This window comes from Bombus pascuorum, chromosome 10, assembly GCF_905332965.1.
Source record: "Bombus pascuorum chromosome 10, iyBomPasc1.1, whole genome shotgun sequence".
Lineage (NCBI taxonomy): Eukaryota > Metazoa > Arthropoda > Insecta > Hymenoptera > Apidae > Bombus > Bombus pascuorum.
In genome coordinates this window covers 12,963,013-14,056,824 of record NC_083497.1, presented here as the reverse complement: position 1 = coordinate 14,056,824, position 1,093,812 = coordinate 12,963,013, and the positions used below count along the sequence as shown (strand labels likewise).

At 40.9% G+C, this 1,093,812-nt stretch overlaps 35 protein-coding genes, 2 long non-coding RNA genes and 1 pseudogene across 67 annotated transcripts; 14 read left to right on the top strand and 24 right to left on the bottom strand.

Annotated features, from left to right (window-relative positions):
• Positions 1-17,131: 17,131 nt before the first annotated feature.
• LOC132911094 (paired mesoderm homeobox protein 2B-like) lies at positions 17,132-55,165 on the bottom strand. Its single transcript, XM_060967493.1, has 6 exons — positions 53,811-55,165; positions 33,348-33,615; positions 27,932-28,137; positions 22,925-23,090; positions 22,420-22,633; positions 17,132-18,665 (listed from the first exon to the last, which is right to left on the bottom strand). The coding sequence occupies exons 2-6, from the start codon at positions 33,430-33,432 to the stop codon at positions 18,176-18,178; spliced, it is 1,161 nt and encodes a 386-aa protein (XP_060823476.1). The 5' UTR covers positions 33,433-33,615; positions 53,811-55,165; the 3' UTR covers positions 17,132-18,175.
• A 9,419-nt stretch (positions 55,166-64,584) lies between these two features.
• Positions 64,585-122,594, top strand: LOC132911070 (cGMP-dependent protein kinase, isozyme 2 forms cD4/T1/T3A/T3B). Of its 3 annotated transcripts, none has more exons than XM_060967450.1 (10): positions 64,585-65,687; positions 94,859-95,025; positions 118,789-119,008; positions 119,084-119,147; positions 119,231-119,403; positions 119,665-119,811; positions 120,438-120,884; positions 121,003-121,302; positions 121,411-121,473; positions 121,578-122,594. In XM_060967450.1, the coding sequence occupies exons 1-10, from the start codon at positions 65,215-65,217 to the stop codon at positions 121,741-121,743; spliced, it is 2,220 nt and encodes a 739-aa protein (XP_060823433.1). In that variant the 5' UTR covers positions 64,585-65,214; the 3' UTR covers positions 121,744-122,594. The 3 variants fall into 3 exon arrangements, with proteins under 3 accessions (XP_060823433.1, XP_060823434.1, XP_060823435.1); XM_060967451.1 differs by lacking the exon at positions 64,585-65,687 and adding an exon at positions 93,212-93,543; XM_060967452.1 differs by lacking the exons at positions 64,585-65,687; positions 94,859-95,025 and adding an exon at positions 101,690-102,174.
• A 3,269-nt stretch (positions 122,595-125,863) lies between these two features.
• Positions 125,864-132,429, top strand: LOC132911068 (piwi-like protein Ago3). The gene is made up of 12 exons (XM_060967445.1): positions 125,864-126,550; positions 127,347-127,656; positions 128,469-128,624; positions 128,940-129,138; positions 129,201-129,514; positions 129,599-129,860; positions 129,944-130,297; positions 130,367-130,617; positions 130,681-130,831; positions 130,909-131,106; positions 131,234-131,425; positions 131,529-132,429. The coding sequence occupies exons 2-12, from the start codon at positions 127,361-127,363 to the stop codon at positions 131,856-131,858; spliced, it is 2,703 nt and encodes a 900-aa protein (XP_060823428.1). The 5' UTR covers positions 125,864-126,550; positions 127,347-127,360; the 3' UTR covers positions 131,859-132,429.
• A 999-nt stretch (positions 132,430-133,428) lies between these two features.
• LOC132911059 (insulin receptor substrate 1) lies at positions 133,429-145,571 on the top strand. Of its 4 annotated transcripts, none has more exons than XM_060967405.1 (10): positions 133,429-133,718; positions 136,186-136,331; positions 136,417-136,699; positions 137,074-137,169; positions 137,885-138,184; positions 138,908-139,299; positions 139,901-140,316; positions 140,444-140,858; positions 141,034-141,274; positions 141,484-145,571. In XM_060967405.1, exons 2-10 carry the CDS (start codon positions 136,206-136,208, stop codon positions 142,419-142,421), a joined length of 3,207 nt encoding a protein of 1,068 aa, XP_060823388.1. In that variant the 5' UTR covers positions 133,429-133,718; positions 136,186-136,205; the 3' UTR covers positions 142,422-145,571. The 4 variants fall into 4 exon arrangements, with proteins under 4 accessions (XP_060823388.1, XP_060823385.1, XP_060823386.1 ...); XM_060967402.1 differs by having other exon boundaries at positions 133,429-135,664; XM_060967403.1 differs by lacking the exon at positions 137,885-138,184 and having other exon boundaries at positions 133,432-135,664.
• A 17,785-nt stretch (positions 145,572-163,356) lies between these two features.
• LOC132911547 (protein odd-skipped) lies at positions 163,357-167,210 on the top strand. Its single transcript, XM_060968255.1, has 2 exons — positions 163,357-164,333; positions 165,108-167,210. The coding sequence occupies exons 1-2, from the start codon at positions 163,810-163,812 to the stop codon at positions 165,460-165,462; spliced, it is 879 nt and encodes a 292-aa protein (XP_060824238.1). The 5' UTR covers positions 163,357-163,809; the 3' UTR covers positions 165,463-167,210.
• A 42,874-nt stretch (positions 167,211-210,084) lies between these two features.
• On the top strand, positions 210,085-214,169 carry LOC132911545 (protein sister of odd and bowel-like). The gene is made up of 2 exons (XM_060968254.1): positions 210,085-211,454; positions 213,022-214,169. The coding sequence occupies exons 1-2, from the start codon at positions 210,466-210,468 to the stop codon at positions 213,365-213,367; spliced, it is 1,335 nt and encodes a 444-aa protein (XP_060824237.1). The 5' UTR covers positions 210,085-210,465; the 3' UTR covers positions 213,368-214,169.
• Positions 214,170-241,156: 26,987 nt separating this feature from the next.
• LOC132911091 (optineurin-like) lies at positions 241,157-669,557 on the top strand. Of its 3 annotated transcripts, XM_060967486.1 has the most exons (7): positions 241,157-241,161; positions 667,261-667,292; positions 667,595-667,926; positions 668,007-668,300; positions 668,355-668,906; positions 668,993-669,178; positions 669,269-669,557. In XM_060967486.1, the coding sequence occupies exons 3-7, from the start codon at positions 667,609-667,611 to the stop codon at positions 669,386-669,388; spliced, it is 1,470 nt and encodes a 489-aa protein (XP_060823469.1). In that variant the 5' UTR covers positions 241,157-241,161; positions 667,261-667,292; positions 667,595-667,608; the 3' UTR covers positions 669,389-669,557. The 3 variants fall into 3 exon arrangements, with proteins under 3 accessions (XP_060823469.1, XP_060823470.1, XP_060823471.1); XM_060967487.1 differs by lacking the exons at positions 241,157-241,161; positions 667,261-667,292 and adding an exon at positions 664,147-664,475; XM_060967488.1 differs by lacking the exon at positions 241,157-241,161 and having other exon boundaries at positions 667,063-667,292; positions 669,290-669,557.
• Positions 269,113-291,449, bottom strand: LOC132911548 (protein drumstick). 3 transcript variants are annotated; one of them, XM_060968256.1, is made up of 4 exons: positions 291,235-291,449; positions 283,145-283,708; positions 277,287-277,889; positions 269,113-273,031 (listed from the first exon to the last, which is right to left on the bottom strand). In XM_060968256.1, exons 3-4 carry the CDS (start codon positions 277,514-277,516, stop codon positions 272,956-272,958), a joined length of 306 nt encoding a protein of 101 aa, XP_060824239.1. In that variant the 5' UTR covers positions 277,517-277,889; positions 283,145-283,708; positions 291,235-291,449; the 3' UTR covers positions 269,113-272,955. The 3 variants fall into 3 exon arrangements, with proteins under 3 accessions (XP_060824239.1, XP_060824240.1, XP_060824242.1); XM_060968257.1 differs by lacking the exon at positions 283,145-283,708; XM_060968259.1 differs by lacking the exons at positions 269,113-273,031; positions 291,235-291,449 and adding an exon at positions 273,297-273,678 and having other exon boundaries at positions 283,145-283,660.
• LOC132911437 (protein bowel) lies at positions 293,862-303,342 on the bottom strand. Its single transcript, XM_060968046.1, has 4 exons — positions 303,186-303,342; positions 300,464-301,333; positions 297,935-298,727; positions 293,862-297,767 (listed from the first exon to the last, which is right to left on the bottom strand). The coding sequence occupies exons 3-4, from the start codon at positions 298,714-298,716 to the stop codon at positions 296,915-296,917; spliced, it is 1,635 nt and encodes a 544-aa protein (XP_060824029.1). The 5' UTR covers positions 298,717-298,727; positions 300,464-301,333; positions 303,186-303,342; the 3' UTR covers positions 293,862-296,914.
• Positions 314,450-370,778, bottom strand: LOC132911052 (uncharacterized). 2 transcript variants are annotated; one of them, XM_060967384.1, is made up of 18 exons: positions 370,256-370,778; positions 357,185-357,627; positions 354,146-354,438; positions 349,594-349,976; positions 344,525-344,866; positions 342,247-342,391; positions 341,039-341,432; positions 340,409-340,793; positions 339,766-339,981; positions 338,272-338,793; positions 337,911-337,922; positions 337,123-337,416; positions 336,171-336,474; positions 333,946-334,218; positions 319,222-319,646; positions 318,428-318,613; positions 317,271-317,617; positions 314,450-316,773 (listed from the first exon to the last, which is right to left on the bottom strand). In XM_060967384.1, exons 1-18 carry the CDS (start codon positions 370,421-370,423, stop codon positions 316,722-316,724), a joined length of 5,184 nt encoding a protein of 1,727 aa, XP_060823367.1. In that variant the 5' UTR covers positions 370,424-370,778; the 3' UTR covers positions 314,450-316,721. The 2 variants fall into 2 exon arrangements, with proteins under 2 accessions (XP_060823367.1, XP_060823368.1); XM_060967385.1 differs by lacking the exon at positions 337,911-337,922.
• On the top strand, positions 324,540-387,758 carry LOC132911077 (potassium voltage-gated channel protein Shaw-like). Of its 2 annotated transcripts, none has more exons than XM_060967467.1 (7): positions 324,540-324,762; positions 379,871-380,265; positions 381,256-381,708; positions 383,848-384,135; positions 384,757-384,966; positions 386,760-386,942; positions 387,517-387,758. In XM_060967467.1, exons 1-7 carry the CDS (start codon positions 324,750-324,752, stop codon positions 387,754-387,756), a joined length of 1,782 nt encoding a protein of 593 aa, XP_060823450.1. In that variant the 5' UTR covers positions 324,540-324,749; the 3' UTR covers positions 387,757-387,758. The 2 variants fall into 2 exon arrangements, with proteins under 2 accessions (XP_060823450.1, XP_060823451.1); XM_060967468.1 differs by lacking the exon at positions 324,540-324,762 and adding an exon at positions 378,080-378,307.
• On the bottom strand, positions 374,750-377,325 carry LOC132911117 (uncharacterized). Its single transcript, XR_009658908.1, has 4 exons — positions 377,176-377,325; positions 376,861-376,987; positions 375,988-376,508; positions 374,750-375,595 (listed from the first exon to the last, which is right to left on the bottom strand). It is a non-coding gene; the product is annotated as an uncharacterized LOC132911117 (long non-coding RNA).
• Positions 399,384-442,637, top strand: LOC132911079 (potassium voltage-gated channel protein Shaw). The gene is made up of 5 exons (XM_060967470.1): positions 399,384-399,866; positions 417,726-418,104; positions 426,081-426,275; positions 429,079-430,120; positions 431,237-442,637. The coding sequence occupies exons 2-5, from the start codon at positions 417,778-417,780 to the stop codon at positions 431,299-431,301; spliced, it is 1,629 nt and encodes a 542-aa protein (XP_060823453.1). The 5' UTR covers positions 399,384-399,866; positions 417,726-417,777; the 3' UTR covers positions 431,302-442,637.
• LOC132911411 (uncharacterized) lies at positions 447,427-462,801 on the bottom strand. Its single transcript, XM_060968028.1, has 6 exons — positions 462,564-462,801; positions 460,281-460,430; positions 453,236-453,396; positions 451,570-451,672; positions 450,255-450,826; positions 447,427-448,788 (listed from the first exon to the last, which is right to left on the bottom strand). The coding sequence occupies exons 1-6, from the start codon at positions 462,799-462,801 to the stop codon at positions 448,570-448,572; spliced, it is 1,443 nt and encodes a 480-aa protein (XP_060824011.1). The 3' UTR covers positions 447,427-448,569.
• Positions 465,499-479,429, top strand: LOC132911057 (PAT complex subunit CCDC47-like). Of its 3 annotated transcripts, XM_060967399.1 has the most exons (5): positions 465,499-466,027; positions 466,273-466,994; positions 467,174-467,277; positions 467,361-467,469; positions 467,706-470,934. In XM_060967399.1, exons 1-5 carry the CDS (start codon positions 465,956-465,958, stop codon positions 470,440-470,442), a joined length of 3,744 nt encoding a protein of 1,247 aa, XP_060823382.1. In that variant the 5' UTR covers positions 465,499-465,955; the 3' UTR covers positions 470,443-470,934. The 3 variants fall into 3 exon arrangements, with proteins under 3 accessions (XP_060823382.1, XP_060823384.1, XP_060823383.1); XM_060967401.1 differs by lacking the exons at positions 465,499-466,027; positions 467,174-467,277; positions 467,361-467,469; positions 467,706-470,934 and adding exons at positions 476,033-477,029; positions 477,113-477,284; positions 477,384-479,429 and having other exon boundaries at positions 466,972-466,994; XM_060967400.1 differs by lacking the exons at positions 465,499-466,027; positions 466,273-466,994; positions 467,174-467,277; positions 467,361-467,469; positions 467,706-470,934 and adding exons at positions 475,578-475,776; positions 476,033-477,029; positions 477,113-477,284; positions 477,384-479,429.
• On the bottom strand, positions 471,483-475,191 carry LOC132911072 (kinesin-like protein KIF3B). The gene is made up of 2 exons (XM_060967456.1): positions 474,820-475,191; positions 471,483-474,087 (listed from the first exon to the last, which is right to left on the bottom strand). Exon 2 carries the CDS (start codon positions 474,062-474,064, stop codon positions 471,887-471,889), a length of 2,178 nt encoding a protein of 725 aa, XP_060823439.1. The 5' UTR covers positions 474,065-474,087; positions 474,820-475,191; the 3' UTR covers positions 471,483-471,886.
• Positions 478,698-480,570, bottom strand: LOC132911097 (PI-PLC X domain-containing protein 3). The gene is made up of 2 exons (XM_060967498.1): positions 480,042-480,570; positions 478,698-479,744 (listed from the first exon to the last, which is right to left on the bottom strand). Exons 1-2 carry the CDS (start codon positions 480,181-480,183, stop codon positions 478,879-478,881), a joined length of 1,008 nt encoding a protein of 335 aa, XP_060823481.1. The 5' UTR covers positions 480,184-480,570; the 3' UTR covers positions 478,698-478,878.
• Positions 481,920-485,487, bottom strand: LOC132911084 (cytochrome P450 6a2-like). Its single transcript, XM_060967475.1, has 6 exons — positions 485,157-485,487; positions 484,006-484,363; positions 483,347-483,872; positions 483,025-483,246; positions 482,678-482,929; positions 481,920-482,564 (listed from the first exon to the last, which is right to left on the bottom strand). The coding sequence occupies exons 2-6, from the start codon at positions 484,339-484,341 to the stop codon at positions 482,395-482,397; spliced, it is 1,506 nt and encodes a 501-aa protein (XP_060823458.1). The 5' UTR covers positions 484,342-484,363; positions 485,157-485,487; the 3' UTR covers positions 481,920-482,394.
• On the bottom strand, positions 486,162-489,447 carry LOC132911410 (cytochrome P450 6a2-like). The gene is made up of 5 exons (XM_060968027.1): positions 489,313-489,447; positions 487,418-487,931; positions 486,968-487,189; positions 486,543-486,794; positions 486,162-486,460 (listed from the first exon to the last, which is right to left on the bottom strand). The coding sequence occupies exons 1-5, from the start codon at positions 489,445-489,447 to the stop codon at positions 486,291-486,293; spliced, it is 1,293 nt and encodes a 430-aa protein (XP_060824010.1). The 3' UTR covers positions 486,162-486,290.
• LOC132911083 (cytochrome P450 6a2-like) lies at positions 490,275-493,918 on the bottom strand. The gene is made up of 5 exons (XM_060967474.1): positions 493,088-493,918; positions 492,438-492,963; positions 492,101-492,322; positions 491,158-491,409; positions 490,275-490,957 (listed from the first exon to the last, which is right to left on the bottom strand). Exons 1-5 carry the CDS (start codon positions 493,421-493,423, stop codon positions 490,782-490,784), a joined length of 1,512 nt encoding a protein of 503 aa, XP_060823457.1. The 5' UTR covers positions 493,424-493,918; the 3' UTR covers positions 490,275-490,781.
• On the bottom strand, positions 495,677-499,198 carry LOC132911087 (probable cytochrome P450 6a14). The gene is made up of 6 exons (XM_060967480.1): positions 499,061-499,198; positions 498,422-498,796; positions 496,771-497,293; positions 496,446-496,667; positions 496,116-496,367; positions 495,677-496,028 (listed from the first exon to the last, which is right to left on the bottom strand). Exons 2-6 carry the CDS (start codon positions 498,749-498,751, stop codon positions 495,865-495,867), a joined length of 1,491 nt encoding a protein of 496 aa, XP_060823463.1. The 5' UTR covers positions 498,752-498,796; positions 499,061-499,198; the 3' UTR covers positions 495,677-495,864.
• Positions 501,444-510,542, bottom strand: LOC132911409 (uncharacterized). Its single transcript, XM_060968026.1, has 12 exons — positions 510,403-510,542; positions 508,439-508,788; positions 507,837-508,362; positions 507,500-507,721; positions 507,152-507,403; positions 506,605-506,762; positions 504,203-504,204; positions 503,400-503,742; positions 502,582-503,107; positions 502,215-502,436; positions 501,875-502,126; positions 501,444-501,785 (listed from the first exon to the last, which is right to left on the bottom strand). The coding sequence occupies exons 2-12, from the start codon at positions 508,772-508,774 to the stop codon at positions 501,616-501,618; spliced, it is 3,009 nt and encodes a 1,002-aa protein (XP_060824009.1). The 5' UTR covers positions 508,775-508,788; positions 510,403-510,542; the 3' UTR covers positions 501,444-501,615.
• Positions 510,539-511,509, bottom strand: LOC132911408 (probable cytochrome P450 6a23). Its single transcript, XM_060968025.1, has 4 exons — positions 511,488-511,509; positions 511,229-511,450; positions 510,779-511,030; positions 510,539-510,633 (listed from the first exon to the last, which is right to left on the bottom strand). Exons 1-4 carry the CDS (start codon positions 511,507-511,509, stop codon positions 510,539-510,541), a joined length of 591 nt encoding a protein of 196 aa, XP_060824008.1.
• On the bottom strand, positions 511,541-513,446 carry LOC132911407 (probable cytochrome P450 6a14; annotated as a pseudogene).
• On the bottom strand, positions 514,386-519,224 carry LOC132911085 (probable cytochrome P450 6a14). Of its 2 annotated transcripts, none has more exons than XM_060967478.1 (6): positions 519,206-519,224; positions 516,315-516,662; positions 515,614-516,139; positions 515,149-515,370; positions 514,786-515,037; positions 514,386-514,668 (listed from the first exon to the last, which is right to left on the bottom strand). In XM_060967478.1, the coding sequence occupies exons 2-6, from the start codon at positions 516,645-516,647 to the stop codon at positions 514,499-514,501; spliced, it is 1,503 nt and encodes a 500-aa protein (XP_060823461.1). In that variant the 5' UTR covers positions 516,648-516,662; positions 519,206-519,224; the 3' UTR covers positions 514,386-514,498. The 2 variants fall into 2 exon arrangements, with proteins under 2 accessions (XP_060823461.1, XP_060823459.1); XM_060967476.1 differs by lacking the exon at positions 519,206-519,224 and adding an exon at positions 516,950-517,125.
• On the bottom strand, positions 520,168-525,122 carry LOC132911086 (probable cytochrome P450 6a14). Its single transcript, XM_060967479.1, has 6 exons — positions 524,646-525,122; positions 522,834-523,215; positions 522,005-522,530; positions 521,037-521,258; positions 520,582-520,833; positions 520,168-520,488 (listed from the first exon to the last, which is right to left on the bottom strand). Exons 2-6 carry the CDS (start codon positions 523,161-523,163, stop codon positions 520,319-520,321), a joined length of 1,500 nt encoding a protein of 499 aa, XP_060823462.1. The 5' UTR covers positions 523,164-523,215; positions 524,646-525,122; the 3' UTR covers positions 520,168-520,318.
• Positions 526,153-533,735, bottom strand: LOC132911405 (probable cytochrome P450 6a14). The gene is made up of 11 exons (XM_060968024.1): positions 533,576-533,735; positions 532,757-533,143; positions 531,837-532,359; positions 531,386-531,607; positions 530,999-531,250; positions 530,682-530,848; positions 528,479-528,820; positions 527,798-528,323; positions 527,441-527,662; positions 527,003-527,254; positions 526,153-526,372 (listed from the first exon to the last, which is right to left on the bottom strand). Exons 2-11 carry the CDS (start codon positions 533,087-533,089, stop codon positions 526,203-526,205), a joined length of 3,009 nt encoding a protein of 1,002 aa, XP_060824007.1. The 5' UTR covers positions 533,090-533,143; positions 533,576-533,735; the 3' UTR covers positions 526,153-526,202.
• LOC132911096 (ATP-dependent (S)-NAD(P)H-hydrate dehydratase) lies at positions 536,395-538,417 on the top strand. Of its 3 annotated transcripts, none has more exons than XM_060967496.1 (2): positions 536,395-536,551; positions 537,022-538,417. In XM_060967496.1, exon 2 carries the CDS (start codon positions 537,064-537,066, stop codon positions 538,006-538,008), a length of 945 nt encoding a protein of 314 aa, XP_060823479.1. In that variant the 5' UTR covers positions 536,395-536,551; positions 537,022-537,063; the 3' UTR covers positions 538,009-538,417. The 3 variants fall into 3 exon arrangements, with proteins under 3 accessions (XP_060823479.1, XP_060823480.1, XP_060823478.1); XM_060967497.1 differs by lacking the exon at positions 536,395-536,551 and adding an exon at positions 536,574-536,758; XM_060967495.1 differs by lacking the exon at positions 536,395-536,551 and adding an exon at positions 536,776-536,921.
• On the bottom strand, positions 538,326-559,940 carry LOC132911063 (bumetanide-sensitive sodium-(potassium)-chloride cotransporter). 3 transcript variants are annotated; one of them, XM_060967419.1, is made up of 19 exons: positions 559,125-559,940; positions 548,606-548,744; positions 547,235-547,295; positions 545,039-545,294; positions 544,243-544,496; positions 544,039-544,153; positions 543,619-543,950; positions 543,103-543,334; positions 542,895-543,016; positions 542,597-542,796; positions 542,249-542,396; positions 541,764-542,005; positions 541,485-541,693; positions 541,206-541,317; positions 540,976-541,079; positions 540,447-540,561; positions 540,109-540,254; positions 539,852-539,963; positions 538,326-539,764 (listed from the first exon to the last, which is right to left on the bottom strand). In XM_060967419.1, the coding sequence occupies exons 2-19, from the start codon at positions 548,707-548,709 to the stop codon at positions 539,629-539,631; spliced, it is 3,000 nt and encodes a 999-aa protein (XP_060823402.1). In that variant the 5' UTR covers positions 548,710-548,744; positions 559,125-559,940; the 3' UTR covers positions 538,326-539,628. The 3 variants fall into 3 exon arrangements, with proteins under 3 accessions (XP_060823402.1, XP_060823406.1, XP_060823403.1); XM_060967423.1 differs by having other exon boundaries at positions 559,376-559,940; XM_060967420.1 differs by lacking the exon at positions 559,125-559,940 and adding an exon at positions 554,360-554,548.
• Positions 571,767-623,087, bottom strand: LOC132911217 (mucin-4-like). Of its 2 annotated transcripts, none has more exons than XM_060967668.1 (11): positions 622,837-623,087; positions 620,636-620,998; positions 587,460-587,536; positions 580,896-583,983; positions 580,274-580,481; positions 579,841-579,930; positions 576,551-576,718; positions 575,243-575,485; positions 573,600-573,866; positions 573,016-573,330; positions 571,767-572,795 (listed from the first exon to the last, which is right to left on the bottom strand). In XM_060967668.1, the coding sequence occupies exons 3-11, from the start codon at positions 587,503-587,505 to the stop codon at positions 572,742-572,744; spliced, it is 4,479 nt and encodes a 1,492-aa protein (XP_060823651.1). In that variant the 5' UTR covers positions 587,506-587,536; positions 620,636-620,998; positions 622,837-623,087; the 3' UTR covers positions 571,767-572,741. The 2 variants fall into 2 exon arrangements, with proteins under 2 accessions (XP_060823651.1, XP_060823650.1); XM_060967667.1 differs by having other exon boundaries at positions 579,841-579,954; positions 622,837-623,086.
• On the top strand, positions 613,835-616,476 carry LOC132911132 (uncharacterized). Its single transcript, XR_009658915.1, has 2 exons — positions 613,835-614,825; positions 614,943-616,476. It is a non-coding gene; the product is annotated as an uncharacterized LOC132911132 (long non-coding RNA).
• On the bottom strand, positions 637,139-704,957 carry LOC132911060 (pyruvate carboxylase, mitochondrial). 3 transcript variants are annotated; one of them, XM_060967408.1, is made up of 14 exons: positions 704,945-704,957; positions 651,687-651,899; positions 649,559-649,878; positions 648,603-648,753; positions 647,182-647,393; positions 646,133-646,335; positions 645,658-645,919; positions 645,205-645,523; positions 643,626-643,676; positions 641,535-642,002; positions 640,645-641,034; positions 640,123-640,558; positions 639,552-639,948; positions 637,139-639,411 (listed from the first exon to the last, which is right to left on the bottom strand). In XM_060967408.1, the coding sequence occupies exons 2-14, from the start codon at positions 651,817-651,819 to the stop codon at positions 639,163-639,165; spliced, it is 3,591 nt and encodes a 1,196-aa protein (XP_060823391.1). In that variant the 5' UTR covers positions 651,820-651,899; positions 704,945-704,957; the 3' UTR covers positions 637,139-639,162. The 3 variants fall into 3 exon arrangements, with proteins under 3 accessions (XP_060823391.1, XP_060823390.1, XP_060823392.1); XM_060967407.1 differs by lacking the exon at positions 704,945-704,957 and adding an exon at positions 662,700-662,856 and having other exon boundaries at positions 651,687-652,206; XM_060967409.1 differs by lacking the exons at positions 643,626-643,676; positions 704,945-704,957 and adding an exon at positions 662,700-662,856 and having other exon boundaries at positions 651,687-652,206.
• LOC132911116 (disks large-associated protein 5-like) lies at positions 670,313-673,843 on the top strand. Its single transcript, XM_060967521.1, has 4 exons — positions 670,313-670,687; positions 670,767-673,127; positions 673,206-673,328; positions 673,428-673,843. Exons 1-4 carry the CDS (start codon positions 670,531-670,533, stop codon positions 673,469-673,471), a joined length of 2,685 nt encoding a protein of 894 aa, XP_060823504.1. The 5' UTR covers positions 670,313-670,530; the 3' UTR covers positions 673,472-673,843.
• LOC132911053 (integrin alpha-PS2) lies at positions 676,484-755,085 on the top strand. 4 transcript variants are annotated; one of them, XM_060967386.1, is made up of 13 exons: positions 676,484-677,099; positions 698,037-698,158; positions 703,219-703,337; positions 720,875-721,046; positions 733,171-733,232; positions 743,629-743,677; positions 744,360-744,440; positions 746,191-746,366; positions 746,658-746,896; positions 747,279-747,894; positions 748,114-749,016; positions 749,558-751,651; positions 751,959-755,085. In XM_060967386.1, the coding sequence occupies exons 1-13, from the start codon at positions 676,921-676,923 to the stop codon at positions 752,049-752,051; spliced, it is 4,905 nt and encodes a 1,634-aa protein (XP_060823369.1). In that variant the 5' UTR covers positions 676,484-676,920; the 3' UTR covers positions 752,052-755,085. The 4 variants fall into 4 exon arrangements, with proteins under 4 accessions (XP_060823369.1, XP_060823370.1, XP_060823372.1 ...); XM_060967387.1 differs by lacking the exon at positions 744,360-744,440 and having other exon boundaries at positions 676,485-677,099; XM_060967389.1 differs by lacking the exons at positions 676,484-677,099; positions 698,037-698,158; positions 703,219-703,337; positions 720,875-721,046 and adding an exon at positions 732,742-732,825.
• Positions 754,062-764,849, bottom strand: LOC132911055 (PAN2-PAN3 deadenylation complex catalytic subunit PAN2). 4 transcript variants are annotated; one of them, XR_009658900.1, is made up of 22 exons: positions 764,392-764,849; positions 763,620-763,807; positions 763,289-763,458; positions 763,093-763,213; positions 762,826-763,022; positions 762,524-762,737; positions 762,315-762,448; positions 762,080-762,226; positions 761,898-761,994; positions 760,005-760,238; positions 759,662-759,907; positions 759,343-759,589; positions 758,459-758,638; positions 758,207-758,373; positions 757,711-757,879; positions 757,103-757,616; positions 756,684-756,901; positions 756,476-756,605; positions 756,151-756,372; positions 755,427-755,688; positions 755,123-755,326; positions 754,062-755,091 (listed from the first exon to the last, which is right to left on the bottom strand). XR_009658900.1 is itself a non-coding variant. In XM_060967390.1 (21 exons), exons 1-21 carry the CDS (start codon positions 764,468-764,470, stop codon positions 755,312-755,314), a joined length of 3,951 nt encoding a protein of 1,316 aa, XP_060823373.1. In that variant the 5' UTR covers positions 764,471-764,849; the 3' UTR covers positions 754,062-755,311. The 4 variants fall into 4 exon arrangements, 3 of the variants coding, with proteins under 3 accessions (XP_060823373.1, XP_060823374.1, XP_060823376.1); XM_060967390.1 differs by having other exon boundaries at positions 754,062-755,326; XM_060967391.1 differs by having other exon boundaries at positions 754,062-755,326; positions 759,370-759,589.
• An 832-nt stretch (positions 764,850-765,681) lies between these two features.
• On the bottom strand, positions 765,682-768,876 carry LOC132911099 (uncharacterized). The gene is made up of 5 exons (XM_060967499.1): positions 767,998-768,876; positions 767,136-767,274; positions 766,867-767,056; positions 766,611-766,684; positions 765,682-766,534 (listed from the first exon to the last, which is right to left on the bottom strand). Exons 1-3 carry the CDS (start codon positions 768,631-768,633, stop codon positions 766,869-766,871), a joined length of 963 nt encoding a protein of 320 aa, XP_060823482.1. The 5' UTR covers positions 768,634-768,876; the 3' UTR covers positions 765,682-766,534; positions 766,611-766,684; positions 766,867-766,868.
• Positions 768,877-896,188: 127,312 nt separating this feature from the next.
• On the top strand, positions 896,189-1,085,669 carry LOC132911088 (uncharacterized). 4 transcript variants are annotated; one of them, XM_060967481.1, is made up of 9 exons: positions 896,189-897,500; positions 903,857-904,125; positions 906,443-906,496; positions 998,908-999,143; positions 1,003,359-1,003,585; positions 1,006,346-1,006,647; positions 1,007,850-1,008,127; positions 1,051,653-1,051,700; positions 1,081,321-1,085,669. In XM_060967481.1, the coding sequence occupies exons 2-9, from the start codon at positions 904,077-904,079 to the stop codon at positions 1,081,606-1,081,608; spliced, it is 1,482 nt and encodes a 493-aa protein (XP_060823464.1). In that variant the 5' UTR covers positions 896,189-897,500; positions 903,857-904,076; the 3' UTR covers positions 1,081,609-1,085,669. The 4 variants fall into 4 exon arrangements, with proteins under 4 accessions (XP_060823464.1, XP_060823465.1, XP_060823466.1 ...); XM_060967482.1 differs by lacking the exon at positions 1,051,653-1,051,700 and having other exon boundaries at positions 896,192-897,500; XM_060967483.1 differs by lacking the exons at positions 896,189-897,500; positions 903,857-904,125; positions 906,443-906,496 and adding an exon at positions 930,242-931,913.
• A 1,185-nt stretch (positions 1,085,670-1,086,854) lies between these two features.
• Positions 1,086,855-1,090,177, bottom strand: LOC132911089 (alpha-amylase-like). Its single transcript, XM_060967485.1, has 5 exons — positions 1,089,949-1,090,177; positions 1,088,933-1,089,363; positions 1,088,175-1,088,541; positions 1,087,143-1,087,631; positions 1,086,855-1,087,053 (listed from the first exon to the last, which is right to left on the bottom strand). The coding sequence occupies exons 1-5, from the start codon at positions 1,090,126-1,090,128 to the stop codon at positions 1,087,042-1,087,044; spliced, it is 1,479 nt and encodes a 492-aa protein (XP_060823468.1). The 5' UTR covers positions 1,090,129-1,090,177; the 3' UTR covers positions 1,086,855-1,087,041.
• Positions 1,090,178-1,093,812: the final 3,635 nt, after the last annotated feature.

Genomic DNA, 1,093,812 nt, shown 5'->3' with positions numbered 1-1,093,812 from the left:
TTGGCGGTGGGGGTGGGTGCGCGAAAGGCGGACGGGCCGCTACATCCGCAAAGCTATTATAACCGCTCGAGCGAATCTCTATTAAAACGTGTTTACACTGGCTTAGGGGTTGACTCAGGCCGCCCCTCCTGGTCCTTGGTTTCAACCAACTCCGCTTCTTCGTGCCACCCCTGCCGAGACTCGCCTATGTACGCGCGTTCCTAACGCGAGCGTCGATGTGTGCGTGGCCAGGCCACGCGCCTATACCACAGCACGGTAATGCCTATCTAATTGTCGCGTGTATGAATAGTGAATCCCGGAGCACTCGAGGCTATGAGCTGGATCCAAGCTAACATAAGGGGAGAGCCATATGAGCTAATCTATATTATGATAGCCCGAGCCGCGGGCATCTCTGCTCCCAACCCCACCTCTGTCCTCCCCCTAAGGGCCTGGTCGTCGTGTGCTCCTTCAAGAGTCTGTCCATGACGGCGCGGCTGCTTTTCCACCCTAACGGTGGCTTTATTATTACCTAACCGCAGTGCCGCGCTCTCTGACGAGGTTACTTCGCCGCGCGCGCGCCAGCAGTCTTTCTTCAAATATGTATGCCTGGCCGTTCGAATTGGCTCTACTTCGTTCGATAAGTAATCGTTTTCGAACGGGTTGATGGTGGATACGCTGAAGGTTGTTCACCAGGGATCGGTTTTTAAGTTGGGTCGATTCTTTGCGCCGGATAACGAAATCGCGGCTTCGACGCGTTTGAACTACATAGTATGCGAAGCCGTGTGGTTTCAGGTTCGTGAGCGAAGCGAGTTACTCTAAAAAGGAGAGTTGCCGAGCTTTTAGTCGCGGGATGATTTTTTCAACGGTCCTTTCCCATCGTTTACTCGCGTCGTTTTTTCTCAAATACGTAAGAAACCCGGCCGAAGGGGAACGGATGATCGTTTGCTGACAGAGCTGGTGGATAGTCTTTAATATTTCATTCTTTGGATATTACGGATGCCCCGAGTGCGACTTACCGATCTGATTTGAAATTTGCTTCGTAATTTACTTGGTGTTCTAAGCTTGGTGTCTGACTACTTCTACGAGCGTATCTAAAAGATCTTGCAAAGACATACATTTACTTCTATTTACTATGAAACGGAGGAACGAAAGCCTTTTATCGATCGGAGCATATCATTCCATCGAATATTATAAAGAATCTATTACAAAGGTTACGATTTCCGGAACATCGTATCGTTATATTCACGCGAAGACACCAATCCGTTGAAACCAGTGCAACGTCATTAAAAATGATGTCATTGCCAGTTAAGCATCCCCTTAACGTTGTTCCTCTTGTCTTTACATTCGACAAAGGGCCTCGAAGTGTCGTAAGCTTCTGTTAATTTATCACGACGGAAGTGGAGGGTTGGAGTTACTCGTAGTAATATCACCCCGCCCATCCATTTCTTACCACCGGAGTATCGTCTTCCCTCTTCCTTCCTTCGCGCTTCCGGTCGATGCGAGCATTCTATTTTATATACAAAAGACCTAATAGTGGTAAACGTTTAGAGGGTGATCGCTAATGTTCCGACTGCTATTAAGGCGTGCAGACGCGTGACACGTGACCACCAGCAGCGAAAGAACGAAAGAATAGGATGTAAAGATAAAATCTTACCGATACGCTAAAGGGATGAAATGTCGCGTTCAAGTAAGAGCGTTTTATGCGTCTGACAGCGAAATAAGATGAAATAGAAAAGTAAAGGATCAAATGTAATGGCATCGAGAATATGATATTTTATCTGTGGAAGGAATTTTTGCAACTTCGTCTTTCGCAAATGATTTGGTATCGTGAGCCATCCATCTACAGAACTCGGATAGCAATTTAAGTTTCCGCGATATCACGCTCTTCAATTTGGAAATAAAAACATGATAACTTTCTAACCCAATTCCTAGCGTTGACATACTTCTGAAATCGACGATGCGCAATATACAGATGTCCTATATGTGGTGAATTATTCCACGAAAGAATTGATTCGCCAGCCAAAATTCAAATACCATCGAAATTTTTGTTATAATTTATCAACCAGTTTATCAAAGATCTTGTGGCTAGCCGTTGAATTTCTCGACGAATTACCTTCTTGAACCAGCACAAATTCGGAACAAATGGCACGTGACCGTGGAAAGTTTGTTCTGCCAGTGGATACGGTTAAGTCCAACATATCCAGGGGCGCGTAATCGGGTGGGCGTCGCGCAACGAAGGGGAAGTGTATGGCGGCATTTGGGAGCGTCGGGACGCCGCGCCGGACATCGCAATCTCAACGTCCCGCCCAGCCCTCTTCTTCTCGTACCACTCGACGTCTACCATTGTGATGGTAATATCCCCGGGTACAGCAGACGGGCTTCAGATTTATCGCATAGTCATTCCGGAATTAGCTTTTCTCTACTCGATGATCTTCATTGAAAGCCATTGTCTCTGTTCTTTGCTACGTCGTAACGCGACCAACCTTCATTTATTATTCTTACGAATCCCTCCGGTTTATTTACGCTAATAAACGCGTGATATCGTGTCACGTGAATTCGTTCCAGGATATTTCGATCCCTCGTTTACATGGTCCACCGGCAATCGATTTCTGGCGTTATGTCAGGATTTCATAACGTCATCGACGCCAGATTTATTTTAATCGCGCGATTAATGTGGTATAATGAGATTTGTTTGAAAATGTAATCGGAATGATCAAGTGTCAATGAATGTAACGCGATGCTATATTAAACTGTTAAATTATTGCTTCGTTGCTTCAAGGTGTAAATGGAGTTTAAAATTGATCAAGTTATCATTGAGTTTTAGAATAACTAACGACAACATAAATAGAGATTTGTTTCATCCCTTGGTTATTGAAATTAGTAGGTAGCTTATTTTTTACATTTTCCCTACTTGTTAAATACGTGTTTCTCATAAACGAATAAAAGCATTCGTGGTCTACTGACGATTACGATCTTACAAATTATTCTATTCGTTTCACTCGTTTGAAAATATTCATCTTCCAGCAATCGCTACGACTACCTTCCACGTCTCTCTACCGTAACAATCGTTCCAACAACGTACCAATGCACTGTAGGATAAAGGGGGCAAGTAGCAGTAGAGGGAAGGATGAAGAGGCACGATAGACACGCTACAGATACCGGAAGGTAGGAGCCGAGGTTAGGTTGAGGGCGCCATTACGTCCGGCCACCCTTCGGTCCTCCACTTACCCCTAACGACGTTCCGGGCAAATAAAAGTTGATTTCTCTTCCCTCTCGCTTCTCTCGCTACAGCTCGCCGGCCCTCTTACCGTCCCACACCAACATCCAGTTGGCTGCCTAGGCATCTCTCTGTGTGTCTCGTCCCTCCATTTCGCCGCTTTATCTCTTTAGGTGCCTTCCGCCTCATCAACCGGCACAGGCCGTTCCTTCAGAGATGCCTCTCTGCCCACCGTGTTACGCTCGACTCGTGCCATTCGATACAAAAATCTTCCTTTTCTACCAAACCAATCCTTCTGCCGTTAATTGGTTGGATGCTAGAAATCGCTTCCTCAGAAATCCGAATATTCTTCATTTTGCTATCTTTTTCCTCTTCTCGTCTCGATGAAATATATACTTAACGACAGAAGCAATGTTCCGATCTTGAATGGCGATAATTTCCCCTGTAAACGTGCACGTTTCCTTGATTTTGCTCCAAGATCGTGTCTTAATAACGACGCGGCACGTGTCAGTGAGCATTCGATGAGTGCGACGAAGCAGTAGGGGTTGTTAGGGTGGCATCGATACTCGAGAGTGTTCTGTAGACACTTTCTGTGACGTAATATTTTGCCGTCTACTTTATTATGTAATACCTTTGACTTTTAATAGCACAATTTCACTTAAAAGCTTCTGCGTGAGCAACAGTATCTGTATTACCGAATCAATAGTAATTAAACGTTAAACATTTATAAACAGTAATAAATATGGATGGATAATATAATGGAAAATTGAAAATGATGGCAATTTATTTTATGAACTAATTTATGGAATCATGGAGAAAAATCAAACTTATTTGTTAAACGGTATACAAATATATAGAGAGAAAATATGGGGAAAAATATAATGGAGATTCAATGGTTGATACGATTTTAATGTAAACCGGAAGAATGCTGGTAGAATTAAATTGTGCGGATTCGATAGAAGTAGGGGAGCTCGGTTTACGAGTCAGTGAAGTTCGATAGCAAGAATCATGCCTCGGTTGAATACACTGTTCAATGACGCAAACCAAATCCACCGACCAGGCTCATTGATTTTATTGACGCGTAAAGGTTTATTTCCAACGAAAAGCTGTGACGCATCGATGCATATGGTCATGTACGAAAGAAATATTGGGAAATCGTCGTTACCAAGACTCACATTTTAACTATATGATTATACATGGCATCTATAATATACAATCTCGTCATACACCATGTAAATTGTTTCACATAATTGATAAAATTATTATGTTATGCAAATTATAGAACTTTTGTCTAATTCTACCTACTCAAGAAAGTTTCAAAGTTTAGAACGTGCCATACTATAGCGAGCAATTCATCTTTAACACTTTGGTTGAAAATATGAAAGTAGAGTATTAAACATTCGAGATGTAAAATTATTTACATGCTTGCTTCTCTAGTTAATGTCATTACCGACAAAACTTCGATCATTCGTAATCAAACAGTCTGCCCTCACTCCCTATCCGTATCGTATCAATTTCAATATGAAAATTCAATGGACCATCAGGGTACGGTATAGAACCACCTTCGATCGAGTTAATTCAATAAAGACGGCCGCGGCATGCCGCTTTCGATCTAACGAAAAACGTTCTCCAGCGTTTTATCCAGCGCGATTGGAATTGAGGGGGCGGTGGCGGCACGTGACGCGTTGCGGAGGGTGTCTAACAGAATTATAAATTCAGCAGCGGCCAGTGAGCGCACCTGAGTCTATTTCGTGGCGTTCGGCTAGATTTCCCACTTCTATCGCGGCACCATTGTGTTTCGTGCGAGTTCGGACCACTAATTGCCATCCTAATAATTGTCACGGGCCGCATGCGGCGTCCGGCGTCCAGCAGCGTTCACAGCTCTTGCATCACTGTTTCCGCTTGTAAATGATGACCACCGAGCCGCTATCCAATCTACGCTTATCGCGCGAAACCACATGATATCCGAAGATTTCTCGCGCGCCCGGGATCTGCCTTTGTGCAAGTACAAATCATTCCTGACGGTACATTGCGCGCAGACTGGTTTACTACTGCGGCAGTTTTGCAACTACGAATCCAGGAAAGAGTATTGATTTGTATTTTCAGTAGCTCATGCATTGTTTCAGGATTGATGCTTCCGATTTTTAATTGTTTCATAGTAGAGAATTCGGTATTGAAAATGAAACGAAATGATTATCGATGTATCGTTTGTAGTCATATTAGTTATTACATCCTTTGATTCAGTTGATACATGTTAATGGCAAAGTAAAGTATTGATAGCATAGTAAAGTAATAAATTGAATTCAAAAATTCCAGTGTATGAAGGGTTCGTATTGCAAGAAAATAAAATAATTAAATGCAATGCTGAAACTTATTTCGCATGAATTGTATTTTTTGAGATGAAAGATCACTGTACGATTGTACGTTACGTTCAAAAAATTAATATTTTATATTTGTCGTTTGATTTCTTTTTAACTTTATAATAACACTTAACTAACGCAAGGAATGCTGAAAGTTTAAAGAGCGATAGTATTAATAGTAAAAACATAATAATCTTTTATATATATATAATGATGATAATGATCAAGTAATAAAAAATTTATTTAACGAATATTTCTATCTTAAATATTACTTAATTATTACCTAGTTGTCTTCCATACGTAACTACATCATTTATATACTTTTATTACATGGTATATAGATTCAGCAATCGTCCCTTCCAATTAAATACTGAATAATTAATAGTATTTGATAAATTGTCAATACTTTTAAATTTTCATTATTTCGAATTATTAAACATTATTGATCTACTTGACTGTGGCTAATATAAATCAAATGAAAACATGTTTCGCGCGCTTATCGCGATTGACTTTTGTTTGAATCGATTCAACCAGTTTAATGGCGTTCTAACGCGTGATTGTTACCGGTATATATTTTTCCGAAATCGTTGCATATTTAAAAGTAAGTGTTATAAAAATGTTAGCATAATATTCCTAATACGTAATGATATGAAGTGTTTTGCGTGTGTTATCTAATCTACATAATTATAACGCAGAATAAAGGACCGATCGGTGCATGGATATATTGCGCAAGAACAGGTTATCTTTTATTTTCCATCGAGTTTCGGGTAAGTGAATACTTTTAACGTTCAGTGCATTTTAAATCGTTTGTTATTATAATTCGTTCGACTGTTAGTATTTGCGAATATATATATTTATGAATGCGACTGGTTATATTGTAAATTACATAACCTCCAAATCATTATTGACACATATATTGAATTTGCGCTATGAATCTTCGATGAAAGCATGCACGTTATGTATATACGTGTTAACATTTTATATAACACAAATTTAATTATATTATTCATGTCACGATTATGCATCTATACTACATGTAGTAATTTACATAATTTAGTCGCGATAAAGTGATAAGACAAGTAGCGATAATCGCTAAATCTGTTATTGATAATATTTTATTTGAGATACTATGTCAATTTTGTCAATTTCATTTGTTATATTTACATCAATTATTGATTTCTTTACAAATGTCGAATTTAATAGCGGTCACCTTGCCACAAAGGTTACATAGGCTTATTCATAATTAATTGAAACTTCCTCCAGAGTGCGTGCTAGCATTAAAAGGTACAGGCTTCGCGACCCTGGGGTCCCCGGTCAAAAGAAGTTAATATTTTAAAAAATTGCGAAAATTCCGAAGTGGTGTAATTTACGATCAACGCTCCAATATACAATCAGCCATGTTAATCTCTTGCTCGACGTTTAATCTAACCGGTATCCCAAGGAAACAGCCTAATTACACACCTGTATCGGCGTCTACTCCCTCTATCGTATTTTCGGTGTAGTTATCAGCTTACCGTCGACACGTATGAAAATTCTCGGTCATCGGAAATTGAGATTGAACCGTGGCAATCCGGCATGGAATACCCCGGTGGTGTTTAGGTACATGCTATCCTCGAGTATCTCGCACGCGTCAGGTCATATCCTTCGCTACGCTCGTATTATCGAGATTGGCCTCGCCTCCTTCCCTACTCTCCTCTCGCTCCCTCGAACGTCCCAGCCGTTTCGTTCCCGTCTCGGCGTTTCTCTCCGCGGCTCTCGAGCCCCAATCACACCGGCAGCCGCTAAGTGCGATCCATTACGCGTAATGGAATGTGCCAATTATAACATTTGCTGAATAATTGGCGGACGCTTGGCTGCGCCTGCCGATGCCTACAGTCCGCTGCGTCGTACAGGATATAATACATATGTATGTGCACGTGTTTATACAGGATGCTTCCGGTTTTAAGTTGCAAATTGTTTGTAGTATGGTTCTGCAAAAAGTTGGAAGGAGAAGGGTGGGTCGGTACTTTAGAAATTTTAAGTTAGAACTCAGCGATGAATTGGAAGGTTGATAGAGGTGGATTACGATGGATAAAAGAGACAATGAAAAGTGGGGGTGGCGAACTGTAAACTAGATCACATCGTAAAGTGTGGTGTTCGATGACGTTCGTGAAAAAAAGTAATTAGTTACCGAACATACTTGTTTCTGTTAACCTTCGTTTTTAGGAACATTTTCAGGAGCATTTCATTATTTTATTTAATGAATTTTTCGTTCCTACATGAAAGTAGGATTACTGTTACATATAACGTCCAATATCGAGCTTTATACGAGCCATTCGTTCGATGCAGCCAAATTACGAATTGGCCGGCTATATTTGTCGAAAAAATTTGGCGAATTTTTTTTCCTCGGGTTATTAATTTTTTAACTCATTCCATTTGAAATAGGTAAATAGAGCGTTAGCATTTTGCTATAGAACTTGGTGTAACATTTAATACACGCTATGCATAGGGTGTTTTGTAACAAACGGTACAATTGTTGGGTGTATTATTTTACAGAATTTATTTTACAGAATAGAAATTTTTCTACCTTTACACGTTATAAAAATGAACTTTGTCGAAAAAAATAAATATACATGTGCATGTAATGTGGCACGAGTATCAAGAAATGTAAATTTTCACAAAATGTATCTATATTAATATTTATTTCATACGATAATCGGATTTTTGAAATCTATATAGAATTGGTTTCGTGGGAAACAGGTTCGTAGACCAAAATTTCATCTCATATTCTTGATCTATCCATATGAAGATATCTATTCGATTCTATATGAATATTTCCGTGCTGGATACTCTTTTATTCGTTGTAGTAAACCACCCATTATGGGACACCCTGTATACCGATTCGAGACAGGGGGATGCGTAAAAACGTTTGCTGACGTGTACGCAAACTATAACCGAGTTATGCAGCCTGCATTTTTCCATCAGCTATCCGGCGCTGATCAAAGTGCTCCGCGCACCCGTATAAAACGGTAGTAATACGTCAAGTATAAAATGTTGTTTACGGAATGAGTTATCCATGAGAGTTTAAATCAAAACTTATGAAAGGTTTTACTTCGATTTTGTTACGCACCAGCGCTTTTTATACCGGCCAGCCATTTTTGTTGCGTTACAACGCGATACGTTGTATCGGTATCGATAAAATAATAACGCTCGAGAAATTATGAATAACACGTAGAATTTACGTACCTACAGGGATAATTTTTCTATCGCTTCTTATTTTATCTTTTTGCTACTTGAATTCAATTTGAATGGACTTTAATTTTGCTTTTCAACAACGCAAGCTACCTAACGAAAATTGCGCGTTTACGTTTTTACTGATTTTTTATCGTTGCACCGATCTTACGGTAATTTAATCTCGATACCGCGTCCTAGAGGCTGAATAGTTGACAGCAATTGTTCCATTAACAACAAACGTACACGCGTGAAATATACAATTACAGTAGAAACAATCTAAAAAGATTCTCTGCTGTGTACGATAAAAGCATCTTCACTGTTTTATCCAAAACACGGCGATTCCAGTGCAATTGCCAAGCAGAATAAACGTTAGGCGAATTCCTCGTCGTCGCATTAAGCGAGACGCTAAAACGGATCCTGCGAGACTCGATTAACGAGCGAACCGCACGCTGAAAGCTTAACCGCGGCGAATCCTTTTTCGTCCTCGCGAACCGGCGGGGTGGGCTGCGATCAAAGTGTAACGAGCTTCAGCATCGAATATATCGAGGGCAGGTTTCGCGAGCGAGCGAGCTTCCAGAGTTCCTGCGTATCCTGCATTAAAGAAGAGAAGGAGGGATGTAGAAAAAAAATTGGAAAAAAGAAAGGAAAAAAGAGGAGAGAAAAAAAGTAGGGAAAAAAGGGGGGAAAATATTCGGTGGAGTCGACTGCGGTAATCGCGTTACGGAAGCAGCATTTTAGCATCGAAGCATCATTGGCGATTCACGATGATCAAAGTGCAGAATGTCGGTGACACCGGTGGATGGTTCGGCCGAGGGACGAGGACAGATAGAAAGGGGCGAGGGGGCTCGTTGGAAACCACGTTAGTGCGCGTGTTTTCGCGCGATCCAATCCGCGGCAAATTTACCAACCGAGGAAAACCTCGTTAACTTCGAGCCGGCGGTACTGGCTTCATCCAGTTCCGTTTCCGCTTTCTCGGGGTAAAGAGTATGTCGGTGGTATTGCAACCACGTGCCTATGAAAAAAAAAAAAAAAAAAGGGAAAAATCAAACCGTGCAATCCAATTTTACGGACGACCATTTCGCTTTTTTTTCTTTCCCTTTGGCTTGATGACGCTTTAGGATTCATTCCCAGCGCGACGATGCGGACGAAACAAGTCTCTTGGAAACACGTTGCCACATACGCGTTATCTGCAAATAATTAAAACGAATATTCAGGATATTTTGTAATCGTAGGTTTATTTTGAAATCTTTAAGAAATGATTTTCAATCAAGGAAAGGAAAAATGAAAATTACCGTTTTCTTCTTGTGCATGTAAATGTTTATTTAGGTATACATATTCGTACACGAAAGCGAGCACAAACGTAGTTGAAATAGATTCAAAGTGCAACGTGTATCCGCCCGTGTCTTGTACGTCTTCGCGAAAACTTAGGAACCGTCTGTATACGAAATACGCCGATTCGATATCCCGATAGGAAGAAGAACGAAGGAGAACAGACGGGAAGTGGATTTGAAAATTGAAAATCATTGCGGCCGCTGATCCCCTTAGCTCCGCCAGACAACCACGATAAATTCTCCTCCCGCCCTCGTGCCGTGGCCTTACTCTTTATAAGGCGTTACACCGGAGATCCAGGCGGTCGTTTCTTCGTTCGCCTTCTACGCCCTCGCCCTTTGTCCGGCGCAACTTTCACCCTTCGCTTCGCTAAAATATATACGATACCCTGTCCCGAAATTATACGCGCACAGCTCTTTTATTCTCGATACACTTTGCGGCGCTTGAATTTTAAAGAATTTTCATCTACGTTAGCGATACGCCATCGTATATCAACGAAAACGAAGAAATATCGTGTGCATGTAGATATTATATAATAGATTGTTATCGGTAATGTACGTAATAGTTGCTTTTTTCTACGCAAGTGTAGAAAAATTGTGTTAAAAAATTGTTACACGCTGGGTAATACGCGTGTATATGAAACATTAGAAATCCTCGAAACATTAAGCCTCGGTAATTGTATATTGATTCTATTTGAAGAGGCCAAGAAATTGCAACGGGGATAGTAATCGTCAGCTGGCGTAAAACTCAGCCTCTAAAACGAAGGTTGCATTTTCTTGGGGCACAGAAGCGATTGTTTTATTTTGACGAGCGCGAACCCCCCGTAAAGTATCCTCATTTCCCTGTATAAAGTGATTCGATTACAACGCCCTCCTCTCTACCGTTGTAATGCCGCTTTTATACAAAATCGCAATTCATAATTCAGCAAGAAATTGCCGTTCGATTTTCCGGAAAAACGATTTTCTCGTCGAAAATGGAAACACGGTAAATACGAGAGAGAATAATGCTTGCAAGCAATTTTTTATTTAAATTAACGAAGCGGCATAAAGCGCTACCTATTCGTTCTTCTTTCTTTTTTTAACGCGAAATTTCTCTAACGATCGTTTATTTTTCGTTGCTCTTGTCTAGGCATAAAATTTATCCTTTTAATATGTATTACGCAATATCTAATAGTACGAAATATACAAAATTCCATCGTTCTCAAGCGAGAGAGAGAGAGAGAGAGAGAGAGAGAGAGAGAGAGAGAGAGAGAGAGAAGTGCCGCCAAGAACTTAATCGGGTTTCTAGTTCAAAATTCAATTGTCTTCTTTTTTGGATGTTATTAAATTACCACTAATTGAAATGCTCTAACGAACGTTCTTTTAGAATTTCCAAGTGTCATCGTACGTTCGCGATCAAGAGGTACTTGGTTTCGTCCAACGCAAACTGAACATAGCATCCCATCAAGCTCGATTAACCGCTCGAAACGCGAGCATCGTGGAGCATTCCTTTCAAGCCTCGACGATAATCCCCTCGATAAACAATCGCGTAGGTTGGATCGGTGCGTTGGCCACAAAGTGGCCTCATTTTTTCGTAATTCCATGATCTGTAGGCCATAGAGGGTCGGTTAGCCGACGTGGTGCAGCAAGGAGGAGCAGAGACAGACGCTTCTCCCCCGCCGGCTGGTAGGTCGTAGAGCGTGCTCTCGAACGGCTTTGACATGCAAATTGTCTGACAATGAATTTCGTAAAACCTTTTACCACGGAGTACGCTCTCGAGAGCACCGGCAGCTCGGCTGAAAACGTTGTTTCGCGAGCACATCCCCTTCCTACGCAGACGAGCCTAGCTCCTCTTCCAGTTAGGGAAGAAGATACCAGACGACGTTGACCGTATTAATCACTGTCTACCGACATCAGGCCACCGCGCCAGTTCGACCTCCGCGATTCTGCCAGGATCCTTCCGATGCTCTATAAAATCAGTTACCACGTCCTGATTCGCAAGTTGATCGTGTAACGCCCCTCTCTGGATCGTGATTAATATAAACGTCGTGGCTGGAATAATTGCCGTCGAAACGTCGAACTCAGACGTGACAAGATTGTGAGGGATAAAGACTGGAACGGGAAGAAATTGAGTACCGCGAAACGCTTCCGCAGGAACTCGTTATCGCGATTGGCAGATTCCCTCGTACGGGATTTTACGGGACGCAAGTTGTATTAGAAGACACGCTATTTTAATCCGATTTCCATGTCGAGGATGGAGGATGCGTTGTTTCGTTGTGAATCAGCGTAGATTCATACAGCGTAGATATGCGTTTGGATCACGGTGGTTGGGTTTTCAAAATTTTTACAAGATATACATTTTGAATCGTAATTTTATACAGGAGGAAGAAACGAATTCGCAGAGCTATCGAAAGCAGACACCGAAGTAATTTCGTACAGAAATGACTCGTGTACTTAGCGTGTGTTTTTTTCTCTCATATAAAAATCCAACAATCGAGTAAGCGTCTCTCTTCTGTTCATTGTAATTTTTTCATATTCAAATTCTCGGAAGTTCTCCATTCCCGAAGCTCTCAGCGTAAAATCATATTTGATTTTAAACAAATACGGAGGATTCCAGGAAAATTGTAAAACATAACTGGTTGAAGATCTGGTTGAGATCGTCCAACAAGCTCAACGTAGACGATAATATCGATTTGTCGTATATAGTATTATCGTTCGATCCGAAATAAGAGAAACAGAAGAATTATGTACTTAGAAAATTGATTGTGTGAGTCGCGTTTAAAGTTACGATAGAAGGGGCTAGAGGTAGAGGATCAATCGGATCTTCCTTCTACTATATACGCTGATAGGGGTGGTAGTAGTGGCTCGTTGAATCCCAGCTAGCCACGTAATGGGTATCGAGAGACATTGTTAAGCGTCGATCTCTTCCCCCAAAGTGACCTGGCGCCTCGCTTCTGCTCTCTTTTTCCATCTCTTTCTTCCTGCAATTCACGCGAAAACTATCTCTTCCTCTTTTTCTCCGATTCTCTTATTTTCGATACTTTGCTTTTTGTTGCCATACTTATTTTACGTTCGTCAACTTTCGTCCTTGCTATCCCATTTATTTTTCGCCACCCTTCCATTCTCCGTATCAAAATACATATGTATCTTCTATACACCGAGTACATTGAGAAACATTTTCGAAACCCTTGATTTTTCTTTCCTATATTATATAGTATTCGTAAATCGTGTAAAATCAAACTCTTTCTATGGTGACAACCTTCGTCTTCGTCACTCACTTTTTACGTAATTTCAGAAATTCATCGTCGAACGTATTCGTTAGCCCCGTTAAACTTTTTAAACTTTCCCTGCATCCACGTTTTCCGTTAAAGCTTGTTTCAAGCTCGTTCCACCGTATCGTTTCCCGTTTTCTCGTGCCTCTATTCATTCCCCTCCTTTTTCACCCCCGAGCGCGCCCCGTTCCTTACAATCAATTCACTCTTTTTCCCCGTGCAGCCTCTTTTCCTTCGCTTTTCTTAGCCGCTCGTTCGGTATTTCCCTCGCATACGCGTCTTTACGCCTGTTCCCTGGCTCGGTCCGCTATCAGTCTTCCAGCTCCGCGCCCTCCAGTCACCCACCCCGTTCATCCACCGCATCCGTATCCGGCGGAGCGGGTGCTGGAGTAAGGCAACGTCGGTGCACACGTTTTCCTACATAGATCGCGATGGAGCCCGCGGAGCCGGAGGATAGAGTAGCTTGAGGTAGATGGATGCCAAAGAGTAGGGAGGAATGGGGGATAAACCATGATGTCGTTGATTAATACGGTTTACCAGTAAGTGTAACGGAGTGTGCAGAATACGTCTGTACTCCCACCATCGGCAACGACCTCTTCTCCACCTCCACTTTCTTGCGAGTCGCTGCCACCACCACGCCACGGTTACGAGCAGAAGCAGAAGTTACTATCCTCCACCCTGCCGGAATCCGTTGAACCAACCCCCGAGCCACGTGCCGATCAATGGCGTCTTGTCTCTGGTTGGTCGAGCCAGGAACAACCCCCTCGTATCGTTTTATCCCTCTCCCTCTGGCTATCCTCTCTGTCCTCGTCCCGCGAACAGTAACCATCTTCGTTCCTCTCGCGGCAATTCCTCTTCGCGTGTCTCTTTCCGTTCTGGACAGACCTTCCCCTCTTTCGCCTTGTTCCTTCGTTTCTTCTCTCTGTCCGGCTGTCTGTCTCTTTTCTCTCCCTCCCTCTATCGCATTAGTTTCTCTCGTTTTACCTGAAATAGATTCCGTTCGGTTCCTCTTTTTCCATGCCACGTAGGAGGTCTCCGTCCTCGTTTTCCGCCCCTCTTCTCCTTTCTTTCGGTGCGGACCTCGCTAGGGGAGGGTTGATCCCATAAGAGAGGGTGAGCTTTTCTTATGAGGAGCATTGATTGCCAACAACCCCTTCCTCATCCTCTCCGGCGGTATTTCTCTCGAACCGGTCCTCCTCTTTTATCCTTCCACCACCCCCTCCCTACTGTGTCTCGCGTCATGGCACTTCGTCTCGGTTTTTAGAGGCGTGCTTTGTTTAAAAAACTCCCGTTCAGAGAATCGGCGGTACAACGTGGTTTCGAGCTGGCAAATTGTTCGATCCAAGACCCGATATAACGCATCGGAATGCCGTTGTTTGCGCTAGGGCTCCTCTTCCAGGGATCAGTTTACCCCGTTAATGGAATTATTCGTGTTGCCTTCATTTTTCTACGGTTTCGGTGTTTAGCGGTTCTCGAGTGAATCGATTAATTCGATCACGATCGATCATCGGTACGTTTATTTCGTTATCTCGTTGCCTACGGAGAGGAGAATTTTTATCGAGGACGAGAATGCATATTTTCTAAATAGGACGTATCCAAATTTTTTTTACGCCGCCACTCTAATCAAATACGTAACCGTGAAATCTTCAATTTTATTCGATTTCTTTTCGAAATACTCGAAACATCGTCTCTCTGTAATATATTTCATTGTCGAGAGCGAAAGTCCATATCGTAGGTAATTTTATTGGAGTAAGAAACTCGTCTGTATGTTGAGGATCAAGTCGAACGTCTAACTTACCCTGTTTCAAACTGATTACGAATACATCGGCAGATGCATGTTGTCGATCAATCCCTTCCTTTGTACACCGCGTGTAATTCAACGCTCAATTGCTATTAGATGTTAGTACTCCAGTAAATCTCTCTGATAGGTTCACTATAGCCTTTGATCACTCAGTACCGAGTTGATTCTGGGATCCCTTAAGTGAACACCTGATCCTTGGCAGCGTACCACGTCGACTAGATCGTGAAAATTTTAGTTCGTTCGATCGAACGGATTATAAAGCTTCTAAGAATCTTCATTGATCGTCATTTATAAATGGAATTTTCCATCGAAACGCAATAACCGTTTCTTTCGAAGACTAATATCGATAAATTTTCATATTTTTCTTATTCTTAATATAGCGAATTTTGGTATGTTCTTATGGGAAACAAAATAAAAGGAAATAGGAACGGCAAAAGGTATAAGTAGTACGAACAGAATAATCTCTGTTAAAGTAAAGTTGGGAGAAATTTAGAAGATTCTGGAAAACAGATTGCCACGGGACAGGACAATTTATTTATTCGTTTATTTTGTCTTTATTAAACACACGTTTTATCACGAGAGAACATGTTTATTCGAATAATTCACTATAATTCAGTTCAAGCTACATGATAGTTGCTAGTTTGTAACATATTGTTTATTAGATTATCCTTGATTAGCACTGACAATTCACCGGGATTTAATATACAGGTCTCTACTAGTAGTATCTACGTGTCTTTCGTCGTTATGTCATTATACCACGCCTTCGTAATTCAAAAGAACGAACGTTGATCGTACTGTAACGCAATCGAAACGATTCTTAACTAATCACGAGCACGAATCGTAGAGACGATTAAAATGAACATAGCACGTGACTGTTTAGGGGACTGTCGTCTCTTATATCGTTATTTCCCGTGCATATATACACACCATTGGCTCGTATCTCTACGATGGATAACGCTCGTACAGCGATTTCACTCCCTTGACTTTCCCAAAATTATATCGTTACGTCGATGGAAATTATTTTAAGGCATGTACGAATAGCCGTCGACTCGTGGTTAACGTGTCCATCTTTTAAAATCATTACGTGATTTTAGAGGATGCTCGTCACCCTCAATTTCATCAGGAATAACCGGAGATTTTCGACTATCCTTTTAACACTCGAATTACCAAAGTGACGAAAACGTATCAACTTATCATTTTTATCCATTTTATTTTATTAAAAAACAAAAACAGATTGAAATTGTTTTTCACTTTTAAAATACTTCGTTATTCAATCTATTACTTGATCCAATATCGTTATCCCTTTTTATAATGCAAAGAATTCCGTAATTAGAGCAAAGATTAAAGATTTCATCTTTCTTCTTGGATAATAAAAGGATTGGGAAAACGGCTGAAACTTTCACAGTTTGCTTTACCTGAAAAATTAATTCTCTCCAACGAACAGATTCAAAGTGTTCCGGACACTTTGTTATTTAAGGTGACGGACATCCTCGTATCTGTGCATTCGATTATCTTCGAATATATCGAGGAACGAGGCGGAGCTAGTTTCTTCTCGGCTTTCTTTTTTTCTCTTTTCGTTTCTTGTTAAGTGATAGAAACATTATCCGAGGCGCGTGCTTGTGTCGCGCGAGTAAAGCGGATATCCGTGTTACTCGGATAATACGGATATCCGTATTATTTGAATAATGCGATAGAGTAATCATATAATTCAAGAAAATTGTCATAGATTCGATTTAAGGGTGATAATAGAAATTATCCTATCACGGAATACAAATTAATTCGTGTTTCCTCCTCTTACAGTCGAGAGAAGCACACTTTTTAAAATATATATTAGGAACGGAAAAGATGGTAGAAAAATATTATACGTAAAATAAAATCGTCAGGTTGACCGATAATTAACTTCTCAATTGAGTTTTATAAGCAATGATATCTCGTTTCATGAAATCGTGAATTCTAATTCGTCGATTTCAAATTCCACCGAAATGTTACTTCTACAACGACATTAAATATCTATGTTTTCTACTTACTTTGCAACTACAGAATTTCTTTGTCATCACAGTAATACGGATATCCATTTCGTTTACAAATGAAATTAATTCAAAAATGCTCGATAACGGATATTCGAACGTTCCTGCGCAGATCGAAACATTTGATTTCGTCAATTAAGTATAGAGCGCATCAGGCACGTGTTGGTCGTTGCGATCGACGATCCGTTCTCGTATTTGAACCAGAAGAACGAGTACTTAGTCGTACAGCGTTGGTGATCAGTTTATCGTTCATAGTCTGTTTATTGGCGACAGTCCACTGTAATTTGTAAATTATCTACAGATGGCCGTAAAAGTTCTCAGGAGTGTTTTTCGATTTCGATAAAAGTAAAATTTGTCACGCGATCTTAGACTTTCGTTAATCATGCTTCTTTCGTTAAGGCAAAACTGCGTTCACGCTAGACAAGAGAAATTATGTTTGAAAGAATATATAAATCGTCTAATGATTGTGTCATCTAACCGCGTGTATCCTACTTTGATTTTTCGTTATCGTGGACGTAAATTTTAATTAGTTACATTACAATTATATCTTTTAATCTTTTCTATAACTAAACGAGAAACGAGGTAAAAGAAGTTTCGAAAGCTTCGGCTTTCATTGTACTTTCGTTTAATATAGTTTCGGCAAATTTCGCTTCAAACGGATCATTCAGTTCCTTAAAGTCGTTTGATTATCAGCCTGTTTTCATCTTTTGATCGAACACCAAGTAACTTTCTAAAGGAACGACGTTTAGATCGAAACGAATAAATTTCCCATTAAACAAATAGATCTGCAGTCCCGCGCAAGAAATCATCAGTTTTCAAACCTCGAGGCCTTTTCTTGAGAAATTCGCCAACCGTTCCCCTAATATCGTCATTCTTAAACGAAACCGAAGCGAAACCGTAAGAGAATAGGAGAAACATGAACCAACGTCTTGAAACAAATACATGCCATGCCCAGTGTCAAGGGGCGACGAGCCCGTCAGGCGAGCGCTGCACGCGATCCTAGGGATCCTCTTTTGTGGTCGGCTGTATCTGGTGCACCATGCTCGGTAGATGATGATGATGGTGTTCAGGCCTCCTGGACAGCCCCAACAACGGCGGCAGCAACGGCAGGGGCAACGGCAACGGTAAACCTCCAGGGAAACCGGCCAGCCCACCGAGAAGCGCGGAAGCGGTCGAGTGCTCCTGAGCTTTTCTTCTTAGCTCGGCCAGGCTGCTGTTCCTGTGAAGATCCCCGGTTCCAGGCTTGCAGCAGCCACACAGGGAACCTGGCCATCCGGCCGGAGACCAGGACAACATGTCCTGCAAGCTTCCAGGTCGATGATCGCTCGAGGTCCAGAGCGACGGAGTCGTCGAGGTTAGCGATGTTGGCGCGCTACTGACCACCTTGTTACCGAAGAGCGGCGGGGAAAATTGCGCTGCCAAGTGCGGAGAGAAGAACAGAGACGTGGGTGGTTCGACTGGCCTGAAACCCGCCGCCAATCCTGGGCCGCTAGAATTTTAATTAGAGGACAATGTTCGTTAATCGTTATCGGTCTATCAGGGGAATAAGAAAACTTTGTCGAACGAGTGTTCTTGGTATAGGTACAGCGTGTTCGTAGCGTGGAAGAGGAATTTGGAGCGAGCGATCGAGGCAAAATTTTTATCGGGAATATCGTTATCGAAAAATGGAATTTTTTCATGTATAAAATTTTGTCGAGCGAGTGGAGATTGCAACAGAGAATGATTAGAAAAACGAGATACGACTTCAAAGTTGTGGAAGTTAGTGGGAGGGGTGAGAGAAGCAAGGGTGGAAGAGGAAAGCAGAAGGGCTCACGAAAGCGCTAACCCGATTAGCACGCGCGATATTCCGCATCCTCCAACAGCCGGCGGAGGCTGCTTCGAGGCGCTGATGATTATCTCAAATATTAATCGCAAATATTGTTTAATTAATGTAACGTGCCTGAGGTGAAGCTCGAGACGGAACGCAAGAGTGACGGAAACACGGATACGACGAGTCTTGAAGGCGGAACGAGAGAGATGTTTAATTAGGCGAACGGAGACGAAGCGAAAATGGTAAACAGAGAGATACGATGATGGGTAAACGTGTACAAATAGACGGCGGAGCCTGTAGAAAAAAAGGGAAAGTTAAGGAGAGTTAAAGTCGAGGTAGAGGGTTGTGGAAGGAGGATAAATAATTTTGCGAAGATAAATAACGGAGAAAAAAGCATTTGAGGCTAATGAATAATAAATAATGGAAAATAATATAAAAATTTAGATATATGCTAAAAAGCATTAAATTACATTGAATTTAATTTGTTTCTATTACCTTTACGGGTTAAAAGATGAAATTTTATTAAAAGTTAACTAGATAAAATATAAAATAGGTAGATAAAATATCGGTATGGTCCATAGCACTCATAGCACAAATATCGAAATTTCTGCTTTTTCACAAAAATTTGAATTCCGCCCGTGAAAGCGTTAAGGTAGAATTTTCTGTAAGCGTCAGCCGTCGTACCTGTCTATTCTACTTGGAAAGTGGACAGGCAAAGGACAGAATAAAGGATGAACGATGATACGCGGATCATCGTTCAAAAATTGAAGCGAAACTGAAAGTGTGCGCGCTAGGGCTAGTAGTGGATTTTGGTTGGTGGAAGATGATAGGAGTAGGAAACCGCAACGGGGTAGCAACGGAGGGTGGCGAAGGAGGCGAAAGCGACCGTAGAGGCGCAGAGAGGAAAGCTTGAACCGCGGTAAGCGCGATAATTGGCGGCAATTAGCTGCGTAGCCTAGCGTGCACTTACGTTACTTACGCTCGCTCGCTTGCCTTCCTTGCGTACACGCACTTTGTTTCTTGGTCTCTACGCGTCTAATTGGGATATCTACATAGTCTGTGCGTACTCGCGCAGCTTCTCCGCGTGCGTATTCTAAGCGCGAGATCCTCTTACGGGAAAAAGAGACAATAACTGATCGCTGTTTGAACTCTGGCTATTAATTGATTACAAATAAAGATACTACGTCCAAGAGACGAACAATTCGAGCAGCGAATCAACTAGATCGATAGTTCGACGATCATCAAACTCGTTACAACTGTCATCTTCGACGTTAACGTTCGGAATCTTTCTTTACAATACGTTTCCACCAAATATCAAGGCGGATATGAGAATGCATCGAATAGAAGAGGATCGATACAGGTGCCGGAGTGGGAATCAATTTCACTCAAGATTTTGTTCTCAGCAAGTAATTTAAATCCCACGTTCCTAAGAGCGTTATTGTAAAACAAGAGAGACGCGGGCTAAAAGAAGATGTAGAGAGAGGGAGAGAAAGAGAGAGATAGCCTTTTTCGAACGAGTCACCCTTCCGTGCCGGATCCGCCCCTATTCCGCGAGAATCGACTGCACATGGAACAGTCTGTCGGTGTTCTTGGGCTGGTTGGTAGGTAAGGAAGAACGCAGTAAAGCGTACACCCCTGCAGTCGAGAAGCTGCCGAGCCGCTGAATAAATGATGAGGATATATTTACGGCGAGCGGTTTTAAATAAATTACAACTGCGGAGACGGCGAAGGAGTATCTTCCTACCGTTTCAACCCCTCCCCCCTCTGAATCCCCTTGCTGTTTCCATCCGCGGTCTGTTCCACCATCTTGACTCGAGTCATCCCGCTACCAGTGTATTCCGTGTGTCTACGTTTCGGGTATTGTTCTTACCATTCCCGTCGATGCGAGAGGGGAGCTTTGTCTGGGATTATAAAGAGCCACCGTCGAATACTTACCGTCGTCGGGAAGAAATCGGCGAATCGTGTTTCTTTCGCTCGAGCTTTCAGCCCTATATACACGTATATACGTGGCTGTGTGCATGCAAGATCCGCAGGAATTGGTTATGGTTCCTTGGATTTATTTTCTTGGCTTTTCCGTTTTAGAACGACCGTGTAAATGCTGATTTTTGCATATCTGTCTTGCGTAAGAAGTAGTAATTCTTTGTCGAAGAACGTGAAAATGGATTTCTCGCATTCGAAACATTATCGCTTGGATTTCTTAATGCAGTATACCATTGTATCAAAAGTATTCTTAATTCGGAAATTTTATTCCAGGAAAAGCTTCGTCGAAAATGAATGAGACGGATATATGAATATTGATATTAACGGGGAAACATTTAATATATTAGTAATATTAATCACAAACGCTATTATTGATACTGACATTAATGCCATTGCTATAATGGCTTATCCTCTGCTTTCCAATAACATGATTTTCTCGAAATAGTATCGTTGAAATATTGATTCGATCAAAGAATCATTAATTCAACGATGATAATACAAAGAAATATTTACGTTAATGCACGCTATGAAACACGCAACGTATCACGAAATGCCTATGTTTATGACATTGTTATTTTTAGAACGATGTAGAAGAATATTTTAAACCCGTGGGGTTTTTCGTTTGCTTCGTTGTTACATAATTCATAAATATAACATCTCTTTTGTCAGTAGAATGGTGGAACACAGTTGAAAATCCATTTTCATATTCCAGCTTGGTGTACGTGAATTTTTTCGTTGAATATGTGTCGAGTAAGAAGTAGGTTTAAATTTCGTTCTTCTATGGGAATTTCTTTGGAATCCCTCTATTCTCGACAGAACTACCCATTTCTCCCCATTATCTACTTTCTTAAAAATTTTCCTTATTTCCAATTGCTCTTATTTTTCTCAAACAGCGAAGCTAAAGAACGTGACGGTATTAAACCCAATTCCTTTACTGGCGCTCGTCGCTGCCGATCTTTCGTATTCTCTAAATAAATCTCAACCTAATTCGCAGTCGGCAACCCTGTGCGATCTTCGTCTACTATGTTTTAACCTCAACCAAGTCATCTACCATGCCGAAGAATCGTAAAACAGCGCTGCAGAGAACGGTCAGCTCCTAAATCGCGCGTATGCAACTCGTTCGGTTGTACGCGTTTGCGCGCTCGTCTCGGGGTCCCGTAGCGATTTAACGAGGCGACAATTATCGCGATTATACGAATGGCAGCGAGCATACTGGGACGAAAACGTGGCGCAGCACGAGGGTTGGGGGGCTGGAAGGGGGTCGGGTAGGAAGCGACGAGGAGTGGTTTAATGGCGCGTATCAAGCATCCGGTCGACGTGTTCAGCGGTGCTTGCAGCGTGGAACCACGACTCAGTTTCAGACGAGGGGAAAACGGGGCGGGGGTGTGCGGGGGCGGACGAAGAAAGAAGATATTTCCTAAAGACGTAAATACAAACGAAGCTAAAAGCTTACCTCTCGCCGGGTGGGCCGAGACCCCCCATGGTGCTAGGTGGTGGCGGCGGCGCCCTTATGGGGGTTGGCGGTGGCGTCGAGACGCCACCCAAGGACGGCTGACTCTGCTGAGGCCGCGGACTGACCGACGCGGAAGTCGTGCTGGGGCTCCTCGATCCGCCAGCTCCATCTGGGCCGGCATCCTCCGCGTCAGGGGCGCTGCTGCTTGTTGTTCCTTTTAAAGCAGAAAATACCAATTCCGAACGATGCTAGTTTCGCTTCTTAAACGCTAGAAGAAACTCGTCGAAACGACGGATCTCGAATTTTTCACTTCTGCAATTACTTCTAAAATTATCTCTCTCCGAAAGAACATCACGATTGAATTATGTAGATTCGAATAGAACAGTGGTACTAAATAGTAATAATAAATGATAGAAGGTGAATTTATTATTTCAACGTGAAATTTATTACATCGATATTAATAGTAATACGTTTGAAGTTCCCGTGGTTTTATTCGCGATCGTACCTTCAGGGTCGTGTCCTGTGGGACTTGGACCTGCCGACGAAGACGTTGGCGGTGCCAGGCCTGTCGTTTCCAATGCACCACCTCCCCCGTTACCTTCTCTTTTTCTCTGTTCCTCCTTCAAACGTTCGCTTTTCCTCCACTTTGCTCTACGATTTTGAAACCATACCTGCAATAATTTCCAATATTTCTTGATTAGACGATGACTAAACAAACGAGCGAACGTGTTTTAACGGATACTATCGCAGATTGTTCGAGAATCCAGGAACTTTTCGTAATGACTTTAACCCACGAATATCGAGATTGAACGATCGATCCAAAAAAAAAAAAAAAAAAAAAAAAAAAAAACAAGAAAAAAGGAGAGGACACTTTGGCTAATCTACTCCTCGGCAATTGATTACGACGAAGGTGTAAATAGAGTAAAAGGTGTACGATACAGCGTAAAAGAAAAATAAATAAAGAAAGATAAAAAGCAAACGAGAGTACGACGAGGAACGGCGCTGAAGGCGGCACTTAAGCTGCTTTATAGGGCTACACCTGGTGTGCGGATATGGAAGGATAATTGCATGTAGGGGGATGGCATTCGCGGCTGGACCAGAGGGGGTGTTGGGCCTCTTGCCCGCGTGCATGTTCAACGAGCCGACAGCAACCACAGCGGCCGAGTGTTTTTTAAAAAGCTCGAGTTCCGCTAACGAGCCTAACTTGACATAATACCAACTGAAATAGACTTTATTATACCCGGCGGTCCTCCGCCGCCTCGTGCTCTCGTTCATTCTGTATGTCGTTGCTTTCCGATTGCACCCTAACACCAACTTCTTCCAGAACGAGTTCCTACTTTGAACTTTCTGAAGCTCTTACGGTTGCGACAACGTGCAAGTTTAACGTACCGAGCACGCTGTTAATAGGCTTTACACATTACGAAACAGACGTTACAGTTACGATGATCGAAACGTCAGTTTTGGAAAATTTTTAGGATCGGAGAACGATCGTATTATATTGATCTATATCGTTTGATTAGTCGGTTCGCCTTCTTAGACAATTCAGGATCGATGAAATATCATCGCAAATTACTGAAAAAACCCATCCGTTATTTCGCACGAAAATCTTCCACGAGAGTTAAGCGGATCGGAGAAAGTTTCGAAGAATCACGGCGCAAAAGTAACGAGAACTCATTAACGGATTGGAATCGATAATAAAATAAAGTTGCGGGAAGTCAATTATATTGGCGCAAACGTAATTCTTTCTCCGTCTTGCTTCTAAAAGACAAAACGCGTTATTAGAGATCGGTGGAGTACCGGGGAGAATGATTATCTTTTGTCCTGGAGCGAAAGTTTCACGGCGAGAGGAAGCTTGGAAAATGGTTTAATAAAATAAATACGATGAGCCAGCTTCGCGTTGCCTTCGAATTCGTACACGGGAAACGAGGACGGTGGATACCGGCTGACGGGGAAAGATATAATAATATCCTCAGGGTTGCGGGGGCGAGTAATAGCTGGGAACAAAGCCGCGGTTCCGTCGGGACTGCCAATCTCTCCTTCTTTGTCTTTCTACCGGATCGTTCCCGTTTTCTTTCCCTCTTCTCTCGCTTCGCGCATGTCCTCTTTTTTTCAATACGGATTTAATCCGAAAGACGTCGGTAATGGCGTCGACTCGTTTCCCTCCATGAAATAAACGCATTTAATCTTTCAACGCTTCTTACAGAAAAGCGTGATAGATCGATGGATCGACGAAACGTGCTTTAACGGTGGTTGATCGTTTCCATGATATCTTACAAAGCTAAAGTAAACTGGTTACCGTTCTTTCTAATGTATATAAAAAGATTACGTTTGAATCGTCATTTAATTTGGAAAAATTGAACGAAATAATCGTCTGTTTGGCAAATCAATTACACAGGATCTTGGTGAATGTATGCGAAATTCACGTGCCAAAGCCTCTTACTTCTCTATTATGTTTTCATTAAAAAAACGAAAGGTACATTTTTGCTTGCAAATTTATAAGCGCATTAGCACGGTATGTAATCCAATGGTAAAAGGCATCGCTGTTCTTCACCCCCGTGTATTTCATACGTTCCTTCTCCCGTTATCCCTTTGTTCTTCTTTATTTTTTAATCGCACCCCCTCCCCCTTTTTTATTGCTTTTAATCCAAACACGTCAGCAGTAGCATTGTTCCGCTCTGACCAAAGTCAAATGCGCTTAATCTTTTTGCCACTTGCTTTGCAAATCTGCTTTTAATTATTCTTTACATTTGGCCTGTTCCTTTTTCTCAAACAGGATAACGGTGTTTTAAAACTGTTGAAATGCGTAATCTCGTTGCGTTATCACCTTTATCAAATAATAATGATAAATAAATTTTTCCGGATATTTTTTGACGTTCCATTGGAATTTTCTATATCTGAATTTTTCTACGGTATCGTCCCATTGTTTTCCAAGGAAGCGTTCGATTTAACCGGACGATTCGATTATCTAACTTGCATTGTATACAGATCCACTATAAGACGATCATCGTTCTTCCCATTTTCCACGAGTGTAAAATTCATCGTGGACGAGCGGCGTACACAGTCGCGCATAGTTAGGTGTGTCGGCTCGCGTCTCGTAGCGCCGTAATTCGCGTTGCACGCTTTGAAATTCAACCGGGCCAAAGAGCACGCGACTATGTAACGTTGACAGTGGTGGCCTCTCGTTCGTAGCGCATGCTCGGTTTTCTTTCCCTGGAGCGGCGGTGTGCGTGTAGCATAATTGTTGCGCACGATACACGGGGCGACGAACAAACGTCAGAGGTTGGTAACTACCTCGGACGATCCACTGACGATGGTTCAGCCACCCCCGCGCTCGTTCTACCCCGCACGGGGTTCTAATTGGAGTAGGAGAAGAGGACCGGCGTTGCATAAACGCGCCTATTTGTCCATTATTTCAGATTCCCTTTGTCTTCCCTAATGAAACAATGAGTCTGCGCCGTAATTGCGTCATAGCCGTCCTGTCCCTACCTTCCTGCCATTGTGTACACCACTGCCTACCATGGCCTTCTCGTCTTATAATCCGAACAATGCAGCGGGATAATACCGTGCCCCTCTGCTGGACACACCACGCTGAAGAATTCTTTTACTAGACTCTCTGCTCTTTCTCTCTCTCTCTCTCTCTTTTCCTAGCTTTCTTATTAATCACTTATTCTCTCTGAACGACGTAGGATCGTTGTAGATTTGCATTTGTGGTTATGGTTGATCTTTGAAGTCGGAAGTGATTCGATATATCGGGTCCAAGGGTACAATTATCGAGGAACCTTTCCATTTCAACAAATCGAAAATGTTTGTCGTTCCAGCCGTTTTTAACGTAAGCTGAAAATCTGGACCTTTCTGGTTGCATCACTTTGATATAGATTCGTTCGTAAACCTTGTTAATTACTATTCAGAGCGCAATATCGGGACGAGATATGAAAATGCGCAGTCTCTTGGCATTATTTCTTCTTCGTACGGTATCAATCCGATGAATTGCGATTCTGCTGCTCTTATTTATTAATTCTTCGCCAGATTACATTCGACGTTAAAATCCCATCATCTTTGCTTCTCGTTACATCGTTTAATCTTTATCGCTCGATGTTTTGCTCCCCCTCAAATCCTGTTTATATTAAAAACCACTATTCCAAGAGTATAATGGCATCGATTAACCATGTATCTCGTACAAAGTCTTATCGGCCTAGTAAAAATTAAATCGAATGAATTTCCGAATGCGATCGAATAGGAGATGGAAGATTTTAACATCAAATTGGATAATATATTGAACGATATTGATTGCGCGATTTGTTTTATGAATTGAAACGTCATAAACTTTTGAGTGGCTACGAAGAGAAAGATTCTTGACAGAATTACGAGGATGTTAATACGTAAAAAGGGGGGACGAATTAAAAATCTGACATCACCGATCGGATATCCTGCAGATGTTCCAACAGGATTTCAGCAGGGAATCGCTATTACTGCCGGGATTCTGTGTAGCGCGAATTACGCCGGTGCGAGTAAATATGGGCAGGAGGACGTAGCCAAGAGTACAAAGTAATCCCGGAGATTACCGGCTTACTCTGTCAGAAGATTACGTCAGGTCGAGGGTGTCAGCACCTCCCATGGGAGATGGGTGTACCCTAAAACTACCCTACATCTTGCGCCCTTTCTCTTACGCTGTGTGATCCACCGTCGCGCGTCGAAACAATCGATCACATTGTGTCTCGCTTGACCGTCTGCTTTAGAATCTCCGACAGGGAATGCGTGAAATATATCGTGGTTTACCGTGAACAGATTTGTGGTAGATTTCTGGTTTCTCGCATCGTTCTATGCTTTTGCAAGATACAATCCTTGTTCGTGATTCTAAATTTGACCAAATATTATTTGCTGGTGTTAAATTGCTTGAGTATTTACTTTATCCGATTGCGCTTTATGCACTTTCTCTTTTCTCAGAAATCGGTAAATATATTCAAAATTATTATAGGAACATTAAATTTGTCGTATGAAACGGGTGAAATTGAACGCATTTATTAAAGTGCATTCGCATTAGCATATGATTGTATATTTTGATAAAGTAAAGGTCAATCGATTACAAATCCGCTCGTCAAGCGACATTTTCGCCTTATTTTATTTCGCTCGTCGCTGTTCCATTTATCCATTTGACACCGTTTGAAATTGATTTCTTGGACTAAAAGCGAAAAAAAACGTGCCACTCAAAATCATTAGAGACTCGCGTGCCCGAAATATATACCAAATGCTTTTAACAAAACGAGATACGAACATTTCAATTTATTCGGTATACGGGGTTAGTCTCCAAAATTTTCCAATTTGAATATTAAATTTTTCAGATTCTCCTTTTCATCGTATTTCTTCTATTCTTCTAACTGAAAATTATTCGTTCGCTACACTACTTACACACCGTATCTGTTTCTTCTTTAACGCATCCACTAAACTTGTCCAAATCTGTTTGTCACAAGAGTCGCAACTTTCGCTTCGTATTCGTTCGTTTCATCGTACTAACCTGAACCCTGGCCTCGGTGAGGTTAATCTTCATCGCCAGATCCTCTCTCGTGAAGACATCCGGATAATGTGTCTGCGCAAACGCTGACTCCAGTTCCTCTAGTTGTTGAAGAGTGAACGTGGTTCTGTTCCTCCTTTGCTTTCGTCTCACGAAAGAATCCTCGCCGACTCCGTGCAAGGCTGGATGATACGCGGAGTAACTAGTGTCTGTAATATACGATCGAAATATCCCGATTAGACTCTTCTCCTTTACGTGTATTATATGTATATGTATAACGTGTGTATATATGTAGGGGAGTTCTACCAGCGTTACATAAAACAGTCGTAAAACATTTTAACAAACCCTCCATAAAAAAAGTCCTCATCCTCGATCCAACGTTCCATCCGATCTGGCGTATACCGCAGGTTTGACAAAAATTCAAAAGCACCCTATCGCCTGGTGCATGATTTAACGCGCGATGGCTCGTTCGCGGGCCAATTACGAGGAACACACAGTTCGTTCGTTGCAAATCGGAAAAACGGGGGCTGGCCAAAGCACGCGCAGACAAAAGGACGAAGGGGGATGAAGGGAAACGATGGCGTTCAACGCTGCGCGTACGACCTGACAAATGGAACAGAGAAATGGGCACAGCGAAGCTACAGGGAGAAAGAGAGATGGCCCAATGGGGGTAAACGTTACGAAAGCCAGAGAACCGCTTATCAATGATGCAGGGCAATCAGCGCAATTAATTACCGCGGCGCTAAGCCGGAGCTTAGCGAAAAACACAAATTAATTTCCTAAGCTCATAAAAATTCATGCGGCTCGCTCGGCTGCCGAACACGACCAACCTACCCTCGCGAGTATCGACTGTTGTTCGCCCTAACGATGCACGCATGTGCATCCATCTGCAAGATCGCGTTCAATTTTCGATTTTCACCGTGATTATGGTTTTGCTTTTACGCTTCGGATATGGTGGATCGTTTTATCGGGTCCATCAGAGGAAGGATCCTTTGCAATGGCTTGGGATGTTTTTGCAGGATAGCAGTACGTTGTTTTTCTTCGCTGATTTCATATCTGCTGTTTTCTTCTGTTCTTTCATCCGTTTCGAGGACACGTTAATACGTCATTTCCTACTTATCGTCGGAATCGTATCTCATGCCGAGTGATTTTTTTTTCCTCGTGCTGATACGTTCCAAATACGTACTACCAGATTACAAAGCATAGTATACCGAATAAGTAAAGAAAAAAGTAGACAGCGAGATTTATAGTAAAGTTTCCTAACAACGATCTGACATGTGCTTTCACCGCTACGACGATTCGATAATTCCACGCTTCAAGCATTTAACACATAGGTATGCGTACACTTCGTTCTAAAATTTCACATAGATTTCACGCTAATTGACGCCGAACATTCCTAATTGGATTTCCTCGAGGCGCTCGGTGACGTTCACTTCCGTGAACGTTTTTCGCATGGTTAAATTTAAAACCGGGTGCGGCTCATAGGGAACGCGAGAATTCAGGAATTCGATTGCGTCGGCACGTCTGTTCTGTTTGCAACAAGTCATCCATACCGGAAACCAACTTTCATAACTACCATGGAACAATTATACCGTTGAGCAAACTCGTACCGTGTCATTGGCAATAGTCTACCGCCCCTGCAAAATTAATGTGTTCGTTCACGAGGATTTTCGCGTGCAGTATATATGACTTTGCAATTGAATTTCCCGCGATCGATGTCCTGTCCTCGCGTTTAATAACAGCCTTCTCGTCGCGGGAAATTGTCCAACCCCCAACCCCTTCCAGCTTCCATCAAATACGTTCCCCTTAATCGTCGCGACTCGTTTATTAAACGATAGCGTCAATTTCGTCGTGTATTATTTACGCGCAAACATCTTGGTTTTAACGCGGTTAATAATCGACGATGGGACAACACTCAACGAACGATAGGGGCCAGCGTGAAATTCAAAGATCGGAGAAGAGACGAGTTGTCGAGTTGTTGAGACGATTCGAGAGGAATTGTGAATAGAATAGAGGTAAGAAAGCAAGAAGCGAAGCTCGTCGGTTGGCTAAATAAATTTATCGGTGGCCGAAACTGAAATCCACTCAAGATCTTAGATTAGACTCGTGAACGGGGACGAAGTCTGGATCCAGACAACTCGCACAACTCATCGAGACTCCTGGCTTGATCCAATTTATTAACGTACCCGACAACCGTGCGCGCAAGGAAGGTCCCGCTGACTTTTGTACACGTTTCCTTTTCCAGCGACACACGTCGCCACGAGAAGGGTCATAGTTTTGTCTGGCCGTCGAGGGAAAAACAATAGAGGGATTAATTTCTTCTTGCCAGGAAGCAGACGCGGAAAGCTCGCACGTGTCCCGCCGACACGCTACGTGCGCCTTTAAAACACTTTGTCCTCTTCACTCAGGACCGTCCTTGATTTGCTTCCGCTCGAAATGCGTGTCTAGATTAACCCTTTCAGTACCTATGGGACAGGTACCGAACTCTAAGTGTCGGGAATCGTGTTTTTGTCGTTTCGCTGGTTCTGTGTTTCTGGCGTGTGATTCGTTCCAAGAGTCCTTGTAATTAAGAGAATGGGATTAGATCGAAATTACCGTTGTATAAAGATTCGTCATATTCGATTCTAGTCGGAAAATAAAATGGAACGGAACGAAGGAAAGCGAAGAAAAATGATAAAAACGATTATCACGTTTACCTCTGTCTGAAATTCGTTGCAGAACGAGCGGAGTGGATGGGTTGGAAGGTTTGGTGGAAAAACTAGATACAGAACGAAATCTAATGACACCCCGACCGTTACTAATGACGGTAACGAGCTAGTTAGATGTTAGAGCGAATGTCGGTGGGTTCGGACCCTGCGCCGAGTGAACCCACTTACCGACTTATCACGTAGTTACCTAATCTGTTTATCCCAACGGGGGGCGATGAGGGGGGCAGCGACCAGGGGAGTTGGAAGGGTGCACGGACGTCCCTGAGGACACTCTACCCCTGCGCCCCTCCTACCATCCAGCAGGCATCGTTTAGGTTTAGACACACACGTGCTGTCGAAATTACGTGTTTTAGGTTGTACAAGATGCGCAGACGATAGTGATTTTTAGCAGCAGCGTGCTGGATTAGTGGACATTTTCAAACGAAAAAGCTGCAAGGGATGTTTGGAATGTTTTTCGATTCGATCTTTCAGCCAGCAAGCGGAGTGTGAGATGTTACGGGCCTCTAGTCCCAGATTTTGTTTTATTTCATTTTCTTTTAAATTCAATCGTAAATCGAGTCGTGTTCTTAGAGTAAAAACTGTAATTACGCGAGTAATGAATTACTTAAGTAAACGACGTAACGCAAATTTTTCAATAAGGAAATTCTAAGAAACGATTATAAGATTTCGGCTTGGATTAAATTCGTCCTACCTGGAAATAAAATTTCTACAATTTTCGCAATTATCAACAGGCAGAAGAATAAAGTTTCGGCAACGCTTTAAGAAATTCTTCGTGTTTTTCGTCGCGTTCTAATCAACGGTAAACGCGCGTACGAATTTCACTTAATTTTAAGTGGAGCTACGGGGAGCGCCTGCGATAAAGGGAATGATAAATGCGCATTAAAAACATAATTTCACTTTGCGCCAGGGAAATCAATATTTTATTTAAACTGTATTTCGGGCCTAGATGGAAGGGCACTTATACACGTCCCTGAGGATACCGTATCTCTCTCCCCTCTTCACCTACGGTCCCCATTCGATTATCTACCTACCACATGTATCTCATTGAGGTTTATAATATGCAATAAAGTGAGCATACACATCGTGGCTCGATGAACCATGTTCGGACAGATGAAAAAAAAAAAGAAAAATAGAAGAATAAAGAATCGACTTTTCTCGTTGCCCTTTTGATTGTTTAACGATTTAAATTTGTTAAATTAGGAGAAAATATCAAATAAAATGAGCATCGTAGCAATTTTATTTTCGTTCAGAGTATCGCTGAAAGCATGGAATTCATCGCGCTATGGAAGGATAATTTTCATAAATAACACGATCGAATCCGCAAAATTGTAAAAATAGGAATACAAAATTTAGCTCGCACAAAGGAAAATGCGATCAAATTTGATAGCGTGGGATTCGATTTTAAAACGTCGTATAAAATTTATCGCGTAAAATCGCGGAGAATGGCGCTTGCCGTCAAAATTCGATCGCGTTTTTCCAACGCGTGAAGAGCCAAAGAAATCCGGTGTTTCAACCCCGTGACATTCCACCAAAATGATATATATCTACAAACGGGAGTTAACGTACGCGACAGAAACGAGATTCGACTTGGAAAGCGATCGGTGAATAGGCAAACTGGCGTCGAAGTTCCGAAGAGCGACTCGGCACTGCCGTCGGGACGCGGTTTAGCCGGAAGTTGCTCCGAAGTGCAAATTAAGTTTAGCGGCCGTCCAGTTTGTAGCGTCCACTTTGCGTAACTCGGTCTAGTCGGTAATGTAACTTCATCGATGTGTTCCGCCAGAGCAAGTGCCGGTACAATCAATCTCCCTTTTCTCTCTTCCTCTCCCTTTTCCTTTCTGGCGTCCATCCACCTTGCTGCGCGATTTTCTTTAATTACATCGCGATCATCGCCTTTTCTTTAACTCTTTTAACGTCGCGCAAATATCAGGAATATTTTTATACGTTTGACAGACGCTAGATCGGTGCTCATGGAATATTTCTTGTTTCTTCGAACGAATTTTCAAAATTAGGCCCAGAACTCAAAAATGCTTAGAACAGAGTTATCAGGATTTCTTCGTTCGCATCGCGAGTAATAAATAATCATTAAGGATTTACATCAAATTTCTTACCAATGCTTAAACCTTTGATGGACGATTCCATCGTCGTTTATAATTCTTATTACGTCGAGGGTGATTTGAGAAATTGAATCGACGTTTCTCCATGACATAGCTCGCTTTAAAATCCACCCTCGTAACGGCTAGAGCGAAATCGAGGAAGAATAGCAAGGGGGAAAATAGATGAAGAAATGTAAGATTATGGGCGGAATCAAATTTTTCTTACAGGGGTAAATCGGAACAAAACAGTACTCTGGGGGATCGAGTCGCCGGAAGGCACGAGGTATATCGATAGTATTTGCCAACTTAATTATTATGTTTTGCGATATTTTAGGGAATGCAATTTATTATTTTTATATCCCGTATTGGACTATAATTCTCTTTATTTTATTATATAATATTCTCCTTCCATTGGAATCGAGCGTCCTCGCTTTTAGAAAAATGCAAAATCAAATGATATTGTAAAAAATTTTCTTTCGTTTACCGCCCTGTCAATTTTCGATGAAACGCGTAATATCGAACGTTTAAAGTCATCGAAGAAAAGGACTTCTTTAAATTTGGACTGCTGTCCGAAAATCCGTGGACAAAACGCAAGAGACAAATGAAATATCTACTTACAAGGGTGAGTGGCAGCGAATGGGTACTCGAGGGTGGGTGGTAACCGTGGCGTTGGAAGACCCGGGGGGCAGTGGTAGCAGAACATGCCGCCTGGCCTGGCCACCGTCCCACCCCCCGGCCCTCCACCTCCACCTGCCCCTGGCACCTGCGGTTGACTCGACTGCTGTTGTTGCTGCTGCTGCTGTTGTTGTTGTTGTTGCTGCTGCTGTTGCTGATGATGAGTGTGGTGGTGGTTATTGTTCGGCTGGTGAGTGTGAACTGATCCAATCTGCAATTAGAGAGAAAGAGGGGTTACTTGCGTAAGTCGCGCATCATTTTTCCAAGAAAGTGAATTAGAGGTTGTTAGACAATACAGTCACTGGTATTTCTGGAAGATTTATCGGGCTGGGAGGGGAGGAATTATGTAATTGCTGGTTGCCGGTAACAATTGTTTAGTAGGAGGCTCAGTTGGAAGACAGTTGGCTAATCGGTTTCTGTGATAGAACAGAATCAAAGTGCTGATAAACAGACGTTTAGTTCGTGTTTTGACAGAGTTTTGAGTACAACGTTAAAACGGAGTATCTTCGTTTGCAAGTTAATTACTATCTTTCAAATTTTTTGATCCTTTTTCGTACAATCGCGTAGTCGATTGTTGCTGCGGTATATCGTAAAAGCAGTTTATCCCAAAGAGAAAACAGAATTTAAACTCGGTTTTAGCAAGAAAGGAATACGCGATGCTCGTCGAGATAATTTTTCATTAATTAGTTTGAAATAATTCGCTTATAATTTATCAAAGTACGAGCTACGCTTAATTTATATAAGATATTTCTGCGCAAACAATTACAATGGCAAACTAAGTTGAGCTTGCTCGTTAAAATGTTAATACGATTGTAGATTTTAACTATTCAATTACATGTACCCTTATTATATGCTAAGATAATTACCGTTCGTAACGTTGAAGAGAAAACGTATAACCGGACTCTATCCACTTACACGCACGAAATAATTAACCATTAAATTGGATCTAATTACGTAAGTGCACATAGAATGATAATGACGATATTGGCAAAGCAGTTGTTCGGAGGTAACGAGCATATCGTCAAAGTTCTCCTTGGGTTAAGTTCGAGCAACGAAATGGCCACCAAGGCAAAAATCAATCGCATTTTCACTTTCGCAAGCGGTATCGATACCAATGAAGTACCAGCGTTAATTAATCAAGTACGATCCAAGCTTGTCTACTCATGTTTTCCTCGCGATTGGTAAATCTTTTAACCAAGCTGCGACTACGATCTTCTCGCAAGATCGTGACTACGATGTCCCTCGCGAGACCGATCGTACGTTTCAACCGGAAGCCCCTTGACGTTTGCCGCTTGGTTACATACATGCTATCACGTGCAACGTCCTCGTAACGAGCACCTCGGTAACCTGGCTACTTGCGATTTCCCCGAGCGATACTGGGATTTTCGAAAGCGGGCTGAAACGCGATTAAGAGAGAGAAGCCGACAAGGGGTTGGCGTCGGGCACGGGGGCCAAGAGGGCCATAGTGGAATCTAGAGGGGAGAAGGTTGGAGGCATATAGGCGGCCGATTACGCCGATCCCCATTAGAGGGATTGTAAACTCCCGTAAATAAATAATGCACGTATAGGCGAGGAGCGTGGAGGGCTCTTTGCCTAAGCAGCCATCGGTCGGTGGAACTTAATAAACGGCGGGGTTATCAATTTATAATGGGTCGGCGTGTCGCGCATGCGCATGCCTACAGGGCCGTAGCTCTGCTTACATAACGGCGTGCACGCGAACAGCAAGCTTTAAACTCCGTGTATTCCCTAACTCTATGCTCTTCCGCCACCTTCTCCTCTATATACACGCGATTCTACGTTGCTTGCTTCCAACCACCGGCCGCCACCAACCCACCGCCTCGCGAACCTTCCCTCTCGATCGTTCCCGCCGTTCCTCTCTCTCTCTCTTTTACTAGTTTCTCTCTACCTTTGTTGCTCCTTCGCCCTTTGCGGCTCCGCTACAAGGGACAAATTGAATTTTAGATCATGCCGTGCTCTTCTGGGGTCCAGGAGAAAACCGAGGCGGAGAGACAGAGAGAAGGAGCGAGAGAACGGCAACGAATAGCGGTGGTGGGGCAGCCGGGTGGTTGGATCTGGGAGCAGACGTCGAGATGATACTAATTGAAATTTGAAATTGATATTAGCGAATTATTACCCCTCTCTGTCGCGCGCGCTCGCTTCAGCTTGGCCCAACGCAATTACGGCCGCGTGTCGGGTATCAAAAGTAATTGCTGCCAAACTTAACGAAATTTAGCCAATTTTCGTTTCGGCTGCCCGACCTTCCACGACGACGGATTACTGGCTCGGGTTTCGCTTTACGTATGCACGCAGCCTCCTTTCCGAGGGATCGCAAATGGAATTTCGGGGGTGATTTCGATGCTACCCGTAAAACCATTTCGATGCAGCGTCTTCGCTTTTCCCGGAAGTCGTTGAAAAGTCCAAACATCGCACGGTAACGCTTAGCCTGTATCGGACCCTTGGAATTTTTATCTACGTATACCGGTCACTTTAGCGTATAATGGTCAGTTTAAGATCGTTTCTTTTTGTAATTTATTTCACCAATTCGAAGTTTCGCTTTATTTTTCAAATTTATTTCGTTAAAGAACGCAACAAGTTCCAAAGACTTTCCGGTATCCGGTGTTCGTTGTTTCGAATAAAGAACAAACTATATTCACCCCGTAAAGAACGAACGCGCTAGTCCACTTTCTTTCCATGTAACCCCAAGCAAACCAAAGATCAACCGAAACACCCTTTTTCACCCTCGTCTATCCGCGCGCTCCAACATCAAACGTCGCGAGCCAGTGACACCCTTAAATGGATCAGCCGATTAGTCGCAGGTAGAAAGAATCGAATCAACCCCTCTGAATACTCGGTAACAACCCTTGGTAGCCTAGGTTGGTCGAGTTAGACGCGTAATGACGGAACATACGCATCGACAGAAGGGACGAAATGTAGCGAGGCTAATCCGCGATGGGTGCCCCAGGGTGTCCCTCGAGCTCTGGCTGCTGCAGCAGGTCCTTAGCCCTTTCGATGTACGTACACGCCAGACTTGCTCCCTCGAAAATAAACCTGCGTGCGGTCCAGGGGTGTATTTGCGGTGTTCAACCAGCGGGGGCGAAACATTATGCCAGTGTTTTATTGTGCGATCATCCGACTGCACCCTATTCTAAGAGCATAAGGGATTGCGGCTTCGAGTGGAGTGTGTTTACACATTGGCACACGCGTCGGATTTGTTACACGCTCGTTACGTTACGAGTTTTCGTAGCCAGTTAGCGGGGTTCGATGGTACGTAGCTGGCAATTCGATTCGCGTCGACGTGGTTTCTATGATTCGCTTGTAATCGGGTTCGACGGGTGAGAAAATTTGTACAACGCGGAGGATACTTTACAGGAAATCGCGTTACACCATGGTACTTTCAAGTATTTGACCAAATTTTCTACTTTTTTCTCTCTCCTTGTTTCTCTTTTTACAAGCGCTTATATATCTTTGCGAAGAAATCGAAACGACGTTAAACCAGATACGATCCAACTTCTTCTCCCAGTGTTTTCCGAAATAATGTTGTCTTTTCACCATGCGAAATGTTCGTTCGTTTATCTCGATCTTCAAGAGAGGAGAATTATCCTAGTTATTTCTTCTGGGTGGTTGATGAGCGTATTTGTTTTTTTTTCTAAATAAACGACGAACGTATTACAACAAACTTTGTACGTATAAACATACGACTCGTCCTATTTTTCCGTGCTCAACATAGGCATGGAAATTGGTTCGTGAGAGCTTAGCAACCGATCTATCAATATCGATGCTGATGTCGACGCACCAGAGAGTGCCGGATAGTCCATTACGAAGTTTACGAAAATTACAGCGATGTTAGTCCCGTAACGGTGTGTGAGTAATGTACACATCCAATGGTTCGGTAACCCGGATTATGGACATCCAGTAATGCTGGTATTCAATTATTTGGGTACACGTAGGAATATCTTGTTACCGACAGTTCTAATTGCGCGGGGCCAGTGTTATCGAGTTACTGCAGTTTAACATCCTTGCAAGTATAGCGCATCATTTATGAGTATTGGAACACACAGCTCGTAATTCCATTTCAATACTGCAGATAATTAGATTTTTGGGCAAACAGAGAGATAGACTAGCCAGTAACGATCGCGAGTTCCTTTTTTTTCTTCCCTTTCGTATCACGAATAAGATTCTACGATTTTTGATGATTTTTTGAAAGATAGCAGATTACGAAGTTGAGAAAAAGTAAAGGCAGTTGTTGTTACTAGACGTAAATCCGCAAGTGAATAAGCGCATTTCTCGTAATGCAGAAATCGTTCGCAGCGATTCGAGTCGAAGCGAAGATTCGCGTAAAAGCGCGATACGTTGCACGGTTGTCAAATATCCCGGCTGTTTAGATTCCGCGTGTGTAACACTGCGCTCATTAGAGAGCGGCGCTAATTGCATAATTGGTGCCGGCAATTACGAGCAAAGCGGTGCCGCGTCGGCTGACGTCAACATCCAATAATTCGGCACGCGACGACAATCGCGCGCTGCACCGCCACGCCATTGCGCAAATAGCACGAATCGCAATTAAAAGCGATAATACTGTAATTAGCTTGCTGTCACGCCTCGCCCCGTCGTTACCCTGTCGCTATTCTCCCGCTATTCTCTCGCTAATTTCTCGCTTCCGCACGATAGTATCCTCCCCGAGTCGACTACGACACTAGGGGGTTGAATCCGGTAAACGTGCGACGGATTCCACGCTTTCTTGTCCCTCGCTGAGACTCGATACTGGCGTTTATTCGACAATTGGTAGATCCTCCGATTAATTCCTTTTGCTAATTCAGCGAGATGAAACGAGGTTAGGTAAGTTTGTTCGGATTGTTGATAGTAATGTAGGGGTGAGTTTGCGCGAAAAGTAAGTTTTGCGAATAAGGCGAATTAATCGACTCTTTTTTCCTAATTGTTAATTCTATAGCAAAGTTACGACTTAGATTTCCATCAGGTTTAAATCTTTGTCCCGTTTATGTATGCCAACTACGTTTCATCGTTCCAGCGAACGTTAAACACAGAAAGCCATAAATTAATATATGCCCATGACCGAGGGGACTAAAATTGTCTAATTGATATAATTGAATTTAACGGAATTGATATTAGTGCCAATGTTGATATTAACGGTAAATAATATTAATTGATATCCTCGTTAATATTTATATCGTTATTAGTATCGAAATTTACTATTCCACAATTCTCCCCAATTTCCAGGAATTTTTTCGCCATTCCTCCACGTGGAATCATCTATCTGTTCGTAGGACGTTTTCCGATATCTGCTTCGAGTATCAAACTCGACTCTGTGTCAAGCTATACACCTACCTATAAAGAGAAACTGTCACGAACGGCTAAAAATCAAGCCCGAGTCTTCCATCGAGTCTAACTGCGTAAAATTCGTGGAGCGAGCAATTGGAACGACATCGTCGTGTCGTCGTACATTGGAAAACTTGACGGAGACGCGATTAACGAAGATTTCATTAGGGACAATATTGCGCTCGCATCGGCGCTCGTTGACCGACGGGGTCCTGGTTTCTTTATTGGCCGGCTGGAATAAATTGGAGAGAATTAATTAAGCGGCACAAATTGGATGCACCGTGTTAGCCCTTATTCCTGGATGACACAATTTAATAAGCATCTACTACTATACGACGAAGGCCCTTAGGTTCTAAAGTGAGAGGAATGCGAAGGGCAAAGGAAACAAACTTTTGCGTGCTTTCGTTAATTGCGTTTGCTGCGTTGCAGAGTCACCGCTCTTTTTATTTCTTTCGACACCGCATTAATGTCTTTCTCGAGTAGGATGTCCTTTCGTCTGCGCTATTTTGTCCAAGAAATTTAATAAATTCTCCGATTTCTCTTTATCTCAGTATCAACTTTTGCTGTATAACTTTCAGAAGTTATAATTTGTTGCGAGATAATTATCATATCTGTTCCGTGACTTTTGACAGCATCGATCACGTTCAAAGTTGTTCTTTTACTCGACGGTTGAAGTAATAAGCTAATTATAAACGGCGATGGAAAATTAGCCGTATCGCGATTCGCTCTCAAAATCTGTCCAATATTGGAGCAAAGCCGGCTGGAGGATCGGACCAGAGGCATGCCGGAGAGGCAGTGTTTCGATTGGCACGGGTCAAAAGGGAAGAGCGTGCCCCAGAACGTAATATCGTGTCGCGCACAATACAATTGTAGATCGGCTTCTTCAATAATATTACGGCATAGACGGTTAACGGGTTAAGAGCGCGCATTGTCGTCTCGTTGAAAAGAAATCGAGGACGAAACGAACTGTGGGTAAATATGCGCGGCGTAAGGCCATTTTGCCCCGACGATCGCGACGGCCAATTAGACGCCACGACATATACAGGGTGTTAATAAACGTGCAGCGAGACAGCGAGACTCTTTCATACAGCGTAGAGGATTGTGCGTGCGTTTCGACGATGACAAATGCCTTGACACATCTGCGGACTAGTTTGTCTCAAATTTGATCACAGGCCACATCTGTGCTCTTATTCGTCGGGTAATTTCAACGTATCCGTGGTCGGTAGTTTTCTGGAAATTCTACTGTAGAAAGTGAAATAGAGAGAATAAAAAGGACGTAAGAATTCATTAGAAAAATCCTCTAGACGAATTCGAATGTTACGTCGTTTTCTGTACTTATCTGGGTTTTTTTCAACGTGTATCTCTATCGCTCTTTCACAGAAACCCTCGTACGTAAGTGTACTTTAGATTATAGTTCCTTTGACGCAGTCAATGAAATCAGACTTTCAGAGGACGAATAAAGATGCCTCTAAATAGGGTGTCTCTCCTCTTGATTTATTTCCATCTACGATACTCGAACTGCATCCTCCGTATTACGTGATACCATATGACTGGTAATTCGTAAAATATATCTTGAAAATTGTATTTCTTTTACCGTCAAACTTACCACCGACTGACTCGTAATGTCGAGATTCTTCAAATTTATTAACGATATTAGGTTTGTGGAGCACGAAGGCCCTTGTATCTTCGCAGAGTCAAACGATGCAATTAAACGATTAAACGCCTCTCGTCGGAGATTCACATTCGGAAACGCTTTTTCGATCGTTTTCTTCGTTAACACCCTGTAGAGAATCGCACGGCCCTGTCTATAGACCGCATCGAGTACGGTGTAATGTACTTTGGTTAAGCGCATCGGAGCATGCTCGTCGCCGAGTTAACGCATTTAATGGAGGTTAATTTTGCATATGGTATTGCTCCCCCGTGCCCTAACCTCTTTACTCGCGCACGCTCAACCATCCCCCGGATCGTAAGCTCACGACCAAACTACCCGAAATTACTGCCGGAGAACGGGCATCATTATTAAACCGGTCGCTCGATCTTTCCGGTTGATCGAATTATGCGGTTAAGTATTCAGTTACTTTAGTTCATCGCATCAGTTTTTTGCTTCGACTGTTGCCTTAACAAAAACTTCTTCTTCAGCCCCCTTTTCCTCCCTTTTTAGTGGAACAGCTTTAACAGCTTTAAATCAAGATCGTCGGTCTTTTATGGTTTTCCTCTCGATTCTACGATAGTTTCAGGTTTTCGCAATCCTGGGTAATTGGATCGAATTTAGTAATCGGATTTAACGAACGTTCGTTCGAACAACGACGCTTCTAGCGTTTGCATTTGATAATCGGCGATTCTTTCTCAAGATTTTACAGGATATTTCTAATTCCGCATAACGTTTATCGGCGCGAGTGTTGAGAACGCATCGTTGAGCGAGGATCAACGATGGAAGCATCGCTTCGCGCGACGATCGACGCGATAATCGAGGCGTCAACCCTCCCGGAGCGGTGCGCGACAGCCAGGATAAATCAAATATAAATGGATAAGCGGGAAATAAACCGAAAACCACCGGGTGGCCTGCTCGAACCGAAAGGGAAAAGCGAAACGGCCGGCTATGATCGAGCCTCGACCATTCTCACCCTTTTTCGTGCGGGGTGACTGCCACCACGGTTACGACGAAAAAAGTAAAAAGGGGCGAACGCGAAAAAATGCAGGAACGACAGGAAGTGCGAAATGGAAAAAAATAAGCAGCGGCGAAGGAGCGACAAAGAGGGATAAGTCGAGTGGAGTAAGGGCGACGAAGGGTCAGGGCGAGGGGACAAAGGGGTGAGAACGAGAACAGAGGGTACGGAGGAAGCAGTATGGATGTTCGTTGGAGTGTACACATCGGGAAGGGCGTGTGCAATGCGGTGGAATCGAGTAGAGGCAAGAGTCAAATGGAGTTGGCTGCCGGTGTGAAGAGACAAGAGGAAGATGAGCTGTGTCGAATCAAGTGTTTATTACTCTCTGGTTTGATTCTCCCTCGGATTCCAGGGCTCGATTCTCTCTCCTGCTTTTTCTTCTCTTTTTCATCTTCCACTCGATACCGCTAGAGATTTCCGTACGAAATAATAAAGTCGAAGCGTCAAACAATGTACGTAAGTGGAGAGACGTTTTTTGGTCGGAAATAAGCATCGTCGTCGTTAAAAGATCGACAGAGGCGATATCATTTTCCCGTCGTACATTGTCAAAGCAAAGGAATTTGATTCGAGAGAGCACGCGGTCCGTAATGGCGTGATTTCTGGTTCCTGAACGCTTTTTCACGATCTATTTATCATTCCGGGACCATTCATCGTTCCCCTCTCAATTAATAGCCTGTATACAGCATCTTTCCAGCAGGAAGAAACGTCCCACGCGATTTCGTTCCGGACGATGGGTCGTGGAGAGATTCCGCTTCCGGATACCGTTCCATTCGGCATGCATTTATAGCCCTTAAACGACTGCCTCCCCTTGTAACGCGTCGCTATTGTCGCGGCCAGTGATCTCGAGGGAACGAGCAAACATCTTGATTGTTTCGTAATAAATGTCCAAGCGTTGGACGATTGGCCTCTCGGTGACCAAATTCAATCGAACGTTGTCGCCTTCGTCGTGTTTCCTGCCACGCTTTCGCATTGCTCGTATTATACAAACGTAAAGTGCAGTGAGATCGATGACAAGGTAAATTAGAAAATACGACGAACGAAGAACGATATTTGACGGATATCTCGTTGGCAACTCGAGGAAAAATGTTCGTTTCGAGGGATTAAAATGTAACCGCTATCGCTTTGTTCGCTCGCTTTGTGACAGCGATTCCATCCGCAACGTAACGTTCCAACGATGACAAACACACGCGCTACGACAGCAACACGGAGAATAGAGAGGAACGGACCCAACAAGAAGCGTCCGTGATGGCTCTTCATCGATGTAGCGATATACATTAAACGGGGAACCTGAACGAGAACGAGAGGCCGGGACGAAGAAGCATTGGCCGTGATTGAATTAATCTGTCAATTTGTCAATTACACGGATGAGTTTGTTTGGTGGCTGCGGTACGCGTACGTCTCTCCGTGCGTCTCCGCCGCGTTCATCGATCGCAAGTGGATCGTCGAATGTTTCTATACGTGTGTGCCTGCGTGAAAATCCTCGTAAACGGTGTTGGTGTGCTTGCGTGTATCTCTGTGTACACCTTGTACCTATGCTCCGTTCACGCTTGCGTTTAAGCTGTGTATGTGCGTGCGCGTGTGCGTGTATGCGGTGTGCGTATGCCAGCGCACGTCTGTGCGCGGAATCGGGCATACGTAACCGCGTGGCTCGGGGCACAGATTCAACGAGCTCAATTGGCGCACCGAACGAGCAGGAGGATCGTATTGATTCTCCGGTTACATAGTCGCGGAGTAGAGACAGCTACGAGCCGGCTACTGCCTCGAGCAACCGGTCGTCTTTGTTTTAAGGCCGAGAGGAGTTACACGCTCTTGGGATCTTGAGGGACGATCGGCGAATCGCCAACGGTATAGGAGATTCGGCGATTTTGGATTTTGCTGATTCGCCTCGATAGGATTCTGGAAGATGCGTTGATCGAAAAACGTCAGAGAAAGCAGCTTGTTAGGTCCTCGTTTCGCACTTGCTGATAAATCGCGGACGATAGAAAGATTTAATTTTATTTAAATAACGTCAAAGTCTGTTCGTAACTTTCGAAAAGAAGCGACCCTCGAGCCCGCGGCGAAATTACCTCGGACCGTCTCGTCTCCTTACGTCTACGAAAAATCTTCTTCCGTGAAAGATCATTGGCGAATCGTCTGCTCGTGGAAAACGTTCTTCCAATCGACAAACAATAGTTAGCTCGGCCGCAAATCGTACGTCTCAGCCGATTACGGCAAAGAGAATACGAAATTACGCTATCGTATTTACCCAGCAGTGCTCCATTGTGCTCGTAGCTGTATCTAATTTGAACTTCGTTCCAAGACGAGAGAGAACTTGGGCTTCTCGCGTTTGCGAGTAGATAGGCTCTTCCCGGCGATATAATATCGCGGCGGGGGCGGAAAGGGCGGAAGGCAGCGGGGGAACAGAGGGGTTTGTTGGAAGTGGCAGGATGGAGTGGCGGCGGTGGTGAGGCCGGAGGGTGCGAGGGAACAGAGATAGGGGATGCGCAGTCGAGGGTTTCGCTTCCCGGTTTCGCCCCGAGGGCACCATTTCCAACGAAACCAAGCACGAGCAGGGACGGGATCTGGATCCTACTATATTCCAATTGCTTCCCTCCGTTTGATATGCGCCAATTTCGTCCAATATGTCGCGCCCCCTAGACCAACGCTTGCCAATCTTTTCGAGTAACGGTAACCAATAAGCTTGGTATCCTTATCGGTCCGGTGAAATTCTTCTACCGTAGGTTACCTAATTTTTCATTAGGTTATTGAACATCCGATTTTTGCGACCGATTTTTCAAGCGTACAAAATCGCTCGGGATCTAACGACTGAAAATCGATTTAGATGGTAGAACGTAGGAACGTTTGGAACAATTCTGCCAGCGATACGCTCGAAGGAATGAAATGTCAGAGAATCGTTTCGAATATCTCGATGAGCGAACATTTACTCTTTCGTGAATTACTTACTTTCGTTATAATTTTCGATTATAATCTAACAAGCGTGAAAACGCGTAATTGATTATTTCTCGCCGAGTTTTAACGAATTCTTATTATCCTCTTGTCGTACTTAAAATCTCATCTTTTCTCTATCGTCCCTCCGCTTCGTTGCTCGATCGAATCCGATAAATCATTTCGTCGGGAAATCCCAGCTCCAAATTCGCTGGTCACGTGCTGACGAGTGACCAGCGGTTCGCTCGGTTGTCGTGTTTTCACGTTAGAACATCATTTATATAGTTTATCGGCCTGGTATGCTTTTACACCCTGTTCGCCGGATACCTCGGTGAATAATGCATAGGAAACTTCCCCGTGATCGTGGATGACCGATACTACTTTTCCGAATCTCAACGAGGTCAATAATTTCGCAAAGAAATTTCATAAAGATATAGATGAAGATATAGAATATCTCACTTCGATTTATTATCCGAAAGGAGAAATAAATTCCTGACAATCGAATCTTTTAAGGCGTCTTGGTGTCGATCGATTCTTCCGAAGGAAAAGATGCTTCTGAATTTTCTACATTTTTTTTTCTTTCGTGTCCTCCGTCGGTCAGTGGAATCGGCAGAGATTGGCGGTGACCTATTTCGAAGAGACCGTGCAAGCTCGATGAAGCTGAGTGAACTCACTCAACGGAAGCTACGTGGTGGGGATAGCTTGTAAACGTAACATAATGAGTTACAGAGGGGAATAAGCCAAATTTCCACCACCACGTTTGCCCACCCTCGCTATACCCGTCGAACCTTGACTGGGCATGGTTCATCAGCACGACTTCTAAAAATGTTATATTCTATCCAATTTCTTTCTATGATTCCAATTTCTGTTCTTTACTTTGGTCGTTCTTACGCTCCAATTTGCAATGAAATTTTCAGACTTTCTGATTTTAGTAGATCGATAAAGCGAAAACAAAGTGCTTCCGTTATCAACGATCGATAAGGGAAAAACATTTTTCGCGAATCAAGAACCTTCGATCTTAAAACCCTCCCTCTGTTCTCGAGCCTTTGTTTATGTCTCTAACACCCGCGTTACGAAGCCTAATAGTTACGTAAGACCGACCTCATCTTGCGTTCATCGGTTGTTCGTCAACGTCGCTAACAATCGCGCAATCACCCTACTTCCGTTGCTCGTTACTACCACCTTCGCTCAGCCTTAAACGAACCCCATCTCGGACCCATTAACACGTTCTATGATTCCATAAAATCTTGAGAAACAACGATTTTCAGCGAATAGGCGCCGAAGAGAAGATATAAAGCGCGCGCAGGCTCGAAATGGCCCTGTTGGAGTTTTCTCGGTGCACGGAGGGTGAAAGGTGGAGGATAGTCGTAAAGAAAGTGCTCGAGTAAGAGGTGGAAGCAGTCAGTCAGGTAGAGAAGAAGCCGGCAAACGTGCCGGGAATGCATGTACGCTCCCTTACTGTTACTATCCTCCGCTTCCTCTCTGGCCCACCTCCGCCGGGACCCTTGCATCCCCCTTGCGCCCCGCTTGCACACTCGCTCTGCTGTATTATTGCCCGGCCGTAAATTTCGCCCGGAAAGCGATTTAGCGAGGAAGCGGCAGGGATAAATCTTGAAAAAGTCGAAAAGCGTAAAACAGCAGCCTCCAGGCGAAAAGTGGGGGCTGGAGGACGCGCGGGAGCGGAGTCCCTCCAGGGGTACCGATATAAGGAGGAACGGTCTCGATCCACCTTTTTCACTGCGCCTCTTCCCTTCGTTTCCACGGAGGATCCCCTTTTTCCCCTCGAATTCCCTACACACACCCCGGTGCACCTTTTCGAGCCAGGGGCGTGTCTGCGCCCTCCTACACACCCCCTCCGCCACGTGTGTGCATTTCACCGTGTAAACGCGACGCGCTTGCCTCCCTTAACCGACTCTCTCTTTTCCTCTCCTTCTCTCTCTCTCTCTCTCTCATCTCCTTCCGTTACGCTGTTTCGACAAGAAGAAGAAGAGCTTTCATCGTTTGGATGCGCCGATGTTAGATTCGAACGCGTTTGCGGGAGTAAGTCGAAGGACTTGGTTTTTGCATATGTTCGTGTGGCTAATAGATGGATGCTATTCTTGGTTTGCGACAAACGTGTGGAAGATTCGTCAAAGTCAAATACTAAGGCAGAGTCTTTCCTTCCATCTTCGTAAATACATAAATTCTTAGCTCTTTCCATTATGTTCTATCAAATATATATTCGGCGAGGAGAGACATAGAAGACTTATAGATATCATTTAAAATGAATGGACAAACGGTGTAACGCTTCTGTTAATAATAGACATAGCGAAAAGCGTACAATGCAATCGTTGCGTTGATCTGTGCGCTATGGAGTAACGTACTACCGCGAATTAATAGAGATCAATAATCAATACGTTGAACGATGCATATACATAAGTAAACGGGTAGATTAGAATACGATTACGCGTAGTACGATTAATCCTCTTTATCGAAGAGCGTTTATTTTTCAAAGTTGATAACAATGATTTTATGAGAAGAGCGCATAGGTATATAAAATACAGATGGGAAGCAAGTAGCCCAAAATCGAGTTAATACCGAAACTCCTGCGAATTGCGTGGATCCAACGATACGCGATAGCGATTAAAGGTTAAATCAGCGATCGTGTGGAAAAATCATGACACAGGGCCACCTTGAAAACGTGCGAACAAAAATCGCGGCGTTTTAATCCCTCTGCGACGCGGGGTCCAGAAAGGGAGTGAGTTCTTTTTTTCTCGCGCTCGCGGGTTAATACGATTTGTAAATCCACAGTTTCGGCCACCGTGTGACGGCCACGAGCTACTGAATAAGTGATACGACCCGATTCGAGGATTGCTGCATTATCCGTCCTCGAATTCGTTGCTGATGCCGGCAATTATTCATGACCGCGTGGCGCCACTGCGATTAAGAGTCAATTTCGTTCGAGACCGACGCTAGTCGAAAGTCTTCCAGCGGACGCTTCTCCTCGAACCGAACGATCCCGGGGCCACGAACTCCACGAGAATTATGCGTGATACATCGATCGATATAGCGTACATATATAAATTTTATATTCGACGACTTCCTCGTTTAACGATCGACTGTAAAGTATCGAGTCAGCGTATACGTCGTTTCTTCAGAAGTTCCGCGAACCAATACCGTCCTGTAGTTATTCAATTTTGTCCTGTCGTCGATTAATTATCAACGATACTGAAAGCGAAGAGAATGATCTGTAAGAAAAGCATCGCGAGTAATCGGATCGTATCGATTAAAAATTTTCTATTCCTCTTTGCGTGTGATACGATCTTTCGTGTCTGAGATTCGATTTTTTCGATGCTCTATATATCAACGCTATCAATTTCTTTTGAAGTCAAGAGACGCAGAGCATTGAATAAATACTTAAACGTTGCCAATAAAGTTTTCTAATCGTTGCCACTTACATCCATCAGCAATCCTCGACTGCTATATTTTTATCCAATTTTCTTTCATTCATCGAGAACATTGCGCAAGTACCCGTAATACAATGTTACGCCCGTATTGAATTAAATATCGCGAACGGAGACACCAATGAACCAATGCGAAATTAAATTAAATTTAAGTTACTTAAGCGCAATTTAGAGCGAGCTATCTGCTTTGCTTCAAGCGCATTAAACGCACCAGCCTCTCTAAGCACCGTCGTTCAATTGTCCACCATGTTGTATCGGTCTATTTCTTTTCTTTCTCCTCTTTCGCTCCTCTTTCTCTCGTGTTTCTCTTGTTTTTCCTTCCCTCCCCCCACCCCTCGTCTCTCCTGTAAAACATCCATTTTTTTCGACGAATGCTCGGGATTTTTCGAAACGACTGCGTCGGAAAGTGCTCGCACAAACAAATCGATCAATTTGTAATTAAATCAGGGAGCTCGTTGCGCTCTCCGCGAGTGCTTCTGTCAACAGCAGCGCCGTCGATTTATTTAAATTCGATTTAAATCCCGACGAGCTGTGTACTTTTCGCCCGAAAATAATTAAACATCGATTCCTCTGGCGGTTTATTTTTTTTTTTTTTTTTTTTCATCTTTTCTTTGATTTATTCCATTAAATTAAGTCATTCGCGCTGGATAAAATGGAAATCGAAATGCGATGAATGTCAGTTGGAAAAAAAGTGGCTCGTTCGATAGTTCGTGTTCGAACGTTAGGTAATACGTTACGTACATACGTGGTTGTGGATACCAGCTTATGCAAATTCCACGAATTTTGGGAAAGTAGTAGATGGCGAGACTTAAGATTAGCCAGTCGTTCTATTAAATTCGTAGCTCGTCGTTTTCATAGATTCGGTTAAACGTAAAATCGATGAAACGACCGCAAAATCGAGGTAAACGTTCTTCGAAGCGCGATAAAATCTTCTTTCGCTTTAATTTCCGATACATACGTCTTTCGACGAGTGGCAACACGACACTGCTACTCAACGCTATTAATTAACTCGAGTTCGTATTAATCGTCCGGATACGAAGTTAATCGTTCGTTGCGTTCGAATCGACTGTGATCGCGTTAGTTTCAAGCGTTGCTTACATAATTTGCCGGCAGATTGCTATTTAACCGCGTTACTTTTAATCGACGTCGCCTTCACAGAAGAGGCTTCCGCGGTGCTTTCCCATCGGTTGATCGATAATTGCAATTTGATCCATCGTGTCTTTTTTTCTTTTTCCCTTGCTCCGTCCTTTTCCATTAAACGTTTCGTTAAAATTTTAACTGCAACGTCTGATCGAATTTTACATAGATTCCTTAAGCATACAGCTCTCACGAATATCCAATTTCTGGCTAATTTGTGCTCGGTGATTTTAATCGTTCGTAAAAGATAAAGTAATCGAACTGATTTTGTTTTTATATCGTGTTAACGTCGCGTAGTGAGCATTTTCGTCGCCGACTTCGGAGCGGACATTCCGCGAATGAAAATTGATGGGAATAATTAATTTATCCGAACATCTGTCCTGCTTGATAGGTGTGAGTTAACACGAATTTAGATCTATCGTTTTGTTTGCGACTAGTCGAGTTAATGCGATCTTCGTTCGCTCGCAGATGCGAACGTATGATATCGTTGCGTTAAAAAAGAAAAGTAAAAGGCGAAATTAAAAATGAGTTACCCTGGAAACATTTTTAAATAAACGTGTGTTGAAAACGACGCCGAGAGAAGCCCACAGTTGCCAATAAAGATAGTTGAAGTATTTTATTGACATTTTATGACGCTTAGTCACCGCGGTTGATTCAACCAAGTAAATTTAAACGATTCTCGAAAACAATATGCAATGTACAATGTACAACGAGCGATACAGTGGAAGAATATATCGGTAAAACTGTCGTTCGTTGTTCGTTTGGAAGAATACGGCAACGTTCCTCTAATTAGTTTGTCATTATCGGTAGAAGCGGAAAAAAGAGGAGACGGCGTACACGTGTATGTCGAGAAAAGCAAGGTTATCAAATAGAAAGGTGAATCGCACTCGACGAGATTTCACGACCTCGCGAGTGTCCTCATCCTCCGGTTATGTAGGCATACATACGCGTCTAGAGGAAGTCACCACACCGTGCACGGCGTAGAATAAACGGTCAGTGACGCGCGGTAATGGCCGACATCCTAATCCTGGCCCCCTACAGCTTAATGCCATACACTCCGCAATGATAATGCTGCATGTGCTTTTTGTCATTACCAGTAGTCACCATTCTACCCCGTAATGAGCATCGCCGCGTCAGCTCCTTCGCTAGGATTCGCCGTTACCCGATATCTTGCGATTCTCCGCTCAATCGCGTTACGATTTTTCATCCGATTCTCCAACGAGCCGTTCTGGAATCTCCCGCTTTTGCGTTGAATCTCTTCTTTCTTTCCTATTTCCGTTACGTTGCTAACGGAGAATTGTTTAAACAGGGCAAACCGACAATTTCGTTGAACGACGAAAGAGCTTAATTCGATGATAAAAGATCGAAGGAGGTTCTATCCATCTATCAAAGCGTGTAAACTGTATCTGAACTAGACTCTAAACTACGTTTGTTTAATCTATAAAACGAATAAGAGGTAGGCATCTCGCGTTTATACGCCACGTACGAGAATCGCAGAGTTACAGAGAATACGTGTCGTAATTTATTCTTCGCTCGTTCATGACTCCGACTTTATTCGGATAATTCGATCTAACCGAGGTACGGATAATTATAATCGAGACGCTGCTGTATGTTGCATCGCTCGGAAGATGGAAAAACGTGCGGGTAGGTTGGAGCGAACACGCGTGATCGTCACAGGCAAAGACATGACGTCACAGGTCTTGACCCCCTACTTGTACGTATAGATATAGCGGCGTTCCGAGGCATCATCTGCGGGCCCAAGACGTGGAGAGACGAGGAGGAAGCGGAGCAGGAGAGGTGGCCCGCAGCTGCCGCCCTGGCTGCCAACACAATAATATCTAATTAATTTATTAATGAGGTTAAGTTGGCAGGATTGGTCGGCAGACAGCGCGAGCCGCCGGTTCGTACGGCGTTGGCCCGTTTTACTGGAACGTCTTTTCTCTCGTTTGCTCTCTTTCTCTCTGCTGACTCTCTCGTCGCGAGAATGAATTAAGCTTAATCAGAGCAAAAGTGTTGGGCGCGCGTGCGAGCAGGGCCGCAACGGCCCTTCGCACTTTCAAACGTCTTCTCGAATCTTTGCTTTTCCATCGTGTTTCATTCTCGGTTATCGCAACCGCTTGCCCTACGATCTCTTTAACACGTATCGTTTATATCGATGATATTATATTCTTTCGTTACGACGAGACGAAACTCGAACGAGTTGCTTCTCCCTGGAAATAAATCTCGGCGCTAGGATGATTTAAAACGATCGCGCGTCGTTTAACAAAATTATATTTTAATGCAACCTCCATCCGAGAATCATGCGACAATTTTCAAGATCATTATCGATCAATTCTAATTCATCAGGACGTTATGGATTTTAATCCGTTGGACAACGGTGCGATATCGTTTGATCGATTCCATCGATTCCAACGCCGTGCTTCGCTTTTTCGAATATTCTATTTAACGAATAGAACCACAATTTATATTTATACCGATTGTCAGCCTGAGCCTGCGTGTCAATTAAATCCATCAATTACATCGAATCATTTAACCCGACCTTATCGTAATGTCTTGTTGACAATAGCCTTAATACGTTATATTATAAGATTTCATAAGTTACCTTTTTGCATCGACGCTTTTACGATCCTTCGTTTTAACCGTTCGATCGAATCGAGTCGTCGAGGCATCGACGGTGCGAGTTTATTCTGTCATTAGTACTTGAGGCGTTCGAGTGCACTTCATCGTAGCTACAAGTCAAATAACACGGCGGAATGACGTTCGTTCTCGAGATCGTCGCGGTGTAAAAAATGCTCGAAGAACAGAATCATTCGGGAAAAATCATATCGCGTTAAATTCTGACTCGGCTCTCCAGCGGAAGCTTCGGCTGTAGACAGCTCGAGTCCCCGGAGGGATTCACGGTGCCGGTTGACGAGAACGAGCACGGACAGCCGCCCTTATACCCATCATCGTCAACCTCTTTCCAGCGGTTCGTTCAGCTTCTTCTCTCGCCGAAAATCCCCTCAACGGCTATCCTGTTATTACGTGGCCATAAAAAAACAGTCGCCTTCCACGGCCACCGTATGGCGTCGCGTCGCATCGCGTCGCAGATATCGACGATGCTTTCTATCCCGAAACTATTGGAATCGTACGGCGAAACGATCGAAACGGAAACTAAAGGTCGGCCAACGGATCGTCCAACGATCGTGCTGCATTAGGTATTAGATGATAAAATACGAAACGATGGAAAATCGCGAACACATATCGAAACGATAAAGAGACGATGCATCGAAGAACGTGCCAAATGAATAGTCGAATGTGCATATATTTGCGGTGGTGGTGAATTTAAATACTCTGACGCGTTCACTCGAGGACCGATACGCCTGCAAAATTGAATTGCATTTGATCCGACTGTTTGTGGAATGTTATTTCTGATGGTACCACGGCTTGGAAACAAGTGGTTTAAAATTGAAAAAAGAAGAAATAGCAATCAGGAGAAATACGTGTAATAAATTTGAAAATTTGAGAAAATAACGCGCGGAGTTCAAAATTCCTCGACCCATTAAATTTGGTCGAATAATATCGAATCGAAAAGGTACTGTATAAATAATTGTTAAACGATTTACAATTTACTATAGTTTGGTGGAAATGCGTTTAAAGCATCGAATCAATATTCAGAGATTCAAAGTACCGCTTGTGATCTTGCGTCATTTGCAAATATTCCAGGTAAATATTTTTGATGCGTTGCGTCAGTAATGTCAATGATTTGATATATGACGAACGACAAACGCTAGCAAAGTGTAAAAATTCGAAAAAATTCAAGAAATATTTTATAATGTTGAAAAAGATTCGCGAACCGAACGGTATCGTCTTCGAAACAGCGTGCACACTTCCGTCCGATATAAAATTAAACAACGATATCGATTTTTCTGCGATATATTTCGTAACACTACTAATAGCAGCTAATAGCTATAAAATATCATTTACTTTAAACGAGACCAAATTATTCGATGTCAAACTCGGTGATTCTGATCCGTCGGATGCCATGATCTGCGCTTATAGTTCGTTTACTTTCTACCGTAGTTCGTAAATAAGTAAGTACTCCTCGCGAACATCACTTGTCAAGTATTACTTGAAATATACCATTCAGATATATTTATTTTATTTACGGAAATTGTAGGAGATATCAAATGCAAAATCAGGCGAGTAACGGCAAAGAAGTTGTGGGAAATGATACTATATTTGTCTATCAGAGATTGTAATTTATAAGCACATTAAAGTGCATAGGCATTATACGATATTAACAATTCCTGCCATTACAATTGTACCGAAACGATTGAAACACTTGATTCTTTCGAATATTATCCAATTTTCTCAAGCACCCTATCAAACATAATTGAAAATATAGCCAAATGCTATTATAGCGGGTTCAAACTGGTAAATTAGCTTGGTACGAACCAGTTACACTTAAGGAAATCCCTTGCTGGATTAATTTATTCGCGAAAATTGTTGGACGGCTGTATACAACTGAAAAGTCCTCCATTAGAACTTTGTTTATAAACCTTTGAATGAATTTGTCGTCGATAAAAATGTCCTGTAGTAAAACCAGAATGGAGCGCGGTTCGAAGTGGAACTTGTAAATAAATTTTACAAATAAATTCACGAGTATATTTTAAGTTACTGTTAATGCGTGCACGTTATGTTATGATCATCGTTGTCCGACGAAGAGCTACTTTTTCTGCTGGTATTTTTTCTCAATTGTATCGAATTATATAAACAACGAGATTTTAAAAAATTTTCGTCTTACAATTCTTCGTCAAATTGCAGTAAGGAAATAAAAATTTAGATTGCTCTCGGTCGTAGAGTCTGGAATTAAGAGTCGAAAAGGAAGATGGTTGGGTACAGTTGGAATATGAATCGCTCACCTTGACCAGGGGTGGACTATGCGTAGGTGGATGATAGTGTCCCGAAGAAGGGCTCGCGGGTGGCCCCGCGCCCCCGGGTGAAATGGTACCGCCTCCGGGGGTGAGAATCCTGGACTCGTGGCTGAACAACACTTTCCCGATTACCTCCGCACCCTCGCGGATCACCGTCGACCTTCCGAACCCCTTTACCGTGCGACGCGCTCGCGAGATCCACGATCTACCCCAAACGTTCTCTTCCCGCCAACCGTTCCCCTACAGTCTTCCCGATCACTGACACAACGATGATTTACTCGTGCCCTCGTTTAACACTGACACCAGTTTCTCGTCGTATATTATTTATTACTTTCGATAATATATACTTGGACGTGCGGATAAGATTCGTCGACGACACTTTGGAAACATCAGACTGACAACGCGTCTTTCAGATTTCTGTTCTTGCTTTGGCACTTTGGTTTGCAAACACTTGTTGAATTGTATCGTTGTTCGGTTAATAAACGCACTGTTCGAGATGTACGTGGCGGAGCTTGCCTGTTTCCATCGGTATCTGTAGGTTCTCGTGAATTTTGGTGGCGAGTCGTTGAAAGTTCGGTCGACCTGTTCGATCCTTAGATTTGCCCTCGAGGCAGATGCACATGCCCGACAGTTTCCGAAGATCGCAGACGTGAATTTCCGATCAGAAAGTTCCGTCGAACCAGCTGATCGACGCGCAAGAAACAAGTATCCGTTACGCGTCACTTACTCGAACAATGTCCTCAAACTTTCTTCACGAGCCCTCCTTATTCACAGCAATTAGTCATTCTTCTACGAGAAGTCTTCCATCTTTAAACTCCTCCTTCCATCAAGCTCCAATGAAACTTGTACGGGAATTCTCGATCATCCAGCTGACGCTTGATGACATGGATCACCTAACGAATCTTGCTCGATAACTCTCGTCCTGATACAATCGCACACCAACGATCTTACAACGGTATTCACCTAGTCCTCAAACACCTCGTCCTCTCTCTCTCCTCTCTCTCTCTCTTTTCTCTCTCTCTCTCTTTCTCTCTCTCCCTCTCTCGAGTTCTAACACGGAGTCTTCGAATAAAAAGACGGTTTCCAAGAGAATCTCGTGCTCGACACTGTTAACTCGTCGAGTCCTCGGGTCCTTCTCGACAGCATCTGTGATGTTACGAGCGGAGCTTGCACCGATCCAATCGCTGCGTGACGTTTGAACGAGTATGATCCGCGGGCCGTGATCGTGTTGGCCGAAAAACCGGAGGAGTCGCGATTCGAGGCGTCGAAGAGGGTCCCAGAGCTGGATTGTGTGTCGCGATACGGTGTCGCTTCGACGGCCAGGCAGCAAAAGCGTGTTCGATAGGCGGAACCACGCAGGCGTCGAGCGACTCGCGAGGCGTGGTCTACGATTTCTCTTCTCTGTTCGACCATCCGAGTTGATCGCGTCGTTGCAACCGCTTTACGCGGGGGTGGCGGAATCACCACGTGGTTTTATTGGCCAAATAACGCGTACGACAAACATCCCTACCGTGGGCAACCCGAGTGTCTCCCCGTGTGTTGTAACTCACCCTCGCATCTACGCGTAGGCACTTTGGACGAGAGGAGAGGCAATAGTCGTCATGGTGTAAATCGTGTTTACCCCTCGTCCATAGTGATTCTCTCGTTTGTATCAGCCGCGCTCCACCTCGACCCACACCCTCTCTCTCTCTCTCTCTCTCTCCCTCTCTTTTTCTCCTGTTCGAGTCGCTCTTCGTTTATCCTTGTCTGTCGTGGCTCGCGAACAATCTCCCTCTCCGAGGAAGGACGAGCGCGTCGTGCTGTTCATCCTCCTTCAGGCCGTATCTTGGACGACGTTCCTGGCTCTTGCATGCCGGACATTTGGCCAACTCGCAACTAAGCGCAAGAACTCGTGCTTGTATATAGGTGTACGAACGTGAACGACGTTTGCCTCTTCGCGGTTCACTCTGCACCTACTTGAACGCTTCCTTGTGTTTGAGTTTCGCCGAGAGGCTCTTGAGATGCGTATTATAATTTTCGGTAACGCAGTCGAATTAATCCGTTGTACGTACGAGTTACGTCGTTCTTGTCTCTTTCTATCTTTATTTTACGTATCTCGACAGTTTAAACGCGGTCGTAAGAGTCTTTGCTGTTTTTCTTTACGAAGACATTTTTTTACCTAAAGACTTGAAAGATCGTTCAAAGTCTTATTTGGAAGGACGACGTATCGTACGAATACGATCTAATACCACGGAAAGAAACGTCGGCTCTGTTCAAATTGAAAGTAACGTTGTATCTGTTTCGATGAAGAAAAATTGAAATCAACCTTGGACCGAGTCGGGTCTCAAGGCCAATAGAAGTAAGAAAAGAGAAAGAAGAAAAAGAAATGGATAAAATCTGATACAAGGAATCCGGCGTCTCGATTTTTCCGCAATTTTCCCGAGGCTTGATCGGTTCCAATTTCATCCCCTATCGAATTGCGCTTTGCCGGGAATTCAAGATACTCGTATATTCGCCAAGCAAAAACGTAGAGCCTTCGCCGATGACGTTTTCGAATCAAATACGCACTTATCCGTGTCCATATATTCTCTTTCCATTTGATTCTTCCAACCCTTCGGGGATAGTCCTGATTTTTGATGCCCGGGGAGCGCGCGTACGTAAATCAACGCGATAGGAAAATACCGTGAGGCGATGCCGATCAGAACGTAAGACGCAGAGCGGAAGGAGAAGGGACGAGAGTTATGGAAATAAAGAAGAGCGAATCGAAGAAAGCGAGGAAGAAAATGTGAAGATAAATTGATATATAGGCAAAGATAAAGAAAGGTCGAACGGATAAAAAAGTGGATAGAATTGAAACTACGTGAATGCGTTTGCCCGCAGAAATTAAAATTCGATGAAAGTAAGACAAGAAGATACGGGCAAAATTTTAAAATATACTTAAAGAAGAGAAATAAGGTCGTACGTATGATTGTGTTATATGAAATCAGGATTGACTACCGAATAGCTACGGATAGGCAGAGAACGAAAGTAAATGATCAGGGAAGACAACAGCGAAAACGGGCGGGGAAGCAATCAGAGAACTCAGAAGTACTAAATTCGAGGAAAGGGAAACAGAGACAGGAAGAGCAAGAGACTGAGTTAGGAGAATAATCAAGTTTCCTGATGACTAGATTACACCGGTCTACGCTTGCCAACTACATACCACGTATAGAGTACCTATATCGCGTATAGCTAGTCCGCCCTCTATGATACTGACTCCATTGGAAATATCCGGTTATCTATTCCCAATTTTTCCCCACCGTTTACAGGCATGATTTTCTTTCCGCGACAGGGGACAGGGGACGGTAGATTTGCGAATCGTTTCGCTTTGCTGGCTTTTAAAACGATAGAGCGGTAAAAATTTACTCGCAAGAAAATATCGCGAAACAACGTTCTACACTCTATTTACGTTTTCATCGACTATTCTGTGTCCAGCGAAGACGAAAGCTAAGCCAATTAATGCACAGCAAGCTGAGTCCTGAAAAAAAAAAAAAAAAAAAAACACTGGAAAACGCAGGTGTAATTCGTAGCTGCGCGAGATTCAACCACCGTTTCAACCTCGACTCCGTAACTCCTCCTAAGTTCTCGTCTTTCTGTCCAGCTAGAATTCCAACAGCGTCGGCGAGCGGGTTGCGGAGCTTGTTTAATAAAATAACCTCGTTACGCCGCAGCTAGGAGCCGAGAGGGGTGTTCCGCGGGGGTGCTAGAGGATCTGTCGGAGTGTAAAAGACTGAGTCTGGAACGCGAGGCCGTCGGAGAAGGAGGTGGCGGTTGGAAGGAGGACGAGGATGGTTCGGTAGAGGGCTAATGTAGCAGCGGTGGCTGCTCGCCTTGGCTTGCCAGTAAGAGACGAGAAATGGACGGGGTTTGGGGGCCGCGGGGGTGGGCTTGGGGGTGCTGCGGATCCCACTGCGGAGGAAGCGAGACGGACGGTCACGAGGGTAAGGGAGGGGGGAGTACTAATACATAAAGTAGCTTAAAGTAGAAAATTGTGGAAGCGTCGTGATGCCTGGTGATTGCGTTACCTCCGGGGCTTTGATTTAAAATGCAACGAGGGGCCAACCAGCCGGTGGGGATGGGGGTGTCGGAGAAAACGGGCCGCGGGAGGAGCGGAGAGAGTGGAGAGGGGTAGGTTGGAAGGATGGATCGTGCCTGGGAGCCATGTTCCTCCTGCGGGAACGTCAGCCAGCCTTCGCTGCTGGATGGAACAGTGGCTGGCGAAGGGGTTGGCGGGGTGAAAGAGAGCGAAGAAGGGCAAAAGGCGGCGGTGGTGGTAGTACCGACGCTGTACCTAGTACCGATGGTGGTCGTGGCGATGGCGATGTTGGAAGCTTCTCGGTTGTTGTACGTTGAGAAAGACGCGCGAGGGGGTTGGCGTTCTTTGCCGCAACACGCCGGATCGACTCCCAGATCGGCTGCTTTGTTGCTCGGTACTTTTATTTTTCACCCGCGCTCGATAATCCCTTCTATTGGGTCAACCTTTTTACCATCCACTTCTACGCGGAATCTCTTTGTTTCGCGGTTTATTCGCCACACCGAGATCGCGACAATTTCCTCCGTTCTCCTCCTCTCTTTTTTTCTTTCTCTTGGTAAGGTGGTCGGTTTTCTTAAGTGACCCTCGTGTTTTGCCTCTTTAGCGGGACTTTGCGATAACGAAACGAATATTTGAGAGATGGATTCGAGAATAAAATGTAACGAGGATCCTTGGCGTGATCGAGCGTCCGTGTAGTTCTGAATGTAGGTGTAAGTAGCTGTTAAAAAAATCACAAGGCGGAGCATTGAAACTTATCGCGGCGTAAAGTAATTTCTCTTTCGATTAAAGAATTATTCCGGCTAGCAAAATCGCCCATACCTATCCGAGGAATTATCCTTTATCGCGAAGTAAAATCCACGACGCCCGAATGTCGCGCAGTGTCGTTTCAAACTCAACGACGAAAATTGCCATTAAAGTCAGATTGTCGACGTAGACGGTGTCTTTTTAATAAATTGCCTTGCTGAAATGCGATTAGGCGTAAACGCGATGTTTTAAGGGTGAAAAGCCACATAGGGTCGGCTCGTAACGCTCTTGAGTGACGGCGGATAGACAGGTCGAGACTTAAGGCTTCTGCCGTTGCAGGGGTAAATTCGGGGGGGCGACAGATGATTTAGCGCCGTGTTTCTCGTGTCACTGTATCAAACATCCGAGGAACTTGGCAGCTCGGAGGAGAATTCGATATTTCACACATTCCTGCGACTCCTTCTTTTTCGAACGGGGCATGAAAATATTTTCTTTCGCATTAATTTCGCCATTCGGTTGAAACTTTAAATCGATCAATTTGTTCTTTTTTCTCGTATCATTGTTTGCAAATGGATCTGCTAGATTTCGCAGTTCTTATCGTCTGTATCGAGGATATTTTATCAAATATACGAAACCTACGAGGCAACCTAATAAACATCGGTGTCAGAAAATATTGCAAAAGATTAAGAACGTAATACCACCTATCACGGTAAGGATTCGGAATTTCGAGTCTCTTTCTCTGGCCTTTCGTGGGATTGAAAGATCCGCGAAGGGAAATCAAAGGACCGCCGTGAATGGACGATCGGTGTCGAATTTGATGAATCTAGTTTGTTAGATCGCGACTCGGATGCGCGGCGGATAAGAAAAATGACCGAGCGAAGGGTGGATCCTTTACCGAAGGAATTCGAGTGTCAATCCATATCTCTTTCTCCTCTGATCCCTTCATCCTCCGGGACTTGGACACAGAGGGAACGCAAGACGGGAAGAGGATCAACGACGCCGTCCTGGCGTTCAAAGGGCACAGGAAATGATGGAAGAAGAGGGGTAGAATTAAAGAAAGAGCACGAAGAACGCTGGCATGATATTCTTGACGCAGATTGACGTCTTGAGGAACGTAGAATGTGCAGAGAAATTGTTTGTATGAGTGATACTGGAACACGTGTTCCATTTTAGTAGATTCTAACTCTCGATTGCTATCTTTGGATCGTAGATGATCGAAAAGTTTTTAGGTCGTCTTACGTATTGTAGAGTACTTCGATTGTTGTACGGTAATGCAAATCGAGAATTCAGACAGGTTAATCTATCATTCGCTGATTCTATACTTTTTTAAACTGACTTTTAATTGAAATTAATACTTTCGTTATAATAACTAGCGTTTGATTTTTTGATGTGTTAATTGCAGATAGACACGAAGGAACTCGAGCACGACACGATGTAGAAGGATCGATATCGTGAAAAGCAATAAAGAAATTAAAAAGAAAAATACTCGAAGAACGTAAACTGCCTTTCTCTGACGCGGATTAACGTCTACGAGTCGTAAAGTTAAGATAAACTTGTGACATGAGAGGGAGCATTACCTTTAAAATAAAGCTGAGAAGAGTGAAATCTTGAGAGAAATCGCGCGTGAACAAGGATGACGTATTTTCCAAAGTATACTAATATTTTTTCGTACAATTTTATCTAACATATAATTTAAATAATAAGGTAACGAGGCTAGGTGCTCTTAAATTCATCGAGAAAGAAATAGTGGAAACGATAATAAAATAATAAATATCGAGGTAATGCTAACAGAGAGAGGAAACAATTTGCGAATATCTTCGCGAAATGAATTGTCGCACAACGAGCTCGACACTAATCTTAGTTATCCTAGTTGAGCTTTCCAAGACGTTCCGGTGGTTCGCGAAGACGAGGCGAGCCAAGATTAAACATAATATGCGATAGCTTCATTCCGAAAATGAAACTGCGCCATTCTCTAACGACGATTGAATTATTTCCAGTATGACGGCGATAGGCCTTAAGAGAGGCAGAGAGCTTTTCTACTATGAAACTAAGTAATTTCGGTACACTCTGTTGTATCGTTAAAGACTGTACAATGAACACAGTGGAATCGTTGGATTAAACTCTTTACGAAAAGTTTATAGAAACAAGGAAGTTCTCTCTTTCGTCTATCGTCTATCGTCTATCTTTTTCGCCGTGAAAAATTACTAATTTTACAACTATGTATTTCGTCATATATAAAATCATCCGAACAGATACTTAACTGTACGTTCTAGTAGCACTTCCTGCAATTACAGTTTACAAGTATTTTCTATTCGATCCTCGTACGATATTTGCAAGTTAATCGTCGATTAATATTACATAAGAAGCGTTAAATTTTACATTGGATTTTGTGTTCTGTGCAAACAATACGTTTTCCAATATAATTCGTCTCCTCTACATTCATGTCATTTTAATAGGAAATGTTTTATGTTAATTTATAATATATTAGTTGTATCATGTATGATTAAGCTTGTCGCAAAACGGGGCAAACGGTGCTAATTCTTTGCAGTCACAAAAGATTTGTAAAAGTACCGATATACTTATTAACGCCTTTTTTACGTTATGCGATCGTTGATTAAACAAAATATTTAGAAAAATTTTCAATAAAAAGTAATAATTCTCTTATCGATGAAGTTCGAAAGCGAAACTTCTTTACGGGTTCTTTTTTATTTAAATTTCGAAATCCTGTATAAGTTTATTCGCTACACGTTGTAAATATAAATACACACGTAGACTTATACCATGACATTACGATCTTTGTCAGTGACCGTTGGTCAGCAACGATTTACTTGTAGAGAGTTGATATTAATAACCGATTAAATTATTAATAATTAATCGATTTACAACGATTAACTGATACGACCTATATCGCGTGGAATAGAGAGAGGAAGCTAGAAATTTCATCACACTCGCGTCGTATTTAATTCCAAAACTAGGCGAAACTTACACAAATTCACCTGGTCTGGTTCTTATCACGTGTCTCGCGTACGCGAAATATCTCATCCTCCCTCGATTTCATCTTACCATCGTGTATCCTGCTCGCGATGCGCCGGCACGCTCGCGAAATTCTTTGAAAAACTACTCTGCAAAATTGGAGCCGCGAGAGGAGCAGCGAACGAGCCGACCGAATGAATAATAAATACGGTTATCGTTTAGTTGATATTTTGAGGGGCGCGGACGGATCCAGGCAACCAGAAGAGTGTCGCGGGGGGATGAAATGCAGCAATGGAGGCAAGAGGGAGATCAAAGCGTCGTTCCTCCAAGGGGGTGGTTGGTAAAGATGTTGCTTCTGCATTTTTATACTATCTCGCCGGTATCTCGATTTCTGGGCAATCGAACGAAGCGACCGTAATCACGAAGATAACATCGCTGATTATCACAAGACGATTCTTAACGGAAATAATATTCGAGAATTTGTGGACTTCTCTAAAGCGTATTTTCAAATAAATTGAACGAAGTTAGGCTTTCGAACGAGCGCAAAATCATCGACGGAGCATATAATCGAATTGAGACTTGTCAAGACGTAAAGAAACTGGCGTTGCCATAAATACACGAGCATCCGATTACGAAAGGAATTCCTACCGCCTTGTCTAGAAAAAAAAAAAAAGAAAGAAAAGAAGAAAGGAAAAGGCAGGAAAGAAAAACAATTAACGTGAAAAGAAGAAACAGGATCGAACCGCAAGAAGTTCGTTTCCCCGTTAGTCTGCCGATGGGGCGACTAATAACGATAACGATGCCAGAAACGATAATCGAGTTAGGGGTTTCCGCGGTTTCCACGGATCTCCCAGGGCGCTGATTGCTGGAACGGCGGCGGTTTAGCCGTCGGGATGGCCGATGCGCGCGGCGAGGCGACGCCACCGTTGCTGCCGTCGTGTACAACCGAGCGCACAGCACGTAGACGCAGAACACGCGGACCAAGGCGTAACGAATACACGCAATGCGATGCAAATTGGGCCTCTCTCTACGCGAACCAGTCAATCGGCCGGTTACCTACGCCGGTGCAACGCGATGCTATTACTAACATCGCTATTCTATTATGACATTACGGTTCCCCGAGCAGCAGTCTGGCTATTACCGGGCCGGACTCTCCCTCCAGGCGTTCGATTCGGGATAACTCGGTAACTAGTCATCGAGACGCCAGAGACAATGCCCGATCGGCTGCCCGAGGCCGCTCTCTCAATTTATTTTCACGCATTTAATCGTCTCTCCCTTTCTCCCTTTTGTATGCATATGTATCATCGCTCATAAGTATCCAGACGGTTTGACGGATTTACGTATATCGTAACAATGTATGAACTTTATCAAAATGTAATAAGATTCGTGCAACGGGTTCATTGTCTGGATTCGCGTAATTAGATGCGAATAATTATTACACTCTTATACAGTCGAACAGACTGTAAATCTGATCATCCGTTAGAAGATTTGGCAATACGAAAGGGAGAATAAGCGACGTCGTTTTTCTAAGAGCTAATTTTTCAAATGGAACTTGTCGCGATAGGAATTTTGTGAGAAGCGGATAGATTAAATTTCATTGGTTGTCAATTCCATTCGACGAATGAAACAGAAACAGGAACTCTAAAGTTCGATCTATTTTACGAGCTTCTCGCGCTACTCAATAAAACAGCGCTCGCTGTACATTCGATTGATCAACTGATTTACGAAGTATACATTCTTTGCTATTTAAACATTATACTGGTGAAGCCTTAATGTAGAATCGCTGTCATTTTAATCGTTTCAATCGAAATAACTACCATAATGTAATGCAATAAGGTCAGCGGACCACGTGGCGTCATCTCTAGAAATCTGACGCACATAAACTACGGGATCAACTGCTGTGTGCTTTATGAATCTATTCTGAGTATGTGTATATCACTGCAATTACACGGCTGTTTCTCGTTTCTTCGTATTCTACTTGCAAAAGTTGCCACTGGCTGATATGTCTTTCGAACGTAACGACAAAACTTGCTTTTTGCAATAAAGTGGAACAATCGTGAAAAGCAACGCTGTCCTAAAGGATATATACTTGGTCCCCTTTGTCGTTTGTCTAATCATATTATAACATCTCCTCGATTTATCCCTATTTGTTTTACAAGGAATTATGTTCGTGATATACGATCGAAGCATAAAGTAAAATAAGAAGGAAAATAATAAAATGGAAATGTTAAGGAGCTTGATATATCGTTTAAGACTTCATTTATGTACGTATGTGCTTCGTTATCAAACTCGAAATCCGCTATTAGCCTTGACGATGGCTGCACTGAATTACCGACATAGATAAAATCACGGCTTATGAAAATTATTCCATGCAGCCACTGCGTGGCGTGATGTGCAAGAAGTGTGTCGTAAAAATGCAGTCACTCTTATCCAAAGTAAATAAAAAGGCACCATTATTTCAACGTGCAACGATACGTACAATAATGTTCAGCAAATTATGATGCGAAAGTACATTAAAATATTTTGTACCGATATCGCGAACAATTTCACCACTGGAACCTAAGGAAAGAATATTTTTGAACAATGTTATTAGAAAATGAAAGAAAAAATAAGATTAATTATACAGGTATGTATAAGTTTTACGATAGAAGCGGTAAAAACACCGTATAGATTTAAAGAAAACGCTAGCTACATAAAGAAACGAATAGAGAAAGGAATTTGATTTGCCTACAGTTTTTCTTTTTTTTCTTTCTTTTCTTTTTTAATGATCTGGTATGAGCAGCCGATAAACAAGTCGTTCGTGTCGGCGGAGCATTTTTGACGGAGAAGAGTAGTATAGATGGCGCGCCAGTCACGTGGCGCAATCCAACAGTAAATTTGAACTATCGTCAAGAATCGCGTTGAAGCGCAAGGCAGAAGTCAAGTTACACGCAATGCTATGCGAAAGAAGGATAGATGCGAACGATGGCAGTGGAGCCGACTCGGTTCTGTATCCCCCGCATCGCGCTGCATTTCAGAAGAGAATGGAATAGAATAACGCATACCGTAGAATAGAGAAACGATCATCGATACCATCCAAGCGAGAAATATCAAAGTGAAGAAACGAGAAAGTGCGAGAGGAAAGAGAAAACGTTGAAAGACTCAACGAAGATAACAAATACGAGGGATAAAGAGCAGTAACGACGTTAAGGAGAGAACGCGCGAGCAAGATAGACGCTTCGAAGAACGCGGACGATAGATCGAGAAGGAGAAATCGGCTGAGAGTGAGAAAAAGGGAAACGGTGACGAGCAACGTTAGGAAGAGACGACGTTATAGAGCGAGAGCACGATCGATAGAGTGGGATACAACGAGAAAGAGGTTATGGAGCAACGAGGAAAGCTATCGGTTGTAATAGCAGAGTGGGGATGAGTAGCGAGGGAGAGGGAAAGAACGATGCAGAAGAACAAAAGAGCGAGACAGCGGTAATCGCGGTAGTTCGCGACGGGAGACGGTGGAGAGGAGGTTGGTCCTTCGGCATTGGAGAGCGCGGAATTGTGGAGTAGAGCGAGCCGACGACGCACCGTCCGGGTCGTGCTCCTCGTCGAGACCCTGTTCTCTTCTCGCGGTAGTTTCGTTCGGGTTGAATGGACGAGGGTACCAAGTGCAGAGTGCCGATCGGCGACGCCTGCGTGTCTATGCGCGTGTGCTTCGACTCCCTGTGCTTCTCGTCGACGCAGCAGCGGCTCGCCGACGAGGAGGACGCTTCCCAGCTGCCGACGCACGGCGCCGTGGCCGTGGTCGCCGCGGCCGGCCAGAGGGCCATTTCGAACGTCACCGGAGCGACCACGATCACAGCAATGGGCACCCTTCGCGAGCTGCAGGAATTGCTGCGTGTCAAGGACGAGAAGATCACGGAGCTCGAGGCGCTTCTCTGTCGTCGTGATGCCGAGATACAGGAGTTACGGAGTCACCTCGACAAATTTCTCAGTGTGCTTCCCTTCAAGTCACCCTTGACACCGACCAAACCGAGACCTAGAAAGCAGAGGGCGCAGGGAATCTCCGCGGAACCACCGCTGCAGGAGCTCGCTACGCTGACGGTAGTCGACAAGAGCGACAGGTTGGTGTCATACGATCGTTTCTTACTCTACCGATTAAACTCGTTAACCGGCGTGATTTCTTCGATCGCCGTTACATTCCTTTTCGTCGCGACGGAAATAACCTTCGTTTCGACTACCTCTCTATAGTACACAGTGCGTTAAGTTGCAGTAGGTTAGCCACTTGATGCCGCGCATGCGTGTGTCTATGTGCGTGCGTTTTTACTCGATCACACTCGCGCTCGCGTTCGATTTGATGCTATGATTCAACCGATTTTCGATGTGGTGCGAAGAAACATGGAAATATTATTCACGCGATTGTCATTGATAGACGAGATGTTTTCAACAATATTTAACTTACTTTCTCTGACACGCGCGTTGCTATTCGAGTATATTGTTTTTGCTATTTGTTTGGGGCGACTGTAACGTGTCGGCGAATAATTTACGTTCGGATGCGTTCGGCGACAGTCGGTTGAATTTTACGTATTTTTACTAACGTCAACCAGCGCTACTGTGCTCGCAGACGTGTTTATTATGACGAGAACACGCGTACACGCGTTTTGCACTGGCTGGCCACCATGTGACTACCAACCAATGCTTTTCCATCGCTTCCTATGCAGCAGACATCGTCGTGTTTCGCGAGGTTTTACATCGATTTCAACCAAATGTTTTTTCGCGCTACGTTTTGCCACGTTTTACTTGTACGTCCCATAAAACGATATGAAGAAAACGTAGCTCGGAATATGAAAAATCGATATAGATAAACTGTTTTATTTACATTCATAGTTTTTACGTTTTGCGTACTTTCATCTTATCGGACACTGATATCATTCTTATTTTCGGATTCTCCAAACGTAGTTATCTACGAATCAATGATGTTCAATAATTGTAACAGGTTATGTTTTCTCCTCCTCTTGTCCTTCGATTTGGTTCGCGATTAGTTTCCATGTTTGCATTAACGTGCATTTGGTCGTCCGTTTCTATATGTTGGTAGCGACGTTTTTCACAGCGCTTCGTATACAGGATTTTTTTAATTCGTATTATCTTCATCGGCGGTTGCTTTCACGCGAACACGATAGAAAACAAGGTGGTAACGAATTCTTGAAATTTTTCAACGCACAATGGTGTCTTTTGGACTTCGGAGCCTTCGTAACTTACTTTTTTAGACCATTCTTTTTATTCGCATACATTTCAGTAGTTCCATGCTATATATCGTCATTTTGGAAAATTGCATGTAACGTCAAGATACGAACAAAATATATTCTAAAGTACCGATAACCAATATAAATTGAATTAGTGACTGACCTTTAACTGATAAACGTATATATGATAAGTATAACGTTTTGGATTTCACTAAACTATCGACACGGTATTAAAATAATATTGACAACATTTACAATTGACACATTTATTGTAAAACGATGAATCTGTCTTCTGATATCACCACGTTTAGAGCATTTAAAATAGAGCAGTATCTATTTAAAGCCTATTCAACGAGTTAATTGGAGTACTTACGTTGATTCCTATTACCATGGATATGATCCTTTATTAGTGCTATGAATCTTTTATTCCGGCAAAGTAAACTTCTCTTTTAACACGATTACGCCACAAAATCATAAACCGAAGCAAAATCTTTTGTAAAATTATTTGCAATATGTACGTCGATTTTTATTGTTAAATATTACTCGTATATTCGTTATTACGATTATCATTGGGAATATTTATTTTACAATTCATTAATACGCTTCTTTCCTTCGATTAAAATACTCAGGTTAATTATTATTGTCATAACTATCGATCTTCGTTATAAGAGAACAAAAGAATCCTCTAGAACTTTTATCCTCCTAAAATATATTTCTACTTAAATGTCGGTATATTCGCAAATTCTGTGACATTTTATATCGTTCTTTTAGGGTTGTCCATGCATAATCGTCGTCTTTTTATGACGATACGAAGATTACAGTATCGAAATGATAAGAAAAGTAATTTTACCTCTAAATTCGTGTTCTCGTCCATAATTATAGAGCTATTTATCACTAACCGCTATTAGTATACAATTATTTTCCATTAAACTCCACTTTTTTTTCTGTATATGTAGAATCATTTGAATAATTATGTGCCGACAAAGCAATCATTGAAAGACAGGACTTAGCGGACGACAGTATTAAGAAGTGTAGACGCAACAAGAAATGTTTTTCCGTTATTTTTCTTTTTTTTTCTTTTTTTTTTTTTTTTTTTGCTTCACTTTAATCAATAAGATCGGAAGAGCAAAGCTTTTCCTTCGTTCAATGTTAGTTCAAGGTTAAGCTTCGTCCATTTTTTACTTTGGCAAAAAAGCAAGATTCATTTGCGTATACGTAAATCAGGTTGTCTTTGCATTTTATTTACTGGATACGTTGGAAGCTTGCATTTCCGGTAATTACATGCTATTTGAAAACGATTCTTTTTAATCGTAATTCCGCGACCTTGAATCGTTCGAAGGTCACCGTTCGCGAGTTCACTGAAACTGAGTTTTTTATTTGAAACAAAAACGAAACAAAACGCGTCAGATCGGCTAACCTTTTCCTGCCGTTGCGTGATTTTATTAGATATTAAATCTTATATTCGATACAAATCGCGCGAAATATGTGTGAAAACTTTATCCGAGTAATATGAAAGTAATAACGAGAATAAGAATCCGTCCTAATATAACAGGCATCGTCGATTTGTCGGTGAATCAATTTTTTTACACAGTCGTTTAAAATTAAGCGAACATAATAAACGTGGACAGCATAACGAGCGAATAACAGACGTACGTCTATTTTCAAATCGAATTGAAGGCAGATTATTCTATGTTCGATATGCAAGTTCCTTTGATATTTAACATTCTAAACGCTGCTCAATTTGAATAATAGAGCGACGTAGTATACGTTGGGTAAGAACTCGATCGAAAAAACGTGTTCGCAAATATGTATACGACGATAAAAATAGAGGTACTTCTTTTGCAGCGTATGCCTACTGATTCGGTTTAATACTTTTCCTCTGGGTGGTTCGATCGCTGTATCGACCTTGGGATTAAAAAGAGAAATTTGGTTCGCCGATCGTTTAATTTACGAATAACGGTGCGAATGTTTTTAGAGTAAACGGGTTCCTATGACCTTTTTATGACTGTTTTATGTACTTTTGATAAAAATTCTTGTTAAACACGTGTTGGTTCGAATGGCAGAAAATTTATCATCCGTATAAAGAGTAAATTATTTCTATATGGTTAAAAATAGCATTGGAACCCGTTATCAGTGAAATTTATTTTGGCAACGGATGATATCAGATGATTCAAAAATAAATATGATAATAAAATTATAAATACATGGAAACATGTTGGAGCAAGAGAAGCAAGCTGCAAAGAATCATAAAACCGATATACTGATAATCGCATGTGTAATCTACGCTTGATTCGTCATTTTTTCAAGAAAAAATTGAACTTGCCGATAATTATTATTCCTCGGTATATCTCGCGTACGGATCAAGATCATCGATCATTAACCCCTTGGCCTATAACCACGGGCGAGAACTCGTAAGGTAAGGGATTCGTGCCATAAGCGAAGATCACGAGTCTCACTCGTGGTAATTTACAAATTGTTAACGATTCGTTATCCACTTTGAAATAATAAATTGTTTTCGTTAACTGATCGACGGATCATGATTACGCCTTAGACGTCTTAAAAACATTATTTGTCCTCAAACCTTGTTTATTACTTCACAATTCCTTTTGTAGTCCCGAAATATACATGTCGTAAGAAGTATACAATTTGTGGCAGTTCGGGCACACGGCTGAACAGATGAATGGCACGACGCGCGTTCGAACTTCTTGCTTACTATGGCTCGCGCGATCGGCAGATAGCGTATAGGCCAAGGGGTTAACCACGTCGAAACATGGTGCGAGATATTTATTTCTATCTTGAAACATTTTCTATACCCTATGGAAATAAATAAGGTACAGGGAAGAGTAGCAAAGCTTCGTTTAGTTGATCTTTAACGTTACATTTGGCTACTGTTTTGCTCTTTTCATGTATTTCACAAAACATAACGATTTATGTGTATACACGCATATAATCGAGATATGCGCAAGTATATATTAAGGGCCGCTCGTACACCTATTTTCATAAGCCCTCGTGGAAGTGACGTGTCTTCAAACACACCATTAAGGACGTTATCCTGATAGAAATAGAATACACGCTCGTTTTTCCTTTGGCGCTCGTATTTAATAAATTATTGATACGTCATCGTCTGTTTGGGATTAGTTAGAGCGGTAATTTCTTGACGATTAAATATAGAAATAAAAGTAAAACTCGTAACATGTAACAGCGAAGTAACTGCTCTAATAAAATCTCAATGTGAATATTAATTCTGAGAAACGCTCGAATATCGATAGGTTTATAATTATATGCATATTTCCATAAAATTATAGAAATCGTGCAGTTTACACAGAGTTTCGCGTATCGAATGTACCTGCTTTGGAACGTACGATGGTGTAACTCGTCGATTTTGTATAAACACAGAGTACTTACATACGTTTCGCTTATTCGCAGTTGTAATTAGATAAATTATAGGTACGAGTCTAACGAGATGATCGGATGTACTTCGAAATACTTAATATCTCTTGTTCTACGTAATTACGCCCTTAATTACAGAAAGCATAAATTCTTATGCCATCCACTGTTATGTTATTCGTATATTCGCAAGGATAACGTTCGCGTGTATATAAATTTCTAATGGTTGGACAATTTTTAATCGATAAACGATCGTTTTCATCGATAAGAGATTCCACGGGAGTACAGGTGGCCGAGTTTCTAGAAGCAAACCGCATAAAAAAAAGTGGATAGCATTGGAAGTATTCGTTGAAATATTCCACGTGAAATCGATGCGTAACAAGACAAATTTACTATGCCGGATAGCCGAGTCTCGTGGAATATTCAAAGTGCGCGTACACTGTAATCGAAGCTGCAAGTCGTCGGCAAGAAAAAGCCGGGATTTCACCATATTTCTGAAAACGCACTTTCACCGTGCTGAATTCCCATCGATTCTTATAAAACGAGGCAATCGTCCTATCGCCGCCTGTGGGCGTTTCGACATAAGCTCAAGTTTGCGTACCCGACAAGTACTTACTGCTGACATTTTATACCGTGTGTCAAGCTTCGTTGAAACTTCATTAAAATGACGAAACAAGGAGTAAAACGGGAAGACAGCGGGTAGATCTTATAGGAAAGAAAAACTTGTTTACAAAGTGCCGCGTAATATTAAATAGACATGAGCTCCTTTTCTTTTTTATCCGAACAACATTATAAAAGATATAAATTTACAAGGATCATCTTTGCCGTCGCGTATCTTACGCTTATCTGTGTATTACGTGTGTTATATTTCTAAGGTATAAAATTTCTGCGTATCCGACACATTATTTAACGCAAAGTCACGACTATCGTTGGATCGTAGCGGTCCAATAATTTCACGTATCGCGACTTCATTCTCTTGGATAATCTCCTTACAGAACCATAAACCGCACGCGAATCGAAATATTTTCGACGAAAGCGAAGCGAAATCCAGCAATAAACACGTGCACGCGTAGAATCAGAATCGTGACAAAAATAGACGTTTCCTTGATGGTTCGGTCGGTGAATGTTAATACACCGTTTTGTCCAGCAATTTTGATGGCATAAGCAGGACGTGCTGTGATTGCAGAGCCGCGTGGGCGTGCAGATATCGATGCCGCGTGTATCGAAGCCGGCGCTTAGGCGAGACCCTCGCAGGATTTACATTCCAGGTTCTAAGGCGGGCGCTTGATGGTAGGCGTTACATTAGTCTCGCTAAACACGAACGTCTTCCACTCTACCTGCATATATCCTCGTAATGTCGAATCGAGTACTATTCAAGATTTAATCGCGAATAAAAGCAACGTTAAATCAATAGGTGCTATTCGACTCGATAGCGGAGAATAAATTCAACGCAATTTGAATTTAATTCGAACCTAATCCGCTTGATTACTCCGAAACGTTGCCTAAGAATAAATAAGTCTCACTCAGATTCGAAACAAGATCGATCCAGGCTCGATCCCTACATTCTTCTAAGATGGCTTTTTCCAACACTGGTTTGCCGAAATAGAATTTTTAGGACGTTCGCGGTGTAAAATAATTAAGAAATCCGAATTCTGTATCACGCGATTTACGATCTAATCTCCATGAACCATTTAATGCGAACGGACGGCAATTTGTTTATCTCGAAGCACCGTTTTTGGAAATTGCAATGTAGGAATGGCTAACGATCAAATATAATCGCGTGGGAGTGGAGCGATCGAAGTGAAAATAACCGTTTGCTTTCGTTGGGCGTATTAGTTCGGCATATCGAAAATCTGCTTCTTCTTTGCATAAACATCGGACGGTTTTAGATTAAAGGGACACTTTAAGCGAAATAGATTCTATCCGTCGAAATAAATCGATCTTTAGATCTGTGCGACGATCGAAATAGAAGCAGCGTACAATTAAGAGGAATAATTGAAAAATTATGTACCGCGATTTAGAATTGATCAAAGACTAAAGCAAACTGTATTTCTCCGACAATTAATTAACTATTATTTCTTGATAGATAATGAATCACGTTTCACTTCGTTTACTGTAATTAATTTCATGCGCTCGCTACATCCTTCCTTTGTTGTGTATTAACATTCTTCTAATTATATATATATATATATATATATGATAAAATTCATAGACTTTCATACAGGGTGGTCCTTAAAAATGCGATACTATCGTTTAGAGGGTAATTCTACGTGAAAAAGTAAGTAGAAAACGTAAAATAAAATTGTTGCGACCGGATATTTTCGCGTTCTACGGACGAACCAGCTCGTACCGTTCTCGATTCTTCGTCAAAGAACCGAACAACACGCTCGTTGATAGCTAAAGCTGGCGTTAGACTTGCACTCTCATCAGACGCTTGCATACCACTTTCTAAGGCTGGCGCCCGTGGTAGGCGTGTAGCATTAGCTTCGCAAACGCGATACGTTTCGTTGCACCTCCGAGTTCACCGCGGTGTATCTTTCTTTTTCATTCTCACTCTCGGCCTCGTGCGTATTACCAGACGGATCGTTCCCTCTTGTATTTCTAAGCGCTATTGTGTCCAGCGATTCTTTTTTACTGAAACGCTGCAACGATAAAAGCGGCCACGTGCCGATAGAAAACGGTCGACCGATGGATCGTGGATTCGACTTTTACGAGACTTTGCGAGAAAAATAGCGGAGAAGAATACAACGATCGAAAGAAACGGACTTGTTTCCTTCTGTTGAAGTGATCGTCACTTCTGAGAAAAACCCAATAGACCTCATAAAAGATATAACTTAGAAAAAAAAAACGAAGCTGGCACCCCGCTGGGGGTAGCCGCCCACATGCTATATTATTTTTTATTTATATTTTTTTTTCTTCACCAACAAGATATAACACTTTACCAAATGTCCGCAAGGACAAATTGTAAAATAACCAAAATAAAATAAAAAAAAAAAAAAAAAAACTTCTGAGAAAACTCTACATCTGGTCTTCGGTTTCTCAAGCGCCTAAGGTCATCGATAGCGCGTAGACAAAAGAATGCGTCGAGGAAAGACGATAAGCGGTACACGTGCGACGTTGGTTTTCGGCAGTTGTCTTTTAGTCTCAGGGTAACGTTGCTAGCGAGAGGATCTGGATCGGCTTACATAGTACCACATTTTGTAATTTACTATTCACAATATATATACTTTCAATACCTTGCAGTTTGCCCACGCATTTCTTTAATTCCATCCACTGAATAACCTTAACACCTTCGTTCCGCTATTTATCGTAGTAGCCATTTAAATTTAACCCTTTGACCCGTTCACTTAATTATTTATTTATCTCCTCTATAGAATTATCATCATTTTTAGACATTTTGAAAGGTGCTCGTAAGATCGTCCATTAGAGTCCTGTCGACATGAACGATAACAACGCGTTCATGCATCAAGTATTATTATGTATCGTTAGGTATCAAGATCAACTACTCGGAAGGTAATTGAATTAAAATACAAAACCGTGCCACATCCTGCCTTTCTTTCCGGACCCATGTTTCCCACCAATTATTACATTTGTAAACGCTCAGACAATCTTGCGAAGCAGGACAATTGTGATAATTAAGGACTTTGAAAAATGTATTAATACAACTCGTTCTCTTCTGTGGAAAAAACACAAATGGTTCGATACTTGAACCGTTGCGTTCGCTCGCTATTTCTACACGATAAAGGTAAAAGTTTCAGCTTGCTCGTGTTTTTCATCGCCGAACGTCAGATCGAGAAGCGATAATTATTAATAACGAAGCTATGCCGTTGGTTTATTAAAATATTTCTTGTTGTTTGCGTGAAAGAGGAACGAAGGAGCAACGAGCGGCGGAAAGGAGGTAATCGATCGACGAAGATCACGATCTGCGTTAGGGCTCGAGGCACGACCGGTTCGTCGCGAAGAAACGCGGTCGGCCGTTAGAATGGCGCCACGGAAAGCATTCCGTAAGCACGCGTTCGAGATTTGACTCGCATTTTGACACTGTGTGAGTTATACGCGATCGAAACCCAGGTCAGGAGCAGCCGCTAATTTTAGCCTTTGACTGCTTCGTTATGCCAACTGTGTCTTTTTCTTCCTTACTCTCTCTTTCTCTCGAATTTTTGTCGTCGCGATGCCAACGTACCCGATATCACCGTTTCTCTTGCTTTAATTCGCGCGAGGCCGCGATTTTTAATGGACCAACGCGATCGTCTTAGAATGCTCTTCGCGCTCCGCCCGAAGACGGAATTAATCGCCTTCTGGTTACAAATTACCGATCGACCACCGCGCGTTCTTTCGTCGCGCGTTACTCATTGTCAGTGGAAGACGCGATACCGCGTTAATACCGATGGTAATCGATCGAATTGTATCGTCGCATTCTCTCACGAGCATTCCTAGATATTTAGTATCTTTCTCTTTTTGAAAGCAAACGTAATTAACGTTGCTGGCAAAATGTTTCACCGGCGCTATATACCATTCGACGTGCGAAATGATTGGCAAAGTTATCGATCGACGGGTATAGAAAGCAAAAATGAAATATTTCGTTTACGTATGGAAACAAGTTCTCGGAAAGGAACGATAACTAAAACGATTTCGAGGGAGCTCCGATAAAAGGATACGTATTGGATTGGAAGTTGGTTGGCGAGAACGGATCGCGGACTAGCGTGATCGTTGGTGTGGGAAGTGCCGTGAAAAATAATACGTTTCAGGTTCGTCGAGTGCAGACTGCGTTCATGTCGGACTGACGTCATGGTTACGCGCCGTTGGCGAGCTAACGACCGTTTTCATAAAATCGCGCGTGTGCCCTGCAATAGGAGCGTGTGCATGCCCGCAGGAAACCGCCTTCGAAACGTTCGCACCCGAGGCCGAATTCTCAAGGTCGTTGCACCGGCAGCACAGGCCGGGGCTGCACTTGACGCGCACGAGCGCCCTTTGAAGCTTCCACCAGGCGCTCCATTCACGCCCCTTCCTTCTCTTCTTCTTCCCCCTCTTCGTCTCTTTGTCCTCGTCTTTCCTCTTCTTTCGCTCTTTCGCACTTGCCGCTGGATCATCGTTAAAAATTCCTTCGGCAATTTATCTTCCTTAAGGATTGCGAAGGCTGAAGTAGGTGCTTTGCAGCTGATATAGGAAGTACAGATTAGTTTGCAAATGGTGCGAGTAATATATATCGAACGAAATTGCGTTTCGCGCGATGTTGAACGTTCACGTCGAAGAATCTGAATTTACTAGAGACGATAGCAGGTACTCCGCTATGATGCACGAGATAGAAATTTTGTAACGGTTAATAGGAGATAGTTTTTTCGAAGTAATCTGAGATTTGACGACGTTGCAGAGAAAGCAAAGAAAATAAGAATAAAATAATAGTTTTCGTTGCGAGAGTTATCTAATGACCGTTTGGCATCTATTTGCGTAAGCGGGGTTCATTCCGAGATCAGGTTTTCCTAAAAAGATAAGTGTCGAGTAGAAGAATTCTGTTCTACGTCTTGATCTGCTTTTAGACGGGAAATCATTCCACGTACCATCGTTACAACGTTGTTTCTACGTCGTACGATCCTAATTCGAGATTCCTCGAGTAATCTGTAATCTTTAATATTATTTATATCGAGTAATTAAACGAACGGCAGCGAAGCATTTATCGAAGAAAACAGATATTCTTTGTTGTATCGTGAGGTCTACGGAAGTTTGATAGCGCGATAAGAGATCACAAAAATAGCAGAATATACGCAGAAATAATTGTTAGATCACTCGTAGTCGACGATCTACGATAAATGACGATTAAACGACGCTCGGCTATGATATTTATCGGTTAACTATCCAACTTTTGCGCTGCTTTTCTTACAAGCAGAAACGTGACAAATCTGTGTGATTTTCAAATTTCGATTGCTCGTAAAAACGTAGAATTTTTTAACTTGAACCAACGCTTGCGCGTAAAGTTGAAAAGTTCATGACGTAAACGGTATCTCTGGGAAGAAATACTTCAACGTTTTATCAAGAACGTTTGATTCCTCGCTTATCTGTAATTAACAAAAAGCTTACAAGCTTAATAAAAAGGAGCGGGAATTTAATTAGGCGGAAGAGCGATAAAATTTCGTGATTCACAGCTATGTGCGTGTAAAGGGAAAACGCACGATAGAAAGGTGCGTGTTTACAATTGATTAACAAAGAGGAAGTAATTACGTGTTATTAGCCGTGTACCATCGTCGGTTATTATTATTCAAATACCGATACGATTACGTCCACGAGCCTTTGTTTCTCAGAAATTGTATGAACTGATTAGATAGTAAACTAGAGAGAAGAACGATACACCTTCGAATTCGTTCGACGATAAACGAAAAAGGAAATAGGTAATCGAAAGACTGGTATGTTTACAAAGTTTCTACTTCTATAGAGGAAATAACATCGACGCGAAAGAATGATCGTCGATGTATCCTTTTACGAGATGGGCGAATCTTCCTCTTTTCTCTTCACGGTGGAAATGATTATCGCGTTGCAACCGACTCTTTGAAACAATTTATTATCGATGTCCGTTTTAAAACCAAGCCTGATAGAACATCCAGAACGTACGTTCGTATAGAAAGCTGATTAACATGCACTTGAATTTTCGCTTCGAATATTCTTCGAAACGTGTTTTCTCGGTTTCATATACATGGAATCTAATTTCATCGTTACGATCAGAGCGTGATAATTTACAACACAGGATGATTTGTCAAAAGCAGGACGTCTCGTATATAAAATTTCTAGGAGAAGAGGTACGGAGAAAAGGTGATCGGGGCACCTGCTACGACGCGACGTCCCATGGCGCTCTCGAGAATCTTATAGACCGGTCACACCTAGCTGCTTCTCCATTCTCCGTGCCTTTCTTCTATTTCAGCACGTTCAAAACTCGTTCCTCTATAACACAAGCGGATCTTTAATGGCCTCATTCGGTGCGCCTCATCATCGACTGTACCTTTTACGGAGGACCGTAAACAAATACTCGTACATACTTGCGTGAAAATTCCCTAGTAACTTTGTTTCTTGGTTTTCAGCGATTAAAATACCTACCGTTCGTTTTCACTGTCCGATACATACCAGCGAACATCAGTTGTAGCTTTTAACTACAAAATATTTCGCGATTGAAAGAGACCATCGACTTGATCGAGCTAAGCTTTTCAGTTTACTTTTTTAAATATCCCAACGAATATTATGCGTTCCTTTGAGTGGGAAAGCTTAGCACATAAGTGGTTAGAGAAATACCGCAATTTTAATTTGTCTAAAAAATCGTCAAAAATCATTTTTTGAAACTTTTATTCGTATCGTATATTTTGTATTATATTTGCACGCCTGGTGTAGCTACGCCTAGCGAAGACTTATCTACAACTCACAATTCTGAAGTTTCTTTGAGTGAGAAGCTTTGCACGTAAGTGGTTAGAGAAATACCGCAATTTTAATTTATCTAAAAAATCGTCAAAAATCACTTTTTGAAACTTTTATTCGTATCGTATACTTTGTATTATATTTGCACGCCTGGTGTAGCTACGCCTAGCGAAGACTTATCTACAACTCACAATTCTGAAGTTTCTTTGAGTGAGAAGCTTTGCACGTAAGTGGTTAGAGAAATACCGCAATTTTAATTTATCTAAAAAATCGTCAAAAATCATTTTTTGAAACTTTTATTCGTATCGTATATTTTGTATTGTATTTGCACGCCTGGTGTAGCTACGCCTAGCGAAGACTTATCTACAACTCACAATTCTGAAGTTTCTTTGAGTGAGAAGCTTTGCACGTAAGTGGGTAGAGAAATACCGCAATTTTAATTTGTCTAAAAAATCGTCAAAAATCATTTTTTGAAACTTTTATTCGTATCGTATACTTTGTATTATATTTGCACGCCTGGTGTAGCTACGCCTAGCGAAGACTTATCTACAACTCACAATTCTGAAGTTTCTTTGAGTGAGAAGCTTTGCACGTAAGTGGTTAGAGAAATACCGCAATTTTAATTTATCTAAAAAATCGTCAAAAATCACTTTTTGAAACTTTTATTCGTATCGTATACTTTGTATTATATTTGCACGCCTGGTGTAGCTACGCCTAGCGAAGACTTATCTACAACTCACAATTCTGAAAATACTTTTGAACGCGTAAACGTTGTATAATAGGAATATTTTATAAATATCTCTGCATAATAATGCGACTTTCGTAACAATAAGGCAGCAAATAAGATTAGGAATAGAATTAAAAACGTGTAAAAAGACCAGGATTATCGTTGACAGTGTGGAAAGAAATATGTAGAGAAAAGATAAATTTCTGGGTGAAACCTTACAAAACATTTTTTTAAACAAACAATTCCCTCGATACCCGTGAAGTACTCTGCAGATATTTAAACGTTTCGTATTATTTTATCGTTATTACCATGCTGCTCGAGTTACAACAGCTTCGATTCATTTATTTTCCTTCGCTACCATTTGCTTTCATATCTCACCGTTTCCTCGATTCCATTAAAATCGGACAGGCTTTCGGAGAAAAACGATTATTAACTGCTCTCATTAAATCGACACAAACCTTCGTACATATTTTACGACAAACAGATCAATATCGCTCGCGAATCTTTGGATTTTTCTATCCGTCTATACCTTTGCCGTGAAAAACGATATTTTGTCGTGGAAATATCAAAATTCGATGGTTCTTATTGAAAAATTTACGACTATATCGAATGTTGCATGTTCACGTACGTATGTTGCGTGGCTTCTTTTTACTACCTTGTCGAATAGACGCTTCAGAGAAACGAAATATCTTATCCTGATATCGACACAGTTATAGTTGCATTAAACTGTAAGTTCCTTTTCAGTAACACGAAGAAAATAGTTTCCGCGGCAAGTGTTTTACGAGCACCTTTGGAACACGCACCGTCATGCTTGTTCTAATAATACAACCGAGAAAGGACCACGTACCGCTGCATATCGCGGAGTAACACTTGATATTTTCAACGCGTATGAATAAGTCTTGTACGCTACGGCAACATATCGTTCTATCGAAATAATTAATGACCGCGAAACAAATAGCGTACACACGATAAAACGCTTGCAGAGCCGATTTAACGTTCAGTTCGATGAGACAGTGTAACGTTTTTTCGAAATCTGGTCCATCTTAAACGAACTATACTCCAAAATTTTATTTCTTCGTTTCCGTAGACGTCTGTAAAGTTGGTTACAGTATCTTATTGCGATAATCATAAAATATGTTGAAATATGCAAGTGGCAGATGTAAAGTATGAAAATATAACGCAGTAACCATAGAAATATACAAAAAATATATAAGATTTGCGATGATAATAGTAAGTTTATTACAATGAAATTACAATAGAAATTACAATAAACTATAATCACTTTTTTTACATCAGCTATAGATAGCTGATAATGTTTATGGTTTCGCTGGACATGTAACTGGATACAACACGATGTAATTATTAATTACATGTCGTGGAAAAGCAATACGTTACGGTTGGCAAGCGTATGTATGGTGGTTTTAGTTCGAGCCGTTTTTAACTTAACGTTATCCTTAAACAGTTCCTTATGAGTCTTAATACCGACTGTATACAAGTCCACCTTCCCCGAAATCATCCTATACATTATTAATTACACTCCCTTGGAACTGCGTAGCTATAAATCATCGCACGATTAGCATATCAAACCGAACCTAACTAATCATCGGCGATCCGAAGTCGAAGAATATTTACGGAGGATGGAATATCGTCACGTTGCTAGTGGATGGCCATACAAGGTGCAAAAAGATTTGTATGCCGCCGTGTGGCTTCCTTCGCGTCGGTCTATTCATCCGGAACATGATTCTCGCGTTGGGACTGAACAGAATTTATATGGAAGTCGCCATCGATGCTTGCAAATAATCGGGGCCCTCTGACGCGCGAGATTAAGCCGCGATAATTGGACTATCGCGTCGTCGACGATCGTGTATGTACAGCTTGCTCGAGATTATTTATTGGAACGTGGTACCAGTTGGTATGAGTCACGTGGCTCTATTATCCTCTTCTCCCCGTCCTGTGGAGACGTCTTCTGGATATGTAAGTGGGCCTGAAAATAGCTGCGTTCGTCATGGCCAGTGACGACATCGCACTAGTGGGCCCAGTGGTCGGTTCGGTCTCGTTGGATTTTCTCAGCGATTCGCAAAATCGTTTGCGACTCTGTGCAAAAGTCTTGAATCATCTGTGACAGGCAACCCGTATGGACGACCGTGTCTAATTATATTGGCAAATGTTTCCACATTGTGTCATATCGAAACGAATCTCTATAGGTTTAAATATATACATTTTTTCTACCGTGAGCTACCAGCATTAGAGGTTAACAGGTTTTTGCTTTAGATTTTGCTGTTTAAATATTTACATAACGCTTGATCAGAAGATTAATTTCTTTTTTATAATGTAAAGTAATCTTAGATTTAGAGTCTACATTTTATCTTATAGAATACGTTCTTATATGTGGTAAATCCTCACCTTTCGTGTTAGACGTTAATTTGAACAAGAGAAAAGGATTCTTTTTATTCTTTTTATAGAACAGAATAAAATCTAGTGATAATTTATTATTATTAATCTTTTTAATTGTTAGAAGTTTGAACAAACAACACGATTAATAACGGATGCTCGTGTCTTTTCGATATTGTCCAACGGCTAAAAATAATCTAGAAAACAAGATCACTTTGAATTATCTCTTTGTATCGCATTATCGATTCGTGAGGAGCCAATAGATAAAAAAATCAAGTTCTACGCAAACGGAAACATTCGATTAAATAATGAGCACGCGATCTTAAATGATGAATTGCAAATATATTTAGTGGTAACTTTGATGTACACTGAAAATTATTTTGTCGACAGCAAATATTGTTTTATAGTTCTTCTTAACGCCAGTGGTATAATCGCGACATATTTATACTTGTATAATATCTTACTTCTATTCATCAATAATTTATTTGTAACAAATTTATGCTGCGCAACGACTAATAGATAAATAGTTCAAAGGATTTAGTGAATCACTGTTTATGTCTACGTTTAAACGTCTTTCAGAATACCCCGGGTTTCTTTAAGAAATTATCAATTTATTTTAATATGGAAATCGTGTAATTAATCAACGTTCAGGCGTGATGTAACAGTAGCGAGAAGATATTTCTTGGAAACGATACAAGAAATTTATAAATAATGCACTTTCATCAGATCGCAAACCGGTATCGTAATATTAGATTATTATATTATGAACGGATTTTTATGAATATTCATGTTTCAATAAAACTTGTACGCTAACCGTAAAAATTGATAATTTTTATCTAACGTATCATCTCTGATTGATTAATATTTCTAATAAAAAGTTGAATGACCAAAGTAGATACAGAAACATATTCCTAAATTTGGGAATTTCTCATTTCGTGTATACATTAAAAATTTTTCTTTTATCTTCTTTTTTTTTTTTTTTTTTTTCTTGAAGTCAATGAGCTCGATAAACGTGCTTTATACAGTCGAATTTTGATACCGGCGATATAAAACTCGTCGAAATATAGGAAACATAAGTAATGATTCGCGTTTCGATGTGTCGCTGTGAGAAATCCGTATTTATCTTTTAATATTCCGTAGTTGCCCGTTGGACTATTGGATTTATTAACGTCGATTCAAAGATAAGCTTTAAAAGCTATTCGATGTAATTTCAAGAATCAGAATTTATTTGTTCGGCGTATAAAAACATTTATGAATTTTCGCTCGACGAAGTGCCTCTACAATTCCTTTAATAAAGCGCTCCAAATAGAGTTCTGATTTTAAAGGCTTTGGAAATTTCCAGCCCACCGTAATTCATGCGGTCCGCAGAAGAGAATATACATTGATACCGAATCAATAAATTCGTGAAAGCCAACGTACAACAGGTTGAACCTTCGGCAAGTTTCCATTTACGGATCTTTTTTCGCCTGTCAGAATCTTGCTACGCAGACGTCCAAACTATACGTAGCAGCGTCGGCCCCTAATAAAAGTAATTTTATGGAGCAGGCGAATTAAAATCAAGTTTAATCTTCCGATGTCCTTTATTGATATATGTGCATATAATTCGAACGTTCCACGAACTGCCTCCCTTCGAGAGAAGACACGGGCATAAAGGAAATAGAAAATATAAAATGCTGGGTAAACTCGAGACTTCCTAACGTCGCGCATATCCTAATGGTTAATTAAGCTTACATTGAATTTCCTATTCGTCACCGTCGTTATATTACGGTTAATGAGTTGGTCAGTCCAGACTGTACAAGCCGAACGGGATGAACGAGACGTCGGGAATGGCAGCGGGCCTAACGTGCCAGTGATTTACCGTCCATAAAGTTTCGGAGTTCTATTTTTATCGCCTCCCACCTCGTCTGGAGCGAGAAGAAGCCTCCTTTGCGCTCTTTCTCTGCTTTTACGCAGCTTCCGCTGTGACTGCAGCTTAGAAAGAGAGAAAGAGAGAGAGAGAGAGAAACGAGTAGAGAAAACGAACAGCGAGATAAAGAGAGAAAGACAGACTTCTCTGGCCCACTTGCTGTGACTTGTCTCGTCGAGTCGACTCGTTGCACTCGACTCTGTGTTGAAACCAGTCGAGTGACGTCACGTATAATTAGTTCTTTGATTCTATCTATCTCTTTCTCTCTTTTTCCCCAACCTCTTTCACCCCCTTTCCCCACCCTCGACTCCCCCTGACTCCAGTGTCGTTTTTATCCAACCCAACGAGCCTCCGCCGTTCCTGCTCACAGTGATGTAATTGAATCACTCTAGAAGATTAGCAGTTTTAGATTTTGATAACGACAGTTGCATAATCAAAGCTGTTTTACGAGTCGATAGTTCTATACGTATATACGTTTCAGCAATTTGCGTCAAAAAGAATCAAGATTGCACGATAATCTTAACGTTTCGAGCGTTTTATCGTTTAGAGATATACGTATGTATTGTTTGGCAATCTTTCATCTAGGGACAAATTATCAGAAATTCCCTAGTGTCAACTAACAGAAGCAGAAACATTTTCTCGACACGCTGTTTAACGGGTTAACGTTTCCATATGTTACTCGCAACTATCTACGCTTTCAACACGTGTAAGAGATAAATTTGATTTGTTTTTCGAGACAGAATCGTTAAATAATACCGATTTTCCTTGAAAAGAACAGTTTGGTAAATTGACGTGGAACGACGTTGTCGCGTTGCTGAAAGAGAAACGGTAGAATGGATACGTTCATCAGTTCCGCCGATCATCGCATAGACAGAGAGTTAATTAAACAGGTGTTTTTCCAAGTGCCTACTAAAATGCCATCCGGTTACGCTACTGACTGTCCCACACTGTATGTCTCTACTTGTTTCTGTTTCACCTACAGCGTTCCCTCTTTCCGTCTCGTTCCCGGTTTCGTTCCTCGACTGTTCTCCCCGCCACGCTTATCTCGTCGTGGCTAAAAATAGACCCTGTCACGGCCATCGGCGACATTTTAAAAAGTTAAAGCCGCACAGGCGGCCGGACGACGAGCTTCGAACCAAGCCCACGAACGAACGAATTAGCGCCTCCTCGAGATATCGCCATTGACCAGTGGCGCCTTCTCGCGAGCATATTTCACTTTCTGCTCCTTCACCTGTTGCTCCCTGCAAATTGTGTTTTCGATCGCGCTCCGTCGGTACGCGCGAAATACGTCGTGAATTCTCATCGACCGATTCACTCTACTCTTTCTTTTTCTTTTTTAACTTATTTCAGATTTCCAACCATACAATATGAAAAATAAAACGTTGATATCGAAGTGACTTTTATTCGTTATCTCTTTTTTATAGGACATTTCGTTCTCATAAATATTATATTATCGTACGCAATACATTTAAAGCAAACGGAATACGAGGAGTTTGAACAGCGAAATCATTTATAAAAACCACAATTTTACAGTTTGTCAAGTTAAGTCATTAATATCTAGTTATTTTTATAGATTTCGAAAAGCAAAACAAAACAAACAAAATTTATAAACTATTAGCAGCGGATTATGATTCAGACGAATTTCTCGATGTTATTGATACTATATTTATCGCTATACTATCGATACATCAGGCGATATTTACTCGAAGATAACGTTGCACGCGATAAAAGTTTGACACATATTTATCAACTGAAATATCCGTCACAATAGCTCTGTTTCATAAAAATTTGTTGCACAAGAAAGCTTGATTTAACAACGAACGATCTAATCTGCGTTAAGATGAATGGATGTTATTAACGAAATTAATACACGTGCCTTTTCTTCTTTCCTGACTGATTCAGTTTCATCCAACAAGTAGTAAGTTCGATAAAAACGATTTTTGAAAAAGAAAAAAAAAAAAGATTCAAGTCGTTTGGTCCCATTTTAAATAAAGTTATTCTGTTTCAAGGAGTGTACGAATACTTTCTACACCCATTGTATATGTATGTATTTATGTACATCGGTCCAGTAGATCGAGGTCAAATGGACAGACCTATGAGACGAGAAATTACCTGTGTTCTTTGGCAACAGCCCGGAGACCAAAAGTTACGCAACGTTTTAGAGGTATACGTGTAGGTGGGAGAAGGGAAGTTGTTCCATTTACCCGTGTCACTTTTGCCAATATCTGAAGGGGGGTCAAACTCTGGGGAGATGCCTTGGGCCATGTATCGCCTCGATTCGGCACGCGTTACGAAATTATCCACGAATGTATCCATAAATATCGTAGCATTTCGTACAGTTACACGTGTAACGTATATTACGACATTTGTTGCAAATTGATTTTGTTACATAACTTAGCTTGCTAATATCTTTATATCTCCAAGTTTGATTTATCATTTCAATGTTAAGAACTAGCCGGATCGTCGTAGAAATTTATCAACAATCTGAAATTGTACATTCCTTTTTATTTGCTATTATTTATAGCTTTATTCAATTTTTGAACCGCGTAAGATTTGCATGTGTCATTGGTTCGTCGTCAAGGCTCTTCCCCGTCTTCCGATCACGCTTTTTCTAAGTAGTCGATCAAGGACGTATAACTTATTCGTGCATATTTTATTTCACGCGTCAGAAATATCGCTTTCGCTTTCCAACTTGCTCGACGAGGAAACGGGTTCGTACACTGTTACACTTTTCATGACACGAAAACTTCCACCGTTAATTTCACCATTTTTTTTTTTCGCTTTTCGTGCCATTAATTCCACGCAATGATTAACATTCGCCTCAATTGGCTTCTTCGTGATCTGCGACTCGAGTATAGATTTAGTATCAAATTTGTCAGTGCCAACGGAAGAAGAAGAGTTTACAACGTATTAGCGAATGTACTACTGTATTAGTAAAGCTACTTGTTGAATAAATGCAAGAGGAAAATGAGAGAATAGGGAGAAAAGGCGGAGAATAAAAATATACGAAAAGAGAAACATAAATATACTAGAAAGAAAAACTGAAAGAACTTGCTATAAAACAGGAATTCCTACGAAATACAAGAAATTCCACGATCATTCGGTGACCGAAAGAACAGCAAACGTGTTAAAAATTGTAACATCGGCTCATTAACCGTTTGATTAAACGCAAAGTTTTTAACAAAAGATGTCACTCGATTTAAAAAAACGTAACATTCCTGGAGATAGCGTGGGCTATCGAGAAGTTTGGGAAAACTTTCGCTGGGCTGGTCGTGTCGGTAACGTCCTGGTAAAAATTTAAGTTCCAGTCCGCCTGTGGTAGCGGCTGATTGGAAAATGACGTGGATTCCAAGCGCGCGCTGGAATCGCACAAAGAAGGGTTGGCAAAGTCTGGCGAACAAAGGCGAACGAAAGCTGGGAAGAAGCGCTTTTATCTGAATATCGTTTCCGAGAGCAACGAACTTGGACGCTAAGCCGATTCCAGCCGCGTTCGTTCGATATTCACACGCGTTTATCGCGTGGAATCGCTTCGCGTCGCAATAAAAATAGTCAATGTTTTCATTAAAACCGTTATCGTATATACGTATCTGTTCGTGCAATGGGCCGATGCACTGGTTAAACCGTTTGAAAACGAATCGATTTGCTAGCAGCTTTGGTGTAATACGCGTATTACGGTTTAATCGTCCGTGAAGGTGCAACACGTTTGCCGCTTCAACAACTGTGACAAGAATACGACCTGCGGTGGGTGAACTCTTCGCCGTTGATCTTATCGTAAAAAGAAACGCCCTGCTGCTCGCGATGACTCTGTATCTTCGTCGGAATCGACTGGTAACGATATCGTAGGGACGTTTATAAGGAGAAAAATAAATCTTTTTTCTTTGGTACAATTAAAATCTTATGAATTTAGTATAATTTCTACCTTTGAGCTATTCTCGCTCTTTCGATATAAAAGAGCAGCATATACGTACCTTTAAGTTTATTCAATGACCTACGATGTTAGTTACAGATTAGCATTTTCGTTTCGATCGTTGACTCGTACAATAGTTTCATTGATCGAACGTCCCTTTGCATTTGACTAGACCAAGTTGGCAGTGTATCAAGTTCTTTTATCCGATAGAATGAAACGATGAAAGCAAGCGAATCATACGACGGAATTGCATATCTAAATTTAAAACACGTTTTATGGTCGAACATCCAGTTTACAGCAGGATCCTGCGATAAATTCTTTCTTTAGCGAATTTAGCATCCAACAGTTTGATCCAACCTTGGCCGTCGATTAAGGCGGCACGAGGGCGGCTAAGTATGTTTCTAATTGGCCATTGGAAAATTTTAATACGCGTACCAATATTTTATCGCGTCGTTTCATCGACTACTCGAATCTATCTAATGTCATTACCGTGACGTTTGACGCATTAATAATTGTGATTCGATCATGGGTAATGGGAGATCTTTACTTATTTCTGCTGAAAGATCTTGTCCGTTTCTCTGTTTCGGACCTCCAATTTCGGAATTTCCATGTTTTTCAAATGAAATTCCATAGGTCTACGCCAATGTCCGATCGCAACGGATACGTCTCGCGCACGAGATTAATTTAACCGTTTTATATTAAGGACCACGCCTCCTCGTTTCAACGTTTGACGAAGTAAATCGACGAACCCCGATACTGTATCCTCGGCGATTCGACAACGAGATCCGCAGAAGAAACGATCGGTGAAATGAAATTTCCATGGCTTTCGAAAGAGAAGGAAATTGATACTTTGGTAAAATGTAAAAATATGCAAAGCCGCAAAGAAGATCACACGGAGCGAATTGCTGGCCGATCAAAGGTGCTCGCAAAGCGATGTCGGATTTCAGCTAACATCCCTCGGTGACCATTTGTGCGGCTGCGCAGCCGCGATTACGAAACGGAAATGCGAAGGTTTCGGTGGACGCCGTTTAAATAATTCAAACGGGACGTCCCGCAATGGTTGGACGGTGTATTCGCAAGATCGTGGACTACGTGCAAACAAACAAACGAAACAAACGATCGTCTCGTCGTATTGCGTGGTGGATACGGTTTCGAGAAACGAGGCAAGGTCTCGTTTCGAGACCACGTACATCCTCGTCGGAACAGTGCCAGCGTTTTTCTCCAAAGCACGGGGTTTATGAAACGCAAATTCTACTCTTTATGGACAACCGTGTCCAGCACTCGCGATTAGAAGTCGTGACTGGCAATTATGAATCATTTTTAGCTCTGTAATTTGGAACGAATGTCGTAGGATACAAATTTCTCTGTTTAATGTCTTGAATGGCATAGGTCCATGGGTCATGGGAATTTCAACGGGTATTTTATAGTCGATAGCCGTAGTCGTTAAACGATACTACGCGGCAAACACTGATATTCCACCGTAATACTTTAATTTTGCTAATAATTTAGGAGAAAGAACGTATCTGGTTCTTGATCGAGCAAACTGTTTACTTTAGCAAGATATCGAGCGTAAAAAATTGTCTGGCGACGTTAGAAAAGCAACAAAACTTTGCACCTGAATATAAAAGACAGATACATATAGATGTATATTTCTAAAAATGGTAACGAGCAATTATACTCGCCTGCCTAATCGTTCGTGTAGTATAGAACCAATAATGGCCTAGAAGCAGTAATTTCTTGTCAATGATTTTCTTCGGTGTTTCGTAAGGAAAAAAAAAAACAATGAATAATTGCTCGGTTATTATGGACTTACGAAATCGCAATATACAATTCGCTGCTATATGTTAATTGCGCATATTATATAAATTGTAAAACCAAAGAACGTTGCCCCTGTGTAAAATCTTGTCATTTATTTATAAAATATTTATATTTAACGAATTTGTAGCGAAAAATCCTTAGACGATAATTATAATCGAGTCCGTAAGATAATAATTATAATTTATATTCATAAATTAGCATAAAATGAAAATAATAATTGTAAGATATCTATCTTCGTTTCAAATTTGTCCAAACCTAAAATTAAATACCTAAACTTAGTTCTAATCTAAACTGTCGTCCATCTATAACTCAGCGACACTTGCAATTAGTCGAGAGTTAATGATAATGCTATAGATACTATTAATAATCTTTTTTATTTATCGTACACGTGATACACTATAAATAGAAATCTCGTGCTTGCGAAGCAGCGGTCGGGAAACGATGCGTTGCGATTGTGGTATTCACGCGAAAATGATAGATTGGTTAATGATTCCTTCGCTCGCTGGTATTAACGGCCTGATATCTTCTTTTTACGAAAATCATTAAAAACCCTCGTTTCCTTGCCAGCGTTGTTCTAAAAATAGAGGGATATGTTGTATCATTTGTGTCACTGCTCGTACGAGAGAGGCATTCTAATTAAGCCATCGATCTTGTCCCCTGTACTGGTTTTTGAAACAGCCTACTGTGTGATGTAACACAGTATAATAGTTTGTTCTTTCCTATTATAATACCACATGGAGTAGATACGTACCATTTCTTAAGTCGTGTATCAACTTATGTTTTTTCCCTGTTATACAACTTAAATACGTGCGTGTACGTTCGCGTTTCTTGTATCTTTTTAAAGCATGTTTTAACATGGAACTGCTATCCCTAACATCTTTATACGCGTATAATAATTAAACAATTTTTCCAATTTTTTCATAACGGTATTAATGTTTTTTTATAAGAATTGTTACGTCTTTGGTATTTTTGGAGTCGGTAACCTTTCAGTCACTCTCTCTGCTCCTGTCAGTGTAAAAATAAACGAAAGAAAATGAGGTGCGAAGAAAATCGCGCGCATAACTGAAACGTGACAGGCAACGACGTCAAATGAATTTTTTAACCGTTTGATACGTGATCATAGACATACGTGTAAGGTGTGTTCCTTCCATGTCACATGGCGCCATAGAGGGTGGACGATGTAGCGACTCGTTGCGACTGCAACGATCCCTTTGCATTCCTCGGCGTAGTTTCGGTCGCGTCGATCGAAATCGGTCGGGAAAATCGGTGAAATTGCCCGAAAGAACAGATTGGTTCGCCGTGAAGGCTGATCACGAATGCTAGACGAGCGATAGGCTAGGTGAAAGGGGACTTTTTTCGAAATACGTCGCAGCCAGGTCGACGTGCTGACTGCTAGTTTCACGTGTGTACGCTACTAGCGCGTTCTGTGTTCGAGGAAGCGCGAGTCGCGATTATATCTCAAAAATAGACCGTGCGCGAACTCGAGTTGCTCGTTAGTCTCTCGCCCTACGCGATCGTAGTCTCTTCGGCTTGGTCCTTTCCGACCAGTTTCGCGTTCAACGTCTGAGATGTAGTTTGCACCTTCTCGGTACATACGTCGCATCTGTATCTATAGTTCATACGTCGTTTTCTCAGTTAATTTAATAAACAGTGGCGATAGTGTAACGTATTTGATGTATGAAATCACAAAGTATTCGAAATCCTTGTTTCTCGTCCTTACGAGCGACGGTGGTTGGAGTAAAGTAACGCGGATTTCAAAATCATAGAAGATACGATATTTGTAGATTTTTGTCGATTAATCCAACGAATAACGTCGTTAGCGTGGACTTGTGCGGATTTAAACGATTGACCTAGTTATTCGTCGATTACCTTTAACGAACAAACTAAATCGTTCGCGTGAAACAAACGAAATAATCAACGACAAATCGCATCGTTCTACGTTGCTTAAATTAAATAAATAATCGCGTTTTATATCCAAACATTGGTCAATTTCTGCGTCAAATACGTCGTGAAATATGGTAAATGGAAAGTACCACGAATTAATATCGATTAATCTACATCAATGATCTACTAATTTGATCTTAATTCGAGTCGCGTATAAACTTATTGCATTTCATTAAAAGAAATTAAAGACAAATTTGCAACGGAACACAATGGCTACTTACGATCCAGAAATTTGATGTTAAGAGTCGAATTAGAAATTTCTCTGCCCTTGGCATTCGATCGTTAATCACGGGCACGGAATATCACGTCGATTCCCAGGCCACCATTAAATAGACATTAGCTACGTTTCATTATTAACGTATAATTAAGACAGTGCCTTTTTTACATCCGACCTCACGCTAATCGACGGTCATCGTTCACGGAGCATCGAGTTCTTTCGATCAAATCTACGGCCTTTCTTGTCATTTGGACGGAGACTCTTGCAAGTGACGGTTCTACGACCAAGCCATTATCATTCGCGATCGATCGAACAAATCGATATCTATACACATATATAATTCCGTGTATATACACAGCTATTAAATTTGATGTTAGTGATATTTATTTGTAAATTGTTCGAACGATCGAGCACTCGGTGGAAGAATGGTACGATTGCGCCATTTTATAATTTTAAGTTCTTGCGTTCGGAAGTGTTCGGTATTTTTCGAATAAAGAGGAGAAGGACAAAGTGTATCGTATGGAGAGAAAATTTGTTTAAAAGTTATGTAAATTTCGCGAACGTTGTTAATAATTTGTCACGATAGTATCAGAGAGGTGATTACCGTGACTCGTGGGGTTTTGTGCGAAAATAGTGATACTTTGTATAAAGACAAAGATAAAGATAAGGTAGCTGCCTTAAAAATAACGTTAGCGTCGTGGACATCGTCGAGAGTCATGAAATTTTCTTTGTTATAAATTTCAATCGATAAACTTATAATACAAATAATAATATTACTATGAAATGAACGTAATATAAATTTCTATAAACGATTCGTTACCATTGCAATTTTCTTTCGCTGTATATTTATCGATTGTTAGTGCCTAAAATATTTTCTATCGTTTAGCGGACACGACGTTTCGATATAATATACGAAGTGACTGGAAACGTTGCTACTTCACGGTGATAAAGATCTTTATTATTCGCGTTATTATTTTGTCCCTATCTCTATTGAAAATTATTCCCGCGATAATCTTATTCCACTTGTATCTTTTACAAGAAGAAACGATTTTAGCCGTATAGAAATATACCTACGTGTACGCTTCTACAAACTTGGACTCATCGAGTAGAGAATCCTAAAGATCGAAAACTTGGAACCAATTGCTTCGTTGGTATTGGCGATTCGTTGATGAATTAACATGGACCAGTTGGTTTTTTCTCGAATGATTTCAAAACAAACCGTTCGTTTCTAATTCTAATTGAGAAAGAATGCTTGCTAAAGACAGACAGTCGCTAATGGTGTCGATCATTGTTATTCCGTTCTTATTTTCGAAAGTGTTATGCCTACGTACCTACCTCGGTTCTATCGAGATGCTCAAGAACGCCTCGACGTTTGAAATTGCCATTATATAATCGCGATACCTAACATCGTGCTTGAACAAATTGATGCAAAAGGTAAAAAATACGCTGTCCAATAAAACAGTCAATTTTTTCGTTACACAATCTTTTTTAAAGATGATTACGTAACACGTTATTATAGTAACTTATAGTTTCTCGTTGTTTAACGTAAACCTGATTTCGTAGAAACATTTGCTTAGGTGAAAATGCTAATTGCATTTCTTTCGTCTACTTTCGATTTAAAGGACGACGAATTTTCTATCGTTCTGTTTTAATAACAATTAACTGTTCCACTGTATTTACGAAATAATCGAGAATTATTATATCTTTGATGGAATCGTTGGAAGCAACGGAGGTAGCGTAATTATTAGAACAATATCTAAAATTTACACTTATCGGTGTTCGATTTTAAGATAATATACAACACGCGTCCACACTCTCTCAGCTGTCGGAGTCAATGTCAGTTTTAAAATAGATCGTTATCTCGAACGGGGATTCTAAGTAGATCAATCGATTTCTAACACTCTACTTCTAATAATCTTGTGTAATTTGCGTTTCAGTCCAAGTATGTGTCTATCGTGTGAATCGTACGTTTCTAATTCATCTTCACCGGTAGAAATTCAATCTACTTAGCTTTCGGTTGCTTTTGATAGCAATAGCATAGATAGTAGAAACAACATTTGAAAAAGATCATGTAGTCGAAAAAGGCTACCGTCTCGTAATCAGCTGTGTAATCGTAAAAGACGGATGGAATTGTTAGGTATCGTTTTCAAAGCGTGATACGTGTTAGAAAGTAGGAGAGTATATTGCAATAAGTGCGCTTATCTTATTGTTAACAGGTATACGATTTAAATTCGCTTCGTATCGCCGTTGTTTAAACAGATAGCTATCTTCGAAGATATAATATATCGGAGTTTCGATTGTTTGACGATACTTTTGCTTTCTAAAGATCTATATTTAGATTAAAAGTACCTTTCCATACACTTGAGATGGAATAACTCTCCCAACGATCGAACACCTTTGAACGTTCGAATCTTGCCAATCCGGCAGAGCAAACGTTCGTTTCAACCCTCGGGAATCGTAAAACTCGAACATGTAAAGAACGAACGCTTGAAAAAGAAAGGAGAAGATTCGATGATGAACTGTCGTTGAACGAAACGTTGTCGGATAAAAGATATTTTAATGAAAAGGCAAGGGGAACTTTTTAAAAATTGCAACGCGTACTAAAAATGGTCCAATGAGAAACAGAAACCAGCAGTGGAAGTGGAAGTACAAGGACCGTCGAAGATAGAGCACATCGGAATCTCGGTGTATATCAACTGCGAGAGGAAAATCTCAAGAACAGACGAATCTCAATTGAAGCGAACGTCAGTCGGAAATCTTTCTGATCATGGATTCGATACGAGATCTGAAACGATTATTGTACGAGAGAACACAAGCTCTTAGACGTCGCGACGATGTAATCGAGATACTCGAGAAAGCATTGGAAGAACGGGACGCCACTATTCGTTACCTTCAAAACGAGATCGACAAGTTCCGGCAAATCGTCGATTTCAGTTTGGCCTCTGGCGCTATCGGGCCGGGCCAGAGATCCAAAAGACAGGCAATTTCAGCTGAACCACTTACCAAAGACACCCGGGTAATCGTCAAGTTTCAGAAACCGCAAAGGTACAGAATTCGTCACTTTTTGTTTCGTTGTAACGCGACTTTCAGCTACTTATTGCAGTGTATCAAGGAAAAGTTATCGTCTAAGATTTATCTGTATCGAGTGTAGAACAAACAACGACACGGTAGACTCCCTCTTGAACTGATTTTTAACTCCCTGTTTAACCATATTATCGTTGAAAGGAAAAAACGTTTCACGTTATCGCGAAGGAAACTGGCACGGTTCCTCGTGTTAAAGCGTCGATGGTTGATCCGTCTAGTGGAACGTATTCGATTCGAAATTTCATACTGATATTGCACTCGTCTATCATTGTTATTGATTCGAAGGCCATACACAGAGAGATCGATGACTCAACGATCACCGTACAACGTATCGTTAAGAGTGAAATTTGGTCGTTGCTTGTGCAATTTCGAGCCATGGTTTCACCTATACAAATCGCATTCACCGCGAAACTACGTGACAGGGTGTTACATTCGGCATACTTTTAATTCACGACACGTGGCTTCGTTAACTTTACCCGTGTTGTTTCTTAACTAGCCTCTTTCATCGACGACTCTGTTCGATCGGTCGTAGGTAACACTCGTGCAACTTTCCAAACGCTGTATTCTTGAAACTTTCCATTGTTCTATCGGAGCGCTTAAGCATTTAGAAAACCACGATTTTGTCGCAAAGTAACATTGAAAAATTATCTTGCTTCGCGATTGACACGCACTTTTACGCAAAATAACGAATAAATTCCAAACACGACTGTTTTATCAGAATTATTTATTAGACGAGTCGCACGTAGGATAATAAGCTTTGCTCTCGCAACACGATTAGTATGGAAGGAAAAAAAAGTTAGAATAAGTCAGTCAGGAAGAAGTCGTAGAAATCTTCGTAGCAATTTTCGTATTAAATGTCTACGTAAGACGTTTAACGTTAAGGATATGACGTTACGATGGTAATACTCGCGTTTATTTTGCAAGTGCAACATCAAAAGTACCGAATCGTGTTTATCACGGTGCACCTGTTACAGGCCATAAGTTGTTTACTGAACAAGTATGCAAGAAGATAGCCTGGTATACGTCAAACACTTTTTGCGTTTATTTAGAGTGGCGATAACGCTTTTTATTTTACTTTTTATTTTATCTTAATTTTCAGTTCTATTCTTATCGATTATTCGGATTTAGTACCGCGATCTAACGGATGAACATTCATCGGAATTTATAAACTTTTTCTTCTTCTTTTTTCCCAAATCAGCCTTGTTTCTAATAATCTTCTTACGATTAAAAGGGAAACCTTCGACAAAACGATGTCTGACTGTTTCTTCCTTCGTAGGTCTCGCGATCTCATCAAAGCAGCCATTTTGGATAATGACTTCATGAAGAACTTGGAGCTGACGCAAATCCGCGAGATCGTGGACTGCATGTATCCTGTTACCTTCTCGGCGGGTTCAACCATCATTCGCGAAGGAGATGTTGGGTCCATCGTGTACGTTATGGAGGGTGAGTCACACAGACCTTTCCCTTGTCCAGAATGATATTCTTTCGCGAGTATCGTAGTTGGAAAACGTAAGAAATATCGATCCGATTTATTTGGATATATATTTTAACAATCGGTCGAAATAAAATTGAAAGAACGTCGAGCCGAAAGGATTTCGTCGTACAGCTCGCGCGAGTAATTCCAGTCGAACGCAACCGACTCGTTGGAGGAAACTGTGCGCGATTACGCTTTTCCATGCGTTCCGGTTATAAATAGTTGGCCATGCTTTAACGAGTATAGGCGGAAAATCGTCGTCTCCGACGAAGGGGCTTCGCGAACGACGGAATCACGATGGCTGTTGATCTTTCTCGCGCCGTGCAATTTCAGTTTATTCGCCGAGTCAGGCAAGTCGAGGTCGATCGTTGTTCCCTGCGGCCGCATAGCGTACCGTTATGCCCTCTTGCGTCGCCGCACGAAAATTTCTTCGCCGTTTTGCCTACACACTGCCCGTCCTATTGTTTTCCACGTGGAAAATCGATAACATCTGCAACCGTTGTAATCATAAACGAGCGTTAGAGTTCCTTGCGATTTTAAGTTTGGAGGAAATTTTAATTCGACGTTCGATGAACTCTATCGTATTGCGAATATATCCAAGTACGTCGGAACAAAAATATCATCCGTTTTCTTTGTTCGATAGAGTTGCCATTTGATTGGCAAGAATCTGCGACCGTTTTAATCATAAACGAGCGTATGGAGTTCCTTGCGATTTTAAGTTTGGAGGAAATTCTAATTCGACGTTCGATGAACTCGATCGTATTGCGAATATATCCAAGTATGTCGGAACAAAAATATCATCCGCTTTCTTTGTTCGATAGAGTTGCCATTTGATTAGCGAGAATCTGCAACCGTTGTAATCATAAACGAGCGTATAGAGTTCCTTGCGATTTTAAGTTTGGAGGAAATTCTAATTCGACGTTCGATGAACTCTATCGTATTGCGAATATATCCAAGTACGTCGAAACAAAAATACTATCCGCTTTCTTTGTTCGATAGAGTTGCCATTTGATTGGCGAGAATCTGCAACCGTTGTAATCATAAACGAACGTATAGAGTTCCTTGCGATTTTAAGTTTGGAGGAAATTCTAATTCGACGTTCGATGAACTCGATCGTATTGCGAATATATCCAAGTACGTCGGAGCAAAAATATCATCCGTTTCCTTTGTTCGATAGAGTTACCATTTGATTAGCGAGAATCCGCGATCGTTGTAATCATAAACGAGCGTATAGAGTTCCTTGCGATTTTAAGTTTGGAGGAAATTCTAATTCGACGTTCGATGAACTCTATCGTATTGCGAATATATCCAAGTACGTCGGAGCAAAAATATCATCCGTTTCCTTTGTTCGATAGAGTTACCATTTGATTAGCGAGAATCCGCGATCGTTGTAATCATAAACGAGCGTATAGAGTTCCTTGCGATTTTAAGTTTGGAGGAAATTTTAATTCGACGTTCGATGAACTCTATCGTATTGTGAATATATCCAAGTATGTCGGAACAAAAATATCATCCGCTTTCTTTGTTCGATAGAGTTGCCATTTGATTGGCGAGAATCTGCAACCGTTGCAATCATAAACGAATAGAGTTCCTTGCGATTTTAAGTTTGGAGGAAATTCTAATTCGACGTTGGATGAACTCTATCGTATTGCGAATATATCCAAGTACGTCGGAGCAAAAATATCATCCGTTTTCTTTGTTCGATAAAGTTGCCATTTGATTAGCGAGAAACTTTCAATAAATTCGCTTTAATCCCGCAAACCATGCAACGCGTGATTCATCGTTCTTTACAGGAACCGAATGATTCAAGCTTCTTTGCCTTTTCTTCCGAAAAACCGGTTCCCATAGCGGTAGTTATAAATAAAATGTTACTGAAAATACTCCGCATTCTTTGCCAACGATAAGAATCAACCTCCTATTTAAGCAAATTTCGCTCTATATCCGACGAACTCGGCTTAAAATATGCTAATATTTTCGAAATTTCAAACTAGCGAATATATTTTCTGGAATTGCGATGAAAGTATAATAAAAATACGATGTATTATAAGCATTACTCTCCATCGTTAAGTAGAATAGTCTATTAATAACTTTGAACCACCTTTCTCTTCTCTTTCTGCTTTTTTCTTTCGAACAAATTTTAAAAGTTTCGAAAATTAATTCTCCAGTCGGCAAACAATACACGATTTCACTTTACATCGAAAGTAAATTACATATGTACGTAACGAGAGAAATTATCGCGATACGTACGAATATAAATATTTAAAAATAGATTTTTAACGTTCTCTAATTCGATCCAATGACTAGTAATAATTTTCTTATGAATTTCGAATATTCTATGTCGATGGCGCGCTGGTATAACGTTGTCGGTTGAAATTGCGTTGAAAATTTTCTCCTTTTCAACAAATATTTTACGTCGTAACAAAATCTGTTTCGTACCTACCACGTAAGCTAGCCTCGCAACGAGCGATCGTAGTTGACGAATTTGTATTTTTTCACATCGGGCCATTTCATACGAGTATTTTATTATAGTCGTACAAAGAAGCTTCATTCTTGGCGAAATTTCCTTTTACTTCCGGTGCTGGTTGAGCGCATTCAGACACGATTTGCGCAACCAACAACGATACTACAATTAAATTCGAATGCAATGGGTCACGTGCAACGTAATAACGCGAATTTTTACGTGTAATAGCCACGATTAAGCCAACTGTGTAAACGTGTAACGTTTAACGTCAAGTCGCGTAACGATTGCGCAAATAATTACGAACACGAGTCTCTTCAACAGGAAGAGATTCAATGATTATACAGCATAGAACGGTGTATTTATAGCGATAGTATCTCTGGTCAATTTATTAATTAAAATGAGGATTTTCTTTGGAGGAAGAGCCGACCAATTTCGGGGCAATTAATTCCTTCCTCGCTTCTCATCATTTTCTTTCGTACATTCCTTCCAATAATTATTACATTAATTAATCTGCAAAATAAATGTAATATATTAAATCGGTCTATAATAAATCGATTGTAAGACTATAAGAAGCTATTTGGTAATTTCCTCCCTATTTTGTGGCTGGTTTTTAAATTATTTAAGATGTGATGTTTCGATAGAAACGAAATAGAAAATAAATAGTTTCATCCAATGACGAAGGATGAGAACCACTGGCCTTTCTCTCGGAAGTTGGTGTACCGTGATAGCATAGTAATTAAAAAATACAACGGTTATAATGTATTTATAAAACAAAATTGTTTCGTGTCATTTTGTGACAAATCGGAAGTATCTGTGAAACGAAGCGAGCATAATCCGCCTGACGGAAACGTGTAAACCAAATCCATGTTTCACTCGCATATTATCACCAGCATAACGTCATGCGTATAATTTTACGTACCTATGTAACTATACGTAACTTCTCGGACACTGCTATGATCGTAATCGTAACAATAGTAGGATCCATTTTAATTGTGTCACAGCAAATCCGTAATTCTTTTAGATGGTTTTTAATGATCGAATTTAGATAAAAATACCTGCTAAAATAGCATGGTTGGTACTTTGAGGCTAATTTCAAATTTTCAAACGATGACCGATTTAGATTTTTTGCTCGTTGTTGCTACGTACCGGTAGATAATGGAGAGAAAACGAGACCCGTATACCTACAAATTGAAGGTAGATTTTTAAAATTTCGAATCATATAATAAGCTTATTCTATCTTCGATTGAATTTTAATCGCGATGAATTATATACGATATACTTTCTAACGTTAAACTTTCTCTTATAACACTTTTAGCGTAAGTTTAAATTTTGTTCGTGCCGTTGGCAAAGAGAACGAAATCTGTAGGTTAATCGCTTTGCAAGGATTCCTCTTGGTACAATAGTCTCGTTAAACAGCGTACATGCCGAATCGATTAAAGTTTATACGTAAAACTAGAAACTTTTGTGCGTATGAATAAAATATATGAAATTACAGCGATAGAAGTGAAATGTGGTGGTAGGAAAATCATAACGATTAGAGTAAATTGAGAGGGACGAGCAAATGAAAGTGTGAATTAACCATGTATTAGCGATAGTTTTTAGTATCTGACATGGAGGAAACTCGACCATTTCCACGATAATTTAAGTAAAATCTTAACGGTAAAATTATATTACAAGTTGTTCACTTGGTAATAATTTGCATGAAATTATTTTTTTATCCGAACCTTAGCAATCATGTGCATCGCGGGATAATAAAATCGTGAGTCATCGTTATAGCAGTAAGGAGAGTAGATTTAAATGTAATAACGGGACGTGTACTTTTAAATATATGTATAGAAAACATAGAGAACATCGAACGTAATATTAACGTCTGTCATATTTCGCAAGATACGTGTTATTTTAGAAAATTTAGTTGTCACGCGTGTTACTCTTTGCTTATGGAGAACCGTTTCGTCTTGAAGCAAATTTGCAAATTAAAAATTACGTCGACGCGAGGCGTAGAATCGAAGCAAAAAGAAAGAAAGTTAGAATTTCAAGAATTGCTTGAAAAAGAAAAGGAAGATACAAGAAGAAAAAGAATTAATTACATCGGGCTTATTAGAGAAATCTACCCGCGTTAAAAAGCAAAATGTAAAGCATTCCACAAATGGGAAATAATGACACGATGAGAAAAATGAAGGAAAGGGGAATACGAAGCCGAGGAATCGAGCGCAAAACGCGAGAAACAGTTCCAACCAAGATTGCTCCACTTTTGCTCGTAGTGTTTCCCACTTGTTCTCGCAATTAGGCTATGTTATTTCATTGCGATTTACGAAAGATAAACGAGTCGATTCAGGGGAAACGTAATTGGTGCATCGTTTCCGATCGTTCGTTCGTCGTTGAACTTGCGTGCTAACAATTACGAGACAAACGGACAAAAGGAAACCGCGAGACAGGTATTTCTCGAAGGATAATGGGAAAAGTTCCAGTCGATTCGCGTATATCTCCGTGATATATCCGTTTCTTCTCTTTTTATATAATTCGATACGAATCTGCAATGTCACACGCAATATGGTTGCCTCTTAATGGAATTAGTCGTGGAATTTCATGTCACCAAAACGAAGAATTTGAACGCGAATGCTCGGAGCGCATCGGCTGACACAACAAATATGCGATATCTAGTCTTTTACTACCTCAATTATATCGTACAAGTTGATAAGAGTATCTTGCAGTATTCTCGAGTCACCCGATATACTTGTACATACTTACGTGGGAGTGGTCGCGTCGAGGGCAATCGCATTCGCCTGAGAACCACTGTCCTTTCTCTCGCTAACAGCGAACTGGTGGGGGGATTGGCAATCGGAGGGGAAGGGAGTTTCTCGTGCACGCTCTTTGCGGGCGTACTTTTCACCAGTCGCGAACGCTGTCAGTGAGCGTCAGTCTCGAAGGAGTGGTCCTGCCTGTATCCTCGTTCGCCACAGGATCCTTCTTTGTGAAAACATCGTTCGCTCTTACTCCTCTTACATTTGCTCGCACTTTTCTCTACGAGATCCAAGTCGTTTTCGTCTCGTCGTCGAATAACCATCGAAATTTCTTTGTCGATAAAACCGATCGATCCAAGTGGAAACGCGAGTGAAGACGGAACCGTGATTTCATTGTCCATCGGATCTCTTGCGCAAGCAACCGATCTATCGATCCGGTCGTCGTGTGTCTTCTACGTGACTTGTTGAGAAAACAACGTTCTTCGATCTGAAGCACCGAGGAAACTTGGGTTTTCATCTATCAGAGTTAACGAGTTTTAGGTACAGGAACAATGAAAAGTGACAAAGCTGAGAACGATAAGATTTAAGCGGAGAAGTACGCGAGATAGATTCGAGGCGGAGAGAAAGATCGAACCGTTTACCTGTCATTGCGGAATCGAGAGATCCGATTTGTATCGGAAGGAATCGAGCCGGAACTAAGAATAGTAGCGCGTCATTGTTCTGCTTCGTGACAGACCTGGAATTAGCCGCTCGAAAATCGCGCAACTCGCAGTTTTCCATCGCTGCCGGCTGTCGTTTGCGCGTTGTCTCGAAGCATGAACCGGCGGGGAGTCGCTGGAACTTTTCGACGGATGCTGAACTCGTCGATTCGTTCCGAAAGCAATCCAGGTAGTTCTCAGAGACACGTGTTTCCTAGCGTTTTCTATACGACTCGAAAACGCTCGACCTTTTAAGAGTTCGACAGTTCTGACTCGAAGGGCTGTTGCAAAGTCAAACGGAAAGGACGAAACGATCGAGGGAAACGTTCATCGATCTTCCGACTGGATGAACGCCAGATCAACGTCGAAGTACTCGTTCCCACGGTCAAATTCACGGAGGGTTTCCAAACGAACGGCAGACACCGATTCCGATCGTAAGAGCGGCAGGAACCCTCGTGATTCTTAACAGCCCGTACGATCTACACGTTCCTAAGCGAAAAACGCGAGCTGAAGGCGTTGGAAAATGTCCAGCGCGGTGAATCATGTCCAAGGTCGCCCACTGGATCAAACTATCGTCTCGGAGCAACGCTCCGACGTGTCTCTTGCTATCTGATCTCGTTCAACGGCCAAGATCCGTCGCTCTGTCTGTAAAAGTCTCTCGTGCTTGACCAACAAACTACGAAAGAGAATACTCCGTTTCTTCGTTTTTCGTGAATTTCGAAGGAAGCTCTGAGAGAGGTGGGAATTCTGGAAATCCCGAGATTCGTCCGGCCATGAAAGTGAGAAGTTACCCTGGCAGAGCGGTGTTGGAGGACCCAGAGCTGCTGTTGGACCCTGACGCGACTCGAGGAAGGGCGATGGAGCTTCTTTACGAGGCCAGCTGGCGCGAGTGTGGCGTCAATTGGGCAAGTAACGCGAGAAGCAAACCTCCGTCGAGGGAGGACGAGTACAGACAACCTTATGCCGAGGTGATCTCTCAGCTGGAGGGTGTTCTGGATGGTAGCCGCGTTGACTCGTCGGCCAGGGAGGATCGCGAGTCGAGGAGATCGAGTAGCAGCAGCACGACTGACAGCGAATCGAGCGAATTGAATCGGACAGGGAATAGTCAAAGTGGATTTCTCATACCCAGGCCGAGGCTGATCGTACCGGTTCACACCTACGCCAGGAGGCGACGAACCGGCGCTCCTCCGCCGGCTAGGAGACGACATATACGCGAAGGTATTCCGACACCGATTTTTTGTCGCTCTTTAAGCAACTATTTTCGCTTGGTGATGTCATTCGTTTCGATCGAGCCTCCAAACCGTAGGAAAATTCCTCTTTTCCTTAATCGCTATCAAACTAGTTTCTATTATGTAAGACAAGCTATTGATATTAATATCTTCTAATCAGTGATTCGTGAAATTTCACTGGTGATATTAGTTCAGTTGTGCAAGAGTAGTAAGCACGTAGAAACATTGCCTAAAGATATTCCTAGCTGGTTGTTGTAAGACGAGTAGTGTAAATGGTTCAATCGCAAAACTTTTACACGGGACCGTATATTCTAAGCAGGATTGACTTGATATCGATGACATCGATCCATCGATCGGTATGCGTAACGCTTCTGAACACGCGGTACCGCAAGGTAAGAGCTGACACATTTCTGCGATAATAACGGGTTGTCCGGAACGTTCGTAGCGAAATTTGAGAAAAACGTGCGGACATTGTTTGCGGGTAGCAACTATGACATAGAAATTCTTTGCTGACGATTATTTTTACAAACAGCTGCATAAGAGAACGATTTATGGATCGATTTATGTTAGACTCGTTACCGTAACGGCTAAAACATCTTAAATAATTCGGCAGTACGCGACGTACATTTTGAAGTGATCCTGACTGGAATAAATCTCACGCCGAATCGATATCGATCGATTATTCACCGGTAGATACATGGTCGTCCGTTGATCGTAGTAATTGATAGAAACTTTTAAAAGGTAGCGGCCTGAATGATTAATTTCTGCATTTCTACGCTTTCGATAAAGTTCAACGATGAAATTTCCTGTCTGTGTAATTTTCTATGTAATTGTTATTAAACATACTGTATCTATCGAAAGTAAATGAAAGTCACGAAGGCTGGTACATGAAAAAAGTTTATGGAAATGTATTCGACGGTAGAAAATGTCAGCATTGCTTCAGGTGGTCGAGGAAGGTGACGATGATCTAAAGAAAATGTGAACATCGTGAACTATGCTCGAAGCGTATTTCGAAATCGATCGTCTCCTCCAAGCGAAGCTTTTTAAATCAAATTAATGCAAAATTAAAACGTGAAAATAAATCGGATTGGAATAAAATATCAGAGAGGTAGGAACTCGAACGATTACTTTGACGCTCTTTACACGATCGAGCAATTGATCGTAATAACAATAGGAATAATAAATAATAATAGGATAATAAAAGAGGAAAATCTGTACGTGTCAAGGACACGCGGTAATCGCGTAATAGGGTATCGCTCAGTCGTTGACATTACTAAAAATAAAAAGCCAGCGTGCTCGTATTGACTTAGTTGCAAAGTTTTCAGAATTTTTACGCTTTCAAAGATTCCCTATTTAATTGGATAAGTCCGAGATTCATTATTTGAATTAAACATACGATATATCGTCATAATGACTACTTTGTGATGAATAGTTTATTTGAATAATAGCCAAGCCTGATATTTGGATACAAAATGAAAAATTGATAATTTCATTGTTCAGACTGAACCACGAATTGGAAGGAAAAAGAGAGTAAAAATGTCTAGCACGACCAAATCTGACCGTGAGTCATTGCGTTTTAATGTTTGCCATGCCTGTCTTCTTGGTTTGTTTAAACATTTCTAAGAAGGATACGTCAATTTTTCCTAATTTCTCGCAAAGAGACGAGAGGAAGTTGTCTAATCATAAAATTAGATACAATACACACGTAGGCAGAGAACGTCAATTAGACGGTACATATCCGCGAAGACTGGTTTGCACTACCACTCATAGCGTCTAGATCCGGGTCGAGTCTCGACCGCTCGCGACCAGCTTTTGTAATCTTGTGAAAAATGTTTGTCCTTGATTCGATCGGGATCCAACACGAAATCTCGCGTTGGTCAACGAAAGCGAAGCGAAAATGTTTCGTTCGAGATCGATTCTTGCGTGAGACTCGACTCGACCCTTAGACGCATGATTCTTTTTAAAGATACTGAAATCTAAATATACCGAAAGATTAAAATCTCGTATTGACGTATCATAAAACCATAGTTATGGTACGGCAACACCAATAATATCGAAAAATAGGTTGACGTAATAACTTGTGCATATAAATAGGACACAAATGTCTCAACCTTCGATTGCAATATTCTTGTGAAAGCAAATAACGATACAAAAATAAAATTGAATCGAAGTTGCACAAGAAACGAACGCGAATACAACAAACGTTTCCGTATCACGCGAATATTAGCCATTTACGTATTTAATTTGACCTATCAGTCAGCTATCGTAAAAACTAGATTTAGGTCGGACGTCTCTATCGCAAGAGCAGCGTTACTCAAGCCTGTTACTGCTCCTATCTTTCAACGCGTTATTTCGAAGTTTGATTACACTGCTCCTAATCACGTTTCAGACGTTTACTTTGATTTTACTTTGTATCTTTACGAAGAACATCTTGCATAAGATAACGCGCATTGCGTTAACCGCGTTCTTTATATCGTGAAAAAGGAACGAATCGTATCTTGGAACATCAAATCGAATTTTTCTTCCTCGATCGATTATTTGTAATTATTTGTAATTTATAGACGACTCGGTTAAAAATCGAAATTGACAAAAGGAATCGGCTGAGTTTCACGATATTTGGAAAGCAAGAAGAAATTTGACTTCGATAGAGTCGAAATATCTGAAATTTTAAAAATTTCCACGTGTCTCCCTAAGACGAAAATGATTTTATTACTGTGTTTTCACTCGCTCTCGCTGACTGTAAATTTTCCATAATTTCAAGCTGTCTCAAAGATTTCGAACCGAGATACCGCACATAAGAATGTTCGTCATTATCTCGCCAAAGAAACAATTATTTCTCAAGTATCATCCCACAGGTAAGAGATAATCTTAATTGCCATTGGATTCTCACAATTTTACTCTTTATTCCATTACGCAATCATAAGTATTAAATATTATCTATGAAATATGCGATCGTTGAAATAAGTTCAGCAATCTACTACTACAACACGTAGAATTCAAGTTCAAACAATTACTATTCGGAAATATTTTGTTCTTCTCACGTTCGAACAACGTATCGCTTCGTTTTCGTCGTTCTATCAATCGGTTTTAAGTTTAATTACCATTTTGATTGATTTTATTACCGATGCTCCTTTAATTCGAATATCGTTTTACGTTATTTCGTATAACATTTTAGCAGATTAGATAGAAAACTAAACTTACGCGTTATGACGATATCTCAAGGTGATCTTGGGTGATCGAGATCATTGCTTTCTGAATGGAGCTACACATCTTGTTACACAGCGTTCGATGCGGTCTTTCATTCTCTACAGAAAGGTATCAAGGTACTCGTATCTGAAAATGCTTTGTTTAAATCCATATTTTCATATTAATTTCATCGAGTTCCATCAACTTGCGATGTATGAAATACAAGGAGAACGCGAAGGTAAAAGCGCTGCGTTCCTCGTCTTTCCTACGATAAGTTTTACAAGATTAAAGTTAAAGTATCATTTAATCTAGTCATTTGTCAACCCGAGTAGCTTAATACTTTTTCATAGAGAATTAAAAAATACACCGAATGATGTATAAAAAAATGTATAATTCCATTTTAAAAGCAAAGATCGCCTTGAAGTCTCAAAGGCACGTTCACCTACATAAGATTTATGGCCTTCGCGAGATATCCCAACCGAAACAAAGTAACTTTTATTCGAAACACTTTTCCGAATAACATTAGGTTTGGGATATATTTTCTTGGCTCGACTTCCATACGAACGCGAGTAGAGACAAAAATCACGACCAGATTTAATCCCCTAGTTTCTGGAGCACGGAACGCGGTTACTCGTTAGCACGGTTTCCTCGTTGACTGTATTTTATGGGAGAAGCCATCTTATCGTGCAGTTTAGCGCGGCTTGCTGTTTTTATTTCAATTCGAGAGAGTTTCATCTGTTATTCATAGGATGCTCATCGTGTTGCAACTTTCACGCTCCTCGGCCGCGTATCGTTTTAGAATTTGTTTTACTTTGGTAGTCTAGGTGTTAAACCGCGTCGTTCGTTAATCAGCTTAACCGATTCAACGATCGTACGCGGTAATCAACGCGAGGCATTAATTGCACGACTATTTCGTGTTTCCCACGTTCTTGCTGCAAACTGGAGTTCTAATTGCAAACATTCGATACCGCTGTCTGGATTAATCACGATGAGTGCGCTCCACGATCAACGATTCTCGTTGCGACTGCTGGTCTTAGCGTTTTTCGTCGATCGATCGATCGACAATGAAAGGGAGAAAGTCCCGTGAAACGTGGTGTCCTACGTACAGAGAAGAACTAATTAAAGGCTCAACGAAGCTTAACAGCAAGTTTTCCAACTACGAAGGTCCAAATCTGTTTCCAAAATCTCTTTCAATCTAGAAATCCGAAGAATTTTCAGCCAATTTAAATGTCTGGGGAATCTTTGATTTCAAGTTGAACAACGCGAGTGAGATTGTAAAGTGCGATGCGTTACGATACGTTAAACCGACTGTTATAAATTATTATTCGTTTTTAGATCGGTAGATGTTCGAGTTATGTAACTTGTTCATCGAGGAGTTATCGTGCCATATTTTATTCAACTAAATTAGTTAATATTTACCAGTCCATTTGCCATAGCTTATCGCTATTCGCCTTTAATTAGTCTTACGGGATTAGCGAGATTTTTCATACCGTATTTGAAAAGAAACTCAACGAGCTAGAAACTGAACGATTCGTGTTAATATATTCCGAGTTGTTACATCGTAAATGATTTTCTGTCCGAGTGATTTTCATCGAAATTAGCGGAGAAGAAAACAAGATTAATCAATTTCGCTGTATACTAATATCCCTGCGTAGATACACGTGGATAAAAAATAGCTTTCAAGAAATTTTTCAGGCATCTGAAATCGCTTCTAATTTAATCTTTGCTAGTCGAATTTTCATCGATCTTCTACCATTTTAAGACTATGGCTTTTTGGCCCGATTACGAGAGACTATCTATACCTATAGAAAAAAGATTACACAGAGGATCTTCCGACCCAGATTTTCCGGTGACCTCCATCGATAAAACTACCTGGCAAACTGGTATCTTTCACACAAGAATACTCGGTGTTATATAGCCGCCCATTTAAGGAAACGAGTATCTAACGTGTTTTATAGAGAAGAAGAGTCTGGTATTTGATATTCGAGCATAGGTTAATATACCATGTACAGGTTGTCGCAGTTTTCCCCAGCCATACATCCGTTGTTAATATTTTATAGGTCAAAATAACAACAACGATGTCGTTATTAAATAGTTATGGAAGAAAGGTGCCAAAATTCTGAACGCTTTACACGCGCGAGTTATTTTCCTGTTTATGGCAACAGTAGTGCCTAGTCATCGGACGTAAACTTCGCTACATTCTCACTCGCAATAGAACAGTAATCCGCGGTTGACGTTCGTCTGATGTAAAAGTAACGTTTTCTCTGACTTTCTGTGTCGTTTTATGAGATAACGTTATGTACTAACTCTTACACTGTTATATCGTTAAAAATGTCTGTGCTCGATCGAGACGAGAATATTTAACAGGCAAGTTCGATCGATTATTTTCTTCGTTTTCAGATTATTTTCTAATACGCTCGCTTGTAATCTCGAATCGAACGACTTAACAACTCTTGAATGGAAATATAGGAAGCTTTCTGTTATTATTGATGAGCTTATTGTATTTATGTATTTATCGAAGGCCAATGAACTTTCTATTTCTGGAATTATATTTTAAATATCTATTGTGATATTATCAGAAATGCACGCTAAAGGAAGTTATGTGGCACCTCTCGGCTATACCACAAATATCGATACGAATAAATGAATAGATAAAGTATGAATAGATCAGGAATATTTACATGTAGTAGTAGTCAAAAGGTATCGTAATATTCCTACGACTCCAATTTCAAACAATAATTCTATTCTTTGCTGTTATCAGTCTTGTATTGACAGGAATGTTAAATATTTTGAAACGAAGTCGTAGTTGAAGTCGTATAAGTACATACAGCTTCCGACTGCTACCAGATGTAAATATATTTCATCTATTCATACTTCGTTATCGTAGTAACGCACGCTTTTCTTTCCATAACTTTCCATAAAATTTATTAACAATTCTGCCAGCAACACATATGTGTGACATCTTTTTTTATCTCGACCTATAAAATATGCTTACAACATATGATCGGGAAAAAAGTCCACCGAGGTCAAAAGTGAAGGCGATTTTGAACAGAGGCAGAGTGTTTAGTTCTAACCGACGAGTGGAGAATTATTTTTGCACCCACCTATGATCTCAATTTTTGGCTTTTGCTTCCAAAATAATCATAAAACTCGTTTTAATCGTATCTCCCAACTTTTTTAAATTTCATCTAAGGACGTGTTCCGCTTATTTTCATCTCGTGATTAATCTTTCTTGGCGTCTGCCCTCTCTATATAAATCCCTTTAGAGCGTTTGTTTCTCTGTTGATATATCGAGCAAGTTGACGACAGAATTATATTTAAAAGATCAACTGGAAGATGTCGAGAAGACATAGTGGGAAAAATATAGCGTAATCACGTAAACCTAAGCGACAGAACCTTGGAGCCTACTTGCGCTGTCATCAATGCTGAATTTTCTCAAGGATTGTATTCGTAATACAGGCAGTTCAGTGTTACGCGAGTGACACCATTATTTAAAAGTACAACTTCCATGGACGGTAATTATTTATACACTCACCTAATTCTTTATGAATTTTACCTCGTTATTGATTAAAATGACTCGCAATATTCATAAGGGGAATAATTTGCATTCTTGTTCTTGCTTCTTCGGTAAAAATACCACATCGCTGAAAATGCGGGAAATGTGAGACCACCGGTCTACAGATTTGAGCAAAAATATTAAGAAATTGAACTGGCTGAAATTGAATCGAGTTAGAAGGAGAAACCGAGCGAGTTTCGAAACAGGTTGTGCACCTATTCACACGAAATCGAGCTCAATTTGCTCCCAAACTGGCTGACAACATGTGGGTACTGGATACTCTAAATTCCGAGGGATTTGGTTTCAAAGTAATCGCAGGAAATTCGTGCTGGACCGATGAACAGCTGTCGTCCGAGATTCCACTTGATTCGAGTCATTCCGCTTCGTGATCTGGTTAGAGAAGCAAGCTCTTTGTTGCGACGAATCATTAAACGTTCGTGATCTTTGAATACACCGTAAAACTCGACACTTTGAACAACTGCTTTTCTTAATTTTTTTTTTTTTTTTATTTTATTTTGGTTATTTTACAATTTGTCCTTATGGACATTTGGTAAAGTGTTATATCTTGTTGGTGAAGAAAAAAAAAAAATAAAAATAAAAAATAAATATAGCATGTGGGCGGCTACCCCCAGCGGGGTGCCAGCTTCGTTTTTTCTAAGTTATATCTTTTATGTTTTTTCTTAATCTCCGAGATATTCGCGAAGAACTGTCTGTACCACTACGGTAGATTCTATTTAGAATTGTACGTCTTGCGGCGGTTGGATAATAAAGTAACGCTTAACTCAAGTTTTTATCTTTTGATGATAGTTTAGATAGGTTTGGGTAAACTGCCAAGCAATAACAATTTATATAATAGTAATTGCGTATGTTTGCGTTTATCATAATTTTCTTTCACGCGAATGTAATACGCATTTGTTAATAAACGCGCTTTGAAAAGCGAAAGAAGGATTACTTTCGCGCTACGCGCTCTAATCTGACACTTACGCGAATGAAATAACCCGTCGAATCGGAATTTCCGAATGACTCGCGGAAATAAACGGGGCTTTTCACCGACGAATCACGTATTACGGACTTGCTTGAGGAATCTTAATAAATCCAACTATTATTAATTTGGCAATTTCCTTTTTCTTGCTCGATCTTGCTTAAGTAAAGCCATGCGAATCTTATAAGGATACAGCACGCGAGAAATAAGTTCTGGTATCTTGCAAAGTCGAAAAATACACCGATGACTCATGCTGAACAATGCAAGGGTTCCTTACACGCGCGCCTGGAGGCGGTACGGTGATAAGGACCATTTCTCCTAACAGCATTCTCTGCTCTACCAGCACTCTAATAATATATCCAGCTTGTACGGCAAATATTTTCTAAAGAAATATCCCGGTGTCTTATCAACCACACGCGAACATAAACAGTCTCGTTTCGGTTCTTCTTCTTCTTTGAAATCCCAAATTTCCTATCATTCTATCCTAAACTAATAATCCTATAACTCTCGTCTCTTCGACTAAATCTCACGTTAATCTCTCTAACTCTTTCGTCGAAACGATCTTTCTCAAACGATCGTCCCACAAACTTCTCCTCCGAAAGCAACGTACAACGAACACGTTGAGAGGCAAACCGTAAGGAATCCGCTCCAAAAAAGTCGTCTCGCGTCCTTGACGATATATCAGAGCCATCCTCGCCAGCGACGCGTTCGATGTCGCTAGAAGAACGAATCCATTGACCTAGTTCAACAAAGAGGCAGGAAAAAAGAGAAACCCATATACCGATAATGAGGAAAGAAACGTTAGAGACAGCGATCCGCTTTTGCAAACTGGCTAGTCAAGGTTCCTGGCGAGCATTGACGTAAAAGCTGGCTAGTTGACGCTCGAACCATGCATTTTCCCAACGAACCGCTTTGTCGTTATCCGCTACGGGTCGAAGAAACGAGATCGTCGGGTTGGACTGACGATAAGACACCGCTAGACCAAGTAAGCGGGAATTCAGTTACCCGGCTTTCGAATAAAACCTTTCGACGGGGATATCGTATGCGAGGCGTAAACTTTTTGTCCTGTTATATCGTCATGCTAGGTGGCCTGTCGCGGCTTTGTACACACACGGTGTACTCTTTAAAATTCTGCGCTACCCGATGTATACAGCCATACACGAAAGTATCGATACACCTTGTGGTAAGAGCATTTTTGTTTCGATAAAACGTATAACAGTCTACCAGAAACGGAACCGATCATTTCTTGCGCGATGTTCGACTTCGTCGTATCCAAGTACCCGATCGATGGTTGATTCTTAAAACAAACGACTTGCCTCCATAGGTATCTATATTTACGACGAGGAGACGACGGTGGTTTACTATGAAACGGAGTTCGTTCGTGGAATTGACTTTGGCAGAAATTGCGAGAAAGTTTCTCGGTCCAACGAAGCCATTAAGTGTTGCGATATTTCAAAGGACGAATCGGTACCACCGAGAGTCAAGTGGTAACGTTGAATTTCAAAACAGAAATCATTCGACACGGTTCGTCGTAAGTCGAAGCAGAAAGTTTAAAGAACCACTGCTGCGCAGACTATGAACGAGTCATTTTGAAACTGTGTACGTACGATGATTATCAATCTCATAAACCATCCGTCTAAGGAACGTCAAACGCTGTCCGTTGTTAATAAAATGATCTTTCTTCGAGTCAATTTTAATTATAACGATCGTATTCTCCGTGGAACATCCGGTAGAAGTCTCGCGCCTTGCGTTCATCGTACCTATATGCGAATAGAACATAAACCACGGACAGACCTCGAACAAGAATTATCTTCTTCTTTCTTCTGTTAGCTTCTCTCGTTCGAGGTCTCTGGCGGGTCAGCTATAGCGGGTGGTTTCTTCTCTCCGTCTCTCGTACCTGCGAAGCATCTGCGAATACCTGAGACGCGTTCGAACAATTCCTTCCTTCCTCGAATTTATCCAAAGCGAGAAGTATCTTTTTATTAAATTGTCCGTCGTAGAGCGGAGAATTAATTCGTATAATAGAAAGAAAGAGTTGCTAATAAATTATTCGCGATAATGTACGTGCACGTTCTATTTCCACAAGAACGATTCTACTTTGATTCTACTATAGATAGATTCTACTACAACCGAATACACGTAGTATAGTACGAACGAATACGTCTACATACCGTAGAAAGCAGCGATCTGATCAAATTTTACTACTCCGATTAACCGTACGTCGAGCTAGCGAAACAAGAGCGTAACTTTCTATTGAAATTGCGCAAGGCGCTTTATAATTATCAGTCGCGTTAAAGACTCTATTTAACCGTGTACGCGATCCAAACGGAAATACGTTGGCGATGCCGGCGTATCCGTTTAAAAAATTACGATTCCAGTCGAGTTTTTAACGTTGCGAGGCACGAGCTCGCCTCTCTCGGATCCAGAACAAAAAGCTCGATGTCTGATTCATCGCTCGTTTTGCAAACATTATGGCAAAATACACTCGCACTAGATTTCAACACTAAACTATTCAAGTTGGAAGAGAGAGTCGCGAAATCAATGACAGAACGTTGTTTCGGCTTAATTGAGAAAGGAATTTTACGATTTTAGAGACGAGAGAAGCTTCTTGTACGAAAGCAGAATTTAATTTATTCTTACTTTTCGTAGGAGAAAGGAAACGTCGTATCTGTTTGCACGGTAAGGTTTCTAATAAAACTGACACGTATTAATCACTTCCAATTATAGACTTCCTTTATTTGCCATTCATATTGGATATATAATAGGTCTATGCTCTTTATTGCTAGTATTTTGTTTTCTCGTAGTATTTCAAAACTATATAGCGAGTTGAATGGACTTGCTATGTGAATCGATAAACGTCTGTCATACGAAGCAACAGGACAATAGAAATCGTATCTGGAGAAATATATAGCAGATCAGCTGCTTAATTTGCTCGTCGATCGTTGTTGAAAGCTGTAGAGTGTAATTTCAGCAAGTTGTAGAATATTTTTCAATAACTATCGTTGATCAATGTTTTGGTTAAAAGTATCGCTGCTGAAATTACTTCCCCAACAAAAGATTTCGCTTTATACCATTATCCGCCATTCGAGGTTTACGTTCTATCATCCATCAAGATGATCTATCTACATCGAGATTGCCTCGCTATTCTAAATCAATCGCTTCTTGTTTTTCGCGATGGTCGAAGGTTATACAACGTTTCGCGGATAACGCGTGTATATAAATGTCATTACAAATGTCACGTACATGTCCCGAGAACCCGGCGGAATTTCATTCCTTTTTCCTTTCGTAATCGAGAATTCGTGACCAGGTAAAGTTATTCCGTTAGTCACGTAATTATGTTCACTTTCCAAACTTTATCCTCTTTAGCAGCGAGCGGCAAAGCATCGTCGTCCGTTTCCAAGTTCAGCGGATTTTATCAACTCGTTTGATACTCCAAAGATCTCGAATTCTATCCGGTTAACTTTTAACATTTTCCAAATAACGATTCGATAGCCCGATGTGTCGTTTCCTCCAATGGATGTTTGAAAGAGCTGTCGGAAAGGAGTAACGTGGAAGCATCGAGTTACGTGAGATCTGCGTTAATATCGGACGAGAATTCCTAGGGCGGAGGTGAAGACTCGTAAAACCGAGGCGAAAGAGCGAACCACGGGTCTTGGAGGAACGCAATCGTGTCAGAAAATTACGAAACGCGACAGCGAATGCGTGCAAACCGTGCACGCCAGCGATCCTGCTTTTAAAACTGTCACACTCGTTAAGAGTTGTCGCTCACTCGCATCTTTCAAACGTTCGACTCGTCGAGCCTAACTTTAGTTGCAAGCAACGACTTCGCGCTTATTTTCCGCTGCTTTTCCTCCTCGATAATTTACCCACGTCGCGACGTAATTCGTTCTGAAATGGCTTCGACTAATCGGGACGTAGAATCCTTTGTGTTTAATCGAATAACGAAATCGATGATCCCTGAAAACAAGACTTTTCCAACTATGAGAAACAATTTTGAAATTGCCACTTTGTATCAACGTCGCACAATTCCAGGCATCGACACCTGTCTTATTAAAAGTTGCTCGAAATTAGGGCCATTGTCGAACCTCGGACAAGAACTCGGCGATTAATCAAAGTTACCGCCGTGTTTGTCTTCTATGAGCGATATCTGGATTTAAATTTAGATGGTATTTGCGAATAGCATAACGAATTAGAGACAAGGGACAACCTCGATTACAAGATGGAGCAACCTATGTAAACGAGTAAGTTCTTATTCAGGCATTAGCGTATTGCGTTACCGTATTGCATCACGCGCAATAAGTACCAGGGGCTAACGCGTTCCTAGATTTTCAATCTGCTTCCCATTTTCGAAACTCACGTTTTTTTTTTCTTTTTTTTCTATTTTTTATTTTCTACCTTCTGTATGGTAATCCGACGCTCCGTCGCGCTGTAACGCGACTCCTATCGAACACCTGAATAAATACCTTATTTACGGTCACTTCCTACGGTAATATAACGTAATACGTTGGAAAACATATAGCGAAACGTAATACGAGGTCAGCGAAGATTTGAAAGAATTGTGGGAAAAATTAAGCTTTACGATCGTCCCTCGAGATGTTGAATATTAATGTCAAGTACGAACGTTGTGGTGAAATTCGCGTTGGCACAGCTCCGAAACCTTGTCCTTTGAAACGCTTTTCGCTATCGTTATTTATAGTTTACGAGGAAATAACTTTCTCGAGTATCCGTCACGCGAGGAATTTTTATCGGGACGCGGGCTTTCATCGTGGCTGAACGTTTAACCTTCAGGTGCACGGGGTCTCGTTTTCTCCGTTCGTTTACCGCTTCGCTATGTGAACAGACTTCGAAGCAGAAAATCCTCGTAACGACGCCACCGTGTTAATCTATTCAGAGAAAATAAGTAAATCGCGATAAGACACATTGAGAAGCGTTCTGTTCGCGCCTGTAATCATAAACGATACATATTTTTAAATCTACGCGGAAATATGAAAAAATATAAATGATTAATCCACGCTATGAGGTCATCGTCGCAAATAGCTCGATGCGTTCACTGCGACGGATTCTTTTAAGGACTTTTCTATTTCACGATACGGCACTCTACCATACCTTACTCCTTTCGGCGTACGTTTTGTATCGCACTTCCACGTTTGAAAACTTTGTCAAACATATTACAACGTGTTGCGATTATTCTAATCCGGATTCGTTTAAATCCGATTAATACATAGGATATAAAGTATCCTTAGCGACACGGGACAGACACCAACGAGTCGTTACATTTTTGCCTCTAAGGAGCAAACGAGTCCCGTAGAATTTTTCCCTATTATTACGTGTTACGTAACTTTATCTTGCAAATACTTAATTAGCGTTTATTTCGTTGAGAAATGTGGAAAGACGACGATAATATCAGTTTCGCAAATTGGCGAAAGTTCCATAAAAAAGAGGCGGCAGCCCGGAGGAAGGTTCGTCACGGGGCCTATGTGTCCCGTGCCACGGTGAACGCGTTGACACCGTCGCATAGGATCGTAGGAATACGTTTGCCGATTTGAAGGTTCAAGTTGTGTTCTCCGGTAGAGTAACCAAAGTGAAACTTTGGAGCGGCAGTCGTAATCGTTCGATGCGAACCGAGCCAAACCGATAGATTGGCAAAGTGCAAAGAAGAGTGGAAGAATGGCCGGTTATCCCGGGGAATCGCATGGGTTCGAAACCGGTTCGCAACGTAAGTCTCTTTGTACCGGCTCGTTCTTGACAGGATACGTTATATGCACGCGAGGAAGTGAAAGCAACGTTCACGGGACAATACGGCCGTGGACTCTATCCCCTTCTCTCAACCCTCTCTTTGATCAAATATCTACGTATTACCGAATTACGGTACAGTCCTAAGGAATCGTGAACGCGCCGTAGACGCGCCAGAAATAGAAAAGAGGAACACGCGTGAAACCTGCTGCGGCGAGCCGAATGCGTATCCTTTTCTCTCTCGTTTGTTCGCCGTCTTCGTCTAAAAGGCCGAACGTTGCGCCTTCGTTGCTAAAGTGAATCACCTTCGACGGTTTAAATTATGCCGGCGCAACAGTAAATCAAGCATTTCGCGAAACACGAGACAACGCGAAGAGATGCATGCACTGGGAGAAGCGGCTGTGTGGCCTCGTTTAATCGAGAAGAGCACGCCTCCGCGACAGATATACGATATACCGAGTGGCGGAACGAGTTACGCGTTAAGAAACATGCCCCAAGCTCTTGTCGAGCTTGGCAAAAACCAAGCTTTCACGTGTCTACCTGACTTTTATGCGACGGATGATCGGAGAAAACGGAGATACTAGCCAATCGCTGTGTTAAGGTATAGAAAGAAACTTTGAACTCGGTGATCTGAAAAATTCCTTCAACGTTAAGAAATCTTTCCGACTGTTCGTATAAAGGTGAATCGTCGTAACGAATCGATTCGACGATACACAGCTGCTTTTTCCTTTCTTTCTTTCCTTCTTCGCGAAGGTTTCGATAGAAGCAATATCCTTACGATACCAATTTCGCTTCTTTCGATCATCGTTTTAAATCACACGGAAATCAAAGTGATTATAAAGTTAAACGCTTGCTTATGGATTCTGCTATTAAATCGATGAAATTTTTAGAAAACGTAATCGATCGGTTTCGCTGCTGTGTAGCTCGTTTAACGAGAAAAGACGATTACTACGAATAGAAAATATAGAAAGTAATAGAGGAAACGAATTAGACGTTTCCCAGCACCTAAAGAAGGCCAAATGTCATTTATCACGGAAGAGTTCATGTTCATAGATCTCTCTCATCTTTTTCTTCGCATAGCCATCGGTAATATTTCAACTTGAAGTTTACATCGTGCCAACCGATTATTACCAACTCGTGACGAATATTTATAGCGGCAATAGTCAGCTATGATTGGCTAATCGTTTTCATTTAACAATTACTCTCCCTTCCTCGATCTATTTCTGCGCCGGCTCGCGCTTTTCCTAGAAAAGAAACGCGGATCTAACGAGTCGAGATGAAGTCGATTCGTTTACGGAGAGAGTATTGTCACGAACGAGTACGCGTTTCTCGGAATTCCGATGCAAACCACCGTAGCGTTAGTTGATCGATTTGCAGATTTTCACCGATCCGATGGAACGCCGAAACGACTCGCTTTAGGATTTTCGTTGATCGAACGTTCTTCTCTCCTCCCAGTGAATAGTACGAGTTCGCATGGTCTTAAACCGCATTTTTCGCAACGTTTGTTACCTTAGCGCGAAGAAAATAATCGCAGCTTTGTTGTACGCGATGCGATAGCGTCGCCTAAAATCACCAGTAGCGCGACGAGTATCGGTAACAAAAATTTCAAAGTCGACGGTATCTCGCTGATACGTGAAAAATGACTAAACCGCGTAAGGGAACTTCCGCCAGGTAGACAGCAGTTTCCTCCGCTTTGCGTTCTCCGAGTGGAGCAAAGAAAGAAACGACGAATTGCAGAATAGCGCTCCGAAGAATTGTTTACGGTCGGTAATAGCGGCACAAACAGTCTAATCGGAGAAGCAAGAACGTGGGCGAAATCGAGTATACAATGCACACGTTAACGGTAAGCGAACAGAAAACTGCACAGGTACCGGATGCTTTTATGAATAGACCCATTGTGCGCTAAGGGATTGGGTCTGAGATAACTGCGTACGTTCATTACATCCGGTCCACACTCGCGTCGACACGCTGAAAAATGTTGATTACTATAGCAGACAGGGCAATCTTTACACACTGCCGCGTGACGCAATTTGCTCCATTCGGACAACCGCAAAATTACCAGTTTTACAAGATGTTTCTGATTTTTCGTTCGTCTCGATTTTTGTCGTTCGTCGATTTTTTTAACGACGCACGCAGTTTAATGCCACGCAATTATCATAAAGCGTTCCCAAAGAATCTCGTTGTAACGTTATCTAAAGATTAATTATCGACGACATCGGACATTTAAAAACTTTGTTAAACAGTGTAATTTAACCCCTCGACTGTTACCCTAATTTATTGCGATATACAATAGATCGATATACAGTTAGAACCGCTTCTTCGATGATAGCAGCGCGGTTCGTGGTCGAATAAAAGTACGATCGATGAGAGGAATTTCGAAAAATCTGATTCCGTCGATATGATTATATCTTAAATGTTTCTACATATGATAGAAGAATATGATTTATATGCGTTATATAGCGTAAGCTTGACGAGTCGTCTAATGTGTTTTTGATTATCTGCTGCGAAGATTTCAACAGCAGCTTCGTCCGCTGGATTGCAGGATTTTCGAGATAGCGTAATTACATCTATCGAGTTACTTCGGATTGAAATATTAGACATCCTAAGTTATCCAGAAGCGTGAATTAAATTGTTCGCGCCTAACGCTAAATACGAAAATATGAATATGAAAAATTAAGATTTCGTAAAAAGTACATCTGCGTGATCCATGGCTTATCCTGCCAGGTTCCATCGTGCGTAACAAACGACGCAGGTGTTACTCGAATTTTGTAATAATCGATATTTGCGCCAACAACCGCGTCATCTTTGTACGTTGTATTAACCGGTGGACAAAAGTCTCCTTAACGTGCGTGATACGTTTGTAGCGTGAACCGCGACAAGTGGAAACTCCGTCGAGACGCGATCGCCAAATTTATCTTTGGGTCGCGTTAGGAAAGGCGTATCGAGAAACTTTTGTTCCTTCGACGAAGCAACGAAAAATGTTCCTTCGGTCTTTACTTTCGTTTAATTTGATAAAAAAAAAAAATTGTGTTCTCAGGAAAAATCACATCCTGCTCGATGATACTGTACGTTGTGTGGCACGAAAATGACGACCGAGGGATGTTTGACAGATTCAGCAAATACTAATTATTCGACTCTGTTTGCAGAGGGTAAAGTGGAAGTGTCTCGCGATGGCAAATACTTGAGCACTCTGGCACCGGGCAAGGTGCTCGGTGAGCTGGCAATTCTTTACAATTGTAAGAGGACAGCAACGATAACAGCGGCTACAGATTGCCAGCTATGGGCCATCGATCGACAATGCTTCCAAACGATTATGATGAGAACCGGCCTCTCGCGGCAGGCCGAATACACGGATTTCTTAAAGAGGTAAAGATCATTTCCACGCGATAATTGTGAAAGGGCGAAGACACGCTTCTTAACGAACGACGTGATTTGTTCCAGCGTTCCTATCTTCAAGAATTTGCCCGAGGAGACTTTAATCAAAATTTCAGACGTATTGGAAGAGGTAAGAGGTTTCGGGGTCATCATCTTCTCGATGATGTTTCTCTCGTTTCTCGTTTATTCCATATCGTGTACGTACTTTTGCAGACTTTTTACAACAATGGGGATTACATAATCAGACAAGGAGCAAGAGGAGACACGTTTTTCATAATAAGCAAAGGGCAAGTTCGCGTGACGATAAAGCAGCCCGATACTCCGGAAGAAAAGTACATCAGGATGTTAGGCAAAGGCGATTTCTTCGGCGAGAAAGCGCTTCAAGGGTAACTGTTTCAAATTTTATTAGATTATTATAAAATAGGGGAATTAAATCGTTGGAAGAGAACAATGTTGGATATTAAAACGGTGAACAACGACGAAAGAGAAAAATTTAACTTGTAATTTTTATTCTTTGCTTGCCAAATATAGGACGTTACCACAGTATGTACGTAGTCGATATACTATACGTCGCACTTTCGTCTCATCGTAATCCCACGGTATCGCGAAACGTTTAATGCGAATATTAATACGAAACGTTTCCACAGAGACGACCTGAGAACGGCCAACATAATCGCTGACGATCCGGAAGGAGTGAGTTGCTTGGTGATAGACCGTGAAACGTTCAATCAGCTAATCTCGTCGCTGGACGAAATTCGTACGCGGTATAAAGACGAACTCGTGGAACGTAGAAGGTGAGCCTTTATGAACTTACAGTTCGTAATCCGATCGTACACCGGCTTCATTACTAATAACCGCGTTAACTCTCATCAACGTTAATTATACACGACCATAATCATGATCGTGAATCGTCTGTTAAATCCCTGGTCTATGTGTATCTATATGTTATGTTTCACGCTTGCTACCTAGGATGGGAGAATAGAGCGTGCTATCTCGGAGTAAGTTTCGCGTTACGGTACAACCATGTGTGTGCTAATGATTCGACAATTAAGCTAACGTTTCGCTTTTTTCTTCGAGACGTGCCAGCAATTTGCATTAATGCCGCGTCGCTTAGAATGGAGGCTCGCATAACACGGAAAAAATGAAAAAGATTAGAAACTAACTAGTTGTTAATAAACCCTATTAATGCGGTATTAATGTAATTTAAGAGCATATAGCTACTCTTAAAAATACTCTGATTACGTTGGATCTCTATTAGGTAATATTTCAGGCTAGAAAGACATTTTCGCTTGTTCTTTTATTACTCGTTGGCAATTATTTCAATTTCTGACAAGAGTGTACCTGCGAAAAGTTAGTGTAATTAACGATCCTACAAATATAAAACGAACGAATCCACCATCCGAATAACGCTTTGATACAGGTTGAACGAGGAATTCAGAGATTTAAGGCTACAAGATCTTCGACCACTGGCTACTCTAGGAGTAGGCGGTTTCGGAAGAGTCGAATTGGTTCAAATAGTCGGGGACGGCAGTAGATCCTTTGCTCTAAAACAGATGAAGAAAGCCCAGATCGTTGAAACGCGACAGCAGCAACACATTATGTCGGAGAAAAGAATTATGGGTGAAGCTGATTGCGACTTTGTCGTGAAGCTGTTCAAAACGTTCAAAGACAGGAAATATCTTTATATGCTGATGGAAGCTTGCCTCGGTGGTGAACTCTGGACTGTTCTAAGGGATAAAGGTCATTTTGACGACGGTACGACGCGATTTTACACCGCTTGTGTCGTCGAAGCTTTCGATTATCTTCACTCTAGGAACATTATATACAGAGATCTCAAGCCGGAGAATCTTTTGCTTGATAGTCAAGGGTAAGATGATTTTTAACGTCCATCTAACGTACAGGACAAAGAAAATTTCCTCCGACACGTATCACTGTACGTGTGATGCGATATAGCGACGTAACATCGACACAATACATTTTTTTAGATACGTAAAACTGGTTGACTTTGGTTTTGCCAAGCGTTTGGATCACGGAAGAAAAACGTGGACTTTCTGTGGTACACCCGAGTACGTTGCACCGGAAGTTATTTTAAATAAGGGACACGATATCAGTGCCGATTACTGGTCCCTTGGTGTACTGATGTTTGAACTTCTCACGGGTACACCGCCGTTCACTGGAGGCGATCCAATGAAAACTTACAACATTATTTTAAAAGGAATCGACGCTATAGAATTTCCTAGATCGATCACACGAAATGCAACTGCATTGATTAAAAAGCTGTGCAGGTAATGATTAAACTCTAATTTATACACGAAAAATACTAATTTTATATCCTCGTTACTATCCATCGATCGATTATCAGATAGATCGTGAAATTAATTATTTATTTTAAGGGATAACCCTGCAGAGCGTCTTGGATACCAAAAAGGTGGCATTAGCGAAATACAAAAACATAAGTAGGTGTATGAAAATTTGCATTAGTTGCGTAAAAAGAAATGTAGTGCGTGTAAAAGAAAGGGGAAAAATTATTGTTTATCAACGATCCTATTTTCTTATTTAGATGGTTCGATGGGTTTAACTGGGAAGGCCTCAGATCGAGAACTCTTGAACCTCCAATCATGCCACGAGTTCAAAGTGCCACCGATACAACGAACTTTGACGAGTATCCTCCGGATTCAGATCCCCCTCCTCCTGACGACTTATCCGGCTGGGATAATGATTTTTAATCGATATTTAATTTATTTGTTCAAAGAAATCGTTATTTCTGAGAAAGAAAAATGTTGGAAATAGCTCGTATCGAAAGAATCGCAAGATAATTGGAAGATCGATGGAGAACGTGACCATCGGCATTCGCATTTATTCAACGAGCTGGTACTATGCGATGTTTAGATAATCGTTTAAAATAACATCGATCATCGAATCAAAGAAAGCGAAACTGGCCTGTGATACGATAATTAGGCTATTGAAAATTAGCTTTTCCAAACTTTTCGAGTCTATCGAATGATCCATAGATTCGAACATAGAGAAGATTATCCTTTTACCGTACTATCTAACGAGAAATATGAATTTTCAAGACGTCGGCCAAAAGATTATTGGCACGAATTAAACATGCGTCCAATTTAGGGAAATCTCTACACACACGAGCTCGCGTTCGATAAGATTAGAACTCGAACGTGGCATCGTGAGACGCGCACGAATGCGTTAAGTGCCATACCTAACAAAGGTAAGAGTCGAATACGATACGTGTGTACGAAGCGTCCACCTGAACGTGCACGATGTACAGTGAACTTAAATTGTAAGAGACATCTTGCCATCGAACTTGTAAAGTCGTGCACACAGTTTTACAGAATGAAGCATGTCGGATTCTTCTAGCGTCCGATTCATTGTTGTTTGATTTACTCTATAGTTTATTGTAATAATTCTATTTTAATTGATCATGCGAAAACGTGACTCTTGTAAATAATTGACTATAAATAAATATATATATATATATATATAATATAAAAAAAAATATATATATATACACACTTAGCAATTCAATGTATATCGATTATAAATAAAGTTTTATTAATGCTAATGGTGCGTAACTGGTTACTGTTATGGTTATCGTATGTTTGTCTTAGACTCCTTTCAAACAAATTTTGTATTTTATTCAATTATATTTTTATATTTGTAACGTTTTTGAAATTTAATTGCACAAAATTCCTTGTTTCTACTAATACTCGTATCCCATACGCCGCCTGACCATCGACGATCATCTATTATTAATTTTATACGTGTACAAAAGGGAGATGGAAACTCGAAAGTAAAATCAAGATGACGTATGTGTTACGTCTAGCGCTCCATACGAGCTGTAACGTGAAACAGGAAAAGGAATACGTCATAACTCGTGAATAGCGCGAGCCATAACTCTGGGCAAGAGGAATTAGGAATTAGGAACAGGAAGCTTAAGGGAAATAAAAAATACGACGCGTACGAATACTTTGATATCGCAATAAATCCACAAACAAATGCGCAACGATATTATTGAAGAAAATTAAAACCTGCCCTGAGGATATCGAAATCGAAACGAGGAACAACGAGACGTCCGTTGACACGCACCGCTTTGCGCGCGCTCTCTCCATCGCAATACCCATTAAGATAAACAGGCAACTGCAGCGCGCCAAAGTATCAAGTATCGGCATCAGCAAAGGTAACTACGTGTCAAAGAGAGTACGACTTATCATCGGCAGAAACTAGCACTGCGAGAGGAATGCAGCAGCAAGGGCTTCTAAAGAAGAAATCCTAATACCTTCGGAAGGACGTCAGCAGAAACGAAGACTGCAGCGTCCGCAGAAATAATTACGTGCCAAACCAACAATTTCGTTACCATGGGATAAACCGTCACGTGATAATTACACCATGATAGTTTTAGTATAAGTAAGCGTTGCCACTTAGAGCAAAGTTTAGTCGAGTGAAAAATTAGTCGAGAAGTTAATATCAAATTGAGCGAAGAGTTTAGTTTAGTTACGTTGAGATTCAGTTGAGTGGAGTCGAGTTTAAACTACTTAAGAGTGTAGTATCGTGGACGAAAGGCCTAAGAGATATCGGCTGAACCATAAACAATGTCGCGAGAAAGCCGAGGTATCGACAGGCCCATCAATGTGTCGTCGGTCCTTCGATCGAATAGTTTCGTGGAAAAGGCATACGTGATCCTGGCTACGAGCGGTTGCGTTAACACGTACGTGGTGGGGCTAAGACAAAAGACAAAGGGATGCCAAGGGAGAAAGACGAATTAACAGGCAGTGTCAGTGGAGAAGTCAGAGAGTGTGAACTGCGTTGTCGAGAGAGTGTGGTTCGCGCGAGAGAGAGCGTTGGGTCCGTGGTGACGACAGTTGCAAATTAACTATCTAGTTGTCTTAATTATCACACGTTGTTGTATTTAGTTCACGTTAAACAACCATCGTTTCCTGTTTATTCGATATCTGTACGATCCATTTATTGTAAATAAACTAATTGTAATACAAGATCCCACAAGAGTGAACATCAAGAAGTAAATCTGAACAGCCAGTCGTTCATTGTTCGTTGGTCGTTAATCAGGAGTTGAAAGCATACAGTATATCACTTAGTGCGATATTTCCAATTTCAACCAAATAAAGTGCGATCGGTAGTATATACAAGCAAGGTAAGAATTTTATACATTGTAACACTCTTCTCTAAAATTTCGGACTTGTAATGCATTGATCATTTGAATAAACTAGGCGTTGACTATTGGGATCAACAAACAAAAATTATTATCGTATATTTAATCGGGCCTTCTTTAAGAATATTAAACATTCAAAAACGACCGTTCCCTGTGCTAACTTGCGATGTCGCGACTGTACGAATCGCGCGGATTACGGTGCGATCGATAATCGAAGAAGCCTTACGGGTTTTTCGCAATTCTCCTCCCACTGTTAGCAGAAATATCCGCTCGTATTTGGGCAAAATTTGCGAAGCCACATTGGTTGCCACAGAGAGTATTATTGTTACAAACAGTCTTTGTTCATGCCAAGTGCTAAAAGCAAGAAGGAATTACAGAGACAAAGACCATGATAGTAAGGAACGTGCAAAACATTGGTTTAAACGTTTGTTAGCTGCCGAAATTAAAAGAGAAGAAGAGAGAAACCGAAAGAATTAGGATTGATCATAGAGAAAATAGAAATTAGTTTCAAACTTTTTTTTAAGTAACAGTATGATCAAAGGAAACAATTAGAAAAAATTTCTAAAATGTCTTATGGTGTATTCTAAAATAATATATTTCATGTCTCAAATTTTCGTGTAACGATATCTACTGCAACAAATAAATTACAATTTTTCCTTAAATTTTTCTTTTGAAATTTGCATTCTCTATTTGCTACTCTATTAGTGCCTGAAATTAGGCTACGTTAGATGTATTGAATAATGTTTTATCTTCATCTATTGTTGAGTATTCTCAATTTCAAATCATTTGAAATAAACGCCGCATAGTGTTAATTTTAAGAATGAATAGTCGCAACCACGATCATATAAACGATCTAGATCATGATCATATAAACAAGTCTCGACTATGATGTAAAAGACTTGGGAATTGTCATTAAATTAGCCTCTAAAATAGCTTATCAGTTCGGATATACGAATTACGCCAGCAGATAAATTTTGTCCTCAGTCCTTACTTTGAGGTCAGTAAATCTACACTGGTTAATAAAATGACCTACAAAACTTGATCTCCTATCAAATTATCGATCTCGACCTCGGCCACAGAGGTATCAAGATAGAGTATGTGAGCGAGCTAAAAAAGCGCTATAGGAATAGAAAGAGAACGCTGCATATAGACCTCTTGTGTTCTTGTTTAATAACGCATGCACATTTGTATAATAAATATAAATATGTAAGAATAACGATCGACTAAGGACAGGATAGACATGACATTAAATGGAACTTTGTGTCTCGTGTTATAAAATACCGACCTGTCAAAAAAATCAGAATATCTCTTACGCCATCTACGATATTCTGCTGCGAACATAGGAATTATTAGAAACAACTCCTTAGTGATCTTATTACCGATGGAACGTGATATTTGTAACATCAGCTTACCGATGTCTTGCTGTTTTACCGATAGAATGTTTAAGAATTTTTGCCTGTATCTCCCCTCTGCATTTCACACCCGAGGTGTCGCGAACGCGAGCTTGTCATCAACCATGATATCAACAGCCACTAAAAGGTAAGTTGCACCTCCACGTAGGTCAGACGGTTGTATAATTGATCGTCGGGGTTAGATTTTTTATTTTTCATTACGAAATTTCTCGTGCGTTACTATTTCCATTGGCATTAGGCAAGTAGAGACAAATCGAAGTTATAGATCGCAAAATTCGCACCTTTTTGCGTTAAAAAGATTGTTGTTTAAGAATTTTAGACTTTTAGTTTCTTTAATAGTTCCAAAATAAAAAATAGTTTCACTTTCTAAAATGGGTTGTTAATAATAATAAAGTTGTTTATGCAATCGGGACGTATTAAAATCGGAAAATGTTAAGAATGTAATAGTTCTGCACGAAATTACCGTTCTAATCAAATGCCGAAGCATAGGATTCTATACACTTCCTTCACAAGCTTCCATATTCTATATCATCCTCTTTGAAAATTTCCTCTCTGATCATACTTATAATTTCATAGGAAAATTCTGTTTTAATTAAACCCACTACTATGTTGAATCGATAATGCGGCATGTAACATGGAAGCGATAAGGGGAGTCAGGTGACCTCCAAAACGTGGGACACAAAAAAGTATTGAATGTCAAGTGTTTTTTCTGTACTTACTTCTGTATGTGAGTGTGAGACCTGTTTATATGAAAACAACCGTGACCGTGACCATGTGACCACATTCTAACTCCCAGAGATTTTCTCTCTGTCATTATATGTATATAAAAAGTAGCGGCAAATATTGAAAAACATGCGACAAGTACGTACTGTTTTACATTAGTTTTCAAAGCATTTTCATACGTGGATTCATGTTATATACTCATATTGTTTAGTAGAGGTAAAATTTTTATCTATCTATCTATCTATCCATTTTATATCTTGTTTTCTTTTCCTTTATCATTCTTTCATGCATCTTAATAATACGTTGGAAAAGAATAGATATATTTCAAAATTTGCCTGAAATATATTTGCCTGAAACTTTGTCTTAAACCTTAACTTTAAGTTAATATGATATGTATATAAAATATGTATGTGTACCTGTATTCTTTATAAATAATTATTTGAAATAGCTTAATGTTGTTTAATAATAAAATAAATAATAAAAAATAAAAATCGATATGGATGAAACATTTATTTTTGTTATCGATATATAAACAATATTCGGAATGTTAAATAAACTTATTTTTTAAACAATTTTTGTTCTCGCTACACGTGTCTTGCTTTCACAGTTCATTTCGTATTTATTTACGTGTAATTGTATGTGTTTATTTTTTGAGTATTTTTATATAATATATTTAAATTTCCACAAAAATTTCATACAATATACATTTCCTTTATTCATATCTTAATTAAATTATGAATCGATATACGAGAATATAAATTCAATATTTTACTGTGTCATAAAGCTTTATGCTTTAAAAAAGAATTCTCATAAGGAATTTGCGCTGAAATTTTTTTTAACATTTTCAATTTTCTCATTTTTATGTTTCATTATTGTATTATTGAACTGTTTGCTATTAAAAAACACAATAGTGAAAGTTCTCATGCAAGATTATTATATGTAGTTATCATAATTGTTTTGATGTTTTTATTTATGATACCTTCATGTAAAACAAGATTAAATTATATTACAGTATATATATGAAAAATGGAAGAAGATAAGGAAAAACAAACTGGTAGTGGAAAAGGAGCTATGCTTTTAAAGCTCGCGAAAGAAAAGAAAAAACCTGGAGGTTCACCTGCAGAATCATCATCAAGAAGTCAAAGACAAACACAACATAATGTTCCTAATCCAACTGAAATACCATCCAGTTCTAAAACAGGACATGGAAAAGGAAATTTATTAAGCACATTAAAATCAATGCAATCTGCCAGTGCATCGAGTTCTAAACAAGTAGAAGTAGCTAGTCCAGATAGAGAGTTGCCAATCGACGAAGCTGCTGGGTATGTATGCTAATTTATAGGTATATTATTTTCAGTTATATCTTTAAATGTATTTTTATCTTTCCAAAAATAGTATAATGTCATATTACCTTCCGGGTAATAATTACAAAAATGTATTTGTTACATTAAGAATCAATCATTTGATATATTATTTAATAAAATCATTTAAATTTACAAGTCTCTTTTCTCAGTTTAAGGATCATGTAAGAAAAGGATATACCTCATCAATTTTAATACTTTTCAAATATGTTGTTGAAATCAACATGCTGAATAACTTTTTCTTATACATATAACTACCACTTGTATTTAGTTTTTTGAGATATTCATAAAAATACTTTTGCTACTTTTTATCTTGGATTAGGGTTGATTTACCATTATGTATGGATATGATATGAACTTCATACGTATCACATTTTAATTTGTAAATGCAAGAAGGTAAGAAATGAACTTAACATATAATTAGTTTAGCTAATTTAGTGAGAGCCATTATCACATATATAATATCATCAAGTCTGCACATTAAGATAACCGTAAACTACCTCAGAGATGAAGAGATTAATCTAACCCAAACCAAAAATAAAAAGTATCAAAGGTGGTTTTATGAATAACTCAAATTAAAGCCAAGCGGCAATTATATGTTTAAGGAAAAGTTGCAGAGAACTGTGTTCCCAACAATGTACATATTTAAAAGTGATTGAAATCAGTGAGGTATATTCTCTTCTATATAATCACCAAAATATGCTGTAAGAAACATAAAATACATGTTACAAGTATATGTATTATTAAAACCAAATAAAAATATGTTTTTATAGCTTAGCTAAAAAACAATCAGACACTGCTGTACAATCTTTTGATGATGCAGGAGTATTAGGTAAATTATCCGATATGACAGTACAAGAAACGAAAAGTACACCTGAAACATATTCACCATTTAAACCAATATTTCGACAAGGAACAGGTGGAACTCCGTAAGTATTGATATATGTACAAGATGTCTCTGCAATTATGATATGATCAAAGGATAATTTCTCATTAAAGAATATGCTAAAAATACAGAATGAAGATTTTGCATATAAGGCCCTGTTTTCGGAACATGACTGTAAATGCCACCAAGTACATGTACATTACTTCCATTTTGAAAATGGATGTAATTACTTTATACCGTCAATTTTGATCATTTTGTATTTAATGATTGCAAGGATACCTGTAATAACCTAATAAAATACCTAATAATAACAACAAAATTAAGCGAAACAAATTAGAAAATAGGAATAAATTTTTAGAATACAGTTAAGTGGTAATTATATAAGCCTCAAATTAAGTCCTGGAAAAGGGTTGTTCAATTATGAAGTCAAGTTTAATCCTGATATTGAGTCAAGGCCACTTCGTAGAAAACTTCTTAATCAACATTTACAAGCACTTGGACGAACAAAAGTATTTGATGGAGTAACACTCTATTTACCACAGAAGTTAGAGCAGAATGTAAGCAATGACGAAACTTTAAAAGAACACATACATAGATTTATATGGTTTGCAATTTTTAGATAACTATCCTTGAATCTATACATCCTATGGATCAGTCAAAAGTGGATTTAAAAGTAATATATAAGAAACAACAAACTATGTTTGAGAACATTCCATTTTTCAATGTTTTACTTGGCCGTGTTTTACGATCGCTTAGTTTAGTTCGCATTGGCCAACATAATTTTAATCCGAATGGAATACATACTATACCGCAACATAAGTTAGAAGTGTGGCCAGGCTATGCAACAGCAATTACTGCATATGAAGGGGGTTTAAAATTATGCATAGATGCACGGCATCGTGTTATGCGTACAGAAACTATACGTGATTTAATGTAAGACTTAACTAATGTAACTAATTTCATAAAAAATGTGATATTATAGTTAATTTTATTTTATTGTAAAATACAACGATGCAGGCTCAACTTCAGAATTAAACCGAATTTCAAAGAGTCTGTTCTAAAAGAGTTAGTTGGGTTATCCGTTTTTACAAGATATAATAATAGAACTTATCGCGTTGATGACGTTGCATGGGATAAGAATCCAACATATGAATTTTTTAAAGGAAATGACAAAGTTTCTTTATTAGATTATTATAAGTTTCATTGGAATATAGAGATACAAGACGCCAGTCAACCACTTTTAGTTCATTGCAATAAACATAAATCATCTACTGGTCATGTAAGTAATGAAGTTCTTCAAGCAATGAAACGTAAATGTCATTAAGTCCATCTCAAATTCCATTGTACAACTTTTATATGTAGACACAAGAAAAAATGATATTGTTGGTTCCTGAGCTATGTTACTTAGCAAGTTTGAGCAATAGTGTTCGTTCAGATTTTAGAATTATGAAGGATCTCATGGAAGTGACTCAAATGACTCCCAATTCTCGACGTAACATAATTCAACATTTTGTGCAAGAAATACAAAATAATGATATACCACGGGGAATATTAGCTGAGTGGGGTTTATATCTGGAACCTGATGTAGTAGAATTTGGAGGCAGACTTTTTGAAACTGAGTGCATTTACTTTGGTAGAAATGTAAGGCATAGGATTCCACCTAATCGTCCTGTAGATTGGGGTTCAGCAGTGTGTAGAAATGCTCTTTTAAGAACTGTAGGTACTTTTATATATTACATATTTAATAATTTGATAGTGACATTTAGAATATAATGATATTTTTAGCCTAATCTGAATGAGTGGGTTATCTTGCATTGCCGCAAAGATACAAGATGTACACGAGAATTTATTGGTATGTTCAAAAATGTTACAAGAATTATGGGTATGAATGTTAAAGAGCCACAGATGATTTGCTTAGAAGACGATAGAATTGAAACATATGTACAAGCACTAAGAAACAATATCCAAGAAACGACTGATCTAATGATCATTGTGTTTCCTACAAACAGAACTGATAGATATTCTGCGGTAAAAAGGTAAAACACTTTATACGCATATTTTATAGTTTCCATATTAAAAATATATTCTTCAATATCTAGAGTTTGCTGTGTAGAAATGCCTATACCTTCTCAAGTAATTATGTCTAGAACTATTTCTCGTGGTGACAAATTAAAGAGCATAACAGAAAAAATTGCTTTACAAGTTAATTGTAAGCTGGGTGGAGCACTTTGGGCTTTAATTATACCTATGGTATGATGAGATGCACATACACATTTATAATTTTAATTTAAAGAAATAAACATGAATACTAAATTTTAATATGTTAGGACAATTGCATGATATGCGGTATAGACGTATATCATGCAGGTAGTGGCCAATCAAAAGGGAGTGTTGCAGGCTTTGTAGCAAGCCTAGATAAGCCATTGACAATTTGGCACAGTAAAATCTGTATACAAGGTAAACGTCAAGAGATAGTAGATATGTTGCAAATGTGTTTAGTTTCGGCTATAAAAGCCTACCATAGAGTAAGTAATTTTTAACATTCACTGTGTATATATATATATATATATATATATATACACACACATTAATATTTTGTATACTAGTTATCTGTAATACATTTGTAAATATTATTATTATTTTCTTTTGCAGTATAATAAGTGTTACCCAGATCGTATTATCATATATCGAGATGGAGTTAGCGATGGACAATTAGAGATTGTTGTCAGATATGAGATAAAACAGCTATTAGCATCATTTAAAGCTATAGAAAGAAATTACGAACCAACACTAACTGTAATAATAGTTCAAAAACGCATTAATAGCCGGATATTTGAGAAATGTGTAAGTGCCTAAGAAAGAAGGAAATTACATATTAACAACTTATAGTTCTCAATCTCACACACATATATATATATATTTCTTTATTTATTATATTTATTTATAGCGCATGGGATTGAGGAACCCTTCACCAGGAACAGTTGTGGATTGTTACATAACAAAACCAGATGTCTACGATTTCTTCTTAGTTTCTCAAAACATACGTCAAGGAACAGTATCACCAACTCGCTATATCGTTGTATATGACAATAAAAATATGAGACCTGAACATATACAACGACTAACGTATAAGCTTTGTCATTTGTATTACAATTGGCCTGGTACTATAAAAGTTCCAGCTCCTTGTCAATATGCACATAAGCTTGTTTCTCTCGTTGGTCAAAATTTACAGCTAGAACCACATAGATCACTTGCCGAAACATTATATTACTTGTAAGTTTTATATATGACTCAACATCCTAGGATGTTGTTAATCAGATCTAGATACCACATAATTCATAAGTACTTACTAGACTGATACTGATATAAAGGATTTAATATGTTCACACAAATATAGTTTCATATTTCACTGACATATAAATTTGAAAAGTATTATAGAAGAGATAAAGCTATTTTTTTGTACGGTACTACTAAGTCATTTTTTCTGTCATATATTAATATATGATAATAATATCAGTATTAAGATCACTGCTGGATAAATTGTTTTAAGCGGTAAGTTGTAATATTTCTTTACTCTATACAACTATAACCAAAACATTGTCAGGGATAAAGATAGCAATTTTGCAAACTCATAGATAAAATGTTATATTTGGATAAGTATAGTTTATATATTATATACATAAAATGTAATTTAGAAATTTTATATCATGTCCATATAAATACTTCTCAATCATTATGTATAAAATTAAACTGAAATAAAAACAAATATTTTATATTTTTGTTACAAATATAATTTGTATACTTAATTATTTAAATTTTGTTTATTAATACCCCTTTGAATACACGAATATTGTGAGTCTAATGCTTTGAATAATTATTGAATCACCATACACGCGATATGAATCACGGACAAAAAATTTCAGACTTAGGCAAGTACGAACTCTGGACCTTGTGTATAAATATCTAGTACTTCGTTTATTTCGTAAAACATGTACTTCGTTAATCTACATATTATAATAAAACCACTAAAGTACATGAATAATGTTTACCTTTTGATTTCATGCAAATTTAACCATGTTCGTGTTTACTTTTTCGAGTTGTGCAATATTATGCATTGCTTTTTATTAAGAATTATATTCTGTTCTTCATGTACACTGTATTAAAAATGATTATAATAGTCCATTAGTATAAAGGAATTTATTTATCTGCTTATGTGTGTTTACAAACGACCCTGCCGATGAGGATCCAATACCCAGAACGATGCGAGCAAAATGCGTGTATCCATAGTCGTCCACCTTGACTTGAAAGTATGCATACATGTTCATGCAAGCGCACGTCTCTATATTATGACGCGGTATATCGGTGTGGGACATTAAAGAAAGCAATGGCGTAACAAAAATGATAATATTTAAAACTTATATCATCATAATATTTTGCATATTTTCCATTACATTGATATTTGTTATAATTGTTTCTTTGTTTATCGTTCATTGTATTCAAATAGACGTAATATCACAGACAATGTATGAAATGTCTTTTTTAAAGGATAAATGTGAAACAAGCATTCAATTGACTAAAAATTCACAAGCAATCGGTATTAACGATAAAAATAGATTGTTCGATATAGCCAGAGGTTAACCCAAGTCATCGAGAACTTACATTTGTGAAAAGAATGTATCGCAATTTAAACGACCTCCGGAAGGATCCACCGCAATGCGGTGTTTAGTCGACACAATAGTTACGCCACTGCAAAAGAGACAACCGCATGTGTACGTAAATACGTACATACGTATGTGTATTTACGGTCGTGGCGTATCGCGTATCGAGTCGCCGCCGTCGCCGCCATTCGAGCGGTTAGCGCCTGCGTACATCTTGTTTACAACTGCGGAGCTTACCATACACATGACCTTTACAAGATGGACATGAGCGCCTATTTAGCTGTCTAGGCGTGCGACGGAAAAAAGTTGAAGATACGTGCGTGTCATTGAATCGTGAAGATTGACGTGTATGAGAGGAACCGCGGAATCGAGTGATGTTTAATTCGGTTATCAAAGAAAACAGTCAAAGCACGCGTTCGTGATCCCAAGTGACGCGGTATTTGTCGCTTGCACGCGGGCGGAAAGGGGAGAGAGGGATGGTGGGTACGAAAGGAGACCCGAATTTTTCACTTCAAGCAGATGTGATTGTCGTGAACGAATTTTGCGTATGCCTGATCGAGAGTTCGCATTCAGGATACGTCGTGCATGATGATACAGTGTTGTTAACCACATCGTGAATTCCATTCGTGTGTTTCCGCAAAGTGCTCGATATATGTATAAAGGGTGTGGGAAGAGGAGTGCGTTCTCTCGCATCGACCTGGAATGCTGCCGTGTTTTGATGTGCCTACTATTGCGCATGAAAAAATTCACCTGCCCTTGACAATAGCCTATTTATCCGAACCAGACCGCCTTTAAACCGCGCTTACCAGTGATAACAGGGGTTCAACCACCCACCTACGTGTGCATCGCCTGTCCCACTCTCTTTTTCTCTACCTCTCTACGTATTTCCTCTAAACGTACGAGCAAACAAGCAAGCGACCACAAGCGCGCGCGCGCGCGCTCGCTCGCTTGCTGCTGCTGCGTGTACACGTGAAACACCCGCGTGTGTCTGTCTCTCATTGTCAGTATCATCGTGTATACAACCCTTTCTTTATATGTGCCCATGCCTGTCTGTGTATACGCGCCAACCATTCTGGTCAACGCTATAAATTGTATTATTCGACGCGATAAACAGGTGTACCTGCGGTTCTATCCCGGATCAATGATACTTCCACTTTTCCGAGTAATTCCCAAATCAAAATATTTGCAAATGCGAAATATGTAAATGCTAGCGTATACAGGCCGCTTCAGATTCCATGCAATCTGTCGTCCTGGGATACCACGCGAACCGCGAACCGTGGCGGGCGAAATTAGACGAAACCGCGTGACAGGTGGAACCCAACGAGAACCGTGATCGCAGAAATCTCGTCAAGAGGTACATAGTTTCTATGTTTACCGAGAAATTCACTTTACGAGGAGTCGTTGATTTTTCGTCGTGGATTTGGACTGTTTCTTAATTCCGTGACTTTAGTAAACGTGGTTACTCGATAATAAATGTTCGCATGAATCGCATCGAAGAGGCCGACCCGTGCGACGCCCTTAGTACACATTGAGTGCACATGCACTATGGTGGCGTGTTATTGCTTATTTACCCCCGACACGTGCTTTCACCATTGGCTTGCTTCGAGTACAACGATATCGACGACAACCTCTCCACGTTAAAAGCAGAACGGCTACACATTGTTTAAGAAAAAAGAAAAAAAAAAAAAAAAAAAAAGAAAAAACAGCAAAACGAGCGTGCGATTTTACAGAAACGTTCTTTGAATTTTCTTACGCCGATAGAAGCAGCGATATATGATTGTACCGATTGGAATATCTATATGGTGTTATTTCTCCAGTGCAAAAGTTGGAAGTGTGTCTTTCGAATCGAGCTGCTGCTCTAACAACGTGGGTGGGAACACGCATTCTACCACAATGAACTATTGACATAGTATATTTGGATATAGTAAAATATGCGTAACGAATTGATCATCTATACCATTTAAATGGTACAATATTACGCGTCGATAGAAAAGACGCAAAATTTTTGGCGACAACGGGTTTTTCGATCGTCACTGCGCGATGTCTTCGAGCAGAGGTTTAGTCTCCCCTTCAGGAGGTCCCGTTGTTCTCTCCGGTCACGTGAAGAAGCTAAAGACGCAGAAGAAAAAATTCTTTGTACTGCGTGGCGAGGCACCAGGATATCCCGCGTGTCTCGAATATTACGATAGCAAAAAAAAATTTGAAAATAGGCAACCGCCAAAGCGCAGCATCTTGTTGAACAGCTGTTTCAATATTAATAGACGCATGGACACCAAACACAAACATGTTATCGCATTGTATACGAAAGACGAATGCTTTTGCTTGATTCTGGAGAGTGAAAAAGAATTGGATGAATGGCTGAAAGCGATGCTTTTACTTCAGAGCGGAGATGTAGCTGATGGAGAGCAACCTCGGCCTATATTTGGTAATGCGCTATCATGATTTGAATTAGAATTAGGCCGCATATTAAGGACGAAACGCGAGATTCACGCGTTGAAAAACAATTTCAAACAAACGTTCGCTATTTACGAGTACCAATTTCGTTGAAGTGTCATATTTTGAACTATAAGTCCAGTTGTTTACTTGTTTTTTCAAATGCGTCATTGCCTTTAATAAGTAGGAGAAGAACGTTTTTTTCAATATTTTGTTATCTCTTCCGAATATATTTTCATGATTTTCATTTTCAGATATTTTTATTAATTGCTTACGAAGTTGCCGATTATATTTTGTGAGAAATATAAAACTGTATTGTGCTGTATAAAATAAAAAGATATATGCTGTAGTAATTTATAAAAAATTTTTATAGAATATGCAAATCTTGTTATATGTTATATTATGTAGTGTCATAATGAGATTAAATACAATATCACGCATTATTGATTCTACAATGTTATATAGTATTAATTATTAATTATGACGAGGCATAAATGTAATATTTTATTTCAGAACATGTATGGCAAGTTACAATGCAGAAAAAAGGACTAGGTGAACGAAAGAATATTCATGGCCCCTATAGGCTATGTTTAACCGACCGAACATTAAGCCTAGTGAAAATCGGGGCAAAGGATAATTCAGACACTATAGAATTCCCTGTAAGCATACTACTTTAATGGATGACATGGTCTAAGACTTAGTGTATTTAAGAAGAAAGACTAACGCAAAACCTTTGCTCCACAGTTAATTTGTATCAGACGATGTGGATATATGGAACGTATCTTCTACATGGAAGTAGGTCGTTCAGCTGTTACTGGTGGCGGTGAATTATGGATGGAAGCTGAAGACAATAATATAGCAAATAATATGCATGCTGCTATTATGAATTCTATGAGCAATTCTAGTAGCAAGAAAGATGATGTGGGGCCACGTGAAAGAATTCGCAGTTCCTCTGCCACCGAAGCCAGCAAGCCAATTGGTGTGCTACAACGACATGCTGGACAAAGATTTCATAATTCGCCATTAGGTGAGTCTGAATTTTAATAAATCATATTTATACTTTAAGAGAATATCAGTTATGGTTTTTAGCACTCACCTCCAAAGTATATTTTCAATTATGTAAATACTTCAATAATATATTTATAATATTTTGATGTTTCGATTTTTTTTTTTTTTTTATAAATACTGAACATTTTACGCAGAAGCTCCTTTGCACAGAAATCATCCTACAAATTCCTGTTGCTTCTATGTGTAAATTGTCCAAGACATTGATTTTCTTTTTTGTATCAGACCATAACTATAACTGCACTACATTACATGCCTCGAAATATCGGCTGAATCACGAAATATACAATTGAAAACTCAGCTTAGAATAACACAAATGGGTTGCGGGTATTACAGAGGAACACAGGACGCACGAGGAGCAGGTGGATCAACTTCAAGAACAGGAGCAGTCTAATCAGACTCAGAGTACCTCTTCTTGCAATACGATCACGGGTCTGTTTTCTGTCATTGCAGTTGTATGCTTGTTTTTTTTATAAGATGTGGGCATCAAAGGGTGACAAACACGATTATGATTCAATATACCCAAATTTGTTGTTAAAGAATTCTTATCGTATACATACGTATAGCCTATTAAAAGGCGTCTATTTTTACACGAATGAATTTTCTGTTTAAAAAGAAGTTCATGCCAATTTAAATGAAATTCAAGAAAAACCTCTAAATTCTTTCTATGATGTTTGTTTTACTTTCTACTTTCTGGTCAAATTTTGGTCAAAGTTTTATAGGATAACCGAATAATTACACGATAATCGTGATAAATTATTAATCGAAAAATTTGTCGGCGAAACAAACAGGGTTTTATTGATTACCGTGTGCGAAAGGTAGTTTCTAGTATTGCACAATATGTTTCAATACCATACATATGACGTTGGCGAACATACATATTAACGAGGCCAAGTAGAACAAAAACAAATGTGTATTGCATTCTTTGAAGTAGAAATTTATTCAATTTCTAAAGATTGATCAACGATATTTTTGCTAGATAGGAACCTTTTTACGTTTACGATGTTCCGATACGTAGAAAATGTTATTTTCTTCAATAAAAATCATTCGATCGAATCTCAATCATTATCACGTCGATTAGATTTTGCAAAAAGTATATGGAAAAAGAAAAGTGATTGTACGACAGTGAGAGCTGTATGGTTTGCAGTCGTTGCTGGTACCGGGGCTGGGACTGCTGGGATTGCCTCGACTAATAACAACTGTGCCACTACCACTAGACGTCGTCATTCGGTAGCGAGTCATCCCCATTCCGTCAATAATTCCCAATCCGTTCATGTTACAACAAGTACAACTACAACAACCATCACCACCACTATTACCATCACTACGACCGCTACCGTGACCACCACAACCACAACCGCGACAATATCCCATCAGAGAACCTTGTCGCTGCCCTTAGCTGCCATTATCAATCAAATGCAATCATCTAAAAGATCAGTTTTACGCTGTATGTATTTTTGTTTCGTTGTACGATAAATCAGCAAGAGATGTTCTTTATTTCTTTTTCAGTGTCTCTGCCTTGCTATTTCCCGTTTTATTTTCTATTCCCGTTTCTTTCTATACTCTTTCCTTTCTATGGGAATCCAAATACGCAAGCAGATGTGTTCGAAATTGAAACTACTTCCTGTTGCGACATATATAACTTACTTCTCCATGAGACCATCGCGTTGCCGTGGAAATGCAAGCTTCTACTCGCATGCGATTAGTTGCACGATACTTCATAACGAAGTAACGCTTCCCTTTTCGTTTCTTTCAGCGTGCCAAAACAATCGATGGAATATTTCCTACAGCATTCAATTACAATGATATGTTTTCTTGGTGTTTTCATTACCGACATACCGGCCCTCCTCATATGTGAAATTATTCTCTTGTCTATTTCTTATATTTTCCATAACATCTTTCGTATTCGAAGTATACATATATTTCGTCTCGCTATCCCAATCATTTGGATAAATCTTTTTGATCACTGTTTATTGCTTGATCTAAAATATATGTTCTACTAAATAACAACCTGTATACCTGAATATGCATAAATATTATACAGATCTATGGAATCATTTGACTATGCAAATGAACTAACCGCTGCTATGCTGGGAGGATGGATGCTTTTCGAATTTTGTTACCTAAACTGAATATTTTGCAACAACATGTCTGACTAATATGTTTCTAGGTGCAAACGGGCGTGACAGGTGTGATAGTTTACCATCGAGGGCTCGTACCACCAGCGAGAGCCATCCGGCATCAATGTTAAGTCATCCTAGGAGTACTCTGAGACCGCATTCTATGTACGGAAAAGGCGCATCCTACTCACCACCGATCACTTCGATGCCTATCAGTCCTGCTTCCGGTGCATGTTCCACAGACTCCGCGGGATCGTCTCTTTCAATGGACGATGGTGGCGAAAATGTGTTGGAAGAGGGTACCGTTTCGAGATACGGCCATTCTTTAACGCCTGACGAACCTGTTATTCTGGAGGAGAATGGCGACGATTATGCTGCGTGGTCGACGTCGCATTCGCATCATAAATATTCGCCAAATTTCAAGTCGCATTCTCCTTCTCAGGTGGGTCGTTGGTAGAGTTGATAGAATAGGTAAAATACAATAGTTATATAAATTTACGAACTTTAAACATCTTATTTAAGTAAAAGCATTATGTATATTTGTTCGGATACGTTTTCTATATTTACATGTAGCTTATGCAAACCTACAAATATGAGTCACTTTTAAGCGATGATTAACTATCCTTAGCGTCTAAATTTGTTTTTGGTCATTCTTGGCACAGATTAACAAAGTTCTGTTACTTTATACGTTCTCTTGAAAATTTTTGATTATAAATAATCTTGTTTTAACAAAATCTAAACGTCCGAAATGAAACTGAAAAAAAAATAAGTTTTGTATATAACGATGAAAAGTACGATTCTCTGATCTCATCACTTATTGTTGTTGTGTTCTCTAGTTGTTTATAATATAATTTGAAATAAGGAGTTAAATAATTCATAATTTTACTCGCTTACACGAGATTCTACAATTAAGTAAACAAATGATAACGCGTCTAAGAATTGAAGTTCAAATTGCATCATTACTATGACACACATATTGCATCATCTGACGATGATAGCTAAATGACGAAATAATAACGCGCGGAATTTTACTTTGTTTACAGCAAAGTTCCTATATAGAAATGTGCAGTCCTTTCGGATCGAGTCCTGGGCGCAGCGGAGGTTACATGCCAATGAGTTCAGGAACAGGATATTCGCATTCACGAGGGTCTTCCCTTGTAGAAGAATCAAACACTCTACCAGAAGGTTACGTACCTATGGCACCTGTTGGAAACAACGGATACGTCGACATGGATCCTTCGCATAATCACAATGGCCATTTTGCCGATGATCTGTCGCATGGTGGCAGTAGTTGTTCCGTTACATCTGGTACACCCAGTACAGATTTGCGTTTCTCTGAGTATCATTTAGACAAAGTAACGAGTTTTCTTCCACCCGGAGAGGATTTGCAAGCTAGACCAGCAAGAGCCTATTCCATTGGGTCTCGGCCAGAACCTGTAAACAGGCATCGCAAAAATAGGTATGAAGCTTCGTATTTAATTCTATTAATCTTACGTAGTGTTGGATATTGGAAAGAAATTGTTCATACGAAGATAGGAAAAATGTATCGATGCAAGAGATGATTGTCTGCTTTTTGTTTTGGATAGGTTGGACATTACTCAACAAGAAGCTAGCCGAGTACGAGCGTTCTCTGTAGGCAGCAGATCTAAGAGACCTGAAATTGGCAGGTTAGCGAATGTAGTCACTGCAGCGTTACCAGTTGGTTGTGAAAGCTCGAGTTCCAATAAATCAAACTCAGCGCCATTGTTATCGAGTTCTTGGGGACACAATTCCGGTTGCTCTATAACTTCTGAACGAATGGAGGACCTAATGGAATTGGACTTCACGAAACCCAATATTTCTGCGACCTTCAATTCACCACCATCATCTTATTCGCAGTCGCAATCTCAGTCGCATTCGTATTCTACTGCCACCGACACCAGTTCCTACGTTGATATGTCTCCTGGACAACCGCCGTCGTCGACCACTGCCCCGTACGTCGATATGAGCCGCATAAATAAGGTATTCCTGGACTGAAATTAATTAATTTATATATTTTAATGTCGCATGTATTAACATGATATTTTTAAGATTGATTGTCCTGTGAAATTAATTTGTTTTTCGCTGAATATTTAACATTATCACGTTTATATTAATTCTTGTTTGTTCAATTCCCTATTTTTTCAAATTTTTTCAGATTAATCGTAATAACAATAACAATACAATCACTGCCAATCAGAATCATAGTCACATTCATGTATCGTCCTCTGCTTCCATACATAAACCTGTAATTACTACTTTGAAACCGGTGGAAGAAGCAGAAGGACCATACATGAGAATGGATGGTGTAATGGAGGATTGGTCACAATCCGATACAAGTCCTAAGCAAATTGCATCGCCTATGCAAGAAGAGTGTGTGCAATCGAACGGACCGCCAGGTAAAAGATTTAACAATCTTCAAATGTATATAGTTTATACATTTGAAATGTATATAGCTTCTTAAAAAAAATAAAATTGACTTTATCTTTTATATTTTATGATTTTCAATAACACCGTGTGTGACTTAATATTTCCTTAAAACATATGCCTTAAATAAATAAACATAATTATTTTATCGTCTAACGCGTAGATATAATTTATGTTCTAGGAGCCACGAGAACAGCACCGGTCGATCTTCCACGGCGCCCACCTGCCGACTATGTTGATATGAGTTTTAAATCAAGAACAAGTTTAGAACAAGACTATATGAATATGAATATGAGCAGTCGAAACAATCGTAAACCAATAGCGACGCGAGCCGGTAGTCGAAAGGAGAAGTCTCGTTCGCAACCAATCGCGATTCAAGCGGGAAATAAACCTATAAAAACGCCTAGTTTCTTACCTCTAAACGGAAGTCCGGAATCGGAGAGTTTAGCAAGTACACCGGCGTCGCCGCCACGGGCTACTCCAACAGGTTCCTCAGCGACTATTTTCCCTTTTTCCTTGAACAGCCCGCAATCACCCGAGAAATCGTTCACTCACCAAAAGGATACTGACAAATCTACGGAGCTGAATATAACTTCTAAACGCAGTAACGATCGTACAATGGCAGAAACTACAAATAGTAGAGTTAGCACGATCAATTCTATCTCTGTAACGGAGGCGAATAAAACCTTGGCGAAAATAATTAACGATAGACCGCCTAGTCCTACAGGGAAAGATAGTCAAGTTAGTCGCGTGATATCAAACAACTCGTTGACCTCGCAAGATAGTACGTTGAACGCTATAACAAAGAAGTTTTCCGATTTGAACGTATCAAAACCACGTTTAATCACTGCGTCTCCAAACACCAGTCCGACGTTACCCGGTTTTAAACCAACCGTTGAAAAACGGGCCTCGTCTCCCAAATTGCTAGACGAGACGCCCACGCCTACACCTACCGCCATGCCAAGCCCCTTAGAAAAGGAGAATTTCGTGCAAATTGATGCGGAAATTTTGCACTACGCTAGTCTAGATCTTCCTGAGGTTGCTAACGTGGCACCTATTTCGTCAGCATCCCAAGAAGGCTTCAATTACGCTGAAATCGATTTCGCTAAACTTAAATAAAACTAGGCTGTCATTATTTTAAATGTACGAGTGGTGGTATTGATGTAACACGCGTGTGGGTCAGGTGTTGTAAAATGCTATATCGACTTTCTTTTTTGACGAGTATAAACAGGACAATCGATCGTTCTAACATTGGTCGAGCTAAACTAATAAAAGATTAATTGGTTTAGAGTGCTGAATGTAAAGTAATATAGATAGAGAAATTTTATTATTTAGTTCCAAACTTTAAGTTGAAATCGCTTTATTTTTCGTACGCGTCTGACTTGCAAAAAAAGGCGAAAGATCACTGCTTATACTTTATTTTCTTATTTAGCATTATAATGATTATGTTATGTTAAAACATTGTTGTAAATTGATATTACCTTTCGAGTTCGATAACAGGAGGGACTAATTGTTTTATCTGTTTTTCTTTCTCTCTTTTATACTTACCATTTTTGTCGACGAAGTGCATGGATATTAAGTATGAAATTGAAACTACCTTGTTTCAGTTGCTCTGCAAGCAAACGTTGTAAGTAGTATTATCTTACGTGGTAAAAATATATAAAATATGTATAAAACAAGTAATCGATTGAGAAAAAAGAAAAGGAATACTATTTATCGGTGGTTTTAAATCTATTTCTAGATATTATGGCGACTAACTTAATGTTATTACTAATCGCGTTGATTTTTGTGAATTCGATTGGATTCTTCCAACAATGTGCAATGATACACTACCAAAAACATAATTACTACGTGCGAGCTAACAAATATGGCATTGTTTCCTCATCACGAGGGAATCACTTATCGTTCGCCAATGTTGGATCGATGCTAAATTATTGGTAACTTGTACTTCAGACAAGTGTACGTCGTTTACAATGAACATATATTATACGTATTATCACGCTTTTTCATATGAATTGTGAATTAACGAAATATTGTTTCGCACAATATTTTCACATTCTTATACATTGAAATGCGAATGTGCGGGCGCGCGTGCGCACGTATATACTACACGTTCATTCAGACATATACACATACACATACACATACACACAGGCATTTACAGAGTATTCTGTAAAGGATGATACAAGACGGTATCCAGTGGAAAGAGAGATGATTGGTTGTGTAAAAATAAATTAAAAATCAGTCTTAACGAGACGTTGTTGCTGAAAAATAGAAAAGGAAAAATGTTTCTTAATACTACCGATATTTTATGAGTTCAATTTTAATGACATATTTCTCCTCGCATACAATTTAAGGATAGTTCAGATATAAATTATATCATATCGTGTATATATGCATACATATGCATTGTCAAAATAATGTTATAAATATATACATATGTGGAAATATGTATTATATTATATATATAACATGATATACATCAATATATAGAAATATGTTCATATATATGATATACTATACATATATCAATGAATAATACGTATATTAACGATGATTAAAGCAGTGTATATTACTGTTCTTCATTACGCGATACTTATACGTGTGTATATGTATATATATATATATATATATATATATATATAAAATAATTCCTTCGAACGCTCCTCCGAAGGTTCTCGAGATAAAAGAAAATGACACGTTGATTGTATTATTGTATAATAATGTTGTTGTAACATGTACATTGTTCGATTTAAGATTATTATTTGACTGACATTAGTTGAAAAATAAGTTTTTATTTAGAATGAAAAAACGAAGCATACGCGAGATCTTTTTTTGTTGCAGATTAACACAATGTCCGTCCAAATGAAATAGATCGCGTTTTAATAGCGTTTTAGTTTCCTGGTAAAAGAAGTTTTGTTTGATTTAATAATTAACATGTAAATATAAACTCTTTTGCAAATTATAAACTTGAGAATTTTATTGTTTTATAATCATAGATTTTTCTTTTCTTTTGTTTTTCTTTACTTTTTATTTCGCTTAATCTTATCGAAATTTCTAAAATAATCGGCTACTAATTATCGAGTGTATAAAGGACAGAGAAATCAAAGTAGGAAAGTCGAATTTCTATTTATTTATAAACGTATTATTACGAGTTATATTCGAGTGAGAAATTATTATTTTTGTATTAGAAAACAGTATTTATTTTTTGTTAGAGAAAATTACGTTTCTTTTTGCTTTTTTTGTCAGGAAAATTAATTAATTTGTCAATTAATAACTTAAGTACCTAATCACTAATCACACGTATGATTTATAGTATTATATCTTAACAAGGAAACAATAATTTTAGGTGTATTATAAATAATTATCTTAATGGCTATCTCTTATAATAGATCGTTTAATATACTTATTTTATTTATTTCATTTCTTCGAAACTTTTAATAATTACCGTCAATTGGTATGCCGGGATTTATTTTAATAATCAAGTAAGTTCGCTGACAAAATATACGTCATAAACGAAGGAAACACGATCGCATCATGTAACGTGTACGTCATTAACATTTTTTAAATCTCATTTTTATTTTTAAATACTTTAATGCCGATTTAAAAATGGAGCTTGTTAACCAAAAATTACTCTATAATCCATTTGTTTTTTCAATTAAAAAGAACATTGTGTTATCTAGTGGTAAAATTTGGGGAATGTTAATTCCTTAATACATAGATGTACATTACAAAAAGATGTATAAATATGGGGAAAGTAATGTTGATTTGAATGTACATATAAAATTTAAATATAATATCTAATAATAAGTATTTTACTGATACATTAAATATTTATTTTAATATCAAATAATTTCAGATTATCCGCTTAGAGACTGTCGATTTTTTTTCTAAGAAACCTGTATTATCGTGTAGAAATTTTAAGTTTTTTACGATTATAATTTTAGAAATTATGCTAGTACAATGTCTCTCAGGTTTCAAGTACAATTTAACTATTAACGAACATTAACATTTTTATCTAAAATAAGTTATCGTTTGCTTTCAGTGATATCCAAGTTTTTATTTGTCATCGACGTACATCTTCTGTATATGAACATTTTATACTTTAACAATAACGTCTTTCATGACAGATTGTAAAAGAACATATAATAGATTTAAGTAAGTAATAATAAAGGATTCTTTATATTTACACGATGATTAAGGAAACGTTATTGTAAAAGTTAAAAAAGAAAAAGAGATAAGTAAAATGTGCCAATTATATTCAACTTACTACGATATCCCATTACTGTCACACTGCGATCGCAGTTTTATGTAATATCTACGGCCTCTAGTTTACTTAAAATTCTACTTGTTTCATATCAGCCAATTAATAAAACGAATTATTATATTATCGAGTTATTCGACAATTTTCATAATCGCTAATAATGTACAGATATGACTGTTTAGCTTTCGATCGAATTAAATTATTCGCAGTTAATTCGATCGTTAAATTAAAAGCAATGTTACAGACGACTTTATTTTCCGTTTGTTCCGTGCGACATCGCTTTAAATGTCTCTTAGTTTATCGTTAGGTATCTCGGTACGAAGCGGAAAGATCGTATAATCCCAATGTCCACAGTAAATACATACGGTATTGGAAATACGTCGGATGAGTCGAAAAGTCACGATAAACTTTCTCTATTCACGAGAAACAGAGGTTTGTCGTGAATGTAGAGCGAATTACGTGCCAACAGGGCTAAAAGGGGGATAAACGTGCGTGTTTACAGAAATTGTTAGGGTTCTGTGCGTTTAAAGTAGCTACCCTACATGGTGTTTTCCTTATTTCTACCAAATGACGGCCTGTCCTCGTCGTCACGGACACGTCAAAGTACTTAAATGCAGGTAAACATACCCTAAATCATGAGCCAGGATGAGGAAAGGAAACGAGTCGATTTTACTCCTCGTAAAATTGTACCGTATCGCGAGCATTCATTGTTGCGTCCTTGTATAGGCTATTTGCTTCTGTACAAGCACGACGTTCATTTTACCGTTTTTGTTATTACGGCGCAGGTATGCTCACCAATACGACCTAAATGCTCTAAAATTTGTCAGAAGTTCATAGAAATATTTCTTCCTGCTCCGAATTTCGCTTGATCGTTCCTTTTACTACTTTAGATAGCTTCTTCGACAGGCGAAATTATTTTAGCGCTGTTATTTCTGGTTCTCAAAATCTATGAAATCACCAAGTTACGAATACGGTTTAAAAATTCGATTACTTATTTTCGCTACAATTTCGAGAGAAAATTAATTTACGTAGAATCGAATGGAAGATATTCGCGACCTGATTACATTTCTGTTCGCCTCTTATCATTTGGGGACAGTCGGGCTAGTCGGTGCAACGACGGTGCTCGTTTATGAGAACATGTTACTGCCCCTAAATGTAGACACACTGATTGCCGTCGAGCTGATTAAGGAGCGGTACGTTTTACGAGGGTTTCGTTGACATGTCAACCGCCGAACTTTCGCTGCGCATGTACGAGATGCGTGGGTGGAGCTCGAGTAGGCGTCGCGACGCCGGTGGCCGGGCTTCCATAGGTACCTACACAAGGGGAGGAAAGATCGATTCAGATATTTTCAAGGAGAAACGCTACCATTCCTGCCAGCTTCCATCTTTCGCGCGTGATACAAGACATACGAATTTCCACGTATTCCGTGAAATCGTTATGAAGCATTTTTCAACATTATCATTTTACCGTTTCTGGTCCTGTTCTCGATTCGAACTATATCGTGGCACGTGGCAAAGGAGGTGGTAATAATATAGAATACCGAGTTTGTTTCTCGACTTAGGAAATCTCGCGATAGTTTCAAGGAAAAGACGATTAACCGTAGCCAATCTGATACGAAATAAAGTGAAATGTCTTGGACCTTGCGTAAATTACGCGTACAACTGATTCTTTTATTTTTTCCAACCAAATCGTGAGATCGAATAGCTATTACGGAACTTTACATCATTACTGTACACAGCTCAAAATTATATTTCCACGTTATATTATCACCATTTCGTTTACCGATAATTGAGAATTCATTAGAATACCTTGAATTTGAATAATAATGCCGTGCGAATCGCGAGAAACAGCTCTGACGTTAAAATACCCATACGAAACTGTAGATTATCCTGAAAAAGATCAAATCTACGTTCGTTCGAGTGCAATTACCCCGTACTCGATTTCCGAATATTCTTGTTTTCGTCGCATTCGACGAGTATCCGGAAACATTGGTGTGTTGGAGGGTAAATCAAAGGCAGGACCACCGGGATCGGAATTTTCCTACTGGCTGGAAAGGTCGAGGCTCCGCCAACAGCTTGGACGCGTAGGTATATCGACTTTGACGAGAACTGTGCGCGTGTAGGTCGCGTGTTCACCGGTAAACGAGAAGGGGTGTAAGCCTCGGGGGTTGGAGGCCAGGGGTTGAAGCCATTACCGTCACAAAGCTACCACCAGATTGCCGTCGGGGCTTACGTAGTCTCTCCTCCTCTATCCGAAACTCTCTCCTCTTCGCGTTGCTCTCCAACTCGCTCGGTTCGTTCGTATTCATGATTTAAATTCAATTGCCTTTTATCTGCCATCCTAGGCCCCGAGTCGTTGATGATGGAATCGCTGAGATCAGAGAATCCGGTATACCTCTGCCTCTCCTCTCTTTCTTTTCTCTCCCGTCTTTTCTCTTTCCTCTTCCCCTTTTCGTTCTCGTCTCCCAGCTTTGTGCTTTTTCCCTTGTGCAGCTACGCGATAGTCTTCTGGAATTTTCACGTGTATATTTCTTATTTATCACCAGCGACTAAACCGAAGCTTTAGTAATCTATATTCCGACGTTACGCTCTCGCTCGCGCCAATCAAAAATTCAATTTCTTCTTCCGATAAAGATAAGCTTTTTGATTGTCGATGACGCGTCTTTTTTCAAGTTTGATCGTTATTTTGTCTACACTTTGTACGTAGCATAAAAGATATAACTTAGAAAAAACGAAGCTGGCACCCAGCTGGGGGTAGCCACCCACATGCTATATTTATTTTTATTTTATTTTTGTTTTCACCAATAAGATATAACACTTTACCAAATGTCCATAAGGACAAATTGTAAAAAAAACAAAATAAAATAAAAAAAAAACTTTGTACTTATTTGTTGCAAACGTTCTTCTCACGACTGTAGATTCTTGAGAATAGGATGAAGTTTCGAGCCTGAACGACTTCTTGAACCTTCTTCGTTCCACGCGATCTCCTTACGTTGTCTTCATTTTCGTGCAACGACAGAATCGGTAACATTCCTAGACGGAATTCTCTCGTGCAATCGATTGGGATCGTTCGATCTCGTCGAACGAATAAAAGAAAAAATGTTCTCAGATTGCACGATAAAATATTTGCTAGATGCTTTTTGCCAAAACTGCACGGTAGTTACTCTCTGGCTTGGAGATGACCATAAGATCGAATCGGTGAATCTCTAGAAGGACACCGTTGGATAGGTATTATGAAGGCACTAAAGGAATTCGTCAACGCCACGCGACGGTGTCCCTGGACTCAGGGCCAGCGGCAACTATCTTCGAAATCTTTGGACGAACGAGTATCTCTGCTGTTCGCGTGCCGTGAATCTTCTACAGAAAACGGCAAGAGTGGCTGATATTCCCTGTACCGTGCAATATTTAACGATTCACGAATTGTCCAGATTCTATCGTAGTTAACTTTTGCCTAAGTTGTTCCTAAAAAGAAACGATTCGAATCTTTTTATTCGACAATTGCTAAAAGTTGGCGAGAGAAGTCGAGAACTATGTCGTTGATTACTACACGTACATGCGTTCTAGTAATGGCAAAATTGAAATTGCCAGCTTTGACGAGTGAAACCCACGCGCAGGAAAACGTTTTCACAACCTCCACGATTTTCTTTCCCTCGTAAAACAAAGAAATATTTGACACGTCTTTTCGAGGCTACTTAAATTTCTAGCGCAACACACGACCTCTTAGGAAGGAAAGGAGAGGAAAATAAAAGCAGGACCGTCTGCCAGCTCGTCCTTGGAGCCACGCGCCTAGGAAGGTGTTTTATGGGCCTTATAATAGGGCCGGAGATACCTATTCCCGTTTCTTTATGTTCTGGTACCCTCGTCCTTTCCTCTCTACCACTTCTCTTCTTTCTTGTCGGTCTCTTGACATCTTGCCTGGTTTCTTCTCGACTTCCTCGGCCAGGGATCGTTGAAGTAAACAGCAACGACCCAAAGAAAGAGTGGCTAATAGGATGGAAAATGGCGAAGAGTAGCACAGACCCAGAAACTTTCATATTTACGAGGTCGTTGCAGACCGTTTACGATGGTGTAATTCCTGTTTGCGAAATTACTTATATTCATTAAAACGGTTGCCAGCGGGTGGCTTCTTTGACCGACGTACTATTGCCTCAAGGTCTTGCAACCTGGCAAGGTAACAACTGCCGTTTGCGTTGTTTCTTCGTTTTAGTCGTTTCGATCGAACCGTTTTGGCCGAATTTTACTGATGTCCTTTAACGACGCGGCGTGTCGTGTTTTACAGGACGAGAGAACTTGTTGAGATTTAAAGAAGATGCAGGCAACGATCGAGTCTCGATCTCGAAACAATTTCGAACGTATCGCTGTTTAATAATTGAAAAAATACCACGATGCGGCCATCGTGCATCGACAGTCTCTTCTTCGTCGTATTTTACCGCACCGTCGAGTGACACGATCCAGATACAATGTAGCGACCACACATGTGTTTTTAACCTTTTATTTTACCGCGGTAGCTTTCGTTCTATTGTCGAATTCGAAATATGTTCCGTTAAAAAAAAAAAGGGTTTGAAATCGGCTGTATCGGTGTGTCCATTGTTCGAGCCCCGTTATTGCCGAAGGATTTAGTTAACTCTTCGTTGAAAGTCTAAGTAATCTTCTGTTGAGACACCTTTGTCATTTACATTGACTTGTTGGGATTTTCTCTATTATTATTTAATTCGTCCTTTATAATTTGTCCAGCTGTGCATTTGGTAAACTATTCTAGATTAATAACTAAATAACACGTGAATGGCTACCCTCAGTGGGATACCATCTTCGGATTTCACTATTTTTTCTTTAGTGAGATCAGTGGAGTGTTTTCTTTTCAGTCTGCTTTGTACGAGAACTGTTAGGATATGAAAATAAATTAAATACTGGAACGGTACTGCAACGTAAATATAGTATTCTGTAAAACTTTCTCATTAGTTTTAAGAACTTAGCATTATATTTATACAATGATTTCTTTTATTTCTACGTGTATAAATCTACACCGACTCGAATTCGTCGTTACGCGTACAACAGTAATATTGAAATTATCTTTCTCGTATCCACAAGCAGCGCACCATGAGATTCAACAGATTCTACCGATGAGAGCCTTGATTCAGTCATTAAATTCTCGTCGAAATCGTTGAATAACTGAACGCAGACATTATTCAGAAGCAACGTTTCAGTTAATGGCGGGCATAAAGCTTTTAACACATCCAAGCGACTGCTGGGCTACTTTTTCTGGAGAAATACTGATAAAAAAACTACTGTGTGCCGTTTCAAACGAACTCGTCCACAATACCATCGAATTATGACATTATAAATACTTCAAAATATTACTACCGGTAACGAGATTAAGCTAGTGACAAAATAAAAGTGTAAAATAAAGCTAGTAAAACGGCACAAGTTTTTTTTTATTTTTTTTATTATTTTATTTTCGTTTTTTACAATTTGTCCTTATGGACATTTGGTAAAGTGTTGTATTTTATTGGTGAAAAAAAGAAATAAAATAAAAATAAATATAGCATGTGGGTGGCTACCCCCAGCGGGGTGCCAGCTTCGTTTTTTCTAAGTTATATCTTTTATGTAACGACACAAGTAGAAATATTGGTAATCAAATACAAAATTAGAGAAATTTCTCAAAATGGTTCTTATCAAAGAAAAATATATTTCCGTACTTGGTACATCTTCGAATAGAAATCATCCTTTTCTAATCCTTTTAGTTTATATACGTTATTCGTTAGTTTTTAGTCTTCATCCAAAGATAAATACAGCGAACCTCATCGTGCGATGAAAAGATCTTCTCGGATCTCACCTCGACTAACCGGACAATTATTCTCAATAAAAAACAAAATGGTTAATTCTTTGAAATTATGTCGTATTGCCGACGGAAATGCTCGCGTGTTCCAAATCTCAGCTTTCTAAGAAGCTGGGAAATGGGAAAATGAATGGGGGTTCGTTGACAAAATTTCCTTCCAGACGGATAGACAAACAGAATAGCAAACTAAATGAAGAGAAATAGAGAATTTACGGAATTTATAAATCTTTGAGTAGCAGAGTGTAATAAATTGAACGAAAGTAACGACGACCCTTCAAAATGGCTGTACCTGGAAGAAAGCTTGGAAACGTGAAAAGAATCCTTATTTATTTTAGGAGGAACAGAAGGAAAAGGACAAGGAGTATTCTGGTGAATTTTTCAAGAAGCCGATGGGCTAAACAAGTAAACGGTATGGAGTCGAGATCGTGGACAAAACGGGAGCTATGACGTCATCGGTGTCGACAGAGCCGATTACCGGTTATCTAAGGAAATAAAGGATCGTCGGGCCTCTTTTTCGTTGAAACAGTTCCAGGAATCCGTGTTACCGCAATATCGCGGCGTGTACACCCACATCAAAGTGCCGAACGACGACTCCGCTACATCGTGGTCCTCTTCGCTTTGCACAGCGATAAGATTCCCTCGATACTCGAGGTGACCGGTTTTCTATTTGTGCAGGTCGAACGTGTGTGTGCGCGGATGAACACGTAGATATTTCTACCGAGATATAAATTTCTGCAATAAACTAATAAAAAATTAGTCATCTTAATGCGTCGTCGAACTGTCTGGAAGAAGGAGCGAGGAGGAGGCGATGATAACGACGATTGAACGAAGAAGGTGCTTCCGGTCCTTTCTCAAGGTGGATTGCCTCGTAATATTTATTTTAGTCTTGTTGTATCTTGCTGCCACGAAGAAATTCGTCTGCAGCGAAAGCATAGATCCTTGCGATTCGGCACAAATTGAACGTCAGCCGAGATCTTTGCATTTACGCGTAAAGATCCTTCTGTCTATCTCTCGTATCCGAATTTTATATACGTACGATGAAACGATCGATGAACATTGCAAATATACGATGCAGTAAACAATAACAAGTCAGTTGTATCGAAAGATAAAAAAAAATTAGGAGATCGTTAGTGGAATCGGTAACTGAACAAATTGTAGCTGCAGATGTTTAACAGTTGGTAGATCTTATCGTTTAAAAGCCTTTTGTAATGTTTCGTCAAAATGGAAATTTATTACACAAAACGTATTCGCACGACACTTCGACGGTTCAACGATATTCGCTTATCGATCCGATAGGACGATCAATAAGTTAAGTGACGATTGGTTTGCCAAAAATTCCCTTCCGCGAGAAACGATTTCTCGCCGAAGGAAAAATATTTTAATTTATATTTTCAGCCTCTGTAAATGTTGCAACAAAGATAAATCATTTTATGTTGTTTCCTTATCGCATTCTAGGCTTCTTTTATCTTTCTTTTTTGTCGAACCAACCGCGAGCTAATTCGATCGGCGAGATAGTCGATTGGTCTTCGTTGCTTTGTAACTTTGTACTACAGGAAAAACGTGCAAACAGGCACGCCTGTCGTTCTTGCTTTTATCGAACTCCTTGTATATGTCATTGCCTCGTAGTAGAACCTAGATTTATCGTCGCCATGACGGCAATATGTCCTTGGCGTTTAAAAACGGGCGAAAGATCGGTTAAGAAAATCTTATTCGTCTCGTTGCGAGAAACTTGCGATAAAATTGCCTGAATTAAGACAAATAATAATTACAAAATTAGGAAATCGTACGTCGGCTGAAAGTTAAGAAACCGACGAAGGAATATCTTCGTTAACACGATTCTTCTCCGTCATATTTTACAGGCCGTTACAGTTAACTAAAGTTTCAGGCGAATTATCAAAGAAAGCAACGATTAGACGAAATATCTGATCTTGGCATTTCGTGTGAAAACGATCTTTACACGTTTGATAACGATTGGCCGTATAATTGCTTATTTTATTGCCTTTCCGATAATAAAATAACTTTGACGCGTTTTTCGCTGTAATTTTCTTGTCGATATTTCAACACAGTCACCGCAAATAAAGAATAAAAGCGCACTTTATGAAAAATTTCATTCGAACAGCCCTGGATTTAGGCGATAACGCGTTCGGTTTTTCCAGAGATTTTCCATCATTTTCAATCGCATCGACGCCGCTCGTTGCACCCATACTTTCGATTCATCGTCTTTCGAAAGCATGTAATTTTCATCTGCTCTTACTATTTTTCATTATCTCCAGTTTTATCAACGAGACTCGTCGCTCCTTAGCAAGCGAGCGTTGTTCCCTCGAATAAACCGAGTTTCTCGTATAAAAGGATTTTACCCGATATTTCCGGATGTGTTTTCAGAATCGCGCGGTTTTCGGGCGTACTCGCTGCCACAGCACGCTATCGTATCGCTATCTCATATTTGTATTAACATGCGCGAAGAGAAACGGGGATTTCTCGAATGGAAGGAAGGGTTTGGATGTTAGGTCGCAAAGAACCGGCCCATATGCGAACGTATTGCTTGGCCTCGAACTTCTCTCTCCGGTTGCACCCCCGCTGCAAACGCGCTGGAATTTATACGATGCAATATCTGCCGGCACAATATATCACGGACAGTTCGAAGCAGAGGCGGGTCGACCGGTACGCGCGTGTATCCGTGCACGTGCGTGAGGAAGCGGTACGTATACACAGCGGTGTACACGGCGCACACATAAAGAAATGACACGCGAGCATAAAACGGCTTTGCGCCGATAGCGGCACCTTTGATGTGCCTTCGTTTCAACTACGTCCGGCATAAAATCGTGAAACACACCGACTAGGTGTCGTACGTCGTGCCACGCCGCCAATGTCTCGCTTACCTTAGACCTCGCCTTCCCCGTCGCAGCTTTCGCGACGATTCTTCCGTCTCGCGATCTTCCCGAAATCGCCCACGATGCGAACGCGTGGCAGGTCGCATAGGACGACGAATCGGAGAGGATACGCAAGAGTTTACGCGGATCGTCTTCTCGCGAAATGTTTCCAACTCCTTTTCGTAATGTAAATCGACTAAAAGCTTGTGGCAGGAACTTGAAGAGATCGTGTCACAATGTTTGACGATGATAAGCGAGGCAGCAATGTCGCGGTCGGTAGTTGGCATTTTCTAAGAAGAGAAAAATCGTTCGAGTAAAACTGATATCAACACGGTAGCACGGATGCACGATCGGCGAAAGAGCATGGACGCGATAAGCCGCGATAAAGAGAGTCACCCGATATCGATACCGATATCGAATATAATGACGAGCAGCCCGAGGAGGGCGTGGTGTCTGAATGGAATAGAGGCTGCCGTTTATAATCGTTTATCGGGAAGAGGAAGAATCGGCAGGGAGAAAAGAAAGGAAGAAGAATAAGAAAGATTGGACGACTTTGGAGATGCGCGAGGAGAAGCGTGGACGTAATTCTGTGGAAATAAACTTTCGCCTCTCGACGCGCAAACCACCCAACTCGTCCACAGTGTCGCAGGCGCGCTATTCTTCCCAAGAAAAACAAACTCCCTTAATTAACTTGGTGCGAAGCGCTCAAGGGGCCTTAATTTATTGCCCGCTCGTGAGTATACATAGACGTCTTCGTAAATGACAAGCGAAAGCTTCAGCTTCGGTTACTTTCGAAAAGGATGAGAAAGGAGGGACGATTCGTAGTGAAAATCTCGAAGAATTCCTTAATACTTTGATCCTTTTCTTTTTCTTTGCTTCGCTCTGTGACTTTTTTCACGACAGAGGAAACAAATTACTTTGGCAGCGTCATAGTTTACGTCCGCGATAACTTTGCGTAGCAATTGATCGATTACGCGGGAGAAAGTAAAATTTAGGTCATTCAGGCGTCACTTGTAGTTAGGAAGAGATTACCAGATTCGCAACAAGATACAGAGTAAGAATAGAAACACACCCGAACCAGCTGGCAGCTGAAACGTGCAACACAACAAATATCGCAAGAAGACTAAAAAGGAAACACCCAATAGACCTCATAAAAGATATAACTTAGAAAAAACGAAGCTGGCACCCCGCTGGGGGTAGCCGCCCACATGCTTTTATTTTTATTTTTTTTTTTTTTTCTTCACCAACAAGATATAACACTTTACCAAATGTCCATAAGGACAAATTATAAAATAACCAAAAAAAAAAAAAACTTGTAGTTGGCAAGGTCCTAAGCCGTATAAAGGATCGTAGTTTAGATCACATTAGGTATATCGTTCTCTTTTACGTTGGTTTATTCTCTTCTTCGTTACCTAAACAGTAGGCGATTATTACCTTAACAGTAGGATTAGGTTTGGTGGTTGATACAGTGGCGATAAGAATCGCGAGGATCGGCTTTTATCACGAAATTGCAAATCTTGATAAATAGGGAGAGAGTAGCATGACATAAGGTTTATCTGGAAATAGTAGAGGGCTTCGAAAAATAAAGTTTATATCGGCGACCGTCGTAAAAAAAGATAAATACTGCAACTCGAGAGAATCGCTTCTAGTTCAAAGGAAATAAGGACGATTTTTTATAAAAGAATAGAAATTTCCACGAAGTATATGTTGCTTTAAAGAAACGTTAGTGCTCGATAAGCAACGATTATCTTGTGAAAACACCGATTTTTACGATCTTGTAAAAATTTAGCGAAGGTTGGAAGCACTGTCTTGAACGTTCATAGATATCGCGCGATACTATTTTGATTTCAGGTGCTTCAGCCTACCATGTTACAAATATCTTCCTATAACAAGCTTTCTTTATTTATATATCTAAATATAGATTATCTATTTATTATACCGATAATCCAATTATCGCCCCAGAATTACTACCGAGCAACACGAATCGCATTGTTTGGCTATTTATTCGTTTTTTGTTCCTTTTAGTCTCTTTCTTTTTCTTTTCTTCGATGTTTTCTTTGCTTTATTCCGTGCAATTATACAGGTTGTCTCGTTACCTTATCGAAAGTGCTTCAAAAATTGTGCACACGATTTCGTTGGACATAAAAGATATAACTTAGAAAAAACGAAGCTGGCACCCCGCTGGGGGTAGCCACCCACATGATATATTTATTTTTATTTAATAAGATATAACACTTTACCAAATGTCCATAAAGACAAATTGTAAAAAAAACCAAAATAAAATAAAAAAAAAAAAAAAAACGATTTCGTTGGTATGTTACCATCGCGACCTTAAGATACCCACAGTTAAAGAAGAAATATCAAAATTCAGTGACAGATACAAGAGTTAACAACCACGAAAACCCGTTAGTTACCCAACTACTTGCAACGACGGATCAGATCCGCGGACTAAAAAGACGATACCCTTTAGATTGAAGCATCGGATTCACCTAGAATCAAACACACTATAGACTCTTATAATCCAAGTTACAGTACCACGCCAAAATAATTTACTTATAATTCTCAATGAGAATTGATTGTAAAAGGTCTACCACTTTGTATTTTCGATCGCTACAACGTCATAAAATCAACACAAGGGAGAAGGGGAAGAAGAAGAAGAAGGACGGATCGTTTCTCTGGCGAACATGGAAGTCTCGTCGGAGAAGAATCGTCGAGCACGCAGCCCCACGAAATATAAAAGCTGCCCTCCGAGTAGATACAAAATCTCTCCGGAGCGTCACTTGCACGTTGTCACGGCCGTGGCTGTTACATTCGTAACATCCAACGATGTGGCCACACAGACATTATCCGAACGAGGCATATCGATATGACACCCTGGCCGAGAGGAGCAGAAGCAGTGGGCGTCTGTTCTGCCATTGAGACTAAGCAGACGATATCGCCAGTAAACGTTTTGAGAGAGAAACGAAGGAGAGAAGAGGCTTGGCGAGAGGAGAATACACTCTGACAGCTTCTTGGGTGTCGTGTGAAATTCCGGAAAAATTATTACCCCGTGTCGCGCGTATCTGCCAACGAGTTCGACACGTAGCCTCTTTCCGTGTTTGGCATTTTTCGAGCAGCGAAGTGGTGGCTTTTGGTGAAACGATTGGCTGCTCCTCGATTTTATTTTAAAAGCAACGATTCGAACGAAGGATTTTGACGCTTTAACGATAGCCGATTAAATGGTCGTCGTCAAATATAAGTGTTCGAAATTACATTTAATTTGCACAATGTTATGCTGATAATATACGATAATAATGTTAAGCAAATAATATAGGACAATCGTAACTACAGAGAGCTAAGCCGTTCTATTCGTATCAACTTTATGAATCAGTCAAACACCTAAATCGACTAATACGTTTCCTAATCCTAAGTTGCTTTAATTTCTGCGTAAAGAAAGGACATTTATTATAAAAGAATTTGCTGTTTTTCTGCGAGGAAGATGGTTGCTTTATTCCATTCTTTATCTGCAATTTATAAAGTTAAGTAGCCAATAAGTATGTGTTAATTCAATTTTAACGGCATATAAGGTACATATACATATGTAGGTATATAGATCAGAATTACGATAATTATTTTTCTAGAAATGTAGCTACAGCAAGTTAACTTTCGATAACATCACGCGTCACAGAAGTTGTTGCACGTATTTTAAATTTTATTTCATCCGCTTATCAGCAGGACCTACTCTGCTATTGAATTTCATTCTTCGCTTACCAAAATTAAATCGACTAATTAAGGAATACCTTTCAGTTTCTCGACCCATCGATTAAGGAAAGAACTTGTTCCAACTTCGAAAACAGAATATTTCTAAAGGGAACCGTAAGCTACTAACAAACAAGGATTTGAAGGTGAAAGAAGGTCTCGTGAGATAATGTTTAGGGAAAACGGAAGTTAATCCATAATCCACAAACAATGGTATTAATGCTTATTACTTTTACAACTATCGTACAATGTAGAAACGGGAGGCTAAACATTATAATGAAATTACTGGAACAAAACGAATATAATATTAATCATTTTTACATTTCGTTACTCACGACTCTTGGTTTATTGTCCAGCATAGCATGATATCATGCCATAAATAGATATTTCTAAGTAAGTAACAATTCTCCAACGAAGATTATGCTCCCTTAATTATATTTCTCGCTAAATACGGATACCTGAACAAAGTTCTGACTGGGAAACTCAAAAGCCTCGTTTCTTTAAAAATATATAAATATAGCATGTGTGTAGCTACCCCCAGCGATGTGTCAACTTCGTGTTTTCTAAGTTATATCTTTTATGTCTTTAAAAATGTCAAAAAACAAAAAAAAAAGGATGTCTATTCTCAATTTTCCACTTCCACACCTAGCAATAAAATTATACAACGTTCGGTGTCTTGATCCCATTGGGTAGTGACGAGTTCTCGTCGATTCGTGCTGCGAATTCGGTTGCTGCCAATTACCTCGAAATCAACGGTAGAATTTAAAGTATCTAATAATCCGACGAAACGAGATAACATAAAAAAAGAAAAAGAAAAAAATGGAAGGGACAAAGGAGGCTATAAAAAGGAAGAGAAAAGAAACGAAAGAGGGCTACGAAGAGGGAAAGAGAGGAGGAAACGAAGAAAACCTAGGACCTGGAAAGAGAAGAGAGGAAAATGACTTGGAAGGATTTCCGGGGCGACCTAGACAAATTTGATTTTGCGTGTGCGAGCCACGTTGATTTTCATGGAAACTTAGCTGCTAAAACAATATCCAATATTTTACAGGCAAATATCTCTTTCGACTATACTCCTTGGCGGGAATTCCCCGTTTGTGCGAAACGGTGCCAATCTATTCACGACGTGCACTTACTAGTTCCAACAGGGATTTACCAGAGATCAAACGTAAAGTCAAAAGCTTCCTGAAGGCGACTAAAAGAGTTTAATAAGGGCTTGAGTTTTATCCTGGCGGAGATTTTCGAGCGAGTTTGAAACACAGCTGGTTCGAAGCTGGAATAATACAGAGATGGACTGGTGAGAAAGTTTTGGAATGTCAGCGAAGAAAATTCGAAAGGGATTTCGTCAAGGACTAAGGTCGCGCGAAGCTTGACAGGTCCTTGGCATCGTAAAGCACACGTGTGGTCCAAATAAATTACGAGAGAATCCTCGTTTAATTAGTAAGAGCAGAGCAAGGATCGTCGCCAGCAGAAAGAAATCTGCGGACAAGCAGGCTGCATTCAAAGAGAACGCACGAGACCCTTTTCTTCGTGTTTCACTCGTAACTTGATTCCTACGCTGGGGGACATCTGTGTTGTTGGGAATTTGAAAAATAAGGAACTCAAAAATGCTCCTTGTTCCTGTTACTCGAGACCACTCGAAACTTTCAGTAGATAAGATACTTTTAATTATTACGCAATCTTATAAATTGCTGCATGTAGTGACAGATAGTAATTGTATAAGTATTATTATATAACGTTCGAGATAATTATCAACTAAGATTGTTCGAAAGCTTTCCTACAGCTTCGAAGCTTCTTGAGAAAAATCTTTTCTTTTCCTATTGTATCGTTTCTTTTCGCGTTTTAACCGCAACACGGCATCGATCCGGAGGCATAAACGCGATAAATACATCGATATTTCGGTATGCTATAGTTTTGCGTGGAAATTACAATCGTTGGATCTTCGTTCGATATGGTGCACTTTTAAAGAATCATTGATCGCATATGAATCGATCGTCGAGTATTTTCCAAGCTTCGGTGTACATATCGACGACGATTTTCTATTAAATACGAGGAAAATTACCACGCTCTGTTCGTTGAAAAAATCGTGGCACGACAGAAGGCCATCCTGTTGCTTATACATATCGTTTCCAGATAAACTTTTTCCTCTAGTGGCTGGATGGTGATTAATTTCGAAAGTTATGTTACAAACAGTCTGTCATCCCTTGGCGTTGATATTGGAGTGGCTCGAGTGTTGTTCAGCGTCGAAAGAAGCTGCGAAGAAGAAGCAGATAAAGGAGAAGAGCCGCGTGCCTGTGGAGTCACGCAGTCTGTTCGATTCTGACGAACGTGTGGCTCGATACTCGTTACGTGGTAGGAGAATATAAGCCGACAATTAAGCGTATTTGATTTTCTTATGCATCGTACTATAAATAAAAATTTGCAACATCGCGTGTCTACCTCCGATTATACGAGCAAACATTGCGATTGCTCGGAACTGTTTATCACTATCGGAACCATTGCTTAACGTTATCTTCCTTCTGAAGAAGGCAGAGGCAGGAATAAAGACTGCGCTCGACCGGGATGGAAAACGAAACTTTCGATATAACGAAACTAACTTTTAATGTCTGAAAGCAACGACAGCGAGAGAGCGTGAATCGATTTAACGGAGATTATTTAACGATAGGGTAGATACGAATATTCGCAAGCACGTTAGAGCGAAATTTGTAACAGTATTTGAGATTATCGTACGACTACGATTTAAATTTTATCACAGCCGTAACGTAATAGCGAGCGTCTGTCGTAATTATTAAACAAACGCGAGTGAAACGTCAAATGAAGAGGTTTATATTTACATATCAGTAGACTTAACAACGAGGAACGAGAGAAGGCGCGTAGGAGAAGAGAGAAAGAGTAACGACGGCGACGTACAAAGACGTTCGGGGGATGACGAGAGGTCGGCAACGGGGATGCAGAGGCAGGGAGTGGGATGTGTCTGGCTGATGGAGCTTGAAACTGAATTAACCATCCCCGCCCGAGGCCCGTGATCTCGTCGCAACCTCATCTCGGGGACCATTATATTTGTCTTTGTATGCTAAACATTTTGCGGAATTATACGAGAGGTAAGTTTCCAAGTGTTCTTTGTCCACCTTTACCCTCCCTCTCCTCTTCACCGCTGTTCCCTTTGGGCGATGCACCGCCTAGATTCTAGATCTTGCGTCCTGCATCCGTGGAAAAACGTTTTGTACGCTAGGCTGCAGGTGGTTGCTTCGCGATACGTGCAGCCTTTTCGAGCCAAATCGACGGGTCGGAACGTTGAACGATGCATCCAAGTGACAGAGAAACAAAGAAAGATCGAAATTGCGATCTAATTAGAAAAAGAAAAAAGTAAAGACAAAGAAAAGCGAACTTGGATGTTACAGAAGTTACGTACGGATCGAAGCGCGTAAAACATTTCGTCGATAAGATCGTCAGAGTCACGATTCGTAGAACGAATGACGAGCTTTCTCCTTCGACTTAAATAAAACATTAACTTTGACCGATAAGGACAGCCGGATTACGAGAAATTCGCTAACTTTTGAGTCATATCGACGGTTCTGTCGCAAGATCGCGTCGGCAGGTACAAAGGGGATGGATCTGAAAGGATTGGTAGATGCGCGAGCACCGTGGACGAGTGTCAAGAGATTCGTTCTAACCCCGTGAATACGTCGTCAACGTATTTGTACGTCGGTGTCATGCTGTCTGTACCGTCATAAATCGATAAGCCCGATTTACCACGTATTCTTATCGATAATAACGTACCGCCTACGAGAACTTCAGGCGTTGCTGAATGTTCGCTTTCGTTTCTTCCTCGGCCAATATTATATTGGCAAATTTGCAGAGATATTTAGGATTTCGCGACGACGATCGTGCGAACACGCGGTTCGGAATAATTCGGAAAAGTAACGTATGCAAAGCGACATAATTCGGAAAGCTAATATACAGAAATATTATCGGCATTAATTATATATGTAAATTTCTCCGAGGAATTGATCGTAGATACCGATGAACGATCGAGGAAAAAAGAAAAAGAAAGGGAGAGACTGTGCGTTTGCGAAAGATGGTCCACGTTGCATATATACGCTGTAGAATTATTCTCTCGGTAAAAAAATTGCCTCTTTTAACTTTGTACGAAATATATTCCATTTTTATAAAGGTATTATCGCAGATCTGCAATCTTGTTTCGGGAATTTTAGAATAAATCAGTTAAAAAAAAATATGCAAAACTAAAGGAAGGGTGTAAACCGTAAAACAAGTAGCCGCATACGAATACGTGGAAAATTACAAATGCTTGACAATGGGATTTCGTTTTCAATCACGTGCACAGATTTTTTCGTCGCAAAGCGCTTCTCTCGTACGAGTTTTCGCAGAATTTTGACTCTGCGCGTTGTATTCCGTTCCGATGAATTGTTGTAACGAATGAACTGCGTGCGTTAGCGCTCGCAAAATATTGACCAACGCGTTTAAAAATTTTTAACGGTATTTGGACACACATTGAAACGCGATTTTCTGTAAAATAAATATCCAGTTAGGTGCTTTTGAACCATAAATATATTAGCGAATAAAACGAAATTTAAAACACGTCAGGCGTGTTCATTTTTAAGGTTGTCTATTTAAATTTTTAGCGAAATCGGTAATCACCTTCTTCTTATCTTAGCTCTTTTACGGCCGATATTATCCAGATGTCACAACTACGCGTGACACATTCCTCCGTTAATGTAACCAGAATTTGTCGAATATTCTCGAACGAGTCACAGATCCTTGTTCGTTATTGTTTACAACTCTTGAACGCGTGAGAACTCTTATTGGTTTGTCGACGGTTGACAGAAATACCTACTCTTTTCTAGTATTCGGCTAACATTGATACGCAAAATACGTAGAATCAATGACATTACCAAGAATCGGAAGAGGTCATCGAAAAATGGCACGAGTTGCGATTGAAAGGGGAATAAACGACACACGCGACGATTAACAGTTAAGATTTCGAAAGGCGGCATGCAGGTTTTCGATTATCTTATTTCGATTATCGAAAAAAGGATGGCAAGAGCGATATGAATTCTTAGGGAACCGACGACGCTACTCGAATAGCCATTTTGCTTATGTTTCGTTTAAATGAAATAACCGTCGCGATCGGCCATTCACGAGGGACAAAAGCGTAAAAAGAAGGATCTCTACGCGTATATCTGCGTTCGTTCCGTGGGTTTAACCACGTTAACGATCAATTAAAGTCGCTGTGATTATCGCGGGTGCCGCGGGTGCGCGCATCCCCCTACGGGGAGTGTAAAAGCGGCAGCGCGAACCGGACGCCCGGTGGCGGCGTGATGCCGTGTAGTTGTCTTCGGTGTGTGAGTGACGCGGGACGTTAGAAGTACGACTGGACTGGCGTCGCGACGCCCGGAGGGGTCACCCTGACCCGGAAGCTCCGCCCCTGTGGAAGTCGAGCCGCCAACCGGCGTATCCAACGTTCAGAGTACGGTAGGAGGAGCCACCGTGTCTCCTTGGCGCCAGGTAACCACCGATCCTGAACTGGAACCTCAACGACTGTCTGTTGGCATTTAGTATCGCGTCGACTCTCGAGCCAACGTCATCTTCTTTTTTTTGTAGCAAAATAATAGTACAGAACGTCGTGAAGAAACACGCACCGTAGGCAGCACGTTCGTTGGATATGTTACAGAAATTTTCGAGTATAGAAATCGACGTGAAAGGCATCGATATCGTACGGAGAATCTAACGTGATCGACGTTTAACAGACAGTTCGAGGGGAAGGATCGTTGTTTTCTGTGTATGACGGATTGTTTTTGTGATTTTCGTGAAACTATGGAGACCAAGATGGAACCGTTGACACCGCCGCATACACCACCCACGCTGGACAGATCGATTCACCAGCAGCAACATTTGCAAATCACGTCGCCCAGGTGGATCAGGTCTCAGCAACTGAGCGCACGATTCGGACAACATTCGACGGGACAGAGCTACCAGGCAGCGTTTCTCGATAATTGGCTGAGAGGTGCCGCGCTACTGGCTGTCAGGGGTTGTTGCCCGCAGACTACGTCTCCCCATTCTTATCACCAACAAGGTCATCAGGGCGTACATCCAGCACTTCCGGTACCTCCTCCCGCTTCGTTCCTTGCGAGAAGGTTGCCCGGTCAAAGACCGAAGAAGCAGTTTATCTGCAAATTCTGCAACAGACAGTTTACCAAGAGCTACAATTTACTGATTCACGAAAGAACTCACACGGACGAGAGACCCTACTCTTGTGACATCTGTGGGAAAGCCTTCCGCAGGCAAGATCATCTAAGAGATCATCGGTGAGTTCGACGCAAACGCTATTTTCCACAAGTATCAGGACTAAGTGACGTTTGTTGCGAGCGAATTTTTCGTCCCGTTCGGTTTGAAAATACGAGATAGATTTTGAGTGTACGAATTGAATATACAGTGAGACTTGTTACATAGGATTGTACGAACTATGAAATAAATGTACATTTTCAATCAAATTTAGTTGTCGCTGAGTAATCAATACTTCGTACGAATTTTTATTCCTAGTGATGAGAAACGTTTCGTTTAACGTTTACGAGCGATGCTACGTACAGTAGCGTTTCGCTACCTCGCTCCAGCAAATTCGTTTCTGGATCGATGCGTATAGCGACGTTAGCGCGGTATCCTGCAATACGGTAGAAACATATACAAATACCGATGACGGTATCGTAGAACTTTTCTAGATCACGAACAATTAGCTTCTTCCAAGCGTTCTTCGTTCCTCGTTTTTCTATGTCGATTGTCCAATCGGGATAGCCGAAACTTTAAGTATCGTTTTTCTACGGACCTTGACGTAAGAACATCTGCCAAGTATAGCTGTATCACTTATCAGTTCCCGACGAGCTTATCTCGAAGCGGAACGCTTCAAACGAACTCGATCGTAATCGATCAGCGAATCTCAATAACAATCGTAATTAGGGTTTGGTCATGGCGATGTTTGACTAAGACTCGGTTCTGTCAATAGCCGCGTCGTTTTACTGTAAGAGAGAAAGAAAATGCGACAAAGCGACAGGATAATAGAAAAACGGGTTGTTTTTCTTTTTCAGGTACATCCATAGCAAGGAAAAACCCTTCAAGTGTAGCGAGTGCGGAAAAGGATTTTGTCAGAGCAGGACTCTGGCTGTTCACAAGATTCTGCACATGGAGGAATCGCCACACAAATGTCCAGTTTGCGCGAGAAGCTTCAACCAAAGAAGCAACCTGAAAACGCATCTTCTCACGCACACGGACGTGCCGCAAGATTTGAGAGTCGAAACTCCGGTCGCATCGGAATCGAAGATCGACGCTTCCGCGAGCGTTAGGCAAATAACGGAAAGGATGACTAACCTGATCCCGATTCAAAGGACCAGCACCACCGCTCCTAAATTAGGCTTTAGTATAGAAGATATTATGAGGCGTTAAACCGTCTGCTCTTTCGATTCCTCTTACGTTCTTTTTTTTTTTTTTTTACCGCCGATATTTTTCTTTTACGGAATGTACAACGTGTTTCGTTCGAACTTGGGCATAAAATTCCCTATTATTACTGAAATATAGTTTCAATTGTCACAAGTATCGCGACATCGAAAATAATTAGTCGCAAGAAAGCTAAATTACATACTTTCGCCACGATTCCCGGTCGAAACACGTTCGTTACAAACGTACTTGTACTTCGCGTTGTAAATATAGTTTCTGCGCTTAAATTATTCGATTACGTTGCGTATGTATCACGAAGGGGAAAGAACGAGCGAAGCTTGTTCTTGTCTTTCTATCTCCAGTTACTTGTAAATAAGGGTGTATCTATATTTAACTGTAAAATAGTAGCTAATTGCTCGAAGGCATATGTGTCGCGATTAGACATAGTATCGACTATCAGTTATAGTTTATATTTCTTTTAATTATTTATTGTTTACGATGAAAAGTGTTTGAGAAATATGTAACGATTCGACTGTAACTTTTCCTTTGTAACTGTAATTGTATTGCGAATAGGTTGCATCTCTGGTAGATTCTATCTTTGTTGCTACCTTTCACGATTATACAAATGTTACACTTAACCAAAGATCCATCGAACACTCGACAAATTAAATGCACATTCCTATACGTTTACATACCGAATGTATCCGATGCTTTTTAGAAGCATCGGAACGACGAAATTATGATTAAACGGGATTGAAGAAATAAATCACACGCGATAAGCCAGCTCGGAGAAAGGGAAATTCTAACCGTTAGAACGGTCGGTGAAACGTACTTATGTTTCCAGATCGTGAATAAGGAGGCGTCGGTGGTATATCTCTGGAGGCGTCAAAGTAATTGGTCACTGCGAGGGCAGACAAGAATCTGTCCCAGGAAGCCGCAAGGTGTTCTTCCTCTATCCAGACGTAAATCGAGTTTCCTGATCCGTGTGTATACCCTCCGCCTCACCGTCCGTATTTTTCTCTCCGAAAATTAGGAATTCTCGATCAGATAAACCGAAAGGGACACATCCCGGTAGTTGCCTGCGCGCCACCTTTCTTCTCACCATTGCCCTGTAAATAGTCCCAAAGATCGTTTCCCTCCTCTTCTCCTCCGTGTCTGCTTCTTCGCCTTTCTCTCGTTTAATCTAGGAAAGAAAAAGACGTCCGTCCCGCTTCTCGCCCTCTGGACCACCCACGTCTTCTACATACACGTATAGTTTATATACCTGACACGATCGCGACACGGTTGTCGCGATACGTATTCCTTCGGGCCCCTTACCTAATGGCTGGAAAGCTCCCTCGCCGGTGATTCCAACGCGTTACCATTAATTTAAGACCGTTGTAAATAAACTCGCGCGAGGGTTGCACCAGAGATTTTTGGTTTTTCAAATCTGCCCACGAATTTATACGGTGCAAGCGAACGAGTTACACTTTGTGCAAGATATGCCGGAGATTTTCATAGGTGTTCGAGATTTTAGGGAAATTGCGAGAGTAGCGCAAGTGTTTAATGGACGTTGAAGTACTCTTTTAATTAGCGATTCGCGATAAAGTACAAGATTATATCTGTGAATGGTGGTGCTTGAAATTACTCCAACGCGAAAAAGTATAGAGAGAGAGAGACTCGATTGTTATTCTCGTTGAAAGTTCTTTCGTAGTTGTATTTTTGCCTATTTTTTTTTCTTTTTTTTTTTTTTTTTTTTTTTTTTTTTTATGTATCTTCCCTTCTCCTCATTGTATAACGATACTGTCGGTGTTCCGATTTCGGTAATCGAAACGTAGGGATATTGCGAATGGACTAGCGTGCTAGCGCGTAGTTATACCAAAAAATAAATAGAAGGATACTGTCGTCCTAGTCTATTCTAATGTATATTTAAATATTATTGTTATCGATTGAAAATAGAGATCAATTGAAACAAAATGGCAACCTGATATTTTGATTACCCGTTATACCGTTGCGTTCTGTTTTTCTCTGATATCTTTTTAAGCAGGTCTTTTGAGCGGTATATCTTACATGCTTTGTATACTACAATATATTTAACGAGTAGATATGGATTTTAATTTGTACAAGAGTCATTAATACGTTCCTTTAATCGAGCGTTATCGACACAAAACTTGAATTCACTAAAGTTGTATGTAACAGCGTATTTGTATACAAAGAAGGAATCGTATCGCTTTATCATTTTCTCAAGTACACGTTTTACAAAATACTATTTTATTCGGAACCCGTACATTATCGATACCGAGCAATTTCTGCAGAGAAATTTCGATCGTACCGCGTATACTTGAAAGATAATTGAAAGTAATAAAGTTAAGTCACTATATACCATATACTATGCTAGAATATAGATGTAGATATAGAATAGTACTCTGTCACGAAGAATAAGATAATTCGTTTATCGTCGTACAATTTACATCGAGAGATTAATGTAACAATTTTTCGAAAACGTCAACGTTTTCAAATTTTTTCCATAGTTGTAATAAAATGGCAATTGTGCGTGTGCCACCACCATACGCTTGTTCAATTTTCTTTTTTTTTTTTTTTATTTTATTTTAGTTATTTTACAATTTGTCCTTGTGGACATTTGGTAAAGTGTTATATCTTGTTGGTGAAGAAAAAAAAATATAAATAAAAAATAAATATAGCATGTGGGCGGCTACCCCCAGCGGGGTGCCAGCTTTGTTTTCTCTAAGTTATATCTTTTATGTTGTTCAATTTTCTGGCCGAGAATTTAGCAAAGGAAGGAGGAACGACACACGCCCTGTCTTTTCGCCACTCGCTGTGTACTTTGTCGACCTTCGCACATTCTCCGCTCGTCGAAATATCACGTTTTCCCGACAACTGTCGGCAGTTAACCTGCTTGCTTGGCAGTTAGCCTTGTTTAACTTTAATTAATTCTCGCACCCCTCCGGGACAGTAAAGTATACCTAATGAAAAATCGAGTAAACAGTCCCAATTGACCTACATACATGTTTCTCGATCATCGCGATAACTTTGAGTCATTGTGTGCGATCGGTCCTCTCTTTTCCGACCGGATTAATTAATATTTTCGGTATCAATTTCCTCCTTCTAGGGACACATAATAGATACAATCGGGAGGGCGCATTTACGGGTTATATAAATCGAGGGACCGCGTCGTTGGGGAATAAAGATAAAAATAGAAAGAAAATATGCTTGTGTTATAAGAAACTTAATCTCGGTTTTTTCCTTCTCAAGGTAGAGATCTTACGAAAACTGCACCGCCATCGACAAATATCGTTGTTTTTTCCCCGTAATTTCGCAATTATAACGATTTATCTGTCCACGATCATCGAGCAGAGTGTGAAGGATAATTGCAACCTTGTCGAAATCCTCGATAAGGTTCGAATGAAAGAAAGGATACAGAAGAGATACATCAGGATGCAGGTAGCCGAAGCAAAGAGAGAAGAGACTGGAAGGAAGGAGGACAGAAATACTACGTATTTGATGGAAGAGAAAGGATGCGAGATGGATGGAAGAGGTTCTTTTCGTACCCTTTACCGATCCCTTCGGGGGCGATTTAATTACAATAATCACAGCATTACGGTTCCTGGTATCGCGGCAAGTCCACCGTGACTTGTCCCACGGAGAAGACTAATCGTTTTTTCTAATCGAGGACAGTCCCCTGATTTGGAAACGCCTCCAAAACTCTCGGTTCCTGGGTATTTAGCTTTTGACGAGAGCGATAGAACGAGGCAATTTGTCCGATTGGGTCGAACGTCAGGTGAAATTTTCTAACATCGCGATACGATTTATAGAAAAGTTATAAATTCGCGGAGTTCTTATCCCCTAAATGGTAATATTTTACAAGTGACGATACGTAAATTATTCTAACAACGACGAAACTCTTTTAAACGTAGAAAATTTGGAAGATTTTTGGATCGGTTCGGAGGAGCAAATTATCAAATTTGAGAAGCGGAGTTCGAGCCTCTGTTGGTTCCAAATAATTGATAAGTACCAGCGATACGCTCTGGGCGAAGTTGTAACTTTATCATACACGTGTATCATGCGACAGATTGCGATTCAACTTGAGGAACGCCTACTGATCTGCAACGGTGTTTATCGCTTCCTGCGATCAGTCGATTTAGACACGACTTTGTATGCATAACGATATTAGCGGCAATCGCCGAGACGACCCGTCCACCGGTATCTGATAAATTCATCGTCGCTGTTATTTATCTGCGAAAAGTTTTTTGATGTCATTTTTTAACAACGCCGTGAATGTCGCGTATCTCGAACGATCTTGCGCAACTTAATTTCTACTCGACATATGTACAATGAATTACCTTTATAACTACACTGTGTACGAAATACAATATGTATGAAATATTATCAACTAACGTAAAAAGCGTTGCAAAGTTTATTGAAAAACGTGGATCCGATTTTTCTTCCGATGTTATCGAGATACGACGTACTCGTTTCTGGCGCATAAAAAGAAACCGCGGTATTAAAAGCGATTAAACCGATTTCCGAAATTGGAACAGCTTCGGTGGTTCCCACAATTGTCGAATTCCACGATAAAAACGCTGCTACTTCCAAATAGCCCGAAATTTCGATGCCAGTGTCAGTTTTTTGTCTTTCATTAACGGCAACGTTGTCTGCCCTCGTTGTCTCCACTGGGAGTTCCTTTCTTCGGAATTGCGCACGCCATGAAACAAGAGTTTCCAGCGACTTCCTAACCGCAATGCCGAAATCACCCTAAAAAGCGAAGAAACGTTTCGTTTCTTTTTAAGCGGAGAAAAGGGACCGGGAGTATTGACCTTGGTTCTTTCACGCAGTAATCTACCAACTGTGTAACAATATTGGTCTGTCAATAAGCTGTCTCCTAAGTCCTACGTTCATCTTTTACGGCTTTGCGTTAAGTAGGCAAATTAAGCGACACTTGGGATTTCGAAATTCTTAGAAAATAGAAAATAGAAGAAATGTTCTCTGCTAATCGGTGCTACCACTCGAAAGGAATATTCGATAAAACTAAGAAGATACATACGACTCGCACGAAAGTTTCGTTCCTCGTTTAACGAATAACTTATTAAACGAAATATTTTATTTTAATTATATTTTAGCGAAATTATCTACGATACGTTGTCGAGGTCGTTATACCTTCGTCCAATAGATGGACTTGCGACTCGAGGGTGAATGGTCGTTCTAGCAACGAAATGTTAGGAAAGGGGGCGGCACTGGACGACGATTTCGGGGTAGCGGTTTTATAGCGAGCTCGCAATTGTGGGAGTTAGCACGGTGGAATGTCGTGAGGGCCCCTGGGGTCCACCCTCGGTGCCTTAAAACGTTAACCACAGATCTCTCGGGTGGATTAGATCTCGCTGGGTCCGGGCGAAGCCCCGAGCTACGATTTGCGGCCAACAGGGAGACGAAGAAGAAGAGAAGCTGGCCACGGTTCCCTCACCGTTTCCTTTCGCGTACCCTCTTATTAGGGCGTGAGCCTTATCTAAGGGTCATAGGGCCCTCGCGACCTCCAAAGTCCCACAGGCGATCCCGCAGAATTCCAGGAGTCACTGGTCACCTCTACGCGTTGTCCGTAAACGCGATTTCGGTTTCGATGCTAGAGTCGATGCTTCGGCCTTTGAAGAATCACGGATCAGGGATCGATTCTGTTCGACTTTGCCGCTTCCCCGTTACCTTTCCTTTTCTATGACAAATTTCCATCGATTCTGGACGTCAAAGGAAACAGCGAAGAATTACAGATAAACGTAAACGCAATCGCTTGAGATCCCAACGGTGCCTTGAGACGATGCGTCCGTTGACGAGCACCGTGTGACTGCGCGGCCTTTATTCGCACGAACGATTAAACGCGTAATAATAAATTTCAGGAAAAGGAAGGTGGCCCCAACGTTTCGGGAAGACGGAACGCGCGCATTCAGGAAGGCGAGAGGAACTGGTGCCCGCGGGCTCATGGCCTGTGGTTAGGGCGGTGCGCAACCTCTCTTTTTTGCTGGCCGACGATTAGGTAAACTGGCTGGGTAGCGGCGTACAGTGTGCCCACGTTGTAGAAACACACTCTAGGCCTGCTATTAGTTAGTAGTATAGTTTAAACTCGAGACGCCGGCCGATGGGTTGGGGCGCGGAAGAGAATGAATACGCGAAAAAGAAAAAAACAGCAGAAGGAGGAGAAGGAAGCTTCGGGTCCTCCCTTTTAAACGCCGCTAATTCGCGACCTAGCCAGGCGCCAGCTCACCTCATTTCGTTCCTTCGCTGCTCTCTTTGTTCTTCTCTCTTTGTTAGCCACATAGGAGATCGAAATAAGACATACGATACGAAAGAGGCAAGTCTTGTATTCGTTCTTTTTGCACGTTGACATTTCTTCCAGGAAAGAAATACAATGTCGTTGTTTAGATCATTCATCTCGAATCATGTATCTTATCTCATTTTCTAAGCCTTATATCTCGCATCTTGCATCCTATATCGGGTTATTCCAGAGACAATGTCCTATTTTCCAAACGTAACGCTTCGAACGTGACATATTAGACCACGCGATGAATACTTAGTCTTATATCTCGCATCTTGCAACCTATATCGGGTTATTCCAGAGACAATGTTCTATTTTTCAAACGTAACGCTTCGAACGTGACATATTAGACCACGCGATGAATACTTATCTCACATCTCACGATAATTTCGCTCTTAAAAATCTTTCGCTAAAGAGTCGTATCAAGAGTACCCTTCGACGCAGGCATTTCGCGCGTGAAATTTCAAATTTTGAGCCTAAGGTTGCCAGACGGAAGTTGGACGCTAGTTCCCGAAAAATTCGACAGCTAAGATAATTCGAAAGGTTACGGAATTTTTCGAAGGGAATTTGTTAAATGTTTAGTTTTCCCCCCTGGGAAAGGACTAGTTTGTTTTCCTAATAAGCTACAGTCGATATCGTTGAGCTCTTGAGTTACCGACGGGGCGCACCGTAACGAGTAGTTGCTTCACGTCGCCTGTGTCACATTCGAATGCAGATTCGCTCTTCTCCGATGCATTCGTGTCCTCGAATACGGGTTCTTCGATGTTCGAGGAAGGTTTTATCCGCCTGATGCTGCCATCTGAAGGTCCGCTTACTAAGAGGAAGATTTCCTTCCAATTTGTGAACATAAATTCTATAGCGATTTTCTGAGATAAAATTGCGGCGGAATTTTAGGCTTTGCTTTCAAAGTATGCGAGTGAGGTACTTCGTAGGTATATATTTTCAAACGATCGTAAGGTTTGTCGGTTTCGTGCAAAGATTTTAATGCCTCATCGATCGTGCAGTTACTTACTGTAATTATGAGTCGTGAAATATATCGTTTATTGTTCGTCGTTATCGTTATTGTTGTTTATATGAATTGGGACCAAGTTTTATATTCTTTGATCAAGAAGTTTCAAGTTTAAAAAAATATTCGTACCATATAAATGAAATACTAATTTTATCGTCACGAATAATTATTAAAACAGTGAATAGAGAAAAAGACGTCGTTCTCGGACGCTTACTTTTCTCGTATTTAGTTTATATAAAAATAAAAATATGTATTATATATCTTCGTAACGTACTTTTGTTCGTAGAACGATTTTCACTTTTGCGACGCAGTTTTTCTCACCTGGATCGCGCGGATGCATAGGATGAAAAAACTCCGGTGTAGGATAAACGCGCGTAAATTCCGCGCGGCAACCGTGGATTATCGGCTCATAATTCACCGTGGGCTAAGACAGTGATTGTCAGTTTGCAGTTGAGCATCCGCTCGAACTCGCCTCGAATCCGCGTAATGGATCATTACAGGTCGAGCGATAATCAATTTTCAAAGTACTCTCCGGCGGCGCGAGCCAGAAAGGGACCGTTTCGAACCACTGCATCCGCCGACGCGTAATTTCAATCCTGTCGGCTCGGTACTTTTCGTTCTTGCGGCCGATATAACGCGCTGGTTTAGAATCCAACAAGACGGAAGATTTACCGGCCAAGCTTTTAATTGAAACGGACGTTGATTTACATTACTTCGCGGGACGTTACTTTTCCATTATACCTGGTATCTTTGAAATATTTTTAGTTAAGGTAGCTCTCGCAAATTCTCCACCACGAACTAGCTTTATTATCCCCCTATGAGAATTTAAGTCGGTTCTAGAATTTAAAAATTCTTGCAACTAAGCCATTACAATTTCTTTTCCCTTGATGCGTTAGAAGATTGTCTAGGCGAAACGCGAAATGTCCTTAATTTTCCTCAAGTTATTCAATTTAGCAATTTTCACGACGCTTCTCCCTCAATTGAGACTCGTAAGTGCTTTCGAGCATTATATGCATATAATTCACGTTGCTATCGGTATCATCTCGTTCAAGTTTTTGTACCGATAGAGACAGAAATTTATAAAATATTTCATACTGTATTCTAATCTGAACTATGGATATTAAAGGGTCGAACGTGGAGCCGAAGAGATAAGGGAAAGAGAAAAGATAAAATTGTAATTAAAGCGGGCGCTGTATTTACTTCTTTGTAACGTTGGGCTGTGCGAATCTTAGAATCGCGTGAATTTCGTAAACGATGGAAACGAGGCTGGTGGACTGGTTGGAAGGGGCGCGAGGTCGGACAGACGGAGAAATTCCGGTAATGAAAGGGCTGAAAACCGCGAGACCGCGATTCGGTGCCTGGAAGAAAGAAAAGGGGAAGCCGATGGAGGTGGAGGAGGCGGTGGCCGCCACGGAGAGGTGGAAGCGGTCGCTGGAGGATGGACCACGGCGTCGCTGTACACATCGGGTAGGGGAAGCAGACGAGGAAGCGGCGAGATGAGCGCGAGCGAGACAAAGCGGCAAAGACCACGTCGGGAGGTGGAGAACGGTGATGGGTGGTATTCGAAAAAGAGGAGGCAAGAAGAGTCGCGAGGAACTAACCTACAGCCGATCTAGGGAAACGGGATCGTTAATGGGTCCGAGAATCGCGAAATATCGCGACAGAGAACGCTTAGGGTTACATTGTCGAGGAATCGAGCAGTCGAAACGTGGTAAATAATGTAAACGTCAAAAGAGAGACGATTTTTTTTTTTATGGAAAAGGATACGAATCCTCTGCGGGAGGGGACGAGAAAATATGATGAGTTCCGGAATAATTTTTAATTGGAGCCACGATCGTAGCAGCGAAATACATTTTTTATCGTTAGTTTACTATTTAAATTGCGCGTTTACGAAATTTATGGGTAGCAAGGGAAGACGAAGAAGGGGCGAGAGATACTGGCGCGTACTGTGGGAGAAGAGACGGATCATGGCGATGAACTAACTGGAGCAACAAAGTAAATAGAAGAGAATAAGAATGCCGAGGATGAAATCTGGCACGAAGAAGTTTGAGAAACGAGGATTGCAAATGGACCGAAGATCACGAAATATCGTGACGGACATTATCTACCGAAGGAAATTTAGAAAGAACTTGAAAACTCGGTGAAAGTAACTGGGTAGAGAGGACGAAAGATGCAAGGAGAACAAAGTGTGTTGAGCGTAAGCGAAAAATAAAGAAGGATGTGTAATTTGTGAGGGTGGAAAGAGAATAATGTCTAAGGAGAGCGTTAACGTATTTAAGAGGGGAAAGTACAGTGATAAATTATAAGTAAAGTTAAAATAACCGAGGAATTCAGCGAGAGATCCGCGCGTGGAAGTCGGAGAAGAACGCGGACGATAGTTTAGAATGAGCATAAAACGCGTGAGGAAAGATGAAATTTTGAAAATTTGAAGAGATTTTGCAAGTTCGGGATAGAAAAGTTAAGTTCCAGATGTAACGGGCGTGCAAACGAAATTTTGGATTCTCATCGTTTGGGCGTACCACACGACCACATGGTGGTTCGTACGGATTAGACCGCGAGCCAGAAGACAAATTAAAAGCAAATTAAGTCGCACGAAACCGGCGGCAATTCGATCCAAAAGCCTAAAAATTTCTGGAATCTGGAGTGTGCTACATAGAATGGGAAGAGGACGAGGAAGATCCGATGGAAGCAGGGAAGAAAAGTGTGGAACGGAGGCGAGCGAGAGAGCGGAAAGAGGACGAGGGCAAAGTGGAAGATAAGGGAAAAAGAAGAAGGCTGGCCGCGAGTCGTGGCGCAGGCAAAGGGGGTTAGTTAGGCGCGTGGGGCCACGTGCGTTCCCACGGTTTCGAGAGGCATATCGCACCACAGCCCTCGGTTTCGCTTCTCTCATCCCCTCTACTCTGTGGACCGCGGATGGAAGGCCAGCTCTCGATGCTTATACAACATTATATACGGCTTCAAGTGTATGCATACACTTACAGAACCCGGTAGACGCGTACTTATAGGTATACCTATGTACGTATATGCATGGTATAGTATAGTGTATGTATATACGTGGCCCTCGGTAGAATGCCACGCCATCCCCTTCCCCTTAGCGGCGTGGCCAACGAGCCAGAGGTTCTCGGGCCTCCTACACCCCCTCGATCTCTCTTCTCTGCCGTTCCACACAGGTCTCTCCTTCGTCCTTCCTTCCTCCTCGCTAGCGTTGGCGGCGCGCTGACCTCTGACCTCCCATTACCGGCTCGACTGACCGACGACTCGACTCCCTCGCACATGCAGACTCGTGCACGGTTAGACACGCTGCCTCGACGCGATATAGACGTACACGTTCCTCGCGGAACGAGCCCGCGTCCCAACGGGACGAGCCCGCGGGAATTTCGGCGAATTGAATGTTCTACGTCGGAGACCGTCCTCCTCCGTATGGATCTTCAGGGACGTGGATCGAACTTTTCGTTCGATGGCGTATCGGATAGGCAGAGAATTTTATGTTGTTAGGGACGTTAACTCGCTCATTTGCCGAGCGTCGATTCGTACAAGCGATAAGAGCTCGAAGGGTATAAAGTTGCTAGTCTCGCGTTTAGATCGATCAGACTGGGATCAAGAATCGAGAACGGTTGCGAATTTTAGAAATTATTCCGGCTTCGTCGGTGAAGCTCGCGGAGATGTCAACGGAACGTGAATCGAAGGAGGTTGTCGTGCCGCGTTGCAAGCACCTTTCGTTTCGATGGAAGAAGAAGCCGTGTCGTTAACGCGAAGATACGATCCCTCGACGACGTCGCATCGTTTAACGCCCCTTTCACCTCCGAGAACTTCGCCTAATGGATTCGCCGGCCTACTTCAAATTGCCGCGGGAATTGATGCTCCGGTTGCCGCGAAAGAACTTACTTAATGACGGTGAATCGGAACAAACGAACCTGTTCGCGCAACTTTCCACGCCGACTATCCTCTGGGCGCTTCCACTTTTATCGGTTCCAAGTAACGAGCGAGACTTTAAGACTCGACGTTGAAACTATTAAAGCGATCAGAGCGATCGATTCCTAATTTCTCGTAGAAATTTTATAGATGCACCACGATCAACGTTTTGTAATTTGCGTAAGTTTTGATAATTTTAGCGAAATGAATATTCGTGTTTGATTAATTCCTCAAGATTTGGAGAACTTTGTTTAAACAGAATTTTACCTCTATTTTACGTTTTCGTTTAAGAGAATTAAGAGATGAAACGTTTTGCGAGTATTCGCTCATGTTTACAAGTAGTACGAGTCAATGGAAATAGTTAATCGCGGAAGTTTAGACCGAAAAGTAAAAAGCGAACGTTAAAATGGATTTAATCGATTATATGGCTGAGAACGAGTTAACTTTATCTTTCAAATATAACTTGACAAGTCTTCGACATAGAACGTTGCATTTAAATCTCAAGCAACGTTGTATCTATTCGATTGATAGTAAAACAGTATTGCGCGTGTAATTGAATCTTTACTAATGATAGGTTGATGGTAAAATTTACGAACTTTGCGATTAACAATGCAGAAAGTGGAGCAATTTCGTTGCGTCGAGTGGAAGCGAGCTAGGTTCAGTCGAAGAAACAACCACGTTCGTTCTACAGACGGTTAGAAAGTTTACGAGAGCAAGAATCCGTGGCATTTAGAATTTACTACTTAATAATATACTTCAGGGCGAACTAAATCGTTTCCATAATTTGTATCGCGTTCTCCACGAAACACGTGGTCATTTGAGCAAATGATCTAACTGTTCGGAGCAGCGTATAATATGCACACTACCGTATAAAAATCCCGGATTATTTATCATTAACCTACCCTATGGTGGAATGTAAAGTGGAACGTAGATCATTTAGTCAGCTTATAATTTCAATGCGTTTACCGAAACACTTTACCGTGCGAGTATCATTACCACTTCCGACAGTGGGAAATATGATAGAAACGTGTGTTTGCTCATTCTAGCGCAATGTCCATTTTAATTACACCGGCATAATTTCCAGTTTACCGCGCATCACTGCCGGCAAATTACGCGAATCCTTTCTGCCCGGTAATCGTCGCTAACTTCTATTTCTCACCCCTATCGTAAGCACTTGCATTTCATTTTCATAGTCGAACGAAGAGCGCAGAGGGAAAAAATCTGCAGCTACCGCGTATCGATTCTCGCGTAATTTATCGCATCGCAACGAATTTATCTTCCATCCATCTACGCTTTTTTGCTTCCATGCATCGTTTCGTAGGTTGCATAAAATTCGACAACGCGCAAAAGCGTGCAAAAGCAACGGTGTTATTTTCCTACGAAGCGTAAAAAGCAACGAAGCGAGCAAGGTAGAGCGAGTGGCGAGCTAAGAGGGCTGTGTGGGGGTCCTGATCGTGGCGAGCGCACCCGCGCCGCCAAAGAAGACGCTCGCAGATATTCCCAAGAGCGAAAGCCTGCAACCGAGGTCACTCCTCCTCGTGGGAGGGCCCCCAGGCGCCGCGTAGCCTCCCCCGTCGGCTCGGCCTGCCACGAAAAACAACAAGACTTTATGGTGCTGCATCGCAGAGTGTACGCGCGAGCCGCGGTTGCTTCGGCCCAGGGCCGGCCGAAGGCCAACCAAACCCGCCGCGGACCGCTCGAAAAATCCGCTTGAATAATTGTCCGGCTTACTTCTCTCTGCGAGACCAATTCCCAGCCGGGATTAATGAGGCAACACGCGCGGATCCCGCGCCGAGACCTGGCAAGGCGTCCCGCCCCTGGGAAACTTTGCGTTTTTCACTCTTTCTACGGTGAACTCTTTCTTAGTTCGAAGGTACGCTTCTTCAAACCTTTTTCCAGCTTCTCTCGTAGTTGGAAATTCAAAGATACGGCTGTCCGAACGACCATAAAATTAGGAAAAATTAGCAAAATGATTATACCGAGATAGTCGATATTAGGGTTTATCAGCGCGTCTCATCCAAGGTATGTAGACCGTTTCGTAAAGCAGTCGTTCGATGAAAATCAACGATCGATCAAACGAGAAGCGTTTCTTGTTAGCGATCTGGAAGGACGTTGTTGTAGATGTGCTCGAGCGAACCGAACGATCGTCTGTAGAACAAGCTGGTAATCGGCTTGCAGGTCGAGTTACTTGTCGATTGCTTCGCCTACTTTTTCCCTGTCTGGTATCAAACCCGTGCACGTAAATCGAGAGTTTCGCGATGCAAACTGCCGCGAGCGTCTTGTAATTGATGGCACTTCCGATAACGACACGTCGTAATACTATCGGATCAATTAAAGCGGTGAAACATCGATCGTCTTGAGTCAAGTGACTCGTGTGACGATATTTTGCTGGTTAATAGAACTGCCGTGAATATAAATTATCATTGACGAATAAGTAATTAAGATCTTTCGACTGAATATTAAGAAAAATGTCTCTGACATCTTTTAGAATAGATTGGAAGATAGTTACATTTCTTCGCCACTTGTTGCGTAAATTATTTTTAATTCTACGATTTTTTATCGTTAAACTGGAAATATGTAATTCTTGTTAAATAATTCTTCGTAAAATAAAAGCAATTCTATATGAAACGCGCGACAAATGCGAAAAGGGAGTGAAAAAGGAAACGAAAGCAAAGGAAGAAAATATGATTTATCGTCCACTTTGTCTGGTTTTACGCAACAAGACGTCACGATGATTGCTTTTCTTGGTAAATTGCTACTATACCGTGCAGCAGGCAGCTCTCACGCGTATTTTACAGATATATTTTACAATGCTGTTTGTCCTGCAGCTTTCAAGGGTGAGCCGCGATTGAGACGTAGATTGAATTATGTGCGAACTTGGGTCTCGGTTCATCGAACACGTTGATACTTGGAGGCCAGAACCGTAGACAAGGTGGAAGACGAGGATGCAGCCAACGTCTGACGATCTTCTCGCGGGATAAAGATACCAGTTCCCTGATAAAACAAAGTAACTTCGCATCGTTGAACGTCACGTATCTCTTTAAATCATTCAGAATGATCCCGATAATAAATAAAATCAAAAAGAATACCTTCGCAGGAGAACAGAAGTTTCAGAAGATTCAAAAGACTTGCGATCGAAAGCATTAGTCGACTCTATCCTATTCCTTTTCTCTAATGGACGAAACGAAACGAACGTTTTCGCGACAGAATCTTTTACGGCAGACCTGGGAAAACTGCGAAGCGTCCATCTCGAATTTATAGGACCGTAAATAATTGCGGAGAGCGGTGTTGTGCACCGTAAAACCGGATAAACGAACGATAAAAGCAATTTCGCCGGGATGAGCGCGCGTGCTGGGCACGTAGGAGGCAAGTTACAAGCGAAAGCCTCATTAACCGGACTGTACTCGCAAGAACGAGATAATTAACGCGTTAAACCGGCGCCACGTCAAGTTATCGGGCCTCTCCCCGTTTAATTACGTATACCCACGTGTTGTCGCTACTCTATTCGACCACCGGTGCTACACGCGCGAGCTATAGATCCAGCGAACGTTGAATTTTTCTAGACAGACGATCGATTAAACGTGTAATTTTCTGTGAGAAAATCGAGCAACATATACAAAACTCCTGTATATCGAGTATTAAAGCTTGACGCTAGACAGATGCAATGTGTACCGAGTGTATCGAAACGTGTCTTTTCTGTTACGAACGCTGCCATTTTATCTACGCAATAATACGGTACGAGGCAACGCTGGCAAAATCAACCCTTGTCGAGAAGCACAGGGTGCCAGAAACGTCACAAAAGGGGCAACAGGTGGTGAAAGCTACCGCCTCGAGAGTCGCTATCTGTGGTTCTTTGTCAACGAATAACGAAGAGGGCGTTACCGGGGTAGCTTGCGTCCTTTGGGGTGAAAGGGATCCGGCACAAAGAATGGCACACAGAAGGGTGCTAGAAAATACCGGATAAAAGGTAGGCGGGCATCAGCTACAGATATTTAAGGAAAACAAGTGAAAGGATGAAAAGGAGAAACGTTCTTTTCCATCTACGATCTGTGTGACGTTACGTTCTCAATTTCTTTCTCCTATTATTTGGGACTCCAAGAATTACGCGATCTAACGTCGTAGCAATTTTTCAGAACCGATCGATCTTCGAATGTTGCTTCGTAATAGCTCTCTTTCGAATCGAGATTTAATGAAGTGGAGAAGTTTCTGAAAGCAAGTCGTAGTATTCGTAGAAAATAGATTTTTCCCGAGTCGATAGAATTTACATTTAGCGATTCTTCGTCCCCAAAACCGATATTCGTCGATATCGTTGGAAAGTACCGTTGGGAATGCTTCAGCCCCGAAACCATCGAGCGTACGAATCGACTTCTGCCTTCGACACGATCGAACACGGAGGGCCCACGTGGTTCTCGATGACCACTCCGACACGTGATCCGTCATGCGAAATGAAAACTGTCCGATAGAAGGTGGATTCGAAGAAGGAGAAATCGCGAGTGGTCGAGCGAGTCCCACGCAGAGACGATGATTAAAATTGTAAATATCCACGGCCGACCCCCGGTGTTACGACCTTTGCGCGGCCCACGGCGCCCCATCGGCTCACCCCATATATCAACGGATATTAGATTATGGTAAGAGGCGAGCATTAACGAACGTTGGATTCGCGCGCGCCTCATTTGCCACCCTTAGGCTCCGTTCGCGCGCCATTTTTCACGCAACCGTCACGTCTGCGTACCAATCGGCGATTTCACCCCGGGAGCTGCAACGATCCTGACGCTTCTTCTTTCCTCCTTCCTTCCTTCCTTTTTCTTGTTTTCTTTCGGCCGGTAGTATCGAACGATTACAGTGAATAATTGATCTAATATGGGAGGGATCCACCAGAGCGATGGATACATTTGTTCTCGTTGCAAGTAGGTGAAGGTTCCGTTGAAAGCCGCCTTCGACGCGGCTAATGGCATGCAATCTTCGTGAAATCGCCTTTGTTGCGCGGCTCCTCTTGTCCGTTAATTGGTAGAGCGTGGGGTAGAAACTAGCGTGCAACAGTGAAAGCACAATTGGAGGCCGATCGATGAAACGCGTCGATGGTTTAGATTTCGAATTATCGAGTCTTCGTTTGGTACCATTGTTTGGGTAATTAGATGGCTATGTTATTATCGATTGGTTACGGCGTGCTCGTTCTTCGAGCATTCAATTTGTAACGGTAGTGACGCAATGTAACGAGGAATTGTCCAGACCTTTCAACGATCTTGTAATTTTCTACAGTCTTTTTTCAGATAAACAACTTCGTAGCATTTTTATGGATTTTAGTTGTCGCGCTATGTACAACAATGGATCCGTGCAATTTCCTTGGTTGAGTTAAGAAGGACGCGCTATCTTAACTTTCCAAACACAAATTCTGCCCCTCGCGCTCCCCTCTGTATACGAGAATAGAAGGTAGACGAGGTTGAGGTAACGAAAAACGTGAACGATTGACAGATTCGCAAAGTCCTGAAGCGAAAACTGCAAGTTTTCCCGAGTAACGTTGGAACTCTCGTTCGACCACGAGTGAAACGGCGTCGCGTTTCACAAAGTCGATTCTTGCGGAAGAAAGAGAACCTGGCGGCCGCGTCACCTCGTTGCTCGCCGGTAGAACGTGGTAAAGGGGTGCGGATACAGGTCGAGCAGGGGGCAATATTTTCACGGCGCTTAGCGGCAGGCCGACTCGGACGGCTCCCATCCGCGCAGCACGACACTATTTCCGAATGTATCGCCGGTCCCAGCACCGCGCCGCGGCGTGCACGCGCGCGTATACGCACACACACGCACGCTGGATACCGTACGCGGCGATATTTCCCTGAATATATGTAGCGCGTGTACATACATACGTCGAAGATTAATCGAGTCAAAAGGCCGCGGTCGTTACAAAGTGTGCCGCCCGCCGCGACACAAAACCCATGCATTACCGGTCGAACGTTGCCGAACGAGAGGACGTCGCGTTCGTGTTCTAACGTTCATCTTGTCTCCGTCGATACACCCACGCTGCCCTCGCGCCAACGGGCTCGGAACGGGGAAGGCCACGGCGTCGCCACGTAGACCAAAGTCGCGGTTGTATGTGTCTGCGGCTTGGTGAAATGGTCGCGACCACTGGTGCGCCTTGATTTCTTGTTGCTCCTCGAGGTGGTAGGGATCGCACTTTCAAAGTTTCGCTGTTTGCTACTTTCGTGACTTGTTTTCGCAGAGTTGCCTTTGTCATGCTATTGCATCGATGTAAAGTATCTCGAAAACTATGGGAAAATACGGGAAAATGTTTCAGACGTCGGATACCTAAACGACATCGAAGGATATTTGTTTGATCTTACTGTAACATGGGAAACCCTAGGAAGATTACGATTAAACTTTCAAAGAGAAATCTACATGTTTCATTGCGCCAAAGATCAACTAATTCACCGCAGTTGCTCAAACGCTACGATCTTTTCCCAAATGCTTATACAACGTACTAAATTTATTTGTACGAGGGAATATTATCTACGTATCTACGATTAAAAAATTATGGGCATAGCTTTGGGGAAATCGATAAAATTGCGTTTGCAATCCAACCCGAGAACTGTAAGAGATGGAAAAACAGTTTTCAGACAAAAGTTACTTTTTTAAATTAGAAGTATCATCTGGGAAGAAAGTCGTTGTTACAGTGAATTATAAAAGTTAAAACTCGAAAACTAATCCGATTTTCGGCGGTCAATTTCATCTCCTTAGAGCGAATTTAGACGGTAAAAAGAAAACCCTGCACATAGCTGAATTCTCTACGTGTTTCCAGTGTCAGGGATTTTTGGAATTTGCGGGATTTAGGGACGTTTCCTTTTTAATCATCGATACCTATTCGAGACTGCAACCGTGGTATAATCCGAGGATATTCTTCAGCCTCGTTACGTTAGAAGGCAGCAAAAGGAGTTCGAAAGAACGCGAAGAACGGTTTGGAATGGCGGCAGCGACGCGGCGGAGTGGTTGGTTCGTAAAGGTCAATCACGCGGTGCCGTCGCGTCGCGTCGCTGTAAGTTCTTCGAAATCAAGCGGAATTCCTTGGAACCACATCTCGGGAAGAGCCGTGGCTCGACCGCGTGTTGGTCGATTTCTGTTGTCATCGTGGCCCCTGGAGATGGACGTGAGAATGCGAATTCATAGGCAAGGGGGCGTACGAGGCCCGTCAGAAGGCCTTAGGCTGGCTCATTACCAGCAATTGTGGCCGAACGGCACCCTGCGGCGTGCTACACGGCTGCATCGGCCCCCGCCGACCTCGGGCACACCGGCTGAACCTTCACCGGCCGCGAGATCCTGCCCCCGCCTGCCGTACGACAACGGAATTTAATTGCTCGATCAATCATTATTTTCGTGACTCCGCGATCGCCACCGTGAACACCGTCCTCAGCGCCGCCTTCCTCGCCCGTCGCGCTTTCACGCGCTTCCCGGTCCACTTTACATTGGAAACTTTGATGCTTTTCGTTGGTTGAATCGGACTTGGAAAGTTGGCATTGACGTTTTTTCCATTAGATTCGAACGTTGAATACGCGTCTGAATACGCGTCGCGTCTCTAAATTACAGTTTGACCATTTATCCGTAAAACGTCAACTATAGCGTAACGTCTCGAATAACTCTGTAGTTGTATATTTTTCAAATAACCCCATAACTCATAGAACCTTTACAATTTCCATTCGTAGCATTATCTTTGAAACGGAGCTACGCTCCATTCACACTCGAATAACTTTTATTCCATCATTTTCCATTTATCAACCTACTATCTCACAAAGCTTCTTTTATTTCTAAACGTTCGAGCGAATCTGAAACTCGACGAGACCCACGCAGCTCGCGCCGGCATTATTCCAAGGCAAATAGACGACATTCTCTAATCAAACGCTGCTTCGTCTCGAAGCGTAAAGCGATCGCTCGACAAAGAACGTCAGCAGCCTCTCTCTCTCTCTGTCTGTCTGTCTCTCTGGTCCGACGCGGAAACCAATGCCCTCGATGTCGGCTCTCTATCAAATTAACGGAATACATTAACCACAGCTGTGTGTTATTCCCTATTCCGCTTCGTGGACACGCGCCTGGTGCGTCCATAAAATTCCAGCTAATTCCCCATCATCATGACAATGAGAGGCTAAACACACGCCGTTCAAAAGGATGGCCAGGCGATCGGAATCGTTGGTCGGCTTGGTCTCTTTGATGACTGCGAATAGATCGTCACTGGCGCAGATGGCGCGCGCGCGGGCCAACATCGATGAAAGAACGGTACATAAAACAAGAAGAGAAAGAGGAGTAGGAGAAGGAAGAGACATGTATATATATATAAAATATAAGAAGAAAAAAGAAAATAGGGGAGGAAGAGAGGCGAGGGAGAAGGGAAGGAAGGAAAAGGAGAAGGAACTGAGACAGCGTGGAGACAAAACGAACCAATTCTCGGCCTTTTACGATCATTCTCCACGCTCTCACCGCGTCATTAGCTGCTTGCTGGATAGATACAGGGCTGTGTTACGAAAGGGGAGCCCCCCGCCCCCGAGTCACCCTTTCCGAGAAACAATCTGTTATAGTGGACCACATGAATGGCGAAACGTAAAAATATCCCCTTGAGTTCCCACGTGGCCGGCTCAATGGACCGGGAAGGAGCGGCCTGGATCCTCGAGGACGGCCACAGATCGAGAGAGAAAGAGAAGAAGATGAACGAAGGCCAGGGAAGGAAGGTATAGTCTCCGTTGCTTGGTGCGCGCGTTGAACGAGGAGAAAGGATAAGAGAGACCACGTAGGAGGAGGGAGGAGGCAAAGGATTCGTCGCGGAGTGCGGTTTTCAACGAAGCCAATTATTAGATGCGTCTCGAGGCAAGGAGACCCAAGAAAGGAGCTCCGGATATCGATGTGAAATACGCGGGAATTTATATTTTTGTCGTGCACGTAATTGGGAATGGGCCGCGTGAAAGAAGAGGAGAAATTTAATTTTCGAACGACCGGCTCGTGGGTTTACAGCCCTGACAACTTGCCTGGCAGAACTGCAGTCGTTGCAAAGTAGGCTGGTTTCTTCCATTTTTTTTTTTTTTTTTTACAAACGTGCTTCCACGTCTATTTTGCAGATTTAAGACGGATTCTTCCGCGCGCTCCTTTGGAAACTCTATGAACGTTAACGTCGGGTTGGAGTTGTTACAAAGGAAAACGTTGTCAACGGGTGGTCGTTCAAGGATTCCAGAAAAATATACGTATTCGAGGTGTTACGAATGGAGTAAATTTTAGAGGAAAATCAGCGAACCTAATAACTTCTCGTACGGTTACGAGAAAATCCAAGCACGAAACGGTAACGCGTTATCCTTTGTCCGTCGTTTTCGAGTCACGACCGCGTATGACCGCTCATTTAGGGGGGCCATTCATTCTCGAGACACTTCTCTTGTCCGACGTCTCAGGGTGCACCGGACGATACCTCTCTCCCTGTCTATCATTTTCTCTTTAGGCCCGTGCAGGCATATTCGAAATGGAACGAAACGAATTACTCGCGTTGTCGAGGACACGTGCTCTCTTCTCGACTCGTCGTTGTCGTGGTCTCGTCGTCGTCGTCGTCGTCGTCGTTGTCGTCGTCGTCGTCCTCGTCCTGTCTCTCCCTCGCTTTTTCCTTTCCACTCGGCCCGTTCTTTTTCTTTCTCTGTTTAATTGTGACGGCCGCTTGGGCGGGCATCTCGTGCTGGTTGGGCGGTAGAGAGGGATCAAACATTTATTATTCCGAGGGATAAGTCCCTGTAAATATGTACAACGGAGAAAAGAAATAAAAAGGGGGGAAAGAATGGAATGTTAACCCTTTGAGTACTTTCGGTGCATTAAGCCGTGGCCGTTCTTTGTATTTATAATTGCCCCTTTCCTTCAGACGCGGATGTGCTTGCTTTCAGAATGCTCTTTTAGAGACGGCGGAACGAACGAGCTCCGCCGAAGCTGCAACGGTGTAACGATACTTGTCGATCGAGACGCGCGCGTTATTCCAGGCAAAGTTAAAACACGTACATCGGTAGAAAATTTTCGATACCTTTGGATACTGTTTCAGACGTTTTTAGCAACGATTCTTTTAAACTGACGGTCGCACGTATATCCGTGAAGTATATTGACCATAATACAGGTATTTCACCTACCTTGTATTCATCGACCTTATATAAGTCGAAGTCACTCGTCGAATGGTTTCTGGCCAATAGATACGCTGCTTGTTCCACCTTCTTGCTCGCCCTTGAATCCAAACGGAGCATCTTTGTGCACGTCGGCGAGACCGAAAAGAAAAGACGCTGCAGAGACACTCGTTGCTCGTACGGCCCTGACAATGGGCCATTCATCCGCCATTGTATCCCCGGCACATTAATTGTCTCTTTGAAGCCCGATAACCTCCGTGGATACGAAACCGCTCCTCCCTCTTCCTTTTCTTATCTCGTTCTGCCCTTTCCATTCTGGCACCCTTTTGTATACCGATTGCCTTATTGGCAGGGGTTGATAAAGGGTGAACAGGAGGATGAGTAAGGAGGAAAGAAGATGTCTGAAAGTCAAGACGAACGTACTTAGGAAAACCGTATCGTATCCGTGAAAGATGAAACATCTTGTAGGATAATACATTTTCAAGATTTTCAAATTGGCAAGATAAATCGATGTAGATCGATGAAAAATCATCGAGCAACTACGCTGGAAGATACTAAAAATCACCGCAACGAGGCGTCTAACTCCAAAGTTAGTAGCGCGATAGCAGAGCGTTATCGCGTGGGAGAGGGACAGCCGCGATTAATATGATTCGAATTACCATAAGCATCTGCCGGCGGGCTCGTTTTAAATCCACTGAATTTTGACGAAAAACGAACGAGCCGAGACAAGAAGAAGGAAGGACAGATCGGTCCAGCAGGAGATCTCCGTAAATCCCCGAACGATGTTTCGCTGAATTACGAGCGATATCGAGGAAGGGGTCCGCCGATATAATTAAGGAGGCGATCATCCTCCGCGATCCTGCTCGTGTCTCGCGTTGGAATCCAAATTTTATGTCGGTATCATAAAAGCGCGTGACGGCAGAAGAATTAGGACGGCACTCAGTCTCCCTCTCCGCTGTGGGCACCCATAAGGACCGCTACAGATATATAAAGGCTAATTCACGATGGACTTGTTTAACAAACCGATCTGCGTCGAACGCGATTTCTACTCTTCGAGGCTGCCTTCGTTTGCGATTCGTCGTGTGATCGAGCGATTATTTCACCGCGAATGATTACACGTCAATGCGAAACCTAAGCAAACCAAGAACGCGTATAACGTGTAACGTATTGTCGAAACGTTCGTTTAAAAATCCGTTGCCGCTGTATGATAGTTAGAATTGTATAATAAAAGTTATTCGAAGACAGGTCGAACCCCTATCGAATGAAAAATCGCGCGAGATGAATAATCTCGAGGAAGGAACGTCGGATGGGTTCGAAAATCGAAACGTCATCAGGATAGCCGCACAATCGGTGTCCATTGGCCTTAAACCAACGAGGCACGAATAAAGGAGGGGACATCGTGGCGGGAGGGAGAGCGAGAGCGAAATATGGATGAGTAATATGGGTTCCTCGCTACCCTCACGAGGCAGAAAGGCAGACGAGGGTGTCGCGATTCCCTGCTGTGCATTGATGGCCTCATCTAGCCTAGAAGAGCTCGGGAATTCAGCGGTAATTACCTTTTCTTCGGGCCGACGCCAGCCAGAGGTGTTTCTGGTGTACCGCTGCTTCAAAGCTCTGGACGTGGAAGTTTTCAGCTGCTTGTGAAGCTCCATCAAGGTGTCCCGTGGCCGAGTAATGGTCCTGAGTGTCCGTTGGCGATTCCTGATGGGCCTGGGAATGCATTAATTCCGGCTCGTTCGAGCTTGAAATTTAAACTGATTTGAATGTGTTGCGTTTTAGCACGTCGTTGCATCCTTTACGACGACAGTCCTGTTTGTGAGTACCGACAGGGAGAAGAGGTTCGAGATCGTTGTCTAAGAATAACGATGCTTTAAGTTTTTTATGCCAAGTGGAAAGTGGTTTTTAAAAGTAATTCTCGCTAAATTACTAAATCCTTCGGGTCTAAAATATTTCTGACTATCGAAGAACGACGAATAATTATTAAATATCAAATACTCTCTGCTTTCCGCTTGCTACGATAAAAAATGAAGCTCAAGTTATTTCACAGGCTATGTTTTACGAAGACGTAACCACTAAAAATCTTCGATTATATCGTCTAACAGTCTACCTAAGCTACGCTCACAATCTCCTTCTCTGGTTAATATTACGTAATACCCATTTCTCATCTTCCGTAAAAACCTCGTTAAAAAGAGAAAGAATAAAGGAAGGAACGACCGACAGACGTGTCCACGGTTCAACGAATCATAAACACTGCCTTGTACCATCCAGTTCGCTGCTGGAGACGCGACTAAATTCCAGGGGAATCCATAAATTTCACGAACGAATTAATTTCGACTAACAAGTAGTACCACGATCGATTCGTGGCTCGTCGTAACGCCAAAGAGGTTTCCATTTCGTTTCGTCGTGGGAATTACGCGTCGCGGCAGATTACACGTGGGAAATTCGCGGATTTCTGTATGAAACCTCACCGACATTGATACGGACGGTTTCGCCGTAAGGAGAGGCTGTCAACGCCAACGAGAGGTGTTTATGCCTGGTCGGAGGAACGGTGCGTGAAAAGTCCGGCTGAAGCTTCAACAGGCTGTCCCGATCCCTGCGAACCTCGATGAAGGTGTCTTACAAGACCGTAATGATCTTGCGAATCTGGCGTAGAACGCGCGCGATTCATTCACGATTCTGTAATTATGCCTCGACCATGGTCCCGTGGACGTACACTTTTCGCGTCCTGTAAAAATCTCGAGTTTACGACGCGCCGTCTGCGAGTCATTAACCAGTTGAGAATTAACGCGGATAACGTGCATTTTAATTCGCTTTTTCGTGCAATTTTCGTAGCAACGTTCGAGCATCTGATATTTTTATTTCGATTACATGAATTTACATTTGATATACGATGGCTACAAAAGATGTTTGCGCATCGTTGCATTTCTTACAACCACTAACACGCTACTAATTCATCAACATCCGAGTGTGTTAAATTGCGTGTCATGTTGAAACGTACTGATATAAAATCTGATAAAAAAGCGTTTTATTCGAAACTAAGGGTACGAGCAAATACTCTTCGTAGTTACCGTAAGCGTGTATGAAAAAGCGAACTTGTCAAAGCTCTCGTCTTCTTTTTTTTTTTTTTTAACGATCATAAAACGTTATGCTTTCTTTTCGCTATTCTGCTTGGCTGTACAAAGGGCAGCGATGGGAGTATTTTGGTCGCAACGCGGAGGAAACAAAAGAAGAAAATGGAGGGTGGTCGACGCGGCGTGTGAGAGTCAGGTGCTAAATAATTTCTGTCCCAAAGGAAGGAAAGAACGGCGATCCGCTATCTTCGATTTCTCCACGGCTATCTGGCTAGCCGTGTGACATGGATATAAGTTACGAGCGTTCGAATAATTACACGGTTCGGGTTCGAGGCGAGTCGCGGTCAGCGGAAGGCAAAAGACAATTTTACGCAGCGGGGCACCGTCGTCCCTGGCGACCCGGTGGCAACCTTCTTTTCTGCTAACTATTTGCCCCACGAAATCGACAGCCATCGGGCCCGTGTTCCACGGAAACCCGATGTCTGCTATCGAAACGCTTTTAATGTACCTGAAATGAAATATCGTGCCGCGTTCCCTCGCAGCAACACTGTTGCCGTTCGTTTGTTCGTTCGTTCGGTTCAGTTTTCTTTGAAAGACGCGGGGGTGGACGGGGTTAGACGGTCCATAAATCCAGAGAAATCATAGATCCGTTGAACGTTGCCGGTACTTGCATGGTAAGTGAGTAGAGTAAGCATCGTGTTGCCGTAGAATTCATTTTGAGATTTTGCAAAGACCGAGCACCGATAAATTTGATTTATATATCAGATACGTAGAATCACGGGGTTGCAAATGACACGTTGTAGACATTCGGTTTAGAGTTGAGTATTTCAGAGCGAAGTTGAATATTTTTCATAAATATGATTAGTTCTCATTTCAGATTAGTATGGTAGATGGTTTAAGATCGTTGTCTGGAAGAATATATCGAAGCCATTCGATTCGAAATCCCTAATGACCCCTAATGACCACGAGAACGTCATCGAGAGACATGAAGGAGTCTAGTACATAGGTAGGCGCGTTCCGTAAAAGCGTTGCTTCCGACAACGAGCGCAATGGCAGCGAGGAAAGTTGCCTTCATTAGTCGGTTGGCCTCTGTCGAACAAGCGATAGTCCGACGGATCTGCTTTATGTAAATGAGTCGCTGCGTAATTGGCACTGAACGAAAAAGCTAATTACCGAAATCGTGCACCCGGGACCCCTAGGACCCAGGGCTCCATCAGCGCTCAGCGGGATATCGCGACACCCTCGCCCCTCCGGCTATCCCCTTCCGCCCCTTTGGCCTCCTCTTTCTCTGTATTGCACGCGTCTTTCCACGGACACGATCAGCACGAGGGCCGCGATATTACTCATCCAGGTCCGATATACGACTACCTGCTTCTCGATTATGCTCGCTGCTACTCGGCTGCGCCGGCTCGCGTCCAAAGTGGCGAAAGAGATATATTTCGACCTGTTCTGCCCCCACCACCCTTCGTCTCCCTCGAACCTCCTCCTATTTCTTCTCCATTCTTTCTCGAAATAAGTAATGAATAATATCGTAAATCTTTGTGGCCGTTTGTGCTCGGCCAGAATGAGCGTCACCGTTTGCGTGGCTCCTTTGTGGCGAAAGTGCGCGAGAAAATTTGTTTATGGAGATTTAGAGGCTCTCGCCGTGCGATTTAGTGCCGATACGAGTTTCGAGCGTCGTCCGTAAAAGAAGGGTTGAATGGTAGTTTTCGTGGTGTTTGTTGCTTGCCGAGGTTTGCTTGTTGATGAGGTGATCGACGTCGATGGCAAGGGTATGGGGTAAATGATCAACTTGATTGATCGTGTTTGATTATGAAAATTAACTCTTTCGGTACTCGCTGAAATAACCCGAGTTAAAAAAAGTATTCGTCCCTCGCTACCCTCTGTGACTTAAATTGCTAATAATCAGAGGAGCCACGCAACTAGATAAAGCAAAAATGTTCGGTGAATTTGATTTGAGCGAAACAGTTTTTGACGATAAACGAAAACGAAATACGATAGGTAAATGGTCGCAAGGATGTTAGTAAAATCGGTAGCCATAAGTTATTCCTCCGTGGGTAACGTTTCTACCAGGACTCTTCTTTCGACTGAATTATCTCACGAGCGATATCGTATGACTTGGCAACGATATAACCTTACTAACGAGAATAGTACGCAGCAAAAGAAAAGTGGTCGGCGGGAATACATCAGCCATACGATATTTACGGGTTTCAGCTTCCTATGACGTCAGCTCGCGAAAATCCATATATCAAACGTTAGAAGGCGCATCCGAGAGACGATGAGTACCAAGTCGAGGGCTTCTTCAAAGGTAATCAGCGGGGGTCCTCGAACGGTCCTCCTCCGCCGTCGTATACGCCGCACGACACATCGAAAGAAAGAACATTCTCTCCGCCTTCGCTGGCGCGAGCGTGTGCAGTAGTGTGCAGGCACGCCTGGCCTGTAGCCCTGAAATTTGTGGTTTTCCTTAAACGGCAGCTTCCTCGTGTTTCACCCGCTGATTCGGTCGGGTTCACCCCTTTTCAGAAAGGAGAAAAGAAGACGAAGAACAAAGAGAAAAAGATAAGCAGAGGATGGAAGAAAAAGAGGAAAAAAACGTTATTAATCGTCGCAGTGGGCCGCTGAAAAGAGGCGCAGACGCAGCGCAGAAGGAGAAGAAGCGCGACAGTGTATACTCTCTATCCTTTAGCCGATGCTGCGAGCGGGTACTCAGGTAGCCGGTGGATCCTTTGACCTTTCCACCGGCTGTCCTGCGGGATACGTCTCGTTCCTGTCCACCTTCTGTCTTTTCTCACCGAAAGAATTCCGCCAGCGGCCGATTCCTCCGGGGGGCGGGGTCCTGGGCTTCAGTCAGCTCCCGCTATTCATTTTGCTGCCTCCGAGAGAATGGAAGAATTAATAAGTGACATTTCGTAGGAGAGGAAAGGGAAAAGGTTCTTACGCGCGCCGCGACGCGAGGAAAAGAGGGATCGAGAAAGGAAAAAGGCACGCAGGAGGAAAAAGCGAGAGAGGAACGAAGAGCAAGAAGATCGCCCTTTTTTCTTCTTTTCTTTTCTTCCACGATCTCGTCGTGGTCGTCGCGTTCGTTCACGCGGTCTTCCTCCTCTTCGATCAACCGCGCGCCTCTTTGTTGTACCGGTGCTGCCTTTTGTCAGCCCGGCCAGGAATGCAACATCTTGTCTTAGGTTCCGCGTAACACAATACCCCTCGCAGATAAACCGTGTCTAGGAAGTCGAAATGAGAAGACAAGGGAAAGATTGACAGTTGCGCGTAGGGTTAGTGGTTGGTTCTTTTTGGGGTGACGTTGCGTTGAGGGTTAGGGTGGCGGAGGATTTTGGTGATTACGAAGAATGATAGGGAATTAGTGTCAACGTTCGTATCGGTTAGCGGAAATCGACGTAACCGTTTGTAGTAACGCCGATCGAACATTCCATAGAAGTTTGATTTTTGTTTCCAGCTACGATCTTTGTAGGAGGACTTTAATTACATTTTTGCTCCCATCATTGGCTTTGTACAATAGCGTATGCTAATCGTCAGAAGAAAACTTTCAACGATTACGGTGTCCCTTTTATCTGATCGTGGAACGTAACGAATTTACAAAACTGTCTTCTCTTCCCGTGTAAACCATCGTGCGTAGTGTTGCGGAGAAACGGTCGCCTCGCCGAAGGAAGACACCGCGACGATCCCAGGGTGTACCGTTCGAAACAGCCAAGGTATACGACTGGAAGAAAGATGCAAAAAAGCTCGGACGATCGAGCAGCACTTCCCACGAAGTGTGCGAGCGATCAACGGGGGAAGCGAGCCGCTGCATGACGAATGGGGGCGCAGCCAATTTAGATGCATAGAGGTCGTGGCGTAGGGTCGTCCGACGACCTGTCGTGTCTCATTCCCGCGGGGACTACGTCCACGGCCTCTTTCATTCGGTGTAACGGGGACGATCGTGAAGCCACGTCTCCCGGCTTTTCTTGCATGCTCATTATCGAACTAGTGAAAGGCAGTGCTTCGTCTAGAACCGTTTCGGTGAAATCTGGTCGCTAATGAACTAACTCGAGTCGAAAACTACCGAGTTGCGTGAAGCTCGTCTACGAAGATTCGGTTGCGAGAGAAATTGCGGTGACGTTGAAGACTGATGGGTGAATGAAGAAAGGTTGATTGAAGGCTTGAGTAGGATTCGAGTAAACGAGGCGTGGGTGTGGAGGATGGCGGAAGATTAGAGCGTGGTGGAATGGTCGAGTATGGGAGTGGGAAATGGAGAATCGAATGGCTCGAAAGTGCAGGTTAGAGGAAGGAATAGGAGTGACGTTATACGTGGAATTAACGAAAGTAGAGGAGATAACGTTGAGCATCGTGAACGTAAAATATTATTCTGTAGTAAAAAGCTGATGATTCGTATACTCTGAAACTGCCGAATTATATCAGCTGAGAGCTAATCGTTAAGCGATTCCTGCATAAGAAAATAACGTCCGAAGTGGATGAAAAAAATTAATGAAAAATTATTTGCCAATTAAACGAATAACATAGAAAATTCTCTGAAATACACGACACGTGGCAAGCGCTTCGCTGTCGCTAAATGGCCAACTGTTTTTCTAAACCATCGTAATCAGCGTACAGGGAGGAGGAAGCTGGTGCAAGCGAATTCGTATCCCGCTCTCCTGCTATTCTGCTCATTATCCTCGCATTATCGACATTGTCTTCGCTAAATCTGATATCCCGCATCCTGGGTGGCGAGCCGGTGTAATTACTAACACGAAACCGGAGGTTGGCTGGCCGATTGGCCGATCCGAGCCTCGCGATGACGAGAATCTCTTCGAACCTCCCCTAACGCACGGTGGTCGAAGGGGCAGCGGGACAGGGAAGGATGGACGAGCTGTATTGCGTCTTCATTATAAATCCTGAGAATCACCCAAATTGATAACGGCATCCGAAGGCTGCCGTAAAGATCCTCGTAATACTCTAAAGAGGGTTCACCTCCACCCTCGCGCAGCGGGGTGTCCCTGGTAACGAAATAACAGGAGGCCACATTCACCTCCTCCCCCTTTCTTTGCCTCTCTTCTACTTCGACCGTTCGTGACGGTTTCGAGAGACGTAGTCTAGCGCTCTTTGCTTCTTTCGATCGAGTCTCGTCCGAATTATGCTCGTTCTGCTCGCGACGAGGCGAAACGAACCTCCGGTAGAAAACTACGCACATTTTTTCCGATTCTGCTTCTTTCTTTCTTTCGAGAAGAGACAAAGTCGAAGGGAGAGGTTCGAACGGTGTTCGATGATCTAAAATGACTATAGTCGAGCGTCCCTACGGGCATTTCTCGTAAGAGTCTGTGCTCGTTCTCTTTGTCAGACGACTGAAACGGATCGACCGAGAAAGATCGTGGACACATTTTCCTGGATTTATTCCGGACAAGAGATAAGATCGAAGCGAGCGGCTGTGAACGGCGTATTGTTCGATGTCGATGATTCGAAATAGTTTGCTATCGTGCTGAAACAGGCTTGGATGAAACGTAATTAAGTACAGCCGGATCGGCGTTTAGAGGTAAGAGAGAGAGACGCGGCTTTCACAATTCCGTCACGATCTCCACCAGAGAAGAAGGTTCTCGCAACGGGTTAAAAAGCCTGCCGTTCGTTTCAAGGAACATCAGCGACAAGGGGTGGGTGGGTGAAGTAGAGAAGAGGCGGAGGAAGATGAGAAAGAGAGACAGAGAACTCGTGATATTTCCTTGACCAAAACGTTCCCCGAACGGTTCCTCGTGGTCGTCGAGTCCCGGAGGAACGAGGGAACCGAGTCTGGAAGCAGCCACAGCCCTCGCTGGCTGACCGGTGGAAGATTCATAAATTATTTCAGGAAAAAAGGAGGAAAAGTATTTCCAATTACAGTTTTTTGTGAAGGGTTGCCGCGGGCCACGCGGCAGGGGGTCCGCTTAATGGCGACCCGCGCTCACCGCTCCTCCTCCACCTCCTCCTCCTCCGCTTCGTCGTCGTCTTCTTCTTCTTCTCCTTCGTCTACTCCTTCATCCACCTCCAGTGCCGTCTCTCTACCGATTCTTCAGGGTCCTCCGACGCCGCCAACGCGGCGTATATTCTTTTTCTTTATCCTCCCACTACGCGCAGTCCGCGTTACTCCACCTCCTTCTTCTTCGTTTTCGTTCCGCTGTCTGACGAGCACCGGTGACACGAAAGAGGATCGATCATCTGCCGGCCCTGGCGGATTCAACCTCGGGGGAGGCTGACTGCGGGGGTGGTTGGAATCGCTTGGAACGGCTTTATGTGCGAGTTTTACTGCGATCGTTCAGTCGATTCGCTATTATTCCGGTTGAGTAGATTGCTGGAATAATTCCTGCTTGTTTCGCTTTTATTACGCAGGAAGTAGGTATTTTAGATATACATCCTTTATGTTTTATTGCTTAGACTCGACGTTCATATTTTGAATTTATTTCCAATTAACGTTCCGTTGATATTTATTTATTTGTAAAAATCTCATTTTTCCGTATTATTGCTATTCCTTCTTTCCGTGCTCTGAGTTTTCCACTACAGACACAGATATCTTCGAGCTTATAGAATCTTTTACTTATTCAGACGTTGTAATTAACAATGACAATTGAAAAATTCGATTTCCTTTCTAACATAGTTCGTCATAGCGCTACCACAAGTTGAATCGAAATTCCCTTGAGGACAAATTCCGGCGTGCCGTTTACGATCTTGACGGCCGGTTAAATTACCGACTCGCTGGTACCTGTGACCCCCGAAATAGCCCTTTGCCCTGACCTCTAACCTCCTGCTACCCGTGAGTTGCTCGTCTCCACGCCCTGCCGAAATATCGATAGGTGATCGGAATTTCTTCGAATAGTACGGTAGAACCTCTATTATCCGCATTCCCATGTTCTGAATGATAGTGTTCGGCTATGTTGCAACACTCGTGCTTCTTCTTCTATCACGGTGCTGTTCATTTTCTCTCGTGTAAGTTTGATTACCGTGAGATATAGTATAATATAAATTCTTATAGTTTTACGATCCACAGCGTACGATCGTCGGATTGAAATATCGTCGTATTCTGTAGCATTCATTCGATAGTTAATATTCAGAATACCATCTCGTTCATCGTTTCATTTATAAAAATAACGATAAATTATTTTACTTTAGAAGAAGTACGATGAAGATATTGGAATAATTCCTATTCTTCTTATCAACGTTGTAATTTACGTATCTTCGTATTCCAAAATATGTAAGAACCATCGTGTGGTATAAAAAAAAAAAAAGGTCGTTGTTTAAGACTCAATAATTTACCTTTTTTCATAGCTATCATCAGCGGCCACCATTCTTTTTAGCCACACAGATCAAACTAATGCAACGTTACGCTTTAGCAACCACGAAAGCGATAAATCTAAGCACTGCGGTTGTGTTTAACAACTCGCAGGGTTGCGGTTGTCACGGTCACCACCCTTAAGGGACAGCGTTAGCTTCTCTCTTCCTCCTTTTTCGTCTAAATCTCGAATAATCGTCTGACTATCTTGCATATTCCACCGAAAGAATATTAATTTTGAATGTCACGTCATAAGAAGTGGAAATTAATCGTCGAACAACCTGTTATTAATTCTTTATTTCCTTCCGTGCACGATTATTTTTCGATAAAAGTATATCCTTTTGATAAAAACGAGTACACGTTCGATATTTTGGAACAAATGTGTTTACGTGTATGGGACAGGGATAGCATAAAGGATCCTGTCTTCATATTTCTGGCAGAACACCATGCGGTCGCCAGTCATGTAGCGCCATAGGCAATAATATTCATAATTAATAGTTCGCTGTTCTGTGGGTGACGGAGGATAAATAGAGGAAACTGAAAATTACCAAAATGGGTAGTCAATTTCGTCCACCTTTAAATATTTCTTTCGCTACAACGATTCTGCCTTTTGCTTAAAAATTACACGATGGAACAATTTACACGCGTTATCTTTTGCCAATTCCTATCACCGTCTCTACAAAAGGAGCAATCTCCATCGAGAGAATCGATGAAAGATAAAACTTCCAATTCGTTCGCTGGGTATTCCCCATTCTAAATTTTACTTCGTTCAAACTATCATTCCAAAATTACACGAAAGGAGCGTCGTCTGCTTACACCATCGACTAGCCACGATTCCATCATCTTTCGATCTCGGACGAATTCGATATTCGTTGGTCCAGCGAATCAGCGAGCAGAAACGAACGAGCCTTCTTTCGCATCCGTCTATCGGATCGCTGATGGATTCGTTGCCCTTGCTAGACGCATCCTTGGAACACGGGCTCGAGAGTTCGTCTATGGTTTACGTGACATTTCGGAATGAATATGGCCGCGTGCAAAGGGGGAAAGGACGTCCAGTATGCGAGCCTCCGTACATATTTTGGGAGAACACCACGCGGCCGAGCCGGTCATGTACCGCCGTGGGCAACAATATTCATAACTAATAGATCGCCGGCCCGTGGGTGACAGAGCAATACGTCCTGCGTTTCGATGTTCCTGGCTCAGAGAGATCGAGCGAGAGCTGGCCCTCGCGCGCGCGCGCGCGCGGGGTCGTGCCCGGATCCGTCGCTTGGTTAGGTCCGCTTTACACGGGCCGAGCATTCCGGGAAGTCCACCACGAACCATCATAAACAAGCCAATAGTCCTCTTTCCAACCTGCTCCGTTCTCTTTCCCAATTCGCGTTGCTCGCGATTTATCCTGTTTCGCTCCTTGTCTTTTCCTTGGAAGATCGCCACATTTTCCATTCCTCGAAGCTTCTTTAGTCGTTTTTCGTTGCTTCTTGACCATGACGTATCGTCGAAGGAGTTCAAATAGAAAAGTATAAGTTTGCTTCTATTTCTCGAATTTGAGTTTGAACCTGAAAGGTGCGTACAAATAAGAATTCAGCGGAATAATTTAGTACTTTGTATTTCGCGATAGTAATTGTTTGTAAGTCGAGTAGATTTGAATCGTGACATCTTTGCAAACTATTACGGTCTATGTCTTCGATAAAGGCCATTAATTAGATTTAGTCGTTGGCTATCGAGGCTGCTGCTCCCAGTCCAAGAATAATGGTCCACATTCGGCGACGCATAGACAAGTACGATTTTGGGCTGGAATGCGCGACACTCGCGGCGGGTGTTCAAGTAACACGAGCGACCTTTGACCCCGCAGGCGGTACCCGAAGCAGGGTGCGGCGCTGGAAGTCTCCGAAAGGGACCACGCTAAAGGCCCGAAAGGAAGATGGAGGAGTGGACGCAGAAATACCTCGACAATAGAGCCCAGTCATACGATAATAATGATCAATTATCGATCTGTCATTCAAAGGCTACGCCGACGGAATGCACGACGAATCGAACTCTTTTTCTTCGTCGCCCTCCGCTTCTTCTGTTGCTCTTTCTTCTTCCAGACACCGCCTTCGATCCCTTTCTTCTCTTCTCCACTCCCATTCGGCCGATTATCCTGCCATTTTAGCAGCATTTTCTGGAAAATGTTAATAGAACACGTATTGCGTTAGATCGCGTCAGACTATGCGGTCCTAGCGTTTTAAGACTGGTTTTGGCGTTTCACACGGCGAGTGACTTAAAAAGATGAAAAGTAAGCTTGGACGAGAGTCGCGTTGATACAGCACTGACCAATTTTCAGTTCACCGAGTTTTCTCACAGCAGTAAACCGAGGAGTAACTACCGGTTTGCCGCAAAAAGCCCGAAATTAATAATAATAAAGGCAGGTTACGTAGTAAAAGGCGCTGCTAACTGGATCCTCCCAGCGGTCAAATATACCACGTAAAGTGGAAGAGAAGAAAAGAGGTCTTTGTCGAGACCAGCGGTGGCTCGAGATTACAAGATCGTGCTTCTTGCACCGTTACGAGACAACGAGAAAACGCCGAGTGTCAATGGATTATTTAGACATTCGACGAGGTTTACCTACTCCATTTTATGAAGTGTCAACGTCTTCCACGGTTGAAGTGTTTCAGAGTGTTTAACAGTGTGTTTGCTTTCTCCTTTAGTAGCTTGTTACGTGTTATCTCTTGCGACGGTGCTAATTGAGATGATGATGCTGAATATTCTAGCGACTCGTTAACCCTCCGTAACGTCGTGTGATCTAGCAATCGCCTCAAATATTCTAGATATCTTCGCGTATTATGTATATTTCGAACATTTTTGTATTTTATCTTACGATCCCTTAAGCCTGATACTAGCGTTTCTAACAGTTTAATTTAAATAAAAATGATCTATCTGTTTCAATGGCATCCCTCGTTCCACGTACGAAAAATAGTCTACCTATGTCGCTATTCTCTCCATCGCGCGTTTTCCTCGCCGCAACACAGAAAGAAGAAAAAGTGTTCTCGGAATCACGAAGAAAACCGCACACGAGTCGATGGAGGCGGCGGATCGCTAACGAGCAGCGCGGGGAAATATCTAGACAGCAATCACGAGTGAAAGTGAAAGAAAAGAAAAAAGAAATAAAGAAAACGAGAGGAAACACAAAAGGGGACGAAAGAGGGAGAAGGATAGGAAGGCGACCTCCCCCGCCGCGAGTCCGTCGCCTAATCATTCTTTAAACGTGCATAAACAAGTCTCCACGGCTGACAGTCGGGGGATGTTATATGACTAATGTCATTCCAGAACCAACGAACCTTCCCTCTGTGTTCGCTGCACCATGCGCCTCACCCCCGTGCACCATCCCTTACAACGTGATCTTTGAGTGACTAGAAACGAGAAATCGAAGGCGATGGGAGTCGGACGAGGAAGGTCGAGCAAAATCGTAGATGCATGGACACGAATGGTGGTGGTGATGGTGAAACGAGCAGGAAGACGAGATGAAAGGTTAAAGAAGGAGAGGCGAAAACGAAAAGGAGGCGGCGAGGGTGAGGGAGAGCAGCAGGCGCGGCAGCCTAAATCTAAAATGCAAATACACTCAACAAATCACTATCGGTGACAGGCATCCTTACTTTTAAAAAAGAGGAAGGAGAAGCCGGTGTACGGACCCCCTGCCAGGGGTTTCGAGGGTAACTCCAGGTCCCCTGAAGGCGAGTTTACACCGCATGCGGTCAACGCCTGTTGATGCATCCTTCCACCGGTGCGGCTTCCTCGCCACGCTCTCTATGTCGCGATACACCGTTAATCCGTGTGCGCGATTCGGCTTGCCCGCTTAGAAACCAACTCTGCTACCTTTTCCCTCCTTCGTTCCCCCTTTTATCCTCCCTGTTTCAGCTTTCGCTTTTCTCGGGGAAATATTTTAGGCGATGGCTGAGCGTGTCGCCTACGTCGCGAGACAGGAGCTCGAGTGAGTTACGACTCGGCAGCATCCGGCGAAATTTTTGTGGAGATAGATACTCGTAGATAAGCTACCAAGTTTCGAATGTTTCTGTGGAGAAGTGGTTTTCATCCATGGAACTGTGGTTTTATTGGAACGACGATTAGGGCTGTTTTGCACGATCGATCACTGTCGGTAATCCTATTTCATCCGTTGGGATGTAACGTTACGATCGTGTTACTACCAAGCGATTCCGCTTATCGCGATGTTACACGGTTATGATTTCGATAGCCTCGGTCGTTCGTTCGCTATCTTCTTATTCTCGTATTCTTAAACGAAACGATTCGTTCTTCGTAATTTCGTCCCATCGTTCCAAGCTTCATCGAGACGCAGAATCCAAGGAACCTCGCGAGCGCGGTATCAATTTCAAAAGCAGAGAGCAAGAGCGAACCGCTACGGATGCAGGTAAAGTAGTCGAGGCGTGTAAACGGTGCTTTAAACCGGTGATCCTCGGTGGTGAGGTCCTGACTAATGGAATCACGCTTTGCCTCCTGGTGATACGTGGCATCCTCCAAGGATTTTTCTGCCTTCGTTTGTCCTTCCCTCGTTCTCCCGTCTCCTTCTATTTAACAAGCGGTTCCGGATAAAAACGCTTCTAGACAGCCACCTTTGGACTAGTCTTTCATCCGCAGGGGAACGCAGGCTCGGGGGTGGAGTTGTGCGTTATTTATATCCAGGGAAGCGAGACGGACTCGAAAGCAAGGCGGCAGTGCTGAAAGTATCACATTTATTTCATTGGCCCGGTTAGAAGGCAAGCACAACGCAGAGGGCTTGCGACAGGGAGCACTTTATCCAGTCGCCTAGGAAACAGTAGGGGCCGTGTTGCCCTGAAAAACATGGGTGACGCCACCTGGGATCATCGGTACCCTTTTATTATGGCTGCTGTCTTCTATCCGCCTTCCGAGTATTTGTTACAGCGTAGAACTGCGTTGCGCGTTACGTGCATGGTATCGTTTAGGTATTTTCGAACCAAGAGATTTTTATTTCGATTAGAACGAGATTAGGTGGATGTTTGTCGCGGATGATCGATTCACGAGATGACGCGTTGATCTGTTACGAGGTGTCTTCTGTTTGTACCTTTCAAGATTACTCGCTGTGTGTCTAGAGAGACAGAGAGAGATGTAAAGACGAGGGTAGATCTGTTGGCAGGCTAATTTTAGGAGGAATGGTTCTCGTATTTAGAAAACGCCTCAAACTCGAGTATGTTAAATTTCACAGCCAGACGATTAACGTCTAATGCAAACCAGGTTTCGTAAAACTGTATAGATACCATTCGTCGTACGTATCTGTCGTGGCAAATTAATAGACAGACCTAATTGTAAGTGAGAAAATCTTCTATTCGTTTTGAAATCTGCAAGTTTGTACAATGCTCGTCCTGTCAATTACAATTTCTTAATTTTGATCACTGTCAATGCCAAGAAGCGATACGTTAAACTAATTTTCTTCAACGTTCTATACAAACGAGCGAAGCTCTACGTAGTCGAGCTTCGGAATAAAAGAAAAGGAGACTAGGTAATGAGAAATAATAATGCCAGAAAATGACCGCTATTAGCGAAGCGAATAATTCGCGATGAAGAGATGATTGGTCAACCAGCTATTCTAAGCCGTTAACGTTTAAATATTCGCAGGAAGAGAAGATGAATATACAGAAGTATATGTACTTCTTAAATCATCCTCGAGACTATGTTGCGCTAATATTCTGTCTTAAATGAAAAGTAAGCGTATACTAACTCACGGGGCACGAGTTAGTTTTGCGACGGTAATAAAGTTTCGAGTTGAAGGTGATACTTGCGAGTAATTCGCGATTACAGGGACGAGATTGCCCCATAAATTATTTTAAAGACCGCAAAGACTGTGTGCGTAATTCTTTGAGGTAAAACCATAATTTTTCGTTATGGCACCCTGCGATATAGTTCGATACTTAAAACATTAACGCGTGTTTATAAACAGGTGATTTTTTAACGAAATTGATTTAAATAATAACGCCCTAAACCTTAACTATTGCCTTCGATAATGTCGCGGTAATGCGTTAGATATTTCTCAAGTAGATGGTCGAACTTTTCATGATCGCTTGGATAATCATACTTGCAACAGTACTTGACCAAAGTCTCTGCGATAAATAAACAAATACTGTGTTGGGGACACATATAGAGCTTTTAATAGAGTATTTCGAAAGCACCTTGTATAACAAGGCATCGAGGGGTTAACGAAAGGCGGTAGACATACCTGGAGTCCATAGATCCGATTACACGATCCGTATCAGCTGGATCACGCGGTATTCCCGTGGAAGCGAGGTTCGTTGATCTATCAGAGCGATTTTTTCTCTCTCTGCCGTGGTAGTGAACACCAGGGTCCAGCAGGAGGAAAGTCGGAGGAATGCCGCGTATAAATCAGCGGGCGAGCCGACGACAAGCGGGGCATTAATTTAAAAAATGGAATAACATCGGTAAGGAGCGCGGTTTAATCGGCGCGTCGGTTTTCACGTCGTCGCGGTAATAGATTTACAAAAGCTGACTCGGCGACACACGCTGGCGCGCGGAACCACGAGGATGCGCGCCGCTCGGTGACGCATTAATCTTATCAAGAGCTGCCTCCATAAAGAGGCGTGGCCAAGTCATTAATCAGACGGTTCACGACTAATGATCCAGTGTCGCGAACACGATAAATCCGTTGTCTCGTTCATCGAGTATACCGATTTCGCGACGTGGCCTGAAATTTACATTCGGTGATTACCGGAACCGTGGCTGCAGCTGAACGATCCCGCGAACCAACGCTCCCAGACCCTGGACCTGCCGATCGAATCGTCCCGAGGATTGTTTAACGTAATTGGACGAATGGATCTCTTGGTTTCAGACGGGGTACAGTTCGGTAGTTAGCCGGGGTCCAGGTTCTCTTCTGTCTTCATCGTCTTAAACGCGGCTGATGTTGCCTTTGTCGGTTGAGAGAGTTCTAGGCTTCGAGGCTGGGTAATCGATCCGGTGTGAGGAAATAGGAGAGAGGTTTTGCAGAGGCGACTGTTGTGCGAGAACGATGGATCTGTTCTCAGAGAAGAGCATAGTTACGCTTTTGTCCTTCGTATGCCAAGTTCTATAGAATAACAAGTTAATATACTTATTTCGAAGCAATCTCGCGGTAAATAGCAAAAATTAGCGACAGATCTCTGATAAAAAAAAAAGCCACCGACTTGAAGATCAGGCACGATGATCCCTTGGATCGATGGCGGCTTCGCGAGGATCTATCGACATCATGCCGCGAAGGAGCGTTCTACTCGCGGCTGGCGAGCTGACGGAAGAGAAAGAAGCCGACGGACGAGAAGGCAGAAACAAGCGGCAGTACACGAACGAACGAAAGAAGAAACGGCGAGCGGTACGCGACCGCGGAGGTGAAGATGCGTGAAAGTGGAGGTGGTGGTTGGTAGCGATCTAATTATCTACGCGGCGGGAAGTCGCGGCCTCCCTCTGCGCTTCACCACATTCAGGAAACAAGAGCAAATTGAAAGGAGCTCGAATGTGTTCTCGTGGCTGGACTCGCGCGCGGCTTCTCGTACCACACATCGAAAACATTTACCACTGGCGAGGTGGAAAGATCGTCCCGAGCGATTTTGATACACGTTGTATCTCGCGGCGTTCGACATCGTTCCAACGATTCTCACGTGCAATGGCCAGTGATCGTTTTACGAGCCTATATAGACCCCCCTTTTCTTTCGATCGTTCTAACACCGCCGAATTAGTCTCTTCCGCGGCGCGGAGCACGTGTAAACACGGTGAACGGGGATCAAGAATGATAAATGAAACCGGTCGAACGGATTAATCTGCAATCGTTCTTTTTTCATCGTAATGTGTAGACGGTCAGCGTGCGCTTTTTGTGAAATCGGAATTTCTAAGATTACATCAGACTTTTCGCCTAACGATTCGTTTCTTAGTATTTGTACGATATATAGGGCTTCTTTCGAGGGAAAACAGCTTTCCGAGTAAATCAACGATTCATTAACTCAATGAGATTTACAATGAAAGTTGGCCAATTTTCATCGTCTGCTTAATTTATTTACTCGAAGCAAACAATGTTGCAACTATAGCGTAAAACGTCACGCCTGAAACAAGCGATCGACTCGTAGCCGGCTACCCAATAAATCTTCTTTACAGCGGCTCGAATTAGCATACACCCGCTAGACTCAACCCGCGCTTGGCTGTTAAGCGTATACGGCGAAGATGAAGTAAATTGCAGCGAGAATTAAACTCGATTTTATTCGGACAGGCGACAACGAAAAATGAGTAGGGTACTCATCGCATTTCCTTCTTATTTCTTAAAAGAAATCTGACTTTCGACCGTTAGAAATTTCAGTTTGCCTCTTATCGTGCTCGCGAGAGCAGCGATCGCGTTATAATCCAACACGATATAACATAGGATTTATATGTAAAAGACCTTAAACGTTGCTGTCCTTTCCGCACGATGCGATCTGTGCAAACAAAGGAAAAAGAAAACGTCTCATTCACAGACTCTCGGACCATTTATCCATCTGGTCCGCGACGAAAAGGCGCGAGCGTCTTCTTTCGATCACGCGGACCGCGGTGGGTCGCTCGATTCCATCGTTCAGCAACTTAATTAACAGACGCTCGGCCGGATGCCCGCGAAAATATCAGAAACACGCGTGTGTACGTCAAAGAAAACGGTGTCTTGGAGAGAAAAGAGGAGAAGACGTTGGAGAGGAGGCGAATCGAGGGACAGGAAGAAGAAGCAGAAAGATGAAAGAAGGCAGAGGAACGAACGATGAGGCCCCGAGATGCGAAGGTAGGTTAAGGCGGAGGGAACGTCGGAGAGGAGAGAAGAGGAAAGGAAGAAGACGGGTGTCTCTCTCTCTTTCTTTCCTGTGAAAAGAGAAAGAAAAGCGTCCACGGTGACGGTCAGCGAGCGCGAGCTGAACTCTGACCCTTCGTCCGTTGTCGTCCATACTCGTTGCCGGTCGTTCGGCTTCTCTTTCTCCCATCCATGGGGCCCAACGACTTCGTGGGGCTGCAGCGTGGGCGAAACTCACGCGCGGGGGAGTAAGAGGTAGGGTCCGAGGTGGGCCGTGAGGAGAGGAGAATAAGAAGACGTGGAAGGGGACGGAGGGGGTGACGAGTTGGCCCGCGGGCGTCCCGGGACCGTGAGAACACCACCTATAATATTATTTAGTCTGCCTTGGTTCGCCTCACTTCCTCTCCCTTTCTCTCGAACCCGGTCTTCTCTTTCCTCGAGCTCTCTTCGTCTTTTCTACCGATCCCTTTCCCGCCACTTTCTTCCTCGTCGTCGTCTTCTGCTTCCTTCGCGCTCGTTCTGCTTTTCCTTCTCCCTCTTCATCGTCTTCTTCTTCTCGGTGTTCGTCGTTGTTGCTGTCTTCTCCGCTTCTATCGAGGTTGGCGCGCTTCTTTGGCACTCTGTTCTTCTCGCCGTGTACAGCGCGTGCAAGGAACGTGTCCGTCTTTCTTGCTCGTTTACCTGGCCGCCGCGCCACGCCGAAGAAGAGGCAGCTAACTATAGGCGCTATACACGGTTTACTCGCGCGCATTAATTGCCGTCGTAAATTGTTGCGGCTTTGCAGCCGAGTCGAAACGCGGCGGCACGCAACCCCTCCCAACGCCCGTCCACGCTTCCCTCTTTCCATCGTGGAAAATGCCTCGTTCCGTTCGAGACGCGAGATCGTAAAGGGGTAGTAGATCGTAAAGAGTCAATATCTCAAGCTGCTCGACTGGAAGGATCGATACGTATCGATAAACAGCGTTTTCGTTGAGAATCTTGTAACATCGACGTCATCGTCGATCGTCTGACGGCTTATATCGTTCTTACGTATCCTATCGAACGATATAAGTAGCAAAATTAACAGAAATTTTGTCTCTATTGGAAATCTTTGTTTCCTAATTAAACTATGCCAGTAGAATTATACGTTAGAAATTAATGCAAAAGTAACTGCCAAGTCTTTGAAAGTTTGTATTCTAGACAACTGATTATGATTGACTGACTGGTATAGCGATAGTTTGGAGGAAACCTAGCATGGTTACGAGCAACGTTCACACGACTTCATAAGTAATAAAGTCGAGGAAGATATGGTAGGCATAGATAGTTAAAATTCGCTTGTTACGTTAAGTGAAGTATTGCTATTGGTCTCATCGGTATATAAAATCATGTACAAGTTTGCAACTCATCGTATAGTGATCTATAGAACGATAAATCAAGATAACGGTAATCAAGGAACAGGTATGCCGATTCAACTTTTACGTCTTCTAGACTTTTATTTCTAACACAAATCTATGGTTTGTTTTTCGGATGCGGATTATGCGATAGGTACTTGTTCCAAGACTCTCTACCGTTAATTAACCTGTACTTTTTCAAACTACCAAAACAGTGCAAGTATTTCGTCCAAGATAATGTAAAATGCAAATTGTTCGGAGCGTATCGTCGCAGCACCAACGATACGACAACTTAAATTTTATTTAAACAAGGCTTAACAAAGAGAACGATAACGTAAGTTAGTCTTACGATCGAGGTAAGCCGAGAGAGCTGCCATGCCGAGTTGGGATCAAGCACGGGCACGTACTTGACGCAGATTGAACCGTGACGCGAGATGAAGCGCGCACGAACCGAGCGCGGAACGTCGTACGAACAGCAGCGACGAGTCGAGCGCGTCTCACGGTGCCGATTATTAAAAGCGAAATCGACAAGCGACCTGTGCGACGATACGCGCACTCGATAACTCTCCTTCTAATTTTTGCCTGCTATTCGTAACGGGCTGAGCGTGGCTCGCCGATTTGTACCTCTGCGCGTTCTTCTTTCATTTGAATTCTTCGGAACGCGCGGAGGTAAATCGTTTGAACGGCTAAGATGCAAAAAGTCAACGTTGGAGGCGGAAACGTAAACAATTGCCGCTCGCTGTTGGTCGTTGTGATAAGCCGATAGCCTGTCGAAGAACAACGGCTGTTCCGAGTTTAGCGATCTGGTCAGAGCACCGGCGCCGGTGGCGCAGCGCTGTTGAGAATTGCTGAACGAGGCCGTCGACTCTCAGGTGTTAGAAAAACAAACGATGATGGAAGAAACGAGGCATAAACCGTGTTGCGCGTTTTACTGCCGACAAATTTTTAAAAGCAGAACGAATAGAGAGATAGAATAGAGAAAAGGTTGAACGTTTCTTGAACTCGACAGAAATATTCTTGCACATCCGATCAAAAGTTCGAACGACAATTTTAAAATAATAATAAACATCGTAAGGTAATATTTAAATAATCCTACTGCTGATATTAACTATTTGTAAGATGTATGGAGATGATTAACTCTTGACACTAATGATTCTTCTATAAAATTGAATTATCTCGTATTACGTAATTTTATTTCCTAGATGCGTCAACTTTATCCACAGAGAGTATAAATTTAAAAGAATGTCCAGTCAGAGTTCTCTCAAACTTCCATCATTTTCATTCAATTATTCAAGCGTACGCATCCCATAAAAATAATTACAATAAATTTTAACTTTTCTCGTACTCGTCCAGAAATCTCATTAGCATACCTAATATTACAATATTCAAATTAACGATGTCGATTCTATGATTCGATTTAACGGTTCTAATCAAGAGAAGACGTGTTACTTCCGATCTTAATTGTGGTGGATCGTGAGAGGATCAGATTTATAAAATAGCGAGAGAGATTGCCCTGCTGCAACCCGTCAAATATATTTCGAATAAATTAAATAAATATTCACATATAAATATATAAATACCGTCGATAGACGCTCGTACAACGTATTTGCAAGAATAGAATATAAACGTTCGCATTTAAATTTGTCCTAGATCGACGGTTGTCTTTGACGGTGACATTATTTTGCCCGAGGATTATCTAACGTTATATTTTGTGCGTCATGGCGATGTCTGTGTTCCGAGGCACAACAACAACAACATGAGTCGCTCTCGCTTCGCCTCGTCCTATGACTTATGTGTCGCTACGTAATTAAGATATTGTCCAATTCGCATTTTTCAGTGGTAAACAATATATAAGCAAGACTTGAAAATTTGTGAATAGAAAATAAGCGGTATCGCTTCAAGTACTTTACGAGTAAGTAAATAATTAATTTCCCCGTGTCGTGGAGTATCGTTTAGCGTTTCATCAATTCGCCCTGCGAGCATTTCTATCAACCTGACAGTGTATCCGCGTATTCGGACTGTTGAACGTGCGAATAGCTCGCGAACGAACAAGCAACGTCGTATTTACATTGTTTATTACCAGACGTGTACATATCGTGCCTGGTGACACACGCCATGACAGAATTTGCTGTTCGTTACTTTCACGGTTTACGGTATGTTACGTAAGTACCTCGTAATTCTTAATTCGCGACGTTTTAACGATAGCCGTGGACACAGAAGCGCAGAGATTTATCGATACATTGCTAGACAGAAATTAATTTAAACATCGAACTCTAACGGTGCACAAATTGAATAAAATCTATGCTCGCGAAAATCTAAAAGAGTAGCGTGTGCGTTAGCGATCAGGTTGGCGTTGGAAAAATTCCTACGTAAAACCTGCTCTTAATAAAGAAATAATCGCGATGCACGAGCCGAAACACTCGCAAAATCATCGAATTCGTGACAAACCACGCGTACGTTACAATTCTATGAATTTATTTCGCGTTTTTACGGTTCAGATCGCTATAAAACCGCGGGGGATTTGCTAGTCGATCGCCGCACAAAAATCTTCCGTGTACGAGGGCCTGATGCGCGACTCTTAGTAGCGCATCGTCCTCGTAATTCCCATCGAGACAGAAACGATATCGTAACGACGGCGACAGCGGATAGCTGACGCGCGCGCACGCAGTCGCGCGTGCACGCGAGATTACGAACGACGCCGTTTATGCCGAAACGGCGAGCAATTGCGGGCCAGCTGTGGCTCTCTCTCCTGAATCCAGGGCCCGTTTCTCGCGGACGGTCCCAACTCGCCTCGGATACCTGCCACCAGGTGTCTCCACGAGCAGTGCCCAGCAGCGAGAGGCAGGAGCAGTCGTCGGGGCGCCTTCGCACCGCCAGCATCGCGCGCGTCTTTCCTCTTTACCGTTTCCACGTTTGTCCACCTTGTCGCGTTCCTGGACGATTACTCGCCGTCGAGCCGCGAAATTGCCGAGCATGAGGTCCGCGATTCACGCTGGGATCCGTTCGATCGGTCAGTGAACCAACGATCCAATCCGATTCATCGATCTCGTCATCAACGAAAACCGTCGGATCGATAGGTTACTCTCGCCAATGGTGCAGGCAACACGTCGGCAATCCCTCAGTCAGACCCGTGACGATTCTAGCGACGGGGGAGGATGCAACAACAACAACAACAGCAGGACCAGGAGCAGGACCGGGGAATCGTAATGGTCCCGTCGTCGTCGTCGTCCTCCTCCTCCTCCTCCTCCTCCACATCGGCGACCACGTCCACCAGCACCGAGCTTCGAGACGTCGCCAGTGTGACAGAGGCTGGATTACCGAATTTCACGTTGCAGAGCGTGGCTCTTGGACTACAAGGAGCGCTTCTCGCTGCTCTCCAGAGAGTCGCTCTGCTTCCACCTGGACATGCCGCCGCCGCGGCGCTCAATCTCCAGGCATTGGAGACCTACTTGACTCTTCATCGTCTTCACGCTAGCAGCACCGCACCGGCTGTTAGTCAGTCGTCCAGTTCGGGCCTCGCCAATCAGAGGTGTTCACCGGTCAATACCGGTCTAGATACGGCGCTGACTTCGACGATACCGTCGAAGAACGATCAGCTAGCTGCTGAGAGGCTGTTGCAATCCCCGGACGACGAGGAAGAGGCACGGTTGGATTTTATCGCAGATCCCGACGACGATTTGGCTCTGTTGGAGGAGCAGCAAGTGTTGTTGAGAGACACTTCCGTGGCGACGTCCTCCGTTAATCACGAGGCGCTGTTGCGACGGATATCGGAAGGAAATCGCGCGAGTTCGAGTTCTACGACGACGATACCGCAGTCGTCGTCTCTGTCGCAGATAGCGGCCTCTTCGTTCACGTCCCCGGCCTCGTCGTCCGCCTGTTCCTCGTCCTCTTCTTCGTCGCTGTCCTCGTCTTTGTCCTCGTCGTCGCCGCTTCAAGCCACGTCCACTTCCGCCGAGTCGAGCATACCGCGGACGTGCAGGGCGTCCAGGCCCAAGAAGCAATTCATCTGCAAGTTTTGCAGCCGACAGTTCACGAAAAGCTACAATCTGCTGATACACGAAAGAACACACACCGACGAGCGGCCGTACTCGTGCGACATTTGTGGAAAGGCTTTCCGACGGCAGGATCACCTGAGGGATCATAGGTAAGCTGGAGAATGGCACGTCGTGAATCGGCTTATGGATGCACGTTGTAGTTCCGTAGATTATTTTACACGATTGCGATACTGTGAAAGCGTTGCGAATTTACTTAGAATTTATTAAAAACGTGCATCAAGATTTCCTGGAATTTTGAACGTTTTATCGCTTGTTTTTTCAGGTTTTTCCAGTTAGTCGTTGATCGAAAGTTTAGATGTCCTGTTGGGACATCTTTCTAACAGGAATTTGATTCGTCCTATGGATTTTTCGAAGCCGAGTTTCTTTCCAATCTAAATGTTTATTAGCGATATCAAAGATCTTGAAACTTTTAGCCCTCGATCGAGATTTTATCGATCCTCTTGAAGGTTAACGTTTTATACTTTTGATTTTACCAAACTTCTCGCAAAAAAGTACGCGAATTCTTATCGATCGAAAAGCTTCGACACCAGCCGTGATAATTGCAAATCATTACGAACTGGAATTGACGATAATTGAACTCAATTTACCCGCATTCAAAGATGCCGGTTGAAGTTATTAAAAAATTAGCTTGAAGGGGGATCTCTTCGCGGAAGAGACGCGCAAGATAAAGCTACCATTATATATGCTGATGAGCCGAGGGAAGTGTGTACGGCAAAAGTAGTTATACCAATCATGGCACCTCGTGAAACGGGCTTTCTTCCCCGTGAGGTGTTTGAGCGCACGCGCGAGCGAGCACACGAGCCTGTTCAAATTGATTGCAATGTTCGTGTGCCGTCTAAATACGACGAAATGATACGGTCCAACATGTAATTATGACGGCGATCAGAATATAGCTACGGTGTATTAATTACGTTGATCAATTCGTGACAATTTATCGGGCTTTTTGTATCTTGATCATTAATCACGACGACACGATACATTCGCAATTCCCGTTAATTGGACTCGACCATTGAGCTTAAAAATAGTCGTAGTATATGTTCCTCGTGTTATCTGTTTTTTTTTAACTAACGTATATTGTACGCTGTTCCTTTTATCGCTTTATGGGAGAGACGACGAAACGCTTGGTGATTTATCGAAATGAACAATTGAAAGTATTTTGACGATTGTTCGGGCAAGACGAAATTAATTTTAATTCGCTTAGATTCGGTAGTTGGACGGCTTATTCGCATTGTTGTTTATGTAGATACTTTGCTTCAGACACGTTTAGTAATATTTAAATATCTTTATTCGTGTCACTAAATGCTTACTATATACTTAAAATCCTAGTTGACAGACAGACAGACAGACACACACACACGTTACTACCCTTTTCCATGTCTCTAACAACTCAAATATCCTCTCACCACTATATACGCACTTCCAAACTTCAGTCTAACCTAACCTAAGCCAATAATAAACCACTTTCACCCGAACACTCGTTCATCTCGGAAAGCCAAACGAAAATTTCCACGCTCGGCCGCTCCGACAATCATTAATCCCCCTAATCCCTCTAATCCCATTACTGACCATTTCAACCTCTGCATCCGAACATCTGTCATCGACATCATCGCGCGTGCATTTGAATCAAGAGAAAAATCGATCTTTTGTTCGTTCCAGGTACATCCACAGCAAGGAAAAACCGTTCAAATGCGCGGAATGCGGCAAAGGATTCTGCCAAAGCAGAACCCTCGCGGTGCACAAGATTCTACATATGGAGGAATCGCCCCATAAGTGTCCCGTATGCGCCAGGAGTTTCAACCAGAGGAGCAACCTGAAGACCCACCTCCTCACGCACACGGACATCAAACCATACCATTGTGCATCGTGCGGCAAGGTGTTCCGCAGGAACTGCGACCTCAGGAGGCACTCGTTGACTCACAATTTGGGTGTATCGACGTCACCGCCGCCGCCGGGGATACCTGTGCCTGGCACCGGGGCCGTGGTGCTACAGGAGACGTCCTAGTGTTCCGTCTACCGATCGCGGCAAGTCTGGCATTGTACTAGGAAAATTTATTCACGTACGGACTGGAGAAAAATTTTCAGGCTGGTCGTTCGGACGGTTCATACGTACAGTGGAACTCTATTTATTGGAACGAAATTTCTAGAACTAGTGCTCTAGGGGAACTAAAAGTTCTCCTGTCCATTAAATTCTTTTAGATTCGATTCGAACGAGTTTCGTCGCGCGAGCGTTCCGACAAAATATTGAATTATACAGAGAAATATACACGAGCACGTTGATTTCTATTATATAAACGAAAAATCTGATAAATAGTAGGAAGGAATGAGCAAACTCCTATTATGTGAACTACTTGGATGCCGACAGGTTCAGATAAATGGAGTTCTACCGTGAGTTGGTACATCGGTGATATTACTTTTTGATATATCGATCGTGATCTAAATATGGTTCAAGAGTGGATTGGTTAATATTGGGAGTTATTCGAGACGAGAAGATAGGTAATGGAGACTCGTGCGAGTTAAGCGGACCTTCCGTCCTTGATTTTTAGTGTGTTTTTAGCTGCGTATGTATTTCGTAGTTGTTAATACATAGGGTATAATTATAACTGCATATCAGGATGTTATTCACGGATTCATGATCGTTAGATCTGTAATTATGTTACGCACGACGTATTATATGTATGTATAGGTAGCCGGAGTAGGACATACAAAAGGATCGCCTCGTATTTCTTTCACACTGTGTACCTACGTGCCCACGTTGTGTTTCGTTTGTACGTGTAAAATAAACTTTTATTATATTATTTTTTAAACTCTCGTTGTCGTTGATGTTTTTGGCCAATTCCTTTCCTCGTGAAAATGAAAATTAATTTCCAAGATTTTTTACACTCTCGTTTATCAGTCTCGTTTATCAGAGCGATGAGAAATATCTTAAAAGATATCATCAACTGCGTACACTTCGTAATATACTGCGTTACTTCGTGCATAATACGTTTAAGTAAAAAGCAGCGTCTATCTACAGTAGAATAAGCACAAGGCAACAGCAACGAAGTAGAAGAAGTTAAAGTAGAAGTAGAAGAAGAAAAGGACGAAGAAGAAAGAACAGCAGCAGAGAGAACGACGACGAAGAAGAAGAACAAGAAGAAGAAACGCGTGTATCGTGTTACAAAGAACGAGGCCGCCAGGTGCGCGGGACATGACACCGCGATACGTCTAGGGTTACGTTTCTTTTTCGAAGGTAGGTGCTGGAAAGGCACGAGGTGGGTCCGAATACGCTATTTCGGGCCCGGGAACGGGCCGAACACGGGACAGCTCGCGTCGATAAGGAGAATCTCGTACGACCGGTCGACTTCCACTTCTTCCAACAGGCTGCTCGACTAGGAGTTCGTTCTCGAACCTGGAAACTCGAGGAATTCCGATCCGGATCAGAAATAAAAAAGAAAGAAAGGGTAGAGAAGAGGGGAAAGGAAGGGAAGAGTGAAACCTCGTGTCTCAGCCTTGTAAAGCGAATTTACATAATTTCTTGACAGCTAGTGCGGCGAAATTAATTCGCCGGGATATAATCCAGGTACCATTCGATATTCATGACACAAGTTGCATTATTTGCCGATGATTTTGATTTCGCTATTAGTTTGTCGCAGGCTTCGGATTTTAACTAACAATATTTCAGGAGGATACTATTGACATCCATCGATTAGCCAACCTTTTCACTCGTTTTAATCGCCTCGGCTTCTAGCAATTTTATTTTCTTCGAAATTTGTACACGGGTTTCGATGGTTATCGGCGTCGTTAAAAGTTATCGAACGAAAAGAAGAGACGAAATAAAACCATCGTCGAAAATGCTGATCTCTGGCACGGTGCGGAAAGCGTATCGTCAGGTAGATACGTATTAAATCGCGTATTAAGTCTGTCATTTCCTCGTTTAAAAGCGAAGAGAGGTATAAACCGGTAGGATCCAGGTATAAGGTGAAAAGGGAAAAGAGCAAGAGAGACGGCAGAAGAGACTTGAAACGGGCCGGAGAGTTCCCTCGAGCATGGTGGAAGAAACGAAGGTAAGGATGGGAGTTAAAGGGGACATAGAAGGACCACACGCACGCGCCGCCCACAGATACGCTATCACTTGGCTACAACCAACGTGATCTGCATGCGCATGTCCTCTCTTCGTCACGAACTTGGGAGAGAAGAAAAAGAAAAAAAAAAAAAAAGAAAAAAGAAAAAAGAAAGAACATCGAGGGATCAGAGAAAAGGAAAGGTGGATCTGCCCTCCGCCTCCTCTTCTTCGTCTTCTTTTTCTTCTTCCGTTTCACCCCCTTCGCTCACCTACCTTCGCTGATTTAAGGGGTTGGCAGAGCGTCGATAACACGTCTGGTCGGACCTACACTTCGTCCCTACGGAATTTCTTTTTCCTCCTCATCCTCCTTGTCTTCCACGTCGTCTTTTTCCTTCTTTACCATCGCTCGCTTCTTCCTTCGCTTTCAGCTAAGTTTCCTTCGTTCCTCGCGTATGGATACGTTTACACGCGTGCCTCGAAGAAAAGACGATTGGGTTACTCTTTCTTGGCGATACCGGTGTCACTATCGTTTTGTAACTGCTAGGCCGTTTGACCCGCAACGTGATCCTGCGACGAACCGGATGCGATTCTTCGTTACTCTTGAATTTGCTAATTTGACCGATCTTTGACTTACATTCTTTGTTACGCTATTTCAGAATTTTATGAGAAGCAGTGAACTTTTTACAATGAATTTCACAACGACTTCTCACAGAGTTGAGAAATTCGTTAGCGGACAAGTCTACAATTTATACAACGAAATCGTTAAACTTTACTCGAGACACTTATTCAACCCGATGTAATATGCAAATTTCAACGCAACCGTTAAGACTCGAACAAAATTGCACATTGTATGAAAATTTCTAGTCCGCGTTGTTGGATGGAAATCACGGCAATTAAAAAAAACGTATATCTATTAATATGTTAATCGCTTCAGCATAATTCTCCTCGATATGTACGAATCTTTCCACTTCTTGATTAAACCTTTCCATCGGATGCCTGCATGAGTAATTTCTATTGAGGCACCGATTTGAACTTTAGATATCAGATTGCGAGAAATGATAGCCGTATGTCGATGCTGTAATTATTTTCATGTTTCAATGCTTAAAATATGTGCTGCTCATCATATATCAAAGTTCACTCGAACGCTATATCCGAGCTGCTTTGTTTCATCTGGGTGCATAATATTCTTCGCTTCTTCTTGTCTTACCTCCGTCAAGACAATATCGAATTGGTCGTTGTTCAACAGATATTTGACAGATAATAATGACAAAGTGTTGTAACGTACGCGTTATTTAATTATTTCAACCGTTGCATCCTTACGATTGCTCGTTTGCAATCTGCCTGTAAACATTTTCTTTCGTAGATTGAATACTGTCTGCGAAACAATTTATTTCAACACTTTTACTTTTCACTACTGGAGTGGAAGGTGGAATTAAAAAATTAACATTCCGAAAAAAGAAAGCTGGCGAAATATTTCAACCAATAATTTAGGAGATTAAGTATAAGTGAAAAACGAACAAAGCGATTCTTTGACAAATCACAGTACGCGGTACATACGAAATGAACGCTCATAATCGAAAAGGAGAGATCAAAAAGGAGAAACCATGTGAGATATACATACGCGGTCGTCAAATAATATTTTCACGAGCGCCTTGTTCCCGGACGTCATTCGCATTATTTTCAGTTCGCTACTTCGCCGCGATCCCACGACACATTCAGCTGGGATCGGTGGCCAATTAAGCCGGTGCCGCGAAAGTCTCGTGAATTTATCTTTCCTGGATCGTTTGCGAAATTATCATCGCGCGGACAGGACGTCGGAATCGTCGTATGCGAATCGAAGGCCGTTTTGCGGATTCTGTGCGTATCCTATAGGATAAACACGATGTTAACGTATTCATAAAATAATTTATCGTATGGCTAGTTTGTACTCGATTATCGTGTTCTGAACGCTCTTAAAGCTGTGTACCGATTTGGGTAACGGCTACCTCAAATCACGCGAGATAAGTACGCGCAATTACACGTATATACAAACACCGAGACGCCTTTAATATTACGCGAACGAATTCATAAAGCCGTCGAACGATTATAACTCGTACCGTTTTCGTTTTACGCGTCATTCTGTGGATAAATAAATAAATAACAAGCCGTACATGCTCTTGCGCACGAGGTACCCGGTATAACGTCTTCATAGCCGGCTGAACGAAGTTGTACTTGCCGATATACGATCGGTGGATGCACACGCAGAAGGTGGCCACCCGCAATTTCGCAGGCGCGTATCATTTAACAGCTAAAACGTGCGAGTGGCCCCGGTCCTTCTCAGTTTCGACAGCCTTTGTTTCATTTATATTTCCATGATCAACAAACAGCACCAACTCTGGCATCGGATTGTCTGATTTAATCCTTCGCCTTGCAATTTGTTCAGTGGCTGAAAATCCGAATCTACTGGCACGGTATCGACTAACAAGTACTTTACAATAGAAATCTTGACAATAATCGAAAGAAGCAACATTTTAAGGAGATAACGACTCTTAAGGATTTTAACAATTTTGCTTAAATTATGCTTCAATTAAATATGTTTCCTTCGTCTACACTAGACGCGCCCTACGTTCTTTCAAAGTCTCAGAAATGTCGAATCTTATCGATAATCGTGAACTTGTTTCGCAACTTGGCGCGAATCTTTCGCGAGCAATTAAAAGGAGTTGGTAATGGGTCGGTGATTTAGCGACAACGAAAAGAATGAGCGAGTAAATTACAATACGCCTTTGCCCGGATGTGACACTTTGAATGGACAAAAATCGCGCGGCTCGGCTCGCGTCCACTCGTGATTGGCGGAACGGCGTGGAGCGTGTGCACCGTGCACGCGTGTGCGTACGCTCGTTCGCCAGCGTGCCAGACCACGAAATACGGACGGGCGGACAGGATGACGGACGACGGGACGCCCTGGGCAACCGAGCGGTGACTCGCGCGACACAGCCTCGCACTCGCCCACGTATTCCACGCGAATACGTACCCTCCTCCACCTTATGCCGCTTTTCCTTTTCCTTCGTTCATTCCCGCCCTCTCTTAGTCTTCCGTCGCTATTTCCCTTTGATCCTCCTGCTGCGAAGCTTCTTCGTCTCTTTTCTCTTTTTTCACGCTCGTATCCTAACTTTTTCTATTTTCTCACTCTTTTCGGTGATTTCCTAGGGGTGGATTACGAAACAACCCATCTGTCCGTAGAAAGAATCCTAATCATAAAGATAACGACTGTCAGTAAATGAATGGACGACGTCTATCGTATAATCTGCTTTTCGTGCTAAGAAAATTTGATCGCGCTTTACGTCCAGTATGCGAGAAATCATCTACAGCTCCAAAAATTAATTATTGTTTAATAGCATGGATAATTTTTCGTCCGTGTATCGAGGGAGGACTGACGTGTTTTAAAATGGTTGTCGCGAACCCATAAACGCAAGAGCCGAAGGAAACGAAATCGTGGATTTTATTTACGGCGGATGGGACACGTTCTTCGCGTGGACTTCCTCGTTCCTTTTCTTGGAGAGTCTTCTTCTTGCGGGCAGCCGCAAGTATAGCCAGGAACGCGCGACCATCATCATCATCATTGTCTAAAGGATATTCAGGAACTACGTCGAGGGGCATCATGGTCGGTCGCATAAGCGATCTCTTGCGAAACGTTACAACCTGCGGTCGCTCTCTGCTTCCCTTTGCCCTCCCTTTTCGCCGCACTCGCTGCAAGTGCGACGAATCGAAGCATAAAATTAGGCGTCGCGTTACTGCATTTGCGTATGACGTTAGTTGTCAAACCCTTCGGGCGAGAATTATTTTATTTTACCGTGTAAAAGGGTAGGTGAGAAGAGACTGCGGAAAATTGATTCCGTCCAAGGTCCAGCGTACCTTTTCAAGCATCGAAAGAGGAAATCTGTAGCGACGATGAAAAAGATGTTGATAATTCTAACGAGTAAGATAATTCTGTCCAAGAAACTGGCGTAGGTGGTGGAAGAAGATACGAAAACTAAATGTGGGAAGCTCATCGAAAGCGAAAGAATTTCGTTACTACTTTTTACAAATATAGTTCGTTCTATTTTCACGTTTCTATCGTAAGAATATTTTTGTTCTCCGTCGTATATTGACATTGAGCTACGGTCAAGGCAGCAAGGGGCACGCGGTACCATTCTTGGTTTCCGCTAGTTGTTTCAACCTCCTCTTCGTTTCTTTTTCGTCGCTGTTGCCCGTTTCACCTTTTCTTATGCGCTAAATGACCAAGTTAACAACGGGATGGGAGGTAAACGAGAAACGTACGAACTGCGAAGAACAGCGGGATAGTAACTCAAACGAAACACGCGTATTAGTTTCTGTAAGTATGTACTGTGAGGGCAATTTGAAGAGTTATGGCAGTTTGCCATTTAACCTCTCTACAGTCTCGCGGCACGATGGGACTCTGTTTGTCTTCTGCTGCGTAATTCAATGACCGAATACTACAAAGAAACACGTCTGTTCGATTTTATTCAATTTCGAATTACAAGTTTCGATTTCAACGAGATTATTTGTTCTATTCGCTAAATTTTTCAAATCTATGAGACAGAGATCTTTCGTGGCAAATCTGGCAGGTCGCAGAAAAGAAACTTTTAAGGCTAAAGGAAGGTAGAAAGCGGCGAGTAAGTGCTTGTACTTGGCGGCACTCGTTGTACTCGCTGTAGTTTCAAATTTCACGAGTAACCACGATTTCAAGTATACCGAACGTAAGAATCCTTGAAAAAGGATGTATTTAAGGAAAACATACTTGCATGTTACTACGATATTACGTCTTTAAGGTAACGAAGACTGGTGTAACATTGATACGGAATGTCCGTAGATATCCGGAGAGGCTTCTCCGACCGTTTTCTTCTTTTCTTCCATAGTTGCGCGTACACAATCCGACTACTTATTATATTACCGATGTATACCCTCGGCTAACTATGTTTCACTATTTTATTATTTCACTTATTCGCGTGTAAGCCATTCTACTTCCCTTTAAGCTCGATTCATATAGTTTATTTGTTCGTTTTAGTCATATGCTGTCGATTCTTCTACGATTTCTATATTATACCGTAATATAGGTTTATTTCATAGGAATCGACGAGTCTCAGCGAACTCTCGAAGCTATTTTTTTTATTCCAGGTAAATTCTTCTAATCTAAAAGATCGTTATTTTATCTCGTTACCGAAAGAAAAAAGTACAAGTATCGTAGGTAATCTTAACGTATAACAGTTGTAGAAATTTCATGGTAGAAGTGATTTCTTTTCATAAGGCACAAAAGCATTGAAATTGCGAGAATACCAGTCGTGTGAGGCGAGCCTTAAAGCCCGTTGCCGACGTACATACGATCCGACTACTTATTACGTTACCAATATATCCCTGCGTCTTTACTCGTTACATTACTTCATTGATTTACACCTTTTACAGTTTATTCTCTCGCTGCCCCCTCGCCAGATTGGGCTGGAACATGATATTTGCTTCGCCTCCTATTGAAATATCGTCGGACATAGTTAACCTCTTAAGTCAGTGCAGTGAATATATTCACCGTGACAAGCGGTTCGTCCTGTGCATAAACTCACTTCAAGAGGTTCGACCGGCAACGAACGATTGTCCATTCAGAAAAGTTATCAACACTATTCGAAAGGATCGTGTAAGACCTTTGGAAACTTGATACACATTGGTGAAAAGTTGGAAAAATTCGACCGATCAAAAATTTATTGCATTTTAGTAGACACAGTAGATTTTGTTGCACTTTCATTCAGCGAGATGTGTTTATCACCGAAGCGACATTAAGGATACATTAATCTTGCAATAAATTAGAGTTTCTGCGTAGTTTATTAAGCATAGAATGGGAATTTATAATTGTTAAAACTTGGTTGCTTGAAACATTGCCCGTGTTTTTGATTTATAAGAATCGAAGAAGGTTCGTAAATTTAAGGAATCACGAATCAAAAATCAATTTCTGATACAGGCAAAGTTGAAAAGAACTTGTTTCTCTCGCTTTAACTTAACGTTGCATTCGTATGACACATTGATGGAGCGATATATCACGATTTCACCATTTTTTTTTTCACGCTTCGAAATGTCGTCACTTTGATAATTTATTTCGCAATTCGTATTTTATGTATTCTATTAGATTTAGTCACGACATTTGCCTCACCTTTTAGAATATTATTAAAAATAGATAAACGAGCTAAGAGCATTCTCACGGTTAAGATGGTTTCTTCATTTCAAAGACCTCGGGGCCTCTAAATCTTCGATCTCGATCGGATATTACAGCTTGTTTGTTATCTTTAATGCAAGCAATGCAAATAACGTTAATGATAGTTCGAAGCAAACTGCGACTTATCAGATGTATACTTTTTCTCGAATAAATTATGAAGTAATAAGCAAAAATTGCGAGAAAACTCTGCCGATCTCGGTCGAGCATCTTATTTCCATTGGAAGATGTTATTTTTCTGACACTATCTTTCGTTTTCTATCGTCTACCTTTTATTTTTCCAATACTTCGTATTTCTGTAATTAATCATCTTCTATACAGCCTAACGCGATACATATAAACGAATGCTCATCGTTTTGAACAAACAGCTAATCGTAAGTCGATACTTTTCGACGTTTTAAAATCGTCTGAAAGTTTTTCCGAATGTTTGTTACCGCAACGTTGTTCCTTATCGACTATTTGACTGTCATAAATCGCGATTCAGGAAAGGTTGGGAAAGCAAACGCAGTTTCGTTTCTTCGTCGCACGCAAGCAAGAAAAGCTTGCCAACACCGAAGACTCCCGCTATCGGTTCCATCCCTCTCACCCCATTTACCTGTCAACGTTCGCGCGCCGGTATCCGCTGCCAATAAAGCAACCCCGGCCAGCCGAAGTAATTGAAATGGTATTTTCGCGATTTCATTTTCAATATCTTCTCGCCTAAAAGCCTTAGGCTCGCGGCGGCCTGACATTTAGCTCACCTTTCCAGTGAAACATTGTTCGGCATAGAACGGCGGAACCGGCGAGGCTAAGAGCGTAGCCATGGTGGTCGGCCTGGAAGATGGTTTCCTCGTCCGGGAGAGGGCCTGAGCCGCTTAAATCTCCACAGTTTATGCGATCCTGCCGGTTCTCTCGATCGTTTTACGCGCGCCTCCTCTACGTAGTCGTACGACGATCTATCTACCTGTATCCGAGTACTGCTCTCCGGGACGTATCTCTCCTCGCCTCCCATGGAAACCAGCAGATAACGTAATTTTACGTGTGAATGCTTCGGGCCAGAACAGGTACCTGAACACCCAATACCAACGTCCAAGATAACGTGCCTCGATAATTTACACTGGCTGATTCATCTCGGAGTCCTCTATCCGTCTGGTCAGGTATATACGTACGTATTCGTGGCCTTATTAATTGAAACACGCGCATCCTGCACCGAGGAGGGCCCATTCGTCGATTTCAGGACACTACTGGATCCTTTTAGACCTGTTCCTCTCGATAAGGTTATCGGTGACGCCGTATTACCGAATCTGTGAATTCGTGGAGGAATCCTGCTGGTTTCTAGTCAAATCTCCCAAGGTATTCTAGTTGGAGCGAGGTTAGTGGACGCGTGTGCTTCGTTTGGTCTGTTTCTGTTTGTTCGAGGTGTTGGAACACGTATTATAGATAGGTTATGGGAAGGCTTGTTATTTTATCAGGGTTTCGTGAATGGATATTTAAGTTCGGTTAAGATATGTGATTTGAAACGTCGGGATTCTTTGATAATTACGATAGGATCCGACGTAGGAGGCAGTTGATTTCCGTGATTCAGTTTCCATTACTACAATTTCCATTCTTATTATCGGTCTTGATTATACGCTTCGTACTTTGTATGCATCGTGCGTTTATACAGAATAATATGAATTTCTTATACAAGCTCTGTTATCAGTGGTATAACCGAGAGCAGGCGAGTTCTTGGCGAAACATTTTCGCAGTCCTACGCTTCTATCTTTCGAAATTTATCTTGTTTAATCTCCTCGTTAAATCTTCGCCTATTTATCTACATTTTACTACGGGAATAAAAAATGTCGAAAGTTTCGGGTGACACTGTAGTTCGTGCGGCGTGCAGCTGTAACAACAAATCCAACCTTCTAACCTCGAAATCTGAAATTTCTCGTAAACGCCAGAAACGTAGACTCGTCGCGTTCATTTTTCCACGTACACCGAATCAGGCTCAATAACCGTAAAACCCAGAGCATCCAAGTTCTCCTATCAACCGACGCACGAGCCATCGCGTTCGTCTTTACGAGGACATACCCCTTAATGTCCAACGTTTTCTTTCTTCTTTCTTTCACGCAGCGAGGTGTACACGAGCAGACCATGGTGCATTCTAACGAGTAAGTTCGAGGTTAGACCGACGAAGCGTCACATTGGAATTTATTCAACAGGTTTACGAAGTGACGACGCGGCGAAACATCCATAATAGCGGCTCGTGGTCTCCTCTCGAAGCTCGATTATAATATAAATAAGAATTTATCGGCGCCGCGACGGCGTTAGCTTAAAAGGTTTACGTTTATTAATTCTGCTAATCCTCCCCTGAATCGAGCTCGAGACAGAGAAAAAAGGTTTCGAGCAAATGCTTGCCGTCTTTTCTTCCTAAAGAGACAACTTCTTCTTCTTCTTCTTCTTGTTCCTCTTTTAGAGCTTCTTCCCTCGTCGTCCCTCTGCCGATACGAGTTTCTCCTCCTTCTTCGTCCACCCCCGTTTTCTGTTCGTTGATCGTTCACTTTTTATGGCACGTTAGCGCCGTTCACGAGTAGCTCGGAGAAAAATAAAATAGGGACATCCGACAGCGTTGGCCGTTTCATGCGTCCAGCATCTTCAAGACCAGAAGAAGCATGCGAATCGATGTCGGGTAAACGAAGAGGATCGATCGATCGTAGGGGAAGTTTTGCTTTTCGAAAGATCGCGCGTTGGAGGTAGTTTGCAGATCGATTATGACCACTCGAAGATCTCAACATTTTTCATCTTTTTTTTTTAGCGAACTTCACGTATGCTTCACGTGTAATGGAAAAAGGTTTAGTCACCGTTCTAAGATCGATCGCCAATGGTAGTTGCGTTAAAGAAAACTCTGACAGCCGAGTACTGCTAAAGTTGTTATCGTTATGCTTTAACCAGTGATTGTAAAACTTCGCTAATAATACTTTAACCGTAGAAGAGAGCCAGGATCGTAAATTTCCGTTCCGTTTGAAGGAAGGCTCGACGATTATGCCATAAAGCGCGACAACAGGTGTTAGTCTCACACGCGTACGAGGTAGAAAAGTCTGAAACGGTGAAGCGACTAATAATTAATAACCGAGTTGCGCCCACCGGCTGTCTCTCCATCGTGTTCACACTTTCCGCTTTTCGACGTAGGTGTCTACTTTAAAATTCCACGGCGGATTTAATCGTGATGCGTTTCGGAATCTGAAGGGAGGACAATGTCGTAGGAAAGAAATGAAGAGAGAAGAGGCATCGGGTTTCAGGAGGTTCTTAAGTCGATCCGTGAGTCGTTCTTGACACCAGTATTTTCGGGGAACGATTACAGCGAGATGTTTCTCTTCTTCTCCCACGATCTTCACACGGCTTCTCTCGGCAATATACGGTTTGACACCTTTTGCGTATCGAACCGGCGTAACAACACAATTATATTAATATTTTACCAGTTGCTTTTTTTTTTCGTACGAGTATTTATGTACCGTTGCACAGCGCTTTCGCACAGTATCGTATTCCCACTGATCGAATTGCGGATTTCGTGTTAAACAAACGCATCTCAAAAAACCGTAGAAACTTGAAAAATAAGTAGACACGGATACACGCTCGCGAGCCTTCTTACGAAGCAATTCCTCGCGTAGCATAAACGGAACAAACAATGGCCAATCATTGGCTTAAATATGCATCTGAAAACAGCGCACGGAACATTCTTGAATTAATCACGATGTTCGTCCGTGTACTCCAGAAAATATCGATCGATGTTTCACCTTTGTCCGCGGTCCGCTAGAAAATCATCGAAACACCGCACCGGGACGAAGAGAAACGACGAACCGATGGGGAACACCATGAAGAAGAGGAAGAGCAAGAAGGAGGAGGAGGAGGGACATGGTACATAGGTATATTGTACGGGCTCGAAGGCAGCTCCTTTGAAGTAACCCGTACGAGCCGGCCGGATGACAGGGAAGAAATCGAAATATGCGATGACTGCGCAGATGAAATATCCGTGTCCCTTAATGGCGAGCTCTTGGCTCGTCTCGTGGGTGTACGAGAGGAGAGAGATCTCGTCGCCTTTCTCGGGCCACCTTGATCTACTGGCTACGAGCCGAGATGTATAGGTGAAATCATGTGCGTGCCAACTGCTGTTTACTCGTTTTGCTTGCTAGAACGGCAAGGAAAAAGAAGAGTAACGCGATGGAAAAGCGGAAGAAGATAGGAGGATGAGAAGATGCTTCTTCGTCTTGGTTTCTTCTTCCGTCAAGGGTATAGTTTGCTGGCAAATCGTTCAGAGGGATAAAAAAAAAAAAAAAAAAAAAAGAAAGGAAAAGAAAAGAAAGAGAAAGTTGAAACTAATTATAAGAAAATATACTAATTATCGTGAGAGAATAAAATTATTCCGTCCCCTAGAACGATTAAGAAAACTACCAAATTCGATATGAAAAGCGAGAAGAGTTAAAAATAAACGTGGAATAGACGATTTCGAATTCCAGACGGAGAGTGTCCACGGGCGTACAAATTCCTCAGCCATAAATTCCTGCGGAACAGACCGCGAGACCGCAAGGATCTCCTATTAACAACAATACCGACAACACGATAAAGAAGCATTCATAATGAAATCAGCTCGATGGACGGTGATTTCGGTGGGCCTGGTGACCGGGACCGAGACTGCAGGAAGAAGATGGAGGAGGAGAATCGGCTCCCGCGGCAAGGTAGAAAAGGACGAGGAGTCCCGATGGAATCCCGTGGAGCGGAGTGGCGTGCATACGGGGGTGTGCCGCGTGCCAGACCCGAGGCCCTCTCCGTATAGGCTTCACAGGGGGCCCGTGGATGGGGGCCCCGTTCACCGTAAGATAAGGCCTCCTGGTGCGAGCCGACGACGCGCGACCGACAACCATGTCACATTATTACCATATAGGTACCGGTCGCGTCGTCACAACACCGCACGACCAACGTACCACCGCCGTTATGCGCCGCTAGCACGGCCGAGAAAAAAGGGAAACCAAGAAGAAATTCATCCTCTATTTTAGTTACGAACCGGTTCGATATCTTCCTTCTTCTGTTCATTCAGCCACCATCCGAACGGACCGTTTTGCGCTGCGTTGGGTGTCCTCGCGTAGAAACCGCGCTCCAGAGTGGTTACCGGTATGATGGAGATCGCTTGTTTGCTGGATTATGGGCTTGCCGGAGCGAAGTGTGTTGGTCCGTTTGGCTCGTTGTTTCTCGTGATTCGAGAGGCGAAGCGAGAGACCGTGGCGAGGGAGAAAGGTTGTTGTTTGTGAAAGGTTGGTGGCAAATATTGACCGTTCCTTTTGTGGGGCAGATCTTTGGTTTGGCTCGGCCGAAGCGTGCGAACGCGTGTGACTTGGCCAAGCACGTGCAGATCGTTATCCGTTATCGATAAAGAATTTATTCGGAGCGCTTGCTTCTGTTATCGCAAAGCTGACTTTACCGATAAGGCGTGTTTTAAGAAATGACGCGAACACGTGACTCAGAGAAGCACGCGCATGGCGTTCTCCGATTACCTTTTACAATAAATTATCCGAGAAATAAAGCTAACCCACGAACAGACCAGAGCATAAAACTGTTCTACGATTCAGCTTCAAATTCGGTTAAAAAGATCTTGCCGACCTGAAACCCATTCGGCCCACGCCGAGTCTGAAAAAACAGTGTCCCTACGTAGAACCTCCAATTCCAAGGAGATACCAATACAATCGTGTTTTGGCAAAATCATTCGGAACTCCCACACCGAGGCCAGTCGAGGCGCAAGGATCGTTACTTTAAAACGTTCGCTACGAAAAATCGCGTGGAAACCATCGGATTGTCTCGAATTTCTCGACAGGCGAACGTAACGTACCTCTCGAAGACAGCTACCGGTGCTGATCGATCGTAAAATGACACGGTTTACTAAAGCGGACGATTCGTAGACTAATACCGTTCCGTTCCTTTGAGGAAGACTGCACCAAGCCGTAGTAAAATCGGGTAAATCATTGGTCGGTTGACTCGTGTGAATCGCCCAGCGAAATCAACTGCCCGAAGGTGTGGTACCCTATCTTCGTTTCCGTCTGTCCACTCTCTATTTCTCCCAGTCTTGTTCCAACTGTCCCGGCTGTTAGGCGCGTATAAACACGGCCAGGTATGGAACCGCAGGTAAGAGCCATGGTGGTCGGTGGCGGACACTCGCGAGATAAACTTTACTGCGTACGGGTAACACGTACAGGTAGGTACGAGCAGCTCCACCGACCATTGTAACCGGCAGGACAGCCGTCTTTTATCGGGCCGATGATTCGTAACGTTCGCGCTTCCCGACGGATTTAATCGGGTTGCCGTCGATTATCCGGAAATTGAACGCGATGAGATAAAAGTTTATCGATGTCCGGCATTCGGCTGAGACACTCGAGAGATATTTCTGTTTAAACATTCGTCGTTGGTGTGTTGTTCCAGGCACTCGATCTTTTAATTGGTCTATGTAGTTCTCCGTGATATCAGGCTGAGAACGCGATAAGTTACATTTCCTGTTTTTTCACAGGAAGGTAATTGCAGCGTGTTCTTATTCCGTAATCTTCGTACGATAGTAATATGATAAAATCTGTATGGGTTTGTTAATTATCAGTAGTAATGTTTTAATAGGGAACTCAACTACATCAAAGAATTAAACGTTAAAAAAAATGTCAGCTTATCGATTATCGATGTAAGCGATACAGGCTAGTAGAAAGCGGATTATTTTTTATTTCCAAGAAGCCAACGATGTTTCGTATCATCAAGGAGCGCTGTACACTTGTACACCGAAAGTGGACATTCGAGAAAGCCACTTGTTATCGCGTCTTATCGATACGACGAGTGGAATACGTGACTTGCAGAGAGAATTATTAGTATTCCTTTTTATTACATTACGAACTTCCAAGTGCATTATTTTTCAGACCGTATTACCTGAGAATTTCGTAATCCGAAGATAAAGATTGAAAAAAGTCGTTTCTTATCGATCACTCCGATACACCGATCATAAATTCCTAATTTTAAATGAAATTTATTAATACTTTGGGTCGCCTTGTCAAATAAAACGTGGCTAAACCTGTCAGAAGAGAAAGCCTGCGATATTTTTAAATTACAATCTAGATAACGCTTTTTATTTAATTCAACTTAAGATAACGCTCAACTACCGATCAACCCCCGAAGATCGATCTAATTTAATTTTAACCATCGAATAATTTTTAGACGTTTCGAGATGAAAAATCAAAAGAAGATCAGCGAGAAAACCGAAGAAATTATCGCGCGCACACTTGCATTCCGTTAATGTCGTAAACAAGCGGTTCGCGTGGTTAATATTTCTGCCACGTGCGGATAACGAGACGAGTTTTACGCGAAATTTATCATCGTACATAAACTGCGTTCCGCGAACACTTTTCGCCGAGGTGTCGATAGTTACATGCGTGGATTATTGCGAATGGAACAGGGCTGGGTAGGCCCTTTAACGAAGTTGTAATTTGTTGCAGGTGGTAGAACGGATGGAACGAAGGGAAAATTGATTTCCGCTTATCTTTTTCTTCTAAATCTGTAACAAATTTCTGTGTACAAATCGATCGGCAGAATATCGTGCTGCTGTCACTAAATCGGCAAATCCGATCCATGGTCCGAGTATATTGACAGAGTCGAATCGATACATTTCCAAGCGAAAATCGATGCAACCGACGTAACGTGGCTGCTTTGTCAGTTGCCCCGTTCGATCTATTTGATATCCGTTAGAGAGTGAATTGAACGTACCGAGGGAACCGTGTTGAAAAGAGGAAACAATTTCTAGAGATCCGCGTGTGCGGAGCGCCAACGTCCTCGGTCGCTTGGGGAGGCTCGTAAATCGAGGGTCGGCTCGGTCGCGTTCAACGTCGGATCGGAGCGCAGAGATGGTGCAAAGGAGAAGAAGAGATCGGTAAGAAGGGAAGACATTTCCAGAGGGACATCGACGCGCGTGCAGGTGGTGGTCAATGCGTGTCTAAGGTACGTAGCATGCATCGGGGCCGGCGAAGACGAATCCATTAGCCGTGAGCGCGGATTGAGCAATAAACCAACTGGGAGGTAAGTCGACTCCAACCTCATCCCCGCGTGGCCAGATAGAGAAAGGGAGAGAGGATCGTTCCTCTTCGTTCCTCTAACGCGGGTTTCGGTTCGCCTGTTATTCCTGTTGGGCCCGCATTCCCATACAAGATGTCGCGCCGATAAAAGTCCCCGAAGACTCGTGGTAGGGCCCACCCCGAGCAATTCATTTAAACATTCCCGGAGGTGGTCGCACGACAAATTACTCTCACGAAACCTTCGCGCGACAGCCAAAAGCTCCGTCGATCCTCGTGGCTCCTATCTCCATTCAGAGATCTCCCACTTTCCGTCTCCATCGTCTGTCTTCTTCCGTCGCCCCTTTTCCACCATCTATTCGCTTCCTCGTTCGTTCTACGTGACTGTCGCGCCCTTCCCTCTTCTCCCTTTCCTTCTTTTCGCCTCTTTTTCCCACCCATTCGACGTTTTTCCTCCTCTCCGTCGCGCCGCAACCGCGACATAAAACCTGGTGACACTTCTCACCCTTCTTAAGGAGCACCTTCGAGGCACGAGCTGGCAACAACACCGCCAGGAACCAGCCTGCCTTTCCGGATCTTATCGCCTCCCGCTGAACGTTGAGTCGCGCTTGCGGAATGGAAGCTTCGATTATTGGAAGGTCTCACGATCGAGTGGCAACTTTCACTGCTTGACGGATACGTACGATGTCGTTAAAGACTGGAAATGGTAACGAAGCAAACGCGTGACAAGGGACGAACTTTCTAGCGAGAGATTTTACAAGTGCTAGAATAATTTATGTTAGCTTTTAAGGCTATTGCGAGTCCGTCGAATTTCTTTCGATCGGAACATCGTTTACGTTCGTTCGACCGTTATCGACTGAATTAACCTTAAACATCTCCAAACGGACAAGTCGCATGCTTCCTCGAAAGGATCGAACCCATCGACCGACCTCCAACAAAGCCTCGTTCGATCATTCGTCCCTCGATATATTATCCTCGAGGCTACGATCGCGTACACGACTGAAAACATTTAGTTCTCTGGGAAATTAGCTGGATGCTTGTCCAGGCAGACGTTAAACTGCAGCATGTCGCCTGGTAGATCGGTATCTGCCGACAATTGGGCACATAGTCTCGTTCTGGTACGGATCCTGTCACCTTGACTACACGGATCCTCTCTCAGGCGATTCGCAGGACCGTCCAAGGGTACGCGGTGTCCGTACCCATGGGATACGGACAGCTTCCGGAAGCGTGAAGATCCGCCAGGCGAGATTGCAGGGGTGTCGAGCGTCTTCCTCTCCGTTAGACGGAGGGCATCCCCTCGTAAATAAAGTGTCGAGATGCACGAAAGGCGAACGGGGACCGCAGGGTGGCTAATATATCTCACGACTCGGTTAATTGACCCGGCCAAGGCTCTCGCATGCTTCTACTCGTGTATCCAATTCGTCTTGACACCTCCGATTCTTTTTTGGGATTCTTTCCTATAGTCTAAGGCGGCCAGGAATGCGATCTTCCTTCGCGTTACGTGTGATTTCGAGCGGACGACTGATCGCACGGCGAGTACCGTGGGAAATTGCGCACGGAGATACGCGTAAACGAAACAGAGTGCTTTCGGCGGGTTGGAGATTCGATGCGGTTTCTCAATGAAACAAAATTACTCGATCTTTTACCGATGCGTCGATGTGGGCACAGCGAGAGTCGAGTACCGTAATATTCCATTTGGAAAAATTCGCGAGTGAAAGTACCGTGATCGAAAGGAGAAGAAGCAAAAATGTTGGGACGCGATTCGGCAGGTTTTCCACGGCGCGCTGACAATGCCGGTAATTTCAGGTGGCGATACGTATTGGCCTCGTGTAGATACCTGAAAGGATACGATTGTATGCCATGTGTTACACGGGCGAATTCACGTAGGTACGTGGGTGCGGCAAGACGTTAATTACGGGGGGACGGCGCGTCCTGTCCCACCTCGAGGAGCACGAAGACGATACCACGAAGACGCCTCCGGCGATGCGAGTTTGTCGCCGGTGTCGCCAACCAACCGGTGCTGCAACTCCTTCGAGACACCCGTTATTATCTCGCGTATATATCGCCGCGTGTGAGCCGGGAATGGGCAAAATAGTGTTTCTAGATATCAGGTTGTAACGAACCAGTCGGTTGACCCGTTTTCTTACGAATTAGAAATCGCACGCTTCGCCGGATAACGCAACACGCGGGTCGCTGATGTGCCAGAGAACGCGAGATCGAGAACATCTTTTCGAATAATCGTCAAGTGCCAATTTCCAACGGAAATTTTAGATTTTGAGGTTGTTGGTGTGTGCGACGACTCGGTGGGCATTTGTCGCTCGAGCGTTTTGACATCATGCAAAGTTCTTTTTTGCGCTGGACGATGTTCGCGAAAAAGAATTTGATGAAATTTAAACCAGCGTCGCGAATCCTGATTTTAACGCGATAAATATCATTTGCAAACGTACGTGTGCGTGGGTATGATATCATTATTTATAGTATTTTTAGCGTATAAGTAAACGAACAGTTCTAGCGTTAAAACAACGATAAAATTTCCGTGCAGCCCACACGGTATCACCCACTTACCCTCGCGTAGCCAGACAAATAAAGCAGCCAACTTAATCATTCAAATTTCCATTTCACGACGCTCGTTACCTCATCCCAAACGTCAGTCTTGCACATACCGCGAACGAGCTAGCCAACCTACATCAAGCATCCCCGTTGGAGCGATGCTGTTGCGGAACAGATTACAGCAGCGTGTTCGCGAGCCACGTATCCTGGCGCGGAACAATTCGCCATTAAGATAAAATCCCGGCAAAATGGCTGGTGGCGCGCGGTCGCTCGAAAGCCTATTCCCGCTATTCGAGCCTAGGCGCCTCGGTCGATCGGTCGGTCGGCCAAAAATCCGCGCCAACTACCGGGGGGAGGAAAGATTCACACACTCGCCCCTGCAACGTTGAAAGCGGGAGGTCGAGGGTCACAGCGTCGAACGGAGAAAAATCTGATTATGCAACGAGTGCTCGTCCGTGCACCGGAACGTTTTCAAGCGGTCAGGCACGAGGAGGATAGCGGAAAATAGAGTGCGAGACGAGGACGAGGATCGAAAGAGAGGCCTAGAAGGTAGACGAAGGGGGCAAAAGGTGATGAAGCTGGCGGGACAGGAGGGGTGGAGGTGGAAAGGGGTCGCCCACGCACGCGTAGGATAATTGCACGCGTGATTCTCCCTCGGTGCGGTGCCTGTCTTCCTCTCTTTTCCTCCTCTTATCCTTTTCTGGTTTCCTCTGTCTCGCTGGCCCGCACTGGATTCCCTGGCCGTGTGTACGCGAGTTAACATCTGCATGCGAGAGAAGCCTCGCATAGGAGAGCCCGAACCAAGCTGTAAGGAGTGGAGGTGCCCGAGCAGGAGGTCAGAGGTCAGCCGCACTCTCGACGAGGCAGACGCGACGCCCACCGAGCGACACCCACGCGAAAATCCTTCTGCTCGAACCTCTCGTCTTTTGCCTACTTCCTCTTCTTCTTCTTCTTCTTCTTCTTCTTCTTCATCGTCGTCGTCGTTGTCGTCTTTAGTGTCTTCTTCTTGCGCATCGTCTTCGTATTCTTGTTTCCAGCTGGCCCTCGTGTTCGCAGTTCTTGCGCTTTATTTCTGCCGAGGTTTTTCTCTTAATTTTCGGTTTTTTAATCTTTTTCGTACGTCGGTGCTTCGAGTCTTCAAAGTTAATTTACGCACGATGGGAATTACGAAATTATTTTTGCGTCTTTGGTTTACGCAGCAGGTATTTTCTAATATTAAACGATCCTACTTTCTGCGATTTTGATGCATTTATGAGTCGTGCGCGGAGCTTCCGCGATATTAATAAAAGTACCTTTCGAAGGACTCTCGCTTACGAAGGAATAACGGTATAATCGAGATAATGTTTCCGAAGAGGACACTGGGGGCGCGTAACCCGCGATTCAGCCAGCTAGAAACGACGACGGTAAATCAACGAACAGAAATTTATCGCTAATATTTTTCCAGCTGAGCATTTAACTGTCGCCCGGTCGTTAGCGCCGACAAAAGATTTAGAATTTATCGAGTTCCCGGCTTAACCAGCCGGGTCTCGAGCATCTTCCGCCAAACTTTCCATTTACGATCATCATTCACGGATCGTGGAGGCCATTCTTTTGTGCGTGGCGCTCGTGTACACTTCCCGAATTCGATTATCCGCTCGTTTGATCGTGTTCGGCCGCAGCGTTTACAATGCCGTAAGAAAGGCGATTATTAACGATCGAGTGCCACCAGACCGAGAATCCTGCTTTAAAAAAAAAAAAAAAAAAAAAGGAAAAGCGCCACGCGTTGTTCCGTTAAAGCTCGATAAATCCATTGATTGTCTCCTCCTCGTTCGATGACAAAGCTTTTCACTTTTCATCGGTGAATTTTCCTATCGTCGACCTTGTACTCCATCTTCGATAATGCTCGACGTGTAATTTTTTATTTCGACGTTTGGAATTGGCCGAAGAGAACCTATCGTATCGTAGAGACGAATCGTTGGTTTTAATTCCGAGAGTAGCATTACTCGTTAGTGCAAAGAACGTAGCCATTGTTCTATATAGGGAGAGAATAAAAGCCGAAATAAATAAATATTACCATTATCGTGAACTAATTTACACGGTGTACGATTAATTCCTCCACTTCGCAGAGAGGGTGTCTCGATCTAACAGCTACCTGTTCGTTGACACGATCTATCACTCGCGACTTCAACAGCCACCACCCCCAACCGCGCGCATAGAAACATTCATATCCACGGACACATAACGTCGGCCATTGGAAGGAGGGATGAGAAGAGAGGTTTCCGACGAGCATTACGACGGATTACACCGTTAAGCCTCGGCTAACTGGCAGCCTGACGTCATAATCTTAGGAAATATTCGGCCGGTCGTTCGACCGACCCCCTTTCACGCTCCTTCCGTTTAATTTTTCCTTTCATCGTCTATCATCTTCCCAATTGAATCCGTGCTATATCACCTGCTAACTTTGTTGTTGACTCGAAATCAAATCTACCGATATCAACGGCGACATTCGCTACTTCGATTCAATTTTTTACCAAAACGTGTTCCAAGACGGTAGAATTGATTTTTTTAGCAAAATTCCATGCTTCCTATGGGACGCGCAGAGATTTCAAACTGTCGTACCGCGATTTGCGAACATTTCTAAATATTCTTAGAAATATACGTGTGAAATCCAGAGAGGAAACTTTCGGATTAGCCTAATATTATACTCCTGAGAATTCGGGCGAGGGGTAAAGATCGGCGGGATGAGGATCCGGACACGATCTATGGTAAATGCTCGATCAGATCCTCCAAGTGATCACCAAGATTTTCGAATCGATCAATTAAGCGGCGTGTGGGAACCGTCCGGTCTGTTCTCGTCCATCCGTCCATCCGATCAGCACCAAAAGCTCAGATCTTGATCTCTCCGCAAACCTGTAATCCTCGTGGAAGGAGCGCACCAACGACGATCGTGGCCCTCCGTTTTTTTCCCTGTCCGCTCTTTTTTTTTTTTCCCTCTCTGCCATCGGGTGATCCCAACGCACGGGGAAAGACCGGAGACCGTGCACCGTCGAGAGAATCGAAACGAAAGAGGGCGAGAGGGATAGAACGATGAAAGAAGAGAGAAAGGTCGATACGAGACGCGTATTATGTATACTCGATCGAGCCCGATATTCTCTGGTGTCACCCTCGTCAAACGGTGCTTTTTGCAACCGGTCAAGAAGGGAACTCGCTGACGTTTTGTCAGCTCGATCGAGATAACGGTAAGCAAGTCGAGGAATGTATCCGAAGATCGAGAGTGACGCTCGAGGAAAAACTTTTGCTGTTCGACATGTCGGTGATATTCGGATTGCATGCTTTTGGATAAATGGCTGCCTTTGTGAGAGAATGTCTAGTTGGATCTGTTTGGATATTTATGAGGATTCGTCTTTTTATGCACGCTATTGAAGAGACACGATCTGAAAAGAGATTTGTTTTATCCATTAAATGAGCCGTTTAATGCAAAAGTGGTGTAAACCGTTCGTTTATTTGGTTTGACATCGTATCTCGGAAACGTAATCTTCATCCTGTTTTGTGCAAAATCGGTGTTAGTATGTATATCTTCGTTAATTTGTCGGTGGATAACAGAACACGCGAGAATCGCCCACTCGACCTCTTACGGAATTTCTAATTTATCCCTCGTTATCCTGTTAAACGATCAACTTTTTCGACTTACACCACTTTAGCATCAAACGGGTCAAATATTACGCCGATCGGTGTAAGGTTCGATCAATTAAATAAAACTAAGTATAAAAGACGAGAGAAATCGATAAAAGGAGAAACTCTTCGATAAACATACACGCCATAAGAAGCAGACGCCAAGAATCAAAAAGCAAAAAGTACATTTTGTTCAAGGAGCTTGTAATCTCGAGTAGCCGTATTAGGAAACAAATTACCATACGCGCCATGTTAATAGGCAAAGATACAAAGACAAAAAGAAGAAAAGAAGGACAACTATCGAAGAGCCTTCTCCAACACCTAATAACTTGCTTATCTGCATGGTGACTGGAAACAAGCGAACGATCGAAAGGTTGGCCAGCTTCCTCCCTGAGGATGGTGCGAAAGACGGATTCATGGGAGGCGGAGGATCCAGGCGTGGACGTCTACCATGCCGGTGGAGCGCGAGAGGACGAGATCCGAGAGCCGCTTAATCTCGCGACAACGTGGCGGAGAGGCTAAGCGCAAGAACCTGGATACGACGATCTTAAATTCTCGCGAGGGGCCTACTCGATTACCTGCCCACGCGATTTCTCGAAGCTAACCCGAGCGTCAGGACGAAACACGGGGTAGGAACATCGGAAGAATACGAGATAACACGGTCGGAACAGAGACAGCCGACGACGTACCAGGACGGTGGAACGAAGAGGAACGCGTATCCGTGACAAGAGACTAGATCTACGCCGGTGGGACCACACGTGCGACGACCGGCAGACGAGAGCGGACACGAGACTGTGCTTTCTGGATCTCGCCTGGATTTTCGGCGCTCTCGTGGATATCTCGCATCGAGCATCCTCGAGCAACGATTATACGCGGGTACTCGAGATATCAATGGTTGTTTCGGGTTTATTGAGCGCGGACAGGCTTGTTTTTATTTTTATTTTTATATCGCTTGCTTGCCTTCTTGGATGCTGTAATGGCTGGCGAGAGAAAAGAGGGAAGATAAGTTTGGTAGGTGTGTTGGAAGATCGGTTTTCGGTTCTACGCAGAAGGTTTTCGTAGCGAAACGTAGAATAACCAAATAGAATTCTGTTTCATACTACGCGGACTGTTCCTCTTAAAATCGCGAAATTTCCATCGCACGAAACGTTTCTACTTTCGCGTGTTTCTCGTTCGCAGAAAGAAATTGCGCGTGGTTGGTGAAGCGTCTGAAAAGAGAAGGCGATCCTAAGGACGAGAGGGAGAGACGAGAAGGGAGCAGCCAGAACGGTGGTCCCATGCGTCGTCTTTGACGTTTTATTGTTGTGCACCCGATCGGCACGAAAATTTGACGAACTGGTTCCTCGCTCTCTCTTTTTCTCGCTTCGCTAACGGCGAATGCATCTCGCGAGGAATAAATCCGGATAGATGGCTCGGATGTGATGCTCGTATTACGACGACGAATCGAGATCAGCCGCTTTCGAGAGAATCGTGAGAGAATTTGCCACGAGCGTGTATTTATTAATCTTTTATAATATTTATCAATTATTTATCAGTACGAACATGATAGTTTCGTCCGTCTTCGTATATTACTCCATAAATGCGCATGTAACGCAACGCAATTTCAAGTTGCGGCGATTTAAAAACATCTTTTGAAAAATTCACGCTTGGAAGAAATTCCACAGCCTACGAAATGAATTACGTGGGAAGATCCGTCGTTGCGAAATAGTCGAAGGATTAAGAAATATACGGCCACAATTAATCCATAAAAACTAATCATTAACGTAACAAGTAGAACATTGTGGTGGTAAGAATTCGTCGAACGCGTCTGGGAGGTAGTAAACTAGCTGGAACAACGCGGACGAGAAGCCATTCGAGCCCCGTAAAGCCACGCATAGTACACAATAAATTGGAAAAATGTGCGAATGCCTCTGGTACAACGATAAACGCGAAACACGTTCTCGAGCTATCTCCGACCAAAGAATTTCGCGAAAACAAGAAAGAAAGCGGAGTGTACGAAGCGAAGCGAACGAGAGGAGGATTCACATGGTGTAGTACAAGTTTACGAGTCCTCAGGCGCGGCAATTAAGCCTCGCGATAAGGAATTTAAATTGGCCACGCGAAGGGGTTGAAACCACATTTTAAAGATGCACCCCTCCCACGCGGCGTGGAAGGCTACCTCGGTGACCGGTCGCGGAGTCCACCACGGGAAACGGGATAAAAGGCCGCGGTATAAAACAGCTTTATGGCTCTTAACGGCAACTAAGATCGTAATAAAAAATTTAAACACCGAGACGATGATAAATTCTCGACTTTTATCACGATGATAAATTTCCTGCTTTACGATTCGACCAGAGATCACGCTGCCACGATCTAGTTCCCTCCACGGTGAACGTGCACGCCCATTTATACGTAACGACACCTGCTGATCTTGTGTGAAACGCGATAATCGATCTAGATCATAAGGAAGCTGATAATTATCGACGAGATCATTTTCGAATATAAATTTCACGGACTAAACGTCCAGGCGAGATAATAATTCTTGAGAGGGTTATTCATTTTCCAGTGACTATTTGTTCGACGTTGAGATTAGTAATTTGGAAAATTCTGAAATTTTTATAAAAGTACATCGCTTTCGCCTTTGAACGGTTCGTACGCGTCTATATAAAATCGATCGCTTAAATGCTGGTGGTACTGTCGCCATTGCCCGGTAGTTTTCTCGAAGGAAAACGTGGTGGAACTACCGCGAACCAGCGTGTAGGACGAGAGTAGACGCATAAAAGAGCCGTTTGCTCGGAAACGAGACCTACCGAAGACGCGAACGGACGTCGTTAAGCCGGTCGATGGTTCGGGCGCATTTCTGCTGGACAATGAGGCGCGACAGGGACGAAATCGCGAGGGCGAGGAAAGAACGAGAGGAGAAAGAAGCTTGTCGCCGTTCGAGGACCACGCAAGACTCATTCTGGCCCGGGTGGTCGCCCGTCAATCTGCTGCTCATGCCGCTTTCGGCGCAAATATCCTCCAACGATGTACTGGGTCCTCCCTTCCCGCTTCCCTTTTCTTCCTTTCTTTTTCTTTTTTGTTCCTTTTCTTACGTTTTTTTTTTCTTCCTTTTCCTTCTCTTTACTTTCTTCTGCGGAGCATCACGCACGTAACGGACGGTCTCTCTTCTGTTCGTCTCTATACACGCGGGATACCAACGCAACGGAGAGAAGAAAAGGCGATGAGCACATGGCGGTGAAGGTGAACGAGAAGAAAGGTGGACGCGTTCGACCCGACGTTTCCCAATCCTTACGCGAGGACCACCTCGAAAATTGCTGCCTTTCTTCTTCGACCGAAATAGTTGCCCCTTTCGGTTCTTGTTCCATGCCGTACCGGCGGTCGTCAGCTTCTCGTTCGCAACAAGTGACAGCGTCTCGGTGAAGCTGATTTTCGAGCTCATTTTGGTGGTTACAGGTAGCAAAGAGTTACTTAAGAAGCGACCTTCTGATTTAACTTATTTCGAACCCACGCTATTACACTCTACCTATATTTTCGTTCACGTTTAGTTTGTACCCTCGGCTATCTTTTAACGAACAAGTTGTAATTTCACTTTACCATGGATATGTACGTATTCACGTACGTTAAAACTTGTTCGTTAAAAGATAGCCGAGGGTACAAACGAAAGAATAATTCGTCGGTCGTAGAGAATGAATTATAGAGATCCGCGAGAATGATATGCAGCAACGACGGCGATAAAACGTTTCGCGCGTTCAATTAGAAATCGTAACTGGTGCAGTAACTCGTGTAACACCATCCGTCCGCTTTCATCTTCTTCTCACTTGTCCTGTTTCTAATTCGCGTAAATTATAAGACAATGGAATCGTGATCAACGACGGGGAGAACGAACAATGAACGCGTTACGAGTTACAACTGCGAAACATCCATAAATCAATTTATCTCTGGCTGTGTCAATTAATTGATACTTAACCGCGTCACTCGCATCTATCAGTGCCTCGCCTACCACCTGTCACCGACTTTAATTACACCAGAGTAGCGGCGCGACACATTGTACGCGAAACTTGTGAACAAACCTTTTCTCGTACTATCTGATCTCTCGTTTAATTTACTGTGATCTTTATTACATGAAAGTGTAATTCAAGCACAAACGCTTATGGAACTTGCCATGTATGTACCTACATTTTATTTTAATGCAAAGGAAATAAAAATTGCTCGCAACGCGTCATCGCTGCGGAATAAGGTATCTTAAGAGCGGAATGCAATTTTTTAGATATTCCAGTGAATTAAAGATGGCACTGAAATTTTAATACGCTTCTAAGATGGTCATTTTCTCTAACTGCGAAATGAATATTTCTCAGGAATAGTCGGGGAAATTAATTGCAATGTGCAAAGGTTAAACGAGGCGATAGGGGTTGTTCGCGACGAGAATGGAAAAGGAAAGCGAGAGGTTCGCGAGGGATGCATACGTAGTAAGGTCGGCAGAGCGAAGGAAGGAAGGACAAGACCCCGTAAACCAGAAGATTAGGATCTGAGGCGACGGCCACCCACTCTGAAGTTCCTCCACTTTTCTCTCCTTCCCTCGTTCACGTGCATTCTCGTGTCCGTTTGGTCGGTCAGTCACGTGAAACTGTTGGCTCTGCGTGGCGATAATTAACCGTAAAATGTCTACGAACTTATTTATTTCCCCTTTCAAGGTGTACGTGCTCTGTCTGGCCGATCGACCACACGCGGAAGTCGCTGCCGCCAGCGGACTTCCTCTTCGGAGGGTGTTATATTCACCAGTTGTTGGTCTACTCAGGTGTTGCGTTTCGATTAGAGTTATGGATAAGCCTATGTTCATATTCGAATTTCATTAAATTTACCGACACATTATACGAATGGAGATGATTACGGTTACGTGTCGTGCATATAACGAGAAATCAAGGAATAAAGAACGTCGAATAAATTAGTCGTCATCTATTATTTTTAATCGTATCGTAAAATTGTTAAACATACGTCGAATATTCTATATTTTTACCATATTTTTACAACAAAGTCGTGTTTCTTTCTGTTCATTATCAAGTAATTTATCTCGTTTTATATTCTCCCCATCTTTTGAATTCTTTTAAATTTTAACGTTATTTCAAGGTTAAAAAGTTGGGTAAAAAATACCGGTAAGCTTCTAGCCGGAAATAGACGCTGATGCGGGAAAGTATCTATATCGTTGGGCACAATACACTTTCGACACGTGGAAGTCGTGCCGGCGAGGAAGTTTAAGCTTACAGAGGAGATGTTACGAGCGTGGCTGAGTGTCGGTTTTCATGCCCGTACATTCGTTTATAAACGACAGAACCAGCGGAATTTAGTGGCTTTCCTTTTTCGATGAACTGTGCATACCAAATAGAAATACGACGAAACGCCGTAGTAACGTATCCACTTTGTGCCACGTCGCTTTCCTGTTATTTTGCCGTGAAAACAGAGATGATGACCAGGAAAAAATATTGTGAAACACGGATGAGACGTTTGCGTAATTAACGTACCCGACGATTTCACGCCGAGTTTTACCGCTCTTTAAATATCGTTTTGTATCAGGATATTTAATGTCCCGGACTTCTATATTCGTAGAAACTTAACCGTTAAAAGTCGATGCCATTGGACGCATTAATATTACAAAATAATAATACTGGTAAAATAATAAAAATAGTCGTATACCATAAGTCACCGTTAGTCTTTAACGCAATAACGAAAGTATAATATATTATCGTGTACCGTAGATCCACCAAGAGAAACATTAATGACAACGGTTTCAAATACTTTGCTAGTATATATAGTGGTAATAAAATAGTCATAGTCGAATTTAGGGAAGCAAATTACTTGGATTGATCTGGTTCAAGTAACCCTACGTATAAACCTATTTTACCCTATTTGGCGTAGCCTGTGAAAAGCAACGAAATAGTTAACAGAACGATGTCGATCCATCAACTATTTTCAATTCCAATTAGTCGACCTTTCAATTTCCATGGTTGACTCTCACCTTTCACCTAATCTATTCACCTCGAACACAAATCGGATCTGCTACGGTATCGGGAACGAAGAGTCGTTCGTTATTGGCGATACACCGACGGAAGTCCCGGCGAGTATAAACATTTTAAAAGCCTATTACCGTTATCAGCGGCGATCTACAGCCAACAGACGGCCGGTCCGCAGGTAATACAATATTTTCCAAGCTTTCTCGTGCACGCGGACTCTCTCCCTCTCTCGAAAGAGCAGAAAGGTGTCAGTGGTTGGATCGGTCGCGAGATAACATTTCCCCAAGATCGATCGATCACCGAGAGAAGCTACGTTCGTTGTCTCAATCGGCTCGAGTCCTTAACAGAAATCGTCGTGGAAGTGCACCCAGGGGAATCGACCTGGGATGCACAAGATGGCGAGGTGTACCATGGTAAATCGGGCACGTGTGCCGTGACGGGGATCGGGTTGGGGCGAAGAGATGGGAAGAGGAAAGGGCTGGATGAAAGGACAATGCCTGGCACGGGTCAACATACGTCGCTCTTAAGGAGGGATAAGGGCTTGAGAAACACGGAGAGACAAAGGGGTGCTAGGTCGTACTGTAAAGAAATATCATTGGAGAGCACGTAATGCTCGAAGATGTCTGACAGGTATAGAAACGCGCGTTTATCGTTTATGTTTGACTCAGATGCGTCTTAATTTCTTCCGAGGTCAGTGATTTTCAGAACAACGCTGATAAAGAAAAGTTAATGTCAATGCTGATAAAACGGGATAGACGAAGTGATAAAATACCAAAAAAAAAAAAAAAAAAAAAAGAAAAAAGAGAGGAATCGAGACACGGTGTGAGCCGACAGGATGATTTTCGAGCGAAGGACAGAGCGGCGATGTCGGCGGGCGAAAGGAGGAAAGCAAGAGGAATACCGAGCCCTTGTAGTTGTAAATAATGCATTATAAATATAGGCACGCAGGTCGCGCGCGCGGGCGCACGCTCACGCAACACAAGGGACGCGTGCTTGGCATAGCTGCGCGCATTGTGGGCTCAGCACGAGATCCTTGTGGGTCCCTATGCGCCCCCATCTCTGTTGGCTACACCGGTATACGGGACGACAGGGCCCCGCTTAGACAACAATCACATTCATCGAGAGACTCACAATGCTAATCGTAAAGACGCCGCCTATTATGGCGGCGTGTCCACGAGGGGGGTTCACCCGGAGTCTCCCTGGAGGCGGGCTTCCCTTTCCTTTTTCTGCCAACAGGACCGCGAGAGCTGAGTTTTTATTTCTTCGGCCGCCTTTGAAGCGCCGTCGAATCGAGACACTCCATCCACCACCGCCTCGCTCTTCTTCTCCCTCTTTCCAATCTCTTTCTCTCTCTCTCTCTTTCTCATCCTCGATTTTCTCGTCCTTTATCTCCTCGCCACTCGTCTCCTCTCTTTATTTCTTCATCCACCGTCCCTTCATTTGTTCCTTTCGACCGGCGCGATCCTTCTACCTCGTTTCCTCCCCGTCCTCCTTCAGCGGCGACTTTAGCCACGCCACCAAGAATACGAGTCGGTTTGACGGGGTGGCGACGCGACGTCGATGCCGCTTTGGAAATTCACGAGGAAGCCCCTATGTCGTCGTTCCAGCGTACGTCCGGGGATTACGTAGCTTAATTTCACATTGTGCGAGAGTAGGGTTCTTGTCACAGCTGAATTCGCGACGCCACACTATTGGTGAGACTTTTTTTCGACAGGGTAATGAGATGCTTGTTAAATAACGATTGGTGTCCAACTGGCCGTGTCTGTGCCTGATCCGGCTTGCAGATGTGCGATGTACCTACTTTAATCGTAGTTGCTTCGACGTAAGAATTCTTCGTCCTTTTGCCGACTGTAAACCGTTTCGCCTAAGATGTTAAACTTTCGCGAATAAATTGGAATTTTTATCGATGTGAAAATTCTTTGTTTCGTTTACTGTACTATCGTATGGAAATCTTTTTCCGATCTCCGATCTGCATAGTGCACTTTTACAAATCAAGATCATACCATTACTTGGCATGACAGATCTTACGACGACTTAAAGACTCTGCCGTCTTTTTTTGACACTGCCTCAAGCTTCTCGTACACAAGTCCCAGCCTGTTTCAAAATCCCAGAAACCTTAACCTACACGACCCGCGTAAACCCCGAATCGGCGGCACATTAAATTTCTATTACCATCGGCCTGTTAGAACGTCTATGGTACGCTCCTTGACCCTATTCACAGACCGAATGCGATTTTAGAAATTTGTCACGGACGTTGGTAGTCAGACACGGTGTATACCCTTCGAACGTGGTTACTACTAACGATCTTTTGTGGTCGAATTCTTCCGAAAAACTGACGATCAAAGGTGGCTACGAAACGGGAGGGCGAGACGACAGACCCCCTGTGGATAAACCGCACGGTAGCTGGCCAAAGTGTCGCCTCCTCGAAGACCACCGTTCGCGTTGTCCTTTTTACGAGATTTACCTTTGACGCGGCAAAAGCCTCCAGGCAAATAATGGCCGGAGCAAGTGGAGAAAAGAAAAATTTTGTCAATCCGAGGGTGATTCACCCCCTTAAATAAATTAGTTATTTTCAACTGCTGGACTAGTAAGAAAAAAATGGTAATACAGACAGCCACAGGTATAAGCTGAAAACTCGTACCTATCTTATCTCGTAGCAATTTTCGTGGAGAACTACAGGTCATTTTGACATCTGTCGCGCGACACTCGAGATAAGCTGTAGATCATTATTCATCTGAGAAAGTGGAAGACGAAAGGCAGGAGGTGTGATGTTTCGATGTTCTTCGGTGACAAGCAGTGTCTGACTTTTATCGATTTGTAGTAGCTTCCTGTTTTACGAGGAGCTTTTTCACGGGAAACATCAGAGTGATGTCCAAAGAAGGAGAATAAGTCGATTTTTAAACAAATAAGGGTAAATTCAAAAACAATCGTTCCTTGCTTTGGAAGCATTTCACAAATTACGAATGGATGGAAAGATTTTCGAACTACGAATATCGTAACACGTAGCGTTACGCAACAATTTCGGATGACCCAATTACTGCAAAGCCCCAGTGACGAGCTGTTAATTAACTACATTAATTCTACTCATTAAATCCAACTGACACGCATACCAAAATTTGCACAGCTTCGATCGGGAGGGCTCGGCCAACAGAACGAATCGATTGGCCGACTTACGAAGCCGCCTGACATTTCAAGCCTCTGTTAAGACAAGCGTGACAGAATTTAATTAATGAATCATGCAAATCAAGGGAATTGTGAACCAGGTACATCGAGGCGATTCTTCCCATAGCTTTCGTTAGTTCGTCGCTACGAATGATCCAATAAGTCAACACCGCGGTCAAGTATCCGTGTCCTACCTGAATTATGCTCGCCTATTTATCGCTCTCGAGTTTTCGAATCCTTGAAACGAGGACTGCAGAGATCCTCGAGAGGCTATTGTTGCACCAAGTATCAGCTACCTAGCTATCTACCTGTCTACGAGACTCTCGTGCCGATCTGCGCCTATCCAGCGTGAAAAAGAGACCCTTTTCTTGTTCTTCCCTTTGCTCTTTTTATTCACTAGCCTCTCCTCTTCCTTTCTATTTTCGGAAACGATCATCCTCGACTACCTCGCCTTTTGTCGCTATTGTGCGTTCAGAAGGCTACTAGTCACTTTGTGTCGCTGTTACGGGACAATTTGCGGCTCTCTATATCTTTTCTGTATTCTACGGTGGTCCTTTCTGTCGCGATCAAAGAGCGGAAAAACACAGGAAGCTTACCACAACTGCGAAAAACTGTCGCTCGACTGCGATTCGTTCGCGTCGTTCCAGCGTACCCTCGATGGGTGGTGTCTTTTTGCGTTGTCGTTTCCCATCGAGGGAGTCGAAAAAGAAAGAAGAACGTGTCAAACAGGGAAAGTCTAACGAAAATGATATTTTAAAGTACCGGAGACATAAAGGATTAGGGAGGAAGATTCCACGCAACGTTTATGCGAACATCTGCTAATTTTCGCATCGGTTGGATAACCGTACGAGAAAGACTCGTGATTCGAGATAGAAGCCCGGTTCGATTTCAATGAATACCGGCTGGGTCGTGTGAGTGAACTCGATTGTCGACTCGGGGTGAGTTCGAGGCGCGTAGAACTTGTGGGAGAGGTCAGAGCTGTCACTCAAACGACCCGATGTGTCTAGCTACCCTCCCATTAGCCCTCCTCCCCCTCGTTAATTGCTAAATTGAAGGCAATTTCGACGGACAGCTAATCGGAATTCGACGCAATATATCGCGCGAATCGAGGCCCTGAAATCAAGAGAGGATTACGTGGGATTTATGGAGGCATCATGCCGCTCGTTCGTTCTACTGCCTTCTTCTCGAGAAATCCTTCGCGCAGTTTTTTCCTTGAACCAATCGTACGATCAACGTATCGTGAATGATAGGCCTGTCGATCTTTCTGTTCGTTATACTTCGCCCGCTACCTCGAAAGTGTCGCGGATCCAGTTTCCTATCTAGCAATTTTTCGATTGTCGAGGGAAGATTCGCAAATCTGTTGCTTCGCTTCGGACTAACATCTTTTTTATTTTAATACTTTTCAATATTTTTGTTATTCGTTTCCTCTCGTAACGTTCTGTTACGGATCCTACGTTACAGTAAGTAGAAAATATTCGAGTAAGAACAGAAGGATAGAAAATGGAGCAGCGAAAGGGTTAGCTGTCTTCCCATCAAGAATCTTCGGACAGCTTCCGCGGAGCGAGGCGTATCGTTCTCGAAAAATGGGCCGGGGCCCGCTCGTAATCCGGCGCCCTGTGTTTACGACCCGACGGGAGCAACGTCTCTAAAAACCAGGTACTCCCAAACGATTCCACCGGTCTGCAGTAACCACATTTCCACCGTACAGAACTCTCCTCGCCTCGGGCCCTCCACCAACAAAACATTCATTCCGTCGCGTAAGTTCGCGAGGTACTTTCACACGTTCCACTGCGTTGCTTGAAACGTTGTTCTCCACCGCCGAGAGGAACAAGCTACGCATCCTTGTTCAATCAGTTTTAGATTAATACAATTCTTGATGAAACAGCTCTTCATTCATCTATTATCTCTTATCTTTTCAAGCAACTCTACAACGATAATAAAAATTCAAATCTACCACTACATCGGTACGTATGTAAGTGATGCGGTTCTAGAAAATTCACATTACTTGCAGGATAACCCAAGAATTTAAAACAATTCCCAAAATGATACTTGAACTAACGCGGATTCCTAAAAAGAATTTAGAAAAATCCAAGTCATCGTCTAACAAATCGATTCAACACGTTGCAACATGCTAACCGCCTTAATCCGTCAACGTCGAAGACAACGATCTTTTCGGAGACACGTCAATCTTCTATCCTCGTCAGCCTCCCCGAAGATACCCAACAGAAGTTGTTGGAAAAGAGAACAGGCTACGAAATAATAGAAGAAGACAAGCAAAACACAGCCTCGCGGTTTTCGGGGGTAGTCGTAACCGGTCGCAATCGTCGGGTAATTGGCCGTTTCGATTTTTAATTGGCTAGCCCGCGGTCCGAGTACGGTCGTTAGGTGTTATATTGTGTTGCGTTGTAAACTGTTCCGCTGGAATAGTTGGATCGAATATTTTTCGGGAACCACGGCAACAGAGGTCCCGAAATGGGTCTGTGCCGGTACGGTTCTCGAGCTCTCGAAAACGGAGGCTCTCGCGTTTACGACCGGGGGACTGGGCGGGACCGATCAATGGCCAATTATATACGCGTTCGCAGAGACCCGACGATAATTTCGAAAATTGATCCCTGCGTGTTCAGCCCTTCCTCTTTCTGCCCCCTTGAGTTTCCTCGATACAGCGGGTAGCCGAACGACGACAGCGACGAGATAGGTCGCGGAGGTAGCGTGGAAGGATGATGAAGGGTGACAAATGACTTCCTGATGGTTCCAAGCGTATACTTTCGAGGAATTGTCTCGATTGAATTTAAAACGGCTTTTGGATCCTGCTCTTCTGATTAGCGGTTTTGTTGCTGGAAGCATTTCTGGAGATGTGTGTAAGGGCGAGGGGGTGGGAGGGGGTGGAGAGGTTAAGAGAGAGGTGAAGATGAGAACGAGGAGTTCTGCTGGAATTTTTGTTCGATGATGGATTGATACGCTTGGTTTGGTACTTTTCGTGATTGGAGACTTGAATTGGAGAAGTCAGGGGGAATAGAAATGAGCTATTTAATGATACCCATGCGGCCAGTTACTAAATTTATCCTTCTGTGAGACGTAGACTGCATTTCGAAGATTTTACTTTAGAATAACGTGGTTAAGAACTACCAGAATGCTATGAAATTTGTCATTTTTCATGGCCAGTGGTTTACAACGATGCATTCTTCGGAAGTCTTACAAGCTTGTTTCTCCGTTGCGTTGTATAAGCACTTATTCGTACATTTTTTTATCTTGATCCCCTTGATACAAGTTTTATGCTTTAGTCATCTAAAAGGTGCGCAACAAAAAACCAACAACTTAAACGAAAACTGCTTGTCTAGAACCGTCTGAAATCGAGTAGGAATGGGTTAATCACACTTGGGAGAATCGCCGGAATCGTATAATTACATCCTTCGAAAAGACATAAAATCAAAAACGACACGAGCAGATAAAAGGCGGGAAGCCGCGTGGGACCAACTATGCACAATGTATCTCTTTGTGCTAGATGGAAGCTCGAACGGGATACTTTTTGGGAGATCCTTGGAACATCATCCTCGTTATACGCCGCCTTCTACGGCCTACGTGTTTATGGCCGGTGATCTAGGATAGAACGATCGACGAGCAATTATATACGTGTCCAAAGATTCCTAAAATTCGATCTTGCGACCCACTTTCTTCTTCTGTGTAATGGAACATTTCGTGGCAAGAAACGAGTCCGTAAATGGTTTAAAACTTCAACATACGAAGCCGACCATACGTTAAATTTGACAGGATAATGGATAAAATGTCTTTTAAACTGTACAGTTACTTTCTAAACGAATATTATAATATTCCATAAAAAAATTGATTATTGAAACAAACGTATATCAACAGTCGCTCGTTCATATGCAACTAAACACACCTCTCTAAAGCTTCGATTTTTCCTCGAACGACTGTGTAGACAGGCGAATAGGTTCGAAATAGGGACGGACGAAGAGAGGCGGAGAAGAAAGTAGAAGGGTGAAGATAGGACCGGCGAGGCCTCGACTGGGCCACGCAGTTTCGAAAGTCTAGTGCCTACCATATAATTGTTACGTTATTAAATACCGCTTAAGTTGGACTGTTTCGGAGGAAATTCCAGTATAACACGGGGTCCTCTTAATTAAGGGGCACCGGTGGCCATGCCGCCCTCGTACCATGTCCAGGAAAACGAACTTTTAATAGGCGCCAGGGCACCCGCGAGAAAGGGAATCGCCGCAGATAATTATCCACGGGGATATATAGAGACTTTTTCGGTATTTATGGCGATCAAAGTCCCTGCCTCCGTTGTGATGTAACGAGCTCGTTTCCGTTGATCGACCTTCTCACAAAATGGAGGGATCACGGATGACCGATGAAGAGGTAATCGAAGGTGCAGAATAAAATTTTGCAGAGCACACTCTTCCAGAGACATTTCGTCATACATGTAACATCTCTGCGTACAATAATTTTGCGTATAATGATACAAATAGTATTATTGGATACAATTCTACATCGAAATTCCTAAGTATTGCTATCTTAAAGCGGATAATATAGGCAAAAGTCATACATATTTTTATTATACGAAACAGTTTTTTCCAAATTACAATAGATAAAGAAGTTCAATAGAATAAAATAAATTAATGCATAACCTATAAGCTCTCGGATGTATCAAATCTACTAGCTTTCATGATAACAAAAGACAATGTAATAGCGAGGAATTCGGAGATTGTTTACGAAATAAAAGATTTGTACCGAAATTTGACGATACAATTAAAATTCTTTGACAAATTTTGGTGTGTGTGCGCGTGCTGATTTAAGGTGGAAAAATCGATGCCAGTATGTATTGCTAGCGCAATTTTATTCGATCAAAATTGCCATCAGCAAATACCGGGCGTGGACGTGTATTGTTTTGGTGTTTCGAACGATATTTGCATGCGATGTACGTCAATGGATATGCACCAGGTGTTCAAGGGACGACCGATCAGCGGTCTGCCTTGCTATGCAAATACACGTGCAATAATTTATTCAAATTCAAGGTTGCTGTAGATTTATTGATGTATGCACGTAATAGCTTTAACCTTCCATGTATTAATAATCGATGAAATATGTTTTGTAAATTATAATTGATAGGTGATTTCTTTTTCCACACGATTACAACTGATTCGCAATTTCTTTCTTTACTCTTTAAAACGAATCCGATTTCTAAGACGCTTACGCTTCAAAGTATCATAACACTGATAATTTTTCATCGAGTTAGGTAAACATAACCAAACATATTTGACATATTTGATAGGTACGTTACAAAATATCTCTCATTACAAACAATTGATTTATTATTATAAGATATATTAAGAGGTGTATATATGTAAGGTTTTTGTTATATAAAGTATATATATGTACAAAGTATCAAACTTCATAATAGTTGCCAGTGATAATCTAATTCTCTCAAAAATTAGAGCAAGTATCGAAATTATCATAAGACTCGTAACGTTTACGTCGTAAATTATACTCGAACGATAAATATTAACTCACCAAAGTCGTTTTCCAATTTCCCCAAATGTTCTCCACTTACTTCAAACGTGCCAGCTTCCACATTTTTTACTTGAGAAACATAAACTTCACTTTATAAATACGCACTAATTAACCTGATAAATTGCGGCACTGCATACGCGCGGGATTGCGCATGCGTATTGAGCGTATCTGCTCGAACAAAATGTACGTTCGACGCGTTTACGCGGATGGGAGTGTTCGCGATTGAAATAACATTGTGAGCTGTGTAAATGGCCTGGAACACGATTATCGCGTTGGAAGGGAGATGGGAGGCGAGTGGAATCCGTCGAAAATTGAATCCTTGTAGGAGCCGCGAGGGGCGCGTCTTTAAAAACACATAAATTAGAGGCAAACGACCACGCGAGAGGGCAGCATCGACGGTAAATTATGAATCGCTGACGCCGCCGTGTGTACGTTGCCTCTATGACTCGAATGTCCTCGTCTTTCAACTCAAAAACGACGATTCTCGGACCGATCGGAGAAAGTGGCTGAAGAAACCGAATAAAATATACATTTGGCTTCTCGCGATCGACAGGCGGAAGCCATAGAAAAAAATGTAAACGAAGCGTTATGTTCACGTTGAATACGATGGCGATCGATCTATCGAATGCGAGTGTGTAAATGTGTAGATGCTGCGTTCAACGGGTCTGCTTCGTTCGTTCTTTTCGATCTCTTTGACAAGAAGTGGAATCTCAAAGCGGAGAGTGCTAATGGAGGTAAATTGTATACATCTATTATATGTATGTACACTACTATTCAAATGTATCCAGACACACTGATTTACTTTTAACAAGACGTAATTTCAGTGAGAGGTTATGAATGAAAAATATTTGTGGTGAATTTGTTCTTTGTTATTATTACTCCTGTATATAGTAAAACGTACAAAAGAATTCGCCTGTGGAATCAGTTTATTGCTCTATCGTCGCGTTGTTTAATTTCCAACCTATGTAAGATTTTCTTGAATTGATTAGCGAACTTCCTTCTGATTATTTCTTATGATTAACTTGTCAATAGTTCTGGATACTGACGATAGTAGAAGATGTTGAAAAAACTTGATATATAAAGTATTTGTTGATACGCATATTTTTATTTATATTTTAGTTTAACCAAAATATGTAGATACTTATTTCATATCTTAAATATTAATATGGGCTCATACATGTTGACGATGTTTTGAATATCGAAATTAATTTTAATTCATAGTGGAATTTATTTTCATCAGTCATCAATTTCATCGTTCATTTACTCGTTACATCAATTTTTTTGACATTATTTGAATTTTATTTTAAATCAACGAGAAATTTTTAAAAAAATTTACTTAGCAATGTAACTAAAGAAGAATTATGTATTTAATGAGAATGTACATATGTAACGAGAATGACAAGAAGTCACGGCAGAATCATCGCGAAAACCAGCGGTTCTCAGTATTCAAATGTGACATCGATAAAAATTCAATAACTATTATATTTATCTTGTCAACTCTTTTCCGAAAACATAGGAGACAATAAATAAGTAAACAGCATAGGTTTACAGGGATTCACTGTGATCCATAGAAGGAGACGAGTGGCAAAAGTGGGGCCTGATTTATTCGAAATTACGTTAGCCAGCGGCCATCGCGCGTTACCTAATTGAGAAACGCGATGGTCGGTGAGTTATTATCGCGGTGTAGAGCCGCAAATAGTTTTACGACTGTGAGAGAAACCATAAAACTGGGAAACAGGTCGGCAGATTCGAGGAAAACGTGGCAGACGAAACTGTGGTAGTTAGGAAAGGGTTAAGGCCCTGTTCAATTAGCGACAGGATAGCGTCAGGAAAGTTTCGATGCGGAGGGTAATTAATAAGAAACTTGTTTCCTTGCATCTGGACAGACGAAGACAGGGTAATCAGTCGTGATTTATGAAGGTGGAGCATTCTTATGGTATGGAAGGAAGATTTAATACGACGTGAAACAGGGAGTATCATTTTGTAGAGTGATGTAAAGGAGCGAGTTCAGTGATTGAATTTTTCGAACATTATGTACATGGAATATAGAGCAAATCGTGCTTTAGGAAATAGTAAGAAATATTTAAAGAAAAGGATTAGCGTTTAACTGGTCCAGGCTCTTCCATCACGGGAACGAGGAATGACAATCTTTCGTAGAAAGTTTCATATTCCGAAAGATTGGCATCAAATATTTTCTTGGCAAATACCTAACTTACGTTGTCTACTTATGTTTACTTATGTCTATTGCACTGGATAATGGAGAACACGCAGTGAAACAGGATATTGCACGATACGATGAATTTGATTACTTTACATAGAAATTTAATACGAATGCCAGAATCGTGTATTTCACAGAGTAAGAAGCATTTTCAACAATTTTTAATGCAATAAAATATACCGTGTACGAATATCCTGTTTCATTGTTTGTTCTCTAATACGACTAGACAACTAAACTCGAAGGTGAGGAATCCATCCAATAAAGAGAAAAGGGAACAACGGAAGAACATTAGTGAACACTGGTCTCCCTCTTTTTCCTCCTTCTTTCACCGTGGCTTGAAACTTGCTTTTCTCGGTGTCTCCGCAAGTTAAGCGAAGAAAATAAGAAGGGAAGAGAAGACAGGGCTGGAAAGAAGGACGCAGAGAGAGGCGGAGGTCCGTTCTGTCTCTTTCCCTTGTCCCAGCTCTCGTTGGCTCTCCTTGTCGACCGCGACATAACGTGCCGTCGGCCACACGCGTCGACAAGTAGATAAACCGATTGATATACGACCTACATCCTACCTACCTTCTCTCTACCTTCGGCCGTGCGCTTACTCGCGCTCACGTGCACGTCGATTCGACGATCCCTCTTCATTGACCATTGCTTCTTACGATTAGAGTCGTCGTGGACATCGTGTAGAATTAACCCTATTATCGTGGTCGAATTTATACAACACGATCACGTGTCGTTAGGTTAACGTAATCGTTGAAGGAATTAGAGCTACGTTATTTATTCTATTTACTTTTATACAAATTTTACAAAGCGCGAAGATATACAATTCCTTCGCTGTGGAATTTCAGGGAAGTCTATTTTTTTATTAATCGAGTAATTTTGGCGAGGGTTTGTCTCGTAACTGAGGTGTTGAAAAAACTGCAAGACTGCTTGTTTTAATGGAAAGGGACGTAAATACGATGAGAAAAGTCACAAGTTGGCTTCTCTAATTCCTAATTCAGTCCACAAAATACACATGCTCTTCCATTCTCGTCAAAATCGCGTCTCAATCAAGCGGAGAGGAGAGGAGTTCCAAGCGAATCAACCGGTCTATTAATTTCCTTCAGCAGCGTTTATTACCGACTCACATGCTAATGAGCAGAGTGAGTCAGAAGAGACAGCCAGCCTCTAAACTCTCGAGACGAAGCCAGTAAAACCGATCGTGGTCGCTTAGAAGATCCGCGAGGAAGAATTTCCCCGGATGCGGTTGCTCGGACAGGCCAACCGGCATTTATAGTCGTTCGAAAGCGGTTTCTCGGCAAGGATCTCGCGATACGCGGCACGAAGGCGACGATTTGTCCGAGAAATGGTAATCGGAGTCCCGCTGAGCTCGGTAACGAGATTCGAGCAGGCCCGAGGCCCTCGTTTCCCAGGGGGAGGATCGATTTAAACGTTCGCCAAGAAGGTCGAGATTCCTCGGCCCTGAGGAGTCCCGTGAGCGTTCCCGAATTTAGCGAAAGATTGCGACAGCCAGTCGTATATATCCTAGCATACGCTAAAACGAACACAAGAGAATGCTTTAAGCTCGATGACAGTGCTGTCAACGCCTCTGGACGAAGTACGTGGCGACAAAAGGAGTGGTTTTGGGAGTGAGGTATTACAATGGATCGTTTCGATAATTCTTTCGTGGAAGGAATTGTTCCCCGGATAAAACTGAGAAGGCAGAATTATTGGACAAGGGAATGGAAATTAATTTCAAGAATTAGAACAATTAGAATTCCTGCTACTTAATCGTCGTGACATTTACTAAATTATCACTTTCGTAATTTCTTTCACAAGTATCTTCTTCCTCGTTCATTCACATCTCTAACGAGAAGCGCGCATATCCGAAACGAGTCGCGTTACATCATCCCCGATGAATCAACGCGGCGACCGCGGCAAGGTCCAAAGAAGCTGCGAAGCGCGTTCCTAGTGTCAATTTTACTCTGCAATTTCAGTCCATAATTCCAGACGCTTCAAGGCCGTGTGTCGGTGACAGCAGAGTTAAGAACAACGTTCGAAAAGAATACTGGAGAGGACGCGTTAAAAGACGTAGAGGCTTGCAACACGTTCGGAATCACGCGGCAAACGGACCGCGATGAAAAGAAAAAATAAAAAGAGTCAAGTGTACAGGGAGGAGAGAAAAGGAAGAAAAGGGAAAGAGAAAAAGAGAAACGTTGCGGGTCCGATGCCGGAGGTCGCGTCCATGTCGCGTTGCAAAAGTGTCGGTTCGCGTGCTACATCCGGCATGCAGTTCCATGCACGGCCCAACGCGTGGTCGTAAAGAAAAAAATATGGATGTGTCTCATCCCGGATTCAAATACACACCCTCGGCTCCCGGTGCCACATAAATTTAGTTCAAGCCGGTGTAAAGACAGCGATGCGCCGCATACCAAAACGTTCCTGTTCCGTGTTCTTCATGGTTAACAAAGTAGATCCCCGGGACGGGCTGGCGTTTCTCCATCCTTCGTAATCTAGAAGCGTGCATCAAGGATTCGCATTTGAATCTGGAGAACATTCATGACGGACGGGAATTATATTCGGGACCTATCTTTTCGAACATGTTTCTGTTCTGGTCGGTTCTCGATCGTGTCCGTGTAGTGCAGGTTATTTTTCGGCTTTTTTTCAAATCGTTTTGGATATCTTTAGCGGTGATGTCGAAATTTTTCTTCTTGAGCGAGATACAGGTATTATTTACTTTATGGTTGCTGGATTGGTTGGATTTGGATCGATTGTCAAGATACCTCTCATCACAGCCTTCATCGTACGTTTGATTTTGGTGTACACAAACTTCTAGCACTCGATCGATACGTTTTCATCATCCGCTTCAAGAATCCAATTCCAAACCACGCAGTCACCAGGTACCCACAGGTATCCAACGTTCGAAAGATTCGGAAGGTTTAATTGGTCATTTCCGTTGGTCGATTATCGCCATTCTCCTGCCAGAGATAATAGTAGCGGCGTGGCCACAGTTACCACGATTTTTCGAGTGTTTCATAAAAGCAGCAACAGCCTCTAAACGGCAATAACAGCGAATGAATACGGTTGTTCGGGGACAGAGAGCCGAAGAGAGGAGAGCGAGAATATAAGGCAGTTATTTACGAGACAGCGCCGCGGCGTAACGAGCGTCCACGAGGCCAACGAACGACTAAGCGGCGCGACACCGATCTGTTCTGGCCACATCGTGAAATTTCACGCAACAAACGCGTTTGCGCTTACCCCTTAACCGCCTTAAATCTTTGCCGGATTGCACTCGATGGTTGATCAAATTTTACGTCTATATTCCAGGCTTACTGCCGTTTTATGATCATTCTCAGCTGGCGATTTTCTAAATGACTCGAGATCACTTCGTTAACGAAACGCGTATCTTTGTATCCGATGCTCTCGTGGAGAACGTAGGTCAGTAATTGTTGCCGTTGTTAACCAAGTATAGTCGATTCTTTTGTCGATTAGCGAAATAAACCCGATACGTTTGAGTCTGGAATTCGTGCAAGTTTCCAATCACTCGTTCAACGAGTAGGGATCTAATCGAAATTGATCTGTCTTTACCAACTACTAATTCGATGATCGTAGAAGTTTCTAAAAGCCCAATAGATAAATGGACACACTCCCGAATATCTCGAAATATCATCCTTCGACCGATTTCTCCGCATAAGCCAAGGTCAGCGGAGAGGGTACCGACTAAAACCCTCGTCGAGAACTATTAACAACACCGGGAGTAAGCTCGAGGTGGGATCCAGGCCCGAAAGGACTTTCGAATGTTACACCACTCTCGCTCTCGGATATTTATTATCAGGCGTCGATCGCATGAATCGCCAATCGATATGCCATTCGTGGCCGTCCAAGGAGCGGGACACCCCGCGGACGTTCTTGCGATGCTTGACACGACCTAACAAATGGCTGTTTTACATCGGCCAGAAAATGAAGCGAGCATGACGAGTTGATTTTCGGTCTCGGCGGGAGTGTACACTCCGCGAGGATGATGCCCACGGGAGGACTCTCTCCTGGCAGAGACAGAGGAACAGGACGAGGAACGGGACGAAGACGGAACTCTGAGAGGAAGAGAGAAGGGAAGATGAGTCGTGAGACAGACGTAGAAACGAGCCGGTCGATCAGATCGGCTAGGAGAAATAGAGACGAAGGGAACGAGTTAAAAAGAGAGGATTCCAGGTGAGGACCAATGACTGGAGGGAAAAAGGTCGAGCTGGAGGGGCAAGCAAGAGAGGAGACACTCCTACGGTCGAGAGGAACACGAGCCAAGAGGTGTTACTTGTCAGTCCTCGCCTCGAGGCAATGACAGCCGTAGCCAGGGAATTAGCATGGGATAATGGGACGCGGTTGGCCCGGTACCCCCACGGGGGCCAATGAGCAGCCACAAAACCGTAGCTGGAGCCGGGACGACGCTCGAAACGAGAACGATCGCGCCGAAACACTCGACTGGAAACTCAAATACCTCTGAGTCATACCTACCAAGTGTTTTTCTTCTACTATTTCTTCCCTTTTGTTTCGTGTTCCTGTCGATGACGTTGATGCGCCACGGACTTGATCCGCTAGAACGCAGGGGACCATTTCGGGGGCGTTCGTTTCCGAATCCGAAGGGGTAGCGTCGCGGATTCTACGTTCGAGCAATGCGTCTTCTTGGTTGTTTCTGGTACCGAGAAGGTTTGGTAATAAATGGGCTTCCTCGATGAAAAAAGTTCGAAAATATAGTTTGCTAAAAAGAACGACACGAGCACCGAAGAATGAGGATTCCAAAACGAGGAAAATCGAACTTTAGAAACTCTTCGGTCCCTGTGTCACGTTTTTCCACGTCGAACAATCGTGAAAATCTTCGACTTTCAGGAACAATTTCTACAAATCAAACTATTAACGTTTCCACGAAACCTCTAAAATTCGGTCCACCGATAAATTTCACCTCTTATCGGCATCGTGTCACCAAAGTGCTCGAGAGCGACGAACGACGCGTGTCCACCTCTTTCGAGCTAATCTCTCGATATGATAATTGAATTACCTCCCGTGCAGCATCGAATAACGAGAAAAGAGGGGAAGATCGAGTGGAAGCAGAGCCAGGGATCGAGCGACAGGCAGCGTGTGACGAACCTCCACGCCCCTTCGTGACACCTCCACGTCGACCGGCTGTCACCGATCTTTTTCTCCGTTCAGAGACGCGGATGATCCCTTTGCGACACTCCCACATTCCCCGATGACGAGGCTAGATCACGTCCCTCGATAACGCTGCATCTGGGCCGCCTCGCCGCTGAATCGTTTGCGTTCTTCGAACCACAAGATGCCTCGTTGAAGACACCTCGTGCCAGGGGTGGAGATCGATTAATCCCTAGAAACTGTGACTCGTAAATCGATTTGGTATTTTTGGTTATCTTTCCTATTTTTGCACGACGTCAGCCAAAATTTTTGTCCTTTACAGGAGTAGTCTTAAAATTCCAATAGTTGCATTTTCAACTACGTTTCAAATCTCAAAAAAGTTTTATTTTATATAGTTTTAGGCTATTAGTTAGTTATTCGTTTGGGCTATTACGAAGCTTTGCGCGCGCTATTTAAAAATAAAGTCTATCAAACCAGAATTCTGAAATGTACGTAGTAAACGATTTCGCACAGACGTCTATGTGAAGGAATTTTGAAAAAATATCAATGCATGCAAAAGCTTTTAGAATGTGAATAAATTAGCCAATATCGCGGATACGTTCGCTCCGACATTCGAGAGCGCAACGATCACTCTTGAAGAGACCAGGTTCGATTCGCTTCAAACATTCCCAAGTTATCAGCGTGGGCGGGTTGACAGAGAGAAAGGACGAGAAGGTGAAAGATAGAGAATAGGCTGCGAAAGGACTCGTGTAATATGTTTACGGAGAAACGTGAGTCGAGAAATCTGCTGGCCCGGTTTGGCTCGCGTTTCCGCGGCTATAATTTGCATAAAACATCACGGTCATTCACTGCTTGGTAGCAACAACCATATCTAGACGGAGATTACAACTGCGTCCCGATTGATTTCGTAAATGTAATTAACGGCTGTAGCCGACAGGCTGAAGCTACTTTACCTTCTGGCGATTAAATTCTTAAGAAGCAGTGGATGTCGAGGCGATTGCTGGGTTTTCTAACTAATAGGTACCAGGAAAGGTTTACAAGGTACAATAAAATTGCTCTGAACGATAACGTATGAAACGTGCCATTTGAATACCTTGCATTTTTCAGCTAGATTATATCGATAAATTATTTAAATTGTCTGCAATATGGTTAATATTTTATTCTTCTTTATTTTGCATATCTCTGATTTAAAATAATATCGCGAGATCTCCGGTTATTATTTTCCACGGTGCGTGAGAGAATAAGGTGTTGTGTCTTTAAATTAATATTCCTCGAAATATTGCAATAAATATTGTTACACGCGGCACATACCTATAATTATCGAACGTTCAATGACAAGAATTAAATGATTGCCACTCCTCGATCCGCCGATATAAAAAACCTGCGATTGCGCAATCATCATATCCTCGTATATCGGTATATCGTTGCATATATTTGTAGGTAGTAATTACCAACGAAAATAAAGTTCACAAAAATCTCGTTAATAGTATAAAATCTCATACCGGTCACTGTTCACCCAGTTTGCGGTATGACATAAAAAACGATCCGCTTTAAAAGGGTTGACACTCTTGCCGAGGCGCGATAACAAAGTTCCACTCCGAACGAAATAGTCCGTAAAGCAACCACAACGTGAAACCAACGCAACAAGCTGCGTCAACGGCAAACGCGAAGCCGCCCAATCGTTCCATAATTGTAGCCGTTCAAACCGTAAGCATCGTTCGAGCATCTCGCGTGTCTCGTCACCGGATTCCGGTGCAATTTTCCGCGAGACGACGCGTAAATCACCCTCGGCCGGGCCTCGCGCATTAAATGGACGCTGCACCTCCCAGAATTTCAATTACGAGCTCGCAACTATAAAGTCATTGCTGAATTATTGCCAACGAAGCGGAGTCGTAAGAAGGTCCCGATCCAGCACGTAGAATTAATTTCTCTAAAAGCGGCAATAATTCCTCGGTGAACCGTAGGTCGTACCGATCGGACAAGCGTTGCTTTCACGGTAGGAGAGGGACGTTAAACGTCAACGTCAATGTTCCGCGGGCGTAAATAATCGTTATTGTTAAAGCTCGGACCGGCAGCCAGCGTCTTTGCTCCTCTTTCTTCCTCCCTTTCTAACCTCTTCTCCTCATTCTGCGTCTTTCAACTCTCGATGTCTCTTCCCTCTCTTCGTTCGTCCCTTCGTTCCTCGTCTCGCGTTCTCTTCGTTCGTCTTTTGGCTTTGTCTCCTTCTTTTCTTCCCTGGCCTCCGTCCGCGGACACAATGTCCGTTCCTCTTCGTAGCTCTTTCACTCTCTCGTCGTCCCGTGCGAGTTGTGACTGGTGAGTCACAACGAGGGCCCGCTCGCGTCGGCGGAGGTGGCTCTTGTCTCGTAATTTATAGATCGTGGCGAATCGTCGAAGGAAGACGGCGGAAGAGCCGCTGGACTCCTCGCGAGACAGTCTTCTCGATGCTCACCACGCATATGTGTTTCCCGTCCGCTTCGTTCCATTCCGAGGTGACGATGCTTAACGGCGGTGCGTGAGGTTTATGAATTGAGAAGTTGAAACGAGAAACGATGCGAGTGGCAGAATGCAGGCGATTAGATGTGGTTATCGACGAGCTTGTAATTTTTACGAAAGATCTCCCTTCTGGAGGAGAAAGAAGTAAGTGGAACGCAATTACGTATGCGTGCTGCAATACTATACTATGTAATTTTAACTGCATCATAGAGTAACGTTTACAACGTAGCATAGGTACGGATACAGTGATTATCGCGTGTGGTTGAAACAGTATCACGAAACGATGTACCAACAACGCGAAGGTGGAGAAAACCTGGAACGTAGAATCGTACAAATCTCAAATACTGTTCGTTCTTGGCAGCTGGATAAATTGATAGCTCACAATTATTAATTATAGTCAATTTTTTAATCCGTTTAATTCCTTTTTACTCTCTATACCGATTCGGTTTAATTTATTACCGAGTTATGCTGTTTGAATAATATAGATTTTTCACGCGTGCACTTTACTATGTAGTTAAAAGATTTTGCAAATTCTCTGTGCTGTTTGCTTCGTTCTGTTCGCCGCGTTTGATTGATAGCAGGAAATTATATATCGAGATAATAATTAAATTAACATTAGAGTGCATTCATACTTGAATTCTATCAAGATCTGTACTTTCTGTATCATTAAACGATTTTTAACTTCAACTCTTTTTCTTTGCCTCGTGATTTCATTATTTCGAAGAGAGAACGAATTTTTCATAGAAATTTTATAACACGGTTCAAACTTTTTTCATGTCGATCTCTTTGGCACAAGCTTTACGCTTTAGTCGGCGGTAAACGTTTCATCCGCTCGTTTCTATCAAGAACGCTTCTACGTATCACCGTAAGAGCCGACGAGTCTCTTTTCAGTCGGATCGCCTATCTTCCCAACAGCTCTCCCTACGCCTGTCTCCCTTAATTAGCACGATGCTCGTATCAGCCTGAAAAAAATCTTGCGATATCGCCAGTTTTCTATGATCGACCTCCGCCGTAAACCTAACCCAGGCGCCACGAGCCGGGGAATCATCTCCAGAAGTCGATGGGAACCGTGGTGGCTCGGTCTTCACATATTGTGCCAACAATTAGGTGAAAGGCGCTCCCACAGATCCTAGAAGCGGCGACTCGCGGTGCACCGAGGGAGAAAGAGAGGCCAGAGATCGAGAAAGAGACTTGCAGAAGGGGACAGGCGGGGGGGACTGGATCGTTTAATATACTTACCGAGCGACCAACCGACCTACCTACCTACCAACCTACCGGCTGGCGATGTAGTCAGTTACTACGTCGTGTACCGAGAGCAAGCCTGACAGAGACGGAGACGCGGTCGAGCAAAACATACCTCGTGTTCGCCCAAGGGGGACTAATCTAGCTGGTAGTTTGACGTGGCGATGATGCGGTAGTAACCTTTAGGTTACTTCTCCTTCTGCTACTCTTCGACCTGATATCCGCACCCACGGCTCTTCCATTCCTTCCTTTCTCATTCATCGACCTGGATCTTCTTCGTTTATGGATTTCTAGGTTTATTGGGTAGTTGGGTGGATGCGACAAGGGGAAGGATACTTGATTCGAGAGAAATTTGCCCGAGGTTGTAATAAGAAAGGAAACAATAACATTTGATTACGCTTAGGAGGATTTTTTTAATTTGATCTTGGAAAGATAACGCTGCTGGCTTATAGGACATACTGTAATAATAAATATAAAAAAGAATTTGATATTTCCATAATGCTGACGTACACGTACCTATGGTATAATTCTTGTCAGCAGCAAGATATCATAATCGTAAATTAATTAACAAGATTTAATTAAACATCGCATACTTGCCATTTTTACGCGTATGTTTATTCGTGACTTACAGGTTAATTCAACCATTAATTTCGTCTGGTAAAATAGGACTACCGTGTTTCTTCTTAATGGCCTGTTCTCACGCAGATTAGGATTATGGGTACATGCGGTGGATGCTGTTAGTAGGAGGGAATTTTTTCGCATTCTTTCAGCACAAGCCATCAAAACTTCGCTTTCACTTTCGCCCACTGGTGTTTACTTTCCAAAATAATAGTTCGTGTCGACTAGTCACATAAATCTGGATTTATTTCTATCTCTTAAATTGCTTCAAAAAGTTATCTGCGTGCAATGTACGTACACAGGATCGTTACAAACAAAATATTTTACTACAAGTCGTTTTCATTTCGAGCGAATGCCGTGCAATATAATATCGAGGGACGCGATATCTTCATTGAAAGTTCGTGACAAGGCTATTATCCGAGTGACAATTGCCATTACAACAGTCGACGAAACGTTCCCTAAATTAATTAACTATGCAACCGTAACCTTTATACGTTTCTTCCTGCATGTTGGCGTCCAAAGCGATAGCTGCAGCATCCATATCCAGCTAGTTCTGTTTTCAGTTACCTTTCGACCGTTCGGATCGTTTCTTGATTTGCGGGTTGATTTAGCTATTAACTCCACTTAACGAGGCGCAGCTACCAGACTCATTATTAATAGTACGTTCTCACGCGAATTAACTCCGTAGACTTCTAACGAGAAATACTGATATTATGGTCTTTCTAATTGACAAGGAACGCTTTCCGCGATTGCTCAACAGATGCAGAACACCTGCACGAGGAAAAAGAGATATTTTACTGTTGCGTTCACGCTGTCAGGCTCGATTTCTATTGTAATCGGTTCATGCAAATGAAGGATTTAATTAAATAACTTTCACAGCCGCAAACGGATACCGTGGTACACAGCTTGTCCGTGATAATGTTGATTGGTTCTCGGATGCAATAGGTTAAGAAATGTAATATCTAGTTAATTAAGCGTTTGCTTTTTCTGATATTATAGTCGAGGATATAAAGATTTCACTTTTATTCTAAACAGTTGGCGTAAGTAAATCCTATTATTTGGGTTATCCTGATTAATTAGATTCAATTTTCTATCGCAGTAACTAGCCATTCGTTGAGAACCAGAATCAGCGCGCAAAATACATGCGACCGGTAAATAAATAATATTTCATTAATTTCCCCTTAACTCGTTACCTTTCCCATGCTCCTTTAATCACGGATCAGTTTTTTACACTTGGTAGTTGTGGCGATTAATTTCATAGATCGAATAATTAATTCGTTCGTCAAGGTAGAGCTACCAGTTTCTGTATTTGTGTATACAATCACCTGTTTCGTTATTAATAGGTGGCTCAGGCGGGAATTAATCACAAACGCAAACGTTGCTGCAAGAGTTGCGGTCATTTTTACAATTCCACGCGGCGTGGATGGAAAATATTGCCGCTGCTTTCGCAAAAGGGGCTCTGTAATTAGTCACGAAAGCAATTTCGCGAAACGTACGTTTACTTAGATAATTAACAATTATAAATAATACCGTTCTGATGTCAGTAGCGAATTATTACACTTGTAATTTTCTTCTCGTTATTTATCGTAAGGTATTGAAGTAAAAGAAAACGTAAAAACTTGTAAAGTGTTTTACGATCGAACGGATCGAGATCTAGCTTTGAACGAGAAACGGAGAAAAGTTAAAACGTTATGTTTAAAACAATTACATCTAATATTAAAGAAAATCAGTTGATCGCTCGATATTTTAATATACAACACAACATTAATATACAATATACAACATAACGTATCGTACTTTTACCCATACGTGTATGAATCCTTCGCTAAGTGACTCTGTCATAAATGGCTTTTATTCAACAATATTAATTACCCTTCATCGTAATCGATATTATAGAAATCAACCATCGATCAAACAGCTGTATCGAGACGACAACTATTACTTTCCATAATTATATTTCATTCCATTCGTATATATACAAGCGGTCACGTTCATGTACAACGTTCCGCGATTATATTACATATCGTTTTACATATAAGGCCAATTTAATCGCGATTAATAAAATTTCAAAGGAAAGTATTCCCGTTGTTGATCACAATAAGGCAGTTTGAATCCGTATAACCATAATTGTAATTGATAATTGATCGCGTGTCATACGTTGCACTATTATCATTGCGATCATTAATAATACGGTTCACATCAATTGTGATTATTAATAACACAGCCGTGGTGTAACGGGCAATGTAACTGGCGTTCAACTATGGGGTATTAATCTCCCTGTTAGTTTGACGTGACGATGATGCGGTAGTAACCTTTAAGTACTCTGCCTTCTGGCACTATTTAAGACGGTATCCACACCCACGGTTGCCTCTCTCTTTCTTCTCCCTTTCTATAATCCTATTTGGATTTTTTTTCCTTAGCCCTCGGTTCGTTCGTTCGTTCGTTCTCCCTTGAATACCGTCACGTTTCAAAAGTTATGTCTTTCTAGAAGTTGAAAATCCGAGTTCGTTGCACCCTCCACTGTGGCATCCGAGCTATCGTTCAATTTGGTGGCACGTAAAATGTGCACCGGACGAACGATTCTACGCGGAAAACGATTGTTGGCGTTGTCATTTATTTCGATTTTCGTTGGTTAATATACGCGCTACGTGCTAGCGAGAGCTTACGCGTTGTTACAGATACTCGGAGAAAGGTTCGGTGTAGGTGTTACTGATCGCCGTTTTTAATTAGCCCATTCGATGAACGTTTAATTTCATTAAAAATATATGCCGTCCATATCGAAATATTCGTTAACGTATCCACAAGGAAACGTGTTGATTAATACATTTATAACGCGTAATACGAATCTCCGACAGAATAAGTCACGATATCCATTCTCTTACCTCTCAGTAATCTATGCAATTCCCACAATCTTGTTTTATCCGCGATAATCTATACTTCTGGCTTAATAAAGCAATTAACGAAGTACATCGCGTAATCGTTGGATACGAGGCAATTATATCGAGCGGCATTGATCGTGTCGGACGATTTTCAAATCGATAGGATCTTGGACACGTAATACGATTAGCCGCAACCCTCGCGTGCGGTCAAGACAAACAGAAACTACAGTGCTGCTTTTCTTTCCGTCCTTCTTCCCTCTCACCGTTTCTTTGACGCGACGATGGTACTGTAGTAATAACCTTTAGAGCAGTTAAGCGTTCACCTTTTGCTACTACAAAACGACGCTCGCTTTCTCACGTAACTCGTCTCTCTTTCCTTTCCTCTCTCTTTCTTTTCCTCTCTCTCTCTTTTCCTCTCTTAGCTGATTCCCTTGCAATATTGATGCCCTGCTGTCTTGACGTTTATATTTAATAACCAAGCGTTACACGGGTAGCCCCGATTGCGTGAAACTACGACCTACCGTATTCCATTAATACCTGCTGTTCCGAGTCGGCGTAGACCTGTTCGTTTTTGCTGTTAACGACCTACGATTACCGAGTAAACGCGGTGGTTATGTTCGATGAAGGGATTGACGAGCTATTTCTCGGATTACTCGGATTTCTGGCATCCCAGTCTCGTTCGGTTTAGTTGCCGATGAATCGTGATCGTGGAAGAGATCATTCAGAAACAAATGGGAGATACCGTAGTCCTCGCGTTCTCGATACCGATAACACTTTGATTATTCGAGCTGGATTCGTGACACGCGCTGTTCCAATGGTCGAATAATTTTGCTTCTCTACGAGAGAAAATCGCTCACATTCAACTATCTTACGATAGGGATAAAGACGTAATAATTTCTTTCCATTTCCCGTCAAATTTTCCATTAGAAAGTACTAATCCGTTCGTATCTCATTTACCGAAGGTATGAAATGCAAAACTCGGAATATGTTCGTGTAGATACAGGTGCATTTCAAAGAGAGTCGCGATATTTGCAACTGAAAGAAAGAAGTAACGATCATTCTCCGAAGTGGACACAGCGAGTCGATAATCAATTTACGAGGCCTGAACGACGAACCTTGCGAACTTCGAGCACGCAAGGTCGGCCGCGTCGCAGTAACGTTTCCGCGTTCGAAGAAACTGCGTCTCTGGCGGAGTGAAAGCGGCTCGTGGCATTGGTGCTATTATAGTAGCGATCGTCGAGTCGTTTTTCACCGACCTTTCCCCCCAAAACGGATCGCGGTCACGTCGGCTGCAACGCGAAGTTCACTTTCCGCCCGCGGAGGTGAGAGCTGCATGGGAAGCTTCTGCCCGCTACCTTACCACTTCGCACATGCTCATAACTTGTTCTTAAGTATGTGGAAACGCTCTCGTGCCATAGCAACGGACTTACGCGAGTCGAATTAACGCCGGCCATCGTGTGCCAATCGTTCGAGGTTAAGGGGATGCCGATAAATCTGCCTAATCCGCCGTTTCACGCGTCTAACGCGTTGTGCGCTTCATTTAGTTTTTGGAATTTGAAAATTCGTATTCCCGTTGGTTCTGGTGTTAACAATTTTTTTACGGTTCTTGTATTTTCTAACATTCGGTATCTAGATAACCAATGCCATTTAAACGTTGCTTCCTAACCGGAAACCTAAACGCCTGTAGGGAATCGTTCGACGTTTAATTCAATTTCGTTGGAAGAAACGGTTCGCGTATTTACCTCGGGCAGAGCGTGGATCACCGATCGCGAGGCAAAAGTACAAAGTGGCCGTAAAGTGGTCGTAAAACACGGACTCGGTGCCTCGAAGATGGAAGAGGAGGAGGAAGAGGATACTTAGCAGTAATGTTTCGACTGATAAATTATTCAGAGGCGCATGTTACGTGGAGGTAAAAGAGGAAACCTGGACAAAAATGGAGCTGTAGACATTGTAAAAATATTCCTAAATCCAGGTAAGACGGGAGACACGGAGATGGAGGCGGAGGTGGAGAGGCGTGTAACGCTCGTCTCGGAAAGCGCGCATCAACGGGTCGTATTCAATCACCGTGACATTCAGCTCACGACTTTTGCCCCAGGAGGTGAGAGCAGCTTCCAGCAGAAGCATAAAGCGAACAGGATGCACCGTCTGCAATCTTGTACGCCCGCGCCGTGCGCCTCTCCGATCAGGCTTAAAGCCTGTTGCACAATCGCAAAATTCTGCACGAACCACGGACGGACTATAGAAAAATCAAAGTCTCGCTGACCAAGTGAAAGCGATACGTTTTACACGTATTTCATACTTTACGACGATCTGATTCGAATTTTATCGCGCTGCCTGTTCAATGGATCTCCGATGTGTTTCGTACAAGGTCGCAGGCATTGTGAAAAAATCGAATATTAAATGGTACCTTGTACGTATCCCGTTGAATGCACCTACCTCTCCTTTTTCCTTGATTGATCGATAACTGCAAGATATACGAGTACATTGTCGTCCTTCCGATAGATCTGCCAGGTGTTGTACGTTTTAATGGGCAAAATTCCATATCGCCGGTATAAAGTATCGCATTGTTCGACGTAAATTTAGCAAACGACTATACGCGTTTAAAATGAGGTAAAAACGAGGTAAAAACGAGGTAAAAACGAAGCTGTAAAAATGTGCTTAAGAAACTCATCGTGAAACGTGTACCAGGAAGAAATACGTTTAAAAAGGCAGAAACGTATTCGAGCGGAGCATAGCTAATGTTTCAATGTTTGCCGATCCCTCCTGCCCCCTCTAACCGCCCGCTCGCCCAAGAGCCTCTTCCGGTCGCTGATACGTCTCTTTTTCGAATCCGGTAAAGCTAATTGAGTCAAGACGTACTGTTTCTCTACGGACGACGTATTGTGACAGGAATGATAATTTCGTGCAAACACTCGGCTATTTCACGCCTGCGGGAGGCCTGTCTCGATCACGAATACTCTGCTTATCCTTTTCTCCTTTTCTCGGCTCGTTCGTTTCTTCTCGCTTGTTACGATTCGCGTGACGACCATTCCGAAGCGATGCCTGGCTACGACTCATCAGAAACTCGTTTTAAATATACCACGATCTCGAGAACGGGACAATCAGAGACGACTTTAAATGACCCTGCGTTTCCATTTAAATCGCCCGTCCCGACGTGTTGATATTTCACTGTTCGAACATTATCGTCGTTGCCCCGTGATTTCGAACGGCTTCCTTGGCTAAATTGTGCGAGGTTTTGACGTTGAAAGCATCGTCCTGCCTTTCCTGCTTTTCACTTCGCTATTATGGACCTTATTTTTATCTTTTCTTCTTTTTTTTTCCTTATTATTATCGTATTTCGATTCGGTGTTTTATTAATACAGTTTTATTTATCTCAACGGCATTGAATTTCGTCGTTACTACGTCGTAGAGCTAGAACTAAACAACCAAAGCACGAAGTTGTAGTCAGCTATAATTTCTCTTCCTTGAAACAAAGAGAAGATAGTCGTAGATAGTCGAGACCTACCTACCTACGATCCGTCAGAGCGTTGTACACCTTCGCAAAATCCTTCCTATTGGACTCGTCCCAGCAAGAAAGAAACGCGACCTGGTCTGCGTAGCGATGCATAGATCACCGTCAAAACCCTCGAACAGATCGAAACGGAAGAGAGAAAGAAAGGAAGCGGAGGTGGAGGCTGCTGGGCCGAAGTCGTCCATCAAAAGACCCCGAGGGGCCCATTAAAATAATTCAATTAAACGGACAACAAATCAGCCTCGGTTCGAGCAGAGATGCGAGGCATCGGGATGAACATGGTCATCCGATAACTTTCATCGGCTGGACTCGTCGGCCATGGAAAAAACGATGGGACGGCGGATTTCGTGAAAATGTGCTCGCTCGCGCTCGCGCGGCCCGCACAGAAGAAGAAGAAGAAGAAGAAGAAGGAGAAGAAGGAAATAAAGGCAAAAAAAAAAAAGAGAGAAAAAAGAAGAAAAAAGTGCGGAACAGCGTTTTACGACTTGGCAAAATTTATTGGTAGGCCGGTAGGGTGGGACGTGCCCACAAGTACAATGCGATTCCCCGAAAGCACACGGAGAGGTGTCACGCATACTCGTGTCGTCTTATCTCTCTTCGAGAGAAAAGCAACAGAATCACCTCTCGCTCTCTCTCTAGCTCTCATACGTTTTCTCACACTCTTTCACGCACACATACGTTCTGTCTGTTTTTCACATTGTCACCGGGCTGACCGTGCGCCTCGGTTCACTTGTAAAGCTAGCGATACAGGCATATAGATATAGATACACGTTACAATATATAATTATAATAATTATAATATAATATATAATAATATATAATATAAAATATAATAATAACATTATTATCACTTCTATTAATCGGTAAAAACGTGAATACAGCTTCTACGGGGATCGAGAGGCCTATCGATTGGCTACGATGCGCATTGACTAACGACTATTCATTTTTTTCAGTTTTCTTCCATAACGTTCGTCCAATAATTAATAATTATATAATAATAATAATAATAATAATAATAATAATAATACGCACGTGATAATCGCGTTGGTCGTAATAAGATACAATATTAGAAAATATAGCGATAAATTGTCATTTTCAAGGTATATACAAAGCGCGACTTTGCTTTTCTTTCCTTTTTTTTCCAACTTCGTTCCTTTTCTTTTCCTAACTTCCGTTCCGTTCCGGAGAAACAGGTCTCCCGAGAGGATCACAGCTGAATTTAATACAATTTCAATATCTCAAGGGATCGAGTCAAGTTTTTTTATAGCTTTTTGTCGATGTGATCGCCGCAGACTTTCGATGCTGACCAACAATTGACCGATCGATCCATCTCGAGCACCCTCGAGACGTCGCAGCTTACGAAAGTCGGAGTCGTTCGAACAATTATTTCCGCTTTTCATCTACGCCGTGCGTAAGCGTTTAATTTATAACGTGGACGCGTTAAAACTAGTCCCGGAAATTTGTCGATCGCGACCGACACGCGACCGTGTCAGAACGTATCCTTAAGAAGAAAGAGAACAAAAAATGAAAGGCAGCTGTGCAGCTCGAGTCGCGTGTAATACATCATCCTTTCAGGGAAGTATGAAATTTAAATTTTGCGCAAATTATATTTTGATCGAACGTCCGGTGACGGAAAAAAGAAATAGTTGTTTCTTAGACTATGGCGATCTGGTTAAGTATATCGTAAGATCACTGGTGATTGTTCGGTTTGAAATAGTTTCTTAAGGAACTTGTGTTATTTCGAACGATCGATAATTTCATTCTTTTGATATTTCTTTTACGTCTATTCGGCAAGCACACGATCTTCATCGAAAACTAATCTTGAAATTGACACAAAAATATCCTTGAAGTAGTAGAAAGCCAAGAATAAGACCTTGAAACCAAAAATTACCAATGACATCTTCAATGGATTCGAACATGCCTGACCGGTTTCCGTTTTCTCCCAACGCTTTTCCCAATGCCGATGTTCAGCAACGAAGCCACGAGAAAGGTTACGAAGACGAGAGAACGATACGGTCGCGCCAACGGTTGTCCAGTCTAGGAAACGCTCGATAGCAATCGATCATGCCGTTGTCGATCGAACGGCCGAGGTTTCGTATCCGCGCGAAATCGAAGAGACACTTGCAGAGTCGACGGTTCATCCACTGGAAACCGATTCCAGCTGACTGCTATCTGCGTCAGCGGACTCGCCTTGTTTCACATTTCCAAGGTCGTCTGGTCGCGTCTCCGGCTAGATGTTGCTTCGCTCGCGATTTCGGTTCGCCTTGGTACGCTATGGGACCACCGAGATATCTTGATTCGATTCTTCCCGTTGAATCGCGTTGAATCACGCGGAACCAAGCCCCCGAGACGACTCGGCTGTGATCCTGATGGCCAGATGTTGATGTCGGACCGAGAACGCGTCGCTCCAGGCCTGGGCGTGGTCCCACGGTAGCATCCGGTCCTCAGCAGCATCTTTGAAGCGGGTTATTACGCGGCCTAATTTGGAACTCTAGCCCGAGGTCCTCGTGTAACACCGTTGACACGGAGCCTTCCTTTTTTCTTCGCTTGTTGCCACCTGCTCGTGAAACGAGCGGATCTTCCAATTCAAATTAGCCGCTTCCGGGCCAACGTGAATCCCAATCGGCGATTCCGAGACCCCTTTGATATTGAAATTCAAATTTCTCGATGCTTCGCTCGCCGGATTCGTCGCCCTCGACAGGCATTTCTTTCGTGAGATTAATCAGTCTGATATTTTAATTTATTTCTGACCACCTTTCCCAAGATTCTCGTGCGTGTTACAGTTCCTTTAATAGTTTCCGATCGAATGTTTCGAATTTGGTAAGGCGAGAATGGCAAACGATGAAATTTCGATCTTACGGACGAAAGCGTGCGATGATTTTCTTCGTACGACCTTGGCCTCGTTGCTCCGTTCCCATGGATGCTCGAACTGAATTACGGCGGCTTTGCTTTCCATGATTAAGATGTTACTTAGCTCGGTCGGGAGAAAGCAGGAACCACGGGCGAGTAGATTTTTCGAGATAACGAAAACTGGTTGGGCATATACTTCGTGTTCTTCGAACGTGTCGCTGATAACGAAGTTAGATTTCCCTGTCTGCCTTTCCACGATCTTATGCAACTTCTGACTATCCTTCACCGGCGGACATTCGTTAAACACGTTGAAGTAGAACGATTTCGTTTGTTATCTCGCACGTTCTTCGAATTGCCGAGAAATTTCGATCGAGGAATGCTTGAAATACTCTCGAAAGACCATAGAGATCTGTTTAACGAATGTGAAACGTGTCGTGATCAGATCTTCGGTATTCTAACTTCCAGCTCTCGTCTTGATGTGAATTCAACGATTCGATTAATTTGATTTTGCATGGAATCCTCGGGAGCCTCGTGCCGATGAAATTCTAACACGGTTGACACCATTGACGTGATTCTTCTTGTTTTGTTTCTGTCTCTCCATGTCTTTTGTCGCGATGAAAAGTCTCGATGACTTGCTGTGGCTGGCGTCTAGGTGTCTAGGCTTGGAATACAGGAAAGTGGCAGAAGCGAAAAAAAAAAAAAAATAAAAAAAAAAAAAAATAAAAAATAATCGGAGAAGCGGAATGGAGGAGCGAGAAGCGAGGTTCGTAAGACAGGCGAGGAGACGATCAGTAATTACGGAACTGTTTCCCTTGCGACTCAGTAGGCTGACGCGCTGCGTCTTTTTGAGTTGATTAATTAATCGATCGACTCGGAATACCGACAGACGGACATCGAGAAGAATGGACGCGTGATCGGGTCAAAAGATTCTCGGAATTTCGACGTGGATTTTTATTTTCATCGTTGGATCGTTGTCGAGAGCTTTTTTTCTATCGTTTTTCGTGTCACGCTCGTTCTCCTTTCGTTTCTTTCCAACGCAAGGTGTCTGAACATTTACCGAGGTCAGATCTCGTTCTTTCTATTGATTTTTCTTTCGTTTCTTAATTTTTGAATAGAACCGGAAGAAGAATAATTCAACATAATTCACGATCGACTCGATGTAAAGTAAGATTTCTAATTGAAGATGCGTTCTTGTATTCGATCGGCATTTAAAATTAACATCTAGAAACTAATTCTTTCTGATCAGAACGGCCGACACGTTATTCCGTTTCTATATTTCATTTGCGTGCTCGTATGTATAAAATACGATCGTCGTACGTTTCTGTACATACATACGTATAGGCTTCGTCGAAATTCCAAAAAATATTTGTTGAACCACGACCGCGCGGCATGAAACTAGCCTAATCAGAAACAGAGAGAAACGCGTCTCTACGGGAGAAGATTTAGGATATTAGTTGGCCGGATGGCTTCTAGTACCTAGAGTAGCCATTCGAATAGCCATTTGAGTAGCCGTTGGAGCCCTTGTAGGGAACAGAGTGTATGCTCCTGGAACAAAGATGGTCGAAATCGGAAGATGAGGAAAATTCTTTTCAAGAAGTTGTCTGCTTCCTCTCCCTCTCCCTCACTTTTTTTCTTCTCCTAATTAGCAAATCAAATTCCACCGCTTCGCGATTAGCGAGGAGGGTGTCGTGCGCGCTCGTGTTAGTATCAGTAGAAATTAGAAGGCGATAAATGCGATCGTGGATCGTCGATCGTAGCAGAAACAGCGGAAGAATATCGAAAAAGGTGATAGCGTTGATAGAAGTGTAGATCTTTTATAGCATGCTGGGTGTATTATATCCTTCCTTGTTCTTTTTTCTTTATCTCGTGGTGGCGGTAGCAATGCACGGAATCGATGTTCGTGCGTTGTTCTCGCGATTGCGACAGGGACATAACGCGGCAAATTTTGAGCGACGAGTACGATAAAAAAGAAATAAACAGATAATAGAAACAAGAGGGGAAGACTATATAAGTATATATAAATGTCAAACGATAGAGAAGAACGTGGATTGCAACTTTTTGTTGTTATAGGCTGTTGTTGAGTTGTTAGAATTTCTTTTTGTTGATCATGTTGATATTGTTGTTGTTGCGTGTACATTGTGTGTGTGTCAAGGTGCAGGAGGTTCAGAGCTCCCGCTCACCGCCACCCACATCTACAACAGAACAGAAAACAAGACCACCGCCGTTACATACAAGGTATCCATTAGTATCCACCAGTATCGAAGATTTATTTTATCGCTCGCTCGTTCGAACGTGCGTGCGCACGCTCGCTGGCTCGCACGTTCCATGCGGAGGCAGCATTATTTCAGACTGATTTATGGGTCAGACTGATCTTCAAAGTGCCAAGACGGCGTCATGGGAGGAAGGACGTGAACTTCGCGGATCTACGCGGATTCCCTCTCTACCTTCTTCGTTTTCCTACGCGAAATTACCACGGTGAAGGTGACACGTTACCACTACGCAAGGCCAATATGCCGCGAAAAGGTCACGCGTGAAAATGACCCGGTTCGCTCGATCGTCGACGAAATTCAGATCCAAACACAATTAGCTAAATTATCAAAAAAATATTCTCTACTCAATGTCTTCAAAATCAATCGAGGGATCAATGATTTCCTAATACAAACTGATTTTCTAAAAAATTGACTTCTCTGCTCTTAGTCCTTTCGCTATTTCGTACACGAATGCCAAATATCTCTTTTTAAATATTTTAGAACAATATTTTATGTATCCTTTTTTTTCATATACCTTTATATACATTGTGAATCTTCTCCAGCTATTAATTTTTAGAGCTTTGCGTTATGTTAGAGCGGAGGTTGCTACTAATTGTTAAATGATTTACGAAGTTGCGAGACCGGTACACGATACGCCAAATCATTCTCGTTCCTGATAAGTAAATTTCGTTTTTAATGAAGCGATGTCAACCGCCGGAGATATCGACGTTTTTATTAACTCCATGGTATTTCCGTAAAAGCAGTAACTTTTTCGTTTAAATTATACCTTTATATATCATGCATTTTATGCCAGCTCGAGCATTCGAATTACTACGTTTAATATCGAACAGAAAGAATAACAGAAGTTTCGTCTCTCAGAATTGCTTGAAATACTGGTAATTTCAGTCAAATTAAAGTTGTACGTAAATCATGTAATTTTGGAACTTGATTAAAAATTCCCAGAGATTTTAAATTTTAAATTCTTTTCTTCTCCGTATTAACAAAATCGTTTATTTACTTTGCAATTAGCGAAATTACAAGAAATATCATTGTTCATCGTTTATAGGATGGAATTAAAATGAAAAAAATTTAATTTACTGTATGTAACAAGACGCGAAGTATATCTTTCTTGAAATGGAAAGTGCGATTTCATAAACGAAGAAGTTTCCGCTTTTCGTATCAACGATACAAAATTTTATAAAAATTTGCATTGGCGGAAATATTTGGCTGTCAGTGTGCAAAAAATTACGATTATTAGGGGTGTATTTTATATTCGGTTGACGTTTCATAGCCAATTCATATTTGATTGCCGATTGTCGACGACCGACGGGTCGCGAAGTTACGTCCCGCTGAAGCGAGCAAACTTTCGCTTTTCAATTCTCACGTTTTATCGTAAAAAGCTAGCTATTTTCGCGAATATTTGTTAAAACAATGAAATTCGTTGTGCCAGAACACGTAAACCCAATTGACGAACAAAATTTATCTCGAAATCTCTCGTCACTCGTCGAAACACGTTGTAATACGTCTTGAAATAAAAAAGACTTCGTTATTTCACAAGATATTGCATAAAATTATCTATGTTCGATATTTTACGATACTTTTAAAAATTCGTATAGAACGGGGCTACGAAATTTCACGAAGTAAACCTTTTCGCATGGAAAGTGCGGCGAAAGTTTCAAACGTCAAATTCTTAACCATATTTCTCGTTTTATCGAATATGAAAAATGTATTTTTATTTTGAACGAACGTGTCTGTGCTTCGTTCGACGACGATTATTCTCAACCGAGTTTCTCGACGCGATTTCGCATTGAAACGACGATGGTTCCGTCATGATGGGAAAGGAAAAGGATTGACGAATCGTCGGTGGGAAATCATCCAGCAGGATGAATCACTAAATGAAGTACTGTCTTCGTTGGATTATACTTTTTCGTCTTACAAAAGGTCCTACTGGTGACCCGACCGGTTTTCGAAGTGGTCCCTATGTTCTTGCTCGCTTGGGTCAATACACAATATGCGCGGCTAGTTCGTTTTAAATCGATAGGTTTCGAACGAATGCACTTTCGTCGTATTTTACCAACTAAACGGGACTGAGAATCGAATGGAACGGAACTACCATCGAAATTTCGGGAAACGACTCGCTTCGAAACGTTTTAACGTTGAATTTATTCGTTATTTCTTTGTGGAAATGCAATTTATGTTTCGTTTCAAAAGTTGCCTCGGTAATATTGCCTTGCTTTTATTACTGAAACGTGATTTTTGTTTTACATTTTGAAACAAATGTACGAAAAGAATTTAACGACTGTATTTAAAGAAAATATTCGACGAATAACAATGTTTGACTATGCTAAGACGATTCGGCAGAAACGTCAACTTCTGTAGCTGAGTTCTTTTCGCGAGTTTTAACTTTTCTTTTAGTTCACGATTTTATTACCGAACCTACGTTTATAGTTATCGGAAACGCGAAGATTCTTCCGATAAAATTTCGAAAAACGATCATGCCTGTTAATTTTTCTTTCACATGACACTTGAATTTTGCAACGTATCAAGGTTAATAGTTTAACGTTAGAAACCATCGAAACGACGAACAGTTTAACGAAAGGAATCGGAAAAAATTTTTTTAAATCACTTCGCTTATCTCTTTGTCATATTTCCACAAAATGATTTGAACGCGAACACTGCTATACGGCTATCAACGCAAACGTCACGAAAAAGATATCGTTTTTTCGTGTTAAAACACAAATTTCAACATTTTCTGACCGGAATTTTATCAAGGTATTCGAGAACATCGATTCGAGTACGCCCGGCACGAAAGATATCGATTTATCACTGTTCGAACTTTACGTTACCGCACTTCACGTTCAAGAACATTTGCGACGGAACACGAATCGAGCACAGACACGTCTTTCAGCTACTGTCAATCTTCGAACGAGCCGTAGCGATCGATTTTTCGGGACCAGTTCCGAGAAAGTGACCGCGCGATCGACACCAGACGTCGAGAAAGACGTCAACGAAATTCGTCTTCAGACACCAGGATCACGTCGAACTTCACCACAATCTCTCCTCGAAATGGCCACGAGCTCGTCGAGTCTGTCAGTGTCACGGGCACGGTGCGCGACCTTTTCAGTTCGCACTAGTTTAGTCATAATCATCACTCGATGCAACCAACTTGCTAACGCGACACGGCAATCCACGATCAACCACATCACCACGAGACCGAACGAATAAAAAAAAAAAAAAGAAAAACATAAGAAAAAGAAGAAAAAGAGCAGAAAACAAAGTATAACAAAGACTGCTGCACTGTTAACCCGTACAGAGACGAAAAATAGCGATCCTGGGTCTGATGGACGTCTGGTCAGCGCGAAAATTAACCACGGAATTGGTCCCGTCGCCGAGCGGCGAATTAGAACAGACTCGATAAAAAAAATGTTCATATGTACGTATATACGTGTCTCTATATATGTATCTACATATACACGGATATATAATAGAGGCATATAACAGACGTATGCACGTACATAGATGTTTAAAAGAATATTCCGGGCGAAATGTACCTGTGTTGCTTGAGGTTATCCTGTCGCTTGAAGGACTTTCCGCAGACCTCACAGGTGAAGGTCACGTCGTCCTTATGGCTGCGCTCGTGGATCATGAGGTTGTAGGGCTTCGTGAAGCGCCGCTGGCAGTACTTGCAGACGAACTCTACCGTGCACTTGGCGCGCATCTTCTGCCGGCGGCCGAACTCCCTGCCGTGCCCCTCTGTCTCCATCGGCATTATCGCGAACATCCTTATAAATTCCCACCGCTCCTTCTCTTGGTCGACTCTCTGTCTCCTTTCCCTCTACCTCCTCTCTCGCGGTCCTGCTAACGCCTCGAGTCACTCCCTCCACCAGGTTACAAGCCTATAACGGCGTCTCTGTCCCTCTTGTCCCGACAAGGGGCACGTTTTCTCTCTTTCACCGAGCTTCCTCTCTCCTTTTGGTCCCTCTCTCACGATGCTCTCTCGGTGTCGCTCTTCTCCTCCTGCGCAAACCTAGTCCCGACCGGCTAACTCCTGCGAGTGAGATCACTCGGCCTGTACCTCCTCGCGGGAACACGCTCTCTCTCTCTCTCTCTTCTTTTTTTCGTTCTCCTTCTTTTTCTCTCCTAGCTCTCTCTACCTGCGGGAAATAAAGGAGCAATGATTTTCGGATCGATTCCCGGAGACGCGACCGCTCGATCCGCGCTGCATGGCAACGATTAGGCACCAGAATGGTACCTAAAATCCGGCGCGGACAAGCGACGCGACGTCGTTGCGATTTTAAAACGGTGACGCTTTGCGGCTCGGCAAGATCGTATTTTTAATAGTACAACGCAGACGAGCGTGCGATCCCACCGTTGGGAATGCGCAGACGCACGTCGTCACCGCTGCGAAATCGCAATCGCATCGCTCTTTTGTATCGAGGTTTGAGGATTTCTCATAGAAATGCGAAATAGTCGTAACGATTGCGAAGCAGATTCTTCTCTGCAACCGAAGATTCGTAACGGACGTATACTCGAACGAGAAATATTCCCAACGAAGATTTCGCATCTTTACGTGATTCCAATTTACGGAATTTTGACGTTGCCGATCGTGCAACACAATGGCAGCGAAAGATCGACGGAAATAAAAAATTCGTAAGATGGAGATTGGTCCACCGAATGCGTTGGTGGTATTGCATCATTAGATGTACGAACACACCAAATTATATCGGTGATGTGGCGATCGGCGATTCGACGAGTTTAGCTGTGATGCAAGCGATCGACGCGCCGTCGATGCGATTTCGCAGTAGTAACGCTGTATGATTCGACAGGCACGTGGGTATTTTCCACGAAGAACGTTAAGAAAAGGTTGCTCGAAGGTACTTTGGACGGGGTAAGGGCATCTTGAAAGAATCGCGCTTTACCGAGATACGTAGTTTCGCTTGGAATCGGGCTTAGAAAGTTAGCTGGAGCAAGTAGTGATAGTAAATGATTACTTGTACAGTCTTCGAGATGAGGCTCGAAGCAATCGAGAAACTTACGAGTATGGGATTAACGGAGCATACGATGCTATCTCCTTGGACAAGATTCGATCTCGTTGATCCATGAAAATCATAATTTTGCCTGTAGATTGAATACGAAGATGGTTGAAGAATTAAGCGAAGAGAAGTGAACGTAAGGATGTGTCGACTTTCGAACGAACAAGACAGGACCACCACTATCCTCGACGTGCTATCCTTAGAACGCTAACAGCTTTTTGCACGAAAGATTGACACGTAGAAACGCGAATTCTTTTGCGTGAAAACTCGAGTAAGAAGTACTATGTTTCTGAACGCTTTATCCCGCAGAAACTGGTCTTAAATCTTACCACTCGCATAATCAAATCGATCCTGTTGTAAAAACTATGGCTTCCAAATGGCTTTATCGCTAGAAACGGCGAGACTGTCAACGATGCGGGCTGTCCATCGGGTCCTTCGCTCTTCGACGTCTGCTGTCCGACTAGTTACAGAGGAGTGGAAGAAGGGGTGTACGGTCGGAAGTAACGAAGCAAGTTAAAAACGAACGCAACGCCGGAGGAAGCTTATTGCTCGGCGAGTCGACGAAAAGAGAGGTCCCGCGGAGTGGAGAGGCAGCAATAAAAAAGGCCCCCGGGGTCTGATCGCGGGGTCCGCCGCGGCCATTGTGCAGGAGCCACGTCCGGTGCTACTGGTAGCACAAGGTAAGCACACGGCGCACGCTCGAATAAAGTGGCGTGTCCGAATGAGTAATAAGCGTGGCTGGGCGTATCCCGGTTGGTTAGGCTGCCTAACGGCGGTGGGGCCTAATCGGAGCTGCGTGTTACGCACGAATCTGCTCTACCCGCTTTTTGCTTTCCGCCTCTCCGTTTCGTTTCAGGCGAACCGCCAGATCGGAGCACGCATCCGTGATTCGTCTATTCGACATTGCGCATAGACGAGGAATGCCATTTATTCTCACAAAAATGTCGCCCTTAACTCAGATATGCTTCGACGTTTCTCTCTTACGATATCTCTTAATATTTCTCTGCTATTTGCAGTTTGAATCAAACGTATTTTACGCTCAGCTTATCGCCAATTCGTAACATCGCTGATTCATGGGTATGACGTGAAATCTACGCGATTCTGAATCGAAAAGGGGAAATCTTATTCTTGGAATTTACTATTATTTACGACACCTACTTTTGGTTTAACACCGGTGTTATATGGCAAGGGGTTGATCGTCGGTTCGCTGGTGTTTCTCCAGCGTCCTCTTCTACTATCACGATGCCTTTCTATAAATGTAATTGCGTTATACTTTAGTATATTTTAAACGAGTTTCAAAGTTTGATTGAAAATAATAGAGTAGAATGGCGGTTTCGATCGAAGAGGGTCTCGTTAAGTAGAATAGTCCGATCGATAGTTCGTTCTTTTCTACCGTCACTGCTAGATTATCATTCTGAAATTCTACGGTATTAACATTAACTTTTAACATTCGGAGCAACACAAATTTTTCTTGCACTTGCAGGTTCTTTTAACGTTGATCTTCTGTATTAAAACAATTACACCGACTTTCTTTTTTTTTTACCTTCCTTCCGAATTCTTCCAATGTCTATCGGAAAACGAAGATTCTTATTTTGAAATTTCTAGAAATTTCTACGCTGGGTTAATCACGTTACTAGATATTAATTTTACCAGAAGCAATTATCCGGCACAATGTCGAAGCTCGTGTCAATAGTCAAGTTCGTCCATACGCCTGTCGTAATCAAGAGGTCAAAGCTAATGTATGATAATGTATGATAATAGGATGTATATGGAAGCCCGCAGTTATGATCGCGTAGTACGTCAGAGGTATCTGCGAATGAGCATACCCACGCAAATTACCTAGTCATATAGAGGTGAATTTTACGTTATCGACAGACGATCTTCGTTTACCTTGAGAAATACGTAAGAAAAGCGAGCAAAATGTCATTTATTCTCATTCCGTCCGATCTTGGACGTTTTTTCCACTGGCTGTTTCTCTAAATTGGAAAATATCAAGCGTGTACGCTCGAAGGTTAAGAATACCGGTATAGCTTTTATGGACGGGGTCCTTCGCGCGGTCACGACACTGTCATCGTAAAATACGATTTCGATTCATCGTAAGGAATAATGGAGTTGTTTAGGGGGCTGTGAGGAGAATAAAATCATAGCGTTAAACCGGGCAACTGAGATTTCTTAATCCTGTTAGACACGCGTGCTGCAATTCGATCAGGCTGTCGCGTTCTAAGAACACCGATGCTAACGCGTGTTTCACTCGTGAACACGGGCACGTCCCACGAAAGTTAAAGCGTACTTGTCATCCGCCGAAAGTTATCGTTTCGGATCGGTCGTGGAAACGTGGTCGTGATTCGCATGGATATGCGACTGCTTCTTTTCGGCGGGAAAATTACGCTTCTTAGGTAGCCACGAGTCTATCGCGAACATTTCAAAGTATGTAGTGTTAGGTCGTACGAAATTGCCGACTTTTCGACTAAATACCACGCTGTTTAGAAGCAATGCCACCATTTAACCGTGCTCTTTGAATTTGAGCGGTCCGATCTCTCGCCATCGTCCTACAGTCAGAGACTATTCCGAGAACTCTTTTCGAATTCCATTCGTCGTACATCTATCCGAGAAGACAGTCGTTTCAATCGACTCTGATAACCATAATCGCTACTTAACCCCTCTTAATACCGGCACAAACCTTGCATTTCCCATTGACCGTTAGAAGCACCTAATCCGCTTAAAACTCCACTTAGGTCAAGCTGCGCTAATGACGCGGAATTTTCCACGTCGCTTTCGTAACGAGTCATTGATCTTACAAGAGCAACTGGATTGTCAATCGCAGCTGGAATATTTCAGTTTCGAAGATTCATACCGATTAACCCCTCGTCCAACGGTCAACGTTAAATATTCCACCCCCAAGGAACTGGCAACGAGCCGGAGGGTTGTTCTCGACTCTGGCGATCTCATTCCTCCGACAGAAGCGTTCTTTGAGAAGGGAAAGGGATTGCCTCGCGACTGTCGACGAAGACAAGAGGTTCCCGCGTTTACGCTCGGTCCCTCGCGAGCAAAAGGACGGAGGGCACGGATGAAGAGGCAGCCAATCAAAGAGAGGACGGAGTGGAGCCAACCAAGAAGCTCGCCTCGACGTGCGTGCACCCGTTCTCGTATGTATAGAGGAATAAAGAAGGGAGCAGTAGCCTTCGTTCGTTCGTCGGTAGCCAACCAAAGAGAAGCTGCTACCGTGCACCGCCCTACCGCCGACTACCGGTTTTCGGCCAGTCGCTACCGAACCTCCAGAGAAATCCACCAAGCGGAACCACACCCTCCTCCTCTGGATCGACGTGGTACCCTGGTACTGAAAAGTAGCGCGGGCACAACGTGCAAGGGCTTGTCCGTCTTGGAAGGGCGATTCCTTATTACGATTCTTCCCTGGCATCCAATAGGAAGGGTAATGCCGAGGCGATCGATGGCGAAGCTTTTGGGACGTTGGATCGATCCAAGGGTCTAGCCTTTTGCGGTCAACCAGATCGTACTCGGCGACTCAGCTTTGAAAGCTGTTGGCTCATTATCGAGTTGGTTGGATATAGTTTGATCAAGAGGGTTGAGAATGTTTGCGAGGATGAATGATCGAACGAATACGAGACGTGGATGGTGAGATTCCCACCGTTGATAAAAATTTACGATAAAAACTACGAGAGAAAGGGTCGATTGCCAGATTTCTAACGACGAACGATCGAGAAATTAAGTATTTGAAAAATGTCAAGGGTACGTCCTGGATTAAGACTATCGTCCGGATATTATAATTCGTTCAATCAGAGTACGCGGGACAACTAATTTGAACTTAAGCCACCAGTGATTACGTTTCGAATCGATCACGTTCCCCCAAACGTAAAAATAAAGCTATTACACCAATGGCACTGGTTTGAGAGCGTTCGACGAATAAAAGATTCGGTACAGCGTAGCCTGGTAGCCAATCAAAATGAACCAGCTACCGTGTACCGCCCTGTGGCACGCTACCGGTTTTGGGCCAGTCACCACGAAGACTCGAGAGACATCAACGAATGTGGACCACACCTTTTCCCGCCCGCGCGATTCCAAGTGCAACGAAGCGCGAATCAACAGTGACGAATATTAATTCGATAATAACGAAAATAAAAACAAATTATACGAGAAAGGAAATTACAGATAGCTAGAGATATTCCAATTTTAGGGCCTGTAGGATAAAAGATATTCTGTAAAAAGACGAAACAGTATCAAACTATTACGGTAAATAATGTAAACAACGAAGATAGAAAGGTGTCATCGGTGGATTTTCGTCGTATCGCGCGAGAGCAAACTGTCACGAGCAAGAGGAGGCCGTGACAAAGAAAAAAAGTGACGAAAGACGCACTTACCGGTGGAAGTAGAAAGCACACGCTTCGTAGTTCCCTCTGAGGACGCGATGTTTGCCGGACTTCTGGTCAAATAAACGTCCCTTTGAAATTTCTTTGGAACTGGTCAGCGAATATGCGTGCGTTTGTTATCCGCGTAGGGGAACGAGGGTGTGTGAGAAAGAAAGGGAAGAGAATCCTTGAAAACTGGTTGGAGACGTTGAGATTCTCTATTGGATTCTCTATCGAACGTGTGTCGGGATGCTGTCTTCCGGGCTGACAGGTCTGGACCGTTTGGGTGCGCGGCGTCGACTGAAGCTCCGTTTGCCCGCTCGGTTCGCTGGTAGCCCGAATAGGTAGGCACACCAGAAGACGGTAGGATGCCGTGTGTAACCGCCAAAGGTCTCCTTCGTCGTCGTCGTCTCGCTTCTTCTGGTTGGAGGACCGGGAGACACCTCCCTACCGAACCAACTCACCGATGCCCACCAGTTGTGTCGTTTCGTTCGTGTGAGCCTCTCTTGATTCTACCAGAAACGCTTCAGGATCTTCCTTCCTTGAACAACGCTGCCACTACTAGTAGTAGTAGGACTATAAAAGTAGTAGTAGTAGTAGGAGTAGGAGTAGTAGTAGTAGTAGTAGTAGTAGTAGTAGTAGTAGTAATAGTAGTGGTGGTAGTGAAGAGAAACGTAGAAGAGGAGGTAAGGATCGAAGGATCGCGGAGGAGGAACGGGAGCAGAAGAAGGAAAAGGAAGAGAGGGCTAAACGAAGAGGAAGACGCGTTTCTTATCCTCGGAACTTGTCTCTCTTTCCTTCTGGTGTCCTTGTCTGACCAGTCGCCGAATAGCAGCGTGGTTATTCACAAATCCTTCGACGACGCGGCTTCCTGAGCTCCTGGGATAGTGGTCATCCGCCCTCCCCTTGCTCCAACTGTTCCTCAAGTTGCTCCCTCTCTTCCACGATCCCTTCCACCGGGGTCCGATAGGACCGCCCTCGTAACCGTTGGATCAGAGAGCATCCCTCTTCGCCCACGCGAGAGACCCTTTTCGAAACGGTCTTCCCACTCTTCGAAGAATACCGGCCAAGAGTTCTTTCGTTTTCGCCCTCTCTTTGCATGCCTGCCCCCCGCGGGGGCGGTAGCTAGGCCAGGGTACAAAGGAGGTAGCGGTGCTGGTCAAGCCACCGCGACTATTACCCATTTACCGATCTCTCTGACTTTCGTCTCCAACCGCGAAAATTTGTTTCCCGTTTCGGCAAAAAGAGTTTAGCTTCAGGGGCTAAGGAAATTCGGCTGGAACGCGGCGCGAAACGCCGAAAGGCAGTGCGCCGGTGTACGCGTCACAGCTTTGGACCTGTCGCCTTTGTCGTCGAACAGCGGCCAAAACGAGTTCGCGTCGTGTGTCAATCTGCTCGCCCACGCGAAAAAGCGGATCAGCTGGAATCGGTTCCTGGAAGAGGATCCGCGGCAGCGGTGATCTCTTTGTCTCTATCGAGGCCTCTCTCGAGGCTAGAAAGAGTGACGCTGACGAAGGTGTGGGAGGAAGCGGAGGTGGAAGGAGCGTGCAAGAACGAAGAGCGGGGGCTGACGCGATGCCGCGGGGGTTCCCAGGGCACGTGGGAAATGCACAGTAGTCGATGTCAATCCCCCCACCAGCCGGCGGCCAGCGTGGGTCCTGTCGGTCCCCGTCGGGCCCCACTACGGCCCACTGCGGACCCGGAGAGCCATCGCCAGCGTACAGGGTACCGCCCAGCGAGATCTCGCGGTATCGCTTCATTGGACGATTCAATGGGCTATCGCCTCCTTCGCGAGCCACCAGGATGATCGAGTGGTGGAAAAATTCCACGGGAAAGGCTGGCGGATCGCGTGGAAGAAGGAGCGACCGAAGAAGACCAGTGAGCGATCGGCAACAAAGAGAACGCCGACGTACCGCTTGGAATCCGATTGTAGCCACCGGGCAGCGTCTCCACGCCGGTTCGGACCGATCTAGCCGAAGATGAAGACGACAACGATGACGGGGAAAAGACGTTTCCAAGGGCTCTGTCCGACCCAACTTCTTCACCGCGTCTGATCTCTTCGATAGGAATATTTAGGGAAGCAAAATGAAAAACGGCATCCGCGAGCAAAGGATTAGGTTTCTTCGAGATTTCTCTCGCAGATACGCGTGGAAATCGATGACAGCAATTTCGATGCTGACGCAGCTAGAAATTTGTGGGAATTTGTGACAGCCACTGGGCTACAGCCTGCTTGAAAAACGGTGACGAAGGCGATCGCTTCGGCCACTGTTGTTCGCTCGATGGTCGTTAATTCCGTCGATGGACCCTTTGAGAAATTTCAGAAATTCGAATCCCATACCGAATTCCTTTCAGGACCGAGCATGGTATGTTAGAAAATAGATAAAGCGCGGGTGAATTAACTCTTGCCCGTTATCGCCTGTCATTCGGATTGCCAATCCCTTTCCATATTTCCATAAATTTGCGCGTATTAAATCGTAAATTGCATCGTACGAGTTCTAGCATCGATACGTATCGTCGATATTGTACAAAGATGCCGAAAACCACGAAATATTGAAAATGTTATCGATTGTCTAAGGGCACTCTTGGATAACAAATTCTGCAACTGTCGTAATCGTTCTCACATAGATTGCAAATTTATGTGGATCTTTGTGAAATTTGCTGTCAAGCAAAATATCCGATATTGCGAGTCAAGTTGTAGATGCATCGAAGGAATATTTCAGCAACAACATTGAAAAATTCAACTACAGATAGACGAAGAGCAGTCGCAGACAGCTTTCCCGAATAGATCCGTTTCCTTTGCAATTAATCCAATGATTAAACGAATGGTCTTCAAATCGAAAATACTATACTTACGAGGAGATGGCATTTCTTGCCGTTTCCTTGTTAATTAACGACCGTATGAGTTACAAAAAGTTAGCAGAACCGGAATAGAATCGGTCGATTAAAACTTTAACAGACCGAAGGGTGAAACGAAACTTGTTAATAAAATCCTGGTCGTAACGAAGAGAAGTAATAAATGTTTTAAATCCCATAGAACGAAAGCACGTTCAGATAAAAGAATGAAACGAGCAGAATGCGTTGGTCGACAAAATTGACAGGCGACAAGCCTGTGATAAGGATGTTTACGGAGGACGTATTACCGAAAACTATGCAAACACCGATCTCGAAGATAAGGTCTCGGGGTTTTGGTTTCCTGTACCGAGTTCCAAGAAGTATCCGGAGAAACTGAAGAATCGATCGTATATGTAAAGTAGATATATATCAAGTAACCTGATTTTTATTTCACCTTTAACCTTTTATTTAACCTGAACTTTTCTACGATTAATCGCAATCCGGTAAGGAGTTTTACAAGCTTCGTAAGTATCCGCGATCTAATCTTAATATTAGTAACAAAACTTGGCGAAGCTATAGTCTATCTCTAAAATATTACATTTTTTCGACTTAATAAGTTTCTCTCCTTTCGAATCGTGTCGTATTCTATATGCTCCTGCAACAGCCGCGAACTAACGTAAAATGGGTTTAATAATACGTTGCAATAAATTAGTGTAGAAACACAAATGTAGCTAGAGAAAGTAAAATATATATTAACAACGAGCAATTTGAAGCAACGCGTTAATGGTTTCTGCTAGAGGAAGGTAATTCGAACAACGAATAATTTCCACGATCGTCGGACGCTGTTTGCTCGAATCTTTTCGCTTGTTTGCGCAACTGTGATCCCTTGTACATTACGTAATGAGAAATTTAGAAAGACGGCCTGTGTGTCATTAGCGGCGGGATGACGCGCGTTACGTAAAGTTAAAATCAACTAGATGACTTAGGTTGGGTTATACATGAACTTTACCTGGTTTCAATGAACAGTAGAATAGGCCGCTGATCGGACCAAGCGTAAGTAGAACGAGCATTCGCGATGTACGGCGGAAAGATATAAGAGAAGACACATATTTTATCGTATCAGGACCTTCGTATTATCGCTTTCGAAGGAATATTTCTCCTGTTACTAGATTTTTGCACTTAATTTATGTACATGGTAATCCTCAGTACGATAGTCCGAGTAAATCTACTTGCTGCTGCCAAACTAAACGAATCCCGCTTAGTGGTTCGATTTGAACGTCTCTATTTGATTATTCGTGCCATGTATTAACTGTATTAAAGGCTAATACAATTGTCGAAAGAATAATAATAAATATATTTCAGAAATTATTCCAACTGGAGTTAAATAGAAAGTTCCTTTCCATTATTACTTCCATTCCACGATGGTAGACGATCGTCGTAACGACAGCATGGAGGAAAGATACCGAAGATCGACGGTATCTAAGGCGTAACGTAGTAAGAAAGTAAGACGGCACCTAATGTTACTTCTGGAAGCATAGCGTCTCGTATTCCATCGCGTTGTCGTAGCAACTGTCGACTTGGGAAAAAGAAAGGAACGGAATATCGAACTCGATGAACGTTTCGGAGTAACGCGTATTCGGTAAGCGGGGATAGATCACAGAGAGACCGCCGTGTTGGCGCAGGAAACGGAAACTGGCGGAAACAAAGGCCGGGCAAACAGACGGCATCCCATGGGGAATGTTACCAGGGCAAATAGCGCGCGTCCTCGCTATCGGCCCGGTCCGCGACAAATATTGTCACGTTCTTCTGGCACCAAGGAAAAAAGGTACTACGTGGTACATACCACGGCTCGTTTTCGACCTACGGGTCCCGTAGGCCGATAGATTAGGTCCTAGCCACACGATACCGTGAACGCCATCACCTTCGCCCGTGGGCACAGATAACGAGGAACGATCGAGACAGGTCCACGTCGAATTAGCAGGTAGGTCCCGAGCTTCAGCATCGACGAGGGTCTCGGGCTGGCTGCTACGCGCCGGAAACCTTTTTTTTTTTTTCGGCCCTCCACCGATGTAGATGTTAGTGATAATATATAATCAGAGCGTGCACTTCAGTTTAGCGTATGATTACAGACTAGGCCCAATTAATCTTCCCCGATATTACTCGCTATTGCTTAATGATATCGCTCGCGTCCAAAGTCGAATCGTTCGACAGCCACGCGTGAATTTTTATGCAAAGAGACGAGATCTCGATGGGACTTTCTCCGGGAAGAAGTTTTCGATGCTTTCGAAATCGCTTCGCTCGTGTGAATTTCTTTGAGGCTTAAATTGGACCGTATCGAGTTGATGTCCACCCGATGGAACGTCGCTTCTCTTTAGTCTCAATTTCACTGCTCGATGTCGCTCGTTAAATTTCCATCTATTCCAGAGAATCGCCCTTTCTTCGTTGGCTTCGATCCTTCTATATCCGCCTGTTCGAAGATCGAACGGTCGAAAGATAATTAAGCAAGGAATTGATATTACTTATTCCAGCGATTGCCTGGCAATGTACTAGCACTGGCCGGACGAGCAATTTTTTTAAATAAAATCCTAATAAAAAAGCATCGATCGATCGTCGTGAACGAAGAAGGGATCATCGGCCAGCGGAGGATTTTTTAGGCCACCCAGTCCGCGAAGCAGCCTGATACGTCTGAAAACGTTGTCAGACACGACGATAATAAGTGTCTCCCAGAATGGCGGCTACATCAAAGCTCCAGTCGCGTTGTTGGGTCGGCGCGAAGTCGCGAGTCGCAGATACGCAGACGCACCCAATGGCAACGCGTCTATATGCATACGTCTCTGCTTCGTCTGCCTAATGGTTCTTTCACAATTGGTCGTTTTGCAATCGCGCGAATCCTTTTTACCACCATGCGATTTCTCGCTGGAAAACTCGCGCGATCCATTTGTACGCGCCACTCTGCTCGCGATTGATAACGAACGGTGGATGGATTAGGCTCATGGTCGATGCTTTCGTATCTGTATTCGTATTGTTACTTTTTCAAACGAAACGAAAGAATTTGCGATTAATTATACGAGGCATTCAAAACTGTCCGGATGGTGGTACCGGGTTTTGGTTCGAAGCAAGCGACATTTTAGTCGTTTTCGAGTTAAAGACAGAAATTGTTGTTGTTGTTGTTAGCTGAATCGTAACGCTGAAAATTATCGCGTTCTTCGGATTTTCAACCGCTTTGTGTATCGTCTGATATCGATCTTCGTCTAAGCGATTCGCCATATTCTTCGCAACGACATATGCATATGATATAAACTTATATAAAAATATAAATTTATGCGTCAATTTTCGTTATTCGATTATTATTTTGCAATGAAATCAAATAGCAATTTACGTGAGATATAATAACATTGAGAATACGATCTTTCGCATGCCAATTTACACTTTAACTCGCTGGAAAGTATTGTGATTGTCACGGTTGCGTAAAAAACAAAGAGACGTGGTTTTGCAAAGTGCCAAAAATTGGAAATTTCGAATAGTTCAGAGTAGGAAATATAAATCGTCGAACCTCGACGAGTTCAAGCGCGCACAAAGTGGAACTTTCATCCTAAATTCGATTTATAAATAGATGGGCGAAGCAAAGAAGCTCGGTTCATAGAATTCTGTGTTTTACCAATATCGGTAACGTCGTTCTTCCACGCACACACGCGTGCGCACACACACACTCACAGATTATGTACTTTGTATTTTTACTCCACCGTCGGACGTTAACAAAGTACAATTCCATAATTGCGGCACTTTATTGTCCATCGTTATCAGTTGCACTCGTTAACAACTTAGATAAAGAGATTAGTTTCAAAATGCTCGCTGATAATCAAAATAGAACGCAACAGTTGAATCGTGTTGCGCGTTTTATCGAGACTCTATTAAAAGTTCTGGAAAGTAATTTTTACCTCTGCCGTACACACAATTTCAATTAAACTATACTACTAACGCTAGATAAACGTTAGTTTCTTTATCTCTCGGCTGTAACATCCGCGCAACTCGAACTCGTTGCTCTACTATTATAATTAATTTATATTTTTATATAAGTTTATGTTACATGCATATGTCGCTGCGAAGAATATGGCGAATCGCTTAGACGAAGATCGAAGCGGTTGAAAATCCGAAGAACGCGATAATTTTCAGTGTTACGATTCAACTAACAATAACAACAATTTCTGTCTTTAACTCGAAAACGACTAAAATGTCGCTTGCTTCGAACCAAAATCCGAATAGTTTTGAATGCGTATTTTGCGCATGATCTCTATCGATCCTTCAACCGTTATGCAGAGATCGTCGAATGAAATTATTCCTAATTAACATGGAAATATCCGTGCCAAAGCATCGTACGCCGGTATACCTCGCAAACGACAGGGAAATATTTCCGGAGCGTAAAATTTGTCGATCGGTCGCGAGGAATTCGATTTACATCGCTGTGAACGACGCTTAATCGAGAGCCTACGGAAAGGTACGACGAACAGTTGGCTCGCATAATGGGCATAGGGCGAACCCAAGAAGAATCGCGGACCAAAGCCGCACCTTGTGCCGGCCACGTAAGTATGCGACGTGCACACGTTATAATGCTACGGCCGCGAACGTACGAGGCAACTAAGGTTATTGCGACCACCGTGGCGCTCGATAGAGCACCGCTTTCACCTACGATCCTCCTCCACCCTCGTCTCGTTCACCGATTTCATTCTGGAATTCCATCGTTCCGCGAGCCGATCATCCTTCCTTCGAATTTCGATAACGATAAAGGCAACGCGATGCGACGATTATTCTCCGCGTTCCGTGCATCGTCTTTCCATCGTACGACTAATTTCACTCGAAGCTGTTCAACGTTTAATTTGTCCGTGCCAGTCGCATTGTAATACCTACGACCGTAATTGACTGTGAATTCGAACGCGTAGGAGCGTAAAGGCAAACGTGCACGTCTTGTGACTTTTCCAACGGAGATTCCACCATGCAAATTTCCCCGAAGCGCTTCGAAGGCAGCAGATAAGAAGCCCGGAAGGTGTGTCTTTCGTTTCCCGATCGAAGCAATTCTTTTGTCAGGCCGCCAAGATATCGTCGGAGTTTATAACTCGGCTACTTTAGCTGTTGCTGTCCGAAATACGATATATGTCGTACAAATTCAAATTCTTCGTATCGGAAAGTAAAATCGCTTTACCAAACGACTCGCATCGCTCCAGAGACGATGACCGTCGCGCGAGAAAAACCAAAGGTTCGACAATGCAGTTTACCTTCGGCGTCCGGCGATGTTTCCCGTTGGCGTGTCACTTTCCCGCAGACGCTAGACGCTGCGTTCGCGTTTCGATATTTGAGCGCGCATCGATCTCTCGGCAAACGCGATTTCTTCGTGACTCGCACCGCGAGGTAAATCCGCTTTCCGCGAGAACACGACCACGCGTTCGATGATTCGTCCACCAGCCACGATACGCCAGTTCTCCGTGACATAATGAAACTCGTCGCGTGAGATTCTTCCGCACGCTCTGACGGAGCGTTTATTGGATGCTGGAATGCCAGATACCGCGACTTTTACGTTCTTTACGACGCGCAGCGCGAATACCAGCGAATCGCGTGGACATTACGCGCCTGTTACGTAAAAGCAATTGTACGAGTCGTCGTATCGTCCATCAATCTGGTATTTCCAAAATTAGCTTTAACACGCGTTTCTTCGCTCCCTTCGCAGCTTCGAAAGTATCGCTCGTCGTAATATTACGCTAACGAGATCGTTAAATATCGCTCGCCGCGATCACTGCTTTTTTACCTTTCTCCATACTTGAAAAACGTCTTAGTTCTCTAAAATTTCTTTCGCGTCAACAAACATCGCTTTTGTCAAGGTTATTGGATGTACGCGAGTACAGAGGAACGCCAGGATAAATTGTAAGGTGGAAAAAATATATATTTTTTGAATATGAAAGCGTGAGTGCAAAGTTTGGAACACGATACGAGCTGGTCCAGATCCGCGTTACCCTATGATCGAAAAACCCTGAAGCCAACGGTTTATGGTTTGCCTTCGACGCGGTCTTTCGTCTATGCGCTGTCGATGGCTTCGGTGCTCGAGAAAACTAAAGAGCGGACGTAGAGTTTTCTCAGAAGTGGCGACCACTTGGACAATTTTGATTTACATCTTGCGAAGAAGCAAAAGTCGGTCTTCGATGCTAGAGTCGCGTTACGCAATGCCTAAGAACAAAGATACACATGGAGAGAGGCGATCGAGTACTTGCACCCCGTGTAATCTCCATCGCCAGGTTTCAGATGTGGGTTTACGGCGTTTCGGGAACGAGCCGTTCAATCTTCGCCGCGAACCATAAAACGCGCGGCGCGAGACGTGCGGACGGTAGTGTATATTGCCGTGCATTTAGCTCGTCGCGCGCGCCGCTGACAGAAGAGGGATTTGCCTTCGCCGCTTTACCGGATTTACCGAGACACCTCGTGAAACACGCCCATGTTTGACTTCAGCTTTTGAGCGAAGCCGAAATTTTCACAGGAACTCACCGCCATGTGTCACGGGACGAGAAAAAGAAAGCAAGAGAGAGAAAGAGGGGAATCTACAGACCCGGCCAACGATGCAAGACTTATCACGCGTCGTAGAACGACGTGCCGACGCACAGAATAGATTGTTTGTCGATTTTTAGTGACCTCGCGCGCTATAAAGCCGACCGCTCGTAAAACCGAGTTGCGTTTGCCGAGCTTCGTCTCGACGTATGCTTTTTGCTACGCGCGCACGGTCATCGTTGCCGAACGCGGTTTTAACCATTTCTTAATCGCGCTGCGTTATTTTTTCCAGCGACTGGCGCTAAAATTATCAGAGTGGTCGAGCAGTCTCGTAGAAGTTACGTAGGTTTACATCGGCGCAGGTTTCGTCGTCCAAGATGATTTCTCATAAAACGCACGGATGAAAGTTGCGAATTTTCACGGTATATTTCTGCTTGCTTCGTTCGTCGTTGATTCTTGCGTCGTCGAGCGATGCGTACAGCTGTATTTGCATCTTCGAGAGAATTTAAGTCCTTCCTTCGAAAGAGTTCAGATAGAATTTCTTAGAAGCGTGACACGTGTGCATCTTGTATCGTACTTTTGGTTAGACGCTGGGATTTTCTATCAGAGTCGCACGCTTGTGTAACAATACGGCGGAGTTTTTACGACTTACCGTATATATGTTAGACGCATGAATTTTTAGATGTAGGGTACACCGAAGGTAAGAGATACGAATGCACTACGGTCGGTAAGGCAGGCGTTGGTTAAGTAACCTACGTTCGATATAAGGAGCTATCTTTATGTTATCTACGCGCAACAAGTTAGAGATCAAAGAAGAGACGAGGAACAGGGTAGAGTTACTTATCGTCTTCTTCCTTACCGATCGGGCAAATCAAGATCAAAAAAAGATCGAAGCTTTCGATGTGCTTTCTGTAATCTTCCGAGTTGCTAAAGTACAGCAACTTGTCTGTTACATATTCTCTACGATAGACCCGTGTAGTTGATGTTTATTTTTTAATGAAAGATCGCATAAGGCGTACCAGCAGTCAGTCGCCTACCTTCGGTTGACCAGAAATTGATCGGTGGTAATAAAGTTCTTGAATCAGGTCTAGTGTGCTCTCTCTCGATGAAATTTACCAACAGTCGGTAAAATATCTTCGGCTGGTCATGACTGGATCAACGATGATATTAGTCGTCGTTATTCTGTTATTTTTAATATACGCGTTTAATCCTTACAAGCGCGCGTATAATTGACAACATGGATAAAAATCACAGTGTAGGATATTGTTTTTGTACGGAACATTTACTCGTTCACGCATCTACCGATGTTTCTAACGCCGTTCAAATTCAAAAGATTCTCAAATACCGCGAACAAGGATACGCGAGTGAGTGTTTTTAATGTCTTTTATTTCGTTTTTCTTAATATAATTTACAAACTTACTTAACTCTCGTATAAATCTAAAAATATAGATGCTCGTGCATGGCGTAAATTAATAACATAGAAAATAACAGGAGACTTAAACCATCCGCGAATTTCTAGTTCATTCGGCGGAACAGAGCTCGTTGTACATAGTACATTGTACATTTCCATATATCACTATACAGTAGGTATATTAAAAAATAGTACAAAATATTTTAATTCTTTTGTTTCGCACTTTCTCCCTCTCGCTTTCTCTCACACACTCATACGCAAACGCATTCTTTCCTTTCCCATCACTTTCGCGCTTATACACATAGACCTAGAAATTTCACTCCTATTTTAACGTGTACTTTGAAATAAAAATTACAACGTTGTATAATAGCTTTCGTTTCGTTCTCGCAAAGATATTTCGTTTCGTACGGTTTATATAATCGTCTTCCACTTCTCGACGAGCCGCTTCTCCAGATTTTCAACGATTCCTCGAGAATCGTGCGATTCTCAACGATCGTACAACGCGAAGTATCGCCAAGTACGTCGAAACATTTTCACGCTTTTCCTAGGACAAATAATCCAATAAAACGATACTCCGAATCTTTTCAAAGAAATACTTTTAACGCATATTGCTTCGATCTTCTTTCAAATTCGTCCACCTAATAATTAAAACGAACAACTTCTTCAAAAAAAAAAAAAGCTACGCCATCCGTCGCAAAGTTCGAATCAATGCCATTCCCGTTCCATCGCACAATTTTCATCGCACTGGATAAACAAGTGGCAAGTTAAAAACTGCAAAGATGGCATCGTTCTCGGTGAAATACGGTTCGACTCGAAGAGCCGAACAACGGGCAGCGTTAAACGCCGAAGGAAGAAGCGAGCTCGACGAATAAATTCCACAGACGTTTCTTCTAGAAAAGAAACGCGTTTCGACCAGTAGTAAAACCGAAGGGGAGATCATCGTTGCGGTTAGACGGTGCATCCTCGGTCACAAAAGGACCCTTAATGATGCTCTCCACCGGTAGAATAGAAGAAAAAAAGGGGGGGAAGGAGGAACGGTCTAGGGTCAGGAATATTTTTAGAAGAGAGCAGGTACCACCTAAACCAAGTAGCTTCGACACCCTATTGCACCTGTCACCTGTGGCAACGGTGGCACAGGTTCTTCCTGTGGCCGAAAAATTTGCATTATCCCCTCCTCGAGTCGTTGCAGACAACGAACGCGTTTTACAATTCTGCCGTTTCCATCTTTATTTACGGCATCTCCTTTATCGAGAATCTTTCAAGTTCTTTTTTCTTTTCTTCTTTTCTTTTCTTCACCGAGTCGGCCAGTATCGTGCAAGTCGTGAAAACGTCGCTTCTTTTTTCCAAACGAGCGTACTCGAAGGCTCGTACTATCGTCAGTTTTGAATTTTTCTTCTCTCAGAAAATTGCCGAACGTTACCGAAACATGGACAAATATGCGGATGAAACGTCGATGGAAAATGTTGTAGAGATTTTTCGGAAAACGTGCCGAGGGAGACCGAAAAAATTCTCAGCGTCCTTTGTACGATACAAAATAAGGCACATTTTTTCACGTTGAAAATTGATATCGTAGTCGTAAGAAACGTCGATATCGGTCGAATAAATTTTTCTACGACTCGGCCAATAGTTCGCAGAATATTCGTCCGATATGACCGACAGAAAAAGTACGAAATTTACATTCGCAGCGTATAAAATAAAACTTTAGCGTCGATTAGTCGTTCCAAGATTAATTAAACTTGGTAGTTGTATGTACAAACGTCCTCTCGATGCACCGATATGATAAAATTTTGTCAATGTTAACGCTTCCAACCTCTGCACGTTGTACTTTTCTTAAGGTTTCTTTGTCTCTTCCTTTTCTTCTCCCTTATCGAATATAAAAGTACAGCCATATATGTCTATAACTACAGATAAAAACATCTTTCAATTGCCAACGAGACATAAAATCGTATCGAAGAACGGTAAAAATATTGCCACGATTCGTTGCGATCGCTTTTCCATCGTGTTTCGAAAAACAGATATTGTCATTTCTCTACAGCGAGTGAAAATTCATATAGAACAATTTCTTTGCAATTTTTCTTTGTAGTTCCTTGTTGAATTAAAAATCAATCGCTCGATGAATTTCCAATCTTTTTCTAATATCTTCATATGTACAACAATTATAAATGCTCTTTTTATAAACGCTCTCTTCGTAACAATAATATATAATTAACGTTGCATCTAGTTATTATTATATTATCTACCAACTAATCTTTCTCCTAAGAGAAAGATATCGAATACTTAACGTTTAACGTTTAACAATTAAGGTAATATAATGTCGATTTAATTTTGTAATAGAAAAAGATTATACAATTTATACATTGTTTGTTTAACGAACTAAAAAAAAATACCACAGTCTGTAGCAATGGTTTCGCAATTATCGATCGAATCGAAAAAACAATACCATTCGATCGTCGTGACGATATTTCCACCGTTGTAAAACGATCTTCGTCATTTGGCATGTTTCATCCTTTTATACTACACAAAGGCTGGCGATCCAAATCGACGTAAGCTCGCTCGTAAGAAAAGTCTCGTAGCATTTTTTCAAAGACGAGCATTTTTTTGGTCCTTTTGGAAAAAACCGCCCTTTGACATCTAGTTTCTGTATCGACCAGTATCGGTGGAAATGTGTAAGGAGCGTTACGATAGTAACTGGATATCTTTCGGAACGTTCCACGGAATATTCCATCGTGATCGTGATAAAATCACCCGAAACGAAATTAAAAAATCGACGTACGAGCCTACGCCACTTGGACCACCCATGTGAAAGTCCTAACGCGTGACATCCTTTTCCGCCGTATTCTCTACCATCCAGATACAAGTATACCGCTTAGAAAATACTCGGTCGCTCGGACCATGTCCGAACGACGTCCACCATGACGATTCCATTCGTTTGCACCAATTAGTCCCCCTCTTCGAAATCCAATTTCACAGCAAACCATCATTTGGTATTCTCCGTTGCGACATTGTCCCTTCTACCGACGCATTATATCCGCTATAGTGAACCCTTGCCTGGCTGGGGCGGGTCTGGGCGGAGGTGGCGGCTGTGGGGTGGGTGCCCTAGGTGGTCGCGACACCTCTTCCTCTCGTTCTCTGTCGCGTTCTCTTTCTCTGCTCTGTTCCATCTCTCGTTCTCGTTCCCTCTCGCGTTCCTGCAGCTCCAGCAGCACCCTCGACGGTCCGGGTGATCCGATTCTTCGTCTGTACGAGGTCAGAATCAATGGCGGTGGGGGTGGGAGCGCACCAGGAGGATTCTGTGTGACAGAGTGTCCGCCAGTCGCGCTGCTGGTTACCGTGGAGGACGGCTTCACGGCCGGAAGCAGGTCTCTTCTGATCTGCAGGTGAGGTCTCTGAGGAAGAGCGGACGAGGAAGTTGGCGGCGGAGGCGGTTGCGGCGGTCCGGACGAGCCTTGAGAGGGATAGGAAGCGTTCGTCGTGGAGGCTGGCAAGGAGGAGTTGGTGGTAGACGCGGACGACGACGAGCCGGCATCCTGACAGTCCTCTTCCGGGCTGTCGTCGTCCCTGAGAGCCTCCTCCAACGCTTCGGGTGGCACGTCGCCTACCGCGTGCGTCAACGCGTGCCTCCTCAGGTCGCAGTTTCTGCGAAACACCTTACCGCACGAGGTACACTCGTAAGGCTTGTGATCCGTGTGAGTGAGGAGGTGGGTTTTCAGGTTGCTGCGTTGATTGAAGCTTCGAGCGCAGACCGGGCATTTGTGAGGAGATTCTTCCATGTGAAGGATTTTGTGCACGGCTAGGGTACGGCTTTGGCAGAAACCTTTGCCGCACTCGCCGCACTTGAACGGCTTCTCCTTGCTGTGAATATACCTGCAATGTACATAGGGCCGGGTTTAGTTTGGTCTGATAACGACGCATTCGTGCAACCGCGAGATAGCAGAGGCGTTGCAGTTTCTAGCGTAGCCTGGCTCGTGATATCGAATCGAATTCTCGCCTCTGCACGATTTCACGGATTTCATGATAAAAAACGAAATTACCTATGATCTCGAAGGTGATCCTGCCTCCTGAAGGCTTTGCCGCAGATATCGCACGAGTACGGCCGCTCGTCCGTGTGCGTCCGTTCGTGAATCAACAAATTGTACGACTTTGTAAACTGTCGATTACAGAATTTACAGATAAACTGTTTCTTAGGCCTGGACGCTCTTCCCGGCGCCCTTAAGAGCCTCCTATCCAAATGTTGATGCGCCAACGGTCCACCAGGCGGATAAAGGGCCGCCGAACCACCCGGGAAGGGACCTGCGAACACCGGGTAACCGGGTGGTGGTTCGAGAAGAGGCGGTGGAGGGAGCAGAAGAGCCCTCGCGGCTAGTTCCTTCCTCTTGTCCGCCATCATAGCCATAATTTCGTAACTGGACGAGGATTTTCTCGCGACGGACGACTCTGCGCCGACCTCGTGATCCGGATTCGACGCGTTCGACGAGGAAGGTGGTGGCCCGGTTAAGTGAGGGTGCAGGTCGGCCGGGTAGGGCGCCAAGTGCAGCCTCGAAGGCACCACGGGCACGAACGCGGACGATTCGCGGTGATGATGGTGACCCAAGCCGGCTACCAAGCCGTGTCGATGGTGATGATAGGCAGCCAGGGCGCTAGACGGGTCGAAGCCCCTCGAAGTCGACTGTGCCGCTGATCCTGAGGACGATGCGCCCGCCGAAGTCGGTGCCGTCCTTGGTGACGGCCCAAGGCCCAGGTCCCGACCTCTGCTCGTCTCCTCCGAGACCGTAGCCGAGGCCGAGGCCGACGACGCCACGATGTCCGTCGGCATACCGATGACACCTGCAATTTCAATCGACTTCGTTGCTGATCGATGCTTCGCTTCTTGTCGCTAACCGTACCAAAGATATCGTATCGTATAGGTTTTCTTGGAGGGTACGAGGGAAATTTACACGCGAATTGAGCTGAATTTCAGCTCCGCGTGAAAAAGATACCCGATGACCGGAAACGTAGGATGTGGAAGTAGTGGAAATAGAAAACGTAATTTACAAATGCGAGTTCCACCGTTCGGATAGTTCTTCGTCGCGTGGTTTTTATTACGTTAAAGTCGTTATTCGAGCTTTAGGTAAAATATCCTTTCCTATCTGCCAATGTAAATCGTTACGACGCATATATCTTTCACCGTATTGCGACGGTGTTGTTATAAATCGAGAGACCGGGTAGATGCAAACGAGAAGCGATACGTTTCTTTGGATAACTTTCGGGTAAAGGGAAGATTTAATCGACGATCGACGCGTAAACGTTGCATCGGTATTAAATTACCGGATACTTGCTCTTGAAAACGATACTTCTCATCCAGTACTTATTTTTATTCGTTGGAAAAGCTGAACCGAATTATAGTAATAAAATCGGGGAATGTACGTAACGCTACTTTTCACGACAACCGATAAAGCCATATACTTTCGTTTCCGCTCTACCTTCGTGATAAGATAAACCTTTAACTATGTATTTACCCCGAAACAAACGATTTAGGCTTCCGAGAAAAGGAAAAAATTCTACGTAAACAATATTACTACTTCGAAGCAAAAAGATCTAAAGCGACTTTCACACCGTTGCAAAATGGTAACGTATACTCCGATTACGAAATGCCATGGAAATGCGATTCAAGGACTTTAGCTACGTTCGTAACGTTTGTTTCTCCGAACTTCCTAAGATCTGTAGTTTATCGTAGGATAAAAAAGGAAGGAAGAACGGATCGACGAGAATGAATCTACGAATGCCGAATACATTAGCGACTCGTGTGAAAATCATCGTCGATGATCGATCTTTTGAAATTAAACCGAGGAATCCACGTGACAAGGTTAAGTGTAAACCACGTTAAACATATCCGCCATCTTGCCATTCGTCTGTGACTTCCATTAAACATCGATACGAATTGAATTCATAGTCCGAGAGATATCGTTTCCTCGTGATATTTTGCTTCATTATCGTAATCGATTAATTAACAAGACCCTTTACACGATACGTTCGGTACGGTGAAGAAATTCTCTTATTGTCGTCCCACGAACTAAACTCTATCAAAATATCTCTGTTCGGAAAGCATTCTTGCATCGGACCTTACTCACGATTCTACATGAATAAAACGATCGTGCGATAAGAAAAGCGGAATCCCCCGAGCAACGGGTCTCGTTCACGATAAATCCAACGAACAACGCTATTCAACGGCGTAAAACGAAGCGCGGTTTCCACCTAAAGTCATGACTAATTGCTCGTCTAACGAATCAAAAGAACACGACTTTATCGCGTATCGCGATTCCCAGACAATCGTGCGATAATGCGTGGAACCCGCTCCCGTTTAGCCAGCCGCGTGCGTTCCACGAACGTGAACTGGTTATCTCGAGCCGAGCACACCTGCCAACATGGCTTCCGCGGACCCAGCGGTCACGGCTAGTCCTAGCGGCCATGTTGGAATCGCCAATGCCCAGAAGAATGCAACGAGCTTGGACCACCTTGTTCCCTCTTTACCTCCGTATCGATCTAAATGTTCGACGCCTATACGATCCTAGAAAGGAGCTCACCAGGGAAACGTCGGCCGTCGAGAACGCTTCTCGATCTCGCGTTTACTCTCCGCCGATATCGGTCCACCGTCGCATCTCCGCCCGAGACGTGTGATCCTGTGCAGCGATCGCTGGCGGGAGCATTCGTCGCGATACCAGGATCGGCTACATCGAGTCGCTGCCACCAACGATTCTGCTGTTCGTTCCTCGGCTGCTTTATCGTGAAACCATCCGCGAGCACCCACGTAAGCACACATACACGGATCCGCACTAGCGACACACTGTGAATCGTACAATCAAGTTGGTAGGGGCACACGATTTCGGCCACGAAACTCGCACACTCGCCGCGCACCTCCTCCAACCTCCTCGATACCCACTCGATCGTGGATCGCTTCTCCTCTTCCGGAAGCCTGGATCACCGCGAAGTCGCGATCGGAGAGGGAGATAGATAGATAAAGACAGAAAGAGAGAGAGAGAGAGAGAGAGAGGAAAAAAAAGGAACGTAAGGAAAAGGAAGAAAACCGCGTAATCGTCGCGGACGTAGCACCGTACCTACGTTTCTCGATCGTAGACACGAAGGAGCGCGCGGTTTACTGCGTGTTGGACGCCGCCAGGTAGGCTACCTCGGCGCACACCCACGCAACCGAGGCACACGCATGGTCCACACGCACGCGGACACACAGGTAACAGACCACGACTTGCCTGGGAGTCTTTCCGTTCGGCTGCCGCTAGTAGCGCTGCTGCTGGATGCTGTGCTCCGACTGCCTCGCTTCTGGCCGACGACGGTGCGACAGAGTCCGATGGAACCGGCCAATGGGAGTCCAACCGAGACGCAGCAGAACCTGGAGCAGGCCCTAGCAATGGGACCGAGACCCTTCCGCGTTCAGCATCCTGCTCGAACAATTGCCCAGCTGCCGCGTGCGGAACAACCGCGCAGAACTTTGTTTATTCGAGGAAAATTTTTGTCCACCTGTACGTACACGATAATAGGCTAAACAGGTTAATCGTATCGTAGGATCGAGCGTAATTTTAATCCGACATGGAAATCCCAAAGTTTCGGCGATTGTAGCGTGTTTGTAGGGTGACGTTAACGTTCGAATTAATTCAAACGAGAAGGAAGCGCGGCAGCAGAAATACGGGAGTAATTTTACTCTAGCATGCATGGACACGCGAGAATGTATTTGCATAGTCTATGTACGGATCGAATTTAATTTGCATGAAAATTTAAATTATACATGCAAATAAGAGTCAGAGAGACGCAGAAGTTTAACAGCAGATCGAAGAAACGAGACAGTGGTCGTATTAACGCTTACGACTCGCTGCAACGAGACATCGTTAATGCGTTACGATAAAATCAGATAACCAAAAGGAACATCGAAGATAACGATTGACTAAATAGTCGAATATGTAACCGCGCGTAAGGTTTGCGCTATTTCGAAACTATAATCCGAGATAATTCTATTTGAAGCGCCATGCAAAATTCATGAAATGGCTTTAGATTAGATTGCTGGCTGTTCAAACGATAAAAGAAACATATTTAAACGTAATTTTTCACGTGAACGTTCTTCCGTGTTACTCGCTCGGTTTCTCCACAGACATTCGACGGATCGAGAAAGCACATCACCGTTTGATAAACGATTCGAGGCTTCCCTTAAACTACATTGATATATACCGTCGGTATTTCAAGATTCTCGACTAGAAGGGTCGGTATATATCGTCGATACGATATTGCGAATATTTATCGATAAGCTGCACCTCCGTCGAGACCCTTGAAACATGGACGGTGTTATTGATCGTCCGAGGACACCCTTCCAAATAATTCTTCTTGCAGCGCTGGAAATCTCACGGACGATCGTTCATACCTAGCTATACGCACCGAAACGATGTTCCAAACTGTTGAACTACTTCAAGAAAAATTCTACGACCTTATTTATGTATATCCGTGACCTGGAGGCTACCATTGCTACTACTACGCTTACTTGCTACTGCTATCTTATGTTTTGGGTTGCAAGGTCTAGGAACGAAGAAACTAGTAAACAGATTTCTATTTAGGTTCCCTGTAGCCTCCAGCCAAAGCTACGAGGTTAACTTATTTCGATAATGTCCTTTTGCTATAAACAAATGAACGTGCTTCCTATCGTTCCATCGTCTAGTAACACTAAGAGAGTAAGGATCTGCATCAGCATAAACTTATACATTATACCTTTAATTATTTCAATATACCTTTCTATTACGAATTCGTTCGCTCGTTCTTCGATCAACCTCAAACTCGACGCAAACGTTTCTCCGGTCGGTGCGAGATCAAGCCTTTCTACCCTTATTTTCTACCCCGCATGGGTACGATCAACGTTCCAGCAACGTTTGTTCCAACTTGAAAACTCCATTCCGCGTCAAACCCATCGCTAACAGAGACGCAGAGCAAAGGGGACCAGGAACGAGGGAGGGAGATCCACGGGTATCCTATCTACCAGTGCCTACGACGCGGTGCCGCGCAGGTTGAACGCAGGAGGTTTAGGTAGAAACATGGTATGAGGAACAGGTGCGTAATACCAAGGTTCGGTGCCCCCCTGATCGATAAACATATCCATCTCCTTCGATTCCTATATTCTCTATCTACAGAGCCGGTATAAACATCCATCTCTAATGCTCCTTCGAAATGCAGCGCGCAAACACGTTGCATCTTCGCCACCGGACTGTTACCAATTTGCCAAAAGAACCCGTTCGTTTACGTGCATTTACATACCTGATCGATCCTTCCGAAAGTCAATGGACCGTGCAGCAACTCGAAGACTCCTTGTTCGTCTTAGATCTCAATCACCTGTACATAAGAGGAAAGTCGAATTCCAGGAGGAGGTAACAGCCGCTCGAAGCATTATTTACTAGAAACGAAGATGAAGGTAGATCGCGTCACGTTCGAAACGCGAAGTTCGGGCGAACGGGTAACGGAAGGTAAAAAATCGTGGGGCAGGTTGTAAGTCCACCTGTAGGAAACTCGTACGGCGCCGGCACTGAAGAAGGAGATCGGTTGATGGTGGGCGGGAAGGGGAGAGACCAGCGGCCAGAGGCACTCAGAGAGATCGAGCCTCGATCTTTCTCCTTACTTCTTCTCTTCTCTTGCTTCTTCTTCCCGGGCCAGTCGACATCCAGTCCATCCCTCTCCCTCGTGGGCAGAGCACGCGGTTCTTTTTCTTTCTTTCCGTCTCTTTTCTGCTGGCAGCAGCCGCCGCCGCCGACGCCCAGCCGGTTTTACACCGGCGAACCGATCCAATCGAGTGTCTCGGAAGAACGAGGCTGGTTCTAGTTCATGGATCGTGGATTTCGCTCCACTTGCCTAGAACAACCGGCGTAATTGTTCGTCCGTGCGATCCACAGGGATTTGCTCGCGCCACGATCGCCACGCCACGCTTCCTCGCGGAGCAACATCGAACTCGCACGAATCCAGCTATTGCAATTACGAAAAACTTTGGAGATTCGCGCGTTCGTCAGACCGAGCCGAGACCCGTTTCTCCGTTTCGTTTTGGCTTACCTTCGTCTCGTCGCGGTGGCCACGAGCAACTGCTCCGGATTCCTTCCGAGTCCAGTCGCTTTGCAACCGAACGCTTCCTGACTGTGTCCTTCCGCGAGACACGATTTTTACGGCAATAGGAGGTGGAATGGTTTACGCGTTCGCTGCTACCGATGCACGTGTCGCGTCTATTCCATTGCTTATGTACGTAGCACCGCTGACGTAGCTGTTACATTTTACTTTCTGTACGTTTCGACGAAATAATCTGCAAAGAGAAACGAAGCGGTATATCCGAACGAGTATTGCTTAAAATAAGACGTTTCTAGCGAAAAAAAAAAAAAAAAAAAAAGAACAAAGGTACCGACCGATATATTCATCGAATAGCAAGGCAGCTACTGCAATCTCGCTAAATATCCGTAATGTCCAAGATTATCCGGTTGAAATATTCATTTTACTCGTTACGCAAGGAGAATTTCCAATCGGACACGGTTCCAGCGTTATTCGTGCAGCGGTCAACTCGATACGGTTCGTATTCTGGTTATTATTGGGTTTCCCTATTCACCTTGCTTTCTACTCTTTGGTAAAAATCGGTCACGAAATCGGCTAGCGAACGCGAGCATTCGCCGGTGGCTGATAGACGAGGTTGGAGCGGTCGATCGATAGATCGGCGATCGAGACGACCTCCTGGCATGAATATTAAGACAAATTTCTCGAATATCGGCCTTCTCGCCGAGCATCCATCGGCTCGCAGCGCGATCAGATCGTTTTCTCCGCAGCAACGCCGGAACAAACCTCCCATTGATGACCCATCGATGTTCATCGACTGACTATTTTAATGTCCCGTGAATTTCTGTTCCGCGTCACGAGAAAACGTACTGCTGTCCATAAAAATCGATTTCTCATCTCCACTGCTATCGTTCGATCGATATTCTTTCCAGTCGGAATAGAAGTACGACCTGTTCGAATTCGCTTTTTATTAAATGTAAAAAAATTTGCAATAATAAAAATAAATACAGAAAAAATTTGCTTATATCTCTTTGACAAAGATAAACTTCCTAAGTAACAAAAAATCGTTGATGCGGTAGTTTGGAAGAATCAAACTCGACGTTTCAGGGTTTAACCTTGCGCGTAACAAATAAGCATCGAGCGTCGGATCCAAGCTCGTTGAAAAAGACGATCGAGGCAGAAGCTATTATCGATCATCGATCGTAGCTACTTTTCACCGTAAGCGGCTATGAACTTTTCCGTTTTTCGTGCGCTATTGTGCGTAGGTCAACGTTTACCTGCAGGTGCATTTGTATTCACGAGCCGGCGACACGCTGTCGGGTGTAGCGTCGTGTAAACGCTGCAGGTACCTGCCAATGTGGACGAATCAGCTGCGGAGGAACGTTTTTATGCAGCATCTCGGAGAGATAATGTAGTCGATCTTTTTACTGGCCTTCTATATTGCTCAATGTACCGACAAAGAACCTCCATGGACGCTTTTGACAAGTTTTTTCTTCGCCTATTCCATTGCTTTTGTACTCGCGAGGTAGTCCGAGATCGAATTAAAACCTGATTAAGCGAGCATGGCAGGATATATGGTAATTAACGCCGTAAGTTGTCTCTGATTTTTTTACAGTAACCTTTAAGACCAGTTTCTTGTTAAAAGAATCATTCGAATAATTTAAGTCGATGAAATTTATTTAAAAAATGATCTATTAATTTATTCTTTCTGAAAATACCGATTCTTTTCTAAAAATATATTAGAGATCATTGTTATTATATTTATTAGAAATTTACGCAATTGACGCGAAGAGTAATGAGTAGTAAATGCAAAACGCTAGAGGGTTCGTTGTGACGAAACATTGACGAATTACTGGAGGAGGCTACGGTAACGGTATGCGGTGACGAGCCTTTTCCCTAAAAGGCCCAGATGCTAGGGAGAAGGTCAACATGGTTCCTTTACGTGAGAAAAAAAATGGGTCTCCGACGACAGGTATTTTACATTTAAATATCGGAGTGGCTCGCGGTACTCAGATGCAAAATACAACGTTGTACGTGATCTCACGTGTGAGAACGAACGAGGATGGACGCCAACGATAAAGTTACAGAACAGTTTCGTATTAGAATTTAGATTTGCATTTAAGCGTTTAACAGCTCGATGGTTTCAGTACCGATATATTCGTTCGTACTTTACACGCTAAATCCCTCGATGAGAAGAATCATCTTTCTAGATCGAAGCACGGTCTAACGGCTGGAAGAGTTTTAAACCAATAGTCCGAACTTCGATGCTCTTTTCCCGAAGAACAAAACAATGTACCATTACCGCATGCAAATAGAACGCGATGTAAAAGACAAGACGCAGTTGCACCAAATTCTCGTTAAAATCGTACGAGAAGAATCTCAAGGGAATTTTTGGCTCTGCTTCGCACATCGTAAGTCATCAGAGAGTGCGAGAAAGTCACGCACCGATTAAAACGCGAATGGTAGGTTTTGGGGGGTCAGAGGACTCGATCCGTACAAGCTTTTAGGCAAGGCGACAGCACGCGAGGCGTTGCTACAGCGTGCAACTGCCTCTCCCGTCGTTTTGTTCACTGAACTAGTTCCCTCTCCTCTTTCCGCCCCCGACCACATGCAGCCACTACCACCGACGCTATCTCACCACCACCACCACCACCACCATCACATCCACGCCGGGAAGTTATCAAGATCACCACCGTGCTGGAAGTTGGAAGAAGACTGGGCGAGCGACTCCTTGCTTCCAAGAGGAAGAGAAACGACGAGCAGTCCAACTCTGTTGGCTGACTTTCGATCAAGATTTCATCGAATTTGATCTAATTGAAGAGTTTAAGGGAAACATGGAGAGGAAATTCGCGTCGAATCGTTCCTGTCGAAGCTTTCATGGAAGTTATGGACGGATTTCCTTTGTTCACGGTTTATTAAACCGTTACCTGCTATGGATCTCCTTCAGTAACTCTAGAAAAGATTCGTTTCAATTTGGAGGTCTTATACAGTCGATAAAAGTTAGAAAGTGGTACATCTCTAAATAATTAACAGAATTGTACTCTTAAGAAACGTTGACAATCCGAAAACTAAATGTAACTTCTGTATTTCTGTTCATCGAGTGGTGTTAAAAAATACGTATACAGGGTGTTCTGTGATCTCTGGTACCCAGCGTTTTTCTCGTAAATGGCGAATACCGGAAAAAGATGCTAGAGAGGAAAGTTTTTCCATTAAAGTTTTCCAAAGATCAGCCTGGTACGCGTGTGTGACAAATTTTCAAGTTTATTTTCCTCGGAGACAAAGCGTTCTCCGAACAAGCTTTATTCCACATTTTCGACTTATTTTCGCACGTAGAACAACGTCCTGTCGATTATTTTTGCTACCGTTGAGTCCCAGAATTATACACGTTCGAGTATGCTTGAAAACAAATTTTCAAACTCGATTTTCTCAAAAATGAAACATTATACGAACGTTATTGTTCTTCTTATTTTTCCATAAAGAATCACCCTGTACCCGCTTGTTCGCGTTGTTCGGTCGCATTCTGTACAGTGCCGATATCGAAACGAATCTTAAACACTTTTGCACGGTACCGTATCTGAAGAGAGGTAACAATGTCGCGTGTGGATCTACCTTAAAACACGGAATACGATGCGTCGAATTTTGATGCATCGAACGTGAACAAAAGTTGGTGGTTACCGGCGAGGGCGTTCACATTGCACGCGGTGCGTGTGTTGCCGGCGAGCGTCTGCTTACGGTACCGCTTCATTTGCGACTAGCGCGCTCGATGTGCACGCGTCCCATGCGTAACGCGTGCTTGTTCGCAAATTTTCAGATGCGAATCGATTCTAGTTGAGTAACTGCCCCTATTTCCGCCCCAGTTGCGTAGAAATTGCATCCGCTCAACGAATAAATGGAAATGCGAGCGTGAAACGATAATCGCGAGTCATTATGTATGAAACTGCAGGTACGGTGTTATCGTTAATGTATGGGGTTTTGATGCGCGATCAGATAGAGTTATGTTACTCGTAGACAGCTTTAATTACAGTGTCTGTGATCGATGTGCCATGGTACGTGGTTGTTTTCGGAATAAAGGGCTTATTATGTTCTTGCGAATAATCGGAGAGCAGCAAGTTTAATTAAAAAAATTAGGGAAAATGGTTTTGCGTCGCTGATGCTTCTTCTCTCGTCGAGAGAATTAATATCCGATATTACAAGAAATATATTATGAACGTAGCTTTACTTGTATCGCGCAGAAATGATAGAAAAACACGACAGGCAAGAAGGAATTGCCAAGAGAAGAAGGATAGAGAAACGGAGCTGGAAGAAACTGTACAAAGAGTAAAAACGCATCCCTGCCAAATGAAGTCTCCCTAAAGTATATGCATACTTTTTGCCTTGGTATTTCCATTCGAGGAGCGTTCAAGAAGATGACGAAGATTGGGGAACAAGATGAAGATTAAAGACGCACTGTAGGGAACAAAAAGATGACGGCGACGTAATTAAGGAAGTAATATCGTAAAATTTAAGCAGTATAGTAATGATTGGTTTGCGAACGTACTTATATTTTAGTCCAAATAAACTTCAAGGGGAACGAAAAACCGTGGTGAAGTGTATACCCGGCAGAGTGGAAATTAATATTCCTTTGACGATGATTAAGGCGTGTGTTGCTGGGTGTACGTTCGCTTCGGGTTATAAAATAGGAAGAAAAATACTAAAAAGCAACGGATAAAGATAATTAAGATTCAGTGTATAAAATGGGAAGCAAACAGTGTAGTAATGATAATTATTGTTCTTCCAAAGAAAGAACCTAACGATGCAAAATCCGAAAGAACGATATAACGTAACAGCGATAATTCAGCGAACGAAAAGATTGCAAATGGCGCTATAACGTACATTAATCGAGAAAACACTGAAACGAACAAGGTGAAGGAAAGTAGGAGATATAAAACGGTGTAACTGAGAGGAAGAGGAGAATTCTGGGGCGGTCATAGAATGGTAAAATAACGCTATAAGCGTTGTGCGGATCCGCAGTTTCTCTCAATGGAACCCGAAAGAAAAGAAAAGAACGCGACACGGGAACCGAAGGAAGAAACGGATGGCCTCGCAAAACTAAAAGGAAGCGGGTAGATTAAAAAGAGGAGCGAGAGACTTCTCGCGAAACTTTAAGATAAATACGTGCCTGTTAAAGGAATCTCAAAAGGACAAACTCGACCGGGAACGAATTAAAAATAAGCCGGCAGAAATGCCAGGGTCGAGGACCTCTGTAGTCACATCTTTCCAAAAATTCGGACGTCACGGTTGCTTTTCGCTCCCGTCTTCTCTTTATCGTTCCGAAGAAGCTTCAAATGAGACGAAGAGAACCGGCGAATAACTTATGCAAAAGGAACAAACTCGTCGAGAGAAAGGGGGGGGGGCGGGAAGGGACGAACAGAAGAAAGAAATCGAATGAGATTTTCACACTGGTCGGGGACAAATGAATGTTCGAACGAATGGCAGAAAAATGGTTCCACGTGGAGCATAAGCAACTAGGAATATCTCGAGCTTCGTGAAAAACGAAAGCGTGGATCGAGGATAGGGAAAATGTAACGCAGGAAGATCGAATCTGTAGCTCGTACCCGACCAACCACGTGGTCAGTGTGAACGGAGCCTGAATCCTGATCCAAGGAGCACCGTAGAAAAGGATAAAGAGGGCAAGAAGGAGACGATGAAGAAAGACCGCGTCAGCAGAAGGAGAGGAAACGTGGTCTCGCACCGCGCACGGATCTCGAAGCATGGAGAACACGAACTGGTCGCCGCATACCTACACGACGCGTAATGAGAACATACCAGCGTCGTTCGGCCTGCTATCTGCTATCAAACGGATACCACCGGTTCAACCGCGGATAAACCGTGTACCGGGCCCTCGGCAAACTCAAATTCGTTTTACATCGAGTCATATAGCCGAGAAATTTATCGAAACAACGTCGTATCGGAAGAGTCGTTTCACCAAAGGATCTCGCATGCCACCATCTTACACGTTATATTCTCCAGATATAAATCCCTGATTTGGAACGAAAAATTGCCGCCGGTTGCTGAGAAATTCGCGCTAAAAAATTTTCGAGAATGTGTCGTAACAGGGGAACTGTTTCGCGCAAGATTTTCCCTCGCCACCTACTTACCGGTTATATCTTCCTAATCCGAAGCCTGAAATTTTGCCCGAGAACTTTATTCGTTCTTATTCAGTCGTATTATACGCGTAGCCTGGTCTTTTATAAACTTACCTTATCTACCGATCTTTGTACGACCTGTACACCGATTTGAATCACCGTGTTGCAGACATTGTGAATAATTTTTAGAAATCCTTTTATGTCTACAGGATCATACAGATACCTTTTAACCATTTTATTTCATTAATTTAGAGAGTGGGATTATTGAACTAAACGTGGATGACGGGATGTGAGACACGAAATAAAGGGTGCTGATTGCGAGGAATGGAGCAATGATTAGGGGTAGGGAATATCGGATGCGAGATACCAGTATTGAATTGTAGGTATTAGATACGAGATAGAGAACGTAAGATTTAGAAAATAAAACGTGGAATAGAAAGTGTGAGACGTGGAAATATGTGCGAATTCTTCAACGTAAAGTTCTAAAGTCAACGCAGTCTTAGCGGTCAAACGATGATTTACTAAAAAGAGCATGCGATGCAAACAGTGTACAAAATCATTGACAAACAACTCGAATACTTTGTTTTCAATTGAATATGCATCAAATTAACATTCTATTCTCTATATGGCGATGCTTTTCGTATCACTGGTCGCTTAAAAAGTTGTACAAAAATTATAGCGCGTATAGTGCTTCGGTATCCTTAGGACTTTTCCGGCGGTTACTTATCTGTGTAAAAGGCTAGCACATTGCAATTACCCTTTGATAGTCGTGGCATAGACATTATTAGGCATTTCCTCGTTCTAAAGCGATAAACGCGGCGAAAGTTTCAAATCTAAAATTAATGTAAATTATACGGCGTGAACGTCAATAATTTAACAATAATTACCATTTATAAGAATTAATAGGTAATATCATGGGTATAACGTAACGTATCGGTATAGGATTACGCGTGGAGTTCGAAAACCGACTAATAATCTTTGAAGCCTTTCGAATTCTATTGCGAAATTATACGTCTCGATATTGGGAATTAGTTTCACGAATACTTGGAAATAGTGGCTAGATAATTATTATCAATTGGAAACCATGGGAACATAGCAGCCGAAAACTACCATTGACATTACAGAATCGCGTTAAATTAGAATTTTATCCTATACCTTTAACGTTTATTTGTCAACTTACTGAGAGAGCTTTTTATTATATTTTATTGTTCCGTTTCCAATTCAAGCTATCGTTCTTTCGTTCGTACTACCGATAAAATCGATAGACGGGTAAACGATAGCGTCTTGTAGTACGTGTAGTATACGATGACACGAAGTTCATTTAGAAACGCATTTTATAGAAAATGGGACAAGTCGTTTAAATTAAAAGGAAAAATATGTAATACGTAATGGGTGAATATTCCAGCCAGACTGTGTTAATCAATTAAGATATAATCAAGGTATTTGTACAGGTGATTTATATCTACCGACAGATAGTTAGTAAGTGGACAGGAAAATAAAGTTGATACTACGCGGACTACTTTGTATTTAAAAAAATTCCACCGTCGATCATCGGTTTTTAAATATTTCAGTTTGAAAATTTTCTTTACCATTTACCGAGCACCTGTTCCATTTAAACAAAGATTAATTTTCTCTTCGTTAGTGACTTCATAAAAATTATAGAAATAGTTGTTACTTTCGTGATTATTATTTTTATATAGCACCTTTATCAAACGTAACATTGTAAAAGAAAAAGATATCGGTATAAAGCTATTTTGAAATACACGAAGACAGAACGTTAATAGATAAAACATTATTGACGAGAAGAAGCGCATGTTTTAAACATTTTGCTCAAAGGAAATCTACTTTGCGTTTTCGTAACATCAATTGACCAATCTTAGCGACCGTCCAGGTAGAAAGTTCTTACAGCTTTCGAATCTCGCCACGATATGGCGTCTGAAAGCAATTTATCAGATAATACGTGTATGATTGATTTTATTTCTAACAAGTATTTACATATTTATTTTATATTAAAACCTAATACCAAAGTATATTTGACATTTGAATGGAAACTGCTTTATTTTTATTTCAGGATAAAAATAATTTAATTTATCAAAAAAAGTATGGAAAAAAGATTTTGAAAATATTCCTTTAGATCCTGATCCTTTTCGTAATGAGAATTTTGAAAAATTTCTGATTGGAATTGTTAATAAATATAGAGATAGAAACATGGCGTTATTATTAAACGCTATTGCATTATAAATGTAATGAAGAAACGCATATATAATTTTCTCTCAACGACATTTATTACAATCTCAGTTGGTTCAATTAATTAATTTTAGTTTTGGCACTAGAAAGACGGACACGGTTACATTTGACCCTTTGTACTTTTACAATCACACTGATTCTACTTTATTACAATAATATTACGCAATCTTTTCTTTCGTCACACGCTTTATAAAAATTCTTATTCTTAACGCTTAAAAAATGTCGACAAACGAATCAGTTAACTTAGAATCAAAAATGTTGTGATTTGATTTTTATAGAAACGAAGAAATGCTATCTTTTACGCAAGATATATTATCACGTAATCGCTAATATCTTCATATTTTTCACGTATTTGCGAATTTTCTAAACCTTAACCGATATCGTATGTTTCTTTGATAAATTGACAAATTTGAATTTGTGCGCTTTTTTTTTACTTTGCAAAGGGTTCTCTAATATACAGAGTGAATCATATATTTGGATATATTCCTATTATACGGATCAAGTAACTTTGTAAAATTATTCTCTGTTTGAATATGCCAAAGTAACAAAATCCCGAAGCTTCTATCCACTAAAAAAAAAAAAAAAAAAAAAAAAAATCTATCAAGTTTAATAAATCGAAACTTTTAAGCCTTGTTTCTTCTTTTTCTTCTTTCACAACCAGTTCCAATTACATGACTCATTCTCTAATATCATTCAACATTTAATCAAATCACGTACGGAATATACTCTACAATTACTTCGTCAACGGCGAGGACATCGTAATTGTCGTCATATTTATTCATACTCCAATCAATTATAGACACATACATCTACTAACAACCCAAACGGTACGCCTCTACCGACAGAATATACCTAAAGTCAGTCATTCTTTCAGTAGACCAGAAAAAAGGTAAAAATTCTACACGAATAACTTACCAACTCACTGTCAAGTACGAACGTAATTGAAATGTAAATTCAAAAGTGAAACAACAAACGTGGTACGGTAGCAAATGTTTCTGGAAATTATTTGGTCATATACCAACGAAAGATTGTCCATTGGTCAAGCAAAGCGACCGCTGTCCGGCTTTCTCGGCGGTAAGAGGATTCTCCTACCATGAAAAAAACACTGCATCATCTAAACAGCGATAAAACCAACGTCCTTCAAACCAGCTCGAAGGGTGACAGGTAAATAATTGACGCACTTCATTCTACAATTGTATTAAACCTCCTATTTTATTATCTGTGCATTTTTTGAGCGGTCTGTCGTTCAATTTTTGCTGGCTTCTCTCGTCTTACTCTCGACGCCATATACGAATCACGACTCTTCGACTAGTCCTTCGTTCCTCCTTGTTCCTCTTCCGTTCTCCAGCCCTCGGAGCCCACTATTATCGATTTCTGTCGCGATCAACTCGATCGTTCTTCGTTTCTTCGTTCGAAATACTCTTCGCTGCTCGAAATTATTTTTTCGCTCTTCGCTGTTTCGAAAGAAATCATTCTTTGCTCCTCCGTTTGTGTTCACGATTCGCGCGGTTTCTCGATATCGATAAAAATATTAGCGGCAATAATAGCGATGCAATGGCGGCAATTCCACGTACGCACGAGGGCGTGCGATTTAGCCGTCGAATCGTTCGTATGCTCACGCAACAAGCGCGCGCAAGAAAGCATTCACTCGGTCAAGAAGTTTCCCTCGCTTATGGGAAACTTTTGCGACGGCACACTTTTGATTTTTCCTTGCCATTTTGTTTCTTTTTTGGCTTCTTGGTACGTTTGAAGATTTGAATCGGATAAGTAAGCCTTTGATATTACTATCGCAACTTTACGATTTTTATAATGCCAATAATTATTCGAGTGACCCTTTTCGATCAGTCACGCGAGCAAACGATTATCGCTCGAACAAAGGTTTTATCCATTGCGAATAAAAATTTCATTCGTTCAATCGCATCTTATTTATCCGATTGTGATCGACGAATGCTGCTAACAGTTCGCAATTCTTACGCGTTAAACGATATTTTTCGCTCGAGTCTGTAGACACAAATATGCTTACTTAAATTTATAAAACAAGTACAACTCGAACGACGGAACAAACTGATTCTGTACATATTTCCAGCTTTCTTTTGTTATCGTTCGTCGTGGTAGCGTATGTTGCGTTTAATAAACGTTACAACAACGTCCAAGTGTTTGCTGGTCAATGCTGGACATTGGGTATATTTTCTCGCGAGGATGTTTCGATTTTACGTTGTTCGAGCTTTCGTGAGCAGTTCCAAATGGAAATTCGTGTGTAACGCGGTGGACGACAGTTTAAACCCTCTTAAAAGCTAAAAATCGAATTCTAATTCTGTAAGAGAAAAATCGGTTGGAATCGTTCTAATTAATACAAGACACAATCGGTGAATAAACGATTCTTTCGTTCCTTTGCATGTCTTTTTTTTCTGCGAGTGTTCCATGCTTATCGTGTGTGATTTCAATTCCTGTGTATCGGTAAAGTATGCAACGTTTGTATATATAAAAACGGAATCCAAAAGCTGATTTTAACAATACAAAAATCTGCTAAATCACGAGCACGAGTCCTGAATCATGAAGATTACGAGTACTTACGGCAGAACTCCATTTATCGGAACACATCGATGATAGTAAATTCCGTATCACTACCATATTCCGAAATGGAAAATTAATTCTTTTAAGCGTTTTTAATAAATACGACCGACCTTTCATATTCTGTATTACAAAATTCATTGTTATACGTTGCATTCAATATTTGTTCATAGCTGTGTAACGTAGCGTTTACTCTAAATTTCATATAATATTTTTTGCTCCCTTTCATTCGTATATTATGCTTTCGCAGTTTGTCCAAATAGCAATTTCAACGAATCGACTTGAATATCCACTAGCGATTCGAATAAATGGAGTTTCACTACGTGAAAATTTGTCTGACTCGATACTGGGACTATTTACTTGAAACAGTATTTCTCAAGCCTTATTTACCATTTTTGCACGATAAAAGCTACTGTACTCTAACTTTCTTAAGATGTTTTTCAAGTCTTTGATATATTCTTAGTGAATTATTATTGAAAACGGTAAAAATTGTGCGTCGTATATCGTAGGAAAATGAAAGGGATTCCGAAACTGGTTCGTTTTGTTCGTTTCATGATCGTTCGTGATACTAATTGCAGGAACTACGCTAGATCATCTTGATTATCTTAATGACATTGAAAGTGAGTTGTTGTTTCCTTTTTTCTTTCAAATAAACATCTATCAGAAATATAATATAATTGTCTAAAGAAATGAAATCTAATTGTATCTTATAGCTTATATACGTTACTTAAAGAGAAACTTCGTGTTCATATACGTTTAACATGACTCTAGAAATATACTGTTCAACTAATTAACAATTTACGATTCTTTTTCAGGAAAGAAGAAAATCTATTCGATCGAGATTCTTTTGTTACCGAACACTTGAACAATCAATCAAACTCGTTTGTACTGACGATTCTTTCGATCACTTTAAACGGTGTACGATCGTGCAACGCAAACATCCTTTACAGCTCGAATAAAACGAATAGCGTAATATTAACTATTTTAAATGTAACACCTTGAGAAACAGTGTTTCAAGTATCGATTGCGCTATGTTAACTTTCGATAGATACACTGCCACTGACGACCAGCAATTATTACAAAATGGTGTTTATGACACTAAGAAACTGGCGAAATGAATCGAGCATCGGTATCAGTTGGAAACAACGAGATCGACGAAATTCGTGAGAATCAGAAATAGCACAAACAGCTAGAAGAGTGTGACAAAGCTCGGAGTAATATCACTGAAATTTATAAGATAACGGATAACTTACAGAACGTTTGTAGAAAATTGAAATCGTCAAGAGGCGCCTGACAATGTATTCTTGACAAAGTTTCGTGTAATCTGATATTGTTCGACAGTTAGCGATTAAACAGCAATTAGACATTGGCTTACGTTTGAACAAATTTGCAATTAGACGGTAATATCTCTAATAGCAAAAAATATGGCAGATTTCAAAGAATATTATCATTAATCCTAGTTAATTAGTCGACTGAACTAGTGAAAACAAATCGATGGATCTTCATCGATGATTTTGAAAAATTGAGCGAGCTAGAGAGAGAGAGAGAGAGAGAGAGAGATATGAAGCCTTTCGAGTGATAATAAATAACGCTAATGAAATTGTTACGATTTCTGAAGAATCGCGAATTTGAAGAGTATTTGCGACATGATCCACGCGATGAATTTGCGAACGAGAATCGAGACGATAATGGCGACGGTGATAGATGAATTTGTGATCTTCGACAATGTTCGTTAGGAACCGGAAACAGGAAGAGGCGAAGGACATCTCAGAGGATCTTCGCTGCTTCGACTTCTTTGCTTCTTTGTACGGTAGGTCGGCCTTTGTCAACCAATCTTTATCCATCGATCGATCGAATATTCGAGCGCTGCGAGCCACCTGAAAACAAACGTAGTTGCCTCTTTGACATAAAATTCGTTCTAACTCCAAATCGATTCTCATTGAAAAGTCACGAAGGAGATTAGATAATTGTTTTCAAATCTTAATAAATACGTGACCTTGACATTGTAATTCAAGACCATCGATATCGATGTGACACGTCTCCTTGTAAATAATTACCACAAACGTGCCGGTGATTATAAAAATGAAGTGGATAAAAGTGGAAAGAATTCTAATCGCCTGTTCACGTTACAATAATCTAAAACCATGTTTGCAAGTTAATAGAAATTGAACCATTGGATCGAGTCGGTTGTTGCTCCGTTAAACAGAATTCAGTTCATGCGTCAAACGCCAATGATATCTTGAAACGAAAATATATGACATAGTCCACCTTCATAATCGCCGGCACAAATTGCGTACAGCAAATTCTTCGACTCAACGAAACGAATTGTTGAAAAGAATATAATAGAATCGATAAAGGAGACTGAACAGGCTACCGTTTCTTGTCCATTTCTGATTCGGTGGCGAAGATGTAACTTCTCTGCGTGGGGTCCGGTGGTTGCAGCTCGAACGCGTGTTTCCTGCCACCGGAAGTGGGCGCGCTGCTATGCACCCTGAACCCATGCAGGCAGGCGACACCGAACGCCTTCTCCGCATTAGCGTCGTCGTAGAAATACAATGCAGCGTCCTTTAGTACGCAATATCGCCTGGACCAACCGGTTGGTGACGACGTTTTTCTGGCGTGTTCTTGCTGCTTGCTCAGGTATCCGAAGCAATCTGGTCTGTGAATGGCGCATGCTGCCATTTCACGCATTCTCAGCGACGATTCCAGCCAGGTGTCAACCTGTAAAAACGTCAGCGGGAATCTATAGGATATACAGGAAAAACGGGAGATTTCCGTCTTTAGCGATTTTCTATTTCCTTCTCAGAACTTCCATTTCTCTTTTATCGCCTCGAGTAACTTCTTACGAAAAAATTCAGTTACTTTTGTGACGCGTTTTCCAAGTTGAACTAATTACTTCGAACATTCGCGTTTCGCAATAAATCTCGTACAAATGCAAAGACTATTAAGGTAGATGCACAATAAGGCATATTAGTAGAACTGTACGATTCTCCAAAGCGCTGCCAGACACTTGCAGCGTCTAATTCAACTATTCAAGAAACTCCAGCAGGCGGATAGCCAAACTTGCAGAATTTAAAGCGAATCTCATTTTCTTAAACTTACAGGAACGCCGACTTCCATCGTTTCGCAAAGTTTTCGAAGCTTCTTTTATCTAGATAACGATGCAAGAGTATCTCCAAAGATACATACATACAGCATATGCTGTTAATTGTTCAACTTGCACCATCCATCTCTCTTTCTGTTGGACGAATGTAACGAAAATTTTCTTTTTAGCAGCGAACATTAATAATTTTTGATTTAATTTTCTTTTATTTCCGAATATAGCATCGCAAGTGAAAGACCGCGTGGAAGGAAACACATTACCTACGCGTGTCAGTTACCGCACCAATTAAAGATTAAATGGCATTCTGATCAAAAAGATCCGGATATTCGCGACCGGCATTCGTACATAATGTAAACTTCGTTTACTCTTTGAGCATGACCCGGAAATAGACGTCGAGAGTAACTTGGCAAGCGACTCGTAACATTTACCTGGTCGTTTCTCTCGATCGCTTCCTTGATGACCGTCGTCCATCGAGCGGCAGCTTCCTCGGTGTCCGCCGCGAGCCGAAGCGTCGGTGCGCCCTGTTTTTTGATCGCGAAGCTATGTAACCTCAGCTCGGGCGTTTGCTCCACGTCGTACTTTATCAGCATCATCGCCCCCACTGGCTGTGAATCCTACGGGAAACGGAATGGTCCACTGGTGAACCATTTTTCCAACAAAAAGATCCCGTGCAAACACTCGTCGCGTCGATGGCCTCGATTAATCGAAAGGAATGCCGGTTAAATAGGTTTCGAGGGGACGCCAGGCGTGGCTGGATGACATCTCTTTAAACTAACGACGAGCATGCAAAGTTCGGAACCTTTGTGCATAGTTTGGATGACTGAACTTTCTAACTTTGTTTATTTTAGAGCAGCGTTACTTGCTCTGCCAGTTTTCTCCGAATACAAAGTACCCGATCGTGTTAGATATTCTCTATATTTTGTGTAAAATTACATAAGCTGTACTAGGCGAGTAGAACTAACTACGTGCGCCAAGCGAATAGGACCGACGCTGTAAAATAAGCTTCGACAATTCAGAACGGAGAATACGCTGATGTTAATTTTATCTTTACGTATTAATCGTGTCTTATCGCGTTTCGGTATTTGAAAATACAATTTCATGTTTTTTTTTTTTTTTTCTAAACCACATCCTATAGATTTGCGCGCGCTAATCGACACAGTTTTCCATTCTACGAAGAATGGACATTGAGAAGGGACAGAGAAGAGGGGATATTCGTACTAACCGCGTCAGTCTTGTAATAATAGAGGCAGTTGTCGCGGCGCAGGGCGAACCATCTTCGCACCCACTTGTCCGTGTTGGTCGAGGTCGCGGATTTCCTCCATAGGTATCCGGTGCAGAGCGGCGCCTCGTCGCTTCCTTCCTTGGTACCGGGTCTGGCCACCCGCGGTGCCAGTACGTTGCACGTTCTCGCCACTTCGAGTTCAAGGACGTCGGTGCCAGAATGCGCGAGCCTCACGACTTCCGAATGCGTCGCGTCCATCACGTTCTTCCCGTTCACCGCCATTATAATGTCGCCAACTTCCAGACCAGAGCTCTCAGCGGGCGTGTCGGGCTCGATAGCTGAGACGACCACGGGTTTCGAGCCGTGAATACGGAAACCGAACTCACCTCCGGCTTCTCGTTTCACCACCACCCTTTTGTCGCTTTCTGTAACCATCACCACCACCTTCGTTATTTGGCGTCTCCAGCAGTGTCTTTCCTCTTATTCGAGCCTCATCGAGCGGCAAACGCGAACTCGTTCGCGCGAAATCCCACGATCCAGGATCCGAAATCCGAGATTTCAGGAGGCGCGATCAGAGCGGATTTGCCGCGTGATAATGCAGTACGAGCAGGAATTGATATGGATCCTGCGGATGATGGATAGCGAATATCGGTAGGAGCGGAATTGGGCGCATTAGGAGGATAGAATTCCGGATATTATAGTCGATTCAGATCTATTTTAGCGAACAAGGATTCGATAGAGGCGCTGGGCAGATTCGAACGTTTTTGGATAGTTTGTATCCTGTCAGGGAATGGCTGAAAGGAATGCGTGGTAGAAATCGCGAGCGGATAAATCCTATGGAGATTACGTTAATCACTGCTGCGAGGGGAAATGTGATTCGAAACTTTACAACTCTGGAAAATGAAGCTCTGCAGGAAAAAAAAATCAGTAGTCTACGTTTTCGACCTATTTTTCCGCGCAGATTCATCTCCTTTCGGCTTTTACCGTCAGTTCGACGGCAGCCGGTATAAGTCTTGCACGGCTATTAATTTAAATGATTAATGTGTTTCGGAGGCAAATATTTTTCTCATTGATCGACGTTTACGTTATTATACCGTTGAAAGGAGCTATCATCGGTTCAAATACTATCAATCTACTGCCGTTTTCCTACGTAAACAGGTTTAGCAAAGAGCAAAACTGACGAATAGTAATGATACTCGAAGTTCAGTTGCCGTTTACTCTTTTACGCTTCGAAACCGTGAACAAACAGCACGTTCGAATAGAGAGAAAGTCATAGAATTGTACACAAATTGTCGTTTCATATTCCGACTGCATAGATTACATAGTGTTTTATTTTTAGCTTAAATCGACGACACGGTTCGATGGAATGATTAGTTCCGTATTTATCACAAACTCGCACCACGCGATACACGATACGTTTCTAGCTTGGTATCATCCATCTTATTTATCAAGCATCGAAGCACGCAATATCGATTGCGCGTGATCGATTATGGGCGGAAATCCGAGAGTACAACAGACGGTTCCGAATAAATTATCCCGCAAGTTGTTACTACTGCCAAAATGACGAAGCTGCTCGTCTTTCACAATAACGGAAAATATAACGTCGTTGTTAATGATAAATCGTGCAATCTCTAGAATTTATTGCGACTCGGGTTACGAGAAGGAAATATTTAGTTGGGTAATATTAGGCTGTTTCATAGTAAATAATAGTTGTTCGAAATTTTGAGTGGCCGTCCGTTTATGGCACGGACAGGCCCATTCCCTTCTTCAGAAAATTCCCAATTACACGTTCTCCCCGAGCTGTAAACCTAATGATTCCGAGATCAGGTAAAAAACCCCTGGAAAGGACCAGCCGGAAGAGCACGATGGACGGACGAAACCCAACGGCTGGTAGGAAGAATCAGCAAGGTAGGAGGATGGTTCATCAACAGACATCGTACCGTGCGGGTGAAATATGAAATATGAACTGCCAACAAGAAGATCTTACCACCGCCGTGTTCATAATATCACACTTTACGTTTATACAAGTGCAAATTACTCTAACACTCGATCTATTAAACCTCCTCCACCTTGAGCGTTAATTCATTCGAGGTACGCGATATCGACCGATCGGTTGCTCTTTAACCGAGAATTCGCAGCAATAATAAATATCCAGGAGACGAGGAAACTCCTCTTTCTAATTCCGCCGTTTTCTCTAGTTACAGTTTCTACTAACCGGAAGATCGCCGATGATCCCAAACGCGTTACAAAGAACTACAGAATCGTTTTTGTTCCTCTTAAACATCGTCGTGAATTAGGAAGCACGTGACGAAGAAACGAGAAATCGGCCCGTAGGAAGAAAGAGCATTGTCATCGTCGATAAGCTTCTTCTTCCGACTGCCTTGTTTTCGATCCTTTCTTAGACGGATATTTTTATTTGCTATTACGCTTCGCGCGAGATAACCAACGATTTACTTCGTTCGAACTCTCAACTACAATTTCATGGATACTTTGGGAACGCGCAGTCACGCAATAAATCATCCCTCGCGGTGGAAATTTATACGAGAAGATTTCAGTGAGGATTAAGGGTTGCTCCAATTCCTCAACCTTGTTTCCATAGCTATGCGAGTATCGTTTCCTATTCCGTACTGTTACGTATTCATCAAACGGGATAGCTTTTGTACATTATCTCGAATCGTGCGATATGTATTAACCCTGGAAACCCGACAATTCTATTTTACGATACTTCTTGTATTAGGTGAATATAAAATGTGTCTACAAGTAAAATTCTAACTACACGTACATTAAGATGTAAACGTATCCGCACATTTGCTTATTTTTAGCTTAGCAAGTCTTTCTGCGGGTCCTTTAATCTTTAAATTACGAGTAAGACAGTAATTATATTCAGATGGTTGAAAAAAGAGAGAAAGAGAGAGAGAGATAATTTTAGCAAGATTCTGAATATGAATCGTGCTTTTTGAAAAAGAACTTTAATTTTCTGCTAGCACTGCAGCCTCATTAAGTGTCCAAGAATTCTCTGATAATTACACACGGCTGATTCTGATGTTGGTCGATTCTTTAAAATTTGGAATGAAAGTTACGGCGCGAGGAACAATATTAATTTTTAGTGCGGATAGCGGAAAAAATATATTTCTATTTATAGCTACTTCACCGATTGGTTATTTCACGAACTAGAGCTTTTTCGTTATAAACACGTTGATAACGCGTATATCCAAAGCTGAAATAACGTTTCTTTAATTATAAAATTGATGGAATATAAACATGGTATTTTTAAGAATTGGAAGCATCGTTGTTAATTATATATTTCATGAAAATATTCAGCGATTATATGTTATTCCTCTCTTAAAATTGAATTTATGGTTCTAACGAACAGGAGTCTCGAAATATCCGTGCTCATTTATTATTTGCATTTCGCGATTATTTATCCAAGAATATTTCAGGATCTTATATCTATTTAGGTTATCGTTTGCGTTGGATTATTCATTTATTCAATCGCTCTTCCATTTCAACCGATCCTCCGGCTCATTTCTAGGCATTTCATATAATTGAGAAATCTCATCGGTATATTTGAAATTGCTAATTAGTCGTATTAAATTAATGTCGGTCTCGCTGTCCAATTAATTGTTTCCAATTTCCTGCGAAAAAGTGAAGTGAAATTCGAATTTACACGCGTACACGATTCCATTTGTTCATGAATTTACATGTTGACGTGACTGTTCCGTGAACACGCATCAATTCATTTTCCCTATATCTGCGAGAAATTCTGATTCGCTTTCCGTACGAATGATCTTTGGGTCGTACAACGATATTTTTCGCATTAACATTAATTATAATAGTATATTTTATACGATTTGTATTCTTGCAAAGGAACGCGTGCGGCGAATATTGAAAAAATTTTCCTAACAAAAGCACGACGGATACTTTTGTGAAAAAGCAACGAATGAGCATAGAATCGGAAACGTTTCGATAGTTTTCGTTCTCATAGATAAAAAATTTCCGTAACTCGCGACGTTTATTTTGCAGATTTGAAGAGAGAGAGAGAGAGAGGGAGGAGAGTACTATGCACGTCCCAAAGCAGGCGCATAAATAGAAAGGAATACTGGGTAAAAATAAAATGAAAGCGGGACGGTCTACGTCGTCGTAGCTACATAAATAAATGCATTTTTAGTTCAGTATTTGTTTTGCACTTTTTTTCTCGGCATGAACGTTTGCAAAGTTATATCTAAAAATTGTAAAACAAGAAATGACGTAACACGAAGCGAAGTTAAAAATACGTAACCGAAACTCTTACATTATATATTATATTTCTGAAAGAAAATTCCGTTTCTTTTCCTCTCGTATGAAACGATATTCGCTTATAAATATCGGAAAACACACGCTTAATATGCCTCGTTCAAATAGTCGCATGAACGCCATAGCATCGTAAAGAGTCGTGGTAGAATTCAGTTTGCGAACCGTTCCATTCAGAGATACGAAATGGATAAATGGCAGCGAACGTAGGAGATGTCTATTTAAATCAACAGAAATTTCTTTCATTTCTACGTGAAACGATATATATTCAGTTATAAATATTGAAAGCAGCCATACGAGATATTCTGCTCGAAGGGACGAAATAAAAATTAATTCACGAGACGTAAAATGTTTAATAATATCAAATGTAGGATATAACGTTACGTTCTAAAAGCAAAGTTTCGTCTTTTTCTTCATAAGTTTACTATGGAAGAATTAAATTGTTTTCTAAAGCTTGGAATTTTGAAGAAGTAGAACGCTTGTATACACTGTACGATACTCTTTTTCGTAAAGATACAATGTCAATGTTTTCTGAAGTTTACGTCGCTCGATGTTCGTGCGACGGGGCAAGAGGGAAGTGCACGTGACTTGGTTAATACGAAAATGAAAGTTGTTAGTGATACGTAGTACGATAGAAGCTATAGTCTCTTCCAACGTTCGCCACGTCGGGGATACGATGACGCAAGCAATTATTTTTGTAGGACGTTGCACTCGTGGGCGACGCACCGATTTTGTCTTATTTTAATTTCGTCCACCGTTCGATCTCAATTCAGTTCACGATTACGCGAACGCTTAACAAGTAGTGTGCGTGTAAACAGAGACGCGTGCGACACGCTGTTGCTATATCGTTGTTTTCTTCTAACTGGGAATGCGAATCACCCGTTTTAAAAGAAGCTCGTTCGCGGAACGATTAAATCAGAGAAGATGAGACGGAGTGAGAAATAAATTCCAGACGAAATCTCTTCAGGTATAAATTTTAGAAATGTGAATTTTCGCTTAGGAATCGCTATGTTTGAACGGTCATCTTACTAAAAAGAATGTTCACAGTTCCTGATCTTTATCTTTCCGTGTTGCAACAATCGTTGTTGATATTATTTCGCAATAGTTGGATTAGATTCGCGTAGAGCGCATTCGAATTCTCCGATAATTACACTTGCCCTTAAACTGCAAGAGCTCGTCTTACGCGAAATCGATTATCGAGTACCCATCACGGCTTCGTCCGACAATATCTTCATCAAATGTTCCATGGATGTAAGTAATTGCTTACAAACACTTACAAAGAGACGCAATCAATTAAATTAGTAGAGCAAAGGGAACTCGATACGCATTCGTTTTAATTAGCACGTTGTTCATTAACATTTGCACATTTCGATTTTCGTATTACCTCTAACAACGACAGAGGCAATTTTACGAAGGAAACGATTTAATTCCACGATAATTTCTACCTATTTTTCGTCGCGGCTTAATTTTAAAATGCACAATACACGCAGACACGGATCTCCTCGTAACCAGAAATGTAATGTGGTAATTCCTGCACGCGAACGTACGCATTGTTACGTTTCATCGTGAGCTTTAGAAATTAATATTTCTTGCTCTACTTAATTCTTAAATGCAGTTACTAAATTCTCCCCTTTGTGTTGCGATGAAACAACAGCCGGCGGTGCTTCGTTGTTATTTTTACTTTGGCGCAATTAATTAACGTTGAGATTGCAGATTTAGCGCTAATTGCATATTTCAAACGACAATTCGCGTTGTTACGATATAATGCTCATAAATGAAATATGATGAGATAGAAATGGCGGAGTGGAAGTGGTATAAAAATTCGCGTTCGAAAGAGTTAGGGTACCTATGTATATGTTTAACTGTGTAAATCAAGAGAAAGCGAGAGAGAAAGATAAGGCAACAGCAGGAAAACGATGGAACCGTGTCGAAGCATGGTCGAAAATGTCGAAATCCAGGTCGAAGGAAAACAGGTCGAGACGAGATTATCAAGAAACACATCATGCCATAAAAATAATCAAGTCCTTGCGTCATCAGGCGTCGAACGTAATCGATAGTGCTCGAGCTTATAGCCTTTTTGTCTCATCATCGTTGCACCGTCGATGAGAGACGGTGAGACGGAGGGCTTCCTTTTATTTCTGCGATAAAGATGGCACACGCAACTACCGCCCAACCCCTTTCGCAGCTGGTGTGTCAGAAATAGCGAAGATCGCTTTGTCGTCTTTTTCCTGATGGCGGAAATTCTCGCACGTGCGACATGCACAAGCATTCCAAGGTTGTTGCGTCTCACAGGGGGGAGAGCCGACGTTGTTATGGATTTTAATAGGGAGCGTGAACGACACGCTCAGGGGTAGGTAAATATCTCGCTTGGCTCGCTTTCGCTCACTTCGACTAAAGTGAAAATACGAATTCGTAGCATGCCATTTACTAGGGGCGCTATTGTATTCAAGAGGTACGAATTGGAAATTGGTCGTGAGTTTGGTGGTGGATTGCCGAAGGAATTCAATGGAACCACGATGGCTTCGAGGTAGCGCGAAATTCATTTCTTTCGTGATAGGTTGTCGCCAGCAGACGCAATATTACCGTATTACAGTTACAGTCACAGACGATATTCGCCAAGTATTATATATGACTTGGCGTGAAAAGATTTACGCTTCCTTTCAAAACCTCAAATTACAGCTATTTTGATTAATTTCTTCTGTATGAATATACATCTGTATGTATAGTTGACAAATTTTTTAACTGACGCTGCTAGCGAAAACGATGTACAAACGATATTGTTTTAAGCAGAAGCGAATTTAAGTAGGCAGAACGAAGTCAAACTAATCAAAAAGTCCATCTACGTAAAAATATATCAATTTTCTTTGGAAATTTCTAGCATAGAAAATGCGTGCGTAAAGAATCCAAAAATATCGAGTTTTTTTTAAAGGCAAAGCCATTCTATAGGCACGTCTTTAGTTTCATGACCCTGATCGCGATAAAGGTACGATTGACAGTGGCACGTATTGTTCGATTAATGACAACCAAACCATGCCGTGCCATCGACTTGGCACACTTCCGATTTTATTGTCCCGACGACAATCACGTTTCTCTCTAAATTTCTGAATATCGGAATTGGCATTGTTCCGGTACCTGGTAGTTGCTACTTTGTGCAAGGGAAACAAAACCCTTTGAATAAAATTTACGGTATCTTGTTTCCTAATTATCACTGTTCACCGCATGGTGTTACTAGATTTCCATGTTTCATCAGCTCTTACGTTATACCGAATTCTTCAAAATTTTCTTCGTAGTAGCGTTTCTAATGTCATTCTGTAAAACTAAAAGACACCCATTATCGGTGTAAATCCCCTTTCAGAGTAAGAACGTGAAGATTCTGTAGAACATGTACAACCCTCGTTCAAAACACATCGTTCCGATGCACTTGAGGAAATTAGCTGCTACTATCGATAGTTAATTATGCGGGTCGTGTTCATAAGATCGTACACAGTAAACTAATTACAGGTAAGCCCTAATCATCTTTGGTGTGGAAATTTAATTTTATTGTCATTAGATTAGTACACGCCACGGACAAATTTGGACGAAACAAGCAGACTAATGGCCACCTTGTTCGATGTCGTAGCGGCTTCGATAAATCGGTTACAAGACGAAAATTGTACCTTGATTTTCAAAGTGGATATTTTCGAGCCATTGCCTCAGGGTCAGGCAGAAAATAATTATCGGTGACGACCGTGACTTCTTTTGACCAAAGATTCGAGGATCGAATTGTACGAAAACGATGGCGAAAGAAATAGAAATTTTTATTGACTGAAGAGAATATTGGTTTTCATATTTTTTTACATTCTCCTTACAAACAAATTATAATTATAAAAACAAATTATTTCGTAAGTTCGAACAAATGACTAAAGAATATTGGGGAAGAGTATAAAATGATCGCTTAAATTTTCTACAGGAGAAGTGTAGTGAAACGAGTTCTGTGGAAAAATGTTCATTCGATAATTTTAATCAGGTGGAATAATCGTATTTACGTATTAACAACTCGATAAAACAGCGATTAATGGTCGTTGCATAATCGCTGTTCACGTTTTCATTACACGTGTTATCGAAAACATCCGTGCCGCTGTGTGAGTTGCGTTAAGCTATGTTAACTAGCGCATTGAAATAACATTAAAATAAAAAGCTCTAACGAACAAAGAAGAAAATTATGTTGCAAGATCGTTGAAAAATAATCTCAGTTGGATATCAATTTCGTTCGACAGAATATTGAAAATGATTTCTATTTCTAATCTCGGATTATACGATAAAGAACGACGACACATTTAAATCCGGATACGATTAGTTTAGTTCTTTTCTTACGATAAAATAATTTATTGGAAAACTTTGGAAAACAATTTCGAGAGAAGGAAACCCGGTTTTAAAGGAAATTTATGGTTCTCCGTAAAAGTCTTTGCAAAAACAGCTTCACCAGGGAATTTCGAAGCCGAACCAGTAGCATTATACGTACAAGTTTCGAAGCCAAAGAGTAGAAAAGTGAACCGCTTTGGGATACGTTTCATAACATAAACTTTGACGCCACGGAGGATTTCCTTCTGACCTGGCAAACATTCGGGAGGGTACCAATTTAATTATTCACTTAGGAAACTTCTCCGGTTTTTTGATTCACCCTGTCTCGGTTCGTGAAAGCGAGCCGTTCGATATTTACAAGCACGTATCACGCACAATGCAGGATCGATCGCCGATAAAGAAATTAATGAAATTTCACTTTGCAAACTACGATAGCCAATTTGCCGTTCTTTCCAAAGTTAAAAGCTTTTTTGTATTTTTCTATTTGTATGAGATCGAATCTTTGTTTACAATACTTACGAGCATCGATCACGAATTTCTCTGTTGCGATGAAATAGAATGTGATTTTTGAAAAAGTGTTGCACACGAGTAAATTATTACGTGTAAAATGGAAAAATATTTACCTTCTGTAATGTCCCTTTTCCAATGTATCTTTTTCCTTTTTTTTTTTTTTTTTTTTTTTTAATAGATGGACGAAGAGGAACAAAAATTTGCACGTTATTTGGAACTTGTTAAACTGTAAATGTTTCTTCCCGTTTAATTAAAACCACTGGCAACGTTATCTGTTATTCCATTCAACCGGTTCAATTTTTCGCTGAATAAATATTAAATATTGGAAAATGTCATGTAACTGGGAATACATCGGGGAAAGGGCGAACAGAAATCGAATTCCTCTAGATACAAGCAAGTGGGACGAAACAATTCACAGAAGAATTGATAACTTTCCGTATCGCAAGAAACGTGATTTTTCTGCAAGACTTTGTCTCTTAAAAAGCGTCGAATAGAATAATTAATTTACCATGGACGTCCGCGCCGAGCCTTGTAAGGGCTTGACCCTCCGTGCACCAAACTCTGAGCATGCACTTCAGCAGCTCCTCCAAGGCCCTCTTCAAGGACGCGTCCTCTCCAAGCTCCGTGGAACATTCGGAGGCCGCGCAATCGCACACCATCTCGCGTGTTGATGCGTGTCCGGCCACGTGACGCGTTCCAAGTGCTACGCGACTTTCTCGTAGCCTACTCGAACTTTCGGCGTACTCTTCGGTGAACGACGTATCCACCGGGTTGTCCGGCGATCGAAAAATCACCACCGCGCTATCGTCTATTCGCCTCCTCGTTCCCTATCACTCTCGAATGCTTTAACGGTGCGGTTTCGATCATGGATTATGACACGACGAAGAAGCGGAGGATTTCCGGTGTACACCGTACACCGTCTTTTCCACGCGCTCGCCGTCCTTTCTTTTTCTACCGTAAAAGGCCGCGTTAAGTCCACGCCTCGATTTGTTCACGAACGAGATACGAAAGCAGGATACACACGCGTCGCGGAACGCGTCAGACGCAGAGGAAAGCTCTGTTCTTCCGAAGAGGATGCCTTCGGCCAGCTCGTGGAATGCGACTCGCCGCCCTGACCCACTGACTGCCAGCCAAAAGCTTCTTCCACGCCACCCTCCCTGCCTTCCTCTCTCTCTCTTTCTTCCTCTCTCCTTCACGCCTCACTCCACTTCGGTTTAACTTCGGCGGCAATATTCAGACGGCCGCGAATCAAGCTTCCACGTATAGAATCAACTCCTCCCTCTCCCTCTTTCTTTCTCTTCCTCTCCGCGCGCTCGAAATTGTATCTCGATGATACCCGATCGATGCTTCCGGTGTGTTCTAGCGAAACGAGGACCGGGGAAAGGGATCTCGATGCGGTTTTCGATTGTTGTCTTCAAATGGAACTATAGAAGAACGGAGGAGTGAGATCGACGAGGGGAGTCGTTGTTTCGACCGACTGGAGGAAGCGCGCAGCAACCACGCTTGGATGTTTTCAGAATATCTGGAATAACGCTATTTTACTAGGCTAAAATTATTTTTCGAGTTTGTTCGAGAACTAATTTTGCTTTCGGATATACGAGACATTCGCGTTTTTCTTCGTATCGATTTTCCTTGGATGGATACGTTTCGTAGCGATTTGTCATATTGTCTTTGATAATAACCTACTACGTAATGTGACAGAGTTTCTTCCGTGGAACTGCTTCACTGGTATTTCCTTCGCGAGAATCATCTAAGAGAATATTTAACAACGTCCTATTATGGAAGCGCAGAGTATAACGTCTGGAATATTTGCCATTACTGGCACTTGTAGTACATACCGGCGTGTATACATAATTACTTATGAAAATCGCTTACAAGAGCACTGTAAAAAGTTCAGAACGAAACAAGCCTAAGGTATGCTTAAATAACGTAATTCTGCGACCTTGTATCGTATAATCGGACAAAGAAACGAATCGGCAATTATCCGAAAGTCGTTAATTATTGCAAATATTTGCAGAGTAAACAACGATGCTGACCTACGAATAAACGTTCAGAATGCATTACTAACTTCAAACATGGATATACGTACTGTCAACAATCTGCTGTTTTCATTCATACTCTTGCCAACTAATATATCCTGTATAGTCATATTTCCACATAATTGTCTTTAGAATATTGCGACAAAGACGCAGTTTAACAGGTTCGCTCTACGCCTATACGACTTTTCTTACGAAACTACTTAACGAAGAGAAAGGAACGATGAGAAATAAAGCATCGATACTCTGTATAGTAAAATTTACAGCTTGAAATCCTAGTTAACTGGGCAATCGTAACACCGAACAATATTTATCCGTTCTCGAAATACGCGAATCCCTAAATATAGTACAGCCTGATACGATTTATCCGCAACTCTATAATCGTAAATTATCAAATGAAATTCATTTGCCATTAAGTTTAATAGAGGTCGTTATAATATTCTGACAATGGCTAGAACCAGGGAAGCTGTTGTATTCGAGGATTCGCCTATTCTAATCAAGTAACGACCTATTCGTCACATGTGCCTAGCTGACGCACAAGCATCGTGGAAGCGTCGTAGCAGCCGACGACGCTCGGCGTCCTTCTCTCAAGCTACGCCGTTTCGATTATATTTAGCCAGAGTATTACGCGGTGCTTATTTAAAGAAACGGGAAGAACGATTCCCTCTTTTTTCTCCTCTTTCTTCTCTCTCGCTCTCTCTCGGCCGTCTCTTTTCCGCCCTCCATTTTCAGCACATTTTCCACTCTTCCTACCTCCACGAAAGCCATCTGCTACCGTTCACTTTCTCTCTTCCACCCACGTCCCGGCGTTCGATATGGCAACGATTTCTTTGTCTGATCTCCTTCTGTACCAGGGCATTCTTCAGCGATGCGTTGCCTCATAGCGAAGTAAATTTTAGTTACAGTAACCTCTCCCTCTTTTGCTCGCACTCTATCTCTGTCGTCAATGGAATTTCTACATTTCGACGTATACATTTTGTACGCTTTGGATAGATCTAAGCGACGTCTACTTTGCCGTGTTAATTCAAATAGGCCTATTTGATTCTACGTCAGAAGATGTTTCCGAGAAAAATGGCTTTTAGTATTTAACATCCAGGCATCGACTTCTCGTACGTCCGAAATATACACCGTTACATCCTCCAGTCTCAATGGAAATACGGCCTTCTTATTTAATATGCGTATAGACAAATTATTTTTGTGCTAGCCGGCTGCAACGATTCGATTTTAAACGAAATTTTACGGACAAGCTCTTTCGACTTAAGAGAACTTACTAGTTTCATACGAGTTCACTGCTAATCTAATTTTTATTGTAATATCAGATCGATGGATCTAATGGGACAATTTTATTTATGAAATTTTCAGTATCGATCTTTAAAATGCTAAAATTTCAATTATTTCGATGTTACACGAAGCTTGTTTCGGTTTCCATTTTCACCATCTGTTTTCCATCAGATGTTCAATCCCATTCCCATTAACTTGCGTAAAAATTTTAATTTCAACTGCCTGCATGCTTGGTTTCTGTCAAGTGTCGAAGTTTAAATATAACGTTCGAAGATGTAATTTAAATTGCTGTCCAACGGAAGTGATACACTCGAATACAAATTTGCCGTGTTATGTCAAGAGGGTGCATCTGCAACTTTTGCTTAAACCGAGACATTGTTGCCAGGTAAGACGAAAATAGTTTATCTATAGGTATATTAAGTAAGGAGGCTGTGTCTGCATTGAAACTGAAGATTATCATTGACATCGAACGTACGTGTGTGAAATCGATGCCTGCTCGTTAAATACTAAATCCAAAGGTCATTTTTCTCAAAATCATCGTCAGTGTCGGTTACTTCCTTCGAACTAGAAAAATAGGAATACTCGAAATTTCAATTGCATTCCTTCCGATCGCAAAAATTACCCTATATCCGTACCCGACGCTTCTATATTAGTTGTACCTTCGAACATCTCACTTTACCTTCGTTTCTCTTCATATTTCGCATACTTATACATAGTTTATCGTATGAATTTCAAAAGTATGCCGCAATCGTTTTTGCCGTGCGTTACATGCTTAATTCTTTATAGGCCTGTCGCGTTGTCTAAATTCCGTGTATCGTACTGAAATAGTCGAAGGAAACTCTCCTGTACGAAAGAATGTTTCTGTACGGATAAAAGAGATAATTTACTTGTAACGCTTTAAATATATATTACATGCATTGTGTCATAGAACAATGCAAACACGAGCACAGAGTTCACCGTAAATCTACCTCCGGTATATTCGTGTACCCATGCATCGTCTCCAGTCTCCTATTACGTGAAAAATTTCGATTTATTCGTATGACGTATCGTGTATAATTTCTCTTTTCTGTCATAACTATCTCGAGGAGCGTGTCTGCACTCAGCATATAACGTATGTATAACGTGTAACATCTTTGGAGGATGGTAAATGATCCTCGGAATCTCCACGGCCGAGGGCATAAATTTAGTGACAGCGTTAAGGTGTTGTGCATTGTAAGATGAATTTAGCAAATATTTACGCAAACATAACGTCAGATCTATCATAGGTGTCGCGGGGAATTTTGAACTCACCAACAATTATTCGCTCATTTCATTAGAAACTTGGTGTCTCTTTATCGATATTCCATACAAACCATAGATTACCAGTGACGAGCGGTGGTAAATATTTTCCTATCAAAATGTAATAGCCATCGTTTTAACCGTCGTTGAGGAACAAGCACAATTCCGAGTAAAGAGCAATCAGTTTTGTGTAAACTACTCTCGAGACCAATTGCGAACGTCACCGTTAAATATAGTGCGCTAAGTGGAATTTATTTAAAACGGTGATTCTTATTTTGGAGTAATCGACATATCGCTGAACCAGCATCAGATTTATTTTAAAAACCAAGTATTTAGCACTTTCGACGCTCGTCAGGATTAAAATTCATTATGAAAAGGTTGCTCGTCGTTCGTAAGTGGCTTCGACAAGCAGTTATAAAGGGCTGTCAAGACTAGTCTCCTTATCATTATCTTTCTGATAATTTATTTCCTCTCCGTATTGTATTTCTACCGTTAAAATATTTGGATCTCTGGTAAAATAACAGAACCTAAAGTTTGATATTTACTTTTATAATCTATGTATCGTTGAAATTACACTGCAGATAAACAAGCAGCAACGAGCAAACTGCGTTATAAATCGATCGATTTTAGCCTTGATTAAAACCTTCATTTTAAATATTCCTGTATATTTAGAAGAATAACCTTTATGTTGAAATTTATCCACATAGTCCGAGGAGTCAGATTCCGTGCAAATCGAGGACATTCTATTCAGCAGATTGATTATTCGATATTAATAAATATAGGAAATTTATAGACACGAAGAACCACATGATGTAACTTAACTTCATTGTGACCGAGTAAACATTTGCCAATAATTCCCATGCATTTGCCATCGTGTGCTGCAAACTACGAAACTAGAAGCAGGGAATTTCGTCCCGACACTTAATAAAAGAAGTTTGGCTATTCCATCGAGGGCGAAATAATAAGAAAATGCAGTCCAACAACTCACCGAAACACTTGGTCTGTATCCTTTTATACATTTCCCCGCTTATCTTTCGGTGTACTATCCTCTGCGTCGTCGCCTGGTACTTTTTCCTAAAGTTTCTTTCGCTCTCCGTCGATTCCTGAGAGCCCCTTCTCTCTTTAGCCATACTTTCCGTAACTTCGTCGTCGCCGTCTCTGCTGTCTGGCCTTTTCCACACGTGACTCTCCTCGAGATCGCCGATGTAAATCCATTCGCTGCTCGTGTACGGTTCCACGTACGTGTCTTCGTCCTCCCGACCTGTTATTAGACGCAAGAACAACAACTTTTAGACAGAAAACTTCGGACACAATAAATTTCGAACGAGAATATCGTTCTTTTTTTTACCAGAGATGATACTTTCCTCGATGGATATGGAATAGAATTACTTTTTTTGGCAAGTATTCGAGGGACGAAGGGGAAAAAGTACGATAAGATTGTCGTAAAACAACTTTTCCCAGAAGATCTAACTTGAATATTTCAAGTGTAACGATAAAGAAATTATGAATTCAATTTTGTTGTTCGTAAATACGAAGGTTATACTTTTACTAAGCGTTGGAGAATCTAATTTTTCCTGTCGTTACCTTTAATATTGTATTTAGAATAGCCTGAAATTTTCTATAATCGTATGAAATTTAACAATCCCGCAGCTTCGTGCGATTATCCTTCGTAATTTTAAATTTAATTTTATTAATGTCCTGTTTTTTTAATTCTACCTTATAAAAGGTATTATATTCCATTATCACGTAATGGTAAAATTAGGCGAATGAAACAGACCTATTAAGAAAATTAACACTTTATTTCTTCGGATCTTAGTGAAATTTATTGGATCTTAACAAACACCGAAACAACTAATCACCTCCAAGGAAGATATACGGTACGAGAGAATCGGGGCGAACTTTTTTAATTAATGAGCGCTGTGTTCACTAAATTTTTGTTTTAAATCGCGTTTCATTACGTAACTTTTTACAAGCGCGTTACCTGTCTACCTTTATTATGCTCGTTTCGCAAATACTCGCTACGTCCATTTACCCGTATAACGCGTTTCCCAGTAGATGTGGAAGCAGTTAATAGAGTTCTCGCATCGGAACTTTTTCACACGCTTTTTTACGACACCGTCAAGGGAATATCTTAATAAAACATACATAAATACGTAATGATCAGAGCTAACGTCGCAGTTTTTACCGATTGTTACAATCTAAATATGGATGTTTATGTATTTATGGGAAATTTAGTTGTACGAAAATGTAAACTGCTCGTTACGACATTTGGTTTTACAATTCAAAAACCTTCTTCGTCTTATTTAAATCAAAGATATTTTTACAGATAGAAATAATCGAAATGTAAGAACCAACACGCCGTTGTTACGAGTAACGGAGGACAAGTCGTAAAATCTTCCTCGAAGGTGCTAAGTTTTGAAATCGTTGCCTCGCCTTCGACTTCTTTCCCATTACTCTCATAGTACGATGTATTGGCAAAACCCTAACCTTCATACAATCCTAGATCCGGGCTATCTTTTCTTAGAATCTACTCCTTTATCTCCTACACCACCGATACTTTACGATACTTCGAGAGTATATTCCAAAAGATAAGCCAGATACGTACAGGATGCTCTAGAAGCCACGACAAAACAAAGAAAAAGAGGATTGTTTGTGCAAGATAAATATTACGAAGTATCATTTACGAGAAAATTCATTCCTCTTCTAAATTTTAGCACATAAAGATAGGTGTTCAAGCTAGCCTTGATATCTCGCAAACGAAACACCGTGCAATTGCAATGTAAAGTATCTTTTGGTAGACCACGTGTCGGGATGAATGGAAAGTTCGTTCCATTTTTACGGCTAAACCAAAGGACGTGTTTTCTCCTTTACGTGTGTCCTTTTCTATCACAATATGATCATTCCTTTCCATGTCCTTCCGCCATCTGTATCAGGCCAACAGATATCAAGTACTTGTTATGTAAAAATGCTTGTTTTACACTATAAAGTCGATCGTTAACTAATCGATAACGGTTGATCAGTTGGAGAAGAGCTGGATCAATTTGATTGAGATTAAGAGCCATTGTTTAAACTCGGATTCATCTCGCTACGAAAAACGAAACGAACTTTCTGTTCAACCGAATAATTTAGAAGCGATTCAAGACGGACAGGTTACGTGACTCATGCTGTACGATAGACATTCTTTGCAACGTTAATTCTGTACATCGTACTAACCGGTAAGTATCTCCAAACTGACGTCGGTGCTCCTCGCGTGAAGCCTTTTTCTGCCAGAGGCTGTATCGTCGATAGATCCTCTGCTTCCTCGTCTCGAGGCCACCCTTTCCTCCGATTTCGCCCGGACGTCCGATCTACCAGCGCTGCTGCGTCGGTGCCTTCTGTCTCCTCGATCCTCCGATCGATACCTTTTGTCGAACTTCTTGTACAGCCGATGGCCGGGTACGTGCTTCGGCGTGGAGGACCTGTGTCCTTCCGGGGAGTCCGCGAAACCTGCCGGCGGTCGAACGATCTCTTCCGAGACCTCGAGGTGGAGCAACACGACGGCACGCACGATAGAGAAAAGAGGTAGATAGACCGACAGATAGAGAGACAGATCTATTCGAGATTGTTTTTTTTTTTTTTTTTGGTAGTTTGCTGGAGGTTAATTTTTAATCAAACTAAGTCGAATTTAAGTTAAAGCTGATATTTCAGCGTTTTGTGATTCTCCGACCTGTTAACTCGGAATGCGAAAATCAAAGATTCTTTGTCTTTTAACGCTAGAACCGCCAATCCAAATTCAAAGTTTGGTAATTGTAGCGTTAGTGTATCACTGTGTTTCGTAAAAAATTAAAACAGATCCGCACAGAGATAATTAATTTTCGTATATGTTTAATTACGCCTGAGAGAGCAAGTTAACAGGTTAAGGGCTTGTTCGTTAGAAACGAGTAGGAAGAAAGGAAGAAATTCAAGACTCAAGCAACGACTAAACTACGCTATACACTACAGGCTTCGTCTATTTATAGTTAAATATACTAAAAAAAAGTACCTTCAAATCCACCATCAACTAACAAAAGAAGGAAGAATATCGTTTGAAACCTCCTACAAATGTTCTATTGCCCCTATCGTATCATGCCTTCGAACTTCCTTCCTTTCATAGGAGGAACTTTAATAAACACGGTGAATAATTTACCTCTCTTCCACAATGGTGACAATGGGGAGCGTCGAGGGCGCTGGCGGTCAAGCACTGGTCCGCACCCTCGCTGTAGAAGACACTGTCGCTCCCTGGGCTCACGGATCTCAACGATTCCGCTGAAAGAGCCCTTAATCTAGCTTCTGGGCTCTGCGACTCAACGATCATCGTCCGTTGTCCGTTGTGTCCTGGACTGCGTTGATAACGACCCGGACTCAGCCTCGAACACATTATGTCGTCCGCAGCGCGCGATCTTCTTCGTGGAAGGCTGCCTGTTATGGCAGCGTTCTTGTCCTAAATGGAAACGATGGAAATGGGATAGAAAGTTGTTCCGCTATGCCAGTATTACAGGTTGGTTTCGCGGTATTTTCAGTTACGAGATTTCAGTTACGAATATTAAAATTTGCGTTTGGATCGAAGGCTTCGGTTTTGACTCTCGAACGAGTGCTGCTCGACATTATCTCAATCATAACGTTTAAGAGGCGAATTTCTGATGGGATACATCTCGTAAAACTTTACGAGATATAAGGATTAGCATTTTTTAAACGTTTCATCGTGCAACTTAGGCAGGGACGCGAAGGACGAAATTTCCAGTGTCCAATACCCGTAGAAGGGAATATTTTTTACAAGGATTACTTTACTTTTTATATGCGAGTTACATAAGATAACAAAGAACCAAAAGGTAACACTGTGCAGGAACTTGAATAACATGGAAAGTGACTATATCAAAGTTCACATATAACATTCAGGAATAATTTTTTAATACATGAAAGATTGAAATGTCTTACGCTAAAAATCCACTGGTAGATTGATAGAAAAAAGATAATTTTTAGCAGATAATTTTAACAAGAATCAAGCTAAGTTTATGTAAAATAAGTAGAAATAGAATTATGCTCTCTCGCAGGATTATATTCGTGGTAATGTCCTCGACATTTTCCACTACGCATATATGAATTTGAAAATATACATATCTGATGTAATCTAATATTTTTCACGTGCAAATTAGAATTTTCCGATAGCATATTTTTCATATTCAGTCGAGAAAAATCGGTCAACGTAACGTGTGATTGCTGCTTTAAAAATAATGGAATACGCTTCTCTCAAATTTTGTCCTTTTCATCGACTAACGTTTCTCCAACAATGGCTTACCTCGTTGCTCCTTCTCCTAACAGAAACGTAGCCAGTGGTCTTCCTCCTGGGACTCTCCCTCGTCCTCCTGTGCCTTCCATCAGCGCTCTCGCGATGCATATGATGATGATGATGATGATGCATATGATAGTGATGACTGCAGCTGGAATCGTCCGAAGTAGGAACATGGCCGCCATCCTCGGCTTGTTCCACGCGCCAATCCTCTTTCTGAGGGCTCCTGGTAATCTGTTGTTGCTGCGACTGCTGCACCTGAACCGTTTGCTGCACAGTTTCGCGCTTTCTGTTATTCTTGTGTGGGCTTCTGGCGCTCGTTGATTTTCCTCTCGGCCTATGACGATGACTCGGCGTCGGGCTAACGTCGACGTTGTCTCCGTACAATTCCGCGCTGCGTTCAATGCCCGATGAGCTTGCAAGGAAGTCGAGGGTGAAGGTCTTCCTTCGTCTGCGACGCTCTTCTTCGGTCCAGCCGCGTAAATCTGGCGGAGACTCGGCGTAGCCGCCGGAAGAGGAGCGGTGACCTTCCTGGAAGCGAGTGGTAATGAAAGGAGCGTAATCGATGTTTTAATCCTTAATTGGGTATCTTAGATAAATGGTAATTATTGATCTTACCAGCGATTTATTCGTTTAACCATCGAAGCAACCATTGACGTATGAAACGTGTAAAATGTAACGGAGAAACGTATGGATTCGATTATTTGTTGTTGAGATATGTATAATTTTCTGTGCTGAACTAGGTTAAATGCGTATTAGAGATACTTGTATATGAATATCAGTGTGTGGATGAATGTGCGTGTGAGCATCAGAGGGCATCCAGGACTTAGTTGGGACAAAAGACGATTGGTGGTAGTTTAGGAGCATCTGAGAGAGTCGGTTAACAGTCGAGTATAGAAGAAAGTGCTGAGACGCGTGCGAGTGTGTATCGATGAATATATGAGAAATCGTCCATGAAATAAATATATTATTATTTTAATATTAATCCTCAATATAAATTCAGTGTTCCTATAACATTATTTCGGCTCCAAAGACCCACAATTTTCAACATTTGTAATCAAATAGGAATAAAAAAAAAATCCAGTGCGTAAAATATGTTCAAGCGATCGATTACATTATCATCAGGCACGGAACCAAGATCGTGTAAAATCGAAATGGTACACGATACGATCCCAGCTGAGATTCGCATTTAATCTTCCAGAGATCGTACCTTAACTGGAGCGAGACTAATTCGATGCCATTAACGAAGTTCGGAATTACTAAATCCTCGACGACTTTCTAATACTCCCTTCGAAAAAAGGAAATAGCAAAAATTCTCATTACTTATATAGGATTTATAAAACGCCCCTGTATCTCGTTATTTTATGCAAGAATATCCAGGAAAACCAGGTTTTCTCTCGTAGAACTGTCACATTCTCCCGTTAGACGAGAATAAAAATTTGCGAATCGTAAAGTAAGACAAGATCGACAGATCGATTGGAATTAGCTTAATTATGTTCTTACGTCACGATCCAGTTCCGTCTCCGAGGTGTGTCCGCTCGGCGGTGCCGTCTGCTGCTCGAGTTCCTGACCCGGATCTGTCATCGCATCTTTCAGGTCGTAACTGCCCGAACTACTGCTGCTCGTGGACCTAGCTGGTGACGGGGGTACCTCCAATCCGAACGGACTTTCCGTTTCCTCCAATATCGGTGGTGGGCTGCATGGCTCTTCAACGACGGCCTGACGCGACACACCACGGAATTTCAATTTCGCATTCCGCGGTACTTAATGTCTCGTCCTACGATTTCTTCGCTAGGTACTTGCTCAACGCTCATTTCGTAGAAAAAAAAAAAAAAAGAAAATTATACGAATTTGAATTTCGCTAACAACCTTCTGACCATTGAAACGAATGTTCTATTTCCTCGTAGAAAAGCAAACAACGCGGATGAATATAAATGCAAACAAATTAATATAAAAGATGTCGAGAAGTTGTCGAAAACTGAGTGTTCTCGGTGCAATCAAATCGGACATGGAAATAACAGCAATAAGTTGTGACAGCGATTGAGAAGAAATAGGATACGAAGCCGACTTCCGGCGAGTCGTCTGTTCAACTTCTTCTGGAACTTCTCGACAAAAGATCGCCGAGAGAAAGAATGGCGAAGCTTACCTCGCTGCGGGCTAGGCTATAAATCGAGCTGGCGCTCTCGAAAGAGCTTCCTTCCGCGGCAGTGGCTGTCGCCGAGGCCGAGGCCGCGGCGCTCGATGTTTGCGGGGGCTTCGACCAGGAACTGGTCGTTGCGGAAGTGCCTGTAGTGGTCCCAGTTTCGGTGGAGGTGTTGGCAGTGACATAGTCCTCGGTGGTCGAGGTTTCGGACAGGTCTGTGTTGGTTCGACCGCCCGAGTCCGTTCTGGTGAGGCTCAGGCCGAATTCGCTCGATGATTGCGATTGTGGCTGCGACAACGGCGGACCGGGACTCGGACGACGGAATCCGCTTCTCGGTCTGCCGTTCAGCGGCAACGTCACGGATGATTCGACGCTGAGAAGTAATTGCCTTTAAAAATCGCTTCAAATTTTACACGAGGTGTCTCTAGCACGGGCCGACGTTCGATGGGTGAAGAGATCGAACGATGAGGTGCTGCGGGTGATCTCGTGCTTTTACTTGGCGCCGGGATAGAACGCTCTTTGTGGCTTGTTTCGATGTTTTGTATTATAGTTGAAACGAAAATTATGCCTTTTGATTTCTATGAAACTCAATGATTCGAAATACATTGAAAAATAAGATCTGCGATACGTTACCTTGGTGTTAAGGGTTGAATCGGTGTCGTCGGTTCCAGGCGCATCCTCGGACTCGATGGACGTGACTCCATCGTCTCTTCGATATCCAACGCTTCGGTATCCATCGAGGAACGTTGCTGGTGCTGGAGAAGCAGAAGGTGCCTTCTTCTCGAGGACGGTGTCAAAAGAGCCAACGAGTCAGCCTGCAGGACCGTCGCCTGTGACTCGTTCCAAATTCCGTCGCTGTGGTCCCTCGTGACGTCGTTCGTTAACGAATCGCTCGATGCGAACGGAGATGTGATCATGCCGCTGATACTGGTTCCAGGGCCGAAGAGTAGCGGGCAAAGTCCGCTTTGTCGTAGTGGCCGTGTCGGCGACACGTAGTCCTTGGGGCTCTGTGAAGTCCTTCGTGGCGCTACAATTTTAAGCGTAATCAAGTGTCAATCCTGAGTACAAAAAGATACGAGTTTCAACCGAAAATGTTACTCAGCCCGAGTTTATTAACCTAAAGAGCGTAATAAATTTTCAGTACTTCGATCGTTTTAAAGTTCATCGAATACGACCATTTGATAAGATTTCGAAGAAATCGGATCTGAATATTTTAAGAAGAAATAAAATCGATCAAAGGCACTGTTGCATCAGGATTTGTATCCTTTATTTGCTGCACGATTTGTTCTGCTAGCCAGCCCGCTGACCCATACTTTCATCTTAAACCCGATATTCCAACTGGCTACCTCTCACACTGCAAATTGCTTGAAAAATTTGACGGCTTTTGAACGTAGGTACGTAAAACTCATAGCTTGAAATTGGTCGAAGGTAACACAAGCGTATAGACGGAAAGAGTGACTTAATTTTAGGAAAATCTCCCCAAACAACGAACAGACGAAAGGAATAAACTACGCAGAAGTACGTACATACGCGGTTGAAGTCATCTATCCGTAAGTAGAATCTATCTGTTGAAGTGACGATATAAATGAATTAATACAGTTGACCAAAAGTTAGCATTTTCGCATTCCTGACTCTTCGTACATTTTTTAAAGCGTCGCTCTGTCTATTACGATATTGTTCTGGTACGTTCCTTTCATACAGATTTTACTTCAACAGTCATAGAATTTTTAAAATATCCTACATAATTCAAAGAATTTTCGTTTGCGAACGTCACACGGTGCAATTTCTTTGAAATTTCTCGCGAGTGCATACATAATAAAAACATGGATCACATTTCGTACCTGAAACTGCAGTTGGCGAAGTGGGAGACGTGGGAAGCGACCTCGGTAGCATAAAATCATCCGACGCCAAGCCTTGCACGCCATCCTCCAATGACACGCTTCTCTTACGGAACAGTCCTCGCCGGATAAGATTTTCGTGAAACTCCTGAAATAATATGCGTCGTACATTTGTACGCATCGAGAAAGAACATCGCGGTGACGCTACGCGAAGTGGTTTTTCGACCGAACCTCGACATTCCCATTCTTTTTTATTCTTTTCCACTTTTGCGACTCTCGCAAACAGGAGAAAAATACAAGTTCGTTCGTCGATTATTGATTTCTAGTCTCTTCGAGTTTCGAAGCTTTAAAGTCTTTGAGTAAGGTCGATGATGAGAGCCTGAGTAGCCCTCCGGCGTCCAAACTGGGAAATTTGCTAGAATTTTTGACGTCAGGATGATCGAAACTGTCGAGGACCGAGTAAATATGATATTTTTCGAGAGCTTTACATGCCGCGTTGACAGAAAGTGTTCCGTTATTTTTTGAAGGAAATTCAAGCGTTTTTGTTTTTTAATATGTAGATATTTTTGAAAAAATTAATACCGATCTTCGTTAATCGTAAGACTGTAGGTGTTAAAATCGACAAGATCGTCGAGAATTAATCGAGAACTCGCTATTATTTCTAAGGAGGCGATCAGACTTTTTATCCTCGCTTTAAAAAGTGGCTGTATATGTTCGAATAGGAAAAAAGTTAACGTTTCGTTCAATTAAAATAACTTTACTGCGGGCTTGTTGAACCGTGATCGATTAGAATCCAAGCACCTTGCACAAAGCATTCTGAATTCTTTAAGAACTTTTAATTAGTTCTACGATCTTTCAAGGGAGGAAAAAGATACATTCAGTGGAAATATTACGAAAATTTACCCTTAGAAATATAACCGAGGATTAAAGAGAGTTACGTGAAGTTGACGAGTAAAATATTCCTCGAGAAGAAGTACGTTTACCTCGATAGCAAAGAACAAAAACGAGTCTCGTTTCATAGACTGCAATTGCAGTTGGATAAATTTTAAGAGCTTCGGTTTAGTTTTAGATAATCTACAAAGTTCTCTTAATGGTTTCGAAAATTTACGCCCGACCGACATTTGTTGATAGGAGAAAGGGGAACTAATTAATTAGGATAACAAAGGAACAACGATCTCAATTTTCTAATAAAAAGCTTTTTTAATAAAGTGGATCAAGGGAGGCTAAAAAAAAAAAAAAAGAAAAAACGAGAAGTAAATGAATTATTCAAACGAAGAGGTAAAGCCGAGTAGACGATCATTATCCAGGCGAAAATTTTTTTTAAATTCTAGCAATTAAGGCGGAGAAAAGTTTCAAAAGTGCTTAAATTCGGGATGCACTGCACACGTTATTAACTTTAAACTTCGATTTAGCTCCGAGGAAAGGGATCAGAAAAATTCAAGCTTTCGGTATTGAAATTTAGTTGGACTTGGAGTTCGTTGAACTTTTCGCCTCCTCGTTGACTTCGCTAATGTCTTCCTATCGAAAATCGAATATTTGTCCTCTTGACTCGAGTTTCGGTATCCTGCTTCGAAATTAAACGTAGGTAATATAAAATTACAATTTTTACAGTTTCTCCCACTATTCGTGGAAACGTTACGGTTTCTCGTTTTCGTGGAAATTTTCCCTAATATCCTTAGAAACCACGTTATCTGTCCAATCCACGCGATTTATTAAAAATCATACCGAATAATATTTCAGCGACACGGAAAGAACATTTCAAATGATTATTCGTACGTCGTGCGACGCTTTGCAGTTTGGAGGACTAATTTTTGTTTCAAAAATAACCCGAGCAAATTGATAGTAGGATAATGGTATTACGCGTCGGTTTCAAGGAGGAGTCATGCGGAAGTTCGATAAATAGAGAGATTGGAAGATTTCGACGTAACAGGAATAGAAATTGCACTGGCTCGGAGATTTAAAATGCTTCTGTAGCAGCTATCTCAGTGTTCCATACTGCGTTGTGCTTCCGTGCAACGGTAGACGAAAGAATATTGAAAGAATTGCGTTCGATACGTGATCGTTGATAACAATTGCTTAACGTGACTCTACCCAGCTTTCTCGAACTACTATCGGAGACATTGCATTTCGATAGCAATAGTACTTCGAATACCGTGCGACGTAAATTTACCTGGATGAGAAGCAAAACCATATTTATTTCAACCGAGACCATCGAGAATTCGTGCATTACGACTTAATGTCAAGCGAATATAAGAAATAGAAAAATCGAGAGGATATTTACCTCTTCGGGATGATCCTCTTGGGGCGAAGCGACTCTGAGCAGGGACAGATCCTCGGGCGTCGAGGAGAATTGGACGGTTGCTCTGACGGTCCTGCCCCACGAGTCCTGATGATTCCTCCTGCACGTATGAGGGTAACTTGGCTCGCCGGCTTCGCCGATCAGCTCGCGTCTCTCCACGCGAATTTCACCGTCTGAAAGAGTCTTCTGCAAGGGCAGGAACCTTCGCGTCGTCTGGGACATACGGTTGAGAAGGGCGCGAGCGTCCGGCGAGACAGGCGCCGGCTTAAAGTCTATTAGGATCTCCTGGTCGTCCAAATCGACGGATCTTCGATGAATTAAGGACTGTAAAACGAAAGAGAGAACGTGACATTTTACGAAGCGAGTGAATAACGTGGAAGAAATATTCTATTCGGTCGTCCTGGAATTTTTCTTTTTTTTTTTTTTTTTTTTCAAACTCGAGCCAGAAAAATGTTTATAAACGCATTTCCAGCATTATGACGCATGACACGTCGAAAATAATTAGATCGTGTACCTTCTTCCGGCGAGTCTGTCCATGCCAGTATATTAATTAAAATTATATCGTCAAAGAGCGACGAAACACGAAATAACGAACAAACTGGAGGACGCGCACGCATTGGTGGTGAAACGTTTCGAAACGTATAATGTCATAAAACGATGAAACATCGATCAATAAGTTAATATCCGTAACGACGTTGTGTGTTCTTTAATTACACTCCACTGACAAGCTTTCGCTCTTTCACAGCATTTATTTTATTAATCAGATAGTAATTCGATCACACTACCATTATAATTCATTATTATCTACTATAAATAGCGTTAAAATTTGATCCTTGCCCGACCTTCTGATTAATAAAGCGTAAACGACTGTCCGCAGAAACTATTCGAATGATTTATGCAAATGGAAATGGCCCGAAAATAAATTAGTTAATCCCCCGCTATTTTATCGAACGCGTTAATTGCAATTTTTATTCGTTCGCATGTGTGGGCGGGATGGCTCGCTAATCTGTGATTTTTATCCGAATAGCAAATTGAAAAGAATGCAGTGGAAATTAAACGTTACACAAAATTTGGTCCCACTACGAAGGCAATGATTGCATAGACGTTAAACATTTATCTTGTATATGTTGCACGAAAATTCCATATGACAAATGGAAAATTTGTACGGAATCAAATATTACTATGATAATCGTAAAATAAGGCAAAACTCGTTTTACTGTACCACGCCGTGGGATACATAATTCCCTTGTAATTGAAGAATTCATGGTGCGCGCACGCTACAGGGTCTCGCGCATAAATTCGTCATTGATTGCAATGGATAAATCGTTGATAGTTAGATATAATTTCGTTGAATTCGCAACGAAGGATGTATAATAACGTTATTTTATTTGTTTTTATTCGCTTGCAGTTTCCATGTTATTCTCGAATATTACGATAAAATCGAACGGGTTTTTCTCTTTTTCAATCGTCACGGCTTTCGAACGGCTCAGGTAACTTTAGCGTAGCCATGCACGCGAATCCTATACGATTTACACTGTTCGAAATGTGAGCTTAAACTCGGTGAAAAAGCTGGATACACGTAAATCGGTATACTCGAGGATGGTCAGGTTACGTAGGAGACCGGCCGGAAAACCGAATCGTTGGCCGCCTAATCGATATCTAGTCTCGCTACTATGACAGCGGTGAGATTTCATACGTGAAATTGAATCGGATGGAACGTCGGCGAGAGAGACGTTTGATGCTACACAGAACCAAGCAGGATCGACGAATAATTCGGCAGATTTTCGAACCGGTTGCTTAACCACCGTTCGAAATTGGAATCTGTAATATGTTCGCTCTCTCTGAATCGAGAGTGGCGTCAAGTAGTACCCTACAGCGATTCGAGCATCACGAGCCGAAGCCGAGTCCTTTCAACCGATTCTGCTGCTCTCCAAGTAGCAGAATCAATGCGATTCGAGTCGAATAGTCCGCACAGAGTGTACCGGCAATATTCCAACGCGAATCTAGTCAACAGCTGCCTGTATGATTGCTTCGCTATCAAAGGAATTTCCTGTCGGGCACTTTGCCTGTCGAGCATCGATCAATCCACGAGGACAAGTGGCGCAACACAGGACGAAAGTCGTTGCTCGAGAAAAATTCAATTTGCCACAGAGGCGGATCGAGGATCCCGTGTCCTCTTTGTCGTGGTTATATCTGTAAAGAAAAGATCGTAGGACGCCTTGCGAGTGTACTTTTCCCGGGTTGTTGGTTTAGACGTCACGTTTAAGGGAAAGTTTTTCTTTTTTTCTATGTAACTCGAAGCGATTTTCAAGCAAACTTCCCATGTATTTTGATACGTTGAGAAAAGCGTTCGCGAGCTTTTATAAAAGACGCGCGAAGAAAATATCTAAACGAGTTATTTTTATCATCGAAGTTAGGAAATACGTACGTATTGGAAAAATAAAACGCTTCGAATGTTGCGGTGATTATCTTTCCAAGTACCATCTCTTTTTTCTTCTCCCTTTTCTCGTCTCTCCTGCTACATCAATTAACTTTTACGAGACATCGCACGAGCTTATAAAAGCTTCGTATCTCTTCCGTTAAATCGCGAGTTCTGTTTAAAAAACCGTACCGTGGCACGACCTAATATTTCGCACGTTATTCGTTTGTGAAATATTCACGAGGCAGACTGCAAAGAGCTGCGCAAAGTACCGTAACGCAGTAAGTGCAACCATAAAAAAGATCTTTGAAAGAAAATAGTTACTTGTAAAAGAACATGGAGTATAGAGCTTGTAATGCGTTTAATCTAAGAACTGTGGAGAAATATCAGATCATTATCCAAGTTTAAAACGCAACGCTATAAATCAGATTGCAAAGTTCTGCGAGCAAAGTTTCGACTAACGAACAAAGAAATAGTCAAGAGAAATTAAGTTATACAGTAGGCGGAGGAAATAATCAGGAGGATCGAGTTATACAGTACATCCTGCGTTACAAGTCCGCGCCACATCTGTTTCTCACCGAAGCTTAGGACACATTGTGCTGACGCGTTGCATTTAACTGGTTTATTGAATCATGATGACCTATCCAATCAATAGAATTCAAAGCGGAATTAACAGTGACACCGACTAATCGCCAAAATTTCACGTTACTAATTTTTGAAAATTTCCAAAGAACAATACCTCGACTAACTATTTTATCAATTTTTCATTTAAATCCCTCCAAAAAAGGAAAAATGAAATTACTCTGAAAAATATTCCAGGATTAACAAAGAACAAAAAGAATGTACAGCCGTGATGACAAACAAAGAGACAAGCGGAAATAATACAACGAATTGCATCAATAGAAAGAACAATTTGAAGAGTAATAATTATATTTTAGCCGATAGCGATATTTCGCTCAACTTTTTTTTTTCTTTTTTTTTTATAGCGATCAATGTCTGTCGTATATCGCGAACAAATTCGATGTATTTAAGGCACCCTTTAACGTTCCACCACATTTTTCCACGACCCTTTAAATCCTCTTTCTCCCTTCCGCCCCGAGAATTACCAGAATTCACGTATGACGAAATCTTCTGCGGGATTCACCGGTTTAAAAGACCAAGCAAATTCCGTGGTAACCATAGAAACTTATAACGTATCGGGTTATTACTCCATTTCTCATTTGGAAGAAGATCGATATTAGATTCACGGCTCGATACACGTACTAAATTATCAAGTTAAAACTAATAATTCATTTCGCGAATGAATAATTTCCATTTCCTGACTATAATTATACTACTACTAAATTCTGCGGTGCACTGGTTAAGCTACGTGATAAATAAATTATTTGCGCGATGAATAATACAAATAATAATGAACAGCTAAAAGCTAGGTATATCTAATATCTCCCTGGTTCTACTCGTGTTACGTAAATTATACACTTGTTCTCTGTTTAAAATTTTTAAATTCGCCTCAAAGATATCATGAAAATTATCGCAATATTTTTTTAAAGCCTGGAAGCGTATAAATATAGAAGCAATAAAAATTTATCGTCGAGCGTACATAGTAAAAATTCTCCTTAGATATCTTTGCGGCTGATGTGCAGTAATATACGCGAATGAGTTGACATGTACGTCAACGAGTGTATCGTCCGCTTTGGACATCCCCACTCTCAAAGTTTATTTATTAAAGTCAGACGCACCTTGGTTACAAATTCTAGCGAATCGTTTAAAGTCAGAACATACACGAACTGCAGTTTGCTCGCTTTTATGAAATTGTGATACAGGAGAAGAAAATTTGTAGATTCCTTTATGAGATTGGATAGAAAAGTAGTTCGTTTTCCCAGAATTAATAACATAAGTCTTAGATGTAATGTCGATCGAGCAACGAACCCTTATATTTCACAAATTCAATTGCAACGTTGTGACTACAATAGGATCTCTATTATCCCACGCCTATTATCCAAATGTGCCACTATTCGAATCTTCCATTATCCGAATGCTGCATTATTCGAACTGCATATTTCCTTCATTGCTATAATACGAAATTACTATTGCGCACTTCTCTCTAAAGAGAAACGTATCGATACAAAACGAGAGACAAAGCTAGAGTAGAGAGCGAGTTTCGGCTCTTAACTTATTTATTTGCAATTAATCGTGTCGTGAGTTATAAAAATTTAAGATCGACATTGTGCTTTCTGAAACACCATCAGGTCGTGAAGATACGGAATATGGTAAGCTACAAATGGCAAAATTCGCATTTGGCTTTACCATCGCTTGTTCTTCCGCTTACCGTTTACCAATGTTGGACAAAATTTTATTTCCCTATTAGATAATAAATTACAAATTAAAATAGTATTTCAATTGCTAATAAGAACTAAATTTCTTATTTAAATAAAACTCGTCTAAACGACGCCAAAAATATTATTTAATAATCATGGCCAAACATTGCCGCTTACCGCTCTATATAAATAAATACACTAAATATATATTTTTGTATCTTCACGGCCTTAAACCGCCTTTTTCCGTTCTCAAAGTTCAATCCGAACAATTTCTCAAACGAAACCACATCGCAACAATGTTCCCAAAGACTCACATGGCTCATGATAGGTTCGGAGATGTCCCCGTTGGTCAATGGTTCTTCGAGTCCCTGAGGGGGTGGCGTATCGACGAGGAAGGGTGACCTCGGCGGTTCCTCGCTCTGCGTTCTGTGAAGAGGCTCGTGGTGCTCCGTTTCATCCTTCCCGTTTGCACCAGCCTGACCTCCGCCCAACGGTGTACCCAGTTGACCAGCCTCCGAGTAGCTCTTTGTCAGCTTCCTACCGTTGAACAGACCGTTCGTTTGCGCCCCTTGCGAGACCATCTTCACCCGGTGTATCGTCCTGGGGCTGAGGGTAACGGGGACTCGACCCCGGAACACGGCTGGAATCTCCGTCTGGGTCGCCTGGGTTTTCATCGTACCGCGCTTCGGTGGCTTCTCTGAAGCGAAATTCAAACTTAAGGTCATTTGTATTATCCGCACAGACACGTATATAGATATACACAGTGAAAGCTCGATTATCCGACGTGATGTAGTCCGGGTCTATCTCGGATAATACGGAAATCGTGCGATCAAATCATAGAAAACATTTTCATAGTGTAATATTTTGTAATATTCTATTGTATTTAGATCGAAACTTTGATTAACTGCTTATTCAATACCTCGCTATTTACACTTTCGTAGTCTTCGTATTAAAAATTCGGAAAAGACAAAGCTATGGTACAGTTCAAAGCACGGATAATTCAGATAATACGGAACGTTGGTTGAACGAGACTCGAGGAAACGATACTGCACGGTGCTTAAATGAGAAAACATTTCCATTCGATATTACATGCTTTTACGAATCGCCTTCTGTTGACTGACTGATCGAATGCCAACGTACATGTAATATGGATACTAACGTCTGTATAATATATGTATGTCGGAATAACGCTACTGTGAACAGCGATACCGTACCGTTCCATGTCGGGTACGATGAATATAAATCAACCTTAAATCGGCGAAATCGAAGGCTAACGAGTGCTCCAGTCCACGGAAAAGACGGTTCGGTCTTGAGTCTGTGGAGGAGCGAAGGGAGAAAGAAAAGTGGAAGAGGGTGGTAGGAATAACGAGAAGCAAGGGACGTGAACGGGAGGTGGTAGACGCGACGGAAAGAAAGGTGGCGTTGCTGGAAAAGAGCTTTGGCACAGAAGGTAAATCTCTTTAGCTCCGTTCGACTTTGCTGCTACTACGTTTTTGTCAGCCCGAAGAGAGACCGCTCCGGAGATGTTGTTCGAAAGATATGGTTTGCTCGTTGTTTGAGACGTGGTTTGGGGAATTGTAAATGTTTTTGGTAGAGTTTAGTTTCAATGCAGCTTTGTTACGGAGGACGAGGAACTCGTGGTACATCCGAAATAGGTATAATAATTCATCTATTAACCGTAGAAAAGGATTACGTGCTTTCCATTATGTCTATTACTTATTTCGTTATTTTAAATTCAGGTATAAAATGCAAGAAGCGATATTATCTAATTAATTGGAATAGGAGATCGTACAGCGGTGGATATTAACGAGAAGTTGAATGGAAATTACAAAATAATTTTGCCAGTAACACGTAACGGAATTTTCATGGAATGTTTCATTTCCGATGTTCGTTAAATGTTCAAACATTATTTAATTAAACTAGTCGATTTTTTAAACGGTCGGTAGAGAATAAATAAAGATAATGGAGCAAAAATACCTTGCGTATTTTTAATATCGTCCTTTTTCCCTTCGAGAGTCAGTAAGTAAATTAACATAATATAAGGACGTCGCGTCTCGTCGTTCAGATTACAAATCAAGCAATTTCAACGTGCTTCGCGTATCTCGTTGCCAGACGTAACATATTCTTGGGAAAGTCGTCACGCGGAGACGAATAAGAAACGGATATCCTTCGTCGTGGAAATTACCCTAGTAATATAATTTACATCAACGCTGTAATTGGACGTTCATTAGGAATTAATCGAGGAAGCGAAATTAACGTTTTCACCTATCTTGGCTCCGCGAAACTCACGAATCGAATCTAATGTCAATGCGACGAGACTACTCCGAGTCGTTATCATTTCCTACGAGAGTTCAATATCGAGTCTCATTCGACCGACTATATTGGCAATTTGTTGGCTAATATTGGACTAACAGCCGGATCGAGGGCAACAAGTTAATACCTCATAAGAGTTTCAAGGTCCTCCAGTTTACCCTGTTATTCGAATATTATGATCCAGGATAAGGGATTGATTGTGAAGTAGGTTTGGCTATTATTGCAACTAAATATTTTCAAAACGATTACCTAACTTGCCCGGTTAAATGTTACATTAAAATAATTATAAACTGTTCGATTTGAATAAATAAATGATTTTTTCTTTTTTAATTATTCTACCATCAAACTATCAACTTTTACTATTTAACTATCAAATAATTTAAATCTCTATCGTTAAATAACTAAGAATTTGTTTACTTAATCTTGATCCGAATTTCGTACGATTTTTCTTATTTACATGTTCCGAAGTAGATATTTATTACGGATATCAAATCTTAGAAATTTTATCCGAACATCTTCACGGTAATATCGAATAAACCTTCCCCTTCGAAAATTCAATTCTCGATCATTAGAGTACACGATGGAAATATATAACAGTCGGCTGAGAAATAAACTCAATCTATTCCCCGTAATACAAGCTAAAATATGGATGATCGCCTATTTGTAGATACCCCGTTCACGTCGATCTTTTTTTATTCGTCGTTTTATAGAAGAAAAATTGAATTTACGGTATTCTCTCGTACCTCTCGTACTTTCGATCATGCCCTCAACATGCAGTATGTATGTAACTATATTGCATTACTGTAGGAAAGAGAGCAACACTTCCCTGTTAACTTCTTCCATCGCAGAATTTCCATATCGTTTTACGATTTTTTGTTCCGAGAGGATAAAAAACGTAGCATCGTTGTCTGTTCGTTGTTAATGGCGATGTATGCGCAATATTATTTTTCTCTCCGCGACATTATTACGTAGAGAATATAATTTTACGACACCTATTTTCCACGGCTTTCACTGCTTTATATCGCAGTTCGTGCTAGAACAATAGAACTATTTCACTTTGATAAGCTGTTTCTTAATCACGAATGATTGACGAAGTGTCATCAAGGTGTCCGACTTTTTCAAGATTTCCGTTCCCACTTCGTTCGAGAGCAAAACTTGTGCTCGCGTTATCGTACATTGGGTTTCTCATAATTAATAAACTAAAGGCAAGCTCCTCCATTCTTAAAAACCTTTACAACATTGAAGACTTAAAGTTCCACGTAGCAGTTTCATTCTGAATTATGGCGAAGCCAGAGAATAAACGAGAAGAAGAGTTTCATGCTGTTACTTGCGAAACGGAGAAGCACTATAGAATGAAATTTTATCGTTTAATTAATTTCATAATTAATTTAAATTCAAAATTAATGAATGATGGGAAAATATATATATAAAGCTTCAACACGAGTTCGTAACGTTATTCAATAACAGAAAATTAGTTTGTTAAACTATCTTTATGCGTTTATAGCACGCTACGCGATACATCGATATTTTCATAAAGTGCATTTATTAGCACTTTAATGAAATAACAGACATATATTGTCTCGTACATAGACATATTAACTAAATATTACATTTCATTGGAAATTGGACACTTTAGTTGTACTCAAATATGATATTAATATCGGTAATAATATATAAATATGCGTATGATATAATAATGCAGATGCAGAGGTGTTAATTAATAATTAAATTTCATATCAAAGAGGAGGAGGAAGAGCTTTATTAAACTCTTCTCGAAAATTTCAGCTTCGAACAACTATTATTATTAATTCTGCTTCCTTAATTATACGAGTTCTAAATTTTACGAAACTCGATGGTCTTGATACGCGTTGATTTCAGGGTAGAAAGATTTCAAACAAGCCGCATCCTATTGAAACGTTTTTTCTAAAGGGTGCTATTGTTCCAATCTACGGCCTTAGCTGTAAGTTACGTCGTAGGGCCTATTCCGTTACATGGGGTAAATGTGTATGTGCTTGCGAAGGACCATCAAGCTTGCACAGTTCGCGAGAAAAGCGAGTTGCGAGTAAGCCGTAAAAAAGTGTGAAAGCGTGAAAATTGACCTCCAAGGTGCTGCGCCGAGACTCGTGAAAAGTACGAGAAATTTCAATGAGACATTTTTATAGCACCGAATGCCGCGTATTATACGATAAATCATCCCTTATACCATCCCATGACAAGCCATCCGATTCTGGCTTTGGTTTATTTCAATCGCAATTACCCAACGGTCGAATTATTTCAATTAAAAGTTCGAAATGGAATAAACGAAAGTTTATAACGGGTGTTTGAGCATTTCACTAATCTGAAAATTTCAACTATCATCAAATTTTTCAATTTAAAAATATTCTATCTGCATAAAAAATACTGTATCCTGATCTTGTACTATTGGACAAATTATATTACTTTGATTAATTAACTTTACGTACGGTAAATACGCGCACAGCGAGTTACTTCACGCGCAATTACTGCAGGCCACAGCGTTAATTGCTGTATTTGCATGATGGAAAAGGGACTCACCAAGGACAATAACTCGGGTCTCGTTGGTGGCATACGGGTGCATCAAGGGTAAGGCCGAAGGAAGCATTGCGTTCTGTATCGTTGGCTGCGAATCTATAAGGCGTTCCTGGTTCTGCGGCCTTGGAGGGCTTCTGCTCCTTGCAGCGTCAAACGACGTAAGAGTGTGCGATCTCGCGAAACTCACGTGCTTCGTTTTTGGTACTTGCGCGGTGGGTGGCGGGGGTGCTGGGGGCAATACAGGTCGAGGACCCTCCAATTTCGTCGATTCTTCGTCCTCTGGAAGCCATGTGTACCTATAACGGAGAACAGTTTCAGAAGCTCGCTTATTATTCGCGAATTATAAATATTCCCATATTTTTGTATCGTCTCTTTTCTTCTTTTTTTTTTTATAATTCTTCCTATTCCGAATATTCAAAAGTTTCATTTTCATAAAAGCACGCGTTGTTTGTTTATTCCTTGAATCTACATAAATTCACGGGGAAATTTTATTCACGTTATTGCAAATGTATACTACGATGTATACGACTCTCGTTGGAAACGAACGGATTCATTTGAATAAAATGATAGGATACGTAAAAGGATATTGAAAATCAGAAATTTCGTAATTAAATGATAAAGGGAACAGCGAAATATATTTCATTATTCAAAATGACAGAAAAGTATATTACGTGATAGTTTGGTTAGCGTATAGAACGCTGTTGCAATGGGACACAGAAATACCATTCAAGGTTTGCATTGTAATAACGAAACCGAATTTACGTCGGGGTGTGAGCGAAGCAAAGCGCGAGTTTGCGATAAAAGGAACGAATCCATAACTAAAAGATAATCAGATTAGTTTCGTGTTATTTGTTCGCGATCTTTACAAAGAGAAACCAAGTACGAATCCACCGTGTCGTCGTCAAACACAACGCGATACTTTTTCGCAATTGTACGAATTAGAGGGATGCCTCGTCTTGTAAAAAAAAAAAAAAATGAAAAGCAGCAGCAAATGACATTACACACGCGTGTACGATGATCCAACAGGTGTCGCGGAAGAACGTTTCATAATCGCGAGACAAAGGGTGGGGCGCTAACGATCTAAAGAAAGCACGTCGCGCTTTTTCCACCGGATGACATTAGGATAAAAGCACGCCGGGCAGAACTTCCTTGCCGTGGATACAAGGCTTAATTAACCGGTTAGTCGATAGACATTTATTTCTGCCCGGGGACATCAAGCTTTTTATTTAACACGCGAGGGAGAACGCCATGCCACGGAGATATTGCCACGCACGCTGGTTACATTCTCATTTCCATTGTGTCGGCCAGAAGCCGATCCTCGCGTGTGACAGGTATTATCTTGGGGGAAAAGTGGGTGACGCCAACGTTGCCTCTGCGACACTGCAACAACGACCTAAATAAATTGCATTTAGACTTCAGCATGATGATCTCAAGGATGCGTGGCAATCTTGCTCCGTTCTTCTTCTTTACGCTCAGATTTTAATAAAATAAATCTCGTTTCCACTTATTCCCTGTTCTTTTGACAACCGTGTAATTTTATCCGACACGTTATATATCGCTTTCACGGTGTCGAGTGATATTCAAATTTACTGGCAACTTTCTTCGATACGCTGTCAGAGTATTTCAACGCTATCTATCATTTGTTGTAAGCCAAAGGCATTTGCGAGCACGCTTCGTGTATCCAAGTTGGAGGATTTTAAGTCCAGCGATCGAGTTGTCAATCAAAATGAGATGAAGCACCATCGTGCACGAGCCATACACGATCCGCGATTTCGAGTGGCACGCGTTCTAACGATAGCTCCAATTATCCAAGATAAAACAGGCGTGCACTTTCTGCGAATGCTAACTATAACACGTCGATACGTTTCCCTGCCATTAAGTTCCGTAATAATTTCTAAAATCGATCAGAGTCACGTGTCCACATTTATTTCCGCTTATCTTCGCATCGACGCGTAACCAAAGTCTAAATACGGTAGCGTGTACATCAGGGAACATAATTTTTCATCGATCGGTGACGGCCTTGAAGCAACGCCGGCGAAGGCTGCTCTCTGTACGCCGGCGAAGGCAGCAATCAGAAATAAACCAAACCCCTTGAACACGCCATCAAACCCGTAATCACTTGCCTTTCCCTTGCAACAATAACCTCGTTGGTAACGAGGTTTCGTGAAAGTGTCGCGTTAGAAGGCTTGTTACGAACTTCCAAACATCTTCTTAAGATTCTATCGGAGTCTCCGTGTATTTTATGCGCAGATTCCGAGTGGTTAATTTCTCTCGGTACCACTTCGGAATATTTACGCCGACGAATCACGCCACCGTGAACGATGAGATATTTCATCGGTGTGGTAAACCTCTTTTACGCCCTCGGAATATTATCGATGCTAAATTTCGTCGTACGACTCGATATTAACGAGTTACGACACGACGAACACGTTCTTTCTCCTCCTTTTGCTTTTGTCACAATTTATGGCAAGTATACGAGTAGACGCTCCAAAGATTTTCTACGAACAATGGTTTACGAATTGCGACGCAAGAGATATTTATCTTTTTGTGTCATATTTTTATTTATATTTTCCTGGTTTGCATTCCGAATGGCTTGTGTCGAGTTTTCGTTCTTTTTATAAAATGGCCAGCGCAAATGAAAGAAATAACGAAGGTATTTCGAGAAAGAGCGATATAGATAAACCGAAGCATGAAAGTTGCATTTAAACATCGTTTTGTTATCGAATCACAGGTGTATCAAGATCGATAGCCGCGATAATTCAAACTCTGACGCGCATAGGGCTTACGAGAATCGAAAAACATGTAAGTGACAAACTCGTTATTCTTCTAAAATACGATTACCCTAGAATCTCTGCGGATCTCATTTTCCAGCGGTTCTTCATTTTCAATTTTTCATCTGTTCTGACCATCACCATGGTCTCGTCCGTATAAAACGTAACACGAACGACATCGCACCACGATGTATCTCAGCCGTAATATCGCGCGAGCGAAATTGCATCCTGAAATATCTCGTCTGCGAATATCAAATGTTTAGAAGCTCACCTTTTCGGATCGGGGACGGTGCAGAAGGACCTGGGTCTGCGCCGGAAGTAGGAACTCTCGATCCAGTCGGCCTCGTCCTCGAAATCGTAACGAGACAAACCCCTCGAGTAGGTCGGATAAGGTTGACGGTACATAATCTGCAGGGAGCGTCGGGGGTAAGGGGCGTCGCAGAGGTTCTCATCGCTGGGCACGCTTCTCACACAGGCGGAGAGAATCGAGGTCCTCGCGGAGGCGCAAGGTGACGGGCCCCTGGTCGACAGGCATCCGAAAAACCCACCACCCGATTTCTCCACCGCGTCCAATTGCCGGCTGGTTATGCAATACTGCTCTTTAATGTCCTCGCGTGAATAAAGCGGTGTCGCCCTGCGATCCCAGTCGGTGCTGATGCTGCCAGCAGGCGCCCCGAAACCACCGTGTAGATCCACCTGGGTCGAGACGTCCACCTGTCACCCACACAACGTTCGCTCTGATTAGTGGAAAATCGATGGAGGATGCAGGCTTCGATTCAAAGTGTCGGACCACGATTCGAACAAAGGTTAATTCGATACTATAGCGCCAGTTTAACGCGTTTGATGCTGTCGACGCATATGGTGCGTCTATTCAATTACAATGGCTACAAAGAGTATTTACACGTGGCCTTATTTTTCAACGAAACGTTCCTTTATCGAGTCGTACGTTTCACGTTCGTACGATAAATACAATGTTACGTAAATATGTACTCTTTATAGTCGCTGTATTTAAATATCGATCCTTACGTACTCGTCCACGCCTTTATACTTTTTCGGTAGATAAGAAACCAGCCATCGACCAATAAAATGGCTACATCTTGTGACTGTCGTAAACGAGCGTTAAAGGATTAACGGACGTGCTGCATATCTTTACATAGGATGCCGACGCGAACGTGATATCCTTTGAATAACAAGCTTCGATAAAAGCAATTTCAAGAAGTGATCGAAAAAGAACGCAAACAAAAAAACGTTAAACGTCCCTCTTTCCATTTCATTGGGATCCGATTTCAGTCATTAAAACAGAGATCAATTAACAACTGACAATATCGATATTCAACTGACACCTCGGCAGTATTGCTCGTCCAGATTTATGAGCCTCATTTACGCCATCGCGAATTGCGAATCCTGTTAATTTGTCAAATCGATAAAACATCCCAGTTAACCACCAATTACGGTTCTTCTCTTCGTGTAAAAAGGGAGATATTTTTTTCGCAGGAGAAATTATATCTATTTCGTTTCTCATTCAGAATGCGTTCTGCCTGTTCGCGCTTCTCGTCTTTCCATGAAATTCATGATATCACGTCGAGCTTCCGAAAGTCTGCACATGCCGATATTCGATAGATCACCGATACTCGTCGATTTATAATTGGCTTCGCAAAATTCCGACTTGCAGTTGCGTTGTGATTTTATTTCAATTCGAATCGACATCGTTGCAAATAACATAGAGATTGATTTCTACATGAAAGTTCGTTTGCCACTCTATATCGTACATCGATTTCATTTTGATTTCCTTAAATCAAACTGTATGCTCTGTATGATCACTGGTACTTACATTCGTAGGTTTCAAACTCTCACGCGTTTACTGTACGCTGATATCTTTTCTGGCGTTCTAACGTCGTTATCGAATTCCAAGCTAATCACTATCATCCCACGTATTTCGAGCGAGCGCCGATACTCGTTAATTTTTAATCGTTCTCGTGGAAAAAGGAAAGGAACAAAAACGAAAAAGAAGAGGAGAACGTTCTTCTATTCCGCGTTAACGCGTCTGTCCCAATTTGTCTCATCTGAGCGTTCTATCGATTTTCCGGATAGATCGATACCATGCGTGGAACAGAAACTGTAACGTTATTAGCGTCACGCGGAATATTGATACGGAGCGTGCGACTTAAAAGGACCGAGCGCGTGTTTCAAACGACCGATGCGTCGACGTACCAGTGGCCATTCGAATAGGACATTTATATCGTTAGCGTGTCGACCCGAACGCACCGTGTAACCTCGCTCACTCTCTCTCAATCTCTCTGTATTTTCAACGGCTGATTAAATTGCGAAACGGGCACGATGCGGGTCGGTTAATAGAGTACCTACACCACTGCAAACGTTGAAGGTGGCTCGAGCGAAACTCGGTATAGAAATTGTATGGAAAAGTTTGATAAAAGAGTTATAGAGATTTTGCATAGTTCTCCTTCCTTTGTTTTATCTTATTATTGTATTATTGCTATATTATTGTACCTCAAACTTTCTATTTCACGCCAATTTCCTTTGGAATTTAAACCGATTGTACTTTGACGAACATTCTACGTACCAAAAATACCTATTCTTCGACATTTTCTTGTTTCTATGTATAATTCTATGCATAATGTATTTGCAAAGTGTTTCAAGCATAATTTTACCAAGTACGAAGATTGCAACAAATACGGTGTTGGAAACTCGTTCAGAACGTGGCCAATACCTCCGAAGCTTGCGTTTAATAATGTAAAACGCGAAGCGATCTAAACTGTGCTGAAAGAGTTGCTAGCTCCAAGCTTACCCGTAACTCAGCGAAATGACGGGAGGAAAAGTAATAACAGTTAGGAAAGTTTAAACAAGTAGACAGTTGCTACCGTTCTTTTTACGAGTTCATTATTTTAATAAAAATACGAGAAGAATTAGCCGCGACTTAAGCCAATTACAGCAGGAAATTATAAACACAAAAATTGAAGTCTCGTGTTCACCGATATTACAAACATCTAAAAACGTAGCGAGTTTAAAGTTAAATAAAACAAATTGCAGATACAATTATCCGAGTAAAATTAGTTCAACTTTTGTTTTAAAACAAACAAACACCCTGTATACCCTAAATCAGTAACACACACGAAACATTTTACCTTTAACGAACTTCACGGGAAGCCGAGCGTCGTGCAAACTTACAAACCAACCAATTCTCCGTCACTAAAGATCAATTTCCCATACCATTGGCCAGATTCCGCAAGATTAACGCAAATTGCAAACACGGAACGAGATTAACAGTAGCGTTTACCAGGGACCGATTGATCAAAGGTTAACAAGTTGATTACCACTCGAACGACGAAATTCGATGCGATGGATTCCATTTTGCTCGAACGTTACCACGCTAAACGGCCGGGACAAAATCACCAAACAGAAATAGCGAGCGTTGGCGTGCCACGAAAATGGCTACATAGGGCGATAAAATGGATTTTCTCAGCGGTTTTCCAGTATCCGCTTATGGTCGATCGAAGGAAATTCGCTTCGCCGCGAGCATCTTCAAAGTCTCTTTGTTCAAATGTCACAAAGGTCCCATTATTGCGGACCGAAAGAACGTTGCTTATCGCGTTCAATGTCGGTGCATGTACGAACACGGTTACACACAGGATACCTCAGGGCAGATGGTCATTTTATTACGTCGTTTTGTAAGTTTCGTCATCTTTGTTTCGATACTAAATTGCAAGGAAGAATTATAAGCTCGACCATCGACTTTCGCGATATTCTTTCTCGTTTTCTATCGAAACCATTCATTTAGGAAATATTTTTTATTTCTTTTTGTAACCCAACTTACGAGATCTCCGTGATTTTACTTTGATCGGATATATCTTGGACAAAACTCTTCTGAACTTCGACAATCGATCTTTGACATTTTCTTACGTCTAAACTTCGCGTATAAATTGAATTAACATTTTCCAAATTTCTTTAATTCGCAACTGAGAACGATTCGTACTTATCGAATGGCATTAGAATTGTTTGAGAGTTCGAGAGCTTGCGGGGGAATAGGGCAGTTCGGAAAACGCATTTAAGAAGCTCGGAATGAGAATGGGCGAAAAAGAAGCGAACGGGAGACGGGAGAAGTGGAAGAACCGCAAAGAACGGTGACCGATAAGAAACTTCTATATCGAATGAAGAAGTTAGAGTTGCTGAAAACAATAAAATTTTGAGCAAAGTTTATGAAAATTAAGGAATCGCAAGGGAGAAGCGACAAGTTTTACATTGTAACGTGGATACAAATTTTTATAAAGTTGAATGGTAAACGATAAGGATCCAAAAGCGCATTCGGTGCATCTCGAAATAAAACGAGTTTTCAGTTACACTGTTCTATAAGATTCAAGCGTCTAACGCGTTTCTTGCGTTGAACATTAAGTCGCCTTTCCACGAAATATCTACAACTTGTGTGTACTAAAATGATGTACAGCGTCCGTAGAACAATACTTAACCGCTGACTCAACTTTGACCAAAACGTGCTATAGATCCCTATTCTCGGTTCCCGCATTCCCGGTTCCCCAGCAAACGTAAATTTAGAACGTTTTGTTGTAAGAAACACAACATTATTCAGCGCGTATGTAGCGAACATTCCGGGCAAGAAAGGGTACAAAAGCGACGACAGTAAGGCAAGAGAAATTACGCAAGTCTAATGCCGTCTCTGTTGTCGATTTCCGATAGGGGAACTGATCATAATGAGCTAAATACGGCAGCAGACTGTTTTGCGTTTACGAACTTCACACGTATTAACTGGTCGGTACTAATAATGGCGAAGAAATTTTCGACAAAAGAAATTATCCAGGCAACAAAATGCAAAACGGCGTTTCTACTTGGGATATGTGTTACTCGAACAATTTGCGAGTAATTAATTCGGAAGAAAGAATTAAAATAAAGAGAATTCTTCTATGCTGCGAGCAGCGTGCAAAGATTATACGTAATTCGTAAAAATTGCTTTTCAATGCCTTTGAAAATGTGTAATGAAATCGCTCGGAGGGAAATAGGCGTTGAACGTCATCTCTGGCGGTAGTTTAGGTGCACGACTTTTAACAGAATCGGAACGAGAGATCTAGAAGTTCGTTTTCATTCAATGACGTTCGCCGTGTCGGGATTCAATTTTCTCGAAAATGCACAGAGAAAAGAGGCAACGAGGATGAGGACGGCGCGGCCCCTTAGCTGAAGATGTTACAAGTATACGATGCAAAATTGAAGCTTCGCGTTAATTCTTAATCCGCACTCCTTTACTATCTCGTGCGCTCTTCGGACGAAGAGAAATCAGATTGTTGGAAAGAATATGCGACGAATTAATACGCAGCTGAAGGCTGTCGAACTTTCTCATGGATTAATTCGTTCGATTTAACGAAAGATATCGAGCTGTGAAATAATCATTAGAAATAAACGATAAATATTTTTCCTTAACGAACGATATCGGCTATTTATCGTAAATTTCAGTTTTCAGATACCGTGCAGCTACTAAAACCGGAGACAACGTTATCCTCTTGCATTAACGAACATCGAGGACCGACAACTAAATGACACAGACAGCCACACCGCCAGGACACGATGCAGGAAATTAAAATCGGGATGCTGTATATATCGATGTGTATTCCACAGCTGCAATACGATGCCACTGCGTGCGCACCGACAGCCACGTTCGCAGGACATTTTCATTTCGCGCGAGACGCGTCGAAAAAACGATAATTGATCGTTAGGGACTAATTAAGAGTTTCTGCTTTGGTGGGTGGGACATACGAGTGGTCATGTTCGTTCCAATTACACCAACGCCTCGATCTTTCATTTTCCACGCCCGTGAAAACTGCGCACCGATATCGCGCGAAATAACGATCACGATATTCCGGGCAAACGACCATGCGATGATAATGGTCCCGCGTTGCAGAGACCTGGCCTGTTTTTAGGCGCGTGAAAAATTCACACCTTCCGGTGACGTACGCTGATAATGCATCCAGCTGGAGATTCCGCGCGATTAATACGCGAATTATCGAGCGATTATCGAATGAAATTAACGTTCAAAGAGAATTTGGTTTTCGAAAATAGCGGAGTATGAGGAGGGAAAAGCGATGGCGCGAAAATCGACCTACTGGTCTGCTGGTAAATACATTCGGATTTAACTCTGTTGCGGTTCTTTCAGTTATTTTCAACTTTGTAGTCCTCTTTTTATACGCAAAGGTTTGGTAAGTTTGTGGAAAATACAAAAGAATGGCACGCTATATCTTCGCTTGAAAATCGTGTTTCGATCGACTCTTTAACTAATTGCAACAATATAATTTACAATACATCTTAAGTGGCTGAAATTAATTGAGACAAGATTATGCAAGAATAAATTATTAAACTTCTATTCTCTGCATAATAATTGGCACGGTTCCAAGTAATTATCCTAAATGCTGTTGTCTTAAGTAAATGAATTGTTAATCGATTTTAGGTGCGTTTGTTACCGGCGCGTCATAATATCTCTAGTATCTCTTAAACACAATGGAACAAATTTCGTGGTGCGGGCTTAAAATGTTTTCCGGTGAAAAAGTTACTATCGTTTCGGCTGTAAAATGATGTACAGTTAATTACTTTCTGGGAAAAACCGTCCTTATTTCGCCTTGAAGGGAAGGATAGGATACTGGTTTAAGAATCGAAAATGGCAAAATCGCTTTTGTCGTTTCCATTCGTTGGAAACAGCGTACAGACTTATTATTCTCTTTAAAATCGTTCCTTTGCTTTTGTTTCACAAAGACCAGACGCCGTGCTTCTACTCCAATAATTCTCTTTGTTGTTATACCGCAAAAAGGTGAACAAAAATGTTCTCTAACGAAGATCGATAATACGATGTGAGGTTCTTACGTGCACACCAAAGAAATTCTTTATCGACAAACGTGCCGCATTTTGCGATAGATAATATATGGCACACGTGATTTAGAAATCACGGGACCCATTTTTCCGTCGAAAAGTGCAGAATGAAATAAAACAAAACCGTGCTGAAAGCTACCTTTATGTATCTCCCAGACGAATTTTTCATTCAGAATTTTTTAAATCTCTGGAAACCTTATTTTTAATACATTTCACTTGCTTATACGCTTCCATGCGGTACACAGTGTGTTAGAATTTCACAAGTTTTTAATTAAATAACGAAATATAAATAGGATTGTGCTTGAAGATTGTTCGAGGGAAACACGACAAGTTCGTTTCAATGTATTCTCCGAGTTTGATGCTCTTTTCGTAGCTGAGACGGAAAACTTCGTTAAAGAAGTATTTAAGGATTAGACTAATGCAGCCGATTACGATTTTATGCCGTGCTACGTCTGTCTATCTGTACGTACAATATCACATTTTCGCAAGACCGAAGACAGTGCGATAAAAATATCTACATTTTTCTTCGTACGTTTCCTCGATCTTTTAACTGTCCAGAAGAGAAATACACGCACGACTCTAGGATTTGCAGTTACGCGACGAAGGTTGTCAAGCGAGGAAAACTGTTTATATAAATGGACATTTTAAAAGTTACGAGTGCCCGTCGCATATGGTCCTCGAGAATACGCGACATCTTGCGAACATATACTTCCCCTCGTGACAGTAAAGCAACGTGCTGTTATGTGACGCAGTAAATCTTTGCCTTTTATAAAATATTTCACCTGTGAGAAAGGACATGACAATTTCAATCTGTATAAATATTTTCCCAGCTAGAGAAATTACGCTGCACAACGTTGTTATGCAAGATTTACGAATAAGCAGAATCGACCGCCTATGTATGCTCGGTCGTTTTAAAAGCATCGATAAATAAATCACAAAAATCTTCGACTCTTCTAATTCCAACTACACAGAACGGTGGCGGGAATCGACACAAAGTCATTGCTGATATTTCACCAGTGAATCGATGATAAATTCTGTTTCCGGATAGCGACACCGTTTTATTGAAATCCGCTGAAGATATCATCGATAAACGATGTTCTCCATAACCATACCGAGCATAATCTCGCGACGAAGAAATTTTCTAATCCGCGGAAGATGCTGAAAATTCCTCGCCGCGTAATTCCATTTATTGGAATTCGAGCGTGAAAAGATCAACAAAAAGGAACCCTCGATGAGAAAATGGAACAGACCTCTCTCTCTCTCTCTCGCACACACACACCACACACTTTATCGTACGTTCGTCTGCCGCTCGCTCTCGATAAAACTGACCCACATTCGATCGGCGGGAAACGAGTCTTCGAGTGCATCATTGAGGCGTACCGAGCACTTATTCGAAAGACGAGAGGATGACACGAGGATGAGTTGCGAGTTTCGATTTGAGGTCATGCACTTTCCTATTCGTTGGGGGGTGAGTGGGCAAAGAGAAAGGAAGGGGGAGAAAAAAGAGAAAGAAGGAAGAGAAGGAGAAAAGAGAGAGTAGGTGGGCGAAGGCAGATGGCAGGGGTGAAAAGAAGAAACGAGAACTCCTCGAGCAGTAATCACGATTAATTAAAGGCTTTAAGCTAACTCGAGTTCTTACGCTTTCTAGGCCTTTTATGACACTTTCAATGGTTGGCTCGCCTTAAGGCTGCCTTTCGAGAGATTCCTTGTGAATTACGCGGTATCATTGTTTATCGAATTTCCAGCGATAATTATCGATCGAGGTCGCACAGACCTTATTAACGAACAATCCTCTGCCGGGTTTAATTCGTCGCTACCTGCTTGCAATTAATACTTACCGAAGGTTTTTAATGTGTTTGAATCTGTTGGGAAGTCGGTCGCGGGATTCATTACGACCAGGATATATCTTAATTAAATGGTAATAGATAATTTTCGCTATTCCCCAAGTGCGATTCAAAGTGAAAAATAAATCTTTGCGAAATTTTGGATTTTATCTTTTGGTACTTTCGAATAGTTTTGGAAGCTATGTATATTTCGTTAGCTTCTTCCGAATTCGAAAAATCTCATAAAACGTTACACCAAATTTATCGTTGGTAAACACGTAGAATTGATAGTTTTATGCGTTATACATATAGAAAGAAAAAAGAATAAATTCAACTGCTGTCGAATGAAATCCGAATTCGTTTATACACACACATCGGTTTTCATTAAGCTGCTTCCACAATTTCAGCACGCTGAACGAAATTTCACATTTTTTTCACAATTGAACGTCGAAATGGTTTCGGGAAACATCCTGCGGATATCAGAAATCCAATATTATTGTATTTTCTTGGAAATAATCGAAGTAAGCTTTGTTGTTTATCGAAAATGTTAACTGCATAAAAGGATACACGTCGCTTTAAACGCGATTCGTTCGGCTATAGCAATCGGAGTAATTTAACAACGAATTGGAATTGGATGAGCATTTCGACCAGATAAATTTAACGTTTAACAAATGTAAAACGTTCTACTGATAATTATGGATAAAGAAAATTGTTCGAAAAAGAAGCAGGATAAAGTTAAGAATTATGAGAAATTAATTAGGAAAATTAATCGCACAGAGAAAAGTCGTTTACGCTCTTGATAGCTAATATCGCGTATGTAGTTACAGTAACTGAGACAAATTAATCGTTCCTCACGCTCTCCAGCCTCTGTGTATATATTGTAGAATAGCAGAACTCTGGTTATCGAGACAGCTTGCAGCTGAAAATGTCTGGACAGCGTTATGAACTTTCTGGATAAATATTTCGACTCTTGATCTTGAGAACGCACGGTTTAACGTATAGATCACTTGCAAGTGATACAGACAGAAAACAGGTCGTTCCTCGTGAACGTAAAAGCCCAGGTACATAAAGCATCTTGTTTGTGATTCATTATCTTTAATGAAATTTGTCTTTCGAGATTCCTTTACTATAAATAAGATGTACCATGACGGTCTCTATAGATGTGATTATTTATTCGTTCAAAGTCTAAATAACATTCGTCGAGAGTTTGAGGTCATTAACAATATTATCGACGAGAATCAAGAACGCGTATCGAGTACGCTATTATCATAATTTGAATTTCCAACTCTTTGTGCGCGCTTGGATAATACTTCCCCTAATTATAAGGGGCTCTCGGTATTTTTATCAAGGGGAACAATATTTTTAGTGACACGTAGCTACATCTACATGCGTAGGGTATTAGGTCGAAACATAATAGATGTTTCCAGTGATATTCATTGAACCGAATTTTAGTCAAGCACATGTATTTCACGTATTCGGAAAATCGATCTTCTCGAGAACAAAGGCTAATAAATGTACGTACGATCTTATTCTACTTTTTCTTTTTCGTGTAATTGCTACAGAAATGAGTTGATAATTGGTGTTCGACGATAAAAAGTATATTCTCGTTATTGGTAACAGTTAGTAATTAGAAATAACCGCACAATTCTGTACTAATATTTATATAACTGTTGCATAAATGCATGTACATTTATCGTAATATGATAACGATAAGCTATCGTAAGCTTGTTGTTCCGTAGTCCTCTAAATTACTTTTATCTGTGGTGTATGAAAGATTTATAAATAAAATAATAGCGTAAACGGTGTAACTTGAAAGAATAAATTACCTGATCGGTATACGTGGATGGATATTTAAATGACGCGATTAATTCGCGATTTAAAATATCCCTAAAGTTACATTGTTACACCGTACTATCTTTCGATCTTATCATGGACAAGAAAATATGTCGTACTAAAAGTTTAGTTTCTTTAAAAACTTATTCGTTTAGTTCTGAGGCCGCTTCGAAGCTATTCGATGTATCTTGCATTTTCACTAAAGATTTTATAATGAAATGCACGCGTTGAATATTTAAAGTATGATTTAATTAATTCCCTGGTATTTTATTATCTTCGAATATTCAATATTCTATTTGACAGAGAACATAATGGAATTAAATTTCCTAAAATTCTATTACGACGATAATTTAAATATCTTAAATGGCTAACCGTGTTTTATCGTAATTCTCTCGAACGTTTAATTTATTTTGCACAAATTACATTTGCGTACCGTCGATTCGATTCTTCTCGTAATAAAGATCATTGTTGCATTCTCGTTTCGTAGCAATCTAACAGAATTTTTCTCATTTTTCTCACTCATTTCGAATTCCGCTCAACGTTCGTTCGCATTTTCAACATCGATCGAAAGAAGGAAATACAAGGAATTAATCAGATTAATAGTCATCGATGAGTAAATTGCGAAGCGGAAATTGCAACATCGAGAGAAGCACAAACTGGCTCGTTTATGATCCGCTTGATGGCGATAATATTGAATTACGTCGATAAAAAGCAGAAGAAGAAGAAGAAAAAATGAAATAAGAGTATGAAACGAAAGGTCGAATAAATCAATGGATTTAAAAGATTACGAGTTTCTTAGAAAGGATCGCGGCATCCATTCATTCATGAATCCGCCCGCACGTTTTTCGAACCGCCCGCCGGTCCGACCTAATATCTCTTCGCTGAATTTAACAATAATTTATTTGCGACATCGAAAGCCTCTGGCGATCATTGAATTGCAAACGTTACGACGACAAAGGTGTGAAATGAAGAGCGACGAGGTAGGAGTTGTCGCTGTAAAGATCAAACGAGATTCTACAAGAAATAAAGGAATAGGGTCGGCGGAGGCAATGCTCCGGAGAAATTCAGATCGAGCAATTTCGAAATCGCGCTACAACGCTCGACACGGTGAGCAAGAAATTGAATGGACGTTTGAAAGATCGAGCTGGATGAAAAAATATCGAAGACGCGTTAAATAGGACTCGAAATAGCACAGAAAGTTTCAAAAATCGAATCGAACAAGAAGAAAGGAAAAAAAAAAAGAAGGGAAAAAATGGGGTTAGATCACAACGAAGAGATGAATTTTTAGCAGTTTGAATTTTTATCGGTAGCTACGTAAATTTCGGTCAAAACGCATAGAGTGACAGTTTTTCTGAAAAAGGATATTTTCCTGTAATTTTCCAAAATTCGTGGGTGTGTAATCAGAGTAATTCATTAATTGGAAAGCCATACAATTATTAGAATTAAATATTAAATTAATAGAAAAGTAATTAATTCTACTTTTATTTTTTTATGTCGACATAAATTTTATATATATATATATATATATATATATATATATATATATATATATAAAATTATTATTGTTACGCGTATAAATCAAATAAAGGAAAGTTAAATTCCTCAAATTTTGATAATTAAAAAACAGTTAAAAATGTTATCCGGAAAAGCACCAGATATATGAAAGTTGGCTCAGTTCTAGAGGGAAATTTTGAAGATTCAAACAACATCTGGCAGCTGTTACTCTGTTTGAAAGACGCTCGCTACTTAATAGGCTTCGACTGATCTAATTATCTCTGCAATAAAGCATCGTAGTTAATGACGACGTAACCAGAGTCGACACTGATTAAACACGTAAACATGAAAAATTGAGCGAAACACAGACGAAAAAAGTTCTAATATTGCCTTAATCGCAAAATTATGACAAATTTTTATCAAAAATAACTCTCCTGGTTCATTAACCGCAGTGAGAAAAAGGACAAAGCAAAAAAGAGGGTGGCAATCGATCGACTGTTAACCATCATTATGCGTGTAATTTAAATATTCATCGTTTAATAAATTGAAACTCACAATTACTCGTCGAATAATCTAAAACAGAAAAATGGAAGTACAGCTGATAATAACAAAAAAAATAAAAGATTATACAGAGAGACCGATTCTATACAGTAATAGATAAGAATAAAAGTAATAGAAATAAAAGATAAAGAAGGTACATGAATAAATAAATAGAGTGAGAGCATCGTTCTTTAAAATCTCTACTTTCGTAAACTTGGCAATCATTGAGTCGCAGAATTCACCAATCAACGATAAAAGTAAATCTACAGAAACAGATCTTAAAACCTTATATCGTACGATCTTCTGCAGATCGAAACGTGAGAGTAATTAAAAGTGAGAAAAGGGAGAGAAACGTTCGACACGATCGACTCTCCTTTGAAACTTAATTTGTTCTTAATCAACGATCACGAAAAACAGCGTTCGAGCTCAGCTGGAAACGCGATTGAAAAAAGCCGAAAAACTGAGTCGACACAAAGGGAGATTCGCACTAGACGCATTGGCGGGGATACGATTCTCAGCGCGAAGGGAAATTGCCGTCGCAATCCCGACCCGTTCACCACACTCGGTCAAATTGTCTTCCTATCGCGATACAGTAGAAAACGATCAAAACAAGCTTCGATCGAAGAACTTAACTTACATCGATATCGAAACAAGAATCAAATAAACCAAACGACGAATCGCGCAGCTCGTCGTTCGGCTCGACAGATCGCGGAACATTATCGAAAACATCCTGTCAGAGAAAAAAAAAAAAGAATCGCAAAACGTTAATATACCTGAGAATGATATATAGAGGTGGTCTTGCCATCTGTTCGGATGCTGGGAGGTGTAGTGACGTTCGCGGTCGGCAGATTCCTCGGATTCATCGCGATTTCGGGGCCAGGGTGAATCTTCCTGATCCCCTGGGTACCGGCGGAGGGACCCATGGTCGGGGCTTTCACCATCGTTGGCCGCACCCCGTGTGCTTGGTCCTCGCTGGCCCACGGGACGAAATCCACGCAAGGAAAAGGAAAGCAGGCAGGCAAGCACGCACGCACCGAGGGGTAAGCAGAGGCGAGCAAGCAAAAGCACACTGGCCGCCGCTACCGCCGGTTCTATCGATCTGTCCTTTCTCTCGTGTTGTTTTCCCCGTTTCACGGTGGCAAAACGCGTGTCAAACAGAAGGAGAACCGAGAAATTGTCCCTGGTCCTGACGGTTGGACCCGAGGAGGACCCGTAACGGTGGCACTCACCACCCAGCGTCCTCGTCGACTATCACCACGGTCCGTTCCCTCCCTCGAACGTACATCGTCTCGTTTTGCCGACCTACCCCGGCCTCCTTGCCCGACGCTAGCGCCAACATGGTACGTTCACGAAACTAGGCTAGATTCTCCGTCGACGAGAGAGGTCTCACCGCGAGCGGTGGCGAGTCCGGGGGCGGGCTGTAACGTCGGCCGGAGACAATTTCATTCCCTCGTTTAATGAATGATGCGTGAATGTTATCGTTAATTCCATGGCATGGCGAAAGATGGCCATTCCCTCCGTAGACGCGTCTAATCTTTTGTACACACTTCTACACCGCTTGTTTCGGCGTGCTGGATGTCCTGAAGATTTAACTACTTTAACGGCAGAATCTTTTAATCTCTATACGTAAACGTTTGTAATTTTTACGACCCAGCACCAAGCTTTCGTCTCTGTTGCAGATGAACTTCTTCAACTTTTTCTTTCCTAACTTCCTCTGTTCTAACTTACGTTAACTGCAAGGTAAAGACCTCAAGTCTGCCACAGCTCGTATATCTTCAAATTTCTCAAGTTTAAGAAATACAGTAGCGGACAAAAGATTAAGACGAAATGGAAAAAATAAATAATTGATTTACTTTCCATAAAAAATATAAATACAGTGTTCTACATTTGGTATTAACTAATTAGGCATTTGTTTATACACTTACAAAAAAAATTTCATTTTGATATTTTGCTCAGTAGCGAAGTTACAAAAAAAGGAACGAAATCTGTATAATATTTTGTCGGTCAAAAGTTTAAGACTACACAAAAAATATTAAGTTTTGGTAAAAAAATATGCACAATTTTTGTTTAAATTCAATATTTTGTCCAATATCCGTTATTTCTTATCACTTCGGTACATCTTCTTGGCATTGAATCTATTAATTTTTTACATTGATCTACCGTAATATTACTCCAAGCTGTTTCAATTGTAGAGTAAAGTTCATTCAAATTTTTCGGTTTATAACCTTGTACTGTCTTTTTTATGATGCTCCACAAGTTCTCGATTGGATTAATATCTGGTGATTGGGACGGCCACGGCAGCACGGTGATATTTTCTTCTTGAAAAAACTGTTTCACAACCCGAGCCGTGTGCTTCGGATCATTATCATTTTGAAAAATAAAATCATCACTCATATTGTTGCGTGCAAAAGGTAACATTGTGTTCTTGAGTATGTCCTTGTATTGAAAACGGTCCATAATTCCATTGATACGACATATCGGACCAGGGCCGCTTCGAGAAAAACACGCCCACACCATAACGTTGCCACCACCATGTTTAAGAGTTTTTAAAACGCACTGTGTTTTCAAACTTTCGCCAATTCGACGTCTAACGTACCGTACCCCGTCAGAAGAGACGCGACTGAATTTCGATTCGTCAGAAAACAATACCTTTTGCCAATCTTCACTTGTCCAATGCTTATGAGCTTTAGCAAATGCAAGTCGTCTTTTTCGATTCCTAGAACTCAGCAGTGGTTTCTTTTGGGGTTTTCGTCCTCTTAAGTTAAAGTCTTCTAATCTTCTCCTAACAGTTCTAGCACTAATTTGTGTATCGTTTTCATAGTTTATCTCCGCAGCAATATTATTTGCACTACGAAAACGATCCTTTTCGCTCAATCGATGAATCCGGCGATCCATTTTCGGTGTTGTTTTCCGTGGTCTTCCGTTTTTCGGTTGATCGCAATACATGCCTGTCTTTAAACATTTATACCAAGCTTGTTTACAAGCTGTTTCTGACCTGTTCACTATATTTGCTATTTCGGTGAAGGTTTTACTTTGCTTTCGCAGCCTTACGATTTGTTCCCTTTCGTTTTCAAGTAAATTCTTTGATTTACCCATAGTCTGTTCCTACCTAAATGAATTTTAAGCAATAAAAGGTACACTAAACAATGATTTTGACATTCCAGAATCAAAATGTTCAAAAACTGTACTCGTACTCACGTTTTACACAGATCGTCTTAAACTAATGTCCACTGTTTCCAAGTGCTAGGCGGTAACTAACTGTTGTAACTCCTACATTGTTTGTATTTAACAACTGACTGTCTGAGGTTACGAAGGTCAAACATACAGCTACGTTATTCCAAAGAGACAAACCGAATAGAAGAACAATATGCGTATAAGATGTTTGTAATCCGGTTTACAAATCATCGTCTTAAACTTTTGTCCGCTACTGTATATGAAAGAATCGCAACTAGCAGTAGTTCGTTTTCCTTATTCGCTTCTTTGTGGAGTGTACTTTTGCACTGCTCATTTTTGCAATTTGTGGAGATCGAGAGAGCGTAGGAGTTTGCTCGTTAAACGGATGTCAGAATTTATAGGTTTTCGAATATAGGTGCGAAGAATTGATTGAGAAGGAAATTGTACAATTACACGTGGCGGCATGTGCGGAGTTACGCGAGACTCGCGATCAGTTTGGAAATTGTTTGCCTTGCTTAAAATTTGATCCGCCTTCGCATCCAGCTTCAACTAAATTATTATTCCTATATCGGAATAATAATATAGATATCGAAAAAGTCGATAAAAATGTGATGAAAAATAGAACAAAAATATACGAAGCGTTGAAGTACGTATAAGAAAGAATTGATCAAGTATACATCTACCTTTGCTTCAAACAAATGAATAAAACATTAACCTATGAAGTTGCTATATTTTTATTCATCGTTCACTATCGCCCCCTTGCTATTGCCACTTTCTTTCAATATTACTTGCTTTTATATGCCTTCTCTTACATAATATACATATTAGGTTTTCAGATATTTCCTTATCTAACTTCCGCGTATCGCTTCACCTGTATCAATTTTTCCTAATCAAACTATTTTCAGAAGATTAAACCGCGTAAATGTTAAAACGAACGACATTTTATCCGTTTTATCTCTATTTCATTGTTTTACAACGTCTATCCACCGAAATATTTCCAACGACAAATTTCTAAAGTATAATAAACGCGAAGGAAATATCTAAAAATTCATTTCTAAATAACGTCACGCGGAGATATTTCCCAAAAGTATGATTGGTAATCATTGCGAAATCACTATCACGGATGCGCTACAACTTTTGCATAGCTATATGTACGGACAGGTCGATTCTCTCAAATATTCCACTGTATAACGATGAATTTCACCCCGTGGCGACTCGCCGCTTCGAGTGTTCTCGACGAAGGTCGTGGGATGAAAAGGAAACGGAAAAGACCGAGAGAGAGAGCTAGAGAGAGAGAGAAAAGCTCGAAGACTGATCGTCGCGGCGAGGGTGAACGCCACGTTCGTCCAGGGGAGAGTATCAGAATTAGGGAAGGGATGAATGGATGACGGAGATGGCAGTGGCTGCATGGAAGAAATTGAGACAGGCTATCGCGATGGCCGTTACCCGCCGGCGGATTCACAGGGGTGGAAGTCGAGCACGGGCTTCTCCGATTGCCTGTTTGCCTTTCTTTCGTGCTCACACACCCCGAATCGTGTACGCTGCTAACATTTTCGTAGTCTTTAGTTAGCGATAGAAGCTCGGGGGAAAAGTCTAAGGTTCGCAAGTTCCCAGCGTATTTAAGCCTCATCTAGCATCTTGATCTAACAGAGGGTGCAAATGGAGCGCGAACCGATATCATGCTTCGAGTACACGTTGCAATTATCGTGAACGCAAACTTTCTCGGAATAAGCATTCGCGAGATCAACTATACCGTACATAGATTCCAGCCCGATTGAAAAGTTTTAAACGCATCGCGAGCAAAAAGGATAAGGTAGAAACAATATTTTTAAGTAATTTAGGATTTAGACGAGATAGGTTCGAACGCTTTATAGATATTTTGAGACATGGAACTACAACCAAAGTGACCAGTGCAAGTGACATTTTTCTGATATCAAGGAAATCGAGTATTAAATTTCCACGTGGTTTAAAAATTTCAGATAATATTTTCATAAAAATTGAGCTACGTTCCATAGAAAATAGATTAGAGGATACAGAAAATAGAACGAAGAATTGTGTTACGAAGTAATTCTATATTTGAATTGATTTCGATTCGACAGTACAAATATTACAATTAATTCCATCCTTGTTTTCTAGTTGACTGTTTCCAATGTGTAATGGGGTAATTAGGGAACATTGGAACGGGTACTTTCTTGGGGAATGTGAAATTAACGAGAATCCGATTGGTGAAGGAATTATGCCAGATATTGATTGTTCCAACAAGTATCGCATGCCTCTTAACACGTTCGCGCTGTTTTTCATACAAGATAACACTTACACTTTGATGGTATGCATATGATATAGACTCAAATGTGCGGGACGAATTAACAACCTCAAAATTTTGAAGATGCAACGGAAGATTCATAATATCATGATTTAATTGGATATAGTATTATCACGTATAACATTCACAGTGATGATAAATGAAATCTACGGAACAAAAATTGTCTGAAAGAAAATTATAAATCTTTCGAATCGTCTAATGTCTATACTGACAAAGTGCACGTATCAAAGTAGAGAAAAAGTAGAGAAAAGATGCGCTATCGTGGACTATACGCGACAATAATATCTGATAGACCCGACAAACACGAGCCGGAAGTGCAAAAACCATTTGACTAGCGAACATCCGTCCCATAAAAACCTATACAATAATCCTCTTCTACTACAATTCTCCAAACGAAACCTTTCCAAATATCCGACGAACGACAAAGAAAGAGTAAAGGCAACTTATGTCAAAACCTACATATACCTACACAACGATCGTTCGTCGCGATTGATTCGGCTTGCATCAAAGAAAGGAAAGTTTCTCGCTAACGACAACGTATCAACGTCATCGTTTCTCCACAAAAAGTACAGTAGGTACATATCACGGGCCGCCTACGAGCTGACGGATTGCCAATCTGGAAAAAAACCGTATCAGTCGAAAGATATTGCGAGGGAAGGGGGGGAGAAAAAAAAAGGAAAAAGGGGAAAAGCGAAGAAGAAGAAAGGATCGCGTTTTACGTCATCCAGCATCCGCAGGCAACGACGCCCACGCGAAAAACGGCTACGTACTAAGCCTATCAAAAAAAAGAAACGTTTCTGTTTCAACAAAATAACTGTAATCAACGTCCTGTTAAATTAACTTCAATAAGAACTGTTAGATTAGACGATCTAAAATTTGGCACCTAATTGCTCTTGATAGCTCTTCGCTGCTCTTCGATTACTGACGGTAAAAACTCATCGCGTGTGCCTGATTTTAATTATCAAGCCTTCGTGAATTTATTAATCAAACGGAGATTTGCAAACTTACCAAAAAGATCGTGGAGCAACGGGTTAGTCATTGATATTGACATCGTCGCAAAGACCATAACTTTTAATCGTGTAATGGCTGTATTTCTTTCAACAATCCGTTTTTCCGAAGCGCGCTTTCGCTTGCGTGATACATAGCGTTCAACGAACCGACAGGCCATATTCTATCCTAGTTTTTGTGCGCCTGCGAGTAAACAACCCGGTCGCGTGTGTTCACAATTGTTCTTGACATCGGAAGATGCATCGTCTCGTTTCGTTGTTTTGGTCCAGTTGTTAGTAGCGGTCTCACGATCTCCGATAATCTTTTTGTAGTGCAGGGTCTTTTGCATAGAGGTCAGACGTTTCGTGATTTAAAACGCCGGTTGATAACAGATGTCGCTCAATGTATGTATCTCCACCGAATGTTAACGATAGAATAAACGTGACACGTTAGTGGTGACATTAAATAACGCTTTGTGTATCACGTTCTGAAATACCGACTTGGAAAAAATTCGTCGTGCTTCTTGCGCCCTCTGCGATTTACTATGGACAACATAGGAATCATATTCAACCGCAGAGGGAGTGCAGTGATTTGAAATACAGACGAGTTTGAATTAGAACCATTGCGATAAAGCATCGTTATAATACAGCATTAGTAGTAGTGAAAATTAAAACTAAATTTTCCCTTAATATATTTGTAAAGTACAAAAAAAGATACTTCAAGGTTACAAAAAAATTTAAGAATCTATTAAGAATCTGTTTCGCTGAACTACTCGATCTGTACGGCAAATTAATTATTTAAAACGAATTACTTATCTCCGTGACATATAACAATTGTACATCAAACGTTTATTACTCATGGTTCGACAAAGAAACAATATAAACGTATACATACTTCTTCTGCATTTACTACAGCGAATCGAACACCAAATCCGTTTGACAGCCAGCGAATTAACCATTAATTATCATGGCGTCCATAAATTTCTGTTCTTTCGAACTCGTTTCAGTGATCAACCAGCTATCTGTGCAAAAGAGAACCAAAGATTTAACATAAATGTAAAATTGAAACCGGTTACATTAAAATGAGACAGTAAGCGAATCGAACGGTCGATCGACAAAAAGTGTACCAACAAAAGTTCGAGAAATTAACGAGTTTCGGTACAATAATGTCTAATAAATCGTTAAACAAATGCATATTAATTAAACGAACCTAATAGTAGCGTATAATAGGAACAGGATAGCGGTGGAAATACGAAGTAGTTGACGTGACGCGGTTGTAGCGGTAAGGTACATATCGACGCCACAATTTTCAACTGTAGAATGAAGTCCCGCGACGTAGCATCGCTTAATTGATTCCCGATTGGTCGGCGCGCAACAGCGCCGCTTCCAATCAAATTTTCGCGCGAGATTCGAAATACTTATGCAGTGGTATATGGTAAAAACTGTAAAAATCAGTGATAATAACTGGAAGATAAAATCTATTATATAATATATTTACTATTACTTGTACAAATAATATATTTACTATTACTGAAACATACTCGGAATTGTTATAACCGGTTTCGTGTCTGATATATACGTATATATACGTGATATGATATTTATACAATATATGTGTTATATTAGAGTTCCGTAAATACTTAAACTCACTTACGTAAGACGTATCTCACTCACGAAAAATAAATTACGGAGACAGCACTGAAATACTAGTAGACTACTGTATACCACACAACACTTTGATCTTTCATTAGTTTATATTACACCTTTCATGGTTTCTATCTTGTTCTTTCATCTCCTTCTTGCAAAACTCTGCTTATCGTCACTCCATAAAAGCGTACACCCTTATGAATACAATTTACACATTAATCGTATAATATATCGAACTAGATCGAACACGTTTACATTCGACATACCGAAAAATTTAATGGTTATCACTTAGTTGATTTTCATACGAATGAACGACATTTTGAAAATAAATATTTTTCTGTTCGTTTCTAAAATGGAACAGTCTCGCCGGTCCACGTGTCGATGGAACTTGAAGGTTCGCGACTGGCCACGCAAATAAACAGTGTCGAATTTATAGAACGAGAAATCGCGTTTGCTTCGTGGGTTATTCTTCTCCGTGAAACTCGAGTTCTTCGATCGACTGCGGTGAAACGATCGACATTTTCTCCACCAGTGGATCGTTCTGATCCTGTGTGACTTTCGGTTGTAAAAAAAATTCAAGTGTGAATAATTTTTTGATCTCTCTTATAGACTGTAGATAGATATAGGATACAAGATTGTACGTATTATTTAAATCGTCATAAAAATATGATTAACGGATGCGTAGTGTGTAATTGGTGAGGATTATTATTTTATCTTTTATTAAAATAAATTTAGTGGGAGTATTGTATATTTGCCATGATGCTTGTGTGTTTGTACTTAATGTGTGGAAACGATAATTTTACTAGATACCTATTATCGAATGATCTGATTGAGTATAAAGTGTGGTGATCGTGTGTGTTTAAGTCCTGATATATTTTTGACACCGCATGGAAAGCTCATCGAATTTCCTAAAAGCTAACTAACGCTATACCGTAACACAGCATACTATAGACTCGTATCATTAACATACAACTATAAAATTCAGTGACAAAATACTAAAAAGAGAAGTAAAAATTAAAATTCCTTCGAGTCTACAGAAAAACCATTAAGAAGATGTAAGGATTTTACGTTTGACTGAACGTGGCTTCCTTCAAATTGCACAGTTGACGGGCGGCTCGTATTTCCCCCTGGAACGGTTCTTATTTCCAACCTATTTTCCAATCAGTTTTTCCCGACGGCCAATCCTTCCCAAGGGTGTTGTAATACTCACTTCGGTCTTCTTTCGCGTAGATTATATATAATAGAAAACTAGATGTCGAGTAATCAGTGGTCACGGCGAGCGTAATTGCGCGACGCTGCATTTGAAAACCTACCCCTTCTCAACATCGTAAATTTAATAACGCAAAGTACATATTGATTGCCTTCCCAACATCCTCGACTTCTACAGGAATATGAAAATATTGATCCAACGTCTGCTAACAAGCAATAAAATACGAGAATATGCATACGTCTATGCCATCTTCTTCGATGTACAGGTAGATGCGTACATTGCGTTTTGTATATGTGTGTTTTGTGTGTGTGTTTGCGCAGTGTGTAAAGTAAAGAATGAAGTATTTGCAAAATTTATCGATTGTTTGCAAAGTATCAGCTTCATATGGTTAATAGTATTGATAGACGAAATAACCACGTTTCTTACATCGTAATATCATGTACCATAAACTGAGGGAATATCGGCAAATTTTGTTAACATTTTAGCGAAACTTTGTAAAAGAAAGCATCTTTGAAATTTATTACGTACACTTGCGTCAAATTGAATTTTACGTTGGATCATTTTTACGGACGAACCTATTTGTGCCGATATCCCAAAAGTCATACCTTAAAAAATTGCATTGGAAGTCTATTCCATCGCTATTTCTTATCCTATATCGACTACCTTAATTTAATTTTTCCGTAAACAAGCTTCTTTCACAATTTCCTTGACAAAAGAACCACTACGTAACAGTAGTGAGACAGTATTACATTACATCACATCGAACAAGAAAGATAAAACCTTATCTTGCATCTTAGATGAAATATACATTATCAAGATTATGTAAAATTCAGTTCCTTTTAGGAAAGTATCATATTACGTAAAATTCGTTTCTATTCAATTTGTATTATATAACGTCTCTCTGCGTCCACAAATTCCATCGCAACTACATACATAGCAGTGAGAAAATAAAGAAAAAAGAAAAGGACAAAAAGATAGAAAAGAGAAAAGAAAAACGAAAATTGTTCAGCTATTTCCTTTACCAATACAATAAATTTTTATTTGATAGCTCTTACCATTTCGGCGTCTGATATCAATGCCGTCAGGAAGCCTAAGTTATCATTCGAGCTTTTCCTTCTACCATGCGAACCGTGGGAATCCAGAAGGATGAGAAAGCTAGATGACGGCAGATGGAACGACCGGGTGATCCTGAACGTCGGCGGTGTACGACACGAAACCTATAAGTCTACTCTGAAGAAAATACCAGCTACTAGGTTGTCACGTTTAACGGAAGCCTTGGTCAATTACGATCCTATTTTGAACGAATACTTTTACGATCGTCATCCGGGCGTTTTTGCCCAGGTGTTGAATTACTATCGTACCGGAAAGCTTCATTACCCGACAGACGTTTGTGGCCCGCTTTTCGAGGAGGAACTCGACTTCTGGGGACTGGACTCTAATCAGGTTTGCAATTACCTTTTATTTCAACCGCGAAACGACTTCGTTTTGTGGAAAATCCTACGTGATTACTCTGGTCACGCTGAATCAGGAAAAAAGCATCAGCAGATAACAGAAACAAGAATCGGTGACTCGCTATATTTGTTTGAACATTTACTTTAAAACTAAAATTCTAACGAGACACGAATACCACGATCAAAAGATTTGATCGTTTATTCAGTCGTTTATTCCGATTCGAAACGCAACTGCGTTATTTCATAACGTTTAACGATTTTGCATAATTAACGTTGGTCGCCTGTCCATTTTCCCGACTAGCAGCGCGGACACGAATATGCTTTGATATCGCAGGAAATGTCTCTTTCAAAACGTAGAAATCACGGGCCTGCTATCGAGTCACCGGGTTAGAAACGTTTGTCCGACGACAGTTTCTATTGCACAAACATCCAGCGTTTGATTTTGGGTTCTGATCGATTATACGCTTAAGTTGCGGTCAATTGCCAGACAAATAACAAATTTGTTTCCAAATTATCGATTATTTGTCTAACGTGGTCTAGCGAGCATTTTTATTTCTCGAAAAACGAAATACTCGTTTAAGTTTCTATACTCTTCTACGCTGTTTCAATCGTCTGATTTACCATTCGTAAAATATAATTGTGTAGCAAACGTGAAACACTGGTAACGGTAGAAACCGGGTCTTCTATTCGTTCGTTGCACTTTCTTGCTTAATTAATGACGTAATCAATATCAATTAACCTTTTCGTCTTCGTCCGATCCGTTTTTCTCCTGGAGGATCCCGCGAAAATCCGCTCACGTTAATTAAGGCAGCGTTATATTATAATTGATAATCGTTCGGCAATAAGACAAAAAACTTATCACGACCAAGAAATTATTTGATACGTAGCTCGAATACGAACTCTGTCCAGTTACGTGGTCTGCAATTAGCCAAGTTCTAATCATCGCCGGCGCGTATAATTTCCAATTATGCATACATTTCAGGTGGAACCGTGTTGTTGGAGCACCTACAGCGTGCACAGGGACACCCAAGCAACGCTGGCGATTCTCGACAAGCTGGACATAGAGGGTGAGAAATTAAGCGACGAGGAGATCGCGCGACTATTCGGTTACGAGGAGGAATACAACAGAGGGACCTTGACAAAATGGCAAAGACTACGGCCAAGGATCTGGGCTCTGTTCGACGAGCCGTACTCGTCCACCGCGGCCAAGTGCATAGCCTGTATGTCGATACTTTTCATCTGCCTCTCGGTTCTCTGCTTCTGCCTCAAGAGTCACACGATGACGAAACAATCGAGAAACAATCAACGGAGCGATGAATCGCTGCATTTCGAATCCAACGGATACATGGATCACGTCGATTCTTATCCGGTGCTCCTTTACCTTGAACATACGTGCAACGCTTGGTTTACTTTGGAGATTACTCTTCGCTGCTTGGTACGTAGAAAATTGTCCTATTGTTGTTACGATAGCTGGCTAATTATGGTATTCGACAGCTCGAAACTACGCTTCTTTTCTCGAAGGAAATATTGAAATAAAGTATTACTCTTTGAACGTTTGATATCTAAAACCCTTGGAATTTCATTTCATCGAGAATTAATAGATAGCGTTTTCACTCTTATTTTATGCAATTTTTTAATAAATATTTATCGAATGATTAAATGTGCCGCAGCAGGCGAAAAGGTAAAGATCGAGTAATCAATCATTCTATACATGATCATACACATGTATGTGTATAATGTATAACGTACAGCATTATTTCCAACTAAACTGCAACGTAATCTACAAGTGAAAAGCGAGAAAAAATGTTGCAATTATAAAGGTGTACTGTGGGCATTTTATTACATTTATCAGCAAATATCGAACGCTTTACGGAGGACCATTTGGTTAATTATATTACATATCTTGCTACGACACCATATACATTAAATGACATAAAATTATCATTAATGCAGTATTTTACACGCGATGCTCTACGTCTCATTAAAATCAATCAATTACCCTAGTTTCATACATATTTATATCATACGAGATGCAATTACACAAAATCGTACTTGAAACGAGGAAATTGGAATTAAAATATTTCCGTTTCAAATTTTGATAGACAGTTTTTAACAGTTTCGAGTTGTGTTTAAAGGATGTAGAACAGCCAAATAAAACGCGTCTGTTTAATGTAATTATCGTACAACCTTTCATTGTTATTGCATTTTATATAAGCTAAGAAGGAGTGAATAACGAAGTAACCCCGCGATGTAATTACGTCCCTTTCAAGTGCACGTGAGTGACAGGAGCAAAAGTGGTTCACCAGTGAAACACAATGGTACAACATTAGAACAAAGCACGTTTTTGCGCGTGCGACGTGCGGTAAACAAATTCAATTCGGTGCAAGCTAGTTCGGGTTAGCTTGCTAACACAGATAAATTAACGTACCAGACGCCCTCGACTATTTCTTGATAAAACGCCTTAAATGTGAATTGCCGCAAATAACGAATTAACGGCGAAACAAAAAAAAAAAAAAAACATTTACTAGAAAAGAATTATTACTAGAGATAACATAAGGCATGATATTTGAGAAGTTTTAGATCGACGTTCAATTAACTTAACGACTGTCTCGAATACGTGTTATGTTAAGCTTACAATTGTACCCTTTTTTAAAGATATATCAATGCCGGAAAGACCAGTCGGATTTTTAACTTGCTGATTTTGTTTCTCCGTGTCTTAATAGATACACGGTGTTTCAGATTTTTATGGAAGTAAATCGGCAAAAATCCCAGACTAGGAATGATTTACTGCTTCCAACTAAACAACGTAACAAATCATTCGTTAATTATCCCTTTATCCAGGACTCGTTTTTGCTGTATATAAAATGTTTTATATAAATGTGATTTATTGGATATCTGTATTTACTACTGTACTTTCCAACACGTTGAAACACGTATAAATTCAACGAAATTAAAATCTGCCCGGTTTCACCGTACGTCAAATAATATCCACTGCCACGAAATTTAAAAACCATTTATTTCTAGCAAGAACCAAAGTGAAATGTCACGTTTGCTTTTAAACTGTCACATCGTAATTTCATCTAGACCTTGATTAGTCGCAGAGTAATAGCTTCCAGTCGAGCAAGTCGTTGCTTTTAAAAATCAAAACGAATATTAGAACGAGATTTAATGACGCTGCACGCGACTCGCGAAAGATCATTCCGTGTAATTTATATTTCGCGTGATGTTTGAAAGCCGGGCTACGGATTTCGTGTATTGATTTTTTTCGGCGAGGAACGGTTGGGAACGTGCGAAAAATACCAACGATGTGGACAAAGTACCGTGGATTTTTCACTTCTACGCGAAATCCTGCATAAACCATACGCTCCGCAGTGATCAATAGCGCAATTATTGAATTCTCATTTACAATCTACAGTGAAACCCTAGGAATCTATCTGGTCGTTGGAAGAAACAAATATTTGAATAGAAGGAAACTCGTGTCTCTTTATTCCTATCGGTAGAAAGTAGCAAAATTTCCAATGTTGTAGCACGATCTGACATATGAGGTCTAATTCGTTGATCGACTTAATTACAGGTAAGCCCAAGCTTGAAGAGATTCGCCGTGTCACCAGTGAACGCGATAGACTTAACCGCTACGTTGAGCTTTTACACGGAGTTCCTTACCAAGTCCAGCTTGTATCTTGACATTCTGTCGATAGCTCGAGTCCTGCGGCTCTTCAAGCTGACGAGACACTCCCCAGGACTTAGGATTCTGATCCATACGTTCAAGGCGTCAGCCAAGGAATTGGCGTTGCTGGTTTTCTTCCTCGTTCTAGGCATCGTCGTCTTCGCTAGTCTCATCTTCTACGCAGAACGTCTTCAAGTAAGTTGATCGCACGAAAAGGAGAATCGGCACCTCGAAAATGCGCTCCTCGAAAAGTGCTTACACTTGCTTTCCGAGAGTATACCAGGTGCAAGATTTCCAGGTTGTGTAAGTTCGATGATCGGGACGTAATAATTGGAAAAGGAGTTAAAATATTAAAGTACTACGAACAAGTTTCGCTCGGGAGAAGCTTTGATCTCCGAGCACGATCGATATTGAAACTTTCACTACGTGCAAACGTTTCAGTTCGTATTCCTTGATTACTTTTTTGAACAAGTTAATTTGAGAAGAGGATTAAGACCGCGAGTAAATCTTTGTTCGTGGGATATACTTTTGTAGGAATTCGAGCGAATATAAAACAAGTTCTCGTTGGGTTCTCCATACAGACATTATTTTTCATTTATCTTTGACGGTAACAGCAACATACCGATGTATATTGTACTTGTAGCAACTCGTTACTTTACCTTCAAATGCCAAATACGATGCATTATCGTTTCACGAATATGTGGAACAATATCTTCGTGTTTAGAAGCGGTCCTTTCTTCCTTTTGAAACTTGAATGTTCCTATTCAAAACCACAAACCTTAAAACGATCGTTCATACATCTCGTTTGACCGGTAGGAAAACCCGCATAACGACTTCGACAGCATACCGCACGGTCTCTGGTGGGCCTTGGTGACCATGACGACAGTTGGTTACGGCGATATGACACCAAAAACCTTTCCCGGAATGTTCATCGGGGGATTGTGCGCTATTGCGGGCGTTCTAGCTATCGCTCTTCCAGTTCCTGTTATCGTCAGCAACTTCTCCATGTTTTATTCCCATACGCAGGTTCGTAGCACATTTTCAAAAGCTTACTTTTCTTCTTTCTCCTTCGGAATATGTTATACATATATATGCATGAATTTATACTGTGCTATTTCAGGACAGGTAGAAAAATGGAATGAGAAAATAAAATAAATATATGGAAATATATACTTACCGGTACTCACTGACACAACGCAAGACGACACTCTTCCTAAACTCTTCTTCTCTTAATATTCTCACGTTAAAGATTACTCAAATTAAGTTACTTAAAACCAGAAACTACGAATCAAATTTAATTAAATTAAAATTAATTAAATCCCTTATTTTGTACGAATTCGTGCCCCAACCATAAAATTCTTTTGCTTTAAGCCTGAGTAACTTTTGCCCAAACCATATATATTATTTAATAAACCTCTTGTCACACAGAGTTTCTTTCAACGAGACAGGAAGTTGACGCGAAGGTAACGCGCGAAGATTTTCCTTTTTTCATCGGATTAACTTGCCTTGGCTCGGGGACCAGTTCCTGTACGCTGAATAACGTGTTCACCGAGAACACGGAAGCGAGAGTCCATTCAGCCTAGCAACATGCAAACTTTTGCACTTTTCGCTAGCCAATTTGAAACTTTCTATCCGGGGAAGAAGTTTCGCCCCGGTGTCAATTTTTTATGCCGCCATTAGAGCAACGCGTACTCGATACACGCCGCATTGACGCCGCCATTCAATTAATCGACAACGGAATATTTTAAGTTCGATGTTGGCGAACTCGCGAGTCTATACATCGTATCCTTACCTGTCTAAGAAGTTCGGTATTAAACGTTTTATCTCTGTCAAGATTAGGCCAGCATTCGCTACTTGAAAACCCGCGAGTTTAAGGAAACTCGAAAGTTTCGTCCGTGAGGGCGAGCATTCGAAAAGTTCTGCTGAAAACATCGTGAAAATTAAACGTTTCGAGATTGTACGACCTTTATTTCAACCGCTTCGTAGATCTTCTCATTTTGACGAAGCATATTCGAGGATACTGGCAGCAGAGTAACGAAAACACGAAGGAGGAAGAATGTATCGACGAAACGAACACGAGTCTCGTTGAAATAATTTGGAAAGTAATTGTAACAAGAAGAGATCACGGTCGTTGGGTCGTCTATTGTGATAGAATCTCTTTCGACGAATCGAGAGCAAAAGTTGCAAAAATTAATTAAATATGTTGAAGTGATCGCCACTTCTGAGAAAACTCTACATCTGGTCTTTGGTTTTCTCAAGCTAAGGTCATCGATAGCGCATAGACAAAAGAATGCGTCGATGACAGACCATAAGCGGTACACGTGCGACGTTGGTTTCGGCAGTTCCTTTAGTCTCAGGGCAACATTGCTAGCGTGCGGATCTGGACCAGCTTACATTGTATTCCACACTTTGTACTTTAATATTCACAATATATATACTTACAATACCTTACAATTTAAGCCACGCGTTTCTTTAATTCCACGTACACCGAATAACCTTAACAAAATAAGCTTTTATCGTTGAATCGTAAATTTTATTAAATCCTCTGATTGAGACTGTGATGCAGTAGGGGATGGAATCCGTGTAGAAAGTTTTCGTTTTATAAGGTCCTTGGCACGAAGATAGAATTTATTTGATAAATCTTGATTAAAACTCCGATTAAGCTTCTGTTGAGTATACAGATGTGGCCAATTTATCGCAGAACGAATTTTGGCAATGATAAGAGAAAATATCTTGAGACTAGAAATCCATCGATCATTTTGATCTTACGTGGTATACAAAATTCACATTAATTAACACACGTGTAAAAATTGTTACAGGCTCGAAGCAAGTTACCGAAACAAAGGCGAAGAGTGCTACCAGCGGAAGTGCCAAGACGATCGAGATGTTTGAGTTACCAAAACACCAACGATATTCAATCTCCACTTATTTCCAATACCTCGTCCAGGTCACCGAGACGGAGGCCAGCAACCATAGGGTTGGAAAATGTTTTCAATCTGCAGGTAATGTGCTATACGTTGATAATTTAGGATGTGCAGTGATGTCATACTGTCAGTAACCGATAAATCGGTAAATTTTACAAGCGATAGTCCAATTAAAAGAATACTGGCTCCCTTAATTACTGTATAAAATTGAATTACATAATCCTCGATGCACCAGAGAACTGTCGTTAATGAATAACGAGACACTCTACGTTCGCGTCCATTTGATTTGCATATTGAGGAACCTGAATGCTCGTAAAGGTGCAACGAGGTAATACAAACCCCGTTCCGACACGATTCATATGCCGTGCAGTTAATAAATAAAGCTGCGACAAGATTTTAACGCATTAGACATTCCGGTGAGGGAAAAGGAGGTTTCCTTTTACAATTTATGAGAAACCAGCCAGCTGCTGAAAGCAGCCCTCGCTAAGAGCTGTCTGAGCGTGTTTCGCAAAGGAAACAAAATGCAAAATGCGATAGTACCGTGTAAATACCGCCTACATTGAACACAAATATATTAATAACAATGTGTGTACTAATTACACTTTCAAAGCAACTTGTTCATGCTTTTTTCTTGGTATTTCCTCTTACACAGCCTAATATCGTGATAAATTTGCCGCAAGAATCCACCGTCACGGGAACCATAAATTCTGACAGAGTGGATTCTCCTCACCTTGCCACCACCAATCCCGTGAAAAATGGCACAGCAGTTGATGGGGCTACGTATGATACGTATCAAAGGGAGGAGGGCAAAAAGGCAAGTTGGTTTACAGAAACCTCCAAAGATATACCTCATACTTACATCATTGTGCCAGAGACGTTGGCAACGATGTAAAAGTTAATAAAAAATAAAGAAATTCGATTTAATTACTCCCCTCTATTCATTTTCCTATTAAATACGAGTGACACGCTTTCTCATAAATTAGATTATTCGCGTAGAATCAATGATCTCGTCAGAAAACCTCGTCGGAATTAGAACCGTTTCACTAAAGCGACAGATTCACAAATCTAAAGATGGCACAGCCACATCTTCGAATAACCGACCTATTTACCGAATTGGTGATTGATCAATCGCGTTGGAATAAAAACGAAAATAGGCGAGAAAAGGCGCGTAACGAATAAGCAGTGAACGTCGGCGCGAAATCCTCGAGGTAAAATTCATTTAGTTCGACGCGACGACGCGACGCCTGGCTACGCATCGCTGTTTATGCGACAATGCTGGAAATCTTAATCCATTTCGCCTGAAATTATCTTCCCTTCGGAATAAAAGTTTCTTTCTCTTCTCCACAATGATACTCGATTCAATAGCGCGACTCGTATTTTACTCGGATTACAGCGGTGCACGTGTAAAACTTGATTCTCTGGATTCGTTTCTTTCTTACTGGAAAATCTTCTCGACAGTGTACACGCCCTTGTACGAGTGTCCATACGATCTTTAAAATTTATGGAAAATACTTCTTCTTCTCCGTCGTAGTTTTTATCGTTGAATCGTAAATTTTATTAAATCCTCTGATTGAGACTGTGATGCAGTAGGGGATGGAATCCGCGTAGAAAGTTTTCGTTTTATAAGGTCCTTGGCACGAAGATAGAATTTATTTGACGAATCTTGATTAAAACTCCGATTAAGCTTCCGTTGAGTATACAGATGTGGCCAATTTATCGCAGAACGAATTTGGGCAATGATAAGAGAAAATATCTTGAGACTAGAAATCCATCGATCATTTTGATCTTACGTGGTATACAAAATTCACATTAATTAACACACGTGTAAATCACTGTACACGGCATAACAAGTTAAATAAATGCATCTATCTATAGTGTTTCGTGCAAAACCTTAAACCTTTGTACGAAACAAATTAACGTCCGAATACGCGAGCTCCTGTGCCACTTTGTTTCTGGTTCTCTTAATTATTTGTTTGTTATATTATAATTCTAGATTAGAGTAAAAAGTCGTAAACGTTACACATTGTATCGTATATAAATTTTATAGAGATTTTAAATAAACTTCTTCGCACATTTCCTTTTAATGGTCGTAAACTCTTCGAATAAAAACAATAAATCTGGCAAATAATCGTTCCTCTTAAGTCCCCATCTTCTGGCACATTGCAATTAAACGGAATTAATTAAACCGAGTCTTTAAAATTCTACATTAAATTGTATAATTAACTCTGTGATTAAAGAAAAACTTCATGCGTATAGAAGAGAATATTTATCATTTTTCTCGTTTCGTTGGCTTAACGCGCACCACCGCGTCTGGTACAATTTTGTTGATGTGGTGAGTTAATTCTCGTTCGGTGAGCGATATGGACGTACGTAAATACGTATGTATATGCGTATATTTAGTCCGTGAGATGCTTTATTTATGCCTGGAGAGGCGCGGTTGTGAAGTTTTTGCGAACACGTCGCTGTTTCTTCCTTCTGAATATTTAAACGACGAAGTCAGTGAGTGCTGAAAGGATATGAAGACTTTAAAAAAGAGTAACTCGGTTATACTAGAAAAGGAAAGGATTAGTAGGTAGTAGGTAGAAACATCTTTTAAATATTTATGCTATCTCTTCTTTTAAAAGTTGCTTTGGAAATAAAAATACTTCTAGAAATTGCATCTCTTTTATAAATTAAATTAAACAATATGTGAAACCACTTCCTCATGAACATATCCTTTTCCAAGCTGATCTTGTGTAAATATTAATAAAGTATTCCGTTGGCCACATGCTAGAACCTGCATTGATTATAAAGCAAAAGAAATCTTCGCCGTTTGTGAGATGAATGCAAATGACGGAATAAAGGGGAAAAGGGAAGCAAAAACGTAGGGTCAAGGAATTTTTTCTATGAAGAAGTAAGAAAATGGCGAGTAACGCTAGCGATAAGCACGCGACGTAGCATGAAACAGAGAATGTTGTAAATCCTGAAAATTCTACCTGTTATAAATAAAAAGTGTTTCAACGTTCAACCAAAGACTAATTATAAATTTGTCGAAAAAGAACGATTCAAATACGTTGAAAACTAGAGATCACCGAAAATAAGAAAATGATAGGCCTGATTCGTATGGAAATGTACTCGTATGTATTCTATAACGTAATTCGTATGAAACGGAGCGAAGAAAGTACAGGAACATGCCCTGCGGCGACGTAAAAAGCAAAATTATCTCGAAACAAGGAATGTTTGAACAACGGGATGTTTACGAAATTAAAGAAGAGGCGTTGTACCTTAATTACAAACGCCGAGAGTTCTTTGTGAGAAAAGCGAACATTTGTAGCTGAAGCAAGCTCGATAGTACGAATCGAGTACGGTTCACGGTGCCCTTTCCGTCGATGAGAGGCACTTCCTGTGTGGCGGCAGAGTTTCCCTATCATCTGGCCGCAAAGGAAAACAGGGACGGCGGAAGGAACAAAAACGACGAAAGAAAGGAAAAAAAGGGCTGAAAAGAAGTACATAGAAGAAAAGAGAAAAATGAGGAAAAAGGGAAAAGGGCAGAAAACGAAGAACGGAAGCGAGGTGAAACTTTAATCACCGATTCAAACGCGGGGAGATTCACAGAGGGCGAAGGAAGGTTGACGCGAAGAGGGGGCGGCGGCGGGTATCAAGGCGCAAGCGTAAGGCATCGACCGGGTAGGGCAGTTTGCTCGGGGGTAGAGGAGGCAGAGAGAACGCCATCCCTCTCTTCGCCCTTTAGCCACCGTCATAGGCCCCCCGGGTATACCTTTGAACCTCTTCCAACGTGATGCGCGAGTAAACGTAGCTTCCTCTACCCCCGACGTGCACACGTATCGCTTCTAGCCTCGCTCCTTATGTCTCGGTTATTTTCTTCTTTTTCGCTCTCCATTCGCCGGTTTCGCGTCCCATCATGGACCCTGCGGCTGACCAGAACTTCCCCCGTAGACGTCTGGCTTTTTCTAAGACCGGCTTACCTTTTCGTCGCGTGTCTGTCACCGTGTCCAGATGAATTACGGGAACAAGGGAGCAGAGTCGAGGGCCAAAGACGGAATCGCGGTGATCTACCCTCCGTTTCGATTTTTCTTTGAGAAGCACGACGTAACCATCTGTCGTAGATCTGTCGTAACCATCCTTCTCTATTCTCCATATCCTCGTTTTGTTTTCTTGATCTTTTATCCTTCCAGATTCGTACGCTAGCCCGATACGAGCACCTGGGAAACTCGATCACTTTGTCCTTTTTTAATGTTGCTAAGAATAGTCCGGGGATAGCGGGCTTACTCGCGGTGAATCTGACAGGAGGACTGCCGCAGGTTAATTCGTAGCTGATTGTTGTGTAAAGAACGCGGACGATAATGGATTGTTGACGTTCGCTGATTTATTATACTCTATTACGATACGCCGCGCTTTCTCATAGGCTGATTAAGTTTCTTTTGAAATCAGAGGACGCAGAGTGCTTTTTATTAATTTTTAAGATGATAAGAAAGTTTATTCTCATGACATACGACGATACGATTCTTTAAGAATTCATCATTGATATTAAAAATTATTTTAAGACATTGAAATTGCAATGTATGGAAGCTATCTCGGTCTCTCGCTATTTCGAAAGCACGAAATAATGGATTCTTCCGCGATATTTTTCTCGTCTGTCAGCTTTTTCTCCCTTGTCCTGTCATCTTCCAAATTACTGAGTTAGCTTCGCAGAAAAGATTCCACCGACTTCTTTCCCCAAAATGCATTCGCTTTCTCGCGAAAGCAACGTACAGGACGTAGAATGCTTCGCATCTGTCTCTCCAAGTTCAAAAAGTATAATTTTCACTTTTGGTTTTAATTTTAACTTAGCGAGATTATAAGGGTGGGAAGATAGGTTTTGTGACGAGGATGATATACAAGGTAAGATAAAATATGGTAAATGGAGATGTAACCGGAAACTGTGCACCAAGTGCGAATAAATAGAAGTAAAAGAAGATGTAAGATCTAAAGATATGTCTAGAAATTGTATAATTTAAGGGCTATTTTCCGAACATTTACCTTGACACTTTTTCTCTGACTGTTTTTAATTAAATTTAATTTAAAATTAAATTTGATAAAATAAACTCTTGCGATTGATTAGACTTTTTAAAAATTTTCTCCCAATTTTCGTTTTCACGTCGTATCATCCTCTGTTATTTTCTTGCTGCTTAGCGTCATAATTCTCAAACTTTCGATTGTTCCTTTTGCACCGTCGTTCACAGGGAGACACTGTATGGACGCAAGGATAAGAGAAGGGTAAGGAGCTAAAAGTGCATTATTCATTGAAATTTACCTTCTTTTCTTCCTTTCTCTCCTGGCCACACAAAGGAAACGACAGCTTCACTGCTTAAGATTTTGTTTCGTGCATACCTTGAAAACTTCGTCTTCTAACAAATCGTCTTCTGTACGCGACACAATCGTGTTTTTATGAAATCGTAATTTACAAAATTATGTCAAGGCAGGATAATTTAATAATTCGGAATATGTTTTAATTTATTAGTACAGGTAAATTATTATTGCCTTGTCATTGTTATGCTATCAGAAATAACCACACGTTATTAATGTTTATCTGCAGCTAATCATTATATTCGTTGTATACTCTTTTGTATATTTTGCTTGTATTCGTTTCATGGAAATGTGTTAATCATTAAATGCTTATTAAATGTCAATTATTAAATGCTTATTAACTGTCAATTATTAAATGCTCTTCCGTCGAAAAGTTCAGATTAATGGATCTGTAAAATAACAGATAGGAACTTCATGAAATTACGTTCTACGATCATCGATAACTTATATTTTACGATGATAAAGTAACACACTAATGACCAGGAGGTTACTTGTCTCAAATGAATAACGATGCCGTCTTAAACAAGTAACGTGGCTAGAAGTCATCGTTCTATCATTTTTACGAATATTATTTGTCTCTACAGCGATTTTTCACCGCTTCAATTTGCACATGTCATCGATTGAACTTATTTATTTAACTACCAATTGAAAGCGGATGAAAAATGTACCTCTCCATACTTCTCCTTTCGCTTCAAATTTTTACTTCGCACTTCGTAGAACGGACAGTGCGTTAAACTGTTCCCTGCAGCATATATGGAGCTATAAATAATTGTACGTATATGTATTTTAATTTGAAATAAACCAGCTACCAGAAGAATTACTGTGTGTATTTTGAAGTGTAATAAAAAGAATGGCGTTAAATGCACGGTTTTCCTCACGATACTCCGAGATAGTTTCAGTTATGGATTAAGAAAGAAAATTTACTTCTTCGTCTTCTTTCACAACATTAATTAAATTCGAAGGGGAAAATGGAGGCGAAAGGTTTGAATACTTTAAGTAGACGATTCCTCGTAGCCGAGAAACATGTTCTTCCCTGAATGTCAATTATTCAACACCGAACGAGCGAGAATCCATTTTCTCGTCGCCGTGAGTGACAATTTGTATGTTTAAAAGGTTTGGAGGAAGCTCATTGTGAAACATGCGAAATGAAATATACCTGTTCGAATAAATGATGAATTTTTAATTGACTTTCCAGACAAGATATTACTTGCAGAGATAAAAATTGCATTTAGTTTTCGTTCAAGGGGTTCTCTAAGTGGGTCGGATGAAATTTTATGTGACATTCACGAGCCTGATCATCGTTCTATCACGATCGGGACGTCGCATGTGTACAGAGACGGGGGCAAACTAACTGTCGCTCGTTTCCGTCAGAAAATATCGATTTAACAAGAGCTGCAATTTCAAAGTATCCATGAACAGACAAGTGAAACGATTGTAATTACCCGTTTCCTATAAATCATCGCGCATATTTCTAGGCAATAAGTAAGACTGAATCGCGTACTACTTTAAAACGAATTGTTAAAACACAACGAGGTCGACGAATAAAAAGAGAAAGAATGTCGCAGAATCTTAAATGTAGTTTCGGAGATATTTGTTATTTTTAAAGAATGCGAGTGCATTTCTCACTTATTTTGTAGCGTTTATTTGGTATCGTCGTTCGTGAGGAAAGGTTCATAAATTGATAAATACTCGACTAAAGCAATAGACGTTTATCAAGATTATAACGTTAGCAGTTCCATTCGCTCGATTCGTCATTAGAAAATACAGGTACAATTGCGACAGAAGAGAAATTTTTCACATAGAAAGATCGATGGTCGAGTAACGTTCCGTTTCGGCTTGTAATCGATTAAACGTTGCATTCCGCGTCGTAGATTGTCGACTGGTTACTCGTAATCGTCTATAACCGCGGCACAGATCCGACGGTTGACTTATCGACGAGTTCAGACGATTTCCATACATATTCTGGCCAGCTCGCCAGAGCACACGAATCGCCGATACACCGGCCAGTTGCTATGGGTTCGGTATTGCTCGCGAGGCGGTTCGAGGGTACCAGGAATAAAGCGTAACTTTGAATTTGGGATCAAATTCTAACAATCGGACGCAATTTAGGGACAAGTTGCTTTCATCGAGATATACGTTCATATGGTGAACATTTTACGTGTATTTAAATACCATGTTCATTTAACATATACGTATTTTAATTTGTCTCGTTGGTTTGTTTTTAGCGTGACGCGATCGAGGTAAGGAAACTTCGCAAAAAATTGATTTGAAATCCGAACGTTGCTTCGACAGAATATCGATGTTCCGCTAGATTGTTACGTACAAGCCCGTATCCACGAGCTTTCGAATCGAATCATAGTAAACCAAGTAGAACGTCGACGTATTCGATCAGCCAAGTTGCGAATTTTTATGCGCTTGCTTGCTCGGTATTCAGCGACTTCGGGTTAGTTCATCGCAGTTCAGTGACTTCAATATAGCATGGTAATGTTTGTTTGGAAATACGCGACCGAACAAAAGTTCGAGACCGGTCGACTTATCGCTGTTCCTTTATGGCGTCTCACGACTAACACTATCGAACAAAATTGGTTTCTCTGGAGAACATGGAACGGTGCTGTGATACGGCTTTACCGCAACTAGAATTCGTAATGAATCAAGTGGAAGAAGATATCTTTACTAATAATAGGAAAAATGAACTCGGATATCGATATGTGCTTACGTAAAGCAAAATTCTAAAATACAAAGGTAATAATTGCCTGTATAGCAGAAATTGTCGCATAAAGAAAAATATCACAAATTTTCTGAATAAATCTTTTCTCTGAATACGTCCATTAGAGCTGATGGCTGATTCGTTAGCTTTTATATTACGAACGTAAGGCTAACGAAGTATAAAAATCGATGCAACAAAGTCTAGAAAATAATTTATGAGATTGCGTTGTGCAAACGCGTATGTCGCTCTAAATAATATAATTGTTCATTGATATCGATTCTATCTTACGATACGGTAACACCCGCGGGCAATATCCTCGCTGAAGTAGAACAGAAGCATATTGCTTGTCACGATACCCTAACGTAATCTATGTACGTATATGTATTGCTTCAGAATTGTGGCTTGGCAATTTGGCGCCATATGTGAGGCCAAAAGTGGCTTTTCTACAATAACAAGACACTCTAAATTAATTCAATATTTGTGACGTTTAATCATTGTTTTCCAATCGTAGCATTACGATTGAGTAATAATTTTATTCAATAAAATTCGATGATGGCAATAATTAACGTTCTTTCAAGTTGAATCATGTACCTTTCTCCTAAACGATGTACGCTCGTTATTTTGCACGGTCTATCAACTACTAGGAAATTTTATAAACAAAGAGAGATAATTTAATTTATAGCTCGCATGATTGTCTTTTTCTCCTTTCCATCTACTTTCGCTGAATAACACCTTTCCATTTGCCGTTGCAACATTGTACAGTTTACATAAACAAAATGAAATATCCAGGGCGATGAATGAAGTTCTGAATTTAGCACGTATCACGTAATGCTAGCATGAATCTGTCGTTACAATGCGTTAACACGCATCGAGTATGTCAATACACATGCGATGGTTAGCAACGGAATGCAAACATATTCGATTTAACCGTATGAGATACAGCTTTTAAGTATACTCATAATTTTCGTAATGCGTAATCATTTTCGAGTTTTACTATCGTCTCTTCGTCGCAATTTCCAAATTATTTGAGCCACGAATATTTATCTGTAATTTTCCTGCATATTACCCCTTTGAGGGATCCTCCCTTTTCGCCCAACAAACTTTCGATTCCCATAAGCCTGTTACAACATATTTATTCCTCTACGTAGAAACCAAATTAAATTTGAGGACATACGAAGGGACTACGGTTCGTACGCTTTCGTTTTTTTTTTTTTTTTTTTTCTGGAAGGATTTTACTTGGAAGTACCATAACAGTGCTAAAAGCACAGCTTCCAGAACTCTGGCGGTAACATCAAATTAAGGAAAGTAACTTGACGTGGGCGTAATAAGACGGTAGACTGAACCGCATTCGAACTCAACTGGAGACCGAGGAAAGGATTCGTTTGCTTTTCCTATCCTACAGCGCTTGTATGATGTAAATTGTCTAAGCTGTTTAAATATGTTTTTAAACTACTATAAGTGTACGAATAATTATTCGAATTGACGTAGCTAAATTTGCAGAATAATTAATACGAGAATCTCACGTAAAACGAGTTCGATTATATCGTCTAAACCGTTATTGTATTTGGAGTGTAAGGTAATCTCCTTTCTCAGAACATAATCGAAGCTATTTGAATACGACTCAAGTTCTCTGTACACTACCATAGAAACCGTATGAAGCGCCAAATCCTTGCAGAAGAAACTTAAAAGCTAGTTTACGGAGACCGTTCCCGTATGAAATTAACTATTGAAACTACTTTCTGTCTTATGAAACAATTAACCATATTTGTGGTTCTATCTCATGGGCTTTGGTTGAATTAAAGAAAAATCTATAGACGTTCTTTTTCGCGATTTAATAAATTCAATTCGATAATTTCATAAAGTCTCAGAGTTTGGTAAGAATTTCCTTTCCATATACGTAGGAACATCCTTAATAAAATTATACCACTTTTATCGGATTCTTACTGTCGTAAATGTATTAGCTGCAATAGGGATTCATTCCATGTCTTCCATGCCAAATCACTTTTGGGATGTCCTAAATTCAATCTGAACCTTCTTGGGTTCCGAACCCCTGCTGGCCTCAAGCCATAAGGCACAGCACGCCTATTCTATCACTGAGCAATTCGAAAAAGCGCAATAAATTTTCATGAAATCATTCAGCTTATTCTCTTAGTTCGTTTTATAGTATATAGAGACAAGTATTACGCGAATCTATGTAATCAAAACGTGTTTTGCGATTCGTTGAAAACTTTAGGTTTAAGATAAATTGCAAGGAAAATCATCGATACGCATTAAATACAAATTATCGACCAAGTTAGAAAAACGTGAATTACCAATTTCTTTTTTTAAACGCAGGCTCGAAGATTCTCTAATTAATTTCATCAGACAACGATAAAATAATCCGTTGCATCCGTAAGATGCCATTATTTCCTTTACGTTCTTAGTGGCAGAAACGTGGCTAGCAATAAGCACAGAAGCTTTATTTCGCAAGCACGTTTCCCGTCTTTCTGGACCTGATACGAAAAGAGCCTCGTGAATCGATCGTTGTCGCCCTCGTCATCGAGCAAGCGTTACTGGTAGCAGCCCCTTTAAGACGTTGACGCCTCGTTGAAAGAGAGAAGGGATGGGATGGGAAAAAGCGAGAAAAAATGAAGGAAAGGTGAGACAAGTCAGAGAGAGATGAAATAACGACCCAAATAACAGGAGAATATATGGAAACACACGTGTATCGTCGACCGATTTTAAGTTTGGAAGGGTAGACAAAAGATTGTAACAGCTTATTAGAAGGAGCATTATGGGTATAAGTGGTATAAGAAGAATACTATTAAAAACGTAACGCAAGACACAAATATCGTTAATTATGCATTAACGCATACGTTAATTATGTAATTAGCGCAGAGAAATGAATGAACGAACGAATAAAGGGAAGCAAACGAAGTACGTGTCAATTAGTTTAATTAGAATTCTTAAGAATATAATTGAATATTAAAATAGAACTGGAAAAAATAACAAGGGCAGTTATGAAAAGAATTTCAAAAATACACCTCCGCAGCGTAAAAATAATATCGGTCTTTCCATTCGTACGATCTTTCTACACATTTACTTGCTGACGTTGGCGTACCGTTGTTATGAAATTCCCATATTTCCTTACGAACCTTCGTACTCTTCGTAGAAACGATCGAAACATAGAAAAGAATCAACAACAAAACGGAGATCTCATAATAAGCATATCGTAAAGGTCAAGTTAATGAAAGATATCAATACAATAGACGTGTTTCCAACTGTTCCATCTTCTTTGGAAAATTAGACCTTTCTAGCGAAATTTAAAAAATCATAAATTAATAAAAATATGTAGAAAATCGAATACGATATATATTAACTGTAGAAACGAGTTCTTTCCATTTGCCAGAAAAATCGGAGAGAATTCATTTCTGCACCTAATAAACCACGTTCGTCATTCATATTTTACTCCTCGGTATTTTACAATTTTGAGAAAGAATGCGAGAAAAATGTTCGTAAGCATTTCTATAAAAATGTTATTGCTGAAATATAAAGTATAAAGCGTTACGAGAAGTTTCAAGCAAATAACTCGATTTGTTCTTTTGTTTTATTTTTAATTTCAGAAGGCAATACTATTATCCATTTTCTGCTGTAGGCAGATACCACGATAAAACTACAAAGGACGCAATTAAAATACTGAACTTTTTTGTTTCTTAAACGGATCAAGCAAACAGTTGTCTGTTGATCCTTAACTCATCGACGACTGCACGAATTTACGAAAAATCGATGTCTATGGACACATCGACCAACGTTGGTCTACCACTAACTACTTCGAACTGCTTTTACATTTAGACAACGATTCAAACTAAATATAAGAAAGTAAATAGTATAAAAGAAATGGTAAAAGAATAAAATCCGTAACAAAGAAGCTCGCGTTTCTCCGCGCAACAACCGCCCGGTTTCTAAAACCGAAGCATCCCTTGAAATCGTTGAAACCCTAATTCCCTCGAAACAAACGAAACATTCACACGTATACATATACGTGTATGTACATAGGTAGATACGTTGATGGAAAAGCTAGGCAGAGGAGCGAGTTGGGCAGAAGCGGGTTCGCGTAGCCACGGCTGAAAAAGATCTCACGGAACCCGGACGAATGCCCCGCAGCCTGTATCGTTCCGCGGCATCCACGGCTATAGATATACCGTATAGAGCGAGAAAGGCAGAAACAAAGAGAGATCACGAACGCAAACTCCCAAAAAATCGGTGCTCTCGCAGAACCCGAAAAATCCACGTCCCCTTTCGTGTTTAACATACATTTTTTTATCGTGGTCATGCCCATCGTCTTTAGTCGTAGTCGTGACGAGGATAGTGGCGGTTGTAGCGACTACCCCAACGCATACGCACTCGGGGCTCTGCGCGCGCCACTCGTCCCACCACTGCGCCCTATCTACACCCCCACCCCGCCCGCTTCGCAGTATCCGTTGGAAGACAGAAACGGCGGCTCGGTTCGAGGTTAGTTCTGTCCGCGCACGAGTCGAGATAACCGGAGAATTCGTCCTGATATCGTCACGGGACAAGTCGCGACACGAACGAGTAACGATGACCTTTCGCTCGTGTCGGGTGGTGGCACGGTGAGAATCAACCGGTAACCGAGTTTCCATTGGAAAGTCCAGATAAAACGAACGACGACTCGGTGGTGAAGAAGCGTATGCCGTATCTGTGAGTAGAGAAGTTAGACGAAGGAACAGAGAGAGAGAGAGAAAGAAAGCAAGAGAGAAAGCAACGGTGGACCCGGCTTCGTCGAGTGGTAGGTCGAAGCGAAAGAGCTAGTGTCCATTGTGCGAGTCAACGGTGTACTTCGACCAGCGCCATCGTTACTCGCTACCATCGACATGGAAGATACAGAAGCGGAATAGTGTGGTTGAGATGCTGTGAAGTAGTCCCGAGACATGAAGAGAGCGCGACCGTGGGTAAGTAGATTTCCCTTTACCTTTCACCCTTGGTGGCTGGATCGCTCGCGGAGTTATCCTAAGTGGATCCTCGCCTCGAGGGACCCTCTCGGCCAGCGTAACCTCAACCACCGGAGCGAACGTAGTTCGCCACAGCGACTAATTATATTGCCCGTGTTTTGTCGGCCGATTACTTTGCCAAGCAATCGCGGCCGACAGTTTCTCGAGTGCTACAGCTACACCACCCGTGATGTACGGATTTCATCCGTGTTTCGAGTATGTGCCTTGGTCGCGTTCTCGTTTTCGTTCTCCTCCGATTTCGTTCGCTATTATCTATACGAGACAGACTCTGCAAAGGAAATATAACGAGGATTTTCTCGTATCACGAGACCATTGTCCATCTCGCGTTACTCCGTACCATTGTTGCGTCTCGTTCTCGCGTGTACATATTTCCCTATTTCCTAGCGTCTACTCGGTCTACATTCCTACAATAAACGTACTGAAAAGTAGGTGGTAGGATTGTTCGATCAGGGACAGACTATTTTTAATATCACCTCTTTTCGTTGCTTTCTTTTGCTCCATCAAGCGGAAAATCCGTTGAAACGTGCCTTTAAGACTCTCCAAGAGTAGGAAGAGAGGATAGAGGGACAGAAAGGGAGCGGAATTCCGCGAGTCGATCATTCTCTCGGTCTTAATCGCTTCTACCCTTATCAATCTTCGCGCAAAGCGCTGGTTCGATGCACCCGCCTCGACTAGTGCCCCTAACTTTCCTCGCCACCGGCGTCGTCGTATCCACCTTCTTCCGGTGCTCGTGTACGAGTATTTTCGTTCATTGATTTATCGGATTCGCTAGTTTCTCGTTTTCTCGCTCGATCGCCGTCGCCTGACCCGCACCACCCTCTCCGCTCGTTGCGTTGGTTCGATTTCGTTGCAGCTTCGACAGGTTAAGCCTAGCTCGAATTAGTCGAGTTACCTGAATTCGATCGACGTGAATCGTGACAAATTCCAAGCTATGATTTACTTAGCACGTAAAAGTTCACCTGATATCTTTTTACTAGCGCGGATATGTTACTTACGCCACTTGAAATATCCTAACCCTGATCCAATTCACGCCTCTTTGCCAACGTTATTTACTCGACTTGGACTGCTCTAACTTAAATCTCGCCTAAACTTTCTCTCTAATAACAATCTGTTATTTACTTGGCACACGTTTTCATTAAGCTTCGAGTAGTTCACGTTCAAGAAATCTGAAACGCTTTACCAATGCGAATATATCCTTCTTCTTCGCTCGAGATATTCTTTCGACTTTCAAGCTAGATCGAAGTTCTTTCAACTACGTGTATTCCTTCATTCGAACGAAACAACAGATGTTAGATAAGAGGTTATTTCCACTTTCGTGCTTGTTGATATTGGTTACCTAAACCGAGCCGACTGTTTTTTTCGAACTTAGTGTTCGACCCTCCCTATACAGAAAATCTTTCTTATGTTTACAACCGATACAGGTAGAGGCGTAATATGAGACGTAAAATCTGTAAGAAAACCTCGTACGCTTACAAATAGCAAAACATAATACGTACTGAAAAAAATAAAAGCATTTGTATACATATTGAACTGGTGTCTGGTTTCTGGCAGCAATACATTTGCACCGCTTTTCAATAGCGTTCGGCAATCATAATGCAACGAACGTTCGTACAGATATAATCGCTTTCTCAGATTTTTATATATACATTTTCCTTTAAGTATCCACTTGAATCCAGCCGACTCGCATTCAGGTAAGTTGATTGATCCGAAGGAAACTTTACTCTCTGCTTGTTTTTCTTCGTCTGACCCTCTCACCGCAGGATAACCTCCTTTCTTTTTCCACCTTCGATCTTCTCCTCGGCCAAGTTCTAAGCCTTTTCCGATGCTTCAACATGGACGATCGAAAGAAGGAATCGCGATGGCAATGTCGTTGGGCGTACCGAGCGCTTATCGGCGTTTCGTGCACGCAGACTATCGATTCCACGCGACAAGAGGCCGCCCGCTACTGCCGCCGCTCAGGCTGACTTGTAAACCAGCTAGTACGAGCTCGTAGAACCGCCTCGTTCCGCTCGTGACAGCACGCGCCTTGTCTTTGCATACGCGCCTCCTCTGACTATCATGTTGCGTGGTCAATAACCTCTTCCCGAACCATGTCAAATGTATACACCCCCGCCTCTGGATCGTTGCGACGAAGAGCGGTTGATTTGCGCGCTGGTTAACGACGAAGAGTAATACGGATATAACGAGGAGTCGACGCGTCGTGATTTTGGTGATCGATGCCACGTACGTAGTTGGCAGCGTGATTTCGGCGATCGTTATGGAACGAGGAGTGGGAATTCTCGGCGGCTGCGGTCACGGATATATCGTAAGTTCCGGAATCTCGCGGTCACCTCGGCTGGATAGTTCCGCTAACCTGCAATTTCTGATTCGGGACTATTAATAACGCGGTCACCGATCATTGTTGTGTCGCTGGCTTTCCATTTTCTGAATTGATGATCGTTCCGTTGTGGCACCAGATAGGTTTTATTTTATGATTGATGTTTTATGTCGTTGATCTCGTGACTTTGTCGAGTTTGCCACGCTCGTTGTTCCGAAATTCGATATTTATAATTTATATCGCGTTCTGAATTTTTTCTTCCATCGTGTACTCTACGTACTAAGGGCTTCGTAAATCAAATTTATCAACGCTGTAACAACGTTGCAGGCATGATTTACATTAACAACAATAGTTTTCCTAATTTCCATCGGGGATCGGGTAATGGTAATTACGTGCGTTAATCAGATTTTCAATTAATCTCCATGTACGATATCGGTACGATAGATTTCCAAATATAATAACGCGTGCTATTTACTATCGCATAACCTAATTTTCCAACCGATATATCGTATACTTTGTTCTTGAAAAATTATAATTTAAACAAGCTTTTCATACAATTTTCAAATTACGGTAAGAAGAAAAAAAGGAATTCGGAAATCGTGATATTACGAATCCAATATAGCAAGGAATATTCTGCTCTGCGAAAAATGTTCTTATACCACTTATTTTTTAATTCTATGCGCTAAGTACTGGCATAATCCTACAATTTCCGTTTATCCTCTAAACGTTTATTCGCCCTATTCTAATAGCCAGCATTTTTCACTTTCTGAAGAGTCCTACGTCTTTCGTTTATATTCGCGACCTCGGAATTTTTTATCGGCTAACACGAGACAGAATTTTCAGAAAAATTAGTTTTCACGGGTCGAACGCGCGTAGGCGAAATTAACATGTAATTATTCAACGGTTCAACGCGGTCGCGTCACTCTTCCTCGGCATTAAACGTTTCCCTTTTTGTTAATTTATTCGTATGTGATGTTATTCTAGCCTTGGCCCGGCGCCATGCGAATTTCGCAGGTAATATATTATCGCTTAGAGCCATTTATTGCGCTAATTACACAGATGCGCGCGCTTTCCACCTCCGTACGATACACATTCGTCGTGGCAATATTTTTGTCAGCGACTTCTCAGGCTCAGATTTTTCATCGACCACCGACTTCGCATATGTGTCCGGCGTTTTAAAAAAAAGGACGCGATACGAGTTAAATTGCTGAAAGCAGAATGATAAAAAGTATCTCGCTCGGGCCCAAATTTTATCGTTAGTTCCCTTCGATCTAAGTTCGTCATCTTTTACTTTCGTCTCTTTTCGCTATTTTAAAAATACACAAATGCACCTGGTGAAATATACACGAGTGTACGTTGAGATTCTAATGGACACACGCGTAGTCCTTCGCCGCGTCGCTCGTCCTTTCGAGCGTTAATTCAGTCAATAGTCGTTAATAACCTTCGACGTCGATGCGATTCTAAAGCTATAAATATAAAGGAAGAAAATATCGAATGACTTTATCACAGAAATTATTCGATAGCTTTTGGTAAAAGTATCTGTACTTTGGAAGAACGCTGGATTTTTCTCTGTAGATTCGAAGATATTTCTTATTTAAGGGCAATCGGCCATTCTACGAATCAATTAAAACGTAATTGAGATTTATATCCCTTGTAAAGTAAATTTATCGAAGAAATCTGGCTTAAGAGAGGGAAATTGTTCGGAGAAATACTATAAACACGAAATTAGTAGAATAATTGACTCGTTTAGCAAATTACTATCTCGAGCTTCTTTTAAGGGTTATAAAGAGTTTACTTAATTGAGATGGCGAGATGTCTTTTAATTCGAAGCTGGTTAAAACGAAGTTTGATTTAAATGAACTTGATAAAGATTTGCTAAGTTTGTATTTGTGCCGACCATACTGAAGCACACGAAAGTGATTTTAATCCTCTCTGATTTTAAAGCTACGCAGCATTCAATACGAAATAATCGTGTTCCTTCGTCATAGGTAATTTATATAATCAGATGACAAACAAATATTTCGTTGAAACGTATAGAAAATTAAGGTAAATTGCCATAAGAAATACTATCGTGGTGAAATATTTCAATAGGTAACGACCAGTTTCAATTCAATTATTATACATAAAATTCACTGTCTTCCATTCCGTTCGAATGCCCTGCAGCAGTCGACGGAAAAATGTTTTCGCGCGAGAAGTGGAAACAACGCTCAGCGAATTAAACAAGTCGACCAAATTGAAGTGCAATGCGAAATCAACTTTAACTTATTTAGCAATTACTTTCCACTGAAAATTTCAGGTATCGAGAAACATTCGCCAATATTTTTGTTCAAATATGCAAATTTACGGTTCGTTGTTCGTTTCCACCGAGCTGCGATCAGTAAAAATCGCCATGAACCGGTCGTTATAACAGGAAACATGTTAATTCGTTAAAAAGTGCGGTACTGTACGTTGGATCGCAAGCGAGAAGCAGACTGATTACAAATCCTATGGCCATGGTCACTTCTCGTTATTTCGCGTTTACACAATAGAATCGGTTATCGTGGCTTTCTTTTATCGCAAATATACGAGATTCGTCACAATACGCTGTGACATAGGTAACTGCTATCGTCATCAATCTGTTCGTTTCTTCACAGTTTGCGGTCGCCTGTAATCCTCGTGGCGGATCGCTATTATAACTCCTTTCCTCGTCGCCATTATCGATCATCATTTTTCAAACTGCCGCGCAAACTATCGTACAGCGTGATGCAATCGAAGATTTACGTTTTCGTCCAAAAAAGCCAATCGATGCTCGTGATATCTAAGAAATATGGCTGTAGCGTGATCTCGTTTCTCATAAATATTACGATCTTTTCTCCACTCTTCCTCGAGAAATATCACTACAATAACTATGAAAGATAATTTTTATGAAAATGACTTTTTCAATTTCTTCTCTTTTTTCTCTCTAAACGAAACAGCATTTGCAGGAGAATCACTTTTTCCTAAAACATTATATTTAGACGCGGTAAAGATGAGATGAGAGGAATGTATTTGTACGAACAAAATGATTAGAAAGGATTTATCCTGCTGTTTGCGAGTATAAAAGGATCGTTACAGTTGCATTACCACAACCAATCGTGTAAACGATAATCGGCGTGTGAGCTACGTTTTGTTAGGTTTTCGACACTTGGATTTATGAGAGGATTTCGCGCGAATCGCTGTTGCGTCTCTAATCCGATGACAACGAGAAGCGACGTCTATAAACCATTCTAGCCTAAAATTTTTAACCGTTTGAAAACTCGATAATGGTTCAACTATCACGAATCCATAGAAGGCTGTGTGTCAGGTGATATACGTGTACACGTCTCTGATATAAATCCGTAAGTCAGCAAAATATGGGACGATTTTTCAAAACTGCGTATCAGAGCGTAGGAATCTTTATTTAAAAAGCAGCTTGCTAAATGAAAGAACATAAAGAATCAATTCGAGATTAGCATCGGTAGGAGATCGAGTTCTGCTCAACAGTTAGGAGATAGGATCGGTCGCTCGATTTATCACGATCAAGCGATTCGTACAAGAAATGGAGGGTCTCGGTCGATCGGCTAATAAAGATCAATTTCAGTAGTCTCGATCAGGGGACACATTAGTCAGTCTGACTCAGAACGCTCCAACAACCGATCTCATTCAGGAAACTCCCAGTCAATTAGGACCGGGTGGTCCTTCGGGTCCTAGACGGCACGTTGCCTCGCGTGCAATAGCCAAGGTCAGTAGGTAACAGGGTGGCGACCATGTCGTGTCTCCCTAGTAATAATTTTGGGAAGTCTTGTACAACTCTAGGTCACCGGTATCTCCCATTACGTTGTATCCATTTCGAGGAAATACGACCCGGTTGACAAATACTGTCCTACATAGAATCCACGCGATATGCGCAGTCGGTCGCGTGTGTGTTCGTGTACGCACACGTGAAAATCTGGCACGATGATGACACAAATAGAGAACCGACCTAGAATTCGATCGCGCCACCGTCGTCGAGCCGGCCGCGTTTTCCGGCCACCTCGTCGATCGAACCTCGGCCAAAGCGAACCAGCTTTGGCGATCGTACACGACACGTGCACGCCATCGTCTAGATTTCCCTCGTCTATCTTCTATCGAACACGCTCGATCGTCATTCGCGATAGGTTCCAGTACGTTTCAACGAGTTTCGATCTAGGAAGTTCGAGTTCTGTTTTATGAACACGATAGGATAGGAAGTTGGACATCTCGTGAACAGGAATTTTAGATTAATCGGAGATAGCCGCGTTAGTGTTTTGAGGGGCGATCGATACGAAAATTTTAACGTTAATTATCTAGTTAGTTATTCGTTGCTGTATGTTCTGTCAAATACGAAATACTAAAATACGTGATCTGCCTGGATCTATCTAAATCTCAGGTATTAAAGTTAATGTTTGTCGTGTTATTTGTGAAAGTAAACCTTCGTACGATGGTAGGATATTGTACTTTCAGTGCAGCATTTCGATTGGCATCTTTTATATGTCACATTATGAAAAGGAGAATATCGAGATGATAATCTATCGTTATAGATATCCGCTGTATATTTCCCTCGCTTGTCGAGGAGGAAGGAATTTCCCTTCACCTTTATTTTTATCGAGGAAAAGGGTCGAGGCAGCTTTCCGGGAATCCGGTATTTCACTCTAAAAGTAAAACTCGATCGTCGACTTTACGATTCTGCGGAAGGCAGGCACGAAGTCACGTTGGCAGGTGGTTCGTGGCGAACGTTGACCGGGAACAAAGTAGTCTGCAACCCTCTAGAGCACATTGGCTGAGGTTAGAACCACTTGTAGATTATTTTTTTATCCTCATTTCGACCACTGTTATATTTCTTTCGAATTTTTAGCAAATATTTTCCTGCCAGTCCTTTAAAAATTTGAATATTAATTTTTTTCTCGCAAGCACATCGAATAAATCGAATACCAAGGGTCTAGAAAGTTTACGTTTCTTTATGTTATTACTTTTATTTCGTAGAAACATTCGGCAGACTAGAATTTTAGATTTATATCGCTCTTAAATTTTCTTCGCATCTTTGTGTTTTTCGAATTGTCAGAAACCACCCTTTCCCGTTGGTTTTTCTATTTTCTTCTTTCGCGTTAATTCAAAGCGAACGCGCGATACAAATTGTTTCTCACTAACCGTGAAAGCAACATCTGCGATGCACAGACTAATTCTATCTTGTCAACGAGTTAAAAAAGGAAACAATGGAAGGATTGAGTAGAATTCAGCGAAAAGAATTATCACGCTGTATAAAACGCAGGAGACATATTTCGACGAAGAATTTAAAAACAAAAACACGACCACTCCACCACGGATGAAAAGAACTTGCGTTTGTTCTTCGGCTGTATGATATCTTCGGATCCAGCACAGTCATATTTGTATGTAATTTCGATGGAGCGAAGTTGCTTTCCATGGGAGGGAAGAATAAAAGAAGATATCGTTTGCGTAGTTTGGATAAATCCAGAGAAGACACAATAGTCCCTCCACGGGGGGACGAGGGTTTTCAAATTTACATTTAAAAAGTCAGTGTCCCAGATTCGAAGGGATAATTTAAATACCTTTAAAACTTGCGGTTAACGACCTTTCCGTTTGTCAATAGGTTCGACCATCGCGTTCCAAAGTGACGGTCGTTTTTCAAGATCATTAATATTCCGTTATCGATCCGCGTAATTGAAGGAAATTTTGTGTACAGTTTGGATTAACGCTGGGACTCTTCTTATGACAGGAAGGCGGTTTAAAGTTGTAAAGAAGGTGCGGAAATTTGATGCTCCATTTCAGGAGTTGGAAGTTTTAACGAGTACAGGAATGCGATTTCCTAGTGTCATTTTGTAGAAATTGACGAAGTTAAGAGCATTGGGTCTTTGGGATATTCTATTTATGATAATTCCACTCGTTTGATACTTCGTCAATGTGAAATTCTGATATAACTCATCTTACAGCGCGGTTGGTCAGTGTAAGTGAAACAGGTCAGTCATTAGTCGGACATCGATTTCGCTTTCTTCTACGTTTAAATTTTCCAACTCTATTCTATAAACATTAATCAAGTGTTGCGTATATATTTTGAAAATATACGGAGTTTGTTTCACGATCGATAATATAATATAATATAATATAATAATATAATATAATATGAACATACTTCCAGTTACGTGCATCATTTACTTACTTAACATTTTCTTATTCTATTTTACTCGTATACACCGACCTAACATCAACTGTCTGCCCTCGTAGCTCGGTTCTTCGAGCTTCATCGCTATACAGAGGCTCATCAAGAAGTCAGCGTTACACTTAGGGATCGCTCCTTGTTAAATCCACCCTGAAAATGCGAACCACCAGGCAGTTAATTTACAATGCGAGTTTTGCGGCAATTAACGGTATCTCAGCAGTCTGTAACCACTTCCGAGCGCTGTGACTCACGTGTTCAGATCGATGATTCTACAGGCTAGATTATAACAAGGCAATTGCTATTGAACAGGCGACGACCAAAGCCTAGTTAATTATTAGCCCTTCGCGGTCCGAGTCGCATTCGATATTTCATTTCGATTGGTTCGTATTCAGTAATTTACCCTCAATGACTATTTATAATTTGGCTGTAGTTTTATTACTTTTATAATCGATGACGTATCAACGTTTATAATATATACGGGGGAAATTGGGGCGGATTAATATTTCTCGAATTCGTATTTATATCTATATAAATAACGCGAATATTTCTTTCGTCCATTCGATATTTATTCTAGAAGCTTGCGAGAATATTACGCAACATATTTATTTCAAAAATATCGCTCGACGAACAAAGTTTTAATCGTAATTAACGACTCGACGAATACTTTCTACGATCAATTTATTTCATACGGGAATGCGAAGAAGTTAGAGTTCCTTGGTATTTACGAGATAGGAACCGAGTAGTAATTTTCACATTTTCATATTATTCTATTAATTGGACTACGCTATGTATTAGAGTTGCTCGATGATACAAACCAGAAACAGCGAAAACCTTCTACTAATATTTGCTTATCATTTGTGGGTTATCGTAATGGGCAGCACAGCCTTTGAGTCTAGTTTTCCCTTATCTGGAATTTAACGACCATCTACGGAGCAGTATTTCTCCCGTTCTCTATTTATACCTCGTTCGATCATTATCCGTCCTCTCTCTCTCTTTCTCTCTCTCTCTCACCGTATTTCGTGTACTCTTTACTTTACACGTAGGTGTACACAAACACGGAAGAAAAGCAAACAGAGAAAGAAAAGAATGTAAAAATTCTAGCGGCTTCTTTTAAAGTTGAGAGCCGCACGTTAACCTATAAATCCGTAGTTGCTTCAAAGTGGGCATTGCGCCCTGGAAAGGGGGTCGTGATTAAAGCGCGGCAAGAGCCACTGGAATCTCGAATTGTAAATCTACTAGGTAATCTGATAATTGCGGATTACGGTAATGAGATAGATAAGCGTTTAAGCAGAAAATAGGTTCAATGTACGGGTTAAACGTGTTGGAGTTCAGATCGCGTACATCGAGTTTCATGCTCGAGGAAGCGGTGAATATTTCAAGAGAGACTCGACCAGCCCACGAAAATTTCTGGATAGACTTCCGAATTGACTTTCAACCGTGTTAGCTACGGCCGCGCGGTGACATTTGAAATTGTAATATTTTAAGAATATTTGATACCCAGTACAACGCGGGGGCGCCCTACAAGTTTTCCAGGGCTGAACGAATAAAACGATCGAATAAATAACAAACCCGTTGAATGGCTTCTCGTTCACGAGGAAAGTATCAAGCGCTCCAGGTAAGCCGCTCGTTAGACGTTTATAAGCAATTTGCTCTTTTCTTTTTGTCAACGTTTACCACGATTGCGAAGAGTGGATTTCGAAAGAAGAAAACATTCAAACGTTTATTATTATATTATGGAGATTAAAAGTTCGGACTGTACCTTTGTCGATGTTTCGTTCGATAAGAAGTTCCTAATGTTTCCTGCGAGCTTTTGTTTGCGAATGAGAGCAATTTATATTATGTTATCTCGTTCGATCGGTTTCGAAGGAACGTAAGTGCGATATTTAGTATCATAGAATATTTGAAGCAAGGATTAACCTCTATCAACGATTAAGGTATTTCAATTCCAGTAATTAAATTTTAGAATTACGTGCGCCATTAGAACATTTGGATTTTACCTGTTATGCCTTATACCTGCAACGTTGCTTTTAAACTGTTAACTATTTTGCACGATACGAGCACGAAATTCCACTACAACCAGCTAATTCTGTATGCCAACGATATCTAAAGTTTCTTACGATTTAAACTACGCGCTCAACTGAGAACCGCAGAAGCTGATGGTCATATTGATTTACGGGGTCGTTTACATGTGGCAGAAAACCGCGGAAGATAATAAAAAGTATAAACGAGAGGCAGAGGTTTGGACCGGATCCAAAATAATTTTTCGACCTACCCATTTACCGTCATTTATACTGTTTACGGTGTGACGTCGATGAAAATGGCAAAGTATAGTAATCGGGCTGCTTTTGTACTAAATTCGATTTTTACGAACAAAGATTTTCAATATCGTAAAAAATTCCATGTAAATAGGATTATCGTTTGCAATGCACGAAACAGTTTGTAAAAAATTCTCGTTGTTCCGCCACTGATGGTAGCGACATAAAACGTTAGCAATAACCACGAATTCCGTATCTGACGAATCGCGGGCAGAGGTTAATTAAAAACGCACACATCGCTGTACCCCGTTCTATTGAAAGTTAAAAACGTCGGGGAATATAACATTAACGGCGTTTAAACCAAGTTTATCCGAACCGGAAGATTTTTTAACAATCTTACGGTGTAGGAGAAAAATAGCCTCAGGGTGCTTTTCTGTTGGCTACGGTGTATGTGCGACTCCTTTAAGAGGAGACACGAAAGCCCTCTCAAAGTTGCTGCCTGAAGAACACGTCGTGTCGTGAGCTGCTTTTCAGGTATTTTCCAAGCCAGTTGGAAAATACGGAAATTCCGTCTGCATTAAGGTACAAACTCGCAGTGATTACTTTCATATAGTTGAAACACGAAAGTCGACTAGATTTCAACTCGACGAGATGTTTGCTGGTAATAAAAAATATTTATCGTTACATTTATTTAATTTATTATCACTATTGTTACTAAAAGACAGTGAAAATAATATCTTTTATGCAAAAGTTGTCGATTCAACGTAAATGAAAACCGCCTCAGAATTAATTAGAATTTCACTCAAAATGCATTTTCCTTCGAACCATCCAACCTCTTATTCATCCTTCGATCGTTTTATCCCATATAATATGTTCTTGGAGACTCCAATTACGTGTAACTGTACGACACATGCTCACCGAGACGATACAAGATGCTTAATCAATTCCTAGTTAGTTGTTCAAATAAAGGATCGATTCGAGGCTCGAAAGCTCGGAACTGCGAATACCTGGTTCCGTAATTGCTTCTCTCGAGCGAGCACGACGTGGTACGAACCGCACGAATGTCGTTATTCGCGCTATTTACAAAATCAGAGGTCCTTTTACAACGAGAAGAAAGAAATACTCGTAGGAAGGAATTGATTTCGAATTAATGGAGCAACGTTTCTTAAACCTTTTCCATTGGTGACCCCAGTTATGTACGTAGATCGGTAATTAATCAAAGAAGTTTGATTTTAAACAATTCTTTGTTATATTTACGATTATTTATTTACCACTTACTGGAACAAAACATATTGACGAGATAAATATGCTTGTTTAGTTTGCAAGAGAATTAAATCTTGACTGAATATTTGATACAACACGTTTTTCAGATTGTTTCATGATTATACAATCTTTAATGATAAATGCATCGTTTTGCCATAAATATATAGTATAATACGTTACAACTGTGTCTAGGGCCATTCTAGAAATTACTGGGAATTTTCTACTAATTCAGAGTAAAAATCCATTTAACCGATCTTTCAAAAAGCTCTTATTTCACGTCTATCTCGATTGATAACTCGCTGAATTCTTCATGATCCTTTAGTAACAGATGATTGACATTTTTCATTTCGCTGGCGTAGTTCGTCGTGGCAGTTGCACAAATTTTCACGATCCGATAATTCCGTTACGCAAGCCAGAGTTTAAGAAGCTCTGTACTGGAGGATCAAAGTTGAACTTTTACCACGACCGTAGGTTGTATCGTTTGCGCTCAACAGTACTTCAATTAACTTTAATTCGATGAAACGACGGAATCGAATTGAGATAAAAATGGACGCTGACGCGACAACTTTCGATGTGAAATATTTCAAACGAATCGACGTACAGACGTCGCGTCACTTCGTTTCGCACGGAATTGGATTAAAGCGAGGCCTTTCCTTTTTCCCTAACGAAAGTTCAGAAGAGAGCGGAGAAAAAGTAAAAATCACTTAACGAATTTGAGTTACGCGATTCGCTTTTTGGCTGCTACCGGAAATTGCTTTTGATGCGACCTAGACACGGCCGAAGGATGAAAAACTGCGAACTAAAGTAACACGCGGTGCTTTTCGAATTTCTCTTTGCGAAAGAAGAAAAATGTGCAACTTGGAGAGTTAATAATTTGATGTATGTATTTATTAGAATACGTTCCAATGATATTTCATTTTCTTATCGTATCCTTTATAAAAATTCTCCTTCGGCTGTACGTATTTAAGAAATTATATATCGGATCGGTCGACAGTTAATACATTAATCACGGTTGAACGGAATTGGAATGTCACTTCAATAGCTCCTTTGATACGGTTTCATGGAAACCTCCCAGAGATCCTGTCACGTATTATCAAGCCTGTGACAGTAATTCGCTATCGGCGGAGATTCCAGCATCCTTGATACTCCCTCGGAGATCTCTTCCTACCACGAAACATTAGTAGCAATGGTATTCGCTGCATTGGAAAAAAATTGGCAGCTCTGAAGATTGGAAAATTCAATTCGTATATTAATTTAATGTAAAATATTATTTCTTGTACGGTATATATCACGTTCGACAATTTATTCGTCAACGTTCGTGTCAAACGTAAGGGCGAAAGATAAAAATTCCGGAAATCCAAAATACCGAACCAAATACAGAATTGGTTATATCGAAGCTTCATCACGTCGTTGGTAAACGTCACGAGCTCTGAAGCACATTCTCTCCTTCATCATCGATCAATCCATTTGTCATGCGTTAGAATTAACAAACCAAATAATGTCACAATAGTTCGAAGGTTTCACAGTCCGTGCGAAACATCGATACTTCGATAATTTCGGAAAGCATTTGCTTCTCCATCGTGACGCTTGTCGGTAATACGTTCGATGATCGTTTAACATCATCGAACAAAAGAACGATCGTATCGTTTTCTTTAACGAGCTTCTGATAACTTTACCTCTCGCATTAACGTTGAAAATTGTACATAAAATATTTAAATTAATTACGTAACTTAGTTTTAGCTTCTGCCCATTTATTCCCGTTGCTACTTTTCCTATGCAAGTTTCGGAGATACCTATCGAACATAGCCACTTCGCTTTTGCTATGGCTATCGGCCAAGTTGGACTCATTTTTGTGCTAAATTAGACAGCGAGGTAACATGCATTTGAAGATGAGAATTTGGACACGATGCAGGAATAAAAAGTTTGTATTTTTAGTTTGTCCCAGTTAAGTGCAATTGTTAAATATGCACACGTCAATGGCGAAGTCACGAAAGCGTATAATTAGAAAATATTCGCGAGCCGTAAAACTTCCGGGAAATTCGACGTGTCACGGAGGAATATAAGAACACGTTACACGAGTCGTAAAACTATGAAATTAAAAGATTCGAAACGACCAACTTGCAAAGGAATTTTATTGGCTTTCGTCTCTCGATAAAGTAACAACTTGGAATAAATACGATTATAAAAATACTATATTAGGTGAATTCGATTCATTTAAGAATACTTTTACGTGCAGCTGAACGCTGCATCACAGATGTTTCTCCAAGCACCAGCATATTTTATAATCCTCCTCTCCTTTTTCTTCCGAAACCAGCAACTCGACCGAGAAAGTTTAACCTTTGGATGAATTTCCCATTGAAATACGACGAAGTATACTATGTACTTTCAAATAGATACTCTTTACCGCTTCTATCTGCAGCAAACTAACAATAAGACTTAAAAAATATGTATACACCAGGTGGTTCGTAACCGATGGCATAATCGGGTACAGGTTGATTCTGTGAGAAAAGATTAGGCGAAAGTACAGAGTAAAATGCTTGAAAAGATTTCATTCCGTATTTTCGACTTAGTTTCTCTCGTAGAATCGCTCCATACTCGGTTGTACCATCAATTACGGACCACCCTGTATATCCCTTTACCTACAATCTATGGTCTATTGCAATAAAAAAAAAGAATAAAAGACATTAGACACAAATAAAATGTAGAAAATCTGAAGCATTGGTAAAGAATCGAGTATTACTAAAATGAAACTCACAGCTCGGAGAATGTCCGCAATTTTGCCATATTCCTAGCTTTTCGACGGAATCATCTATCTTCGCGACGTTCCATTCGAGGAGAAATATCGATATTCCGGTTGAAGTGTAGCCAGACAGTGAAAGAAAAAAAGGGACAGACGGAATCTTCATTTTCCGCGCATTAAACACCTTTAGAATCGACAAGGCACGGCGTAACGTCGCGAAAAATGATCACAAATTCATAGCAATCGTGTCCTACAAGACGACTATACTCCGTGTGAAAAGACTTGCCTCTCATTCACCGTGAAAGGAGGAGTACTTTCTGTCAAAGAGAAAATATCTTTGACTTTTCGCAAGTAACGAAAAATGGTGACAAATCGCGTCGCGATCGCCGATCATGACCCGTTACGATTCACCTCCTATGGAAAAAAGCTTGGTTCTCGTCGGCTCTGTGAAACAACGAAGAGTTTTTGACAAGAGGTCGATTAAATTGCGCGTAATCGATGACCGTTATCCCTATAAATCAAACCAACTGGCAAAAAGTGCTTGGCGCGCGGACTTGCCGTTGATTCTCTGCCGGTCTCGCAAAGTTTCCATTTAACGGAGAAACGCGACTGTTCGATATCGTAACGGTACGAATCGAACATGGGACAAATGCAAAGTTCCGTTTGTCGGAATACCGCGGTACTCGATAGAGAGTTTTGCTGGTTCTACCTATTCGTGCCGATCGTAGATTTTCCGAACGCGTACGATTTTCTTATTTCCTTTTTGAAGCATTTTGGCGAGAAGCGTTTCGGGAAACGTAGCTCGGGTGGGAAAATTGAAAATCAGAAGAGAAATTTGCTCGCCTTCGTTCTTTTTAAAGGGCCGTCCAAAAGGCTGAGCTTGTGTATCTTGACATAACGAAGGTGGCGTGTGTCTATAGGCAATTCTTGTAATAGCGCTTTTCATAGCAGCTTGAACTTCTCTTGAAACGCGTGAATGAAAAATGATAGTTATTTTCGTGGAAATACCGCGGCTATCTCAGGGGAAAGGTCGTATAGAAGATCGCAGCTACAAATTATTTTATCTTGTGCGTAGAGTAGATAAAATCTTGTATATTAAGTTGATGCACCTGAAGTGTCGTTCCTCCTAAATACAATTTAGAAATTAGATATTCATATTACGATGCTAATGCATCCTGCATACGTCCCAAATCACGCAACAGTTGCATTTGGAAGCTGTCTTTTGCACAGTTGTCTTTTGGAAGCTTTTGGAAGTTTATGATACGTTGTTCATTATTGACAAGTAGTAAGTAGCTGTCGAAGGAAGTAATTTTCGAAACTCTAATTAAAATACTCAATTAACAAAAAATACCAAAGTGAAAATATACATTCTTATCTTCAAAAACGTCTACGAGCTTCTAATCGAATAAAAGATACTGTTCAATCTTTTAGCCGGTTTGGGGTGACTCTGCTACGATTAGTAACTCAAATATTTTGGAAACGAATTACACGAGAACATCTACTCTACGCGCAAAAATACTTGTAGAAACGTAGAAAAAGATTTGTTCCGTTTAAGACTTCGTTTTCGAAAAAATCGAGACATAAACATGTTCCATGGGAAGAGCGTTAATTGCAGATTTTTCAAACTCGATTTTTTCGAGAACGAAGCCTGCAGGAAGAAAGATCCTTCCTCCTTTCTCGACTTATTTTTGCATATAGCGTACGCTTTTACCATGTATTTCCGACTATAAGCTTTTTCCGATAGTGAAAAATATACAGTGAAATTTAGAATTTTTGAAAACTATAGTTTACGCAATAACATCGGGAATAACGTAAAACGACAGCCTAGGACGTTTAAATTCAACAAAATTCCCTAGCTTACCAGCTTCTTGCGATAGAATCACGATTCCAATCTCTCGGATTAGGCATCGTCATCGCAAGTGGCATTCGATTGTGCCATTTCGATGACTCTTGGCAACGATTCACGCGGAAATCGGCTTACACGGAGAATGGGGACATCGAACCTTACACAAGTGCCTTCTGGATTCGTTTCCAGTGAAAATGGGGAATGTCAGCAACGTTTCTATCATTTTAGTATTTGATCGAGTGCATCGAAAACAGATAGTTCTTTCATCGAATTCCTTTCGACTCTTGTAATGAGAGTGAAACGACGTTCGCCGTTTGACAGCGGATGTCGTATCGAGTGTCGGAATAGATGGAACGAAATGCGAAGTAGAAGATCTTTTCATTTGTCTAAGAAATAATAATACTCGATCTTACGAAATATCATAGCAAACAGTACTTGAACGATTTTAGTTCTTTATTATAGTATCACGTTAAAATAAACAACGGTACACAAAATATGAAATTCCTTCTATCGTCAATATGTTAAAAATGCAAACAAAGATCCATCAAGTTGTCGGACATTGAACAGTATCAAAGATCTGAATAACTGAGTGTAAGGTAACCGATAGACGCAAGCCTATATAAACGAAAGGGGAATGGAATTGAAAGAAACGCTGAAGGGCTCTCGAGAGACAAGATATATATGTTCAAGGATGTACATAACTCGATAGGTAAAAGATTTTGAGGCTACCGGCAAACAGTCTTAGATTGGAGAGATCTTGCTTGTCCTCTTGCGTTAGTCAACGACGGATGCTTATCTCGTAAGTCTGTTTCAGCGATCGAACAACTTAGTGACCGGAATTCTATCGAAAATTATTTTCTTTTTTTTTTTTATTACGGTAGTCTAATGATATAGATAATTACGTCCCTATACGACTTATGGTCGGAATTTAACTAGTTTATACGGTTTGCTGCAAGGCGAAGGAAAACAAAGACGACTTACGAGGGATGGACTTTGTCAGGCTGTCACAGACTTATGGTCTCTTGACAGACGCGAATCGATAAGCCATGGGAACCCGCAAACTGGCGCCCTATTGCGTGACACGAGGAATTCCAAGCTCGTGGCTGAATATTCCACCCTCTTAGCACCGACGACAGTTCCATCAACGTCAACGTGTCGCCATCATCGTGTTTTCATTTTTCATTGCAGGCCGTGTGGGTTTCTCTGAGTCGGAACCGGCGATAGCAGAGCCGCGATCAAAATGAGTATTCTGAACACGGATTCGGAAAACCGCGTGATCCTGAACGTGGGCGGTATCCGGCACGAGACGTACAAGGCGACCCTGAAGAAGATCCCCGCGACCAGGCTGTCAAAGTTGACCGAGGCTCTCGGTAACTACGACCCGATCCTCAACGAATACTTCTTCGACAGGCATCCGGGGGTCTTCGCCCAAGTGCTCAATTACTATCGCACAGGGAAGCTTCACTATCCGACCGATGTGTGCGGACCGTTGTTCGAGGAAGAACTCGACTTCTGGGGACTCGACTCCAATCAGGTGGAACCATGTTGTTGGATGACGTATACCCAGGTATATAAGCATCGGTGCACATCTATCCAGCTTTCAGTTTTCTTTGTCGTGTTCACTTAGCTACTCGTAGATGCGGTTTTACCGATCGCGGGTGCAAGATTAAGGGACGAAAGATCGCGATGTTTCAAATACGCGTTCGAGTTTAAGACGTATTAGTCGTCTTTGACGAAGAGTCGGCGTATCTACGGAGTTAAAATTGCGAATTGTTAGATTATGGTAGATACAGTTCTGTTTGTCGATTAAAAGTTTTTTTGAGTTTACGTAAATTTGACTCTACGTCGATGTTTCAGTGACTTGATTTCTTATGGTTAAATTATTCTCGATAGAAGGAAGTAATTTGGAAGGACATGTAATTATCGTTTAACTATAAATATTATTCCTCGTCCAAGTGCTTCAACATAGGAGATAGTATAGAAATATGATGGTATCGCTTAATCTGCATCCGCAATCACACTAGTAAATACTAATTTTTTTACGACATAATGGGAATGTGTTTGTTACGTCTGTTTATAATATCGTTTTATATTCAATCTAGATCTATAATCGCAAATACGAAGCATTGCACTACGCGAACGATGTGACACAAGTGTCATCGATTTTATTTAATCATTAATAATACTATCGTTCGTTAATTAATAGTGTACATACACCAGTACCTAGAAAATCACCGCTCGTATAATGCAATTTGTATAATATAATCGACGTGTATCCTATTCGTTTTATCGTATTATCGCTCGTTTAATCGAGAATTAGACACAGAACCACGATCGTGTAAATTTTCGTTTACACGATTCTAAATATTCGCCATTTGTCGGATGAATTTAATTTAATACTCTTAACAATTTTAAAGGAGGCGACAAATCGCATACACAGATAAAATAATGAATTATTTCTCTCTGTGGTCGTTATTTCGGTCAACTGATTCAGCAAAACAGCGAGGCGGTCGAATCGAACAATTCCTACTTTTATAATGAAAAAAGAATCATTTCCATCGATGAAATCGCGATGTCCCATTTGTAAATTTTTTCACCGTTCGTTGTTCCACAATTTTACCAGTGTATATTTATCGATTTTACGAATATCAGTGACAATCGTATTAATTTGCTGATGAAATTCGTTCGTTTTAACATTCCGACGATTATTACAAGTCAGACAAAATACCAAATAATATTATTTTTAAATCATCCTTCAAAATTATTCAGAAATTAATCTACTCAGAAACGTTGTAATATATTACGAAACGATAGATTTAACATGGATTCGACCCGCTTACATGTTTTCTACATTCTTCTCGTTCCTTTCTCCGTTTTAAATTCTACAGTACACGCACAATTATCGATTCGCGGAAACTAGCACACCGTGTACGAGGCGAGCGAATTGATGCATCCATAGTCGTGCACATTCGCAAGACGCAAGTACGAAAGAAAATCGAAAGCTAGGAAAAATCTGTAAAAATTTCGTCCTTTCGGTCTACGAAATAGCGATGCGTACCGATCGTTGTATGGAAACGAAACGATCAAGGAAATGAAACGAACCGATCGAATAAATTGCATTTTGTTTCCTTCGTCTCACTATTAAGATGTGACACCGATATCAGATTCATGGCAAAACGTGATTAATTGTATTATACGATGCGACTACGAAACAAAATTGAATTTATCGGATCGCTTTACTTTTTCGTAAGTCGTACTATTTTTTCCTCCCTCCCTCTCTCTCTCACTCTCTCTCTCTTTTCCTTTATTTTTCTGCGAAACAAATAAGAGAAACGTCAAAGTAAAGCAATCGGGCAAGTTTCCAAAGAACAGTAACTCGGTTATCATAATTCCAGCAAATCTGAAATATTCTCTTTCGTTTTCATACCATTGAACTTTGCGAATCTTACTTCTTCACCGATGGACCGAAGTATCACAAATTTATTCTCTTTCTCTCTGAATGAAATCGTTTCGTCGTCGTTCCTCTTTTTCTTGCCTCTCACCCTTCGTTTCACTTTCGATTTATACTATGAAGTAACTTACTTTCTCCTCGACTTCGTTCATCGAGTGTCTCCAAGCCTTATCCCGTGAGATTATCCATCTTGACCCATTTGCGACGTCTGGACCAAACGGTGACCATTTGCAGCTTTGACCATATTCGACCCGTGTTGGTCGTTGGATATCGGGAGAAAAAGATGAGGGGAAACGAGAGATTTATGTTGAGGCGCCTATAGAACGCAGGTCAAAGGACATCTTTGGGGTTTGATTAAACGCCATTGATTTGTGACGGTGGATATAAATAAAGCAACAAGGTGCGATTTTTCCGAAGCACTGAATATTTCACTGGGATTTATATGGCTATTTGTTTCACGGGCAGTAGATCGTTTTTTTTTTTTTCGAAATAATGGAGTGGAGAGCTTTTCTCGAAGGTATCAGGGCAACGAGGCAAATAAATGCTAACAAAGGGAGAAAGAATCGGACGTTAGGAGTTGATATTACACTATGGACAGAAAAATTGGAAGCAGTAATTTACATATGGAGTAATTACTACAAATAACTCTAAACTTTTGGCTGTTAGCGTATGTATTTCATTTCTGGAAAAAGATGCACATGTATCCTTTTTTTGTTTTTATAGTCTTCCAATTATTGAAATATTGAAAAAGCTACTGATTCTAACAGGTATCTGTGAATAAAATTTTCACGTTCAGATAGTGTCTTAAAATAGTGGTTTTTTAAATAAAGTAGTTAAAACAACAGTAGTAAACATAATTCGTATAATATTCACATTATTATTTCCATCACACATGGCCATAAATCATGGCGACCACATTATAGTACGAGTGTGCACATGCAGCTGTCGTGACAATAGAAGATTAAGATATTATCTGTGAGTCGCTACGAATACGATAAAATCTCATCGTTCGTAATACGACACGTACGTAAACAGTGTTACCTTGCTGTGTGCGCCGGATAAATTTATTATTTAATTAGAGTAATGGAATTCATTTGTAAATGGTTGTCGAAACGTAAGCGTCGTTAATTTTCATACAATATTGACAATCCCCGGGAACAGTTTCCATTATTTCGCGATTCTGACGAAAGTACAAGTACAAACATCAAGTTTTAGAGAGATATTAAAACCGCGAAAAGTTACTAACAATGTCTAAATTTCAGACATTAGTTAGGGTACTCTGAAAGAGTGAAACATTAGCTTTGCCAAGAATTCTTTTTAAATTTTATACTAGAAATCTTACAAATTCATCGTTCGCAAGCAAGCTGATCGTATAACGGAAATGTGTGGCCATTTTTGGTATTGCGACCTATTAAATTATCGTGCAGAAGAGATCAAGGGAAAGTATTTCTATGGGAAACGGAAGAATATCGCGGGAGTCTCTGTGAAAATTTGAAACGCGGTCCGTAGATCTATCGCGCTGCGCGGGGAAAATTCGATGAATCTCAAGATTAGATCCGAGAATATAATTTAGCGGAGAATCCCGTGAAACTCTTGCGAATTACTCGTAGTTTTCTATTGTTTCGTAAATATTTAAAGATCCAACTGATCTTCTTAGCTGACTGTTGCGACGTTTCAAAGACACGTGCAAAGTGCCTAATATCACGTGTAGCAGCGTACGAGTCGATAATAACTGTAAAAATTAATCAAAAATAAGTTACATGCGATAAATGTTAGATCATTAATCGACGTTAGAATCAATCGTTAGCGAACACCACGATCGAGCGAGGCTGCACTACCATGTAGTCGCTGACACGTTTTCTTTTTAACATATTTGCGCTTAAGGAGTTGTACTCGTCGAAGCCATAGAGAAAAGAAAGAAAGTTTTGATAAAAAAAAATCTTTTTAATTGCATGGATTAATATGAAGTACAAAAATACATAACTACATAAGTACAAGGTCCTTTTCTGCGACGTGGAAATTCGCAACTATCGTGAATATAAAAGCGATAGAGCAGAGTTCGAAAATTTACGAACACGTCATGGGCGATTTTAATGATCGTCTAAAGGGATTTTCGATGTCGACAGGGGCGTTTCTAGCCGATTAACCGCACGATCGCGTACCCTATATCGTCTTCTAATCGGGGTCGTGTATATACGTCCTTCACGGTTTCCGGTTCTGATATATCGCATTCGCCAAAATCCAGTAACGACAAGCTTGCAGTAATATTCAAATGCTGCTCGCCACAATCGTAGCATACCATTCCACGAGTCTCTCGTACATTGTACATTATCCAAATTGTCAATCAGCGTCCAATTAGCTTCAAAGTAGTAATGGTACCTCAGAAATATTCCTGGAATTGCACGTCCGTGTTTGCCAATTCGATTATTCCGTTATCCGGTGTTTTCTCCCTACTTGCCTCGGGTTGCTCTGCATGTACGAAAAGCTGTCGTAGAGTTTGCATCTTACGAGCTGTTATCATCCATTGAATTTGTTCTTACCATAATTTATGATATCAATATTTAAGAAACAATCGAATATCAAACCATTCCACGACTAGAATATGAAATCTTCTTGAGCGATTGACTTCAGTTTCGCGGTGTAAACATCCGATGCGCGTGAGACTTCCCAATTAATTCTGAAATTTCTACCGATCCGCGAAAGAGGCACGTAAACGCCGATGAAAAGCGAATAATATCCGTCGAAACGATAATTTCTTTGTTGCAAAGCAGTAATCTGATACGGTCATAACTCGTAAAGACGAGAACAGAAATGAAACGTGAATTATAGAAAACTTAATGGGAAACTGTGAAACGACTTATCGATCTTCGTGCTCGATTAAGGCCATAGAAACGAATCCACGGAGTTATTGTAAATAAGAAGCTTTCGCGTTGCGTCTTCTGTTTCCACGAAGGAATTCCTGCTACAATTTTTTACGTTACTTTTACATTAAAATGTTCCGAATTTTAAACGAGTATCAGAATATTGGAAGAAGTTGTTAGAATTAATGAATTTAATCCAGAAGTTTAATCCTTTCGTTACGATGGAATTAGCCACCAACGCGCTTCCGCTGCAGGAAACAGTTCAAATTCGCGAAGCCGCAAAGCCGTTTTGACGCAAAAACAAGTATAACAACCCGCAAATTATTGGCTTTTTCGTGCACAGTGTTTCAAATTAATATATAAAGAATTATACAAACAGATGTACGTGTCAGATTAAGCAAAGTTTAATTGAAATTGTTTGGTACAGTATCGTACGCTAAATCTCAAAGCAAAAATTAGAATCGGTAAAAACTAGAATTTCCGAACTTTTCAACGAGTAAAATTTCCAATGTCGTTCATCCTCGAAACTATGAAATCGAATAAAGATAGCCAAGAAATCTACGTTCGTAAAGCAAGCAGTTCAATTGATATTCAAAGAGTAGACGTTAGCTTCGACTGCTCGTAAATATAAATAACATAAATCACGCAAAATCACTCGAATCTATCACCAAAGTCGTTGACTGAACGATTCGAAAAAAGACAGGCGGGGTTGGTTCCGATTAGAACGTCGATCGGTTCCGCTCAATTAACGTAAACAATCTCGTCGATAGCCGCGGCGTGCAAACGAGCAGCGATTATAATCGAATTCCCGTTGGAACCCGACGAAACGAGGCCGGCCAAAAAAAGTGGCATCGAATTTCCCGGTGATTAGGATTAATCGTGAGACGAAGGTGCGAATCCCAATGGGCGAGTTCATTGAACGATGCGGTGAAACATGGCTCGTGCAACTCTATTTGCCTGGTCCAAGTTAATCTCGTCCCTTGATTTATCGAATTGCGAAGGATTCCCATGATCAACGCGAAATACTCGTAATGCAACGACAAAAAGCTTCTTCGTGACAGCGTAATAAAAACGATAGCAGCTAAACGACGCAGCTATGCTAAACGATGATGTGAAAATTTCGCGCTTCGACGCAAGGCGTAAGCTTGGCAGCCTCGAGTACTTTGAGATGATCGGGGGAATCCTTGATCCGTTAACCGAGGTCGGATAGTCAATCTTTTGAGCGTAATTTTTCTTCGGTTGCATTCACATTTGCAAGAGTTCAAAGCAGCCTGACTGGAATTCGTTCGTCTTTATTAATTTCGAATTTCGTAATTAAAGAAGATTCTGGTTAGAGGACGACCCGTTTGTTTGTCAGCCGGTAATAGGAGCGTGGACCGATGATCCGCCAGGTGAAAGAGGAAACTGATGAAATCATGTGTCCCCTTGGGAAATCCTTCTCCTATCATTCAAATGTGCTGCTAGTTGTGAGCTACAATGAATGTTTGCGTATGCAAATTCGAAGCAAGGGAATTGGACGAGTTTGATTCTCGTGCTTCGATTGCACATTGTTACTTGCATTTGTTATACGTCCAATTTCTGGAAGTATTTGCTATAGTTGCAGGCTAGTTGTTCTATCAAGGTTGGATCGTCATCGTCGTCGCATCAAATGAGAATCAAATTAAAAACAGATACCAGATCAAGAGATTAGTTTATAGATTGACGTATCCATCCTTTATAGAGCAAAGAGATATTTCATTTTATTGGCAATTAAATATGGTATCGTAAATTTCTAGGAATTAGATGAAACGCAAGTGACTTCGATGTGAGAACGAATGCCGTATAATGCCTGTAAAGACGATGCTGGTTTCGAAGCGACCTTGTTTCATTGGGATCTGGTCGAGAAGAAAGCATCGTTGGTCCGAAAGAGGGTAAAACGCGTATGAATTCGCAGAAACATCCACAGCCTATCCTGTATCAAGGATCGTAACGAATATCGTCGTTGATAGGATCGTGCCTAGAGTACCCAGCACCGAAAAGGTCAATGATAAATCTAATAAAAGCCTCGTATATTTATTCAAACACAATCTGGGTCATAATTCCCCCGTTTTCTTTCGGCAAAATCCTGCACGTTATTTACAAGCAATTCCGCGAAACGATCTGTACTCCCCCAATCTGTTGGCGAACAAAGACGAGGCATCAAATTAGCAATAAGAAAGCGAAAGCTCGAACAAATGATACTTTATAAGAATCATTTCTCCATTGTCTCCGAGTGTTGAGTTCGTCCCTCGAGTCGTCGCAGCCCAATAAAGAAACACACGGCCGTATAATAACACGATGATTCAGAGCTACGCGAAATCGTCCAGGGACTCCTTCGCACAAAGGAATCCAGGAAACTGGTGGGTTGGTTGGAAATGTGCCGAAGAATACTCGGAGAGGCGCGAGAAGTCAGAGCGCAGTGCCATTTACCCTATGAAACCGGCAATTTCGCGTGGCAGCCGGAATAAATGCGCCACGTGGGGTAACTCGAGACCACGATGCTTTCATCGGTCCTTTTCACCACCATGAGATACATGCATATTCCGTGGCTGGAAACTTTGCTAGCGAAAGGAACGATTGGTTTCCATTGGAATGGGACTACAGCCCGTGACGCGACGTGACGTGAAAAATAGGACACACGTATTTTCGCCATTGGCCAAACTTTTCATATATCTACAAATAGATTGTTTGGATCTATCGTTTGGAACGGTCGAGACACGTCTATGCCAGATAGAACGATAATGTCGTAGTCAATTTAAGTTCTGGGCTGCAAACGTTATTCGCGATATTCTTTCTCCTGTCGCTTCCTCTCCGATAACCGTTCGCGTATTAGTATTTCCAATTACACGTTTCGGCATTCGAAACGCGTAGCATCAACTTTCCAGCCACGCGTAATACGAATTACGGACGAGAGCGTAATGGCAACAGGAACAACGTAAAATAGAAATAACGAGATGTAACATATGATGTGATCGTGAGTTTCGAAACCAGCTAGAATTTAGTCGTAGCCGAAATTTGGAATGATTTTCTTCCTCGATATGTGAAGATTCACGTACGCTTTGCACGCGCTTTTTATGTGTGTCCCGAGGAAAAGCACGAACAAAAAAAAAAAAAAAAAAATACGCACCTTCGAGAGAACGAGAGAGTTTCGCAGGTACGAATAACGATCGTTGTTGCATCCTTCCTCTCTTCCACCCCGACCCGCTCTTCTAGCATCGGGACACGCAGGAAACGCTGACAGTCCTCGACAGGTTGGACCTCGATACCGAGAAGCCGACCGACGAGGAACTGGCAAGGAAGTTCGGTTTCGAGGAGGCATATTACGAGGGCACTCTGACGTGGTGGCAAAAGCTCAAGCCCCAGATGTGGTCGCTGTTCGATGAACCCTACTCCTCGCTGGCAGCCAAGGTTCGTATACTTGTACTTTCTATATTTTCTATATTTTCTATATTTTTCATGTGTATACGTTTGTTTTCTCTAGACAAGATGGACAATACGGTAGAACTGCACCGATTGGAACAGAATTTTAGTTATAGTGCTGGAATTAAACTTTAACGACTTTGATCGTTTTAGATGAACATGTTGCAACGTGTAAACGTACGGTATATCGATATTTCGGATAATACGTAATTTTAATAACATCGATACATAACGTAGATATAGTAATCAATGCGTTTTCAACGTAGCTTTAAATTTCCAAGTGAAAGCAATTAATTGATTAAGTGTTACATTAAAAGCGTTCGGTGCTATCGAAAAAGTGTTAAAGCTTGTAGTTAAGGGTTAACCGTGTTACGGTGTTCTAGTTTGTACACCCGTTTCGATCTTGTTCTCGTTTCAACGAACAAATAGGGTTTCAATATTTTATTTGGTATTAAATTGCAGATCGAAACGAAGCTTTGGTATTAAGCGCGAATTTTAATATATAAATACACGAAGAAAGGCAAAAAGGAACTGGTTTTGTCAGGTCCTGTTATTATGTTAGGTAGCTGTCAAAAGTTTGACGACAACTTGTTTGACAGAAACTTTAGGGTAAGAAGTTTAAACATACTTCGCTCGTGGTTAACCAAGAAACGTGGTTCGTAAAATATAACGCAACAACGAACTATGAATAAGATTAAAATTTATAGCTGAAACCAATCATTTTCCGCCATGTATTTCATAATTAAACAGTCGACTCTGTTATATTTTGTATAAAAATTATTGCTTTCTAATGAATAATGAAATGTTTTTTGCACAAATGTCTATGCTATATGTCATCCATATTAAATAGAAATCGTAATAAAATCTGTTTAAATATTCAGAGGCGATTTACAAAACTAGGAATAAGAGAACTGCTACGAAGAAACGAAACGCGTATCTTAATTCTCGTGAAACACTGAAGTAGCTAAACGTGGTTAATAAAGCAGTGGCACATTGTTACATCTTCTAAAAGTTCCATCGTAAAAACAGCTTTTCATTTATTTTCCCCCTGTTGCTGTTTATGACAAAGAGTGAGAAAACGAAGAAGTGGATCAAACTGAAAACTTTCAACTGTCGTACGCTGCTGTCAAAACGACAGAACTCCGCTGTAAACAGGTTTACGTTCAATGAAAAAGTTGTACACGATAATAAACTTCTATCGGCTTTCCAATACGCGATTCATGATTCAAAAGGAATAAAATTTATATACAGGTTGGATTCCGGTTTCGCAATTGTAAGACCAGACAGTATTCGCGGAATGGAAAAAGAAAATCTCAATAAACGTTTTCCGTTTCGGCTGAAAGCATCCTTGATCTTTGTTCTTCCGTTGTTAAAAAAGACAAGTAATTAAATTGAGCGGCAAAATGACAATCGGCTGTGGAAAAATTGTGAATTTGTACGTTGTGCTGAAATTCTGTAGCCGTAAAACTTTTAATCAAACTGAGTAATAATTCACGATCTTTAGAGTGCGCGTCATCGTCGCAGGATATTCTCAAGGATATCTCTCGCTCCGTCGGTTATCGAAATTATTTATGATAAAAAGAGGAACTAACTAAACGGCAAAGAAGCGATTAAAGTACATGGAGGAATTGATAGTTGGAATTTACTTTTCATATTACTTTTCTCCCGGCTTTATTTTCATTTCATCTCGTCTTACCTGTGTTCTCTGTACGATCCCTTTCAACTATTATCGTCTTTCGCCTCCAGTTCTATTATCCTGTCCACGTGAAGTTGACGTGAAATTATTACAATACCTTTCTCAGTTCGTTTCTCAGGAACACGGTGATTATTTTAGATCACAATACGTAGCATTACGTCGTACAAAGAAACACAAAGGTAGCATAAAATGAATCGTACGATAATTTATCCAGCTTGTTATCATCTCCGATAGGAATTTTATTTAACACGAGTATAGATTGTCTTTTTTCCGTTTAATTATAATTAACCAGTCAAGTTCTCAGACATTTTGTAGAGTGACTTTAATGTTCGTGTATCACCGATGCATTAAATCGCTGCGTGACAGATTGGATCGTCTATATCGCCTCCGTTAATATTGGCCACATTTGAAAAAGAGTCATCGACGTAAATTCTCGTTCGTATCGAAAGTTAACGTAACTACTTGTTTCGTAGCGACGCTAAAAGCTGTTCCTGAAGAAAATCGATCGTAGAGGTAAGAACGTACTGATCACGCAGCAGCGCGTAACTTTTAACGTCGTTACAAAGAACAAAACACGGTGGAACCACGGTAACAGGATTTTCTATAAAAGTTAGTCGTGTGTTAGTACTCCTCTAGGCGATCCCCGCGATAATCTCAGTTTCATGGTTCCACGTGATCCCTTCAGACATTTTATGGCCTATTCAGATTTTCGTGTAACATTGTCCGCGTTCTGACGCTCATAATGAAAAGCAATTCTGAAACTTTAGTCATGCGTTAATATTCTTTTCACGAGTAATAGCAGAGATTCGAATCACGTCCTCGACTCTTCGTTTCTTTATCCTTTTATCGCCCATCAATTTGTTGGAAGTGTTTGCGTTTAGTTTTAGGGTTTTGTTTGGAATACCCTAGAGAAGTGGGTATTTTCAATTATATCTTTGATCATAGTATGGTATATGGATGACGCGTTAGTTACGACCGTCTACGAGAAGAAGTTTCGATAGGATGATAAATGTCTCGACCAATTCTCTAACACAATGCAAACTAGAACCTGACGATCGATCCACCTCTGATCAAATTATTCGAAATGCTCCACAGGTGATCAGCATAGTCTCGGTCCTGTTCATCTGCATCTCGATCTTGTCGTTCTGCCTGAAGACGCATCCGGACATGCGCGTGCCGGTGATCGTGAACCGATCGGTGAACACGGGGAACGGCAGCTCCTGGGCGGTGGATAAAACGCATACGAACGCTCACGACTTCTTTTTCTACATCGAGTGCGTGTGCAACGCCTGGTTTACTCTCGAGTTTCTAATACGGATTACCGCGAGCCCGAACCGGTGCGTGTTCATCAAGAGCTCGGTCAACGTGATCGACATGGTAGCTACCGTCAGTTTCTACATCGACCTGGGGCTACAGCGTTTCGCCTCGCATCTGGAGAACGCCGATATACTCGAGTTCTTGAGCATCATACGCATCATGAGACTGTTCAAGCTAACCCGTCATTCGTCCGGCCTGAAGATCCTCATCCAGACGTTCCGCGCATCCGCCAAAGAATTGACCTTGTTGGTCTTCTTCTTGGTCCTTGGCATCGTGATCTTCGCCAGTCTGGTCTATTACGCGGAACGTACCCAGTACAATCCGAAGAATGATTTCAAGAGCATACCATTGGGATTGTGGTGGGCTTTGGTCACGATGACCACCGTCGGTTACGGGGACATGGTGCCGAAAACCTACATAGGGATGTTCGTCGGCGCGCTGTGCGCCCTTGCCGGTGTCCTCACGATCGCCCTGCCGGTGCCCGTGATCGTCAGCAACTTTGCGATGTATTACAGTCACACGCAGGCGCGAGCCAAGCTACCGAAGAAGAGACGCCGTGTAATTCCGGTCGAACAGCCGAGAGTACGGACTCTGGGTGCGCCGTTGGGAGCGGCCGGGGTTGCAGGCACTATGGGGCCACCGGGATGCACCCAACAGCACATGCAGTCGGGTGGACCTACATCGGGATCCGGTGCTCTAGCCCCTGGCCTTGGACAGACGCCCGGGGTCGGCTGCACTGGCGGCATGGGACCTCAGAACAGACGGATGAACGCTATCAAGACCAATCATCCCAAGGATGTTTCGTTCGCCACGAAAACAGGTAAGTTCTCCATGCTTGATCGCGCCACGTGTTTCTTTTAGGATTAGGTTTGTCGTTTTCCTAAGTCCGCGTAGAAACGTATTTTACTCCGTTTCGACTGTCGAGTATATTTCGTTGTCTAGATAAAATGTACGTATTTCTTATCGTATTATTAGGAGTAACCGGTTAGTTACTAATACAAATCTATGGAAACGTAGTAATGGCATAAAAGGCAACAAGTGCTTGCCAGCGTAGGGTAAGATATCCTATCTTCGCAAAAACAGAATCCCCGCGACAATCCAATACGAAGAATGCAACAACGCTATTGTAGTAGTCGACTATTGACGGATTTCAAAGGCACTATCGTAACGTTTTCCATCGCCCACTCGCGTTTTTATGGGAGGAAAATGGCATCGTAGGTTGGAGCGACGAGCTCCAATAGCATTCCAATATAGATGAAAGTTTACCTACTCTTCGTTGATCAACAATTTTTTTATCCTTTCTTTCGCATATATACCGTTTGGCGTTTAGAACGAAGGATACTACAGAATACAGAGCGTAGAGGAATACTACAATGGTGGTTTCTCGTCAGTGGTTTGACAAAATATATAGGTACAGACAAAGTCGTTCAAAGTTCTAACAGTTTCTTTCCACAGACACATTTGTTTGTATGTATATATTTAGCTTATCTGCACGCAAATCCTACACGTATCTAGGTACATGAAAACAACGTTCTCCTTCGTACTGGCCGCAAAACCTCCGGTAAAAGCCACCGACACACCTCCTCCAAACTACCTACAATCTTTCCCAAGCACCTGGAACGAGTCTTAAACCGCATCACAGGTGCACTCGCAGCGTTCGCCAAACCTATGTTTCTTACTCCGTTGAGCCGAGTGTTTCTAGGAAGAAGCCGCGTGTGTATGTCCAGCAATTATCATGCACAAAGGCTCTGCTGGTGTACAAAAGGAACGTGAAAAGAAGGAAAGAAAGAATAAAGGTAGAAAAAAGGGGAAAAAAGCAAGGGGTTAAACAGTGGTCTTGGCCAAGACGCAAGACAATTTTAGCTGTAATTGTCGCCCGAGCGGAAAGGTCTGTAGTGTCTTTGTTTTCCTGTTCTTCTTGTACCGTGGGTTCCAGAGGAGGACCGGAGGAACTCTAACCTGCGGACCAACGGGACCAAGACAGCCGGAGGTTTGGGTTAAAGCTGAAACCAACGCTACTCTCCACCACTGCCGAGGCGCACTCAACCGGGGCGTCGGGACGACCTACCGAGCCGAACGGGAAAAACGGTGAGGGAGAGAAAGAGAGCCGGGGACGGAGGGGAAAGATTGCCGGAGGAACGAGCTCAAGACGGGTATCAAGATTGCATGGTCTATAAGGGAATATTAGATCGCTGCGGGTGAAACGTCGGATTTTTACCGCAACCACTTGCGACGCCTTTCACTGCGACCATGCGTGGATTATTACAGCTGTCCTGGCTTCTTTTCGTTTCTGTTCGTTCCAGCACACGTATGCCTATGTATGTATGTACGAGCATACGTGTGTAGCAGGGGTTGGGAGAAATTTTGGCTGTGAAATTCTGGCTCGTTGGTGGCTTACAGGCGATCATTGGAATCTTAGCGGATGATAAATCTCTCGAAATTCGATGAACGGGGGTTGCGCTCGAAAGGTTAGCAGGAGAGTGTAAAACTTGAAGTGTCCTGTTCTTCTTTATTGGAGTTTTATTAGAGCTTGACGTCTGGTGAATTTTTTGGCGATGTTTATAGTAAGAGATGTATTTGACGTAATTTATCTTTATAACTTTTCAACTTTATAGATTTATAGATATATTCGTGTAAAACAGGTATATTCATCGCGTTATATTTATAGTATGTAATTTATAATTTATTACGATATATTTAAATACATATTTTATTTATATATTTTTATACTACTTTACCTTTAATTATATATATATATAATATATATAACTTAAAATGTGTACAGCACGAGAGAATACGTTTGACTAACGCGTTGGAAAGAGGAATTTTTGAAATTTCCAGAGATATTTTCTTGACGTACGAACAGTCGTTGAGTAGAAGAGAATATTTCTGGCAAATATACCAAGCTGCTTGTTTTCTTCTTCTTCGGAAGCTTTGTAAGTCCGTACGAAGCTCGAAGTGACTAGATAAGTAAATAATCTCTGTGTTTTTATAAACGTAGACACGCATTATATAATACACGATGGAAGAGAAGAAAACGAGAACTTTTGTTGATATAATACAAGCGAATTAGAAGATCGTAAATTTCATTTCGTCCTATTTTATTTCTACCGAGTGAAATTTATGAAACATTAACGATCTGTTTAGTATGCATAATACGTATCGTGGTTAAAATACAAACGCGGGAATGTTACATGAAATTATACAAACATTATACGTTTCAATTTTGTAACAAATATTTCATAAAGTATATCGCATTAACATAGCACGGGTATTACTGATAAATGAGCCACTCTGAAGAGTAAACTGGCTAACTATACTATCTGAAAATAACTTGATAATACCACGAGAATATATTACTTGACTTTTCAAACCAAAATTGGTTTCGCGACATAATTTGGTCTCTATGCACCTCAGATAAGGAACGTATCAGCGTTACCTACGGCATGTGCAATCTTACGTTTTAATTACGAATCGTTTCTAATTACGTTTAACGTAAAAACAAGCAGCATACGGTTTTCGAATCGTAAAACCGAAATGCTCGTGAAATTGCCATGAACGAAGCACTTGCGTCGAAAGTGATAACGAAGGGCGTTCCAAAGCCTTAAAGCCGAACGCGAAAAACAGTGAGCAGCTTGGCCACCGGAAGTGGAGTCACGTTTTAAATCAAAAGCTGCTGGAGGCAGCAATTAATTGGAGCTTTTAATTAAATCACGTCCGCACCAACCTGCTAACCTTTCGGAAAGCAACAAAAACAAGGAAAAGAAGCGAGGGAGGCGAGAAAAGAAGAGGAGAAAAACTTCACGACCAAATAAGAAGACAGCGAAGCGCCTTAATAAACGAGGCTGAAGCGCGTGCGCGCACCAAACATCCGACATTTTACCCGCACCGATCTAACATTATTCAGGGACTTCTCGCGATACATCAATTCAGCTAATGTATCATTTTCACTTTCTTCGATCGTTTGCTCGAGCGATCGATCTCTCCTCTCCTCTCCAATTTCTCCTGTCCGTTCTTTATTCTCGCCACAACCTCTTCACCTCCCTTCATTCTAGTAAACACGGATCATTCGCTCGTATCGTTCGGAAAATACCGAGAACGCGCCTGGATCGGCAAAGATCGCGCGTTGATTCCGCTAAATGTTTAAACGAGATTGCAATGAAAGAAAGATAGAAAGGAGAGTGGAGAGAAAAGGAAGGGAAAGGAAGCGAATGAAGTAAAAATGAGAGAAAGGAGGGTAGAAGGTGTACGAGGGATGAATGCGCAGGGCAGTGTTGGGTGAACGAATGTTTGTTACTAGAGTGAAAAGGAAAAGGAAACCCGCTACTTGCATATTATTCGCTTTGTTTCAAACTATCGAAGCTATCCAAGCGTTTTCGGTCATTTCGTAAAGAAGTTTTGTATTCGTCTTTACGCGCTATAAATGTTCTTTTACGACGGAGCAATGTTTCTTCTTTTATTCGAAAATTTGGAACGACGAATGCGAAAGACGTTGACTAAATTCATTTTATATGTTATCCGAAATAATTGAAGCCCAACACTGGCGCAAAAACTCGTTCGAAACGACGAGGAATATTCGTCGATTGTCAAGTGGAAGCCGAGTGAAAGCCTCGTGTTGGTCAAAGTCGAATAATTTATAAACCGGAGAGCACAGCTTCGCTGCCAAAAATTCCTGAAAGTATCTGGTAAATGCTGCAGCAGCCGCGTAATGAGACTGACGGCGTCTCGAGGAGTTTAAATATTTGCGTACGGAACGTTCGTAGGAATTTTTGTCAGGATTCGACGTCGTACCAAGAAGATCCCTCCTCCCCTTAAACGGATTCGACTTTCCATCTATGAACCGTCGTCGAAAGCGAATAAAAGGCCGCTCTTAATTTCTCGAGATTGCCGCTTTAAATATCGATGAGTGAACAATTTGCGTTTCTCATTTCCACCTTTCATCTGGAAACTTTCCTTTCCAAACGATATAAGGAACGAAACGAGATAGCGAATAAAACCTCAACGTGGAAAATCCTTGGAGAAATTTCGGTGTTCTTCTGCCTTTCGCTGCACGAAAAGCATAACGTATTTATTTCCCGCCATCCTAATAACATCTCCGTTAACGATCATCGATCGATAATTAATCGAAAGAGAATACTCATCTTACGATACTTATCGTTAGTAGCTGGTAAAATCCGAGCGTCAAAGTGGATATTAGTTGATGCCCTAATTGAGAGGACCAAATGTACACACGTGTCGCATAAAACGTTGATTGTTAACAAATTTTGATATACCATAATTTTACCCCTAGTAAAGTGTAACGTAGTGAGTAAAATATTTAACGGGCTGCCATTTGCCTCGATTGCCATTTGATCCTCTCAATTGGTTCGAAGATTAATCGGATAATCGTGAATATTTGCTTGTAACTCTTGTAATAATTTAACAAGGCTGCGTTAACCAGCGATGCATAATTTTCCAAAGTAAATGCATAAAACGTTCGAACGCTGAGAAAGCTAATAAAAGTCTGGCGATACTCGCTTAACGCTAAGTGTATACCACCGATCGGAAATGAAGCAAGTAAAGGCCGAACGTCGATTAAAGTCAATTGCAATAAAATTCGCTACGCTTGTTCGCGGCCGCTAAATATTAAGCGACGCTGTACTCGGCGGACGAGTGGCGAACCCAACAGGTTAAACGAATGAAATTTATTTCCTATCGAGACTTCGATGGCCAAGCTTTCTGTATATACGCTTCGTGCATATACCGCGTGCCGTTAATGTTGAAGTAAGTTTGTTGATAATGAGAAAACGACGATGCAACGAAAAGTTGAACATTTCTCCGGATTTTCCTTAAAACGTAATATTAACGAGAAACGATTGTAAAGCTACTACGGTATTAATATAGTGTATGTAATAATATAAAAATATCTTTTCGGAGATGAAATGCCGATAAAATTCGAGCAACTCGAGGACGAGGGATCTTTGATGTACACGCGCGTATACACACACACACACACACACAAGCCTCGAAACTGACACGCATATACGTCCAAGTACGTGTAAATATTCGGATCAATCGCGATCCAAATACGAAAACCACACAGGCTGTTCTATACTCCTTTGTTTCTATTTTCGGCTGTTTTCCGCGTAAACGATTCTTCGTTTCTTCTTCGTTCTTTGACGATACGTATATACTTGCTCGCTACGACAGATAAAATTTAAATTCAGGTTTTTACAAAATATGGGATCAATGCCGATTTGAAGTATTTTTTCTTCTAGTTATCCATTTCGGGTATATTCTTACGCGTTTATTTTGGATCGAATAGAGAGAAAGCAGCCTTCGTCGTTTAACGCTTAAGAAGCTCCAAAGTTGCGAATCGTCATATCGGCGCGGTATTATTATCTTTAGGAGCGGTATTCTTTCTGAAACCAGTGATGTCGTTTCCGCGTTACATGCAACAAACCTTCCCTCAAGCCTCGTGTCTACTTCCGACGCGTTTAAAAAGAAAAAGCTGACTATTTTATAAAAGAAAAAAGGAAAAAATTGTGAGTAAAGAAGTTGGACGAGTCGTATGCGCTTTAAATTAATCGACGGAAATTAAAACGCTAAAGAATCGTTGAGATAAAGTAAATTATATTCTTTACAATGTTTTCATAACGCGTTCTAATCGTAAAACTGTTACTTTAAGGTTTTGGAATATTTACAGTACTTCGAACGAATATTTGAACGTTGATAAATAAAAAAGGAACTGAACAATGTAACATGCTCAAAAATTGACTTAAGTACGATATACAATGTAACGGTATACTAATTTCTATAAGAAAATTCGAAATTAACTTCTCTCTTGGACACGGAATATCGTTGATTTCTCAAAATTATCGGTCTACGGCGTAGACTTTATTTCGTCGTTGAAAATACAGAGAAAATTGTACAATCGACTCAGTGCCGTCCATCAAGCTACTGTATTTACGTATATACGTTACGTATGTCTTTTATAAAAAAAAAAAAATCGTCGTAACAGGTAAAAAGATAAAAAGCTAAGAAATGTAAAAAGAAATTCTGATGTTTCGTGATAACGTTGTCATTCTTGATGGACGTTTAGCTCTCATAATTTTAGGATTAATAAAAGGCTTTGGATGGAAATGTTGCTCAAATGATAATAATTCGATACCGTTTTTTTAATTACTTTCAATAATTCTACACGTATTTCATGATATTTTCATGTCTGTCTTTGATTTACTGTGATATAGTATACCGCGATCGAATACAAAAATGATATATATAAAATTCCTACCTTTAACGCGCCTATCGACTCAACTCTTAACGTAACAATTCTGCGTTCTGTACTTTGACCAAATAATACGAATTTTTATAATAATTTCATTTTCGACACACACACGATCCTAGATACGGAAAATCAGAAAAGAAAGAAACGTTAACAAACATTACGTATCATGCTAACAAGAAAACAAGAAGAAAGTATACAGGAGATCCAATGGAAATACGTCAACATGTAAAGAAGCGACTTATGGATACGATAATCCAAGTCGCGATGTTGTTAAAAATAATTTTCTAAGCAATATATGTATACATGTGACAATAATTTACTCTTAAAAACGGTTATTAAATCAACGGTTTTCTAAAAAGTAATCGATAGAAATGAAATAAGAACATTAAACGAACGTAAAGTTAATTAGAATAATTCGTAAAGAACGATTGTCGAATTCTCAAGGGAGAACGAAAGGGTATGCCGGTTGCACCGATGAATAAAACTAAGCCATCCGACGTGTATGAACGCGAGACGATATCACTGGCGACAGAGGTTCCCTGGAAGAAGAAAAACATCATGTTGCAGCGTTCGAGGCGCGTTCGAGGAACGATAAAGTTGAATCGCAGTCGAGACTCGACAATTTCGACGCACCTATCGCACAAGTACACCCCCACACATGCATAGACACACGCTCGTCCACCTGTGACACATAGCTGTACACGTACAAACGCAAATATTCACCGACAGTTCATAAGTACTTAACCATGCTGAAAAATTACAGCGAGACAATACAAACCGTATTGTATGATACACGTAATACAGGGTGATTCTAAACGAAAATGAAGGGACGAATTGAAAGGCAAAGGGGATGAAAATAGACGACGAATGTCCGCTTGTTGTCTACGTATGGATCAACGTCGACGAACAGAAGGGAGAACTTAGATCTTCTTAGTTATCGTTTTTTAATCGAAATTAATAAACGCATAATGCGATTATGTATTTTTGGAATTATATTTTCTGTTTTCTCGGACAAATGCACTTTCTTCGATTTTGCCGAATTTTTTGCTTTCTAATGTTTTCTATTCCTACGTCGATATTGGTTCGTAGACATTACAAGAGCATGGGCATTTCTCGTCCATTTTTGTACCCCGTGCCTGTAATATTTATTACATTTTTAATATAAAAGCAGTTTAAGACGGTACTTGATCAACGTATGCTTTGTTAAAATATAGTGGATAATCGTGTCATTTCATTATCATGCGCACATCGCTATAATATGTATGCTTGGCAAAAGACATTTTTTTACTTGCTAGAATGATATCGCTCGTTGTACATTCTTTCCACGATAACGTACCCGTTTATTCATTTAGATATAACGTTCAAACAAAAGAGAAAAAAGAAAAAAAGCAAAAAATACCAGTCTCGAAAGCTACCAAAGAAACGTAGAAAATGTTGAATCCAGCAGAGCAAAAGTGATTTACAAGCCACCTATTCAAAATTGAAAACGAGAAGAAAGAGTTTTCTAGTTTTCAATGCTTCGAACGAACATTGTATACGAAACTTCCGTCGCTAAATTTCAAAGCATTGTTATCTTCGGAACGACACATTCAATTACTAGGAAAAAAGAAAAAAAAAGGAAAAAGGAAGGGAATAAAAGAAGCAAGGGAAAAAACACAGAACACCTAAAGCAGCATTGATCCAAGTATCCTCGCGTCGCGTTTCTCATCTTCCTCGAAGAAAACATTCCGCGTGCCTGCGACGCGTTCGTCGCGGTGCAAGTGTTTGGATAAATAGTTGTGAACTTAAAGCCGAGTAAAGATGCAGAAGCAAAACGACTGAAAGAAGAAAAAGATAAAGAAATACAATCAGGGAAAAATAGGGGAAAAAAGAAAATTAACGAGAGAACAAACACGAACAAAAAATACAACACGACAAGAACACATGACCAAGTTCACTTAGAGAAAACGGAAGTTCGATACTAGAGATCGAACACTCGGTTTTCCAGAGACACCAGCAGCATGTATATTCACGTACATGACCGTACGCATGTATGAAACGTATTCGTACGTAACACGCACACGATACGCACCCTGAATACCGCCGGGACCAATCGAACCACCCCCTGTACAACCCCACGCTGTACAATCCGTCTGATCCTCAAATTGCGTTCAAAGAGAAATTACACTGTCGTCTAGACTACGGAAGACGGAAGTGTAAGAAAGCGTCATTTGTATTTACGATTGCGTGTACACGCGTTTGCACGCGAGAGAAAAAGGAGAGAGAGAGAGAGAGAGAGGAAAAGAGTTGAAAGGACGATATAAGCGGGGGATGGGGGACTGACAGGGCCAAGTGGAGAACGTGGCAAGCATATCAAGCGACCAATAATAAGGCGCACTTTGACTCCTTCGTGGACAGGACCAGGTGTTTACAGGATTTATACGAGACTCGTAGGTCATCGGCAAAGCAGACGAACAGAAAACCGTGAACCAGAGAAACGCTTTTGAGAAACATCTCTGCGAACGTCGGGACGCGACTTTCATGCGCAAAGACGCGTGAAAGATCAAAGGAAGTCGAATATTTGGCCGCGAGCGAATCGTTCGAGCTGATTCTGATGCGATCAACGAGGTTTGGTCGGAGAAACTGAATGCGAATGGAGTTTCGGGTGAATCGGAGGTGAAGTTGTTGGGGAGGAGAAATCGAGCAGAGAGTTGGGAGTTTTGTTTTTGTTGGCACTCCTGGACAGTTTTATGGTATCTAGAGCGAGTGCCGTAATTTAGAAGGGGGTTGAAAATGGTTGGCGAAAAGCCAGAAAAGGGAGGAAAGTGGAAGATGAAGAATAACTGCGATATCTGCGAGTATTGAGAAATTGAAAATCCAGGGAATAGAATATGGACGTGATTTTATGAATAATGACTTTTTAAACAATAACGAATTTTAATAAATAACGAGTTTATCGTTCAGAGGAGATAATATAGTGGTCGATATATACGCGTTAATGGTTGAAGTTAAATGCAGCGTGACAAGAACGAAACGGGAAACGAAACTTTCGAGTGAATTTCTGCTTCGATTTATTCGACATTCGTAAGAATGATCAGAACGAAACGAAATAATTATTTATCAAATATCCAAGAAAGAAAATATCGTACAACGTCTCAAAGTTATATGCGAATACCTAATCGAGAAAATAATATCACTTTACTACTAGGTACTACTGCCAGAACCAAATATTAATCTCAAATACAAAATATTAAAACGTTAAAATAAAGTTAATATTACAAATATTAAAATACTAACCTCGTAAGCAGGAAGGAACAGTTATTAAATGGTATGGAACACAAAAAGAAAGTAATCCTACGGTACTACTAACTTTAGAAAGAAACAAATAAATTATAATTTTTAATATGAAACGATGAAAATTGGATTATCGAGCTCCCACTGTGATACGAATCGGTGACACTGAAAATTTCGCGAATATTCAATCGTACAGCATCGGCAACTGGATAATTAACGACGTGTGTAGAAACGGCCAGAATTCTATCGTACGAGCAACAATTTTTTTCGTTGAATCTGCCCCATGAACCGAAAACGTGATTAAATTCAGGCTCGATTCGCTTCAGGAACCGTTTCTACGCGATTTGTCCGGAATTTTCCACTCGTTGGTCTGGCGTTAATTAATTAGTGGCGAAAATTAAATGCGAGAGGAGTAAGAAGATACCGTGACCTACCCAGATGTAACGTTTTTTGAAGTTGAGGTAAAATAGAGGATATAGTGCAGTGGAAAAATTAAAAGTCACCTAAGGGTAAAATTAATTATATTTTATTTTTATGGTAAAACACGAATTTACGCTTGAACCGTATACTAAATATTTAGTAATACATCGATAAATATCGTTTAAAACGTTAGAACATTTATCGATTAAATTTGTATTTTTATGAGTACGACGGTTCGATCTTCTTTAAAGCACATCGCCATTAAACGTCTGCTTTTCAGTAGATACTCTTAATTTTAGATACCGCGAACTGGTTTAATTGAATATCGATAATTTAGCAGTGGGTTGTTAGCGATGCTGAGAGCGTTCTTAAATCAGCAGGTGAAAACACGATTCGAATTTGTTGAACCGTAAGTCACTCGAATAGAATTTTCTTCGTTAGTTCAATGCACATGAAACGACGATTTCGAGTTTCGAGGTGAGTTTAAGTTACCGAGGAAGACAAGGTGTACGATGAATCTCTTACACATTCCTTTTAATCATTGCAAACTGTCTGCAAAATACGATGTACGAGTACAAGGCCTATAAATTAAAAAGCTGTCGTTCGTCGTAAAAATGATACGCTTCGTTCGATGAACAACGCAATTTTTGTTCAAAAAATGGTACCTCCAGCAAAGAACGTGAAATTCGTATAATTTGTTTCTAAATCCGATTGTCGACTTAAATATACGTATAAAAATTTGCAAGCAAGGCCTACTACCGTTAACACTAAGCATAGCGTGTAACTGTCCATATTTTTGACGGAACAGAATTGTCGTCGAAATCTTCTTATTGTCGCACCTCGTAAACTAAAAGGTTAGCACGAACTGTTCTAGTCACAGCCGAGCCACGAATCTAACAAGTGGAACAACAGAAAATCTGCAACGGTAAATTACTGCTGTTCGAACGTGATACACGAACCGCAAAAGAAATCTTTCAGCCGTGTGACACGAATCACCGGTGATCAATCTTATCTGAAACCTCTATCTATCCGATCCCTTTACGAGTCCTACGTGCGTGGATTACGCGTTGGCCACTCGATTCGCCGTGAACAGATATAAAACGATACGTGACCTGTCGCCCGGACAGCTTGTACGACAATCCGCAAAGTATTCCCGATCTTATCTCTCTTCTTACACGCCCCTCGAGGAACGCAAAAGCCATAGATTATAGGCTGACGTTCTCTTCGCGCGAACCAGGCTTCGCGAATCCGATACATTGTTCCGTTGACGGCGAATAAATCAGATCGAGGATCGGAAAACAGGTTCGACGACGCGACAGGATTTTCATCGGTTACTATCGAGTCGGGTGTAATTGATAGATTTCTAAACGAGGAAATCGGAGAAACAAAGCGTACGGTAGCGGCACGAGAGTCTTAACCCTTGCGTTATTAGCCGAGGATATGGGGTTGGTTAGGGAGAAATGGAAGGCAGGAGTTTGAGAAGCAGATTTCGAGAGAAATGGAAATTATGAGCCTCGGCTGGGTTAAGGAGAAGAGAAAGGTAGGAGTTTGGGCTTCGTTAAAGAGGAATGGGAAGTTGAAGTTTGGATTAAAGAGAAGTGGAAAATGGAAGTTTTGGTTGGATTAAAGAGCAGTGGAAAATGGAAGTTTTGGTTGGATTAAAGAACAGTGGAAAATAGAAGTTTGCACTGGATTAACAGAAAGTTGAAGGTGGAACTATAGATTGTTTTAATGGGAAGTGGAACATAAAAATTTGAGTTACCTTGAGTTACGGAAGTGGAAAGCTAGAGTTTGGCCTGTTAACGAGAAACGGGAAAATTGGAGTTTGGAGTAAACAGAAGTAGACAATGAAAGTTCGAGCTGCGTGACAGGATCATGGAAAAATAATTTTAGATCGTTAATTTTATCCTGTTAGTAGACGAAGTTCCCATTGAAGCGAATGATAAAACCAATCATTAATAATCGCAATTAAACGGTAAATTTGCTACAGTTCCAAAAACGCTGATCTCTATTCGATCTTGATAAAGGTAATGAAATGATAAAGAGATGGCACGCATCGAAACGATTCTAAAAGTGAAACAAAAAGTTATAATGAGATCCTGTTCACCGTAAAATGTCCAGTCATCGCTACATCGACGGAAAAGAAACCGGTTCGCGTTGTCATCCGTTCCAGTATTTAACCTGGTACGCGTTTGTTCGAGTCCGTTAAAAGGAAACGCAGCTTGAGTTAAACTTTTTTTTCTTTTTGATAGTCGACTAGTGTCCAGGTATTATCCAAAGAAAAAGTGCTTCAAAATGTGCCGCGTGCAAACGAAGAACAGAACGACGGAAGCAATGGAAGAGCGTGAAAGAAAATACGAAGAAAAAGAGGGAAAAAGTCGACGGAAAAAAAAAGAAAAAGAAGAACAAAATGAAAGGAATTGTACGCGTTTGCGGATGTGCAGAAAGAAAATAAAAGGTATCTCTGCGAACGTATATATGTACGCGTGCAAACCGCTGTTGCCTGATATTAATAGTGAATCACAGCGATGGTACGCGTTGGCGAGGAAGATTTTCCAGGCGAATTGACGTTTTTCTCTTTAACACCGTTACTAATTGTCGCAGCAAAATTGTTCAAAGAAAATTGAAAAGCGAGAAAATGTATTACAGAAGAAACTACAGATGGAAAGAAAAAAATGATCGTCCAACGACAGAATTTCACGTAGAGACGAGTATCAATTTGCCTCTCACGTGATACTACTTTTGTATAAAAGTTTATGAATTTGAAATTACCTCTCGACTTCTCGTCCAACGCAAATTAAATATTTAAAAGCCATATAAAAAGTATCTCGATTTAACTGATATTTAATAGTACGAAATTGTTACAAAGAGAATCGTTATTTGAGTTTGCAATTAAAACGCGTTACCAGCATGAAATACCGAACCGGTTAATTTAACACGGTATTTATGTATATATACTGGCATGTTTAATTCCATTCAATCTTAGAAACAGCTCTCGTTATTTCATTTTCTAATGCGATAAGTACCAACTGTTAACAAAGCATTTGTATTGTAATATATGCATCGTGTAAAAAGCAGAAATCAGGACACAGAAATAAATTATTTCTGTAATACGCTACAGTTACGATTACTATTCAAATTTATTTAACGTTGAACGTTGAACAGAAATACTCGTAAAGAATGAAAATCTAAGATGTTAAAGATAAAGTTTTAAGAGAATAGTTATAGTTTTGATGAAATTTTAAGAAATATCATGATATCGACGATAAAAGAAAATTTGAGTAGAATAACGGTGTTGCATTTAGAATAAAACCTGGTTTTATCACATTCTCACGCATAGTGTTTTCTTTTTAGATTATTTATTTTAAATCAAGCGTGATACATAATATGGTTGAAAGGGCATAAAAGTTTTGAATATCAGATCGATCGATGTGTGGTAAATAAAAAGTTAATATCCAAACATTTTCACTCGTTGATGTGTACTTGATCACGATTCGCGTATAATAATGTAAGCAAAGGTTTGACGTGAAAAAATGTCAAATGCTTTCGAATTTATGTCATAAATTTCAAAATCATCTTGAAACTTGCCAATTGTTCCAATTAAATCGATAACTTCTCATGGAATTTATTTGTCTTAACGAATATGTTTTGCTTCTTATTTCTCATATTTTCTTGGAAGGATTCAAACCAAACGATAATAATCTCAAGATTTCATGCGCAATGTATCTACACAGTACTCTGAAGTAATGTTCGCCAGATAAAATATCTCGTTGCGTGGAAAAGGAAAATCATACTATTTTCATAGTTAAACGTAAAAGACGATATCTCGGACTTCTTCCTGAATATCTGAAATGTCCCCAAAAAGCTCTATTTTTCTGTTATCTAAGGTTCGTTCTCTTATTCGCAGTCTTTACATTAAAAGTCGTTGTAGCCATAAAACAACAGAACATTGTGTCAAACGAGTAATAGATACAGTAGCGGACAAAAGTTTAAGACGAAATGGAAGAAATAAATAATTGATTTACTTTCCATAAAAAATATAAATACGGTGTTCTACTTTTGGTATTAACTAATTGTACATTTGTTTGTACACTTAGAAAAAAAATTTCATTTTGATATTTTGCTCAATAGCTAAGTTATAAAAAAGGAACGAAATCTGTATAATATTTCGTCGGTCAAAAGTTTAAGACTATACAAAAAATATTAATTTTTGGTTAAAAAATATACACAATTTTTGTTTAAATTCAATATTTTGTTCAATATCCGTTATTTCTTATCCCTTCGGTACATCTTCTTGGCATAGAATCTATTAATTTTTTATATTAATCTACCGTAATATTATTCCAGGCTGTTTCAATCGTAGAGTAAAGTTCATTTAAATTTTTCGGTTTATAACCTTGTACTGTCTTTTTTATGATGCTTCACAAATTCTCGATTGGGTTAATGTCTGGTGATTGCGACGGCCACGGCAGCACGGTGATATTTTCTTCTTGAAAAAACTGTTTCACAACCCGAGCCGTGTGCTTCGGATCATTATCATTTTGAAAAATAAAATCATCACTCATATTGTTGCGTGCAAAAGGTAACATTGTGTTCTTGAGTATGTCCTTGTATTGAAAACGGTCCATAATTCCATTGATACGACATATCGGACCAGGGCCGCTTCGAGAAAAACACGCCCACACCATAACGTTGCCACCACCATGTTTAAGAGTTTTTAAAACGCACTGTGTTTTCAAACTTTCGCCAATTCGACGTCTAACGTACCGTACCCCGTCAGAAGAGACGCGACTGAATTTCGATTCGTCAGAAAACAATACCTTTTGCCAATCTTCACTTGTCCAATGCTTATGAGCTTTAGCAAATGCAAGTCGTCTTTTTCGATTCCTAGAACTCAGCAGTGGTTTCTTTTGGGGTTTTCGTCCTCTTAAGTTAAAGTCTTCTAATCTTCTCCTAACAGTTCTAGCACTAATTTGTGTATCGTTTTCATAGTTTATCTCCGCAGCAATATTATTTGCACTACGAAAACGATCCTTTTCGCTCAATCGATGAATCCGGCGATCCATTTTCGGTGTTGTTTTCCGTGGTCTTCCGTTTTTCGGTTGATCGCAATACATGCCTGTCTTTAAACATTTATACCAAGCTTGTTTACAAGCTGTTTCTGACCTGTTCACTATATTTGCTATTTCGGTGAAGGTTTTACTTTGCTTTCGCAGCCTTACGATTTGTTCCCTTTCGTTTTCAAGTAAATTCTTTGATTTACCCATAGTCTGTTCCTACCTAAATGAATTTTAAGCAATAAAAGGTACACTAAACAATGATTTTGACATTCCAGAATCAAAATGTTCAAAAACTGTACTCGTACTCACGTTTTACACAGATCGTCTTAAACTAATGTCCACTGTTTCCAAGTGCTAGGCGGTAACTAACTGTTGTAACTCCTACATTGTTTGTATTTAACAACTGACTGTCTGAGGTTACGAAGGTCAAACATACAGCTACGTTATTCCAAAGAGACAAACCGAATAGAAGAACAATATGCGTATAAGATGTTTGTAATCCGGTTTACAAATCATCGTCTTAAACTTTTGTCCGCTACTGTACATAAATATCGGACGCTTAAATCTACTGCATCTCTTTCTCAAAAAGGTTACACTTTATTAAAATCAATGAACAAATAAACAGAAATATATGATAATGTATGATAAATATTAAACACGCATACGTGCATCCACTCGTGTAACTAGATATGGATAGTAAACAAATTCAAAGGAAGCCTATTCGATAAATATAACAGAGACCAAGGAACTAGAAAACAAATACGATTACAAGGTAAACGTTCGTTTAATAAACACACCAAACGGCGAACATTTATTGAACAAACACGCCACACTTCGAGTAGCTATTCAACGAATCAATCGCAGTATCGAACGTATACAATGTTTAAACAAATTTAATGGAAGATAAACATTCATCGAACGAGCCTGTAATGTAACTTCAAAAGATTACAAATCAATGTACCGAAGAGTTGGTCGTTCAAAGCGCAAAACGATTCAATTATCACCGCATTAAATCAATATCTGGAAGGATAATTTGAAAAAGAGAAACAAAAAAAAAAAAAAGACACGAAACATTCATTGAGCGAAGCAAAATTAAAAAATCAGCTCGCTGATCAAAGTTTATAGTTGCGACTACAAAGCGATTCAATCCCTCTACCTCCATGAATCGATATCAGAAAGGATAATCCACGAAATGGAAGTACAGAAAGCACGAAATATCACGACGGATAAACTAGAATAAAACGAAGATAAAGATAGCACATCGTAACAAGAAACAATTCGCCGATTCTTCTAAATAGTATACATATCATGACGCTTTAAAATAACTCGAGTACTTACTCTCTCAAAGAAGCAGAAAAAGAAAAAAAGAAAGTGAAGAAGAAGAAGAAAGTGACGGGAGAGCTTTTTTTCTTTTTGTTTCATTAAGCCAGACTTCCAAGGAGGAAGGATCAATTCAAGTTCCCGATAAGAGTAACTCATGACATAATAAAAGAAAGGGAAAAAAGAAAGGAAAGAAGAAAAAAAAGGAGAGAGGGGAAAAAGGAGAAAGAAATGTACAGGAAAACCTTACTACGAGTTAGCACAGTACGGTATCAGGGGAGCGACATGTGCTGTATCCAAGGACTCTGTACAAAGAAGCATACACAAATACACACGCATACACACACATATCTAAATCATACTCACACGCACAGACCTACATATGCACACACGTTCGTTGACCACCGCCCTTTTACACGTTTTATCGGTCTTTTTGACTTTGTAGATAGTGGTACGACTTTTCTTACACATGCCAGACGACGTCGACGACCACCGGCCTCCGGAATACAGTTTTTGTCTGCCGGACACCGGAAGTCATCGCCGTTCGATCACGATAATTGCTAATCTCGTTATTATTATTACTTATCATTACGGTTATATACATTTAAAGAAAAAGAAAAAAAAAGAAGAAGAAAAGGAAAGAACGGAGACGATGAAAAAAGGTGATAGAGGACTAAATCGAGGAACATACATAGATACACGACGATGATGAGGAGCTCGTAACGTCACGCCGTGTTCTGGTCGGAGCATCGTTTCTTTCGAAATTCCGGCGTGACGTCACCTTCATTATTGTATTTAATAGCATTATAATTTATTCTTGTAATATCATTATCGTTATCGCTGCGATTCCCGTGATCATCGTCGGCCCCTTCCAACTGCCCAGTTCCAAGAGGGTGGAAACGCATTTCTCTCCCGGCGTTTAGAAACACGAGAATCGATGAAATAATAAATTACTTTAGAGAAACGTAATACAATTGGGGGTATTTCCGCTCCAAGGACTCCAAGGGAGGGTAGACTCAAGTAGCGTTTGCGATTTGGACTGTGGCGTGATGTGGCCGACGATCGTGACGCGTGATCGAGAGAGTGAGAGAGATAGAGCGAAAGAGAAAAAGAGCGAGAGGGAGAGAGAAAGAGAGAGAGAGAGAGAGAATAGAGGCGAAAATGGAAACAAATTGAAAAAATGAAAAAGCGAATTATATATCTATTATTGTATCGAGAGTTGTGCGCTGCGTTTGCGATTTAAGCTAGTTCGTTTGTAAATAAAGACTATTTAACTCTTTGATATCGGTGTCTCTCGATCATTCTGAAACGATGTACATTTCTCTCTATGGTTCTCTTTAATCCTCTATAACTGTATACGATATTATAATCAGAGTTTGATACGCTTGCGACAGATGAAGGTTGCAGCGGACGAAATAACATTTTCACAACGCGGTCTGATGAATATAGATATCGCAAGTTACCTACGACGTTATAGAGGGTTAAAACGACTGCTGTCCTTGTAGGATATCTTGGTCGAAAAGCGAGGAAACCAGGATGACGGTGGATGAAGAACGCTGGATGGGGTCTCAGAATCTTAATTGGCCATTTCTGCGAGAAGCTGCTAGATATTTGGGTTTATAATTGGAGTAGTCGGCCCACGAATCTTTTGATCCTCTTATATTTTTGCTCACAGCGGGAGGTATCTACTTTAATTTCAACGGCTTGCGACGTTTTCTTTTCGCGATGCGTATAAACGTACAAGTGGCCGAATTATGAGACACGTTTCTCCCGTTTCTAAATTAAAAAATTTAATTTCGTAGGAAATTCTGACCGACATAGCTAGATAGCAAACATCAAATCTTCAAAGATTAACCTTTGGATACCACGTGAATTCTCGACTCGTGTCACACTCCGTACGTCTCGACTCGTTTCTCGCTCCAAGGCCATTCAGACAACGCAGGGTAGTTGCTCGTACACGAGACACATGCCAATATTGTCCTCGAGAGTGGTTCCCGTGTCCTGTCCAGGACCGAAAGCCACCCTAATACGAAAGGGCGTTGCCCAGGTCTCCACGCGGCAGTTGCCTTCTTCGTCCAGCTCGTTTCGATCGCACAGGGAGTTGCCGCAGTGTTCAAGGTTGCAAATTCCGGCCTCGTTGTTGCCAGGCTGCAATAGGGAAATTCGTTGAAACGCGTCGGCAAGAGTCTGGCGTACGACGACGTGTATGTCTACTTGGTCGAAGAAGAAAAGGTTAGTCGAAACTCTATGGAAATTTAATCTCTAATTACCAGCATATTTTGTTCATTTTCTTTCCTTTCCTCCTTTCTTGCATATTCTATGTAGAATACAACAACGAAGAAAATTTGTTACACTCTGAATCTCTATAGATATATGTTGTTAATTTTTCATTACTTAAAATTATGATTTTTTTCAAGCATCTTTTTAGAGGCTCTTGCGACATAAGCACGCGTGAATAATATTTACGACGAGAAACGACGTTTCCCATTTTTCACACGCATTTTTAGACACGTGAGGCGTAATTTTTCGCATTGCAGTGCTTGCACAAGCTCGCATTGTGCTCGTCAGGGCTTTGCTCGTGTTTGTGAAAAATGAACGAAATTAAGAAAGAAAAACAGTATTTCCTATTTCTCTTGCCCTCATCGTGAAAAATTCTCTCCGTAATTTAGATTCTAATGCGAATAATTAAAATAATTGGCATAATTGTAAATAGCAAAGTAGTTAATTTGCAGTCATACAAGTTACAGTCACGTAATTAAAAACATCGTAAATCTTTCACTTTCAAACATTTTTTACCACAGCTTTTTTCCTGAGATTTAACTAGGTAGCTGATCCATAATTCGTGACTAAAATAAATTTCCCCGAGCAACATTTTGCAGCGTTCATTGTTGCATAGTAACAGTTTAGAACTACAAGACCAACTAAACATGGAATCCGTTAAAAAAACGCGCTTCTCGTATTAACAAGGTAGTTGCATGCTCGTGTTTGCAACATGTTAGAAACTTTTTAATCGTCCAATGGATTTCCTTGTAACTACTTGCAAAAATTTGTTACGTTCACTCGAGCAAAAGTATCACGCACATCGGAAAATCTATTAAACATATTTCAGTTCGTATTCGTATCTAGTAAACTTAAGATTGCTAAGACAAGTTCCAGTTAGAACAATCGATGTTCCTTCCAAAGAACAAAGACCACGGAACTTTCGGTCAATTTAATACTTCTCGTGTGAATTATTCATGTCATAAATTCAAGCAACTTTCAAATAGCAAGAAACAGTAACAAATCGTCCGTAAAGGCAAACGATAAGTCGCAACACCGAGCGAAACAAGTTTAACAAGTACCGTTTCAGACCACCATTACCATAATCGTTAAACTGCAAAATTCGATAGTATAATCCACCGTAGTATCCGAGTCCTTTGGATACTAACACGTTATGCTATATATACGATTTACCAAACCAAGGAAACGATCGAGCCACGATAAAAGTCAGCAAGACGTTCTACCAAAGGTGTCGACCTACCAAAACCTAGAACCGACCTTTGAGAAGTCTCGAGCTAATCAAATCCAACATCCCATCGACGGTCGCCTTTCGCAAACAAACTAAAAAACATTACCGTGATAAATTCCTCGAAATCGCAGGGGATGAGTACTCTGTCTCGACAACGTTCCTGTCCGTAAACCGCTCCATTCGACGAATCGACTTCCTGTTCCATGGTATTGCTCATGTTCATAGAGGTACCAGCTTCTTCCATCGGATTCGATCCAGATCCCTCGAAATCCGTCCCATTCGTAGATCCGACGGTCGTATTACGAGTAGTCGAGTTCGCGTTAGGACCCTCGTCGATCGACGACCCGTTCAAATTCGTATTGTTGGCCAATAGCATCCTAGGAGGGCCGATTCGAAAGGAATCGGGTGAACAGGGCATATAAGAGATTCCGCACATCTCTCTCTCTCGACGAATACACATTAGATAGTCTTGATCGGCCAGAAATCTTCCGTTTGACAAGAAGTTGAAGGTTTTTAAGGTGCCGTTGGAACTTTGGAAGTATTGGAGGCAACCGGTAGGTGCACGCTGCTCGAAATCTAACTGGACAAGCCTCATCTCCCACATTCTCGATCGAAGATTGCTAGGTAATCGGAAGTCCAGTGTCAGGGACTGATCGTCCTCGTCCAAGTCTATGTATACTGGACAAAAAGGAAGAAGAATGAGTCTACAAACGATTGTCTTGCTTCCAAAGAGCTTTGTATCGGAGAAGATGGATCGATTCCTTAACGAAACTTAGTCAGGTCTTTCTAACGATATCGAGGGAAAGTCATCGGATGGAAAGTATCGTCTTCCAGCGTACGATATCTACTCTTTTTTCCTACGTGCAGCTACAGTTTTGCGGACGAGATTGATTGTCCGACGTAGTTCGCTGGAAATGCGATATCAGCGAGATTTTAATCGTAGAGGATTCCCCGCAAACATTAATTACGCGAATTTAATTTATTAATCTGAAAGCGTTTGATACAAACTACCATCGAGCAATTAAGATTTTTCATTCGATCGATCGATCGGTCTCCGATACAAATGCGTAAAGATAGAGGAGAATACAAAGACGTTGATCGCGTGACGATATTTAATTTTTCCAGTGAAATTCTTTTTCTATAGTCGACTTGGAGATATGAAAGTTATAGCTCCGCCTCGTTGCGTGAAATGCCCTGTATATCGCATAATGTATCCAAAGAATGGTATACATTCTTCTCGCATAAAATAATTAATTAAAATTGACCTTAATAAAATTGACCGTACGACTTATTTGAATATCTCTGAAACTCTTTTCACCGAGAAAACGAGGAAAGAAATAAATAAAAGCGAAGATCGAAGCACGAGATTGCAGCGCGAAACGAAAAGTTTTAACACAAAGCACAAAGGAACTCTTACTTACGATGCTGACCGCTGTTCCAGCCGCACATTTGAAACACGCTCCTGCCATTTCTGATTTCCATGATATCTTCGTCACATACGCCAGTCCTGGGGTTGGGTTGACCCTACAACGATCGATAAGTCTCTTGAATGAACAAGTCGTGCAGTAAATTGCGGTCGATTTTTATCAGCCGATCAGCATACACGCGTATAGCATGCTATTCGAATACTCGAATCAGCCAGTACATCGTGGCCGTCTTTGGTTCGCCATCTTCATCGCTGGATCGAACCATCCGAAACAAATTAATCGTCCATAAATTTTTCCATCCGAGTATTTCCAATCTTGTTAAATAATTCGTTTCGTTTTATACATTTTCTCTCGGGCATCTCGTTTGTCGTAATAATTATCCGCGAAATATTCCAATGAAACTTTTACTACTTCCGTTAATCGATCGCAGTAAAGTAATGGTGGAATACTACGCATTTATCTTTTACAAAAAACAGAAACAGTTAATAAAGCTAGCCAGATAATAGCTAATTCAAATTTCATCGCTTCTCCTATGATTTCTTGTTAATAAGTTATACGAACGAGGAAGTGCAGCGATACACTCGCTTCAACTGGTTATTACAACAGTATGTCGAAAAGAATGTAAAGTTCAAATCGCAAGCCGCTACGCTGGTACACGGTGAAGCTACGATGGTGTCATTAACCCTCGGGAAACATAGCGCAACCACAACGTACTACCAACGTACAATTATACTCGTTGCAATCTTAATTTTAATCTTCTGTATCGTACATTTTGTCTGGGAGCTTCTGTAAAATAACATCCCCTCGTGCTATAAATCTAAATTACAAAGTAAAATTCTTCTGTACAATACTCGTTGTTTCTCCTAAATGTGCGTTATAATTTTATTGCGTGATCGTGACACCTCTATCCTAATAAATACAGTTCACGTTTCGATATTTCAAAATTATTCAAACAAGCCATCACCTTGCTAAATCATTTAACAGTTAACGTAAAAACTCATCCCATTTCGGCTACACGAGAATGTTTCCATCGTCGAGATTACCAGGCGAAACGCATACTACAGCCGTAATCGGCATCAGCATAAAACATACCGCATCTCGACTGGTAAAGCATAAAAGAAGCGACGGTCTCTCGAAACGATAGCTTCACCCTTAAATAACGTGAGGTTTTAAAAAATTCATCCCTCCTCTCTCTCTCTCTCTCTCCGTCGACCTCCATCCTGTCTCGCCGCCGACGGTTGCCCGGTTAATTTAAAACGTGGTAATCTTACACGTCAACGTAGATGAATTTTACAAGCGTGCCTAGATCCCCTGGAGACACTCATAAATGTCAACGGAGGGACACTAGCTGGAACAGGGAAAACGTAGATATATATTCGGGTTACTGAACTTTTGCTTGCGTTCTCAATTATGGGTCAATAGTAGCACACGCCACCGTTCCTGTGGAAGTCGTGCTGCGTGTCCTGGCACTCCAATAGGTTAGCTTTTTGACACGAACCAACGACGATATCGAAGGGTGCGAGGCGTAGCGGAGAGAGACAGAGGTTGTCGTGTACAGTAGGAAACCGTGCATAGTGGGGTGAGATCGTAAATGCGTAGTATTCCAGGGGTTAATATGCCGTTAGTGGAGCAAAGAATGACAAAGAACTGCGTGGCTTACTATGTTGAAATGGACGAAATCGATCCTGAGCTGGCTGACCTGCCTATCGATCTTCTGCACGACTACTGAACAGTTCATGGGCCAGTCAATGAGGTTGGGGAAACCAGGGCTGATCACGTAGGTCAGATTATTCTGCACCTTCTGCTCGCAGGTTGTCGTGACTTGTGACAGGGGAAAAAAGAAAGAAACGAATAAATAGCAAGGGGGAAAGACAAACAGGGGAACGAAGAAAGCAAGGGTTGGAGAAAGAGAGCGAATCGCACGAAGGTGGAATCGGCCAAATAGCGGATATACACCGACAGCCAAGCTCTATTTCTATGCGCACGATAGAACTTGGTGCGGCATAAAGTATCCGTTGTACGTTGAGTATATCGATTTGAAAATATTGATCGGCTTTTCGGTGTGTTACATAGCCGGAAAACAACGAATTCGAGTGCGTTCGTGCGGTCAGAAACCTTGTGTTCTCGTACGATGCCTTGATAACGATTCTTTCGTTCTCTCCTTCTGCCGTGCCATTGTTTAATCGCTTTCGTAGCAGGTGAATCGTCGAATTCGCTGGTGACAGCAATTGGCAGAGATTCGGAGGTAACGACGGTGAGCAAATAAATTCGTCGATTTCGACCGCTTACTTAGAATTCGTTCTCCCTTTATTTGAAAGAAATAATATATAATCGGTATAAACCAAAGGAGATAAAAACGGACACGTGAATGATACTTTTTGGGACAATGTACCATTCTTAACGATTTAATTAGGGATGATTTTTATTCTTTGATATTATAAATAACTTTCCTGAAAAAAAATATGTAAAGATTTTACGGTGAACAGATACGCTGGTATTTTTAATGCCATTAAGATTCTGCTTGATAACGGGAAAAAGCAGTTACTATACTCCCACAACAGGGAAACTGTGATAACGGTACACGAATGAATTATGACGCGAGGTACGATACGCGGTACCTGTTTACGTGCGAAACAGGATATAAATTAATGCCAAGTAAGCAGCCGAAACTCGTATGTGGATCAATGGCTGTAGCGGGAAATCGAATAACAGGTATCGGGCATTTTTCCAGTCTCTTCATACGCGAATACGTCGAGACCGACAGGTACAAGATATGCGATGTTCGTATCTTGCTCTGCCTGCAACGCGAAATATCTTGATCCTACTGCCTGACTACTGAAAAAAGTAAAAATGGTTAATCAACCTTGGTCCTACTTTTGGTTGACACGTAGATTATACCGTCGTAAATAATTCGCGAAGCAGTGAAATTTCGAGTTAAACAAATATGGAATTTAATATTTATCCAATTTATTAATTTGTTATTGATACAAATACGATTTACTAATTTAGTATTAATACAAATACAATTTATTAATTTATTATCAATTTAATTAAATATCTTTTCAAACGTTATACACTTAGCGACATTTAAGAAAAGCATTCGTTTAAAATCTTGTAAAATGTAATTTATTGCGTTCTACGGTACTTTGAATTTGTAAATTGAACTTTCAATAGGCTCGCGGAATAAGCATATACGGTAAAATAGTAAATTTCATTCGCGTGAGAAAAAAAGCTTTACGCGATAGACTTTTAATGTTACCGAATGTGCTTGCACCGTGAAAATATTCGAGCTGTATCGATTTAAGCACCGTTAAATTGAAATAAATGAAAATCCAGAATGCAACATGGGAAAATTATTGCAGCGTGGAACAAATACAATACAGATTATAAAAATAAGTGATGAACTGAGAAAACGAATATTTATTAAATAGAAGAGGAAAATCGAAAGACGTAAAAATAGAAATTACTCGTTTCTCGCCACTTCCATTTCAAACAAATTAATATTCTTCGTTGACCTTTTACTCGCACGTTTTATCATTTTTCAGAAAAAATGCGATCGTTCAAAAATTAAAAGCAAGCATTTACGGAAAATATGGACAAGAAAGAAGAAAGGCTACGAAAGGAATTCTTCATTCTCAAAGAGGAAAATCGAAAGACGTAAAAATAAAAATTACTCGTTTCTCGCCACTTCCATTTCAAACAAATTAATATTCTTCGTTGACCTTTTACTCGCGCGTTTCATCATTTTTCAGGAAGTTATCTAAAAAGCGATCGTTCAAAAATTAAAAGCAAGCATTTACGGAAAATATGGACAAGAAAGAAGAAAGGCTGCGAAAGAAATTCTTTATTCTCAAAGAGGAAAATATTTCTCGATATAAATATCTGTGAAAAATATTTCTGGATAGACGGAGCAGTCGTGTAATTAAGATTTAACCCGTACGACGAATATGATATTCATCGGAAGAGTTTCTCGGTTCGAAAACCACTCGTCGAGAATTACAGCGGGTCGTTCCAAGAAAGTTCGAAATTCCAGCAAACTATTTTTGAGGAGGAGGATTATTAATCGCGGTGTGACGGTCTCGTAAGCGGTCCCAAGCCCCGATAATGAGTTCTCATTCAGCCATTCAGCGGTCGTTTTGGAGTCACGGTGGTTCTATTCAGCTGGCTGCAACCCCAAGGAAACGGTTACCAGTTTCACGCAGTCGTTTCTCGCCCTTCTTCTCTCTCGGAAAACAACCAGTGGACAATCTTGAAAAATTTACGGAGCGGTGTCTCTGTGATCGAACGATGTCTCGTTAAACTCTTAAGAAGCTGACCGTTTTATTATTTGTATTCTTTCGTTTCATTAGTTGCCTCATTTTTTGTTTCTTCTCTGGTCCTTCTTTTCTTATATATTTCATATATACATTATGTATATAAGAGGACAGTGGAATTATTACGAACGATAAAATTAAGAAGTAGAATCGGTGGAACTTGTAAGAGAGGCGATAAAGTTAAGAGCGTAATTGAATTGTACAGAGACGTTTGTAAGAAATACTTTGTTGGGATGAAAGGAGAGCTTGGATGTAGAGATTTCTCGTAATTATAATGCCACTGATTCTCGTTAAAAGTCAGTAATTACATCAAAATTCATATATTATAAACTATGTAATTACGAAGTTTATTTCGTTGCAATGTACAACAGAGTTTCTTCGAAGCATTCGATTTTCTAAAACAAGACGTTACATCAAAATAACGCAGCGATAGTTTTTTATTTTCAGTTATAATATTCTAATCTAAAACCGCTTCTAGCAGATACATCCTGAAACACACCAGACTCGCAGATCGAGAACGGCCTATCTGGTAATCAAGGCCACGGCATTCGGAAACTGATCGAGGGTACGTACTCGTTTCTACGCAACATATTCCATAGGCATCGCTCGATGTAAAACAGTTACTCCGCTGGTGAAGATGTTAGTGACCGAACTGGTTGAAAAGCAACAATTTCCGAACGAACTGTTCTCCGACCGCTAGGATAATTTCTTTCTCGCGCCAGGTCGATTTACAAAGACATAAAATTGATGAACATGGAGATCTGGTGGAAAGATCGTATCGTCGCGCTATGTTTCTTACGTAGAATCGTTAATGGACGGCATACTATCCGAGATATAGGATTTCCAAGCTGTTTTAAAATATTCAGGCTGTTCTACCTTGACCGTTATAAGACGATAAGGAAAGTTTTTCAATTATCTATTTTACTGCTGGCTGCAATGTTATCTTTACGCGATCAATTTAAACGTGCTTTCGATAAATATAAATACCATAAGTAATACGGCAGAGAAATATTCAGATTGCGAGAGAATTTCATGAACCGAAATTGATGTAAGTACGTTAATATATTCGATGACCGAAAATAAATTTCATAGACCGAGCACGGAGGATTTGGAATGCGCTGGGAACTTATGAATATTTATACAAGCTTGAGAAATTCGGGGTCGGGATGTCATTTGGGCGAGAACCTTCCTGACTCGACTACAGTATTTCTATATTATTCTGTTTTTCTCCTCTTGGAACGATCGTATCATATTAGATGGGTATACCGTTAAATATTGTAATATCGTGAAAATATTTATATATAGTTTTGTAATATCGAAACCGGGGAAGCTATTTATTCCCTTCGATATACTATTCCGCTATTTAAAACTGAAAACAAAGCACGAACAGACTTACGTTATCGAATGTCTGAGCGATATTATTCGATATCACGATGCAGCGATCTTCGAAAACATTCAAATTTTCAGGTCACCGAAGTTCCCTCGTCGAGCTCGATTTAAAATCAATATATCACGGTCTACAAGACGATACGAACTACCACTCGCTAGCATTTAACGCGCTTCGAAGACGTCGGTTATATTAATATAAAAACAAGAACGATTCTTAATGGAAGAACGATTCAATAATTTATCACGGTATCGTAGAAAGAAGATAATTCGGTTTTCGAAATCGAGTGACCGAGTCGCATGATTGAACGAAAAAAAAAAAAAAAAAAAGGAAGATTTCAAAATGTTTCGCATGACACGCGTAATGTTAATTATAATGTAAATTATAAAAAAGTGTAAGTTGTCGTATATTTTCCCGAATCGCGAACATGTAACGAGGTTTGCATAGGATGCTGCGCGAGGTATCCCAAAGGTTTTCCTTCCGTATCCAACACAATATCGTCAACGAAACACATCATGTACGCAACAAGAAGAGTCTATACGGTTATCAAGTTATCCTGAAAGTAAGCACGTGCACACAATAAAAGAAGTATTGGCGCTTGTTTCACGAGTTTGCTCACGTATCACGTTCTCCTCTAAACGAGCAGTCGCTCTTCCGTAAAACGCTATACACATTTGATACGCGAGTCGCCGAGCAATCGATCTGAATTCTATCAAACTGATACCGAATAATATATGCGATATATGTATAGCGTAAATATAAAAACGCACCTGCGCGTTTCTAATAATTGCAAACACGAAACCTCGCTGCAACGACTATCGCGTTATTCGAGAATTGCCTCGTCTTACCGATCGTGTCTGCCTTGATTAATTCAGGCACCGTCGCGGTTCGACTTAAAATCCGATTCCTCTCCAGGATAAAACTCGCAAGGTTCCGAGCGAACAGCTCGAGCGAGAACTACTTGTTTGTAGCTCTGGTAATCTCTATGAAAGTACGAGAAAAAGACGAGAGAGAGGGAAAGAGAGAAGAACGCGAGTTTCCTTCTCGCAACAGGATCTTAACGGGTAATCGCGCGACGCCTTCGAAGACGATCGTCGAAAAAGAAATTGGCGAAAAGATTCGACGAAACGCGAAGGCGACTTGTTACGTGGGACGAGCGACCGAGATGGCAACCAATTAAATAACTGTATAACTTGCGCTGTACGTTCTTCCTTGGCACGCGAGCAAGTGTTTCTCTCGTTCCTCCAGTTTCTCTCGCGCACTCTTTCACCTGTTTCTTTCCTCTGCACTCTCGGAAACGGAGGCGCACGTTCCTCGGGATCATTCCTTCGGACGTGCACGCGGTCTCCGTGATACCGTTAGCTAAAACCGCCGCACGATCTAACCGAATTGTCGACGACGACCTTCGAAACCCGAGAGCAACCCGATTAATCTGAGGAATGGGACCTTTACAGAGGTACTTGTTGAGGGAATCTGCGGATAAACACCGAGTAATCCGTCGACATCGGTGTAATTAATTGGATGTCGCTTTAGTTACATGGCTCGCGTTATACCGAGTGATAGATAGGAATATTTAACCTTTCGTTGCGACGCGCGACTTACAAGCACCTAGACGATCGGTATCATTTCAGAACATCGTTCTCTATGCGAAACTTTAATTGAACGCGTTCGAAGGTTACAGAGTTATTTATGCAGAGAACGAACGAATTTCTTCCAAATCGAGAACGCAATTTTTCCGCTCCAGCTTTTTTAACGCTTGACGCGAAGCAACGATAATTCAAGCGATTTAGTGAAAATTATCAGATCCTTTTTATCAACAGCGGTATTAAATAATAGGATTAAAATCATATATCCCGTCCAACGACGTGCGAAAACGTCGCGTCGCATTTATCAATTTCGTTCCCCTCGAGAAAACCATCTTCCCTGTCCTTTTCTTTATCGCAAATTACGCTACATTTCGTGTTTATATATCATGACGAAAGTTTCCAAGCTGAAAATGGTTAAAATCTTTAAGCAAGTTCGGTCTATCGATGTTAATGGAAGAGCGCATCGCGTGGTAAAGTTTCGTGCACGATATCCGTGAAATGTCCATGCGAAACGAGCAAGGAACGCGTAAGTGCTTTCATATCGAAGACCGAGCAATTTACGATTGACAGAATACGACGTGGATGGAAACAGACGGCGTAAATCGAATGTATATCATTTTTGCACAGAGTCAAGTCCACGTAACCGTATTGCAAAATCTGTACCGAGAATTACGTCGCGTGTTGCTCAGTCGCACGCGTAACGGGACTTATGAATGTTAAAATGTAGCCGAGATTAAAATTCAGTCGCCACGGTTTACACATGGGAAATGTACCAAAGCGATATCGAACTAAATATGTTTAGAGAAAAAGCTTGCTCTAAAGGTACCGCTTTTCTAGTAAATCGACGATACGGCGCCGTTATTAACATTTTTTGTCGGATTAACGGAAGAATCTAAGAGCTGCCAGGATGAACATTGTCCGTGGAAAATGTTAGAGAAAAATCTTAGAAAATCTTATCCTAGAGAATTTTTTCATTGTATACAGACTTAATTACTCTCATTCGAATACCCAAGTTTGTATATTCCCAAGAACAGGACAGGCCTTTCATCCGTTGAAACTCTTAAAAAGAAAAACACGTACAAGTATCTCCGCTTTAAAATTTAGCGATGTACCCTGGACGCGTATCAAGGGTGCGCTGAAAAATGACGTCGTGTGTAAAAAAGAAAGAGGAAAATAATATGCAAAAAGGCAACGAGTCGTGGGGGATGAAGAGAAAAAGAAATTAATTGCACGGGGGAGCAACGATCGTATCAACAAATTAGCAGTCACGGGGAACGAGCGCAAATCCCCGGAAATTTAAACGCGTTCACGCACCGATCCTGTATTTCCCGGCTATAAAACTTCCACCACGCGGAATTTATGAAACGTTCGCACACTGGGTGAACCGGGAATAACAGGTTATAGCTGACAGGTACTTACATATGCAGCATACGCCAAAACCGAGAACGCACCGTCCATTCGACTTTCCTCGTCGAATGCGACACTCATACGCGTTCATGCATATGCCCTGTCGTCGTTCGTCCTGCGATAGGCACTCCTCTTGCACTGGGGTGGGAAAAAAGTTGAAAACTACAAAGGGGTTAAAAAGGAAAAGTCGAGCAAGATAACGAAACCAAGATAGCAAACCGCAAACTGGAGGAACACTGTCGGTAACGGGATAATAACACGGTCAGCTACGAGACTGGAGCGAGATTTTCATATTTCTGACAGGAGGGTAGAAGAAAAATGAATGCCGGTGAACGAAGTAATTACGAACATATGATTAGTCCTTTCGGCGCTATGGCTGTGCATGTACAATCACGCAGGTACCTTTTTCTCTTTTCTTTATATTCTTTTTTTTTTTTTTTTTTTTGTTATGTATATACTATTTAATATTATTTTGGACATTAAGTTAGCTATATTTAAGAATTTGGTAAAGTTCCTTAGTTCGTCTATACGAAAGATATATCCTTTAATGCCGGTTCTATCTGGGCCAAATGGATATCGGTTTATTATCTAGTGAGTAAAGTGAGTAAAATCGATTTTTAGTCTAGAAAACCTGTTACTTGTCGAAATTTTATAGTTAATTTGGTAATACGGAGGGGCTGTAATATACGAAGAGACTATGTTATTCCACCGTGTTACTCGCTTCATCATCAGGATCTTTAATACGCGATTAGTTAAATCTTCGTAGCGATGATTATTCGTGGAAAAACGTTACGATCTACCAATGCTACCCCAGTTTACGGTACGTACAAAAGAAACTGGTTCGCCAGTGTTGAAACGTGTTTCTTTCGTTGTTGCAATCTGAAGAAAGTATAGCGATGATAGGGAAAGAATGGAAGGAAGAAGAAAATAGAACGCTGGAAAGAAAGATCTGCTTTTTTAACCCATTCGCTACAGCTGTCTCTGCGGAGAAGCAGTCGCACGATATACGTCTGTACGAAGTTTATACGTAGAATGCGAGCAAAGTTACTTTTGTCTCCTGAAATTTTAAGCAATTCCAAAAATTTTCTCTCCGTATCTTTTTCTGCTTTCTCGCGCATTAAGAGTTCGAATAACCCCTTCGGACGAGCGTTCGAGTATCACGTTAAGTATTTCGTCACGAACAGTGGTGATTTAACGCGAACAAGAAACGTTTCCTCCGCGGTACATTTGTAATTCATGAATATTGTAATTAACGTTATACAGGTATCACACCTACGCGTGGACTGTGTGACTCGACATTCGAACAGAGACGCATTTTGTTCGGAGTCGGAGCAATCAACGCACGATGATGAACACGCAATTACCGCAGTAATTAATTCGTCGGGTCTTTGGTTTCTCCGCGGTGGAAGGACTATCGAGTTACTCTTACTTATCGTTACTGATTGCCAATTAACGCTTTGCGGGCTACACTCATAGGAATTTGCATAAGTAGTGGGATTTGCGAACTAGAATTTGACGAAATGTATGGGATAATCGGTAAAGGCTAGTATCATCGAATTGATTTGTTCGATAAGAAATATAATTCTGTTAAATATTTTGTGTATTAAAGATCAAATATCTCTGTGAATATTGAACTAGTCGGGCATCGAGAAAATATTTTAATTCAAATATTACATTTACACGTAATATTTCACGTTTATTTGTTCTGTTCCTGCTTAATAACTTTGAATATTTTAGCTATGATTATGATCATTACAGAGCAAGTGATAACTAATTTACTTATAAATATCAAAGCTAATTTTAATGATAATATTATACACTGTATGCAGGTATTTTAATCGTCGTTGGATTAATTTTTGGAGCGACCAGCGAACACATATTTAATCTCTATAGATAGAAAGTAGAATAGAAGCTACATCTATCTCGACAATCAAATTCTGAATGCTATTATTGTAATTTAAATATGACGAATAAGAAATTATATCGGAGACAATAGAGAGAATCCGTAAAGAAAGAAAACGAGAAAGAAGGAAATTCGAGCGACGAATTAACTCGCTCGCGATCATTGACCGGTTAACGGATTCATTTTATTCGAGATTTTGAGAAAATTCGTCGCCGTGCACCACGATAGAATGCCATCTCTTTCCAAAGAAAAAAAGAAAAAGAAAAACAGCTTCGTAGGTGGCGTAGGATCGGAGGAAACACAAATTCCGGTGCAAACACAGGACGTAGCGTTGGTCCGAGAACGTCTTGGCGAACACAAAAGAAACACGAAACGGCACTCCGAGAACTTACCCCTCGAGAATGGGTTTTCCAGCAAATTGAATCCGTCCGAAGGTTCCTCGTCGGTTTGGACCCGCCAGAAATTCAAGCCGAAGAACGGCCATTGCTGCGTGTTCGATGGAAAAACGATCAGAGTGCAAACACTGGATGACAACCACGACAAAACACTCCACTGTGCTTGCGACGCGAACGCGACGTTTGCGAGTAAAATCAGTCGAAGAGAATAGTTCGCGAAGCATCTGAGGATCATGTTCGACATCGGGGAGCGCGCATTCGCGCGCCTCGCAACAAGGATACCTTCAAAAGTACATCAGCGGAAGACGATGACCGACTGACTGACCTTATAACAAGCTGCTCAGGCACGGCGACACGTGTTGGGCCCCTTCTGCTACGGTTACTATTGCCGCGTTTACCGCTACCGATCCCTTTAATCGCGAACATCCTCTACAACACGACGGATCTCGTCGATTTAACTCGATAAGATCGATGTAAGTATTTACCTACCTTCGAATATAATATCAGCCTAATATTAGCTTAACCTATTTTTCTGTCATAATTAGTATGAATTTAACTGGGATTTTTTTTTTTTAATTAATTCCAGTTTGCAAAGCAAATGACGAAGCGCCATTTTTCCAAACTTTTCTAATTTTAATCGGGAAAGATACTCTCCAGCCGGCCCACTAAATCATAAAACTTATTACTAACGTCTTTCCAAGAACTGGATATTCTTCCAATTTGTTTTACCATTTCCTTTCAATTTATTTTTAATTCCTTCCATTAACTAAGGCATCCTAATTAGGATGTTTCTTCAAAGTTTTTCAATCTCCTTCGGATTTTGTCGAAGAAACTCGGTTTCGATGCTTGGAAAATACTTTTAATAAGCGCAAATCGAAATATCATATTTAATGGCAAATAAACTCTAATAATTCTGTATCGATAAATATCGTGCAGAGATTTATTTATTGAGACCCTTAACGCGACAGAAAAAGGTTACAAAGAACATTTGAGCGTGTTTCGGATTAAAAACAATTCCAACTTTGAAATTGAAAACTGAAAGAGTATAAAAGATTCAAATTTCACAAAGTTGTGACATAGTTTCTCAGCATCCGTTTACAAAGGCTAACATACCAAATAGCTTTTCGATATTTTTGATCTATCGATATATCTCGACTAAAATATTGGAAAACTTTATCGCAAGCATAGTAGCTCGGTAAATAATGTAGAGGTTAGGAATACGATTTTTCGCATCTTTTCTAGAATTTTATGAAAAATTTAATAACGGATGTATTATACTATCGTAAATTCATATTTACATTCGTTTAATGAACGTATATACAAATTTGTTGCTACGACATATTGGATACTACGAAATGCAATATTTTAACAGCATTATAAAAGTTTACATCGCTTCTATGGATAAGAAATTCAAATTGAAAACAAATGTAAGGAAGAAATGAAAAGGAACTGAAGAAACCTCTTTGATGTTGCTTTTTTCTATATATATTAACATTTAGAAATAGAATTTATTGTATATTTTATTTTCGTTTCAGATGTATAATTTATTTAAATATATAGATATTTAACAGTATTTTGTAGCATGATTCAACAGCGGTTTTTATTCAAATTGATTTAAAGATGGAAGTACACGTCATTGATTTCGTCGGTATACGTATGCATAAATGTATATATTTATCGGGTGTTGTAAAAACAGGAAAAAAATTCACGTTGGTAATAAGGTTTTCTACCAGCAATTAATTACCGAACGCGACCTCTATATGCAGGCCAGTCATGCGCAGATCTTTGCTCGTTGAATATTTCTTTTTCGATATGGCTACCGAAAGGTTTTATCGAAAACAAAATTAAGGAAGCAAAAATCTACAGGGGCGGAATTACTGAATATGATCATCGTGCATTGGTAATTGGTAAGTCAAGCTTATTCTTTTTATTTCGATGTTACGAGAGGTTATAATTTAAGGGTAAAGTCGTCGAAAGAAATGAAAACGAAAAAAAAAAAGAAAATAGCAGTGTAAAAGGGAGAATTAATTAAAAATCAAGAGTTCGCCATTTGGCTATGATCGCTTGATTACCAAAAATTAGCGACGCGAGTGAAAAATACCACTGTATTATATTTTTATGGATTAAATCGATCGAACAGCCTTTTGGTTATCTGTATTACAGGTTGTTCCGAAATTTTCATCGTGATTTTGTTATTCCTATTATGTTATTAGCAGCATAATTTGTTTAAGCAAGCACCGCTTAATAAAAAGACACACATTGTTTATATAAGTCTCGTTTATTCTCCTATTAACAACAAAACTCACAGCTTTATTCGTATTAGCTGTGTTCATTCTATATATAACATGATTTTATTTCAACCTGAATGGCTATGTTTTTCTCTTTTTATTATCAGTCGCAAAGTAATTTTAAATATTAACTTTGTGTGATGTTAGTGTCTTTACATGGTGCACTTTGTTTAATGTTTTGTGGTACTTGTGTATCCTGGAAACATTATTGGAAATACAGGGTTTCCTTCCTATCGGTAAGTAGCTAGGGATTGTGATTTCTATATTCCAAAAAAATTATAAGTAGTAGTAATAGTAATGATAATAACATAAATTTCTTCTTATTTTAAAGAACAAATCTCTTTTAATATGAATTCCTTTAGGAGCCCAATTACTTTTTAGAGTTGTTAGCCTAAATGTGTAAGTACATATATAAAAATTGATTTATGTTACAAAGTGTGTTATAAGAACTTGTTTAAAATGTATTTAAGTATTTGTGTTGTATTTTCTGTTGCTGAAATTATCTATTCAGCAATATTTTACAGCACTTATAAGCAGTTAGCAATAAGCTATTTGCTTTCAAATATAAAGTTATAATAAATCTATTTAACATAAAATTTACTCGATGGAAACTTCGCATTTAAATAATATTATATGTGTATATAAATTGTTTAAGTATTATAGTATATACAACACTAAATGGGTAAGTATAGTTTTTTTTAAATTTGTAGCTTTATTATAACAAACTTTGAAAAAAATATACCACAAATGATTAAATGAAATTGCTGCTGCAGGGTTGGCTTATAAAATAACGTTATTACTCTGTGAATATATCGTTTCTACACATATTAGCGAGCATTGACTATATGTACATTATTTTTATAATTTCAAGTTTTCTTTGGAGTAACTATATATTTGTTTCCAATTTATTATTTATAATTAACGAAGAATTTATTTTTCTGTACCATTAATTTTATGTACTTTCTAGTAATTGTAGTGCGATCAACTAATTCTTATACTTTCTCGCCAGCCCTAACGCTGCATTGTTATCATTCTCAAACATGATAGCATTTTTATATTTTCAGAAAATTCAGCAACAATTTTTCATAGACGTGGTCAACCATGCAAAACTTTGATGATCTTGATATAGAGGGACGCAATCCTTCTCATTTATCTGAAGCAGATAAAGAAAAGGTAATGCTTAATAGGAATTGTTTGTAAAAGATATTGTTATTTATTAGAACCTTAGGTATATTGCAACGCGCATTTGCCAAAGTTAGATACATACAACATATCTAATTCAAAGCAAAATTCACAAAGGAAATCTGTATTTCTGTAATAAAAAGATCTTCCACTACTTTCATGTCCAAATTAATGTTATATATTTATATTTTATGATATGTTATCTGCCCATTCTATAAAGTGTTTATATTTCACAGGAAGAATATGATCGAAAACGTTTAATGAGGAGCAGTGTCACTGCCGAAGATGGCACTCTCAGACCTGTATATTCTGAGACTGAAGATGGTGATATATGGTGTCATATCTGTAATATTGCTCTATTTGGAGCTCATAAATTGCTAAATCATAATATGTGTAGTCGTCACAAAATGAAATTAAACGAATGGCCATACCCAGTATTATTATGGTCCAAACGGTCAGATATTGTAAAAACAGCTCCGCCTGTTCAATCGACGGCTATTGGTGACGGCTTGGCACCCGGAGAACCAATACCACCTGGCATGGAAGATCAAATAACTAGAACAACTACGATTCAGATGAGTCTGGATCGACATAGAAGTTCACCGCTTGTTGGTCTTGAATATCTGCTTGAACTGGTCGATAATGACTCTTGCGAACCCAGTTATACATGTGTTTTGTGTGATAAACGAGGCGATCCTCGCACCGTTATGGCTCACATTACCAGCTATAATCACAGAATAACTTACCTAAATAGACATTTCCCAACAATATCGCGAGCAATTACGGAATTACCGCGTACTCCTAATTATAAGCGTGGAGCTAATGAAATATCTGTGTTAGTGGCAAAGAAGATTGAAGAACGATTTGGAAGATTACAACCGCAGTTGGTTGACAAGAATCAATTCGAAAAGAATAAAATGCAATACATCAAGAGGGTCTATCAGGACTATCATTTTAGGTACGTCATGATATTTACCTTTCCACATTTTCGGCTTTCTATACGGTCGAACATTATACGAACATCGGTTCGCGTGATTTTACGAATGTTTATGAACGTGATCCAACAAGGTGCGCGTTAATGATCTTCGTAATTTAATTTACTTATCCTTTAAATCAATGGCTGTTTCCTACGTGCAGGGAAACGCCAGAGTTAACATTTATGGATGTTTACGATGTGCGATGGGTAACGAACTTCGAAGAGAAGATGGCAGAAATGACTGGTAATAGTAGTTCAAAGAAAGGTGAGTATATGACAATCTATATCTTCAATGTATAGCGTTTCTGTATTTACAAGTATTGAATCGTTCGATAATCTTGTATTAAGATTCTCAACCTGCCAATGAGAAGCAAGACAATAAATATAAAAGTGAAGATAAGAAAAATGAAAAATCATCGCCGAAGAAAACAGACACGAAGTCAGATACTACTAAATCGTAAGTTAATGCTTACCTTTGATTACAAATTGTGTACATAACATTTTGATTTAACAGGATTCGTTTAATGTTTTTGTCAATATTTAATTTTTGACATTTTCTTCGTTTCAATAAATTTGACGAGTAATATGATAATCCAGAAACAATATAAATATATGGAATATGATCTTATGCCTTCCTTCGTTAATAAAGCCACTTAAAATCAAGTGTTGAATTAATGTTTTGTCTTTTTTTAGGGGTTTCAAGATCCGTATTCTCACAAAGGATAAATTAAATATTCGTAAACCCCTAGATAAAGACGAAGAGAACGTGAAAAAGTCCCCCAAACGCCCCTCCGACGAGACAAAATCTCTCTCGTCGCTTTCGAGCATATCAAGTAGCCCATCGCCATCGCGTTCGAGATCACGATCACCTATTCGTAATCGTAAAGCCAGTTCAGTAGATAAAAGTGGGAAATATCGTAGTAAATCGCGATATTCGCGAGATCGTACGCGTTCTCACACTCGTTCGCGTTCGCGTTCCCCGGAACCTCTTAGGGAGCGAGATAAGTGGGACAAATATCGAGAACAAATCAGACGTGCCGAAGAAACTCTTGATCGCGCGTTGAAGTTCCACGAGAAAAACCCGGAGAAACATCCATCTTATCCCGACGAATGGAAAAAGTTTTGGAATAGGCGATACAAAGAATTGCAAGCCGAAGGTAAAGATCCGAGCAAGCATGACTTTAAACCGGAGTGGATCGAGTTTTGGAATAAACGAATGCGGGAAATTCATAACGAACAGCTGCAACAGCGGAAGGAAGAGATCAGGAAACGATTAGAATTACCGGAAGATAAGCCACCGGAGAAATGGATTCCATCGAACAGGCGCGACAGATCGCCTAAAAGAAGTCGTCATCGTGTGGAGAGCGATGACGAGGTGGAGTATGTTGGTACAAAAACAATAAAGACGGATTATTACGATCGTCATGACATTAGGGAACGTGATTACGCTTACTCTTCGTACATACGTGGAAGAGGAAGCATGTATAGAAGCACTTATTATCCTCGAGGAATTCCACCACGTACCAGACCGATACATTACGCGACACCATATCCGGTAACAGACAAGTCTCCGAGCCCTATACCAGAAGAGGTATTGACCGAGGATTTAGAAGTTGTCGGTTTATTACGATTACTTACGGCACTAGAGGGTCAGTTAGGTTCTCTTGGACCAAAGATAGTATCCCTTCTCTCGAAAGCGTTAGCAGCGGAAAAAGCGAAACCTAATTCTGCCGAGGAATTACTATATGACGAAGAAGTGTGTGTACTGTTTGAAACAGTTAAAGAAAAATTAAAAGGCCAATTATTCGCGGGTATGATAGAAAAAATGGCCATAACGCCAACAAAAACCGCGATACAAAACATTGCTCAATTGCTGCATAAGGCAACAGAAAACAAAAAGAAAATGGAGGAGGAGAAAAAGAAGAAACACGAATTAGAAGCTGCCAGATCGACGAGCTATATACCTAGAACAGCTATCTACCAAAGGCCGGTTGAGATAATTACACCCGTCATTAAATCCGAACCCGTTAGCGTACCTGGTGTCGGAACTGTAGATAAGGTAGCTATAGCACAACAGATAGCAGCTGCTTTGGTAGCTCAAGGTAGATCTAACGTATCGCAAGAAGAATTAGAAACTCTCATTAACGCGGTTGTGGGAATGGCCGAGGCATCTAAAAATTCTGATAAACCAGTAACTACCGCAGATTTCGTTAAAGGACTATCAAGCGGAAGTAATACTCTACCTGAGGCTACAACGCATGCTGTACCTACCGTTTCAACAACGGTGGATACAGTTGAACGCCAAACAACTAGAATGGAGAGTTTATCGGATTCGGACTTGAAATCGCTTTTACAGAACTTCAAAGACCTGGCCACTCAAGAACAACACGGGCTTATTAATTTTTTAAAGAAGTTAGAAGTAACCGATCCAGTTCGAGTAGAAAAGTTAAGAGCATTCGTTAATTTGGGCATGACGTCGATAGCGTTAGCAGTACCAAAAATAAAATCTCCGACGCCAGAAAAAGTGGAGATTACTTCTAAGTCGAATAGGAGTATTTCTCCGTTCTCCGGACGTAAGGCAAATCAAAATCTCGTAGAGGAGGAAGATAAATGGAAACCTAAGATAGATATGTTCGCGAACGATGACGAGGAAGAACAACAGATGAAAAATGACAACGACGATAAACAAAAGTCGAAGTTAGATTTATCAGACGACGATGATGATTATACGTTTGAGGATATATATAAAGCAGCGGATAAAAATGTTAGTGAGAATGAAAAAGCAAAGAAAAAGTCACGAGCGTTTTCGAAATCAAAGTCGAATTCGCCGCGATCATGGACGCGCTCTCACTCACGTTCGAGATCACGTTCTCCCGTAAGATCAAAGGAATTAACAAAAACTAACGATCCAAATGCGATTTTAAACGAGACGAAGCGACTGATAGCTAACATAATGGGTGATCTTCCAAACAAATACGTGCCAAAATCGCATCTACCACTCGGAAATGACAATTCCGAGAAAACTATGGCGAAACCGGTAGATTCAATGTCTAACACATCAACAGCTACAATGCAGAGCTTTTATAATCAAGAATATGTTCAAAATAATCAACAACCTTGCTCCCGTCCACAAGGACCTTCTTTAAGTTATCCAAACATGTCCAATCAACAATTCCAAAATTATCCTCAACAAGTTTATAGTGGTAATCAGGGTTACATGGACACTAGTTATAATTATCAAGGATACGGTGGTCTAGGGAATCAGGGTCAATACAGTGGACCGTCCATGACATCGAATCAATATCCGACTCAACAAAATTACGATACATCAGCTTACGTTGGACCGCCCACGGCTCATTCTTCCAGTTATTCACAGCAACAACAACAACAACCATACGGAAATTACGTGCAACAACAGCGTTTCTATTAACGTGATATTCGATTTACAGGCAATTGAGAAGTTACAGAAATTTTACATAATTGTAAAGCTATTTACAATTGTTAAGGGATTTTTACCTTAGACACTGTTACAGTGTCTAATGTGAATGTTTAAATGTTACTAGTTGAAGAACCCTAATCAAGATTTAGAGATGATCAGGATCCTGTTGAGTTTATAATTTAATCGAATTGATGTAAATACGTTTTAATATAGCGCTCTTTTTCACTACTACGTTAATATAATAACTTTTTCACTACTATGCCAATCAGAAGTACCCTGATTATTTCTACAAGAAAGAAAAAGAGGTTAATAATACGCTTATTTCATTGTCACAGGACTTCCCGATGTATTTCACATTTACATTTGTCGTTTCTCTTTGTGCAGAAAAATTTATTTCCCCGTCGTTTTTTATACGTTTATAATCGCGCATCTCTCCCTCGTCGGTAACGAGAAAATTAAATACATAAGAAAAGAAAAAAACAATATGAAATCTTTCTTAAAGTGTATCGCGTACAGGCGTGGAGTGAGTGTTTCTAAAGATGGAGTGTTTTTAAAAAACGATCAATGTCAACGGGACGAAAGTAAGTAAAGAAAAAAAGAACTTGAAACGAAAAAACGACTACTCTATATTATAATTTTGTTATGCTAATTTTAATTCGATCAATTGTTCATCGTTTTATAATTTAGCAGTTTCAGATACGTGTGATAAAATATCAAAGGAGTCGAAAATAATGATGTTATTTTTACAAGCACTTTTAATGTTTAAAAAAAATATATATATATATATATAATATCAAGGGTAACTATATGTAATTTTACAGTAAAAAAGAAAAATTGTAAAAAAGCATTAGATTAAATGAGTAAACTATAATCTTATAATCTTCATTTGTAAATACTTGTAAGCGTGTAAGTTTTTCATGTATCCGCGAAACTACAAAGATACAAAAAATTCTTAAACTCGATAGTCGTACTAGTGAGATTAAAGCACATAAGTTTAATTGTATAAAGAAGGAAAAAAACACACAAACGAGTTATATTTCTTCTTATGTTTCGTATTTCTATTCTAACAAATACTACAAAAAAGGCAAACAAAAATTACGCATTCCAGTCTTCATAAACGAATAGGAATCTGACTTGGACACAGAAATAATCGATATATTAATACCATGTGGCTGCACAGTGCACACTGACTAGAGAGTTACAAAGATTTCGGCTATTTCGTGCCTATCGATGCACACAGAGTACCATGTGTCGTATCACAACGAATCGTATAATTATATATATATACGTATATATATAATTATATTAATATATATATATAATTATATATACACACACGTGTATATATATATATATTAATCAAAGCTCACGATGCGGTTCGTACAATATTTACACGTTTCTTTACAGACTTTATCGGAACGTATTAAAAAATTGTCTACTTCGGTACGAGACCTCTCATCTTTGGATAAACCGGCGCTGGGATTTGAGGGATCTTTCCAACGCTTTTAGGTCGTATTTTCGCGGATTGTAAACGTGGTTTCGATCTAAGTTTCGCACTAGACGCGTCCACGTCGATATCTCCTTCGTCTCGCAACGCTTCTTCGAGAACAGCTTGAATCGTAGGTGCGATAGCGGGTCCTTGATAGTCTAGCGTTGTTCTAGCTGGCATATCTAGGTCTAGATTCAATATATTTTCACCCGCGTAACGACTACCTCCTCCCATGGCTAGAGCAATTCGAGCATATTCCGAGACTGGCCTACGAGCACCAGGAATCGACGTGGGTCTCCTTATCAAGTCTACGCTGGATGGTTCTGTATCCTTTACTACCCAACCGTCTTCTTCTTCGTCCAGGTGAATTCTCGATAGGATCTTATTCTTCTCTTCGTCGGGAATGAAATTCTCGATTATAAGATACTTTAGTTTTAGTTCCTTCATTAGCTCGTGTTGAGTTTGTTCTAAGTCTCTTCTGTCTCTGTTGAAGTCGTTGGTGACGTCCTCGAGTTCCTGCTTGAGAACTTGTAACTTATTGAAACATTTCCTGAGCTTCCTCGACTTTACATCCACTTCTTGTTGCAAGTTCGAATATGTTTCTTTCACGCCTAGCATAGTTAGCTCCTCGTCCTCCAGTTTCTGTTGCATTTCGACCTCTCGTTTCTTTCTCTCGGCAATTTCCGCCGCTTTCTGTTCCAGGGTTCTCTGTTGTTCGTTAGTATGGTCAATGATATTCTTACCACCGCAAAGCATCTTACTTTCCAAATCCTTTATTCTCATTATGAGTGCCTCCGTCTCTTGTTTCTCGGCTTTCAATTGCTCCGCAATTAATTTCTTATCCGTCTCTATTTTGTTATCCTCTCCCCGACTGTCTTCCGCTTCGGACTCCGAGTCCATAGCTTCGTCTCCCTTCTTTCTCTTCGACTTCTTCTTTCGTCTCTGCACAGTGCCCTTTTGCGCCAGCTTCTCCTTCAATCGACCGATCTCTTCCTGATACTGTCTCAATAACGCGTCCTTCGGATCTTCGTTTATTTTCGGTTTGTTCTTAATGTTCTTGGCCCGATTCGCGTACCGTAACGTTGTCAAAGACTCGTCGTAATTGTAACTAGCGGGGCCAATGTTTGCAACCATGATGGTCTTCGAGTTGCCACCTAAAGAGTCTTGCAGCAGCCGCGTTAACTTGGAATCTCTATACGGCACGTGCGTTGTTTTCCCGTCTACCAAGGCCGAGATTACATTTCCTAGCGCTGATAAGCTCAAATTGATTTTACTGGCTTCCTTGAGTCTCTCGCCAGAGGCTCCGGTCTTGCTTTGCCTTTCACTGCCCGCGAGATCTACCAGGTTCAGACGACCGACCCTAATCCCACTGCTATCGTCGATCGATCCCATTTCAATAGTGATCAAAAATATCGCGTGCGACCTAGAACTATGTTCGTTCATATTCGTCGCGCCAATGGTTCTATTCTGATTTCCGGTGTTCATCAACTGCTGAATTTCAACGGCGCTCTTACACACCGACGTGGATAGATCTTTAACGAATACACCAGTGTCTGGTTTCTCCTTCAACTCGAATCTGAGACTCTGGTCGGGCTGCAAAAGGTCGCGAATCTCTTCCTGATATATTTCAAGGTAACTAGCTCTCACCAGGTATTGCATGTTCTCTGATCTGCCTATGTGATTAAAAATATGCTCGAACGATCGTGGAATTACACCGCGTCTCTCGTGATCGCTCTTCAGGCCCTCCATGGTGTACGTTTTGCCTGTTCCGGTTTGACCGTAAGCGAAGATGGTACCGTTGAAACCGTCAAGAACCGAGGATACCAGTGGTCTGACCGTTTCCTCGTAGAGGTCTTGTTGGCTGGAATTCCAGTCATAGACCGCATCGAACGTGAAAACTTTCACATTGTCGGTGGAAGGATCGTCCCGCGGATGACGAATCTCGACCACTCCCCTCGAAGGGAATACGTCGACCACACGCGTATAACCACGGGCTAACTCCTTCTCGTCCATCGGTCTGCAACGCACGACCACCTGGACGCGCTGGGTCACGACGTCCGCCGAGCCACTCGTCTTCATGCTCTTCTTTTTCCAGGTTTTCAGCTGGTTGTCCGACTTATCCATGTTGACGGCTGATACGACTTCACCTGAGAAAAAACGCAACGGTGAGACTCTGGACTCGAGCACGCACGCAACTACTTTGCAAAATCAATACTTAATTCTATTCGACCCATTGCAAAACCGGTGAAATTGTGAAATAACCGTATCGTAAAAAGTGATAGTTGATGTTGTAAAGAAAATGGATAATATCGTGTTTTATGAATTAATAAAGGTTTTATGGAAGTAACGTGACGTCTCGTTTGTTTAATTTTACGATTGTACGTGTACTTGTTAATAATTGTTACCGTTAATGGAAAAGTGACGAACAAGGCGCCGGTTGACGTAACTGTTTGTACTTGCGTGATGTATAGTGTGTAGGAGTAGTGTGTAGGATCCGTTGCATGGTCGTTGATTAATCGAAACACGATTGTTTTATTCCCCCGAGGAGAGTTAAATATCCGTTTTTTCGTTAACGACAAGGAGCGAGAATACTCGTAAGCATCTCGTAATTCACGCATATTCCGATTTCTTTTTAATTACGAATTAGAATTAAGCAGAGAAATCGTAAAAATTGCGTTGGAATGCGGCCGCGACTTTGTTAACGTTTAGCGAGAAACTTTCTTGATTTTTCGAAGCATTCTTTGACTAGATGCTCTGTTATTTTTAACGGGAGAAAAAGAAACGAAAGTACGTACACGTAGTACACCTTAACCAAACATCGCGTGACACGTTCTACATAAATGTCGGGACTGTATATTTTTCCAACAATACACACTTACCTTCTGAAGTTTCTCAAGACAACAAGCGCACGCACGTACAAGACACGTTACTATAAAGGTACGACGATTTTTCGTCGTATCCGCATGTTACCCTTATCCGCAAAGTATTGATCCATTATTTGCTTTCTAGGATTTACACTAACGCGCGCTCTTTTTATTTCCACTTGTTCGAACAGTTCTAATTCGTGGGTTGGTCCGAGTTCCTCCTTTAATCAGAGCTCGATGCTCGAGGCAATCATTAGAACGATCGACGATGCATTGCGATAAAACGTAGAAACAACCGCATCGTATTTTGACAGGAAAAACGTATTACAATCAAGCGTGCGCACTCAACTTCCCTCACTCGTTTCCACGGACATACTGAATCGATCTCTCGTTTAATCACTGGATATATTTCTCAAGGTAGTCGTGTCGATGTTGGTATACGAAAGTTTGTAGAAAGAAATTTACTTTATCGACGAATCGCATCTTCATTTTTTTTAAAACTTCGAAGGAAACAATAATATTGGTATAAGTTATTCGATTCACATTGGAAAAGTTAATCGATATAATATTATCTGAAGAATACTGTGACAATAAAATAACAACTATTTTTATATAATTTTGTGTTTTTTAAATAAAATATGTGAATGCGGTCGTATATATATGCATATGTATACATATATATATTTATAACTGTTTTGTTCGAGAATTATTACGTTATGTATAACAAATATTTCACATTTGGGAAATATTAAGTAAATTTCATAAATTAAAAGGCAATTAAAATGTTATTCTTATCTATAACAACGATCTTTTGATCAAGGAAATGACGTTTTAGTTTGTAGTTAGCTTCGTGGCGTGCAAGTCACCTCGAAAGGGTGCTGTGACAGTGTTATTGCAAACATTATTAGATTTAATTAGTAACTGGAATCAATGTTGAAAAGTTAGAGGAGTTTTATATAAATTTACAGCGAAGTTAGTGTAATACAATAAATTGATAGGAGTAAACATTCTTGTTGCATAAAATCATTCCACTAAAAGCTTTTTCAAACACTTCGTATTTAAACCTGAAAATATCATTTTTAGGAATTACTTTTATATAATTATTTTAATAACAGATTATTCAAAGTTATCCGTTTCAAACAGAATAAATATAGGATTATATGTATAATTTTTTTTTTTTAGTTTATTGTTTTAATGTCCTAACTCTTTGCTGTTTTCTCTGTTTCAGACAAAATGAAATTGTGGTTAGTTGTAGTTCACATCATCTTGGTTGCAACCAACGTATGGGTCACAGCACATTTTCATGAAGAACTTCCCGAAGACAATGAATTTGCAGAGTTTGAAGATTTTGAAGAAGAGAAGCCAGTTCAAACAATCAATGATCATAATATAGAACATCTTAAAGAATCAAATAATAATCAAGATTTTGACGAGGAAGATGTTTTAATTGTAGATGGTGATAGTGAATTTGATCATTTCCAAGATGAAGAAGAATTTGAAGGATTAGATGCAGCTGGAGGAAATGCAGGGCCAAAAAGTGATGAACCTTCTACTTTAACAATTACAAAAATACCACTTCATCTGCGTGCAAGATGGGATAGCTTTTACTTAGAGATACTAATGATTATTGGGCTATTAGTATATTTTATCAATTATGTAGCAGGGCGTTTTAAAAATGCCCATATAGCAGAGGTGTGGCTCATGGAGCATAAGCAGCTTTTGCTAGATAATTTCTCTCTTGTCGGAGATACAGGAAAATCAAGCAAAGATATGTCTGAAAGTAGTTTGGTAAAAGAAAGTCAGTCTCATTATAGCTTGTATTGTTCAGGGAGAGTTGGGTGCGATTCCATGTTAATTGAATTGAAATTAATTAAGAGGCAAGATTTGGTTGCGGTACTAGCACAGCTTGTGAGGCCTCAAAATGATCAGGCCCATATACGTGTAGAATTAGCAAAAGATGAAACAGATAATTTTGTATTAGCAATAGCTACAAAAAGGACTGCAATGCATTTAGTACGTGATATGGCTGATATTAGTGTTTATTGTCCAGAAAAGAGACCAGGGGAAAAATTTGGTCTTCCATCAAGTTTTTATGTAATGTCTGAAATTGCTGAAGCAGCATCAGCTATTTTAGATACAAGAGTTTTACAAGCATTTTCAAAGTTTGCACCGTATATAGATTATATACATATTAGTGATCAATTTAGTGGTCCAAAACAACAAGAGTAAGTATTAAATACGTTTTGTTTTAAGAATAATTTTTTCTTGTTTCGTGTTGTGATAATTAATTAATTCTATTTAATTTTAGAGATACAACTCAGTTAACAATGCCTGAAGTGAAAAGAGTTTTACTTGTTGGACTAAATATAAGTATTAAAGGACGTACAACTAATGCAGAAGGTCAAGAAAAATTAAAACTCCTTTTACAATTAACCTTCTATTTATTAGATAAATTACGTCGCTTTAAATTATCCAAAGAGGTTTGAATATATATACATATATATGTATTCTTTTAAAATTATATTACTTTTCTAATTTATACTGTTATTTTATTCATTGAAATTTCATCTTATTTTTAGGGTAAAAGTAAAGCGGATAAAAATAGATTAAAAGTAGAGGAAGCATTTTTAAAGACAACTCATGCAGCCAGAGCTGAAGCAGCTGCACAGCGAAGAGAAGAACGTCGTAGAGCTGAAAAGGAACGTATATTACAAGAAGAAGATCCTGATAAACAAAGAAAGTGGGAAGAGAAAGAACAACGAAGATTGGCTAAAAAACGAGCACCTAAAATGAAGCAGCTTAAGGTGAAAGCATTATGACCAAATTAAACTAATTATAGAGAATTTGTTAAAACCTTTGAAGAGCTATAAGTTGCTCAATTGAACTGCCTACTTAATTTAACTCATATAGCAAAGCTGTATCATCTCAACCATATTTACATATTTCTTATAACTATCAAAATTTCATTAAATAGCTCTAAATTGTCGCAAAGGTATAGTAAGTACGTATTACATACTCAAAATCAACCTCCGTGAGATAAAAATACTTTTATATTTTTTATTTGTAATATATACCTCCATTTTGTTTTCCTGTTGAAAATATATCTCATTACTGTTACATATTTATTTTGCGCATAATTATTATAACTTGTCAAACAAGCCATAAACTCAACATAACATGTTATAAAGATTTTTGACTTGATAAAAGTGCAGCAACATATTACGGAGATAATATATATAATTGTTGTTTTGAACTGATATTAATATTACTTATTGCAAATTTTTGTTGAGATCCACCCTTTTATGTTATGACCTTCTTACTAAATATTCATATAATAATAGTAGACCACAACTATAAAAAATTTTTCACGTATGTGTGCCTTCAATCATATTGAAATATGATGCTCGTAAATCACATTGAAATACTTAAAGCATATTCTTTTGATTACTTAAATAATGATATATATACATTAATCAAAGTAGTTAAAATTAAATAGAATAAAATATAAGTGAAAAATGGAACAAAAATATTAAGAATATAGGATATAAGAATAAAATATTAGTATGAAATTTATATTGATTTATAGAAATTAAATATTTAATAATAATAATATGATGTTAAATACTATTTCAGTGTGCATGAACTGAACATTTAAACGTGAAACTTTATTCAATATTTTTTAAATGTCATAAATGTTACTCTTAAAACATCTTTTCATCAACACTTTTTAGGTAAATCATTATTATTTCATAGTATTACATTTATATAGATCAAAAATTATAAGTAACGAACGAACTGCAGCTATTGATATTATGATTATTAAACTTTAGAAGTTATACGAGGGTTTAGAATAAAAATGAAATATTTAGATTTTTAATAGAGAAACGTGAACATGAATTTATTATACTATTTATTATATATACAGATACTTCTTTAGAAGTAAAATAAATTTTCCATTGAAAATGTATGATACAAGAATATCTTTAAAATAATTTTTCACAAACAGATTGCATTGAAATCGTAAATTTCATATTCAATTTGTATATACATATGTGCATTCAAGTACAAAATATTTCACACGGAATATTGTATATTGAAATACAATTTTTTATTAGTATCGATGACTGTCTTGCAAAATAAAAAATTGTGATCAGATATAAAATCAGCTATAACGATATTTAAACCACCACGGCCAGGTCGTTTTTTATTTATCCACGGAAGAATTGCTTTTTGACACGATGGTACTAAATCTCTTTGCAATGTACCGCATAGATGTTTCAATACATAAGGAATATCAGGTGTTAAGAGGCATTGTGATACGAAACCGATTTGTAATGGTCGCGTCTTCAATTCGATATCTAAAAAGTTTATAAGCTCGTTAACGTTAACGGTGTTAGGCCACGGAGTACGCCACAGTCCACTTGGCCATAAATTTTTATAATTTTGTGCATATTCATTTCTGTAAATAACGATGACTTGGTACTTCTCCACATTAAGCCAATGTAATGTGATGTGATTAAACGTAGATGCCACGGGGCATAATTTTGTTTGAAATATTCGGAAAATCGTCTCAACGAGATGGTGATGATCCATTTCTGAGAATGAATAAAAATGTTGAAAATCTAGGATTACGATCTCGTTATTGTGATAAGACAGCCATTCTGCTATTTCATGGAGCGGCTGATATATTTTCGATCCGTACAAGCCATGAACAAAATAGATATTCCCATCCGTTGGCTTCGTCGCTACGCGTAAGTCTAGATATCGAATTCCACCATCGAGCTGATCCTTGATGCTTTCATGTTGTGTAATGGACCAATTAAAAATAACAGGTTTTGAAACGAACGAACAATAACGACCAAGAGCTCTGATGTATCTTGGCTCGTCGGGTCCCACGTCACTGTACCGATTTATGGTATAAGTCATCGTATCATGAGAACCTATTAGAAGTTATCAATTTATATTACATGTACTAATTTTATAATTTTGAGGTCAATATAATTGTATGAAACATTAGTTTTTAAATATATCGAAATATATAACTGACAATGTGATTCAAAAATTTTCATTTTACGTAAAATTTTGTGTACGTCGAAAGAAATTCTAAATTTGATATTAATTAATTCTCCTGGATCTAATAAGATTAAATGATCTCTTTACAACTTCGAAATATAAATATAAGTTTTCTAGCTTCTAATATAGACTTTCATAAAACGAGAAAATATTTTGAAACTTACCGGGTATCGCCAAACGTATTATGGGAAGGCTTTTCAAAGCTTCTGGTAGCCGAGTCATCCAGTATTCTAGTTCCTCGTCTACAGTGTTTTTTCGTTTTGATCTGTGTGAAAAATTACTGACACCTTTAATTTCATATTCCATTTTATTATATATTTAGTGTCGATATTATAGAAAATTTCCTGATGAATTATTTTAACGAAAGGATGGAATGACGTAGGTGACGTACACCTACTCGTCAAATGACTCGTCAGTAGATGTTCTCCATGCTTTATATCGCTTTTTCAAATTAACGTTCCCACGGTGATGGTGCATTAATCACCTCGCACCTTCTTCCGACACACAACTGGACGGTACAGATTCATAGAACCTAACCTCATGGTCATTCGGTTATTCAGCGTCCCTCTTTTCTACAACCGAGAAGTTAACTGCGGGAATGAGTTCGTTAGAAAAAAAGATACTGTTAACGATACGCGGTCATGATATTTATTTATATAAAAAAATCCGTGAATGTTCTTTTTTATGAATTATTGTAATATTTTCAATATGGAATGTACGGTTTCGAAAGAAGTGTTTGACACAAATAGTACGATTATACTAAATAATTCTGAAGATAAAATTTAGGGAATTAATTCAAAAGTCTAAATAGTACATGTGAAACTTTATTTTTCATTGATATTTAACGAGAACAGTATTTTATTTTATGGAACTACAAACGATTATTAATTATTGGACTAAGAGTATGTTATCATTGCACAATAACACCACGGACGAGGTACTAGGTAATGGTATACAATATTAATGTAATTTTGTGCTATATTGAATAGATAAAGTCGTATATGACATAAAAATGGTAAGACAGTCAGGTTATACATACTATATTCAATATTCATTGATAAATTTCATTCGACAAATGAAATTAGAGAAGGGATACCTTATTTTTTAAGACATCTATGTTTCAAACTCAGTATTAACTTTATGCAATGTGCATCAGGCTTTTCTAAGGATTTGTCGATTCGAATTTGGCGGACCGATTTTCTATGTTTCCCGCTCGCCAAGTTAAATATCTCCACCAATAGGCAATCTCAACCAATAGAAATTACCACCAATAGGATATCCGTTAGATGACGCCATGCCACGAAACGTTAGTCAAGTGTTGAAAGTTGTAGCGGTTAAATGTATCACTTTTGCTTTCTATACGGTGTAACAGGTAATATGCACAACTTAATCTATTAATTAAACAATATTCCATTGTTATTTTATTACCGTTTTTACATTATTATTAGCTTCGTTAATTGATACGTGTTTGTTTAAGAATTTATTGAACATTCGAGTATCTCTAATAGATAATTATTTGAATTCTTTCGCTCATTCGATGCCGGTATCTTACATTATGAATTTTTAAGACAGAATTCGGTTATTGTTTCATTTTAATACATGTAATTGATATGAAAATACTGATACAATATTTCGTATTTTGATAAAGGTCAATCACAGTTTCTACTTCTCCCTATCTTCTGGAGAGGATATATCGATGCTTCAAAAGCCAGAAATGTAAGTATTATTACACGTTATATTCCCACTAATTTTATTTTAAAAATAAATTATAGTATGTTACGTTTTGCAAACGCACGATAAAAGGACTACTTACCTGTAAATTGATATTTCAGATGATAGATCTTGAATGTACATGCGTAAAACGAGGGTGGAGGAATCTCCACGTACAGCAACTTTTAGCTGGCCAATTAGTATTATTTGATATACAAATATTAATTGCATCACTGCGAGATACAATTATGAATTTTATAGCAAATAATATATGACTTGATTGGCTGCAATTTTTATTACGTTTTTATGTAACTAGAAAATTTACTCGGTACTTAATTAACGTCTGTTTAAATTTTTATTAATTACATATAATTATTACAAAAATATAGTATCATTTACAAATAATTAAGCTCTTTTGAGTTCGGTGTACTTTTCAGTTTAATAATTTGTAATAAATAACGGAACTATGATACATGGAAGATATTAATTTTTGTATTAGTAATTAATAGTTTGATAGCGCCTCATACAGAGTCCCTTCGATTTAACAATGGGATATATATATATCTATTTATTTATTTAGATACGTATGTATTTCACGATTTTGAACTTGGATTTGAACTTTTGTTTGTTACATTAGTTTTACTCCCTTAAATTATTATACATATAATTTTTTATTTTTGTAATCTTTGATAGTTTATAATTAAATTAATATATATATAATAATTTAAGAAAGTAAAACTAATCAAAAGTTCGAGTCCATGTTCAAAATCGTGAAATTACGTATCGAAAATATTATAAGATTTGGTACTAACTTTCTACTTTAATTAACTTTAGATATATTCCTCCTTTCGGCGCTAATAAGAAAGCAGCTGGATCAATTACATACGGAATCATAGTTTTCTCGCAAACTTCAATTTTATGATTGCGAAGTATCGTTATCAAACCAACTTTGGATTGATAAACTGCAAATCGAGCGCCTGAAATATATTAAGTATGTCGTTGAATATATCGCAGTACTTCTTAAAATTAATGTAGTATCTTTGCAGCATTAAGAAAAGATAACCATAAGATAAAATAGTTAAACACGTACCAATACAATTTCTTGGCCCATCACCAAAAGGCAAATAGTGCATGGAATCTCGTGATGCGACGGCGTCATCGTTAAATCTTTCAGGAATAAAAGCATCAGGATTTGGATAAATATCAGGGTTATGATGAATCGCGTATAATGGTATCCATACGAATGTCTTTTCCGGTATGGAAACTTTAGTGTTGTTAAAGGTATAACTGCTCACTGACTTCCTTAGTATAAGCGGTCCAGCAGGATACTTTCTTAACGTTTCTGCAATAGATTGAAGCAATAAAAATTAGTTTATGATTACTAAACAAATGTGAGTCAAAGATACGGTAAAAAAACGGATAACGCAAGTTACGCACCTCGAAATACTAGATCCAGATATGTCAAATCTTTTATTTGATCATATTTCAATTCACCGTCGTTTTTCTCAAAGTGTTCTCTAATTTCTTGCCGCAATTTCTCTTGTATCTCGGGGTTTAAAGCTAATTCATAAAGGGCATTGCTTATAGCTGACGAAGAAGTCTCAAATCCAGCAACGAAGAAAACGAACGCTTGAGCCGTTAATAGAGTGTCCGTAAGCTCTGTACAAGACGATTAAAGGATAACGTGAACTGCTTATCGGAGATAGCTATCGTAGGAGTTGCTTAAAAATTGCTAATAAGAAAAATTTAAGGTACTTACTAATATTTTCCAATTTATCTGGATGTTTCTTAAGTTCCATAAGCATATTCACAAAGTCAGGCCTCACGATGTTGTTGTCATCCCTGTACTTCATCGTATCGACGATTATCTTCGTGAGGAACGTAGTAATTTCCAGTGGTGCCATTATGGAACCGAGTAAATTGTAAAGGCGAGGAAATATTTGTCTAAGTCGAAATCTCAAAATTTGCCGAAAGGAAGTGGCAAACACTTGTTTGCCAATTCGACGAAATTCGCTATCTTCGTTGGATAACGCGTTCATTTCTATACCAAAGGCACAGCTACCTATTACATCCGTCGTATATTTGGCTGTTAATTCGCGACATTCTATGGGCTCGCCTTTCGCTACCAGGCTATCGAGGCACTGTTCCAAGTGTTTCGAACATTCTAATATCAGAGGAAACATCTCTTTGAGCTTGCCAGATGTAAATACTGGCGAGAGCCTTGTTCTTAATGGACGCCATCTCTGTGACTCCAAATTGAAGAGATGTGGAGATAGTGGTTCCGCCTATGATCATTTTTGAAACTGGTTCGATATTCGACAAAAGTAAAAAGACCGCGGTGTGTCATTAAATAGTTTAAAGAAGCAGTGTGCCATGGCACGGTTAAGATTCACGGCTTACCGGTTAGCGCTCATTTACCTTTTCGTGAACAGGAATCCCTCGATCAGCAAATATAGAGAAATCTCTTATTAGGACATCTTTTATGAGCTCCGGATCTTGAAGAATTAGTATAGGCGTTTTTCTTGTAAATATTCCGACCATTGGCTCATCTTTGTACTCCTCCCAGAGTTTCTTCAAATACGCACACATCGATGTCCTTAGAAACATTACATCTTTGATGTTACCGAACATTGGTACAGGCTTTGGTCCAGGTACTCCTCGGACTTTCCAAAAATCGAAAGTCGAGGTAAGGTAGTAGTAGAACGCTAAAAGCAGCGCGATAATTCCGCAAATAATTTCGAAGTAGGTTGCCATTGCGCTACTCGTTGCTTCTAATCTGATGGACAAATGATGATTCATAGAAGTAAATTCTCTGCAAGATATCGTTACTACTTATATTTTCATAGTAAATTCAAACTCGTAAAAATTATATGTTAGCAATGTATTTGCCGGTATTTTGGGGTAAAAATCAATTCTCAATTAAATTTAAACATGATTGAACGAAAAGAGTAAGATTAAATTATTTTTAGTTTCGACGTGTAACGTAACGAATTTAAGTATTAAATAATTATCGTTTATAATAATCTGTCCGGATGTAGAGCAAGTGTATGTCTGTCGCGACATGTATCGATAGAATCAAAACCTATTTGAAACGAGGAAAATAATATCACGAATTTTTTAATTGATGTTCCTTGTTTAAAATTGTCGTTTGTTTTTCGTACATTAGTTAACAAAATTTGTATGTGATGTATTTATTATAATTAAAAGCTAAGTACACAATTTTAACAATCCATTAAATTATCTCTTTTTTAAATATCTTTAGTACACGATATTGGAGTTTTGTCGATTTGCCAAATAAGAAGGAAAATAAAAATCTCGTGCAAAATTAAAAAACAACGATGGACATATATATATATCATTATTACATCATGCGTATCAAATACGTTTGTAGACAAACTCATACTACTCGATCATTAGCAGCTTGAAGTTGTGCATCAAGGTCGAAAAGAAACACAGCAGGAACACGGAAGAGTTAATAATTGTGATTCATTATATATATTATACTATTATTTTGTATATATTGTATAACAAAATGGTTGTATGTAACGCACGATAAACAAAATGCTTACGACGCTTGACACAACGTAGAAATTCACTGTTTGACACTATCTCAGAGGCACTACTGTAGTGGAATCTTCTCAGTAGAATGGAGTGAGCATGATTCGATAAAACAAGGGAATGCGCAATCAAAATGAGTTGCATAAATGCAACGTTAATGACTAATAAAACAATCACACAGGTCACATGTAGCTAGCAGATCGGCATTTTATTTGTATAGTATTTAATACGGGAAAGATAAGTCAATTAATGGAACGTAATATGTATCTACTTTGTCTGCGGCTATACTCGCTTGCACGGTTCTACCGACTAACTGTCTAGCAAGAATATTATCGCCAGAGTAGTGAATTTAACCGAGGGATTGATCGATGCAGAGTGATGCGCAGCTCTGTAGGTGTCGCCGTCAGTATTGGATACCTACCCATTATCAAAATACTATTGCAAGGGAATAAAAAATGACTAGAATACATAGCAAGAAGCAACTATAGAGCAAAGAATGGTAATTCAGATATTTATTTTGAATAATAGTTAAACTGCGGTCTACAGTAGCGTTACAAAATCCGTTAGTAGATTAGACTCCAGGATGTCGACATTTTTCCTACTAAACCCGGATTCCATAGCGTTTATTTAAGTGCATATCATGCAAAAAGAAAATGTCATTCTCTCAAGGAAAAAAACATTTCCATAGTTGGAAATATCTAGTCTTTCTATTCCCATTAATTTCTCTAGTACTATAACGTGATTCTAGTAATACAATATGTATGGATTCGTCAGATTCGCCAGATTTTTGGAGAAAACATTTTTCTAATATTTCATTACATTGTTGAAATAGATCCGTTATAGATAATAAGTTTGTAGAAGCACGTTTACTACAAATTATAGTAATTATTTGAATTTATTAAAAAATATTATTTCATATTTACAAATACGATAGCAATAATTAGAACAATAATAAACAGTATTTTTATCAATTTCTTCATAGATAAAGGGTTAGAAGTGGTCGAAAGCTTAATACATTTTTATAATTTCTTTTATTATAGAATAGTCAAAAAGTACAAAATATAAAATCTTGAAGCGACAAATAAAAAATATGTTACGTTATGTTTAGTTAAAATCTATGAATAGGTACCGTTCAAGTAATTAATTCAATTTTCTACTTTGCTTAATTTCAAGTGAATTCCGCCATTGGGAAACAATATAAAGGAATTCGGATCATGTACATAAGTAGTTATTGTCTTTTCGCAAACATCAACTTTGAACTTGTGTAATATTTTTATCAGTCCAATTTTAGTTTGATAAATCGCAAAACGTGCTCCTGAAACAATAATTAAATTCGTTACATGTACACAGAACAAATTAAGAACAATTATTTAATTCAATATCTCTCCTTGCTTTACCAATGCAATTTCTTGGTCCATCGCCAAACGGTAAATAGCACATCAGATGTCTCGCAGCTACTGCGTCTTCGTTAAATCTTTCTGGATCAAATTTCTCAGGATCCGGATAGATATTGGAATCCCTTTGAATCGCATACACGGGAATAAGTACTTCGGTACCCTTAGGAATCGTTACCTTTGTACCACTAAAGGTATAATCAGCATTGCATCGTCGCCTTAGGTGCGCTGCTGCTGAATACTTTCTAAGCGTTTCTGTTTAACAAAGGCAGATACGCGTAATTTTAATACGTGGATAGATATTTTTATTTCTACAATTTTTATGGCATAATTTTAATATTTAGTAACTGACTTCACTCGCTAATTGGGGGTTAAATGCATGAACATTCGCAGTTAAATTATTAATAAAATGTTTAACAACAACGTACCCTTGAGTATTTTGTCCAAGTATTTCATTTCTTTGATTTGTTCGTATTTCAGGTTTCCATTAGTTTTGACATAGAATTCTATGATTTCTTTCCTAAGTTTATCTTGTATATCAGGGTTCAGGGCCATTTCGTAAAGTGCGTGCGATATTGTAGTCGAAGACGTTTCGAAACCAGCCGCGAAGAAAATGAAAGCTTGCGCAGCGAGAATTGTGTCCGTTAACTCTATAAAATTTCGCAAAATTTCATAAAATATGAAATATATATTATAATGAATTAATCATATTGTACTACTCTAATTAATAATTCATCAGTATTCTGCGCTACAGTGTTATCTATATTAAACGCAGTTGTGTAATTAAGCAGTTGCCCAATTTCAATTTATCATTAATTCTTGCATAACGATGTCTGAGTAATTTAAAACCCATTTAAAGATACAATTAATTGACTTACCGATATCCTCTAATTTTTCATGCTTCTTCAGTTCCATCAGCATGTTTAAAAAATCCGGCCTAACTATATTATTTTCTTCTCTATATTTCATGATATCCGCGACCAGTTTTGTAGCAAATTTAGTTATTTCCGATCGTGGTATCAAGAACCAAAGAAAGTTATACAACCATGGAAAATTTTCTCGGAAGGTTACCCTGATGATCGATTTCGAATTTTGATCAAAGATTTTTCTTCCTATTTTTCGAAATTCACACTCTTCGTCCGACAGTGCATTCATGTTGATACCAAAAACACAGCTTCCAATAATGTCAGTAAAGAATCTCGCTGCTACTTCGTGGCAATCCATGAAGCCTCCTTTTTCTATAATCTTCTCCAAACATTGTTCCAAATTTTCCGCACACTCTAATATCAGGGGAAACATTTCCCTTATTTTACCGGAAGTAAATATTGGTGAGAATTTCGTTCGCAAAGGCCTCCATCTTCTCGCTTCTGAATTAGATTCATACAAAGCTACCTTTTTTTTATCAGATGTTTACGTTTGAAATTTCGCGAAATCTTAGTCATACCGATTTTCTTTTAATACACTGCACATCGTCTTCTTGAAAACAGAAATTAAATCTGTTACAGGTAATGATAACAAATATTTGTGGAATTGTATCGTTTATGTGTAAAATACAAATACACACGTTTAATAATCTGTTTTTCATAATTACATAGGTACCGTCAATAAAATTGCAATTCTCTTTGTATTTGTCAGCGGTTTGTTTCGTAATTAAAAGTAGCATTTATAATGCATTCAGGATGTCATTTCTTTTAAAATCTGTAATATGTATATAAACCAGGAAACAATGTTATATAAACGCATAGATCTGAATATTTATTAACAAAATTTGAGAGAAACACTGGGTATTGGTGGAACGATATCGAGGCTCTGCAATTGAATTCACGCCACTAATTTTATCTATAGAAAATTCTAGAAGTGAAAGTATATGTATCGAATTGACACATTTTGTGAATTGATAAGAAGAAGTGATTCATTCGGTAAAGGAAATTGACGATCCGTTGTGGTAGAACATTAGACTGAATTTCATAGAACAAGAAATTCATTTTTACTACAATCATTAACAATTTTGTTATTGGTGTTATTTACGTCAATCTAATCTTTGCTTAAATAATATGTAATACGTATGTTATGTCGCGTGAGATGGTCCGTGCGACGTCCCTCATGCTCTGGCAGCCAAGACCCACACACGAATCCGCGTTCTTAGTTCAAAAAGGCACAACCACACCGAGCTTTCCTCCGTAATAACACGAGACGGGTCTTTGCTGTTCTTACAACCTTTGTGCAGTCATCTCTACTGTTCCTACATCCGTAGAGCAGCAGTTCTCTCGATAGTGCACTCATTTCAACTCTACTAGTTCTATCATCGATGCAGTCATCTCAACTGTCCCTTCACCCTTAGTACAGTTATCTCTACTGGTCCTCTCAAGAATGCAGTCATCTCTACTGTTGCTACATCCCTAGAGCAGTCCTCTCGATAGTGCACTCATTTCAACTCAATTAGTCCTATCATCGATGCAGTCATCTCAGCTGTTCCTTCACCCTTAGTGCAGTCATCTCTACTGGTCCTCTCAAGAATGCAGTCATCTCTACTGTTGCTACATCTCTAGAGCAGTCCTCTCGATAGTGCACTCATCTCGACTCTACTAGTCCTATCATCGATGCACTCATCTCAACTGTTCCTTCACCCTTAGTGCAGTCATCTCTACTGGTCCTCGCAAGAATACAGTCATCCCTACTGTTGCTACATCCCTAGAGCAGTCCTCTCGATAGTGCACTCATTTCAACTCTACTAGTCCTATCATCGATGCAGTCATCTCAACTGTTCCTTCACCCTTAGTGCAGTCATCTCTACTGGTCCTCTCAAGAATGCAGTCATCTCTACTGGTCCTCTCAAGAATGCAGTCATCTCTACTGGTCCTCTCAAGAATGCAGTCATCTCTACTGGTCCTCTCAAGAATGCAGTCATCTCTACTGTTTCTACATCTCTAGAGCAGTCCTCTCGATCGTGCACTCATTTCAACTGTTGCTAAGTCCTCTCGATAGTGCACTCATCTCGACTCTACTAGTCCTATCATCGATGCAGTCATCTCTACTGGTCCTCTCAAGAATGCAGTCATCTCTACTGTTGCTACATCCCTAGAGCAGTCCTCTCGATAGTGCACTCATTTCAACTGTTGCTAAGTCCTCTCGATAGTGCACTCATCTCAACTGTTGCTAAGTCCTCTCGATAGTGCACTCATCTCAACTGTTGCCAAGTCTTGTCATCGATGTACTCATCTCAACTGTTGCTACAACTTTAGACCAGTCATCTCAACGGTTTACACGACATCAGTTCCATCAACTTTCTGCTTCTACGACTCAAATACCAAGTCTACAACTGACAATCACCTACAACAAATATACCTTCCGAAACGGCGTAACGTTAAGTGTAAGAAGTTGTTGAAAATATAAATATTATAGAACTGTTGATTACAGTTTTATTCTACATCAAATACTCCTATTATCCTACAAGAAATTAGAGGATCGACCTGTTCGTGGTGTCGATTGTTACAATCGTAACGGGAATTTACGACTCCCGTTGACGCGCTACCTCGCGAACGCGTCTCCCCGCAACTGGAAGAAAAAGCAACGTAAATATAATTCTCTTAAATAATGATAATAACGATAGTAGCTACGAGTCAGTTTCCCACCTTCTCGTATTTTATATTTTTGCTTCTCAACTTTTTAATAAATTGCCATGGATGCACAATTATCAGCATGTTTGAGATATTAATAAAAATTAAATTAAAACTTCTTTATCAAAATTTCTTCAACACGCTCAAAGATCATCGAAATAGCTGAAATGGGTAAGATATCGATATTTACCAAATAATTTTCAAGATCAATTATTGATTTACATGTTTCAAATTTTTAGAAATTCTCTAAAATAGGCAAAAACACTTATTTTGTTTATTAATCACAAATCTCGCAAATTTTTCAGATTACAGTTTTCATTTACATCAATAACGGTATAAGTTATTTAATTCTAATCCTACTTTATGGTTAAGTATGAAACAATGGACAAAATATGGATATATAAAATGATGTTTAAATTTACAATAAAGAGATGAAAATTTATACGTTACTGGAATAAACAGATTACTAGAACGACGATTGTAATCTAAATAACAAGAATACGCATATCTATGTCTTTTGACTAGAAACGACTATTTGCATATCCGTAACACGAAGTAGTTTTTTGCGAAATTTACATAAATATACGTTGCTTGAGCAGATCTAAAAATTATTCAACAGAATTTTTCAGCACTCGCTTTGTATTTTCGTTATCTTCAAATATATTCCTCCTTTTGGTGCTGACACAAATGCACCTGGATCAAATTTGTAGGGAATTATTGTCTTATCGCAGACTTCTACCTTGTGGTTACGAAGAATCGTAATTAGTCCAACTTTGGTTTCATAGTTTGCGAAACGTGCACCTAGAAATAATACAGTACGAAAAATTGATCAATAGTTGTGAATATTTGTAATTCATTGAGGAGTGAATTTAACAAGTTACAGATGGAAGTAGAAAGGAACAATAGATTATTAATATTAAATATTTTTCATTTTTCTTTCCTAATCCATTCTAAACTTTTTAAATCATGCAAAAATACAAATGGTCATGTAATTTACATACCAATGCAATTCCTTGGACCATCGCCAAATGGTAAATAATGCATGGGGTGTCGGGCAGCCATGGCGTCTTCATTGAACCTTTCTGGATCAAATGTATCAGGATTCGGATAAATATCTGGGTCACGATGAATCGCAAACACTGGTATCCATACAAGTGTTCCCTGTGGTATCGTAACTTTCGTATTATTAAAGGTGTAGCTCGATTTCGTTCTCCGCGATAAGAATGCTCCCGGTGGATACATTCTCAACGTTTCTGTAAAAAAAGAATAAATCACTAGAATTCGTACGTTTGTTAAAAAATGTAAATCTACGAAAGTATGTTAGAGTTGTCGATGGAATTAAAAAAATAGTTTGTCGAAAGAATTAAAGATTAGATTAGAAATGTATGATATCGATAGCAACGATATAATTAATAAAATCTAAAGTAATATTTGATTAATAGACGATAACGCGTCATATTTGTATGCGTGTGTGTTGCATACCTGAATTATGGTAATCTAATAATATCAATGTATAAATATAAAATTTCATTAGACATCGTAGATATATCGTGTTAGAATTTAATCTTAAAGTTAATAATCTGTGGAAGACACAATGTTTATGTTAAAATAATATTCAGTGATATTTATTAAACAGAACTACAGAACCAAATGTATATAAGCGAGTGATATAATTAACAAAGTATGCAAGAATTGTTAACAGTTGGCCAGTTACTCTCAGACTAGACGTAGGTACTGACCCATGATCCCATAAATATTTTGAACCTTATTCTCTATACAGTAATGAGTATGACCTGTGTAAGTGTCCTGTTCAAATGCCTGTGTAGGTGTCTGTGTAAGAATATTTGTGTCTATACGTGTAATATTGTTGTATTCCTACATATCGTATTAATTGGAAACAGATTCGATTAGATAAAGTTAGAATTAAAGAATAATTAAAAATACCTTTGAATATTTTCTCCAAATATTGCATTTCTTTCATATCTTCGAATTTCAACTCTTCATCATTCTTGCAACAATGCTCTCTGATTTCCTCTCGAAGCTTGTCTTGTATGTCTTGATTCAAAGCTAATTCGTAAAGAGCGTTGCTCATAGTCATAGAGGAAGTTTCAAAACCCGCTGCGAAGAATATGAATGCCTGCGCTGTGAGTAGCGAATCTGTCAATTCTGAAAAGAATTGCGATCACGCGATCAATTTACATCGATGAACAAATGTTCATCCGTTTTAGATCTATTTGGCAAATGAATCATTGTTATAGAATTAATTGTCTGTGAGACATACCGATGTTTTCAAACTTCTCCGGATGTCTCTGTACCTCCATCAGCATGTTGATGACGTCTGGCCTAAAGATGTTGTTCTCCTTTCTGTACTTTATAGTGTCAGTCACAATTTTTGTAAAGAACGGTGCAAACTTTCGATCGGGTATTATATAACCGAGCAAACGGTACAGCTTTGGCATGAATAATTTCATCTTGTGTCGTGCGACGTTTTCCAGATTCACAGCGAATAATCCCCTGCCCATTTTACGGAATTCGCTGTCTTCGTCCACCATTGCGCTCATCTCGATACCAAAGACGCAAGTGCCAATTACGTCTGTAGTGAATTTTGCCGTTACCTCGCAACATTCAATGGGCTCCCCTTTCTCCACACGCTTGCCCAAATATTTCTCTAAGTGCTGCGAGCACTCGATTATAAGGTAAAACATTTCTCGTAACTTGCCAACTGTGAATAGCGGCGAAAACATAGTTCTCAATGGTCGCCATTTTTCTGATTCTAAGTTGAAGATACTTTGAGATAGCGGTTCCGTCTATGGATTAATTAATTTAAAAATTAAGTTATACAATATATCGAGCTAAAATTGGACTTGTTTACTGCACGAAGGATTGTATTGATTTATTTCTGAAGATCCGACTTAATATAATTTCGCTTACCCTTTCATAAACATTGAATCCTCGATCCGCAAATTTGGCGAAGTCCCTGATTAAAACGTCCTTGATGAATTCTGGATCTTGCACAACAAGCAGAGGCGATCTTCTCATGAACAAACCAACCATTGGTTCGTTTTTATAGGTATCGTAAATTTCCTTGAGATAACGAGGCAATGATTTTCTCGCGAACATAAGTTCATTGGTGTTACCAAGGAATGGTAGAGGTTGTGGCCCAACTACTCCGCGACTTTTCCAGAAATTGAAAGTCAGTGTGGCATAATAGTAGAAAGCAAGAAGTAATGCGGTTATGCCGCATAGAAACTCGAAATAGTTCATCATTTTGCTCGATGATCTGAAATCGGTAATTGCAAACTATTTTAAAGATGTTACGTTGAAGATTTCTAACGATTATTATATTATTTTATATCGAATATGTATGATACTGTGTATTAAGTTTTGTAAAATAGATAACTGTTATTAGACTTGATATAATAAGTAACATTTACATGTATGAAAAATTATTTTTTTTTTTTGTAGTCAAGTAGATAAATAGCTCTTTAAGATAAGTGCGAACGAAGAGTATTTATGTTTGAGAAAATGAGATCAGACAGATAGTAGAATAAATCAGACGTCGACCGGCGCGAAAAATGTTTGAATAATCGAGGTACTACCCATATATCGAGCAAATTAAATCATTTTAACTCTCTAGTTTATAGAGAATAAAAAAAAATGTTTTAAGCAAATGACGCTAAATTTGACGACAGCAATTTACAAATAACAAAAAATTACTACGAGTCATGAATTAGATAAAACAATGAGAACCTCCTCCTTTATAGTGTTATTTAATTTAATTTTGAAAATGATGTAATAAATATTTCTGCATGAGACTGAATAATGTACATAGTAATTAAAATGCAGTAAAATTATTCTAAAAATAGGCAGATGGGTGTCACATTATTTTAAAAATATCTTATGCAGGTAGAGCCGTCTAGAAAGAAAATTTGACAAGTTAGGGTGATAAGTACTATTATAGTTAGAGTAATTAGCTTTTTAGGAGATAATGTTTGTGTGATAATAATGGTAATCGTTTGAAGTACTGCTTGTAGAATTTAGATTTCGATAAAGACTTATGATTAAATTTGACGAATATCGATTTTATGAATAATCGTTCGTTAAGTATATATTTATTAGCAAATTTTGCGGTAAACAAAATCGAAGAAGCAAGTCGATAAATGAATTCCTAGTTGATTTGAAATGTTAATTAATTTAATATCAATTTAAGTTTTATATTATATTCCTGCATTCTTACATTTTATATTGTTAGAGTTTCTTATTTTATATTTCTATTTGAATTTGTATGTTATTGAGCTTAAAAGGAATATAAGAGAGTTTGAGCGAGTAGGTTTTAAGCCTAAATGTTAAATATGAGAGATGTTAAGCTTGATGATTCGAAAAGTAGATCATAAATGTAGACGAACGAGAAATGTAACTGGAAGTTTAATAAATTACTTGAGAATGAGGGAAATCTCACGTTGTTTGCCACACATATCGCATAACAAATTTACAACTAAGTAAAAATATAAATCGACTTACGTGCTATTTGCGTTATTCGGTAGTAAAGGAGAAAGTTACGCAGGTACGTCCGAAACACGTTTTTACATGCAACTGACTCCCATAGTAGAAAGTCTGTTACTTATACCTTCACCGTCGTTGCAGTTATCGTTCATGGTGACTTGCAAATGTTCGTAGTAGTTGTTTCCCTCCCGGTAGTTTCTGAAAATGATCGCGGCTAACCGCACATTAATGTGCTAAATCTCTTATTGTTGCTTATATCCTTATTAATGTGATATGCATTAAGAAAAACGTATTTGTTTGTCAATTGTGTTCATATGTGATTACGTTGCAATTATAACGATTTGATACATCACCAACTAAATTATTAAATGTAAAACTTAATTGAATATAAAAATAAACTCCTACTTTGAGAAATTTAAGGAATGTAAAACTAAGATCTGAGTATTTAGATCTTAGAAATGTAAAAGTAAGATCTGTATATTTTACGACATTTGGAAATATGAATTATACCTAAAAATATTAAAGAAAAATTGCACTAATTAAGAAAAATTCTACTTTCTCAGGTAGAATATTTATGAATAATATTTCGGAGAATATTTTATCTGTATAAGGCAGAGAGAGAGAGAGAGAGAGAGAAAGAGGGAAATTCGTTGCTTATGAGATAGCTTCGCAAATTCCTTTTTTTGAAATCGGTCAGGTTCGAAACTATTTATTGATTCTAATTATAATGATCTGGTAAATTACAGTCAGTTATACTTTATACTGTTGGAAGGCACGTAAGTACTGTGCAGAGATGGAAAAAGGTCCTATGGAAGGAATAAGAGCTCGATTGGTTGTTTTTAACAGACTCGATACAATCGTAGAGTTAAGCACATGTATCGCTGGAAATTGTCACGCATACAAACAAAACATCATCGTGCGACTGTGAGCGATAAAGAGCATTTGTCCCTGTGGCATATCGCGATGCATGCAAAACATGATAGGTTTAAGGATTACTATACTACGGATATATGTATTGCTTATTTATTATTAAAATATAAATATGTAAAATTATAAAATGTAACTATATAAAATATAAATATAAAGCATAAATTAATATATAATGTACTATAAATTGCTTTCTTAGAAAGCGCACTGGACGTCGATTTTAATTGGACGATTACAATCGATATATGTTAAAAAGCCATCATAATTTTGAATTACGTTTATATTTTTGTTATCTTCAAACAGATCCCTCCTTTTGGAGCTAGGAGAAATGCACTCGGGTCAAATTGATAAGGAATCATAGTTTTCTCGCAAACGTCCACTTTATACTTGCGAAGAATCGTGATTATACCTATTTTGGTTTGATAAACAGCAAAACGTTCACCTAAAAGAAAAGTTTTATATGCGTGTTTGAAATTTGTATGAAGTTGAAATTCTTTTCTCTTAATAATTCTAGTAGTCGTCAACGTACCAATACAATTTCTTGGTCCATTGCCGAATGGTAAATAATGCATCGGATGTCGAGCATGAATGGCATCAGGGGTGAAATTTTCGGGATTAAAAACATCAGGATTCGGATAAATTTCGGGATCACGATGAATCGCGTATACGGGAATCCATATCATCACACCCTTTGGTATACTGATTTGTGGATCTCGGAAGATATATTCAGAATTTGATTTTCTTGGTATCAGAGTTCCTGGTGGATACATCCTTAATGTTTCTATAGGAATAAATTGAAAAAAGAAAGTCACTTTATTCATTTTTCATTTTTCCTCTCAAAGCAAAGTTATACGCATACCTTTAAATACTTTGTCCAAGTATTCCATATCTTTAATATGCTCGTAATTTAACTCTCCGTTGTGTTTCTCATAATGTTCGTTGATTTCTTCGCGTAACTTCTCTTGAATTTTGGGATTCAGCGCGAGTTCGTAAAGTGCATTGCTCATTGTCGTCGAGCCAGTTTCAAAACCAGCAGCAAAGAAAACGTAAGCTTGCGCGGTTATCAAAGAGTCTGTTAATTCTGTAAAATACGATTTAATATTGTGTCATAATTTTACCTATCTAACAAATATCTAACGAATATATTTTATCAAATTTTTTGTAAACTACGCTATTAAACGTACCAAGATCGTGTAACTTTTCTGGGTCTTCCTTAAGTTGCATAAGCGTATGTATAAAGTCAGGTCTATACACGTTGTTCTCTTTTCTGTATTTCATAGTATCTGTGACGACCTTGGTTAGGAACGGAGCAAGTCTTCTGTCGGGCACGATGTAACCCAACAAGTCGTACAGTTTCGGCATCATCAGTTTGAATTTCATTCGTATTATCGCCTCCAAAGATGGTTCAAAAATTTGTTTGCCGATTTTACGAAATTCGCACTCTTCGTCTGACAGTGCACCCATGTTGATCCCAAAGGCACATGATCCTATCACGTCCGTTGTAAATTTTGCTGTAATCTCACGAAAATCGACAGGCTCTCCCCGCGCAACTATTTTATCCAGATATTTTTCGAAATAGTTTGCGCATTCAATGATCAGATTGAACATATTTTTCAATTTGCTAGATGCGAACACAGTCAGCTTCGATCTCAATGGACGCCATCTTTTAGCTTCCAAGTTGAACAAATGCTGCGATAATGGTTCAACCTGTAAACAACGCAATTTGAAAATTTTGACTATTCGACTAGCTATTATCTTATGTAACAATATAAAGTATAATTATGATAATATATGATAACATATGATAGTATATTATAATGGATAATGATATGTAAATAAATATAAATAAGATAAATGTGGTACAAAGATTAAATGGTAACGTAGTTTTTATCTTTCATTTTCTTATTTAAAAACGTTTCTGCTATTTAAATTTTTAATTATGGTGGAACAAGTCAATATGGTTCCCCGCTGACAGGGAAACATCGTGCTATGGGTATAACTACATACATATGTTTGGTAAAAGCGGAACATAGGAATTAACTCTAATATAACCACATTTAATTTTAATTACTTATTAATATAGTAAAATTTCGACATTAAGAATTCTCTCCTCTCTATACGTAGCATTGTGTTTCGTAGTTCTGTAATTGGCGTGCATATATGTACTCCTGACAGCAAGTGTAAAATTTAAGATTCATTTTAATTTATGTTTCATAAAATTAAGGTCGAATTAGCGAGATATACATCTATAAATAAATTCATGTATGTTGATTTAATATATCGATCGTATACACATATCAAACATTCGAAATGCTAATGAACAAGACTGACCTAAGATAGAATTCGTATAACGTATACATTGCAACTGATTTCAACAGAAAAGATAAATAAAAGTAAAGAAACGAATAAAATAAAAGAAATAGACGAAAGACACTGAGGTATTTGTCGTCTAAAAGATTCGGTATTTAAATACAAGAGGAAAAATAATAACTATATTTAAATTGGCCCTCAACTGAAGACTTTTATTATCACTTTCACGCTATCACGGTCGCTAGCCACTAAGTCATTCAAGTTTTATCTTGCTAACTGACCGCGAATATTCAGAAGTAAGAAAAATGATAAAATGAGAATGCTGGAAGTACTTACATAATCCAAAATCTAAGGAAGATGTTATTAAATTGTTTCTACCCGTATTATTTATGAATTATATCTTATGGATAAACATCTAAATACGTTAAAAATATTGCGTATATTACTTTGCTCGCCGTAATGACTCAAAACGTACCCTAAAGTTCTAAAAATAATTTTCATAATAATATACGTATGTATACATACCCTTTCATGGACGTTAAATCCTCGGTCAGTGAATTTCGAGAAGTCTTTGATGAGAACATCCTTGATTATTTCCGGATCTTTTAAAACTAATACAGGTGTTGATCTCATGTATAACCCAATCATACTACCCGTATAGGTTTCGTAGAGGCTTTTAATATATTGTGGCAAAGCTATTCCTGAAAACATGATGTCTATGACGTTTCCAAAGAAGAATACCGGTGTTGGTCCTGAGATTTTGCGCTTCTTCCAGAAATTAAATACTAATGTATAATAATAATAAGCTAGAAATACTGCAACGACAGCGCATGTTATTATCAAATAATATGCCATGGTTCTCTGTTTCAGTTACTGGTTGAGACGAAAAAAAATGATTTTCTGAAAAAAGAAACGTATTATTGTAATTTGGTATAGTCGGTGTTCTCCTTTAGCTCAATATTTTCGATTCGATAATGAATATAACAGAAACTTGTCTTAATAAAAATTGGAAAAATAGAATTATACAATATTTATTTATTTATTTGCTTAAGCATTGAATAGCTCCACTTTCTATGCATCTACTTTATAAATATATTGGTATTCATAAATAAATGAATTATTTAAAAATATTTATTAATTCAAATACTTTGATCTCTTCCGTACTTCTCCTTTATCGATGTAACTTTGCTTAACTTTGTAACGTTCCTCTCGCTTTTATAGTACTTAGTTAGTACTTAGATATTAGTACTAGGGTGTTAACCACTGTGCCGCCGTTGTCTGATACTAGTTAATGCTGTTTTTGCTGTCGAGTCCCGCCATATATGCACCCTACATTAATGACGTCAAACCTCTCCTGGAAATTTTCATTGTGCTTATGTTTCCTTGTTTACTGATCTTTGAAATATCTTTTTCTGCGTATGATTACGTACACGCAACAATGTTCAACTGGTTCTTAACTTACAACACGATATTGTTTTGATTTTTAGCAAAGCAATTCCTACCTTTTAGTGCATTACCTTTTCTTTACAGAATCATTAGGGGACATCTGTTTCTACGACGATCGCCAGAGAAAGTAATACCCGTCTTGAAATAACAACAATACAAATGCCCTTTAAAGAGATTTCTCGATTTGTAACTTTGGCATATTGTAATTGTAACTCTACTTGAACAGTTATAGTAATGTTATATTGTTTGACTTGTTTTTTGTGCCTTGTCAAACCAGTTTATATAACCATCGAAATGTATGCATTATATACATGGATAATTTATATGAGTGATAAAACGACAATATTAAATATTTAAGCACAAAATTTTGTATGACTTTAGTTAATACACGAACGAAGCTAGATAATCTTCTATAAGTATTTTATCTGCATCGTTTTATGTAGTTTCTATATGTAAACGGGTAGTACTTTCTGAACGACCCTCGTATTAATAATAGTTGAACAAAACAATGTTTCCTACAATGCAAAAAAATTCATTACTCAAAGAATTAATTATTCTTCTCTTACAAATACATCTAACCTGGCCATGATTATCCGAAGATCAATTAGCTAGTATTATCAATTAGCTGGCCTTATTAATTATTGTAATTATTGTAATATAGATTTTTGGAAGGATTATTATAAGGAAACATTCCCAAAGGTGAATTGCTAATTTTAATCAAACTTATGTATAACGTACTTCGTGAAAAGATACCTGACGCGTACCTTTTTATTCATTTTAAAGGGGCAAAGCAGCCTCTAAACTATTAGATTTAGAAAAATGGCTTAAATGTAAAAATTGCCCGTTCTTAAACGAAGAATTTAGCTACGTAAACAAAATTTTAAAAAATCATTTGTTTAGAGAATATCATAAGAATTGGCGTATTATTGTTGTGTTAATTTCCAATCGGGATCTTCTACGTATGTAATTATCATATACTATATTTCATTACATTTTTATCGAGTAGTGCTCAATGTACATAAATCTTTCTAATTATGGAAACGTTTGAAGTTCAGTAATCATGCCATTCGTCGCGAAATTGAATCATCATCGGTCAAGTTCGATAATGTTCATTACAGAACGCAGAATGCTATGACTCGTAAAATTACCATGAAGAGATACTGCATTGAAGCCATGCCTTGCGTTACTTTCGATACATAAGCGATATCCGAACATTTACTTACTTTTGACAGAATTCAATTTAATTGTTTAGCATTACCATTGTGGATTATAAATTATAAATGTGGAAGAATATTATCATAAGCTCCGACATAAAACAAGTATAAAACTCATGTTTCTAGTTTAAATATTTGTAAATGTATATAACATAAATATATATAGTAAATATATTAAAGGCAGGAAATATTTTATTCAAAATGCGTACATCTACTATTATCAATTGGTACAGAAAACGTCAGACATCGTATCTCGTAATTACGTATAGTAAGAGTAGTTCTCTTCTTTCTTCTTTCTTGCCCTCCTTTTTTGCCTCTGCAAAAGAGACGTCATAAGAGAGCGATCATTCAACTTCACTGAACAAGTTGTTTTCCGCTTAAATCAGGTCAAATGCGTAATTGTAGTAGACTTTGATAAATAAATACTGATTCTTATTTCGTCATACATCAATTTCTTCAAAATACTATCATATTTATAGTTTCTAGTATGCACATAAATATATGTATATATATATATATATACGTATACTAAAAATTGTAAACGCACAAAAATATTTACACAGAACATATCGGGCATAGTCCCTATGTTGCGGAAATCTTTAGGGAGGAAGATGTAGATTAGCTTCCACTGCGTAAAATTTCCACGACAGCCTATTTTATTGGAAGAAAACTTCGGGGAATTTCAGTAAAATACGTGGGGATGCTATCACAGAACAATGTTTTCGCACAAACCGAATATCATGTTGCGTATGTACCGTTCATACGTGTACGATTATTCATGGAAAAATTAAAATGATTAATGAGTTAACACTCTTAAAAACGTTAAATTCCATTACGTTTGCATGGCAGAGGACGAAAATAATTCTAACTTCATAAGCACATTATGATGCGTCTACGAACTATCGATCTAATTTATTTATATTCAAAAATTACCTTTTCTCAGTTCCTTGCCATGTCACAATTACAAAATTTACTTTACAACACAAGCGTAGAAAAATTTGTTATTCGGTGTTAATACGATTAAAATTAGTGTCTTTAAAAGTATCTTTCACTTTGAAATTATGTTTTTAGTTTCGTTAACTTCAAATATATGCCCCCCTTCGGCGTCAGTAGAAACGACGTCTTGATAAACTCGTATGGAATCATAGTTTTCTCACAAACGTCCACTTTATAATTACGAAGAATCGTGATTAGACCCACTTTGGTTTGAAAAATAGCGAAACGTGAACCTAAGAATAAAAACGATGCAAATTAATAAATTGGTAATTTAAACAGAAACAAACAAGTTCAACAGAAATGCTCGTATAATTGAACGTACCGATGCAATTTCTTGGTCCATCGCCGAATGGTAAATAGGTCATCGGATGACGAGCCTCAATGGCGTCTTCGTTGAAATTCTCTGGATTGAACACTTCCGGATTTGGATAAATGTCAGCATCGTGATGCAACGCGTACATTGGAATCCATATTATTGAATCCTTCGGTATACTGACTTTTGTGTCCTTGAAAGTATAGGCGGAAGTAGATTTTCTTGGCAATAGAGATCCTGGTGGATACTTCCTTAATGTTTCTATGAAGATAAATTAAGAAAGATGTTTTATTATATTTTTTTGTAAAGCTTTTATTAACCTTCTATTCGAAGTAAAGCTAATACATACCTTTAAACACTTTCTCCAAGTATTCCATGTTTTTAACGTGTTCGTATTGCAACTCTCCGTTGTGTTTCGCGAGGTGTTCCCTGATCTCTTGACGTAATTTGTCTTGAATTTCTTGATTTAGAGCGAGTTCGTAAAGAGCGTTGCTCATTGCCGACGACGAAGTTTCAAAGCCGGCAGCAAAGAAAACGAAAGCTTGCGCAGTTAATAAACTATCCGTTAATTCTGCAAAATATAGTTCACTTGTGTTAATTAAATTATTATGTTGCACTAAGAAATGAGTCGTATTATTTTCGTTCTTATTATTCGCCAATACGATATAACGTGATTATAATACGATATTAAAATTAAATTGTTACTATAAACTTACTAATGTCGCCCAATTTCTCTGGATGTTCTTTCAATTCCATAAGCATATGTATAAAGTCAGGCCTGTATATGTTATGCCCTTTCCTGTACTTCATAGTGTCTGTCACGAGCTTGGTAAAGAACGGAGCAAGTTTTCTGTCGGGCACGATGTAACCCAACAAATCGTACAGTTTCGGCATGTACAGTTTAATTTTTAACCGTATTGCATTCTCCAAGTTCGTGGCGAAGATTTGTCTGCCGATTTTACGAAACTTGCTGTCTTCGTCCGATAACGAGCTCATCTCGATTCCAAAGGCGCAGGAACCAATCACGTCGGTCGTGAATTTCGCAGTTACCTCGCGAAAATCTATGGGCTCTTCCTTCTCGGTCAGTTTATCCAAGTATTTTTCGAAATGCTCTGCACATTCGAGAATGAGACCAAACATGTCTTTCAGTTTGCCGGATGTGAACATTGGAGTGAGCTTCGATCTTAACGGACGCCATCTTTTTAGTTCCAAATTGAAGAGATTCATTGACAATGGTTCTGTCTGTGAATAGTTCGCGATATCAGTTTAAAAACCAATAAAATATTTCCTTTCGAGCGAACAGCACAAATGTATCGTTATCGCCGGAGAATAGAAGATTAGAAATTCCTTCGTTAAGTAATAAATTATCTGGAACATCTATTTATGTCTCGCTTTACGATTAAGATATGTGTTTACATTGAGATTGCACTATTAATAGATCATAAGTACGAATAAGAAATGTAGATATATAACACAGAGTGGGTATTAATAGTTTATCGCTCATTTTTTCACTTACAAATGCAATGTAACATACCCTTTCATGAACGGCAAATCCTCGATCGGTGAATGTCGAGAAATCTCTAATTATGACATCTTTTATCAGTTCCGGATCTTTTAGAACAAGAACCGGTGATCTTCTCATGAACAACCCAACCATCGGCTCGTTTTTGTATGCTTTATAAAGGTCCTGTAGGTAAGTTACCATTGATATTCTTGCAAACATCAGCTCCATGGTGTTTCCAAATAAGAATATAGGTTTTGGTCCTGGAACTCCACGACTCTTCCAAAAATCGAAAGTTGACGTGGAATAATAATAGAAAGCCAGAAGTAATGCGGCTAACCCGCACAAAATTTCAAAGTCACTCATAATTTCTCTTCTGAAAACGAATTTATAATGTTGTGCTATAAAAATTCTGTAAGACATTTTTTTCGCCGTAGAATAAAAGAAGAGGTGTTAAATTATATTGTTAAAGCGGTGCTGATCGAATGCTGGACCCTTGACGATATTTTGACCTAATTCGAAGGTGTATTTATGGTGTTGGTAGATACACGTGAATACGGTGATATTTTTGATAATCTTTATTCTGAATAAACGCATGTACAAGTCTGCTTAGCTTCTCCGCGCGTTTAGAGGCATGTCCTTGTTGAGCAACGTACATCGAATTATGAATAAAATTTATTGTCTTATTTGTGTTGTTAATATAACACATACATAATATATGAACAGTATCTGACTTATTTGCTAATGCTAAGTTGCAGCGTTATTGAATATATTCGATGATTACATAAAAAACGTCTTTATTCTTTGAAACTTTGAAACTATAAATTCTTGTATACATCTGTTATCATTACATGAATATTGTATGAAAATGTTATATTTGTGTATTTTAAAACGTTGTTGTATTAAGAACTATTTAAATACGAAGTGAATCAGCCAATATTTTTATCATCCAGATTATCAGACACGTAAAGCTATCTGCTGTATTACTCGCAATATCTTTTCCCACGCGATATCACTATAATTGAAATAATATTCGTTGCGCGTAAAAACTGAGAAATATATGCATGTCAACGCTATTTGTTTTATTAGTAACAAACTGTGCTATTCAAAATTAGTAAAATTATGTACATGTACTTATGTAGTAGATTTCTGTTATTAGATTAGTGTTATATGTATATAATTATTATTGTTGTGTATGTGTTGTATAATTTTTGACGTCTCATGTTTCCGAAACGAATGTGTATAATTATTATTCTTGTGTGTGTGTTGCATAATTTTTGACGTTTTATGTATGCATCGAATAATAAAATTAACATTTAGCACTTGAATGAAACTACTTGAAATATTATCCTGAATTATGTATATACATGCACAATATAAAGCAATAGAATTAAAAAGTAAATTTATTCAGCTAAAAGTAGGTTAATAACGTAGTTAAAAGCGTTATATAAGCTTCGATATAGTACTTACAAAGCAACTGATATCGCTTCTCACTATTTTTCCAGATGCACATAAGTACGTATGTATATAGATGTCTTATTAATGCCAGACGATATATTCCTGAGTCGTAGAAAATGATGCTTTCCTTAACTTGATGTAGAATAGACTAATGCTAATCTACTGACGCTTTCGATCTTTAAACGAATGCTATGATTATTATCGGAGACATACTCATGATGACTTGCAGATAGCGAGTGTTGCGTTCGGTGATTCTACACAAATCAGGTTCCACGCTACAGGCAAGATAACAACCGGATGTTACACACTTTTACTGCGTACGTCACCGAACTTCATTGACTTTCCATCCTTTGATTGGTCAAAATCTCTCTACTAGTCGCCTAGTCGCTAAATCGCTGAACCCATCTCTCGGTTCACATCTTACTTACTGACTTTCCATCCTTTGATCAGTTAACATCTCTCTACTAGTCGCCTAGTCGCTAAATCGCTGAACCCATCTCTCGGTTCAAATCTTACTTACTGACTTTCCATCCTTTGATCAGTCAACATCTTTCTACTAGTCGCCTAGTCGCTAAATCGCTGAACCCATCTCTCGGTTCAAATCTTACTTACTGACTTTCCATCCTTTGATCAGTCAACATCTCTCTACTAGTCGCCTAGTCGCTAAATCGCTGAACCCATCTCTCGGTTCAAATCTTACTTACTGATTTTCCATCCTTTGATCAGTCAACATCTCTCTACTAGTCGCCTAGTCGCTAAATCGCTGAACCCATCTCTCGGTTCAAATCTTACTTACTGACTTTCCATCCTTTGATCAGTCAACATCTCTCTACTAGTCGCCTAGTCGCTAAATCGCTGAACCCATCTCTCGGTTCAAATCTTACTTACTGATTTTCCATCCTTTGATCAGTCAACATCTCTCTACTAGTCGCCTAGTCGCTAAATCACTGAACCCATCTCTCGGTTCAGATCCTACTTACGATTTATACCTTTGGCGACACCGTAACTCACTATTTATAATGACTCCTATTATGACTAACATCGTGATCTTGCAAATAACTATACGAGACGAGCACTTGTAACCTTATTGTAAGCGACATTACAATTCGACATTGTAACTTACCACGCGAGTCTCTCCGAACATTTATATTGTCCATGTTAAAGTTATTGGATGTATGTGAATACAAAGGAACGTGTGGATAAATTCTAAGGCAGAAAATATATATATATTTTTTTTGAATATTAAAGTTTAAGTACAAAGTTTGGAATACAATATGAGCTGGTCCAGATCCGCGCGCTAGCAGTGTTACCCTATGACTGAAAAACCCTGAAGCCAACGTTGCATGTGTACCACTTATGGTTTGCCTTCGATGCAGTCTTTTGTCTATGCGCTGTCGATGGCTTCGGTCGCGTCCTTTCCAAGAAGAATTTTACTAAAAGAGTTAGGAGAGAAACCGATGTAACTAATTGGTCAAAATTAAAGACTCCATAAAGGATTCAACTAGTGCAAGTTTCTACGTCAGTTCAAGTAGTAGAGATGTACCGATTAAGGTTTTTGGTTAGCCGTCTAATCGGTTAATCGGTCTCGATTAGTCGTCTGTGCCGACCACTTTCAAATACCACAAATGTATCAAATTTTTGTCATATTTATTTTATTAATGTCTTGTTTCTGTGTTTTAAAACTCTTTTTAGTATAATATAATAACATAAAACAATATATTATAATATTTAATATTTTAGTATAATAATATAAGTATAAGAATAATTATTTGTTTTATGCCTTAGCTATTTTCAAATACACTCCTCCTTTCAGCGCCAATATAACGGTACGATTGTCATTTTCAAAGGGAATTTTGGTTTTCTCGCAGACATCGACTCTGTGGTTACGCAGAATCGTTGCAAGTCCAACCTTGCTTTGATATTGCGCGAAACGGGCACCTGAAATTAATTTTTAAAAATTACATCGATTCAATGTCGTATAATTAATCGTATAATTGTCATAGTATTAAATAATGCCACTATATAAGAATAAGGGAACACCTGCAAATAATTATAAAAAATTATATATTTATTTGGCTTAAAGGAAACTCTTGGGGATAACTTTGGGGAGGAAACTCTTCGCAGAAAATTTTGAACAAATTCCAACTCGTAAAGATTTTATATATTGAAGATAGAAGAGACGCTTTCTAAATGGGAGAAGATGATAGAAGAAAGGGAAAAGATGTTGACGATTTATCTTTTCTACAATGTCATGCTGATTGAAACCAACGATCCAAGCACGTGCCAACGATTTGATATTTTATTATTTTATTATTTTATCAGCATACCAATGCAGTTTCTTGGTCCATCGCCAAAAGACAGATAACTCATAGGATGCCTAGCGGCGACAGCATCTTCGTTAAATCTTTCAGGATCGAATTTCTCAGGATCCGGATATACATTTGGATCATTTTGAATGGCATATATTGATATACATATATTTGTTCCTTTTGGTATGGAAATTTTCGTGCCTTTAAACGTATAATTTTCCATCACTTGCCTATTTAAAATAGGTAATGGCGGGTACTTTCTTAGTGTTTCTGCGGAGGAAAGGCATAGAAAATATTACCATTCGTATTAATAAAATTATCTTTGAATATTTCAATAATTTTGCGAGTTTACTCTCTACTACGCACCTTTAAGCACTTTATCCAAGTATTTCATTCTACTGATATCTGCGTATGTCAAAACTCCATTATTTTTGTCGTATACGTCTCTAATTTCTTCTCTTAGTTTATCTTGTATTTCGGGATTTTGTGCTAACTCGTAAAGAGCATGTGACATCGTTGAGGAAGATGTTTCGAATCCACCGATGAAGAAAGTGAAAGTTTGCGAAGCAAGCAACGCGTCTGTGAGTTCTGCAAAATATAACAAGATTTGTTACTATGCATTATTATGATATTGCAATATCTGCTATTACAAAAGATCTAATTTTATTCGAAGCATAATCTTAAACTGTATTCTCATCCTCACCAATATTGTTAACTCTATCGGGGTGTTTCTTCAGTTCCATCAGCAAGTGCACAAAATCTGGTCTGATTATGTTATTATTCATCCTGTACTTCGTCGTATCGATAAATAAATTTAGAAAAAAATCGTTAACTTCTTTTGGTTGGAGGTAAGAACCAATTACTTTATACAAGGATGGTGTAAATTCTCTACAAAAATCACGAATTATCTGTTTCGTGTTAATTGCGAAAATTTGTTTGCTCATTCGAAGAAATTCGGAGTTCTCATTGTCGAGAGCATTCATGTCTAGTCCAAAAGCACAGCTACCGATCGAATCGATCCCGAATTTTGCAGTCAACTCACGGCACTCCACTGGTTCGTCCTCCTCTGCTAATTTTTCCAAGTGTTTCTCCAACTTTCCCGCGCATTCTACTATAAGTGGGAACATTTCTTTGAGCTTGCCGGATGTGAATACCGGCGAGAGTTTAGCTCTCAACGGCCGCCATCTTTCAGCTTCTAACATGACGAGATTTTGATGTATTGGTTCTATCTACGCAAGAAATTGCAATAATAATTAGTTACTTGAAAAGTGTATGTAACGCAGGAACAATGAAGTTGCTAATTACTTTTTCATCAAATATTTTAAATCCTCGCTCAGCGAATAAAGAGAAGTCCCTGATGAGAATATCTTTAATTATATCTAAGTTATTGGGAATCAGAAGTGGTGATGTTCCCATGTATATCCCAAAAGCTGGTTCATTCTTATATTGGTCGTACAACCTCTTCGTCCAATCGGCTATCGACTCTCTTTTAAGAAGGACGGTCAGAAAGTTGCCAATGAAGATTATCGGTTTTGGTCCAGGTATATTGCGACTTTTCCAAAAGTTGTAGCATGAGGAGTAATGGTAATAGATCGCAAGAAGTAGTACGGAAATGCCACACAGTAGTTGAAAATAGTCCATGTCGAACAAGATTTCTTTAATTTCAACGAATAAGTATCAGTGTTTGTAGGGTAATTTTTAAATATAGAGTGTGCAATTAAAAACGTGTTCTTAACTATTAATGATCGAACATTTTGTACCTATATGATATTATAGGATAAAAAAATAAATAAATCGTTAACGGACAGGCTGAATACGGCTAACAAATTTTGATTGGTTTTTAAAAACTTACCTGTTTTAATGGTGTAACATGTTGTCTCTATACTGTCTCTGTATATTCTACAATTGTGATAAATGAACCGCAACCGCGTGGAGTTCATATAATAATATTATCAATAGGAAAATTAAAGACATGTGCTTACGATTAGTGACGACACGACGCGTCACGATGGCAACAATTGTTTCGAAGTAGATAATGATGATCGCGCTCAGACGATCATTGGTACTAGCGATGAATCATGGAACGTACTTACTTGATGTTGTTTTTGCTGTTTATACTCTATAAAACTTTTAATGAAATAAAAATATTTATAGCATAGATTTTTAAAAATTTGTCAAATGTATAGCATAACTTTAGAATATTCGTGACATTTAGTCGAGTTTCGGACAAGTAATTTGCTATTAAATTAAGAGCACTGTCCGCACGTTTTAAAATTAGTTGTACAAATTAGAAAATTGCACATACAGTGAGACTCCGTTTATATAAACCCCATTGAGGAACGATTTGGTTCATACGACTAAGTCGTTTATATAATAAAAGTCCATTTATATATTTCTCTCTATCGTTAACAATTTTTGGTTCAGTTAATAATTATAATTGATTACATTGATATTATATTAATAATTACATTGATATATATATAATTGAATTTACGCGCAGCGATAGTTCGGATAATAGGAGCTTACCTAAAGTTGATTTAATCAGACACTATTAAAATGGTGTACGTAAACAAAGGTATCGCAAAAATATAAATTAGCAAACTCTGTCTGGTGTCAACAGTCAAGTGACTATAGTGACTTGCACCAAACTGATATTGTTATGGCAGATATCTTGCAGTAGATAAACGGCGAAAATAAAAGTTCAGGAACACCGATGCCGACTGATAAAGATTTAATGATAATCTATAAGTAGCTAATGTCTGAAACAACAAATTAATCATTTTGTGTCTTTTTGCATTATATTCAGTTATAAATAACACGTAAATCAAATTTTGTCATAAAACTACGCTCCAATAAATTCTAACTTATTGTTTAATAATAATTGTCATCACTGATAGAATAATTTACGTAAAGTATAAAATAAAGTAAACGATGCTTGTGTGATTATATACAGATATTTTCTGATAATTATTCTCGTTTCCTGATAATTCAGCGCGACAGATAATACCTTTGCGTGTAATAAGCAAAATTATTACTACGTTCATTTGAAACAAAATAACTATCGCATAAGTCCGTGTATCATTTGATGATAAAAGCAAAGAAGATGATGTTAACCTACAGAACATAACCTATAATATGTGTTATGTAACATTTCAACTTTTCGACGTATTGTTGCTGCTACGCAATTGCACAATCTGTATTTATAATCAACTACACGCTATATAGCCAACGTATCGCAGTAATGCGACCGTAAGATATTGTCCACTTACTTGTCGAGATGTGTAATTATATGAAGATGAAAGCTTTCTGCGAGAAAGAAACTGTTTGGATTGTATCTACGGTCAATGCCAAACTATACTGACTGAAGCAGTGTCTGCCAGAAATAATATGAATGTAAGTTTGCTTCTACCCACTTTGACTTTGACTTGAAACATTGACTTTGTAATTGAGCAGAATCGTTGCAACACCGACCTTGCTTTGATATTGGGCGAATCGGGCACCTGAAATCAATTTTTAAAAATTACATCGATCCAATGTCGTATAATTAATCGTATAATTGTCATAGTATTAAATAATGCCACTATATAAGAATAAGGGAACAAGATACTATATTGCGAGTATATTTTATTTATTTTATTTAAATACCAATGCAGTTTCGCGGGCCATCGCCAAAGGATAGATAGCTCATAGGATGTCTGGCAGCAACAGCATCCTCGTTAAATCTTTCCGGATCAAATTTCTCAGGATCTGAATAAATATTTGGATCGTGTTGTATACCATATATTGGTATCCATACTATTGTTCCTTTTGGTATGGTGAGTTTTGTGCCTTTAAACGTATAATTCTCCATTGCTTGCCTGTTTAATATCGTCAGTATTGGATACTTCCTTAGTGTCTCTATGAAGTAACAAAGAATATTTCTTCCGTAAAAATAAAGCACAGGTTTTATTCACGAGAATCGGATCTATTCTCTCATTTATAAGCGAATGATCTTTTTACTATCTCATGAATAATCAAGTATTTCTTTCTTTTTGTTATAAATTGTTATTACAGATTTCATTAGGTAGACGTACTTTAATATTTGTTGGTACACACCTTTAAACACTTTGTCCAAATATTTCATTCCTTTGATACCTTCGTACGTCAGAGTTCCACCATCTTTGTTGTACGCATCTCTAATTTCTTGCCGTAATTTATCTTGCATTTCCTGATTTTGTGCTAATTCATAGAGAGTATGCGATATCGTCGACGAAGACGTTTCAAATCCAGCAACGAAAAAGACAAACGCTTGCGCGGCAATTAAGGAGTCGGTTAGTTCTGCAAGACACACAATTTTTTGTTATAAATCTGTTACTGATATATGTATTTTTCGCCATTTCATCTCAGATATACTTTCAAACTCCCTACTCACCAACATTTTCCATCTTTTCTGGATGTTCTTTCAGTTGCATCAGCAGGTTAATAAAATCTGGTCTTGTTATATTGTTCGTCTTCCTATATTCTATTGTGTCACGAACCAGATTTATGAAAAAGTTGTTCACCTCCGTCAACCGTAAAAAGTAACCAACTGTTTTAAGCAGAAATGGTACAAATCGTCTGAAAGATTCTCGAACAGTCTGTTTTAAACTGGGAGCGAAAATTCGTTTGCCCATTCTTCGGAATTCGCTGTTCTCATCTTCAAGAGCATTCGCGCTGATGCCGAATGCACAGCTTCCGATCACGTCGGTCGTGAATTTTGCAGCCAAATCACGACACTCTACTGGCACATCCTTTTCTACTACCTTATCTAAATATTTTTCTAAATTTCCCGCGCACTCTACTATAAGTGGGAACATCTCTTTCAGCTTTCCGGAGGTGAATATTGGTGATAACTTCGTTCTCAGTGGTCTCCACCTCTTGGCTTCCAAAAGGAAGAGATGCTGCGACAATGGCTCTATCTACGCAAGAAATTATATATCGATAAATTTACAAACACTTTGATTTCGGCAAGTCTTGCGAATAATAATTTCCGAAAAATGTTTGTACGATTATTTTATTATTTCCAAAACATCTCGTTTATCTTTGAACTCAACACGCTTTTTACATCAAATCAACTCAATAAATCTATTTTCAATAATATTGTTGCGCAGAGCAATGAAAAAAGAAAATACCTTTTCAAATATTTTGAACCCTCTGTCCACGAATAAAGAGAAGTCTCTGATGAGAACATCCTTGATCAAGTCTAGGTCGTTAATAACAAGAACCGGTGTTGTTCCTTCGTATATGCCAAAGGCCGGTTCATTTTTGTACTCGTTGTACATATTTTTCACAATTGTGGCTACGGCCTGTCTTTTAAGGATAATATCCGTAAAATTGCCAACAAACATTGACGGTTTTGGCCCAGGTACGCCACGATTCTTCCAGGTGTCATAAACCGAGGTATAGTAATAATAGATCGCGAGAACTATCGCAGCAATGCCGAAGAAAAGTTGAAAGTAGTCCATGTTGTAAGGTACTAAATTTGAATAATTAAAAATCACAATCAATGACTGCTGTCGTTTCTCTGTTTTACTTATTTTTAAATGGTTTTACGTTTGGTTTCAAAATTATCAATCTTCAGTTTACTATGACGGATTGATGTTTCAGAAATATTTTCCTCGAATAATCATATTCTATACGATCGTATTAATAACAAATAACTGGAATTATTAGAGAGTCTTTCGAACGTATTTTTATGTAATTCTTCTCTGTCAAACAGATGCAAGTATTTGCATATTTTTGAACGATAGTCTATGGATACGCGAGGAAAATATACTTCCGATGTAATAGCGTTAGTCAAGTAATAATTTCCCGCGATGCACCTAGATTACGTAATATACTTCGTGTTGTTTTTATCATCTACGTGCACTGTGACGAATTGCCAATGTAGTGTAAAAAACGAAGTTACTCTTATCACGTTACCAATATCAAAAAGTTTCTACAAAATCAATAAGTTTTGGTTGATCTATAAGGACATTTAAATTTTACTTTTGAATTGTAAATGAGCACTTAAGGTAATTAGTTTGTTGAATAATAAATACGCGACATTTAAATCTACATATTAAACTTCAAGTTGTTGTCATACTTACATGGTTGTTCTTTAAATAAAGCTTCTACTACGAAGGAAGAAACGTATCTGTCCGTATCACAATGTCAAATGACATTAACGATGATGTGTCAATTTGAATCAGCTGAGCGATAGCTACTGTCGGTATTTTGTAGCTCGGTGCCATGCAACACACACTATTTGTACGAAGGCAGCGATCAAAAGGCAGACTGACGGAAACTACTTCTCACGAAAAATTTCAACTTTGTTTCACCGCAGTGAATATTCTCCTTTGATTATCTATAAAATACGTGTGTATATATGGCAATTATTAGTTTGGATGTTATGTTATTTTATCAGTTTTCTTGGAAGGAGTTTGATAAGAAACAGTGGCACAGCACTAGTCCATTTCCTTATATAACATTTATTTGATTTATAGAAACATGACCCCTATGATCATTAAATATATTTATAAAACCTGAAAGATATGAAATATCACAGATGACAAAACCAGTTTACAGATATAATAAAAATAATGTAGGGAAGCTGTGTGTGTGTGTGTATATATATATATATATATATAAACAGTATTTTTCGAGAGTCATTATAATAAATCGCAGCGAAATCCTTGACAAAGATTTCCTCGTATCGTTTACGTAAACCACTCATCATTATGTACCGTCGCCGTGTGGCTTGCAAATATAATTACGAATTTACTGATACATATTGAATCAATATATAAATCACCAACAGTTTTGATTCAATCTTTTGCTAACTCATCCTGACAATGTAACGTGTCATGCAGATAAAACACAATGTTTATCTTACTTATGAATTCATTTATATAAATGAATATATTTACTTATGAATTAAGTATGAGTAGTAAAATGTTAAGTGAATGAAAACTATTAAATTACTGTAAATAGAACAGTCTGCTTTTGCCACTGATCTAATGATAGGAACTATTTCGCTCTAAGAAAACTGTTCAAGGGTTTTGACGTGTTAATAGCACGGAAAATGTTTAACTCGACCAGTCACAGAAGACGAGGACGAGAAGAGTGAATAATAAATTACCATTGGTAGTAACCAATAATAAACATTTTGATTAATGCGAACTTGTAATTGATACTGTAATTTTATTATCAATTTTAAGAGTCAGCGTCATCGAACATTTTAATTAACGCGAACTTGTAATTGATACTGTAATTTTATTATCAATTTTAAGAGTCAGCATAAATCATCGAATTAAAATTAGCTAGATATGTACTTCATTGCGTATAACAATATAATTCTTTAGTATATTAATTTTCCGCTTTCATTATTTTCAAATGCACACCTCCCTTTAACGTCAACATAAATGAACGGGGATCACTTTCGTAGGGAATCCTAGTTTCCTTACAAACGTCGACCTTATGATTGCGAATGATCGCTATAATGCCAACCTTGCTTTCATACTGTGCAAAACGAGATCCTGAAAGTAACGATTAAGAAGCTACGTCATTCATGCTTTTTTTTTTTTTAGAGGTAAAAGATACTTTACTAATACTGCGTAGGTTTTCTTTTCTTTTGCTTATTTTTATTAACTTACCAATGCAATTTCTTGGACCATCGCCAAAAGGCAAATAAGCCATAGGGTGTCTAGCAGCAACAGCATCGTCGTTGAATCTTTCAGGATCGAATTTCTCAGGTTCCGGGTAGATATCTGCATCTCTTTGGATTCCATAAACTGGCACCCATATTTTCGTGCCTTTTTCTATACTGACCTTGGTGCCTTTGAACGTGTAATTTTCCGATGCCTCTCTCAGTATAAACGGTACTATCGGGTACATTCTCAGCACCTCTACATAGAGAAGAGCAAATAATTTATATGAATCATTGTTTCGAATGTTCGACCAACTGCTTGAATAATTTTCTTCAGAAATCAAAATTTCGTTTTAACATTGTAACGCACCTTTGAAAAACTTGTCTAGGTATTTCATCTCTTTAACTGCTTCGTACGTTAAAACTCCTTGATGTTTGTCGTAAACCTCTCTGATTTCCTTACGTAATTTGTCCTGTATATGTTGATTTAGCGCTAGTTCGTAAAGAGCGTGAGATATCGTCGTTGAGGAAGTCTCGAACCCAGCCGCGAAAAAGACAAAGGCTTGCGAGGTGAGCAATGAATCTGTTAGTTCTGTAAAGGACAATATCACCGACCATTTTATAATAATCTCATGCGATTAGAGTTATCAACTAAAATTGAAAAATTTCTTCTAAGTGTAAGTTTTTCGGTAATGGAGTTCAAATTTCGAAGCAAAAATTCATGGCTCTCTTTTCACTCTTCTGCACATTCTGCACATTAAAATTTATCAGAAATGGACAAATATTTGTAATACATCTAAAGAAAGTCACATAGAGTTGATTTTAAGCTGTATACCTAAATTTTCTAATTTCTCTGGATGGTCTTGAAGTTCCATCAGCGTGTTGACGAAATCTGGTCTGACTATCTTATTCTCTTTTCTGTATTTTATCGTGTCCTTGACCACGTCTATTAAGAATTGGTCGACTCCTGGAACTTGCAGTAGATGGCCAAATATTTCGTAGATGTTTGGCAGGAATTGCCGACAGATATCTCTGATTTGCGTTCGCGTGGTCTGTGCGAACAATTTTTTGCCTACTTTGCGAAATTCGCTGTCCTCATCCGAGAGAGCGTTCATGTTGATTCCAAAAGCGCAACTACCAATTACGTCGGTTGTGAATTTCGCAGCCAAATCGCGGCACTCCACTGGTTTACCCGTTTGCACCAAGCTGTCTATGTATTTCTCCAGATTCTTCGAGCATTCTATTACGAGAGGGAACATTTCTCTCAGTTTGCCTGACGTGAATACAGGGGAGAGTTTTGCTCTCAATGGTCGCCATCTTTCCGCCTCCAGGGCGAACAGATGTTCTCCCAGTGGTTCTGCCTAAATAAAATCTTTTTCTGAATTTTTGTTTCCTTCAAGAAGCGAATATTAATATATTTCTTTTATGCGTCAAGTGGCGTAAAAGTTTCGGCCAATTAACGAAAATAACGATCTTCGAATATGAATATGATACATACAAATAAAAATTCGTAAATTAATTATAATTTTCAAGTACCTTTGAAAATAGGCGGAAACCTCGGTTAACGAATAGAGGAAAGTCCTTGATGAGAACGTCTTTGACTAATTCCAGATCTTTAATAATGAGGATAGGCGTCGTTCCTTCGAATATTCCAAACATTGGCTCTTTCTTATATTCCTCGTACATATCTTTCAGCTTATCGCTTAGCGATTGTTTTCTAAGTAAAACATCTTTCAAATTGCCAATCAAGATAATAGGTTGCGGTCCGGGTATGCCACGAATCTTCCAGTAGTCAAAGGTTGAGGTATAATAATAGTAGATCGCTAAAAGCACCATGCCAATGGCACAGACAAGTTGGAAATAATCCATGTTATATCAGGCTTTCTGTAAAAATCAAATTTCACTGATCAGAATTTACTGGTCGCAGTAACTTTTGTTTCTTATAAAGTGGATGTTTAAAGCCATACGATAATCGTAGGAAAACAAGCTAGCAATTAATAACTAGCAGATTGATATCTGCGACATGTCGATGTGTATAATCCTCGATCGGAGTCTAACGATTAATTTTCTTTTATCGCAAGCGTTAATCAAATAAATTTGAGCTTTTTATCGATTATTCTTTTTTATTCTATATCGAAGAACAATTAGATATCCACTCAAAAAGATCTTACAAACTGAAATTTAATCCCAATTTTCTTTGTCAATATTTCTTCCTTTGTAATAAAGGTTTGCGCTGTTTAACAAGATTATAGCCCCTTATCTTCTCGAGTTGTTATCAATTTGTTTGTCAAGTTACTCGAATATGTAGCTGAATAATTTCTGTGACGACACTGTCATGTTCCTTCCGTCGTTCGTACTGATGCTTACTTTTGTCGTCGCCCTAAAACAATCTCTATTCACTTTTCTTGTTACAGTCGTCATCCAATTTAAGTAGCTATACATTCAACTAATACGATCGTTTCTTCTCCAGATGTGTCTCCACATTTGTTTTCTCGGTCATTCTAAGGTCGACATACATTATCGAGAGATTGTTTTAATCAATTTATAGATATCATTTATCTAATGCGAACCTCTTTATTGAGATGACTGAAAATGTCCTTGTAAATTCCGACTTAAATACGAGATGCAAGTATTTCGGGGCATACGCTATAATGTTAATAATAATCAGAGCCACTTTAACGTATTCTTAAATCTCTATATCGATATTGTCATTCATTTGACAGGTACGCATCTTTTAATCGCCGATAAAATGTTAAAACCTAGTGCTCCATATTACGCGAGATAAAAACTTAGTATTGATAAAAATAAATCATTCGTTTTGGTAAAACTTTGATAGCTAGTTCTCAGTAACAAGCAGTGTAACAAGTAGACAGTATTTTACAGCACTCGTCTTCGCTTCCTCGTTTATCTTTATTTTATTCGATATATAAACATGAGCCCACAAGGAAATACGTTTCAGTTTCATCCCTAAGACAGCCAAGATAGAACGAAACGATCGCGAAAAGAAAAATCAAGGTAATCAAATTGTCAAACCGAATGATGAAGCTAATCTCCTATGACTTTGAGCAACCGTGAACTTTAATCTGACGTGATAGCTTTGCTTTATTGAACGTAACGATTCTAACAACTATACAATAAAATCACAACTGTCTATTGACCAAGAAAATAGGCTGCTCTCTGCTTTTGGTTCGCGCCGGATTCCGGTATTTCATTATTTGTATTTGTTCCATTGGTCGAATTCAACAGACGCAAAATATTTCCTCGATGAATAGTTGTTTTGCTCAACCAAGTCCATCAATCGATAAGCTCGTGACTTGCAAAGGCGTAAAACGGTTATCTCGTTATACACAATGTAAATTGATTATTTTGACTGCTACATTGAATACAACACTAATAAAGATGGGCGTTCGTTCCCGAATTTTAAATAAATAAGTACATAGACTGGTGTGCGTATAGTAGAAATGTAGAAATAATTATGCGAATTATTTTGAAGCCCACCGAAACGCGTTGCAACCAAAAGTTATTTCTATTCATTTTGGTAAAATTTTGATATGTAGCTCTCTTAAAAAACGTAACATCTGGATACAAAATGTTTTGCAAGAAACAAATGTTACAACATTACATTTTAAACGGTTTGATAGATTTTTCATGATTACATGAGTATCTTTTAGATGCACTTTAAATGTATTTACAAAGTTCATTTGTAAGCAGATAAGAATGCAGAAATAACAGTACTTGTATAAAGATTCAAAACAATGGTTTACTGATTGTAAACAATTATTGTTTTCCCAGTTATAAGTGCACTACTTTTTCCACAAATGTATTTTTAAAAGGAGTACAAATAATAGTAATTTCACTACATATTGCAATGACATTGTACCGTGGTATAACACAAAAATGTTGAGATTACATTGAAGAGAATGTTTACGTTCTTTCCCTTAAACAATGAGCTCAAACAATTGATACGAGACAATCTTGAATGAATGTGACTGTGAAATTAAATTGTGTAATATTAGAAATAAAAAACAATCGACATGATTATCGTCGTAGAAAGTTTAAATTTACTAATTATATACATTGTAAACGGATATTTTTGATTTTATTACAGCAGACATGAGCCCACAAGGAAATACGTTTCCTTAATAAATAAGTTTATAAAAGCATTTTATAAACTTTAAAAAAAATAGGTTACTTCTTAAAATAATCCATGTAAACGGATTCCATATTATAAACTTTAAAAAAAAATTAGCTTGTTTCTAAAAATGAATAAAATAAAAGGTAAGAATTTTCTCCGAACTTTTCAATGAATTATATAGGATTAATTGGCATGTACGTTGAAAAGTAATTGTTGAATTAGAACAGTTTTTCACGCTTACTCGCAATAAAGTTTCCTTGATACAAAATCTTTACATATTGCTACTACTTACCTAGTAATCGCGATCCTATGAAAGTTTGTTACGGGTGTACGTTTGTTGCGTATCGTGGAAGGATGTTAACTGATACTGCCAGCGACCACTACTTGCGCCTCTTCTTAAATCGTGACGCAATTGAAATAAAATCATACGTGAATGTATAGTAACAGAGATTATACGTACGTCCCTCTATATTTCTCTTGTTTCACATATCACGGTCAACTATTACGCTACTGATATCGAATAAAATTAATCTTTACTATGTAGTTGTACATTACTGCGTATCGTATAACTTACAAATAATTACTGAAATTATTATTATTCTTGTAAAAGCAATTTCAGTTTAACTCGTGCAATTAACTTGCTCTAGAGAGAGAAAGAGAGAGCACGAAAATATGGTAGAAATTAGAAGTCACGAAATCCCATAGTGAACCATTAAATAAAGCTAACTAATTTTCTCTTTCCGTAGACACAGACTGTGAATACAAAATTCATTCGCTAAATTCGGTATTTGATAAATAGATGTATGTAAAGTTTTATCTTCGCGTTATCTCTTTTGCTATTTAACGAAAATTTCATGTCGGGATCATAAGAATACTTTGACTTTGACTTTACAACCAACGATTGTACGATAAAGGCTTTTACATTTTAACAATCGGGACAGCAGATTGCTAGATATTTCATTTATTCTTCAAGAATTCTAAACAATGCCAACAATGATAAACAATGCTAAAAATGCTAAACAATGTTAAAGCTGTTGTGCAAGTAAACACACATGTAACATTGTTGTGCGACACTTGCTGATATAGCTAGTGAATAAGAATACTGATAGCAGATGGATATCGAAGAATCGGTAAAAAGATTCTACGTGACAAGAAAGGAGCATAAAGTGTAATATACTATTTATACTATTTATACAGGAAGCTTCATTAAGGAAAGGGATATTAATATTTATATTAGTATTTAATTTATATATATATTTATTATATACGAATATATTTCTATGATATTACATAAACAAACTACTAGAAAAGATATATACATATTCCCATACCAAGTACATGCGACACATGAACATTCTGTATTGCTCTCTTATACAGATAGAAAATTATTTCGAGAATTAGTAAATTAATTTTTGCCTTTAATTATGTTTAAATATAATCCTCCTTTCGGGCATATTACAAATGCAAAGGAATTTAACTCGTATGGGATCGGTGTCTTCTCACAAACGTGCACCTCATAATTATGCAGAATCTTAATTAATCCAATCTTCGTTTGGTAATTTGCGAAACGTGCGCCTGAAATCAAATAAATCAAAGAAGACAATGTCAATGCCGTTTGATGAAATAATAATTCTATGGAAATAAAGTATAATCGTGTTATAAACGTGCCAATACAATTCCTTGGACCATGACCAAAGGGCAAATAGTGCATAGGATGCCTTGCATCTACTGCTTCCTTGGAAAATCTCTCAGGATCAAACTTATCTGGGTCTGGATAGATATTTGGATCCCTGTGAATAGAAAATACCGGTATCCAGACTCTCATGCATTTTTGTAGTGATACTTTCGTGTTCGAGAAAGTATAATCGTCCGTTGTTTCTCTGGATAAAAATACCAAAGGTGGATATTTCCTTAATGTCTCTATAAACGGAATAAAAGGAGAAGATAAAAGTATCGAAATAACGAATAAATTACGAGAGCAGATTGGTAAGTCTCCGGAATCGCCGCTAGTACAATAGTTGGTATTTGTGATTGTCGTTGTCATTCCGGAAACTTTTCGCCCTACCCTCGTATTGTAGTAAACCCCCTGCGTATTAAAGGAATCGATCCTGTTACGTCTCAACCTTTAAATACTTTGTCCAAATATGACATCTCTTTTATAGTCTCGTATTTCCAATCCCCAGAATTTTTCGCATCGAATTCTTTTATTTCTTCTCGCAGCTTCTTTTGTATGTCTTGATTCAGAGCCAACTCGTACAGAGCGTTGCTGATCGTCGTCGATGAAGTTTCAAAACCTGCCGCGAAAAATACGAATGCTTGTGCAGCAAGCAAAGTGTCCGTTAATTCTGAAAGAAATGATCCTGGTACAATAATGGAAATTATGGATAGATTCGTGTATAAGAATATTTTATAAAGCCACACTTGCCATTTGCAAACGAGAAAATATCAACAAAATGAAAATCTCGACACGATAATGACCCGAAACATTCCTCTAAATTAGTTAGGACTTTCCTTTCTTTCGAAAGAAGATGTTAATACAATTAAACGACCAAGCCAATCTGCTGACTCGAACCAAATGGAACATTTGTAGGATTACGTTAAACGTCAATTGAGAAGTTGAATACTTTACGTATGAAGGAAAGCTAATACAAAAAATTACGCATACATGGTGTGAAATATCAATTGCGTGTTGTGTTCGATTAATTGAATCAATGACACACAGAGAGTATGCGGTATGAAACCAAAGAATTATCCAACATCTTATTAGATTAACTTTTCTTTAGCTTTCGTTAGAAGTAATTATGTAATTGAAGCAAAGCATATCTCAACTTTTGTTACAAAGTTTCAATTTCTTCATCCGATTCGTTATTAATCGTAGATCTTACACGAGCATAATTAGAAAAAAAAAAGATATTGCAACTTCATACATGATCTATTATCTCTTTACGCTATTTTCAATTTCACCTGATGCACTTCGGAAGATGAAGAATATACAGCATTTTCCAAGCGATCATAATGTTCTTTAATTTTTGCCAGTAGGCGTACGTGCAATAATTTATGAAACGAATAATTGTCTTTGCTAAAAACTTACTAATATCCTTTACTTTTTCGGGGTTATTCCGAAGTTCCAACAACGTGTTCATGAAATCGGGCCTAACGATGTTGTGCTCTTTCCTGTAGTTCAACGTTTCGATGGTGATCCTCTCGATGAATACGTTCGGCTTGTCTGGCGGAAGGATATAACCAAGTAAATTGTACAACTCTCCCATGCACTCCTTCATCCTGAATTTCAGAATCCCCTTCCAATGCGTAGCAAAGATTTCTTTGCCCATTTGGCGAAATTCGCTTTCCTTATCCGAAAACGAATTCATCTCAATCCCAAAGGCACAGCTGCCTATTACGTCGGTAGTATACTTGGCTGCAAGTTCTCGCACCTCGATAGGCTCTCCCTTCGCTATCAATATATCCAAATAGCTCTCGATACGTTTGGCACATTCGAAAATCATGGAGAAGATTCCTTTGAGTTTGCCAGACGTAAATACCGGGGAAAGTTGCACTCTTAATGGCCTCCATCGTTCTTCTTCTAGAGAGAAGAGATGCTGAGAGAGTGGTTCCGCCTATAGCCATTGAACGAGTTCACAATATTTGAAATATTTGGAACTTATTATATTATTTATCGTTATTCGTTGTATCTTTTATCGCTTATCAAAAGAATAATTATCTAAGAAAGAGATATTAAATAAAATAACATAGAAATACATAAACTTTCATTCGCTAGATGTATCGATTATCAGCTTATCTTCTATTCTGTTTGTTAGCCTATTCTAATAGTTACTTGCTGTGTATAATAATTCCTACTGTTAGTAGATACTTCAATGTAACACGTTAAAATATAAACACCTTTCCATGCGTTCACTTACTATTTCTTGCTTCATGAATCCGCGATTCGCGAATTTAGAAAAGTCTTTAATAAGAACATCTTTAATAAGCTCAGGGTCCTGTATAACAAGATAAGGCGTTCTTCGTACGAATAATCCGATCATAGGTTCGTCTTTATATTCGTTATGTAGGTTCTGCAAGTATTCCGCAATCGATATATTGCCAATCATCGGCCAGAAGACATTGCCAAACACTGGTATAGGTTTTGGACCTCGAACTGACCGATCCTTCCAAAAGTTGAATTTTGCCGTAAAATAATAATACAGCGCAATAAACACCACTGTCACGTAACATAAAAGTTCAAATGCCATTTTGTTTTATCGTTGTTCAATCTCTCGACGATAGAAGTCAAAGTTCAGCAATCTGTAAAACATATAAATTTATGTATTATATATATAATATAATCATAATAATAATGAATAATATAGGATTATTTATTCAGAAGTATTAGAAATTAGGATTTCCAATGATTTCTATCCTATATGATAAATTTATTGATACATGCATCTACTTACAGTGGATCAAACAGGACACGATGATTATGTAACGTGAACTAAATACAGTAATGTGATATAACTAAGACAAATAAATTGATAATTCACAACTCATAACTAATAGTTTACAATTCATAACAATTCGATAACTTCCTTTCGACTCGCAAGTAACTAACTCCTCGCAACTCGACTCCCAATTAACGACTCTCAGTTCACGACTGCCGATTAATTCGTCTTTTTTCCTTAAGCATCTCTTTGTCTTTTCTCATATCCTCAACACGTACGTGTTATATATATAATAAAATAATTATTTTTCTGACATGAAATTTCATTTATTCAAATACCAATTAATCGATAGTTTCTTGAAATATCTTTTTGACTGTTAAGTTATAATCCTTTCAACAAAAATAACTGCATGGAGTTACATTCATTTTGTATATCAAACTATCGAAAAAGTCTTTTTTTCGAATGCCACGAATTCTCTTAAGACTTAAGACTTAAGATTAAATTCTAACATTCTTCTACTCAGGATAATCTACGCGATTTAAATAATGCTCAGCATCATGCTCTTTATTTACAATGTCTGTGATTGTCGTTTTTCCAACAGGATGTCTTTTTTTGCAGTAATTATATAGATTACTTTAATGAGTTTGGAATATGTTGTCATGCTTAACATTCTGAACAAATCTTTCCAATACACGTAACCGTCGCTCGGCCTTCGTTTACAAGATATTCGTAAACATCTTCAATTAAATTTAGTTTCCATTGCACTTTGTTCTGGTAAATAGATGGTACGCATTTCTGTATGATCACAAATTTCATAGAATTTTTCTGCAAATATCTCGGGAACTAAGACCGGGCGGTAATAAGATGTTTAAGAAAAAAATGCATAATACTGATATTGATGATATATTTCAAGTTTATCAAAATCAATATCACTTTCGGCTTTTTTAATCATGTCGTATTGTCTTTCGATAATTATTAGGATAAACTATTATGTTCATAATAAATTCTTGCGATCATAATTCACTCTATCGACTAGAGGAAATAATAAATAAACAGAAAAGGGTATCTGCTATTGGGAAATACTATGTTCCGATAACAGAACACATTCGGATATTAAGATTTGTATATTAAGATACGGATAATAAGTATTCGGGCATTAAAGTACAGAAAACGGATAAATAAAATTCTACTACATCGCGACTGTCAATTACAAACGTATCATTTTGAGGGAAACGCATTTGGAGTTTAGTCTATCGAATAAGAGGTGAGCAAAATATGAAAAATCATACTTACATTGAATTAGTTATTCCAGCGCGATACAGAACACATTTCTCTTTTTCGTAAAATCGTAAATTAATTCTAGTTTCTTTGAATGCTACACTAATGTGTGCCAAACATCACTCTTACTCCGCGATACCACAATTTCCTTTAAATGTGTTTCTCTTCACTGGTTTTGCTAGCATTTACTTGTCGCGAAGATTAGAAACGCACTTACATGCTACTCGTGAGACACTGCGGTTCTTTTATAAGCTTATCGGCCTATTTAACAACCTTGAAAAGTTCTGGAAAATATTAGCATGCTTAAATTCCTATCGATGCGTCACTTTGTATCAAAGCTAAAGACTTCATTGATATTACAAATTAGAGTTTTAAAATGTTAAAACTCTAAGGAAATGTAACGAAAAGATTTCGTCACGCTAGACAGGTCACTTGCTCACAGGTCACAATCTCGTGAGACCCTAGCTTCCGTCATCTTCTATCTTAAAAACTGGAAATAAAGACACAAGCTAAACTCTCTGCCCCGTATATTGAGTCGTCTGTTAGCGGATGTAACAGTTTTACAACTGGAACACCTAATCCAGTGCGGTTTCAATGCTAGTCAGCACACTTCCAGACGGGAGAAAAGATCTGATCATACGAGGGGACAAAGTTGAAACCCGGAGTCGTGAGCTAATGACACATACGCTAAAATGAAGTAAGGAAAGGACGCTTGTAATAGGAGTTTAGCCTCCTCGTAAACTACAGAATCATACGCGTTATTTAGTGCTTATAGTTAATTGTTCAGTTCTGAAACATAATTCTCCTTACTTAATATGTGCAATTGTTACTTCATATACTCACCGTTGCCCACCGATTTCTTTAGGTCCAGAAAGCCTAATATCTTTCCGTATGGGCAATGATCGAACAGCGCTGAGCTAGGACATTCCATCTAAATCAGTCACACGAACCTCGAAGAAGGTCAAATTCAACATTAAATATCTATCATTTTCCATGTATTATTTATTAATAAAATAACAATCTCATTTTTCTTAATGTTATATATTCTTAACTATCCTAGGATTTCGATGATTTTTGGACGAGTTGCAAAACAACATTTTAAACGATTTTTTCCTATATATAAGGGGCGCACTCGCTTACTTGCTGAGGTATTTACGAAAAACTACCGATACCACTGCAGCGAATTCTGCTTGTAATTGTAGCACCGTGCGCATCAACAGCATGTTGTTATTATAAACAAAGATTATGCATGTATACGCGAAGATACAAGAAATATCTGTTTGATATAATCTTTTTAATTCAACAGTCACGGGACAACCGGCAACGCTTGCGTGGGATGATAACAAATTATATAAACATTAACAATGTTTTAATTTGATTATACTGATATATGTAACGAAAATATGAACTACTTATTTCTATGAGTAAAATACTTAAACTACTATTAAAATACATAAAAATAATATTGAATTTCATTTGTCACACTCCGACAAACGTCCATCGCGTTAAATAAATGCCGAAGTATACGCTAATAAATAATTTTATTTGTGCCAAATGAATGTCGAAATTGGGTTAGTCCTCTAGCCTGGTTATCGTCAAGTACAAACCGGTTGTAGGTGCCAGAATGAATGAAAGTGGATTATATTTATAAGGAATTGGCGTTTTGGAGCAAACGTCGACCTTGTTTTTATGTAGGATTTTTATTAATCCAATTTTCGTTTGGTAGATTGCAAAACGTGCACCTGCAATAAATTATCGAATATCAAATGTAAGTAAGTTCGTTAATTGCATTTTTTAATATACTTTATACTTTTAATATACAACTTTACTAATCGTAATTCTATCAATTCTAAGTCTAATTCTCCGATGGCTAATTTTTGCGTTATATTCCTGCAAAGTTTTAAGTAGTCACGTCTACTTTTTTTTTTACATCTCGATCTTAATCGCACGATCTTTCCGCTTGCGTAATCGACACTTAAAACTGCGCAATTAGTAATATTTATTAGTTGTAATTCTTACAACTTTCATTTCCAGAAATATGTGTTTTTACCCATCGTCGTTCGAAGGATAAAATTATTTAAAGATACATCTCGTTTCATATCGCCAATTTTTTTTTTTGTTTTTTTTTATTTTATTTTATTTTTATTTTATTTTGATTTTTTACAATTTGTCCTTATGGACATTTGGTAGTGTTATATCTTATTGGTGAAAAAAAAATAAAATAAAAATAAATATAGCATGTGGGTGGCTACCCCCAGCGGGGTGCCAGCTTCGTTTTTTCTAAGTTATATCTTTTATGTATATCGCCAATGTCGATCAATTATTTGATAGTTATCAAGAAAGAACCGATCGATTTTTTGCTAAATACATACCGACACAATTTCTCGGTCCATGTCCAAAAGGTAAGTAATACATAGGATTCCTTTCTTCCATCTTATTCTCGGAAAATCTTTCGGGATCAAATTTTTCTGGATTTAAATAAATCTCTGGGTCCCTGTGAATGGGAAAAACTGGCACCCATATCAACGTTCCTTTGGGAATTGTTACTTTTGTATTTTCGAATGTGTAGTCTTGGAGTGACTCTCTGCTCAAAAACGGCAAAGCTGGATACTTCCTTAGTGTCTCTGTATATTAAATAAGAATGATAATTACTGATATAAATGCAGGAAGTAAAAGATAAACAGGTAGCGGCGATAACGAGAATGATTAGTATAATTATGCTATGTAATAGCTCTGAATTAGTGCATCTAATTCATACGTATGAATCAACGATCAAGTTCGATCTTAGATGCGAGCGTTATAATATTTACCTTGAAACACTTTGTCCAAGTATTGCATTTGTTTTATAGTTTCGTATTTCCACTCTCCGTTATTTTTCGCCGCGAACTGATTGATTTCTTCGTGCAATTTGTTCTGAATGTCACGATTCAAAGCCAGTTCGTATAGAGCATTGCTGATCGTAGTCGACGAGGTCTCGAAACCAGCCGCGAAGAAAATAAATGTTTGCGCGGCTAACAAATCGTCCGTCAATTCTACAAGCAAAAAGATATACATATTACGGTATTTGAAGCGTGTATTTCACTCGGCAGCGATCCGAGGATAAATTCTTAGAGATATCCTTATCGCACCGAAGCTTTTCTGTAAATTATTTACTCCAGTGTACTAACTAATATCAGCGACCCTTTCAGGATGCCTTTTCAGCTCCATGAGTATATTCATAAAATCAGGCCTGACGATCTTGTTCTTCTCTCTGTATTCGATCGTCTCTCTAGTGATTCCCATAATCATTTTCGTTTCCTCGTTATACGGTAGCACACGAGCGAGAAAAACGTGCAACGGTGGCAGGATCTGCTGTATTCTCGTACGGAATATTTTCCAGAAACCGGTAGAAAAAATTTGTTTACCGATTCGACGGAATTCGCTCTCGTTTTCCGAGAGCGAATTCATCTCGATCCCAAAGGCGCAGCTGCCGATCACGTCAGTGGTGAATCTGGCGGCAAGTTCTCGCACATCGATAGGATCTCCTTTCTCTATCATCGCGTTCAAATAACTTTCAAGATGATTAGAACATTCTAAAATTAAAGAGAAGGTTCCTCTAAGCTTGCCAGAGGTAAACACTGGAGATAGTTGAGTCCTCAGAGGTCGCCATCTCTTAGCTTCCAGAGCGAACAGATGATTAGACAATGGAACTGCCTGTGTTCGTTAAAAACATCATTATACGATACGTCACGGTTACTTAAAAGTGATTTATAAATTACATAAGATTAAAATTAATTTGTTTCTGTCTCTATAATTCTATTTTTTTCGATTTAAATTACTTGCGTTTTTTTATATTTACGCATACTTACCGGTTCGCTTTTGAAGAATCCTCGATTCGCGAATTTGGAAAAATCTTTAATCAGGATGTCTTTGATGAGATCAGGATCTTTGACTATTAAAACGGGTACTGTTCTTAAAAAAATCCCAATCACTGGTTCGCTCTTAAAATCATTGTAGATTCTCGTTAACAATTGTGGAAGCGATTCCATTCCAAACATTGACTTCATATTATTGCCGAAAAGAAGCGTGGGCTTCGGTCCAGGTACTCCGCGTCTCGTCCAAAAATTGTAACGAGTCGTTAAATAGTAGTAGAGCACAATGAGAGTTAACGCGAGGCCGCAGAGTGTTTCCAAGTTGATAAACATTGTAAATTACACGTTGATAAGAAATTACTTGCTGCAAGATATAAAAAACTTTTATCGAAGCGCTAAATAGGAATCAGGGAGAAAACGAGTTGTACAAAGGAATGTTGTACAAGCTTCATAAAATATACAGAAAATATAATTTATACCTACTGAAATTTTTGACTTCAGATGAACTATATATGCTGATATATCAATCGGATTTCGCGGGGCGTTCTAGTTCACGGACAGCTCAAACATTTTTCAAACTGAAATGGAATCGAACTCGACAGAACTGAAAAAAATTTATGAAAAGTCCAATACAAACATGTAAAAAGTCTCAGATTAACTAATTTCATAATTCCTTTACTTAAAAAATTCTAAAAAGGCGATATTATTTATATAAAAAAAAAGATAAATTGTCCCCTTAACTTTAATTAAAAAATAAAATCTGGCTGAAGAATAACAAACACTCACAGTTTAAAGTTTAATGTTGAAGAGGCAGCTGTATCACTATCAGCGGTTTACTACGTACTGCGCTGGTTTCTTGTTCAGCAAAGGGTATACATTTAATCGCGATGCCATAATGTTCTGAGTCATGTTAACAAGCAAAAATTTTTTGAACTTACGTATCATTTCTTAATATTTGCGAGCTCATCTTTGTTTCCCTTTTTTCTTTCTTTGTTTAAATATGCATGACTCAAACAAATAGCGTGTAATTTAATATTTGATATGATAAATTTAATAGCCTATAATAGAATGAAAGTTATCATACGCACGTACTAGGCCGATTCTTAACTAAATTGTGTTCAAACTCTGTTTTCTTGAAAATAGAGCCTTAAATGGAAAAATGTATTATACATTTTCAGCTTATTTTCGTATTCTATCGATTATTTAGTCTTTTCCAATCTAAAATTAGTCACGTTTAAGTATACTCAAGATATAAATCATAACGCGTTAACACTGCTTTTCGAGGATTAAAAACTTCACCTTTGTCCGAAAACTGTAAACGATTCATACAGCAACGATAAGCACTTCATCCTTTCTTTAGATTTTCCAAAGTTTCAACTTTTCTTCGACTGTTTAGTCTGTTATAAAGTATTATCCCTTAGTGATGTGATATATCGTGAAAAGACGTTCGCGCAATAAATAATCGTAATTGTTTCTCGAAAAAATTCATTGACAAATTTTGAATAAGAAAGAAAAACAGATGAAAGTCTCAGCACTGATTGAATTACGAAACGAACGCTATTCAGTACGTATGAAACTGTAAAGCTGTTTATATACAACAAGTTGTTAGATTCAGATTCCTTCCCCCTCCTCTTCCTATACCTCACAAACCGGTCTCACAGTGAAAATTCGTTGAAAAGGACGTAGTGAGATGTCACTTTTAATATTTCACTGATATTTTTACCTTACTTTATGGCCTTCATTAAACTACAAATAGATTAATAATTAATTTAATTCGATTAATACATTAAACATATGTATAAAAAATTATTTATTTCATAAAATAATCTTATAACAAAAATACATTCCTCTTTCCCCCTAGTACATCATCGGAAAATATTTACAATAAGTTTACCTAGCCTAGTAATAATTTCCAAAGGAAACAAAATGATACATTACGTTGAATATGATAATAATTATAAATAAATTATGAGAATATCATTAAATATCTTCCTTTGGCTTTCCGCTATTTTACTGACATTAATAACTGATTCGTAATAATTGATTTCTTTAAAAAGCATTCATAAAAATGAAGCTTTAAGCGCAAGAAAATTGCTATTGCGTACAGACTACGTGTTTTCGTGGATTTTATCCAAGAGATATAGTCTTATCTTTGCAACAGCTAACTTGAATATCGAAAAGGTTGTAAAGTATTTTATTAACTTTCAACTTTTGTAACTTTTAGATCGAGTCCGTGTTTGGGTGCCAACGTGAACGTACGTGGTTCGTTTATATAGGGAATTTGTGTTCGTTCACAAACATCAACTTTATAAGTACGGAGGATTTTTATCAGACCAATTTTAGTCTGGAAGATTGCAAAACGTGCACCTACGAAGAAAACACGATACAATATTAATATACCGTAGTATCTTACAATTGATAAGCAATTTCAATAATATGCCTTACATAGTAGATTTATCGATTTGTAAAAAATTTGCTTTCGCACGAACAACTGCTTAACAAGGTGATACTACGTACCAACACAATTCCTTGGGCCATCGCCAAAAGGTAGATAATGCATCGGATGCCTTGCCGCTACTGCATCCTCCTTAAACCGATCGATGTCGAACGCGTCAGGATTCGGATAAATCTCAGGATCGCGGTGGATACCATACGCAGAAATAAAGATCCTGGTGTTCTTTGGAATTGTGAGCTTTATATCTTCGAAGGTATACTCCTCCGTATTTTTTCTCATTATGACGGTCACCGGTGGGTATTTTCTTAACGTTTCTAAAGATAAAGAATCTCTGTTAAACCTTGCAATTTTCTGCAATTCTATTAGCTTATTTTATTGTTAGCGCATCATTTTAGTCTACGAGCATTTATGGGAAATGGAAAGATTCATATATAAAATATCCAACAAACCTTTAAACACGGCATCCAAGATTGGCATTTTCTTAATATTTTCATATTGCCATTTTCCATCGTTCAACTCGTGATGTTCCTTGATCTCGGCTCGTAATTTATCCTGTACATCTTGATTTTGCGCCAATTCGTAAAGGGCATTGGCCATCGTTGACGAAGAAGTTTCAAAACCAGCCACGAAGAAAAGGAATGCTTGTGCAACTAGCAAAGGGTCGGTTAATTCTAAAACGAGAGAAACGACATTTTCATTATATCGCCGCCTTAAAGTAGAGAAAATCGTTCTTAAGACATCGTGAACAGTAACGTTTTGTCACCGGTCTCCATTCGTGTAGGAACGAACCATTCTAATTACACTCAACTGTTCCCTAATTTTCCTCGACTTTTCTTAACAATTACTCGCGACAAACGATCACACCAAATTTCTACAACATCGAAAAGCGTACACACGTACTTATGCTCAACTTCTCAGGATGATCCTGCAGATCCATAAGAGTGTTAATGAAGTCCATCCTAACGATCTTGTTCTTCCTTCTGTGCTTTATCATATCCAAGACAGCGTTTGTGAAGAAAATAGTGGTTTCGTCTCGTGGCAGTATATAACCCAGAAAAGTGTACACTATTGGAAAATTCTCACGAAGTCTGTTTTTTATTATCTGCTTCAAACCAGGACCGAAGAATTCTCTTCCTATATCGCGGAATTTACATTGCATGTCTGACATGGCATTCATGTCGACTCCGAAGGCGCAACTGCCAATTACGTCGGTGGTAAATCTGGCAGTCAGTTCTCGTACTTCGATATAGTTTCCTTTCGATGTCAATAATTCCAAATATTTCTCCAGACTGTTGGAACATTCAACGATCAGAGAAAACATGTCTTTTAGCTTGCCCGATGTGAAGGTTGGTGATAGTCTTGTTCTTAATGGTCGCCATCTTTCTGGTTCCAAGGAAAACAAATGTTGAGAAAGTGGTTCTGCCTATATTGGAAAATTCGAATAATCGGTATAGAGCTTAAAAAATAATATATATATAATATATATGATTAATATATATTTAAATATATTATTGTGTTATATTATATATTGTAACATATATTATGGAATTTCTAGAATTCTATATCCACATCTGCATTCGATATCTATTCTTAATGAGCAAGTGTATCTGTGAAGTGTATTCCTAATTTGACATGAAATAAATTGATCAAAACATTGTATTATGATCAATATCGAAGCTTATCGTTTAATATCAGCATATAACATTATCTATGAAATTGGAAATACGTATTAGCAATTATACTATGCAGTGTGCAACTTTATTCATGCAACCTTTGATCTTATTTAATTCTTACATAAAATTACTCCTTCGCGTACTTACCACTTCGTTCACAGCAAGGCCACGATTAGAGAATTTGGAAAAATCCTTGATGAGAACAGTCTTGATTAAATCAGGATCGTTTATAGCCAGGACACGTTGCGTTCGTATGAACAACCCAAACACAGGCTCGTTTTTGTATTTTTTGTAAAAAGAATGCATTCGATCACCTATGGATGTTATCCCAAACATTACGGGAAAAAAATTTCCAAAGAACAGTAGTGGCTTGGGTCCAGGTATTCCGCACTTCTCCCAATACTTAAAAGGCTTTAGTAGGTAATAGTAAAAAGCAAGTAAAAGCGCGATAAATCCGCAAAGGATTTCGAAGGCAGCCATTTTCTATAAATTTTCGCCAAGTTGTCAGGCAATCAAAAATCCACTGACGAGAAGCTGTAAAAAGTACAAAATGTGATCTACGACCATCGTTATTACAACTTTCATTTTTACTAACAAAAAAGTGTGAAAAACGTCCTCTGATTTTTAAAATCACTCACTTTGGAAAATTACAAAGGATATAAAACACTAACAATCTGACTAATAGCGTGACAAAAATATAGACGATTCGTAGCAATGACAGATTTGTAGAGCTGGCATTCTATCCCTCTAGATCGTTAGATTCATCCACGTATTATGAACAATTTTACCGAATTTTTCGCAAACATTTATGCCTTGTATAAAGGAAATAAACGAGATACTTAAAAAGTGGAAAAGAAGCAATATTGAAATACGTAAGAAACACGTAAATGACGAACAGAAAGTTAGTAGGAGGCACTAATTTCTTTCAAAAGCTCAAAGAGTGAAGTTCTAAAAGTATGTACATACATGGAACACTGTAAAATTGAGTTCTTGGACTGCCGGATGGAATCACCACGACGATTCGAACCGAACTAACTTTCTACCATTATCTACATGAAATTATATATTTTCCCATATATAACAAAACTATCGGACACAATTGCGTCACAGCACTCTCACGATGTCTATCATTCTTCCTTTGATAAGGTTAATATACAAATCAATCAATATGATCTTTGAAACCGTACGATAAGATAAAATGTATGCTATTCGATAAAAATTGTATACGTGATTTAAACGATTTTTATTGTGTGTCTGTCCCTAATTTATTTAAAAAAGTAATCGAACGAGTTAGGAACAGTCGCGTTTACGGTATGTTCTGTACATTTGCAAATGCCGAATTCGAGTGGTTTCACCTTGATGTTCGTTGACGATTGTATAAATAATCGAGTACATTCGACGTCGCAGTCGCGAAACCGTTGAAGCTTGCTAATCTGTACGCTAGCAAGGGAGAGGGCATAGTATACGGTACCCTTAAATGACTGCTATTTGTTTCTAGAATTAGAGATGATGGAACTCGGGCAATCGCTACGTGTCGCAATCAATCTCAATGGCATTCTTAAGCGTTGACTCTTTCTACAGTCGAAAATAACGAAGGCCAGGTGGTCGTCCCGTTAGAACTTCCCATTTTCTTATACCTGCACGATAAATTAATAACTCTCTGAAGCCACATTTACATTAAGCAACTACAGCTTAAATAACTTGTTCGTTTAATCAAAAATAAAAGAATGGGTTATTTTTAATTCTCGTCTTTGTCAGGAGCGATTGGATTGGCCATCGGAAGTTTGGGAAAAGTCGCACTAGGGATTTGAGCCCGTAGAATTTAATTTTCCTACGACAACAGATATGAGTAAAATTACAGTCGTAAATTATTCCCAACTGTCGCAAAAATAACGAGAAAACATGTATACTAGATATTTCCGTATTGGGGCTACTCGATGTAGAGTTTAATTAATGAACTGAAAATGGAAGGCCAGTCAAAATTTATGACCCAAACCGTCCCTGACAGTAGTTCATTAACAAAGCATATGAACAATCTCACGTAAGATGTAGTTTTCACGTATGACTGACTTATTTCTTATTTATGTATATAGAGTCTGTCATATCGACGTGCTATTTGTGCATAAAATGCATAATATTGATAATATTAAATTAGAGTTGTATGATATAAAATATAATTTATAAATCTTTTAATTATGATGTCTACTTACGCACGTTCGAGCGAATATGACATTTTGACATTTGCTCGTGATATGCAAGATTCCGTGCAGGAATAGTAAAATCACGTTAATTCTCATTAAAATTATACTTAATTAAAGAAAGTGTTAGTAAACAATATTAAATTAATCGGAATTTACTTCACGCAGATTTTAATGTTCCTTTTATTATTGGGTGATTAAAAGTTCAGAACGTCCCAACGTTTTTAAAAATTAATGTATAGACACATCAGCGTTAAATGCAAAAAATGGATAGTAAAAATGTAAAACTAACTTTTCTCGTAAAGTTATTACATGTATTTAATAAAATATATTATCTAATCAACACTGTCTCCTTTTATTATCTTCATATGCATTCTTTCAAAGTGCATAGTTTTTCACCTTGCACTACTTGATATATCATACGGAAAAACAAAAACGTATTATCGACCAGTACCTAACAATTTAATTTTATTAATAAACAATGTACTTGGCTAGCGGAAGCTTTGCTTTGATTAAAATTTAGATTACGACTTAGCTTATTCCGCCAATATTACGACATTTTCAGATAGAATTAACTTAAAAATAACTTCTTAGGTTAACTTATTTTTTTTTCTTCTTATTGATATAATCAATTCAGTTATTAATGGTTCCCTCGAAATTATTACGATCTAAACATCATTAATAGTTATTAACGAAACGTGAATTGTTGAAGTATTATAATTAAGTTTGAAAGGGAAAGAGTAATCGAGAGAAGCTAGTTTCGTTATAAATATTTATTCAAAAGAATAGTCTTTTTCGAACGAACTTATTATCCTACTATTGCTCGAACCTTTAAAAATACGAATGACGATTGGAACATAGTCATTCATTGATAGTGCAAAACTATGAATGGACGGAGGCCATGTGAATTTTAGAATACACAAGGCGTATAGCGAGTACTACTATTTGGTGACGTATAAATTGTGTATGTAATACCAAGGTTCGATTGTACAGTATGAATTCAATTAATATGATTCCTTATATACATACATACATATATATTTTACGTAACACAATTTATTAGTAATGTAATAAAAATGTACTGTATCATTAGGTGCGAGATTTAGTTTGTAGGGTGAAATTAGAGGTTATGTGTATTTTTCGTTCTTTCTGTAGATAGAATTAACTAAAATTTCATAATATTGTAAATATTAGAAACTATATCTTCTTAGTTTATAAAATATTTATTATTTGTATGTATATCATAAATAAACACATTTTTGTATTTTACAAAAGGGGCTGCGTTAACAAATTAATGGTATATTCAAAGAATTGTATATTAAAATCTATTATAAAATGAAAGTTGCCGAAGTATGATTTAGGCATTTGAATGTTTAAAGGAAAACGAATGACGAACAGACAATATATTTAATATATTATAAAATATTATAAAATATTCGTATGGAATAATAATTTCCGATAAACATCTAATATAGCTACATATATACATATGTATGTGTATTATTTTATGTATAGACGCAATTTATCAATTTTATTCATTCTCGAAATCTTTAGTCCCTATTTATAAAAGAACATACGAATCTTCATAATGTTTCAAAAAGTTAATGGCTGATATCGAAGTGACAATTGTTTTTTAAAGTTTTCAATTGTACACTTAATACTTTCGTACCATCTTGTTTAAAAATTTTCAGTTTTTGTTATCCTGCTTTTTCTATGTAACAAAACAAACTCAAAAGGTGTTTAGGTAAATTATTAAATCAGTATTTTAGGCATAAAAACATAAAAAACATGCGCAGTTTCATACGAATAAAGTAAAACAATCTACTTTTTTAGGTTATCAATATTTTTTATCATATCTTGTGTTTCTGTGCTATTGTTCGATTTCTACTCAATTAATAATTGCTACACAAAAACAGTATATATTGTCAATTAGATATTAAGAACATCGCAGGTAATATTGTATTTTAGTATTTATCTCATTTATCTTAATACCGTATTTATTTATACGCACCATTGTTATCATATATATATATATATTGTATGTGTTATATATACAACTGTTGCTGCAAAATATGTTTTTTGCAAGAAATGATAAGATATATATGTTAGAAAAGGTATTCATTCGCATCAATCATTACATATATCATCTGTAAGAGGAAAGTAACTATTAAGATTAACCTCTTAAATTGAGGAATGGCTCTTGGTATTTTGCAGTTTGCCCACAGGAATTTAGTCAAGTGCCCATTAGTTTCCACTATGGCTACATCAGTGTCAGTTGATGAGCGTATGTTAAAAGGAATAAGAAAAATAATTCCAAATTTGAATAATACCAAATATAAAGGACAAGATGGTAGAATTGGAATATTTGGTGGTAGTATCGAATATACCGGTGCCCCATATTATGCAGCAATGAGTGCACTTCGCACTGGATGTGACTTAGTGCATATATTTTGCGTGAAAGATGCAAGCATTCCTTTGAAATCATTTAGCCCAGAACCTATTGTTCACCCAGTTTTAGATCAATATGATGCTATTAAACAAATAAGACCATGGCTTGATCGTTTACATGTAATCGTTATCGGACCAGGTCTTGGTAGAGATGATAAAATATTTAAAACAATTGTTGAATTAATTTCAATTTGTCGTGACATGAAAAAGCCACTAGTAATTGACGCAGATGGATTATTTCTAATTAGCCAAAAGCCTGATATTATAAAAGAGTATCCAGGCGTAGTTCTTACTCCTAATGCGATGGAATTCAGTCGTCTTGTTAAAGGAGTACTGGACAAAAATGTTCAACCTACGCCAATGATTAAAACTAACGATGTTAAACATTTAGCAGATGCATTTGGCAAAAATGTAGTAATTTTGCACAAAGGAGCAAAGGATGTAATTGCAGATGGACATAAAGGTACAGAAGCTGTGTCATGTGGATTAGCAGGTTCTGGAAGAAGATGCGGAGGTCAAGGAGACTTACTGTCTGGTGCGTTAGCTGTATTTTGGTGGTGGGCTATTTGCGCTGGAAGTAGTGAAAGTGCTTTGTCACCTCCAATAGCTGCAAGTTACGCCGCATCTAGATTAGTAAGAGAATGCAATGCATCTGCATATAAGATAAAGCAAAGGGGAATGCTAACATGTGATATATTGGAACAAATACAGCCAGTTTTTGCTAGAATTTTTGAAACTCATTGTAACAAGTGAGCTACTTAGCTAAAACGACTATAATTCTGATGTAAAATATTTTTATATGAAACAGAATTGTTTTTTCTTTAAAAGTTTTAAATATAAAATCCTTATGTATATGTTGTATAGATCAATTAATAATAATTGATAATAATATTGATATTGATTATAGAACATCTTCATTCAATGGGAGAAGTCGAACACGAAGCACTGATTCCTGAATTATATCTATAACCCCTTAATTTTTCATTGTACATAAAAATTTAGTATATTTTTGGATCATTAAAACATGAAGCGATAACATTAGAAAGGAAAATTATATAAATTCAGGAATGTAAAAATCACAATGAATTTATTATAACTAATGATAGATCTTTTTAATGTCATTAAATGCATTACAAAATAAATAAAACACTTTATAAGCTTTCATAGACTTAATTCTACTAATTGTTCTTCTCTTTTGAGTTATTTTCATATTTACAAATGGTGCATTTCAGTAATATTTTACTGTGAAATAATTTTCATTTACAAGTTTATACAGGAAAATGATCGAATTTATGTTTACAAAATGAATCGTTGATTTAATTTAGAAATTAAAGAATGAAGTATAATAATAATTTGTTCAGTACTGAAAATTGTTTACATTATTTTACTGTTAACTAAATAGTCCATGAGGCGCGATTTAAAACAATTCACAATTAGGCTTTGTTCTGTACTTTGTTTGTACGTAACTAAAAGTTATATGAAAACAAAAAGAATATTTCCTATTCGAGCATCAGTAATAACGATAATAATTAAAGATCAATAATAGTTAAGTACTGTATTATTAAGTATCGTATTATTTAAAATAAAAAATACTTTTGTAAAAATAAGTGTATCATATCTTTAAGCATTTATATAAGTTTTCTATGGAATTGAAATTTCAGTAACAAGAATTTTCTTAAGTAGGTACATAGTTCTAGAATGAAAAAATATATTACTGATGTGAGAAGTAAGAAATATCTCCTCCTTCGTTGCTTAGGTATAATACTATACATTTAGATCAGTTAAAAAGACTTTAACATATGAAGTACGTCATACTATTATTAAATTATTTAGTTATACGTCATTAAGTTCAACGTTTCAGAAGTCCATCGTATTCAATGCAAATTTAAATTCTACTTCATCTGTCTACTGTACTATATGTCGTATTAATAGTATATGTTAAAGATAATCGTGTGTATTATCATATAAAAGTCATTGATCGCTAACTAAATAAAACATCTCCACGCTTGAAAGTACAATACATTATAAGAATAGTTGTAATGTATATTTCTTCGTCAGCGCGTCCTAGAGTCCTATAAGTATCAAAGTTATGGGGCTATTATTTATCGATAGTCCCATTTACTGTTGTCTTTCATTTCTACGTTAAAATAATCTCGTCAGCAAGTACCACCGGGCTTGACGTTTAATGAATACTGTATAAAAACGAAAACAGATCATAGTATCTATATAACTTTTGGCATGAATATACCGAATACTGTCTGTCCACATCAGAAGATGTCTTTGCTAATTGCATAGACGTTTTCGTGATGTTGTTCAACGTAAATTCATCTAGATACTAAAATTATATTATTGTTTAAGGATAATGTCGGTGAACTACGAGTAAAACGTTAAGACAGAAGTATGATTTCCGCGTATCAAGAGTGTTGGTGGCATATCTTTAGTTAAAGCTTCCAGCCATGCCATGTAAAGTGGGGCTGAAACCGCTCCTTTTCTTGGCATTGGCAACGACCTGCAATTCAAACAAATTCATTTGTAAATTATTATTTATTTGTTTGTTTATTAATTTTGTAAGTCGTCTAACAGGATATGCACTGACATTACAACCAACGTGGATTGACTGGAATTCTCCAATAATAATTCTCTCAGTCTGAGTTGCCGGTACGTCTTATCTTTCAAAGACTGAAGTTCAATTTCTGTTACACAACATTCTGCAACGAGATATTGAAATTATCATTTCAAGTAGCCTGATAATTGTTGACATTTGAAATGATCATACTGATATAGTTACTTCATAATAAATAAATGACCTTTTTTCAAATAGGATAGATATGTATACGTAATCTAATAAAATACCTGTGTCGTCAGGCTCGTTTTTTCGGAAGTCAGATATAAGTTTATCGAAGAAATCTAGCGTTTCTTGCTTTGGTTGAACGCTTATATCGTCTACCATTTTCAAACTGGTATATCTTATCCTGAATTTTGCCATTATCTCGGCCATTCTGTAAATTATTAATATACATGATCGATGATCACATGGATTATTTCCAATTAAAGCTATTTTTAATTAAGGAATTTTTTTTTGTCAAAGATACGAACAAAAAATCAGTTGTATTTAATCTACTCGATTATACGATTATTTATAAGTATATACAATCTAAATCGAATCATACTTTTTTGAAGGATTAACTTACTCCTTCTCTTGGGCCACTATATCTTGTTTATGATTGGCCAAAGCGAAAATTCGCATTTTACAATGCTCCCAATTCGAACGTGTACTGATTATATACGGAAGAAGAATCGTCAAACCTGTTGAATAAAAATGTCTACCACTTAAAAATGAGTACACCTGAGAAATTGGGTCATTAATAAATATAAATCGAGAAATTAAGTCAATATTTTAGAATAAGTAACGTGATTCATTGAAGATTTTTGTTCAAGGCATCAGATATAAAGGCGACCCGGTTTTAATACGTTTTTGATACTGCTTATGTACTTTGATACTGAAATTATCAAAAGATTATTGTTCGAAAATTGATATTAATCTCATTCAGTCATCTACTGTCATAAATTAAGGGTATTTGTTGATTAAATCATTTAGATGAAATAGAAAGACATCTATATCACATAGATTAATCAAATGTAGACTAATTAAATACGACCAGATAGGTATATCAATTAGTAATATTGATTGCAGACAGGCGTAAACATTTTATGAATTACCTCCATCGTCGTACAACCACCACACGTCGATTGTACCATTCTTGTGTTTTCTTTGGAAAATCGCTAAACGTTCAGGAACCGGTGCCATTGCATGCCGTTTCTCCCTGTAGAGATAATTTAAAATATAAAATAACATTTTCTCATCAACACAAATATGTTTCCTGATTATCAAAAATACAGATGTAACGCTTAACGTCTGTAGATGCACATTGAAATTAATTTTCACCTACATTAATTTTTCTATCGCGTGTTTTCGTTTGTTCTTCAAATGGTCACGGGCGCTTCCGTGAGTAGGCGAATCTCTAACAATTTGCGGAGCGTCTACCGGCACGAATTGCGTTCCTGAAACAAAATTATATCTATCGGTATAATAAATTTCAAACGAAGAATTCCAGGTAGAGTTCGAACGCTGCTAAATATCGTGATAAAAGTAAGCTAAGGAAAAAGAAAAAGGATTTTTTAACAAATCTAATCATTTTAATAACCTAATTAATCAAACTCATAGATACCTATCGTTGGCACGCTTTGCACTCTTGGAATTTGGCTGGACATTGATAAATTGCTATCTACGTGCATCAAAGTGCTTCCAGTCAAATCGTAGCTACTTTGCGCTAAAACACCATGTTCGTCATCCCCATTCGCGGTTGCGACTTCCGAACAATCCAAGCCCTCCGCAATTCGTAACATCGCTACCGCTAACTTCTGATCGAACGCGTTACTAGAAACGGTACAAAGTTCCGTTATATTCTCATTAGCGCGGACACTGTGATAAACGCAAATTAACTTACTGAAGAACATTGAAATATTCTTGCAGATCCTTGTGGTTACACGTTGACCAGTGTGTTTTGTAACCCATCAAAACAACGTTCGGTGCCAACTTGCCGACACCTGTTGCTTGCATCAAAGCTGATGCACCCCGTTCGAAGCTTAAATCCTCCACTACATGATAGAACGACTTTATACGTTGTTGATGTAACCACGCATAACCGTTTCTCAGTCGCATCGATCGTAAACGGTACGATAAACGAGTCTGGAAAGAGATGAAAGTCGTTTTTGTTAATCTTGGGTGTTTGAAAATTCAAGTTAGATTCTCGATACGAGAGGATTTACGACACTAATATGACGATAGAAGATAAAAATGTCATTCGATAAAGATCAAATGTCAGAAAATAACTGGTTGAAAAAATGTGGTTACAGCGACTAATCAGAAACGCGGTATTTTAGGAATGTTTAAAAGTTAAAGTGTCTAAATCCGCTTATTTAGACTACGTACTGGGTGTATTTCACCGGAAATCAGTAGCGAATGGTTTTTCGTGATGAGATTTGCCAGATGCAGTAACGCTGGTCTGGCGCCAGGAGCTCCGCTCAGTGCCAAAATTTGTGGAGCATAATTTTTGACATGTTCGTCGATAGAATTCAATCTGCAACATTTAATTTGAACATACATTTGAGAATTATGTTATATCGCGAGGGAGTTGAAAATAGAAAGTACGACGTCAGATAAAATTGGTAAATAGCGCGCTTTAAACGCGTCTATACGAAATGGTAACGTCGCGTACATGGTACATATTTGAATTTGAGTAACTCAAGAAAAATAATGGAATTATAATAATATTCTTACCGATAAACGATAGAAAGTGCAGTCTTGTAGGTTTGTGCCTGCGTGCTGCTACCCCAATTCACGTCTGGTTTCCGATACACCACTATCAGATACAACGCAAAGATGATGACAAACGTGACCAGCGAAGTCACCCAATCGATGAGGAACATTATGGACACGCATGTAATAAAACCGAACAAAGACAACCAGGTGTTGTAATACTGTAAAAAAGAAGCTTCACTGAATTTCCCTCCTTGTTTCATCGCCACTGATTATTCAACATGTGCTCGTAAAATATCTTTTTACTTTGATTACTCACTCTGAATGTGGGCCGCCATCCAAGCGGCCGAATAAGCGCCGCGTGAAAGGTGCAAAAATTAATTAACGCGTACGATGCCAAATAAAAGTTTGAGATTAGAGGCGCGACCACGTTCAAGTTTGCTGAAAATCGAGATAATTCGTATTATTTCGCTATTTTAATTGAAAAGCGAAAAGTCTAATATCGGAAGTTGCAAGTTTATCGATACCTATCAAGAGGAACAACGCTGCTACGACGAACGTGAGCACGTAACCACGATAAGGTTCACCGTGTTTCCCGTAACTTTTGCTGAAGTAAATCAAACCGGGATAAATTCTGTCTTGTCCCAGCGCCTGTATCAATCGTGGTACCGATAGCAAGTTTGTCAACGCTGTAGAGAGGGTTGCCGCGAAACAGCCGGCATAGATCAACGGACCCCATACCGACATAAGTTGCATCACCTACGAGCAAAGAATGTAAAACCATACTGTAAATTTATTCGCTGCAAGCTTTTAGAAAAATAATAATCGGCTCATCCTGCAATCCATTTAAGAAATACGAAACTTAAAACTAAAGTCAGCCGAGTGATAAACTCGTAACTTAAATAGATAGACGATAGCAATTTTTCCAACTTTCATTTTGGTCGGACTTCATTTTAATTTCTTTCCCCATATAGTTTTGATTTTAATATTCGATAGCGTTTTAATGTTAATGTGTTATAAATAGTTTCACGGGAACTCCGTACCGAGTAACTGTTGTGTAATCCGTAAGTGCAGTTGACGTTCGGAATGCAGTTTACGATGGTATCATTAGCGCTGACAAGCCCACTAGCATCCCTTACGGCCGCTCCACCAGCGAAGAAGACAAAGGTGACATAACTGAGCATCGAGATTAGCAAGGCAAGAAGTGTTCCGATCGGTATGCTGCTCGCTGGATCCTTCAAATCGCCGGAGATATTGGCGCCAGCTTGAATTCCCGTTACAGATGGAAAGAAAATGGCGAACACGGAGAAGAACGTTTGGTTGCTGTTCTCGGAAAAACGATAATCCGGGCCCAGGTTGCTCATGAATACTTCAGCTGAGAATTTAAGAAACGATGAGAGATAATAGCGTATAAATAGGTTTTTGTGTAATATATTCCTATAAAGTAATCGTGTTTGACGTACAGGAAAATCCAAAAAATCCATATGCTTCTTGCGTCGTATTCTTAGGTCCTATGATAGCACCAATCAGAAAATCGAAAATAGCTGCGACGATGATGGCTATAAGGAAGTTTTGTGCCTGAAAGGATTCGTTTTATCAAATATCTTAAAAAGAAAAAAAATATTTGGAAACTTTTCTATCGCGATCGAAATATATAAAATAAATACCTTTGACTCCCATTCCATTCCAATCGCGCAGATCATGATCATAACGATCAATGCGATTGTTCCAACGATTCGAACGTCGTTTACCCCATTGTCAATGATTTGCATGTTGTGCTCTCGTAACAAATCGTTGAGGGAGTCGCAGAAACCAATGGTATTCATCGATGCCGAAACTGCATTTGCGAATGCGAAAACGATTCCTACCGAGGCTCCAAATTCCGCTCCCAGAGTCCGTGATATGATGAAATATATACCACCTATAGAAATTTCAACTTATACGTCATTGAACTTAACGATTTATTTAGAAATATAGTAATATGATTTTCTTTCGTTTCGGGGAGGGGGATGAAATTCGCGAGGTGGAAAGAAGAGCTTTTACGCGAAGATTATCGAATTAAGATTTAAAGCATGTTAGATATTTCGACGTTAATTTAAATATTAAAAATCTAGTTTCTTGAAACATATAGTTTGAAAACGATGGCTCGTATTAGAATTCTGCCAGTTTTAATAAGATCGGAACGGAATTCCATAAAAGTGGATAAGACAAATATTAGAATAGAAAGAGATCTCTATCAGTGGGAAATTTCTTATAATGTACATATTTGCATTTTTATAGGCAAATCGTTGCAACTAGGATATTGCGCGGTTATTTTTCAAGAAGGACTTTCCACTTCGTGGAAAAACCAATTGTCAATGTTCGATTCTGGCGAGGCGAATGTAACGACTACAAAGTACATGGCACCACTCCTTGGAAAAAGGAAAAAAGAGGACGAGAAAGAACGGGGGACCCGTAACACACCTCCCTTTACTTCCCCATTAGTACTAATTGCGCTCAGGCTAAGCGTTGTGATGACGCAGACAGCTGCCGATATTCCGATTATGATGATGCTCTGCAGTATGCCCGCCTGTGCTACTACCCATGACAGCCGCAGGAAGAGCATTACACCCCATATATTGAGCAGACATGGTATAAGGACACCCTGGATCCATCCTAGTTTTATTCCCGTGTGTCCTTGTTGAGTTACTCCGATTTGGCCAGCCTCTATGTTCGGGTCCTGAAATTTCCAAATTTATCTCTCTATTGCCCTCTGCTAAATCCGTGTATACGAAGTGTCATTCTTTTCTATAAAATTCTAGAATTAAATAATTAACTAACTTATAATTCGAACATTTTAGGACTTCCATGTTACCTCTGCCAAATTTAATATCTTTCACAGAAGCTTCAATTAAAGAGAGATTCTCGTGTAGCAAGACTGAAAAATCGATGTTTTGTTTTTGTGATAAATCAATGGCACAACACTTCGAAAATATGCTCCTAAAATGTTGCAGTCGAATTCGAAGAAATTACGAATAAACAAGCGTAGTTGACGTCTCGTTTACGCACGTCGAATTTACATTGTTTCGCTTTGGAGGAACAGTGTAAATTCGGCTTTAGTAACGCAATAATATGCCCGCGATGTTTATGCAATGCAATATTGAGATGGATGGACAACGTGATAATCTGTGCGTATGTGATCGTTGTTTATCTTCGAAGATTGCAAGGTATGCGATAGTCTTCGCAAGAGGATTTGGAAATAGAGAGATCGATCTTGGTATTGTTTCGAGAGTTCAGAGAGTTCAAAGAGCCGAGAGTAGTTTCACATGGACAAGGAGGATACCAACGATTGCGTACAATTTGCTATAACATTTAAAAGAGATAAATAAGACAAATTTTGTTAGTCTATGAATGTATCTTTGTACTGGAAAAATAATAATCTCTTAACGTTAATAATTTGCCGAAGAGAAATATGGATAAATAATAATCGGATAAACGCATTATGTCGCGTTTCGTTATCAAACCTATTACAATAACCTTCGAGAACGGCGGGGATTTCAAAATTGATATCTTTTCTAATTTCTCTCGCAGCTGGTATTTACTGCTGTGTAAACTTAATATACTGTGTCCCTCGTGCCTCTCGTTATGAGTTCGATTGTCCTTGCTGAGGGAGACAGCTCCTCCGGGTGTTATTTGACTTGACGACGAGACGAGTTGAGATTAGCTTTATCGCTCGTAATGCACGCGTTATGCAACGTTTATTTCATTCCCACGAAAACAGTAACGTCGATCTAAGAATTTGGAGTATCTGGTATAATATTTCGCAATTAACTCTCTTCGTGTCGAGAATACTTTTATCCCGTTCGTTAGAAAGTACTCGACAGCAATTTTATCTTAAATGTACGATGGAAATGCAAACGAGAAGCGGAGGAACATGAGAAAATAGTTCATTCGTTCGAGTCTTTTAAGGAAGACGACGATTCTTTAAACCGATCGTGAGTCATCAATGAAAAATACTCGGTTTCTACGAAGAATTGCACGTGTATGTATCTAACGAATGTTGTTACATTTGCATTTCTAATCCCTCCTCTGTCGCGCGTTTCATTCGCACATTTGCAAATGGGATACGTGACCTATATTCCTACACGCGTTGTTAACACTTGATCGACGTGTATAAATTTACGTATTTCCGATAATGTCGAAACACGAAGCCGACCATACTATTTCATCCCCTTTACTCACATTGCGTTAAAGCGTTTTCTGTTATAATATTTGAAACAACCGTCGTTAATAAGGATGACGTGTATGCAATTAAATAACATAGCGTTTTATGTTACTTGGAAACAAACACGATGGAAATATATTATAAAGGATAATTATGGCATAAACGAGAAATGGAAAACTTGGCGAATCTATCGCGAGATCAAATTTATAGAATTTTATGTTCGCGTTTAACGCTGACTCCGTTATAATACTTTGGAAACTGCAGACTCTTTGCCATAGAATTCTCGCGCGATCGATCAGATACATTATCATCGAACGTATTCTATTCTACGAATGAAAAATGATTAACGCACGGGTACGAGAACCTCAACGATTACGAGATATTTTTCGATGCATTCGATGATATTAGAAACGAGGGGTAGTGCGACGAATGTCTACAGGGTGTGGCAATCTTACCTTTATAAGATTTCCTTCGTGCAGGGTGCTCAGCGATGGCCTCTTAGCACGACGACTCAATCTACAAACAGAAACGTGCCTGTGAATTTCGGTAATGGTATTAGTGAGCCTATAGCGGCTAATTAAGTTAGGATAAACTGTTGAACGATTTGAGGAATGGACAATTAGGTAATGTTCGGCGGGAGAATTTTTCGCGAAATTGAGAACAGTATCCCTAAAATCATGGAATAATTAACAAGTTCTCCCGTGTATTATTAGTAGCGTGTAGTATACCGTACGGTGTAAAAAGTACTTTTATCTCTTGAGTTTTATCATAATACCGAATATACGGATTTTTGTTGGAGACTAACAGTTCCAACGAGATGATTTATTTCCAGAAGCGTATCCATTGCTTTATCGCAATCGTTTAAGATTTAATTTAATAAGAGTTACAAATTGTAGTTAAAGTTACAAGACTCCCATAGAAAGAAATTGCAAAACATCCGAGATATCCACTACTCGGTGGTCGTATACTTTCTGTCAACTTTCAAAGACATTAAGGACAAATGCTACGCGAGAAAATCGATCTCAGGGAAAAAATTTGTCGCAACCGAGAGGAAAGCACGTAGGAGGCAAGTACGTAGTAAGTGATACTAAAATAGACATCGAGAGTTCCAACCTTGTTCAAAGGATATTATTGTTTAATTTTTGAAGATGAAAATTTGATAGGAAGAACGACACACTTTAATTTGTTACAGAAATAATCTGAATTACGGAATCTTTGTTCGAATGAGATTTTATAACAACGATGAGACCTTTGAAAACTGTAACTTAGTATGTCTAATGATTTTCATTCAAAGAAACAATTTAACGATCGATGGATAACTAAGTGATTTTATTGTGTCGCTAAAAAGAAAAAAGCAAATTATTTCCTCGTTCAGAGGAAACGGGCTTTTAAATAACGTTGCAAGAAATAGCTAATTAGATAGAAGATACGTTCCTCCGACAGATATTGAGAAATTAACTGTTTCGTTTCGTCAACGAAGTATCGGAAAATCATTAATCTCTTAAACGTAAAACAGAAAAAATAAATACGCGTTATTGCGAAACTTAGAAATAGCTTTTCTCGCTGGGACAATAATAACGGTAAAATTACAATAAATTGTCGTCTGTCGGACAAAGAACGCTCGCCCTGTATCCTTTAATTTAAAGTCGATTTTAAACGCGTAGCGTTATCTTCAACGGGTCACTGTGCATCTTTTCAGAATTCTCGAGGATTTATTTTTATATTCGACGTTATAATCCTTTTCTTTCGTTTCCTCGAATAAACCCATACAGGTATTATTTTTACAGTATCGTTTCGCACGCGCACGCACGCACACACACACGTACCTATAATGATCTAGTCGTGGCACCACGTCCCACAACCCGCTAACGTTTAGGGTCATCGGTGATCTTTTGTTATTTTGGCCTCCGCTAATCACCTCATCATCCATAGTTTTAAGTACAAATCAACCGCGTCTCGTTGAATCTGCAATGATAAGGAAAAAGCGCTTTTAGTTTCAATTATAAGCCTTTACAACGAGATACTTGTATCACACAATAGACACAGATAAAGGTGAGAAAGACGTTTGACAAATTGACCGAGATCGTGATCATTTTATGTTACGTAATTTACGCCGTTGATGTACATTCTGTACAAATCTAATAAAAGATTTGTCAGATTGCTGGGACAATGCCAGTAGAATTGTAACCGAGTGCGTGTCGTTTGAGTGACGAAAATATGATCACCTGTGAAATCTAAAATATTTGGCAAACTGTCGTGATAAATGTGCCAAAGAGTGAGCGCGCGACGATAAGTTTATTATCATTCCCGGAAATAGGAAATTAGTAAAATCGAAATGTTCCTGTAATATGGCGTAGCGCGTGCATTTAGCGAATCGACTTAATCGTTCGAAAGGAATTCGCGTTTCGTCGAATCTCCAAATTTAACCCTTACTCGTTACCGCCAACATATCGATCGAGTTTTCGGGAGACGTGAAAAATCAAAAGAGTCTTTTATTCTACGGCGTCGACTCGCTACGTGCAAATTCACGTAATACGAATACCGTGGAAAATATTTTCTAATTAGTATGATTCTTTGAGAAAATCCTTGCATTATCCTATTTCCTGTTTAACATCCGACGAATATTAATGCGAAAATTTGCAAGATTATAGCTCTGTGAAAATCCACGTATCCATATTAAACAAAGAACAATCGTTTCGACATTATATACTACGGCCATTTTTCTCTTTCCGAAGGAGGAAAATATGAAAAGGTCGAAGAAGAACAGCGCTCCGCGCGTTCCAAGCGTCGCCATCGATCAACCATAAATCGCAAAAACGTATCAGTCAGAGTCGAAGAACTCGTGATTCACCGTTTTTCCTCGCCATCCATTATTCAAATCTGCCAGCTGACTTTCCTTCTAAGATAATGAAAGAGATGAAAAAACAGATACAGGACGGTGCGCGCATACTCGCTGGTTCCACCGCCTGTTTACCCGCTCGTCCTTGTAGCCTTCGCGTATTTTTGAAGATCGTCAAGTCAGAGAGGCAGAAAGTGGAGTCGCGTGTGCGCGGAGGTCGACGGAAAAATAGATTTTCGAAGAAAGCCGCATCCGTTGCCTCCAAGTTCGAGCGAAAGCGTTCGAGCCCTCGCGAAATACTTCGCCTCTTCCGTTCGTCGTTGCGTCGTCGCGAGAAATTCTCTCGAAACTATTTGGCCATGATCCCGGAATTCGTAACGCCTCGCGAATGGTTAAACTCGAGTTTCATTCATCCTGACCCTACCGAGAATATTAACACTACGTTTTCAGAAAACTGTCCTGAGAACGGAAGGCTGGCGCCAATAAACGCCAGCACACGTTTCTGAGTCCTGTTTCGACGAGGTGTTGTCGAATCCTTAAAATCTAATCTGATAATCTTTCGTAATAATTTATTAACGCATACAAAGATGATTATAAACGTTCCTCCGCGTAGCTCCATCGACGGTGTTAAATGATTTTCGATACAGAACCAAGGGGATGAAAATCGATTACCACGTTCGAATGCAAGCTGGTTGCGCGAACCGAAATAATTAACCGCTATCAAACGACACGGCATTTGAGTTTTTTAAAAGTTAATGCTTAAAGAACGTTCGTAATTAGTTCGGTTATTTGAAACGGCATGCAGCCTGTTGTATATATTGAAGCGCAAGTGTCGCAGGCGAATAATTAAGCAACATTATCGCTACTTTTAACGCATATCTTTGTACGTCATTTGCACATTTTTATTCATTACGATAGCGAACTCAAAATATGATGACGCATATGGTGAGTCATTTGAAATTACCATGGACAATTTTTGAATTGGATAATACCGAAAGAATTACCGTATCGACTGCTAGTTACTCGTCTTGATACGAGATACTTATCACGCAGGTTTCCTCCGAGAGAAATTTTTAAGAACGCCATACTCTTAATGTCAAATTAATCTTCCATTTAAAAACATCTATTAATTTTGTTACTTCGCTTAGTTATAACGGCACGGTATCGTATGGTTTCTGTATCTCCGTATATTCAGTAAGCGTCTTTTACATCTACCTTGAATCGTGTGATGCGTTGCGCTGCGATGCCAAAGCAAATAAATTTTCGACACATTTTTGCTGCCGGTTTCCAGCTTGCTATCTAAAATTTTGCCAAACAGTCCATGCCCATGACCGTGGTCGTGAACGCGAACGTCAAATATGAACAAATAGAGCATATCTCGAAATAAGGATAATTTGTATGTATCTTTGGCCTGTTGCGTTAAATTTAATTCGAGTACCGTTCTTTTATGTTCCATAAAATATATATCTATGCTACTGCAACGTAATTAAGGTTTAGTTCAATGTTTATGAAATGCGACAGAAAATAGCGAATTATCCTCAAACCTAATCGTTGCGAGAGTGTTATTTGATTAATCTTCCAACACGCTGTTACAATATCGTTTCTGTGCTTTGCAAAATTCTTTCGATCGACAACACGATGTTGCTTTCGACTTTTCAATCGTGTTCTCTTTGTATCGTAAATGGAACGTGAAAACAATCTGTATCGTTGCGCCGTAATTCACTTTCTTTGTACAATTTTCCCTTCATCCATCTTCCGTACCATAAATATTATAATTATTACAAGTTCGATGGAACGATAACGTCGACCGATCGATTCAAATTCATTCGCAGCAGAATGAATAATCCGAATAAGCTGAATAATCGAATAAAATCAGTAAGCGTGAATAACGTAACGTTAAATGATGTTGATCGAAGAGACTTTATCATCCCTTTCAATGATGTTTTCATAATCCTTATCAAAACAATGGAGTGCTGAGCTCGAGTGTCTGGAAAGGAATGCGATCTAATCAATCGGAATAATAGTGCAACGATTAGGATTTTTAACAAGTGCGTCATTCATAGGGAATTTCTAATGGATGATATCGATCCGATAAATTCGAACTTGGGAGAAACAAATTTTCGTACGCGCCAATCCAACGATTTGATTGACCCCTTAATGAAATTTGAAAAAATTTGCAAAAGAGAAAAGCTGTGAGAGATCGACGACGTAACGTCGATGATCAATCGTCGATTTGATCGATCATACGTGAAAATAATATTGCAAAAACAGTGCAAGGTCTTCTCAAGGAAATCGTAATTTATCATATCGTTTTGTCTTGCAAACAGTTGGTGATTACTAGCACGACAGATAAAAATAGTGTTGTACTGTTCAAAAGCGTTATTTAACAAGTCAGAAATTCAAGGCAAACTTCGGCTGTAGCAACGATATCATCTACAGTTTGCTGTATATTTCTACGTGAAAATACCGAGATATTTCTCACTGAAAAATATCTAAACTTGATCTATCCGCGTTATTATTTTCGTCGATATTCTGATCTATCAAAATTTTGAAATTTGAAATTTACGTATGTATTATGTATGAAGATTGTTTCGATGAATACAAATGCCGGAGTTTCTTGGTTTCCGAATGTCAGGCATCAAGTCGAATAAAAGTAAGAAAGTCAGGACCAAAACCGATGAGAAATGCGGCTGATTCTGGTAGATGGAAGTGGTACAAAATCGTGACATTCGTAAAATTTCTCTAATCTTCTTCGAATTTCATCGGAATATAGATACAGAGATAAGAATTTAAAAATATAGAAGAGAACGTGGAAACGGTAATAATATAAATAATAGTGGTAATAATATTCGAGGAAGAGATATAATTACGGTAACATAAAGACACGGAGAACTGGAATTAAAATTTGAAGAAGCTGGAGTTAAAATGTGGCTTAGAATTCTCGGATACCGTGGCAAGGAAAAAGTTCGTGAGATTTCTTATTCGAAAGCATAACTCTGCGTTTAGCAACACGCGGATAACAGTTTACGCTAAAAAATTCTTGATTACGTTACGTTCTCTATGTATGTACGACCTTGTATACATTGTATACAGACACGTCGGAGGGCTTATAGTGGACTCAACTAGTTTCGAATCTTGGTTAAGTGCGTACGCCTGCAACTCAACTTCAAAGTTGTGTTTTCGTATACGGAACGTCGTGAAATAAGAATTAACACCGTAACATGGACTTATTTTTCTTTGCTAAATCGTTCTATTTTCGTTTCTGCTATAATTTTCGTTCGACTTCGGTATCGCTGATCGCGTGGGCGTATAGGGATTCTGTTCGAACTAACCCCGTGTAAATTCGGACGAACTGGCATATTTATTTTAGCAACGTTGCTCATTTTAATTGAAATTCGTAATTTCATTGTTGTCGCTAGAATGTTAATTACAAATCGCTATTATCGATTTTATAGAATAACAATTGGAATATGAAATAAGTAAGAATTACGATCTGGTAACGAAGAATTGTATTCCAACGAACGTGACGATTGTTTTCGCTATAATATTTCAAACGAGATCAAATATAAAGTAATAACGATAACAATTGAAATAATTTCTTATGTTTCTGATATACAGCGAGTTTAAAAATTTTCGCGACAAACAGAAGCAAGACTTTCATTTACAACATATTCACGTTGTTAGAGTGTACAGTTATTGAGAATCAAACCGGGTATATAAATGGCTGAAATTAGCATCACGAAGTTACCTTGTCCCACAGTAAGAACATCTAATATGTAAACCTCTTCGCTGTGAAAGTAATGCAAAATTACACTTTACGCAATGTGTAACATTGTTCGATCGTAACAAGAGATAGGAGTTAGGCTGAGTTAATAAATCAATCGACATAAAAATGATTTCAATATTTATTAGGAATCGTAAACTAACTCGTAGAATGTCATTAACCTAAATATGACACGCTAATTTCTTTTTTAAGCTTTTCAAAATAACGTAACTTTTTCCTACTGGGGATTAAGATCAAACGTATTTACTGGATTTTCCTCGATTATTCTTTTATTTACGTTATACTTTACGGTCCTAAAAAAAACACATTACGCACGTTTGGATTAATTAGAAAAGTCTAATTACGTAGACAATTCTTTCTTCAAACGTAAAGAGATACGCTTTCGGACGAACAACGCCATTTTACTTATCGATAAATTACGTCAAATTGTCGCAATAGAAAAGCACCATACACCTGTCCACGTAGCCATATTTAGCGATTTGCACGTGTATAAAAAACGAATAAAGAACAAAGCGTATCTTTCACGTACTTTCCAGCCAATTTTCACCCTGTTGCGAGGCACTATATCGAGAATCTGTCAAATATCTTAACGACGTTAGATCTACGATGGATTACGCCAAAATTACAAGCAACTGCAATATCCCTTTCGCTTGACAATGTTCTATCAAGTCGAAATTCGCGAGAGAGAAAGAAACGAAGCATCCCAGCGTTCAAACTTCCACCGTTTCTCCATGCACTATGAAAAGATTGAACGTACACGTTGCAAACGACTTACGAAACGAACAAAAGAGCACAGCACACTCGTCAATCTATTCGATCATGCAAAAGCACAGTGCACAAGATCTGTGGCAGGAACGCGTGGAAAAAGAAGAAAAAAGAGAGCAGAACGAGATAAAAAAAAAAAAAGAGAAAGGGTATCCTTTCGAAAACGGATCGCAAAACGGAATTGTCACTCACGGGATGCCGAGACTGGCAATCGAAACGGGAGCCTGGGAACACGATCCACCGATTCACGGATCGCACGCGATCCACTCGGCGGCGGTAAGACCGATCAGCGGAGATCCAACGCGAGCCACTGAACACACCGTCGTGCAACACTCGAATCCCTCGAGCCGGCCGACATTAAGGAAGGAAGCATGCGTCGTGCTTCCCTTTCCCCATAAAACTCTTTCAAACACACGCGTGCACACCTACTTAAATACACACGTGGTGGTATGCGCGCGCGCGTATACCACCGCCACCACAACGCTATGTAACACACGTCATACGCGTGTCCGCACGCGGGGGCTTCGGCTTCGCTACGCGGTCAAACGCGCGAAAGAATAACGCGCCCGCAGTAAGAAGAAGGAGAAACTTGGTTTATTGGCAAGCGAGTCAAAGACCCGGTACCTCGAAATCGATTTTGTATCAATTACTTACGTTGTATCGGCGTCGGCCGAACTTGGCCAGGATCTCGAGATGAAGACAGGAAGGACGAGGCTCGTGTCACATCCGATCAAGGATAAAGCAGGAGGGGGTGGAAGTGGAGAGTCGGGATTCGATTTACCGCGTAGAGGGTTCTCTTTTCCCTGGCAGCTTAGGGTTGTTTCGGCATTGCGGAGTGATTGACATTTTTCGAGGGTGCTACCCAAGTACTTCTTCGTGAGCCGAATGTCTTCGTTGATTCGAGCCTTTCACCTCGCCCCTTCTTCCTAAAGTTGTTCCTTCTATACGGTTCTATCGTAAGGTCGGATTTATTAAGGTCAGAGAAAGATCGTCGGTTCTTATATTTGAAGTTCGTTTTAGGACGCAGGAGACCAGTTATCGGTAGGCCGCGGATTTTTATGCGTTTAAGGATAATTAAAAGACGCGAGAAGATAGAAAATTCGCCTAGTATGCAGAGACACGAAGAAAATATTCAAGGCCAAGTACCTGTCTCCAGATTTAACGGGTCAAATAAATCTTTACGCGGGTTCCAATTATTTGTTTATGCTAGTAAAGATGTTAAATCGCATAAAAGCACGCAGTATAGTTGTCAGGTACGTTTTTGTTTACTTCGAACGTTGCCGTATTTGCGGAACGTTATTCGTTTTATTTTAAATTATCAATTAGCCAGCTGGTAAACCGTGTTTCGCAAACCTCCACTGGCGATATAAAATATATCGATTCGACTGCGTAAAAGGACTCTGGATATTAATTACACGGAGAGAGAGGAGGCGAAAGTTGGATAAACACGTTGTTGTCGACGAGTTGTTTAAAATACGTGGATCGTTTCGTGATACGTGCTTCGAACGTAAGTCAGATATGCGATGAAAGTAATACCGTTTGTGAAATTTATGGGGGTTCGTTTTCAAATATCGTAGGATGCTGTTTGAACGTAGAAACGACATTTCAAACTTTCGAGATTATCGCGCGTTGGCATCGATAGTGGCATAACTTAAAACAGAGTAAACGTCTTAAACATTTTCGAATAAACCTTTTATAATTTACATCTATTGATTTTCTACGCGTACCGCGAATGATATTCGAGGCGGAGATGATGGGAAGGATAACGTATCTAAAACGCGTATCTTTCATCCCCTGTTCGTTTCGAACAATGTTTTGATGCAAAGCAGTAGGACACAGAATTTATTTGTCGAATAAAGTTGTTTACCCATAAAACACCTGATTCTACTTTCGATCGATAAATTTCTAGACATCCTAGACGGAGGATGAAGCATTGTGAACGCAAATTGTGACGTTGCGCCTTAACGGGGGACACACCCACGCTTCTAAGTCGACCTTGAAGCGATACGTTATCGAACCGTAGTAGAAACACGAACGTAATAGAATTATTTATCACGGAAGAAGACCGATCGTTGATTATCTTTTCCACGACATTTTTTAGTTTATCCTGACACCCAGTTCCCCTGGTTTAGATTTCTAAATTGTTCGGGCTACTTGAACGGAAACCGTTGTTTGGGTAACGCATCCGGTCTCGCGGAGGGCTATCTCGCGAATTTCGGCAACGTTAAACATCTACTGAACTAGACTTATCGCAATACGTTTCGCGATATGTCCGACCGATAGCAATGCAATTCGATAACACTTTATTTTGTTTTCTTATGCCAATCGTTTGATAGCGTCGATTTACTTCCCTCCGTGATAATACATAGTTACGTATGTCACGCTTTGTTATCGTTTATTCCGATGTATCTTTATGAATGAGAGAAACTATTTATTTAATAGTCGGTATGAAATGTAATTCTGTGTATCTCGTGTCTCTTTAAATTTCAGGTTCCGATAGATCCTCCTTGCGAAATTTTCAGGAAAGTCGAACGTTTCTTCACAAAATTGCCCTCCGCGAGAATGAACTTTCAGGAGGCAACGTCCAAAGTACAGAAGCTAGTGTTTAATATTTTACGATCGTTTAACTATTTCGAACATATAGCCATAACGTTGGAATGTTACTCTTCGAATCGATTATGTAACGTCTTGGATTTTGTTGAAACTGATAGACAGAAAGTGTGTCAAAGCTAACGATTCGTGTACTCTTCGAATTAGTTCCGCAATGTCTCGCTTTTCTTTGAAACTGATAGGCAGAAAGTCTGTCAAAACTAACGATTCGTGTACTCTTCGAATTAATTCCGCAACGTCTCGCTTTTCTTTGAAACTGATAGACAGAAAGTGTGTAAAAACTAACGAATTCTTCGATCAATATTTTTCCTAATAAGCTGTTTTCCTCATCTTCGATTCTACGTAACGATTAGTTTTATATAACTGTTTTATTGCTTTCGCTTTCCAGCGATGGGAATCCCAAGTTATTGTCTTAGAAAATTCATTGACTAATAAAACGCAAATTAATTGCCTGACGCAGAATTAACGAAGTCTTCGACGGCCATTGTCTTTCTCGTACTCCGATATTCTTATATAAAAGAAACGAATAAAGAATCGAGTAATTCTTTACTATAAAAGTCGTAATATTCCAGCAATGATTGCTAATAGAATTAAAGAATTCTTTTTGGAAATTGCATGCACGTCGATCTTACGACGCGATTATGAAATAATCAAAATTAACACGTCCACCACTTAGCTGATTAAATTTCTTCCAATTTTTAATTGCACAGCCTGTCGGTCCTTGAAATTGCAGATATTTATCATCTACGTTTATTATACTCGCGTTACAAAGCTTTCGCTTGTAAAGGTATTAAGTTGGAATCGATTAAAATCGACGACCTATCGATCGTTGTAATTAAAATTAGAATTTTATTACAATGATCGTTGCGTTTCACCGCAATCTTCGCCTCTTGCAAGTATCGCACGGTTACTTCGGAGGATACGATCAACTTCGTATTCGGAGAACGAATGACACTAATTGGCATATTTTTGATACTTTTGGCCGAGTTCCCTTTTTCCTGAAAACGTAACGTACCGTCATGAAGAATGTTTTAGCTACAGAGATCGAGTAAAATTCGTGCAAGCGTCGATATAGACGCGTTCGCACGATACGTTTCAAGTACGTACAGCCGTACAACTAACACGATGGAAGATGGACGAGAACGTTAGAGCGTGGCTCGAAGCAGAAAGAAAATAACCGAATATTTCCGGTCAGAACCGATTTCTGCACAAAGATGCACATGCCAGTAACTTTTTTTTTTTATTAGCAAAGCGATTCGCATATACTAGCCGTGACTTCATCACTTAAGTCGTTAACAACGATATTTATGACGTCTCCGTTCCTTGCCTTGCTTAAACTATTGCCAGAAATGAGAATAAATTGCAACAACGCTAGACCATCGTTCGGAGTAATTAGACATTGTCGCGTATGAAGAATTATTCACGCGACGACGAAGCGAGGGTAGAATCGTGGTAAAGCAAAACACTCGTTGAGATGAAATTTTATTCGGCGCCGCGATTTATTGAACTTTTGCCGACCCCTTGTCATCCGAGCTAATGCGGTTATACAAACGTACACGAATCGTTTCGATAAACACAGAGGTTTGTAATTTTTTTAAAAGAACGGAGTAACTCCATTAAAAAATTACAGACACAGAGACGAACAGACGGCTATGGAAACGTGGCTGTGAGGAACATCGTGGCTTGTGACAGGTCACTGCTATTTCTGTATGAAATAATGTAAAAATAATGTTATTAGAAAAAATTTTAGTCCGCCATACCGTAATATGGTTCTTTGAATAATTCTTCCTTCAGTGATTATTTAATTCGTACGTCATAAACGAGATAGGACAAATTATGCTAAATTGATAAAGAGGTTATCGTTGTTAGATGCGAGAAACGATAAGAGCATTAGGTATACGAAAGACGGTCTAAGCCTTTTAGTAAACAATTGAGCTTTATAGTCTATCGTCTGCACGAGAAAGTGACAAGTGTTGCGTTTGGTCGCTAATTTATTCCGTCGTTCATTCATAAACTTTTAATAACATTCGTGTACCGTCGCTACAGTTCAATGAATTTGAATATTTACAAATTGCTACTTGCGCGTTACTACGTGCTTGCTGCTTTCGAATTTAATTAGCCGAGCGCAAAGTTCTGCTTTAAGCGGAGAACCGTGAATCGTAGGCAAATCCACTGAAATCTCACAAATGATACGATAATTCAAACTGTTTCGTCTTCCTCTCTTTACTTATCACTTTATACGCTGTATATTATCGAAAAGAATTTTGCGTTTAGAAAATTAACAAAAGTCGTTCGAGTATATTTCTAAGCAATATCTGTTCACGAACAAATTAAGTGGAAAATTCACCTGAAACGAACACCGATTTGTTGATAATTACCGTGGATTCGACTGCTGCCAAATTACGAGCCGTAAATTATCGTACTTGTCAATGGGTAGACTCATTTCGAACCTCGCAGAGTTCAATCGTCGCTACGCGCGTCACCAATTAAAAACCAGTTGTCTGATTCCATCGGTCGCCACGAATACATTTACCGGACAACGAGAGATGTCGTAAGTTAGAACGGTCGATTGTTTTACCGGTTAAAACTGATACGTACTAGTCCATTATCGTTTGAAAGTCAAAAGTATTGTCCTCGATCACACTCGACGATAACTGTTCTTTTTTTTCTACACAAGTTCTCCGGTCAACTCCTCTTTGTCTTCGTCATACGATCCTCGTTAATCCTTTATGTTTGTTTCTCACGGGTTGACGATACATATCTCTGGTGCCGTGTCTCCGGTCGGTTGCGATCTCGCTCATTAAACTTATTCATCGTTGCAATTACACGTAATTAATCCGCGGTAACGCAATTCAGAATATAATTGTTTAACGCTAACATCGCGCATGGAAGTTACCGCTCAGGCCGATGGATTCGTAACTATTACGTTATTTACAACGAACAGGCTCGATCGTGGGTTGTGTAATGGAAAATTATTTGATCATTGCACTGTTTACTTGGAAACATGAACGGCAATTAGGTTACAGCGCAAGATCTCACACCTTCTTTTCGCGTGAGATAATAATTACTGGCTGATTATGCGGCAAATAATGCGAAAGAGTATGCATATCTTAGGACTAAAGAGGCTAACGTTATGCAAGTCGATGCCAATATCGGAAATTCCGCGTTCGACGATCGATCGTTCCTTCGGACAAAGGAGAATCATCGTTTCTTTCTAACGATTCGTTATCCTTCGAATCGATGTTAATAAAACACAGCGTCGTTTCTTTCTGCTTCTTCGTACAAGTTATTTGATAAAGCAACTCTGACATAATAATAACAGTGTGCAAAAATAACCGCGTCGGTTACGAGTGCCATTCTCGTTGTCGTGTCATCGGTTAATCTGGACATTAGAGGCAAAGTTTTGTTCGATGACGCGATTTAATCGAGATTAAATTTCCCAGAAACCTCCAACCCTGCCATATAATGGAGATCATGAGCACGCGTTTGTAGACAAGCCAGAAATACTCGTTCGATCAGGCCGAGTGGTAATATCCGGAAAATGTTAAGCGCGCGGAGGGTAGGTACCGCGAAGGCCGGATATGCGGAAGTTTGACGCGTTGCCAGTAACGCGAAATTGCCCGCTGGAGGAATCCTTACGATTCGCCAGTGCTCATTAAAATTAGCCGCGCCGGAAATAGGAAATCCACTGGTCGCGTTGTTTGTCACCGAGCAGGTTCCGCGAATGATTCATAATGCACGCGAGGTCACTATGCCAAAAATTTGCCTCCCTGGCGCTCCTGTCTTAGGAAACGACAGATAGATAGACAGATAGATGTCCGTTTCCCTTCGACGCGCTCCTTATTTGCTTCGGTTCTTCGGATTCGAGATGTTTGGGTCGGGGCGATGTGGAGTGGAGGAAATTTTGGAGTTCAGAGAATCTTTTCGTTGAAGCTGACCCACTTTCGGAAATCCTTCCAACAGAGTGTTTTTCGCGTGGTAATTTTATCGGACGAACGGTAATTGACAACTTTAACGAATATACAGAAAGAGATACGCGTATACACAAATCGTGACGACTGGGTATTTTTGTGATGTCAGAGAATGTTAATGAGGCAAAATCGAAATACGATTTCGAATCAACCTTCTGATTAATCTAACCCTTCACATATTTACACAGGAAAATATTAATTTCGTGGTCGTTAACCTCTTTCGTAAATGGGATTCAAGTATGTAAATGCAAGTCTATAAATTTAATTAACGACGAACTCTAGTATATATAGTTTTGAAAGGCCAACGAAGGTCCCAGTTGATGGGGAAACAGTTGTATAGGTTCAATAGTCGAGAAAAGAATTCGGATCTCGTCCTTCGTTTCCCATACGTTTCGCGATCAGCCTTTTTTCTTCGCTTTGTCCTTCTAATGTTTTAAACGGTAACTAGAGTTTCTTTTATTACTTTTTCTTTGCCTCTTTAAACGATGTTACCTAGTTGCTGTCATTGAATTCGTCGGAATGCGAAGGTTCGATTCGAAGGCAAAGAACTGTTCGTGTAGAAAAAACAAACTGAACAAAAGAGATGGTTCGCCTAAACGCTTCAGGATTGCCGCTTAACATTTGTTCGACGTTGAAGAATAATTAACGGCGTGGATATGTATTGCAGATTAATTTATAATAATCGGACAAGAAACTTGTGTTGCAAATATTTTCGTTCGGAGGGATGCGCTTGACGGGCGATCGCAACGGGGACAAGCTTGCAGATAAATGTTTAAGCCTCTTCAACTTTATGCTTGGTTACGCGTTTAAAGTTTCTATGTACACATGGCCAAGCGCTATGCTCGTTTTATGCGTTTTCGAGGGGATTCTAAATAAAGCAGAAGGAATTTGGTATAGCGAGTTTAGGTTGTTCTTTCATAAAAGACGGACACGCGGCGTTCGTCGTGTTTACCAGCGCACGTCTTGATCCGCTTGAAAGTATTGCTACATCACAGTCAGGCGTTTGTCATATCCGGGAAAAACCTCTGGATGGAAAATTTTTCCGTGCGAACGGCGATAATTTTTACAATATCTCGTCACGCTTGTTGTTTTAATTAACGTATTAATTTCGTAAACGCGTGCATTTAGTCACTCTACGTACGTACCAATTTCAAAAAATGGTAATTTTTTTTCCAATGCTAATCCTGGTTGCGCGAAAACACGCGTTTTTTGAAGTCTCTACATATGACTTTTAAGTCAATCAGTCGAGTCGAAAGAAAGTTAGAAAGTTTACAAAATATATACATCGTATAAATGTATATAATTCGAAACTGGACAGGACAAAGTAAACGGGGCAGGAGGTCATCCTACGCGTGAAAATAAATCGAGAACGTAGAATAACATATTTCGCAAGACGCTTTGTTTGCGAGAAAGAAAATTTGGAAATTTATCATACGCGTACACTAGATTTAACTAAAAGCCTTCAACCTGGACTTTTCTGCAAGACGAAGCCTTAAACGTAAAATTACGTTGTTCTATGTTTTCGGTTCGGAAATTAATCGTGTTCGAGTATAATTGATAAATTGTTATTTGACCGGACCTTTTATATAGAACAAACATATGTGCGTGCGTGCGCGTGTTTACGAGAAGGTAGCAAAATTTCTTTCGAAAATTTCAGAAAAGTAACGTTAAAAACAGAAAACGCTCGCGTGAATCGACAGGCTGGAATTTGTTCAAACGTTTGTAAAACGATAATTTATAGAGATAAGAAAGAGGTTGCTGTAACCCAAAAACATATTTTCCCGTACGTGTGACAATACGATCGATTTAACAAACGGTTTCACAAATAGATGAGATAATGGCACGCGTTTTGAGCATCTTAACGCGCGTTTAAATTAAACTCAATTTGGAACTGGCAGAAACCTACTCGATCTAGAACTGATTCGAGTTTCATCTGGAACTTGATGCTCCGCAATGAAACCGTATTTAACTGCGTCGTAGATGCCAGTAAAATATAAAACACATTTTCTCGCTTCGGCTTGACACATTTTATACGATAAAACTGTTTCAACGATATTGTTGCAAAGTTTAATAGATTCGAGTTTTCATGTTACGATGGTTTAATTTCGTATCGCAACGAGCGTTGCATCGACAGAGTTCTCGGCTACGTTTATAAATAATGTTTAGCGTAGCGCTCACTCGAGAAACCGTTCGATATTAAATCTCACCTGTCGAGACTGGTTTCGGAATTAGTGGAAACTGGCCCATATCGACGACGATAGTTGCCGAGAAGCGATCACTTTGAGGAAAACCGAAGAAAACTGAGTTACAACGTGACGTCCCGTAGCACATAAGACGGATTATAGCGCTGCGAAGATTGGTAGAGGAAGAAAGGATTAAAATTTGAGTTTGCTTTGCTATAAAAGCATCGCTATAAAATAACACGTGTTGCGAGGATCGACTGTCTTTGCTTTCGTACCAGATTTCAATCACGTTTGCCAGTTCTTTTATTTATTTTACAAAATATCGTGCGAAATATCTCGAAACGTTGGAAATCTACTTGAATCGAGTAACGTTTTCTACACGTAGGTGGTACATACTCAAAGTTACGATATCCTTCTTCGTTTCTATCGATAATTAATCAATTTTTTTAACGCTGCGAGAAATAGAATTACGCATTCGGTTCATGGAAAAGTGAACAGTTAACGCGAAGATGTTAATTAATCGACTGATTTTTGAGTTATCCGCGTTACGTTATCCGCTCGGTTTTCGCAAGTAACGTTTCAGTTCCGATAGAATTTCCGTAGAAACTCGAGGCTATGTAGTATCAAGGGTTGTAATCCGAATGGATAAGCATCGAATCTCCATCTATTTAAAGAATGCTGAAAAAAGATTGGCATCGCGTAACGTACAAGCAGATACTGCTTGGGTCACGGTTGTGCATATAAACGATACCAATAATCGCGGAAACACAGGCATTGGTATAAAAATGAGTCAAAAGTTTAACATTTACAATTCGATGAAAAGAATTGGCAGCAACCGGCGTCTGAACCATAGCTTCTGCGTAAACGATTATTTCGCGAATACGCGCGGATCAATTTGCGAGTATATATTTCCTTCTACGACCGAGCAAAGTAACCCGGACATCTCGAGATCCAACAGCCCCAATCCAGTTCGAGCCAGTCCGATCCAGCAAACGATCTTGTAGACCACCTGGATAAGAGAGGGCTTCGGCTACGATAAAACTTCGATGGACTCTTCTCTGATAAATCAAACGCGTGACTATAACAAGCGGAACTAGTGGAGCATGATGACGATGCGACACGATGGCAACAATACGATATCGCACATCGTTGATTGTTGCACGATACGTAGTCGATAGAGCACGATGAAAAGAGCGAGAAAGATGGCGAAAGAAACGAAAGGAAAAGAGACGCGCACTTGGGATACTTTCGTCGTAGGCGAGGCGAGAAATAAATATACAGGAGATTAAGACATTTCTTTAACGTATTTGTATTCATGATTCACGGTACACGCGACCGAATTATAATTTTGATTGATCGTTCCAACGATAGATTTAAATCGGTTCATTTAGTTTCCCTCGTATTATTCAACGATAATATATCGCATGCGTAGACGTGTTATAAAGGGAACAGGTGTACGAATGATATTACGATATTTTACATATTACGTTACGTATACGTATGGCGATAGGAAGAAAATTTCAAGCACAAAAGTTTTGTTCTAGGCAACGTATCGGTCTAGATATTTAGATTATTCTTGTACGTTTGTGACAGATTTTCAGTCAGTTCGCATTATGAGGTGGATTTTATTTCTTTGAAAATGACACGCGTGTTATAATTTCGCGATACAAGATATCGCAAGGTCGAATGTAGAGGTAGCGTGTAATTTAAGAATTTCGTAACGCTTTTTACTGGATATTGTTCAGAGAAGATGAAATTGCGTGAAGCGCGTTGGATAGTTCGTTTGACGTTACTCGCTAACTTTGTAGCGTATTATACGAATCATAAATGATTTTTTCCAACGTTTGTTGCATCGTGTTACATTACTCTCGTCTTGTTCAATTCGTACGATTTAAGAGATAATTTAATAATCTTTTTAATCAAACGCGTACAATTATTAGAAAATTATATCTGGCAATATTAAACATACATTTCCTCGTTTCTCAAACTTGTATCTTCCGAGATTTTTATTTGCAGATAGCTTTTTATTGGAAAGTAAAAGTCCTACGTACTTTCGAATAAGCTACTTTAATATTCAAAGGTCAACGAATGCGTAAATAAACGAACAGATAAGGAAAAATGATGGAAGAATCACGACATAACTTTTTATCACGTTTCTTTTTACGTATTCGCTAAAAATAATTCTCGTCGTATCGATGCGAGTAGCGGAGACGGAAGAATAATGAAAATTAAATTTTAAAAAATTGTTGCGAGTTAAAGGACACGGTCCATGTTCACATGGTCAAATGCTAATCCAACATTAAGATACTTAATTTGAATATTGCATAACTACAAGAAAATTGTGTCATGGCGAGAATAATGTCTCGACGAGAACGAAGGTTGAAGATTTAAAGACCTCCACGAGTTTCGTAAGAAGTATTTACAATCGCTTATTATAAACAATTTCGTATGTATTTTATACTTCTGTGTTAATTTATGTTTACAGGGTCATCCTTTTAGCTGCGAGTGTTTACAAAAATTTAGCGTCTTATATAATTAATGCTTACGTATCAGCGACTTTTATCGTACCAAGATCTATTTGCATAGTAAATCTGCAACAACGAAAGCTTCGCCTGGTCGATTAACCGACAAAGCGTTTATCCAAACTTCACTCTATCTTCGTGTTCTTCTATTTCAACGTAGCATTCAGTTACTTCGATAAATCGTGAATTCTATCGTGATCTCTTTCATCCTACGTTAGAGTCTAGGATCGGATCGAGAAGAACGAGAACGACTATGAAAAAATAGATTGCAAATGTATTTCACGCGTAATCGTTAACTTTTTGATGTTATGGATACTTTTCGGTGTTTGATATACGTCGTATTTGGGGCATAGTCTGTCTTGGTTAAAAATAACGCGTAAAAAAACGTAGCTTTCAACGTACTGTAAACAGTACTTCTAGTTACAGCCCCGAACTTTCTTGTATCGATTAATGGATTTTGAGTATATTTACCGCTTGATGTTTTGTTAGTTTTGCAAGTCTTCTTGGAAAGAATAACTGCACCGAGATTCTTGCAAACATTTTGCAAACGCGAAGGAACGTTCCTGCCGTTTCTCAGATTTGTACATCGTCGAGATTTCTACGTTATCTAGGAAAAGATACAACTATACAGAGCGTCTCTAGTAGCCGGGTTAAGCTATGAATTTGTTCCAAGCCAAGTAGGAGAAGAATCATCGAGGCGATCTTTGTACCGTTTCTTCTACAGCTTCCTTCGCGGATGCGCCGGTTCAGCTACAAAGCGCAAACGCGCTCTTTTTTGTTATTGTAACTCCATATTTTTCTTATAAACCACCTGATGCATTTTGTCATTCTCTGGAAAAATGTTTCGAGATAGTCGAGTGGAGAAATGATCGATTTAAAAGACGTTTCGCACGTCGTAGTTTTGCAAAGTTTGATAAAGAAGGAAAAGTTTCCCTGTCTTTCAAGTATCTCACTGTCTTCCCGCGGGGGATCGAAACATCCATTTGAAAGGAAACAGTGCGATCGAGCTTTGCAACCGCACCGATGCATTTGCGAGGAAACTAGCACGATGACGTGATAGAGCGTGTGAAACAACGCAGAATTTATCTCTGTATTTTTTCGCTGTAGCCTGACCCATTCACTAGAAACACCCTGTGTACGAAATCGACGTAATTTACACATTTTTGCTGACTATTTGTGCCTTTAACGTCTTTCTTCTCGCCCTCGACAACGATTGATGTACCATAAATTCGCGAAATCTTATACTCAGCAATCTCAATAGACGCATAACCGTTCGAAGTCCCTTACATGGTTGTTCGTTCCGCATACCAAACTCGGAGGGTGTGTGTACTGCGAGAAGGGAAAAAGTTACAACACGAGGATCTTTCTTCTTACGTTAAACACTCTATATTTTCTGTTTCAACCCGGCGAGGCCAACGATTTTTCATTAAATTGCGGACAAAATATAAAAGGTTTATCTCATCGTTGGAATTTATATGTATGCGAATTGATTTTCATTATAGGTCTATTTTTATTGTATAGAAAAAAGAAATTATTCGTCAGTTTCTCCTTAGAATGTGATTGACACGCAAAGCTTAAAATGTATTCTGTGATTAGAAATTGTACATACGCGAAGCTCGTCGCAAGTTTGTATATCTGTACTGTAAACGAAAAAGAAGATTGTATATAAACTAGTTTTTATTAGAGGTCTATTTGTATCGTATAGAAAAAAGAAATTATTCGTCAGTGTCTCCTTAGAATGCGAAGCTTAAAATGCATTCTGTGATTAGAAATTGTACATACGCGAAGCTCGTCGGAAGTTTGTATATCTGTACTGTAAACGAAAAAGAAGATCGTATATAAACTAATTTTCATTAGAGGTCTATTTTTATCGCATAGAAAAAAGAAATTATTCGTCAGTTTCTCCTTAGAATGCGAAGCTTAAAATGCATTCTGTGATTAGAAATTGTACATACGCGAAGCTCGTCGGAAGTTTGTATATCTGTACTGTAAACGAAAAAGAAGATCGTATATAAACTAATTTTTATTAGAGGTCTATTTGTATCGTATAGAAAAAAGAAATTATTCGTCAGTTTCTTCTTAGAATGCGATTGACACACGAAGCTTAAAATGTATTGTGTGATTAGAAATTGTACATACGCGAAGCTCGTCGAAAGTTTGTATATCTGTACTGTAAACGAAAAAGAAGATCGTATATAAACTAATTTTTATTAGAGGTCTATTTTTATCGTATAGAAAAAAGAAATTATTCGTCAGTTTTTTCTTAGAATGCGAAGCTTAAAATGCATTCTGTGATTAGAAATTGTACATACGCGAAGCTCGCCGGAAGTTTGTATATCTGTACTGTAAACGAAAAAGGAGATCGTCTATAAACTAATTTTCATTAGAGGTCTATTTTTATCGTATAAAGAAAGAAATTATTCGTCAGTGTCTCCTTAGAATGCGAAGCTTAAAATGCATTCTGTGATTAGAAATTGTACATACGCGAAGCTCGTCGCAAGTTTGTATATTTGTACTGTAAACGAAAAAGGAGATCGTATATAAACTAATTTTCATCATAGATCTGCTTCTACCGTATAGAAAAAAGAAATTATTCGTCAGTTTCTCCTTAGAATGTGATTGACACGCAAAGCTTAAAATGCATTCTCTGATTAGAAATTGTACATACGCGAAGCTCGTCGCAAGTTTGTATATCTGTACTGTAAACGAAAAAGAAGATCGTATATAAACTAATTTTCATTAGAGGTCTATTTTTATCGTATAGAAAAAAGAAAATAGTACGTGAATCGAAGAGTTAGGTGTTTCGTTCGAACGTGAAAAAGAACGTGAGATTTATTTTATTTCCTTAGAAGTCATACACGAACAAAGTTTCGTAAATTCATGTACGTGTATCAGAGATGAAAGGAATCTGTTGTACAGGAATATCGTACCATAGATTCTTCGTTTCTACGTGAATTAAGGCAGTTGAAAGAAGAAAACGAGCGTCGAACAATTACATTTATTTTGTTGGTCCAGCTATGCAGGTGCTATCGACACAGCTGTCGCGATAACTACGCGACCGAACACCATTGTTTATCGTGTTTCGTTCATCAGCTTTCAATCTCTGTGATATTATTACACGTATAGTTTTATATCGACACATGCACGTTCGGTTTTCATTGGTTTTCCCATTAATTCTACACGTTCATTCGTCATTCTCGAAGGTATCGTTACGCGAGGACATTTTTCTCTAACTTTCTCTAAACGGTCTAAACATACGTATTCCTCTTATAGTATCGATACTGAACATTTATATTATAATCGAACATTTAAATTCTTTTTTTGGTACGTTGTTGGTTTCACTCATTGCATTGTGCTGTAAATCTTGTCCACTTTGTTTCTTAAATAACTGTATTATCTTATTCGAGATATTATCTCTCTCTATTACTTTTCTATTATATTATATTAATTGAAGTAACGGTTAAACTTTGGCAAAGAGATATTCGTAATAGCGGTAGCTTAAAATATTTTTGGACCCCCTTATAACACGTAAGGTAAGTGTCGGGGATATGTACGTCGTTCGTACCGATAAGATATACGATATTGAGGAAAAAAGAAAATATTTTAACCGTGATCGACTACGTTTTGAACGTTATAAAAACCTTCGATCCTCTGCAAACTTTGCAAACTTTAAAAAACAGTCCTTTGAATTTCAGAAATCGAAACTTCCAACCAAGTTGTCGTCGTTAAATCGAAAGAAGAAGTGGACGATGTACTTTCAAAGAACAATTCGATACGAAACCTCGATATCTAACGATTAATATAATTAAATACGATGTATATTTGGCGCGTTAACTGATTTTATCTAAGTCGAATATATCTTAATCTGTTTGAATTTTCAAGTGGACACTTCCTTCGGCTTTCGCATTCGATATTACATAAAACGATATCACACACAGAGTCTTCTATACGTTTACGACGATTGCGAGTTATTAGTTAGCGATTATAACATTAAGTAAGACAGAAATCCTAACGTATATCGATTACGAGATATATATTTTGCTCCATTATATAATACTATTCAGGAAACAGGGACGCACGTCTTTCCAACGCTCCGATACAATCGCGTCGTTCACGCTGGAAACAACTTTGATAAGAACCATTCTCGTAATTAATAATGGCGTGGCGCACGAAATTTGTCCTTCGCTCGCATCGAAGAACTATCAATTGAGAATTCACTTCGTTCCAAGCATCGGCAAATGAGATCATCGCGCTTAATATTTCTACTTTCTCTTCGACTATGTCGAATTTTTAATCTCTAGACACCTAACCGTCTTCATCCTTTATAAAGGTCCTCTAAATGTAATTAATCCGAACGTTTCTAATCCTTTATCCTATGGCAAATGTTTATGCATATATATTTATGCACCGACGTACAGTACCGTGCGAAAGGCTCAGGCTGTTTCCGTGAAAAAATTCCGTTTCATTTTTCATTTCGCAGAGACTAAAACCGATTAAGCGACGTTGCTTCAAAATTTCCACAACAGAGGCAAATGCTTCAGAGACTAAGAATCAAAGGTGGCTCGAATCTTTCGCACGAAACTGTACGAAATGTTCTTTTTTTTTTTTAATATTGGCGGGAATCTCTGTGCTCTTAGACGTGTAAATTGTCATTGTCGTTTAATTCCATAAATGTGTATTATGTTCGATGTTCCTCGCTGAAGCGTATTAGACTTACAATTTGAAAAATTTCTATCGTCTCTGTTCGATGATATTCTCGAGAGATGATGTACCATGAGTTACGTACTCTGTAGCCTCGACTATACGTCGATTCGTTTATCATATTACAGTACTATTACAAAGTTAGTTATTATGGATGTACTATACGTATGTGCTTAAATAGCGGGCTCGATAGAAGCTACGAAATAACCCTGTATTCCTGGTTTTGTTTTCTCACACGCAGCTTAATTTCAGCTCTTCGTTCCAGTTCTTTACGTTCTATGACGTTTCATACAAGTTGGCAAAGTCGGTCGATCTCGACTATCGGTTGAGGGAGTAGGGGGACGATTTTAGTATACAATTATCTTTCATACGGTTCGTGACACTGATAGCATTATACCAAAAATTTTGTCGATTTAACAATCGTCTGGCGATGATTTGTAACGAATGAAAAGCCAGTATAGACATCTGGTTTTGATTCTCTTTGATTTGATCTTGAAATTATTTGATCGTTTTACAAGTTTATTAGCCTTTACGTTTAGAGAGATGGTAGACATAACAAACGGTACATTGCCTACATTTACATAATATTAATATTAAAAATCGGAGAAGTAGAATGGAAATAAATTATTATTTTGGTTAACAGTTCGCTGACGTTAGAACATATTCTATACAAGTAAAAGACGAAACATTTAATTTCAACGAAAGCCGCAGTTACTCCTCTACATGTATAATTGTCATACAAATTGGTTTAAAAGATACACGGGACGACAGAAAATATATAATTCGCGTGTTTCGCGAAAGTAAATTGATCCTCGACGGAAGAACCTATTTCTTAAGGCACACTCAGAGAAAGATGGTCGGTCAAAAATAACCGGTCGAAATGAATCATTAATACGATTGTTTACGTTCGTCGCATCGTCTGATTGTTTTCAAATGCTGAAACAAAAATGCCTGATGGTTCACAGAAGCTAACGTTAACGGGGTTTAACGAAACCGACAAAATTTATGGGACAATTCGATGCGCTCCTGAAACGTGTTCGAAGTCTCTGAGAAAAATGGCGTGCGACCACGAACACGCTCGTATAATTCGACGAGAATTCACGACACTTCCGCGTACGAAACGAACGAAAAATCTAACGGAATCTAACGGTACAATTAATCTCTCCGTGTATTATTCGGGTTGGTTTCTATGTACAATTATAGAGAGCAACCTGCTACGAATCAAAGTATCTGTACAATGACAACAACAACAATAACAATAACAACAATAATACGGTAATATATATATATATATATATATATATATATATATATATATATATATATATATATATATTATGTATACATATATCTATAGCTGGGAAAAGAAGAGAGAAAAAAGAAGTCGATCGTGCGATCTCTCTGGATTCTTACAAATGTAACGTCGTGAACGATTGCAATACTAAAGAATAATTAACATATTTTGTATACATACATATATTTCTTTTTACATCTTTAAGACGACACTAAATACACACACAGAATTCTCCGAGAAAGGTATCTCTCGCTTTTTGCCTTTTTTATTCTCGTTTGGTCGTAAAATGTCGGTTACGAAATATTTTATCGTAAGAAATAATCCTTCCGTGATTGCCATATTCCGGGATAACGCTATTGACTACGGAGTATGACGCATCGACGTTAAATATTCGACTATACCTAACCGTCATCTTATTTATAAATATATGTACGCAATACGTGTAATATATATACATATGTATATTAAAATATTGACAAACAGAGACGAAATCTACGGTAAAAAAAGCTTTACGAAATTGAATAGGCCTAAGAAATACAAAGTTGAATACCGTTGACGGATGGTCCGGATATCACAAATTAATTTCCGCCTCTTCGTTCTTCGCTTGAACACGTTACCATCCAATTTGTCTCCTCTTCTCAGTCACGACGTATTTAGAATAAAATATCGACTTTGATAATACTCGACTGGTAGCGTTGGATCGTCGCTCGTTACTTCGCGTCTCGTTTCCATTAAGTTATTTAATTTTTCGACTTAAATTAAGTAAGCCAATAAAATTGTTACGGCTCGTCCACGATACGACGATAAGAATTAAGAATTTCCTACTTGCAATTAAGTTCTATTATTCTTTGCACAGTTTAAAAATTTCTGCTTTCATACGTGGACGAATTACCATGTAAAATTTCATTACAAATCGACGTAGATCTGTTTGATAACTTAATATTTGATGGCAACGTTCTCGTAAGAAATACCGATAGGTAGGTCGAGAGAGGTAGACGAACGGATGGTAAGAAACGCTTTGAATTTTCTTGGCGAGATTGTCGGACATCGAGAGGACGAAACAAAGGTCTCGAGCGAAATACGACCGTCGCTATGGTCCACGTATCACAAGTTAACTTTCTTCGTTCGATTTTCATTAGCTTCCTGTCCAGGTAAAACTGGCATATCGTACGTCGTACAATCTCGCGGTTTCTTCTCGTCTTCGGTGATGTTTATCGTTCACGGATAAAGCAGTTCTCTGCTACGACTTAGACTCGACGCCTGAACAGACGTTTCCTCGAAATCTCGAGCGGTTCACGTAGATTCCAGCACACCGCCGGCAAGTTTGGTCGCGTACAAATTTAATGCCTGAAAAAGTAAAATTCGTATTTATCTGACAAAATACCTCCTCCGAACAATACAGAATAATCTTGACAGATAATTCGTTTTTAAATATATTTCATTAAACAAACGAATCGTACGTAAATCGAGTATCTTTATGGTCCTATATACGCGACCAGATACACGAAACAACGCATTTTCTCGGAGTAAGCAAAGTACAGGCAAGGGAGATTAAAAAGCAAATTACCTTGTAAATGAAAGCGTATTGTTCTTTCGTCTTGACAGCTCCAGCACGATCCCGTCTGATAGTGTAAACGACCCTTGGCACGTCCACAGTCCTCGTAATCTCATATTGTCTAATTCCTAGGTCAAGAGCTATTAACGTTCCCGTACGTCCAGTGCCAGGACTACAGTGGACCACAATGGGTCCAGGGCCACCTCTTTGGAGTGCCCTCGCCTCGAGAAGCACAGCTATTAACCCGGCACCGTCCGACTGCACACCGTTCACCGGCCACAGATACCAAATATGATACACTTCTCGGAACGTGTTCTTCTCCAAATTCTGTAAAAGTCACGTTTCGTATTAGCTTCGCCTCTAACTTTTACTCGTAGCAGTTGCATCTCTAAATGGTCGACTACGCGACAACGACGGATCCACCGATCGACGAGTGCGTACACTACGTTAGAATTGGTTGAGCGAGGAATTGCTGCAAAGTGTTACATTTAAGAACCGTCAACGACCAAAACATAAATCGTGTAAAAAGGAAATGAAAAGGAGAAGAACATAGGGAACCATTGTGTAAGTTCGTAACAGTCTTTGACGTTCCTTACGTTTAAATGAAGCGTGGAAATGGCATATTTCTCTTTGGTTTCTCTCTTTTTCAGAGTAACTTGGAAGTCACCGTATAGCCGGCGACAGTCGGTAACTTCGGAGGGTGGGATGTACTCGGTGCACTTTTCCACCCCGTTCTCCACGAGATCGGTCAGCATGATGATCACTTTGCACTGTTGCTCCCAGATCATTCTCCAGAAGTCGGTAACGGTCGACTCCATCGGTGCTTGGCAAGCGACGTAATATTTCGTTGCGTTCTTCGGTCCCTGAAAATCATTTTCGAGACTCGGTTACAACGAACAGTTATGCTCTGCTGGCTGACGTAAAAATTATAATGTTTATATCCGACTCGATTTTTCTCGTTTCGTGTCTACTTTAGCGTCGTTCGTCTAAGAAGGAAACTCGTAACTGTAACGCGGAATAATTACATAGGATTGGGATTAATTAGCGAGATGTTGATCAACGTTAGTTTGAAATTAGTTCTGGGATAGAATTCGCTTATTTCGAGCCGAATCGATCGCAGTTAGAATCAATTAACGGGCGCGATAATTGCGTTGCGCCTAGGATACGATATCGATCGATATTATCGATGTGGAAGGAACAGTCCGGCGCTAATTGCAAGTCCGAGAACGTTGCCCTCGGTACGTTCAATGTGCGTCAATGGCAGCATGCTGTGTAATTGCAACACGCGCAAAGTGGAAACGTTGAAAATGTTGGACCGTCTGCATCCGTTGGTTAAAGCAATTCTAACGAACTGCTTGTTATTTCTCGGAGGACCGTAAACGGTCTTTGAACGGGACGTTATGGGATAGGATGTCGAGTCGACGATGAGATTTTAAGTCGCTTATAAATGGAAATCGGCCGTTTGAATGTGAAACGTTGGAATAGCCGATGAACACGGTGTCTGTACTGTTATGTAACAGTACTAACTTCTGGAAAATGATAAATAAGCAACACAAAGAGGAATAGGTGAAATAATCATAGGCAAGAGCGCGGACAACACACGTATGTATGTACGTACGTGTGTCTGGCAATATGAAATCTCATTGTGTTTTCATTCTATGTTTCAAGAACCAGTGGACTAATTGATTTAATTAGCAATATTACATTTAGAAAAATCGCCTACTTATTCTCGCAGCAACGATTAACCATCGCTTTTGTTGGTACAGTGCATTTATTTAAATGCTCTAGTAGTTCGATGGAAACAGGTGTTGACGTTCGTCCTGCTTCCGCGTATTGCCGTGCTTTGAGCTTACGCAATAGTCATTCGTGTTCTTTGTAATGCATTATGCAACATCCTTTTTCTCACGCAGACAAAACGCTGCTTTAACCCTTACTCGCGTACGATCAGATCGCTCGAGATACGCAACCAAGTGTTTTTATTAAGCTGATTTTCCGAGATCACGCGGATGATTTGTCCGCTAGAACAAGAATGAATGAATCGGGCGCGCGAAGTACTCGCTCCAATGAAACGTAAGAGTAGAACGAAACGAGATTACATTATTTCCTTCTCACCTGTGCAATAGTACCATAGAATTCCATGTAGCATAGAATTTCGTCGGCAATTGGTTTCTTTCGATCGTAAACATTAAAATCTACTTGGGAGTCAAAGTAATATCGGAACCGAGTTAAGACAGCTTACCCGAACGTAACTGGCGTTGATGTACTCCGTAAGAGGATCGTTGTTGATTTTTTGTAGGAGCACTCTGGTCTCCGGAAGCGGTATCACATTCGCGTATCTGTTCTTCACTTCCGCCCCAGCAGGCAATTCGTCTATCTTCGCTGAAACTTGTGGAATACCGGAGAATTCCTCGTTGATCGCGTTAACGTCGTTACAGAAGGATGAAAGGGCCGCGAAGTTCAACGGATGAGACGGAATGGCGCTCTGCAACGAGGACACGCGTTTTGTAGAAACATGATTTTCCTGTATTTTACTGCTACGTTAACCGAGTCGAGCGGAGTTTCGTCCCAACTTTCGCATGTTCTAACTACCATTCGTTTTCATCCCCCATCTCCTCGTCAATTCCAGCGAAATTAATTTCCTTCGTTGGTTTAATCGTTTCATCCCATTTAAAGATGAATATGCAGAAGAAAATTTAGTAATCAGCGACTAACGATTTAAGAGACGTTACATCCTCGACGCTCTCCCTTCAACTCGATTAACGTTAAATGCTTCACGATACTTATTTTATTTCTTACAACGCTACTACGCAGACTTTTATCCTTCGAAAGGTTTAAACGTGTGTCAAAGATTATCTGGGATAACATACAGTGCATTGTTTTTCCCTTACAGGGGTCTTCTAATTGCAACGTCTAAAATAATGCTACGTTATTTTATGATAATGCGGTGGGAAAGTACTACGGAGAGACAATTTTGTACGTGATACCTGGAGAGTTAATTTCTATTTACAAGAACGTGTTAAACGTATACTACAAAGAAAGAAAGACACGTTCGACTAGGACACGTTAGAAAGCAAAATGCTTTTGTGTGTAAGACTAGATTTGTGTGTACGAGATTAGATGATCAAACCATTTTGGTTGGATAAACTATTTCGTTTTGAAGATTTTAAACGATGAAATTTCATTTATCCGGAAGTTTTTTTAACGAAAAAGTGGCGGAAGAAGCACGCGCGAGTAAAATATTCTCGATTTGTTCCTGTCCTACATTTCGAGTTACGACACGAGCATAAGCCTGTCTTCGTTCTGCTTGATCTACCTAATAGAAAGTTGAGTTGTAAGAAAACAAACCAGTTCGTTTTTTACCACTTTGGCGTGGGTAAGTAATTGTACCATTGGGAAGGAAAACAAAACGTTTTAAACGGAACCATTCGCATTGATATTTTTATCCGTTTGCCGTTTCCTGCAATGCGTACTTTATTTCTTAGGAAATACGTTCTTCTCCTTAACGAAAAGTCGTAAAAAAAAAAAAGAAAAAAAAAATGGAACTTACCGAATCCTCGAAAGTTGGATTCCCATAGCTTCTTTTCGAAGATCTCGTCACACCTTTGCGTCTGACGCTGTTGTAAGCGGAAACACTGTCAAGACTGTAAGCGTCTAAAGACACGGGACGACATCGTTCGCCATAGTTAAATCTCGTTTGCCTCTTCCTCATGATAAACTGCAAATAATTTTCCACCGAATTAACACATCTGGTCTCTAAACTTCCCTGAGAAACACGATTCTATCATTTTGCAAACTAACCACTCGTGGAACAAAGCGTTCGAAAGAAGGTGATTCTAGCGACAGTACAAAATGCACTCGAAATTTCTCGCAAGTTTCTAGCGTTAGAATATGAAAACTTTTATTCTTCAATTGTAAGCTCGCGGTTACCGAGTTTACGGTAGTCATTGCTCTCTACCAACGAATATTACGTTCACTTTGAACGACATAAAAGATATAACTTAGAAAAAACGAAGCTGGCACCCCGCTGGGGGTAGCCACCCACATGCTATATTTATTTTTATTTTATTTTTTTCTCACCAATAAGATACAACACTTTACCAAATGTCCTTCAGGACAAATTGTAAAAAACCAAAATAAAATAAAAAAAAAAAACTTTGAACGACATAAAAGATATAACTTGGAAAAAACGAAGCTGGCACCCCGCTGGGGGCAGCCACCCACATGATATATTTATTTTTATTTTATTTTTTTTCACACCAATAAGATATAACACTTTACCAAATGTCTTTCAGGACAAATTGTAAAAAACCAAAATAAAATAAAAAAAAAACTTTGAACGACATAAAAGATATAACTTGGAAAAAACGAAGCTGGCACCCCGCTGGGGGTAGCCACCCACATGCTATATTTATTTTTATTTTTTTTCACCAATAAGATATAACACTTTACCAAATGTTCTTCAGGACAAATTGTAAAAAACCAAAATAAAATAAAAAAAAAAACTTTGAACGACATAAAAGATATAACTTGGAAAAAACGAAGCTGGCACCCCGCTGGGGGCAGCCACCCACATGATATATTTATTTTTATTTTATTTTTTTTCTCGCCAATAAGATATAACACTTTACCAAATATCCTTCAGGACAAATTGTAAAAAAACCAAAATAAAAATAAAAAAATAAAAAAAATGAACGAATATCGTCGAAACAATTTCCAGGAAAATTCGTAGAAAGTGCAAGAAAGAAATATCTCCGTTTATTAACAAATCTCGGTAGAACTCGTTTTCGTTGCAGTGACGATTGTCGCTAGCTTCGTAATTTCAAGGTTCTCCGATATCAGCAAGGATCATGCTTCGTCTTAACATTAGACTTAACTATACTCCTGTCGTATCTTAAAAACAATCATCGAGAAGAACGATCCGCTGTTTTAAATTATCCTTACTTTGAACGAGACACAGAAGATAGAAAACTGAGAAATAATATTTGCCGATTCCTCGGTGGACCTTTCTAATGTTAATTCGCATTGTTCTTTACGTGAGAAGCAAACAATCTTGAAACATCGTGCTGCAAGCTGTGTGTTTCTTCTGTCGAAACACGCTCCGACGATCGGTTTCGACATCGAAACACGCGTGAATGAAATACACGAGGCGAAAACCAATGAAGCGGTGATGGTTGCTCGGTCTAATAGCCGATTCAAGGACGAGCATCGTGTCTTTCGTAGCGAACAAGCGACGAGGTGCATCGTGTTTTTCTCGCGGTTGGAACCGCAAATGATTTTGTCCATTTTTCTTTTTTTTTTTTTTTATGAAGAATTTCACGCTCGACCGGAAGCAAGTCTTTTAAATACGAAATTGAAACGCGTTTTCGCGATTTCTTTCCCCTTCCTTTGATCTTGAGCGATCGTTACATCGTAACCGATCAGTGGCAGAGTTAGATTGATATGCAATTTTCTTGTAATATTAACGAAAGTAGCACAGTTACCCTTATTTTCCAAGACAAGATAAATTATCCTCATCTTCGTTACGCTCTCGTTGCTTTTCGTATTTTTACTTTCCCGATAATTACATTGCGAAAAATGATTTATTTCAATTTATCTCAAAGTCGTGATTCCATCTTTCGTACAGATAATTCTAATACTAATAACGATGCCACTGACTGGTAGATGATCCAAAAATCTAATTCGCTGTAGAAAGGAATATATCTCTCTCTTCGATCGCAAAGATCTCTAACAAACTTCGCGTATCAGTAGTCGTCCAGTCCGGTCTAGACGTTCAAACTTGAAACGTGTTGCAGCGGACGCATCGACGTTTAAGATTCGCGAAATTCGCATCGATACCAACGTCGAAACACGTGTTTCAAAGTATCTGATTTTTCCGACCGCGGTATTATTATCATTAACAGGGGAATTATAAAAAGTAAAAGATCAAAGACTAGAGAAAAACGTGTGAAAAGGTGATTAATCGAGAGAAACTGATTTATCGAGGAAATTTATTTCCCAACAAATTCTATTCGATATCGTGATTTCTGCGCCGATGCGAATTAATTTTGATGCCAATTAGCCGATACAAATCTACGTACATTGCGACACGTTTCCATGAAAGCTAGTCATCGATGTACGCGTAGCAACGTGTTTCAACGTGTAGAAACCCTTTGTAAACAATTAAAAAAAAACGCTGTATCTTTGCGTGAAAAAGCGGGACGAACACGGACGTAGAAATACAAACACTCACACGCACATGTATTTATCATTAGATGTTACGTACACTGGAAGTAAATCACAAGTATGGACGGATGAATACGTAACACGATGCGAAATGAGCTTAATGCAAGCACGAGGAGGCCTTTTTCAGAGAGTATAGATCTTTGCTGACCTGCGTAACTGGGAATCTCGTTTCATTAGTCTCTTTTCTTGAATCATACTTTTTCGTGCGAGTGGTGCCAGCGGTGATAAGCGTGCGACGAATGATAACATAGTTTCGCGTTCTTTGACTCGCGAACGTATCGACGAGATAATCATCGATTCGACGTGATTTGAAAGGAATGACTCGGTTTTCGGCGAACAGGATATTCATCCGTCCGAAAGTGACGGCAGATCGTACAGCACGAGAGTGTTTAACAAGCAAAATGAAAAAAGCTACTTGTTCGTTAATTATCGTTAATTATCTCGAATTAGAAAAAATTTTAGAAACAAAGGAGATTTGGCCGTATCGTGATCGACAAGGCGTGAATATCTCCATAGAATTCGAATATATTATCGAATATTCAAATGAAAAGCAGAGTGTGTATTATTCATCTTCGACGAAAGTAAAAAATTTTAATTAATAAAAGAAATCGTTACCAGAAGACCGGTGAGAAGAACCAGGCAAATCAAGGCAACCGAGGAGACCACGACGACCGCTATCGCGTTTCCGGAATCTGGACCCTTTTCCTGTACCAGAAGAAATCTCTGTATCTGAAAAGAGTGGGTCAATCGGCGGAACACGTTAACTAAATTGTATTATGGATATGGGTTAATTATCTACAATGTGATGCTCGACACTGAACTCAAATTTTGTTCACTTTCGACCAAGAAGACAAGTATTATCTGTATTTATACGAGTAGAAATAAAATTACGGCGTTCAAGTATAAAATCACAAGGCTCGGAATCGTTTTTGTAAGAAAATATTAAGATTTTGACTCTATATAAATTATCAACGACAGATATATGCAAAGACACATTGTAAAATTTTATCGACAGATCTCTTATGGCTACGAATGACGATAAACTCACGGTAATCGGGAACTTGACGTGGTCCCGCGAATTCTCGTACGAACTGGGCAACATTTTCGTCATAGTGCTGTCGAACTTGCCAGCTTCGTCGACGACGTAAATCAAGATTGTCATCATGGGCTTGTCGGATGACGATGGCGTAGTATTCGGTGGCTCCTGACACGGATTTTGATGGAAAATGATTTGTTTGTCGGATACCGGCCTGTAACTGGAGACGACGAAGATACTATCTGTTAAACGTTAAACATATACCAGCGACGTCGAGAGGAAATTATAACGTGTATTAACCTCAAAGCAACGCACGGTTCCGGAAACTCTCGGCTACGTGCCGCTGGTTATCGTGAGATTTACTTTAGACCCACGATACTGCGAGTTTCTTTATAAATAAATTTACTCTATATCGAGATACCGATGAAAATTGACTAGGTCAGGTGCTTTCTAAGCTCCGAGTTTCCCTATTCGACAAATTTATTTACTCCACGTGCACTCGATTCGTTGCTTCGTGACAATTTCGTGCGTAATTTTTCCTTGCGATGATAAAAAAATTGACAAATTTATTCGACAGTGTGGAAGAGTTCTTTCCTTATCGAATAAATAGCGAGGAAAAGATTGCAACACTCACTTGTTCAAAATGTTCGCCAGGGTGTGCCTCAAATTGTCCATTTGTGGGCACACGTCGGACAAGGTGCCTTCCACGTCGATTCGAACTAGCGACGTGATCTCCTCCTGGTCGGGTAACACCGTCGCGTCGTGCGCCGTGACCGACGGTATGTCGGAAGCGGTTGCCGGGCTCGTGCTACTCGAAACCGGGGTTCTTGGCTCGAGACCGATCGGGACAAAGGGGCTGGAAGTAGCCACTCGCGTGGCATCTGTCGTGTAAACGTTCGGTATCGACGTGAATTCCAAGGGGGACTCGGTAACGTTCGCCATGAAATAGGAATCCTTGGAATCCTTTGAAATCGTCTGTTCCGTTCTAATCGTGGTCGTCGCGACATTCTCTTCGCTCGTGGTGCTCCAAGAATCCGTCACGTCTATCGTTTTCTCAACTTCGTCCAGGCTGGTCGAGCTGCTGTCAGTTTCCTCGTCGACGAAACTCGGCCGAGTCGTAAACTCGTCCTTGGACTGTATCGTTTGGCTCGGTATCGACGTAGGAACGATCGTCCGATCCGTCATTGGATTACTCGTTGCAGGAATTTCGGTCTCGCTGATCGACGATATATTCTCCGTGGTCGATTCGTTGCTCGCTGTCGTGGTGCTTTCGTTGGGCGTATTTTTTGCGAGTAAATCCTTAACCGTGGGCACGACGGAAGTTTCGTTTGGTAAATCGCGTCCCTTGGGTGGTTCCTCGGTAACGTTCCGCCAGGGAAAAGTGGTGGAGTCGGACAGGCCAACGAACTCGAACTCGACGCTGGTAGTGGTGGGAACGAAAGTTTCCTCGGGGCTGAGAGTGCCACTTACACCGGAAGGGATTTCGTTGGTTCCGTTAGCGTCAGAGACGCTAGTGGGTGGTTCGGTGACGTTCCCTACGGAAGTTTCCTCGATGGTGGTCGTGGGCATGACGGTGACACTGTCCGTTGCTACTTTGACGGTGCTCGTGTCCGTGGGTGAAGTGGGGAATATCGGCAACCTCTCGTCAGAAAAATTCCCTTTGATCAGTGGATACTCGGTGGAGAGCTCGGTGGCGTTGAGCGTGGATCGTATCAGCAGAGAACCAGCTACGTTCGTCTGCACGTCCGCGTTCGAGAGCATTCCGAGGTCCGTTTGCGGTTCAACGGGTTCCGTTGTTAAAGGTGTGGGCGTTGTCCGAACCGTAATCTCCTGCAAGGAGGCTTCGTAGGTCCGTTTATCGCCACTCTCGGGCTTCACGCTGACTTCCGTTATCCCGTTTCCAGTCACATCGACGTTCCCCATCCCAGAGGTCTCGCGGCTCTCAGCCCACCGAGAAACGTCATTTCCCGCGCTCGTCGATTTTTCTTCGCTCTCGTCGATGCCCTTCTGTTCGCTTGATTTCTCGACCACGGTCTGATTCGTCGGTCTAGTTTCCTCTAATCTAACCAGAGGCACGGTCGTTACTTGAACGGACGGGCGTACCTCCGTGCTCGAGATGGTCGATGATTCGTTGCTTACTTTCTCGTAATAGTTCGGCTTAAACTGCTGGATGCTATTCTCCAACACGTCCGAACCTTCGGTTACGACGAACTTTTCTTCCGACTGTCCCTTGCCGATCGTGTTCTCCAAAGCAGAAGCTTCTTCCGTGGTGACGTCCGGCTGGTTACTGGCGTTACGAAGCGACTCTTTAGGCGATTTCGTGTAAGGATAGGGTTTCTGGTCCGCGAACCTGTCAGTGATGTTCTTCTTCGCGACGATCGTTCTCTTCGAGCTTGCAGATTCGAACGCTATAGTTCTTCCTCTGGGAACCGGACTGGAAATTCCTTGAACCCTGGAAGATTCTTCGTTCGTCCTTTCGGTGGTAAGCCGCGCCAATTTCTCCTGATTTTTTCCCTCTATTTCCTGCTGTTTCTCGCGACTGGTCTCGTTAGCGTTCGCAGAATCGCGCAAAAAGTCCTCGTGCCGATTCGACGTTCGATTTAATTCGTCGGCAAGGCCGGCGTCCTTTGACGTCGAGTTTTGGGATTGTCGATCGATAAACCGCTGGATCACGGGCTGAGTCACGTTCCCGACGACCTCCACTTCCTCCTTCGGATGCCGCGACTCGTGAGTCACCGGAATCTCCTCGGTGATAAAATTTGTCGCGTTTTCGAGAGGCGTCCATTTGTCAACCGAGTCGGTCTCCACGCTCTTCTCCGTCGAGATTTTCGAACGGTGGCTGTAGTTGACGTACGTGTCATTGATCAACGAGACGGACACGTCCTCCTCTTTTCTCTCGTCGGCCTCCTTCAAGTCCGGAACTTCCGAGTTCTTCACCGGACCCTCCGCCTTTTTCTTCCTCTGCTGAATCTCTTCGAGGAAACGAACTTTTTCCGGAGCTGACTCGTTCTCAGGGTTAAACGTTTCTGATTTTAGCCCGGAATCCGTGCTCGCCTCTTTCGAGGAACTCGCCGCTTCTTCCTTCGTGTCTGTCACGCGTTCCTCTTTCAGCTCCAAGCCATCTTCCGAGGATTTCTTAGTTTCTCTTGGTTCCTGCCTCGAGGTATCGTTGGAGCGTTCAACGAGCCCGGTTTTGTTCTTCGTCTCGTCGACTTTTGATTCCTCTAGCGCTGGTTTCGCGGTCACCGTGGTCAAACCGTTGGTTCTGGATAGCCTGTAAGCGTGCTCGGATATCGTTTTCGTGCTAGAACTCTTCCCAGAAGTTCCATAGACGATTTCCTCGAGCTTGGATCCGCCGTTGGCTGAATCTACGGTCGATAATTTGTCGACTTGATCGCGCGACCTGATTCCTTGCAACTCGGTATCCTCGTCGATCGGCATTGCCACTTTCTCCTTGTCCACCGTTTTGGCATCTTTTACGAGCTTATCGTCTACCGTTTCGAAACCTCTTTTAGTCGAGTTGTACGGACCGACGGCTTCGTTTTTCGTCTCCGCTAAGAGAAACTCTGACTCGTCCCTCGATGGTATTTTATTTAAGATCGTCTTGTTCTGTTCGAATATCGATGTTTCCGATACGTCGGGGGTGAGCAGCTTCTCCGAACTCGACGGTGGGTCTTTCGTCGCGTCCACGGCGACCGTGCTGAAGAGTAGCAGCAGAACACCTGAAACACACATCGGTTAATACCGGACGATCAGTTTTAAATTGTTTGGAAATCGTCGAGAATGTTTGTAACTGTAAAATATGTAGATCGCGTTTTAAAATCGAAGCCATTGATTTAGACAGCGTTAGGTATCGAGGTTACAAACGAAATAATATCAAAATAAAGAAAGAATTACACCAGATCAAATATTCCGTCACTGTATCGTTTATGGCGATAAATATTCGTGTAAACCGGACTATTTTGTTTTGATTTAGACAGCGTTAGGTATCGAGGTTACAAACGAAATAATATCAAAATAAAGGAAGAATTACACCAGATCAAATATTCCGCCACTGTATCTTTTATGGCGATAAATATTCGTGTATACCGGACTATTTTGTTTTGATTTAGACAGCGTTAGGTATCGAGGTTACAAACGAAATAATATCAAAATAAAGGAAGAATTACACCAGATCAAATATTCCGTCACTGTGTCGTTTATGGCGATAAATATTCGTGTAAACCGGACTATTTTGTTTTGATTTAGACAGCGTTAGGTATCGAGGTTACAAACGAAATAATATCAAAATAAAGAAAGAATTACACCAGATCAAATATTCCGTCACTGTATCGTTTATGGCGATAAATATTCGTGTAAACCGGACTATTTTGTTTTGATTTAGACAGCGTTAGGTATCGAGGTTACAAACGAAATATTATCTAAATAAAGAAAGAATTACACCAGATCAAATATTCCGTCACTGTGTCGTTTATGGCGATAAATATTCGTGTAAACCGGACTATTTTGTTATGAACCAATGCCAGTGGTATTTGATTTTCATATTCGTGTTATCTGCGGCAATTACGTAAATCAAACTAGTAGCGTGCTGCAGTGTACAAGTACGCATATGTGTGACTGTGATTACAATCACGCTTATGGTTGCTGTAGTTGAATTAAACGGGATAAACAGGAATTACAGTAAAATAATAACAAACTGAATGGAACTGGAAGATAAGAGCTTGCGCGTATATTTCGTGTAAACCTTCGCTTAAACTGTCTTAAATCTTCGCAGCAGATATATTTAAGCGATTAGTAACGTTGTTAAGTATTCTTCAATGAAACGTGTTTCTCTGCTAAGTGGTTCTCTGCGAGGTATATCGAAGTTTACGCCAACATTATACGTGATTATATTATCTTCTTTCTTAAACGAAATACCGTTTGTTACGATAAAGACCAGATGTTTTAATAACAATATTAGGAACAGAATGAGAATGTGTATTTTTGACTTATTCAGAGTTATTCGCGATGTTCCTATTACCTTACTTTTACGAACATTTGGAAAATTGCTGGAAAAAACATAAATTGTAGATTCCACGCAGTCAAACGTTTAACGGATAAATTATTTTTTAAAGAGAGCTATAAACGAAGACACGAGTTGGTTTCAAGAGCGACTGGATTCTACGGCCGATAATTCTAGTTAAGTATACGTCGAGTTAATTGCTATGAAATTATCGACCGTTAAGGGTTAATCGCTACTTTATCTTGAATCCAGTAAACGAGGGGCTGATTGTTGAATCGGTGAACCGTGAACAGTGTCGCGGACGATCGACGTATCAGCGATGAACACGTGCAAACGCCGAGCCGAGCGATGGATATTGACAACGGTGACTGGTTCTCACAGTGAGTTGAAATAAAAATGACCGTGGAGAGCGTGGACGAAGCTCTTAATGGATCTAAAAACCGGTTGGCCGGGAATTGCTCAGCCAGCCATCGAGAAACGATTCATGAACCTCTATGATGTAGTTTGCCGCGCATTCTACGCTACGACGGATGGAAAAATGTGTATGCAACGCGGTGTGTATGTTCGCGTGCCTCTGAATGTTAAACAGACCACGGGATTATGCAGAAGATTTAAGTATGCGCACCTGATCTCTACCGATGTGGACAGGTTACGTGAAAATGTGTACATGGGCGGGTACGATTACGAGGTTTCTGTCGCGGGTTTCAATCGTGTTCGATGGCGTTCTTTCAGCATCTCTTTCACCAAGACGATCCAGTAGAAGTAATTCTATCGCTTCTGCGAATTCCAGCTTGAAACTCGCTTCCAACGGAGGAGCGAATAACGAATGAAGTGTGAAATAGCAATGAAATTAGAAAATGTTGAGGCATATTCTACGGTAGTTGGCTAGTTCGATGCTTTGGAAACTCGCGATTTACAAGCAATGAGACGGAATAAAGTAAAATAAATTAAAGGTTACTCGCGCAGAGATAATTATATTCCAATTATACGCGCAACACCGGTGAATTGTTTGTCTCTCGATTGGATTAAATCGCTTTTGGCAATTAGAAATTAGAATATTTGGAAATTAGAAAGGTTGCCTTTGTCAGTGAACGTTCTTTGAAACGGTCCAAAAATCGTTCTAACGCAAGCATCGAACCACGCGCTTTCTAATTCTTTAACTGATTCGATTCTCGTTTTGCATTCTTCGCGGAGTCATCAGTTTGGAACGGATCATCCGGTAATAATACGGATTCGGATGGAAACACCGAAAGGAAACTTTCGATTTCGATTTGTACACAATGAACGGATATAGGAGACTTTCGATTTCGACACCATTATTTCTTTTTCACGTCGATCCCGCGATCAACTTATTAATCTGCGATTACTTTCCTGTAACTTTCCCTTATACGTACGTATAATTTCCTATCGATAGCCAGCCACGTTTTCAAAAATTGCTTATAGTTTCGATCTTTGGGAACGCGAAACGAACTCACCGGGGACCTGGAGGAAAGTTGAACGACGTGGCTTGGTTCGAGAGCAACGGTAAATTCGTATTGTCAAGGCAAGTGTTACGGTTTCAGCCTGCAGTCCGGCACGGCATGGCGATTCTAACAGTACTTGATGGCCGAGCAGCGTGGTTCGTGCAGTCGCCCTCGTTTGCCAGCCTTTACGCGATGCAACAGGATGCATTCGAGCGATTCGATTCTCGGTCCAACGGAAACACGGATCGTGCAGTTACGCGCGCGTGAAAGTTATGACGAAATCCTTGCTGCGCGACTATTTATTTCTCAATCGTGACAGATACGCTCTCGCGGAGCTCCGTAGAAAGCGCTAGATTAAGAAAAATCACCGAGGTTAATGAAATCTTGATATTGCAGGAGAATCGTTTCGGATAGAACGCGTACGTGCTTAGCTGTGGTTCGATCGCATAGAAATAACAATCTCAAATTGGTAATACAGATAAATTACCTGTGTCGTATGTGTACGTTTCTGTTCGCGTATATTCTATCGCACTCCACACGAATTAGATCTTGTGCAGCGTGTCGATGACTTTTAGTATCAGAACTATCGACAAACGTAGCGTACAACTTATACCAAAGATATTAAAATGGCAGGTAATGGGAAAAGTACGTAATAAAAGTACACGTTATGCGTTTACCGGTTAATGAATTGCGCAAATCGACCGATCGATTCGGCTTTGTTACGTATCCTTACCTGTGCATACTCTTAACACGAGTGGCACTCTTCTTCTTCCAGTCATCTCCACCGTTCGTTAGACCTCCTCGCGGAATCTGCAACGAAAATTACAGTTCGATTTACACCTACTCGCAAACGACGTTTTACCTTCTGTATTATTTATCCTAGCAATTAGAGGATAGCGTGCTACCCGTTACATACTCATTTTCGATAACGCGTCGAGTAAAAAGCCGAGAAGCGTTTAAAATCCTACATTGAAATTTTACTGAATGTTACTTAATGATAGGAAACAATCCAAGTGGAAACATTATACAGGGTGCGCCGTTAGAATTCGGACAGAATTCAATTTGTAGTTCCCACCATATTAGAATTCAGATGTTTGTGCTGATTGACTCTGAAGTTAGTTAAATATGTCAATAAGTCTTCTATAACCTCAAAATGACAGAACTCGTTAAGCAAAACCCGGAATACGATAGAAGAGCGGCGATTATAGAAAGTCTTCGCGCCGGGAGAACGCCGGTCGAAATTATAAAATTCTTTAGCTACCCAAGATCGACGGTATACGACATTGCTAAGAGATACGCAGCCTCAGAGTGGTTCGAGAAACCAAATTTCCAGCAAGTGTTCACGTTTTGAGCGTTGTCTCAAGTGAGGGCGACGTCATGCCTCCGCACTTCTTCCAAAAAGGCGAAAGAATCACAAAGGAGGTTTATTTGGAGGTCCTGAAGACAGTAATAAAGCCGTGGATGGAAATTACGGCTTCTGGAAGGCCGTATTTATTTCAACAAGATGGCGCACCTGCTCACACAAGTCATCTTGTTCAAAATTGGCTCTCTGACAATGTGGACATGTTTTGGTCGAAAGATTTCTGGCCTCCTAACAGTCCCGACCTAAACCCATTGGACTATTACGTGTGGGGCGTTATCGAGAGACAAACTAATAAATGCAGGCACCCCAACGTCAACTCCCTACGAGCTGCTATCGAGTCAGAATTCGCGACAATTAAACGCGACCAGTTGAAGTCAGCGTGCTCGCGCTTTAGAGCAAGAATAGAGCAGGTCATAGAGGCAGAGGGTGGTTACATAGAATAAAAGTTCTCAGCAAGGACCCTTTAAATGAGATATAACAACATTTTCATGTGTTTTTGTGTATTGACTTAAATAAACAACTTTCTGCACAAAACTTCTTTTGTCCGGATTCTAACGGCGCACCCTGTATCGCGAAGAACGATTAAATTCTCCGTTCGCTTCTGCTCAAAATGCCTCGCAGTTTATAGTTTCGTTGATGACTATCCAATCAATGGTAACGAAGATGAACGCTTTGTGGTTTCTCGTACTGGTAGCTCTGTGGTTTCCGGCAAAAGTGGCGCGATTTCAATCTCGCAGAATGCTTACTGCAACAAATTGAATTCTAAACGTTCTATAGGAGCAAAAAGATTCGTGCGAATGACTAGCGAATGCATGTTCCAGAGCGTTCGGTAACGATCGATAAGACCGATTCGTGAGATAAAGCGTGAAATAAAATCTGACAGACCCAAAATCAGCAGCGATGCAAATTTTCGTCACGATTTCCATGAAAATCGTCGGGCAAAAAAAAAAGAGAATAGTTGCAGTGGAACGCAATGTCGGAAGTAAAATTCGAGCGGAACTTCTATCTCGTGTTTCGCATCGACCGTGTCTCGTTCATCGAAGTTCCAAAGCTTCTATAGTCGAACCTTCTGTAATTTGACGTCGAAATTAGAATAACCAGACGTCGTTGTATTCGTTACACAAATCCCATGTCCCTCCGACTATCGATTTACAAATCGTCGTGTCCGTGTCACTGCCACTCATTGTCATTGACCAAATGATCGCCAGACCCTCCTACCGACGGCGCGTGCGGCAGCTCCGGTCTGATCACGCCGTCACTTTCTACTTACACGCTATCGTTTCTGACGCTCCTACTGCATTTGCGTTTGCAAAGATTCATTTTTAAGCGCTGCACATGGTGAGGCGGTAATCGTAATACAACCGGGTAGCGATTGATTTCACCTACAAAAATAAGTCGAAAATGTGGAATACAATTTTTCTACGACGCTTCGCGTTTCTGAAAAAGTCCGGTTTGAAAATTTGTCAAGTATACTTCAAGTTGGCTAGATGCCGGCTAGGTAAGAAGAAACGCTCACCTATAGTTTAATTCATGAAAGATATAACTTAGAAAAAAAAAAAACGAAGCTGGCACCCCGCTGGGGGTAGCCGCCCACATGCTATATTTATTTTTTTATTTTTATTTTTTTTCTTCACCAACAAGATATAACACTTTACCAAATGTCCATAAGGACAAATTGTAAAATAACCAAAATAAAATAAAAAAAAAAGAAACCTATAGTTTAATTACGAACCTTTTAAATTGATTTTTCCCGATAACGAAGCATTTTACGAAAAAATGTCGACTTATTTTCAAACGTAGTTTAAAACGAGATTGACAAAATTTCGGTATACTTGTCAAATATTCAAAGTCGATTTCCTCGAAAACGAAGTCCCTGCCTGATCGTCCTGCGATAATCGCATCACCTTGCGTGCAAAGAAATCCGCGCTATTCCTTTGCCTCGGTATCTTTTCTATGAAACAAGATAAGTAAAATGACAGTTATAGTTATAGCTTAGAGACATACCTCGGGGACGAGAATGTTCGTACAACTTCGGGGATCTATTGTCTCTTTGAAGATAAAACTCGAGCGAAATGTGGGAGGAAAAAGAGAAGGAACGCGGATACGTGTGACCTGGTTCGCGACACGATTCACCTCGCTGGTTTTAATCTATATACAGTTGAAGAACCAGCTGGAATGTTTTATAGAAACATCTGGCGATCGTGCGATGAGTTTCCGCCCGATTTCGACTTTACATTCCGACGCATAAACCTTGGTAAAAGAAATTTTTGTTAAAGGCTTATACTTGGCAACGTTAATGGGTTAGAGATTGAATTGCAGCAGATCTGAGAATATTTCGTGGTAGCTCGGACGGAGGTGAAGTTTCGAAGCGACGCTGATTAGGCAGGAAATGCGGAATCATTCGGAGAAACGTCGTGAAAATTGTCCGCTTCCTACGTTTGATTTTATTTATTCGCCGTATGTTTCGAAGGCAGCCAGACCGTTCGCGTCATAAGTCTTGACTTTCTTTTTCTTCCTAGTTCGTTCTAGCACTTGACGCTACGTACTCGTCTCAACACCGGAGCTTGTTTTAATTCTCAACGCGGTCATTTTGACTTTCCTTCGTTTTTTCCCTCATTATTTTCCTACCTTTAGCCCTAAGACTTTTATGCTCAATGACTTTCTCATATTTCCGTTGGGATGCGGTATACTGCAAATATTAAGCAAAATTTTTCGATTACAAGCGAACGATATATGCGATAAGACTACGTAAACGTAAATTTCCAGCTTCGTTTCTGTAGCGTCGCATGAAAAACGCCTGCCTGAAGTACGGTTAATTGGCATTGCAAGACACATGCATACTACCGTACGTGAATGAAGCGGCACACACGTGGACGTGTACTATACACGAACAATCCAGTTTCTTTGCCCTCGCCGACCCGTATCTGTCCTCCCACACACGAGATCGTTACTAATTAAGAATTCGTGAATTCAGCCATGCCACGTCGACCAACAATAAGGACACCGTGAATTTAAAAGAAAAAATGATGTCAGTCTGAAGATTTAATTATATTCGATGGTTAGCTACTTGAGGCTATGGACTATTTTGTCGCAAATAAATATCCCATCAAATACGACTACGCATACACATATCAAATTGCAAAATGTCGTTTCTTCAAATATAGGTATAGTACTTTGATATTTTCTCGATATTTTACACCCGTAGTTTGCACCTGACACGAGATTCCGCTGAATCGTGATAGATAAGGTTAGTTATCGAGATCATAGGATTTATGACACGGACGCCAAACTAGGCTATTTTCGAGGAAAACGTTAATCAATACTTTACAGAAGACTGTTCGAACCAGATGTCAGGGCCTAGAAATGGCTTTATGGTCGCAGAGTGTCAGCGTTTCTCGGTACTATACGAACGGTTGGGCTGGTCTTGGCGTTTGCACCCTCGGTAACGATGGACGTGTCATAAACCCTTGAAACCGTGCACCAGTTCGTAAACACGAAAGCCGTTTCTCCTTCGACCTAGACACTCTATTTGCGCTACCGTCTTACTAAATTTTCGGTCGTTCCGTAAGAACCTAGTCAAACGTGAATTGTTAATTTTTAATAGATTTGTTCTTTAGCGTGGATAGCAATTGGTTGGTGTTAAGGTGATTCAGTGGATGGAATTAAAGAAATGCGTGGGCAAACTGCAAGGTATTGAAAGTATATATATTGTGAATAGTAAATTACAAAATATGTGGTACTATGTAAGCCGATCCAGATCCTCTCGCTAGCAACGTTACCCTGAGACTGAAACAACTGCCGAAACCAACGTCGGACATGTACCGCTTATGGTCTTTCCTCGACGCATTCTTTTGTCTATGCGCTTTCGAAGACCTTAGCCGGTTGAGAAACCGAAGACCAGATGTAGAGTTTTCTCAGAAGTGACGATCACTTCAACAGTTGGTAATAGAAAATTTAACAAATAGTATCGACCAGTCAAGTTCAGACCTGGAAGATACGACATTTCATATGCGGGTCTTTCCTCGAGACGAAAGATCGTCTAAAATATGAATTATTTTCAAACTAAACGATTCTGAACATTTTCTGGAGCCAATGAATGATTCTCGATGCAAATATTTAAACAGCGAGTACACGATGGAATGCAATTAAGAATCGGTTAATTAGAGTACATTTATAGACAGTGAATGGGAGCACGTGTATACGTCGAAACGTGTACGCGTTGAAAGCTTTCGCACCGTCGTTCGTATCGTTTATACCTGATGACACGATACTAAATGGAATGTGAACCATTCGACGTTTCGTCATTCGACATTTGTCACACACTTCTTTTTCTTTTCCCTTTTTCCTTATTTCATTGGATTCTGCGTTTCTTTTGGGGACAATCAAGTTTTACCAAGTGTCAGGAATCCTACGAATTCCTGACGTTTGAACGTTTCCACTAACTTTTTCTCCTCTACCTTAAATAATTTCGATAATTTTGTATCATTCGAATAATTCCACCATCGGCTATAATATCTAATGGAACATCAACCGGTTCTTGTAAGATTTAGCCTTGTAAGATTTCCATCTTTTCAATGTGTCTAGGTATATAGCGTTAATTCTTGAACCTTTTCGTTTCCAAAATTACAGCGAAATAAAAGTTGCTGGTGTTTTCTAGCATATTTTGTAGCAGGGAATGATTCATACGCACTCAAGCTACATCCTCAATGTACCTCGTAGGAATCATTTAGACGGTCGTTCAAAGGAGGTCGACCTCGAGATATGTCAATTAAATTAATACAAGTTAGACCGGCCGGGGAACGAGCTCTCATTTCGTGCGACGTTCTCTCGTACGAAGAATTTTATTTGCCTTCTTGATCTGACAAACAAGATCACTTTTCATTTGGACACATTTCTTCATTACGCTACACGACGTATATTTCACAATTTGTGACCCGTGTATCTCGGCGCTCGTTCCACTCTTAAATTGGTTGATTATGCTACGCCTAAGTAACGCAGACGCCAAATTTATTTGTTATTTTATGCTCATCTCATTTCATTTCATCCGAAGAACATAATTTATGATACGTGTATCAAACGAAATGAAAGCAGCAGAATTGCTAATAAAGCACGATTATCTTTTATTCCTTTTTTTTTTAATGCATCGAGGATACTCGCTACCTGCTACGCGGTATATCTTTTTATCGTTTTCGTTTGAAATTCAAACTCTCGTTACGTTATTACGTTATTATATTATATCTTCATAATTAAATTTTTATTATACATTGGTTGCACACTTGCTACGTTAACAGATAAAATCTTCTCGCTATATGGAACACTTCATTATGTAAATTAAAAACGCTCTTCGTATTTTATGTTTCAGCAAGTATCCACTGATTCAGTATCTTTTAATTTTCCTCTTAACGGTGTTTTCCTTCGTGGATGGATGTTACAAGTCCTTCGAGCGCAGTTATTAATGAAGATATATCGATAAACATTATCGTTAATGAAAATATTCCTCGTATTATGGAAACGTAGAAAGAAAATAACGTTCTCGTATCGTCTCTTATTTTAGTCGAACGATTACGCTTTTCGTGGAAGTTTAGAAAGTGCATTTTTTGTAACACGACTCATATTTTTGACCAAGATATAGCATTCGGTGTTTCTAGCCAACTTTTTTCATTTCGGCCAGCTGTAGTTGCACAGTCGTCATTGTATCGGATAACTGTTCGATCGGCGTGCTTGTGAGAACTCTCGACTTAGAAGCAGCGCATTAAAAGCTGCCTTTTCCGCCTCCGCCCTTTCACTTTCGCGCTCTTTGTCCTCGCCGATTGGATTGCTCTTCTCACGATGATAGAAAAAACCATTGCATTCTGAGCGTGCCATTCACTGCCGGAGAATTGGGCCATAGTGTCATTTATTTCGCAGCATCTTTACGAGAAACGCGAGCCTAGTTTCGCGTGTCTCTTCTTCTCTAATTTTACATCTAACGAAACTTATTTCTCTTATTTTACAACTCGTTTCATTTACGAAGAAGCTTCGTAATTATATACGAAACGCAACATCTGTCGTTAATATATTCTATACGTTATTTATTCTAGAATACCAGTGACCGTATCGAATCAAAATACAACGACGTTGAAAATGTTTTTTAAGGAATTGCAACGTCTGTTTAACATTTTTTTCCTCTTTTAATTATTTTTTCCAATTTGTTCGCGGCGATTCGTTTTTTCAATTATACAAAACGTTTCTATTTATATCCGTGAAACTGCAACGCACGAGATACGAAGCAAGCGGTTCGCGTGATTAAAAGAGAGAAATATATCGGTTTTCAATTAGCTCGAAAAATATTGTTCGTAATACGCACGGCGTGTCTGTTTTTCTTCATTCTACATCGAACGGGATATCCACGCAGCGAATAGAATTTTTCCACGGTCCAGCTGAATTTCATCGCCGGATCACAAAATTCAGCAGCTCGAACCGATAAATTAACCGAATGCATTTTGAATAGACATCGAATAATAAACAAATGGAGAATTTCCAATCGATATGAATTCTACTCCGATGAGTGTATCGTGTCGCATCACGTAGAAATGGAATTGAAACAGAGCGCCGTTCCTTCGAACGAATTTGACGATGATAATTAAAACGCGAAGTGATCAAGGCAGCTTATTAACCGAGATACTGATTACGATCCACAGAAATTAATAGCGAATGAACAGAGAATTCTCTATGCGAAACGTATGGTCTATTGAAGGAAATAAGGAATAGCATGCACGAACGACACGAATATATCAATAACAATATCATCATCGTTATTGGGTATACTTCGTCCAACGATCAGGTCGCGGTATAATTGTTGCCCACGGCTATGAAAATCAGTACAGACATCTGAAACAACGAATCACGCGTGTACAATGACGTCTCGTGAAACACAAGTAATACACCGAGGAGTCCTGTTTTGCGGCCAAGTTTCAGGACAAAATACAACACACACAAGAATACACAAAAATCACGCACCAATGCGACTTAAACCCAAAAAACAAAAAAATAAACGCAAAAACCGAAAATCCACGACACATATTAGACCATGGCTACGTCGTACCGACGCGTATCGGTACTTTTGCCTAAACACACTATACTCAAATTCATTGTTTATTGTGAATCTCAAAAATGTACAAAAAATCAAATATTGGCTAAATAAACTATTTAAAAAAAAAAAAAAAACGTCTCGTGAAACACGTGTCACCGTGATCGCATCTCGTCCCTCTTTTAACTCTACTTAATTATACGCCTCTCTTACTGTCGCGATACAAGATAATGCCCTAACGTCGAGCTACTATTTTTTAATCATTCTTCCACGAGAATTTATCGAATAGGCAAATTTCAGCTCGCATGTTTTACAAATAATAGTGTTCGTTGTTCGGAACGCGCAGAAGAAAGCATAATAGTGTGCGTGTGAAACTTTGATAACGCGATTAAATAATTTTTATGAAATCCAATCGATTCAAAACGAATCTTATAGTTTTACTTTTAATTCCGAGTACTTATATAAATAAAGCGATCTAGGTACAAGATAATGTTAATTAATTTCAGTTACACGTTTCGAGAATATCGCAACGCTTCGCGAATCCGAAACGGTGTACGATAACATAGAAGGCAATTAAATAACAAATGACGGACGATGACCACGCTAGCACGAATAAGGATGAACAACAGTTACGAGTTCGTTCTCTACAGGTTTACGAGAAAGAAGTGCACGGTAGAACGGAGTGCAATTCAATTCGTTACAAAGCGACGCGAGCTTTATTTGCCGTGAAACGTTTCCAATTTGTCGCTGATAAATTTGTTTTTTAGTACTTATGGTAAAGTGCGTGGCCATTTTATCGCGCTTTATTCTCCCTGCGGAACACGTCGCCGCGTTTTCACTTAATTAAATTTATCCATCGCTGTCGCCTTAAAAAAGGGGAAAATAACGTGCCAATTCCATTTCGTTGTCTCGACAAACGATACGAACGCGTCAGAGATATCTGTTCTATTCGCCGTTCTGTTTCATATTATCGACTCAACGTGCGGAAGTTTCGGAACGCGGAGCCAGACGATCGGTAAGGCCATTGTAAAAAAAATTGTTATAAAATCAGAACGAAATTAGCAGTTCGCGTGATTCTAGCACCAGCTAGCGAATTAATGACCGTGATGCTATTTTTTGATCCGTACTTTTCCGCAGAAAGTTTCTCGTTCTAATAAACCGGTTTACTTCGATCTTCTTTGAATATGCACAACTCTCTCCGATACACTCTTTTCATTCAGTTTTAATAGACAATAAACTTAGTCATAGACTATAGGAAACAAGAGAGAAACAAATTCGACAATTCTTAATTCTCAGCCATTGCTCTTTCCAAACCCGTGACGAATCCCTTCGAAAAGCTTGAACCAGGGTTTCAACGTAACACGTACACATTTCTTTCATTGGTGTATCGACAGGTATGGAATAGCCTGAAACGATCGCATTTTGTCACGGATATTCCGAGGCGAGAGAAACGCGGTACTCTCTCTCTGAAATGCATCCATGATGCACGAGGCAAAGCACATTCATAGCCAAGATGGCGTGTCGATATGTACGACACGTCGATCGATGGTTTCTCGTCGAAAACACTGTATACCTTATATTTTCCCTTATCTCGCTAAACTTTTACACTCCTGTATCGCTAATCTTTTTCCCTTCGACTCGAGTTTCGCCATTCTTTCCGTTCTGTTTACCACCTTCCTTCTTCGCTCTCTGCACCTTCGTTTTTATCTACCCTCGTTCTATTTATTTCCCTCTTTTTCTTTATTTTCTCTCAATTTTTATAATTCCACTTTCTTGTCGAATACTACTTTCTTGCTCGTGTCGATATCGCTCGCAGTACCTACTTTGCATGATGATTACTTTACACGCGTTTCTCCTTCTTCTTTTTTACTTTTCCATTGGCGAATCTCATTCACGGTTAGACGTATTTCGTTATATTTTTAATTCAATGGCTCAAGTTTCGTTGTATAACCATCTTCCCGACACTTTCATCCTTTTTTACGTGTATTATTATTCGGTCGTTCCACGCTCGTCTCGTTTTTCAATGTTTTTTAAAAGTATTCGCGTCGTTTAATTATTCATTCGCGTCTGTTGCTTCGGCTTCCTCTATGCCAGCTCGCTCATCTTTGTAAGCAACTTTTATATCTTCCAAAAGTTGAGCTTTTTCAAAGAAACGCGCCCCTCCTTTGCCTTTTGAGCTGTAAATATTTTCTGTTGCATTCTATCCACTTTTGACTCCGCCTTTTGTTCCCCTCACTTTCTTCTTTTTCATCTTCCAGCTTCGTTCTTTTTTATCGTTTATTATAACAGTGTTTCATCTACGTACGAATCATTAATATTTATGTCTTCGATATTTAGGCTCTTCTTTCTCCCGTTTTCTTTGTTACGCGACCGACGAGGTACGATAGCTACACTATCGACGCATTTTTGCAGGTATTTTCCGACCATTGTAACGCAGGTCAGCCAGCTTTAGCGCAATAAATCAACTACGAATCTGGCGCGTCACTCGAAAATACACGAAACCTCGGGAATCCGGCTCTCGACCATTTTTTGGCGTCCAAGTGTCGCGCCTAGCTTACGTTTCCCATGCCGACGTCATTGGGAAGGCGATTCTAGAGTTCTACATTTGGGAAGGCGATTCTAGAGATTTAGATTTGGCCAGGCACGCGATAGCAAATATGCAAAATGTCCCGAAGACGGCTGACATCTTCGTCAGTTTCTCTTTTCCACATTTGCACGAATCCGAGGACGAGAGAGGGAAATTTGCTTCGAAAGGAAAGCGCTCTGGAATCTACCGCGATTGCAAATCTAATTACGACCCGAGTCTGACTCTAAGTCTAACTTTAAACCTAACTGTGTAAAATGTAAAGTTAGTTACGCAAGTAGCTAATAAGCACCTTTAGGAATAAACTTTAGCTCCGGCACGGACACTCGGACCGACTTTTTAAACTTTCTTGTTCGATGCTGCCGTTTCCTGTCGAAGTTCCTATATCCCAGGATAAATTTCTCGAATGGATCGCGCCGAAACAAGAGACGCAACGTTACTGGGGGACGTAGCACTCCGATTCCGTTTACATAACGTTCTTCGGATAATAAATCGATTGTATTATAATTTCACGATACCGCTTCATTTCCTATCTTAAATCAGAGATAGTTGACGAACGTCACATACAATAGACGTATGCATATTTAATTTTCCAGGTAGCTTCGTCTAGCTAGCGACTGAAATTCTCGGTACACATAGTTGGAAGGGTTGGTTTACGAAGTGACCTGTAACGTGACAGCTTGGTGAATGTGAAATTCTTAGCTGCAGAGTCACGCTGTGCTAAGGGCGTGGTATCACATTCTTCCCGAATCTCTAAAATTTCACTTCTATTCTTCTACCTTCACTTTCGCTATCTTCTCTTCTCACCACGATTCTCCCTTCCCCGTCGTTACTCCTCCACTTCCTCGTGTTCCTCGTTATTCCACTCTACTTCCCCTTTCTTCTTCGTACTTTCCTTCTTCGTTTTCTTCTCTATCGAGTTGCAGCTTGCTCTGTTCGTTCAGTCATGTTCCGACATCTTTCTACTCTCTCTGCCTCTCTCTCTCTCTCTCTCTTATATATGCTTGCACGCGGTGTAGAGCCGCGTTACTCGACTTCCTCAATTTGCATGCTAATAGAGGCGCAGGCGAATCGCGGATAATTAAAGGCCCATTGTTGCATGTCGCGGAGCAAGCTCGCGCAACCGTGTAAATTTTCCTGCATTCCGTCAGCACACTTTCGCCCTAGTCCCTCGCCATCGCCAAACCATCCGACGTTCCTAGATATTCTATGATTCGTTCGATCAACGTCGAATCACTCGCGCGCGTCCCATTAACGATTTGCTTGTTCGTAAAAATACGAAATACGTGGGAGAAGACGACCCATGTATCTTTCGTATATCGCGTAGCTGGCTCGGTCAAATACAACGTGCGTGTTACATAAAAAATCAGTTTGTAGAAATCGGCATCGTTGTATCACGCTATGCCTACCGAGCTACCTGCAACGTTGATAAAACGTGCAGATAAAATTCTTAATGGCCACGGCTTAACACTCCGGAAGCCTGCAACAGTACGTACTTGCACGGACCCAGGGCGTAAAAACCAACGACTCTTTATCCTCTATAAAACGGAAAAATGTCGAGAAAAAGGGAAGAAATTTTACTGTTTGCTCCGACGAAGTTATCTCGTTGTGTCCAATACCTCGTATCCAGTTACGTAAAACACTACATATACAGCTTGCTAATACCAACTTTTCTTCCCTAGAACATAAAGAGTAAAAAGGAAGAGAACTTTCTTTCTTTTCTCTCATCCAACCGAGTTATTTTCCCTCCTTCCCATGTACCCACTCCGTGTCATAAAAGCATTCATCGCCGGTTCGTTTATTCCTTTACAACTTTTTACAACTTTGTCGCGGTAATAGCCGAGCACTCGAACGGGGCGATAAAAAATATCGGAGATCGTAAATTCGGAAGGCACCTTGCGCTACCTTAGCCTAGTCGCTAAAGGTGGCTGATGGAAGATCAACGGCTCGTGACCACCTGCTCCACAATGGTGTTCCATTGTTGTGTTCGTGGCACACCAGAAGTCACAGTTGTTGGCTGGTATGGTGTTTCGCCGGATACGGGATGCGGCTACATGCTCCACTAACTTTCCCGACGTCTTTTACCATCGCGGCCTTTTCAAATACCGATACTGACCCAAGGGCTATTTACACGGAAATAAAAACCATAAGCGTTGCTTTGGCTATTCCCATGATTTACCATGGTATGCGATTATCGTAACATGGTGTTTCATTTTACCGCCATATAGATAATTCGATTTCGTCGTATAATTTCGTTAAGGATCTCTGTCCCATTTTCCTTTAACTTTTTCTAACAGTGTTTATGTATCGTATCAAGGAAGGATACGACGATGATGGTTTCTAAACCGAATAAATATAATCACGTTATCAGCGTGTTTCACGTGTCGGAGTTCGTAACAAAAGTTGAATAAACCGATCTTACGCGAGTAAAACCTTGATTCAATATTAATTATAACAGACCGGATGAAAGCGGTAATGGAATCTTTATGGAAATTTAATTAATTGATTTTGTGCGAGATGGGTATTAAATTCAATGAATATTAATTATATAGCTAGTCAACTGGAAAGCGCTACGTGCTAACCGAAAGCAATTAACGAGAAGAAGAATAGATCGACGTTAATTATTCTGAAAAATAATAATACCGATAGATCGACATTGGAATATTCGACCAATCGAGTAAATCCGACAGAGATGGACCGCTAAGCGAGGCAAACCTACGTATATAATGTCGAAAATATTCACTAGACGCGCCATGTGTCGACGTTACTCTATTACAATGAACGCGACCAAGCGTTTGATCAAACTTTAGTGAAAGTTGGTATTTTAATATCTGATAGGCTAACAAAAATTCTTTTTACGTAATTTATAAGAAATAGAATAAATTTCCTATTGAGTAAACATTAATATTACGTTGTAAATATTAGCTATTCTCATAAGGACTCTAATAAGACATAATTATGCCACATAGTAAAATATAATTATGTTATATAACCTGCTGAAAGATGAATTTCTACCAGTCGTTATCCCAGCTGTGTTCTAGACCTATTCGCTTCCGCACTATCGGTAGCAGCTATCATCTTTCTCATAGGAAAGTCCGCTTTCTCGAGATAATGATATTCGAAGAGAAAAAGGCAATCCTGCCGCGACACAATTCTAGCCAAACGCCGACGAAAAGGGTTGCTCGAGCCTCGAGACGCGATGCAATTACGACGCGAAACAATAGGCGAAGAAATTGGTCTGAAATTTTGATGCGTTCCTGTACCCTTCTCGTCCCGGTGAGACAGACCGGAAGAATCGACAAAGGCTACCGTTTAAAAATTGCAAGAGCTGCGGGACTACTGGCTGGCACAATACGTTATTGCGAAGGGCGATCAACGAAGAAGCCGAACAGCGGTAAAGTTCAGGGAAACCATAGCTACTCGGCCAGCGAGACGAAGGCAATCGAGTGCACAGCCCGACCAGCTCCGACTTCCGACTTCCACTTCCTATATAAATTATTGTGAGAACGCTTCTAAAGGCCCTCGCTTTCAACGGAATTTGCGAGCTCGAGATCGCCTTACTTTGATTCTGTTTTCACGTTTACAATTTGCCATTCATTTGTGAATTTTCGTCCGGTGTATTTGGGAAAGCTCGGGTCTATGATCGAACTGCGAAACTGCGAATATTTATACGGTCTTTAGGACGAAATAAATTTGCTTCTTCAATTCGGCTGAAGGATACAAATGTTTTTGAGAAGTTGGAAAGGTTGGTTTACTAGGTGATGTGGGTGAAAAGAATTTTGGAAAAGTTGCGGATGATCGAAGAGCAAAGGAACTAAATCATCGTTGTAAGTAAATTAATAATGAAAATGAAAGTGAATCAGCTTGAAAATCCAAGGACGATAAATGGGAAATCCGTAAAGTGAAAAAAATACTTGTTCGTCTATGATTGTACAATTAGGGAATAAAAGATTTAATCGATCGCAGCTTAAGTCGCGTGTAATCGATTGTCCTTGTTACTACAAGAGCAAGCTTCACAATGCTTCGAAATAAAAGCCGAACTAGGCGACCGACAAAAATAGTTGATTAATGGGTTCTCGTCACATGGATTCGTTGTGATGTAATTGGTCGCGTCATCGCGATGGAAAATCGACTATACGCATCATTTGGGCATGGATTTTCTTCCTCGCGCATCTATTATGTAACTCGTTATAATAACGTGTACTCGCGATGTAAGAGAAAGCGTTTGTTATAATTTGATTAAATCGAATTGTCTTAACACGATTAGTGCGGCTTTATCGACCATGCATCGACTCTTTATAGCGGTTCGAACGTTAAAACTTCTTTGCTCACACTCGTCTAAAATTAACTGAAATACGTCACGTTAAAGAGTAAGACAGAATCGTAAGATCGTAAAAGAATTTATCGATCGCGGGATATAAAAGAACGTTTGAAGAATTTTAGAAATTCTGTACAATTTGCAGTAAAATTCTTAAGTAAAATTCTTTCAAGTACCGGAATATTAAATAACTAGTTTTTGAAGAAGGATTATCAAGATTTCTTCGAATATATACAATTATCTATTATAACATTATAAATGTGATTCACGTCCGATAAATTATAAAATAGCATCGTCGACAAAATTATTTTCATTTATTGAGAATTCTCCTAGAGATTGAAACTTGTATCTACAGATTTATCGTTAATCTAGCCTATAAATTACTCTAACTCGTCAGTGAATGGACGTGTGTTAGCAGTGCGTGTAATTATTATATTGAAACGTACACTTACCTACTATCAATTAGTAACTATACATCAATGAAAGATTAAAATCCGATACGAAAGCTTATCCATCTAACATTCCTACATAATACTTCTGCGTTCCATCTTCCTTTTCGCAGAATTGTTATATAAAATTGAATCTTCTTTACGGAAAAAATTACCGAACAGATGGAAGCTTGCTGGTTTAATCTTTTTATCTGAAAGGATAATAAGAACAAAGCGAGATCCGAACATCGGTATGTTTAGCGTCGTTAACATCATATGGATTTAAGGGAGTTTCCAATATTTGCAGAAAAACGTCAATGAAGAAATCACTCAAACGTTCTTTTTCACGAGATGACGTAGATATTTCGTGGAAAGAGGATATTTCATCTCCCTTATTGCGGTCTGGAACGCGAAGGGCAAGTTCTTCTCGACAAGTTCTCTTTTCGAACGCGCGTAATTGACGCCGTTTCATGGAAGAAGTTCGAAAAGTGGTTGGAAAGCAACGATCGTTCGACCAAAGGAATACCCATCGATTTTCCATTATGCTTGCTCTTTTCACCGGAAACACGTTCTCCGATGGTGGAAAACTACGTGTTATTTTCTCGATAGTTTGGCCCGGCGATCCCGCAGTTAGTTACATCACCGAAGAACCGATGTAACTGCGGCTTTATTCACTGAAACGTCCAACTCGATCTCTCTCTATTTGCCCATCAGTGTGCTCTTTCAATTGCACGAAAAATTCCGTACTTTTTCGCTGCCGATTCTCGGTATCAATTGCAATCAAAGGTATCGACCGAAACGGCAAGAACTGGTTAGGGTTATCGATGTATTAAACGACTGGTCCATTTGACTTGGCGAATGCAGCCATTTAATGCTCGAGCATTTGCCCTTTTTTGCTTGGAAAGTGGACCGGTCTTTCGAAAAAGTGGCTTTCATGGAGAGCACTTATTACATTATATTTGAAATTGTTTCAATTCTTTCCAATTAAAATTCAAAATCTTTTTTTCTTTGCAAAGAATAATTTCTAAAAGCGAACGAAACAGAGTTGTTCCATAGCAACATGTGGATGCTGCAATGAATGCAGGAGGCAATAGATATTGGGAAGAGAGTGACAAAAAGGTTTGTAAAATTTGTGAAGAAAATGAAGAAACATGGCACATTTGACGAAGGAACGCAAAATAACGAGAAGACTAGGTAATGACGAAGGAGTGATACGAGGACGAGCAGATGGATTGAAATGGACGTTAAAAACAAAGATAATAAGGGGAAGGAGAAAATAAACGAATAAAAGAATAGAATAATAAGAAGAGATATGCTGAGAAGGGAACCATTATCTTAAATTAATAAAAAGCAAAAAGCTGTAATTATAAATTGTAATTATATGTTCGATTTGAGATAATATCCAATAATTTACGGGGCAAAGTGTAATTAACTGTTTAATTTATGTGCTTTGGTAGATTCGCGTGTGAGCAAATAACGATACCGGACGATCGTTATACGAAATTTAATTCCCCGTGTTTAAAACGCGCCACAGCAATTAACCATTAAACATGTTATCACGAAACGACAAAAGCAAATTAATTATTAAAAATGCAAAAAGATGACACGCGTCGAGCTCTTAATTAAATGAAGCGGCATTTTCCCAGATACTCGATGCCCTACATTTAGCGAGGACATCGACTTCCATCAAATTCTCATTAAGCTGATCAAATTTTCCTCAGAAGCATCGAAGCTTCCCTACTGCATAATAATAATAATAACAACAATATTAATAAATCGACTTTATCGTGCGCAAAGAGAATCCTTCACAAACGAACAGGTGCAATTAAAACGAAATAAGGCGCGAGGACGAAATTCGCTTCTAAAACCTGCCCCAAATACATTGCTTGACATTTTCGTTGGCCGATAGCTTTTGTTGCCAACAATATCTTGTTACTATATATATGTACAATGTGGTAAGATAATAAATAGCGAAGAATGTATATGGCGAGATGTCATCATTGATAATCCCTGTATACATTTGTATCCACCTAACAACGCAGACTGCGGACTTACAGAAGCGACACTAAGAAAAATAAATGTTATATACATATATGTGTGTATTCGCATATATTACTATCGCATATATTCCGCAGGATTATTACGATATTATAAAACAACGTCGAAGAAACAGTACATTTCTTCGTGCGAAATGAAATCCGAACATTTTATTTCAGCAGAGTCTTTAGAAAGTGCGGTTGCAAAAAGAAGAAAGGTACTAACGCAGGGCAAATAAACTGGCTGAAAATATGCTGCATGAGATTATGCAGAAATGCTCCATGTACAATTTCGTATAAAACGTCGACGGAGGAGAGCGAATTTAAAATTCTAGACTTATCGTGAACCGGTCGAGCGAGACGAAAAATTTCTTCCCAATATTTGAAAACATCGCGTTAACTTTTTTCTATACAAATTCTAGATCAATTACGTGCGAAAAATATAAGTAGAAATCCTCATCAGGATGTTTCAATCGATGGAAACGCAAACGTTTCAATACCTCGAAACAAAGGAAAATTGACTTGCACCATTTTCGAAATAAAGGGTCCATTTTTTATTCGCTTTCAGATGCCCTCGATATTTGCATCAATTAAGACGGCTATCGCGATCACGTTGATAAAATTTAAAGCCAAACTGTGAACGTATATCGGATCAGAATCGACGTTGCCGCGAACAAATCCGTGCTCATCTTCGAATTGTCCCGTTATTTAAACCTAAGCAGCGCGTTGTTGTGAGTGTTGCGCTGGTGGCTCCAGTTCGAAATCGTTTCGAGCCATTATTCCATGAAGATCGTTGCATCAGAGAAACATGCGTGGCTATGAATACGAATATCTGCCGCGGGTGCAACTGTCACTGTCCAATTATCCAATGACGAACCACGGCCTTGTCGCGCCTTTTCGAACAATGACGTCCTATTACGCTGTTTTAGTTTGTTTGTCGTCGAACGACGACGTTTCGTTTTGCCTCGCCCGTTTGCTCACTCCCTGTCGAAGTCGCCAACGATCGAAAACTGCGAGTCCTTGGTACGAAAATTCGCAAGAGATTCACTAATTCCTGTACGCTAACTTGGCAGATCGATTCGATGGAGAAGCGAGAATGGCAAACGATGTAAGTGATAGAAGCAAAGATTTCCAATTAAATCAAAAAACGTATTTTTGTTAATAGACGACTTACTCGGGACTTGCCACTTTCGTAAATTCAGAAGGAGAATAAAACACAGATCTCATCTACTAGATACTATAACGAATTAAATATCCCATTTTCGGCAATTTTGTACTTACAAACTTGTCACGGCATAAAATTTCGCAGTCTGCTCATCGACTTTCTACAAAACGCGAACCGTGCCAACTGCCATACCTTGGAAACCAACTTCTCTTACGTTTCGATCGATCCAGAGTTCTCAACGTACGAAAATCATTCACGGCCGTTTTGCTAAGGTTTCTTCCCTCGCGATTCATAATCTCGTCACTTTCGCTCCTTCTTGAACGCACGTAGGCTCGCGAACGTTACGTTATACCGTTCGAGGGTCCGGGAAAGCATTGTGTCAGAAGAAGCCTGTGAGATTACGTCGCGCGGGGCCAATTGCAAAACGGCGCGATCCGCTCGTCGAGAATTATTCATACGGCGGTCGTGTGGTTATTGTTGTCTGGGAGCGGGCCAGGTAACGAGGCGCGAGTCCGTGGAAATCGTTCCGCGAATATTTCCACAGCTACCAGAACCGTCTGATTAATCGCAACGTGTAATCGTCCCGTAGATTTGTCACGGCTGATAAATCTTGCTAATTACAGGCCGGCGCGTTTCGCGCCAGCTAACCTCTGGCAAGAAACTGTTCCGACTGTTTTCGACCGGTGCGCTAATTAGCGGAACAAGCTAATTACGCGGAAATTATAATCGATCGGACCGCTAGTGTAACCTGCCGATTCAGCTTGCAACGATTTGGTTGGGTCACTAAAGGGTTCATGCAAGTGATTTAGGGACGCTTGCGTCTAGCGGTTCCCGGGCTCCCCTCGACGCAGTAGAGACAGTCTTCGTGGAGGTTTTAGTCGGTTGGAGTCCGACACTACCGCGCCGCCCTCCCCCTAGAGGCGGCGGGTGTCCGTGCGGATTTCCTCCACGAAAATATATATATAAAAAAAAAGGGACGCTTGCGTCTATCTGTACTTACGTCGGATAGAGAATTAATTTTTTTTTTTTTTATTTTGGTTATTTTACAATTTGTCCTTATGGACATTTGGCAAAGTGTTATATCTTGTTGGTGAAGAAAAAAATAAAAAATAAATATAGCATGTGGGCGGCTAACCCCAGCGGGGTGCCAGCTTCGTTTTTTCTAAGTTATATCTTTTATGATGAGAATTAATGACGTTATGTTACGAGAAGAATTCACAAGATATTATTATACTTTGTACGATCGATATTTGGTATACGTTATACGATCAAGAGTTTATAACTCGCATTTATATCCCCGGTGAGTAATGTATCGACAAACGTGTCTCAGAACGTGGATAGTCCTTCTGGGGTTTTGAACGTCTTTGCCACTTAAAGTTGACAAAGTAGCGGTGTGGGTCAACGTAGAGACTAGAGCCCAGAGGGAAAATGAACCCCGAATCACGAAGTAGCGTGTCACGAGTTTACAACGCGTCTACCGCTATCGAATGTGCGGATACTGCAGCTCCTTTGCTCAATAACTTACCAACTAATATTTTATATTTGATATTTTTCATGCCCCAAAAGATGCTAATTGATACAACGAATCGGAAAATGGCATTTAAATATTATTAGGACGTGATTGGTTCATTTTCTACTTTACACAGTCACTGACACAAGATTGGAAGGCATGAATCATGCATTATGTGAAGCAGCACATCCATTATGTAGACAATGCGAAGTGTCTGCTTTAACTTGCTGCCGGATTTTAATTTTATTTATCAGTTACGGCCTACACGGAACCTAACGTTTTTACATTTATTTTTTTTTCTTTTTTACAAACGAGTTAATTTCAAGTAAAGTATCTGCTCTCGATTCTTTCGTTCAATTTTTTATCCTAGTGGCAGAGTAGCTTTATCCGAACTCGGCAACCGATTGCGTCACGTGTTTATCACGTAATCAAAGTTTGAATGATTTATGCTTTACATAACGAACGTTTAACAAAACGAGCCAAAGGAGAATAATGGAAGCATTGGAGATGTTGACGCGTTCGAAAACACGGAAGCTGTAATTCAATTGTTACAATATGTAAAAGTCTCTGCGCAGATTAAAAGCTAATGCGAAGAATCGCGTTACACGGCAACTTGTCAAGCAGCTGCTCGGACAGTGTCAAACAAATGTGTACATTAGTCGTTCGTAACACATTAACAATGCGGAATAAGATTTCCACATTGTTGGTGATAAAAAAAAAAACAAGCGTTTTGTTAAAGGCAAACGTGGATCGACGCCGTACGTATTGTGTCGCAATAAATTTTCAAATGATTTTAAACGATCTTCCTTCTTTTGTGAGCAAATATCTTTTTTACCATTGAAATTTACATCCTTCTATAAAAATTTATTCACACAGTAACTTGTTTGATAATGCGAAATAATATCTTCATAAATTACTTGAGTAATAAAGAAAATATCTGATCGCATAATAAGAAAATACGATCGATAGATAAGCAAGTCGCTTTATATCGTCGTACCAATGACATTATATGACGAAATAAATAACTCAATTTATAAATATCGGATTATAGAATATGACAAAATATAATTTATATCATATTTTGCGTTACCGCCTTGCTAGTAAATATTCGAAAACTCGAATAGGAGATACATTACGCAAACTAAATACCACGGGACACCATAGGAAAGACCGCTGTATCGAAAAATTCAACTCCTTTTATGCAAACTCGAGTCATTCATTGTGCTCAAGAGCGTAGTTCTCGGCTCTGGACGATCCACAGCATCTGGTTGATGTATCGACCAACCGTTCAACAACCAAGTTGCTATTTATATTTGTTAAGGTTATTCAGTGGATGGAATTAAAGAAATGCGTGGGCAAACTGCAAGGTATTGAAAGTGTATATGTATTGTGAATAGTAAATTACAAAATATGTGGTACTATGTAAGCCGATCCAGATCCTCTCGCTAGCAACGTTACCCTGAGACGAAAGACAAATGCCGAAACCAACGTCGGACGTGTACCGCTTATGGTCTTTCCTCGACGCATTCTTTTGTCTATGCGCTTTCGAAGACCTTAGGCGCTTGAGAAATCGAAGACCAGATGTAGAGTTTTCTCAGAAGTGACGATCACTTCAACAATATTAATCTTCAGAATTAAAAAACTCGAAATTTACAAAGTTGCCAACTGTTCGGTCCACATCGTGCAACGAAACCAGTTTAAATCGCAAACACGGTACGAAATTTACGCTAAATCGTAGAACTTGAAGAAAGTCACGTTTATGAAATTAAACGGAGGATCTTAGCGAATTAGAAATGCCTTTAATATTTCGTGATGACTCTGTTATATCTGAAGAAAGAAACACTGATAAGAAGATGGATTAGGCGCGAACATCGACACATTATCGTAACAATTGCATCACGAGTGTCGTTATTATTTGTTATTACGATTATCTGGTTTAATTGTGGCAAGAAGAAACAGAATGGCGATTGGCAATCCGATATCCAGTCACGGAGTTGTCACGATAAAATCTGCATGATGCGGCCAACCTGCGTGACTTTGGAAAATTAATCCCAATGTTGAACGAATCGATCGAAATGAACGCGTAGACGTGTATTTTATTGCAAAGTATAGACATATCGTCGATCTGAAACCACGTGTATTCTGTTGGAAAATTTACATGCGGTAAATGAGTTGATTCGCAGAATTATATAAATACAGTAATTTCTCTTAACTGTGCTAGCTACTATTGTTATTACACCCAGAGCTACAACTACGAAAGTTATTAGTAAAGTCTCTCGTTTAATAATTTATCTCCTAATAGAAATCTGCAAATGAACGATAGTCACAGTTTCTATAATATTCTTCATAAACTTTCGTATTAGCGTCTTATTTTTGTACTTTAAAATTGCAAGTTTCGCGGATGAATAACCGCGATATCAGGTGGTGTACGAATTGTAGAAAGCAATCAGGTTTCAAAAGTTAGTCACGAAGAGTACAATTTTTCCAGCCAAAATAGGTTAATTGAGCAAAGTAATAGCGCGAGCTAGCTAGGAAGTGAAAGGTCCGGGTTCGAATCACAGTAGAACACACTGAACTGTTATTTTAGATTTATCATTATCCCGAGTTATAGAATACAGAATGAAATAAGTAGACGCAATAGAAAGAAACTATAGTTTCATTTCATTCAGCTTATTATCCCTCGCACGCAGTAGAGAGAAGCTTTTAACGGATCGTCCCACTTCGTTCTGGTCATTTACATATTTGCATTTATTATCGCTCAATTTATCATGCAGAGTTGAAATTGTTAATCTTCCTATTTACATGCATGCGATTAATTTTCACGACTTTACTGTTGAACGCTCCGCTTCATTTTACATAATCTTTTTCCTTCAATTTTTCCTCTTTTCGAAAACTAGTAAAGTTGCGGTATAGCGAGTTACGCAATGGTCATTTTTATGATGCATTGGGAAAACCTGGATAACGCGATATCATGTTCTTACCGAGTAAATGATGGAATATGATACGTTATGGTTTCGTTGATACGAAATCCGAATTACGTTTTGTACGCGAAACACGATAGTAACAATATCGGTATAACGATAGTGCATTAATTTTATCACGAATATCAAAAATAACGTTGCTCGGAGATACGCTTGCAAGTTCTCTTCCAGAAATTCTTCCAGTATAATTACTTCCGTAACGAAATAAAAATATAACTCTATACAATTTCGATGAATATTTTAGCAATTGTGTATTTTGCGGTTGTTTCTGCAGAGATATTCGGATCTCGATCTCAGTTAATCTTTGCCAATGCTAGTCAATAGAGTTTATGCTGTTTAAAAGTAGCGGATATTGAGAAACGGACGAAGCAAGAAGAAAAGTAGGTAATTCGACGCTTGATAGAAATTGCTTGCCGGGGAAAAAAAGGGGGAATGAAAAAAAGTTTATGTCATGACTCATAAAATATCGACTAAACGGCGAAGAAAACTTGCAGAAAATCGTTTACGGCGGTTTACCATAAATTACAAAGTTGCTTAAACTATCTACCCACTTGTCTTTTCCTCATAAAACGTAACATTATTTTCTCCACGGTGTTTCTAAAATAAAAATAAGAAACTAATTGAAGTAATTCGTTATTTGAATAAATAAATCGTCGCAAATGTATTTCTTTTACCTTAGAAGCAACATAGGAAAATTTTCATAAAAAAATCAATCTTCCAAAGATAATTTTAAACAAGATCCTAATATATAAGAAATAGTCAAACCTGATCTTTATCACGACCTACTATGTAGACATGAAAATAGATCGATGGATCCGATAAGCAAGGAGATACGATCGACCTGGTTAAGCTATCATGATGATTCAAGGTGTAGCAGTCATTCGATGAATTGAGAACAAGTAATCGCGTTAAAGGCTGATAGATATTCGCACGGTAAATCGACGATGGAGTCTGTTTTCGAATTGTGCGTCTCTGATACAGCGAATTGCCGGATGTGGTTGACGCGCGCGATTGAAAATAGACGCTTCCGGTTTCTCCTGGACACGTGCACGGGATTCAAGGCACGTAATGTGTGCCACGGAACTTGACCGAACCTCACAAAGCGAGAGTTCAATTGAACAGCCGTTTGCGTTCTTCGCGCGATTTGCAGCTGCGAGCAACCGGCACCGATTACGAATTCGTTTTCAACGCCTCTCGTCTCTCGACTCTATTGTTAATAAGTGATGTTCATTTCCTCTATTAGGATTGGAAAGCGAAACGAAGCGATCCTGGAATTATTCCCGAGCTCGATGCAGTTTCGCAATTACCTTTCTGAAAGATTCTACAGAAAGAGAGAGAGAGAGAGAGAGAAAGTGAAATACTTGAATAAACTTTTTACCCAGATTCTTGGCACAATGAGCCATTTTCATTCGTATTGCCGCGTTGTTTGTATAATAATCGCGCTGCTGTTTGTGGGAATAATTATATGTAATTATATATAATTATCGTACACAATTGCTTCAACTTCTTTTATGGATTTATTATGTCGTTCCACGATCTTGATGTTATTTTTTGATAATACCGACTTCAAGATATTTATTATCAAACAATATCGATAAAATTATCATAAAGATAGACGCGAGAGAAAACTTACATACAGGAATGATACGAAAAAAAGTTTCAATTAATTTTATCTCTCGTCTGTTTTTACAAAGATTGAACAGATACGTCTTATATCAATTAAAAAACGACCGTTGCCATTCTGAATCTGAAATGGTTTTACCTGCCATTAAGATGAAAATGAAACAGTCCTGGAAATAACATGGATATAGTACAATGGACTGTTCGAACGAAAGTCACGTTGAGCAAACTTGCTAATTCTATTTGACGTATCAAGGTAACCAGAGATTGGTGCCGATGAAAAATCGGATACGCGTATCGACGAGTTGACAATTGGAGAATTGCGAATGCAGAATACTTTCATACTAGCATTGACAAAATTTGGAAGAATTACTCGTTAACGTACCATAAAAATCTTATCAGCTGCGAACGTGTTGAACAGCTTTGTGACGCGTTTGGTTTTATCTTATCATCATGGCCGTTGTGACGTTTGCACCTCAGTTCGTTGTTGAATCTCGTAAGCTTCAAGACACCGACGAATCGAGCACCCGGGCGTTACGTATCGAGAAATCGCGACTCGCTTCTCGGAACTGAATCCAGTGCAAGAAGGGTGAAATCAACTTGGCTGATTGCTTTTGATATAACAATCGCTATACTATAAATGGAACATGGACTCTTAAATATAAAGAGGATAATGGTTCTCTTAATTCTTGCTCCGTCGTATAAACTGTGAACGTTACGTAAGGCAAAAGACATTGTTTTAAATAATACGGAAAAATGGTACCAATGGTCTGTAAATTCGAGGTTCTGATATTATCATGGTAATCTAAATCCTGTGTGAAAAACTAATAAAACTTACCTGATATTTAGAAGAGAAAATCTCTATTTAGAAAATATCTGTGTCATTTTATCCAATGGAGCGGTAACTGTACTTATTATACTTATTACGCACATATTTTTACCATTTGCTAGATATTTATCGATAGTTCCACGACAGGAATGGATATCGCGTTTTTCTTTTTTGAACGTTATCCCGGACACTTGGAAACTTTATTTGTTAAAATTTCGTTACTAAACTACATACTACGATAGTTTTGGTACAGTTAAGCGCTGTAGGAATATTTTTCACATCGATCGTATCTTTTTCTCATCGTAAAGAAACAGCGAAAAATAGAACGATGAAGCGGATAGCAATGAAAATCGCAATGGTAGTACACGTTCATTCACTGGAGTCGCGAGATTATAACTTTATTTCGCTGCTATTTGCGCAACTGTGTTCGCCGGTCGTAAAATCGCACGGATAACATTTAATGGATGAAAATGTTAAGCAACGGAACCTGCGATCCTGAGAAACAGTAAGGAATACACGCGCGAGATTACACGGCGGGTGTTCGATGGAAAATGTCAGAGCTGGGTGCGCCGTCGTTTGTTATGCGTTTGTTTGCGCGCTATTGTAACGCCGTGCAATGTTAAATGCGAACCAAAGAGACAATCCCCGGGCGAGTGTTTGTTCTGGAACCTTGGTAATCGCGAGATTTCGTGAATAAGCTCTCTCCTGGGAATAATTAGAAGCACAGCGAATCCGCGAAAACGGAGAAATATTTTAGCGAATCTCGGCAAAGTTCGTCTTCGACTCTGCCATTATCTGCCACTAATTATACCGCAGATCTTCCGCGAGATCTTCGGAGATCGAGAGAGATCTCGCAGAGACTGTGTCAAGACTTCTTGTCTAAAGCGATCGACGACAACGCGTATCGACGTGTATCAAGATTTTCGAATGCAACAAAGGAAACAATAATCGACTCTTCGATTGTTTCAACGTCCCTTCGAACTTGCCATTCGTATAGTTGCTAAACGCTAAAGGCAAATTCGATGGTTCGAAACTCGCGTTTCAATCCGAGATGACAAACTCTACGGAGAAGTTGAAACCATTTCGAAGTTGGTTTGTACGAAAATACCGACGTGTACCAGTCTACAGCTACAGAATTCAATTAAATCAGAGACAGTACGGAATTGTTGGGCGCAAGCAACGGCACTCCGGCAGAGAATGGCAAAGATCTAGGTGCGCTAAAGCGTCTGCGGTGAAATAAAGTATACGTAGAAGGACTGAAACCGTAATCCGGCCAACCGAGCCAGTCTCTTGACCTGACATTTAATGCTCTTACACAAGTTGCAACTACCCGTTGCTCTTTGTCCGCCAAGATGGTGCTATTCATCGAAACGATAGGAGTAGGCCAAAGGGAGAGACGGGCCAATGATTTTATCGTGTCGCGTTCGAATGTGCTCGACGCACCGCAATTTGCTATTTTCCACGGTATATGTACCATATCGGTTGCGAAATCGATGTTGGTATTGTCTTGTCAGCGGAGATTTGTTGGAGCAGACTTTTGCGAATACGACTAGCGATCGTTATTATCGTTATTAGCATAGTGTTGAATCGGATATGAGAATTCATCGAATACGCGTGCGATAAACACCCTATATAATCAGACACGTGCGAGTTGCACCGTGAAATTGAGATTTCCACGGTTCTAGAGGCACGGCAAGCAGATATGGGAAACCTCGCTGGTTACAACGATGGATTGTTCGTACTAGCGAGTCGTGTTCGTCAGGGATTCCAATTCTGAAATTGATTAAATCATTTGACTTGCGGTGGTACGCGTTCGCTGCTTACCACCAAGTACAAATCCGAAACACTTGCTAACTTTGATAGATTCGAAATCGAGTTTGACCGGAAGAGAACGCGTGCGACGATGCCTTGTAGACGTACGTTGTATACGTTGTACAAGGTTTAATCGGAGTTAAGTGAAACGAATTACTATGTAGTAAACAAATTAAGTATAGTAGTGCCGATGTCACGGCACTGGCTGATGAAGGAAATCGAATAACACGAGAATGAAAAGAGACAATTTAAACCTGTGTTTCTTCGCGATACAGAAGAAAAACATGAGAATTAATGGTACGATGATTCAGAGTGTGTCCACTATCTTTAACTGCCGCTCGACAGCGAGACCGTTCTCAAAATATTTAATTATACGACCAGTAGGTGAGGCTTCTTTCAACCGTGGAATCTTTTCCAAGTTCTGGCAAATAATCTTTCTTTAAAAACAAGAAACCAAGTGGATTCCTATGTAAAGAAACTTTTCAAAAAATTATCTTCCAGAGATAAGTAGTCTAAGCGACTGGTTAACGCGTCTTGCACGGTTTAACGGATCAACGGGTTTCGTTCGATGCGACGACTTTCGACTATCGTGGCGAATCAACGATCAGAAGAGAACCGAGTAAGTTACAGGATCAGAAATGAAACATTATGATGACGGGCCTCTTGTGTTGCGTGGGTCATTGAGAGTGTCACGCGTGACGTGGGAGCGTGTGTACGCAGAGGTATGTCAGAGAAAATACGGCGGAAACACGCACCAGCCGGAGGCACCAGCGAGGGAAAAGAACGAAAGAGAAGGGACATCGTCGAGGAGAAAAGAAGACCACATACAAGCCAGACGGCAATTTTTCTAATTTGTTGTTATCCCCAGACAAGTTGAATCGTGGCATGGAAGAGTCTGCTACTAGAAACCCACTCAGAATATGCTACATTTATATCGTATTAGAAGAGGAAAATATTATTTTATTATATGATTTTGATACTTGAATTTATATGCTGTTTGGTATTAAAAGAGTCGTTATTATTGTATTAAACAACGATCAAGAGATATTAACTAAAAAATGGAACAAAGACAAGGTACTCGATAAAGCAAACGATTCGTGGAATGTATATACTTTTTTCAAATTTACAAAATACTTTGTTCGTTTATCGCTAGTTTTCTGAGTTATCTTTTCATTTACTACGAGGGAAATGTGCAATGGTAGTTATGTTCGTTATAGAATAATTTTATGGCTAGGATATAATGGAGAAATTGAACAAAAGGATCGCGAAGGACGACGAAGAATGCATTCCATACATTGCTTCGAAATGACGCGTCCCTACTTCTTTTATAACCACAGGATTTTCTCAAACATATCGACTTAATGAACCTTTAATCGGTCATTGCGCCTATGCTAAGGAGTATTTCTAGAAATAACGTAAATGCTTGATGTTGCTTGAAAATTATAGTCTTTAAAAGATAGGAAATACGTTGCATTGTGCTTGGCCGAATAAAAATTATAAATTTCCGATAAATGAGTAAACATCCGCGCTACGACAAATGCAGTTCCTCGAAAACTACGAATTATAGGAATCCAATATTCCAACTGCCAACTGCATTTTTCATGCACTTCCTACAAATACCATTTTGCTGTTAGATCCATACACTGGAATATATGCACACACGTACCGAAGGATCGTAGAGGACCAAGCAGGAGAAAGAAGTAAACGTTGCTGGCGAGTCGAAATCTTGTATTCGCTGCACTAAGCCGAAGATATTTATCAGCAGAGATTAAAACGGGACTTTCCGTGTGTAACTGCATAAATTTAACTTTCTTGCTACGTATACGCACCAACACATATCCAGATACCGTAACTTTTCGGTCCGGTCGACGAATACCACGAGCAACATCCGAGACAAGAATTAATATGACAATCTCTACGACTTAAATCTCGAATCGTCCTCGAATGAACAATATTCGAGTATACTGCAAACAATACAAAATACTATACTATACTATTTATAACACAAAACATATTAAATCATATTACTGTGTTATTATCTGTATCCTACATATTCGTAACCTCGTGGAATTGAAACGATTAATACGTTTTAATAATTTATATTCAAAAATGTTTATCATTGAGAGAGTAATTTAGAATTGCAATTTACAATTTATACTTTACAGTGCAATAATTTATCTTAACTCGATATGTCGTTTATTATCGAGCAATTTACATGCTACCACGTACGTATGACTCAGAATCGAATAGAGCTTATCAAGCAGGTATTCCTTTTCTTCCTTGTCGTTATCGCGATTGATTGTTTGTACAGGCAATATCAGTTAATAAAACATTCCGACAAATGCTTAACTACTAATATCAGTCGTAAAGACGTTACAAGTAAACGTAAAGATTCGATTTTACGATGCTATTAGGTTTGGAATTAAGGAAGCAAGTAACAGGAATTATAACGAGGATAATAAAAGGCGTAAAAACGATCTTTGCCTATCAGATACCATTTATGTAATATAATAAACAGAAGCGTAAATTATTCGAATTCGATTTTCGCGACATTTGTGCAGAAAGCGAGGTGAGAATTCCATGCATTTAACAGCTGATACTTTTGTATCAGCGATAAAACCATTCTATCTGATAACGATAAACGAAGATTAGAAGAAGGATTTCGACGATGACGAAGATACGGAACTTCAAAAGCTTGGGAATATTCTACAAATATGAAGAAAAAATCGGAAAGTTAAATACGAATAGTACGTTCCATTGGATTATATTAAAATTTCTGCTGGAAATTCTTTGGTTTAGATATGCAAATCTATGTTTAACTACTTAATAGTAACAGCATTTACATAATGCTACTTTTCGAAAATATTATCGATGTAAATGCAGGAATAAAGGAGAATGCAGATTTCGAAGAAGGTATTACTCGCGAATATTTTATGTCACTCGCGAGGCGCAAGTCCAATTATTTATGATTTAACAATAAGTACCGTGCAACGAAATCTCTATTAGTATAATATCGAAACCTTGAAGGAATATTCCTAGAAATTTCAGGAAACTCCACGATTTATAATATTTTAATTCCATTAAAATTCCATTAAAATTCCATTAAAATATTATAAATTCGCTTTTCGCTCATAATACGCTCACGCGTAAGTTCACTCTTTTTTGCAAGTATTTCTACTCGATCCATCACGAAACAACAGCCTGCATAAAGCTTCTGGTTGAAACAACCCACCCACGATAAGATCATCACATGTTAACGACGTTTAATCGCCATACTATTAATCTGCGCGTTTACGACGATCGCTAAGAGTTTAAAGCACGGTCGAAACTTTTGACCACGCTATCGCTTTCGATGCAGTTGCTAACACGATAAACTTCCCCTATATTTTCTCATTGAGCGTTGCATATATAATATATACATACGTGTACGGCCACGGAATCGTTCCGCAACGATGAGAAAAAGCGGATGAGTCAGCTGCTTCTTTCGCAACTTTCTAACGTCATTTACACGCTCGCCAATCCATGTCCGATCGTTCACATGCAACTCCACGATGAACACAAACTATCTATGCAAAACGAGCGCGATCCTTCGATAATTTCATGTATTCCATGTTTTCGTTGCACGAGAATTGAAGTTCAGAAACAAATACTCAAAATCTTTGGTCCATTCCTCCGAACATCGGCGTAATATTCGAATAAAGTTCGACACGAATGTAAAGTCATCTTGTTGTAACGTTTTATAGAACTAGGAATTTTACGCGCGCGTTGCGACAATTTTTCGAAAATAGATGGGATGAGACAAACGTCTCTCGAATAAAATATCGTGACGAAACTCGTGGCTCGCTATCTGTAGAACGCTACTGACTTAATTAAGCCAATTCGCCTTCAGATTAATGTTTCATAATGAAATTTGTGACCCTAAGATTTCAATTATATCCTACGGATTCGCGAGAGTTTCGTTTCTTGAAAAATTAAATGGTCGCTAAAGTCCTGGATCGCTTTAATCACATTACCCTTGAATACTAACAGCGAGAAAACGCTACAAAACGTTTCACGAAATGCCCATGGCAAAACCAATAACGATCATTTTAATTCCGAGTTTTGAAGTATCTTGAAATAATTTTTAGAATGTAAATTAATTAAAAAGAAAAAATCGTACGATCAAAATAAATGTGCTCGTCGTGATACAGACGTTACAAGTAATTTAAACGTTTCTTTCTGTATTTTGTGCCCCTATATTAATTAAATAAACGAGACATTTAGAGATGCAGTAATTTATAATCGAAATTCTCCTTTAGAAGTAGCAACTCTATAAAAGACTTTTTATATTTTCTTTTCCTCTCGTACGTGGCACTCGAGCGGAGCAGGTCGAGTTTCATCAAAGAAAATTGCTGCTTTGATAAAGCCTCGTTTTTCACGTTTTCCTAACGCGCCATTCAAGGCATGAACTTGAAATAATCCAATTACGTTAATTTGACGACTCTCTTCATACAGAATTTCAATAAAGAGGATTCTTCGCCTTTTAGCTGCCTTTTCACAGTCCTTTAAATCTGAAAATTGGACATTATTCCGTGACAACGCCACAGATTGACTTTAAATTCCGTCGGAATACCCAGACTAATAAAAATAATGCATCGAGAATTATGTATAAAATATAAAAAAAAATAATGAAACTTTGATCTCTTTCCTTGCTCACATAAATTCACTGCTCGGGCTAAGACGCTAGAAATTATGCAGAGAATACCATCATACCTTCGTACTATTCTCGATTAAAGTACTGCTACAAGTTGAACACCTCGCATATTTCAACGCTACGACTACCAACGACTAAAGTATAAACTTTTTATTTTATTTCATTTTGGTTATTTTACAATTTGTCCTTATGGACATTTGGTAAAGTGTTATATCTTGTTGGTGAAGAAAAAAAAATAAAAATAAAAAATAAATATAGCATGTGGGCGGCTACCCCCAGCGGGGTGCCAGCTTCGTTTTTCCTAAGTTATATCTTTTATGAAAGTATAAACTTGTACCAAAGAAATAAAAAATAAAATGCGAAAAGCCACTATAGAGACACTATGGAGTTCTACGAGCTCTAGCATTAATACGACCTATCGATCACAAAGAAGATATGCAGATAGAAAGACTCGTGTCGTAACGGTTTATAGCAAATTGTCACGGCCTGTATTGTACTTTCTATTGACCGACTAGAACCAACTGGAAACATCCTTGAATATATCGGGATCATTTACACGCATCCACTTCTCTTTTCACGACAGATACTCGCGGTTAACTTTGTGGTTAATCGCTCTCGTGGTTCGCACCTTTATTTTTTAACTTTTAATTCGTCCAAGGAACCATTTTGACTCGTGATATATATATACCATTAGAGACCAAGTTGAACGGTTTCTTAGATACCTGGTCGGGACTCGGCGAAGCGAATCTAACGAGACCCTTAAACTTTAATCACTCTGTTTACCGATACTGTATTCACGTTGTTTGCATGCGTATAATAAACTGTGAGTTAAGTATTGGAGAGGAATTTGCAATGTCGTTCAAATTTACTTTCCGCAATTTTCTCTTTAGTAGATTTGGATCGAAGAGTAGCGTAGTCGGAAGAAATAAAATTCCATTTTTCGTCATTCCGACCAATCGCAACGTTTCCAGAGTTTCTTTACGCTTCATCTAGTAAATTAATTCTCCTAACTTCTCAAAAAAGACTCGTTCGATCCAATTCTATAAACAGGTTATTCTATGCTTTAAACATGTGTCCGAGTATTAGTGAGACTGACTGTATGAAAACGTTACAGTAAGTACAATGGTGTGCAAGTATTAGGTTATTCGAGAAGCGTCTTTCTTCTACAGACCCGTCGTTCACAACGGTGCATCTGTATACAAACATGAAACCTAATCTGTCGAGCGTTGCGATCTTTATTTTGATAGAAGAAAATGGATCGTACGTAATTCGATAAAATAATATAAAACGGAAAATATTGTGCATCCATTATTTCCTTATAAAACGAAAGACTCTTTTTGGACTATCTGAAACTTTTTGTAGCCATTGTAAAACAGCCATCTACAGTCTGGTCGTGTCATTTGTTTGATCACGGTCATAAAAATTTGAATTTGCATAAAGATGTGTAGCCTCAAGGACGCATTGTCAGATACGCGAAGGATACTGATTTTTCTGTACTTACTACGAGCAGATCTGAACGTGCTGCTGATGAAGGCGGAAGCAACGAGTCCGCATTATTCTCCCTCTTTCTCTGCCCGGCTCTCGCTGCCCTCTCCTCGACGTGACGGCCACGAGAGAGTAGCCTTTCCAAGTCTTGGCCGGTCACGCTTGTCCACGCGTTCTATATCTTCCTTCTTTTTCTCCCGTGCCTTTCACTCTTTCCCCTTTCTTCCTCTATCACGTGATCTCTGTCCCTCAGTTTTGTCTCTTCCCTTCGATTACGGGGTTCGCACTACACCCGCGAGCCACAACACACGGTACCCATGGCGACGCGTTCTCTCGCCATTTACGTTGTCTCTCCTCCTAATGTTCTTCCGCTCCCGATCTACGAAATCGTTCCGTCTCTTTAATTCATTTGCATTCAACGATATGACACACAACCTACGACCAACGTAGCTACAGAAAACAAAGAAGGTACATACTCTCGAGGTTAAGTGTGAACCGATGCGGAATATGAAAATTATGGAGAAAATAAATATAGCGAGAAAAAGCGTAGTAGAGGACATTCATATTTTTTAACGAGTTATGTTAATAAAAAGACAAAATATCTGTTTTACTGACACGTAATTACACGTATACGCGAACTCTTTTAATTACAATGAAATACAGGAAAGTTTACACAAAAATATTTCTTTGCATCATTACAAACCACAACAAACGTTACTTATTTACCAAAAAATTCTCCTTCCAAGAAACATTTAGAGCTATTTGGTAATTAGCTGAAGCAGTTTATTACGTGTACAGATATTGGTCAAGGTTGCTTATCGGTTTACCGAATCCTTTCTAATATACCAAACAACCTTAACCATTAATCGATCGAAATTTTCAATTCGATCGATCGATTATTTCTTACGACTGGAGAGAATCGATCGTGATCGATATCGAATATTTAACCGATGGTATATATTCTTCGCACGCCATTGTCATAGCAATTTCCTTCTTTGTTCAACATTATTAGTCAGCGATTACCGAGCGAACGCTTATCGAGGAGGAAAGTTTTCTGTCGAGGAAACTTGTTGCTCCATCATTTAAATCTGTGAATTTCTTACTTCGATAACTATAGCGTGGTATCGAGGCGAGCGTTTCTTTCCTCGATACGCGTGTTCATCGAACGAGATCACATAGAAATCGATACTCTTACACCTAGATTCGCAAGCAGGGAAACGTCGATAACAGATCGTCGGTAACAGTGGTTTAAATATCGAAATTTATCGTAATTATCGACTGAATGGAACAGAATTGCATGGCTGATTGTTAATCATACACTCGTGCGAGTACATAGCCGAACGTTGGATTTCAGACTAACAAGTACAGATATAAGTAGCTAAAAAAGAGAAAAGGTCTCGTTGACGAGAGAATGGCGACCAACAGCGCGAAGAATTTTTTTCGTTAGAAAGCGAAAATTGAAAAGAATTGTTAAAAATTTGCTACGCAAACTTCGATATCGATACGACACTTCAAATGTTCTGAAGAAGCTACTATATCATTGTAATATTACTTTGTTTTCGTGAAGAATTATATGTAACTAGTAGATATTTATGTATATATATATAGTAATTACTACTATTATAGCATGATATATAGAATACGACTTGTTACTACAATATTGTGATACACTATCGCATACATCGATACGGCGATATTATTATTGACATATAGTGGTAATTACGCTATGGCAATCATAACATCACTACCTTCGTTACTTCTGAAAACATAATAGTAAGCTTTAATAGCCGATATATTGTGTCAATATACTTGTGGCAACCACCAAACTATTCTCAAACAAATGCAACAGATGAAAATTAAAGAAAATACATCTTCAACATGTTTCTACGATTCTATGAACGGAATAAAAGCCGTCATCGGTAGAGAATCTTGAAATAATCGAAAGAAATACGTTTCGAAAATTCTCGATATATCAAAGAGAGAGAGAGAGAGAGAGAGAGAGAGAGAAAGATCATAGTAAACATTCCTGAAATAATAAGAAACAATCGTGACGCATACCCGAAATCCATAGACGGAGGTCGACGCAACGTGAAAACCGTGAGACATCGATAATCAACACGCTGCTGACCGAAAAAAAAACAATGCCCGCGATTTGGGTTAGGTTGCACAACGAGGCTTTTGTCACAATTCCTTCGTAAAAACAGATAATAAGCTAACCTTCGAAACGTCTGTGCTTGTTGGATGCAAACGAATTAACGATCTGTTGACTTTCGTCAGCTCCACGTAAGAACCGTCACTGGTCGTCTGTCATGTGCACACGTTAGTATCGTAGTTGGCGGAAGTTTTCAAATTCACTGGTTCGAAGCGCGGACAATATTAAACTTCGACAATGCGCACTATAAGACGCTCGGCGCGAGACTGACTACGCGAGTCGTGCACGTACCCTTGCTGTTTCGGAGTGTCGCGCCGTCTACCAATCAGTGCAACGGATTCCTGCGTAGGTATGCGTCCGCGCATGCGCAACGACGCGTCGAACGGTCGCTTGCCGATCGCGAACCCGTGATGCCACTGTTAAGGATAATAGTAATAGTAATACTGAATTATGTATACATATTGCGATTAATAGATCGTAATTTAATAGGCCGTGTGAGATCCAATATACTAAATAGAAACTTCCATATCGATTATTACCAAAGTTTTTCTTTCTTGTTTATCACCTTTGTTAAATGTTCTTAATTCTCGAGTACACTCGATTACAGCGGTGTCTCGATTATCGAACGATTGATATGGGCCGAACGTATCTCGAATAATCGAAAACTCGAATAGTACGGAAGGATCCATGGTTGTTAATAAGTCGTGCAACAAAATTGTAAAAAACATTCTGATCGTTTGTGTATGTATTTAAGTTTGATTAACTATTTAATCGATTGAAAGTTTGACTGCCTTGACAATACCTCGCTATATACACTTTCGTATTCCTTATATTAACTTATATTACTTTCGGAAAAAATGGAGTCATGGTGAAGTACAAAACGACTCGAATAACCAAAACTCCACTGTGCATTTTTTTTCTAAAGGTTTACAGTGAACCGTGTGGATTCCGATATAATTATCGGCAATCACTGGAATGTTCTATTGCTGCTGTATGTGTGATGTGTAATGCCTTGGTGTGCGAGTATGAGTAAATCTCTGGAGGGCGTTCTCTTAAGTCTTCTTGGTAAGTTTAATCACCAAACTTAAAATATATTTGTCTGAACTTATATCATATATATATATACACACAATATACATGTATGATATATAAATTATTATAAAATATATTATATATATTTTTTTATAATACATTCTTTCTGCTTGACTTTTGAAAAATTCAAATAATCGCAGAAATTAATTTTTAGAAGTAACAAAAGATAAAGGGAGGTGTAACAAAAAATTAATGAGCCCCACCTTCTGCTAGGGACAGCTACTTAAATAAAGTAAAAGCATATTTTTATGCGTCCCGTTTATTAATTACGTGCCACGTTACGGACGTAATTTAATCACTCTCTGTCGTGCAATTTTCATTATAAGGAAATAAATTTTCACACACTAAATGTATCCTTTCACGACCAAACTTTCTTTTGCTCACGGTCGTCTTAACGTGTAATTTTGAAACACGTGTACGATTCACCGTGTTATCATCGCGTCGTTCTTTGGTGATTGATGATTAAGGTGACACAGACAGAATAAAAGAAATTATTTTATATTCTTGAAAAATGTAAATAATCGTCGAAGAAAGAATTATCGACGAACATATTTCACGTACGCTTGACGTACAGGTTTTTGAAACGAGTACAGAGGACGGGCGCAGGTACAGATTACAGCGCAAACAAAGTTATAAAAATAGTGGAACCAGAAACTCTCTGTAACAGCGTGGAAATAAAACACCGTAACCGTTTCAAAAGTTATATCGTGACAAATTTATCAGGTATAAATGCAAAGGTATTGCTAGAAAATCGAGGAGCGATCATCAAAATCATTCGTTGAAATATTGCATGTGGCGACAAAAATATAAACGTACGTTTGATTTGTCCGTAAATCGAATTGAAGCAAATCGGATAGATTGTATTTGATTAAAGGGATTGCAATCCTCTGCCAGTGAGAAATTGATTCTGGCCCGCAACCTATAAAGGAATAGCAATTCGAGTAATTTGCAAAACAAATTAAACGTTTTCGCTGACTATACTTGCTGGGATTTATTATTAACAACGAAAAATTAGAATTACAGGTGTGATAGAATTACAACGATAACTTTAACCTTTCTTAACCTGTTAAATGTATCGAAAATACTACTATCCTTTAATGATATTTAATCTTCTTTATTATCAGTCGCGAGTACTCGGAGGATGTTTATAACTAGGAGCTAAAAATCGGTCCGATAATTACAGTGACCGAAGGTAAACTGTTTAACTGAAATTACTTCTTTCTTTGTACAAATGCTATAGTCGATATTTATTTTCTTAAAATAGAAACGACATAACAGCTCTAGATTTTCTGAAGGATACATTCTGAAGGATTTCTGAAAGATATTGGTTACTACTCATTATAGATACGTTCTGTCCTACTTACGATTAGCGTTCTCACCATGATCGCTAATAAGCTTACAAGGTGCATGTGACCTTAAAAACACATAATGAGAATAACAACGAAATAGGTGAAAGAACATCGTCACTGTATTTTAATAGTTACGCGATGATCCGTATTTGGATAAATCACGAATTAAGGGTTAATGAACGAAACAAATTGCCGATGCGAATCGACGTTATGCCACGGTTTGGTGCGTCGACGCGAAAGTACGGAGGAGGATGCGCTTTTCCGGATGTGCACGCACGTGTATCTAACAAAACAGGAAAATCTGCGCACCACGGTTCACTACGGTATACACGATTCGCCTCGTTACGAAGGATGAGCCCGAAAATTGTGTTTCCGTAGCAATGAACTAATTACCGTAATAATCAGCGCTGATTAACTTACATAAAATCCTTTCTCTGCAAGCTCGAGCAGCATGGATTTGATTTGATTACGATAAACGGTAGGTTGTTTGCTTTTCGCCGTTCTTCTGTATTTTCTGAGAAAACAATTGGTTCAGACATCGTACAATTTTTCGTTACTGTTAGACGAAGAGTCGCCAACATCAGAGAAATTAGAACGACAGCCATGTTTTGGCTGTTAGCGCGTTGCTTCGTGCTTATAATAATTCTTTTATTCCGTTTGCTAGATTATTTCATATCTCTAGACCCAATTTCTAGAGACAAAAATTATTGCGAGTTTTTATTTGCTCCAAATAGCTGAAACATTGAGGAAGCGAAACGCAATTACGTTAACTTGCCTCGTCTTTATGGAATTTCTTGAAAAACGCGTGGCAAAGTTTAAGAAAAATTACGAGGCTCTATATTCTTATTGAATTACAACCTTGTGAAATCACATTCGTCGATAATATTGATTTATTTGTGCAAGGGACCCTTAGTTCGCTGTGGCTTTCATAATGCCGTAGCTGTTGCACAACAAACGACATCATCATACGTGCAAACCGAACTTATACGTACAGATCGATGGTACGTTCTCATAAAGAAATGTCGTCGTCGTCGTCGTCGCGATGCATATTTCATACCTCGGCTCTGCTTTTCCGCAGCGGAAAATTGACGTGAACGAAAGTTCACGACACAATGTCGCTCGCGTAAAATTACAGACATGGAACTAGAATTTAGAAATACGTATACGGAACGGAGCGTATCGTCACAGGGGAACACATTACTGGGCGGATGTCGAGGTGTATTTTGCCTAATTTTTGTACGATTTTTTTTTTCTTTCTTTAGTATTTTCTACTTTTTTCATGTTTTAAAGTCTCCACCTTCTTTTCTCTTAATTGACCGTCCAGACGTATTTATCGTTCCATCCATAACGTAACGATTACTATAACGATATACTCGACCAGAATCATCGGTTGGGTTCCACAATTTTCCAGTTTCTTTTAAAACCTTTCGTTTATTGGAAAAACAAACTTTATCCAACTCCTCTCCTAAAAGTAGATTAATCTGTTGTTAAATTTCGCCTTTCATTAAAAGTCAGAAAAGAATTCGAAAGCACAATGTTTGTTTAAAATATCCTTAAAAAATGGTTTCACGTGAAGCCACCGTGTTTAACGACGGTGAAGCTGCTGTGGCTATTGTGACGCTTAAAAACGATTCCGCGTTGATTCACATAAAGTGGCTTGAAGTCGTTTTCAAACCTAAGACCCCTGTGAATGCACGAGAAAAGGCTTCCATACGTGTAAGGGTTGCATGAAACGAGATCTAGCCGGCTGTATTATAACTTATAATGTAGGCTGTTCTCTGGCCATGATACACCACGTAAATTTCGAACGATGGAAACAAAGGCCACGTTGCTTTGTACGGTGCCCCTTGTTTCGTATTCCACGGTGCTCTCTAAGTACCGGTGCATTTTATTGTTGCTGAAAACGTGAATTACTTGCATAAACGCCGTCCCTATGCGTGCAACTTTAATGACAATTAAAGAATAGGAATAAGAATGACCGGTGTAAAAGAATCATTTTCTGTTTCCCGTTTCGTGTGTACTGTAACAATATGTGCTTCTGTGCCAAAGCATAATACGTATAATATTCTTATACTACCAACGATATCTTTTTAAAAAAGCATATTTTTTCGTTTATTTTGGACATTTACGAAACGTCTAGTCTGCCGTGAACTTTACCATTATCGTAATAAATTATTGTCGTGAATACAAGATACCGCTGTTCTCGAATATGAAAGGAAAATAATGGAAAGCAGTTCTGTTATCCAATTTTGCATGAAAGTCGCTGTCGGATAAAGCAATATGGAAATACAAAGAACAGAAAATTGTATCTGGTAATATTCTTTGACGATACTCGGTATCTTTCAACACTATCGCATGTTTTTGTAATAAAAATTATTTTTAAAAAACAAATTCTAAACTAGTAAATATTTTCGATCCTTCCAATGTAAACGATACATACTCTAGAAGCGTTATATTTATACAGAGAATATTTTTAATCGAAAACTAATACGAATATCTTTAAAAGTGGATGGTGAATTGAAACCTACGAATTTCCAATTTATAAATCCAATACGCTGAACATTCCGTTGATTGCCAATAGGAGATAAAGTTGGTCGTTTTGAATAATCAATCCTCGTCTCCGTCTTTCAAAACTTACAACGAATCTTCGAAGAAATAACGAACGACCCCTCAAATAGCTACCTATTTATTATTTTCAGATTGATGGAATCTCGAGTCTTATTCTTGTTTCCTTTTACCATTATTAAAACTTAACTGATAAATAATCTGCGTTATCTTACTTTCAATGTCATTTGAAATTTCTATTTATGCATTTCAAGATTTTATTCGATACCCGTTTATGTAACCACTCTATTGCCACACTGTACTCCGCAATCTGAAGTAGATTTCACGCTTTCACGGTGTCATATTGGCGTTATTAAATACGAAATATCAGTGTCGATTGTAACCGCGCTGTGATGATATTTTTGTTTTGTATATATTTTTTTTTTTTTTTTTTTTTACACAGACGGGTTGCAATACACGTACCAGAGAAGTTTCTTCGATACATATCGAATCAATGTAGCGAAAAAACGGATTTCTATTCGTATCGAAACGGGTCTGTGGTTTTATTCGATATAGAAGTAGATATTACACATAGTTTGCGGTAAAGCGAAGTTTGATACCAGTTAATTCTGCATAGTACAAGATACGATGTTAAGAACGATAGAGTCGTGATCCTCGTTAAAATTTTCAAATTATTCCAGAGTATGCTACGACACGCACCACCGATTTCATAAATATCTTTATTTCTCGAATAACACAAAATTCGCTTATTTTTTAACTTCGGTTAAACCAAGAGCGATGGATAAAATAAACTTGTATAAATTTATAAAATGCTGTTTTCATACACAATTATCGTGGAACATTATGGTTTTTTACACGCTTGGATATTACACTTTTAATGTAATTCATTGAGTAATTATGTGTACATGAAAGCAATCTCTCTTTAAATTGACTCTTTGTTACTCCATTATCATAATTCATTCATTAACTTTACTTTAATAGAATGATCAAATAATTTGCACGTTAATAATTAAATTGGATTTAAAAGTGCTACGAAATATATTCTCGTTCATGCTAATAGATAATAAACTCGAATATTTTAATAAATACGTAGGTAGGAATTACACAGGAATTGCATAGAAATATTTTTCAAATTCCTTTGACATTTTCTTCGAGTTGTTCAATTGAATTATATAAACCTTCTTAAAAGCATTGGTCGAGCAAATGAGTCATAAACCTTGAAACTTGTTGACAAAATTAGTCTTTTAAAATAATGATAAATTATTCGCTCATTTACAGAAAATGAATAAACAATATTTTAGCACCATGATAAATATTTGTTGAACATTAAAAACGACGTTTCAAGAAGTCGTCGAAACTGCAATATTTTCCATAATCCGTCGATAACAATATTCTTTATCGTATGTTTTTTTCATTTTTGCAGAATTTCTATATACATATTTTTCTTTCGATATTTATTTCAACTGTCTGAATCAAGAGGATAAACTAAAATATTATTTTAGTCAAATAATATTGAAAAGCCATTAAATCATCCACACATGATCTGCTTGTTGTTTTAATTAATAAAATATGGTCATAAATACATCGACTATAATAATTTTATTCGAAAGCCGCTTAAATCTGCGTTTCTTCGTCTCCTTAACTATCCTCGTTCGTCCAACTTGCTAGTAAATTTTAATTCTTTTTCTTCCTATCCTCGAAGTAGGATTATTCAATTTGTAAGAAGAATTCGCAGGAAAAAGCTTTATCCACGATAAGGCTAGAATTCTACTGCAAGTTATTATAACACAGATTTGCTCAGCTACGCTCGCTCTTCGTATTGCCTTTATCCTTTACAATCATCGTATTCACGCAAGCAAAACGACACGCAAGCTTACATTTGCCGCATCACTCTCGATTACTGCATTCGTGTAAATCAAACCTAATTATTCTTAACAAACGATCATTAACATACTACTGACCGATTTACTGAAATAGGGCTTCGTTGTCAGTTTAGTTTGCCACTAATATTTACAGAAGAATGGCTCTCGATATATAAAGTCTCGATATAAGGCCAGAAAAACCCGTTTGTACATGTATGTGTAAGCCTCTAGACGATAAATTAGTAATCTGTCGAAGGTTAATTAAATACACAAATATATAGATTAATAACTGATAGTACAATGATATGGAAGGATCGACGTTCGTTGTCGGTGTTGCTATGTTATCGGGATTACGATAGAGACGTGTACTTTACTGTACAACTTTCTCGCAAAGGATGTTCGACAAAGAGGACGTGTTGATAAATCTTGTAAATCCAATCTTCCACAGTCAGACGGTGCAGCCACAGTTGCGTTGGAAAGCGAGTCGTTCGATCGATTTCGCTGGAAACTTGGACGGATTTCCTATCGGACGAATACATTTCGGATCCCGTAGGATTTTTCTTGGCAGCCTCAACAATATCTAGCAATACCGTTTGTTGCGCGACTCGTTTCGCTCCATTAATTATTTCGCTCGGCTATTTGGCGGTTTCACTTTGTTATTTAATCGTACCGGTACACCGTCTTGAAAGGGAGATTATGCGAAAAGTTCTTGTCGCGTTAATGTCGATATAAAGTACTAAAGTACCATCTGCCTTCCTTTTCCCTTTGAGCGAAACTTTAATCATGTAGACACTTTAAACCAGCATCTACTTGATTAAAATAATTTCCACGTAGTTCTGCTTTTAGAGTTTCCAAGGGCAATCTAATATTTTATCATTCTAGAACTAGGGTTCTATTCTAGAACTTTAGCAATTAAGGGTTGAGAGAGGGTTGCCTCTATTTAAGGAATCTTGAAAAATCGAACGGATCGCTAAACTTCTTCTCATCGTGTTAAAAATAGCGTTTGCATTCGCTGATAACTTGCTCTTAATAGTTCTCTCCCAAGTTGTCTGAAAGGTAAATGAATCATCCGAGAAGATGAAGCGACCGAGAAGAAATTCCATTAGTTAGAAGGATGAATTTCTGGCTTTATCGTTTGCTGTAGATACGCTCCCTTTTTATCGACGTGTTAACCAACGAAAGAAGGATATTCGTTATTGCTTGACGCGTTAACAATTGTTAAAACATTTGTACAAACCCTATTTATAATTTGAAAAATACATAAAATTTTTCTGATAATCGTCCATTGTTTACGGAAACGCTTATCACGAGGCAATGTTTTCCCTTGTATTTAGCGAAACTACGATAAAATTGTAATGGATCGACATTATGGCTATGAATGAGATAAAAAGAAGATAATTAATTACCTGCATTTACAAATAGAGGACTATCTCCAACAGCGTTACTCCTAACTTAATAAGTAGGAAGATTATAATACCGGTGTGATACCACAACCTTTAATCAGGTTAAAATACGAACACGTACGTAGCTTCACAGTTTCTCTAGGAAACTAGAATTTATCGAACTTTGTCAACAGTTGATCGATGTCGAGTAATTTCACACAATGCTCCGTATGTTTTTACTTTTACTAAAATTGCAAATGGAATATTAATATCTCGTAGGGGATTTAATATCTTTGTTGAGTAGTTTTTAAATACCTTATGGAATATCATAATTTATTCGGAAAGCAGTTGGACCAACCGGTTCAATTTGTCCGAGTAAGAATTCCCAGTAAATGTAATCAGCTGCACGCCCCTCGTAAGTTATCAACACACGCGATAGATAAGCGTTTTTCTGATAATGTAAAATTAACGCTCGCACGTTGAATTTTGCATGATTCACTGGCATTGGTATGCACGAGCGTGGATGAAAATTTATTGATCCACGCGAAGTATAAATATTGTTCATATTCGCTTCTTTTACGACTATCGTATATCTCGTTCTATGAATTGAACGAGTCATTCAACATTCGCGTAAATACGAATATAGACGTTAAAATTGATCAAAAATAAAGATCGCTCCTGTTCCATGATTTTTTTATTACGAGTTTCGTAAAAGACATGAAATTTATTTCGATTCCGAGGAACGTAAAACACGAAGCGTATACGCTCTACGTTTCAGCTGCTAGCGTTGCGCCTCGTACGATAAATTTGACATCGATCGCCAATAATTCTTCGTAGCGATCAACGCATTGGTCTCTTTTCGCAAATTAACTAGACAGGTAATCGCGTTGAAAAAAGATTCGCGTGCCGCTTGACGCTCTTAAAGATCGGAACGAAAGAGATCAAGGTGTCAGCTTCGAGTATAGAACGCTAAGCAGCGAGATTAGAGAGAAGGTTAAAAAGCAACCGGATATCCTTGACACGATCGGTGGCGAGAAACGCGAGGGGACGTTGTTTTGCGCGTCGAGCAACGCGGAGTCGCGAGGACGTAAATTACTTTCCTGTTTCGGTGCTGAACTGACCCTTAAGATCCGAGCAACATCGTCGTCGATGGTCCCGATTAATTCCGGACCGAGGGCACCGCCGCTTCCAATCGAGTTACACTCGATAGGATTATGGAATTACAAGGTTAAAGCCGAACGGCGAGTTCCACGCCGATAAGGTTAATGGATGTAAGACTCGAGACCAACGTCGAATGTCGTTGGCAAAAATGGACTAGAACTGAGAAGGTAACGTGGGATCGCATGGGCGATCCTCAAACGACTTTTCAAAAATTATCGAATCGATTTGGCGAGATACCGCCTTCGCCGAACAGGAGTCGTTCAAAGCAAAATACAACTTTTAATTGGGAAGGGAGGATGATAGGAAACGATCGATTTTTGTGGTGGATCGGGCATTAAAAATATTCGAAGAAATTATAAAAGCGCGATTTTTCTACCGGCCGTATAAGGAGAAGGTTGAAAAGGAAAAAGTTTGTAAAATGAGCGGCCAAAGTATGAAGCGAACAGAGCGAAAAGCTGATAGTCTTGAACTTCGAATGATAAGATAGCTTTGTAACGAATGGATAAAGTTGAAAAGTTCAAGCGCTGTTTTGTAGATAAAAGGGGATATTTATATTATACGTGAGAAATAGTTGAGAAAAATACCTGAGAATTTTAGTATAATTTTAAATCAGTTTAATATACAAGTGTCCTTTTCTGGTAATCTTCCCTTCGTAAAATTAAAAAAATTGAAGAACGACATCGTAACTGACAACGAGCTGTCTATAATAGTTCAGATAATGTTTCGCGTTTGGTTATCAATTTCGGTCATAAATCACAAACGCTGGAAAGTGTCACGATGGAACGTACGCGCGGTTTTCCCTCGCACGAAGTTCATAATTTACGACGGTGGGCGGATCATCTGGTTTTTCATTCTGACCGAAATAAAATCGTACGATGTCTACGGCTGGCCATACGGCCAGAACGCTTTTAAAGTTGCACGTGGGTTCACGATAAAAGAAAATATCGCAGAGACGTCGATCACGTACATATTAATTAATTGTTTTATGATCGAGATACTGGCGTCAGTAAATAGGAAAATTGAAATTTAACAAACGCGACAATCGATCAGCGTTCTGCGAATGACACGCCGAAATTACAGTGTTTGCGAACAACGTGCTCGAGAGAGCGACGTCGACATTTTGCGGTAACATCGATCGGTCGGTACACATGCACTTTCCTGACGGTTTTGCTACGAATAAAATATTTAATCGGATAGTCTACGCTATACAATAGCGTAACTCACAGAAAGGGTCAATAACCTTGATCGATTTGCATCTCTAGCTACGGTTAATCCTTCGATCGCGAAAACGCGAGACGGTTTGTCAAATGTCTCTGTCAATCTTAATTTCGATTATCGTTGGAACGACAGCATGATTATACGTGATCGTAATAACTTTGCGAGTTAAAAAATCTGTCGCACGATCGTTTTGTCAGTTCTGTAATTTCTAGTGTATTTGCGCGTGTTAAATTACAAACGGTGTGATTATTACGTGTGAATAACTGCGGCGACATACTTGCTCCGATGAAAGGAAAAGTTCCGCAAGGCAGCATGACGCGTTTTAATGAATCGTGTGCTCCAACTGCAATTTGCGCCATAGAGAACGAATCTGTGTGTTCGGCGTTAATTTGGAGCGGCATGATAATAAGACGAAACCAAACGGTGATCGCAATGAATTACTGCGAACATTTCATTAGCGTTATTAATTACAATCCATTGTACTCGCTAATGAAGTCGTTAAACACAGATTATTAGGTACGGCTTCGGCTTGTTGTATCGTTACCTCTATTACGTGCTGTATTCCATTATATTATCTTAATTCCGTGTAAAGGGAACGCACTGTTACCAGCGAACAGCGCAAGCAGATACGTAGTATACACGTAACTCTCATTCGCGTGATCTGTCGAAACGGTAGCACCGAGCAAATTAACTATTTATTTATTTCGCGTGAATTCATAAATGAAACGAAGAACGTAACGTTGAATAAATTTTGAAACAACATCGCCGATTCACTTGGTTAATGTTTAAGTTCTTTCGTAAAAATAAGATGGAGATAAATTATACTGTTTCGTAATATTGCTAGATGAATCACCCTGAATCTAAGTAATTTTCTACAACAAACAGGCGTACGATATTATGCAAATACTTGTACCGGATGGTAGCGCAATTTACAGACAATTTTCTTTTAACGCCCCGTTTTCTCCCAATCTGCTCTGATTTCCTCTGTTTTTCTTCTTTCCGTCCAATCTTCCAACGCTCTCACTTTCCAGCCGTGTCTTTTTCCTTCCCCTTCATTTATTTCTGTTACCCGAGGCCGTAATAAGAGAACCGATTGCACACTAGAAGAAAATTGTCTACAATTTATGATAACCTTCCGGCACAGCGTACTTACTTGGCACGGAACAAATAGGCTTTCTTTGTGGTAAAAGTCAGCTTCTTGCGTTTAAAGGATCGGACGCTGCGAAAGGAACGCTTGCCGCGCCCTTTATACTTCCAAGCCTGTGCACGTCTTTTTAGAACCGAAAGTCTGTGACCTAAAATTTACCTTTTGCCGTTGAAACTATTTTACGAAAATTATTTCGACAATCGGAATTATTCAGCCTTTTATACATTATAATTTTCACGTTTCTCAACATTTTTATTCCAACGTTTTGCTTCCGCCATCCGTGTGACATTTATGAAATAAATTAACACAAAGCCACGGGACGTTGTAGGCGCGACAATATGCAAATTGGACAAAATGCAGATAGGATGGTTCCAGCGCGCATTTCGCTTGCCCAAGCCTCTGACATTAATCAGATTGCAAGATAAAGCGGTGGTGGTTCGCGGTCGATTTTCACAATTTCGTTTTTCACGGTAAAAGGAGACCGGAATGCAGCAAAATATTGCACACGCGTTGCAACGCGAAGAGAAAGCGTCTTGTTATAGGACAATACGTAATTCTATTTCCTGTAAGAGGTGCCTGGCTGATTATATTAGATCGTAACGTACGAAATAGTCGCTTGAACGCTTCGTATTCTTTCGATCTGCGCTACCTTACTTATTTCTTCCACGTATTTCGTAATAATCTAATAAATCGTCATTTTCCTCTCTTCCGATCTTTTCAACGTCATTCCGTAATATTTCGCACGAAGAACGCGACAAGATATTTTCAGATTCGTGGAACGAACGAAAATGAGAATTCTGACAGGAGGAGAACGCTTCGTATTCTTTCGATCTGCGTTGCCTTACTTATTTCTTCGACGTATTTCGTAATGGTCTAATAAATCGTCATTTTCCTCTCTTCCGATCTTTTCAACGTCATTCCGTAATATTTCGCACGAAGAACGCGACAAGATATTTTCAGATTCGTGGAACGAACGAAAATGAGAATTCTGACGGGAGGAGAACGCTGTAATTTCTCGCTTTTGTTTCACCAATGACGCGTACAACGGTGCCAGAAACAGGAGAAAAAAATATCTGTAACAAAGCAGATTCGTGTTTGCAAACGTTTCCAGAGGTTTCGTCCTTTTTTCTCTCCTTTTTGAGGAGGGGGGGACTTTTTTATTCTCCCTTTCTTTTTTTTTTTCTTTTTTACCAACATTCCGTACGGTTCGAGTTTATTGGAGCGAGTCAGTTTCTCTGGATTCTATCTGGCATCTAGCCGAAAAATAAATAATGCATGGGGAGTCACTGCAATTTTCGTCGAGAACGAATAGAAAGCGATGAAAATCGCCACGTAACCCAATCAGATACGTTACTTAACACTTTCTAATATTTCCTAGAATTTCATATTAAACGATTCTATGAAATTAGACTAGACTTTTGATTTTAAACGGTACACCCGAAGAGAGAAAAGAGGAACGACGAGTTCGCAAACGTGAAAACAGATTTTATTTGACAAACCTAGGAAATTCCATCTTATGATATTTGCACGAATAACAGAAACACGCTAAATATCAAAATTTCATTGTTCGCAACATTGTTTCCTACACACTGGCTACCGCTGCATGGATTTATTTGAGAATTTGTGGTATACCATAGATTTGCCAGAATTTATAGTATCGCGGGTATTATAGAATTTATGGTATTATGGGAAGAAGGAGGAAACGAATCGAGCTTTCGGGAAGCGTCGATCGATACCGTGCATCCTATAGCACGTTTGCCTTCAACCATTAAAAAATCGATGGATAATAATTCGTAAATTTCGTTGAAAGGAATTTTTTTTTTTCTCGACCATCGTAAATTTTCAGTGGCATTATCGACGATGATCGATACTCGGAGGAAAAGTACCAAAGTCGTACGCAAATTTATGACAATACGTATCGAAAAGAAATGAAAGAAATTACGAGACAAGGATTTTACCTTGTTTTGCAGTTTTTACCGCAGAGAGGGAGAATGTGAAACTTACGCGTTTAGGTGACTTGGACGAAACTGTTCGAACAACGTTCGAATTAATTTTTATGGAATGAAGGTGGAGGAAATTTCTAGTTGTTGGATGCAGATCGAAGTATCTATGCAATTTACGATGAGAAAATATTTGTGAACACATGTTGAACATCACTGATCTGCAGCACGATAAAATAAACACGAATATTGTGTAATCTTTAATAGATTCTAATGATTTCAGTGTGATAGCACTTGAGATAAACTAGGTAGCCGTGACGAATTATTCAGTTACAGAGATATACTACTTTGAAAATTGGAGTGCGATTGAATTAACGTTAGATTGAGATTTATCTACTTTACGAATAACGTGAAATTAAATTATCTGGACTAAGGAACGATTTACTACTTGTTTAGTGATCAAAACGGAACTAACTCGTAAGACGATCTTGGAATTCCGTAAACGAGTCACGAAAGAAAATTCTGCTAAGACGGAAAGCACAGGTTCGATAAAATACTCAGAGTCCTTTGTAAAAGATTCAACGCAGCTTGATCGTTTGTGTTCCATTTACAAGAGACAGATAGAAGAAACAGCAAGAAAGAATTCATTCGTTTAATCGTAAAAGATTGTGTTGCATTTGCCGGTTTACTTCGTACAAATACAATTACATTCGTTAAAATTTAATATCTACACAAATACACTGCGTACATTTCGTAGACGCACATTGACGAGGAGATTCCAATGATTCAATCCCTTTTTCTTTTTCTATATCAAACACAATTGTACAACCCTTTGAAGTATAAGTCAAAGGAGAAACATTGTCATCCCTTACACATTTACGCATACTATATAAAGATAATAATATATACAACCATTCTTTGAATTCAGCCTGATCAGCATTCACGGTGACATCCGTTGTAACAACGTAAAATAAAATAAAAATCGATATCACATCTTTGATTCTTTGTAGTGTATTGTTAGTTGCGTTCGATGTCTTAAAACGATGCATCAAGCTGAACTAGGAAAAAAGATCTCCATTGTGTATCGATCGACTTATTGTTACCGATTAACGTATGTACAATATTTCATTCTTTGTCTCCCTTTTGAAGCACTATTGGAACTTTTTACAGAAAGAAATATGGAGTTATGCTATTGAAGAATATTATTTTCAGAAGTAATTCGTACTTATTTAGTTATGATCCGTGTCTATATGAAATTCTAACATTCGGCTAATCTATAGCACAAGAGATTCGACAGATTCCCTTTCTCGGAACTTTTCCCGGCTTAAATCTACAGGAAGAGCGTTTCCCAAACCACCTTTACTCACAAATTAATCACTTTGTACAATCTGGATTCTAGTTACACCCTGTAAACATTCAATAAATCCTAACACGAATGACTGTTTCCAAGAAACAATTAATTACAGTTCCATCATCGATTTATTTACAACTAGCCTGAAAACCAACATTCTATGAAACATAGTTTGGAAAACGCTGATGTACTGGCACTTGACATCTTAAGAAATAAACAAAGTGCAGTTGATGCGTTTTCGACGAGTCCTGCTGTATCTTTTTCTCGTCGATAGCAAGAAATAAAGTTATTGAACTTTAACCTTCGATGACGTTTGTTGACTCTTTAAAAATTATTCATAGGCCTTCGATATACGTTTCGTTTTCCGCTTAACATCAAATATGAACACGAAGGAATCGACGTTGCAGGCAGCATAAATCAATTCTTGTTGCGCATCCAGTGGCATGGTTGCGTCCAATTAATTGCTTAAAAAATCGATAGACGAGATTCGTAGCCTACGGATTACGAGTTTCGTTGCGAGAACAGCTGTTTGTGCATTAAACGTTACATTAAATACTAGAAGATGACCGTCTTGAAAAGATGAACTCGACGAATAATTATACAAACTGCCTCGGCTAATGCGACTCATCTTCCACGCGTTATGCATTTATATCAAAGGATAATTTTGCGACAAAATTGTTCCTTGCAGCGTATTTGTTCTTACATATGACTGAAGCTAAATATTTATCAAGTTACCTGTTTGAGACGAGGCACTTTGTATAATAATCGAAAGGAATAAAAAAGATATTCGAGGATGACCATAGACGATGAAAATACGTCAACGAGACGTTCGTTGCTATTGTTAAAGAACAAGAGCAAACGTTCATATACAATTATTTTCTTCGTCGACGAAGAAGAAATGCACCTTTATTTAATTAAACTAACGACCTCGTGCTCTTTTTCCTGTTATTCATCGAGGTAGTCGTAGAAATCTGATATCGATCTTCGCAAAACGATTTTCTCCGTATCTTCTTCATTCGTATTTTTAAAGCTTCAAAATATTTGTTCGTGAATCTTACGCTACATCGATATTTTCTGTTACTTACAACGATTAAAACGAAGAGAAATTACCCAAGAAATATACATATAAAAAAGAAGGTACTTCCAAGTTTCAATTATCGATCAAAGATCATCGATTAGAGAATTTACACGAATGATGGTTACCTATGCTTTTGGCGACAACGACGTCCGACTTCGATTAATCGAGCAAAATACACTCTTGTTAGAAAGAAAGTATACAACGACACGAATTCAGAGACGTCCCAGTCTCGAACGATTAAGAGTTCTATTCCAAGGTCAGGACTAAGTCGTCTCCTTCTAATCTCATTCCCTGAGTGACGTCCAGCGTCTTAATCTTTCCAGCTTTCGGAGCTTGGACAACCATTTCCATTTTCATAGCTGACAACACAACCAGGGGTGCACCCTTCTCGACCGAATCGCCAACTTTCACTCTGATGTCGATCACAGTGCCAGGCATGGGTGCTCCCACTTGGTTCTTGTCTCCTTTCGCAGCTTTAGGATGTACGTGAAGCTCCTGGTAAGAAGGAAAATGGTTTAGTTGAAATTTTCAATCCTGACGACACTTTTTGGTAGTAAGAGAGTACAACGATAACGTAATTCAGGACAAAGTATCGAAATGTGATTAAATTCTGAAAAATATAATGTGAAATTTACCTTAACAGCCTCCTTGTCCTTGATGAACACAGATCTGAGTTGACCGTTCATTTCGAAAAACACCTCGCGTTCTCCATTCGGTGTGAGGTCCTCGGCAATTGCCAGGGTCTTAATGGCCAAGGTTTTACCCCTCTCGATCGTCACGTCGAACTCTTCTCCGACTTTTGCTCCTGTCAAGAAGATCCTCGTCTCTAATCTGTCCACTGGCCCAAACTGCTCCCGGAAGCTCAAGTAGTCGTTCGTAACTTGGGGATAGAGAGCAGCTGACATGATGTCTTTGTTCGATACGTGCGGGTAAGTTTCCTTTAGTTCAGATTTCAAGGCGTCGAAATCCAATGGCGGTAAACTTGCACCAGGTCTTCCTTTTACGCGTGGCATGTCTTTTAACACCTTTGACCTGTAAATTACAGTTATAGAATACGTTTGTTAACAAGAGGAAGACAATTGCATGTAGATGCAGTAAACTTCAAGTTGGACCAATCTTTTAGATTAGATAAAGCATTTATAGTTTAGTCAGATAATAACTTGTTGATTTACGAAGCGAAAGGTACGGTATATTAATTTCACGTACCTGAAAGGTTCGGGGAATCCTCCGTGAGGTTCACCAATAGCACCTTGCAGGAATTCTACGACCGATTTGGGGAAAGACAGTTCCTCAGCTTTGTTCAGCACATCGTCAGCCGAAAGTTTATTCTGAACCATAAACTGTGCCAGATCGCCAACTACTTTCGAACTGGGAGTAACTTTGATAATATCTCCGAGCAACAAATTTGCTTCTCTGTAAGCTTTCTTCACGTCCTCGAAGAATTCTCCCAAACCAAGGGAATAGGCTTGGAACTGCAAGTTCGTATATTGACCGCCAGGAATCTCGTTCAGGTAGACGTCCGCGTTTCCAGACTTCATAGTGGTCGTGCACTCGAATGGAGCGTATAAGGTTCTGGTCTGTTCCCAATAGGCAGAGTATTCCGAAATATCGCTGAGATCAAGCCGCGTGTCCTTCGGGGTTCCTGGAATTTTCCGAATTTTTCTTCTTCTTGGCACTTGGTTTTATTTCGAATAAGATTCAGCATCGTACACTCGTCATCTTACTCACCGATAAGAGAGGCGACCACGGCACCCATGGATGGTTGACTCGTCATTCCGGACATACTGTCTACAGCAACGTCGACCACGTCAGCGCCGCTTTCTGCACACGCTAACATCGACGCCACTCCAGCCCCCGCGGTGTCGTGCGTATGAACATGAATAGGAACATCGGGGTGCTTTTGTCTGATCGCGTCGATCAACATGACAGCGGCTTTCGGTTTCAGAAGACCAGCCATATCCTTAACCGCCAACACGTGAGTACCAGCCTTTACCAACTCGTCCGCCAAGTCCGTGTAGTATTTCAGATCGTACTTTTTTCTATTTGGGTCGCTTACGTCACCCGTGTACGAAATCGCTGCCTCGACGATGCCTCCCGCTTTACCAGCAGCCTCCATGCCTGAAATTTCGTTTCGTTACGTACATTTCCATCAGTTTCGTTTATTTCTACCGAAACACGCCTGCTATTTTATTCAACGACAGTAAGTGTATACGTTAAATGTTCTTGTAAAGAGACCTTCATCTTTCGAGATTCCTCTTACCAAAAAAAGGCGTCAATGGTTTCCTCGCTACGTGGCCAGATCCTTTTTCTCTTCTTCTCAGAACCTTCTCAAAACCTCTACCTCTACACCCGATCTAATTAAACTATCTCACGCACCTTTTAATTATTGTAAACGTGCGATCGACGCCTCATATCTTGAGGAATTGGAGTCGCCGGCTATGTACTTTTTAAACATTTGCTCAAGCACCTTGCCGAGGTCCTTATCGAACCCTCGGTGCAGTTATAGATTAGGGTAAAGCTACGAAGCGGCGGGCTATCTGCCATGATGTCGTTAAGAAAACGCGTTGTCGTTGACGTATAAACTGATAAATTTCCGAGATTTGTTTCCCTCGACTTACCAAGAATTAGATTCGGCAGATAATTCAACGAATCGAACACCCTGAACACATCCATTCCAGTCTGGACAGCAAGTTCGCAGAATTTATAAACAACGTTGTCGGGATAGTTGGTGTAACCGACAGCGTTGGCGCCTCTCAGAAGCATCTGGAAAGGAATATTTGGTATTGCCTTCCTCATGTCTTCTAATCGTTCCCAAGGACACTCGTGAAGGAATCTAAGGGCGACGTCGAACGTGGCACCACCCCAATTCTCCAGGGAATAAAGATTGTTGAACTTATGGGCGACGAATGGCGAGATCGTGAGAAGATCGTGCGACCTGACACGAGTCGCCAGAAGAGATTGATGAGCATCGCGAAACGTGGTGTCCATCAGAAGTAGCCCTTTGTGCTGTCTGACTGCTTTGGCGAACGCTTCTGGGCCTTGCTCCTTGTAAATGTGACGGAAGCCTTTCGGTGGTTCCAATATGTCTGAAAATTTCAGAAGAGTTAGTCGAAGATCGAAAAATTCGGAGCAATTGTAGGAAGCTTTCACGTGCGGGTTAGTAAGCTTGCGCGTGCAGTATCCAAAAACAAAGCGTTAGAATGAGATAAAGGAGAGATTGATCGAAGAGTAAACAAAGGAAAATGTCTCTTGTGAGATTACATAATACAGGATAGACGATGTATAATTGACTCATCTCAAAGTCCCCCCTATTCTCGAACGATGCATCATCTTTTGTTTTGCTTTAACAATTGTTTTATGGGCGCTCAAGTATGAACACTCTTAAAAGTAAAGTTCAACAAACTGAATATAATTGAGCAGCTGGAAAGTGTTGTTTGAGAAGCGATAGCGATAGGAATGTATCTTCCGAAATGTATGAATATGTAATGGAAAAATGCGATTGAGGGGGGTTCGACTTTGTATAGTGTTTCGAGGAGGACATTTTTCTGATATTGCATTCCATACATATTTGCCAAGTGTCTATAAATGACTCGTATCCAAAAGACTGTCCCTTCTTATCTCGTTTAAAAATTATTAACAACGAAAATCATTGAGTTTATATACTGTCCACCCTGTATAACAGTTCATGTGTGTGTGCGTATAATGACACTCTTAATTAAAGTATCTCTGATGTAAGTAATATGTCTTCCGATGTATGTAGCCCGTCTAAATGGACGAGTACACTCTTCAAATCTCTCTCATTAATTGCTCTACCTTTGTTCATAAATAAAAACCGATCTACCTCCCTTCTGCACAATTTTAAAATCCATAAAATTATTTTCGATTTAAAGCATCGCTTTAATCTGTATTTTTAGGATTTCTTTTTAAAATATACTACAAAATTCCACTACTATTCCAAATTATATTGCCAATAAATGCTGCTTCCATTTAAATCGCAACACGACATTGTTGTCCATAAACAAATAATTAAATAAAACGTTGAAACTAAGTAACAGGTGAATTATTTAAATGTATATTTTCAAATGGTCTTATTCCAATATTTTCTTGCAAATATATAATATGAGATGTTTTGAGTTTTCCATTTTCAATTATACTGTTGGAAAATATTAGTATACAAAAATATACATTTACAGTCACCTTAATTTTTAGATCTACATGAGCAGTTTGAAATTGAAATCATTGAAATCAGACACGTGCAAGCTTAACGTTCAATTTCATTTTCCTTTTTCTTATTTTTCTTTTTTTTTTTTCTTTTTCTTGTGAAATATTAACCGAAAACAATATTGATGGCTTCATTTGCAAACCACTCACGTAACGAATAGCTATTTAATTTAGACAAACGTTTTTCCTCTTAACCCAACGAAACCTCTTCCAATCGTACAAACCAAATTCCAATTCCAATTCCAATATTTGTAAATTACGGATTCCAATCGTGTCTGTAATACAATCAACGCAATAAAATAAATAAAATAAAAAGCAACGAAAATGTTTCAATTTTGACAACCAAATATCGAATTTGTCGTATCTGCCTATTCTTTAGCTCCGTTTGAAAATATCGTCTCTGCCCTTCCTTAACCAACCAACGATCTAATTACGAATACTTAAAATACGAAACTTAAGAAGATACGATGATACATCTTAAGGCGTACCTGATGCGTCTGGATCATTGCTCTCTTCTGCAGCTGCAAACTTAGCAAAGTCTAAAAAAAATGGTCAAACAAAAAGATAAAAGCATGCGATAAACAATGAGAAGTAATTACGAGAAATGATTAATCTCTAAAAGTAAAAGTGACGAAGAAAGTTACTGAACGATTTCCTTGAATTGCTGGAAATTAGTGCACACCAAGAAGGAAGTTTTAAATCACAAATGTTTCTGTCACATCGACGTGTGCCGAAAGAAAACTCTAAAGCTACGTTATATAAAGATGGAAACACCATGCCAACAAAGTATGTTATGAAAACAAGAGTTTTTCCGTGGTTTCAGGTGTTGTACGTAAATCTGTGTGTGTGTATATAGCCCCAATTTTGAGATACACGATAGTATAGCGCGCAACATAAACTATTTGATAGTGTAGATCACCGATTGCTCTTTGATCCAACAGACAAGCATGAAAAATATCGAAACAATAAGGTTGCTTAATTGCCAATACTACAATCCCTCTTGGCAACCTAATAACAGTAATAAAAATACGTTTCCGTTCCTTTCATGAAATTTACCAATCGTGCAATTTCTCGATTCTATTTTCGTTTACAACATTAAAAATTATACACTAAATGCTATAGATATTAATTAAAAGAATATATACATACGTATTAGGCTGTCTTCAGACTATCAGGATCTCAACTAAAAGGATCAATATGTATCGTCAATACGATATTGTCAATATTTACTGATAAATCGCATTTTCGTTGAGAACCTTGACACAATATCAATGACAACGTCATTGATCGTCCGAGGGCACCCTAACAAACAGTACTGGAGTACTCGATTGCCTATAGTGGCAAAAGATCAAAGAAACAACCCACATACGAAACGAACAACAAACACCCAATTATCCCCTTACACACAGAAAAGAAATAGAAAAGATTTGCTCCCTTGATTCGCTGTCCCACACCATTGAAAGCAAACTTCTTTGTGCTTTTGCTATTTTAATCGTATCCAATTACGAAATCGAAGTAAGAAGTGATCCTAACGAGGAAAACCCAAGGTGACTGATACGCGCCGATTTTGATGAAAGTTCGCAAGAATGTTCATTAGATCTGCCTAAGAATTTACGCGTGATTCGTCCGTTTGTTACTTATTTAGGTGCTTATAAATCGCAAACGACAAAGGAGGATCTCAAAAGATAGTTGAGATAAAAGTTATACCGTGTCTTGAGACTTACAAATATTTCGTGCAAATTTATAGATCTCAAGACACTAACACAGTACTCGTTTCGACCATCTTTCGATATTTTTCGTCGTTTACGATTTACAAGCGTTTACACAGAAGGGCTGGCTCGAATAAAAAGGTCGATATCGCTCTTAAAGAAAGAAAGGGGCGCGGTCGAATTGCGGCTAAATTGCCTGATGTCGAATTACGGCTAAAGGGCAGGTCTCTTAGACTTTGTTCGTCGAAATACAAAGTTTCGTTAAAATCGACGCGTATCGGTCACCGAGGCTTCCTGCGAGTGTCACGGAAACACGCGATCGGACATCTTGTTCCCAATCAGAGCTTCGATACAATACCTAGAGCGACTTGTGGGATGTGAGGCTTTATCTCGGCTGGTTTCAGCGGCGTCGCCAATGGGGTACTTGGTCCGTTCACCAGAACAGTACCAAGATAATTTAACAGCTTCTGAGCTCGATTCTGGCTCGGTTGGAACTGGAACAACTGCGGATTCTCGTCGATAAAGTACGTGTCAACGTTTCCATTGAGGAACTTTTGGTTTTCCAGCACGTTCAGGAGGAACGGGATGTTCGTTTTCACTCCACGAACTCGGAACTCACGGAGAGCGCGATTCATCTTCGCGCAAGATGATTGCAAGTCTCCTGCGTGAGCTATTACCTGAGAACATGATCGAGATTCCGATGAGTATTTGTTGTACGATAGAGTTTCCTGACTCCAAAAAGAGCAACAGACAGACACGGGTCTGCCATCGAATTTATCTGTTCTCAATTATAATTTGTATAGATCTTTACCTTGACGAGAAGCGAATCGTAGTAAGGCGAGATAATTGCACCAGCGAACGCGGACGCACCATCCAACCGGATACCCATACCTTCTCCAGAACGGAATACTTCGATTCTTCCGGTATCCGGCTGGAAGTTCTTCGCGGGATCTTCCGTCGTGACACGACACTGTATCGCGAAACCTTGAGGAGCGATCTTGTCCTGTGTCATACCTAGCTCAGGTAACGTGATACCCTCGGCAATACGGATTTGAGATTGCACCAAGTCGATTCTAAGAGAAATAAATTCGTCCTGATCTAACAGAAATCTTATCGCAAAAAATTATATCTATTCGTGGTTGAATCTATGCGCAAAATTCACGTGAAGAATTACGAATTGATGATAAATTTACCATATTTACGTAAATGCTGTAACCATATGCAAAAATATGAAAGCCGCTTATGCAAACGTTCTTTTCACGTGTCTTCTGCCTCGATATACGTACCCGGTGATCTCTTCGGTAACAGTATGCTCGACTTGCAACCTAGCGTTGACCTCGATGAAGTAGAAATTGCCGGACTCGTCGGCCAAAAATTCCACGGTACCAGCGTTCGAGTAACCGACGTGCTTTGCCAATCTTACAGCGTGTTCCGTCATCTTAGCCCTAACCTTGGGATCTAACATTGGTGCAGGGGCGATCTCAACGACCTGAAATTTTCATCTTAATTAACACGACTCGTTAGAACGCACCGGCCTTCCGACAGAACAAACGATTTCGCGATACCGTTCCGTTCGCACAATGTTTCACGACGTCGACGAACACGTTGATCTAGAATCGTTCGATTCTTGTCATTTATCTTTGCATTTTTCTTTCTTTTTTGTCCTTTGAATGCCTATTCCCCATTTTTTTCTACGTTGTCCTCGTTCTCCGTGCAATACATGGAAACTGTCGAGTACGTAAATACCATTTAAAAGTCTAACAAATCCTTGACACGAAGAAGTAAGAGAATGATTTTTATTCAATCGCCTATTGCGAAATAGTACTCAATTTATCTTCGCATATAATTAATAATTCAGCTGATGTTAACAAACACGAACAAACGTCGATAGTTGCAGAAATACAATTTTGCAACATGTAGTACTGTATCGTTCGAGAGTTCAGAAATTGTATATAGTAATTTATGTAACGTTATAATGTAACGTAATTCTTGCTTTAACTACGTAACGACAGCTTATACAACAGTACAAACGTAATATCGCAAATCATTTTCCTTTCTCGTAACGAAATTCTATCGATACGCATTTCACTAGAAACGGAACGATCGTTCGATTAATATCTCAAAATGAAATATTTTACCAATTTATAGGCCATGTTTCTGTAATTTTTAATCCTTCGAAAAGTCTTTCGTGAAATTCTTAAAAATTTCAATTCGATCGTTAATCGTTAATAAATTAGCGTGTCTAAAAATACATGCAATATGGATCAAAGCGAATAAACGATTTGATTAGATGAATGGCCACTGTCTAGAAACGGTTAAATCTTCTTCTACTGACCTTTTGATGGCGACGTTGAACGGAACAATCACGTTCATAAAGATGAACGACATTGCCAGCTTTGTCTCCCAACAATTGCACTTCGATGTGCCTTGGCCTCTCGATGAATTTCTCAATGAACATCGCACCGTTCCCGAAAGCGGCTGCCGCCTCGGAAGAAGCACGCTCGAACATTTCGCGAACCTCTTCCATGTGTCTCACGACTCTCATTCCTAACCAAGTACAGAAAGTAGACTTTATTTCGGAGTTTAGAACTCTGACAATTGAGAGAAGTTTTACACAGAATATCACTAACGTTCTCGTGAAATGGAAGTATCTCTCTTCTATAGAAGTTTATGAAATTTAATGAAATTGAAAGGATATCTTTGTACATTGACAGGAATTACAGGCGTTTTGATCGAATATTTGAAACTTGGAATGGAATTTAATGAAAATCGAAAGCTTTCGAATCAGAATTTCATGGGAATTAATTATCCGCAAAAAGGCAAGGTCGAAAGCTTGAAATATTTATGCAGTTTAAAAGGTTTTTGCTCTACTGTATACTTGAACTAAATTCATATAAGTATGTAGTTAACATTAAATACGTTCCTACCAAAAAGCTATAATTTTCCTCGCAGATAGGAACAGTTACACTTACGTTTGTGCAGATAAGGTAAAAGAGTTATATACATGTATAATACCTAATCCGCTCTATATTCGTTTCAAGTTGCACGGAATGACTCAATCTTAATTGTACTACGAACATAAATCTTCTCTCGAGGTGACGCTTTTATTGAGCGTTCGTTGCGAATGTTACCTCGTTCATCTCCGATTCTTATTAAGTAAATAGCATTTGGAATAAAAGTACAATGCATATTCTGTTTTGACTGCTTCCAAGTTATAAAACGATTCGGATACTTTAACGAATCGAGATTATCGTACGAGTAATTATTTTCAAATAAAATTTACGAAACTTCAGAACATGTGCAGTATCGCGACCATCGAAAATTTTCCAAATATTTTAGCATGTTTTCCAATCAACAATTGCTCGATTCTGGTGAAAAGAGCCATTGTGGGAACCAGTAGCAGTGAACGAAGCGTAATTAACTCTGCTCATAAATCATACAGAGGAGAGAAACTGATAAGCTTGTTCCACCGAGTGGATTTCACAATGAGTAGTTTTCGTGACGAGTAGACGTCCGCGGGAAAGAAGATGAGAACAAAAAAAAAAAAGCACCGGAAACACCAGATACGAATGCATTCGACGTTGCGCGTCCAGAGCATTAGCCTACTTTATCGAAACCTCGTTTTTATTTCACGACAGAAAATAACCACGAGACGATACTCTGTTTTCTAACCACGGGAAGTTTCATTTATACGTAGAAATAGCTTAAACGAACGTTTCTATCCGATAAAGCGAAGTTTATTCGATAAAATCCTACCTCTTCCACCTCCTCCGTAAGCAGCTTTGAATATCACCGGCAGTCCATGTTTCATACAAAATTCCATCGCCTCGTCAGACGTTGTTACTGGTCCGTCTGTTCCCGGAACGATCGGCACTTCAGCCTCTATCGCAGCCTGCCTCGCAGCTACCTAATCATTTTCAAATTTTTATGATTTATGCGTAACTGGATAGTGGAGTCTAGGAAAGTGGAAAGCCTGGAGAGACAGTCTGGAAAATTTCCTTGGTGACGAAACATACTGCGAAGAGGCAGTAAATTGTCCGAGGAATTTACAAAGGAAAGGAAAGACAAACAAGACCGAAGATAGGGATACGTAGTGATAACATAGAAACAGAGAGAAATAGATTAAATAAATAGGCAATTAGTTAACTCAGAGACGATAGTAAGGCAGATGTTGATCCCTCGTGCTTCTCTCGGTTTGAAATGATCACGGAGGTTAGAACGAAGCGAATGAGAGTAAGGCGTATGGTAGTTTAGCGAAGTAGTAGTATAATTGTTCCTGAATTCTACAGCGGCGAGTCGATGTTTCCACTTGGCGTACATTTGTAGGTGAATAAATATTCTTTGTTGCGCTCCTCTTATACCCTTAGACTAGGATAGGAGTGCGTTAATCAGCGACGGTTACGGGAGAAATGGTTTTAAGATAACAGAGATTCGGAAGAAGAGTCATCGCGACCTTTGCATCGCTTAAACTTACTCTGTAGATTCGTGAGTCGATGCACAACAGCAGGTATGATAAGTAGGAATTGTAAAGGAAATTCATTTCTAGGCTGACGAGACGGAGATTAAATAAATAATAAGGATAATAAATACAACCGACACCGAATGAGTAGAAATGGCAGAGAGAAACGATTAATAAATTAAAGTACCGCGTCGCCAAGAGTCGTTGCAATTTTATTAATATCGCAGAGTTTTATTTTTTTAAGAAATCGTACCTTGTCACCCATTTGTTGAACGACTTTGGGGCTAGGACCGATAAATCTTATTCCAGCGTTGATCACCTCCTGCGCGAAATCCGATCGCTCCGACAGGAAACCATAACCAGGATGAATAGCATCGACATCGTTCTCTTTCGCGATTTTCAGGATCTCCGGAATATTCAGATAAGCTTGAACAGGTGGAAGTCCTTTGCCGATCACGTAACCCTCGTCGGCTTTTTGTCTGTGCATTTGCATTTTGTCCTGCTCCGAGTAAATGGCCACGGAACGGATGCCCAGTTCGGTACATGCTCGAAACACGCGAATGGCAATTTCTCCTGCAAGAATAATAAATCTATTTTGTTACAGCGGTATTACTCCTTTTTGAAATCTTTATTTCTGATTCTCATTTCGTCCGAGCTTCGTTAACCCCGCTGAGGATGCACGTGCGATTAAATAGCGTGCACGTGCATCATATTAGGAATACCGTCGTTTTCGTACACCGATTTATCGCACGGCCTTGTTCCATAAAATGATGCAGCCATCGATCCAGACGTTTCATCAAACGTAAGTTCTCATGGAATTTATGAACGTGCTACGAGCACAAAGGTAAAACATTTGACGTTTAAGTGGTAATTCGTAACGTATGAAACGCAGTTTTTTAACGAGCCACATAGGTTAATAGGATACTTAAATATCGATAGAAGCGTATGTTAATAATTTCTCTAATACGAGTTGCCAGTAAAACAATTTGCACAAACACGATCTTAACGTTGGAATATTTATAACTTGTTAGCGTGTTTCGCATGGCTCGAAAGATCGCGAAGAAATTATTATCGAAGGAATAACGCGTACTATTTTCTCATATTTGTGTGCAGGTTTGCGGTAATTTTTCATTTCAAATGCGCATAAATACGTTCATTATAAAAAACAACGATAAAACCTGATTTTGATAAGATTAGCGCAATACTGCCTGAATCGTGCAACTAGTAAGCGAATTAAATTTCCAGATATAATTATCTTTGAGTACATATCATTTTCTAATCTCAAAACTTGAATCTTTCCTACGATAAACAAAGAGTGTGATACTACGAAGAGAAATATCTCCTTTTTCAAAATAGTCATTTTTCATCGCCACAAAGATATGTCATCCTATTGATTGGATATTAACGACGTTCGTTATCAAACGTAGACACAATAATGCTCGCAATACAGCAATCTCAGTCTTGCGATTTATATAAATACCTCTTTAGGACTCTTCTGCCAAACATCGTGAGCTAAATAAGCACACTCTCAATGTTTAAGACAAATACATGGCGACACCGGTGTCCGCTTCTCGCTCTACATCGCTTCTACAAAATTTCTTTGCATCGTTAATTTATCGCCTACTAGAAATAATCGTAAACCGACGAATGCACGGGCGGTGGAACGATATGACAAATGCGAATTGCAATAAAAGAAATATTAAAGCAGATTGTTTAAACGGCGTCGAATATGTCGTATTATCGAAAAATTATAGAAAAAGAACGACATTGTTAATCTCGAATTATATAAAAATAAAACGATGTTATATTAATAATCTTAATCCCTGTTTTGCCTTTAATTATGACATCTTTAAATGGTTTATCATTAGCGAGCCAATTACGACTCGAGCTAAAGATAGACACGCGAATGGCTTGACTTCGACATTGACGTTGACAACATTTAGATGAGTAGATTGATTCTAGATATCGAAATGGCGATTTATAGAAGTTCGATTATATAGAAACGAAAGGTGGTAGCGTCGTTTATCCGGTCGAAGTACGTATTTTGTATGCGTTCGATCGAATAACCGAAGAAACTTTAATGACAAACCTTATAATCTTTAATTAGTAATAATATCTCTATTGCCTTGCAGAGTCACGTGAATTTATTGAAACAACGTGGTTGAATCTTTGTTTACCCATGGATTTCTCGCAATCGGTAATTTCACACCCCTGAACTTTGACATCAATTTTTTCAATTTATTCGTTCCGATCTGAATCATGCTTGAAGACTCCGATTATCACGAGCTAACGCTACAAAATAAATTGCAAAACTAACATCGCGTTATGCGTTCTACGGCTTGAAGCTCGAACGGGCGAAACTGATGTTAGGCGAAACTCACCTCGATTGGCGACGAGGACGCTCCGGATTGGTTTGTACTGAACATCGGAGGCGAAACATCTCTTTGCAATTTTATACACCTGCAACATGTTCCTGTGTTTGACCAGTGCGTGTCTAGCACGTGAGGACTGCATTTTTACGATGTAGAGTCGCGTGGGACACTTTCACCAAATGTATATCAATTTACACTGTTCGATTAGGATCTTCTCTTAATCTTAAGTACCGCGTTAACTTCGTTAAATATCTCGCCACGATATATTCTTCCAAAGGAACTTTTAACCGCGACAACGCCACTATAGCCTTTGGTGCTCTTAAATAATAAAAGAAATATTTCTCTCTCTCTTTCTCTCTCTTGCTCCACACGGAATTTATCACTCTTTGCTATCTCTTAATCGAACCACACTGTTTCGGGTATGTCGCTCCACGCGTCTCGATGTATCGTAAAAGCTCGATTCGAACGGCTGGAAGCTGCACCGGCTGGAAGCTTATCGAGAGTCCGGCGTGGAGTGATTGCCAGGTTTCTGAAACAATAGATATTAAAGTTCGCGCGTGATCAAACAAATCCTTGGTATAGCGAGCGACAGAGTTCAAAACAGTGGATACTGACGTCATTTCGAGCTATAGTAAGTAAAATTATTATTAAATATTTCGTCGTAGGTTGTTGCCGGTGACAGGGACACCTGGACAGTGTTTGCTTTCAACGTTAAATCATCGAGTGCTATCCCTTAATTCTTAGTTGCGAGATTGATTTTTCACGAACAGACTTTTCTCTGCTAGGTATTTACTTGTTAAGTTATGACGATTTAATACAAGTACGATCGATACAAAAAATAGAAAATCGATAAGATTGGTAGAGGATAAGATTCATCGGAAAGGATCAAACGTAAGAAAAGTCTGAAATTATTTTACAAACTTCATAGCACGATGTTCTGATACACTTTGCGCGTCGATCATAACGAAACATCGTGAGTCAGAGAGTTTCTTAAACCATAGATCGATGCCAACGAAAACGTATACAGAAAATGTGCAGATTACTTGCCGTGGAAATATTTTGTACTGGAAACGATCGCTTGACTTTCGGAGCAAGTACGATAATGGAACAAACGAGTTTATTATTAGAATAACATTAGACTCGTACTTTGAATCGGCGATTCTAAGCCTCGGTCGTCAACGCCGTTATACGATACGTTTCTCTCATAAATAAAGCCCGGTTAAAGTCTCCTTCTGAATGTATGGCCTTGTTTGCAAACCGCCACGAGCATAACGATGAATAAATTAAAACGACGAATTCGTTCTAACCATCGAAACGATAAACCGAGCACAGATTTACGATGTAGCATGTATACGCCTGTAATGTTTTGTTCTTGACGAATCAATCAAGGCCGAACGACTTTGGATTTTGTTTTGGATTATTTTTAGAATCGTTACAGTGACTCTTTGATCATTTCCATCCTAAATATATTCCATAGTAGAAGATATTACTAGAATTTTAAAAATAGCCCAACTACGTGAATGTTTCGTGTCGACTTAATGTTTATGAAAGTACATTATATTCTGTCTAAACCACTCAATCACAAAATATCACCGTGTAATCGAACAGCGCTTGAAAATTGTGTAATCGATTGTGCAATCCCTTTGACGACCTTGTCTGAATTTCCATAAATGGCAACCAGTCTCCGAGATCCGATTTCAAAGTCAGAGATCACGACACGTCCATATTTTTCAATACCTTGACATTGTAAGTGCTCCACTTATTCTGACCCAGATACTCTTGTTACGTTCGTTTAACCAAAAGTCAACGCGAAAGCTCTTAATAGGCAGACCCGGCGAACGAATAAAAACACAATTTATACGACGATTAGAAATGCGATTGAGTTGTTTTGTTTGACGAAACGAAATGATATTTCTGCTGTAAATCTGAAACGCAAATTTTCCAGACGAGTCGGATACTTCCCGTTTCGTCTGAATTCACACACGCCAGAGAACATTTAAATTTAATACACACGTGCGAAGAAACTACGAAGCAGCATTGATTCGTTCAATTGCACAGTGAAACGTGTGCGTGAAAAGATCGCTGCGCCTCTTCTTCTCGACTTTCTTCATTTTCCACCGATACGGGGTTGCTCGCGTGATAAATGAAAAAAATATTCAAGGAGCTAAGAAGACGAATGTGGACGATGAAACGATAAAAGAAGAAATGAATCACGTTTTACGATCCTGCCGAGAAAGAGTCGATGCCAGTTGATTCTAACGCCAATTTTTATCGTTCTTTGACATCGTACGTTTTCCAGAACGCATTTCTTGCGTAACGCGTAGACTATGAACCTCAGACGAGTTGCAGTAATTTGCAAACGTAACGCACTCGATGCACGCATAAATTTATGCGTTCTCTGGCTAGAAAAATGATCACGAACCTATCAGTCTTAATTAGAAATAGCAAATGTAAAACTTGAAACTTTTTATTTGATTAATCCTTCTGCTGATCTTTCTAAACATTTGCACAACTATTATTTGCATCGAGCGATTGAGAACTATAATTACTTATGTTTCACAAACGATGTATAGATACTTCGAAGACATCACTTTATTTTCTATCGAATCATGGAACAACTTCAAATAAATATCAACGGATAAATTGGACACTTTGGAACATTAAAGCCAAAGCGAGTGCGTCAACTGCTGAACTCACTGGGCAGGACACTGTACAGACTACAAACGCGATTCTACAAAGTTCTACGCAAATTGTTCCGGATAGACTTTATCGTAAAAAGAAATGGTTCTCTACTCGACATTTGACTCAGGTAAAAGGGTGCGTGCGCATTCAATTTTAGAAAGGATCGTCTCTAACGTGTGTCTATATGTGTTTGCGTGTGCGTGGAACATATTGTATTAGACGTAAAACGTACCATGGTCCCTTCACCCTTTTGCTTCACCTTAGGGGATGCTATTGAATTTTATCCCTCATTCTCGATACTATATGTGGAAGAGTGGAGGAAGGAAGAAGATGGATGCTTTTGATCGTGTTTACTTTATATCATACTTACGGAATTATATTCTACATGTTCGTAAGAACGTAACTGGATCGCTCGTTCTATAAAAGAATTTTGACATATCATTGATCGAGTGGGTAGCTAACGCTAAAGTATAATTTTAAGCACGTATATAAGAGCCACTTCATCCGTTGAAACAGAAAGTCTTATCTTTGAATGATATTGTAATTCTTGAATTATTATGAATCATACTTGACAATGCAGAAATAAAGTCACAAACTTCTGCCAGAATTCAACAGCGTTATAAATAGAACTGTCTTATAACATAGTGTCTCTCCGTTTGCCAGGAAAATTAAAATAATGACTCGTGTCATTGACATGTATAAAGGTGCCGCATTGCCAGTGTTCGATTTGAAAGGTTACATAAACGATGAATAAAATATTCTATACAATTAATTAATATCCAAATTTTGTCCATTTTATAGCTCTTTTCGTATCTTTCTCGGCATTCTCGTTCCTATTTAAACACATTTACTTATGAATGTATGTATGTCTGTTGGTTGTATAGAAGCTGTTTAAAAAACACATTAACGTTCGATTTCTATGAATCTATAGATCGATGAGTCGGAGATGTCGTATTGCCAAGATTTACATATGCATATAGAAGATACTAAACTACAATATAAGAGCTCTTCGGCCTTGCGCAAAATCAGGAGGAAATACTCAAAATAAGTCTCTTATGTAACTACCGCGGCAGCGATTTAAATTTCATTCGATAGAAACTCCTTGTCTCCGGTTTTTATGTTTTTCGCGTTCTTCTTACTCCTTTTCGTATGCTCTTGCTGATAGAAGCAAATGCAGAAACGCGCTGCTTGATTTATTTAAAAATTAGAAACCGAGAATTAGAAGCAGAGATGATAGCTGCTACCTCTTCCATTTCCTATTCAACTTAGCTTCTCCCGTCGCTATTAATGCGATGACGAAGACGTAATAAAGTAGCACAATGATGCACATTACTAAAAGAATCCTGGGAAACTATATTTCATGCTATACAACCGTACGACGATTTGCGAGTCGCGTTAGATAATCTCTCACAACGACAACATTTGTTTCTATTATTTTTTCTTACAATTCACGCACATCGATATATCGGTTTATTACGAATATCGAACATGTAATTTTCATAGTAATCTCTGATGATTGTAGCTCTTTTTTTTTAGTAACAAATACATGAAAATACAAAGAGAAAGTGTATTATTATACGAACGAAGCCATTCAAGCGTGTTGTTAATCGACCTTGAACGTAATATTCTGTCCAACACGTTAAATTGACGCGTGTCGTAGAATAGGCTCTATTATTATTGGTTTCTCCTTTGCGAATCAGCTTCAAATTTCGCTTCAATGCCTATTCAATACCTGTACAGTAACGTATTCGCATTTTAATTTTTGTTTTACGATAATCGAAGTAACTTATTTGTCAGAGATTAATATTTCTATGAAAAATAAATTTTCCTTCGTCGTTCGAACAAGCTTTCCGTAGATAATGTAATACTATCACGTTGCTGATACTCTTATCCTATTCGTATTTACTAAATAATGCTTTGAATTATTAGAAAAACGATCGATCTGTGGACATATTTAAGAAAAAATGAAATTTATCTGCTGTTTTAAAATCTAAAGTTACTCGCGTGTACCCGTCGCTGCGATGGCTGTACACAATCTCCGTCTATGTGTTTATTGGTCAATGACCATTCAATAAGTCGTCAATTTAATGTTCGTTGAACACGTCACACCGAAACTTAAGAGCCGTTTTCGTTTTACATATGGTATCTATCGCGAGGAACAACGTTTGAAATATTTATTTTTTAAATTCTATCAATTTTCTTCGCTACTTTATTTTTATCGTTACACATTGTGTTATTAATAACTTCCTTGAGAAGTTGTTTATGAAATGCATGCTTTATTTATCAAGCTTTTCAGCTCTAGGAATTTCACTCCGCTTTAGAATTTGTCGAATATGCATCTATCCTACATCAGTGTGGACTTTCTTTGGAACGATCGATTAGATAATAACGAATAAAATCCATTCTTGAGATACCTCGAGATTAGTGTGCCGCGTGCGTGGAAAACTATGCGAACAACTTCAATAAACCTACAAACTATAAAACTACTTTGCGCGTTTGTCACGCTGTTGCAAAACATCCGCTGGATAATCTACCGAACTACTGACCTTTCAACCTCGCTGCACACACGGGCTTTTTTTATTTCCAACTGTGTCTATATAGGTACTAATGTCACACGCATATAATCAAAATAATATTTATAATTTCAAACAATTGTTCTATAGATTTTCTATTCGTGTCCACTCACGTCACTCGTAATAGTTTTGTTTCGTTTAGTTGATCGAGATAGAATCTTTGATCAATTTTTAAACGGAAACAATTGAAACGTTCATTTGTCGATTACCATCGGCGTCTTATAAAGCAGCAAAATTTCGAAATATTTTCATTTAGTTTCCATCATTTCCACATATTTTGATAGTGATATATGTTGTTTGCCTTACTACAGCGTTGCTATTTTTGAAACAGTCTGTCGTTTATCAGTATTTGTAATATAGGAAATCTAGAGATTACAATGCGTATTTGTTTCCCTTAGATTAAAAGAGTAATTTTCCGTAAGACCGAATGAATGGTAAAAATTGTATAATTTTATCAGATATATTAGATATATTAGCATTAAACGTTATGTCAAATACATGCAGAAAAGGTGTCATGTTCTAAAGAAATAGACCATAATTGACACTAATCGTGTCGCTCGGAGTATCTGGTAATCTTTGTTGTGCTGGCTAATCAAGTCAAATATACGTCCTTGTGGTTTAATCGGACGGTGGAAGTGAAATTTAAATGGATATCTATGCGATACACGTTACTGTTCAAAACATTATGTCGTCAAAGTCATTACTTGCTCAACGATATTAACTTCGCTGGAAACATCAAACGATACAAATTATTGGTAAAATATACAACTAGGATAAATTAAATATAAGTGCAAATGCTGACAAACATCAAAGTACCCAAGTGAAAACCAAAAACAATTATCTGTTTGGTCTTCTATTCCTGTACGTTGGTCTTCTTTATCTACATCGAAGACTTCTTCGTCATTGATATGACTTCTTAATTAGGCTATCCCTATTTTCCATGTTATAGGACTTCATCAAATTAAACTCGTTAAACGTTGCTAAGATTGTATTTCAACTGAACTAGTTGCGGTACGTCATTGTGTTGTGTTGTGCGTGAATATCTATATATATACTAGCAGAAATAATGAAATAATTGTAAATATCGATCCTACAACAGCGTAATGTCAGAAGCAGCTGAGCCGCGAGTCGTATAGATTTGCCAGACATCATTGAACAATGTTTATCACTTTGTTCCGTGCCATTTCAGGAGAAATTTTATTTTTCAATGAAGCAACGAATAGCAATGATATTATTATTATTATTAAAGCATGATGTACGATTGTTGTACAACTGGGAGATGAAACACGTTGCAATATACAACACAGTACAATAGGAAGTACAATCGAACTTTGCGATTGCACAAAGTGGCACACAATGTAAGACAAAGTTTAGTTTCACTTATTACTGTCTCATAAAAGATATAACTTAGAAAAAACGAAGCTGGCACCCCGCTGGGGGTAGCCGCCCACATGCTATATTTATTTTTTATTTATATTTTTTTTCTTCACCAACAAGATATAACACTTTACCAAATGTCCACAAGGACAAATTGTAAAATAACCAAAATAAAATAAAAAAAAAAAAACTTATTACTGAAACTAATTCTACTGTACAAAGTGAAAATTTACATCAGCACAGTGATTTATGTTCTCGACATTTTCCAACGTTCCTTTACGAAGCGAAGCAAAATATAACGGCGAAGAATATTAGAAATTAAAAATCTGTTTGCATCGGAGAAAAGCTACGTCTTTCGCGGAAAAAACATCTCATAAGTAATCGAAACAAGGATAGAGGCATGTAAATATCCTACGATAATGATATTACGTACATATATTATAATTAAACTCAAGGTTTAGCTCCTGTAATTTGAATTAATGTACTTAATTAAGATGTTAAAGCTGAGCTACTATTTCGCAACAAAACACGTTGGTGCGTGTAACATCCAAAGTTCGTTATTTATCTTTTCCCTCCTTACAACGTAAACTGGAACAAGATCGTGAAAGATCTCATGTATTAAAGATATCGATACAGAATTTTAAAAAATACCGATGTCGTTTGATATAATCGTACGATTAAATTTACACTAAGCTTCGAAAACAAACAACAATTTATACGAATCAATTCAACGAACGTTGTACACTACGATCCTTTCGCAATCGTTAGACCATAAATGTTTATGCGAATTCATAATTTATAATCATGGCTAAAAAGCTGGAAGCTAAATTCATCTTCTTCGTTTGATTTTGTCACTCGTTAAATATCACGACGAATCCTATGGTTCACATTGTAACGCTTATCGTTTTTATCACCTCGCGACTGCGTTTGTTAGTCCAACGGTGATTCGATGCTGGAAAATGATATCGATCTCTAAGCCTGAAAGCCTCGTTGAGATTGAAACAGCTGATCCGTCAGTTTTAAAAGTGGCCAGATGAAAATTAAGCCGACCGACTATACGAAAGAGTTATATTAAAGAGCGGGGTGATTATAGCTAACGATTTCAACGTTAGTCCGAAAAAGGGGCGTCAACTGAATCGATATTTCTAGCAGGCAAGTAGGGAGGTAGGAAGGTTAACCGACTGTTGAGGGAGCACGTAAACGTCCCTCCTTGAGGACTGTCTCGTTCGTTTTGGCACAGTTTGAACATCCTGTACGATATATCGTTCGAATTATCCAGTTCACAGCGATATAGTGTATTATATACCGTCAAATAAATTGGACCTAGTGAAAACTTGTTTCTTTGAGAAAGAGGACGATGACTCGTGTATTGGAATTCTCGTGGATTATTCCTTGGGTGTTGCTACGCAACCTTCGCGTGTATTCGGCCAATGAATACACGTTAATGTACGTGTATGATAATGCGTATATATGTTTAAAAGTATCAGAACCCGTTGTTAGCTTCTTGTTGACTGAAGCGAGATTGTGTTGGTCAGTTATTTTGTAAAGACGACCCAAGAAGTAAGGCAACTTTTACCAAACTCATAGAATGAACATTTAAATCATCCACTAGAAGGCTCATTGTTACCAATAACAGACTTTTTTACAATAAAGCACACAATTCGTTGACGTAATATTCGTGAAACGTTTATGGAAGATTGTACGAAAAAAGACACGCGCTGGTCACAAAAGAATAAATAGAATGACGGACAATGCGCAAAGCGGGGAGAAGAGAAAGACTGCGGAAAATGATGCGTCTCGTTTGATTGGCGCCTGCACACGCGCTTTGTAATTACACGTGCTCTTGTCGTCGTATTCATACGCATACTGCGTCAATTAACATACCTGTGCGTATTTGTCGCGCGAATTGCACGTGTATCACAGATACAGCCGCCATGCATCAATGTTTAACCAACGCGAATGTGATTAACGATCTTACGTTGCCAAATATGTATACGATATAAACGTAGTAAGATACGTACCGAGGAAAGATTTCAGTAAAAGCATCTCGAAGGCTACTGGGAAAAATTGTCACTCGAAAAGGAACAAACGCGTAAACTAACGAAACGCGAGGCGGAGATTGTGTTTGTGCACGCGTTATTAATCTTCTTGTATTCGCGGTTAGTACGTAATTGTCATTTACCGATCGATATTTATCATCGCTCTCATTGAGAAAACAAGCAATTTCTTATCGGAGGAACGATACGTCTGATTATCTAAGGTGAATTAACTTCAATGTGAAACATTTCTACGCAAATAATATCTTCGCAATTTAGAAACTTCAAAAGTCTAAATCTTCGCCATCGATCAACGAACTGTGTGTTACGAGTACCTTAAGAATTACGAAATTATCAAATTACAACTCTTATTAAAGCGAAGTAATACAATTTGTAGTACATACCGTAGGTATTTTTCTCTGATCAAGCAACGACTATATTGTACCCAGTGATTCATTAAATAATTGCTCTCATTCATTGGTATACTTGAATACAGGGATTCCTCGAATAGATGTGAAATAAGTATTGCAGATAAGGAAAGCTGAAGATATAAAAAGATAGAAAGAGCTAGGAGATTCCATTATTTCCTTTATCTTCGTCGATATGAATCGAAAACAGTTGACCTAATCATCGTGCAATATTGTTTATGTTTCAAGCGCCACTAGATATGTAACGTTACATTTTCGCTAGCTATTCACTAGCGCTTCTAAAATATTACTCGAATTCTATAACCGATAGGAGAAAAACGTATGGACGGAATGGAAGAAGGACTGAATATATGAGCACACTTAAACAACATGCATTGCAAATTCTTCGCTCACTGATGTCGATATATAAATATTTATAAACTGATACTTGCGAATAGAAATTTAAAAACGTAATTCAAAGAATAATATTCGTGTTTGGACGTCAATTACAACGTCAACTCTAATGCGATATACCGAAATTAAGCTTACAATTGCTCTCTTTAATGTTGCAAAAAAAAAAAGATATATAAAAGAATGAGAATAAATAAAACGACGTCAATGACAAAAACGCACCGAGAATTTCAATTCCCGGGAAAACCCTGTAATAAATTTCAAATGACTGTATTAATTAAACTTACATTGTCATAAAAAGTTAGTTTCTCGTCTGTACAGATTAATTACAAGATTAAGATAATTCGATAAGCGTACGAAAACCAAATCTCTCTTCTGTAACGGAGAGATCGTATCGCTGAAGAGTTATTCTGTACATAATATTTTCCTATATGAACGCAAGAAATGTAGTTACGTAATAAAAAATTACTTTATCAGATCAAAAAACTGTACGGTCCCATTCACTCATAAACAGCTTCGATCGCTTTAATTCCGCTAACTCGTAACGATACTAGCTACCAAATTTACGATTAAAGTAGAGATAATCGCTTATAATGTTAATCTTTCAGCTTGTTGAGATCGGAATTCTAATTATAAAGAGTTTAGGTTATTTGAAGTTGTTCGTAATGATAAAAATATCTAACTATAAAAACAGAAAGGCAAGAAAAAATTGATTTTCCAAATCTGAAAGAGCATGTCCACGCTCGAGCAATCAACGCGGAATCTCGTGATCTTCGACCCTGCATCGAGACCTCGTTGATCGACCATAACGATTCACCGAATTATTACATAAACGTCCTAAACCGTCATTCGGGGTAGATCATATGGCCAGAACGTTCGTAAATGTTCGCTTCGACGTTCGATTCTAACGAGTTTGTCACCGACGCAAGAATTACACAACACGTTATCCTTTCTTATTCTCACTGTGCATTAAAAACAAAAAAAAAGAAAATGCACGAAACAAGGAGACCCCTCTTGATGATGCGTTCGACGTTGGTCGATTTCGAATTGTTGCCAGGAATTGTGCATCTATGTTTACCCGAAACGGGCGTGTTGTAATCGCGGATGCGCCAATTTGAATTCGGTCGAGAATGGTGTACGAATAAAAATGCCAAAAATTTCGGTACACGCGCGGCCAATCGGCGCATCTCGAGCCACAGACTCTCGAATCGAGAGCAGCGAACCGCGGCACGATAACTCGCGTGGGTCAATTTCGTTGTTGGCGCAGACCGCGAAACTCGGCACGCACGCAAATCTCAAGCGAAGCACACACACGCGTTGTTTCGGCACTGCAATCGTGACAGCCAAGGGATTTCAGGTTTCTGGGCCAGCTTCACCCGGTCATTTGCCGGCGACCATGAATTGTCAATAATTCATTGCCGCGCCGGGAAATACTGTGCACGGAAAGATTGAAGGCGACGCAAACGATCGGAAGACATAACACGGTGAAACAGGCGGAAACACGTCGAATCTCATTCAATAATTCGGTGTACTTACGGTGTCGTACGCCGGGGACAAGGTAGGCCAGACCCCGTCCGGCTGAAGTCTAAGCCGCAGTGAAATCTTGAAGCACGTCGAACTGTTCTCGCTGGTACACGCGTTCGACCTCTATGGAAATAGACAGGCGCGATTGGTATACCAACCTGCGCCTGCTCGTACCGTGATGCGCGTTTGTTCGGACGACCGACGGTGTCGCCAGCTAGCGGTGAACCGACCGAGGAATAACCTTATCACAAGTTGGACATATTGTTTGATAGTGTATCGTGCGAGTTTACTGGCTACAAAATAATATTTTTGTTTGGTGATGTGTTCTGAAACGATTCGGTTCGTTTCGAACATGTACACACAGTGAAACGAAGAGTACGGACATGATTTGAAGCTTCTGAAAGTCTCCATGAGTGTCGAATCTTAAGGCCTCGCCAAGGCTTCGGTCTCTAAAGTTTAGACGAGTTTTGAAAGTCGCGATAGATTTTGTAAATTTTAAAAATCATGAAAGTCTTGGCGAATTTTAAATCTCTCGAATCGCATCGAAGTTGAGATTCGATCTCTCGCCGCTACTCTTACCGAGATACTCATATTGTACCGTCGAGTGTCCGGTCTAGAAGAAACAAATAAAGTTTAGTTAGCAGCGTAGCATATTAACAACGGCAAGGCCAACCGAGTTTGATAGTATTATTAAATAGATCAATAGAAAGTTATATTTTTCAAATGTATCCTTTCTAGGGGAAAAGATCCATCTATATATGATATAATCATACCTATTTATATATGTAATGTCTTTTTATGTTTTAATTATCCATGTGGTTAATCGAAGTTATTACATTTACGTTCACGTTTCGTTTCTTATTAAATTATGCTAATATAATAACGTGTGTGCATATTAAATAGAGTTCACAGTCCGTTAGTACGAGTTCGTAACAATAAGCCAGATCACGTGCCTTTCTGAACTACGTTCCACACAATTTAATAAATTAAATAGTCATACCTCGTGTAACCAAAATATTATTAAATCTTTCAAAATGTTCGTGAAAATATTATATTTCCCATAAATACATATAAATAATTCTCGATAGCTTCGGTTACATAATATGCTATCTATCAAGTAAGAATTACGTCAATTATAATTTGCAACGGAAGAAAAAAAATTATACCAAATTCATAATAATTTGCTTTAATAATCATTTCTCGAATACGCGTCTTTTTGCTTACTAAAAGGTATTGCAAGTTTCTTTAGAAAACAGCATACGATATAGTACCATTTGGCAGTTTCTTATCAAGCATTCAAAAATGGCACTAGTAGGTACTAATAATAATGTATCGCGTGAGTTTACGTCAAAATCGGATCTGCCAATCGCGTCACTTTTGACGAAGTCTTTTCATAGTGCAGTTTCCGCGTTCTTCTTACCATTGATCCTACTTCAAGTTACAAAAATTTGTGAAACATTAATTTTTATAACATCCAATCTTGGTGCAAACATTTATCGCGTTGAGATAAATCGTGTATCATATATCGAGATCACATGTTTAAAGCAATTCTATATTGAGACTGTAATCTCCTGTTTAGAGGAATATTACTGAAAGTATATTTGTTTACATCTAGAAATCGTTCTTTTACTCACTAAAAGATAAGTCTGTATTTACGTGTGCCAGGAATATCGCGAGAGTCCGATTGATAACGGATGATGTAGAAGCATCGAAAATGTTATCAATAAGCAACCTGCATATATCTACATACATCTAATACTGTATATATCTAGCAGAAAATCTAAGAAGGTGGGTTACCAGATCTTTGTTGCGCAACTCTAATATTTGCTGATAAACTGATATCATAGAACAACGCAATTTCAAAAATAAAGTTATCATTTAAAGCGCCACTACTTACTGACCGTAAAGAAAGACCGATATATAAAAATAACTCGTAATAATATAACTATAACGTTAATATCATCGTTTGGAGAAACGTATTCGCTGTCTTTGTATCGACGCAAAATAATTTACAAATATTTGTTTAATTTTTATTACAATACAATTTTAACGATCACTAGTGCTGGTTTATGCAAAAATACATGCACAATTTAAGAAAATATTGATTCTTTATGGGTTATTTATGAGATAAAATCCATATATACTATGTAGTCCGGTTTGGAGATCAGTAGAATAAGACAGGGATAGTATACCGTCAGCCGGTAGGCATCTGCCTGACCTAACGTGTCTATTTCTCCTTAGCATATCATACGATGCAACTGTTCAATATTCGGTTTCTGCAAATTATATTGCATGTCATTATGCGTGTCTCTCTAAAAAAAAAAAAAAAAAAAAAAACGAGGTAAGGTAAGAAATAACGAATTTAAATATTCCCTCAAAGTTATTGTATTACAAAATTGTAAATCCTTCGTAAAACAAGAAATAAATGATTATTAACGGATAATTTAGGCTAGATAGAAAACTTGAAATATAAAAAATAAGAAACGAAAATAAGAAGTCATATGATATGGAGATATCAAATTGTATAACTGCTTTGAATTCACATCGAGTCCCTTCGAAGATATTTTTTATTTTGTATATGGCGTAAAAAAGAAATATTTTCGAAGGAACAGAAAACTTGATTATCTCTTGTTTACGAGATTATATTTATACTTTAATAGTATATCCAACACTTTCGTCAGCAACAGCTAATTGATTACGAAACCGAAGGAAAGAAATACTGCATGCATCGTGCATTTTATGTTTTCTGTATTATTCTTCATCAATTATACAGATCATTTGTTGGATTAATTAAGGAAACATTAATCATCTGCACTCGCAAATTCCATAGAGCAAGCTTTATACATTGTTGTGAACATTTTTTATAAAGTGTCAAAGGATCATTTATAGAATGGAATTTCATGATCTTATACTCTTTTTTTTTTATATAAAATAAGTTGTTGGACATGCCTCATTGGATTAACGATTAGAAGATCTTATACTTGCATACGTCCGTGTGGACAAATTTGCTGATTTCTAGGGAACGTTGAATAATTTTTAATCTTATTTTTTTACTTTTTGGTCTTTAATTGTCATCCGACGATATACATTGAACCTGTGATAATAAATTTTAGTATGTTGAGTCAAATCATTATCATTCTTTCGCAATATACGTATATCCAACATACTCATCGTGTGAATGACGTGCTGCTTCGTTACATAAGCCTATCAATGGGACGGTAATTTTAATTTTATCTGTGTCGAGTCGTTGACTTAATCATTGACTAAATACGGAATAGACCTGACACTATGAGGGATTTATTTATTTATTTGTATCTCACATTCTGAAATACCGATCACGAGAAAAATTACGTTTTCTACGATTTGCTACAATAAATATGAGAATTATATTCAATTCAATCGTCGCATCGCAAGCGATAACGATGGACTTGTCATCTTGTGGGATACCGTCACATGTAATACTGTAATAGTACATTGGACGAGGTACAGCAGCAGGAAAGTAAAGGATAACTCAAAACTAATCCGATACTCACGATTCAAAATCCCGCCGCAGAATGGCCGTTACCAACATTTGTTTTGTTTCATATTTATTTACAACCACCGACTCTCCTCATTGGATGAATCGTAAATAGAAACCAATATGGCGTCAAAGAACCGCGTAAAATACACTAAAATAAACGTTAAATGTTAGACAAATCTATGCGTTGAAAATGCTCGATTTTACGTATGCATAATTTTTGAAGTGGTAAATTCATAACATTCATAATATCTTGATCTACCGGGGTGGAGCCGAAGAAAAGGATTTTGGATGTGCACGTTCGCTGCAAAGGAACTTCAATTCCTGATTCTTTCATTTAGTATTTGAAGAGTTCGCGCGTTTAAAAGGACACTTTAATCCAATTAACTGCCTGACATTTCACCCTAACGATTGTAGTTTTTCAACGAGTAAAGAAGATGGTTTATGCTTGTATTAATATATTTGATCAATCTTATTTTAAATACTAATTTTATGAAATAAAGATAAATATAGATGTATCAATTAAATGAATGACATAAATTATTTTTTCTATTCGTTTTCTTGGAATGTATGAAAATTAGAGTAGAGGCCTGGTACAATATGTCAGAAATAAAGATTTACTATGTTATTTAAATTTATTGTTCATATAATACATCATTTTTGTAGCAAAAACATGAAATAGTCTCAAATATTTAAGGCACGTAGGTGAATTATATTGAATATAAACTTACTTCTTATTTTAATAATTTAACACTAACACCCTATAATCTCATTTCCTCTCTAGCCGAAACTGATAAAAGATTGTTAGAAATAAACTCTAAATAGTGAAATATTTGCACAGTTGGTAAGGAAAAGTCCGACATTTTGTGTGTATCAATTATCTAGGGTTTCCATTTAGTATATATTTATTCCAAATGTAATCTGAAACCAAAAATTTTCCCTCTGTCAAAAATTAATTTTCGCAAATAAATCTCAATAATAGAATAAATTAAGAAATATTTCTGTATTAACAAATTAATTCATTTTATGATTGGACATGATCGCTTTGTAGTGCTATACGACGTCATATTTATTACACAGTGATTCTGGTAAGTTTGGATTTTATCAAAATCTGGAGTAAAAAATATTTTATCTTAATTGTCACTTATTCGTCGTTATGGAAAAGATATATCTAAATTCTAATATTAATTATTGCCGATAGATTTTATATTGCTCTAAATAATGAAGTAACTTTGAAAACTGTTTTTATTATTATCTTAAATTTAAATTATAATTTATCGTAATTTAAAGAAAATATACATATAAAACTATAGTTACTGGACATTTTGTAGTATCAACAAGTACTTAGATTATTAAAGTAAATCATCAAGATATCAAAATATTGATACAGATGATTTTTTAACCATGGAGCCTAATGAAGGACAAAAATCTACATCAGAAGAGCAGAACTCAACCAAACTACTGAATATTAATCCAAGACTATATGCCGAGCCAGAAAGCCATTTGCAGAATCTTGGATTTACTGTAAATAATGGAAAGGCTAGATTCAAACTAGACGAGGATGCACCTTTGTATTGTAAAGCAGCAGTTAAAGATGTTTGTGCTGCTGATGAAGATGACACATCATTATCTTTTGTGGTACTAGGTAAAGATTCATTGGATACTATCCAACAATCATCACTTGCATCTTATGTTGATATTCAACAAAAATGTATGTCTGTTGTACGTATCTGTTAATTGACTAAAATTTAATGTTCTAAATTAACTTCAATAGAAAAGCTTAAATCTAATTTTATATGCAGGACTATAATTCTATGATAGCATCGTGGGATTCGGTAGAAGTACATCAAAAGTTAAATGAGGTGTTACAAGAAAACACAAAATTAAAGGAAACTTTGAAACAGAATAATATAGCTATGAAACAACAATTCAACACACTAGCGACATGGCAAGAAGATATTATGAGAATACATCAAAATCATAAGAAAAAATTTGCTGAAACTAGAGAATTAATAAACTACCTTAAAAAAGAAAATACAGACCTGAAAATGAGACTTAGCTGTGAACTAACTAGTCATTCGGAAATGGGATACGAGGTATGTTATATCTTTTTTCTTTATACATTTGTTAATATTACTATTATATTGTAGTTTCTTGATGCAAATGACAAACAAGATACAGCAACAGAGGAGAAAGAGTCTATTCCTGAAAATCAACTTGGTAAACAAGTTTGCCGTGAATTAGACTCGATATTGAATGAAAATACTGACAAAGTAAAAATACTAAAGGAAAGTGGGACTTCAGAATCCGTTGAAAAAACTGTAGAATCAGAAAAAGAAAATGCTGATAATAAACGATTTATCGAAGAAGAAAGAATCGCACTTCAGAAAGAGAGAGAAAATCTTGAAGAAGAAAAGAAGATGCTTGACAGTCAAAAAAAGGCCTTAGAAATGGAATACAAAAATTTAAACAATGCTAAAGAACTTCTACAGCAAGAAAAAATCAGTTTACAGGAAGAACAAACATCTTTGGACCAACAAAGTCAATTGTATGAAATTTATTATAAAAAGTCTTTAGAATCAGAAAAGGAAAAATTTCAAACAAAATATGACCAGTTAATTGCTGAAATTGGTGTAATGCATGAAAGTGTACAGAAAAAAAAAGCATGTATAAAAGAGCTGCAGAAAGAATTAGCACAATATGTAAGTATAATTTATTCAATAAAAATTAGAATCATATACTTTTTTCTAACAATAAATGTATTAATAATCTTTCATCATCAATGCAGATGGAAGATAATAGTTTGCTGCGAACACAGTTAAGACTTCATGAAGAAGATTTTGGGCAGGAGAGAAACCTCAGGGAGATATTATTACAAGAGAAAAATGCACTAAATGCTGATTTACAAAAACAAATAGAATTTAACGAGCGGCTACAACAACAAATTAAATCTCTAAATACTTCTGGAAGTCAAGTAAGTTGCCAAATGTTTCCATGCTTTATAGATATATAATTTGATTATTTGCGATATATCAGAAATTATGTTATATTTATTCAATTTTAGACAAACATTGAACAATTGCAGCCTCCATTGTTATCATTGTCATGTCCAAACTGTAATCGTACATTCCGGAATGTACATTTACTGGAAACTCATGTTCATGATTGTTTAAGTATAGACTAGTGCAAAATCTTGAAATATATATTTTGTTAAATATGTGTATAATTATAAAAATGGAAATATTGATACATATAAAAATATTTCCATTAATGTTATATTCTACGACATCCATTTTATTGTAATAGAAGTTGTAAATAACATGAAATAAAATTATTTAAATTTTAGTATTAAATATGAAGTGCATGATTTATTTCCTCCAAATTCAAGTATTTAACTATGTTAATATTGAGAATCCGTTAAAATAACATTTAGAAATACGTGTGAAAAGATATATGTACTTATTGCAAAATGACGCATATAGACTGAAAGCTTTTCATTTTCCTAACTAATTATTGAGATGCATAATTTGAAGAACAAATAAAATTCGCATGTGAGATTGGAATAATAAAGAGAATATATGTTTATGTATGAGTGTAAACATTCTTGAAAACGAAAGTCGCTATTATATAAAAGTTTAAACGAACATTGGAGCACTGGAAAACAAATAACACTTTTTAAAAATTTTAATTTGCAACTTTTAATATTAATTGTCTATCTCTCCATTTTTTTCATTATATCTTATACAAACCGTAACTTTTAAAAAAATTGCCGTCATAAATTAAAAAAAAAAAAAAAATACATAAATGATTTCGTCGCTGGTATTATGAACACTGTGAGTAGCTTGTAAGCATTTTTAATAGCTCCAAATTTTAATGCAAATTATTTAAACTACATTGTATGAAGATAATGATATTTTTTGGTTTCTATATTGTTTCATACTTAATCTCGAATTATTAACGAGTGCTTATTATAAGAGATTATATTATACAATTTTACAGGTTTCGTTCATAAAAAAAATTTTTATGTTGGTATTAAATATTCTTTTAGTCTTCTTTTCTTAGCTTATAATGAGTTATTAACGAAGAAATTTTTATAGTAAAGTTAGAGGAAGAGTCGTAAATGGAATTATACTTTCATTTCTGATAAATTAATATCAGCGAGATTAAGATTTGAAAGGAATTGGTAAGAACATAGCTTTCATTGCTGTTGGTAGCACTTATATAGCGTAGTATGTTTAAACTGTTTTCCGTTGAACCACAAACGGTTAAACGAAAGATACGTTTAATCTCGTCGGCAGCTTAAAATAAGTATAAAATAAAATAGCGATGTTGCAAAAATACAAAGCATGTAAAGCTGGAAATACAGAAAAAAATCGTATTATCCGCGCTGAAAGACATAAAGAGACGCGTAAAAGTTACAGAGCAAAGACTTTTAATGAAAATCGCAATATATCAAACACTACGATAAATATTCAAGATGAAAGTATGTATTAAAGTCTATTAAAATTTTATGAATAATTATTAAAGATTGTTACTATTAGTTAATTAAAATTTAATTTCAGAAGCACAAACTGATCCTGCTGTAGAAGACCGTCTACGTAGACTCGAAAAATGGAAAGCCGAACGTGAAAAACGTAAAAAGGTTGAACAACGTACAAAAAAACGACCGTTTATAGTTGGAGTTGTTCATCATAAAATATATTCGCCAATTACAACAGCTACACCAGTTAATACACTTACCACTACGTCTAAATCTCTTCCAAAACGAGTAACAAGGGCGACAGAGAAGCGATTAATGAATAAAGCAAACGAGAAGAAAAATGCAGAAAATTCAAGTAAGAATTTAAATGTACCAAATAAAGATGACAAAAATCAGAAAAAGAAAGTGCAATCTTTTGCTCCTGAGGGACATAAATTTAAAGCTCCACCAGGGTTGCCTAAAATGCCATTATTTGGGAAAGTAGTCGTACAAAGTATGTCACCTACCAGACTAAGTCAACTTTTAAATTCTCCTTCAAAAATGACAAGAGCTAGTATTAAAAACCATAGTATAGAGTGTATTGAAGAAAAGGATCATTTACCAGTGGCTGATACAAAAGACAGTTCTGTGGAATCTATATCATTACAGTTATCAATTAGTGATAAGGAAACATCAAATGATAATGAAGTGGATAATAATAACAGCATCACAGCAGCAGCCTCTTCTTTAGACAATAATATGTCTACATCTATATGGTCAAATTCTCCATGTGAACCAGCTTTTTTTTCACCTCATATAGTTTCTAGTCGTGGAAAAAGCAATGCCAGAAAAGAACAACAGTTAAGACGAGGTTTTAGTCTTACTCGTTCCTCAGACAATGATATTCCTACGAAAGACACAGTTATGAAAAATTTAAATATTTCGATTGAAGAAGAAGAACGTACTGCACAATATTTTCATTTTCTTTTGAATAAAGAAATAAATAGATTAAATGAATTATGTGAGAAATGGGCAGAAATCAAAACAGAGCCTGACACTACAGATGATGGTCAGTATGAAATAAATCAAGCTATTGGGCAAACAAATTTGTTAATAACCAAAAAATTTGAAAGATTTCGAAGATTAGTTAGCGATTGTGAAACAGGAAAGGGTGAAATGTTAGTTACATGTAAGGATTTGCAAGGATTTTGGGATATGATGTACATAGAAGTGAAAAACTGTGATGTACGATTTGAAAAATTAGAAAATCTTCGTGCACATGCTTGGAAAGAAGAGGAATTGTTTGCTCAGAAACCAGTTGTTAAAAAAAAAATTGTCAAAAAGAAAGTTGTATCAACGAAGCCCAGTTCTGTTAGAGCTTTCTTAGCACAAAAGAAAATGAAGTTGAGAAATAGTGGTGATGCAAAAGAACTTAAATCTGGGTCTATTAATTCCAGTGAAAATGAAATTACATCTGTGAGAGATGATAAAAGATTAAGTTTATTGCAAAAGGTACAATCATCTGAGACACCAAAGATAACAAAGAGTCCATTAACAATAATAAAGATAAGTCAGATGTGTAAAACTCCAAAGATTCAGTTAGATGATTCAATATCCTACATTAATTCTAATCGAACACCAGGAAAGAGTATATTGAAACAACAAAAAAATTTAAATGAAATAGAATCAACAGTAAAATCTGCAAATAAAATTAATTTTAATGATCATATAATTTTAAACGAAGTATCAATTGACGAAGAAACACAGACAAAGATGGATTTAGCTGCAGCATTATCAAGGATAGATAGCTTTGATAGTACAGAATTGAGCGTTAACGCGGAAAAAAAGCTTTATTTTGATGACAGTAATTCCGACGAGGATGATTTTGATGATGAAGACAAAATCAAAAAATCTCTGGGAAGTAGAAATTCGACAAACAGGAACGTTCATAAAATACCGATTATAAACATAGAAAAAGCTACACCATTACAAGAAGCAAATAAAAATACACCATTCAGGAAGATCACCAGACAAAACGCAGTAGACGAGGATGAGTCAGTGTTAAATGGAACCTTCACATTAGATAAAACTGACAAAGAATCTTCAGACGATATAGATTTAAGTACATTGAATGACAAATTAAAAAAATATTCTATAAATGGCAACGAGGAAACAAATGAACAAACTGACAATGTAAGAATATTGAGAAATAGAATTGTTACTTCAACAGAAACACCTACGCCTAGGCGAAGATCTTCCAGAAGAGTATCTGTTAATGTACAAGAAACAGAACATAAAGAAAATGAAACTCCTATAGATAGGAGAAGAAGAAAAAGTCGTTTTAAAATAAATGCTAGTAATAATGAAAAGATAAATGTAGAGTTGTTGTGTTATAGTTGTAATGACACATGTTTGGATAAAAGTAGTGACAAGAGAAGATCCACAAGAAGTGTAAAATTTTCTGGCATAGGTAATTTTATATAAAGTACATAATATTTTGTCTTTAAATGCAATGTTTAAACGAAGATGTTTTATTTTTCAGAAAAAGAAGATAGTGATAGGACAAATAAACCAATCCAACCTTCGACACCTCACGTTAAAAAAAGTAAACGTAAAAGTAGGAGTATGTCCATGGAAACCTCTAGTTTGGGAATAGAAGAGAAATGTAATTAAATAACTTCATTTTAACTTTTGTTAATTTGATATTATGTATATACTTTCTTTTATAGATATATATTTGTATGTAATTATAATTCGATTTTAGCGTCCCAACGTATCAGCAGGAGATCGCAAAACAAGAAATTATAATATTCGGTATTATGAAATTTGTGTAACTGGCGCATAAAGGTACAATAAGTTTTTATAATTTCTAATTGATATTTGATATGGATTATTTTTATTGCAACTATCGCTGTTGTCCAACCTTAATATTTTATTTTAGATACACACATTCTTTAGAAAGAACATATTCTTTACAAAGAATTAAAATAATACTTGCACATTGATTTAGATTGTAAATTTATGTGTATTGTATAATTTATGTACGTTAATAAAACGGAATTATCGTTAAGGTGATGTTCATGTGGGTATATACATATTTACAAAGTTGATGAAATAGATAGGCGCTATAATTGAATATCAGTGAATAATATGTATATTCAATAAATATTTCTAATCACGTGTTTCGTATTTGTTCAAGTTAAATTGGATTCATGTTAGTTTAGGTAATGCTGTTTAGAAAATATTCAAAAATACTTTTTATTGACCTTATCGTGATAGATTATGGTTATTTCCTTGCATGACAATATGACTTATTGATTTATCAAAAACCATCGTCACTTTTAATCGGATAAATATATAGCCAATGAAGTCATCCTGAGAGATTTTCCCCTTGACCGACTATTCATCTAGGAATAAAGATTAGCCAAACGCAGATTAATCGCTTTAAGGTCATATTTTCGCTCCTCTATATCGCGCATCAGCCAGTCATGTAACTCTTCTCGCTCTGGATTGTTAACATCACGAACGTTTCCAAGCTTTTTGTAATACCTCCAAAGTGCACTTGAATCTTCAGACGGACACATCTTTTTTCCCTTGATGCATATCGGAACATCAGACAATACATGATCGGATAATGAATCACGTGATCCCAATTATCCCCCAAGTCATATACATAATTTACTTTATCCCCTTTCGTACGAAGAAGCATATTTAATATCTAATATCTGAGGTGCCAAAATCCTCTTCTGATACATTGCCGTATTACAAATTCCCGTTCGCAAAGATATGCAGATGGTAGTTTTTCCAATCCATATCCAATTGTATGACTAGGTGTAACTCGTCAAGAGACATTGTCTTCGGAACAATCAGCCGCCTTGAAATAGGTGGTTTGCTGCCAACCAATGTGATTTGATGCAAGTTCTTCCCCAAAGATTTACTCATATGCCGATGAATTAATTTAATTCAAAGACTCTCTTCAGTCTGCCATGTGCCAAAATTCACCAGGAAGCTGGAACTGAAAAGCAATAGAATATGCAATTAAATAATTTTCATCTAAAAGTTTAGCGTTTCATATTTTATAATTTCCATAGTTTCAATACGTTCAACGATATTCATATTTATAACTTTTAAAAGAATTTTTTTAAGTGGCAATCTTATTGAAGACGTGGCTTAGATTTCAATTCTCTTGTGCTAAGATGGCAAACTACCGAGGATAAATCGTTCGGCCTCTTTATTCATTTATTAAAATCAACTGATTTTAACGATTTTAAAATAACACATTTTACAATTTTTTAATTGCAAAAATAATGCGAATTTCTATGCACGAAATTTGTAAATTCATATGCGCTACACCCCAAAGTAGAGATTTTACCGATGGTCTTCATTAAAATCTTCATTAGGTATGTTACGCTCGAACCTCGTCAAATGTTTCCGAGAGTTATGTGCTTTGAAAACTTTTGAGAGATATTCAGTATCTTTTCCTTCATTCAGTAGCTTGAACAGCTATTGATGTACTAGGCTCTGTACTAATTGAATAGCTTGGGAGGTTGATTATTAAAATCGCCGTATTCTTTAAACTTTAAACGGCACACGCGACTATACTTCTATAATCTAGAAGAGAGGATGCAGATAAATTTCCTAAAAATCATAAATTTTATGTACAATTAATATTTATCTATGATTACAATAATATTTATTTAATAGGATAAAACGAGGGCGGACTGGGAAATTTTTATCAGCAGATTACCGACACGATTACCGGTCCTCTATTTTTATTTCATCTTAAATCTTTACAAACCCACTGGAACTTTTTCAAACTCTCTGATGGCCAGGTCGCCCCTGGAATATAATCTTCTGTAAAGTGTAACGAGCATATTCTCATAGACGACGATATAGTGCCCACTTTTACAACTTTCACCCATGCACTGAAGCATTCGATAATATCTTCTTGATATAATTTATTTTCCACTTCCTAAGTTACCATCTTCCCAGGGAAAATGACAAAAGCGGACAATGTTATTTTTACACGCACGACTGTAACAAACATAGAGATGTAAGGATAGCGTACGTGAGCAAACTGAAAAAAAGATATAGCATTAGAAAGAGAATGTTGCACAGAGGCGCCTTGTATCTTTGTCTAATAACGCGTGCATAATCGTACGATAAATATGTTAATGTAACACCGATCAGCGAGTGGCGTCAGTGCGTATTTCCAGTTAAACAAGGACAGGAGAGTCTTCTATGCAACGTTCTCTTTTTCTATTCTCACGTAATTTCGTTATTTATTTAATTTTACTATTTCTTTTATATTTATCTGATTCTAAATAATTTCAATTCTTCTCCTAGTTATAAAAGCATAAAGAGTTCTGAGATTTTCTGTAAAAATCTTTACACGAAATGTATCACTTCATTTACGTAACTAATATACCTATCAAAATAACGTTATCGTTGCAATTCACATTTTCCTAACGAATACGTCCTAACGAATAAAAAGTTAAACACGCGATCATATTTTGGACATTCTCTCGTTCAGCTTATAAAAAGTATACGAAAAGATCGTTCTAAAGAACGTTCTATCACATCGTGCTTGTCATTATCTCTTCATCGCCTCGTTTTAAAATCTTACCTTTTGTCCATTCGTATCGATTCGCGATTCCGATTGATGCACATCGCGTTCGTCGATGGGCTGACAAGTTCAATATCGTTTCGATCCGCGAAAACAGCGTCGACCGATTAACCGCAGCGGCGAGTAGAAACGTAGAAAAAAGCCGGTGGGAACGAGACGAGAGCAGAGAGCAGAGGCCGATTGGGTCGCGGCGAGCTTAGTTGCGGTACGCAAGCACGCCGAAGCGGAGCGCAACTTCGGAACCGCGTACAGTGGGTGGGAGTTGCAGCCCTCGTGAGTCAAGAGAGCGAAGAGTAACCGAAAGAACAGACTTCTACTCAGTCTGTCCGCGGCCGTCCGTCAAGCAGACGTCCCCGACTCTCTTGTGCCCCTACTTCTGTCGTTTCCGTCCGTCGTCTCATATCGAGTGTCTGTTTCACAGTGCCTCGAGGACCTCGTGAATGTCACATGGTACGTCGATGGTACGACCGTTATCACCACCGACACCCTGACCGACCATCGCTATTGCTCCATCGATCGCGAGGATCGATCTTGATCGTCGTGCACGCGCTTATGACAGTTTATCGAGTCGAACCTATCCTTCGTGCATGAGAACGACTGAACGTGTGGTCAAGTGGCAAAACGTGCAAGCATGTGGTACATGAATTTTATCGCGGGTCTAATAGGCCTGATTTTCATCGTCGGCTTGCCACCCTGGTGTTCAGACGCGTTTAACGTGGAGACGAAACATTATGCGGTTTATCGAAACGAGACCAGGTCCATGTTTGGATTCGCTGTTTCCGTGTACCGGGATAGATATGGTCGAGGATGGTGAGTCTTTATCTTCTCTTTGATTTTTGCTTATTCATGGCTCCTCTTGTGCTGCGATGTATTTAATTAACATCTTTAGATGTTGTGCAAAAATGTAATCGAGACGAAAGGTTTCTGCGTGTCTATAATTCTTATAATACAATTTTGTTCTTTGTGGTACTTAAAGTTACGATAAAATAAATTCTGATCGTCGTATTAGAAAAATAGTTTCTAATGCTGCTGACTCGAAATTCGTGCGATTCTACAAATAACGTTACTTCGATCGTGCAAGAGGGAACAGCCTACTTTGTTTACGATTGATTTTGAAGGGTATGCGTGTCGTTTGTGATTGTGGGAATTTATTGCTTCCTGAACATTTGTTCAAACATAGCGTAGTATGTCGAAGAATATCTTCCAAGATATTTTTGAAGTATTACGGTTGTTCATTTCGAACTCGTTCAATTCGGCTGTTTCATTACGATAAATAAATAGCTGAAACTAAAATAATTATTTTTTGAATGCTAATTATTTACATTAAATAATGAAATTGCGATATAAACATTGGGATTGATAAATACCAATTAAGAAAGAATTAGAAATAAGAACCCAACAATCTCCCTGTAAGAGACTAAAATATAAAACAATATTATTATCATCATCATATAATGAAAATGTGAATTAATCATGGAATTGATCGATCTTTTAAAAAGGTAAAGTAAAATCACGACTGGGTACGCTACAAATCACCGACAGGTTGGATCATAGTTTTAAGTGGGCGATGTGTAATTCGATGACACATAATTCTTGGCAAAGATATGACTACACACCGAATTTTCCTCGCATTTTGATTGAAGTTACGGAAGGTAAAAATATTCATCGTATCAACAAGCGTTTTACTTTCACTATCTTTTATTACATAAAGGTCGAATCAGATTTTAAATATTTCGCTTAAAAACAAAACTCGATTAACATTTTTACCAATTATGGACCGTTCGCCGTTTAAGACTTCTCGGTATTGTGTCAGAGTCCGAGAATTTTTTCGTCGGTAACCCGTGACCCACATAATTTCAGAAATCCGTATATCGAACAATTCGTGGCTCTGAATCATGGTTATTAAATGTCTGCTGCATATTTTAGTTCATACGCGTTCTCCGTTCGCGAAGAAGCGCAATTCCGCTGACGGAAGGAACATTAACTCGCTACGTAAGTGGTATTAACGCACCTTCTGAGTTACACTTATCGCGTAAACGTATTCAAGAAAAACGAGGCATTAAAATACAAGAAACGAGAAATTACTTTAAGTAGATGAAATATTTTTCTCGTGATCGAACGATTTTCCGACTAACAACTTTGATAGGTATTGGGGCAGATGTATCGGCGATATTTATCGTCGCGTAAATGGCAGGCACTCCCACGAATTTAGGACGATCACGCTATCCTTTTAAATCCTCGTGCCAGAATCTAAATAGCAAAGCGACTTCTGCTGTTTCACCGCGTTCGTCGGATAACGAACCCCGCTAATGAAATATCGACTCTGGTTTGCCTACGACGTCTTTGAAAGCGTGTAATTTCTTCTGTTGCAAACACGTGACAACCATTCAGAGCATAGGATCGATCTCTCTAATCATACGCAATCGAACGCAGTCGTGTTTCTCCAAACGATGCGAAATAATAGCGTTGTCGTGGTTAATTTTGTATCGCAGTGTTGAATTTAAAAGCGCCATGGAATTAATCACGAAGCTTGTGTAACGCGATAGCTAGTAGAGTTGCGAAGATAGCAGTGATATTTGAGTCTTTTTAAGAAGGTAGACTTTACATCAAAGAACGTGACATTTTACTTAGGGTTTGATTAATTGTTAATATATTAATAACATAATTTCGATTATATACTTGAAACTTAATCTTATCTCGAGACAGTAACCGCCTGTAATATCATTAGTACTAACACACCAAGGTATTACGACAACCGCTAATTACGATCGTTCACAGTCGATGACTCGTTGGCAAACAGATCTGCTTCATCGATTATCCCCGCGACATGACGTTCGAGGGCAGACCCTTGGATAACAGGTGCTTCTCGGAGAGCTTAGAATCGTTTCTCCTTTTATGTCCCCTTTCGAGAACAAGGCGAGTCAGTTCTCCCGTTTCATCCGGACGCTCGTAACTGTTCTCCATCTTTCGATGATGATAAACACCCATCGGTGATAAGTGTTAGGTCATAACGTATAAAACGTTCGTTTTCTTCCATCAAAATAAATATACATTTTCGCTTCTCAGCCGTTGCTGAAATCTATACTATTCTCGAAAAATATCGTTCTCCTGTATTTTATAAGAACACCAACTCGAAGAAAGATACTATTACGATCTATAACGAAATTAGCAGACAACTTGGTATGGGTACAATTAGGAAAATAATTTCAAATTTTATTTCGAAGGATTTTCCAGAGGTATACCTGTTTCGGTAACTAGCCAGATGAAATCGACTCATGGTCACTTAACGAAGTATGCGCTTATCGCTATACGTAGCATACGTAACGTTTCATCGAAGAAGAAGATCACAGTTTACGCTATCGTCTATACTAATACCGTATACATATTCGTTGTGGTTTCGAGTACGAGCAGTGTCTCTCGTGAGTCACGCGGCCCACGAATAAACGTTTCTGCTCCAGCTCCTCCGGCGACGATGGATATAAATAATGCCGACAGAACGAGGAAACGCGAGTAATAGCATAGGTTACGTCGGCCCTGTGCGGAAAAATCCGCGCGAAAGGTCGGCTAAGGTCCAGGCCACGTAATGTATTCGATTCTAAAGGATGTCGAAGCTACCACGCGATGGAAGTCGATAGAGACGCCATCGACTGACTACCAGCTCGAATCTTTGCTGCGCATGCAAATCGAATCCTCCAGCTTTCGTAAACGTGCCCATCTTCTTCGCGATCGTGTTTTCAACTTGGCTGAGTTTTAAGAATGGTGCCGCACGACCGTTCATTCCGGTAATTGGATTGGACCGCATAATTTGACAGGCTCGAGGGATTTGCGAAAGCGAGTAGGCTTTTCCGTTCCTTGGTGTCGATTGTCTGGACAGTTTGTCCGACAGACAGGTAGAATCGAAGGGACCAAACTCATCGTGAGAGTCATAAATAAATTTTATTCAACGACATGATTTTTTTTTTATTTGTAGAAACGCAGATGTTTTTTTAACCATAGCTGTGCTTTTCTGATAGTTTACTCGATCTAACGTTATTTGTAATGGATCTATCGACATGACAGCTACGGTATATCGTTACAGATAGTTTTCTCAATTCATCCTGTTTCCTCTCGTCAGCTACTTACACGGTTCCTCGTACATTGTTGTCTCGGAAGACAATAGACGGTCATAATATCCGAGAGGAAATAAAAGGACGGACCTGTGGACTCTGGCGTTCAGGATATCCAAAGCCGCAGGAAGCCCGGATTACATCGTTCGTTACGAGAAACTTCGTAGGCGCTTATATTTAGGCCAGCTCGTGGAAGCTTTACGAGCGTTCATCCTCGTTAATCTGGCCCGAGGCGGACGTACCAGGTTGCTACCGTACTGTCGTCGATCTGCTCTCGCATCGATTCCCGAAATAGGATCTATATCGGAAAGCTGGCGATTTAGCCATAATAGAGGAACGCACTCCTTCCTACGTAAACATTGCTATACTCGAGGAAAAACAAGCTGAACTCGACGAATCATTTGCAGCTTTACAATTAGCGCAGAATCTTCTGAAATTCTAGATATACGTGCGTTTGTACGTTTGCTAGGTGTAGTGGTGAGGAGTAGCTGACACAGGATTACATCATCGTTGACATGATTCATAAAAAGAAACGCGTATTTACTAATTTGCATGAGCGCCACAACCTTTTAGGAGATAAGGCGTTAAAAATTGAATTAAAAAATCGTATAGGATAGAATAGTATAGAATAATCTGTTGGGATGCAAGTAATTACGCGTCAATCGTCATCTTCCTTTGTGCAAAATATTTTACAGTTCGGTTTTACAACTTCTATTTATCGAACGCGACGAAAAATCTAAAGCTACCGAACCGCTTCTCCATTATCAGCACCTTCGTTCAAAGTTTCGCCTTTGAAAAAAGAAAAAAAAAAAGCAGAATTCCGTAGCATTCGAGTGGCGTAGAAGATGATCGTCGCTTTCGCTCTCGATCGTTTCTCGATAGGCGAAACAGGTCTGTCTCTAAACGCGGTAGCGAGCAACACGTTCGTCGGATTCAGAGCACGAGGTTGGCTGTGATACAGGATGTTAGGTCATCCGTTACGTGGGCGGCTGCTAGCTCTCGCTTTGCTCTGATTAATACAGCGTTAATCTCCTCGTTCGATCTACCGTTTCACCCAAGCCTCGCTGTTTTCTCAATGAACCTGTCATCCTCCCGTCCTCCGCCAATTGGACGGCCCTTCGTAGAATTTGGAATTGCGTTTGCCGCCCTCCCGTCGCGTTTTCGTGCATGCGAGCGCGCGCTTCAAAAAGGTCCCGGCTAATCTGCGGTCGTATCAGTCCTCACGAGCGGTCTACGATGTCGATCTCTAGCGTAATCTTCGTTTTATCTGTACCAAACCGAAGTATCCTTACGGCTCTTCGAGTCGTTTCTTCGCGTACGCGTAATAGGATTATCGTAGAAGCTCGGCGAAGCTATTGAATATGAAATTGTACTATACAGGCTGTTTTATATTTGGTGCAGACAATCGAGAAGAGCAAGTTTGTTCACAATTTGTATGTTATGAAACTTTTTACTTTTAGTTGCGAGCCAGACTAGACGAACGTATTAAAAGACAGTACAGACGGTATAGAGATGTCTCGTGGATCTCTTGAAGATATCTTTTGGATGTTTTATTATGGTACGTGTAGCGATCTAATTCAAGAGTAGTCTCGAAGTAAGCGAAAAACGGACGATTTCGCAACTCGTTGCGAAAGTACTATCGTTCGCGATTATGTTTTCAGCTGTTTTATTTTGTGATCGAGTTTCTGTAATTATTTTGTAATTGTATGGAAACTGAAATATTTACCAATACCGTATGAGAAATATTTAGGTTGTACGCGACGAAGGAAAGGAAGAAAAAGCGCGGTGTACGTTGAACCATTTGGAAAGCCAGGAATACGCGTTTCCCAATCTCGAGATGGTATTCGAAAACAAGCTACAACCACGCGAATCGTTGTCACTCGAAACTGTTACAGCAACGGCCTAGAGGCAAACATAATGGTAATTTTAAACGTGACGAACAGGTTGTAGGTTCAGACGTAGCTCATGTATATTTTTCAACACGATGATCCTACGAAATGCTTCTTCCGAACCAAATTATGAGTCAGCCTATCGTTGTCCGCGACTCGGTCTTGACTCACGAGCTCCTTATTTATTAAAAAAGAAGAAAGTAAGGGAGAATAAGAAAAGAAAAGGGGCCAAGGCAAAAGGAAAAGGAAGAAGCAAAGTACGAATAAAAGGGAGACAGAAATAAAAGATTTAAGGGAAAGGAAAACAAAAGAACGAGGAGAAAGAGGAAGACAATGAGAAAGGAGTAAGGAAAGGAAAACAAAATAGGGAAAGATAGAAAAAAAGGAAATGAAAAGTTTCATCGTAGCTGCACGATTTTTCTCCTTTTTCTCGCAGATTCGATTACTCGTATCGAAACCGGCGGTTCGAGCCGTGCGCTAAATATAAAAATTACATATTTCACGAACGAAGGCACGCTTCGTATTCGAATAGATGATAAAAGTTTCTGCCACAGCGTCGAGACGAGAGACTGATAAGGCTCCGCTCTTCTTCCTTTTTCTTCGTCTTCGCTGATCGAATTAATTATCCAACTCGCGGAGATACGTTGTTCGAAGCAAAACTAGTTTCCCCCTTTGTTGAATTTCTATTATACGCCGGTCAGATTTTTCGCCGAGAATTCCGGGAAGCATGTGCTCCTTATCACAGCCCGCCTCCACGTGATAAGACCTTGCCACGATTTGCAACGTGCCGGTCGTTCGAGATTCTGCCAGCGTAGAAAATTTCGTGGTATCTTTGCATTTTCTCTTCCTGTTTATTTCACTGTCGATTCTTAATATGCTCTTGATGGTTGACGTTTCCTCAACGACATTGGTAACGTGTCGTCTATAGAGATATTCTTCGACAATGAGTCGTTTGTTAACTCATTAAAGTGAAATAACAAGTGCAAAACAAGATTACATAATGTGTAGGATGAAATAAGCAGAAGGAAGATTACAGAAAATCTGTTTTGCTTATTTTTCATCGACTTTGATCATCCTCTTGCGACGTTGCTCCGATACATCGTACGTGATCGTTTCAGACGTTTTCCACGGTTAAGCTCTTTGTCCAAGTCTTTCGTCCCGCTAACGTCCACTGTATCTCAGTCACGTTCGTTCGAATTTGTTGCTTACGAAGCGTGTCGATGGCAGAGGAAACGAGGATTCAATTTTCCTGTTTCCGGTCGGCGAAACGAAACAAAAGGAAAATCAGGATAGATCGACGCGATTTCCGCTTTTAAGTAATTACCGTGCAAAATATAGAATCTTTCTTTTTCCCTTCATCTCTTGCCTCCATCTTTCTTCTCGCGGTCTCTTTAAACTGCCATTTTAAGTGCAAAAGAAAGAGTCTTTCTAATACAAAAGTACAGGGGGACTGTGGACTTTGGTCTTAATTTTTCGACGCATCCGGCGCGAAAGGCGCGCTCGTGCCTCGTAGCGCAATAAAAGGATGATGTACGATGATCGTGTGCGGAGGAACGATCCCCGGAGTGCAATGTAAACGAAGATTTAAACGGTAGCCGCGAACGATCGTGAGCACCGTGATCTTTCAGTCGAGTTAAGTACAAGGATCCACCTAAGACAGCGCGTTATTCATCGCTTTTTATTCTCCCATCGGTCTTCAGACCTCGCACTGACCGCCCACCTCTGCATACCTGGCACACCTTCCAATCGATTATCGATTCGCGTCGAGCTGGCGTTGATATTGATGGATCTTGACGATCCCGACTTTTCTTTCTCTTCCTCCTTCCCTTCTCCGCTTCCATTTCTCTATTTGCTTTCCGCTTCGTGGATTTTATGGTCGTATCTCGTTGGCGTTCGATTTTTTATTACGTCGAAAAGAAAGATTGTACGCTGTTTTTCTGTCGATAATATCGTGAAATCGACAAGGTACGATTGGTGCAAGCGATCCATCGGATTACGAGACTATTCTGCGCCGTGTAAACGAGTAGAACAGAATCTCGTAAGAACGCTGGAGGTACAAGTGGCGAGTGATTGGTAGATCGCGAGCCATCGTTCGACGAATTACAGGATTGGCGATCGTTTAATCGAATTCTATCGCTGAAGTAGGTACGATCGTAAGAAAGTACTATAAAAGAGTATAATACTCGGTAGCGCTTAATTTCTTGAAGAGTACTTCGCCAAAAGATCCAGAGAGTCAACGTTTTAATTACTCTTAAACACACATATTCATCGCTATAATTAATCACGAGAGGCCAACTGCGTGTGCCAACGATGCAACGATCGTTTGCCGCCAACGAACGATTCGATATCCTCGAACAGCCGTAACCGATGTGGTGAATCGACAAAATACAGAGAAAGGAAGGTGTACAAACTTGCCCGAGGAAAGGGAAGAAAAAGAGCAAAGAGCGAGAAAGAGAGGAAGAAGAGGGGAATGGAGATAATGAGGATCGCGTGAGGCACGTGCCCGAAGCTCTTGCCGTGTCATTATCCAGAAGAGAACCGACAGCCGCGGGCCTATTACCTTTACCTGGACGCATGCAAACACGTGTGCAAATGCTCTTACACACGTGAGCGACACGTTTGCAGGCGGCTGCAGGGCCAGGTGGAGAAGCTGCTAGGAATAAAGGAAAAAAGAAACCTTCTTCAAATGAGTTACTGCTTTGCCTCTGGTTTCTTCTCGTCGTGCGCCGTGTGCAGTCTTGAGAGCGCAACATGCAATACGAAATTTTTAACGATACGACGTATTTTTCATAAAAGATATAACTTAGAAAAAACGAAGCTGGCACCCCGCTGGGGATAGCCGCCCACATGCTATATTTATTTTTTATTTTTATTTTTTTTTTTTTCTTCACCAACAAGATATAACACTTGTCCATAAGGACAAATTGTAAAATAACCAAAATAAAATAAAAAAAAAACGACGTATTTTCATCGTTCGTTCGTTCCGATTGCTAACTTTTAACGTCTCGTTTGATACGAATGCGCTCGGACGAGCAATTCTTTTTATTTCACGTTCTGTCGCTATATCGGCGATGTTCGTGCGAACGTTGAAAAATACAGAGATCGCGTATAACCTGCAGAAATATATAAAACGTATGAAATAAAGTACTCGCAAGTGCAAATTGACGTGTTCGCACGACGATACGGCAAGTAATCTCGGTCACGTAAATTCGTATCTTCATCTTTTTATTTTTGAGTTTGGAGTTTTTGATAATGATTGGCGTATGGAAGAAAAGTTTGGAGAAAGTTTGATGGCTTTTTGTACGCAGGGCGGTACCTCGAATCATTGTTCAAGGATTGTAATAAATCTCATATTACGGAGATGGCCTTAATCTTTTTTAACGAACATCTATAATTTTTTTTTGCCGCGTATGAAAGTCTGCAAGATGAGGTTGACAATTAGAAAACACTGCTTCGCTTGCAAATTATTTCCTTCGTATTTTCGCTTCGTATAATTTTACAACCACCGACAGTAAAGTTTCTACAGTAAGGTAAAAAATAAAACTTGAATTAAGACTCGTTGTAGGCAAAAATTGGATACACCTGAAATTAATTACTCCTTCGCAAGTGTTTTTTTCATTACACAAATTAATCCACGAAGAAGCACGCTCGGTTTCCGTAATTAATCGTTGCCAGTTGATGTTCCGTAATTATTCTCGAAGCTACTCTGCTAAACGTGACTTAACAGATGACCGTCAGTGTGTGTTTACGCGATTTTTACGTCACGTGCGTAGCGCAGCTCGTTTCCTAGTGACGTGAGTGACGTAATGACTCGTACGTGAAAGTCATTAAGCATTGGCAACGTGAGAGTGCAATTGAAACGGCTCGTTAAGTGATTTAGAAGCGCATTTCCGACCACCTTAGAGTCGAATGGCTGTTATTAAATCCCTCCGTTATTTATTATTGCCTTTTTTCATAGTTCCGTATAACGAACGAATCGATCAGATCTAATCGATTAGCCAACGCGTAACTGGTAGCGTGTAAAAGTAAACACGGTTTGATTAATTTCGAAACGTGCAATTTTTATTCCAAACAAGTTTTAACGTAGTACCATGAAATCTGCGTATACAGGCTGTGGTAAAAAAGCGAGTCCGAGACTTTGTGGCAATAATTAAAACTCGTGTTTATCACGCGACCATCGCGATCCGATCGTCGAAGGTAAATCACCAAAAGACAGGCGAACGTTGTAATTACAGCGTGGCGATTCGTCTCGAAGCACCCACGTGGATCGATGGCGCACGTGCAGACGTAGGTCGCACACAGGATGCTTCGTCGCGGTTTTTATAGCAATTCGTGGATCACCGACACACGGGGGTCGTCGACGTAACACGAATTGACAGCGAGTATCGCGTGTCGGTATCACGTACGGTGCTACCGAGTGATTCACGATACGGTTGAAATCACCATTGCGGCCTGTGACTGTCGACACGGGAATATCCAAGCCGTACGTGTTATGTGCTGTAAACACAGCGAATAGAATCACCGCGTAGGTGTGTCCAGAACTATTTCTATCGCCCTGCATGCCATACTGCCGTTCGAAACCTAAAACAATGAGATTATCGTCTGAATAGCTGTAATGATATATCGTTTAATTCCATGTCGTGGGATCGATGCTGTTTCTACGAACAATAAGGAATTCTGAAACTTTCAGCGGGTTAGAAGGAAGGTCAGAGAGCTAACTAATTTCACGCGTTAAATACGATGCAGTTTGAAACGGTAGATAGGCTCTGGATGTTAAATTCTTGGCGATTAGTTTTGGACTCGGAAGGTTCGATCACGTGTTTCAAAAATTTGTACGGTATATCCGATGTTCGTGGAAATTCTGGTTTTCCCGGACTTCCGTCGGTCTGTTCGAGTTCACAGCTTGTCATTGGAAATCTGCAGCATGTCGTTTCGGTCTCGTGTCTTCCGACCGTTCCGTGTCTATTCCACGAATACTACCAGTTGTTCTGTCCACCATATGGCAACGAAATGCTCGCACCTACGCGCCTTGCCGACGAAATTGCATTGTTATTCGGCAGACTTGGTGCAACACATGTTTCCTCAGAGTGCTGCCGAGTTCCGTCAATAAGAGGAACGTGGCTTGAAGACCGGCAATGCTATTTTATGGACGCCCATACGATGATTTACAGTTCCTCTCTCCAACTATCCTTGCTGTAATCGAATGAACGCTGCTGGATCGAGTAACATGTTTCTGTGTTTACGCAGCTGAATTCGAAAATTTGTGTAATCTTCCGAAGCAACGTACACGATTGGAAAGCAGACACTGGAAAGCAGGGAACTTTGAAAATTTGAAAAAAATAGAGATTAATAAAACAGAAATTAATTAATAGAAAAAATAGAAAACGAGAGAAGAAAAGTAAGCAAAAGGGAGAAATGGAATTTATGAACAGTACGGAGTAATTGGGATGAGAAATAAATTCGAAGAACGAAATGGAAAGAGACAAAGATCAAATAAGTAAAATAAGACCAATCGTATAACTATAATAAAATATTTGAAGAGTAGGTGCTCGGATAACAAAAGCCACACTGTACTGTGTAAATCTACTACGATTTCATTTCCAGTTATTTTTAGTCGTTCGTCCAACTTCCCGATTAACAATACGGAAGGAACGTACGCTTTCTCGAGACAGACGAAGAAGCTTCTTCGAAATCGGCGATAAAATTCCGTAGCAGGATTCGTTCGAATCTGATAAGCCACATAGATAATACCATAAAAGATGTCACATACGTACGCAATTGCCGTTGCATTGTTCATATACCGCGTATGGAAGTGGGTCGTTGCATCGTAACTGCAGATGAGACGATTCTGATTAATTCGTTCTTTTATTAATGCGATTAAGATCGACCAATTAATCTGCTCGTCCAGACCCAGTTCCCTTCGTGATTGATCTCGTTGCGTACGAGCTACGAATGCGACTCTCTATTCTCGATCATGTGCATTGCAGCCACTTATTTATTGCACGACAATGCAACGCCACAATTGTACAATTTATTGCATTCCTTCCGTCTCGCCGTCATTCCGTTCTCTTTTATTTTAGCGAATTATCGTGATGATAAAATGAAAATATTAAAATAATAAATAAAATAAATTACAATTAAAACAACATATTTTCGTTTTACCAGAATTAAAAAAGATCGCTGTACCGAAGGTATTAAAAAACAAAAGAGGAAAATATTGTTTAGAGAACGGTATAGATTTTCCACGAAACGATAAACAATTTTTAAAACTCGAGTAACAAAAATCTTTTCTGTTCCGAGACGAAGTAGCTTGTTTAAAGTCTGGTTCGCTGGAACTCCGAGCGTTTACCATGCAGATATCTTTTATTAGCAACGAGGCTGATGTAATCGAGTAAACAGTTGTCTGATAAGAACAATAACAGAGAAACGTATGAATCTGCAAGGTCTCGAACGTGACCAATGCGAACGTCGAGATTTCACGAGTTTTGCCAAGTCTGGTGTCCACGTGCACGTCTTTTGACCATCCGTGTCGGCATATCTGGAAGAGTCGCTTGAACACGTACAGATTGATGGAAACGAAAGTCGCTAAATTCCTGTTTGCTTCTCTTGGATTTTTTCAACGCTCGTTATGAAACTTTTGATCGTAAATTCATCAATATCGTACTGCGTGTACTTGCAGTAAAGAAACGTGTTCGAAGGTCGTGAAATTCTAAGATTTCCAAGACGAAAGAAATTATTTCATCCGACTCTTTTATGTAACTTTCTCAGAATTAAATACTCGCTTAATTCGCCATTGAAGCATGTTAACATTCAACGACGTTGAAGGCTTAATTTTTACTCGCGATTAATCTTAAGCTGTACTCGAAACTACCCAAGAGAATTTTACAAGACGAGTGCAAGTGGTTGCGTTTTTATCTGTACGAATGACACGAGTGAATTGTAAATTTATACAAGAACGAGATACAGTTAATCTTGATCGCTAATCGAAGCCGCTGAATGGCCTTGAATTCATTCAAAGACAGTCATACGTTCCGCCTCGCATGCTTATACTACCGCCAGATGTAAATTACGCTCGAGGAATGTTCAATTGGATCTATAATTGCTCGTGACCGAGATAGAGTCGAAGACTTTGCGATCCTAGAAAGGAAAGGCATATTTTTTTCCTCGAAAAATTCGATACGCGGCAAATTTCGTAAGAATTCATGATCGTTGGTCGCGGGATCAGTATGGTTTGATATTTACTTTGGAATAAACGTATGGTAATTATTTATGAAAATTGTATGGTAATTAAATTTTAATCGAATCGCGAAGATTTCTCAGATTATACGGCGATTAGAAAGTTTCCAAGCAATCTTTAGCAATAAATATGTAGTCGCGTTGGCACAATTTTACTTGAAAAAGTTTTATCGAGAATTGGACACAAAGAAGTTTGGGGTTGCAGGCTTTCGACTGTCACGTATGAAATTGTTTTTCTTGTCGTATGTCTAAAAGAACATTAAAATTCCAATTTGGCGCTGATATTTCCTGTCGAGGAATTACCACGCACCCGGAAATTTTCTCTTTGTCGGCGCTTAATTAGAATACAATCCGCGCGTGGCGATGCGTTCTGATAACCGTGCGTATTATGTATGCGCGATTAACAGGTGAATATGTAATTAGTCACTTGCCGAAATTTATTCTCCGTCGACTTCTACGTGTTGCGTTAAATCGCAGTTTTAGCAGCGTAAATTACGCGACAAATAGTTAACCGATCCAACTTTAAAATTCTTAGGATTTTTCAGAAAGTTCGTTTGTAGTTCGGTGGGAATAAAATAATTCGAGCTTCGCTGTCGGTCCCAAGGAACGACGTCACGCGTTGCTCACAGAATAATGTTCCAAACGAAATTTGAAACAGAATGAAATTCTTTTTCCTCGCGAGGATTCACCCTCTATGGCGAACAGAAAGAGCCACCCTTCGCGTCAGCTGTTTCATAAATCAACGCTCGTACATCGAGTGACCCGGCACGCTCGTGTACGTGCGATTTTGCTTCGGGTGATCGAAGCTTCGCTCACAGTGAAAGTCGCGAGCGTCGGTGAGGCGGTGCTCCTTATAAAGTAGCGGAGAGCCTCGACGTCGATACGCCTTCGTTCCACTTGCGTCATCGATTGATCGCGCGTCAAGACGCGCGCGTTGCGTGTCCCTAAATTCCGGTTGCACAATGGAACTTTAGAACGATCCATGTCCATTTGAAATCGAACGAGAAGACTTGCGAAATCCGTCGTTGAGTTGGCACGTTTGCAAAAGTAGGTCATGGGGGTGTTCAACCCCCTCGTACTTTGCGATTCTCTTCGCTGCATTATTCGGACAAAGTATCGATCATGAACTTTCTAATAGGTGGATTTTTTCCCAATTATCACAAGCATATATTTTATAATATAATAATTTTTTATATGATTGTACAAGTTTCTATAGATCGTTGTTTGCTTCTTAATCCATCGAAAATATCGATTCGTACTGGCGCTTTACGAGATCGCAACTAATAAGATCAATTCGTGGAATTGTCAGTGTTATAAATATCCAATACGTAGCGCGAATGACATTATAATTAATTCCATCGTTGAGCGTGTCGTGTTTCATTGCACGACCGTTTTATTCGAGTTCATTAGAATCTCGTCGAGATATTTGTACTAGCCTGAGGAAGAAATTTCGCAACAATTCTACACAGCTGTTTTAATGGAATTTCGTTCTGTTCAGCTATAATGCAGCCGAGTTGCATGGACATATCGTGCGGAAGGCGTCTTCTACCTGGTTTTAAATTTCCTAGCACGCACATGCTCATTACCATATGTACGCTCCACGGGAATATTTCGAGTTCGCTGAACTCTACACCTTAATCGAGGATTCATTCCAAAAATCAGCTATGTTCTCACTTCCAGCTGTCTTCTATCTCTTTAGCGATAAATACCGCAGTCACTACGCCACGCTACACTCGCTTGGTACGATAGACGATTCTTCACGAACAATTTTTAGCGGATAATCTATAATTTCTACTTAATCTAGGTATATTATCTATCTATATCTAGGTATAAAACTTTCTATCACGTTTCCTAAAATAACGATAAGAATTCTTATTGGAGATCTACGCGTTGGACGCGTTGGTGGAATTTCTATGTAATAGTAATAAGAAATTATTTACTGGTAGTTAATTTTTAAAGAACGATCATATAGTCCGAAAGGTATTGAAACAAACTGAAATAAAGGAAATTACCTTTCAATTATCCTTTTGAAAAAATGACAAGCCTAACTGATTGTGAATGAAATTCATCATAAGAGAGGATATCAGATTTTACGTGACGTGTCGGATGCTTTTCATGGGCGTATAGGAGGCACTTCCCTTTGTAGGGACTTAAAGTGTTACGTGATTTCCGGCTTGAAATACTAAGGTTGCATTACAATCGTCATTCTTTATGCGCATACACGGATTTCTGTTTGATTATGACAGTTGTGACGGAAGGAAGTCGGTGAATTAAATGTTCCTTTCTCTACGATATAACGTATATTCGGATGCAGATATTCAACATCGCTGCAGCTGAAGGCTAGATCCAACGAAGTCTTTCCGTTTGAAAAAGACATAATTGTTCGACCCATTGTCAAAATTTAGATCCTTCTCCTGCAGATTTCTTTAACGACTCAATTTATTTTAATCCACGAATCGCTATCGTCGGATCGAACTTTGGCGGACGTGCGATTAAACGATACAAGCATCGATTATCTATCGTGCTTGGTCTGCAACCTTGAATCTACGTGATCGGTCTACGCGGAGGCTGCAAAACTTCCATTGTTTCACGCGACGCCCACGCATAGCGTTGAAATGCAGTAGAATCTTTGTTATTCGAATTGCAATCGTTCGGATGCTGCGCTCTTTGAGACGAGATCTCCTTCAACCTCGGCATATCGACCGTGTGCTGTCTATGACAATCGAAACTCAACATTCCTTTAAATTAAAGACCATAAAATTCAAATTAAGCATCTTAGAGAGCTAGCAATCGCATTCATCTCGTTGTCGTCCCTAAATCACGAATAAGACCATCCGTCACAGCCCCATAAATCAGCACCAAGGGTATTTTATACACAGGAGAGGTCTTTTTTTCGCGCAGGGGCGCAATGAGCGTGCACGTACGGTTCAATGGGCCAATAAATAAATCCATCGTTGCTGGACGAAGAGGTATCGCCGGGACAGGTTGTGGCCTTTTGCGCGAACGAACAACGACGGTGGCGTAAAAATAGCGGCGCGTATCGCGCGGAAAAATCGCGGCCGTGCATGAATTAGAGAGCCGGGCGAACATCGGCGTCCCTTTGGCGTCGCGGCACGCGAGGCCGTCGTATTGACTTATATCGCGACGCGACAGACGCGCATTTGTAATCGCCGTATTTGGCAAAATCGGACGGCTCCATTCGCGGCAACGAGACCCGTCCGTCCCGTGCAATCTCCGCTTTGATCGCTGAAAACGCGGCGAATCCGCGACAAATTTATACGCGCCGCGAGATGCGTGAGAAACATCGCCGGGGAAAGCGGGAGGATCATGAGAGAAATACGGAACCGTGTTCTTGCGAAATCTTGCTTAGACAGACTTCTGTTACTTTCGCGATTTCAGAGATTAGGAACCTGTCGGATATAAACGTCGAATCGGCTGAAAAGTTTGTAGCGTTTGTGTTGAAAATGGAACTACGTGCTTCGACCAATTGAATTCGCATTTTACGCTAAATCCACTCCATTCGCAAATTTCCAAATCAGATTTTTCTACGTCGATGCTTTCGAAGTTTCTTACATAATCTACTTGTAGCTGTTCTACGAGCAATTTCGACACGAATCACGCATAGATACGACTGGAATAAATAATTGGAAAGCACGATTACGCTGGCTTTTAAACAAGATCGACACCGGGGACTAGCTTTCACGTAATTTGTTAGAAGTTTCTTGCTCGCTCGTTGCCTCGATCTCTTGATTGATTTATTTATTGATTCGTTGATGTAGTCATAGATGTTGATTGCCAGCAGGCATCGAGTGTTTTCATAGGGTACGCGTTCACTGTTGATTTATTCAACCAGTCGACTTTACGGAGAAAAGACTCCCGTGTGCCCCCGATCCTTTTTGCTGGTCGTAATTGAAATTCCGATGGAATTAAGTGCTCTGTGGCGATATGATGTTATTGAGTCGTTTGCAGCTTCACGCTCGTTAGGATCGGTATGTCAGCAGCTACTGTGTTATTTTAGCGTCGTCTGTGCGTTTGGATCTTCGTACTATTCTCTGTATTCTTTTCTCATGGACCAGGCAACGTTGTTACGACGATACCTCCGCTATATATATATATTTTCTACACAGAATCTCATAGGAGTTTTGCGATCGTTACAGATATAAAGTAAAATAAAACTGAAGATTAAAGCGTATTTCGAACTAATAAAATTCTACTTAAAAGCAGGGATATTTCTTCGGATCACGAATTTCCATCAAAATTCACGATCCAAGTGCACTCACGAATCGTTTCTCGAGCTAATTTAGAAGATGCTAAATCACTGCACCTGCACGTTTGTCGGTGCAGCTGCGGACTTTCATTAGCACGTAGCGAGGCCTCAGCATCCGATAAATCTGAGACGATCGAACATATTGCACACGCATCCGCACATGTTTTTCAATCACCACGAATTTGAGAAATGGGTTTGCAATCTTCCTTGAAACTGTACCGTAAAAATCATTGAAAATCGTCGAGTTTAAAACATCGAGTGCAGCAGCTGTTTGTATCCGTCCATCTATGTACATGGACATGTGGCAAATTATACCGATTGCCGAACTAAAATCGTAGAATCGTACAAGGTGTTCGCGCAACAGAAGTCTATAACTTGCAACTTGTAACTTGTCAATTATACCGTTGTCCACTTATACGATACTTTCGGCCGCACCCTGTATAAAATCTTTAGGAAACAAGAAGCTGTATCCAGACGTGAAACCTGTACCGAACGATCTGAAATAGCGATCTGAGGTTTGTAACCTGTCATTTTTATCGTCAGCCGTATAAAGACTGGATCCAGCTGGGATCGAATAAAAAAGAATCTAAATTGTTCTCCAAACTGGATCGACATTGTATAAATCAACGCGTTTCAACTTTCCCTCGATGTCAGGTTGCTTGTCCTCGCTTAACCTGCCGCTTGCTACGAACCATCTTTACCGCCTACTGTCACGACTATCCGCGAGATTGACACACCTGAATGTTCTATCGTCGAATCCTGTTCGTGACGACTGATAACGGTACTAGCATTTAACGGGCAAAGGGGAAATAAATATTGCAGAGGCAAGCGAATATTAAATTAAGAGAAGCAGGCAAGCCAAGCGAGACACTATGGTAATAAAAATAAAACGTATAAATTTCAAAAACCAGGAAAAGTGGTTTTTATCGAAAAATATGTTAAAAAGAGGAAAATAATTTTCTTAATCAGGTATTATTAAGTAATTGAACGTAATACACTGGGAAATCTGTATATGTTAATCACGTAGGGTATCGATCGATAAATGAGCTCGTATTTACTAAAAATAAAAACCTTCGGACAGGCCGGCGAACAGAAAAGTAAGCTGAATAATAACCTAATGAATAATACAAAAATGAAAAGGGGGAATTATACAATTTCTTGGTGATCGATAGACTTTCTGACGAGCAACTCTAGCTGCGAATTTTAAAACATTCTACGAGAAGTTGCGCGGTTGTAATCGAGTAATTGCTAGAATCGATAAAAGGTACACGGGAAAAGGTAAATTATTAAATTATCTTTGCAGAGAAAAAAGGCGAAAAGGTTGACGATAGCGAGAGAAAAGAAGGATTTCTAAACGTTTGTATTCGCGGTATCCTGCGGGACCGGTTCGCCCCTGCATTCCTGTTCTGGTGCATGCGTCACATATTGGTGACTGCAGTTCCTCACGATTGCAGAAAAAAATAGAGTGGGCGAGCTTAAGTCCTCGTCAGGTTCGACCCACGGTTGCTATTAACGCGGCGTGTCCGCGAATCCATTGGACATCGAGGTCGTAAATGGATCGAAATTCGACAACAACTCGGATGCAACAACCCTCCGTGATGAAAATGATTTTCCATCTGCTCGTCGCGGCGGATCAAATGCATCAAATTTCACGATTACATCGTAGAATAATTTCGTTTGCTGGCAAGTAGAATGATTCGTTCGGATAAGAGGAACCGTGAAAGCTGGAAATCTTCATCGGAGGATTCGACGCGTTAATTGATTCGTCCCTGTTCATTGCCGGTTACCGTTTGTTCTTATCAAAACGACACATGGCAATTCCGGCGACGCGTTGCGTAGACTTGCGAATCACTTGCATAACTCGCATAATCGTCGCTCCAGCCGTTGTTAACGCGCCTCTGCACGCGTATGCGAGTTTTACCTACACTCTGACTGTAGCCTAGGAGCTGGAGTATGCCAAGGTTGCCCTGTAAACGGTGGCATTTTTACGCCTCGAACGGAGACGACGATCATCTTCCCGACAAAAGAGTCTCAGTTGCTTTAAAGCGCCTCTTCGAAAGTTCGAACGGAGCTTCTTTTCATCCTAGAAACGGAACAAATGTTTCTAGGTCGGTGTTTAACGATAAAATACTTTGCACTTTTGTGGACTTGAAAGGATTCTGTTTCATTGTTTGCATGCAAGATAATGATTAATTCGAGGAAGCTTTCTAGATCGCGTTATTTTTACTCAAAGATAATTATTAACGCGGCGAGAGAGAAATTTATGATATTGCTTCTCCTCATAGTAAAGAACCGAGTCTTTATCCCAAAGTGAAATTCAACGAAACGAACGTTTTCTCCGTCAGTTTCATCCATTGTTCGACGATAAAACGCTACGCATCATTTATCAGCCTGCGGCAATACAACTACATATTCGAAAGTGATTTTTCTTTATCAGAAGTGCTTTATGCTTCGTGAGTTGAGACGATTCTCTTCGAATTTAATATCAAATACGTAACTTCTATTTAATTGCTCCTTCGTATTTTCGACTTCAGAGATTATCGTTAAATTTTATCGAACGAGAAACTAAACACGCGAAAAGTATCCGATATCCTGCTTTTTGTTAATTTTATTTTTTCGTATAATAATCTTCATCGCGATAAAATTTAATTGTTGCACAATTACGCGCAGAGTAAAGAAATTTTTATTCGGAAAAGTTCAAGGCAAACCAGGATATAAGAGCAAGGCTGCTTTAGAAATCGCGTTGTTTGTTCACTCAGCACTTTGCTTCTCTTACGTGTATCTCAACCATATCGATTATTTATAGAAGATAAGAATAACGAATGACTTCTCTTATCTATCCCAATACGCTGTTTGACATTGTAAAATTCATCCGTACGCAGGTGGTATTAATCACGTGGTATTATAGGTCATGGTAATTTTCAGTACAACCCCAGGACCGACACACCCTTTCAGGGTAATTATACGATCTATTACCTCGGCTAGCAATCTTCATATTGTGTGCACACGCCTACGTCCAGACGTAAAGATTCGATGATAACGTGCAATGATTGTACTCTGCCACGAACCGCCGGAAATTCCGTGTTTTTGATAATGTTATTAACGAGGTAACGTGGAATGTTTAAATTAAAAATACACTTATTAAAAGAGGGAAAATATTTAATAAAACAGTACGTGCTATTAAATGGAAATCAGGAATTATTCTCATTGCTGCATTTCATTAATTTTTAAAACGTAAATTCCTCGAGTACAAGGAAAGACGATAACCATCATTGTATGATTCCTCGAGACTATCGTGCTACTGTTAACGAGGCAGTGAAATGATTCTTGACGATGTTTTTGCATTTACGAATTACAAATTCGTAAGACAAAAGTTTTCGAAATATGAAAAGCTCGTCAAATATTTCACGATGATCCACGTTATCGTATTTTAACTTTTTGCTCTGATAATTTCAATGATAATCCAGAACCGGAGAGTCGTTCGTTAGAAAAGTGGAGTAGTCGTTAAATTCCTAGCCAACAAATACAATGGGCAGTTTAGAGCACAAGATGATGATCGTTAAAATAATTGAACATCTATAGACGATAATTGTCCTCGTTAATTTTAGTACCAAACGGTTACTTACTTAAGAGGAGAGCAACGCGATCATTCGTTAACATTCATTTTTGACGTTTTATTCCAATGAATATTTATTGTCAGAAATATTTCATATGTATCGGTTCCAAACGCTATCGTTTAAATATCGATACGGCTTTATGGAAGATCAAAGAAAATAACAATTTAAATTACGACGTAATCGTCGCTTGACAATTACTATTTCATTAACTCTGACTCGATAAAGAGCTGGTTGATTTCAATAAACGTTTTACCTACATGTTCACTTTGACATTCTAGTACGATGGAATTAGCACTCAACGACAATGTGTTCCGTGAAACCGATAAAAATTGCGGTGGCAAGTGTGTTACCTGGTTTAATAACTCGTCTGTTGGTCGGATCAGTTACTGACTTCTTGCGCCACTGTTCAAAATAGCTCGTGACCACTGACCTCGATCTCGGAAATACGTTCGCATCATCGTCTTTCCTCAACGATAATGAATATCGAACGATGACCAGCTAACATTAACCATCGCACTAATGACGCAATGCCTTCGTTTCGGCTGCGTTTTATTATCAACGTACGATTTTCGTTCTCTCGAGTCCGAGTTTAAGGATTTCACGGCTGATTCGATACGTTTCCTTTTTCGCAGGGCGATCGTGGGTGCACCGGAGGCCGAAACTCCTCAAGTTGGCGTTCACAGAGGCGGCGCCGTTTACAAATGCGACATCGCTGCCGATGACCGATGCACGCTGATCCATTTCGACAACAAAGGTAAGAAGAATTAATTTATTATTTTTCACTTTGACTTAATTTCTTTTTGCAAAAATATATCCGATATTTTGTATAACCGTAAGAACGACGACAAAGCGAGCGGTATAAATTTAGGTTTATAGGTTTACAAAGTGTCGTACGTGATTAGAAATCTTATCATACTGGCATTATTTTGCGCAGCGTGAGCAATTTAATATGTTTTACTCCGTGATAACGCGTCGCGTTCTTCCATGTCAATTCTCATGCAAATGTGATATTAATAACACGTTATATTTTTTATCGCGAAACCACTCGATTAAATAAATTATTCGAGTTCGTTCATTTCGAAATTTGGCACTGTCGCGCTAATATGTTATAATTGCCAAATATTACCATACTATCGCGGTTCTAACGAGATTTGATTTATAGCAGTATTTAAGGAAAATCACTGTGAAGTATACTTGCGGTTTACTTACGAAGGAACAAAGAACTTTGTACAGATCTCGAAAAGACTATCGCAGGTACCATTGCTTATCGCAGGGTAGCATCTTAGCTTGGTCGATGAACCAATTTTCAGATCAGCATAGTCCGGAGAAAAATGTCTGAACGGTTGAATTTCAAAAGGATCTCGAGAAAATGCAATTGTTTATCGTAGGATAGTTTATCGCTTGCCGGAAGCATGGTCGGATTAACTCTTGCAGTTTGTTTCGTAGCTCAATCCGATATCTGTTTTCCGGTTCTTTCTTCCACTTGCACTCTCGTACCCGCCGTGAGGCATTGAAAGGTAACCTCAACGGGAACATTGTTGCTAACGAGGGCTCGTATCTCGTGTTCCACTAGCTGTTCACAGTCGCTGACCCACATTCTGGCTTTCCACCCGCTTACAAAGCCCTCGAGGAGCTTCGTAATCTCGGCAACTGGCAAGTAACCGGCTGACTGGTTGTAGAGCAGCGTTCTATTCTCGGCGACTTTCCACCCACCCTGTCGTTGACCCTTCCATCGCTTCGACTGTTTATCGCTTCTAACCGTATCGATTTCGAACGTTTCGTCGATCCTTTTTCTCAAAGCGACTACGAGCCGACTAAATCGCATCGCGACTAGACCGTCGTACAGAGAGAATTTTGTCAGTCGAACGACAAATCGTATTGCCGAGTAAACGACAGATGATTCCACGATCTTTTGATTTTTGTTACGAAGCTTTCGTAATAATACCAGATACTAAAGAGTCGGATTTCGTTGTACAATATAAGAGCGAACATCCGTTAGAAAGTACATCTAACACGAAAAATTGGTCGTGCAGAGACGAAAGGAAATCCCAGAGAATTCTATCCCTTCGCTTGGTATCGTCTTTCTGTCGCAAATCAGCGGACCAACTACAAGAACCGTACGTAGGTAGACTCTGCCTATCAAAAGTCAAATTTACCGAACGCATCTTAATCTTATCGTCGTGTCTCATCTGGCAAAAGAAGAAAATCTCGAACTAGAAGAGCAGACCGTTTCATTAAATATTTTCACACCAGAGTCGTATCTTGTCCCTTAATCAAGGAAGCGATCGTCCATCATCGTGGTCGTCGTTATCTCTACGATCGAAAAAAGGACTTCATAACGGAAGAAAAAAGGAGAAAAGCGTCGTAATGACTCAATTCCGAGTCGAACAAGTTGCAACGTAAAAATAAAAAGAGTGAAAACCGAACGAAGCCACGAGCGTGCATAAATTTCCATCTCTCAGCTTCAGCCAGCCATTCGAATTAATAATGACGAAGCGCGCGCGCGTTCTCCCGCGATACGATCTTCCGTTTCAGCGGAGAATGTTGGAGCGAGAGTCGACGTTAATGCCCGCGATGCAAATTAGCGGAATATCATGCTGCCGCGAATTAGACGTGCTTACACACCTCGTAACGATCGTATCTCGTGAATCGTGCACGATTCCGGACCCGTAATTTGCCGGCGCGAAAGTAATTGACTGTTCGAAAGCAATCGGCAGGAAATCACCGGTGCCGATTCTCTGTTATCTCGACGAGGTTCGGTTGAATCGATCGCGTACGAACAAGATCGAGATAAAATAGCGATTCAGGCGCGTTGCATTTTCTTTCGCATTTATTTTTATGGATTTTTCCTTACCATGCGATTATATGGGTATTTCTGCAAGAGAAGATTGCTGGAATATTCTCTGTCGTTTGTTCGACGCCTTGGTAATAGATTCTTTGCGATTACTCGCTGCATTAGCAAGAGACTTCTTTTATTTATATCGAGTGTTTCCGTTCTTTATTTTTCGGAAGCTGTGAGTTTTATCGAGATTGAATGCTTTTCCACGAGTATTTTATTTCGTTTTATCGAATCTCTCAAAGAATATTGGAGCTTTTGTTTTTTTTTTATTAACGTTAGCGAGAGAACTACAATTTATGTTCAAACGTTTATTTTAAACTTTATTTTATGGTTCCCGAAAATTCATTTTTGTTTCATGGTGGATTTCATGGAATACTCTGAAAAATAAACGAATATCATGCCGGCTTTTAGTCTTTGGCCAATAATATTGTCTTCTTCGTTGCGAGATACTAACTGTGGCTATTTTCGAAATGTAACGTTTGCTCGCCTCCAACGACATGTAAATCCGGCCATACGCTCACTCATCACTATTTTAAAATGCCCGTGAGAAAAATAACCGCTCGCGCGGAGTCGCTTCTGCTTGAAAATTTATCAAGCGAAAATGAAAAAAATACTGAAAATACTATCAACAATCTAAGTATAAGACGTTGCGCTTGATTTATTATCAAAATCGTTGCCAACACGCCAATCGTCGAACTCGTCGCGTCAAAAACCACCCTCGATTTAATTCCGCTGTTCTTACCTTTCGTTCCACTCGATCTCCTGCAACTTCGAATCCAATTGCGTATCACTGCGCGGGATGGTATCGATGCCTGCAAAGTCGTGTCTATTCCGTTCGATCGGATCTCTCGATCTCTAGATCTCTGGTAACCAATAGTATTCGAATCGTTGGGGTATCTGTTATTCCGCGTGCGTACGAGGAAGCAAGTCGTATCTCGCGCGGGTCTGTCCGGAGGTCAGTCACTTCTTCGGGTGGTCGAGCGAACATCTCGTCGCGGAGGAACTCCTCGAGGTATACACCCTGCGGAGTGGCGTGGCGAGCCGCCTCGGGATACCGGGAACCATCATCCACGCAAGAAGCCGACTCTGCCTAATACAGAAAACCGTAAGGTCGTTCTACCTACGGGCGTGCGCGGACGTAGGTTCGGCGTTTCTTGCCGGATACCATCTGAAGATCTTCAAGGAAGGTCGCGTTGCTCCGTCCCTCGGCTCGCGAACGCGTGCTTAATTGACGTACCCTTAATGAGCGCGGCGAAATAATTGGGCCGCGATAATCGCGACGTCGTTCGTTCCTCCGCCGTCGATAATTCATAATTGCCTCTATTAAGGACTGTGTTTGGTCGATCGTTTGTTTTAATTAGACGAACGAGCGTGTTTGACAGATGGAGGATTTAAACGAGTCGATTGAACGCGTTAAAAAGTCACGAATAAAGATTCAACGATCTTTCGTTAATAAAAATAACTTTATCGTAATGGATGGTCGTTCGAATCGAAATTGGCATTGACCTGTTTCTCGGAATATTTATCGAATATTATTCCACGTGTTTGTAATTTTGCGATTAATTGCGAATAACATTGCGATTGAATTATACTTGAGAGATCTGTCTCGGTTCGCCAGTATCCACGTAACCATACGCCTTCGGCAACGATCGCGAGTTAAGGGATAGGAAGCGAAGGACAACTTCCCTTTAAGGGTTACGACTCACCGATACGGCTAACGGGTTCGTTCCATTCGTAAAATCGACAAAGAAAAATCCAAGGTGTACTCGCTGAGAATTCTCTCCGGTGACACCTGTCCGTGCCTTGTTTTTTCGAAGAATATCCGTATGATGCATTGAAAACTTTCGTTTCTTGGACATCGTTTAACTTTTCTTCGGTACGCGAGTCGGAAAACTGTCCAATCTTGCTCAGCGTTGCTCGTATTTACATTGCCAAAACTCTGAATATTTTATATCCTATTCGCTAGGAAAAATGATGTTTAATCGAGCGTACAAGAAACTGATATTTAATTTTAATCGAACAGTCGTTGATCGTACATAGAGAATGTAGTTTTACTTTATAGTGAGACAAGCTTTTCGAGATGTACTTGTTCTTTTAAAACCTGTAAAAATTGTTAAATCGATAACCCTATCGTGCGAAACGTTTCAAATCGCCGGCAAATATTCCAATTAACAAGAGATAGATAAATAACTGGCGAAGAAATAATCGATTCGATTTGTAGTAACGCGAAAGTGCGGAATTTAAATTGTAACAAATAGGCAGAGTCGCGATTATTGTGATAAATATCGCCGCGACTGTACTCGTTGGTGAATTAATCTTGTAGTAAATGCAAACGGCGCTAAAACTGGTCGTTTCTGTTTCGTTTCATTCCGTTGCAACAAGTACCCGCGGCGACATATTAGGTTACCTGGAGCTAAGTGACTGCTAGCTACGGGATATCTGGGCGTTGATTCGTTCTTAGGAAGCTTCTCCTTTAGATTTACAAGAATCTAGTTCCGATATTAAGTGACCGATCCTTCGCGTTGACGGCATTCGTTATTCTTCGAAATAGTTAGCCTGGTCCAAGAAGAAACGCACATTCCTCTTGATAATCGATCGCGAGTATGCGCTGCGATATTCAAACGGCGATTTGTTTCCCCGCTTTTTCCTTTTCCAACGTGCGTCTGCCGCTTTTTCTTCGAATAGCTGATTCGTTATCAGCATCACGGTAGCCATAGCGCCGAAGCTAAGTTCATTTATTCGTTGGAGGATGAGAACGTTAATGCGAAATATTTCTCGTTGAAGATGGAGAAGCGCGAATCGAGAATTAATTCTTACGTGAAATTTCTTAACGAGTATAGGCTGCGCTAAATATTATTAAAATTAGTATTTAATACTTCTATCGACTCGTTAGTCATTACAGGATGAAGTAATCGTTGACAATGACGAGGAGCAATTGCCGGCAACAACTAATGACAAATGATTTCCGGTTGCAGGGAATAACCATATCAGAAATCCAAACGTACCGGGTGGTTTGAGTCAAATCGACAATAAAACCCTTCAATGGTTCGGTGCCACGGTTTCGGCATCGTTAAAAGATGGAGGACCCATACTGGTGAGTAAATCTATCAAATTTTTATTATCTACCTTAGTAATGTCTTTTCGGTCTAAAACCAAACTAAAAAAGCCTACGTAGATATAACATGTACAAATACGTTTGAATTCTTCGTAAACTTACGAGCATTGGAAATCTAGTTATTAAAATCGTTGGATTATTTGACTAGTAAATATATACCGCTATATAAGATGCTTTTAAAGTTCTCCTTTTTATGTTGGAAAGGAGTTTACAAAGGTATAAAAGCGGTAGTTACGAATAGACGAAGGGGCCTTGTGAGAAATTACAGGCGTGCACGTTCTTAGAACACCGTACCTTCTATTTCAGGAATCGAAAACAAACGAATCTTGGTTTCGTTCTATGTTTCCGTTGCTGTGTCTAAACGCCTTGCCATTATATCGCACCATATATAGTTACTTTGCTAGATAACGCGAGTGTAAAAGAAGCGATACAAGCAGAAAATTTTGGGCCAGTGTTAAAGTTCGTGCCCGATTTCAACGGACCTAACTAAATTATTTGTTCGCGAAGTCACACCTGTTGTTGTACGTACGACCGAGCATCGCTCTTTTTATCCTCTGTGAAGTTTGCGCGTGCTACAACACACGTGACTTGCAGGCAAACAATTTAGGAGCATCAACTTTTCCACCGATCCGATAATTTGTAGAAATCACTCGCTTCGTTCTGCGTTCCTCTATTTTTTTTTTTTTTTTTTTTTTTTTTATTTTATTTTGGTTATTTTACAATTTGTCCTTATGGACATTTGGTAAAGTGTTATATCTTGTTGGTGAAGAAAAAAAAAAAAAATAAATATAGCATGTGGGCGGCTACCCCCAGCGGGGTGCCAGCTTCGTTTTTTCTAAGTTATATCTTTTATGGCGTTCCTCTATCGCAATTTTTTCATCGCATCTAGCAATCCTCCGCGTGTATCATCGCTCGACCGTTTCACGCGCGTCCTATTAGAGCGCTCCGTTCGCATAGATGCGCGTTGCAATGAGACGTGCGATGGAATTGTTGTTCGGATATGAATCTAAGCGCGAAGATCTCTGACTTTGCAAGACGGTCGGTCGGTTCCTTCTTTCCCTTCGGGACGCGGTCCCTATGATGTACTGCCGCCCTTATCTTTACGTGCGTTGCACTTGGCCGGGTCTATCCTGTACGCATGTGCGGATGCACATCACGCACGGCTGCGGTGTGCCGGTCGGGATGATTGAAGGAAGGGAAAAAGGAGGAAGCCGCAGGACTGGGATTTTTCGGCCGGTGGATTTGCCGAGTTTGTTTAGCGGTTTATACGTAATTGGATGCAGAACGCTGCTTATTTTATTCGGCGCCTTACTTGGCTGTAACGGCTGCTTTTAAGCCCTCGCTCGTCTTTCACACGGCGATACACGTATGCGATACGCGTACGATGGATATCGATTATGCATCGTTCACTACAGAATCATCGTGTGAACGCTTCCATAACGAACAATGTATTCGTCGTGATACGTGTATCGCCGCGCCGTGTGAAAGGGCGCTTCAGGGTCGCTTTTATTCGCTACCTATGTACCTATTTTCTTTTACCTGGTTTGGTTACCCTTCGAAATGACTTTATACTCGCAAGTCCCAACTTTGAACTTCGTTTTGTCTGTCGTTTTACAGTGACTAGAAAAAGCATACACGCATATCTTTACTGCTTCCCTTAACAGGATTATAATGTTCTACTTGCATGTGGATATCACGCGCAATAACACGATGTAACAAAAGGTAGAAAGGTAAAATGCAGACTACAAAAAGTACTTGCATAAAAACCGACCACTTTACGTCGTTGTCTTTTTTCTTTTAACACGATACTCCGTGACACACTTTTACCTGACGACACAATCGTTGAAACGGCACGATACCGTATCCGAGATGACTAAATGCAGCTCACAGTCCGTTCCTCGAATTCGGATTCCTCGTAGAGAAATCGGCGGTGTCAAGTCGCGAAGAACCCGGGCTCCCATAAATAAGGAGCTGCTCTCCTACGTGAGAGACGTATTAGCAACGATTATCGTTCCCATGCTCGCGTAATTTTCGCATAGCGAAACGTCGCCGCGACATTCTCATCCCCCCTGGCCTCCGGCATTATGCGCGAATTATCTACTTACTGCAGAATGCGAGTGCACGTTCCACCGTAAATGCCACTATGCTTTTTCTTTTTCGTCGCTTTCTCCACCCGAACGCTCGTCATACGCGAATTAAAAATAACCCATATTATTCCCGCCGGTCCAACCAACTTTTTCGTTTGTTCTCTTTGTTCGCTCGTCTATACGCGTTCGTGGAAAATTTGCCATGTTCCTGGAGCCGTCCATCGGTCGGTAGTCGATCGAAGACAAAGTCAGGTAGATCAAAATTTTGTAGGTAGCTAACTTTGGACGTTATCGTACGGTAACGTTCTTCCCAGTTACTTGGACATTTTTAAATTGGACATTTAAAAGGTGGACACCTGTTGTCATACTCTCTTCTTATTTTCCGTACCAAAGACTCGGGTCGTTAATTCCTCTCGACACGATACATCCGCCGTATCGATCGAATCCATTATTCTCAAAGAGCAGATCGTTTGTACACGCTGTAAGGCGAATTACGTAATTCCCATCTCGTACGATCAGCGATATTATCGAACGGTTATGCCTGTCAAACAGAAGCGTGTATTCACGCTGCAGCGTTAATACGAGCTGGTCGATGTTCTTGCTGGCGACTCGATGAATCAGAGTGAATTACTTCCATCGAGAAAACCTGGCATCCTGCAGAGATCGTCAGTGGCACGGCCCGACGATCGACAGGCCATGGATGAAACGGCTTCCACTTTCAGCTTCCCCTCCGCGATACTTTTCATCCGTTATCCACGCGTGTATGTACTCGTCGATGCTTTCAACGACGCATATCGAGGCGATTTGTTCGCGATATTCTGTAAGAAGTACCGCAATCTGTCCGGTCGACAGGCGTTCGACGTTTTTCGTTTCGTTCGGTGCTCGCCAGGCGATCATTATCAATCATCGTTCGCGTAGAACTTGCGGGATATTGAAATGAAATGAGTTTCGATGTTGCGTGTATTGCCAGGTAATTCTAGCTCTGCATTGGTAATTCGAGGAGATCGTTATCGATGATTTTATAGGGGGTGTTGTCCTAGCGACATGTTGGATCGGTGTTTTTGTCCAAGTACCGTCGACGAAAGGAAAATCAACGAGTTATACCGGCTAAAGAAATTAGCCGAACAATTGGAAAGCTTTGGAAATAGAAGAACGAAGATAGGAAACTCTTGCGTCCGCGTTAATATCATTAACATTTTATTAACAGGCTCTGAAAATGTACACAGAAAATGTACATTAATATAAATAATAAATTTAGACTGGATAAACGTTCTACAAATGTTTTATCGCAAATTGATCTCGAACGAATTATCGACGAGTTGTCACGAAATTGAAAGATCTCCAAACAAGGAGGGGTAATACGCGTATTTTTCAACCTCCAACTACGGAAGAAACTTGTAATTTTAGAATTTAAGCAATTAATAAAGAAATTAAAGGAGAATACCGAAAGAGGGATCGATGGGAGCTTAAATCGTACAATTTTCGGTTAATTAACGATCCCGACGACGGCCGTAGGGTTGATCCTTGTCTTTCGGCACACATCAAACTCGCAGGTAGACGTCACCGATACGTGACGCGAATAATTCTTTGTCCGACCATATCGTTTTAGCGCCGTAGTCGACGTGTCGAAGCATTCGGCAGGATTACACATGAACCTCACGTATTCAGCTCCGGTCGTAAAAGGAGACAGACCGGAGCTTCTACTCGGTCACACTATTAATTAACAAAAACTTGTATCTCTATATAAATACCGTTCCCGAAATTCTTGGCGTGGTAACTTTATACTGGCCCCTTGGAACTTGTCGAGCCCGATTCGTTGCGTCGCGGAGAGAAAAATTATTGTCGTCAATCTGGAAATTCATGATAGTAATCTTCGGTGATAGGAGGGAATAAAATAAGATAGAATTTTAACGAATCGATGAATTTTAATTTAGTTTTTATCAGATGCGATTGAATTTCACGTAGCAGCCCGCCGTTGGTCATCTTATATTCTTTCATAAATAAACTGCTCTCGCGTTTTCATCTACCGTTTCACTGTCGTTGCATGGTTTTTTGTAACTATCCAATTCAGAGATGCTTCTTCGTTCTTTTCTTCTGCACCGTACTTCTGATCTCTTTCACGATCCGCCGACATTTCAAAGATACAGCTTCTTGATTGCTGCCAGATGTTTCGCGCTTCCGACCTTTCTCTCTTTTCTCCTTTCTCCAAATAAGAGGATCGTGTCCTTTTTTTCCCTTGGCCAGACAAATCTTCGTTCGATCGTGCTACACTGATGAAATAAACGACTCGCGTACGTAGGAAGCGAACTATCAGAGAAAAATAGAATTTCTGTTCTCAGGATAACTACGTGCAGTCGTGAATGAAACCTCTTCGTAAGAATTCGTTCAAGTTATTTCGTCAGACCGTCAAACGTTAAAAGTTCTTCAAATTGAAGGAGTGTACGTCGTAAACGCAATCACAGAATCTAACTTCAACGGCTGTAAGAAAAGAAAAACTCTCGTATTTCATACCCGTCATCAAAACTGACCCAGAAATCACCCGCGTCCTGCTCAAAGAAATCTCGTGTACAATTTAAAGCACATAAATTACCAGTGCAATAACAAGCTCGACAACAAGTCTGAAAAACAACCGATCTTTATTAATACGTTACCGGGCAAAACCTCAGTACGAACGGTATTCAAAGTTGGGATTCCAGGAAGGTTGAAGAAAAACTACTCGTCGTTAGAATTCCCTTTCCATAGAAACGATGCTTTAGTCGAAAATCTCTCGAAGCAAAGAAAGATGAATATTAATATAAATCTGTTCTAGTCGTTTTACCAGTGCGTGCTCTTTCAACAACATATTTTATCACATTTTCACCTGTTTCTCGTCTTATTCTTTCAGGCTCCTCGCGAACGTTGTTCTTTAACTGGTCGATCGTGGTCGATTTGTTTGCATATTCTTCAAGTAACGTCAAAGGAAAAAGGCGTCAAACGATTCGTAATAGAATCGTACGATCCACGTCGCACGACCGCTAACTAACGATCGATATATGACGGTAATAGAAAAAGGTGTGGCTTCTTCCATGACACCCTGTATATGAAATTCTCTATGTCAATCGAGTGGAATAGCGGCACGCTTCACCTACTTTCCTCGCGGGGCAGCAGCTTGCGACTCTCGAAAAACGAACGAGACGAAAGCGGCGGAGACAATGAGAGCCGAGCAAAAAACCGAAGGCGGAGGAAAGAAAGCCCGAAGAAGGCAAAAACCGTGCACGTACACGGCCCGCCAGGGACCGAGGGAACAATCGGCAACAATAAAATACGACGAAGCCGTCGCGATAAAGCCACGTCGCGTCGTCTCGCGAGTGCTCGCGGAGAATCCGCTGGCAAAAACGCATCGATTAAAAGACGAAGAGGACGCTGTCCACTCGAAACCCACCACCGACCCCGACGACCCACCTTGAGAGCAGAATCTTGTACCGAAATTCGTGTTCCCTCGCCGGTTTAATGGAAGTTTCTCTGGAATAGCGTATGGTTGAATTTAGTGGTGGCTCGTTTCGAAAGATAGAAATTAGGTTTTCTCATTTTGGGTAGTTTTAGATTTACGATAGTTGGTAAGTTTCGGGTGTTGTTACTGTTCGTCTGATCTTTTTACCAAAGTCACCACTCTGTCAAGATATCGACCAACCACCGTTCGCTCTTTCCCACGCAAACTCTCGAAGGTGGAGTCGAGTTAGCCAAAGTTCTTACCTACTTTCTCTTCCTTAAAAAGAACGTTTTTTCCTTTTTTTTTATTTGCGTTTATTTTACGATCAATTCTCGTTAGAGAATTTTAAGTAAATTTATCTGACGCGATACTATGACACGATTAATAGGTGTTTATAATATGTTTAGTGCTTAGGTCTAAGGTGTAATGTCTTTTTAGCCCGCGGATCTGTTCCGACGTGTCGAGTAGTCGAGTAATTAGAGGGTTTTCGTGGTTGTTAACTCTTTTGCTGAATTAGGATAATTCTTCTTTGACTGTGGGTATCTTGAGGCCGTGATGTATCGTTTCATTGGTGACGTACCAGGGTGCATCTATTAGGGATCTTAAGGTTTTCGATTGGAATCGTTGAAGATTAAAAAGAACGTAACATCGAAACGAAAACACAGATCGATAACCATCGTAGATATACGAATCTGCATAGATATCCACCGATCTATCAATTTTCCATTGCTGGACGATTCATCTCGAGCGTATAATCTCGTAGGAAAAATTCGCGTATCCTTCCCCTTTGACCTTCTGCCCGTACACGGTACACCGTTCGAGAAGAACGTCCTTTTGGGGGATTAGAACGATACTCTGGTCCCTGGAACAGTGGTCGGGATCGATGGGACCAAGGGAGATCGAACGTTTGTCGGCTGGCAGAATGGAAATACCATTGTCAGAGAGAATGGACGGGACAATGTTTGAGAAATTCCCATGGCCTCGTGAGAGATACTGTGAGAAGCGGTTGATCATTCTGTCTCTGGATCTTCGAGAGGGTGTGTGGACGTTGTTCCTCCTCTTCTTCTTCTTTTCCTTCGGTTTTGTCTCGTGGTAGGTACGTGTTGCTTGCCGATTGCTGCGATCGTCCGTTCCTTTTCTTGTTGGAATTTCGTTGCGGTTTCGCTTGGAATCATATGGCTGTGCGGTTGCGCCGGAATTAAGTGGATGTTGGTGACGATTTATGATGAACGCTTCGATGGAGGCACTGTTGCAAGCGTTTCTGTGCCTGGTTAGAAACGTATATGGGCTTTTTTCTGAGAAATACGTTGCTCGAAGATATATCAAGTTCGCGTTTCCTAGAGAGCAATATCGTAGAGAAATTATCGGTACGTAGATTAGAAAATCTGTATGGATAGGTTTCAATGGAGCGCAGATACCGTCATTTCAATCCGTACACGCAGTCTTCCTTTTTCGCAAGTTTGCACGCAGAGGCAAGAGCCGAAGTAGAATAATGCAAGAAACGGAGACAATGCACATTCCGGGCGTATGTTTTGCCGACGGGACAAATTGCTATGTCCGTTAAACGATCGTTTTTTTGCCATAAGGATCTGCTTTTGGTACCTTTAAGATCGTTTTCGCGAATCAGCTTCCTGACCAATTCTAATTGCAATTAGTAGCCGTTCGACAAAAGCGCGTGAGTGGAACGATCGCATCGATCTCCTGTCCGATTCTTTGCTCCGAAGAAGAAAAGGAAAGTAAGAAGAAGACACGATGGAGACTTCTTTGCCAACATTTACGCGTTTAATTAGTCCGAATTACTGTACTCCGCATCGGCCGACAAATTTAATCTCAAGCTTAACGACTCCACCTAATAAGAATCCAACCCATACAAGCTCCCAGACCACAGAGATGCCCCTCGTCCACGTTTCACGCCATTAAAACACCTTCTCCGTTAAAAGAACCAAGAGGAAAGCAAAACGAGCTCCTGTAGGTACAAGCAGCGTCGCTTTGTCCCGGATATTGGCCAGCGGCTCTTACAAGCATGCCCATAATGTAACTCGTTGCTCAGCCATCAAACGTAACACGCCGCTGCCAGACGGGCTACGATAACTCACACCTTTCTTCTCGCGAATCTGAAATATCGCGGCCGGTATTCGCGACATCGAAACGCATTCGCAGAATCTTCCAACTTGCTCCGAGGCAGAGTCACACGCGGCCTTGTTCGTTCGTTCGTCCGTTCGACGAATCTTCGCTTTTCTACCGCGTTGGGACGCGAATTCTGAGTTAGCCAGCCCCGTTGACCGTGTACGCGCGATGTATAAATAAGGCAGTGACTCATTGTCAGCCGCGAGGTGAGTCAACGACGAAACCAAAGCGAACCAAAGTCTTCCGTGCGTGCACCTCCGCTGTCTTGTCCGCTTCCTCTGGCAGCCACCGCGCGTAAATATCCGTCCGTGGCTCGTCGCTCTGTTATCCTGTCACGGGACAGAGCTCCTGGTTCCAAGGAGGACTCAGGTGAAAAATATGGCCGTGCAACGCAGGGACAAATTTAGCGGGGATATTTCATTCGTGCGGCTGCCTCTTACCTTCTTTGTGTTCTTATTTTCGAGGCTTTTTGTGCACGGACGTTTTACTTATTTTATAACTCGGCTGCTTTGCGTGATCAGGCTAACTTTCTAGAATTTATACCGTTCAACTAGAATAATTTTCATTCGTTATCTACTAATAATAATAGTCTAAAAATAATTGCTATCTTATTTGAAGCAGAGAACGTGGGAAGACGGTGTTTTTCCTTCAAAAGCCAAGAACTCGCGGAAATAACGATCTTTGTTGATTCGTTAACGAATGGAAATAAGCCTTTCGGTATTAAAATCGAGCAGAGATTTCTTCGTAATTTTCACCGAGAACATCGGGTCTCCGTAATCCGCGCGATACTGCCGCGTTTCTTCGCCCGACTCCAAGCGCACCGGAGAGAATTACGCGTTAAATCGTGCGTTATCCTGCGGTATGACAAATCGGATTAAGATCCAACGCGTACGGTGGGCTCATTTGGAGTTGTAATTTGCCATGAAATCGCCGCGTTACGCCTTCCAGGGGACTGCTCGTTGGATTAATATATCGAAGGGAGGGTGTCGTTTTTAGCCCACAGTCTCGTCCACTTACTAAACGGGGAAAATATTGTCGTCCTTTTTTTAGAAGTAGCCGGTCAAGGTTCGTTTCGTTCGGCTTTGTACGCGGCAAAATGATTATAAGCGAAAAGAATTATTTTATCGCTGTTAGATAATTTCGTGGCTATAATGTGGACGGTTTGTTATTAGTGGAAATTTGTTGAAAAGGAGAATAATGCCTCGATGTATTATGTAGTTATCGGAGAAAGGAATTTCGTGAATATACATACTTTTTTTATTATTTACAATTTTGTACTTTACAATCTGTCCAGTTGGACATTTGGTAAATTTGTTGAGTACATGGACTTGAAAACGACGAAACCATCTTTTATTCCATAGAGAACGAAGTAATCGGACGATTATAGATTTACTGTACTAATCGCCAATTGCTTTATGTCAAGCGTGTTTTGTGCGAGACGTACGTGCAAAAGATAGAGACGCCGGCTCTTATCCTTCAATTAGTAACGATAATTATTAGCGTCACCGATAATACACATTACGGAAAATGAAACACGCAAGACAGTTGCGAAACGTTTCTTGTCGCGATGTAACATGCGTGTACAAAGTTCTATATAGATCAGGTTTTTTCGATAACGCATTGTAATTTAGCGTTACCAATATACGATATTTTCTTCGAGTTGGCAAACGATTAATTAACACTTGGCAAATTCCACTCGACAAAGATACGTACATGTTCCTCCAATTCAAAATTTCATTTCGTTTCGTTTTCGGCACATTTAGTCCACGCTTACTCACATACGATGCTCGAGCATCGTGCAAAAATGAGGTTGTACAGGTTCCCCGAAAAACATGGTCTGTTCCACGGAAGCCATTCCTGTATCGACTACTCGAAAATACGAGTGATCTATCCTCGTTGGTTAGGTCTGGGCGCAGCCGACCCGAGATGACCTCATTCACGGCTCAAAAATAACTTACCGCCCGCCTGGTCGTTTCCTCGTCGACGATACGTCCAGTCAGTTAGCTTTTTTTTGAAAAAATTTATCGACTATCAGAAAAAAAAGGAGAACGAAAGGAAGAGAAAGAGGAAAAGGAAAAAAGCTGAAACAAAAAAGAACGAAGAAACGGGGGACGTTAGAAAGCGGTAAACGAATCCATATTTTGCACACAATATCACTATTATTCCCACGTTATATATTTAAATAATAATAATATGGTTATTTTTCGTAGAACGACAATCAGCGGTTTCTTCGTCAAAGTATTAATTTTATTAAAAGTAATAAATTTTCGATCAACGAATTTTCCAAAAAAGAAAGAAATGTAGTTTTTTTTAATTTTATTTTGTTTTTTTTTTACAATTTGTCCTTATGGACAAAAAAATAAAATAAAATAAAAATAAATATAGCATGTGGGTGGCTACCCCCAGCGGGGTGTCAGCTTCGTTTTTTCTAAGTTATATCTTTTATGTAAAGAAATGTAGTAACGTGATTCTTTTTCAAGTGGTGGATTCTACGAGACAGGTAGCGATTTCAAAGGTTCGGTAGACAGTGTATATTTGCAAGCTCGATGAACTTTACAGTTAGCATTAGCGTGTTCCTTTTAGCCGGTTTACAGTGGAAACGCATTAAGAATTGCAGATAATATTGCAGCCGAGAAAATAGTGCCACATTGTTTTAGTTTGTAGAGGCGTGGAAGATACGGTGGCACCGGCACTGCAGCGGTATTTGTCAACTATCGGCCTCGGGCATTTCCAGCGTGCACACGTGCGTTACACGTTTCGTACAATAAAGGTCAAACGCTAAAAGAGTTTACGGTAGGCCGGCCGGTCTGTCGTTGGCCTGCAACGAATCGGTCGCCTCGTAAACTTTGACGTAAGAAGACCTCGGCATTTATTGTACTTTACTCGCAAATCCTCGAGTTTCGCTGAAAAACGATTGGCAATGATCTAATTTCCAATGATGCGACACGAATGCTACGAACGATGTAGGTCAACGATAAGAATAGTTATCGAATGGAGAGAACAAAAAATTGAGAGAAATTTCAATTAAAGATAACGATTCGTTAAAAGAGAGAGAAAAGAAAGTTTGTAACCTATTTATCGATAGAAAAATCGCCAGCTTCCCGCTTTCGAAAGAGTAATCTCGAACTTACTGCAGGAAGTGGACGTGGCTCACGATAATGAGAGAAATAATAGAACTCCTGTTGGCTGTTAGGATATTTCACGTTCCTTTAGATAAGTCCGTTTGACTGCTCCGATTGCTTTACGCTTGAAAAGATAAGTATTATCGTCTCGTGAGAGAAATACGATTGCAATGATTCGTGAGCGAGATATTTCCGAGTTCCTAAAGGAAAGAGAATTCAAGATTTTCAATCTATTTTGATGGAACACTATGATTTATCGGTTCCTCCCAAAAAACTTGTAAATTCGAAACGTCTGATAATACAAGTTTAGTTTCCCTTTATCTTCTACTACTTTTATCTTTCGTCTCTCGTTGTTCCAAGAAACGTGGGATACACGGATATTTTCATGGAGCTTTCCCTCGTTGTAGGCGAACGTACAAGCAAGCAGATTCGATGGTAGAATAATTCCTCGAATGAAAATAATTGCGACAAGAATAGGACGAATTTTAGAAAAAAATCAAATTGTATAATATTTTATAATCGCAGAGTATCTATCGTGTAGGTACGCTCTTCATCTTCTCTCGATATTCATTTATTCCTTCTTTCTCTTTTCAAACTTACCGATCATCCCAATTATCGCATCATTCACCGATTATTACGCAATCGTTCGAACTGATAATCGAAAAGTTGAACGACGTTGAAAAGAAGAAGGGAAAGAAAAAGAAAGGGTGTATCGTTCTTGTGAGATAGGAGCGCGTTGAAAGGCCACGAAGTGGTCGACTGAAGACATTAAAGGAACCATGCCATCAGCGAAGCCTTAAGCTCTTTCTCTCTCGAGTGGTCCTTTTAATGAAGAGTGAACGCAGATACAGCGAAGGTGCAATCACTGGTGAAGAATGTTGAAGTAATTACTTCAAGAAAAACTCTACATCTTTACTTTTGTATATCCGTGACCTGGAGACCGCTGTTACCCAGAGAATAGAATTAGTGAAACAAAAAAGAAAAAAATATTCAAGATAAGGAGAAATCCATATTATCGTGCCCTTGAATATAAATTATGTTTTGGATTACAAGGTCTAGAAAAAAAGGAGCTATTAGTAGATTTCTATTGCTGTTTCTTGTAGACTTTAACTAGAGCTACAAGGTTATCTTTTTTGATAATGTCCTTTGCTATAAATATATGAACCTACCTATCGCTTCTTTTGTATTGCAACACTATAAAACAATAGAATTTAGTGGAAAAAAAATATTCAAGATAAGAAGAGATCTATATTATCGTGCTCTTGAATATAAGTTATGTTTTGGATTACAAGGTCTAGAAAAAAAGGAGCTATTAGTAGATTTCTATTGCTGTTTCTTGTAGACTTTAACTAGAGCTACAAGGTTATCTTCTTTGGTAATGTCCTTTGCTGTAAATATATGAACCTCCCTATCGCTTCTTTTGTATTGCAACGCTATAAAACAATAGAATTTAGTGGAAAAAAATATTCTAAATAATAAGAGGTCTATATTATCGTGCCCTTGAATATAAGTTATGTTTTGGATTACAAGGTCTAGAAAAAAAGGAGCTATTAGTAGATTTCTATTGCTATTTCTTGTAGACTTTAACTAGAGCTACAAGGTTATCTTCTTTGGTAATGTCCTTTGCTGTAAATATATGAACCTCCCTATCGCTTCTTTTGTATTGCAACACTATAAAACAATAGAATTTAGTGGAAAAAAAATATTCAAGATAAGAAGAGGTCTATATTATCGTGCTCTTGAATATAAGTTATGTTTTGGATTACAAGGTCTAGAAAAAAAGGAGCTATTAGTAGATTTCTATTGCTGTTTCTTGTAGACTTTAGCTAGAGCTACAAAATTAACTTCTTTGGTAATGTCCTTTGTATCATTATAAATGTGCAACACTATAATAAAGATCAGCATACATTATTTGTTTCAATATATTTTTCTATTACAAATTCATCCACTCGTTCTTCTATCAGTCAACCTAAACAAAGAATACAACCATCGTTCGAATTATCATTCTTTTCCTTTCTCTCGTTTCATCCTCTTTCCTTTTTCTTCTCTCCTTTTTTCTCCTTGTAATTAGAGATGCGCGAGTTTTCGTTGCTCGAACACGCTGTTATTCCGTTACTTACGGTCGTGAAAACGCTCTGAAAACGTGTCATTATTCGAGTTTAAACTCTTCCGGGCTCTGCAACGACGAGTAAATTGCATTGCTGCATGCCGCTCGCGAAATTCACGTCTTTCCGCCTTCAAATTCGTGCAAGATAAGCGAACGAGGTTGAAATTACACAGTGGTGGATGATTAGCGTCGCGTGAGGCAACCGAGCAACACCGTGCATCCTTGAACGATGATTTGGTGGCTACGTTTAGAGCAAAGACGTCGTTAGGCAAGGAAACTGTTGGTTTTCGTAAATGCGAGGATTTGAATAATTTACGATATAATCTTTAGGAAGTTGGGAAGTTAGACGATTCTACAGCTTCCAGAAAATCTGACAGATTTTTAGCCTAAAGATTTTGAGTATCGTCGTCTCTACTGCATGGCACAATTAAAAATAACATTATCCTCATCGAAGTCCAAGGTTGTTAATCGTTCAGTCTGTCTACGGAGGGTTCGATAGAATAAATTAAACACGAAAAATTTAATTTTGAAAGTATAATTTGTTTGAAAAAAGGAACGTATCGTGTCTCGAGAACGAGTTACAGTTGCTGCAAAGATTTCGATCTCGAAAAACTGTCCGTCCGCAACTTTTTCACTGCCTGTTGGTCATCGCAACATTGTAACACATACGTAATCCGGACAAAAGGAAGAGAGAACGTGTCGAAACGTTTCTCCTCATCTGCTTTTTCAACGTGCACGCGTCGATCAGCTGTCGATTCCTTAATACGTATCTCGATCAAGATACATCCGAACCCGATTGTCAAACGTATAAGATCGATTTACTCGTAGAGGCTCGATCACGATCGATCCGCGAGACCAGCTGTAACCGTGATAATCCCAGGCTTGCCTCTTCGTCCGCTCCTCCTTCGACTCTCCCTCCTTTTCTACCACTCGACGAGATGCATTCAAAGGGTTCACCGAGGTCTGCCTTTATTCGGAACGCGTCCGATGACCAAACCCATTCTTGTATTTCGACGCGGCTGTCCGCTTCTATTATACCTCTTGATTCCACCGTATTTTTTAACCGCCTCTTTTTCGTTTGTTCTAACAGCTGTTTCGTTGCTCGAGTCATTTCTTTTTCCCTCTGAAAGGAGTAAGCTCGGAGGTGGTTTTCGAGAGGTAGGAAGTAGGAAGTGGTTGAGAGTTTTTTTATTTTATTTTGGTTATTTTACAATTTGTCCTTGTGGACATTTGGTAAAGTGTTATATCTTGTTGGTGAAGAAAAAAAAATATAATAAAAAAATAAATATAGCATGTGGGCGGCTACCCCCAGCGGGTTGAGAGTTGCTCGCGAATTCGATATTACTCGACGCAGTTGGAAGTTAATTTATAAATTTGTAATTTAGTTTGGTAATTGATAGAAACAGAAGATGGAAAATTCTTTGGGAACTTTGTGTCATTAGATTCTTTTTTATTTGGGAGAATTTTACAATCAATTCTCATTGAGAATTACAAGTAAATTATTCTGGCGTGGTACTATAACGCGAATAATAAGCGTTTATCGTATGTTTAATTCCGAGTCATTAGATGGATTAAAAGATAGTGTTCTGGATTAACAGCAGCAGTTACGCTCCAATGGTCGAAACGCGTTCCAATAAAATTCTGAAAAATCGACTCAGCTATTTTTGCTGCTCGCAACAGAACGAGAGATAGGAGTCAGTACAAAAATGACTCATCTTTTACGTTGCAAACGCGCTTGCTACATAAGTGGATATTTTTGTATTTGAAAAGGGTCGTACGCGCGATCTGAGCCGGTGATCCTTGGGCGATTGAGCTAAACTGGCGCAATGGATAAATTGCGGTACACATCGACGCAGGCTCTTCTTTTTTCACGTTCCTCGTTCCTGTCGGTTGTTCCCTGCCTCTCGATCGGCCAAAGAACACAACTGGTCGTTACGTTCAATTAAGTCACGACTCGGCGACACTTCGTTCTACCCTGGTACGCTTTTCTGCATCGAACCGTTCGATTCCGATCCCCGCGATCACGCGTCAAGCGTAGTCGTCGGTATTCTCGACGCAACACCAATAAATCGATTCCAGCGGGCGTACAGTCGATCGCAGTCGAGGATGTTAGAATCGGTTTGTCCATGGAAATTTGTCGATTCGCTCCACGACGAAAGAAACGCGCTGTTCGCTGGTTTCCCGAGTTGTTCGCGGAAATATTTCTTTCGCAGTCTATCAAAGTATGAAACAAAAAATACGTCGCAAAACGAGCTACACGCCAGTCCGCATAAAATCGCGCATGTAGTTTCATTACGAACAAACAAAGGTCCTCGAGATTTGGAAAGCTCGTCCACCTAAATCAGATTTTTGATCATCGAGAGATGTCTCCTGTACGGCAAGTACAGCAAGTTCTACTTGAAACGTTTCTTTGCATAACGAACAGTTTAGAAGATAACTGCGTGTGTCGCTTCAAATGGGTCACCGTATATAGAACTTAGCTCACCCAATTCCATACTAAGCGCGGATTAACATTCATTTCCACTTCCTAAATCGCTTGAATCGTCTTAAACCGTTCAGCCTTTCACTCTGGATGTCTCAATCCCTGATGATCTCCTTTAATCTTCGATGAACACTGGATGATCGTCCGATTCGGAGAGCCTGCGATACGACGTAACATTGTAACGCGCCTTAATTGGCTCGCAATTAATAATGCAGTGTTGCGTGTACTGGTCGTGGCAACAACATACGATCCTCCTGCACGCGGAATCAGCATATACGGCTCGTTAGGGCTCGTTTACACACAGAGTTAGCCTTGGAAGCCGATTAAAATGTTACTGGACCGCGTCCGAGACGATACCACGCGTTTGTTCTCTCCCTTAAATCTGCGTGTAGACACGTTTAAACGCAGCGAAGCCTCCTTTCAAGGTGTTTGATTTACGGCGAGTCGTTCGAATTGAACGCACGAGCTGGCTACGTGCACGAAGAGAATCTCAGCCTTGCGGTGAATGAAATCTTGCATGCGAGGGAATTAATTAATAACGCAGCACAGATTGATTTATCGTGGGATTTTGTTTCGTCATTCTTTCTATTTCTATTTATTTATTTTTCGGTCTCGGTTGCAGTGAAAGTATTATTTTCTTAATATTCCTTTCTCATTGATATTAATCGTCGAATGAGTACCGAAGAATGAACGAATAAAAAATAACGACGGTGAATCGAGTAAAGAATTTGTTTAACCAAATTTAACGTATAGTAGAATTATTACGTTAAAATGTCAGGTATTTGTTTCCGACATCTCTGCGTTAATTCCTTTCCGAAGACTGTAGAAACGAAATCCTGCATCGGTTCCCCAAGTATTGCATTTCTGATACCGATACGCGTCTTAACTGCATTATTCAGAATCGCGTATCGCTGTGTGCCACCCTTCTCGCGAGAATGCAAATGGAATATACAGAGACTTCAAAGACCGATACATTATCTGCGACTTTACGACTATTACAAATCGTAGCCAACTAAATCTGTCAAATCAGTGCAATCAAGAAACAAGAATTAGGAGTCAAAGATCACGCAGGGTAAATAACCGGGCGATATTTCGCGCGAAATTAGCACAGATCCTCGAGGCAATCGAGCGGTAAAGGATGCCATAATATTTCACTGGAAATGCAAAAGATATAGAAATGATTAATGGAAGCATAACGATCGCGATGCGCTACATCACGAGGAGGTACGATCGTTACATTTAACCCTAACGAGATTGACGTGTCGTGAGTCATTAATCTCGGCATCGTCCTAAAATTTCCGTGAATTCCACGATTAATTTAATTTGCCAGCCGTCGTGGTTTTCTCTTAAGCGACAAGTCCCGTAACGAGGTGGCGCGTGACGAATTTCACGGGAATTCTCTTAGACGCGATCCCTGTTCGATGAAACGCGAAGCGTGTCGTTACGTTTTATTATGTACGTATATTTATACGTCGGTTATTAAGGTCATCAGCTGCTACAGTTAGTTCTCTGGTCAAGTACAGACGATTGACGTAACACGATGATGATCGTTGCGCGTGAACCGAGCCTTGTCCCAGGATTCGAGCGGACAACTGCGAAGTCAATTGTGACACCGCTGCCGAAAATACGAATTAGTCAACGCTTGTAACAGAGTCGTGCAGATCGGATGACACAATGCGGAGTAACGTTCCGAAATGAAAACTCCAATTGTTCATCCTTTTGTGAAAATGTATAAATTTAACAGATTTAGAAAAAATGGTTTCCATTGAGAAATGAACTATGAGGAAGAAAATCATTTTCTTAATAATTGTCATTAAGTAAACGAACGTAATATTAATATACACAGAGAAACCTGTATATTAATTCAAATACCATTTTACTTCAAGACGATTGAAACGAGAATTAGGAATTGGTTGCGTCAAGATCGATCCACGTGTATTTACGTGGAATTTCAATCGGCGCGCAAGTCCTTGCCTGTTGTACGTTGGAACAAAATGTGCTTAACGAGTGGACAGGCTGGTCGTTACGTCTAATTGCGATGGAACGGCCATTAACAATACGAGAGCGCGATGCGTGGCGAGAGGTGAACGACGTTAAACGTTCCTGTTTGATATGCTTGCAGGCGTGCGCCCCGAGGTACATCTGGTTCTCCGTGTCCCAACAGAAGTACGATCCGGAAGACAATCGATGGAACAAGGACTCGCCCGTTGGAAGCAGAAGGGAACCCGTTGGCACCTGCTGGGCCGTCAGCAACAACTTCAACGAGTCACAGGAATATTCACCGTGTCGCACCAGTGAGTTTATTTTTATACGTTCGACCTTTTTGCTCGTGAGTTTCAGTATTTTGTTTGAAATAATATAAAGATCGTGGAGAAATATTTATTATTAGAAAGCAGATTCTGTAGTTATCTAGAATCGTGCCACCTCATCGATTTCAATGATCTTGAAATATGTTGCCAAGGTCGTTATTCTGAAAAACCTTGTCGAGATATTTGCAAAAATCTTTCGTTGAATTTATATCTATAATTGGCAGTATATATATATATGTATTTCTATGCTAGCGTTGCCGGCTGCCACTCGACGATCGGATATAAATTTAGCACAACTTATAACCCATTAATTTTTTCCTTTAATCCGTAGGTTTATTTATAAGGCTGTGTTATAGGAATGTGGTCGCCATTAGGCGTCCACCTATGCCAGAATCCACGCTGCAATGAATATTCATGAATATTCATGAGGTAAATTTAACAAAAGCTTTTTGCCAATATCTTGAATATAAAGCCGAACAGCGGCCGCGTGTGTGGCAAAGAGATGATTGTATATTTCAAGGTCACTGAAATCGGCGAGGAGGCCACGTAGAGGTTCTACAGAATTTTTAGCGATTCTCACTCTTTCCAAGAATAGTTTGATCCAAGTAACAGGTGTCTTGCTTTTAACGGTGAGCCAAACTAGAGCCTCTCTGGTCTGTCTCGGTCTTTTCCAAGATAAATTCGAAAAAGTCACAGGTTATACGCACACGGAATCGGCGATTTTGATAAACGTAGTTAGACTAAAGTAGAGAAAGCCTCGAGTCTTCGAATAGCGGGTGGTTGGTAAACATTTTCTCTCAAAAAGTTATTTTTGGCACTGAGACCCTTGTCGCAGCCAACGATACATATGTAAATGGATTACGTACATTCAGGATGCTATAAACAGTTGTAAACAGCGTCTGAAGAGCTCTCTCCTCTTTCCGTTTCGCGTGCTTGTTCGAGGGGTAGCACGAGCTTCGTTTTCTCAAGTGGTAAATCGTTTGTCCTTTGAGAAATCCCACGGGACGAACTTTCTCTCCGACAAAGACAAGGATACTCCGCGACATGTGGCCGTGTCCTCGAGGCATGGCGACCATAAATACGCCTGGTAACAGGATATTTCCTGTCGTCCATGCAGGTCTGCCATGGTGTTTTAATGACAAAAGACGTATCGATTTTCTCGGAGCCGGTGAATCGGCTGCTCCTTTTACGGTAATTCTAAAAACACCGTTGATTTTTTCTTTCTTAATTCCTTTCACGTTAATAGTCGAATCGCTCGATTCCATCGGTTCTTTCCTCAATTTCTCTGAAATTATTTACTCTTCTGTATTTTTACGGTACGGTTTGTTAAATGGTACGAAAAAATGCTTCTTAACAGAGCTAGAACGTCTCTTAGTTTCTATTCTTTTTTTTTACATAAAGAAAGGTAGCTTGCTGGTATGGGGAACTCGCACGAAACCAATAGATAAGCAGAAGATACGAAAAAGGTGCTACTTCAAAAATTTTCAAAATCTATCCGAATGCAAACAGGAGCTGAGTGGTTAAGCGTTAAGTCCATCACGGAAAGTGCACTTTCTTCTGTTCTTCGCGATAACGTTCGTGCCATTGTTCGAAGATAAGCTACTTCGGAATGTCCTGCATTTTTCTGTTATCTACTGGTTATCACCGGTCCACCAGACTTTCAGCGCAGATTCGAAAAGTTACTTACGCATGGCATTGCCACGTTGTTGGGATATTTCGGAAGTTTTTCCGGTCGATCATCTTCCGCGATTCCAAGGCCGAAAAGGAATCGACATAAAATTATTTCATAACGAAGAATACGATTCGGAGCGTGTAATTAATACAAAGCGCGATACAACAACACACACAACTTGGTTAAATAAATATTTAATTTCCTTCTTCTAATTTTATTATATTCGGTTCACCATGTGTTTCGAAATTGGAAAACTCGAAAAATAGGAAAGAGGAGGATGTAAGAGGTTTATCTTGCTTCTCGTTTAGGAATGACCGCTGGCGTGAGAAAACGGTATATTTAGTGCGCCGTATCTGTTTTGGCGCGATAAGGAAGAAAAACAAGTAAAGAAGCGTTCAACGAGAAAAACGATTTTAAGACTTCCTCCTGTGGTCGCGTACCAAGGGCAGATTCTTTTCAGGGGCAGAAATATGCCGCGTGGGTTGTCCTGGCGTCACACTTTCCCGCAATTAAAGTCAAGCGTTCCTTCGCAAAGCAAATCTTGCACGCGCTGCGGACTGATGCGCTTCCTGTCACGCGTGTGCTCTACATTTTCTTGCTAAGCTTCGAGTCCAAGATAAACTTAGCAGAATCTGACGCGTTTAAGTGGCTTCTGACTCACTCGCGTCTGACATTTTTTTCGATCGCCGATGATCCAGCGTTTCGTCGTCGTAGCGAGCGTAGAAGATCGATATCGCGTTTACGTCGACGTTACTTTGGCAAGACGAGCCATCTTCGGCGAAACTGATAAAAATGGTCGCAGTTCGTCAGAAAACGTCGATATCCTCGCGGAAGTGCGACGCATCGCAGACGTGTGAGGTCATCGTCGAGAAATTCCGCGGCGAGAGTCGAGCAATTAAACAATTTGTAGCGGCCAAACGGGCGAACGTTTGCCGTCGCTTTTCCCGAGAATCGTAAGGCGCGTTCTTAACGGTTAGATCGTTTATGAAGCCGTGCGCTGGTCGTTCTATCTGGATATTTGCTCATTGTTGCCTTTTTTGGACGCGAATCGCCATGTTCGCTTCTCGTCTGTCGACTGGCTACGCTGTCGCTTGCAACGTTACCGCGTAGATATAATTCGCATTGGAACGTTTAGTTTTCCAGCTGTGCATTATACGAGCGTTCCGTTAACATTCGCGTCCTTCGACGACATAAATCGCATCGTGGAACGGCTGATTTTCTATCAGGCGAGTTCTGTTCTTTGTCAATTTTCAATCGCTCGTAGGAGATGACGTTGGTGTTGCAAAACAGCACGTGAGATCATCGATGCGTCGTGAATCGACGAGAACAACCTTCGGGGAAATTGACTCACTTTTAGGTTTGAAGAAGGTGTCGTCATCGGGAAGGAAGTTTTCAAAACTTTTTGTAGAAATTGTAGTTTTGCGAAATTTCGCAGAACCCGTTTTGGTCGCTTCGATCCTACCATTCCTATTAATATCTTTCGTTCCGTCCTTCTGTTTCATTGTCTACTTCGTGGTTTAATACGCAAGACGAACATCCGCAAACATCTGCCACCACGTAATTTTTATTCCTGTAGATTTGCTCACGTGCACGTTTCCGTTTGTCGTAAAGAACCGCCGGTAACACCTATATCAGCATGCAAATACATATGCGTGTTTACACCGATATGCATAAACGTGCGAAGCACCTTAACGTATCGATTGATACTTCTTTATCATTCGTTATTTATTTTTTTAAAACTTAGGAAAAAATCAAAATGTGTCAAAATCTTTAGACACAGTTTTTTGTCACAACTGTGTTCTTGCGTTGGAATAATTTGAAAAAAAGTTCCGACGTACCTATCGACATCTTTCGATCGTTAAGTCAAACGTTTGCAAATTTTTCTTAATAAACATAAAGATTATTTCCAAATAAATTCAAGGATGAAGATTCATTGAGGCGATGGAACGCTGTTTTTCGAATTCCATCGAAACCGATGTATTTTTCGCATAAAATTCCTTCGATGAGATCGTATACCTTTCACCCTCGTTTACTTCTATTTGTTTAATCACAAACACACGTCTATCGTATTACGCGATGTGTTTCACAAGTACGCTACTTCCACCTCGTTTTCAACCAGATTAAAGGGGGACAGTATGCTTTTCAAATAAATATTACACGATGTTTTTCCTTCTACGGTAGTGCAAATAGGAACGATCGGGCGGTTTCCCGTTGGTTCATCAACGTGGCTCGCTGAAAAATCGACCGGTCGACTAATGGCCTCGCGATGTGCTAAACGTGCCACAAGGAGAAGAAAAGGGTATACGGTTAAGCGCTACTAAAAAGAGCTTTTAGAGGCAGGATGGAGGTGTTCCAAGAGAAGCGTAGACAAGGTTTATGATTCACACTCTATCTATTACCTTCGATGCGTTCAGCCAGTGATTACAGAGCAGAACGACTCCGATCCATCCTTCACGATGAAACGCCACAGTGAATGTTTCCATAGAAATCGGCCTGTTATTACGGCGTGTAGTTTCCAACGCTTCCCCTTAAACGTGCAGCGATTTTATCTAAGTTTGGTATCGAGTCGGAATCGTTGCTTCTTACGTCGACTAGGAAATAGAAACTCTTTTTTCTTCGCTCGAATATTTTTCCTCGATTTGGACTACATACTCGATGGTTAGTTTCATTAGATCGCACGATGTCGATGTCGGTGTCATAGGTAATTGGATGTCCTTGAGTCATTTAGATTCTTCTGTATTTTTCTCAAAATTAAGAATATTTTTGATAAGAGGAAAGGCTCGTTCCGATTGCGAAAATTGACGAAATTAACTTGGAAACATTTAATTGTCGTAGGAATATTTTTAAAACTGGAGCTCGCTTGCTGCAAGAAGAAGTTTCTCGTATGCAACGGTAGCAAGACAATTATCAAAATAGTCGAAAGAAGCAATCACTTCGAGAGAGCTAACCATCACGGTTAATAAAACAGTACGCGCGTTTGTTAAGCGCGCGAGGCGAGAGAACATTCCCTCGTTGTTCGGTGGCGCGATATCGTCGCCACTTAGACAATAAAACGGCACATTCGAGAAACGCGAGCAGCGGCGGTAGCATCCAGCGAAAGTGGCGATGAATTGCCATTAGCAAGCCGCGTTCTAACGATGAAAGCCGCCCACTCGCTGAAGCGTGGATGGAGAAGGAAGCTCGTATAGGAAAAACACCGAGGAGAAAAACAAAAGATGGAAAAACGGAAAATTGTAATTAGAAGGCGCCGTTGCCTCGGGCCGCTAGCTCAGCATCGTTCTAACAAGGCCAATTAACACTTGATCCTGCTTGAATTACGATCGTGTTGCCGATCTTTCTACCGGCTTCGCCGTGGATATTCGTTTCTTGCCCGAGGATTTGTCAAAACGAATGGCCGTCGCTATTTTATTCGCGGCAACCAATAAAAATCACGGCCACTTTGTGCTGGCTTGACGAACTATTAACAACAAGAATGCCGGTGACAAGATCTTGAATTCTTCGCGTTGCAATAAGAACGATCCGACTCTTATTGCGATTTTATTGCGGCTCGCGTTCGCGTCCAACAGGCGCTTGGAATTGCTGTTCAGAGATAAACCTCTGCGGTGTTTCGTTTGTTTCACGCCGATTGTCTTCTTGCTTGCTTCTCCAGGATGGAAATGCAATTTCCTTGCTTTTTTTCTTCGGCTATTCTTTTTGGACAGTTTTGCGACGATTGATCTGTCAGGGGAAATGACGTCGTTTGTGGCTATCGAACAGCTCGAGGGAACGATGGAACACTCGATAGTTTAACCAAAAGGTGGAACGCGCTTGCTTTGATTTACGTCACTTTTCCTCTGATTTCCTTCCTACCGATAGCAATATAATTTCACTCGTCATCGATTCTCGTTATGACGTTCGAAGGTACCTAAGAAACGAATTTAAAAGGAAGGATAGAAAGAAAGAGCGATAGTAATCTATCTTACCGCTGTACGATAATTGATGTTTTTGATGTTAAACCGATTCCACCAACCGACTCGCTCTTATTCCCAATATAGTTTAATAATTTCAACGTGGTATTTAACGTTTTCAATTGTTCAGATTATTTACCACGACCATCGAGTTTCCTTTTCTTCTTATTAAAAAATAAACGCTTGATAGGGGATACTTAATCGCCCGTCGACACACTCACACATTTACGCGGAATCAGAATCACAGTAGCTCCATTCATTCTGTGCAACTCGATTAAGCGTCACGTGTACGAACGTACGAACACTTTCACCGTACCGTTTTAATTTCATTCTTTAAAATTACGAATTAATACTCGCAGCGAAAATCATCATTTTCATCGAACGATCTTTAATTTACTCGAATGTGCGTTTCGTTTGACTCACAAGTCTTATCACTGCGTTACTTATTTATATTTAGGTAATCTCATTTGTTGCTTTCGATGTATATTTCCACGCGACAAGGATGTCGTTGTTTTCGAAGGTCCGTGCAGGTCCCCCGTGTCGTTAGGCTTACGCTTCGCTTGCTTACTTGCAGTAACTTTCTTCGTATTTCCATAGCGCTCGTCGTGGGCCCAAGTTCGAGTGCAAAGCACTCCGTTACCGACGAGAATAGCACCCTCGCAAAGCATCGAGACACGAAAGAGTATAAATAGAGCGACCGGCGACGATATCCTCCGATCGAACCTGTCTTTCGTTACCTCGCGCGTTAAGGCAACTTTTTCGCCAAAGAAAAAGAAATTTGTCAAACGTAAAAATAACTTTCCACTCTACCTACACCGAAATCTACACTGGAAAGTGACTTTTCATCGGACCAGACTGCTAGAACTTTGCGTATTATACGATACAGGATAGAAGGTAAATTTGGAATTTTTCAAGAGTACAGGACTTGGTTTCAATTATATCGCAACAGGTTTCTAATGAATCATTCAGTACACCACCTACTTGGAATCATTCTTCAAAGCATTGATTTCTCACGTATCGATTTTAAACACGCCATTACCGGCTATACATCGGGATCGAAGGCCCATTGGGACGCGATGTTAAAGGGCAGCTGTCTCTCTCTCTAGAGCTTCTTTGCATGCGCACGAAGAAACGGCGGCGCCGATCGACCACGTTGTTTTTTCTCTGGCCGACACGGCTGGATCGGTCGTCGACGACCGATTGATGTAATTGCGTGACTGGCAGCTCGTCTAAAGTGACCGATCGGCCGTCAGGGCCCCTTCTCGTCGTCCTCATAACGTATGTACGTAGTCACGCTCGTGTAGACCAACACTGCACGCTCCTGGATCCCACCGGATATTCTCCCATACAGCCGTCGTTTTCTTACACTGACAGTCTCTGTCGGGCCGTGAGCTCGATTAAAACAACCACGACTCTTCGTTCATCGAATGCAACTTTCGTTTCAAGCATCGGGACGACGCGAGCGAAGGAACAGCTTGGAAATACGCACAGGTGTATTAAAACGATATGCGAGAAGTCGAGGGAAATTGAGAAGGTCGAACTGTAAAATTTCACGCTTCGTGTCATTGAATTTTTCAATTATTAATTATTGGTATTGGTTTTAAGCAATTGGTATCGCGTATACGATATAGGACTTGTCGTTTCATCCTGGAAATAATTTCTTTTCGGCTCGCGAGTAAATGACGTGTCAGGTTGTAAAGATGTATGATCGAACGATTCTTATTAAGAGTTTATTAGGAATTATTAAGAGCGGTTAAGTTAGTTGAACGTAATGGTTTGATAGTCGGATAGCGCAAGCTAAACGAGCAAGGAGACACGGATATGTAATTTTATAAAAGGCTGTAGATCGTAAAAGAAGTCAGGAGCAGCGACTAAAGCAAAAGTTCATTGACTCGCGATCAATCTCTTAGCAACTGCCAACGGTCAATATTTAATTCATGGAATGCGTTATTTATTCATACAGTGAACTAAATTCAAATGGAATAGGTGAAAAAACCTATTGAGAAGTCGAGAGAGTAAATCATCGTGTCCTGAACATTTCTAATCGCGTCACGTGTAATTCATTAATTAATACTCACCACTGTTAGAATTACTGCAAAACCTTTAAACCGATAAAATTCCTTTCTTCGAGAGCAAGAACCTCTCGGCTCTCGAATCTGCCGTGAAAATTAGAAAATCGCGCGAGACAGAAAAATTGGAAAACGACACAGTAGCGTTACACGAGTCGACGTTTTCCTTCGTCCATCGATTCGTAAATTCATAAATTGCGCTTAATGGTAGCAATGTTAGAAACGCGGACGTAACCTTGACTAGTTGAAACGAAGAATGTTCGATGCAATAGGAAAATGCTGAGTTTTGTTGCTTCTTCTCGGCTGATAATGGCCGATTGTCGGTTAATGGCAGCGACTCGTCACGATTACGTTGGCGCAGGCTTTGACGAGTGTGGCCAGCTTATTGACGCTAATGCCAAGTGTCAGGTCGAGATTAATCTTTCCGGCGGCAGTCACATTCGCGCGATCAATCTTACGCGAGGGTGCTCCAAACGGATCGTGAATGCGCGGTTCGTTTCCTCTATGAATCGACGTATATGTTTGAAATTTTATTCTTCTGGTTTTTTCACGAGATTGTAACACGAAGCGGGATAGCTTTGATTGATGGGCAAGGCGCTACACTTTGTGTTTGTTGAAACAGCAAATAATCGCTTTCCTTATCGTGCTACTCGTACAGATAAAGGCTCTCTGTTCGTGGAATTATTTAGAAAATGTGAATAAATAAATTTTACAACGACTTTGTTGTCTTATCGTGACTAACCTTTTTGGGACAAGTGTTACAGAATATGCGTCGAAATTTTATGTTTCTCTAGTCGATTGAATTATTTGTTATATCTTCGATCAACTATTAACTCGTTTCCGTCACGAAACACGAAACTGCAGAAACGACGCAAACAGTTTTTGTCACAGATATTTGCAATTCTTTAGAAAATGAACGCTTCTACCGATGATTTCATACGTATGATAAACAGAAGATAAAGGTATTGGCCGTCCTTGAGAACATCGCGCACAGCTGGAATGCGAAACAGCATGAAAATATATTCCTTTATTTTTGAGAACATGATACTTAAACTCATTGAAAGACACATTGAACGGAACATGTCTAACGATCGATTATACCGTTTGGAAAGATCGGAAAGCGAGAAGTCATGGCGTACGATCCACGTGGAAATCATGGCGAGTCGCGGCGTTCGAAACCTCGCGTATTTCGCGTAACTTCGCGTAAACATACGGGCGAACGTTTCAACCGGAAGTTTCCAAAAAGATCGACGTAAAGATAATACACATCGTAAGTGCAACTCCGAGCTGCATTTCTGCATTCTCATCGTGCGCACCGATGTACAGTGTACAACGATGGACGTTAAAAGAACTTCCATACGGAGTCGGACTACGCGATAGACTGGCTTGCACGTGAAACGAAACCAAAACCTCCTCTCTCCTCACGGTGACGTCTTTTACTTCCTGCGTTTCGTCGCGTTTCTACAGCTACGTAATCCCCTTTAAACGTTCCTCCCCGTAATCGCGTTTGACGTATCTGAAAATAGAACGTTCTATGCAACCGAGCCTGGCTTCGTTCCTCCTAATTGGATAATAAATTTGACGCGCCTCCGATGGCGGCTTTGCGTATGGTGTAAAGTATCAAATAAATTATCCACCAGGTTATTGTTCAACTACATAAATCGCAGTGGGCTACGCGATCATTTAAAAACTTGTATAATTTAGTAGGTAAATTATATCGTTCGAGAGATTTTAGACATTCGATGAGAACGCATTGTTCAACTATGTAAATATCAGTGGGCTACGCGATCATTTGAAGACTTGTATAATTTAGTTGGTAAATTATATCGTTCAAGAGATTTTAGACATTCGATGAGAACGCGTCAAACCATCGATCGTCCTCGTTTCGGAGATTACATGCTGTGAAAACTCGTCCGGTTAAATAAAAAGTAGAAAAAAGAGAAGTAGGAAAGAAAAGATGCGAGAAGAAAAGGACTTTTCACGCAGGGTACGCGTTGCTCGCGGGTAATGCAATTTTATCGGCCACTTTTCCGCTTCTTTCGCCGCGAAGCGACGTGGTCTTCCACTGAAATATCATTGCGAGCCAGAGGCGGCGAAGAAACGTGGATATTTGTGCGATTGCAAAAGGGCATTCGCTGCAGGCGAGATCTCGGAGCGGAAAGAGCGAATTACCAGAAGAACACGGCTGTAATAACCGCTCCTTTTTCTCGATGACACGTAATTGCCCGAGAGGAGCACGTGAAATAGCGTATCAGAAGCGGATAAAACGGTCTATCAAACTCGTACACGTACGCGGACGTGTGTACACACTCGAACTGGTTCGTGATCCAGGTGAAAAACGGGAAATTATAGGAAATGGCGAACTACCGGCCGCGGGGAACGATCGTGGTACACGAGCGGGGACACGATCGAGAATCGTAGAAATTGATAACCGTGAAGAAGTCACTCGCGCCGGATGAATTATGTATTTAGCGGAAACAATGGAGCACGGTGACGTGCTCTGGTTACCGTCGCTGTTTTCTGGCTTTGGAACATGTTCGAACCTGGTCACTGTGGATTAATTTGCTTGTAATTCGTACGGACAGAGTTTGGACAAGCGTCGTGATGTTCAGCGATGGGGTATGCTTTGCTCGGAAAAATGTCAATGAAAGTAAATACGATCGATCGACGTGCAGGATATAAAAGTTCGTGCGTTTGAAAAGCTCAGCGGTAATTTAGGTAATCTTAACGCATCGCTTACGATTATATCGACGTCTGTATGATTATTGCTTTCCGAGTCGGTATATTACAGAGATAATTTTAGGCAATCATCTTCGAACACCAATGTCACTAACATCGTCAGGTTCCATTTTCGAGGCAGGCTTCGAACAGTTGACAAATTTTTAACAACTTTGAGAAACAAATAGAACGCTGTTATTACCGGCTATACAAGCGTGCATTTGTTCAACAATTTTTCTACCACCGCCTACAACAGATTGAGGAAAAAACCGATTGACAATCGATAGCCGAGGCCAATAAAACGTCAATTTATTGGCTACCGGTGGATAAACGCCATTGATATGCCGTCGGTATGTAACGCGTTAAGATCGATGGAATAACATTATGACGTAGGTAAAAATTTCACTGTTCGATCGATACAAAAGTGTACGGCATTGAATTCGTAGAAAATATACGACAATCCGGCTAATTGAATTTCCATTGACATCCGAGAGGCGATGATTCATTGGTTCGAAACGAAGCGCGATTCATCTGGACCGAGTCTGAATCGGCAACCTAATTTTAATCGTATTCAATCTCGTTGGCGTTGCGAAGGTCGGGAGGATTTCCTGGAAGCGACGTTGGACATTGTCGGGAACGAGATACTAGTCCGAATCGATCAAGGCGATCCGCGACCGAAGAAAACGACCCGCGAACACGTCACGCGTCCGAGATCGATCCAGGATTAATGACGCGTGCAACGTATTCTATGGACGTGTGCGGGAGTGCGTGGCGATAGTCCTTTAAGACGATTCCTAAGTCGACTTCCTAGTCGATAGGTGGACGAACGACCTCCGTGACACGGTACAAGACGTTTAGCAAATGCGCGCGCCAAGTCTTTCACCTTTCCTGACACGAGTTCCCCTCGAGGAATTCCTGTCTCTTTTTTCGTCGTAGAATACAGTCGAGGCACTTTCCTGCGGCTTGCATTGTTGTTGAGATATCAAACCTTCCGCGAATTCGTCGATGTTTTTAGATAATTCGAGTTCTCCGTTTCTTTCTCTTCTTTCTGTTGATAAAGGAAAGTGTAATTTTTTTTGTTTGTTTTGCGAGAATTAGAAATATCGAGGAATATCCATTTTTTCTAATTTTCCATTTTGCGACACATCTTGTTTATGAGAACTAGGACCGAAAGACTGTGTCGAATCAAAGAGCGTGCCTCCGTCCCAAAGAGTGTCATTAAAAATTTGGTGTACGACACAGGGATAAAAACGACGAATAATTTATTAAACATACTTTTTTCCAGTAACTACATATGGTATAAACTTGGTGTTGTGAACAATACGGTTAGATTTATCAAACGTTGTTCCTTTTCTTCGGTAGGATATTAAAACTTAATTTTCTCGACAGAGCTACTTTCTGACATCTGTACATTTTTCTACGTTGTGTTATAAGAATGAAAAAATAAATTATAGAGAACCTTTAAGCGGGAAAGAGCGAGGCATTGAAGCAACAGGTTAAACGATCTCGAAGTAATCTTTCATTTGTCGACCGTAATTATGCGTGGAATTATCGTTACGAAGGATCGATTCGGGGAACGTTCTCAATTATCGAGGGCTGCCGGTACGTGGGCAGAAGTCCGTTCAAACGAAACGACCGAGATATGACGTCTCTGTTTAGAACAGCGAAGAACGACGCTATATAATTGCGTGCTTCCGTTTCAGGGTACTGGGGATACCATAGGCAGGGTTCGTGTCAAGCTGGATTGGGCGCTGCCATGTCCAAGGTAAGTCGAAAGAAAAAATACTAGACACATAATATTTCACTCGTAGAAAATATATCTTTAAAATGTCACCAACGATTTACACGTAACGTGGATTTCATACACGTGTCGTGGATGCATCGATGAGAGTTCAATCGCAACGAATTTTCATATTCGTTCAAATATATTTGAGTTTCCCGAATAGCAAAACCGTCGACGAGAACCGCAACCCCCTGTCATCGCGTCACAGCGTCTCCTCGCTCGAGCCTCGAGATCCCACTCGTCGTCTGCTGCTTCTGTTGCTCCTCCGCGAGAAGCAAGCGTATACAACTCGAAAAACATTCCCCCAAGAATATCACACAACGGTTTCACAAATCACCGTGCACCGAGTCAGAGCCAAGCCAGATACCAAAGCGAAAGGGTGGAACACGATTGAAGGGGGATTAAAATTCAGTCTTTGAAACTATTGAAGTCAACGAGCGAGCCCAAATACGAGTCTTTGCCGTGGCACGCTCTTTCTCTCTACGATCTCTAACTGTTTAAGTCGCTGGCGTAAACACAGAGGCCCGTTGGATATAAATACGGTAACCCCACGTGTCCTGGCGGTTGCCACGTCCCAAAAGAGTTAAGAGGCGACACGAGGGGTCGGCGAGGAGGAGCCGAATATGGCCAGGAATGTGAATTCCTGCCTTACGCACCTCCGATCGTGGCCATTCGTATTCGTGGTGCATGGCGAGGGTATAGAAAGCCGGCCTCCGTCTATCTTTTTTTCCTCTTTCTTTCTCTTCCTTCCTATATACGATTGTCTTGTCGAAAGCTCGATTTTCTGGCGCTGGTCGCCAGATCCCCGGATCCGATCTGCCCAGGACACCACGTAGGCGTCGACCTGTGCCTTTTGTCCCCCCGCACCCCGTCCCTTACTTTTTTTTATCTTCTCTTTTCGTTTCTTCTCACTGGATTTCGCCGGCAGATCGGCGCATCGACTCGTGCGCTCGACACGTTCGTTCGGAGCACCTGCGTCCACGGTGATACCTTGTTCTTGGCCGGTGTCGCGATAAGTATCGCGGGGCCAATAGGTACGAATTCGAAATTGGTATGTCAGCGGTTTATCTCTGGGGGATCCTCGGCTACGGAAAGGGATGAGTCCATGCTGGTACGGACGTGAAACGTATGAAGAATAAGAAGGTTGCGGGGAGCCGAGTAGCTCGGATAGCTTTTGGGGATGAGTTAATCCTGCAGCTTGGAAACTCTGCTTTCGGGGAAAACGTGCTTTGCTTTGGTTTTCAGTGTAGGATTACCACATCCGTCCGAATGATGGATCACAGACTTCTTCGTTTTAGAGTTAGACATTTTTCTCTGTATAGATATATCTATCTTTTCCTCTATAGATATATTACTTTCATCGATCTGACAATTTTTTTGTTACCCCGAGGCAGGAAGAACCACGACGTCCTCTTGATCGCAGTCGACTAACCGAACGTCTCGAACTAAAGATATCGTGATAGCTTCAAATTTAAAAATCATCGAAAAATTCTATATATTCAAAATAGAGATTCACTGCCTTTCACTAACGTCAACCGAGAAACCAACCCCTTCTCGCGTCGTATAATCTTGATCCGAGCCCGATACGTTTCTCCTAACACGCTTTCTTGTCCCGAGGCCGCGTGACCCAGACTCCGTCGATCTAATCTGCGAAGATGGGAGAGAAGAAAGGCAGGATTTCCGGCGACGGGGTTGGAATCGACGCTGGGAGCGGCGTTATCGGCGCAGCGGGACAGCTTCGATTGCCGGCAAAGAAATAGTGGCACAATTCCGTAGCCACTCAGCCGGCTATCTCACCGTGGATGTATAATTCAGAATTGTTCGGCTATATAGCAGATGTTTAATGCATGCCGCGGTCCGTGCCCGGCTCTAACTTCGCCTCGGCATTCAATGTTAATACCCCACCCCCGCGGTACGAACGGTCAATCGTGCCTCTTACCCACAGTCCACCAGTCGTGAAACGACGCTGCCGCAATGATTTTAGGCAAATTCGATCCTCTTCCTCGATCCTCCGACCCCTCGTCTCTGCCTCCCTCCGTCTGTATTCGTCAGTTTCGGAGTCGCGCCGCGAATTCAGCAACTGGTCGTCGCTGACGAATTCTAATGGCGCGTTTAACTTCGAAATCATGACGCGGATTCCTCGTCTTCCCTCCGGCAGCCAAGTTTTAGGCAGCTTCGGAGTGCTTCGCAGGATATTCGAGGTGAATTTTAGAGGATCGCAACGTCCACCTTTCTCCGCTCGAGAGATCGTGATATTCGAGGACCTGGATATTTGCCAATCGCAAAATCGATCTCAGTTTTCTTGCGCGAATTTTACATTGAACTTTTCACGCTTCATTCTCAAACAAGGGATCGTTGAATCGGAAACTTTGGATCAAAAAAAAAAAAAAAAAGAAAATCTACGCAAATTGTTTTACGGCTAAACTATCCTCGAAAGAAAGGGACTGCACCGAGCACGTTCATTTCCATTCATCGTGGTAGAGTCACCGAAATATTAGGCAAATTTTGCCTCTATTTAAAGCAGAAGCTCGTCCATTTTCAATAACGTTTTCCTCTCGAACTGTTCGGCGTTTGCTCAGTGGTCGTAGTGACCGCTAGATCCTCGTGCGCACTAAATCTCGAGACCGGTGATTTAGAAGGCTCCTGAACGCCATTCAGTATGCAATCGACCATCGATCTTCGCGTTAAACTGCCGCTCCTGGTATCTACCTCTGTTGTATCTGGTTCCGCGCGTTATCCCCCGATCTACAGAGGATCTAGTCAAGATCGATCGATATCCGCCCGATACCGATCTATACGACGCGGAACGCGATCATCGATCCTCTTGTTCCACGGACAAACGTGTACCTCTCTCGTTCACTCGCCACGAAAATAACTTCGAGGAGGTCTTTTCGTGAAATCTCAATGTTGCAGCGGTATTCCCAGCTCGAGGAAATCATTTTAGATCCAACTCGATAGAGATTTATCTTTTATACGGTCGATCGTGCTCGATCTTCCGATTCGGGCGGTAGAAAGTGTCGTTTGATCGTCGCTGGCGATCGACGCGTCGAGATGGTGTTTCTAAGCACGTAGAGAGAAAATCGAGAGTAGAATCTTACGTCCGCTGAATCTTTAATTTTACGACTCTTGGGGAAAGGTGATTCGATCTGTTGTACAAAAATTGGTTGAAAAATAACAGAAACTTATCGAACTTAAGCATGAAATTTTTAATTCGAAGTTTCTTTTGAACTTTGTTTAAATAAAACTCAAAAGCATTTACGTTCCATCGATGGTTCTAAGTAGAATTTAAAATCCATTCGACCTCATCGCCCACGATCCTCTCTCCAAAACGTGATGTAACAGAGCTAGTGGAACCTAAGCTACCCTCTTGTACGTCTTCAACCTCTCGAGCTATTCATTCGCAACATAAACTAAAATGCAACACGTGTCCACTTCAGTTTCACGTTATCGCGCTCGAAAGGGGCTGCTTCCACTTTTGCAATTCGGAAAAACTGCTTTCGACCATACAAACAGTATTTTCGTTTCCTGTACTCATATTCGGTCGCTTTGTTATTTGTTTCTCGCCTGGAACTGAACCAGAGATCTGCAATTCTTTCCTGGAAATGAATTCGACGAATAAATAAGAAAATTAAATATTCGCCACGCGAGACACCACGATAATCCTCCTTCCCTAACCCCAACAGACACCAAGAACCCTTATTCGATGGTGGTTTAAAAAATCGAAACTCAACCCTGTCGTATATAGCGGCAAGCTATCATAAACGTCTCTCGATTTCTTGAAAAGTCGTTGGAAGAACTTATCGACCGCCCCACTATGGTTGCAGAGGCGAACATAAATACGTGGAAACGGTGGCATAAATTTCAGCATGCTCCCATACATATTTGAGCGACCGGTTATATTTCAATCTCGGATGGCCAGTTTCCTCCCCCTCGCGATCGGCGCCAGAATACAACTCGTGCCGGTCGTGTTTCGTGTAGAGAGAGGCAAAGAATACGGCCGCCATTGTCTCGGTTGCAAATTTTTCGCGTGTACAAGCATCGAGGCAACGCTACTCCGTAGGGGGTACATCGTGTCGGTCTCTTTCCCCCTTTCAGCTTCGAGCGTCTGTGCGCCATCGAGCCGCTTCTGTGTTCAGCCGTGTCGTACGAGTTCCTTCGACAAATGCACGTATTTGCTCGGCTACCGGTTCGCTAATACCTCCGCTGTAAAAGCCGCGCACAGGACACGCGGGTTGGAAATTTCGTTCGGCACGGCAACTTTTCTCCGAAGCGTTCGAATTTTTGAAACGCCAGCTGTCGCGAATCTTCGTATTTTTGTTGCGCCACTTGGTATTTATTCGTTGAATTAACGCGTGGTGAAAATTAACGCAACCGATGAGTCCGATGAGACTTTTAGATTAAAAAGGCAGATACCGTATCTCGTGAAACTTCGCAGGGCTTCTGCGTCTCGATTCTTATTGTTCGTACCGTCTGAGACTTCCGGGTGCGAGACTAATCAGGCTATGATTAGTCTTGATCGAGTCGCATAGCTGCGAGGCTACCAGCGCGTCGAGACGAAGCTTGGACTCGATGCTCGTTGGATACGCCAGCTCCGTCTGTTAGCTACGATTCTCATAGCCCGGCGGATGGCGCCGGAACATAAAAGTCACGGTTATTGCACCCGTGCACAGTGTTGGGCGTGCACGTGACTCGGTGGCACGGTTTGACATTGTTGGTCGACGAGGAGGGCCCATTGTTCGCGTAGCGTGCGAATCGGCCGTACGGGCCGGCTCACAAATAATAACATTTCTGCGGGACGATAAATAAAAGCGGCCCCTAAAGTGCAGCAGCAGGCTGGCGCCACTAGAATGCATACGGTAAGAGAAGAGACCGGCTGCATGCACTCGATGCACTGACGCAACCGAGATGCCCCGCCGATAGCGTCGAGGAGTTTATGTCACAGTTGTGCTTTTTGCTCCAACTGGAAATTAATGGGCCACGATTCTCCGTGGATGATTCGAAGCGTGTTTAGCTGGGAGAAATTTTACTTTCTATAGATTTGATATTAGCCTTGGCTCAAGTTGAGCCAAAGTAAGGCACATCTTGATTTCTCGAAGAAACAGCAGCGACTGTAGAAACGCGCGTTATGGACCATAAGAAAGAAGCACCTAATGCAAATGCGGTAAGTCGACTGCATAAACTCAGCGATCTGGCAGAATTACAGCGCGAAGCTCGTCGTTTGTAACGCGACTGTGCTTACGAGTATCGTCCGCGCGGTTTCTAATGGAGCAAAGATTACGTATCGGAGGGCAGTGAAAATGCATTCCTATTATTCTTCCTGGCCTTTGCGTTACCTTCTTACTCTACCTATGCGGTACGTTCTACCTGTATTTTACCTATTACTAGTTTGCGTACAAGCAACCGATTGTAATTCATTGCCCGAGTTTATTATTCCAACGTAACGCCGAATCGATACGCTTCTGTATCAGCTTTGTACAAATTTGCTCAGAGTTTCATTTCGATAGAAATCGATAGAAATTCTTTAACCCTTTCTAGACAGATATAGATGTGTTCCACTCTTCTTCGAATTCGAAAGAAATACAGAAATGAAATTGATTCGTCAACGATCCGAACGATCCACGTGGCGTTAAAAATCTTTTCGACAAATCTGTCGACCCTTCTCCATCGTCGCTTTATATCGAATTTAAAAATCTGAAAGCGTTCGATTCGCACTTAGACAGGACGACTCGCGTGCACGCTGCACGCGGTTTGTTCGAATCGCGTAACACACAGCGCTCTGGGAAGAGAGAGCCGGATGGGAGGAAAAAGGGCAGACGGCGACACGGCTGCGGCGAGCAGCAATAGAAACGACAGGGGAGTCTCAGGTGGCCATTTAAGGCACGGACATTTCGTTCTGTCACCGTGTTCCGTGTTCACCGTCGACCAGCGTTCGCAAGGAGGCCACCTACGCGCCGCCGCTGCTCGTCCTCCCTTAGCGGCCGCATTGTTTTACAAACGGCCGCCATTTCTCATGATAAGCAGAGTAAAACGAAACTAGACACGGCCCTTTGGCTGCGACTGAGCCGGGCGATCCGCTCGCGGTGCCGTCACATTTTCGCGTTTTAACTTCGTGCCATAGCTATCGACTGCGTTCCGCATCGCCAGCAAAACTTTTTGCCCCGTCCTCTTCTTTTGTCGGATTTTCGTTCACCGCCTGGCTTTTTAATTCTTTCCGGGAGAAGCTCTCTCTGACGCCGGAATTCTGGGAAACGAAGTTGAATTACGTTCTACCTTGTAATTTATACCGTTGCCTTCTCAAGTTGGATTTTTACGTTGGTAGAAACAACGGAGCTGAAACGTCGATAGTTTGGCAGTAAAGCGGCATCGGTGTTTTCTAGGAACATTAAAAAATAGTTTTGTCAGTTACGGTATAAATATTAACTTCTATCCGCAGAATCGGCTTTCAATTTTTCAATTGCATCCATTTGTTACAAAGCTACGATCGTTCGAAGTTAGCGATTACCAATTTCTCGCTCTGTTCGCTCGATACTTTAACTTCTTTTCTTTTTACAACTCTCTCGTCATATTGCCGGTGAGAAAGCATGCTTTTATAATTTCGTGGAACCTACAGGACCATGTCCCGTAGATATTCCTGGTGCCTACGCTTCGCAAAAATCGGTCATCTTCTACCATTCTACTTCGACGCTACGAAAACGAACTGTATTCAGTTCAAGGAACAGATTTCGATAATTCGTATACCTCGCAAGGCTTAAAAACGGGCATGTTCTTTTAAGTTTTCCTATGCCAATTTCCACCACTCGAGCGTCTCGGAAACATTCGACGACCGCCCAATTTATCTATCGCACGTAGTCTAACAAATGTCGCCGTCGCGTTCAACAACCGCTCGCTTGAACTCTGACATCGACTTTCCCCCTCGCTCGTTCGCGTCTTCGCCTAATCTTCTCTCTGGTATTTCCGTGCTTCTCGTTCCTCGTTCGATCTTCTTACGATCCTTGCGTTTCCTTCACCGTGAAACGTTCTGTGCGCGCGTGGGCGTACGACTGCATCGGCGCGTAGGTGCATCCTAAGAGAGTACACCGACATTGTCCCGCGATTAACGCTTTGATCCCGGTGATACTTGAGCGGAATCGTGGGTTTGCTTCTCGCGCGAAGGTCAGTGCAGGGGGACGCTATTTATGAAAACTAGCAGCCACAAGACACGTAGAATTTGTGAGGGGAAAAAGTCTAGGAAGCATATGTTGGTAGTTTTAGAGTCGCGTAATCGCACGGCTATGAGCATTTGCTATAGTCACGTTCTGAGAATTCATGGTTACATATGCTCATGATCATCCGCGAATCGTTCGTGGTTGTTTCGTAATAATTATAGTCGTTTCGTGCGTTCAATTTGCAGCAATTATAGCGACTCCAAGGGGGCCACCCTATTATAGTCATTGTAGGATCTTTATAGTCACTTTGTAACCATTACACTCGTAGTATACCATTTGCATTCCTCGATACAAGCCTAACGCAATTTATATTCGATTCCACTTTGACTCGAATCTAATCCAAGAACTGAAACTCAATGCAAAAGACGATCTCGAGAAAAAGAAGCCCGTTGTCATCTCCGGTGCTATTCGTATCGTTCGATATCATTGTCAACCGTGAATTTGCATTTAGTCTCTATCGATCATTCTGTTACGGAACGTTGATTAATATGTATGCGGGACATTATCTCTACTACTGTTGCATCGCCGTTAGATAAGACCGTGCAAGACGTACCGTTACATCGTGTAAAACGTAGACGCATCGCGTGGCAGGAAGTCGACTTTGCGGGCTTTCGACTTCGGTAAATACGCCGCCGACGAGACCTTCTTCTATCGTTAGCCGCGTAATGGAATATTAAGTTCTAATAACGCGGACGATCGTCCGATCATACGCGGTAAATGGAATTAATTGGAACGATTGCATTTCATCTCTCTATTAATGCTACTAAACGGGCAATTAGCGAATTAACGGCGGTGCTTTGTGCCTTGAGAAAAATTTCGTTTATGGAAATTAGCGGAACTATTCGCAACGGTATATCGACGATTCGTAATTTTTCTCTGAAATTTTATAGATTTAGAACGACGTAGTATCGATTTGTTTGAAGCTCTGTCGGCTCGTTTTCTCTTAGCTGGTTTATACCTTCTTCTTTCGTTTCTTCGATACGAATTGAAGAAGCTGTTGCAATAAGAGGACGGTTCTGTTTCCTTAGTCATTTAAACCCATCAAAATGAAGTTATCTCTTCAAACGCGCTACAAATTCTTAGTCGACCGTGTTAGAATTTAATCTTGAAGTTAGGATTAATAATCTTTGGAAGACACAATGTTTGCGTTGAAATAATATTCAGTGATGTTTATTAAACAGAACCTGATGTATATAAGCGAGTGATATAATTAACAACGTATGGAAGAATTGTTGATTGTTGGTTTCACTTTCAGACTAGACTTAGGAGTGACCCACGATCCCTTAAATATTTTGTGCCCCACTCTCTATACAGTAATGAGTATGACCTGTGTAAGTGTCCCGTTCAAATGCCCGTGTGGGTGTCTGTGTAAGGGTACTTATGCCTATGCGTGAAATATCGTCGTATACCAACAGATACTCGTAACAACAAAGCTGCGCGCTTTTAGATATAAAACCTTATACCTTTCTTGCTCTTCCAGATGGGCACGATTTAAATATTGCAACTGTCTTGGTGTTGCAAGCCGTTTAATCTCAACTTTGAGATTCTTTCTATACTGTACGAACCTCTTATGAATTCCATTTTTTTTTTCACGGCCTGGCAGTCGCGTCGCAGCAAGTAGTATAACTTTGTACGCGTCAGACGAGTAAAAGCGTGAAAGTTTGTCTGTGGCGGCCGCATGGGAACGACCGATAGGAAGGTTCGGCCGCGATACAGAGGTATGTCGATGATTTCGAGTGGCACTCGAGTAATTCATGCGCCGATTAAGTGCACGGTCGAGCATCGGAGGAGAGAAGCGTGTGTGAACGTGGCTGAAGAGCGTTGTTTTATCACCGGCTGCCAAATGTTGCGACACGTTCTCGAGTTACGTTACACGCTTCGGAATTTATTGACTTTTAATCGAACCGCTCATCTCGTCTATATTTGTCTTCGGCTTTCCGCGGAGTCTCAGCTACTGTAACGAGTACGGGGTCGTACGTAAATATCGGTAGGCTTGCGTAACGCATCACGCGTTCCAAAGATGCTACATTTAGATCGAAAAACACGTTCGCGTAGAATGCCGAGTAATCGACTTTTAATCGTAATCGATTAAAAGTTGGCGGACGATACGATCACTTTGATCGATCGTCGAGTTTCTGTCGGAGATCTTCGAAAGTCGTGCTGAAAAATTTGACTGACGATAACTTTGTGTAAAGCGAATTACGACAAAATTTCGTTCTACACTTTCGACTTAGTTTAGCGTCTTAACGATAGTCCCTGGTCGAACGTAAACGTCGTCGATCCTCGCTTCGTAAATTGTAAGCACGTTCTTGCGATTTCTTCAACGATCGAAGAAACGGTTCTCGCTGCTCTTGCCAGTTAGCAGGGATTTCACAGTGGCCGATGCTTGATTTTTCCGCAAACGGGCGTCGTGATGGTCGCGAACGCTGGATCGCGAAGGCCACGATCCGCGAAACCGATTTAACATGCGTGACGCGCAACGCGCCGCATAGACACGCGACTAGCATACGTACGAGTCGCTGATTTATCGCGTCTCGGGCTCGTGCGCGCGAGCCACGTTCCTTATCTACGCCATTATCTTCTCGATTGAAGAAAAGTTGAACTTTCGTGGGTGCGTCCGTTTCCTGGTTACAGCGCCCGTGGCTGGGAAAAATCGCGAGCCCCGGTGATCGCGCTCGTTGTTGCTCGTGCGTGTTCCAGACGCGTCTTGTATACGGAAATTATACGAAGATCGTCGTATCGATCGCACGTGCAATCCATTAAAAAAGAAAAAGAATTTATCGACCTACTCTGTTAGCGACTGTGATCGCGTCACAGGACAAGCCCAAGTGAAAATCAAATACCTCGACGCAGACTTTGATCCTTTCCATTACGATGCTACGATCTGGCGTTGCCATTAAATTAAAAATAAGATCGAAATGTCGCACGAGCGTAACTTTTGAATCCAATGTGACGTTTAAATAAAAATCTATCGGATGCACGATGCCTCTGATACGTAAAGAGGTATCGTCTAGCAGACTGGTGAAAGTAATCCCAAGAATTCTACCAAGTATTCATGAAAAGAAGGAATGAGTTTGTCCGATAAAAAATAAGTACATCGTAAAGCGTTTCCCGTGGTTAGTTATTTGACGTCGATTAATTTCTCTAATGGAGTGCCTTTCTATTCGTTTCAGAACGGTGAGAGGCTGTTCATCGGAGCGCCAGGAAGTTGGTACTGGCAAGGTAAGGTTCTTTCGTGGTACACCGCTTCCACGGCTCGATTTAGGTCGACAATTTCACAATCGATACCACCTTGAGACACGACATCTTGTTCGACTTGTAAATACGCGTATCAATCCTATTTTCATTTCCATTTAATCGGGATATTCGAAGAAGCTGGAAACACAGGACGAAGGAAGAGAAATTGTTACCGTCTCTTCGAATATCTAATTTCAGACCGTTTTAAGTGTCGATTTCTTTCAGTACGAGTAACAACTCGAGCAACTCGAGTCGTTTATTATGAATTTTCATAAGAAATAAAATTACAAAGATTCGTTGAATTTCGACTTTCGAAAGTTTCGTCGAAGGCTTACGGAGAATCTCAGCGATCAATGGAATTTAAATTGCACGTATTGTAAAAATGGAAATATTATTCGAATTAAGGAATTCCCCGGACCTCCCTAAACCAATTGGGCTTTTAAAAAATACTCGGCAGAATTGCGATCGGCAAAATTAAATCCCCATTTACACCCACTAATTGGACGGTGAACGGTCACTGGGCCGCTAATAAAAAAGAGAAACAAGTCGGAGCTCGAGCTTTCATAACGCCTGGGCGACGGAACGGCAACACGTAATATACATCGCGACCACACGTGCTCAGTGGGTCTTTGAAGTGATTTAGAAGGCTTTCGTTGAACGATTCCAGGTCAGATATACTCGATCAGCACCGCATTGAGATTGGAGTTCTTAGCGACGATGTTCGTCATCCCCGAAGCAGATGCATCAGGTATCGCGTACTTGCAGGCGCCCCTAATCAAACGAAAGATAAACAAATGTGTCGTTTAAAACCAGCCCCCTGTTTTCAACACCTCTAATCTGCCGCCATGTTTTCTTAACGACGGCGTTCATTAACAAACGTTGCTTCATGCTCCGCGACCATCTTTTCGTATTGAGTTTTTTGAAACTTGTCAGCGTGCAGCGTTCAAGGAAGTAGAGTATTCCGATCAAATATCTCTGTTGTTTCCAAAAGATACGACGTTATTTCGAGAGCGGAGCTGTTTTCCTTTTATCTTCGTCCCGATGTAACGTCGTAGCGTAGTAACGTTGCTAATTATATCGAGTTCTGAGAATTTATGCAGGGGAATATTTCGTTTAACGATAAATAATTACCGTTTGACTTAATCGCAAATTCAATATTTATTTCTTGCTTCTTGATACTCGCTGACATTTTCTTCTCTTGAAAAGCAAACCAGAGATATTTATCGGCACTCCCCTGGACGTTTCATTCTGCGCACCACAAATATCGATGGTGTTCGCGATAAATTCGAAACGATGAGATTATTTGCCACGCGATCGCGGCATTCGTTTGCTTGGCCCCCAAATAATCAATTTCCAATAATTCCATATTCATTTGGCTTCCACTCATGCGGATTTACCGCGATTAACCCGACGCCTGTGATTAATAACGATTCGAACGAACTCGTGTTGAACTGTCACGCTCAAGAATATCGTAAATGTAAAAAAAAAAAAAAAAAGAAAGAAAAAGAAAAAGAAGGGAAAGAAAAGAAAGAGAGAGAGCAAAGAGCATCCTTTGTTCCGTACATTAGTTTGCAATTAACGTAGAGTATAATCTTGTATGCTTGACAGTTTGAGGCTTGTGACGCCTCTGACGCTCCTCCCCCTCAGTGATTAATATCCGATTGATGATTAATGCACCGTATGCTATGATTACTTATTAATTACTGCCAGGTGAGACGAGGGTGGCGGCAGTGTTTAACTGGTGCAGGCCCGCTTCCTTCGCAGCTTCGCGTTCCAGCCAGAGAATAATAATACGAAGCCAGTCTGTAGTAACAACAATAATTTCTAATTACGCTCGAAAGAGTTTCCTTGGTTGTTCACGTTTAGTCGCAGTTGCATAGTAGTAGCGACCATCGGAATAATATCAGCGTCGTTGATAGAGCTGCGCTTAGAAGCTGGATTAATCATGAAAGCGCCGCTTTACGAGAGTGTATCGTTACCAACGTTTTTTGACTACGATTTTCCGATTTTATTCCCATTTCAAGTGGCTATCCAAATGGAATAGGACGTAGCTTTAAATCGCGCAGTTTGGTATCGTAAACAACGAACGTAGAATATATCGTAGGATGTGAAATATCTGTATTTTAAATTGAAACGCGTACAAAGTCGAGAAGTAACGTTTGTATCGGCTCGCTAAATTTTCTTTATTATTTAAATTTGGTCTAGTCGGACCAATTATACGATCGAGTAATCGATACTTTGTATCATAGCTGTACTTGCAATCAGATATTTCTTCCGACATCGCGCGTTGCTAGTTTCTTGTTAATATTCTGGCGGATATTTCCCATGTTACGATCAACCGTTCTATATCGATCCAAGTTTCTCACAGATATTAAATTCCTATTTCGTGTCAGTGCGCGTTCCGCTGGATCGTAGTCAGAAAGCAAATACGTTTGGGAAAGTATGTGTCTGAAATCGTAGGTACAACTTGGTGATTGACTCGATCGATTGCTTTACAGGCCAAGCGTTTTCACAGCCATTGAACAGCCGCGCGAGAATAATGTTCACGAAGGAAGGGCCAGCCACCGAGGACGATAGCTACATGGGTTACTCTGTCACGACCGGCGATTTTATTGGAAACGGTGACAGCGGCACCGCCGTCGGCGTACCTCGTGGCTCCGATCTCCTCGGCAAAGTATGCTCATGAAATATTAACGCGGTAATTCGAAAGAAAAGAAGTCGCGAGGTTGGAAATTAATTCTCTCTCGTAGAGAAAGTAACCTACCGAGAGAGATCGTTCGTTCGCTTGTTTCTTCGCGGAAACCGTACCAATTCCAGCCATTGAGATTTGTTGGAAACGATTCTTTGTTTAAATAGTCGCAGCGAGGAACAAGTTAACGAGCAAATTCGATCGGCGAAGATAGAAGCGAAAACGTGAAACGCCAGGCTTCGTATAAAGTTATAAATTATAAATCTTCGATTATAGGTCATTATCTTTACCTCGAACATGACGAATCATCGCAACATCACCGGAGAGCAAATGGGAGCTTACTTCGGTTACGCCGTTGCTTCTGGCGACATCGATGGCGATGGACTGGACGATCTTATAGTTGGTGCGCCTATGTACACGGTGCCAGATAACCCGGAAATGACCATCGAGACCGGAAGGGTGTACGTGATCTATCAAGGCGTTGGAGCTGAAAAATTCCGCAAAGTTGACTCTAGGTACCGTCTCGTCTCGTTCTTGTTACACGCGCGTTATCAGCCAAAAGTTCGACGATACTCCAGAAGCGTCGATCATAATTTTCAATTTTTACACGTGATATTCCTTTCCTTTGTAATCCCATAAGCGGATACTTTACTTACCAGGTGACCGATCCGAGTCATACTAATAAACAGTTCTTGCCAAAGAACATAGGCGATTTTCCGATTTAAAGTTACTATCGTAGAAAAGAGAACACTCGCGTCTGTCGTAATCTAATTTTCCTGCCACACGAACGAATTATCCGTGACTGAGGCTAGTTCCAAGGAAGATCCTTAGGATCAGCCAGAACTCGAGAACACACGGATCGTTGAACTCCCGCGATAATTGCTTATCGTTATCCAGGGACGGAGAGAGCAACCGCGGACGATTCGGCTTGTCACTGGCCTCTCTGGGGGACATCGACCGTGACGGTTATGGTGACTTCGTGGTGGGTGCTCCTTACGGTGGTTTACGTGGTCACGGTGCCGTGTACATCTATCACGGTTCGTCAACCGGCGTTCTCGAAAAGTATTCCCAGGTGATCTACGCTGAAAACCTCGATGTACCCGTGAACACGTTTGGATTTTCCGTGTCTGGTGGCCTCGATCTCGATGGAAATCGTTATCCAGATTTGGTGGTCGGTGCTTACGAATCTGCCACCGCTGTATTCTTCAGATCCAGGCCAGTCATCAAGATGGATTCGTACGTGTCCTTCGATCTGGAGTCGAAGTTGATCTCTCTGGACGATAGAAATTGTACACTATCGGACGGCAGCAGAGTCACTTGCCTCCCTCTGAGAGCTTGTTTCAAATATAGCGGAGAAGGTGTTTTCTCCAGGCATAATTTCAATATTCAGTACGCCCTGGACGTGAAGAAGACAAAGAGTCCGAGATTGTTCTTCTTGGAGCTGGAGGGAAGGAACACGATGAATCGAACGATCATGGTCGATCGCGAACGACAGTTCTGTCGCACCGTTCAGGTTCGTCTAAATCATTTTATCACTTAACAATTTTTATCGATTAATCGGAGAACTTGATTGGAAATTTTCAAGTTCCACTGCCAAAAACTTTCAAGTATTATTTAATCAAAAAAAAGTAAACGTAGAGACAGGATTCCATTTGTTACATTTTCAGTCATAGTAGTCCGAAACTTTGACTCGTTAGATCTAATTAACCAGAATCCCTTCCACCATCCATAGGTATACGTGACACCGAACATTCGCGACAAGCTTACGTCCCTGGACGCCGAGATGCGGATGAGTCTCGACGAGGAACGTTACGAAGACACTCGACCGAGAGACCCTAGACTCCCCTTGCGTCCCGTTCTGGGCTCCACGACGTCCAGGAAGGACTCTCTGTCCATCAGAAAGAACTGCGGCTCCGACAACGTGTGTATCCCAGATCTGCAGATGAACGTGACATCGAACGTGCAGAAGTACCTGCTAGGCTCCGGCAAACGGCTGCAGCTAGACGTGTTGGTGCAGAACATGGGAGAGGACGCTTTCGAGTCGACGTACAACTTGAAACTACCCGCTGGTATCGATTACATCAAAGTGGAGAAGATCGAGACTATGGGGGTGCCTGTTCAATGTTCGGCTCCTAAACAATCAAATAACAATACTCTTCGTTGCGATATTGGCAATCCGTTGCAGAAGAACGGATTAGTTAAATTCAGAGTGTTGTTGCAACCTGTTACGTCGCATGGAATGAAGCCGATTTACGAGTTCGAAATGGACGTGAACACCACCAATCCTGAGAATCCGTACACGACCGACGATAATACGTATACCTTGAGACTACCAATTTGGATCGAGACCGATCTACGAATAGACGGTGAAAGTAAACCGAAGGATCTGTATTACAATCCGGATAATTACACCAGCGAGATAAATGTTACTACGGAGGCAGAGTTTGGACCAGCTATGACGCACAATTACACTATTCGGAACCAAGGTCCGTCGGACGTTATCGAAGCGGAGGCTTTTCTTATTTGGCCCGCTCAAACTTTGGCTGGAGACACGTTGCTGTATTTGTTGGAGCAGCCGGAAACTTCTGGACCCATCGCCTGTGAACCTGCCAATGCAAATTATCTTAGTCTGAAGGTATGTTTCGAGACTTGTTACATTTTTATTACAACACTTTGACAGCCTTACGTTTCGGTTTAGACTTCATTGCCAATCGCCGACACTTTCGCTCAGTCCATCGTCGTATAATTATGATACATTTTTCAAGAAAATCACATTGAATCCATTGTATTGTACACTTGAGCTTTGTATTCTTTGTATATTTGTATCGAGTATGTGTATTCATTTCCTGATCGTTCTACACATTTACACAAGTCGAGATTATAATCCTTTTCTGACCAATCGCTTTCACCGAGTCGTTAGACTCACAAATTGCCGGCCTCTTCGATGCATTTGTAAATCGTTTCGCTTCGATGGAACGCTATCGGATACAGGAATCATTTGGCTCGCGCGTAAAGGCCGATTAAATTAAAAGGAAAAAGCCGAAGTCGGGTTAAGATGGAAGAAGCGATCTTTGTAAAAATAGCTTCTCGTCTCGAAATAGAGAACGTTCCCTTAAATCGACCGAACGAATGATAACATTCAGATGAAAAGTAGTATATTCGTTTGCTAATTACAGCTGGACCAACGCAGAAGTATGTACTGGCATCACCCAGATCCATCGGGAGTGATCCTGGACGAATCCCAATCAGGCAGAACGATTAACGTGCAACGAGGCTTCGACATGGACAAAAGCAAACTGTCCCAGAAAGAAGAGTCCGAGATCAACACCGGAGACAGTTCCAACATCCAGAAATCTCGTCATTCCTCCTCCTCTTCGTCTAAAGCGATCACCAGTGAAACAAGAAGGTTCCAGTTATCCGACACTGGGAGCAAACCAGACGTCCTGATCACCACCTACACTCAAAACAATTCAGGGACCAGCTCTATAAACACGGCAGACTTAGCCGCTGGCAACAGAGGCGTGATTTTTCACACGGAATCTGGCGGTTACGGAGAGACGGCTACGTTGGGTGGTGGTTTCCGGCCCAGTGACGGTAACAGTCTAGGTGCGAGAGTACCAGACTTCGAAGGAGGCCATGGATCGTACGTGAACCATTCCGAAACCTTCGTAAACCGCTGGGGCGAGACCAGCGTTTCTGGAGGTCGCTCGTCTTCGTCGGATGGATACGGCTCTAACATAAACGAGAACGACGAAAGCTACCAGGAGCTATTGAGACAACGACAGGCACAACGTGAACGCGAGGAGGAGGCTCGATTGGAGCGTCAGAGAAAGAAGGAACAACACATGGCTGCGCAAAGACAACGAGAGGAGCAAGAACGTTTGTATTATCAGAGAAGACAGGAAGAAGAACGCAGAAGGGCGGACGAGGAGATGAGGAAGAGACAGGAGGAGGAACGAAGACAGCAGCAAGAAGAAGAGATACGAAGGCAACAAGAGGAACAACGAAGAAGAATAGAGGAAGAGGAATTTAGGCTGGAGCAGGAGAAACGTTACGGCAGTTCCTCCGAACATCGTGGAGTTCAGAGTGGTTTCATCAGCGGTGATCGAGAAGAAACTGTACGAGGAGGTGAATTCGGATTCCAACTACGTAACGTCAGCTCCACGCAGGACCTGGCGCGACTGTTTGGATCCTTATCGAAGTCAGCGACTGGTTACGAATTGTTCAACAGACAGGGCAAGCAATATGTTCAGTTTATGGGAAGATTCCGCAATTCTGCCGACAGAAGGGAGTATATAGAGTTCCAAGATGGATCTACGTTTCCTCTTCAGGACCGTTACGGAGGAGAGAGTTACGTTTCTAGCTCTACGGAGAACAGAGACGGTAGATTCTTGAAGATAGAGGGTGAACTTCTGGTCGATTCGAGCGGGAAAGGGTTCATCGTGCTTAAAGATGGTCGCAGATTTCCTCTGCAGGGCTCGTTTACCTACACCGAGGAAAGAACCTATACGTTGGATCCCTATAGTTACCAGGGAGGTAGAACCGGTAGCGAATACGAAACGAAGGGTTATAGTAAATCCTGGAACGAAGAATCTAGACAAGCTGCTGGCATAGAAAGCGACTACGAGTCCAAGTATACCAGCACGCACGAGGAAAGAAGAACGGAAGACAGAAGAGTAACTAGCAGAGTTTACGGAAGAGAGAACCGCGACACTCCCGAGGAACGTCTATCGACTAAGATTCCAAATTCCAACGATGGTTCTAGATTCAGGCGAGAAAGCGATATGGTTAATGTGAGGGAATTTAAAAAATTCGAGAAGCTGCATAGAATACCTAGGGACCTTGAAAACGACCCTTTAATGCCAGAAACAGAATTCGGCGAGGAAGATTACGAGAGCAATTTAAGAACGCAGGAACCGGTTAGTCTTTGCAAGACAGCCAAATGCGTGATGCTGAGATGCGTTTTGGGTCCACTGAAGAAGGACCAGGAAGTTTGGATCGGAGCTAGGTACAGAGTGGACGCAAGGACGTTGAAGAAGGTCGCTCTGCAGGAAAAAGTCAGGGTTTCGACTCGATTGGAGGCACAAGTCACCAAGCAACCGTTCATAGGCGCACCTGCCGAACAGGTGATCAAGAGCCACGAAATTAAGACGAACGTCGAGCCAAGCATAACACCATCTGCGCCGGATGTTATTCCGCTCTGGGTCGTGGTACTCTCCGCCTGCGCTGGAACGATCATTCTATTACTGCTTATTTTCCTGCTGCACAAGGTTTGTTTATGCAAATTAAGCGGTACGAGTTTGCGTAAGACGATGTACGACGATATTAAGGCTTGTTTGTTGAAAGTATCTATCGAGTGTTGTAATCTCTCTAAACTTTTCTTATCCTTCTAGAAACATTTACATTCTGTTCTCATTTTTGCTAAAAATCTTTCGTTAGAAAAATCGAGGTATCTCGAAGAATATTTGTTGAGACTGTTGTTCATATTACGCAAGTACATCTTCCGTAAAGCCTTAAAACTGAATAAGGTAAAGAATCGAAACGATTTTACAAAGTACCTTTTTATTTCTTCGACAGTGCGGGTTCTTTAAGAGGAATAGACCGTCCGATGCACCAGAGAGGCAACCATTGAACAGGAACGGTCACTTCCAGCAGGGTGACGACCACTGAGAAAAAGGGCCAAGTATCCATCGATGGAATTCATTTCAAATCTCGAAAGTCGAACCGAACGAACGAGCCAGGGAGGGCCTTTTAATCCTCGAATCTCGCAAAGGAACAAATTTACGCACTGCCTGGATCACGGCTCGTCCTAACTGTAATACAGTCCCGTGTCAAGCAGCACTGTGACTATTATTACGATTATTGTAATTAACAAAATCGCGAGTGCCTTTATCTCCAGCCCCGAACGACGAAACTGCTCGAGCATTTTTACTTACATCGAATTACGAACGAATAAGCGATGTAAAAAAGGTTCTGGGGCGAGTCTGCGATTATTTTCTACTGCCACTGAATACTCCTTCCAGCTCCTGCAGCTCGATCATGCAAGTTTCTAGTCAGGAGACGTTTTTCTTTTTCTTTTAATTATTATTATTATTATTATTATGTCATTTTTTAATTACCTGTAATTTACTTAAGCCACATGCTCGTCGATGATCACGAGCGAATACGAAGATCGATCGAACTGCCTCGATGACGTGGAGGTCGAAGTGGCCTGCAGATACACCTTGCAATTTATGGAAAATAGATTGCACTTTTTCACTCCGTGTAGAATTTATCGTAATCTTTCCTTTTTTTAAAAAGGAAACGTTCGCTGTGGCGAATTCTGAAAAAATGAGATGAAAGAGTGAACGAGTTTTTTATTTTATCGGTCTTGTACAAACGCTGATTATATTCCGGGGCTTGAGCAATTGCAAAATAGTTGAGATTACCAAGAGAAAAATGTCTAGTTCTGTGTTGTAAATATACTATAGTATATTTATTCTGGCTTACCTGGTGGAATATTCAGAATAATAATTTATTAATTCTATTTTCCATTAGAAGAACGTTTAATCGGCTCGAATGCTTCGATTCACGTCGATAGAGATCTCATTCGTCGCCGACATCGGCAGTCGATTTTATATTTGTTCTCCTTCTTAAAACAAGCTCGAGAACGGGAGTTTTCGATTATTTATTAAAATTTCTACATTATTATATGTATATGTAACGTATGATAGAGCGTTGTAACGTGAAACCGGGGCTTGCCCTGACTGTATGTGTGTACAATCTTGTAAATTATTAACTGTATTACTAAAAACCGTTCAGAAAGTAACTAGCTAACACAAATTAATAATTGTGTAGAGAGCAAACGAATTCCTGAATAAGTGGGAAAATAGAAACTGACTTGTACATACAGACTTAAGGTGTAATATTAAAAGAAAAAAAATATATATATATATTAATTAATAATATTATTAATATTAAAGATGGTATTTTATTTTTAAATGTGGGTGAGAAATCGCCTCTGATAAAATTACTTTATTAATTCTAAGAAATCTAGAATTTTTTAACGAGAATAATTTTGAAAATATATGCCAAGAAAATGGAGAATTAATTAATTTTTCATTGAGACAAACTAGTAATCTCGGTAGGATGATCCCCCTTTTTTCAAACTTATTCCCTGTTTTAAATAAATTCGTATCCTTGTATCAGGAAATTCCTCGCAATATGATCAGAAACAATTAATTTTTCATATAATCATTTATTAGAAAAATCACAATGACGTAACAGCAGTAGACACAAAACAAATGCATGATTAGCATGAATATCATACTCTCACTGTTGTTTCTACGATAGTTGTATGGATCGTTTTTTGTTAGACCTGCATTAATTTGTAAAGTTACGTCGCGCATAAATGATAAGAAAACTGTTCCAGATATAAAAAAATATATCTTTCGATAATCTTGATCTGTTTCATAGATTTTGACGATGTTTCTACTCTCTCGCTCTCTCACACACGCACACACACTCTCTTTCTCTTATTTTGACTTTTCATTGTCTTTGATAAAATTTATACAAAAATAATCTTATGAGTACAATCATTTTGTAAAATATACTACCGTATTTAATATTTTACTTCATGCGTTTTAAGAACCTCGAAGTAGAAAAAGTGCTTAGAAAAATTTCTGGTCTTTCAATGATTGATTTGTTTTTTCGATCGAGCGAAAATGGTCTGCGTATATTCGTGAGTCGAAATGAAATCTACCACCGGGACGAGGTAAATCTTGTAAAAAAGTGTCTCCATATTTTTTTCCCCCGGTTTCTGCCTTCTCTAATGAGTTGTCGTTGGGAAAAATGGTACAAAAGTCAATATTTTAAAAAACATACATATAAAAAAAGGAAATCGTGAAACATTTCGTACAGACATACTCATCCAGCTCTAGGATTATTGCTAAAAATATTAATCTTTCGTTATGTACACGTGTTGTTAGCCCTTCAACGACGCATGACGTATGCATACATTCTATTTCTTCGTTATTTTTATCAAAATTTATTGATAATCTTAAAATATTTCTATACCAATTTAACTTATCTCGTTTAAACGTTCAGTCTTTGAAATTTCAATATCGCAAGATCGAAATAATTTTTCAACTTTGATACATTTTTTAAATTTCTCAAATTCGGCGATCAAAGTAGCGTGTCGTTGAAGAAAAAACAATTTACCAAACAGAACGATTTACGTTATGCGTTATCTTCCATTTAAGATACATCGAGAAAACAAAATAAATATATTCACCATGTTCGGCAGTGTAAGGTCGATACTCCTCTTCAAAAACTAACGTGCTATCGAGCAATATGTATGTACAACATTATGTATATACGACTGCCATCGAATGCGTACCGGATGTATCGTTTCGATCCTTGTCGAAAAAATACAATCAACGCGAAATTTTGTTTTCTCTAACGTCTTGCTTGGTAATTTACAATAATCTGGATCAGGCGGAGGCTAACTAAAAGATTTACAATTCACGGTCGAGTTATGTTTATACGAACCGATGTCGTGAGATAAGAAAATACTAAATACGATTAACAATGTAGTTGTACCCGTAATCATTAACACCCGCGACATCATCAAGACATATAATCTTGGAATTTCCCTAGTTTCTATGTACGAATGATTGGATTTGTTTTCGAATAGAATAAACGCATGGACCGAAATAATAAACAATGTTTTCTCAAAATTCAATCATCAATTTTTTTATGACTATGCTTCAAAATTCAATCGTTGATTTGTTTATGACTGTACTTCAAAATCCGATCGTCGATTTGTTTATGACTGTACTTTAAAATTCAATCGCCGATTTGTTTATGACTATCTTCAAAATTGTCGTCTAAACTTCATTGTCTTTACATGTAACTAAATCATACACTTCTTCGTGAGGGTCATCCTCGTATCAGCTATCTGGAACCTGAAAACAGACAAATTATTTAATAAGCATTAATTAAAAAAAAAAAAAGAAAAAAATATATATTTGGCTATGAGTATTTTAAGTAATCGACCATCCTTACTTTCCACTGTAGTTGGTTGCCAACGTTGTAAAGCTCCTTTAACGATTCCGCCAGCTTTCCAGAATTCTCTAACTCCTTGTATTTACGATACAATTCGAGAGCAGCTCTGGCATCTTCGGTAGAATCGTGTGTTTCCGACTGAATCTTCTTACCCAAAAAGTGCCACGTAAGAAAACGCAACGATACCATACGATGACGAGGTAAATGAAATAGCAATACTGTGTCTACGACCTGCTCCGGTGGAACGACTAAATTTATCACTCTGTGAACAACGAGAAAGAAACATATGTAAAATCAATATGATTGGGTAGTATTAGACGTGTTAGTATATTAAAGAGGCGAGTGGTAAAAATGTAATAGTCAATGTATATTAAAATCACTTTAAATATAAGTACAAAGATAGTGTATGTCGGTCGTAACCGTCTATCACTCAATTCTACCGTATGACTCGCTATGTTGCTCCGCTATGCTGTTCGCTATACCGAATCGCTCTAAAGACTGATTAGAGAGGATGTTCGTCTAAAAAGTTCAAATTTAATTCCGGTTGACGATTACAAATAACGGCGATGATGTTTTTTGTCCAGATTTGTTCGTTTACTTTTGAATCTAATAAATCGAAACAATGTCAACACTCTAAGGCACAACAATATGAGTCACTTTCAATTCGAATTGTCCTATGACTCATATGCCGGTACACAATAAAAGCAAAAAGTAATGTAATTACCTAAAATCATTCTTCAGGCCATGACCAACGAACATGATCCCATTATCAACGAGAAATCGTAGTTTTTGGTACGTTGATTTTAGAGTTGTTAAGTGCTTGCTACTAAAGTTTGCGTCTAAATCACCTGGTTGAATCCCACTGAATTTTGTCAGGTAATCTACTACCTGTTCTTGAGTGCTTATGTAATCGTCTATAAAGGGAGTTCCTTCCAGAGGACCTTGGCTGTTTAAGGAATTAAAAAAATATCAAGCAAGAAACATAGTGATGCAAAAAATGGCTATACTAATGTAAGAAGGGTAGGAAAATAGTTAAAAATTGTACATACCCACGTATACAAGTTATACGTGCAACAGACATGTGACTTGGTTTTATAGTGGACATTTTTCCATCGCTACGAAGTTCAGATTCTTCCTGATTCAACGTTACAAATTCAGCGTCAATTCCAACTAGTTCGCCTATAGAAACAATTTTATCGGTTAATATCATTTTACGTATGTAATTTAATGTCTTTTATTTCTGTATTCGATAGAAACCTGTTTTAGGCATTTCGTCGGACGTCAATGGGGTAAACGTGATACCCCTTGTCCCTCCACTGCGAGCGATGCATTTATCTTCACCAAATACATCATAGGTAAGCGGACTGACAAATGGTGCTGGTTCAGGTGCAGGTACAGCAGTATAATGAAGGACACATGGAACCTTCCAATCAAGATTGAACCATACCGCTTCTTGCGGTGTCACTGCGGATATACTAAACAAAATAGACAAATTTTCATTACAACTTGAAACAAAACTGTATAAAACTAACGAAGAAAGTAAGATTCGAATTTAGAACATTTGTATGTATAGAAAATTTTTCATAGAAAGTTTTCCATCATTCATGCCATTTATACGATTCTTCGTCGATTATTCTAGTATTATTTAGTACAGAAAATGAATTACATTTACGTACCAAAAATCGTTAAAAATGTACCACTGCGACACCGCACTGCCAGCCGATCGTTCATGATAATTTGGTCCGACTCGCAATAGCGCAACGATATTCCTCTTATCTTCGTTACTCTTATCATCGATGTAGCAAACAACAGCACTAAGACTATACCGAACTTTGCTTATCTTATCCAAATTTTCATCAGTTTTGTTTCCTTTCTCCGCATCGTCATTTCGTACTGTGTCAACATGATTTTTAACCACTTTCTCTTCTCCGGAGATCTCAGATTCTTGTATCTTATTATCGCCTTGACCATTTTCTACTATAACCTCATTGACCGTTTTACTACTTTCGTTGGAGTCGCTCTTTGGAGTGCTGATCTTTTCTACGAATAATTCACAATTGCTATCCAAGGAAATCTCTATATCGTGTGGAATCCACGAATGAGAATAGTATAAGTGACTAGGCGGTGTTGTGACCGATTGCGGTGTCGAAGTTGTTATGGGTGGAGTAACCGGTGGCGTTTGTACATTTTCTAATAAAAAATTTAAATAAAACAGATTGAAAATGTTAGTTAAGCAAGATATAATGAAATTTTTGAAAAATTGTAAAATGAATTGTAACTGTACCTGAATCTCTACCAATGTGTCTGAACCTACAACCAATTCGAGTACAATTGTTGCCATATCGACATGGTTTCGCAGTAATGGGGACAGGACTCGAAGATGGACTACTTTCTTTGCCACTTAATACTTTTTGAACGACTATATCCATTTGCGCTTGCCAAAATGCTTTATCCTACAATAGTGGTAATTTTAGTATGTTAAAAGTCATCATGGAACTTAGTATGTGCTTGCAGTCTATGAGATGCAGTCATGAAAGAACTCTGATTAGTTATTAAATTATTCAATATCTAGGACATGATTAGGAATAAATGAGTAATGAAGTATTTCATACCGAATATTATAAATAGTGACATTTCGGAAATTTGATATTGGTAAAATAATAGTAATTGTAAAATTATCTTTTTCATATTACTCAAGACTATTTTTATATTTATGACTGCTCCCAGTTATAACTGCTAGATTTTTATATGAAACACTTATAAGATTGTGTCTGATGTACCTGTTGTGTATCTAAACCACAATTCAGAGCCAATATTTGAGGTAGTTTAGTCAGTTGTCGAGACTGGAGCGTGGGTGTAAATTTCTGACAATTGTCACACCATGCAGGTGTAATTTTCTCGGGTCTTAAACTACGAGTAAGAACACTCGTAAATGGAACTTCTTCGGCTGCAAAGGATAAAAATTCATTCATTTTGTATAATGATAATTGATGTGTATATCCAACATACATATAGCTTAAATAGTGGCTTACAGGGATGCGTTAATTCCGGATAAACTAAGTTGCATAGCAACATGATGGAATGTTTTGTAGCTTCTTGCCCACATTTGAGACAGCGGTGTATATGCATTTGTTCAGATCCAAACAGACGACTGATCTCTGTCTCTTCATCTCGTACTTCGTTCTCCTCGATAGATTTTTTGCTGTTTTTGTCTATTGGAAATAAATATTTGTATAAGTTTTTTCGAATATCATTATTTTTTTGTAATTTTAAGATAGTATACGTTAATAATGAAAATATATAAAAAAAATATATAAAAAAATTCAATAGCCTTTAATGAGGACCTATTTACTAATATGCTAATTTCGGGAGAATAGTATTTGTATTGGCAACGCATTATTACAACAACAATATCGCTATTTAAAATATTCTGATTTTCTTCTTAAAAATATAAAATGAAAAGTTTACTGAATTTATTGGAAATCAGAGCAATGGAGACACAAAACAAATTTTTACAAATAGGCTATGCATTCGCAGAAAACAGTCTCCTTTCTTATAGAAAAGAAGAGGAAGTATAGGTAAAACCAAAATTAAAAAAAAAAAAAGAAACGTGCTTAAACAAAAGACTAAAAAACTTTCTGCATAAACCGAGCACAATAAAAAGGAAGAGGATTAACTGGCAATCTTGGTATATCCCAAGAATACAGATATGAAAATATATATAATTTTTATCATTAAAAAAAGGAAAAAAATTTTTTTAAACTTAAAACTTAAAACTTAAAAACCTTAAAATTTCTTTGTATTCTTTGGATATGTCGCCACAATGGTCAAATAAGTGTAACAAATAATCATATACAAAATGAAAAATAAACACAAAAAGTGCCCAATAAAAAGGTTACACATGAATTGTGTTTACCTTTCGATGTGATCCACATATATTTACCATCCTCCTCCTGTTTTTTCCTTTTCTTCCTTTCTTCTGCGTGGCTTCTATATCGGGAGCCAATGTCCTGCAAAATGCTAGGAAAATCCTGTTCGTTATAAACGAACGGAGGACATTTTGGTCCTGATTTAAGTCGAGCAGCTTCCTCTTCCTCCAGTTGCCGTTTCTTTGTTTCCAGAACTTCGTAATGGATCTGATGTAATATAAACCTGTTCCAACTCTGAAATTCAACAATAGTATTAACATATTAATATTTAACACAGGCACGGGCATTCTGTATTGAGAGACATACCTGTATCAATCGCATCAAATTGGTTTTCCTTTTGGCTTCCGGATGGAGATCACTGAGTATAAGTCCCAAAGCTGCTGCTTCGGGAACCGTTCTGAAAGCTCGTAGGAAATTGGCTGCCTGACAAGGCAGTCCTCTGGACGTGTCTAACATGTGAAACAAAAATCCTAGTTCGCAGGACAGGCAAAATTCTCTTTGGCACGAGTGAGAGAGCAACGCTATTCTTACAGGTTCGCAATAATAAAGCAACTAGAAAATACATGATAGATATGAGTATCTCAGTTTGTTTCCCTGCAAGAAGAATAAGCTTTCTGGATTTTCATTGTGCTGATTGAACTAAGCTTACCTGCAACATAGCATTACAATAGCTGTTAGGAAGAGTTGCTTCGAGACCGCAGAAGTTGGTGTGATTATACTGATCAAAATCGAATTCATCGTAACCGAGACGTGAATATTTCAACTCGATTTTGCGATAACGTTTAGGTATGGCCACAAAGGTGCCGTCATCTGTTTTTGATCGTGAATCGCCAGCGAAAAGTTTTGTGACTACTCCCCGACGTTTTTCCAAATTGTAAGGTATCTGCAAAAGAGGTATTATTTATTTTTCTTCAATCAGTCAAACGACTTTCGCTTTTTCTCTTAAATAAATTTAATAAGATTAAAATTATGATGTACTATATGAGCGTGATTTGCAGCATAAAAAAATAAATAATACCTATTGAATACGCGTGGGACCTAGCCAATAAGTTAGGCTTACGTGTATGTCTTACAACCTTTATTTCACTTAAATACAACTTCCATTATTACATTCTTGAAGTAATATATTCTATATAGGCATTAGATATACTATCGATTATTAGCCACAAAATCATTAAACTAGAACAACCATTCGAACGAAATGCATCGATTACAAATGCTCCAACGCGAAATAAAAGGCAGTGAATAGTGTTCTTCTTGAGATCCAAGACTTCAAAATTTGAAACACGATATGATTTGTTGGAAAGTAGATCAAAACTCAAATTACACCACATACGGAGCTAGAGAGCATAACATAAGCCTATAGAGAGCATATTTTAAATAATTCATAGAGCTATATAACGAATTATGCAATGCAATATATATGTACATCATTTTAGAACACGTTCATTGTAATTCCTACATTGGCACATTATTCATATCTGTCTTGATAAAAAGTTAGTAAAAAAGTTATTGCTTTTTTGAAGAAATTGAGACAGATGCAACCATTCCTCTTCAATAACTGTAATTTTACACAGCCATTAAGGTGCTACTGGTATGCAGACTACAAAATAAATGTCAATGTTTCTCAACCTTTCAAAGATATTTAGATAAAATTTAGTAAGATTCTTAAAAATTTGAAATTCGGCTCGAAACAAATTTACTAACGTTTATATTTTATAATAAAAATCTACAGTAACGGACTTTTATCAGTGAAAATAATAGGATTCAGTAACTATATTTATTATATATATAATTGAAAAATATATTGACTAAAATTAAGAAAAAAACTTCAATATTATATAATACACATGTTTAATGTGTACTTAGATCTTTTTCTCTCATACATATTATCATAGAGGAAATTATTAGAATGTTGTAGACTAGCTTATGAAAATATATCACGATCTTTTAAAGTTGTTCATGGACTACGATATTTATCACGAAATGTTATCAGTCTTAAATCACATCATATTATTCTGGCTTCTCTAAAAAATTGAAAGTATGGAGCTCGAATTCCTTTTCTTTGCAATATATCGTTCCGATTGAAAGTATCAATTTATACCATTGAAGCTATAATAAAGTCGTCAATTAGATTATATTTCTTAGTTATGTTATGCAACTAATATTGTCTGATAACCAATTCAATTAATAACACTATATGTGTCAATGCATACAAAAACACAACTGTATTCAGTCACAAGCATATAATTCCCTAAAGACAAACTTTGTTCTTTCTCAAAACTGATTTGAAACTATATGAAGTTAAACATAAATGGACAGTATCCACATCTGGCAGCGATAATTTGTTCTGTTCCAACAACCCATTGGTGTAGCTGGCAACAAGAAAGTCAAACATCAAGACTAATATGATAGTATAATATTAAATGGGAGTCATGGAAAACACTCTGTGAATGGAAGACAGGAAATTCGGATTTTAGGAGAGATTTAGAAGAGTCGGTGAAGAATATTGTATAAGAGTGGGAGAATATTTTTTTCTCACTTGATTTCTGCGGTATGTCTGAGGGTTCGGGGCATAACCTATAGTTCCTTGCATCTTCATTGTACGCAATATTTCAGGATCAATCGGTGGTGTTCTTCTGTAAAGACATAGAAAACAAGTTTGGAATTAGTTTTTTTATTAACACTACTTGTTCAATTTAATTGTCAGTTGTCATTACCTACCTATAAGCATATCTCAAATATTCCTCTGGCCAATCGCTTAACAATGGCTGTCCAGTATAATACATTGGTATTGTACTTAGTGGTGTAACATCATCATTGAATGATATATGTGGAAGTGGCTCAACTGGATCAGCAAATTCAGTTGGTCTGGATAAATGAGAACAGAATCATTGTTCAATGCTTTCTAACTTCAGCTGGAATTTTTTTATTTAAAAGATTTAATATATTTACTAACCGAGAAAATGTATTAAACTGGGGCTCAGGTGTATTTGTAGACATAAGATGTATAGAACCTGCCGAATCTCCAAAGCACAGACACTGAGATGTAGAAGATACATCAAACGATAATATTGCTCCACTATTTGCAACCTATCAATACAAGAAAACTTGTATATTATGTAATTATAGATCACCCTTTTTGCACATATGACATATAACATTTACCTGATACAAGCATGTCACAGGTGGCTGTGCATTAGCATAGATAGTATCAAGAAGTTGCATTTGTCCCGATGGTGCTACAACAGCTAAACGACTGGAATAGCTGGGTAGGAACTTCAATAAAAGAGGGCACACCAAAGTTGCGACTGGGCTTAATGCTCTCATTTGTCTCAAGTCATATGCCATTAAGAATCGATCTACTGTCAAACCCTGACGACTAAATCAAGAAATTAAATGGGTTAAAAACTTTAACAATTACAATAGTGTTCTCAATGATGTATTAATTACGGTGTTCTAAATCTTACCAGTTACTGAAACCACAAGTAACAAGGTAATTTCCTTGAACATCAAAGTCACTGAGAGAACCACTGTGAGTATCAAAAGTATGTTCTATCGATAATGTATTTGGATCCCTGAAATTGATTCTTCCAGCAGGATTACCACAGCATATAAGTCTGCTATGCTGTCTTAAAATTGCACAACCATTTTCCCCTACGTGTACCTATAAATACAATATGTTACAAATACATGTCCACATAATCATGTTATTCTATCAATAAGGTGAAACTCACTAATCCAATCTCTTTTCCTCTTGTTAGATCAAAATCGATTATTTTTTCCTGATGACCGCCCATAAGTAACCTTGTTGGTGAAATGTGAAGCATACATTGCATGTCTATCATATTTTGTGACCTACAAATCGTTTATTTTTATACAAAAAGTTCATAAGTTCATAAATGTCATATAAATACTACAAAATTAACATACATGTGCGAAAATATTGGTATACCACGTCTCAACTGACATCGCAATAAACTCTGTGTTAAAATTAAAATTCCTTCATCTATTGGATGAATATGCCGAATTTCTTGAGAGGCATGAACTTGAAACGAGGTGTACTTTTGTAAACCAGGCCCATAATAAGATGTCACATGACCCTATGAAGCATTGTTCTTAGTCAATATAATTTTAATAATTATTTAATAAATATCAGTGTGATATGAATTAGATGCTATTTTAATCATACGAATTACATAAAGTAAATGATAAAAGCAACAAAATGTATAATTTGTTAACTAGACAATAAATGTTATAATACCCCTTGATTTCCCATCCACATGAGTTCTTCGACATTGTCAAAGATGACAGTGGAAACTCCAAATCTATCCCCCCCATCAGCAAGTACAGTACGAGTCTGATGAAATTCAGCCCCGGCAAATTCTTCTCCAAATTGCTCTGTTGCAGGTACATATTCTTCACCAGTTAAAACATAATTTGGTTCTTCCCCTGTAAGGAAAGATGAAAAAAGATATTGACAATGGAAATTCTTGATGTTGTTTCAATATCAGTCAATATCATTAAACATAACTTGTGACAACATTTCAACATTGAATATAGGTTACAGATTATTAACGTCGATTAATCTTTGTTATCATTGTTTACGAATTGTAATATTTCTGCCTGAACGAGCGCCTCTAAATTTCACAGTTGAAAACAACAACATCACAGCTGATTTGAATCGCGTGTCTAACCTTTGAATTTTGCAAGATTGTTTTGGGTCGAACAGCTGATCGGAACTAAGCATCATGTTCCGAAAACAGCGGAAAGAGTGGGAGTAACCAATAACGGTTTATTGAATTGGTGGACAAAAATTAACGAGACAAAAGATATTATGCGATACTAACGGCTAATGGGACGCCAGATCGCGCACCATGATTCGAGCAACGAGTGTCATAGAACAAAGAGGTTTCGCGCCTTTCCGAGTCTTCCGAATCTTGGGACGAAAAAATCACATTTTGATGTAATTGAATTCATTTTGCCGCCTTCGGAAGAGAGAAAGAGTGTTAAAATGATATATATAAAATACTTACAAAGGAGTTGTTCGTTAACACCGTTATCGGTCGTGGGTTGTATGGACGGGTTGTAGTGGCCTAAAACCGAGTATTCCATAATATTCCCGTCTTCAGGCCGTTCGATTTTGAAACATGGAATTGCCGTCAGTACGAAGATAGCCGTAGAATCGTTGCCCCAATGATCATTCTCTTTTCATAGCACACTTTTTGACACGCACACGCACGTACTGTAGTCGCCTTGGCAACTGTGCAACAAGCGAAACACTTCGTCACGAATATTCACTTTTCTCACTACCAGCCGATTTAAACTAATGAAAATTATAGTTAACACGACACTTTCTATACTTGTTTATCACAAAACATGCATCGACCTGTTCATCGAACAACCTTTAATTCATGATTGCCCTTTTCTACGCGTTCACCCTTATATAGCTGTATTGCGGCTCAAAGGTGTCGCCACCTGCTGCTTCGCGCGTCAATCGGTACGGCCAATAACAATACGCAAAAATCCCTAGATTTCATTATTCGGTTAGTTGCCGCCCTAAATATTGTAGAAGAAAGGCGCGAAGCTGGAGAGAAAATTTAAGAAAAATTACGTTCAAAGGAGTTCGAAATCGATGGATCTGATGGAGAAAAGTATATAATTCAAATACTTTTACGATTTTATGAAATTCTTATGTTAAAGGAATAATTGAAAGTAATAGAGTAATTTTACGAATGAATTTTCAGGCCAGATGGTGTCTACGATTGAAAAACATTCGATTCTGCTCATATATCATTCATGTTACGCGAGAAAGTAAGTAAAATAATAAAATAATATTCATAATTATATCGTGAAAATGTTTGAAATGCACTATAAATTCAAATCATTTAGATGTATGTATGCATACTTTTGAGAAATATTTTGATAATTATTGTTCTAAATTCATAACGACATTTGTATAACGCCATCTTGATATGTTGCTTTGCCTCTTGTAATAAGATTCGAATTTATTTAGCATTATATTAAAAAATTTAAACTGTTGTTTCTTAATACATCCATCGACAATATTAAAGTTAATGTAATGCATTTTGTTCTTTTAAAAAAGATCGTGAAAAGATATAATCCTATAAGATATTACTATAACGACATTCATAATTAGGTTAATTATAAAATACGTTATTTTCAATTGTAAATTATACAATTGTCGCTTAATTATTTGAATATGCTATTCTTTGCCTTTTGAAACATATTTTCGTATAAAATGATTCGAGTAAAGAATGGAAGAATTTATTTGTCAGACATCGATATACATATGTACATATATATACATACATATATATATATATATATTTCACAATTTTTGATTAACGTTTTACATATCACGTGAGAAACGATGAAAATCACAGAAGTGTCGAAGTATTCGCTGTTTAAAGGGAGGTACGGTTATTAATATGAAAATATGTATCGAAGAGTATCTCTAACTTTTTCCAAAATATATTCATATTATATTTTGATTAGTTTCACACGGTTGTCGCCTTGTATAACAATATCGTATACAACAGAGTATGAATAGATTAGATGTACCAGCTGGTTTTATTCATTTTGCACTTTGATTTCAATTTTCCTATTACCTATTCTCAAAGACGCTTTCTACGGGTCTATTACTTGAAAAGACAGAAACGATATCATTGTATTAATTAATTTTCATAGAAAATATGTAGATGTAGATCATCGATAAAGAAAGAAACAAAGAAAATGAGCATGGGCCATTTTCAATACTACGACATAGCGTTTTATTCTATTACACGTTTTTAAATATATTTATAGTATGTAATATTCATTTATACGATTTTTTAATATTCATTTTGGAAAGAAAAAGATATTAAAATAGAAGCAATATGTAAAAGTTACCTTACAGAGAACAAAAACGATTAAAATTATGGTTGGTGGAACGGTAGTAAGCAGATTTAATGTTGATTTTAACAGCGGGGGTGGGAGGCGGGGAGGGGAGATTTAGAAGATTGTTTGCTACTGTAAAATTTCTGTTAAGTAGACAGAATTGTAAAATATGAACAGGAAGAAAGAACGATTTCGCTGAAAGTCCTTTTGGATCGTTTCACGAAGTAGTAAGAATTTTTAAAAATTTCGTGAATATAATCGTTGTGCGATATGTGAGACCTAACAAAACAATTTGAAATCGTGTTATTCGTTAAAAATCTTTTTAATCTCATTTACAATGTTGTTGAAAACGTACCATTCAGTCTAAGACGTGTACCCTGTTAGTGTTAACGCGAATGAATTTTCAAAGAATTCAATTGATCGACCTCACTGAAACGGAAGTAAAATATAATTTAAGTTGTTAATATACAAGTTTAAGTTTGTGGAAAGATACTTTTGCATAAACGCAATTTATTACCGATGATATATCGATTCAATTAAATCAGCAATACTTGAGAAAGAATTCCGATTCTATTTTTCCAATGGATCTTCGTATTGCCTTGAATCATTACCTTTAATGCCGTCGAATCAGGCGTGTGCGATGATGAAGAGCGCTCATGAGGATTCCGATCTCTTCGTCGGATTCGGCCGATTGGCGTCTCGATTTCCGATTATTCGGTGTTCCACTGACCGATCCAGAGCTTTGTTTAGACGGTTGCGTTGGGAATGACGAGCGACGGATAAGAGGCGGCGGTCTCGCACCTACGGTTCGATTTAGTGCCATTTATGTTAAACGATACGTTTATGTAGGCTAATCGAGCTGGTCTAATTATACGGCTACCTAATAGGCGTAAAGCAGATCGATGCATTTCGAAAGATCTCGCACTCTTCATTGGGTACCTCGGTAGGAATCTCCTCTGAACGGGTAACTCGACCATGGACGTTTTTCTTGATCTGATACTATCTGCCTTAGACGAGTCCTTATGCGTTTTTTAAACATATATATATACATGTTTGTATACTCGTGTCGTATTGTTTTTCATATATATTTATATATACTTTATGCAACATAGAATAGGAAAATGCATTTCGGTGCGCGTGAAATCAATCAGTGTAACGTTTCGTTGCATCCACTTTTACAAAAATATGGTTCTACTTGTTAACGTGATATGACATTACGTGTCCATACTGTATGTGATTAACTAGTATCGTACGCTACAGTATCTGTTTGCGGTAGTGTCTAATCTGTGATACTAAGAATTTATTTATTGACACTTCTACTTCTAGAAAGTCTCTATTCTATAACATTTCGTTCGTTAAATACCTTAGTCAATCAAGATTCTCTGTGTACTATGAATCTACACAGACCATAGTCGCAACCAAGAAATTCTAGTTCGCATATTACTATTACTTTCATCGATGTCTTATTTTTTTTTTTTTTTTTTTTTTTTTTTTTTTTTATTCTTTAAATCGATATTCTACTATTATAGCTTTCAAGGAACATTCATGTGGAATGTTTCGTTAAACGAGCATCTCTATCTCTGCCTCTTAAACGTACCTGTAACGTATCTACACTGATTGGATTTGCAACGACGAGAAATATAATCGTTAGAAATGGTGCGTTATAAAGATCATGGAATGGATATATATCACTATCTGGATCAAAGTTACAAGATAAACTAATGCGGTTTCCGCTGTAATACCTTATCTCTAGCGAAACGTATTCGCACTACTTCAATGAGAGCAGCGATTGCTGAAATGAGAAGCATCGTCACGAGAATGTGTCCGGCGACCACGACCGATTTCGTTCGACAATCTTTCCCACTTTCTTCAACTTTTTCCGTCGAATTCTCACCGACGATCTCCTTCAATATCTTGGACGTTTCATTATTCCCTTTGTCAACAGGTTCGCTCTCGACATCTCCCGTATTTTCCTCCTTCGTGTCGTTAATCGGACAGATTCGCGTGTAAGTACAATTCCCATCGTAATCACTTTGAAAGACCGATATCAATCTATCTTCGTACTCGAACCTTGGACAGCGTTTCAACTTTCGATGATCCACCGGGATTATTATCGCTTCGACCGTTACGTTCTCCGTCGTTTGTATCGTAATATTTTCGTCGATCGTTTCGTTTCGACTGTAGTAATTCGTGTTCAAGAGCAATCGCAATGGCAAGGAAAGCAACACCCCGAAGATGGTTAGTATAACGAGAATGCTGACGTTAATGCCCATCGAAATCCGCTTCTCGGACATCTTGACAGAAGCTTGTAACCGAATCGCGTTCACAGCTCGTTCCTCGTACGTTCCTGCATCCTGCATGATTGCACCGTGTTGCATCCGAAGGCCAGGGTTTTCGCGCTCATGTCGAGTCGTTTCGTTCGCTCGACACGTTCCACCGTCCACCGCGGCTTTTGCTCCAGTTCACATGGTCGGCACTCGAGACGAGGGTGTAAGAACTTTCGAATTGTTATCGGATGAACGACAATGGGTTCGGCCACGATATATATCTCTTTAGTTCAGACGCAACTGTTGCGCATTCTGTTGTGACTGCAGTTTCAAGTGAACCTGGATGTCGGCTGATATTGATTTCTAAGTAGAAGCGGCCGCGTACGCGCAAGTCTCGCGGTACCTCACCTCCGTTCGAGGAAACTACGAGTTGGCGGTAATTAGATGACGTTTAAATTGACCCCTGTATTAAACAATCAACGCTTACGCAGGAATTGCCCTTGTTCGAGTTTGCATTAACGTACGTAATCGATCAAACATTTCTTATATGTAGTTCGCAGTAAATTAATATGTGAATTATTAGACGTCTGGTAGTTGCACAGTTATCAATAAACGTGGTATAAATGTATGGGTTTTATCCAACTCCTAATTCATTAGGTGGGTTGCTTATTTCATCCTAGGGACATTTTTAGAAACATGGAATGTATTCTAGGGACATAGAAATTATTTGAACTCTTTCGAATATGAAACAGTTCGGTATTTTGAGTGGCCGTCCGTTGCTGACTTAGACAATACATCTAACTGTTTTGTTGACCTTAGTAAGAAGCTAATAAACACCCTAATTGTCCGATGGGTCAGGTTTAAAGTAAACATCTGATATGATTCAGTAATACCAATACATTTAACTGTTTTGAAAAGATCCGAATATCTAATTTCCCAAGTAATATAATTTATGACGTTGATCTTAGTAAGAAGCTAATAAACACCCCCATTGTCCGATGGGTCAGGTATAAAGTAAACGTCTGATATGATTCAGCAATACCGTAGGATATGTACCTACCAGAGTACACGACCACAAAATTTGAATAGATTCCCATCCCATAAAAGCAATGGAAAGCCCGGGAGGGAAAATTAATGTACAAGGAACAAATAAAATTTTTTGAAAGAGTATTGATAAAGTTTAACAATAGTTTTCATAATAGCGTAATACTCTTTGTGTTATACTATACCGTATTCTGAATCTTAATTTGCAAAGACATAACATAAACATATTACTACTCGACATCTTTAATTTGCTTCCGCCTTGAGCGTTAATCTCGTTCAAGGTTCGCTATATTAACCGATCAGTTGCAACCTGGCTGATCACCACTTAGTTGAGAATTCGCAACAGGAACATCTTGTGGAAAAAAATACAATCTGCTAATAGGAGTAGAGCAATCGATTTGAAAATTTTATTACGCATGGTATAGAGGTAAAAATGTATTACGTCCGATGAAACTATTCGTCGATGCAAATTGTGTTTCTGCCTATAAAATTTGAAAAGGATATGAATATAATAGCAATGTATTTTGTTAGCTTTCGCAAATTTGCCATTGGACCTTGACGAGCCATCGGAAAATAAGAATTATTCGGGATCTGTAGTGGCTATTTATGATTCGAACAATACATTTAACTGTTTTGAAAAAATCCGAATGTCTAATTTCCCAAGTAGTATAGTTCATGACATTGATCTTAGTAAGAAGGTAATAAACACTCCAACGGTCCGTTAGGTCGAGTCTAAAGTAAACATCTGCTAAGAATTAGCAACACCGTAGGATATGTACCTACCAGAGTATACGATCACAAAATTTGAATAGATTCCCATCCCATAAAAACAATGGAAATCCCGGAACGGAAGATTAATATAATAATTAAGGAACAAATAAAACTTCTTGAAAAAGTTTTTTTTTTTTTGTAGTTTATTTTGGTTTTTACAATTTGTCCTGAAGGACATTTGGTAAAGCGTTATATCTCATTGGTAATAAAAAAAAATAAAATAAAAATAAATATAGCATGTGAGTGGCTACCCCCAGCGGGGTGCCAACTTCGTGTTTTCTAAGTTATATGTTTTATGTCTTGAAAAAGTATTGACAAATTTTAACAACAGTTTTCATCATTTCGTCATATTCTTCGTGTTATACTATACCGTATTTTGAATCTTAACTTGCAAATACATAACATAAACATACTCGACTTAACATAAACTACTCGACATCTTTAGTTTACCTACATCTTGGGCGTTAATCTCGTTCAAGGTTCGCGATATCAACCGATTAGTTGCAACCTGACTGATCGCCACTTAGTTAAGAATTCGCAACAGGAACATCTTGTGGAAAAAAATACAATTTGCTAATAGGAGTAGGGCAATCGATTTGAAAATTTTATTACGCATGGTATAAAGGTAAACATGTATTACGGCTGATGAAACTATTCGTCGAAGCAAATCGTGTTTCTGCTTATAAAATTTGAAAAGAACATGCGTGTAATAGCAACGCAGTTTGTTAACTTTTACAAATTTGCCATTGGACCTTGATTAGTTATCGGAAGATAAGAATTAACGCGCGTATATCTGTCGATAATCTATAACATCGACGCATAGCTAGGTACAACACGGGAAATATGTTTCAATCTCCGTACATCTTCAAACTAGCGAGGAAATCTAGTTGCAATGCTAACAGTATGTCGGAACTTTTCTTCCTTTCCTCGCGTTAACCAGGATTAACTACCGCGATCATTAACTGCAGGCCTAGTTTCAGATGAACTTCGAATCACCGATGCAAACAGCGCATTAACTACCTAGATAGCCATCAATCATTAATTAAGTTCAACAGAGCTCAACTTTGACGATCAGATTGAAGTTGGCACTCGTTCCCTGTTTTTACAGTTATTTACCGCTCATCGTATTTTATAATCTTTTGTCATTGCACAAGGTACTAAGATTATACCCAAATTTTCAGATATTTACGAACAGGATACTAATTTGCCTCATAGAACTGTTCAGGTTCTTATTCCATGTAAGAAAATCTTAACGACGGTTTCGGAAGGTGCATAGGAAGTATTTATTGGCAATAGTACGGTATTTGGTAAAAAAAAAAAAAAAATATTAAACGCAGAAGATATCAAACGTATTTCCTCCGTAGTATTTTGGCATCTCTTCGTCTTCTCCTTCGTCTTTTTCCCATCTTTTTCTCTTCCTTCACCGACGGTGTACTCGCGTACTAATTACGTTTCTCACTTCTTTATCTCTTTCCGATTAGTTGGAAAACTCGTATAAGACGTGGCAACCGCGGACATCCTACGCCACAGATATTTTCGCGATAGTTCCTATCCTCCGTAAAAGCGAAAAATCTGCATGAAATATAAGGCACGAAGGAATCGTGCCCGCGGTGATAGCGGAGTGGAAGCCCGAAGGCGGCACAACAGTCGATTCATCGCACGATACATAGGCGATTCGGTTTCGCGTGGAGAGGAAGGAAGCGGTAGCAAGCGGCGGCAAGGGTGCAAGGGAACGCTTTGAAATGGGCAGGTTCTCTAGCGCGTGCATACATAAATAATATTAGACAATATCGAATTAAAATTCACATCTTTCTGGCGAGCAACAATGGACCGTGGCGCGGCCAACAAAGGAAATGCCCGCCGCAACGGCGGCGGCGGAGGTGGTGGTGAGTGGTGGTGATGCTGCGGTGCTCATGGCCGGTGGTGGTGGTAGTATGGTGGCGGCGGCATTTATAAAAGTAATAAAACAGTCGAACAACAACTCGATGGAGTGAGTTGGCAATCAGAGAGAAAGAGAGGTAGCGAGGAAGGTGGAAAGGGCGAGCGAGCGAGATATTCCGCGAAGGTGAAAAGAGGAGAGCGAAAGGAGATACAGAAAAACAGAGCAAAAGAGAGAGACGGAGCACAGGAGAACAGCGACCCGACCCGACCGACCGGTAGCCCAGCCAGCGCACGTATATCTTGCTCTGCTACACCGCACGCCGATTCTTCGAGGTTCTCATTGATGGATTGGTTCGCCACCGAAACCGAGATATTCCACCTATCATCCCTTTTTGCTTATCGTCCACTTAAATATTCCATTTCCCTTTAAAAGATTATAGTAACGTATTATCGGGATTAATAATAATTAATATATATACGAGCCGCATGATTCGTAAAGGAGATCTCGAGAACATCGAAAAGGCGTATGACCAACCGAGAAAACGTGAGAAATTAACTTCTTTATCGAGCTAACTTGCTCGGCACTTTAACCAACTCGATTATTAATCCATCACTCGGCAAGGTTTATGTACTCGGTGAATCCCATTCGTATCTTTTCTCGGCCATTCGTATCGTTTGAACATCCGTTTCGCGGATAGCGCAAACATTAATTCAATCTTTATACTAGTTCCGTTCGTAGAGTCGTAGAGTATTCACGGCCGATGCGGGAACCAGTTCTCTAGACGAAAGAAGCATAATGAGATTAGCTTACGGGCAAACATCGAAAAACGATGTTGGTGCAGGATACCGACGCTGTATCGTTGGTGAACGAGCCGCAGGTGCGTCCAACCGATTATCGGGAGGCGAGTCGGTGCGCGAAAGACGAGAGGTGAGCGCTCCCTCCCTGGAGGTTGAGAGCCAGGGTATGTAGAGCAGATGCTCTGGCCATGGCAGTGGTGGCGGGGTGCGTGATTTTTCACCGCCGACAGCTCCTCCTTCGAGAACCGCGCATTCCACCTCCTTCCTTCTGCCTCTTCGACCGCTCTCGCTTCTTCGCCAGTCGGTCTCCTTCATCCTTCACTCTTCGTTTCGCAACCGCTGCTTCTGCTGTTGCTGCCGTTGCCGTTCCTCGTCTTTCTCTCTTCCTCTCCTTTCCTCGCGCCCTACCAGGCCTAACTTCCCTCTCTTTCTCTCCTTCGGTGGCGAACATTCGCAACGTATGCCGCGGACACGCCACTGGACACCAGTTGCACGATCTTAGATTTGCTGATCTCGCGTCCAGAGTGCACCGACACATAGGGATGCGCTCTGGTGCAGCACACGAGGGGCACGCCTGTGTCCGCTCGCGTGTGCACATGCACGCACGCGATACACAAACGGCCCGTGACTGTTCTCAGAAATGATTTTCAATAATCGGCCGACAGGGAAACGCGAAAAGGTACCGATGCGCCTTCCTCTTGACACGTCGACGCTAACTCTGCGCCGTTGTGATTTTTATCGATTACCCGCTCGTTACTAGCGCCTCGTATCCTTCGCATAGAATACACTTACAGGTAATTGCAAAATGTCCGTATTATTCATGGACAGAAGAAATCGTTGCGGATAGTCGAAGAAACGAAACCGAACCACCCAAAATGGAGACCACCTGAAACACCTCATTAACTTCACCACCTCCATCAATGTCTCTGCTTTCCTCTACCCACCTGGTGGATTACGATTTACAAGCAGTCGTCGTACCAGGCATCGTTCGTTACGTTCGTAATTTACATTTGCCAGTCGGCCACGTACAACATACTTGAGTCAGCGTTGAATAGAATCAACACCGGCCGTTTTGCCAGGGTACCATGTTGAAACGAGTGATTTACGTAAGCTTGTCGATGTGTAGCGCGGCTCGGCTTCGATAGAAAGCGAGATCGACTTGTAAATCGGCGTGTCATTATGCAGATAGCCGGGATGCACGAGCGGTACGTCGAGCGAAAAACGCGGTATCGCGCGGTATCGAGACACGCTGGTGTATCGGGGGGTCCCGGGGATTTACAATCGACTGAGAGATCGGAAATCACCGGCCATGCCAGGCATTAGCCGTCAGAAGGTATCGAAGGCGCGAATACGGCTAATTGGCGTAGCACGAGCCGCGTATAGGTAGCTCAGGGGAGTCGCATAGCTGCGAAATTTCCAGAGAAGGCGTTTATAAAGCGCGTACGGTCAGCGAGCCGGAGGGCCGCGAGGGTTTTAACAGAGTCGCGTCTCGCTCGAAAGAAGAAGCCGGAGAAGAGAAGGGTAGGCATCGCAATTACGCAAATTGCGGCTCTGTTCTCGCCTGCTCCGGGCTGACTGCCTGCGGGAGGGCATCATGACGACCAGTACAGGCTGAAGGGTGGCGTTACGTGGAATGCTCGTGGTTCATGCTCGCGTTCATGGACGCTAACTACTTGCTCTACGATTGTTTGCTTACAAAGGATGGACCACGCTTGTAGGAAGAGTTCGATAACTAGGATATCCGGTTAAGCTTTCGTTGTCCAATTTTTTCCCGTGAAACGTCGATGAATCTTTGACCAAATTCATGGCTGGACGACCACCGGCGTAGGCTCGATTTAAAAAATGTATCCTACAGTAATTTGCTTTAACTCCGGGATATGATCATTAGGGGTGTGCCGCGAATAAGATCAGTCAATTAGTAACAAGCACCGCTGATTCTTCTTGCACAGATTTCACAAGCGTGCCAGCATGTGGCGATCTGTTTCAATTAGTCTTTCGATCTTCGATGGGTTCACTCAGTATACGCTTTTTCGGAGCTCGTATGCGAACTCGTAGCGTCGAAAAGGTTAAACGAACGATCCAAAGATGGAGTTTGTTATCGTAGATTCGACGTGGCTTTCTCTAAACTGGCGGATCGTCGGCGATGGCTCGCCTACCGCGAACATTCACTCCGGAATGAGAGGGATCGGTCTAAGAGCGATGAAAAATGCTGTTTATATCGGGGAAACTGGTTGAACGGCGGTCCGTTTCGACGGGCAGGCAACGGAGCGCGTGCCTGCCGCGGTCTTATTAGCGCTGATCAGCCTTGCGATAAATTTATGTGCCGTGCAAGATATATATGCCGCGAGGCATCGCCACGTGGAAAAAACGACGCCGTTACACACGCGGGATCCCAGTAGTTTCTGGTTCGATTCCGCGGCCGTGTCGCGGCCGTTTTTGCTCCGGCGACGCGCCGTACGCACACGACGCTGACACTGCGTCTAACAGAGAGCGACAGAAAATCTATCAGGCTTTCAATGAAAGCGCTGGATACACCGCGGCTGGAATTTCTAATGCCAAGGCGCACGCCAGCTATGTCGGGCACGACGATTGGCGAGAAATCGTTTCACCACTTTGTTACGTTGTTTTTGTCGCCAACGCGAATATCTATCCTATCATGTCGTATCGCCGTCTCTTCATCCTCTTCCCGTTCTTCTTGTATTTTCTTCGTGGGATAATCTCGGGCAAGATAGATCTCGCGTTCAAAAAAAAAAAAAAAAAAAAAAAAAAACGTATCCATGTTGAATATCTTTGAAATTTCGAGTATTATACTTTTTGGCTCGCATAGCGAACTGTGTTTTCTGGAACGCGCGAGTTGCACCGATTCTACCGATGATCGGTACAGTGTACTGATTCTACCGATGATCGGTACAGTCTACTGATTCTACCGATTAGTAGGATCGTTTCACTTTTTCCTCTTATCTTCTGTGTTCGACCGTTCCCCTGGAAGGGTAGAAACAGGAGGGTCTCACGATTCCAGAACAGGTAGATATAAAAAGCAAAATGAAGAAATAAGAGTAAAATCCATAATCTGGATTGATATAAACGCTTAGGCCGACAGGAAGGGTCGCCGTTTTAAGCGTCACGAGTCGGAGTCGCGTAAAGAAGAGAGCGATGCAAGCGTGAAGCCGCTCACCAGGGGCGTATTAACGGCGATGCCATAACGTGGGCATTTATTTCTCTATCGGCGGCATCCGTTGGAAGCTGGAAGCCACGACTACGGCAGGCAACGATGGAAATTTATACGGAGCCGATAATTAGCGAGCCGAATCGGCTCCTGGGAGGAGTAGCTCAGTGGCCGCGGTAATCGCCGTAATTTATGCCCGCTTCTCGGGATATAAGCTCGTTGAGATAGGCCAGGAGCGTAAAAAGGCGCACGGCGAAAATGTCGCCCAATTAACGGCGAATTGGAGCGGCCGAGGTCGCGCGCGTACACATCGTGCCATTCCACTGCGATGTGTGGACACGCGTGTACACGTGTGTCTCCTGCACGTGTGCGTGTATACAGGGTGACCCGGCGAGATCGCATTTCCATAAAAGAACCGAGGATGGAACGACGTTCACCGTTGTTTATTGGTCGCTTCTTTGGGGGCTGAAGTTTTATCGAGGCAGTCTTTGCTTAAATTTCTTCCATCGTACGATCGTATTGGAACCAGTTGATTTGCGAGTATACCTGTCGAACGCGCTTGAGAACCCGAGAAATATCGTGATTTTTGAAAAGACAATGGAGGTTGCAGGGTAATTTATAGGGAAGTTTTCTGAATCAAAGAAATATGTACGTTCTTTTCTGATAATCGTGTATTTGAGATACAGAATTTACGCTATTCCGAGATCGACTTTGTTTCAGTACAACTAGAATAATTGCGTTCGCTTCTAAAAACGTAACTTACCTGATTACCTATTCTTTCGAAAATTTAACGTTTCATGTCACCGGCGTTATATTCTTCTGTCTTTTATCTCAGGCCATTCTTATTTTCCATACTACGAATCTACACTATACTAATTTTATTACAATGCATTTTGTGTTAAGTAGAGCGCAAAACCTCTATTGATTCCTCGCAACGTGAAAGCTGAAGTTTTTCTAATTTTGGAATCCGATAGATCCTGATCCATAGTGCATGAATTCAAAGAGGATCAAAGCCGTCTCAACTTTGATATTCACTGATACACGCAAACCTAATATGACGCCCCTCCTTAAAATATCCAATTTTAGAATAACAAAGTTGTCGTTTCTATGCCATCGCTGTTTGATCCTTGTTTAAAAACGTTCGAATATCAAGAAAACAACCGACAAATATAATATAAAAAGACAAAGACAAAGACAAAGATACCTGTACATTAAAGATGCTATGTAGAACCGTCCAAACTGTCAATCTTGATTACTGGATTCCGAAAAAAGGGCAGTGAAAATAGGGACGATATCCGTATTAAAATATCGAACCATCGAATCTGGATTGACGGCAATCCCGGAAACGACATACGTTATTGAAGCTTCCGCATTAAATCATTAAACTCGTTCGTCGTTTTTGCTATATTTCGATCGGCAGAAGCTCGAAGCGCGGCTACGAAATTCGCAAACGAATTCGAACGTATTACGTATTATCAACTTGACTCGATACTTTGTTCTGAATCTATATTTGTTCATATTTGGCGGCGCGTTGCAGAACCGTGAATGTATTTAAATAACTAATCCTCGCGGCTTGTGAAAGAAATTAACGTTAATAAAGGCAAACCAACCTTAATTAGATCGATTTTAGCCTCCGCAAATGTAAATGCGACACGATTTATTTTTACCAGGAACGTAAACGACGCGTTAAGAGATACGAGCTCTCTAAATAAAGAAATTATTACGTACGAGGGACTGGTACTTCGGTTGACGAGCTAACTCATTTACCCAGGTTAAACGGGTTAAAATCGAGCACCTTGTATATAAATACATACAGATATTCTTAAAGATTCTTACGTGCGGTCAGGTACATAGAGGTGGCGGTAGAGGAGCGTACGCTTAACGAGTCGCTGGCGCAAAAGCCGCCGCTTCGCCATTAGCGAGAGCGGACTGCGCGAGTGAAACCCACCAGGTTTAAATAGCGCGAGCGTTCAACCGGACCAGGAGGCCCGGCCTCGCGTTACCGCGCCTCCCTTTTGAACTTCGAGCCACTTTTACGATTTTATTATTGGCTCTTACGCTCGCGATATTTATGCGACGTCGCGCGATATTTTCCACGGCGCAACGCGTCGACTTTAATGGTATCCACCCTTCCCCTGTGCGCGCGATCCACGACCCTCTTAGGATCGGCGCATCGCGCGATGCACTAATAACGCTTCGACCGAGCGGAACTTAATTAGGAGGCCGCGGACAACGAGCGGAGAACGAGCATCCACTCGTTGCACACCGCGCCGTTCAAACGGCCTCGAATACTGCAAATTTCCAATTCCATCGGGATTCCGGCCACGCATTCGTTCGATAATTTACCTGTTTGCTCTTCCCCGTTGATTACGCCGCGCGCTGTTTCGCAAGAGAAAAAACCACACTTTTTTCGATGGCTAAAGCGAACAGATACGTTTCATTACGTTTCTGCCGCAACCAAATCGCATAGTAGCTTGTCATTGCTCTTCCACGATAGCTTAACCTAGATCGAAATTCGTGCAAATTTCAGGTGAATGTCTTTAACTTGCAAACTCTGTTGCACGATTTAGAGTAGGTGAATAATTTCTTTGAAACGAATCCCGTATCGTCGAGTAGCCGGAGAAATTGTCCCAATCTGTGGTTTCCTGAATATAAAATTGGTATTTGAGAACTGGTTGTTGGTCGAAAAGAGATAAGATCGACGCGAGAGATTGCAGTGTACTTTTCCAATTCTTTCGCGTACAAGCAGTAAGTTAAGCTTTTGATCTTTGTACTCGAGAACATCAAAGACACATTCTTTCGTGATTTGCACCATTCCTTTGTTTTTCTAAACGTTATTCGAAAAACACGATGCGATATCAAAGCAGAGAACTGTCTAATATTTTATATCTTATTCGCCTTTGATATTCGATTACTTAGTCGTAATGTCCTATAAAAATCATTCTCTAATCACTCGTAGTATGGGAGATATGTAAATTACGCGTCATTTTGCTGACCGTTGCCAACGAGCGTTTTTCCTTAGGCTTTTTATCTTGTTCGATAATAACGTCCGATGAAGATGCGAAGTGCTGTCAAAAACCTATCCATTGCTCGCATGACAAACTGTACGGAGGTTCGATAATCTACCACGTCTATCGCATGTTAATGATCCTAATAAATGTTACCGAAGCAAGCAGAAGAGCATTGACATTGAGATAAATCGATATATCTACGCATCTCCGACGGCCACTCCGGTTAATATTTATTTATGCATCTTTACCAGCCAGTTTCAAACTCGTTTGGCGACGTAGGACCTTCTTCTCTCACCTTCGTTCACGAAAGCCTCTCAGAGCGAGCCTACGAGTCCTCGTGAATCAACCATTTTCCATTAGTTTCAAAATTTCAGTCTTCTATCGCCAAAGTATGAAAAGATTACAAGCGTGTTTGGATTATCTAAGAAATATATGGAGATTTTCCGAGATTTCCTAAGATTGCCGAGTAACTCGAAAAATTGTGAATGTTTCTAGCTCGAACTCTTCCTCCTTTCCAATGGCAAACTTTCCCATAATGCCTTTCCACGAAATCGTGAATGGAGAGAAGGGTGGACTGGGATCGTCCGCGTGAACTTAACGTACACCTTGATGTAGCTGTTGAGATACTTTGGTCGCGGAGATGTTATCGAGAGCGTGTTGCCTATGGTTTCCACGAGCAGCGTCCATATATGCAAAAGAACGAATCGCACGTTCTATTTGTTCGACGATCGGTGCACGTGTGTGCGTTCGATTCTGTGTTCTGGCTCGGGTTCGAAAGCGGTTGCAGAAGGGACCGTTAGAAGTGGATAACGATATTCAAGTAGTTTAAAGGAGGTCTGGTCGCGTTGCGTGCCGATCGTGTCTATTTTACGAGGCGCGAACGACAGTCTTTCCTTGCGATCGGCCATCACCAATGGACAACGCCTCGCATGTTCCCGACAGCGATGCCAAGCAGCGCTAAAGTACCCGTGATTTTCAAATTCTCCGTTCGGTGACCGTGTACACAGCAGGACATACTTGTCTCGAAGCGCATTGACGACTCCGAACATGCTTGTTCAGCTTCGTGACTTTTAGTATGTGACCAAGTTCCAGTCATAAATTGCTTAATATTTCCGTTTAATGCGCATTATCCTTGCGCTCGTTGCTGTTTAGATTTCTCTATTTGCCAATCGTTAAACCGAAGTACTACCTTCCGTGGATGAATACGAAGCATGAGATGCGTGATTTTATGTAATTAGAAATCTGCACCGTGTACATACTTAAGAATAGTCGTAAAATATAGAGGAAGTACCGGAAACTTGGGATGGAAGGGATTGTTACCTTGATATCCGATATTTCCAAAGGTTTTAAATTTTGCTGCAATAAAAAAAAAAAAAAAAAAAGAAAAATTCGGGATATTCAAATTTAATAGAAAATTCTACGTGGATACACACGTACCATTTATCCACGCTTGAAACAACTAAACCAGCGCTCGATACATTTCGCTAAATTTTTGCAACTTCACGAATAATTTGCAGAGTCAGTAACCGACGGACGAGCGCTACGTAATCCCGCGGTACAATTGAGATATCGTAAAGAAGTCAACATTTTTTCACGAGCTCCGATCTGCGATCATTGACGGGCAATTAGCCAGCTCTTTAAAACGAGCAATTATTTGTCACGGCGGTTGTCGAGCGATCGAGATTGGTTTCACGATATTGTAAATAACAACCGGGTACCGACAAATCGTTATCTTCGCCGCGAGCTTTTAGCCCGTGGTCCACGGGCACGAACTTTCGATTAAAATTATCTACGTGGTTTCGATGTAGCCGGCAGCGAGATTGCAAAAGGGACGCGTGATGGCGGGGTGGGACGTATGCAGTGCATACAATAGTAGCGCCTTACGATTGGATCTATTGCTACCATCGTACGGAACGCGAAAACCTGGAAGTCATTTCTGCCACCATTCCGCATGGCTGCTCATAGCTATGCCACCACTACTATTACTCGTTTCAGCATTTCTTTCGTGATTTTAGCGATAGATGCGAGAAGACTCGAGCTGATTTCAATCCAACCTTAAAATCCTCGAGGAAACTAGAATCGATTTTACAGAAACAGATTTCATCTTTTTTCCCGACCTCTGAAATTCCTTGAACTAATAACGATCGCGAGTGACTCGATGTTTCTTTCGATTATCGACTCGATCGAATATTTGAGCGGCAATTCATCGAACGACTATCGACGGCAGTCGTGGCTCGGTACATCTAACTACCGTGGTACAGCAACCTTTTTTCTATCTCGTGCATCGCGTTCCTGACACGACAATCGATGTTTACCGGCAATTCAGATCTCGGTTAACGGCTGGCAATTTAGAGTCACGCGTCTACTCACGCGACGCCGTGTGGTATTCTAAATATTTGGTGATTTATGCCTGCGTTTCTTATGTTAGTTTCTTTCGTTCTATGGTGGAAGTGAAAAAGAAGGAAAAAAAAAAAAAAGGAAAAGAAGAACGTTTGGTCGATCACGAGCTCCTAAGCGAAGCTGCTGATGGTGCCACGTGGTTTACTTGCGATGAAGATTTCTAACAAGTCATGTCGATGATTAATCGATCCTGGCCGGCATTCTTGTAACGAGCAGCCGCGTACGACAGGAAAAGTACGAATGAAAAATGCCTGAATCGAGCGTAATTTATTACCGCTATTATGGATTCTTACGAGTTACAGCCTCGTGAACTGAATTTCACGGGATCGCTTTGCCTAGCCTTCCGGATAGGTGTAAGGTTTTTTACGAAGTTCAATGCTAATCCGGTATGCTTGAATTTTACTTTTCTTCTGTCTTTTTGTTTTCCCTTGATCGTCTGTAATTTCATGCTGCAGATTCGTCGGTATGTCGAACGTTAACGTGTAATTTAGTAAATGTGCGAAATAATCTAGGTGGGAAAAAAATTTGCAAATAGAGACGTCATGCATCGAAGTGTGTGATTATTGGAATTATTCTACTCGAGATATAATTGTTCTAGTATTTTTCAATTGCTGTCGAGAGGAAAATGAAACGTTTGTAAAATTGTTGTGTATCCTTGATCGATTGTTGTGCAATTTAAGAGAAGAAATAGAAGAACGATTACGTTGTAGACTGGGGCATCGGATAAATTTGTATCTTTCGATAAAATTCTATTCTATTCTATTCGTAGAATTGTTCTACTTTCCAATTGCTGTTGAGATCGTAGCGTTTGTGAAATGATTGCGCATTCTGATTAATTATCCTGATCGTTTGACCGATCAATTAAATTTGTGTAAGGCGTTGTCAACGTTCGATGGTATATTCAAGAATTTCCGTGTTCACCTATTGGAATTGCGTTACGCGTTAGGTATCAGGAAATGGTATCGAATTGTGCAGTATCTTTATTTGTGTAGGTCCGATAAATCAATTACTCGTATCGCCGTGTCGATAATTTACAATGTGTTTCTTACTCTCTTGTTCACTTTCATTGCTCGAGCTTTATATTGTAAATCGCGCACGATCAACATTTTACTATTTCCACGCTATCACTGGTGGCGTCAAAGATGTTTTACGACTTTAATCAACCGTGGTGCAGTCGACATATATCTTATGTCTTGTCATTGTATAAATATACATGCCTTGCCTTTTAATCTCCGCTGGATATAAAATCGTAATGTACTCTACCTTTTATATGTTTTCCCAAACTATTTTCTTAGCAAAAGTAAGGGAATATTTTACGGTTTCCTTTTAGAATGAACATTTTCTATTTTGTCTTATCTTTCTTCAGAATCTTCGCTTTGAATTCAACGATAGCTCGAAAGTATTAAAAATAGTTTTAATCCGAAAGATTCGTTTTATACTTAATTTTTTATAGCTGGTAACTCGGCGTTATATATCTGAAAGATGGAAATCAAAATGTTTGATATCACTTCTTAAAATTCACTTTCATTTCATTATCGTTTATCAGCTTGTAGAATGAGATTTTAATTACTCATTTTATGGCACCATCAATCCGTTAGCTTTATCTTTCATACAGCGTTAGTCATGAGAATGAACATAGATAGGAATGTGGGTCGTTCAGAAAATTCGAAATTTTCTAAGAATCCTAAAATAACTATAAATTCGATGATCGTCGAGTAACAAAGAATGCAATTATAAAAAAGATCATGGTGGACAAAATTTGATTGCAGATTGAAGTTCGTCATACAAAGGTGTATAATGATCGGTACAACAATCGTCTCATCGAAGCACCGTGATAGAAGCCGTACATTTAATCCGATTACAATCAACGATGGACGAAACGACAAGCGAATCGACGGGACAAAGGTCGGCGGATCCATGAATCACAGCTATTTTGACATTAGTTTAAATAATCGGGCTCGCGCCAAAATAATTTCGCCTCGCTTCGATCACGTTCGTGCGGTTCCGGTTCCGCGAGCATCATCGTCGCGGTTAATCTTCGTTTCTTGGATCGTTTCGCGCACACGCGTCATATCACCGGCTCTCACGTTCTATAATTAAAACGGTAGAGACCCGATCAAACAAACCCTCCTCCGACACGGTTCCATTTACTCTCTATTACAAGCTCGCGCGCGCGTTTACCAAACGATTCCATTAACTCGCCTAATCGAATCGTACCTAATTGCCGCCTGGCGATGTTGAAACAACCGTGTGCTCGGGCGGAATCAAATCGAGCGTCGGTTGCTCGGAAGAGTTCGTCAAGTTTCGTATGAGCGGCACATCGTGTGCTCGTTTGACCTGTGTAGCTGTACGTCGAATACGCTCGACGCGGCAGTTCGCGGGACAGAATCGTTTTGTTTACACGCGCTTCGCGACAGCCGCTCGATAAATCTATTCGCCACGCTTCTGCATATTTTCCAAATCGACGCGTCTCCAAGTCGCACAGCTACCGTCGAATACCCGCGAAGACGACCTTCGATGATTTTAAGTGGAATGCGTCGGTCATCGTCTGATCGCCCAAGTACAATCAGGTGTAACATTGGAGTCGCTCCTCCTTTTGTCTACCTATCGAGTCGTACTCGATGCATGCTTGTACATCGAAGAGGAGAAAAACGTTGGATCGGATATACCGACGACAATGCACGACGTACACGTGGATGGAAAAGTAGATTAGGAAGAAGTCAGACACGTGGGCGATATCTCAATGCCCGATCCTATACCGCTTCAATACCGTGCTGGATATTTTCCAGTTGTTATCAAACTGTCTTACAATAGCAGCTCTTTATACGTCGGAAAGATGAACATAGATCGTCGGATGTAGTCAATGGATAATTGAACCAAATATACCTATACAGCAGTGTCAATGCGCAAAGAATATTGCACGACAGCGAAGGAGCATCTCGGCAAGAACCGAGACACGTGGACAGAGTCAGAATCTCGTCGGTCCACGTACAAGGTGCTCCAATCGACTACATTAAGCTTCAAAGAATCCGAGCTCCTTTGCACGTGCAGCTAACGTGGTGGTGCAAACATCAGATCCGGAAGCGGGAGTGCGGCATGTGTGGACGATCGAAGGAAACGTTGAACGTATTCGCGGCACTCCGGATCCGTCGTTCGGTTGTGTTCGTACGGCTTCGTCTGCGAACAAGAGCGTAACCTGCGCCCGAGGTGCACGCTGGCTATCGTACACGATAGTATACGAGTTAAACGAATATTTGGTTCGTTGCTTTGTTTACGCGAGTATCAGCGACAATAACAACAAAGAGAGAGAGAGAGACAGAGAGAGGGAGAGAGACTCAACAGAGATCGGTGAGACTCCTGCATCGAGCGAGTCGGCCGCGTTATCCGACTTGGAAATCGCGTGTCGCGTGACGGCGGCTCTCAGTTGGTTTTCGCGCGTGCAACGGTGTGATCGTCGTCAGACGTGTGTCGACGTGCGTCGTCGTCGCTTCCTAGCTTGATCTTCCGACGGGAAACGCGGGTCCGCGAGCGCGTCACGTGCGAATCTTGTGTGCATCGTGCGTCGTACGTCGTGGCAACGACGGTCACATGCTCGAACCTCGTCGTTGTTGGGTTCGTGCTCGCGAATCGCTCCGATTGTGCGCGTTCCACTGTCGTGAGAGTTCCCGCGTGTGACCTCCTCCGGGTGACTGGGAAAATGAGACGATCCATCGGCAGTAACACGTTCTGAGGATCATCCAGGAGGACCGGCAACGACAACAGTCTCGCATCGATCCGGTGAGTCTTATCTTTTAAACGATCCTGTAATATTCTCATCGTTTCTTTCAGCTTGTTATATACGCGTTTCTTCTACGAGATTGCGTCTTTGATTTTGCGTTTCCTGGAATTAACGTCGACCTGGCTCGATTGTTTTGGAGCGTGAAAGGTACGCAGCGGCCTTCGGCCGTTCGTTGGATATCTGTGTCAGGTCGGCGGAAATTCTTATTTGCGTTGTTGGTCGTGGAATGTTGTACTTTCCCGGGCTTTCGATCTTTTTTTCTTGCTTTTTTTTTTGTTTATCAAACGCCGTCTTTGTCCGACGGAGACGCCAAAGGCGGAGCACGTGTCTGCGGTTTCCTCCATGATCTCTCGCTCCGCGTTTAGAAACGCGAGTCTCGAATTAGATCGACGATTGCTACAAGAGGGATTGATCGACTTTGTCGTTGAAACGTATGTATGTAGGTTTGCGGTCGCCGCGTTGGTGTTCACAGAAAATCCGTGCGTCGTTATTTTATGTAACGTGTGCTATAAGGTTATAGCGAGATAGAGTTGGCTGGCAGCGGAAGTACAGGCTGCTGATAGCGGAACCCGTGGTGAGTATGGAGTCGCACACTTCGTGTACATTCCGTTGGAAAAGTTATTTCGGTGTCGCGCTCCTCGCATATTTTTCGCGCATTTACCGCTCTCGTTTTCGATGTTTCCCAAGGTGACGAAACATACCGAAATTGGAAATTTACGCGTTAGAATATTATTGAAAAAGTAATTTTAAAGATTCGTTTCGTTTTACTTGTAAAACGTTTTAGTCCGGTTATTACGGAATACACTGGGACTATCGTGGTTGCATAGAATAACTTTTAGAACGCTGTAACGAAATAACATTCTAAATATAACACGAGGCGATAGTTGCGAATAACACTTGCGTTAGACATTCGTGTTACAGCTCTCGAAGATAATAAAATAAAAAATAGTTTATTTGCTAACAGAAGCTCCACGTAATCGCTGATACTTCATACCGAGCGGTAACTTGTATATCTGTTGCACTCGAAAAGATCGAGTAACACGCGAATTTTGAAATAAACTTTTAAACAACATAATACACTAGAACGATCGTCGATGACAATAATCTTAAACTTGGTCGGACACATTCGTATCTTTATAAGACGTTTAAGCTCGAGACGCTCGACGATTTCATGAAATCACCAAAGATTCGTAGAACCATTAGACAGAGTATCACTCGGGACACCTTGCTTCTCATGAAAATAGCAATGGAAAGTAGACATGGCAAGATCGTTTGCTATCAGTCGCATCGTTTCGACGCGACGGAACGATCGATGGTTCGATTACGTCGGTCAGCTTTACGATCGTTAACGAGTCGGGGAAAAGGACGTTCGTGTGGTTGATCGCTGGCGAACGACGAGCGTTCGAAAAGAAGGTTTTCCAAACGAGTAATCGTTATTGCTGGAGGAACACGAACGTATAGAGGCGTTGAATCTAGACCGATTCTCTATCGTTGAAGCACGGTGTATCGTGGCGAAGCGTGGAAGATAAGATAGCGCGGGCCGGTTATCGACTCGCTTACACTTGGTTCACCTGCGTCCTAGGTGGTGTTATCTTGGCCTTTTATCGGTGACCTCTGCTCCGTGTACGCGCGGCTCACGGCTGATATCGCGCAACACACGAAACGTCTGGGGCCCTGCGTATGCACGACGATACCGTCGCTATAATGTCTACATCGGAATGGTGAACACACTGGCGGCGACCCACCTACCTTCGCGTTCGCTCGTTCCAATTTCCAGGATTGGCTCTGTCCTCGTCCGTCCCTCTTTTCACCGGCTCCTTGGCTCTCGGTCTTATTCGCATTCCCCGCCATGCAGATCTTACCTTTCCCCCGGACGGTGTTCCTCTCGGTTTACCACCCTGCGTCACGTCTCTCTCTCTTTCGTTCTTCTTTTTCTCTCTCCTCGTTCCACGAAGATGCGATCTTGTCCACCGACGACCACGCCTTCACGGTGTACGGAGAGCAGAGCGTGCGTCGATCTCGTTTCGAGGAGACCCGGCGTGTGTCCTTCCTTCTTATTTCACCAAAGAGACGAGACAAGCAAAAGTCAGAGGGGGGAGAGACAGGAAAGAAGGAGAGGAAAAAATAAAAACAAGGGGAAGGAAGAAGAAGGAGAAACGTATGGAGCACGCCACGGGTATAGGCCGGAGAAGCCGCGTGGCGTGAGTTTGACGACGTCGATGATGGTCGTGGTGTTTCGTTTCTCTCGCGGAGATATCCGTCGCGTCCGGTCGCAACACTTTTGCAAGGTAAATCTCGTTTCGTGTACGCGCGTCGTCCTTTTCTATTAGATGGACGGACTTCCGTCATCGTGCACGTTCCTCGTCGTGGTTCGATGCGTCGCAAAAAATCGGCTGCGCTCGGCTGGAACGTCATAACCATAGCGCATAGGCTTATACGCCTCTTATACGACCTCTGACGATGATTTCTCATTCTCCATCGTCCACTGTACGACACGTCGTATGTAAGTACGTCGCGACGCGTCGTCGTCCACGCAATTCTTCTTATAACCTTCTTATAGCCGAGTAAATTCTCGCTCTACCGATCGACCAGCTTTTTTGCCCTCGTACAACTAGAAAAGAAAGACAGAGAGACGAATATCGAACGTTATTCGCTCGATAACGTGATATTCTGATTTCACGTCGCGGCAACAGGTCAGCGACAGGTGTATGCCCTCTCGGAGGCATTTCTTGCCGGATGAGAGACTGACTAGTGGGGGTCTGGATACATTCGCGGCAGGCTTCGATAGATTTTATGGTAACATCGATAATTTACGATCACATTGGAAAAGCCGCGGGACCGTGAAGCAATCTCTTTGGTTTTCGTTGCCGTGAGCCAGGAAAGCTTTATCGGCCGTTGCGTCGCTTATCCCGGTGCGTCATTACTTTGATAGCAGTGCGCGTACACTTTGAAAAAGAATGCTTATCGAGCCTCTTCCAGGAAATACGAAGAACACGCGATACTGGCGGGAAATCCAATCGTATCTCGATCGTAGCACGAATGTGGCGCTAAGCTCGATTCTTCCGTTGTTTTTTTCTTCTTTTTCTACCTGCCTTTTTTATTTTGCTCCATCTTTTTTTATGTAAGACAAGTCAGTATCGCCAGCGTATCGACGCAAAGGAAATCGGAATTCAAAGAAAAAATCGCGGTGTTTGCATTGCTCTCGAGTCAAAGGCGCGGAATCGACCGCGTGGTTTTTCACGGGAATGATAAAAGAAACGACCTTTCGTCCCCGATAAGGCGATCAGTCATCGGGGCGTTGTAGATCGTAGATGGAGCTTCAAAGTAATTGAGTTTATGATAATTGGAGATCGATACCGAACTCGATCGTCCGAATATCTTGTACGCGTCTTCGATCTCTTTTTCAATTTTTCTCCTTGTTCTTCCTTCCAGTCGAAACCCGACTTTAAGTTAAATATTATTTCTACGAGGCAAAACGTATTAATTAATCGATAACAAAGTTACGAGCCTCGTTTCAATAGTAAATTACTACTAGCTACGATGAGTTATTCCACAGTCGTTAACTTCTTGAACTTCTATAAAACCCCTCAAACAAGGCGTTGCAAACAAAACCAAAGAAACTGGAAAACCTGTTGCATTAGCCAAAATAGCTGGCCCTTACATCGAAACCCGCGAATTAAAAAATTCAATGAATAACCTGCTCCTTTTGGTGCGTCCTATCCGTGCCAAGGTTCCATTACGCGAGGCCTAATAGAAACGCTTAACATTCTTGTCGGATATTAAGATATCCGGGCAATGAAGTCTCCCATTATCCGTCATACGATGGCGCCTAATATTACGGTACGCGGTTCATCGAAGCTTCGTTTCTCTTTCCTTTTCTTCTTTCGACCAACGTGTCGAACATTTTTCGTACACTGCGCTAACCGATAGTGAATGTGCGTCGTCTCTCTGGTAGTCACCGCGCCGATCTCGTTCGGTTCAGTTCAACAAAAGGAGAGACAGGGGTGGCGGTGTGTTGTATATGTATGGTGGCCAGTGAACAAGAGGGGCAGGTGGAAGGTTGTGCAACCTGTTGCTTCGTTGCTGGGACGAGAGAAACGAACGGTAGGATGAGAGTCGTTCAGGTTTGGTTGCGGATCGGCATGAGACGGCACACACCGGAGAAACATTCTGCCCTTGGGTATAGCAATCACAATGGGGCGAGTCTCCTTCTCCTCGTGCTCTTTCTCTCGGTGATGTACGCTCTCGTTGCTCCTTCGTTGTTTGGTTCTTCTCTTGGTCTCTTCTTCTTCTTCTTCTTCTTCTTCGTTCACTTCTCTTCTTCTTCTTCTTCTTCTTCCTCTTCTTCCTTTGGTTCGTTGTCGTCGTCTTCTTCTTCGTCTTGTTCTTCCTGCTGGCCTGATGCGGTTCTTTTTCTCCGGCCACCTCTCCACCTCCTTCTCTTCTTGGACGTCGCGCCCTCGGGACACGATCCCGATCTGACGCGATTTGCATAATTCCAGTATCCCCGCCCAGCCGTTCAGCTGCTCAATTATTAGCTGGAATTTAAGACGTGTTTAAGAAAATAGCTGGACCCGGCTGCTTTTTGCTTCTGCCGATTCGAGTGGCTTCTTTGCTCGCGGTCCCTCCTCCTCCTCCACCACCGGTAGAAAGTTTGTTCACGCTGAAAAGTGAATCCGCTCGTTTCTTTCCTATATATTCATATTCACCCGTTCGTATTCTTTCTGCTTTCAGACACGGTAAATAAAGAAGTCTTTATCTTTGGGATGACACGAGTAGTAAAAAGGGATACGTACGAGTGTACTTTTATCCAAAAACGATACGCAGCATCCGTATTTAACTATTTTTCATGAATTTTCACATCTTTCGTAATATAGTATCGCGATTCAAACTCCAAGTCGCTCTGATCCATAAAACTGTTTGAAAAAACTGTAAGTTATGCGTTTGTTCGTCGCATTGTTATATTCCAATTGTCGTACGATTCGTTGCATATGAGCCGAGGGAGAAAGAGTCGGTGCAGGAGTTCGACATTCCTCGAGTTTTACGAGTTCTGGCTAGATCGAACGATACGTGGTTAGCCAGAAGGATAAGTGCTTGTCAGGGCGTTGAATCATTATTAGGTTGAAACAACACTAGCCGTCAGCAGTGAAACGAGCGATACTCGTACACTGTTATCACAGAACACGGTTTTATCAGTGCTGCGATATGGTAACGAGGTCTGTACCTACGGATGTCTGTTGCGGTTTTTGCGCTCCACATCTCGAGGTTTCTTGCTGGTTCTTGATTAAAATGTTTACGCTCCGTTGCCTCGCGACAATTGTACTTTCCGCGAGCAATCGACTACGGCGAAAAATTCACAAATACATAATATCTAACTGAAATATTTTATTCGGTATAGCGGACTCAAGAATGTTTTCAATTTACACAGGTAATAATCGTTTCTTGTTTTCTCGATGATCGACGTTTTCTCGGCGCTACTTCTTACGTGTTTCTTTTATTTTCAAAGGACGTTTATCGACGCTAACGATTAATGTCTTATGAAATTTCGCCGATAACATCGATTCGGTTGTGCGCAAGAGCAGAGCATATATAATAAATGGTTTTACGAGTAACTATAGCGGCCTATCGTGACCAGAAACGTAACGTCCCTGGACACCCTTTGCTCCCAGCACGGATGTACAACGTCAGTCTCGCGTGCTCACCAATTTCGTTGATTAAAGCGCGCCTTCATCGGTGATATCCTCCATTAATCTCGCATCGGGTCGAGCGCATCGCGGATCGCATTCCCCGATGCGCGATGTGTGTCTCTGGCGACCGAGAAGAATCGGATGCAACGTGTTAGGGCGCATTCTCACTGGTCAGTCAACCACGAAGCGTAGACGCGCACTTTGCTAATATCCTGATCTATCCTGCCACCGTTATAATTTATTTTATCGACGCCCATTTGTACCAACGCATGCTTTTCAAGTTTGCGCGTGGAGGCTCAATCGCGTCTTCGTCTCAGTCTCATTACCAAACTTGAGATTGTCCCACCGATAATTTCCACCTAACGTGTAGCAACGTGACTCGCGTTCATTTCGTCCTCGTTCTCTTTCATTCTTGGATATTTTTGCCGTCCGTACGTACGTTGGTTCGAATTCGTGAACGTGTAGAAATTGTCGAAAGGTTAAGGAATGCGTGAAATTGGAGTTTAGCAGTTATTCTAGTAATTTAAGAGGACATAGTTTCTTCGGGCATCTGTAGGAACGAGTAAAGATAGTTCGGATCGAATAGGAATGTTTGAACTGTTAGAGGTATCGTTTTAAAAGTCTTTTGAAATTTATCGAGATATTCCTAGCGTGTTAGATGAACGTTCGATAGTCAGAATCGATGAAATAAAAATCCTTTGAATAATCAAAGTCACTTTAGTTTTACCAAAGACAAAAATCATATCTTTTCCTTTGAAAACATTTACCTGCTCGCGTAGCACGTTCAGTAATCGAAAACAGAAAAGACACCTATAACTTTTATCAATTACTTTTTTACAATTACCCTTTTTGGAAGCTAAAATTCGGCTGCCTTATTCTCGATGTCCTTAGATCAAAAAATCACATCGGACCACCCGTGGTTAGCTTTGTGGCTTGCAGCTTCGTCGAATATTCTCTGGGACGAGTGACCAGCATTTTAAAACCAATTATCGAGGAGAGAAAAGGTTAATTACCATTATCCTTAGTTTCAATCCAAAGCGAAAGAAGAATTGCATTACTTTGACAAATTTCACGAAGAGATCCCATCGTATTTAGGTTAAAATCGTTCGTTTCACCGAGAAAGTATCGGAAGCAATCGGTGGAAGATTCGGACGATAGTAAAAAGTAGGATACCGGTGGAAACGCACCCTTATGTCGGAGACGATGCGAGAAGCAGGGCGAGGCGCACCGTATCGCATCTGCGTGCTCTCTTTAAAGGCGTTGGGCGTTCACCCCGACCTCGCCAGCCCGGTGCAACTGGTTCAAATGCATATTGCCTAGCGCAGAGGTGCACTACTGGTAGCGCTCTCTTCTCCTCTCTCCCTTTCTATCTCTTTCTCTCTCACTCGGCTTAATGGAGCTTGCAATTCTGGACCACGCTCTGGCAAGCTGCTCGCGTATTTTGACATTTACTACTGGCTCGTCGTTGGTGATTTTGCATAGACGACGAGCCGACTGCAAATCGAATCACGGGGCTGGCAGAGCGTGGCGAGAGCTTCCACGCGCGCCGCTCGATCGCCGATCGATAATTGGTTCGCGCGCAACACGTGCCGCGTTATAAATCCAACCAGCCATCCTTTATGACGAAACTTTAATTGACAGTAGACGCTTTGTGGTTTAATTAGAGATTGGTATAACGGTGACAAACGAGAGGGATCGATGATAAAATGGAGGAAATGTAATGGTTGTTTAAAAGCTTGATCAAATAACGATGACGTAAAGGGATAATTAGACATCGCGGCGTAGTTTAACTTTATGAAGATTTTAGTGCTGGTAATTCTGATTGAAAGATTAACGAGGAATTACTTAACGAAGCGTTTCTAGATAGATCTGGTATATTCCTTTTGGAAAAAAGTATCTATCACAGAGGTGTCCTTTATTCTTTATTTTACATTTTTCAACGAACCACTATCACGAAAGAATCAACGAAATCTGTTGCTTCCCTCGAATCGCACATTTACGTGGCAATCGAAGTTGGAACGCAGATTTTCGAACAAAGGGCTTTGTCTTTGGTTGGCATAAATTTCTTTCCTAACGTAGATACTAGACCGACACAGACCGCGCAACGAACATATGGTACTTTTCTGATTGCACAGCCGCTATAATTTCTTAGTTTACCCCCTCACGCTAATGGATGCAAAAGGATAATGCTCGGGTAGCACCGCTTCTGTAGATTATCGCATAACAGAAGCAAGAAAGGGACGGATGACCATTAATGGTACAGTACCTTCGATAGGATGCTTTTGTTTTATCGATACAATTGCACGGCGCGACCGCGGTAAAACAACTACGATCTGTAATGGATACCCTCGAACACATGTGCTGGTCATTGATGAGGACGATAAAGTCGATACCGATTCTGGAACGAGCGTGGGCGATCTTTCAAACACGATAAATGCGTTGCTCCGTTTCAATGCCGACGATACTCGCTACAATGAAGTTTTTCAAGGCGGAATGAATTGCTCTCTACGAAGAATATCATTATGAATAAGTTAGGCGATCGGTTATAGCTTGATTTTGTAGAGGGTGCTCGACGCAAACTAATGCCAGCTTTTCGGTTTTCGATTTTCTTCGTTTTTAGTCGATTATTCCGATCCCTTTACTTTACAGTTTTTATCAGATTCGCTAGTTTTCTGAATTTTTCAATCTTCGATCGTTCTTGGATAAGAAAAATAAGCAGCGATGAGCGTTCGAATCTAAACTTCGACACGCTTCGAGGTTTCGCAAGACTTTGGGATTCGAATCGCTTCGATTACGATTCGGAGCGTACAACTGCCGAATGTCTTGATAACGTTGGAAATCTTGAAACTCTAATCACGAGTTGTGGAAGTTTCGACAGATACTGAAAGCTCGGCGAGTATTTGATATCTGACAAGCTTTTTAATGGTTTCTGTTCAAACAGTATCACAGATATCTTTCTCGAAAGAGATACGGAAACTATACAAAAATTTCGACGATTCTAATCGTTTACCTTACTTTTTGAGATAAAAATGTCGTATAAATGTGCCGCGCGTGGTTCGACGAGTTTGCTAATCAACGAAAAATCGGTTGTTACAACGGATCGAACCCGTGTTCGCGATTCGCCATTAAAGTGGTCGACCGAATCGAGGTAGTGGTCGCGCGAGCACTCGCGTGTAGCAGCGCACAGAGGCATAAGCGGCGGCGCATGCCTGGAGCAACGTCGTTGGTCGGTTTTTCTGGTTCGCGAGGGCCAGAAAGAAGTTGGCCGCAATTAACGGCTCCGTAAATTTACATACGTCGGCGATCGGCGGGGATAAATGGCCAGAAGTCGTCCTACGCCGCGGAACCAGCCGAAGCCGCGGATAAGTAATCGCGTAAATCTCCGACAAGCAAAAAAGGCTGGATGTTCGTTCCCAGAAGAAGCGATTTCGTAATTTTCATTCGGAAATTGATTTCGCGATCTATCTTCGGGCCTCCAGAAAATTATCGTTAGTCTTTCCACAGAAACAATTTCTTAAGAAGCGAGTACCTTTTTTGAATCGTGCGTGTCTTTTTGGAGTCTCTGGAACCTTTCGAGACGTTCACAAACAGCTTGCTGAACGTAGAATGATTACAGAGTTTTGTTCGATTCGAAGGAGTTAGCTGGTATACAATACGTTGATATTTCATTATGTCAGTGATACTACGTTATCGTGTAATGTCGTTTAAGACGTTTTGTAAGATTCGATAAGGAAGTTTCCTTATTGCGAAGCTACTGGTACTTTTTTTTATCGGATGTTACAACGAGCTGTTATCGAGAAAACAGTGATTCGACGATACGACTATTACAAATTGTTACGATAGCTGCTAGTTATATACAAGTAGTAATACGTGAATTTAATAGTTGATCGCGAATTCTTCCGTCCATCTTGATCTTTATAGCTTGACATACAAAAATTCGAGTGTTTTGGGAAACAAAATTGAAAGATTTCCCATCACCGAGTTACCGACGAAGAACGGTGCGCAGATCGACTTCGATTCCAAACGTTCCATTGATCGTCTCTCCATTAACAAGTTCCTCAAATAAATTCCTGGATGGTAATTAAAGCTGGAACCGGTGGATTTCTTGCAGGGAAGCGGATGGCCGCGTCGCGTCGCCACCGAAAGCAGATCAATCACACGCGCCGCACGAATCGATCTTTTTTTTTCCTCTGTCCGTAAAGACGCATCGTCCAGGTCCAAGAGAACGGTTGAACGGATGCAAACGAGGATTCGTCTCGCCTCGGCTTGCCAATTGGATTCACCGATTCCTTTTCGCTAATGAAGGAATCGTCGGTTCGACTTTGTAATTAACCCGCCACGGGCACAACGACCACGTCAATGAAAGTCTCGTTACAGATATATACATATATATATGTATATATACAGAGCCGGAGAGAGGTTGTTCGAGGTTAGTGCATCTTCCTCGTTCTCCGTGTCTCTGTCTCCTTCTCATTCTCATTCTCCCGTTTCCTTCCTCGTCCCCTGCTCCTCGTCGCGGATCGTGGCTCTCGGCACAGCCACGTCGCAGAAAGTAATTACAATAATGAATGTTTATTTTCGCAATCAGCTGAACCGCGGTAGGTAGACTTCTACCATTCCGTAAGCGAACCTCTTGACTCTCTTTCTCAACCCCTGCGGCAAGGTGGTCCCTTACTCTTCGTCGGAGGCATCGACGTGACTACTTCGAGACGCTGATCGGACTCTGGTGCATCAGCCTCTTCTTCGCCCGATTCTGTTTCGCCCGATCGACCACGTTGACAGATATTCGAGAAGCGTCGCTCTGACAAAGAAATCGTACGATGGTCCAGATTGGCTGTCACGAACGAACAAGTTTCAAGCGTTTCTTTTTTTGCCGATTTGTTTCTCGAGTTTGTTTGAATCGCGACCTTAAATCAATCGGTAAATGAGACGGAAGTACGGCGAACATTAAAGAAACTGACTGTTCTTCTTGCGGATTAGGCTTTTGAAGTTGCTCGGTGCAATTTTCTTCCACTCGTTTCTTCCCTTTGATTAAACGCAATCGGAAATAGAACGTTTACGACAATTTATATTTTAACAAAGATTCTCGGAAAGTAAATCCTTGACGGTGTAGCGTTTTCTACATCTTGCAGGCTTAGCTTTGATCAGCTACCATTGCACTCGAGCACAAACGTAAATGTCCGATCGTAGAAGGTCGAAAGCAACGAGTTTATTATTAGTTTTTACTTATGTAAAACGGGATCCTTGGTTTTTGTACGCGATTCTGTTTTATTGTAGTATTATCCATCTGGTAGAGATGCAACGGAGAGCAGAACAAATTGAATATGTATTCACGTGATTCATGGTCTGGAACGTTGCGATAACGTATCACAGCTTGCTCGTCGTAGTAGGTCATTAATAACTTATTGCATTCGGTGAAATAAGCGAGAGATCATGTTTCTGGCCAGTTTTGAAAAATGAAAATGATACATCAGAAACGAAAGAGTTACAGTGAACGAAAAAAATTTTTATTCATCGACTGTCTAATTTATGAATTATTCAATTCGAATTGAACATTAAGAACGCGAATATTGCAAATTTCTCTGGTCTTCGACAAATCGTTATATCACAAATCTTCCACAAATCTTTGTACGTTCCTAGCGAATAATTTTACATGATTTATATGTGAATGTTTTCTATTCTTTTATGTAACCCGTAATATCTTTCTGTCGTCCTTAAAATCATCTCATATCTCTTTACGTTACACTTTTAGTGGTATTTTGTAAAAGGTTAATGTTCACATCGGTACGTATTCAATTTCCATATTAAACTACAACTTCCATTCGTATTTCCTATTCACACGTACATATTTATATTTACGACATAAGAAACTATTTCGTTCCTCGATTTATCGCAGTTCACCTTAAGTGAATTGTTCGTAATACGAATTCGGTTTATGATACGGCGCCGGTTCTTCGCTATTTTTACGATGCAGAGTTCCTACGCTTTTTTTATCTCAGTACGTTCCAATTCCAAAGATTCTATATGCTAATTGAGAACTAAAAGTCTTGGGATCGTTCGAAGGGTGCGGCGATTTTCCAAGAAAATTTTCTTTCCTCGGTAGTTTCTGGATTCTAGATAATTCCGCACAGTTTCACGAATCCTAGATTCGACGATTCCGCGAGTACTACGAATCGACCGATCACACCTCCAAAATATCGTTTATCACTCGATCGACGTCAAAATCTCCATACCGAAAAGCCAGATGGTAAAATTTTCAAACGTCCGTCGCAAATTCTCATACCCGCTGTTCTATCTCCCATTCACCCTTGTCAGTGTGCTCGCGATACGGCATATCTTACTCGTCATCGCAGCCCAAATCACGCTGGAAGACGGGAGGATCCTCGAAAGGTCCTTAGCGCGAGTGCGTCGACCTGCTTCTCGACGTTCTTCTCCGCGAGTATAATCAAGATCGACGGTCTCTGCAATTAAAAAGAGAGGCATCGACGGCTCGGTGAACCGTACTCTTAAATCGTTGTTTAGCGGAGCGACACGAAGACGAAAAGGAGAAGAAGAGCTGGCAGAGTGTGTCCCGCGAGAGGGAAAGAAAAAGAGCGAGCTGTCCGGATCGCACGGATAAACCGTCTGGCGTGCACAGTGCCGTGAATTAATTATCACCCGTGGGCCTCGTGTTCGTACTTTTAATCGGTCTGCCGGGGCCCCGACCTCTCGGCCCACCTCGTGCCTCGTTTCCACCTATAAAATGTTCTCCGTGCGGCAGTATTTCACGCCAGCCCACGCGCGCCCTTACGCCACGAGAAGAAGTCGAGGACAGGGGCCCCTCTCGGACGGATCTCCGAGCAAGAGGACTTCTTCTCTCTTCTCGTCTCGTCTCTCGACTGTCTTCGTGGCTCTCGTGTCCTCTCAGCGTTGCAGGTGCATACCAAGGGCTCACCTTTGCGCCCAATGTTCGCAATATTGTACGGTTATGCGCGGCCTTAACGCGCCAACGTGCTTGTCCGTGGCTCGTGTCGCGTTTATACGCGAGTCAACATATAGTTGCTCGTTCAGGCTGAACGAGCCTGCTCGAGATAATCGACGATGTTTCTGGGGAAACACGCGTGTACCGGGTGGCTGCGCAGCGGTGGTTGGTAATCGTCGGGGAGGGTTTTGCGTTGAATGGTGTATACTCGTGCGAAAGTTGAGAAAGTTTAAGAATCGCTCCTGCTCGCTAGCGTAATTCACTGTCAAATTGAGAAGCTTCGAATCCTTTGAATTAGTTTGTAATTTTGATATTCTTCGAGCGTAGAACGTCGAGTTCGCAATCGCGAATAACATCTGGTCTCAGTGACAAGATTTTATCGATCAATACGTTTTCCTGCTTCCTGTGTTCTTTGTCATCGTGTGGGATGCGCTATGATGCAAGGTCGGAACTATATCAGCTGTATGGAAGTTCACGCACGAATATTTATACGAACGATGGGCGATCATTAATTTCTGCGTGTTATTTTCCGTTGTGTTAGACTTGCGCATGGATTTCAGAGTGATCGTATTATAGAAAATCGCGTCCATATTTCATGTCACCACTTCGGTTTCGCTGGAAACGTCTCTGATAAATGAAAGTCATTTGTCATTTGAGATCGATCCCTTAATTGATGAGCCACTCTTGGTCACGAGGTCTGCTACTCGTAAATATACGATGACGGTTAATTAGGTACTGTGAATACTCGCTGATTACCGTCCACAAGTTACCTAGTCGTCTTATTTCGCAAAGTGTCCACTGATGGATGGAAAGAATTCCTCGGGTATTTTACTTCGTCACGGCGCGCGTATAGTTGGATTTGTTTCCAAAGTCCAGTTTCAACGAGAACATAATTCTTATATTTATATTTATCAAAAGTTAAAAGACTAAGCATCGCTGGCAAGATAAACAACAACTTGTGCAAATAACGGGTAATTTATTATGATTAAAAGTAAAGATACTGTTGGAATTGAGCTTTTAAAACTACGTTATCTATGTAATAATGTACAATTGGAAAATCGAAAGTTTATTTGTAACGGTTCTCTCGAAGTTTTTACCACGGGCATCAGGTGGTTCTGGTAAAACGGATTTCTTTCTAATAGCCAGTTACTGCCACCACGGGATAAACGGGAACAACATTAGCCCTGATCGCTTCGACATGACTGAGAAAATCGAGCGCGATTACGTGCAATCCGTTGCTGATCTACTTGAAACCGAATGCGGTAACAAATTGATAGGAAATTCCCTTTATGGCTAATGGTGGTACAAGGTAAAAGCTCGCTCTCTCTTTTTTACCCCGGCAAATGGGTATGATCGAGTATCATGTTCCTTTCTATCGATGTAGTTCCAAGCAAACGGATATAGATTCCTTTTTAGGCAACGATTCCATGAGAATTGTAAAGAAGAAGAGCCGATCGAATCGTCGAACTGCATTCTAGAAATTCTGATCTCGATTTTTTGCTTTTTATTCCACGGAAATGGAAACCTTGTGGAAATCGCTTCTAATTTAACACTCTGTATATATTCTCGCCAATAACAACGAATGTAATAATTTTTTCTCTGCATAGAATCCCTTTCGAATCAGCTTCTTTGAAAGTGGCTGAATTCTCGTTTCCTATAGCATTGCCGCCCACGATCTCTCCGCGTTGCCAATTGGCATTCCCCCGTTGATATTCGATCGAAAGTGTGTCGAACCAAAAGTGACACTTGGAGAGTCACGCGAGAAAAATCGGCCGGTGGAGGCTCTCATCTAGCACGTGCGTTCTTTCGACGCGAGGGATCGTCGAGAATGCAGTTGTACCGGTCTGTACTCGTGGTCTACGTTGATTTCTGTGGTTCAGTATGAGCAATGCGCGCTGATATCATTGCTCATAGCAGCCGAGTAATCGTGCAGTCGGTGGTATCGAAAAATCCCCTATTTTATCGATAATATTCTTCCGTACAGAGGAGAGCTTGTCGGTAAATACGATGGTTTTTACCACGAACCGGACCGTTTACGCGATTTACGCGCCACCGACCGCACTTTGTATTCCGCTATTAGTTTTTACGCACCTTGATAAGATTATCGGTTGGGCTACGGCGCAACTACCCGCTCGAACGAATATCCTGTTTCCTTGGCACGGCCGATGCTAAATATTTGCGATGCAGTTTCTTCGATGCTTTGTACAGATATCGGTTAGTGCCGTTGTGCCGTGTCATTCGTCTTCCGCTGCTAACGATTATTTTCAATGGAGATTTCTTTGCGACCGTTTTATCGGACTCGACGCTCGTAAAGGATCGCGATTTGCGATTTCAAACTGCAACGTATTTCCACCTCGAGTTGTTCTTTCAGTGTGCTTTGATGTTGATGTTGTGTTTGATCATCCGATGGTTTAGACATCGTTACGTGCCAGATGCTTAATTGTTAAATTAAAGTATTACGTGTACGTTACACGTTCTTAATTTATATCGGTGTAACGATGGAACCAAGTTTAACGTTTTGAATAAAAGTGAAACTTGCGATACTTTGGTATTCAACCGATGGAAAAATCCTTCGATCAGAAAAATATTCACCGCTCGAAACAATAAACCTAGAACAAGATCTACATACTCGCATGCAATTCAACTAAATCCCACACCAACGCAACACCGGTTATACGTTGGCTACGCAATCGTTCGATTGCACCAGGCAGACACTCGAAATATCGTAGAGCACGTTATATAGTCCTCGACTAATCGTGCTCTCGGTAAATCAACGCGAGTCGAAGATAAACGTATGTCCGCATTGTCTCCCAGCCACACGTTCGCGTCTCCGCCAGTGCTACCAACCGATCGAGCATATTATTCTCTTAGTTCGTACACCTGCGGGCATTCGAAACGCGTACACGTACGAGAGCTGTCCGTGGATTCACGCGATACCGATTTCATGTACGCCGGCAATCGTATAGATCGTGGCAATTAATCTAGCCCGCGAACGAGCCGCTCGAGTTTCACGAGGGGAAATTTACATTGGTCTGCTCGCGCGAACCTCTCTCCTCTTAACCGATCCGCGCCGCTTTCAACCGCCCAAGATTGGAAAAAATCGATAAGCGGATCGGCTATTGTAATTAGCCGGAATGATACGTTGCTCCAGGATTTATATTAGATTTTACGGGATCGGCAATTAGTCCTATATAGGATGATACGTCGGCTCTCCCACGGTTCGAGAGATTGCGCGAGGAAACACGCGCTATTGCGCTTCGTAATTCCGCATCGAACGTTTGGAAAGACGCTGAATCTGTATCGATGTTGGACGAAAAGAATAAATTTTGCTAGCTTACAGTAAAGATGGTTATTTTAATATTTATAACGTTTAGAATTATGTATATGGTAGATTGGCATTTTGGAAGTTGGAAATCCCCAGTCGAATATTCCAACATCGTCCGCCTAATAGCCGAGTGGAATTACATTTGCGTCGACTCGTAAACCGTATAATTGCCGAAGCACCGAAGTCACATCGGATCAGCCCACGTCCGAATCCGTCAGATGGCCGCGCACTGAGCTTAATTAATCGAAACGGTTAGAATTAAATTGGCTCGTGATACCATTAAATTGGCGAAATATTGCCGGTTAGTCGTATTAGCTGAATATCTGATGCTAGGCCGGCAGCATAATTTGTCTAGACGATACGTATAAACTCTCGGACATTAATTCTCTCTCTATGCAACTTCTCCCCTGTTCGTGACCTTTGATTTTAAAGCTGGCTACGTGCACATGTGCTTTTAAGACCGAGATTCAGATCGCCGCTAGATACGCCGGTGGGTGGTCACGTTTGCTATCTAATTAATTGAAATGTTCGGTAGCCAGAGTCGTTACGCTGTGATCGAACGCAACTCGTAGCGCATAGAACGAGAGGAAACGTTTCTCCCTTCTGGTATATTAATTAGGCAGCTACCTGTATGCGGATCCTGCCAGCAATTTGTCTTCGAATGCTCGGCAAAATATACTAATTTCGTTGGCGATCCGTTTCGAGAAATCCCCAATGGATCGGTTAATTCAGTGGTGGAGCGCGCATCAGGCAGATATCGTGTACGTTGATCAACTGTCGTCGCGTTGCTGGTATTGGTGAGGAGACGTATATAGATCCTAGAGAAGTCGAGAGTGGATCTTGTTTAATTAATCGAATCAATGGCGAATAGCGTGGTAGTCAGATCTTTAATGTTACATCGATCGAGTCGCGTGTTACTCGCTCGTAACGCTTGCTCCATGTTGCTTAATTCGAGGTGATATATTGATCGAACAATGCTAATTAGGAGCCTCGTTCGGTGCGCAATCATGCGTTTCTTCTTGTTATTTGTCCGTCTAGTTTGTCTAGTTTAACGATTGCATCGGCGAGCAGCGTTAATTTGTTCGCTGGAAAATATTTTCATCGAGTTTAAAGAAGCTTCTTCGAAAAAGGAGTCATTAAAAAGAATACGGTAGACTCTTGTTCGTTTGAGATACTGAAACGGTTAAAATTTCTTCCTATATCTCTCTTCTTTATTTCTCTTAAATTCCGAATAATAATACGCTATAAAATGAAATCTTTAACCGTTTGAACGCGTTTTATCCTTTATCGCGGCGCAAAAACTCGACGATTGTACCAAAAAATGAGCGACGAGCGTAAAAAAAGCAAATCACGCGATTTATCGCAAAAAGAAGAGAGAAGCGCCCTGCTGCGCGCTGTCGTTTCCATTTAAAAATCGGCGCGCCAGTAGATTGTGCCGTTCGACGTCAGACTTCCGCGTCATGTATCAAACGGCTTATAAAAGAGCGTGCCTTTTTATCAGTTTTTCAGACCGTGGATCGACTTTATCCGCTCGTACGTGGTCCAGATCACGCTCAGATATGCCGCTGGCCGGTAATGAAGGTACGTTTTAGTGACGTTCGCGATATACGTCGCAAACCGCCTCGTTAATTAACCGGCCGGAACTCGAGCGCCATCACTGCGTGCTAGTAAAGCAATTATTTATTGGCATGTATGGCGACCCTTTCTGTAAGCACTTAACAGACCATACGTTTCTAGTCGTTGAGCTACAGTCTAGCGTTGGGACGTGTCGAACCGTCCCGTTCTCTAACGCTTTCTCAGCCCTTTTTCCGGAAATTACGTTCTCGCCGTCGAAGGTAATGCGCGCAATCGCCCCCTTCCCAGTCCGCGTAATTGTTCTGGATTTTCTATGTCTCTATCGTTGGAATAGTTCCGCTTTTTGTTACCATCCACGGTAAGCAGAGCAATTTATTACTCTGGAAGCATTAACGCCGCGGTCAGTTGTACGCGTTACTGCGTATGATGCGTCCGGTCTTTCAACGATCGGGAGTCGGCAAATTCTTCGACCTGTTTCTTGCTTGTTCGTTCCATAAGCTGTTTGTGCCGCGAAGTAGAAATATCTTTGAATCTCACATAGTATCGAAAAGTTGTTCTTGGCGAATACGATTGGGCGAATGATTGGCCAAAATGTATCGCACCGCTCGCTTATCCACGAATGATTTGTAAGTTTGGTACGTGGAAGATTGCCGGAAAATACGTGCAAGAGTTGTTGTTGGTCGATCGAGTGCCATAGATTACACGTGTTACGTTATATATGCTTTTATAACTCCTATACGAAGATGCTGACAATACCTATGGTCTATAAAGACGCGGACACTTTCCAATAAATCAATTTCAAGGTTGCCGCTTTGTCACTTGCGTCAAAGAAAAGTAGGTTTTATGAAACTTCCTTTGAACGTTACTTAGTTGCTTGGTGGAAGCAAAATTAATTTACAAAGCATCGAGAAATATCTAGTGGTCGTTGCTGAACGACCCGGTAAAACGAAACGTACGACACAGACAGTTTTTCTAATCATCAGATAAGAATTGTTTGCCGTGTCGAAAAATACGTCAGAAACTTTTCTCGTCTCTTTCCGTCCAACGTAGCAAAGAGAAAGAAACTTCTATTTCACGCGAATGGCCAGTTCTTTTTTTTTCTCGCTAATCTTTATACGATATCTTACTTCGATATTTTATATTTGAACTTTTGCTTCTAAACGCTTTTACGCGTTGAATCAAGATTTAGAAACCTTTTAACACATTCTAGTATCGGTCTATCTGTTTTCCCGTGGCCTCCGTGTCTCTTGATCCGGCGAGAGCACCGTCACGTATCTCGTGCCATCTTTCCCTCGGCAAATCGCTATCGATCGCGATCGCGGTCGTGTAGGAACATTACGTTGAAATTGCACTATCCGTTTGACCCCACCGCGGGATCGATCGTCGTGTCGATCTCGTTCCTCTATCTCTTTCTTTCTTTTCGTCGAGTGGTTACACGTTTGTTGGTTCGCCTGTGTCCCGACTAGGTTCGATCCTTCCGCTCATGGCCCATTTTCCTACTGAAATTGTACTGGCTATCTCTTCCGGGATAAACTCGACTCGATGACAGGGCTCGGTCGACCTGAAAATGTTTCCTGATGACTCGATTATAGCGGAGTTGTTTGATCGAGAAGACGGTTAATATAATTAAATTCGAATGCTGGAAATGGTTCCAGACTTGGCTGATCGCATCACGATGATAGTGCCTCTGCGTTCTACATGCATATGATTCAGCTTTCTTCAAGAACATTCGTTTCTACAGCTTGCATACCGTAGAGTAAATTTCCCGATCTATTCGAGGAACGAACGACATCGAATTGAAGTCTTAAAATAAATTTGTCAGCGTTGTCAGCAAGCCGTTTAATCGTAGCGGACGGGCATTCTCGGCAATCGTTGTAAATACGTGAATACCGTGGCTTCGGATCTGCGCGAATGCACCAAGATAATTGTGCTTTCATCGTAAAATCGTCGAATAAAAAGGTTGCAGCGAAGGGGCGGTGGACAGTGGTTGATTTGGATGGTCGATGACGTCAAACGAGGCAATGTGGTTATTTTCAGAGGAGGCAGAGATCACCGGTATGAGAGGAGAGAAGCGAGGTCGAGTCTCATGCGACTCGACTTCGGGTCAGCTCGATCTGCTCACGCGAGTCACCCACGCCACCCTCTTTTTCTTGGCGACGATCCAGCGAACGGCGTCGCTGTCGCGTTCAAGACCTGCTAGAGTCGCGTTTGATAATACCTCGCGGGAAAATTGTTGTCTTCATAGTCGTGTCACGATTTCATTTCGATCGTACGCCATTCTTACTTTTCCTCTTTTTAATTTCATTAAAATTGAGGTGATTTTATTTTCCTTTAAATCGATTAATTACGTATGGTAATGAACAGCAAGTTCCAATTATGTTCGAGGAGATGTTTAAAAAATATTTTTCTCTTGAAATATTTAAATCAATTGCTATTAACTGCCATAAAAATGTAAAAAAAAAAGAAGTTGGTACCGATCCACTTTTGCCAAACTGCCATCGATTTCTCGGTGACTCGGGGTTCCCGTAACAGCGAATCTCTGGATGATCCTTGTATCTGTTATGTTAGAAGGCTTACGTTCGATGCTTCGAAGCTGGAACAAATTTCTACGGCCATTATCGCTGACTTATTCCGGCGTATCGAGCGTTTCGCATTTCGTAACGGCGAAATATCGTCATTATTCACGTCTTGTTAAAGTGGCCCGAAGAAGGCGATAGAAATTTCTATACACCGGGCTGGGACCAGTGGCGCAAGTGGTAATCGTTGCTAATATCTGCCATGTTACGGCTATTATCATATTTCACTGGGACGTAGCAGTAAATTCTTTCCGTGGCCAAGTGGGAGCGCATTACAGGGCGTTTCAATCGGCCTCTTTTCAGGCCTCTGTCGTGTCCTGAACCGGAGAACCGGTGTGCCTTACCTTTTGCACTCTTTCACGTGTCTCTGATAGACACGCGAGCGTTATTCGCCTTGTCGCGGATCATCCTGTGCCTCTACTGTGGAACGTGATCCACGAAACGCTTCTTCTTCTTCTTATCGATTCCCGTGGAATCGTAGAAAGATACTATGAATTTTTGATATTTGTCGGATAATCCAATTTCACTCGTCTTTCGCGCGCAAATGGATCTACATCTGGAAATAGGTTTAAACGAAAAAGGCATAAAACGATAGCGTATACCGTCTTTGAACATGGAACGACGCGTGAAAGTCGATAGAAATCATCTAGAAACCGTTCGAACTTAATGATCCGTATAACAAAACAGCAGAGAATAAGAGAAAATAGTGTGCCATTGGTTGGCACGCGTATCGAGTTTCAATTGCATCGCGATTACATTCACTTTCCCCGCTAATTCGTAATCGTTAGGACAGCCGGTACGAGATGGTCTGTGCGTGCAGCATCCACGGGGGCCAAGATTATTTTCTAACGAGAGATGTGCGTGGCGGGTATTATTTATAGAATAGCGTGGAGACGTTCCGACAAATTGCATAGGTGAGCACGGTAAGCAAGCTGTAGCAAGATGAATTCTCGTTGCGCGGATCTCGTAGATCATGATCCACGAAACGCAGGCTGCTCGAGTTCCCGCAGGTTTCTGTTCCCTCTGCGCTGCGTGGGTGTCGTGCTTGGCAGGGTTCCAGGACTCGTGGGAGGCTGACCAGGCCTTATAGACTGACCTCAGCCTCTGACCTCACCCGAAATAGTCTCTCGTTCCCTGGCTCGTCTCTTCTGCATTTCTATTTCGGAATTTTCCCCTCTTGCACAACGGGGGACTGAGAAAGAGCCGCGGCAGACCACTCGGCAGTTTCTGGAGTACGTATGTTTCCTCGTTCGTTATGTTGAAATTCCGTAATCGCATCGGTCGATATTTTCCTTCCAGGAAAACGTATCCTCGATAAATAGGCGAGATACGTTCTTGTTATTGTGAAATTGATTTTCGCGACCGAACGGTTATGAACGTTCGTGGAATTAAAAATGATCGATATCTGTCACGTCAAGACTCTACCACGTTTCACTCGTCGCTAATTCACTTTTACGTACCGAATGTCGTTCATTGATTATCCGCGATAATAACCAATGGTCTATCTCGATATAAAGTAGCAAAGTGCACAGAATTCATGATCTTCGGAAATCTATCGTCCGATCAAAGAAAATCACTCGATCATCGAATTCCGCAAATCCAAACGATCCAACAAGATCGACAACTGATCGACTCTGGATCGAACGTCGTCTATCGATTATCTCCGCAAGGCCTATCTTTAACCAGGCGTCAACCTTCGCGGTGTGCGTCCTTCCTGCTCGAGACCGTCTATTTTCTGCGTAACCCGCATCCGAACCTGACATCCGTGAAACAATGTCTCGTAAACGACTCGCATCAAGCGGATCGTCCGCCGTGGAAACGTCGGATTTCGCGTAAACGGCCTGACGTGTTCTGTCAGATCTCTCGGCGCAGCTATTTTCAGAGGCGTCGTTTTTCTCTTTGGCGTGGACGGTAGCGAGCAGCGGCGAGGAATTATGACGTGGGCCGCATGCTACGGGTAGGTAGGTAGTTCCATTAAGATGCAAATTTGCCAATAATTTCGCCGCTCGGCCGCTTGTCGCCCTGCTCGCGTACCGGCTCGTAATCGTTCATGCCTCCGCTGGATCGACCGGAGAGAAGAGGAGGAGGAAGAAGAAGATGAAGAAGAAGAGAAAGAAGAAGAAGTGGAAGAGAGAGAGAAAGAGAGAGAAGGGAGAGGCAGAGACCGTTTTCCAATTCCCCGTGCATCACGGGCGCCTACGACGCCGAGAGTTAATTATTGTCTTGGGGATTTAATTGCCCGCGTATCGCGATACCCCGTTCCTTTTACGGGGGGAGAGGTTCGATGTAGGAACGGACCGTAAACACAGCGCTGCTTGGTTGCTTGCGTGTGGCGTGGAAAGCTGGATCGCCACGCTGTTCTCTAGTATGTAGTACCAGTATCTGTTACAAGTTGATGTAGCAGATATTTCGTTTGTTTGGCTGATTGTCGGCGCTGCAACGTATATCGAGTATCTGTTGGAGAGACACACCCCGTGAACTTGGGGTCAGACGCAGGTCTTTCGCCTGGTTGTTCCAAGGAAGTTCTCTGGTGGAGATGTTGCAGCTAATGGTTGAAGAGATCGATCGGAAATGTAGATGCGGTGATTCCGTTTAGGCGTTTCTGTTTGGTTTAATACGTTAGGGAGTTTTCGAAGAAAATATAATTAGGAAAATATACGGGAGATAGAGATATTTCGTTTATTCATAAATACCCGTAAAATATCTGCGATATATGTTATTGATGTTTATCGATAACGTTATAGTTGGCAGTCTCTCTATTTCTCCGGTGGATAGAGATAGGAGTCGATATTCTTCTAAAAAAAAACTCCGCTACAAATATTCACAGAGTATAGAGAAGGTCAGCTTGAGATATTTTCGTTAGTCTATGTTTATTTCGTTTATTAGGTTGTCCGGGATCTTTTACAAGTAACACAGAAAAGAATACAGTTCAAATAAAAAGACTTCTAAATTCATTGTATCGAACCAATTCTTCTGTTTCTCAGCCACTTTTAAAAGGGGAGAATTCTTTAAGACATTGCTCGCCCTTCAATCTCGATAATCATCGTAATTTCTTCTTAGATCTGCGGAAGAATCTCGTAGAAAACTTAGAAAAACAGATTGCGCGGTTCTTCTACTTTACCACCAAACTTGCAAACTTACGATTATCAAAGGTGTCTCTAGCAAAACACAAAGATATTACTAAGACGAATCGTATTACGCACACGTGAAATGGAACTCGCAAGAAGCTCGAATAGCAACAGATTAACGAAACGATCGTGTATAAATGACGTTCGCGTCATAGTCGAAGGTATTGCACTTTTTCCATAGATCACAGGCGAAGCTATAAAAACGTGAGAACCGTGCCTTGAAGTGCTTCGATTATCGTTTTCCAACATAGAACTCTATAAATTCTGTGAAAATTGCGCTTTAACTCGAACGGTCATCCTCTTTTTTGCATCTTAATCAACCTGCCTCAAGCATCATTTATTATGCAAATCAAATAACAACTTTGTCGACAAATTCTCGTATGCGCAAGATACAGCATGTACTTTTCCAGCAACTCGAGTACCAACCAGTAAATACGTTGATAATTCTTAACTCATGCTTGTCTGGAATTTTATGCAGTTACCAGGAACACCGATAGATTATAGTTTAAATGTATTATGTATGCGTGACCAGAGATCGTATTTCATACCTTCATAGTCAAACATCATTGAGATATTAATGCTGTACGCAGCGCGTGCTTCTAATATCGAACTAGTCGGCCGATAGTCTTTCCAGGCAGTGACCTGACCGGACAATGCTGGCGCGTACACTTGGAACAAGCGCCCTCGAATTCGATCGTCGAGAAAAAATGACTACGCGGTTTCACCTGCGTTTCCACTTACGCGATCGTTAGTTTGCGATAACAGGCGATTTTTGGTGTAAAAGGAATTTTTTCGCAGCGATGCGAAATAGTTGCTGGACAACGAAATTTGTACCCGTGTTCACGTCAAAGTGGACATTCCGCTTCGTGAACGCTATAAATATTCCACTAGGAACATTCGACTGTGAATATTCTACTGCGAATATTTTATTGCGAATATTCCGCTGCGAATGTCACTAAGTGGCAACGAAGTGTTTACTTGTGGCAAATTTGTAGCGACAGCGAACTGGACGCGTTGAAGAGTTAAATAAAACTGTCGCAGGTAAAAGCACCATAAATTCACAATCTTGGCGAAAATTTTTCACGTCGACGTGAACAGACTCATAAACCAACGTTTATTTTACATTGACTCGCCATGAAAATTGTCTGTCGTATCTCTTCTACATTTAATTTTATACTTGGCTTTCTGCAGACTGATCGTTCTATCTAAATGAAAAAATCACAATCCCTCTTGTCTACGAAAAGTACATTTTTCGTTTATGGGATTCTCGAACGAATTTTTGCGACGCAGGCAGAACAGCTGAACTCTCGTAGGCATTGCTATCGCTTTTCCAATCTCGTAAGCCAATATCGCTGATTCCCCAATGGTACGAGAGTACTTAGGCTAGAAACCCTCGGGCCCGGTCGTAGTCTAACGTATTTCCAGGGATATCTAATTACTTGAACGATCTAAGACCGAACACCTTCACGCGCACGACATCAGCTTTGCATGGCGTTTCCTATTTTCAACGCGATTAACACACCCGTTGTATATACCTAAGTGAAACACGGACTACGAGCTTGTACACGTGTAAAACGAGAGAACACAACTGGTCAGGATTTTCGAAACTTTTATCGAGTTAGTCATTGATGTGGAAAGTGGATGAGAGTAGTGGAATTTTATTATTGCCTCATCGAAGATTTAAGCGAGTATTCCACCGCAAAACGCGTATTTTAAGTAGATTTTTACGGAAGATCTATGCGCATCGTGTTTCGGTGAGATTCGCCGATTGTTTGAAATTGACGGGGAAAGATACGAGCGTAGAGGGAAAGAGAAAGATCAGAAGGGAAGAGAAAAAGTAAGGAAGAAAAGGATAGAAGGAGAAAGGTAAAGAGAAGAAGAAGAAGCCGTCATCCTATCGCGTTATATGTAACATTCGCACAGTTAACGTTAACGCTTCGTGACACCAAACGACCAAATACCTAGTACTTTACAGTTGCAGTTCAAAATTCCACGACGTTTTTTAAAACGACAGCTGCTCGAAAAACGACGTTTGTTGTCTGAAAAGAAATCCATTATGCGAAGGAACGATGAAAACTGGATCAGTCGTGTAACAGAGATCCTGTTCTGGGAACGATCGTCGCCAGGTTGATCACCGACGAGGATGAGTTGCCGCTGGTATGAAAAGTCGAGGACCTGCACACTCTGCGATCCGTGGAACGAATGTTAAGTCGCAGATGTTATCGTTCCAGATATTTACTGGCTTGCGAGCCATCAGACCGTTCCAGATTAATGGCGCGATCGGTAATGAACGTGGCAGCAAGGGCCACGGCAATCACGGCTTCTTGGTACCACAAATCCCGACTTCCTTGTACCCTCGGGCTCTCCGCGTCGGTTTATCGTATATGCACGTGTGCATACGCCGCGTCCATACGCATTATTATCAATACGGCCTCGTCGTATATGAAACTTACATGAGCGCGTATTCTTCTCCATGTTTCTTTGATGTCGACGAGTAAAAGGGTCTCGCTCCGATAGAAAGCTTCCTGTAGTGGTCGTATTATTAACGTGAAAGTTGCTGCTCGTTAGTGATCGCTAGCATAAATATTGATTCAGTTATTAATATTCCTGTGTTAGTTATTGACGTTTATTCCTGGCGAATGAATAATTACCGTATGCAAATTTTTTGATATCTGGGACGCGGAGGTAGAGTGACAGCGAGATTAGGGAATTCTATGTCGTATTTTGATTGAAATATTCTTCTTGGAGAATCTGTGCTACGAAGATAAAACAACGGTAGATATTTCATCGCCACGATCTCCGAGCAATCTATTATAACGCTACCAACTATGGTATCCAGTGCTACGAGTAAAAAGATAGTATACGTATCACGTCATAACACTTTAGAAAACTTTTTCCTTGCGATGCGCACGATCGATCGACGAATGGCCATAAAAAGTAAACTATATAGCGTTCGAAAAATTCTGATCGAACGTACTTACGTAGCGAAGCTGTGTAAAAAGCCGCGTACGGGAATGGAGAACCGTGTATCACCGGTTGATGGGAACACCGGCTACATCGAATAATACAAAATTCAGCGACTTATCTGCGTGCTCGTACGGATGGGTCTGGTGCAACGCAGCATTTGTTCCAATCTAGGCGGCCTGGGGTAATAAATATGCCTCTCTGGCTGATATAATGCGAGCGTGGGTTGGTACCACTGGAATCAGTCGTCGCAGCTGCTTGATTTACGCCATATGCCGCGATGCATCACGGGACTATCGTTCTGCTTGCATTTTGCCGACCGAAAATAGGTTCGACTCTCGTAACTCGATGCTGTCTCCTTCCGTTTCGCTCTTTTCGTTCTTCCTCTCCTGCTACGGTGCAAGAGGAACGCGGGCGGGTTAGGCAGTCGATCCATTTCTTCCTAAATCCTTTTCTCCGCTCTTATCCTACCCTCGAGACTGCCTTATCAAGTGTCGTTTGTTTTCACACGTAGAGAACCGCGTTCTCCGTGTCTACCGCTTCTTCGGAGGACCGTTGGTTCGCTATCTTCCGCTATTGGTGCTACGATTTAGAGTTTGAACGGAGTTCCTTTCCATTTAGCCTTTTATTTAGCCTCGTTTTTCGTTTATTTTCTAGCCCTTTCTTTGTTTTCCTCGACTTGTTTTCTTAAATTCTTCCCTATATACTCGATCTCTTCGTAAAACAAACGAAATAACTGTGCTCCGCATTCAGCCTTCGTCGTGTAAAATAAAACGACGCAATCCCTTAACAAGACAAAAATAATACTCGTCTGCTTGGACTCATCCCCTGAATCTGCCATTCGAAGCAGCATAACCCCTGGAATAACGCTGGAAGAAACATGCGGCGTCAAAAATGACGTTTCCACGAACCAGTTCTCGACGGCGCGAATCGCAAGTCGTGCACACGGACGCGATCCGAACCAGGGACTTATCGACGGGCTTGGTCCCGTGAGCTGATACTCTGCGCCAAAGCGAAAAAAACGGGAAAAAAGAAAACACAGCGTACATCCCGTGGCGTGGAGGACGGAATATCGCGTGTCGTTCTACCCCGAGCATTTCAGCATTTTATGGACGCGGTCAGCGAAGAGCGAGAAAGAGAGAAAGGAAGAGTTGGCCTGGCGTACGAGGTCGTGGTTGCCGTGCAACAACGTGCACTCTTCTCTCCGTCTGCCATTCCTTTCGTCTTCTTCTTCTTCTTCTTCTTCATCTTCTTCTTCTTCTTCTTCTTCTCCTATTTCTGTGGCCTCTGTCGTTGCTCGGTCTTCGGCGATTCGACCTCCATGGACCGGTTTCGACCCGTGGCTACCGGCGTCAATGAAAAACTCGACTTATGATAACACTATGGGTCTGGATCTCGAATCGAGGCTTCTGCAAACCGAGACGGTCCCCTCTGATTGGAACACCGAACCGTGCTCCACTCGAGGCTACCGTAATTACTAATTGCCACCGTGGCTTAATTAGCGATTCACGTCATCGCGGTCGGTTCATCAGCGCTTTCTGACCCTCAGCCACTTTCTTCTTCTTCTTCCTGCTACCGCGGTCCACGATCGTTTTTCATCGCGGAATCGTGAAAGTCACCGACTCTGTCGACGTTCGTTCCGTTCAGATCCGAAGGAAACGAAGAGAGAATTCCTCGTACGGTGGATGCAATCCCGGTTCTTCAGGATTGCTTCATTAGACGGCTGCACCTGCGCCGCGTTCGCTCGCTTCCCGTCTCCTTCGTGATTTCGACTGCCTTGTTATTCGCCCGTGTTCCTTTTTACGCTTTGGAATAGCTCGCGCCCAGGTAACGGTCGCCCAATACTTGAGGTTTACTCTGAATTTTGATACAGGGAATTACGTAGCAAAGGCGGGGAAGAAGATTTGGTGTTTCAGTGTGATTAGAAGGATTCGAATATCGATTTTGACGTTCGAAGGATCAGATTCCAGATAGTCGTAGGACTGCATTTGGAAGTACCAAGTAAACCGTTATTTTCATCGCAAGCGTAACTGTATTTACGATTTTTTCAACGGGTGTATCCTCGTCCCTTGAAACGGAGAACTAGGAGCAGGCAGGAATAATTTATTCTCAACACCAGAATTCCGAATGAGAACCAATTTTAACGAAATGCCGCGTCTATCGAGGATCTAGCCAAAGACACTGGACACGTACCCGTTGCCTGTTCGTGACCGTACGAGCGGATCGGCGTGAACGAGCTACCGGGGGCGAGGAAAGCTCGGTTCGTTAGCACCGGTCGTGAATCATGCCAAAAACACGATCGCGATCCGAAACGGGATAAATATCCTCGGTTTGGCCGGATCGACGGATAGGAATGCAGGCTCGGTCGTATGTAGATTACCGAAGGCCCTCCGGAATCGATATATACACACTGTGGCGCGTATGTACATCGAGAATGGTAAAGAGAAAAAGAGAGAGAGACGGAGAGAGAGAGGGAGAGAGAGAGCGCACAGTAGAGATCGGATAATAGCCCTCTATGCGGTGCAGCAGCCAGGGCAAGCCAGCCATCGACAAATGGCCGTGGCCATGCAATAAACAAGCGGCGCAATTAAGAGAGCAGGTTAATTAATGTGGACCAACTAGGAGGAGAAGGGCCTCCGCTCCCTTTCCAATCTTTCTTTCTCTTTTCGTCAGCCAGTTTCGCTCCTCTTTATCCCGTTCTCTTCTCTTCTCCTTCTGTGTTTCCAATAGTCTGCCTCCTTGTTTCACGACCCGATCTTTCTCTTTCTCTTTCCCTTTGCCCTCTCCGCGGGTTCGTCCTCCCTTTCTGTCGGCGTAACCACCGGCGTGCACGGTAGTTATCGAGAACCGAACCGACCTTTTTTTGCGGTACCGGGGCGCACACACGGCAGTCAGGACGTCACGGGATTTTCTTCTGTCCTGGCTGACGTGCGGCCAAGAAGAAGAAGAAGAAGAAGAAGAAGAAGAGGAAGAGGAAAAGGAAGAGGGAGCAGCAGGAGAGAGGAGTAGAATAGAGAGAGGGGTGACACAGGGAGATGGAGACGGTGGCAGGATATTCTGGCTATTCGTGAAATCGGTGAAATCGATTCGACACAGGGACCATGCCACTCGTAAATCCTGCTTTACGGGTTTCTCTCCGCACCATTCTTCCGATGTGATTTCGCTCGAGAGCCAACTGAATGAAGCTTGCGATCCTTGTGAGTCGACTGTCGACGGCTGTATGAAATTGGGAGAATTGATTCTGCTTAAATGTTGCTTCGTTTTGTTAAAGGTTTCGGAGCAGGGGTAAATTAAAGAGGGTATAACGAGTTGTTAGACACCGTAGGAATTTTTTACATACCTTTTGTACCCATCTCTATCTACCTTTTTTTTTTTTATTTAAATTTATATTCTTGACTGTACGATTTTCAATCAAAATTCCAATATAAATATATATTTCCTCTGAATAATTATTAAAAGCTCACGTTAAAGCATTAGTTATTTAGGTAATTGATTTTAGAATTACGATCTTACAGGAAAATCGAAGATATTAATTAATTATTGAACCAACTACCAGGAGAAGCTTGTTATTCGATAATACACACATTTTTCAGATCAATACGGATATCGAGCATGAAAATTGAAATCGATACGAGATCACGGTTGAATAGAAGCTGTATCGTTTGCATCGATGTTGCAAATCAGATCATCGACAAGGAATTCTTAATGGTAAACACGTAACGTTCAGCCGGGGCATATGTTGCAACGATAATCTTATTCGTAAGCGCAAAGGAAATTGCGCGTGAAACTTGTCGACTGTATGTGTTCATGGCTGTATTAGATATCGATTATGGAGAACGTATCGCGCATAGACGTATGCTAGTGATCATGATAATTATCAGGCATTTTGCGTGGGCATTCAGCCGTGTTCACTGACATTTTGACGTTAACGCGGGAATTGGAAAACAGAAATCAGATACGCTTGGATCGCTCTGCTTCAGCTCGTCGAGGCAGGTGTTAATGAAATCCTCGTGTTCGCGAAGAAACAATGACTCAATCCTCTCGTGGAAATATTCATTGGCGCTATTGCAAATTTTTATTAACAAACATGCTGTTCGAAGCTTAGATGGAAATATTCGTTTGTATTTTCTATGAAATTCCTATCGATACAACAACAGGTTTGATTAGCAAGGGAGATCGTTATTTTCCTATCCATCATAGACAAACTATAATTCCAGCATTAAATTATCACATATCTGTTAAAATAGGCAGGTAGCATATTTCTGAATTAATTTATCCCAATGGATCCCTAAAATACGTGTTTTACATAGCTGACTGAGAGATTAATAAATAAGGTAGATAACAGATATTACAAATTGTAACGAGTTATCGCACCCTGCTATTCTAACTGGTGTAAATTCAATCGGGTAACTAACCGCGTAATTATTTGCTCGAATATCGTCGACGTATTGAAACCAAAAATTTACTGCAATACTATATCGTATTTCGATTCGAATAAAAATATTCGTTGCTCGTATCCCAAAGCCTCTGTTACTGACATCTGTAGCGGCACACGAGTCAACGGAAGGTTCGAATCGGCAGAGACTCGTATTATTGTGCCTTGGAATACCAACGTTGTTTTGGTTTGCTAGCTTTAAAGGTAAACGAACTCCGGGCAAAATATTATCGCCGTTATTTGTAATCGTCAAGCAGAGTTACGTTAGACCTTTTCATAATAACACCGGTCGATACAAACAGACAAACTTGTTCTCTGGGTCAAACAGTACAGCGAGTTACAGTGTCGAATAGCGAGCGTATAGTTGAGCAGTAGCATCGAGCGAGCGACGATTACGACCGGCATACGGCTATATTTGTACTTGTACTTAAAGTGATTTTAATATAACTAACAATTACAATTTTATCACTCGTCCCTTTAATAAACCAACACGTATAATAAACCACCTCGCATCAAACAGACTAATAAAAATGCTATCGTTATTACACGAGTAATTAACTTCAGGCGGGAAATAAAGATGCGAAGAAAAAATGGCTGAAAAACCGAGGACTTTCGAGAGAAACCCTCGTCTCGTTAGAACGATTCCTCCAAGAAGGAATGAAAGTAAACGAACATTTCCTCCCGAGACCACATTCTAGATTTCACGTAGTTCCGCCTATTGTCGGCCTCAAATACGATTTCTACGTTTATGGAAAAGTCGGCGCGCGAAAAGACATCCGATTTGGCGTTCGCGGAAGAGAACCGCGATATCCAACGAGGAAATTGCAGAGAACGTGTTGCGGAGCGTACGATCCTCTCCTCAAGGCCGTGTTAGACCTTCACCTCTTGACACGACAGCGTATTCGAAGGCTCGGCTGGATATAGCATGGAATACCATGGGACTTATGAACCATACACACCCCGGTACTTAAAACATACTTGACCCTAGCTACGCTATTCAATCACCTACACAGGCTCGTTAGAAATACCACTCTGCTCCATTTTATGTCGTTTTTTCCTCCGAGTCTATCATTACGACTTCTTCTAATTTTCTCCTTTGCAATCCATTTGAATTAATCTTCGTAATGGTCTTCGGCGAGTCTGCCCCTTTTCGAATGCTTCGGGACCTTTCTGCGGATAGCAAAGTTGTTAAAATATTTTACATTTTCAAATGTGAATGTTAAAAAGCTGTAAGAATTGAATTATTCGCTTTTAATTGCAAGCAGTCGGGAGTACAAACACGCGGTAGTATCTGAATTAATGGGAGTTAATGGAACACATTAATTATTAGAGAATCTTATGACGTTGTAATGATAGGTCGTACGAACTATGCAAAGACATTTCAAGAAATAATTTGAATTAGCAATTCGCGATGACTTAACGATTCGAGGAATTGTATTATGATAATCTCGCTCGGATTGTCTTGTATCGACGCTAGTGTGTAATATCGTTTTATTGCCTTCAGAAATCTTCCGCTTCTATGAACTCGTCTTCGAAGAAATAGAGTCGTTATCATGAATCTAATTACGATCGGTTATTTGTATAAAATTGTACGTTTTATGCTATGATTAAAAATAATTTTAGATTCTAACGTACACAGGAGATTAGCTACAGTCGTTGTTACTTTTACGTAAATCGTTTATAGCGAATAGTATGAGCGATAGCGTATTGTTCTCTCGATACGAAATCTCGATAATTAAGTAATTAATATTTTTCCCCTTTAACGTGTTCTCGATATTTGAAAGTTTATATTCCATCCACTCTCTCTCTCTCTCTCTCTTTCTCTTTTAAAATTAGCGGTCATGACAAACTCATAGACTCTCTTTCTACTAATTTTCTACATTTACTCGGCCGTTATGTTCGATAATTTGTAGACTTAATCGCAAACCAATTTAAACGAACGAGCCCTAAACGACGGACGCAAAACTCCTAGATTGGCATCTGTACAAGCACGAATTGCGAACTGTACTGCGTAACTTCGTTAATCAGATAAGAATCGACGCTTTCTCCGCGACACAATCGTTGACAGGAATTTCAACTTAGACACCGAGAAATAATGCTTACCATTGCTGAACGTTCGAAGCAAATGTCAGAATGGGAATACGTTGTGTCGTAATTTACCGGCAATTAATATATCCTCGGCTAATGCTTCAACTCAACATTCAAGGATCAATCTTTTCCATTCGTGGATCGTAAGCTTGTTCGAAATAGATCTTTATTACGATATCTATTCTTGGAAGATAAAAGTTTATGATTTATTCTGAGACCATAGGTAGACAATTTCAAAGAAATAAGAAGTGGCCAAGATCGTGTTACTTTTTTGTCAAAATATCTCGAAATTTATCGAACTCAGCCACAACTTAATCAACACTGTCTCGAAGCAATTGAAACACTAAATTGCAGGGCACGCTTCAAAGAATGTTACCCGCTATCTCCGGATCGGACTTAATTAAGCCCCTATCACCCCTATTATTACCACAGACACGATAGGACATCTTATCTAATAACTTAATCGGACATTAAATCACCGTTTGCCTACTCGTGCTTCCGAAGATGAAAAAATTCCAGGTCAATTATTAAGCAGCATAATCTGACGATCTACGAAATTATACCGAAGATAAACGATCCTCGTTAATTTATTGTAAAAGCGTGACAGAAATCGTTAATTGTCAACGCGTTTAAAGATCTAGACCACCTCTTCGTCTTTTTAAACGAGTTCTCCATCCCAAAATATTTTTCTACGCTTTTCTCGTCTCTCTTAACGAATTTATTATTTTATATGCGTATCGTTCTTTTATTTTTTTTTTCTTCTTGGATTATCGAAATATTAAAATTACTCAGAGTCGATACAATTTCAACACACGATTCGTTCGCATAATTTACGATTCCCGGACTAGCCGCATCAAGCACTTAATAACCATGAAGCAGTACTTAGAGTGACAAATGTGCACGCGTAAATAGAAGACACGTGCAAAGGGGACAAAAGGGAATTCGCGAATCGTTTAAACGTTGCCAACAACGCTAATCGCCTGGGACCACCTACCAGCTCGTGATTTCATAATCGACGCTCGCGGCACGAGGATACGCGGCGCGGCCTGCGTGTGTCATTATCTTCGACGTTCGAGTTTCAATTAGCTCGGCAATGCGCCTCGCGAGTATCGACCTCGAACCGCAAGAATCCAAATGAAATACCGTTGATTAATGTTTAAACGAACTTGGTACGCGATTCGGCCATCCGCTGATCTCCTTTTCCAGGAAATCATTTCTGTGATTGCAGATTACATACCGATGCTTCTTTAGAATGTTAAGTAAAGAGAAATCGTTTGCCTTGTGTGGTTTATTAAATGCAGCAGTGGTTAATCTTTCTTGCTTTCCTTGACTTCCAATTATTTTTGGCCATTTTTCTTAATTGGACAGTGCTAATCGAAAAAGTGTAGTTTTTTAGCTTATATTATTGTTTGTATAATAATATAAGAACACGTATTCCTTTTTTATTATTCCTACAAAAAGGATGCTTCGTTCTTGCTAAAATGTAATCAATCATATTCAAATTAATTTTCAACCGTTTATCTGGAAACCGTTTTAATTATATTTTTTGTCCGATGGAGGCTGAAATTTGTTGTTTTCTTTTTTTTTTTTTTTTGTTTATTTTGCCAAACGAAAGTTCGGTTTATCGACATCGATGATTAATTCACAACGAAAATTCAGTTATTTTTGAAAATACGGGAATCCAAGTATCATTTATCAAAATCCTCTAACCTGTCACTGCTTCATTCATTAAACATTCGTTAAAAATCCTTCTCCGAGAATTTACAATTTCTGTAACCTTACTTTTACTCCAGCGTTCTCATACTTTTTTCAATCTTTTCTCATTAACCTTCGAACAGTTATCTCATCCTTGTCTGCCACTCGGTTCGCATGGGTGCTAAAGGGCGCTACTGAACTTTGACTCGGCGCATTAATATCTCTAGTTGCGCCACTTTTTCCCCGATTAGTCACAAGTTATTTTCCTCATCAATACCGAAAGGTTACGCGCGTTACTTGTGAGAACCGTGATGCATAATGATGGTGATCGATTGCTCCGCCACATAATCAGTTGGCATTGCGGCGCGAGGAACGCGTTCCCCGTGAATGTCAAGAACCGATTCCTAGAATTCCAGTTTAATAGCACGCGTATGTGCGTGTACGATCACGGGAACACCAGAGAAAATGTGATTCGACATTGTTTATCGTCTTGACTTGTGCACACTCGCTATTTTCCTTCGGTCGCTCCACTCCATCCAGTGTATCGGGTTAACCCATTAAAAACAAGCAGCGAAACAATGCGTCAAAGTTACGTGGTATTACCGAAAGGTGAATAGAATCGTAGAAATTTTCAGCTACGTCGTATTAACGTTACGCGACGTTAAAATCGGAAAATCGAGAAAAATGTACTCGTCGTATTCTTCTTTTGTAACTTTTAATTCTAATCGAATAAGAAAGAAATTAATTTATCACGGCACTTTCACCTGCGAACAAAACCACGATTAAACGAGTTTGTTACAGTTGTATCGGACGTTCAACTTTTCCTATAACCCAATCACTCTTTGCCCGTGTACCTTTCTGTCTGTCGATCGTTTCGCGTCAATGTCGTTCCTCGTTCGAATGTCCCGCTCACGATCGATCATTGCGCGAGACGATACGATCGCCTTATCGATCAAAGCGTTGATTGGCTATTACCAGCTACCGTGAGTTCCGACCGGAACTTCGTCGAAGCTTTGCGAGTTGAGTGGCGAAATAAGAGAAGCGGAATATGATAACGCAGAAGGAAGGTCACGGTGGAAGAATAAAGGCAATTAGATTCCTTTCAGAGTGGAACTAGCGATTCTGCGACGTAATCTCGCGGTGAATTCATTGCAGTAGATGCGCGTCGAGGAACGTTTTCTTATTAGCCACATATTTTTCTTTATCGTGTTTACGTAACGACTACGCTTTTTGCATTTGGCACCGCGAGTTGCAGGGAATTAGTGAACCATGAAAACCGCGGTTCTCTTTGCATGATACCACAAGGAAGCGTACAGGCGAGAAAAAAGTTGGAATTTCTGGCGATAATCGCTCTTCTGCGCAGCCACATCGTTACCGAAGAATCTCGCTTCCTGAAAGGAGCGCAGCTTATACGTATCGTGTCTAAGCTATATCGCGCTGCCTGGGTATTGTCTTCGTTTAAATCACGCGAAAGGCTGGAAACGTTGGAAAACGATTTTACAGTTGTGTACAAGCGTTCGTCGAAGGTTTCGATGATTATCGAAGAATGGATATTGTTTCCGTCTTCGATCGGATTTTTCGCACCATCGAAACCTATGTCGCAATGGTTCGATGAAATAAAGTCGACGGCTTTCAAACGTTCCAATGATCTACCACTCGTCCTGGATCTCTAAACGAACCAGGTTTCTCTCGATTCTCTAAAAATCGGCTGGAAATATGGGAAAATGAAAAAGTACGTCGATTTTACAAGAGCAGAGTGAAAAGCGAAAAGAAATACGACCATCTTACAAGAGAAAGGGCGGAATTCAATTTGCTCGTACGTCGGCCATGACCCGGATTTAGCAGGTGCACTTCCTGAAGATTGTTCCGGTCGATAAGTGTCGATGGTCGATCACTCAACGTTCACGAGTCCGGTTACCATCTCTCGCATCAGCCAGGCCGTGCAACATATAGAAAGCGGCCGGTGAAAGCGTGGCAAAATTTGATACATCATTTAAAACCCCGCCTCGCGGACGGTGATTTACTCGAATGTATTAAAATTCATCGGAATACCGGCGTACGTACGTATGCATCTGGGAAATCTCTTCCGCGTGTCTGCAACGTTAACTCACCAAAGCGCGGTTAGAAATTTTGCAGGTACCTTTCACGTGTACGGAATCGTTGTTAGGGAGATGCCATCTCTTAGGCGATACGATCGCTCCTTTTACTCGTGCCAGAGATAATTTAGTCGTTTTCGTTGTTGCCATGTTAATTGGATAGAGAAGTTTGATGAACTTTACGTGGAATTAATTATCATTGACTTTTTCCATGCAAGTGGAATCTTTTAACGAGAAACGGTCAGTGCTGATGGAACAGCGGATCTTAGTTACCGATCTACTCGCGCTCTTCCACGAAACTAATACAGAACGCATTACCATCGATTTTTTGTCGATTATTCACAAGCCCACGGACTGGATTCTGAGACCAGTCCCGGACAGACTGAATGCGGGCTTGATCGATGTTATTCTTCCTCGACGGTAGCACCGCGTTCTCACCCTTTCCCTACGGGACGTCCGCCGAGTCTTTCCCTAATGCGTCCTTGATGAGAGCTAACCTTGCCAGAGGTCTTTCGTGCCGCCACCTCTCCACCTCTCCCCTGGATTACTCGGTTTATCGATGCGGACGATTATTTTGCTCATCACGTTCGTCATCGTCTCTGCGGGTCATCTGGTTGTTAACTTCGGCTGACAGCATTATAGAGTCCTGCGACGCGGCAAAGTAGCTAGGATAATCTCCTTCTGGACGGTCGCGTACGGATGCTTTAGCGGCGATGTAAGACGGTCTTTCAGAGGCTGCGGACTAATCTTCGGATGAAAAATGATCTCTTTTGCTAGACACTTGGAACGATGGTGGTCTTCCTCGGCATACGGTCGACGGAAGCCATGGAAGTAGCTAACGGTGAATTTCCGCCAATTTTTTATTCATCGACCGAGACCAGACAATCGAATTATATAAAAATTTAATGTTTATAGATAATACGTAGAGGACATAGCGAGCTTTTAAATGTGATATTTTACAGTAGCACCACTATCTTTAGTGGTTCGTGACCAATCAACGCGAGCAGTAATATCTCAAGTGTATATCCACTAACAACGAAGGTGATAAGTGTTGCTGCTTGTTTAATCTTCAACATAGATAAATCACTTATCTCAAACAAAGTCAATTAACGTTGCACGAGTAACTGACATTATTAGCATAGTTTATCCATGACTGCACCGAACATTCTTGCGTAAATAAAATTCCCCGTAAACGTATCAAACATCGATTTCATAATTTTCTGCGTAAGTAACTGGGATTTCTTCCAACATACTTTTCAACGAATCGAAACTTCTAAACTCCGATCGAACCTACGTTAACGAAGCCAATCTTCCGCAAAAATAGGACTATCTAACTATCCGTCGATTCTTCCAAAAGAATTCCAAGGCAACATCGAAAGACTGTGTACGTCACTCGGTTTAAAAATCGGTAGAAAAATTGGCAAAACGAGGCTCGTAACACGAGCTGGCAGATCAAACGGTAGAGAGCAGTAAAGCACGGAAAGGGAGCGTACGTACGTACGTGTAGAGATGGCGCGTGTTGCATGGGAGCTCTAAAAGCGTGAGGCCGGTCGAGCTGTGAGCCGGAAAGGGGCAAGGCGGGACGGAGGACTGACGACATTAGAGGCACATTAGCGTGCGCCACTCGTCGACCAGCTGGTAGCCTACCGGGCCAGCTAATTACATGCCGATTCCAGAGGATCAGCCGCACAATGCCGTGTCGACATACCGGCGGCTCGTCGACGTGCACGGGGGGTCCTCGATACCGATATAACCGTGTAGCCGCGCGCGGCTTTCGCGGAAAGGTTCCCTCGGTTACACGCTGCCCGCTAATCGCTCTAAACCAACCCAAACACACGAGCTGCCGATTGGCGGCCGTCGATTTACGCCACCATGATCTAGCTTCCAGAAGAGGCCGATGGTAATTGTTACGAGCGTGTGTCTCTCTCGGATATGGAAGCTTGGCGCTTGGCTGCTGGTTTGCGTAGCTGCTCTGTATGGGATTCGACGAAAGCGACAGTACGATAGATACTTTTACGGATGATTGGTTCACTTTGAATTTTTACGAGGATATATATTTATTTACACAGATAAAAAGAATTTACGAATCACACTATCTACCATCTAAGTTTGTTGTACGATCTCCAACCGTTGGAAACCGACGAGCCGATTGCTGGAATTATTGGCGCAGTCGAAGCGACTAATTGGCAATTTTTCACAGAAATTGTCCTATTATTTTGAACTTCTTTGAAAGAGTCGAGCTTTGTATAGCGTAGTACGATCCAAATACTTTATAGGTCTCGCGATCGACGTAGGGTCGCGAGAGGAAGAGTATAGCGAAGCCTTTGTCCCTTGGTAGAGCAACCTTACGAGGAAAATCTCGGGGGTATATGCTTTAACTATCTGTCCGAAGCTGCGTGTTCATAATTCTTTGCAACGCGAAGAGATACGCGCTGGGAGTTTTTCGTTGCAACAGAACACGCTGCATCTACGTGGTTCGCGGATGTTACCAGCGGGTGTTCTTCAGGTACGTATTTGAAGAACGAGCGCTCATTTGAGACCGGGATGGCTCCCACTGCGACGAAAATTCAAATGTTAAGATATGTTTTCCACGTGCAAAGATCAAAGACCCTACGCTTGTTTGCTTCGTCCTTTAATTAATCGCACCCTTTTGTCCCTCTAATAAGATTCTTGTCCGTCCCCGACAAAGGTTGTTCAAGACAATCTTATTCCTCGAATAACCTCGGTTCCTCTTGTTCCGTTCAAGCAGATTACGCGCGAAAAAATGCTATATATTCAAGGTCAGTAAATAGACGATTCTACGCATATCAAATATTTTCCTATATAGTCGAATAAGTTCAGCAAAATTATGCAAAAAGTTATCGCTTAACATCCTTCGCAGTATCTTCGTATTATGATTATCGCTGCTTGACAGGACACTTTCTTCCTTTATCACCACTTTTACTCGCCACTAAAATGATTTGTTGAAATAATTACTTCAAGAAGAACTCTACATCTTTAGTTTTGTATATCCGTGACCTGGAGACCGCTGTTACGCTGAGAATAGAATTTAGTGAAACAAAAAAAAAATATTCTAAATAAGGAAAGGTCCATATTATTGTGCCCTTGAATATAAATTATGTAATGGGATACAAGGTCTAGAAACAAAAAAACTATAAATAGATTTCTTGTAGCCTTTAGCTAGAGCTACAAGATTAACTTTTTGGTAATGTTCTTTGCTGTAAATATATGAACGTGCTCCCTATGATTGTTTCTTCTATCGTATTGTAACACCGTAAGAGTGAGGATCTGGATCAGCATACATTATACTTACACTCATATCTTGGTTTATTTCATTATATTTTTCTATTACAAATTCATCCACTCGTTATTCTATCAGTGAACCTCGACATGATTGATATCCAAGTATTCGCGAAGACTTCGCGAATACAAAAATTTCTCATTATAGTTTGCCGTGTCACCCTTGACACAGCGTTCAAATCTCTTATTCTTAGTTACTTGCCAGCGAAGGGTCTCATTTTAGAACGATCGTACGCTACGAAGCTCTTTCGACCGGATTCTTCCCGGAAAGGACTTTCGAGACACATCGTGCGCGTCTCTATCATTTTCACGAGTGGCTACGCTCGACATAGCTCGTCCCAGGTAGGGAGAGACCGCGTTGGTTCCTCTTCGCTATTAACGGCAGGATGTCTCGAGAGGGCGAGGAACAACCTGGACAAACCTTTTCCTCTGTCGAGTGCGCCGGTTTCGTGATAGCAAACATGCCACGTCCGTCGACGTGGACTCGAACCTTCCCGCGAAAACTGTCGGCCGTTGTCGTCGCCGTTGCAAACCGCTGATGACACTCTATGCCACTTGAACGAAGCCGCTTGTTGCGCGCCGCTTAGTTTCCTCGAAGAGTCTCGACCCTTGTCGCCGTCGTCGTCGACGATGAGGAGGACAACGACGACTGCCACGGGACAGCGGCCACGATTACGACCGACTCTCTTCGGCAATTACAGCTCGAGTGGTACCGTAAGAAAGACAGGTGGTATAAGTCAGCGCATCAGTCTCGTCTTCGGTCTTCTTTCTTTTCTCCCCTTTAACGCCACTACTACAAATTTATCACAGGATATATATGTACAGGAATATTTCGATATTTATGCCGAAGAGAAGTCTCGTTCCTTCGGTGCTTTGCAAAACATCGAAAGATTTTTTGTTTCGTTAAAACGAGACTCCCGTTGGAAGATAGAATTCCTTCAAAGAATCTTGTTCGCTATATTTATACGCGTAATGTCGTAAATCGACGTGCTACGACACCAACGGAAGAACCACGTTATCAAGCACAATTTTCTTTGGCCCGGAGCACTTCAATTTCGCCGCCTATATAACAAAACGAGCTTCGTAATCGACACCTTTCTCATTACCCGAAAACCGGCATCTTCCACAGCTTGTACCCTGCCAATCCCACTGTATCCCAGGATCTCGTTTAAAAACATTCGATTAAAAACGCCGCCTCTGCCCGAGCAACTGATAATGACGCCGCATTATACCAGGCGAAGCACAAGCATACGCGCCACCATGAATCATCCAACACGATGTCCGCGCGCTCGTTGTACCTGCATACACGTATAGTTCCCGACAAGCGTCGTACGTTACCGATCGACAAATTCCCGTTCTGGCCCTCATAAATCGGCGCGTATGCGACGCGCGTACAGATTAACGCCAGGCTTGGACGAGCGGCGCACCGATCCGCGTTTTATCGTAACACGATCGATAAAACTGGATCCCGCCAACGGTCCCCGGGTGGGATCCTGGATAGCGCTTCGAGCCCGTGACACGTTCGCCAGCCGATAAACGTGGCCTGAAGCGCGGAAACTCGATGCCTGGATCCTCGTCGTCAAGGGCTGCGGATAATCGACTTAACGACGAGGCTTAACGACTTCTTGGTAACGGTCCTTCCGACTCTCGAACTTCGTCGTCCAGTTCGTCGTCGTCGTCGTCGTCGTCGTCTTCGTCTTCGTCTTCGTCGACTGGTCCGCTGGTCGTGGTCGTCGCGTTGGGTATTACGATCTTCAAGGGGGAATTCTAAACTCCGAGGCCAGTGTCCAGGTGGAGGAGAGGAGGAAGAAGGAGAAGAAGAAGGAAAAGAAGAAGGTTGGAGCGATCGAGAGACGCCCGGGCTCTATAATGCACGGGCGACACCGCCATACGTGTCACGGGGAATCGATCCGATCCGGTTGTAAGCCGACCTAACCATAAGTCCGGAGCGGATCGAGCCCGCTCGTCGAACAAGAGTACTTCGCCTGTTCGGTCCGCGAGCGACATTATCCGACTGTACAGAGTCGATTTTGTTCTCGTTGATGTATGTCGTTCAGCTGTGAAATATCTCACAGATACGTAGATCACTTTTTTCCCCTTCGTTCCTCTTCTTCTTCTTCTTCTTCGTCGCCTTTCCGTTTCGACGCGTTCGACCGAATTTTATGTTTCTACGTTTTATAGATTCAAAGAATTGGTCATGATCGAGTATCCTGTTGAGTAGGATTCTTATACTTTGTATGATATTAGGATATTTCGTGTTTAAGAAAGTTACGAGCTTTTTGTGGAAATTACATGTAACATGTTTCCTGGCTCTTATACTCTGCGATAAACTATACCAGAAAATAAAGGTGACAAGTATATATGGAGGACTAGGGAAAAGATGTAAACCGCTGATTCAGCGGGATTAACGGTTTCGAGGATTCGATTAAACTCATCGTCGCTGGAAAAGCTAAACCTCGATTCTAGGACCAGGCACCTTGTGGTTTTGTAAATACATTTTTATGGTGATTCGAGATGTAAGCGGTTTTGGGAAGATTTAAGACCAGCGTGACCGTAAGAGGCGTAATCCTTTATCTATTTTATGGAATTCTTTCCTACCATAAATATGCTCTCACCGCGTGGTTTCTGAATCTCTATGCGACATCGTTGTTAGCTCAAACGAATCCATCTTTCTCCAATTTAAATAGAAGAGTTTTCCTTCAAAATGGTTTAAAAAATACACGTTGATTTGCTGAAAGGATGGCACGTCCAGAAATTCTGCTGAAATTACGATATTTTATTAGCCAATCTTAGATCCAAAGACGATCGGTTAAATTAAAAGAAGGAAGAGTTTACGCATCGCTAAGTAACTCACCAATTTATAATTTTTTGATTTCGGATTTTTATACCAAAGTAAAAAATTTACTTTTCTTAATCGAATCACTCTTCTAGCAAAACGATTCTGTATGTGAAACAAAGAATGGACAATAATTTGTACGAGAAATAAACACTTCCATTTTCTAATATATAATATCACGTTGTCCGTAAAGTTTCTTTCATTTTTAAGGAAATAATAGACGCACAATGTTTTTTGTTTTATATTAGTTTATTGAATTATGCGCGAACATAATAATAGAAATAGAACGAAACGATCACACCTGATTCAATAAAATAATATAAAACAGAAATTATTGTTCATCTATTATCACCTTATGAAACGAAAGGAACTTTTCGGACAACCCAATGTAATATCGAATGTGTATTCGTCAATTAGTCACGCTTTGAAATGTGTCTTGAACGGTGCGGTGAAAAGGTCGATCGCTCCAGGCTTTGTGTATACATTGTAGTATTCAGTTTGATTTCGACCGTGGTACGGGGAAGTCAGTCGAGTTTATGCGTAATTATATTTGCTGTCGTATCGAACTGCGTTCTATAACGGAATTTTATTCGGTATGGCGTTACGTATTGGTCAAGCTGCGAGGGAATTACGTCTGTGCGTCGTATTTTCTATTACGGGAGTAATTAAGATTAAAAGAGCGTAAGTGATATTTATATTTTTCTTATTACGATAATCTGAGACGTTGATTTTACCATTTGCAACGTAGTAATTAACCGAATTTACGTTCTATGCATCGTACAAGGGGAATTTAATTTCAATTCTTCCCTTATTTCATACGTTGTTATCACTATGGCTATCGTTGTTACTAAATTTTATTATTTTTTAAATTCAATTTCGAGAATAATCTGACAAACGTTCTTGTTGATACTTCACCCATTTATGTATAAAATTACTCGATATTCGAATGAAACGATTACAGGCAAATTATATTACACAATGCCCACTATTAAATTAACATTGTAATTTCATAAAGAATAGAATTATAGAATCATAAATCACACATAATCTAATCGCATTTCTTATTTGATCCTTTAGATAAAATTTCAATTCAAATCAATTTTCTTACCTTTTGATTCGATTACTTTTCGAAATATCACGATCCTCTCACAACTCTGCTTCACTTTAGCCTCATTACCGTAGTCGACGAGAATCCCATTGCTCGTATACTCGAATCACCATGCGCTTTGCGGCGAAGCGTGGGAAATGGTAGAAACCAGTGTGTTTCCGTCATCCTTCACCCGTCTCCGTCTAATCTTCTTCCTTTTTTTTTCTGCCTTCCAGGATTGTGACAACCTGGCGGACGGCCCGGAGCGTGACTCCCCTTGGAGCTGTGGGGGTGGCAGCGGTAGTGGCCGCAGACCCCTCACCTCCATTATCGAGCATCTACGCACCTGCAAAAGCAGACTTTACAATGGTGAGTGAACAACGCTATTGATTTATCTCTTTTTTGCGGTTTATCTGTATTAGCGTCGATAGGAGTTAGAATTTAAGATAGAAAAATAGTTTCTGCGTGCTGCATTTCGTTTTGTCGTGTAAACAAAACGTGCGATGTGTGGCGAAACGTATCGAGTGTTACAAGGTGTTTTTTTCGTTTGATGGGCGTGACAATAATAAAAATACATAACATATACTCAGTAAATGTGGTATCGTGAATGCAAGGTAGGACTTGCGTCTGACAGATACGGCATGGAGTGTTATCGATCTACGATGGCGCATACTCGATCTTTGTATTTTAGTAATTCGCGAATGATTATTGAAACTGTGTTTTATTTTGTCGTACCGTTATAACTTCGACGTTTATATTGGCCTATATTTTTATTGCTAATTTAATAACTCTCTGTATCATCATCACGTTTCACTTTACTATAATTAGAGAATACTTCCACAATTTTTAAATCGTCTTGTTAGATTTGGGGATAAAAGAATCGCTTAGACTGAACTTAAAGTTCATAATATACGCCAAATGAAACATACTTCCCAGTACAAGAATACATTTATATTGCTGAAAGAACACAAAGCTTTCTAACCACCGGCAGCTTTCCCAGTAGCATACATGTACCTTGAAACACCATCGGCACACAGTCAGTCTAGAAATTCCCATCGCCATTGCGTCAGACGATATCTACTCACTCTCTTCATCCATCAATCGAGATTCTCGTCGAACCTTTCGTCCTCGTATCTATTTACAATCAAAGATCTCTTTATCCCACCCCACGTTTGGATTGGACCGGTACGCGACCGCCGACAAGTGGACGACGAGGCCACGGCTGCAGGAAAGGCCTAAGGGGATGGGGACATCCGTTTCACCGTAGAAATAACGTCCTGCTTATGTGCATCCTTGCCTCTAATTACCTGGGATGAAGACATCACCGTAGTCTCCAGCGATTCTCCTCTCTTTTCCCTCTCGTCGAGATTCTTCTTTCCTCTTCCCTTCGAGAAAGAGAGAATCGCGCGCGGCCACGCTATCGGGGAGAACGAATCGTTTCGCGTTTCGTTGCTTGATATTTCACCGATTATTTATTATCGTTACACGACGTGGTCATCATTCTTCGAGCTTATAGCATAGGCGTGCTCGTTACTTGTAATGATTCGTCCACCGCGAACGTGTATTAGGCGACTCGGCATTATTACGGGCCGGCCATCGCGAAACACCGGTAGTAATTGGATTCGGACGTTGAAGTATTTTGGACCGGTGATTAATTTGCTGGATGTTAAGGAGTTAATTGTGTTTGAACTGTTGCAAACGATTGCGCGGCTTTGACGGGTAATAACGTTAATGGGGAGCGGAGCGCGCCGTGGCGATGGAAAATTTGGCTCTCGGGGGTTGATTTATCGCGCCACTCTTATTAAATTCTTCTTCTTTTTCTTTTCTTTTTTTCACAGTTCTTGTAGTGGTTTCTTCGAGTCTTCTATGTTGTCCGGAGTCAAGCTTAGCGCGAGATGGTTAAGTGAAAATCGTCGTGTTTGATTGGCGCGTGAAAGTAATTGTCCGTGCGTTAGATGTTTGTAGCAACGAGAGTTTCTTTTACGTACTTTATCGTAGAATTTCCAGCGAATTACAATTAATATCTAATCTTCGATCGATCCAAACGTAACTGACACCGTAGATTCTTTTATTCTGATTAAACAAACGGTTCAAATTTTTGTCCATTACCTCAAGATGCACAAACTATTGCTTTCGTATTTTCCACGATGTCGATCTTTTATCTTCGTAATCGTAGCGTTTCTCGACTCCCAAGCAATTAACATAAATTTTGTCGTGATACGCTAAAAAACTGAAACGATGCAGGTAAATGGATTCATCAAGGAATAATAGCGTAAAATACGTTCACCAATTCGATGCAAGCTGCAGAGAGAAGTGTATTAACCAGTAAGTAAGTAGAATGGAAAAGAAGCTGGCAGGAAAGATCTGAACGTCAATCACGATTACGGGATGAGTTTTCAGCGCGCGTCTCATTAGCCCACGCCCTCATTATTACGTTATCAACGTCCTCGGGCTCGCATAATGGCCTCTGAATATATTTATGAGGGTAATCCCCGCGGCCGTGCGCGGCCATACGAAAGCTACGCCGCTTCGACTCTCGGTCGGTAACAATAATCCTTATATCCCCCACATAATTGTGCCCGCGGAGGATTTATAGAGCTGGTCTCGGCCACCGATCCTATCTAACGATCTGCCCATTGAGCTTGGCTGCCTAGGAGTGCAACAGGGATGCAGCCTGGTGCCTCGGGAATGGGATTCATTCAAGACCGCGAGCATCTCACCGTATTCCAGCGAGTCCTTTCTTTCTTTCTTTCTTTCTTTCTCTTCCTCTTCCTCCTTCCCTTTCTCTTTCTCTTTCTTTTCCTTCCACGCTTACCGACTCTCCGTAAAGATGTTTCTTCTTGCTCCTCTTACTCTTACTCTTGCTCTTTCTCTTTCGTTCTGCGTTTCTCTTTCTTCGGACGGAATCGGTCGGGTCATCGAGATTTTGTTCGGTTTACGGAGCTCGTTTCGTATAGCTTGATTGGTTTGTCGACCTTTCGCGAAACCCCGGCCAGAGTAATTTCGTGGACCCGCGGCAATTTGGTTGTCCGCGGGCTTATCTGATCCGCGACGATTAATCACGTCTCGAAGCTCTTGCGGTTTCGCCGTTTTCAATCCTGTTTCGCCGTTTCGTGGCCACATTGGTCGAAGTTGAGCAGCTTCGTGGGTCGCATCGTTTCGCAGATTCTTTCGATGAATTGGTAATTTTGGATTCAGAACGTTCTTCTATTCAGCGCTGGTTTTTTAAAGTAATTGTTCGCTGTTAAAGGGGACCACGGTTTTGTTTGTAATTATAATTTGTTTATGAATCGTAATTAGAAATTGGCATTTCTTAAAAAATTATTTCTATGTAAAAATTACGCAATCGCAATGTTAAAAAGGAAAATGACGGTTGCGCTGTAATGGAAATTGCGTTTATCTAGAATTTCAACAGAATAAAAATTCTCCTTCTGTCGGCAAAACATCAGAGCTCCATTACCTTACCCAACATACGGACCAGTCTACTCATCAGCAGTATGTCATCAGATCATTTTGATTGCTCGCTCGACGACATCAGATTCTTCTCGTTTCTGAATAATTCCACTCTTGGCTCTTCTTTTCCTCTTCGCTTGGAAACAGCGTCCTAACGCGTGTCTCCAAATAAGGAGTCGGTGATGATCCACTAAGATAGATTCGCGCGTCATTAGCGGCGATTCCAATTCGAATTGCACTGTCAATTGCGCGGGAGCGGTCCACGTTTCCCTTGGAACGAAGCTCGTTTCAGACAAAGTGTTTTATAGGTTCGGTACCGTTAACATGCACACTCGTCGTTAGAAATGCTTCTTTTGGTATACGGAAAAGCGTATAATTTCGTAGGAGTTGCGCGAATAGGATCGCTTCTACTTTCAGCGGCGATCTGGAAATCTAAAATGAAGCATTATCTTTCGTCGAACAATTTCTTCTCCACGCGAGCAAGATCGTCTCACAGTCTCGCTAAAACTTTCACTCGGAACACCCACGATAACGATCTGCCTCGGAACGCCTCTGTAGCGCCTTTAAGCCTCTCGGAGGCAGCAGCCGGCTGCTAAAGCCCGTGAGCTCGGCACGTCGATCCGCGAGAAGAAATTGAATCTCCGCGGCGCGGAAACGTATTCTCGAGGTCGAAGCCGGGGTCTTCTCTTGGCTTCATCCAGGCAGCATCCTGGAAGCGGTGATTCGACACGCGGCGGTAGGGGTAGCGCGTTGCGCTGCGCGCTCGCCAGGATGTGCAGGCGCATGCACAATTTATAATGCAATTAGAGCCTCGGATGGTAGCGCTCGGATTTATGGCAGCTGGAGAATCCTACCGTCCGGGGCAAGGGAGAGAGAGAGGAAAAGGAAACGAGAGAAGAAGAAGAAGAAGAAGAAAAAGGAGAAGAAGAAAAGTTTGAAGTCGAGAAGAAAGAAGAAGAAAAGAGATAGAGAGGAGAGAGCCGGAGCGAGGTCGATGCAAGGGTTATATTCTCGTGGAATGAGTTATACGCCTCCCGCGGTTCCAATACATTATTTATCGCTCGGCTTTTCATTATTTCTGCGTCGTGCTCGGCCGCTGAGCCGGCCACGAAACTCGCCGGTTTCCGGCGGCGTGCCTCCTCCGTCCGTTCCTGCGTCTCCATTGTAATTGGCTTTATCAGCATTGTTAGATCGGAAGTGACGCACAGTTGCCGAGAACCTACGACGGCCACTCTTCCGCGGGCTAATTTGCTGATGGTTTAGAGACCGCGGTAAATTTATATCGCGCGCTAACGAGAACCACGGCTGGCGAACAGGGACGCGGAAGGAGATCGATCTGTTCGTATCTAGAGCAAAAATTTCTATTCGATGTTTATTTTTGTTGAGGTCATTGGATGTGTGAACGAAGGAACGCGTGGATAAATTGTAAGGTAGAAAATATATTTTAGCACAAAAGTGTAAATACAAGTAGGAATATAATTTGAGCTGGTCCAGATCCGCACGTTAGCAGCGTTACCCTATGACCGAAAGCCCCGAAGCCATCGTCGCCTGTCTACCGTTTATGGTCTGCCTTCGTCCCAGTCTTTTGTCTGTACGCTGTCGATGGCTTCGGTGCTTGAGAAAGCTAAAAAGACCAGATGTAGAGTTTTCTTAAAAGTGGCGACCACTTCAACAATTTCAATTGCTGGTTTTTGGATAGTTAGTGTGGTTTTCGATGGAATTGAATCATCGAACGATCCAAGGCTAATCCATGAAACTAGTAGACTTATCTCGCTCTCCCACAGATGATACATTGTAAGCGGGAACCTCGTAACTCGTAGCGCAAACCCGTCGTACACACAGGAAATTGAGCAGGGTCGAGCGTTTAATCGATCTTTATATATCCCGGTGTTGCGCGTCGCTACGTTACGATATTACATGTGTAAGATGTTACACGTGCAAATTAATATCGCACCGGCGTAATTAGCGCTCGCGTTGTATAACCGGACGTCAAACGAATGTCGAAGCTGGTAGATGTTGGCGGCGCGAGAACCGGAAACGCGGCCCCTGAACAAGTAGCCGCGAGATTAGTCCTCTGAAAACGTGTCCCACGTTGAACTGGCCTGACTATTTGCGTTCGATAATAAAAATATAAAGTTGTAAATAACGACGGTGGCTTCTGCAACGAGTCCTCGTTAGCATCGTAATGTCGACGTAAGTTATTGCGCCTAATGATAGAGGCGCCTGTAAACGTGGCTAGAAGAGGAGCAGGGAGGGGAGGAAAGAATCGAAGCTCCCTGGATGGAGCTGTAGAACCGGAAGGCTAAGCACGAGAAAAGAAATATGAAAGAAAACGAAGAAAAGAGAGAGGAAATCGTATATGTTTAACGAGCGAAAAATTGACGAATATTGAATCTATTGGAAAAGTACAGTTTCCAGAAGCGAAATGATGCGAATTTTAATAAAATATTACGCTAAAGATTTCACAGTTATAGCAGCGAGAGATTGGATGAAATAGCGGAGGAATTACGATAATGGTTAGAATGGAAAGAAATATAGTGTGTTATTAAAACGGTATGTCTTCATACTCGAAGCTTAAGTTACATTTATGATTTTTGTAGCGTTAAATGGATAATTTAGAAAATTACGACATTTTAGCATGGAATATGAACGTACCAGAGTGCGTTTCTTCTTTCCATTATACTCGAACAATTTTCTGGAAACTATTACGAGTTAGTTTTCTTACGACAAACGTCTCGAATTTCGAATGTCTGGAGAAAATTCATTACCTCGGATTATCGAATCCCAAGAATTCTGTTTTCCTTAAATATATATCCGACTCTTCGTAAATTGCGATAATGCGATAACATTTCCGGCGATATTTAGAGGGAAAGAAGTTTCTGCAAAAACTTGTTAACACACGATCTTTTTCTGAGACAATTTGCGGGAATCGCCTGGTAGTTGGTAATGTCAGGATCGTCCAGGTATTAGAAAGTCTCCCTCGTCAGGCTTAAAAGAACACGAGCTCACGGTTGCGGGCGTGAAGGAGGCAAAACCGTGCTCGAACCGTTAATCGCAAGCGTAATTACGATAATCGTTCATTGATTGCCCGGTGAACGTGCCTTCTGCACTTTCCTACCGCGTACATGGCCTGTACAGAGCATCGTATCCATTGCACCAACGGCAGAATAAAAAGATACGACTTGGGAAAATTTGTAACTCGTTGGAAACCCGTGTCTTCCGTAATTTTATCTCGCTCTTATTGTTCCTAGACGATACGCAGCCCCTTCGTACGCAGTTACAACTCATAGTAATTGCTCCGATACTTTGGCAAGCTAATGCGAATTAAGGTTAATTTGCTAGTCCTTCGACACGGAGGACGTATAACGTAACAATGGCAGCTGTACTGTAAATATTACAAAACTGTCGTTATCCTCCCTTCGAGTTGGCGTTTCTCGTGCGATCTAAATCTCTCGTCGCGTCGTTACACTTGGCGTAAAACAGCGCTAAACTCTTGCAAGCCTTTCCTCTGGCTCATTCTCCCGTCAAATCGTTGATGTTCCACTCGTGCATTACAAATCACCGCGAAAGTGCTCTAGCATCCTCAACGAGGTCGTGGACGCTCGTTTAAATCGCCGCTCGCGGTGCCGAGTTGATTAATGCCGCCACCCACGCGTCCACCGCGATCCAATTTCCAGAACCTCGCGTTGCTTCTGCGACGATGAGCGCAATTAGCCGAGCGAAAGCGAGCTGGTTACGAGTTGCACGCGTGATCGACGTAAAGCGTGACTTATCCGAGGGTTGGAGCAGAGCTGGACCAAGTTATTACTTCACGAGGCACGCGAATAAAGACATTAATAAAGACCGTGCGTGGCGACGAGGGAACGCAGAACGCAGCCAGGAAGCAACGATGGAATACAATACACGGGTGAGACGAGGCTCACGGATAATGGATGCTGGCCTCGACTGTGTAACGGATGCTGCTCTAGATGGTGGCTATCGTGGCTCTCTGATGGCTACTCGGATATACGCGTTATCGGGCCAGAGAATCGCCGGGATCGAACAAAAACCGACCAACCGCCGCATTCTGGACGCGGAAGCCGCGGATGACAGCGGGATGTTGTCTTAATACGAAATGCGCGCTTTCTCATCGCTATTGTTAGGCAGATGCTGCGGTCCAGGCTTTTGGTCACGCTTTTTTCTTTGCGAGCAAGAAGGGCAGATGTTTTGCGCTCCTTTTAAAGCGTGTAAATAGGCGTGGATTTGGACTTGAGAACGCGTTGGGATTATTAGATTAGCGCCGCAGTTTTTCCACCGGTTTCTCGTTACCGAGGTGAAATTAGCTGGAAATCTCAAATTTCTTCGAAACGATATACCACGTATTAACGCGACGAATCAAATTCTCGATTAACTGGAAGCAAAGTCACGACGAGGCAGAATCTCAGTTACCTTAAAATTTCGAAATCCTTGGAAATGGTGAACGTTTAATTGTTGGAACAAACGTATCGACGAATCCCTGGAGTAGGAAGCATCGGGAGAGGCAACGTGTAGCGATGAATTCGTAGCGCGAAACGCCCTCGTGGCCGCGTGCAAACGAGAAAACGGCTTACCCTTGTCCGGCCAGCTTTATCTCGTACCCTTCGTGAGCCTCAGCTCGACCATTAGTCGTTGTCAGTTACGTCCGGCCTCTCCTCTTCTGGATCAAGAACCAGGAACCAAGAGCGTTGCGCACTCTGCCGTCCGTGCACGGCTGTGCCGCTCGTAACGTGACCCCTTCAGCACCTTCGAGGAATTAAGATATCGAGTCTCACCGAGCCAACGGAATTATTCCCTTGCTCGATCTTTCTTTACGGCTCGTACGCGATGATCGATCGCCGTTTTAGCGTACGAACCAGCGACTCCAATAGTTTCTAGGAACTGAGATATCGCCAAGTAGCCGAGGGAATGCGAATCGTTTGTCTTCCGCGTTTGTTTCCTCGAGTGGCTCATCGATTCATCTATGGTTGCTCGGCTCTTCGCGTTTCGTTTCGTTGCACGGCGTTTTGAAAGTTGAATTTGTTGTTGCAAGCGTTGAGAAATTTGAGAAGATCGTAGGATTTATTACTTGTGCTTGGGTCGATCAATTTTGATAATTACGTTAACTAGGATCAGAACACGCGTGCCTTTTATCGTTGCATCAACGATGCATTTACGAAACTACTAAACTTGTCAACATATTCTGATATTAATTCGTTTGAATTTTCACGTTGATTCGTACAACAATGGTGAATTTAGACGAGCTTGGTTTCTAAACTCTTTTACACCATAATGGGAAAAACGACACGATCCGAGAGAAGATACGAAAACGCGAAGGTACGGAATAATCCTTTGGATGGGTGTAAGGGTCAAACGATGGGTGGAGGAAAAGTGTCCGCCGATATAGTCTTCCCCGAAGCTATCAAATTCCGCGTGGATAAAGACGTGGGATACGTCGGACGGCTCGTGAATGGGATTATTAATATTTCCCTTTGCTGCGCTTCTCTTCTCGCGGCCTTTCTCTGCATCGTATCGCCTCGAAGCGATCCGAGCGAGATACCCTTGCCGATAATTTATGCGAAATCGTGAAATCAAGTTTTACCACTTCTCGCCCATCCACCTTTCTTTGGAGACCTTTTTCACGCATAGATAATTAAGATATCCGCTTCCAACGGATTTATTAATATACTTCTTGCTCTCCTCGATAAAACTTTTTCGCTTCTTTCCTGTCACAAAGCGGTATAAGGAATTTTTATGAAATCGTTACGACCAATGACTTCTAATTTAATTCTTCCGATTTATCTTTGGGTTAGTTGATTTCATCAGGTTGGAAGTTTGTTAGTATCGCGTTACGGCAGAAATATTTCAACGTGTTATTCGACGTAATATCTGTCTGAACTTTAATCGTTCCTCCTTTTAACGCGAAAGCAACAACCCCATATTTCGAACTGAACTCATCCTAAAGATAACCAATCGTCGTGATAATTAACTTCTTTAGCATCGTGAACGTCATTCTTTGCCTTTTTAAAAGTCCGATGACAGCCAATGAATTCCAGTATCGATAGCAGAAACCAGTTGAGAATCTCTGAGCTGGATCTATTCGAAAGCAACGACTATTACGCTCGCCTGTTTCTACGTACACGTTCGCTCGCCTCTATGTGTACGTTCTCTGATAATTTCAACATTCCACAAATCATTTAGCGAGGCACACGCGACCAGTACGCCCACAGCTGGAAACACGTCCGATAACGCTCTCGATCCCCGATCGAAGCTGTTCCCATCCGGTTTCCCTTGAAACGCGTGTCAACCCCGTGTCGAAGTCCGCCTATGCTTGGACGCGTGTGTCGCGTAGAAAGGAGAAAAACGGGAGAAAAAAGAACCTGTGGAGGAGGACTTTTTTTCCGGTAGACACGTTTGCCCGCGGAATTATGCGTGTACGTGCGCCGCCTGTGAGAAAAAGATACGTCACTTGGTATTTCGCGATGGTTGCCTCGATGCTGTATTTTTGCTTGACTGTTCTGCCGCCGGTAATGGCGTTCGTGATGCGAGATAATCGAATGGCAAACTTATTTTGGAAACGACCGGATGCCGCTGGAATTCCATATACGACCGAATCCATTCCACGATTCGAGAGAATGGGATTGCGCGAATTCAGAGGGTGTGACTCGGATGAAAAAGTCGTTAGATTATTAGCGACTAATCTTGATTTAATACCGTTACGTTTTATGAATTTTTATGCTCCTACGTTGGCTTTAAGCTTCCATATATCACCCTTGCCGTGTCAAAGTCTTTTCCTTCTTATCTTCTTCGTTCTGACAAAACTCGCGCTCGCAACTTTCCTCTTCCTGTATAATCCTTTTATTTTGCGCGCGAGGAGGGGAAAATGCGTTACGCATACCCAGTGACCCGTGTCATCGGGTTATGTGGGACTCGACAGGTGGTGTCGCCATATCCACTAAAAACCCCTCTTCTTCCTGCTCTTCGAGTTTGCACAGTCTCGCTGGAACCGCCAAAGATTGGCATCTCTTCGGCGAGACTCGAGGCGCATCTGCTTTATAATCTTCCTATAATCCTAGCCCCCTTCCTGTGCGTATGTCGAATCTTTGTTTTTAAAATTCGACTAGCTCCTCGTACAAAGAAAAAAAAAAAAAAAAGGAAAGAAAAAGGAGTATTTCTTTAGCAAAACGAGTAGTAGTCTACACGAGCACGGTTACCCCCGGGAATAAAATACGTATTTTTACGCGGCCCCTTTCTCTCTATACGCGGCGTATCATTACTTTAATGCATCGTTGTTGCTCGCGAGCAGAAACGAGAGAATCGAAATCGTCTTGATCGTCGGTGGTAACGTAGTAGGTTACTAATGGTGGGCTTGCTGGGTCGGTGGGTTGGTAGACTGGGTTGGGCTTCTTAAAGGTCCACCGAGGTCAGCTGTACGAGAAGGATATAGTTGCCCAAGGCACCGATGACATCGACGAACGAATAACCAGCCTCTCGAACGAGCTACGCCGAACCAACAGGGACTTGCGCCTCTCAATGAAATATTCCTGAACAACAATGATGCCAATCCACCATAAACCGAACCCTGTCTCTACTTCTTTCGTGGTATTCGTCCAACTCGGCCGGTTTATATTTTTACGCTCAATTTTCTTAGTTAACGGTAAGTGTAATGTTCTCTTCGTGGTATTTTAGTAAAGAAGCGCAATACTCCTAATTCTTTCAAATTTCTAAATTTCAAAGTACTTTTCTACACAGATGTAAGGGGATGAATCTTCGGTTGTTCGATCCGCACGATTTTCACGTCGCCTTTATCGCGCCAATTTCGCACGATCTCCACCTGAAAACTTGTAACGACCGAGTGAAATGTACATAAGCGAATTTATTTCGGAAATTACTCGACAAATACGACGCGGCAAACTGCCATCTTCGTTTCGAAATAATTATCCGGCGTGCTCCTCTTTCGAACGATCTCCCTCGTGATCGTGCGTGTGTTGCAATATATAAAACAGCGTCGTTTCGTGCGGCAGCCACGGCTCGGCGTATGTCTTTGCCCGCTGCAAGGAAGAAGCAGGATAAAAAGAGCGGAGAAACCTCGACGGGTCGGAGGGTGAGGAGGGCAACCGAGAGGAGATGCTGAAGAAGGCACAGGTCATGCAACAACAGGAAGGTTAGTTGCTCGGGGCGGCGACAAGCGAGCGAACACCATCTTGCCTCTTACATACGTAACCGGCTCTCATAATAATTTCACTCAGCCACGAGGGACCCGGCAGGACGTGGAACGCGTGTTTCCTGGAAGTTCGTCCTCGCTCTCTCGAAAAAAGATATACTTCCGAGGTTTGGTTAATAGAAAACGGGGTCGAGCGCAAACTCTGGTCAGAAAGCTCGAGCGTCGTATACGGGCAGTTCGATCGCTGTACCATCGACAAGGGGATGGTATCCTGCAAACAAAATACACCGCAACTGAAATGTTTGGGTTTATTCGTTTTACGAGAAGGGAATAGAGAATAAGAAGTAATAATCATTAGTAGGGTATTCTAGGAAGATTACTCGGCGTGTGGTATAAGGTTGAACGGATGAATTATTCGAGAATACATGTTTCGGTGTTTAAAGGATGCGTTAAAGATAGTTTAACTTGTCAGGGTAGTCGTAAATTTATGAAAGATATCGTGGTAGCTATATTTTAATGTCTTAAATTACGACTTCACAGTCTGTAGATTTATGAGTGCGTAGTAAGTTGTAAGTTCTTCGAATAACTTCTCTGAAGACGAAGTCGACTTCGTGTTCGACTAATTGAAGTTCGTATTCAACAGGATAAGTAATATTTTTCGTTCTTTACGGGAGACTAATTTCCAAATTCAATACTCTGTCAACCAATTTCGTATCCCGTACTTACTTAGGCTGCCTTTTTAATTAGCTTCGAGATTAATCGCGTAATTTTGCCACGTTAATAGTTACATCGTGGATTTATCATTCGTTTTACAGAGATTTCTGTTTTTGGACCCAACAGGTTCTTCTTCGTTCCAGCTGTATATTATATCAGAGTACCTCCCTTCAACTTTAAGCGATCGCTTCTAAAATTGTATGCAAAGTAATTTTCGATGTATTTAACTCTTCGAGATTCGTTGCTACGATCCGAGAAAACGAATCGAAATTATTATATAAACTTTTCTCCAGAACTATAAATTCAGAGAAACGAACATTCTCGATAATTTCTTATTTCTTATTTTTATTTCTCTCGTATTCACGCGGTATCCTTGGGTAATCGGCCTAGAAAATTCTGAATTATTAGAGTAAACTTTATCTTCTTACTCAAGAGTAATAAATTCAGTTGGAAAACGGTTCTCTAGGTTCTTTATTAGAACGCTAACGATTGTAGCACGAGTTTAGGCAAGCAGGTCGATCGTAGGATCGGCTAATGCAGGCTTCGTCACCGTTAGGTTGTTAATTAGCCGTGGTTCGGTACGTACACCTGCATGATTTCACGCAACGTCCAGGTGTAATCGAGCACGGTTAACCTTTGTCCAGCCCCGAAGCCTGACGATCCACGGAATCTTTCGTCAAGCTTTTTTTCTCTCCTGTTGGCCGACACGCTCTCGTGATTACGATCGATCGATCCTGGACGCTCTCACAGGTAGGCAGCTACTTATCGATGGGATCATCGCGAACAATTCGAGATCTCGCAGAGGAGAACTGTTCCTCCTCGTAACTCGATAGCAAGAAAGATGATCGAATCGGTGGTATCGTTTTGTGCGCTGTTATAAAGTGAAAAACGGGGAATTCGAACGAGGAAATTGATTGTTATAGAAATAAGCGATTATTATAGAGAGATTAAAAGTCGCTGACGGACTAAATATATTTACTTTCGTCGAACGCTTGAAATATAATTACGAAACTATATATATATGTATATACATAGTTATTATAAACATAAGCTATTTGCCTATGTATTAAATATTAATTTCTTGTTTGTGACTAATATCACTTTGCAAGGTTTTTTAATATCGCAAAATTCAAGTGAATTAAAATAACATTTATGCATGTGAAATAAAAAATTCTCCATGATAACGACTAGAAAGGTTCTCGATAGAATGACAGATATTAAATTTACAGCTGTGTTTCTAAACCTATTAACAATGGTTTATATCTCCCTTCATTAGGTCTGACTACGACGGTACTGTTTCCACTGACTTTACTGCCGTTAATTTACTCGCATTTTTACTGTTTATTTCCGTGTCTGCATAAATTGTTTGTTATTCATTTCTAAGCTGCATAATTCATTTCTTCGATAAATTATAAACTTCCATAATATCCTTGTATTTTACATAGTTTTGCATACTTGTAAATTAGATATTTTATATTAGAATTTGCATAAGTTCCTCAACTTTCTCTACCATGTCTTTCGTTTATTTTAGGAATATCTATACTTTATAAATATTCATATATTATACTTGTGTATGCAACGCGTTTACAACCGTTTAAAAATACGGATTATAATTGTTAATATAAATTATCGCAAAAATGTTACATTTGATAATTCCAAAACAAACGAATCGTATACGAATTCTTCTTTAGCGTGATAATATCGTAACGCATCAAGTAGAAGCTTGTACCATGATCTCTTCTGACCGTCTCAATCATGTACAGAGTGTTACGATTTCCTTAACTGATTTACCAAGCCAATCTTTCACCAGTTCTCCCGTGTTCCTCGGTTGATGGACATCAGGAATCGTTTGTTCACTGTCGTGCCTCTACCACGGAAATCGCGTTGGAATCATTGACCGTGACAGATAGCGTTCAGGGCGATCCAGTTTCTCGCTCGACTCGTTTGAATCTTCTAGTTTGACGAGCTACGCGCGCCATAACGATAATCGATCGTTGCACGACGTACGCGATCGTTTTTTAGATCTCTAGGCATTCGAAAGGCAATTAAGCTCTTGATAGACCAGAAAAATTTCCATCGATACTTTTATTAAAATAACGCAAGAAAAGCGCATTTCTAACTATATTTTTTCCTACGTTATTTAAGATCATCATTATCTTATATTTTTATGGAAATTTTGTCCACCTGTCTCTGTTTTCAAAGAAACTCTGAAATCTTTTCTGAAACGATCCGACAAACTCTCGAATTAAGAATATTTCCGATACGACTGTTAAATATCTCTGGAAAGACAGATAAATCGTTGGCTACTATTCCTCAAATTTCTCGTTCCTACGTAGAGACCTCTCTGAAAGACTCGGAGCTTTTTTTCCCGTAGATGGTGTACTCTGACCGAAACACCGGTCGATCCATAATTTATCGGTGGCCAGGCGCGGCGCAATTACAATTGAAAACGGAGATCTTAAAAATTAGTCGGGTCCGGTTGGCGGTAAGATTTATTTGGTCCCCTTGGCGGGAAGGTGGAGCGGCCGCGGCCTGGCGATTTTGTTTCTCGTCGAAACGCGAACTCGCCACGGAACAATGATATCTTAACTGGGATCTCAATGGGGTTAATTAACACGAGCGGGAACCGACGTTCGCGAAGGCGAGACACAGAGACAAGAAAAAGAAAGAAAGAGAGAAGGAGAGAAAAAGAGAAGCTACTCTGTCGACGATACCGCACGCCCGGCCGTGTGGCGTTAACCAAATTGATTAATCTCCGCTTCTCAGCGTCGATTAATTATTGACACGCTTTTGTTATCCAGACATCGGCAATTATCCGGTCGGCGGCGACGCCGGCGATCCAGGGAAACACGCAGCCGCGAGAATTCGATTCGATGGCTTTCTTGCGTTTACGTTTCTTTAATCGTTCGTTAAAATCGTAAATTGGGAAACCAGAGCCAGTTGTATCTGGATGTCGAAATTAAACGTACTGATTTTATTGTATGGATACGCGTATTCTTGTGGAAAAACGATGGAACGACTTCGATTGGAAAGTTTGTCCGTGTTTGATCGATACAAAAATTCAAAGATTTCTTTCAAAGAAAATGTACGAATAATCGCGATCAAATTCTCGTAATCGCAAGGAGGTTTCGTTTGATAGAAAGTTTGTAGTCTTTCCAGGAACTCGTAAATCTTTGCAACAATTATCGAAATACCCAAACCGCTCTATCCTTGAAATACTCAAGAAATATCGCAATTGTGGTATCGCTATCTCGCTTTATATCGTTTGAAGCGTAATATCGGCGCGAAATCGTGGTCGTGAAATCTGTTTGATCGAGTGACGCGTGTAAGCTCGTGTATTGAAGAGTCAAGAGGAGGGATCGCCGACCAATAAGACAGTAGCGACTTCCTTGTTTGGCGACCGAGAGATCGAGAGATCGCAATTAGGCTCGCCGCGTCAAACGTTCTGGTCGGTGGCCCCTTATCTCCTCTCGGCCGCCTTGTTCACTTTCTCCACTTGATCGGACCTTACCGATTTCGGGGCAAGGCGAGATCGTTAAACTGCTCGTCACGAGAGATCTTTTTTTCCTGGAACTGCGAGTCAGCGCTCGAAATCGTTCCTCCTTTCGTGAGATCGCTCTGCTATAAAAAACTTGGGAATGTAAATCGTGGATCGATGTGGCACGAAATGGATTCCCTTTTTCCATTTTGTATAACCGATCCCGTGCAAAAATAACACCGGCTTTCAATTTTTATTTCACGCCACTTTTTCTCTCCTTTCTTCCTACGGAATTACGTGAAAGCAAAAATAAGTTTGTCGCGACTCGACGGAAACGAACGTCCAACGAATCTTTTTCTCCAAGCGCCAACTACAACGCATTCGTAGTTTTTCGTGCAACAGCTTCAATTACGCTGTACACACTTAATTTCTACTTACAGCGAAACAATTTTTCACGGTGTTTAAATGTCACAATATTTCCGTGACGCAACGCCAACTCGCGTCCGGATTAATTTACTCCAGCGCGTGCACGCGCTTTAAGCGGTCCACATTACTGTCAATTACTATGCATTGAGTATACAAGCACACCTTGCGCGGATAATTGAAAGGCACTGCTGCGTGGACTACAGCTTTCCACGAACAGGATATCTATGGCAACAACGATTTCCTGTTTCCTCCAAGTTTTATTTTTCCTTCTTTCGCTATTTCAAATCGTTTTGCCTCTTCTGATTATTATTACCAAGTACAAGAGTTTTTTTTTTTCTTTCTTTTTAAACGATTGGATATCGATGTCGTAGAGCTCATTGATAAAGAACGGTACATGCTACTGTTCAGCGAAAATTGTAATTTCCACGAGTAATTTTAGTACAGCTACGTTGGCTATTAAGTTTCTTCTGGATATAGCGAGCCTACGAGAAATGGATACACTGGCACTTGTGCGCGTCACATGCTGCCAACAAGTTTTTATCTCGCGTTCTGTTAAAAGTTGTTCCATCATGTCGAGGAAACTCGCGGCTAATGGAAACTTTGGTTTAAAAAAATTTATCGTGAATTTTGTCGATATCCTGCTTCGAAGAAATGATCGTATCGAAGGAATACGTATTGGCATGGTCATTTTTACACGAAAAATAATTGAATGAAATTGCAAAAAGTATAAAAATCGCTTCTGAAGAAAGAAATCGTACAAGGCAAGTTCTTTCTTTGAAAAGTAAAATACCACCCCTCCTTAAAAGGGTGAAAGATTCCGTGTACCCGAGATTCTCGATGCAAGGATTCGACGTGCGTGCCACACAAAACGGTACACGGCCCCCTCCGCTTTCGCATAATCGTCGGTCGGTAGCTTCCGGTATAATAGCTTCTGAGAGAGGCTCATCGTCGGCTGCAACGACAACTTTTTGCTACTCTTTTTCTCCCTGTTACCCCGCGACTGGTGTGCCGCGGTAGTTAACTTCTTGCCATGTGATCGAGCGACACGGTCCACGTGCCACGTGTTCGGGCTAATACCTGAAATGCTTTCCGTTGATTGTGAGCCGCCTGTTGTGCGTTCCTCTCCTCTCTGCCGCTTAAGAAAACCTGGATCGTTACTGAATCTCGCTGCTTCATGATAACGGTCTTCACGGTCGGAGACGCGTGCATTCCCGCTGGAAAATTTGCTTGCAACACGTAGACAGGTGTGTAACATGTACAGTTGAATGCAGGTTAACTAAGGATCACTGGCGCCAAAGTGGTAAAAAAATTTATAACAAGCGTGAATCGCCTGAAGCTTAACCCCTTGCGTCGCTAACGGGACTCGTATGTTTCAAAAATTGCTGGTGGACAAACATCTATGGTCACAGTATCGGTAGAACGTGTGTGTGTATTCTATGCGTAGAATTTGCAGTTTTAAAAGTAGGAAAATATTTTCCTAAGACGCGATTCGCTCGAGTAGCTCCGAGGGACGAAGCAGGCGATATTATTAGTCGTATGCAAAAGTCTTAGCCTTTTCTTTGCAATTTTCTTCTATTTATACACAATACAAATCAACGTTCGCGACGTTCTCCCTCATTTTCTACGACTTTCCGTCAAGCTTCGGATTCCGTCGCGAAAAAATGACACGTCGAAAGTATTTCATTTCCAAAGTACTGTCCGAACAAGTGAAAATCTATCGTCGTCGCTCGTCGTTCTCGCCGTTGCTTTCCGAGAATGTTGCCACCGATCGATCACAAAGTTGGCGTTTCAGATAGATCGACAGCGACCAAACAATTACACAGAAAGGCAGAAAATTACACGTATCGTTTAAAAGTAATGGTACACGAACGCTGGAACGAAAAAGCCGACGCTCGTGCATATATCTGATAAACAATATCAGAAAGGAAGCTGAAATTCATCTCGAGAAATTGCATCTCTTGGTCGATAGTAATCCAACTTATAAACTGGAGGAGCGAAGCCTGTCCTCGTCATGATCGATCAGCCTCGATAAACCGGAGCCCGCCTCTTAACAGCCCTAATCTCTTGCTATGAGGAACGACGATGAGGATGGATTAAAGTGGGGGAGGTGGAGCATGTGCCCACCTTTCTCGGTTGGCCGCGTCTCGAGTAGTCATAAGTAATCACGTCGACCCGCGGTAGTCGCCAGGAAATCGACGAAGAAGTGGCTGACGAGGCGTGAGAGGAGGATCGTGGCAAAAAGAGGAAGCTGGAAGAAACGCGGCCGAGAGTATGTAGCGGGAGAAAAAAGAGGATCGGAGTTGAAAGAACGAGCACAGCTGTCCGGGGCGCGGCCCTTCACCAAAACGAACAACCAGACAAATAGAGAAGCGCATAGAAACCGAGCAAACTGCCTTCTGGTTAGACGCATCGTCTCTGTGTCGTGGAACGATTATTCTGGTTTGTCTGTCACGGTTGAGCGCAACGACGTTGGTTACAGAGATGGTTCAGAGAGATTTTTATTCGAATGTCACGGACGATGGTCGATAATTTTACGAAATGTACTCGAGTAGCTTGCAGGAATGTGGAATGATCGAATTTGTGGAAAAGTGTTTCGAATATTTTGGTCTCGTAGTTTATTTTGTAATAAACTTCAGGATTTACTTAAACAGAGATAGCGTAGGAATTCTAGTTACTTTTTCGTTTTACGGGTATAGTTGCTCGGCTTCTAGAAGAAACATTCTGAACCCTCGTCATTGCGCCATCGCTTTTATCAAAAATCGATCATTCTTTCTCCACCTCTGTCCGACAGTCGAACCACTTCTCTTAATCTCCACTTTTATCGAAACGATAGACCCCTTTCATTCATCAACTTCCAACTCGTTCTCGAGTACGATATAAATACTTTCTTCTCGACTGCTGACCCCGTAGCCACTTAATTTCATCGAGCTCGGTGATCTCCCTCCGTGCGGGATGATCGATAATTGCGATCAGCAATCGTACCAATAAAATCCACTTATTGAATACCATTGAAAATTTATTTCCTTCTGGCTGATCAACCTCTCGACGTATCGGTTAGGGCGGTACTATGCTTTCGTTTGACAAGTTCGATGCAGGCCGAAATGGAAACTGGACCGAACTATCGAAACTCTTGTTCGAACGACGTTGGTCGAGATAACGGAGCGTCCAGTCGTTAATCAGCAATAATTACCGATGGTAGATACGTCATAGCGCTTGTGCTCCATTCAGGATGAAGCATCCTTCCATGGTGAGAAAGAAAAATCGAACAGCGGACCCTTCTTGTTGCAGGCCTCGACTTCGGCGAAGATCGAAAATGAGATGATCCCTTGTCTCGATATTTTTCATCCTTCGGCCGCTTCGACGGAATCGTGATTGCTTCCGCTCGAACGCCCGGTCCAATGGATTCGGTCGATAATTAAACGCGACTGATGCGGTATTCTTCTGCATCGATCTTGTTCCGAGTGAGATACCGGTGAATATCGGTCCTCGTCCAATTTGTTTTGCGCTGTTTGTAGGGTTCAGCAATGGAACCGTCAGGGTGGCGAGTTTCAGATTAACCGACTTAACACCGAGCTGTCGTAACACGTAAAAGACTAAGCGGGGAACGACCGTCGTTGTCAGACAGAAGAAATTTCATAGGTATAACGCAAGACGCAAAGCGTTAAGCGAAGAAAGGCAATTATCGTCGGACATAGTTTGCAGCCCATAAACGACACTCGTAACCTTTGACAGTAAGTAGCTCTCGTCAAAAATTGTTTCAGCGTTGCTTTAAACCGTGAATTATCCAGCAATAAACGTTGGTGGAATATTTCTTTTGGAAAATAAGGATAACGACGAAATTGTACCAGCGTCTCTATAGCGTCGATCGATTGCATCTGGTGGTCAGAATTTCGTGTATACAATTTTAAATCAGCCGCTGAGAATATCGTTGATACATCCATTTTTTTTTTTACAATTAATCGATCTCATACGCCCGTGACGCCTTTTGCAAAGTTCAGACCGGTGAGTTTACGTAAGGCAAACCGACTCGGTCAGCTAATTGGAAAAAATAGTCGCCGTGAAAGATTATTTAAACGGTAGGGATTACAATTCCACTGATGGCTTACGCAATAATAAATATCGGTCGTTAAATCATCGCGGGCAAAGCGTAATGCGCAGTGGGCTGCACGCGTGCGCGCGAGCATTATTAATCATTACGAAAAAGCGTTAAGTAGATAATAAATTACGCTGCCGAGCCTCTTGGAAACCCAAGTTACGTGAAAACTTCCTTGGTATTCAATTAGCCGTATCTAATATCGCAATCCGACTCGATATTTCAAACTTTCGTGGTATCCGGTAATGCACACAGTTTTCAACTAAAAGTCGAGACCGAGATGCCGACGAAAGTATCGAACGTCGTTGCTGGAACAGTCGTTGCGAAATGCCACGCGAATTTCTAATATCCGTTCGATCGCGGCTAATCATACGTGTCCGTGTTAGCGGACACTGTAATTCAGTCATTGGGTCAGCATTTTCCTTTTGGTCGCGGTCAGTTAGCGACTACTCGCTTTTTCTCCTTTTTTAAATCTTTTTTAAACGTATTTTTATTTATCGGGGAAGTCGGGTAGCGCTTTACGATAATCGACGTGTCGTGTATCGATCGTGCATTTAGCGAGATTGGAAGAGAATTTATCGTAAGTTTGCGTGGAGTAACGAAGCGATAATTTGAGATAGATGGTGCTTCATTAAGTCATCGAGGACCGATCGATGAAATAACGAAAGTTTATTCTCCGTAGACGAATATATATTATTCTACCTTGGATTTCTTTATAATATATTCAGACAAATCGTTCAGTTTACTTTCGTTTATTACAATCATTTGGTTAAGTGCTCGATCTTGTGCATAATTAAGACACACTTAAGCAAGTATTATCAGAGAGATGAAGTCTTCCAAGTTAATTATCTCTATTTATTTATGATCACTGAATAAGCAATACTTTGTATGTGTAACCAATTAAAGAGATCTTGATAAAATAGATTGACCTAATTAAAACTCCGACGTTGCGTGACTAACAATGACACGACCCTAATACTTTTTACTAGAAATTAATATCAGCATATCGATACGAGAACGGTAGGAAAATTTATGCTAACAGAATTAACAAGTTTGAATATTTTACGAGCTATTAGTAGTTTAATAGCCATCTATCTTTATATTTGTTTACTGGTACTTTATTCCCTTTCTTGCTTGTTATTACAGAAATCCCAATCGCAAATGCAATTTAGCTTCCATAAGAAATATTGGAAAGCAAGTGTCTATGAAAACAGAAATACTAATTAAGTAGAGTATCGACTTTTAAATACGAGTTCTGTCCAATTTCGAACAAAATTCTTTTCAATATTCGTTTATCCAGAGAACAAAAATTGGTTGCGAAACGGTTAATTTTGATCCTTTTCTGGATTACACTGAACTGTGTATGTTTCCGTTTCTCTTCAAATTTATTCATCTTTCCTCCATCTTCCACTTGTTTTTATTCAGTTACACTGGTTTTACGGCAGGTTGATTATAAACAATCGCGATGTAGAAACAGTATCACTTTCCGATTCGTGTTTGTACGATTATGATGTCTCGATTATAACGAGCCTCTCTTTCATGCGCTCACGATCATTTTATAATTACGAGAGGAAGGATTCGTTATCTGAATTTGTTATCTGAATTTGTCCAGTCGTTTCATGCTATTTTGCTTCTGGACAATTGTACAGATAACATTGTAATTTTTCTACTTTTGAATATTACAAGACTACCATTGTTAAAGATATTATTGTGAATTCTTCGACTAGAAAATTACCTTCTTTGAATATAATAGCCGAGTAAAAATCGTCAAATTTCACTTTCAATTTTCTTTTTTTTTTTTTTTTTCTTTTTACACCATTTGGTTTGTCGTAGATTTTGAAGAATCCTTCACATTTTTCATTCTGTCGTGTCGCACGATTTATCTAACTCGACGACGTTTCAACTCGGCTTCTCAAACGTCGACCGAAATATCCTATCGAACTTCACCATCCAAAGCCGCCTCGTCTTGCACGACGCGGACCACCGAATCGACTTGATCGTACCTCCGTTACTTTTTCACTTTGCATCAGGCCGTGAGACAATGCATCATACGCGGGACGATTTATAATAATTCACGTGGCCATAACTCATTATTACCAACACCGTGGCAACATCGATTGCCGAGACCCAGCTGGGCTCATAAATATCGGCGGCTATCGTGGACAAAATCGCGACCAATTGCAACCGTGCTTTCGGGGCCGCCGACCCCCTTTTATTTTTCCCACTGTGCCCTGTGTAATCGCTGTGCGTGCACTCTGCATACGAATGCGAGCACGCTAGAAGCTCACGAAAGGGACACTCGTATTTTTGCTCGTATCTGTGGATTGCCGGGCTGTGTGCGAGCCGCCACGAGGCACTCCAAGCGGTATGGTATGGTATGGCGTGGCGTGCGAATAGCAGCCCTTCTATAAATCTTCATTTAGTGGCCACAGTTCGGGGCCAGTTGTTGAATCTTCGCCGAGTCAGAATTTCGAGCGCCGTGCGCTCATTTGCGCCAACTTTGCTCGTTTGCGTCTTATTGTACATTTGCAAACACTCGAAGGGCTGATTTTGGGTGTGGTTGTTCGCTTGGAATTGCAACGGTGAATGATGCTCAGCCGAGTATCCTGTGGTTTCTGGTCTGCGAGATTCCATAGGATTTCGTCACGAAAAAGATGGATTGCGATTCAACCGAGCATTCTATGCTTTCCGATTTGTACAATTTCGCAAGATTTAATAAGATGTTCAAGCAACCTTGGTAACCAAATTACGCAAAGTAGTAGATTGATCGATTGGAAGAAAAATGTCAAAGCAACCAGTTTCCCTCGTTTCCTTTAAAAAGGCAGCGACTGTGTGTCGGATCGGCGATCACGATCGTCGAGGCTTGTCTGGAAGCGACGATTTACCATACACGTTTCTTCCAAATCGACGAGTATCTCCTCGAGGCGAAACTGGACCAAACGCAACACGCGATTACCCGTCTTTTTTCATCTTTCACCTCTATTTTCTCGTTACACGTTGGACTTTTCGCCGAGTTTCAGTCACCGTGCACATCGCGTGTCGTCTCAGCTTTCGCAGAAAGGGCAACGAAATCGCGAAATCGGTCGATTCCTGGCGGCTCGGATCATTAGGCGGTTTCTAATGGCAAGAACCGGAGAAACAATTCTCGTAATAGCAAGCGTCGTGTTCGAAGATTTATACAGTCATCGAGCCAGCTAATGGCTTCCGTTTTTGCCGGTGAAATTGTAGAAACGTGTCAGCAACGCATTATGCCAGGCTCTTCCTTGTAAAAAGTCTAGTTGCCAGGCCTTAACTCTCTTATTAAAATTAGTTCCGTTACTTAGAGGTTCATTTGCCTGTGGATATTGTTTATCGTTCGTTAAATTTGCTTCGCAACGCGTACTGTTCGAGGAAAACCCGAATTCCCATCGAGATCGGACCAGATCCCAAAAACCCGTCCCATCCCAGAGACAAATGATCCTCGTCGTGCGAAACTCCATCCGAACGTTCATTTTCAGACAATTTCGGATAATGCCAGCAAGCAATCAGCCATCGGCATTCTCGAGATCTCAAATTACTCGAACCCCTTTGCTCTCAATACCTGCATCATGCTACCCGACAGTCGAACCAACACAAAGAATCCCATCGGTCGAAGATCCCCTCTAAACCGAACTCGCCCCGAGACACAGCTAGAGCACAGGTGAATCTTTGCAGGCCGCAAGAGAACCAATAGTCCCGCGGTGCTCTCGTGGTAACACCGATTCCCAGAAATTTCGTGCCTCGATAAGTTTTCGTCAACCGCAAACAGGATGCGTGTAAGAATGTTTCGCCATTGGCTCTCCTCTCTGCATCGCCTCGATTTCTTTCTATCTCTCTTCTTCGTCGTCCCTTTTCAGGGGTTTCGCGGTCGAGACCCGGTCGGGTTACCGCTGCACCGATAGCTAACCTTTTGTCAAATTAATTCGAGGTCAGTTCGCCCGCGCACCGATGCAATCACGCCCGATGCATTCGCCATTTCGCGCGTGTACGTTGGTATTACGCATACGGTATATTTTTGCGAATACAGTTGAAGAGTTAAGAAAACCGAATCTCGCAATCATCGGGAACTTTTTATCCGGGCCGTTTTCTATTATTTCCTCTTTGCTAATCGCGTTAATCGTCTCTTTATTTATTCGCAAGATCAATCGATAAGAATTTCTTCAGCATAGAGAGAAGAAGATACGACGATGGTCGTAGGATAATGAAAATTGAGATACGTTGGAAATTAACGACAATTGACGCTGGCCAAAACGTGATTCGTTCAAAGGAAGATACAATTTCGGGACAAGCAACAGCTGCATCCAGCACAAGCTGAAGACGAGACAGCAGCGTTGCATAGCTGCGATGGTAGATCGACGTAGGACAGCGCGTATTACGAGCGGCTAAGCGTAGGAATTTCTGGATCGTCGAACCTCTACTTGAGCGCATAGGAATCGGTGATAAGATGACCGAACAATCGAACAATACTTCAGACGTGGGCGAACTAAATTCAAGATCAAAGAAACAGCACACGTGCGAAGTCGCCTTGAGGTGTCGCAGCAACTCGCGTCGCTCGTTTTCCTTTCACGTTCGCCTCTCGACGAAACGGTAAAATCTCGTAGATGAATCTTATCAGAGAGGAGCGTATCAGCTCCGTTTGATCTACGATGCCGAGGAAGGCTGGTAGGCCGAGCGAAGCGAATAAAGAGGCCGGTTCGGATCGCCTTCTACTCAAGGTCGAATCCGGAAAGGAAACTTAGAGCAGAGCAGGTGCTGGCTCTGTCTGATAGTGACACCACGATCTCCAACCTCTTCGTGGTCTCTTCGTGTCAAAATGCTGAACGTGAAACGCGACGGTTCGCTTTCGATTAAACTGTCTACTCGGCTGACACGCTTCCAGCGATCGCTCGACCGTTTAATCCTCTTACGGTATTGCAGCTGCTTAATCGATACCGCTTCGTATCTTTATCCAAATTTATTCTATTTGTACGAAACACTCACCGGGTGATTCGTTGCGCCCCCACAAAGGTTTCACTCGACGAGGAATCCAACAAGAATTACGTTGAGCGATGCTGTTGAACGGTTTCACCATCGTTCTGTGTCTCTTACGTATCTCGATGTCCACGGGTATTAAAGGTTAGACCAAAGAAAACGACCTTGTCATCGAGTCATTGTTCACCACCACGGTTCCGATTGTTTCTCATCCGCGTAATTATGAAAAAAACTACGTGGTTCACGAGCGTGATCAGAATCAGCATCGACGTACCGAATGTACCAAATCGTGCAGGCAACATATGTATATGCAGGTGTCCCGGGTGTACCAACCGGATGTAATAAATCGAACACGGTGAAAACGTTGAGCGAGCGCCTGCCGTGACTCGATGACAGCTTGGAATATGCTCGGTGATCGTGACTTCGCTGATCCAGAAGTAAATACAGCATAATAGAGTTCATTTCGCTAGGAGTGCACGTCGCCTTTGCCAGCTGGCCTCGGGCAATATAATCCTAACTGTATTTCGTAATTAAAGGCGAAGTCGTGCACCGATTTTCCTTGCTCTCTTTTGTCTCAACTTGGATTAATTGTTCGGGGCAGGATGGATTAAGTGGACGAGGGAGAAATCAGACAGCCGAGTCACGAGACGTGAAATTATCGAAAGTCTGAGATAACGATCGTGGCGAATACGACTGAAAATTGAGCTGAGCATCGGAGTCGATGCTTCTCCATTCCTACAACTTCAATTCCGTTATAGTGTTCGAATTTTATGCCTCCGATGTTGCTCGTCTTTTGGTAAATGAAAATTAATATTTAACGTTTCTCTTGGAACATGGTCAATGTTAATAATTTGTAGCGAAGGAAAAGCACGATTGGTTCGAAGACGACTTGCGATATCTCAATTCCATTATTTTATCATTGCAGATGTATTTTAACCGGTGTTTAAAGTAAAGTACGAGCGGAATAGAACACTTAATAATGGGGCGATTAATTACCGACAAATATCAAGAGAATGATATAGACAATACGATTAAGATTGTTGCCCAATATACGGAGCACGAAGATAATTAAGATCTACCGACTGGCAAAAATAATCCGAATCGTTCATAATGTCTTACTTAATCGTTCTGCAAGCAGCCTCCACGCAGTTAAATTGTTGTAATTCGGCGAACCGTGTCGTCAATAGGCGACTGTCGAACAAACGCTACTTCGTTTCCAGTGAATCGAGGGTGCACAGGGGCCAAGGGAGCACGTCGTGCAACGGATAATCACGATATATTGTCCGCAGTTATAGGTGAAACGGCGCGTGATCGTGAACAATTCAAATCTCTATCTCGTGTATGAACACGCGGAACCGTGTTCGGTGCATATTGCTACACGGATTTAATTAATTCGTGATCGGTAGCCCGTGCACTCCGTGAATTCTTTATCTTTCTCTAACTGGGCGCAACCACCCTGCAACTGTTTCCTTTGAGATTCTTACGGAGTATATCAAGCGTGTACGACTTAAGAGTCTTCCTCGTGGAACGCGCATTCGTTGGTCGCTGTTGTTGTTACGAAACTTTTATTCTCACTCGAGTTTACTAGAGGTGGCTCGCGCACACCGTTATTTCCGAAGATTTGGAAAGAAAGAGAAACGAAAACATGGTAGAACCGAGATTTTCAAGATGCGTCAAATATTAAAAAATATATTCAAGCGTGACGCGCGTATTTTAATTCCGAGCACAGCACAGTACCGAACATGCTAACGTTTAGTACTCTTCATCTCCTACGTGATCCGCAGACGAAATTCGACAATTTCAGCGTAATTTTGACTGTATCCTAAAGGCTATAGAGTCGGGAAGAACGCAAGAGGGTAAGTTTCCAGTCATAAATTTAAATATGCATTAAATATACGTCTGAATAACAAAGAGTTACGAGAATTACCTCTACACCTACTGGCTTCGCGAAAGAACTCTGCGAACCAAAGGTCCACTAAATATCGCAACGAATACCATACTTTGAATGTTTTACGTGTTTTCGTGTATTACGCGCATTCTGTGTATTCTTTCCCTCGTAAATGCACAAGTATTCGTAGCCTACTAATAATATATTCAGTAATTCCCATCCAAATTCACTGCGCTTCAATCTCTTGGCCTGCGCGTCTTCTCGTTAGACAGTCACACATTCCAGCTCGCAAGAAAAGCAGCTTTACCGCGCCGAACATTCCGACTAGCAGGAGGTTGAACCGCTAACGCGATCAGGTCGGCCGGAGGAGGTTGGAAAAGGCGGCAGCGCGTGCTGGAAATTACGGCGGCCACCGTCGATGACTAATGAGAAATTCACGCAGCCGCTAATGTACCGTATCGTTATCACCTTCCACGAAGCAGCCGACTATCCGGCTGCGATTTACCTTACGGTCGTGCCAGGAAGCGCGATCGGGTCCCGGTCGAATCGCGCCGACTGAAAAACGCTCGCGAGGTATCGTTTTGCAGCAAGAAGCGAGAATCGACCGACGTCCACGCCATCCACCAGCTCCCGACCATAGGGAAACGCTACGAGCCGAAGCTCGATTACTCGCGATAGCGTCCCCAGGAATTTAACACGGTCGCAGCGGATATTTGCACACGAATATTACTCGACCAGCATTTAGATTAGCTTTGAAAATTGAGTGGAGCTGGTTAACCGGTGTAACGCGAAAGAAAGAACGATGTAACTTCGGAGGGAATGATAACTACGTATAGTGAATATTACGCGAATACCGCAATGTTCGAACGTTCTAGTTACAGCGGAACTTGGGTAACTCGAGCTTCGAGCGAACAGCTAAAATCTTCGAGTTACAGAGACTTTGACTTATCACAATTTCCAAAGAAAAAATGGACCTTAATCCGTATTTCAATAGATGAAATTTCATATGGGAAAAACGAAACCGAACAGTTTCGTCCCTCTATTAGCTTCGATAAGGCAGACTCTGCTGTATTTTAGAGACTCGCTACGAGTCTATCGATGATCCTGCGATAATAAAATTGCGCGCGCTAAACATTATATCACCCAATACGTATTCCCACTATCGCGTTTCGTCATTACTTTTGCACCTAAGCAGAGCAAGTGTATTTTCAAAACATGCATTATAGCATCCCACGTCGGCTAAAAATTTCTCCGAAAAAAGTTTCACTTTACTCGATCGATACACGAACCATCTAAATCATTCTCCGCTACCGTGAGCTTGTCCTATTAATATCATGTCGAGCAGCGTGCACCTATACGTTCTCGAGAACGGGTTAATGCACGCTTTTAATGTCCGCCGCCACGCTAAAGTACGAAGACAAGCATCGATACGCGCTTTCACGAGTTCGCAGCCGAGCCAGCTAGCCGTCTATAATAATTGTTCCGGCTTTTTCGACGATCGATCGCGAAATCGAGACTACCTCTGTCGTTGTTATTAATGCTCGGCACTGTCGTCGATTATGTTGTAGCTCGGTACGGTGAATACGAAGCGGCTGAGAAATGAACGCGATCCGTCAGCGAGACAATGGTTACCCGGCTGCCATGGGGAATTGATGAGTAAAGGCATGCCATGACGATGATGGGATTACGCGGACGAAATTGTGATTACATGGTCATTTTTAGGGAGCTACCTAATGACGATACGGGGAAACGATGTTCCTGGGGTGGTCGATAGCTTCTGGGATGGATTTTTCTTTTTTTTCCCCCTTTTTTCTTTTTTTTAAGTCTTAAAACTCGAAAGGCCCCATTGCGAGAGGATGGCATTTACGCTACCGTTCGAAAGTATACGGACACGTGTTGGTCATCCACGAGATTGAATTTACCGAATTTACAGATAAATTTAAAGAAGGATTTTATTCTTTACACTCGGAATAATCGAGTAATTTAGAAACCGAAGATCAACGTCCTTGTCGCGATTAATCAAAGTTCCTTGTTAGTGTAATTTCGGTACGTGGGATGTTCCATAGAATGTTCAGTAGATTCGGTTGGTCGGAGAAGAGATATTCGTATATAAGAAATTATAACGTCCAAAAAAGAAAAGAAGAGCGAAGTTGCATAGGATTTTACGATGACAACTTTCGATGACTAAATTGCTAGAGAGTTATACCGATCATTATTTAACATGGCAAGTTCGAATGCGCTCTCTAATTAATTTAGCCGATCGTACGCACACCGTCCCGTATAATAATTCAATAATAATCAGTGAGAAAGAGGAGCAAGGGTTTTTAATTACGTTAACTGAATTAACGAATGTAATTGATAGTTTTACGGTTATTAAGGTTTAATCTTGATCAGGAAATTTATTAAGTAGCTCGATGTGAAGAATTACGTGTTCGTAATTGGATTGAATCGAGCACGAGAATGTAGCGGCGCGGTAATAAATGGGATTCATTGAAAACTGGCACTTTCACTGTATTCACAGATCACTGGATTATCGCTCGAACGATGATGATCGTCGGAATGAAGTTTCCTAGCGATATAAACGAACCTTTTATACGAATATTTTGTAAAAATTGTGATTAGCGTAAGGTAGTAGAGTGTACTCTTTAAACGAAAAACATTCGTCCAATAATTTTTCACTTCACGATACAAATCGATCTAATAAATCTAATCGATTTGTTCGATCAAAAATGGAATTTTCTCTAACTTCCATCGCGAATATTAGAAATTATACGCGATAAATGTAAGATGGAAGTTTAACACCCTCGTCGTTGGCAGAACTCGAACCGTACGCCTCGATTCTGCGCGCAGAAACAATTTCCCATCGTTCAATCGACCAAAGTCGATGTTGAAGGCAAGATTCATTGAACAAAGAATCGGTGACCGCAAAAAAATTCTCGGCAGCTTCACCAGATTCCCTTGGCGGTGCTGCTTCCTCGAGGGGAGGATGGAGAATCGTCGAGTACGCGTTAGGTATATAACCCTTTCTGCAGTCATCGTGGACCGCATCGTATCGCGTGTTCCCTATATGGAAATTCAACATAAAAAGTAGCTAGCAGAATTTACCCAGCTGTGGTCAGCGACTGTGATGAACGAAGGTGACACCATGGTCGTCCGACGGTGATTTCGTGGAGAAACAGCGCGAAGAGAGCGTAAACTGAATCCTTCTTGCTATTAAATTACTATTAAATTACGTGAAAATTTCTTATCGTACGCTCTTAAACAGTCTGCCAGGGAACACAACGAAGCGTCGAATTTTCCAACACGCTTACCAAATTCCTCTCTTGATTCTTCGAAGAACCAACAATTTACAATCCACTGTTGGCGAACAGCGCGGCAATTAAAGGAGCCGAGCGCATCGCGGCGAGCATAATCTGCCATAATTCTCGTTGACAGCGTTTTGACACTTCCTAATCCCACCAACTCGGATCGTGTCTTCGATTAACGCGACGTATCCTATCTTGGCTGTGTTCTCTCGCGGCATGGCGCGGAATTACGAAGCGGGAGACTCGTTGAAAGTGCGACTAAAGGCAGATACCCGCAGATAGGAGTCGCGATCGTTGTAGAACATTATCTACGATGATCAGCGATTATAGAAACCGTTCTTATCGAGAGAGCGCCGGCTGCGCCTCGAATATTCGCGAAGATTCAGAGAATTCCAGGATTCCGTAAAAATTCCCCGTAATCGTGGAGGCACCCAGTCGCGTCCTTGAGGGAGGCTCGGTGCTGCCGAGGTACTCGCGAGGTACTCGCGAGTTAGAGGTCGAGAAGTTCGAACAAGACCGAGGGAATTCGAGTTGCTCGAAGCGTTTCGACGACTCATCATCATAGAGGATTCCCGATGTTCACCATAGGTCAGATAAAAGGGAATCCATGTGCGATCGGTGGGAAATGGCATGTGTACCTACCGTGCTGCCCAATGATCGGAATCCCTGCAGTACTTGCGTTATTTATGAACATACCGACAGTCTCTCCAGCTTGCCTGCGATCGCAGCGAATTTCTAATAATTTTGATTTGCAAAGTGTTAACTCGGCTGTTAGTAGAGACCATCGGATTGCTTGGGTGGTTGTGTTTCAGTTGGCCAAAGTTAGCGAGACGAAGAGTGGAATATTCGAAATCCTCGATGAGGCGTTGGAGTAATTTTTCATACTTGCGATTTATATTGCGTCAAAATTAAAATGTACCACCTTTCGTGCAGAGTTTCTGGTAATTTCTAGTCGTTGTAAAAATTTATGAAAGATTCAACGGTGGATTAAAAAACATGCCAGACTTTTGTGGGCAACGATCCCAAGTGTTAAATTTCGACGTCTCCCGGGGGATGACTTTATGATGGAGTCGCGAAAGTTGATCAACACCGCAGATAACCGCCTGTATTTCCCGCGCGTACCTTTTTTACGCCTTTACAATCTGCTGTTATAAAAGTACCTGACGACACACGCAATGCTCGTTTATTAGCCCTTCGTAATTCGGCTCTCGGAGTGTAAAACCTTGGTGAAATTTCACGAGACCCCTGCCGCTGCAGAAGAATTGCTTTTACGAGTGCAAAGACCCGAAGCTCGCGTATCCCCATGTATAATCGACAGATGCTTGAGAAACGTTGCGTCGAAGAGGCTAAAAAAATTCAACAAAAAATTATATAACGATCAATTAAAGCGTTGAACGAAAGGAAACACGTTATGCTCTATAGAAATGAAAAATGATGTAAAGGAATTTCTTAATTAAAAATTCTGTTGCTTTATACCACTTCCATAAGTTTTGCGCCGCGATGCTTCCCATTTTTAATCGAAGCCTCGTACTTTAGATTTATAGGCATCCAAGTACAGCGATACTTTTGCCAAGTCAACGAAACTAACTTTTACTCGTACGATGTTAACTTTCGAAATCTTCTAAACAGTGGAAGTCGTTGAAAATAGTTATCCACCCACTCGTGTTCCACCCACGAATAAAAATCGTTTTTTCGTTATACCGTCGTATCATTTCGAGTTTCGACGTTGAATAAAAGAACCGTTAGATCTATCAAACATGCTAGGTCGTATAGACAACGATCGTTTAGAATATTAAATATAATCCGGACAGCTCGATTGATCAGAGAGACCAGTTATCCAACAGCCAAAGGATTCATGTACAAAACTATGTTCGCTTAATCGATCGATTCCGTTCCTCCCTATGCGAGAACTTTCGCCATAATCTGAACTAGTTTGTACGGAGAGGGCGGAACGAAAGTTTGATCGTTGACTCACGACGAAAACGCTTGATTTCTCGGCGAAGTTTCCGTTTAATCTGGTCGCGGTTGATAGATCAGAGCTCGCGACACGATAAATCACAACGGGCGGAGACTTTTCTGTCGGAACGGGACGTGTTAATTCAAAATATATCGACCAGTCGGGGCCATGTAGCTGATAAACGATCGCGACGGCGAGGTAACGTTGCTGCTCGAAAACTTTCCCTCTAGAAAAAAAAAAAAAGAAAGATTTGAGGGGAGATCGCGAATGATAGGATTTGATGAGAAATGAAACTATCCTTTACGGTATTTATCAATCAAAGTACCTTTCGCGACGTGCATACGTAATTAAGACGATAGCAATCGCATTGAAATCGACTTGTTCCCTTGTACGGACAATGATATCTGAAAAGAGAGGTAGTCGGCGTTGACCCTCGTGGCAGGTCGAAAGAGAAATCACTCTGCGACAAGCGTTGGTAGCGAACAGTTCACGGTAGAAGCACAAAGGTGCGCCATAATCACTGGAACAGTCGTTATACAGCAAGGTTTACGTTTCCAGCTCTAAGAGAATTCATCGAAAAAATTCTTAAGCCTTCGATCAACACGTTCATCGTATATGCCGCGGTACGGTAACGAAACTCGGATTCGAAGCAGAGGCGCGTCAACTTCTCGACCTCTTAGAAAAAGTAGAGAAAGAACAGGAAGAGGAGCAAAGATAAATAGAAATTCTCGCCATCAGATTCAGAGGCTGATAACTGTCGTCGCGCTTCCAAGACAGAGAGTCAAAGAGAGAGAGAAAGAGAGAAAAAGAGAGAGAGAGAGAGAGCGAGGCAGAGAAACGAAAGAGCCCGGTAGGCGTTTCCGTTAGACCGTAACGATATTGTCAGGTTGCATAAGGGGGGCCTCCGGTTATGACAGATTACGAGCGTATAAATAATGGTTGGGCGCGATTTTCATCCCGCGTGCGCACGTACACACCGCAGCCTGCCACGCCGCTCACGTGCATATATACAAGCGTGCGTTAGTGTGCACGCACGCGTGTACGATCAACACGGAGGCTCGTACGTCCACGGAACGGTTCACGGTGGCCGCAGCCGTATATATCCAGTCGAGTGATCTACGCCAGGATCCGTAGATCAATGACTGACCGCGCCGACCGACACAGCTGCTGCCGGGTCACGGGATGACCCTGGCTCTGGTGCTTGATCGATGACTTGGACGATGACCTCGGTGGCCAACCAACGATCACCGACATTCTTCTGCTCTCTTCTGTGATCCTCTCCTCGTGCACGCGAAGCAGGAACTCGACTGTCCGACCGCCACGGTGACGTTTCATCGTCGACGACTATGCAAAACCGGTATATCGTAGATTGCGCTACGACCTCCGTGATGATGCGTTGTCGATTCGTGAATGTGCTTAGGGTCAGATGGCGAGTCGAAGTTGGTAATGGAGTATTCAGATTGGAAGATTAGCGCGGATGGCTGTGGGTAATGTGTGACGATCGTGGGAGGTGATGGGTGATTTACGTGGCTTAACGTTATTTAGAACGCATGGAAATGTTACGAACGTAGTAATGCAATTTTGTTTCAAAGAAATTTCTACAACTCGTAATTCGATGTTGCTTCGAATTTAAAACGTCCGCTCGAGGTGACTCCTCTCCATACAATGGTTGCGTCTCCCTAGGGCTCCTCTCCCTAGGGCTGCCTTGGGTCTCGCTTATATCGTCGTGCTCGGACTCGTAGTTTATACAGAGGTGTCCAATGATGCAAACATCTATCGGCCGAAGCGTAACGTGGTCCGTTCGACGAATCAACGACAGTCGCGAATCGTCACGGGACGAAGATAGTAAATAGTCGCTCTCAGGCGTGCTAGCTGTAGTATAGTTGACCGATCTACGAATCGTCGACAAATGTTAAACGTTTGATGGTTCTAAGAAAGGTCTCCGTACCTTTTATAAGGTGAAATTGTGGCTAGAGTTTCTTGCACAAGAATTCTCACAGTGGGGTAAAGGTAACATTAAACGTTGTCCAAATATTCACTTTTCTTTCACTCGGTGCCCTCTTCATATACCAGGATCTCTGAAACTTTGTCTTAAAACCGTGCAATATCCGAGAGGGGCCCGTTAAATAGGAGCACGTCCGCGGTCGAAAATACACGGCGGCGTTGCGCAAGGTTCGCTGGTAACCTATCATCTCGTACCTTGGTTCTATTAAATCACGCCGACGTTTAAAGGGCCTGATGAAATAACGAAGCGGAGGCGAACGGTTCGAGATACGTCGGAGGTTGCCGAAATTAAGTCGAGGGAACAGTAACGTTAACGGTTAATATCGAAGGTTGGCGCGTACTTTTACACGCGTGCCAGTTGGCGCAAAACCGCGTGTGCACGCCTCCTCGATACGGCTCGTCGCCCGGTCGAGCACAGCCGATTCTAGCCAGTTTGGAACGAGCTGCGCGGGCCTGATTGTATCGCAATTACCGGTAAACAAATTGCCCCCGTCAATTTCGTAAATTGCAGGTTCAGAGAATGAAATCTCACAATCTGAACTGCTCGTGTGCGCTACCTCTGTTTCGATCGCACGCACACACCGTTCGACTACTGGCTAGCCCTGCGTGATCACGCACGTGCTCGCGAGCATCTGCCACGGCGAAGCGTGCGCGCGTTTGTTTAAGGCACGCGTGAATTAGCGAGAGCGTATAGCTGCTTTGAGCAAAATTAGTCTATATATTTTGATGAAATTGGTCTATATATTTCCCCTTTCTACTTCCTCTCTTCCGTGACTATCATATCTCGATCCGTTTCAAAATTCTTGAAAGAATCGCCAGAACCAATCCTGGATAATCTCAGCTTCGTTCGTAGCCGCGTTTCCCCTATTTATTTCTCCTACCCGTGAAATAGTGGGTCGAACAGTGGCACACAATAAAACTACCCCCTTTTAGTCGCTTCTGTTTACTTTGAAGCATACAGCGTGCAAGAGAACGAAGGATACTTCTGCTTGTGCGAGCGCACGCTAGCGGGATGGCTTGCCTTTAAACTGCTGTTTTGCATACAGTAACGTGGCCGCGTTCACAACGGAGCCGCCTCTTTGCCGTCGGCTTACTTTCGATTTTCTTCGCGGACCTGAAACCGCCGTGTGCATACCGATGCACCCGGCCACTCTATATTGCCATTGCACCGCCGTCAACTATACCTACACACGTGTAAGCAATTCCTGATGACGTCTGGATAGAAATGGCAATGTACAGGGTGTTCCATGGCGCGTAAAGAGAAATTTATTCGCTAATTTGCGATCGATACCGAGCTGATAATTTCGTACGATTAATGTTTACTAGTTCATCGCGATTTTAGAATCTGTACGGATCATCGAACGAAGATGGTTCTCTTCTCGTTTTCTTCAAAAGAAATTTGATAAACATTTTCGTTCGTCCGTATCGAGTAATTCAAATCAGATTGATCGATGTAGAGTCGTATTAATTACATACGTCTAATTAGTGGTGAGTTTGCGAATGAAGCGTTCACAGGCTTGAGATGATTTAATTGGACGATGTACAATACGAGTAGAAGAAGGTAATAATTACTTTGATGCGCGAATGATGAAATGACGAAGATAATTGAGATTGGCTCTATTATAGAATTCAGAATTTATGTGGTTATTAGGATGATTGAACTAAGCGGTAGCGTAGGAGTTGCAGACATAAATGACGTATAAAATTATCGTTGACTGGTTTACTTTAACCCTGATTAAATAAACAGCCCTAAGCGAGACATTATCTAGTAAAGCTTGTCTGTCAGCCAGGTGTTAAAACAATGAATACGTATTTAACTCGATAGTATCAACGTTGTGAAAAGATTATATCAGCATAACGTGAAAAACGGTACATTAGAAAGTAACCAAAGGAAATGTATCGCCTTGTTACCATCCAATGCTGACGATTCACGAACACGTTACTGTAAGATCGTTTGAAAAATGGACTTTCCTTGTTGTACAGTCCTTAGAAATTGTGTGATTTACCGATAGTACGCCTTTTAGGTAACAAAATTCCCCTAACACCTACACCATGTTTCCTAGTAATTCCTGTTTCCTCTTTTAAATTATGCTGATATAAGCATCAGGTATATCTCTCGACCAAAATCATATTAATTATTAATATCGTCGTTTAAAAATCAGTCCCTTTATTTTCCGTTGGATATTTTCCACTTTTTCACTGCATCCTGTAGGCTTTTGTTTTTTCGTTTAAGAGCCATTTCCTCGGTAGTAGCTTTATACTCATCGCTTTAACTTCACGGCGCGATGCATTATTAAAATCAACCGTACATCAAATTATTCATGAACCGCTTCAACCCTAATCAACGATTCTTGAATTCATCCCAGCTGGGACCTTAACAAGAACTATAACGTTATCTTGTCGATCGCGGCATTTATAATACGCTTAACTGCGCGATAACGCATCGCATATACGCTAAATTATGTTTATTAAAAACGTGTTCGCGATCTCTCGCCATCGTTCATTATAAATCATACGGCGGAAACCTCGAACTTGATCTTTGTCGAAACGAGTTTAGAACCGAGCCACCCCTCGTTTCTTACGGGTGATCGCAAGATAAGGGTGGAGGATATATCGAACGAATACGAAATTTCTGGTTTGTCCAGAAAAAAAAAGAAATTGTTATCATTTACATAAAGAACGTCCAATCTCACGAATATTCCAGATTATTCTTAATTTACCTGACGTAATTACCAATTTCTTCATTATTTTCAAAGTTTAATTTTCTAAGAAACGAATCTTCGATCAAATAAAACTCGTTCGTACTTTTATGCAAGAAATTATTCTTTTCTTACTTACAACGAGATCCTATCATCGTATTTTATACACGACTTTTCTCTAACGATAAATTCTCTTAACAATTAAAATTCACCCTGCTCATTATGTAAATTATCCTCATACCATACAGGATATTCCGTTACACGATCGCAAATGATCGTAAGAGGGAAAGGGTTAACGTTGGGGGCCAGCTTCTCTTTGGGCACAGAGATGTTGGCAGCGTTCCGTATTCGTGACAACCGTAATATCCAGCGGGATAATTAATTACGAAGGTAGAGCGGCGCTCGACCGAACTCGCTATATCTTCCGACATCTGGGTCCGTTTTACATTGTGACCAGCGGTGCGTGGGCGTATCGCCACTGGCTGCCTACAGGCTGGATCAGGGACTCGTTAATTCGCTTTCTTGCGAGTCCCGCGTATGTTTTATTAACCGTTCTTAGGAAGTTACTTTTTCCTTGCTTTCCTCGCGTTTCCTCCGCTTGAAAACTTTCGTTCGATCGCGAGTCGCGATATGATTTGGAAAGTTCGCTCTTGCGAAGCTTTTCCTATCTTTCGTAATTCTCTATCGTTGTTATTTTGACGACAACGTGGAGTTTGGAGCAACAGTAAAACATCTAAATCCACCTTGCGCCAATTCCAAAAGCCACAGCGAGTTGGCCGACAACCAACGATCGTCAGCAGCATCACCCAACTCGTACGAATCTTACACGCTCTCGTTAATCCACACCCATAAAATTCACCTGACCCGAACTACAGCTCTTCCTCTTAACCAGCGCTACAAACACGCTGCCTTAACATGGCTCGCGTCCTCGCTTTAAAAGCTCTCCCCGGCCGATCGACCTTTTAAGGTTCAACGATCGCGGGTCGATCTCTGGTTCGATCTTCCGGGAGTCCTCTCCCGGAGAGATCTCTCGACATACAGCCTCTCCTCGTGGCTGGTATCGAGGGTGTAGCGTAATTTCAGGCCAGGACAGATCAGGTGTTACGACCGCTCGGGAGCGTATTAATCTTTCGGCAGGCAGAAGCAGGAGGAGGAGACGCAACAACGAGGAGGAGGTTCGTACGCGAAACGGGTATCCATAATACGCCTATCTCGTGATCAGCCGCGGCTTCCGCGGCCTTAAGCCGCGTGCATACTGTTTCTCGATCGCAATATTCGCCCGTAATTACCGGGTTGCCGCTATCTTCTGCTTTAGTTGCCCGTTTAGCTCCGTTTAGCTCTGCTTAGAACGTGCCACGCCACCTGCCAAGGATTCTAGGGGAGTAGCCTCTCGAATGGAATGTTTGATCCTTGAGAGGTCGTTTCGAAATTCCACTTTCCGTTCGCGTTGAAATGGCACTGCTTTTATCGGTATTCAGATCGATTTGGTCCCATTTGGGACACGGTTTTCGTTCCTTTTGGCTCTTTCTCGACCGCTCTTTTCCGTTTCTGGCTCGCACATTTTGCATGGAACAGGCGCAAAGAAGATGTTGTGATCTGCGATTAATGATGCGAACGTAAATGAAGAATATAAAATATATTCACCGGAGCAATTGTATTCTCTTGTTTAATTGGATCGACGTTGTCGGTGAAATGTTGTCGCGCGATACAAGTCTACGACTTGGAATCTTTCATTTACGCAGCTGGAACGAGTGCAAATTTTGTCTTCTGACGCAAAGGTATATCTCTCGGTCAGAAGAGTTCATCGTACCTGGTGCAGCCGTGAACTTCACGTGCGTTAAAGTGATATAGGACCGCGGCGACAAATGCACGTACCAGCTTAGGTATTAAATTCGCTAACGAACCATACGCGGTTTATAATCGTCGAACCGGTCGAACCGTAACGATTACCAGAAGAATTATAAACGTACGTTGTCAACGATGACGACTACACGAGTCTCTTCCGACTAGTTTTAATAGGCTTGTGAATTCCGGAGTAACACGCCTTCTGCTAAATATCGTTTTATAGGTGATTAAATTAACTACGATAAAATGGATTTTTAATGACTACTCGTAGATTCGTAGTCTTCTTTTGATTATTAAACCACCTGTTGATTAAGGAGGAGAAATGACTATAAACGGCGACACGCGTCGGTAAATAATAGGTTTCTCTTTTGAATTTCTCGTGGAATGTTTTTGGAAAAAATTCAGCTCAGCGTTTACTCAATAATAAGGTTATTAAACGCGCGATGGTTATCCGCTAATTAACTAATTATGAATGGTTAATTGGCGTATTTCGTTTAAACATACTGGTTTCTAAAGTCCCGTTTAAATAGTACCGAATAAATGAATATCTTTGACTGCAGAATTGCAGAATTTTGCAATTTCGTGAAGTAATACCGTTGATCGTAAATCTCTTAATGACTCTTTCGTATTGCGATTTAATCGATTCGTGGATGTACTGAAGAAGATATAAGCACACGCGAATATATCCTTTAGGAGATGGGGACGAATTCGAATCAAGAATCTTCGCGTTGCGTTGACGGTAGAAACGAGAGAAGAAACTGACAATCTCACCCGCTCCGATTCATCCTCATCTTCATCCGCTTGATCCGTAATCGCAAGCTCGTCTCACACTTTCGTCTCAATTTTACATTCGCACTCGCGGCACTTAACTACGGTTAAGGGTCGAGGTTCGTCGCAGGGGCCTCGGTCGATTAAAGTGATATAAGGCCCCCGGCGTCGGCGGCGCGGCGGCGGTATTCAGTGGCTGGCATTAAATTAGCTAACGAACGAGTCCGTGCGGCCAGCGCCTAGCTTAATAAAAGAATATTCGAGCACGAGCGGAGCAGCACGAAGAGAGAGAGAGCGGGTCTCCGGGTCGACGATGATGCCCTCTCCGCCTCGTGGCGGCGCACAATCAGCGGAGCGTGCTCGTAATGACCATTACCGTCCGACTCGCTACCTTTGGCCACCACGGTAATGGCTCGTGTCTGGTTGCCTCTTCCCCGGCTGTGTGTGCTCGCCGATACTCCTTTGCTTCAGGGACGGATAACCGCTATCTACCGTCCCTCGCCTCTTCGTCTCTCCGCGAGGCAACACAGAGGGACAGATAAGGGGGCCCAGAGAGAGATTAACGCGCGCGCAACGCCGACACCGGGGGAACTTGAAACTCGCGTCGGATTTCATGGAATCGCGTGGCCATATTTTACTCGCGAAAAATGGTAATTTCTAGATAGGCTAACGGATGGGGATGCTGGACGCGGTGGCACGCTGCTCGATTCCAGGTGGACCTCTGGAATCCATAGAGGAAGTGGACGAGGGAGCATGGGAAGAGCACGAGGGAGAATGTAGCGGGGTGGTTTGCTTGGTTTAGGAAGAGCGAGAGATTCAGCGATGGTAATGAGCGTTGCAGGAAGGAGAAGCTTTTCCAACGAGTTGGCGGGCTCGATAAATCAATTTTCGCTATCGTCGTCTAAAGCTACTCCACGGTATTTTGATAAGTTTGCAACTTATCGATGCAAATGTCCCAGTGCGATCAGAGAGGACAAAATTAAATCGGGAAAGAAGAAAATCCGGATTTTTCATGTAATTTGTTGAACGACGGGGGTTAAAGGTTACGACAAATTTACGATTGTTCGTACATTCTATAGATGTGCAAGGTTTTCCGAAAATGAAAGAACAGGTAGATATATTATTCGCGGAAAAGTAACAAAGTAGAGTAATGAGTTAAAAAACGGACTTTCGGTATTGATGATGTTGCGTGTGTTTTAAGTGGAGTAGCATTTTAGCTTCTTATCAGTTTTCATCCGATTAAATCAAAGTCAATTAGCGGGTTGAAAGACTAATTACTTAGTTGCTAACTGCTACAATGTTATAAAGATGTAGTAAAAAATAATTTGTTGCATTGTTAATCTCAAGCAATTTTCTATGATACCGTTTGCCGCAGTACGTAATTAAACGAATTTCCTTGATTTATATAATTCCTTAGATTTAATTAGCCAACCTTGGTAATGTAATACATTTTCTATCGTAGTAACGGAGAGGTGCTACGAAAGGGACAATATACTTTAACATCCATTCCTCATAGTAACCCTTAATATCCTTTTAATATATTCTCTAACTAATAATAATAATAAATTAATTAATAATCGTTTTTAATTCCTCGTAATATCGTTATAATTAATCAAAAAAAAAGCGTCAACTGCTGATTACTATCCTGTCGCTGAGTGAAGCGAGATCGCAGTGACTATACTCAAACGATTAAGCACTAGCGTTGCCATAAACAAGAAAGTCACTTGCGCGAGTAACGCGTTCGGTATTACCTCATCCCTGTTTCGAATGTCCAGTTTTACGAAAAACCCTCGTCTCACCAATAATTTGTTCGTGTAAATTGAAAAATTTCAAAATCTTTCTCTCTCTCTCCTTAAAATTATCCTTTAAGGACATTCCTACGAACGATATCGCTGAATATCCAAATTATCATCGAATATCTGTTCAGCATAATTTCCAAGCCATACACTGCAAAACCATTGAGATAAAAATCAACCCTCGCTACTATAAAATAAAAAGCCTGTAGCTCGATAAATTTCCTGACTACGGAACTGGCGAGGGTAACTCTGAAAGCATCCGCGAATCGTCGACGGTGGTCGTTGGCTGGCTATTAGGACGCACGCCGGCGCACGTACGTATAATGGCAATCATGTTAATTATTGTAAGTAGAGCCGCGCGCCACCGCCGCGGCCACAGCCGCACAGAATACCGGCCGGCTGTCTTTCTTCCTGCGTTCCCTACGTAGTGGTAACGGCGTGTGCCACCATTACGAGGAGCGCCTTACCGTGAACGCACGCTATTCATTCCGCGGGGAGACCCTGAAGAACGGTCGAGGAAAAGGAAGGCGTAGGAGAGGAGAGGCCTCGAAAGGAAGGAAGGTCGAACGAGCGAACCAGAAGCGCGCCTTCGAACCGCTTCATCTCTATCTCCTTGTAGCGTAACGCGTTACGAGCCTCGTTTTTTCCTTTTTCGGTTTCACAAGGTTTTTCGTCCGATGTGCTTGTCCGTCGCTCTATGCAATCGAAAAGGAATTTTTATTGCACGATCTGCTTTCAGAAAGGATCCTTTAAAGTTTGATGCGTTGTTTCGGTTCGTTTGAAATCCTGAGGGTTCTGATGTTTTCATTTTATCGAGGAATTTTGCGATACGTTAGCGTTCAGATAACGTAGCAGAGGAGGAATCGGAAAATAAATTTGATATCGTCGACGTAAAACATTTTCAACGACGTCGCTTGGCCTCGTTCTCGAACAAATTTTCTTAAGTTCAAAGAAAATATGAAATGATGGTTATCGCGATAAAGATGTTGCCAAGATGTGTTGTTTTTACAAACAAAAGAAAAAAGTCAAATTCCTTGCTGCGTGTTTTGTCTGGACCCTTCCAGTGACCCTTCTAGTCTAATTGGACATAGTCCAATTAACACGGTTTTGTATGGCCGTCGGAGTGACCGCGTTCGTCCGATTCGCGCGCGCCGCCGTAATGTATCATTTTATCTAATTATCCGGGGCACATTGCGGGGGTTTAAGTACGCGTAGCTGTTACTCTAACGATACGTTTTCACGATTTTGCCGTTCTGCCAGTGCGTGGCGTTGGTCGCGTGCAATTGCACGTTTAAACAATTAAAAAGCGAACGAAAGGCTTCGAGGCTTGTCGCGCAGTTGCGATATAGATCTGCTGCGTCGTGATTGAAATTACTTCATTAGCCCTGCTTTCGACCCGTCTGGCCTTTGTTCAATCGTTTCTTTGGCTCGAGCCCCGATAACGATCGGAAAGATTTCCAGGTGAGAATTTAGACCGCCGTTTGGAGCAGATCGCGAGACGCGATAACGTTTGTGTCTCGATAATCGCGTAGCAAACTTTTAGAATATTTTTCTCCGCGAACAAATTATTCAAAGTCAAACATCGAAGTAAACGAGAAAATTCTTTCGGCTGTTGTTCGAGAGTGGAAAATTGTAAAGAATTTGATAATCTTAAGTTGGGAGTGTTGGGAGTGGATGCAAGAACACCTATCGAATTTGTGCACGCGCGAAAATGAATTTATAATAGGCGATAGAGCTCACGAAAGCATGCATTAAGGTCGATCTTAATTAGCGGTAATTTAATTAGGTTCGCCAGCGTGACGGTTAGCAATGGGCCAGGTCTAAGTCGGAGGTAAGAAAATGTCGGCGTGCGTTATTAAGGCGGGCAGCCTTCCTCATCGTCACGGAAGTTGAACGTGCTGCATTCTCTTCTGTGTTATAGCTGCAGCGTTACGAGTTTTATCTCTTATTCGTTACCTTCCAATTTCTAACTTTTCGTTCGGAAGATTTTAACAACCGCTGCAGCTGCTCGACATTTTTTATTTCTTTTTTTATGTAAAATCGAAAATATTTAACGCGTCGCGCAGAGTCGATCGTATCCTCGCGTCCTTTGCCTCTAAATCTAGTCGAAGTAAAAGAACGTAACTTTTCCTCAAATTTGCTTTAAGCTTAATAGCTTCCAAATGGAAAGAAAATCTTCTCTTAACTGTCCAATATTTGCGAAGATGCTTATTTGTCACGCTTTACATGTTTCACGTTGTATGTACAGTTATGCGCTCGCCTAATGAGTTCCAGGCAATGAGTTTCGTATACAAGAACTATTTCCCCTTGGCAATTGAAAATTACATGTTCCGAACAGTCAATCAGAAAGGCTAAATTACTCTGTCGAAGTGTTTGAACAGACACCGTTCCTAGAATCAATGGAAATTCTTTCTTGTGTAATTTTCATTAGCTATTTGTTTTTATTATTATTAATACATACTATTTCCTAACTTTTTAAAGGAATTCTTCGGTAAAAATTAGCTTAAGATTCGGTGTGCCTGCAGCTGAGAGAGTAACATGAAATTTGTCGAGTGTATTCAGTTGCGAGAAACTCGAAGAAGAAGAGAAGAAGATCCAATTTTCCAAGGTATCCTGTACTCCAACCGAGAATTACGTTTACTATTTCCTTTCTCGTCGCGTCAACTTTCGTTCGTTTAAATGTTGCTCGAGAAAGGAAACATTTGTCAAGTGCTTCCCTGCGCGAAACTCTCCGCGAAACATGAATGAATAGCCCGTTCCCTTTAAATCGCTGAATGAATAGCCATTCGAAACAGAAATTCTGCGTATCCTCTACTCGGTGAGCAGCGGTTCAGCTTTCTCTCGCCCCTTTTATTATTCTTTGTTCCGTGAAACAAGACCGCTTGAACACAGAGACTGGTTGCGAACCGATGCAGCATCGTACTCATTTACAACGTTATCTGAACTATTATAAAACGGCCACGCCGTTCTAACGGCCTGGCAATAATCTAAATTCCAAATGCGCGGTACAGGATACCTTTAACGAACCGTGATCTCTCTCGGCGAAACGAATTAATTGAACGGGCTGGCAAAAATCTTAATATTTCCCGTGGATCGCGTTTGCACGGGAAGAGAACTCGGTATCGAACCGTGAATTCTCATTAGGAATCATCGAAAGCGCGCGTGTACCGCTTGAAACGCGACGGATCAATTCTGTGTAAATCGACACGAATCGTGCTTTGTGCAGGATACGGTAAATGTTTTCGGACCTAGCTGTTCTTTCGGATTATGTCGTTTATTTCTGCTTGTTCGATCGATGAAATAAAGCGATTTATTTATTTAAGTAGCCGGGGAAAGAGGTGGTTCCTGTTGGAAGGCAACGTGATTGGTAAATTAATGCGGGAAGACGAGGCATCGATAGGAACTAAATCAGTTTCTTAATACGTACCTACCTGTTCCTCTCTCGAGTATCTCCGTTGGAGTCACCTTTTTGCTCGATAGCCGTTGCCGTTCCGCGGTCTAAGCCTTCCCCCCTTTCCTAACCCAAGCAATAATCTAAATTCCAACCGCTCCACGCAGGAGTTACCACTAACGAACCGTGTTTCGCTCCGTGGTGAGACGAATTAATTGAAGGAGCGCGGAAAAATCGGATATTTGCACCGCGCGATGCACGCAGCTTGTACCGTACTATAGAAAAGGAAAGATAGAGAGATACGGTGCTCGACATCTCGAACTCGTTAGATCGCATCGAAGGCTTGCTTACGGTCGAGTTGAAATTCGGTCGAGTGCGGTCTCTGGACGCGGCGTACGGCTTCTACCGGCCAATTAATTACCGCGAAAGGAAGAAAGGAGCAGGATCACGGCCGCGTTTGAATTTCCACGCGAGTCTCGTCGCGATGTGCTTGAGCCACCGAGCGTGGCATTCGCATATAATCAGCAGCCTGAAGCTCGATTATGTTTCCCTTACGGCCGCCGCCCCCTCGTCCCTGCACGCGAACGATCCACCGTATACTTGGCGGCCGTATGTATACTCCTAAGCCTCTTGTAGCCTTCGTTTATTTATTTAGCAGGCCAGGAAGCCGTTCGTTCTACCGGCAGCCCCGCGGTAACTAATTAAAGGTCAGAACGTAGCCGGGTCTTATCCGGGCAACGAAGAATCGTAAGCGGTCGCTTCCGGCCCTCCGGCTGCACTTTCGTATCGCGCCGATACGAAACCACATTGCCTAGCTTTCAATCTTTTCTCGCACTCTTTCCTCTCTTATCTCTCGTTGAGATTGAAAGAAGGATTTTTCTATCGTAGGTGATCTTTGTTTCCGACCGTTGCAAATGGTACGCCGACTCGCGAAAGCGTTACAAAGTTGCGCCTAGTTTGGATGAATTTGAAAAATTCTAGCGCGATAATTTTTTACAAATTCCAACGTTCATCTGCTAAAGTTTTAAATCAAATTCTATCTACTCCTCTATATTTTCTTGTCCATTAACTTTCCGAATAATTGCGTACTTCCATGCCACTGTACGTACACGGCGTTAACGAGGAGCGCGAGTTACGAAGATCGGCTATGGTTTGAATAGCGTCGGTAAGAAATGAATGAAATATGAATTTTAAGATGCAGTGAATGAGCGTTCCTTTGAATGGAACGGATATTACGTTGAATGAAACCGAGGAAGTGTATTCGTTCTTGTAACTAACTGGACTTTTTCTGTTTGTTTCAGGTAAGTTGAAGATGTACAGGCTCGTAATTTATTCAACCCATTTCTGACGAACAATGCACGAAGTCTTAGGATCTTCGACGCGCATTGTGAGTACAAACACGTTCGGATAATGTTCTCGAACATTAACGTTATTTACGTACGGTTTAACGTTCGTCTAATCAGAGACTAATTAAAATTTCGCTCGAACGTATCTCCGGGACTATTAACTCAATTTGCAGAAATCTCGCTTGAATTCGCTCCAATAACGTCTTCCACGAATTCCCAATCCCAATCTACCGTTTCCCATCTACCGTTTCTCGTGTCATTAGAGGAGATCCTGTCTCGCATACGGCAACCCAGATCCTCGGATCCTACCGTTTCTAATCGCGCTCCAATTTGTCCACGTGTTTCGCAACTCGACCACTGTATTTACCGTCTAATGACATTTCCCCGATGACGAGCCCCGATGTCAGCGCGGAGCTTGTCGATGCCAGGCACGCAGCGGCGACGGTCCCCACGATCCATTGAAATGGATGAAACGTCTCGATCCCTTTCGATCTCGAGCCGACTAGAGAGGTCGAAATGAAATCATTAGCCGTGGAAAGAGCTGGCTTCGTAGCCGCTAATGGCCAGCCGTATACACCGGCTAAATAATGGTATTGTATCGATCGGATTTCTATCGTTAACAAGCCGGGGTGTCCGCGTAAAAAGACATCGTGGCTGACCGTAACTCAGCCGCTCCCACAATGAGCAGCCGCGAGCGGCGTTAACGCACTTCGTGCCATGCCGATCGACAGAGACCGGCCGCCTTCTATGGCATGCGAACGCATAACGCACGGCTAATGAAACCCTGGCCAACGTATCTCGCGTGTTTCGTTGCGTTCGGTTCGACACAACGCTGAATAAAATCTTGGTTATGAGCTGCACTGGTTGCACGCCTATATGGATAGGGGGCGCTTTGTAGAAGAGCGTTCAGCATATGTCGATTGCGTGGTACTTTATGTACACCTAGCGTTATATACACTGCTCGCATTGCTGATTAACTTGAAACGTTATTCGCGAATGGTATTCCGCGCGAGTGTACCGTTTTACGGAATCGGTTTCACAGAGTGTTGGATAGAATAGACATTCTAATGTTTTGAAAAGTAGCATAGATTCTAAAAATAGTATAGGTGACGCTCCGGAACGACGTATATTTCCATCGTTAATTAAGAAATTCTTAAGAAGTTCGACACGGTGTTAAAATTACGATTCTAGATGTTTAGCTCTATATAGAGCGCGCTCTGTGATACCGAAGTCCGTGAAACCTTATACCAGACATGTGCAGCCAATCTGCGTAATCTGTCAACTTGGCAAAGTCCCAGTACCTTCGTGAACCGAACCGCAGTACGTGGAAACGATATTGAGAATTGTCGGTCGAAGATCGTTCGTCTCCATCGAAGTTTTCCATGAATCTTGCATATCGATCAGAGTGAATCGAGCGCGGCAACATTCTCTAGAAAGGGAATCGGGGATAGCGGCGAGATATAAATTTCCCGGGATTATGTAAACCAGTGGAAGGATAAGCAGCCGACAGGCTGCTTGGTAAAAACGGATCGCGATGCATGTTACGGGTACGCATAACGCACTGGCACACTTGGATGCAACGAGGGGAACCCCCATAGTCCGACATACGCATTCGACCGTTGCTTCTCTCGTACGACACGGCGGCGCGGCTCGTTTGTGAGGCCAGGATCGTTTCTTACACGGGCGAGTTCTGTTCGTGGGACCCGCGAGAGAGGAGAACAAAGTTTCATCGATTCAATAAATTCCCATTAGGTCGATCTTGTCGGGATTGTAAGGTCTCCTTGGTATCTGCTAACTGGTTTCTACCGTTTGTACGTCGTTACTCCTATCGTTCCAGCGCGCGTCCTTCTGTAATATTATTTGTTAAAGAATCTGTCGCCGATGCGACATTTGTCCTTGGACGATTTAGTATTCCGCGTATCGTTAATTCGCGCCCGACGGGGGGCGAAAATCTGCCTGTCCGATGACTCTGTTTCATTCTTGACACTCTTGTTTCGCCTTTTTAAAAAGCGAATTGAATCGAATACGCGGTGTTTCAATTCGAGAAAGGTACGTTCGTTCAGAGAGCTACCAGTGGAATTCGATGGTAAGTACACTCTCGATTTCCTCGGTCAGAAATGCGGTCAAGTCATGGTAATATCTTCGGTTACGAATAATTCGAGATTTTCGAAAGGTTTCCCCTTTCCCACTTGCAACAGAATTTTCATCCAAGTTGTTAGCCATTCACCGATAGGATAAATCGAATTTCGAAATTTCACCGGTACAAAGTATAAGAGGTTGAGCCTCGTGGCCACTCCTCGCTGCCTTCGCTTTCTCATTAGTTTCCAACGATACGGTATAATCGGTCAGCTGTGCAATTAGATGGGATGATATAGTGCATTAATCATCGCTGAAAAGTACATAGGCAGCGTCAATAATTACCAACTCGGTCTCTGGCGACAGATCGCGGGAGGCGATGGTTCGCTTTCGCGCGATGTTCGCCAAGAAACCGGCGTGTTATTACACGACCGACTGTATATATCCACGTCGCCAGTGTCGGTGGCAATTAACGAGCTACCGGTTGTGCGACCGTCGCGGCAATTAACAACGTTGCTCGTCTATTTGCGGCCGAGTCATGGCTGTTAAACTCGGGTAGAAAACGATCTGTGACGTCACGGGGCTAGGATCGATCGTAGTAAATCGATATCTGGCATTCAGGTCGAATCACCTCGAGTCGATACGTGACCGTTCGACTCGATCGACGATCTCTCGGGGACCGCTATACGGGAGAACGCTTGATTGAAAGTAACGATCGGCGACCACGACGTTGTGCACTCATTTGCAGGCCTGTTCGTCGTTGCTTCTTGCCACAAATAGGTTGGTCGCGTCGCTGTGACAGCTTCTTCCGATTCGTCGTCTTTCAAGGTGTGTCCACGATCTTTCTACGCCGAAAGGATGGACGATCGTCGTTGCTGATGGGTCGCGAGGCACGCGTCGCCGATAGTGTCACGTAATTTCAAATGATAATCAAAGATTCAGTAAAAATTGGGTTTGTTGGTAACGGTTATGTTTTTTACTACAAGAAATTACAAGAAGAACTGTCTGGGCCCGTCTCGTACCATCGAGGAGGAAAGCTCGGTGTGGGTGTGCCCTTTTGAACTTAGAACGCGGATTCGTCGTCCACACTTTTCGGTAGAAAAGCGAGGGTAATGATCCGCGATGCCCATTGGTTAATAAATGAAACTGTAAAGACAAAGAGGAGAAAAGCCTATTATCTCACCAGACACCCGCTTTCTCCGTAAACCGAAAATGTTTATGCGAAGAGAAATGAAACTGAACAGATTCGGTTTAGGGTATCTCCTTAGCCTTGTGGCGGGTCAGTGTGACAATGTTTGGGTCTTGGCGCCATGACCATGGAGAACCTCGCAAGGACCATCGCATCTGGCGTAACACACGCCAGACAAAAATTTGATCCGCGACAATAGCGCAACCGTGTAACCGAGGCTTGCACGAGAAAATACATATATCGGTTAGTAGGTACTGGTGTGTTTCAATTTATGCCGAAGAACGTGTTATCTTCGTAAACACACGACTATGTTCGAGAGGCAAGTTCCGAATAAGGCGTAATAACTCTGTCAGAGTGTCGTTCGCACGATTAAATTCACCTGTATCCACGACGAAACGCATAACAAGAAAGCGACTCATCGATTTCGAACACGAGACGAAAACAAAATTACACGGATGTTACGGCGGAACGTATTCAAATAAGGCGGCAACGACGAAAGGAGCACGCTGTAATAAAATTTTATTACATTCTCCGTGTTAAATCATATTGTATTACGTTCTGTTGGAGTATAAAGACATAGAAGACACGTCGATTCGTCATGGAAAAGCGTAAAGGACGAGGCGCAGTAAATTGTGCTTTCGCGGGACCGCTATTGTAACCGCTATTCGAGCGCCCAGTCAACATATCGTAAAATAAAATTTGTGGCACGTCGTGTCATCGGTTCGAAGCGCAATCGTGACGTGTCGTAAATGCAAACGCCGCTCGCGTAAAACGTCGCTCCCTGCTCCAGGTACAATTCGAATTTGATTAGGCCCTGAAATACGACAGGGGCGATCTTTTGTCGCGTTTCGGCGGACTCGACATCTTTACTCAAGTTCTCGTACATTGATTCGAGCTGCTGTTCCGTGGATATAAACGTTGTTCGTAAAAGCCACGAGAAATTTTATTGAACGATACAGCGCAAGACAGCGAAATATTTTTGAACAATATCTCTGCCCATTTTATGTCTTAACTGGTCTTTTTCACGACTTAACGCGTCTTTTACACGACGCTTCTTATAAGAAATGAAAGAGTAGTCTGCGACGTAGAAACTAAAAACGTATCGTTATTTATAATTCGCGTAACAATCGCCAAACTCTACCAAATGATTTTCGAATACCAATACCAATACCGAGGGAATCAATTTTTCAAAATTTTTCAAAAAGAATCGTCGCAACTTTTCTCGCGCGAGCCTGCCAAAAAGAAGATTCCACGACCTCTCTCTACGTTCTTCCCATTAAAGTAGAACCAACGATACACGGTTGGATTGACAAAAAAATTGAGACTGGACAGCGGGGCTCCGGCGAAATGGCAAACGAGGCCACGAATTCACGAATGGCTTGGTGAATGAAACCAAGCCAAGAGTTGAATGGCGAAGTGGTACCAGGCGAACGAACGAAGGAAGAAGCGGAATACGACTAGAAGAAGAGGAGGACGAAGAAGTTCCTCCACCATCGTTCGACTGGTCACATAACGTGACGTGTGAGCGATGCTTACTCTCCCACAACGAGCACCGGTAGTAGATGATGCTATAATGGCTGGGAGTCGGACATGTGAGCGCGGACAGGAAGTCCAGGTTCCTATACCAAGACGTAGAGTCACGCGGATCTTCGCATGGAGGCCTTGCAAACCTCCTACGTGTCACGCAACTCATTCACCAGCTTTTCCACGTTGCATTAAGTCCCATTACCGACCAACGCTGACCGATGCTCGTCTCTGCTGGTTCTGTCGAGTCTCCGTGAGTTTCGATAATAAAATTGATCGACCCTAAACGATCGTTCTCCGTAAACGAACAACGGTGCTCCGTGAAGTAAAGTATATAGCGCGACGAACACGAACAAGAGCGTCGTTCGAAGGTGACAGATCCGCCAAGTCCACTTACCTTCGTCGCGAATCCTATATTCCGCTTCTGTTTCTTCTCGTTTTTCGTTGTTCCTTCGCTCGATTCTTATGGAAGAATTTTACGGTTAGAACGTGTGGCGAGCGCAGAGCAGCGAGTAGCCTTCGAGGTCTGTTGGTTACACGATGCGTCGGTGTTGCGAATGTATACTTGTTTTCTTTTTTCACTTTTCTACCCGGAGCTGTGCGGAGTTGTTTATTCATGTATGCGGCAGTTTATGGACTTCTTTGCACGGTAAAGGGGAAGACTAAGGAATACTGAATCGTTTCTGGGTGTGCGTGTAAATTTGAAACAGTGCTTAGACTCTGTTTCGTACATCTTTCGTGTCGTGTAACCGTTCGCAAAACATCTTATTAGAAAATTTTTGAGACAGTTCCAAAAATCGCGAATTACAACATTCGTAAATTTATCGCGACTAGGTTATGCAAATAAATCGAAGAAAATGATATTTGCAACGTGAGATCGCTATTCTCGACGTTTCAATTTGTAAAATTGATCGGTAGATTCTGAGTGGTTCGTACGATAGGAACAATGTCCAGCTTTCTTCCTAGCGTTACTACTTACCGTGGAAGGCCTGGCGGGATGTCGTTGACCCAGCGACAGGAAGATCATGACGCGTTGCGTAAGAGGACATTATCGTAGAGCCGCGCAGCAGGTTACAATTTCATTCATGAATCCCTCTCTGTCTCCCTTCCGTTCCCCTGATGTACGCGCGTTTACTTTCTCTGAACGCATCCTCGGTCTCTTCTCTTCCTCCTACGCCTTCTTCGTTTTCCTTCGATTTCTTTCTCTCTCCCTCTCTTTCTCTTTCTCTTCTATCCTCGGTTCCCATGCGTGGGCGGAGGACATCCTGACGATGTCTTCTCGACGCTTTGTAAAAGAGAGAAATATCCGGAGAATCGTGGATAATTTAAATTACGTTGCTTGCGACCGCTTGGTTACACCGACATTGACTCTCTGCAGCGATTTATCGACTAATTTTATTCTCCAAAGTGAGAAACTAGGAAGAATCCAGTAAATTGTTCGCGAATTTTCTTCATCGAACGGTAACGGGTTAAATAAATCTTCCTCGATTTACAGATTCATTTTGTCCATTTAAACGATCGGGAGATTTAATCGAGTTATAATTTTGACTCGTGTTGGCGAGTTTTGTAATTCGAATTATCTAAATCGCTCTGGATCTCGTGAATTCGACTTGAATAAGCGCTTCCGAGTTTTCTCGCGATATTGTTAATCTTTCTCGTTGTTCGAATCATTTTCTTCTGGTAAGTTGAACCACTTTTCTTTGCTTCGAGAGTAGATTTCGCGATTTCATAGGTTTACGCGCGTGGTATCGATCGTAAACCGTGTATTCGCTGTAATATGATTAAATGCACGAGTATCGACCTGTGACCGCGTTGAAAGTGACCGTTTAATATTTGTTTTATGACGGTAGCCATAGCGGCTGTCATAGCAGCGTTTAATGGCTGTTCGTTTCTAGTGCGTGGGAAGCAAATTTTTTTTATACCGTTGTGGTTTCGTACTTTCTAACGTGATTGCTTTATCGCTTCGAGCGGGCTACCGTAATAGTTGGCGTAGAATTCTTTGCAAAAATGCCAGCAACGTTGATTAAGTTCTGCGCTTTTATGTGACTAATAATCGATCGTTTAGTATGCGAGCAGGCCGATGTTTTAAAGTCGAGAACGTTTCATAAAGTTGCGTGTGTGTCGACGATGAATTTGCTTCGGAAATTCTTGCGCAATGACTTTTACAAAAGTCAAATATTAATTTATCGAACCTTTTTTATCAACTTTTACATTTCATGTTGGATATTTCACGCATAGGCATAAATACCCTTACACAGACACCCACACAGGCATTTGAACGGGACACTTACACAGGTCGTACTCATTACCGTATAGAGAGTTTTTTTTTTTTTATTTTATTTTGGTTATTTTACAATTTGTCCTTATGGACATTTGGTAAAGTGTTATATCTTGTTGGTGAAGAAAAAAAAATAAAATAAAAAATAAATATAGCATGTGGGCGGCTACCCCCAGCGGGGTGCCAGCTTCGTTTTTTCTAAGTTATATCTTTTATGTATAGAGAGTGGGGCTCGAAATATTTAAGGGATCAGGGGCACTACCTAAGTCTAGTCTGAGAGTAACTGGTCAACGATCAATAATTCTTCCATACGTTGTTAATTATATCACCAGCTTATATACATCAGGTTCTGTAGGTCTGTTTAATAAACACCACTGAATATTATTTCAACACAAACATTGTGTCTTCCACAGATTATTAATCTTAACTTCAAGATCAAATTCTAACATTTCACTTTCACAGCATCAAGTTTCTTAGTCTTACGAAAATATCGCCAAATGGTAGGAAATTTGACGCGCTTAAACTTAAATTAAACGAATAGTAGATAAATGTTATTTTAGTCCAATACTTCTCGCGCGAAAGACGTTTGCAAGTATTGAAACAATTTCGCCAGACGCTTCCCACGTCACAACGCATCGATACTCTCACTTTCCCACACTCTGCCTATCCCACCTTTACCAAATATATCGCAAAGTTCCCGAAAACTTCATCAAGAAGTTCGTCCGCGTAAATCTGTCAGCGGCCGTAAATCTCGTGCGGAAGTGGCGTCAGGGTAGAAAAAGGGGCCGTCGTGGGCCAGTGGAAAAATTATTGCTAGCCGCGCGAGAGGAATCATACACGGGGTCCAGGACCTGGAAAGAAGCGGCGCATTCAACGGCAGTCCGAAGCGAAATTTATAACATCGCGTCGCGAGTAAATCCGCGCCCTCTTCTCCTGGACGTTTCTTTCTTCCCCGGGTCGGTTGCTCGCGGCTTTCCTCCCTTCGACCCGCGGCCAGGCTTAGAATAAAGAACGTTGCGCCTTGTCTACAAGTGTGAGACAAGAGGGCCCCGATATTGCCGCCTTATAATAAGACAGTATCGCATGAACGAACCGGCATCGGGGCCCACAGAGGGCGGTCCGAACAATGGGCTGAATATCCGCGGAGAGAGAGGCCACTCGCACACACGGTGTGCGTTGCGTGTGTAACAAGAGGAGCCAGCATCTCTTTCTCTTTCTCATTCTCGTTCTCCCCGTTGTTTTCTTCCTTCTCCCCCTCTTTTTTTTCTTCCTCTTTCTCCGTCGCTTTACTTCGACGGTGGAGACGGTTGGCGGTGGAGAGAGCAAAGAGAGCACACAGGGCGTGGATGGAGGAGCAATGCACGCCATATATCAACATCGTACCGATAACGAGGTCCCCAGGAGGCTACCGGTCGTGGAAGACGCCGACTAACTTTGGTCGCCGCACGAACCGACTCTCTCGACTCTCTTCTCTGCCTTCGCTTCTTTCTGGGATCCTGCTGCGGCCTCCGAAGGCGAATGAAAAAGCGCGAACGCGATCCAACGTTTGCCCTCCGGTCTCCGCCACGATAATTTACGGTGGCTCGCGCGAATTTCCAAAACTTTTTTCCCCGATTATTCTTCGGAAATTCGACGTTTCTGGATGGCATCTTGGGGTGAGTCGCGAGAGAGCTGGAACGATCCTCTTTGAAATTGCACCGATGTTACGCGAGTCACAAGTTACGAAAGTCGAGCAGCTTGCATCGAATGTATCTAAGGACGGAAAGTTGCAGTAGAAACAATCTCAATAGGATGTTATTCATAGAATTGTCCAGAAGAATCATATTTTCCTACTTGTCACGGTACCTCGCCACTTCTGCAAACTTGACGCGTCGCGCGCCTAAATCGACTCGCAAGCGTTTACCTCGGCGAGCAGAAAAACATATTTCGAGAAAGAAAGAAGCGGAGAACAGTGGTCGAGCACCGTGGCAAATGAATAATGCAGCAGGCCGACAAATTTATTAATTGCACGATGCGAATCCGCTGATATTCCCGTGAACATGCAAATCGAGCGGTGAGCATTATTGTCCGGCATTGTTCGCTACCTCGTTCACGACCATATTGGACGCCAAGAGCAGCGTAGATCCGCCTCGCGAAACCAAAGAAAACTACGCCTCTTAAATTAGTTAGATAAGAATTTTAACACTGATCCGTTGTGCGCGCCGAGCCAACCCGCCGCGGCAATTGTGCTGGCGGAATGCCTGCAAAGATAACGCGGCTAAAAACTCGTATTTATTTCGTTGTTTCCAGCTACTTTCGGTCGAGCTGCTTTCCGCTAACGCGCCGCTTAACACGCCGCGGTTTTCACCATGGAATGCGTTTCAGTGTTTATCGCAGATATTATTGGCAAAACGTTGAGTGGAATTATTTAGTGGAGACGTTAAGTGTACGAGGCATTGTCCTCGGTTCTCGGATTTTGTAAAAGTTCGTAACATTTCTACCTATGTATGTGATTGTTTTCCAAAGGTTCTACGGTATTTCGTTGGCGTTAAATCGATGGTTCCTCTCGTATCGCAATTTTATTCCAGCATCCAGTTTCGGCAACGGTATTATAACTTTTCCACCTGTTAAACCGCCTGCCTTCTTGCAGCCCTCGCTCAAACACATTCATCAAAATGCATCCAGAACTCTGGCACCCGAAATTTCGAAAAGAGCAACTTTTTGCCAGGTGAATTGGCTGGAGGAGGCGGGTTTCGCGGCACCGATCCGGCGAACGTGTACGAGCTGGCCGCCGCGGACATTGTAGGGCTTATATGGCGATCCGGCATAAATCAAAGGGCTAATATACTGGCTGGGCCCCGGTAATGCAGCCGCCGCGCGGCGGAGGTCTTTTTATCGGCGGGGTAAGACAATACGCATTTACATACGCGCGAGCGCTGCCGCGCGGCGTGTAGGCCTTCCGCGCCACGCCACGGTCCCGGCCGCGCCACACCACGAGCATATGGTATGGCTTATTGGAGCGGAGGCCGCGCCAGCGCGGCAATTACCGCGCTTCTGACCGCCGTGCCGGCTCCTTCGGCCAAGCATCAAAGTGCCTGTCTCTCTTCTCTCCCTGGCTGCCTCTCCCTCTTTTTTTTTCTTTCTCCCCCTTGCTTGGTTCCCCTACCGTCGCGAGGGCTGATGGGGAGATTGCTCTTATAGGGGTGAGTCCTCTTTTTGCGAAGATTCTTGTCTCCTGTTTGATTCTTTGTTTCTTTATTTGGTCGCGGGGGTACCAGGGAGTTTGTTTTGGGTCGTTGGCGAGAGGGTGTCCGAGGTTTGAGCAGGTTTGTTGGGATGATGAATTGGCTGACGTTTGATTAAAGTGTGGCGTCATATCAGAGGGGCGACGGTTACTACGCGATGTTTCTGGTATTTGGAATTTATATCGATTCTTCAGGACGTTAAACGTATCGTTGACTCGACGTGCAGTTTTTAATCGAATCTTCGAATCTTTCCCACGTGCAGCTCGCAAATATATTCGTCTTCTTTATAACGTTGCCATTAATTACACAAAATGCTGCAAAAAAGCTATCCCCGTCATCAAGCAAGCTGCCCATTCACTAAAGGTTCCAGTAAAAATCCCCGGTATCTTTCGTCGTAATTAACCACACCCATATCCCATCTGTGCAGTTGAGAGAGAGTCAGTCGATTAAAAGGCCGACGGAAAGGAGGAAGGGATTCGCGACAGTGCAGAAGATGAGAGGTATATGTCGCAAGAACGCGTCCCGTCCGTGAGGGTTAACGAACGTCCCTTCGTAGCAGTATTCGTACATAATGCAGCACGAAAGAGAGAAAGGGAGAAAGAGTATCAGCCGAGGAGTAGAAAAAGGAATTACACGAGGACCGGCGAAGGGGTGAGGCAGAGGGATTCGCGGTCACGGGGACCGTGTGGCTTGACGTAGAAGAATTTAGGAGCGACGGCGAGAGCAAAGGCCCAGTTCGCGAGCGGCCAGGTCCCTTTGAAGTCTAAAAACAATGGCATTGTCTCTTCAGTCTAGCGAAAGGCTGCATCTCCCTCTTTTTCTCTTGCCTCCGCCCGGTTTCTGCTCCTCCGTGTCCTCCTCTTGGCCACTCCAGCCGCGTAAAGCGTTTTAGATGTTTTTTCCGCTCACGGACAGAGGTCCCTCGGGCCGAAAGGCCGCGATCGGTAAGGCCAATCGGACCAATTTACATTTTTCATTTACATCGACCGCAGGACACCGCACGAGAGACTGCGCCCGGGACCGACCAGCTATCCCAGTCACCCTGCCGGGACTTCCATCTGGCCTTGATTGAAGATGCTGACAGGCTTGGAAATAATGCTTCCTGGCGTCCTGGCCATTTATTGGCAACTACCGAGCGAAGATTCTTCGGGCTGCAGCTTGTCTCTTATGCCTTCCATGCACGATGTGTTCGGAGTTGGATAAAGATTCTGGGCAGATTGTGAGATTGTTTGGTGGTTACGTTTCATCTGCTGGTGAAAAATCGCAGATACTCTCGGTTCAACGGGGTTGTAGATACGTTTGACGCGACGTTTGTTGGTATCGTTGTTTGTGAAGTATTTTGCACAAGTTTCTAGGAGAAGCAATTACTTTTGCCTTTGAAAAGTTATAGTCGTAGCACGTCTTCCCGTAGTCGTAGTATCTCTTTTAAATTTATCGATACGAATTTGATGCAAAAGATGATTCGCTCTTTGTTTGCTGCGATTCTTCCAACAAAGAATCCGTCGTTCTTCCTGGAGCTCGGACGCTCCAACGAGCGTATTCGGAAGACTTGAAAACCAGAACGACAGAATCCACGGGGCTGGTTTCTGCTGCGGAGCTCGAAAGTTGGCTAGAGGCAAACAATAGAAAGCGAACGAAGGCATTCGGTGAAATTTGTATGGCACTATTTGCATGGTCCACTAAATTATAGGAAACGGAATCCGTACTCGGGAGCGGGAGCTGCGCGAGCGAACGCGCGTTTCAACGCAGATTGAAGAGGTTGGCTTTCGAGGCAGAAACGTCGGGTCGTTATTTCGTTCCATCGGGCTTCCAGGAGAGAGGAATACAGATTCGGCGTGTGTGTCCGTTTGCGGTGGCCAGCGCAGGCTATTAGGTCTCGTACAAGAGCGTTCTCCTTTTGTCACGACTGGAATTTATTCGTCTCGATTCGGTGCAGGTCCCCTTCTCGTCAAAAAAGAAGCCGACCTGTCCAGCTCCCGAGTTCCAGACGGTACCCTGCCCGCCTTTCTAGCGTCTAGATCTGCCGACGATTTGAAATTCCCGATGCATCGCACGCATCCACCCCCTTCGCTTCTCGATGACCGATGTCACGCGTCCAGGATGCTCTCCTTGGCGCGAAATAATGGCTAATACGGCTGAGAACGGCGAAACAGCCGTGGTTTCTGCGTTAAATATTTATAGAGAAGAATTTTTTGAAATTCTTGAACGGTTGGTCGAGTTTCCGAGCATTGGTAGAAAAAGCGAAGAGGAATTTGAAGTTGGTGTAAAACGAGGCAAGTTGGATCTATCCCTAAGAATGTTTTTCACATTGTCTTTTCCTTTCTTTATCGCATACTCGTATAGAGCACTCTGTGATCATGCGAATTGTCGATAGCCTCGCACTACAGATGTCATATTTAACAGGAGGAACACTGTCCAGTATGTACGCGTGTGTCGATCGAACGTGCCTCGTCTGATCCTGGTAATTATGGTCTGTTCTTTACGAATGAACTCTTTGATTGTCTTCAAATCATAGAAGCTAAGGATTAATCTTTGAAGCGAATTTATAAGAATGTTTTTCACATTGTCTTTTCCTTTCTTTATCGCATACTCGTATAGGGCACTCTGTGATCATGCGAGTTGTCGATAGCCTCGCACTACAGATGTCATATTTAACAGGAGGAACACTGTCCACTATGTACGCATGTGTCGATCGAACGTGCCTCGTCTGATCCTGGTAATTGTGTCTGTTCTTTACGATTGAACTCTTTGCTTGTGTTCAAATCATAGAAGCTAAGGATTAATCTTTGAAGCGAATTTATAAGAATGTTTTTCACATTGTCTTTTCCTTTCTTTATCGCAACTCGTATAGGGCACTCTGTGATCATGCGAGTTGTCGATAGCCTCGCACTACAGATGTCATATTTAACAGGAGGAACACTGTCCACTATGTACGCGTGTCTCGATCGAACGTGCCTCGTCTGATCCTGGTAATTGTGGTCTATTCTTTACGAATGAACTCTCTGATTGTCTTCAAATCATACAAGCTAAGGATTAATCTTTGAAGCGAATTTATAAGAATGTTTTTCACATTGTCTTTTCCTTTCTTTATCGCATACTCGTATAGGGCACTCTGTGATCATGCGAATTGTCGATAGCCTCGCACTACAGATGTCATATTTAACAGGAGGAACACTGTCCACTATGTACGCGTGTGCCGATCGAACGTGCCTCGTCTGATCCTGGTAATTGTGTCTGTTCTTTACGATTGAACTCTTTGATTGTCTTCAAATCATAGAAGCTAAGGATTAATCTATGGAGCGAATTTATATCGTAAATTTTGTCATAGTACGATTCAGTTTTGTTAAGGTTATTCGGTGTATGTGGAATTAAAGAAACGCGTGGGTAAATTGTAAGGTATTGTAAGTATGTATATTGTGAATATTACAAAGTGTGGAATACAATGTAAGCTGGTCCAGATCCTCACGCTAGTAATGTTACCCTGAGACTAAAAGAACCCCCGAAACCAACGTCGCACGTGTACCGCTTATGGTCTGTCATCGACGCATTCTTTTGTCTATGCGCTATCGATGACCTCAGCGCTTGAGAAAACCGAAGACCAGATGTAGAGTTTTCTTAGAAGTGGCGATCACTTCAACAAGTTTTGTTCGCGTTTCTGCTTCAATGTGTTTCACGATGTCAAATGGATGTTGTACATGGGAAATTGATACAATTTTTGTCGTCAAGTCAGCTAGTTCGCATTTCCAAAGATATTCTTGCGAGAAGAGATCCAGGCTATGACAATTTTTCTGCCTGGAATAAGCTCCTTTTTTCTTTACTTAGGCTGTGAAATTCTATCAATTAGAAATATTTAAGACAGTCTATCAGATTCTGTGAATAATTACGTTTGGAATTCCTGTAGCTTTAAATGAAATAACCGCGATTTTTCCATCGGTATTTTCTTAACATCCATAAAACTTGTCCGCGTGGTTATTTCAGAATGTTTGAAAATCTGATAAAAATCGAAGTAATTGGTATTCCTGGGACAATCCATGGCACGTCCAGTCACCAAGTTTAATCGCGCATATTCGTTGGATCCGGCCTATAGCGATCCAATTAAGAAAACGCGAGTCGTGTGCGCCGGATGCGTTGTCTTCGTCTCACCTCTTAAGGAACCGCAATTATCGAGCACTTGGAACGGAAGTCAAATTGAGAAGTTCCAACGGCAATGTACGAACGCTTCTGTGCTCGTTTGATTTACGCGTCCGCGTGGTTTCAGGCTGGTTTTAATGAACGCGTCCGCTCGACCGTGTCGTTTATTTTCGCCACCTTGTTATAATCATTCGCCTCGCTTCGACGCCATATGTCGACCGTGAATTTTTGCGAAAATACATAAATCGAAGAAACTGGATTTCAATTACGAGCCAGATCGAGTTTTTAGTTATTTTAGAAGCTACGTAATTAAGAATCTCGCATCGGTGAGTAATTGTAATTGTTTCTGTCGACGATTCGTTTGCAAGGCGCGAGCGTGCAACGATTAACCGACGTCGTGTATGGTCAATTTTTAACGAAGGATTAAAGTTAATACGATTCAATTTCGGTGGCTCCTTATTAGAGGACGAAGCATTGGAAATGTGGGTGGTTGGAAAATTCTTCGAACGATGAATAATTATTTGTCGAGTTAATGAATGACAATTGCGTATATCTTCCATATCTCGTTTCTGGATTATGCTCCTCTCCTTTCTATCTGTTCTTATGTTCTTTAGTCTGCATTAACAGTAAGATCTGTCTTCTATCTTCAAACAATCAATCACCATCGTGAAAAAGGAAATCACGACGACGATAATCATTTTCTCTCCGAAACTGTGATATTCCATAAAAAAAAATAAAAATCCTTAGAACAATGGTAAACGCCCCATGGTACGTTAGAAACGAGGACATACGGAAAGACCTGGGAATACCAACGGTCAAGGAAGAGATTACTAGATTCGCAACAAGATACAGAGTAAGAATAGAAACACACCCGAACCAGCTAGCAGCTGAAACGTGCAACACAACAAATATCGCAAGAAGACTAAAAAGGAAACACCCAATAGACCTCATAAAAGATATAACTTAGAAAAAAAACGAAGCTGGCACCCCGCTGGGGGTAGCCGCCCACATGCTTTTATTTTTATTTTTTTTTTTCTTCACCAACAAGATATAACACTTTACCAAATGTCCATAAGGACAAATTGTAAAATAACCAAAATAAAATATAAAAAAAAAAAAATAAAAATAAAAATTATACTCATCACCCCGAGTCTCGACACCCTAAAGGATCGATCCAAGAGAATCGCCGATGATTCCCCGAAAGTGTTATTTGAATCCGGCGAAATCGGGACCTTATCTGATTCCGCGATCACGCCGTGGTTCGGATTAAAAGTAGAGGGCGCGTAATTAACGAGCGGCGTGGACGGAAGTCGATTTGCGAAATTCCGGCGGCGAAAGAGAGCGAGAGGAGAACTCGGGACCAAGATCGTATGAAATCGATCCGCGTGGCCACGTACACACGTATACGGTATCACGAGAGCATTTATCGGGCGACACCGAGATCCCGTGGGCTCTGAGCCGTTCCTCTTATTGATCGCCGCAATTAAAAGCGCGCGTCTCATTAATTGCGCCGCTGGCCCTTAATTAGGAATCATCAATTCGTAGACCGGCCACGGTTACGTGCTAGCCACCGTGTGTATGATTAACGAGAGAGACTGTGCCTTTCGGTCGTTTACATACCGACTTGGTCGCGATAAATATCGATATGCCGTGATCGTTCGTCGAAATTCTACTTCTCTAAATCCGATTTTATTTCTCTCTTGGTCTTTTACCCTCTTTAATTCTTTCCATTGGTTCTTCTTTTCTTCTTCTTTTTGTCTTTATTAGTCGTTTACTTCTCTCGGTTTGGATGTTTGATTTATTTGGCCAGTTTCTTCTGGCACGTCTCTCGTGCTGAGAAATCAACGACAATTACGACAACGACAACTCTGCGTGAGATCTCGCGTGTTAAATCGAACGATGGAAATACAGGGTGGCTGGCTCGAACCGTTCTGTTTCGATGTTTATAGGAATTTGCACGGTGATCCATTTGTTTTGATCGGATCCTGCGCGTTTCGATTATTAAAGGGTTGTGGAGGCGTGGTAGTTTTCTCTTCTTTGATTTGGTTCCGTCTTTTTTCCTGGTCTCTTTGGCCATGTTGATTGGTTGATTGGGTTTTGTCGGAGGTTAAGCTTTAATATCGCATATGGAACCGTATTAATTATCGGTACATGGAAATTAATTAAGCTGGAGCACACAGAGATGCAAATCTGCGTCGCGAATAATTGATAATGGTACTTATAGGTGGTTGGTAAATGAATCGTTCGAGGAGACTGTACATTCCATGCGTCAAACGAAAGGCCTCGTTTAAAAGTTAGGTAAAGGGTTGAATATACACGGAGGCTTTTTCTCTTTCGTTTCATCTCAACTCGAAGGAAAAGTATAATTGGCATTTAACTATTGCAACGAAGCGAGAATAGTAGCCGGATAGAGACAAAAGGCTAAGGTACGAAATTTTGCTTTTCGATAGATTGCAAGACGTCTGACTAGGAACGGACTCGAACTACTTTCTCGCACTAGAACAAGAAAACGAAAGTATAACGAGACTTACGGTAACGTCGTCAAAGTTAAACCTTTGGTAAATCTTACAAGAGTGATTTGGTTGCAATTCGCTCAAAATCACTATTACAATCGCGATTACGATCAAATCGTTAGTCCTAAAGGCGGTTCAGTTTGAAGTACCAAACTCGGAACCGTCGAACGATTTCAGAACTAAAAATTCAAGTTATATCTTTTGTCGAAGCTACGCGGAAGGCTGGTCTCGAACGCAATTCGCAGAATCTCCGCTCCGGAATAACTTCTCTACCGACAAACAAAATAAACGTATCTCGCCGAAAGAAATGCTCAAGGATTAAGCCATTCGTCCCCGACGATCGTCTGACGGCCTCCGTCCACGTCCACGGCGGTGTAGACTGCACATCGCGATCGAGGCTTATTCAGAATTTAATCTACGCGAGGTATCTGCGCGTTGGCGACGAGAGAGTCGCGCGAGTCTGCTCGAACAGGCTCGTAGAGACGATCGAATCGGTCACGTCGCTGCTTCCCAGCGGCGCGATGCGTGAGCCACGATGACCTTTGTCCCAAAGCTTTGGCGAAACGCGGCCAGATTGCACGCTCCTTCGTGCTATACCGCCGCTGCACGTGCACGTGTACACCCCCGTTCAGAACTGGCAAAGTTCGCAACAGTGCGAGGCGATACGTGAATTTATTTCTGCTCGATGGTGTCCGGCCTTGGAAATTGGTTCATCCTTTGTTCTGTATATACAGGGTGTAACAGAACACGTGTGGCCCACTTTGCGTGTCGATCGTGCATCTAAAAACAACGAGAAAAGTTCACGCAAACGTATGTTCCATCTGTCTTCGTTTATAAAATGTAACGAATCCACTGTGTACGTAACATCTACTGCAACAGGTTGAAGCGTTAAGATTCAGAATAGAAGCTTTTCAACAAAATCGGCAAAAACAAGCATCTATTCAGAGTGTAACCGGATCCATGACAAGACGTCTACTGGCTTGCCTTGAAATGCGAGGTAACCAAAGCTTCGGACCAAGCGACGTCACTCTACATTTCTACGAATTTCGTTCTGCAAAATCGAATCGTACAGAATTCTGTTACGAAGGAAATCGACGACAATGATGGACAATGAATGGCGTAACGATATATTAGCTCTGATCGGAAAACAGGATTGATGAATTTGCGTTGAAAACGAGATATCCTCCCCTATCTCTTGCAGCTAATTCTCACAACTTTTCTATGATACGTTGCCATAAATTCATATGTATTTTTACCTTGCCTGAGCGTAAATTTCTGCTCGATTAATCATTTCGCTGATAATCTAGATTAATTGCCATGTTTCCTGTAAGACCAGCGGGTGTCCCTATACTTATGAAACAGTCTGTACGTGTTTCCGTCTTTTTGCACGTACGGCGTCGATTTAACGCAACGGACCTGTCGACGATGCTCGATGTTCCCATTTCGCGGTGTTGACGGCTTCCTAAAGTCAGTCGAACACGTATTATTAGCCGCGTTACGTAAAGACATCTCGCGAGATGCGACCTTTTGCGCGACACGTGCGGCACGAAAGTGCGATTTCGATCTGCGAGAGGCAATAAAGACGCGATCGTAAACCGATTTCGATTGCGTTGATGCCGATGGAATCGGTTCCGTGAAATTGCCTGTCTGTTTGTTCAGTGCGTGGAACGAAGTTGCTTGAAGAGTTATATGGACTAGGTTCGAAGGGCGAGTACGTTCAAGTCGACGATAGTCGTATAATCTGGAATAAGTTCGATCGAATGGCGATCGTAATATCGTAGTTGCGAAACACCGCGTGCTATTAGATTCCGTGATTTCCTTCGAAAGATGGTTACGTTTCTATTTCTGGAATATTATTTTTTGCGTAATGAAAAATTCTATGTACTTGGCCGCTTTATTGTTACTTTCCTTTTATCATCATCCTCGCATGACCGAAATATCGCACAAACAGTCCATTTGTTAAACGCACGTTCAACCTCCTATTCTTCTAAATTGTCGTCATGTGCCGATTCTGTCGACAACGATCGTACCATTGTATTCTTCGATATGAAACAAAATTCTTTAGAAACGAAGGAAAAGCAGCAACAACACGCACTACATAAGCTGCGATCTATTCAGCTTCGCTTTCAGAGTTCGTTAGAGAGATGCAACGGGAATTGATTGACTCGTCGATTGGTAATTCGGCTGGTTCGTAAACGAAATAAAATCAGTCGGGGAAACGAGGATGCAGTGTGTTGTGCGTGCACGGTAATTGGACACGTTCGTCCGCGTAACGTGGAATTCTTGTTGCGTTCGAGGCAGCCGGTTGGCTGATGGTCCCGATGCAGGGGTCATGGTTCAGAGGTCCGATGCGGGTCTTCCGCACACATCCATATTAAGTGGCTCGCTTTTATGCGCGCGGCTGGACACTGAAACGCTCTTAAAACCAGCGGATACAGAGGCTCGATCGCTGCGAAAATATCACGTTCCTCCGCTACGATTCTTTTACTTCGCGTGTTTCACTCTTGGACTCTCTGTATATTAGGTATATATCGTATTAGGTCGGTGCATATGAAATGTTGCTTTCGCAAATGAAACTTCGTGCGCGATTCAATTGAATTTTTCAGCGATTCCATTTTATTCAAAATTTATAGTATAAACAGTTTGGTATACATTTTGCATTATAAATTTTGAATCTATTAAGAACGAATATCATTATGGCCGTGGCTTTTGTGAACTTTAATTCACATTTAGACTTCAGCTGAATCGATAAAAGTTTAATATTTTAAGAAGGAAATATTGTAGAAATCCATTGTATTCTAATACTTGACACGTGTTACGTAGTACTCGACACTTTCTTCTATCATTGACGTGATAAGATAAAAATACAGAATATTTTGTACGCTACGTGCGAAATGATGAAAATACTAATAATAAAAAGAAAAAAAAAAAAGGTGGGAAGAAAGTTACTGGGATTGGCGATCGCTCGTATCGCGAAAACTTTCAAGGAGCAAAGTTTTAATAGAAATTATTCATGGAGAAATAAGCGGACGAGAGAGCGTTACAATCATATGTATGTCTGCAAGTATGATTCGTGATCCAGTGTTCCGTATCCTCGTCCGGGAAAAATGCAGAATAAGCAGAAAGCTCGGGCTTCTCACAGAGGAAACAGAGATCACGTTTCGCCATTTTTCCAGAAGCGAAGAATCTCACGGTGAGCGGTCACTTGGAAAAAAGAAATGCAGTCACGAAGAGAAGAAGAAACTCGACTGTATCCTCACTTAGCTTGCCATATTTAACTCTTTCGCCAGAGATACACATCCGCCCTTTACATCTATAGATTCCTATCGCGGTTTACGTAACATTCATACACAATACCACAGAATTCATTTCTTGCGTGAATTAAAATTGAATTAAAATTCATTACAAAAATTATCACATCACCTTTTTAATTAGAAAGGTAGTGTGTCAGGAAACAGGATACCGGGCATGACCAGCGTAAACATGGTAATTTCCTCTTTTAACGTAACAGTTACCGAAGAAAAATATGTTACTTAGACACGCTATTAATTTTTATAACATCACACATTCGTATTATTACACGATATCTGCTTCCTCGTCGAAGCAAGGCGGATGTTTTACAACGAGATCGAATCGTAAGAAAAACCGCGTTTCTCGATGCGTCTACTTCGCAAAGGCACTCGCTGAATTCGTCAAAAATGTAAATCGTAATTTACGAAACGCTCTGCGTAGAAATTACATCTACGAACGTTTCGTGAAATCAAAGAGTTCGAAAGCATAGAAACTCGTCTATATTTTCTTCCATCTACCGTAGAACGAAAAGGAAGAAACACGAACACGTAAGATTGGAAGAAGTCTTGATACGCACACGTGTACGTATTATCACATTGAGAATTACATTCTACGTTTGGGTTATTTGCAACGCTATCAATGTATTCAACGATATTCTCGTTAGCCGTAATTCAATGTATTTTCTATTTTTAACACAAGTTCCATCGCACCTGATAGTTACTACATAACGATCTTAAAAACATATACTCTTTTCATACCGAGCACTAAAGATACAGCAAAGATTTATTTTTACTACTCTATCTTAACTACTAAGCACAGCTGTTGTATACTTCATCGCGTGTATACGCTATATAGTAAAGATTCCTCGATCAAAAGATGATTCCCACGGAAACGTGCCATCCGTAATACAGCAAAGAAAGAAAAGAAGAGGGAGGAAGAGATGGCGACGCGTCTGGCGGCGTCGAAACGGCACAGAAGAAGCCGCGGAGAGATGCGGACGCGGAGGAAGAAAGAACAGTCTGGGAGAGGGGAGGCAGGGTCGGCCGGGTCGGAGGGATCGAGAGGGTCATGGGTCACGGGTCGTACGGCATAGCCCTGACCTTCGACCTTATCCCCTTCCAGCTCTTCTCGAGACCCCGTACAGACCCCTACCAGTCGTACCTAGAACTCGCTTCTACTTCGTGTTCGACTCCGCTTCGGGTCTCGCGGTGTACCCGCGGTGTCGTCTTGCGTTTCTTCCAAAAAATTCCTATCGGTGTTTCTAATCGGTGCGTCCAATGATATCAACTTAAATATAGAAAGAAGAAGAGGAAAAGAACGGAGTGCAACAAAGTGGCGATAAAAGTTTCGTTCTTGTGAAATGTGATTACAGACCTTGACACAGTTTAGCGAGGATAGCAGTTTAACGACGCGCAAGTTTGGCATCGTTTATGTTTTGGTAGCGGTAGAGATTAGCGAGTGTGCAAGTGCATCTGGTGCAGACGCATGCAGCGGCGTGCAACGTGGCCTCGTGACACGGTGTAACGACGCATTGATTCGATCTTTACAACGGCCGGCCACGCTGATGGAGCCTGTTGTTCGTGGCGTGTGACCGCGTCCGCTCGGCTACGCGCCTCCGGCTGCCTTGCTTCTTTGTGTCACGCGACCTCAGCTCGGCCGGATGGTGAATTGATTTTACTCGTCCGCTGTTTCTGGATAGACGAACGCGTGGAAAGGCAATATGGGAATGTGTTTGATAAGAGTGGGGATTATGTAGATTGATAGGTAGATTGGCGCAATGGAATACGTAATATTGTCTCGATGTTTTTCTTCGCGGTTTGGTGACATTCTATCGCAACTGGTTCGTAGTCAATAAACAACTTTCAAAGGTCGTTCGTAATTTGGATATCTGCGTGTTACCGTTTTGCAACCTGTAATATGTCAAGTTTGACATTTTCCTAGTAAATTATATACCGATAAGTATACGCGTTTCATACGTTGAATTTTCAATACTCGAAAGAGGTAGAGCTTTTGGGGGAAAAAAAAGGTAAATTTTTAATACGTTGCATTTTGCATACACGACTATGAAATACCAAGTCCCAACAGTCGATGAATCACGAACAATCGAAAAATCAAATAGCTAAATATCCGTAATAAAATTTTTTCATCGCTTTGGTTTCTTTATCGCCCTATTTCGTTGATACGCACGTGTTACGCAATTCCTATCAGCTGACGAAATATTTCTAATTTCTAACTTACTTTTTCCCCTTATCTCTCACGATTAACGATACAAAAACAAGCGATGCGACTCGTATTCCAGACTCCACGGATTTCTAGCCTTTTTTGTATTGAAAGTTTCTCGCTAAGTTTGTTATTCGAAACTTGTCGTTTCGTTATAAAACGTCGCCGTTAAAAGTCACGAAAATGTTCACGCGCCTGGCTTTCAATTCGATGGATAAATTACCGGTGAAATTGTCGTCCGATGCTCGTCGATGGCGTCTGTTAAACGCATGGACAAATGTCGCTCGTAAATCGGCGTTAGTACCTAGTAACGTTACTCCAGATGCAGTGCTTTCTCTTCGAACGCGAGTGTCGCGCATTACAGTCAGCATGATGAATGTAATGACAATAAATTATTCCGGATATCGGCAGTAAAGCCGCTTTATCGCGAGGCAGTACGTAACCCTCGCGTCCATTAAGAAAGAAATCGACTTTGCTGGCCAGAAAATCGTTTCTTCTCCGAGCCTTTGTCCAGACAAATTGCCGTATCTCCGGATAACGGCGTTACGTGTCTTTTCAACTTCGTGCAAAAATTCTTTCTTCCAAGTTTGAACTTGAAAGATTCTCTAATCAATAACAAAATCGATTTCGCACGCTTAGGAAATGAAATCTCTAAGTAGCGAAATAAGAATTTCAGTTAATTACATTCCTGCTAGAAGTTACGGTCAAAATTTTCTTCTCACTCCGGTAGAAAGAAATGGAATCTTCCTTTTGGAAGTTCTCTGTATCAAAAAAATGAGAGTTTCAGCGTACGTGCGAAAATTATTCGCAAGATAATCGCAATCGTACTTGGACGTTTCCGCTGCTTGAATTTTAAATCGCGGAGACATTATCTCAGCGGCACTCTCGCTTTCTATCGTTATCGATAATCTTGGCGTGGAACCACGGAACGCATCGCTGCGAATCTGTATCGGATGTTGTAAATGTAATCGACGCTTAGAGAGCGGATTACATGTTTAATTACAGACGCAAGCGGCGATATCGCGTAATCGTAAATAAAACGAGACTGATGGATAATCAAGCAGTCCATTCAGGGGTATGATTAATACTGTTATCTGTCGAGTAGCGTGTCGGTCGTTTTGCCGGCTTTATAAACCGATCTTAGATAAACGCTAGTTGCACATCGAAAGAGCTTCATTATTGTGTCGTGGCTGGATAATCTGTTGGCTGGTTGCTTCTCGTTTCGCCACTAGAAAGAATTTCGCTTCGATTCTTCGTGCAATTACCTGCTTCTTCCTGTTTCGCTAACGCATCAACCTCTGTGATTAACGACACGGTTTAAAGCGCGAGTGGGACGAACACGAGGAAAAATCGGTCGAACCGAGTGTTACGATCGGTATTCCGATGATTTTTACCCGAGGCCCAAACCCTTTCCATTAAGTCTCCTTTCACGAAGGATGCTTCGCTCCCGGGCAAGTTAGATTCTTAAAAAAACAGTAATTGCGTCCTTGGCCCTTGATTTATTTTGTTACCGTTGTTCTGCACTCGCTCGTTTGCCATTTCTACGAGCAGCGTTGCGCTTAGACGTTATCGACATTACCGAGGACGCTTCCTACACGAAAGGAATGGAAATTTTGTTCGTTTCTTTCACTGCGGTATTTGGAATGTTGACGAATGTTTGGCAATTCTCTGTATTTGTTACGACCACGCGTAGAAAGCTTGCTTGATTCTCGAATAACCATAGGACGACAAGTGGAACACCAAATACTGACACTGCTTCGATTGTCATCTCCATACATTTTTCGTTATCTATTCCAAATCTCGATAATTAATTTTATTTCTTTCGTCTCGACAACTCTATTAAATTCGTAAACTTTTTACACGGAGAAGGAGATTTTATAGGCTTCTCAGATTACGATCGCAGTGCTTCGGTACCCCCATCCAGTTCCTCGATATAGTCTCGAGTAATTACCTCCATAAACACAGAAACCTTAGCCAATAAAAATAAGAGGCAATCCAACCATAGCCATAACAAAATTCTATTTTTTTTTCTTCTTCTTCTTCTAAAGTCTCCGTCGTCCATTTCATCGTCAATATCGCAAATCTGTCTAACTACGGAAAGTCAACGTATATCGAGGAACAAATAGACAAGAGATGGTCGTGGAGTGAATCGCCGCGTTGATCACGAGCACAGACTATGTTTATACGCGTGTTCGTGAGCGCGTAGGTGCGTAGGTATATCGTAGATTACGCGTGGCGCACGAACGACCTCGGTGCACGGTTCGTTAGCAAGGATCGCCCTCCTCTTCTACCTCGGCGACGTTGACCCGACGTGGGCGCGGGCCACGCGTCGCTAATGACGAGCAATCAGCCGCGAACTCGATGCAAATCCGGCGTCCAAAGGGCAGTCGGAGAAAGTGATTAGAGGATTGGCTCGTTGCGTTGCCTGCGGCCTGTTCTTTTCCAGAATGTTGAGATCGTCGAGGAGATCGTATAGGAACGTCGAGCTAGCAATAGAGAAGTTGATTTTACGCCATCGAGGATGACATTTAAGAAAGGATTGCGCGTAAAGGAAGGAGAGCCCGTATTTAATCAGTCGGATTTTTTAGCGTTATTTTTTCAAACTTCAATAGCTTGGTAAAGTATGGCGAGCTCCACTCGACAATTCTAATATGGCTTGGAAGAAAATCAATTTTGTACAAGGCTACATGGTTGCGGAACTTTAGCGCGAATAGCTGATTCGTCACACGTGGCGTTACTTTTATAGTCTGCGTTAAGAAAAATATGGGTCAGTGGCTGGGAAATAATTCTATAGTAATCGTTGGTACTTCCCGGAGGCTGAACGATTCTCCTGAACGATCCGTTTCCCCCCTAAATCGTAATTCTCGAAAAGCAAGGTATAAAGATGAAATGAAAATTCCAGAACCAACTTTCTCGAGCTGTTTTCAACGTCAGCCTGTCAGAACCGAGCTCGATGCTTGGCGAAAATTGCACGTAATACGCGAGTGACGAAGAAAGTCGGTGTGCTCCGATCGAGAGGAAGTTGGAATCGCCTCACCTTCGTAGGTTCTGGTTTTATCTTCGCCGGCCCCTACCAACGCCGCCTCCTGAACCTCCACCACCTTCTCCGAGGTCCGCCCACAACGCGTGCTCCTTCGTTCCCTTCGCTCCATCCCCGCGAACTCCCACGCCACGTGCTCGTTCTTCTCGCTGATCTGCTCCTTTTGGTCCACCAGGAAGCCCCGGATCCTCCATCCATCACGCGCAACTATCGCGACTAACGAGTCCGCTCTTCATTCACGACCTCCGGTGCAAAACGGGCTCGCCACGGGTTCAAGGGTCGTGTTTCATTTGGCGAACGATTATGGGCTACTTCGACCAACGAGCGAGCGAACGAGCCTCGTTTTCCAGTAACAATGCCTGTAAATAATGAGACCGTTCCGTGGAAACTGTTAATGGGATTCTTGAATGGTGTTTGGAGGTTCGTGTTAACCCTTCGGCAGTGTAATAAAGTGACGAAGAATTCAGGAAGTAATTACCTCTTTATCTTCGAAATACTGTTAACGCGTTAAATACTGTAAAACCGCTGTTAGATGTTGTCGAGGAATGGCGAAATCTAGAGATTAGTTTTAGCAGTTTTAATAAGTCGAGCACGTCACCCTTGCGTTTATAGTGTGCTACCTATTCGATGTCTTGATTCAACTGTACTTTAATCGGGAATCGAAAAAACCGTCTAAAATTTCTAACAGTCTGATCGACGCAAGAAAGAGGATAAAAACTTGAAACAACCAGAACCAGGACTGGTATCCGTAGACTTGGAACATCAACCTCTTTTTCTTCGATTCCAATTACCGCAATTATAGCACTTGAGTCACGCTTCGACGCGAATTGATTTACCCTAGAATTCTACGACTCGTTGTTGCACAACCTACAAAAACGGCAAAGTTCACGTATTTTTTCCCTCTCTCTCTCTCTCTCTCTCTCTCTCTCTCTCTCTCTCTCTGTCTCGCTTGCCGACAGAAAGGAAGGTTGTCTCGGTAGCAACGTTATTTTGCATGACTTCTTTCTTTCGGAATTCCTTAGTTTTTCACGCTGTAGATTGTTACGTTACGCCTATAGTAACTGTATAGGCTCGTGAGTCATAGTTTAAAGGATAAAGAATGATCGGCGCAGCGGTGGCGCGATTTATTTCTTCATGGTCAAGCGGTATAGAGAAATGCGCGAACAGTTTGTTTCACGCTTCGGCCAGTTCGCCCGGTGAAGTCGGAATGCTGGGCGAACAGGACATTTTTTACGAGCAGAATACATCGACGAACGCTCGAAACGCGCTTTCTACTTTCTAAAGCTTCCTAGTATTTCGATTTCATGAAACGAGTTACTCGGTTTCATTGCTGTTAGTTAGAATGAAAATAAAAATGTGTCCGAGATAAAATAAACAATTGTGGTCGCCAGCTACGAGCATTTCGTCGTATCTTTTCGCTGCCATTTTATTACTTCGATGAAATCGATCGAAGCGTTTTATCGTCTATTATTGTATCATTCGACTGTAGTAGAATTAAGTCAATTAACCACGGCAACGTTCCAATTTATTTCTTTATTCGTTGAAACCGCAAGAAACATCAAATCATCCGAAACCACGTCAAACAATCTTCCATATACCTTGGATCCGCGCTCATAAAACAAATCACCCATCGCTACGGAACATTATCGATACCTAGCAGCACTTCCACAAAATCGCCCTCGAATATCTCCAATTTCGTTCCATCGACTGGTTCCGTTTCGCAAACACGTTCCGCGCGTTTAGCGCAGGAAAACGGCTGCCACCGTTTACCGCGAAAGAGTCGCCCCGACTTAAAATACCGAGCAATTCCCAATCGAATTGCCTGCGGATAGCGATGGGAGCAAGTTCGATGCGAATTCACCAAGCATAGCTGCAATCTACACAGGTTTTGTTCCTTTTCCTAGCTTGCCGATCTATCCACGATCTACTATATTATTTAATTTATAATTAATTTCATTTAGTTTAATCTACCGTAACGTTATTTCGTTCGCGAAGCGCTTCGCTCAGTCTGTCATCATAGCATTCTGCCTGTTCGTCAATTTATTATCTTAAGATTCTATTGTACGCGCCTGCAACTGCTCGGCTCACGTTCTTTTCACGAAAAATTCGAATCTCCTCGAAGGTGTAATTTCGTTGGCCAAAAATTTTCCGATCGAATTCGAAGCTACTTGACGCGCACTTGTTCCCATCGCTAGCGATCGATTCGAGCTGGTCGCGGATCATTCTAGCAAACCGCACGATTCCAGAAAACATCTAATCCAGCGGATAGAAGGTGGCATTACGGCGTGTTGCGCTAACGCGAAAAACAGTAGCCCCGTTCTGCATGCGGGGAAGGATCGGCACGCCTCGTCTGCGAGGCGAGCACAGGCCGCCAGTCTGCAAAAGCGGACTATCGACCAGGATCGCGCGAAATAGTACGGTTACGACGTGTTTTATGATCCGCGGGTAAGTGCGCGTTCCTTTCTAGCGGCAAAGTGGCAAAACCATCGTGATAAAGGAACGCAGCCATAGGAAACGCCGCCGATTCTGAAAGCATCGGCTTCTACGTGCAAAAGGGAAATCCGCGTCCGCGTTTTTTTCTAAGCCTCTTTGAGTCTTTTTGTCGAGCCTGTCTGACCGCGCCTTCGTCTTTCAAGGTTGTTTCGTTGTACTGCGAAATGGTAATCCGTGCTGTAACCAGCGTATATTGGGTTTACATGTTGCGAAGAGCGGCTGGTATTTATGGCAAGATCTTTTGTTTCGAGATGATCAGGTGATCGAACGTTTCTAGATGATTATCGAAAGACCCGATAGCGCGTATGGTTTGAGACTGTACTTTGTACAGTGTCGTTGATTGGCATATGATACGCGCGTAGTTTGCATTTTGCGGGAGATATTTGATTTTGGTAGGAAAGTTTGAGGATATCGGGAGTTTCAGCGAAGATAATCGATTTCAGGAAAATCGTGTAGCTGTGCGCTGAAACTTTCAGCAAACTGACATAGATTTGTGAAAAGTGTTAATTAAAACTAAACAAAGCGAGTTAAATTTTCTGTATTAATGAAAAACACGGCTTAATGCTTCTTGTGAAGATATATCAGTGTTCTTGTGGTCTTAACTTTAAAAAACACCTTCGATAAATTAACGTTACTAAAATACTCTTGTAAAGATCTGCTAAAATGTTTAGCCTCGACTGGGGCTTCCACTTCATTCCAGAAGAATATGGAGGTAAGAAAAAGTGCTTTAATAAGAAGAGTTATCAATTTGCCAGTTGACAAAATTCTGGACCCTTATTAACGCCCCCTACGCCGTACAATCGTCGATAAATCAAGCGCCGCAAGAATTTCTCAGTGGAAATAAAAATCCTTAACGAAGAAATTCAAGGATCCAATTCCGCCTGAGCCATCAACGACCCTAACGCTTAATATCATTAATAAATCTTCGCATTCATATAACAATCCAAAAATAAAGAAGTTTCGCCAACTTCCACGAAACGCAGCCAAAAAAGGAACCACGTACCCCTACGTTATTAATAAATTGTTGTACGCGAAGCGACGTAAAATTTGTCTTCGAAAACCCCGGAGAAACTTCGCGAACCTAAATGAAACGTAAACTAAAAAAGGAACGAAATTTCTCTCCTACGGATCAGTGTTATTAATAAATTTTTTGCACGCAGGCCGGTACCAAATTTGTCTTCGCAAAAAGGGGTATACTTCGCAAGCACGAAGTACAGTCCTTAATCCCCGGCGAGGCCTTAGTCGCGAATTTATGACTTAATATATCGGTATTCCGACGAGCCCCGACGTTGAAACACCAAGAAAACGAGTAATCGCGCAATTTCACTGTCGTGGTGCTCGCACGAAGCCACCCCATGCTGAGCGTCCGCTGAAGCGACCGGCTTCCAATCCGCTGGAGCGCGTGGACCGAGAAAAAAGTCACGGTCGGAAGTATGGAAAGCTCGGTAGCAGGTGCCCCGCTGCGAGGTTTTCTCATTTTCAACGTTTTGACGTGGCTCGACGTACCGGTCTACCAACGTGGAATAATACATACCGCTGACCAAAGACCAATTAAATCGATCCGTAACGACAGCTCGTTTCTGTTAGGTTATCGCACTGATTTAATTAGCGATTCGTCGATAGCTGCGCGTGTAAACGTTGTAAATTGTCCGATCATCATTGTTTCTATTTGGTTTCCTCTCATTTGCATTCGTGTTGCAGGTTGCTTTGCATTATTTCCTCGCGGGTGATTAATCGTTTTAATAGCTCGCGTATCTTACTAAAAACGAGCGCTTGGATTCTTTGGATTTTTGAGTCTTTGAATTTTCGAATATTCGGATTCTTCCGGATCTCTGTTTTCTTCTCTTTTTCTCGCCTAACATATTCCCTAACGAAAAATATCTTTCAGTAGCGACTGATCGTTAGAAATCGCATTTATTCCATCGATTCATCAACGCGCTTGCAATCAAAAGAGTATCTGCTCGACCAGGGAAGTTGTATTAGTTAACCTTGTCAGATAGGTAGGTAGCTACCTTCTAGCTGGTCGTGCATGCTAAGTAGCTACTTCGTGGGTGGTGCTCCCGACTACCACCTACAGTTGCAGTCGCGGAGCACGTGGTATTCGTCGATCGATCGATCGATACGCGTTCCATCCCCGAGTGATTGGAATTGCTACCCCCTCTAGCGTGCTTCAGCTCCGAGTCCAGCAGTGCGGCCCAAGGCTTCTTTGATTTCGATCTTCCGTTTAGCAAGTGCACGCCTGGTAAAGGTTCCTGTTCTGCTTTCTTACAAGTGTCGTTTTCTTTTCTCCTCTTTTAGAAATTGTCAAGATCTAAATCGGAAAATAGATAAAACGTGTAATATCGAATCGCAAAGATACAAATTTGTACCTAAAATCGTCCGTATTGTAAAAGATTACACAACATTTGCGTTATGGGATTGGCATAAAAATGAATATTCTCCTTCTATTAATCTCTGTACAAAATCTATTACAACTGCCATTTAGCGATACGATGATTCCTGTTATCCCTTTAACCTATCACCATTATGATAATTAACCTCTGTTTTCCAAGCTTTCTCTTTTCAAACAGGATTGTTCCTACTTATCTCGATAAAAATCTAACTTTTACCATAGGATCGGTTGTCGTAACGAACCTCACGATGTTACAACATCGTTCGATATATGTATAATTAAAAAGCATTATAATCCCCAGCCATTCGATGCAACGGCACAACATCCGCACAATACCAACCATTAACATACATTCACGTTACCATACACACGCTCGACATTGTTGAACAATGAAACGTAGATCCCACGAATCTCGATCGAATCTCCACGATCGATTTGATTAAAATCTCTCCATTGAGCTCATGCGAGTCCTTGGAACCGACATCTAGGGCGGTCTCTTTAATGACAGTCGAGGGAAAGGGTTACGCCGTGGGTGGTGCCTTGCATCTGCATTTGTTCGATTCTGCCGTTTATCCGTCTGCGTTTAACCCGCTATCGATTCCTCCATCTGACGATCTATCTTTCGTTTTTGTTCCAGGTTCGGAGAAGAATGGATTTCCTGATGCCGGTGTTTCATTCGCGTGCCAATTTGGTGAGCTATCAAACAACTTTTGTTCGCCTTTCTGTCTATCATTTTTTTGCTTTCCGATTTATCGATTTACCATCCATGGCTATTGAATTAGGATCGTTCAAAATCTTCACATCGACAACGAAACAAGTTTTATGTTTCAATCGTCGCTGGCTTTAGAATTAACCTGTTAATTTTACTATGCTTGTTTGCAATGTCGGTACTTTTCTCGCGTTCGTTGAACCACGAAACGATATTCGTTCATCGTTTAATTTACCGTCTTTGCCGTTTAATTTACCAACTCGCATTAACTTATTAACCCGTTAATTTAGATACTTAACTATGGCGATATTATTGGTTAAATTGTCTTAACGATACGATGATCAGTTTTTAAGCAATTCCGTGCTTCTTATTAGCAACATAGAGTTTCTTATACATTTTTCTAAGACTGCTTTCCGTGATTACGGATAATCAACTGTGCAATGATCTTTTTACAATTGGTCATAAGAAGCGGAATTTATGCGAAATCTCGTCGAATAACGAAAATGATGAAGGTAAATGAGCGTGAGGATGGTTTTGCTAAAATTGGAAATATCAAGCGAACATAAAATGCCGTTTATAATGACAGGATGTTATAATGGAAGGTTAAGCGTTGTTTGTTAGTAGACCGTCGATGATTTTGCAAATAAAGTACGTAGATATATCCGAGAAGTTCGCGATGGTAAAGCTATATATTAAATACTTTTGTTCCTCCATTTGCAAGGCAAAAGTTAATTCGTTTTATTTCACGTGTCATTTCCTTTTTGCATCGTATGCAAAATGCAAATTGTTTCAATTTTCCTAAAAAACAAATTTTATATCAATTTGTTTCGAGTTCGTTCCGATTCAAAGATTTTTTCTTTCCTCTAATATTAGTTCCCCTTAATTTTCTTGTTAATCCTTTTTTTTTTTTTTTTTTTTTTTCGTTATAAAATCCGACACAGAGTATCGCGTTACAAGGATTCTTTTAGAAACCACAATTTCAATTTTCTTTTCATTTTATTAGCATCGCGGTTATTAAAATAATAGTGCCAATATCGAAGGAAAAAGTTTCGAAATCATCGTCTTCTTCGAAGCTATTAATTTGCACAACCATCTGCAATCAGCCGAAATTAGGTGAACCTACAATCAACCTACACTGTCTTCCACACCTGCCTCTCTGTCTATCGTCATTCCGATTCTCCCTCCGCCAAAATCATCGGGCCACAAGTGGCAAAAAACTACATCACCGCAGAACAAGGCACGTTTCCAAGGTGGCAGCATCGTCACGATCAAAGAATCACTTTGAAACAGCGAAACACGCTGTTTCTGGAGTCGATCGCGCGTAACGGAGACACGTATCCGAAATAAAATGGACCAGATATTTCGTTGGACCGCGGTATATCGATCTTGAGGACGTGGTCGTGGTCGATGCGTAACGAAACGATTAGGGTCTAGCGATTATTCGTGGTCCTATGTCGCAGTTAACCGGTCGTAGAAGTAATAACGGCCGGCAATCTGGTCCAGCAATCAATGAGTACGTGTTTATGTAAATTGAACGAGCCACGACACGAACCACGCGAGCAACTTTTCCTATACGCCCGGGACCTGCGCCGGTCGAGGGTTGGAATGCTTTGTTATCTCACGAGGAAGACGATATGTCCCCTGTGCACGCGAGGACTCCTCGCTTGCTTGCTCCTTGCGAATGACGAATCTCGTGGTGGAAAGAGTTTCGAATCTCGTTCGACGCAGTTTTGGATGTTTTAATTTAGCGAGAGTCGTTTGACGAGGTAAATTAGCGCGATAGATTAGCGTGTAGATTTAATAGCTGTACGATTTTTCGAATCTCTTGAAACTTGGTCCATGCTACGATCGAACTTGTACGTTATTTTCTATCGAGTCGGATGCTGGAAGCTCCGAACCGTTCAAATTTCTCTCCTTATCTGCTAGAAAGTCCGAAGAGGACAGAGATTGAGCGATAAACCATCGGTTTATGCGTTCTCCGGACAGCGATCGTGCAAAGTGAAAAAAGAAGCATCGTTTCAATGTAACCGAGTAGCTGACACAATCCCCGGCAGTTGTAACTCTTCTTGATCGACGATTATCCGCGGTAAATTGCACCGTCTCCGTTGGAAGGTACGTCGGATCGTGGCCGTGGCTCCGCGAGGCAGATGTAAAGCAGAATAATTGTAGTCATTACTTTGTTAAACAGGGTATCGCCACCGTTCGCTTCTTACTCGCCTTCCTTTCCGCGCTCCTTCCTCCTGTTCATCCTCCACCCTGTTCACGCTGACGTACGCGCGACGCTATAAAATTTTTAGTACGCCCTGAGCGGCGTTATTGGCGCGTTCACACACGCGCGTCCCTCGCCTCGACGCCTCGACGTCGTTAACGACGCGAAATTGCGCCAGTGTAGCGTTTGTTTGCCGTAGTCGGCCACCATTCGCCACCGGTCGAACGTCCACGTTTAACCAGAACGAATTGCAACGACCGTTCGCGATAATGACAGGTATGCTAGGGAGAACGTCCTCGTAGACAGTATCTTGGTCGTGGTAGATTTTTTTCTTTTCTCCTTTTGATCCTTCGTTTTCTCCCTTTTTTATTTTCTTCGTCGTAAATGGTTCCTCGAGGGCATAGTTGCATCCAGATTTATCGGCGAGTTCCTCGGTGTCCGATTTATGGAAAGTCCATAGAAGAGAACGTCCGGTGTCGCCTGGTACCAGAGCCAAGTTATCGATAGTCCCGCCGATGGCTGTAACTTTTTGGCGTCACGGAACATCGATGCCGGAGACGGTGTAATTTATGAAAGTGGCGGTTGGGTGCGCACAGCCGATTTATTGGAAGTCGTTGCATAGAACGGTGGCGGCGTTCGCGGTTCAATGATCGAATAGGCGGTTCCGCGCAGATAATCGCTACAGAGGATGCGAATGAAATTGGTCGTTGCCTTGTGTTTGCGTAGTTTGCGGTCAATGGGGATAGTTGCGGGAAACGGGTGGTTCGTGGTTAGGAAAATAGAGTGACCGGAGGAAGCTATTCGAGCAAGTCCTTTGTCCTTTGAGATCTTCTTTCGAATTTATTCCCATCTCTAGATTAATTAATTAATTGGTAGAATCATCGATTAATATCCGTCAGGATTCCACAAGAATAGCGTTTGTTAAAAATAGTTGTTAAATGATTGAGGAAATTTTCTGGAAAGCTATTGGGAAGCGATACTATGATATCTTCGATGTACCAAAAATGAATAACATAGGAAGACAAATGTGATAATTTTTAGGATCGGTCGACCGTGTACGGAATTTAAAATCTGCTTTCTCGTGGAAGACGAAGAACGTATACTCTTGGTTTTCTACGATATAGTAGCGAACACGGTAAAAGTGCGAAGATATTTAAAAGTGGAGGAATAGCGGATCCCCACCAGAGTCGGTGGAATCCAGTTCACAAAGTCAACGTGGCCGCGTTCTACCGGTCGGCGAGGTCGTACGCAGAGTTCGTCGTAACCGTACCAGACGCAATGGAATAGCATGGTCGTTCGTCGAATGGGAGCCGCCAGAGGCCGATCAATTATGCCGGTCGATTCCAGGCCACGAAATGTCAAGGCTCCACCTCGATGGAATTCTAAGCCAGCCTCATCCTCGCCGTTCAGTCTCGAACCTGATACGTGCGTGCTCGTGACACGAGCGTCATTGATAATGACGCGGTGGCCGTTCCTCTACGGGAATATCGATTCGATCAGCTTCTTTTGTAACGAGCCTACGCGATAGTATCGTATCGTAATGGAGAAGGTGGAGCACAGCTGTGTGCGAGAGTTTAAGAATTTCGTCATTGATGCCATGTCGATATTAGACGAAGCGTTTTATCGTACGGCAATGTTTTACGAAGAATACCAATAAAATCTTCGAAGCAGATGATTTATACGCGTTACTTCGTTGTTCGAAGAAGAAATCGCGTGTTTAAAAGACTGACATTTTAGCATTTTTACGTCATCGGTAGAATTCGAGGAATTATTTCAAATAATCGCGGCAGTTTATTTTAATTTCTACCTCCACTTCCACTACGTTCCTCCTAAGAGCAAGGTACACGTATTACTTCATCAAAGATTATTCTCGGCTAAGTATCGCAAAATTAAATAAGCGCGCATGGCTCATCACCGAGTCGCCGACCAAATTCCAAGGCAAAGTGGTTACCCACCAACTTCCCGTTCGCAATTTTAAAGCGGCCGATGGTCGCGCGAACTCCATCAAAATTTTAATTTACCGCCGGTCGTACCTTAACCACGGTCTCCTAAATTAACCGTCGAGTATCGGGAGGCTTCTGGAAACGAGCTTCTTGGCTCGAGCGAACTCGAATGGGAAGCTCTCTCGCGTAAGAGGCAGTTGGCGCGAATAACGCCGCGTCCCGGCGTCACGTCCGGAGCGATGATGCTCGCTATACGGCGGAAAGGCGAGGCCAGATGTAAGTACTCGCACGTACGCACACGCGTGTGCCAAAGTATAATAAACATAATCGCGGTAGCACGATGAGAGGAGGCCTTGGCCGTCTCCCTTCGGTCGTGGCCGGCACGCCCACCGCTACTACCATCGTGCCGTGCAAAGAGAAAATACTGGCGTGGCAATCAACGGTTTTACACCTGAGCATCTACACGTAGGTCGGAGGCGGCCGAAGAAGCGAGCCAGAGGTTAAAGAAAGGATGGAGAAAGAGACCCGATAACTTCTCTTCTCTCCACCTTCTTCTTCTCCTCTTTTCCTTCTTTTCCTCTTCCTGCTGTTCCTTCTGCTCCTGTCCCTCCTTCTCTTCTTCTTCTTCTTCTGCTACTTCTTCTTCTTCTTCTTCTTCTTCTTCTTCTTCTTCTTCTTCTTCTTCTTCTGATGCCGATGCCGATGCTGCCGTTGTTGCTTCTGATCCCGAGCGAACGAGCAACTTGCCTCGCCTGGACTTGTGCATCGGCTCGATAGGGCCGAGCACGATGCACGCCGACCTACCCTGAAGGATTATCGACAAAGCATCTCTCGATACGCTCCCGTTGCCTCGACTGCTCCCGTTGCACGTCCTGCATCGATCCTGGCTCCGGTGTCCTGAACCACGTTGCTCCGAGTTAACGGCTCGGTTCCCTTATCTGCTGTTGCTCAACAGATCCGATGATCGATTTCGATCGAACGTTTGACGCTATACGTTCGAACTTCGCACCTTAGGCGATGCTTGCTTTTTACAAGTTTCGAATCGGATTCCATCCGAGTTTGGAAGATGAGACGGATTTGAACTGTTGAAGTGATCGTCACTTCTGAGAAAACTCTACATCTGGTCTTCGGTTTCTCAAGCGCCTAAGGTCATCGATAGCGCGTAGACAAAAGAATGCGTCGAGGAAAGACGATAAGCGGTACACGTGCGACGTTGGTTTCGGCAGTTGTTTTTAGTCTGAGGGTAACGTTGCTAGCGAGAGGATCTGGATCGGCTTACATAGTACCACATATTTTGTAATTTACTATTCACAATATATATACTTTCAATACCTTGCAGTTTGCCCACGCATTTCTTTAATTCCATCCGCTGAATAACCTTAACATGAACGTTGCGAGTAACTCGAAGTGAGAGAACGTGTGTCGAACGTTCTCTTTCTTTTTTAATTATTTCGCCACGTATCGGAAAGCGGTTGATATTCGATACGGTTGAGAAGCTTAGAAGAGACATCGTATCTCGAGCGTGTCGGTGGTCAAAAATCGAAGATTCGTGCGACAGAAAGAAGCGAGATACGATAGATCTCGCGGACAAAGAAGGCGTCCGTATCCCTCGAGATGTATCCAGATGTATCGATGATTATCGTTGGAGCGGAAGCGATCTTTCTTTTCGCGCGGTCACGTCGACCGGGTTGACAAGCTCGCGATCGAATTTCTACGGCATTCCAAGGGACAGTTTCTATAACGTAGAACAATTTCCAGCTCGATATTAGACGCGTAATACGCAGAGTGAACTTTGCGAGTGAGTCTGCATTAACAACTAGATTATTAGTACTTTCTATTCTGCAACTTTCTAAATCCTTTAAATGTTTTATCCGATACGTTTATAACGAAAAATTCATTTCATTCGTATTCTCGTTAAAGCACATCACCGTGTGTATCCATAAAAACTGAGAAATTTATAATCGAGTCTTCCAGGCAAATCCGAATGGTATATATCGTTTTCTCTACTCATTTAGTTCCTGGGGAAAAAAAAGAAAAAAACAAAAAAGAAACAGGCGTGTACCAATCTTCCATTGAGCCCTTAGATTAATCTACGTTTAATCTTCAATCTAAATCGAATTCCAGTAACGATCTAAAACTCATATTCCAATTACTCGTCTAATATCCATCGTCGTTGGATACGCGCTTCCGTGATCCTTTTTCCTCCTCCTCCTCCTCCTCCTCCTTCTCCTTCTTCTTCTTCTTCTTCTTCTTCTCTCGATACGTTCCTCGAACGTGCCCTTTCGACAGGGAGATGCAGATCCGCCGAGAAAGTTGTTCGGGTCGCGGTTATTTGATCAGAGACTCGTACGAACGAGTCGTTAGCTCGTACGTGCCAAGATCGAGATTCGCCGGTGTGGACACCAACACCGGTGCACGTGCTCCCGTATCATCGACATACGTGACTCCATCGCTACGGCCAAGGTATATATTCCCTTCGATATATAGGGTGGGGTAATAACCATTGCCACTTGAAATAACTCGCTCGAATGGCGTTCGAGGGACGAGCTGAATGATATTCGGCCCGCGGTGCTCGCTGATACCGATTTGCATGAATGGGAATTTTTTTCGCGTGATTTACGACGCGACAAAGTAATTGGCGATCGTTCGCGTGCAATGCTGCTCGAAGCTTTTATTATTTTCCGAGGATTTGTGGCAGTTACTCGCTTGCGATAATCGTAGACGCGAACGTAGCTTTCGTTGAAACTGAGATCGAACGAAGCTCTTGGAACTTGTTTAAATTATTTATTTCATACGAAGGAGATTACACCGACACATAGAGCGTTTCGCCGTTTAGAATGAAACGTTCTGACCGTCGTAAAGCGAACAGGTAACCGAGTACATAATCTCTACAACGAATTAAACAACTCGAGAAGACAGCAAATAATTGGCAAAGAAATGGAGAAAGAAGTACGCGATATCCGTTGATACGCGGAATATCGAATATCTTCAAACTTCCTTCGAAACGTCGTGCTAATTCCAAAAAGAATGAAACCAAAAACCCCGTTCGAAATGACACACCTCTGATAGCCCCTTGTCTTGTAGCCGAAGACACCCTACGCAATCCGGTCTCCAGGGGCAATAATCTCGTACGACAACGACGGAGCGAGTTATATTGCAAGTGGCAGCGGCTATTTTCTCCTGCTATATACAAGTGTGCCAATATACTCGAAGATTTCTTGCCCCTTCCCCTCGTAGTGGTGGAAGATATACGCGCGTTTGGCAGAAGCGAATACACGAAGGGGGGTTCAGCTGTTACGAGGCATCGGGAGCATAAGTCTATACTTATGGGCTAGGTGGTAGATATGGAGCGGTCGATAATGATCCAATATACTGGTACATCCTCGCGAAGTAATTACAATGATGAGCGAACCGCTACCATCGGGCTGGCACTCGGCTCCTTCGGAGGCTAGGCGTTGGATCCGAGCACTCCTTCTCGTCCACCTCCTTTCCCCTCGCGGGTCTTCCTGTTTTTCTTGTTACTGCCCCTCGCTCTCCTTTCGCCCGATCCACCACCACCGCCACCTCCTCCTCCGTCTCTTCCACTTTATCTTGTTTCGTTCGCCTCCGCACTCTTTCTCCTACCGAGCGGCGGCCTCTCCGGTGTTGCGCACCGCAACAAGAGCAAACATCCACCACGGGGTCGTCACGGGGCCACGGAGTCACGGTGGATGGATCCTCTCGAGCTGTTTCTCGATCCCCCGGAATTATCACGGGGCCACCATGGGGGTTCAACCGGCCGGAAGTGCGTCATCAGCGGTGTACGTGCTCGCCGCTAACGATCCTCGCGCAGCCAGCGTTCCTTTGTTCTTATGGATTCCTACGGCGTGCCCTTTGTCATTCGCTTTCTGCTGCTTTAATTATCGTCAAAGCGAACCATCGGGAAGAATAGGAAGAACCAAGGTTCGACGGACGGTGAAGCGAGGCTCGTCGTAATTGATTCGCCACGAGGAAACATTTGAAAAAGTTTGCGATAGTTTTCTAATCGTTTTAGAAAAAGGCAGCCGCTGCTATAGTTTTGGATTCTTAAGATGTTCGGCATAGTAGGTCATCCCGTAGATGTCACGATTTATTAGGAGTCGAGTTTAGAACAGCAGAGTTCGTTATGATCGATCTGGCATGTGATTTCTATTTAGAGTAGAGGTCGTTCATCGCATCATCAATAAGAAACTCAGCCACTCATCCACTGTCAATTACACGCTTCTTGCAACGATATTGCGTCGATCAACCTCGATCGTGGCAATTGTGTAAAGTCAAGCCTCGACAAACCTTGTCAAACACACGCTTTCTCCTTCGAAACTCGACCTCTAAAGTCAATTTTCTCAAAAAATTCCGTGTCAAATCGGAGGAAGCTATCCAGACCTCGGAACCCAAATATCAAGTCGCGTAGGTGGTCAGTCGGAGGAAAAAATTTCGCGGGATCGACGTCAGAAACTCGGAGCAAGACGATAGGAAGCGCGAAACGTTCGCTCTGGCGAAGGTTCATTCATCGATTTTTTGTCCCGAAGAACCTGCTGCGAGCTAGATCACTCCGCTCGCCAGGAGCTGAATAGAGGCGATGCGAAGTGTCTGATTAAGGTTGCGTTTTTTCCCTCTCTCTCTCCCTCTCTCTCTCTCCCCTTCTCCCTCTTCCTTTTTCCTTTTATTTCTTTTCAGTTTCTTTTATCAGAGAGCGTCCAGCGGCCCGTCACGAGCCGACGACCTCGCCCTCTTCGCTTCCTTTCCGGTCGACTCGATTATGAGCGAATATGGCTATCAAAGTGAACAGCCTCGCCTCGCGTAGCATCGACATCCTGGGCTGGGCGCTATCTCGAGCGCATTCTTTTGCATAATCGATCGGTGATCGGATCGGTAGGCGGCTAGCAGCGCCGGCAATTATCTTCTTGTCGTGAGGTAGCGAAATTTCTTTCAGGCCAGAGTCTCGCAGGAGGGAGATTGTTTCGACGTACAGCGACGATTCACGCGAATGCGTTTAGCCGCGATTGCCCCCGGTGCTTCCAAGCGGATTTCAGCTTCGCTCGCACGATGAATAATCGAAGTTTGCGTAAGAAGCTTTTTGTTTAACGCGTGAAGTGCGAGTCGAAGCTCTTTCTCGACAATTTCGACATTGGATCGATTCTCTTTCGCTTTCGCTTTTTCAGTTACGACGCGAGATCGATCGTTCTCTGTCCATCTCTCTACCAATTAATTCTTGATTGACTATTTAATCGTCGGAGAAACGTTGGTTACAGATCATTCAAACACTTTACAAACGTTGCAGTGGATGGTGTCGTTCTCAGGGTACGATAACGTAAAAAATCCACAAGGGTTGAAATTTCGCTGACGATAACCAACAGGAGTCGATCTTCGTACAGTCGGTCGATGTAGCCAGTAAATACGACATCACGACAAAGTGACGGTTGCGACGCCACTGTGACCGTGCATCCTCGCGCAGAAGAGCACGCATAACGTAGAGATGCAACGCTCGAGAGCTCCGGATCGCCGAGGGCGCGCTTCTCTCCGCAAGAAGCGGAGGTGAAGGGGGCACGCCAGCGACCACGAAGAGGGGCCTGAAGAGAGCTAGGGGAAGAGGTCGACCGGGATAAACATCTGAGCCCCGCCCGGCACCCGAGGCGCAGCCTTTTGTTGCTCCTCTTCGTCGTTTCTCTTCTCCTACTTCTTCCTACATCGTTGCTTCTTTCTTCTGCCTCTTCTCCACTTCTGGTGGAACTTTCTGCCTCTGCTTCTTCTTCGTCGTCTTCCTCGTCTTCTTCTATGGTCGCGTCTTGTTGTTCTTCCTTCTCTTCCATCGTAACGCTGCCATTATCGATCACCGATGAGGCTTCGCCAGCGTGTCGATATGTAGCATTTCACACGTCCCGTGCATTTTATGGCGTTCCGCCTCTATCTGGTTTCCTTAATTGTATTTCGTTTCTAACGCTTGATTCGAGCTTGATTAACATTCCGTCTTGACTCGTCCAGAGTTGACCTTTGCCTGATGCAAGCTTGAGCGATCGTGAGAGATCTTTTCAGGGCATTATTCGAGTCTCTTCTTTTTGCTCGCGTCGCTTCTTTCCTGCAGTTTACCATTTCTTGGGATTTGATCGTTGGAGATTTTAAACGACCAGAATCGAGCATATCCCGCGTAACTTTAATCATACGAATCGTGGTCTTGGGAGAAATCGACGTTACAGAGGATCGTAATCGAATTTTCTACGAACTGCGAGTCGATTAAAATTTTCGCCTAAAAGTCGTCAATGGTTGAAGATACGTAACACGAATACACTTGGAATTTCCTTTATATTTTTGGGAAAAACGAACAACAAGCGAAGTTTCAGAAAAATCGATTTTTCATCAGTGTCTATCTAAATTCCTAATATTCGTCAAGGTTTTTATAACGTTTAGGAATTTGTATTAACTGCTCAAGATTACCTATTGCTACATGTTGGATGGGGATCTTTAATAGCTTGTAACCACCCACTATGAAGAAAACGAAAACGTAACTTCCATTAAGCTAAAATTACACCCTCCGTTGAAAGCGAACGCCTCGATTAACCCGTTAGGGGCGAAGCAATCAAATAATCCGTAAAAGTTGCGTAATAGTAAAACGTTATTATGTTTCTGCGAAATTCGAGGTCTCGGCGAGAGAAGAAAATTAGAAATCCGTTTCCATCGGTCCGCGTTTATTCTAAACTTCCTCCCAAACTTACCTGTCATTTCCTCCTCCCTTCTTTTCAACCTTCCAACTTTTATTTCTCCGAGGCGTCGACGGTCCCTCTTCTCGCTTCTCGAGTGTAGCAACCCTGATCGAATCGCTGCCCACTTAAAAGCGAAACTACACCATCTACCTGGAACATCTCGAAACGCCGAACAATTCATCCCGTCCGACTAAATTAGAAATCCATCAGAAAACGCTTTTCACCCGAGCAACCTTTCATCTTATTCAACGAAAGGAACGAGGCTAACGTTTATCGGCCTCGACCCGTAATTCCCCGTCCAGTCGATCGCCGCGGGATTCGGTCCGATAACGAGCCTTTCCGATTAAAGTTTATTGCCTGGCCGGTGTATCAGATAAGAGCTTCCGTGTTTCTTGTCCAGGGATGACGCGGGGTGAAAGGATCTCGCAAAGACTACGGTTTCTCGCGACCTAGACCTCGAAACAGAGGCCGTATTAACCCATTCGCGTGTGCAGAACTACAGAGCCGAGCCTTAGCTTAGCGTAATTCGAAGCTATTGACACGCATTGCGTGTGCACATTCAGTAGAATTGCGACACGTCTGGCGATTCGTCTCGTGTCCGAAAAAAGAAATCGCTCGTCTACGTCGAATTCGCGTAGCCCTGTGTAGCCTCGAGGAACTCGTTGACGACGCGCGTCTCGACGATTTAATTTCTTAATTGCGACGAACGCTTCGCTAAACCTTGACCTGTATCGCGGTATCGCAGGGACGACAGGCAGCATCGCGAGAGAATCTGGTGCAGAGTTACGACAAGAAGGTGGTCGTTCGTTGATATCGCGCGTCTCGGCGATTTAATCGAAGAACGCTGTGCTGAACCTTGACCTGTATCGCGGTATCGCACGGACAACAGACAGCATCGCGAGAGAATCTGGTGCAGAGCTACGATAAGGTGGCGAAGCGAAAACCCGATTTCACCCTTTTTGGCTCGTTTTGGACTCGCGTGTGCACGTTGGTGGATCCTGGTTGGTTGGCGTATTGAATAGTTTACGGCTTCTAAATAAGCGGCCCTCCCGTTCCCAAACAATTTGCCCACGCCACGGATCGCTCGTAAATAAAGATAATCTATTCTACCCGGAAGATAAAAATCGTTTCGCGGAGCAAGGTTGGGGCGAGACTTGAGACGAAGGAAAAGGAGGAGCGAGATGAAGAAGGACGAGATGGAAGGCTGCAAGGGGGAAGAGGCGTCGTGTACACGAAGCGGGACGCTCCGCGTTCGTTCCGCGGGTGAACGATCCTCCAGTTATTCATTTTTACGTCGTTCATTGGCCGGATTTTACGAGGCAAAAATGGTGAAATTGCACTTTGTGCGCCGTGCGTGCCCCGCTCCGTCTTTCACTCTGTGCGCTCTTTTCAGCCTTTCTTTCCCTTATTCTTACGCTGCGAAGAGCCACGGTTGCGATGGCGAGGTAATTCTGATGGGAAACCTCGGGATTCACCATTGCTACTCTTTCTTCCATGGATTCCTGTCTTTGATCGACGTTTCGAGGCGTGATCCTACGATCTCGTGAATTTTAAATCCTACATTACTATAGTAGCTGAAAAAATGCGAGTTTCAGAGGAAAGAAGCGATAACTGTTAGACAAAACCCACGATGGACGATCATTTGGAGAACGTTATTTATTTTTATTGCTCTATTCTGCGGATACGAGTCTTCCTGAATATTTTCAAAATGCAAATTCTATAGAGGACATCTCGCTTCGTCCTATTCTTTTTACATACGATGACGAGCCATTTTGACGTAACTCGCTTAATTATAGAGAATTTCCTTCGTCGTCCGGTTATTCGTCATTCTAGCACATCGTTCTGAGAGTCTTCGAGTTTCATCTCGCCACTGTCCAGCAGCAAAACGTCGCAATTACATGGTCCCTGGGAACGCTACTCGATTTTACTTTGTTTAGCCAATTTACGACTGTTTCCAATATTTTACTGCCTTGTATCTCGCCAACGATAGCGATCGTTGACTATTAAAACGCTAGAGGAACATCGATCGAGCGTCCCGTTTTTTCAGTGGACCGTGTCCATCGGATTCGAGAGATCACACTACCCCACGTGTAATAACATTTGACGTTCCAGGCGTCAATTCCCTCAATTATTACTGGCTTCCAGCGATACGTCCGTACTTAACGTCCCGATGACGAATTTACGATGTTTTCTCCTTTACACAAGCCTTCGTCTTACACTTTCATTCGCCTGTCGCTTCCACGAAATTGTATTACGTTATAGGGGCGGGGGAGCTGAATTAAACAGATTTATACCGCCGAGGAAAAATTTGGACGCAGCAGGGTTTGTCAAGATCGAAGACGAGCAAACTGTAGCGTAGAATATCGAATCTAATGTGACCAGGTCGACTAGTTTACAGTGAGACTTATATTATTAGAGCATCGTCGAGTTTCTTGATGTTTCTCAGGCAAGTTTTTATTAATTACGAAATGATAGCGTATTCGTAACTTCTGCAACGAGTAGCTCGTTTTTTAGGAATTACGCTAATTACAAATCTTCTGTGCCGTTAGCGCACATCGAATCTTCCATAGCGGAAACGAGAATGAAGAAGTTGAAGGATAAATAAAACGATCGATAGAGGGAAAATAAATTAAAGAAGAGTAAAACCTGGTAAAAATAATACGAAAAGGTTGGACAAGAAAAAAACAGAAAAGTACGTAAAGGCTGGAAGAAACAAACACGCTGTGTAAAATTCATTGGAACCGTTAACGTTTTCATTTGTTAGACATAAATCTTTCCGCTCCTAGGCGTGCAGCTATATAAATTAACTAGCGACACGTCGGATGTCACGTTGGAAACGCGATAAACGATTCGCTGTTAATTAAGGGTCCCTCGTTTATTGGCCAAAGCGTTAACAGGTTCGAGCGGGGAGAATAATAAATTAGTCGATGATCTTTTTCGTTCCCGAAGACGCCTTCCGTGAGTCCGGTGGCTTCCTCCCTTCTGAATTATTATCGCTCGTAAAGCGTCGATTTTATATAACCACGTTCGATCGATGACAACTGGCACGCAGTTGTTCGATTGCCGAAAGAAAAGTAATCACTCGACTCCAATTGGGCGTGTGAATAATCGTGGACAGTTGGATTTTTCGTTATACCGTTGTCAGGTTTTAGGAGGACTGAGAATAATTTGTTATCCACCAGGGACCACTTTAACTATGATTGGAATAGGAGATATACAACGTGTTAGCTAATGAGGGATTTTATTTTTTGATAATTACAGCCGAACCTATGGTTGTGTCTCTGTCGACAGGTTCGGTTCGTCGAAGATGAAAGATTCTTGTGTCTTGATCTATAGAGCAATGAAACAGCGTTTTAGCAGCTTCTCTTCTAGGAAGTCGAACAATCCGGATAAAATTTTTATTCCACCTCTTGCATGAAAATCATGGCAATCTTTAATCGTATTGTACGATTCTTCGTATGATACGAATACGTTTGTCCGTGCTTAGATTAAGCGTTCTATTGAAACATCCGCTGTAACTTAACGCCACGCGTTCAACCACAAGGACATTAATAAAACAGAAATAATTTGATCGAGCGCGTTGAATGACACGCGTGGGCCAGCATTTTCATCGTGGAAGAACACGATCCATGAAAACCCACACGCGAGCGTGGAACAAGTTTCCATGATCGCTTGATCCACGGTATCTTGCCTTGAAAACGTTGTTCTAACCGAATGTCGAGCTCGCGCGAGTACACGACTGATCGATTTCGATTACACGTCGATCGTTTTAACAGCACACGTCGGTCAATATAATTAACGAGTTGCTCGGACAAGAACGATTGCGTAAGCAGCGTGCAAGGAAAGCAAACACTTTTTAGACGAAGCAACGTTGAGAAAGTCCGTGGATTAATTAGTTCTCAAATCACGTACCGATTTTTTCTTTTACTTACGGCTCGTTCGACCACGTTTCCTTGACCTTTCAAGTGCGCGTATATTCCTCTGACCTTTACCTCCGCTGATTCATCGGCATCTGTCGGCGTTACCTCGACAGTTATAATCGTGCGTGTTCGCGTTCATCATTCCATTTATCGTCTCGCGATATAAATCGCCACGAACATGACTAAGTTTGGACTTTGAAAGGAGAGACAGCCGGGAATCGAGCTTCGAACGAGCGTCTGTCTTCGGATGGTGTTCTGGTTGCGACTGCTTCCGATTTTCTTTCGCGTTGGGAACGGTCAGTTACTGGAATGGCGAAGGTTCGATCGAATACGAATTTTTATTTTTCGATAGCGACAGGAAATTTTCTTAGAAGCATTCCCTTGTAAAATAACGCGGATAATAATTTCTCATTTCCTGTATCGACGATCCGAGTCTTTGGAAACGCGATTATTCGCCTAACGTGATTATCTTGCATTTGTATGCAACAGATAGTTTTCATCACGCTGCTGATAAAGTGTTTCGGTGTCCGATTCTCGGTCGAGACGAAAGTGGCAACAGTATTATTATTATTAAGAAGCTCCATATATACGTAGCTCCGCGAAACTTTATATCCTTCGATACTCAATTAATTATTTCCGTCTTGGCTCTCTATTTTCTACAATTGCCCGGCTAAGTGGAAGCTGCGGATCCCTCTCCGTTTAGTCCACGGATTAACGAGAATCGTTGTTTTTAAAGTATTCGAAACGGCCACCGAAACGAGCGAATAATAAAACGGGCACGGCGTTTATGTTTTATACACGCGGCCGGGCATCGAACAAGGTATTTAATTAACTAAAATCCGCGAACATTATTCGACCCGATCCTCTTCCTGCGTGCTGAACGGCGAAGCAGAACATTCCTGTAAATTACATCGAAATTAGCCGTACGTTACTAAAGCAGCCTCGTTTCTCTCCCGGGTACAGGCAAAAAACTCGCGTGGTTCTGCGAGGTTTGGTTTAAAGGCCATGAAACTTTTTCACCGGAACTTTACGCGATCCTGAATGGAGAAACGCGAGGAGTGTACCTCTCCTCTTCTTCTTATTCTTCGGCTCTTCTCTACTCCCTTGGGATTTTTTTATACGTAATGAATTTTGTGACGTGCCCCATGCTCGTTCCTTCCACCGAGGGGACACTATTAAACCGGGTTGAAAGGATAAGCTTGAATGAAAAATGGAAGAGGTAAAAGGCGTTCAGGACGAAGCTCGCTTCGATCAAAATGAGATTGTAATTAACGCGTTTATGCAATACGCCGTTGACTGGTTTCTAGTTAATAAAAGGCTGCGTCGCCGTCGCTTTCCCCCCTCCCTCGCCCCTCGGGCAGAAAGTTCTCTTTTATCGTAATTAACGAAGCTGAAAAATCGGCGTTGTTTGAGGTTAAGTTTGATGACGCGGTTGGTATGCGATGGCGGGAAACGTAATTAATGAACGAAGCGTCGAGTGTCGAGTTTTAGTATGGAACGTGTTTATTAATTGGCTCGTTTATTGAGATTGTGTCAGATAATAAAGTGGCCGAGAAAATCGAGCGTTTTTGTCACCGGAAAGTGTTAAGTACCTTGGAGAAAATGTCTGCTTCCAGTTTTTGCTGGTCTTCTTCGCGTTACGGTTTTCGTGTTCGTTAGATTTTTATATTTATGCGCATCGAGTTACGTGCATGTGTTGTAGATCATTCGCGTCTAGAACTGTTAATTATCGCATCTGTAGAATGGTATAAGCGTTACGAGAGAAAAAAAGGTAGAAAAGCTTATACGATTTTCTTTCATATAAATACGAATATTCTATGTCGTTTCCTGCGTTTATCTATTTTTTTAGAAGAATATTGAATTCTTACGTACATGGAATAACGATCCAAGTTTTCACCGTTATCCGAGAATCAATGCCTGTTTCAAAATCCCGTGGACGGACTATCGACCTGAAAGTCAGTTGAAATCGAAATCTCTGGACGGTATCACGGGCATTCATGCAGCCTGGCTCGTTTGGTTCGTGGCTCATTAAGGCCGTGGTTCGTCGCGTGTTCTCCGCGTACATCATAATAAAAATTTCGTAAAGCAGCTGCCCGTTATCGTTTTTACGCCTCCGAGAGTGTAGATGCGAGTCCATTGGCCTTGCAGAGGCCAAGTTGTTACGCTCTTCCCCTTCCGGTTCTGTACTCTTTGATTTCTTTCTCCTTCTCTGTTGTTTCTTTTATTTTAACGCGGGACGCTTTTAAGGCAAATTAAATACGGCGCAACAAATTACGCGGTGAGCCTGGCTCCTCGTAAATCAGGCGGCCAATAAAACGTCCTTCGAAACGGGCTGAAAAATTCGACCGAGCCATTCGATAGGGCGTCCCTCTTAACTTGGCCCGGAAGAGACGAGCGAACAGACGAGAACGAGAGAAGAGAAACTCGCGATGGGGATTCTCGTGGGACGTGAAGAAGGAAGAAGAGCAGCGGGAGGGGAGCAGGGTGTTTTTAGTACCGGCAGGACGTCTTAATTAAATCTTCGAAATCATCATCGGGTATCGTCGTCGTGGCCGTTGCCGAGGACCGCCTCGAGCTCTCTGTTTTGTCGACGAGCGTAAATTTCTTCGCTGAACGGGACCGTAAAGGTTTAAGCACGGTTTCTTGATGTTGCATGGGCCTGGAGTCGGTGGTACGGCATGTGTCGGTTTCACTTTGTTTCAGATTGGTCATTGACAGACGCCAACGTTCCGTTGATCCTTATCTATTGAAACCTCGATTATCGAAACACCGATTAATGGATGGATGGATGAACGAAAAATTTGGAATCGTAGAACAGTTTCCATGAAGGTAAATTGGGAAACAAGAAGGAGATATGAATTCTAAAGTGTAAAGATCGATATCGTAAAATGCTATTCATTCTTCGGTAGCCAGTTGCAATCGACGTGGAACCACTTTGACTTTAGCGTATCTATCGAGAAGAGAAACCGCAAGAAACTCGAGTATCGACGTTGTCGAGAGCAAGGTCTGCTGACGCTTGAAAGTTACATCGCTACAACGATATTATACGAAATGAAACACTATGGTTTCCGACGTTGCTTGAAACAACTGCCGCTGAGCAACTCTGAGAGCTAGGTTTTCGAGGCAGCTTCGGTTTGTTTAGAAGCGAGACTCCATCCAGCGTGAATTATAGTGTTTCGGAACGCTGTAATCTTCGCCGGGAAATACGATGATTGGAGCCGAAAGCATGAATTAGGACTGATTCTTCCGGACAGAGAGTGGTCTTCCATGAAGGATCTTTGAGGAAAAGAGACGTTGTTAAGAGGTTCAGGTGCTGTTTCAATTTAGTTTTTTTCCATGCAGCTAAAACGTACCGGCCTTAAATCTTTATCGATTCATCTACGCTGCAACGTTTGGGCTTAACTTTATCGATTTCTTTCTTGAGCGTGAGCGAAGTTTCTGAAAAATGACGTCTAGAGTACTTAACAGTCACATCGCGAACCCGATGAGGAATATTCGTAGTTTCTTTCACGCCTGAAATTTTATATCACGTTATGTTACGTTCCAACGCTAGTTTGTTCGAGCGATTCTTGCATAAAATACGTACTTTTTATCGATATCTCTCAACGTTTTAAAACGTACGGGGCTTCGGTTCGATTCTCACCTCAACGTACCTCGCACCATCCTCCACGCAACACCTCGATCAGAGCGTTCATAAACACCTTCCAGTGCCCGTTAGCTTCGACTTTATCGCGAAATTTACAACTTCCTGTTCATCAGCGATATCGCTTGTTTTGCACGAACCGCAACACGAGAGTAGGCCAATGGACACGAGAGTTGACACAACTCGTTACAGTGTCACCTCGATACTCTCGAACCTTAGCCAAGTACCACTGAGCAGCGACTAAGAAAGAAAGAAGGAAAGAAAAGATGAAAAGAAGAGGATAGGGGAAAGAGGGAAATAAAAGAGACCCAGTTCGATCCACGGTGCCTGGAACGTACAAAAGGCAGCTCGTTATCAGCTGGTCCCATCTTATCAGGCTGAAGCAGCACGGCCGATAAATCATCCGAGTCCTTGGCGGGGCACCTTTAATTACCAGCCGTGCATCGGTGGAAAAAAATATGAAGACGTAATACGTTATCCGGCTGCCTCTCTTCGTGCCTACCGGTAGATAGGGAGGCTGGTCCAGTTGATGCCGAGAGGCGTTGCTCATAAATAATGAACACGTATTCATGAACGCCACTGGTTACTTCGGCCCCGATGATGAGCTATGGCTAGGCCGTGGCTTCCAGTCCCGCGAGACGACTTTAACGCGTCGATTTCGAGCCGATCGTCTTCCGTTTGCTTCACTCTGTTTCTCCGGATAGTCGTTCCTCCAGAATATATAGACCGGGCGCAGGTTCCTCGGGGCACGAGCAAACATTTAACTGTGTGCTCATTCGAAGCCAGGTTCGAGGAACTGGTTAATGTTAGAATTGCCAAATCAGTCAAAATGACAGAGTCAGATTCGAGGTTCTTGCAAGCATCAAAGAGCTGCAGCTGCCTTCGATAAAATTAACAGCGACTTTTATCGCAAACGAAGACAACGAGCGATTACTCGAGCATTTCCACTTTTGTCCACTGTCGTAGATATTCGATAGCCCGTGCGACTGTTCTAGTTGGAAGATGTTTTTATCGCGGACGAAAGAATATGCGAAACGTAATTTGTTCGGTCGAATTCATCTACTCTGCTCGATAAAATAAGAGTATTTCGCTGCTTGTTAGGAATGCCGATAATTTTAGCTTTAATCGGTGCTGCATAGCGAACTTTTGCTGCAGGTTATAATTAGCCAGGACAGTTGCAATTGGAAAAGAAGCAAGGACGAAAGGAGCAAAAGTGTTACAAATGTTGTGTTTCTTGCTAAAGCTCTTAATAAAATGTGTTTTAATGGGTATCCCGTATAGGATTTTACAGCAGGCTACGAGCAGGTAGAAATATTTTAATCGAGATAAAATTGATGAATAAGAGATGATCTAGCATCTTGAAGCAGGAGGAAGTACGAAGTACTTCTTTAACGTAAACTGGAAATTATTCAGAAAGGTAGTATTACTTGTCAACTTTCTTGACAGTTCTAATTTCCGTAAGAATTAAACCGACTTAACGAGTTGTTGCCCGACGAGGATATTTTAATCGAACAGAAAGAAGAGAAGAAAACCATTTAGAATTGCTCATAAACTTCTATGTTGGCAAATTTGTGTTAATTTTGTTTTCAGTCTGGCGTTAGACAGGCAACTTCGATGAAAGTTTGAGAGTTTTGATCAGATCGAAGGGAGAACATTCACTGGAAAGGAGGGAAAAATAGAAAGATGATTGTTCAGTCGCTCGGAGCGATGGAAAATGTGGTAAAACGCCGCTTTATCATAGATCGAATATTACTTAGAAAGTGCTGTGCTATTTCCGAAGCTTTCTACGGATTTTAAATCGAACTGGAAACCTTTGACCCAACATTTGCATTACTCAGACAGATACCGTGTGCGTTGCGCGTCTAATCGTAAACTCGATGCGTTTTCGAGATATCAAAATCAAGATTTCATCGTTTGATCGACATCAAGTAGCACGAATTGTTTCGAACTATTCGAGGAGGAAGGAAAATATCTTGAAAATATTTGCTCGGATCGCTCAAGTCATGAGATATAACAACAGGCCAATCAGGCCAATATAACAATCTGCTAAAAGTTGGCTAATCATGCGCCAATAACACGTTCTTTAGAAATGCACCAAACAAACATTCTGCAAAAAGAGTCGCTGCACCCATCTTCGTAGTACCAAGAAACCGGCAAGCAGCATCACGACGAGCGTAGTTAATCGCGTCTCGCGCTAGCCATCGGCTCGAAGAACGGCAGCGACTGGGCAGGGTTTCGATTGACGCTAATCTCTGGTATCGACGGTGCCGAGGCGATTACTACATCGTCGTGGGACGGCAGCGAAGGGATGGGTTCGACGGACCGTTTAATCGCGGCTGCAGCCGCGAAAGAGAAAATGGCCGAGGTGGTAATGGCTAGCTCCGGAAGCTGGCCGATCGGCTTCGGATAGGAAGGATCGACGAACTGGAAGGCGAACGACTCTCGTTGTCGTGGTCGTCGTCGTCGTCTTCGTCTTCGTCGTCGTGGTCGTCGTCGTCATCGTCCTCGTCCTCGTCGTCGTTGCCACGAATAATCTCGAAGGGAACGGATATCTAAACGAGGACCTTGAAGCCAGCCCGCGGGCGATGCACGCGTACATATGTACGCTCTCCGGAGCGGACGTATGGAAGTCGAGTGGTTCGCCGAGTGATATATATCGACCGCGATATATCGCTCTCTCGATGCCACGACTCGATCTTCGGGCCATAGCGGTCGGAGGAACGGGGATAGAGAAAGAGAGAGAGAGACGGTCGAGAGTGGCATGCACAGAGAGGAAGGCCTCCTCGCCACGCACTCGTTGCAAACAACACGCCACCACGCCCTCGTGAAACAATGTGATGGTTAACCTAACAAGCTCTCATCCGTGCTCTCGAGCGTGCTGAGCTACCCTACCGTGCTCTGCACGGTTGCAGCCTCGTTTCGTTCGCCGTTTGCACTGCCCGGTCGCCACGCAGAGAGACGCCTAGGGCAACACTTCCAGGACACCGACGTATACTACCGATATTCCGCGGCGATAACGATGTCGCGACATACGCGAGTCAAGTCGTGGGATCGCGGGGTTATGGCCCTGTTAACCAGCCGCTGACGATCCTACGCGACGTTCCTTTCGTTAAGGTAGCCGTTCGATAGGTACTTCGACTTTTTGTTACGTTCGTCGCGGATTCGTTCGACTTCCTCTTTTCTTTTCCAAGGCAGATTGGTAGTTCGTTGATGGGATGCGTTATGGTCCGTGTGGAAGTGGAATAACGATGAAGCTGAATTGAGAATGCAGCTTAGGTCGGGTGGTACTCGTCGTTCAGGATGTTTTCTTTCTAACTAGAATGATTATAGTATATTAGCGGACGTTATGTTTTCGAGCGTTCTTCCTTGAATATGTGATCGAGACGATAAGTTGTTGTTTTAACGTCGATCTAACTGACCCAAAGTACGTTAAATGTTTCATCCGACGATTTTACTCCGACGATGGATGTTGGAATACAACGATATTTCACGCGTAGACGCAAAACCCTTACACAGACACCCACACAGGCATTTGAACGGGACACTTACACAGGTCATACTCGTTAATGTATAGAGAGTGGGGTTCAAAGTATTTAAGGGATCGTGTGTCTAGTCTGAGAGTAAGTGGCCAACAATCAACAACTCTTGTATACGTTGTTAATTATATCACTCGCTTATATACATCAGGTTCTGTAGTTCTGTTTAATAAACATCGCTGAATATTATTTGAACATAAACATTGTGTCTTCCACAGATTATTAATCTTAACTTCAAGATTAAATTCTAACACGATCTATTAAATATAGATCTTGTCTACTTTCCGAACGATGAAATTAATCACTCGAACGGATGACAATTTCTGAAAACAGTTGAATCGTTGATCGTCGCGTTCGCGGGTACACGCGATTGTTCTGAAACCGCATCCATATCCGCTCGCGGCTGCAACAAGGCATTCTTGTCTCGTTTTATCGATATACTGTCCAGCTAGACGAAACGTAACTCCGTTCAGTTAGAGACGTAAAGAAAGACGTAGTTAGACAGCGTACGACGTTCCTCGACGACGAGTCAGGGGACAATCTGCCATCAGGTTGTAGCCGTGGATCGGTGGAAACGCCTGGAATTCAATACCCTTCTGTTCCTTCGGTGAATCCAAATATGGAACTCGCCAACGACCTTTGTAGGAAGCCATAGTCGGTACTGGAGACACGAAAGTACCGCGTGTGCCTTTTGTCCGAACACCGAGTCGAACCTAAATGAAGGAATCATTCTCTCTCTCTCTTTCTCTCTCTTTCAAAATGTCCTCCACATATTACTTTTTTTTAAATACGTTCTCCTTATATTTTCTTTAATTTTATTTACATCCTTTAAAATTCAAATTAAGTTTGCATTCTGCCGTACGTCGTACAAGTTGTATTAAACAAGCTACGGAGTCCTGAATTTGCCAAGTGTTTGCGAATCTTTCACTCTTGCGATGGTATCCGATAGCGGTAGCTTAAGTAGAATGTGAAATTCACGATCAGACTAATCGTTGCAGGACAAATCGTTCCGGTAGACTTTCTATCCTTTATGAGACCGTTTTTGCGTTAATATAGTTAATATAATAAGGAACTGCGACATCGAACGATTACATAATACATTCGTAAAACTAATTCAGTTGAATTTTCTCGATTCTCGCGGAATTCCCACGCGGAGATTCCAATCTCTTTACTGGCAGAGGATATACGAGATACGGCTTCAAAATAGTCGAAACAGCATCGAAGCAAAGCTACGTAATACTTGGCGAGATATTGTAATATTCGCGATCTCCGATCTATTACAAAACCATCGTCGGGAACCTCGATGCGATCCGTTGGTTTCGAATCGTGCGACAGTAACCTAGAACGCGGCGTCATTTTTCTGTCCAAAGAAATTCGTTCGTCCCAGAGCGGACATAGTCCAACGAAATGGCGTTTCTTCGTCACGTCCGATCCAAAAGAACCGAACGACGATGGTCGGTAGACGCGTCCGAAGGAACCATATCCACAAAGAAGTCCCGAAGCGACAGGTTGCTCCGATCGGACGGTGCGCTCGGTTCTCGAGGTCCTGTTCGATTCCTACTCCTTCTCGTCGGCCGCGGCGGTCGCGTATCCTACCAAGCACAGCCGCCACCACCGCGGATTCAGTCGAGTACCACCACCACTGGCACCTTTTGTCCACCACCACTTGGTTCGGCTACCACCTCCTTGTTCGCAGGCAGCGCGGGGCACCTCGCCATGTGACTGATTCCCCTTCTCCGCAGGTTGACGAGCGGTGGGCCTGCCTACCTGCCGCCCGTTGCCCCGCTCCCATTACGACGCGGACTCTCGCGGCAGGTGCACCAACCTAAGTGCCACTCCGCTTACCTGTGTGTCGTGCCTACCAAGCCAGCGTGTCCGGTGGTCAGGTTCTTCCCTCTCTCTTTCTTTCTCTCTCTCTCTCTCTCTCTTTCTTTTTCTCTCTTCTTTTTATCTCTTCTCTTTTCTTTATATATTCCTTCACCCTTTCTCTCCCGCCGCGTGTGTCTCCTCTTCTCACCCCCTACCAAGCTTCGTCCTTCTCCCTCTGTCCCCTTCGACGTCGCCTCACGCAGCAGTGCGGTGTTGTAGTGTCGTGTCATCCTGCGCTACGTCAACGATCCTCCCGAACGTGTGGAGGCAACGATCGATCGATCGCGTATCCTCTCTCTGACTGTCCGTCGCTACCGGGTCGTCGCCGTCGTCGTAAAGGTGACGCGTCCTCCGACAAAGTCTTCTAGGGACGCGAAGCTTCTAAAACGTTTGTGAGAGAGAGAGAGAGAGAGTGCGTGCGTGAGAGAGAAAAAGACACTGTCTAACGTCCTTGGCTCGTCGGATGTTCGTACGAGAAGATTCGTATTATAGAGGACAGAGAGGAAGGAGGAGACACGATTCGGTTCTAGCCGAGGTCCGCGGTCGTGTGTAAACAATCGTGGAAACTGGAAACTCGAAGGTACTCGGGGAAGCGGCGAGGAGCGTTCGAGAGGTGTTCGCCACGCGACAGTAGACCAGTACGAGACCGCGTCAGTCGAGGGTCGGACGACGATCGTCGACGATCGCCGACGCGGAGGATCGCCGGAGTTTTGCGCGAGTGTCGATACAGTGTACCGAGAGGATCGGTGAACGACGAGCCTCTCGTTTAAACAAGGAGGAAGACGAGACTAACCCTCCACTCGTGTGACTGTGTGCCGAGTAAGACGAAGGAGGGGACAGTGAAGGTGTCAAACGTCCGCGACTTCTCATTGACATTTCCGTGACATTTAGTGCGCGACCGCGCGGCAGACGCGACGATTCGAGGCGACGCGACGCGACGCGACGGTGCTTTTCGTGTGACACGCGTGCAACATCGTTATGCCGTACTGTCCCTCTGCTCTTACGAACACGACCACTGTCCTCTGGTAGCAAGGCCAGAGCGAATCCACGTCGCGCCGATGACGGATCGTCGTTCGTGCTTTATCGTCGCAAATTTCTTATCTACGCTTAACTGTTTAATGAAATTGATCGTTGGACGTGCAATCGTTCGATAAAGGCGGGCTCGACGATCTTTCGCGTTCGTTGGCGACCCGTGCACAGCCAAGTGATCGTTTCTGTGCCGAAGGCATGATCCTTGTCGGACTTGTGCGTTTGCGCGTGCTGCAGATTTGACGTTCAACAGGTGGTTTGGGTATCGCCAACGTGAACGAGCTGGAAACGTTGAAAAGTTTGACGAACTCGGGCTAACTCGCGCTTAGACCGATCGGGACGATTGAGTCTCGTTGAACAGAAAAGAGGGGGTTGATCGTCGATTGCAAGAGAAGCTGTTCGTGTCGAAAATCAAACTGGACATACTCACCGCTACGTCGGGGCGTACGGAGTGGAGATGTCCGCGGGTCGCTGAGAGAATGAGGGAGCTGGACACCGAGAGCCCTGTTGTCTGGCCGGCCTGGTGTTACACTGGTGAGTCGATTCGTTTCGTACATTTTCTCTTATAGAGTGTCGAATCGTTAGGTCGTTGGCGAATAGATAGTTTCGCAACGAAACGGCCATCAGACACAGGCTTGGTTCGTTAAAATGAAGGAGAGCGCGATATTTAACACAGAGCGACGTGGTATTTATTATATTTGAGATCGTTCTTGTAGAAACAGAGCTACTCGAAAGGAAAAATCGTGATCGTTCCATATATTTTTAACGTAGATTGTTCGCATCAGCTTAGAGTCGTTTGACGAAACGCGAATCATCTCTGAAGAGACGCGTAATCTTATTCCAATGTCCTATCGTAGGAACAGTCGAGACAGGGAAAGAGCTATCGTATTAGTTTCGAGTTACTTAAATAAATCTTTCGTTAGTGCGGAATTTTTTGCGTTATTTTCAGTTTCAGTGGCACCATTTGTCTAGCAAATAAGCTATTAGCTTCTTTATCAATTTCAGGTAGTACAACGAACCGGAGGTTAACATTGATTCGTATTCTTATTCGTCCACCCGTCTATTTTTTGAGAAATATATAGTATTCGTGGAGAAAAAGTTGAATACTATATTTAATAATTAATTTCGTCGAATCTATTTCTCGAATATCGTTAATCTTCTTTTTTTTATCTGTAGCAAGGCTCGATGGATCGAAAGATATTTTGTAAACACACAGTTTTTCGAAGCGCCTCGTGTCCAAAATATTTATCCTACGGTAGTCGGACTTACATACCGTTGCCATTCATCGTCCAGGTTCCATTGAGAACAATGCTTTCCATTGATTACAATAATTGTACCCCGGCACGGATAGTACGACGTTAGCACAGGTCGTAAATTATATGTCGCTATTCACACTTTTCTGAGTGAAAATTGCAAAATTCATCGCTGTATCTCTTGTATTTCATTGGCGAGAGAAATTAATATATAATTTTTATACGATAAATAACAGTACGTACGCGATTGTCTAGATTTTCGTAAGCGTGGCAACTACAACTATAACTATTTTTCGCGTTTCTTTCTTAACTTGTCGTTAAGCTTATACCAGGTACATAAGGATATTAAGATTTCCGTGAAAGTAAAGGTACAAATACTATATCTATACGCGGACGAAATAGATATTTTCTGATATTTTATTACGTTCGAATCTCCGTAAAGGAGATTATTTTATTAAAATTAACAGCCGTAAGCGTGTAATTCTGTGGACATTCGTAAGTATCACGACGATAGGGAGAATGACGAAGTATCGTTTCGAGGTCGGCAATCGTTTCCTCATGGTCGACGCTGCCTGCTCTAATCAGTCATACGTGTTGATAGGGAAGAAAATTCTATCGAGTTCGTTATAACAGGATGCCATTCGCGGTGACGACTTGCGCCAAGTTGTGAAACACATGTGCGTTTTAAGTAGGCGTTACTCTTCGTTGTTGGAATTCGTACTCGATATTCTATCGACTGACGTACGCGGGAAACAAACACGATCATCGATAAGGAATCTCGAATTACATTTTAAGATCACTTGGACTTGCGTAATAAAACGATAGCATCGTTCGATGATTATTTATAATTGCTGTGCGAAATGATTCGTCGATAGGCTGATCGAAAATTTGATCGGTCTTTACTTTGATTATAATTCATGTTTTTCAAAATACACTTCGAATTTGGTAGGTTTTGTTTAAAATAATATTTATCAGAATTTATCACGTACGATATTCCTGTAAAGCTCGACTTGACTTTGTTAAAAATACTTTTAGCGTCACAACAGCTACTTTATCGCTAACCTTCGATGAAAATAAATTACATTCTTTGCTTCGAATTTTTACAATAATATATACATCTGATCCTTGGTATCTATCCTCTTCGTTATTTCTTAATTCGAATGTTTCATTCACAACAGCAACCAGTTTATTACCAAACTTCAGGAAAAGAGACTACACCATTCTGCCTGGAATTCCAGGAAAATTCTTTCTCTAAAAACCTTTCGATATTTCTCGACTTCCTCAAACAAAACACGTAATTCTTCTCAAACCCATTACCTCTTCCTGAACAGACGTTTTATCTTTCCCTATCACTGGTTCGAACGTGGATGCGTTAAACGTTATTTTCGGTGCCCTTACGCCATAAAATGGATCCAACAGCATCTTAAAAGGATGTCTCGGTAGAGTGAAAAAGAGAGAGAGAGACAGAGAGGGAAGGAGGGAAGGAAGATAGAGAGTCGGGGGAACTAATGTCGAAGTGTGTAATTACGGTTCTCGATCTTGACAATTAGGAGCCGGTGGAAGCTGTCGGTAGCGAATAGTCTGCCACTTAGCTGCCGAAATTCCCAACAGCCTTATCTTGGCGAATCGGGCTCGGTTTATTCGTCGGGCTCTTCTAATTAAGAGGGGCTCCGCTGATTTTTTCTTTCCTACTCCGGCGAAATTGCTCCCCGAACAACTATTCTCAGACAGTTCGACGGCTTCTGTCGCGAAATTGCTTCATCGTTTTTTGCAGCTTTCGTTTGGTTGACAGTGGCGCTTTGTTTCCATAGTTGCATTCTGTTCTTTTTCTTCGCGGTATCCTGTCGTTTCACTTAAATTGGCGTATTAATGTTTCATCGAAGGATTGATTAGGAAAATGGTAGTACGTTTGAAAGTTGGGCGATTAAAGAACGATCGTTTCGTTCGGTAAAACCTTGCAATCTGATAATTGCTTATTTATCAATAATTTCGGAAAAGAAAAACGATGGAGAATACAGAGACGTTCTACTTACACTAAATGACGTAGAATTATAATGATTACACGTAGAGGAATGGCTTAGAATAACGTAGGATGATAGAGAATTCTATGTGGATTTCAATCTACGGACTTTCCAAAATGAAGAAAACGTAGCTTAAAAGATACTTAAATCATCTTCGAAAATAATGATCTATTCACTGGGCAACTTCGCCACTCGACTCGTGAAAGTTTTGACATTAATTTTCATCAGAGTGGATCTTCCCAAGTTAAACACATTTATTCTCGTTCTACTCCACTCGCGGAGAAGATCCAATTCATCAGGGATGAAAAAATGACTGACGGCACGGACCAACTGCTGACGTATCGAAGATGATGATGGAACGTTTTGTCATTTGCATGTGTCCCACGTGTCGTCAGTCCCGTTTGCCACAGAATGCGTTACAATGGCGACAGCAATCAGCGGCTTTTTCACGGGACATATATTATCTTTCGACCAGTTGATGCGTCTTCGTTAACTCGTGCCCAATGCAACTCGTGATTTGGCGACAGCTACGATCTCGCGGAACGAATTCGTCGCGATATAACGGCGAAGTAATGGCGAACGGAGCGTTCTCCGGACGAGTCAGCCGGCTCTTTCACGCGGCCACTAATGAGATTAATGTTCGTACTTGCGGTGACTCGATGTAAACCGTGCGCACCGGATTTCCCTCTGAGGTAATACGCGCAACATTTACAGAACATTGTATTTATTTAATTATTTATTTGAAGAATGAAAAGATTGGTACTGCTATGTACTCTGAGAAATACCGGGTCCGGTCAAACCCCTTTTACGTGCTGCTCTGTCGGACCGAGAACAAAAAGGGGAGGAAATTTCTTTCGATTCAAAATTTATGAAAATTTCTATTTTTCGTGCTCGAAACTTTATGTGACCGTTAGAACACATTGGAAAAGTATCGAATCAGAATTCGACGATGGTACTACATTTTGCTCGTAAAAAATTGACCTTAACAGAATTATTTTATGAAACATTAACCTTCTAAATCGTTCTCTGTCTTACCGGTGAATTTGATTTGCTAGTTTATTTATTTTTTATGATTATATATTTGTTCTTCAAGTAGCGACGCTCAAAGTGTTTTAGTCTGTGACAACGTGCAGGATTGTGTGTCTCGACAAGCTCAAAACGTTAAAACAGTCGTATCGAAGGAACGATTTTCGAGTCATCGGAACAAGTGCGATCTCCAGTGGTTCGCGAATCAGCTATCATACGACGACGACCGCGCTGTGAAATTTCCAGCGAACGTTTCCATCGAACGAACGTTCGACGGATCGTCGAATTTTGCAACCGCTTGACCTCGCCGATTTTAATGATCGACGTTCGCTCGCCGAGTCGCAGATAATCGCCAACAGATGAAAATACGAGTCGTGCATTGTTATCGTGGTTATGTAAAAAGCAATCCCGAGGCATTCGAGTGGGAAGATTTGAGTTACGATCGGAAGGCGGTGTAACGCGGCAATTTTTCTTCCCCCGTGTTTTAAGCTTTTTTCTAACTACCTTCTGTGGCTTATTACAGCCACTGTGGTCACCTTCTTCGGCTATGGCAATCGAATTTAATAATGTAATTGTCATCGATTGAAAAGGTTTCCTTGATAAGGCGATTTCTCAGGCACGACTTTCTACAAGCTTAGATTTCTTCTGTTGAGATACCGGAGAAGATGTTCCAGAGACGAGAGGCCTGTAGCTACAGATTAATGCTACTTATTGTAATAAGTATTACGAGATACTCTCGCTACTTGAATCCTCTTTCAAGGGAAGCATCTTCTTAGCTATCGAAAGCACCGTGTAGGGTCTTGAAGCTTCGAACCGAGGTCCAAGTACTTAAACGTTCATCCTCGACCTTTCTCTTTCCTCGGATAACACGGCTGGTCGTCTGGCAATTCCCTTGTCTCGTAAGATTCGCCATCAGCCATGTTAAATATTGGCTGTCGCTCAAAATACAAACGCGACTGCTCGCTGCATCGCTGACCACTAGCCTCGTTGACGGCCGTCGCCGATTGACATGTTTATGGGCCACAAAGCATCTGCATCGCACATCCTTGCCCTCGTGAATGAAGCGCCATGTACATTCGTTTCGTTTTCATTGTTTCTGACTGACAATGAGTTACACGCGGCACCGCCCACGTGTTGCGTCGTCGTAATGTGTCGTAGTTTCGAACAGAATAGTTTCTCTAGGTTAAAGTAACTCGATGTTAGTGACGTGATTAAAATAACAAGGATGAATCTTCCTTTGAAAAGGAAGAAGTAATTTGGTATTCAGCCGGGAGATGGAAGAATGATCAGCGAAGAAAGACTAACGAAGTTGATTAACACACTGTAATTAGCAGAAATATAATCTTTCTCTCTGTTGGATCATCTGGAAGAAAAAGAAGAAGAAGAATAATTTGGGAAAGGTGTTTGTCGAAAATTCGTTTCTCCGTTTTTCTCAATTTTCCAACCAACAGACTCTTAACCACGATCTTGTGTACATTATCCTTGTCTTATATAATGAAATCAAGAAACACTCTCTTAAGTAACACGGGATAGATCAAGGTCGATGTTTCTAACATCTAGAGGAAGATATTATACAAGATGTAGATACTACTGTTTTTACGACATTTCCACTTCCTTCTATCGATAACGTCAATCGTCGTGTTTATTAATTTATACAAATTCAGGCATTTTATCTTTAACGGTAAAAATACGCGTACCCTCGATAATCACAAAAAACCTCTTCTCCTTCTAACTTCTCGATCAGAGATCCTCGTACGATATCTGTTTGTTTGTCCAACGAATCGAAGAAAGATTCTCTTCGACAACAGCGAAACGCAAGCTTTCACCAACGACTACAAAAACAATTTCCAATAAAAAAAATAAAAAAAAAAAAGAAAAAGCAAGTTACTCAAGCCGTAAGATATGAGTCTCCTTCCTTGCCATTTTCATTTCTTCCTTTTCTAGCAAAAACCGTTCTAACCACTATCTCCGTAGGAAATCTGCAACGAGTTGCATAACCAAACGAAGGAAAATCTCTTCCTAGCGCAGCAACGCATCCGTCTAAGCCGCGCGCTTGGTTGAACGCGAAGAAAAACGAGACCCCTTCGGTTTGAGAGTTAAGTTTCCAAACTAGCCACCAGCGTGTCGAGCGGCGAGACAAGTTTTCTCGTCGCTTCGACAAGAGAGGAGGAACTCGTTGAATGGATGGAGCGTGCGGTCGCGGAATCGTTTCGCTTCCATTGTGGCTGGCTGGCGCGCAGCCGGACAAACCCGAGTTCCTAGCGCAGAACGATCGCCCACGTATCGCCGTCACCTTGTCATGTTTAATTTGTCCGCGATCCGACAACCAGCCGACGTATGATTCGATAGTTTGTCGCGGAGCACGCGATCGTCGGTTACGATAAACGTCAACATCGACCGCGATTTTATGCGGTCAGAGGGCCCCTGGCCTGGAGAATCGGTTTCGTTCCTCGAACTGCACCGCGTTACGAGGAATTTCCGCGTTAGGAGCGATGAAATCTGAGATTTTCCAACCATCGAAGATGATGTGTTTTTTTACGAGCAAAGCGCGCAGCTTTATGCCTTAGCTTGACAGAGATTTTTCTTCGCAATTTCACGTCTTAACGATCACCGACCTACGAAATACATATTGCGATTTTCTAATTGATGCAACGCACAGTGTACTTCTGTTTTCTTCTTCTTTCTATCGGAGAATCAGTGTCGTCGCTATCTCGGAAACGGAAGTTTCTTCCGAACGTTTCGAGGACAGTTAAAAATCTGTCCAAAACCCACAACCGATCCCCCGCGTCTTTAACATTCATCGTCAAAAATTCTCCGAATACGCGCTACTTCCATCTGCGTCCTGTGCCTTCGATCTTGCTCGCTTCTTTTCGTCTGCTAAAAGCGACGCGGTAATGATCGACGCGCGAGTCGACGACTGCCGATCAAACGAGAAGCTGCTTCGGTATCGGCGTAATGGAGCGGAGAGCTGGATCCGCCGAAGGGACAAACTAGAAGGGAAAAGGGAAAGAGGAGAGGGAAGAGAGAGCGGAGGGCCCATGGTATTACGCGGTTTGGGCTTCGTGGAAAGGGAGACCCTTCGTGTTCGCAGCCGCGAAATAACGTTGGTGGTTTGTGGTTTTTCATACGTGCAAGAAGTCACAATGGTGAACGAGTGATCCCTGTACGTGGCAAGCCAAAAGCCTTCTCTCTGGGCGTAGAGGAAGAAAAAAAAAAGAAAAAGAAAAAAGAAAAAAGACGAGAAACAAGAAGAAGAAGTGGCTTTTGTTCCCACCTCGAGCGAGCTCTTGGCGTTGTCCGCCACTTTTTCTCGTTTCCTCTGTCTCGCTTCCTCATCTTCTGCCCGTAGCTTTCGTTTCCTTTCGACCGTCATCTGACCGGCGCGATGTTTCCTTCTCTCTGCTTTCTCGCGGTTGCAGCACGCTTTGTCTCCGAGAAAACGTGATTAGGAATGTTCGCGGAGCAATTTCGAGGCGGCTCCCGTGCTTCCGTCGTGATGGCGCGCCTATTAGTTTCTCGAACAGCGGGAGACGGGCTTTAACGAACATAGCCCCCGCTTCCTCTAGGCCTCCTCCTTCCACCGTTCGCCTTAAATCGCTCGAGGATCGAGCGTTTCCTGCTTCTGTGGAACAGGTGTTTCGATTTTGACGCGCCTCCATGGAAGCCGGTAGCTTCTTTGCGTCAGAGATTTCGTTTTGCGGCTTCGACTCGCGGCAGCCTTTTTCATGGAAACACGATGTATGTGCTTTTGAAATTTATTATTTAGTATTCTATAACGTCGAAACTCTGCTGTATTCGTTCCCATATATCACCCACATTATCCAGAATCTTAAAATATCCGCGTTATCATCAAGTTTTTGCGATCTTCGTGGAACGTCAGAAGATCAGAGTGTCGAATTGTGCAACCGATTCTAAGATTTCCTCGTGTTCGACGAAGGAAAAGTCAAGTTTGCGAAGGCCGCGCACGAACACCGCAAGCTCTCGTCTCGTTTCCAACGTCGTTAACTCGAGAGAACATGGTCTCGACAAGCGGACGAATCGTCCTGAAGCGGAGGAACGAGCCTGAAGTGCTGGAACATTCGCGGGCAATTACGCCTCGCCAGCTGGCGCTTGTCCGATTTTTCATCCTGGCCGAACAATCCCGATTCGATTCCCCTTTTATCGAGCTCTGGCCATCCTCTCTTCCCGTTCTGATTGCTCGTTATCGACACTTTTCTCACTGGCTACTAGATAATGGCGCCAGGTAGGGCAACGCTTTCTTCGTTTCTTTCTGTCGTGGCCGAGCGAACGAGCGTTTCCCTAAAGATAAACGCGCGCACAACGAACGCCATGGAAGCCATTGAACGATTCGCGGGGGCAATTAAGCGACGTGACTCGCCCGATTCGCGCCATGGAAACGTCATCGCGCGATTAAGGACTCCCCTGTCACCTGTCGGAACGACAGGGCGCCGGCAACTGTTCGCACGCGCCTGCTGTTTTCTTCCAGCGATTCTCTCTTCGTCGATTCCCTTTTGGAATTCGACGACTGCTCCATCGTTTTGTTTGTCGTGTGGACGATGCAGTGTGCAGGGTGGTCGCCAGAGGTTTTAAGAGGAATAGCTTCTATGCTGGATACAAAGAAATTAGAAACCAAGAGAAACTTCGCTGTCTTAAACGCGTAGCTCGAATAATACGTCGAACGTAGAAGCCGTGTACTCTACAAATTCGAAAAAATTATAAACCAACGTATAATCCAACGCAACTCAGGAAGCCGGCGAAACAAGTATTCAGAACCAAGCACGATACATCTCAAAACTTTAACCACCAAGATCCGCAAGTCAAGACTGAACGTAACGCTCAGCTTCGTAAATTCGAAATCCCAGCAAATCGAAAAGCAAGAAGGAAACTCTGCAATAAACTGAAAGAACGCAGCTCGTCACGGTTAACAAGACTCTGCTATCCCGATACCGATATTATTTCGTCTCGGGCATGATTTCACTTTTCCGGTCGGCGGTCGATCGAATGCTCGCGAGCAAGAAGAAGCGGCTACTATATATATATGTACCTTTTAACGAGAGGAATAAGATGCGTGAAATGTGTGGTGGCGCGTGTGCGAGATAGCTGTCGGTGCATGGTGCCGATCTAACGAGCCGTGAACTACACCTCGCGGCCCTATGAAAATGCAAATGACCCGGTCCCTTGGTCAGATAACGATTTTTTACGGCGACGCAACGGTCGCCGCTTGGAACAATCCGCCGAACGAATCTCGGTCGCGTGAGCTGGTCGCGCCGCCGCCGGAAGTCAATTTTAATCGCGGAGTGAGTCGTGTCGTCGTGATCGAACGATCTATCGCGAGTGTACCATGATCTTTTTCTTCTTTTTTTTTTTTATTGATTCACTTCGCGACTCTCGTGTGCGGCGAGCTAATCGAATCGAGATGTTTATCGGCACGATGATCGAATGCTCGAAGCCGTGGTTTCTTCCGATCGAAAACTATAGAAACTTTCTGGTTTTTGATAGCTTCGACGATTCAGCTTGACATTTTCGTCTCCTTTCGTGTAATTTTTGAACACCAAACGAGAAAATATTTTCGCACGCTGATCAATGTTTTCGATAAACGTAACGACATCTTAAATATACTATAATACGATATAATGAACGTTCCGTGTGCGTGAATCTCGTGTCTCAAGAACGTAAAACTTCGTCACCTGAATCTTCTGCCGTACCACGTTCCTCGGAATAGCAAGCTTGGAAATATTTTCGCGTAGCGGCTGAAACATTTACACTCCGTTGACTATCCGACCGTTCCACCTGTTAAATGCAAAGGATCAGCTGACTAATCGTAACCTATTCGCCTCTCGTCTCCGCCTGCTCGTTTTTCTTTTTGGTCGCGGTGAAAAAAATTGAAAGGCGATTGTCGCGAGGGAAACAAAAGCACAGGTGCGTCGCATTCGTTGTCGTACGAGTCGATCGCTGGATCCGTGACTTCGAGCATATTTAGCCGTGCGTCGGGTTGGCACGTCTGCCTACCAACTACGTACCGAAGACGCGAAGCGCGTCGTCGCTGGCGTGTCGGTATGACAAGCCAGACGACACGTCGACGGAATACCAAAACGTTTGTCCTTCTTGCGGGAACGAGCTGGCAAAACCTCGCGCGTACCCGTCGTCGTTCACCGTTTTCTTTTCACCGTGTGAATCGTATTTTTCGAACGCCCCCTCTGTCGGCCCGGCATCGTGAAATTCAATCGCCGCGTTTGCATTCGATTTCTCACTCTGCCGTGCCGTACGCGTATGCTTTTAATTCGTCGTATTGTATGAAAACGACAGCCACATGTACGTCTTTCTCTTTCGAGATTCTCCTCCCGCAGGGTTTGTGGTATTCTTCTTACTCGCGGTTATCGAAGTAGAGTTTCTGCTTCGACTTTTATCTCGTCCTTTGTCAAGGGTTAAAACCAATTCTTTTTTTTAACGACCACCACCGTAAATCGTTCGAATATCGTCCTGGAGTCGTAGTTGAAAGTTGTCGTATTTTTAATTCTCTTAGTCTCCTTTCGTGTCTCAGTCGCGTTTTCGTCGTCGTGAAGCTTCATTGTTACCTTAAAATAAAGTTAGATCGAGGCATTCGGGGACCAACGCTGATAAGCATTCACCAAAATTTATTTCCGCTTTACGAATGTCAGTACGTATAATATCGCGTGAGCGGTCGTAAAGAAAAGTGGCACGCATACCACTGAATCGCGAAGAAAAGTGGAAAAAATAACGTTATCGATAATTAACACCGGTCTAAACTTTGACATGTACGGTATCACGATATGAGATTTAGCTTCTGACGCTGTCAATGGTTGAAACGTAAAACACGCGGTTGCCTGTCAAAAAGGACGAGAAACCATACCGAAGTAACTTGGATCGCTATCTTACAATGAAACTTACGATCTCATTAAGCGCCAACTCGAAGCCTGCCAGCGGAGCAATTAAACGTTTCTCAATCAGTAACCACAGCTGCACCTTCCACTGACCGATCTCCAACGAGCGTGGAACGCCAACGTCGGTATCACGCCTGCATCCGGTCTATCACGTGCAAATATGCTCCATAATTAGCCTGTCTATTAATTGATATCCAATCAAACAGCCATATCGATCGACTCGAATTCGCGAGTTTGCTTTCGACGCTGTCGTCGGGCTATCAAAGATAGTAGAATCAACGCAACAGCTTGGTAGAGACTATCAAAAGGACGTTAGTCTAAAGAACGTGGAGGAGAACGAGGATGAAAGTTTTCACGCCGGACCTACGTGCGATCGATATACGAAACTTGTGCAAATACGCTCCATAATTGGCCTGTCTATTAATTAATATCCGATCGGATAGGCCTATCGATCAACTCGAACTCGCGCAGCTTGTTCTTGACGTTGTCGGGCTACCAAGGGTAGTGGAACCAAAGGAGAAACTCGATAGGGACTGACAGGAGAACATTAGTCCAGAGAAGGTGGAAGAGAACGAAGGGGAAATTTTTCGCGCTGGATTACCTAACTATAATTAACGTACTATCCTCGTATGAGGAAAATTAAAGTGGCAGCTATATGGAAAAACATTCTGAACGTATCGAATAAGATTTTGACCGACTAGCCAATTAACCGATTAACGGGATTATTGAGAGCCGATTAATCGTCTCTGCGGATCCTTTCCTTTTCACAACCTCCGAAAGTTCGCTCACGGATTAAACCTTGTTCCTATCGGAATCACGACACGTTGGTAGCTACGTATGAGGACCATAGGAGGTTGGAAAATGCTGATAGTCGAGTAGGCGCTACCGTCGTCTCTTAATTTAGACGCCGCCCCGCGAAAATATTCTTTTCTGCAACCCTTTCTGGCCTTCTCTTTCCACGTCTCATCCCCCTGGCTTCGTGGAGTCCGCGAGAGGACGAGGGACGTTGGTTATTGCGCCGTCGACTATAGAAACGCCGTAAACACGTCGCGGCCGCCGGAGACGGGATAAAACGTCGGTTTTATGCGAAGGCGTTACCGGACGAGGGAGATTCCCCTTCGTGATAGAGACATGTTTTCAGGTATTACCCGGCCGTGGACAGGTACGGGCTCTTAGAGCGGCGTTACGACCGCCTTGGAACGCAAGCTCGCTCTTAATCGGAAGACACTGGACCGCTCTCTCTCTCTTTCTCTCTCTCTCTCTCTCTCTCTGTCTCACACTTTTTCCTCTCCTCTCTTCACCCTCGGCCTTGTCGTCCGGCAGCATGCGCCTGTCTCTCTTCCAGAAATCGTTGGACCGCGTTTTTACGTCGATATTTAAGATCGGTGAATCGTACCTACTGCGATGGTTCGTGGTTGCAGCAAGAAAAAGAGATGTAATTTAGCGATGGCATTTAATCGAATTAGCGTAGATTCTGAGGAAATGGATACACGCAGTGGTTTGTAAAGATGCAGCGTTACGTTTTGGGATTGTGCGCGATGGACTTGGAGAAGGAAGCTTCGAGCTAGAGAAGCTTTGATGAGAGTTTCGTGGGTTATTTGGAGTGCGATGATATCATCGAGGCCGGTGGTTCAGGAATTTAGGAATTTGTTTCAATGTTTGAACGATATAGAGTAAAAGTCTGCGTGTTTTTAACGGTATTCTAAAATATTTCAAGTTACCGATCTTGATGAAGCTTTAATCGCAGACCTTGGTTAAAAATTGGGAATCTTTCGTGGAAAGCAGGATTGTATAGACGAATATTTTAATTGAAATTATTAGGTTGTATAAGCATTCGGCTTACTTAAATGAGACGACAAGATTCGAGATTATCGAAACAAGTATTCTCTAATCCGATTAAGTTAATTAAGTTACTACCAGCGGGTCACTTTCAATGCTCCAAAGACGCTGTTAATATCGTTATGTGGCTCCCTATAAACGTAAACCACCATTTTACGACGTTTCACTTCCCTATAAAATCCTCGCTCTCTCTGCTCTAAATCTCGAATTTCCATCCGTATAAATTCAGCATCTTCGTTTCGAATAACGAGCGCTTCCACTCGTTAAGTCCCACTTGTATTATTTAAATCGAAAACGTGGAAAGTATTAGTTCGCGGAATAATAATCTCTTATTAGACTGTATGCTATAATAGTACATAAGAATTTCATCAAAAGACATTCTCTGTTCTCCGCTATTCTTCTTACTTCCACTTCCACTTTAGGTGACACGGTTGTCCCGAAGGAACAAACACATAGATACAATCGCTTCTAGTCCCTTCCTTTTGTTCGAACTGTCTCGTTCGATGTGACCGTCTCTTTTCATCGTCCCGGAAGTCGGTGAAGTCACGTCGTTAATAAAGGGCCGGCGAGTACGCGAGGGGCGCCACTACGAGCTCTCTTTAGCCAAAGATACGTGACGTTTATGGCGGAGGACGGTATCGTAAAGGTATACTCGTTCGGCTCTCTAATGTCTCTTTCTACCTTTTTCACCCGGGCGTGATCCCCAGGCCTGTACTACGATTCGGTGGGCGTAAACGTAACGTCGGGGCTCTCTCCTTGGATCTCTTCTTTCGCCAGCTGAGAGAAGCTCGTTTCCCTCTTTCTTCGACCGTGTTGCTCGTTTTTCTCTCGAAAGCCCCTTCTTCTTTAATCTGGCCGCGATTCGTTCCTTTTCGTTCACCTTGCCTCTCCTCGTTTTTTCCCGCTTCCCTTCTTCTTTCCTTTTACTCTTTATCTGCTCGCGACGATTCCGCGGTCTCTTCGTTAATTCGACCCTTTTTTCCCTTGTGTTCCCTTACAATGTATCCTTCTCTTTCTGTCTTTGATGTTGCTTAATTCCGCCTCCTCGGTGGTAAGCTTTTTTATCGGTCGATCTTTTTGCTTGTCAGCCTGCGAAATACACACGGGAATCCCTTAATCGGCCACTTTATTGAACCTTCGTTCTCCCTTTGCTCTCGTTGCTTCGCCCTTTCCTATTTCTTACGAGGTTTCATTTAAGGGTTTTAATTAGTTCCCTTCTCCCCCCATTTTTTTGGGTTTCTGTTTTTTTTCTTTTTTTGTGTGTAATACGTTCGGTAATAAGATAAATGAAACCCGTGGAAGTATAAATTTTACAAATTACAAGTCATCTAATTAATTTCCATTTTGTAACTTGTCGATTCACCGGTATTGTTACAGTTAGTAAATAAGGCCCGGATATTCCAATCATCGATCTCTCTGAGAAAAGGTAAATTTCCTATATCTATGAATTACGATTTCTCCAAATTCCTGTGCTTTGCCTAATCGCAGAGAATTTCAATTTTCTATATAAAAATAAAACAGCTCTATTCTAAGTTAAGACTTCTGTCCAAATTGAATAAAATTGCTTCTGTGACTTTCCTCGATGCTTGTTCCCTTCGCGAACGAACTACTTCGTCTTTTCCAATTTCCATCAACGTTTCATCGTCACCCTCTGCACCCAACGTGGCCTATTTCGCTTCTTCGGTCTCTGCGAGCGTTCGCAATTTTTCCTCCACTCCCATAAAGGACACGACGTTCCTGCTTCGGAGTTCTCATTTTCGACCTTCCTCTGAAGCAGAGCGGCCGTAACGTAAGCCATGCAGACGCGGCGTCGACCGCAGCAGAGAATTTCCTCGTCCGACCGCGATCGCTCGTAATGATCCGTGCGGTTTTCATTGGCGTGAAATACGCGACGTTTACACGCTCGTTTCGCATCCTCCGCCGTGAATAGCCGCGTACCCGCTGAGCGTTATTCCACCTTCTCGAAGGAAACGGGCTTGACCTTGGCCGCGCCACGGAAATGGAGCGATTTTATGGAGAGGCCTGCACCCGCGGATAATCCTCGCCGCTGGTTTACTGCTTCTCTGATTCTCGTACAGCAATCGGTGAAGTTATCGAGGAGCACGACGACGACGACGACGTCGACTGCAGAACGACGATAATTTGAATGACGAATATTTCCAGGTGTTAGTTGGTTCGTTGAAGGATGATATAATATGATTAGTAAGTTACGATTGAGTGCTAATAAAATCCGAGTTTCGACGGTGATACTTTAAAAAGATGCAGAATCTAAAAAAGATGGAAGATTCTGTATTTTTATTTTAGAGCCGAGCAAATATTGTGTCTAGCATTACGCGATGTTTGATCTGTTGGTTAAGCGCATGATGAATAAAATAGGCGAATCGGAAATTTCCGTATTTCTCCTCTTCGATATTCCGATCTTCTTCGAGGGTCATTTTTGTCGTACTTTCTTCGAGCAGATTCTTCAAGATGCATCTAAGACACGGTGCTTCGAGAATATAATGTAAAAATGTTTCTAGAAATTTGAAAAGAATTCGAAAAAGGCAACAGGATAAATTCTTCGTCGATAAACCCGCTATTTATTTAATGTAAATAAAAAAACGTAGCCATTTGCACATTTGCAAGTCTGAAGCGAAATTACTCAGAATTTATCCTTACTTAGCTTTTGTATTTTTCTGTGTATTTTTCCTATTTCCCTTTGAAACAGCAAATTCTCTTATTATACACTTTTTATTAGACGGTTATTCTTCGAGCTGTTTCAAATATTTTTCAAAAGAATTTACAGTTTTATCGCACTCGCAAACAATTTTTTTTCACTACCAAAGCCTGGATAACATTATCCATATTCAAAGAAGAAATTCTCTCCGCTACAACTTCTTTGGAACAAGCTTCTTGCATTACTCGTCGATAGTTGCACGAATCCTCGATAATAATGCAAAATCCAAACGCTTGAAAATCAATAACTTCCGATCCGAGAGAACTTTATCTGACGTTTCCTCGATCCGAGGTATTTCTCGTTGGCTCGTTTGCCCGCTCCATCTTCCATTCGTTGGCCTCCTACGATCCGAAGAGAGAGGTCAGTCCTTCGTAAAGGCGATGCGTAACCCGACCTGACCACATCCCGAGGGTCGTAGCCTGCTGTTTTTATCTGACTGTATTTCACGATGATTCCACGTTTAATGCCCCCTCCAAGATGCTGCGCGAAGCCGTAGCCAGCGAGTTGCTGGTCGAGAGGCCACGGTGACAACTTAACCCGAGGATGTCTGGTTTTATGAGCGTGTCGAAACGTCAAACCGAATAGACGCGTTACGATCGATAGAAGAGATCTTGTTGCGAGTTTCGACGTCATTTAGGGACATCACTGGGTATTCCCTTTCAATTAGACGTCTTGATTATTTGAATAAAATGCATATAAATATAAGACGTAATTGGAAATTGGTTTCTTTGAAATTATTAATTTTGATCGAGAATTATTTATCAGTTCAGACTTTTTAAAGCTAGCATATTTCCGTTAGTCGTCTTTTTTTATTTACTAGCTCGTAATATCGATTGCAAATGATAGGTGGCACTTTTGATATACGACGAAACACTTACTTACGCTCGACACTCCGTCATTAACGCCTCTCTCACTGGATTCGTACGACTTCATTAACTTCGTTTAATGGTAGTATATGATAAATCGCAAAAAATATTCATGATTTCTATTTGCAAATCAATTTCAGCGCTCTAGTAAATACTGCTCGTAGTTAGAACTGTCGTTTGCGAGTATGTGCAAAGATTTGTGTGTTCACTTTTTTCTTTCTTCGTCGTAGTTATAATTCGCTTGAAATGACGTTGACTGGGAATCGAGAGTCGAACAAGTTTGGCTCGATAGAAAGAAACGATCGAGGCTGTTGATTCGTTTGAAATGTTGCTGGGAATATCTCTATAGGTCATTCACGTTTCTACAGCAATTGCTTATCGTATGCATAGAGTTCATAGGTCAAGCCGATGACATTTGACGCACGTAAGAGTTCGTAACCAATTCCGATTACTTTCTTCTATACACACGTACACCGAACACGTCTACCTAAAGGGTTAAAGTTTCAGGAACAAATTAGAGGTCAGAAGTTTTATTACCAAGCTTTTTATTCGTTCTATCCTCGTACGTTGCTTTCATTTGAAATCATTGGAAATTAAAGAAACGTCGTTATTTTCAAAAATATCATTCAAACACGGTGAAAGCAAAGAGCACGGCACTTTTAACTTTACTCAGAGCGGCATTTTTAACTTTATTCGATGGGTATTTATCATAAATATCGTCAATTTGAAAGAATATTGCAGCCATTGGCTCGGAATTTTCAGTTCACAGAAAGGACATTCGAGTTGTATTATTTGTATGATTTTGTCTCTATGCAAGAAGCAGTTTCTCTGCCACCAGCATCGCCTCTTGTTAAACCTCTTTTGCGAAATGTTGAACATCGTACAAACCGTCGCCAACCAAACGATTTACTACCATAATTCCTGCTAATCCTCTAATTACAGCTTTCCACTTTCCTCTTTTTACAAATCTACTGCGGCAAACAGCTTCTTATCATAACGTTTGGGATCGATCAGAGGAAACGATCGATCTCTGAAAATTTTTACGTCGACAGAACACGGTGATAGTTCGCGAACCGTGAAGGACAGATTCCACGCGATATCGATTGTATCGAAAGCCCTGAACGGATTGCTCGGGCTTATGGATCTGAAATATTGACAAGTGGATACACGCGAGACCGAACGACCGCCGGTTTCGATTAAGCGACCGAATTAGCGGACCATGTCCGAGCGTTAAAACGCCAACGTTTACTCCGGGGAGGATTATCGATTGTGCAATAACGTCGGATTATGAAAGTCGTCTGTGAACTCTCCGTGGACAGCTCGACTTCAGCGAAACGTCTCTCGTTCGTTTATCGAATAAATTAACGCTCGAGAAACCGGCGTTTGATACACCGTGCAACGTTTGTCGTCGCGTTCGCTGTCTATGTTTAGTCCGTTAATCGTAATTGATTCGTTTGGAACGTTCTATTTGCTCGGAGAAAACGCACAGGAAGCTTTCGTTGGTTGATCTGTTCTGGTGAGTTTTCGTGGATTTTTCTGACTGATTTTTTAAAGTTTCGTATTTCTTCTGCGAAATTTATGGGGATTTTATTTACGAAGCTTCGAAGGTCATTGAAACTGTTTCGAATTAGTTGAGACAGAGACTAGACGTCAATTTTCGTACGACATATGTAAGATTCGTACGTGTAAAAAATATCACAGTTGAGAATAAAATTACTATGATTTCGAGCACTAGTGTAATATAAGCATATAGGGAAAGATTTATAGTAAACGGTTTGTTGTATCGGTGTAATTAAAATACCATACTTTTGATTTGTATGGATGCTGTATAATTATAAGAAACGTCGGGAGATTGCTAGACGTGGTGAAGGCAGATTTTATTTACAAAAGGACGTCTTAATTTTCAGCGTTTAATATTTAAGCCGAAAGCAATAACCGTTTAATCGACTTCGTGCGATTAATACATATTAATGAATCTACGTCGCGTCGGTGTTGCGTGGCGCCACATTAAAGACTACGTTTACTACTAATTAATTGGTGTGCTGAGTTCAAGATAAGTCAAAAATTTACGGCGTAGCGCGAAGCTTACAGGTTATACGTGCGCTGTTCGATTACTAGGAAACTACTATAAATTCCTTGAAGCATCCGAAGCTTAAAAGAATGTCTAATTTATTCCGTAGAAATATTTCTACATCACGCGCTCGTAAATTAGAGCGAAGGCACAATTAACTTCAGCCAATTTTTAAACGAGTACCAATTGACGTCATTTCGATTTGGTTACTAATTACTAGTTTATACAAGTAACGGAGAGAATAACAAATGAATCGTCGAATTCCTTGTAGAAGGTAGAAGCATCGATTCTACTTGATAAAACGTAAAATAATATAAATGTTACTTCTCTCGGTAGAATTTCAAATTCACCTTGCTTCGCTTATTTTTCTCTCAACGGTCGATCTTTCCAGCCTCCAAACATCCGCAAACGTCATATTCCAATAATTTTCCATCCGAAGTTTCATACTCTGTCGAATTTCGAGAAAAGATTCGACCGAAATCTAGAAAATCAATTGTTAGCTGCAACCTAAGCTAAATTGCCAACACTCCCGATAATGGATTTCCACTCTTGCTCTGACAGCCGATTATTATCGATCAAAGATTGATACGCCATCATACCATATCCATATCGCGTCGTTATCGCACACGCGATTGCCAGTCTTTCGTCTCGCAACGTAGAATTCTCGGATGATGAATTAGATCTTGCTGCATGGTCGATCGGAATCAAGGTACGAGATGTCGGGTGGGGGGATAGCAAGGCGCGATACCGGTGCGGTTTCCGACGATCGTTGAATTCCACGATCTGTCCATCGACCTCTGATCCCATAGCCGACGACGCATGAACGAAAAAGTTGTCGGTACAAGGCCTCGCAACGGAGCGCAACCTCTGCACTTTTGCCATCGCTGCGAATACCGGTCTCGCGATAAAAAGGCTTCATTATATCACCGAGAGCGCAGATTAATACCAACCGTCGCGTCGACTCGGTCTACTAAACGTCAAAAGGAAGTGATCGAGCGACGCCGTCGAAATCCAAGGATACACAAACGAACCACCTTCGCTGCTTTTACTTTTTCATTCTTGCAGTCTTTTAGTTTACTTCTTTGTTCGATTGCTCGATTTTATGCCGTACAAGTTTAGGAAAGTATACGACTCCGTCAACAAAGAACAGACAAACTGATCGCATTCTCTCGTCCGAAGCTTAACACTCTATTCATCTTCCTCGAGTGAAACATTTAATCAATCCAACGACGACGTTTAATTGATCCAATGACGACGTTTGATTAAAGAACGCGTTTTTACGTTACGTAGGACAAAATCTCAAAGTTATCAGCCAATTTGAGGGAGAACGATATTTAGTACGAATCCAACAATGCAATAGGTCGGGCCAGCACGACATTTTATTGTTAACTCCTAATGAGATCACTGATATCGATCGTAAAGGTTAGCCAACAGATAGGCAAAGGGTAAAATAACGTTCTGACCTTTTACGATCGACCGTATGATACAGATATGTATATCTAATACTGCGCGCAGGGTGCTGCTGTCTCGATTATCAGACACTTTTCCGTGCAAACTGAATTATCTGTCTACGCAGATCGCGTACCGCTTTGTCTTACGCAATCATCTTGTTTCGCCGTTTCGAATTCATTGTTTTTCTTCGTTGGAACAACAAAGAAAGTTTCCGTTATCCCTTTTGCGTTTTCCTCGGCCATAGATAAAGATTTCGATGTCTCGATTTCTAAGAATTCTATCTTCCATTTTACAGATCCGAATTTCACACTTTTCTACGCTATTTCTAATTTACTTGCTTTTCTTTCGTTGCACTTGTCCGATGGTTGGAGAATGCATCGCTACGAATACGGCGAACGTTCGCGAAGGATGTAAATTCAGTTTTACGATCGTACTTGGAATCGATCACACGGTTAACCTTTTACCTTGGAGGGATCCCGGTGTCGTAGGTTAAACGACGATCCTTGATAAAAAGTGGGACTACGACTTGTCCGCGATTAGATCATCGTGTGAGAAATTCGAGGAATCCTTGGTAGAAGACTTTGGACGTCCTTCCACTGTCTGATCGTGATTTGTCGGTTTATCGGATTTCGGTTCGGATGACTTTTCTTCGAGAGACTCGACAAATTAGTTAATATCAATTTCATGCTAATGTTTCACGCGAATTTCCTCGAAAGTCACATCTTTATCATAAACTGTTCTACGCTGGTGATTACGGTTCCACGAATCTAGCATTAAGTTACATTTTCTGGGAAATTGTTGATATCGTTGACTAAGACAGATATAACATAGGATATTACATCTGTATTCGCTATAGATTAGTTTCTTGGTTTCAAATTGAGAAAAAACGAGGTTCCGTGAACCGAGAAGGTTGGATCCACGCGATCGTCCCAAGTGACATTATCCGGCCGGTTCCAACAAACCGTAGAACGCGACGCCGATATGAGGAAACTCGAAGCGAGTCAGCGTGCAAAGAGACACGCGTAGGCAGAAATCGGAGAAAGAAAGGTTAAGTGTGAGCGTCGGTTAGACAGGCAAGGGCAGAGGATGGGCTCCTCGAGTAGCAGACGCGTAGCAGGAGTTCGGACCAATGATGGAGCTCACGGCCAGTCAGCCAGTACTAATTAACCGAGGAATGCTGTATCTAGATTGAAATCTGGGTGACCCGACGCCCTGGGGCCACCACCTCGCCTCAACCTCGAGGCTTCGAGTTCTCGAGAGTCTCGAACTGGCCAGCCACCGTGTTCCTGCGCACACGGCTCTCCTATACTTCTACACGTGCTACTTTCGTTACAGACGCGTCCTCTTGCACGCGACCACGTATGTACGCTGTACACGGCCGGCTGACGCGGCGTTTATTTTTCGCTGGACAGACCGGCCGCATCTGTTCCTCGATATCCCGTGATTGATGTTCGTGTTTCGAACCACTGACAATCTCTGATTCGCCGCGAATTCGACGATGGAATTTTCTTCCAATGTGACTGGACAGAATAGAGGATTTCGGATTAGGCGATCGAATATAGTGGTTTTTGTTCGGCCGAGAACGCTACGACAAGAGTCGCGTGTAATTTGGGCAATTTATCAGGTTGTCCGAAAAGTTTCTTTCGTTTTATCAGGAAATAATAGACGCATAACGTTTTTTGTTTTATATTATTTTCTCGAATTACGTACGATCGATTTTCTTCTGTAGAGATAAACACCGCGACATCACAGACTTGGTTTTACGTTTGTACATAGGTACACTATTGTAAAAAACACGTTTGCGAAAGAGAGACACTTTTCGGACGACCTAATAACACTGAGAGGACATTTTGGAGGCATTTTGGTCCATTAAATAATCAGCAGAGATTGTTACATTCGCTAACGGGTGTCGTTATTCGTGATTTTCTTTTCTTTTTCTTTTTTGCTTTTAGTGGAAGGAAAGTATTCTTCTGCGTTTTGTTTTAGCTAATTTAGATAACGACGGATTGCTTAGAGACTGTTTCCGAGGTATAATAAACGGGCGATTCGTTAAAATTCTGTCGCACTTTCACGCTGTATCGAACAAGGAACTTGATTACAAAGACAGAAAGTTATATCCGAGCACGTATTTAAGCGAGTTGCGTCGAGGTATCGATGATTCTATACACACGAGTACAAAGTGTTCACAATACGAAATTCATCTCCCCCCGTTGAACACTTTCAAACGAGAAACTCAAACTGCACGACACGATTGACACATTCCCGCCAATGTCTTCCTTCAACTTGTACAATTAGCATTCTTGTCGCAAAACTTTCCTAACGGACGAGCATTAAACTCTCGTTAAAATTCCACGTGAAATCCACACGAAAGCCCTAAATTCAAGCAGCTCTGGTCGAATCTAATCTTACTCTCGTTACTCGGAAATCCATTTGCCCAATGTCTTTATCCTTATCGTCTTTATCCTGTAATAGAAGTTACTTTCTCAGCTGGAACAGAAAAGAAGAGGAGGAAAGCAGAGAAGAGAAATTTTTCGAATAGTATTCTTACCTTTTGCATAGTATAATTTTCAAACACAGTGCCAAGCGATTTAAATTGTACGTAGCCGCGGAGATCGTTTTCATTGAGAAAAATCCTAACTGGAATTTCTGTTTCATATGTTTTATATATTTCAAATTTAAATGTACGATGCACAGTGCATAAATAATTCTTATTCCGCTTTAAATTAACGCTACATCCCTTAAAATTGATAGATATTCGCAGAAAAATGTTAACTATTCTATAGAATTATAACGAAACGAATCAATTAACTTAAAGTTCAGATAAATGATTTCCCTTTTTCTTTTTTAAACCACAGAGCAGCGCGCAACGATGGTTGGAGCATATGTAAATGTCCGATGAAAAAAATGTCCGATTTGCCTAGAAGAAATTCCGGTTCTACGACCGCGGAAAGCTTCGAAAGCAGCTGGTATCACGCATCGTATACTTTCGTTAGATACGTGCAACCGTCCTACGCGTCAGCAAACGAACACGAGCGTGCTTCGTGTTGTACACGCGATATTTCTCGTGTGGCTGTGCTCTCTGCCGGCCGCTGACCGGTAGCCGATCACGATTCAACGTTATCGAGCACGTGAAATAACCGGTGTATACGTGACGGTTCTCCCATGTCTTGACGTCGCTGATAATTGAACCCGAAGTCGGATTATTTCGAAGAGTTTATCGTGTCTCGAGTGCTCGACTGTCTCCCTTATCAGAGTATCGTTCTTTGGTTTTTACCTGCCGGATGGAACTCCATATTTTCTAGCGGAAATTCTTACTCTATCTTCTCTCGTTGATAGAAAACGGTGGTTCGAATCTAGTTCGGCCAGTTGATTTTTCGGATTAGATTTTTTCGCTTGTTGCGTAGATTTTAGTTTCGTCAACCACCGATAGCGAGATTGGTAGCAACGTAGCCGACAGAACTTTTCGTTCTATCGATTCAATGGATAAATAAGCAAATTCCAACTTGTATAATGTTGTTCTCTTCCTCTGTTCGAAATAAGATCACTGGCTTAGCTACCTAAGTGTCCATCTCGCTTGTTTTCGAAAAATACTTGGCTCCGTGAACACTTTTCTTTCGTCGTTTCCGACATTGAACTTGATTCGATCATTCTCAAGTTAAAAAAAAAAAAAAAAAGAAAAGAAGACGAGCCAGCCGCGCTATTACCCTTTCCAACTTAAATCTCTCTTCTTTCTAACACGCTCAAATTTTCCAAGAGTCATTCATCACGGTAGCCAGAGTGGTAACACGCAGGTGAAAACATTTTCTTTTCACGCTCGCTCCGGCAAGAACCAAATCCATCATCCTTTAGCCAGATACGGCTGACTTAGTGGTTAAAAAGCGTCGAGTTCCTCTTTCCATCATAAACGAGGAGGTCGCGACGAACGTTAACCGCGCTGAATCGGTTGCTTTTGTTGCAAAACGTCGGAAAGAAAGCTTGTTCTCGATTAATAAATCACGGACGTTAGGTTCTGGCAGGGAATAATAGGCGATATTTCCGGGTAAAGGCAAGAAACTGTTCGCAACGACTAATACCGTGGCGCTCTAGCGATGTTGGATCGACTTCGAACGTCGTGTCATTCTGTAAAACAAGGAGAAACGTGCCGCTACAAGAAATTTCTCTATATCCCTGGCAGGCGTCGTGCAATCGATCGACGTCTCTCGATCTGACTCGCGAGAGTTCCCGCTTCCTGCCGCACGACACCATCCGTAGTCTCTTTTCTTTTTCTTTTTCTTTCTTTTTTTCCATTGCCTTTTATTCCTCTCTACGGCCCCTTCTTCTCCTTCTTCCGTCGTTTCTTTCTCGATTGGAGTTGGCGTGATTTTACGAGGCGAGAAACTTCGTGTCTGGGGACAGACGTAAGAAATAGCTCCTTTTACGAACGAGAGGTTGCTTCTCAGTTCGATGGCGAGCAAATTATCGATCGAAGTGCTCGATTATGTTGGCGTTCGTGGTGTAACATGACGATATTTGATCGGATTTGCCAATTTTCGTATTTAGCGTTACGGTTAGCGTAACGAAAAAACAATCCGTTGCAAATCCAAGCGTTTCGTCGTAAATACACAGGAAAACTGTAACATTTCTAGCAGACATCTTTCGATCTAACTCGAGAGATTTCGCTTTCTGGCGCACGACACCATTCGCGGCCTATTCTTTTTCTCGATTCCCCACCGTGCTTCAACGGTGCTTTCCTCGTTTCTCCAAGCTGGAAACCGAGAGCTCGTGTGTCTCGGCTCACCAGGCGAGAAACATCGTGAGTTACCGCGTTTCGAAGATTTATCGTCGCCGCTACTTCGGCTGGTACGTGCTACCATGCGCGGGATTACGTAACTTATGGCGGAGCAGCGTTCGCCACAGGTCGCATAAATTTCTTTGAGAATATTAACGGAGCTTCTAAGATCCGCTCGCTTCGGGCCGACTTGCGCCAGGCCAAAAGGATTACGCGTCGAATAATTAGCGTTACGAGCTTTGCGTTCTTCTTCTCGATCGACTTCTCCTTTCTTTTCCACGATTTATGGATAGCCAGTGTTTCTCGCGCAATCGTGTGGCACTCGTCTCGATGGCCCCGTGGGTTTTATCTGTCTATTAGTATTCTAAAAAAAAAAAAAAAATCACAAATGATTTGCCTTCATCTTCGCAAGTATTATTATATCTCTCTTTGGCATTCTTTACCGCGTGGCAATTTTTATCACAAATTTATTACGTCGATCCAACGAGTTCATTATATGGTTGGATTACAAGATTCCTTATGAAATTGCAGTCGATTGAAACCGCAATGAATTTCTCGAGGAAGGTTGTTAGCAGTTTGAAATAATTCGTCGATGCACGCGCTCGCACAATCAACGATTATACACCACCATCTTCTAACAATCCTGTTTCCTAGTCATTGTTACGTCACTCTTTGTCTTTTGCCTTCGTTTTCGCGCGTGTTTAATTGCACGGAGTGACACGACCGCGTAGCACGAACCAACATGTGCAACCGATCAACGTTCCTCCGCAGCGACAGTCATTAATTATTTCAGAATCGTCTCGAAGCGACTCGCTAACTACTGGAAAAATATCGGGTGGAATTATCAGCTGTTTATTCTACTTGTTGAGTTCTCGTTGGGCTTTCTAATCTTCGTTATCGATAGATCCCTTCGCCTCTCGAAATTATCATTCGTGCAACTCGTAGATCGACTATGTCAATGCGCGCAAAATGACGATTATGGCGAAAAATTGTATAACGGTCGTGTCTCTTGCGATGTAGCAGTTCTGGAAGGTATTGCGCGCGGAATTTTTAATTTCGAGATTCCAAGTCTATTTATTCGTTAGAATAAATTGGCATTTGTTTCTACGAATCTTCACTTTTCAGATTTCTTTCGAATTTAACAACGCTTTGATTCCTCGCAGTTAGAAACGTCAAAGTTATCTTCTTTTAATAATCTTTGGGACTATAGTTCCCTTTTAATTTTTCACGTTCCCTTTCTTCTTCTTCGAGTCTCTACGTTGTACCTCTTTGAATCATTGAAAAGGAACGCAGTCGCGAAAATGTTGCACGGCGAAACAATATTGTGCGTCGCGGATCGAGCGGAGATCCAGTCGATCTCCCGAGAGGATCAAGATCTTAAGGACGCTCGGAGGTTGCCTCGAGGTCGAGGAAACAACGTGCAGGACAGACAGCAGCAACAGCAGCGCACAGCAGGCTGCAGGAGCAATCTCCCGGACAATTAGCCCGCAGTTCGTGACGGGTACCTCCTCCTTGGTCCTTTCTCGACGCGGCTTTCCCCTTCTTCTTCCTTCCTTCTTCTTCTCTCGACTCTCTTCTTCATCCAACCACGATTCCCTTCCCTCTATGTTGTTCCTTTCTTCCACGCTCCACCACCGCGTATCCTGGTTCCGTTTTCAGTTTATTTCTCTTCTTTTCATATTTCTATTCGCGATTGTGTTCTACCTTTCACATTGTTCGAAGGAATTCATTAGTTAAAAAAAAAAAAAAAAAAGGAAGGTAGAAAGTTCCATTCTCGCTGTCACAATATATCGAAACCGATTCCAAAGTTTTGAAACTTCTGAGAAAGTAAATTCAGTTTATAGAAATTGAAATTCATCCCCCGGTGCATTGAACGTTCCCTGGTAACTCGTCTTACTGTTTCTATTTGAAATTTAATAAGAAAATGTAATAAAGTACAAACCTGGCTGTCTTCCATAATTTAATTTTAATTTCTTTCGAGAATTTCACTCTCGTTCCATAACTCTATATTTCCGTATCCTATACCCTTCACCTGCGCCTGATTTTCTCCTTTCATTTCCAAGCATCGATCCTTTTCTTCCTGCTTTGCTGCCAGTCAATTCCAATTCTCTTCGAAGCCGAAAGGTCGGCGTGTCTCTTCATCCTCGTCCCAGTGCGCCGCGTCCACGTCGATCTCTACCTGGCGTTTGTACCCTAATGACCTGGCAGGTGCAGCGGCGGCGTGCCCTCTTGGTGCAGGGCCACCCGGCTACGTGACGCCTCCGAAAACGTCCGTGGGACTGTTCGTGCTTGCCTCGAATCGCGTCCATCGATCGTGGAAGAACGCATTCTTCGAAAACAAGCGAAAGAAAAACGGATCACGCGGGAACCATCGGCAGGTGTTTAGTTGTTCTGGTTCTACCGATGATTTAAGACTCTCCAGAGTCTTTAACGAGTTCTGGGCGTTTTAGAAACCGTGGCTAGTCGAATCGAAGGTCGTAAGGTTTTAAATATGCATATGGAATGGGCTGGTATCGATATTTCTCAGTCGTCACCTTTTCATCGTAGATTTTTTAGAAGAAGAAATTACAGAGAAAGATGGCTTAGCAGCATCTCGGCAAACTTCCTTCGCAAAAAGTATCCACGTGGTTACGTTGAAACCATCCAACAGTGCCACTAATCGATTCTCGCAAGAAGCAGCCACGACCATTTCAAGCTTGGCTCAGTTTCAAGTACCGCCGTGAATTAATTCGTTCGCGATTTATCTACGTTGATTTTTTCCCGCCAGTTGGAATTTTTTCGAAGCGGCATGATCGATCAGGAAGAAGATGGTCGAGCTACACGATCATGTATGCGCATATTCGTTCGACGTGAAACCTGGTACAACGATTAATATTGCGAAAATCGTGGCGTATGCCGTTGGAGAAGCGACAACGTGACTCTATTCAGAAGTTGAATGCACAATCAGACATGTTTGCCCTTTTGCTGGCTTGTTAATTCCATGGTAGCACGGTGAACGATCATTCCAACGAATTTGTCCACTCGATTCCAGCTTTCAGGACTCTAAGCTATTAATTTATTGCTTTCCGATCGAACCTTTCCGATTTGCATCCCGGCTCTTTTGTGGAATTTTCGAATTTTGAGAATAATAAATTCCTACCTTTGAATATTCATAATAGCGCGGAATTTGTATTTTTATGGTTTCGAAATATTAAACCCGCGGCGCTTATAATTTATAAAATTTCAGTGGCGTCGAAGACTGAAAAAATGAATTATTCAAAAATTTACAAAATGTCATATCGCGTCGTTTAATTAATACTTATGGCTGGGAAAGCATTTAAATGTAGTTTGGCCATTATCTACAGTTAAAGAAGGAATACGAGTAATAATTAAACCGATCGGCGAAATTAATCAATTATCTTAAATTGATTTCATAAAGTCGAACGAGAAATCAATAAAACTAATGGAAACTCGACGGTGTAACGCGATTATTGACGCGAACGAAACCATAATATCGAATGTCGCAATAACGTGGAATAATGATTCGTTCGTGGTTTTATAGTCATCGTGAACGTAACTGATGTCAACTTCTGCCACGAGTATTCTTCGCGATGATATAAATTATTCGCGTTAACGTTATCGAGCATCGATAGCTATCGATACGTATGAAGGATATGTGAATGTCAATGAATAAGAAAATCGACGTGTCAGATTCGATAAACACACGCGTGTACGTAAATACTGAGCTGATAGTGAGATTAATTATTAATAACACGCCTCCAGACATCGATTATTAAATATATATACAAATGCTGCTCTGCTCATTAACATTCCAGAATGAAGGATAGGTTTTACTTGTTAGGACTGTTCAACTCCCAGAAGGTTAAAGATATCCATTCAATTAACTTCAGAATTAATAAGTGTGATATAATCGAATAGTATAATATTCTACGAGTAAAAACCAGGTTCGAATCGTAGGATGCGTACAATCTTTCGGTTCAAAGTCCTATTTTCGCTTGAATTTATGAAGTGATCCGATGGGATATACTGAAAGGATACACGCAAGCGACATTTACATATAAAAATATTAACAATAAAATCCGCAACGTTGCTATGTCATGTTTTTATACGATCTTTTTATGTAATGCGAATAATTGGTGTTGTCCCGAATCTCACGGATGAGCGCTTAATGCCATTCTTTCCCAAATTTATTCATGTTCCGTGGGAAAGCGTTTAATCTTCAACCTTTGATTTCATCCTAAACGTATAAACTAAACTATCACGAAAATCGTGTATTTTTGTTCCATTTCGTTTAGCCTTTCTCCAGCTTCGATATTTTCTGGTTCGCTTAAAGTTTATCGTACGAGAAAAATCTATGCAGGAAACGGAAGTTGTTATTAACAGGGAACGGCACTCCCTCTAGTCAAGTTATAAATTCTTCGTCCGATAAAAGCGACCTTTGTCAACTTTCAGTTGCTGTTCGCTTTATTTGCTGAATCAAACTCGAGACCACCTGTTTCCCTTAGATAAGGGAATATGCCGCAGTGTGCGTGATTAATTATCTAATACGCGGTGCGTATTAAAGCCGAGAACGGGTGGAGGAGAAGGCAGAAAGGAGGCGGGAGGTCGTAGTTGGCCGCGGCTCGATTCGAGTCGCGTTTACGCTCGTCCGCGGAATAGTAATCAGCCACGACAGCCCTTTTACTCATTGTCAGCGGTGGCTTCGTAGAAAAGCGCGTGACTGCCCTGACAAATTGGCCTACTACTCCCAATGGAGAGTCCCGCTCCGCGGGATCTACGGCCCTCGATCGCTCAAAGTAATTAATTATCGAGCTGTGGGCCCTGCCTCCTAGGAGATCGTGCCGATCGCGCGCTGTTCGCGGGCAACGAAAGGGAAAGAGACAAAGAGAGAGACAGAGAGAAACAGATAGACAGACAGAGAGAGGGTGAGAGAGAGAGGAGAGCAGAGAGAGGGAAGAGAGACTGGCGTGGGCGAGGTGTGAACGATCCATTCATTATACAACATCGGCGAGGTCTTGTCTTTCAGCGGCTCGTCGATGACGCTCTTTCGTTATTGTCACACCGACGACGTCCCTTGTCGTTTCTGCGGACAGCGATTAACGGCACAAGGATAAATTACTCGCTCGAGGAGGTTGTGGGTGGCTAGGTCCACGCGATTTGCTCCGAAAGTAACGAGATTCGTCGCGTTGTTTTTCGTTGATTCGTTTAAGTGTAGTCGAGATAGACTGGGAATTTTTCTGCGTTTAATTTAAAGATACGGAAACACGTGGTATACACGTACAACGACGGAAAACCCATGACACGCTTACTTGTAATTGCTTCTTGTACTTGTTAAAATCTCCATTTAGGTCTTTCTAACTCTTTCGATTGTTTCCAGAAAAATATCAATTTACATAGATATCCGCCAGCTGGTCGTTAATTCAGCGGCGCCAGTTTGAAGGCCGTGCAGGTATCAATCTCGGCCGCGAGAACAAATGATCGGACCGCGAGTAGGCCTCGGAGGCCTTTCCGCGGCTTGTCGAAGTCGGAAGCGCGGCAAGGTTTCTGCCTGGTAAAAAGGAAACCGGAGACGATCGGTTCGTTAATGGATCCCGGCAGCCGGTGGTCGCCACTGGGTGATTAATTATCGAACGATACCGTGTGCTCTCGTACGAACTGTGCACCAGAACGGCAAAAGACTAGGCTGTGGACGACAAGAAAGAAAGAGGAACGGAGACAAATAGCGTGGGTGAGGTGTGAACGGTCCATTAATTACCCAGCCAGTGGGTCCGCCACTGGGTACCAAGGAGAATCAATCAATTTCGTCGCGGCTTTTTCCGCTTTGCGAAATGGTCGTTTTGAGGGAGGTCGAATCGATGACAGCCGGCAGGTGGATTGATGGTGCTAGTGGAATGAGGATGTTGGTAAAACTGAAACGCGATGATGGCGGTTGTTTGATGGCCTCGTGGATGATTTGGTGCTTTCGGTGAAAGGTTCAGCATAAATCCTCCACGATGTTAAATTAAGATTAAATTGGGGATATTTAATGGCGTACGGGAATCGCTTGTTTTGGCAAGCCACAAAGATTGAGTTGAAAGCGTTAATAAGGTATATGGCCATTAAATTACAGATGTTAATAACAGGTGTACGTACATTATGCGTGTGTGCAGATCAACCGAATATACAAATTATATCGAGAATATTGAAACGGTGCGTGAAAATCGAACTGGGGTATTATGACAAGATACACTCGAATTAAACACACCGAGCACGATGAATTAAAAAGTATCAAAATTATATTGAACGCGTGGAAAGTTTATACGCAGACCAATCGACTGATATTCGAGGAATACGTACTATTTATACTTGAAAATTAAGCGAAGAATATCGAGTAATTGATTTGGAAGAATACACTTTGAATTACCAAAGAGACACTGTGTAGCAAACATATTAAACGATTATGTCGTGTTTCGTGTAAACACATCAGAACGGAGAAAGTAAAGTGCAGATTTATTAACAGTTTCGCGGATTGCATCTCTGTGTGTACACAGAGTTATTAATACTCTCTATACACAGAGTTCACTGTCGTCATTCAGTTAATTTGAAATACTCACGTTCCTCGAATCTCCATTTTTCGAACGTCTTGCAGTTACGCTCAATTAACAGTTGTAAAACGTATTTACACCTGTGTTACCACCACAGAGAAGGATGACCGATGCGCGAGTGACGATTTCCATATCGATATCCATATGTATACCAATTTTTTCCTCCAAGGAATTTCCATTATTACGCTCGAGCGATACTCGGTTTCTTTATTACGAATAAATGTATTATTATAGCAGTGAATTCTATAATTGAACGAAAATTTTGGCATCCAGCCCAACCGAGGAACAGCGGTTTCGCGTCACACGGAGCTATCGCGATGAAATATCGCGTCCGATCGATCATTATCATAATTATGTTACCGGACAGCCCAAGGTTTCAGTTGACATTACAAATTGCTGAATATTGATGACAGTACGATTCAATACCGGCGTTTTTATAATGAAGCGGTCTAAAACTAATTTCAAAGATGTTCGTCGCACAATATATCAGTGCGTTGTACACGTTTCAAGAATATATCCGCTATTTCGTACGCAGGCTAAGCGAGCAAATTCTAATTGACTTTAGAATGAATTAACAGTGTTATCTGTAATTTAGATTATACTGGAATGTTTAGTATTTTAGATTTAATTTTAATGACAATCTTGTATTAAATTGCTCGTAGAAACTTCTTGAACTGGTGTATTTTCGCTACTATTAATTATACTGGAAAAGATTTTACGTAAAAGTCAAAGCATTATTAGCTTTTTCGTAGATGGACGCGTAAAGGTCACGCGGGGATTAACTTTGCTCTTTTAAATGGAATCGCATATTTTTTAATACAGTAGTCGATGCAGCTCGAGGTTCTCCATAAAAAATTGTTAACTTTCTTACGCAGAAACGCTATTAGTTTAGTAAATATTTTGGCTTTTAGTTTGTAAAACTTGTATTACGTCTTTCCTTGCTCCTCTTCGAGCCATTCAACTTTTATCTAGGACATTTCCCGGTATAATTGATAGTATCGAAAATATTTCAGCTTAAAATCTCAAGTGACTCACTCTGTATATTACTAATCCGCGAAACGAACTTATAAAGTCTTCCACCGTTACTCTCTAACCAATATCGAGCGACTTTAATACCAAAAAAGCGAAATAATTTAAAGAGCAATACGATTCTAAGCTATCGAAGGAAGTTTAAAATTTCTTACGAACAAGTAACTAATCAGAAACGGCGAATAAATGACCTCGATACCAGGGAGAAATTGAAGAAGTTTCATCCATTTTCTAATTTCATGAAGCTTCCTACAACCACCATTCTTTCTACAGAAGGAACCACACGTGTCATTCGCGTTAAAAGTATCGCGATAAACGCGTATCCATGGTGGTCTTCGTCTCTCTAGTTTTCATCAAATAGCCGCAACTTTGCTGTAACATCTTGCGTTCCCTCATCCGCGGTTGGTCGATCAGAGAGGTCTCGTTCCATTGAAATTCTATGTGCCCCTCTTGTTGCATATTCATGTCATCGTATTTTGTTGTTGACTTTCTAACAGGCATCAAAGACGAAACAATTGACCCTGTAGGTTAATGAGTTCTATGCGTTACGTGAACAGCGCGACACGAGATTTAAGGTATTTTTGCATCGAGATTATTCCGGCTGGGTCAAGTCGATGAATATTCAGTTAGAATCACTGGTAAACACTACCGTTCAGATAGAGTCATTCCGTATAAATAACATTCGTTCCGTACAATTATCGTTCTCGCTGTTCACCAGATGTTGTATCTTAACCACGTAGATGTTTATTTTTCGTAAAGAATCGCAGATTAATAAATGAAGATTAGTTTGGTTCGCTGCTAGGAAATACCAATACGATCATTTATTACCGATAGATGTATCGGGGATTTATAATTTCGATGAATTTCCTTGGCTCGAAATATTGACAACCCAGATGACTGGCTAATACTCCGTAACGTCGTATGAATCGAGGATTACGTGTCTCTGTATTTGTGTCTTTTAAATCTTATTCTATCTGTTTATTACTGCGCTGTTGAGTTTTATCGATCCCGTGAGTATTTTAATTTGTATGATCCCGATCGACGCATGCTGCGTCCACTCCACAAGACCAATCCAAAAGAAAACCAAAGAGAGAAAAAGAAAGACCAAAGATACGTTACACAGGATCACCGAAGTAAGACTTCCAAAGGTCGTTCACCCAGCGACTGTCATAAACGTCCTGCACGATGTTACCAACCCTGCTCTAACAAGCCAATCTGTTAGAACCAATTCAGACCAAAGATCACAACCCAAGCGCCTTAAAACGTCTGCGCCAAACCATCTGCGCCCGAAATTAAACGAAACACCATAGTCTCCATTCCCTCCGAAACGCAACGCGAGTTCAATCGATCACTTCGCTGTATCTCGATACTGTAGACATTAGGGAGCTGGCTGGAATTCGATTTGGAGAGATTAGGGCAGTGGGAACATCGGTGTTGTCCCATCGATGCGCATCCTGGCGTCGCGTCACTCGGATAAAGAGGTGCGTTCGCGGACGAGTGGCTTTCAGAGCGAGACGTCAGATCACGAAGACAAAGCTATCCATCCGAGAAGAACGGGGGACTGGCGCATTCCATCGCCTTACGAGGCGTCCACACGCATGTTCCATCACGTACATCCGTGTGCGTGTGCAACGTGTGCGTGCGTGTACGTGTGTAGCTGGCACTGTTTGAACCTGGAAGCCTGGCGGTCGCGTCTATGCTTCGGGGTCAAGCGACCTCGCTCGAAAAGAAAGAAAGACTGGCCGCCGGGGTGCTCGAGGGTTCTTCTATGTGAACTGGACGCGAACCTGTCCAACGACCGACGATCTCCACGCTCTCGAAATCGGTTTAACGATCGACCCTGAAGGTCTCGGCCAGGGAGACAAGGAGATATTTTGTGACGGTTTCCGTGAACCAGGCATCGCAGAGGGTGCAGCAGGGTAGAATTAATGGAACCAGCGATTACAGAAATCGAAGGAATCAACCGACTGTGTACCCCGATGAATCGATTCGACTCTTGGTTGGATTCAAATCATCCCTGATAGAATCGAAGCTTCTTTTCCGATCCCAAATTCGAAACTACCTCGGATCTTTCTCGTCGACCAATATCGCGTGCAACGCTCCGTGTGAACCGGATCGAAGTCTCTTCAAGGTCTGCAACTCGTCGCACCAAGGGAGACACTAATCCTTTAATATCGTTTTACAAGGCGTCTTCCCGCGATCCCGCCGCGTGTCAGGTTATGGGAGGCAGGACACGAGTCCAGCTGCCTATCACCCCATTGAAATCTGCGACTTGACATCCAAGTGGACATCGATCGACGATATCGTTGTATCGCGCTCGGCCCCCCGCATCCCTTTTTCCATTCGTTCTCTCGCCATCGAGCTCTGCCCCTTTTCCCTCTAGCCGGCTCTCGCGTCGTTTTTCAATCTTCGCCGAAGAAGCTGAAGAAGGCGCACGCACGAAACGCGCGTGTCACGCGAAGGGGAGGCCGAAGAGGCAGGGTCGCGTCCGTTTAGTTCGTTCGTAGCTTCGGGAGAACACGAGCAGGGATTGAACACTCCTCCGTGACCCGAACCGGTCCGCCTCGTGCTCGTTCTATGGGGTCAGAGGTTCTCAACCTAGGACATGGTATGGAGGAATCTTGATAATCGTAGTATGTTTCGTGTGTGTGTGATTCGGTTTGGTTTGGAAGGTTTCGATGCCGAGTTAGTTGGTCTAATGCGCTGGTGTTGATGATTTACAAGTTGGATTTAATGGTTGACGTTGATAATATTCAAATTGCCGTTTGCGAATATCCGTGGAAGAAAAATGAGGATCATTCGACGTTTTCCATTGATAAGATTCATGAATTTCGAGAAAATATAGCTACGTGTTTGTAATTATTCTTCGATGAGACGAAGTACAGAAAGAAAGATGCCTTCCCCTTTCGATCATCGTAAAGATCAACACAAAGGATGCGTGACGCGTTTCCACGATGAAAATAAAGGTTCCTTCATCGCGGCAAAAATTTATGCTTCCCATTGTATAGCGTGATATGGTTTGCGATTACTATCTCTAACGATGAAACTGATCTTCAAAGGTTCACAAAGATAGAAAATGGAATGCGATCGTAACCTGCTTCTTTCCGTTCATTCAGTTAATTTTATTTTACAACGACGCAGCACGAAGCCAATGATGCTTCCACTTGGAATAAAGAAAAAGAAAGTAATCTTTCGTTTGATAATTATACAGCATTTTTGTTCCTCGAAACAAACGAAAGTCTCGAGTTTATCTTTCCCGCGCAGAATTTCACAGTAACGTTGTGCAACTGAAATGAATTAAGAGGAACTTAATGGCCGAAGTAGTCGACGTTATTAACTAATAACAGTAATGGCAATAATTAAGAGAGACGTGCTAATTTCGTAACAGTCTATTGCTTCGAGTGACACGCTACGAGATTCACGTAGACGCGAACTTTCAAATCTACTTTCAGTAGCTACTCGTCTAATCAAAATACGTTATTAAGGATAAATAATCGCCTGGAGTCAAGCTAATACGCTTTGAATTATTTCAAACCACGAAGAATTGAAAGAAAAAGCGCTCTATTATTCGTTTCTCAAGATAGAGAACACCGTATATCTTTTGATTACACCATAAATAATAATTTTCTCTTGTCTACTGTGAATGATATTCGTGACCTTGGCGTCACCTTTTCGTCGAACCTCTCTTTTGCTGCACACGTCGATATAACCAGCAGTGCATTTAAAACTTTAGGTTTCCTTCGTACGACTTCTAGCTTTTCAAACATTATTCAAGTTATCGAGAATTTTGTATTTTTCGTGTGTCCGTGCTCGCTTGGAATATCGTTCGACTGTCTGATCTCCATATCAGCATTACGTTTGTAATATGCTCGAAGTTAAACATTTTTCCGTCGATTTTTCCGTTTAGCCATCGAATGAGTCTAATCGATTGCTATATGTATGCGATCACGATTTCTAAGATGTTCAGAATCAGTTAATTTCGTGGCCACCTGATCGTAGCTCGATTATATTTAGTTCAGCAAACGATACTGCGTTCATTCGCTATTATTTCATACGCGTTGAAATATTATCTCTTTTTAACTTAAATACGTCGATGTTATTGGGAAGAAATTATAATTATTGCATCAAGAAGCTCGCCGTATGACCTTGGCCAATTCAACTGCGTTAGCTACATGGTTATGCACTTTTTCTGTTCATAATTCTCTCCAAGGTATCAATACAGCATTGTCACCCACAAACGACCTGCAACCGAATTAGTATACTAAAAGGTTATATAGCTGCACGGTATATATCCGTGAATAATGTTAATCCTCACGATCTAATATCTGAATTTTCCGAGAAATCTGATAAAGATATTTACAAAAAACATATTAAATATTGATGACAATCTATAGTTTTAATTCTACAAAAACACTTCGTCAAAGTCTAAGAAGGAGTCCAGTCCAATACTGATAAAAAGTGGCTAAAGAACTATCGTGTGCGCAATACACTATTCCTGCATATTTTCCATTTGTTATAGTAAATACGTAGCAGAAACTAACGAGGAGAGAGGAAATAACGATGGTTCAGATAATATTCTTTTATATTTACTCTGGAATCATGCCACCGTCTTGCGATAAATAAACTTATGGAATTAAATCGTTTGTTTTTTGTGAGCTGGAGGCTAAAAGAATTATATCGCTTTATTCGCGTACAAATGTTCATTGTATAAGCTGCGCCGAGTGTTTTGCGATAAGTTTTCCTGCATCGCAACAACTCGCTGGAACTCGGTGTTCTCCGAACAGCATGTTGATCAATCTGCCATTCCTTTTCCCGCCAAATTGATTCGTAACAAGAAACAGATTAGACGAGGTTTCGAAAGAAACGGTTTACGCTCGCGACTCGTACGTGTTCAGTTAGGATGGTCGCGGGCAAACAGGAAAGACGTGAACGACGAGATCGTTTGGTCGGTTCGCGTGCAACGGCAGCCGTTATTTTGCCGTTGTTGCACAACAGCCGCGTGGAATAGTCATCACCTTCGGTGACACGTCACCTCTGACTTTTGCGACGTGTCGCGCCGTGCAAGAAAAGCAACGTGCGAGCACGTTCCTCGAAACGGCCTAATCTGCACCGTTGCATATCCAGCCTGTGCGTCTTTGTCTGTCTTTCTGCCGTCTGGAAACTTCTACCGCGAGGTTCGATGCGAGCAAAGAACCGAGATTCCGTCGCCTTTGCCCTTTCAAAGTCCTCCAGTCTTCCTTTCCTATGGAATTTTTTCCGTAATGTCCGATATCGTTATTAAAATCGACGATGACTGTGCGTCGTCCGTGGGCGTTAGTTGGCGCAACCGACCTCCACGGTAAAATTTGTCAGTCATTTTGCAGATATCGGAAGAATTAGAGAATCTAAAAAATTATCTCTCATTATACGCGATTTGCACGAACGTAATAGCTCGATTGTGCTTGTTTTTCCATTAGGAAAATGTGACATTGTATGCTTCGAATGGAGACACAGCAATTACCCTGACGCTTCTGGCTGACGGTATAAAATAATATGTTTGCCAATGTATTCAAAGTAAAACCGTTTTCCTATATAGCAATTTTCCTGCGAGCTGTTTCATTCTAAATGTCCTTTAACGAATGTCGATGAAAGCATTCGCTGGGAAACTAGCAGCGCCCGCCTCCGTTTGTTGGAGATACAAAAAAGGGGCGAGCTAAGGCCGACAACGCGACGTGTCGCGAGGCAATTCATTTTCTTCCGACTTGTCAGCCGAAAGGTTGGGCCAGGTGACCTCTAGGCGTAATTACACAAAGGTCGGAGATTTAATAGCCTGGCCTACGCAATTGTTCCCCACGATGCAGCCTGCGTAAATAAGTAACGTCTCTCGACCCTGAGAAGAAGAGACACACGAACACCGACGAACACGCGCTCTGGACCAGGCCTCAGGTTCATAGACCACGAGGCTCCGATAGAATACCCGGCGTGGCATTTTTGTAAAATGCAAATCCTTCCACGGGCAGCAAGGTTGCGCCGTGTGAACGAGATCTCGAAGAGCTTCGGGGTCGAGCCGTACATTCTGGCGACATTGTTTCGCTTGGAGTGCTCTTACAGCTAGCTTGTTTCCCTTGTTTCGATCAGCATGGAATTTCGTGGCTACAGATTGTTAGCTTGTTGCAGCCACGATGTTTATATTTTTCTCGTGTCCTTCCGCGATTTTCTAAAACCACGAATATCTCATCATCCTTAACATTCAAAAAAAAAAAAAAAATGTTTGAATGTATTACATAGAAACAAGTTGAAACTTCATTAAAACCGAGAAACTCGTAATTCTCATTAAATAAAGAAATTGCCTCATTTCCTCGTATAATGAATGAAATTTAAAAAACTGTGAAATCGTAAAAGGATTGTGATGATCGTCGGACGTAAGTTGGTTGTTAGGACTCGTAAAAGTCGCGTTCTCTAATTCGATGAGAACCAACTTTAGATCATTGGATCGTGGAACGTGTATTACCAGCGTCGTGACGCTCGCCTCGTTATTAACATATTAGAAAGCGCGGCGGGGGGATTACATATTTTTTACGCGTCCCAAAAAAGGCGTCTTACGTCAGAATCGTTGATCGGTGTTTGATACATTATCTGTTTCATTATGTGCATGGCATTTATTACTTATTGTGCTGCATATGCCCAGTGAAAGTGCCGTCTGCCCGCGAAGCACGTTCAGTTTCGCAAATTTCAACGTTGCTTTCTTTTATTATCGAGAGAACGTCTCGACACTGCTGACGATGCCGTGATAAAAATCGCGCGACGAACACGAGTTCCCTCTTATTGTTATCTTAATTTCAATTCTATCTGCTTCCTGGTGAATTGAGCAACTTTCCAGAACGAGACATTTGTGCTTGTCTAGGCGTGTTGTTTGTTCTATTGGCTTTTGACACCCGAGAATCTCGTTGGAAAGAAACTTTGCTTCATTCCTTTAATTTGCATATGTTGCGTTCCTTTGATCAGAATAATATATTGGGTTGTCCTAAAAGTTTCTTTCGTTTTACGAGGAAACAATAGACGCACAACGTGTTTTCTTTTATATTATTTTCTCGAATTACGTACGATCCATTTTGTCATGTCGAGATAAACACCGCGACATTTCACAGACTTGGTTTCACGTTTGCACGAAGATTCACTGTTGTAAAAAACGCGTTTGCGAAAGAAAGATACTTTTCGGACAACCTAGTATCTAACGGCGTTTTGAACGTAGAACGCTGTATCGTAAAGCCACATTGAAATAAAAGTTAAGTTAAAGCTTAAAAGATTCAACTTTTAAGACTAGATTTTTTGAAACTTCAGACCTGTAAATTATAAGATACCCGGGTAGATAAAAGTTAAGTAAATTGTACCCGAGTATCTCGTGAGATGTGTAAGAACCTCAATGCGAGAGTCGTAGTCGCTGGTCCCAAAGAAGTAGCCGCTGATCGGACATTATTACGACATCAAGGTGATATCATGCCGGTGGATAGTTTGAAACGAAATTTTTTTATTTTCTATTCTCACACATATGAATGCACGTATAGAACGATGGTGCCGACGACGGCTTCTCTTTTGGAGTATTTCAAACCGATTATCGCCAACGTATACTTCGTATCACGTAGCATAGTGACCTAACTGGGAGGATATCGAAACTGCCGACTATCTCATTCGGCTGTCTCGTGAGATACGCGGGCAGCCGGGTAATTTTTGTGTACACAGTTGTCTCACGAGTATCCGGGTATCTCGAGTGTTCAGTTGAAACTACTAGCCCTGGTATGTATACAGTGATCGCTGCAGGAAAATATCTCTTCTCTGCAGTTGAAAGCACTTTTACTCCATTCACAATCTCTCCTCGACCTGCCTCCACTCAGTGCTACTCTGTACTTCATAATTTACCGAAATATCTTAAAAATACCTTTAGTGAAACGATCGACAGCGTTTCAACTGTGGAGAGACTATAGAAAATCTGCTCCTCGGTCGATATATCGAGGCACCTTTTTTCTCCAACCGTGAAAGGTCCCTTAACATTACTCGACCAGGAATAAATAAAGGCGAAGAAAATTCCCTGCAACGGAGGCAAGAATGGCGAAGGTAGGAGTAAAGAAAGGAAGAAGAAAGGGGACAGAAACACGGAGGAAGAGTGACATCAGAGGTCTTTGTGCACGGCACGGAAGAAAGGTGGGTGAGGTGGCCCGTGCGAGGATTGTCGTAAATGTCTTCATCCGTAAGATATGAGATGCCGTGGGCGTCGACGGGCACGCGGGGGCTCGCGTGGACACTGCATTCGGTCGCATTAACCTCCGCGAAAAGACATAGCGGAGGTGAAGGTGAAGAGGAAGCGGAGAAGAAAGATGTCAAACAGCTCTCCCGGTTCGCGAAGTGTCGCGGAGATAATGGCACCGCGAACGGCCCCTTTCCTTCGGCAATTCTCGGAGTATCCTGGTAATACGTTTTATAGCGATCCGTTAGGATGTTTCGTCGATGTTAATCGCGGCAAATTTTCTCGCTTCGATGGTTGGCAATTCACTTCGAAATAAATTACGTTCCTTTTAAGACGGTTCTGTGTAGATTAACTTCTTAAGGGATGCTGGCACATCTGTTACGCTCGTTCTTCGAAAGCGACACGAGTGGCAAATGCGAAGAATTTTCCTTCAACGTGATAAAATATCATCGAAGACGCGATAGATTTTGTCCCCCAACGTGGTGCTTTTTGTTTCAACCAAGATGCGTTGTGGGTGGATCTTGGTTTTCCGGTTTGAACTATGGTAGAATGGCCGAAGAACAAGAGTTACTTTATGAATGGAAGGTGTAGATAAAGATGCAGGTTTGCGATACGTGCACGTTTGCGTTTCAATCCGATACAGCGTCGTGCCATAAAGAAATCCCAATTGAATTTATGAACAGGCTTTCGTAACATTGTAACCTTTTCCAAAGTTTCTTGCGCAATTCGTAATTTGTATGTCTGCTAAACGAGACGCGGTTGATGAATGAACGAATCACGCGATAAATTGTTTAAGATACATAAGGAATTAACATTCTCACATTTCGTTCCATCCATCGATTGTAATATTCCTTCGATAAATTATGATATTCACACATAAACCAATAACGACAAATATTCTCTAGAAATCATCATCGATCCAGCCAATCGATTACATACTTGCCAAGTACCATGGAAAACCAATCGAAACAGAGGAGCCACCACCTTGTTCGATAAAAGACACTTAAATGAATACATAAATCAACGTCGGATTAAAAATCCAGCGTCCACTGTCCAAGCCTTGCCTTTCATCCCTCGCCAAGCACGATCTCCGTTTACACCCATAGAAAGTCGACCGTTCTCCAGCGGCGATTCCCGATTCTTCCGTTTCGTCGAATCCTGTTACACGTACACGTACAGTCCCAACCGTGGCACAGGCCGTAAGAGTCTTTACCTGGTCGTCGTATTCCCGGAGCGGTGAAATTCCAAAGAGGCTCACCTCGCAGCTCTTCGTCGCGTGTTGGCGTTGCACGTGGGCTGGGCAGTACCACGTTGAGCCCCCTCACACAATGCTACAGCTTGGCCCGTGTACACAGGAATAGGTCGGGACCCCGGCGTGTCAGAGGTGAGGCCGCACCCTGCATTGTGTCCTGCCCACGTGACCATCGTACTAGTCGTCATTCGTGTCAACGTTTGCCCCATGAATCCTTCCACCACGCCGTGTTTGTGTTGGTAACGAGTTGTGTGATAAAGCAGCCTTCGTGAATGGTGGTTTTGTTCGATTCTCGGCTTTTTCCTAGAAACTTTCAACGGTTGTCTCTTTCGAAGGACGATGGTGGTGAAGTTGACGTTTTGTCAGTGCCACGCTGTGTCTATCGATCTATTAGGTTTGAACTGCGATCAAGTTAAACCTTTTTGAGGTAATTCGAACTTGTAGGGCGGTGCGAACGTGTACACATCGAGTGTAAGTTTCCAAATTTTTGTCATTTCCATTTCACGTGATTGAAAGCAATCATACGTTGAAACTGTATCGATAAATCGACGAAACGTTACGTAATCTGTCACTCGTGCCTCGATACAAAAGAAAATTCAATGACTAAATGAACAGAACCCCACCTAATTCCTCAGTCGTGTCGGTTCAAGAGCAATTATCCTTACGAATAACATAACTCCACCTCGACACGTCGAGTCGCCGGCAAACACACGTACATATTACGATCAAATGATAGAGCATCGTAGGATCGCGCTCGATTCAATTTATCGGGCGCGTAATTTATGCAAACGGTCACGCAGTCGTCAATTACAGAGCTCATGAATAATATGGTGCACGTTTGACCGAGTAAAGTCGGTACGAAGGTTGTAACCTTTGAATCGACGACTTTCTATCGGCACGGAAACCCGTGGAATATACCAAGTTCGATACTAAAACGCCCCGTTACTCCATAAATCTCTGCTGACCATCGAAACACTCGACGCGTGTAAACCGTTCGAAAGTCAAATTGCAGCTGGGGGGCTTTTCGTGTTATTCCGACGTTTATTTCATCGGACTTAGCGTTTGTTAATTAAAAAAAAGAAAAAAAGAAAAAAGAAAAAGAAAGAGGAAGATAGGAAAGGAAAAATATCGTTAGGCATGCCAGAGGCTATCAACTGCCGGAATTTAATTAGCATTCTGTATTAGTAGCAGCAGCATTTCCTGAATGAATCTCTCTGTTACCATGTGCATTCGTACCACAAAATCTTGAGGAGCTTTGGGGTAATTAGCATGCAAAGTGCGTCCTCTAGGTATTACAAGGTACTAGTTCCATTTGCTGCTTACAGTTACTAAATAATTCAATTTACCGCGCAGAATTTTTCCTGATATCCGGATGCAGTTCGAAGAATAAATTTAATTTGTACAAATGATAAGCAGAATATAAATTACGTTTCGTGTTATTTCCGTCTCGTTGTGAAGCGTGCGCGTTACACGCTGAATATTTTTACGTTGGAATATTTATCATTTTGATGTTGATCTTGTACGTAATTTAAAGAATGCTTTCTGAAATAAAATTATGCTGTTCGGTATATCGAAGAAGATTATACGTTTGCAATCTACGAATTAGAGAACAGCGTAAAAAGTTTCAATGAATACTAACATACCATTTTGATTTTCAACGCTCTCAAGGGATTACGTTTAGCATCAGTCAACGATCTCATGAATTTCCCCATAGATTGCTCGTGAATGAATCCGTGGAAGCATTAGTGCAATAGCGAGGTCAAATCGTAGGCAGTTACGCCCAAGTAATCTCCTCCCTCTGTGTCTTTCTCCTATCCTCTCCTTTTATTAGCAGCGGATCGACAGGTTTATCGTGAGTCAAGATTTACGAGGCATCGTCGTTTGAACCGTTGATCATCGCTGGCCAATTCATTGTTATTAACTCGGACTGATTGTTACTCCGTAAATGATTTCTGTTCCACTGGTAAAACGCACCTATTTCCTGGATTTCTTCCAGAAAATTGTTTTACGAGACAGTTCCGTACAATGATTAGGTTTTTCTGTTAGCTCTAAATTTTAGTTACTCGATCTTACGCTTCGTCTGAACTCGATCGTTGCATTTATTTTTCTAACCACCGTCGTTTCTTTTGTTTCAGGTAAGCAGAATTCCTTATTTCGGGTACCACACTACCATTTCATGAAACTACAGCTCTGAAAACGATGTGGCTGCTTTTGATCGTCCCTTGAGACACATTTTCAGAGGTAGATATTATCTACGAATGTTAAATATCATTTATCGGACCTCGAGGAATTCTCACACTTTGGTTTCGATCGATCGAAATGGCAAACGAGTCAGGCCACCCGAAGGAACGTAGCTCGAAGAGCTTACGATCGCTTTAACCTTTTCGATCGCGTTAGCTCGTCGTGATTTTGTATTAAAGCTAAATCAAAGCTTTCGATATTTTACGAAACTTAATCTCTCCGTGCTCGATAAATCAATTCGTGGCCAATGACTCGTTCGATAAGGTTATAAAACAACGTATGCCTTTAATAATTCGATTAAAATTCATGCAGCTACCTTTATACAGTTGTTTCATAAAATTTGACGTGTTCGATCCGCCACTAATTACCACGTCTATGATACGAACCAATTACCGTGGCTAATTCGTACCACGCGAACGTATAATTAATATCGTATTACCGTGTATTCCGGTGTTGCTCCGAGTTCTTCTTGGAAATTGCTCTTACGAATCGGTAAATCGGCCAAATTAGGTGTTTCACCTTTCGCGTTTTTCACGTCGAACTAAAATTATTATAATAAATCTTAATAGAAGGATTTACGCTATTTTTATTTATTGTCCGTATAATGCAAGAGTTGTATCGGTATTTCCAAGATTGAAAATATTAAACATATTTCTCTAGTTAATCGAAAACTATTCTTGGTCAAAGAATAACGAAATAAAAGTTTTACGACCGTTTCTTCATCGTGGATTGCATTTTCTCGGATACTACCCTCATTACTGTGCTTCGTTGTCCTTCTTATTAACATTTTTCGTTTCGTTTCTGTTTCTTTTCTCTGTTCCGCGTGGAAGCATTCTCGAGATTGCAATTATGTCTAATAACTCGTGGAATAGCGTCTTAGCCTACGAAGATTCACAGTGGGTACAGCTGAATGATTCTAAGAAAGTTGTATTATACTTCGGTGGTATGAGAAAATGGAAAACAGGAAATGTCGGCAAAACGCTTGCCTATTGTTAGTTACAGGAGTGAGAAGAAGTACAGACAGATTTCTGAAAATAGACCATTGTATCTTGACTATTTTTCGTTGCGACGAAAATTTTATGAAACTGAAGCAACACGTACTATATTTGCAGTCGCTTATATAATCAAGGTTATATAATGTTGCATAGATCATTTAAGAGCGAGGAAAATGGAAGTTTTTGTATATTTTAAATTAACATAAGATTAACATGAAATTAAAATCACATGCCAATAGAAGTTTTAATAGCTTAATTGTCACAGCGCAGCGATACATATTGTTAGTCTCAGAATCTATCTCGCGAGTCCTTCTTACACCAGCCGTTGTTACACCAGTTCCCAGGGCTCGATCAGAAGCAATAAATCCCAGCGAGACACTCAGCGACGCGTGAAAAACCGCGTTTATCCTACGAAGGTTGGAGGATCGAAATAAGAAAAAAAAAAAAAAAGGAGAGAAAAAGAAAAAAAGATCGAAAGCACGAGGGAGAAAAAGGAGCAAGAAATCTCGAAGAAGCGGAGAACCGGGCGCGTTCGACTTGAGCTGTGCTTGAACGACACCTCCCAGGCCGCGATAAAGATGTAAATCTGGCTGTAAGCGAGGAGAAGTACGAGCACGGCAGCGGTCGCTATTAATTCATGCATGCATTGTTACGTGTCAAGGCGCGCGGTGTATCTGTCGGCAGATCGTCGTGACGAGATAAGCGAGGCGAAAACCTTCCTTCTCTCGATCGGCAGCCTCCTCCCGCGCCGAGCAACCGAGCGAGCGAAACGAAGCAGCGCAGCGCAGCGCCTTGGAAGCAGCTCGCACGACGAAAAGACCCGGCTTCGCACCGAGGCGAAGATTAATCGTCCACGTCGGACGGACGTCGTGATAATTCCTTTAAACGACACGCTGCTACGCGAGCCAGTCGTGATACGCGAAACGCGGCCCCGTCGATCCCGCGACGCTGGTAATTATTTCGTTTAGCGTCGCCTCGATGGACGGCTGCCGTTAAGAGCCGACCGCGACGTGCTTCTGTGAATCGGTCGAGCAGACTGTTCCACCGTGATGATCGGCTGGAATTGTTGGTGCGAAGGTAACGCGCGTTTCGATACGTTTGTCGACAGAATAATAATTACGGATAATGGCGAATCGATGTAGGTTTTAAGGAGATTAGGCGTTGTTCTATAAAGGAAATTGGCAGGTGCACGGGATTGTACGAGCGTAGCGAAGGGAAATTACAAAATCTTATGGGACTCTGAGGAAGACAAAGTCGTTTATATCTTGGGAAAACTAGCGATGTTCGTGAGAATTTAGAAAAGAGACATCGAGGATTTTGTAGGATTTTTAAGAGGATACGAGTCGTTGATAATTGAGAAAACTTAGGCAGATCGTCGAGGTTGAAGTAGGTGCAGCAGTGTACTAGGTTTGTTAATATTTGGACAAGTTTACGCACGTGGAATTAACGAGAGAGTTATTGAGACATTGTAGTTTGTAAGATAATCACGAAGCTCCGTTCGAGGAGAATAGAACGAACGATCAAACCAATGAATCTTTCGTTGCCGTAGCAGGAAGCAGGACTGTCGATTTGTCGCGTAATGCACGATATCGAGGATCTCGAGGTCGCGATCGCCATGACCACCGCGTCAGACACGCGGTAACACGTGTCTGGTTTCCAATGAGAATTTAATTGCTCGAGCTTTCATTCGCCTACCGCTGAAGCAACGCTCTTCTCGGTTCTCTCATTTGCATCGAGAGAGCATGACCATATCGGGCCGCTTCTCTATTACTCTCTGTTCCTTCCTATCTTCTTCTTCCATGCTGTTTCTCAAACTCTATCGTATTCGACGAGAGAAAGCTTGAGAAAGGTTATCTCGCGAGACACGTGTGTGATTGGCAATTTTAATTGTTCGGGTGAACGTTGTGGTTGCTGAGAGGTTATAGTTTCAAAGGGATGCTGTTTCTACGACGAAGAATAATAGTTCTTTAGATAGGAGAATAATAATTCACTAATTTCGATTGTTTTTATCTTTGGAGAGAATCGAAAGGAGTTCTCAGTTGGAGAAGCAGCATAATACTTATTATTTTCATCGATTTGGTTCTTTGTGATTGTGTTCGATACTATTTTTTTATAAATTAATAAATTTGCAATGCATAGTTTTATTCTAATACAACTAGTAGTTTACTTGGTATAATACTTAATACAGAACATTTAACTTCAATTTTCCTTTTTGCTTATTATCAATTACCGTACGCTATTATCATGTTTTATATTAATAACCTCTGATCTAACTGACTGCTTATCAGAAAACATCCATACGAAGCATATTATTCAGTGAGACTTGAAACGTGCGAAAATATCGATGATAATATCGAGATAACACGACCTGATTATCATAACGTCTCAGTTTTCTATCTCTTCGTAATTCCATTAGAACTGTATATTATGCTATTATGTATGTACATTTGTGCAAACTGGTTCATCTTTCGATAAGTGGAAGAATTAATAATCCTCCTAATGTCGTACAGTATATATTATTATTTGACGTTGTATTTTCGATGCTCGTGAATGTATTTTAGCTTTTATTCCAAAAATATCGAATCAGTTAGTAACAAATAATTAAAGGTAGAAACGAACGTTTTCACTTTTGAAACGTATTTGAACGCTAGATTGATTGCCTCGATGGTCGCAGAAATGTCAAGATTTCTATTAAATCCTTTTCCTATAATTACGCTACAACATCGATCGCGAAAGATAACATGTGAAATCAATCACGAAAGGAAGATCTATTCTCAGAAACCATCGTCGCGTTAAATACCGGCCGCGGAAATGACGTATTACACAGTATTTAAAGTGAAACGTCGAGAATCTCTGTATACGTAAGTACTTTGTATTTGTCATCAGCCGAAGAAAAAAAAAAGAAGAAAATAACCATCCATCGATTTTCTATTAATTCACGTAGTTCTGACAATTCTCATTGTTGCTGAGATGTTTATGCATGAGTAGGAAATCAGATGCGTTGACGATTACAAATAGAGATCGATGATAGATCGACAAAGTGATCTTCCTATTAATAGACATACGCGAATCTACATTTTAAAAGAACATCTAATGCGAGTTTCTTGCAAGAGATTGCGTCGGTTCACAGACGTACATTCTACGCGTATCCGACGATCGATATTTGACTACGAATTGTTCTGGGACCGACAGTTCGCACGCGACTAATTGTCTATCGCCTTGGTCGTCCTTGCAATTAAAAATAATCGTTAAATGGGATTTGTATCGTTGAATCTCGAGTATAGCGTCCGGCCTGTTCGCGATACGAACATCTACCGGCAATTTATCCGCTGTCGATCGGGTTGCAGGTCGAACGTGACACAGGCGTGTACTCGCAAACGTATACGGTACGTACACACGAGTGTATCGCGTGCGGTTATTAAAAGTTGAATGCACGTAATAAAAGTATTCCGCGGTTCCTCGTGCGGTTTATGACGGTGTTAGAGGTGAGCAATAAAAGGCACTTTGTGCAGCTGGAAATTGATTGCGATATAAAGGGGATCCAATAAAGATAGCTTCGGGTGTCAGAAATTCATCACCGTATCACGAAATGAAACGAAAACCTCGACGCAGAGTGCCGTCGCGTTCTCTTCTTTGCTGAAAGATTAATTTAGATAGGGGTTGGATTGATTTAAGGTGGATGTATATGGTTATGGCAGCGAGAAAGAATTAAGTAAACGGTTAGAATGGGGAAAATGATGTGACGTGTAGTGGAAGTTTGTGATTCTGCGTTTATGCGTAAAATATCCGTCGGTTTATAGTTTGTTCGAATACGATAAGAGAATGGCGATCGAAGTGGTTTTCGTTATTAAAATTCCGCTTTGAAGTTTCCCCGATCGAAGCGTGAACGTTTCTCGAGCATCTGTTTGAAGGTGTCAAATAAGCTAGTGGGATTGTAAAGAATGAATAACGAAATAGCAAAAACGATAATCAAAGAATTATTTACATATTTAGTAGCCAGCAGATCTGCGTGATACATAACTTGTTTCTAAAATGCATCATTAGAGTTGCAAAAATCATACTTATAGCGATTAATGATATACAGAAAGAAAACCATCCATACTCCCCACCACCGTACATCAGGGCAATTAATCAATATCAAGCAGCCACATAGCAATCGCTGTATCATGAATCGTGCAGAATGTAACGCGGTCGCATAATTAACAGTACAGCTCGAGTGTAACGTAGATTACGCGAACTCGTACTCGATTGCATTCTTTCGCGACATCAAGCTGCACGAATCCGGTAATAATCGCGTTCTCCAGCCGGTAACAGCGATCGAAATATATGTTATCGTAAAGGCAACGTTCTCCCGCGTTTTATGGTATTCCGTTAATGGCCGGTGCTTTCTAGAGATCCACGGGTTTAAGGGTTAAAGTTTGCCTCATCGAACAACTCATTAGCAGCTGTAAGAGCTTTTATTGACTCGTCCTAGGCAATTGTGAAAAATCTGTGTAAAAGGCCGTCTAATCTATCCATCGCACAGCGTCGAAACGGCTAGAAGAAAGGATCGACATCCTCGCGAAGATATCGACTCGAAGAGAGAGAGAGAGAGAGAGAGAGAAAGAAAGAGAGAGCGAAGAGGCATCGTTTGAACGTTCGAAGTCACTGGCTGGCCTTTGGCCATTCGATTGCCTTTTAGGACGTTTTGTCGGTCGGAAACGAAGCCAACCAAACTTGGGCGAAAGGCAGAGAAGGATAGAGAGCGGGCTTTCGAACGGCACGGTGTGTTTCCCTGTCCATCGGTAAATAGACTGGATGGACGGGAGTGGAAGGTTCATTAGCGAGGTATATCAGGACCCGGCATTCCTCGCCTGTCGACCTTTGGACCCTTGTTCGGGTCAGCCGCGGCGACGGAAGGATTCGAGCAATTTTTCTACCAGCTGAATCGAAAAATGACCCTCTTTCAACGGGACGTTCGGTTTCACGCGTTGATTTATGCTTCGCAATTTTGCGTTACAGTTTTGGGCGTGACGTGGGTTTTCGACGTTTAAATTGGGGCTACGGTGGAAGGAGGAGCAGTGGAAATTAAATAGAAATTGATCTTTCGTTGAGCTTAAGATATATTGTGTTGCAGAGGTCGAGTTGAAGAAAAGCTTAGAGGCAGCATAAAACTACGAGGAGGCGAATTAAAAAAAAAAAAGCAAAGAATTCATTTTTTTTATCACATTGTGAAAACTAACCATGATCCGCACACGACGTTTCTCGAGATACCGCAGAGTCACGAAAACGTCTTCGAATTTCGCGCGAATCGACCGCCCTAACGACCACAGCGATACGATAAGTCGCTAATTTACGTTTGTCGTCGATACGGCGAGGAGCCTGTCGTGGGTGGCCCATGGCGTCGTTCCATACGATGGTACCATATGTCCTGCATCTCTGCTTGGCCACTCTCTCGAGCGAATACCGTGTCATGCTGCCGATTAATTAGCAGGCCAACGATATCGCCGAAGGAAACTGTAATCGGTGGGATCGGTCACGTTTTTCGGTATAGCCATGACTAGACGATTCTTTCTCTCGCTGATCCTCGCGATACAGCCAATACATTTCCATCGTATCCTTACTTCCTAACGCTTTGTACATTGTATCGTATTAAGGGAATGAATAACTCACGGATAACAAATTTCTATCCAGTTCATAGTCGTTTACGATCCATTTACCTCCAATCGCATGAGATTATACCGCGCACACAATACCACGATGCTAGTCATCGAATTCCCAAACAGTTGTCCGAATGGTTTTCGTAATGCCGAGCGTAGCAGTCATTCTGTGATCGTGAGTGGCAGAAGCTCGGATCAAAGGCCCTGTACGAATGGTCGATTCGAATCGAACGCACCTCCAACGAAAGACACCCATTAGTCAAGCAACCCGATGCTTGGCCACGGCGCGTTTCATTCGTTCGCAAGGAGCGGAATGCTTGCTCTTAGAACGGCAATATATTACGCCGGTAATTACTGTTAAACCGGCATCAATTACTATCAAGCGTCAGATGCGCGCGGAACGGATAACCGATAGTCCGGCGAAATACAAGCGTAGAAAGGATGACCAAGTTCGTGACCATCGGGAGTCGGCGAGGGTCACCTAACCGTTTTCTTTCGATCACACTGCGCGAGTAATGCATCACTTGCAAGGATACCCTGATCGATGCACGTGGAAAGACTGTCATCCGCTTTAATTGAGCTGCTTTCTCTAACTTTATCGGTATACGTTTACGTATCAGAGGCAAAACAATTGGAAGAGAAATTATGCACGAGCCGTTGAATTTGGGTCTAGGGACTGTGGAAGAGTTTCAGGACAGATAGGATGGAACTAGAATAGCGCTCGATTCTTTTTGCATCTGTTCATCGACGAAACTTCAACGATCGTGAATAGGAAGACAAGATGCGATGTACGAGAGGATGACCATAAACAGCGAAGAAATTGAGAAATTCGTTCGCGATGCTCGTGCGTCCTTCAAAAACAACGGTGCTCGATGAGTCGATCAATGGCATTCCGTACACTGATTGCGTTCGTTAGCGTGGCTCTTGTCATTGGAATAATTATTGACGAACTCCTTGACACGCGATACGTGGCGTAACCGTGGCCGCCTGTGCGCGCCGATGAATGTTGAACAATGTGGTTTGATTGGTGGCACAACTAATTGCGGGAACTATTGATTCTGACACGCCAGAAAAGATGCTCGTAACGTTTCTCGACTTCTCTCTCGCAGGTAGGGATAAATGGCATTGGTAATTAATGACGTTGGAATTATTTTCTAATTTAATTATTGGGAAATAGTAGTGATTGAAGGGACATTAATGGGATAGCGAGAAATCAACGCGTGGAATGGATAACGTTGCGTAAGAGGCTCGAAGCCAGAGATCATTTTTATTTAAATGATTATTACGGATCGACGTTGTTAGCGGATAATTGATGAGATCGTGACTGATAAGAACGAGAGGCAGAGAAGAGGCTAGCAGCCTCTCGAAAGAGAAAATAATCTTTTGTAAAAGATACTTTACCAAAAATCGTTCAAATTCAAAAACACAAGAATCCAAGAGTACTCGTAAATCTATGAAATTACTACGAAGAATTACGAACTGGTAATTTCAACTCTAGTAGCTCTACTCTATCTATCTGGTTAAGGATTCAACACACTCTGTACATTCAATTACTCACGGCTACCTGAGAAACCTACAATCTACCTGTATTATCGGTGAATCTTAATAAAAGTTGGCAACGAGTTTTGCGGTAGACTGTACGCCAGCAGGCGAGCAGTTAGCATTAGCCACGATGACGAAGAAGGCCAGAGACTCGGTGAGATGATAGCGAGCGCGTTCGCTCGGTGCTCGCATCGGTCACACCACAGGTGACTCGTCGTGGTCCGACTGTGACCCCTGCTCGACCCACGTACCTGACTTCCACTCTTTCCCCTCTCTCCCCTTCGGCACCTCTCCTTCTGTTCTACCGACCAGCAGGACGAGAGAGGATTGTCGGTGCTAATCGTTTCTCGCGCACGAAGCCACCTTGCTCTTTGTCGACTGCCTCTGCTGGCACAGATAGCGCTTTAATCGTCCGAGGATTGTTCGAAGGGCGCTCATTCTCGAGCTAGAACCTCGACGAGCTAGCTGCAATTGGACCATGTAGAGATGGGACCTTTTCTATTTTTCTGATAGCTGTGGATAGTACTTTGACTAGGTGTCTTATTACAGCGAATTTTGGTAATGTATAGGTGCGATTAAATGTTTCTTTTTGTACGTGGTACGTTGATTATCGGATTTGGATTATTCTGTTATAATATCTCGTACGAGGAGGAAGTGAGTTTGAAATTGGAAATATCTTGGATTTCTTGATTGATTGAAAAAGATTGACTCCATCAAGAGACAAACGGACGTAGATAATGGAGAATTACCGAGAGATCGCAAATTACTTAAGCGATAAACGAAAACAAAGGCCAAAGGATCGTCTTTGATTCGAATGATAAATTACATTCTGAATTGCAGTGGCTTGTATGTGTATTTTGAGGAACTTTATGTGACTTCTGATGATTCGAGAAATAATTACCCAGCGTGACGAGTTGCTGGATCGAGATGGTTTCAGATGAATTTTCCATCTTTGTTTCGCATAAACTTGCCAAGACAAACATGTCTATGGCACGATGCTAACCGTCGGATTACTATCCATTACATTTTCATTCCAATGAGATTTTATATTACTTGGGAACTATGAAACAGTAAACTTATGTTCGCGTTAGTATAGCTGCGATACATATCAGAAATCTAGATACGAGTATTGTCGTTGTAATTTATTTCTTATCCTTGAATCTTTCTTGCGTATCGTTTTATCGTCCGGAGTAAAATATTTCCAAAATTTGCCATATCACGTATCCTTCTGTATTTTATTCACTTTAACATCTGTTTGACCAAAATTTTCTCTGCGATAATTTTTAGATATACCTTCTCGTAATTAAGTTCACGAAGGATACTTTATTTTATTTTAATTGATTGTATAATACAGTTACGTAACAGATTTCGTGATATCGAGCCTTGCGAAATCACTCGTTATTTTCCTTACATTTATATGGATATTTAAAGGCCTCGAAAATTACCATATCAATTAACCCAAGCCAAGAGTCACAGAACCCATTTGACATGGTAAAATATCCCTTCGTTACTGCCTATCTATTTCCTTTCCGTAGCAAGCATTTTCCGCATTTTATCACTTTATCCCTGACTTTTTCTTGCAACTGGTTTCTCACGTCTTTGCCTATGGCCGAAGAACGCGACAGGTGAGAGAATCGCCGGTATTAATCGGTGCTCGTGCACGAAACGTCCACGAGGTCATCTACGTCGTTCTTTGTTTGTCATCCGTTCGTACTCGTAACTCGTCTGGTCGTCGGAGTTGAAGAGGGAACACGCGTCGTCGAAACAAGGTGACAGAGACAGAAAAGAGAAAAAGAACCGATGGGAGACGAGGAAGGAAAAAAAAAATGACGGAGGAAAAGAGAGAGAAAACGGTGCCAGGACGTGTAAAGACTCCGTTTCCAGTTGCGGCTGCATGTGGAAACGTTCCAACCATTGGACCGGTGTGTGTAGGTGGTTTATTAACCTGTTTAGATGCATATCTAATCGGTTCTATCTTGGCGCGACGTTAAATGCTTCTGCGCTCGTCGCTCCTGCAATTTTCCACAGTGTCACGTTCGTTTTCAGCAGCAGCCAGTAACGAAATACCAACAAAGAACCTATTGGTTTTAAACCTGGATATTTCTTTTTGCTCTTTGCTGTACAACTGGCGGAAGAGATACAGCGAGATAGTATAATCGGTCAGATGCTAAATTGATATGTTTCGAGAGTTTTCAAGGATAATTCGAGGCATTTTAGAATGTATAACGACTCTATGCTTAGAAAATTAGAGACTCAGAGACTCGGAGATTTAAGAAAATAAAACAAAAATTGGAAAGGTAAATTCTAGACGACAAGAAGATCGAAAGGGTGTCCATAGAGCGCGTATGACTATAGGCTTAGGTTACGTCAATGGGTGTCGCCACTGAACGCCTTAATTTACAAGCTTGCTCCATCGGTTCCACCGTCTGTACCGTTTACTTTTGGCCGTGATAAAGCGATTACGTAACACGTTTTGCCCTGGAATACCGAACGAGCAGACGGTGAAACACGAAACGACCGAACTCGTGGGAGTCGGTCGTTTTACACGCTTGTCGCGCGATTTCCTCGATTTCACGAGGTTTCTCCAAGTTTTGTCGAGATTTGCTCTCGTTGTCGTAGATCCTGGTCACTGCAAGCTAAAGATATTCGTTTCGCGGATTGTAAGATGGTTTCGTAAAGGAATTCACTGAAACTCAGAAAACCACTGTCCACAGTACAATCGCTACTACGAATCCATCGACTCGAAGATTCCATTTCTGTACAATTCTATTAAAACTATTATCGGAAATCTGTTAAAGGAACAAACAAAGTATTTTTCAACTGTAATATAAGTCGCTATCGCAGCACGTAATTCACAGAAAACTTCACTCGGCTAACCACTTCCTAATTGCAACGATATCTAATTTCCACGGTATGCTTCCTCATCCTATCTCAGTCACTTGTAAATCGAAAAAGTATTCTCCGAAACGTGTCACTTCCTCCGTTGGAATAGTATTTCGCGGTATCGGTCGATCTTCATCCGTGGCGGAGTGACACGCGAGTCACGCCCAGCATTCACGACACCTACGTCCTTCCGTCGTACGCTCGCGACCCTGACGAGAGGATTAGAAGAGTGTTCTCCCTCGCGGCGAGTGCCACCCATAGAAAGTGGACACCTACGTACGCTAACCGGCGGAACAAAGTTCACGAGCGTCCACGGAAGAGACGTCGACGAATACGAAGAAGCTGAAGAGGTGGAATGACCCCGCGGATCGTATTGTGAACGCGTACAGGGCCCCTCACGGAGGGTAACATATGCGTGATGGCCTGCGAAAGCTACGTCACGCAGGCACGCACCTTTCCTTCTCTTTTTCCCTGGCTGTCGTTTCCTCTTCGTCTTCGTCTTCTTCTTCTGCTCTTTTCGTTTCTCCGTTTGCCTTTTCGCGTAGCCTGCTCGTACGACGGGGGCTACGGAGGTCACCGTACGCTGCTATCTGCCACCAGCGGAACAAACGGTGAACAGGCTGCTTCTCTTCTTCCTGGAGCCTTTCGTTGCTCGCTTTGTAACCGCGACGATCGAGGGCAGGTGGAAGCGTTGGATTCCATGCGACGATGCTCGGAATCCATCGGGGGTCAATATAGCGTTGGCACGATAGTCGGTTAGGTCGATAGAGCGCTACAGTCAGATAGAACGGAATTACATAATTTATTTCGAGCTGTAAACTATCATTCGGATGATAAAAACGACCGCGTTAAAATATTTGATTACAGAGATTATGATATTATTGGCACTTTGATCTTCTTTTAGCCCTACACGACTGGTATAGCAACTCGAGAGGATATCTTTGTTTGCATAATGATAGTTTTAGCCCGAGTAAGTGTCGTGGCTCACCGATGGCCCACGTTTTGAGTTCTCGCTTTGTAATATCGAGTCACGCTCGTGCCACGGATTATAGACTAAGTGTGATGAAACCATGTATTCACGATGAAGTTCAATCTTAACTATAAGTTTATGTTTAACGATCGGCTAGCGGAATTATTCCATGGCCACGTTATTAAACGGCCAATTTCAGTGCATCCGATCATTAAATAATACCATAAGGTAAATATACTTATCGTTGGTTAAGGCGCTAAAGTATCGGCAAGTATAATTTCATTTTCTTATGGTTAACGTTAGTTGTGAAGGAAGAAATTAAAAATTAAATTTTAAAATACAGGAAATTTGAGCATAACGGTAACAGGATAAGGATATTGAGCAGAACTTGCAAGCACTTGATTACACAATTAATTCATTGTAATTAATTTAGAAAGAATTGTGATGCGGTATTATACTTTCAAATATATCTGGCGATTATTATAGGGAATTTATCGATAATTTGTTTATTTCTGTTTGTGCAAGAGCAACTACCGGAAACCGGTAATTAATGCCGACGTTGCACCTAAAGCAACAAAAAAGTTTCTCGTACAAAAAATATATTAATATTGCGCTGTTAATTATGAAATGTTACTTGCAGAACGTTAAATAATAGACGCAAGAAGAATACACATGCGCATGATAAACAAGTAAATGTTACTTTTTAAGAAAAGAAGGATACAAATCTCAACTGAAAGATGTTAAAGAAAAACAACTACAGTTAATTGGAAATGTCTTCAAATAATTTTCGACGTTCGCTATTTTTGTTTCTCCCGTGTTTCTCTGAATCAAAGGCTATGGTAAAAATGAGATACACGTAATAAGAAAGAACTGGCGGCAAGAAATCTCATTAACATTCGAAGTAAAAACGAATAGGATACTGCGTAAAAATACAGTTCTAGGACATAGGCAATTGCTCGATGTACGTACACCTACAACAGATTTTATCGATGCAAGTTTTTGTTTTTACAATATCGATTTGCATATTCGGAATTAATTATTAGAAACAAACCATCTTCTTCGATATTACGGAAAGATTGGTGAATCATCGTTACTCGCAGTCAACCATGATATTCTTTGCTTTTTTTTTTTTTTTAACGTTAGTTACTTTGAATCAAATATGTTTACATATGTGAAATATTTATCTTCTTCGAAATATACATAAGACGTAAAGTAGCTCTACTATCGTTCGTAGTAAAAATGTAGAAAAGCTAGATTTATACATTCGTAACGTTCATGTTTCCTTCTCACGTTCTCGCAAAACAGATTTTCCTTCTCACGTGTTAGACTGTTGTATGTGTGGAACTACGCATTTTTCCGCTCTAATATAATTTGCAAGTTTGCGATAAATTAGCTCATCGAATTATATTTACGTAAGAACCTCCTATAGTAAGCGAACGAGGTTAAAATCAAATATGTAGAATCACCGTGTGCCACACGTACACACAGAATCACCTCGAGAGTACACTTTCAATCACTAGCACGTGTTCCAAGTCCCACATTTGAGAGACACACCTCGCTGTATCGCGGTCGCGTGTTCCTGGAGGGATGTTAATTAACCAGAACCGTAATAAATTCTATCGTTTCCCCTTCTTTCACCGAGTATTTTCTCTGCTCGCCTCGGCTAATAAACGCTCGCCAGTCACGTGATAGTCCATTGTGTACCGCGGTAGGCCTTCCACAAATGAAACAGCTGATTCGCCCGTTCTCCATACGACCAAGGTTACGCCTTGCTAAGAAGAACACGCGTTCTTACTATACCAAGTTAACCTAGCTCTTTCATTTCGATTGTGCATTGACTGACGAATAGTCGATAAGATGACGACATAGGTCTCAGAATGATTTTGCAAAGTTTATGCTTTTGTTTCTCTTCGAAATGACTTTTCATTCTACGATAATGAATCTGTAAATTTGGTATTAAGTTCGTGAATGACAACGTTTATGATAGGCGATAACGAATACGAATACGAAGATTTCATTTTTATCAGAAATATCTTCGCTAACGATAACACAAGTAGGTTTTACCTACTTTGAAGAGAGCAGCGAATTAAAAAGATGGAAAGCGCTTGGGGCTACGTTTTCTTCAACAGTTGTTCGCAATATTACCACCATAAAGTGTATTCTTTTTTACAAACTTCTTTTAACCATCGTACGCTACTCGTTAACCACGAAAATCAATAAACGCGCGAGGATATAGAGGCGGTAACGAGAGTGAACGTACAGAGTGAAGCGGCAGGGGGAAGTTGGTATTACGATTAAGTAGGTGAAGGCACTAGAAACACGCGAGCATCCCGAGGGATAGCACCCAGCGATGCTACCAATGCAGAACGAGATCCCGTGGCGTGAAATATGGTCGCGATGAGGTCGGCGTTACGCGGCGATCAAAAAGCTGAAATTACAGACGTTCTGGTATACTTGGATATCGTCTCGTTCGCGAAGCTTCGACCGTGATTCGCCAGCTACAGACGACGCCTATAAATGTCTATCGAAGCTCGCTTAAAAATCCTCAGCTCGAAATAATAATAATCGATCCGCCGTGGACGCGTTTCGTACGGTCGAAAGCATTCGTAGTCGAACTCACGAAACAGTACGAACGCAGGACGAATGCACGCACCCACATGAACCATCGGCGAATGACATACGCAGAGGGAAACCGGCGCACCGGCTACTGCATTATGCATTAGTCATGATTACAAAGTAAGTGGCGTGCTCGTGGCGCGTCTATAGTAATAACGGCGTATTTGCGGTACTTATGATTTTCTACTTGAAACGGGCATAACCCGCTTTAATGGCGCAGGCCAGCCCTCCTGGTCGCGCATAACTTACGGCAGATTTACAACGCAAGCGGATCCCTAGCCGCTGCTGACGCCGTACGTTGATCGTGTTAACGCCATGACACTAATCTCTCTCTCCTTCTTCCTACGTTCGCGTTTCTTTTACACCGACGGTACGGCCTCGACCGGCCTTTAAAGGTCGTTACGCTCGGTAATTATCGTCGCCCGCGACACACCACAGGCTACGAGGACGATTAATGCCGGACACTGGTGGTGTCCACTAGGTTTTATCTTGGGCGAGTTCGTACGACGTTATTTTGTTCCAATCTTCTGCAGGAGAATGTCGTTTGTTATGGAAAGTAGCTTTATGAGTCGAGTTGGAGAGTTGTCGCAGCTTTTTGACTGGTACTGTTGATCGTTGGTCTTTGATTAGAATCTTTCTTGGACCGACATTTAAGAACAACGGATACAACGTGCCGGATATCGTTCGTGAGGAATAAAATGGCTACGATAATGTTAGAAAGCGGATTCAAGAAATCTTTAACGTGGAAGAATTTTGTAGAACTTTGATCCTTCGTACGAGGACGATCGAGAGGCTCGATGAACTTTACTCGTAAATCGAACGTACGTTTGGCGAGCTTCCGAAGCTTCTATTCTGTTTAATTAGAATTGCGGAATTAATTTACAAACTAACAGAAACCCATATAATTGTCGATGCTACGGGTACTCAAACCATCAACTAAATTTAACCGTAGAAACATGAGATTGGAGAAAGAAATTCTAAACACGTTCATCGTCGCGCTAACGAAGCTCCTGTGGAGATAGGAAACACTGAAAATCTACATACACCAAATCTCCCATAATTTTTGCGATTTACGTGCTAACGACAGTCTAAATAATGTATTCTCAAAGCAATAACATTATATAGCTCTCTTAATACCTCGTAATAAAAAGGAGAAAGGCTAAAAAGATGAAGAAAACAACGACAAAAGTCGTGAAGAGATCCATTGCCGTCCATAAGTTACCAGGTACTTGTTAACTTTAATGACAATCCGTTTTATAATTACAAATTCAATTGTCACCATTCTATATATTCTATCCGATAAAAATACTAAATTCCTAGCGATATACGTATGGTGTACACTTTGCAATTAATATTATATTCAAATGTTCCTTCACCATTTCCAACTCGAATGGTTTAGAACGTATAGCAGAAACGTTTAACACAGGGCGAGGAAGAAAATCGTGCGTTTTAAAGATAATGGCTCGTCGCGTCGAGGATTTATAATGACCGGTTACGTGCAGCGGAGGGCCGCCTTTATCGTTCATTAACCACCACGCTAACCCCGGATGCGGATATGCGAGGAAAGGTGCGTGCACGCGTGCTGCACGCGTTCAAACCTCGCGGAGCAAGCGATCCATCGGCTGTTTTTCTGGCGTGGCCAGCCTTGCGGAGGCCGCGGAGGAAACAGCAGCTTCCGCTCTTTCGCGTTTCAACCTTTAATCATGATGACTGGTCTCGGTTAAGACCTCCGTGGCGTCAGTAGCACGCGAAAAATATTCGTCGGTGCTTCTTGTAATCGTAGCCTCCGAGATAATTGGCTTTGGATGATGAATGTTTCGGTTTTCAGGGCTGTTTAATGAAGAAAACGGTCTTTATTTTTGCAACGATGATGCTTCTCATTTTGGACGGAGTAATGGTTTCGGAGGCAAATCGTGCAACGTTCTTATTTCGTGGTCGAGAGGAAAGAAAATAGTTCGTTCGTTTTTTAATTAATATCGGGAAAATACCACGATGTTTCGCGTTGAAAATTATATTTAATGTACACGACGAGATCGTCGTACGTTGGCACTGCATTGCGAAATTTTTCCTTTCTGTAGAAGCTTAAAAAATTCGCTAAGAACACGGCATTCTCTCGGCAATGTATTCCGAATTGCGTGATCTTTGTTAGGACATGTCACATCATCCCAGCTAATGAGATACGAATCACGTTTTCGGAAATTTTTTACCACTCGAACATTGGAACCCGGAGGAAGTTGTTGAACTTTACAATCGCTGCGATATACATACATACGTCAGGTGTGATAAGTTTGAATGACGAAACGCAGGAACGATCAGACGAATTAAACGATATCGTTTAGATTTTATTCGATTTGAAGGAAAATATAAAGTGCGTCTCTGTTCGACGTTACAAGCGACGATTACTCCGCCTTCGAATGAAAATCAGAGAAATGTGTTGCAGCGGCATGGAAAAAAAATCAGTGCATTGCGTAACGGAGATGCAGGAGTGAAGATTGTGAATGCAAATGCGGATTGGGTGCGGTCCAGGCGAATAACGTATGCACGAGAATCGTGTTGAGTAATTTTTATCTATACTACTTTGACTATCTCGATGTTCATGCATCGAAATATGCTAAGAATGACGACGTAGAATTTGCATAATTCAATTATTTCCAACGTAAAAGCTTAGAGTTGAAAATATGTAAGTACATCTGAGTTGCTTAATTCCAGTATTTCCTTATCGAACAAGATACATTCACCGTAATAAAATATTAAGAAACCTAATCTCTGAGAAACGTTATTATATCGTTGCATTAATTATTAGAAAAGTTTATAGCTCAGGCGATATTAAACACAATTTGATAAGTATGAAATACCGAGATTGGGTTAAACGGAAAATCGAAGTCAACTTTCCTTTTGAATTCGTGTTGAATATATTAAGCAGATTCTGGAGAACGATACAACGTTAGATACTTTTCTCGAGAGAAAGCAACTTCTGTTCATAAATTTAGAAATTTATTGATTCGGATAGTAGCTTGAAATTCTGAGAGATTCCATGAAATTTAGGCGATCCACGTTCTAGTTTCTTTTCCATTCGTTATAATATGAAATATACAATTGTTATGTATTCAGTAATTGCCTCGTTGTTCCACTGATTTGTTTGTAAATTTTGTTTCACAGATGGCGAGGTGCTTGGAACTAGATCGTCCAAGAGGAAATGTATTTGTATTATGTGAATGTATCTAAACCTCGTTTCAATCGTTCTTTGTAAGAGAACTGAGACAAAGAAATTTGTTTTCTTTCTCAACACGTTTATTTTTCTTTCTTTTCTTTTTCTTCTACTTCTCTTCAAACACAACCAGCTAAAAAGAAAAACGTCGCTGTTTCTACGATCGAAGAATCATCGAACTTTGTCTGCACTTAAAAAATTCCAACTGTTCCTTCATTCTTTCAAAGTTCTTTGCCGAATAATTACTCTTTGCGTAACTGTTTAAGGTTTCTTCCCATTCAAATTCTTTTCATTCAAAAATTGTATCACTTTAAAGCACAATCGCGGTTAAGCTTGGTCTAAAGTAAGTATTGAATCGCGTGAAACGATCTTCATCCTCCGAATATCTTTTCATTATTTATTCTCCACAATTTCTCGCTATATTTAGAAACGAGCATGAACTCGCAACAATCTCGACTAGCCAGACGATTCTTAAGAGCCAAGCTACGATCAGTCATCTCTGTGACAGGCTTTCGATTATCGTTTCCCCTTCTCCTTTTTCTCTGGTTTTGGTCTCAGGTGTCCTCAACGAAGAGCAAACGTTGGCGTATCGAGTTCGCGTGTATTTCGTCGAAAAATAGCGTCGAATTCGAAGTGGGAATAATTAACGTCAGCTGAAAGGCACCGTGCCATCTTTATTCCTGTCGCGAGACTCTCTATTCTTGACCTCGAGGGTCAATTCGTTTTAACGGTAATCTCGTGAAATAATTTATGCCCGCCGCATATAATATAGATAGATTCCTCGATTCTTCGATTTTCCACCTTTAGACCTACTGTCCACGAAGCGTAAGCATCGTCTATGAGCCACGACGATACGTCTACGCAGGTGTCCGGTCTACGAAGCACACAGCAAGATACATTTCGCGTCATTATTAAAATGTCAAGCGACGTCGAACACGCTTTCATCTTATATCACTACATTCGTTTACAGCTGTAACTTACGCCTCGCTACTGAAAATGTTAACGCTTGTCGTCGTGACGAGAACGGTTCGCTGCTGTTTCGTGGAAAGATGCACATTATTTTACTACGACCGCTGCGTGGAAACGTCTTGCTGTTAACATCGATGCATCTAATACGCGTCTGTGAAACGACGCTTCCTGCACACTGGGTCTTTGTGTCTTATTAAGGTTATTCGGTGTATGTGGAATTAAATAAACGCGTGGGTAAATTGTAAGGTATTGTAAGTATATATATATTGTGAATATTAAAGTACAAAGTGTGGAATACAATGTAAGTTGGTCCAGATCCTCACGCTAGCAATGTTACCCTGAGACTAAAAGGACGCCGAAACCAACGTCGCACGTGTACCGCTTATGGTCTATCGTCGACGCATTCTTTTGTCTATGCGCTATCGATGACCTTAGCGCTTGAGAAAACCGAAGATCAGATGTAGAGTTTTCTTAGAAGTGGCGATCACTTCAACATGTCTAAACGACATTTTTCGCTGGATTCTGCTATGATTACGTTGTCTGTAATCCTGTGATTTCTGATAAAGAAACACGTTTCTCTCACACGATTGAGAAATAATTTTTAATACACCGAGGTTGTGATAATGTTCGTTCAAAATATGTTTAAATCGTGGACTATGCTTGTTACTGGGATCAGATAATTTACGGATCTTAACACGTTGGGCGTTGATTTGATTTAAATTATTAATTCATTTTATTATTTCGTCATATTCAGATTGTTTTGTTTTGTCCAAACGTAACTGGATTTCGGATAAGTTTGACAACTTTCACGGCATCGGACAGGAAAAATTATCGTATTTCTGCTTGCTAATTTCTTTGACAATTCCGTCTGTGTATCTTTCACCTGTGTTTTTGAGCCAAGCGTTAATAAACCAGCTACCATATATTGCAACAATATTTGAGATTTTGTTTACGAAAGGGTAGAAACATGTAGGAGGCACAAAGTTCTTCCATTCGAACTCGGAAACAATATGAGGCTTCAGTGTGAAATATCGTAACGACGTGTTAATACGAGCTAACAATAGCGTGTCGTCGCACCTCGAACCTCTACTCACCTGCTATGAAAACTTACTTCTTTGAACTCGGTGTGTTCAGTTTTGTCACAAATTCTATACGTAAAACTCTCTCAATGTTGATACTGAATACCGTACAACTGTAATCAGCAAGTTTCGTCTGGATACAAAGTAATTGCTCCTGAGAAGAAGAATTCTATGGAAAATCCGTAAGTGAACATTTTTATCTTACATAATTTTTAATAGAATTACTTTTAAGCGAAATTATTGGGAAATTTCATATGTAGATGATTCGAAATTGTTTCAAATTGAACGAAAAAAAAACATTTTTTCCGATAAAGAACTTTTGACAAGAAGATTTTGTTAAAAAATTTCCTTGAAACGTCAATTTTTAGTTTGATTACTCAAATGATTAAAGATATCAGATTATTAAATACTTAGAAATAGACGATAACGAAGCTATTTATAGCGTTGCATTATTTTCTTCACGATCATTTCCGGTACGTGGAAACGACAAATGTTTGAAGACAGCTCGTCGACGATTTAGAAACGATTCACGTGCTGACTTGCAGTTTTCCGCGTACAACCATCGTAACTACAAACAATTTTTCACTCATCCGCAAACAACTGTATAGAATCGAGGGAACCATTGGCAAACAATAGTTTGGCGTTTCGACAGTTCCGTAATACGAGTTATGATATTTGCGGTACGTGACTTAGCCTTGCTACCGCGCTCATAAAAGTTGCGGTTCCAGTGTATGTTTCGAAGAGAACGTGACGGCATGCGTGATGGGAACGCACGAAATTTTATGAGCTTTCTTTCAGATAAGTTTAAACAACGTGCCAATTCGAACATAGGAAAATTTTAATTACGAAAATATTTTCGCCGTTTTTTTTTTTAAATATCTCGTGGCGATTCCAAGTTTTATTATAATTTTCATGAAACAATTCACGAAAAAAAAAAAAAAAAAAAAAAAAAAAAAAGAATATTACGTTTCCCGGTTGTATCTTTATCTAAACAGCGATACAATTACATTTTAGAATCTCAATTTCTTCTGCCATTTTATGAAACAAGCCTGTAATGAAATTTTAACTTTGTACCCAACGAGGCTAATTAAAGGAGCAGCCTCGGTGAAGAATCACCCTTTTAACGGAAGTATTGATCGTCAAGGAAGAAGCGTAAATTCCACGAGAGTTCGAGACTCTTAACCTCGAGCAACTCGCTTCTCTATCACTCGATTATAGAACTTTTCAATTTCAACCCGCTCGATCCTTTACGCTGTAAAATAAGATCGGAGAGCATTAAATTACGGCAAAGCGTCTTTTACGATGCGCCGCGAATACACGTAAGTGTGAAGATACACATTAAACCGATTTTACAGCTTCTATGGAATGGTTATTCTGAAATTGGTAAAGTTCTAGCACGGTTTAACGAGGAAACCCGGAGAAAATGGAGAGAATGAAGAATCTGGATGAGGGAACATCGATCGTAAAAGTCAGTTCTATGACAGTCATTATCCAATGACTTCATCGTTTTCAAGTAGTATATTTACAGCTTCCCATCAAAATTCTATTAGATGCTGGCTTTTAATAGGAAACGAGTTCACGTTAGTTTTTTTTTTACGATCGTTCACGGTATAGCGATTAAAATGTAAAGCCTCGTTCTTCGGAACGATCGATCTAGACGAAGAGAGAAACTTCATCGAGAATTTAATTATCGATGTCATATGTATTAGTTTTATGTTAGCATTAGCATTATGTATGGTATGTATAAAATTAATCATTCTAAATTTTAAGCAACATTGTCCGAATCTGACTTAGACTGTTGATCATCCACATATTGTCCAATGCCAATCTAGAAATCAAATAACTATAAATAATTTTGAACGCGATAAACGCTCTTAACGATATATAATTAATCCCGCGATATAATTCTCGAGGAACTACCTCTTCATCAGTAACTAAGTGCGATAAAAAGTTTCCAATTCTCGAAAGTCCGCCTTATAAATTAAAGCACGCATCAAATTCGTCTCGAACGATAGCGCTCACACGTGTACTTGTGCATCAATGGCACTAAGCGAAATCACGAGGATCTCTCATCGCTTGAAACGATCGCGATCCTATCGTCCAACAAATTCGGCCGTGTGCACGAGTTACAGCTGACCATAAAATTCCGGCAATTTAACGGTGGTAAGAATTTATTGGATATTTTTGGTAGCTAATGTGGCCAGTGACCTGGCCCCACTCTCTCTCTCTCTCTCTCTCGCTTTTGCTCTCTCATCACCACTTCCCTTAAATTTGATCGTTCTTTTGATTCCTCGTACACCCTGGCCGAGAGCTTGACTGTCCTGAAACACTCGCGCACGTCTCAGAAACGCGGCAGATACGCGTTTTCACTGATCGAGCATGAAGATAATGGCGCCACGGACGGGTTCATTTATTGGGCGTAAATCTCATCTCTCTGCCTAGCGGCGCCTCGCCTGGGTCGCCGTGTAATCGTGTCCTATACGGTTATCCCTCCTAACGTATTTCATCGAAATTCCTGGTGTCGAAAGACACCGTTTACACGCCGCGACGTTAAGGAAGCTTTACGACGCAGGCCGCGGCTACCGCCTCGTTACGAAACCGGTGTTAGGAGCAGGAAGAGAAGGAGAGTCGATCGCGAGGAAACCGTACGGCACGAGGTTGGATTTATCGACGGCGACCGACCGGCCGACCGCCGAAATACGAGCCGCGGCTGACGCGAAGCCGCGGGTAACGTCGTCTTTCGATTCTCCGCAGCTCTGGTATTCCTAAACGAAGTTACTCGTCACGTGAGAAATATTTTATGGATTATCTGATAGGAAAGAGGGCTCGACTTTAACTCGCTGTTGGCTACGCTCGATGGATTGCTGTTGCTGGCTTGGAGAACTGTGTTGGGTGGTTAGGTGGCTGGTTTGATGGATTTGTAATGGTCAGGGTGAGGAAGGTGGATAATGAGTTTAGGACAGTGTGTTTTATGGGCGCGGGATTGTTTATTGGATTTGATATTTACCAATGTTGTTCTGGGAAAACGAAAAGTTGAAAGGAGATCGATAGGTAGGATACGGACACTTGCAATTGGCGTTTGTGTAAAATAATCCAAGAACAGGATGAAATAGGATGTACTATTTGTTAAAAATGTAGGAAAATATGGGAAGCAACGTGATACAGAAAATGATATCATACCGATAGATGCCTCGATCGAAAATCGGTTGATAATCAAAATTCGTTGCTTTATCAGTTCCACGTGCGTCACTGCTTACATCGAAGTAATATTCCAACTTCGTATCTGTTTTCATATATTTATCACGATCGGTCTTAACGAATGATATATCCATTTTTGATATTAAAGGCTGCAAGATTGATTAGCAAATCGATTCGTTCTTCTGCAGGTGAGGTATCAGGTGAGAACGTGTCTGCAAGCTCTGGACCACGTGGCGGCGATCGTGGAGAGGCGACCGATTTAGGCACACACACGGAAAATACCGACGGGGCCACCCTGGCCGCGAACACAGCGGTCGACGCCAGGGGCGGAAGCCCCCAGGGTGCCCACCTTTCCGGTGCGGCCACCCCCAGACCGCCAAGAGGAAGGAGGCGACAGAACCAGAATGGTCTCGACACTACTCAAGTAAGTTTGTACCAAGAGTAACCTAATTTGTAATCGTTAATGTTATCAAAAATATTAATTATCCCCTCGCACCCTTCGTTTTGTAATTTTTCCATCGATTTCTGCATCACCTTACCAATCGTCGATATCGTGTCATTTGTGCATCGAATTTCTCACCTGATACTCTTCCCAGAAATTTCTACGTCCCTGCGAGCATTCTCCGCAATCACGCACAGTCCGTCTAAAATTAATTCCAATTCAACCTACAAAAATTACTTATAAAAGGAGGGAAACGAAAGAAAAGTCTCGGAGGAATTTTACACACGATGGTGGTCGCGCTGTTTGCCTTCGAAATATCCAAAAGACTCGTGGCAAGCGCGATCTCGAGTGTTTGATTGCCATCGGGAACAGACTGAAGGAGACTTCTCGAGATAGAGTTTACCAATCGAAGCGGTAGCGTATACACGTGTACACGAGCGGTCCCGTTCGAGGCAGACCTAGTCGGTGCTCTATGGCAGCGACGTCAAGCAAAGCCGCAGTGTCATTCCGTCGCTGACATCCTCGCGGCCGTTCGACGCTTCTGTAAACGAGGCGCAGAGGCCAAGAAAAGAAAGAGAGAAAAAGGAAAAAGTGTGCGCTTCGGTGGCCAAGAAGTATCGACGGTCATCGTTCGGCAAGAATGGTCATGCAATGACACGTGAACATTTTTTCACAGCTACTAGCCGCTCCATGAGAAAGTAATGTCGGTTTGTGAATAGAAAAGTAAATCAATTTAATATAGTAATATATACATATATATATATGTCGGAGATGAAAGGACATCGGGGCCTTTCTTTCGATATGTTTGGGAAGGTCCCCGATACTTTAGTCCAGACTTTTTATTATAGTCGTTATTAAATAATAAAACTGAGAAACAGCTGTTTATGATTTAATCCAATTATGTTTGCCCGAGATTTATAAACAGTGGGCTTGGGCTCGAAGTGACATAACGGATCGCCGAACGAAGCCATGGTCACGGGAGGGACGTGTACCTAACAGAGGTATGGAGTAATTAAATAGCTCTCCTTAAAAACAAAGATTGAGCCGAGGGTTACAGAGAGGTACGCAGAGGGGTATATAAGAGCAGTTCCACTTGGACTGAGATTCAGTGAGAAAAGTTCTACTTGCACCGTGGACAAGTACGTTGAGTCACACTCGAATCGTAGATCAGTAAGTTGAGTTCGACTTAGACTGTGCAAGAAATCGCATTCGTCATCGTCATCGTTGACCGTGAATTCGTTATCGAACCTAAATCCATTGCCATCAACATCTCGATTATCTAATCGCCGCAATTACTTGTTAAACTCTGTAATAATCACATTTTTATGAGTAACTATCATCGATAGTACATAACAACGATGGCCAATTCCCGTGAAGATTCGTTATACGCCCCTAACTCAAATGATAACTCAACATATATATATGTAAGATCGTAAATCTTGGGATAATTCAGGTGATCGATTCTGAAGTCTGAAAATCGAGTTTTATTGTGAAAGTAATTAGATAAAATACAAAAATAAACAACAATTGATATCCGTCTATAACAATAAATTACATAAACGAGAAATAACAAGTTCTGTACAACGTCCTGAGCTACCGATCTTTCTCCGTCAGTCTTCAAGATTTTAAATAATTATTCTGTCATCTTGTCTGTCTCTGATGTTGCTCTCTGTCCGTCCGTTTGGGAAAAGGGTGTCTCTTAAAAATGGTTGTCCGTAAAACATAAGAGGGTCGCTCTGTCCGTGAAACAAAGAAAGTCGTGCTACCCGTAAAACAAAGAGTCCCCATCCCATGTGAACTCTAGGGAGTTTACATATATATATGTTATTGTATAAATTGTCTAAAACTGATATGTGGTGAGCTATCAAAGAGTTACATTAATAATTCTTTTGAAAGTGTGATGATTAACGACAGAGTTTCTATTCTGAAATTTGTTCCAAAAGTATCGTTTCCGAAGTAAAAATATTTTACGTCTATAGCTACAACTGCTGGGAGTCAAGCGTTTTGTGAATATAAAACGCTACTCTTATAGAGCTGGACATAACTTTCTCATCGACGCAATACTATCCTGCATCGTTTCAATGAAGATCCTCGCGTAGAAACAACAGTCAACGATAGAATTGACAGGGAATCTTGATAAAGCTGGAATTTAATGGACCCAGGCTGTTGATCCTTTTTAATCGATGTATCCATTAATTAGTACGGTATGCGCGTCAATGTTGTTCTATTTTGCTGATGGAGGAAGTATCTTGGATGTCGAAGATGAGTTCGTTCCGATGAATATGAATAAGAGATCGGGGTTAATTGGACTGGGATCAGATTGATCGATGGATTTTGAAAGGATGGACGACTTTAATCTGATCGGTATATTTTAATTGGTGAACTGTGTAATTAATGTGGATGATGTAATTCTTCTATTCATTTCATCTAACTACTTTATTTTGAATTTCAGATTGTGATAGACGATCCTACAATTTTTTTAAATTCCCACCTTCTTCATTTCTCTTATAGTTAGTTTCTTTAAAATCCATAAAACATTTAACTCTTGCGTGCCTTTATTGCGTCTTTCAATGGCTCGCAAAATCAATAAGAAACGCTACGACGATATTCCGCGCGACCATAAAGAAACACGAGAAGAAGAGATGTGAGAGGACCGAAACAATTTATCATAAGATCGTAATTTCTCTTCAATTGCACGTATTAAACTCTGCAATTATAGCTACTAAACTCCTACCTCATTACTCGCAATCTCACGCCAATCTCATCTTTCCAGTAGCTCGCCTAATTACTCCAAAAAAGAAAAAAAAAAGAAAAGAGAAGAACAGAAAGGAATATTAGAAACCTTCGACCTTGCACGTAGCAGCAAGCACCGAGATCCTACTTTCTCCAAAGCGTGCCCATCCTCCTCGACCTGTATCAGTCCGAACAAATCGACCACGGTGGCAAATATTTCTCCATTTATCGTGGAATAGTTCTCTGGCTCGCGTTTGCCCAGAACTCTGTCCCTCTGGTCGCTTTTCTTTCGCAAGAAACTGGCAGAAACGGGTGGACGAGCGATTCAAGCAGACTCGTTCGAAGCTTGTACACGTTGGGATCGTGTCTACGTTGCGAGAACCCCGGCCCCTTGTCAGGAAGAGGTCTCGAGGCGAGAAAGAGATTTACCGTGGTCTGTTGGAACGGCTCCTCGGACTCCTCGGGGACCCTATTCTACGCCAATCGAGTCTCGTTCTTCTTGGTGTCACGTAGCCGTTCTCGCCGCCGAAGAGGAGTCAACTGTTACGCCACGCGTTGCCTTCATTACCATATCTCAGATGCAATCTGTTCCCGGGAATTAATGCGCACTTTGATATTTCCTGCTAGCTCGGATCCTCCCCTGAACTGCCTCTTAGAGCGGTTCAGAATGACGTTTCCCATGTCGAAGGACAGAGACGGAGTGGTGGCTCGTGTTGGTTTCAACAGGATATGGGATTTCAAAAGATTTTTCATGTGGCTCGATCTGAGTATTGTCTTTTGGTTACAAGGATTTTTATTGTTTTCTCGGTGGAAGGTGGAAGTGCGAAGATCATGGATGATTGATGCGTTTGATATTGGAGAGCGGAGGTACTAGGGATTCTTTTTATTTTTTCTTTTTCTTTATAAGGATACTGCTTTTTCTAAATTGATGTGGCGAGGTAGCTGTTCGAGTGATCAAGTGTCGTGATTAATTGCATTTTAATTGGGTATTTTAACAATGTGTTGTATTATAGCGTAAGGATGATTTATTACTTCTAGTTAATTATTTTTAAACATGTGTTGTGTTTAATGATACATTGACCTGTGATACGATACGTGTAATTTTACGAGGTCATTAATTTGTATCGTCAATTGTGTATAAAATGTGTGCTGTTAGTAAATAAGTATCAATGCGAATGTTAAGAGACACTTACACGTGTTTTACAAGCTCATCGATTTGTACGTAAAATTGCTCGCCAAATGATATCCAATTTAGGGAAGGATATAAATGGATGACGATTAAAGAACTCTTCGACAAATTGCCAGAGAAAAGGAATTTGCTATTGTATGCATATCGAACGAAACGTTCAATAAACTTTGATTTCCAATTGTATTCCAGTGGGTAATCGAATTGGCGGACTTTCAAATTGTGTCTTACCACAGAATGTACATATTCAAGAACAATATTTGATATTTGTGTTTCAGGTTAAAACAGAACGCCTTACACCAGACAATAATTCTACGTCGTCGAGGAGCGTGACGCCCTCATCCTCCAGCCACCCAGGAACGCCGCCAAATGCTACCCCCTTGGGTGGACCCGAGGGCCCACCACCACCCCATCACCTCAAACACATGGAGCAGATGATGGGACGAAATTATAGCGATTTTATGAGAAGCCTCGCTGCCAAGTACAATAACGCCAACCCTAATGAGTGAGTAGCTTGCTGCTTCTCTGAAAGCATCTAGCCTCCATTCCCTGCTATTAGCAGTAATTCAAATCAGCTTAGCTTTATATCTTCTTCCTTTTCTCGTATATTAGTTGAGACAATTTCCTATTTTTTATAATGCAAAAAAAGAAAAAAAGAAAAGTATATTTGCATTGTCATCATTACTTGTGTAAAGTTGATATAAATTTACAAGAGTCGTCCAGAAAGTATTACACGTTTACGTATAGAAGCCATATAAAACGACGGAATGTCTTTATATAAGTCGTACAACATTTTGTGCTTAAATATTTAACATTATCGTTGTACCGCGCGTTTGAAACGACGATGCGAATTGAAAATCCCACCGGTGACGTTCTTACGCTTTTCGAACGCTAAAAAGATTCATTCGAGAGGAATTCACCACCGAAATACAGCGGTTGACGGCGATAGGATGATGAATGAATTATTGGTAAGATTATGGTTGCGGGAATTCAATGGGAAGAGAAGAACTGTACGTGATCGTAAATATTCAAGCTGTCCATGACTCGTGACGGAGGAACTCAAAAAAGTGTATACGATTTCATTGCAAATGATATTCATTGCAGTTTTTTTTTGTAAAACTTAAAATTTTGCTCTTAATTTACAGCTTGATCGATAATGCTTCGCAAAAAACGATGATTTAAGGTATTGCGTAAGACGAGGTTATGTGAACTGGCGGCGGAAGTCTATGACGAAGATATAGAAAAACTTGCATAATGTTACGCTATGTGTTCAAGTATAGCTGATGGTTGTACGGAAAAATAACTTAGTATATATACTAAAGTTACGAATCAAAAAATCTTTTTAAAATGTATTATTTTCTGGACGACCCTCGTATTTGACGGTAAAGAACGAAGAAGCTTCAAATGCATTTTGGAAAGTGAAAATTTGCTAAAATTTGGAAATATTGGGAGGACGCAAAATACTTGAACTGAGAAGAGTAGTTTAGACGTCGATAATTCTAGCGCCAAGGCTTGTTGCAAGGTTATTCAGTTATTCTAATCGAAAATCATGACTGGAATCGAAAAATACTATTTCAGTGATTAGAAGAACGATCGATCGAGATCGACGAAGATTTCTCAGTTTCTTGCAGCGAACACACATAAAACGAGCTATTCTCTCAAACGCAATCATCCGGTGTGAGCGCAACAGCCGCAGCTAACGCCACCCGATACTATTTAGAGAGTATGAGACCTTGGGAATCATAACGCTTGCCTTGACATTCTTCATACTGTGTTCCGTGTGCATACGTGGGAACGATGGGAAAGACGCAAGGAGCGATCTTCGACGAGGACACTGCGCAAAGCCGACATAGGAAAGGGAAAATATTGATCGTGTTGTTACGCGCATTGAAATATCGATGCTCGTCCAGAGTGGACAGAGTATCTTACCGGCATAGAATATTGTCGCGTCTAACCGGTTGCAGGTTCGCGGACGTGTACATCGACTTTCAACCGTGCAGCTTCCGGCACTAGACTCCCAGCTCTGGCAGAAGGTACTTCGGTTGATCGGCCGAGTAAAGATCCGCGTGACGATGAGATCCTCGCGATGCTTGCGATCTGTGGCATTTCCAGGAGAAAGTGCCTCCTTGGTCGTTCCGAGTCACTGAATAAATATACAGCGATGAGCAAAATTATTAGTACACGTCAGTTTTTCTTTTGAAATCCCCTGCAGATTTGTGAGAAACGCGACTGTCTATCCAATATCCGTGAAATTGCCATTTCATCTCGTTTCTTACGACAATTACGTAGAATCTTTATTTCAGAGAATCGTAAAGAATCGAATTTTTTTATTGTAATTGGTTCCGGTTTCTATAGCAATTCTGAAAGCATTGTAGAATCTTGGAGGTGACATCGATCGGAAAACTGTTCTAGAATCGATGCTCTCATCGATTTTACAATAATTTGAAATAATCATATTTCGTTAGGATGAACGTTCAGATAAACAGAAATGTGGAGAAAAGCTGAGATTCCGTGGGAGAACTTGTTTGTTGGTTGCCTGGACACGAGCATTCGTTCTCTATAATGTAATTTCCAGTAAATGGTACTTTATGCCTAGAAATTTTATTGCATAATGTTGTTCGATGAACTTTATTTTCCAGATTCGCGTTAACTATCGTTGGAATGTAGAATCGTTTAGGATTAATTTACGAGACGTATAGCTAGGTGTTGTATTAATGTCTTATCTTAGGAAATTTTGGTCGATGATATACGCAAGAATAGACACGATGATAGTTATTTAATAAGCAAGAAATTCGAGTTCGATTAAATAGAATTTTATTTATTTGTTCTTGTACAATTATCCTGGACAATATATCCATACGTATCTATGCGCGCATAATACTCGTTTTTATTGCGTAGTAAAATCGTAAATCGTAGATACTTAGTTTAGCGGTTAAAACTGTCACAAATTGTCAGCTATAAATTATATCTCACTCAGAGAACGATTCTCTTATTTTATTAACATTGCAGACATGGTCGATAATAGAATACTAAGGATATCTCGCTGATATAACTCGTTACCTTTAATAGCTTCAATGATGCAGTGCAGAGATAGCCTACAGATAGTCGTATAATTATTTCATTAACTCCAAGCTGAAACTTTCACCATTTTAATTAATATATATATATTAATATACGTTATTATAATTGCTGTATCGATTTTTCTATGTGTATTAATATCCATTGGTAAATTAATATTAACGAAGAGTATTAATCAAATTCGCAGCTACTTCAGTTCACCAAGGAACGGCTATCCTCCAGGCTTAGATCCAAGGTTCCCAGGATTCAAAACTGGCGCCACACCCTTCGTCGGTTTGATGGCCCCGTTGGGTGCACCGCAACCGTCAACCGTGTCCACCACCTCACCCCTTTCCAATAAGGATCCGAAAGAGCAGAAACAAGACAGTTTGTTCGGCAACCCCGTGTTCCCACCCATGTTAGATATGTCGTCGACGCAAGCGCTTTTGCACATGGTGAGGACTGCAAATGCAGCACAGAACGCAGCAGAATTGGAAACGTACCTCAAAGGTAACTTACGTACGATTTTATTAAAACATACAGCTACGTGATATTTTTGTGTTATCTGTTATTATGACTATTAGACTGTCAATTATGCAATTATTAATGTTAAGAAACGAATATTTGTAAAATTAATATTATTAAATAATAATTCGTACAAGTATGTAATTGTATACATATGATGAAAAATCGGACACAGTTAGAAAATAATATTTTTAATGTAACGTAATAGGCAGCTGACTCGAAACTGTTTATAGACTAGTGTTGATTACCTGCTATTAAAATTCTCGGAAAATGTTATCGTTTTTATATTTTGATTACACGCCGCACGTATTTGAGACTCGAGCGTCGTTCAGTAACCTTCAAGCGTTTAGTTTGTCATCGACCGGCATGAGCGTAACACGTCGTTTCGTTATGAAATCACTGGAATAACCATTTTATTGCGAAAATTAACCGGCAACACAGCTTTAAATAATTTCGTTCTACGAGCGAAGTCTTCTTTTAATTCGTGAGTAGATTTTTAGCTAGCATTGACACTATCTTACTGTTTTTCGACTCAAAAGTTAAAAACAGATGTAAATTCTAACTTTGCACATCGTTTACTGAAACACTGTACTAAAGTATCGATTATTTACTACGTAAAGCAAGTTATAGGATAACAGAAATGAAAGAGAGGAAAATACAGAATAAAACATTTTCTCTAATGCCAATCTTGCAATGTTAGAAATCAGAAGTTCACAACCCTTTATATTTTAAGGTACTAACATTTTCAATCAATTTTTAAATAATTCTTTTACGCGCAAATATATAACTATATAATCGTTTTAAATGAAAACCGCAAGAAACCGTTCGAATCAAATTCCAAAAATCTTCGATAATGAAATTCCATCGAATGAGATATCATACGACCGGTTTTAATTTATAAATGCAAATTACTCGTACACTGTGTGTTTTATAATAACGTAGTTCAGATAGGAAGCGAATGATTTCGGGAGAGCTACACCTGTTTCTTCATACAACACACACACACAGTAAAAGTAATATACGTGTATAGATTAAAACCGATTATCCTGTCTTAGGGAATTCAAATTATTTTATTTTAAACGTTCCAAACTATTCGTTTACAAAAGTCCTTCACGTGTGAATAAAAAACAAAGTACACTCTTAGATAGCGAGTACCGCGTAATGATAAGTGAATTATCTTTAATCAGGTGCGAACAAAAGAGACGCGGGTGTAACGAGTCCTCTGGATCTCTCGAGTCCAGGTGGCTTTGCTCCGCGAAAGAGGCAGAGGACGGAAACCAGGAGATCGGGAAGCGTTTCTCCGAAGCCGAAACCAACCCCTCGGCCTACCACACCACCCCCAGTCAGGTGTCCATCTCTATGTGGTCACATGCCCTGCGGTGATGGACAAGCTGTCAATCGATGGACCATCGAGGACGTCGTCAATTACGTATCGTCGATCGATATTTGCGCAGAGTACGCACAGGTAAGTCTTTTAAACATATTTACACTTTCTTAGCTCGTTTTGGGAATTTTTCTATTCTCGAAACTGGACAGTAGAACCGTAAATATGGCAAATGGCGATTGCGACATTTACTACGGCAAATAAACGCGGTGCCTAGTGTTTGCCAAGTTTCATAAGAAGCGCCACGGGCGCTGGGAAAACTTTGCACCGTGATGACAGAGGTGAACCAATCGAGGTTAGGCTTTTTTAGCGCGAAATTGTCAGTGGAGGTTGGGTCAGTCTGTTTTATTCGCGTTAGGAAAGGAAGACTACGATTACGATTTATCTAGATAATCGGTTATGATAATCGTCGGCGATTTAAAGAAAAGTTTACGGCATGTATATTTCGTAGTTTTTAAAAGTTATCATTCGATCTAATTTAGGATTAGGCGGTAGATATCTGATACGAAATAATAATAATTGGAGCCGTTAGAACGAAAGATATTAATAGAGAAAATTTGATTGACGTCTATAGCATTGACGTTTTTAACGAGCTGCCGAACATAGAAATATATATATTACTTGTGGTTTTATTTCCGAAAACGGTTAGCTAGAAATTTAATGTAGTCGTAAAAGCGATCGTAAGACGAAGGATTAATAACAACGATTTATTATTTCATTAGCTATGCACTTAAAAACGAGATTGACAGGACAATTCTTGGTGTTGCTACTCAAACATCCATCAATTACTCTATATTTTAAACCTTAACCGCCCATTACGACTTGCTCGATACTATCGTACTCCGTGATCGTAATGAAAAGAACGGGTCACCAAAGGCTAGGCTTTTAATTACTTCGGCGTCGCTCCGATTTCACCGAGAAATTTCTCTCTATGCTGGCGGTGTCTCGCGAAACACCGAGGAAATACCAAACGATTGGCAGAAAAACGCGTGGGTTGTTGAAATCGCGAAACTCGAGCAAATGACCGACGACAGCGAGAATAGCTGGAACAAATGAACGTGGTAGTTTGGAGAACGTGGCAGTTTTAATTGCTTTTGAAAGTGGTTGGCGTAATGAGGCGTATCGAGATCCGCCGTGCAATATCGTTTGAGCCTCGAGAGCAGCCTCCTCTCTCGACTTCCACGTCGTCACGTCGATGAGGCAACCGGAGGAGGTCTAGGAAGCTCTGAATGACCTAACATCAGTCAATCCGGACAGTCTGGCTGGCATCGACCAAAGAGATGGCTGTTCTCCGGTTAGGAGAGCTCTATAATGACCCCTCGAAGCTAGAATCGACCCTGCACCCCTCTCTGATCTCTCGCGTCCGCACTTTCTCCCCCTTTTTCGCCACGAGAGCTGTAACTGTCTCTCTTTCTCTCTCTCTTTCACTCTCTTCTATCCCCGGGCGAGCATTCCGCTGCGAACGTGAAGTTATTCGTAATCGTTGGCGGTGTTCGCTCGTTTTTATTGTCTTTTCACGTGGCGGATTCGATGGAACGGGGAAATGTTGTCTTCTGGAAAGCTGCTTCGACACCCTGTTCGAGTATTGGTGCGCTCGTTTGTTTGATTGTTAGCCGACGCTTAGTGAAAATACGAGTGGTTGTAGGATGTCGAGGGGAATAGAATCGAGTGAAAGGGTGAAGTTGAAGTTTGAGAGGACGAGACGTGTATTTGAATTTAGGAGCGCTCGAGGGTTAGACTGTTAGATAACGACGAAGATACATGTATATATGGATTTTTCTTTGTGAATAGGATGTTTCACTATTGCAAATTTAGAATTTTGAAATTAAGTTCGAGATTTTTATCGTTTCGGTATTATTTGATCTTTTAACGATACTATTGCTGGGAATTTTGCAAGCAACATTTATAAATGCAGAATTTTACTTCGCCGGTAGATTGGAAAAAGCAGAAATATACCGTTACTTCGAAGTTCATATTTTACTCACAGAGAGATACGTAGTTTCCTTTATCGTTCTAACATCAATCTTTTCTAATAATTTTTCTTTAATAAGATAATAATGTAATAACTTAATAACTTTAATAACTTGGAAATAGAATAAATTAACATTTGAATTAATATAGCACTAGCCGCGGTAATTTATACATCCGTTTACAACGTCAATAGATTTCTAAATTACGCAATCACTCCTAGAATAATCCGATATTCTCTCGAACAAACGACCATGTCCGACAATAAGGAATTAACATCGTATCTATCATAATGCTCTTCGTCTCTTCGAACACTTCTTTCTGTAATTATTTTTGTCTTTGTAATTCTTTTTTCATTGGCGTTTTTAAACCCTGAATGAGAATCTGCCGCGTCCTTTCATTCCTTTTCATTCGACTCTAGTAATCCTTCATGGTGTCACGCAACCGGTTCAAACCACGTTTTTGTGAACCGTGTCTGATTTTAATCGCGTAAGTGCGATATTCATTCAACCGAGTATCCTGCTCGATCATCGTCAAAGACACGATGGATTGTTTTATAATTAGAGCTTAAACCCGACGCTATAATTATGGATCTGATAGCGGTACGGGCAAATTGATTAATCCCGGACAATTAAGCGTTACCGAGCTCGTTAGCATGAGCTGGTATTCTTACTAAGGCTCACCGTGTCACGAGCTTGTTTCTTCCACTTCTCCCGGGCTCTGCTTTCTCCGAACGAAGTTATTAACCTGTCACGTTGACCACTCAAAATTGTCAAACGTCAAAAGGATTCTTCGTGATTCGATCGCCGTGAATTCTTTCGTTGCAATTAGTATAAAAGACATTCGTCCTTCTCTTTTCCTTTCTTTTTTTCTCTGTTTGCATTCTGATCTTTATCGAGGAGGAACAAATTGGTTACACGTGTAACATTAGCTTTATACATATTTTTGTACCGATGAATTCTTGTAGAATTCAAACGAACGGATTTCTTTATTTTTTTTACTTTTACCTATTACAACAATCCATTCCACTGTCTATCAAAGGAACAACCACGTTTCATCTCTTTTCGTCAAAGGAAAAAGAAAACATTGATTGAAGTAAAAAAAAAACGTGTTCTCGACTCTATAACCATCGTTCATCGATTACCGTCTCCACCACGTCTCAACTCGTGTCTATTTTCAATAAAAACACGAAAGTGTTTCTTCATCCGGGGCATCCGAAAAATTCGAAAGCGCCGATTCTTCGAATCCTCAGCGTCTGTTTATCCAACGCGATGTGGCGCCCCTTCCGATAACACGGTCGATTCCATCGAGAACAAGAAACCTCTCACAGCATCTTCGTATGACGTTCTGAAAACACGGTCGAACGATTCGGCCCGATTTCGAGGCGTAACGTGGTTCCTCGAGGGCTGCCAGTCCCGATTATATCCACGAGTATCGGGCCTCGTTTGCCGGTCCTCGAAACGTCAGCCTGTCAGGGCCGTAAATTTTTGCGCGGGCACCCATCTAGACATGCATATTCATGAACGCTGGATCCAAAAGGGGAAGACATCGAGTATTTCGATCAAACATCCCAACCGATTCGAGAATGACGAGGGATCAAATACGAATGTATGTAAAGTATACGCTTCGATCAAGACCTTCTCTTTCTGCGTCCTTTGATTTCGTTCGCAGCGAATGAGTCGCGAATTTCTGAAGGTTTTCGGTGGCGATTGCAGTTCGTTCTTCTGTGCGTGGATGTTGATCGATATCGTTGCAGATTCTTCGTTTCTTTGAATAATTAGCGTAATGAGTTACTTTATGTAATTGTAGTTTCTCTTCTCTAATATTAAATCTTCTAGAAGATTTGTAGAGTTTTTAATATAAATATCCAGAGGGTTTCTAAACTAGCGCTATTATTCAATATGAAATTGGCGATACCGTTGCCAGAAAATCATTTCCACACGAATCTCGAAAGGAGTAACCGAGTCATGTTGCTGTATAAACTTGCCAGATATTACTCAGCAGTAGAACCTAATATGTACACATCAAACTCGACGAGGAAACAATTTTTAACCAGGAACGTTAGCAATATCTAAATAAGTACAAGTTTCCCACAAAATTTAGAACGATATACCCTGTAAGGTCCATAAATCATCGTACACATCAAGAAAGTACACGCAGAATTCTGCTGGGATCTACAAGGCGAGCAACGAGGGAACACAAAACCTGTGCAATAATCGGCGCGGATATCGAACCGAGCAATTTATCACATCATAAATCCGCTCGAAAAAAGCATGATAGATCGCGTACAGCTTGTGTTCGCGTACGGTTTCGTTGAAACTGCCTCGAAAAACGTTGGCAAAAGTTCACTTGTGATCGACGACGGAGGCGGGACCCGGTTCTCGTGACGAATAGTAGATAGTGGAAGCACGAACGTACGATTTACAAGATTCCCCCAGTTCGTAAATAGCGAGCCGCGTCGCGGCATCTCGAGATTATCTTATAAAGGATACCGCGAGCGGGTCTGATCAACGGTGAGAGTAGATCGTTCGGTAGAGATCCCCGGTTGGAATTATAGCGTCGATCCTTATCTAGATCTGGAATAGTGGCGCGACCACGTATATACGCTCACTTTCGTTCGAACGAGAACGAGAAACGCCAAAGCGAACGCGGCGAGAAACTGAATCGTCGGGAAATGTAAATAATTGCCACGAGGACTGCGTACCTAATTATCGCGGCGCGTTTGGCACTCGCGATTTATGATCGCTCGAATAGGTATACGTTAAGAGGAGCGCTTTTTAATTGCCCGTTAATGATACCTGCTTCGAGATTTTGCACGTTGTTTCATCTTCGAATCGATCGTTGTTTCGTCTAATAGATATTTTTCGACTTTGACAGCCTCTTTTTGTACCAGAACTATCAGGAACGGTGACAGAATTTTGAAATAATATAGTTTAAAGGGTGATCAACAGGGGAACTTTTTCAGGAAAAAGGGGTAACTTACAAAAATCTTGCTGCGAGCCAAATCGCTTAAACGGTTTCTCGCAGCGAATCTTCACACTGCGCGCTATACTTCGCCAAATTAGAAGCAGTAACCGCGAATAAAGGATGATTACCTCTCCCTCTTCCTGTTCCCCATAACCGCCGAAAACCGTCCGTAATTCGCCATAAACCGCAAAGTAAAACATCTGAATTTCGCCTCGTCTTTGATACAACCATTTAGCAGTGGAATCACGAGCGAAAAAGGAAAGAGTATAGAGAGACGATAAGCAGGCGAGACGTAATTTACGCTAACAAGAGGCGTTCGAGGCTCGATATAAGAAACTCATAAGGAACTGAACGTGTTTCGGGACCTGTAAAGAGCGAGAGGGAAGAAGTGTTTTTAAAGTGGCCACATTGAAGCATCCTCGAGGAACGTGTCCCTCGTGTGTGCACTGACGCGCAAAAGAGGCGAAAGACACTTGGTCCCAGGTCGTTAGAAAGTCATGAATGCGAATCGAATCGGTTCGTACGTCTTTCGTGATGTGGCACACGAGAGGATATCGTGTCTTCACGTCCCACGCATCCTCTTCGTGCAAACTCCTCCGTACGTTTTCGCTCGCGTTTTATCGGCCTCGTGTGTGCCTCGCTTGTAGACCATTCCACACCTTTGTTCTGATCGAATGGGCAAACTGCCAAGATTCTTCCGCGAGAGAGAAGTATGAACGTCGTTTATCTCTTAAATGTGTCGATTGTGTGAATAAGATCACGGGTTAGTTTTAGATATTTTAGTTAACCGTAGATATATTTAGGAATTTCCAACATTTCGATACATATACCGTGTGATTTGTCCAAATATATAAGATTCAAAGATACATGCAATTTAAAAACAAACCGAATCCTCACCTACTAACAATCGCGAAAATCTACAAGAGGACGAAGCGTCTGCAAAATTTCAAACGATAGCTGGCGATCTTGCATAGACCCGTATAGAAACGGAGAAGCTGACACGACGAGATAGCATGCATCGAACGCATGATTCTTCCCGGTTTTAGAAATCCGTTGGTTTCCTCGGCTCTGGTTGCTCCGCTTTCGCTCGATCCTCTTGAAAAAGCTTCGCCCCAGCGACCGCTTACGCAGATCTATTTAAAGCGCGAGCAAAACGAGGTAGAAAGCCGCGCACCTCATCCTCCGCATCTCGCCCAACATGCAAATCGTTCATCACCGATTCCGCGTGCGCCGCTCCAAAAATGTCGAACCGTCAGACACATCTGCGTGCCGTGCAATTACCCCGACGTAGTCGTGTTACGTCGTGCAGTGGTTATACGCGTACTTCGTCGTAAATCGTAGATTCGATGTAACGAGGAAGCCCAGATTCGCGAAGAAGAGAAGCCAAGCGAACGATCTAACGGTTGCCTCCTCGATCTGGAACGATTTTGACGCGTCTCTCTTTCTAGAAGATCATTCGACACGCTCGGTTCGTGATCGACGCGCGATCCCCGGATGAATATTATCGCCTATTAATGATTAATTGAACGACGTCCGACAGGCTTAGCCGCGAGAGGCGCACCGCTTACGCGTTGCCTCTGCTTCGAGAAACGAGAGGTCGACCCGGGTCACATCACGCTCCGCGCCGAATCGTTAGAAAGTCCGCTCTGAATCTACGTATTAACCTCTTCTTTCCTTTTTCCTTCGTGTTCAGCTGGATTTCTTCCCGTCTTTTGAGTTGCTCCTTTTAGACGGTTGGTCGGTCTTTTTGGTATGTGAAAGGTTGATTTGGCTGATTGGCTTTGGTTTACGTTGCCTACGGGAAGTAATCTTTTTACGAATCGCTGTTATATGTACTATCTGATGGAATATTTAAGCGCGAATTTGTTGGAATCTTCGAGATCTTCTTCAGCCTTTTAATATAGCGTAATTATTGAACGCGCATGTACCATTGCGCTTATATAAAAAGAATGTAGCGCTGCTCCATGTTCTAATTCTATCATTCGTCTCTTTCCTTTCACATTTTTCTCTACATTGATAACAGAGTTGTTATTAAGAAACACGCTTTGTTTGGATTATATATCTACTTTTAAGAAAAACTAAATAAAAGATAATGTAGTAGTATATTGAATGATCCTTGGATTTGACATTTTGGACGTCTAACGTAATCCCACAAACGTTCGATCGAGTTCGAGTCGTGAGATTGATTTAGTCACTCAATTACATTAACATTCTGTTCCAGAAGAAATGTCTAAATTACTTTAGAGGAATTTTTCGGATCTTTATCGCGTTGGAACGATCACTCCGTTGGCATTTCCTCGTTTGTGAACGGAAACTCGTGAGTTTGTGAAATATCCCGATACACGAACCTACACGTAGTTTCTTTTATTTCTCTTAGCGAACCAGGACTGTTCCGCGTGAAAAATCCCAAGCCATCGCGTTATCATCATTAAATTTCACCTGTCACTTTAGACAGTTAACGTTAAAAGATATTGTACGCTTACGTGTGGACTGTAATCTCTTTATGGTATTTTTAATTCCAACCAATGTACCTTGGAGGATAAAAAATATGTATACTTGTAAATGTATATAATTTTCAAGCAATCACTATGTTCCTTAACTTTTGTCAGCAAGTGTATTTACCTCTTCGACCCTTCTATCCATCTTTACTTGAGCCAGTATCGATAGCAGTCGGGTAGCCAACGTCTCGGTTAGGAAGAGAGCCATCCATCGAGCGGGATTGTTCGAACGCGGAGGATCTCGCTCGTTGTTAGCGCTCCCCGAGAGATGAAAAGGGTTTCGCGTTCGCGGTCGTTACGCTGGAAAAGTCTTGTGTAATTGAAGATCTTGTAGTACGTTACCTTTATACGTATACACGGACACGCGTCGGCTAACGTATAAATCAGCCGCCTTTAGGCCCCACGTCGACTAGCCAGCGACGAGGAGCCTCTTTGTTTGACTTGTCGCGAACCTACGCGCGGATCTTCTGCCGCGATTCGTTGCAGACGATTTATTGGCGCGATTCCCCGTGGCATCTCGCCGCGAGAGGATTCGGATGATGAACGATGAAACCGAGCTCGTTACCTCCACGCACACCGCTCTTTAGTAATAGTTATTGAAGTCTCGAGTATCGCGGATATTTAGGATACTTTCAGAAATTATAATTTTGGAAATTTCAACGGGACGTTCGCTAACTATCTTTTAATTCGTTCGATGACGAATAGACAAATGTATTGAAATACAAAGGAAATCAAATTATCGGCGAATTGCGTTCGAACGATAGCATAACCTTTGGTTCGAGGTGAATTTTTAATTTAGAAGCTTTGAAGCTTGGGAAAATTCGGGAACGTGATTAGTCGAAAAGACGGCGATACGAAAATTTGAATAGCTTAAAATTGAAATCTTCGACAGAACCATTAACTTTCACGCCTAAAGCAACTACTGCAAAAACCAAATCCTTATTTTTCACACCGATTAAGCTAGTCCGTGTTCCTTCGTTTTCTTCGCCGTCACACAACTTAACATCTCGCGATAAACGGTAACACGGGTCTGGCAGTGTTTCGTAAAAATCTCTCTGTTATCCGAACACAACGAAGTTTCTTATCAAAATTCAAGTCAGCCGTGTTGTCGATAGAAACAGTTACTCGATCGACTCAGAAACTTACGACTCTATCCGAGGTCGATAAGCACGACAGGATCGTTGTGGATCGCGATGTGGCCTGATGCAAATCGCGACTTAGAAAGTAGCGATTTATCCCGTAGCCAAGAGATTTTCATGGAATCCTCGCGATTCAAGGATCGATTTAATGACTGGACACGTGGTCGCTGTCTGGCTAATCGTTCGGAAAGCTAATTAACCGGAGGGCCACGTGCGCGCTTTCTCCTTGACGCTGCGTGCGTGTAATTACACGAACACATCGGTGGCAAAACGCGAACGGTGAAACGACGGTACGAAGCCGATCGTGTGAGTTTATATGGTAATGCTGCAGCTAATACGTCAATGGGTAGAACCTGGCACTTTTTTTCGAATTATCGCGAAAGAGAATGTTTGCACGTGTATGTACATACATACGTAGGCATTTGTATAGAGTGAGTCATAATCGGGCTTCTGTTGGCCTATTTATTAACGGAACTGGTCCTTATATAACTGGATTCTTGCTGGTGATAGTGCGGATAAGGAAGAATTGCTTGGCAAAGTGTTTTGTATTATAAAATGTTACAGATTATCGCCATTGTTCGATCTTTCTTATTCTTCTATTTTGCAGGGTAATTGGAAGGAATTGTTATATTATAATACACTTATATAACTCGAAAAAATTTACACGTGTCATTGCTCTTAATCGTAAGCACGCTAGTTCGAAATTCCCTATTGTGTCTATTCTTACTTTCGCTAAATTTCATTAATCCAGAAACGTTGCACGTCCCTCGTTTGAAAATCCATAATTCCAGATTTCTCAGTTGCTTCTGCTAACTGCACTAAATTTCCGTAACTCCGAAACATTCACGTGTCACTCCCTTTACTCGAAAAGCGTGCAATTCCCAATACGTTCTTGCTCGCGTACTCCGAACCCGTAATTTTGACACACACCAGCGAAACCAGTTGCTCGGATTGTCCAGCGGCTTGAATTAGAAGGTCTGTAAGCATTTTGCAGAGGAACGAATCGAGACCAACATCGTGTACACTCTGATTTACACTGGAATATATACATAAACAGACGGTATCTCTGTCCGTCCTCGTGCAAGCGCGGAGAAAGAGAAATTCATACAGAGGCACGTAGGTAGATGTATGCAAGCCGATATGTAGTCAAGCCCCGGCCAGACCGTTTTTCTTCGACTGACAGATCGCTACCGTACGTTTAGAAACGTGTAGCGGCGATAAAACGCTGGATACTGCTTTCAGTAGCATTCGTGTTCTGTCATTTCCAGATGAAAATGTCTCTTGATATGTTAATTGAACGTAGGTGTAATTAGAGGGACGTTAACCGGTGGCTATTTACACGGGTTCATTATGATAATGAAAGATAGCCAGTTGGATCGAACTTCTTTCTTTCTCATCGCTCTTTCTCGCGAGACGTCGCGTGTCCAATAGGACATAGGTGATAAAACGAGTTGGGAACAGCGCGTTTTTCATGGGTCGATTCGATACCTGTCCCCTGGCTCTGTGATTAATGGCATTCGGTAGAAAGCGAACGCGTTCAATGTTACTCGGTTTATCGGACTTTTTCAGCCGGCTGTGGGAATTCGGCGATAATACCGTCTACCGTGGAACGTTGTGACGTAATGAATGTCGAAATCGGGAACGACGCTGACGTTTAATTAGGTATTTGCATTTGTTGTTCTCCATTCTGTTATCTCGATATTTTTCTCATTTTTTTTTTCTTTTATTTTTAGAAACTGAGATATATCGCGAGCGAAGTAACGAGTTCCGAGATAAAACAAAGTTTCTTAATTCTTTGAGGATCCTGAGAAGTTGAAGCACTCGATAAAGGTGTTAACTTTTACGTATAATAAAATTCTTCGATAAAAGTGTCGTTAATTTGAAACGAGTTCTCGAAGGAAATCCTTTTAAATCGTAGACGTGCTAATGGAATCTTTCGTATACTACTTTATAATCGGGAAAGATATCAGTTATAGGTTACCGAGTCCCTGATACTTTGATTTCTTTTTTAAGCCGACTTCAAGCCTCTTCGAAACTCTCGTCGACGTTTTGTTAAACTATCGCTGTGAATGAAAAGTCCTGGTAGTTCGAAACGCTTTGGCTACGATCTAAAACCGGTGAAAAAGGTGTCGTCGACGTTTCCAATTACGAGCACCGGCTCTCAAGACCACGTATGCCCGCCAATTTTTGCTCGGGTTTTCTCCTCGCGAGGATCGATATGATCCAGCCTGGGGCCATCACTCACGTTTCCTACGTGGCGGTTCAATAAGCCCCCGGCTTAAACGTCGGGTTACCACATATTCTCGACTAGTTAAGGCTTAACCCGCATCTCGTGGCCGGGCCCCTGCAACACAACGAGACTAAGAAGAAAGAGCTACATATTACATATACGTGGTGGCGAGTGAAAAGGGGAACAGGAGAAAAGAAAGAGAGAGAAGGGTCGTGACACACGTACGTGTATACGAGGCACACGCGCGAGTTTCCTATATCGACAGCCGGTTACCGTGCCCGGAGCTGCAATCAACGTCTTATTGGTTCCACTGGCTGTCTTTCGCTATAATTCTCGTTGCCCTTCTTCGACCAACACCGGTGAGCACTTCTTCCGGCTACCGTCGATCCATCGGTTCCTTATTAGCGTTCGAGCATTGACAAAGTCGAATGAGATTCGACGAGGAACATCGTTGATCGAACGCACGTTGAACATGCGCGCGTATCGACCTCTTTGTGGTTAAGATGGAAGGAAAATGTGTTTCGTGGAGAAATTTAGGGTAAATTGATTCGAGAGGTAACTCGCTGAGGTAGAAATAATTTGCAGTTACGTACACGATTTTTGGAGCAATATTTTCCATGGATGATAGAATTTCAAATTGATAGATGGAAAGTTAAAAGCGAACAGATGAGAATAATTTTAAGATATTAGATTTTAGAGAAGAAATTAATGTCTCTGTCTATTCAACCACATAAATATACTTCATAACTAAACATCCAATTAGAATGAAGCAAGTAGTAAGTATCTTGGATTTTTTCTCCACGGAACTAACAACTTGAAACGTGCAATCATTTGTATAGCATGTTGAAGCTTAAATTGAGTTAGTCCTGTTTCCACTAATGATCGAGGACCGGTCCAAAACTTCAATAAACTAGTTGGAAACGATTCATCACCTGCTATCAGATTCATCGCGCTAATACATCATTAAGATCCGACAAAATGAATTACACGAAGTCCTGTCTTCGTGCTTGGAGTTTTATCCTCTTACCAGGACTAACTAAAAACCAGCGCCCCCTCTTATCAGATTCATTGTATACGTTCTTAAAAGTGATTGATCAACGTGCTCGGCTACCTAAACTGGTTCTAGAATGGTCAGAGCCAATGCTCGTTGCAACTGTCGATCGAGTTCAGACAGTTATGCTAGCCTAATTGCGCGTTCTAGGTTTCTGTGCTCTTATTACGCCTTTCCGCGTTCTTTTGATGAAACTGTAAACCTAATAGCATTCACCGGTATCGTTGGGTAGTTAAAGTTTATTGATAATCCTATTGGTAATTATAGTTTACAATGGTAGCGACTGAAATTAGTGGATAGCTTTGGTGAAATTAAGCGTTGCTGATGATTTGCTAATGAAATAGTACCTATAACTTATTAATATTTATATCGATATTTCCATTAATTCAAACATGCGAAACGTTGCTTCAGAACTTTTCTCTCTCTTCTGATTTTGAGTAGTGGAGCTTCCAATAAAAAGTAGTAGCATTTAGAATGTTTAAATTAAAAATTCTTCAGAAGTAAACGTTTAAGTTGCGTAATATTAAACTGCTTTGTCGAAACAATAAAATCTGTAATAGCTCCATCGTTCGCTCTATCTCACGAGCGGCATAATTAACTACACCCGATTTTCACAAATTTACTGTGACGGAAGCGTTAATGTCTGGACGATATCGACCAGTTTATCGACCGATTCCTATCCGGCTCGTTGGGACATAACTAATTATAGCTCGTTATAGGTCAATGCTTAATTACACCGCGGGCGAGATTCCACCTCCGCTTTCCAAGTCTTATCGACTTCTCGATCTTAGACACGGCAACAGGTTCTCCTCCGGACTGGTTCGATTTTACCATAATTTCTGATCCGAATATCCGTGCAGCTTGTTAACCTTTTCCACGTCGGTGTCACAAGTCGTGCCGCGGAATTCGCCGGCTCTCCTATTTAGGTGTTGGTAGATCTGTCGTTCCGTGAGCCTGATCGCGGTAATTACTTTCTGCGATCGATGTATCGCGCCTCAGACAACTGATAAAACGGGGAAAGCGACTTCTGTTTCGGTCAATGAAAGCAAGAGGATCGTCGATTGATCCACCGTTTCACTGGTTGATCGTGTCTTGTTTAAAGTTTATTTCCTTATAGAGAAAAATATGATCGAAAGTAGGTGGAAGATTTGGTGAAAGTTTAGTGTGTTTAGAAAAATTGAGATATCTCGTCGTGCGGTTAGAAGATGAAGAGTAACTAAGCCACGTAATATTAAAAAAAAATTAGTAACAATATTGAAATAATTTTTCTCAAATTATATTTGCTAATTAAATTCAATGGAAATATCAATCTTCTTATATCGGACGTTGGAATGCGACGTATACGATAAAATATACAGAATATATCAGATGATAGAATTTTCGATTTTCTACGTTTTCGCATTTGGCTTAAAAAGTCGCGTTTATCCCTCGCAGGCAAATAAACATGTGCAGACCCACGACTCGATAATATTGCACGACACGTGTTTAGAGAACAATCCAGCGTGCAGTTTGCAGTAGGAAGTGAGTGCATCGGCTGGTATCAGCATTAAACTGGTGCACCATTGTAGAAACATGTGCATAAAACAGTGGGCTCCATCCTTAAAAGGAACGTCCTTGCATTGCACAGTAGCGCACAGATGCACGCTCTTGCTTTCATGAAATTCTTCGTCGCGGTTCTCTTACCCTAAACATCTACCAGTCCCATCTCTCCACGGCGAGTATACTCGCCGGTTTGTTGGTGCATGCTTCAGATTAAGTTACTGCGGACGCTTACTTGAAATAGTAGCACAGATATCTGTATCCTTTTAGATGCAGTTTCTGAGCTGCTGTTTGGATCTTGACCTTTTTCCTTTGGCGAATATTTCAGATCAAAGAGTGGCCAGTAGAGTAGTGGTCGAGTTACCTTCGTCTATGGAGCGAGCAGTTTGCTTGAGAAAATTTGTTAGAAGGAGAACGACGAGATTAGCTTCGAGTCTTCCATGTAAAGAATAATAAACTGCAAGTTATTCTTAGGTCTTTCCTCTTTCATATATCTTGGATTACGGATGACAAATTTTCGAGCTACGGTATGTCGATAGCAGCACTTTCATCTTCAAAAATACCTTTATTACATTTACTGTTTGTAATGAAGTTTGATAATTTGATGTTACCGGTAATACGCTGTATTCTTTCGCCTAATGTCAGAAATATGAAAATCCTTTTAGTTTTATCTTTAGTATATTCCTGAATGAACCCTTCTTCCTTATTCGCCACATCTTATGTCCTATAATAAAAAGAATTCCGCCACAAATATGCACACCTACGTTGAAGTAAAGACTTCCAGTTTTACTACTTACCGGAAATCATAGTTTACTGCACGGTATGTACTAAAACTTCGACGATTACTTTTTCATACATCTTAATATTATAACAGTAAAGAAAACATAATAATGCATACAGTGGAACGTTCATAACATACAAAAATGTACAGAATACTTAAAGCAAAGTGATCGTTACGATGGTGGTGGTTGAATGATAGTTCGTAATTGATACTTAATTCATTCTCGATCCGAAAATGTATACTTTTTGAAAAACTCGAAAAGAATCCGCGGTTTAGAGTTTTCGGTAAAATGTTTAATATTCGAGCGTTGTGATAAATATTTCCAGTGGCGTATACTGCAAGCGTGGCCCAAAGTTCGCGTGTTCTCTACCTCAGGGGAGACGTCTCCAGTTTCCTGCAGTGGCACGCGGCAGTAATAGACACACCTATGTCTATTTTCCTCGGATAGATTCCTCGCCTCGTTCTACAGGTATCTCGTTATCATTTAGAGATGATTAGAAAATGCGGCGAAGCCTGACGCGTATAGACCGTATACTTCCTTCGGTTGAAATGATTGCGAGACGATGATGAGACCCGAGATCACGAGACGACGCCGGTCGTTTTAGACTCTGTTTTTTCCACCGTCTTCCTCTCCAATCCTCGATCTCTTCGACGATGCTTCTTCGGTGACCTGTTCTACTCTCTCTCGATATACACTCTCATCCAGTTGCAGGCCTGATGAATGGCCAGCACTCGTGGTTCTCTCGTCTTCTCCCTTCGTCCTCTTACGAGAGGCTGATCCTCCCTCGTCTCTTTCTCGGGTGACAGATCTGGGTTGCCGACGGTTACGTCATGCTCGTTTTTCTTGTTAGCCTCTTCCTCGTGCTCCTCTCGTAGCTTCTTCGTCGTTTTTCTTCTTTTTGAAGAAACGATTGTACAATAGATGGCTGATGAATTGGATTTTGATTGAAAGATCTAAAGATGTCGGGCTTTGTCGGAGAGGGGGTGGTTTGGAATAAATAATTGTTCTTTTTTTTCTTCCCTTTGCTTCTTAATTAAACAGTAGAAATCTTAATGGGAATTTACTTCGGTTCGAAATATAGATTCGTTGAAATAGAAATAGAAATATAGATGTCTAAAATTTTCTAATTTTATGTCGTAAATTTCCTTCTTCTCTATTATTTCCCAGTTTTCTTTCTCCATCAAACGTTTTAATTACATTTGCATTACAGTGTAGTTTTATTACGGAGATAAGAATTTATGACACGAACTATCGCAGTAGATGAAATGTGCCGCTTTATGCAATTCAATAAGCTACATTTCATAATAATTTGTGACCCGTATTAATACCACGTAAACCTTCAGTTTGCTTAAGAATCTACTTTGTAACATCGTAGCGCATAGAAATCGTTGCCCGCGGGGGCGTCACTTCCACGTGGCATTTTCATCTCATCGTCCCAGTTGATCTACGTCGATCATCGTCACGGAAGTAAAATCGTGCGTCGATCCCCTCTGGTAAACTATTTTCGCCTTTCTCCGGGTTGTACTTGCAACACGATCATTAACCATCGCTCTTAAATGGCACGAGTTTCTTCGTTGGTTCGAGTTTAATTGAGTTTGAACCGGCATTTCGTCGTCTAAAAGGAAAAATTGAAAATTTTCTTTCTTCTTTTATGATATTTTCGAATTAGTGGTCTTTTAATATCGTTATACTTCTAAGTTGTTTTTACAAATTTTATTACGCTTTATAGTGGTTTTAATAAGCCGAGATAGAGAGAGAAAGAGAAAGAAAGAGAGAGAGGGAAATTAAGAGAAATTGTTCCGAAGTTGATCTTCATCAATCATTTCGCGGGTATTTTAAATTATGTTTTCACTTTCCTCATCGAAGTTTCGCAAGACACATTCTGGACTATTTCTAAGATATATTGTGCTCATCCATATTTTCTGATCTTCCTGTTATTTAGTTCAAATGTGTTTCATGTCCAGCTACATACCTACAAGGAAGATGTATTATTGGTTAATTTACAGGGAGGACTAATGTATGCATGATGGTAGACTCAAAGGTAAAATTTAATCCTTTGCCTTGGACTAAATTACACTCACGGTGTAAATTATGGCCTGAAGATTGCGATAGGATTTTAGTCCGATCTTAACTTTAATCTTTCGTTACAAAATCAGAAGATAAAAAAAAAATAGAATCCATGACCTGTTACTATTCTAAAAAACACCTTCACCAAAGCTCCATTAACAATTCCTCTAAACGTAGTACGAAAAGAATTGCACCAATTGAATTTGACATAGGAAACGGCAACAATCTATATATTACGGATCCTGTTCCCATATCCCAAGGTTCTGAGACTAGGCAGCGGTAGTCAAAGATGACGATCACGACCCGATTAGCGAGGACACCCCGAACAAGTAGATCGGCAGGAACGTACACGCGTTGACGTCTCCTCTCTGGACCCGTTCATCAACGAGGCCGAGTCGGTATACGCGTTGTCCAGGTTAGGTTAGATAGCCTGCTCTCTCAGCTCGGCGCGTACCGACACGCTCTCCTTCTCCTTTATGTGAACGGCTAACGATGCCCATTAGAGCACGGGGACTCGGAGTCTTGCTGACTAATCGCAATGCACACGACTCCATAGCTCATGCAGATCGGCTATTCGTCTTGCGGTATCCTCCAGTTTGTCAGCCGAATCGATTCGATAAAGATACCAGCTGTCTATGACGTTCGACCGAGAGAAGAGAGCTTCGGTTCTTCGCTGTTGAAACCTGGCGTACACGCGAAGGGGATACAACCACGAGGTCGAACAGATACCTCTCGATACGACGGAGACGAGCGACGTGCAGCTACGTGTCCAACAGGGGGAGACGGCTCCTGGAGTCCCTTTAAAGGCAGCGGCCTGTTCGTTTGCCGCATTTCCAACGTGTTCGGACCGTACCGCATGGGATCGATGGCTTTTAACGAGACGATGATGGAAACGAGACCCGAGAGGAACAGGAGGGTCAACTCTTTCTGCTGCTCTTTTCTTCCTTAATGCGTCTGCTTTTTTGCGTGTCAGCCAGGAAACCGAGGGAACTCGGAACCGTTCGGTTCGATTGCTTCGCACAACGTAGAAAGAGAATCGTTCGACGGTTTTCGTATATACAGAACCGGCGGGCAGACGATCACGAGGTGGATAAGTGATTTAGTTGCTGCGGAATGACGTTGGACGAAGGTTGTGCTTCTTGGTTAAGGATTGGAGTTTCAACGGGAGGTGTAGTTGATTGGAATTATTCGAGATATAGCTTTGCATGCGACAAGGTAGATTTAGCATATGCGTAATATCGAGCAATTAGAAGTAATTATAAACTCTGATAGACTGTTCAAACGAATCACGAATGATTTATCCGACGTAGGATTTCGAAATTCCTCTTATCCCATTCATTTCACATCATTCGACTTCGCAAGAAACATTGAACGTTTCTCTAATTCTCTTCAAGTCCCTCAAACTATAACATTTCCATTTACGTTCTGCGACCCAGTGAACCAAAATTCTATAAACCATAGAACCATCCACGATCAAGCACAAGAACCTCCGATTTCTCTTCATTTCATCGCGTTCGCCATCAACAACATCCTAACACTCAAGAAACCCTTACACGTCGCCCATATGTGGACCAATCCGTGAAAAGATTCCGCGACGTCCAGCATCAACCTATCGTGAAGAGAAGAAAGAGTCACTGTTGTCGTCTTCATCGGACCAGTTCTATGGCTGGATGTGGCCAGTGTGCTCTCTTTTCCTTCCTCTTGCCAGCGGACTTCTCATTATACCCGGAGGAACAGAAGTGGGTCGTGGCACGGGCGCGGTAGCCAGTCACGGCGAAGGTGAAGCTAGGTGGGGTACACACGATCCCATTCCTTCTACGAGGGTAATGATAATTAATCCAGCAGGGACCGCTCCTTTCAACCGGACCTCGGCTGGTCAACGTCGGAGGCGCCTGAGGTCAGCCTGGAGAGCAAGCGCGCTCCTCTTTCTTCCTGTTCCTCGTACACACCGGCCCTCCTTCTTCGGTTTCTTCTTTTTCTTCCCATTAACCAATTAATAACGTCACCTACTATGGCGTTACCGTTCCGGTTCTCCTCCCTGTGTTGACCCTGGCGAACGGTACCTGCGCTCGGTTGTTGAGGCTCTGGGTTCGAAGAACCCAGAACAGAGAACGTCGCTCGCTCGAGATAGACGATTATAATCCTGCGGGGACAGAGTCACCCGGGAATGCAATTTCGCGAAGGTCCAAGATCTGATCTTTGGTGGTTCTTCAACGAGGAAGATTGGTATTTTTTTTTTCTTTTTTTAAATTACTGTACTGCCGTTCCACTTCGTTTCATTCGCTTGTGGTTAGGACTTCAGCGGTACTTCTCTTGGTTTTGCATTTTCTCTTAAGCCGAAAGATTTTGACGAAGTTTCTCGAGTCGCTTGGCTCTTGACCTGTTGCTTTCTTTAGTCTTCATTTGGTCTCGTTGGTTATCCTTTCTCGGTTTTGTAGTAGCTTTATTAGATCGAATGGTTCAAAGAGTAGCCAACACGAGTGTATAGCGAAGATCTTGCTGATTAGTTGAGCGGTTGAATACAATCGAGATAACCTTCTTTAGCTATCGTGAAGATATATTTCCTTTTGCCGCGACTAGTTTAGTTATTAAAATTATGAATTATCGATATTCAGTGTAGTACACGTTGCACAGGAAACAGTAAAAAAATTTGATCAGATAAAAATCTCGAGAACAACGAGCCTAAATCTTGCGATTAGATCGGAATATTCTCGATGTTTAAATCGTAAGGAAGAAAGGGAAAAAAGCAGAGAGGGAGATCGTGACTCTTTCACCTTTTTCGCCGACTGTTTTCCGCTCGTAACGCGGAGACTTCGATTCGTAATGCTTGCATAAGTGCGGCCGTACCACTTGAACCATGAAGAAATAACGCGGCCCGATAAACTTGCAACGATAAAACGTACACAGATAGCGAGGCCAGGTCCGGGCAATTATAAAGCCACAAGCGAACTTTTCTTTTTTCCTTTCGGGAACGCAGAGCGGAAACAATGGATCTTTTCAGTCGGCCAACACTGACGCAACCACTTTTATTCGCTTGGTCTCACCTTTTGAACCGCTAACGTCGTGAACGTGAGCAAGCCACAATGTTGCAATTAATCGAAATTCCACAAGATTTCGTACTTTAACCCATTTTTCCCCCTTTCTTTTTCTCTCATTCGATGAAATTTTTAATAAATCTCCGTCTTGTTAATTTTTCGCCCGAGAGAGGTGGTTCTGTGCCTGTTTATTAGTTGACTCGTGGTCGATTGCTTTTATAGGGGGAATTTTAACAAGATTATTACATTCGTTTCGTGCTCCTTTAGTGGCTTTATCTTTCGTCATCTAAATGCACGGTTGCATAAATGCAACGCTACAGCTCGGGCGACAAACGACGCCTGCACGATCAATTTAACGGCTGATTCTGATGAACGTGGTAGATGAAGTCGTTAGACGGCGAGTTCCGAGCCAGATAGGGGAATGGGTATTTCAATCGGATTATTATTGGGTGAAATTTGATTGGATGTTCGTGTTAGGTTGTACAATATCGTGATTGCTTCTTTTTCGTGCGAGTTTAATTTGATACTCTTCGATAGTACGTGTTGATATTTATCGTTAGGATTGGTAGAAGTTTTTTAGCGTTTCAGAAATTGCTGTACCTTTCCTGTGTATTACACAATCGTGCTAGCAGCTCTGACCAAAAGAAAATTCACCGACGTTACTTGAACAGGCGTACAGTATCATTTTCATTTTATAGTGTTCAACTTCTTCGACTTTCAACATATAATATGTAACAATCTCATTCTAAAAAGAACATCTACAGCAACGCAAAGTCGTAAGAAATAACACGCATTCCTGGCGTAGTTCCCATTAATTTCCAATTAGCCCCGACGAAGCAGCCCCTGTTCCCTAAGACCTCGCGAATTATTACGTTAACATCATCGTCTGAAACGAACAGAAAGAAGAAAAAAAAAACGAAAACTCAGAACATAAATCACAAAGCGTCGCGATTAAGAAACCAACCCGAGCTTTCCCAACAGCCGGGCGCGCGAGTGAAACGTAAAACAAGAGGAGCAGCTAATCGACGCGCACAATAAATCTCATTCATTACCTCCTCTGTACTTCAGAGATCTTCGCAGACGTATTTATATATGTACACATACAGGGTGGCTCGTATAAGTTCCACTAAGGAATTTCAGAATAGGATTTCGTAATTTATATAATTTATACTTTATACTTTCTTCATTTTTACTTATTTTCTACGATATGGATTCTTCGTATTTGCGTTTGAACGAAGTACGACAAACGTTTAAAAGTTTCACAGCTTATCACGTCGTGGTAGCGTTCAGTGCTGAGTTATAGTAAGCGTTCGAATTACATTCTATCTTGTAAACATAGCTACGTACGATGAAACAAATTTGCATTGTTATTGCGTATCAGATTTCTCATTGTACGAATGCATTCTGATTCACTTAATGACAAAGTGAGACTATGCATAGGTGATTGTTTGTGACCACTTGGCAACTTAACCTTCTGTTGTTCTGGTACGATAGCGAGCGTAAAATTTGCTTTGTCTCGAAAGAAGACTGCTTGATAAATCGCGTTACACGTTTCCCATTCCATTTTAATTCGCCATTTCTGTTTCCTTTGCATGACTCGTAACAATAAAAGTCTGTAACAGACATCGTAGCTGCGTTTAAACTATAAACTACAACATCAGTATTCTCATAAATTGAAACGAAGAAAATCAATGTTTCAAGGCAATTCATAATACTCAATTTCTGACGAAAATGTTCCCTATACCTTAAAAAATATTTGTTCAATTTTATATTACGCGAGACACCCTGTATACATGCATATACATTGTCAGACACTCGTGCAGAAGCTGAGAAAGAAATAACGCGAGAGCAAGGGGTTAACAAATGGCCGGTTCGTCGCGCAATCGCGCCACCCCACCGTATTCTGTCGCAATCGCGCGATCACGCGAGCGAGCTTCGCGCGCGACAAGCGAGCGACGGTCGCATGAACAACGCGATGATCGCCAGTCTGGTAGTACAGAAGTGTCATAAGCGAGCGGAGAAGCGAATAGACGCGAGGAGCTCTCCACCTCCGAGTGTGCCGAAGATTTATTGGCCGCAAGAGCTGCACACTTTCCCTGGCAGACGTAACCGGACCGACCTGCGAGAGATGCTCTCCGTTTCATCTTGCCCGCTCCTCGCTGTCTGTATCTCTTTTGTATCTACTCGTATCTATTGTACGACCACCGTAGGCGAGACGAACCTGCGTGTGTGTTGTATAGCTGTCCGGAATATTGTAAATTGGAGAAGCTTTGACAGGATGGGGTAACACAGACAGATACGAGTTTGTGGAATTTATAATTTTTTAAATTTGTACGCTTTTCGTGAAACGTCCGAGAACCAAAGTGACACGCTGCTGCTAAAAAGTTTAAGCACCGTCTATTTGACGAGAAGCGAACTTGGATTTTGCGATGAAAGATCACGAATGAATTTTGAAACTTTAATTTATTTTGTATTCCTATGTACAATAATATAGGGTGTTTCGGTAATTGTGATACAATTTACAAGAGAGCAACTCTATGAGAGAAGACTATTCGAATGTATAGAACAAAATTTTTTTTGAATGTCAATTTGAGAAATTTTCAATAAAATATTGGCGATTTTTGATGTTTTACGATTGAATAGGAGCAAATGGTCGACAAATCAGACCGAAAATATACAGCATGATTTTTTCATGCGAATCTCTGCGAAATCGAATTTGAAAATTTTCCAGGTACACGTAGACTGGACTAATCCTCAACCGCACACGTTCAAACGAATCGCAGTATCCTCCAGTTTTCTCGGTGCACTGTCTTACTGCAGATACTGTCGAAGATGTCGTTTCGATCCCATTAGTAGGAACACGACGAGGATACGATCGTGACGAGGCAGCGGGTTCGATTTCTGTGGACGTATCGCAAGAACCAGAACGAATCGCGTCGACGACGGCGTGATTTAGAAACGCGTGGTAAGCGCCAGGCCCCCGACCATGTCGAAATCGTAACACATGTTGCGCCGCGAACGAAAACTCATGGGTATAAGAGGGGTAAAAGAAGAATGATCCAGGCCGCCCAGGAACGTGTGCGCTTTGCCTGGATGCATACATAGGCCAGCCTTGTATCTCGTCTCGTAGCTCGCGATCGTGGGCTCGTGATCATGCTGTCTCTCGTTACCTGTTAATGCGTCATTTCTCGTGCACACGCGAGCCGAGCCGAGCCGAGTGGAGCGAGGGAGCGCGCTAGGATAATTTAGAAAGCGAGGATGATGCATTGCTATCGGAGATTTTTCAATTAGCCGCAGCGATTTTATGGGAAATTTATACCGTCCTCGCTGTTCCTCGTCGCCGAGAACGGTATTAATACTGCATAAACGTGTCTCCCTAGTCGGCTTCGACGCGGATTTTATAGGTTTCCCTGATTAACGGCGTGGCGCGATGCGTTTGTCTTTCGAAATTGCCAGGATTACGGATCGTGATGGAGGACCGTGTCGTTAGTGCTAAGATGGGGCAAATAACGTTTGAAATATGTGCGTTAATTGCCGAGATAGAATTCGGGGAATGTCGATGACGATTTTCAATAAGGACGTGTCGGAAGATATCGTTTAGAAATATTTTAAATCGTTAATTAATCGTAAACTGGGGCCATTTGCAAAGTCAAGTAATATCTCTCGGATATAAATACTCGAATATAAATTTAGAAGTTTGAATTTCTTTGGGTTGTTGTTCGTCATGGAAATGGGAATGGCGAGAAGATTTGCTGTCGGGGAATAAATGAAAAATATTTGCGAAGCATAGCTGAGATTTTTCTTTTTATTATACGGTTGATTTTTATTATGCTTTATTACACTTCAGAGGTGAGAAATGAATAATGTCCGACGTTTCGAGGCTCGGTTCACTGACAGCCTAATGCCACTGAATCTTCTCAAATGTCGTGTCGTGAGATCATACGAGAGAAGCAACTCTCAAGTTATTCTTTAGCATATTTCATAGTGCATACTTTGCTCTACACATTGTTGAGAGCTGCAACTGTATATCGATATTAATTAAATTCTCACAATTATGGAACACAGATCGACTCTTTAAGATGAACACCAATACGATTAAAAAATCCCTGGCTCCTTAAATTCTCTTCTTCTCCAATTACGTCACTTTCTTTATCCATATGCTGCAAGAGCCTCCCAATCGTCAAAATAACGATCAACCCCTCCCAACGATCCGATCGTAATCCACATAGCACAATACATTAACTTTCACCCATAATTCACCCTTGACTCCTTCGTCTTCCTCCGTTGTTCTATCCCCACGGGTTAGCCACAGATAGAGGATCCCTTCTAGGCTCGAACCTATGCTAGAGATAATATCAGTTTTCTTCCTGGTATAAGAGGCAGGAAGGAAGAATTCGTCTGGTTCTCAGGCGCGGTTAAAATGTGCAAAACGATCCTAGACGTTGCTTCCGGGCACGAAACACCGAGCCAAAGCATCGATTCACCGTTCTCCCCCGTTTCTTGGATCATCATCGGCGTTATCTTCGCCGCGTCGACGCGGCCATTTCCAAAAATAAATCACGCAACCATCGATCGTTAGACCCTGGTCTTCCTCTCTGTCTTTCGTTCCCCGACGAATACTAGAGGCGATCGAAACGTCGGGACCCGCAAGAACGGACCAACGTAGCTCCAAGGGATTTATGCAGGCAGCGTGTGCTACGTCGGATGGCTGGTAGTTACCCAACCCACATCGAATACTTAGGAATACTCGCGAGAATCGAAAACTCGTTTAGAATACCTGCGGCTCGGTAAGGTGCTCCGATCCCGCGGAAGCTTTTAAATCAAGCGGGGGCGGTTTTGCGATGGACAGACCAGTCGAGGAGGTAGTCCACAGAATGGCAGTTATTGTTTGGGTTCTGCTGCTCTCTGTTCTATCGAAGATGGCTGGATTTTACGAAAAACAACCACGCGTTCGGATACTCTGGTTTTAGATAATTTTATCACTAGTCGCACGGAGGGTTCGAAGGGGTTGATTTTTCCGTAAAAATCGTTCTCTTTTTATTTTGTACAGATTTACTAATTCTGTTATCTTAGAGTGGTTTCCATCGTCAGTTTGCTAAGCAAATGCGTAGTTATTAAAAGCGCATTTGTCTTCTAAATCTTTCTCTTTCTTACTGTACGATGGTGACTTTCGCTTTCGAAATTGACCGAGTGCTTTCACGAACCAACAACTCGGATCTTACGTACTAACCAACGGAAGAATTTCGTTGGCTGGCACACTGAACGAAAATTGGCGTTTTAAAAGGGTAAATTTATGTAGCTCGCTTTCTGGAATAAACGCCGATTATTCCCCAGCGTTTGGTATCTCGGTGATCGCGTTCGTTTGCCTGCTGCGATCTCCAATCCATTCAGTAGCTTGTAAATTTGTTGGAAACTATCAATTAGATACATCCCACCATCGGCCCACGCTCCGGATCACAATATGTAATCAGAATATTACACCTCCGTACGTAGGACTAAATTATCCACTATCCGGCTAGATAAATGCGGGCGCAACAGCCTGATAAATCTTCCGCAACAGATTCCACCGTAGAACGCGATACAACCACTCCTACGCGAGTTTCATTGAATTTATGATAATGTTGCGTTTAATAGATCAAAGATCCTATCGCGTGCGCGAGAAGTGGAAAAGATGGGGATTAACTTTTACGTTGGTTCTCTCGGCTTCTATCTTCTCTATTCATAATCTCGCTATCCTTCTTAGGATCTACACTGAAAAGTTTTTCAATCTTTCTCAAATTATCCCTTGGGTATCCGAGTCTATGATTAAATCAGAGCGATATGATTTCTGTGTTTTTCGAGTCGTAAGATTTCTGTTGCTCGAGAACATCGACTTCCCCTTGGAGAAATCTTGCACGATTTTGAACGAAGCTGTACGATAAGCGCATGTCGGACAGAACGTTCGGTCGGATGCTGCCGGCGGGGACAATTACGCAGATGTGTGGCTGGCAGAGCGGGACGCGTGAGCGTGTCGTGCAGCTTCAGGATCCTCGGTTAGTCTCGTGCGCGTGCACATCTCCAACGCACCTACACGCATACGTACACGTACAAAACCATATGCATAGAGGTCGTCTGTCCGGAATTAGCATACTCTGTACTCATACACAAATCTGTATGCTTGGTGAACGGAAACACGGTACCCCGTCGCCCCTCCCCCTTGCCCCTCTACGTGTGCAGCACACGTGTGCGTTTCTGTAAGAAAGAAGAGGAGGCGGTGTGGCGAACGACGTGGAAGGGAATAAAGAAGAAGAAGAAGAAGAAGAAGAGAAAGAGGGAAAAGTGATTACAGAGTGCGAGCCCCTGGTTGCCCCCGGCGCGTGCGTCCACCTCTCGACCATCCTCCTGTAAAATCCTCCCAGTTTCACCTTTCCTGGAACACCGCCCCGGGCCGTTTGGAGAGATCTCTTGGAGTCTTGGAGCGTTAGGACGAGAACCCGCGACCAACGGCAATAGAAGGACGGTAAATCGGTGTACCAGGTGGCTTCAAGGATTCACGATCCTTGAAAAAGGTGCTTATTACCCGGGGAAAGGTGGATTTCAAGAACCGATTTGATGGGTATGCCCGTTCCTTTGGCTCGATTGTGCGTAATCGTTGATCAGATTCGGATCGTCGCGGTCTCTCGCGGTTAGGTTCATCGCTATGGTCGGAGTTTCAATCGTTTTCAAAGGATTTTTTTAGGAGATATGTCGTGTTTTACATATGAATGGTGTTTGTGTATTTGAACGTGAGCGAATCTCGGGATATGGGTTGAATAAATTGACGCGGGAATTCGGTAATCGGAGGAACACGAATTTTATTTAGATGGCAAAATGGAATTTCATTGAGTTTATTTGTAAGATTCCGAGATGGTTGGGTAATCGTTTTAAACATTCCAAAAAGGGAGTTCTTTGGTTTACTTGTAAGATTCTATAGAAGCGCTACGATTCCAAGACTTTAAAGGGAGCGCCTACGCTTCGTTTAATTTAGAAAGACAATTTTGAAAGGAATTCCATCGTTAAAATTATGCTTATTGTGCTCAAAAATTCCGTTTACTCGAGTCGTAAAATTCAAAGAAGACCACTTAAATCCTGTTTACTCCTTTTAACAAATTCATTTTACGTTAAAGCCTGTAGAAGCTCATTCAGCGAACGTTACGATCCATCCCTAACACGGCAGCCATTAACTGGTATTGCATTACTTGTCTTCTCGTCTACAGAGAAGAAGACGCACGGTAGCTACCGTGCAACGTATCCACCTTCGACTGTTTACATAACGCGAAAAACTTAATCAAGCCAGATCGAAGCGGTAAAAAGCGTGTAGCCGAGCTGATCACCGCGTAATCGACGATGCGCGCGTGAAGCGGATGGAATGTTGAATGCGCAAGAAAGATATTGAACGATGCTCGTGGATGGAAAGTCGGTAGATCGACCACCCTCTTGTCGCTCGTTTCGTAGCCAACCTATATCCTCATCCAGGTCTAATAAAAACAATGATTGATCTTAATGGGTAATGAGGAGCCCGTTGCTGTGCATCAGCTGCGAGAAAATGATCCGCGATTAACGTCAGGATCTGTTACGCTTCGAGATCTGCGCGACTCTCGTTCATTCGTTCCGTGGATTACGGTTCGTTGGCAGATCCTGGTGTCTTAGTCGATGCGTTTGTAGAGAGAAAAAAGTGAGATCGATGTTGTTGGACAATTCCTTGCGTAAGTTTCTTCTTATTGGCAATTATTTTTTCGCGTTTCGTCAGCAATACTGATGGCTTCATCCAGACGTTTATGGTTGGTACTTTGTTGCTGTTGATTGATGCAGATTGATAAGGATTTCGAGATCCCCTAGTGTTTTTCAAATATAAAACGTTTTCAGGACATTTGAAGGAAAGAATAGTGGAACAGACCAGATGAATTTAGGCGAGTTTATTGGATTTACTTGTCGAACATTCAAATTTTTCAAGTACTTATAAAAATATAATTTCTGTTGACGAAACGTTTTCAGGATATTTGAAGGAAAGAATAGTGGAACAGACCAGATGAATTTAGGCGAGTTTATTGGATTTACTTGTCGAACATTCAAATTTTTCAAGTACTTATAAAAATATAATTTCTGTTGACGAAACAATGCAAAAATCTATCGTACTACTCGCAATATCTCCGTAAATAGATTTCGAGGTGAAAAATCGTCCATCGACGGCAACGTTGCGTAACAGCAATCAGTCGGAGCGAGTTGTTCGAAATCGATCAATTCGAGGCATCGTTCGTTCGAACGATGTACTCGGCGCGACGATAATCCAATTTTCATCCCGTAGCTCGTGGAATTCCGCGTTACGTCAATGTTTCGCTACCCCGCGCCATTAACCCTAGTAGGAGTGAACGCGGACGCGGTTGAAATTGCGCTTTTAGTTTAATTGCGGTGAAAGTTCAGTTGGTACACGATCGTTCGTACGTGTGTACGTGGACGCACATAGAAACGCAGGATAATCGCGTTTACTCGCCACAGAGAAGACTACGTGCCTCTGCTTCTGCGCCAATCCACGTGTAGTTCTTCTTTTTAATTGCGATCGTTCCAATTCCAAGACGCGTTTTCACCGTTCGTCCCGCAAGTTCGCAGAATCCGACGTTCCGATGAAAGCAATCGAGACATTCCGCCGTGGAACGTCGGTATCGGTAATTTGAAGAGGCAGTGAGAGGCTTTCCGAGAATTCTCTCAACGCTGATTTCAACCCTTTGCATTGTGGCGTTTCGTTACATCCGTGACGCAACAGTGTACTATGCACGTTGATCCTGATTCTTCTTATCGCGTTTCGATTGTATTCTATTCTACGTAACAGTGTGTTTTAAAGATCCTGCCCACACATTATGGAAAAATTAGATACGCTACGATTATCTCTAATCTACGAAATAATTACCCGTCGTTAAAAGCGAACGCGGATAACATTTTCATCGATACGAAAAATAAAAAACTACGAATTCAAGTACATGATTATAGGAAATTGAAACTCTGGAACGCATCTCGTGACACGTCAACAGCTTGCCCGTCATTCTGGTCGCGATTTACGCACGGATGCGCTCGCAGCCGTGAATCGTGTACAGCATGTCGGCCTAGCCACGCATTACCATTACCTTGATCCACATCTACATTGTCATTAGAGGTAGGCCGCGCGACGCCACTTTTCAAACTCGAAACACACGATCCTTCCTCGCTCGTCCACCTGCAATGCAACGTTCTGCCGTTCGAGCAAGGCCATGAAAAACTCGTACAAGGAAAGAGAAGACAAAGAAAGGTAAAGAAAGAAAGAGAGAGAGAGAGAGAGAGAAAAGAAAGGTTCAACGGAAGAGGGATGAAAGCTGAAGAAGGACGTGTATCTGTCCTCGAGGAATACCGGAGTCTCTACTTTTGCCGACGTTACGTCGATCACAGTGATTATGTCGTCGATACGGTGCGCCGCGTACGCAAATTTTTGCGCTCTCTTGCTCGCTTTGCACGCTACTCTATTTTTCCATGGCACAGGGAAGCCTTTTATTAGGGGACGACGGACAGGGTTTCCTCTCTGTCGATACAGATTGCTGCGAGATCCTTTTCTTTTCCTTCTTTCTCTGTCTATGCTGCTTTCGTGTAGGGTAAATTGTCGGATAATTCAACTTGGAAGCCTCTTTCAAGACCCTTATTACGATATACTTAAAGATCTCTCAGCTGAGAACTCTAAACGATTTATTCTTTATCGATTTGATAAATTTGAGAAACCTGTTGAATTTTTAGAATACGAATTTCTCAGAATAATTTACAAAGTATCTTTTGGGATATTTTAGAAGAATTTTAGAATCTATCTTCGCTTTCTATCTATAAAATAATTATCATCCTCTTCAGAGTAAATCTTCAATGCCACATATTTAATCATGTTTCTTCGCGAGCTTCATCCACCATCACAATTATCTGACACAATCTGCAAGACTATATTTAACGCTATCAGGACATCGAACCAGCGTATCGATAGTCGTACACGGCTCGGACATCAGCATTTGCATCCAGATGAAAGGTGTACACGAGGCAGGGAGAAATAAGACATAAATGAGGGCGGAAAAAGGAGGGGGAAGCAGGATGTGCCTCTACCCCCGAGGAATACGAGCACGAGTCTTCGACCTCTAGCTCTTACTTCGATCACTGTGATTACGACTTCGATGACCGATCCACACAGACACGCGTGTCACGTTTGCGGCGTTCTTAATTTCACGCACTGTCGCACTTTGAGCGCCGATCGTCGAGAGAAACGAACATCTGGAAAAATCAGCGTACAGCGAATCCTCTCTCCTCGTAATTCTCGGGTTTATTCCATACAAATATCGAAGCTCATTTTATTGTACGTCGATGCTACCAAGTGTGTATCTTAAAGAAAGTTGCTGCAATTTTATCGAATATCGAACAACTTGTTTCTATCTTGTAGAATATAAAGTTGATCGTGGATATATTTATGCAAATTCAGGTCTTTATGTATACAACTAAAGAACGTTAATAGAGATTTATTTTATTCGCTAGATATTATAATATGTTACTTTAAATATTTTGTACATTAATTATAACTTTATACGTTATCATATAAATTCTGTGTACATCTACCACGTATACGTACAAAGTAAAACGTCACTAATTTTTTTTTTCTTTTTTTTAAATTATCCATATCAAAAATCTATTCGGGAAACGGGTATTGTTTTCATCATTATAGGTTCGTGACGTCATTTTTCTCAGTAATCGATCGAGTCGTTATATCGAGTTAGGCGAGCGTTTTTATGTAAATGCATAAACATTCACAGTCTATTCGTACTTGTAATCGTCAAGTTCCGCGAGAGATTGTCAGTTGTCGCGTCATCGATGACCGTAGTCCAATTGGAATTGAGCAATTATCGAATGATAATTAGAGCCGGTCTTTGTATCTTCGCAAGTTGGCGCGACGGTGGCGGCCTGTGAAGAACGAGCCAGGTCCGGAGACAATAGGGTCCTGAAGAAACAATGGCCGTCTCGTAGCCGGTGCACGGTTCAGCGCTATAAACAATACCGGAGAGAGGCCCGGCTGATAGGGTCAGAAGGTCAGCCCCTGTGGGAGCTCATGACTCTCTTTACTCCTCTTCATCCACTGTCCAGACCCACCTCCGCCTCCGCCATGGCAGGTTCTTCCTGAACGAGGTCACGAAATTAATTTTTCCTCTCTAGAGCGAAACGACCGCGTCTACGGTGCTTCACCGACTCGCTTCTACGCTTTGCCCTGGCCTTTGGCTACTACGTATCGGCCTGGTCTGCAATTATGTTTCACGTTGCACTTGCAGTTACGAACACGCGGATGTGTGCCGTGTGTGATGCCAAGGTTAATGGTAGTAGGAGGAAGTTTCTGGCTCGTTGTGGTCCTTTTGAAGAAAATCTACGGGCTTGTCTTTCGATGTGTACGGGTGCAGAGAGCGTGAAGGTTCAAGGAAGGATTCTTTACTCTGGTAAATGGCAAGCTGGTTGCATTCTACTAGCAAGCAAGGATTCTTGATTTAATTCTACATCTGCGAAAAAGCAGAAAAATATCAATTCAATTTCACAAAGATGTGACAGACAACTATAAAGACCTTCCAAAAGTTGTGACAAAGATCTTTACCTACAAATTAATCGAATAACGTTTATCTCGGATAACCGTACATTATTAAAGAAAGAAAAAAGGTCGATCGCACAACGATGTGATAAAGAACCGTCTCCGCTCGGCTCGCAATGACCCATCACGACTGACTGACTATTCATAAAAACGTTTCACTCGACGTGGCATCGTAAACGCATTAATCATCGCGTATACACGTGTATCAGTTATCCCTGGCACGGTGCGCCAGTCGCGAACAGTTATACACTAAATTACAGCAAGGAGGAGCGCGGAACGTCGGTGGAACGATAATCCGACCTGTTCACAGCGTTCCCCGATAACGCAACATCAGATTACCATCTCCCCCGGTGAATTTCTCTTTCAGCTGGCCCATGAAACCTCCTGCGAAATTGTTATGCATATAGCGAAGTACTGGGATAGGTAGCCTATAGGTTCCGCTCTCTCGTTTCTTTTCCACTCGCGCGTCTAACCCCTTTCTCTTTCTCTTTTCCCCTTAATCCACGGGAAGCCTTTAACGAGATTTACTCGAAGGCAGGAGCGCGTAAACGCATTCCTTCTGGCGCAGGCGGTCCGAGCCGCAAAAATCTTGCCGGAGAGATCCCTTCGCGAGATAGGATATCCGCGATGTCGGTTTCGTCGGCACGCTTTTAAGGTCGAAACCCATGGAAACGGCAAACAAATGCACTCAGCCGCGGTAGTTGTGCTCGCTCGACCCTCGGTCCTCCTTTTTTCTTCTCTTGCTCTTTCTCCTTTTCTGTTATTTCTTTCCTCTTTCGTCGGTAGTCGGTAGTTGCCGATAGCCGTTATGTGTTTCATTTTAATTCTTTAATGACGGATTACACGTATAAGAACTTTCTGGCGAGGAAAGAGAGATATCGATTGGCCGAAGATTGACCGATTAAAAAGAGCAGATAACGGGGCCGCGAATACGGTCAATTTGTATTCGATTGTGATTTACGAGGCGGTCTTCGCGGTCGCCGAAATTTACGGGCGCTAATTTGAAATTATAATCAGCCGCCCCGTTTGATCACAGGTTGCATAATTTTCTTTAATTAGGATACACGGCGACGTGGCAAAGTATACCAAACTACTTATGGTAATACGAGACTCGACGTTGTTGTAGGTTATGTTGTGTCGGAAATTAAGTATTCTTCTTCGTTTTAGTTACGTGCCTTTGATATAGAAACAGAAGAGCGGTTGTACGGAATAAACGAGAGTTTCTTTATGACAAAAGAATGTTAATTCTTTTACCTAGTATATTAACTTTCTTGCTCGTGAATTATTTTCATATTTATTCCAGTTTTGTCTTGTTCAAGATAATTGCAAGACCAGTTTCACTTCTACATAATTATATTGTTTCGTTCGATGTAGAATACTTTAGAAGTTTTCCTAACGTAAAATTATATATTTAGCGTGCAACCTTTAAACTACTGTTGGAAGCTAATACGTTTTAACGATCTAATTCCTTTCTGGTAAAAAAGAAGCTCTATCATTTACTGAAAACCAACATTCGGTCCAACCCATCGATTAATTCTCACGAAAGAATTCCTCGGCCGATTTCAAAAACCGATCTCCGTGTTAGTACCCACTTTCAATAAACGGGTCAGGAGAGGAAGTTTCCATTTGGCACGATTTGGAACACGCGTTCATGTATCTTCTTACTATATTGCACAGGCTGGCAGCGTCGTGTGCGCACGTACACGCTCGTCCTGAACCTCGAAGGCCTCTCGCGAAAAGGTCACGCTAGGGTCAGGTAATGACAGGCCGAACTCTGCAATCACAGAAGCGCGCACGCCACGTGGCTTTGGTATACGCCCCGGCCGACCGACCTCTCCTCCGGCTTATGCTCGGCCGTTTCTTCGGGATCGATGGAAATGTAGACCTGCACGAGTTTGCACACAACCCTTCCACCACCTATCTCTCACTGAAATAACTCTTTTTTAATTATTGCTTACCCTCCAACGAGACTCTGTTCCTCCACGTTTTAAAGTTTCACCAATTTCACTCGATAGAAAGCTTGCATTTATCAAAGATTCCAATAAAAGAACGTCCATTATTATGTATTTAAGACTTTCGTTCTTAGAATCTATTAGAAACAAGGAACAATCCTCGCATCTTTGTTTCTTATCATCGCGATCAACTACCCTACGTAAATAAAATTTCTCTTCAAATTTCAACCTATGGAACATCTTCCAGACCGTCAACTTCCAGAGAAGCATTTAGAATTCTTCAGCTTCACCATCAATTCCCGATCGATTCCGTAAACCTCATCCTTCACACGCTTAGCCATACGTCCATGGTACAGGCTATGACATACTGCATAATCTTCGTAGAAAATTAATAACCCGGCACTATGGAGATAAGAATCGGTTCGATCGCATGGAAATCGTGCTTCGATATCCGATCGAGCTGGAGCATAGGATGGAGGTTGGAAGCGGCGACGCGGACGTAGTATGATCCGCAAAATGTCTGGGACACACGTTACCGGAGCCGAAGGTTAGTACCTCCACTGATCGTCATGGGATTAAATGACTGTCTGGTGGGATCGAGCCGAGCCAGAGGCTCGAGCCGCGGCGATAAGAAGGGAAGGCAGCGCTCTTGGTCGCGCCGAGTCATTCTCGTGTAATTATACGTACCGCGAGGCCAATAGGGGGTCTCTGTATCGACAATTAGGGCATTTCGGCTTCCCATTTAACGGCCCCTCGATTTATTCGGCTACACCCGCGGTCGTTCTTCATTATCTTTTTACGATCGTCTGTCGCTCCGCTCGGTTCTCTTCTTGCGTGGAACTCGTGGCGCCCGGGAGGCGTCCAGGTTTCATTAGACCGTGTACCACTCGAGACTTCGTCGATTATTTATCACAGTCACGGTTCATTTTCTTGGAAATGTTTGTCACGGAGAACAAACGTATTTTAAGTCTGTGATTTTAATAGGTTTTAACTGGATTTCCGTAGGCGGAAGGCGTTTCCAATTTGTACGATAGGTTCTTGTACAGAGTTTTTGTTTGGCGAGATCTCGATGAGAATTTTGTTCCACTTAGAGTATTTTAGAATTTAGAAAGTTTTAAGGTTGATTCTAGATACCGTCAAAGGTTTCTTCGATATTGATTTTAAAAATCTACGTTTAAATCGTGACCATTTAAAAATCTACATTTTTCTAACGATTACTCGAGGTTTTATTAGCGACAGGTTTATACATATTCAGAACGAGCGTTGATCGAAATCTGGAAAATATTTCCGACGAGATAGTTGAAGTCTATTACACGTATTTGCGAGTCTAATCTTCGTAGACATAAGTTTGCAATTTATCTTTCATTTAACTGGAAATTTTTTATTATACAGCAAAGGTCTAACGTATCCAAGTGAAGTCCACGTTTGATATGCACACGAGAATTATGACAGATATTACAGAAGTTGCCTTACAGGTTTCTTCAATCATATCAACCAGCGTGAAACTAAGGCACTAATTGCGTATTTAAAATCGAAGTTTGTTAAACAACTTATTAATTTCGCAAGCTGCGACACGTAATAGACCTAAACCCGAACCTTAATCAGAACTTCAACGAAGGAGATCGTCAGAATATTTTATACGCTCCGATCATTTTATCTATCCATTTTGCCAATAATTACATACACAAGAACTGTTCGCAGACATCGACACGTTATCAAATCACGTATGCGTAATTCATAGAGGCCAGTAATTGCTCGTTACCAAAATTTAATCCTAGCACGAACGAACGTTTCCAATGCTGACAACAATAGAACGTGCCATGCACGATCACGGTATAATTAACCAATCGGAGTTTCTATAAACGAGAAGCAGAGAACGGCGCTCGTCCCCGAAACGGACAGACAATTGTATAATTCATAATCATTGTCTAGATGGTAGAATCAGATAAAACCGTCACGAAAGCGCATTCCTTGCGAGATATATTCGCAGGACGACGAGCTACACCTCGGCTAATTTGCCTGGACGAGGAACGTGCAATTTGTAGTCGGCCCCAACGACCGATTTAGTTTCGTTCTAACGACAATAATTGCGTATGCGTGTTATGGATCGTTTCGCTGGGGGCTTACTGTCCGGTATTAATTTTACACCATTGGCGAAGGGCTGTTAGGATTTCGAACGACTTTGGCGAGACAATCGTGAACGTTTGGAATGTCTGCAATGTTCCAAGATTTGTGGCCATTGTGGAATTTATGATATAAAGATTGATAGAAATATTTCTTTTTTTTTTAGCACAATTTTAAATAACATTGGAATTTTCCTAAAATTTATTTCGAGATTTCGGAGTACTTACGACGTAGCCTTCGGCTGTTTATGTAAATTTATGGATATTTTTATGGTCATAGTTATAGAAATTCTTGCTTTAAACTTTTCATAAATATCATGAAAATTCAATAGTTATCGTGTTAAAAAATTGGAATTTTCTTCTGTTAGAGCTAATTAGATCTTATTAATTTCAATTAAATTTGACAAGAAGAAGAGCTGCAGTGAGTTTAGGAAGGAAATAAGCAAATTATTTAATAAAGAAGACGCTTTAAACGCGCTGGAATGTTGCTCAATCCGACATTGTAGAATCTCTTTCGGCGTTCCTGGCAATTATCACGATCCATTGTAATTATATGTACTCGTTCGATATCAATGGGTACCAATCGCGAATGCATTATTCATAACGTTGAAATAACAGAGTGAGTCGACTCTTTTCCACGGGGGGAGAGCTTCCCTCTAACAGGATTCGAATTTTTCTCTTTGCCACGATTAGTTGACTCCTTCGTCTTTATTTGTGAACGTCAACAGCGTTCTAATGCTCGTTCAGTTGCATCTATCTAGAAACTTACGACCATAATTACTGCTAGGTAATGATTATTGACTACCGATATTAAAAATTTTATCGGCAGAAGATAAATATAGACCAATTTCGATAACAAGATTATAAAATTACAATTTATGATAATGTACACATAATGGCTTATTAAAAGGAAAGATATATCTATCTTCTAAAAGCTCGTAGAAATTAATAATAATCGATATAATAAAGTAATATACTTAGACTAATAATTATTTTAAATTAGCAACGATATTAAAATATATTCTTCTCGATTCATAAATTCGCCTGACTTTTGGTCGATCGAGCAGAAACCGCGATGGAAAACGCAGGATTCCGTTCTAACGGAGAATTCCCAGACTACGTTACACGGTTTTTGCCGCATTGGTTTACGTAATAGCGCGGAGAAAGCGCCAGAAGCTGCATAAATCGCGACGATCACGAGCATCGATCGTGAACTTCGGGGAAAATCGAATTAATCCGAATTTACGATCTTTACTGGAATTTCTCATCCTCCAAAACATATTTGAAACTATGTTGGATCTTTCAACTCGTCCCGGTATAATTTCGAAACTAACACAGCACGTTGTTATTTCTTTTGCACTTAACGCACGAAATTAAACCAATGAAAGTATAATAAGCTTCTCGATTTCTTAGAAAGATCTTGTCACGACACGGTGCATCGTTCGACGTTAGCGTGATTGTTTGAAAAGTGACGAGGAGTGTATGGTGATTAGACGTTCCCATGGTGGCGTCCGTTGCGTGGAACGAATCGCGTTCTCCTCTGTTTCGATTTCTCATGCGGCAGAAGTTACATGAAACGATGATATCGTCGCGGGATCGAGTGTTCCGAGAGTAGCTTCTGAAGTTCTCGATGAGAATGGAACTTGTTGTCGACAGGAACGACGATAGAATCGGCGAGACCCGTATGCTAGATCGTGGTAATTCGACTCGCGAACGTTTTCAGGGAAACGGTACGTTGCTAGGAAGTAGCTTGTCGATTCTACTAAAAAGACAAGATTGAGCGCATTGTAGATTTTTATCCGATATATCCTGTACATCTTCTTCGAAACTTGTAACTCGCCGAACAAATATTAAAATTATTGTTAATCAACGTCACTGATATTTCAAAGATATTTAAGAAACTTAGTTTTACTCGAATAATCCTACGATTAAATAAAAATATTATTCGGACATCCTCATCGTAGAGAAACGACTTCGGTAAATAGAAAAAGTAACCGAGACGCGTTCACTGTCTAATCGAAAAATCCATCAGATTTTTACTTCTTCGAGAAAAAAGTCAATCTTCCCTGTGTATACTCTCGTTCTTATGCAAACGCGAGAAATATCCTGGTACGGAACGACAAAATCGAGGGCAAGAGGACGGTCGCAATCGAGAGACGGTCGATTTAAAGCGTGACCAGAAATCTATCGCGCGGACACGGTTTGATGGACAGCCGAGATGGACAGAAATCGAGTAAGAAGCTTACTCGAGACGCTGCTCTAGGCGTTCGTTGCTCGAGAAACAGAAGAGACACGCCTGGTGTGCGAGGACGCGGAACGACGTTACAGGTTCACCATGGAATCTTTGGATTCTGTCACTTGGCATCTTTCCCCTTGGGTATAACCCACCTACTAGATCGCTCCTTTGTCCTAGTATATACTTATTACGTTAACCTAGTGGACAGATGCGTATCAGCTAGTCATCGATCCTTGGTAATCGCTTTGCTCCACTTTGTCCCTCGTTTCGTCATCATCGATAATTACCATAGATCCCTTTACTTGGATACAGTTGCTTCGAGTACAGTTACTTTGCCTCTTTATTCTTTGGGTAGAGTGGATGCTTCCGCGGGTTTAGAAAACTCGAGGTAATTGCGACAGTATCGTATCAATTAAGTAGATGATCATTCAGACGCGTTTTTAACGAACCTCGTGTTCGGTCGTGTCCGTTTTTCCCTCGGTGGCCTGTTTTTTTGCCGATTGAAATTACGCGAATTAAAGGAATTGGAAAATTAACGGTAGTTTGCGGGTAATTTGTTACAAATTGGGTTATTATCGTTAATCTCTTTAACCTGTTTGCTGATTTTGATTGGTAAATGCGAGTGAGAGGAACACAGTGATCGAAATTTAATATAGCGTTTCGCTGATTCATCGGCAGCCGCGGTTACTATTTTTATAAACATAAAAGCGCAACTATAGAATCTTGGCCTTTCATTTCTTATTTTATTCAATCATGTCTGGCCCCGTCGAATCAGACGATATTAATATTCTTGTTTTCGTGTTACATCCACGTCCGCAAAAAGACTGGAAAATCGTCGCTGGAGGCCGTGGAACGCGTTCCAGGTGGACGTGGGTCAGATATTCGTGGCAGCTTATCAATATTCATAACGTATGCTCGGCTCGCGTTATACATATCAATCAGCCGTGGCCGATTCGAAAATGAGCCCGGCCAGATCGCCAAGCCGTGTACTCGCGCTTAACGTTGTGATTTAACGTTGACCAAATTCGCTCCTGGAAATTGCTCGCCGACGATTTTAGATAATTCCCATGCGAGGCATTCCCTCGCGGAGGGAGAGATGACTCCATCAGCTTGTAGCAATCTTTTTCGATCGGCCAGCTCTCCTTATTCCTCGACAACGTACGATCGTTTCTTTTTCGACGAAATGCCAGACTATCGACTTTTTTCCTCTTACGAATGAGTCGTACTTTCTTCGAAGATGATAGGTTTTTAAGCTCTTCTTTAGATATATTTTTTTTTTACTTGATATTACATGTTTACATGGTTTTTTTAAAGGCACCGCAGGTGTATCGAGATAAGATTTAATTAATCGGGTATATTACGTATTCAAGGAGCTGTTATATGTAAAGACGGGCTTGAATACGTAGATAATTTCTAGAGAGAGAAGATGTAGATAGTTTCTGGGAAGAGTTCAATAAACTAATATCAAAATATCTGCTTTCTGGTTCAATTTAAATGTAACGCTTATGAGCATACTTGCCGGGATGTGTAAAGACAGTAGCAAGAAATTAAACGAGGAAACGATGGAATTAAACGTAGCGCTGTTTTGATCATCTATCGAAGAAATAAAATAGCTCGAAGAATTTCTGTCACCTGCTGCTGGGAAGTAAAACTTGAAACACGATTTTAAACGGTGCAGCTTGTCCGTGCGATTAGGAATACGCTATTTAAATTTCCGTTATCATTACCTTCGTGTCATATAAATTTCTTCTTCCTTGACTTTACAATTCAGAATCCTATTAAAATACAAGCGCACTAAATAAAGAAATATAAGTATCTTCGGAGCAGCCCGAAAACGTCTCACAAACTTGACGAAGTTCAATCGCGACCAAATTTGCGCCCAACACATCAACTTCAATCCTACGAAGTTGCAACACCAGGATTTAACATGAGTGGCCCAGGAAAACGAACACCGTGTACATTCTCTCTCTCTCTTTTCGGTAGAGGCATTCCTGCACGTCACCGTGTCCGCCCAGTGGCTCCGCCGAATCGCGGGGGACTCCTTATATAATTAACCATTAAATTATAAGTTTGGCTATCGAACCGCCGGCGAAGCTCAGCGCCGGACTAGAAGTAATTACTCGGCCCTGGAGGGGCCCCGGAACGGCAGCGACCTTAGCCGAGATCGTCGTAGAAAAAGAAGAAGGGACGCGAGAAGAAAGAGAGGAAAAAGAACACGTTACAAGGAGAGGTTGAAGAAGAGTGGATAAGTAAGAAAAAGGAAGGATCGTATCGTATGGCGAAGGAGGAAGAGAGAAAGGTGAAAGGGACGAAGGGAAATAAAAAAGAAGAAGGAAAGAAGAAAAGGAAGAAAGGAAAGAAGAGAAAGAAAAGGGAATAAGAGGGGTCGCGACGGCTACCTTACTTCGAGCACGGAATTGCCAGTGCCGCTTCCATCGGCGTAATGATCAGAGGCGGGACTTTTGCCTTTTTAATCGGCATTAATCGCGCCAGGGGCTCTATCCCGAAGGCAATGCTGTATCGTCGTTATGTTCCATGCCGCAACGACCCGACGAGAGCGATCTGCATTAATGCGGATGCCCACCTTTCCGTCCGTGTCCGCGGCTGGATTCTTTCACCGGGATGAAATATCGAGCCAACCCCGGCCTCCGTACCAAAGTTATGAGGATTGCTTATTGGAATGCGCGCGCGCGCCGCAGCCGATGAACCGGACGGTAGCTGCAGGTGCAGGAAGTGAAAACCCGCTCTGCATCTACAAAATGCTTCGATTTGCGAATTGGAGTTGAGTTATGGACTGGGTAATATACTTTTTCTTTCTTCCTCCTCTTCTTCTTTTTGTGCGAAAGGAATGTGGATTTCTGTGATTCGGAGGAAGAGGGTAATTAAGGAACAGGATAGATCTTTTAATTTTATTATTCGAGAATAGCATCGATTAATTTAGATTTGATATTTAGAGGATTTATTTATTACACGTTCTGTGGTTTAAACGTTACTTCGCTGTTTCGTGTAAAGATCATTGTCCCAGGATTGCGACGCGAAGATCGTAACAATCAAAATTCTTTCTATTGTTCGAGCCACTTGGAAACTTTATTTTACCAGCCGCTTTCAACGATTTGTCTGTATTTTCATACTTTCGTAAGAAATAACGTGTTCGCTACCGTCGTGGCATCTGCGCGATGGCCCTAATTCATCGTGACAGCCGGGCATCATACACATGTGACAGCCATGGTTTTCAATTTTCTGATCACTTAAATAATTGAAATCTGCTTTGAACATATTGTCAGTTTAACACATTTTGTACGTACGTAGAGTGAAATCGTGCAGCACATTGTGATTTACTACTATAATAAACTGTATCTACACAATAAACCTGAAGCGGTCGGTTCTCCACACGCCACATGGTAGCGAGCATGTTAATATATTTCTGTCAAATCAACTTTCCAACACAAAAGACTATATCTTACATAGAGCGAGTCAAGATCACACGCAACAAGTTAGATATTTCAAAATATATTGCAGCTATTGTTACAAATATTGGTTATCGAACCGTTTGTTTTGAGAATGGCAGCCATTTCTCGAAGAAATTGAGAAAACGAGAAATTTGCATATAATTTAACGTTATCTTACGATCTATAAACAATTTATAATTGAGATCTTAAAATATTCGTTCGTTACAATGCAATTGAAATTTCTCTAATCGATGAAATTGCATAATCATTTATTTTGCAAGTGGTGTTGTTAGTTCATTTCCTGTAATCTGTACGCTGTCCAACTAGACAAGGTACCAACAATCAGAATCAAACGATGGCAAATGTAATCCCAACCATACTGTATCTTACGTAATATCGCATGTAGGGATGTGAACGAGTCGTTTAAATACGAATCAGTAATATACTCGTAAATTATTATTACATTTATTAAATTATTATTATTACGATTAAATTAAAATGCTATGATTAAACGCAATTATTACTACATTTAAGGTATTATTAAATTAATAATAGCTTTGACTTTATATTGGGTCGTAAGTGCAAGCCTGAGATTGAGGAAAGTATTACATATGGTCGTTATCTTGCTTTCTTTTCTCAATGTATATCCTCGCATCGATATTAGAATCTGACAGTGACACAGATACGTTTACCGCAGTCTAACAAAATAATATTACAATAATTTCAATTTATTTACTTTCAGTCCATTTATTTTTAACAAATCGATAGATATTTGTAAAGAAAAATGGATTAAGGCAGAGAAATCATCGATCTCGCGAACAATACTGCGTCAGAGATCTACATGATCGGAGACAGGATTTTTTCGAATGGTTTCAGATCGCTCTTGCAGCGGTTCGGTCGGGCGGTTCTCATCGCGTCTCGATGATCAGGAGGACGTGGCGCATTTCGAGGCGTCCTTAAAGGTGGCCACACACGTCGCGATCTCGGTACTACTCGTTGTCTTCTCTTTCACGTGGACGGTGCCGCAGTGGCCATCAGGGGTTAAACCAAAGGCTGAGCTTTGTCACCATTGCCGATCTTCGACCGTGTCTCCCGTACTTACAGCCATCTAAACCAACGGCTAATCCCAATTTAATGTCGCGCTTCACCCTCCCTTTTCCTCGCCATCTCATCGTGTCACGTTTTTCTCTTTCTACCAAGCGATCGCTGCGCCTCCGTGTACCTCGTTTATCTCTCGAGCCAGCTCGTGAAGAGAGCTCTTCTCCTAATGGTTCTCGAAATATCGTTACATCGGTTTAGAATGTTCCTCGGCTGCAGAGAAGAGCGGTGTGGAGGGTGCTGTTCAGCGAGGAAATTAATTGGGAACTCGATGAGACTTTGAATTTTGTGTTTGAACGTGGGACATATGGTGGTTTGATTGAGATTTTATCGCTGGATTAATGCAGGTACAGGTACATGTCCTGTTTCAAAAGTCTTAGGTCAGTTATTATATTTATTTGAGAAATTTATAATGGATAGCGTCTAATAATCGTTAAATGGTAATGATTAGTTCATATAAAGAAAGTTCTTCCTTCTCGTAAATTATTTGTACAACTAAGAATTTTAATAAGTCGATTTCTTTCGGAACACACGGCGAAGTATGATTTAATTCGTAATGTGAAGTATTTCAAGACTTTACGTCGAAGTGAATAACGAGTGCTTCTCTTCTTCTTTAACTGTGTTGCGAAAAGAAGTAAATCGGGACAAAAAAGAACTCGTAGCATGACCTCTTCTTGCGGCAGATCTTTTATCTTGTCAGCGAGCTATCGACTCTTTCAAAGAATTTCTCAGAATCGTGTCAGGGAATGAATTGATCGATCTACTCTTTTGTGTAATTCTAATTAAAAATTGCAACGTAGGTCGTGCATTCTTTTACACCTACCAGTCCTTGTTACGTAGGATTCATTATACTCTGATCTACATTCTGCATGAATATATTTCACACGAATAAAAAGCAGATTGATCAATACGGTAAAAAATGGTCGGAAAATGAAAAACATGGAATACAAAGATCAAAGTTTTCTTTCTTTTTATTTTATTTTGTTTTTTTACAATTTGTCCTGAAGGACATTTGGTAAAGTGTTATATCTCATTGGTAAATAAAAAAATAAAATAAAATAAATATAGCATGTGGGTGGCTGCTACCCCCAGCGGGGTGCCAGCTTCGTTTTTTCTAAGTTATATCTTTTATGCAAAAGATCAAAGTGATATAAATTGAAAAGAAGAAGTTCTTGTTCTGTTGAAACAAATTTCGTTCAGACGCAGGAATTTAATTCTTCGCGGAAATTCCTTCGGGAAATCGTTCGATAATTAGGTCAAATTGCAAGCACTCAGAAATTTCTTAGATTCGTAACAACAGGATACATTCTGCGTGCCAAGGGAAGAACGTCGTTCCACGGAATTTCCCAACATGATGGACATTCTTCCTGCCACTGGCATTCTTCATGAAACTGTTAAATTTGAATCGAAGAAACCATGTTGGAAAATTCCCTGCGTTTATATCGCATCGATAGTCGGAGAATCTGAATGTTTTTTCCTGCTGTTTGAATTACGCGAAAAGAATTCGTCCTAGAATTCGTAATTTGTCAGCTCGATTTGCACCATCTGCGATCTTTTGTGATTATTGCGAATTTCTGGCATACCTGTAACCAGCGGCAGATGTTAAACGGACTCGTGAAAAATAATAATTGAAAGTTATAGAATTCAACTTCATAAGAATTCAAATAAGTATTATTCGTCTGAAAAGTGTAGAAAAATGACGCCAAAGCGTCAGAAAATAAATTTTCTTTAACCGAAGAACGCTATAACAACGTATCAATCTTTCACAATTTTCTGTAATACGAGATTTCTACGATTTTAATTAACCAAAATTTCTCTTTCTCTGTTGCAGGTAAGAAAATTATTCACGCCATACCGCAATGCCTTCTCTGGTCCCAAGGTATGAATTAAAAGTTAATTTCTGGCCACCTACAAAGACTCGTAACGTTCAAAAGATGAATCCGTTCTGATAAATTACGATGAAAGCAGCGCGTATATTTAGTATACAAACGTGGGAGGATAGCGTATGCATGTTTGACACTGACAAAAATAAATTCAGTGAAAGCTAGATCTCTAATGGTCGCGATGATAGAGGGTGTTAGCAAATCGTGAAATTAACTCTTCTTGTAGCGTTAATGACGGTTGATGTCGACTAATGTTGAATAGCGATCTTATCAAGAATAACGTAATTATCATGTTGCTCGAGGACCTCCGTTTAATGACGAAGCACCTTCGTTTTACACTCTCGTAATTTACTGACAATTTTCATTCGTTATTTCGTCGATTCGAACGCTGTGTATATCTTGTTTATAGTTTTCTTAGTTAACACTGTGTTACGTCACAGCATGCCTTTATAGCACCCAAAAGATTATGAAAAGTCGGATAATAATTCACTATGAGATAAAAGAAATAATAATCTTTCTAAATAATAAAAATCTTCACGAGTGTCTCACCTTCGTTGGAAAGATGACAGTATAAGGAAAAGTGTCACGATGATTGATAAACGACTGTGCACATTCCCGTTATCGCGCGATGTTCAACGACGTATAGGCCTAAAAGATGATCTTGCCGGGTCGTTTATATCGATTCCTGGTACACAGCCAGATATTTTGCACACGGTGAATCTAATGCACGAACGACACGTTATCACCAACGTGCACGGAATCGACGCCGGCCTTAATTATGTGCATTAGCGCGATCATCATTCTCGTTATTATGGCGTACAGAACGCTGCGGCATGTTGTAGCACACGGCTTCAAGGAAGATCGTCATTAATATACCACTAACCAGACAGCCTTGTAGCACCGTGCATTTTCAACAATGACTGCGATAAATCAATCGACCGGTGATATTTGTTTTAATTGAGGAATTTATTATCGCGCTAGTTGCAACAGGTACAAAGAATGTTCCTTCGAGGAGACGTGAAATTTCATTGAGAAAAACTGTATAGTTCTTTTGGAGCAATTTTAATGAACTTTTGAAAGCCCAATGAAAGTTTACAAACATATTTACATTCGCTAAGTTCAACACTAATTACATTTGTTAATTACAAACATATTTACACTTGTTGAGTGTAATTTGTATATTTCTACAATGGAATATACGAATACGTACTATCTGTGTATTATTATACCATTTCTATTCAGTGTGATAGTATTCAGTAAATTATTTTTACCTTCCTAACTATTCGTTTCAAAGAGAAAGACAGATGAGTGTTGAACTGTGAATTATCTACGTAAATATTACATAAATAATATAAACGACATATTGAAAATATCAATTCAATTGTAATGGTTGCCTAATACTATTATAGTACTATTCATTGAATAATATTAAATATTTGTTATAATAACTGAAAACTTTTAGTAACGATGAACAAACGACCTGTTCCTGTAATATAAAAATTTTTCATTTTATGTATTACAAGTTTTATTCAAACTGATACACTTATTTGCAAAGAACTTTTCCTTTATTTGTTCGCATAAGAACTTGTGATGTGAGAACGTTATCTAAAAAATTTCCACGGTCTGTGTTTTAAATAGAACTCATTAAGATGTTCCATAACTCCTTCAATGGCCGATTATTAACATTCAATCGCGAATCTTTAGCGTTTTAACGTCTTGATTCTGTTGAAAGCAAGATAATCAAGAAGCAAAGCAACGAAATCAAGATAATCATCCAGCAAATCGACATTATAATGTTGGAAACGAAATGAACACAAGGCATTCTCTCGTATAATCGAGATAAATGTCACGTTCACGCTGACAGCTCTTACTTTCCTTGATTCTCACGGGTCCATACGCATCGTTTCGATTTTAATACCAAGTTTCGTGTCCAATAAAGGAGAAAGGGAGCCGTATATAATTGATGAACAAAAACGTTTTTGCGCGATACACGTCGAGACTCAAGAAATCGAGACATTACGTTGCCTCATCGAAAGCCAGTGGTCCCAATAAAATCTGTCGGGCCGATATAATTAACCATAAATCGTTTCATCGATCGATACAATCGGCAGATACATCGGCCCCCATGTACACCGCTCTTCTCTCAATTCCGTGTTTCGTGTAACTTGGTATTCTCGGTTAATATAATTCCTCGATAAGCGTGGCTTCCATAAAATACTCATTTCAGCTCTTTCCATACAAATTCCGGTCATTAAGGTGAAACGTTTACGTAGCTTGATCAATTAACGAATTGCAATTAACCAATATTTTATCAAATTTCGAACGTTGATTCTCTAAATTTTACTTGTAGTAATTCAAATATTCGTCGATGCTCGATCCTATCGTACAATGAACATTTTCTCTCTGTCAACCCCGTTTTTAACAGCAACTTGTCGAAGCCACTGGCAAAACCAACCCACGGTAATACAATTCGCTTCTTTGTCTTAATTACCTGCATCGAAACATCTCGCTCGTTTCATTCCTTCCTTCTTGCTCGTCTCTCCCTCTTTCTTCTTCCTCTCTGGCCCCTTCTTTGTTCTTTCGGTTGCACGGGGTTACAGCGTGTCGCTCGGAGCCGAAGTTGTAAATTCGCCCCGCGGTTCGGTTGCGTGCCCTTTATAGGCAAGGGCTCTTAAGGGGCCACGTCCGAGTTTTAAGGTCCGTAGGACCGGTGGATCGCGGACATGATTGCATTTGCATTATACACGCCGCGGCGCGCACGCAGATTTATCTGCCCCTGGGGTTTATTTATCTGGAGTTATGGCAAACACTGACCGGCCTGAAGCCGGCCAATAACGTATGGTAATGGGAGGGCTCCGATTGACTTTTTTACCCTTAGCTGTCTCTCTCTTTTCTCCAACTAACCATCATTCTCCGTCTTCGCCAATACCTCACACTTTCTCTATTCATCTCGCTCACTTGTTACACTCTCCTTCTTCTCGTTCCTACACTTCCTCCTTTTCGTCTCTGTACGCCTATCATTCATTTCACTCTTCATCCTCCTCTTACTTCCACTTTCCTCTTCTAATACCGCGTGTAACTCCGTCTAGTTCTCTCCGTGTTGCTTTCTCCGTCTTACACGATCCTTCTCTTTCTGATAGTTTCCTCTCTGTTCGCTAGCCAGTGCTTTTATTGGGCCCGCGGCCTATCATAACACGAACGATCGGTGAACCTTCGACCCTTGCTCGATCCTCCTATTTCGTTCCTTGCTTCGTCCTCTCGCTCTATCTCCAGGGGTTTCTTTGTCTTTCTCCCACTGTCGGCGTGGTTTTTCCTATTCCTCTCCCTTCGCCGTTCATCGACGCGCGTTTTCTACCAGCCTCGTCGCCCCTCGGGCCCCGCTTCGTTCGACGAACATTTGTACGCGATTCTTTCACCGTGCATCCTTTTAATGGATGCACGCTGCTTGTTCGGCGAATGTATATGGGTACGCTAGCTTCACCGAGTCGGCTGAATAAAATTTGTTCGCAGGATATACGGATTAGGCTGGATGCAGATGAGGGATGCGACGTTGCTATAGGCTTGAAGAGCACGCGTTGGTATAAAACATGATTTAACGTGACATCGTTACAGTTTCGTATCGATGAAGCTACGCAATTTGATAAAGTGTTGGTGATACAAGGCGTAAGATAGCGCACCGTTAGAAATATAAACGCAGTGAATCGTACGATGTCATACGCGTAGAATCACAACGTCGTAACGTCTTTTTGTTCGTTTAGAATTTAATGGCGAGGTTTCTTTAGCGGTCGGATCGTAAGTAGAATGTGACGTCGCGTGTCAGACAGCCAACTATTTGTACTAGCGTTTCTTGGACGTGAGTATTACGAAGTTGAACCGTTTATAAGCTGTCGTTGTTATATTTATACCGCTTTCTTCTGGAAATACAATAAGAATGTTAGCTCGTGATTGTTTAGTAACTGCAATGTATTAATTCTTTGCCTTGAGACATACCTATTTTATAACTAATCAATGCTTTTAACTTTCACGACACGTGGCTATCATTAATAACGGAATGTCATTTACAGTCCAATATTAAATCTATCAGCAGCCATAAACGTGTCAGAAAACTATATAAACACCAGATGCCGATGGTATTAATAAATATCCAGCGGATAAATACGAGTGCAAATAAACTTTCTTCTAATGCATACAAATCGAATTGGAAGAGTAATTGAAAGGTACCAAAACGAGTAGCATTAGCATAACGCTACCATTACTAATACTAACAGAGGCCCATATTAGTTTCGCATCATTCTCATTGAATGGTATACAACGACCAATATAAACTCGATTTTCTCCATCTTCCTCGTGACCTCGATGTCAAGCATCTCGACACGACATCTTCAATAACATTAATAAAATACTCAGGCGCCTAATTACGATCATCTAAATCGAAGCCCAGCATCTTTATACTCGAACTCTCGATGCCTCGCAACAGGCAATCCACGGCTCAGGCCAGAGATAAATTGGCTAGATCGCTCGGTTGCAACTATAATTCTGGTTGAAATCCTAGACGCACGCAAAGTGCACGCAACGCGCACGGCAATAATAACGCCGTTAAAACGGCCAATTACTCTAACAGCAGTTTTTCCGAGCGTTGCTTGCTGAATTACGCAGCGCCTCTCTCCTTTTCTGTTCCACGAACGAAAGCTTTTCTCGTACGGTTCCATCGTAACCTTCTTCAACGCGGATTAGATCTACGAGAAAGCCACGGTACGGAGGCAGAAACATCGATTCCGCAGTTAAACAACGAGAAAGAACCTTCTTCTTCTACGTTCCATGGTTTAGGAATGCACCATAAAACGAGCCAGACCCCACGAAAGTGGCCACTTTAGTTTAAAGCATGGGTTCTGACCTGGGCAAGTTATGTGGTTGCGGGTCTCTGTACTGAATGTAAAAGTACAGGGGAACTGTCTCGAAAGAAAATCTTTTTCGCGGCTTGGAACGGACAATGTAAGATTTCTTTTCAATTTTGACCAATGACGATGTGAAACGTATTTTTAAAGAATTCTCCGTCCATTTTTCTAAATTCCTCGTACATAATTAAATCTGCTATAATCTGACGTAACAATTCGTTAAAGAGAAAAGAAACGCTTGCGTTATTTTACGCGAAATATCAGCCGGTTTTGTCTTTGATTATTACACGAATCTCGATAATTGCAGTTCTTACTATACTCGTCGCAAAGATAATTCACAATGTCATTATCTCAGCGGTCTCTGCTCAAGTGTCATACGCGTCTTATGACGCGGCTGCAGCAAACGCCGTGGCGCAGCATAGACTTTATTACTCGCGAAATGGGCGAATCGCTCGCAAAAAGGGCAGCTGTCTCATTAGCGGTGCTGTACGAGCTGGTTGATATTGCTTGTAGCTTCTCGAGTACGCTGACGCGTCGCTGTCACCTTGCTCCACAGACACCTTTTGCCATATACTCCTCTCTTAATCCGGCGAAGTCTATCGTGTCAGCACGGCGAAGGAGAAATCGCCGTGATTCGCTAGTAGTTTTCTTTTTGCTCAGAACGGCTCCAGGTACAAAGACCTGGGTAGATCATTTATCCACCGATTTACGTATTTCTTTCTACGTAAACATCGTGCAGCTGTGATTTTTCAAACTTTCCAAAAATCATAGCTCACACTTTTGAAAATTTCCATTTCGCCATCACATTCAAACTTTATTCTAATCAACGAGCCGATATACATTTTGCGATCTTTTCAATGTTAACGCCATGTTTCTTGGCTTCGTGAAATTCCAAATTTCCAAGCAGCGCCTTGAGCAAACCGTAGAACGCCATTCGTCGACTACCAAATCGCTTTTATCGCAACGCGGCAAGACTCGATCTAACGCGAACCGATTGGACAGTTAATATCTCACTCCAGTAGCTTGGCGGTTTGCATGTCCCGTGCACACGGCGTATTGGAAAGGTGCCTTTATACATACATCCATTCCTCGCGAGACTCGCGTGATGTATGAACGTATGTGGGAGCGGCCGTTACGTCATCTTGGTGTGCAACCGAGCAGTTCTGCCGTTCCACAGCATCCTCAGCACGTGAATTCGCGTAAAATCGATATCGAAAGATTAAGGATCTTTGGGCGAGTCGAAAATCGTAAGACGAAGAAACAGTACGATTTACAGTGGAGTATTTGCGCGGAAACGTTAGCCTGTGCGGAGAAAACATTTGAAAATTTCCTCTTTGGCAACTTTTTATTTCCGATGTTCTAGCACGGGTGTATTTATCTTCTTAAAGGGTCATGAAACATTTCTGATCGTTAAAGAAAGCATTTTCTTGATAGTACGATCGTTCAGGCGCTCTTTATAGCCAGAATTACCCTTTGGTAGGAACAGGAGTAACCAGATCCCCTACACGATTAATAATAAACCGTAGTAGCATAGAAATCAGAATCGCGACGAGTGACGGGCGCTGTTAGTTAAAGGGGAATGCAATTTGTAAGAGATACACGGCGAGAACTCGTAAAATTTCAGTCGGACCGCAATATAAATTTCACGATCGTAAAAGTCGTTTATGCTATCGCGCATACGCCAACACGCGTGCACCTCGCGACGAATAACGAAATCGATTGCGATGGCCAGGCGCAAAAATCGTTAAACCAGAACGTCACGTACAAAACCGCTGTGTTCTATTTGCACCGCTAGATCTTGTTAGGTAAACACGACTTACGTATTCACCCGTTGATCGCGATCAAAAACTCGGTTCAATTAGGCGCGACCCACTGTCGATCAAATGAACTTTTCACTCGATTGCACGCCACTGTGAATTACGACGCTGTAAAAGCGTAAAGTGATTTCCGACATCGAAATCTGCTATTAAATTATTAAACTTAATTGGGAGCTGGCTAGAGACGACGTGATATAATGAAGTGGCTGTAAAGCGGCTGATGAAGAAGGGCCATTCTACTTACTGCATAGTAACTTGTTAATTCGAAAGTGTAAAATGATCATCAGCCTTATTTACGCGAAGTATTATTGATCTGTTTATTTCAAAGTGAATTACGCTGCAAGTGGCGCCTTTAAGTTTCAATTCAAATTTCTTTAGCTCGATGTTGTTTTAATTTTAATTTGTCCCTGGAAAGATCTACTTACAAATAAAAAAAGAAAACACAGCGAGTAAAAGCTATATAAAGATATGGAAGGAAAATTAACGAAGAATCGAGCGAACAGGAAATTAAAGCAGAAATAAAGACGAACAAGTAACCATATAATTTTCGACTAACGTTTCAGCGATTTGTGTAATAAGGTATCTTAATTTATTACTCGCAATGTATCACAGAGAGTTGCGAAGGCTTAATCAAACGCGACTACTACTTAACAAGGAAAATGAAATTAGACGCAAAACCATGCTAAATGATAAATGAGGTGAATGTATCATTCTGTCCGGTTGGAATCGCTCGACTGACAAATTTATGTCACTGTCGGGGGTATTTTTCTCCGGTGCACCGCTGCCGGCGTTCCCGTTTGCCCCATGACATTTCTCTTGGCGTGGCGCCCACCACCCACGGTATTAAATGTCACTCTCTGAAAAGGACGTGATCGATGTAACCCCGGTTTTGCGTTTCGCTGGAGGGCCTTCTCGTGAACTTCTTCTGGCTTTATGGGAAACGACGCGTGCACACGATATTAACTGCATCATTTTCGAGTAGAATGGAAACGAACACTACGAAAATACCCTGCAGCCATTCGATGACAACAATTGCGTGGAATATTGAGAATGTAATGGGAACAACGACGTATTGGGAAACGCTTTGATACGTTAACTGAGTTTAGAAAAGCAATGATAAATTAAATGGAAGTTTCTCTTCTTACGTAGAGGCGATTGCAGTTCTTCGAATAATTCTCTTAGGCTTATTTGTGTCATTTAAATTCACTTTACAACGCGAGATCTCTTATGACGTTTCATTGTTTTTTTCTTTCCTTTTTTTTTAGGAGAAGCATTACCTTTATAAATGGTATGAATTTTATGAATTTAATTGGTAAAAAGGAAATTCAATCGAACAATTTCATTCCTTTAACAGAAGAGGGCTGTCGTCAACTGCAAGATTCTTCGATAATCCTCTTCCTCTCGAACGCATACTTCCACGCCACTCATAAAATCCATAAAACTCGATGCTCTGTATAAATCAAATTCCCTCTGAACCGTTGCGCGCATTAAGAACACGTCCGCGAGGGAAGCAGACTAATAATCGTGGTCGGATGACAGCGATGGTGCCAGGTTAATTTGCGTGCAGGCCGTGCAAGCTACCTAATTGGTAGATACAGATTACAGCGAAACCCCTCATTTATCGGTAAACCCGTGGCTTTACGGCTGGTTCGATAAAGAAAGGGCTGGCTGTCGCCGCGAGGTGTCCCCTTCCGCGAACATCTCAATTCCTTTAATCTGCCATTTTTCTTCCTTTTTTTCCCCTCTTGCCCGCTCGGTGGTGTATCGTCGTCGTTCATTTGCGTAATCTCAAATGGCATCTGGAAAGTATGTACTCGTGTGTATGCACGATGTATGCCGATCGTACGGCGATAACCGAGCGGTGGAATCGCGAGAAAGGAAACGAGGTTATTCCGCGCGCGTAGGGATGAAGCGCGAGATAAACGAGCCGGGCGACGAGCTAATGACAACTCGCCGGAGAAAGTTGAACGCTGGTTGCTCGGACGGTAGCCTTCTTGTCTGACCCTTCGCGTGTCGAATGGCCGCGTGCGTGCCCGTGTAATCACTCGCTACGCCGATATTAGCACGCCCCAGCCGCTTTTTTCTGCCACGGTGTATTCTGCCATGGAAGAGCCTCGCGGTTCTTCCGCGAAATTCCCTGTTGCGTAAACGATTTCACGAGTCTCGCGAGGAGGGTGTGCAATTGGGATGAAGAGAGAGAGAGAGAGAGGCGAACAGGTGGTTCTCAAGTAAAGGAGGGTTTGGGAAGAGCGTGGCGCTCGGCGAAGGGTAACGATATGGTACTTTAATTTGATTAGGGATCGGGTTAATGGAACGGCGGGTGGAGTGGTCGGCTGATTTAAGCAGCGTGAAGCGATGAGAAGAACAGGTAGTTGATTTTAAGAATTGGACGGTAGAGATTGACAAAGCTATGGGAATTTGTAACTTTCACATTAGATGATGTCTTGGTACGAAGCTTCGTGAAGTTTCAAGACCAATTTAGATCGATATTTCTCGAAAAATATATGGTATTATATATTTCAAAGCAATAGTTGTAAACTCAACCCATCCCCGGAATGGTGGACGCGCGAGAGCATGGTGTGTCCCGGTCGATGCTTGGCCATTATTCAAACACCCGGAAGACGATCGAGGCGCATTGTTCGAGGTGGCCAACCGGCACCAGGGCCTGGATATCCGGGCTACTACCGAAAGACCACGAGGAACGACTCTGTACTGGGGAGAAAGGGGGAGGGGGTGGGAAGGAAGAAGGGACAGAGGCGAGCGTTTCTTCTGGTGGCGAACAGCGTGTAACACGTGGCAGTATCTTGTATCGGGGCCGCGATCCCCTGCTGGTAGCACGTTGTTCTACTCTATCCGCGGCGCTGCCATTCGCTTCTCCCCGCCGCGGATGCCAGTAGTGTGGCGGCGGCTGCGGTTCCACGGGGGACACCAGGCCGTCGTGGGGTCTCCACCGCGTCCCTGCAACCCCGCACGCCCCCGCCCAGATCCGCTGGCATGCCTACAAGAGTAGATTTCCTGCAGATAAACCGGCGACCGCACGGAGGTCCGCCGGTGGCCATAGGTGCGCTCTCCCCTTGACTACACAAGCGTGTGTGTGTGTGTGTGTGCGCGCGCGCGCATATACGAGATCTACGTACGTAGGTGTACATGCGTGTGAGAGAGCCACGGTTATGGCTGTATAATATAGTCCCTCTGTTGCCCTCTCTTCTTTGGCCTTTCTCTGTCGCTCGTTCCCTCCGTGGCCGTCGAGTGCAGCCTGGGTTCAGCGGAGGTCATTGCAAGGTTGCCTTTCGAAGAGACCGCCTCGAACAGCCGAGCCTCTCCTCCGGGCGACCACTTTCCCCGTTTGATCACCCTGCTATGCTCTTTCGAGTGTTGCCGCTGCAACGAGCCAGCCCCGGAGGTTGAAGGTGAAGCCCGCGATGAGGTCGATGCGCTTTCTGCGCCGACGTTTTTACGGGCCGCTCTGTGCCTGCCCCGAGACGTGTGGGTGGACGATCCGAGGGATGACGAAGGAGTTCTGAGGGATCCACCGAAATTTTTGAAGAGGCTGCCTGGTAAACGAAAGATCTTTCGTATATATCAGTACGTACCGAGTGGTTCTTTGAGAGATGGTTTGGATTAGGTTTGTTTAAGTATTGTGGCATGGCGATGTAATTCGGTTAGTCGTTGGAAACTACAATTAGAACGGTTTAATTCTGTAGCTCGTATTTGTTTTTCTTCCAAGTACCTGTATACAGTAATGGAGTATTGTAATTTATTGCATGGTACAGTTGTACTTTTTTCAAGCTTGAAATTGTATTGACAGAGTGACTGTAACTACCTAGTACAGTTTCTAGTACTTCTACTAGAACGTTTATGGCGCTCTAGCTAACAAGCAATAATGATATGTTGCTTTGTAACGCCTTTCCTATTAGTTTAAACCGAAATACGAAATTGAGTTTGTGACTGCTGTGTTTATAGAGGTTTACTCGATATTTCCTGTATGTTTCCTATTTTTAATATTACCAGCAAGTTTTTAAGAATCCGCTCGTAAATTCTTTAAACAAAAACAAACTATCAACTTTCTAAAAATTCTTCGGATTTTTGCCTAATAAAATTCTACCACACTCTTTACATTTCGTTCCGCTAAAATCACGCGCCCAGTTTATTCATCATACGAAATTCAAATCGAGAACTTCGACTCGAAGATTCCACTGCGATAAATCTCGAACACGTGTTCGCAGGAACGCTAATCGTCCAGTCTCTTTTGTGTTTCCGTTTTCATCTTTGACCGGCCACGAATTCCCGGCCAATAAATCACACCGATAATTTGCATTTCATCCATTATACCGTTTTAACTGTACAGTTCGTCGATAGGATCGCGGGTCTCTGCACGACACCGACTTTGAAAAACATTGGAACGTCGGTTCTTCGAGAAATTTCGCGAGCCTAGATAAAATATGTTCGTAGGGAAACCATCGGAGCTCGGGAATAAGACGTCATGCCGTTAATTTGTCTCCAAACTGGGCATAAATCAGCTTGCTCGATCTTTCCTCGAGCAAGGAAAAGCGCGAACACGTGGTATCAAGCTCGCCAGCTATGGATCTTACGCTTGTACTCGCTCCGGCTGAGTTTTTAACTGTTTGCAACAAGTTTATCTTACCCCTCAGAATTTCTCCCTTACTTCGTGTAATTTATACGAAGAAATAAATTAAGTCTTCGATATAGTTAATAGAAATAAACTATAGCAAGAAACTAGCGCAGTATCATATCATATGAGGTAGCTTTTGACAAGATTCAGAGTATCAAATAAAATTATATATCTAATAAAAATATTCATAAATACAGTGCTAAATATGTTTACGAAATTCAGTGGGTATTCAAATAAATATCTTCCTCTCAAGAGACACTATTCTTTCTTCTTTTTTTTTTTTTTTTCAAAGAATTGTAGCTTTGATTATCAAACAAAAAATTATTTTCTAATCTGCCAGAAAATTAATCGGTTTAACACGTTTGCATCTCGTCGATCGTTCCAATGACAAACAGTATCCTGATACACGTGAGAGCGAACCGTCACTGCCTCGGTGGTGCGTTTACCGGAGGTGCGCGTTGATGGCGCGAGTTTTCACCGGAAGTAAAGCGGTCGAGGTCGGGACCAAAGGTCAGGACGCACCTACGAGCACCATTCGAGAATTTAAATTAGCTTAGAAAGTTCAGGGTCGACTTGCTACGGGTCCGTGCGTACGCTCGTGGACGAAAAGCAGCGCAGGAAACAGCTCCTTGTAGATCGATGGAAACGATAGCTCCCGGCTAAAGCGGGGAAATCGGTTCGATCGGAATTTTCGCCGCGTAGAATGCCGTTGCCGCTGCTGTGAAAGGAAAAGCAGCTTGTAATTTGTTGCTTAACATGTTTGTTTTGCCAGAAGGCGCTCGAACATTACCTTTTGCAAGTTTTCGTCCGAGCCACTAACTTGATTTAACACAGAGTTAAATTTACTCTTGTTCGCATAAGTAGCTCTACGATGGAACGTTTAAAATATTTAGAATGTTTCATTGGAAGACGAACATAGAATTACGGATACAAGTTTTCTTTCATTTTTAAACAATTTTGTTTCTAACTATCGTCAAATGATGGAAAGACAGGAAACCTTCAGAGAAAAATTTTGCCCACTAAATAAATTGACAGTGAAGGAGCTGATACAAATTTTTTGATCGTATTCTTTGTGGGAGTCTATATAATTCTATCGACAAATATTTGATAAATAAAAGCGCGAGGTAACTACGAACGATTGACTCACCTAATGTGAAATAATCTAGCACACCGTTCCGAAACTCGAAATATTAAAGTATTCGTGTAGCGATCAGAATCGAGAACGTACAAATACTTATCAACGGATCTACAGAGATTCAATTTTCTTCTGAAAAATGAATACATGTTTGAATATTAAAAGAAATTGTGTTCGACACACGGCAGAGAGTATCTGATAAGTTCTTCCAACGGAAAGCTAAAAGAAGCTCATTAAACAGATGTTACGCGAGATGAAAAAGAATTCTACTATTATCGAAGGAACATCGTAACGATAAATCATCGATTGGTTGATTTTCACCGGCAGATAATGCGTTTCGTGATGTGTCGAACTTGAACGAATTTAGATCTTGGCCTCTGTTGAATATACCCATCGGACCGAGGTTTATCTCATCAATCACGAATTAATGATTCACTGATTTGACAAGCACTAATACGTACAACGTCCTGGAGAAATTTGATAAACGCCATGGATCGATCGATGAACCGAAAGGTTCTTTCTTTAATGTTTGCTTATTTATTCGTTGACCAAGATTAATGAATTCTTTCTGTTAATCGTTGTAGCTCTGAAGTTTCCTCCTAGTAATATTAGTACCATACAGTGACTTTATACATAAAGAGATAAAAAGATAAAGAAGAAAATATACATTAAGAAACCGAATAGTTTTAATACAACTAGAAGCCTCGATCTTTTAATTCTTTCAAAGCTTACTGACTTTTAATCCTCTTAGTAGTCATAATTTAATTAAGTCTTCCGTATCCAATAGAAATCCATCAACAAATGTTATCTAGACGTACATGTAAAAGGCAAGAGTGACCGGTTCATTTATCAACGCAAACCGCTGTAACTAGAAACGTCAAATTTGAAAAATATACTTCTTTTATGACGTAGACACGGGGAATAAGGAAGGAGTTTTGAAAATACGTACCCCAAAAGTGTAAAAAGAGGTAAAAATTTTCTTTCCATAGGACGACCATGTCTCGCGAATTACCAAAGTTGGAGACGTGAAATTCGCCACACGAATTATTCAACTCCTTATAGGGGGGTATACTTCTTCTCAAAAAAATAGCCATATTTTTATATACGTTAAAGCTGAAGATTAGGGACTCGGTGAACAAACTGCTCGTTTAAAAAGAAACGGAATGGTATCAAAACAGAACGTAATACACATAAATTATCATAAAAACGAGTAAACACTGTGCGGGTGAGGCTGCGGGCGGCCAGTTAGATAGCAATAATTCCCATTACCTTGAGATTAGACTGGGAATAAAAAAATTATTCAATCTACTTGGGTACCATTCAATTTAGTTCATATTGCATTATATTACGCTATACGCATATATTATATTACTTCACGCTACAATTTCTATAGCATAAATAATACGGTTGAACGTGCCGGCAGCATAAAAATGGCAAATTATGAAAATAACAGTAGAAAATATCAATGCTGCCCGAGGCATTAAGTTTTGTCGATTTGCGAAATGGGTGCGCAGATGTAGGAAACTAGAATTTGCGAGCGGCACGAATCGAGCCGATTTATCGGCGCCAGTTTATCGCGAGCCGCACTTTAATAACGAGTTATTGCCGAGGACCACGCCGCGAAAGAGGCAGGCATTTATCAGGGGTTTAGCCGATAATAGAATGCGCCGGTTCGTGAGCAGTACGCGGGGGCGGCAATTTGTAACAATGCCGGATAATAAAGTGTAACCACCCACGCGTCTCGTTCCTTGTTCCTCCCTCGTTCAACGCGTCTATGGGGTGGAATCACAAATTTGGAATCTAACCTCGATGTCTGTCAGATTTCAGCACTTCTTTTATGATTTTTCGACAACATTCCAGCAAGTTATTTATTCTTTCTGTGATACGGAGAGGTAAGAAATATCCAACCATGTAAATTTAGTTCTTTAGTTATTTACTGGAAGAGGCAGTCAGACGTTCATAAATTGAATGTTAATTTCTATATCGTTTCGTCGACGTATAAGTCTCTCGTTGATTCACAAGTTGTATATAAAGGGGTGGATATTATTAAAGTAAAACACCGTGTGATTTATGGTATTTGAAAGAAATAAACGCCAAGACCAAATTATCCCGAATGCCAACAGCAGTTACCAGTTTTGTCTGAGCATACAGTGACGAGCATATAAATAGCGAAATTCCCTTTTCGACGAGTTGACGACAACTCGTATTGATTGGTGGAGAAAGCAACGGGCAAAAGTTATTTTCATTATGAAAAATTTATTGTTTTTAAATATTATTATTTTAATAACATGTACATTTTATTAGTAACATAGAATTATATTTACGATATATACGATACATACGAAGCAAAGGTGTTTTCTCTATTTATACATCGCAAAAAACATTCACCATTTCTGTATATTTGGATATATATAAAGAACTGTGCATCAAAATGAATAAAAATGACACGTTGTATGACGCTTTATAAGCTAAGTTTTACGTACCATCTCTCAGAACCAAAATTTAAATTAAAGTTTGTTACATCGAGGAGGTACATCGAGGACTTCGCATTTCCCTATTTATATTTGTACATAACTTATTTGCTAACTCATTTAGAACTCATGAAACAAACTCGTTTCTTTTGTAGAACACACATATGTAAGCTATTAAGCGGAAATCGGTTAAATCACCTGCATTCTCTAATCTAACAAGACAATCATCAGCAGGTATCAAAGATACATTCAATTCAAGTATCGTGCATTGAAATTTGCATGCAGATCACGCTAATCTGGATCTTCCTATCAAAGACTGTTATCTGCCTCATAACCGATGCACGCGAAAGAATATCCGTACCGTTATACATGCTAACAGGAAGCCAAGAAGCGAAGTTTCTTCTCGAAAACGTTTCTTGAAAGTCTAATATGATCTTCCTTCGAGAATATTCATCCTTTGTCTACTCTGACCACAACAACGGCATTGATAATCTGAAATTTATCTCTCGTATTATTTTCGCTGATAAAAAGATACAAAAGTAAGAGATTTGCCGTATAAATGGGTCTATAAACGCTTCTAACCTTCTCCTTTTCGAATCTAAGTCTTTGATTTCCAGAAAGAACATTCCAAAAGCTATAACAATTGATCGTATAAAAATTTCCCTGAGTGGAAAGGGTCAATTATTAATTCTATTCAATAAAGTAACTTGCTGTAACTGTAAGAGATTTGCCGTATAAATGGGTCTATAAACGCTTCTAACCTTCTCCTTTTCGAATCTAAGTCTTTGATTTCCAGAAAGAACATTCCGAAAGCTATAACAATTGATCGTATAAAAATTTCCCTGAGTGGAAAGGGTCAATTATCAATACTATTCAAGAAAGTAACTTGTTGTAACTGTAAGAGATTTGCCGTATAAATGGGTCTATAAACGCTTCTAACCTTCTCCTTTTCGAATCTAAGTCTTTGATTTCCAGAAAGAACATTCCAAAAGCTATAACAATTGATCGTATGAAAATTTCCCTGAGTGGAAAGGGTCAATTATCAATTCTGTTCGAGAAAGTAACCGATCCCTAGACTTGCCTTTATGCATACTATCGCCGTTCGACACAGATCTTTGTCGCGGCTATCGCGATCTCGTTATCGCCTCGACCTTTCGTGCATTTTTCCCTCGACCTCTCGTTCGATACTTTCTCCGATTGTTCTTCTATGGATGGAGAGAGGGCCGTGTAGAGGGCTACCGGCAATTTATTCCTCTCACGTGGCCTGGTCTTATCGATTTCTCGAAATAAGAGGGGGCACATAAGCTGCGAATTTGATGCTCGAAATCTCGAGACGGTGGATCCGGTGCGATTTCCTTCGCGACGGAACGTAATGGTGTCGTGGCGCCATTCGAAGTCGATCGTCCGCGGCCATGACGCTGATAGTTCGCAGGATCGGTCGCAATTTAAATTCTAAATGCGATCCCTTTTTGCTCTGTCGAGCAGATAAGCGCGTCGTTACGATCTTCTTTGGGGCTGGCTCGCTGACGGTTTTAAACGGATCGATAAATATCGGTGAACGTCTTGAACGCTGATATCGATATCTATTGATAATGTATTCGGTTGGATTTATTCAGTTATCACATCGACGACTGGTCAGGTAGATCTACCGTTTGATAACTATTGATATTTTATCTTCGTCGCTTTTTATACTCTTGGTTCGAGCGTTAGTATGATTTATTATGAAAATACTGGTTTGCAAGGCTTAATGATAAATGCAGAATGAAACGATTTAAAGCATTACGCGATAGAGACAAATTCTAAAGACTCGATGCTTAGTAGAGTTGACGAAGAAAGAATTTTAGAGCGAAGAGTCACCCTTAGGCATATTGCACGCTATAAATTATGTGGTAATACGCAATCTTTCTTCCATTAAAATCGACGAGAAAATTATCTCGTTTTTAAAAATCTTTGCTGCGCGTCGAATAGACGTAGGATACAAATGTGCGATTCTTTGAAGTTTCTTTTAGAGATTAAATCAAGTGAAATCTGTGTTGACCGATTGTATCTCTTATATTTGTAAAAATTGGAAGTCTGGTTGGACGTAATTGGATTCCATATTGAGCGTATCGATTACGATGAAAATGTAATTTTGTGAAATCGGAATTTAACGTAATTTATTCGCAAATTGATTGTCTTGTTAAAAGATTGAGATTAATTCTGACTTAATACTGCATTAAGCATAGGTTATCGTAATTGTGTAATTAACGTTACAATATAATTCCAGCTTTTTACACGTCAGCAACTATTTCCTCCTGGTTATTACGTTCATGCATATTATATTCATGGCAATTTATTACGTTTCCGTCGAACAACTGCTATTTACCAAATCTCGTAATTATACTATATTTCACTGTACAATCCCATTAGGCAAACATCAATTAACCCGAATGCTCGAAAGCATCATAATCCGTGTTTAAGCAATCTCAACAAATGTTGGCCTGTAAAAGCGGCAGTTGCATTCCAGGTGGAAATCAACCGCAGATTGCCTCGAACTTGCTACCGTCTGAAGAACACGTCTCGCTAATTAAGAGTTAGCTATCGTCCAACTCTATCTCTCAGTGAAAACGTAAAATCGAAATATAGGGCTCCTGTTGCATTCCTTCTCTCCAGACGAATTTACCATCTAATTTTCCGTTAGAGTATCCACTTCTCCATATCACTGATTTTTTCTTCGTTTCTATATTTCCGTTCCAATAAAAAGGGGAGACAAGTTTCGACGGAATTTGTGAACTCTGACTTGTGAAATTTCGCGAAATTTTATATCGAGAATTTTCAGTAAGAAGATATTACAAAAGTTTGTTGTTCGGCGGATGATTAGGGAGATAAATTTTTGAAGATTCGCGAGTGAAAGAGAAGATGGAAGGATGCTACGAAAATAATTTTTATTCAAAGTTAGTAAAATACAAGTCTTCGTTAAAAATAGAAAATTGGTTTTAAGTAGACCGGAACATTATACTATTAAATTTAACGACGAATCGTCCTAAACGTATTAACAGGCCTTAAACGTAAACTGATTATCCTTCAATAAACTCGAAACGACGCCATCAAAGATAAATCAGACGAGAAGAACTACCCTTACAAACTACCATTTAACTACACCGGCAATAACCGCGATATCTTTGTCCGATCCAACGAACAGGATAATCTTTCTGCGCTTGAAAACCATTTAAAAGATGTACAACTTCCTATTCGTTGCATCGAGTTCCATCGAGCAAACACGACTTCGTATATCGCTTCATTTCCATCCGTTGTCGGAACGTACAACGAGGAAATTGTCCCGTAACGAGCCTCTAAATTCCCATTAAACAAGGCCAGCGTGAAAAAGGCGCAACGACGAAAAAGCTCGCGACTAAGGCCGTCCTTGCGGACAACGCTCGTGTCGTCGTGTAATTGAGAGACATTCAGAGTGCATTAGCGCTGCTGGCCAGGGGGCAGGCAGGCGTATTAATTGCTCATCAGCAGTAATGAAGGGTTTGTAAGCCGATATTAGCATAACTAACAGGTTTCCCGGTAATGAAGCCACGCTCACGGTCACGATGCCACCGGTCTCTTTATGTCCTCCTGGACCCTTCGGATATCCTCGCGTATATGTAGAAGACTATGCTCGATGGATCTTTCATTAAGTACACGGAGAATACCTTTGGTATAGATAATTTGCGGTTGAAACTTCGATGCATCGTGTTGCAATTTGGAAATTGCGAGGTGAGGAAGCACTATTACGTTTCTGGGCTGCTACGTCTCTTATGGAAAGTATAATAATATCGTGTTTGTACAATGCAAACTAGAGATCACCGTGTAAAGTCGAAAGGGAAGAGGAAGTAAAGATATATAGGGTCGGTTTATTTCGAAAGCGACGTTCATTTTTTTGAAAAAGATTGGCAAAACGAAAAGTTCACATATAGTTGAACGCAAATTAGTTTCTAGTTATAAACAATTTATAATTTCAGTCTTATAATATTCGTTCGTTTTAATCAATTGAAGTTTCGTTGATAAATGAAACCCCATAATCGTTTATTCTGAAATTGACCAATTTTGAAATTAATGTAAGCCCATTCATGATCCTGAAAAAAGATATTGGTCCTGTTAATTCTCAAAAAAAAACAAAGTAAATAGACTTCATTAGGATTTTTTAATCGATAGAAACGCAATCACCTGAATATTTTAAAACGAAGGAAAATGGAAATACGTGGAATATTTCGAAATAAACAGTCTATATATTGTACTAATATCTTATCGGCAATTTCACGAGTAAATTAAATCTTGAGAAAAATAGACAAGTGCCTGGATACTTTTATAACGTGGTATATCTCTTTACTAAAGAAACTAAACCACCCTTTACGATCCTTAGATACCTATAAAGTAAACCTTCTAATTCCTATCGTTCAAGTTATTCTCCACAAAAATAACCGTAACTTTATCATGGATAATCCCACGCTAACTTATCCAAAGCGAGTTCCTTCATCCATGGAACACGGTTTTCTCTGCGTAGCAGCCACGACTCTTTTCCAGGCGACATGATTACACGCTGTAGTCTATCTAAATAACTTCGTATCTCCGTCGAGCTTAATTTACCTCGTTGCCGTCCTGACTCTAATTACTCCAGATTCGATATCGTTTGGTAACACGGGCTAGAATAATAATTAAAACACGTTTGAATGAAAAATAGCGCAAAACAGCTGGCTGCCTGCGTGGAAATCAGAGATAACAACGATTTAACGAACCCCGACGCGATCCAGGGTAGGAATCGCGCGTGGAAAATAGAAGCTCACGATTGTGCAATAGGCTGGGCGTGGTTGTGTGCCTGATTGCGTTTCGTGGCTGAACGAAGGGAACGAACAGGATGCTTAATTAAACGCGTAAACGTTGATTAAGGGGGTATACTACGCAGACGTCCGAAATTTTGTAAAATAAAAATTATTCCAGATATTGATGAATCGCGTTCATCTTGCGTTCATATAGTTTGTGTATTTCTATATTTTTGAACAAGTGTATTTTTACATTTTGATTGAACGAAGAATTTACAAATATGGAAAAATGTCACCTTGATAATTCTGATATTCGTTAACGGGAATGTTAGAATTTTTCAATTCGCCACACTGGTACCTTCTAGTCGCTTAGAAGTTATACATTGGAGAACATGTTTCGCTCGATCGGACGCACATTTGTTTGTAAAATCGAAGTTCATCCGTGGAGGTAGAAAAGGACCGAAAGAGGAAAAGATGGGATCGCGCGATGTCGCGAGTCAGCCGATTGACCTCCTGATCCTTGGTATCTTTTCTCGGTAACCGCAATTCCACGAGGAAGCGAAACACTCAAGAAACTCGAGGTATGATTTCATTCGACTTCCTGCGCGAGAGAAGAAACGAGAGAAAAAAGCGAGGGAATCTCGTCGTAAACGTCACGTTGGGTGCGGCTAAGCAGAGTACATTTTAACTTGGGATTGTAAGTTAGAAAGAGGGGAAGGAAGACGAAACTCGGAGGATAAAATGAATCGGTCGCAAGAACGGTGTGTGACACTTTGTTTAACCGGCCCGATGGCAGAAAGAGAAATATAAGAGAAAGAAAATGACTTCTATCGCGAGAGGAGAAAGTAGAAAAGGAACAAGTCGCTTAAAAGGAAGCTGAGAACAGCAAATGAACCAAAGATAGAAATAAAAATCGCGTGCTTGAAGAAGGCCGACATTTAATGTAACCCGCGAGGAAATGGAAATAGTCCAACTTAAAAGTAAAGGAATAAAATAAAAAAGTAGATCGTCTCATTAGCAGCCGAACAAGAAAAGACAAAACACACCTGAGAACAGATATGTAAATTACAAAACTCGACGAGGTAACTAAATCGAATCGAATCGTCTAAAAATCTTAAAATACAAGAATTCGGTAAATGAATTAAAATACAAATTCATGGTCAAAAATAAAAAAGAAAATAAAAAGGCAGTTAAAAGCTAAAAGTTAAAAGAGAGAGGTATGAAGCGAGATGAAAGGAGGTTGGATGGCAAGAGTAAAGAGCAGAAGGGAAGAAGCGGTGAAAGAGGGATAAAGAAAGAGAGGAGAAAGGAGGAGAGACGGAAGCACAGCGGGAGATAGAGCGTAGCGGGAAGCAGTGGGGCGATGTTGATCTGGTTAGGCTGGTGGGCAGCGGTCGTCGGTACGCCGCGGTCGACGTCGGTACGCCGGTCGTCGGCGAGAGAGGCGCGCGACGACCTCGACAGGGCGTGGCAGGTCACCGGTTCTTGTTCGCTGGTGCACAGTGGCGTAGCCACCGATCGGGTTTAAGGTAGGCCAGCTGCGAGGAATTTCTTGCGTGATTCCATTGCGAGCATCTGTTCTAACCATTCTACCATTGAGAGAATCTTAAAGCGGTCATAGCTGAACTTGAAATTTGCGGGACAAGTAGATCCTTGATTTTCTTGTTTTATCATTTCTATTCAATTTTAATTTTGACGGAAAACCTGATAGTCAAATTTCAATTTCCATTTTCCATTGACATTATAGGAAACTATTTGCTCCTTTTGAAATTTTGTAAAAAATTCTTTGATACGATTACATTTTCAATCAATCTTTGCTTGAATTCTGCTTTCCTCGAACAAATTAAGGTAACATGTAGCAATGAAATCGAATTGTCGATTTTTTAAAACAGAAGAACCTACCATTCGATGCGATTCTGCAGCAGTTTTCTTCAAATGGTAACAGAAAATCAATGCTGTCCGCAAATCGTAGTTTCCAGGCACAAAATTCGACATGTTCAACGCTATTACAAACTATGCTGTTGTATGAAACTTGTATTGTTGTAAGTCGAAAATGTTTGTGAGATGCCAACAAGGACTTTTGGCATCAATAACGCAGTTCAGTGATAACTACATTATCAGCTAGGGCCATCTATAGGCAAATTCCGGTTTCATACTTACGGACCTGATAAATAGAGCTACATGGACGTAGACGATCGATGACGAGGGTTAATATTGAATTTCTTTCGTACTTTGAGCTACCATTGGATATTAAAAAATTTCGAGCGCTGATCGTAATTCCTGATGTGGACAAAGGTGATCGGTAACGAAACGGAGCAGGTATCTAAATTACATCGAATTCGTTTAAAGCATTTAAAAGAGCAAAGATATTTCGTACTACGAAGTTGATCACTTTATGTGATAAAATAGTTTCCAGTAGAACGTTTAGCCGATAATTTGTCAGCGTTATCTCTGCAGATAATTCGATGTACGTTTAGGTCTTGTGTCGAAAATACCATGCGTGCGGAGAAATCGTAAATTCGTGTGGTATTCCTTTATGTAACGATGCGCCATGCTAGGTTCAACCGACGCCCGGAATTTGTGTCGAACAGGTATCTGAAATTCCGGTCACCTTCCACCTTTCGTTAATCGCGACCTTTATCTCGCTAGTAACTCGCGGTAGGGGAACCTTTACATTTCCTAACCTCTGATAATATTCAACGTCCCCATGGAAAGCCTTCCACGCTTCGTTTCTCGTTAATTCATATACTTCCCTGTACATATTATATGCACAAAGAATTTGTATAGCATAGGACGTGATAAGACTATCAGGATCACGTTGGTAAAATTTGGAACAAATGTGAAATTAGACAAAGGGAACTGCATGATATTTGATGCAAGTGTATATCTCACAGAGATCAGAAAGTATTTAAATAATCAATTATCTATTGTATTGACAGGTATCGGTGTTCAATGGGACCATATTTAACATACTTCTAGGAATCGGTTTCAAATTTTATAGTCGCGTCCCATTACGACGGTAATAAAATTTCAAAATGTTTCATATAACACGTAGGATACACTCGCGAAAGTTTTCCATACTAAGTGTTCAAATACTTTCGTGAGTCACTTCCAAACTTACAGAAGCAGCAACGTCTTAGAATCTAAACTCGGGAAAGAACGAAGGTACGAGCGATAGCATTCGTTTTTACAAACTGTATCCGTTGTATGCCCAGTAGTGTACAACCCGACAGGGAGTCATAAACGTAAATTCCGAGCATCGGTTCATCCTAGTTCATTCCACGTCGTGTTTTGCATACTGCAACGCCATATAAGGCGGTACCGTGAGCGCGTAACAGCCCGAAGCGAATGCAGCAGCTGGATGCAATAGCGTTAACAAAAGTTATAACAGCGGTTACGACGTTTTTCGCCTCGTATGTCCCAGATTCGTGCTGGTTTATACTTTGTTCTTTGCGTCGAACAACCGTTCCATGTCCGGCTACAAATGTCACGAAGATTCTCTTCGACGTGTGCAGATTAGCGTATAGAATTGTCAGCTGCAGCAAGATTGCCAACTATATTAGGTTACATCGCAATTATAGTTATTATACGGACGTGCCAGATGTATCTGATACGTATCAGGTTCCTGTGAAATATTTGTCCAAATTTTAGATTATTAAAGTAATGTATGTCAATTGGAGGGAGTGTTGGATTAGAGAAAAGTGAAAGATAATATCCGTATGATTGGAAAAGATATTGAAGTTTCTACGAAAAAGAAAACTACAGCGATAATTATTCCTGCAATATAGAGCTTAATCTTGTAAAATATAATTATATATTCTTTAATGATACTTTTTAATGTTAGTCTTGAGAAACAAATTATTTATTTCTACGTTGATGAAGATATATCGTTAAACAATTTTCTTCGATATTATAGTAATTAGGCAAAGTTTATTACGAGCAGATTATTCTATCATTGCAAGAGACAAAATCATTGGGACTTTTTACATTCAGTATAAAACAAATCTTCCGTATGGTTTTGAAAGATAAATTAAATTTCTTGACAAGTATCTAAATCTTCTTAGATCAAGAATTTTAATAGCAAAAAGCTCATAATGGACCAATAAACTTCCAATGATATATTCCATTATGTTCTCGGCAAATTACTCACCAGGGCCGGCTTGTCATTTGTCAGCGACTAACCATCTTGGAATTTTTCACATATCGTAAAACGTTCATCTCATTAACTCGTCATTGTCATTGCGCAACAGCTGTAGTGACGAGGCTTCTAGATGTCACAGACGCGACTTTTATTACGAACCTACCTCGAAGAACGTGGTATAGTTGATGGAAGATGATTTAAACCCATAGAATAATTAAAGGACGTATTTTACGCGTCGTAAATCGGTGTCGAGAGGCGTTAAATATTTCGCTTTTTACACAATTCATCGTAATTCTCGTAGAAAATTGTACGCGACATGGTGACACGTGCATGATACAAAATTAGACATTTTCGAACGCTTAAAAATTCAAATATTTTCACAATGGTAAAGTAAGCAAAATTAAATAAGGCAATGGAAAATATATGGTAACCATCGTTATCGCTTTAAGCAAAGAGAATACTACCCACGAAAAATATTTGCAACTGTACGAATAGAGTAGTCATAGTTCCATAACAAACGCATGAAGACATTAAAATTCCAGGAAACTAAAATTATAATATATAATAAAAAGGAAACATTAATTTCATGCAAAGTCGTCTTATCATTTATACGAAAAAGGAAGAGAATCTAAGAAAGATCTTGAAACTTAAACCAACCGAAGAACGAGGTATAAAACGTCGACGAGTATCGGCAGTGCTACATTCCATAAATTCGTTCCCGGAGGCCTCGACTCGATTTTGCAACGGGCAAGCTACAGCGACTGTTTTTCCCCATAGAGAAACCGATGGACCGAGAGAAAAGATTCCACGGCTCCATCGCGACCAGTTAACGTGACGCTGTTCCGAGTCGGTGCTCTTCCGAGGTTATAACCGCGGCTTCGAGATCCTTCGGGGTCAAGAATTCGAACTTGGCAAGAAGCAAGCCGTTATTTTTCGAGGAACCTCGATCCTTTTCACGCTCGACCAACACTTTCTGTGGATCCTCGACTGGAAAGAATTCCCCTGTCCGTTTTCATAGTTCTCGCTTCATCGTCGTTTGAATCGCGTTGCAAATAGGACAATGTGATTTCCTTAATACGTTTGCTACCCTGCGGATACGCGTATAATAAGAAATATTATCTTTGCACAATCTTTTGTGAGAGGAATATTCTTTCCATAAAATCGTGTATGTAGGAAATTCTTTGCCTCTGAAAATTTATATCAGAGAAATTTTCTTTCCATAAAATTCTCCATCGAAGAATTATCACTCCCATAGCCTCCCATACGTACAAAATTTATTACGCAAGAAACATTCCTTTAACAAAGTTCTCCATCGAAGAAATATTCCTCGTATAAAATTTTGTAGGGAAGAAACGGTTCTTTTTAGAAAACTTTCTATCAGCGAGATATCAAGGAAAGATAAAGTTTGCCTGTTTCTATCGATTTTTCTCTATAGAAGATCTTCCTTATCCGTTCGAGAATCGCATTGTCCACCGTAACGCGTAAATATGGAATCTCAATATCCAGTTGTGAAACAATAACGTAGAAAAATCATTAAACACACCCTCGAAGCTGTTGCGCTCGAATTTCGCGCTGTCTGGCAAGCGCGCGAGATAAGAGCGTGTTTGTGGAAGGTATAATTGATGCTGGACCCGGTCTGGGATCGCGTTTGCCCTTAAGAGTTTGGAACTGGGTGGAGAAAATATAGGTTGTCTTCGTGGCTGGGCCTTTGGAGGGCCGCGGTCGCCCGCGGTGCAACACGAGGATGATATATTCGCTGCAACTGCAGCTGCACCACACAGACACCACGGCTGGCTCGAGGTTTTGAGAGATTACGAAACTTCTGCTTGTATCCCTGCTCGAAGACAATGAGATGTATGCGCCGAGATGAGATTCCTGTGGATTCTGCCATCTTGAACGTCTGCCCCCAAGAAGGACCTCCTGTCAACTTATCCTCCAACTTTTTTATGGTTCCTTTCACTTTCTTCTTGTTTCTTTGTCAATGCTAGCTTTTTCTAGATATTAGTCCGATATTAGAAGGAATGCTTTCTTCAAAGAAATTTTCCGTATTCGTAGATTTAGAATTTACGATGATATAGCGTTAATAAATTACGTTCTAATCGTCGAGACTAGACTGTCTGACGTATGATATTACGCCCCCGTAAAAAGTGTAAAATTATGAATTACAGTATTTTCCTCTACGGTGTCCAATTACCGAGTAATGGATTAAAAGATTCTAGGCTCCACTGAATCTCCATATTATCTGCATATTAATAATCGTATCAGAAATTACTCTATCGTTCTTTCAACGCAAACCTAACGATCCTCTGTTGCATTTCCAATTCCGGAAACGCTCCAATTACTTCATGAAAATCTCTCAACGCGGCTCATCTTCTTCTTTTCCGTTTCCAATTTTACAAGCACTCCGCTAAATGTCAAAATCTTCGTCTGATCCCAGGCAGAAAGAATTCCACTCGAAAGAAAAGAGCCACGACTCGCATTAAACATCTTTTTTTCTCTTTGAGAGACCGCTGTCGCTTGACAAGATTTCTGCACGCAGTCGGCCAAAACGAACAGACAGACTTCGTATGTAATCTAGCAAGCCTTTACGGAGCAAGGGTGGTAAAAACGATCGGGAGACGGCGGTTTTAATTCATGCTCATCAACGGATCAGGGAAAAATCTCGGTGTTCCGGGAGCAACGTTTTACCCTAAATACATTTTAATGAAATAGAACGTTCTACACGGCGTTGCACAGCTCGACAATTTCCACGCGAACGTTGCACGGTGCAAAAAGCCGCGGTTCGATCAACGAGGAGACATCGTGCACTATAATTTCCTGCTACTTGGGGGCGCCACGGCTCGCAGGCATAATTGATACCCTGATTTCAGAGTGGTAATTCATAATAATCAGCTAAGAGATCGCGAGCAGAAGCCTGCCTTTCGTAGCAACATTCTATTCCGTACCGCAATTTAATATAATAAAAGTACGCCTTTTTCTCGTAGCACGGCACTCGATATAGCCCGACGATTTCTCTACGATGTTTAACGCGCGGCAAAAACATCACGGCAGGTCTCTATTTTGAAAAAAAAAAGGAAAAACGCACGCCGTAGCATACAGAGACACGCGTTATAATTTCCACGTCTTTTGCGCTAGCCTCTCTGATATACTTGCCTTAATAACGAAATAGTTCGAGAGTTTGTTTCACCTGAAGTTATGATAGGTAATACAGGTGCAGGTTTTCATTAGTTAATTTCTACTGGTAATGTGGTATTTTTGCAATGATCTTTCACGGACGGAGGGATGCAACCGTGTCTTGTAAGGTATGATAGAGTAGACAGAAATTTAAAAGGTTTTTTAGGATACTCGGCAATGTTTATATGAAATTTGTAATTTATAACGTGAAAGGAGAGAGGAGATTAAAGAAAGTTTCAGGGATTTGGTGAAATTGAATTCTATTAGATTCTGCGAGCAAAACGTTCATACGGAACTGACCGATACTTGCACCCTCTTTAACTTATTGGAATCACAGAATCATTTTCCACGTCTAATGTATTTAAAGTTTCCATAGATCGCAATATCCAGCAACACGGATAAATATCAAACGCTTCTCTTCAACTTATCATTTTTCTAAAATATTTAGAGGAACGTGCGTTATGATCTTCGTGGCTCGTACGAATATTTCTGATGTAGTTTGTTGCGCTTTGGCCCAAACAAACCCAAACCAGCGCACACGATTCGATCGCGCGAAACAGGCCTCGCGTCTGCATCTAATAACGATCCCATGACCCTGTTTTGTCTTGTACGAGCTAACAACTCGGCTAATTAACGTTCACGAGTAGGAAAACGGTAAGCGCGACGAGCTTCCATTCTTACGCTCGCTCGCTTTCGCATACCGTTAGCGTGGCTATCGGAAATTCGAAACAATGTTGGCCGTGTCGCCCGTGATAGATGGCCCTGTGTATTCCCCGTGGCCGTATTCTGGCGCGATCACAGTGTCAGCTGCAAGGGAGAAACGGGATAATTAGCCGTGCACCGAGCCGCGAGGTTCACGCGAGTAAACGGCGTGTAAAGCGAGAACCGCGGCACGGGATAATTTGTGCAAGTTCGTTGATCCTCCTTCTTGTCCTTTTCTTGTAATTAGTCAGCGAGCCGGCCGACGAGGAATAACTTTCCAGCTACGCTACTCGGTTGCCTGCGCTTGTTGTAACCGTGTGTTGAGAACGGTCGGAGAAACTGGCTTTTTCAAAGTGGCGATTGTCAGAGATTATACCTTGGTTAACGCGCTCTGAAAGTTTGAGTTCCAGTTAACGAAAGGGAACTTTCTAATCGAAGATGAATGTCACAGCCGTTTATTTTATTTAGTTCGCTTCAAGTCTTCCGTAACTTATAAAATTTCATTTTTTATCTAAACAAAGCGTATATTGTTACATGTTTCTTAACACATATTGTAGAATAAGAATGAACGGTTCTCGCTGTAACTTCGCAGGGTTTCGAGATAATTTCGTACAGTGAAAACTCCCATTGGAGCTTCGTTCTCCAAGTCGATGCGAACTGCTCAACCTAGAGATTCACCACCGCGAACATTTATCTTCAAACTCTTTTGCCACGAAAGCCGATCAAAAGCTGGAAACAAATCTAAATCGTTCCTCGGCTTCGTAAAAGCCGACGACTCGATTTACTCGGATCTGGATGTTGGGCTGGCGTTCGCGGAATGCACGAAGACGAGGACGAAGACCGGTCTGGGGTTTGCGTGCGGCGTTCGCGTTAGAACGCTGAATATTTCATTCATAAGCTAGCGATCGGCGTATTCTGTGCTCGCGAACGGAGCGCACACGGGCAAACGATCGTAGTACGGTGTGAGTGGCCGCGAACCGTGCAACGTTAAGCGGGGGTAAATCGCGGCGAGTTGCAGCCGCAATTACGATCGTATGGCCCCCGTGAATGAAACGCCCGTCTTTTTTTTTCTCTCCTCTTCTTCTTCCGCCTCCTTCCTTCGTCGTTCCGCCTCTTTCCTCTTGCTACGTCCTGCATCGTGATTCTATCCGTAGCGGGCAGCTCGAGCCGACTTTTTGCGGAACGGAGGTTTAATGAGCGAGCGCTGCGCGGCGTTCCACGCCGCTGAGGATGCCGCTTGTTGCGCAACGAGAGGAGACACCGCGCGGAACGCGCGACCTTCCGCTGGGTCGAGGGTCACACCACGCGTTCAGGAACACGCGTGGGTTCCGCTGATTCAGACGACCGGTGGGTGCACGCGTGGGTGTCATTGTTCATGATCATTGTGAATGAGCATGAAGAGAAGGTGGTTTTAATTGGCGGAGCGGAGTGTTTGTTTTTGGCATTTTATTTTAAGGTGGTTTGGAGCGTTTAGAAACCTTTTTGTATTTTTCTTGGTTTGAATTATGGTAGAGATAATTCCCATGTCTTTCTGTTCCGCTTTCTATGGATAATGGTCGCGTCTTTCTTAAACCTCGTGTCGCTGTTACATTTATCATTACATCATTCTGAATCACTGAACGTTAATCGCTTGCCCAAGTGCCAAGACAATTAAGAATTTTACACTTTCACATTTGACACGAACTTAAAGGACGGATCGCTTTAATAAATCTATCAAATATCTTTTAAAATCGTTATATACCCTGTTAGGAACTGTGCAACAGAGAATTCTTACCTTTGTATCCAGACACCATCGAATCATTTCCCAATAAGAGGCAAAGCTGTCAAATAGAAATAACCATCGTCCCTGTTTCTTTTGCAGAATTTCCGCGAGCACCGGATCGATGGAGCGGCATTGCCCCTTCTCTCGGAGGATCACTTAACCGGGCCTATGGGAATGAAGCTAGGTCCAGCCCTGAAGCTTCGCGCGCTGTTAGCCCGGAAGCTGGGCGCTTGCACGGTCTGTTTGCACTGTGCACACTGCCATCAGACACCTTTGCCGGCATTGAACGCGGCCGCGGCTGCGGCAGCCGCGTCGCAACAGCAACACCAGCAGCAACCGCAGCAACAACAGTTGCCTGGAAGGCGGCCGAGCAGCACAGGAAACTGACAAACAATGGCGGAGACTCCTCTGGGCCCGGAGGGCACGGTCACGCCCTCCACGGACCCGAACAGGGCCCTTAGGATAGAACGGCGCGTATCACGTCCCATACGCAAGCCGGAAGTCGTCTTCAAGAAGCCCATCAAACAGTGACGCGGACTACGCGACAGCGCGTACACGTGACCGCGGACGCTGTGGAGTTCCGGAGGCTCCGCCTTGTCCTTCATGTTATATTCCTTTTTCCTTGGACGTTCGACAACGAGAAAGAGTTTCGTACATATACATATGTATATGTACATTGTGAGAGCGAGAGAGAGAAAGAGAGAGAGAGAGAAAGAGAGAGTACCTGGAGAAAAATTGCTCCGTCTCGGAGGCGAAATTTCACTTTGCTGCGTTGTACTTACTTATAGATGACTGGCTCGTGGAATCGGGTGAAATCGTGCGTGGGAGTAGGTGATTCTTCGAGAAAGAGAGCGAAGATTGGGAATGCGAAGGTTGAGTAGCCAGAGGACTTAGTTTTTTACGTTGATTCGATGTAGAGTTTGAACTGTGGATAAGAAGTTTGTAGAGGATTTGTTGTTCTCTTAATTTTTGCGATGAAAATGGTATTTCATTTTTTACTTAATTTTTCACAGAATCCTCATTGCTACGTACGTATAAACGCAATTTCGTACGGGCTTTCTTTTTTCGTTCCTATTCATATAACGTTGTTCTGACGAATGTAATGTGCGATCTTGATGTAATGAAATTACATCTTCGGATATTTAAATCGTTAAACTGTAAGCTTTATTTACATTCAAATTTTTATAGTTTTGAACTACAACGATTGTTATAAAAAAGAAGCATAAAGGAGATGTAATAAGTAGACATCTTCTAGTGAACTTCTTATTCGCACGTTGATCCGAAAGCTCGGCAAGCCATCGAATTTAAAATGAAATTTTCAATCGACGATTATCATATCCTTTAATTAAATCATAAACCTTTAGGATGATTACCAGTGCCTGAAACAAGAATACTTGTCCAGAGAATCTGGGCAGCCCGATTCAGAGTTTCATTCGTGAAATCTTCCAACGGTGCGATTCTCTTTAATTTGTAATTCCTTTGTCCGGTTCTTAAGAGACTTGTACCGCTGGCCATGCTAACAGATTCTCTTCGATGAGCAGGAAGTGGAGGGTGACTAACAAGTGTTAGCATTCTCGCGTTCTGCCGCTTATAAATTAGAAATAGACACGCGATGAGCATAAAAGAGATGACGCTGCGTGATAATCAAATTAATTGGGATAGTAATTAGCGATTAGAGCACTTGGTTTGCGTGCTTATTCAAATTACATCCTTCGGTTGGAGAAAAAGAAAAAGAATGGCCAACCGGAAGCAACATGTTCGATTCTTCGCGAGCAATTAACGTGTCAGGATTTCAAGATCGGTTTCACGCGGAACTAATAGCCTCGAAATCTCCGGAATATCGACTTAGCGATGGAAATTAACGTTTTAGAATGATTAAAGCGCGAATTAATGTACATTCTGCGAGATCAACGAAACGAGTGCCTCTATCTTTAAAAAGTCTTCCACAAGGCTAGCCTTTCTTAGATGAACGAAATAACGGAGACGATTGGCAATTTTTAACGCGAGTTAGAAATTCGAAATGCTCATCGATGCTGCTCTTTGTTACCTGAAATTGAAGCTTTCGAGCGAGAAAGATTCATTGTACTGAGAAAAATTATTCGAGTTCTGTTGTACGATAAATTTGTAGATTAGAAATCAAGCGAGTACATTAATTTGCTTGTCTCTGAAATATAAAATGTCCTGGTAATATTTGTAATCATCTTTCGATTGAATTCGAATACTACAGTATACAAGGGATGAAATGTTATATTAAAGATAAGATACAAAATTAATTCTGCGATACTGCGTGCAATTTCATTGCTGCAAGCATTAGAAAATGTCTTTTGGATAACAGAGATTGTAAATGTACTATAAATAATGAAGTTAGTAGCATTGGAAGCGATAATAGTCATCCATGATGAACTCGAATAATTTCGCGCAAACACCGAGTCCGACAAACACAGATCGTAAAGCGTCGAGCGACGATTCTAATCTTCATCGTCGCGTGAAGAATTAAAATCGTAAACGACGATAAGAAATAAAAAGGAAATATTAAATAAGTACATACCGCAGTAGGTATAATATATCGAACGAACTAAGTGAACAATTTGTTGTTTAGTGAGAGCGTGTGAAAAACGAATGAGTGAAACAGTCAGAGCGAGAGAGAAAGTATGCTAATAAGAAAAAATGAAAAAGAGACAACACTTTATTAGCGAAGAAATAAATAAAAAGGAAAGAAGAAGAATTTATGTGCAATAACGACGAAAGGGAATGTTTCTTCGACACGGTACTTATATCTAGCTGTACGATAGGATGATACGTATTTGCTCAAATCGTTGTTTCTTTTATATATTTTAACAAAGTTTTTATATGAATGAATTATAAATGATAAAATATACTAAATTATATTTTTGCTAACGTTCTACGTGCAAACCACACGGAGAAAATCCACGAGCGGGTAACATTCATATACCTATAAAGAATATGTATACGTAACGCACACAAACGCATACATACACGCATAGACACGACATACAGAAACACGAGAATACAAATTAGAAGCCGATACGTTGGAAATCGATATAGATTTACGAGATGGACGGACCCGTAAATATAATTTAGGGAAAACATTGTAAATTAATCTTCTCCCTCTCTTATTTACAACGTTTAACATTTATTTATTTAGCAGTAAACCCGTTGCCTTATTGTATTCATGTAATAACAATTTAGTCGTAAATAGAAAGAGAGATATTCTTAGACGAGCGAGTCGCCCAGGACGGTTGTTAGAATGGAAGAGTTGATAAGTCGTGAGACGAGCAGTATTTTTAGATTTACATTAGCCTGAATTTACTGCAGACTATTATACGTTTATAAATATTATGTATACATACACTTATACGCGCGTTCTCGCGCACAGTACATCTGCTCGTACTTCCAGCTTTCGGTAAATCCGCGATCCTTTACATACTTTGATTGTTACATGTTAGTAGTACGTTAACAATTTAGCGAAACAATTAATGGCATATATAGGATGAGGTTTACAGGAACACGGATTAAAATTAAACAACCTGTCCTAAATATAACTCAAACTGTTATGGTTACCTGCGACCCAAAGATATTCCACTTTTGAGAGTTAATTTTCAATTCTTAGTTGTTTCCTTTCATTCGTTCTTATCGGACAAGTACCAAGTTTCTCGAAAATTTCATTATATTGAACAGACTATCTGCCAAACATTTTGAAAAATGAATAAACGGAAGGTTGGACGACACGAGCGGACATTAACCGAGCTAGCGGCTTTTACTTAAAACGAGATCATTGTACATAATGCTTAAGCATTTATTTATATCGTGCTTTTACAGAAAAAGGACCCGTAGTATTTTATTTAGTTTCGTAGCAGAGGTTCACGCACATCATTACCGCGTTAGCACGAGATCGTTAAATTGTCGGGCAACAGGATCGTTTTGGGGTGCGAACGGACATACAAGTAGCGAGCTACGAGATACGTGTGTTTGTGTTTGCTGGAGATAGAGGAAAGTGGATATAGAAAGGAGAGGATATACAGAAAGGAAAAGTATGAGAGGAAATTCGTATGCATATCGACTTATTTAAAAAATATAAATGAGAGAATATATGTACAGAATGAGACGAGCATGCTGGAGAAAAAGAGGGATAAAGAAGCGGGCGATAAGGCAATCTTGTGATACTTCGATGATTTTATTTTCCACCTATTTTTTTTTTCTTCTTCTTTCACCCTTCGTTTCCTTCTGCAATTTATTTCCGCATCCAATCATTACCATTCCCCCATGAAAAACTTCCTTCCAACATCCTCTTTTTTATTTCTCCATCGCGAGCCTGTCGTGTATTATTTTACTGATTAACTGTCATATTATGTATAGTAGAAATTAATGGTGAAAAGAGAACAAGAACAGTACATTGTTTCTGTTAAAATAAACCTTGTTGAAAAATATCTATGCCTGGTCCAGTTGCTTTCGTCAGACCCGAAATTGCGCGAAGATTATGCGATATTGTACGAAAAATTTCACAAAAACGGGAGTTTAATTTATGGAGAAAAAATACAAAGATTTAAAGGGCAGAGAATTTGGGAAGAAATCTGTTAGTATTTTTGAAACAAATTTATTTTTTATGTGGCACATCTGGTGAACAAAAGTATGGTTTCTGCCATTATCTCACTCAATTGTTAATGCTCGTTCCTCTAACTGCGTTGCGGAAGCGAATCATGTTGTAAATTTGTCTCCAGCGGTGTTCACAGATCCAACCATTGTCTGGGTTGATAGTTGCAGATATGATATTGTCATTGCCACTCAGAGGAGGTCCTTGATCTTTGCCTTGGAAGTCGGAGGAACTCGTCACTCGCGGTGTATAGATCGGGTGGGCTAGAAATATTTTAGTTCAAAATACAAGAGGCAAAGAATCGTAGAGTAAGACGTTTGATAATTGTTAGCAATGGTTCATTAGTTTTGTGGAATTTTTGTTTTTCATCCTATTTTACAGGTTTCAGAGAAATACTAGTATTTTATTTCTACTACACTTAGAATACGTAATTCAATGTTTCCATAGAAATAATTTAATAAAATATTAGAACTCTATATTACTCTCAGATTACGTAATTCAATGTTTTCATTCAAAAGTATCTCAAAATTAAAATCAGAGTATCCCATAAAACATGGAAGGAAAAGTGTCCCTATTTGTATCCTAATGTCTGACAACTAAACGACCTATTCTACTTGCAGAATCACGCTGAGCCTCGTACTGTACTTTGCAAATAAAGCTAACTAAAAGCTTCAAATACCGTCTACCTTACTACAAAATTACTTAACAAAACACACATTTAAATAGATACTCGAAAATTAAATACTTCTTGGAATAAATTACTTTTGGGGGAATATAAAAGCAAATTCTCATATAGGGCTTAGCTTGTACATTTTTCGTGAGTTTTAGTTTTTGAATTCAATAATTACGAATTATGTAAATTTTCGTATTAATAAATTCGAATTATTGAAATAACAATAATTATAATGAGAAAGAGGTCCGTCATTATCTTTGAAACAGACATATTATAAAATTGACGAGTAACTTAGTTTTTATATGTCACACGTAGTAAATAAAAGTGTGCTTGAACTTTAAATAAAAATTATTTAAAAATTATTTATTCTCATAAAGTAGGTACAATGTTTCTTTGGTTACAAGATGCGTTCGCGTGTAATTGTACGTTAGATCAATCTATGTAATACTAACAGGAGACATCGCTTGATATAATGCGAATTTCAGCATCCTTGTTCGTGTCTTTCAACGTTCGCGACGATCGACTTCATACTCGTTTACAGTTTAGCCTGAAAATAAAATATTTCCAATTATCTAATCATTATCCTTAACTTTATGACAATTTATACTCTTTCGATCATCTCTAAAACAAACCCACCCCAACGTGAATAGCAAGAACTCCATCCTCCTCTCCTTTAGTGATTTCGATATAAGCATCGCCATTCTGTTGCACGTTAACAACCTTTCCGGTGCATTTCCTATTCTCCAAGTTACCAGAAATCACGTCACAGTATTGACCAGGAGGCAAGCAGGTCTTGAGGGTGGCTCTTAAATCATTCCGGTCATTGTTAAACGCAACAAATCCAGAATTTCCACGACAGAATGCAATCTGATTGCTGCCATTGTCCCACCAGTTCTTAATGATCGTTCCTTTAACCGCATTGCGGAAGCGAACCATGTTGTAAATTTGCCTCCAACGGTGTTCACAGATCCAACCATTGCCGCAAGTGTTGTCTGGATTGATAGTTGCAGATATGATATTGCCATTGCCATCATGAGGTGGTCCTTGATCCTTGCTTTGGAAGTCGAAGGAACTCATCACTCGCGGTGTACCGAAGGGGTGGGCTAACATGAAGGCGACCGCCATCTGCAAGTAGTTTAGTTCAAAATATAACAGGCGAAGGATCGTACAGTATAACAATAGATAATTGTTAGTGGTTTATTAGTTTTGTGGAATTTTTGGTTTTCATCCTATTTTGCAGGTTTCAGAGAAATACTAGTATTTTATTTCTATTACACTTAGAATACGTAATTTAATGTTTCCATAGAAATAATCTAATAGAATATTAGAACTCTATATTACTCTCAGAATACGTAATTCAATGTTTTCATTCAAAAGTATCTCAAAATTAAAATCAGAGTATCCCATGAAACACCGAGGGGAAAAGCTTCATATTTGCATCCTAATGCCTGACGACTAAACGACCTATTCTACTTGCAGACTCACGCCCTCGCGATTACACGACTCGTGCTACGCTTTACAAGCCAAATGGACGATAATTATCATTCCCAAAGCTCCAAATATTGTCTACCTTATCACGAAATTACTTAAAGGAAAACACTTTTATGTAAACGCTAAAAAATCAAGTACTTCTTGGAATATAAAAGCAAATTCTCACGCAGCACTTACCTTGTACAGTTTTGATGATTTGTAAGTGAGTATTTGATTATTGTCACGTTGCGTGTCGTGATTATCGACGAAAACGAGGGCATCTTGAGAGGGTAAAAGACCCCATTGCTCTCCAAAATTGACGAACCATTTCAAAAGATTGTTACCCCGGAACGAGTTGGACAGTTCGGAGGCGTATTTGAATTCAATCACCACAGCCTGGTGGTTGTACTCGCGTTTAGAAATTGCTTCGCCACCATAATCGATCACTTCTTGGTATATGTATGGCTTGGAATTTGGAGGGAAACCATGCTGAGTGTTCAGGTTCTTTACTCTCGAGTAAATGATGTTCAAATCGCTTGGCCACATGTGCTTGGCAGCATCGATTCTGAATTATATATACTGTTAGCAATTTCCCGCGTAATTTTACATTGTTACATTGAAATAATTTATTTAATTGAAATAGAATAACATAGACTTCTGGTAGAAAAGAACACCTGAGATTTAAATTAGAAATTAAAAAAAATATTATTCCATTTATCGATTCGAGCGCAGCAACATTAAAACACAAATAATTCACAATTTGTGAAATAAATAATTCTTCGATCATTGTTGACAAAAGCTCTACAATTCCAAGTGTTCCTTACCAAAAATCTGATTAACAAATAGTTAATTAATAAATAGCATTTATATTGTAATATATTTTGGCTCTTAAGATTTGTCGAAATGACCAACATTTTTGCTGAAAAAGACAATTTACCCTGAAATACTATACAAACCGGAAGCCAGCAACACCAGCGTCGACAGCTTCATTCAAGAAATTCACCAGCTTTGATCTGACGTATTCTTGACTCTGATCCAAATCATGAAGACCAGTCAGTTCGCAATTTCGCACGTTCTGTGGATCGTTGTAGTTGTTAACCGAGCAAGGTTTATGGAAATGCTGAGAGTGGTAAGGCACTTGATAATATTCGTAGTGGTACGTGTCTGCTCTGGAGATTCCAGTGCCATGAGCATTGTTCCAATTACCGGACATGTGATTCAGGATAGCGTCTACGTAAATTCGGACACCAACTTTGTTGCATCTTGCAACCATATTGATAAATTCTTCTTTCGTGCCGGATCGCGTAGTCCACAAGTAGGAAATTGGTTGGTAACGTTCCCACCATGGTCTGTTAGTGATCACCAGATTCTCTTGTAACGGTGATACCTGCAGTGATGGAGTCGCGTTGATAATGAATTCTATGCATTCGCGAATAAAAAAGGAGTTTAGCCAGTGATATACATATTTAATGAATTTAGAAGAAATGTTTATTTCGAATAAATTACTATGTTGAGAAATATGATTAGCAGGAAGGGATAATTATCTAGTATTCTAGTGTTGTGTTGTGATTATGACACGTGAAAATCAGGTTTCAGATAAAAGTGTTATGTTTGTCTCCCTCTTAAAGATATCGTTTCTCCAATATTTTGTTATGTGTGAAACTAATTAAGCACTTGATCGATAACAATCATAAGTGATAAATTAATCGAACAATAATGCGGCTGAAGATAATCGCTGATAGAGGGCTTTATTGTTATTTACACCTGCGAGAAGAGATTCCAAAACCACCCGAATTTTCTATTAGAGACTTAACTGAAAATAATTCATTTATTCTTTATTCGTATAATTTAATTTGATAACAAATATTCAAGAAATTTTTGTACATCAAACGAACCAAATATATCTCAATTTTCAAAACACCTGGCTTTATCACGGATAGTATTTGTATCGCGAAATTATTTTATTTCATACCTGCACTCCACCGAATCCCATTGGCCCAAGAAATCTTTCGCATTCCTTTGCAATGTCGTTCCATTTCCATTCGAAAAGATGCACGATGGTATCGTGGCCAGGAACAAAGTGGGGGTCTTTGTTCGTGGCTCCACTCGCTGCCAATACAAGTACAGCTAAAAACGTCGCGGTCGCCAACATCGTGGTCAGTTTGTGTTGCAAAATGCTCTGCTTCTTAATATATAACCTATCGTCGCTTACATAATCGCTTTCTGTATCCAAAGGTCTACACCCCTCTGCCACGAACTACGTTTTATCGATACGACTTAGGTCTATTGTCTATCCCACGAAATCATATATGGTACTTATCTTCTTATCGCCGTGACAATGAAACAAACAGAGCTGTTAAAGCAAGCAGAACAGTGGAACCTTTAATGTTGTGATTTTATTCGGTTTAGGATTAATTTTCTTCGATTTTAGTTTAACACGAAATGAAGAAAAAATGCGATGTTGGAAATTTGTTTAGATTAAATAAGAATTCATTACAATTAGCGTTATTTAATCATAGAATCAATTAAAATATCGTCATTGTCGCAAGCAAAAGGTTTTAAATACAACTGTCGTTGCCTAGTTCTCAATTTCGTTGAAAAATCGGTATTCAAGTACCGTATGTGAATGCATTATGGTTACGAAAGATAAGATACGTCTATAAATGTGAAAAACACCTTGGAAGAAGCAATGTATCATTTTTTTATTAAACTGTTGTTTCCCCAAGTATTATAAAACGTGATATTTGTTTCTGAATCGTCATACTGTCTTGTAAAAATGATAATTCGATTGTGTATACACTCTAAATATCTCCACTTTCAAAATATTTGTTACAGAAATATTGCTCTATACGATACTGTTTAATAAATTTGCAATATTTATCACGAATAGATATCTTGACTCATGACAAACGTGAATGAAAGTCATAACAAATGAATAATAATTTATAGAAGTACGTGACTTGCGCGAATAATTAATGCATAATTAATCACAAGTTCAAAGGCTACTAAAAATATATGCTTGGAACACCTAGAGCCCGATTATCGTAATAAAACGCCATGCACAAAGCATTGTTTGCTCAGTTGTAACAAGAAACAAACGAGGTACTTAATTCTCAAATATTTTTAACATTGTTCCTGTAACATATACATCATTCGTGTGCCAAAACATCCTCGTTAAGTTATTTTCAACCTACGAGAAGATTCCCGTTGTCAAGGATCGAATCTGCCATAAAATTCTTAATCGTCGACCTGGTATCCTGAAAGATTTTCGATCGATCGGAGGAAGAACTCGAGTAGGCTGACTCCACGTTTGGTCGAGCATAATTAAGAGCAACCGTTAATTCAGCAAAGTATCAGGCAACGCATCGAGCAGCAACAGGCAGCGATGCTGGTTGTTATCAATGGTCGTGCCGCGTATATCGTCGTGAAGCTTATAAAGTAGCGGGCTGGAAGCGTACGATTTCGCTGCGGGTTACAATTACGAGCGAGGCGCGTAATTAAAAGCTGATGTCCCTCATTTATTAATGCTACCAGACGAGTTCAGCCGCGCTGTCGATGCACGGCTGCGCGGCACGCTCGTTTTAATGCCAAACATCATCGGTCTTCGACCATGGTCTTCTTTGTCCCCACTTCTTCCGATCCGCCAATCTTTCTCCTCGCTATATAATGCGGCGATAATGCTGTAGAAAAATGAAACGCGAAGGTAGGAAATTTAAATCTTCGTATGTATAATTGTATTTACAATTACGTCTGAATGTTGTTATTTATCAGTCTATCTCGTCTCAATCTAGTTCTACTCTATTCCATCCTATGCGTGCTATATCTCGGTTCTCGCTTCCCACATAACATTACCCACGTATATCATAACTCCTACTTCATTTTTCATACCTAATGCCCGTATAGTTTGCATATTAGACCCACGTATCCCACATAGTGTAAAAAATTCATTGTGAAAAATTAGCATTGTACATTGTAGATGTATAAACTGAGTAGTTAAACATTAAAAATGATAAAAATCAAGCTACGATTTTAGGGGAGAGCGATGCTTCCGCGTGCCACCTCTTCATACATCGTATTCTCCGAATATGAAATTGGAAATTTTACTTATCTTGTACTATCCTTATACTTGTACCATCCTTATTTTTACCTCACCTTATACTTACCTTCTACTGACCTTATTTTTACCTTACCTTATACTGACCTTATTTTTATCTTATACTCGTCTTGTACTTATCTCATACTTAAGTTCATCTCACTTTGGTTGAGTCATCGTGTAAACTTAAGCGATTTCTAGAATTTCTTTTACCATCTATCGTTTTACAATCGTGTAGATGTTCACCTCTTATACGTATTTTCCACATCTCATTATTTCTTTGTTTAGGTGGGATTATTGAACTAGGATGTGGAAAAGGGAATGTCAGTCGTACGGTAATGAATGACCAATATGAAGAATGGAATGATGGTGTGGATTAAAGAATGTTAGACGTGGGATGGATTGTTGATGTCGATTTGATATGGGGTGGGGAATGGAAGAATGGAGAAATGAAGAGAGGAATACGAAGTGTGAGACTTGCAAATATATTCTTGTCGAATTCAAGAAACGTTGCGAAGCATTTTAAAGATAATTTTTACGTTCTATCGAGCGCCAGTTTGTCATCTGTGCAGCTCCCTCCAGCATTTGTGTCTCATTTGCATATTTCTACTTTGAAATGCAAACACATTATCGCGCTTATCGGTAAGCTTAATGATCATTGCTCGGCCTGATGACTCAATCAATTTTATGGCCTTCCAGATGATTAAAGTAAGAGGCTAGAGTCCATTTTGGATGCTGAAGTATGTTAAATAAGTTGAATAGATGCAGTTATTCGGCAATCTATTTATTTCGTTCCAGGCAAATCTGTTTGTCGGTTCAATATTATCAATATTATAAAATCAAGTAATTAAGTCACATCGGAAAGTAAAAGCAAAAGTATGTTGCTATTTATCGTAACTGACATCAATGCATTAAGATAATTAGTCAGTGAATTGTTACATTTATCTTGACGTTTAAACAATAACAATTCTCTTCACGGTTATCTATAAATTATGGAAATGTTTATAGTGATTTTCACTTTCACTTTCACTGGGATAAGACATTTTAGATAATTAAAATTTGACTACATTGTAAATGTTTTGTACGAGAGGATCGTAACTATTTCGGCCAGCTGAGTTTATTTGTTACACTCTGTATATTTTATTTAATCCAGGTGAAAACTGTAATATTTTGAAAAAAGCTGGAACGTGATATTTTAACGATATCTGATTAACGTACTTTGAGAGCGAAGTACTTATCATTGCGATAACATACTAGTAGTCCCACAGGTTGGTTTATTGATCGTTACATAGACATTATTAAATGTGTGCATATATTGTACCGGAACACGATACATTTTCAAGTAAAACAGATAATGGAATACAACAAATAACAGGTAGCATTGTTATGAGTAAAAAATACTTCGACAAGTAGCTGATAAATGAGTATTTTTAATAAGAAATTGAATTTCCTAATTTAATTTCAATCGTTTTGTTATTTGCATCGTATAGTAACAGTAGAACGTAATCAACGGTGTATCAAGCACGTTATTGCATAAGCTGCAATACTATAAGTCAAATATACGAGATTATGTTATCAAGTAATTACAATTAATACTCAAATTTTTGCATTGAGTAATTTTGTTGCACTTGAATAATCCCATTTCCTTGTCCCTGGTGTTCATAGATATGTGCTTTATCTCTTATATTTACAATTTACAATTAGTGACACATATACTCGAAAGTCTATCACTACACAGTTAAC

Bases quoted from the DNA above. Each gene is read 5' to 3' on its own strand.
- LOC132911217 (XM_060967667.1), bottom strand. From the start codon at position 587,505: ATGACTGGAAGAAGAAGAGTGCCACTCGTGTTAAGAGTATGCACAG. The intron at 580,482-580,895 runs GTGAGTGTTGCA...CGTCGTCTCCAG, and splicing joins CTGGCGAACATTTTGAACAA to TTACAGGCCGGTATCCGACA. The intron at 572,796-573,015 runs GTAATTTGCTTT...TTACTTTTTCAG, and splicing joins AATACGCTTTCATTTACAAG to GCATTAAATTTGTACGCGAC.
- LOC132911547 (XM_060968255.1), top strand. From the start codon at position 163,810: ATGACGGATTGTTTTTGTGATTTTCGTGAAACTATGGAGACCAAGATG. The intron at 164,334-165,107 runs GTGAGTTCGACG...TTTCTTTTTCAG, and splicing joins GATCATCTAAGAGATCATCG to GTACATCCATAGCAAGGAAA.
- LOC132911097 (XM_060967498.1), bottom strand. From the start codon at position 480,183: ATGGAATATGAAATTAAAGGTGTCAGTAATTTTTCACACAGATCAAAA. The intron at 479,745-480,041 runs GTAAGTTTCAAA...AACTTCTAATAG, and splicing joins AATACGTTTGGCGATACCCG to GTTCTCATGATACGATGACT.
- LOC132911068 (XM_060967445.1), top strand. From the start codon at position 127,361: ATGGAAGAAGATAAGGAAAAACAAACTGGTAGTGGAAAAGGAGCTATG. The intron at 129,861-129,943 runs GTAAGTAATGAA...TTTTATATGTAG, and splicing joins ATAAATCATCTACTGGTCAT to ACACAAGAAAAAATGATATT. The intron at 131,426-131,528 runs GTAAGTGCCTAA...ATTTATTTATAG, and splicing joins GCCGGATATTTGAGAAATGT to CGCATGGGATTGAGGAACCC.
- LOC132911052 (XM_060967384.1), bottom strand. From the start codon at position 370,423: ATGGTGAAAGCCCCGACCATGGGTCCCTCCGCCGGTACCCAGGGGATC. The intron at 340,794-341,038 runs GTAACGTATCGC...CGATTTTTAAAG, and splicing joins ATTCAACCCTTAACACCAAG to GCAATTACTTCTCAGCGTCG. The intron at 316,774-317,270 runs GTAGCCTGTTCA...GTTTGTTTTCAG, and splicing joins TCAGAAATGGACAAGAAACG to GTGGCTCGCAGCGCTCGAAT.
- LOC132911405 (XM_060968024.1), bottom strand. From the start codon at position 533,089: ATGGCTGCCTTCGAAATCCTTTGCGGATTTATCGCGCTTTTACTTGCT. The intron at 530,849-530,998 runs GTACGTAGTATC...TTTTCTTCGTAG, and splicing joins TGGCCCAAGGAATTGTGTTG to GTGCACGTTTTGCAATCTTC. The intron at 527,255-527,440 runs GTAAATATTATA...TTTAATATACAG, and splicing joins CTTGGACAAAGTGTTTCAAG to AGACACTAAGGAAGTATCCA.
- LOC132911096 (XM_060967495.1), top strand. From the start codon at position 536,880: ATGTTTTTTGCAAGAAATGATAAGATATATATGTTAGAAAAG. The intron at 536,922-537,021 runs GTATTCATTCGC...GGTATTTTGCAG, and splicing joins AGATATATATGTTAGAAAAG to TTTGCCCACAGGAATTTAGT.
- LOC132911437 (XM_060968046.1), bottom strand. From the start codon at position 298,716: ATGCCGACGGACATCGTGGCGTCGTCGGCCTCGGCCTCGGCTACGGTC. The intron at 297,768-297,934 runs GTAATTTCGTTT...TGTACATTGCAG, and splicing joins GATCACCTTCGAGATCATAG to GTATATTCACAGCAAGGAGA.
- LOC132911116 (XM_060967521.1), top strand. From the start codon at position 670,531: ATGTTGCAAAAATACAAAGCATGTAAAGCTGGAAATACAGAAAAAAAT. The intron at 673,128-673,205 runs GCATAGGTAATT...TTTATTTTTCAG, and splicing joins AAGAAGTGTAAAATTTTCTG to AAAAAGAAGATAGTGATAGG. The intron at 673,329-673,427 runs GTAATTAAATAA...ATTCGATTTTAG, and splicing joins TTTGGGAATAGAAGAGAAAT to CGTCCCAACGTATCAGCAGG.
- LOC132911411 (XM_060968028.1), bottom strand. From the start codon at position 462,801: ATGATCCTCAGATGCTTCGCGAACTATTCTCTTCGACTGATTTTACTC. The intron at 460,431-462,563 runs GTAAGTTCTCGG...ACCCCTTTGTAG, and splicing joins GGAAAACCCATTCTCGAGGG to TTTTCAACTTTTTTCCCACC. The intron at 448,789-450,254 runs GTAATGTTTTTT...TCCCTATTGCAG, and splicing joins ATTTCGAGGAATTTATCACG to CCTGGCAACAACGAGGCCGG.
- LOC132911545 (XM_060968254.1), top strand. From the start codon at position 210,466: ATGCAACAACAACAACAACAGCAGGACCAGGAGCAGGACCGGGGAATC. The intron at 211,455-213,021 runs GTAAGCTGGAGA...TGTTCGTTCCAG, and splicing joins GATCACCTGAGGGATCATAG to GTACATCCACAGCAAGGAAA.
- LOC132911083 (XM_060967474.1), bottom strand. From the start codon at position 493,423: ATGATGAACTATTTCGAGTTTCTATGCGGCATAACCGCATTACTTCTT. The intron at 492,323-492,437 runs GTATGTCTCACA...AATTCTTTTCAG, and splicing joins GGAGAAGTTTGAAAACATCG to AATTGACAGATTCGCTACTC. The intron at 490,958-491,157 runs GTATGTAAATTA...TATTATTTCTAG, and splicing joins TGGTCCAAGGAATTGCATTG to GTGCACGTTTCGCAAACTAT.
- LOC132911410 (XM_060968027.1), bottom strand. From the start codon at position 489,447: ATGACTGCATTCTTGAGAGGACCAGTAGAGATGACTGCATTCTTGAGA. The intron at 487,190-487,417 runs GTAAGTCAATTA...GAAATTTTATAG, and splicing joins TGAAAAATTAGAGGATATCG to AGTTAACGGACACAATTCTC. The intron at 486,461-486,542 runs GTAAAGCAAGGA...TTATTGTTTCAG, and splicing joins TGGACCAAGAAATTGCATTG to GAGCACGTTTTGCGATTTAT.
- LOC132911057 (XM_060967399.1), top strand. From the start codon at position 465,956: ATGCAAAACTTTGATGATCTTGATATAGAGGGACGCAATCCTTCTCAT. The intron at 466,995-467,173 runs GTACGTCATGAT...TCCTACGTGCAG, and splicing joins TATCAGGACTATCATTTTAG to GGAAACGCCAGAGTTAACAT. The intron at 467,470-467,705 runs GTAAGTTAATGC...GTCTTTTTTTAG, and splicing joins AAGTCAGATACTACTAAATC to GGGTTTCAAGATCCGTATTC.
- LOC132911079 (XM_060967470.1), top strand. From the start codon at position 417,778: ATGAGTATTCTGAACACGGATTCGGAAAACCGCGTGATCCTGAACGTG. The intron at 426,276-429,078 runs GTTCGTATACTT...AATGCTCCACAG, and splicing joins ACTCCTCGCTGGCAGCCAAG to GTGATCAGCATAGTCTCGGT. The intron at 430,121-431,236 runs GTAAGTTCTCCA...CGTGGGTTCCAG, and splicing joins TTCGTTCGCCACGAAAACAG to AGGAGGACCGGAGGAACTCT.
- LOC132911060 (XM_060967408.1), bottom strand. From the start codon at position 651,819: ATGCAGTCCTCACGTGCTAGACACGCACTGGTCAAACACAGGAACATG. The intron at 649,879-651,686 runs GTGAGTTTCGCC...TTATTCTTGCAG, and splicing joins CGTCCTCGTCGCCAATCGAG to GAGAAATTGCCATTCGCGTG. The intron at 641,035-641,534 runs GTAAGTCGAGGG...ACGAAATTTCAG, and splicing joins TCTGCCGAATCTAATTCTTG to GCATGGAGGCTGCTGGTAAA.
- LOC132911086 (XM_060967479.1), bottom strand. From the start codon at position 523,163: ATGGCATTTGAACTTTTATGTTACGTGACAGTGGTGTTTATTGCGCTG. The intron at 522,531-522,833 runs GTAAGTGAACGC...CAATGGCTATAG, and splicing joins GATTCATGAAGCAAGAAATA to GCGGAACCACTCTCTCAGCA. The intron at 521,259-522,004 runs GTAAGTTTTTAG...CATTTCTTTCAG, and splicing joins CGAAAAAGTAAAGGATATTA to AATTAACGGACACTTTGCTT.
- LOC132911087 (XM_060967480.1), bottom strand. From the start codon at position 498,751: ATGGCATATTATTTGATAATAACATGCGCTGTCGTTGCAGTATTTCTA. The intron at 496,368-496,445 runs GTATGCGTATAA...TTATTCCTATAG, and splicing joins CTTGGACAAAGTATTTAAAG to AAACATTAAGGATGTATCCA. The intron at 496,029-496,115 runs GTACGTTGACGA...CTTTTCTTTTAG, and splicing joins TGGACCAAGAAATTGTATTG to GTGAACGTTTTGCTGTTTAT.
- LOC132911089 (XM_060967485.1), bottom strand. From the start codon at position 1,090,128: ATGTTGGCGACCGCGACGTTTTTAGCTGTACTTGTATTGGCAGCGAGT. The intron at 1,088,542-1,088,932 runs GTTTGTATAGTA...TATATAATTCAG, and splicing joins GCTGGTGTTGCTGGCTTCCG to AATCGATGCTGCCAAGCACA. The intron at 1,087,632-1,088,174 runs GTAAGTGCTGCG...AACTACTTGCAG, and splicing joins AATCATCAAAACTGTACAAG to ATGGCGGTCGCCTTCATGTT.
- LOC132911094 (XM_060967493.1), bottom strand. From the start codon at position 33,432: ATGTTCTGCTACCACTGCCCCCCGGGTCTTCCAACGCCACGGTTACCA. The intron at 23,091-27,931 runs GTTAGTACGATG...AAATTATTGCAG, and splicing joins TCACCGAGGCCAGGGTTCAG to GTATGGTTTCAAAATCGTAG. The intron at 22,634-22,924 runs GTACGATCGCGA...CTGCTTTAAAAG, and splicing joins CACAGGACACGACCCTGAAG to GAACAACAAGCAGCAGCGCC.
- LOC132911409 (XM_060968026.1), bottom strand. From the start codon at position 508,774: ATGGACTATTTTCAACTACTGTGTGGCATTTCCGTACTACTTCTTGCG. The intron at 507,722-507,836 runs GTGAGGATGAGA...TATATTTTGCAG, and splicing joins CGATAGAGTTAACAATATTG to AACTCACAGACGCGTTGCTT. The intron at 502,127-502,214 runs GTATGTATTAGC...TTATCTTCATAG, and splicing joins CTTGGAGAAAGTGTTTAAAG to AAACATTAAGGAAGTATCCA.
- LOC132911053 (XM_060967386.1), top strand. From the start codon at position 676,921: ATGTGGTACATGAATTTTATCGCGGGTCTAATAGGCCTGATTTTCATC. The intron at 677,100-698,036 runs GTGAGTCTTTAT...CCTTTTTCGCAG, and splicing joins GATAGATATGGTCGAGGATG to GGCGATCGTGGGTGCACCGG. The intron at 746,897-747,278 runs GTACCGTCTCGT...ATCGTTATCCAG, and splicing joins TTCCGCAAAGTTGACTCTAG to GGACGGAGAGAGCAACCGCG.
- LOC132911084 (XM_060967475.1), bottom strand. From the start codon at position 484,341: ATGGCAACCTACTTCGAAATTATTTGCGGAATTATCGCGCTGCTTTTA. The intron at 483,873-484,005 runs GTAAATGAGCGC...AAATGATCATAG, and splicing joins GGATTCCTGTTCACGAAAAG to GCGGAACCACTATCTCCACA. The intron at 482,565-482,677 runs GTACGTGTTTAA...AATATATTTCAG, and splicing joins TGGGCCAAGAAATTGTATTG to GCGCTCGATTTGCAGTTTAT.
- LOC132911063 (XM_060967419.1), bottom strand. From the start codon at position 548,709: ATGGATGATGAGGTGATTAGCGGAGGCCAAAATAACAAAAGATCACCG. The intron at 544,154-544,242 runs GTATTTATTTTA...GAATCCTTTCAG, and splicing joins GAATGGAATGGGAGTCAAAG to GCACAAAACTTCCTTATAGC. The intron at 542,797-542,894 runs GTGAGTAATCAA...TCTTTTTTACAG, and splicing joins GATGGCGGCCCACATTCAGA to TATTACAACACCTGGTTGTC.
- LOC132911408 (XM_060968025.1), bottom strand. From the start codon at position 511,509: ATGGCGAAAAATACATATATCA. The intron at 511,451-511,487 runs GTAACAGATTTA...TGTGTCTTGCAG, and splicing joins GGCGAAAAATACATATATCA to AACTAACCGACTCCTTAATT. The intron at 511,031-511,228 runs GTGTGTACCAAC...GTTACTTCATAG, and splicing joins TTTGGACAAAGTGTTTAAAG to AGACACTAAGGAAGTATCCA.
- LOC132911070 (XM_060967450.1), top strand. From the start codon at position 65,215: ATGGACGAGGGTACCAAGTGCAGAGTGCCGATCGGCGACGCCTGCGTG. The intron at 119,009-119,083 runs GTAAAGATCATT...GATTTGTTCCAG, and splicing joins TACACGGATTTCTTAAAGAG to CGTTCCTATCTTCAAGAATT. The intron at 119,148-119,230 runs GTAAGAGGTTTC...GTACTTTTGCAG, and splicing joins TTTCAGACGTATTGGAAGAG to ACTTTTTACAACAATGGGGA.
- LOC132911548 (XM_060968256.1), bottom strand. From the start codon at position 277,516: ATGTTCGCGATAATGCCGATGGAGACAGAGGGGCACGGCAGGGAGTTC. The intron at 273,032-277,286 runs GTACATTTCGCC...TCTTTGTTCCAG, and splicing joins GATAACCTCAAGCAACACAG to GAGCATACACTCTGTTCCCT.
- LOC132911072 (XM_060967456.1), bottom strand. From the start codon at position 474,064: ATGGATAAGTCGGACAACCAGCTGAAAACCTGGAAAAAGAAGAGCATG.
- LOC132911099 (XM_060967499.1), bottom strand. From the start codon at position 768,633: ATGCAACACGGTGCAATCATGCAGGATGCAGGAACGTACGAGGAACGA. The intron at 767,275-767,997 runs GTATTACAGCGG...AAAACGCATAAG, and splicing joins TACGTTTCGCTAGAGATAAG to GACTCGTCTAAGGCAGATAG. The intron at 767,057-767,135 runs GTAGCCGTATAA...ATCGAACCGTAG, and splicing joins ATCTGCTTTACGCCTATTAG to GTGCGAGACCGCCGCCTCTT.
- LOC132911055 (XM_060967390.1), bottom strand. From the start codon at position 764,470: ATGGAATACTCGGTTTTAGGCCACTACAACCCGTCCATACAACCCACG. The intron at 763,459-763,619 runs GTATTATAACAT...AATGCTTCATAG, and splicing joins TGTGGATGGGAAATCAAGGG to GGTCATGTGACATCTTATTA. The intron at 757,880-758,206 runs GTACATCAGACA...CCACTATTGTAG, and splicing joins GTGGTTTAGATACACAACAG to GATAAAGCATTTTGGCAAGC.
- LOC132911077 (XM_060967467.1), top strand. The intron at 381,709-383,847 runs GTACGTAGAAAA...ACTTAATTACAG, and splicing joins AGATTACTCTTCGCTGCTTG to GTAAGCCCAAGCTTGAAGAG. The intron at 384,136-384,756 runs GTAAGTTGATCG...TTTGACCGGTAG, and splicing joins TCTACGCAGAACGTCTTCAA to GAAAACCCGCATAACGACTT.
- LOC132911085 (XM_060967478.1), bottom strand. From the start codon at position 516,647: ATGGATTATTTCCAACTTGTCTGTGCCATTGGCATGGTGCTTTTAGCG. The intron at 515,038-515,148 runs GTGCGTTACAAT...TTCTCTATGTAG, and splicing joins CCTAGACAAGTTTTTCAAAG to AGGTGCTGAGAATGTACCCG. The intron at 514,669-514,785 runs GTAAGTTAATAA...CGTTACTTTCAG, and splicing joins TGGTCCAAGAAATTGCATTG to GATCTCGTTTTGCACAGTAT.
- LOC132911091 (XM_060967486.1), top strand. From the start codon at position 667,609: ATGGAGCCTAATGAAGGACAAAAATCTACATCAGAAGAGCAGAACTCA. The intron at 667,927-668,006 runs GTACGTATCTGT...TTTTATATGCAG, and splicing joins AACAAAAATGTATGTCTGTT to GACTATAATTCTATGATAGC. The intron at 669,179-669,268 runs GTAAGTTGCCAA...ATTCAATTTTAG, and splicing joins TAAATACTTCTGGAAGTCAA to ACAAACATTGAACAATTGCA.
- LOC132911088 (XM_060967481.1), top strand. From the start codon at position 904,077: ATGTTTAGCCTCGACTGGGGCTTCCACTTCATTCCAGAAGAATATGGA. The intron at 906,497-998,907 runs GTGAGCTATCAA...GTTCTTCTGCAG, and splicing joins TTCATTCGCGTGCCAATTTG to GTGAGGTATCAGGTGAGAAC. The intron at 1,051,701-1,081,320 runs GTATGAATTAAA...TTTCTTTTGCAG, and splicing joins ATGCCTTCTCTGGTCCCAAG to AATTTCCGCGAGCACCGGAT.
- LOC132911059 (XM_060967402.1), top strand. From the start codon at position 135,280: ATGTCTTCGAGCAGAGGTTTAGTCTCCCCTTCAGGAGGTCCCGTTGTT. The intron at 137,170-137,884 runs GTCTGTTTTCTG...TATGGTTTGCAG, and splicing joins TTCTTGCAATACGATCACGG to TCGTTGCTGGTACCGGGGCT. The intron at 141,275-141,483 runs GTAAAAGATTTA...TTTATGTTCTAG, and splicing joins GCAATCGAACGGACCGCCAG to GAGCCACGAGAACAGCACCG.